At 48.1% G+C, this 1,147,649-nt stretch overlaps 1 protein-coding gene across 3 annotated transcripts; it reads left to right on the top strand.

The window, feature by feature from the left end:
* The first annotated feature begins 409,398 nt into the window (after positions 1–409,398).
* On the top strand, positions 409,399–1,112,342 carry LOC140424757 (sodium channel protein type 1 subunit alpha-like). 3 transcript variants are annotated; one of them, XM_072508138.1, is made up of 28 exons: positions 409,399–409,564; positions 663,140–663,245; positions 710,699–711,019; positions 721,952–722,070; positions 725,456–725,545; positions 728,736–728,864; positions 730,360–730,451; positions 784,384–784,620; positions 804,752–804,815; positions 815,740–815,881; positions 824,541–824,750; positions 826,323–826,508; positions 829,858–830,229; positions 848,402–848,537; positions 932,030–932,268; positions 941,854–942,027; positions 956,562–956,918; positions 994,070–994,522; positions 1,028,569–1,028,695; positions 1,035,893–1,036,047; positions 1,042,062–1,042,235; positions 1,050,393–1,050,515; positions 1,062,854–1,063,129; positions 1,088,270–1,088,323; positions 1,089,978–1,090,115; positions 1,090,994–1,091,098; positions 1,097,039–1,097,309; positions 1,108,573–1,112,342. In XM_072508138.1, exons 3-28 carry the CDS (start codon positions 710,756–710,758, stop codon positions 1,109,805–1,109,807), a joined length of 5,922 nt encoding a protein of 1,973 aa, XP_072364239.1. In that variant the 5' UTR covers positions 409,399–409,564; positions 663,140–663,245; positions 710,699–710,755; the 3' UTR covers positions 1,109,808–1,112,342. The 3 variants fall into 3 exon arrangements, with proteins under 3 accessions (XP_072364239.1, XP_072364237.1, XP_072364238.1); XM_072508136.1 differs by lacking the exons at positions 409,399–409,564; positions 663,140–663,245; positions 710,699–711,019; positions 721,952–722,070 and having other exon boundaries at positions 725,461–725,545; XM_072508137.1 differs by lacking the exons at positions 409,399–409,564; positions 663,140–663,245; positions 710,699–711,019; positions 721,952–722,070; positions 1,050,393–1,050,515 and adding an exon at positions 1,048,060–1,048,182 and having other exon boundaries at positions 725,461–725,545.
* Positions 1,112,343–1,147,649: the final 35,307 nt, after the last annotated feature.

The raw sequence follows: 1,147,649 nt of genomic DNA, 5'->3' as shown, positions 1-1,147,649 counted from the left end.
CCTGTAATTCAGTGTGCGGCCTGTAATTCAGTGTGTGGGCTGTCATTCAGAGTGTGGGCTGTCATTCAGAGTGTGGGCTGTCATTCAGAGTGTGGGCTGTCATTCAGAGTGTGGGCTGTCATTCAGAGCCAGGGCTGTCATTCAGAATGTGGACTGTAATTCAGTGTGCGGCCTGTCATTCAGAGGGTGGGTTGTCATTCAGAGTGTGGGCTGTCATTCAGAGTGTGGGCTGTCATTCAGAGGGTGGGCTGTCATTCAGAGGGTGGGCTGTCATTCAGAGTGTGGGCTGTCATTCAGAGTGTGTGCTGTCATTCAGAGTGTGGGCTGTCATTCAGAGTGTGGGCTGTCATTCAGAGTGTGGGCTGTCATTCAGAGTGTGGGCTGTCATTCAGAGTGTGGGCTGTGATTCAGAGTGTGGGCTGTCATTCAGAGTGTGGGCTGTCATTCAGAGTGTGGGCTGTCATTCAGAGTGTGGGCTGTCATTCAGAATGTGGGTTGTCATTCAGAGTGTGGGCTGTCATTCAGAATGTGGGTTGTCATTCAGAGTGTGGGCTGTGATTCAGAGTGTGGGCTGTGATTCAGAGTGTGGGCTGTGATTCAGAGTGTGGGCTGTCATTCAGAGTGTGGCCTGTCATTCATAGTGTGGGCTGTCATTCAGAGTGTGGGCTGTCATTCAGAGTGTGGGCTGTCATTCAGAGTGTGGGCTGTTATTCAGAGTGTGGGATGTCATTCAGAGTGTGGGCTGTGATTCAGAGTGTGGGCTGTGATTCAGAGTGTGGGCTGTCATTCAGAGTGTGGGCTGTCATTCAGTGTGCGGGCTGTCATTCAGAGTGTGGGCTGTCATTCAGAGTGTGGGCTGTCATTCAGAGTGTGGGCTGTCATTCAGAGTGTGGGCTGTCATTCAGTGTGCGGGCTGTGATTCAGATTGTGGGATGTCATTCAGATTGCGGGCTGTCATTCAGTGTGTGGGCTGTCATTCAGAGTGCGGGCTGTCATTCAGAGTGTGGGCTGTCATTCAGTGTGTGGGCTGTCATTCAGAGTGTGGGCTGTCATTCAGAGTGTGGGCTGTTATTCAGAGTGTGGGCTGTCATTCAGAGCCAGGGCTGTCATTCAGAATGTGGGCTGTCATTCAGAGTGTGGGCTGTCATTCAGAGTGTGGGCTGTCATTCAGAGTGTGGGCTGTCATTCAGAGTGTGGGCTGTCATTCAGAGTGTGGACTGTCATTCAGAGTGTGGGCTGTCATTCAGAGCGTGGGCTGTAATTCAGTGTGCGGCCTGTAATTCAGTGTGCGGGCTGTCATTCAGTGTGTGGGCTGTCATTCAGAGCGTGGGCTGTCATTCAGAGTGTGGGCTGTCATTCAGATTGTGGGCTGTCATTCAGAGGGTGGGCTGTCATCCAGAGTGTGGGCTGTGATTCAGAGTGTGGGCTGTCATTCAGAATGTGGGTTGTCATTCAGAGTGTGGGCTGTGATTCAGAGTGTGGGCTGTGATTCAGAGTGTGGGCTGTGATTCAGAGTGTGGGCTGTCATTCAGAGTGTGGCCTGTCATTCATAGTGTGGGCTGTCATTCAGAGTGTGGGCTGTCATTCAGAGTGTGGGCTGTCATTCAGAGTGTGGGCTGTTATTCAGAGTGTGGGATGTCATTCAGAGTGTGGGCTGTGATTCAGAGTGTGGGCTGTGATTCAGAGTGTGGGCTGTCATTCAGAGTGTGGGCTGTCATTCAGAGTGTGGGCTGTCATTCAGAGTGTGGGCTGTCATTCAGAGTGTGGGCTGTCATTCAGAGTGTGGGCTGTCATTCAGAGTGTGGGCTGTCATTCAGAGTGTGGGCTGTCATTCAGAGTGTGGGCTGTCATTCAGAGTGTGGGCTGTCATTCAGAGTGTGGGCTGTTAATCAGAGAGTGGGCTGTCATTCAGTGTGCGGGCTGTGATTCAGATTGTGGGATGTCATTCAGATTGCGGGCTGTCATTCAGTGTGCGGGCTGTCATTCAGTGTGTGGGCTGTCATTCAGAGTGTGGGCTGTCATTCAGAGTGTGGGCTGTTATTCAGAGTGTGGGCTGTCATTCAGTGTGCGGGCTGTGATTCAGAGTGTGGGCTGTCATTCAGAGTGTGGGCTGTCATTCAGAGTGTGGGCTGTCATTCAGAGTGTGGGCTGTCATTCAGAGTGTGGGCTGTCATTCAGAGTGTGGGCTGTCATTCAGAGTGTGGGCTGTCATTCAGAGTGTGGACTGTCATTCAGAGTGTGGGCTGTCATTCAGAGCGTGGGCTGTAATTCAGTGTGCGGCCTGTAATTCAGTGTGCGGGCTGTCATTCAGTGTGTGGGCTGTCATTCAGAGCGTGGGCTGTCATTCAGAGTGTGGGCTGTCATTCAGATTGTGGGCTATCATTCAGAGTGTGGGCTGTCATTCAGAGTGTGGGCTGTCATTCAGAGGGTGGGCTGTCATCCAGAGTGTGGGCTGTGATTCAGAGTGTGGGCTGTGATTCAGAGTGTGGGCTGTCATTCAGAGTGTGGGCTGTCATTCAGAGTGTGGGCTGTCATTCAGAGCGTGGGCTGTCATTCAGAGTGTGGGCTGTCATTCAGATTGTGGGCTGTCATTCAGAGGGTGGGCTGTCATCCAGAGTGTGGGCTGTAATTCAGAGTGTGGGCTGTAATTCAGAGTGTGGGCTGTAATTCAGAGTGTGGGCTGTCATTCAGAGTGTGGGCTGTCATTCAGAGCGTGGGCTGTCATTCAGAGCGTGGGCTGTCATACAGAGTGCGGACTGTCATTTAGAGTGTGGGCTGTCATTCAGAGTGTGGGCTGTCATTCAGAGTGTGGGCTGTCATTCAGTGTGCGGGCTGTCATTCAGAGTGTGGGCTGTCATTCAGAGTGTGGGCTGTCATTCAGAGTGTGGGCTGTTAATCAGAGTGTGGGCTGTCATTCAGTGTGCGGGCTGTGATTCAGATTGTGGGATGTCATTCAGAGTGCGGGCTGTCATTCAGTGTGCGGGCTGTCATTCAGTGTGTGGGCTGTCATTCAGAGTGTGGGCTGTCATTCAGAGTGTGGGCTGTTATTCAGAGTGTGGGCTGTCATTCAGTGTGCGGGCTGTGATTCAGAGTGTGGGCTGTCATTCAGAGTGTGGGCTGTCATTCAGAGTGTGGGCTGTCATTCAGAGTGTGGGCTGTCATTCAGAGTGTGGGCTGTCATTCAGAGTGTGGGCTGTCATTCAGAGTGTGGGCTGTCATTCAGAGTGTGGACTGTCATTCAGAGTGTGGGCTGTCATTCAGAGCGTGGGCTGTAATTCAGTGTGCGGCCTGTAATTCAGTGTGCGGGCTGTCATTCAGTGTGTGGGCTGTCATTCAGAGCGTGGGCTGTCATTCAGAGTGTGGGCTGTCATTCAGATTGTGGGCTGTCATTCAGAGGGTGGGCTGTCATCCAGAGTGTGGGCTGTGATTCAGAGTGTGGGCTGTCATTCAGAGTGTGGGCTGTCATTCAGATTGTGGGCTGTCATTCAGAGGGTGGGCTGTCATCCAGAGTGTGGGCTGTAATTCAGAGTGTGGGCTGTAATTCAGAGTGTGGGCTGTCATTCAGAGTGTGGGCTGTCATTCAGAGCGTGGGCTGTCATTCAGAGCGTGGGCTGTCATACAGAGTGCGGACTGTCATTTAGAGTGTGGGCTGTCATTCAGAGTGTGGGCTGTCATTCAGAGTGTGGGCTGTCATTCTGTGTGCGGCCTGTAATTCAGTGAGCGGGCTGTCATTCAGAGTGTGGGCTGTGATTCAGAGTGTGGGCTGTCATTCAGAGTGTGGGCTGTCATTCAGAGTGTGGGCTGTCATTCAGAGTGTGGGCTGTCATTCAGAGTGTGGGCTGTCATTCAGAGTGTGGGTCGTCATTCAGAGTGTGGGCTGTCATTCAGAGTGTGGGCTGTCATTCAGAGTGTGGGCTGTCATTCAGAGTGTGGGCTGTCATTCAGAGTGTGGGCTGTCATTCAGAGTGCGGGCTGTCATTCAGAGTACGGGCTGTCATTCAGAGCGTGGGCTGTCATTCAGAGTGTGGGCTGTCATTCAGAGTGTGGGCTGTCATTCAGAGCGTGGGCTGTCATTCAGAGTGTGGGCTGTCATTCTGTGTGCGGCCTGTAATTCAGTGAGCGGGCTGTCATTCAGAGTGTGGGCTGTGATTCAGAGTGTGGGCTGTGATTCAGAGTGTGGGCTGTGATTCAGAGTGTGGGCTGTCATTCAGAGTGTGGCCTGTCATTCATAGTGTGGGCTGTCATTCAGAGTGTGGGCTGTCATTCAGAGTGTGGGCTGTCATTCAGAGTGTGGGCTGTTATTCAGAGTGTGGGATGTCATTCAGAGTGTGGGCTGTGATTCAGAGTGTGGGCTGTGATTCAGAGTGTGGGCTGTCATTCAGAGTGTGGGCTGTCATTCAGTGTGCGGGCTGTCATTCAGAGTGTGGGCTGTCATTCAGAGTGTGGGCTGTCATTCAGAGTGTGGGCTGTTAATCAGAGTGTGGGCTGTCATTCAGTGTGCGGGCTGTGATTCAGATTGTAGGATGTCATTCAGAGTGCGGGCTGTCATTCAGTGTGCGGGCTGTCATTCAGAGTGTGGGCTGTCATTCAGAGTGTGGGCTGTCATTCAGAGTGTGGGCTGTCATTCAGAGTGTGGGCTGTTATTCAGAGTGTGGGCTGTCATTCAGTGTGCGGGCTGTGATTCAGAGTGTGGGCTGTCATTCAGAGCGTGGGCTGTCATACAGAGTGCGGACTGTCATTTAGAGTGTGGGCTGTCATTCAGAGTGTGGGCTGTCATTCAGAGTGTGGGCTGTCATTCTGTGTGCGGCCTGTAATTCAGTGAGCGGGCTGTCATTCAGAGTGTGGGCTGTGATTCAGAGTGTGGGCTGTCATTCAGAGTGTGGGCTGTCATTCAGAGTGTGGGCTGTCATTCAGAGTGTGGGCTGTCATTCAGAGTGTGGGCTGTCATTCAGAGTGTGGGCTGTCATTCAGAGTGTGGGCTGTCATTCAGAGTGTGGGCTGTCATTCAGAGTGTGGGTTGTCATTCAGAGTGTGGGCTGTCATTCAGAGTGTGGGCTGTCATTCAGAGTGTGGGCTGTCATTCAGAGTGTGGGCTGTCATTCAGAGTGTGGGCTGTCATTCAGAGTGCGGGCTGTCATTCAGAGTGTGGGCTGTCATTCAGAGCGTGGGCTGTCATTCAGAGTGTGGGCTGTCATTCTGTGTGCGGCCTGTAATTCAGTGAGCGGGCTGTCATTCAGAGTGTGGGCTGTGATTCAGAGTGTGGGCTGTGATTCAGAGTGTGGGCTGTGATTCAGAGTGTGGGCTGTCATTCAGAGTGTGGCCTGTCATTCATAGTGTGGGCTGTCATTCAGAGTGTGGGCTGTCATTCAGAGTGTGGGCTGTCATTCAGAGTGTGGGCTGTTATTCAGAGTGTGGGATGTCATTCAGAGTGTGGGCTGTGATTCAGAGTGTGGGCTGTGATTCAGAGTGTGGGCTGTGATTCAGAGTGTGGGCTGTGATTCAGAGTGTGGGCTGTCATTCAGAGTGTGGGCTGTCATTCAGTGTGCGGGCTGTCATTCAGAGTGTGGGCTGTCATTCAGAGTGTGGGCTGTCATTCAGAGTGTGGGCTGTTAATCAGAGTGTGGGCTGTCATTCAGTGTGCGGGCTGTGATTCAGATTGTGGGATGTCATTCAGAGTGCGGGCTGTCATTCAGTGTGCGGGCTGTCATTCAGTGTGTGGGCTGTCATTCAGAGTGTGGGCTGTCATTCAGAGTGTGGGCTGTTATTCAGAGTGTGGGCTGTCATTCAGTGTGCGGGCTGTGATTCAGAGTGTGGGCTGTCATTCAGAGTGTGGGCTGTCATTCAGAGTGTGGGCTGTCATTCAGAGTGTGGGCTGTCATTCAGCGTGTGGGCTGTCATTCAGAGCGTGGGCTGTAATTCAGTGTGCGGCCTGTAATTCAGTGTGCGGGCTGTCATTCAGTGTGCGGGCTGTCATTCAGAGCGTGGGCTGTCATTCAGAGTGTGGGCTGTCATTCAGATTGTGGGCTGTCATTCAGAGGGTGGGCTGTCATCCAGAGTGTGGGCTGTGATTCAGAGTGTGGGCTGTCATTCAGAGTGTGGGCTGTCATTCAGAGTGTGGGCTGTCATTCAGAGCGTGGGCTGTCATTCAGAGCGTGGGCTGTCATTCAGATTGTGGGCTGTCATTCAGAGGGTGGGCTGTCATCCAGAGTGTGGGCTGTAATTCAGAGTGTGGGCTGTAATTCAGAGTGTGGGCTGTCATTCAGAGTGTGGGCTGTCATTCAGAGCGTGGGCTGTCATTCAGAGCGTGGGCTGTCATACAGAGTGCGGACTGTCATTTAGAGTGTGGGCTGTCATTCAGAGTGTGGGCTGTCATTCAGAGTGTGGGCTGTCATTCTGTGTGCGGCCTGTAATTCAGTGAGCGGGCTGTCATTCAGAGTGTGGGCTGTGATTCAGAGTGTGGGCTGTCATTCAGAGTGTGGGCTGTCATTCAGAGTGTGGGCTGTCATTCAGAGTGTGGGCTGTCATTCAGAGTGTGGGCTGTCATTCAGAGTGTGGGCTGTCATTCAGAGTGTGGGTTGTCATTCAGAGTGTGGGCTGTCATTCAGAGTGTGGGCTGTCATTCAGAGTGTGGGCTGTCATTCAGAGTGTGGGCTGTCATTCAGAGTGCGGGCTGTCATTCAGAGTACGGGCTGTCATTCAGAGCGTGGGCTGTCATTCAGAGTGTGGGCTGTCATTCAGAGTGTGGGCTGTCATTCAGAGCGTGGGCTGTCATTCAGAGTGTGGGCTGTCATTCTGTGTGCGGCCTGTAATTCAGTGAGCGGGCTGTCATTCAGAGTGTGGGCTGTGATTCAGAGTGTGGGCTGTGATTCAGAGTGTGGGCTGTGATTCAGAGTGTGGGCTGTGATTCAGAGTGTGGGCTGTGATTCAGAGTGTGGGCTGTCATTCAGAGTGTGGCCTGTCATTCATAGTGTGGGCTGTCATTCAGAGTGTGGGCTGTAATACAGAGTGTGGACTCTGATCCAGTATGTGTGCTGTAATACAGGGTGCGGTCAGTAATTCATGGTTGGGATGTAGCTCAGAGTGCTGGCTGTAATTTAGTGTACCGGCTGTAATTCAGAGCGTGTTCTCTGATCCAGTGTGTGTGCAGTAATTCAGTGTGCGGGCTGTAATTCAGTGTGCGGCCTGTAATTCAGTGTGCAGCCTGTAATTCAGTGTGCGGCCTGTAATTCAGTGTGCGGCCTGTAATTCAGTGTGTGGGCTGTCATTCAGAGTGTGGGCTGTCATTCAGAGTGTGGGCTGTCATTCAGAGTGTGGGCTGTCATTCAGAGTATGGGCTGTCATTCTGAGTGTGCGCTGTCATTCAGAGGGTGGACTTTCATTCAGAGTGTGGGCTGTCATTCAGAGTGTGGGCTGTCATTCAGAGTGTGGGCTGTCATTCAGAGTGTGGGCTGTCATTCAGAGTATGGGCTGTCATTCTGAGTGTGTGCAGTAATTCAGAGTGCGGGCTGTAATTCAGTGTGCGGCCTGTAATTCAGTGTGCGGCCTGTAATTCAGTGTGCGGGCTGTAATTCAGAGTGCGGGCTGTCATTCAGTGTGCGGGCTGTAATTCAGAGTGCGGGCTGTCATTCAGTGTGCGGGCTGTAATTCAGTGTGCGGGCTGTAATTCAGTGTGCGGGCTGTAATTCAGAGTGTGGGCTGTCATTCAGAGTGTGGGCTGTCATTCAGTGTGCGGGCTGTAATTCAGTGTGCGGCCTGTAATTCAGTGTGCGGCCTGTAATTCAGTGTGCGGCCTGTAATTCAGTGTGCGGCCTGTAATTCAGTGTGCGGGCTGTCATTCAGTGTGCGGCCTGTAATTCAGTGTGCGGGCTGTAATTCAGAGTGTGGGCTGTCATTCAGAGTGTGGGCTGTCATTCAGAGTGTGGGCTGTAATTCAGAGCGTGGGCTGTCATTCAGAGCGTGGGCTGTCATTCAGAGTGTGGGCTGTCATTCAGAGGGTGGGCTGTCATTCAGAGGGTGGGCAGTCATTCAGAGCATGGGCTGTCATTCAGAGGGTGGGCTGTCATTCAGAGTGTGGGATGTCATTCAGAGTGCGGGCTGTCATTCAGTGTGCGGCCTGTAATTCAGAGTGTGGGCTGTCATTCAGAGTGTGGGCTGTCATTCAGAACGTGGGCTGTCATTCAGAGTGTGGGCTGTCATTCAGTGTGCGGCCTGTAATTCAGTGTGCGGCCTGTAATTCAGAGTGTGGGCTGTCATTCAGAGCGTGGGCTGTCATTCAGAGTGTGGGCTGTCATTCAGTGTGCGGCCTGTAATTCAGAGTGTGGGCTGTCATTCAGAGTGTGGGCTGTCATTCAGAGTGTGGGCTGTCATTCAGAGTGTGGGCTGTTATTCAGAGTGTGGGATGTCATTCAGAGTGTGGGATGTCATTCAGAGTGTGGGCTGTCATTCAGTGTGCGGGCTGTCATTCAGAGTGTGGGCTGTCATTCAGAGTGTGGGCTGTCATTCAGAGCGTGGGCTGTCATTCAGAGTGTGGGCTGTCATTCTGTGTGCGGCCTGTAATTCAGTGAGCGGGCTGTCATTCAGAGTGTGGGCTGTGATTCAGAGTGTGGGCTGTCATTCAGAGTGTGGGCTGTCATTCAGAGTGTGGGCTGTCATTCAGAGTGTGGGCTGTCATTCAGAGTGTGGGCTGTCATTCAGAGTGTGGGCTGTCATTCAGAGTGTGGGTTGTCATTCAGAGTGTGGGCTGTCATTCAGAGTGTGGGCTGTCATTCAGAGTGTGGGCTGTCATTCAGAGTGTGGGCTGTCATTCAGAGTGCGGGCTGTCATTCAGAGTACGGGCTGTCATTCAGAGCGTGGGCTGTCATTCAGAGTGTGGGCTGTCATTCAGAGTGTGGGCTGTCATTCGGAGCGTGGGCTGTCATTCAGAGTGTGGGCTGTCATTCTGTGTGCGGCCTGTAATTCAGTGAGCGGGCTGTCATTCAGAGTGTGGGCTGTGATTCAGAGTGTGGGCTGTGATTCAGAGTGTGGGCTGTGATTCAGAGTGTGGGCTGTCATTCAGAGTGTGGCCTGTCATTCATAGTGTGGGCTGTCATTCAGAGTGTGGGCTGTAATACAGAGTGTGGACTCTGATCCAGTATGTGTGCTGTAATACAGGGTGCGGTCAGTAATTCATGGTTGGGATGTAGCTCAGAGTGCTGGCTGTAATTTAGTGTACCGGCTGTAATTCAGAGCGTGTTCTCTGATCCAGTGTGTGTGCAGTAATTCAGTGTGCGGGCTGTAATTCAGTGTGCGGCCTGTAATTCAGTGTGCAGCCTGTAATTCAGTGTGCGGCCTGTAATTCAGTGTGCGGGCTGTCATTCAGAGTGTGGGCTGTCATTCAGAGTGTGTGCTGTAATTCAGAGTGCGGGCTGTAATTCAGAGCGTGGGCTGTAATTCAGTGTGCGGCCTGTAATTCAGTGTGCGGCCTGTAATTCAGTGTGCGGCCTGTAATTCAGTGTGCGGCCTGTAATTCAGTGTGTGGGCTGTCATTCAGAGTGTGGGCTGTCATTCAGAGTGTGGGCTGTCATTCAGAGTGTGGGCTGTCATTCAGAGTATGGGCTGTCATTCTGAGTGTGCGCTGTCATTCAGAGGGTGGGCTTTCATTCAGAGTGTGGGCTGTCATTCAGAGTGTTGGCTGTCATTCAGAGTGTGGGCTGTCATTCAGAGTGTGGGCTGTCATTCAGAGTATGGGCTGTCATTCTGAGTGTGTGCAGTAATTCAGAGTGCGGGCTGTAATTCAGTGTGCGGCCTGTAATTCAGTGTGCGGCCTGTAATTCAGTGTGCGGGCTGTAATTCAGAGTGCGGGCTGTCATTCAGTGTGCGGGCTGTAATTCAGAGTGTGGGCTGTCATTCAGTGTGCGGGCTGTAATTCAGTGTGCGGGCTGTAATTCAGTGTGCGGGCTGTAATTCAGAGTGTGGGCTGTCATTCAGAGTGTGGGCTGTCATTCAGTGTGCGGGCTGTAATTCAGTGTGCGGCCTGTAATTCAGTGTGCGGCCTGTAATTCAGTGTGCGGCCTGTAATTCAGTGTGCGGGCTGTCATTCAGTGTGCGGCCTGTAATTCAGTGTGCGGGCTGTAATTCAGAGTGTGGGCTGTCATTCAGAGTGTGGGCTGTCATTCAGAGTGTGGGCTGTCATTCAGAGTGTGGGCTGTAATTCAGAGTGTGGGCTGTAATTCAGAGTGTGGGCTGTCATTCAGAGCGTGGGCTGTCATTCAGAGCGTGGGCTGTCATTCAGAGCATGGGCTGTCATTCAGAGCGTGGGCTGTCATTCAGAGCGTGGGCTGTCATTCAGAGCGTGGGCTGTCATTCAGAGTGTGGGCTGTCATTCAGAGGGTGGGCTGTCATTCAGAGGGTGGGCAGTCATTCAGAGCATGGGCTGTCATTCAGAGGGTGGGCTGTCATTCAGAGCGTGGGCTGTCATTCAGAGCGTGGGCTGTCATTCAGAGCGTGGGCTGTCATTCAGAGTGTGGGCTGTCATTCAGAGTGTGGGCTGTCATTCAGAGTGTGGGCTGTTATTCAGAGTGTGGGATGTCATTCAGAGTGCGGGCTGTCATTCAGTGTGCGGCCTGTAATTCAGAGTGTGGGCTGTCATTCAGAGTGTGGGCTGTCATTCAGAACGTGGGCTGTCATTCAGAGTGTGGGCTGTCATTCAGTGTGCGGCCTGTAATTCAGTGTGCGGCCTGTAATTCAGAGTGTGGGCTGTCATTCAGAGCGTGGGCTGTCATTCAGAGTGTGGGCTGTCATTCAGAGCGTGGGCTGTCATTCAGAGTGTGGGCTGTCATTCAGAGCGTGGGCTGTCATTCAGAGTGTGGGCTGTCATTCAGTGTGCGGCCTGTAATTCAGAGTGTGGGATGTCATTCAGAGTGTGGGCTGTCATTCAGAGTGTGGGCTGTCATTCAGAGTGTGGGCTGTCATTCAGAGTGTGGGCTGTTATTCAGAGTGTGGGATGTCATTCAGAGTGTGGGCTGTGATTCAGAGTGTGGGCTGTGATTCAGAGTGTGGGCTGTCATTCAGAGTGTGGGCTGTCATTCAGAGTGTGGGCTGTCATTCAGTGTGCGGGCTGTCATTCAGAGTGTGGGCTGTCATTCAGAGTGTGGGCTGTCATTAAGAGTGTGGGCTGTCATTCAGAGTGTGGGCTGTCATTCAGAGTGTGGGCTGTCATTCAGTGTGCGGGCTGTCATTCAGAGTGTGGGCTGTCATTCAGAGTGTGGGCTGTCATTCAGAGTGTGGGCTGTCGTTCAGAGTGTGGGCTGTCATTCAGAGTGTGGGCTGTTATTCAGAGTGTGGGCTGTCATTCAGTGTGCGGGCTGTGATTCAGATTGTGGGATGTCATTCAGAGTGCGGGCTGTCATTCAGTGTGTGGGCTGTCATTCAGAGTGTGGGCTGTCATTCAGAGTGTGGGCTGTTATTCAGAGTGTGGGCTGTCATTCAGTGTGCGGGCTGTGATTCAGAGTGTGGGCTGTCATTCAGAGTGTGGGCTGTCATTCAGAGTGTGGGCTGTCATTCAGAGTGTGGGCTGTCATTCAGAGTGTGGGCTGTCATTCAGAGTGTGGGCTGTCATTCAGAGTGTGGGCTGTCATTCAGAGTGTGGGCTGTCATTCAGAGTGCGGGCTGTCATTCAGAGTGCGGGCTGTCATTCAGAGTGCGGGCTGTCATTCAGAGTGTGGGCTGTCATTCAGAACGTGGGCTGTCATTCAGAGTGTGGGCTGTCATTCAGTGTGCGGCCTGTAATTCAGTGTGCGGCCTGTAATTCAGAGTGTGGGCTGTCATTCAGAGCGTGGGCTGTCATTCAGAGTGTGGGCTGTCATTCAGAGCGTGGGCTGTCATTCAGAGTGTGGGCTGTCATTCAGTGTGCGGCCTGTAATTCAGAGTGTGGGATGTCATTCAGAGTGTGGGCTGTCATTCAGAGTGTGGGCTGTCATTCAGAGTGTGGGCTGTCATTCAGAGTGTGGGCTGTTATTCAGAGTGTGGGATGTCATTCAGAGTGTGGGCTGTGATTCAGAGTGTGGGCTGTGATTCAGAGTGTGGGCTGTCATTCAGAGTGTGGGCTGTCATTCAGAGTGTGGGCTGTCATTCAGTGTGCGGGCTGTCATTCAGAGTGTGGGCTGTCATTCAGAGTGTGGGCTGTCATTCAGTGTGCGGGCTGTCATTCAGAGTGTGGGCTGTCATTCAGAGTGTGGGCTGTCATTCAGAGTGTGGGCTGTCGTTCAGAGTGTGGGCTGTCATTCAGAGTGTGGGCTGTTATTCAGAGTGTGGGCTGTCATTCAGTGTGCGGGCTGTGATTCAGATTGTGGGATGTCATTCAGAGTGCGGGCTGTCATTCAGTGTGTGGGCTGTCATTCAGAGTGTGGGCTGTCATTCAGAGTGTGGGCTGTTATTCAGAGTGTGGGCTGTCATTCAGTGTGCGGGCTGTGATTCAGAGTGTGGGCTGTCATTCAGAGTGTGGGCTGTCATTCAGAGTGTGGGCTGTCATTCAGAGTGTGGGCTGTCATTCAGAGTGTGGGCTGTCATTCAGAGTGTGGGCTGTCATTCAGAGTGTGGGCTGTCATTCAGAGTGTGGGCTGTCATTCAGAGTGTGGGCTGTCATTCAGAGTGCGGGCTGTCATTCAGAGTGCGGGCTGTCATTCAGAGTGTGGGTTGTCATTCAGAGTGTGGGCTGTCATTCAGAGTGTGGGCTGTCATTCAGAGTGTGGGCTGTCATTCAGAGTGTGGGCTGTCATTCAGAGTGTGGGCTGTCATTCAGAGTGTGGGTTGTCATTCAGAGTGTTGGTTGTCATTCAGAGTGTGGGCTGTCATTCAGAGTGTGGGCTGTCATTCAGAGTGTGGGCTGTCATTCAGAGTGCGGGCTGTCATTCAGAGTACGGGCTGTCATTCAGAGCGTGGGCTGTCATTCAGAGTGTGGGCTGTCATTCAGAGTGTGGGCTGTCATTCAGAGCGTGGGCTGTCATTCAGAGTGTGGGCTGTCATTCTGTGTGCGGCCTGTAATTCAGTGAGCGGGCTGTCATTCAGAGTGTGGGCTGTGATTCAGAGTGTGGGCTGTCATTCAGAGTGTGGGCTGTCATTCAGAGTGTGGGCTGTCATTCAGAGTGTGGGCTGTCATTCAGAGTGTGGGCTGTCATTCAGAGTGTGGGCTGTCATTCAGAGTGTGGGCTGTCATTCAGAGTGTGGGCTGTCATTCAGAGTGTGGGCTGTCATTCAGAGTGTGGGTTGTCATTCAGAGTGTGGGCTGTCATTCAGAGTGTGGGTTGTCATTCAGTGTGTGGGCTGTCATTCAGAGTGCGGGCAGTGATTCAGAGTGTGGGCTGTCATTCAGAGTGTGGGCTGTCATTCTGTGTGCGGCCTGTCATTCAGTGAGCGGGCTGTCATTCAGAGTGTGGGCTGTGATTCAGAGTGTGGGCTGTGATTCAGAGTGTGGGCTGTGATTCAGAGTGTGGGCTGTGATTCAGAGTGTGGGCTGTCATTCAGAGTGTGGCCTGTCATTCATAGTGTGGGCTGTCATTCAGAGTGTGGGCTGTCATTCAGAGTGTGGGCTGTCATTCAGAGTGTGGGCTGTTATTCAGAGTGTGGGATGTCATTCAGAGTGTGGGCTGTGATTCAGAGTGTGGGCTGTGATTCAGAGTGTGGGCTGTCATTCAGAGTGTGGGCTGTCATTCAGTGTGCGGGCTGTCATTCAGAGTGTAGGCTGTCATTCAGAGTGTGGGCTGTCATTCAGAGTGTGGGCTGTTATTCAGAGTGTGGGCTGTCATTCAGTGTGCGGGCTGTGATTCAGATTGTGGGATGTCATTCAGAGTGCGGGCTGTCATTCAGTGTGTGGGCTGTCATTCAGAGTGTGGGCTGTCATTCAGAGTGTGGGCTGTTATTCAGAGTGTGGGCTGTCATTCAGTGTGCGGGCTGTGATTCAGAGTGTGGGCTGTCATTCAGAGTGTGGGCTGTCATTCAGAGTGTGGGCTGTCATTCAGAGTGTGGGCTGTCATTCAGAGTGTGGGCTGTGATTCAGATTGTGGGATGTCATTCAGAGTGTGGGTTGTCATTCAGAGTGTGGGCTGTCATTCAGAGTGTGGGCTGTCATTCAGAGTGTGGACTGTCATTCAGAGTGTGGGCTGTCATTCAGAGCGTGGGCTGTAATTCAGTGTGCGGCCTGTAATTCAGAGTGTGGGCTGTCATTCAGAGTGTGGGCTGTCATTCAGAGTGTGGGTTGTCATTCAGAGTGTGGGTTGTCATTCAGAGTGTGGGCTGTCATTCAGAGTGTGGGCTGTCATTCAGAGTGCGGGCTGTCATTCAGAGTGCGGGCTGTCATTCAGAGTGTGGGTTGTCATTCAGAGTGTGGGCTGTCATTCAGAGTGTGGGTTGTCATTCAGAGTGTGGGCTGTCATTCAGAGTGTGGGTTGTCATTCAGAGTGTGGGCTGTCATTCAGAGTGCGGGCTGTCATTCAGAGTACGGGCTGTCATTCAGAGCGTGGGCTGTCATTCAGAGTGTGGGCTGTCATTCAGAGTGTGGGTTGTCATTCAGAGCGTGGGCTGTCATTCAGAGTGTGGGCTGTCATTCTGTGTGCGGCCTGTAATTCAGTGAGCGGGCTGTCATTCAGAGTGTGGGCTGTGATTCAGAGTGTGGGCTGTCATTCAGAGTGTGGGCTGTCATTCAGAGTGTGGGCTGTCATTCAGAGTGTGGGCTGTCATTCAGAGTGTGGGCTGTCATTCAGAGTGTGGGCTGTCATTCAGAGTGTGGGTTGTCATTCAGAGTGTGGGCTGTCATTCAGAGTGTGGGCTGTCATTCAGAGTGTGGGCTGTCATTCAGAGTGCGGGCTGTCATTCAGAGTACGGGCTGTCATTCAGAGCGTGGGCTGTCATTCAGAGCGTGGGCTGTCATTCAGAGTGTGGGCTGTCATTCAGAGCGTGGGCTGTCATTCAGAGTGTGGGCTGTCATTCTGTGTGCGGCCTGTAATTCAGTGAGCGGGCTGTCATTCAGAGTGTGGGCTGTGATTCAGAGTGTGGGCTGTGATTCAGAGTGTGGGCTGTGATTCAGAGTGTGGGCTGTCATTCAGAGTGTGGCCTGTCATTCATAGTGTGGGCTGTCATTCAGAGTGTGGGCTGTAATACAGAGTGTGGACTCTGATCCAGTATGTGTGCTGTAATACAGGGTGCGGTCAGTAATTCATGGTTGGGATGTAGCTCAGAGTGCTGGCTGTAATTTAGTGTACCGGCTGTAATCCAGAGCGTGTTCTCTGATCCAGTGTGTGTGCAGTAATTCAGTGTGCGGGCTGTAATTCAGTGTGCGGCCTGTAATTCAGTGTGCAGCCTGTAATTCAGTGTGCGGCCTGTAATTCAGTGTGCGGGCTGTCATTCAGAGTGTGGGCTGTCATTCAGAGTGTGTGCAGTAATTCAGAGTGCGGGCTGTAATTCAGAGCGTGGGCTGTAATTCAGTGTGCGGCCTGTAATTCAGTGTGCGGCCTGTAATTCAGTGTGCGGCCTGTAATTCAGTGTGTGGGCTGTCATTCAGAGTGTGGGCTGTCATTCAGAGTGTGGGCTGTCATTCAGAGTGTGGGCTGTCATTCAGAGTATGGGCTGTCATTCAGAGTGTGGGCTGTCATTCAGAGTGTGGGCTGTCATTCAGAGTGTGGGCTGTCATTCAGAGTGTGGGCTGTCATTCAGAGTATGGGCTGTCATTCTGAGTGTGCGCTGTCATTCAGAGGGTGGGCTTTCATTCAGAGTGTGGCCTGTCATTCAGAGTGTGGGCTGTCATTCAGAGTGTGGGCTGTCATTCAGAGTGTGGGCTGTCATTCAGAGTGTGGGCTGTCATTCAGAGTGTGGGCTGTCATTCAGAGCGTGGGCTGTCATTCAGAGCGTGGGCTGTCATTCAGAGCGTGGGCTGTCATTCTGTGTGCGGCCTGTAATTCAGTGAGCGGGCTGTCATTCAGAGTGTGGGCTGTGATTCAGAGTGTGGGCTGTGATTCAGAGTGTGGGCTGTCATTCAGAGTGTGGGCTGTCATTCAGAGTGCGGGCAGTGATTCAGAGTGTGGGCTGTCATTCAGAGTGTGGGCTGTCATTCAGAGTGTGGGCTGTCATTCAGAGTGTGGGCTGTCATACAGAGTGTGGGCTGTCATTCAGAGTGTGGGCTGTCATTCAGAGTGTGGGCTGTCATTCAGAGTGTGGGCTGTCATTCAGAGTGTGGGCTGTCATTCAGAGTGTGGGCTGTCATTCAGAGTGTGGGCTGTCATTCAGAGCGTGGGCTGTCATTCAGAGTGTGGGCTGTCATTCTGTGTGCGGCCTGTAATTCAGTGAGCGGGCTGTCATTCAGAGTGTGGGCTGTGATTCAGAGTGTGGGCTGTCATTCAGAGTGTGGCCTGTCATTCATAGTGTGGGCTGTCATTCAGAGCGTGGGCTGTCATTCAGAGCGTGGGCTGTCATTCAGAGTGCGGGCTGTCATTCAGAGTGTGGCCTGTCATTCATAGTGTGGGCTGTCATTCAGAGCGTGGGCTGTCATTCAGAGTGTGGGCTGTCATTCAGTGTGCGGGCTGTGATTCAGAGTGTGGGCTGTCATTCAGAGTGTGGGCTGTCATTCAGAGTGTGGGCTGTCATTCAGAGTGTGGGCTGTCATTCAGAGTGTGGGCTGTCATTCAGAGTGTGGGCTGTCATTCAGAGTGTGGACTGTCATTCAGAGTGTGGGCTGTCATTCAGAGCGTGGGCTGTAATTCAGTGTGCGGCCTGTAATTCAGTGTGCGGGCTGTCATTCAGTGTGTGGGCTGTCATTCAGAGCGTGGGCTGTCATTCAGAGTGTGGGCTGTCATTCAGAGTGTGGGCTGTCATTCAGAGGGTGGGCTGTCATCCAGAGTGTGGGCTGTCATTCAGAGCGTGGGCTGTCATTCAGAGCGTGGGCTGTCATACAGAGTGCGGACTGTCATTTAGAGTGTGGGCTGTCATTCAGAGTGTGGGCTGTCATTCAGAGTGTGGGCTGTCATTCAGAGTGTGGGCTGTCATTCAGAGTGTGGGCTGTCATTCAGAGTGTGGGCTGTCATTCAGAGTGTGGGCTGTCATTCAGAGTGTGGGCTGTCATTCAGAGTGTGGGCTGTCATTCAGAGTGTGGGCTGTCATTCAGAGTGTGGGCTGTCATTCAGAGTGTGGACTGTCATTCAGAGTGTGGGCTGTCATTCAGAGCGTGGGCTGTAATTCAGTGTGCGGCCTGTAATTCAGTGTGCGGGCTGTCATTCAGTGTGTGGGCTGTCATTCAGAGCGTGGGCTGTCATTCAGAGCGTGGGCTGTCATTCAGAGCGTGGGCTGTCATTCAGAGTGTGGGCTGTCATTCAGTGTGTGGGCTGTCATCCAGAGTGTGGGCTGTCATTCAGAGCGTGGGCTGTCATTCAGAGCGTGGGCTGTCATACAGAGTGCGGACTGTCATTCAGAGTGTGGGCTGTCATTCAGAGTGTCGGCTGTCATTCAGAGTGTCGGCTGTCATTCAGAGTGTGGGCTGTCATTCAGAGTGCGGGCTGTCATTCAGAGTGTGGGCTGTCATTCAGAGTGTGGGCTGTCATTCAGAGTGTGGGCTGTCATTCAGAGTGCGGGCTGTCATTCAGAGTGTGGGCTGTCATTCAGAGTGTGGGCTGTAATTCAGAGTGTGGGCTGTCATTCAGAGTGTGGGCTGTCATTCAGAGTGTGGGCTGTCATTCAGAGTGCGGGCTGTCATTCAGAGTGTGGGCTGTCATTCAGAGTGTGGGCTGTAATTCAGAGTGTGGGCTGTCATTCAGAGTGTGGGCTGTCATTCAGAGTTTGGGCTGTCATTCAGAGTGCGGGCTGTCATTCAGAGTGTGGGTTGTCATTCAGAGTGTGGGCTGTCATTCAGAGTGTGGGCTGTCATTCAGAGTGTGGGCTGTCATTCAGAGTGTGGGCTGTCATTCAGAGTGTGGGCTGTCATTCAGAGTGTGGGCTGTCATTCAGAGTGTGGGTTGTCATTCAGAGTGTGGGCTGTCATTCAGAGTACGGGCTGTCATTCAGAGCGTGGGCTGTCATTCAGAGTGCGGGCTGTCATTCAGAGTGTGGGTTGTCATTCAGAGTGTGGGCTGTCATTCAGAGTACGGGCTGTCATTCAGAGCGTGGGCTGTCATTCAGAGTGCGGGCTGTCATTCAGAGTACGGGCTGTCATTCAGAGTGTGGGCTGTCATTCAGAGTGTGGGTTGTCATTCAGAGTGTGGGCTGTCATTCAGAGTACGGGCTGTCATTCAGAGCGTGGGCTGTCATTCAGAGTGCGGGCTGTCATTCAGAGTGTGGGCTGTCATTCTGTGTGCGGCCTGTAATTCAGTGAGCGGGCTGTCATTCAGAGTGTGGGCTGTGATTCAGAGTGTGGGCTGTCATTCAGAGTGTGGGCTGTCATTCAGAGTGTGGGCTGTCTTTCAGAGTGTGGGCTGTCATTCAGAGTGTGGGCTGTCATTCAGAGTGTGGGCTGTCATTCAGAGTGTGGGTTGTCATTCAGAGTGTGGGCTGTCATTCAGAGTGTGGGCTGTCATTCAGTGTGCGGGCTGTCATTCAGAGTGTGGGCTGTCATTCAGAGTGCGGGCTGTCATTCAGAGTGTGCGCTGTCATTCAGAGGGTGGGCTTTCATTCAGAGTGTGGCCTGTCATTCAGAGTGTGGGCTGTCATTCAGAGTGTGGGCTGTCATTCAGAGTGTGGGCTGTCATTCAGAGTGTGGGCTGTCATTCAGAGTGTGGGCTGTCATTCAGAGTGTGGGCTGTCATTCAGAGCGTGGGCTGTCATTCAGAGCGTGGGCTGTCATTCTGTGTGCGGCCTGTAATTCAGTGAGCGGGCTGTCATTCAGAGTGTGGGCTGTGATTCAGAGTGTGGGCTGTCATTCAGAGTGTGGGCTGTCATTCAGAGTGTGGGCTGTCATTCAGAGCGTGGGCTGTCATTCAGAGTGTGGGCTGTCATTCTGTGTGCGGCCTGTAATTCAGTGAGCGGGCTGTCATTCAGAGTGTGGGCTGTGATTCAGAGTGTGGGCTGTGATTCAGAGTGTGGGCTGTGATTCAGAGTGTGGGCTGTCATTCAGAGTGTGGCCTGTCATTCATAGTGTGGGCTGTCATTCAGAGTGTGGGCTGTCATTCAGAGTGTGGGCTGTCATTCAGAGTGTGGGCTGTTATTCAGAGTGTGGGATGTCATTCAGAGTGTGGGCTGTGATTCAGAGTGTGGGCTGTGATTCAGAGTGTGGGCTGTGATTCAGAGTGTGGGCTGTGATTCAGAGTGTGGGCTGTCATTCAGTGTGCGGGCTGTCATTCAGAGTGTGGGCTGTCATTCAGAGTGTGGGCTGTCATTCAGAGTGTGGGCTGTTATTCAGAGTGTGGGCTGTCATTCAGTGTGCGGGCTGTGATTCAGATTGTGGGATGTCATTCAGAGTGCGGGCTGTCATTCAGTGTGTGGGCTGTCATTCAGAGTGTGGGCTGTCATTCAGAGTGTGGGCTGTTATTCAGAGTGTGGGCTGTCATTCAGTGTGCGGGCTGTGATTCAGAGTGTGGGCTGTCATTCAGAGTGTGGGCTGTCATTCAGAGTGTGGGCTGTCATTCAGAGTGTGGACTGTCATTCAGAGTGTGGGCTGTCATTCAGAGCGTGGGCTGTAATTCAGTGTGCGGCCTGTAATTCAGTGTGCGGGCTGTCATTCAGTGTGTGGGCTGTCATTCAGAGCGTGGGCTGTCATTCAGAGTGTGGGCTGTCATTCAGAGTGTGGGCTGTCATTCAGAGGGTGGGCTGTCATTCAGAGGGTGGGCTGTCATCCAGAGTGTGGGCTGTCATTCAGAGCGTGGGCTGTCATTCAGAGTGTGGGCTGTCATACAGAGTGCGGACTGTCATTTAGAGTGTGGGCTGTCATTCAGAGTGTGGGCTGTCATTCAGAGTGTGGGCTGTCATTCAGAGTGTGGGCTGTCATTCAGAGTGTGGGCTGTCATTCAGAGTGTGGGCTGTCATTCAGAGTGTGGGCTGTCATTCAGAGTGTGGGCTGTCATCCAGAGTGTGGGCTGTCATTCAGAGCGTGGGCTGTCATTCAGAGCGTGGGCTGTCATACAGAGTGCGGACTGTCATTCAGAGTGCGGACTGTCATTCAGAGTGTGGGCTGTCATTCAGAGTGTGGGCTGTCATTCAGAGTGTGGGCTGTCATTCAGAGTGTGGGCTGTCATTCAGAGTGTGGGCTGTCATTCAGAGTGCGGGCTGTCATTCAGAGTGTGGGCTGTCATTCAGAGTGTGGGCTGTCATTCAGAGTGTGGGCTGTCATTCAGAGTGTGGGCTGTAATTCAGAGTGTGGGCTGTCATTCAGAGTGTGGGCTGTCATTCAGAGTGTGGGCTGTCATTCAGAGTGTGGGCTGTCATTCAGAGTGTGGGCTGTCATTCAGAGTGTGGGCTGTCATTCAGAGTGTGGGCTGTGATTCAGAGTGTGGGCTGTGATTCAGAGTGTGGGCTGTCATTCAGAGTGTGGCCTGTCATTCATAGTGTGGGCTGTCATTCAGAGTGTGGGCTGTCATTCAGAGTGTGGGCTGTCATTCAGAGTGTGGGCTGTCATTCAGAGTGTGGGCTGTCATTCAGAGTGTGGGCTGTGATTCAGAGTGTGGGCTGTGATTCAGAGTGTGGGCTGTCATTCAGAGTGTGGCCTGTCATTCATAGTGTGGGCTGTCATTCAGAGTGTGGGCTGTAATACAGAGTGTGGACTCTGATCCAGTATGTGTGCTGTAATACAGGGTGCGGTCAGTAATTCATGGTTGGGATGTAGCTCAGAGTGCTGGCTGTAATTTAGTGTACCGGCTGTAATTCAGAGCGTGTTCTCTGATCCAGTGTGTGTGCAGTAATTCAGTGTGCGGGCTGTAATTCAGTGTGCGGCCTGTAATTCAGTGTGCAGCCTGTAATTCAGTGTGCGGCCTGTAATTCAGTGTGCGGGCTGTCATTCAGAGTGTGGGCTGTCATTCAGAGTGTGTGCAGTAATTCAGAGTGCGGGCTGTAATTCAGAGCGTGGGCTGTCATTCAGAGTGTGTGCAGTAATTCAGAGTGCGGGCTGTAATTCAGAGCGTGGGCTGTAATTCAGTGTGCGGCCTGTAATTCAGTGTGCGGCCTGTAATTCAGTGTGCGGCCTGTAATTCTGTGTGTGGGCTGTCATTCAGAGTGTGGGCTGTCATTCAGAGTGTGGGCTGTCATTCAGAGTGTGGGCTGTCATTCAGAGTATGGGCTGTCATTCTGAGTGTGCGCTGTCATTCAGAGGGTGGGCTTTCATTCAGAGTGTGGGCTGTCATTCAGAGTGTGGGCTGTCATTCAGAGTGTGGGCTGTCATTCAGAGTGTGGGCTGTCATTCAGAGTATGGGCTGTCATTCTGAGTGTGCGCTGTCATTCAGAGGGTGGGCTTTCATTCAGAGTGTGGGCTGTCATTCAGAGTGTGGGCTGTCATTCAGAGTGTGGGTTGTCATTCAGAGGGTGGGCTGTCATTCAGAGTGTGGGCTGTCATTCAGAGTGTGGGCTGTCATTCAGAGTGTGGGTTGTCATTCAGAGGGTGGGCTGTCATTCAGAGTGTGGCCTGTCATTCAGAGTGTGGGCTGTCATTCAGAGTGTGGGCTGTCATTCAGAGCCAGGGCTGTCATTCAGAATGTGGACTGTAATTCAGTGTGCGGCCTGTCATTCAGAGGGTGGGTTGTCATTCAGAGTGTGGGCTGTCATTCAGAGTGTGGGCTGTCATTCAGAGGGTGGGCTGTCATTCAGAGGGTGGGCTGTCATTCAGAGTGTGGGCTGTCATTCAGAGTGTGTGCTGTCATTCAGAGTGTGGGCTGTCATTCAGAGTGTGGGCTGTCATTCAGAGTGTGGGCTGTCATTCAGAGTGTGGGCTGTCATTCAGAGTGTGGGCTGTGATTCAGAGTGTGGGCTGTCATTCAGAGTGTGGGCTGTCATTCAGAGTGTGGGCTGTCATTCAGAGTGTGGGCTGTCATTCAGAATGTGGTTTGTCATTCAGAGTGTGGGCTGTCATTCAGAGTGTGGGCTGTCATTCAGAGTGTGGGCTGTCATTCAGAGTGTGGGCTGTCATTCAGAGTGTGGGCTGTCATTCAGAGCGTGGGCTGTCATTCAGAGTGTGGGCTGTCATTCAGAGTGTGGGCTGTCATTCAGAGTGTGGGCTGTCATTCAGAGTGTGGGCTGTCATTCAGAGTGTGGGCTGTCATTCAGAGTGCGGGCTGTCATTCAGAGTGTGGGCTGTGATTCAGAGTGTGGGCTGTGATTCAGAGTGTGGGCTGTGATTCAGAGTGTGGGCTGTCATTCAGAGTGTGGGCTGTCATTCAGAGTGTGGGCTGTCATACAGAGTGTGGGCTGTCATTCAGAGTGTGGGCTGTCATTCAGAGTGTGGGCTGTCATTCAGAGTGCTAACTGTCATTCAGAGTGCGGGCTGTCATTCAGAGTGTGGGCTGTGATTCAGAGTGTGGGCTGTGATTCAGAGTGTGGGCTGTCATTCAGAGTGCGGACTGTCATTCAGAGTGCGGGCTGTCATACAGAGTGCGGGCTGTCATTCAGAGTGTGGGCTGTCATTCAGAGTGTGGGCTGTCATACAGAGTGTGGGCTGTCATACAGAGTGTGGGCTGTCATTCAGAGTGTGGGCTGTCATTCAGAGTGTGGGCTGTCATTCAGAGTGTGGGCTGTCATTCAGAGGGTGGGCTGTCATTGAAAGTGTGGGCTGTCATTCAGAGGGTGGGCTGTCATTCAGAGCGTGGACTGTCATTCGGAGCGTGGGCTGTCATTCAGAATGTGGTCTGTAATTCAGAGTGCGGGCTGTCATTGAGAGCGTGGGCTGTCATACAGAGTGTGGGCTGTCATTCAGAGTGCGGACTGTCATTTAGAGTGTGGGCTGTCATTCAGAGTGTGGGCTGTCATTCAGAGTGTGGGCTGTCATTCAGAGGGTGGGCTGTCATTCAGAGGGTGGGCTGTCATTCAGAGCGTGGGCTGTCATTCAGTGTGTGGCTGTCATTCAGAGTGTGGGCTGTAATTCAGAGTGTGGGCTGTAATTCAGAGTGCGGGCAGTGATTCAGAGTGCGGGCTGTCATTCAGAGAGCGGACTGTAATTCAGAGTGTGGTCTCTGATCCAGTGTATGTGCTGAAATCCAGAGTGCGGGTTCTGTTTCCGAGTCCGAGCTCTGATGCAGACTGCGGTCAGTAATTCACAGTGCAGCCTCTAATTCGCATGCGGGCTGTAATTCAGCATGTGGGCTGTAATTCAGCATGTGGGCTGTAATTCAGCATGTGGGCTGTAATTCAGCATGCGGGCTGTAATTCAGCATGTGGGCTGTAATTCAGCATGTGGGCTGTAATTCAGCATGTGGGCTGTAATTCAGCATGCGGGCTGTAATTCAGCATGCGGGCTGTAATTCAGCATGCGGGCTGTAATTCAGCATGTGGGCTGTAATTCAGCATGTGGGCTGTAATTCAGCATGCGGGCTGTAATTCAGCATGTGGGCTGTAATTCAGCATGTGGGCTGTAATTCAGCATGCGGACTGTAATTCAGCATGCCGACTGTAATTCAGTATGCGGGCTGTAATTCAGCATGCGGCCTGTAATTCAGCATGCGGGCTGTAATTCAGCATGCGGGCTGTAATTCAGCATGCGGGCTGTAATTCAGCATGTGGGCTGTAATTCAGCATGCGGGCTGTAATTCAGCATGCGGGCTGTAATTCAGCATGCGGGCTGTAATTCAGAGTGTGGGCTGAAATACGGACTGTGCACTCCAATCCAGTGTATGTGCTGTAATAAAGAGTGCGGTCTGTGATTCAGAGTGCAGGCTGTAATTTAGTGTACGGGCTGTAATTCAGAGTGTCGTCTCTGATTCAGTATGTGTGCTGTAATTCAGAGTGCGGGCAGTAATTCAGAGTGTGGGCTGTAATTCAGAGTGCGGGCAGTAATTCAGAGTGCGGGCAGTAATTCAGAGTGTGGGCTGTAATTCAGAGTGCGGGCAGTAATTCAGAGTGCGGGCAGTGATTCAGAGTGTGGGCTTTAATTCAGAGTGCGGGCAGTAATTCAGAGTGCGGGCAGTAATTCAGAGTGCGGGCAGTAATTCAGAGTGCGGGCAGTAATTCAGAGTGCGGGCAGTAATTCAGAGTGCGGGCTGTAATTCCGAGTGTGGGCTGTCATTCAGAGTGTGGGCTGTCATTCAGAGTACGGGCTGTCATTCAGAGTGTGGGCTGTCATTCAGAGTGCGGGCTGTAATTCCGAGTGTGGGCTGTCATTCAGAGTGTGGGCTGTCATTCAGAGTGCGGGCAGTGATTCAGAGTGCGGGCTGTCATTCAGAGTGTGGGCTGTCATTCAGAGTGTGGGCTGTCATTCAGAGTGTGGGCTGTCATTCAGAGTGTGGGCTGTCATTCAGAGTGTGGGCTGTCATTCAGAGTGTGGGCTGTCATTCAGAGTGTGGGCTGTCATTCAGAGTGTGGGCTGTCATTCAGAGTGCGGGCAGTGATTCAGAGTGCGGGCTGTCATTCAGAGTACGGGCTGTCATTCAGAGTACGGGCTGTCATTCAGAGTGTGGGCTGTCATTCAGAGTGTGGGCTGTCATTCAGAGTGTGGGCTGTCATTCAGAGTGTGGGCTGTCATTCAGAGTGTGGGCTGTCATTCAGAGTGTGGGCTGTCATTCAGAGTGTGGGCTGTCATTCAGAGTGCGGGCAGTGATTCAGAGTGCGGGCTGTCATTCAGAGTGCGGGCAGTCATTCAGAGTGTGCGCTGTCATTCAGAGTGTGGGCTGTCATTCAGAGTGTGGGCTGTCATTCAGAGTGTGGGCTGTCATTCAGAGTGTGGGCTGTCATTCAGAGTGTGGGCTGTCATTCAGAGTGTGGGCTGTCATTCAGAGTGTGGGCTGTCATTCAGAGTGTGGGCTGTCATTCAGAGTGTGGGCTGTCATTCAGAGTGTGGGCAGTCATTCAGAGTGTGGGCTGTCATTCAGAGTGGGGGCTGTCATTCAGAGTGTGGGCTGTCATTCAGAGTGCGGGCAGTGATTCAGAGTGCGGGCTGTCATTCAGAGTACGGGCTGTCATTCAGAGTACGGGCTGTCATTCAGAGTGTGGGCTGTCATTCAGAGTGTGGGCTGTCATTCAGAGTGTGGGCTGTCATTCAGAGTGTGGGCTGTCATTCAGAGTGTGGGCTGTCATTCAGAGTGTGCGCTGTCATTCAGAGTGCGGGCTGTCATTCAGAGTGTGGGCTGTCATTCAGAGTGCGGGCTGTCATTCAGAGTGCGGACTGTCATTCAGAGTACGGGCTGTCATTCAGAGTGTGGGCTGTCATTCAGAGTGTGCGCTGTCATTCAGAGCGTGGGCTGTCATTCAGAGTGCGGGCTGTGATGCAGAGTGTGGGCTGTCATTCAGAGTGCGGGCTGTCATTCAGAGTGCGGGCTGTCATTCAGAGTGTGGGCTGTCATTCAGAGTGTGGGCTGTCAATCAGAGTGCGGGCTGTCATTCAGAGTGCGGGCTGTCATTCAGAGTGCGGGCTGTCATTCAGAGTGTGGGCTGTCATTCAGAGTGCGGGCTGTCATTCAGAGTGCGGGCTGTCATTCAGAGAGCGGACTGTAATTCAGAGTGTGGTCTCTGATCCAGTGTGTGTGCTGAAATCCAGAGTGCGGGTTCTGTTTCCGAGTGCGAGCTCTGATGCAGACTGCGGTCAGTAATTCAGAGTGCAGCCTCTAATTCGCATGCGGGCTGTAATTCGGACTGCGGGTGGAATTCGGAGTGAGGGCTGTAATTCAGAATGTGTGCTGTAATACAGAGTGTGGACTCTGATCCAGTATGTGTGCTGTAATACAGGGTGCGGTCAGTAATTCATGGTTGGGATGTAGCTCAGAGTGCTGGCTGTAATTTAGTGTACCGGCTGTAATTCAGAGCGTGTTCTCTGATCCAGTGTGTGTGCAGTAATTCAGAGTGCGGGCTGTAATTCAGTGTGCGGCCTGTAATTCAGTGTGCGGCCTGTAATTCAGTGTGCGGGCTGTAATTCAGAGTGTGGGCTGTCATTCAGTGTGCGGGCTGTAATTCAGTGTGCGGGCTGTAATTCAGTGTGCGGCCTGTAATTCAGTGTGCGGCCTGTAATTCAGTGTGCGGCCTGTAATTCAGTGTGCGGGCTGTCATTCAGTGTGCGGCCTGTAATTCGGTGTGCGGCCTGTAATTCAGTGTGCGGGCTGTCATTCAGTGTGCGGCCTGTAATTCAGTGTGCGGGCTGTAATTCAGAGTGTGGGCTGTCATTCAGAGTGTGGGCTGTAATTCAGAGTGTGGGCTGTCATTCAGAGCGTGGGCTGTCATTCAGAGCGTGGGCTGTCATTCAGAGTGTGGGCTGTCATTCAGAGTGTGGGCTGTCATTCAGAGTGTGGGCTGTCATTCAGAGTGTGGGCTGTCATTCAGAGTGTGGGCTGTCATTCAGAGGGTGGGCTGTCATTCAGAGGGTGGGCTGTCATTCAGAGCTTGGGCTGTCATTCAGAGGGTGGGCTGTCATTCAGAGCGTGGGCTGTCATTCAGAGCGTGGGCTGTCATTCAGAGTGTGGGGCTGTCATTCAGAGTGTGGGCTGTCATTCAGAGTGCGGACTGTGACGACTTCCGGGTGCGACGATGACCAGCTGAGTCGCACGTTTCGGCAGCTCCCGGTGAAACGGACTTTTGGGCTCTTGATAGGAGCCCCAACGGCAATTTTGACGGCTAAAAACACTGTGCGGTAAACCAGAAGGGAATCCCCCCTGGATACGGATGAAAAAAGGAGGAGAAAGTGGCCGGATTGCAGTGGATCCTTTAGAACAGCGGCATGGAAGGCAAGCAAAAACCAAGATGGCGTCGGAAGGTGGCAGTTTAACATGGGGCCCTGAACAACAAGAGTTCTTGAAATGCTGTGTGGAAGAGCTCAAAAAGGAAATGAAGAAAGAGCTGTTGGCCCCGATACTACAGGCGATCGAAGGGCTAAAGGAGGAACAAAAGACCCAGGAGCGGGAGCTTCGGGTCGTGAAGGCAAAGGCAGCCGAGAATGAGGACGACATACAGGGCCTGGTGGTGAAGACAGAGATGCATGAGGCACATCAGAAACGATGTGTGGAAAGGTTGGAGGCACTGGAGAACAACGCAAGGAGGAACAACCTGAGGATTCTTGGTCTTCCTGAAGGTGCGGAGGGAGCGGACGTCAGGGCATATGTGAGCACGATGCTGCACTCGTTAATGGGAGCGGAGGCCCCAGCGGGTCCGTTGGAGGTGGAGGGAGCATACCGAGTGATGGCGAGAGGACCGAGAGCAGGAGAAATTCCCAGAGCCATAGTGGTGAGATTCCTCCGTTTTAAGGATAGAGAAATGGTCCTTAGATGGGCGAAGAAAACTCGGAGCAGTAAATGGGAGAACGCGGTGATCCGCGTTTATCAAGACTGGAGTGCGGAGGTGGTGAGAAGGAGGGCGAGCTTTAATCGGGCCAAGGCGGTGCTTCATAAAAAGAAGATAAAATTTGGAATGCTGCAACCGGCAAGACTGTGGGTCACATATCGAGGGAGGCACCACTACTTTGAGACGGCGGATGAAGCGTGGACTTTTATTGTGGAAGAAAAACTGGAATGAGCGGGTTATTAAAAAGAACGTTTGAACAAAGTGGTGGGGCGAATGTGGGGGGCGAAGAGGGGGGTTAAAAAGGGGGGAAAGAGGAGTTTTATACACTAATCCTGCGATGTGGTAACTTTTCTCTCTTCCACAGGTGGTGAAGGGGGGAGGAGGGGAGGTGGAGGAGATGGGGCGTTGGCCATTGGGGGCGGGGCCAAGGGAGAAGCGCGGGCTTGGTTCCCGCGCTATGATAATCATGGCGGGAATAGAGAAGCAGGAAAGAGGGGGCGTCGCACGGTGCGAGCTGAGGTCACGGGGGGAAGCCGAGGTCAGCCAGAGTTTGCTGACTTCTGGGAGCAACATGGGGGGAGTAATTACGCTAGCGGGGGATCTAGCGGGGGGGGTGGGAGGGGGGAATTACTGGGTTGCTGCTGCTGGGGAGAGGGGGGAGCTGGTATGGGATGGGATCGGCGGGGGGGCACCGCCTGGGGGAGATACAGCTGCGTGGGAACCGGGTGAGGAGCTGGAAAAAGGGGATGGCTAATCGACAAGGTCGGGGGGGGTGGGGGGAGGGGGGGGGTGGGGTAGGAAGCCCCCAACCCGGCTGATCACGTGGAACGTGAGAGGGCTGAACGGGCCGATAAAGAGGGCACGGGTACTCGCACACCTTAAGAAACTTAAGGCAGATGTGGTTATGTTACAGGAAACGCACCTGAAACTGATAGGCCAGGTTAGGCTACGCAAAGGATGGGTGGGGCAGGTGTTCCATTCGGGGCTAGATGCGAAAAACAGGGGGGTGGCTATATTAGTGGGGAAGCGGGTAATGTTCGAGGCAAAGACTATAGTGGCGGATAACGGGGGCAGATACGTGATGGTGAGTGGCAAACTACAGGGGGAGACGGTGGTTTTGGTAAACGTATATGCCCCGAACTGGGATGATGCCAATTTTATGAGGCGGATGCTAGGACGCATTCCGGACCTAGAGATGGGAAAGCTGATAATGGGGGGAGATTTTAATACGGTGTTGGAACCAGGGCTGGATAGGTCGAAGTCCAGGACTGGAAGGAGGCCGGCAGCAGCCAAGGTACTTAAAGATTTTATGGAGCAGATGGGAGGTGTAGACCCGTGGAGATTTAGCAGACCTAGGAGTAAGGAGTTCTCGTTTTTCTCCTATGTCCATAAAGTCTACTCGCGAATAGACTTTTTTGTGCTGGGAAGGGCGTTGATCCCGAAGGTGAGGGGAACGGAGTATACGGCTATAGCCATTTCGGATCACGCTCCACACTGGGTAGACTTGGAGATAGGGGAGGAAACAGGAGGGTGCCCATGCTGGAGAATGGACATGGGACTAATGGCAGATGAGGGGGTGTGTCTAAGGGTGAGGGGGTGCATTGAAAAGTACTTGGAACTCAATGATAATGGGGAGGTCCAGGTGGGAGTGGTCTGGGAGGCGCTGAAGGTGGTGGTTAGAGGGGAGCTGATATCAATAAGGGTACATAAAGGGAAGCAGGAGAGTAAGGAACGGGAGCGGTTGCTGCAAGAACTTTTGAGGGTGGACAGACAATATGCGGAAGCACCGGAGGAGGGACTGTACAGGGAAAGGCAAAGGCTACATGTAGAATTTGACTTGCTGACTACGGGCACTGCAGAGGCACAATGGAGGAAGGCACAGGGTGTACAGTACGAATATGGGGAGAAGGCGAGCAGGTTGCTGGCACACCAATTGAGGAAAAGGGGAGCAGCGAGGGAAAGAGGGTGAGTGAGGGATGAGGAAGGAGAGATGGAGCGGGGAGCGGAGAGAGTGAGTGGAGTGTTCAAGACATTTTATAAAAAATTATATGAAGTTCAACCCCCGGATGGGAGGGAGAGAATGATGGGCTTTTTGGATCGGCTGGAATTTCCCAAGGTGGAAGAGCAGGAAAGGGTGGGACTGGGAGCACAGATCGAGGTAGAAGAAGTGGTGAAAGGAATTAGGAGCATGCAGGCGGGAAAGGCCCCGGGACCGGATGGATTCCCAGTCGAATTCTATAGAAAATATGTGGACTTGCTCGCCCCGGTATTGACGAGGACCTTTAATGAGGCAAAGGAAAGGGGACAACTGCCCCCGACTATGTCTGAAGCAACGATATCGCTTCTCTTAAAGAAGGAAAAGGATCCGCTACAATGCGGGTCCTATAGACCTATTTCCCTCCTAAATGTAGATGCCAAGATCCTGGCCAAGGTAATGGCAATGAGAATAGAGGAATGTGTCCAGGGGGTGGTCCACGAGGACCAAACTGGGTTTGTGAAGGGGAGACAGCTGAACACGAATATACGGAGGCTGTTAGGGGTAATGATGATGCCCCCACCAGAGGGGGAAACGGAGATAGTATTGGCGATGGATGCCGAGAAAGCATTTGATAGAGTGGAGTGGGATGATTTGTGGGAGGTGTTGAGGAGATTTGGTTTTGGAGAGGGGTATGTTAGATGGGTGCAGCTGTTGTATAGGGCCCGATGGCGAGCGTGGTCACGAATGGACGGGGATCTGCATATTTTCGGCTCCATAGAGGGACAAGGCAGGGATGCCCTCTGTCCCCATTATTGTTTGCACTGGCGATTGAGCCCCTGGCGATAGCGTGAGGGGTTCCAAGAAGTGGAGGGGAGTACTTAGAGGAGGAGAAGAACACCGGGTATCTTTGTATGCGGACGATTTGTTACTATATGTGGCAGACCCGGCGGAGGGGATGCCAGAAATAATGCGGATACTTGGGGAGTTTGGGGATTTTTCAGGGTATAAATTGAACATGGGGAAAAGTGAGTTGTTTGTGGTGCATCCAGGGGAGCAGAGTAGAGAAATAGAGGACCTACCATTGAGGAAGGTAACAAGGGACTTTCGTTACCTGGGGTTCCAGATAGCCAAGAATTGGGGCACATTGCATAGGTTAAATTTAACGCTGTTGGTGGAACAAATGGAGGAGGATTTCAAGAGATGGGATATGGTATCCCTGTCACTGGCAGGGAGGGTGCAGGCGGTTAAGATGGTGGTCCTCCCCAGATTCCTCTTTGTGTTTCAGTGCCTCCCGGTGGTGATCATGCAGGCTTTTTTTAAAAGGATTGAAAAGAGCATCATGGGTTTTGTGTGGGCCGGGAAGACCCCGAGAGTGAGGAAGGGATTCTTACAGCGTAGTAGGGATAGGGGGGGGCTGGCACTACCGAACCTAAGTGAGTATTATTGGGCCGCTAATATTTCAATGGTGAGTAAGTGGATGGGAGAGGAGGAGGGAGCGGCGTGGAAGAGATTAGAGAGGGCGTCCTGTAGGGGGACTAGCCTACAGGCTATGGTGACAGCCCCATTGCCGTTCTCACCGAGGAACTACACCACAAGCCCGGTGGTGGTGGCTACACTGAAGATTTGGGGACAGTGGAGACGGCATAGGGGAAAGACTGGAGCCTTGGGGGGGTCCCCGATAAGAAACAACCATAGGTTTGCCCCGGGGGGAATGGATGGGGGATATGGAATGTGGCAAAGAGCAGGAATAACGCAACTGAAAGATCTGTTTGTGGATGGGAAGTTCGCGAGTCTGGGAGCGCTGACCGAGAAATATGGGTTGCCCCAAGGGAATGCATTCAGGTATATGCAACTGAGGGCTTTTGCGAGGCAACAGGTGAGGGAATTCCCGCAGCTCCCGACACAAGAGGTGCAGGACAGAGTGATCTCAAAGACATGGGTGGGGGATGGTAAGGTGTCAGATATATATGTATAGGTCGCTGTCTTCAGGGGATGTCCCGGAGGACTGGAGAATAGCCAATGTTGTTCCTCTGTTTAAGAAGGGTGGCAGGGATAATCCCGGGAACTACAGGCCGGTGAGCCTTACTTCAGTGGTAGGGAAATTACTGGAGAGAATTCTTCGAGACAGGATCTACTCCCATTTGGAAGCAAATGGACGTATTAGTGAGAGGCAGCACGGTTTTGTGAAGGGGAGGTCGTGTCTCACTAACTTGATAGAGTTTTTCGAGGAGGTCACTAAGATGATTGATGCAGGTAGGGCAGTAGATGTTGTCTATATGGACTTCAGTAAGGCCTTTGACAAGGTCCCTCATGGTAGACTAGTACAAAAGGTGAAGTCACACGGGATCAGGGGTGAACTGGCAAGGTGGATACAGAACTGGCTAGGCCATAGAAGGCAGAGGGTAGCAATGGAGGGATGCTTTTCTAATTGGAGGGCTGTGACCAGTGGTGTTCCACAGGGATCAGTGCTGGGACCTTTGCTCTTTGTAGTATATATAAATGATTTGGAGGAAAATGTAACTGGTCTGATTAGTAAGTTTGCAGACGACACAAAGGTTGGTGGAATTGCGGATAGCGATGAGGACTGTCTGAGGATACAGCAGGATTTAGATTGTCTGGAGACTTGGGCGGAGAGATGGCAGATGGAGTTTAACCTGGACAAATGTGAGGTAATGCATTTTGGAAGGGCTAATGCAGGTAGGGAATATACAGTGAATGGTAGAACCCTCAAGAGTATTGAAAGTCAAAGAGATCTAGGAGTACAGGTCCACAGATCACTGAAAGGGGCTACACAGGTGGAGAAGGTAGTCAAGAAGGCATACGGCATGCTTGCCTTCATTGGCCGGGGCATTGAGTATAAGAATTGGCAAGTCATGTTGCAGCTGTATAGAACCTTAGTTAGGCCACACTTGGAGTATAGTGTTCAATTCTGGTCGCCACACTACCAGAAGGATGTGGAGGCTTTAGAGAGGGTGCAGAAGAGATTTACCAGAATGTTGCCTGGTATGGAGGGCATAAGCTATGAGGAGCGATTGAATAAACTCGGTTTGTTCTCACTGGAACGAAGGAGGTTGAGGGGCGACCTGATAGAGGTATACAAAATTATGAGGGGCATAGACAGAGTGGATAGTCAGAGGCTTTTCCCCAGGGTAGAGGGGTCAATTACTAGGGGGCATAGGTTTAAGGTGAGAGGGGCAAAGTTTAGAGTAGATGTACGAGGCAAGTTTTTTACGCAGAGGGTAGTGGGTGCCTGGAACTCACTACCGGAGGAGGTAGTGGAGGCAGGGACGATAGGGACATTTAAGGGGCATCTTGACAAATATATGAATAGGATGGGAATAGAAGGATACGGACCCAGGAAGTGTAGAAGATTGTAGTTTAGTCGGGCAGTATGGTCGGCACGGGCTTGGAGGGCCGAAGGGCCTGTTCCTGTGCTGTACATTTCTTTGTTCTTTGTTTGTTGTTTTATAGGGAAATGAGGGACGAAGGGGAGACTATGGTAGATGAACTAAAAGGGAAATGGGAAGAAGAGCTGGGGGAGGAGATCGAGGAGGGGCTGTGGGCAGATGCCCTAAGCAGGGTAAACTCGTCGTCCTCGTGTGCCAGGCTAAGCCTGATTCAGTTTAAGGTATTACACAGGGCGCATATGACTGGAGCACTGCTCAGTAAATTTTTTGGGGTGGAGGATAGGTGTGCGAGGTGCTCGAGAAGCCCAGCGAATCATACCCATATGTTTTGGTCATGCCCGGCACTACAGGGGTTTTGGATGGGGGTGACAAAGGTGCTTTCAAAAGTAGTGGGGGTCCGGGTCGAACCAAGCTGGGGGTTGGCTATATTTGGGGTTGCACAAGAGCCGGGAGTGCAGGAGGCGAGAGAGGCCGATGTTTTGGCCTTTGCGTCCCTAGTAGCCCGGCGCAGGATATTGCTAATGTGGAAAGAAGCCAAGCCCCCGGGGGTGGAGACCTGGATAAATGACATGGCAGGGTTTATAAAGCTAGAGCGGATTAAGTTCGTTCTAAGGGGGTCGGCTCAAGGGTTCACCAGGCGGTGGCAACCGTTCGTCGAATACCTCACAGAAAGATAGAGGAAATGGAAAAAGAAGGCAGCAGCAGCAGCCCAGGATCGGGGGGGGGGGGGGGGGGGGGAGGGGGGAGGGGGGGAGGAACAAGAAGGACTCTCAGGGTTGTTAATATATACTGTATAATATGTATAGGTCGTTGCTACAGATAATTATATATTGGACTGTTAAATTATATTTTTGGAGAGTGTTACTTGTGATAAGGCAGTTGCCAATTAGGGTTAGTTTTCATTTTTGTTATTTATTATTTATCCATTTTCTGTTTATAAAATAGGTCATTGTTATTTGTGTTGTTATAATATTGTGTAAAGGATGCACAATGTACTGTGTTGGTTGACCAAAAGTTTTCAATAAAATATTTTGTTAAAAAAAGAGAGTGCGGACTGTCATTCAGAGTGTGGGCTGTCATTCAGAGTGCGGGCTGTCATTCAGAGTGTGGGCTGTCATTCAGAGTGTGGGCTGTCATTCAGAGTGTGGGCTGTCATTCAGAGTGCGGACTGTCATTCAGAGTGTGGGCTGTCATTCAGAGTGTGGGCTGTCATTCAGAGTGTGGGCTGTCATTCAGAGCGTGGGCTGTCATTCAGAGTGTGGGCTGTCATTCAGAGTGTGGGCTGTCATTCAGAGTGTGGGCTGTCATTCAGAGTGTGGGCTGTCATTCAGAGTGCGGGCTGTCATTCAGAGTGTGGGCTGTCATTCAGAGTGCGGGCTGTCATTCAGAGGGTGGGCTGTCATTCAGAGTGTGGGCTGTCATTCAGAGGGTGGGCTGTCATTCAGAGTGTGGGCTGTCATTCAGAGTGTGGGCTGTCATTCAGAGTGTGGGCTGTCATTCAGAGTGTGGGCTGTCATTCAGAGTGTGGGCTGTCATTCAGAGTGCGGGCTGTCATTCAGAGTGTGGGCTGTCATTCAGAGTGCGGGCTGTCATTCAGAGGGTGGGCTGTCATTCAGAGTGTGGGCTGTCATTCAGAGGGTGGGCTGTCATTCAGAGTGTGGGCTGTCATTCAGAGGGTGGGCTGTCATTCAGAGTGTGGGCTGTCATTCAGAGTGTGGGCTGTCATTCAGAGTGTGGGCTGTCATTCAGAGTGCGGGCTGTCATTCAGAGTGTGGGCTGTCATTCAGAGTGCGGGCTGTCATTCAGAGTGTGGGCTGTCATTCAGAGTGTGGGCTGTCATTCAGAGTGTGGGCTGTCATTCAGAGTGCGGACTGTCATTCAGAGGGTGGGCTGTCATTCAGAGCGTGGGCTGTCATTCAGAGTGTGGGCTCTCATTCAGAGCGTGGGCTCTCATTCAGAGCGTGGGCTATCATTCAGAGTACGGGCTGTCATTCAGAGTACGGGCTGTCATTCAGAGTGTGGGCTGTCATTCAGAGTGTGGGCTGTCATTCAGAGTGTGGGCTGTCATTCAGAGTGTGGGCTGTGATTCAGAGTGTGGGCTGTCATTCAGAGTGTGGGCTGTCATTCAGAGTACGGGCTGTCATTCAGAGTACGGGCTGTCATTCAGAGTGTGGGCTGTCATTCAGAGCGTGGGCTGTCATTCAGAGTGCGGGCTCTGATTCAGAGTGTGGGCTGTCATTCAGAGTGTGGGCTGTCATTCAGAGTGTGGGCTGTAATTCAGAGTGTGGGCTGTCATTTAGAGTGTGGGCTGTCATTTAGAGTGTGGGCTGTCATTCAGAGTGTGGGCTGTCATTCAGAGAGTGGGCTGTCATTCAGAGTGCGGGCTCTGATTCAGAGTGTGGGCTGTCATTCAGAGTGTGGGCTGTCATTGAGAGTGCGGACTGTCATTCAGAGTGTGGGCTGTCATTCAGAGTGTGGGCTGTCATTGAGAGTGTGGGCTGTCATTCAGAGTGTGGGCTGTCATTCAGAGTGTGGGCTGTCATTCAGAGTGCGGGCTGTCATTCAGAGTGTGGGCTGTCATTCAGTGTGTGGGCTGTCATTGAGAGTGTGGGTTGTCATTCCGAGCGTGGGCTGTCATTCAGAGTGTGGGCTGTCATTCAGAGTGTGGGCTGTCATTCAGAGTGTGGGCTGTCATTCAGAGTGTGCGCTGTCATTCAGAGTGTGCGCTGTCATTCAGAGTGTGGGCGGTCATTCAGAGTGTGGGCTGTCATTCAGAGTGTGGGTTGTCATTCAGAGTGTGGGCTGTCATTCAGAGTGTGGGCTGTCATTCAGAGTGTGGGTTGTCATTCAGAGTGTGGGCTGTCATTCAGAGTGTGGGCTGTCATTCAGAGTGTGGGTTGTCATTCAGAGTGTGCGCTGTCATTCAGAGTGTGGGCGGTCATTCAGAGTGTGGGCTGTCATTGAGAGTGCGGACTGTCATTCAGAGTGTGGGCTGTCATTCAGAGTGTGGGTTGTCATTCAGAGTGTGGGCTATCATTCAGAGTGCGGACTGTCATTCAGAGTGTGGGCTGTCATTCAGAGTGTGGGTTGTCATTCAGAGTGTGGGCTATCATTCAGAGTGCGGACTGTCATTCAGAGTGTGGGCTGTCATTCAGAGTGTGGGCTGTCATTCAGAGTGCGGACTGTCATTCAGAGTGTGGGCTGTCATTCAGAGTGTGGGTTGTCATTCAGAGTGTGGGCTATCATTCAGAGTGCGGACTGTCATTCAGAGTGCGGACTGTCATTCAGAGTGTGGGCTGTCATTCAGAGTGTGGGCTGTCATTCAGAGTGTGGGCTATCATTCAGAGTGCGGACTGTCATTCAGAGCGTGGGCTGTCATTCAGAGCGTGGGCTGTCATTCAGAGTACGGGCTGTCATTCAGAGTGTGGGCTGTCATTCAGAGTGCGGGCTGTCATTCAGAGTACGGGCTGTGATTCAGAGTGTGGGCTGTCATTCAGAGTGTGGGCTGTCATTCAGAGTGTGGGCTGTCATTCAGAGTACGGGCTGTCATTCAGAGTGTGGGCTGTCATTCAGAGTGTGGGCTGTCATTCAGAGTACGGGCTGTCATTCAGAGTGTGGGCTGTCATTCAGAGTGTGTGCTGTCATTCAGAGTGTGGGCAGTCATTCAGAGTACGGGCTGTCATTCAGAGTGTGGGCTATCATTCAGAGTGTGGGCTGTCATTCAGAGTACGGGCTGTCATTCAGAGTGTGGGCTGTCATTCAGAGTGTGTGCTGTCATTCAGAGTGTGGGCTGTCATTCAGAGTGTGGGCTGTCATTCAGAGTGTGTGCTGTCATTCAGAGTGTGGGCTGTGATTCAGAGTACGGGCTGTCATTCAGAGTGTGGGCTGTCATTCAGAGTGTGGGCTGAAAAACAGAGCGTGGACTCTCATTCAGTGTGTGGGCTGTCATTGAGAGTGTGGGCTGTCATTCAGAGTGTGGGCTGTCATTGAGAGTGTGGGCTGTCATTCAGAGTGTGGGCTGTCATTGAGATTGCGGACTGTCATTGAGAGTGTGGGCTGTCATTCAGAGTGTGGGCTGTCATTCAGAGTGTGGGCTGTCATTCAGAGTGTGGGCTGTCATTGAGAGTGTGGGCTGTCATTGAGAGTGTGGGCTGTCATTCAGAGCGTGGGCTGTCATTCAGAGTGTGGGCTGTCATTCAGAGCGTGGGCTGTCATTCAGAGTGTGGGCTGTCATTCAGAGTGTGGGCTGTCATTCAGAGTGTGGGCTGTCATTGAGAGTGTGGGCTGTCATTCAGAGTGTGGGCTGTCATTCAGAGCGTGGGCTGTCATTCAGAGTGTGGGCTGTCATTCAGAGTGTGGGCTGTCATTGAGAGTGTGGGCAGTCATTCAGAGTGTGGGCTGTCATTCAGAGCGTGGGCTGTCATTCAGAGTGTGGGCTGTCATTGAGAGTGTGGGCTGTCATTCAGAGTGTGGGCTGTCATTCAGAGCGTGGGCTGTCATTGAGAGTGTGGGCAGTCATTCAGAGTGTGGGCTGTCATTCAGAGTGCGGACTGTCATTCAGAGTGTGGGCGGTCATTCAGAGTACGGGCTGTCATTCAGAGTACGGGCTGTCATTCAGAGTACGGGCTGTCATTCAGAGTGTGGGCTGTCATTCAGAGTGCGGGCTGTCATTCAGAGTGTGGGCTGTCATTCAGAGTGTGGGCTGTCATTCAGAGTGTGGGCTGTCATTCAGAGTGTGGGCTATCATTCAGAGTGTGGGCTCTCATTCAGAGTGTGGGCTGTCATTCAGAGTGTGGGCTGTCATTCAGAGTGTGGGCTATCATTCAGAGTGTGGGCTCTCATTCAGAGTGTGGGCTGTCATTCAGAGTGTGGGCTGTCATTCATAGTGTGGGCTGTCATTCAGAGTACGGGCTGTCATTCAGAGTACGGGCTGTCATTCAGAGTGTGGGCTGTCATTCAGAGTGTGGGCTGTCATTCAGAGTGCGGGCTGTCATTCAGAGTGTGGGCTGTCATTCAGAGTGTGGGCTGTCATTCAGAGTGTGGGCTGTCATTCAGAGTGTGGGCTATCATTCAGAGTGTGGGCTATCATTCAGAGTGTGGGCTGTCATTCAGAGTGTGGGCTGTCTTTGAGAGTGCGGACTGTCATTCAGAGCGTGGGCTGTCATTCAGAGTACGGGCTGTCATTCAGAGTGCGGGCTGTCATTCAGAGGGTGGGCTGTCATTCAGAGTGTGGGCTGTCATTCAGAGGGTGGGCTGTCATTCAGAGCGTGGGCTGTCATTCAGAGTGTGGGCTCTCATTCAGAGCGTGGGCTCTCATTCAGAGTGTGGGCTGTCATTCAGAGTGTGGGCTGTCATTCAGTGTGTGGTTGTCATTCAGAGGGTGGGCTGTCATTCAGAGCGTGGGCTGTCATTCAGAGTGTGGGCTCTCATTCAGAGCGTGGGCTCTCATTCAGAGCGTGGGCTATCATTCAGAGTGTGGGCTGTCATTCAGAGTGTGGGCTGTCATTCAGAGTGTGGGCTCTCATTCAGAGCGTGGGCTATCATTCAGAGTGTGGGCTGTCATTCAGAGCGTGGGCTGTCATTCAGAGTACGGGCTGTCATTCAGAGTGTGGGCTGTCATTCAGAGTGTGGGCTGTCATTCAGAGTGTGGGCTGTCATTCAGAGTGTGGGCTGTCATTCAGAGTGTGGGCTGTCATTCAGAGTGTGGGCTGTGATTCAGAGTGTGGGCTGTCATTCAGAGTGTGGGCTGTCATTCAGAGTACGGGCTGTCATTCAGAGTACGGGCTGTCATTCAGAGTGTGGGCTGTCATTCAGAGTGTGGGCTGTCATTCAGAGTGTGGGCTGTCATTCAGAGTGTGGGCTGTCATTCAGAGTGTGGGCTGTCATTCAGAGTGTGGGTTGTCATTCCGAGCGTGGGTTGTCATTCCGAGCGTGGGCTGTCATTCAGTGTGTGGGCTGTCATTCAGAGTGTGGGCTGTCATTCAGAGTGCGGACTGTCATTCAGAGCGTGGGCTGTCATTCAGAGCGTGGGCTGTCATTCAGTGTGTGGGCTGTCATTCAGAGTGTGGGTTGTCATTCCGAGCGTGGGTTGTCATTCCGAGCGTGGGCTGTCATTCAGTGTGTGGGCTGTCATTCAGAGTGTGGGCTGTCATTCAGAGTGTGGGCTGTCATTCAGAGTGTGGGCTGTCATTCAGAGTGTGGGCTGTCATTCAGAGTGTGGGCTGTCATTCAGAGTGCGGGCTGTCATTCAGAGTGCGGGCTGTCATTCAGAGTGCGGGCTGTCATTCAGAGTGTGAGCTGTCATTCAGAGTGTGGGCTGTCATTCAGAGTGTGGGCTGTCATTCAGAGTGCGGGCTGTCATTCAGAGTGCGGGCTGTCATTCAGAGTGTGGGCTGTCATTCAGAGTGTGGGCTGTCATTCAGAGTGTGGGCTGTCATTCAGAGCGTGGGCTGTCATTCAGAGTGTGGGCTATCATTCAGAGTGTGGGCTGTCATTCAGAGTGCGGGCTGTCATTCAGAGTGCGGGCTGTCATTCAGAGTGCGGGCTGTCATTCAGAGTGCGGGCTGTCATTCAGAGTGTGAGCTGTCATTCAGAGTGCGGGCTGTCATTCAGAGTGTGGGCTGTCATTCAGAGTGTGGGCTGTCATTCAGAGTGTGGGCTGTCATTCAGAGTGTGGGCTGTCATTCAGAGTGTGGGCTGTCATTGAGAGTGCGGACTGTCATTCAGAGCGTGGGCTGTCATTCAGAGCGTGGGCTGTCATTCAGAGTACGGGCTGTCATTCAGAGTGTGGGCAGTCATTCAGAGTGTGGGCTGTCATTCAGAGTGTGGGCTGTCATTCAGAGTGTGGGCTGTCATTCAGAGTGTGGGCTGTCATTCAGAGTGTGGCCTGTCATTCAGAGTACGGGCTGTCATTCAGAGTGTGGGCTGTCATTCAGAGTGCGGGCTGTCATTCAGAGTACGGGCTGTCATTCAGAGTGCGGACTGTCATTCAGAGTGTGGGCAGTCATTCAGAGTGTGGGCTGTCATTCAGAGTGTGGGCTGTCATTCAGAGTGTGGGCTGTCATTCAGAGTGTGGGCTGTCATTCAGAGTGTGGCCTGTCATTCAGAGTACGGGCTGTCATTCAGAGTGTGGGCTGTCATTCAGAGTGCGGGCTGTCATTCAGAGTACGGGCTGTCATTCAGAGTGCGGACTGTCATTCAGAGTGTGGGCTGTCATTCAGAGTACGGGCTGTCATTCAGAGTGTGGGCTGTCATTCAGAGTACGGGCTGTCATTCAGAGTGTGGGCTGTCATTCAGAGCGTGGGCTGTCATTCAGAGCGTGGGCTGTCATTCAGAGTACGGGCTGTCATTCAGAGTGTGGGCTGTCATTCAGAGTGCGGGCTGTCATTCAGAGTACGGGCTGTCATTCAGAGTGCGGGCTGTCATTCAGAGTGTGGGCTGTCATTCAGAGTACGGGCTGTCATTCAGAGTGTGGGCTGTCATTCAGAGTGTGGGCTGTCATTCAGAGTGTGGGCTGTCATTCAGCGTGTGGGCTGTCATTCAGAGTACGGGCTGTGATTCAGAGTGTGGGCTGTCATTCAGAGTGTGGGCTGTCATTCAGAGTGTGGGCTGTCATTCAGAGTGTGGGCTGTCATTCAGAGTACGGGCTGTCATTCAGAGTGTGAGCTGTCATTCAGAGTGCGGGCTGTCATTCAGAGTGTGAGCTGTCATTCAGAGTGCGGGCTGTCATTCAGAGTGTGAGCTGTCATTCAGAGTGCGGGCTGTCATTCAGAGTGCGGGCTGTCATTCAGAGTGTGGGCTGTCATTCAGAGTGTGGGCTGTCATTCAGAGTGTGGGCTGTCATTCAGAGCGTGGGCTGTCATTCAGAGTGTGGGCTATCATTCAGAGTGTGGGCTGTCATTCAGAGTGCGGGCTGTCATTCAGAGTGCGGGCTGTCATTCAGAGTGCGGGCTGTCATTCAGAGTGTGAGCTGTCATTCAGAGTGTGGGCTGTCATTCAGAGTGTGGGCTGTCATTCAGAGTGTGGGCTGTCATTCAGAGTGTGGGCTGTCATTGAGAGTGCGGACTGTCATTCAGAGCGTGGGCTGTCATTCAGAGCGTGGGCTGTCATTCAGAGTACGGGCTGTCATTCAGAGTGTGGGCTGTCATTCAGAGTGCGGGCTGTCATTCAGAGTACGGGCTGTCATTCAGAGTGCGGGCTGTCATTCAGAGTGTGGGCTGTCATTCAGAGTGTGGGCTGTCATTCAGAGTGTGGGCTGTCATTCAGAGTGTGGGCTGTCATTCAGCGTGTGGGCTGTCATTCAGAGTACGGGCTGTGATTCAGAGTGTGGGCTGTCATTCAGAGTGTGGGCTGTCATTCAGAGTGTGGGCTGTCATTCAGAGTGTGGGCTGTCATTCAGAGTACGGGCTGTCATTCAGAGTGTGGGCTGTCATTCAGAGTGTGGGCTGTCATTCAGAGTACGGGCTGTCATTCAGAGTGTGGGCTGTCATTCAGAGTGTGTGCTGTCATTCAGAGTGTGGGCAGTCATTCAGAGTACGGGCTGTCATTCAGAGTGTGGGCTATCATTCAGAGTGTGGGCTGTCATTCAGAGTACGGGCTGTCATTCAGAGTGTGGGCTGTCATTCAGAGTGTGTGCTGTCATTCAGAGTGTGGGCTGTCATTCAGAGTGTGGGCTGTCATTCAGAGTGTGGGCTGTCATTCAGAGTGTGGGCTGTCATTCAGAGTGTGGGCTGTCATTCAGAGTGTGGGCTGTCATTCAGAGTGTGGGCTGTCATTCAGAGTGTGGGCTGTCATTCAGAGTGTGGGTTGTCATTCCGAGTGTGGGCTGTCATTCAGAGTGTGGGCTGTCATTGAGAGTGCGGACTGTCATTCAGAGCGTGGGCTGTCATTCAGAGCGTGGGCTGTCATTCAGAGCGTGGGCTGTCATTCAGTGTGTGGGCTGTCATTCAGAGTGTGGGTTGTCATTCAGAGCGTGGGTTGTCATTCCGAGCGTGGGCTGTCATTCAGTGTGTGGGCTGTCATTCAGAGTGTGGGCTGTCATTCAGAGTGTGGGCTGTCATTCAGAGTGTGGGCTGTCATTCAGAGTGTGGGCTGTCATTCAGAGTGCGGGCTGTCATTCAGAGTGCGGGCTGTCATTCAGAGTGCGGGCTGTCATTCAGAGTGTGAGCTGTCATTCAGAGTGTGGGCTGTCATTCAGAGTGTGGGCTGTCATTCAGAGCGTGGGCTGTCATTCAGAGTGTGGGCTATCATTCAGAGTGTGGGCTGTCATTCAGAGTGCGGGCTGTCATTCAGAGTGCGGGCTGTCATTCAGAGTGCGGGCTGTCATTCAGAGTGCGGGCTGTCATTCAGAGTGTGAGCTGTCATTCAGAGTGTGGGCTGTCATTCAGAGTGTGGGCTGTCATTCAGAGCGTGGGCTGTCATTCAGAGTGTGGGCTATCATTCAGAGTGTGGGCTGTCATTCAGAGTGCGGGCTGTCATTCAGAGTGCGGGCTGTCATTCAGAGTGCGGGCTGTCATTCAGAGTGCGGACTGTCATTCAGAGCGTGGGCTGTCATTCAGAGCGTGGGCTGTCATTCAGAGTACGGGCTGTCATTCAGAGTGTGGGCTGTCATTCAGAGTGCGGGCTGTCATTCAGAGTACGGGCTGTCATTCAGAGTGCGGGCTGTCATTCAGAGTGTGGGCTGTCATTCAGAGTACGGGCTGTCATTCAGAGTGTGGGCTGTCATTCAGAGTGTGGGCTGTCATTCAGAGTGTGGGCTGTCATTCAGAGTGTGGGCTGTCATTGAGAGTGTGGGCTGTCATTCAGAGTGTGGGCTGTCATTGAGATTGCGGACTGTCATTGAGAGTGTGGGCTGTCATTGAGAGTGTGGGCTGTCATTCAGAGTGTGGGCTGTCATTCAGAGCGTGGGCTGTCATTCAGAGTGTGGGCTGTCATTCAGAGCGTGGGCTGTCATTCAGAGTACGGACTGTCATTCAGAGTGTGGGCTGTCATTCAGAGCGTGGGCTGTCATTCAGAGTGTGGGCTGTCATTCAGAGTGTGGGCTGTCATTCAGAGTGTGGGCTGTCATTCAGAGTGTGGGCTGTCATTCAGAGTGTGGGCTGTCATTCAGAGTGTGGGCTGTCATTCAGTGTGCGGACTGTCATTGAGAGTGTGGGCGGTCATTCAGAGTGTGGGCTGTCATTCAGAGTACGGGCTGTCATTGAGAGTGTGGGCGGTCATTCAGAGTACGGGCTGTCATTCAGAGTACGGGCTGTCATTCAGAGTGTGGGCTGTCATTCAGAGTGTGGGCTATCATTCAGAGTGTGGGCTATCATTCAGAGTGTGGGCTATCATTCAGAGTGTGGGCTGTCATTCAGAGTACGGGCTGTCATTCAGAGTACGGGCTGTCATTCAGAGTGTGGGCTGTCATTCAGAGTGTGGGCTATCATTCAGAGTGTGGGCTGTCATTCATAGTGTGGGCTGTCATTCAGAGTGTGGGCTGTCATTCAGAGTGTGGGCTATCATTCAGAGTGTGGGCTATCATTCAGAGTGTGGGCTATCATTCAGAGTGTGGGCTGTCATTCAGAGTGTGGGCTATCATTCAGAGTGTGGGCTATCATTCAGAGTGTGGGCTATCATTCAGAGTGTGGGCTATCATTCAGAGTGTGGGCTGTCATTCAGAGTGTGGGCTGTCATTCAGAGTACGGGCTGTCATTCAGAGTACGGGCTGTCATTCAGAGTGTGGGCTGTCATTCAGAGTGTGGGCTATCATTCAGAGTGTGGGCTGTCATTCATAGTGTGGGCTGTCATTCAGAGTACGGGCTGTCATTCAGAGTGTGGGCTGTCATTCAGAGTGCGGGCTGTCATTCAGAGTGCGGGCTGTCATTCAGAGTGTGGGCTGTCATTCAGAGTGTGGGCTGTCATTCAGAGTGTGGGCTATCATTCAGAGTGTGGGCTGTCATTCAGAGTGTGGGCTGTCATTCATAGTGTGGGCTGTCATTCAGAGTACGGGCTGTCATTCAGAGTACGGGCTGTCATTCAGAGTGTGGGCTGTCATTCAGAGTGTGGGCTGTCATTCAGAGTACGGGCTGTCATTCAGAGTGTGGGCTGTCATTCAGAGTACGGGCTGTCATTCAGAGTGTGGGCTGTCATTCAGAGTGTGGGCTGAAAAACAGAGCGTGGACTCTCATTCAGTGTGTGGGCTGTCATTGAGAGTGTGGGCTGTCATTCAGAGTGTGGGCTGTCATTCAGAGTGTGGGCTGTCATTCAGAGTGTGGGCTGTCATTGAGAGTGCGGACTGTCATTCAGAGTGTGGGCTGTCATTCAGAGTGTGGGCTGTCATTGAGAGTGTGGGCTGTCATTCAGAGCGTGGGCTGTCATTCAGAGTGTGGGATGTCATTCAGAGTGTGGGCTGTCATTCAGAGCGTGGGCTGTCATTCAGAGTGTGGGCTGTCATTCAGAGTGTGGGCTGTCATTCAGAGTGTGGGCTGTCATTCAGAGTGTGGGCTGTCATTCAGAGTGTGGGCTGTCATTGAGAGTGTGGGCTGTCATTGAGAGTGTGGGCAGTCATTCAGAGCGTGGGCTGTCATTCAGAGTGTGGGCGGTCATTCAGAGTACGGGCTGTCATTCAGAGTACGGGCTGTCATTCAGAGTGTGGGCTGTCATTCAGAGTGTGGGCTGTCATTCAGAGTGTGGGCTATCATTCAGAGTGTGGGCTATCATTCAGAGTGTGGGCTGTCATTCAGAGTACGGGCTGTCATTCAGAGTACGGGCTGTCATTCAGAGTGTGGGCTGTCATTCAGAGTGTGGGCTGTCATTCAGAGTGTGGGCTGTCATTCAGAGTGTGGGCTATCATTCAGAGTGTGGGCTGTCATTCATAGTGTGGGCTGTCATTCAGAGTACGGGCTGTCATTCAGAGTGTGGGCTGTCATTCAGAGTGCGGGCTGTCATTCAGAGTGTGGGCTGTCATTCATAGTGTGGGCTGTCATTCAGAGTGTGGGCTGTCATTCAGAGTGTGGGCTGTCATTCATAGTGTGGGCTGTCATTCAGAGTACGGGCTGTCATTCATAGTGTGGGCTGTCATTCAGAGTGTGGGCTGTCATTCAGAGCGTGGGCTGTCATTCAGAGTGTGGGCTGTCATTCAGAGTGTGGGCTGTCATTCAGAGTGTGGGCTATCATTCAGAGTGTGGGCTGTCATTCATAGTGTGGGCTGTCATTCAGAGTACGGGCTGTCATTCAGAGTGTGGGCTGTCATTCAGAGCGTGGGCTGTCATTCAGAGTGTGGGCTGTCATTCAGAGTGTGGGCTGTCATTCAGAGTGTGGGCTGTCATTCAGAGTGTGGGCTATCATTCAGAGTGTGGGCTGTCATTCAGAGTGTGGGCTGTCATTCATAGTGTGGGCTGTCATTCATAGTGTGGGCTGTCATTCAGAGTACGGGCTGTCATTCATAGTGTGGGCTGTCATTCAGAGTACGGGCTGTCATTCAGAGTGTGGGCTGTCATTCAGAGTGTGGGCTGTCATTCAGAGTGCGGGCTGTCATTCAGAGTGTGGGCTGTCATTCATAGTGTGGGCTGTCATTCAGAGTACGGGCTGTCATTCAGAGTGTGGGCTGTCATTCAGAGTGTGGGCTGTCATTCAGAGTGCGGGCTGTCATTCAGAGTGTGGGCTGTCATTCAGAGTGTGGGCTGTCATTCAGAGTGTGGGCTGTCATTCAGAGTGTGGGCTATCATTCAGAGTGTGGGCTGTCATTCAGAGTGTGGGCTGTCATTCAGAGTGTGGGCTGTCATTGAGAGTGCGGACTGTCATTCAGAGCGTGGGCTGTCATTCAGAGTACGGGCTGTCATTCAGAGTGTGGGCTGTCATTCAGAGTGTTGGCTGTCATTCAGAGTGTGGGCTATCATTCAGAGTGTGGGCTATCATTCAGAGTGTGGGCTATCATTCAGAGTGTGGGCTGTCATTGAGAGTGCGGACTGTCATTCAGAGTGCGGGCTGTCATTCAGAGCGTGGGCTGTCATTCAGAGTGTGGGCTGTCATTCAGAGTGTGGGCTGTCATTCAGAGTGTGGGCTGTCATTCAGAGTGTGGGCTGTCATTCAGAGTGTGGGCTGTCATTAAAGTGCGGGCTGTCATTCAGAGTACGGGCTGTCATTCAGAGTGTGGGCTGTCATTCAGAGTGTGGGCTGTCATTAAAGTGCGGGCTGTCATTCAGAGTACGGGCTGTCATTCAGAGTACGGGCTGTCATTCAGAGTACGGGCTGTCATTCAGAGTACGGGCTGTCATTCAGAGTGTGGGCTGTCATTCAGAGTGTGGGCTGTCATTCAGAGTGTGGGCTGTCATTCAGAGTGTGGGCTGTCATTCAGAGTGTGGGCTGTCATTCAGAGTGTGGGCTATCATTCAGAGTGTGGGCTATCATTCAGAGTGTGGGCTGTCATTCAGAGTGTGGGCTGTCATTCAGAGTGTGGGCTGTCATTGAGAGTGCGGACTGTCATTCAGAGTGTGGGCTGTCATTCAGAGCGTGGGCTGTCATTCAGAGTGTGGGCTGTCATTCAGAGTGTGGGCTGTCATTCAGAGTGTGGGCTGTAATTCAGAGTGTGGGCTGTCATTCAGAGTGTGGGCTGTCATTCAGAGTGTGGGCTGTCATTCAGAGTGTGGGCTGTCATTCAGAGTGTGGGCTGTCATTCAGAGTGTGGGCTATCATTCAGAGTGTGGGCTATCATTCAGAGTGTGGGCTGTCATTCAGAGTGTGGGCTGTCATTGAGAGTGTGGGTTGTCATTCAGAGTGTGGGCTGTAATTCAGAGTGTGGGCTGTCATTCAGAGTGTGGGCTGTCATTCAGAGTGTGGGCTGTCATTCAGAGTGTGGGCTGTCATTCAGAGTGTGGGCTGTCATTCAGAGCGTGGGCTGTCATTCAGAGTGTGGGCTATCATTCAGAGTGCGGGCTGTCATTCAGAGTGTGGGCTGTCATTCAGAGTGTGGGCTGTCATTCAGAGTGTGGGCTGTCATTCAGAGTGTGGGCTGTCATTCAGAGTGTGGGCTGTCATTCAGAGTGTGGGCTGTCATTCAGTGTGTGGGCTGTCATTCAGAGTGCGGACTGTCATTCAGAGCGTGGGCTGTCATTCAGAGCGTGGGCTGTCATTCAGAGCGTGGGCTGTCATTCAGTGTGTGGGCTGTCATTCAGAGTGTGGGTTGTCATTCCGAGCGTGGGCTGTCATTCAGAGTGTGGGCTGTCATTCAGAGTGTGGGCTGTCATTCAGAGCGTGGGTTGTCATTCCGAGCGTGGGCTGTCATTCAGAGTGTGGGCTGTCATTCAGAGTGTGGGTTGTCATTCCGAGCGTGGGTTGTCATTCCGAGCGTGGGTTGTCATTCCGAGCGTGGGCTGTCATTCAGAGTACGGGCTGTCATTCAGTGTGTGGGTTGTCATTCCGAGCGTGGGTTGTCATTCCGAGCGTGGGCTGTCATTCAGAGTGTGGGCTGTCATTCAGAGTGTGGGCTGTCATTCAGAGTGTGGGCTGTCATTCAGAGTGCGGGCTGTCAATCAGAGTGCGGGCTGTCAATCAGAGTGCGGGCTCTGATTCAGAGTGCGGGCTCTGATTCAGAGTGCGGGCTGTCATTCAGAGTGTGGGCTGTCAATCAGAGAGTGGGCTGTCATTCAGAGTGTGGGCTGTCATTCAGAGTGTGGGCTTTCATTCAGAGTGTGGGCTGTCATTGAGAGTGCGGACTGTCATTCAGAGCGTGGGCTGTCATTCAGAGTGTGGGCTGTCATTCAGAGTGAGGGCTGTCATTCAGAGTGTGGGCTGTCATTCAGAGTGTGGGCTGTCATTCAGAGTGCGGGCTGTCATTCAGAGTGCGGACTGTCATTCAGAGTGTGGGCTGTCATTCAGAGTGTGGGCTGTCATTGAGAGTGCGGACTGTCATTGAGAGTGCGGACTGTCATTCAGAGCGTGGGCTGTCATTCAGAGCGGGGGCTGTCATTCAGAGCGTGGGCTGTCATTCAGAGTGTGGGTTGTCATTCCGAGCGTGGGTTGTCATTCCGAGCGTGGGCTGTCATTCAGTGTGTGGGCTGTCATTCAGAGTGTGGGCTGTCATTCAGAGTGTGGGCTGTCATTCAGAGTGTGGGCTGTCATTCAGAGTGTGGGCTGTCATTCAGAGTGTGGGCTGTCATTCAGAGTGCGGGCTGTCATTCAGAGTGCGGGCTGTCATTCAGAGTGCGGGCTGTCATTCAGAGTGCGGGCTGTCATTCAGAGTGTGAGCTGTCATTCAGAGTGTGGGCTGTCATTCAGAGTGTGGGCTGTCATTCAGAGCGTGGGCTGTCATTCAGAGTGTGGGCTTTCATTCAGAGTGTGGGCTGTCATTCAGAGTGTGGGCTGTCATTCAGAGTGTGGGCTGTCATTGAAAGTGCGGGCTGTCATTCAGAGCGTGGGCTGTCATTCAGAGCGTGGGCTGTCATTCAGAGTACGGGCTGTCATTCAGAGTGTGGGCTGTCATTCAGAGTGCGGGCTGTCATTCAGAGTACGGGCTGTCATTCAGAGTGCGGGCTGTCATTCAGAGTGTGGGCTGTCATTCAGAGTACGGGCTGTCATTCAGAGTACGGGCTGTCATTCAGAGTGTGGGTTGTCATTCCGAGCGTGGGTTGTCATTCCGAGCGTGGGCTGTCATTCAGTGTGTGGGCTGTCATTCAGAGTGTGGGCTGTCATTCAGAGTGTGGGCTGTCATTCAGAGTGTGGGCTGTCATTCAGAGTGCGGACTGTCATTCAGAGTACGGGCTGTCATTCAGAGTACGGGCTGTCATTCAGAGTGTGGGCTGTCATTCAGAGTGTGGGCTGTCATTCAGAGTGTGGGCTGTCATTCAGAGTGCGGGCTGTCATTCAGAGTACGGGCTGTCATTCAGAGTACGGGCTGTCATTCAGAGTGTGGGCAGTCATTCAGAGTACGGGCTGTCATTCAGAGTGCGGGCTGTCATTCAGAGTGTGGGCTGTCATTCAGAGTACGGGCTGTCATTCAGAGTGTGGGCAGTCATTCAGAGTACGGGCTGTCATTCAGAGTACGGGCTGTCATTCAGAGTACGGGCTGTCATTCAGAGTGTGGGCTGTCATTCAGAGTACGGGCTGTCATTCAGAGTGTGGGCTGTCATTCAGAGTGTGGGCTGTCATTCAGAGTACGGGCTGTCATTCAGAGTGTGGGCTGTCATTCAGAGTGTGGGCTGTCATTCAGAGTGTGGGCTGTCATTCAGAGTGTGGGCTGTCATTCAGAGTGTGGGCTGTCATTCAGAGTGTGGGCTGTCATTCAGAGTGTGGGCTGTGATTCAGAGTACGGGCTGTCATTCAGAGTGTGGGCTATCATTCAGAGTGTGGGCTGTCATTCAGAGTACGGGCTGTCATTCAGAGTGTGGGCTGTCATTCAGAGTGTGTGCTGTCATTCAGAGTGTGGGCTGTCATTCAGAGTGTGTGCTGTCATTCAGAGTGTGGGCTGTCATTCAGAGTACGGGCTGTCATTCAGAGTGTGGGCTGTCATTCAGAGTGTGGGCTGTCATTCAGAGTACGGGCTGTCATTCAGAGTGTGGGCTGTCATTCAGAGTGTGTGCTGTCATTCAGAGTGTGGGCTGTCATTCAGAGTACGGGCTGTCATTCAGAGTGTGGGCTGTCATTCAGAGTACGGGCTGTCATTCAGAGTGTGGGCTGTGATTCAGAGTACGGGCTGTCATTCAGAGTGTGGGCTGTCATTCAGAGTGTGGGCTGAAAAACAGAGCGTGGACTCTCATTCAGTGTGTGGGCTGTCATTGAGAGTGTGGGCTGTCATTCAGAGTGTGGGCTGTCATTCAGAGTGTGGGCTGTCATTCAGTGTGTGGGCTGTCATTGAGAGTGTGGGCTGTCATTCAGAGTGTGGGCTGTCATTCAGAGTGTGGGCTGTCATTCAGAGTGTGGGCTGTCATTCAGAGTGTGGGCTGTCATTGAGAGTGCGGACTGTCATTGAGAGTGTGGGCTGTCATTCAGAGTGTGGGCTGTCATTCAGAGTGTGGGCTGTCATTCAGAGTGTGGGCTGTCATTCAGAGTGTGGGCTGTCATTGAGAGTGTGGGCTGTCATTGAGAGTGTGGGCTGTCATTCAGAGCGTGGGCTGTCATTCAGAGTGTGGGCTGTCATTCAGAGTGTGGGCTGTCATTCAGAGTGTGGGCTGTCATTCAGAGTGCGGGCTGTCATTCAGAGTGTGGGCTGTCATTCAGAGTGTGGGCTGTCATTCAGAGTACGGGCTGTCGTTCAGAGTGCGGACTGTCATTCAGAGCGTGGGCTGTCATTCAGAGTGCGGGCTGTCATTCAGAGTGTGGGCTGTCATTCAGAGTGTGGGCTGTCATTGAGAGTGTGCGCTGTCGTTCAGAGTGCGGACTGTCATTCAGAGTGTGGGCTGTCATTCAGAGCGTGGGCTGTCATTCAGAGTGTGGGCTGTCATTCAGAGTGTGGGCTGTCATTCAGAGTGTGGGCTGTCATTCAGAGTGTGGGCTGTCATTCAGAGTGTGGGCTGTCATTGAGAGTGTGGGCTGTCATTGAGAGTGTGGGCTGTCATTCAGAGCGTGGGCTGTCATTCAGAGTGTGGGCTGTCATTCAGAGTGTGGGCTGTCATTCAGAGTGTGGGCTGTCATTCAGAGTGCGGGCTGTCATTCAGAGTGTGGGCTGTCATTCAGAGTGTGGGCTGTCATTCAGAGTGTGGGCTGTCATTCAGAGTGTGGGCTGTCATTGAGAGTGTGCGCTGTCGTTCAGAGTGCGGACTGTCATTCAGAGTGTGGGCTGTCATTCAGAGCGTGGGCTGTCATTCAGAGTGTGGGCTGTCATTCAGAGTGTGGGCTGTCATTCAGAGTGTGGGCTGTCATTGAGAGTGTGGGCAGTCATTCAGAGCGTGGGCTGTCATTCAGAGTGTGGGCGGTCATTCAGAGTGTGGGCGGTCATTCAGAGTACGGGCTGTCATTCAGAGTACGGGCTGTCATTCAGAGTGTGGGCTGTCATTCAGAGTGTGGGCTGTCATTCAGAGTGTGGGCTGTCATTCAGAGTGTGGGCTATCATTCAGAGTGTGGGCTGTCATTCAGAGTACGGGCTCTGATTCAGAGTGCGGGCTGTCATTCAGAGTGTGGGCTGTCATTCAGAGTGTGGGCTGTCATTCAGAGTACGGGCTGTCATTCAGAGTGCGGACTGTCATTCAGAGTGTGGGCTGTCATTCATAGTGTGGGCTGTCATTCAGAGTACGGGCTGTCATTCAGAGTACGGGCTGTCATTCAGAGTGTGGGCTGTCATTCAGAGTGTGGGCTGTCATTCAGAGTACGTGCTGTCATTCAGAGTGTGGGCTGTCATTCAGAGTGTGGGCTATCATTCAGAGTGTGGGCTGTCATTCAGAGTGTGGGCTGTCATTCATAGTGCGGGCTGTCATTGAGAGTGCGGACTGTCATTGAGAGTGTGGGCTGTCATTGAGAGTGTGGGCTGTCATTCAGAGTGTGGGCTGTCATTCAGAGCGTGGGCTGTCATTCAGAGTGTGGGCTGTCATTGAGAGTGTGGGCTGTCATTGAGAGTGTGGGCTGTCATTCAGAGCGTGGGCTGTCATTCAGAGTGTGGGCTGTCATTCAGAGTGTGGGCTGTCATTGAGAGTGCGGACTGTCATTGAGAGTGCGGACTGTCATTCAGAGTGTGGGCTGTCATTCAGAGCGTGGGCTGTCATTCAGAGTGTGGGCTGTCATTCAGAGTGTGGGCTGTCATTCAGAGTGCGGGCTGTCATTCAGAGTGTGGGCTGTCATTCAGAGTGTGGGCTGTCATTCAGAGTGTGGGCTGTCATTCAGAGTGTGGGCTGTCATTGAGAGTGTGCGCTGTCGTTCAGAGTGCGGACTGTCATTCAGAGTGTGGGCTGTCATTCAGAGCGTGGGCTGTCATTCAGAGTGTGGGCTGTCATTCAGAGTGTGGGCTGTCATTCAGAGTGTGGGCTGTCATTGAGAGTGTGGGCAGTCATTCAGAGCGTGGGCTGTCATTCAGAGTGTGGGCGGTCATTCAGAGTGTGGGCGGTCATTCAGAGTACGGGCTGTCATTCAGAGTGTGGGCTGTCATTCAGAGTGTGGGCTGTCATTCAGAGTGTGGGCTGTCATTCAGAGTGTGGGCTATCATTCAGAGTGTGGGCTGTCATTCAGAGTACGGGCTCTGATTCAGAGTGCGGGCTGTCATTCAGAGTGTGGGCTGTCATTCAGAGTGTGGGCTGTCATTCAGAGTACGGGCTGTCATTCAGAGTGCGGACTGTCATTCAGAGTGTGGGCTGTCATTCATAGTGTGGGCTGTCATTCAGAGTACGGGCTGTCATTCAGAGTACGGGCTGTCATTCAGAGTGTGGGCTGTCATTCAGAGTGTGGGCTGTCATTCAGAGTACGTGCTGTCATTCAGAGTGTGGGCTGTCATTCAGAGTGTGGGCTATCATTCAGAGTGTGGGCTGTCATTCAGAGTGTGGGCTGTCATTCAGAGTGCGGGCTGTCATTCAGAGTGTGGGCTGTCATTCAGAGTGTGGGCTGTCATTCAGAGTGTGGGCTGTCATTCAGAGTGTGGGCTGTCATTCAGAGTGTGGGCTATCATTCAGAGTGTGGGCTATCATTCAGAGTGTGGGCTGTCATTCAGAGTACGGGCTGTCATTCAGAGTACGTGCTGTCATTCAGAGTGTGGGCTGTCATTCAGAGTGTGGGCTGTCATTCAGAGTGTGGGCTGTCATTCAGAGTACGTGCTGTCATTCAGAGTGTGGGCTGTCATTCAGAGTGTGGGCTATCATTCAGAGTGTGGGCTGTCATTCATAGTGTGGGCTGTCATTCAGAGTACGGGCTGTCATTCAGAGTACGGGCTGTCATTCAGAGTGTGGGCTGTCATTCAGAGTGTGGGCTGTCATTCAGAGTACGTGCTGTCATTCAGAGTGTGGGCTGTCATTCAGAGTGTGGGCTATCATTCAGAGTGTGGGCTGTCATTCAGAGTGTGGGCTGTCATTCAGAGTGCGGGCTGTCATTCAGAGTGTGGGCTGTCATTCAGAGTGTGGGCTGTCATTCAGAGTGTGGGCTGTCATTCAGAGTGTGGGCTATCATTCAGAGTGTGGGCTCTCATTCAGAGTGTGGGCTGTCATTCAGAGTGTGGGCTGTCATTCATAGTGTGGGCTGTCATTCAGAGTACGGGCTGTCATTCAGAGTACGGGCTGTCATTCAGAGTGTGGGCTGTCATTCAGAGTGTGGGCTGTCATTCAGAGTGCGGGCTGTCATTCAGAGTGTGGGCTGTCATTCAGAGTGTGGGCTGTCATTCAGAGTGTGGGCTGTCATTCAGAGTGTGGGCTATCATTCAGAGTGTGGGCTATCATTCAGAGTGTGGGCTGTCATTCAGAGTGTGGGCTGTCATTGAGAGTGCGGACTGTCATTCAGAGCGTGGGCTGTCATTCAGAGTACGGGCTGTCATTCAGAGTGTGGGCTGTCATTCAGAGTGTTGGCTGTCATTCAGAGTGTGGGCTATCATTCAGAGTGTGGGCTATCATTCAGAGTGTGGGCTATCATTCAGAGTGTGGGCTGTCATTCAGAGTGTGGGCTGTCATTGAGAGTGCGGACTGTCATTCAGAGTGTGGGCTGTCATTCAGAGCGTGGGCTGTCATTCAGAGTGTGGGCTGTCATTCAGAGTGTGGGCTGTCATTCAGAGTGTGGGCTGTCATTCAGAGTGTGGGCTGTAATTCAGAGTGTGGGCTGTCATTCAGAGTGTGGGCTGTCATTCAGAGTGTGGGCTGTCATTCAGAGTGTGGGCTGTCATTCAGAGTGTGGGCTGTCATTCAGAGTGTGGGTTGTCATTCAGAGTGTGGGCTGTCATTAAAGTGCGGGCTGTCATTCAGAGTGTGGGCTGTCATTCAGAGTACGGGCTGTCATTCAGAGTGCGGGCTGTCATTCAGAGTACGGGCTGTCATTCAGAGTACGGGCTGTCATTCAGAGTACGGGCTGTCATTCAGAGTGTGGGCTGTCATTCAGAGTGTGGGCTGTCATTCAGAGTGTGGGCTATCATTCAGAGTGTGGGCTATCATTCAGAGTGTGGGCTGTCATTCAGAGTGTGGGCTGTCATTCAGAGTGTGGGCTGTCATTCAGAGTGTGGGCTGTCATTCAGAGTGTGGGCTGTCATTGAGAGTGCGGACTGTCATTCAGAGTGTGGGCTGTCATTCAGAGCGTGGGCTGTCATTCAGAGTGTGGGCTGTCATTCAGAGTGTGGGCTGTCATTCAGAGTGTGGGCTGTCATTCAGAGTGTGGGCTATCATTCAGAGTGTGGGCTGTCATTCATAGTGTGGGCTGTCATTCAGAGTGTGGGCTGTCATTCAGAGTGTGGGCTGTCATTCAGAGTGTGGGCTGTCATTGAGAGTGCGGACTGTCATTCAGAGTGTGGGCTGTCATTCAGAGTGTGGGCTGTCATTCAGAGTGTGGGCTGTCATTCAGAGTGTGGGCTGTCATTCAGAGTGTGGGCTGTCATTGAGAGTGCGGACTGTCATTCAGAGTGTGGGCTGTCATTCAGAGCGTGGGCTGTCATTCAGAGTGTGGGCTGTCATTCAGAGTGTGGGCTGTCATTCAGAGTGTGGGCTGTCATTCAGAGTGTGGGCTATCATTCAGAGTGTGGGTTGTCATTCAGAGTGTGGGCTGTCATTCAGAGTGTGGGCTGTCATTGAGAGTGCGGACTGTCATTCAGAGTGTGGGCTGTCATTCAGAGTGTGGGCTGTCATTCAGAGCGTGGGCTGTCATTCAGAGTGTGGGCTGTCATTCAGAGTGTGGGCTGTCATTCAGAGTGTGGGCTGTCATTCAGAGTGTGGGCTATCATTCAGAGTGTGGGCTCTCATTCAGAGTGTGGGCTGTCATTCAGAGTGTGGGCTGTCATTCAGAGTGCGGGCTGTCATTCAGAGTGTGGGCTGTCATTCAGAGTGCGGGCTGTCATTCAGAGTGCGGGCTGTCATTCAGAGTGTGGGCTGTCATTCAGAGTGTGGGCTGTCATTCAGAGTGTGGGCTGTCATTCAGAGTGCGGGCTCTCATTCAGAGTGTGGGCTGTCATTCAGAGTGCGGGCTGTCATTCAGAGTGTGGGCTGTCATTCAGAGTGTGGGCTGTCATTCAGAGTGTGGGCTGTCATTCAGAGTGTGGGCTGTCATTCAGAGTGTGGGCTGTCATTGAGAGTGCGGACTGTCATTCAGAGCGTGGGCTGTCATTCAGAGTACGGGCTGTCATTCAGAGTGTGGGCTGTCATTCAGAGTGTTGGCTGTCATTCAGAGTGTGGGCTATCATTCAGAGTGTGGGCTATCATTCAGAGTGCGGGCTGTCATTCAGAGTGTGGGCTGTCATTGAGAGTGTGGGCTGCCATTCAGAGCGTGGGCTGTCATTCATAGTGTGGGCTGTCATTCAGAGTACGGGCTGTCATTCAGAGTGTGGGCTGTCATTCAGAGTGTGGGCTGTCATTCAGAGTGCGGGCTGTCATTCAGAGTGTGGGCTGTCATTCAGAGTGTGGGCTGTCATTCAGAGTGTGGGCTGTCATTCAGAGTGTGGGCTGTCATTCAGAGTGTGGGCTGTCATTGAGAGTGCGGACTGTCATTCAGAGCGTGGGCTGTCATTCAGAGTACGGGCTGTCATTCAGAGTGTGGGCTGTAATTCAGAGTGTTGGCTGTCATTCAGAGTGTGGGCTATCATTCAGAGTGTGGGCTATCATTCAGAGTGTGGGCTATCATTCAGAGTGTGGGCTGTCATTCAGAGTGTGGGCTGTCATTGAGAGTGCGGACTGTCATTCAGAGTGTGGGCTGTCATTCAGAGCGTGGGCTGTCATTCAGAGTGTGGGCTGTCATTCAGAGTGTGGGCTGTCATTCAGAGTGTGGGCTGTAATTCAGAGTACGGGCTGTCATTCAGAGTGTGGGCTGTCATTAAAGTGCGGGCTGTCATTCAGAGTACGGGCTGTCATTCAGAGTACGGGCTGTCATTCAGAGTGTGGGCTGTCATTCAGAGTACGGGCTGTCATTCAGAGTGTGGGCTGTCATTCAGAGTACGGGCTGTCATTCAGAGTACGGGCTGTCATTCAGAGTGTGGGCTGTCATTGAGAGTGCGGGCTGTCATTCAGAGTGCGGGCTGTCATTCAGAGTGTGGGCTGTCATTCAGAGTGTGGGCTGTCATTCAGAGTGTGGGCTGTCATTCAGAGTGTGGGCTATCATTCAGAGTGTGGGCTATCATTCAGAGTGTGGGCTGTCATTCAGAGTGTGGGCTGTCATTGAGAGTGCGGACTGTCATTCAGAGTGTGGGCTGTCATTCAGAGCGTGGGCTGTCATTCAGAGTGTGGGCTGTCATTCAGAGTGTGGGCTGTCATTCAGAGTGTGGGCTGTCATTCAGAGTGTGGGCTGTAATTCAGAGTGTGGGCTGTCATTCAGAGTGTGGGCTGTCATTCAGAGTGTGGGCTGTCATTCAGAGTGTGGGCTGTCATTCAGAGTGCGGGCTGTCATTCAGAGTGTGGGCTGTCATTCAGAGTGTGGGCTGTCATTCAGTGTGTGGGCTGTCATTCAGAGTGCGGACTGTCATTCAGAGCGTGGGCTGTCATTCAGAGCGTGGGCTGTCATTCAGAGCGTGGGCTGTCATTCAGTGTGTGGGCTGTCATTCAGAGTGTGGGCTGTCATTCAGAGTGTGGGCTGTCATTCAGAGTGTGGGCTGTAATTCAGAGTGTGGGCTGTCATTCAGAGTGTGGGCTGTCATTCAGAGTGTGGGCTGTCATTCAGAGTGTGGGCTGTCATTCAGAGTGTGGGCTGTCATTCAGAGTGTGGGCTGTCATTCAGAGCGTGGGCTGTCATTCAGAGCGTGGGCTGTCATTCCGAGCGTGGGCTGTCATTCAGAGTGTGGGCTGTCATTCAGAGTACGGGCTGTCATTCAGAGTGTGGGTTGTCATTCCGAGCGTGGGTTGTCATTCCGAGCGTGGGTTGTCATTCCGAGCGTGGGCTGTCATTCAGAGTACGGGCTGTCATTCAGTGTGTGGGTTGTCATTCCGAGCGTGGGTTGTCATTCCGAGCGTGGGCTGTCATTCAGAGTGTGGGCTGTCATTCAGAGTGTGGGCTGTCATTCAGAGTGTGGGCTGTCATTCAGAGTGCGGGCTGTCAATCAGAGTGCGGGCTGTCAATCAGAGTGCGGGCTCTGATTCAGAGTGCGGGCTCTGATTCAGAGTGCGGGCTGTCATTCAGAGTGTGGGCTGTCAATCAGAGAGTGGGCTGTCATTCAGAGTGTGGGCTTTCATTCAGAGTGTGGGCTGTCATTGAGAGTGCGGACTGTCATTCAGAGCGTGGGCTGTCATTCAGAGTGTGGGCTGTCATTCAGAGTGTGGGCTGTCATTCAGAGTGTGGGCTGTCATTCAGAGTGAGGGCTGTCATTCAGAGTGTGGGCTGTCATTCAGAGTGTGGGCTGTCATTCAGAGTGTGGGCTGTCATTCAGAGTGTGGGCTGTCATTCAGAGTGTGGGCTGTCATTGAGAGTGCGGACTGTCATTGAGAGTGCGGACTGTCATTCAGAGCGTGGGCTGTCATTCAGAGCGTGGGCTGTCATTCAGAGCGTGGGCTGTCATTCAGAGTGTGGGTTGTCATTCCGAGCGTGGGTTGTCATTCCGAGCGTGGGCTGTCATTCAGTGTGTGGGCTGTCATTCAGAGTGTGGGCTGTCATTCAGAGTGTGGGCTGTCATTCAGAGTGTGGGCTGTCATTCAGAGTGTGGGCTGTCATTCAGAGTGTGGGCTGTCATTCAGAGTGTGGGCTGTCATTCAGAGTGCGGGCTGTCATTCAGAGTGCGGGCTGTCATTCAGAGTGCGGGCTGTCATTCAGAGTGCGGGCTGTCATTCAGAGTGTGAGCTGTCATTCAGAGTGTGGGCTGTCATTCAGAGTGTGGGCTGTCATTCAGAGCGTGGGCTGTCATTCAGAGTGTGGGCTTTCATTCAGAGTGTGGGCTGTCATTCAGAGTGTGGGCTGTCATTCAGAGTGTGGGCTGTCATTGAGAGTGCGGGCTGTCATTCAGAGCGTGGGCTGTCATTCAGAGCGTGGGCTGTCATTCAGAGTGCGGGCTGTCATTCAGAGTGCGGGCTGTCATTCAGAGTGCGGGCTGTCATTCAGAGTACGGGCTGTCATTCAGAGTGCGGGCTGTCATTCAGAGTGTGGGCTGTCATTCAGAGTACGGGCTGTCATTCAGAGTGTGGGCTGTCATTCAGAGTACGGGCTGTCATTCAGAGTGTGGGCTGTCATTCAGAGTGTGGGCTGTCATTCAGAGTACGGGCTGTCATTCAGAGTGTGGGCAGTCATTCAGAGTGTGGGCTGTCATTCAGAGTGTGGGCAGTCATTCAGAGTACGGGCTGTCATTCAGAGTACGGGCTGTCATTCAGAGTACGGGCTGTCATTCAGAGTGCGGGCTGTCATTCAGAGTGTGGGCTGTCATTCAGAGTACGGGCTGTCATTCAGAGTGTGGGCTGTCATTCAGAGTGTGGGCTGTCATTCAGAGTGTGGGCTGTCATTCAGAGTGTGGGCTGTCATTCAGAGTGTGGGCTGTCATTCAGAGTGTGGGCAGTCATTCAGAGTACGGGCTGTCATTCAGAGTGTGGGCTATCATTCAGAGTGTGGGCTGTCATTCAGAGTACGGGCTGTCATTCAGAGTGTGGGCTGTCATTCAGAGTGTGTGCTGTCATTCAGAGTGTGGGCTGTCATTCAGAGTGTGTGCTGTCATTCAGAGTGTGGGCTGTCATTCAGAGTACGGGCTGTCATTCAGAGTGTGGGCTGTGATTCAGAGTACGGGCTGTCATTCAGAGTGTGGGCTGTCATTCAGAGTGTGGGCTGAAAAACAGAGCGTGGACTCTCATTCAGTGTGTGGGCTGTCATTGAGAGTGTGGGCTGTCATTCAGAGTGTGGGCTGTCATTCAGAGTGTGGGCTGTCATTCAGAGTGTGGGCTGTCATTGAGAGTGCGGACTGTCATTGAGAGTGTGGGCTGTCATTCAGAGTGCGGGCTGTCATTCAGTGTGTGGGCTGTCATTCAGAGTGTGGGCTGTCATTCAGAGTGCGGGCTGTCATTCAGTGTGTGGGCTGTCATTCAGAGTGTGGGCTGTCATTCAGTGTGTGGGCTGTCATTCAGAGTGTGGGCTGTCATTCAGAGTGTGGGCTGTCATTCAGAGTGTGGGCTGTCATTCAGAGCGTGGGCTGTCATTCAGAGTACGGGCTGTCATTCAGAGTGTGGGCTGTCATTCAGAGTGTGGGCTGTCATTCAGAGTGTGGGCTGTCATTGAGAGTGCGGACTGTCATTGAGAGTGCGGACTGTCATTCAGAGTGTGGGCTGTCATTCAGAGCGTGGGCTGTCATTCAGAGTGTGGGCTGTCATTGAGAGTGCGGACTGTCATTGAGAGTGCGGACTGTCATTCAGAGTGTGGGCTGTCATTTAGAGCGTGGGCTGTCATTCAGAGTGTGGGCTGTCATTCAGAGTGTGGGCTGTCATTCAGAGTGTGGGCTGTCGTTCAGAGTGCGGACTGTCATTGAGAGTGCGGACTGTCATTCAGAGTGTGGGCTGTCATTCAGAGCGTGGGCTGTCATTCAGAGTGTGGGCTGTCATTGAGAGTGCGGACTGTCATTGAGAGTGCGGACTGTCATTCAGAGTGTGGGCTGTCATTTAGAGCGTGGGCTGTCATTCAGAGTGTGGGCTGTCATTCAGAGTGTGGGCTGTCATTCAGAGCGTGGGCTGTCATTCAGAGTGTGGGCTGTCATTCAGAGTGTGGGCTGTCATTGAGAGTGTGCGCTGTCGTTCAGAGTGCGGACTGTCATTCAGAGTGTGGGCTGTCATTCAGAGTGCGGGCTGTCATTCAGAGTGTGGGCTGTCATTCAGAGTGCGGGCTGTCATTCAGAGTGTGGGCTGTCATTCAGAGTGTGGGCTGTCATTCAGTGTGTGGGCTGTCATTCAGAGCGTGGGCTGTCATTCAGAGTGCGGGCTGTCATTCAGAGTGCGGGCTGTCATTCAGAGTGTGGGCAGTCATTCAGAGCGTGGGCTGTCATTCAGAGTGTGGGCGGTCATTCAGAGTGTGGGCGGTCATTCAGAGTACGGGCTGTCATTCAGAGTACGGGCTGTCATTCAGAGTACGGGCTGTCATTCAGAGTGTGGGCTATCATTCAGTGTGTGGGCTTTCATTCAGAGTGTGGGCTGTCATTCAGAGTACGGGCTGTCATTCAGAGTACGGGCTGTCATTCAGAGTGTGGGCTGTCATTCAGAGTGTGGGCTATCATTCAGAGTGTGGGCTGTCATTCAGAGTACGGGCTGTCATTCAGAGTACGGGCTGTCATTCAGAGTGCGGACTGTCATTCAGAGTGTGGGCTGTCATTCATAGTGTGGGCTGTCATTCAGAGTACGGGCTGTCATTCAGAGTACGGGCTGTCATTCAGAGTGTGGGCTGTCATTCAGAGTGTGGGCTGTCATTCAGAGTACGTGCTGTCATTCAGAGTGTGGGCTGTCATTCAGAGTGTGGGCTATCATTCAGAGTGTGGGCTGTCATTCAGAGTGTGGGCTGTCATTCAGAGTGCGGGCTGTCATTCAGAGTGTGGGCTGTCATTCAGAGTGTGGGCTGTCATTCAGAGTGTGGGCTATCATTCAGAGTGTGGGCTATCATTCAGAGTGTGGGCTGTCATTCAGAGTGTGGGCTGTCATTCAGAGTGTGGGCTGTCATTCAGAGTGTGGGCTGTCATTCAGAGTACGTGCTGTCATTCAGAGTGTGGGCTGTCATTCAGAGTGTGGGCTATCATTCAGAGTGTGGGCTGTCATTCATAGTGTGGGCTGTCATTCAGAGTACGGGCTGTCATTCAGAGTACGGGCTGTCATTCAGAGTGTGGGCTGTCATTCAGAGTGTGGGCTGTCATTCAGAGTACGTGCTGTCATTCAGAGTGTGGGCTGTCATTCAGAGTGTGGGCTGTCATTCAGAGTGTGGGCTGTCATTCAGAGTACGTGCTGTCATTCAGAGTGTGGGCTGTCATTCAGAGTGTGGGCTGTCATTCAGAGTGTGGGCTATCATTCAGAGTGTGGGCTGTCATTCAGAGTGTGGGCTGTCATTCAGAGTGCGGGCTGTCATTCAGAGTGTGGGCTGTCATTCAGAGTGTGGGCTGTCATTCAGAGTGTGGGCTGTCATTCAGAGTGTGGGCTATCATTCAGAGTGTGGGCTCTCATTCAGAGTGTGGGCTGTCATTCAGAGTGTGGGCTGTCATTCATAGTGTGGGCTGTCATTCAGAGTACGGGCTGTCATTCAGAGTACGGGCTGTCATTCAGAGTGTGGGCTGTCATTCAGAGTGTGGGCTGTCATTCAGAGTGCGGGCTGTCATTCAGAGTGTGGGCTGTCATTCAGAGTGTGGGCTGTCATTCAGAGTGTGGGCTGTCATTCAGAGTGTGGGCTATCATTCAGAGTGTGGGCTATCATTCAGAGTGTGGGCTGTCATTCAGAGTGTGGGCTGTCATTGAGAGTGCGGACTGTCATTCAGAGTGTGGGCTGTCATTCAGAGTGTGGGCTGTCATTCAGAGTGTGGGCTGTCATTCAGAGTGTTGGCTGTCATTCAGAGTGTGGGCTATCATTCAGAGTGTGGGCTATCATTCAGAGTGTGGGCTATCATTCAGAGTGTGGGCTGTCATTCAGAGTGTGGGCTGTCATTGAGAGTGCGGACTGTCATTCAGAGTGTGGGCTGTCATTCAGAGTGTGGGCTGTCATTCAGAGTGTGGGCTGTCATTCAGAGTGTGGGCTGTCATTCAGAGTGTGGGCTGTCATTCAGAGTGTGGGCTGTCATTCAGAGTGTGGGTTGTCATTCAGAGTGTGGGCTGTCATTCAGAGTGTGGGCTGTCATTCAGAGTGTGGGCTGTCATTCAGAGTGTGGGCTGTAATTCAGAGTGTGGGCTGTCATTCAGAGTGTGGGCTGTCATTCAGAGTGTGGGCTGTCATTCAGAGTGTGGGCTGTCATTCAGAGTGTGGGTTGTCATTCAGAGTGTGGGCTGTCATTCAGAGTGTGGGCTGTCATTCAGAGTGTGGGCTGTCATTCAGAGTGTGGGCTGTCATTCAGAGTGTGGGCTGTCATTCAGAGTGTGGGCTGTCATTCAGAGTGTGGGCTGTCATTCAGAGTGTGGGCTGTCATTCAGAGTGTGGGCTGTCATTCAGAGTGTGGGCTGTCATTCAGAGTGTGGGCTGTCATTCAGAGTGTGGGCTGTCATTCAGAGTGTGGGTTGTCATTCAGAGTGTGGGCTGTCATTAAAGTGCGGGCTGTCATTCAGAGTGTGGGCTGTCATTCAGAGTACGGGCTGTCATTCAGAGTGCGGGCTGTCATTCAGAGTACGGGCTGTCATTCAGAGTACGGGCTGTCATTCTGAGTACGGGCTGTCATTCAGAGTGTGGGCTGTCATTCAGAGTGTGGGCTGTCATTCAGAGTGTGGGCTATCATTCAGAGTGTGGGCTATCATTCAGAGTGTGGGCTGTCATTCAGAGTGTGGGCTGTCATTCAGAGTGTGGGCTGTCATTCAGAGTGTGGGCTGTCATTGAGAGTGCGGACTGTCATTCAGAGTGTGGGCTGTCATTCAGAGCGTGGGCTGTCATTCAGAGTGTGGGCTGTCATTCAGAGTGTGGGCTGTCATTCAGAGTGTGGGCTGTCATTCAGAGTGTGGGCTGTAATTCAGAGTGTGGGCTGTCATTCAGAGTGTGGGCTGTCATTCAGAGTGTGGGCTGTCATTCAGAGTGTGGGCTGTCATTCAGAGTGTGGGCTGTAATTCAGAGTGTGGGCTGTCATTCAGAGTGTGGGCTGTCATTCAGAGCGCGGGCTGTCATTCAGAGCGTGGGCTGTCAATCAGAGTGTGGGCTGTCATTCAGAGTGTGGGCTGTCATTCAGAGTGTGGGCTGTCATTCAGAGTGTGGGCTGTCATTCAGAGTGTGGGCTGTCATTCAGAGTGCGGGCTGTCATTCAGAGTGCGGGCTGTCATTCAGAGTGCGGACTGTCATTCAGAGTGTGGGCTGTCATTCAGAGTGTGGGCTGTCATTCAGAGTACGGGCTGTCATTCAGAGTGTGGGCTGTCATTCAGAGTGTGGGCTGTCATTCAGAGTGCGGGCTGTCATTCAGAGTGTGGGCTGTCATTCAGAGTACGGGCTGTCATTCAGAGTGTGGGCTGTCATTCAGAGTGTGGGCTGTCATTCAGAGTGTGGGTTGTCATTCCGAGCGTGGGCTGTCATTCAGAGTGTGGGCTGTCATTCAGAGTGTGGGTTGTCATTCCGAGCGTGGGTTGTCATTCCGAGCGTGGGTTGTCATTCCGAGCGTGGGCTGTCATTCAGAGTACGGGCTGTCATTCAGTGTGTGGGTTGTCATTCCGAGCGTGGGTTGTCATTCCGAGCGTGGGTTGTCATTCCGAGCGTGGGCTGTCATTCAGAGTACGGGCTGTCATTCAGTGTGTGGGTTGTCATTCCGAGCGTGGGTTGTCATTCCGAGCGTGGGCTGTCATTCAGAGTGTGGGCTGTCATTCAGAGTGTGGGCTGTCATTCAGAGTGTGGGCTGTCATTCAGAGTGCGGGCTGTCAATCAGAGTGCGGGCTGTCAATCAGAGTGCGGGCTCTGATTCAGAGTGCGGGCTCTGATTCAGAGTGCGGGCTGTCATTCAGAGTGCGGGCTGTCAATCAGAGTGTGGGCTGTCATTCAGAGTGTGGGCTGTCATTCAGAGTGTGGGCTGTCATTGAGAGTGCGGGCTGTCATTCAGAGTGTGGGCTGTCATTCAGAGTGTGGGCTGTCATTCAGAGTGTGGGCTGTCATTCAGAGTACGGGCTGTCATTCAGAGTGTGGGCTGTCATTCAGAGTGTGGGCTGTCATTCAGAGTGTGGGCTGTCATTCAGAGTACGGGCTGTCATTCAGAGTGTGGGCTGTCATTCAGAGTGTGGGCTGTCATTCAGAGTGTGGGCTGTCATTCAGAGTGTGGGCTGTCATTCAGAGTGTGGGCTGTCATTCAGAGTGTGGGCTGTCATTCAGAGTGCGGGCTGTCATTGAGAGTGCGGGCTGTCATTCAGTGTGTGGGCTGTCATTCAGAGCGTGGGCTGTCATTCAGAGCGTGGGCTGTCATTCAGAGTGTGGGCTGTCATTCAGAGTGTGGGCTGTCATTCAGAGTGTGGGCTGTCATTCAGAGTGTGGGCTGTCATTCAGAGTGTGGGCTGTCATTCAGAGTGTGGGCTGTCATTCAGAGTGTGGGCTGTCATTCAGAGTGTGGGCTGTCATTCAGAGTGTGGGCTGTCATTCAGAGTGAGGGCTGTCATTCAGTGTGTGGGCTGTCATTCAGAGCGTGGGCTGTCATTCAGAGCGTGGGCTGTCATTCAGAGCGTGGGCTGTCATTCAGAGTGTGGGCTGTCATTCAGAGTGTGGGCTGTCATTCAGAGTGTGGGCTGTCATTCAGAGTGTGGGCTGTCATTCAGAGTGTGGGCTGTCATTCAGAGTGTGGGCTGTCATTCAGAGTGTGGGCTGTCATTCAGAGTGTGGGCTGTCATTCAGAGTGTGGGCTGTCATTCAGAGTGAGGGCTGTCATTCAGTGTGTGGGCTGTCATTCAGAGCGTGGGCTGTCATTCAGAGCGTGGGCTGTCATTCAGAGTGTGGGCTGTCATTCAGAGTGTGGGCTGTCATTCAGAGTGTGGGTTGTCATTCAGAGTGCGGGCTGTCATTCAGAGTGTGGGTTGTCATTCAGAGTGTGGGCTGTCATTCAGAGTGTGGGCTGTCATTCAGAGTGCGGGCTGTCATTCAGAGTGTGGGCTGTACTTCAAAGCATGGACTGTTGTTTTGAGTGCACACTGTAATTCAGAATGAGGGCTCTGATTCAGAGAGCGTGCTCTGATTTAGAGTTCGGTCTGTAATTCAGCGTGCAGGCTGTCATTCAGAGTGTGGTACCTGATCCAGTGTGTGAGCTGTAATTCAGAGTGCAGGCTGTAATTCAGAGGTTGGCTCAGGTTCAGAGTGCGGGCTCAGACATGGGCTGTAATTCAGAATAGAGGTGTAATTCAGAGTGCGGGCTGCAATTTGGAGTGGGGGCTGTAATTCACAGTGTGGGCTGTAACAGAAAGTGTGGACTCTGATCCTGTGTGTGTGCTGTAATATAGAGTGTGGGCTGCAATTCAGAGTTGGGGTGTAATTCAGAGTGTTGGGTGTAATTCCGAGTGCAGGCTGCGATTCAGCATATGGGGTGTGATTGAGAGTGGGGGCTGTTTCCGAGGGCGGGCTCTGATTCCGAGTGTGTGCTTGGATTCAGAGTGTGGTCTGTAAATCAGAATATGAAATGAAATGAAATGAAAATCGCTTATTGTTACAAGTAGGCTTCAAATTAAAATACTGTGAAAAGCCCTTAGTCGCCACATTCCGGCACCTTTTCGGGGAGGCTGGTACAGGAATGTGGTCACTGATCCAGTATGTGTGCTATAACGGAAAACGGGCTGTAATTCAGGGTGCAACCTGTAATTCAGAGTACGGGCTGGAATTCAGAGTGTGGGCTGTAATTCAGAGTGTGGGCTGTCATTCAGAGTGTGGGCTGTCATTCAGAGTGTGGGCTGTCATTCAGAGTGTGGGCTGTCATTCAGAGTGTGGGCTGTCATTCAGAGTGTGGGTTGTCATTCAGAGTGTGGGCTGTCATTCAGAGTGTGGGTTGTCATTCAGAGTGTGGGCTGTCATTAAAGTGCGGGCTGTCATTCAGAGTGTGGGCTGTCATTCAGAGTGTGTGCTGTCATTCAGAGTGTGGGCTGTCATTCAGAGTGTGGGCTGTCATTCAGAGTGCGGGCTGTCATTCAGAGTACGGGCTGTCATTCAGAGTACGGGCTGTCATTCAGAGTACGGGCTGTCATTCAGAGTGTGGGCTGTCATTCAGAGTGTGGGCTGTCATTCAGAGTGTGGGCTATCATTCAGAGTGTGGGCTATCATTCAGAGTGTGGGCTGTCATTCAGAGTGTGGGCTGTCATTCAGAGTGTGGGCTGTCATTCAGAGTGTGGGCTGTCATTCAGAGTGTGGGCTGTCATTGAGAGTGCGGACTGTCATTCAGAGTGTGGGCTGTCATTCAGAGCGTGGGCTGTCATTCAGAGTGTGGGCTGTCATTCAGAGTGTGGGCTGTCATTCAGAGTGTGGGCTGTCATTCAGAGTGTGGGCTGTAATTCAGAGTGTGGGCTGTCATTCAGAGTGTGGGCTGTCATTCAGAGTGTGGGCTGTCATTCAGAGTGTGGGCTGTCATTCAGAGTGTGGGCTGTAATTCAGAGTGTGGGCTGTCATTCAGAGTGTGGGCTGTCATTCAGAGCGCGGGCTGTCATTCAGAGCGTGGGCTGTCAATCAGAGTGTGGGCTGTCATTCAGAGTGTGGGCTGTCATTCAGAGTGTGGGCTGTCATTCAGAGTGTGGGCTGTCATTCAGAGTGTGGGCTGTCATTCAGAGCGCGGGCTGTCATTCAGAGCGTGGGCTGTCATTCAGAGTGTGGGCTGTCATTCAGAGTGTGGGCTGTCATTCAGAGTGTGGGCTGTCATTCAGAGTGTGGGCTGTCATTCAGAGTGCGGGCTGTCATTCAGAGTGCGGACTGTCATTCAGAGTGTGGGCTGTCATTCAGAGTGTGGGCTGTCATTCAGAGTGTGGGCTATCATTCAGAGTGTGGGTTGTCATTCAGAGTACGGGCTGTCATTCAGAGTGTGGGCTGTCATTCAGAGTGTGGGTTGTCATTCCGAGCGTGGGCTGTCATTCAGAGTGTGGGCTGTCATTCAGAGTGTGGGCTGTCATTCAGAGTGTGGGTTGTCATTCAGAGTACGGGCTGTCATTCAGAGTGTGGGCTGTCATTCAGAGTGTGGGCTGTCATTCAGAGTGTGGGCTGTCATTCAGAGTACGGGCTGTCATTCAGAGTGTGGGCTGTCATTCAGAGTGTGGGCTGTCATTCAGAGTGCGGGCTGTCATTCAGAGTGTGGGCTGTCATTCAGAGTGTGGGCTGTCATTCAGAGTGTGGGCTGTCATTCAGAGTGTGGGCTGTCATTCAGAGTGTGGGCTGTCATTCAGAGCGTGGGCTGTCATTCAGAGCGTGGGCTGTCATTCAGAGTGCGGGTTGTCATTCAGAGTGTGGGCTGTCATTCAGAGTGTGGGCTGTCATTCAGTGCGTGGGCTGTCATTCAGAGCGTGGGCTGTCATTCAGAGTGTGGGTTGTCATTCCGAGCGTGGGCTGTCATTCAGAGTGTGGGCTGTCATTCAGAGTGTGGGTTGTCATTCCGAGCGTGGGTTGTCATTCCGAGCGTGGGTTGTCATTCCGAGCGTGGGCTGTCATTCAGAGTACGGGCTGTCATTCAGTGTGTGGGTTGTCATTCCGAGCGTGGGTTGTCATTCCGAGCGTGGGTTGTCATTCCGAGCGTGGGCTGTCATTCAGAGTACGGGCTGTCATTCAGTGTGTGGGTTGTCATTCCGAGCGTGGGTTGTCATTCCGAGCGTGGGCTGTCATTCAGAGTGTGGGCTGTCATTCAGAGTGTGGGCTGTCATTCAGAGTGTGGGCTGTCATTCAGAGTGCGGGCTGTCAATCAGAGTGCGGGCTCTGATTCAGAGTGCGGGCTCTGATTCAGAGTGCGGGCTGTCATTCAGAGTGCGGGCTGTCAATCAGAGTGTGGGCTGTCATTCAGAGTGTGGGCTGTCATTCAGAGTGTGGGCTGTCATTCAGAGTGTGGGCTGTCATTGAGAGTGCGGGCTGTCATTCAGAGTGTGGGCTGTCATTCAGAGTGTGGGCTGTCATTCAGAGTGTGGGCTGTCATTCAGAGTGTGGGCTGTCATTCAGAGTGTGGGCTGTCATTCAGAGCGTGGGCTGTCATTCAGAGCGTGGGCTGTCATTCAGAGTGTGGGCTGTCATTCAGAGTGTGGGCTGTCATTCAGAGTGTGGGCTGTCATTCAGAGTGTGGGCTGTCATTCAGAGTGTGGGCTGTCATTCAGAGTGTGGGCTGTCATTCAGAGTGTGGGCTGTCATTCAGAGTGCGGGCTGTCATTCAGAGCGTGGGCTGTCATTCAGAGTGTGGGCTGTCATTCAGAGTGCGGGCAGTGATTCAGAGTGTGGGCTGTCATTCAGAGTGTGGGCTGTCATTCAGAGCGTGGGCTGTCATTCAGAGTGCGGGCTGTCATTCAGAGTGCGGACTGTCATTCAGAGTGTGGGCTGTCATTCAGAGTGTGGGCTGTCATTCAGAGTGTGGGCTGTCATTCAGAGTGTGGGCTGTCATTCAGAGTGTGGGCTGTCATTCAGAGTGTGGGCTGTCATTCAGAGTGTGGGCTGTCATTCAGAGTGAGGGCTGTCATTCAGTGTGTGGGCTGTCATTCAGAGCGTGGGCTGTCATTCAGAGCGTGGGCTGTCATTCAGAGTGTGGGCTGTCATTCAGAGTGTGGGCTGTCATTCAGAGTGTGGGTTGTCATTCAGAGTGCGGGCTGTCATTCAGAGTGTGGGCTGTCATTCAGAGTGTGGGCTGTCATTCAGAGTGCGGGCTGTCATTCAGAGTGTGGGCTGTACTTCAAAGCATGGACTGTTGTTTTGAGTGCACACTGTAATTCAGAATGAGGGCTCTGATTCAGAGAGCGTGCTCTGATTTAGAGTTCGGTCTGTAATTCAGCGTGCAGGCTGTCATTCAGAGTGTGGTACCTGATCCAGTGTGTGAGCTGTAATTCAGAGTGCAGGCTGTAATTCAGAGGTTGGCTCAGGTTCAGAGTGCGGGCTCAGACATGGGCTGTAATTCAGAATAGAGGTGTAATTCAGAGTGCGGGCTGCAATTTGGAGTGGGGGCTGTAATTCACAGTGTGGGCTGTAACAGAAAGTGTGGACTCTGATCCTGTGTGTGTGCTGTAATATAGAGTGTGGGCTGCAATTCAGAGTTGGGGTGTAATTCAGAGTGTTGGGTGTAATTCCGAGTGCAGGCTGCGATTCAGCATATGGGGTGTGATTGAGAGTGGGGGCTGTTTCCGAGGGCGGGCTCTGATTCCGAGTGTGTGCTTGGATTCAGAGTGTGGTCTGTAAATCAGAATATGAAATGAAATGAAATGAAAATCGCTTATTGTTACAAGTAGGCTTCAAATTAAAATACTGTGAAAAGCCCTTAGTCGCCACATTCCGGCACCTTTTCGGGGAGGCTGGTACAGGAATGTGGTCACTGATCCAGTATGTGTGCTATAACGGAAAACGGGCTGTAATTCAGGGTGCAACCTGTAATTCAGAGTACGGGCTGGAATTCAGAGTGTGGTCTCTGATTCAGTGTGTGCGCTGAAATCCAGAGTTCGGGCTCTGATTTAGTGTGTGAGCTGTAATTCAGAATGCAGGCTGTAATTCAGAGTGCGGTCTCTGAACCAGTGTGTGTGCAGTAATACAGAGTACAAGCTGCAATTCAGATTTGGGGTGTTATTCAGAGTGCGGGCTGGAATTTAGAGTGCAGGCTGGAATTTAGAGTGCGGGCTGTAATTCAGGGTGCAGCCTTTCATTCAGAGTACGGGCTGGAATTCAGAGTGTATGATCTGCTCCAGACTGCGTGTTCTAATTCAGAGTGCGGGCTGAAATTTGGAGGGTGGTTTCTGATCCATTGCGTGTGCTGAAATTCAGAGTGTGGGGTGTAATTCAGAGTATGGTCTCTGATATTGTGTGTGTGCTGTATTTCAGAGTGCAGGCTGCAATTCAGAGGATGAGCTGTAATTCATAGTTCGGACTGTGATTCAGAGTGCGGGCTTGGATTTAGAGTACGGGTTGTGATTTAGAGTGCGGGCTGTTTCTGAGGGCGGGCTCTGATTCCAAGTGCAGGCTCTTATTCAGAGTGCGGTCTGTAATTCAGAGTACGCGTTGTAACCCGAGCGTAGTCTCTGATCCACGATGTGTGCTGTAATACGGAGAGCGGGCTGTAATTAAGGTGCAGGCTTTCATTCAGAGTGCAGCTGGAATTCAGAGTGTGGTCTCTGATCCATTGTGTGTACTGAAATTCAGAGTGCGGGCTCTGTTTCAGAGTACGGGCTCTGATTGAGATTGCCATCTGTAATTCAGAGAGGGGCCGGTAATTTATAGTGCGGTCAGCAACCTGGGGTGCGTCCTGCAATTCAGAGTGTGGGCAGTAATTCAGAGTGTGGGCTGTAATTTAGATGTTGGCTCTGATTAAGAGCGGGAGGGAGGGGGGGGGGGGGGGGTGCTCTGATTCAGAGTACAGGGTCTGATTCAGAGTGTGATCTTTGATCGACTGTGTGTGCTGCATTTCAGAGTGCGAGCTTCAACTCAGACTATGGGCTCTGTTTCAGAGTGCCGGCTCTGATTTAGGATGCGGTCTGTAATTCACAGTGCGGGCTGCAATTAAAAATGCGGTGATGCACGATCAACGACCACTAAAGCGAGGTTGTAGTCCAACTGAAGGCTTTAATGAGCGAGATGTTTCCCCCAGCAGCTCAGGTACAGAATGAAGGCTGCAGGGGTGGCATGGGCTCTTATACCCTGCCTAGCAGGGCGGAGCTACCATACATCCTAACCAATAGAAAGCATACAGTTTCCACCAATGGTGCTCCAGCCTATCAGGTACCGTAATACCTAAACACCACATGCGGACTGTAACATGGGGTGTGACCTCTAATTCAGAGTGCGGGCTGTAATTCGTAGTGCGGGCAGTAATTCGTAGTGCAGGCTGTAATTCAGCGTGTGGGTAGTAATTTAGAGGGCGGTTTGTAATTCAGAGTGCGGACTGTGATTCACAGTGCAAGCTGAAATTCAGAGTGCGGTCTGTGTTTTAGATTGTGATCTCTGATCCAGTGTGTGCTGAAATTCAGAGTGTGCACTGTAATTCAGAATGCGGGCTCTGATTCAGAGTTTGGTTTGTAATTGAGAGTGCAGGCTGTAACCCCTGGTCGCTGCCGGCGGGAGCTCTGCGCGAACGGTCGGGGGGCTGCCTTTGGGGGGGGGAGGGGGGCACCGTCCCCGGGGGGGGGTTCTCCGATGGGGTCTGGCCTGCGATCGGGGCCCACCGATCGGCGGGCCGGCCTCTTCTCCCCCCGGGCCTACATTCCTGCGCGGCCGGCCCCTGAACACCAACGCCATGCTGAGTCGGGGCCGGCTGCTAAAGAAGCCCCCCGTGCATGCGCAGGTTGGCGCGGCCTACTGCACATGCGCGGGTTGGCGCGGCCTACTGCACATGCGCGGGTTGGCGCGGCCTACTGCACATGCGCGGGTTGGCGCGGCCTACTGCACATGCGCGGGTTGGCGCGGCCTACTCCACATGCGCGGGTTGGCGCGGCCTACTGCACATGCGCGGGTTGGCGCGGCCTACTGCACATGCGCGGGTTGGCGCGGCCTACTGCACATGCGCGGGTTGGCGCGGCCTACTGCACATGCGCGGGTTGGCGCGGCCTACTGCACATGCGCGGGTTGGCGCGGCCTACTGCACATGCGCGGGTTGGCGCGGCCTACTGCACATGCGCGGGTTGGCGCGGCCTACTGCACATGCGCGGGTTGGCGCGGCCTACTGCACATGCGCGGGTTGGCGCGGCCTACTCCACATGCGCGGGTTGGCGCGGCCTACTGCACATGCGCGGGTTGGCGCGGCCTACTCCACATGCGCGGGTTGGCGCGGCCTACTCCACATGCGCGGGTTGGCGCGGCCTACTGCACATGCACGGGTTGGCGCGGCCTACTGCACATGCGCGGGTTGGCGCGGCCTACTGCACATGCGCGGGTTGGCGCGGCCTACTCCACATGCGCGGGTTGGCGCGGCCTACTGCACATGCGCGGGTTGGCGCGGCCTACTGCACATGCGCGGGTTGGCGCGGCCTACTGCACATGCGCGGGTTGGCGCGGCCTACTGCACATGCGCGGGTTGGCACGGCCTACTCCACATGCGCGGGTTGGCGCGGCCTACTGCACATGCGCGGGTTGGCGCGGCCTACTCCACATGCGCGGGTTGGCGCGGCCTACTCCACATGCGCGGGTTGGCGCGGCCTACTGCACATGCGCGGGTTGGCGCGGCCTACTGCACATGCGCGGGTTGGCGCGGCCTACTCCACATGCGCGGGTTGGCGCGGCCTACTCCACATGCGCGGGTTGGCGCGGCGCCCATTTGGCACCGGGAAAGGAGGCTGGAGTGGTGTGAACCCTGTGGGGGCCAGAATCGGTCGTCCCTGTGCCCTTTTCGCACCGACGTGAAACCCGACGGCGTTCACGACGGCGCGTACACTTGGGCTCCATTTGGGAGAATCGCCCCCAGTGTGTGTGTTGTATTTCAGAGTCAGGCTGTAATTCAGAGTGTGGTCTCTGATCCAATGCAGCGTCTCGTCTACTGCGTGCATTGGCGATATCGGCTCTAATACGGTTGAAGGCATGTTGAGCCTCGGCCGTCAGGGGGAAAAGGGTAGGAGGGCCTTGGGGCAGGGGGAAGGGGCAATAGCGGCGACTGAACGGGCCTGACACACCGCAGCGAAGTGCTCCTTCTTGCCGCCGGCCTTGCAAAGGGCGGTGTGGGTTGGGCAGCATTGGCGGGGGTGTTTCTGTTTCTGTTGCCCGCAGAAGTAACATCGAGGGCCCCCGGGGTTGGCTGGCTGGTGCGTGGCACATGCGTATTGGCTGGTTGAGGCCCCGGTGGGGTGGCCGTTTGCGGAGTCCACAATGTGTAGGAGGGGTGGGCCTCGCAGCTGGAGGTGTAGGCCTGAATATTGCGCGAAGTGACCGTCATCGATAGCGCCAGTTTTGTTGTTGCTGCGAGGTCGAGCGTGGCCCCCTCTAAAAGTCGCTGGCATATGAGGTCTGACCCTATTGCCGTAATGAGGGTGTCCCGCATGAGGAGGTTCGAATGTTCCGTGGCCGTGACGGCCTGACAGTCACAGTCTCTGACCAGAGGAATTAAAGCACGCCAGAAATCTTCTACGGACTCACCCGGGAGTTGACTGCGAGTAGAGAGTATGTGTCTGGCGAAGAGCGTGTTCGTCTGCTGGGCATAGTTCTCTTTCAGTAGCGCCATGGCTTCATCATAGGTCGGCGCATCCTGGATAAGAGGAAAGACTTTGGAGCTCAGCCGTGAGTAGAGTATCTGGATCATCAGAGCTTCCGGGATTGGGTCTGGTGCAGACCTGATGTAAGCTTCCAAACAAGCTAGCCAGTGTTGAAAGTCCTTTTTGGCGTCGCTTGGTTGCGGATCCAGCTGCAGGCGATCTGGCTTGATGCGGAGGTCCATCTTCTGAAAATCTTAGAGTAATAAATTGATGCACGATCAATTGCACAGAGACGAGGACGGCAACCACGCATGCCTTTACGAGGCGACAAGGCCTGGCGCGTGTAGATGACGCGGCCCTGATCCTGGCCCATTGTCAGGGCCTGAATCGGTCGGGACCAGGGCCGTTTCGCGCCGTTGTGAACCTCGACGGCGTTCACGACGGCGCGGCCACTTCGGCGTGGGAGTGGAGAATCGCGCCCAGAGTGTGGGCTGTAATTCAGAGTGTGGGCTGTAATTCAGAGTGTGGGCTGTCATTCAGAGTGTGGGCTGTCATTCAGAGTGTGGGCTGTCATTCAGAGTGTGGGCTGTCATTCAGAGTGTGGGCTGTCATTCAGTGTGCGGGCTGTCATTCAGAGTGCGGGCTGTCATTCAGAGTGTGGGCTGTCATTCAGAGTGTGGGCTGTAATTCAGAGTGTGGGCTGTCATTCAGAGTGTGGGCTGTCATTCAGTGTGCGGGCTGTCATTCAGAGTGCGGGCTGTCATTCAGAGTGTGGGCTGTCATTCAGTGTGTGGGCTGTAATTCAGAGTGTGGGCTGTCATTCAGAGTGCGGGCTGTCATTCAGAGTGCGGGCTGTCATTGAGAGTGTGGGCTGTCATTCAGAGTGTGGGCTGTCATTCAGAGCGTGGGCTGTCATTCAGTGTGCGGGCTGTCATTCAGAGTGTGGGCTGTCATTCAGAGTGTGGGCTGTCATTCAGAGTGTGGGCTGTCATTCAGAGTGTGGGCTGTCATTCAGAGTGTGGGCTGTCATTCAGAGTGTGGGCTGTCATTCAGAGTGTGGGCTGTCATTCAGTGTGCGGGCTGTCATTCAGAGTGCGGGCTGTCATTCAGAGTGCGGGCTGTCATTCAGAGTGTGGGCTGTCATTCAGAGCGTGGGCTGTCATTCAGAGTGTGGGCTGTCATTCTGTGTGCGGGCTGTCATTCAGAGTGTGGGCTGTCATTCAGAGTGTGGGCTGTCATTCAGAGTGTGGGCTGTCATTCAGAGTGTGGGCTGTCATTCAGAGTGTGGGCTGTCATTCAGAGTGTGGGCTGTCATTCAGAGTGCGGGCTGTCATTCAGAGTGTGGGCTGTCATTCAGAGTGCGGGCTGTCATTCAGAGTGTGGGCTGTCATTCAGAGTGCGGGCTGTCATTCAGAGTGTGGGCTGTCGTTCAGAGTGCGGGCTGTCATTCAGAGTACGGGCTGTCATTCAGAGTGCGGGCTCTGATTCAGAATGTGGACTCTGATTCAGAATGCGGTCTGTAATTTGTAGTGTGGGCTATAACTCAGCGTGTAATTCAGAGGCTGGGCTGTATTTCAGAGTGCGGTCTGTATTTCAGATTGTGGGGCGTCATTCTCCGACCCCCCAGCGGGCCCCCCCGCTCGATTCTCCGGCCCGGATGGGCCGAAGTCCCGCCGAGAAATTGCCTGTCCCGCCGGCGTAAATTAGAGTACCTATTTACCGGCGGGACAAGGCGGCGTGGGCGGGCTCCGGGGTCCTGGGGGGGGCGCGGGGTGATCTGACCCCAGGGGGTGCCCCCACGGTGGCCTGGCCCGCGATTGGGGCCCCCCGATCCGCGGGCGGGCCTGTGCCGTGGGGGCACTCTTTCCCTTCCGCCTCCGCCACGGTCTCCACCATGGCGGAGGTGGAAGAGACTCTCCCCACTGCGCATGTGCGGGAAACTGTCAGCGGCCGCTGACGCTCCTGCGCATGCGCCGCCCCGACATGTCATTTCCGCGCCAGCTGGCGAGGCAACAAACGCCGTTTCCGCCAGCTGGCGGGGCGGAAATCCCTCCGGCGCCGGCCTAGCCCCTCAATGTTTGGGCTCGGCCCACAAAGATGCAGAGCATTCCGCACCTTTGGGGCGGCGCGATGCCCGTCTGATTGGCGCCGTTTTGGGAGCCAGTCGGCGGACATTGCGCCGTTTGGGGAGAATTTCGCCCCTGATCAGAGTGCAGAGTGCCCCTGATCTCTGATCCACTGCGTGGGCTGAAATTCAGAGTGTGAACTGTAATTCAGAGTGTGGTCTCTGATGCAGTGTGTCTGCTGTAGTACAGAGTGCGGGCTGTGACTCAATGTGCAGGCTGTAACTCAGAGTGCGGCCTGTAATTCGGAGAGCGGTCTGTAATTTGGAGCGCAAGTTGTAATTCTGTCTCCGCGCTGTGATTCAGTGTGTGGGCTCTGATTCCGAATGCGGGCTGAAATTCTGAGTGCGGGCTGAAACTCTGTGTGTGAGCTGTGATTCCGAGTGCGGGCCCTGATTCCGAGTGCAGGCCCTGATTCCGAGTGCGGGCTCTGATTCCGAGTGCGGGCTCTGATTCCGAGTGCGGGCTCTGAATCCGAGTGAGGGCCCTGATTCTGAGTGCGGGCCCTGATTCCGAGTGCAGGCCCTGATTCAGAGTGTGGGCTCAGATCCAGTGTGTTTGCTGTAATATAGAATGGAGAACTTCAGAGTGCGGGTCGTAATTCAGAGTGTGGGCTGTGATTCAGCGTGCAGGCTCTATTTCAGAATGCGGGCTGAAGTTCGGAGAGGGGTCTATAATTCGGATTGCGAGTTTAATTCGGAGTGCGGGCTGTGATTCAGTGTGTCGGCTGTGATTCAGAGTGCGGGCTGTGATTCAGTGCTCGGGCGGTAACTTGGGGTTTGGCCTGTAATTCGCAGTGCGGGCTATAATTCAGAGGGCGGGCTGTAATTCAGAGTGCAGGCTGTGACTCAATGTTTGGGCTGTAACTTGGGGTGCGGCCTGAATTCGGAATGCTGGCTGTAATTCGGAGCGCAAGTACTAATTCATACTCCGGGCTGTGATTCAGTGTGTGAGCTGTGAATCCGAGTGCGGGCTGAAGTTCCAAGTGCGGGCTGAAATTCCCAGTGCGGGCTCTGTTTCCGAGTGCGGGCTCTGTTTCCGAGTGCGGGCTCTGTTTCCGAGTGCGGGCTCTGATTCAGAGTGCGCTTCTGATTCAGAGTGTGGGCTGTGACTCAATGGGCGGGCTGTAACTTGGGAGTGTGGCCTGTAATTCGGAGAGGGGCTGTAATTCGGAGCGCAGGTTGTAATTCTGACTCCGGGCTGTGATTCCGAGTGCGGGCTCTGATTCCGAGTGCGGGCTCTGATTCCGAGTGTGGGCTCTGGTTCTGGGTGCGGGCTCTGATTCCGAGTGCGGGTTCCGATTCCAAGTGTGGGCTCTAGTTCTGGGTGCGGGCTGAAAATCCGAGACGAGGCAGTGCAGGCAGTGATTTAGAGTACGGGCTCTGATTCAGAATGCGGTCTGTAATTCACAGTGCGGGCTGTAATTAAGAGTGCGGGCTGTAACTTGGGGTGTGGCCATCGTTTCGGAGTGCGGGTTGTAATTCGGAGTGTGGACTGTAATTTAGAGTGCAGGCTGTAATTCATCGTGTTGGCAGTAATTTAGAGGGCGGGTTGTAATTCAGCGTGTGGGCTGTAATTCAGAGTGTGGGCTGTAATTAAGAGTACGTGCTGTAATTCAGAGTGCAGGCTGTGATTCTGAATCCAAGCTGTGAGTGTGGGCTGTAATTCAGAGTGCGGGCTGTAATTCAGAGTGCGGGCTCTGTTTCAGTGTGCGGGCTCTGTTTCAGAGTGCCACCTGTAATTCAAAGTGCAGGCTGTGGTTCAGAGTGCGGCCTACAACCTGGGGTGCATCCTGCAATTCGGAGTGCCGTTTGTAATTCGGAGTGCGGTCTGTAATTCAGAGTGCGGGCTCTGTTTCAGTGTGCGGGCTCTGTTTCAGAGTGCCACCTGTAATTCAAAGTGCAGGCTGTGGTTCAGAGTGCGGCCTACAACCTGGGGTGCATCCTGCAATTCGGAGTGCCGTTTGTAATTCGGAGTGCGGTCTGTAATTCAGAGTGTGGGCTCTGATCCAGTGTGTGTGCTGTATTTCAGAGCATGGACTGTAACTCAGAGTGCAAGGTGTAATTCAGAGACCGGGCTGTTAATTCAGAGTGTGGGCTGTAATTCAGAGTGTGGGCTGTAATTCAGAGTACAGGTTGTGATTCAGTGTGCGTGCTGTAACTTGGGAGGCGCGATTCTCCACCCCCACGCCGAAGTGGCCGCGCCGTCGTGAACGCCGTCGAGGTTCACGACGGCGCGGAACGGCCCCGATCCCGACCGATTCAGGTCCCGAAAAAGGGCTAGGATCGGGGCCGCGAGAACCTCGGGGGGGGGGGGGGGGGCGGGGTTCCGCGAAGGCCTCGTCGTCACCGCGCGCGCCCGAATGACGCAACGCAGCGTCATAAATTGCGCGATCCGCGCACAGAGGACCCGGAGGAGAACAGAGGAGATGGCTGAGCCCCGAAGAGCCGCACCAAGGTTCCGGGATACGGATCTGGACACCCTGGTGGATGAGGTGGAGCGGAGAAGGGACACCCTCTGCCCAAGACGTGGGCATCGCCAGCCATCCAGCGCGGTGAGGCGCGGCTGGCGGGAGGTGGGCACTGCAGTCAGTGCTGTGGGGCAGACCCCCCGGACGGGGGGAGCAGTACCGCAAGAAGCTGCACGCCCTCACCCGGGCTGCCAGGGCAAGTGCCATGAGGGTGCCCCCAGGCTCCCCCCCCCGGCACGGGGGGAGAAGTGGGGTTGGGGGGGGTGGCGTTGGGTGTGTTGGGGAGGACTGGGGCATCAGGGGCGATGTTGGAGGGGTCGGGGGGTTGGGGGGGGGTCACGGTGCCCAACTATCTACTCGACTCACATGAGCCCCGGGACCCCCCTGGAGCGAAGCCATGGCGTGCTGTCTCCTGAACCAGCAACAATGTTGTCAATATCTGCATGCCCTGATGATACCCGCCTAATGGTGATGCTTTATCCAATCCCGCCCCCCAGGACAAGACAGCGCACAACCAGCGGGAGCGCATGAGAACCGGAGGGGGTTCTCCGGTTCTGCACCCCCTAACTCTTTACGAGCAGAGGGCCCTGGACCTCGCTGGGGGATCCGCCACCCGGGAGGTCGCGCCATGCCTGGTCGGAGGCGCAGAAGCAAGTGAGAGAACCCTGCATGTCCTCTCCACCCCCAACCCGTCATCGCCCCCCCTCACACTCGGGCCACTGCACCCCCGATCCCATCCCCCCTCACACTCTGGCCACTGCACCCCCGATCCCATCCCCCCTCACACTCTGGCCACTGCACCCCCGATCCCATCCCCCCTCACACTCTGGCCACTGCACCCCAGATCCCATCCCCCCTCACACTCTGGCCACTGCACCCCAGATCCCATCCCCCCTCTCACTCTGGCCACTGCACCCCCGATCCCATCCCCCCTCACACTCTGGCCACTGCACCCCCGATCCCATCCCCCCTCACACTGTGCACCCACCACCACCATACACCCGGGCCACCGTGTCTAACAAACCCCGGATCTTTTATGTTCCCCAGGGCCATCCGCCGAACCTTCATGGACGTCTCGCCCAGAAAGCAGCGCAACGCTGCCCACCGCAACGGCACCCAGGGACGCACGCCAGAGGTTGGCAGTCGGTCGGACAGGAGGGCAGACGTCACAGTCTGGGACACAGGACCGGGACGCTGAGACCTCCGGGACAGACATTAGTGAGGGGCACAGGGTGGACAGTCATGCCGAAGCCCACATCACGGCCACACACCCGCTGGATCGAACTGGAGGTCAAGACGACATGGCCCGCATGGAGCTTGCTCCGGGCCATGAGGGGGACCAGTCCACACCAGACTTCTGGACGGATGATGACCTCGAGCTTGCGGAACTGCTGTCTCCCACACCGTTCACCATCACAGAGACACTCACCTCGGTTGGGCATATAAGTGATGAGGCTCCCGGGTCACTGTCTGGTGCGCACCCCACAGCCGAGCCGGTACAGCAGGTGGAGTTTGGAGCAGCCGAGGGGCTGGACGGTCGGAGGGCAGCCCAGGCCCAGCAACCAGCTGCCACCCAGGTGGTTCCCGGGTTCCTGGATGTAATTGACCCACCCGGACAACCGATGCGTGTGGACACCCAGGGACTGAGTAACGGGATGAGGGCCATCTTCCAGGACCTGCACACGCAGCTGGAGGAGTCTATCCGCGTCCAGGAGCAGGGAGTGGTGCCGCTCATCGCAGCCACCCAGGCCGACACCGCACGGGTGGTGTCCGCAGTGCAGGCAATGGGTGAAGGGGTTTCGGCCATGGGTCAGGTTCTGCAAGGCGTTGGGCTTCACGGGCACGCGTCATCCATGGCCCAGGAGTGGGCTGCCCTCTCACAGGCACCCATGCGCCAGAGCCAACACGACATTGCCGCCGCTCTCCGGGCCCTGGCTGAGTCTCACCATGCCATGGCCCGGTCCCAGCAAGCGATGGCTCAGTCCCAGCAGTCGGTCGCGGAGAGCATTGACCGCCTGGCGCACGTGATGGATGGCGTCGTGCACTCACAGGTCGAGATCGCACAGACCTTGGCAGGAATGTGGCACTCCCTGTGTCCCGTCTCGGCGAACATTCGGACCGTGGTCGATACCGCTGCAGGCCTCCAGGACTGGCAGCGCCAGGTGTCGGGGGTGCCACGGAGCATGTCTCCGAGCGCATCTCCGTCCCACAGTGAGGCCCCGGGGGCCACGGGGCTCCCCGAGGGAGGAGGAGGTTCTGGCCCATCCCGGTAGCTCCACCAAGGGACGTCCCGGTACACTCGGCCTCCCCCCGTTCCGTCCCTGGCGCATCTGGTGGGGAGCGGGCAGGTCAGGATGGCACCACGCCATCCAGCACGCCCGCCGAGCAGCCTGGCCCATCGAAGCCGGGCCGCCCCAGGAAACGTGTGCCGACGGGGAGCCATGTCGAAGGGCGTGATTCACAGCAGTCCGCCTCCACTCCTGCTGTACCATCTGGGAACACACCTAGACGTAGTGGTAGGGCCCGTAAGGCAAAGTCGTTAGGCACGTAAGAAGTTGGCACGGGTGCAGGGCACAGTCTAGTTGTAGTGGGTAGGGCACCTATGTTTACCACACGAATAAACGCACTGTTAAATTTGACTTGTAAGATTGTGTGCTATGTCCGGTGCCAGGGGGCTCGTGAGGGTGCCCGATTGGCGTAGTGGTATACGAGCCGTTCAAGGTCTGTTCCGGATGTGCTGACCCTTTCCCCCCCCCCCATAATCGGACACCGTTGTCCTCGGTACACCGACGCCAGCCACCCCACGGGCATGTGGTGAAATATCCGTCAGGAAGGCTGCGACCACCGGAACCACCGGAGTGCATGGTTCAGCTATAGCCATGAGTCAGACCTCGGCTGGCGAATCTGAGCAGCTCATCGCCGAGCGGGCTGTCATCATTCAACATGGCACTGATCACACCCGCTTACCCAATCATCACTGTTGTGCAATCCCGTAGTGCCGCAGTGGTAAGGTGATGTGGAATTGTTGTCGTGAACGTGGTGCGGGGGGCGGGGGAGGTGGTGGGCGCTGTGTGGTGCCCGTGTACAGGAGTGACGGTGCAAGTGGCAATGTTCAGCGAATCCCATCCCCACAGTGCGTGAACCGTGCGGCCACCAACGCGTCGCGTGCCCGCTGTGCCCGGTGGTGCCGTCGCGCAGCCTCCTGGGCGTAGCGAGCTGCCGGGCAGTGTCTGCGTCCTGCGCCCCTCCCCCACCCTGATGCGCCCCATCATCCTCATCCTCCGCATCCTCCTCTTCCCCATCCCCCTCGTTTGCGTTGGCTCCGGTGCCGTCGGGACCTCCCTCCGGCTCCTCCACCAGGTCATCGCCCCTCTGCATGGCAATGTTGTGCAGCGCACAGCAGACCACAACTATGCGACCGACCCTGTCGGGCCGGTACTGCAGGGCCCCTCCTGATCGGTCCAGGCATCTGAAGCACATCTTCAGCAGCCCGAAGCATCGCTCCACCACACCCCTGGTTGCTGCATTTGCCTCGTTGTATAGGCTCTCCGCGTTGGTGTGAAGTTTCAGTATTGGCGTCAGCAGCCATGACCTCAATGGATAGCCCTTGTCGCCCAGCAACCAGCCCGTCAGCCGGGGGGGGCATCCATCGAACATTGCGGGGATGAACGACTGTGCCAGAATGTAGGCGTCATGCACACTGCCGGGGTACTTTGCACACACTTGCATGATCTTCATGTGGGGGTCGCACACCACCTGAATGGTCATGGAGTATGCGCCCTTCCTGTTCATGAACACGTCCCTGCTGTCTGCAGGCGGGCGCATGGGGACGTGCGCACCATCGATGACACCCTAGACCATCGGCATCCCGGCCACCTTGGCGAATCCACGTGCCCGTGCTTCCTGCTGTGCTCGGTCCTCGGGGAATTGAATGTACCTGTCCGTGATGGCGTACAAGGCGTCGGTGACTGCCCTGATGCACCTGTGGACCAATGCCTGTGATATCCCGGATAGGTCCCCGCTCGGCGCCTGGAAGGAACCGGTCGCATAGAAGTTTAGGGCCACCGTCACCTTGACGGAGACTGGTATCGCGTGTCCTCCTCCCATTCCACGTGGTGCGAGGTGCGCCACGAGCTGGCATATATGTGTGACCGTCTCCCTGCTGAACCGTAGTCTCCTCCTGCATGTGATGTCCGGTAGGGCCTCGAACGACATTCTGTCACGGTACACCCTCGGCCTTGCTGGACGCCTGTGGCGCCCTGGCACCACCATCAGTGGATCCTCCTGCTCCATCTGCTCCTCCTCCTCCGGCTCCCCCCCAAGCACTTCCTCTGCATTCCTCGCCATCTGGCGGTCAATGTTCCCCTCGGCATCCCCCTGGACATTCGGGTCCTGAGCGCCTGCGGCCTGCGCGGCGACGACGGGCCACTCCGCGGCCACCCCCTCTGCTGCACCGGCGACCGCTGCATCTGCAGCCACTGTGGGCCGTCTGACTCTACGCTGCCGGATGGCAAACTCCATAACTGCGGCTCCAACCACGGCAGTGAACATCGCTGTCTGGTTGGCAGACATGGTGACCTGCAGGAGGGTGGTGGGGGGCAGAGAAACGACATGTTACACGGAGGTTCTTCCACACCTCGCCAGCCGGGCAGCATGGGATCCCTGTGTGCCCCGGTGGCCTGGTCGCGCTGCAGACACGCAGCCAGCCTAACACCTGGTCACTGTCTGTGCCCAACGGTCAGTTCACACCGTACTGCTCACCAGTGTGCCACTCGCCTGTGCCCATCAGCCACACGCACCCTGCGGCCGTGTCCTCGTCACAGTCCTGCCATATCAGGGCGGCTGACATGTGGCATCCGCGGATGGACGATACCGTCCACACTCTCCCTCACCCCCCCCCCCACCTGCACACTCTCCCGCAGCCCCCACCTGCACACTCTCCCTCCCCCCCCACCTGCACACTCTCCCACACCCCCCTCCCACCTGCACACTCTCCCGCAACCCCCACCTGCACACTCTCCCACACCCTCCCCCTCCCACCAGCCCCCCCCCCCCCCCCCACACACCTGCACACTCTCCCACCCCCCCTTTGGCTGCAGCCTTCTCAGGGAAGCCGACCCGGTCTCCGGGCGCTGCGCTACAGTCCGCTCACCTCCTCCCTGCTCAGAGTGTGGGCTGTCATTCAGAGCGTGGGCTGTCATTCAGAGTGTGGGCTGTCATTCAGAGTGTGGGCTGTCAATCAGAGTGTGGGCTGTCAATCAGAGTGTGGGCTGTCATTCAGAGTGTGGCTGTCATTCAGAGTGTGTGCTCTCATTCAGAGTGTGCGCTGTCATTCAGAGTGTGGTTGCAATTCAGAGTGTGGGCTGTCATTCAGAGTGTGGTTGCAATTCAGAGTGTGGGCTGTCATTCAGAGTGTGGGCTGTCATTCAGAGTGTGGCTGTCATTCAGAGTGTGTGCTCTCATTCAGAGTGTGCGCTGTCATTCAGAGTGTGGTTGCAATTCAGAGTGTGGGCTGTCAATCAGAGTGTGGGCTGTCATTCAGAGTGTGGGCTGTCATTCAGAGTGTGTGCTCTCATTCAGAGTGTGGTTGCAATTCAGAGTGTGGGCTGTCATTCAGAGTGTGGACTGTCATTCAGAGTGTGGGCTGTCATTCAGAGTGTGTGCTCTCATTCAGAGTGTGCGCTGTCATTCAGAGTGTGGTTGCAATTCAGAGTGTGGGCTGTCATTCAGAGTGTGGGCTGTCATTCAGAGTGTGGCTGTCATTCAGAGTGTGTGCTCTCATTCAGAGTGTGCGCTGTCATTCAGAGTGTGGTTGCAATTCAGAGTGTGGGCTGTCATTCAGAGTGTGGCTGTCATTCAGAGTGTGGGCTGTCATTCAGAGTGTGTGCTCTCATTCAGAGTGTGCGCTGTCATTCAGAGTGTGGGCTGTCATTCAGAGTGTGGGCTGTCATTCAGAGTGTGGGCTGTCATTCAGAGTGTGGGCTGTCATTCAGAGTGTGTGCTCTCATTCAGAGTGTGCGCTGTCATTCAGAGTGTGGGCTGTCATTCAGAGTGTGGGCTGTCATTCAGAGTGTGTGCTCTCATTCAGAGTGTGCGCTGTCATTCAGAGTGTGGTTGCAATTCAGAGTGTGGGCTGTCATTCAGAGTGTGGTTGCAATTCAGAGTGTGGGCTGTCATTCAGTATGTGGTTGTCATTCAGAGTGTGGGCTGTCATTCAGAGTGTGGGATGTCATTCAGAGTGTGGGCTGTCATTCAGAGTGTGGGCTGTCATTCAGAGTGTGGGCTGTCATTCAGAGTGTGGGCTGTCATTCAGAGTGTGGCTGTCATTCAGAGTGTGGGCTGTCATTCAGAGTGTGGGCTGTCATTCAGAGTGTGGGCTGTCATTCAGAGTGTGGGCTGTCATTCAGAGTGTGGGCTGTCATTCAGAGTGTGGGCTGTCATTCAGAGTGTGGCTGTCATTCAGAGTGTGGGCTGTCATTCAGAGTGTGGGCTGTCATTCAGAGTGCGGGCTGTCATTCAGAGTGTGGGCTGTCATTCAGAGCGTGGGCTGTCATTCAGAGTGCGGGCTGTCATTCAGAGTGTGGCTGTCATTCAGAGTGTGGGCTGTCATTCAGAGTGCGGGCTGTCATTCAGAGTGTGGCTGTCATTCAGAGTGTGGCTGTCATTCAGAGTACGGGCTGTCATTCAGAGTGCGGGCTGTCATTCAGAGTGTGGCTGTCATTCAGAGTGTGGCTGTCATTCAGAGTGTGGGCTGTCATTCAGAGTGTGGGCTGTCATTCAGAGTACGGGCTGTCATTCAGAGTGTGGGCTGTCATTCAGAGTGTGGGCTGTCATTCAGAGTGTGGGCTGTCATTCAGAGTGTGGGCTGTCATTCAGAGTGCGGGCTGTCATTCAGAGTGTGGCTGTCATTCAGAGTGTGGCTGTCATTCAGAGTGTGGGCTGTCATTCAGAGTGTGGGCTGTCATTCAGAGTACGGGCTGTCATTCAGAGTGCGGGCTGTCATTCAGAGTGTGGCTGTCATTCAGAGTGTGGCTGTCATTCAGAGTGTGGGCTGTCATTCAGAGTGCGGGCTGTCATTCAGAGTGTGGCTGTCATTCAGAGTGTGGCTGTCATTCAGAGTGTGGGCTGTCATTCAGAGTGTGGGCTGTCATTCAGAGTACGGGCTGTCATTCAGAGTGCGGGCTGTCATTCAGAGTGTGGCTGTCATTCAGAGTGTGGGCTGTCATTCAGAGTGTGGGCTGTCATTCAGAGTGTGGGCTGTCATTCAGAGTGTGGCTGTCATTCAGAGTGTGGGCTGTCATTCAGAGTACGGGCTGTCATTCAGAGTGCGGACTGTCATTCAGAGTGTGTGCTGTCATTCAGAGTACGGGCTGTCATTCAGAGTGCGGACTGTCATTCAGAGCGTGGGCTGTCATTCAGAGTGCGGGCTGTCATTTAGAGTGCGGGCTGTCATTCAGAGTGTGGGCTGTCATTCAGAGTGTGGGCTGTCATTCAGAGTGCGGGCTGTCATTCAGAGTACGGGCTGTCATTCAGAGTGCGGACTGTCATTCAGAGTGTGGGCTGTCATTCAGAGTGTGGGCTGTCATTCAGAGTGCGGGCTGTCATTCAGAGTGTGGCTGTCATTCAGAGTGTGGCTGTCATTCAGAGTGTGGGCTGTCATTCAGAGTGTGGGCTGTCATTCAGAGTACGGGCTGTCATTCAGAGTGCGGGCTGTCATTCAGAGTGTGGCTGTCATTCAGAGTGTGGCTGTCATTCAGAGTGTGGGCTGTCATTCAGAGTGTGGGCTGTCATTCAGAGTGTGGGCTGTCATTCAGAGTGTGGCTGTCATTCAGAGTGTGGGCTGTCATTCAGAGTACGGGCTGTCATTCAGAGTGCGGACTGTCATTCAGAGTGTGTGCTGTCATTCAGAGTACGGGCTGTCATTCAGAGTGCGGACTGTCATTCAGAGCGTGGGCTGTCATTCAGAGTGCGGGCTGTCATTTAGAGTGCGGGCTGTCATTCAGAGTGCGGGCTGTCATTCAGAGTGTGGGCTGTCATTCAGAGTGCGGGCTCTGATTCAGAGTGTGGGCTGTCATTCAGAGTGTGGGCTGTCATTCAGAGTGCGGGCTCTGATTCAGAGTGTGGGCTGTCATTCAGTGTGTGGGCTGTCATTCAGAGTGTGGGCTGTCATTCAGAGTGTGGGCTGTCATTCAGAGTGTGGGCTGTCATTCAGAGTGCGGACTGTCATTCAGAGTGCGGGCTGTGATTCAGAGTGTGGGCTGTCATTCAGAGTGTGGCCTGTCATTCAGAGTGTGGGCTGTCATTCAGAGTGTGGGCTGTCATTCAGAGTGTGGCCTGTCATTCAGAGTGTGGGCTGTCATTCAGAGTGTGGGCTGTCATTCAGAGTGTGGGCTGTCAATCAGAGTGTGGCCTGTCAATCAGAGTGCGGACTGTCATTCAGAGTGCGGGCTGTGATTCAGAGTGCGGGCTGTGATTCAGAGTGCGGGCTGTGATTCAGAGTGCGGGCTGTGATTCAGAGGGCGGGCTGTGATTCAGAGGGCGGGCTGTGATTCAGAGGGCGGGCTCTGATTCAGAGCGCGGGCTCTGATTCAGAGCGCGGTCTGTGATTGAGAGCGCGGTCTGTGATTGAGAGCGCGGGCTGTGATTGAGAGCGCGGGCTGTGATTGGGAGCGCGGGCTGTGATTGGGAGCGCGGGCTGTGATTGGGAGTGCGGGTTCTGATTCAGAGTGCGGGTTCTGGTTCAGAGTGCGGTTTCTGGTTCAGAGTGCGGGCTCTGATTCAGATTGCGGGCTCTGATTCAGAGCGCGGGCTCTGATTGAGAGCGCGGGCTGTGATTGGGAGCGCGGGCTGTGATTGGGAGCGCGGGCTGTGATTGGGAGCGCGGGCTGTGATTGGGAGCGCGGGTTCTGATTCAGAGTGCGGGCTCTGATTCAGAGTGCGGGCTCTGATTCAGAGTGCGGGCTCTGATTCAGAGTGCGGGCTCTGATTCTGAGTGCGGGCTCTGATTCAGAGTGCGGGCTCTGATTCAGAGTGCGGGCCCTGATTCAGAGTGCGGGCTCTGATTCAGAGAGCGGGCTGTGATTGAGAGTGCGGGCTCTGATTCAGAGTGCGGGCTCTGATTCAGAGTGCGGGCTCTGATTCAGAGTGCGGGCTGTGATTCAGAGTGCGGGCTGTGATTCAGAGGGCGGGCTGTCATTCAGAGTGCGGGCTCTGATTCAGAGTGCGGGCTGTGATTCAGAGTGCGGGCTCTGATTCAGAGTGCGGGCTGTGATTCAGAGGGCGGGCTGTGATTCAGAGTGCGGCTGTGATTCAGAGTGCGGGCTGTGATTCAGAGTGCGTGCTGTGATTCAGAGGGCGGGTTGTGATTCAGAGGGCGGGCAGTGATGCAGAGTGCGGGCTGTGATTCAGAGGGCGGGCTCTGATTCAGAGGGCGGGCTCTGATTCAGAGGGCGGGCTCTGATTCAGAGGGCGGGCTCTGATTCAGAGGGCGGGCTCTGATTCAGAGGGCGGGCTCTGATTCAGAGGGCGGGCTCTGATTCAGAGGGCGGGCTCTGATTCAGAGGGCGGGCTCTGATTCAGACGGCGGGCTGTGATTCAGAGGGCGGGCTCTGATTTAGAGGGCGGGCTCTGATTTAGAGTGCGGGCTCTGATTCAGAGTGCGGGCTCTGATTCAGAGTGCGGGCTCTGATTCAGAGTGCGGGCTCTGATTCAGAGTGCGGGCTGTGATTCAGAGTGCGGGCTGTGATTCAGAGTGCGGGCTGTGATTCAGAGTGCGGGCTGTGATTCAGAGTGCGGGCTGTGATTCAGAGGGCGGGCTGTGATTCAGAGGGCGGGCTGTGATTCAGAGTGCGGGCTGTGATTCAGATTGCGGGCTGTGATTCAGAGTGCGGGCTGTGATTCAGAGTGCGGGCTGTGATTCAGAGTGCGGGCTGTGATTCAGAGTGCGGGCTGTGATTCAGAGTGCGGGCTGTGATTCAGAGTGCGGGCTGTGATTCAGAGTGCGGGCTGTGATTCAGAGTGCGGGCTGTGATTCAGAGTGCGGGCTGTGATTCAGAGTGCGGGCTGTGATTCAGAGTGCGGGCTGTGATTCAGAGTGCGGGCTGTGATTCAGAGTGCGGGCTGTGATTCAGAGTGCGGGCTGTGATTCAGAGTGCGGGCTGTGATTCAGAGTGCGGGCTGTGATTCAGAGTGCGGGCTGTGATTCAGAGTGCGGGCTGTGATTCAGAGTGCGGGCTGTGATTCAGAGTGCGGGCTGTGATTCAGAGTGCGGGCTGTGATTCAGAGGGCGGGCTGTGATTCAGAGGGCGGGCTGTGATTCAGAGGGCGGGCTGTGATTCAGAGGGCGGGCTGTGATTCAGAGGGCGGGCTGTGATTCAGAGGGCGGGCTGTGATTCAGAGGGCGGGCTGTGAATCAGAGGGCTGGCTGTGATTCAGAGGGCGGGCTGTAATAGCAAGTGCCTCCAGTAACTGGGGCTGGTTTAGCACAGTGGGCTAAACAGCTGGTTATAATGCAGAACAAGGCCAGCAGCACGGGTTCAATTCCTGTACCGGCCTCCCCGAACAGGCACCGGAATGTGGCGACTAGGGGTTTTTCACAGTAACTTAATTGAAGCCTACTTGTGACAATAACAGATTATTATTATTATTAATTCCAGGTCGGTCCAGTAATTCCAAGTGAGGGCTGGATTTCCGAGTGCGGGCTCTGATTCCAAGAACAGGCTCTATTTCCGAGTGTGAGCTCTAGTTCCGAGGGCTCTGAGTCAGTGTGCGGACTCTGATTCAGAGGGCAGGCTGTGATTCAGAGTGTGGGCCCTGATTCAGAGGGCGGGCTCTGATTCAGAGGGCGGGCTCTGATTCAGAGGGCGGGCTGTGATTCAGAAGGCGGGCTGTGATTCAGAGGGCGGGCTCTGATTTAGAGTGCGGGCTCTGATTTAGAGTGCGGGCTCTGATTTAGAGTGCGGGCTCTGATTTAGAGTGCGGGCTCTGATTTAGAGTGCGGGCTCTGATTTAGAGTGCGGGCTCTGATTTAGAGTGCGGGCTCTGATTCAGAGTGCGGGCTCTGATTCAGAGTGCGGGCTCTGATTCAGAGTGCGGGCTCTGATTCAGAGTGCGGGCTCTGATTCAGAGTGCGGGCTCTGATTCAGAGTGCGGGCTCTGATTCAGAGTGCGGGCTCTGATTCAGAGTGCGGGCTCTGATTCAGAGTGCGGGCTGTGATTCAGAGTGCGGGCTGTGATTCAGAGTGCGGGCTGTGATTCACAGGGCGGGCTGTGATTCAGAGGGCGGGCTGTGATTTAGAGTGCGGGCTGTGATTCAGAGTGCGGGCTGTGATTCAGAGTGCGGGCTGTGATTCAGAGTGCGGGCTGTGATTCAGAGTGCGGGCTGTGATTCAGAGTGCGGGCTGTGATTCAGAGTGCGGGCTGTGATTCAGAGTGCGGGCTGTGATTCAGAGTGCGGGCTGTGATTCAGAGTGCGGGCTGTGATTCAGAGTGCGGGCTGTGATTCAGAGTGCGGGCTGTGATTCAGAGTGCGGGCTGTGATTCAGAGTGCGGGCTGTGATTCAGAGTGCGGGCTGTGATTCAGAGTGCGGGCTGTGATTCAGAGTGCGGGCTGTGATTCAGAGTGCGGTCTGTGATTCAGAGTGCGGGCTGTGATTCAGAGTGCGGGCTGTGATTCAGAGTGCGGGCTGTGATTCAGAGTGCGGGCTGTGATTCAGAGGGCGGGCTGTGATTCTGAGGGCGGGTTGTGATTCAGAGGGCGGGCTGTGAATCAGAGGGCTGGCTGTGATTCAGAGGGCGGGCTGTAATAGCAAGTGCCTCCAGTAACTGGGGCTGGTTTAGCACAGTGGGCTAAACAGCTGGTTATAATGCAGAACAAGGCCAGCAGCACGGGTTCAATTCCTGTACCGGCCTCCCCGAATAGGCACCGGAATGTGGCGACTAGGGGTTTTTCACAGTAACTTAATTGAAGCCTACTTGTGACAATAACAGATTATTATTATTATTAATTCCAGGTCGGTCCTGTAATTCCAAGTGAGGGCTGGATTTCCGAGTGCGGGCTCTGATTCCAAGAACAGGCTCTATTTCCGAGTGTGAGCTCTAGTTCCGAGGGCTCTGAGTCAGTGTGCGGACTCTGATTCAGAGGGCAGGCTGTGATTCAGAGTGTGGGCCCTGATTCAGAGGGCGGGCCCTGATTCAGAGGGCGGGCCCTGATTCAGAGGGCGGGCCCTGATTCAGAGGGCGGGCCCTGATTCAGAGGGCGGGCCCTGATTCAGAGGGCGGGCCCTGATTCAGAGTGTGGGCCCTGATTCAGAGGGCGGGCCCTGATTCAGAGGGCGGGCCCTATTCAGAGGGCGGGCCCTGATTCAGAGTGCGGGCTCTGATCCAGTGTGTGTGCTGTAATTCAGAGTGCAAGCTGTGATTCAGTGTGCGGTCTGTGATTCAGAGCACAGGCTGTAATTCAGAGTGCATGATTTGATTCATTGTGTGGTTTGTTATTCAAAGATCATGCTGTAATTCGGAGTGTGGGTGTAATTCAGAGTGTGGGCTGCAATTCAGAATGCAGGCTCTGTTTCAGAGTGCGGGCTCCGGTTCAGAGTGCGCTCTCCGATTTGGAGTGCGGGCTCCGATTTGGAGTGCGGGCTCCGATTTGGAGTGCGGGCTCCGATTCGGAATTGGAGTTCCGATTCGGAGTGCGGGCTTTGATTCCGAATAGCGGCTCTGATTCCGCATAGCGGCTCTGCTTCCGATTGCGGGTTCTGCTTCAGAGTGCGGGCTCTGATTCAGAGTGCGGGCTCTGATTCAGAGTGCGGGCTCTGATTCAGAGTGCGGGCTCTGATTCAGAGTGCGGGCTCTGATTCAGAGTGCGGGCTCTGATTCAGAGTGCGGGCTCTGATTCAGAGTGCGGGCTCTGATTCAGAGTGCGGGATCTGATTCAGAGTGCGGGCTCTGATTCAGAGAGCGTGCTCTGATTCAGAGCGCGGGCTCTGATTCAGAGCGCGGGCTCTGATTGAGAGCGCGGTCTGTGATTGAGAGCGCGGTCTGTGATTGAGAGCGCGGGCTGTGATTGAGAGCGCGGGCTGTGATTGGGAGCGCGGGCTGTGATTGGGAGCGCGGGCTGTGATTGGGAGTGCGGTTTCTGATTCAGAGTGCGGTTTCTGGTTCAGAGTGCGGGCTCTGATTCAGATTGCGGGCTCTGATTCAGAGCGCGGGCTCTGATTGAGAGCGCGGGCTATGATTGGGAGCGCGGGCTGTGATTGGGAGCGTGGGCTGTGATTGGGAGCGCGGGCTGTGATTGGGAGCGCGGGTTCTGATTCAGAGTGCGGGCTCTGATTCAGAGTGCGGGCTCTGATTCAGAGTGCGGGCTCTGATTCAGAGAACGGGCTCTGATTCAGAGTGCGGGCTCTGATTCAGAGTGCGGGCTCTGATTCTGAGTGCGGGCTCTGATTCTGAGTGCGGGCTCTGATTCAGAGTGCGGGCTCTGATTCAGAGTGCGGGCTCTGATTCAGAGTGCGGGCTCTGATTCAGAGTGCGGGCTCTGATTCAGAGTGCGGGCCCTGATTCAGAGTACGGGCTCTGATTCAGAGAGCGGGCTGTGATTGAGAGTGCGGGCTCTGATTCAGAGTGCGGGCTCTGATTCAGAGTGCGGGCTCTGATTCAGAGTGCGGGCTCTGATTCAGAGTGCGGGCTCTGATTCAGAGTGCGGGCTCTGATTCAGAGTGCGGGCTGTGATTCAGAGTGCGGGCTGTGATTCAGAGTGCGGGCTGTGATTTAGAGGGCGGGCTGTGATTCAGAGGGCGGGCTGTGATTCAGAGTGCGGCTGTGATTCAGAGTGCGGGCTGTGATTCAGAGGGCGTGCTGTGATTCAGAGGGCGGGTTGTGATTCAGAGGGCGGCCTCTGATTCAGAGGGCGGGCTCTGATTCAGAGGGCGGGCTGTGATTCAGAAGGCGGGCTGTGATTCAGAGGGCGGGCTCTGATTTAGAGTGCGGGCTCTGATTTAGAGTGCGGGCTCTGATTTAGAGTGCGGGCTCTGATTTAGAGTGCGGGCTCTGATTTAGAGTGCGGGCTCTGATTCAGAGTGCGGGCTCTGATTCAGAGTGCGGGCTCTGATTCAGAGTGCGGGCTCTGATTCAGAGTGCGGGCTCTGATTCAGAGTGCGGGCTCTGATTCAGAGTGCGGGCTCTGATTCAGAGTGCGGGCTCTGATTCAGAGTGCGGGCTCTGATTCAGAGTGCGGGCTCTGATTCAGAGTGCGGGCTCTGATTCAGAGTGCGGGCTGTGATTCAGAGTGCGGGCTGTGATTCAGAGGGCGGGCTGTGATTCAGAGGGCGGGCTGTGATTCAGAGGGCGGGCTGTGATTCAGAGTGCGGGCTGTGATTCAGAGTGCGGGCTGTGATTCAGAGTGCGGGCTGTGATTCAGAGTGCGGGCTGTGATTCAGAGTGCGGGCTGTGATTCAGAGTGCGGGCTGTGATTCAGAGTGCGGGCTGTGATTCAGAGTGCGGGCTGTGATTCAGAGTGCGGGCTGTGATTCAGAGTGCGGGCTGTGATTCAGAGTGCGGGCTGTGATTCAGAGTGCGGGCTGTGATTCAGAGTGCGGGCTGTGATTCAGAGTGCGGGCTGTGATTCAGAGTGCGGGCTGTGATTCAGAGTGCGGGCTGTGATTCAGAGTGCGGGCTGTGATTCAGAGTGCGGGCTGTGATTCAGAGGGCGGGCTGTGAGTCAGAGGGCGGGCTGTGATTCAGAGGGCGGGCTGTGATTCAGAGGGCGGGCTGTGAATCAGAGGGCTGGCTGTGATTCAGAGGGCGGGCTGTAATAGCAAGTGCCTCCAGTAACTGGGGCTGGTTTAGCACAGTGGGCTAAACAGCTAGTTATAATGCAGAACAAGGCCAGCAGCACGGGTTCAATTCCTGTACCGGCCTCCCCGAATAGGCACCGGAATGTGGCGACTAGGGGTTTTTCACAGTAACTTAATTGAAGCCTACTTGTGACAATAACAGATTATTATTATTATTAATTCCAGGTCGGTCCTGTAATTCCAAGTGAGGGCTGGATTTCCGAGTGCGGGCTCTGATTCCAAGAACAGGCTCTATTTCCGAGTGTGAGCTCTAGTTCCGAGGGCTCTGAGTCAGTGTGCGGACTCTGATTCAGAGGGCAGGCTGTGATTCAGAGTGTGGGCCCTGATTCAGAGGGCGGGCTCTGATTCAGAGGGCGGGCTCTGATTCAGAGGGCGGGCTGTGATTCAGAAGGCGGGCTGTGATTCAGAGTGTGTGCCCTGATTCAGAGGGCGGGCCCTGATTCAGAGGGCGGGCCCTGATTCAGAGGGCGGGCCCTGATTCAGAGGGCGGGCCCTGATTCAGAGGGCGGGCCCTGATTCAGAGTGCGGGCTCTGATCCAGTGTGTGTGCTGTAATTCAGAGTGCAAGCTGTGATTCAGTGTGCGGTCTGTGATTCAGAGCACAGGCTGTAATTCAGAGTGCATGATTTGATTCATTGTGTGGTTTGTTATTCAAAGATCATGCTGTAATTCGGAGTGTGGGTGTAATTCAGAGTGTGGGCTGCAATTCAGAATGCAGGCTCTGTTTCAGAGTGCGGGCTCCGGTTCAGAGTGCGCTCTCTCCGATTTGGAGTGCGGGCTCCGATTTGGAGTGCGGGCTCCGATTCGGAATTGGAGTTCCGATTCGGAGTGCGGGCTTTGATTCCGAATAGCGGCTCTGATTCCGCATAGCGGCTCTGCTTCCGATTGCGGGTTCTGCTTCAGAGTGCGGGCTCTGATTCAGAGTGCGGGCTCTGATTCAGAGTGCGGGCTCTGATTCAGAGTGCGGGCTCTGATTCAGAGTGCGGGCTCTGATTCTGAGTGCGGGCTCTGATTCAGAGTGCGGCCTCTGATTCAGAGTGCGGGCCCTGATTCAGAGTGCGGGTTCTGATTCAGAGAGCGGGCTGTGATTGAGAGTGCGGGCTCTGATTCAGAGTGCGGGCTCTGATTCAGAGTGCGGGCTGTGATTCAGAGTGCGGGCTGTGATTCAGAGGGCGGGCTGTCATTCAGAGTGCGGGCTCTGATTCAGAGTGTGGGCTGTGATTCAGAGTGCGGGCTGTGATTCAGAGTGCGGGCTGTGATTCAGAGTGCGGGCTGTGATTCAGAGTGCGGGCTGTGATTCAGAGTGCGGGCTGTGATTCAGAGGGCGGGCTGTGATTCAGAGTGCGGCTGTGATTCAGAGTGCGGGCTGTGATTCAGAGTGCGTGCTGTGATTCAGAGGGCGGGTTGTGATTCAGAGGGCGGGCAGTGATGCAGAGTGCGGGCTGTGATTCAGAGGGCGGGCTCTGATTCAGAGGGCGGGCTCTGATTCAGAGGGCGGGCTCTGATTCAGAGGGCGGGCTGTGATTCAGAAGGCGGGCTGTGATTCAGAGGGCGGGCTGTGATTCAGAAGGCGGGCTGTGATTCAGAGGGCGGGCTCTGATTTAGAGTGCGGGCTCTGATTTAGAGTGCGGGCTCTGATTTCGAGTGCGGGCTCTGATTGAGAGTGCGGGCTCTGATTCAGAGTGCGGGCTCTGATTCAGAGTGCGGGCTCTGATTCAGAGTGCGGGCTGTGATTCAGAGTGCGGGCTGTGATTCAGAGTGCGGGCTGTGATTCAGAGGGCGGGCTGTGATTCAGAGTGTGGGCCCTGATTCAGAGTGTGGGCCCTGATTCAGAGGGCGGGCCCTGATTCAGAGGGCGGGCCCTGATTCAGAGTGCGGGCTCTGATCCAGTGTGTGTGCTGTAATTCAGAGTGCAAGCTGTGATTCAGTGTGCGGTCTGTGATTCAGAGCACAGGCTGTAATTCAGAGTGCATGATTTGATTCATTGTGTGGTTTGTTATTCAAAGATCATGCTGTAATTCAGAGTGTGGGTGTAATTCAGAGTGTGGGCTGCAATTCAGAATGCAGGCTCTGTTTCAGAGTGCGGGCTCCGGTTCAGAGTGCGCTCTCTCCGATTTGGAGTGCGGGCTCCGATTTGGAGTGCGGGCTCCGATTTGGAGTGCGGGCTCCGATTTGGAGTGCGGGCTCCGATTCGGAATTGGAGTTCCGATTCGGAGTGCGGGCTTTGATTCCGAATAGCGGCTCTGATTCCGCATAGCGGCTCTGCTTCCGATTGCGGGTTCTGCTTCAGAGTGCGGGTTCTGCTTCAGAGTGCGGGCTCTGATTCAGAGTGCGGGTTCTGATTCAGAGTGCGGGTTCTGATTCAGAGTGCGGGTTCTGATTCAGAGTGCGGGTTCTGATTCAGAGTGCGGGCTCTGATTCAGAGTGCGGGCTGTGATTCAGAGTGCGGGCTGTGATTCAGAGTGCGGGCTGTGATTCAGAGTGCGGGCTGTGATTCAGAGTGCGGGCTGTGATTCAGAGTGCGGGCTGTGATTCAGAGTGCGGGCTGTGATTCAGAGTGCGGGCTGTGATTCAGAGTGCGGGCTGTGATTCAGAGTGCGGGCTGTGATTCAGAGTGCGGGCTGTGATTCAGAGTGCGGGCTGTGATTCAGAGTGCGGGCTGTGATTCAGAGTGCGGGCTGTGATTCAGAGTGCGGGCTGTGATTCAGAGCGCGGGCTGTGATTCGGAGCGCGGGCTGTGATTGGGAGCGCGGGCTGTGATTGGGAGCGCGGGCTGTGATTGGGAGTGCGGGTTCTGATTCAGAGTGCGGGCTTTGATTCCGAATAGCGGCTCTGATTCCGCATAGCGGCTCTGCTTCCGATTGCGGGTTCTGCTTCAGAGTGCGGTTTTCTGATTCAGAGTGCGGGTTCTGATTCAGAGTGCGGGTTCTGATTCAGAGTGCGGGTTCTGATTCAGAGTGCGGGTTCTGATTCAGAGTGCGGGCTCTGATTCAGAGTGCGGGCTGTGATTCAGAGTGCGGGCTGTGATTCAGAGTGCGGGCTGTGATTCAGAGTGCGGGCTGTGATTCAGAGTGCGGGCTGTGATTCAGAGTGCGGGCTGTGATTCAGAGTGCGGGCTGTGATTCAGAGTGCGGGCTGTGATTCAGAGTGCGGGCTGTGATTCAGAGTGCGGGCTGTGATTCAGAGTGTGGGCTGTGATTCAGAGTGCGGGCTGTGATTCAGAGTGCGGGCTGTGATTCAGAGTGCGGGCTGTGATTCAGAGCGCGGTCTGTGATTGAGAGCGCGGGCTGTGATTGGGAGCGCGGGCTGTGATTGGGAGCGCGGGCTGTGATTGGGAGCGCGGGCTGTGATTGGGAGCGCGGGCTGTGATTGGGAGCGCGGGTTCTGATTCAGAGTGCGGGCTCTGATTCAGAGTGCGGGCTCTGATTCAGAGTGCGGGCTCTGATTCTGAGTGCGGGCTCTGATTCAGAGTGCGGCCTCTGATTCAGAGTGCGGGCCCTGATTCAGAGTGCGGGTTCTGATTCAGAGAGCGGGCTGTGATTGAGAGTGCGGGCTCTGATTCAGAGTGCGGGCTCTGATTCAGAGTGCGGGCTGTGATTCAGAGTGCGGGCTGTGATTCAGAGGGCGGGCTGTCATTCAGAGTGCGGGCTCTGATTCAGAGTGCGGGCTGTGATTCAGAGTGCGGGCTGTGATTCAGAGTGCGGGCTGTGATTCAGAGGGCGGGCTGTGATTCAGAGTGCGGCTGTGATTCAGAGTGCGGGCTGTGATTCAGAGTGCGTGCTGTGATTCAGAGGGCGGGTTGTGATTCAGAGGGCGGGCAGTGATGCAGAGTGCGGGCTGTGATTCAGAGGGCGGGCTCTGATTCAGAGGGCGGGCTCTGATTCAGAGGGCGGGCTCTGATTCAGAGGGCGGGCTGTGATTCAGAAGGCGGGCTGTGATTCAGAGGGCGGGCTCTGATTTAGAGTGCGGGCTCTGATTTAGAGTGCGGGCTCTGATTTCGAGTGCGGGCTCTGATTGAGAGTGCGGGCTCTGATTCAGAGTGCGGGCTCTGATTCAGAGTGCGGGCTCTGATTCAGAGTGCGGGCTCTGATTCAGAGTGCGGGCTGTGATTCAGAGTGCGGGCTGTGATTCAGAGTGCGGGCTGTGATTCAGAGTGCGGGCTGTGATTCAGAGTGCGGGCTGTGATTCAGAGGGCGGGCTGTGATTCAGAGGGCGGGCTGTGATTCAGAGTGCGGGCTGTGATTCAGAGTGCGGGCTGTGATTCAGAGTGCGGGCTGTGATTCAGAGTGCGGGCTGTGATTCAGAGTGCGGGCTGTGATTCAGAGTGCGGGCTGTGATTCAGAGTGCGGGCTGTGATTCAGAGTGCGGGCTGTGATTCAGAGTGCGGGCTGTGATTCAGAGTGCGGGCTGTGATTCAGAGTGCGGGCTGTGATTCAGAGTGCGGGCTGTGATTCAGAGTGCGGGCTGTGATTCAGAGTGCGGGCTGTGATTCAGAGTGCGGGCTGTGATTCAGAGTGCGGGCTGTGATTCAGAGTGCGGGCTGTGATTCAGAGTGCGGGCTGTGATTCAGAGTGCGGGCTGTGATTCAGAGTGCGGGCTGTGATTCAGAGTGCGGGCTGTGATTCAGAGTGCGGGCTGTGATTCAGAGTGCGGGCTGTGATTCAGAGTGCGGGCTGTGATTCAGAGTGCGGGCTGTGATTCAGAGTGCGGGCTGTGATTCAGAGTGCGGGCTGTGATTCAGAGTGCGGGCTGTGATTCAGAGTGCGGGCTGTGATTCAGAGTGCGGGCTGTGATTCAGAGTGCGGGCTGTGATTCAGAGTGCGGGCTGTGATTCAGAGTGCGGGCTGTGATTCAGAGTGCGGGCTGTGATTCAGAGTGCGGGCTGTGATTCAGAGTGCGGGCTGTGATTCAGAGTGCGGGCTGTGATTCAGAGGGCGGGCTGTCATTCAGAGTGCGGGCTCTGATTCAGAGTGCGGGCTGTGATTCAGAGTGCGGGCTCTGATTCAGAGTGCGGGCTGTGATTCAGAGGGCGGGCTGTGATTCAGAGTGCGGCTGTGATTCAGAGTGCGGGCTGTGATTCAGAGTGCGTGCTGTGATTCAGAGGGCGGGTTGTGATTCAGAGGGCGGGCAGTGATGCAGAGTGCGGGCTGTGATTCAGAGGGCGGGCTCTGATTCAGAGGGCGGGCTCTGATTCAGAGGGCGGGCTCTGATTCAGAGGGCGGGCTGTGATTCAGAAGGCGGGCTGTGATTCAGAGGGCGGGCTCTGATTTAGAGTGCGGGCTCTGATTTAGAGTGCGGGCTCTGATTTCGAGTGCGGGCTCTGATTGAGAGTGCGGGCTCTGATTCAGAGTGCGGGCTCTGATTCAGAGTGCGGGCTCTGATTCAGAGTGCGGGCTCTGATTCAGAGTGCGGGCTCTGATTCAGAGTGCGGGCTGTGATTCAGAGTGCGGGCTGTGATTCAGAGGGCGGGCTGTGATTCAGAGGGCGGGCTGTGATTCAGAGTGCGGGCTGTGATTCAGAGTGCGGGCTGTGATTCAGAGTGCGGGCTGTGATTCAGAGTGCGGGCTGTGATTCAGAGTGCGGGCTGTGATTCAGAGTGCGGGCTGTGATTCAGAGTGCGGGCTGTGATTCAGAGTGCGGGCTGTGATTCAGAGTGCGGGCTGTGATTCAGAGTGCGGGCTGTGATTCAGAGTGCGGGCTGTGATTCAGAGTGCGGGCTGTGATTCAGAGTGCGGGCTGTGATTCAGAGTGCGGGCTGTGATTCAGAGTGCGGGCTGTGATTCAGAGTGCGGGCTGTGATTCAGAGGGCGGGCTGTGATTCAGAGGGCGGGCTGTGATTCAGAGGGCGGGCTGTGAATCAGAGGGCTGGCTGTGATTCAGAGGGCGGGCTGTAATAGCAAGTGCCTCCAGTAACTGGGGCTGGTTTAGCACAGTGGGCTAAACAGCTGGTTATAATGCAGAACAAGGCCAGCAGCACGGGTTCAATTCCTGTACCGGCCTCCCCGAATAGGCACCGGAATGTGGCGACTAGGGGTTTTTCACAGTAACTTAATTGAAGCCTACTTGTGACAATAACAGATTATTATTATTATTAATTCCAGGTCGGTCCTGTAATTCCAAGTGAGGGCTGGATTTCCGAGTGCGGGCTCTGATTCCAAGAACAGGCTCTATTTCCGAGTGTGAGCTCTAGTTCCGAGGGCTCTGATTCATTGTGCGGACTCTGATTCAGAGGGCAGGCTGTGATTCAGAGTGTGGGCCCTGATTCAGAGGGCGGGCCCTGATTCAGAGGGCGGGCCCTGATTCAGAGGGCGGGCCCTGATTCAGAGGGCGGGCCCTGATTCAGAGGGCGTGCCCTGATTCAGAGTGTGGGCCCTGATTCAGAGGGCGGGCCCTGATTCAGAGGGCGGGCCCTGATTCAGAGGGCGGGCCCTGATTCAGAGTGCGGGCTCTGATCCATTGTGTGTGCTGTAATTCAGAGTGCAAGCTGTGATTCAGTGTGCGGTCTGTGATTCAGAGCACAGGCTGTAATTCAGAGTGCATGATTTGATTCATTGTGTGGTTTGTTATTCAAAGATCATGCTGTAATTCGGAGTGTGGGTGTAATTCAGAGTGTGGGCTGCAATTCAGAATGCAGGCTCTGTTTCAGAGTGCGGGCTCCGGTTCAGAGTGCGCTCTCCGATTTGGAGTGCGGGCTCCGATTTGGAGTGCGGGCTCCGATTTGGAGTGCGGGCTCCGATTCGGAATTGGAGTTCCGATTCGGAGTGCGGGCTTTGATTCCGAATAGCGGCTCTGATTCCGCATAGCGGCTCTGCTTCCGATTGCGGGTACTGCTTCAGAGTGCGGGTTCTGATTCAGAGTGCGGGTTCTGATTCAGAGTGCGGGTTCTGATTCAGAGTGCGGGTTCTGATTCAGAGTGCGGGTTCTGATTCAGAGTGCGGGTTCTGATTCAGATTGCGGGTTCTGATTCAGAGCGCGGGTTCTGATTCAGAGCGCGGGCTCTGATTCAGAGCGCGGGCTCTGATTCAGAGCGCGGGCTCTGATTCAGAGCGCGGGCTCTGATTCAGAGCGCGGGCTCTGATTCAGAGCGCGGGCTCTGATTCAGAGCGCGGGCTCTGATTCAGAGCGCGGTCTGTGATTGAGAGCGCGGTCTGTGATTGAGAGCGCGGGCTGTGATTGAGAGCGCGGGCTGTGATTGGGAGCGCGGGCTGTGATTGGGAGCGCGGGTTCTGATTCAGAGTGCGGGCTCTGATTCAGAGTGCGGGCTCTGATTCAGAGTGCGGGCTCTGATTCAGAGTGCGGGCTCTGATTCAGAGTGCGGGCTCTGATTCTGAGTGCGGGCTCTGATTCAGAGTGCGGGCTCTGATTCAGAGTGCGGGCTCTGATTCAGAGTGCGGGCCCTGATTCAGAGTGCGGGCTCTGATTCAGAGAGCGGGCTGTGATTGAGAGAGCGGGCTCTGATTCAGAGTGCGGGCTGTGATTCAGAGTGCGGGCTGTGATTCAGAGTGCGGGCTGTGATTCAGAGTGCGGGCTGTGATTCAGAGTGCGGGCTGTGATTCAGAGGGCGGGCTGTCATTCAGAGTGCGGGCTCTGATTCAGAGTGCGGGCTGTGATTCAGAGTGCGGGCTGTGATTCAGAGTGCGGGCTGTGATTCAGAGGGCGGGCTGTGATTCAGAGGGCGGGCTGTGATTCAGAGTGCGGCTGTGATTCAGAGTGCGGGCTGAGATTCAGAGTGCGTGCTGTGATTCAGAGGGCGGGTTGTGATTCAGAGGGCGGGCAGTGTTGCAGAGTGCGGGCTGTGATTCAGAGGGCGGGCTCTGATTCAGAGGGCGGGCTCTGATTCAGAGGGCGGGCTCTGATTCAGAGGGCGGGCTCTGATTCAGAGGGCGGGCTCTGATTCAGAGGGCGGGCTGTGATTCAGAAGGCGGGCTGTGATTCAGAGGGCGGGCTCTTATTCAGAGTGCGGGCTCTGATTTAGAGTGCGGGCTCTGATTTAGAGTGCGGGCTCTGATTTAGAGTGCGGGCTCTGATTTAGAGTGCGGGCTCTGATTCAGAGTGCGGGCTGTGATTCAGAGTGCGGGCTGTGATTCAGAGTGCGGGCTGTGATTCAGAGTGCGGGCTGTGATTCAGAGTGCGGGCTGTGATTCAGAGTGCGGGCTGTGATTCAGAGTGCGGGCTGTGATTCAGAGGGCGGCCTGTGATTCAGAGGGCGGGCTGTGATTCAGAGTGCGGGCTGTGATTCAGAGTGCGGGCTGTGATTCAGAGTGCGGGCTGTGATTCAGAGTGCGGGCTGTGATTCAGAGTGCGGGCTGTGATTCAGAGTGCGGGCTGTGATTCAGAGTGCGGGCTGTGATTCAGAGTGCGGGCTGTGATTCAGAGGGCGGGCTGTGATTCAGAGTGCGGGCTGTGATTCAGAGTGCGGGCTGTGATTCAGAGTGCGGGCTGTGATTCAGAGTGCGGGCTGTGATTCAGAGTGCGGGCTGTGATTCAGAGTGCGGGCTGTGATTCAGAGTGCGGGCTGTGATTCAGAGTGCGGGCTGTGATTCAGAGTGCGGGCTGTGATTCAGAGTGCGGGCTGTGATTCAGAGTGCGGGCTGTGATTCAGAGTGCGGGCTGTGATTCAGAGTGCGGGCTGTGATTCAGAGTGCGGGCTGTGATTCAGAGTGCGGGCTGTGATTCAGAGTGCGGGCTGTGATTCAGAGTGCGGGCTGTGATTCAGAGTGCGGGCTGTGATTCAGATTGCGGGCTGTGATTCAGAGTGCGGGCTGTGATTCAGAGTGCGGGCTGTGATTCAGAGTGCGGGCTGTGATTCAGAGCGCGGGCTGTGATTGAGAGCGCGGGCTGTGATTGGGAGCGCGGGCTGTGATTGGGAGCGCGGGCTGTGATTGGGAGTGCGGGTTCTGATTCAGAGTGCGGGCTCTGATTCAGAGTGCGGGCTCTGATTCAGAGTGCGGGCTCTGATTCAGAGCGCGGGCTCTGATTCAGAGCGCGGGCTCTGATTCAGAGCGCGGTCTGTGATTGAGAGCGCGGGCTGTGATTGGGAGCGCGGGCTGTGATTGGGAGCGCGGGCTGTGATTGGGAGCGCGGGCTGTGATTGGGAGCGCGGGCTGTGATTGGGAGCGCGGGTTCTGATTCAGAGTGCGGGCTCTGATTCAGAGTGCGGGCTCTGATTCAGAGTGCGGGCTCTGATTTAGAGTGCGGGCTCTGATTCAGAGTGCGGCCTCTGATTCAGAGTGCGGGCCCTGATTCAGAGTGCGGGTTCTGATTCAGAGAGCGGGCTGTGATTGAGAGTGCGGGCTCTGATTCAGAGTGCGGGCTCTGATTCAGAGTGCGGGCTGTGATTCAGAGTGCGGGCTGTGATTCAGAGGGCGGGCTGTCATTCAGAGTGCGGGCTCTGATTCAGAGTGCGGGCTGTGATTCAGAGTGCGGGCTGTGATTCAGAGTGCGGGCTGTGATTCAGAGTGCGGGCTGTGATTCAGAGTGCGGGCTGTGATTCAGAGGGCGGGCTGTGATTCAGAGGGCGGGCTGTGATTCAGAGTGCGGCTGTGATTCAGAGTGCGGGCTGTGATTCAGAGTGCGTGCTGTGATTCAGAGGGCGGGTTGTGATTCAGAGGGCGGGCAGTGATGCAGAGTGCGGGCTGTGATTCAGAGGGCGGGCTCTGATTCAGAGGGCGGGCTCTGATTCAGAGGGCGGGCTCTGATTCAGAGGGCGGGCTCTGATTCAGAGGGCGGGCTGTGATTCAGAAGGCGGGCTGTGATTCAGAGGGCGGGCTCTGATTTAGAGTGCGGGCTCTGATTTAGAGTGCGGGCTCTGATTTAGAGTGCGGGCTCTGATTGAGAGTGCGGGCTCTGATTCAGAGTGCGGGCTCTGATTCAGAGTGCGGGCTCTGATTCAGAGTGCGGGCTGTGATTCAGAGTGCGGGCTGTGATTCAGAGTGCGGGCTGTGATTCAGAGTGCGGGCTGTGATTCAGAGGGCGGGCTGTGATTCAGAGGGCGGGCTGTGATTCAGAGGGCGGGCTGTGATTCAGAGTGCGGGCTGTGATTCAGAGTGCGGGCTGTGATTCAGAGTGCGGGCTGTGATTCAGAGTGCGGGCTGTGATTCAGAGTGCGGGCTGTGATTCAGAGTGCGGGCTGTGATTCAGAGTGCGGGCTGTGATTCAGAGTGCGGGCTGTGATTCAGAGTGCGGGCTGTGATTCAGAGTGCGGGCTGTGATTCAGAGTGCGGGCTGTGATTCAGAGTGCGGGCTGTGATTCAGAGTGCGGGCTGTGATTCAGAGTGCGGGCTGTGATTCAGAGTGCGGGCTGTGATTCAGAGTGCGGGCTGTGATTCAGAGGGCGGGCTGTGATTCAGAGGGCGGGCTGTGATTCAGAGGGCGGGCTGTGAATCAGAGGGCTGGCTGTGATTCAGAGGGCGGGCTGTAATAGCAAGTGCCTCCAGTAACTGGGGCTGGTTTAGCACAGTGGGCTAAACAGCTGGTTATAATGCAGAACAAGGCCAGCAGCACGGGTTCAATTCCTGTACCGGCCTCCCCGAATAGGCACCGGAATGTGGCGACTAGGGGTTTTTCACAGTAACTTAATTGAAGCCTACTTGTGACAATAACAGATTATTATTATTATTAATTCCAGGTCGGTCCTGTAATTCCAAGTGAGGGCTGGATTTCCGAGTGCGGGCTCTGATTCCAAGAACAGGCTCTATTTCCGAGTGTGAGCTCTAGTTCCGAGGGCTCTGAGTCAGTGTGCGGACTCTGATTCAGAGGGCAGGCTGTGATTCAGAGTGTGGGCCCTGATTCAGAGGGCGGGCCCTGATTCAGAGGGCGGGCCCTGATTCAGAGGGCGGGCCCTGATTCAGAGGGCGTGCCCTGATTCAGAGTGTGGGCTCTGATTCAGAGGGCGGGCCCTGATTCAGAGGGCGGGCCCTGATTCAGAGGGCGGGCCCTGATTCAGAGCGCGGGCCCTGATTCAGAGTGCGGGCTCTGATCCAGTGTGTGTGCTGTAATTCAGAGTGCAAGCTGTGATTCAGTGTGCGGTCTGTGATTCAGAGCACAGGCTGTAATTCAGAGTGCATGATTTGATTCATTGTGTGGTTTGTTATTCAAAGATCATGCTGTAATTCGGAGTGTGGGTGTAATTCAGAGTGTGGGCTGCAATTCAGAATGCAGGCTCTGTTTCAGAGTGCGGGCTCCGGTTCAGAGTGCGCTCTCCGATTTGGAGTGCGGGCTCCGATTTGGAGTGCGGGCTCCGATTTGGAGTGCGGGCTCCGATTTGGAGTGCGGGCTCCGATTTGGAGTGCGGGCTCCGATTCGGAATTGGAGTTCCGATTCGGAGTGCGGGCTTTGATTCCGAATAGCGGCTCTGATTCCGCATAGCGGCTCTGCTTCCGATTGCGGGTTCTGCTTCAGAGTGCGGGCTCTGATTCAGAGTGCGGGTTCTGATTCAGAGTGCGGGTTCTGATTCAGAGTGCGGGTTCTGATTCAGAGTGCGGGTTCTGATTCAGAGTGCGGGTTCTGATTCAGAGTGCGGGTTCTGATTCAGAGTGCGGGTTCTGATTCAGATTGCGGGTTCTGATTCAGAGCGCGGGTTCTGATTCAGAGCGCGGGCTCTGATTCAGAGCGCGGGCTCTGATTCAGAGCGCGGGCTCTGATTCAGAGCGCGGGCTCTGATTCAGAGCGCGGGCTCTGATTCAGAGCGCGGGCTCTGATTCAGAGCGCGGGCTCTGATTCAGAGCGCGGGCTCTGATTCAGAGCGCGGTCTGTGATTGAGAGCGCGGTCTGTGATTGGGAGCGCGGGCTGTGATTGAGAGCGCGGGCTGTGATTGGGAGCGCGGGCTGTGATTGGGAGCGCGGGTTCTGATTCAGAGTGCGGGCTCTGATTCAGAGTGCGGGCTCTGATTCAGAGTGCGGGCTCTGATTCTGAGTGCGGGCTCTGATTCAGAGTGCGGGCTCTGATTCAGAGTGCGGGCCCTGATTCAGAGTGCGGGCTCTGATTCAGAGAGCGGGCTGTGATTGAGAGAGCGGGCTCTGATTCAGAGTGCGGGCTGTGATTCAGAGTGCGGGCTGTGATTCAGAGTGCGGGCTGTGATTCAGAGTGCGGGCTGTGATTCAGAGTGCGGGCTGTGATTCAGAGGGCGGGCTGTCATTCAGAGTGCGGGCTCTGATTCAGAGTGCGGGCTGTGATTCAGAGTGCGGGCTGTGATTCAGAGTGCGGGCTGTGATTCAGAGTGCGGGCTGTGATTCAGAGGGCGGGCTGTGATTCAGAGGGCGGGCTGTGATTCAGAGTGCGGGCTGAGATTCAGAGTGCGTGCTGTGATTCAGAGGGCGGGTTGTGATTCAGAGGGCGGGCAGTGTTGCAGAGTGCGGGCTGTGATTCAGAGGGCGGGCTCTGATTCAGAGGGCGGGCTCTGATTCAGAGGGCGGGCTCTGATTCAGAGGGCGGGCTCTGATTCAGAGGGCGGGCTCTGATTCAGAGGGCGGGCTCTGATTCAGAGGGCGGGCTCTGATTCAGAGGGCGGGCTCTGATTCAGAGGGCGGGCTCTGATTCAGAAGGCGGGCTGTGATTCAGATGGCGGGCTCTTATTCAGAGTGCGGGCTCTGATTTAGAGTGCGGGCTCTGATTTAGAGTGCGGGCTCTGATTTAGAGTGCGGGCTCTGATTTAGAGTGCGGGCTCTGATTCAGAGTGCGGGCTGTGATTCAGAGTGCGGGCTGTGATTCAGAGTGCGGGCTGTGATTCAGAGTGCGGGCTGTGATTCAGAGTGCGGGCTGTGATTCAGAGGGCGGCCTGTGATTCAGAGGGCGGGCTGTGATTTAGAGTGCGGGCTGTGATTCAGAGTGCGGGCTGTGATTCAGAGTGCGGGCTGTGATTCAGAGTGCGGGCTGTGATTCAGAGTGCGGGCTGTGATTCAGAGTGCGGGCTGTGATTCAGAGTGCGGGCTGTGATTCAGAGTGCGGGCTGTGATTCAGAGTGCGGGCTGTGATTCAGAGTGCGGGCTGTGATTCAGATTGCGGGCTGTGATTCAGAGTGCGGGCTGTGATTCAGAGTGCGGGCTGTGATTCAGAGTGCGGGCTGTGATTCAGAGTGCGGGCTGTGATTCAGAGTGCGGGCTGTGATTCAGAGTGCGGGCTGTGATTCAGAGGGCGGGCTGTGATTGAGGGCTGGCTGTGATTCAGAGGGCGGGCTGTGAATCAGAGGGCTGGCTGTGATTCAGAGGGCGGGCTGTAATAGCAAGTGCCTCCAGTAACTGGGGCTGGTTTAGCACAGTGGGCTAAACAGCTGGTTATAATGCAGAACAAGGCCAGCAGCACGGGTTCAATTCCTGTACCGGCCTCCCCGAATAGGCACCGGAATGTGGCGACTAGGGGTTTTTCACAGTAACTTAATTGAAGCCTACTTGTGACAATAACAGATTATTATTATTATTAATTCCAGGTCGGTCCTGTAATTCCAAGTGAGGGCTGGATTTCCGAGTGCGGGCTCTGATTCCAAGAACAGGCTCTATTTCCGAGTGTGAGCTCTAGTTCCGAGGGCTCTGAGTCAGTGTGCGGACTCTGATTCAGAGGGCAGGCTGTGATTCAGAGTGTGGGCCCTGATTCAGAGGGCGGGCCCTGATTCAGAGGGCGGGCCCTGATTCAGAGGGCGGGCCCTGATTCAGAGGGCGGGCCCTGATTCAGAGGGCGGGCCCTGATTCAGAGTGTGGGCCCTGATTCAGAGGGCGGGCCCTGATTCAGAGTGTGGGCCCTGATTCAGAGGGCGGGCCCTGATTCAGAGGTCGGGCCCTGATTCAGAGTGCGGGCTCTGATCCAGTGTGTGTGCTGTAATTCAGAGTGCAAGCTGTGATTCAGTGTGCGGTCTGTGATTCAGAGCACAGGCTGTAATTCAGAGTGCATGATTTGATTCATTGTGTGGTTTGTTATTCAAAGATCATGCTGTAATTCGGAGTGTGGGTGTAATTCAGAGTGTGGGCTGCAATTCAGAATGCAGGCTCTGTTTCAGAGTGCGGGCTCCGGTTCAGAGTGCGCTCTCCGATTTGGAGTGCGGGCTCCGATTTGGAGTGCGGGCTCCGATTTGGAGTGCGGGCTCCGATTTGGAGTGCGGGCTCCGATTCGGAATTGGAGTTCCGATTCGGAGTGCGGGCTTTGATTCCGAATAGCGGCTCTGATTCCGCATAGCGGCTCTGCTTCCGATTGCGGGTTCTGCTTCAGAGTGCGGGTTCTGATTCAGAGTGCGGGTTCTGATTCAGAGTGCGGGTTCTGATTCAGAGTGCGGGCTCTGATTCAGAGTGCGGGCTCTGATTCAGAGTGCGGGCTCTGATTCAGAGCGCGGGCTCTGATTCAGAGCGCGGGCTCTGATTCAGAGCGCGGGCTCTGATTCAGAGCGCGGGCTCTGATTCAGAGCGCGGGCTCTGATTCAGAGCGCGGGCTCTGATTCAGAGCGCGGGCTCTGATTCAGAGCGCGGTCTGTGATTGAGAGCGCGGTCTGTGATTGAGAGCGCGGGCTGTGATTGAGAGCGCGGGCTGTGATTGGGAGCGCGGGCTGTGATTGGGAGCGCGGGCTGTGATTGGGAGTGCGGCCTCTGATTCCGAGTGCGGGCTGTGATTCAGAGCGCGGTCTGTGATTGAGAGCGCGGTCTGTGATTGAGAGCGCGGTCTGTAATTGAGAGCGCGGTCTGTGATTGAGAGCGCGGGCTGTGATTGAGAGCGCGGGCTGTGATTGGGAGCGCGGGCTGTGATTGGGAGCGCGGGCTGTGATTGGGAGTGCGGGTTCTGATTCAGAGTGCGGTTTCTGGTTCAGAGTGCGGGCTCTGATTCAGATTGCGGGCTCTGATTCAGAGCGCGGGCTCTGATTGAGAGCGCGGGCTGTGATTGGGAGCGCAGGCTGTGATTGGGAGCGCGGGCTGTGATTGGGAGCGCGGGCTGTGATTGGGAGCGCGGGTTCTGATTCAGAGTGCGGGCTCTGATTCAGAGTGCGGGCTCTGATTCAGAGTGCGGGCTCTGATTCAGAGTGCGGGCTCTGATTCTGAGTGCGGGCTCTGATTCAGAGAGCGGGCTCTGATTCAGAGCGCGGGCTCTGATTCAGAGCGCGGGCTCTGATTCAGAGCGCGGGCTCTGATTCAGAGCGCGGGCTCTGATTCAGAGCGCGGGCTCTGATTCAGAGCGCGGTCTGTGATTGAGAGCGCGGTCTGTGATTGAGAGCGCGGGCTGTGATTGAGAGCGCGGGCTGTGATTGGGAGCGCGGGCTGTGATTGGGAGCGCGGGCTGTGATTGGGAGTGCGGGTTCTGATTCAGAGTGCGGTTTCTGGTTCAGAGTGCGGGCTCTGATTCAGATTGCGGGCTCTGATTCAGAGCGCGGGCTCTGATTGAGAGCGCGGGCTGTGATTGGGAGCGCGGGCTGTGATTGGCAGCGCGGGCTGTGATTGGGAGCGCGGGCTGTGATTGGGAGCGCGGGTTCTGATTCAGAGTGCGGGCTCTGATTCAGAGTGCGGGCTCTGATTCAGAGTGCGGGCTCTGATTCAGAGTGCGGGCTCTGATTCAGAGTGCGGGCTCTGATTCAGAGTGCGGGCTCTGATTCAGAGTGCGGGCTCTGATTCAGAGTGCGGGCCCTGATTCAGAGTGCGGGCTCTGATTCAGAGAGCGGGCTGTGATTGAGAGTGCGGGCTCTGATTCAGAGTGCGGGCTCTGATTCAGAGAGCGGGCTGTGATTGAGAGTGCGGGCTGTGAGTGAGAGTGTGGGCTGTGATTCAAAGTGCGGGCTGTAATACAGAGTGTGGTCTCTGATCCAGTGTGCGCGCGCAGTTATACAGAGTGTGGGCTCTAATTTAGAATATGGGTTTAATTCAGAGTGCGGGCTCTGTTCAGAGTGCGGGCTGTATTTCGGAGAATAGGTTGTAATTCCAAGTGCCTACTGTAATTCCGAATGTGGGCTGAAATTCCGAGCGCGGGCTCTGATTCCGAATGCTGGAACTGATTCCGAGTGTGTGCTCTGATTCCGAGTGTGTGCTCTGATTCAGAGTGTGGGCTCTGATTCAAAGTATGGGAACTCATTCAGAGTGCGTGGTCTGACTCCTATTTATTGACTACAGTTCTGCCTTCAACACCATAATCCCATCCAAACTCATATCAAAGTTCCAAAACCTATAACACGGCTCCTCACTCTGCAACTGGATCCTTTACTTTCTGACCACAAATGACAATCAGTAAGAATAAACAACAACATCTCCACAATTTTCCTCAATACCGGATCCCGCAAGGCTGTGTACCTTACCCCCTACTATACTCCCTGTACACACTTGACTTGTTGGCAAAATGTGGTTCCAACTCCATCTACAATTTTGCTGACGATACGACCATAGTGGGCCCGATCTTGAATAATGACGAGTCAGAATACAGGAGGGAGATAGAGAACCTAGTGGAGTGGTGCAGCGACAACAGTCTCTCCCTCAATGCCAGCAAAACTAAAGAGCTGGTCATTGACTTCAAGAAGCAAAGTACTGTACACACCCCTGTCAGCATCAACGGCGCCGAGGTGGAGATGGTTAGCAGTTTCAAATTCCTCGGGGTGCACATCTCCAAAAATCTGTCCTGGTCCACCCACATCGACGTTACCACCAAGAAAGAACAACAGCGCCTATATTTCCTCAGGAAACTAAGGAAATTCGGCATGTCCACATTAACCCTTCCCAACTTTTACAGATGCACCATAGAAAGTATCCTATCTGGCTGCATCACAGCCTGGTATGGCAACTGCTCAGCCCAGGACCGCAAGAAACTTCAGAGAGTCGTAAACACAGCCCAGTCCATCATACGAACCTGCCTCCCATCCATTGACTCCATCTACACCTCCCGCTGCCTGGGGAAAGCTGGCAGCATAATCAAAGATCCCTCCCACCCAGCTTACTCATTCTTCCAACTTCTTCCATCGGGCAGGAGATACAAAAGTCTGAGAACACGCACGAACAGACTCAAAAACAGCTTCTTTCCCGCTGTTACCAGACGCCTAAACGACCCTGTTATGGACTGACCTGATTAACACTACACCCTGTATGCTTCATCCGATGCCGGTGTTATGTAGTGACATTGTGTACCTTGTGTTGCCCTATTATGTATTTTCTTTTATTTCCTTTTCTTTTCATGTACGTCATGAGCTGCGGAGCTGCTCACAGAAAAATACTTTTCACTGTACCTCGCTACACGTGACAATAAACAAAATCCAATCCAGAGTGTGGGCCCTGATTCAGAGTGCGAAGCCTGACTCAAGAGTGTATTGTCATGGGAATGTCACTTTAAGAAATGTTTGTGGTTCTCAAGTGGCTGTAGTGATGTCATTGTGTGGGTGGAGCTCAGCTCTGGCTCTGCTTTTGGCTCTGAGTTTTAGTTTCGTTTTCAGTTGGAGAGCTGCATTCAAACCAAGGACGTGTATTTTGGTATCTCTCTGCATGCTAAAGAATGTCTCCAGATCACTTGATGATTTTGATGCTCAATCAATTACTCTCAAGAAGAAGTGATTCATAACTGAACGCTTTAATCTGCTAGAACTCTTCCCCAGCAGCTTCGATACAGAAAGTGAAGGCTGCTGGGACGGCACCGGTTCTTATTCTCCGCCTCTCAGGGCGGAGCTACGTACATCAGCCAATGGTAGACTCCTGGGTCTAACCAATGGTCATCCACCTCTCAGGTACCGCCATATCTGGTATCACCACATTCACCCCCTGTTAAAAAAGAGCCCGGCGGGGTGATGGCCAGCGTTAATAGTCGCCTTTCGCATGGTATGACCAGTTATGGAGGTACCGTGATGTCGAGGGTATTAACAAAGTGTTCATAGTGCAGCAATCAGTCGATCGGGTGGCCTGGTCGTCCTTCTGGAGTGTCTGGGCTTCGGCGGTGATTCAGAGGGGGGTCCCGGCGGTTGCGACTCCGGGAGCGTGATGTCGTCCTCCCTGGCAGCTTCGTCACCCCTAGGCGGCGCTGTTGGGGCAAAAGGTGGACGGGGGGGGGGAAAGCACCTGTAGGGAGCGTCGGTGTGTGTTCGGGCCGAGGCAGGTGCGGCGGGAGTACTGACCCTCCAGTTAGGTGCTGTAGGGAGGGTGGGGGCAATGGTTCGGGGCGCGTGGGGTTCCGGCGGGTGCCAGGTCCCGAAGGGAGACCGTGTCTTGGCGGCCGTCAGGGAACGCTACGTAGGCGTACTGGGGGTTGGCGTGCAGCAGGTGGACCCTCTCGACCAACGGGTCCGACTTGTGCGCCCTCACATGTTTCGAAGCAGGATGGGTCCGGGTGTCGCTAGCCAGGTTGGGAGCGAGGTCCCGGAGGAGTGCTTCCTGGGGAAAACAAGGTGACGTTCATGAGGTGTCTGATTTGTGGTTGTAGAGGAGTGACCGGATGGAGTGGAGGGCCACTGGGAAGACTTCCTGCCAGCGGGAGACTGTGAGATTCCTGGACCATAGGGTCAGCAGGACGGTCTTCCAGACCGTTCCGTTCTCCCTCTCTACCTGCCCGTTTCCCCGGGGGTTGTAACTTGTCATCCTGCTCGAGGCGATGCCCTTGCTGAGCAGGAATTGACGCAGTTCGTCGCTCATAAAGGAGGACCCCCTATCACTGTGAATGTATGCGGGGAAACCGAACAGTGTAAAGATACCCTGGAGGGCCTTGATGACGGTGGTTGTGGTCATGTCTGGCAGGAGATGGCGAACGGGAACCGGGAGTACTCGTCAATCACGTTAAGGAAGTACGTGTTGCTGTCGGTGGAGGGGAGGGGGCCTTTGAAATCCATGCTGAGGCGTTCAAAGGGACGGGAACCCTTATCAGGTGCGCCCTCTCTGGCCGGTAGAATTGCGGTTTGCACTCCGCGCAGATTTGGCAGTCCCTGGTGACGGTCCTGACCTCCTCGATGGAGTAGGGCAGGTTGAGGGTCTTGATAAAATGAAAAAAACGAGTGACCCCCGGGTGGCAGAGGTCCTCTTGGATGGATCGGAGGTGGTCCACTTGTGCGGTGGCACATGTGCCGCAGGACAGGGCATCAGGAGGCTCAGTTTGCTTCCCCGGACGGTACAAGATCTTGTAATTGTAGGTGGAGAGTTCTATCCTCCAACGCAAGATCTTGTCGTTCTTAATCTTGCCCCGCTGCGCATTATCGAACATGAAGGCAACCGACCGTTGGTCTGTGAGGAGAGTGAATCTCCTGCCGGCCAGGTAATGCCTCCAGTGTCGAACAGCTTCTACTATGACTTGGGCCTCCTTTTCGACCGAGGAGTGGCGAATTTCGGAAGCATGGAGGGTACGGGAGAAGAAAGCCACAGGCCTGCCCGCTTGGTTGAGGGTGGCCGCCAGAGCTACGTCGGACGCATCGCTCTCGACCTGGAAGGGGAGGGACCCGTCGATGGCGCGCATCGTGGCTTTTGCAATGTCTGCTTTGATGCGGCTGAAGGCCTGGCTGGTCTCCGTCGACAGGGGGAAGTGTGTGGACTGGATCAGGGGTCGGGCTTTGACTGCGTAGTTGGGGACCCACTGTGCATAATAGCTGAAGAACCCGAGGCAGCGCTTTAGGGCCTTGGGGCAGTGCGGGAGGGGGAACTCCATGAGGGGACGCATGCGCTCAGGGCCGGGGCCTATGACTCCACTTCGCAATACATAGCCTAGAATGGCTAGACGGTCGGTGTTAAACACGCATTTATCCTTATTGTATGTCAGGTTAAGGATTTTTGCGGTCTGGAGAAATTTGCGGAGGTTGGTGTCGTGGTCCTGCTGGTCATGGCCGCAGATGGCGACGTTATCGAGATACGGGAACGTTGCACGTAAGCCGTACCGGTCAACCATTCGGTCCATCTCTCGCTGGAAGACCGAGACCCCGTTCATGACACCGAAGGGAACCCTTAAAATGTGATAGAGCTGCCCATCTGCTTCGAAGGCAGTGTACTGGCGGTCACCATTACGGAGGGGTAGCTGGTGGTAGGCAGACTTGAGATCCACCGTGGAGAAAACGTTGTATTGCGCGATCCTGTTCACCAGGTCGGCTATACGAGAGAGAGGGTACGCATCCAGCTGCGTAAACCTGTTGATGGTCTGACTGTAGTCAATGACCATCCTATGCTTCTCCCTGGTCTTTACCACCACTACTTGAGCTGTCCAGGGACTGTTGCTCACTTTGATGACCCCTTCCCTCAGCAGCCTTTGGACCTCCGACCTGATAAAGGTCCGGTCCTGGGCACTGTACCGTCTGCTCCTGGTGGCGACGGGTTTGCAATCCGGGGTGAGGTTCGCAAACAGGGAAGGCGGGTCGACCTTAAGGGTCGCGAGGCCGCGGACAGTAAGGGGGGGTATAGGGCCGCCGAATTTAAAAGTCAGGCTTTGCAAATGGCATTGGAAATCCAGCACAAGGAGGGTAGCCGCGCAGAGGTGCGGCAGGACATACAGGTGGAAATTGTTGAATACCCTGCCTTGGACAGTGAGGTTCGCTAGGCAGAACCCCTTTATCTCCACCGAGTGTGACCCGGAGGCCAGGGAGATCCTTTGATTTACGGGATGGGTGAGAAGAGAACAGCGCCTTACCGTGTTGGGGTGAACAAAGCTTTCTGTGCTCCCAGAGTCAATCAAGCACGACGTCTCGTGGCCGTTGATGGAGATCGTCGTTGTAGCTGTTGCTAGCGTCCGGGGCCGACTCTGGTCCAGAGTCACCGAGGCCAGCTGAAGTAATTGAGAGTTCTGGTCGGGCAGCATGTAGTCGGCTGTGCTGGGGGCCTGGGGCCCCATCCAAGATGGCGTCACCCATGGGTCGCACAAGGTGTCCGGGGATGAAGAAGATGGCGGCGGCGAGGGACAAAATGGCGGCACCCACCCGTCCAGCGTGGTGTCCGGGGGGGGGGCAAAATTGCCACGCCCACGGGTCGCACGTGGCCTTAGGATAGGGGGGTGGCGGTGAGGGCTGGGCGGTCGGGGCCTGAAAGGGGGGTTGCCGATAGTCGCTGGAGACCGCGGCCACAGCGCGGGCCTGGCAGACCCCCACATAGTGGCCCTTCTTGCCGCACCCTTTGCAGGTGGCGGTGCGGGCTGGGGAGCGCGAGTGGGGATGATTCGCCTGCCCGCAGAAGAAACAGCGGTGTCCGGCGGCGTTAGCGGGCCGTCTCGCCGCGCAGGCTTGCGGGGTCAGGGGAAAGGTCTGAGGGGCTTCCGCTACGGTGTGCCACGCAGCCCAGGGTGCCACCGCGCGATCGGGTGCAAAGGACAGCGCGTTTTTATAGACAACGTCCATGGACCCTGCCAGGGTCCGTGCCTCTGTAAGTCCCAGAGTGTCCATTTTTAGGAGCCTTCGGCGGATATCGGGGGAGGTCATACCTGCCACGAAAGCACCCCTGATCAAAAATTCCATGTGCTCGCTCCCCGAAACTGGCTGGCAGCCACAGTTTCGGCCCAGCACCAGCAGCGCCCGGTAGAAGTCTTCCAACGTTTCCTCGGGGCTTTGCCTCCTAGTCGCCAGCAGGTGACGAGCGTAGACCTGGTTCACAGGGCGGATATAATGTCCTTCTAGCAGCTCGATCGCGGCAGCATAATTCTCCGCCTCCTCGATAAGAGGGTAGATCCCAGGGCTGACCCGTGAGCGTAGGAGATGCATCTTTTGTCCTTCCGTGGGGGTGTCGGTGGCCGTGTCGAGGTAGCCCTTAAAGCACGCCAGCCAATGTTTGAAAATAGCAGCAGAGTTCTCCGCGTGGGGGCTGAGCTGAAGGCACTCCGGTTTGATACAGAGATCCATCCTTCCAACTGATGTTTCAGCAGATTAAATTGATGCGCAATCAATTACTCTCAAGACAAAGTGATTCATAACTGAAGGCTTAAATCTGCTAGAACTCTTCCCCAGCAGCTTTGATACAGAAAGTGAAGGCTGCTGGGATGGCACCGGTTCTTATACTCCGCCTCTCAGGGCGGAGCTACGTACATCAGCCAATGGTAGACTCCTGGGTCTAACCAATGGTCATCCACCTCTCAGGTACCGCCATATCTGGTATCACTACATTTTTCAAAGTAATACCTGTTTCTGTAAGGAATGCAAACCTACTGTCTTTCTTAAAAAGGGTCTTTGACTTATGGATGTTGTTAGGAAAGAACTGAAGGGTTACCTATACAGTACTGTATATTTGGGGGGGGTATCAGTGTTGGCAGTTGATAAGATGTTTACTGTGTGTTTATAAAATGTTAACTGGATTCATAGAATAAACATTGTTTTATTTACAAATACTTTACATCTCTGTTGCATCACACCTGGAAAGTGGGCCCTGGTGCTCCCCATTACCAAAATCTATTAAAAGTTGTGGGTCAGATGAACTCCATAATATATTTGGGTGTTCTCTAAACCCTGGCCCAGTATAGAACAAAGAACAAAGAAAAGTACAGCACAGGAACAGGCCCTTTGGCCCTCCAAGCCTTCACCGACCATGCTGCCGGTCTAAACTACAATCTTCTACACTTCCGGGGTCCATAACCCTCTATTCCCATAGTATTCACTACATAATAGCATGCCCTTTGCATCAGAGTTACTAATGCAACCTTATTCAAAAGATCTGCTCTGTACCCAGTGTGTGCAGTCTAACACAGAATGTGTGCACACGTTGTCAATCTCTGCTCAAATACAGAACCTTTACTTTAGTTCAAAGTGTATGATGCATTCACAGACTGTGTTCTCATATAATTTGTGCACTTTAATGCGAACGTCATGCCCCAATTCATTCTTTGTCGTTATTTATTCTTTTCCAGGGTGTGGGCATCACGAGGAAAGTCAGCATTTGTTGTCCAGCCCTATTGTTCCATGAACTGAGTAGCTCTGCTGGGTGATGTCACAGTTAAACATGACCAGAATGATGTGGGCCCAGAGTCACCTGTACATGAGACCAGGTAAGGAGGGCAGAGTTTGTTAGCGAAAGTATCAGATCCATCGGAGTGCGGGTGCAATTCAGAGTTTGGGCTCTAATACAGAGTGTGGCATCTGATCCAGTGTGTCTGCTGTAATACAGAGTGCGGGCTCTGATTCAGAGTGCGGGCTCTGATTCAGAGTACGGGCTCTGATTCAGAGTGCGGGCTCTGATTCAGAGTGCGGGCTCTGATTCAGAGTGCGGGCTCTGATTCAGAGTGCGGGCTCTGATTCAGAGTACGGGCTCTGATTCAGAGTGCGGGCTCTGTTTCAGAGTGCGGGCTCTGATTCAGAGTGCGGGCTCTGATTCAGAGTGCGGGCTCTGATTCCGAGTGCGGGCTCTGATTCAGAGTACTGGATCTGATTCAGAGTGCGGGCTGTAATTTGGAGCATAGGTTGTAATACCACGTGCGTACGTGTGGGGTCTGATTGAAAATGTGTGAGGGCTGAAATTCCGAGTGCGGGCTCTGATTCCGAATGCGGGCTCTTGATTCTGAGTGCTGGATCTGATTCAGAGTGCTGGATCTGATTCGGAATGCGGGCTCTGATTCGGAGTGCAGGCTCTGATTCGGAATGCGGGCTCTGATTCAGAGTGCGGGCTCTGATTCGGAGTGCGGGCTCTGATTCAGAGTGCGGGCTCTGATTCGGAGTGCGGGCTCTGATTCGGAGTGCGGGCTCTGATTCGGAGTGCGGGCTCTGATTCGGAGTGCGGGCTCTGATTCCGAGTGCGGGCTCTGATTCCGAGTGCGGGCTCTGATTCCGAGTGCGGGCTCTGATTCAGAGTGCTGGATCTGATTCAGAGTGCGGGCTCTGATTCAGAGTGCGGGCTCTGATTCAGAGTGCGGGCTCTGATTCAGAGTGCGGGCTCTGATTCAGAGTGCGGGTTCTGATTCCGAGTGCGGGCTCTGATTCCGGGTGCGGGCTCTGATTCCGAGTGCTGGCCCTGATTCCGAGTGCGTGTTCCGATTCCTAGTGCGCACTCCGAGTCAGAGTGCGAACGATGGCTCACGAGTGTATTCACGAAATAATAGTGTGCTCTCTGCATCAGAGTAACTCAACGTATGCACCCTAATTCAATATGTCTGCTCTATACCCTGTTTGCTCGGCCTAACACAGAATGTGTGCACACGTTGTCAATCTATGCTCGAATTCACAACCTTTACTTTAGTTCAAAGTGTAAGACTCATTCACAGACTGTTCTCATTTAATTTGTGCACTTTAATGTGATGTATATGCCCTAATTCATTCTTTTTCATTATTTATTCTTTCCTAGGGTGTGGGCATCACTAGGAAAGTCAGAAATTGTTGTCCAGCCCTATTGTTCAGTGATCTGAGTAGCTCTGCTGGGTGATGTCACAGTTAAACGTGGCCAGAATGATGTGGGTCTGGAGTCACCTGTACATGAGACAAGGTAAGGACGGCAGAGTTTGTTTGAGCATGTACACATAAATTATTAATCCTGTTCAGAGTGTATCATCTCGTTTAAGAGTGCGGGCTCTGATTCAGAGTGCGGGCTCTGATTCAGAGCGTGGGCTGTAATTTGGAGCATAGGTTGTAATACCACGTGCATACTGTAATTCCGTGTGGGGGCTGAAATTCCAAGTGCCGGCTCTTGATTCTGAGTGCCGGCTCTTGATTCCGAGCCCTGGCTCTGATTCCGAGTGCGGGTTCCGATTCCTAGTGCGCACTCCGAGTCAGAGTGCGACGATGGCTCACGAGTGTATTCACTAAATAATAGTGTGCTCTCTGCATCAGAGTAACTGAATGTATGCACCCTAATTCATATATGTCTGCTCTATACCCAGTTTGCTCAGTCTAACACAGAATGTGTGCATACGTTGTCAATCTATGCTCAAATTCACAACCTTTACTTTAGTTCAAAGTGTAAGACTCATTCACAGACTGTTCTCATTTAATTTGTGCACTTTAATGTGATGTATCTGCCCTAATTCATTCTTTTTCATTATTTATTCTTTCCTAGGGTGTGGGCATCACTAGGAAAGTCAGAAATTGTTGTCAAGCCCTATTGTTCAGTGATCTGAGTAGCTCTGCTGGGTGATGTTACAGTTAAACGTGGCCAGAATGATGTAGGTCTGGAGTCACCTGTACATGAGACAAGGTAAGGATGGAAGAGTTTGTTTGAGAATGTACACATAAATTATTAATCCTGTTCAGAGTGTATCATCTCGTTTAAGAGCCCGCACTCTGATTCAGAGTGCGGGCTCTGGTTCAGAGTGCGGGCTTTGATTCAGAGTGCGGGCTTTGATTCAGAGTGCGGGCTTTGATTCAGAGTGCGGGCTTTGATTCAGAGTGCGGGCTTTGATTCAGAGTGCGGGCTTTGATTCAGACTGCGGGCTTTGATTCAGACTGCGGGCTCTGATTCAGAGTGCGGGCTCTGATTCAGAGTGCGGGCTCTGATTCAGAGTGCGGGCTCTGATTCAGAGTGCGGGCTCTGATTCAGAGTGCGGGCTCTGATTCAGAGTGCGGGCTCTGATTCAGAGTGCGGGCTCTGATTCAGAGTACGGGCTCTGATTCAGCGTGTGGGCTCTGATTCAGAGTGCGGGCTCTGATTCAGAGTGCGGGCTCTGATTCAGAGTGCGGGCTGTAATTTGGAGCATAGGTTGTAATACCACGTGCGTACGTGTGGGGTCTGATTGAAAATGTGTGAGGGCTGAAATTCCGAGTGCGGGCTCTGATTCCGAATGCGGGCTCTTGATTCAGAGTGCTGGATCTGATTCAGAGTGCTGGATCTGATTCGGAATGCGGGCTCTGATTCGGAGTGCGGGCTCTGATTCGGAGTGCGGGCTCTGATTCGGAGTGCGGGCTCTGATTCCGAGTGCGGGCTCTGATTCCGAGTGCGGGCTCTGATTCCGAGTGCGGGCTCTAATTCCGAGTGCGGGCTCTGATTCCGAGTGCGGGCTCTGATTCTGAGTGCGGGCTCTGATTCAGAGTGCTGGATCTGATTCAGAGTGCGGGCTCTGGTTCAGAGTGCGGGCTGTAATTCAAAGTGTGATCTCTGATCCAGTGTGTGCTTTAATTCAGAGTGGGAGCTGTGATTCAGTGTTCGGGCTGTGATTCAGAGTGCGGGCTTTGATTCAGAGTGCGGGCTTTGATTCAGAGTGCGGGCTTTGATTCAGAGTGTAGGCTTTGATTCAGAGTGCGGGCTTTGATTCAGTGTTCGGGCTGTGATTCAGAGTGCGGGCTTTGATTCAGAGTGCGGGCTTTGATTCAGAGTGTAGGCTTTGATTCAGAGTGCGGGCTTTGATTCAGAGTGCGGGCTCTGATTCAGAGTGCGGGCTCTGATTCAGAGTGCGGGCTCTGATTCAGAGTGCGGGCTCTGATTCAGAGTGCGGGCTCTGATTCAGCGTGTGGGCTCTGATTCAGAGTGCGGGCTCTGATTCAGAGTGCGGGCTCTGATTCAGAGTGCGGGCTCTGATTCAGAGTGCGGGCTGTAATTTGGAGCATAGGTTGTAATACCACGTGCGTACGTGTGGGGTCTGATTGAAAATGTGTGAGGGCTGAAATTCCGAGTGCGGGTTCTGATTCCGAATGCGGGCTCTTGATTCAGAGTGCTGGATCTGATTCAGAGTGCTGGATCTGATTCGGAATGCGGGCTCTGATTCGGAGTGCGGGCTCTGATTCAGAGTGCGGGCTCTGATTCAGAGTGCGGGCTCTGATTCGGAGTGCGGGCTCTGATTCCGAGTGCGGGCTCTGATCCCGGGTGCGAGCTCTGATTCCGAGTGCTGGCCCTGATTCCGAGTGCGTGTTCCGATTCCTAGTGCGCACTCCGAGTCAGAGTGCGAACGATGGCTCACGAGTGTATTCACTAAATAATAGTGTGCTCTCTGCATCAGAGTAACTCAACGTATGCACCCTAGTTCAATATGTCTGCTCTATACCCTGTTTGCTCGGCCTAACACAGAATGTGTGCACACGTTGTCAATCTATGCTCGAATTCACAACCTTTACTTTAGTTCAAAGTGTAAGACTCATTCACAGACTGTTCTCATTTAATTTGTGCACTTTAATGTGATGTATATGCCCTAATTCATTCTTTTTCATTATTTATTCTTTCCTAGGGTGTGGGCATCACTAGGAAAGTCAGAAATTGTTGTCCAGCCCTATTGTTCAGTGATCTGAGTAGCTCTGCTGGGTGATGTCACAGTTAAACGTGGCCAGAATGATGTGGGTCTGGAGTCACCTGTACATGAGACAAGGTAAGGACGGCAGAGTTTGTTTGAGAATGTACACATAAATTATTAATCCTGTTCAGAGTGTATCATCTCGTTTAAGAGCCCGCACTCTGATTCAGAGTGCGGGCTCTGGTTCAGAGTGCGGGCTGTAATTCAAAGTGTGATCTCTGATCCAGTGTGTGGGCTGTAATTTGGAGCATAGGTTGTAACACCACGTGCATATTGTAATTCCGTGTGGGGGCTGAAATTCCAACTGCCGGCTCTTGATTCTGAGTGCCGGCTCTTGATTCCGAGCGCTGGCTCTGATTCCGAGTGCGGGTTCCGATTCCTAGTGCGCACTCCGAGTCAGAGTGCGACGATGGCTCACGAGTGTATTCACTAAATAATAGTGTGCTCGGTAAGGACAAGGTAAGGATGGAAGAGTTTGTTTGAGAATGTACACATAAATTATTAATCCTGTTCAGAGTGTATCATCTCGTTTAAGAGCCCGCACTCTGATTCAGAGTGCGGGCTCTGGTTCAGAGTGCGGGCTGTAATTCAAAGTGTGATCTCTGATCCAGTGTGTGCTTTAATTCAGAGTGTGAGCTGTGATTCAGTGTTCGGGCTGTGATTCAGAGTGCGGGCTTTGATTCAGAGTGCGGGCTCCGATTCAGAGTGCGGGCTCCGATTCAGAGTGCGGGCTCCGATTCAGAGTGCGGGCTCCGATTCAGAGTGCGGGCTCTGATTCAGAGTGCGGGCTCTGATTCAGAGTGCGGGCTCTGATTCAGAGTACGGGCTCTGATTCAGCGTGTGGGCTCTGATTCAGAGTGCGGGCTCTGATTCAGAGTGCGGGCTCTGATTCAGAGTGCGGGCTCTGATTCAGAGTGCGGGCTCTGATTCAGAGTGCGGGCTCTGATTCGGAGTGCGGGCTCTGATTCGGAGTGCGGGCTCTGATTCGGAGTGCGGGCTCTGATTCCGAGTGCGGGCTCTGATTCCGAGTGCGGGCTCTGATTCAGAACGTGGGCTGTAATTTGGAGCATAGGTTGTAATACCACGTGCATACTGTAATTCCGTGTGGGGGCTGAAATTCCAAGTGCCGGCTCTTGATTCTGAGTGCCGGCTCTTGATTCTGAGTGCCTGCTCTTGATTCCGAGCGCTGGATCTTGATTCAGAGTGCGGGCTCTGATTCGGAGTGCGGGCTCTGATTCGGAGTGCGGGCTCTGATTCGGAGTGCGGGCTCTGATTCGGAGTGCGGGCTCTGATTCGGAGTGCGTGCTCTGATTCGGAGTGCGGTTTCTGATTCGGAGTGCGGTTTCTGATTCGGAGTGCGGGCTCTGATTCTGAGTGCGGGCTCTGATTCAGAGTGCGGGCTCTGATTCAGAGTGCGGGCTCTGATTCAGAGTGCGGGCTCTGATTCAGAGTGCGGGCTCTGATTCAGAGTGCGGGCTCTGATTCAGAGTGCTGGATCTGATTCAGAGTTAGGGCTCTGGTTCAGAGTGCGGGCTGTAATTCAAAGTGTGATCTCTGATCCAGTGTGTGCTTTAATTCAGAGTGTGAGCTGTGATTCAGTGTTCGGGCTGTGATTCAGAGTGCGGGCTTTGATTCAGAGTACGGGCTTTGATTCAGAGTGCGGGCTTTGATTCAGAGAGCGGGCTTTGATTCAGAGTGCGGGCTTTGATTCAGAAAGTGGGCTGTAATTTGGAGCATAGGTTGTAATACCACGTGCATACTGTAATTCCGTGTGGGGGCTGAAATTCCAAGTGCCGGCTCTTGATCCTGAGTGCCGGCTCTTGATTCTGAGTGCCGGCTCTTGATTCCGAGCGCTGGATCTTTATTCAGAGTGCGGGCTCTGATTCCGAGTGCGTGCTCTGATTCGGAGTGCGGGCTCTGATTCGGAGTGCGGGCTCTGATTCGGAGTGCGGGCTCTGATTCGGATTGCGTGCTCTGATTCGGAGTGCGGTTTCTGATTCGGAGTGCGGTTTCTGATTCGGAGTGCGGTTTCTGATTCGGAGTGCGGGCTCTGATTCTGAGTGCGGGCTCTGATTCTGAGTGCGGGCTCTGATTCAGAGTGCGGGCTCTGATTCGGAGTGCGGGCTCTGAGTCAGAGTGCGGGCTGTAATTCAAAGTGTGATCTCTGATCCAGTGTGTGCTTTAATTCAGAGTGTGAGCTGTGATTCAGTGTTCGGGCTGTGATTCAGAGTGCGGGCTTTGATTCAGAGTGCGGGCTTTGATTCAGAGTGCGGGCTTTGATTCAGAGTGCGGGCTTTGATTCAGAGTGCGGGCTTTGATTCAGAGTGCATGCTTTGATTCAGAGTGCGGGCTTTGATTCAGAGTGCGGGCTTTGATTCAGAGTGCGGGCTTTGATTCAGAGTGCGGGCTTTGATTCAGACTGCGGGCTCTGATTCAGACTGCGGGCTCTGATTCAGAGTGCGGGCTCTGATTCAGAGTGCGGGCTCTGATTCAGAGTGCGGACTCTGATTCAGAGTGCGGGCTCTGATTCAGAGTGCGGGCTCTGATTCAGAGTGCGGGCTCTGATTCAGAGTGCGGGCTCTGATTCAGAGTACGGGCTCTGATTCAGCGTGTGGGCTCTGATTCAGAGTGCGGGCTCTGATTCAGAGTGCGGGCTATGATTCAGAGTGCGGGCTGTAATTTGGAGCATAGGTTGTAATACCACGTGCGTACGCGTGGGGTCTGATTGAAAATGTGTGAGGGCTGAAATTCCGAGTGCGGGCTCTGATTCCGAATGCGGGCTCTTGATTCAGAGTGCTGGATCTGATTCAGAGTGCTGGATCTGATTCGGAATGCGGGCTCTGATTCGGAGTGCGGGCTCTGATCCGGAATGCGGGCTCTGATTCAGAGTGCGGGCTCTGATTCGGAGTGCGGGCTCTGATTCGGACTGCGGGCTCTGATTCGGAGTGCGGGCTCTGATTCGGAGTGCGGGCTCTGATTCCGAGTGCGGGCTCTGATTCCGAGTGCGGGCTCTCATTCCGAGTGCGGGCTCTGATTCTGAGTGCGGGCTCTGATTCGGAGTGCGTGCTCTGATTCGGAGTGCGGTTTCTGATTCGGAGTGCGGTTTCTGATTCTGAGTGCGGGCTCTGATTCTGAGTGCGGGCTCTGATTCAGAGTGCGGGCTCTGATTCAGAGTGCGGGCTCTGATTCAGAGTGCGGGCTCTGATTCAGAGTGCGGGCTCTGATTCAGAGTGCTGGATCTGATTCAGAGTGCGGGCTCTGGTTCAGAGTGCGGGCTGTAATTCAAAGTGTGATCTCTGATCCAGTGTGTGCTTTAATTCAGAGTGTGAGCTGTGATTCAGTGTTCGGGCTGTGATTCAGAGTGCGGGCTTTGATTCAGAGTACGGGCTTTGATTCAGAGTGCGGGCTTTGATTCAGAGAGCGGGCTTTGATTCAGAGTGCGGGCTTTGATTCAGAAAGTGGGCTGTAATTTGGAGCATAGGTTGTAATACCACGTGCATACTGTAATTCCGTGTGGGGGCTGAAATTCCAAGTGCCGGCTCTTGATCCTGAGTGCCGGCTCTTGATTCTGAGTGCCGGCTCTTGATTCCGAGCGCTGGATCTTTATTCAGAGTGCGGGCTCTGATTCCGAGTGCGTGCTCTGATTCGGAGTGCGGGCTCTGATTCGGAGTGCGGGCTCTGATTCGGAGTGCGGGCTCTGATTCGGATTGCGTGCTCTGATTCGGAGTGCGGTTTCTGATTCGGAGTGCGGTTTCTGATTCGGAGTGCGGTTTCTGATTCGGAGTGCGGGCTCTGATTCTGAGTGCGGGCTCTGATTCTGAGTGCGGGCTCTGATTCAGAGTGCGGGCTCTGATTCGGAGTGCGGGCTCTGAGTCAGAGTGCGGGCTGTAATTCAAAGTGTGATCTCTGATCCAGTGTGTGCTTTAATTCAGAGTGTGAGCTGTGATTCAGTGTTCGGGCTGTGATTCAGAGTGCGGGCTTTGATTCAGAGTGCGGGCTTTGATTCAGAGTGCGGGCTTTGATTCAGAGTGCGGGCTTTGATTCAGAGTGCGGGCTTTGATTCAGAGTGCGGGCTTTGATTCAGAGTGCGGGCTTTGATTCAGAGTGCATGCTTTGATTCAGAGTGCGGGCTTTGATTCAGAGTGCGGGCTTTGATTCAGAGTGCGGGCTTTGATTCAGAGTGCGGGCTTTGATTCACACTGCGGGCTCTGATTCAGACTGCGGGCTCTGATTCAGAGTGCGGGCTCTGATTCAGAGTGCGGGCTCTGATTCAGAGTGCGGGCTCTGATTCAGAGTGCGGGCTCTGATTCAGAGTGCGGGCTCTGATTCAGAGTGCGGGCTCTGATTCAGAGTGCGGGCTCTGATTCAGAGTACGGGCTCTGATTCAGCGTGTGGGCTCTGATTCAGAGTGCGGGCTCTGATTCAGAGTGCGGGCTCTGATTCAGAGTGCGGGCTGTAATTTGGAGCATAGGTTGTAATACCACGTGCGTACGCGTGGGGTCTGATTGAAAATGTGTGAGGGCTGAAATTCCGAGTGCGGGCTCTGATTCCGAATGCGGGCTCTTGATTCAGAGTGCTGGATCTGATTCAGAGTGCTGGATCTGATTCGGAATGCGGGCTCTGATTCGGAGTGCGGGCTCTGATCCGGAATGCGGGCTCTGATTCAGAGTGCGGGCTCTGATTCGGAGTGCGGGCTCTGATTCGGACTGCGGGCTCTGATTCGGAATGCGGGCTCTGATTCGGAGTGCGGGCTCTGATTCCGAGTGCGGGCTCTCATTCCGAGTGCGGGCTCTGATTCTGAGTGCGGGCTCTGATTCTGAGTGCGGGCTCTGATTCAGAGTGCTGGATCTGATTCAGAGTGCGGGCTCTGATTCAGAGTGCGGGCCCTGATTCAGAGTGCGGGCTCTGATTCGGAGTGCGGGCTCTGATTCCGAGTGCCGGCTCTGATTCTGGGTGCGGGCTCTGATTCCGAGTGCTGGCCCTGATTCCGAGTGCGTGTTCCGATTCCTAGTGCGCACTCCGAGTCAGAGTGCGAACGATGGCTCACAAGTGTATTCACTAAATAATAGTGTGCTCTCTGCATCAGAGTAACTCAACGTATGCACCCTCGTTAAATATGTCTGCTCTATACCCTGTTTGCTCGGCCTATCACAGAATGTGTGCACACGTTGTCAATCTATGCTCAAATTCACAACCTTTACTTTAGTTCAAAGTGTAAGACTCATTCACAGACTGTTCTCATTTAATTTGTGCACTTTAATGTGATGTATCTGCCCTAATTCATTCTTTTTCATTATTTATTCTTTCCTAGGGTGTGGGCATCACTAGGAAAGTCAGAAATTGTTGTCCAGCCCTATTGTTCAGTGATCTGAGTAGCTCTGCTGGGTGATGTCACACTTAAACGTGGCCAGAATGATGTGGGTCTGGAGTCACCTGTACATGAGACAAGGTAAGGACGGCAGAGTTTGTTTGAGAATGTACACATAAATTATTAATCCTGTTCAGAGTGTATCATCTCGTTTAAGAGTGCGGGCTCTGATTCAGATTGCGGGCTCTGATTCAGAGTGCGGGCTCTGATTCAGAGTGCGGTCTCTGATTCAGAGCGTGGGCTGTAATTTGGAGCATAGGTTGTAACACCACGTGCATATTGTAATTCCGTGTGGGGGCTGAAATTCCAACTGCCGGCTCTTGATTCTGAGTGCCGGCTCTTGATTCCGAGCGCTGGCTCTGATTCCGAGTGCGGGTTCCGATTCCTAGTGCGCACTCCGAGTCAGAGTGCGACGATGGCTCACGAGTGTATTCACTAAATAATAGTGTGCTCGGTAAGGACAAGGTAAGGATGGAAGAGTTTGTTTGAGAATGTACACATAAATTATTAATCCTGTTCAGAGTGTATCATCTCGTTTAAGAGCCCGCACTCTGATTCAGAGTGCGGGCTCTGGTTCAGAGTGCGGGCTGTAATTCAAAGTGTGATCTCTGATCCAGTGTGTGCTTTAATTCAGAGTGTGAGCTGTGATTCAGTGTTCGGGCTGTGATTCAGAGTGCGGGCTTTGATTCAGAGTGCGGGCTTTGATTCAGAGTGCGGGCTTTGATTCAGAGTGCGGGCTTTGATTCAGAGTGCGGGCTTTGATTCAGAGAGCGGGCTTTGATTCAGAGTGCGGGCTTTGATTCAGAGTGCGGGCTTTGATTCAGAGTGCGGGCTTTGATTCAGACTGCGGGCTTTGATTCAGACTGCGGGCTCTGATTCAGAGTGCGGGCTCTGATTCAGAGTGCGGGCTCCGATTCAGAGTGCGGGCTCCGATTCAGAGTGCGGGCTCCGATTCAGAGTGCGGGCTCTGATTCAGAGTGCGGGCTCTGATTCAGAGTGCGGGCTCTGATTCAGAGTACGGGCTCTGATTCGGAGTGCGGGCTCTGATTCGGAGTGCGGGCTCTGATTCGGAGTGCGGGCTCTGATTCGGAGTGCGGGCTCTGATTCGGAGTGCGGGCTCTGATTCGGAGTGCGGGCTCTGATTCAGAGTGCGGGCTCTGATTCAGAGTGCGGGCTCTGATTCAGAGTGCGGGCTCTGATTCAGAGTGCGGGCTCTGATTCAGAGTGCGGGCTCTGATTCAGAGTGCGGGCTCTGATTCAGAAAGTGGGCTGTAATTTGGAGCATAGGTTGTAATACCACGTGCATACTGTAATTCCATGTGGGGGCTGAAATTCCAAGTGCCGGCTCTTGATTCTGAGTGCCGGCTCTTGATTCTGAGTGCCGGCTCTTGATTCTGAGTGCCGGCTCTTTATTCAGAGTGCGGGCTCTGATTCCGAGTGCGTGCTCTGATTCGGAGTGCGGGCTCTGATTCGGAGTGCGGGCTCTGATTCGGAGTGCGGGCTCTGATTCGGAGTGCGTGCTCTGATTCGGAGTGCGGTTTCTGATTCGGAGTGCGGTTTCTGATTCGGAGTGCGGTTTCTGATTCGGAGTGCGGTTTCTGATTCGGAGTGCGGTTTCTGATTCGGAGTGCGGGCTCTGATTCTGAGTGCGGGCTCTGATTCAGAGTGCGGGCTCTGAGTCAGAGTGCGGCCTCTGATTCAGGGTGCGGACTATGATTCCGAGAGCGGCTTCTGATTCAGAGTGCGGGCTCTGATTCAGAGTGTGGGCTCTGATTCGGAGTGCGGGCTTCGAATACGAGTGCGGGTTCCGATTCCTAGTGCGCACACCGAGTCAGAGTGCGAACGATGGCTCACGAGTGTATTCACTAAATAATTGTGTGCCCTCTGCATCAGAGTAACTCAACAGATGCACCCTAATTCAATATGTCTGCTCTATACCCAGTTTGCTCGGCCTAACACAGAATGTGTGCACACGTTGTCAATCTATGCTCGAATTCACAACCTTTACTTTTGTTCAAAGTGTAAGACTCATTCACAGACTGTTCTCATTTAATTTGCGCACTTTAATGTGATGTATCTGCCCTAATTCATTCTTTTTCATTATTTATTCTTTCCTAGGGTGTGGGCATCACTAGGAAAGTCAGCATTTGTTGTCCAGCCCTATTGTTCAGTGATCTGAGTAGCTCTGCTGGGTGATGTCACAGTTAAACGTGGCCAGAATGATGTAGGTCTGGAGTCACCTGTACATGAGACAAGGTAAGGATGGACGAGTTTGTTTGAGAATGTACACATAAATTATTAATCCTGTTCAGAGTGTATCATCTCGTTTAAGAGCCCGCACTCTGATTCAGAGTGCGGGCTCTGGTTCAGAGTGCGGGCTGTAATTCAAAGTGTGATCTCTGATCCAGTGTGTGCTTTAATTCAGAGTGTGAGCTGTGATCCAGTGTTCGGGCTGTGATTCAGAGTGCGGGCTTTGATTCAGAGTGCGGGCTTTGATTCAGAGTGCGGGCTTTGATTCAGAGTGCGGGCTTTGATTCAGAGTGCGGGCTTTGAGTCAGAGTGCGGGCTTTGATTCAGAGTGCTGGATCTGATTCAGAGTGCTGGATCTGATTCGGAATGCGGGCTCTGATTCGGAGTGCGGGCTCTGATTCGGAATGCGGGCTCTGATTCAGAGTGCGGGCTCTGATTCGGAGTGCGGGCTCTGATTCGGACTGCGGGCTCTGATTCGGAGTGCGGGCTCTGATTCGGAGTGCGGGCTCTGATTCCGAGTGCGGGCTCTCATTCCGAGTGCGGGCTCTCATTCCGAGTGCGGGCTCTGATTCCGAGTGCGGGCTCTGATTCCGAGTGCGGGCTCTGATTCAGAGTGCTGGATCTGATTCAGAGTGCGGGCTCTGATTCAGAGTGCGGGCTCTGATTCAGAGTGCGGGCTCTGATTCGGAATGCGGGGTCTGATTCCGAGTGCGGGCTCTGATTCCGGGTGCGGGCTCTGATTCCGAGTGCTGGCCCTGATTCCGAGTGCGTGTTCCGATTCCTAGTGCGCACTCCGAGTCAGAGTGCGAACGATGGCTCACGAGTGTATTCACTAAATAATAGTGTGCTCTCTGCATCAGAGTAACTCAACGTATGCACCCTAGTTCAATATGTCTGCTCTATACCCTGTTTGCTCGGCCTAACACAGAATGTGTGCACATGTTGTCAATCTATGCTCGAATTCACAACCTTTACTTTAGTTCAAAGTGTAAGACTCATTCACAGACTGTTCTCATTTAATTTGTGCACTTTAATGTGATGTATATGCCCTAATTCATTCTTTTTCATTATTTATTCTTTCCTAGGGTGTGGGCATCACTAGGAAAGTCAGCATTTGTTGTCCAGCCCTATTGTTCAGTGATCTGAGTAGCTCTGCTGGGTGATGTCACACTTAAACGTGGCCAGAATGATGTGGGTCTGGAGTCACCTGTACATGAGACAAGGTAAGGACGGCAGAGTTTGTTTGAGAATGTACACATAAATTATTAATCCTGTTCAGAGTGTATCATCTCGTTTAAGAGTTCGGGCTCTGATTCAGAGTGCGGGCTCTGATTCAGAGTGCGGGCTCTGATTCAGAGTGCGGGCTCTGATTCAGAGCGTGGGCTGTAATTTGGAGCATAGGTTGTAATACCACGTGCATACTGTAATTCCGTGTGGGGGCTGAAATTCCAAGTGCCGGCTCTTGATTCTGAGTGCCGGCTCTTGATTCCGAGCGCTGGCTCTGATTCCGAGTGCGGGTTCCGATTCCTAGTGCGCACTCCGAGTCAGAGTGCGACGATGGCTCACGAGTGTATTCACTAAATAATAGTGTGCTCTCTGCATCAGAGTAACTGAACGTATGCACCCTAATTCAATATGTCTGCTCTATACCCAGTTTGCTCGGCCTAACACAGAATGTCTGCACACGTTGTCAATCTATGCTCGAATTCACAACCTTTACTTTCGTTCAAAGTGTAAGACTCATTCACAGACTGTTCTCATTTAATTTGTGCACTTTATTGTGATGTATCTGCCCTAATTCATTCTTTTTCATTATTTATTCTTTCCTAGGGTGTGGGCATCAGTAGGAAAGTCAGCATTTGTTGTCCAGCCCTATTGTTCAGTGATATGAGTAGCTCTGCTGGGTGATGTCACAGTTAAACGTGGCCAGAATGATGTGGGTCTGGAGTCACCTGTACATGAGACAAGGTAAGGATCGAAGAGTTTGTTTGAGAATGTACACATAAATTATTAATCCTGTTCAGAGTGTATCATCTCGTTTAAGAGCCCGCACTCTGATTCAGAGTGCGGGCTCTGGTTCAGAGTGCGGGCTGTAATTCAAAGTGTGATCTCTGATCCAGTGTGTGCTTTAATTCAGAGTGTGAGCTGTGATTCAGTGTTCGGGCTGTGATTCAGAGTGCGGGCTTTGATTCAGAGTACGGGCTTTGATTCAGAGTGCGGGCTTTGATTCAGAGAGCGGGCTTTGATTCAGAGTGCGGGCGTTGATTCAGAGTGCGGGCTTTGATTCAGACTGCGGGCTTTGATTCAGACTGCGGGCTCTGATTCAGAGTGCGGGCTCTGATTCAGAGTGCGGGCTCTGATTCAGAGTGCGGGCTCTGATTCAGAGTGCGGGCTCTGATTCAGAGTGCGGGCTCTGATTCAGAGTGCGGGCTCTGATTCAGAGTGCGGGCTCTGATTCAGAGTGCGGGCTCTGATTCAGAGTACGGGCTCTGATTCAGCGTGTGGGCTCTGATTCAGAGTGCGGGCTCTGATTCAGAGTGCGGACTCTGATTCAGAGTGCGGGCTCTGATTCGGAGTGCGGGCTCTGATTCGGAGTGCGGGCTCTGATTCAGAGTGCGTGCTCTGATTCAGAGTGCGGGCTCTGATTCCGAGTGCGGGCTCTGATTCCGAGTGGGGGCTCTGATTCAGAACGTGGGCTGTAATTTGGAGCATAGGTTGTAATACCACGTGCATACTGTAATTCCATTTGGGGGCTGAAATTCCAAGTGCCGGCTCTTGATTCTGAGTGCCGGCTCTTGATTCCGAGTGCTGGATCTTGATTCAGAGTGCCGGCTCTGATTCCGAGTGCGGGCTCTGATTCGGAGTGCGGGCTCTGATTCGGAGTGCGGGCTCTGATTCGGAGTGCGGGCTCTGATTCGGAGTGCAGGCTCTGATTCGGAGTGCGTGCTCTGATTCGGAGTGCGGTTTCTGATTCGGAGTGCGGTTTCTGATTCGGAATGCGGGCTCTGATTCTGAGTGCGGGCTCTGATTCAGAGTGCGGGCTCTGAGTCAGAGTGCGGGCTCTGATTCAGAGTGCGGGCTCTGATTCAGCGTGCGGGCTCTGATTCAGAGTGCGGGCTCTGATTCAGAGTGCGGGCTCTGATTCAGAGTGCGGGCTCTGATTCAGAGTGCGGGCTCTGATTCAGAGTGCGGGCTCTGATTCAGAGTGCGGGCTCTGATTCAGAGTGCGGGCTCTGATTCAGAGTGCGGGCTCTGATTCAGAGTGCGGGCTCTGATTCAGAGTGCGAGCTCTGATTCAGAGTGCGGGCTCTGATTCAGAGTGCGGGCTCTGATTCCGAGTGCGGGCTCTGATTCAGAACGTGGGCTGTAATTTGGAGCATAGGTTGTAATACCACGTGCATACTGTAATTCCGTGTGGGGGCTGAAATTCCAAGTGCCGGCTCTTGATTCTGAGTGCCGGCTCTTGATTCTGAGTGCCGGCTCTTGATTCCGAGCGCTGGATCTTGATTCTGAGTGCAGGCTCTGATTCGGAGTGCGGGCTCTGATTCGGAGTGCGGGCTCTGATTCAGAGTGCGGGCTCTGATTCGGAGTGTGGGCTCTGATTCGGGGTGCGTGTTCTGATTCGGAGTGCGGTTTCTGATTCGGAGTGCGGTTTCTGATTCGGAGTGCGGGCTCTGATTCAGAGTGCGGGATCTGAGTCAGAGTGTGGGCTCTGATTCAGAGTACGGGCTCTGATTCAGCGTGTGGGCTCTGATTCAGAGTACGGGCTCTGATTCAGAGTGCGGGCTCTGATTCCGAGTGCAGGCTCTGATTCCGAGTGGGGTCTCTGATTCCGAGTGGGGTCTCTGATTCAGAGTGCCGGCTCTGATTCAGAGTGCGGGCTCTGATTCAGATTGTGGGCTGTGATTCAGATTGCGGGCTCTGATTCAGAGTGCGGGCTCTGATTCAGATTGCGGGCTCTGATCCAGAGTGCGGACTGTGATTCAGAGTGCGGACTGCGATTCAGAGTGCGGGGTCTGATTCCGAGAGTGCGCGCTGATTCCGAGAGCGGGCTCTTGATTCTGACTGCTGGACCTGATTCGGAGTGCGGGATCTGATTCGGAGTGCGGGTTCTGATTCGGTGTGAGGGTTCTGATTCGGAGTGCGGGCTGTGATTCAGAGTGCGGGCTGTGATTCAGAGTGCGGGCTGTGATTCAGAGTGCGGGCTCTGATTCAGAGTGCGGGCTCTGATTCAGAGTGCGGGCTCTGATTCAGAGTGCGGCCTCTGATTCAGAGTGCGGGCTGTGATTCAGAGTGCGGGCTCTGATTCAGATTGCGGGCTCTGATTCCGAGTGTGGGCTCTGATTCGGAGTGCGTGCTCTGATTCCGAGTGCAGGCTCTGATTCCGAGTGGGGTCTCTGATTCCGAGTGGGGTCTCTGATTGAGAGTGCCGGCTCTGATTCAGAGTGCGGGCTCTGATTCAGAGTGCAGGCTCTGATTCAGACTGCAGGTTCTGATTCAAAATGTTGGCTCTGATTCAGAGTGCGGGCTCTGAATACGAGTGTTGGCTCTGATTCAGAGTGCGGGGCCTGATTCAGAGTGCGGGCTCTGAATCAAACTGTGTGTTCTGATTCAAAATGTGGCTCTGATTCAGAGTGCGGGCTCTGATTCAGAGTGCGGGCTCTGATTCAGAGTGCGGGCTCTGATTCAGAGTGCGGGCTCTGATTCAGAGTGCGGGCTCTGATTCCGAGTGCGGGCTCTGATTCCGAGTGCGGGCTCTGATTCCGAGTGCGGGCTCTGATTCCGAGTGCGGGCTCTGATTCCGAGTGCGGGCTCTGATTCCGAGTGCTGGACCTGATTCCGAGTGCGGGCTCTGATTCCGAATGCGGGCATTGATTCCGAGTGCGGGCTCTGATATCGAGTGCGGGCTCTGATTCCGAGTGCGGGCTCTGATTCAGATTGCGGGCTCTGATTCAGAGTGCGGGCTCTGATTCCGAGTGGGGGCTCTGATCCAGAGGACGGGCTCTGATCCAGAGTGCGGGCTCTGATCCAGAGTGCGGGCTCTGATCCAGAGTGCGGGCTCTGATTCCGAGTGCTGGATCTGATTCCGAGTGCTGGATCTGATTCCGAGTGCGGGCTCTGATTCCGAGTGCGGGCTCTGATTCCGAGTGCGGGCTCTGATTCCGAGTGCTGGATCTGAATCCGAGTGCGGGCTCTGATTCCGAGTGCTGGATCTGATTCAGAGTGTGAGCTGTAATTTGGAGCACAGGTTGTAATACCACGTGCGTACATGTGGGTTCTGATTCAAAATGTGTGAGGGCTGAAATTCCGACTGCGGGCTCTGATTCCGAGTGCGGGCTCTGATTCCGAGTGTGGGCACTGATTCAGAGTGCGGGCTCTGATTCAGATTGCGGGCTCTGATTCAGATTGTGGGCTGTGATTCAGAGTGCGGGCTCTGATTCAGAGTGCGGGCTCTGATTCAGAGTGCGGGCTCTGATTCAGAGTGCGGGCTCTGATTCAGAGTGCGGGCTCTGATTCAGAGTGCAGGGTCTGATTCAGAGTGCGGGCTCTGATTCAGAGTGCAGGGTCTGATCCAGAGTGCGGACTGTGATTCAGAGTGCGGACTGCGATTCAGAGTGCGGGCTCTGATTCCGAGAGCGGGCTCTGATTCTGAGAGTGGGCTCTTGATTCTGACTGCTGGACCTGATTCAGAGTGCTGGATCTGATTCAGAGTGCGGGCTCTGATTCGGAGTGCGGGCTCTATTTCGGAGTGCGGGCTCTGATTCAAAGTGCGGGCTCTGATTCAGATTGCGTGCTCTGATTCAGAGTGCGGGCTGTAATTTGGAGCATAGGTTGTAATACCACGTGCGTACGTGTGGGGTCTGATTGAAAAAGTGTGAGGGCTGAAATTCCGAGTGCGGGCTCTGATTCCGAATGCGGGCTCTTGATTCAGAGTGCTGGATCTGATTCAGAGTGCTGTATCTGATTCAGAGTGCTGGATCTTGATTCAGAGTGCGGGCTCTGATTCCGAGACTGGCTCTGATTCCGAGTGCGGGCTCTGATTCAGAGTGCTGGATCTGATTCAGAGTGCGGGCTCTGATTCAGAGTGCGGGCTCCGATTCAGAGTGCGGGCTCTGATCCAGAGTGCGGGCTGTGATTCAGAGTGCGGGCTGTGATTCAGAGTGCGTGCTCTGATTCAGAGTGCGGTCTCTGATTCCGGGTGCGGGCTCTGATTTCGAGTGCGGGCTCTGATTCCGAGTGCGGGTTCTGATTCCGAGTGCGGGCTCTGATTCAGAGTGCGGGCTGTAATTTGGAGCATAGGTTGTAATACCACGTGCGTACGTGTGGGGTCTGATTGAAAAAGTGTGAGGGCTGAAATTCCGAGTGAGGGCTCTGATTCCGAATGCGGGCTCTTGATTCAGAGTGCTGGATCTGATTCAGAGTGCTGTATCTGATTCAGAGTGCTGGATCTTGATTCAGAGTGCGGGCTCTGATTCCGAGACTGGCTCTGATTCCGAGTGCGGGCTCTGATTCAGAGTGCTGGATCTGATTCAGAGTGCGGGCTCTGATTCAGAGTGCGGGCTCCGATTCAGAGTGCGGGCTCTGATCCAGAGTGCGGGCTGTGATTCAGAGTGCGGGCTGTGATTCAGAGTGCGTGCTCTGATTCAGAGTGCGGTCTCTGATTCCGGGTGCGGGCTCTGATTTCGAGTGCGGGCTCTGATTCCGAGTGCGGGCTCTGATTCCGAGTGCGGGCTCTGATTCCGAGTGCGGGCTCTGATTCCGAGTGCGGGCTCTGATTCCGAGTGCTGGATCTGATTCCGAGTGCGGGCTCTGATTCCGAATGCGGGCATTGATTCCGAGTGCGGGCTCTGATATCGAGTGCGGGCTCTGATTCCGAGTGCGGGCTCTGATTCAGATTGCGGGCTCTGATTCAGAGTGCGGGCTCTGATTCCGAGTGGGGGCTCTGATCCAGAGGACGGGCTCTGATCCAGAGTGCGGGCTCTGATCCAGAGTGCGGGCTCTGATCCAGAGTGCGGGCTCTGATTCCGAGTGCTGGATCTGATTCCGAGTGCTGGATCTGATTCCGAGTGCGGGCTCTGATTCCGAGTGCGGGCTCTGATTCCGAGTGCGGGCTCTGATTCCGAGTGCTGGATCTGAATCCGAGTGCGGGCTCTGATTCCGAGTGCTGGATCTGATTCAGAGTGTGAGCTGTAATTTGGAGCACAGGTTGTAATACCACGTGCGTACATGTGGGTTCTGATTCAAAATGTGTGAGGGCTGAAATTCCGACTGCGGGCTCTGATTCCGAGTGCGGGCTCTGATTCCGAGTGTGGGCACTGATTCAGAGTGCGGGCTCTGATTCAGATTGCGGGCTCTGATTCAGATTGTGGGCTGTGATTCAGAGTGCGGGCTCTGATTCAGAGTGCGGGCTCTGATTCAGAGTGCGGGCTCTGATTCAGAGTGCGGGCTCTGATTCAGAGTGCGGGCTCTGATTCAGAGTGCAGGGTCTGATTCAGAGTGCGGGCTCTGATTCAGAGTGCAGGGTCTGATCCAGAGTGCGGACTGTGATTCAGAGTGCGGACTGCGATTCAGAGTGCGGGCTCTGATTCCGAGAGCGGGCTCTGATTCTGAGAGTGGGCTCTTGATTCTGACTGCTGGACCTGATTCAGAGTGCGGGCTCTGATTCGGAGTGCGGGCTCTGATTCGGAGTGCGGGCTCTATTTCGGAGTGCGGGCTCTGATTCAAAGTGCGGGCTCTGATTCAGATTGCGTGCTCTGATTCAGAGTGCGGGCTGTAATTTGGAGCATAGGTTGTAATACCACGTGCGTACGTGTGGGGTCTGATTGAAAAAGTGTGAGGGCTGAAATTCCGAGTGCGGGCTCTGATTCCGAATGCGGGCTCTTGATTCAGAGTGCTGGATCTGATTCAGAGTGCTGTATCTGATTCAGAGTGCTGGATCTTGATTCAGAGTGCGGGCTCTGATTCCGAGACTGGCTCTGATTCCGAGTGCGGGCTCTGATTCAGAGTGCTGGATCTGATTCAGAGTGCGGGCTCTGATTCAGAGTGCGGGCTCCGATTCAGAGTGCGGGCTCTGATCCAGAGTGCGGGCTGTGATTCAGAGTGCGGGCTGTGATTCAGAGTGCGTGCTCTGATTCAGAGTGCGGTCTCTGATTCCGGGTGCGGGCTCTGATTTCGAGTGCTGGCTCTGATTCCGAGTGCGGGTTCCGATTCCGAGTCCGGGTTCCGATTCCTAGTGTGCACTCCGAGTCAGAGTGCGAACGATGGCTCACGAGTGTATTCAATAAATAATAGTGTGCTCTCTGCATCAGAGTAACTCAACGTATGCACCCTAATTCAATATGTCTGCTCTATACCCAGTTTGCTCGGCCTAACACAGAATGTGTGCACACGTTGTCAATCTATGCTCGAATTCACAACCTTTACTTTAGTTCAAAGTGTAAGACTCATTCACAGACTGTTCTCATTTAATTTGTGCACTTTAATGTGATGTATATGCCCTAATTCATTCTTTTTCATTATTTATTCTTTCCTAGGGTGTGGGCATCACTAGGAAAGTCAGAAATTGTTGTCCAGCCCTATTATTCAGTGATCTGAGTAGCTCTGCTGGGTGATGTCACAGTTAAACGTGGCCAGAATGATGTAGGTCTGGAGTCACCTGTACATGAGACAAGGTAAGGACGGCAGAGTTTGTTTGAGAATGTACACATAAATTATTAATCCTGTTCAGAGTGTATCATCTCGTTTAAGAGTCCGCACTCTGAACCAGAGCCCGCACTCTGAATCAGAGCCAGCACTCTTAAACGAGATGATACACTCTGAACAGGATTAATAATTTATCATCTCGTTTAAGAGTGCTGGCTCTGTTTCAGAGTGCGGGCTCTGGTTCAGAGTGCGGGCTGTAATTCAAAGTGTGATCTCTGATCCAGTGTGTGCTTTAATTCAGAGTGTGAGCTGTGATTCAGTGTTCGGGCTGTGATTCAGAGTGCGGCTGTGATTCAGAGTGCGGGCATTGATTCAGAGTGCGGGCTATGATTCAGAGTGCGGGCTTTGATTCAGAGTGCGGGCATTGATTCAGAGTGCCGGCTTTGATTCAGAGTGCGGTCTTTGATTCAGAGTGCGGGCTTTGATTCAAAGTGCGGGCTTTGATTCAGAGTGCGAGCTTTGATTCAGAGTGCGGGCTTTGATTCAGAGTGCGGGCTGTGATTCAGAGTGCGGGCTTTGATTCAAAGTGCGGGCTTTGATTCAGAGTGCGGGCTTTGATTCAGAGTGCGGGCTCTGATTCTGCGTGCGGGCTCTGATTCTGAGTGCGGGCTTTGCTTCAGAGTGTGTGCTGTAATTAACAGTGCGAGCAGTAATTCTGCGGGCGGGCTATGATTCAGAGAGCGGGCTGTAACTCAAAGTCTGATCTCTGATCCAGTGTGTGCTGTAATTCAGAGTGTGAGCTGTGATTCAGTTTTCGGGCTGTGATTCAGAACGCAGGCTTTATTTTGGAGTGCGGATGTAATTCAGTGTTTCGGCTCGAATACAGAGTGTGATCTCTGATCCAGTGTGTGTGTGCTGTAATACAGAGTATGGGCTGTAATCCAGATTGCAGTCAGTAATTCAGAGTGTGGGCTCTGATCCAGAGTACAGACTGTAATTCGGAGCACAGGTTGTAACTCCAAGTGCTTACTGCAATGCCGAGTGTGGGCTCAAATTCCGAGTGCGGGCTTTGATTCAGACTGCGGGCTTTGATTCAGACTGCGGGCTTCGATTCAGAGTGTGGGTTCTGATTCAGAGTGTGGGTTCTGATTCAGAGAGCGTGCTCTGATTCAGAGTGCGGACTCTGATTCAGAGTGCGGGTTCTGATTCAGAGTGCGGGCTGTAATTCAAAGTGTGATCTCTGATCCAATGTGTGCTGTAATTCAGAGTGCGAGCTGTGATTCAGTTTTCGGGCTGTGATTCAGAGCGCAGGCTTTATTTTGGAGTGCGGATGAAATTCAATGTTTCTCTGATCCAGTGTGTGTGTGCTGTAATACAGAGGGTGGGCTGTAATTCAGATTGCAGTCAGTAATTCAGTGTGTGTGTTCTGATCCAGAGTGCAGACTGTAATTCGGAGCACAGGTTGTAACTCCAAGTGCTTACTGTAATGCCGAGTGTGGGCTCAGATTCCGAGTGCGGGCTTTGATTCAAACTGCCGGCTTTGATTCAGACTGTGGGCTTTGATTCAGAGTGCGAGCTCTGATTCAGAGTGCGGGCTCTGATTCAGAGTGCGGGCTCTGATTCAGAGTGCGGGATCTGATTCAGAGTGCGGGCTCTGATTCAGAGTGCGGGCTCTGATTCAGAGTGCAGGCTCTGATTCAGAGTGCAGGCTCTGATTCAGAGTGCGGTCTCTGATTCAGAGTGCGGGCTCTGATTCAGAGTGCGGGCTCTGATTCAGAGTGCGTGCTCTGATTCAGAATGCGGGCTCTGATTCAGAGTGCGGGCTCTGATTCAGAGTGCGGCTCTGATTCAGAGTGCGGGCTCTGATTACGAATGCGGGCTCTGATTACGAGTGCGGGCTCTGATTACGAGTGCGGGCTCTGATTCAGAGTGCGGGCTCTGATTACGAATGCGGGCTCTCGTTACGAGTGCGGGCTCTGATTACGAGTGCGGGCTCTGATTCAGAGTGTGGCTCTGATTCAGAGTGCGGGCCCAGATTCAGAGTGCGGGCCCAGATTCAGAGTGCGGGCCCAGATTCAGAGTGCGGGCCCAGATTCAGAGTGCGGGCCCAGATTCAGAGTGCGGGCCCTGATTCAGAGTGCGGGCCCTGATTCAGAGTACGGGCCCCGATTCAGAGTGCAGGCTCTGATTCAGAGTGCGGGCTCTGATTCAGAGTGCGGGCTCTGATTCAGAGTGCGGGCTCTGATTCAGAGTGCGGGCTCTGATTCAGAGTGCGGGCCCTGATTCAGAGTGCGGGCTCTGATTCAGAGTGCGGGCTCTGATTCAGAGTGCGTGCTCTGATTCAGAATGCAGGCTCTGATTCAGAGTGCGGGCTCTGATTCAGAGTGCGGGCTCTGATTCAGAGTGCAGGCTCTGATTCAGAGTGCGGGCTCTGATTCAGAGTGCGGGCTCTGATTACGAATGCGGGCTCTGATTACGAGTGCGGGCTCTGATTCAGAGTCGGGGCTCAGATTCAGAGTGCAGGCTCTGATTCAGAGTGAGGGCTCTGATTCAGATTGCGGGCTCTGATTCAGAGTGCGTGCTCTGATTCAGAATGCGGGCTCTGATTCCGAGTGCGGGCTCTGATTCCGAATGCAGGCTCTGATTCCGAGTGGGGTCACTGATTCCGAGTGCGTGCTCTGATTCTGAGTGCGGGCTCTGATTCAGAGTGCGGGCTCTGATTCAGAGTGCGGGCTCTGATTCAGAGTGCGGGCTCTGATTCAGAGTGCGGGCTCTGAGTCTGAGTGCAGGCTCTGATTCAGACTGCAGGTTCTGATTCAAAATGTGGGCTCTGATTCAGAGTGCGGGCTCTGAATACGAGTGCGGGGCCTGATTCAGAGTGCGTGCTCTGAATCAGACTGTGTGTTCTGATTCAAAATGTGGCTCTGATTCCGAGTGCGGGCTCTGATTCCGAGTGCGGTCTCCGATTCAGAGTGCGGGCTCTGATTGCGAGTGCGGGCTCTGATTATGAGTGCGGGCTCTGATTGTGAGTGCGGGCTCTGATTCAGAGTGCGGGCTCTGAATACTAGTGCGGGCTCTGAATACGAGTGCTGGCTCTGATTCAGATGGCGGGCCCTGATTCAGAGTGCGGGCCCTGATTCAGAGTGCGGGCCCTGATTCAGAGTGCGGGCCCTGATTCAGAGTGCGGGCCCAGATTCAGAGTGCGGGCCCAGATTCAGATTGCGGGCCCAGATTCAGAGTGCGGGCCCAGATTCAGAGTGCGGTTCCTGATTCAGAGTGCGGGCCTTGATTCAGAGTGCGGGCCTTGATTCAGAGTGCGGGCCTTGATTCAGAGTGCGGGCCCTTATTCAGAGTGCGGGCTCCGATTCAGAGTGCGGGCTCCGATTCAGAGTACGGGGTCCGATTCATAGTGCGGCCTCTGATTCAGAGTGCGGGATGTAATTCAAAGTGTGATCTTTAATCCAGTGTGTGCTGTAATTCAGAGTGCGAGCTGTGATTCAGTGTTCGGGCTGTGATTCAAAGTGCGACTGTGATTCAGAATGCGGGCTTTGATTCAGAGTGCTTGCTTTGATTCAGAGTGCGGGCTTTGATTCCGAGTGCAGGCTCTGATTCCGAGTGTGGGCTTTGATTCCGAGTGCGGGCTTTGATTCCGAGTGCGGGTTCTGATTCAGAGTGCGGGCTCTGATTCAGAGTGCGGGCTCTGATTCAAAGTGCGGTCTCTGATTCAGAGTGCGGGCTCTGATTCAGCGTGCGGGCTCTGATTCAGAGTGCGGGCTCTGATTCAGAGTGCGGGCTCTGATTCAGAGTGCGGGCTCTGATTCAGAGTGCGGGCTCTGATTCAGAGTGCGGGCTCTGATTCAGAGTGCGGGCTCTGATTCAGAGTGCGGGCTCTGATTCAGAGTGCGGGCTCTGATTCAGAGTGCGGGCTCTGATTCAGAGTGCGGGCTCTGATTCAGAGTGCGTGCTATGATTCAGAGTGCGAGCTCTGATTCAGAGTGCGGGCTCTGATTCAGAGTGCGGGCTCTGATTCCGAGTGCGGGCTCTGATTCAGAACGTGGGCTGTAATTTGGAGCATAGGTTGTAATACCACGTGCATACTGTAATTCCGTGTGGGGGCTGAAATTCCAAGTGCCGGCTCTTGATTCTGAGTGCCGGCTCTTGATTCTGAGTGCCGGCTCTTGATTCCGAGCGCTGGATCTTGATTCTGAGTGCAGGCTCTGATTCGGAGTGCGGGCTCTGATTCGGAGTGCGGGCTCTGATTCAGAGTGCGGGCTCTGATTCGGAGTGTGGGCTCTGATTCGGGGTGCGTGTTCTGATTCGGAGTGCGGTTTCTGATTCGGAGTGCGGTTTCTGATTCGGAGTGCGGGCTCTGATTCAGAGTGCGGGATCTGAGTCAGAGTGTGGGCTCTGATTCAGAGTACGGGCTCTGATTCAGCGTGTGGGCTCTGATTCAGAGTACGGGCTCTGATTCAGAGTGCGGGCTCTGATTCCGAGTGCAGGCTCTGATTCCGAGTGGGGTCTCTGATTCCGAGTGGGGTCTCTGATTCAGAGTGCCGGCTCTGATTCAGAGTGCGGGCTCTGATTCAGATTGTGGGCTGTGATTCAGATTGCGGGCTCTGATTCAGAGTGCGGGCTCTGATTCAGAGTGCGGGCTCTGATCCAGAGTGCGGACTGTGATTCAGAGTGCGGACTGCGATTCAGAGTGCGGGGTCTGATTCCGAGAGTGCGCTCTGATTCCGAGAGCGGGCTCTTGATTCTGACTGCTGGACCTGATTCGGAGTGCGGGATCTGATTCGGAGTGCGGGTTCTGATTCGGTGTGAGGGTTCTGATTCGGAGTGCGGGCTGTGATTCAGAGTGCGGGCTGTGATTCAGAGTGCGGGCTCTGATTCAGAGTGCGGGCTCTGATTCAGAGTGCGGCCTCTGATTCAGAGTGCGGGCTGTGATTCAGAGTGCGGGCTCTGATTCAGATTGCGGGCTCTGATTCCGAGTGTGGGCTCTGATTCGGAGTGCGTGCTCTGATTCCGAGTGCAGGCTCTGATTCCGAGTGGGGTCTCTGATTCCGAGTGGGGTCTCTGATTGAGAGTGCCGGCTCTGATTCAGAGTGCGGGCCCTGATTCAGAGTGCGGGCCCTGATTCAGAGTGCGGGCCCAGATTCAGATTGCGGGCCCAGATTCAGAGTGCGGGCCCAGATTCAGAGTGCGGGCCCAGATTCAGAGTGCGGTTCCTGATTCAGAGTGCGGGCCTTGATTCAGAGTGCGGGCCTTGATTCAGAGTGCGGGCCCTTATTCAGAGTGCGGGCTCCGATTCAGAGTGCGGGCTCCGATTCAGAGTACGGGGTCCGATTCATAGTGCGGCCTCTGATTCAGAGTGCGGGATGTAATTCAAAGTGTGATCTTTAATCCAGTGTGTGCTGTAATTCAGAGTGCGAGCTGTGATTCAGTGTTCGGGCTGTGATTCAAAGTGCGACTGTGATTCAGAATGCGGGCTTTGATTCAGAGTGCTTGCTTTGATTCAGAGTGCGGGCTTTGATTCCGAGTGCAGGCTCTGATTCCGAGTGTGGGCTTTGATTCCGAGTGCGGGCTTTGATTCCGAGTGCGGGTTCTGATTCAGAGTGCGGGCTCTGATTCAGAGTGCGGGCTCTGATTCAAAGTGCGGTCTCTGATTCAGAGTGCGGGCTCTGATTCAGCGTGCGGGCTCTGATTCAGAGTGCGGGCTCTGATTCAGAGTGCGGGCTCTGATTCAGAGTGCGGGCTCTGATTCAGAGTGCGGGCTCTGATTCAGAGTGCGGGCTCTGATTCAGAGTGCGGGCTCTGATTCAGAGTGCGGGCTCTGATTCAGAGTGCGGGCTCTGATTCAGAGTGCGGGCTCTGATTCAGAGTGCGGGCTCTGATTCAGAGTGCGTGCTATGATTCAGAGTGCGAGCTCTGATTCAGAGTGCGGGCTCTGATTCAGAGTGCGGGCTCTGATTCCGAGTGCGGGCTCTGATTCAGAACGTGGGCTGTAATTTGGAGCATAGGTTGTAATACCACGTGCATACTGTAATTCCGTGTGGGGGCTGAAATTCCAAGTGCCGGCTCTTGATTCTGAGTGCCGGCTCTTGATTCTGAGTGCCGGCTCTTGATTCCGAGCGCTGGATCTTGATTCTGAGTGCAGGCTCTGATTCGGAGTGCGGGCTCTGATTCGGAGTGCGGGCTCTGATTCAGAGTGCGGGCTCTGATTCGGAGTGTGGGCTCTGATTCGGGGTGCGTGTTCTGATTCGGAGTGCGGTTTCTGATTCGGAGTGCGGTTTCTGATTCGGAGTGCGGGCTCTGATTCAGAGTGCGGGATCTGAGTCAGAGTGTGGGCTCTGATTCAGAGTACGGGCTCTGATTCAGCGTGTGGGCTCTGATTCAGAGTACGGGCTCTGATTCAGAGTGCGGGCTCTGATTCCGAGTGCAGGCTCTGATTCCGAGTGGGGTCTCTGATTCCGAGTGGGGTCTCTGATTCAGAGTGCCGGCTCTGATTCAGAGTGCGGGCTCTGATTCAGATTGTGGGCTGTGATTCAGATTGCGGGCTCTGATTCAGAGTGCGGGCTCTGATTCAGAGTGCGGGCTCTGATCCAGAGTGCGGACTGTGATTCAGAGTGCGGACTGCGATTCAGAGTGCGGGGTCTGATTCCGAGAGTGCGCTCTGATTCCGAGAGCGGGCTCTTGATTCTGACTGCTGGACCTGATTCGGAGTGCGGGATCTGATTCGGAGTGCGGGTTCTGATTCGGTGTGAGGGTTCTGATTCGGAGTGCGGGCTGTGATTCAGAGTGCGGGCTGTGATTCAGAGTGCGGGCTCTGATTCAGAGTGCGGGCTCTGATTCAGAGTGCGGCCTCTGATTCAGAGTGCGGGCTGTGATTCAGAGTGCGGGCTCTGATTCAGATTGCGGGCTCTGATTCCGAGTGTGGGCTCTGATTCGGAGTGCGTGCTCTGATTCCGAGTGCAGGCTCTGATTCCGAGTGGGGTCTCTGATTCCGAGTGGGGTCTCTGATTGAGAGTGCCGGCTCTGATTCAGAGTGCGGGCTCTGATTCAGAGTGCAGGCTCTGATTCAGACTGCAGGTTCTGATTCAAAATGTTGGCTCTGATTCAGAGTGCGGGCTCTGAATACGAGTGTTGGCTCTGATTCAGAGTGCGGGGCCTGATTCAGAGTGCGGGCTCTGAATCAAACTGTGTGTTCTGATTCAAAATGTGGCTCTGATTCAGAGTGCGGGCTCTGATTCAGAGTGCGGGCTCTGATTCAGAGTGCGGGCTCTGATTCAGAGTGCGGGCTCTGATTCAGAGTGCGGGCTCTGATTCCGAGTGCGGGCTCTGATTCCGAGTGCGGGCTCTGATTCCGAGTGCGGGCTCTGATTCCGAGTGCGGGCTCTGATTCCGAGTGCGGGCTCTGATTCCGAGTGCTGGATCTGATTCCGAGTGCGGGCTCTGATTCCGAATGCGGGCATTGATTCCGAGTGCGGGCTCTGATATCGAGTGCGGGCTCTGATTCCGAGTGCGGGCTCTGATTCAGATTGCGGGCTCTGATTCAGAGTGCGGGCTCTGATTCCGAGTGGGGGCTCTGATCCAGAGGACGGGCTCTGATCCAGAGTGCGGGCTCTGATCCAGAGTGCGGGCTCTGATCCAGAGTGCGGGCTCTGATTCCGAGTGCTGGATCTGATTCCGAGTGCTGGATCTGATTCCGAGTGCGGGCTCTGATTCCGAGTGCGGGCTCTGATTCCGAGTGCGGGCTCTGATTCCGAGTGCTGGATCTGAATCCGAGTGCGGGCTCTGATTCCGAGTGCTGGATCTGATTCAGAGTGTGAGCTGTAATTTGGAGCACAGGTTGTAATACCACGTGCGTACATGTGGGTTCTGATTCAAAATGTGTGAGGGCTGAAATTCCGACTGCGGGCTCTGATTCCGAGTGCGGGCTCTGATTCCGAGTGTGGGCACTGATTCAGAGTGCGGGCTCTGATTCAGATTGCGGGCTCTGATTCAGATTGTGGGCTGTGATTCAGAGTGCGGGCTCTGATTCAGAGTGCGGGCTCTGATTCAGAGTGCGGGCTCTGATTCAGAGTGCGGGCTCTGATTCAGAGTGCGGGCTCTGATTCAGAGTGCAGGGTCTGATTCAGAGTGCGGGCTCTGATTCAGAGTGCAGGGTCTGATCCAGAGTGCGGACTGTGATTCAGAGTGCGGACTGCGATTCAGAGTGCGGGCTCTGATTCCGAGAGCGGTCTCTGATTCTGAGAGTGGGCTCTTGATTCTGACTGCTGGACCTGATTCAGAGTGCTGGATCTGATTCAGAGTGCGGGCTCTGATTCGGAGTGCGGGCTCTATTTCGGAGTGCGGGCTCTGATTCAAAGTGCGGGCTCTGATTCAGATTGCGTGCTCTGATTCAGAGTGCGGGCTGTAATTTGGAGCATAGGTTGTAATACCACGTGCGTACGTGTGGGGTCTGATTGAAAATGTGTGAGGGCTGAAATTCCGAGTGCGGGCTCTGATTCCGAATGCGGGCTCTTGATTCAGAGTGCTGGATCTGATTCAGAGTGCTGTATCTGATTCAGAGTGCTGGATCTTGATTCAGAGTGCGGGCTCTGATTCCGAGACTGGCTCTGATTCCGAGTGCGGGCTCTGATTCAGAGTGCTGGATCTGATTCAGAGTGCGGGCTCTGATTCAGAGTGCGGGCTCCGATTCAGAGTGCGGGCTCTGATCCAGAGTGCGGGCTGTGATTCAGAGTGCGGGCTGTGATTCAGAGTGCGTGCTCTGATTCAGAGTGCGGTCTCTGATTCCGGGTGCGGGCTCTGATTTCGAGTGCTGGCTCTGATTCCGAGTGCGGGTTCCGATTCCGAGTCCGGGTTCCGATTCCTAGTGTGCACTCCGGGTCAGAGTGCGAACGATGGCTCACGAGTGTATTCAATAAATAATAGTGTGCTCTCTGCATCAGAGTAACTCAACGTATGCACCCTAATTCAATATGTCTGCTCTATACCCAGTTTGCTCGGCCTAACACAGAATGTGTGCACACGTTGTCAATCTATGCTCGAATTCACAACCTTTACTTTAGTTCAAAGTGTAAGACTCATTCACAGACTGTTCTCATTTAATTTGTGCACTTTAATGTGATGTATATGCCCTAATTCATTCTTTTTCATTATTTATTCTTTCCTAGGGTGTGGGCATCACTAGGAAAGTCAGAAATTGTTGTCCAGCCCTATTATTCAGTGATCTGAGTAGCTCTGCTGGGTGATGTCACAGTTAAACGTGGCCAGAATGATGTAGGTCTGGAGTCACCTGTACATGAGACAAGGTAAGGACGGCAGAGTTTGTTTGAGAATGTACACATAAATTATTAATCCTGTTCAGAGTGTATCATCTCGTTTAAGAGTCCGCACTCTGAACCAGAGCCCGCACTCTGAATCAGAGCCAGCACTCTTAAACGAGATGATACACTCTGAACAGGATTAATAATTTATCATCTCGTTTAAGAGTGCTGGCTCTGTTTCAGAGTGCGGGCTCTGGTTCAGAGTGCGGGCTGTAATTCAAAGTGTGATCTCTGATCCAGTGTGTGCTTTAATTCAGAGTGTGAGCTGTGATTCAGTGTTCGGGCTGTGATTCAGAGTGCGGCTGTGATTCAGAGTGCGGGCATTGATTCAGAGTGCGGGCTATGATTCAGAGTGCGGGCTTTGATTCAGAGTGCGGGCATTGATTCAGAGTGCCGGCTTTGATTCAGAGTGCGGGCTTTGATTCAGAGTGCGGGCTTTGATTCAAAGTGCGGGCTTTGATTCAGAGTGCGGGCATTGATTCAGAGTGCCGGCTTTGATTCAGAGTGCGGGCTTTGATTCAGAGTGCGGGCTTTGATTCAAAGTGCGGGCTTTGATTCAGAGTGCGAGCTTTGATTCAGAGTGCGGGCTTTGATTCAGAGTGCGGGCTGTGATTCAGAGTGCGGGCTTTGATTCAGAGTGCGGGCTCTGATTCTGCGTGCGGGCTCTGATTCTGAGTGCGGGCTTTGCTTCAGAGTGTGTGCTGTAATTAACAGTGCGAGCAGTAATTCTGCGGGCGGGCTATGATTCAGAGAGCGGGCTGTAACTCAAAGTCTGATCTCTGATCCAGTGTGTGCTGTAATTCAGAGTGTGAGCTGTGATTCAGTTTTCGGGCTGTGATTCAGAACGCAGGCTTTATTTTGGAGTGCGGATGTAATTCAGTGTTTCGGCTCGAATACAGAGTGTGATCTCTGATCCAGTGTGTGTGTGCTGTAATACAGAGTATGGGCTGTAATCCAGATTGCAGTCAGTAATTCAGAGTGTGGGCTCTGATCCAGAGTACAGACTGTAATTCGGAGCACAGGTTGTAACTCCAAGTGCTTACTGCAATGCCGAGTGTGGGCTCAAATTCCGAGTGCGGGCTTTGATTCAGACTGCGGGCTTTGATTCAGACTGCGGGCTTCGATTCAGAGTGTGGGTTCTGATTCAGAGTGTGGGTTCTGATTCAGAGAGCGGGCTCTGATTCAGAGTGCGGACTCTGATTCAGAGTGCGGGTTCTGATTCAGAGTGCGGGCTGTAATTCAAAGTGTGATCTCTGATCCAATGTGTGCTGTAATTCAGAGTGCGAGCTGTGATTCAGTTTTCGGGCTGTGATTCAGAGCGCAGGCTTTATTTTGGAGTGCGGATGAAATTCAATGTTTCTCTGATCCAGTGTGTGTGTGCTGTAATACAGAGGGTGGGCTGTAATTCAGATTGCAGTCAGTAATTCAGTGTGTGGGTTCTGATCCAGAGTGCAGACTGTAATTCGGAGCACAGGTTGTAACTCCAAGTGCTTACTGTAATGCCGAGTGTGGGCTCAGATTCCGAGTGCGGGCTTTGATTCAAACTGCCGGCTTTGATTCAGACTGTGGGCTTTGATTCAGAGTGCGAGCTCTGATTCAGAGTGCGGGCTCTGATTCAGAGTGCGGGCTCTGATTCAGAGTGCGGGATCTGATTCAGAGTGCGGGCTCTGATTCAGAGTGCGGGCTCTGATTCAGAGTGCAGGCTCTGATTCAGAGTGCAGGCTCTGATTCAGAGTGCGGTCTCTGATTCAGAGTGCGGGCTCTGATTCAGAGTGCGGGCTCTGATTCAGAGTGCGTGCTCTGATTCAGAATGCGGGCTCTGATTCAGAGTGCGGGCTCTGATTCAGAGTGCGGCTCTGATTCAGAGTGCGGGCTCTGATTACGAATGCGGGCTCTGATTACGAGTGCGGGCTCTGATTCAGAGTGCGGGCTCTGATTCAGAGTGCGGGCTCTGATTACGAATGCGGGCTCTCGTTACGAGTGCGGGCTCTGATTACGAGTGCGGGCTCTGATTCAGAGTGTGGCTCTGATTCAGAGTGCGGGCCCAGATTCAGAGTGCGGGTCCAGATTCAGAGTGCGGGCCCAGATTCAGAGTGCGGGCCCAGATTCAGAGTGCGGGCCCAGATTCAGAGTGCGGGCCCTGATTCAGAGTGCGGGCCCTGATTCAGAGTACGGGCCCCGATTCAGAGTGCAGGCTCTGATTCAGAGTGCGGGCTCTGATTCAGAGTGCGGGCTCTGATTCAGAGTGCGGGCTCTGATTCAGAGTGCGGGCCCTGATTCAGAGTGCGGGCTCTGATTCAGAGTGCGGGCTCTGATTCAGAGTGCGTGCTCTGATTCAGAATGCAGGCTCTGATTCAGAGTGCGGGCTCTGATTCAGAGTGCGGGCTCTGATTCAGAGTGCAGGCTCTGATTCAGAGTGCGGGCTCTGATTCAGAGTGCGGGCTCTGATTACGAATGCGGGCTCTGATTACGAGTGCGGGCTCTGATTCAGAGTCGGGGCTCAGATTCAGAGTGCAGGCTCTGATTCAGAGTGAGGGCTCTGATTCAGATTGCGGGCTCTGATTCAGAGTGCGTGCTCTGATTCAGAATGCGGGCTCTGATTCCGAGTGCGGGCTCTGATTCCGAATGCAGGCTCTGATTCCGAGTGGGGTCACTGATTCCGAGTGCGTGCTCTGATTCTGAGTGCGGGCTCTGATTCAGAGTGCGGGCTCTGATTCAGAGTGCGGGCTCTGATTCAGAGTGCGGGCTCTGAGTCTGAGTGCAGGCTCTGATTCAGACTGCAGGTTCTGATTCAAAATGTGGGCTCTGATTCAGAGTGCGGGCTCTGAATACGAGTGCGGGGCCTGATTCAGAGTGCGTGCTCTGAATCAGACTGTGTGTTCTGATTCAAAATGTGGCTCTGATTCCGAGTGCGGGCTCTGATTCCGAGTGCGGTCTCCGATTCAGAGTGCGGGCTCTGATTGCGAGTGCGGGCTCTGATTATGAGTGCGGGCTCTGATTGTGAGTGCGGGCTCTGATTCAGAGTGCGGGCTCTGAATACTAGTGCGGGCTCTGAATACGAGTGCTGGCTCTGATTCAGATGGCGGGCCCTGATTCAGAGTGCGGGCCCTGATTCAGAGTGCGGGCCCTGATTCAGAGTGCGGGCCCAGATTCAGAGTGCGGGCCCAGATTCAGATTGCGGGCCCAGATTCAGAGTGCGGGCCCAGATTCAGAGTGCGGTTCCTGATTCAGAGTGCGGGCCTTGATTCAGAGTGCGGGCCTTGATTCAGAGTGCGGGCCTTGATTCAGAGTGCGGGCCCTTATTCAGAGTGCGGGCTCCGATTCAGAGTGCGGGCTCCGATTCAGAGTACGGGGTCCGATTCATAGTGCGGCCTCTGATTCAGAGTGCGGGATGTAATTCAAAGTGTGATCTTTAATCCAGTGTGTGCTGTAATTCAGAGTGCGAGCTGTGATTCAGTGTTCGGGCTGTGATTCAAAGTGCGACTGTGATTCAGAATGCGGGCTTTGATTCAGAGTGCTTGCTTTGATTCAGAGTGCGGGCTTTGATTCCGAGTGCAGGCTCTGATTCCGAGTGCGGGCTTTGATTCCGAGTGCGGGCTTTGATTCCGAGTGCGGGTTCTGATTCAGAGTGCGGGCTCTGATTCAGAGTGCGGGCTCTGATTCAAAGTGCGGTCTCTGATTCAGAGTGCGGGCTCTGATTCAGAGTGCGGGCTGTAATTCAAAGTGTGATCTCTGATCCAGTGTGTGCTTTAATTCAGAGTGTGAGCTGTGATTCAGTGTTCGGGCTGTGATTCAGAGTGCGGCTGTGATTCAGAGTGCGGGCTTTGATTCAGAGTGCGTGCTATGATTCAGAGTGCGGGCTTTGATTCAGAGTGCGGGCATTGATTCAGAGTGCCGGCTTTGATTCAGAGTGCGGGCTTTGATTCGGAGTGCGGGCTTTGATTCAAAGTGCGGGCTTTGATTCAGAGTGCGGGCTTTGATTCAGAGTGCGAGCTTTGATTCAGAGTGCGGGCTTTGATTCAAAGTGCGGGCTTTGATTCAGAGTGCGGGCTTTGATTCAAAGTGCGGGCTTTGATTCAGAGTGCGGGCTTTGATTCAGACTGCGGGCTTTGCTTCAGAGTGCGGGCTCTGATTCAGAGTCCGGGCTCTGATTCTGAGTGCGGGGTTTGGTTCAGAGTGCGGGCATTTTTTCAGAGTGCGGGCTCTGATTCAGAGTGTGTGCTTTGATTCAGAATGCGGGCTCTGATTCCGAGTGCGAGCTCTGATCCAGTGTGTGTGTTGTAATTAACAGTGCGAGCAGTAATTCTGCGGGCGGGCTATGATTCAGAGAGCGGGCTGTAACTCAAAGTCTGATCTCTGATCCAGTGCGTGCTGTAATTCAGAGTGTGAGCTGTGATTCAGTTTTCGGGCTGTGATTCAGAACGCAGGCTTTATTTTGGAGTGCGGATGTAATTCAGTGTTTCGGCTCGAATACAGAGTGTGATCTCTGATCCAGTGTGTGTGTGCTGTAATACAGAGTGTGGGCTGTAATCCAGATTGCAGTCAGTAATTCAGAGTGTGGGCTCTGATCCAGAGTGTAGACTGTAATTCGGAGCACAGGTTGTAACTCCAAGTGCTTACTGTAATGCCGAGTGTGGGCTCAAATTCCGAGTGCGGGCTTTGATTCAGACTGCGGGCTTTGATTCAGACTGCGGGCTTCGATTCAGAGTGTGGGTTCTGATTCAGAGTGTGGGTTCTGATTCAGAGAGCGGGCTCTGATTCAGAGTGCGGGCTCTGATTCAGAGTGCGGGTTCTGATTCAGAGTGCGGGCTGTAATTCAAAGTGTGATCTCTGATCCAGTGTGTGCTGTAATTCAGAGTGCGAGCTGTGATTCAGTTTTCGGGCTGTGATTCAGAGCGCAGGCTTTATTTTGGAGTGCGGATGGAATTCAATGTTTCTCTGATCCAGTGTGTGTGTGCTGTAATACAGAGGGTGGGCTGTAATTCAGATTGCAGTCAGTAATTCAGTGTGTGGGTTCTGATCCAGAGTGCAGACTGTAATTCGGGGCACAGGTTGTAACTCCAAGTGCTTACTGTAATGCCGAGTGTGGGCTCAGATTCCGAGTGCGGGCTTTGATTCAAACTGCGCGCTTTGATTCAGACTGCGGGCTTTGATTCAGAGTGCGGGCTCTGATTCAGAGTGCGGGCTCTGATTCAGAGTGCGGGCTCTGATTCAGAGTGCAGGCTCTGATTCAGACTGCAGGTTCTGATTCAAAATGTGGGCTCTGATTCAGAGTGCGGGCTCTGAATACGAGTGCGGGGCCTGATTCAGAGTGCGTGCTCTGAATCAGACTGTGTGTTCTGATTCAAAATGTGGCTCTGATTCCGAGTGCGGGCTCTGATTCCGAGTGCGGTCTCTGATTCCGAGTGCGTGCTCTGATTCAGAGTGCGGGCTCTGATTCAGAGTGCAGGCTCTGATTCAGACTGCAGGTTCTGATTCAAAATGTGGGCTCTGATTCAGAGTGCGGGCTCTGAATACGAGTGCTGGCTCTGATTCAGAGTGCGGGGCCTGATTCAGAGTGCGGGCTCTGAATCAGACTGTGTGTTCTGATTCAAAATGTGGCTCTGATTCAGAGTGCGGGCTCTGATTCCGAGTGCGGGTTCCGATTCCTAGTGCGCTCTCCGAGTCAGAGTGCGAACGATGGCTCACGAGTGTATTCACTAGATAATAGTGTGCCCTCTGCATCAGAGTAACTCAACGTACGCACCCTAATTCAATATGTCTGCTCTATACCCTGTTTGCTCGGCCTAACACAGAATGTGTGCACACGTTGTCAATCTATGCTCGAATTCACAACCTTTACTTTAGTTCAAAGTGTAAGACTCATTCACAGACTGATCTCATTTAATTTGTGCACTTTAATGTGAAGTATATGCCCTAATTCAGTCTTTTTCATTATTTATTCTTTCCTAGGGTGTGGGCATCACTAGGAAAATCAGCATTTGTTGTCCAGCCCTATTGTTCAGTGATCTGAGTAGCTCTGCTGGGTGATGTCGCAGTTAAACGTGGCCAGAATGATGTGGGTCTGGAGTCACCTGTACATGAGACCAGGTAAGGACAGCAGAGTTTGTTTGAGAATGTACACATAAATTATTAATCCTGTTCAGTGTGTATCATCTCGTTTAAGTGTGCGGGTACTGATTCAGAGTGCGGGCTCTGATTCAGAGTGCGAGCTGTAATTCAAAGTGTGATCTCTGATCCAGTGTGTGCTGTAATTCAGAGTACGAGCTGTGATTCAGTTTTCGGGCTGTGATTCAGAGCGCAGGCTTAATTTTGGAGTGCGGATGTAATTCAATGTTTCTCTGATCCAGTGTGTGTGCTGTAATACAGAGTGTGGGCTGTAATCCAGAATGCAGTCAGTAATTCAGTGTGTGGGTTCTGATCCAGATTGCAGACTGTAATTCGGAGCACAGGTTGTAACTCCAAGTGCTTACTGTAATGCCGAGTGTGGGCTCAGATTCCGAGTGCGGGCTTTGATTCAAACTGCCGGCTTTGATTCAGACTGTGGGCTTTGATTCAGAGTGTGAGCTCTGATTCAGAGTGCGGGCTCTGATTCAGAGTGCGGGATCTGATTCAGAGTGCGGGCTCTGATTCAGAGTGCAGGCTCTGATTCAGAGTGCAGGCTCTGATTCAGAGTGCAGGCTCTGATTCAGAGTGCGGTCTCTGATTCAGAGTGCGGGCTCTGATTCAGAGTGCGGGCTCTGATTCAGAGTGCGTGCTCTGATTCAGAATGCGGGCTCTGATTCAGAGTGCGGGCTCTGATTCAGAGTGCGGCTCTGATTCAGAGTGCAGGCTCTGATTCAGAGTGCGGGCTCTGATTCAGAGTGCGGGCTCTGATTACGAATGCGGGCTCTGATTACGAGTGCGGGCTCTGATTACGAGTGCGGGCTCTGATTACGAGTGCGGGCTCTGATTCAGAGTGCGGGCTCTGATTCAGAGTGCGGGCTCTGATTACGAATGCGGGCTCTCGTTACGAGTGCGGGCTCTGATTACGAGTGCGGGCTCTGATTCAGAGTGTGGCTCTGATTCAGAGTGCGGGCCCAGATTCAGAGTGCGGGCCCAGATTCAGAGTGCGGGCCCAGATTCAGAGTGCGGGCCCTGATTCAGAGTGCGGGCCCTGATTCAGAGTACGGGCCCCGATTCAGAGTGCAGGCTCTGATTCAGAGTGCGGGCTCTGATTCAGAGTGCGGGCTCTGATTCAGAGTGCGGGCTCTGATTCAGAGTGCGGGCCCTGATTCAGAGTGCGGGCTCTGATTCAGAGTGCGGGCTCTGATTCAGAGTGCGGGCTCTGATTACGAATGCGGGCTCTCGTTACGAGTGCGGGCTCTGATTACGAGTGCGGGCTCTGATTCAGAGTGTGGCTCTGATTCAGAGTGCGGGCCCAGATTCAGAGTGCGGGCCCAGATTCAGAGTGCGGGCCCAGATTCAGAGTGCGGGCCCTGATTCAGAGTGCGGGCCCTGATTCAGAGTACGGGCCCCGATTCAGAGTGCAGGCTCTGATTCAGAGTGCGGGCTCTGATTCAGAGTGCGGGCTCTGATTCAGAGTGCGGGCTCTGATTCAGAGTGCGGGCCCTGATTCAGAGTGCGGGCTCTGATTCAGAGTGCGGGCTCTGATTCAGAGTGCGGGCTCTGATTCAGAGTGCGTGCTCTGATTCAGAATGCAGGCTCTGATTCAGAGTGCGGGCTCTGATTCAGAGTGCGGGCTCTGATTCAGAGTGCAGGCTCTGATTCAGAGTGCGGGCTCTGATTCAGAGTGCGGGCTCTGATTACGAATGCGGGCTCTGATTACGAGTGCGGGCTCTGATTACGAGTGCGGGCTCTGATTACGAGTGCGGGCTCTGATTCAGAGTGCGGGCTCTGATTACGAATGCGGGCTCTGATAACGAGTGCGGGCTCTGATTATGATTGCGGGCTCTGATTCAGAGTGTGGCTCTGATTCAGAGTGCGGGCCCAGATTCAGAGTGCGGGCCCAGATTCAGAGTGCGGGCCCTGATTCAGAGTGCAGGCCCTGATTCAGAGTACGGGCTCCGATTCAGAGTGCGGGCCCCGATTCAGAGTGCAGGCCCCGATTCAGAGTGCGGGCCCCGATTCAGAGTGCGGGCCCTGATTCATAGTGCGGGCCCTGATTCATAGTGCGGGCCCAGATTCAGAGTGCGGGCCCAGATTCAGAGTGCGGGCCCTGATTCAGAGTGCGGGCCCTGATTCAGAGTACGGGCCCCGATTCAGAGTGCGGGCTCCGATTCCGAGTGCGGGCTCCGATTCCGAGTGCGGGCTCCGATTCCGAGTGCGGGCTCCGATTCAGAGTGCGGGCTCTGATTCAGAGTGCGGGCTCTGATTCAGAGTGCGGGCTCTGATTACGAATGCGGGCTCTGATTACGAGTGCGGGCTCTGATTCAGAGTGCGGGCCCTGATTCATAGTGCGAGCCCAGATTCAGAGTGCGGGCCCAGATTCAGTTTGCGGGCCCTGATTCAGAGTGCGGGCCCTGATTCAGAGTACGGGCCCCGATTCAGAGTGCGGGCCCCGATTCAGAGTGCGGGCCCCGATTCAGAGTGCGGGCCCCGATTCAGAGTGCGGGCCCCGATTCAGAGTGCGGGCTCCAATTCAGAGTGCGGGCTCCGATTCAGTGTGTGAGCTCCGATTCCGAGTGCGGACTCCGATTCCGAGTGCGGGCTACGATTCAAAGTGCGGGCTTCGATTCAGAGTGCGGACTCTTATTCAGAGTGTGGGTTCTGATTCAGAGTGTGGACTCTGATTCAGAGTGCAGGCTCTGATTCAGAGTCGGGGCTGAGATTCAGAGTGCAGGCTCTGATTCAGAGTGAGGGCTCTGATTCAGATTGCGGGCTCTGATTCAGAGTGCGTGCTCTGATTCAGAGTGCGGGCTCTGATTCCGAGTGCGGGCTCTGATTCCGAATGCAGGCTCTGATTCCGAGTGGGGTCACTGATTCCGAGTGCGTGCTCTGATTCTGAGTGCGGGCTCTGATTCAGAGTGCAGGCTCTGATTCAGAGTGCGGGCTCTGATTCAGAGTGCGGGCTCTGAGTCTGAGTGCAGGCTCTGATTCAGACTGCAGGTTCTGATTCAAAATGTGGGCTCTGATTCAGAGTGCGGGCTCTGAATACGAGTGCGGGGCCTGATTCAGAGTGCGTGCTCTGAATCAGACTGTGTGTTCTGATTCAAAATGTGGCTCTGATTCCGAGTGCGGGCTCTGATTCCGAGTGCGGTCTCCGATTCAGAGTGCGGGCTCTGATTGCGAGTGCGGGCTCTGATTATGAGTGCGGGCTCTGATTGTGAGTGCGGGCTCTGATTCAGAGTGCGGGCTCTGAATACGAGTGCGGGCTCTGAATACGAGTGCTGGCTCTGATTCAGATGGCGGGCCCTGATTCAGAGTGCGGGCCCTGATTCAGAGTGCGGGCCCTGATTCAGAGTGCGGGCCCTGATTCAGAGTGCGGGCCCAGATTCAGAGTGCGGGCCCAGATTCAGATTGCGGGCCCAGATTCAGAGTGCGGGCCCAGATTCAGAGTGCGGTCCCTGATTCAGAGTGCGGTCCCTGATTCAGAGTGCGGGCCTTGATTCAGAGTGCGGGCCCTTATTCAGAGTGCGGGCTCCGATTCAGAGTGCGGGCTCCGATTCAGAGTACGGGGTCCGATTCATAGTGCGGCCTCTGATTCAGAGTGCGGGATGTAATTCAAAGTGTGATCTTTAATCCAGTGTGTGCTGTAATTCAGAGTGCGAGCTGTGATTCAGTGTTCGGGCTGTGATTCAAAGTGCGACTGTGATTCAGAATGTGGGCTTTGATTCAGAGTGCTTGCTTTGATTCAGAGTGCGGGCTTTGATTCCGAGTGCAGGCTCTGATTCCGAGTGCGGGCTTTGATTCAGAGTGCGGGCTTTGATTCCGAGTGCGGGTTCTGATTCAGAGTGCGGGCTCTGATTCAGAGTGCGGGCTCTGATTCAAAGTGCGGTCTCTGATTCAGAGTGCGGGCTCTGATTCAGAGTGCGGGCTGTAATTCAAAGTGTGATCTCTGATCCAGTGTGTGCTTTAATTCAGAGTGTGAGCTGTGATTCAGTGTTCGGGCTGTGATTCAGAGTGCGGCTGTGATTCAGAGTGCGGGCTTTGATTCAGAGTGCGTGCTATGATTCAGAGTGCGGGCTTTGATTCAGAGTGCGGGCATTGATTCAGAGTGCCGGCTTTGATTCAGAGTGCGGGCTTTGATTCGGAGTGCGGGCTTTGATTCAAAGTGCGGGCTTTGATTCAGAGTGCGGGCTTTGATTCAGAGTGCGAGCTTTGATTCAGAGTGCGGGCTTTGATTCAAAGTGCGGGCTCTGATTCTGAGTGCGGGGTTTGATTCAGAGTGCGGGCATTGTTTCAGAGTGCGGGCTCTGATTCAGAGTGTGTGCTTTGAAATAGAATGCGGGCTCTGATTCCGAGTGCGAGCTCTGATCCAGTGTGTGTGTTGTAATTAACAGTGCGAGCAGTAATTCTGCGGGCGGGCTATGATTCAGAGAGCGGGCTGTAACTCAAAGTCTGATCTCTGATCCAGTGCGTGCTGTAATTCAGAGTGTGAGCTGTGATTCAGTTTTCGGGCTGTGATTCAGAACGCAGGCTTTATTTTGGAGTGCGGATGTAATTCAGTGTTTCGGCTCGAATACAGAGTGTGATCTCTGATCCAGTGTGTGTGTGCTGTAATACAGAGTGTGGGCTGTAATCCAGATTGCAGTCAGTAATTCAGAGTGTGGGCTCTGATCCAGAGTGTAGACTGTAATTCGGAGCACAGGTTGTAACTCCAAGTGCTTACTGTAATGCCGAGTGTGGGCTCAAATTCCGAGTGCGGGCTTTGATTCAGACTGCGGGCTTTGATTCAGACTGCGGGCTTCGATTCAGAGTGTGGGTTCTGATTCAGAGTGCGGGTTCTGATTCAGAGAGCGGGCTCTGATTCAGAGTGCGGGCTCTGATTCAGAGTGCGGGTTCTGATTCAGAGTGCAGGCTGTAATTCAAAGTGTGATCTCTGATCCAGTGTGTGCTGTAATTCAGAGTGCGAGCTGTGATTCAGTTTTCGGGCTGTGATTCAGAGCGCAGGCTTTATTTTGGAGTGCGGATGGAATTCAATGTTTCTCTGATCCAGTGTGTGTGTGCTGTAATACAGAGGGTGGGCTGTAATTCAGATTGCAGTCAGTAATTCAGTGTGTGGGTTCTGATCCAGAGTGCAGACTGTAATTCGGGGCACAGGTTGTAACTCCAAGTGCTTACTGTAATGCCGAGTGTGGGCTCAGATTCCGAGTGCGGGCTTTGATTCAAACTGCGCGCTTTGATTCAGAGTGCGGGCTCTGATTCAGACTGCAGGTTCTGATTCAAAATGTGGGCTCTGATTCAGAGTGCGGGCTCTGAATACGAGTGCGGGGCCTGATTCAGAGTGCGTGCTCTGAATCAGACTGTGTGTTCTGATTCAAAATGTGGCTCTGATTCCGAGTGCGGGCTCTGATTCCGAGTGCGGGCTCTGATTCCGAGTGCGGTCTCTGATTCCGAGTGCGTGCTCTGATTCAGAGTGCGGGCTCTGATTCAGAGTGCAGGCTCTGATTCAGACTGCAGGTTCTGATTCAAAATGTGGGCTCTGATTCAGAGTGCGGGCTCTGAATACGAGTGCTGGCTCTGATTCAGAGTGCGGGGCCTGATTCAGAGTGCGGGCTCTGAATCAGACTGTGTGTTCTGATTCAAAATGTGGCTCTGATTCAGAGTGCGGGCTCTGATTCCGAGTGCGGGTTCCGATTCCTAGTGCGCTCTCCGAGTCAGAGTGCGAACGATGGCTCACGAGTGTATTCACTAGATAATAGTGTGCCCTCTGCATCAGAGTAACTCAACGTACGCACCCTAATTCAATATGTCTGCTCTATACCCTGTTTGCTCGGCCTAACACAGAATGTGTGCACACGTTGTCAATCTATGCTCGAATTCACAACCTTTACTTTAGTTCAAAGTGTAAGACTCATTCACAGACTGATCTCATTTAATTTGTGCACTTTAATGTGAAGTATATGCCCTAATTCAGTCTTTTTCATTATTTATTCTTTCCTAGGGTGTGGGCATCACTAGGAAAGTCAGCATTTGTTGTCCAGCCCTATTGTTCAGTGATCTGAGTAGCTCTGCTGGGTGATGTCGCAGTTAAACGTGGCCAGAATGATGTGGGTCTGGAGTCACCTGTACATGAGACCAGGTAAGGACAGCAGAGTTTGTTTGAGAATGTACACATAAATTATTAATCCTGTTCAGTGTGTATCATCTCGTTTAAGTGTGCGGGTACTGATTCAGAGTGCGGGCTCTGATTCAGAGTGCGAGCTGTAATTCAAAGTGTGATCTCTGATCCAGTGTGTGCTGTAATTCAGAGTACGAGCTGTGATTCAGTTTTCGGGCTGTGATTCAGAGCGCAGGCTTAATTTTGGAGTGCGGATGTAATTCAATGTTTCTCTGATCCAGTGTGTGTGCTGTAATACAGAGTGTGGGCTGTAATCCAGAATGCAGTCAGTAATTCAGTGTGTGGGTTCTGATCCAGATTGCAGACTGTAATTCGGAGCACAGGTTGTAACTCCAAGTGTTTACTGTAATGCCGAGTGTGGGCTCAAATTCCAAGTGCGGGCTTTGATTCAGACTGCGGGCTTTGATTCAGACTGCGGGCTTTGATTCAGAGTGCGTGTTCTGATTCAGTGTGCGGCTGTGATTCAGAGTGCGGGCTTTGATTCAGAGAGCGGGCTGTGATTCAGAGTGCGGGCACTGATTCAGAGTGCGGGCTCTGTTTCAGAGTGCGAGCTGTAATTCAAAGTGTGATCTCTGATCCAGTGTGTGCTGTAATTCAGGGTGCGAGCTGTGATTCAGTTTTCGGGCTGTGATTCAGAGCGCAGGCTTTATTTTGGAGTGCGGGCTTTGATTCAGAGTGCAGTCTTTGATTCAGTCTGTGGGCTGTGATTCAGAGTGCGGGCTTTGATTCAGAGACCGGGCTGTGATTCAGAGTGCGTGCTCTGATTCGGAGTGCGTGCCCTGATTCTGAGTGTGGGCCCAGATTCAGAGTGCGGGCTCTGATTCGGAGTGCAGGCTCTGTTTCAGAGTGCGGGCTCTGATTCAGAGTGCGGGCTCTGATTCAGAGTGCGGGCTCTGATTCAGAGTGCTGGCTCTGATTGCGAGTGCGGGCTCTGATTGCGAGTGCGGGCTCTGATTGCGAGTGCGGGCTCTGATTATGAGTGCGGGCTCTGATTGTGAGTGCGGGCTCTGATTCAGAGTGCGGGCTCTGATTCAGAGTGCGGGCTCTGAATACGAGTGCGGGCTCTGAATACGAGTGCTGGCTCTGATTCAGATGGCGGGCCCTGATTCAGAGTGCGGGCCCTGATTCAGAGTGCGGGCCCTGATTCAGAGTGCGGGCCCAGATTCAGAGTGCGGGCCCAGATTCAGATTGCGGGCCCAGATTCAGAGTGCGGGCCCAGATTCAGAGTGCGGGCCCTGATTCAGAGTGCTGGATGTAATTCAAAGTGTGATCTTTGATCCAGTGTGTGCTGTAATTCAGAGTGCGAGCTGTGATTCAGTGTTCGGGCTGTGATTCAAAGTGCGACTGTGATTCAGAATGCGGGCTTTGATTCAGAGTGCTTGCTTTGATTCAGAGTGCGGGCTTTGATTCCGAGTGCAGGCTTTGATTCCGAGTGCGGGTTCTGATTTAGAGTGCGGGCTCTGATTTAGAGTGCGGCGCTGATTCAGAGTGCGGGCTCTGATTCAGAGTGCGGGCTGTAATTCAAAGTGTGACCTTTGATCCAGTGTGTGCTGTAATTCAGAGTGCGAGCTGTGATTCAGTGTTCGGGCTGTGATTCAAAGTACGGCTATGATTCAGAGTGCGGGCTTTGATTCAGAATGCAGGCTTTGATTCAGAGTGTTGGCGTTGATTCAGAGTGCGGGTTTTGATTCAGAGAGCGGGCTGTGATTCAGAGTGCGGGCACTGATTCGGAGTGCGGGCTCTGATCCAGAGTGCGGACTGTAATTCAAAGTGTGATCTTTGATCCAGTTTGTGCTGTAATTCAGAGTGCGACTGTGATTCAGTGTTCGGGCTGTGATTCAGAGTGCGGGCTTTGATTCAGAGTGCGGGCTTTGATTCAGAGTGCGGGCTTTGATTCTGAGTGCGGGCTTTGATTCTGAGTGCGGGCTTTGATTCAGAGTGTGGGCTGTGATTCCGAGTGCGGGTTCTGATTCAGAGTGCGGCACTGATTCAGAGTGCGGGGTTTGATTCAGAGAGCGGTCTCTGATTCAAAGTACGGGCTCTGATTCAGAGGTGCGGGCTCTGATTCAGAGTGCGGGCTGTTATTCATAGTGTAATCTTTGATCCAGTGTGTGCTGCAATTCAGAGTGCGAGCTGTGATTCATTGTTCGGGCTGTGATTCAAAGTGCGGCTGTATTTCAGAGTGCGGGCCCAGATTCAGATTGCGGGCCCAGATTCAGAGTGCGGGCCCAGATTCAGAGTGCGGGCCCAGATTCAGAGTGCGGGCCCTGATTCAGAGTGCGGGCCCTGATTCAGAGTGCGGGCTCCGATTCAGAGTGCGGGCTCCGATTCAGAGTACGGCGTCCGATTCATAGTGCGGCCTCTGATTCAGAGTGCTGGATGTAATTCAAAGTGTGATCTTTGATCCAGTGTGTGCTGTAATTCAGAGTGCGAGCTGTGATTCAGTGTTCGGGCTGTGATTCAAAGTGCGACTGTGATTCAGAATGCGGGCTTTGATTCAGAGTGCTTGCTTTGATTCCGAGTGCGGGCTTTGATTCCGAGTGCAGGCTTTGATTCCGAGTGCGGGCTTTGATTCAGAGTGTGGGCTGTGATTCCGAGTGCGGGTTCTGATTTAGAGTGCGGGCTCTGATTTAGAGTGCGGCGCTGATTCAGAGCGCGGGCTCTGATTCAGAGTGCGGGCTGTAATTCAAAGTGTGACCTTTGATCCAGTGTGTGCTGTAATTCAGAGTGCGAGCTGTGATTCAGTGTTCGGGCTGTGATTCAAAGTACGGCTATGATTCAGAGTGCGGGCTTTGATTCAGAATGCAGGCTTTGATTCAGAGTGTTGGCGTTGATTCAGAGTGCGGGTTTTGATTCAGAGAGCGGGCTGTGATTCAGAGTGCGGGCACTGATTCGGAGTGCGGGCTCTGATTCGGAGTGCGGGCTCTGATTCAGAGTGCGGGCTCTGATTCGGAGTGCGGGCTCTGATTCAGACTGCGGGCTCTAATTCAGAGTGCGGGCACTGATTCAGAGTGCGGGCTCTGATTGCGAGTGCGGGCTCTGATTGCGAGTGCGGGCTCTGATTGCGAGTGCGGGCTCAGATTCAGAGTGCGGGCTCTGATTCAGAGTGCGGGCTCTGAATACGAGTGCGGGCTCTGAATACGAGTGCGGGCTCTGATTCAGATGGCGGGCCCTGATTCAGAGTGCGGGCCCTGATTCAGAGTGCGGGCCCAGATTCAGAGTGCGGGCCCAGATTCAGATTGCGGGCCCAGATTCAGAGTGCGGGCCCAGATTCAGAGTGCGGTCCCTGATTCAGAGTGCGGTCCCTGATTCAGAGTGCGGGCCTTGATTCAGAGTGCGGGCCTTGATTCAGAGTGCGGGCCCTTATTCAGAGTGCGGGCTCCGATTCAGAGTGCGGGCTCCGATTCAGAGTACGGGGTCCGATTCATAGTGCGGCCTCTGATTCAGAGTGCGGGATGTAATTCAAAGTGTGATCTTTAATCCAGTGTGTGCTGTAATTCAGAGTGCGAGCTGTGATTCAGTGTTCGGGCTGTGATTCAAAGTGCGACTGTGATTCAGAATGCGGGCTTTGATTCAGAGTGCTTGCTTTGATTCAGAGTGCGGGCTTTGATTCCGAGTGCAGGCTTTGATTCCGAGTGCGGGCTTTGATTCAGAGTGTGGGCTGTGATTCCGAGTGCGGGTTCTGATTCAGAGTGCGGGTTCTGATTCAGAGTGCGGGCTCTGATTCAGAGTGCGGGCTCTGATTCAAAGTGCGGTCTCTGATTCAGAGTGCGGGCCCTGATTCAGAGTGCGGGCCCAGATTCAGAGTGCGGGCCCAGATTCAGATTGCGGGCCCAGATTCAGATTGCGGGCCCAGATTCAGATTGCGGGCCCAGATTCAGAGTGCGGGCTCCGATTCAGAGTGCGGGCTCCGATTCAGAGTACGGGGTCCGATTCATAGTGCGGGCACTGATTCGGAGTGCGGGCTGTAATTCAAAGTGTTATCTCTGATCCAATGTGTGCTGTAATTCAGAGTGCGAGCTGTGATTCAGTTTTCGGGCTGTGATTCAGAGCGCAGGCTTTATTTTGGAGTGCGGATGTAATTCAATGTTTCTCTGATCCAGTGTGTGTGTGCTGTAATACAGATTGCAGTCAGTAATTCAGAGTGTGAATTCTGATCCAGAGTGCAGACTGTAATTCGGATCACAGGTTGTAACTCCAAGTGGTTACTGTAATTCCGAGTGTGGGCTCAAATTCCGAGTGCGGGCTTTGATTCAGACTGCGGGCTTTGATTCAGACTGCGGGCTTTGATTCAGAGTGCAGGATCTGATTCAGAGTGCGGCTCTGATTCAGAGTGCGGCTCTGATTCAGAATGCTGGCTCTGATTCAGAGTGCGGGCTGTAATTCAAAGTGTGATCTTAGATCCAGTGTGTGCTGTAATTCAGAGTGCGAGCTGTGATTCAGTGTTCGGGCTGTGATTCAAAGTGCGGCTGTGATTGAGAGTGCGGCCTTTGATTCAGAGAGCGGGCTGTGATTCAGAGTGTGGGCCCTGATTCTGAGTGCGGGCCCTGATTCTGAGTGCGGGCCCTGATTCAGAGTGCGGGCCCTGATTCAGAGTGCGGGCCCTGATTCAGAGTGCGGGCTCTGATTGCGAGTGCGGGCTCTGATTGCGAGTGCGGGCTCTGATTGCGAGTGCGGGCTCTGATTGCGAGTGCGGGCTCTGATTATGAGTGCGGGCTCTGATTGTGAGTGCGGGCTCTGATTCAGAGTGCGGGCTCTGAATACGAGTGCGGGCTCTGAATACGAGTGCGGGCCCAGATTCAGATTGCGGGCCCAGATTCAGAGTGCGGGCCCAGATTCAGAGTGCGGGCCCAGATTCAGAGTGCGGGCCCTGATTCAGAGTGCGGGCCCTGATTCAGAGTGCGGGCTCCGATTCAGAGTGCGGGCTCCGATTCAGAGTACGGCGTCCGATTCATAGTGCGGCCTCTGATTCAGAGTGCTGGATGTAATTCAAAGTGTGATCTTTGATCCAGTGTGTGCTGTAATTCAGAGTGCGAGCTGTGATTCAGTGTTCGGGCTGTGATTCAAAGTGCGACTGTGATTCAGAATGCGGGCTTTGATTCAGAGTGCTTGCTTTGATTCAGAGTGCGGGCTTTGATTCCGAGTGCAGGCTTTGATTCCGAGTGCGGGCTTTGATTCAGAGTGTGGGCTGTGATTCCGAGTGCGGGTTCTGATTTAGAGTGCGGGCTCTGATTTAGAGTGCGGCGCTGATTCAGAGCGCGGGCTCTGATTCAGAGTGCGGGCTGTAATTCAAAGTGTGACCTTTGATCCAGTGTGTGCTGTAATTCAGAGTGCGAGCTGTGATTCAGTGTTCGGGCTGTGATTCAAAGTACGGCTATGATTCAGAGTGCGGGCTTTGATTCAGAATGCAGGCTTTGATTCAGAGTGTTGGCGTTGATTCAGAGTGCGGGTTTTGATTCAGAGAGCGGGCTGTGATTCAGAGTGCGGGCACTGATTCGGAGTGCGGGCTCTGATTCGGAGTGCGGGCTCTGATTCAGAGTGCGGGCTCTGATTCGGAGTGCGGGCTCTGATTCAGAGTGCGGGCTCTAATTCAGAGTGCGGGCACTGATTCAGAGTGCGGGCTCTGATTGCGAGTGCGGGCTCTGATTGCGAGTGCGGGCTCTGATTGCGAGTGCGGGCTCTGATTCAGAGTGCGGGCTCTGATTCAGAGTGCGGGCTCTGAATACGAGTGCGGGCTCTGAATACGAGTGCGGGCTCTGATTCAGATGGCGGGCCCTGATTCAGAGTGCGGGCCCTGATTCAGAGTGCGGGCCCAGATTCAGAGTGCGGGCCCAGATTCAGATTGCGGGCCCAGATTCAGAGTGCGGGCCCAGATTCAGAGTGCGGTCCCTGATTCAGAGTGCGGTCCCTGATTCAGAGTGCGGGCCTTGATTCAGAGTGCGGGCCTTGATTCAGAGTGCGGGCCCTTATTCAGAGTGCGGGCTCCGATTCAGAGTGCGGGCTCCGATTCAGAGTACGGGGTCCGATTCATAGTGCGGCCTCTGATTCAGAGTGCGGGATGTAATTCAAAGTGTGATCTTTAATCCAGTGTGTGCTGTAATTCAGAGTGCGAGCTGTGATTCAGTGTTCGGGCTGTGATTCAAAGTGCGACTGTGATTCAGAATGCGGGCTTTGATTCAGAGTGCTTGCTTTGATTCAGAGTGCGGGCTTTGATTCCGAGTGCAGGCTTTGATTCCGAGTGCGGGCTTTGATTCAGAGTGTGGGCTGTGATTCCGAGTGCGGGCTCTAATTCAGAGTGCGGGCACTGATTCAGAGTGCGGGCTCTGATTGCGAGTGCGGGCTCTGATTGCGAGTGCGGGCTCTGATTGCGAGTGCGGGCTCTGATTGCGAGTGCGGGCTCTGATTATGAGTGCGGGCTCTGATTCAGAGTGCGGGCTCTGAATACGAGTGCGGGCTCTGAATACGAGTGCGGGCTCTGATTCAGATGGCGGGCCCTGATTCAGAGTGCGGGCCCTGATTCAGAGTGCGGGCCCAGATTCAGAGTGCGGGCCCAGATTCAGATTGCGGGCCCTGATTCAGAGTGCGGGCTCTGATTGCGAGTGCGGGCTCTGATTGCGAGTGCGGGCTCTGATTGCGAGTGCGGGCTCTGATTGCGAGTGCGGGCTCTGATTATGAGTGCGGGCTCTGATTGTGAGTGCGGGCTCTGATTCAGAGTGCGGGCTCTGAATACGAGTGCGGGCTCTGAATACGAGTGCGGGCTCTGATTCAGATGGCCGGCCCTGAGTGTGGGCTGTGATTCCGAGTGCGGGTTCTGATTCAGAGTGCGGGCTCTGATTCAGAGTGCGGGCTCTGATTCAGAGTGCGGGCTCTGATTCAAAGTGCGGTCTCTGATTCAGAGTGCGGGCCCTGATTCAGAGTGCGGGCCCAGATTCAGAGTGCGGGCCCAGATTCAGATTGCGGGCCCAGATTCAGATTGCGGGCCCAGATTCAGAGTGCGGGCCCAGATTCAGAGTGCGGGCCCAGATTCAGAGTGCGGGCCCTGATTCAGAGTGCGGGCCCTGATTCAGAGTGCGGGCTCCGATTCAGAGTGCGGGCTCCGATTCAGAGTACGGCGTCCGATTCATAGTGCGGCCTCTGATTCAGAGTGCTGGATGTAATTCAAAGTGTGATCTTTGATCCAGTGTGTGCTGTAATTCAGAGTGCGAGCTGTGATTCAGTGTTCGGGCTGTGATTCAAAGTGCGACTGTGATTCAGAATGCGGGCTTTGATTCAGAGTGCTTGCTTTGATTCAGAGTGCGGGCTTTGATTCCGAGTGCAGGCTTTGATTCCGAGTGCGGGCTTTGATTCAGAGTGTGGGCTGTGATTCCGAGTGCGGGTTCTGATTTAGAGTGCGGGCTCTGATTTAGAGTGCGGCGCTGATTCAGAGCGCGGGCTCTGATTCAGAGTGCGGGCTGTAATTCAAAGTGTGACCTTTGATCCAGTGTGTGCTGTAATTCAGAGTGCGAGCTGTGATTCAGTGTTCGGGCTGTGATTCAAAGTACGGCTATGATTCAGAGTGCGGGCTTTGATTCAGAATGCAGGCTTTGATTCAGAGTGTTGGCGTTGATTCAGAGTGCGGGTTTTGATTCAGAGAGCGGGCTGTGATTCAGAGTGCGGGCACTGATTCGGAGTGCGGGCTCTGATTCGGAGTGCGGGCTCTGATTCAGAGTGCGGGCTCTGATTCGGAGTGCGGTCTCTGATTCAGAGTGCGGGCTCTAATTCAGAGTGCGGGCACTGATTCAGAGTGCGGGCTCTGATTGCGAGTGCGGGCTCTGATTGCGAGTGCGGGCTCTGATTGCGAGTGCGGGCTCTGATTCAGAGTGCGGGCTCTGATTCAGAGTGCGGGCTCTGAATACGAGTGCGGGCTCTGAATACGAGTGCGGGCTCTGATTCAGATGGCGGGCCCTGATTCAGAGTGCGGGCCCTGATTCAGAGTGCGGGCCCAGATTCAGAGTGCGGGCCCAGATTCAGATTGCGGGCCCAGATTCAGAGTGCGGGCCCAGATTCAGAGTGCGGTCCCTGATTCAGAGTGCGGTCCCTGATTCAGAGTGCGGGCCTTGATTCAGAGTGCGGGCCTTGATTCAGAGTGCGGGCCCTTATTCAGAGTGCGGGCTCCGATTCAGAGTGCGGGCTCCGATTCAGAGTACGGGGTCCGATTCATAGTGCGGCCTCTGATTCAGAGTGCGGGATGTAATTCAAAGTGTGATCTTTAATCTAGTGTGTGCTGTAATTCAGAGTGCGAGCTGTGATTCAGTGTTCGGGCTGTGATTCAAAGTGCGACTGTGATTCAGAATGCGGGCTTTGATTCAGAGTGCTTGCTTTGATTCAGAGTGCGGGCTTTGATTCCGAGTGCAGGCTTTGATTCCGAGTGCGGGCTTTGATTCAGAGTGTGGGCTGTGATTCCGAGTGCGGGCTCTAATTCAGAGTGCGGGCACTGATTCAGAGTGCGGGCTCTGATTGCGAGTGCGGGCTCTGATTGCGAGTGCGGGCTCTGATTGCGAGTGCGGGCTCTGATTGCGAGTGCGGGCTCTGATTATGAGTGCGGGCTCTGATTCAGAGTGCGGGCTCTGAATACGAGTGCGGGCTCTGAATACGAGTGCGGGCTCTGATTCAGATGGCGGGCCCTGATTCAGAGTGCGGGCCCTGATTCAGAGTGCGGGCCCAGATTCAGAGTGCGGGCCCAGATTCAGATTGCGGGCCCAGATTCAGAGTGCGGGCCCAGATTCAGAGTGCGGTCCCTGATTCAGAGTGCGGTCCCTGATTCAGAGTGCGGTCCCTGATTCAGAGTGCGGGCCTTGATTCAGAGTGCGGGCCTTGATTCAGAGTGCGGGCCCTTATTCAGAGTGCGGGCTCCGATTCAGAGTGCGGGCTCCGATTCAGAGTACGGGGTCCGATTCATAGTGCGGCCTCTGATTCAGAGTGCGGGATGTAATTCAAAGTGTGATCTTTAATCCAGTGTGTGCTGTAATTCAGAGTGCGAGCTGTGATTCAGTGTTCGGGCTGTGATTCAAAGTGCGACTGTGATTCAGAATGCGGGCTTTGATTCAGATGGCTTGCTTTGATTCAGAGTGCGGGCTTTGATTCCGAGTGCAGGCTTTGATTCCGAGTGCGGGCTTTGATTCAGAGTGTGGGCTGTGATTCCGAGTGCGGGTTCTGATTCAGAGTGCGGGCTCTGATTCAGAGTGCGGGCTCTGATTCAGAGTGCGGGCTCTGATTCAAAGTGCGGTCTCTGATTCAGAGTGCGGGCCCTGATTCAGAGTGCGGGCCCAGATTCAGAGTGCGGGCCCAGATTCAGATTGCGGGCCCAGATTCAGATTGCGGGCCCAGATTCAGAGTGCGGGCCCAGATTCAGAGTGCGGGCCCAGATTCAGAGTGCGGGCCCTGATTCAGAGTGCGGGCCCTGATTCAGAGTGCGGGCTCCGATTCAGAGTGCGGGCTCCGATTCAGAGTACGGCGTCCGATTCATAGTGCGGCCTCTGATTCAGAGTGCTGGATGTAATTCAAAGTGTGATCTTTGATCCAGTGTGTGCTGTAATTCAGAGTGCGAGCTGTGATTCAGTGTTCGGGCTGTGATTCAAAGTGCGACTGTGATTCAGAATGCGGGCTTTGATTCAGAGTGCTTGCTTTGATTCCGAGTGCGGGCTTTGATTCCGAGTGCAGGCTTTGATTCCGAGTGCGGGCTTTGATTCAGAGTGTGGGCTGTGATTCCGAGTGCGGGTTCTGATTTAGAGTGCGGGCTCTGATTTAGAGTGCGGCGCTGATTCAGAGCGCGGGCTCTGATTCAGAGTGCGGGCTGTAATTCAAAGTGTGACCTTTGATCCAGTGTGTGCTGTAATTCAGAGTGCGAGCTGTGATTCAGTGTTCGGGCTGTGATTCAAAGTACGGCTATGATTCAGAGTGCGGGCTTTGATTCAGAATGCAGGCTTTGATTCAGAGTGTTGGCGTTGATTCAGAGTGCGGGTTTTGATTCAGAGAGCGGGCTGTGATTCAGAGTGCGGGCACTGATTCGGAGTGCGGGCTCTGATTCGGAGTGCGGGCTCTGATTCAGAGTGCGGGCTCTGATTCGGAGTGCGGGCTCTGATTCAGACTGCGGGCTCTAATTCAGAGTGCGGGCACTGATTCAGAGTGCGGGCTCTGATTGCGAGTGCGGGCTCTGATTGCGAGTGCGGGCTCTGATTGCGAGTGCGGGCTCTGATTCAGAGTGCGGGCTCTGATTCAGAGTGCGGGCTCTGAATACGAGTGCGGGCTCTGAATACGAGTGCGGGCTCTGATTCAGATGGCGGGCCCTGATTCAGAGTGCGGGCCCTGATTCAGAGTGCGGGCCCAGATTCAGAGTGCGGGCCCAGATTCAGATTGCGGGCCCAGATTCAGAGTGCGGGCCCAGATTCAGAGTGCGGTCCCTGATTCAGAGTGCGGTCCCTGATTCAGAGTGCGGGCCTTGATTCAGAGTGCGGGCCTTGATTCAGAGTGCGGGCCCTTATTCAGAGTGCGGGCTCCGATTCAGAGTGCGGGCTCCGATTCAGAGTACGGGGTCCGATTCATAGTGCGGCCTCTGATTCAGAGTGCGGGATGTAATTCAAAGTGTGATCTTTAATCCAGTGTGTGCTGTAATTCAGAGTGCGAGCTGTGATTCAGTGTTCGGGCTGTGATTCAAAGTGCGACTGTGATTCAGAATGCGGGCTTTGATTCAGAGTGCTTGCTTTGATTCAGAGTGCGGGCTTTGATTCCGAGTGCAGGCTTTGATTCCGAGTGCGGGCTTTGATTCAGAGTGTGGGCTGTGATTCCGAGTGCGGGTTCTGATTCAGAGTGCGGGTTCTGATTCAGAGTGCGGGCTCTGATTCAGAGTGCGGGCTCTGATTCAAAGTGCGGTCTCTGATTCAGAGTGCGGGCCCTGATTCAGAGTGCGGGCCCAGATTCAGAGTGCGGGCCCAGATTCAGATTGCGGGCCCAGATTCAGATTGCGGGCCCAGATTCAGATTGCGGGCCCAGATTCAGAGTGCGGGCCCAGATTCAGAGTGCGGGCCCTGATTCAGAGTGCGGGCCCTGATTCAGAGTGCGGGCTCCGATTCAGAGTGCGGGCTCCGATTCAGAGTACGGGGTCCGATTCATAGTGCGGGCACTGATTCGGAGTGCGGGCTGTAATTCAAAGTGTTATCTCTGATCCAATGTGTGCTGTAATTCAGAGTGCGAGCTGTGATTCAGTTTTCGGGCTGTGATTCAGAGCGCAGGCTTTATTTTGGAGTGCGGATGTAATTCAATGTTTCTCTGATCCAGTGTGTGTGTGCTGTAATACAGATTGCAGTCAGTAATTCAGAGTGTGAGTTCTGATCCAGAGTGCAGACTGTAATTCGGAGCACAGGTTGTAACTCCAAGTGGTTACTGTAATTCCGAGTGTGGGCTCAAATTCCGAGTGCGGGCTTTGATTCAGACTGCGGGCTTTGATTCAGACTGCGGGCTTTGATTCAGAGTGCAGGATCTGATTCAGAGTGCGGCTCTGATTCAGAGTGCGGCTCTGATTCAGAATGCTGGCTCTGATTCAGAGTGCGGGCTGTAATTCAAAGTGTGATCTTAGATCCAGTGTGTGCTGTAATTCAGAGTGCGAGCTGTGATTCAGTGTTCGGGCTGTGATTCAAAGTGCGGCTGTGATTGAGAGTGCGGCCTTTGATTCAGAGAGCGGGCTGTGATTCAGAGTGTGGGCCCTGATTCTGAGTGCGGGCCCTGATTCTGAGTGCGGGCCCTGATTCAGAGTGCGGGCCCTGATTCAGAGTGCGGGCCCTGATTCAGAGTGCGGGCTCTGATTGCGAGTGCGGGCTCTGATTGCGAGTGCGGGCTCTGATTGCGAGTGCGGGCTCTGATTGCGAGTGCGGGCTCTGATTATGAGTGCGGGCTCTGATTGTGAGTGCGGGCTCTGATTCAGAGTGCGGGCTCTGAATACGAGTGCGGGCTCTGAATACGAGTGCGGGCTCTGATTCAGATGGCCGGCCCTGATTCAGAGTGCGGGCCCTGATTCAGAGTGCGGGCCCAGATTCAGAGTGTGGGCCCAGATTCAGATTGCGGGCCCAGATTCAGAGTGCGGGCCCAGATTCAGAGTGCGGTCCCTGATTCAGAATGCGGTCCCTGATTCAGAGTGCGGGCCTTGATTCAGAGTGCGGGCCTTGATTCAGAGTGCGGGCCTTGATTCAGAGTGCGGGCCCTTATTCAGAGTGCGGGCTCCGATTCAGAGTGCGGGCTCCGATTCAGAGTACGGGGTCCGATTCATAGTGCGGCCTCTGATTCAGAGTGCGGGATGTAATTCAAAGTGTGATCTTTGATCCAGTGTGTGCTGTAATTCAGAGTGCGAGCTGTGATTCAGTGTTCGGGCTGTGATTCAAAGTGCGACTGTGATTCAGAATGCGGGCTTTGATTCAGAGTGCTTGCTTTGATTCAGAGTGCGGGCTTTGATTCCGAGTGCAGGCTTTGATTCCGAGTGCGGGCTTTGATTCACAGTGTGGGCTGTGATTCCGAGTGCGGGTTCCGATTCAGAGTGCGGGCTCTGATTCAGAGTGCGGGCTCTGATTCAAAGTGCGGTCTCTGATTCAGAGTGCGGGCTCTGATTCAGAGTGCGGGCTGTAATTCAAAGTGTGATCTTTGATCCAGTGTGTGCTGTAATTCAGAGTGCGAGCTGTGATTCAGTGTTCGGGCTCTGATTCAAAGTACGGCTATGATTCAGAGTGCGGGCTTTGATTCAGAGTGCAGGCTTTGATTCTGAGTGCGGGCTTTGATTCTGTGTGCGGGCTTTGATTCAGAGTGTGGGCTGTGATTCCGAGTGCGGGTTCTGATTCAGAGTGCGGCGCTGATTCAGAGTGCGGGGTTTGATTCAGAGAGCGGTCTCTGATTCAAAGTACGGGCTCTGATTCAGAGGTGCTTGCTTTGATTCAGAGAGCGGGCTGTGATTCAGAATGTGGGCACTGATTCGGAGTGCGGGCTCTGATCCAGAGTGCGGACTGTAATTCAAAGTGTGATCTTTGATCCAGTGTGTGCTGTAATTCAGAGTGCGAGCTGTGATTCAGTGTTCGGGCTGTGATTCAAAGTGCGGCTGTGATTCAGAGTGCGGGCTTTGATTCAGAGAGCGGGCTGTGATTCAGAGTGTGGGCCCTGATTCTGAGTGCGGGCCCTGATTCTGAGTGCGGGCCCTGATTCTGAGTGCGGGCCCTGATTCAGAGTGCGGGCCCTGATTCAGAGTGCGGGCCCTGATTCAGAGTGCGGGCTCTGAATCAGAGTGCGGGCTCTGATTGTGAGTGCGGGCTCTGATTACGAGTGCGGGCTCTGATTCAGATTGCGGGCTCTGAATACGAGTGCGGGCTCTGAATACGAGTGCTGGCTCTGATTCAGATGGCGGGCCCTGATTCAGAGTGCGGGCCCAGATTCAGAGTGCTGGCCCAGATTCAGAGTGCGGGCCCAGGTTCAGATGGCGGGCCCTGATTCAGAGTGCGGGCCCAGATTCAGAGTGCGGGCCCTGATTCAGAGTGCGGGCCTTGATTCAGAGTGCGGGCCTTGATTCAGAGTGCGGGCCCTGATTCAGAGTGCCGGCTCCGATTCAGAGTGCGGGCTCCGATTCAGAGTGCGGGCTCTGAATGCGAGTGCGGGCTTTGAATACGAGTGCTGGCTCTGATTCAGATGGCGGGCCCTGATTCAGAGTGCGGGCTCTGATTCAGAGTGCGGGCCCTGATTCAGAGTGCGGGCCCTGATTCAGGGTGCGGGCCCAGATTCAGAGTGCGGGCCCAGATTCAGAGTGCGGGCCCTGATTCAGAGTGCGGGCCCTGATTCAGAGTGTGGGCCCTGATTCAGAGTGCGGGCACTGATTCAGAGCGCGGGCACTGATTCAGAGTGCGGGCACTGAATCAGAGTGCGGGCCCAGATTCAGATTGCGGGCCCAGATTCAGAGTGCGTGCCCAGATTCAGAGTGCGTGCCCAGATTCAGAGTGCGGGCCCTGATTCAGAGTGCGGGCCCTGATTCAGAGTGCGGGCCATGATTGCGAGTGCGGGCTCTGATTGCGAGTGCGGGCTCTGATTGCGAGTGCGGGCTCTGATTGCGAGTGCGGGCTCTGATTGCGAGTGCGGGCTCTGATTGCGAGTGCGGGCTCTGATTCAGAGTGCGGTCTCTGATTGCGAGTGCGGGCTCTGATTCAGAGTGCGGGATGTAATTCAAAGTGTGATCTCGCATTCATAGCCCGCACTCTGAATCGGAGCCGGCACTCTGAATCAGGGCCCGCACTCTGAATCTGGGCCCGCACTCTGAATCTGGGCCCGTGCTCTGAATCTGGGCCCACACTCTGAATTAGGGCCCGCACTCTGAATCAGGGCCCGCACTCTGAATCAGGGCCCGCACTCTGAATCTGGGCCCGCACTCCGAATCAGAACCCGCACTCGGAATCACAGCCCGCACTCTGAATCAAAGCCCGCACTCGGAATCAAAGCCCGCACTCTGAATCAAAGCAAGCACTCTGAATCAAAGCCGGCACTCGGAATCAAAGCCCGCACTCTGAATCAAAGCCCGCACTCTGAATCAAAGCCCGCACTCTGAATCAAAGCCCGCACTCTGAATCACAGTCGCACTTTGAATCACAGCCCGCACTTTGAATCACAGCCCGCACTCTGAATCAGAGCCCGCACTCTGAATCAAAGCCCGCACTCTGAATCAAAGCCCGCACTCTGAATCAAAGCCCGCACTCTGAATCAAAGCCCGCACTCTGAATCAAAGCACGCACTCTGAATCACAGCCGCACTTTGAATCACAGCCCGAACACTGAATCACAGCTCGCACTCTGAATTACAGCACACACTGGATCAAAGATCACACTTTGAATTACAGCCCGCACTCTGAAACAGAGCGAGCACTCTGAATCAGAGCCGCACTCTGAATCAGAGCCGCACTCTGAATCAGAACCCGCACTCTGAATCAAAACCCGCAGTCTGAATCATCAAAGCCCGCACTCGGAATTTGAGCCCACACTCGGAATTACAGTAAGCACTTGGAGTTACAACCTGTGCTCCGAATTACAGTCTGCCCTCTGGATCAGAACTCACACTCTGTATTACTGACTGCAATCTGAATCACAGCTCGCACTCTGAATTACAGCACACACTGGATCAGAGAGCACACTTTGAATTACAGCCCGCACTCCGAATCAGTGCCCGCACTCTGAATCAAAGCCCGCACTCTGAATCAAAGACGGCACTCTGAATCAAAGCCCGCACTCTGAATCAAAGACGGCACTCTGAATCAAAGCCCGCACTCTGAATCAAACCCCGCACTCTGAATCACAGCCGTACTTTGAATCACAGCCCGAACACTGAATCACAGCTCGCACTCTGAATTACAGCACACACTGGATCAAAGATCACACTTTGAATTACAGCCCGCACTCTGAATAACAGCCCGCAATCTGAATCAGAGACCGCACTTTGAATCAGAGCCCGCACTCTGAATCAGAGCCCGCACTCTGAATCAGAGCCGCACTCTGAATCAGAGCCCGCACTCGGAATCACAGCCCGCACTGTGAATCAAAGCCCGCACTCTGAATCATAGCCGTACTTTGAATCACAGCCCGAACACTGAGTCACAGCTCGCACTCTGAATTACAGCACACACTGGATCAAAGATCACACTTTGAATTACAGCCCGCACTCTGAATCAGAGCCCGCACTCTGAATCAGGGCCCGCACTCTGAAACAGGGCCCGCCATCTGAATCAGAGTCAGCACTCGTATTCAGAGCCCGCACTCGAATTCAGAGCCCGTACTCTGAATCAGAGCCCGCACTCTGAATCAGAGCCCGCACTCGTAATCAGAGCCCGCACTCGTAATCAGAGACCGCACTCGTAATCAGAGCCCGCACTCGTAATCAGAGCCCGCACTCTGAATCAGAGCCCGCACTCTGAATCAGAGCCCGCACTCTGAATCAGAGCCCGCACTCTGAATCAGAGCCCGCACTCTGAATCAGGGCCCGCACTCTGAATCAGGGCACGCACTCTGAATCAGGGCCCGCCATCTGAATCAGAGCCAGCACTCGTATTCAGAGCCCGCACTCGAATTCAGAGCCCGCACTCTGAATCAGAGCCCGCACTCTGAATCAGAGCCCGCACTCGTAATCAGAGCCCGCACTCGTAATCAGAGACCGCACTCGTAATCAGAGCCCGCACTCGTAATCAGAGCCCGCACTCTGAATCAGAGCCCGCACTCTGAATCAGAGCTCGCACTCTGAATCAGAGCCCGCACTCTGAATCAGAGCCCGCACTCTGAATCAGAGCCCGCACTCTGAATCAGAGCCCGCACTCTGAATCAGAGCCGCACTCTGAATCTGAACCCGCACTCGGAATCACAGCCCGCACTGTGAATCAAAGCCCGGACTCTGAATCAAAGCCCGCACTGTGAATCAAAGCCCGCACTCTGAATCAAAGCCCGCACTCTGAATCAGGGCCCGCACTCTGAATCAGGGCCCGCCATCTGAATCAGAGCCAGCACTCGTATTCAGAGCCCGCACTCGAATTCAGAGCCCGCACTCTGAATCAGAGCCCGCACTCTGAATAAGAGCCCGCACTCTAAATCAGAGCCCGCACTCGTAATCAGAGCCCGCACTCGTAATCAGAGCCTGCACTCGTAATCAGAGCCTGCACTCGTAATCAGAGCCCGCACTCTGAATCAGAGCCCGCACTCTGAATCAGAGCCCGCACTCTGAATCAGAGCCCGCACTCTGAATCAGAGTCTGCACTCTGAATCAGAGCCGCACTCTGAATCAGAACCCGCACTCGGAATCACAGCCCGCACTTTGAATCAAAGCCCGCACTCTGAATCAAAGCCCGCACTGTGAATCAAAGCCCGCACTCTGAATCAAAGCCCGCACTCTGAATCATAGCCGTACTTTGAATCACAGCCCGAACACTGAATCACAGCTCGCACTCTGAATTACAGCACACACTGGATCAAAGATCACACTTTGAATTACAGCCCGCACTCTGAATCAGAGCCCGCACTCTGAATCAGGGCCCGCTCTCTGAAACAGGGCCCGCCATCAGAATCAGAGCCAGCACTCGTATTCAGAGCCCGCACTCGAATTCAGAGCCCGCACTCTGAATCAGAGCCCGCACTCGTAATCAGAGCCCGCACTCTGAATCAGAGACCGCACTCTGAATCAGAGCCCGCACTCTGAATCAGAGCCCGCACTCTGAATCAGAGCCCGCACTCTGAATCAGAGCCCGCACTCTGAATCAGAGCCTGCACTCTGAATCAGAGACCGCACTTTGAATCAGAGCCCGCACTCTGAATCAGGGCCCGCACTCTGAATCAGGGCCCGCCATCTGAATCAGAGCCAGCACTCGCATTCAGAGCCCGCACTCGAATTCAGAGCCCGCACTCTGAATCAGAGCCCGCACTCTGAATCAGAGCCCGCACTCGTAATCAGAGCCCGCACTCGTAATCAGAGACCGCACTCGTAATCAGAGCCCGCACTCGTAATCAGAGCCCGCACTCTGAGTGCGAGTGCGGGCTGTGATTCAAAGTGCGACTGTGATTCAGAGTGCGGGCTTTGATTCAGAGTGCGGGCTTTGATTCAGAGTGCGGGCTTTGATTCCGAGTGCTGACTTTGATTCAGAGTGCGGGCTTTGATTCAGAGTGCGGGCTTTGATTCCGAGTGCGGGCTTTGATTCAGAGTGCGGGCTGTGATTCCGAGTGCGGGCTGTGATTCCGAGTGCGGGCTGTGATTCAGAGTGCGGCTCTGATTCAGAGTGCGGGCTCTGATTCAGAGTGCGGGCTCTGATTCAGAGTGCGGGCTCTGATTCAGAGTGCGGGCTCTGATTCAGAGTGCGGGCTCTGATTCACAGTGCGGTCTCTGATTCAGAGTGCGGGCTGTGATTCACAGTGCGGGCTGTAATCAGGCGACCATGTACGGCCTGGATGAGCGAGAGCATGTAAAGCTCACAGTTTTAAGTTTAGATCCTTCAGTAGCAGCAGCCCTTCCCGAACCACAGAATGTAGGAGGAGGCACCCTTGCAGAAATGCATACCGCGATCCTGGATGCGATCGGGTATAACCGGGGTGACCCTGTAGATGGCCTCAACAAATGTAGACAAAAGAAATCCGAGCACCCCACAGCGTTTGCTGGACACCTGTGGATTCACTTTGCAGCAGTCTTTGGAGACTTAGACCACGCCCATTTGTCCCCAGACAACATGGCCAAATGGACCTGCACCCTTATCTCCCATGCCACAGAAACAGGACAGAAAGCCTGCGTGAGTAATGATCCCTCAGAGGAGGCCCGTAACGAGAAGTGGGTAGTGAAAAGATTGTCCAGCACTTGGGAGCAATCTATACAAAGTAAACCCGCAGTCAAGAACCCCGAGGAAAAGCAGGCCGGAGCAGATATGCAGGCAGTAAAAACACACCAGAACCCCGCATGGGTGAATGAGGGAAAGAACAGCCCCCTACCCAAGTCACAGGAGTGTTACAACTGCGGACAGTTGGGACACTTCGCAAGAGAGTGCAATGCCCCTAAAAAGCCACAGAGAGCCCAGCAGACAGGCACTCTGAGTAAGAAAAAGACAGAGCCCATTCATAGCGTTAGCGCCATTCAGATCAGACGGACTTGACCGGAATGGACTGACGGTGTACGGGCTCCCCCAGTTGGGTCTGCGACACCCTTTGGGATAGATCCGGACGACCGGTAGTTGCAGCGAAAATTCGGGGACAGCCCATTGAATTTCTCTGGGACACAGGAGGGCCCCGCACCACAATAAATTCCTCCACCATGTTTCAAAAAGACACATGGCCCACTACAGCCACTATCACCCTCAGCGGCTTTACAGGCCACTCACAGCAGGGACACATCACAGCCCCTGTACCCATTCAAATCAGTACCATCACCACCAAGCACTCCGTAGTTTTAGTTGACCTGCCCCACACAGCAGAACACATTCTAGGAATCGATTCAATTAACTCCCATAATCTTTCATTCGATCCAGTCAACCAGTGTGTCTGGAAGATGGCAAAATCCACAAGAGACCCCGCAACGCTCAACATAGGAGAGTACGCGAACAAAATTAGCGCGGTAGGCGAATTTTGGTTCAACCCGACCACGCTTCGTACGGACAAGCAGGTTAGGGCAGTTCTGCAAAAGAACAGGGCAGCATTCGTGACCCACAAGCACGACTGTGGATGGATGACTGGCTCCGTACAAATAACAGGACCTGACCCTAGACCCCCAAAACAGTATGGATTTCCCCAAGAGGCAGAGGGAGAAATCTCAAAGGTAATAGAAAGCTTATTAGAGCAGGGCGTACTTAGATCAATAGCCTCCACTAATAATGCCCCGATTTGGCCAGTGAGAAAGCCCAATGGATCATGGCGACTGACCATCGATTACCGGGAACTGAACAAAATCACCCCCACGGCAGCCCCCACAGTAGCAACAAGTCCCGAGACCATGCTTAAGCAGGGACTCAATTCCCGATTCTTTACGGTTTTGGATGTCAGTAATGGATTCTGGTCCATTCCATTGGCAAAGGCGTGCCAGTATAAATTTGCCTTCACTTTCCGAGCTCAGCAGTACACGTGGACATGCCTGCCACAAGGATTCCACAACTCCCCCTCCATTTTCCACCGACAGTTGGCAAATGGTTTAGCCAAATTCTCTCGCCCCGAATGTCTGGTTCAGTACGTCGATGACCTACTATTGCAGACAGACACCAAGGAAGAGCACATTGAGCTTCTGTCCGAACTCCTGGAACTCTTACACTCAATCGGTTGTAAAGTCAACCCCAAGAAGGCCCAGACTTTGGAAGAAAAGGTGATATATTTGGGAACAATTATCACACATGGTAAACGCGAGATCGAGCATAAAAGGATTGACTCGATTGCTAAATTGCCCCTTCTCCAGAACATTTCCGCCCTCCGGTCATTTTTAGGACTGGTTGGCTACTGCCGAAACCACATTGACGGTTTCGCCAGCAAGGCAGCACCCCTCTCAGACCTCCTAAAGAAAGGAGCCCCGTGGGAATGGCTTCCGCAGCATACGGATGCTGTGGACTCTTTAAAACAGGCACTCATAGCAGCCCCTGCACTACAAGTTCCAGACCCGCTTTCCCCTTATGCCATAGAGGTAGCGACCACAGACCGCACCCTTTCAGCCGTGCTCCTCCAGGAATGGCACGACCAGTTAAGACCCGTAGCTTACGCCTCCAGAATTTTAGATGCTGTGGAGCAGGTATTTCAGCCTGTGAGAGGCACCTGCTCGCAGTATTTTGGGCAGTGCAGTATTTTTCATATATTACCAGACTGAACCCCATTACAATTCTCACCGAACACACCCCCACCCAACTTTTACTGGACGGACGACTCAAGGACGGTGCAGTAAGCCAGATTAGAGCAGCTAGATGGACCCTTCTCTTACAGGGACGGGACATCACTGTTAAACGGACAAAGACGCACACCTTTTTAGCTGACAACTTACAGTATCCCGGAACCCCCCATGAATGTGAAATTATCTCTCCACGCCACAACACAGGCCCCTTTATCGCTAAAACACCCCCCAGAAAGATAGGTAGTTCAACCCAGAGCCCCCAGCACACGGACACGTGCGAGCCCATAAAGATCTATGTGGATGGATCTTCCACAGTCTTGGATGGGAAGCGCATAACAGGTTGCAGGATCTATGTCGAGGACGCGCAGGGACGCGCCCTTGAGGAAATATTGTTAAAACTTCCAGGCCACTTAGGCGCGCAGGCAGCAGAGCTCGCGGCCATCGCGTATATAGTGGACCACCCAGATTCCTTCCCCAGCCCAGCAGACATATACTCGGACAGCCTCTATGTCTGCAACAGCCTCACGGAATTCCTGCCCCTGTGGAAAGCAAGAGGATTTGTTTCCGCAGATGGAAAAAACCCTCCCCTCAGCCCCATTGCTCCGTCACATTTTAGAGAGAGCACAGAACAGGCCCTTTGGGATAGTCAAAGTTCAAAGTCACATCGGTCTTCCCCCCCATGAAATGTAAAAGCCGACGCACTGGCTAAAGCAGGTTCCAGGCATGGACATTGTTGGACACCCCCCGAAAGCGCACCAGTAAATGCAGTTCAGGTCTCACAGACAAAGATCGAGGATCTAGTGGAGCCAATTGTGGACAGCAATCTCAAGGAGATTGTAAAAGGAAAATATCCAGCTCCCTATGAGAGGTTCAAAAATGCACTGACCACACATGACTGTGTGGTGTTAAAAGACACCCTTTATGTGGTTCCTGAACAGGACAGGAATCAACTGATTTGTTTGTTCCATGACGGTCATGGACATCAGGGAATCGATCCCACTACAGCCCATCTCAAGCAGCTTTGTTGGTGGCCGAATTTAAAGGAAGATGTAAATCACTACATTGAGAATTGTCTTATCTGTGCCCAGAATAATCCGGACAGATATGCCAAAAAGGCTCAACTCAGCCACACCTGACCCGTTAATGGCCCCTGGACTAACCTCCAGATTGATTTTATAGGACCATTGCCCCCTTGCAGGAATGGCTATAAATATGCGCTTGTGGTAATTGACACATTTACGAAATGGGTGGAAGCATGCCCAGCCCGCACAAACACGGCAAAAACCACAGCCAGGATTTTGACCCACCACATTTTTACCATGGGGACTCCCCCGCAGCATTGAATCCGACCAAGGCCCCCATTTTACGAGACGTGTCATGCAGAAAGTCCTCACGATATTTGGCATCACCCAAAAATTCCACATAGCATACCACCCACAGTTGAGTGGTATTGTGGAGCGCATGAATCGGACCCTAAAATCCACCCTCAGAAAAATGGTCCAGCAAAACAACACCACTTGGGACTCAGTCCTCCCTTTTGCGCTGATGTTTTTGCGTAACACAATTTCAACTTCCACAGGTTACACCCCACACATTCTCATGACCGATGCCCCATGAAATGCACAGAATATTTATTAGGTTTAGACTTGACCAGCCCACCAGTTTAGACTGGTGATGGCCCTCACACACGAGAAAGCAGTAGAGCAATTAGTTGAAAATGGTAAAACGGCTCAGCTAGCAGCCGCATTAAAATTGGGCACAAGGAAGAAACAGAGCAAGGCTTGTTTTGACAAGACAGTGCATGCGATTGAGTACAGTATAGGACAGCAAGTTATGCTCTCTGTATATAACCCCAGCACATTCTCTCCAAAATACTCGGGTCCGTACTCCATTGCGGATAAAGTAAGCCATCCGTATATAAAATAAAGTATATTTTAACGGTAAGACTGCGTGGTTCCATATAAACCAGCTTAAGGCATATGGAACACAGTCTAACCACTCACACCACGTCATGCTCGGCGCAGCACACCACACCCCGCCCACCGCCAACGTAACCCTACCATCCCCCACCACGTCCAGCCCAGCCACGGACTCGACCTCGACTCCACCCCCGAAATATACACTCCGCCCCAAAACGCCCACAGACTGCAGCAGCAGAGACAGCGACTGTGACTCGGACGATAGCCACAGCACGCCCTCCCTACTATCCCCATGCAACAGGACCCACACCCAGCGATTCCGACTACGATCCAAGTGATCCCTTCATGATCACTTTCCTAAATAAACCCCACCACCGACCACCGAACTACACTGACGACCCCGATTCTGTCCCCACACAGCTAGACACCAACTATTGGCACCGAGATAACTCGTTCCGACTCCTCCGCAACGACGAGAGCGACCCCACCTCACACCACGCAGCCCTTTCAGCCCTGATACACTCAAGAGTTTGGCACCCGGGAGAAGATGACGACCTTGGGTCTGACTCCCATACCGAGAACCCCTTGGTGACCCTGTTCGCAACCGAGAACTGAGGTTTCCAGATGATGTTTTAAAAGGAACCGCTTGGGAGAAGTGGTGTCCTTTCTGATGGAACCTGCAGCCTGTTTTATGTTGTTTGTAAGTTTGTTAAATGTTGTATGTCCGACAGGAAAACATTTTTCACGGCCCCACGCCTTTTTGGCCGAAACCTCTGAGAACTTGTCCGCACGCTCATCAGCAGAAACCTCTGAGGACTTGCCCACAGAGACTCACTATTGCCAGACACTAGTTTAGCGGAACTAGCTTGTCTGCAGAGACTTGTGCCAGACGCCCGTTCGTAACTGCCCTTCTGGTTCGAAGGAGAGAACTACTACGGCAGCCCCGCCATGATGACTACATTTCTTGCCCATTCTTGTTGGTTGCTCAGGCAGTGGAGAAACGGCTTGGGACCCGCCCTGCCTGGGAACCCCCCCCCCCCCCCTCTGGTTGACGAATGTGATATAAAATAGTTACTTTAGAGATATTAGTTACTGTAATGTAAACATAGGCCGGTCTGATTCTGTTAGTTCACAGACAAAGGATTTCAGAATGCATGGCAAAGCAAGGGGCAGGGGTGTCCAGATAAGGAGGAGAAAAGGATGCTGGGTAATAGGAGGCCAGAGGAAGGGATGAGAAGTGAGCCAATCAGGATGTATGGCCAGGTCAGGAGGGGTATAGGATGACCTATGGGAATCGTGTATGTGAAACTTGATGCCATTTGAATGTATTTGCAGAAATCCCTTTGTCTCCTTTCTCATTCGTTTTCCCGGGGTCTAGGAGACTAGTTGTGTCCTGTGCCTGTGTGAAATGAATCAGACTTGCAAGTCAAATAAAATAACTAATGCAATACCTGCAAATCCATCTCAACTTTTATTGAGGCCAGACTGACGGGTAAAGAAATTTAGGATTTGTCATTTGGTGCCGAAACCCGGGATTTCTCAAGACTGTTCTGACCAACCGCGAAATCAAAATTAGACTGATTTTGGACAGAGGAGAGTGGAAAAAGGGCCCACAATGTATTGCTGGAAAATGACCGCGCATTGATTTTCCCCCTCTTCTTATGGTCCGATTAGTCTGGTCACTCGCGGTTTGTACGGAAAGATCGTCTCGACGAAATCAAAGGTCAGTCTGGGGATTAGAAATTTAATTGATGGGATTTCATATTGTTGATTCGGCTTTGGGATAGGTTTTGGGTTGATGTGACATCTAAAAAAAGATGATTCAATTCCATGTGTGAGTTCTGATTCGGCTTTGGGATAGGTTTTGGGTTGATGTAACATCTACAAAAAAGATGATTCAATTCCATGTGTGAGTGTTTTAAATCTATAGTTGATTAAGCTAAAATTGTATCCTTGGGCTGTAGTGGCGAGAAACGATAAATTTTAAAACAAACTGGATGCTGCATGTTAGTTGAAGCAGGAGTCTCTCAAAGGGTTAACAGCAGCAGCCAAAGTTAAAGACTACAGACAGGGCTCCTCACACGGGCCTTGAGATAACAGCAGCAGCCTGTAGTGTAATCGGATACCTTTCTTTCGAGTCAGTGAACTCCAGCAAAGTTACGTTTTGAATTAATTAAAGGAAACCAGTGGGTTTCTCCACCTCTTTGATAAAACTTTATTATTTTCGAAAGCAATTGATTGAAATTGCCAGAATCTTAAGTTTTACTTCCTTGAAATAATGTTTATCTCATTTTATTTGTGAATTAATAGAAACTTAAAGAAACTCACTGACACCATTTTAAAAAGTGTAAATCTGGAAATGACAGCTGACTTTGCTCCGGTACAAATCACCGCAGCTAACTGCTCCCTCATTGATAGCAGCCAACATTTTGTGAATGTAAGAAAAACTTGTTGAAAGAAAATTGTTAAGATAAAGAATTAAGTAAGTTGTAAAAGCTATACAAGTTTGTGTTAAGCAAATTGTAAATTTAGTTCTGAGTTGAGATCAGAGCTAAGCTTGCAGGTTGCAGTAATTCAATTTGAATTTTCAAACATTTTAAGTTTTAAAAGAACACTGTTAGAACCGTTTCAATAATTTTGCCAAGGAGCAAAAATTGCCATTGGTTATAAATAGGCAAATTAAAAAAATATATATTTAATAATAATAAAAAAGAAAGAATCAAAGTATGAAAGCTAAAGAGTTAATTTGATTATGGAGACAATATTGTCAACATGAGAAGGATAAGATCATGTTATTAAGTTGGCAAGAAAATGCCCTTAAAACGGGGATTCCAATTAGTGAAGAGGAAAATAAAAAACAATGGGCTACATAGTTCAATGGCTGGCCTTGCATTGACAGAGACAAAATATGACGAATTGGACAATTTGACCACGTCGGCTAGGATTCCGACTGCACCTATAGCATTGTCTGCACTAATTCCAGAACCACCAGAGTATAATAATTTATATCCAGTCACTGCTCCCCAGATTCCAATCATGCCAGTCACTCCAGCCCTTTTTGTTGATAGCGTGGGTCCTAATTTTACCATCTTCACTATCTAAGAGAGAAGGGGAGCTCTGTTCCACAAGCCCAGTTAGCTCTAGGACCCGATCTAGGACAGCGAGAGAAGGGCCTGATCCTATCCAGAAACAATCAAGCATACCACCTAAATCCCTTCAGACCGTTAAGGGGGAACAGCAAACTCCGAGAACAAAGGGAGAGACAAAGGGATGGTTCTGAAGAGAAGGAGCTCCCTCTAGTGACAGGGAGGGACGTCGAAGTCTTGCAAGAGCCAGAGGAAATAGCTAGAGTGCCCCCTGGTGAGACTCGGAGACAGTTGCCGATTAGGAAAATACCAAACCCTGACGCTGTGACGGCCGGGGCCCAGCCCACGATAGACGTTTATTTCCCATGGAGACCCAGTGGGATGATGGCTATTATGGCTACAATCCCAGACAGAATAAAATCTCCTGCTGCTTTAGTGGATTACCTGAGAACTACCATCTCAATTTATCAAGCTGATTCTAGGGACCTCTGGGCCCTAGTCCAGCAGGTTTTAACCCCAGCAGAGTACCGCAATCATCTTAATCACTTGAATTATGCTAGCCACGCCGCACTTCAGCAAGCCCATGCGTTGGACGACGACAGACGGATACAAATCCTGAATGCGTTGAATAGCACATTTCAAAAGCCCATAAATATTTCTGCAATCTTAGACCTCAAACCTAAAAAGATTGAAGAGCCAGAGGAATTTCGGGAATGTTTTAATAAAATCTACCGTGGGCAGTCAGGCGACTTGCCATATCAAAATGGTCAGAATTCCCCTCAATATTGTGCTATGTTAATGCATTGCCTACCACCTTCTGTGCCTACTGCCGTGAAATGTAATAACATGAATTGGACCGAGAACGACCCTTCCCAGATGGCAAGGGCAGTCAGATTTTATTGGAAGGAGGGTGTAGGCCAGGAAGGAGGCTCAGTTACAAAGATTAAGACTGAGTGTGTAATGAAAAAGGATGATCTGAGACCCCAACCAGCAGCAGAAACGGTGGCTTACCAGCTGGAACCCCAATATTGTGACTTTGGGTGGGTGGATCAACATGGGGGAGGATATCAAACCCACCCAAATGGACCCTCAGCTCCTGGCCCACCGTATGCACCAACAGCTTTACAACTGCCGCCCCCTCTGAGGAGCCATTGGTCTACTGGGAAAAAAGGACGGGGCAGATATAGAGGGAACAATGCACGTTTTAATTGCGGCCGTGCAGATCACTGGCATCAGGAATGCCCCTTTAAAAGACGGGCAGCAGAAGGAGACTACCCGACCCAAAGGAGACCCACCAAGGGGAGGACAGACGAGATACACTGACTTCTCCCAGGCAAACCCTTTCCCAACACAGGATTGACTAGCTAATTTAGTCATAAGGACTCTCCAATCGGACAGGGAACCTATTATCTCTCTGCAGATAGGAGATCAACATTACCCATTTGTAATCGACACTGGAGCAGCCATGTCTTCGGTACAATCAGAACTTCGACTACCACTATCCGACCACACGCAGCATTTGTCGGGGTTCCAAGGACAGGTGTGTGAGTATCCTATTTCTGAACCTCTGACAGTCACTTACGAGAATAAGTCTGCAGATCATCAGTTTGTAGTGACTACTGGATTGGACTGTAACTTGTTGGCCCGAGATTTACTGTGTATCTTCCAGCTACAGTTAGAGTGCGGAGACGAAGGGGTAACGGTTCAATCATGAAGGATGAGACAACAGTGCTATATTTCTATCACCCCCAGTGGTGGACGTTAGACATTGAACATTCACTGCATCACGTTACCCTGGCCTATGACAGAACCGGACAAAACAGGGTGTTGGAGGACAAATACCGGCCGTTAATTGGGACTGAATGGCCAGTCAAGGTTACAGCCATAGTCACGGGAAAAGAAGGTCTAGCCGATTTTGTTACAATACCACCACATTTATGGCCACAGTCAGCTTCGGTAAGCCTCATATTACACGTCAGGTCCACGACCAGTACCTTGCCAGGGATCTGAGGCCTATGGTAAGGAGGGCAGTGGATCATTCAGATCCAACAGAGTACGCACTTCAAGTCACGCCAGACGGCACTGCCATAAAATATTTTGAGGTCCCTGAAACGATTAACACTCGACTGCAGCATCACCGGGGACGTGATGTTTTGAAATATGTCAATCCACAGGTCTGGGCGGAATACCCATCACAAGTGGGAAAGACAAATGTTACCCCTATTAAGGTAATGATTAAGGACCATGTAAAGCTGCCTTCCATTCGGCAATACCCCCTGAAATCTCAAGCTGCCCCGTCTATAGATAAATTAATCTGAGAGCTGTTGCAACAGGGTATTTTGGTCCCTTGCTAATCAGAATGTAACACCTCCATACTTGCTGTGCCTAAACCAGCCAAACCAGACCAGTACCGATTAGTACAGGATTTACGTTCAATCAATGCCATCGCACAGCCGTTACATGCTCTCACCCTCCAACAGGATATTACGGTGTATAGCTCCCACTCGGTCATCGCACTACTGAGGCAACTGCAGACTCAGCATCTTACCACAGCTCGTCAGAAAAGGTATGAGATATACCTTTTGAACAATCCACGTCTGACATTTAAATACTGTACCACTATCAATCCAGCCTGTTTTCTTAGTGGTTCCCCGTCCATGAAGACGCACCTGGCCACGACTGTTTAGCCTTGATTCAGGAAACTACCACAATAAGGGACGATTTGAGTGATATTTCGTCAGAACAACCTGACATGATTATGTGTGGTCAAATATCCCACCGGGGTTTAGTTAATGACCTACTGCAGGCCCTCCTTATGCCCGCGCAGATTTCCGTCATTAAATGCGCTGCCCACATAAACAGTAAGACCCCAGTTGACGTTGGTAATGAACAAGCAGATTGTGCAGCGTGGACAGCCGCACAAATTCAGCAAGTAATGGTGCCTAAAATGTTAGGTCAGACTAAATGATCTACTATAAATATGTCTGCTTCTGACAAGCCAATGCCAACCATCCAAGACGTCATAAGGTTACAGGAGTACGCTCCTGAGAGTGATTAAAAAATGTGGAAACGGTTAGGTTGTACATATGATTCTGTTTCCTCTTTATGGACCACGCCAGCACATCAGACTTGTATGTCTGATGTACTGGCTTTATGGGTCACTGAATGTGTACACTTTGCAACTCATTGTGGGGCTCGGGGGACTAGTGATTTGTTGCTGGACACTTGGTGGCACCCGAAAATGCAGGGGCTGGCCCAGAGTATCAGCACTCGGTGTTTGATTTGTCAGCAATATAACACCGGCAAAGGTATCCCTTGTGGTATGAGGCAAACCCTGTTGCCCAGTGGTCCCTTTGAGACGCTCTAGGTGGATTACATTGAGTTGGAAAGGTGTCAATGTTGTCAATATTATAAATATGTTTTGGTTATTATGGATGTGTTCAGTAGATGGGTCGAGGTGTATCCGACTATCGATAATAAAGCTGCCACTGTGGTTAAAGTTCTGACATGGGAAATCATTCCCCGGTACAGAATACCAGCTTAGTTGAGTTCTGATAACGGGCCTCATTTTCTTGGACAGATTAACCTGCCTCCCTTCCCCAGTGCTATTTTACAGGTGTGGAGCATGATGAGGTGGCTACGCACCACCTGTGTGATCTTCGGCCTCACCTCGCTTGGAGTGTCATTGGCGACGGACATGGAAAAGGGAAATATTATCTACATTTGTAACCCCAACCAAACTACAAGGACATTTTGGTTATGCAGAGGTGATGTTCTTCGCTGCCCCCATATACGAGGACATGGTATCGACTCATGGAAGGTCATCAGGCTAACGGACAATGCAGGAGTCATGAAGCAATTGCACCGGTCCCGGCGATGGGAAGGAAACATTACATGGACATTGCCTTGTTTTTGGAGTACATGTAAATTTGATTTTTGGATGTGTTAAGCTTGGTGCCATAAAGGTCAAATCAGATCATCAGGAGAGAGTAGGAAGAGGTTGTGAGAGAGAGAGGGGGACTAGAGAGAGGACGGAGCGCGTGAGAAGGGACGTACAACTAGAACGTAGGTTATCAGGAGATACACTTAATTCATTTAGAGGCCAAGCTGAGGAAAACCCGGGGAGTATGAATCTCTTCTACCAGATTTACCACCGCTTGTATGGCCACGGACGGGTTGCCTGCTACCCGAACCCCGCAGCGGTGTCTAGGTTATTTTCTGTTTCACCGCTTTGGGGCACTCCCCAAATGGTGGTTCATTGTCAGCGTTACGAGCCACCGCCCGAGCAAGTCACTCTTCCTTACGATCCGGGTTCAGCACCACCGGCTATTTGCCTTCCCCTTCCTCGGGATAATTCTCACTCACAGTATGATAGGCTGCAACGGTGGAGGGCGTACATACCTAGCCACTTCACTCCCAATAGGGATTCCCGGTCGTACGAGAATTGTTTCAGCAGTGAAGAATACGGCTGTTTGCTGGTAGAGGTGGAAACGAATATAACATGTTTGTTCCCCACCTGTACAGACAGGAGGTGTCATATCACCCAGGCGTCTGGCCAATGCGTTTGTTACAACACCACCTGCGTTCCATTGAACGCCGGCCTTCAGCTCCTTTGTGGCTGGGCGAATGTCTCTCATATCACTGTTGGGACTAGGGCTTTCCGCATTGCTAGGCGGCCCGAATGGGCGTTTCAAAACTGAATAAACTGGGCTACTGGGGGAATCCCTGCGCAACCGATATACTGATTGTGATGCTAGCCTGTACACGGAGCAAGGATACTACTTTTTATTTAATGGCACAGCGATCAATGTTTTGTCACCCCATTTCCCCGCCAAATTGCTATTGGGACTCTAGTCCCTACCACAGTCCCCTGCCCCTCGGCGTGGATGCTGCATAATCAGTTAGCACGCCGGGCAGTCTCAGCTGAATTCTGCGAGAACTGGAAACAACCTCAGATTCTCGCACCCAACCGGGGCCACTCAGCCGGGTGGGGAATTCTGAGCGTCTTGTAGCTGCGGTTATTTGCAATGCAGAACCGGTATGCTCTTGACTATCTTCTGGTCCGTGAGGGTGGGGCATGCACCATAGTACAGGGCAAGTCTATCATGGGAGTTCAAGACTTAACCGCTAACAGCATTAAATTTATGGATCGCGTACGGGATCACCTGGACAGAATTCAGGATCCTGGCTCTTGGGGTAACTGGGGATTTGGAGATTGGAAGGACTGGTTGATAAATATGGCCATGTATTTAGTGGTGGCTATTGGCTGCATCTTTGTGGGCCTGGCCATCCTTAAATGTGTGATGGGTAGAATGTGGGGTGCACTGGAACAGATCAACGCCCCTAGAATCTTGGCTGGTAAAATCCACGAGAGTGCAGCGGATGAAGGGGGCTACTGCAGGAATTGGAAATGCAGTGACAAATCTTTTTAGATGAGGGGCCGTAGCTATGGGTTGAACAGTTCGGTTATCATGAAATGATAAAAGGAGGGAATGACGAATGTGATATAAAATAGTTACTTTAGAGATATTAGTTACTGTAATGTAAACATAGGCTGGTCTGATTCTGTTAGTTCACAGACAAAGAATTTCAGAATGCATGGCAAAGCAAGGGGCAGGGGTGTCCAGATAAGGAGGCCAGAGGAAGGGATGAGAAGTGAGCCAATCAGGATGTATGGCCAGGTCAGGAGGGGTATAGGATGACCTATGGGAATCGTGTATGTGAAACTTGATGCCATTTGAATGTATTTTCAGAAATCCCTTTGTCTCCTTCTTCATTCCTTTTCCCGGGATCTAGGAGACTAGTTGTGTCCTGTGCCTGTGTGAAATGAATCAGACTTGCAAGTCAAATAAAATAACTAATGTAATACCTGCAAATCCATCTCGACTTTTATTGAGGCCAGACTGACGGGTAAAGAAATTTAGGATTTGTCAGTCAACTACGCTCGGGTAGGGGAGACACGGCATTGGTAGCCGTACTACCCGGGGACTCCATCCAACTCTTACCCGTCGCAGCCCATTCGCACCTCATTTTGGAAATTTTAGTTCAAAAAGTTTTGTTTTGTTTCAGGTAACCCTTAGGTTGCCAACCACATGCTATTTACATCCTGGAACATTTGGATGGTAAATTGCGCAGTCTGCGAGATGGCTCGCACTGGTTCATTATTGGGAAGTGTGTCTTGTCCTAAAATTCGGCTTTTGAAAACAAAAATGAGGGAGTCACACATAGTGACCAATTATAAAGGGAGTAATTGGCACTGAAGCACAGACAGACTATCGTACGAGATGTTAAACAAAGATAGTTACAGACACTATGCTTGTTTCCACAGAATTCCAGAAGATCCAGGACCGGAGAAGAAAAGGAAAGAGAAGAGCCATGAGGACTTCCTCCACATGGATCAACATCATACAAATGGACATTTGGTTGCGAGTGAACGCGAAGCCCATGACTCCAAGCCCCCCCAGCCGTTAATGTTTCACTTCCCCACAGTACCCAGAGCCCAGTCACCAGCGACACCACATCATCTTGGTGTGCCAGGTTTATAACCTGGTACTCTCTGTCACATGTAATAGAAACCTTACTGGTATTGGCGATACTCTGCTGCATCGTGCAGACTATGTGTCTAAGGGAATGGAGAAGGCGAGCCTACGCCGTTCGAACCCCGGTATATAGGATCAGATCCCCTATTTTCGGATACGACCAGACCCCCGACCCCCGCGATTTATAATAAAGAGCATTCATTTGCGGTTTTATTGTAAATAAAGAAATGTAAAGAACTGTTCATGAGCAAATTGTACGATCCTGAGCTTGACTGCCAAGCCAGAAAAACTGTGTATAAACTGCTATGATTTGTTGTATGGTTGAGGAAGTTAGGATAATGAAATGTTTAAGTGAGTGTAGTGTATTAAGAATAGTTAGAGGTTCCCATTTTTATTGTTTTGTAATGCATGTCCCTGTTTGACATAGCGCCCCTTAGAACTGTCAGTTAAAATTTTTTTGCATAGTTATGGTCAGTGCAGAGGCCATGAAGGAAGTGCCCCCCCAGGTCAGGGAATGGAAAGCAACATAGTTATGTGATCCTTCATGCTTCGCGTTAGGATCACAAGGAGGGTGTGTAGCCACTTAAGATGGCCAACTCCCGATTCAAAATGGCGAACGGCAAAGGCTGATGGGAAAGTCAGCCAACAAGACAAAAACCAGCAGCTGCAGGTTGGCTGTGTATTTACCTCTGGAAAGGCCAGACAATATCGATACCAGCAACCATCAGCATAACAAAACAACAGCCATCTGCATACTAATGAGCAATCCCCGGGAACAATAAGCAACATTTCCAAAACCCGACACTTCGGTGCCAGCAGGAGCCTACACAAAAGGAGGTGAACGAGCACCTCAAGACTGCCCATCGATCAGGGAACCGCTCCAGCATTGGAGAAAAATGAACCAAGCGATTGGGACAAAGTCCAATCACTTGGGACCAGGTACAGGGTCTGCCCTGAAAGGCGGGAAGCCCCTGGGGACTATAAGAATTGAGCCCCAAGTTCAAATCGCTCTCTTCTTCTCCACCTCATCGCTCTCTTCACGCTCTTCTTCCTGCCCGGGTCACCCAGCAACAACGAACCAACATTGACCGTGACCGGAGCAGTGAAGATCGAAATCGTAAGTCTTAAATCAACGCTCGCTACGAGATAGGCGCTCCTAGCTACCAATCCGTACCAACTTCGAATCCCGCAGACTCAGAACCCGAACGAAAGGCCATTTGTTTCCCTGACCTGGTGGGCCAGTCCAAAGTTAAGTATAGGCCTGTTAGTTGTAGAAGTAGCTTAGACGTAGAATTGTGCATGAGTAGCGATTACTGTGTATAATAAATGTGCTTTGATTTAAATTTTACTAATCGGTGTATTGGATTATTGATCATTACTCGGACTTGAACCTCGTGGCTGTATCATAAAGATACCTGGCGACTCGAGAGCAAAGGTAATAAAACAGAGCAATTGAACTAAGGCAAAGTTAGCAACAGTACCCTGACTCAAGAGTGTTTAAGAGTGCGAGCTCTGATTCAGAGTGCGGGCTCTTATCCAGTGTGGGCTGTAATTCTCTCTGGGGGTATAATTCAGAGTGCGGGTTCTAATTCAGAGTGCAGGATCTATTTCAGATTGCAGTCTGTGATTCATGTGCGGGCTCTGATTCAGAGTGTGGGCTGTAATTCGGAACATAGGCTTTAATTCCAAGTGTGTACTGTAATTTCGAGTGTAGGCTGAAATTCCGAGTGTGGGCTTTGATTCCAAGTGCGGGCTCTGATTCCGAGTGCGGGCTCTGACTCCGAATGCGGGCTGTGATTCCGAGTGCGGGCTGTGATTCCGAGTGCGGGCTCTGGTTCCGAGTGCGGGCTGTGATTCCGAGTGCGGGCTGCGATTCCGAGTGGGGGCTCTGGTTCCGAGTGCGGGTTCTTATTCCGAGTGCAGGCTCTGATTCTGAGTATGGGCTCTTATTCTGAGTGCGGGCTCTTGAGTCAGAGTGCGGGCTCTGATTCCGAATGCGGGCTGTGATTCCGAGTGCGGACTGCGATTCCGAGTGGGGGCTCTGGTTCCGAGTGCGGGTTCTTATTCCGAGTGCGGGCTCTGATTCCGAGTGTGGGCTCTTATTCTGAGTGCGGGCTCTGAGTCAGAGTGCGGGCTCTGAGTCAGAGTGCGTACCCAGACTCAAAAGTGTTTTCGCCATATAATAGCATGCCCGTTGCATCAGAGTAACTTATGCACCCTAATTCAATATGTCTGCTCGATACCCACTGTGCGCAGTTTAACACAGAATGTGTGCACATGTTGTCAATCTATGCTCGAATTCAGAACCTTTACTTTAGTTCAAAGGGTATGACTCATTCACAAGCTGTGTTCTCATTTAATTTGTGCACTTTAATGTGAAGTATATATCCTAATTCATTCTTTTCCTGCTGGGTGATGTCACAGCCCAGTTAAACGTGACCAGAATGATGTGGGTCTGGAATCACCTGTACATCAGACAAGGAAAGGACGGCAGAGTTTGTTTGCGAAAGTACACATAAATCAATAATTCTGTGGACTTTTGTTCAAAATGTCTTGTTGAAGAGAGCGAGCTCTGATTCAGAGTGCGTATCTGATCCAGTGTGTGCTGTAATACAGAGTGTGGGCTGTAATTCTCAATGGCGGTTTAAATCAGACTGTGGGCTCTAATTCCAAGTGCAGGCTCTGTTTCAGATTGTTGTCTGTAATTCAGAGTGGGGCTCTGATTCAGAGTGCGGGCTCTGATTCAGAGTGCGGGCTCTGATTCAGAGTGCGGGCTCTGATTCAGAGTGCGGGCTCTGATTCAGAGTGCGGGCTCTGATTCAGAGTGGGGCTCTGATTCAGAGTGCGGGCTCTGATTCAGAGTGCGGGCTCTGATTCAGAGTGCGGGCTCTGATTCAGAGTGCGGGCTCTGATTCAGAGTGCGGGCTCTGATTCAGAGTGCGGGCTCTGATTCAGAGTGCGGGCTCTGATTCAGAGTGCGGGCTCTGATTCAGAGTGCGGGCTCTGATTCAGAGTGCGGGCTCTGATTCAGAGTGCGGGCTCTGATTCAGAGTGCGGGCTCTGATTCCGAGTGCGGGCTCTGATTCCGAGTGCGGGCTCTGATTCCGAGTGCGGGCTCTGATTCCGAGTGCGGGCTCTGAATCCGAGTGCAGGCTCAGATCCAGCGTGTGGGCTGTAATACAGAGTATGGGCTGTAATTCTCAATTCGGGTTTAATTCAGAGTGCGGGCTCTAAAACAGAGTGCAGGCTCTGTTTCAGATTGCTGTCTGTAATTCATGTGCGGGGTCTGATTGAGAGTGCGGGCTGTAATTCGGAACATAGCCTGTAATTCTGAGTGTGTACTGTAATTCCGAGTGTGGGCTGTAATTCAGAGTGCGGGCTATAATTCAGAGTGCGGGCTGTAATTCAGAGTGCGGGCTGTAATTCAAAGTGCGGGCTCTGATACAGAGTGCGGGCTCTGATACAGAGTGCGGGTTCTGATTCAGAGTGCGGGCTCTGATTCAGACTGCGGGCTCTGATTCAGAGTGCGTGCTCTGATTCCGAGTGAGGGCTCTGATTCAGAGTGCGGGCTCTGATTCAAAGTGCGGGCTCTGATTCTGAGTGCCGTCTCTGATTGCAAGTGCTGGCTGATAGTGACTGCGGGCTCTGATAGCGAGTGCGTGCTCTGATTCCGTGTGCGGGCTCTGATTCAGAGTGCTGTCTCTGATTCAGAGTGCGGGCTCTGTTTCAGAGTGCGGGCTCTGTTTCAGAGTGCGGGCTCTGATTCAGAGTGCGGGCTCTGATTCCTAGTGCGGGCTCCGATTCCGAGTGCGGGCTCCGATTCCGAGTACGGGCTCCGATTCCCAGTGCGGTCTCTGATTCCGAGTGCAGGCTCTGAGTCAGAATGCGGCTTCTGATTCCGAGTGCGGGCTCCGATTCCGAGTGCGGGCTCCGATTCCGAGTGCGGGCTTTGATTCAGAGTGCGTACCCTGACTCAAGAGTGTTTTCACTAAATAACAGCATGCCCTTTGCATCAGAGTAACTTACGCACCCTAATTCAATATGTCTGCACTGTACACAGTGTGTGCAGTCTAAATCAGAATGTTTGCACATGTTGTCAATCTATGCTCGAATTCAGAATCTTTAACTTAGTTCAAAGTGTGTGACTCATTTACAGACTGTGTTCTCATTTAATTTGTGCACTTTAATGTGAACATTATGCTCTAATTCATTCTTTTTCATTATTTGTTCTTTCCTCGGGTGCGGGCATCACTAGGAAAGTCAGCATTTGTTGTCCAGCGTCTATTGTTCAGTGAACTGTGTAGCTCTGCTGGGTGATGTGACAGCACAGTTAAATGTGCTGATCTCTGAGCCAGTGTGTGTGCTGTAATTCAGAGTGCGGGCTGTAATTCAGACGCGGGCTGTAATTCAGAGTGCGGGCTGTAATTCAGAGTGCGGGCTGTAATTCAGAGTGCGGACTGTAATTCAGAGTGTGGGCTGTAATTCAGAGTGTGGGCTGTAATTCAGAGTGCGGGATGTAATTCAGAGTGCGGGCTGTAATTCAGAGTGCGGGCTGTAATTCAGAGTGCGGGCTGTAATTCAGAGTGCGGGCTGTAATTCAGAGTGCGGGCTGCAATTTAGAGTGCGGGCTGTAATTTAGAGTGCGGGCTGTAATTTAGAGTGCGGGCTGTAATTTAGAGTGCGGGCTGTAATTCAGATTGCGGGCTGTAATTCAGAGTGCGGGCTGTAATTCAGAGTGCGGGCTGTAATTCAGAGTGCTGGCTGTGATTCGGTGTGCAGGCTGTGTTTTGGAGTGCAGGCTGTGATTCGGTGTGCAGGCTGTGTTTTGGAGTGCAGGCTCTAATCCACAGTGCGGGCTGTATTTCGGTGTGTGGCCTATAATTCAGAGTGCGGGCTGTAATTCAGAGTGCGGGCTATAATTTGGTGTGCGGGCTATGATTCGGTTTGCGGGCTGTAATTCAGAGTGCGGGCTGTAATTCAGAGTGCGGGCTATAATTCGGTGTGCGGGTTATGATTCGGAGTGCAGGCTGTAATTCGGACTGCGGACGTAATTCAGAATGCGGGCTCCAGTACAGAGTGTGTTTTCTGATTCAGTGTGTGTGCTGTAATACAGAGTGTGGGTTGTAATTCAGAATGGTGATTTAATTCCGAGTGCGTGTTCTGATTCCGAGTGCGGGTCCTGATTCCGAGTGCGGGTCCTGATTCCGAGTGCGGGCTCCGATTCCGAGTGCGGGCTCCGATTCCGAGTGCGGCCTCCGATTCCGAGTGCGGGCTCTAAGTCAGAGTGCGTACCCTGACTCAAGCGTGTTTTCACTAAATAATAGCATGCCCTTTGCATCAGAGTAACTTATGGACCCTAATTCAATATGTCTGCACTGTACACAGTGTGTGCAATCTAGATCAGAATGTTTGCACATGTTGTCAATCTATGCTCGAATTCAGAATCTTTAACTTAGTCAAAGTGTGTGACTCATTTACAGAATGTGTTCTCATTTAATTTGTGCACTTTAATGTGAACATTATGCTCTAATTCATTCTTTTTCATTATTTGTTCTTTCCTAGGGTGTGGGCATCACTAGGAAAGTCATCATTTATTGTCCAGCACTATTGTTCAGTGAACTGAGTAGCTCTGCTGGGTGATGTGACAGTACAGTTAAATGTGCTGATCTCTGATCCAGTGTGTGTGCTGTAATTCAGAGTGCGGGCTGTAATTCAGATTGCGGGCTGTATTTCAGAGTGCGGGATCTAATTCAGAGTGCGGGATCTAATTCAGAGTGCGGGCTGTAATTCAGAGTGCGGGCTGTAATTCAGAGTGCGGGCTGTAATTCAGAGTGCGGGCTGTAATTCAGAGTGCGGGCTGTAATTCAGAGTGCGGGCTGTAATTCAGAGTGCGGGCTGTAATTCAGAGTGCGGGCTGTAATTCAGAGTGCGGGCTGTAATTTAGAGTGCGGGCTGTAATTCAGAGTGTGGGCTGTGTTTCGGTGTGCAGGCTGTTTTTCGGTTTGCGGGCTGTAATTCAGAGTGCGGGCTGTAATTTGGCGTGCGGGCTATGATTCGGAGTGCAGGCTGTAATTCGGACTGTGGGCGTAATTCAGAATGTGGGCTCCAGTACAGAGTGTGTTCTCTGATCCAGTGTGTGTGCTGTAATACAGAGTGTGGGTTGTAATTCAGAATGGTGATTTAATTCCGAGTGCGTGTTCTGATTCCGAGTGCGGGTCCTGATTCCGAGTGCGGGTCCTGATTCCGAGTGCGGGTCCTGATTCCGAGTGCGGGTCCTGATTCCGAGTGCGGGTCCTGATTCCGAGTACGGGTCCTGATTCCGAGTGCGTGTCCTGATTCCGAGTGCGGGCTCTGATTCCGAGTGCGGGCTCTGATTCCGAGTGCAGGCTCTGATACCGAGTTGGGCTCTGAGCCAGAGTGCGTACCCTGACTCAAGAGCCTTTTCGCTAAATAATTGCATGCCCTTTGCATCAGAGTAACGTATGCACCCGTATTCAATATGTCTGTTCTGTACACAGTGTGCGCAGTCTAACACAGAATGTGTGCATATGTTCTCAAACTATGCTCGAATTCAGAATCTTTACTGTGGTTCAAAGTGTATGATGCATTCACAGACAGTACTCTCATTTAATTCTGTGCACTTTAATATGTAATATTTGCCCTAATTCATTCTTTTTCGCTATTTGTTCTTTACTAGGGTGTGGGCATCACTAGGAAAGTCAGCATTTGTTGTCCAGCCCTATTATTCAGTGAACTGAGTAGCTCTGCTGGGTGATGTCACAGTTAAACGTGACCAGAATGATGTGGGTCTGGAGTCACCTGTACATGAGACTAGGTAAGGACGGCAGAGTTTGTTTGCTAAAGTGCACATAAATCAATTATTCTGAGTTCGTGCTCTGATTCCGAGTGCGTGCTCTGATTCCGAGTGGGGGCTCTGATTCGGAGTGCGGGCTCTGATTCCGAGTGAGGGCTCCGACTCCGAGTGCGGGCTCTGATTCCGAGTACAGGCTCAAATCCAGCGTGTCGGCTGTAATACAGAGTATGGGCTGTAATTCTCAATTGGGGTTTAATTCAGAGTGCGGGCTCTAAGTGCGGGCTGTAATTCGGAACATAGGCTGTAATTCCGAGTGTGTACTGTAATTCCGAGTGTGGGCTGTAATTCAGAGTGCGGGCTGTAATTCAGAGTGCGGGCTGTAATTCAGAGTGCGGGATGTAATTCAGAGTGCGGGCTGTAATTCAGAGTACGGGCTGTAATTCAGAGTGCGGGCTGTAATTTAGAGTGCGGGCTGTAATTTAGAGTGCGGGCTGTAATTCAGAGTGCGGGCTGTAATTCAGAGTGCGGGCTGTAATTCAGAGTGCGGGCTGTAATTCAGAGTGCGGGCTGTAATTCAGAGTGCGGGCTGTAATTCAGAGTGCGGGCTGTAATTCAGAGTGCGGGCTGTAATTCAGAGTGCGGGCTGTAATTCAGAGTGCGGGCTGTAATTCAGAGTGCGGGCTGTAATTCAGAGTGCGGGCTGTAATTCAGAGTGCGGGCTGTAATTCAGAGTGCGGGCTGTAATTCAGAGTGCGGGCTGTAATTTAGAGTGCGGGCTGTAATTTAGAGTGAGGGCTGTAATTCAGAGTGAGGGCTGTAATTCAGAGTGCGGGCTGTAATTCAGAGTTCGGGCTGTAATTCAGAGTGCGGGCTGTAATTCAGAGTGCGGGCTGTAATTTGGCGTACGGGCTATGATTCGGAATGCAGGCTGTAATCCAAAGTGCAGCTGTATTTCGGTGTGTGGCCTATAATTCGGAGTGCGGGCTGTAATTCAGAGTGCGGGCTATAATTCGGTGTGCGGGTTATGATTCGGAGTGCAGGCTGTAATTCGGACTGCGGGTCTAATTCAGAATGCGGGCTCCAGTACAGAGTGTGTTCTCTGATCCAGTGTGTGTTCTGTAATACAGAGTGTGGGTTGTAATTCAGAATGGTGATTTAATTCCGAGCGCGTGTTCTGATTCCGAGTGCGTGTTCTGATTCGAGTGCGGGTCCTGATTCCGAGTGCGGGTCCTGATTCCGAGTGCGGGTCCTGATTCCGAGTGGGGGTCTTGGTTCCGAGTGCGGGTCTTGGTTCCGAGTGCAGGTCCGGACTCCGAGTGCGGATCCTGATTCCGAGTGCGGGCTCTGATTCCGAGTGCGGGCTCTGATACCGAGTTGGGCTCTGAGCCAGAGTGCGTACCCTGACTCAAGAGCCTTTTCGCTAAATAATTGCATGCCCTTTGCATCAGAGTAACGTATGCAACCGTATTCAATATGTCTGTTCTGTACACAGTGTGCGCAGTCTAACACAGAATGTTTGCATATGTTGTCAAACTATGCTCGAATTCAGAATCTTTACTGTAGTTCAAAGTGTATGATGCATTCACAGACTGTGCTCTCATTTAATTCTGTGCACTTTAATATGTAGTATTTGCCCTAATTCATTCTTTTTCGCTATTTGTTCTTTACTAGGGTGTGGGCATCACTAGGAAAGTCAGCATTTGTTGACCAGCCCTATTATTCAGTGAACTGAGTAGCTCTGCTGGGTGATGTCACAGTTAAACGTGACCAGAATGATGTGGGTCTGGAGTCACCTGTACATGAGACTAGGTAAGGACGGCAGAGTTTGTTTGCTAAAGTGCACATAAATCAATTATTCTGAGTTCGTGCTCTGATTCCGAGTGCGTGCTCTGATTCCGAGTGGGGGCTCTGATTCGGAGTGCGGGCTCTGATTCCGAGTGAGGGCTCCGACTCCGAGTGCGGGCTCTGATTCCGAGTGCAGGCTCAAATCCAGCGTGTCGGCTGTAATACAGAGTATGGGCTGTAATTCTCAATTGGGGTTTAATTCAGAGTGCGGGCTCTAAGTGCGGGCTGTAATTCGGAACATAGGCTGTAATTCCGAGTGTGTACTGTAATTCCGAGTGCGGGCTGTAATTCAGAGTGCGGGCTGTAATTCAGAGTGCGGGCTGTAATTCAGAGTGCGGGCTGTAATTCAGAGTGCGGGCTGTAATTCAGAGTACGGGCTGTAATTCAGAGTGCGGGCTGTAATTCAGAGTGCGGGCTGTAATTCAGAGTGCGGGCTGTAATTCAGAGTGCGGGCTGTAATTCAGAGTGCGGGCTGTAATTCAGAGTGCGGGCTGTAATTCAGAGTGCGGGCTGTAATTCAGAGTGCGGGCTGTAATTCAGAGTGCGGGCTGTAATTCAGAGTGCGGGCTGTAATTCAGAGTGCGGGCTGTAATTCAGAGTGCGGGCTGTAATTCAGAGTGCGGGCTGTAATTCAGAGTGCGGGCTGTAATTCAGAGTGCGGGCTGTAATTCAGAGTGCGGGCTGTAATTCAGAGTGCGGGCTGTAATTCAGAGTGCGGGCTGTAATTCAGAGTGCGGGCTGTAATTCAGAGTGCGGGCTGTAATTTAGAGTGAGGGCTGTAATTCAGAGTGAGGGCTGTAATTCAGAGTGAGGGCTGTAATTCAGAGTGCAGGCTGTAATTCAGAGTGCGGGCTGTAATTCAGAGTGCGGGCTGTAATTTGGCGTACGGGCTATGATTCGGAGTGCAGGCTGTAATCCAAAGTGCAGCTGTATTTCGGTGTGTGGCCTATAATTCGGAGTGCGGGCTGTAATTCAGAGTGCGGGCTATAATTCGGTGTGCGGGTTATGATTCGGAGTGCAGGCTGTAATTCGGACTGCGGGTCTAATTCAGAATGCGGGCTCCAGTACAGAGTGTGTTCTCTGATCCAGTGTGTGTTCTGTAATACAGAGTGTGGGTTGTAATTCAGAATGGTGATTTAATTCCGAGCGCGTGTTCTGATTCCGAGTGCGTGTTCTGATTCGAGTGCGGGTCCTGATTCCGAGTGCGGGTCCTGATTCCGAGTGCGGGTCCTGATTCCGAGTGGGGGTCTTGGTTCCGAGTGCGGGTCTTGGTTCCGAGTGCAGGTCCGGACTCCGAGTGCGGATCCTGATTCCGAGTGCGGGCTCTGATTCCGAGTGCGGGCTCTGATACCGAGTTGGGCTCTGAGCCAGAGTGCGTACCCTGACTCAAGAGCCTTTTCGCTAAATAATTGCATGCCCTTTGCATCAGAGTAACGTATGCAACCGTATTCAATATGTCTGTTCTGTACACAGTGTGCGCAGTCTAACACAGAATGTTTGCATATGTTGTCAAACTATGCTCGAATTCAGAATCTTTACTGTAGTTCAAAGTGTATGATGCATTCACAGACTGTGCTCTCATTTAATTCTGTGCACTTTAATATGTAGTATTTGCCCTAATTCATTCTTTTTCGCTATTTGTTCTTTCCTAGGGTGTGGGCATCACTAGGAAAGTCAGCATTTGTTGTCCAGCCCTATTGTTCAGTGATCTGAGTAGCTCTGCTGGGTGATGTCACAGTTAAATGTGACCAGAATGATGTGGGTCTGGAGTCACCTGTACATGAGACCAGGTAAGGACGGCAGAGTTTGTTTGCTAAAGTACACATAAATCAATTATTCTGTGGGCTTTTGTTCAGCGTGTATCATCTTGTTTAAGAGTGCGGGCTCTGATTCCGAGTGGGGGCTCTGATTCCGAGTGCGGGCTCTGATTCCGAGTGCGGGCTCTGAGTCAGAGTGTGGGTTCCGATTCCGAGTGCAGGTTCCGATTCCGAGTGCGGGCTCCGATTCCGAGTGCGGGCTTTGATTCAGAGTGCGTACCCTGACTCAAGAATGTTTTCACTGAAGAATAGCATGCCCTTTGCATCAGAGTAACTTACGCACCCTAATTCAATATGTCTGCACTGTACCCAGTGTGTGCAATCTAAATCAGAATGTTTGCACATGTTGTCAATCTATGCTCGAATTCAGAATCTTTAACTTAGTCAAAGTGTGTGACTCATTTACAGACTGTGTTCTCATTTAATTTGTGCACTTTAATGTGAACGTTATGCTCTAATTCATTCTTTTTCATTATTTGTTCTTTCCTAGGGTGTGGGCATCACTAGGAAAGTCAGCATTTGTTGTCCAGCATCTATTGTTCAGTGAACTGAGTAGCTCTGCTGGGTGATGTGACAGCACAGTTAAATGTGCTGATCTCTGATCCAATGTGTGTGCTGTAATTCAGAGTGCGGGCTGTAATTCAGCTGCGGACTGTAATTTAGAGTGCGGGCTGTAACTCAGAGTGCGGGCTGTAACTCAGAGTGCGGACTGTAATTCAGAGCGCGGGCTGTAATTCAGAGTGCGGGCTGTAATTCAGATGCGGGCTGTGATTCGGTGTGCAGGCTGTGTTTCGGTGTGCGGGCTGTAATTCAGAGTGCGGGCTGTAATTTGGCGTGCGGGCTATGATTCGGAGTGCCGGCTGTAATTCGGACTGTGGGCGTAATTCAGAATGTGGGCTCCAGTACAGTGTGTATTCTCTGATCCAGTGTGTGTGCTGTAATACAGAGTATTGGTTGTAATTCATAATGGTGATTTAATTCCGAGTGCGTGTTCTGATTCCGAGTGTGGATCCTGATTCCGAGTGCGGGTCCTGATTCCGAGTGCGGGTCCTGATTCCGAGTGCGGGTCCTGATTCCGAATGCGGGTCATGATTCCGAGTGCGGGTCCCGATTCCGAGTGCGGGCTCTGATTCCGAGTACGGGCTCTGATTCCGAGTGCGGGCTCTGATTCCGAGTGGGGGCTCTGATTCCGAGTGCTGGCCCTGGTCCAGAGTGCGGACCCTGATCCAGAGTGCGGACCCTGATATGGAGTGTGGACCCTGATTCAGAGTGCGGGCTCTGATCCAGACTGCGGGCTCTGATCCAGAGAGCGGGCCCTGGTCCAGAGTGCGGGCCCTGGTCCAGAGTGCGGACCCTGATCCAGAGTGCGGAGCCTGATCCAGAGTGCGGGCTCTGATTCAGAGTGCGGGCTTTGAGTCTGAGTGCGGGCTCTAATTCTGAGTGCGTGCTCTGATTCTGAGTGCGGGCTCTGATTCCGAGTGCGGGCTCAGATTCCGAGTGCGGGCTCAGATTCCGAGTGCGGGCTCCGATTCCGAGTGCGGGCTCCGATTCCGAGTGCGAGCTCCGATTCCGAGTGCGGGCTTTGATTCCGAGTGCGGGCTCTGATTCCGAGTGCGGGCTCTGGTTCCGAGTGCGGGCTCTGGTTCCGAGTGCGGGCTCTGGTTCCGAGTGCGGGCTCTGGTTCCGAGTGCGGGCTCCGATTCCGAGTGCGTGCTCCGATTCCGAGTGCGGGCTCCGATTCCTAGTGCGTGCTCCGATTCCGAGTGCGAGCTCCGATTCCGAGTGCGGGCTCTGGTTCCGAGTGCGGGCTCTGGTTCCGAGTGCGGGCTCTGGTTCCGAGTGCGGGCTCTGGTTCCGAGTGCGGGCTCTGGTTCCGAGTGCGGGCTCTGATTCGGAGTGCGGGCTCCGATTCCGAGCGCGGTCTCCGATTCCGAGTGCGTGTTCTGATTCCGAGTGCGTGTTCTGATTCGAGTGCGGGTCCTGATTCCGAGTGCGGGTCCTGATTCCGAGTGCGGGTCCTGATTCCGAGTGCGGGTCCTGATTCCGAGTGCGGGTCCTGATTCCGAGTGGGGGTCTTTGTTCCGAGTGCGGGTCTTGGTTCCGAGTGCAGGTCCGGACTCTGAGTGCCGGTCCCGATTCCGAGTCCGGGTTCTGATTCCGAGTGCGGGCCCTGATTCCGAGTGCTGGCTCTGATTCCGAGTGGGGGCTCTGATTCCGAGTGCTGGCCCTGGACCAGAGTGCTGGCCCTGATCCAGAGTGCGGACCCTGATATAGAGTGTGGACCCTGATTCAGAGTGCGGGCTCTGATCCAGACTGCGGGCTCTGATCCAGAGAGCGGGCTCTGATCCAGAGTGCGGGCCCTGGTCCAGAGTGCAGACCCTGATCCAGAGTGCGAAGCCTGATCCAGAGTGCGGGCTCTGATTCAGAGTGCGGGCTTTGAGTCTGAGTGCGGGCTCTAATTCTGAGTGCGGTCTCTAATTCTGAGTGCGGACTCTGATTCAGAGTGCGGACTCTGATTCACAGTGCGGGCCCTGATTCAGAGTGCGGGCTCAGATTCCGAGTGGGGGCTGCAATTCCGCGTGCGGGCTCCGATTCCGAGTGCGGGCTCCGATTCCGAGTGCGGGCTCCGATTCCGAGTGCATGCACCAATTCCGAGTGCGGTCTCTGATTCAGAGTGCGAGCTCTGATTCTGAGTGCGAGCTCTGATTCCGAGTGCGGGCTCTGATTCCGAGTGCGGGCTCTGATTCCGAGTGCGGGCTCAGATTCCGAGTGCGGGCTATGATTCCGAGTGCGGGCTTTGATTCCGAGTGCGGGCTCTGATTCCGAGTGCGGGCTCTGGTTCCGAGTGCGGGCTCTGGTTCCGAGTGCGGGCTCTGATTCGGAGTGCGGGCTCCGATTCCGAGTGCGGTCTCCGATTCCGAGTGCGTGTTCTGATTCCGAGTGCGTGTTCTGATTCGAGTGCGGGTCCTGATTCCGAGTGCGGGTCCTGATTCCGAGTGCGGGTCCTGATTCCGAGTGGGGGTCCTGATTCCGAGTGGGGGTCTTGGTTCCGAGTGCGGGTCTTGGTTCCGAGTGCAGATCCGGACTCCGAGTGCGGATCCTGATTCCGAGTGCGGGCTCTGATTCCGAGTGCGGGCTCTGATACCGAGTTGGGCTCTGAGCCAGAGTGCGTACCCTGACTCAAGAGCCTTTTCGCTAAATAATTGCATGTCCTTTGCATCAGAGTAACGTATGCAACCGTATTCAATATGTCTGTTCTGTACACAGTGTGCGCAGTCTAACACAGAATGTGTGCATATGTTGTCAAACTATGCTCGAATTCAGAATCTTTACTGTAGTTCAAAGTGTATGATGCATTCACAGACTGTGCTCTCATTTAATTCTGTGCACTTTAATATGTAGTATTTGCCCTAATTCATTCTTTTTCGCTATTTGTTCTTTCCTAGGGTGTGGGCATCACGAGGAAAGTCAGCATTTGTTGTCCAGCCCTATTGTTCAGTGAACTGAGTAGCTCTGCTGGGTGATGTCACAGTTAAACGTGACCAGAATGATGTAGGTCTGGAGTCACCTGTACATGAGACCAGGTAAGGACGGCAGAGTTTGTTTGCTAAAGTACACATAAATCAATTATCCTGTGGGCTTTTGTTCAGAGTGTATCATCTCGTTTAAGAGTGCGGGCTCTGATTCCGAGTGCGGGCTCTGATTCCGAGTGCGGACTCTGATTCCGAGTGCGGACTCTGATTCCGAGTGCGGGCTCTGATTCCGAGTGCGGGCTCTGATTCCGAGTGCGGGCTCTGATTCCGAGTGCGGGCTCCAATTCCGAGTGCGTGCTCCGATTCCGAGTGCGGGCTCCGATTCCTAGTGCGGGCTCCGATTCCGAGTGCGGGCCCTAAGTCAGAGTGCGTACCCTGACTCAAGAGTATTTTCACTGAAGAATAGCATGCCCTTTGCATCAGAGTAACTTATGCACCCTAATTCAATATGTCTGCACTGTACACAGTGTGTGCAATCTAAATCAGAATGTTTGCACATGTTGTCAATCTATGCTCGAATTCAGAATCTTTAACTTAGTCAAAGTGTGTGACTCATTTACAGACTGTGTTCTCATTTAATTTGTGCACTTTAATGTGAACATTATGCTCTAATTCATTCTTTTTCATTATTTGTTCTTTCCTAGGGTGTGGGCATCACTAGGAAAGTCAGTATTTGTTGTCCAGCGTCTATTGTTCAGTGAACTGAGTAGCTCTGCTGGGTGACGTGACAGCACAGTTAAATGTGCTGATCTCTGATCCAATGTGTGTGCTGTAATTCAGAGTGCGGACTGTAATTCAGGTGCGGGCTGTAATTCAGAGTGCGGGCTGTAATTCAGAGTGCGGACTGTAATTCAGAGTGCGGGCTGTAATTCAGAGTGTGGGCTGTAATTCAGAGTGCGGGCTGTAATTCAGATGCGGGCTGTAATTCAGAGTGCGGGCTGTAATTCAGAGTGTGGGCTGTAATTCAGAGTGCGGGCTGTAATTCCGAGTGTGTACTGTAATTCAGAGTGCGGGCTGCAATTCAGATGCGGGCTGTAATTCAGAGTGCGGGCTGTAATTCAGAGTGTGGGCTGTAATTCAGAGTGCGGGCTGTAATTCAGAGTGCGGCTGTAATTCAGAGTGCAGGCTGTAATTCAGAGTGCGGGCTGTAATTCAGAGTGCGGGCTGTAATTCAGAGTGCGGGCTGTAATTCAGAGTGCGGGCTGTAATTCAGAGTGCGGGCTGTAATTCAGAGTGCGGGCTGTAATTCAGAGTGCAGACTGTAATTCAGAGTGCAGGCTGTAATTCAGAGTGCGGACTGTAATTCAGAGTGCGGGCTGTAATTCAGAGTGCGGACTGTAATTCAGAGTGCGGACTGTAATTCAGAGTGCGGGCTGTAATTCAGAGTGCGGGCTGTAATTCAGAGTGCGGGCTGTAATTCAGAGTGCGGGCTGTAATTCAGAGTGCGGGCTGTAATTCAGAGTGCGGGCTGTAATTCAGAGTGCGCGCTGTAATTCAGAGTGCGGGCTGTAATTAAGAGTGTGGGCTGTCATTTAGAGTGCGGGCTGTGACTCAGAGTGCAGACTGTAATTCAGAGTGCGGGCTGTAATTCAGAGTGTGGGCTGTAATTCAGATGCGGGCTGTGATTCGGTGTGCAGGCTGTGTTTCGGTGTGCGGGCTGAAATTCAGAGTGCGGGCTGTAATTTGGTGTGCGGGCTATGATTCGGAGTGCAGGCTGTAATTCGGACTGCGGGCGTAATTCAGAATGTGGGCTCCAGTACAGAGTGTGTTCTCTGATCCAGTATGTGTGCTGTAATACAGAGTATTGGTTGTAATTCAGAATGGTGATTTAATTCCGAGTGCGTGTTCTGATTCCGAGTGCGGGTCCTGATTCCGAGTGCGGGTCCTGATTCCGAGTGCGGGTCACGATTCCGAATGCGGGTCATGATTCCGAGTGCGGGTCCCGATTCCGAGTGCGGGCTCTGATTCCGAGTGCGGGCTCTGATTCCGAGTGCGGGCTCTGATTCCGAGTGGGGGCTCTGATTCCGAGTGCGGGCTCTGATTCCGAGTGCGGGCTCTGATTCCGAGTGCGGGCTCTGATTCCGAGTGCGGGCTTTGATTCCGAGTGAGGGCTCCGACTCCGAGTGCGGGCTCTGATCCAGAGTGCGGGCCCTGGTCCAGAGTGCGGACCCTGATCCAGAGTGCGGACCCTGATCCAGAGTGCGGGCTCTGATTCAAAGTGCGGGCTTTGATTCTGAGTGCACGCTCTAATTCTGAGTGCGGGCTCTGATTCAGAGTGCGGACTCTGATTCAGAGTGCGGACTCTGATTCAGAGTGCGGACTCTGATTCAGAGTGCGGACTCTGATTCACAGTGCGGGCCCTGATTCAGAGTGCGGGCTCAGATTCCGAGTGGGGGCTGCAATTCCGCGTGCGGGCTCTGATTCCGAGTGCGGGCTCCGATTCCGAGTGCGGGCTCCGATTCCGAGTGCATGCACCAATTCCGAGTGCGGTCTCTGATTCAGAGTGCGTGCTCTGATTCCGAGTGCGGGCTCTGATTCCGAGTGCGGGCTCTGATTCCGAGTGCGGGCTCAGATTCTGAGTGCGGGCTCAGATTCCGAGTGCAGGCTCAGATTCCGAGTGCGGGCTCCGATTCCGAGTGCGGGCTCCGATTCCGAGTGCGAGCTCCGATTCCGAGTGCGGGCTTTGATTCCGAGTGCTGGCTCTGATTCCGAGTGCGGGCTCTGGTTCCGAGTGCGGGCTCTGGTTCCGAGTGCGGGCTCTGGTTCCGAGTGCGGGCTCTGATTCGGAGTGCGGGCTCCGATTCCGAGTGCGGTCTCCGATTCCGAGTGCGTGTTCTGATTCCGAGTGCGTGTTCTGATTCCGAGTGCAGGTCCTGATTCCGAGTGCGGGTCCTGATTCCGAGTGCGGGTCCTGATTCCGATTGCGGGTCCTGATTCCGAGTGCGGGTCCTGATTCCGAGAGGGGTCTTGGTTCCGAGTGCGGGTCTTGGTTCCGAGTGCGGGTCCGGACTCCGAATGCAGATCCTGATTCCGAGTGCGGGCTCTGATTCCGAGTGCGGGCTCTGATACCGAGTTGGGCTCTGAGCCAGAGTGCGTACCTTGACTCAAGAGCCTTTTCGCTAAATAATTGCATGCCCTTTGCATCAGAGTAACGTATGCAACCGTATTCAATATGTCTGTTCTGTACACAGTGTGCGCAGTCTAACACAGAATGTGTGCATATGTTGTCAAACTATGCTCGAATTCAGAATCTTTACTGTAGTTCAAAGTGTATGATGCATTTACAGACTGTGCTCTCATTTAATTCTGTGCACTTTAATATGTAGTATTTGCCCTAATTCATTCTTTTTCGCTATTTGTTCTTTCCTAGGGTGTGGGCATCACTAGGAAAGTCAGCATTTGTTGTCCAGCCCTATTATTCAGTGAACTGAGTTGCTCTGCTGGGTGATGTCACAGTTAAACGTGACCAGAATGATGTGGGCCTGGAGTCACCTGTACATGAGACCAGGTAAGGACGGCAGAGTTTGTTTGCTAAAGTACACATAAATCAATTATCCTGTGGGCTTTTGTTCAGAGTGTATCATCTCGTTTAAGAGTGCGGGCTCTGATTCCGAGTGCGGGCTCTGATTCCGAGTGCGGGCTCTGATTCCGAGTGCGGGCTCTGAGTCAGAGTGCGGGCTCTGATTCCGAGTGCGGGCTCTGATTCCGAGTGCGGGCTCCGATTCCGAGTGCGTGCTCCGATTCCGAGTGCGGGCTCCGATTCCTAGTGCGGGCTCCGATTCCGAGTGCGGGCCCTAAGTCAGAGTGCGTACCCTGACTCAAGAGTATTTTCACTGAAGAATAGCATGCCCTTTGCATCAGAGTAACTTATGCACCCTAATTCAATATGTCTGCACTGTACACAGTGTGTGCAATCTAAATCAGAATGTTTGCACATGTTGTCAATCTATGCTCGAATTCAGAATCTTTAACTTAGTCAAAGTGTGTGACTCATTTACAGACTGTGTTCTCATTTAATTTGTGCACTTTAATGTGAACATTATGCTCTAATTCATTCTTTTTCATTATTTGTTCTTTCCTAGGGTGTGGGCATCACTAGGAAAGTCAGTATTTGTTGTCCAGCGTCTATTGTTCAGTGAACTGAGTAGCTCTGCTGGGTGATGTGACAGCACAGTTAAATGTGCTGATCTCTGATCCAATGTGTGTGCTGTAATTCAGAGTGCGGGCTGTAATTCAGGTGCGGGCTGTAATTCAGAGTGCGGGCTGTAATTCAGAGTGCGGACTGTAATTCAGAGTGCGGGCTGTAATTCAGAGTGTGGGCTGTAATTCAGAGTGCGGGCTGTAATTCAGATGCGGGCTGTAATTCAGAGTGCGGGCTGTAATTCAGAGTGTGGGCTGTAATTCAGAGTGCGGGCTGTAATTCCGAGTGTGTACTGTAATTCAGAGTGCGGGCTGCAATTCAGATGCGGGCTGTAATTCAGAGTGCGGGCTGTAATTCAGAGTGTGGGCTGTAATTCAGAGTGCGGGCTGTAATTCAGAGTGCGGCTGTAATTCAGAGTGCAGGCTGTAATTCAGAGTGCGGGCTGTAATTCAGAGTGCGGGCTGTAATTCAGAGTGCGCGCTGTAATTCAGAGTGCGGGCTGTAATTAAGAGTGTGGGCTGTCATTTAGAGTGCGGGCTGTGACTCAGAGTGCAGACTGTAATTCAGAGTGCGGGCTGTAATTCAGAGTGTGGGCTGTAATTCAGATGCGGGCTGTGATTCGGTGTGCAGGCTGTGTTTCGGTGTGCGGGCTGTAATTCAGAGTGCGGGCTGTAATTTGGTGTGCGGGCTATGATTCGGAGTGCAGGCTGTAATTCGGACTGCGGGCGTAATTCAGAATGTGGGCTCCAGTACAGAGTGTGTTCTCTGATCCAGTATGTGTGCTGTAATACAGAGTATTGGTTGTAATTCAGAATGGTGATTTAATTCCGAGTGCGTGTTCTGATTCCGAGTGCGGGTCCTGATTCCGAGTGCGGGTCCTGATTCCGAGTGCGGGTCACGATTCCGAATGCGGGTCATGATTCCGAGTGCGGGTCCCGATTCCGAGTGCGGGCTCTGATTCCGAGTGCGGGCTCTGATTCCGAGTGCGGGCTCTGATTCCGAGTGGGGGCTCTGATTCCGAGTGCGGGCTCTGATTCCGAGTGCGGGCTCTGATTCCGAGTGCGGGCTCTGATTCCGAGTGCGGGCTTTGATTCCGAGTGAGGGCTCCGACTCCGAGTGCGGGCTCTGATCCAGAGTGCGGGCCCTGGTCCAGAGTGCGGACCCTGATCCAGAGTGCGGACCCTGATCCAGAGTGCGGGCTCTGATTCAAAGTGCGGGCTTTGATTCTGAGTGCACGCTCTAATTCTGAGTGCGGGCTCTGATTCAGAGTGCGGACTCTGATTCAGAGTGCGGACTCTGATTCAGAGTGCGGACTCTGATTCAGAGTGCGGACTCTGATTCACAGTGCGGGCCCTGATTCAGAGTGCGGGCTCAGATTCCGAGTGGGGGCTGCAATTCCGCGTGCGGGCTCTGATTCCGAGTGCGGGCTCCGATTCCGAGTGCGGGCTCCGATTCCGAGTGCATGCACCAATTCCGAGTGCGGTCTCTGATTCAGAGTGCGTGCTCTGATTCCGAGTGCGTGCTCTGATTCCGAGTGCGGGCTCTGATTCCGAGTGCGGGCTCAGATTCTGAGTGCGGGCTCAGATTCCGAGTGCAGGCTCAGATTCCGAGTGCGGGCTCCGATTCCGAGTGCGGGCTCCGATTCCGAGTGCGAGCTCCGATTCCGAGTGCGGGCTTTGATTCCGAGTGCTGGCTCTGATTCCGAGTGCGGGCTCTGGTTCCGAGTGCGGGCTCTGGTTCCGAGTGCGGGCTCTGGTTCCGAGTGCGGGCTCTGATTCGGAGTGCGGGCTCCGATTCCGAGTGCGGTCTCCGATTCCGAGTGCGTGTTCTGATTCCGAGTGCGTGTTCTGATTCCGAGTGCGGGTCCTGATTCCGAGTGCGGGTCCTGATTCCGAGTGCGGGTCCTGATTCCGATTGCGGGTCCTGATTCCGAGTGCGGGTCCTGATTCCGAGAGGGGTCTTGGTTCCGAGTGCGGGTCTTGGTTCCGAGTGCGGGTCCGGACTCCGAATGCAGATCCTGATTCCGAGTGCGGGCTCTGATTCCGAGTGCGGGCTCTGATACCGAGTTGGGCTCTGAGCCAGAGTGCGTACCTTGACTCAAGAGCCTTTTCGCTAAATAATTGAATGCCCTTTGCATCAGAGTAACGTATGCAACCGTATTCAATATGTCTGTTCTGTACACAGTGTGCGCAGTCTAACACAGAATGTGTGCATATGTTGTCAAACTATGCTCGAATTCAGAATCTTTACTGTAGTTCAAAGTGTATGATGCATTTACAGACTGTGCTCTCATTTAATTCTGTGCACTTTAATATGTAGTATTTGCCCTAATTCATTCTTTTTCGCTATTTGTTCTTTCCTAGGGTGTGGGCATCACTAGGAAAGTCAGCATTTGTTGTCCAGCCCTATTATTCAGTGAACTGAGTTGCTCTGCTGGGTGATGTCACAGTTAAACGTGACCAGAATGATGTGGGCCTGGAGTCACCTGTACATGAGACCAGGTAAGGACGGCAGAGTTTGTTTGCTAAAGTACACATAAATCAATTATCCTGTGGGCTTTTGTTCAGAGTGTATCATCTCGTTTAAGAGTGCGGGCTCTGATTCCGAGTGCGGGCTCTGATTCCGAGTGCGGGCTCTGATTCCGAGTGCGGGCTCTGAGTCAGAGTGCGGGTTCAGATTCCGAGTGCGGGTTCCAATTCCGAGTGCGGGCTCCGATTCCGAGTGCGGGCTCTGAGTCAGAGTGCGGGTTCCGATTCCGAGTGCGGGCTCTGAGTCAGAGTGCATACCCTGACTCAAGAGTGTTTTCACGAAAGAATAGCATGCCCTTTGCATCAGAGTAACTTATGCACCCTAATTCAATATGTCTGCACTGTACACAGTGTGTGCAATCTAAATCAGAATGTTTGCACATGTTGTCAATCTATGCTCAAATTCAGAATCTTTAACTTAGTCAAAGTGTGTGACTCATTTACAGACTGTGTTCTCATTTAATTTGTGCACTTTAATGTGAACGTTATGCTCTAATTCATTCTTTTTCATTATTTCTTCTTTCCTAGGGTGTGGGCATCACTAGGAAAGTCAGCATTTGTTGTCCAGCATCTATTGTTCAGTGAACTGAGTAGCTCTGCTGGGTGATGTGACAGCACAGTTAAATGTGCTGATCTCTGATCCAGTGTGTGTGCTGTAATTCAGAGTGCGGGCTGTAATTCAGGTGCGGGCTGTAATTCAGAGTGCGGGCTGTAATTCAGAGTGCATGCTGTAATTCAGAGTGCGGGCTGTAATTCAGGTGCGGGCTGTAATTCAGAGTGCGGGCTGTAATTCAGAGTGCGGGCTGTAATTCAGAGTGCAGGCTCAAATCCAGCGTGTGGGCTGTAATACAGAGTATACGCTGTAATTCTCAATTCGGGATTAATTCAGAGTGCGGGCTCTAAAACAGAGTGCAGGCTCTGTTTCAGATTGCTGTCTGTAATTCATGTGCGGGGTCTGATTCAGAGTGCGGGCTGTAATTCGGAACATAGGCTGTAATTCCGAGTGTGTACTGAAATTCCGAGTGTGGGCTGTAATTCAGAGTGCGGTCTGTAATTCAGAGTGCGTGCTGTAATTCAGAATGCGGGCTGTAATTCAGAGTGCGGGCTGCAATTCAGAGTGCGGGCTGCAATTCAGAGTGCGGGCTGTAATTCAGAGTGCTGGCTTTAATTCAGAGTGCGGGCTGTAATTCAGAGTGCGGGCTGTAATTCAGAGTGCGGGCTGTAATTCAGAGTGCGGGCTGTAATTCAGAGTGCGGGCTGTAATTCAGAGTGCGGGCTGTAATTCAGAGTGCGGGCTGTAATTCAGAGTGCGGGCTGTAATTCAGATTGCGGGCTGTAATTCAGAGTGCGGGCTGTAATTTAGAGTGCGGGCTGTAATTTAGAGTGCGGGCTGTAATTTAGAGTGCGGGCTGTAATTTAGAGTGCGGGCTGTAATTCGGAGTGCGGGCTGTAATTCAGAGTGCGGGCTGTAATTCAGAGTGCGGGCTGTAATTCAGAGTGCGGGCTGTAATTCCGAGTGCGGGCTGTAATTCAGAGTGCGGCCTGTAATTCAGAGTGCGGGCTGTAATTCAGAGTGCGGGCTGTAATTCAGAGTGCGGGCTGTAATTCAGAGTGCGGGCTGTAATTCAGAGTGCGGGCTGTAATTCAGAGTGCGGGCTGTAATTTAGAGTGCGGGCTGTAATTCAGAGTGCGGGCTGTAATTCGGTGTGCAGGCTGTAATTCAGAGTGCGGCTGTAATTCAGAGTGCGGGCTGTAATTCAGAGTGCGGGCTGTAATTCAGGTGCGGGCTGTAATTCAGAGTGCGGGCTGTAATTCAGAGTGCGGGCTGTAATTCAGAGTGCGGGCTGTAATACAGAGTGCGGGCTGTAATTCAGAATGCGGGCTGTGATTCGGTATGCAGGCTGTGTTTCGGTGTGCGGGCTGTAATTCAGAGTGCGGGCTGTAATTTGGCATACGGGCTATGATTCGGAGTGCAGGCTGTAATCCACAGTGCAGCTGTATTTCGGTGTGTGGCCTATAAATCAGAGTGCGTGCTGTAATTCAGAGTGCGGGCTATAATTCGGTGTGCGGGTTATGATTTGGAGTGCCGGCTGTAATTCGGACTGCGGGCGTAATTCAGAATGTGGGCTCCAGTACAGAGTGTGTTCTCTGATCCAGTGTGTGTGCTGTAATACAGAGTGTGGGTTGTAATTCAGAATGGTGATTTAATTCCAAGTGCGTGTTCTGATTCCGAGTGCGGGTCCTGATTCCGAGTGCCGGTCCTGATTCCGAGTGCGGATCCTGATTCCGAGTGCGGGTCCTGATTCCCAGTGCGGGTCTTGGTTCCGAGTGCTGGTCTTGGTTCCGAGTGCGGGTCTTGGTTCCGAGTTGGGCTCTGAGCCAGAGTGCGTACCCTGACTCAAGAGCCTTTTCGCTAAATAATTGCATGCCCTTTGCATCAGAGTAACGTATGCAACCGTATTCAATATGTCTGCTCTGTACACAGTGTGCACAGTCTAACACAGAATGTGTGCATATGTTGTCAAACTATGCTCGAATTCAGAATCTTTACTGTAGTTCAAAGTGTATGATGCATTTACAGACTGTGCTCTCATTTAATTCTGTGCACTTTAATATGTAGTATTTGCCCTAATTCATTCTTTTTCGCTATTTGTTCTTTCCTAGGGTGTGGGCATCACTAGGAAAGTCAGCATTTGTTGTCCAGCCCTATTATTCAGTGAACTGAGTAGCTCTGCTGGGTGATGTCACAGTTAAACGTGACCAGAATGATGTGGGTCTGGAGTCACCTGTACATGAGACCAGGTAAGGACGGCAGAGTTTGTTTGCTAAAGTGCACATAAATCAATTATTATTATGTGGGCTTTTGTTCAGAGTGTATCATCTCGTTTAAGAGTGCGGGCTCTGATTCTGTGTGGGTGCTCTGATTCCGAGTGCGGGCTCTGATTCCGAGTGCGGGCTCTGAGTCAGAGTGCGGGTTCCGATTCCGAGTGCGGGCTCCGATTCCGAGTGTGGGCTCCGATTCCGAGTGCGGGCTCTGAGTCAGAGTGCGGGCTCTGAGTCAGAGTGCGGGCTCCGACTCCGAGTGCGGGCTCCGAATCCGAGTGCGGGCTCCGATTCCGAGTGCGGGCTCTGAGTCAGAGCGCGGGCTCCGATTCCGAGTGCGGGCTCTGAGTCAGAGTGCGGGCTCCGATTCCTAGTGCGGGCTCCGAATCCGAGTGCGGGCCCTGAGTCAGAGTGCGGGCTCCGATTCCTAGTGCGGGCTCTGAGTCAGAGTGCAGGCTCCGATTCCGAGTGCGGGCTCCGAATCCGAGTGCGGGCCCTGAGTCAGAGTGCGGGCTCCGATTCCTAGTGCGGGCTCCGAATCCGAGTGCGGGCTCTGAGTCAGAGTGCAGGCTCCGATTCCGAGTGCGGGCTCCGAATCCGAGTGCGGGCTCCGATTCCGAGTGCGGGCTCTGAGTCATAGTGCGGGCTCCGATTCCGAGTGCGGGCTCCGATTCCTAGTGCGGGCTCCGATTCCGAGTGCGGGCTTTGATTCAGAGTGCATATCCTGACTCAAGAGAGTTTTCACGAAAGAATAGCATGCCCTTTGCATCAGAGTAACTTATGCACCCTAATTCAATATGTCTGCACTGTACCCAGTGTGTGCAATCTAAATCAGAATGTTTGCACATGTTGTCAATCTATGCTCGAATTCAGAATCTTTAACTTAGTCAAAGTGTGTGACTCATTTACAGAATGTGTTCTCATTTAATTTGTGCACTTTAATGTGAACATTATGCTCTAATTCATTCTTTTTCATTATTTGTTCTTTCCTAGGGTGTGGGCATCACTAGGAAAGTCAGCATTTGTTGTCCAGCGTCTATTGTTCAGTGAACTGAGTAGCTCTGCTGGGTGATGTGACAGCACAGTTAAATGTGCTGATCTCTGATCCAGTGTGTGTGCTGTAATTCAGAGTGCGGGCTGTAATTCAGATGGGGGCTGTAATTCAGAGTGCGGGCTGTAGTTCAGAGTGTGGGCTGTAATTCAGAGTGTGGGCTGTAATTCAGAGTGTGGGCTGTAATTCAGAGTGCGGACTGTAATTCAGAGTGCGGACTGTAATTCAGAGTGCGGACTGTAATTCAGAGTGCGGGCTGTAATTTAGAGTTCGGGCTGTAATTCAGAGTGCGGGCTGTAATTCAGAGTGCGGGCTCTGGTTCAGAGTGCGGGCTCTGGTTCAGAGTGCGGGTTCCGATTCCTAGTGCGGGCTCCGATTCCGAGTGCGGGCCCTGAGTCAGAGTGCATACCCTGACTCAAGAGTGTTTTCACGAAAGAATAGCATGCCCTTTGCATCAGAGTAACTTATGCACCCTAATTCAATATGTCTGCACTGTACACAGTGTGTGCAATCTAAATCAGAATGTTTGCACATGTTGTCAATCTATGCTCGAATTCAGAATCTTTAACTTAGTCAAAGTGTGTGACTCATTTACAGACTGTGTTCTCATTTAATTTGTGCACTTTAATGTGAACGTTATGCTCTAATTCATTCTTTTTCATTATTTGTTCTTTCCTAGGGTGTGGGCATCACTAGGAAAGTCAGCATTTGTTGTCCAGCCTTATTGTTCAGTGAACTGAGTAGCTCTGCTGGGTGATGTGACAGCACAGTTAAATGTGCTGATCTCTGATCCAGTGTGTGTGCTGTAATTCAGAGTGCGGGCTGTAATTCAGATGGGGGCTGTAATTCAGAGTGCGGGCTGTAATTCAGAGTGTGGGCTGTAATTCAGAGTGTGGGCTCTAATTCAGAGGGCGGACTGTAATTCAGAGTGCGGACTGTAATTCAGAGTGCGGACTGTAATTCAGAGTGCGGGCTGTAATTCAGAGTGCGGGCTGTAATTCAGAGTGCGGGCTGTAATTCAGATGCGGGCTGTAATTCAGAGTGCGGGCTGTAATTCAGAGTGCGGGCTGTAATTCAGATGCGGGCTGTAATTCAGAGTGCGGGCTGTAATTCAGAGTGCGGGCTGTAATTCAGATGCGGGCTGTAATTCAGAGTGCGGGCTGTAATTCAGAGTGCGGACTGTAATTCAGAGTGCGGGCTGTAATTCAGAGTGCGGGCTTTAATTCAGAGTGCGGGCTGTAATTTAGAGTGTGGGCTGCAACTCAGAGTGCAGACTGTAATTCAGAGTGCGGGCTGTAATTCAGAATGCGGGCTGTAATTCAGATGCGGGCTGTGATTCGGTGTGCAGGCTGTGTTTCGGTGTGCGGGCTGTAATTCAGAGTGCGGGCTGTAATTTGGCGTGCGGGCTCTGATTCGGAGTGCCGGCTGTAATTCGGACTGCGGGCGTAATTCAGAATGTGGGATCCAGTACAGAGTGTGTTCTCTGATCCAGTGTGTGTGATGTAATACAGAGTATTGATTGTAATTCAGAATGGTGATTTAATTCCGAGTGCGTGTTCTGATTCTGAGTGCGGGTCCTGATTCCGAGTGCGGGTCCTGATTCCGAGTGCGGGTCCTGATTCCGAATGCGGGTCATGATTCCAAGTGCGGTCCCGATTCCGAGTGCGGGCTCTGATTCCGAGTGCGGGCTCTGATTCCGAGTGCGGGCTCTGATTCCGAGTGGGGGCTCTGATTCTGAGTGCGGGCTCTGATTCAGAGTGCGGGCTCTGATCCAGACTGCGGGCTCTGATTCTGAGTGCGGGCTCTAATTCTGAGTGCGGACTCTGATTCAGAGTGCGGACTCTGATTCACAGTGCGGGCCCTGATTCAGAGTGCGGGCTCAGATTCCGAGTGGGGGCTGCGATTCCGCGTGCGGGCTCCGCTTCCGCGTGCGGGCTCCGATTCCGAGTGCGGGCTCCGATTCCGAGTGAATGCACCAATTCCGAGTGCGGACTCTGATTCAGAGTGCGTGCTCCGCTTCCGCGTGCGGGCTCCGATTCCGAGTGCGGGCTCCGATTCCGAGTGAATGCACCAATTCCGAGTGCGGACTCTGATTCAGAGTGCGTGCTCTGATTCTGAGTGCGGGCTCCGACTCCGAGTGCGGGCTCTGATTCCGAGTGCAGGCTTAAATCCAGCGTGTGGGCTGTAATACAGAGTATGGGCTGTAATTCTCAATTGGGGTTTAATTCAGAGTGCGGGCTCTAAACAGAGTGCAGGCTCTGTTTCAGATTGCTGTCTGTAATTCATGTGCGGGGTCTGATTCAGAGTGCGGGCTGTAATTCGGAACATAGGCTGTAATTCCGAGTGTGTACTGTAATTCCGAGTGTGGGCTGTAATTCTCAATGGGGGCTCTGATTCCAAGTGCGGGCTCTGATTCCGAGTGCGGGCTCTGATTCCGAGTGCGGGCTCTGATTCCGAGTGCTGGCCCTGGTCCAGAGTGCGGACCCTGATCCAGAGTGCGGACCCTGATATAGAGTGTGGACCCTGATTCAGAGTGCGGGCTCTGATCCAGACTGCGGGCTCTGATCCAGAGAGAGGGCTCTGATCCAGAGTGCGGGCCCTGGTCCAGAGTGCGGACCCTGATCCAGAGTGCGGGCTCAGATTCAGAGTGCGGGCTCCGATTCCGAGTCCATGCACCAATTCCGAGTGCGGACTCTGATTCAGAGTGCGTGCTCTGATTCTGAGTGCGGGCTCCGGCTCCGAGTGCGGGCTCTGATTCCGAGTGCAGGCTCAAATCCAGCGTGTGGGCTGTAATACAGAGTATGGGCTGTAATTCTCAATTGGGGTTTAATTCAGAGTGCGGGCTCTAAACAGAGTGCAGGCTCTGTTTCAGATTGCTGTCTGTAATTCATGTGCGGGCTGTAATTCAGAGTGCGGGCTGTAATTCAGATGCGGGCTGTAATTCAGAGTGCGGGCTGTAATTCAGAGTGCGGGCTGTAATTCAGATGCGGGCTGTAATTCAGAGTGCGGGCTGTAATTCAGATGCGGGCTGTAATTCAGAGTGCGGGCTGTAATTCAGAGTGCGGACTGTAATTCAGAGTGCGGGCTGTAATTCAGAGTGCGGGCTTTAATTCAGAGTGCGGGCTGTAATTTAGAGTGCGGGCTGCAACTCAGAGTGCAGACTGTAATTCAGAGTGCGGGCTGTAACTCAGAATGCGGGCTGTAATTCTGATGCGGGCTGTTATTCGGTGTGCAGGCTGTGTTTCGGTGTGCGGGCTGTAATTCAGAGTGCGGGCTGTAATTTGGCGTGCGGGCTCTGATTCGGAGTGCCGGCTGTAATTCGGACTGCGGGCGTCATTCAGAATGTGGGATCCAGTACAGAGTGTGTTCTCTGATCCAGTGTGTGTGATGTAATACAGAGTATTGATTGTAATTCAGAATGGTGATTTAATTCCGAGTGCGTGTTCTGATTCTGAGTGCGGGTCCTGATTCCGAGTGCGGGACCTGATTCCGAGTGCGGGTCCTGATTCCGAATGCGGGTCATGATTCCAAGTGCGGTCCCGATTCCGAGTGCGGGCTCTGATTCCGAGTGCGGGCTCTGATTCCGAGTGCGGGCTCTGATTCCGAGTGGGGGCTCTGATTCTGAGTGCGGGCTCTGATTCAGAGTGCGGGCTCTGATCCAGACTGCGGGCTCTGATTCTGAGTGCGGGCTCTAATTCTGAGTGCGGACTCTGATTCAGAGTGCGGACTCTGATTCACAGTGCGGGCCCTGATTCAGAGTGCGGGCTCAGATTCCGAGTGGGGGCTGCGATTCCGCGTGCGGGCTCCGCTTCCGCGTGCGGGCTCCGATTCCGAGTGCGGGCTCCGATTCCGAGTGCATGCACCAATTCCGAGTGCGGACTCTGATTCAGAGTGCGTGCTCTGATTCTGAGTGCGGGCTCCGACTCCGAGTGCGGGCTCTGATTCCGAGTGCAGGCTCAAATCCAGCGTGTGGGCTGTAATACAGAGTATGGGCTGTAATTCTCAATTGGGGTTTAATTCAGAGTGCGGGCTCTAAACAGAGTGCAGGCTCTGTTTCAGATTGCTGTCTGTAATTCATGTGCGGGGTCTGATTCAGAGTGCGGGCTGTAATTCGGAACATAGGCTGTAATTCCGAGTGTGTACTGTAATTCCGAGTGTGGGCTGTAATTCTCAATGGGGGCTCTGATTCCAAGTGCGGGCTCTGATTCCGAGTGCGGGCTCTGATTCCGAGTGCGGGCTCTGATTCCGAGTGCTGGCCCTGGTCCAGAGTGCGGACCCTGATCCAGAGTGCGGACCCTGATATAGAGTGTGGACCCTGATTCAGAGTGCGGGCTCTGATCCAGACTGCGGGCTCTGATCCAGAGAGAGGGCTCTGATCCAGAGTGCGGGCCCTGGTCCAGAGTGCGGACCCTGATCCAGAGTGCGGGCTCAGATTCAGAGTGCGGGCTCCGATTCCGAGTCCATGCACCAATTCCGAGTGCGGACTCTGATTCAGAGTGCGTGCTCTGATTCTGAGTGCGGGCTCCGGCTCCGAGTGCGGGCTCTGATTCCGAGTGCAGGCTCAAATCCAGCGTGTGGGCTGTAATACAGAGTATGGGCTGTAATTCTCAATTGGGGTTTAATTCAGAGTGCGGGCTCTAAACAGAGTGCAGGCTCTGTTTCAGATTGCTGTCTGTAATTCATGTGCGGGGTCTGATTCAGAGTGCGGGCTGTAATTCGGAACATAGGCTGTAATTCCGAGTGTGTACTGTAATTCCGAGTGTGGGCTGTAATTCTCAATGGGGGCTCTGATTCCAAGTGCGGGCTCTGATTCCGAGTGCGGGCTCTGATTCCGAGTGCGGGCTCAGATTCCGAGTGTGGGATCTGGTTCCGAAAGCGGGCTCTGGTTCCGAGTGCGGGCTCTGAATGGGAGTGCGGGCTCTGATTCCGAGTGCGGTCTCCGATTCCGAGTGCGGGGTCTGATTCCGAGTGCGAGCTCTGATTCCGAGTGCGGGCTCCGATTCCGATTGCGGGCTCCGATTCCGAGTGGGGGCTCCGATTCCGAGTACGGGCTCCGATTCCGAATGGGGGGCCCGATTCCGTGTGCGGGCTCTGATTCCGAGTGCCCGCTCTGATTCCGAGTGCGGACTCTGATTCAGAGTGCGGGCTCTGATTCCGATTGCGGGCTCCGATTCCGAGTGCGGGCTCTGATTCCGAGTGCGGGCTCTGATTCCGAGTGCGGCCTCTGATTCCGAGTGCGGGCTCTGATTCCGAGTGCGGGCTCTGATTCCTAGTGAGGGCTCTGATTCCGAGTGCGGGCTTTGATTCCGAGTGAGGGCTCCGACTCCGAGTGCGGGCTCTGATTCCGAGTGCAGGCTCAGATCTAGCGTGTGGGCTGCAATACAGAGTATGGACTGTAATTCTCAATTGGGGTTTAATTCAGAGTGCGGGCTCTAAAACAGAGTGCAGGCTCTGTTTCAGGTTGCTGTCTGTAATTCATGTGCGGGGTCTGATTCAGAGTGCAGGCTGTAATTCGGAACATAGGCTGTAATTCCGAGTGTGTACTGTAATTCCGAGTGTGGGCTGTAATTCTCAATGGGGCTCTGATTCCGAGAGTGGGCTCTGATTCCGAGTGCGGGCTCTGATTCCGAGTGCGGGCTCTGATTCCGAGTGCGGGCTCTGATTTCGAGTGCGGGCCCTGGTCCACAGTGCGGACCCTGATCCAGAGTGCGGACCCTGATCCAGACTGCGGACCCTGATTCAGAGTGCGGGCTCTGATCCAGATGCGGGCTCTGACCCAGAGAGCGGGCTCTGATCCAGAGTGCGGGCCCTGGTCCAGAGTGCGGACCCTGATCCAGAGTGCGGGCTCTGATTCTGAGTGCGGGCTCTGATTCTGAGTGCGGGATCTAATTCTGAGTGCGGACTCTGATTCAGAGTGCGGACTCTGATTCAGAGTGCGGACTCTGATTCAGAGTGCGGACTCTGATTCAGAGTGCGGACTCTGATTCAGAGTGCGGACTCTGATTCAGAGTGCTGGCTCTGATTCAGAGTGCGGGCTCAGATTCCGAGTGAATGCACCGATTCCGAGTGCGGGCTCTGATTCCGAGTGGGGGCTCCGATTTCGAGTGCGGGCTCTGGTTCCGAGTGCGGGCTCTGGTTCCGAGTGCGGGCTCTGATTCCGAGTGAGGGCTCCGACTCCGAGTGCGGGCTCTGATTCCGAGTGCAGGCTCAGATCCAGCGTGTGGGCTGTAATACATAGTATGGACTGTAATTCTCAATTGGGGTTTAATTCAGAGTGCGGGCTCTAAAACAGAGTGCAGGCTCTGTTTCAGGTTGCTGTCTGTAATTCATGTGCGGGGTCTGATTCAGAGTGCAGGCTGTAATTCGGAACATAGGCTGTAATTCCGAGTGTGTACTGTAATTCCGAGTGTGGGCTGTAATTCTCAATGGGGCTCTGATTCCGAGAGTGGGCTCTGATTCCGAGTGCGGGCTCTGATTCCGAGTGCGGGCTCTGATTCCGAGTGCGGGCTCTGATTTCGAGTGCGGGCCCTGGTCCACAGTGCGGACCCTGATCCAGAGTGCGGACCCTGATCCAGACTGCGGACCCTGATTCAGAGTGCGGGCTCTGATCCAGATGCAGGCTCTGATCCAGAGAGCGGGCTCTGATCCAGAGTGCGGGCCCTGGTCCAGAGTGCGGACCCTGATCCAGAGTGCGGGCTCTGATTCTGAGTGCGGGCTCTGATTCTGAGTGCGGGATCTAATTCTGAGTGCGGACTCTGATTCAGAGTGCGGACTCTGATTCAGAGAGCGGGCTCTGATCCAGAGTGCGGGCCCTGGTCCAGAGTGCGGACCCTGATCCAGAGTGCGGGCTCTGATTCTGAGTGCGGGCTCTGATTCAGAGTGCGGGCTCAGATTCCGAGTGAATGCACCGATTCCGAGTGCGGGCTCTGATTCCGAGTGGGGGCTCCGATTCCGAGTGCGGGCTCTGGTTCCGAGTGCGGGCTCTGATTCCGAGTGAGGGCTCCGACTCCGAGTGCGGGCTCTGATTCCGAGTGCAGGCTCAGATCTAGCGTGTGGGCTGTAATACAGAGTATGGACTGTAATTCTCAATTGGGGTTTAATTCAGAGTGCGGGCTCTAAAACAGAGTGCAGGCTCTGTTTCAGGTTGCTGTCTGTAATTCATGTGCGGGGTCTGATTCAGAGTGCAGGCTGTAATTCGGAACATAGGCTGTAATTCCGAGTGTGTACTGTAATTCCGAGTGTGGGCTGTAATTCTCAATGGGGCTCTGATTCCGAGAGTGGGCTCTGATTCCGAGTGCGGGCTCTGATTCCGAGTGCGGGCTCTGATTCCGAGTGCGGGCTCTGATTTCGAGTGCGGGCCCTGGTCCACAGTGCGGACCCTGATCCAGAGTGCGGACCCTGATCCAGACTGCGGACCCTGATTCAGAGTGCGGGCTCTGATCCAGATGCGGGCTCTGATCCAGAGAGCGGGCTCTGATCCAGAGTGCGGGCCCTGGTCCAGAGTGCGGACCCTGATCCAGAGTGCGGGCTCTGATTCTGAGTGCGGGCTCTGATTCTGAGTGCGGGATCTAATTCTGAGTGCGGACTCTGATTCAGAGTGCGGACTCTGATTCAGAGTGCGGACTCTGATTCAGAGTGCGGACTCTGATTCAGAGTGCGGACTCTGATTCAGAGTGCTGGCTCTGATTCAGAGTGCGGGCTCAGATTCCGAGTGAATGCACCGATTCCGAGTGCGGGCTCTGATTCCGAGTGGGGGCTCCGATTTCGAGTGCGGGCTCTGGTTCCGAGTGCGGGCTCTGGTTCCGAGTGCGGGCTCTGGTTCCGAGTGCGGGCTCTGATTCGGAGTGCGGACTCTGATTCCGAGTGCGGTCTCCGATTCCGAGTGCGGGGTCTGATTCCGAGTGCGAGCTCTGATTCCGAGTACGGGCTCCGATTCCGATTGTGGGCTCCGATTCTGAGTGGGGGCTCCGATTCCGAGTACGGGCTCCGATTCCGAATGTGGGGCCCGATTCCGAGTGCGGGCTCTGATTCCGAGTGCCCGCTCTGATTCCGATTGCGGGCTCTGATTCCGAGTGCGGGCTCTGATTCCGAGTGCGGCCTCTGATTCCTAGTGCGAGCTCTGATTCCGAGTGCGGGCTCTGATTCCTAGTGAGGGCTCTGATTCCGAGTGTGGGCTTTGATTCCGAGTGAGGACTCCGACTCCGAGTGCGGGCTCTGATTCCGAGTGCAGGCTCAGATCCAGCGTGTGGTCTGTAATACAGAGTATGGAATGTAATTCTCAATTGGGGTTTAATTCAGAGTGCGGGCTCTGTTTCAGATTGCTGTCTGTAATCCATGTGCGGGGTCTGATTCAGAGTGCAGGCTGTAATTCGGAACATAGGCTGTAATTCCGAGGGTGTACTGTAATTCCGAGTGTGGGCTGTAATTCTCAATGGGGCTCTGATTCCGAGAGTGGGCTCTGATTCCGAGTGCGGGCTCTGATTCCGAGTGCGGGCTCTGATTCCGAGTGCGGGCTCTGATTCCGAGTGCGTGCTCTGATTCCGAGTGCGGGCCCTGGTCCAGAGTGTGGACCCTGATCCAGAGTGTGGACCCTGATTCAGACTGCGGGCTCTGATCCAGAGAGCGGGCTCTGATCCAGAGTGCGGACCCTGGTCCAGAGTGCGGACCCTGGTCCAGAGTGCGGGCTCTGATTCAGAGTGCTGTCTCTGATTCAGAGTGCGGGCTCTGATTCAGAGTGCTGGCTCTGATTCAGAGTGCTGGCTCTGATTCAGAGTGCGGGCTCTGAATCAGAGTGTTGGCTCTGATTCAGAGTGCGGGCTCTGATTCAGAGTGCGTGCTCTAATGCAGAGTGCGGGCTCTGATCCAGAGTGCGTACTGTGATTCAGAGTGCGTGCTGTGATTCAGAGTGCGGGCTCTGATTCAGAGTGCGGGCTCTGATTCCGAGTGCGTGCTGTGATTCAGAGTGCGGGCTCTGATTCAGAGTGCGGGCTCTGATTCAGAGTGCTGGCTCTGATTCAGAGTGCGGGCTCTGATTCAGAGTGCTGGCTCTGATTCAGAGTGCGGGCTCTGAATCAGAGTGCGTGCTCTGATGCAGAGTGCGGGCTCTGATCCAGAGTGCGTACTGTGATTCAGAGTGCGTGCTGTGATTCAGAGTGCGGGCTCTGATTCAGAGTGCGGGCTCTGATTCCGAGTGCGGGCTCTGATTCCGAGTGCGTGCTGTGATTCAGAGTGCGGGCTCTGATTCAGAGTGCGGGCTCTGATTCAGAGTGCGGGCTCTGATTCAGAGTGCGGGCTCTGATTCAGAGTGCGGGCTCTGATTCAGAGTGCGGGCTCTGATTCAGAGTGCGGGCTCTGATTCAGAGTGCTGCCTCTGATTCCGAGTGCGGGCTGTGATTCCGAGTGCGTGCTGTGATTCCGAGTGCGAGCTGCGATTCCGAGTCCGTCCTGCGATTCAGAGTGCGGGCTCTGATCCAGAGTGCGGGTTCTGATCCAGAGTGCGGGCTCTGATCCAGAGTGCGGGCTCTGACCCAGAGTGCGGGCACCGGTCCAGAGTGCGGGCTCCGATCCAGAGTGCGGGCTCCGATTCAGAGTGCGGGCTCCGATCCAGATTGCGGGCTCTGATCCAGAGTGCGGGTTGTGATTCCGAGTGCGGGCTTTGTTTCCGAGTGCGGGTTCTGATCCATAGTGCGGGCTCTGTTTCTGAGTGCTGGCTGCGATTCCGAGTGCGGGCTGCGATTCCGAGTGCGGGCTGCGATTCAGAGTGCGGGCTGTGATTCAGAGTGCGGGCACTGTTTCAGAGTGCGGGCTGTGATTCCGAGTGCGGGCTGTGATTCCGAGTGCGGGCACTGTTTCAGATTGCGGGCTGTGATTCCGAATGCGGGCTGTGATTCAGAGTGCGGGCACTGTTTCAGAGTGCGGGCTGTGATTCCCAGTGCAGGCTCAGATCCAGCGTGTGGGCTGTAATACAGAGTATGGGCTGTAATTCTCAATTGGGGTTTAATTCAGAGTGCGGGCTCTAAAACAGAGTGCAGGCTCTGTTTCAGATTTCTGTCTGTAATTCATGTGTGGTGTCTGATTCAGAGTGCGGGCTGTAATTCGGAACATAGGCTGTAATTCCGAGTGTGTACTGTAATTCCGAGTGTGGGCTGTAATTCTCAATGGGGCTCTGATTCCGAGAGTGGGCTCTGATTCCGAGTGCGGGCTCTGATTCAGAGTGCGGGCTGTAATTCGGAACATAGGCTGTAATTCCGAGTGTGTACTGTAATTCCGAGTGTGGGCGGTAATTCTCAATGGGGGCTCTGATTCCAAGTGTGGGCTCTGATTCCGAGTGCGGGCTCTGATTCCGAGTGCGGGCTCTGATTCCGAGTGCGGGCTCTGATTCCGAGTGCGTGCTCTGATTCCGAGTGCGGGCCCTGGTCCAGAGTGCGTACCCTGATCCAGAGTGTGGACCCTGATCCAGAGTGTGGACCCTGATCCAGAGTGTGGGCTCCGATTCAGAGTGCGGGCTCCGATCCAGATTGCGGGCTCTGATCCAGAGTGCGGGTTGTGATTCCGAGTGCGGGCTCTGTTTCCGTGTGCGGGTTCTGATCCACAGTGCGGGCTCTGTTTCTGAATGCTGGCTGCGATTCCGAGTGCGGGCTGCGATTCCGAGTGCGGGCTGTGATTCAGAGTGCGGGCTATGATTCCGAGTGCGGGCTGTGATTCCGAGTGCGGGCTGTGATTCCAAGTGCGGGCTGTGATTCCGAGTGCGGGCTGTGATTCAGAGTGCGGGCACTGTTTCAGAGTGCGGGCTGTGATTCCGAGTGCGGGCTGTGATTCCGAGTGCGGGCACTGTTTCAGATTGCGGGCTGTGATTCCGAATGCGGGCTGTGATTCAGAGTGCGGGCACTGTTTCAGAGTGCGGGCTGTGATTCAGAGTGCGGGCACTGTTTCTGAATGCTGGCTGCGATTCCGAGTGCGGGCTGCGATTCCGAGTGCGGGCTGTGATTCAGAGTGCGGGCTGTGATTCCGAGTGCGGGCTGTGATTCCGAGTGCGGGCTGTGATTCCGAGTGCGGGCTGTGATTCCGAGTGCGGGCACTGTTTCAGATTGCGTGCTGTGATTCCGAATGCGGGCTGTGATTCAGAGTGCGGGCACTGTTTCAGAGTGCGGGCTGTGATTCCCAGTGCAGGCTCAGATCCAGCGTGCGGGCTGTAATACAGAGTATGGGCTGTAATTCTCAATTGGGGTTTAATTCAGAGTGCGGGCTCTAAAACAGAGTGCAGGCTCTGTTTCAGATTTCTGTCTGTAATTCATGTGTGGTGTCTGATTCAGAGTGCGGGCTGTAATTCGGAACATAGGCTGTAATTCCGAGTGTATACTGTAATTCCGAGTGTGGGCTGTAATTCTCAATGGGGCTCTGATTCCGAGAGTGGGCTCTGATTCCGAGTGCGGGCTCTGATTCAGAGTGCGGGCTGTAATTCGGAACATAGGCTGTAATTCCGAGTGTGTACTGTAATTCCGAGTGTGGGCGGTAATTCTCAATGTGGGCTCTGATTCCGAGTGTGGGCTCTGATTCCGAGTGCGGGCTCTGATTCCGAGTGCGGGCTCTGATTCCGAGTGCGTGCTCTGATTCCGAGTGCGGTCCCTGGTCCATAGTGCGGGCCCTGGTCCAGAGTGCGGACCCTGATCCAGAGTGTGGACCCTGATCCAGAGTGTGGACCCTGATCCAGAGTGTGGACCCTGATTCAGAGTGCGGGCTCTGATCCAGACTGCGGGCTCTGATCCAGAGAGCCGGCTCTGATCCAGAGTGTGGACCCTGATCCAGAGTGTGGACCCTGATTCAGAGTGTGGACTCTGATCCAGAGTGTGGACCCTGATTCAGAGTGTGGGCTCTGATCCAGACTGCGGGCTCTGATCCAGAGAGCGAGCTCTGATCCAGAGTGCGGACCCTGGTCCAGAGTGCGGACCCTGATCCAGAGTGCGGGCTCTGATTCTGAGTGCGGGCTCTGATTCGGAGTGCGGGCTCTGATTCGGAGTGCGGGCTCTAATTCTGAGTGCGGACTCTGATTCAGAGTGCGGACTCTGATTCAGAGTGCGGACTCTGATTCAGAGTGCGGACTCTGATTCAGAGTGCGGACTCTGATTCAGAGTGCGGGCTCTGATTCAGAGTGCTGGCTCTGATTCAGAGTGCGGGCTCTGATTCAGAGTGCTGGCTCTGATTCAGAGTGCGGGCTCTGATTCAGAGTGCGGGCTGTGATTCAGAGTGCTGGCTCTGATGCCGAGTGCGTGCTCTGATCCAGAGTGCGTGCTGTGATTCAGAGTGCGTGCTGTGATTCAGAGTGCGGGCTCTGATTCAGAGTGCGGGCTCTGATTCAGAGTGCCTGCTGTGATTCAGAGTGCGGGCTCTGATTCTGAGTGCGGGCTCTGATTCAGATTGCGGGCTCTGATTCAGAGTGCGGGCTCTGATTCAGAGTGCGGGCTCTGATTCAGAGTGCGGGCTCTGATTCCGAGTGCGGCCTCTGATTCCGAGTGCGGGCTATGATTCCGAGTGCGGGCTGTGATTCCGAGTGCGAGCTGCGATTCCAAGTGCGGGCTGTGATTCCGAGTGCGGCCTCTGATTCCGAGTGCGGCCTCTGATTCCGAGTGCGGGCTGTGATTCAGAGTGCGGGCTGTGGTTCCGAGTGCGAGCTGCGATTCCGAGTCCGGGCTGTGATTCAGAGTGCGGGCACTGTTTCAGAGTGCGGGCTGTGATTCCGAGTGCGGGCTGTGATTCAGAGTGCGGGCACTGTTTCAGATTGCGGGCTGTGATTCCGAATGCGGGCTGTGATTCAGAGTGCGGGCACTGTTTCAGAGTGCGGGCTGTGATTCCCAGTGCAGGCTCAGATCCAGCGTGTGGGCTGTAATACAGAGTATAGAACATCGTACATAGAACAATACAGCGCAGTACAGGCCCTTCGGCCCACGATGTTGCACCGAAACAAAAGCCATCTAACCTACACTATGCCGTTATCATCCATATGTTTATCCAATAAACTTTTAAATGCCCTCAATGTTGGCGAGTTCACTACTGTAGCAGGTAGGGCATTCCACGGCCTCACTACTCTTTGCGTAAAGAACCTACCTCTGACCTCTGTCCTATATCTATTACCCCTCAGTTTAAAGTTATGTCCCCTCGTGCCAGCCATATCCATCCGCGGGAGAAGGCTCTCATTGTCCACCCGATCCAACCCCCTGATCATTTTGTATGCCTCTATTAAGTCTCCTCTTAACCGTCTTCTCTCCAACGAAAACAACCTCAAGTCCATCAGCCTTTCCTCATAAGATTTTCCCTCCATACCAGGCAACATCCTGGTAAATCTCCTCTGCACCCGCTCCAAAGCCTCCACGTCCTTCCTATAATGCGGTGACCAGAACTGTACGCAATACTCCAAATGCGGCCGTACCAGAGTTCTGTACAGCTGCAACATGACCTCCCGACTCCGGAACTCAATCCCTCTACCAATAAAGGCCAACACTCCATAGGCCTTCTTCACAACCCTATCAACCTGCGTGGCAACTTTCAGGGATCTATGTATATGGACACCTAGATCCCTCTGCTCATCCACACTTTCAAGAACTTTACCATTAGCCAAATATTCCGCATTCCTGTTATTCCTTCCAAAGTGAATCACCTCACACTTCTCTACATTAAACTCCATTTGCCACCTCTCAGCCCAGCTCTGCAGCTTATCTATATCCCTCTGTAACCTGCTACATCCTTCCACACTATCGACAACACCACCGACTTTAGTATCGTCTGCAAATTTACTCACCCACCCTTCTGCGCCTTCCTCTAGGACATTGATAAAAATGACAAACAGCAACGGCCCCAGAACAGATCCTTGTGGTACTCCACTTGTGACTGTACTCCATTCTGAACATTGAACATGTGATTCAGAGTGCGGGCACTGTTTCAGAGTGCGGGCTGTGATTCCGAGTGCGGGCTGTGATTCCGAGTGCGGCCTCTGATTCCGAGTGCGGCCTCTGATTCCGAGTGCAGGCTGTGATTCAGAGTGCGGGCTGTGGTTCCGAGTGCGTGCTGCGATTCCGAGTCCGGGCTGTGATTCAGAGTGCGGGCACTGTTTCAGAGTGCGGGCTGTGATTCCGAGTGCGGGCTGTGATTCCGAGTGCGGGCACTGTTTCAGATTGCGGGCTGTGATTCCGAATGCGGGCTGTGATTCAGAGTGCGGGCACTGTTTCAGAGTGCGGGCTGTGATTCCCAGTGCAGGCTCCGATCCAGCGTGTGGGCTGTAATACAGAGTATGGGCTGTAATTCTCAATTGTGGTTTAATTCAGAGTGCGGGCTCTAAAACAGAGTGCAGGCTCTGTTTCAGATTGCTGTCTGTAATTCATGTGCGGTGTCTGATTCAGAGTGCGGGCTGTAATTCGGAACATAGGCTGTAATTCCGAGTGTGTACTGTAATTCCGAGTGTGGGCGGTAATTCTCAATGGGGGCGATAATTCTCTGATTCCGAGTGCGGGCTCTGATTCCGAGTGCGGGCTCTGATTCCGAGTGCGTGCTCTGATTCCGAGTGCGGGCTGTGATTCAGAGTGCGGGCACTGTTTCAGAGTGCGGGCTGTGATTCCGAGTGCGGGCTGTGATTCCGAGTGCGGGCACTGTTTCAGAGTGCGGGCACTGTTTCAGAGTGCGGGCTGTGATTCCGAGTGCGGGCTGTGATTCCGAGTGCGGCCTCTGATTCCGAGTGCAGGCTGTGATTCAGAGTGCGGGCTGTGGTTCCGAGTGCGTGCTGCGATTCCGAGTCCGGGCTGTGATTCAGAGTGCGGGCACTGTTTCAGAGTGCGGGCTGTGATTCCGAGTGCGGGCTGTGATTCAGAGTGCGGGCACTGTTTCAGATTGCGGGCTGTGATTCCGAATGCGGGCTGTGATTCAGAGTGCGGGCACTGTTTCAGAGTGCGGGCTGTGATTCCCAGTGCAGGCTCCGATCCAGCGTGTGGGCTGTAATACAGAGTATGGGCTGTAATTCTTAATTGGGGTTTAATTCAGAGTGCGGGCTCTAAAACAGAGTGCAGGCTCTGTTTCAGATTGCTGTCTGTAATTCATGTGCGGTGTCTGATTCAGAGTGCGGGCTGTAATTCGGAACATAGGCTGTAATTCCGAGTGTGTACTGTAATTCCGAGTGTGGGCGGTAATTCTCAATGGGGGCGGTAATTCTCTGATTCCGAGTGCGGGCTCTGATTCCGAGTGCGGGCTCTGATTCCGAGTGCGTGCTCTGATTCCGAGTGCGGGCCCTGGTCCAGAGTGCGGACCCTGATCCAGATTGTGGACCCTGATCCAGAGTGTGGACCCTGATCCAGAGTGTGGACCCTGATTCAGAGTGCGGGCTCTGATCCAGAGAGCCGGCTCTGATCCAGAGTGTGGACCCTGATCCAGAGTGTGGACCCTGATTCAGAGTGTGGACCCTGATCCAGAGTGTGGACCCTGATTCAGAGTGCGGGCTCTGATCCAGACTGCGGGCTCTGATCCAGAGAGCGGGCTCTGATCCAGAGTGCGGACCCTGGTCCAGAGTACGGACCCTGATCCAGAGTGCGGGCCCTGATTCAGAGTGCGGGCTCTGATTCGGAGTGCGGGCTCTAATTCTGAGTGCGGACTCTGATTCAGAGTGCGGACTCTGATTCAGAGTGCGGACTCTGATTCAGAGTGCGGACTCTGATTCAGAGTGCGAGCTCTGATTCAGAGTGCGGGCTCTGATTCAGAGTGCGGGCTCTGAATCAGAGTGCTGGCTCTGATTCAGAGTGCGGGCTCTGATTCAGAGTGCGTGCTCTGATGCAGAGTGCGGGCTCTGATCCAGAGTGCGTACTGTGATTCAGAGTGCGTGCTGTGATTCAGAGTGCGGGCTCTGATTCAGAGTGCGGGCTCTGATTCCGAGTGCGTGCTGTGATTCAGAGTGCGGGATCTGATTCAGAGTGCGGGCTCTGATTCAGAGTGCTGGCTCTGATTCAGAGTGCGGGCTCTGATTCAGAGTGCTGGCTCTGATTCAGAGTGCGGGCTCTGAATCAGAGTGCGTGCTCTGATGCAGAGTGCGGGCTCTGATCCAGAGTGCGTACTGTGATTTAGAGTGCGTGCTGTGATTCAGAGTGCGGGCTCTGATTCAGAGTGCGGGCTCTGATTCCGAGTGCGGGCTCTGATTCCGAGTGCGGGCTGTGATTCAGAGTGCGGGCTCTGATTCAGAGTGCGGGCTCTGATTCAGAGTGCGGGCTCTGATTCAGAGTGCGGGCTCTGATTCAGAGTGCGGGCTCTGATTCAGAGTCCGGGCTCTGATTCAGAGTGCGGGCTCTGATTCAGAGTGCTGCCTCTGATTCCGAGTGCGGGCTGTGATTCCGAGTGCGTGCTGTGATTCCGAGTGCGAGCTGCGATTCCGAGTCCGTCATGCGATTCAGAGTGCGGGCTCTGATCCAGAGTGCGGGTTCTGATCCAGAGTGCGGGCTCTGATCCAGAATGCGGGCTCTGACCCAGAGTGCGGGCACCGGTCCAGAGTGCGGGCTCCGATCCAGAGTGCGGGCTCCGATTCAGAGTGCGGGCTCCGATCCAGATTGCGGGCTCTGATCCAGAGTGCGGGTTGTGATTCCGAGTGCGGGCTTTGTTTCCGAGTGCGGGTTCTGATCCATAGTGCGGGCTCTGTTTCTGAGTGCTGGCTGCGATTCCGAGTGCGGGCTGCGATTCCGAGTGCGGGCTGCGATTCAGAGTGCGGGCTGTGATTCAGAGTGCGGGCACTGTTTCAGAGTGCGGGCTGTGATTCCGAGTGCGGGCTGTGATTCCGAGTGCGGGCATTGTTTCAGATTGCGGGCTGTGATTCCGAATGCGGGCTGTGATTCAGAGTGCGGGCACTGTTTCAGAGTGCGGGCTGTGATTCCCAGTGCAGGCTCAGATCCAGCGTGTGGGCTGTAATACAGAGTATGGGCTGTAATTCTCAATTGTGGTTTAATTCAGAGTGCGGGCTCTAAAACAGAGTGCAGGCTCTGTTTCAGATTTCTGTCTGTAATTCATGGTGTGGTGTCTGATTCAGAGTGCGGGCTGTAATTCGGAACATAGGCTGTAATTCCGAGTGTGTACTGTAATTCCGAGTGTGGGCTGTAATTCTCAATGGGGCTCTGATTCCGAGAGTGGGCTCTGATTCCGAGTGCGGGCTCTGATTCAGAGTGCGGGCTGTAATGCGGAACATAGGCTGTAATTCCGAGTGTGTACTGTAATTCCGAGTGTGGGCGGTAATTCTCAATGGGGGCTCTGATTCCGAGTGTGGGCTCTGATTCCGAGTGCGGGCTCTGATTCCGAGTGCGGGCTCTGATTCCGAGTGCGGGCTCTGATTCCGAGTGCGTGCTCTGATTCCGAGTGCGGGCCCTGGTCCAGAGTGCGGACCCTGATCCAGAGTGTGGACCCTGATCCAGAGTGTGGGCTCCGATTCAGAGTGCGGGCTCCGGTCCAGATTGCGGGCTCTGATCCAGAGTGCGGGTTGTGATTCCGAGTGCGGGCTCTGTTTCCGTGTGCGGGTTCTGATCCATCGTGCGGGCTCTGTTTCTGAATGCTGGCTGCGATTCCGAGTGCGGGCTGCGATTCCGAGTGCGGGCTGTGATTCAGAGTGCGGGCTATGATTCCGAGTGCGGGCTGTGATTCCGAGTGCGGGCTGTGATTCCAAGTGCGGGCTGTGATTCCGAGTGCGGGCTGTGATTCAGAGTGCGGGCACTGTTTCAGAGTGCGGGCTGTGATTCCGAGTGCGGGCTGTGATTCCGAGTGCGGGCACTGTTTCAGATTGCGGGCTGTGATTCCGAATGCGGGCTGTGATTCAGAGTGCGGGCACTGTTTCAGAGTGCGGGCTGTGATTCAGAGTGCGGGCACTGTTTCTGAATGCTGGCTGCGATTCCGAGTGCGGGCTGCGATTCCGAGTGCGGGCTGTGATTCAGAGTGCGGGCTGTGATTCCGAGTGCGGGCTGTGATTCCGAGTGCGGGCACTGTTTCAGATTGCGTGCTGTGATTCCGAATGCGGGCTGTGATTCAGAGTGCGGGCACTGTTTCAGAGTGCGGGCTGTGATTCCCAGTGCAGGCTCAGATCCAGCGTGTGGGCTGTAATACAGAGTATGGGCTGTAATTCTCAATTGGGGCTTAATTCAGAGTGCGGGCTCTAAAACAGAGTGCAGGCTCTGTTTCAGATTTCTGTCTGTAATTCATGTGTGGTGTCTGATTCAGAGTGCGGGCTGTAATTCGGAACATAGGCTGTAATTCCGAGTGTATACTGTAATTCCGAGTGTGGGCTGTAATTCTCAATGGGGCTCTGATTCCGAGAGTGGGCTCTGATTCCGAGTGCGGGCTCTGATTCAGAGTGCGGGCTGTAATTCGGAACATAGGCTGTAATTCCGAGTGTGTACTGTAATTCCGAGTGTGGGCGGTAATTCTCAATGTGGGCTCTGATTCCGAGTGTGGGCTCTGATTCCGAGTGCGGGCTCTGATTCCGAGTGCGGGCTCTGATTCCGAGTGCGTGCTCTGATTCCGAGTGCGCTCCCTGGTCCATAGTGCGGGCCCTGGTCCAGAGTGCGGACCCTGATCCAGAGTGTGGACCCTGATCCAGAGTGTGGACCCTGATCCAGAGTGTGGACCCTGATCCAGAGTGTGGACCCTGATCCAGAGTGCGGACCCTGATCCAGAGTGTGGACCCTGATTCAGAGTGCGGGCTCTGATCCAGACTGCGGGCTCTGATCCAGAGAGCCGGCTCTGATCCAGAGTGTGGACCCTGATCCAGAGTGTGGACCCTGATCCAGAGTGTGGACCCTGATTCAGAGTGTGGACTCTGATCCAGAGTGTGGACCCTGATTCAGAGTGTGGGCTCTGATCCAGACTGCGGGCTCTGATCCAGAGAGCGAGCTCTGATCCAGAGTGCGGACCCTGGTCCAGAGTGCGGACCCTGATCCAGAGTGCGGGCTCTGATTCGGAGTGCGGGCTCTGATTCGGAGTGCGGGCTCTGATTCGGAGTGCGGGCTCTAATTCTGAGTGCGGACTCTGATTCAGAGTGCGGACTCTGATTCAGAGTGCGGACTCTGATTCAGAGTGTGGACCCTGATTCAGAGTGCGGGCTCTGATCCAGACTGCGGGCTATGATCCAGAGAGCGGGCTCTGATCCAGAGTGCGGACCCTGGTCCAGAGTACGGACCCTGATCCAGAGTGCGGGCTCTGATTCAGAGTGCGGGCTCTGATTCGGAGTGCGGGCTCTGATTCAGAGTGCGGGCTCTGATTCAGAGTGCGGACTCTGATTCAGAGTGCGGACTCTGATTCAGAGTGCGGACTCTGATTCAGAGTGCGGTCTCTGATTCAGAGTGCTGGCTCTGATTCAGAGTGCTGGCTCTGATTCAGAGTGCGGGCTCTGATTCAGAGTGCGGGCTCTGAATCAGAGTGCTGGCTCTGATTCAGAGTGCGGGCTCTGATTCAGAGTGCGTGCTCTGATGCAGAGTGCGGGCTCTGATCCAGAGTGCGTACTGTGATTCAGAGTGCGTGCTGTGATTCAGAGTGCGGGCTCTGATTCAGAGTGCGGGCTCTGATTCCGAGTGCGTGCTGTGATTCAGAGTGCGGGCTCTGATTCAGAGTGCGGGCTCTGATTCAGAGTGCTGGCTCTGATTCAGAGTGCGGGCTCTGATTCAGAGTGCTGGCTCTGATTCAGAGTGCGGGCTCTGAATCAGAGTGCGTGCTCTGATGCAGAGTGCGGGCTCTGATCCAGAGTGCGTACTGTGATTCAGAGTGCGTGCTGTGATTCAGAGTGCGGGCTCTGATTCCGAGTGCGGGCTCTAATTCCGAGTGCGGGCTCTGATTCCGAGTGCGTGCTGTGATTCAGAGTGCGGGCTCTGATTCAGAGTGCGGGCTCTGATTCAGAGTGCGGGCTCTGATTCAGAGTGCGGGCTCTGATTCAGAGTGCGGGCTCTGATTCAGAGTGCGGGCTCTGATTCAGAGTGCTGCCTCTGATTCCGAGTGCGGGCTGTGATTCCGAGTGCGTGCTGTGATTCCGAGTGCGAGCTGCGATTCCGAGTCCGTCATGCGATTCAGAGTGCGGGCTCTGATCCAGAGTGCGGGTTCTGATCCAGAGTGCGGGCTCTGATCCAGAATTCGGGCTCTGACCCAGAGTGCGGGCACCGGTCCAGAGTGCGGGCTCCGATCCAGAGTGCGGGCTCCGATTCAGAGTGCGGGCTCCGATCCAGATTGCGGGCTCTGATCCAGAGTGCGGGTTGTGATTCCGAGTGCGGGCTTTGTTTCCGAGTGCGGGTTCTGATCCATAGTGCGGGCTCTGTTTCTGAGTGCTGGCTGCGATTCCGAGTGCGGGCTGCGATTCCGAGTGCGGGCTGCGATTCAGAGTGCGGGCTGTGATTCAGAGTGCGGGCACTGTTTCAGAGTGCGGGCTGTGATTCCGAGTGCGGGCTGTGATTCCGAGTGCGGGCATTGTTTCAGATTGCGGGCTGTGATTCCGAATGCGGGCTGTGATTCAGAGTGCGGGCACTGTTTCAGAGTGCGGGCTGTGATTCCCAGTGCAGGCTCAGATCCAGCGTGTGGGCTGTAATACAGAGTATGGGCTGTAATTCTCAATTGTGGTTTAATTCAGAGTGCGGGCTCTAAAACAGAGTGCAGGCTCTGTTTCAGATTTCTGTCTGTAATTCATGGTGTGGTGTCTGATTCAGAGTGCGGGCTGTAATTCGGAACATAGGCTGTAATTCCGAGTGTGTACTGTAATTCCGAGTGTGGGCTGTAATTCTCAATGGGGCTCTGATTCCGAGAGTGGGCTCTGATTCCGAGTGCGGGCTCTGATTCAGAGTGCGGGCTGTAATGCGGAACATAGGCTGTAATTCCGAGTGTGTACTGTAATTCCGAGTGTGGGCGGTAATTCTCAATGGGGGCTCTGATTCCGAGTGTGGGCTCTGATTCCGAGTGCGGGCTCTGATTCCGAGTGCGGGCTCTGATTCCGAGTGCGGGCTCTGATTCCGAGTGCGTGCTCTGATTCCGAGTGCGGGCCCTGGTCCAGAGTGCGGACCCTGATCCAGAGTGTGGACCCTGATCCAGAGTGTGGGCTCCGATTCAGAGTGCGGGCTCCGGTCCAGATTGCGGGCTCTGATCCAGAGTGCGGGTTGTGATTCCGAGTGCGGGCTCTGTTTCCGTGTGCGGGTTCTGATCCATCGTGCGGGCTCTGTTTCTGAATGCTGGCTGCGATTCCGAGTGCGGGCTGCGATTCCGAGTGCGGGCTGTGATTCAGAGTGCGGGCTATGATTCCGAGTGCGGGCTGTGATTCCGAGTGCGGGCTGTGATTCCAAGTGCGGGCTGTGATTCCGAGTGCGGGCTGTGATTCAGAGTGCGGGCACTGTTTCAGAGTGCGGGCTGTGATTCCGAGTGCGGGCTGTGATTCCGAGTGCGGGCACTGTTTCAGATTGCGGGCTGTGATTCCGAATGCGGGCTGTGATTCAGAGTGCGGGCACTGTTTCAGAGTGCGGGCTGTGATTCAGAGTGCGGGCACTGTTTCTGAATGCTGGCTGCGATTCCGAGTGCGGGCTGCGATTCCGAGTGCGGGCTGTGATTCAGAGTGCGGGCTGTGATTCCGAGTGCGGGCTGTGATTCCGAGTGCGGGCACTGTTTCAGATTGCGTGCTGTGATTCCGAATGCGGGCTGTGATTCAGAGTGCGGGCACTGTTTCAGAGTGCGGGCTGTGATTCCCAGTGCAGGCTCAGATCCAGCGTGTGGGCTGTAATACAGAGTATGGGCTGTAATTCTCAATTGGGGCTTAATTCAGAGTGCGGGCTCTAAAACAGAGTGCAGGCTCTGTTTCAGATTTCTGTCTGTAATTCATGTGTGGTGTCTGATTCAGAGTGCGGGCTGTAATTCGGAACATAGGCTGTAATTCCGAGTGTATACTGTAATTCCGAGTGTGGGCTGTAATTCTCAATGGGGCTCTGATTCCGAGAGTGGGCTCTGATTCCGAGTGCGGGCTCTGATTCAGAGTGCGGGCTGTAATTCGGAACATAGGCTGTAATTCCGAGTGTGTACTGTAATTCCGAGTGTGGGCGGTAATTCTCAATGTGGGCTCTGATTCCGAGTGTGGGCTCTGATTCCGAGTGCGGGCTCTGATTCCGAGTGCGGGCTCTGATTCCGAGTGCGTGCTCTGATTCCGAGTGCGCTCCCTGGTCCATAGTGCGGGCCCTGGTCCAGAGTGCGGACCCTGATCCAGAGTGTGGACCCTGATCCAGAGTGTGGACCCTGATCCAGAGTGTGGACCCTGATCCAGAGTGTGGACCCTGATCCAGAGTGTGGACCCTGATTCAGAGTGCGGGCTCTGATCCAGACTGCGGGCTCTGATCCAGAGAGCCGGCTCTGATCCAGAGTGTGGACCCTGATCCAGAGTGTGGACCCTGATCCAGAGTGTGGACCCTGATTCAGAGTGTGGACTCTGATCCAGAGTGTGGACCCTGATTCAGAGTGTGGGCTCTGATCCAGACTGCGGGCTCTGATCCAGAGAGCGAGCTCTGATCCAGAGTGCGGACCCTGGTCCAGAGTGCGGACCCTGATCCAGAGTGCGGGCTCTGATTCGGAGTGCGGGCTCTGATTCGGAGTGCGGGCTCTGATTCGGAGTGCGGGCTCTAATTCTGAGTGCGGACTCTGATTCAGAGTGCGGACTCTGATTCAGAGTGCGGACTCTGATTCAGAGTGTGGACCCTGATTCAGAGTGCGGGCTCTGATCCAGACTGCGGGCTATGATCCAGAGAGCGGGCTCTGATCCAGAGTGCGGACCCTGGTCCAGAGTACGGACCCTAATCCAGAGTGCGGGCTCTGATTCAGAGTGCGGGCTCTGATTCGGAGTGCGGGCTCTGATTCAGAGTGCGGACTCTGATTCAGAGTGCGGACTCTGATTCAGAGTGCGGACTCTGATTCAGAGTGCGGTCTCTGATTCAGAGTGCTGGCTCTGATTCAGAGTGCTGGCTCTGATTCAGAGTGCGGGCTCTGATTCAGAGTGCGGGCTCTGAATCAGAGTGCTGGCTCTGATTCAGAGTGCGGGCTCTGATTCAGAGTGCGTGCTCTGATGCAGAGTGCGGGCTCTGATCCAGAGTGCGTACTGTGATTCAGAGTGCGTGCTGTGATTCAGAGTGCGGGCTCTGATTCAGAGTGCGGGCTCTGATTCCGAGTGCGTGCTGTGATTCAGAGTGCGGGCTCTGATTCAGAGTGCGGGCTCTGATTCAGAGTGCTGGCTCTGATTCAGAGTGCGGGCTCTGATTCAGAGTGCTGGCTCTGATTCAGAGTGCGGGCTCTGAATCAGAGTGCGTGCTCTGATGCAGAGTGCGGGCTCTGATCCAGAGTGCGTACTGTGATTCAGAGTGCGTGCTGTGATTCAGAGTGCGGGCTCTGATTCCGAGTGCGGGCTCTAATTCCGAGTGCGGGCTCTGATTCCGAGTGCGTGCTGTGATTCAGAGTGCGGGCTCTGATTCAGAGTGCGGGCTCTGATTCAGAGTGCGGGCTCTGATTCAGAGTGCGGGCTCTGATTCAGAGTGCGGGCTCTGATTCAGAGTGCGGGCTCTGATTCAGAGTGCTGCCTCTGATTCCGAGTGCGGGCTGTGATTCCGAGTGCGTGCTGTGATTCCGAGTGCGAGCTGCGATTCCGAGTCCGTCATGCGATTCAGAGTGCGGGCTCTGATCCAGAGTGCGGGTTCTGATCCAGAGTGCGGGCTCTGATCCAGAATGCGGGCTCTGACCCAGAGTGCGGGCACCGGTCCAGAGTGCGGGCTCCGATCCAGAGTGCGGGCTCCGATTCAGAGTGCGGGCTCCGATCCAGATTGCGGGCTCTGATCCAGAGTGCGGGTTGTGATTCCGAGTGCGGGCTTTGTTTCCGAGTGCGGGTTCTGATCCATAGTGCGGGCTCTGTTTCTGAGTGCTGGCTGCGATTCCGAGTGCGGGCTGCGATTCCGAGTGCGGGCTGCGATTCAGAGTGCGGGCTGTGATTCAGAGTGCGGGCACTGTTTCAGAGTGCGGGCTGTGATTCCGAGTGCGGGCTGTGATTCCGAGTGCGGGCATTGTTTCAGATTGCGGGCTGTGATTCCGAATGCGGGCTGTGATTCAGAGTGCGGGCACTGTTTCAGAGTGCGGGCTGTGATTCCCAGTGCAGGCTCAGATCCAGCGTGTGGGCTGTAATACAGAGTATGGGCTGTAATTCTCAATTGTGGTTTAATTCAGAGTGCGGGCTCTAAAACAGAGTGCAGGCTCTGTTTCAGATTGCTGTCTGTAATTCATGTGCGGTGTCTGATTCAGAGTGCGGGCTGTAATTCGGAACATAGGCTGTAATTCCGAGTGTGTACTGTAATTCCGAGTGTGGGCGGTAATTCTCAATGGGGGCGGTAATTCTCTGATTCCGAGTGCGGGCTCTGATTCCGAGTGCGGGCTCTGATTCCGAGTGCGTGCTCTGATTCCGAGTGCGGGCTGTGATTCAGAGTGCGGGCACTGTTTCAGAGTGCGGGCTGTGATTCCGAGTGCGGGCTGTGATTCCGAGTGCGGGCACTGTTTCAGAGTGCGGGCTGTGATTCCGAGTGCGGGCTGTGATTCCGAGTGCGGCCTCTGATTCCGAGTGCAGGCTGTGATTCAGAGTGCGGGCTGTGGTTCCGAGTGCGTGCTGCGATTCCGAGTCCGGGCTGTGATTCAGAGTGCGGGCACTGTTTCAGAGTGCGGGCTGTGATTCCGAGTGCGGGCTGTGATTCAGAGTGCGGGCACTGTTTCAGATTGCGGGCTGTGATTCCGAATGCGGGCTGTGATTCAGAGTGCGGGCACTGTTTCAGAGTGCGGGCTGTGATTCCCAGTGCAGGCTCCGATCCAGCGTGTGGGCTGTAATACAGAGTATGGGCTGTAATTCTCAATTGGGGTTTAATTCAGAGTGCGGGCTCTAAAACAGAGTGCAGGCTCTGTTTCAGATTGCTGTCTGTAATTCATGTGCGGTGTCTGATTCAGAGTGCGGGCTGTAATTCGGAACATAGGCTGTAATTCCGAGTGTGTACTGTAATTCCGAGTGTGGGCGGTAATTCTCAATGGGGGCGGTAATTCTCTGATTCCGAGTGCGGGGTCTGATTCCGAGTGCGGGCTCTGATTCCGAGTGCGTGCTCTGATTCCGAGTGCGGGCCCTGGTCCAGAGTGCGGACCCTGATCCAGATTGTGGACCCTGATCCAGAGTGTGGACCCTGATCCAGAGTGTGGACCCTGATTCAGAGTGCGGGCTCTGATCCAGAGAGCCGGCTCTGATCCAGAGTGTGGACCCTGATCCAGAGTGTGGACCCTGATTCAGAGTGTGGACCCTGATCCAGAGTGTGGACCCTGATTCAGAGTGCGGGCTCTGATCCAGACTGCGGGCTCTGATCCAGAGAGCGGGCTCTGATCCAGAGTGCGGACCCTGGTCCAGAGTACGGACCCTGATCCAGAGTGCGGGCTCTGATTCAGAGTGCGGGCTCTGATTCGGAGTGCGGGCTCTAATTCTGAGTGCGGACTCTGATTCAGAGTGCGGACTCTGATTCAGAGTGCGGACTCTGATTCAGAGTGCGGACTCTGATTCAGAGTGCGGACTCTGATTCAGAGTGCGGGCTCTGATTCAGAGTGCTGGCTCTGATTCAGAGTGCTGGCTCTGATTCAGAGTGCGGGCTCTGATTCAGAGTGCGGGCTCTGAATCAGAGTGCTGGCTCTGATTCAGAGTGCGGGCTCTGATTCAGAGTGCGTGCTCTGATGCAGAGTGCGGGCTCTGATCCAGAGTGCGTACTGTGATTCAGAGTGCGTGCTGTGATTCAGAGTGCGGGCTCTGATTCCGAGTGCGTGCTGTGATTCAGAGTGCGGGCTCTGATTCAGAGTGCGGGCTCTGATTCAGAGTGCTGGCTCTGATTCAGAGTGCGGGCTCTGATTCAGAGTGCTGGCTCTGATTCAGAGTGCGGGCTCTGAATCAGAGTGCGTGCTCTGATGCAGAGTGCGGGCTCTGATCCAGAGTGCGTACTGTGATTCAGAGTGCGTGCTGTGATTCAGAGTGCGGGCTCTGATTCAGAGTGCGGGCTCTGATTCCGAGTGCGGGCTCTGATTCCGAGTGCGTGCTGTGATTCAGAGTGCGGGCTCTGATTCAGAGTGCGGGCTCTGATTCAGAGTGCGGGCTCTGATTCAGAGTGCGGGCTCTGATTCAGAGTGCGGGCTCTGATTCAGAGTGCGGGCTCTGATTCAGAGTGCTGCCTCTGATTCCGAGTGCGGGCTGTGATTCCGAGTGCGTGCTGTGATTCCGAGTGCGAGCTGCGATTCCGAGTCCGTCATGCGATTCAGAGTGCGGGCTCTGATCCAGAGTGCGGGTTCTGATCCAGAGTGCGGGCTCTGATCCAGAATGCGGGCTCTGACCCAGAGTGCGGGCACCGGTCCAGAGTGCGGGCTCCGATCCAGAGTGCGGGCTCCGATTCAGAGTGCGGGCTCCGATCCAGATTGCGGGCTCTGATCCAGAGTGCGGGTTGTGATTCCGAGTGCGGGCTTTGTTTCCGAGTGCGGGTACTGATCCATAGTGCGGGCTCTGTTTCTGAGTGCTGGCTGCGATTCCGAGTGCGGGCTGCGATTCCGAGTGCGGGCTGCGATTCAGAGTGCGGGCTGCGATTCACAGTGCGGGCTGTGATTCAGAGTGCGGGCACTGTTTCAGAGTGCGGGCTGTGATTCCGAGTGCGGGCTGTGATTCCGAGTGCGGGCATTGTTTCAGATTGCGGGCTGTGATTCCGAATGCGGGCTGTGATTCAGAGTGCGGGCACTGTTTCAGAGTGCGGGCTGTGATTCCCAGTGCAGGCTCAGATCCAGCGTGTGGGCTGTAATACAGAGTATGGGCTGTAATTCTCAATTGTGGTTTAATTCAGAGTGCGGGCTCTAAAACAGAGTGCAGGCTCTGTTTCAGATTTCTGTCTGTAATTCATGGTGTGGTGTCTGATTCAGAGTGCGGGCTGTAATTCGGAACATAGGCTGTAATTCCGAGTGTGTACTGTAATTCCGAGTGTGGGCTGTAATTCTCAATGGGGCTCTGATTCCGAGAGTGGGCTCTGATTCCGAGTGCGGGCTCTGATTCAGAGTGCGGGCTGTAATTCGGAACATAGGCTGTAATTCCGAGTGTGTACTGTAATTCCGAGTGTGGGCGGTAATTCTCAATGGGGGCTCTGATTCCGAGTGTGGGCTCTGATTCCGAGTGCGGGCTCTGATTCCGAGTGCGGGCTCTGATTCCGAGTGCGGGCTCTGATTCCGAGTGCGTGCTCTGATTCCGAGTGCGGGCCCTGGTCCAGAGTGCGGACCCTGATCCAGAGTGTGGACCCTGATCCAGAGTGTGGACCCTGATCCAGAGTGTGGGCTCCGATTCAGAGTGCGGGCTCCGGTCCAGATTGCGGGCTCTGATCCAGAGTGCGGGTTGTGATTCCGAGTGCGGGCTCTGTTTCCGTGTGCGGGTTCTGATCCATAGTGCGGGCTCTGTTTCTGAATGCTGGCTGCGATTCCGAGTGCGGGCTGCGATTCCGAGTGCGGGCTGCGATTCAGAGTGCGGGCTATGATTCCGAGTGCGGGCTGTGATTCCGAGTGCGGGCTGTGATTCCAAGTGCGGGCTGTGATTCCGAGTGCGGGCTGTGATTCAGAGTGCGGGCACTGTTTCAGAGTGCGGGCTGTGATTCCGAGTGCGGGCTGTGATTCCGAGTGCGGGCACTGTTTCAGAGTGCGGGCTGTGATTCAGAGTGCGGGCACTGTTTCTGAATGCTGGCTGCGATTCCGAGTGCGGGCTGCGATTCCGAGTGCGGGCTGTGATTCAGAGTGCGGGCTGTGATTCCGAGTGCGGGCTGTGATTCCGAGTGCGGGCTGTGATTCCGAGTGCGGGCTGTGATTCCGAGTGCGGGCTGTGATTCCGAGTGCGGACACTGTTTCAGATTGCGTGCTGTGATTCCGAATGCGGGCTGTGATTCAGAGTGCGGGCACTGTTTCAGAGTGCGGGCTGTGATTCCCAGTGCAGGCTCAGATCCAGCGTGTGGGCTGTAATACAGAGTATGGGCTGTAATTCTCAATTGGGGCTTAATTCAGAGTGCGGGCTCTAAAACAGAGTGCAGGCTCTGTTTCAGATTTCTGTCTGTAATTCATGTGTGGTGTCTGATTCAGAGTGCGGGCCGTAATTCGGAACATAGGCTGTAATTCCGAGTGTATACTGTAATTCCGAGTGTGGGCTGTAATTCTCAATGGGGCTCTGATTCCGAGAGTGGGCTCTGATTCCGAGTGCGGGCTCTGATTCAGAGTGCGGGCTGTAATTCGGATCATAGGCTGTAATTCCGAGTGTGTACTGTAATTCCGAGTGTGGGCGGTAATTCTCAATGTGGGCTCTGATTCCGAGTGTGGGCTCTGATTCCGAGTGCGGGCTCTGATTCCGAGTGCGGGCTCTGATTCCGAGTGCGGGCTCTGATTCCGAGTGCGTGCTCTGATTCCGAGTGCGGTCCCTGGTCCATAGTGCGGGCCCTGGTCCAGAGTGCGGACCCTGATCCAGAGTGTGGACCCTGATCCAGAGTGTGGACCCTGATCCAGAGTGTGGACCCTGATCCAGAGTGTGGACCCTGATTCAGAGTGCGGGCTCTGATCCAGACTGCGGGCTCTGATCCAGAGAGCCGGCTCTGATCCAGAGTGTGGACCCTGATCCAGAGTGTGGACCCTGATCCAGAGTGTGGACCCTGATTCAGAGTGTGGACTCTGATCCAGAGTGTGGACCCTGATTCAGAGTGTGGGCTCTGATCCAGACTGCGGGCTCTGATCCAGAGAGCGAGCTCTGATCCAGAGTGCGGACCCTGGTCCAGAGTGCGGACCCTGATCCAGAGTGCGGGCTCATTTTCGGAGTGCGGGTTCTGATTCGGAGTGCGGGCTCTGATTCGGAGTGCGGGCTCTGATTCTGAGTGCGGACTCTGATTCAGAGTGCGGACTCTGATTCAGAGTGCGGACTCTGATTCAGAGTGTGGACCCTGATTCAGAGTGCGGGCTCTGATCCAGACTGCGGGCTCTGATCCAGAGAGCGGGCTCTGATCCAGAGTGCGGACCCTGGTCCAGAGTACGGACCCTGATCCAGAGTGCGGGCTCTGATTCGGAGTGCGGGCTCTGATTCGGAGTGCGGGCTCTGATTCAGAGTGCGGGCTCTGATTCAGAGTGCGGACTCTGATTCAGAGTGCGGACTCTGATTCAGAGTGCGGACTCTGATTCAGAGTGCGGGCTCTGATTCAGAGTGCTGGCTCTGATTCAGAGTGCTGGCTCTGATTCAGAGTGCTGGCTCTGATTCAGAGTGCGGGCTCTGATTCAGAGTGCGGGCTCTGAATCAGAGTGCTGGCTCTGATTCAGAGTGCGGGCTCTGATTCAGAGTGCGTGCTCTGATGCAGAGTGCGGGCTCTGATCCAGAGTGCGTACTGTGATTCAGAGTGCGTGCTGTGATTCAGAGTGCGGGCTCTGATTCAGAGTGCGGGCTCTGATTCCGAGTGCGTGCTGTGATTCAGAGTGCGTGCTGTGATTCAGAGTGCGGGCTCTGATTCAGAGTGCGGGCTCTGATTCAGAGTGCTGGCTCTGATTCAGAGTGCGGGCTCTGATTCAGAGTGCTGGCTCTGATTCAGAGTGCGGGCTCTGAATCAGAGTGCGTGCTCTGATGCAGAGTGCGGGCTCTGATCCAGAGTGCGTACTGTGATTCAGAGTGCGTGCTGTGATTCAGAGTGCGGGCTCTGATTCAGAGTGCGGGCTCTGATTCAGAGTGCGGGCTCTGATTCCGAGTGCGGGCTCTGATTCCGAGTGCGTGCTGTGATTCAGAGTGCGGGCTCTGATTCAGAGTGCGGGCTCTGATTCAGAGTGCGGGCTCTGATTCAGAGTGCGGGCTCTGATTCAGAGTGCGGGCTCTGATTCAGAGTGCGGGCTCTGATTCAGAGTGCTGCCTCTGATTCCGAGTGCGGGCTGTGATTCCGAGTGCGTGCTGTGATTCCGAGTGCGAGCTGCGATTCCGAGTCCGTCATGCGATTCAGAGTGCGGGCTCTGATCCAGAGTGCGGGTTCTGATCCAGAGTGCGGGCTCTGATCCAGAATGCGGGCTCTGACCCAGAGTGCGGGCACCGGTCCAGAGTGCGAGCTCCGATCCAGAGTGCGGGCTCCGATTCAGAGTGCGGGCTCCGATCCAGATTGCGGGCTCTGATCCAGAGTGCGGGTTGTGATTCCGAGTGCGGGCTTTGTTTCCGAGTGCGGGTTCTGATCCATAGTGCGGGCTCTGTTTCTGAGTGCTGGCTGCGATTCCGAGTGCGGGCTGCGATTCCGAGTGCGGGCTGCGATTCAGAGTGCGGGCTGTGATTCAGAGTGCGGGCACTGTTTCAGAGTGCGGGCTGTGATTCCGAGTGCGGGCTGTGATTCCGAATGCGGGCATTGTTTCAGATTGCGGGCTGTGATTCCCAGTGCAGGCTCAGATCCAGCGTGTGGGCTGTAATACAGAGTATGGGCTGTAATTCTCAATTGTGGTTTAATTCAGAGTGCGGGCTCGAAAACAGAGTGCAGGCTCTGTTTCAGATTTCTGTCTGTAATTCATGTGTGGTGTCTGATTCAGAGTGCGGGCTGTAATTCGGAACATAGGCTGTAATTCCGAGTGTGTACTGTAATTCCGAGTGTGGGCTGTAATTCTCAATGGGGCTCTGATTCCGAGAGTGGGCTCTGATTCCGAGTGCGGGCTCTGATTCAGAGTGCGGGCTGTAATTCGGAACATAGGCTGTAATTCCGAGTGTGTACTGTAATTCCGAGTGTGGGCGGTAATTCTCAATGGGGGCTCTGATTCCGAGTGTGGGCTCTGATTCCGAGTGCGGGCTCTGATTCCGAGTGCGGGCTCTGATTCCGAGTGCGGGCTCTGATTCCGAGTGCGTGCTCTGATTCCGAGTGCGGGCCCTGGTCCAGAGTGCGGACCCTGATCCAGAGTGTGGACCCTGATCCAGAGTGTGGACCCTGATCCAGAGTGTGGGCTCCGATTCAGAGTGCGGGCTCCGGTCCAGATTGCGGGCTCTGATCCAGAGTGCGGGTTGTGATTCCGAGTGCGGGCTCTGTTTCCGTGTGCGGGTTCTGATCCATAGTGCGGGCTCTGTTTCTGAATGCTGGCTGCGATTCCGAGTGCGGGCTGCGATTCCGAGTGCGGGCTGTGATTCAGAGTGCGGGCTATGATTCCGAGTGCGGGCTGTGATTCCGAGTGCGGGCTGTGATTCCAAGTGCGGGCTGTGATTCCGAGTGCGGGCTCTGATTCAGAGTGTGGGCACTGTTTCAGAGTGCGGGCTGTGATTCCGAGTGCGGGCTGTGATTCCGAGTGCGGGCACTGTTTCAGATTGCGGGCTGTGATTCCGAATGCGGGCTGTGATTCAGAGTGCGGGCACTGTTTCAGAGTGCGGGCTGTGATTCAGAGTGCGGGCACTGTTTCTGAATGCTGGCTGCGATTCCGAGTGCGGGCTGCGATTCCGAGTGCGGGCTGTGATTCAGAGTGCGGGCTGTGATTCCGAGTGCGGGCTGTGATTCCGAGTGCGGGCTGTGATTCCGAGTGCGGGCTGTGATTCCGAGTGCGGGCTGTGATTCCGAGTGCGGGCTGTGATTCCGAGTACGGGCACTGTTTCAGATTGCGTGCTGTGATTCCGAATGCGGGCTGTGATTCAGAGTGCGGGCACTGCTTCAGAGTGCGGGCTCTGATTCCGAGTGCGTGCTCTGATTCCGAGTGCGGTCCCTGGTCCATAGTGCGGGCCCTGGTCCAGAGTGCGGACCCTGATCCAGAGTGTGGACCCTGATCCAGAGTGTGGACCCTGATCCAGAGTGTGGACCCTGATCCAGAGTGTGGACCCTGATTCAGAGTGCGGGCTCTGATCCAGACTGCGGGCTCTGATCCAGAGAGCCGGCTCTGATCCAGAGTGTGGACCCTGATCCAGAGTGTGGACCCTGATCCAGAGTGTGGACCCTGATTCAGAGTGTGGACTCTGATCCAGAGTGTGGACCCTGATTCAGAGTGTGGGCTCTGATCCAGACTGCGGGCTCTGATCCAGAGAGCGAGCTCTGATCCAGAGTGCGGACCCTGGTCCAGAGTGCGGACCCTGATCCAGAGTGCGGGCTCTGATTCGGAGTGCGGGCTCTGATTCGGAGTGCGGGCTCTGATTCGGAGTGCGGGCTCTAATTCTGAGTGCGGACTCTGATTCAGAGTGCGGACTCTGATTCAGAGTGCGGACTCTGATTCAGAGTGCGGACTCTGATTCAGAGTGCGGACTCTGATTCAGAGTGCGGGCTCTGATTCAGAGTGCTGGCTCTGATTCAGAGTGCGGGCTCTGATTCAGAGTGCTGGCTCTGATTCAGAGTGCGGGCTCTGATTCAGAGTGCGGGCTGTGATTCAGAGTGCTGGCTCTGATACCGAGTGCGGGCTCTGATCCAGAGTGCGTGCTGTGATTCAGAGTGCGTGCTGTGATTCAGAGTGCGGGCTCTGATTCAGAGTGCGGGCTCTGATTCAGAGTGCCTGCTGTGATTCAGAGTGCGGGCTCTGATTCAGAGTGCGGGCTCTGATTCAGATTGCGGGCTCTGATTCAGAGTGCGGGCTCTGATTCCGAGTGCGGGCTCTGATTCAGAGTGCGGGCTCTGATTCCGAGTGCGAGCTGCGATTCCAAGTGCGGGCTGCGATTCCGAGTGCGGCCTCTGATTCCGAGTGCGGCCTCTGATTCCGAGTGCGGCCTCTGATTCCGAGTGCGGGCTGTGATTCAGAGTGCGGGCTGTGGTTCCGAGTGCGAGCTGCGATTCCGAGTCCAGGCTGTGATTCAGAATACGGGCACTGTTTCAGAGTGCGGGCTGTGATTCCGAGTGCGGGCTGTGATTCAGAGTGCGGGCACTGTTTCAGATTGCGGGCTGTGATTCCGAATGCGGGCTGTGATTCAGAGTGCGGGCACTGTTTCAGAGTGCGGGCTGTGATTCCCAGTGCAGGCTCAGATCCAGCGTGTGGGCTGTAATACAGAGTATAGAACATAGTACATAGAACAATACAGCGCAGTACAGGCCCTTCGGCCCACGATGTTGCACCGAAACAAAAGCCATCTAACCTACACTATGCCGTTATCATCCATACGTTTATCCAATAAACTTTTAAATGCCCTCAATGTTGGCGAGTTCACTACTGTAGCAGGTAGGGCATTCCACGGCCTCACTACTCTTTGCGTAAGTAACCTACCTCTGACCTCTGTCCTATATCTATTACCCCTCAGTTTAAAGTTATGTCCCCTCGTGCCAGCCATATCCATCCGCGGGAGAAGGCTCTCATTGTCCACCCGATCCAACCCCCTGATCATTTTGTATGCCTCTATTAAGTCTCCTCTTAACCGTCTTCTCTCCAACGAAAACAACCTCAAGTCCATCAGCCTTTCCTCATAAGATTTTCCCTCCATACCAGGCAACATCCTGGTAAATCTCCTCTGCACCCGCTCCAAAGCCTCCACGTCCTTCCTATAATGCGGTGACCAGAACTGTACGCAATACTCCAAATGCGGCCGTACCAGAGTTCTGTACAGCTGCAACATGACCTCCCGACTCCGGAACTCAATCCCTCTACCAATAAAGGCCAACACTCCATAGGCCTTCTTCACAACCCTATCAACCTGCGTGGCAACTTTCAGGGATCTATGTACATGGACACCTAGATCCCTCTGCTCATCCACACTTTCAAGAACTTTACCATTAGCCAAATATTCCGCATTCCTGTTATTCCTTCCAAAGTGAATCACCTCACACTTCTCTACATTAAACTCCATTTGCCACCTCTCAGCCCAGCTCTGCAGCTTATCTATATCCCTCTGTAACCTGCTACATCCTTCCACACTATCGACAACACCACCGACTTTAGTATCGTCTGCAAATTTACTCACCCACCCTTCTGCGCCTTCCTCTAGGACATTGATAAAAATGACAAACAGCAACGGCCCCAGAACAGATCCTTGTGGTACTCCACTTGTGACTGTACTCCATTCTGAACATTGAACATGTGATTCAGAGTGCGGGCACTGTTTCAGAGTGCGGGCTGTGATTCCGAGTGCGGGCTGTGATTCCGAGTGCGGCCTCTGATTCCGAGTGCGGGCTCTGTTTCCGAGTGCGGGCTTCGATACAGAGTGCGGGCTCCGATCCAGAGTGCGGGCTCCGATCCAGAGTGCGGGCTCTGATCCAGAGTGCGGGCTCTGATCCAGAGTGCGGGCTCCGGTTCAGAGTGGGGGCTCCGATTCAGAGTGCGGGCTCCGGTACAGAGTGCGGGCTCCGGTCCAGAGTGCGGGCTCCGATTCAGAGTGCGGGTTTTGATTCCGAGTACGGGCTGTGACTCCGAGTGCGGGCTGTGACTCCGAGTGGGGACTGTGACTCCGAGTGCGGGCTGTGACTCCGAGTGCGAGCTGTGACTCCGAGTGCGTGCTTATTCCGAGTGCGGGCTCTAATTCCGAGTGCGGGCTCTGAATCCGAGTGCGGGCTCTGAATCCGAGTGCGGGCTCTGATCCGGAGTGCTGGCTCTGATCCGGAGACGGGCTCTGATCAGGAGTGCTGGCTCTGATCCAGAGTGCGGGCTCTGATCCGGAGTGCGGGCTCTGATCCGGAGTGCGGTCTCTGATCCGGAGTGCGGTCTCTGATCCAGAGTGCGGGCTCTGATCCAGAGTGCGGGCTCTGATCCAAAGTGCGGGCTCTGATCCAGTGTGCGGGCTCCGATACAGAGTGCGGGCTCCGGTCCAGAGTGCGGGCTCCGGTCCAGAGTGCGGGCTCCGGTCCAGAGTGCGGGCTCCGATCCAGAGTGCGGGCTCCGATCCAGAGTGCGGGCTCCGATCCAGAGTGCGGGCTGTGGTTCCGAGTCCGGGCTCCGATCCAGAGTGCGGGCTCCGATTCAGAGTGCGGGCTCCGAACCAGATTGCGGGCTCTGATCCAAAGTGCGGGCTCTGATCCAGAGTGCGGGCTCCGATACAGAGTGCGGGCTCCGGTCCAGAGTGCGGGCTCCGGTCCAGAGTGCGGGCTCCGGTCCAGAGTGCGGGCTCCGGTCCAGAGTGCGGGCTCCGGTCCAGAGTGCGGGCTGCGATTCAGAGTGCGGGCTCTGTTCCGGAGTGTGGGCTCTGTTCCGGAGTGCGGGCTCTGATCTGGAGTGCGGGCTCTGATCCGGAGTGCGGGCTCTGATCCGGAGTGCGGGCTCTGATCCGGAGTGCGGGCTCTGATCCGGAGTGCGGGCTCTGTTCCGGAGTGTGGGCTCTGTTCCGGAGTGTGGGCTCTGTTCCGGAGTGCGGGCTCTGATGTGGAGTGTGGGCTCTGATCCAGAGTGTGGGCTCTGATCCAGAGTGTGGGCTCTGATCCAGAGTGTGGGCTCTGATCCAGAGTGCGGGCTCTGATCCAGAGTGCGGGCTCTGATCCAGAGTGCGGGCTCTGATCCAGAGTGCGGGCTCTGATCCAGAGTGCGGGCTCTGATCCAGAGTGCGGGCTCTGATCCAGAGTGCGGGCTCTGATCCAGAGTGCGGGCTCTGATCCAGAGTGCGGGCTCTGATCCAGAGTGCGGGCTCTGATACAGAGTGCGGGCTCCGGTCCAGAGTGCGGGCTCCGATCCAGAGTGCGGGCTCTGATCCAGAGTGCGGGCTCTGATCCAGAGTGCGGGCTCTGATCCAGAGTGCGGGCTCTGATCCAGAGTGCGGGCTCTGATCCAGAGTGCGGGCTCCGGTTCAGAGTGGGGGCTCAGATTCAGAGTGCGGGCTCCGGTCCAGAGTGCGTGCTCCGGTCCAGAGTGCGGGCTCCGATTCAGAGTGCGGGTTTTGATTCCGAGTACGGGCTGTGACTCCGAGTGCGGGCTGTGACTCCGAGTGCGGGCTCTGATCCAGAGTGCGGGCTCTGATCCAAAGTGCGGGCTCTGATCCAGTGTGCGGGCTCCGATACAGAGTGCGGGCTCTGTTCCGGAGTGCGGGCTCTGTTCCGGAGTGCGGGCTCTGATCTGGAGTGCGGGCTCTGATCCGGAGTGTGGGCTCTGATCCAGAGTGTGGGCTCTGATCCAGAGTGTGGGCTCTGATCCAGAGTGTGGGCTCTGATCCAGAGTGCGGGCTCTGATCCAGAGTGCGGGCTCTGATCCAGAGTGCGGGCTCTGATCCAGAGTGCGGGCTCTGATCCAGAGTGCGGGCTCTGATCCAGAGTGCGGGCTCTGATACAGAGTGCGGGCTCCGGTCCAGAGTGTGGGCTCCGGTCCAGAGTGCGGGCTCCGGTCCAGAGTACGGGCTCCGGTCGAGAGTGCGGGCTCCGATTCAGAGTGCGGGCTCTGTTTCCGAGTGCGGGCTCCGATCCAGAGTGCGGGCTCCGATCCAGAGTGCGGGCTCCGATCCAGAGTGCTGGCTCCGATCCAGAGTGCGGGCTCCGATCCAGAGTGCGGTCTCCGATCCAGAGTGCGGGCTCCGATCCAGAGTGCGGGCTCTGATCCAGAGTGCGGGCTCTGATCCAGAGTGCGGGCTCCGGTTCAGAGTGGGGGCTCAGATTCAGAGTGCGGGCTCCGGTCCAGAGTGCGTGCTCCGGTCCAGAGTGCGGCCTCCGATTCAGAGTGCGGGTTTTGATTCCGAGTACGGGCTGTGACTCCGAGTGCGGGCTGTGACTCCGAGTGCGGGCTCTGAATCCGAGTGCGGGCTCTGATCCGTCGTGCAGGCTCTGATCCGGAGTGCGGGCTCTGATCCGGTGACTCCGAGTGCGGGCTGTTACTCCGAGTGGGGACTGTGACTCCGAGTGCGGGCTGTGACTCCGAGTGCGAGCTGTGACTCCAAGTGCGTGCTTATTCCGAGTGCGGGCTCTGATTCCGAGTGCGGGCTCTGAATCCGAGTGCGGGCTCTGATCCGGAGTGCGGGCTCTGATCCAGAGTGCGGGCTCTGATCCAAAGTGCGGGCTCTGATCCAGTGTGCGGGCTCCGATACAGAGTGCGGGCTCCGGTCCAGAGTGTGGGCTCCGGTCCAGAGTGCGGGCTCCGGTCCAGAGTACGGGCTCCGGTCGAGAGTGCGGGCTCCGATTCAGAGTGCGGGCTCTGTTTCCGAGTGCGGGCTCCGATACAGAGTGCGGGCTCTGATCCAGAGTGCGGGCTCTGATCCAGAGTGCGGGCTCCGATCCAGAGTGCGGGCTCCGATCCAGAGTGCGGGCTTTGTTTCCGAGTGCGGGCTCCGATACAGAGTGCGGGCTCCGATCCAGAGTGCGGGCTCCGACCCAGAGTGCGGGCTCTGATCCAGAGTGCGGGCTCTGATCCAGAGTGCGGGCTCCGGTTCAGAGTGGGGTCTCCGATTCAGAGTGCGGGCTCTGGTCCAGAGTGCGGGCTCCGGTCCAGAGTGCGGGCTCCGATTCAGAGTGCGGGCTCTGTTTCCGAGTGCGGGCTTCGATACAGAGTGCGGGCTCCGATCCAGAGTGCGGGCTCCGATCCAGAGTGCGGGCTCTGATCCAGAGTGCGGGCTCTGATCCAGAGTGCGGGCTCCGGTTCAGAGTGCGGGCTCCGGTTCAGAGTGGGGGCTCCGATTCAGAGTGCGGGCTCCGGTACAGAGTGCGGGCTCCGGTCCAGAGTGCGGGCTCCGATTCAGAGTGCGGGTTTTGATTCCGAGTGCGGGCTGTGACTCCGAGTGGGGACTGTGACTCCGAGTGCGGGCTGTGACTCCGAGTGCGAGCTGTGACTCCGAGTGCGTGCTTATTCCGAGTGCGGGCTCTGAATCCGAGTGCGGGCTCTGATCCGGAGTGCTGGCTCTGATCCGGAGACGGGCTCTGATCAGGAGTGCTGGCTCTGATCCAGAGTGCTGGCTCTGATCCAGAGTGCGGGCTCTGATCCAGAGTGCGGGCTCTGATCCGGAGTGCGGTCTCTGATCCGGAGTGCGGTCTCTGATCCAGAGTGCGGGCTCTGATCCAGAGTGCGGGCTCTGATCCAAAGTGCGGGCTCTGATCCAGTGTGCGGGCTCCGATACAGAGTGCGGGCTCCGGTCCAGAGTGCGGGCTCCGGTCCAGAGTGCGGGCTCCGGTCCAGAGTGCGGGCTCCGATCCAGAGTGCGGGCTCCGATCCAGAGTGCGGGCTCCGATCCATAGTGCGGGCTGTGGTTCCGAGTCCGGGCTCTGATCCAGTGTGCGGGCTCCGATACAGAGTGCGGGCTCTGTTCCGGAGTGTGGGCTCTGTTCCGGAGTGCGGGCTCTGATCTGGAGTGCGGGCTCTGATCCGGAGTGTGGGCTCTGATCCAGAGTGTGGGCTCTGATCCAGAGTGCGGGCTCTGATCCAGAGTGCGGGCTCTGATCCAGAGTGCGGGCTCTGATCCAGAGTGCGGGCTCTGATCCAGAGTGCGGGCTCCGGTCCAGAGTGCGGGCTCCGGTCCAGAGTGCGGGCTCCGGTCCAGAGTGCGGGCTCCGGTCCAGAGTGCGGGCTCCGATCCAGAGTGCGGGCTCCGATCCAGAGTGCGGGCTCCGATCCATAGTGCGGGCTGTGGTTCCGAGTCCGGGCTCTGATCCAGTGTGCGGGCTCCGATACAGAGTGCGGGCTCTGTTCCGGAGTGTGGGCTCTGTTCCGGAGTGCGGGCTCTGATCTGGAGTGCGGGCTCTGATCCGGAGTGTGGGCTCTGATCCAGAGTGTGGGCTCTGATCCAGAGTGCGGGCTCTGATCCAGAGTGCGGGCTCTAATCCAGAGTGCGGGCTCTGATCCAGAGTGCGGGCTCTGATCCAGAGTGCGTGCTCTGATACAGAGTGCGGGCTCCGGTCCAGAGTGCGGGCTCCGGTCCAGAGTGCGGGCTCCGGTCCAGAGTGCGGGCTCCGGTCCAGATTACTGGCTCCGGTCGAGAGTGCGGGCTCCGATTCAGAGTGCGGGCTCTGTTTCCGAGTGCGGGCTCCGATCCAGAGTGCGGGCTCCGATCCAGAGTGCGGGCTCCGATCCAGAGTGCTGGCTCCGATCCAGAGTGCGGGTCCGATCCAGAGTGCGGTCTCCGATCCAGAGTGCGGGCTCCGATCCAGAGTGCGGGCTCTGATCCAGAGTGCGGGCTCTGATCCAGAGTGCGGGCTCCGGTTCAGAGTGGGGGCTCAGATTCAGAGTGCGGGCTCCGGTCCAGAGTGCGTGCTCCGGTCCAGAGTGCGGGCTCCGATTCAGAGTGCGGGTTTTGATTCCGAGTACGGGCTGTGACTCCGAGTGCGGGCTGTGACTCCGAGTGCGGGCTCTGAATCCGAGTGTGGGCTCTGTTCCGGAGTGTGGGCTCTGTTCCGGAGTGCGGGCTCTGATCTGGAGTGCGGGCTCTGATCCGGAGTGTGGGCTCTGATCCAGAGTGTGGGCTCTGATCCAGAGTGCTTGCTCTGATCCAGAGTGTGGGCTCTGATCCAGAGTGCGGGCTCTGATCCAGAGTGCGGGCTCTGATCCAGAGTGCGGGCTCTGATACAGAGTGCGGGCTCCGGTCCAGAGTGCGGGCTCCGGTCCAGAGTGCGGGCTCCGGTCCAGAGTACGGGCTCCGGTCGAGAGTGCGGGCTCCGATTCAGAGTGCGGGCTCTGTTTCCGAGTGCGGGCTCCGATCCAGAGTGCGGGCTCCGATCCAGAGTGCGGGCTCCGATCCAGAGTGCTGGCTCCGATCCAGAGTGCGGGTCCGATCCAGAGTGCGGTCTCCGATCCAGAGTGCGGGCTCCGATCCAGAGTGCGGGCTCCGGTCCAGAGTGCGGGCTCCGATCCAGAGTGCGGGCTCCGATCCAGAGTGCGGGCTCCGATCCAGAGTGCGGGCTGTGGTTCCGAGTCCGGGCTCCGATCCAGAGTGCGGGCTCTGATCTGGAGTGCGGGCTCTGATCCGGAGTGCGGGCTCCGATTCAGAGTGCGGGCTCTGTTTCCGAGTGCGGGCTTCGATACAGAGTGCGGGCTCCGATCCAGAGTGCGGGCTCCGATCCAGAGTGCGGGCTCTGATCCAGAGTACGGGCTCTGATCCAGAGTGCGGGCTCTGATCCAGAGTGCGGGCTCTGATCCAGAGTGCGGGCTCTGATCCAGAGTGCGGGCTCCGGTCCAGAGTGCGGGCTCCGGTCCAGAGTGTGGGCTCCGGTCCAGAGTGCGGGCTCCGGTCCAGAGTACGGGCTCCGGTCGAGAGTGCGGGCTCCGATTCAGAGTGCGGGCTCTGTTTCCGAGTGCGGGCTCCGATCCAGAGTGCGGGCTCCGATCCAGAGTGCGGGCTCCGATCCAGAGTGCTGGCTCCGATCCAGAGTGCGGGCTCCGATCCAGAGTGCGGGCTCCGATCCAGAGTGCGGTCTCCGATCCAGAGTGCGGGCTCCGATCCAGAGTGCGGGCTCTGATCCAGAGTGCGGGCTCTGATCCAGAGTGCAGGCTCCGGTTCAGAGTGGGGGCTCAGATTCAGAGTGCGGGCTCCGGTCCAGAGTGCGTGCTCCGGTCCAGAGTGCGGGCTCCGATTCAGAGTGCGGGTTTTGATTCCGAGTACGGGCTGTGACTCCGAGTGCGGGCTGTGACTCCGAGTGCGGGCTCTGAATCCGAGTGCGGGCTCTGATCCGTCGTGCAGGCTCTGATCCGGAGTGCGGGCTCTGATCCGGTGACTCCGAGTGCGGGCTGTTACTCCGAGTGGGGACTGTGACTCCGAGTGCGGGCTGTGACTCCGAGTGCGAGCTGTGACTCCAAGTGCGTGCTGTGACTCCGAGTGCGTGCTTATTCCGAGTGCGGGCTCTAATTCCGAGTGCGGGCTCTGAATCCGAGTGCGGGCTCTGAATCCGAGTGCGGGCTCTGAATCAGAGTGCGGGCTCTGATCCGGAGTGCTGGATCTGATCCGGAGACGGGCTCTGATCAGGAGTGCTGGCTCTGATCCAGAGTGCGGGCTCTGATCCGGAGTGCGGGCTCTGATCCGGAGTGCGGTGTCTGATCCGGAGTGCGGTCTCTGATCCAGAGTGCGGGCTCTGATCCAGAGTGCGGGCTCTGATCCAGAGTGCGGGCTCTGATCCAAAGTGCGGGCTCTGATCCAGTGTGCGGGCTCCGATACAGAGTGCGGGCTCCGGTCCAGAGTGCGGGCTCCGGTCCAGAGTGCGGGCTCCGGTCCAGAGTGCGGGCTCCGGTCCAGAGTGCGGGCTCCGATCCAGAGTGCGGGCTCCGATCCAGAGTGCGGGCTCCGATCCAGAGTGCGGGCTGTGGTTCCGAGTCCGGGCTCCGATCCAGAGTGCGGGCTCTGATCTGGAGTGCGGGCTCTGATCCGGAGTGCGGGCTCCGATTCAGAGTGCGGGCTCTGTTTCCGAGTGCGGGCTTCGATACAGAGTGCGGGCTCCGATCCAGAGTGCGGGCTCCGATCCAGAGTGCGGGCTCTGATCCAGAGTGCGGGCTCTGATCCAGAGTGCGGGCTCTGATCCAGAGTGCGGGCTCTGATCCAGAGTGCGGGCTCCGGTCCAGAGTGCGGGCTCCGGTCCAGAGTGCGGGCTCCGGTCCAGAGTGTGGGCTCCGGTCCAGAGTGCGGGCTCCGGTCCAGAGTACGGGCTCCGGTCGAGAGTGCGGGCTCCGATTCAGAGTGCGGGCTCTGTTTCCGAGTGCGGGCTCCGATCCAGAGTGCGGGCTCCGATCCAGAGTGCGGGCTCCGATCCAGAGTGCTGGCTCCGATCCAGAGTGCGGGCTCCGATCCAGAGTGCGGTCTCCGATCCAGAGTGCGGGCTCCGATCCAGAGTGCGGGCTCTGATCCAGAGTGCGGGCTCTGATCCAGAGTGCGGGCTCCGGTTCAGAGTGGGGGCTCAGATTCAGAGTGCGGGCTCCGGTCCAGAGTGCGTGCTCCGGTCCAGAGTGCGGGCTCCGATTCAGAGTGCGGGTTTTGATTCCGAGTACGGGCTGTGACTCCGAGTGCGGGCTGTGACTCCGAGTGCGGGCTCTGAATCCGAGTGCGGGCTCTGATCCGTCGTGCAGGCTCTGATCCGGAGTGCGGGCTCTGATCCGGTGACTCCGAGTGCGGGCTGTTACTCCGAGTGGGGACTGTGACTCCGAGTGCGGGCTGTGACTCCGAGTGCGAGCTGTGACTCCAAGTGCGTGCTTATTCCGAGTGCGGGCTCTGATTCCGAGTGCGGGCTCTGAATCCGAGTGCGGGCTCTGATCCGGAGTGCGGGCTCTGATCCAGAGTGCGGGCTCTGATCCAAAGTGCGGGCTCTGATCCAGTGTGCGGGCTCCGATACAGAGTGCGGGCTCCGGTCCAGAGTGTGGGCTCCGGTCCAGAGTGCGGGCTCCGGTCCAGAGTACGGGATCCGGTAGAGAGTGCGGGCTCCGATTCAGAGTGCGGGCTCTGTTTCCGAGTGCGGGCTCCGATACAGAGTGCGGGCTCTGATCCAGAGTGCGGGCTCCGATCCAGAGTGCGGGCTCCGATCCAGAGTGCGGGCTTTGTTTCCGAGTGCGGGCTCCGATCCAGAGTGCGGGCTCCGATCCAGAGTGCGGGCTCCGACCCAGAGTGCGGGCTCTGATCCAGAGTGCGGGCTCTGATCCAGAGTGCGGGCTCCGGTTCTGAGTGGGGTCTCCGATTCAGAGTGCGGGCTCCGGTCCAGAGTGCGGGCCCCGGTCCAGAGTGCGGGCTCCGATTCAGAGTGCGGGCTCTGTTTCCGAGTGCGGGCTTCGATACAGAGTGCGGGCTCCGATCCAGAGTGCGGGCTCCGATCCAGAGTGCGGGCTCCGATCCAGAGTGCGGGCTCTGATCCAGAGTGCGGGCTCCGGTTCAGAGTGGGGGCTCCGATTCAGAGTGCGGGCTCCGGTACAGAGTGCGGGCTCCGGTCCAGAGTGCGGGCTCCGATTCAGAGTGCGGGTTTTGATTCCGAGTACGGGCTGTGACTCCGAGTGCGGGCTGTGACTCCGAGTGGGGACTGTGACTCCGAGTGCGGGCTGTGACTCCGAGTGCGAGCTGTGACTCCGAGTGCGTGCTTATTCCGAGTGCGGGTTCTAATTCCGAGTGCGGGCTCTGAATCCGAGTGCGGGCTCTGAATCCGAGTGCGGGCTCTGATCCGGAGTGCTGGCTCTGATCCGGAGACGGGCTCTGATCAGGAGTGCTGGCTCTGATCCAGAGTGCGGGCTCTGATCCGGAGTGCGGGCTCTGATCCGGAGTGCGGGCTCTGATCCGGAGTGCGGGCTCTGATCCGGAGTGCGGTCTCTGATCCGGAGTGCGGTCTCTGATCCGGAGTGCGGGCTCTGATCCAGAGTGCGGGCTCTGATCCAAAGTGCGGGCTCTGATCCAGTGTGCGGGCTCCGATACAGAGTGCGGGCTCCGGTCCAGAGTGCGGGCTCCGGTCCAGAGTGCGGGCTCCGGTCCAGAGTGCGGGCTCCGATCCAGAGTGCGGGCTCCGATCCAGAGTGCGGGCTCCGATCCAGAGTGCGGGCTGTGGTTCCGAGTCCGGGCTCCGATCCAGAGTGCGGGCTCCGATTCAGAGTGCGGGCTCCGAACCAGATTGCGGGCTCTGATCCAAAGTGCGGGCTCTGATCCAGAGTGCGGGCTCCGATACAGAGTGCGGGCTCCGGTCCAGAGTGCGGGCTCCGGTCCAGAGTTCGGGCTCCGGTCCAGAGTGCGGGCTCCGGTCCAGAGTGCGGGCTCCGGTCCAGAGTGCGGGCTCCGATTCAGAGTGCGGGCTCTGTTTCCGAGTGCGGACTCCGATACAGAGTGCGGGCTCCGATCTAGAGTGCGGATTTTGATTCCGAGTACGGGCTGTGACTCCGAGTGCGGGCTGTGACTCCGAGTGGGACCTGTGACTCCGAGTGCGGGCTGTGACTCCAAGTGCGGGCTGTGACTCCGAGTGCGAGCTGTGACACCGAGTACGTGCTTATTCCGAATGCGGGCTCTGATTCCGAGTGCGGGCTCTGAATCCGAGTGCGGGCTCTGAATCCGAGTGCGGGCTCTGATCCGTCGTGCAGGCTCTGATCCGGAGTGCGGGCTCTGATCCGGAGTGCTGGCTCTGATCCGGAGTGCGGGCTCTGATCCGGAGTGCGGGCTCTGATTCGGAGTGCGGGCTCTGATACGGAGTGCGGGCTCTGATCCAGAGTGCGGGCTCTGATCCAGAGTGCGGGCTCCGATCCACATTGCGGGCTCCGGTCCAGAGTGCGGGCTCCGGTCCAGAGTGCGGGCTCCGGTCCAGAGTGCGGGCTCCGGTCCAGAGTGCGTGCTCCGGTCCAGAGTGCGGGCTCCTATTCAGAGTGCGGGCTCTGTTTCCGAGTGCGGGCTCCGATACAGAGTGCGGGCTCTGTTCCAGAGTGCGGGATCCGATCCAGAGTGCGGGCTCCGATCCAGAGTGCGGGCTCTGATCCAGAGTTCGGGCTCTGATCCAGAGTGCGGGCTCCGGTTCAGAGTGGGGGCTCTGATACAGAGTGCGGGCTCCGGTCCAGAGTGTGGGCTCCGGTCCAGAGTGCGGGCTCCGGTCCAGAGTACGGGCTCCGGTCGAGAGTGCGGGCTCCGATTCAGAGTGCGGGCTCTGTTTCCGAGTGCGGGCTCCGATCCAGAGTGCGGGCTCCGATCCAGAGTGCGGGCTCCGATCCAGAGTGCTGGCTCCGATCCAGAGTGCGGGTCCGATCCAGAGTGCGGTCTCCGATCCAGAGTGCGGGCTCCGATCCAGAGTGCGGGCTCCGGTTCAGAGTGGGGGCTCAGATTCAGAGTGCGGGCTCCGGTCCAGAGTGCGTGCTCCGGTCCAGAGTGCGGGCTCCGATTCAGAGTGCGGGTTTTGATTCCGAGTACGGGCTGTGACTCCGAGTGCGGGCTGTGACTCCGAGTGCGGGCTCTGAATCCGAGTGCGGGCTCTGATCCGTCGTGCAGGCTCTGATCCGGAGTGCGGGCTCTGATCCGGTGACTCCGAGTGCGGGCTGTTACTCCGAGTGGGGACTGTGACTCCGAGTGCGGGCTGTGACTCCGAGTGCGAGCTGTGACTCCAAGTGCGTGCTTATTCCGAGTGCGGGCTCTGATTCCGAGTGCGGGCTCTGAATCCGAGTGCGGGCTCTGATCCGGAGTGCGGGCTCTGATCCAGAGTGCGGGCTCTGATCCAAAGTGCGGGCTCTGATCCAATGTGCGGGCTCCGATACAGAGTGCGGGCTCTGTTCCGGAGTGTGGGCTCCGGTCCAGAGTGCGGGCTCCGGTCCAGAGTACGGGCTCCGGTCGAGAGTGCGGGCTCCGATTCAGAGTGCGGGCTCTGTTTCCGAGTGCGGGCTCCGATACAGAGTGCGGGCTCTGATCCAGAGTGCGGGCTCCGATCCAGAGTGCGGGCTCCGATCCAGAGTGCGGGCTTTGTTTCCGAGTGCGGGCTCCGATACAGAGTGCGGGCTCCGATCCAGAGTGCGGGCTCCGATTCAGAGTGCGGGCTCTGTTTCCGAGTGCGGGCTTCGATACAGAGTGCGGGCTCCGATCCAGAGTGCGGGCTCCGATCCAGAGTGCGGGCTCTGATCCAGAGTGCGGGCTCTGATCCAGAGTGCGGGCTCTGATCCAGAGTGCGGGCTCCGGTTCAGAGTGGGGGCTCCGGTACAGAGTGCGGGCTCCGGTCCAGAGTGCGGGCTCCGACCCAGAGTGCGGGCTCTGATCCAGAGTGCGGGCTCTGATCCAGAGTGCGGGCTCCGGTTCAGAGTGGGGTCTCCGATTCAGAGTGCGGGCTCCGGTCCAGAGTGCGGGCTCCGGTCCAGAGTGCGGGCTCCGATTCAGAGTGCGGGCTCTGTTTCCGAGTGCGGGCTTCGATACAGAGTGCGGGCTCTGATCCAGAGTGCGGGCTCTGATCCAGAGTGCGGGCTCCGGTTCAGAGTGGGGGCTCCGGTACAGAGTGCGGGCTCCGGTCCAGAGTGCGGGCTCCGATTCAGAGTGCGGGTTTTGATTCCGAGTACGGGCTGTGACTCCGAGTGCGGGCTGTGACTCCGAGTGGGGACTGTGACTCCGAGTGCGGGCTGTGACTCCGAGTGCGAGCTGTGACTCCGAGTGCGTGCTTATTCCGAGTGCGGGCTCTAATTCCGAGTGCGGGCTCTGAATCCGAGTGCGGGCTCTGAATCAGAGTGCGGGCTCTGATCCGGAGTGCTGGCTCTGATCCGGAGACGGGCTCTGATCAGGAGTGCTGGCTCTGATCCAGAGTGCGGGCTCTGATCCGGAGTGCGGGCTCTGATCCGGAGTGCGGTGTCTGATCCGGAGTGCGGTCTCTGATCCAGAGTGCGGGCTCCGGTCCAGAGTGCGGGCTCCGGTCCAGAGTGCGGGCTCCGATCCAGAGTGCGGGCTCCGATCCAGAGTGCGGGCTCCGATCCAGAGTGCGGGCTGTGGTTCCGAGTCCGGGCTCCGATCCAGAGTGCGGGCTCTGATCTGGAGTGCGGGCTCTGATCCGGAGTGCGGGCTCCGATTCAGAGTGCGGGCTCTGTTTCCGAGTGCGGGCTTCGATACAGAGTGCGGGCTCCGATCCAGAGTGCGGGCTCCGATCCAGAGTGCGGGCTCTGATCCAGAGTGCGGGCTCTGATCCAGAGTGCGGGCTCTGATCCAGAGTGCGGGCTCTGATCCAGAGTGCGGGCTCCGGTCCAGAGTGCGGGCTCCGGTCCAGAGTGCGGGCTCCGGTCCAGAGTGTGGGCTCCGGTCCAGAGTGCGGGCTCCGGTCCAGAGTACGGGCTCCGGTCGAGAGTGCGGGCTCCGATTCAGAGTGCGGGCTCTGTTTCCGAGTGCGGGCTCCGATCCAGAGTGCGGGCTCCGATCCAGAGTGCGGGCTCCGATCCAGAGTGCTGGCTCCGATCCAGAGTGCGGGCTCCGATCCAGAGTGCGGTCTCCGATCCAGAGTGCGGGCTCCGATCCAGAGTGCGGGCTCTGATCCAGAGTGCGGGCTCTGATCCAGAGTGCGGGCTCCGGTTCAGAGTGGGGGCTCAGATTCAGAGTGCGGGCTCCGGTCCAGAGTGCGTGCTCCGGTCCAGAGTGCGGGCTCCGATTCAGAGTGCGGGTTTTGATTCCGAGTACGGGCTGTGACTCCGAGTGCGGGCTGTGACTCCGAGTGCGGGCTCTGAATCCGAGTGCGGGCTCTGATCCGTCGTGCAGGCTCTGATCCGGAGTGCGGGCTCTGATCCGGTGACTCCGAGTGCGGGCTGTTACTCCGAGTGGGGACTGTGACTCCGAGTGCGGGCTGTGACTCCGAGTGCGAGCTGTGACTCCAAGTGCGTGCTTATTCCGAGTGCGGGCTCTGATTCCGAGTGCGGGCTCTGAATCCGAGTGCGGGCTCTGATCCGGAGTGCGGGCTCTGATCCAGAGTGCGGGCTCTGATCCAAAGTGCGGGCTCTGATCCAGAGTGCGGGCTCTGATCCAAAGTGCGGGCTCTGATCCAGTGTGCGGGCTCCGATACAGAGTGCGGGCTCCGGTCCAGAGTGTGGGCTCCGGTCCAGAGTGCGGGCTCCGGTCCAGAGTACGGGATCCGGTAGAGAGTGCGGGCTCCGATTCAGAGTGCGGGCTCTGTTTCCGAGTGCGGGCTCCGATACAGAGTGCGGGCTCTGATCCAGAGTGCGGGCTCCGATCCAGAGTGCGGGCTCCGATCCAGAGTGCGGGCTTTGTTTCCGAGTGCGGGCTCCGATCCAGAGTGCGGGCTCCGATCCAGAGTGCGGGCTCCGACCCAGAGTGCGGGCTCTGATCCAGAGTGCGGGCTCTGATCCAGAGTGCGGGCTCCGGTTCAGAGTGGGGTCTCCGATTCAGAGTGCGGGCTCCGGTCCAGAGTGCGGGCCCCGGTCCAGAGTGCGGGCTCCGATTCAGAGTGCGGGCTCTGTTTCCGAGTGCGGGCTTCGATACAGAGTGCGGGCTCCGATCCAGAGTGCGGGCTCCGATCCAGAGTGCGGGCTCCGATCCAGAGTGCGGGCTCTGATCCAGAGTGCGGGCTCCGGTTCAGAGTGGGGGCTCCGATTCAGAGTGCGGGCTCCGGTACAGAGTGCGGGCTCCGGTCCAGAGTGCGGGCTCCGATTCAGAGTGCGGGTTTTGATTCCGAGTACGGGCTGTGACTCCGAGTGCGGGCTGTGACTCCGAGTGGGGACTGTGACTCCGAGTGCGTGCTTATTCCGAGTGCGGGCTCTAATTCCGAGTGCGGGCTCTGAATCCGAGTGCGGGCTCTGAATCCGAGTGCGGGCTCTGATCCGGAGTGCTGGCTCTGATCCGGAGACGGGCTCTGATCAGGAGTGCTGGCTCTGATCCAGAGTGCGGGCTCTGATCCGGAGTGCGGGCTCTGATCCGGAGTGCGGGCTCTGATCCGGAGTGCGGTCTCTGATCCGGAGTGCGGTCTCTGATCCGGAGTGCGGGCTCTGATCCAGAGTGCGGGCTCTGATCCAAAGTGCGGGCTCTGATCCAGTGTGCGGGCTCCGATACAGAGTGCGGGCTCCGGTCCAGAGTGCGGGCTCCGGTCCAGAGTGCGGGCTCCGGTCCAGAGTGCGGGCTCCGATCCAGAGTGCGGGCTCCGATCCAGAGTGCGGGCTCCGATCCAGAGTGCGGGCTGTGGTTCCGAGTCCGGGCTCCGATCCAGAGTGCGGGCTCCGATTCAGAGTGCGGGCTCCGAACCAGATTGCGGGCTCTGATCCAAAGTGCGGGCTCTGATCCAGAGTGCGGGCTCCGATACAGAGTGCGGGCTCCGGTCCAGAGTGCGGGCTCCGGTCCAGAGTTCGGGCTCCGGTCCAGAGTGCGGGCTCCGGTCCAGAGTGCGGGCTCCGGTCCAGAGTGCGGGCTCCGATTCAGAGTGCGGGCTCTGTTTCCGAGTGCGGACTCCGATACAGAGTGCGGGCTCCGATCTAGAGTGCGGATTTTGATTCCGAGTACGGGCTGTGACTCCGAGTGCGGGCTGTGACTCCGAGTGGGACCTGTGACTCCGAGTGCGGGCTGTGACTCCAAGTGCGGGCTGTGACTCCGAGTGCGAGCTGTGACACCGAGTACGTGCTTATTCCGAATGCGGGCTCTGATTCCGAGTGCGGGCTCTGAATCCGAGTGCGGGCTCTGAATCCGAGTGCGGGCTCTGATCCGTCGTGCAGGCTCTGATCCGGAGTGCGGGCTCTGATCCGGAGTGCTGGCTCTGATCCGGAGTACGGGCTCTGATCCGGAGTGCGGGCTCTGATTCGGAGTGCGGGCTCTGATACGGAGTGCGGGCTCTGATCCAGAGTGCGGGCTCTGATCCAGAGTGCGGGCTCCGATCCACATTGCGGGCTCCGGTCCAGAGTGCGGGCTCCGGTCCAGAGTGCGGGCTCCGGTCCAGAGTGCGGGCTCCGGTCCAGAGTGCGTGCTCCGGTCCAGAGTGCGGGCTCCTATTCAGAGTGCGGGCTCTGTTTCCGAGTGCGGGCTCCGATACAGAGTGCGGGCTCTGTTCCAGAGTGCGGGATCCGATCCAGAGTGCGGGCTCCGATCCAGAGTGCGGGCTCTGATCCAGAGTTCGGGCTCTGATCCAGAGTGCGGGCTCCGGTTCAGAGTGGGGGCTCTGATACAGAGTGCGGGCTCCGGTCCAGAGTGTGGGCTCCGGTCCAGAGTGCGGGCTCCGGTCCAGAGTACGGGCTCCGGTCGAGAGTGCGGGCTCCGATTCAGAGTGCGGGCTCTGTTTCCGAGTGCGGGCTCCGATCCAGAGTGCGGGCTCCGATCCAGAGTGCGGGCTCCGATCCAGAGTGCTGGCTCCGATCCAGAGTGCGGGTCCGATCCAGAGTGCGGTCTCCGATCCAGAGTGCGGGCTCCGATCCAGAGTGCGGGCTCCGGTTCAGAGTGGGGGCTCAGATTCAGAGTGCGGGCTCCGGTCCAGAGTGCGTGCTCCGGTCCAGAGTGCGGGCTCCGATTCAGAGTGCGGGTTTTGATTCCGAGTACGGGCTGTGACTCCGAGTGCGGGCTGTGACTCCGAGTGCGGGCTCTGAATCCGAGTGCGGGCTCTGATCCGTCGTGCAGGCTCTGATCCGGAGTGCGGGCTCTGATCCGGTGACTCCGAGTGCGGGCTGTTACTCCGAGTGGGGACTGTGACTCCGAGTGCGGGCTGTGACTCCGAGTGCGAGCTGTGACTCCAAGTGCGTGCTTATTCCGAGTGCGGGCTCTGATTCCGAGTGCGGGCTCTGAATCCGAGTGCGGGCTCTGATCCGGAGTGCGGGCTCTGATCCAGAGTGCGGGCTCTGATCCAAAGTGCGGGCTCTGATCCAATGTGCGGGCTCCGATACAGAGTGCGGGCTCTGTTCCGGAGTGTGGGCTCCGGTCCAGAGTGCGGGCTCCGGTCCAGAGTACGGGCTCCGGTCGAGAGTGCGGGCTCCGATTCAGAGTGCGGGCTCTGTTTCCGAGTGCGGGCTCCGATACAGAGTGCGGGCTCTGATCCAGAGTGCGGGCTCCGATCCAGAGTGCGGGCTCCGATCCAGAGTGCGGGCTTTGTTTCCGAGTGCGGGCTCCGATACAGAGTGCGGGCTCCGATCCAGAGTGCGGGCTCCGATCCAGAGTGCGGGCTCCGACCCAGAGTGCGGGCTCTGATCCAGAGTGCGGGCTCCGGTTCAGAGTGGGGTCTCCGATTCAGAGTGCGGGCTCCGGTCCAGAGTGCGGGCTCCGGTCCAGAGTGCGGGCTCCGATTCAGAGTGCGGGCTCTGTTTCCGAGTGCGGGCTTCGATACAGAGTGCGGGCTCCGATCCAGAGTGCGGGCTCCGATCCAGAGTGCGGGCTCTGATCCAGAGTGCGGGCTCTGATCCAGAGTGCGGGCTCTGATCCAGAGTGCGGGCTCCGGTTCAGAGTGGGGGCTCCGGTACAGAGTGCGGGCTCCGGTCCAGAGTGCGGGCTCCGATTCAGAGTGCGGGTTTTGATTCCGAGTACGGGCTGTGACTCCGAGTGCGGGCTGTGACTCCGAGTGGGGACTGTGACTCCGAGTGCGGGCTGTGACTCCGAGTGCGAGCTGTGACTCCGAGTGCGTGCTTATTCCGAGTGCGGGCTCTAATTCCGAGTGCGGGCTCTGAATCCGAGTGCGGGCTCTGAATCAGAGTGCGGGCTCTGATCCGGAGTGCTGGCTCTGATCCGGAGACGGGCTCTGATCAGGAGTGCTGGCTCTGATCCAGAGTGCGGGCTCTGATCCGGAGTGCGGGCTCTGATCCGGAGTGCGGTGTCTGATCCGGAGTGCGGTCTCTGATCCAGAGTGCGGGCTCTGATCCAGAGTGCGGGCTCTGATCCAAAGTGCGGGCTCTGATCCAGTGTGCGGGCTCCGATACAGAGTGCGGGCTCCGGTCCAGAGTGCGGGCTCCGGTCCAGAGTGCGGGCTCCGGTCCAGAGTGCGGGCTTTGTTTCCGAGTGCGGGCTCCGATCCAGAGTGCGGGCTCCGATCCAGAGTGCGGGCTCCGACCCAGAGTGCGGGCTCTGATCCAGAGTGCGGGCTCCGATCCACATTGCGGGCTCCGGTCCAGAGTGCGGGCTCCGGTCCAGAGTGCGGGCTCCGGTCCAGAGTGCGGGCTCCGGTCCAGAGTGCGGGCTCCGGTCCAGAGTGCGTGCTCCGGTCCAGAGTGCGGGCTCCGATTCAGAGTGCGGGTTTTGATTCCGAGTACGGGCTGTGACTCCGAGTGCGGGCTGTGACTCCGAGTGCGGGCTCTGAATCCGAGTGCGGGCTCTGATCCGTCGTGCAGGCTCTGATCCGGAGTGCGGGCTCTGATCCGGTGACTCCGAGTGCGGGCTGTTACTCCGAGTGGGGACTGTGACTCCGAGTGCGGGCTGTGACTCCGAGTGCGAGCTGTGACTCCAAGTGCGTGCTTATTCCGAGTGCGGGCTCTGATTCCGAGTGCGGGCTCTGAATCCGAGTGCGGGCTCTGATCCGGAGTGCGGGCTCTGATCCAGAGTGCGGGCTCTGATCCAAAGTGCGGGCTCTGATCCAATGTGCGGGCTCCGATACAGAGTGCGGGCTCTGTTCCGGAGTGTGGGCTCCGGTCCAGAGTGCGGGCTCCGGTCCAGAGTACGGGCTCCGGTCGAGAGTGCGGGCTCCGATTCAGAGTGCGGGCTCTGTTTCCGAGTGCGGGCTCCGATACAGAGTGCGGGCTCTGATCCAGAGTGCGGGCTCCGATCCAGAGTGCGGGCTCCGATCCAGAGTGCGGGCTTTGTTTCCGAGTGCGGGCTCCGATACAGAGTGCGGGCTCCGATCCAGAGTGCGGGCTCCGATCCAGAGTGCGGGCTCCGACCCAGAGTGCGGGCTCTGATCCAGAGTGCGGGCTCCGGTTCAGAGTGGGGTCTCCGATTCAGAGTGCGGGCTCCGGTCCAGAGTGCGGGCTCCGGTCCAGAGTGCGGGCTCCGATTCAGAGTGCGGGCTCTGTTTCCGAGTGCGGGCTTCGATACAGAGTGCGGGCTCCGATCCAGAGTGCGGGCTCCGATCCAGAGTGCGGGCTCTGATCCAGAGTGCGGGCTCTGATCCAGAGTGCGGGCTCTGATCCAGAGTGCGGGCTCCGGTTCAGAGTGGGGGCTCCGGTACAGAGTGCGGGCTCCGGTCCAGAGTGCGGGCTCCGATTCAGAGTGCGGGTTTTGATTCCGAGTACGGGCTGTGACTCCGAGTGCGGGCTGTGACTCCGAGTGGGGACTGTGACTCCGAGTGCGGGCTGTGACTCCGAGTGCGAGCTGTGACTCCGAGTGCGTGCTTATTCCGAGTGCGGGCTCTAATTCCGAGTGCGGGCTCTGAATCCGAGTGCGGGCTCTGAATCAGAGTGCGGGCTCTGATCCGGAGTGCTGGCTCTGATCCGGAGACGGGCTCTGATCAGGAGTGCTGGCTCTGATCCAGAGTGCGGGCTCTGATCCGGAGTGCGGGCTCTGATCCGGAGTGCGGTGTCTGATCCGGAGTGCGGTCTCTGATCCAGAGTGCGGGCTCTGATCCAGAGTGCGGGCTCTGATCCAAAGTGCGGGCTCTGATCCAGTGTGCGGGCTCCGATACAGAGTGCGGGCTCCGGTCCAGAGTGCGGGCTCCGGTCCAGAGTGCGGGCTCCGGTCCAGAGTGCGGGCTTTGTTTCCGAGTGCGGGCTCCGATCCAGAGTGCGGGCTCCGATCCAGAGTGCGGGCTCCGACCCAGAGTGCGGGCTCTGATCCAGAGTGCGGGCTCCGATCCACATTGCGGGCTCCGGTCCAGAGTGCGGGCTCCGGTCCAGAGTGCGGGCTCCGGTCCAGAGTGCGGGCTCCGGTCCAGAGTGCGGGCTCCGGTCCAGAGTGCGGGCTCCTATTCAGAGTGCGGGCTCTGTTTCCGAGTGCGGGCTCCGATACAGAGTGCGGGCTCTGTTCCAGAGTGCGGGATCCGATCCAGAGTGCGGGCTCCGATCCAGAGTGCGGGCTCTGATCCAGAGTTCGGGCTCTGATCCAGAGTGCGGGCTCCGGTTCAGAGTGGGGGCTCTGATACAGAGTGCGGGCTCCGGTCCAGAGTGTGGGCTCCGGTCCAGAGTGCGGGCTCCGGTCCAGAGTACGGGCTCCGGTCGAGAGTGCGGGCTCCGATTCAGAGTGCGGGCTCTGTTTCCGAGTGCGGGCTCCGATCCAGAGTGCGGGCTCCGATCCAGAGTGCGGGCTCCGATCCAGAGTGCTGGCTCCGATCCAGAGTGCGGGTCCGATCCAGAGTGCGGTCTCCGATCCAGAGTGCGGGCTCCGATCCAGAGTGCGGGCTCCGGTTCAGAGTGGGGGCTCAGATTCAGAGTGCGGGCTCCGGTCCAGAGTGCGTGCTCCGGTCCAGAGTGCGGGCTCCGATTCAGAGTGCGGGTTTTGATTCCGAGTACGGGCTGTGACTCCGAGTGCGGGCTGTGACTCCGAGTGCGGGCTCTGAATCCGAGTGCGGGCTCTGATCCGTCGTGCAGGCTCTGATCCGGAGTGCGGGCTCTGATCCGGTGACTCCGAGTGCGGGCTGTTACTCCGAGTGGGGACTGTGACTCCGAGTGCGGGCTGTGACTCCGAGTGCGAGCTGTGACTCCAAGTGCGTGCTTATTCCGAGTGCGGGCTCTGATTCCGAGTGCGGGCTCTGAATCCGAGTGCGGGCTCTGATCCGGAGTGCGGGCTCTGATCCAGAGTGCGGGCTCTGATCCAAAGTGCGGGCTCTGATCCAATGTGCGGGCTCCGATACAGAGTGCGGGCTCTGTTCCGGAGTGTGGGCTCCGGTCCAGAGTGCGGGCTCCGGTCCAGAGTACGGGCTCCGGTCGAGAGTGCGGGCTCCGATTCAGAGTGCGGGCTCTGTTTCCGAGTGCGGGCTCCGATACAGAGTGCGGGCTCTGATCCAGAGTGCGGGCTCCGATCCAGAGTGCGGGCTTTGTTTCCGAGTGCGGGCTCCGATACAGAGTGCGGGCTCCGATCCAGAGTGCGGGCTCCGATCCAGAGTGCGGGCTCCGACCCAGAGTGCGGGCTCTGATCCAGAGTGCGGGCTCCGGTTCAGAGTGGGGTCTCCGATTCAGAGTGCGGGCTCCGGTCCAGAGTGCGGGCTCCGGTCCAGAGTGCGGGCTCCGATTCAGAGTGCGGGCTCTGTTTCCGAGTGCGGGCTTCGATACAGAGTGCGGGCTCCGATCCAGAGTGCGGGCTCCGATCCAGAGTGCGGGCTCTGATCCAGAGTGCGGGCTCTGATCCAGAGTGCGGGCTCTGATCCAGAGTGCGGGCTCCGGTTCAGAGTGGGGGCTCCGGTACAGAGTGCGGGCTCCGGTCCAGAGTGCGGGCTCCGACCCAGAGTGCGGGCTCTGATCCAGAGTGCGGGCTCTGATCCAGAGTGCGGGCTCCGGTTCAGAGTGGGGTCTCCGATTCAGAGTGCGGGCTCCGGTCCAGAGTGCGGGCTCCGGTCCAGAGTGCGGGCTCCGATTCAGAGTGCGGGCTCTGTTTCCGAGTGCGGGCTTCGATACAGAGTGCGGGCTCTGATCCAGAGTGCGGGCTCTGATCCAGAGTGCGGGCTCCGGTTCAGAGTGGGGGCTCCGGTACAGAGTGCGGGCTCCGGTCCAGAGTGCGGGCTCCGATTCAGAGTGCGGGTTTTGATTCCGAGTACGGGCTGTGACTCCGAGTGCGGGCTGTGACTCCGAGTGGGGACTGTGACTCCGAGTGCGGGCTGTGACTCCGAGTGCGAGCTGTGACTCCGAGTGCGTGCTTATTCCGAGTGCGGGCTCTAATTCCGAGTGCGGGCTCTGAATCCGAGTGCGGGCTCTGAATCAGAGTGCGGGCTCTGATCCGGAGTGCTGGCTCTGATCCGGAGACGGGCTCTGATCAGGAGTGCTGGCTCTGATCCAGAGTGCGGGCTCTGATCCGGAGTGCGGGCTCTGATCCGGAGTGCGGTGTCTGATCCGGAGTGCGGTCTCTGATCCAGAGTGCGGGCTCTGATCCAGAGTGCGGGCTCTGATCCAAAGTGCGGGCTCTGATCCAGTGTGCGGGCTCCGATACAGAGTGCGGGCTCCGGTCCAGAGTGCGGGCTCCGGTCCAGAGTGCGGGCTCCGGTCCAGAGTGCGGGCTCCGATCCAGAGTGCGGGCTCCGATCCAGAGTGCGGGCTCCGATCCAGAGTGCGGGCTGTGGTTCCGAGTCCGGGCTCCGATCCAGAGTGCGGGCTCTGATCTGGAGTGCGGGCTCTGATCCGGAGTGCGGGCTCCGATTCAGAGTGCGGGCTCTGTTTCCGAGTGCGGGCTTCGATACAGAGTGCGGGCTCCGATCCAGAGTGCGGGCTCCGATCCAGAGTGCGGGCTCTGATCCAGAGTGCGGGCTCTGATCCAGAGTGCGGGCTCTGATCCAGAGTGCGGGCTCTGATCCAGAGTGCGGGCTCCGGTCCAGAGTGCGGGCTCCGGTCCAGAGTGTGGGCTCCGGTCCAGAGTGCGGGCTCCGGTCCAGAGTACGGGCTCCGGTCGAGAGTGCGGGCTCCGATTCAGAGTGCGGGCTCTGTTTCCGAGTGCGGGCTCCGATCCAGAGTGCGGGCTCCGATCCAGAGTGCGGGCTCCGATCCAGAGTGCTGGCTCCGATCCAGAGTGCGGGCTCCGATCCAGAGTGCGGTCTCCGATCCAGAGTGCGGGCTCCGATCCAGAGTGCGGGCTCCGATCCAGAGTGCGGGCTCTGATCCAGAGTGCGGGCTCCGGTTCAGAGTGGGGGCTCAGATTCAGAGTGCGGGCTCCGGTCCAGAGTGCGTGCTCCGGTCCAGAGTGCGGGCTCCGATTCAGAGTGCGGGTTTTGATTCCGAGTACGGGCTGTGACTCCGAGTGCGGGCTGTGACTCCGAGTGCGGGCTCTGAATCCGAGTGCGGGCTCTGATCCGTCGTGCAGGCTCTGATCCGGAGTGCGGGCTCTGATCCGGTGACTCCGAGTGCGGGCTGTTACTCCGAGTGGGGACTGTGACTCCGAGTGCGGGCTGTGACTCCGAGTGCGAGCTGTGACTCCAAGTGCGTGCTTATTCCGAGTGCGGGCTCTGATTCCGAGTGCGGGCTCTGAATCCGAGTGCGGGCTCTGATCCGGAGTGCGGGCTCTGATCCAGAGTGCGGGCTCTGATCCAAAGTGCGGGCTCTGATCCAGTGTGCGGGCTCCGATACAGAGTGCGGGCTCCGGTCCAGAGTGTGGGCTCCGGTCCAGAGTGCGGGCTCCGGTCCAGAGTACGGGCTCCGGTCGAGAGTGCGGGCTCCGATTCAGAGTGCGGGCTCTGTTTCCGAGTGCGGGCTCCGATACAGAGTGCGGGCTCTGATCCAGAGTGCGGGCTCCGATCCAGAGTGCGGGCTCCGATCCAGAGTGCGGGCTTTGTTTCCGAGTGCGGGCTCCGATCCAGAGTGCGGGCTCCGATCCAGAGTGCGGGCTCCGACCCAGAGTGCGGGCTCTGATCCAGAGTGCGGGCTCTGATCCAGAGTGCGGGCTCCGGTTCAGAGTGGGGTCTCCGATTCAGAGTGCGGGCTCCGGTCCAGAGTGCGGGCTCCGGTCCAGAGTGCGGGCTCCGATTCAGAGTGCGGGCTCTGTTTCCGAGTGCGGGCTTCGATACAGAGTGCGGGCTCCGATCCAGAGTGCGGGCTCCGATCCAGAGTGCGCTCTCTGATCCAGAGTGCGGGCTCTGATCCAGAGTGCGGGCTCCGGTTCAGAGTGGGGGCTCCGATTCAGAGTGCGGGCTCCGGTACAGAGTGCGGGCTCCGGTCCAGAGTGCGGGCCCCGATTCAGAGTGCGGGTTTTGATTCCGAGTACGGGCTGTGACTCCGAGTGCGGGCTGTGACTCCGAGTGGGGACTGTGACTCCGAGTGCGGGCTGTGACTCCGAGTGCGAGCTGTGACTCCGAGTGCGTGCTTATTCCGAGTGCGGGCTCTAATTCCGAGTGCGGGCTCTGAATCCGAGTGCGGGCTCTGAATCCGAGTGCGGGCTCTGATCCGGAGTGCTGGCTCTGATCCGGAGACGGGCTCTGATCAGGAGTGCTGGCTCTGATCCAGAGTGCGGGCTCTGATCCGGAGTGCGGGCTCTGATCCGGAGTGCGGGCTCTGATCCGGAGTGCGGTCTCTGATCCGGAGTGCGGTCTCTGATCCAGAGTGCGGGCTCTGATCCAGAGTGCGGGCTCTGATCCAGTGTGCGGGCTCCGATACAGAGTGCGGGCTCCGATACAGAGTGCGGGCTCCGGTCCAGAGTGCGGGCTCCGGTCCAGAGTGCGGGCTCCGGTCCAGAGTGCGGGCTCCGATCCAGAGTGCGGGCTCCGATCCAGAGTGCGGGCTCCGATCCAGAGTGCGGGCTGTGGTTCCGAGTCCGGGCTCCGATCCAGAGTGCGGGCTCCGATTCAGAGTGCGGGCTCCGAACCAGATTGCGGGCTCTGATCCAAAGTGCGGGCTCTGATCCAGAGTGCGGGCTCCGATACAGAGTGCGGGCTCCGGTCCAGAGTGCGGGCTCCGGTCCAGAGTGCGGGCTCCGGTCCAGAGTTCGGGCTCCGGTCCAGAGTGCGGGCTCCGGTCCAGAGTGCGGGCTCCGGTCCAGAGTGCGGGCTCCGATTCAGAGTGCGGGCTCTGTTTCCGAGTGCGGACTCCGATACAGAGTGCGGGCTCCGATCTAGAGTGCGGATTTTGATTCCGAGTACGGGCTGTGACTCCGAGTGCGGGCTGTGACTCCGAGTGGGACCTGTGACTCCGAGTGCGGGCTGTGACTCCAAGTGCGGGCTGTGACTCCGAGTGCGAGCTGTGACACCGAGTACGTGCTTATTCCGAATGCGGGCTCTGATTCCGAGTGCGGGCTCTGAATCCGAGTGCGGGCTCTGAATCCGAGTGCGGGCTCTGATCCGTCGTGCAGGCTCTGATCCGGAGTGCGGGCTCTGATCCGGAGTGCTGGCTCTGATCCGGAGTGCGGGCTCTGATCCGGAGTGCGGGCTCTGATTCGGAGTGCGGGCTCTGATACGGAGTGCGGGCTCTGATCCGGAGTGCGGGCTCTGATCCAGAGTGCGGGCTCCGATCCAGATTGCGGGCTCCGGTCCAGAGTGCGGGCTCCGGTCCAGAGTGCGGGCTCCGGTCCAGAGTGCGGGCTCCGGTCCAGAGTGCGGGCTCCGGTCCAGAGTGCGGGCTCCTATTCAGAGTGCGGGCTCTGTTTCCGAGTGCGGGCTCCGATACAGAGTGCGGGCTCTGTTCCAGAGTGCGGGATCCGATCCAGAGTGCGGGCTCCGATCCAGAGTGCGGGCTCTGATCCAGAGTTCGGGCTCTGATCCAGAGTGCGGGCTCCGGTTCAGAGTGGGGTCTCCGATTCAGAGTGCGGGCTCCGGTCCAGAGTGCGGGCTCCGGTCCAGAGTGCGGGCTCCGATTCAGAGTGCGGGCTCTGTTTCCGAGTGCGGGCTCCGATCCAGAGTGCGGGCTCCGATCCAGAGTGCGGGCTCCGATCCAGAGTGCGGTCTCTGATCCAGAGTGCGGGCTCTGATCCAGAGTGCGGGCTCCGGTTCAGAGTGGGGTCTCCGATTCAGAGTGCGGGCTCCGGTCCAGAGTGCGGGCTCCGGTCCAGAGTGCGGGCTCCGATTCAGAGTGCGGGCTCTGTTTCCGAGTGCGGGCTCCGATACAGAGTGCGGGCTCCGATCCAGAGTGCGGGCTCCGATCCAGAGTGCGGGCTCCGATCCAGAGTGCGGTCTCTGATCCAGAGTGCGGGCTCTGATCCAGAGTGCGGGCTCCGATTCAGAGTGCGGGCTCCGGTCCAGAGTGCGGGAACCGGTCCAGAGTGCGGGCTCCGATTCAGAGTGCGGGTTTTGATTCCGACTACGGGCTGTGACTCCGAGTGCGGGCTGTGACTCCGAGTGCGGGCTGTGACTCCGAGTGGGGACTGTGACTCCGAGTGCGAGCTGTGACTCCGAGTGCGTGCTTATTCCGAGTGCGGGCTCTAATTCCGAGTGCGGGCTCTGAATCCGAGTGCGGGCTCTGAATCCGAGTGCGGGCTCTGATCCGTCGTGCAGGGTCTGATCCGGAGACGGGCTCTGATCAGGAGTGCTGGCTCTGATCCAGAGTGCGGGCTCCGATCCAGAGTGCGGACTCCGATCCAGAGTGCGGGCTCTGATCCAGAGTGCGGGCTCAGATTCAGAGTGCGGGCTCCGGTCCAGAGTGCGGGCTCCGATTCAGAGTGCGGGCTTTGATTCCGAGTACGGGCTGTGACTCCGAGTGCGGGCTGTGACTCCGAGTGCGAGCTCTGACTCCGAGTGCGTGCTTATACCGAGTGCGGGCTCTGATTCCGAGTGCGGGCTCTGAATCCGAGTGCGGGCTCTGATCCGTCGTGCAGGCTCTGATCCGGAGTGCGGGCTCTGATCCGGAGTGCGGGCTCTGATCCGGAGTGCGGGCTCTGATCCAGAGTGCGGGCTGTGGTTCCGAGTCCGGGCTCCGATCCAGAGTGCGGGCTCCGATTCAGAGTGCGGGCTCCGAACCAGATTGCGGGCTCTGATCCAAAGTGCGGGCCCTGATCCAGAGTGCGGGCGCCGATACAGAGTGCGGGCTCCGGTCCAGAGTGCGGGCTCCGATTCAGAGTGCGGGCTCCGGTCCAGAGTGCGGACTCTGATCCAAAGTGCGGGCTCTGATCCAGAGTGCGGGCTCCGATACAGAGTGCGGGCTCCGGTCCAAAGTGCGGGCACTGATCCAGAGTGCGGGCTCCGATACAGAGTGCGGGCTCCGGTCCAGAGTGCGTGCTCCGGTCCAGAGTGCGTGCTCCGGTCCAGAGTGCGGGCTCCGATTCAGAGTGTGGGCTCTGTTTCCGAGTGCGGACTCCGATACAGAGTGCGGGCTCCGATTCAGAGTGTGGGCTCTGTTTCCGAGTGCGGACTCCGATACAGAGTGCGGGCTCCGATTCAGAGTGCGGGCTCTGTTTCCGAGTGCGGACTCCGATACAGAGTGCGGGCTCCGATCCAGAGTGCGGATTTTGATTCTGAGTACGGGCTGTGACTCCGAGTGCGGGCTGTGACTCCGAGTGGGTCCTGTGACTCCGATGATGTGCTTATTCCGAGTGCGGGCTCTGATTCCGAGTGCGGGCTCTGAATCCGAGTGCGGGCTCTGATCCGTCGTGCGGGCTCTGATCCGGAGTGCGGGCTCTGATTCGGAGTGCGGGCTCTGATTCGGAGTGCGGGCTCTGATACGGAGTGCGGGCTCTGATCCAGAGTGTGGGCTCTGATCCAGAGTGCGGGCTCTGATCCAGAGTGCGGGCTCCGGTCCAGAGTGCGGGCTCCGGTCCAGAGTGCGGGCTCCGGTCCAGAGTGCGGGCTCCGGTCCAGAGTGGGGTCTCCGATTCAGAGTGCGGGCTCCGGTCCAGAGTGCGGGCTCCGATTCAGAGTGTGGGCTCTGATCCAGAGTGCGGGCTCTGATCCAGAGTGCGGGCTCCGGTTCAGAGTGGGGTCTCCGATTCAGAGTGCGGGCTCCGGTCCAGAGTGCGGGCTCCGATTCAGAGTGCGGGCTCTGTTTCCGAGTGCGGGCTCCGATACAGAGTGCGGGCTCCGATCCAGAGTGCGGGCTCCGATCCAGAGTGCGGGCTCCGATCCAGAGTGCGGGCTCCGATCCAGAGTGCGGGCTCTGATCCAGAGTGCGGGCTCTGATCCAGAGTGCGGGCTCCGGTTCAGAGTGGGGGCTCCGATTCAGAGTGCGGGCTCCGGTACAGAGTGCGGGCTCCGGTCCAGAGTGCGGGCTCCGATTCAGAGTGCGGGTTTTGATTCCGAGTACGGGCTGTGACTCCGAGTGCGGCCTGTGACTCCGAGTGGGGCCTGTGACTCCGAGTGCGGGCTGTGACTCCAAGTGCGGGCTGTGACTCCGAGTGCGAGCTGTGACTCCGAGGATGTGCTTATTCCGAGTGCGGGCTCTGATTCCGAGTGCGGGCTCTGAATCCGAGTGCGGGCTCCGGTCCAGAGTGCGGGCTCCGGTCCAGAGTGCGGGCTCCGATCCAGAGTGCGGGCTCCGATTCAGAGTGCGGGCTCCGAACCAGATTGCGGGCTCTGATCCAAAGTGCGGGCTCTGATCCAGAGTGCGGGCTCCGATACAGAGTGCGGGCTCCGGTCCAGAGTGCGGGCTCCGGTCCAGAGTGCGGGCTCCGGTCCAGAGTGCGGGCTCCGGTCCAGAGTGCGGGCTCCGGTCCAGAGTGCGGGCTCCGATTCAGAGTGTGGGCTCTGTTTCCGAGTGCGGACTCCGATACAGAGTGCGGGCTCCGATCCAGAGTGTGGGCTCCGATTCAGAGTGCGGGCTTTGATTCCGATTACGGGCTGTGACTCCGAGTGCGGGCTGTGACTCCGAGTGGGGACTTTGACTCCGAGTGCGGGCTGTGACTCCGAGTGCGAGCTCTGACTCCGAGTGCGTGCTTATTCCGAGTGCGGGCTCTGATTCCGAGTGCGGGCTCTGAATCCGAGTGCAGGCTCTGATCCGTCGTGCAGGCTCTGATCCGGAGTGCGGGCTCTGATCCGGAGTGCTGGCTCTGATCCGGAGTGCGGGCTCTGATCCGGAGTGCGGGCTCTGATCCGGAGTGCGGGCTCTGATCCGGAGCGCGGGCTCTGATCCAGAGTGCGGGCTCTGATCCAAAGTGCGGGCTGTGATCCAGAGTGCGGGCTCCGGTCCAGAGTGCGGGCTCCGATACAGAGTTCGGGCTCCAGTCCAGAGTGCGGGCTCCGGTCCAGAGTGCGGGCTCCGGTCCAGAGTGCGGGCTCCTGTCCAGAGTGCGGGCTCCGATTCAGAGTGTGGGCTCTGTTTCCGAGTGCGGGCTCCGATACAGAGTGCGGGCTCCGATCCAGAGTGCGGGCTCCGATCCAGAGTGCGGGCTCCGATCCAGAGTGCGGGCTCCGATCCAGAGTGCGGGCTCCAATCCCGAGTACGGGCTCTGATCCAGAGTGCGGGCTCTGATTCCGAGTGCGGCCTTTGATTCCGAGTGCGGGCTGTGATTCCGAGTGCGTGCTGTTATTCCGAGTGCGGGCTGCGATTCCGAGTGCGGGCTCCGATTCCGAGTCAGGCCTCTGATTCCGAGTGCGGCCTCTGATTCCGAGTGCGGCCTCTGATTCCGAGTGCTGCCTCTGGTTCCGAGTGCGGGCTGTGATTCTGAATGCGGGCTGTGATTCTGAGTGCGGGCTGTGATTCCGAGTGCGAGCTGCCATTCCGAGTCCGGGCTGCGATTCAGAGTGCGGGCTGTGATTCCGAGTGTGGGCTGTGATTCCGAGTGCGAGCTGTGATTCCGAGTGCAGGCAGTGATTCCGAGTGCGGGCTCTGATCCAGAGAGCAGGCTGCGATTCCGAGTGCGGCCTCTGATTCCGAGTGCGGGCTGTGATTCAGAGTGCGGTCTGTGTTTCCGAGTGCAGGCTGTAATTCGGAGCATTGGCTGTAATTTCAACTGTGTACCGTAATTCCGAGTCTGGGGTGAAATTCCGAGTTCGGGCTTTGATTACGAGTGCGGGTTTTGATTCCGAGTATGGGCTGTGACTCCGAGTGCGGGCTGTGACTCCGAGTGCGTGCTTATTCCGAGTGCGGGCTCTGATTCCGAGTGCGGGCTCTGAATCCGAGTGGGGACTGTGACTCCGAGTGCGGACTGTGACTCCGAGTGCGGGCTGTGACTCCGAGTGCGGGCTGTGACTCCGAGTGCGTGCTTATTCCGAGTGCGGGCTCTGCTTCCGAGTGCGGGCTCTGAATCCGAGTGCGGGCTCTGAATCCGAGTGCGGGCTCCTGTCCAGAGTGCGAGCTGCGATTCCGAGTCCGGGCTGCGATTCAGAGTGCGGGCTGTGATTCTGAGTGTGGGCTGTGATTCCGAGTGCGAGCTGTGATTCCGAGTGCGGGCTCTGATCCGGAGTGCGGGCTCTGATCCTGAGTGCGGGCTCTGATCCTGAGTGCGGGCTCTGATCCAGAGTGAGGGCTCTGATCCAGAGTCCGGGCTCTGATCCAGAGTCCGGGCTCTGATGCAGAGTGCGGTCTCTGATCCAAAGTATGGGCTCTGATCCAGACTGCGGGCTCCGATACAGAGTGCGGGCTCCGGTCCAGAGTGCGGGCTCCGGTCCAGAGTGCGGGCTCCGGTCCAGAGTGCGGGCTCCAGTCCAGAGTGCGGGCTCCGATCCAGAGTGCGGGCTCCGGTCCAGAGTGCGGGCTCCGATCCAGAGTGCGGGCTCCGATTCAGAGTGCGGGCTCCGATCCAGAGTGCCGGCTCTGATCCAGAGTGCGGGCTCCGATCCAGAGTGCTGGCTCGGATCCAGAGTGCGGGCTCTGATCCAGACTGCGGGCTCCGATTCAGAGTGCGGACTCCGGTCCAGAGTGCGGGCTCTGGGCCAGAGTGCGGGCTCCGATTCAGAGTGCGGGCTCCTATCCAGAGTGCGGGCTCCGATCCAGAGTGCGGGCTCCGATTCAGAGTGCGGGCTCCGATCCAGAGTGCCGGCTCTGATCCAGAGTGCGGGCTCCGATTCAGAGTGCTGGCTCGGATCCAGAGTGCGGGCTCTGATCCAGAATGCGGGCTCCGGTCCAGAGTGAGGGCTCCGGTCCAGAGTGCGGGCTCCGGTCCAGAGTGCGGGCTCAGATTCAGAGTGCTTGCTCTGATCCAGACTGCGGGCTCCTGTCCAGAATGCGGGCTCCGATCCAAAGTGCGGGCTCCGATTCAGAGTGTGGGCTCCGAAGCAGATTGCGGGCTCTGATCCAGAGTGCGGCCTCTTATCCAGAGTGCGGGCTCTGATTCTGAGTGCGAGCTGTGATTCCGAGTGCAGGCTGTGATTCCGAGTGCGGGCTCTGATCCAGAAAGCAGGCTGCGATTCCGAGTGCGGCCTCTGATTCCGAGTGCGGGCTGTGATTCAGAGTGCGGGCTGTGTTTCCGAGTGCAGGCTGTAATTCGGAGCATTGGCTGTAATTTCAACTGTGTACCGTAATTCCGAGTCTGGGGTGAAATTCCAGGCTTTGTTCAGGCTTTGATTACGAGTGCGGGTTTTGATTCCGAGTACGGGCTGTGACTCCGAATGCGGGCTGTGACTCCGAGTGGGGACTGTGACTCCGAGTGCGGGCCGTGACTCCGAGTGCGTGCTTACTCCGAGTGCGGGCTCTGATTCCGAATGCGGGCTCTGAATCCGAGTGCGGGTTCTGAATCCGAGTGCGGGCTCTGATTCCGCGTGCGGGCTCTAATTCCGAGTGCGGGCTCTGAATCCGAGTGCGGGCTCTGATCCGGAGTGCTGGCTCTGATCCAGAGTGCGGGCTCTGATCGGGAGTGCGGGCTCTGATCCGGAGTGCTGGCTCTGATCCGGAGTGCGAGCTCTGATCGGGAGTGCGGGCTCTGAATCCGAGTGCGGGTTCTGAATCCGAGTGCGGGCTCTGATTCCGAGTGCGGGCTCTGAATCCGAGTGCGGGCTCTGATCCGTCGTGCAGGCTCTGATTCGGAGTGCGGGCTCTGATCCGGAGTGCTGGCTCTGATCCGGAGTGCGGTTCTGATCCGGAGTGCGGGCTCTAATCCGGAGTGCGGGCTCTGATCCGGAGTGCGGACTCTGATCCAGAGTGCCGGCTCTGATCCGGAGTGCGGGCTCTGATACAGAGTTCGGGCTCCGGTCCAGAGTGCGGGCTCCTGTCCAGAGTGCGGGCTCCGGTCCAGAGTGCGGGCTCCTGTCCAGAGTGCGGGCTCCGATTCAGAGTGCGGGCTCTGTTTCCGAGTGCGGACTCCGATACAGAGTACGGGCTGTGACTCCGAATGCGGGCTGTGACTCCGAGTGGGGACTGTGACTCCGAGTGCGGGCCGTGACTCCGAGTGCGTGCTTACTCCGAGTGCGGGCTCTGATTCCGAATGCGGGCTCTGAATCCGAGTGCGGGTTCTGAATCCGAGTGCGGGCTCTGATTCCGCGTGCGGGCTCTAATTCCGAGTGCGGGCTCTGAATCCGAGTGCGGGCTCTGATCCGGAGTGCTGGCTCTGATCCAGAGTGCGGGCTCTGATCGGGAGTGCGGGCTCTGATCCGGAGTGCTGGCTCTGATCCGGAGTGCGGGCTCTGATCGGGAGTGCGGGCTCTGAATCCGAGTGCGGGTTCTGAATCCGAGTGCGGGCTCTGATTCCGAGTGCGGGCTCTGAATCCGAGTGCGGGCTCTGATCCGTCGTGCAGGCTCTGATTCGGAGTGCGGGCTCTGATCCGGAGTGCTGGCTCTGATCCGGAGTGCGGTTCTGATCCGGAGTGCGGGCTCTAATCCGGAGTGCGGGCTCTGATCCGGAGTGCGGACTCTGATCCAGAGTGCTGGCTCTGATCCGGAGTGCGGGCTCTGATCCAGATTGCGGGCTCTGATCCAAAGTGCCGGGTCTGATCCATAGTGCGGGCTCCGATACAGAGTTCGGGCTCCGGTCCAGAGTGCGGGCTCCTGTCCAGAGTGCGGGCTCCGGTCCAGAGTGCGGGCTCCTGTCCAGAGTGCGGGCTCCGATTCAGAGTGCGGGCTCTGTTTCCGAGTGCGGACTCCGATACAGAGTGCGGACTCCGATCCAGAGTGCGGATTTTGATTCCGAGTACGGGCTGTGACTCAGAGTGCGGGCTGTGACTCCGAGTGGGGACTGTGACTGCTGGCTCTGATCCGGAGTGCGGGCTCTGATCCGGAGTGCGGGCTCCGATACAGAGTGTGGGCTCCGGTCCAGAGTGCGGGCTCCGGTCCAGAGTGCGGGCTCCGGTCCAGAGTGCGTGCTCCGGTCCAGAGTGCGGGCTCCGGTCCAGAGTGCGGGCTCCGATTCAGAGTGTGGGCTCCTATCCAGAGTGCGGGCTCCGATCCAGAGTGCGTGCTACGATTCAGAGTGCGGGCTCTGATCCAGAGTGCGGGCTCTGATCCAGAGTGCGGTCTCTGATCCAAAGTGCGGGCTCTGATCCAGACTGCGGGCTCCGATACAGAGTGTGGGCTCCGGTCCAGAGTGCGGGCTCCGGTCCAGAGTGCGGGCTCCGATCCAGAGTGCGGGCTCCGATCCAGAGTGCGGGCTCCGATCCAGAGTGCGGGCTCCGATCCAGAGTGCGGGCTCCTATCCAGAGTGCGGGCTCTGATCCAGAGTGGGGGCTCCGATTCAGAGTCCGGGCTCCGGTCCAGAGTCCGGGCTCCGGTCCAGAGTGCGGGCTCCGATTCAGAGTGCGGGTTTTGATTCCGAGTACGGGCTGTGACTCCGAGTGCGGGCTGTGACTCCGAGTGGGGACTGTGTCTCCGAGTGCGGGCTGTGACTCCGAGTGCGAGCTGTGACTCCGAGTGCGTGCTTATTCCGAGTGCGGGCTCTGATTCCGAGTGCGAGCTCTGAATCCGAGTGCGGGCTCTGAATCCGAGTGCGGGCTCTGATCCGTGGTGCAGGCTCTGATCCGGAGTACGGGCTCTGATCCGGAGTGCTGGCTCTGATTCCGAGTGCGAGCTCTGAATCCGAGTGCGGGATCTGAATTCGAGTGCGGGCTCTGATCCGTCGTGCAGGCTCTGATCCGGAGTGCGGGCTCTGATCCGGAGTGCTGGCTCTGATCCGGAGTGCTGGCTCTGATCCGGAGTGCGGGCTCTGATCCGGAGCGGGGTCTCTGATCCAGAGTGCGGGCTCTGATCCAGAGTGCCGTCTCCGATACAGAGTGCGGGCTCCGGTCCAGAGTGCGGGCTCCTGTCCAGAGTGCGGGCTCCGGCCCAGAGTGCGGGCTCCGGTCCAGAGTGCGGGCTCCGATTCAGAGTGCGGGCTCCGGTCCAGAGTGCGGGCTCCGATTCAGAGTGCGGGCTCTGTTTCAGAGTGCGGGCTCCGATTCAGAGTGCGGGTTTTGATTCCGAGTACGGGCTGTGACTCCGAGTGCGGGCTGTGACTCCGAGTGGGGACTGTGACTCCGAGTGCGAGCTGTGACTCCGAGTGCGAGCTGTGACTCCGAGTGGGGACTGTGACTCCGAGTGCGAGCTGTGACTCCGAGTGCGAGCTGTGACTCCGAGTGCGTGCTTATTCCGAGTGCGGGCTCTGAATCCGAGTGCGGGCTCTGAATCCGAGTACGGGCTCTGAATCCAAGTGCGGGCTCTGATCCGTCGTGCAGGCTCTGATTCGGAGTGCGGGCTCTGATCCGGAGTGCGGGCTCTGATCCGGAGTGCGGGCTCTGATCCGGAGTGCGGGCTCTGATCCGGAGTGCGGGCTCTGATCCGGAGTGTGGACTCTGATCCAGATTGCGGGCTCTGATCCAAAGTACCGGGTCTGATCCAGAGTGCGGGCTCCGATACAGAGTTAGGGCTCCAGTCCAGAGTCCGGGCTCCGGTTCACAGTGCGGTCTCCGGTCCAGGGTGCGGGCTCCTGTCCAGGGTGCGGGCTCCTGTCCAGAGTGCGGGCTCCGATTCAGAGTGCGGGCTCTGTTTCCGAGTGCGGGCTCCGATACAGAGTGCGGGCTCCGATCCAGAGTGCGGGCTCCGATCCAGAGTGCGGGCTCCGATCCAGAGTGCGGGCTCCGATCCAGAGTGCGGGCTCCGATCCAGAGTACAGGCTCTGATCCAGAGTGCGGGCTCTGATTCCGAGTGCGGCCTTTGATTCCGAGTGCGGGCTGTGATTCCGAGTGCGGGCTCTGAATCCGAGTGCGGGCTCTGATCCGTCGTGCAGGCTCTGATCCGGTGTGCTGGCTCTGATCCGGAGTGCTGGCTCTGATCCGGAGTGCTGGCTCTGATCCGGAGTGCGGGCTCTGATCCGGAGTGCGGGCTCTGATCCGGAGCGCGGGCTCTGATCCAGAGTGCTGGCTCTGATCCAAAGTGCGGGCTCTGATCCAGAGTGCGGGCTCCGATACAGAGTGCGGGCTCCGGTCCAGAGTGCGGGCTCCGGTCCAGAGTGCGGGCTCCGGTCCAGAGTGCGGGCTCCGGTCCAGAGTGCGGGCTCCGGTCCAGAGTGCGGGCTCCGATTCAGAGTGCGGGCTCCTATCCAGAGTGCGGCCTCCGATCCAGAGTGCGTGCTACGATTCAGAGTGCGTGCTCCGATCCAGAGTGCCGGCTCTGATCCAGAGTGCGGGCTCCGATCCAGAGTGCGGGCCCGGATCCAGAGTGCGGGCTCTGATCCAGAATGCGGGCTCGGGTCCAGAGTGCGGGCTCCGGTCCAGAGTGCGGGCTCCGATCCAAAGTGCGGGCTCAGATTCAGAGTGCGGGCTCCGAACCAGATTGCGGGCTCTGATCCAGAGTGCGGGCTCCGATTCAGAGTGCGGGCTCCGATCCAGAGTGCGTGCTACGATTCAGAGTGCGGGCTCCGATCCAGAGTGCCGGCTCTGATCCAGAGTGCGGGCTCCGATCCAGAGTGCGGGCCCGGATCCAGAGTGCGGGCTCTGATCCAGAATGCGGGCTCGGGTCCAGAGTGCGGGCTCCGGTCCAGAGTGCGGGCTCCGATCCAAAGTGCGGGCTCCGATTCAGAGTGCGGGCTCTGTTTCCGAGTGCGGGCTCCGATACAGAGTGCGGGTTTTGATTCCGAGTACGGGCTGTGACTCCGAGTGCGGGCTGTGACTCCGAGTGGGGACTGTGACTCCGAGTGCGAGCTGTGACTCCGAGTGCGAGCTGTGACTCCGAGTGGGGACTGTGACTCCGAGTGCGAGCTGTGACTCCGAGTGCGAGCTGTGACTCCGAGTGCGTGCTTATTCCGAGTGCGGGCTCTGAATCCGAGTGCGGGCTCTGAATCCGAGTACGGGCTCTGAATCCAAGTGCGGGCTCTGATCCGTCGTGCAGGCTCTGATTCGGAGTGCGGGCTCTGATCCGGAGTGCGGGCTCTAATCCGGAGTGCGGGCTCTGATCCGGAGTGTGGACTCTGATCCAGATTGCGGGCTCTGATCCAAAGTACCGGGTCTGATCCAGAGTGCGGGCTCCGATACAGAGTTAGGGCTCCAGTCCAGAGTCCGGGCTCCGGTTCAGAGTGCGGGCTCCGGTCCAGGGTGCGGGCTCCTGTCCAGGGTGCGGGCTCCTGTCCAGAGTGCGGGCTCCGATTCAGAGTGCGGGCTCTGTTTCCGAGTGCGGGCTCCGATACAGAGTGCGGGCTCCGATCCAGAGTGCGGGCTCCGATCCAGAGTGCGGGCTCCGATCCAGAGTGCGGGCTCCGATCCAGAGTGCGGGCTCCGATCCAGAGTACGGGCTCTGATCCAGAGTGCGGGCTCTGATTCCGAGTGCGGCCTTTGATTCCGAGTGCGGGCTGTGATTCCGAGTGCGGGCTCTGAATCCGAGTGCGGGCTCTGATCCGTCGTGCAGGCTCTGATCCGGTGTGCTGGCTCTGATCCGGAGTGCTGGCTCTGATCCGGAGTGCTGGCTCTGATCCGGAGTGCGGGCTCTGATCCGGTGTGCGGGCTCTGATCCGGAGCGCGGGCTCTGATCCAGAGTGCGGGCTCTGATCCAAAGTGCGGGCTCTGATCCAGAGTGCGGGCTCTGATCCAGAGTGCGGGCTCCGATACAGAGTGCGGGCTCCGGTCCAGAGTGCGGGCTCCGGTCCAGAGTGCGGGCTCCGGTCCAGAGTGCGGGCTCAGGTCCAGAGTGCGGGCTCCGGTCCAGAGTGCGGGCTCCGATTCAGAGTGCGGGCTCCTATCCAGAGTGCGGCCTCCGATCCAGAGTGCGTGCTACGATTCAGAGTGCGTGCTCCGATCCAGAGTGCCGGCTCTGATCCAGAGTGCGGGCTCCGATCCAGAGTGCGGGCCCGGATCCAGAGTGCGGGCTCTGATCCAGAATGCGGGCTCGGGTCCAGAGTGCGGGCTCCGGTCCAGAGTGCGGGCTCCGATCCAGAGTGCGGGCTCCGATTCAGAGTGCGGGCTCCGAACTAGATTGCGGGCTCTGATCCAGAGTGCGGGCTCCGATTCAGAGTGCGGGCTCCGATCCAAAGTGCGGGCTCCGATTCAGAGTGCGGGCTCCGAACCAGATTACGGGCTCTAAATCCGAGTGCGGGCTCTGAATCCGAGTGCGGGCTCTGATCCGTCGTGCAGGCTCTGATTCGGAGTGCGGGCTCTGATCCGGAGTGCTGGCTCTGCTCCGGAGTGCGGGCTCTGATCCGGAGTGCGGGCTCTAATCCGGAGTGCGGGCTCTGATCCGGAGTGCGGGCTCTGATCCGGAGTGCGGGCTCTGGTCCAGAGTGCGGGCTCTGGTCCAGAGTGCGGGCTCTGATCCAAAGTGCCGGGTCTGATCCAGAGTGCGGGCTTCAATACAGAGTTCGGGCTCCGGTCCAGAGTGCGGGCTCTGGTCCAGAGTGTGGGCTCCGGTCCAGAGTGCGGGCTCCTGTCCAGAGTGCGGGCTCCGATTCAGAGTGCGGGCTCTGTTTCCGAGTGCGGGCTCCGATCCAGAGTGCGGGCTCCGATCCAGAGTGCGGGCTCCGATCCAGAGTGCGGGCTCCGATCCAGAGTGCGGGCTCCGATCCAGAGTACGGGCTCTGATCCAGACTGCGGGCTCTGATTCCGAGTGCGGGCTGTGATTCCGAGTGCGGGCTGTTATTCCGAGTGCGGGCTGCGATTCCGAGTGCGGCCTCTGATTCCGAGTGCGGCCTCTGATTCGGAGTGCTGCCTCTGTTTCCGAGTGCGGGCTGTGATTCTGAGTGCGGGCTGTGATTCTGAGTGCGGGCTGTGATTCCGAGTGCGAGCTGCCATTCCGAGTCCGCGCTGCGATTCAGAGTGCGGGCTGTGATTCCGAGTGCGGGCTCGGATCCAGAGTGCGGGCTCTGATCCAGAATGCGGGCTCGGGTCCAGAGTGCGAGCTGCGATTCCGATTCCGGGCTGCGATTCAGAGTGCGGGCTGTGATTCAGAGTGCGGGCTCTGATCCAGAGTGCGGGCTCTGATCCAGAGTGCGGGCTCTGATCCAGAGTGCGGGCTCTGATCCAGAGTGCGGTCTCTGATCCAATGTGCGGGCTCTGATCCAGACTGCGGGCTCCGATACAGAGTGCGGGCTCCGGTCCAGAGTGCGGGCTCCGGTCCAGAGTGCGGGCTCCGGTCCAGAGTGCGGGCTCCGGTCCAGAGTGCGGGCTCCGGTCCAGAGTGCGGGCTCCGGTCCAGAGTGCGGGCTCCGATTCAGAGTGCGGGCTCCTATCCAGAGTGCGGGCTCCGGACCAGAGTGCGTGCTACGATTCAGAGTGCGGGCTCCGATCCAGAGTGCGGGCTCTGATCCAGTGTGCGGGCTCCGATCCAGAGTGCGGGCTCGGATCCAGAGTGCGGGCTCGGATCCAGAGTGCGGGCTCTGATCCAGAATGCGGGCTCGGGTCCAGAGTGCGGGCTCCGGTCCAGAGTGCGGGCTCCGATCCAAAGTGCGGGCTCCGAATCAGAGTGCCGGCTCCGAACCAGATTGCGGGCTCTGATCCAGAGTGCGGGCTCCGATTCAGAGTGCGGGCTCCGAACCAGATTGCGGGCTCTGATCCAGAGTGCGGGCTCTGATCCAGAGTGAGGGCTCTGATCCAGAGTGCGGGCTCTGATCCAGAGTGCGGGCTCTGATCCAGAGTGGGGTCTCCGATTCAGATTGCGGGCTCCGGTCCAGAGTGCGGGCTCTGATCCAGAGTGGGGTCTCCGATTCAGAGTGCGGGCTCCGGTCCAGAGTGCGGGCTCCGGTCCAGAGTGCGGGCTCCGATCCAGAGTGCGGGCTCCGATCCAGAGTGCGGGCTCCGATCCAGAGTGCGGGCTCTGATCCAGAGTGCGGGCTCTGATCCAGAGTGGGGGCTCCGATTCAGAGTCCGGGCTCCGGACCAGAGTCCGGGCTCCGGTCCAGAGTGCGGGCTCCGATTCAGAGTGCGGGTTTTGATTCCGAGTACGGGCTGTGACTCCGAGTGCGGGCTGTGACTCCGAGTGGGGACTGTGACTCCGAGTGCGGGCTGTGACTCCGAGTGCGAGCTGTGACTCCGAGTGCGTGCTTATTCCGAGTGCGGGCTCTGATTCCGAGTGCGAGCTCTGAATCCGAGTGCGGGCTCTGAATCCGAGTGCGGGCTCTGATCCGTGGTGCAGGCTCTGATCCGGAGTGCGGGCTCTGATCCGGAGTGCTGGCTCTGATTCCGAGTGCGAGCTCTGAATCCGAGTGCGGGATCTGAATTCGAGTGCGGGCTCTGATCCGTCGTGCAGGCTCTAATCCGGAGTGCGGGCTCTGATCCGGAGTGCTGGCTCTGATCCGGAGTGCTGGCTCTGATCCGGAGTGCGGGCTCTGATCCGGAGTGCGGGCTCTGATCCAGAGTGCCGTCTCCGATACAGAGTGCGGGCTCCGGTCCAGAGTGCGGGCTCCTGTCCAGAGTGCGGGCTCCGGCCCAGAGTGCGGGATCCGGTCCAGAGTGCGGGCTCCGATTCAGAGTGCGGGCTCCGGTCCAGAGTGCGGGCTCCGATTCAGAGTGCGGGCTCTGTTTCCGAGTGCGGGCTCCGATACAGAGTGCGGGTTTTGATTCCGAGTACGGGCTGTGACTCCGAGTGCGGGCTGTGACTCCGAGTGGGGACTGTGACTCCGAGTGCGAGCTGTGACTCCGAGTGCGAGCTGTGACTCCGAGTGGGGACTGTGACTCCGAGTGCGAGCTGTGACTCCGAGTGCGAGCTGTGACTCCGAGTGCGTGCTTATTCCGAGTGCGGGCTCTGAATCCGAGTGCGGGCTCTGAATCCGAGTACGGGCTCTGAATCCAAGTGCGGGCTCTGATCCGTCGTGCAGGCTCTGATCCGGAGTGCGGGCTCTGATCCGGAGTGCGGGATCTAATCCGGAGTGCGGGCTCTGATCCGGAGTGTGGACTCTGATCCAGATTGCGGGCTCTGATCCAAAGTACCGGGTCTGATCCAGAGTGCGGGCTCCGATACAGAGTTAGGGCTCCAGTCCAGAGTCCGGGCTCCGGTTCAGAGTGCGGGCTCCGGTCCAGGGTGCGGGCTCCTGTCCAGGGTGCGGGCTCCTGTCCAGAGTGCGGGCTCCGATTCAGAGTGCGGGCTCTGTTTCCGAGTGCGGGCTCCGATACAGAGTGCGGGCTCCGATCCAGAGTGCGGGCTCCGATCCAGAGTGCGGGCTCCGATCCAGAGTGCGGGCTCCGATCCAGAGTACGGGCTCTGATCCAGAGTGCGGGCTCTGATTCCGAGTGCGGCCTTTGATTCCGAGTGCGGGCTGTGATTCCGAGTGCGGGCTCTGAATCCGAGTGCGGGCTCTGATCCGTCGTGCAGGCTCTGATCCGGTGTGCTGGCTCTGATCCGGAGTGCTGGCTCTGATCCGGAGTGCTGGCTCTGATCCGGAGTGCGGGCTCTGATCCGGAGTGCGGGCTCTGATCCGGAGCGCGGGCTCTGATCCAGAGTGCGGGCTCTGATCCAAAGTGCGGGCTCTGATCCAGAGTGCGGGCTCCGATACAGAGTGCGGGCTCCGGTCCAGAGTGCGGGCTCCGGTCCAGAGTGCGGGCTCCGGTCCAGAGTGCGGGCTCCGGTCCAGAGTGCGGGCTCCGGTCCAGAGTGCGGGCTCCGGTCCAGAGTGCGGGCTCCGATTCAGAGTGCGGGCTCCTATCCAGAGTGCGGCCTCCGATCCAGAGTGCGTGCTACGATTCAGAGTGCGTGCTCCGATCCAGAGTGCCGGCTCTGATCCAGAGTGCGGGCTCCGATCCAGAGTGCGGGCTCCGATCCAGAGTGCGGGCCCGGATCCAGAGTGCGGGCTCTGATCCAGAATGCGGGCTCGGGTCCAGAGTGCGGGCTCCGGTCCAGAGTGCGGGCTCCGATCCAAAGTGCGGGCTCAGATTCAGAGTGCGGGCTCCGGTCCAGGGTGCGGGCTCCTGTCCAGGGTGCGGGCTCCTGTCCAGAGTGCGGGCTCCGATTCAGAGTGCGGGCTCTGTTTCCGAGTGCGGGCTCCGATACAGAGTGCGGGCTCCGATCCAGAGTGCGGGCTCCGATCCAGAGTGCGGGCTCCGATCCAGAGTGCGGGCTCCGATCCAGAGTACGGGCTCTGATCCAGAGTGCGGGCTCTGATTCCGAGTGCGGCCTTTGATTCCGAGTGCGGGCTGTGATTCCGAGTGCGGGCTCTGAATCCGAGTGCGGGCTCTGATCCGTCGTGCAGGCTCTGATCCGGTGTGCTGGCTCTGATCCGGAGTGCTGGCTCTGATCCGGAGTGCTGGCTCTGATCCGGAGTGCGGGCTCTGATCCGGAGTGCGGGCTCTGATCCGGAGCGCGGGCTCTGATCCAGAGTGCGGGCTCTGATCCAAAGTGCGGGCTCTGATCCAGAGTGCGGGCTCCGATACAGAGTGCGGGCTCCGGTCCAGAGTGCGGGCTCCGGTCCAGAGTGCGGGCTCCGGTCCAGAGTGCGGGCTCCGGTCCAGAGTGCGGGCTCCGGTCCAGAGTGCGGGCTCCGGTCCAGAGTGCGGGCTCCGATTCAGAGTGCGGGCTCCTATCCAGAGTGCGGCCTCCGATCCAGAGTGCGTGCTACGATTCAGAGTGCGTGCTCCGATCCAGAGTGCCGGCTCTGATCCAGAGTGCGGGCTCCGATCCAGAGTGCGGGCTCCGATCCAGAGTGCGGGCCCGGATCCAGAGTGCGGGCTCTGATCCAGAATGCGGGCTCGGGTCCAGAGTGCGGGCTCCGGTCCAGAGTGCGGGCTCCGATCCAAAGTGCGGGCTCAGATTCAGAGTGCGGGCTCCGAACCAGATTGCGGGCTCTGATCCAGAGTGCGGGCTCCGATTCAGAGTGCGGGCTCCGATCCAGAGTGCGGGCCCGGATCCAGAGTGCGGGCTCTGATCCAGAATGCGGGCTCGGGTCCAGAGTGCGGGCTCCGGTCCAGAGTGCGGGCTCCGATCCAAAGTGCGGGCTCCGATTCAGAGTGCGGGCTCTGTTTCCGAGTGCGGGCTCCGATACAGAGTGCGGGTTTTGATTCCGAGTACGGGCTGTGACTCCGAGTGCGGGCTGTGACTCCGAGTGGGGACTGTGACTCCGAGTGCGAGCTGTGACTCCGAGTGCGAGCTGTGACTCCGAGTGGGGACTGTGACTCCGAGTGCGAGCTGTGACTCCGAGTGCGAGCTGTGACTCCGAGTGCGTGCTTATTCCGAGTGCGGGCTCTGAATCCGAGTGCGGGCTCTGAATCCGAGTATGGGCTCTGAATCCAAGTGCGGGCTCTGATCCGTCGTGCAGGCTCTGATTCGGAGTGCGGGCTCTGATCCGGAGTGCGGGATCTAATCCGGAGTGCGGGCTCTGATCCGGAGTGTGGACTCTGATCCAGATTGCGGGCTCTGATCCAAAGTACCGGGTCTGATCCAGAGTGCGGGCTCCGATACAGAGTTAGGGCTCCAGTACAGAGTCCGGGCTCCGGTTCAGAGTGCGGGCTCCGGTCCAGGGTGCGGGCTCCTGTCCAGGGTGCGGGCTCCTGTCCAGAGTGCGGGCTCCGATTCAGAGTGCGGGCTCTGTTTCCGAGTGCGGGCTCTGTTTCCGAGTGCGGGCTCCGATACAGAGTGCGGGCTCCGATCCAGAGTGCGGGCTCCGATCCAGAGTGCGGGCTCCGATCCAGAGTGCGGGCTCCGATCCAGAGTACGGGCTCTGATCCAGAGTGCGGGCTCTGATTCCGAGTGCGGCCTTTGATTCCGAGTGCGGGCTGTGATTCCGAGTGCGGGCTCTGAATCCGAGTGCAGGCTCTGATCCGTCGTGCAGGCTCTGATCCGGTGTGCTGGCTCTGATCCGGAGTGCTGGCTCTGATCCGGAGTGCTGGCTCTGATCCGGAGTGCGGGCTCTGATCCGGAGTGCGGGCTCTGATCCGGAGCGCGGGCTCTGATCCAGAGTGCGGGCTCTGATCCAAAGTGCGGGCTCTGATCCAGAGTGCGGGCTCCGATACAGAGTGCGGGCTCCGGTCCAGAGTGCGGGCTCCGGTCCAGAGTGCGGGCTCCGGTCCAGAGTGCGGGCTCCTGTCCAGAGTGCGGGCTCCGGTTCAGAGTGCGGGCTCTGTTTCCGAGTGCGGGCTCCGATCCAGAGTGCGGGCTCCGATCCAGAGTGCGGGCTCCGATCCAGAGTGCGGGCTCCGATCCAGAGTGCGGGCTCCGATCCAGAGTGCGGGCTCCGATCCAGAGTACGGGCTCTGATCCAGACTGCGGGCTCTGATTCCGAGTGCGGGCTGTGATTCCGAGTGCGGGCTGTTATTCCGAGTGCGGGCTGCGATTCCGAGTGCGGCCTCTGATTCCGAGTGCGGCCTCTGATTCGGAGTGCTGCCTCTGTTTCCGAGTGCGGGCTGTGATTCTGAGTGCGGGCTGTGATTCTGAGTGCGGGCTGTGATTCCGAGTGCGAGCTGCCATTCCGAGTCCGCGCTGCGATTCAGAGTGCGGGCTGTGATTCCGAGTGCGGGCTGTGACTCTGAGTGGGGACTGTGACTCCGAGTGCGGGCTGTGACTCCGAGTGCGGGCTGTGACTCCGAGTGCAAGCTGTGACTCCGAGTGCGTGCTTATTCCGAGTGCGGGCTCTGATTCCGAGTGCGGGCTCTGAATCCGAGCGCGGGCTCTGAATCCGAGTGCGGGCTCCGATCCAGAGTGCGAGCTGCGATTCCGAGTCCGGGCTGCGATTCAGAGTGCGGGCTGTGACTCCGAGTGCAAGCTGTGACTCCTAGTGCGTGCTTATTCCGAGTGCGGGCTCTGATTCCGAGTGCGGGCTCTGAATCCGAGCGCAGGCTCTGAATCCGAGTGCGGGCTCCGGTCCAGAGTGCGAGCTGCGATTCCGAGTCCGGGCTGCGATTCTGAGTGCGGGCTGTGATTCTGAGTGCGGGCTGTGATTCCGAGTGCGAGCTGCCATTCCGAGTCCGCGCTGCGATTCAGAGTGCGGGCTGTGATTCCGAGTGCGGGCTGTGACTCCGAGTGGGGACTGTGACTCCGAGTGCGGTCTGTGACTCCGAGTGCGGGCTGTGACTCCGAGTGCGTGCTTATTCCGAGTGCGGGCTCTGATTCCGAGTGCGGGCTCTGAATCCGAGCGCGGGCTCTGAATCCGAGTGCGGGCTCCGGTCCAGAGTGCGAGCTGCGATTCCGAGTCCGTGCTGCGATTCAGAGTGCGGGCTGTGATTCCGAGTGCGGGCTGTGATTCCGAGTGCGAGCTGTGATTCCGAGTGCGGGCTCTGATCCGGAGTGCGGGCTCTGATCCGGAGTGCGGGCTCTGATCCGGAGTGCGGGTTCTGATCCTGAGTGCGGGCTCTGATCCAGAGTGCGGGCTCTGATCCAGAGTGCGGGCTCTGATCCAGAGTGCGGTCTCTGATCCAAAGTGCGGGCTCAAATCCAGACTGCGGGCTCCGATACAGAGTGCGGGCTCCGGTCCAGAGTGCGGGCTCCGGTCCAGAGTGCGGGCTCCGGTCCAGAGTGCGGGCTCCGGTCCAGAGTGCGGGCTCCGGTCCAGAGTGCGGGCTCTGATCCAGAGTGCCGTCTCCGATACAGAGTGCGGGCTCCGGTCCAGAGTGCGGGCTCCTGTCCAGAGTGCGGGCTCCGGCCCAGAGTGCGGGATCCGGTCCAGAGTGCGGGCTCCGATTCAGAGTGCGGGCTCCGGTCCAGAGTGCGGGCTCCGATTCAGAGTGCGGGCTCTGTTTCCGAGTGCGGGCTCCGATACAGAGTGCGGGTTTTGATTCCGAGTACGGGCTGTGACTCCGAGTGCGGGCTGTGACTCCGAGTGGGGACTGTGACTCCGAGTGCGAGCTGTGACTCCGAGTGCGAGCTGTGACTCCGAGTGGGGACTGTGACTCCGAGTGCGAGCTGTGACTCCGAGTGCGAGCTGTGACTCCGAGTGCGTGCTTATTCCGAGTGCGGGCTCTGAATCCGAGTGCGGGCTCTGAATCCGAGTACGGGCTCTGAATCCAAGTGCGGGCTCTGATCCGTCGTGCAGGCTCTGATCCGGAGTGCGGGCTCTGATCCGGAGTGCGGGATCTAATCCGGAGTGCGGGCTCTGATCCGGAGTGTGGACTCTGATCCAGATTGCGGGCTCTGATCCAAAGTACCGGGTCTGATCCAGAGTGCGGGCTCCGATACAGAGTTAGGGCTCCAGTCCAGAGTCCGGGCTCCGGTTCAGAGTGCGGGCTCCGGTCCAGGGTGCGGGCTCCTGTCCAGGGTGCGGGCTCCTGTCCAGAGTGCGGGCTCCGATTCAGAGTGCGGGCTCTGTTTCCGAGTGCGGGCTCCGATACAGAGTGCGGGCTCCGATCCAGAGTGCGGGCTCCGATCCAGAGTGCGGGCTCCGATCCAGAGTGCGGGCTCCGATCCAGAGTACGGGCTCTGATCCAGAGTGCGGGCTCTGATTCCGAGTGCGGCCTTTGATTCCGAGTGCGGGCTGTGATTCCGAGTGCGGGCTCTGAATCCGAGTGCGGGCTCTGATCCGTCGTGCAGGCTCTGATCCGGTGTGCTGGCTCTGATCCGGAGTGCTGGCTCTGATCCGGAGTGCTGGCTCTGATCCGGAGTGCGGGCTCTGATCCGGAGTGCGGGCTCTGATCCGGAGCGCGGGCTCTGATCCAGAGTGCGGGCTCTGATCCAAAGTGCGGGCTCTGATCCAGAGTGCGGGCTCCGATACAGAGTGCGGGCTCCGGTCCAGAGTGCGGGCTCCGGTCCAGAGTGCGGGCTCCGGTCCAGAGTGCGGGCTCCGGTCCAGAGTGCGGGCTCCGGTCCAGAGTGCGGGCTCCGGTCCAGAGTGCGGGCTCCGATTCAGAGTGCGGGCTCCTATCCAGAGTGCGGCCTCCGATCCAGAGTGCGTGCTACGATTCAGAGTGCGTGCTCCGATCCAGAGTGCCGGCTCTGATCCAGAGTGCGGGCTCCGATCCAGAGTGCGGGCTCCGATCCAGAGTGCGGGCCCGGATCCAGAGTGCGGGCTCTGATCCAGAATGCGGGCTCGGGTCCAGAGTGCGGGCTCCGGTCCAGAGTGCGGGCTCCGATCCAAAGTGCGGGCTCAGATTCAGAGTGCGGGCTCCGGTCCAGGGTGCGGGCTCCTGTCCAGGGTGCGGGCTCCTGTCCAGAGTGCGGGCTCCGATTCAGAGTGCGGGCTCTGTTTCCGAGTGCGGGCTCCGATACAGAGTGCGGGCTCCGATCCAGAGTGCGGGCTCCGATCCAGAGTGCGGGCTCCGATCCAGAGTGCGGGCTCCGATCCAGAGTACGGGCTCTGATCCAGAGTGCGGGCTCTGATTCCGAGTGCGGCCTTTGATTCCGAGTGCGGGCTGTGATTCCGAGTGCGGGCTCTGAATCCGAGTGCGGGCTCTGATCCGTCGTGCAGGCTCTGATCCGGTGTGCTGGCTCTGATCCGGAGTGCTGGCTCTGATCCGGAGTGCTGGCTCTGATCCGGAGTGCGGGCTCTGATCCGGAGTGCGGGCTCTGATCCGGAGCGCGGGCTCTGATCCAGAGTGCGGGCTCTGATCCAAAGTGCGGGCTCTGATCCAGAGTGCGGGCTCCGATACAGAGTGCGGGCTCCGGTCCAGAGTGCGGGCTCCGGTCCAGAGTGCGGGCTCCGGTCCAGAGTGCGGGCTCCGGTCCAGAGTGCGGGCTCCGGTCCAGAGTGCGGGCTCCGGTCCAGAGTGCGGGCTCCGATTCAGAGTGCGGGCTCCTATCCAGAGTGCGGCCTCCGATCCAGAGTGCGTGCTACGATTCAGAGTGCGTGCTCCGATCCAGAGTGCCGGCTCTGATCCAGAGTGCGGGCTCCGATCCAGAGTGCGGGCTCCGATCCAGAGTGCGGGCCCGGATCCAGAGTGCGGGCTCTGATCCAGAATGCGGGCTCGGGTCCAGAGTGCGGGCTCCGGTCCAGAGTGCGGGCTCCGATCCAAAGTGCGGGCTCAGATTCAGAGTGCGGGCTCCGAACCAGATTGCGGGCTCTGATCCAGAGTGCGGGCTCCGATTCAGAGTGCGGGCTCCGATCCAGAGTGCGGGCCCGGATCCAGAGTGCGGGCTCTGATCCAGAATGCGGGCTCGGGTCCAGAGTGCGGGCTCCGGTCCAGAGTGCGGGCTCCGATCCAAAGTGCGGGCTCCGATTCAGAGTGCGGGCTCTGTTTCCGAGTGCGGGCTCCGATACAGAGTGCGGGTTTTGATTCCGAGTACGGGCTGTGACTCCGAGTGCGGGCTGTGACTCCGAGTGGGGACTGTGACTCCGAGTGCGAGCTGTGACTCCGAGTGCGAGCTGTGACTCCGAGTGGGGACTGTGACTCCGAGTGCGAGCTGTGACTCCGAGTGCGAGCTGTGACTCCGAGTGCGTGCTTATTCCGAGTGCGGGCTCTGAATCCGAGTGCGGGCTCTGAATCCGAGTATGGGCTCTGAATCCAAGTGCGGGCTCTGATCCGTCGTGCAGGCTCTGATTCGGAGTGCGGGCTCTGATCCGGAGTGCGGGATCTAATCCGGAGTGCGGGCTCTGATCCGGAGTGTGGACTCTGATCCAGATTGCGGGCTCTGATCCAAAGTACCGGGTCTGATCCAGAGTGCGGGCTCCGATACAGAGTTAGGGCTCCAGTACAGAGTCCGGGCTCCGGTTCAGAGTGCGGGCTCCGGTCCAGGGTGCGGGCTCCTGTCCAGGGTGCGGGCTCCTGTCCAGAGTGCGGGCTCCGATTCAGAGTGCGGGCTCTGTTTCCGAGTGCGGGCTCTGTTTCCGAGTGCGGGCTCCGATACAGAGTGCGGGCTCCGATCCAGAGTGCGGGCTCCGATCCAGAGTGCGGGCTCCGATCCAGAGTGCGGGCTCCGATCCAGAGTACGGGCTCTGATCCAGAGTGCGGGCTCTGATTCCGAGTGCGGCCTTTGATTCCGAGTGCGGGCTGTGATTCCGAGTGCGGGCTCTGAATCCGAGTGCAGGCTCTGATCCGTCGTGCAGGCTCTGATCCGGTGTGCTGGCTCTGATCCGGAGTGCTGGCTCTGATCCGGAGTGCTGGCTCTGATCCGGAGTGCGGGCTCTGATCCGGAGTGCGGGCTCTGATCCGGAGCGCGGGCTCTGATCCAGAGTGCGGGCTCTGATCCAAAGTGCGGGCTCTGATCCAGAGTGCGGGCTCCGATACAGAGTGCGGGCTCCGGTCCAGAGTGCGGGCTCCGGTCCAGAGTGCGGGCTCCGGTCCAGAGTGCGGGCTCCTGTCCAGAGTGCGGGCTCCGGTTCAGAGTGCGGGCTCTGTTTCCGAGTGCGGGCTCCGATCCAGAGTGCGGGCTCCGATCCAGAGTGCGGGCTCCGATCCAGAGTGCGGGCTCCGATCCAGAGTGCGGGCTCCGATCCAGAGTGCGGGCTCCGATCCAGAGTACGGGCTCTGATCCAGACTGCGGGCTCTGATTCCGAGTGCGGGCTGTGATTCCGAGTGCGGGCTGTTATTCCGAGTGCGGGCTGCGATTCCGAGTGCGGCCTCTGATTCCGAGTGCGGCCTCTGATTCGGAGTGCTGCCTCTGTTTCCGAGTGCGGGCTGTGATTCTGAGTGCGGGCTGTGATTCTGAGTGCGGGCTGTGATTCCGAGTGCGAGCTGCCATTCCGAGTCCGCGCTGCGATTCAGAGTGCGGGCTGTGATTCCGAGTGCGGGCTGTGACTCTGAGTGGGGACTGTGACTCCGAGTGCGGGCTGTGACTCCGAGTGCGGGCTGTGACTCCGAGTGCAAGCTGTGACTCCGAGTGCGTGCTTATTCCGAGTGCGGGCTCTGATTCCGAGTGCGGGCTCTGAATCCGAGCGCGGGCTCTGAATCCGAGTGCGGGCTCCGATCCAGAGTGCGAGCTGCGATTCCGAGTCCGGGCTGCGATTCAGAGTGCGGGCTGTGACTCCGAGTGCAAGCTGTGACTCCTAGTGCGTGCTTATTCCGAGTGCGGGCTCTGATTCCGAGTGCGGGCTCTGAATCCGAGCGCAGGCTCTGAATCCGAGTGCGGGCTCCGGTCCAGAGTGCGAGCTGCGATTCCGAGTCCGGGCTGCGATTCTGAGTGCGGGCTGTGATTCTGAGTGCGGGCTGTGATTCCGAGTGCGAGCTGCCATTCCGAGTCCGCGCTGCGATTCAGAGTGCGGGCTGTGATTCCGAGTGCGGGCTGTGACTCCGAGTGGGGACTGTGACTCCGAGTGCGGTCTGTGACTCCGAGTGCGGGCTGTGACTCCGAGTGCGTGCTTATTCCGAGTGCGGGCTCTGATTCCGAGTGCGGGCTCTGAATCCGAGCGCGGGCTCTGAATCCGAGTGCGGGCTCCGGTCCAGAGTGCGAGCTGCGATTCCGAGTCCGTGCTGCGATTCAGAGTGCGGGCTGTGATTCCGAGTGCGGGCTGTGATTCCGAGTGCGAGCTGTGATTCCGAGTGCGGGCTCTGATCCGGAGTGCGGGCTCTGATCCGGAGTGCGGGCTCTGATCCGGAGTGCGGGTTCTGATCCTGAGTGCGGGCTCTGATCCAGAGTGCGGGCTCTGATCCAGAGTGCGGGCTCTGATCCAGAGTGCGGTCTCTGATCCAAAGTGCGGGCTCAAATCCAGACTGCGGGCTCCGATACAGAGTGCGGGCTCCGGTCCAGAGTGCGGGCTCCGGTCCAGAGTGCGGGCTCCGGTCCAGAGTGCGGGCTCCGGTCCAGAGTGCGGGCTCCGGTCCAGAGTGCGGGCTCCGGTCCAGAGTGCGGGCTCCGGTCCAGAGTGCGGGCTCCGATTCAGAGTGCGGGCTCCTATCCAGAGTGCGGCCTCCGATCCAGAGTGCGTGCTACGATTCAGAGTGCGTGCTCCGATCCCGAGTGCCGGCTCTGATCCAGAGTGCGGGCTCCGTACCAGAGTGCGGGCCCGGATCCAGAGTGCGGGCTCTGATCCAGAATGCGGGCTCGGGTCCAGAGTGCGGGCTCCGGTCCAGAGTGCGGGCTCCGATCCAAAGTGCAGGCTCAGATTCAGAGTGCGGGCTCCGAACCAGATTGCGGGCTCTGATCCAGAGTGCGGGCTCCGATTCAGAGTGCGGGCTCCGATCCAGAGTGCGTGCTCCGATCCAGAGTGCGGGCTCCGATCCAGAGTGCGGGCTCCGATCCAGAGTGCGGGCTCCGATCCAGTGTGCGGGCCCGGATCCAGAGTGCGGGCTCTGATCCAGAATGCGGGCTCGGGTCCAGAGTGCGGGCTCCGGTCCAGAGTGCGGGCTCCGATCCAAAGTGCGGGCTCCGATTCAGAGTGCGGGCTCCGAACCAGATTGCGGGCTCTGATCCAGAGTTCGGGCTCCGATTCAGAGTGCGGGCTCCGATCCAAAGTGCGGGCTCCGATTCAGAGTGCGGGCTCCGAACCAGATTACGGGCTCTAAATCCGAGTGCGGGCTCTGAATCCGAGTGCGGGCTCTGATCCGTCGTGCAGGCTCTGATTCGGAGTGCGGGCTCTGATCCGGAGTGCTGGCTCTGCTCCGGAGTGCGGGCTCTGATCCGGAGTGCGGGCTCTAATCCGGAGTGCGGGCTCTGATCCGGAGTGCGGGCTCTGATCCGGAGTGCGGGCTCTGGTCCAGAGTGCGGGCTCTGGTCCAGAGTGCGGGCTCTGATCCAAAGTGCCGGGTCTGATCCAGAGTGCGGGCTTCGATACAGAGTTCGGGCTCCGGTCCAGAGTGCGGGCTCTGGTCCAGAGTGCGGGCTCCGGTCCAGAGTGCGGGCTCCTGTCCAGAGTGCGGGCTCCGATTCAGAGTGCGGGCTCTGTTTCCGAGTGCGGGCTCCGATCCAGAGTGCGGGCTCCGATCCAGAGTGCGGGCTCCGATCCAGAGTGCGGGCTCCGATCCAGAGTGCGGGCTCCGATCCAGAGTGCGGGCTCCGATCCAGAGTGCGGGCTCTGATCCAGAGTGCGGGCTCTAATCCGGAGTGCGGGCTCTGATCCGGAGTGCGGGCTCTGATCCGGAGTGCGGGCTCTGGTCCAGAGTGCGGGCTCTGGTCCAGAGTGCGGGCTCTGATCCAAAGTGCCGGGTCTGATCCAGAGTGCGGGCTTCAATACAGAGTTCGGGCTCCGGTCCAGAGTGCGGGCTCTGGTCCAGAGTGTGGGCTCCGGTCCAGAGTGCGGGCTCCTGTCCAGAGTGCGGGCTCCGATTCAGAGTGCGGGCTCTGTTTCCGAGTGCGGGCTCCGATCCAGAGTGCGGGCTCCGATCCAGAGTGCGGGCTCCGATCCAGAGTGCGGGCTCCGATCCAGAGTGCGGGCTCCGATCCAGAGTACGGGCTCTGATCCAGACTGCGGGCTCTGATTCCGAGTGCGGGCTGTGATTCCGAGTGCGGGCTGTTATTCCGAGTGCGGGCTGCGATTCCGAGTGCGGCCTCTGATTCCGAGTGCGGCCTCTGATTCGGAGTGCTGCCTCTGTTTCCGAGTGCGGGCTGTGATTCTGAGTGCGGGCTGTGATTCTGAGTGCGGGCTGTGATTCCGAGTGCGAGCTGCCATTCCGAGTCCGCGCTGCGATTCAGAGTGCGGGCTGTGATTCCGAGTGCGGGCTCGGATCCAGAGTGCGGGCTCTGATCCAGAATGCGGGCTCGGGTCCAGAGTGCGAGCTGCGATTCCGATTCCGGGCTGCGATTCAGAGTGCGGGCTGTGATTCAGAGTGCGGGCTCTGATCCAGAGTGCGGGCTCTGATCCAGAGTGCGGGCTCTGATCCAGAGTGCGGGCTCTGATCCAGAGTGCGGTCTCTGATCCAATGTGCGGGCTCTGATCCAGACTGCGGGCTCCGATACAGAGTGCGGGCTCCGGTCCAGAGTGCGGGCTCCGGTCCAGAGTGCGGGCTCCGGTCCAGAGTGCGGGCTCCGGTCCAGAGTGCGGGCTCCGGTCCAGAGTGCGGGCTCCGATTCAGAGTGCGGGCTCCTATCCAGAGTGCGGGCTCCGGACCAGAGTGCGTGCTACGATTCAGAGTGCGGGCTCCGATCCAGAGTGCGGGCTCTGATCCAGTGTGCGGGCTCCGATCCAGAGTGCGGGCTCGGATCCAGAGTGCGGGCTCGGATCCAGAGTGCGGGCTCTGATCCAGAATGCGGGCTCGGGTCCAGAGTGCGGGCTCCGGTCCAGAGTGCGGGCTCCGATCCAAAGTGCGGGCTCCGAATCAGAGTGCCGGCTCCGAACCAGATTGCGGGCTCTGATCCAGAGTGCGGGCTCCGATTCAGAGTGCGGGCTCCGAACCAGATTGCGGGCTCTGATCCAGAGTGCGGGCTCTGATCCAGAGTGAGGGCTCTGATCCAGAGTGCGGGCTCTGATCCAGAGTGCGGGCTCTGATCCAGAGTGGGGTCTCCGATTCAGATTGCGGGCTCCGGTCCAGAGTGCGGGCTCTGATCCAGAGTGGGGTCTCCGATTCAGAGTGCGGGCTCCGGTCCAGAGTGCGGGCTCCGGTCCAGAGTGCGGGCTCCGATCCAGAGTGCGGGCTCCGATCCAGAGTGCGGGCTCCGATCCAGAGTGCGGGCTCTGATCCAGAGTGCGGGCTCTGATCCAGAGTGGGGGCTCCGATTCAGAGTCCGGGCTCCGGACCAGAGTCCGGGCTCCGGTCCAGAGTGCGGGCTCCGATTCAGAGTGCGGGTTTTGATTCCGAGTACGGGCTGTGACTCCGAGTGCGGGCTGTGACTCCGAGTGGGGACTGTGACTCCGAGTGCGGGCTGTGACTCCGAGTGCGAGCTGTGACTCCGAGTGCGTGCTTATTCCGAGTGCGGGCTCTGATTCCGAGTGCGAGCTCTGAATCCGAGTGCGGGCTCTGAATCCGAGTGCGGGCTCTGATCCGTGGTGCAGGCTCTGATCCGGAGTGCGGGCTCTGATCCGGAGTGCTGGCTCTGATTCCGAGTGCGAGCTCTGAATCCGAGTGCGGGATCTGAATTCGAGTGCGGGCTCTGATCCGTCGTGCAGGCTCTAATCCGGAGTGCGGGCTCTGATCCGGAGTGCTGGCTCTGATCCGGAGTGCTGGCTCTGATCCGGAGTGCGGGCTCTGATCCGGAGTGCGGGCTCTGATCCAGAGTGCCGTCTCCGATACAGAGTGCGGGCTCCGGTCCAGAGTGCGGGCTCCTGTCCAGAGTGCGGGCTCCGGCCCAGAGTGCGGGATCCGGTCCAGAGTGCGGGCTCCGATTCAGAGTGCGGGCTCCGGTCCAGAGTGCGGGCTCCGATTCAGAGTGCGGGCTCTGTTTCCGAGTGCGGGCTCCGATACAGAGTGCGGGTTTTGATTCCGAGTACGGGCTGTGACTCCGAGTGCGGGCTGTGACTCCGAGTGGGGACTGTGACTCCGAGTGCGAGCTGTGACTCCGAGTGCGAGCTGTGACTCCGAGTGGGGACTGTGACTCCGAGTGCGAGCTGTGACTCCGAGTGCGAGCTGTGACTCCGAGTGCGTGCTTATTCCGAGTGCGGGCTCTGAATCCGAGTGCGGGCTCTGAATCCGAGTACGGGCTCTGAATCCAAGTGCGGGCTCTGATCCGTCGTGCAGGCTCTGATTCGGAGTGCGGGCTCTGATCCGGAGTGCGGGATCTAATCCGGAGTGCGGGCTCTGATCCGGAGTGTGGACTCTGATCCAGATTGCGGGCTCTGATCCAAAGTACCGGGTCTGATCCAGAGTGCGGGCTCCGATACAGAGTTAGGGCTCCAGTCCAGAGTCCGGGCTCCGGTTCAGAGTGCGGGCTCCGGTCCAGGGTGCGGGCTCCTGTCCAGGGTGCGGGCTCCTGTCCAGAGTGCGGGCTCCGATTCAGAGTGCGGGCTCTGTTTCCGAGTGCGGGCTCCGATACAGAGTGCGGGCTCCGATCCAGAGTGCGGGCTCCGATCCAGAGTGCGGGCTCCGATCCAGAGTGCGGGCTCCGATCCAGAGTACGGGCTCTGATCCAGAGTGCGGGCTCTGATTCCGAGTGCGGCCTTTGATTCCGAGTGCGGGCTGTGATTCCGAGTGCGGGCTCTGAATCCGAGTGCGGGCTCTGATCCGTCGTGCAGGCTCTGATCCGGTGTGCTGGCTCTGATCCGGAGTGCTGGCTCTGATCCGGAGTGCTGGCTCTGATCCGGAGTGCGGGCTCTGATCCGGAGTGCGGGCTCTGATCCGGAGCGCGGGCTCTGATCCAGAGTGCGGGCTCTGATCCAAAGTGCGGGCTCTGATCCAGAGTGCGGGCTCCGATACAGAGTGCGGGCTCCGGTCCAGAGTGCGGGCTCCGGTCCAGAGTGCGGGCTCCGGTCCAGAGTGCGGGCTCCGGTCCAGAGTGCGGGCTCCGGTCCAGAGTGCGGGCTCCGGTCCAGAGTGCGGGCTCCGATTCAGAGTGCGGGCTCCTATCCAGAGTGCGGCCTCCGATCCAGAGTGCGTGCTACGATTCAGAGTGCGTGCTCCGATCCAGAGTGCCGGCTCTGATCCAGAGTGCGGGCTCCGATCCAGAGTGCGGGCTCCGATCCAGAGTGCGGGCCCGGATCCAGAGTGCGGGCTCTGATCCAGAATGCGGGCTCGGGTCCAGAGTGCGGGCTCCGGTCCAGAGTGCGGGCTCCGATCCAAAGTGCGGGCTCAGATTCAGAGTGCGGGCTCCGAACCAGATTGCGGGCTCTGATCCAGAGTGCGGGCTCCGATTCAGAGTGCGGGCTCCGATCCAGAGTGCGGGCCCGGATCCAGAGTGCGGGCTCTGATCCAGAATGCGGGCTCGGGTCCAGAGTGCGGGCTCCGGTCCAGAGTGCGGGCTCCGATCCAAAGTGCGGGCTCCGATTCAGAGTGCGGGCTCTGTTTCCGAGTGCGGGCTCCGATACAGAGTGCGGGTTTTGATTCCGAGTACGGGCTGTGACTCCGAGTGCGGGCTGTGACTCCGAGTGGGGACTGTGACTCCGAGTGCGAGCTGTGACTCCGAGTGCGAGCTGTGACTCCGAGTGGGGACTGTGACTCCGAGTGCGAGCTGTGACTCCGAGTGCGAGCTGTGACTCCGAGTGCGTGCTTATTCCGAGTGCGGGCTCTGAATCCGAGTGCGGGCTCTGAATCCGAGTATGGGCTCTGAATCCAAGTGCGGGCTCTGATCCGTCGTGCAGGCTCTGATTCGGAGTGCGGGCTCTGATCCGGAGTGCGGGATCTAATCCGGAGTGCGGGCTCTGATCCGGAGTGTGGACTCTGATCCAAATTGCGGGCTCTGATCCAAAGTACCGGGTCTGATCCAGAGTGCGGGCTCCGATACAGAGTTAGGGCTCCAGTACAGAGTCCGGGCTCCGGTTCAGAGTGCGGGCTCCGGTCCAGGGTGCGGGCTCCTGTCCAGGGTGCGGGCTCCTGTCCAGAGTGCGGGCTCCGATTCAGAGTGCGGGCTCTGTTTCCGAGTGCGGGCTCTGTTTCCGAGTGCGGGCTCCGATACAGAGTGCGGGCTCCGATCCAGAGTGCGGGCTCCGATCCAGAGTGCGGGCTCCGATCCAGAGTGCGGGCTCCGATCCAGAGTACGGGCTCTGATCCAGAGTGCGGGCTCTGATTCCGAGTGCGGCCTTTGATTCCGAGTGCGGGCTGTGATTCCGAGTGCGGGCTCTGAATCCGAGTGCAGGCTCTGATCCGTCGTGCAGGCTCTGATCCGGTGTGCTGGCTCTGATCCGGAGTGCTGGCTCTGATCCGGAGTGCTGGCTCTGATCCGGAGTGCGGGCTCTGATCCGGAGTGCGGGCTCTGATCCGGAGCGCGGGCTCTGATCCAGAGTGCGGGCTCTGATCCAAAGTGCGGGCTCTGATCCAGAGTGCGGGCTCCGATACAGAGTGCGGGCTCCGGTCCAGAGTGCGGGCTCCGGTCCAGAGTGCGGGCTCCGGTCCAGAGTGCGGGCTCCTGTCCAGAGTGCGGGCTCCGGTTCAGAGTGCGGGCTCTGTTTCCGAGTGCGGGCTCCGATCCAGAGTGCGGGCTCCGATCCAGAGTGCGGGCTCCGATCCAGAGTGCGGGCTCCGATCCAGAGTGCGGGCTCCGATCCAGAGTGCGGGCTCCGATCCAGAGTACGGGCTCTGATCCAGACTGCGGGCTCTGATTCCGAGTGCGGGCTGTGATTCCGAGTGCGGGCTGTTATTCCGAGTGCGGGCTGCGATTCCGAGTGCGGCCTCTGATTCCGAGTGCGGCCTCTGATTCGGAGTGCTGCCTCTGTTTCCGAGTGCGGGCTGTGATTCTGAGTGCGGGCTGTGATTCTGAGTGCGGGCTGTGATTCCGAGTGCGAGCTGCCATTCCGAGTCCGCGCTGCGATTCAGAGTGCGGGCTGTGATTCCGAGTGCGGGCTGTGACTCTGAGTGGGGACTGTGACTCCGAGTGCGGGCTGTGACTCCGAGTGCGGGCTGTGACTCCGAGTGCAAGCTGTGACTCCGAGTGCGTGCTTATTCCGAGTGCGGGCTCTGATTCCGAGTGCGGGCTCTGAATCCGAGCGCGGGCTCTGAATCCGAGTGCGGGCTCCGATCCAGAGTGCGAGCTGCGATTCCGAGTCCGGGCTGCGATTCAGAGTGCGGGCTGTGACTCCGAGTGCAAGCTGTGACTCCTAGTGCGTGCTTATTCCGAGTGCGGGCTCTGATTCCGAGTGCGGGCTCTGAATCCGAGCGCAGGCTCTGAATCCGAGTGCGGGCTCCGGTCCAGAGTGCGAGCTGCGATTCCGAGTCCGGGCTGCGATTCTGAGTGCGGGCTGTGATTCTGAGTGCGGGCTGTGATTCCGAGTGCGAGCTGCCATTCCGAGTCCGCGCTGCGATTCAGAGTGCGGGCTGTGATTCCGAGTGCGGGCTGTGACTCCGAGTGGGGACTGTGACTCCGAGTGCGGTCTGTGACTCCGAGTGCGGGCTGTGACTCCGAGTGCGTGCTTATTCCGAGTGCGGGCTCTGATTCCGAGTGCGGGCTCTGAATCCGAGCGCGGGCTCTGAATCCGAGTGCGGGCTCCGGTCCAGAGTGCGAGCTGCGATTCCGAGTCCGTGCTGCGATTCAGAGTGCGGGCTGTGATTCCGAGTGCGGGCTGTGATTCCGAGTGCGAGCTGTGATTCCGAGTGCGGGCTCTGATCCGGAGTGCGGGCTCTGATCCGGAGTGCGGGCTCTGATCCGGAGTGCGGGTTCTGATCCTGAGTGCGGGCTCTGATCCAGAGTGCGGGCTCTGATCCAGAGTGCGGGCTCTGATCCAGAGTGCGGTCTCTGATCCAAAGTGCGGGCTCAAATCCAGACTGCGGGCTCCGATACAGAGTGCGGGCTCCGGTCCAGAGTGCGGGCTCCGGTCCAGAGTGCGGGCTCCGGTCCAGAGTGCGGGCTCCGGTCCAGAGTGCGGGCTCCGGTCCAGAGTGCGGGCTCCGGTCCAGAGTGCGGGCTCCGGTCCAGAGTGCGGGCTCCGATTCAGAGTGCGGGCTCCTATCCAGAGTGCGGCCTCCGATCCAGAGTGCGTGCTACGATTCAGAGTGCGTGCTCCGATCCCGAGTGCCGGCTCTGATCCAGAGTGCGGGCTCCGTACCAGAGTGCGGGCCCGGATCCAGAGTGCGGGCTCTGATCCAGAATGCGGGCTCGGGTCCAGAGTGCGGGCTCCGGTCCAGAGTGCGGGCTCCGATCCAAAGTGCAGGCTCAGATTCAGAGTGCGGGCTCCGAACCAGATTGCGGGCTCTGATCCAGAGTGCGGGCTCCGATTCAGAGTGCGGGCTCCGATCCAGAGTGCGTGCTCCGATCCAGAGTGCGGGCTCCGATCCAGAGTGCGGGCTCCGATCCAGAGTGCGGGCTCCGATCCAGTGTGCGGGCCCGGATCCAGAGTGCGGGCTCTGATCCAGAATGCGGGCTCGGGTCCAGAGTGCGGGCTCCGGTCCAGAGTGCGGGCTCCGATCCAAAGTGCGGGCTCCGATTCAGAGTGCGGGCTCCGAACCAGATTGCGGGCTCTGATCCAGAGTTCGGGCTCCGATTCAGAGTGCGGGCTCCGATCCAAAGTGCGGGCTCCGATTCAGAGTGCGGGCTCCGAACCAGATTACGGGCTCTAAATCCGAGTGCGGGCTCTGAATCCGAGTGCGGGCTCTGATCCGTCGTGCAGGCTCTGATTCGGAGTGCGGGCTCTGATCCGGAGTGCTGGCTCTGCTCCGGAGTGCGGGCTCTGATCCGGAGTGCGGGCTCTAATCCGGAGTGCGGGCTCTGATCCGGAGTGCGGGCTCTGATCCGGAGTGCGGGCTCTGGTCCAGAGTGCGGGCTCTGGTCCAGAGTGCGGGCTCTGATCCAAAGTGCCGGGTCTGATCCAGAGTGCGGGCTTCGATACAGAGTTCGGGCTCCGGTCCAGAGTGCGGGCTCTGGTCCAGAGTGCGGGCTCCGGTCCAGAGTGCGGGCTCCTGTCCAGAGTGCGGGCTCCGATTCAGAGTGCGGGCTCTGTTTCCGAGTGCGGGCTCCGATCCAGAGTGCGGGCTCCGATCCAGAGTGCGGGCTCCGATCCAGAGTGCGGGCTCCGATCCAGAGTGCGGGCTCCGATCCAGAGTGCGGGCTCCGATCCAGAGTGCGGGCTCCGATCCAGAGTGCGGGCTCCGATCCAGAGTGCGGGCTCCGATCCAGAGTGCGGGCTCCGATCCAGAGTGCGGGCTCCGATCCAGAGTACGGGCTCTGATCCAGACTGCGGGCTCTGATTCCGAGTGCGGGCTGTGATTCCGAGTGCGGGCTGTTATTCCGAGTGCGGGCTGCGATTCCGAGTGCGGCCTCTGATTCCGAGTGCGGCCTCTGATTCGGAGTGCTGCCTCTGTTTCCGAGTGCGGGCTGTGATTCTGAGTGCGGGCTGTGATTCTGAGTGCGGGCTGTGATTCCGAGTGCGAGCTGCCATTCCGAGTCCGCGCTGCGATTCAGAGTGCGGGCTGTGATTCCGAGTGCGGGCTGTGACTCTGAGTGGGGACTGTGACTCCGAGTGCGGGCTGTGACTCCGAGTGCGGGCTGTGACTCCGAGTGCGTGCTTATTCCGAGTGCGGGCTCTGATTCCGAGTGCGGGCTCGGAATCCGAGCGCGGGCTCTGAATCCGAGTGCGGGCTCCGGTCCAGAGTGCGAGCTGCGATTCCGAGTCCGGGCTGCGATTCAGAGTGCGGGCTGTGACCCCGAGTGCAAGCTGTGACTCCGAGTGCGTGCTTATTCCGAGTGCGGGCTCTGATTCCGAGTGCGGGCTCTGAATCCGAGCGCGGGCTCTGAATCCGAGTGCGGGCTCCGGTCCAGAGTGCGAGCTGCGATTCCGAGTCCGGGCTGCGATTCAGAGTGCGGGCTGTGATTCAGAGTGCGGGCTCTGATCCAGAGTGCGGGCTCTGATCCAGAGTGCGGTCTCTGATCCAAAGTGCGGGCTCTGATCCAGACTGCGGGCTCCGATACAGAGTGCGGGCTCCGGTCCAGAGTGCGGGCTCCGGTCCAGAGTGCGGGCTCCGGTCCAGAGTGCGGGCTCCGGTCCAGAGTGCGGGCTCCGGTCCAGAGTGCGGGCTCCGGTCCAGAGTGCGTGCTACGATCCAGAGTGCCGGCTCCGATCCAGAGTGCCGGCTCTGATCCAGAGTGCGGGCTCCGATTCAGAGTGCGGGCTCCGAACCAGATTGCGGGCTCCGATCCAGAGTGCGGGCTCCGATTCAGAGTGCGGGCTCCGAACCAGATTGCGGGCTCTGATCCAGAGTGCGGGCTCTGATCCAGAGTGCGGGCTCTGATCCAGAGTGCGGGCTCTGATCCAGAGTGCGGGCTCCGGTTCAGAGTGCGGGCTCCGGTTCAGAGTAGGGTCTCCGATTCAGAGTGCGGGCTCCGGTCCAGAGTGCGGGCTCCGGTCCAGAGTGCGGGCTCCGGTCCAGAGTGCGGGCTCCGATCCAGAGTGCGGGCTCCGATCCAGAGTGCGGGCTCTGATCCAGAGTGCGGGCTCTGATCCAGAGTGCGGGCTCTGATCCAGAGTGGGGGCTCCGATTCAGAGTCCGGGCTCCGGTCCAGAGTCCGGGCTCCGGTCCAGAGTGCGGGCTCCGATTCAGAGTGCGGGTTTTGATTCCGAGTACGGGCTGTGACTCCGAGTGCGGGCTGTGACTCCGAGTGGGGACTGTGACTCCGAGTGCGGGCTGTGACTCCGAGTGCGAGCTGTGACTCCGAGTGCGTGCTTATTCCGAGTGCGGGCTCTGATTCCGAGTGCGAGCTCTGAATCCGAGTGCGGGCTCTGAATCCGAGTGCGGGCTCTGATCCGTCGTGCAGGCTCTGATCCGGAGTGCGGGCTCTGATCCGGAGTGCGGGATCTAATCCGGAGTGCGGGCTCTGATCCGGAGTGCGGACTCTGATCCGGAGCGGGGTCTCTGATCCAGAGTGCGGGCTCTGATCCAGAGTGCCGTCTCCGATACAGAGTGAGGGCTCCGGTCCAGAGTGCGGGCTCCTGTCCAGAGTGCGGGCTCCGGTCCAGAGTGCGGGCTCCGATTCAGAGTGCGGGCTCTGTTTCCGAGTGCGGACTCCGATACAGAGTGTGGGCTCCGGTCCAGAGTGCGGGCTCCGATTCAGAGTGCGGGTTTTGATTCCGAGTACGGGCTGTGACTCCGAGTGCGGGCTGTGACTCCGAGTGGGGACTGTGACTCCGAGTGCGAGCTGTGACTCCGAGTGCGAGCTGTGACTCCGAGTGCGTGCTTATTCCGAGTGCGGGCTCTGAATCCGAGTGCGGGCTCTGAATCCGAGTACGGGCTCTGAATCCAAGTGCGGGCTCTGATCCGTCGTGCAGGCTCTGATTCGGAGTGCGGGCTCTGATCCGGAGTGCGGGATCTAATCCGGAGTGCGGGCTCTGATCCGGAGTGCGGACTCTGATCCAGATTGCGGGCTCTGATCCAAAGTACCGGGTCTGATCCAGAGTGCGGGCTCCGATACAGAGTGCGGGCTCCGGTCCAGGGTGCGGGCTCCGGTTCAGAGTGCGGGCTCCGGTCCAGGGTGCGGGCTCCTGTCCAGAGTGCGGGCTCCGATCCAGAGTGCGGGCTCCGATCCAGAGTACGGGCTCTGATCCAGAGTGCGGGCTCTGATTCCGAGTGCGGCCTTTGATTCCGAGTGCGGGCTGTGATTCCGAGTGCGGGCTGTGATTCCGAGTGCGGGCTCCGATACAGAGTGCGGGCTCTGATCCAGAGTGCGGGCTCTGATTCCGAGTGCGGCCTTTGATTCCGAGTGCGGGCTGTGATTCCGAGTGCGGGCTGTGACTCCGAGTGCGGGCTGTTATTCCGAGTGCGGGCTCTGAATCCGAGTGCGGGCTCTGATCCGGTGTGCTGGCTCTGGCCCAGAGTGCGGGCTCCGGTCCAGAGTGCGGGCTCCGATTCAGAGTGCGGGCTGTGGTTCCGAGTGCAGGCTGTGATTCCGAGTGCGGACTCTGATCCAGAGAGCAGACTGCGATTCCGAGTGCGGCCTCTGATTCCGAGTGCGGGCTGTGTTTCAGAGTGCGGGCTGTGTTTCCGAGTGCAGGCTGTAATTCGGAGCATTGGCTGTAATTTCAACTGTGTACCGTAATTCCGAGTCTGGGGTGAAATTCCGAGTTCAGGCTTTGATTACGAGTGCGTGCTCTGATCCAGAGTGCGGGCTCCGGTTCAGAGTGGGGTCTCCGATTCAGAGTGCGGGCTCCGGTCCAGAGTGCGGGCTCCGGTCCAGAGTGCGGGCTCCGGTCCAGAGTGCGGGCTCCGATTCAGAGTGCGGGCTCTGTTTCCGAGTGCGGGCTCCGATACAGAGTGCGGGCTCCGAACCAGAGTGCGGGCTCCGATGCAGAGTGCGGGCTCTGATCCAGAGTGCGGGCTCTGATCCAGAGTGCGGGCTCCGGTTCAGAGTGGGGGCTCAGATTCAGAGTGCGGGCTCCGGTCCAGAGTGCGGGCTCCTGTCCAGAGTGCGGGCTCCGATTCAGAGGGTGGGTTTTGATTCCGAGTACGGGCTGTGACTCCGACTGTGGGCTGTGACTCCGAGTGGGGACTGTGACTCCGAGTGCGGGCTGTGACTCCGAGTGCGAGCTGTGGCTCCGAGTGCCTGCTTATTCCGAGTGCGCGCTCTGAATCCGAGTGCGGGCTCTGATTCCGAGTGCGGGCTCTGAATCCGAGTGCGGGCTCTGATCCGTCGTGCAGGCTCTGATCCGGAGTGCGGGCTCTGATCCGGAGTGCTGGCTCTGATCCGGAGTGCTGGCTCTGATCCGGAGTGCTGGCTCTGATCCGGAGTGCTGGCTCTGATCCGGAGTGCTGGCTCTGATCCGGAGTGCTGGCTCTGATCCGGAGTGCGGGTTCCGATCCGGAGTGCGGGCTCTGATCCAGAGCGCGGGCTCTGATCCAGAGTGCGGGCTCCGATCCAGAGTGCGGGCTCCGATCCAGAGTGCGGGCTCCGATCCAGAGTGCTGGCTCGGATCCAAAGTGCGGGCTCTGATCCAGAATGCGGGTTCCGGTCCAGAGTGAGGGCTCCGGTCCAGAGTGCGGGCTCCGGTCAAGAGTGCGAGCTGCGATTCCGAGTCCGGGCTGCGATTCAGTGTGCGGGCTGTGATTCTGAGTGCGGGCTGTGATTCCGAGTGCGAGCTGTGATTCCGAGTGCGGGCTCTGATCCGGAGTGCGGGCTCTGATCCGTCGTGCTGGCTCTGATCCGGAGTGCGGGCTCTGATCCGGAGTGCTGCCTCTGATCTGGAGTGCGGGCTCTGATCCGGAGTGCGGGCTCTGATCCGAATTGCGTGCTCTGATCCGGAGTGTGGGCTCTGATCCGGAGTGCGGGCTCTGATCTGGAGTGCGGGCTCTGATCTGGAGTGCGGGCTCTGATCCTGAGTGCGGGCTCTGATCCTGAGTGCGGGCTCTGATCCAGAGTGCGGGCTCTGATCCAGAGTGCGGTCTCTGATCCAAAGTGCGGGCTCTGATCCAGACTGCGGGCTCCGATTCAGAGTGCGGGCTCCTATCCAGAGTGTGGGCTCTGATCCAGAGTGCCGGCTCTGATCCAGAGTGCGGGCTCCGGTCCAGAGTGCGGGCTCCGATCCAGAGTGCGGGCTCCGATCCAGAGTGCGGGCTCTGATCCAGAGTGCGGGCTCTGATCCAGAGTGCGGGCTCCGGTTCAGAGTGTGGTCTCCGATTCCGAGTGCGGGCTCCGGTCCAGAGTGCGGGCTCCGGTCCAGAGTGCGGGCTCCGGTCCAGAGTGCGGACTCCGATTCAGAGTGCGAGCTCTTTTTCCGAGTGCCGGCTCCGATACAGAGTGCGGGCTCCGAACCAGAGTGCGGGCTCCGAACCAGAGTGCGGGCTCCGATGCAGAGTGCGGGCTCTGATCCAGAGTGCGGGCTCTGATCCAGAGTGCGGGCTCCGGTTCAGAGTCGGGGCTCAGATTCAGAGTGCGGGCTCCGGTCCAGAGTGCGGGCTCCTGTCCAGAGTGCGGGCTCCGATTCAGAGTGCGGGTTTTGATTCCGAGTACGGGCTGCGATTCAGAGTGTGGGCTGTGATTCCGAGTGCGGGTTGTGATTCCGCGTGCGAGCTGTGATTCCGAGTGCGGGCTCTGATCCGGAGTGCGGGCTCCGATCCAGAGTGCGGGCTCCGATCCAGAGTGCGGGCTCCGATCCAGAGTGCTGGCTCGGATCCAAAGTGCGGGCTCTGATCCAGAATGCGGGTTCCGGTCCAGAGTGAGGGCTCCGGTCCAGAGTGCGGGCTCCGGTCAAGAGTGCGAGCTGCGATTCCGAGTCCGGGCTGCGATTCAGAGTGCGGGCTGTGATTCCGAGTGCGGGCTGTGATTCCGAGTGCGAGCTGTGATTCCGAGTGCGGGCTCTGATCCGGAGTACGGGCTCTGATCCGTCGTGCTGGCTCTGATCCGAGTGCGGGCTCTGATCCGGAGTGCTGCCTCTGATCTGGAGTGCGGGCTCTGATCCGGAGTGCGGGCTCTGATCCGAATTGCGTGCTCTGATCCGGAGTGTGGGCTCTGATCCGGAGTGCGGGCTCTGATCCGGAGTGCGGGCTCTGATCCGGAGTGCGGGCTCCGATCCAGAGTGCGGGCTCCGATCCAGAGTGCGGGCTCCGATCCAGAGTGCTGGCTCGGATCCAAAGTGCGGGCTCTGATCCAGAATGCGGGTTCCGGTCCAGAGTGAGGGCTCCGGTCCAGAGTGCGGGCTCCGGTCAAGAGTGCGAGCTGCGATTCCGAGTCCGGGCTGCGATTCAGAGTGCGGGCTGTGATTCCGAGTGCGGGCTGTGATTCCGAGTGCGAGCTGTGATTCCGAGTGCGGGCTCTGATCCGGAGTACGGGCTCTGATCCGTCGTGCTGGCTCTGATCCGAGTGCGGGCTCTGATCCGGAGTGCTGCCTCTGATCTGGAGTGCGGGCTCTGATCCGGAGTGCGGGCTCTGATCCGAATTGCGTGCTCTGATCCGGAGTGTGGGCTCTGATCCGGAGTGCGGGCTCTGATCCGGAGTGCGGGCTCTGATCCTGAGTGCGGGCTCTGATCCTGAGTGCGGGCTCTGATCCAGAGTGCGGGCTCTGATCCAGAGTGCGGTCTCTGATCCAAAGTGCGGGCTCTGATCCAGACTGCGGGCTCCGATTCAGAGTGCGGGCTCCTATCCAGAGTGCGGGCTCTGATCCAGAGTGCGGGCTCTGATCCAGAGTGCGGGCTCCGGTCCAGAGTGCGGGCTCCGGTCCAGAGTGCGGGCTCCGGTCCAGAGTGCGGGCTCTGTTTCCGAGTCCGGGCTCCAATCCAGAGTGCGGGCTCCGATCCAGAGTGCGGGCTCCGATCCAGAGTGCGGGCTCTGATCCAGAGTGCGGGCTCTGATCCAGAGTGCGGGCTCCGGTTCAGAGTGTGGTCTCCGATTCAGAGTGCGGGCTCCGGTCCAGAGTGCGGGCTCCGGTCCAGAGTGCGGGCTCCGGTCCAGAGTGCGGACTCTGATTCAGAGTGCGGGCTCTTTTTCCGAGTGCCGGCTCCGATACAGAGTGCGGGCTCCGAACCAGAGTGCGGGCTCCGATGCAGAGTGCAGGCTCTGATCCAGAGTGCGGGCTCTGATCCAGAGTGCGGGCTCCGGTTCAGAGTCGGGGCTCAGATTCAGAGTGCGGGCTCCGGTCTAGAGTGCGGGCTCCTGTCCAGAGTGCGGGCTCCGATTCAGAGTGCGGGTTTTGATTCCGAGTACGGGCTGCGATTCAGAGTGTGGGCTGTGATTCCGAGTGCGGGCTGTGATTCCGCGTGCGAGCTGTGATTCCGAGTGCGGGCTCTGATCCGGAGTGCGGGCTCTGATCCAGAGTGCGGGCTCTGATCCAGAGTGCGGGCTCTGATCCAGAGTGCGGGCTCTGATCCAGAGTGCGGGCTCTGATCCAGAGTGCGGGCTCTGATCCAGAGTGTGGGCTCTGATCCAGAGTGTGGACTCTGATCCAGAGTGCGGGCTCCGGTCCAGAGTGCGGGCTCCGGTCCAGAGTGCGGACTCCGGTCCAGAGTGCGGGCTTCTGTCCAGAGTGCGGGCTCCGGTCCAGAGTGCGGGCTCCGGTCCAGAGTGCGGGCTCCGATTCAGAGTGCGGGCTCCTATCCAGAGTGCGGGCTCCTATCCAGAGTGCGGGCTCCGATCCAGAGTGCGGGCTACGATTCAGAGTGCGGGCTCCGATCCAGAGTGCGGGCTCTGATCCAGAGGGCGGGCTCCGGTTCAGAGTTGGGGCTCAGATTCAGAGTGCGGGCTCCGGTCCAGAGTGCGGGCTCCTGTCCAGAGTGCGGGCTCCGATTCAGAGTGCGGGTTTTGATTCCGAGTACGGGCTGCGATTCAGAGTGCGGGCTGTGATTCGGAGTGCGGGCTGTGATTCCGCGTGCGAGCTGTGATTCCGAGTGCGGGCTCTGATCCGGAGTGCGGGCTCTGATCCTGAGTGCGGGCTCTGATCCAGAGTGCGGGCTCTGATCCAGAGTGCGGGCTCTGATCCAGAGTGCGGGCTCTGATCCAGAGTGCGGGCTCTGATCCAGAGTGCGGGCTCTGATCCAGAGTGCGGACTCTGATCCAAAGTGCGGGCTCTGATCCAGACTGCGGGCTCCGATACAGAGTGCGGGCTCCGGTCCAGAGTGCGGGCTCCGGTCCAGAGTGCGGGCTCCGGTCCAGACTGCGGGCTCCGATACAGAGTGCGGGCTCCGGTCCAGAGTGCGGGCTCCGGTCCAGAGTGCGGGCTCCGGTCCAGAGTGCGGGCTCCGGTCCAGAGTGCGGGCTCCGGTCCAGAGTGCGGGCTCCGGTCCAGAGTGCGGGCTCCGGTCCAGAGTGCGGGCTCCGATTCAGAGTGCGGGCTCCTATCCAGAGTGCGGGCTCCGATCCAGAGTGCGGGCTACGATTCAGAGTGCCGGCTCCGACCCAGAGTGCCGGCTCTGATCCAGAGTGCGGGCTCCGCTCCAGAGTGCGGGCTCGGATCCAGAGTGCGGGCTCTGATCCAGAATGCGGGCTCCGGTCCAGAGTGAGGGCTCCGGTCCAGAGTGCGGGCTCCGGTCCAGAGAGCGGGCTCTGATCCAGACTGCGGGCTCTGATCCAGACTGCGGGCTCTGATCCAGAGTGTGGGCTCTGATCCAGACTGCGGGCTCTGATCCAGAGTGTGGACTCTGATCCAGAGTGCGGGCTCTGATCCAGAGTGCGGGTTCCGGTCCGGAGTGCGGGCTCCCATCCAAAGTGCGGGTTCCGATTCAGAGTGTGGGCTCCGAACTAGATTGCGGGCTCTGATCCAGAGTACGGGCTCTGATCCAGAGTGCGGGCTCTGATCCAGAGTGCGGGCTCTGATTCTGAGTGCGAGCTGTGATTCCGAGTGCAGGCTGTGATTCCGAGTGCGTGCTCTGATCCAGAGAGCAGGCTGCGATTCTGAGTGCGGCCTCTGATTCCGAGTGCGGGCTGTGATTCAGAGTGCGGGCTGTGTTTCCGAGTGCAGGCAGTAATTCGGAGCATTGGCTGTAATTTCAACTGTGTACCGTAATTCCGAGTCTGGGGTGAAATTCCGAGTTCAGGCTTTGATTACGAGTGCGGGTTTTGATTCCGAGTACGAGCTGTGTCTCCGAATGCGGGCTGTGACTCCGACTGGGGACTGTGACTCCGAGTGCGGGCTGTGACTCCGAGTGGGGACTGTGACTCCGAGTGCGGGCTGTGACTCCGAGTGCGGGCTGTGACTCCGAGTGCGAGCTGTGACTCCGAGTGCGTGCTTATTCCGAGTGCGGGCTCTGATTCCGAATGCGTGCTCTGAATCCGAGTCCGGGCTGCGATTCAGAGTGCGGGCTGTGATTCCGAGTGTGGGCTGTGATTCTGAGTGTGAGCTGTGATTCTGAGTGCGGGCTCTGATCCGGAGTGCGGCCTATGATCCGGAGTGCGGACTCTGATCCAGAGTGCGGGCTCTGATCCAGAGTGCGGGCTCTGATCCAGAGTGCGGGCTCTGATCCAGAGTGCGGACTCTGATCCAAAGTGCGGGCTCTGATCCAGACTGCGGGCTCCGATACAGAGTGTGGGCTCCGGTCCAGAGTGCGGGCTCCGGTCCAGAGTGCGGGCTCCGGTCCAGAGTGCGGGCTCCGGTCCAGAGTGCGGGCTCCGGTCCAGAGTGCGGGCTCCGGTCCAGAGTGCGGGCTCCGATTCAGAGTGCGGGCTCCTATCCAGAGTGCGGGCTCCGATCCAGAGTGCGGGCTACGATTCAGAGTGCCGGCTCCGATCCAGAGTGCCGGCTCTGATCCAGAGTGCGGGCTCCGCTCCAGAGTGCGGGCTCGGATCCAGAGTGCGGGCTCTGATCCAGAATGCGGGCTCCGGTCCAGAGTGAGGGCTCCGGTCCAGAGTGCGGGCTCCGGTCCAGAGAGCGGGCTCAGATTCAGAGTGCGGGCTCTGATCCAGACTGCGGGCTCTGATCCAGAGTGTGGGCTCTGATCCAGACTGCGGGCTCTGATCCAGAGTGTGGACTCTGATCCAGAGTGCGGGCTCTGATCCAGAGTGCGGGTTCCGGTCCAGAGTGCGGGCTCCCATCCAAAGTGCGGGTTCCGATTCAGAGTGTGGGCTCCGAACTAGATTGCGGGCTCTGATCCAGAGTACGGGCTCTGATCCAGAGTGCGGGCTCTGATCCAGAGTGCGGGCTCTGATTCTGAGTGCGAGCTGTGATTCCGAGTGCAGGCTGTGATTCCGAGTGCGTGCTCTGATCCAGAGAGCAGGCTGCGATTCTGAGTGCGGGCTCTAATCCGGAGTGCGGACTCTGATCCTGAGTGCGGGCTCTGATCCAGAGTGTGGGCTCTGCTCCAGAGTGCGGGCTCTGATCCAGAGTGCGGTCTCTGATCCAAATTGCGGGCTCTGATCCAGTCTGCGGGCTCCGATACAGATTGCGGTCTCCGGTCCAGAGTGCGGGCTCCGGTCCAGAGTGCGTGCTCCGGTCCAGAGTGCGGGCTCCGGTCCGGAGTGCATGCTCCGGTCCAGAGTGCGGGCTCCGGTACAGAGTGCGGGCTCCGGTCCAGAGTGCGGGCTCCGGTCCAGAGTGCGGGCTCCCATCCAGAGTGCGGGCTCCGATCCAGTGTGCGGGCTCCGATTCAGAGTGCGGGCTCCGATCCAGAGTGCCGGCTCTGATCCAGAGTGCGGGCTCCGATCCAGAGTGCGGGCTCTGATCCAGAATGCGGACTCCGGTCCAGAGTGACGGCTCCGGTCCAGAGTGCGGGCTCAGATTCAGAGTGCGGGCTCTGATCCAAACGGCGGGCTCTGATCCAGAGTGTGGGCTCTGATCCAGAGTGCGGGCTCTGATCCAGAGTGCGGGCTCTGGTCCAGAGTGCGGGCTCCGATCCAAAGTGCGGGCTCCGATTCAGAGTGCGGGCTCCGATCCAGATTGCGGGCTCTGATCCAGAGTGCGGGCTCTGATCCAGAGTGCGGGCTCTGATTCTGAGTGCGAGCTATGATTCCGAGTGCGGGCTCTGAATCCGAATTCGGGCTCCGGTCCAGAGTGCGAGCTGCGATTCCGAGTCCGGGCTCCGATTCAGAGTGCGGGCTGTGATTCCGAGTGTGGGCTGTAATTCCGAGTGCGAGCTGTGATTCCGAGTGCAGACTGTGATTCCGGGTGCGGGCTCTGATCCAGAGAGCAGGCTGCGATTCCGAGTGCGGCCTCTGATTCCGAGTGCGGGCTGTGATTCAGAGTGCGGGCTGTGTTTCCGAGTGCAGGCTGTAATTCGGAGCATTGGCTGTAATTTCAACTGTGTACCGTAATTCCGAGTCTGGGGTGAAATTCCGAGTTCAGGCTTTGATTACGAGTGCGGGCTCTGATCCAGAGTGCGGGCTCTGATTCCGGGTGCGGCCTGTGATTCCGAGTGCGATCTGTGATTCCGAGTGGGGACTGTGACTCCGAGTGCGGGCTGTGACTCCGAGTGCGGGCTGTGACTCCGAGTGCGAGCTGTGACTCCGAGTGCGTGCTTATTCCGAGTGCGGGCTCTGATTCAGAGCGCGGGCTCTGATTCCGAGTGCGGGCTCTGAATCCGAGAGCGGGCTCTGAATCCGAGTGCGGGCTCCGGTCCAGAGTGCGAGCTGCGATTCCGAGTCCGGGCTGCGATTCCGAGTGCGGGCTGTGATTCCGAGTGTGGGCTATAATTCCGAGTGCGAGCTGTGATTCCGAGTGCGGGCTCTGATCCAGAGAGCAGGCTGCGATTCCGAGTGCGGCCTCTGATTCCGAGTGCGGGCTGTGATTCAGAGTGCGGGCTTTGTTTCCGAGTGCAGGCTGTAATTCGGAGCATTGGCTGTAATTTCAACTGTGTACAGAAATTCCGAGTCTGGGGTGAAATTCCGAGTTCAGGCTTTGATTACGAGTGCGGGTTTTGATTCCGAGTACGGGCTGTGACTCCAAATGCGGGCTGTGACACCGAGTGCGGGCTGTGACTCCGAGTGCGGGCTGTGACTCCGAGTGCGAGCTGTGACTCCGAGTGCGTGCTTATTCCGAGTGCGGGCTCTGATTCCGAGTGCGGGCTCTGAATCCGAGTGCGGGCTCTGAATCCGAGTGCGTGCTCTGAATCCGAGTGCGGGCTGTGACTCCGAGTGCGAGCTGTGACTCCGAGTGCGTGCTTATTCCGAGTGCGGGCTCTGATTCCGAGTGCGGTCTCTGAATCCGAGTGCGGGCTCTGAATCCGAGTGCGGGCTCTGAATCCGAGTGCGGGCTCTGATCCGGAGTGCGGGCTCTGATCCGGAGAGAGCGGGTTCTGATCTGGAGTGCGGGCTCTGATCCGAAGTGCGGGCTCTGATCCTGAGTGCGGGCTCTGATCCAGAGTGCGGGCTCCTGTTCAGAGTGGGGGCTCTGATTCCGAGTGCGGGCTGTGATTCAGAGTGCGGGCTGTGTTTCCGAGTGCAGGCTGTAATTCGGAGCATTGGCTGCAATTTCAACTGTGCACCGTAATTCCGAGTCTGGGATAATATTCCGAGTTCAGGCTTTGATTACGAGTGCGGATTTTGATTCCGAGTCCGGGCTGTGACTCCGAGTGTGGGCTGTGACTCCGAGTGGGGGCTGTGACTCCCAGTGCGGGCTGTGACTCCCAGTGCGGGCTCTGATCCAGAGAGCAGGCTGCCATTCCGAGTGCGGCCTCTGATTCCGAGTGCGGGCTGTGATTCAGAGTGCGGGCTGTGTTTCCGAGTGCAGGCTGTAATTCGGAGCATTGGCTGTAATTTCAACTGTGTACAGAAATTCCGAGTCTGGGGTGAAATTCCGAGTTCAGGCTTTGATTACGAGTGCGGGTTTTGATTCCGAGTACGGGCTGTGACTCCAAATGCGGGCTGTGACACCGAGTGCGGGCTGTGACTCCGAGTGCGGGCTGTGACTCCGAGTGCGAGCTGTGACTCCGAGTGCGTGCTTATTCCGAGTGCGGGCTCTGATTCCGAGTGCGGGCTCTGAATCCGAGTGCGGATTCCGAGTGCGGGCTCTGATTCCGAGTGCGGGCTCTGAATCCGAGTGCGGGCTCTGAATCCGAGTGCGGGCTCTGAATCCGAGTGCGGGCTCTGATCCGGAGTGCGAGCTCTGATCCGGAGAGAGCGGGTTCTGATCTGGAGTGCGGGCTCTGATCCGAAGTGCGGGCTCTGATCCAGAGTGCGGGCTCTGATCCAGAGTGCGGGCTCCTGTTCAGAGTGGGGGCTCTGATTCCGAGTGCGGGCTGTGATTCAGAGTGCGGGCTGTGTTTCCGAGTGCAGGCTGTAATTCGGAGCATTGGCTGCAATTTCAACTGTGCACCGTAATTCCGAGTGTGGGATAATATTCCGAGTTCAGGCTTTGATTACGAGTGCGGATTTTGATTCCGAGTCCGGGCTGTGACTCCGAGTGTGGGCTGTGACTCCGAGTGGGGGCTGTGACTCCCAGTGCGGGCTGTGACTCCCAGTGCGGGCTGTGACTCCGAGTGCGAGCTGTGACTCCGAGTGCGAGCTGTGACTCCGAGTGCGGGCTGTGACTCCGAGTGGGGACTGTGACTCCGAGTGCGAGCTGTGACTCCGAGTGCGTGCTTATTCCGAGTGCGGGCTCTGATTCCGAGTGCGGGCTCTGATTCCGAGTGCGGGCTCTGATTCCGAGTGCGGGCTCTGAATCCGAGTGCGGGCTCTGAATCCGAGTGTGGGCTCTGAATCCGAGTGCGGGCTCTGATCCGAAGTGCGGGCTCTGATCCGGAGTGCGGGCTCTGATCCGGAGTGCGGGCTCTGATCCGATGTGCGGGCTCTGATCCTTAGTGCGGGCTCTGATCCAGAGTGCGGGCTCTGATCCAGACTGCGGGCTCCGGTCCAGAGTGCGTGCTCCGGTCGAGAGTGCGTGCTCCGGTCCAGAGTGCGGGCTCCGGTCCAGAGTGCGGGCTCCGATTCAGAGTGCGGGCTCCTATCCAGAGTGCGGGCTACGATCCAGAGTGCAGGCTCCGATTCAGAGTGCGGGCTCCGATCCAGAGTGCGGGCTCCGATTCAGAGTGCGGGCTCCGATTCAGAGTGCGGGCTTGGATCCAGAGTGTGGGCTTGGATCCAGAGTGCGGGCTCTGATCCAGAGTGCGGGCTCCGGTTCAGAGTGGGGGCTCCGATTTAGAGTGCGGGCTCCGGTCCCGAGTGCGGGCTCTGAATCCGAGTGCAGGCTCTGATCCGGAGTGCGGGCTCCGATCCAGAGTGCGGGCTCCGATCCAGAGTGCGGGCTCCGATCCAGAGTGCGGGCTCCGATCCAGAGTGCGGGCTCCGGTCCAGAGTTCGGTCTCCGGTCCAGAGTGCGGGCTCCGATCCAGAGTGCGGGCTCCGGTCCAGAGTGCGGGCTCCGATTCAGAGTGCCGGCTCTGATCCAGAGTGCGGGCTCTGATCCAGAGTGCGGGCTCTGATCCAGAGTGCGGGCTCTGATCCAGAGTGCGGGCTCCGATCCAGAGTGCCGGCTCCGATTCCGAGTGCGGGCTCTGATTCCGAGTGCGGGCTCTGATTCCGAGTGCGGGCTCTGATTCAGAGTGCCGTCTCTGATTCCGAGTGCGGGCTCTGATTCCGAGTGCGGGCTCTGATTCAGAGTGCGGGCTCTGATTCAGAGTGCGGGCTCTGATTCCGAGTGCCGGCTCTGATTCCGAGTGCGGGCTCTGATTCCGAGTGCGAGCTCTGATTCAGTGTGCGGGCTCTGATTCAGAGTGCGGGCTCCGATTCCGAGTGCCGGCTCTGATTCCGAGTGCCATCTCTGATTCCGAGTGCGGGCTCTGATTCCGAGTGCGGGCTCTGATTCAGTGTGCGGGCCCCGATTCCGAGTGCCGGCTCTGATTCCGAGTGCTGGCTCTGATTCAGTGTGCGGGCCCCGATTCCGAGTGCCGGCTCTGATTCCGAGTGCCGGCTCTGATTCAGAGTGTGGTCTCCGATTCCGAGTGCCGGCCCTGATTCCGAGTGCGGGCTCTGATTCCGAGTGCCGCCTCTGATTCAGTGTGCGGGCTCTGATTCCGAGTGCGGGCCCTGATTCTGAGTGCGGGCTCTGACTCTGAATGCGTTCTCCGTTTCCGAGTGCGGGCTCCGGTTCAGAGTGTGGGCTCCGGTTCAGAGTGCGGGTTCCAAGTCAGAGTGCGGGCTCTGAGTCAGAGTGCGGGCTTGGATACAGAGTGTGGGCTTGGATCCAGAGTGCGGGCTCTGATCCAGAGTGCGGGCTCCGGTTCAGAGTGGGGGCTCCGATTTAGAGTGCGGGTTCCGGTCCCGAGTGCGGGCTCTGAATCCGAGTGCAGGCTCCGATTCAGAGTGCCGGCTCTGATTCCGAGTGCCATCTCTGATTCCGAGTGCGGGCTCTGATTCCGAGTGCGGGCTCTGATTCAGTGTGCGGGCCCCGATTCCGAGTGCCGGCTCTGATTCCGAGTGCTGGCTCTGATTCAGTGTGCGGGCCCCGATTCCGAGTGCCGGCTCTGATTCCGAGTGCCGGCTCTGATTCAGAGTGTGGTCTCCGATTCCGAGTGCCGGCCCTGATTCCGAGTGCGGGCTCTGATTCCGAGTGCCGCCTCTGATTCAGTGTGCGGGCTCTGATTCCGAGTGCGGGCCCTGATTCTGAGTGCGGGCTCTGACTCTGAATGCGTTCTCCGTTTCCGAGTGCGGGCTCCGGTTCAGAGTGTGGGCTCCGGTTCAGAGTGCGGGTTCCAAGTCAGAGTGCGGGCTCTGAGTCAGAGTGCGGGCTTGGATCCAGAGTGTGGGCTTGGATCCAGAGTGCGGGCTCTGATCCAGAGTGCGGGCTCCGGTTCAGAGTGGGGGCTCCGATTTAGAGTGCGGGTTCCGGTCCCGAGTGCGGGCTCTGAATCCGAGTGCAGGCTCTGAATCCGAGTGCAGGCTCTGATCCGGAGTGCGGGCTCCGATCCAGAGTGCGGGCTCCGATCCAGAGTGCGGGCTCCTGTTCAGAGTGGGGGCTCTGATTCCGAGTGCGGGCTGTAATTCGGAGCATTGGCTGCAATTTCAACTGTGCACCGTAATTCCGAGTCTGGGATAATATTCCGAGTTCAGGCTTTGATTACGAGTGCGGATTTTGATTCCGAGTCCGGGCTGTGACTCCGAGTGTGGGCTGTGACTCCGAGTGGGGGCTGTGACTCCCAGTGCGGGCTGTGACTCCCAGTGCGGGCTGTGACTCCGAGTGCGAGCTGTGACTCCGAGTGCGAGCTGTGACTCCGAGTGCGGGCTGTGACTCCGAGTGGGGACTGTGACTCCGAGTGCGAGCTGTGACTCCGAGTGCGTGCTTATTCCGAGTGCGGGCTCTGATTCCGAGTGCGGGCTCTGAATCCGAGTGCGGGCTCTGAATCCGAGTGTGGGCTCTGAATCCGAGTGCGGGCTCTGATCCGAAGTGCGGGCTCTGATCCGGAGTGCGGGCTCTGATCCGGAGTGCGGGCTCTGATCCGATGTGCGGGCTCTGATCCTTAGTGCGGGCTCTGATCCAGAGTGCGGGCTCTGATCCAGACTGCGGGCTCCGGTCCAGAGTGCGTGCTCCGGTCCAGAGTGCGTGCTCCGGTCCAGAGTGCGGGCTCCGGTCCAGAGTGCGGGCTCCGATTCAGAGTGCGGGCTCCTATCCAGAGTGCGGGCTACGATCCAGAGTGCAGGCTCCGATCCAGAGTGCGGGCTCCGATCCAGAGTGCGGGCTCCGATTCAGAGTGCGGGCTCCGATTCAGAGTGCGGGCTTGGATCCAGAGTGTGGGCTTGGATCCAGAGTGCGGGCTCTGATCCAGAGTGCGGGCTCCGGTTCAGAGTGGGGGCTCCGATTTAGAGTGCGGGCTCCGGTCCCGAGTGCGGGCTCTGAATCCGAGTGCAGGCTCTGAATCCGAGTGCAGGCTCTGATCCGGAGTGCGGGCTCCGATCCAGAGTGCGGGCTCCGATCCAGAGTGCGGTCTCCGATCCAGAGTGCGGGCTCCGGTCCAGAGTTCGGTCTCCGGTCCAGAGTGCGGGCTCCGATCCAGAGTGCGGGCTCCGGTCCAGAGTGCGGGCTCCGATTCAGAGTGCGGGCTCTGATCCAGAGTGCGGGCTCTGATCCAGAGTGCGGGCTCTGATCCAGAGTGCGGGCTCTGATCCAGAGTGCGGGCTCCGATCCAGAGTGCCGGCTCCGATTCCGAGTGCGGGCTCTGATTCCGAGTGCGGGCTCTGATTCCGAGTGCGGGCTCTGATTCAGAGTGCCGTCTCTGATTCCGAGTGCGGGCTCTGATTCCGAGTGCGAGCTCTGATTCAGTGTGCGGGCTCTGATTCAGAGTACGGGCTCCGATTCAGAGTGCCGGCTCTGATTCCGAGTGCCATCTCTGATTCCGAGTGCGGGCTCTGATTCCGAGTGCGGTCTCTGATTCAGTGTGCGGGCCCCGATTCCGAGTGCCGGCTCTGATTCCGAGTGCTGGCTCTGATTCAGTGTGCGGGCCCCGATTCCGAGTGCCGGCTCTGATTCCGAGTGCCGGCTCTGATTCAGAGTGTGGTCTCCGATTCCGAGTGCCGGCCCTGATTCCGAGTGCGGGCTCTGATTCCGAGTGCCGCCTCTGATTCAGTGTGCGGGCTCTGATTCCGAGTGCGGGCCCTGATTCTGAGTGCGGGCTCTGACTCTGAATGCGTTCTCCGTTTCCGAGTGCGGGCTCCGGTTCAGAGTGTGGGCTCCGGTTCAGAGTGCGGGTTCCAAGTCAGAGTGCGGGCTCTGAGTCAGAGTGCGGGCTTGGATACAGAGTGTGGGCTTGGATCCAGAGTGCGGGCTCTGATCCAGAGTGCGGGCTCCGGTTCAGAGTGGGGGCTCCGATTTAGAGTGCGGGTTCCGGTCCCGAGTGCGGGCTCTGAATCCGAGTGCAGGCTCTGAATCCGAGTGCAGGCTCTGATCCGGAGTGCGGGCTCCGATCCAGAGTGCGGGCTCCGATCCAGAGTGCGGGCTCCGATCCAGAGTGCGGGCTCTGGTCCAGAGTTCGGTCTCCGGTCCAGAGTGCGGGCTCCGATCCAGAGTGCGGGCTCCGATTCAGAGTGCGGGCTCCGATCCAGAGTGCGGGCTCCGGTCCAGAGTGCGGGCTCCGATTCAGAGTGCGGGCTCTGATCCAGAGTGCGGGCTCTGATCCAGAGTGCGGGCTCTGATCCAGAGTGTGGGCTCTGATCCAGAGTGCGGACTCTGATCCAGAGTGCGGGCTCCGATTCAGAGTGCCGGCTCTGATTCCGAGTGCGGGCTCTGATTCCGAGTGCGGGCTCTGATTCAGAGTCCCGGCTCTGATTCCGAGTGCCGTCTCTGATTCCGAGTGCGGGCTCTGATTCAGTGTGCGGGCTCTGATTCAGAGTGCGGGCTCCGATTCCGAGTGCCGGCTCTGATTCCGAGTGCCGTCTCTGATTCAGTGTGCGTGCTCTGATTCCGAGTGCGGGCTCTGATTCAGTGTGCGGGCCCCGATTCCGAGTGCCGGCTCTGATTCCGAGTGCTGGCTCTGATTCAGTGTGCGGGTCCAGATTCCGAGTGCCGGCTCTGATTCCGAGTGCCGGCTCTGATTCAGAGTGTGGTCTCCGATTCCGAGTGCCGGCCCTGATTCCGAGTGCGGGCTCTGATTCCGAGTGCCGCCTCTGATTCAGTGTGCGGGCTCTGATTCCGAGTGCGGGCCCTGATTCTGAGTGCGGGCTCTGACTCTGAATGCGTTCTCCGTTTCCGAGTGCGGGCTCCGGTTCAGAGTGTGGGCTCCGGTTCAGAGTGCGGGTTCCAAGTCAGAGTGCGGGCTCTGAGTCAGAGTGCGGACTCTGGTTCCGAGTGCGGGTTCCGAGTCAGAGTGCGGGCTCTGAGTCAGAGTGCGGGCTCTGGTTCCGAGTGCGGGCTCTGGTTCCGAGTGCGTGCTCTGAGTCAGAGTGCGGGCTCTGGTTCCGAGTGCGGGCTCTGGTTCCGAGTGCGGGCTCTGGTTCCGAGTGCGGGCTCTGGTTCCGAGTGCGGGCTCTGGTTCCGAGTGCGGGCTCTGGTTCCGAGTGCGGGCTCTGGTTCCGAGTGCGGGCTCTGGTTCCGAGTGCGGGCTCTGGTTCCGAGTGCGGGCTCTGGTTCCGAGTGCGGGCTCTGGTTCCGAGTGCGGGCTCTGGTTCCGAGTGCGGGCTCTGGTTTCGAGTGCGTGCTCTGATTTCGAGTGCGTGCTCTGGTTCCGAGTGCGTGCTCTGATTCCGAGTGCGGGCTCTGATTCCGAGTGCGGGCTCCGATTCCGAGTGCGGGCTCTGATTCCGAGTGCGGGCTCTGATTCCGAGTGCGGGCTCAGAATCCGAGTGCGGGCTCTGATTCCGAGTGCGGGCTCTGAGTCAGAGTGCGGGCTCTGATTCCGAGTGCGGGTCCAATTCCGAGTGCAGGCTCTGATTCCGAGTGTGGGCTCCGATTCCGAGTGCGGGCTCTGGTCCAGAGTGCGGACTCTGAGTCAGAGTACTCATTTCTGCGCCAGGTGGCGGGGCACCAAAGGCCTTTCCCGCCAGCTGGCGGGGCGGAAATCAGTCCGGCGCGGGCCTAGCTCCTCAAGGTGAGGGCTCGGCCCCTCAAGATGCGGAGAATTCCGCACCATTGTGGCGGCGCGATGCCAGACTGTTTCGCGCCGTTTTTGGCGCCAGTCGGCGGACAGCCTCCCGTAACAGCCTCCCCGAACAGGCGCCGGAATGTGGCGACCAGGGGCTTTTCACAGTAACTTCATTTGAAGCCTACTTGTGACAATAAGCGATTTTCATTTCAATTGTCACATCACGTCGATTGCGGAGAATCCCGCCGATGTCTGTAATACAGAGTGCGGGCTGCAATTCAGGGAACGGTCTCTAATTCAGAGTGCAAACAGTAATTCAGAGTGCGGGCTCTGATTTAGAATTTGGTCTTTAATACACAGTGCGGGCTGGAATTCGGGGAATGGTCTGTAATTTAGATTGTGGGCAGTAATTCAGAGTGCGGGCTCTGATTCAGAGTGTGTGCTGTAATTTGGAGCATAGGCTGTGTGGTAGTATGCATTAGGGGTCATGTGGGACTGTGAAGCCGTGATGTCATTGGCTGACAGATCCCGGGTCCTGGTTGGCTGTTGACCTCTAGCTCCGCCCTGAAGGCGGAGTATAAGAACCAGGAGTTCTCCCCCGCAGGCCAGTCTGTTACTGAACTGCGGGGAACCAAGTCACGCTTAATAATAAAGCCTCATCGACTTCATCTCTATTCGTCTCTCGTGAGTCTTTGTGCGCTACAATTTATTAAGCGTGCTTAAAGGACAATGGAGCTCAGGATCATCCCAGAATGCCTGAGGATCAGCCCCCACGCAGTGAACTCAGCAGCAGTTTTCAAACACTGGCAGACTTGTTTCGAGGCCTACCTCAGAACGGCCCCCGGCCGGGTCACAGAAGACCAGAAACTACAGGTCTGCAATCGAGGGTAAGCCCGGAAATTTTCCCTCTCATCGAAGACGCAGAGGATTTCCAGACGGCGTTCGCAGCACTAAAGAGCATCTATGTTCGCCCAGTGAACCAGATCTACGCACGCTACCAACTCGCAACGAGACGGCAAAGTCCCGGAGAATCGCTGGACGAATTCTACGCCGCGCTGCTAATTTTGGGACGGGCCTGCAGCTGCCTGCCGGTAAACGCGATTGAACACATGGACATGTTGATGCGCGATGCTTTTGTCGCAGGTATGAACTCTCCCCAAATCCGCCAAAGACTTTTGGAAAAAGAGTCGCTGGGACTCTCAGAGGCACGGGCCCTTGCAGCCTCCCTGGATGTAGCCGCGCGAAATGCCTGCGCGTACGTCCCCGACCGCGCGGCAGCCCCTTGGGCTCCGTGGACCCCCGTCGCGACAAACCCCCCCCCCCCTCCCTTCCACCCCACAGGCTTGCGCGGTTCAGACTCCAAGTCGTCCCGGGAGAGCCCGCTGCTATTTCTGTGGCCAGGCGAAACACCCCCGGCAGCGCTGCCCGGCCCGCGCAGCGATTTGCAAGAGCTGAGGGAAAAAGGGCCATTTTGCGGCTGTGTGCCGGTCCCGGGAGGTCGCCGCTGTCCCAGGAGAAGAAGCAGTCCTGCGCGTTTCTAACACTCCCCAAGCCCCCCCCAGTGCCCTATGTACGACCCGCAAGCGCAGCAATTTTGGGTCCCGGCCACCGCTGTCCCTGGAGAACAAGGAGTCCTGCGCGTTTCAAACGCTCCCCAACCCCCCCCAGCGCCCCATGTGCGACCCGCAGACGCCGCCATTTTGGGTCCCGGCCACCACGAGGGGAGGAGGGGCGCCGCCATCTTGGGAACCCCCAGCCCTGTGCGACACATGGGGGCGGCCATTTTGTCAACCCCCGCCGCCATCTTGTGACCCCCCAGCCATGTGCGATGCATGGGGCGGCCATTTTGTTCACCCCCGCCGCCATCTTGGACGGCAACAACGGACCCCAGTGTCAACGGCTCCACGGGGTTCGAGGAAGACGCTCAAGCACTACGATCACGGCTGGCCTCAATGACGCTGGACCAAGCACGGCCCCGGACGCTCCAGACGACGACAACAACGGTGCTGATAAACGGGCACGAGACACCATGCCTGCTCGACTCCGGGAGCACAGAAAGCTTCATCCACCCCGACACGGTAAGACGCTGTTTTTTGACCATCCGTCCCAGTGCGAAAAATATTTCCCTAGCCGCAGGATCCCACTCTGTACAGATTAAAGGCTTCTGCATAGTAAGCCTAACGGTGCAAGGGAGGGAGTTTAAAAACTACAGGCTCTACGTCCTTCCCCAACTCTGCGCGCCCACATTACTGGGATTAGACTTCCAGTGCAATCTGCAGAGCCTAACCTTCCAATTCGGCGGCCCAATACCCCCACTCACTATCTGCGGCCTCGCAACCCTCAAGGTTGAGCCCCCGTCCTTGTTTGCAAACCTCACCCCGGATTGCAAACCCGTCGCCACTAGGAGCAGATGGTACAGCGCCCAGGACCGAACATTCATTCGGTCCGAAGTCCAGCGGCTACTGAAGGAAGGCATAATCCAGGCCAGCAATAGTCCCTGGAGAGCACAGGTGGTAGTAGTAAAGACAGGGGAGAAGCAAAGGATGGTCATAGGCTATAGCCAGACCATCAACAGGTACACACAACTAGATGCGTACCCTCTCCCCCGCATATCCGACATGGTCAATCGGATTGCCCAATATAAGGTCTTCTCCACCGTGGACCTCAAGTCCGCCTACCATCAGCTCCCCATCCGCCCAAGTGACCGCAAGTACACAGCCTTCGAGGCAGACGGGCGATTATACCACTTCCTAAGGATCCCATTTGGCGTCACAAACGGGGTCTCAGTCTTCCAACGAGAGATGGACCGAATGGTTGATCAACACGGGTTGGAGGCCACGTTCCCGTATCTCGACAACGTAACCATCTGCGGCCACGATCAGCAGGACCACGACGCCAACCTCCAAAAATTCCTCCAGACCGCTAAAGCCTTGAACCTCACATACAACGAGGACAAGTGCGTTTTCAGCACAAACCGGCTAGCCATCTTGGGATATGTAGTGCGCAATGGGATAATAGGCCCCGACCCCGAACGCATGCGCCCCCTCATGGAATTTCCCCTCCCCCACTGCTCAAAAGCCCTAAAACGCTGCCTGGGGTTCTTTTCATATTACGCCCAGTGGGTCCCCCAGTACGCAGACAAGTCCCGCCCCTAATACAGACCACGACCTTCCCTCTGTCGACAGAGGCTTGCCAGGCCTTCAGCCGCATCAAAGCGGATATCGCAAAGGCCACGATGCGCGCCATCGACGAGTCCCTCCCCTTCCAGGTCGAGAGCGACGCCTCCGATGTAGCTCTAGCGGCCACCCTTAACCAAGCGGGCAGACCCGTGGCCTTTTTCTCCCGAACCCTCCACGCCTCAGAAATCCGCCACTCCTCAGTGGAAAAGGAAGCCGAAGCCATAGTGGAAGCTGTGCGACATTGGAGGCATTACCTGGCCGGCAGGAGATTCACTCTCCTCACGGACCAACGGTCGGTAGCCTTCATGTTCGATAATGCACAGCGGGGCAAAATTAAAAACGACAAGATCTTAAGGTGGAGGATCGAGCTCTCCACCTTCAACTATGAGATCCTGTACCGTCCCGGAAAGCTGAACGAGCCGTCCGATGCCCTATCCCGCGGCACATGTGCCAACGCACAAATTAACCGCCTCCAAACCCTCCACGAGGACCTCTGCCACCCGGGGGTCACTCGGTTCTACCACTTTATAAAGTCCCGCAACCTCCCCTACTCTGTGGAGGAGGTCCGTACAGTCACAAGGAACTGCCACATCTGCGCAGAGTGCAAACCGCACTTTTTCAGGCCGGATGGTGCGCACCTGATCAAGGCTTCCCGTCCCTTTGAACGCCTTAGTCTGGATTTCAAAGGGCCCCTCCCCTCCACCGACCGCAACACATACTTCCTGAATCTGGTGGACGAGTACTCCCGTTTCCCCTTCGCCATCCCTGCCCTGACATGACAGCGGCCACAGTCATTAAAGCCCTCAACACCATATTCACACTGTTCGGTTGCCCCGCATACGTCCACAGCGACAGGGGGTCCTCCTTCATGAGTGACGAGCTGCGCCAGTTCCTGCTCAGCAACGGTATAGCCTCGAGCAGGACGACCAGCTACAACCCCCGGGGGAACGGGCAAGTAGAGAGGGAGAACGGCACGGTCTGGAAGACCGTCCTACTGGCCCTACGGTCCAGGGACCTCCCAGTTCCACGGTGGCAGGAGGTCCTCCCGGACGCTCTCCACTCCATCTGGTCGCTACTGTGTACTAGCACTAACCAAACGCCTCATGAGCGCCTCCTTGTCTTCCCCAGGAAGTCCTCCTCTGGAACGTCGCTGCCGACCTGGCGGGCGGCCCCAGGACCCATCTTGCTCCGAAAACATGTGCGGGCGCACAAGTCGGACCCGTTGGTCGAGAGGGTTCACCTCCTCCACGCGAACCCGCAGTACGCTTACGTGGAGTACCCCGACGGCCGACAGGACACGGTCTCCCTGTGAGATCTGGCGCCCGCCGGCAACACGCACACCCCCCCGACACCAATCACCCCCTCCCTGCCACCGGCGCACCCCGCCACCGCCCCCTTCCCGGGAGGATCGGTCCTCCTCCTAGGTCCGACCAGAAGTGAAGCTGACGCAGAAACCGTAAGGCTCCCGGAGACGACAACACGGGAACAAGCACCACCACCGGGGCCGAGGCGATCGACAAGGACGATCAGACCGCCCGACCGACTCGTGGCATGGATGTAATACTACAATGTTGTGGACCCTACCACCATGCGAAGCACCACCCCGCCGGGTTCATTTTTAACAAGGGGTGAATGTGGTAGTATGCATTAGGGGTCATGTGGGACTGTGAAGCCGTGATGTCATTGGCTGACAGATCCCGGGTCCTGGTTGGCTGTTGACCTCTAGCTCCGCCCTGAAGGCGGAGTATAAGAACCAGGAGTTCTCCCCCGCAGGCCAGTCTGTTACTGAACTGCGGGGAACCAAGTCACGCTTAATAAAGCCTCATCGACTTCATCTCTATTCGTCTCTCGTGAGTCTTTGTGCGCTACAGGCTGTAATTCAGAATGCCGGCTTTAATTCAGAGTCTGGGGACTCTGTTGCAGAGTGCAGTCTCTGTTTCAGAATGCTGTCTGTAATTCAGAGTGTGGTCTGTAAGTCAGAGTGTGTACTGCAATTCCGAGTGCTGGCTGAAATTCCGAGAGCGGTTTGTAATTCAGAGTGTGGGCTGTAATTCAGAGTGTAGTTCCTGAACCAGTGTGAATGCTGTATTTGAGATCGTTGGCTGTATTTCAGAGTGCGGTCTGTAATTCAGAGTGCGTGCAGTAATTCAGAGTGCGTGCTCTGATTCAGAATGCCGTCTGTAATACAGAGTGCAGGCTGTAATTCGGGGAATGGCCTGTAATTTAGAGTGTATCAAGTAATTCAGAGTGTGGGCTGTAATTCAGCATGTGGTTCCTGAACCAGTGTGAATGCTGTATTTGCGAATGCGGGCTGTAATTCAGAGTGCAAACAGTAATTCAGAGTTCGGGCTCTGATTCAGAATGAGGTTTGTAATACAGAGAGCGGGCTGTAATTCGGGGAATGGACTGCAATTTAGAGTGCGGGCAGTAATTCAGAGTGCAGGCCCTGATTCAGAGTGTGGGCTGTGATTTGGAGCATAGGCTGTAATTCAGAATGCTGGCTTTAATTCAGAGTGCAGGCTTTGTTGCAGAGTGCAGTCTCTGTTTCAGAATGCTGTCTGTAATTCAGAGTGTGGTCTGTAATTCAGAGTGTGTGCTGTATTTGAGAGCGTGGGCTCTGATTCAGAATGCGGTCTGTAATTCTGAGTGCGTATTGCAATTCTGAGTGCGGCATGAAATTCTGAGTGTGGTTTGTAATTCAATGTGTGGGCTGTAATTCGGAGTGTGGTTCCTGAACCAGTGTGTGTGCTGTATTTGAGAGTGCGAGCTCTGATTCAGAATGCGGTCTGTAACTTAGATTGTGGGCTCTAATACAGTGGGCAGTTTCTGATCCAGTGTGTCTGCTGTAATACAGAATGCGGGCTCTGATTCAGAGTGCGGGCTGTAATTTGGATCACAGGCTGTAATTCAGAATGCCAACTTTAATTCAGAGGGCAGACTCTGTTTCAGAATGCTGTCTAAAATTCAGAGTGCGGCTGTAATTCGGTGTGTGGGCTGTAATTCAGAGTGTAGTTCCTGAACCAGTGTGAATACTGTATTTGAGAATGCGGGCTGTAATTCAGAGTACCGTCTGTAATTCAGAGTGCGAGCAGTAATTCAGAGTGCGGGCTCTGATTCAGAATGCAGTCTGTAATTAAGAGTGCGGGCAGTATTTCAGAGTGCGGGCTGTAATTCAGAGTGTGGGCTCGGATTCAGAACGTGATCTGTAACAGTGTGTGAGCTGTAATTCGGAGTGCAGGTGTAATTCAAAGTTTGGGATCTGACACACAGGGTGTGTGCAGTAATACAGCGCCTCGGCTGTCATTCAGAATGCGGGCTATAATTCACAGCTCGGACTCTGTTCCAGAATGCGATCTGTAATTCGGAGCGCGGGCTGTAATTCAGTGTGTGGGCTGTAATTCGGATTACGGGCTGTAATTCAGAGTTTGGGCTCAAATACAGAGTTAGGTCTCTGATCCAGTGTGTGTGCCACTGTAATTCGGAGTGTGGTTTGTAATTCAGAGTGGGGGCTGTAATTCAGGGTGTGGTCTGTGTTAAAGAGTGCGGGCTCTGATTCAGAGTGCATGCTGTAAATTAGAGCATAGGATGTAATTCAGAATGCCGGCTTTAATTCACAGTGCGGACTCTGTTTCAGAATGCGGTCTGTAATTCAGAGTGCAGCTGTAATTCGGTGTGTGGGCTGTAATTCGGATTGCGGGGTGTAATTCAGAGTTTGGCCTCTAATACAGAGTGAGGTCTCTGATCCAGTGTGTGTGCCATAATACGGAGAGAGCGCTGTAATTCTGAGTGCGATTTGTAATTCAGAATGCGGGCTGTAATTCAGCGTGTAGTTCCTGAACCAGTGTGAATGCTGTATTTGAGAATGTGGGCTGTAATTCAGAGTACCATCGGTAATTCAGAGTGCGAGCAGTAATTCAGAGTGCGGGCTCTGATCCAGAATGCGGTCTGTAATAAAGTGTGTGAGTTGTAATTCGGAGTGCGGGTGTAATTCAGAGTTTGGGATCTGACACACAGTGTGGTCTCTGATCCAGTGTGTGTGCAGTAATACAGCGCCTCGGCTGTCATTCAGAACGCTGGCTATAATTCACAGTGCGGACTCTGTTTCAGAATGCGGTCTGTAATTCAGAGTGCGACTGTAATTCGGTGTGTGGGCTGTAATTCGGATTGTTAGACTTTTTAGTTGCTGTGATATGAAGAGGCTAAAGTTCTGTTCCTTTTTCACAAACACCCATTTATTTCATTCCAACAGCCTTTGCACAAAACTCTAACCATCCATCACCTGACAGAGGCCCCTTCACATATCAGTGTCAATTAATGGATACTTAACATAAATGAGACAACTAATTGCAGTGTCTCTTAACCCATTATTTAACAGTCTCCCCTTCCTTGGAGAAAAAAAAAATTAGGTGAAAACAAAATTTCAAGAAACTCAAAAACACACATATGATTTCCCCACCCTTTTTTTTGTTTGGACGAGAAAAAAAAAACAGTCACAGAAACAAGCGCCCTTCATTAACAATATTCAAAAGTTTCTGTGAACTCGCCCCTCTTTTCGTAAAACAGTCTGACAGTTGATAGCTCCTGTCGACCCATTTAATTTTTGTTATTTCCCCTCTGTCCAACATCTGCTTCAAACTTGCGATGTCTATCCATAACCTCTTTTCATTGACACTTTTTGTAGAGTGCACATTTTCCCACAGGGATTTATTGTCAATGTGACAGTCAATAGGTATATTACCCAAATCCCCTAATCCCAAAATTTCTGTCAATATCATACTTGTATAAAAGGCCATATCCACCGCTTCTACAAGGCTTAACGTCTCAGCAGCCTAAGTGCTTTTTACCACTCTCCTTATTTTCTTTGTTTCTCACACAAGCGGGCAACATTTGCCATTGTTCGCCAAAAGGAAAATTATAAAACCTCCTGCGCTTGAAACCCCATCACATAAATTTGCGTAGGATGCATCACTATAAACTATGAGTTTCAAGTGCCTACGGTCACCTAAAACCGGGAACTTCAAAACACACTGCTGCATTTTTAGTTTGGCCAACGCTTTATTTGCTCTTATTATGTCTTCCACTTTGGGATCATTCATTTTTGTACTCAACTCTAAGACATCAAAACTCACGTCCGGTCTAGTCTATCTACCTCGCCAGTTCAGTTGCCCAATTAAACTTCGCAGTTGCACTTTTTCTATCTTTGAAACCATTGCGTCTTTTTGTGAAACTCGGCCACGACTAATTGCTATTGGGCTGATGCTTTCCAAATAAGATTGCTGACGTAAGGTTGCCCCTAACTTAGTCTGTCCAATTTCCAGTCCAATATATTTAAATGCACCGGAAGCCTGATTTCCAACCCTGAATTCTTTCCTCAAACCAGAGATTACAATAGCTTCAAAATCACTAGTCCCACCCCACAAAAAATCATCGACATGCATCTTCAAATGCCAGAAAGATTTCCTTTATAGTGCCAGTAAAACATTGCAGGATCTGCTTTCAACTGGCAACAGCCTAACTTTAACAAAACTGACCTTACCGAAAAATACCAGACTCTAGAATCTTCATTTAATCCATGTACACATTTGTTCAACTTCCAGAGTACCCCTTCTGTGTTAGCTGCTTTTTTAGGAAGACGGAGAAAAATGTCTCTCTGGAGCTGATGCCCCTGCAAAAAGGCAGCTTTAATATCTATAGATTTGCATTCCCATGCCTTTATGGATGGTAGGAACTGTGACTGCCCGCAGGTTTCAGCCAGCGACCACACAGAACTTTTAATCTGGGACGCATTCGTTGCAGGTATGCTGTCCTCCCAAATCCGTCAGCAGCTGAGAAAGAGACTGTGATGAACAGTTACTGCCTTGTCATCATGTAAGGTGATGTCCCCTTTAAGACTGGGCTTGGAACCCTGTGGACTCCGCCTCTGGCTCCGCCCATCTGTGAGCCATATATAAGGGGCTGCCTTGTGGGCCGTGCAGCAGTTAGCACATGTCTCAGCTCTAGCATAGCTCTGAGTCTATTAAAGCCTTCTTTAACCGTTTACACTCTAAGCGTCATTATTGAGGGTACCTCAATTTAATAGACTAAACTAGATCAGGATGGACGCAGGCCTAAAACCAGAGAAGCTCAATCTGGAAGCACGGACACCGGAGGCAAAGGAAATTTTTAAATACTGGCTGCAGTGCTTCGAGGCCTACCTGGACTCCGCAGAGATTTCCATCCTGAGGCCACGCAAGCTGAGCCTACTCCACGCCCGGGTGAGTCACAGAATCTCCGCCATGCTCGAAAAGGCGACGACTTATGAAGAGGCGGTCGAGTTACTCCGCAAACGGTTTGTCAAACCCATCAACGAGGTACACGCCAGGCATCTGCTCTCTACCTGCCGGCAGCGCTCGGGGCAATCGCTAGACGAATTCGTCGAGAAACTCACCGCGCTTGCCAGGGACTGTGCCCATCAGGATGTGACAGGGGAAATCCATATGAACCTGCACATCAGAGACGCTTTCGTGTCCGGCATCTGCTCGACCTACATCCGGCAGCGGCTGCTCGAAAACGGAGCAAACGACCTCCAGGACACGCTAACGCTCGCCTCCTCGCTGGAGGTGGCCCGACATAACTTGGGTAGGTACCCCGCTTTTGTGAGGGCCACGAAGAATCCAACACGAGTTTTAAGGATACAAAGTAATAACATTTATTTACAATAACATATATATATAACAGCAGCAGCAACTTCCCTTGCTGCACTCCTCTTCCTGCTGGTTCCAAACTGGCCAGCTTTATTTATACTTGGAGTTTACTAATGGTTTCTCCGCCCCCCTCATTGGGGAAGCTCACACTCCCACAGGATTGTGGGATTGTCATTAGTCTCCAGCCAATGGTAAGCAGGCAGGTTATAACACCCGCGGACTCTGCGAGTCCCCCCCGAACTTCCTCAGACTCAGCCGTATTACAGGCCTGCGCCACGCGGCGACCCGCTCACCATGGGGGCACACCATGCTACTTCTGCAGACAGGGCCAACACCCACGCCCACGCTGCCCAGCCCGCTCCGCGATCTGCAGCGACTGCGGGAAGAAGGGCCATTTTGCGAGGGTCTGCCTGGCCAGATCCAGGGGCCAGAAAAACAAAGAACAGCCGGCCTGAAAATCAGGCTCTCAGGCCCCTAGGCCTCGCAATGCGGCTGCGCACTGACCCGACACGCCCCCTTCTGACGCGTCATCAGCCTCGTGCGAATCATGGGAGCGGCCATTTTGTCGTCGGCCATCTTCTCGACCCCACACGTGCGACCGACGGCGGCGGCCATTTTACGAGTCCGACTCGGCTGAGGACTCGGACTACCCGCGAGTGGGTGAGATCACCCTCGACCAAACTCGGCCAAAACACCTGCAGAACTCTATGATGCAGGTCCAGGTCAACGGGCGCGACACTGCATGCCTCTTCGACTCCGGGAGCACGGAGAGCTTTATTCATCCTGAGACGGTAAGGCGCTGCTCCCTGCGCACCCACCCCACATCCCAAACCATAGCCCTTGCATCTGGGTCCCACTCGGTACAAATCACGGGGTACTGTATTGCGGATCTCTCGATCCAGGGCGCCAAATACACCCGTTTCAAATTTCCTCCCTCACCTCTGTGCCCCCCTGCTGCTCGGACTGGATTTCCAGTGCAGCCACCGAAGCCTGACACTGAAGTTCGGCGGACCCTTGCCCCCCCCCCTTACGGTATGCTGCCTTGCGACACTGAAAGTCGCACCCCCCTCGCTATTCGCGAACCTCACTCCCGACTGTAAGCCAGTCGGCACCAGGAGCCGGCGCTACAGTACCCAAGATATGACTTTTATCAAGTCACAGGTCCAGCGTTTACTGGGAGAGGGGGTCATCGAGGCTAGCACCAGCCCTTGGAGAGCGCAAGTGGTGGTACGGATGGTCGTGGATTATAGCCGGACCATAAACCGATTCACGCAGCTTGATGCGTATCCCCTTCCTCGTATCGCGGAAATGGTAAATCGGATCGCCCAATACCGAGTCTTTTCCACGGTCGACCTCAAATCCGCCTACCACCAGCTCCCCATCCGTCCAAAAGACCGCCCCTATACTGCCTTCGAAGCAGCCGGCCGGCTCTTCCACTTCCTCAGGGTCCCCTTCGGTGTCACAAATAGGGTCTCCATCTTTCAAAGGGCGATGGACCAAATGGTGGACCAGTACGGTTTGCGGGCTACATACCCGTACTTGGACAATGTCACCATCTGCGGCCATGACCAGCAGGACCATGACGCTAACCTCAAAGTTCCTCCAGACCGCCCGAGCGCTTAACTTGACCTATAACGAGGAGAAATGCGTTTTCCACACTACCCGGCTAGCCATCCTCGGCTGTGTCATAAGGACATAAGAACTAGGAGCAGGAGTAGGCCATCTGGCCCCTCGAGCCTGCTCCGCCATTCAATGAGATCATGGCTGATCTTTTGTGGACTCAGCTCCACTTTCCGGCCCGAACACCATAACCCTTAATCCCTTTATTCTTCAAAAAACTATCTATCTTTATCTTAAAATAGTGTCGTGGAAGACGGGGTCCTAGGTCCCGACCCCGACCGCATGCGCCCCCTTAAGGAACTCCCTCTCCCCCGCAGCCTCAAGGCCCTCAAACGGTGCTTGGGGCTTTTATCCTATTACGCCCAGTGGGTCCCCAAGTATGCGGACAAAGCCCGCCCACTCACAAAGACCACCATTTTTCCCCTCTTGGCTGAGGCTCAATTGGCCTTTAACCGCATCAAGGCCGACATCATCAAGGCCGCCATGCACGCGGTGGACGAAACCATTCCTTTCCAGGTAGAGAGTGATGCATCAGACATCGCCCTGGCTGCTATCCTCAACCAGGCGGGCAGGCCAGTAGTGTTCTTCTCCCGAATCCTCACCGCCTCCGAGGTTCGACACTCTGCAGTCGAAAAGGAGGCACAAGCCATTGTGCGGCGCTGGAGACACTACCTCGCCGATAGGAGGTTTACCCTCGTCACCGACGGTCAGTCGCCGATATGTTCGATAACACGCAACGGGGCAAAATTAAAAATGATAAAATTTTGAGGTGGAGGATCGAACTCTCCACCTACACGTACAATATCAAGTATCGTCCAGGGGAGCTCAATGAGCCCCCAGATGCCCTGTCCCGCGGAACATGTGCCAACACGCAGGACGACCGCCTGCATGCCATCCACAATGACGTCTGCCACCCGGGGGTTACCCGTCTCGTCCATTTTATCAAGTCCCGCAACCTACCTTACTCAACCAAGGAGGTCAAGGCCATGGTTAGGGCCTACCAGATCCGTGCGGAGTGCAAATCGCACTTCTACCGGCCAGACAAGGTTCGGCTCGTGAAGGCCTCGGGTCCCTTTGAGCGACTGAGCGTGGACTTCAAGGGGCCCCTCCCGCCAACAATCGTTATGCCTATTTCCTCACCGTTTCCCATTCGCCATTCCCTGCCCCGAGATGACCTCAGCCACCGTGAATAAGGCACTGCACAGCATCTATACTCTGTTCGGTTTCCCCGCTTATATCCACAGCGACCGGGGTACATCGTTCATGAGCGATGAACTGCGTCAGTATCTGCTCAGCAAAGGCATCGCCTCGAGCAGAACGACCAGTTATTACCCGCGGGGAAACGGGCAAGTGGAGAGGGAGAACGCAACAGTGTGGAAGGCTGTCCTTCTGGCCCTGCGGTCGAAAAGTCTCCCAACTACCCGCTGGCAGGAGGTCCTATCCGATGCCTTACCCTCCATTAGGTCACTCCTCTGCACGGCCACGAATGAGACCCCTCACAACCAATTGTTTGCCTTCCCCAGGAAGTCTATCTGCGGGGTCTCGCTTCCACCTTGGCTGATGGCTCCGGGACCTGTTCTTCTCCGGAGGCACACGAGGAGCCATAAAACGGACCGCCTAGTTGAAAATGTCCGACTGCTCCACGCCAACCCCAGTTATGCCTACGTTGAGTACCCCGATGGCAGGCAAGATACGGTTTCTCTCCAGGATCTGGCACCCGCTGGATCCCCCACTACAGACACCGCTTCCCGCGCCGCTCCCCTGCAGGACACGGCGCCCCCTACAACACACCCCCTTCCGGCCCTACCACCCGTTGGTGAGCACCTACCACGCGTCCCCCCTTCCACCCCCCTTTACACACCCCGCCGGCACTGGCGCCGCTACCCCCGGCCCTGCCTAGTCCCCCTGCCCCGACCCGGACCAAAGCTCCGACCGCTGTGCTCCCGGATGTACCCTCAACCGGGACGTCCGTGCCCGCCGCACCACCACCCAACCTGAGGAGGTCGATGAGGACGATCCGGCCACCGAGACAGATGGACCTATGATGGCACTTCACCCCCGCCGGACTCTTTTTTAAACAGGGGGTGAATGTGATGAATTGTTACTGCCTTGTCATCATGTAAGGTGATGACCGCTTTAAGACCGGGCTTGGAACACTGGGGACTCTGCCTCTGGCTCCACCCATCTGTGAGCCATATATAAGGGGCTGCCTTGTGGGCTGTGCAGCAGTTAGTACATGTCTCAGCTCTAGCATAGTTCTTAGTCTAGTAAAGCCTTCTTTAACCGTCTACACTCTAAGCGTCATTATTGAGGGTACCTCAGAGACACTAGGCCTCAAGGAGGCACGGGCCCTTGCTTGCTCCCTGGATGTGGCCTCCCGAAATGCCCGCGCATATGTTACTGACCATGCGGCAGCCCCTTGGGCAACGTGGAACCCACCCGCGGCCGGCCCCGATACATCCCCTATCCTCCCACAAGCTTTTGGGGCGTGGCTACCAGGCAACCCCAGGGGGCCCCGCTGTTATTTTTGCGGGCAAGGCAAGCACCCCCGGCAGCGCTGCCCGGCCCGCTCCTCCACCTGCAAAGGTTGTGGCAAAAAGGGCTGTGATTCAGAGATAGATCAGTAATTCAGAGTGCAAGTTGTAATTCGAAGTGCAGGCTGTAATTCAGAGTGTGGGCTGTAATTCAGAGTGCGGGCTGTGATTCAGAGTGCGGGCTGTGATTCAGAGTGCGGGCTGTGATTCAGAGTGCGGGCTGTGATTCAGAGTGCGGGCTGTGATTCAGAGTGCGGGCTGTGATTCAGAGTGCGGGCTGTGATTCTGAGTGCGGGCTGTGATTCTGAGTGCGGGCTGTGATTCTGAGTGCGGGCTGTGATTCTGAGTGCGGGCTGTGATTCTGAGTGCGGGCTGTGATTCTGAGTGCGGGCTGTGATTCTGAGTGCGGGCTGTGATTCTGAGTGCGGGCTGTGATTCTGAGTGCGGGCTGTGATTCTGAGTGCGGGCTGTGATTCTGAGTGCGGGCTGTGATTCGGAGTGCGGGCTGTGATTCGGAGTGCGGGCTGTGATTCGGAGTGCGGGCTGTGATTCGGAGTGCGGGCTGTGATTCGGAGTGCGGGCTGTGATTCGGAGTGCGGGCTGTGATTCGGAGTGCGGGCTGTGATTCGGAGTGCGGGCTGTGATTCGGAGTGCGGGCTGTGATTCGGAGTGCGGGCTGTGATTCGGAGTGCGGGCTGTGATTCGGAGTGCGGGCTGTGATTCGGAGTGCGGGCTGTGATTCGGAGTGCGGGCTGTGATTCGGAGTGCGGGCTGTGATTCGGAGTGCGGGCTGTGATTCGGAGTGCGGGCTGTGATTCGGAGTGCGGGCTGTGATTCGGAGTGCGGGCTGTGATTCGGAGTGCGGGCTGTGATTCGGAGTGCGGGCTGTGATTCGGAGTGCGGGCTGTGATTCGGAGTGCGGGCTGTGATTCGGAGTGCGGGCTGTGATTCGGAGTGCGGGCTGTGATTCGGAGTGCGGGCTGTGATTCGGAGTGCGGGCTGTGATTCGGAGTGCGGGCTGTGATTCGGAGTGCGGGCTGTGATTCGGAGTGCGGGCTGTGATTCGGAGTGCGGGCTGTGATTCGGAGTGCGGGCTGTGATTCGGAGTGCGGGCTGTGATTCGGAGTGCGGGCTGTGATTCGGAGTGCGGGCTGTGATTCGGAGTGCGGGCTGTGATTCGGAGTGCGGGCTGTGATTCGGAGTGCGGGCTGTGATTCGGAGTGCGGGCTGTGATTCGGAGTGCGGGCTCTGAGTCAGAGTGCGGGCTGTCAGTCAGAGTGCGGGCTGTCATTCAGAGTGCTGGCTCTGTTTCAAAGCCTGTGCTTTGATTCTGAGCGCTGGCTCTGATTCGGATTTTGCGCTCTAATTCATAGTTTGTACCTCAGTTCAGAATTCCGCGTCTATATCATAGGGGGCCTTTTAATTCAGAGTGTCTACTCTATTTTAAATAGTGTGCATTTAAGTATCAGTTGCTAGGATATCGAACAGATCCCCCAATACATATTTAATTTGGAACAGTGTGAAGAAAGTATACATCCATTCAGGAATGATTTCACACCGGAATAGGGATATGAGGCGGGATTCTCTCATCTGAAGGCAGAGTGTTGACGCTGTAAAAACTGGAGAGTTTAACGATGGCATCATCGGACTGCTATGAGTAGCGATCCTCTGCCCTACAGGGTGCCAGCACGGAATTGGAGCGACCCACACTGCTCCAGCTGCCGATACCGGCGCCGCGGGCCTGTGCATGCGCATGCGCGGTGGCTCCCTTCTCCACGCCGGCTCCAACGCAACATGGCGTCGGGCTCCAGGGGCTGCCGTGGAAGAAAAGAGGCCCCCACTACGAGAGGCCGGCCCGCCGATCGGTAGGCCCTGACCGCAGGCCAGGCCACGGTAGAGACCCCCCGGGGTAGGACCCCCCCTGCCTTGGGGTCGGACACCCCTCTCCCCCCCCCCCCCCCCCCCCAACCAGGCCGCCCCAGTAAGGAGAGATGCCGAGGTCCCGCAGGGTAAGATCAGATGTGAACGGCGCCGGCAGGACTCGGGCATTTTTGGGCGGCGACTCGGCCCAACCTGGGCGGAGAATTGCCAGGCGGCCGCGTAGAGCGGCCCCTGACCGGTGCCGCGCCAACTGCGCAGCACCAATGGCGCCAATTCTCCGGTGACCAGACAATCAGCGGACCGGTTTCGGGGCGGCGTTGCACGAATCGCGCCCGCCCCGGCAATTCTCCAACCCGGCGTGGGCTGAGAGAATCCCGCCCATGGTCCATTGAAATAAACTTCATTACTAACACATGATTAAAGTATCTTTAAAATAACAAATAGCTTACAAATACCCATTAAACAGTGCTTAACATTAACAATGAAACAATCCTAACTGCTATCTTTATCTCCACTCAAGCAAAACCCATCTTAGGTCACAATCCACTTTTGAATACAATTAGCAGACTCAGGAATACTTGCTGTAAAGAGATGTCTTGGATAAACCACTTTGAGAAAGAAAGATCCTTCAGGAACCAGCTGCAGTTTCTTGCCTGTCTCAACTACTGTTTAAACTGCCAGCCTTTGAAATTGCTCCTCTCCTGTTCACAGGTAAATCTTTAACTCACTATTTTGAGATCAACTGCTGGTCTGTTCACAGACAAATCTTTAACTAAACTGTTTTGAAAGAAACTGCTTGTCTGTCCACAGACAGATTTAACCGTACTGTATTGAGAACACAGCTTCTTGTCTGTTCACATCCCAATCTAAAACTAAACTGAAACTCCAAAAACTACTTCAGCTCCTGGCTTCTCCCATTAAGTACATTATCTTACTAAGCTGAACACAGTGTCTAATTACCTACTCCGCAGGGAACCTCTTAATATAAACAAAAGTCCATTAGCCCAAACCTTTACGATGCTTTAATTGCACCTCTATCTCCTAAAAGCTTAGTTGTCTTTCAAACCAGGATTTTAAAAAATATGACGGCAGCAGTCACATACGAACCCAGGCTTTTAACCGTATCTCAAATTCCTAAATCCATCACATTGTGTGAGTCCTTGTTCAGAGTTTCAGCTCTAATAAAAAGTATGTGTCCTAATTTAGAGTGTTCATTCAAATTCAGAGTGCCAGCTCGAATTCGGACTGTGCGCTCGAATTCAGAATGTGGGCTCTGCTTCCGAGTGTGGATGCTAATTCAGAGTGCAGAAGCGGATTCAAAATCTACAATCTAAATAAAAGCATGTTCTTTCAATCCTGATGTAAACTAATTCGACCAATGCGCTCAAGTGTATACGCTAGATTCAGAGTGTGCTGTCGAACACAGAACGTGTGCCCTGATTGAGAATCTATGTGTGCACTCAAATTCATAAACTGTGCTCTAATTCAAGGTGTGCGCTCAAATTCATAAACTGTGCTCTAATTTAATGTATGTACTCAAATTTGAAGCATACCCTCTAATTCATTCTTTCTCGTTATTTATTCTTTTATATGGTGTGGGCACCGTTAGGAAAGTCAGCATTTGTTGTCCAGCCCTATTGTTCAGTGAACTGAGTAGCTCTGCTGGGTGATGTCACAGTTAAACGTGACCAGAATGATGTGGGTCTGGAGTCCCCTGTACATGAGACCAGGTAAGGACAGCAGAGTTTGTTAGCAAAAGGACAAGTACTCATTCATTCTGTGTGCTTTTGTTCAGCGCCTGTGCTCTAGCTTAGAGTAGGGGGCGCGATTCTCCACTCCCGCGCCGTCGTGAACGCCGTTGAGGTTCACGACGGCGCGAAACGGCCCCGATCCCGCCCGATTCAGGGCCCGAAAATGGGCTAGGATCGGGGCCGCGAGAACCTCGGGGGGGGCGTGCCGCGAAGGCCGCGTCGTCACCGCGCGACGCCCGAATGACGCGGCGCTGCATCATAAACTGCGCGATCCGCGCACAGAGGACCCGGAGGAGAAGAGAGGAGATGGCTGAGCCCCGAAGAGCCGCACCGAGGTTCTGGGACACAGACCTGGACACCCTGGTGGATGAAGTGGAACGGAGAAGGGACACCCTCTGCCCAAGACGTGGGCATCGCCAGCCATCCAGCGCGGTGAGGCGCGGCTGGCGGGAGATGGGCACCGCAGTCAGCGCTGTGGGGCAGACCCTCCGTACGGGGAGCAGTGCCGCAAGAAGCTGCACGACATCACCCGGGCTGCCAGGGTAAGTGCCATGAGGGTGCCCCCAGGCACCCCCCACCTCCGTGCCAGGGAGGGGGGAAGTGGGGTGGGGGGGGTTGGGAGTGTTGGGGGGGATTGGGGCATCAGGGGCGGTGCTGGGGGGGGACCAGGGGCGGTTGTGAGTGTTGGGGGGGACTGGGGCATCAGGGGCGATGTTGGGGGGGTCAGGGGAGTTTGGGGGGGTCACGGTGCCCAACTATCTACTCGACCCACATGAGCCCCGGGACCCCCCTGGAGCGAAGCCATGGCGTGCTGTCTCCTGAACCAGCAACAATGTTGTCTATATCTGCAAGCCCTGATGATACCCGCCTAATGGTGATGCTTTATCCACACCCCCCCCCCCCAGGACAAGACAGCGCACAACCAGCGGGAGCGCATGAGAACCGGAGGGGGTTCTCCGGTTCTGCACCCCCTAACTGTTTACGAGCAGAGGGCCCTGGACCTCGCTGGGGGATCCGCCACCCGGGAGGTCGCGCCATGCCAGGTCGGAGGCTCCGAAGCAAGTGAGAGAACCCAGCATGTCCTCACCCCCCCCAACCCGTCATCGCCCCCTCACACTCTGGCCACTGCACCCCCGATCCCATCCCCCCTCACACTCTGGCCACTGCACCCCCGATCCCATCCCCCCTCACACTCTGGCCACTGCACCCCCGATCCCATCCCCCCTCACACTCTGGCCACTGCACCCCCGATCCCATCCCCCCTCACACTCTGGCCACTGCACCCCCGATCCCATCCCCCCTCACACTCTGGCCACTGCACCCCCGATCCCCTCCCCCCTCACACTGTGCACCCACCACCACCATACACCCGGGCCACCGTGTCTAACAAACACCGAATCTTTTATGTTCCCCAGGGCCATCCGCCGAACCTTGAGGGACATCTCGCCCAGGAAGCAGCGCAACGCTACCCACCGCAGCTGCACCCAGGGACGCACGCCAGAGGTTGGCAGTCGGTCGGACAGGAGGGCAGACATCACAGGACCGGGATGCTGAGACCTCCGGGACAGACATTAGTGAGGGGCACAGGGTGGTCAGTCATGCTGAAGCCCACATCACGGCCTCACACCCGCTGGATCGAACTGCAGGTCAAGACGACATGGCCCGCATGGAGCTTGCGCCGGGCCATGAGGGGGACCAGTACACACCAGACTTCTGGACGGATGATGACCTCGAGCTTGCGGCACTGCTGTCTCCCACACCGTTCACCATCACAGAGACACTCACCTCGGTTGGGCAGATAAGTGATGAGGCTCCCGGGTCACAGTCTGGTGCGCACCCCACAGCCGAGCCGGTACAGCAGGTGGAGTTTGGAGCAGCCGAGAGGCTGGACGGTCGGAGGGCAGCCCAGGCCCAGCAACCAGCTGCCACCCAGGTGGTTCCCGGGTTCCTGGACGTAATTGACCCACCCGGACAACCGATGCGTGTGGACACCCAGGGACTGAATAATGGGATGAGGGCCATCTTCCAGGACCTGCACACGCAGCTGGAGGAGTCTATCCGCGTCCAGGAGCAGGGAGTGGTGCCGCTCATCGCAGCCACCCAGGCCGACACCGCACGGGTGGTGTCCGCGGTGGAGGCAATGGGTGAAGGGGTTTTGGCCATGGGTCAGGTACTGCAAGGCGTTGGGCTTCACATGCACGCGTCATCCATGGCCCAGGAGCGGGCTGCCCTCTCACAGGTAGCCATGCGCCAGAGCCAACACGACATTGCCGCTGCTCTCCGGGTCCTGGTTGAGCCTCACCATGCCATGGCCCGGTCCCAGCAAGCGATGGCTCAGTCCCAGCAGTCGGTCGCGGAGAGCATAGACCGCCTGGCGCACGTGATGGATGGCGTCGCGCACTCACAGGTCGAGATCGCACAGACCTTGGCAGGAATGTGGCACTCCCTGTGTCCCGTCTCGGCGAACATTCGGACCGTGGTCGATACTGCTGCAGGCCTCCAGGACTGGCAGCGCCAGGTGTCGGGGGTGCGACGGGGCATGTCTCCGAGCGCATCTCCGTCCAACAGTGAGGCCCGGGGGCCACGGGGCTCCCCGAGGGAGGAGGAGCTTCTGGGGCCCGTCCCGGTAGCTCAATCAAGGGACGTCCCGGTACACTCGGCCTCCCCCCGTTCCGTCCCTGGCGCATCTGGTGGGGAGCGGGCAGGTCAGGGTGGCACCATGCCATCCAGCACGCCTGCCGAGCAGCCTGGCCCATCAAAACTGGGCCGCCCCAGGAAACGTGTGCCGACGGGGAGCCATGTCGAAGGGCGTGATTCACAGCAGTCCGCCTCCACTCCTGCTGTACCATCTGGGAACCTAGACGTAGTGGTAGGGCCCGTAAGGCAAAGTCGTTAGGCATGTAAGAAGTTGGCACGAGTGCAGGCACAGTCTAGTTGTAGTGGGTAGGGCACCTATGTTTACCACACAAATAAACGTACTGTTAAATTTGACTTGTAAGACTGTGTGCTATGTCCGGTGCCAGGGGGCTCGTGAGGGTGCCCGATTGGCGTAGTGGTATACGTGGTGTTCAAGGTCTGTTCCGGATGTGCTGACCCTTTCACCCCCCGCCCCCCCATAATCGGACACCGTTGTCCTCGGTACACCGACGCCAGCCACCCCACGGGCATGTGGTGAAATATCCGTCAGGAAGGCTGCGACCACCGGAACCACCGGAGTGCATGGTTCAGCTATAGCCATGAGTCAGACCTCGGCTGGCGAATCTGAGCAGCTCATCGCCGAGCGGGCTGTCATCATTCAACATGGCACTGATCACACCCGCTTACCCAATCATCACTGTTGTGCAATCCCGTAGTGCCGCAGTGGTAAGGTGATGTGGAATTGTTGCCGTGAACGTGGTGCGGGGTGCTGGTGCGGGGGGGTGGGGGGGGGGGGGAGGTGGTGGGCGCTGTGTGGTGCCCGTGTACAGGAGTGACGGTGCAAGTGGCAGTGTTCAGCGAATCCCACCCCCACAGTGCGTGAACCGTGCGGCCACCAACGCATCGCGTGCCCGCTGTCCGCGGCGGTGCCGTCGCGCAGCCTCCTGGGCGTAACGAGCAGCCGGGCAGTGTCTGCATCCTGCGCCCCTCCCCCACCCTGATGCACCCCATCATCCTCATCCTCCGCATCCTCCTCTTCCCCATCCCCCTTCTTTGCGTTGGCTCCGTTGGCATCCTCCCTCCGACTCCTCCACCAGGTCATCTCCCCTCTGCATGGCAATGTTGTGCAGCGCACAGCAGACCACAACTATGCGACCGACCCTGTCGGGTTGGTACTGCAGGGCCCCTCCTGATCGGTCCAGGCATCTCAAGCACATCTTCAGCAGCCCGAAGCATCGCTCCACCACACCCCTGGTTGCTGCATGTGCCTCGTTGTATAGGCTCTCTGCGTTGGTGTGAGGCCCCCGTATTGGCGTCAGCAGCCATGACCTCAATGGATAGCCCTTGTCGCCCAGCAACCAGCCCCTCAGCCGGGGGGGGCATCCATCGAATATTGCGGGGATGAACGACTGCCAGAATGTAGGCGTCATGCACACTGCCGGGGTACTTTGCACACACTTGCATGATCTTCATGTGGGGGTCGCACACCACCTGAATGGTCATGGAGTACACGCCCTTTCTGTTCATGAACACGTCCCTGCTGTCGAATGGCAGGGAAGGGAGTGCAATGTTCCTCCTGCAGGATGTTTGAGGTGAGGGATGCAGTTAGTGTCCCTGCTGATTTTACCTGCAGGAAGTGCTACCATCCCCAGCTCCTCCAAGACCGAGTTAGGGAACTGGAGCTGGAGTTGGAAGAACTTCGGATCATTCAGGAGGCAGAAGGGGTCATAGATAGCAGCTTCAGGGAATTAGTTACACCAAAGATTGGAGATAGGTGGGTAACTGTAAGAGGGACTGGGAAAAAGCAGTCAGTGCAGGGATCCCCTGCGGCCGTTCCCCTGAGAAACAAGTATACCGCTTTGGATACTTGTGGGGGGGGGGACTTACCAGGGGTAAGCCATGGGGTACGGGCCTCTGGCACGGAGTCTGTCCCTGTTTCTCAGAAGGGAAGGGGGGAGAGGAGCAGAGCATTAGTAATTGGGGACTCTATAGTCAGGGGCACAGATAGGAGATTTTGTGGGAGCGTGAGAGACTCAGGTTTGGTATGTTGCCTCCCAGGTGCAAGGGTACGTGATGTCTCGGATCGTGTTTTCCGGGTCCTTAGGGGGAGGGGGAGCAGCCCCAAGTCGTGGTCCACATTGGCACTAACGACATAGGTAGGAAAGGGGACAAGGATGTCAGGCAGGCTTTCAGGGAGCTAGGATGGAAGCTCAGAACTAGAACAAACAGAGTTGTTATCTCTGGGTTGTTGCCCGTGCCACGTGATAGTGAGATGAGGAATAGGGAGAGAGAGCATTTAAACACGTGGCTACAGGGATGGTGCAGGCGGGAGGGATTCAGATTTCTGGATAACTGGGGCTCTTTCTGGGGAAGGTGGGACCTCTACAGACAGGATGGTCTACATCTGAACCTGAGGGGCACAAATATCCTGGGGGGGAGATTTGTTAGTGCTCTTTGGGGGGGTTTAAACTAATGCAGCAGGGGCATGGGAACCTGGATTGTAGTTTTAGGGTAAGGGAGAATGAGAGTATAGAGGTCAGGAGCACAGATTTGACGTCGCAGGAGGGGGCCAGTGTTCAGGTAGGTGGTTTGAAGTGTGTCTACTTCAATGCCAGGAGTATACGAAACAAGGTAGGGGAACTGGCAGCATGGGTTGGTACCTGGGACTTCGATGTTGTGGCCATTTCGGAGACATGGATAGAGCAGGGACAGGAATGGATGTTGCAGGTTCCGGGGTTTAGGTGTTTTAGTAAGCTCAGAGAAGGAGGCAAAAGAGGGGGAGGTGTGGCGCTGCTAGTCAAGAGCAGTATTACGGTGGCGGAGAGGATGCTAGATGGGGACTCTTCTTCCGAGGTAGTATGGGCTGAAGTTAGAAACAGGAAAGGAGAGGTCACTCTGTTGGGAGTTTTTTATAGGCCTCCTAATAGTTCTAGGGATGTAGAGGAAAGGATGGCGAAGATGATTCTGGATAAGAGCGAAAGTAACAGGGTAGTTATTATGGGAGACTTTAACTTTCCAAATATTGACTGGAAAAGATATAGTTCGAGTACAACAGATGGGTCGTTTTTTGTACAGTGTGTGCAGGAGGGTTTCCTGAAACAATATGTTGACAGGCCAACAAGAGGCGAGGCCACGTTGGATTTGGTTTTGGGTAATGGACCAGGCCAGGTGTTGGATTTGGAGGTAGGAGAGCACTTTGGGGACAGTGACCACAATTCGGTGACGTTTACGTTCATGATGGAAAGGGATAAGTATACACCGCAGGGCAAGAGTTATAGCTGGGGGAAGGGCAATTATGATGCCATTAGACGTGACTTGGGGGGGATAAGGTGGAGAAGTAGGCTGCAAGTGTTGGGCACACTGGATAAGTGGGGCTTGTTCAAGGATCAGCTACTGCGTGTTCTTGATAAGTATGTACCGGTCAGGCAGGGAGGAAGGGGTCGAGCGAGGGAACCGTGGTTTACCAAGGAAGTGGAATCTCTTGTTAAGAGGAAGAAGGAGGCCTATGTGAAGATGAGGTGTGAAGTTTCAGTTGGGGCGATGGATAGTTACAAGGTAGCGAGGAAGGATCTAAAGAGAGAGCTAAGACGAGCAAGGAGGGGACATGAGAAGTATTTGGCAGGAAGGATCAAGGAAAACCCAAAAGCTTTCTATAGGTATGTCAGGAATAAGCGAATGACGAGGGAAAGGGTAGGACCAGTCAAGGACAGGGATGGGAAATTGTGTGTGGAGTCTGAAGAGATAGGCGAGATACTAAATGAATATTTTTCGTCAGTATTCACTCAAAAAAAAGATAATGTTGTGGAGGCGAATGCTGAGCCGCAGGCTAATAGAATAGATGGCATTGAGGTGCGTAGGGAAGATGTGTTGGCAATTCTGGACAGGCTGAAAATAGATAAGTCCCCGGGACCTGATGGGATTTATCCTAGGATTCTCTGGGAGGCCAGGGAAGAGATTGCTGGACCCTTGGCTTTGATTTTTATGTCATCATTGGCTACAGGAATAGTGCCAGAGGACTGGAGGACAGCGAATGTGGTCCCTTTGTTCAAAAACGGGAGCAGAGACAACCCCGGCAACTATAGACCGGTGAGCCTCACGTCTGTAGTGGGTAAAGTCTTGGAGGGGATTATAAGAGACAAGATTTATAATCATCTAGATAGGAATAATATGATCAGGGATAGTCAGCATGGCTTTGTGAAGGGTAGGTCATGCCTCACAAACCTTATTGAGTTCTTTGAGAAGGTGACTGAACAGGTAGATGAGGGTAGAGCAGTTGATGTGGTGTATATGGATTTCAGCAAAGCGTTTGATAAGGTTCCCCACGGTAGGCTATTGCAGAAAATACGGAGGCTGGGGATTGAGGGTGATTTAGAGATGTGGATCAGAAATTGGCTAGCTGAAAGAAGACAGACGGTGGTGGTTGATGGGAAATGTTCAGAATGGAGTACAGTCACAAGTGGAGTACCACAAGGATCTGTTCTGGGGCCGTTGCTGTTTGTCATTTTTATCAATGACCTAGAGGCAGGCGCAGAAGGGTGGGTGAGTAAATTTGCAGACGATACTAAAGTCGGTGGTGTTGTCAATAGTGTGGAAGGATGTAGCAGGTTACAGAGGGATATAGATAAGCTGCAGAGCTGGGCTGAGAGGTGGCAAATGGAGTTTAATGTAGAGAAGTGTGAGGTGATTCACTTTGGAAGGAATAACAGGAATGCGGAATATTTGGCTAATGGTAAAGTTCTTGAAAGTGTGGATGAGCAGAGGGATCTAGGTGTCCATGTACATAGATCCCTGAAAGTTGCCACCCAGGTTGATAGGGTTGTGAAGGCCTATGGAGTGTTGGCCTTTATTGGTAGAGGGATTGAGTTCCGGAGTCGGGAGGTCATGTTGCAGCTGTACAGAACTCTGGTTCGGCCGCATTTGGAGTATTGCGTACAGTTCTGGTCACCGCATTATAGGAAGGACGTGGAGGCTTTGGAGCGGGTGCAGAGGAGATTTACCAGGATGTTGCCTGGTATGGAGGGAAAATCTTATGAGGAAAGGCTGATGGACTTGAGGTTGTTTTCGTTAGAGAGAAGAAGGTTAAGAGGAGACTTAATAGTGGCATACAAAATGATCAGGGGGTTAGATAGGGTGGACAGTGAGAGCCTTCTCCCGCGGATGGAAATGGCTGGCACGAGGGGACATAGCTTTAAACTGAGGGGTAATAGATATAGGACAGAGGTCAGAGGTAGGTTCTTTACGCAAAGAGTAGTGAGGCCATGGAATGCCCTACCTGCTACAGTAGTGAACTCGCCAACATTGAGGGCATTTAAAAGTTTATTGGATAAACATATGGATGATAATGGCATAGTGTAGGTTAGATGGCTTTTGTTTCGGTGCAACATCGTGGGCCGAAGGGCCTGTACTGCGCTGTATTGTTCTATGTTCTATGTTCTATGTCTGCAGGTGGGCGCATGGGGACGTGCGCACCATCGATGACACCCTGGACCATTGGTATCCCGGCCACCTTGGCGAATCCACGTGACCGTGCTTCCTGCTGTGCTCGGTCCTCGGGGAATTGAATGTACCTGTCCGCGATGGCGTACAAGGCGTCGGTGACGGCCCTGATGCACCTGTGGACCGATGCCTGTGATATCCCAGATAGGTCCCCGTCCGGCGCCTGGAAGGAACCGGTCGCATAGAAGTTTAGGGCCACCATCACCTTGACGGAGACTGGTATCGCGTGTCCTCCTCCCATTCCACGTGGTGCGAGGTGCGCCACGAGCTGGCATATATGTGCGACCGTCTCCCTGCTGAACCGTAGTCTCCTCCTGCATGTGATTTCCGGTAGGGCCTCGAACGACACTCTATCACGGTACACCCTCGGCCTTGCTGGACGCCTGTGGCGCCCTGGCACCACCATCAGTGGATCCTCCTGCTCCACCTGTTCCTCCTCCTCCTCCTGCTCCCCCCCCAACCACTTCCTCTGCATTCCTCGCCGTCTGGCGGTCAATGTTCCCCGCGGCATCCCCCTGGACATTCGGGTCCTGAGCGCCTGCGGCCTGCGCGGCGACGACGGGCCACTCCGCGGCCACCCCCTCTGCTGCACCGGCGACCGCTGCATCTGCAGCCACTGTGGGCCGTCCGACTCTACGCTGCCGGATGGCAAACTCCAGAACTGCGACTCCAACCACGTCAATGAACATCGCTGTCTGGTTGGCACACATGGTGACCTGCAGGAGGGTGGTGGGGGGCAGAGAAACAACATGTTACACGGAGGTTCTTCCACACCTCGCCAGCCGGGCAGCATGGGATACCTGTGTGCCCCGGTGGCCTGGTCGCGCTGCAGGTACGCAGCCAGCCTAACACCTGGTCACTGTCTGCGCCCAACGGTCAGTTCACACCGTACTGCTCACCAGTGTGTCACTCTCCTGTGCCCATCAGCCACACGCACCCTGCGGCCGTGTCCTCGTCACCGTCCTGCCATATCAGGGCGGCTGACCTGTGGCATCCGCAGATGGACGATACCATCCACACTCTCCCTCACCTAATTCCGGGAGCGCCGTTTGGTCCCGTCCCTGTTGGGCGGAGTTCTGACTCCGACGTCTCACGGGACTTGGGTGAATCTCTTGCTCGAGCGCAACGCGGCAAGCAAATTGCGGCCATAATAACTCTTGTGTTTCTTTAGTCAAAATGGCATTTTTGTGCAGAAACATCTCCAGCGGAATTCTCCGTTGGCGGGATCCTCCAGTCCGCCCGCAGCCCACCCACACCCGCGGGTTTCCCGACGGCATGGTGGTGGCCATAATGGGAAGCCCCATTGGCCGGCTGCGGGAACGGAGAGTAATTGATGAGAAACCAATTATCATCACTTAAGCCCTATTTCCATACAATTAACGAGGGCCACCCCTATATCCAACAGCCTTCCGTCATTCAGCAGCCTCCCCAGCAAGTGGTCAGGCTGGAGCCGCTTAAAGGGGAGTAGCCATCTTTGCTCACAGACAAAGAGCCTGGGGGTACTGGGGTTGCCTCCCCAGTGATCGGTGGGGGGTAGGGGAACCTCTGTCGGGGGGACCCACCATATGGGTGGGCCGCCATGGGAGGGTGGGTGGGGGGTTGCGCTGGGGAGATGGACAAAGGATCCGGGGGTCAGCCTGCAGAAGGAAGTGACCGAGGCATCATAATGGCTTTGCGAAAAGGTGTTTAATGTGTTGTACAAACCCCACTCCTGATAGTGCCGCCCCCAGCCCCTCCAACCCCCACCCTCCCTTCCATCCCTTTCCCCACCCTCCTCCCCCCGGTACCCTCCATGATCCTCAACATGCCTGGCCCTCCTAGCTCTACCACTACGGCTTGATGCTTCCCCAGGATGCAGCCAGCTAATGACCTCATCCCGTGGCCTTTGATGCCCCTGGTGGGCGTCCTCTGGGGGCTCTGAGGCCAGAGGGCCCTGGCTCACTTGTCGGTGGCACATGCACCGCCGTGCCGCCCTCTCCCGTGTGCAGACTGTGTGACACGGTCCCATCAGCAGGGTGGCACTCGGGGGAGCTGATGCCACTGTCACCAATCCATGGGACAGGTCCCGCTTGGCACTCAGCGCCCCCGCCACCTGACCGGTGTCCTTCGGGCCCTGGGGTTCACGTTATGATGGAGGGGCAGCTGGTTTGTGCCCTAGCTGCCCCTGCATCATCAGGCTCTGCCAGTTCTGGTGTTGATGCCCTCGGCGATGCTCCTCATGCTCTGCAACGCCGCCGCCATGCCCACCAACGACTGGGATATATCCCGCGGAACCTCATCAAGGTCAGCTTGGTACTGGGTGACATCCCCCAGTGAGTTGGACATTCTGCCGAGACTTTCGGCCATGGCTGTCACTGACTGAGCGATGCCTTGAACACCTTCACTCGTGGTGCTGAAGTGTCACATCAGGCTCTCCACTGCGGTCGCCACACGAGCAGTGTTGGCCTCGGTGCCACGCATTGTCGGCATCATCTCCTAGCCCCTAGCCTCTTGGACTCCTCCAATCGGCTATGGGTCTGCTGGAGTGACGCTGACATCTGCCTCTGAACGCCCAGTTTGGTCCCTAATGTCGCCATCAGCTCCAGGTACCTCTGTCCCACAGGCTCTGCGTCAGGCGTGGACCCAGCTGGGTCCTGGGATCCAACAGCCCTCCGACTGCTGTCTCGCCTGGGGGCTCCTGCCTCCACCTGATGTGCATCATCACTGTTGTGGTGCTCACCAGATTGTGCCCCCGAAGCCTGACCTCTAACATGTCCCACTGAGGTGTGTGTATCCGCACTGGTAGGGGGGTGGGGATGACAGCGGTGCCACGACTATAACAGTTGCACCCTTGGAACTCTCCTCCGAGGTATTCTCCTTTGAGTTAGGGGAGGGCGCCGTCCGAGATGGGCCGGCACCGTCGGCTGGCGGACCGGCAGGAGAATGGACACATGGTCAGTGGGAGGGATGGGTCAGTCAGTAAGGCAATCACTACTCACGTTTGACAGGTCCTCCGAGTGGTGCCAGTGGTTTCTCACCTCTGCAGTGCCAGCGGATCAGCTGGCGAGCCTTTATTTTGGCAAAAAGCTCGCGAGGCCTCGTTAAGTGGACAAATTAACATTGAATGTGTTAATTGGCCCAGGGCCAGGAAGCTCGTGGCAATCGCCGCTAGACGCTAGCTACCACACTTAGACATCCTTCAGAAAATTGCAGCCATAATCTTTATTAGTATCACAAGTCGGCTTACATTAATACTGCAACAAAGTTACTGTGAAAATCCCCTAGTCACCACATTCCGGCACCTGTTCAGGTACACAGAGGGAAAATTCAGAATGTCCAATTTACCTAACAGCGCGTCTTTCGGACTTGGGGGAGGAAATGGGAGCACCCGGAGGAAACCCACGCAGACACAGGGAGAACGTGCTGTTCCCGGTGTGGGTCACTGTTTGTGCGGAGTCTACGCCTTCTCCCCGTGTCTGCGTGGGTTTCCTCCGGGTGCTCCGGTTTCCCCTCATAAGTCCCGAAAGACGTGCTTTTTAGGTAAATTGGACATTCTGAATTTTCCCTCTGTGTACCTGAACAGGCAGCGGAATGTGGCAACTAGGAGCTTTTCACAGTAACTTCGCTGCAGTGTTAATGTAAGCCTACTTGTGACAATAAAGATTATTATTGTTATTGGTAATTCGAGACGTTGTGTTCAGTTATGGAAGATGATGTGATAATGGGAGGAGCCAGGGTATGAAACAGCCACTCAAAAACAGAGCCTGCGCTCTGAATCAGAACCCACACTCTGAATCAGAGCCCACACTCTGAATCAGAGCCCACACTGTGAATCAGAGCCCACACTCTGAATCACAGCCCACACTCTGAATCAGAACCCACACTCTGAATCAGTGACCACACTCTGAATCAGTGACCACACTCTGAATCAGAGCCCACACTCTGAATCAGAGCCCACACTCTGAATCAGAGCCCACACTCTGGATCAGAGCCCACACTCTGAATCACAACCCACACTCTGAATCAGAGCCCACACTCTGAATCACAACCCACACTCTGAATCAGTGCCCACACTCTGAATCAGAACCCACACTCTGAATCAGAGCCCACACTCTGAATCAGAGCCCACACTGTGAATCAGAGCCCACACTCTGAATCACAGCCCACACTCTGAATCAGAACCCACACTCTGAATCAGTGACCACACTCTGAATCAGTGACCACACTCTGAATCAGAGCCCACACTCTGAATCAGAGCCCACACTCTGAATCAGAGCCCACACTCTGGATCAGAGCCCACACTCTGAATCACAACCCACACTCTGAATCAGAGCCCACACTCTGAATCACAACCCACACTCTGAATCAGTGCCCACACTCTGAATCAGAACCCACACTCTGAATCAGAGCCCACACTCAGAATCAGAGCCCACACTCTGAATCAGAGCCCACACTCTGAATCACAACCCACACTCTGAATCAGAGCCCACACTCTGAATCAGAGCCCACACTCTGAATCAGAGCCCACACTCTGAATCATAGCCCACACTCTGAATTAGAGCCCACACTCTGAATCAGAGCCCACACTCTGAATCAGAACCCACACTCTGAATCAGAACCCACACTCTGAATCAGAGCCCACACTCTGAATCAGAGCCCACACTCTGAATCAGAGCCCACACTCTGAATCAGAACCCACACTCTGAATCAGTGACCACACTCTGAATCAGTGACCACACTCTGAATCAGAGCCCACACTCTGAATCAGAGCCCACACTCTGAATCAGAGCCCACACTCTGGATCAGAGCCCACTTTCTGAATCACAACCCACACTCTGAATCAGAGCCCACACTCTGAATCAGAGCCCACACTCTGAATCAGAGCCCACACTCTGAATCAGAACCCACACTCTGAATCAGTGCCCACACTCTGAATCAGAACCCACACTCTGAATCAGAGCCCACACTCAGAATCAGAGCCCACACTCTGAATCAGAGCCCACACTCTGAATCACACCCCACACTCTGAATCAGAGCCCACACTCTGAATCAGAGCCCACACTCTGAATCAGAGCCCACACTCTGAATCATAGCCCACACTCTGAATTAGAGCCCACACTCTGAATCAGAGCCCACACTCTGAATCAGAGCCCACACTCTGAATCAGAGCCCACACTCTGAATCAGAACCCACACTCTGAATCAGAACCCACACTCTGAATCAGAGCCCACACTCTGAATCAGAGCCCACACTCTGAATCAGAGCCCACACTCTGAATCAGAGCCCACACTCTGAATGAGAGCCCACACTCTGAATGAGAGCCCACACTCTGTATCAGAGCCCACACTCTGAATCAGAGCCCACACTCTGAATCAGAGCCCACACTCTGAATCAGAGCCCACACTCTGAATCAGAACCCAAACTCTGAATCAGTGCCCACACTCTGAATCAGTGCCCACACTCTGAATCTGAGCCCACTATCATGTGAGAATACCTTTATGAAATGGGTGTTTATAAATGTGTGTATATAAATATCTGTAGTGAGAGTACCTTTAAGAAATGGGTGTTTATTACTGTAGTGATATCAGAGAATGGGTGGAGCTGGGCTGTCTGTCAGCTTTTTACTTTAGTTTGAGGTTGTTTGCTGCAGCGTGTGTGTTTGTTTTGGTTTTCAGAGCTGGATAGTTGCAGTCACAGCCAGAAGGTGTATGTGTCTCTCTCTGTAATCTAAACACTGTAAACCGATCCTCTGGTGATTTAAAACTAATAACTGCTCTCAGTAGTGACTTTAACCAGATGTGCTTCTGCTTAAAGGTTTTGATTAAGTCTTATGGATGTTAAAAGAAGAGCTTAAGGATTACTTAGTGTTGTATTCTTTGGGGGCTGTATTTGAATTAATGGTTGCTAAGATGTTCACTGTATGTTTTAAAAAGGTTAACTAGAGTTCATAGAATAAATATTTTTTTGCTTTAAAAAAGTACTTTTCCATTTCTGCTGTACCCCACACCTGTAGAGTGGGCCGTGTGCTCGTCACACAAAAATCTAGTGAACGTTGTGGGTCAGGTGAACTCCATGATACATTCTCTAAACCCCTGCCTATAACACGGCACTCTGAATCAGAGCCCACACTCTGAATCAGAGCCCACACTCTGAATCAGAGCCCACACTCGGAATCAGAGCCCACACTCTGAATCAGAGCTAACACTCTGAATCAGAGCCCACACTCTGAATCAGAGCCCACACTCTGAATCAGAGCCCACACTCTAAATCAGTGCCCACACTCTGAATCAGAGCTAACACTCTGAATCAGAGCCCACACTCTGAAATAGAGCCCACACTCTGAATCAGAACCCACACTCTGAATCAGAGCCCACACTCTGAATCAGAGCCCACACTCTGAATCAGAGCCCACACTCTGAATCACAACCCACACTCTGAACCAGAGCCCACACTCTGAATCAGAGCCCACACTCTGAATCAGTGCCCAAACTCTGAATCAGAACCCACACTCTGAATCAGAGCCCACACTCTGAATCAGAGCCCACACTCTGAATCAGAGCCCACACTCTGAATCAGAGCCCACACTATGAATCAGAGCCCACACTCTGAATCACAACCCACACTCTGAATCAGAGCCCACACTCTGAATCAGAGCCCACACTCTGAATCAGAGCCCACACTCTGAATCATAGCCCACACTCTGAATTAGAGCCCAAACTCTGAATCAGAGCCCACACTCTGAATCAGAGCCCACACTCTGAATCATAGCCCACACTCTGAATCAGAGCCCACACTCTGAATCAGAGCCCACACTCTGTATCAGAGCCCACACTCTGAATCAGAGCCCACACTCTGAATCAGAGCCCACACTCTGAATCAGAGCCCACACTCTGAATCAGAACCCACACTCTGAATCAGTGCCCACACTCTGAATCAGTGCCCACACTCTGAATCTGAGCCCACTATCATGTGAGAATACCTTTATGAAATGGGTGTTTATAAATGTGTGTATATAAATATCTGTAGTGAGAGTACCTTTAAGAAATGGGTGTTTATTACTGCAGTGATATCAGAGAATGGGTGGAGCTGGGCTGTCTGTCAGCTTTTTACTTTAGTTTGAGGTTGTTTGCTGCAGCGTGTGTGTTTGTTTTGGTTTACAGAGCTGGATAGTTGCAGTCACAGCCAGAAGGTGTATGTGTCTCTCTCTGTAATCTAAACACTGTAAACCGATCCTCTGGTGATTTAAAACTAATAACTGCTCTCAGTAGTGACTTTAACCTGATGTGCTTCTGCTTAAAGGTTTTGATTAAGTCTTATGGATGTTAAAAGAAGAGCTTAAGGATTACTTAGTGTTGTATTCTTTGGGGGCTGTATTTGAATTAATGGTTGCTAAGATGTTCACTGTATGTTTTAAAAAGGTTAACTAGAGTTCATAGAATAAATATTTTTTTGCTTTAAAAAAGTACTTTTCCATTTCTGCTGTACCTACACCTGTAGAGTGGGCCGTGTGCTCGCCACACAAAAATCTAGTGAACGTTGTGGGTCAGGTGAACTCCATGATACATTCTCTAAACCCTTGCCTATAACACGGCACTCTGAATCAGAGCCCACACTCTGAATCAGAGCCCACACTCTGAATCAGAGCCCACACTCTGAATCAGAGCCCACACTCTAAATCAGTGCCCACACTCTGAATCAGAGCTAACACTCTGAATCAGAGCCCACACTCTGAATCAGAGCCCACACTCTGAATCAGAACCCACACTCTGAATCAGAGCCCACACTCTGAATCAGAGCCCACACTCTGAATCAGAGCCCACACTCTGAATCACAACCCACACTCTGAACCAGAGCCCACACTCTGAATCAGAGCCCACACTCTGAATCAGAACCCACACTCTGAATCAGTGCCCAAACTCTGAATCAGAACCCACACTCTGAATCAGAGCCCACACTCTCAATCAGAGCCCACACTCTGAATCAGAGCCCACACTCTGAATCAGAGCCCACACTATGAATCAGAGCCCACACTCTGAATCACAACCCACACTCTGAATCAGAGCCCACACTCTGAATCAGAACCCACACTCTGAATCAGAACCCACACTCTGAATCAGAGCCCACACTCTGAATCAGAGCCCACACTCTGAATCAGAGCCCACACTCTGAATCAGAGCCCACACTCTGAATCACAACCCACACTCTGAATCAGAGCCCACAGTCTGAATCAGAGCCCACACTCTGAATCAGAGCCCACACTCTGAATCAGAGCCCACACTCTGAATCAGAGCCCACACTCTGAATCAGAACCCACACTCTGAATCAGAACCCACACTCTGAATCAGAGCCCACACTCTGAATCAGAGCCCACACTCTAAATCAGTGCCCACACTCTGAATCAGAGCTAACACTCTGAATCAGAGCCCACACTCTGAATCAGAGCCCACACTCTGAATCAGAGCCCACACTCTGAATCAGAACACACACTCTGAATCAGAGCCCACACTCTGAATCAGAGCCCACACTCTGAATCAGAGCCCACACTCTGAATCACAACCCACACTCTGAATCAGAACCCACACTCTGAATCAGTGCCCACACTCTGAATCAGAGCCCACACTCTGAATCAGAGCCCACACTCTGAATCAGAGCACACACTATGAATCAGAGCCCACACTCTGAATCACAACCCACACTCTGAATCAGAGCCCACACTCTGAATCAGAGCCCACACTCTGAATCAGAGCCCACACTCTGAATCATAGCTCACACTCTGAATTAGAGCCCACACTCTGAATCAGAGCCCACACTCTGAATCAGAGCCCACACTCTGAATCAGAGCCCACACTCTGAATCAGAGCCCACACTCTGAATCAGAACCCACACTCTGAATCAGAGCCCATACTCTGAATCAGAGCCCACACTCTGAATCAGAGCCCACACTCTGAATCACAGCCCACACTCTGAATCACAACCCACACTCTGAATCAGAGCCCACACTCTGAATCAGAGCCCACACTCTGAATCAGAACCCACACTCTGAATCAGAGCCCACACTCTGAATCAGAGCCCACACTCTGAATCAGAGCCCACACTCTGAATCAGAGCCCACACTCTGAATCACAACCCACACTCTGAATCAGAGCCCACAGTCTGAATCAGAGCCCACACTCTGAATCAGAGCCCACACTCTGAATCAGAGCCCACACTCTGAATCAGAGCCCACACTCTGAATCAGAACCCACACTCTGAATCAGAACCCACACTCTGAATCAGAGCCCACACTCTGAATCAGAGCCCACACTCTAAAACAGTGCCCACACTCTGAATCAGAGCTAACACTCTGAATCAGAGCCCACACTCTGAATCAGAGCCCACACTCTGAATCAGAGCCCACACTCTGAATCAGAACACACACTCTGAATCAGAGCCCACACTCTGAATCAGAGCCCACACTCTGAATCAGAGCCCACACTCTGAATCACAACCCACACTCTGAATCAGAACCCACACTCTGAATCAGTGCCCACACTCTGAATCAGAGCCCACACTCTGAATCAGAGCCCACACTCTGAATCAGAGCACACACTATGAATCAGAGCCCACACTCTGAATCACAACCCACACTCTGAATCAGAGCCCACACTCTGAATCAGAGCCCACACTCTGAATCAGAGCCCACACTCTGAATCAGAGCCCACACTCTGAATCATAGCTCACACTCTGAATTAGAGCCCACACTCTGAATCAGAGCCCACACTCTGAATCAGAGCCCACACTCTGAATCAGAGCCCACACTCTGAATCAGAGCCCACACTCTGAATCAGAGCCCACACTCTGAATCAGAACCCACACTCTGAATCAGAGCCCATACTCTGAATCAGAGCCCACACTCTGAATCAGAGCCCACACTCTGAATCAGAGCCCACACTCTGAATCAGAGCCCACACTCTAAATCAGAGCCCACACTCTGAATCAGAGCCCACACTCTATATCAGAGCCCACACTCTGAATCAGAGCCCACACTCTGAATCTGAGCCCACTATAATGTGAGAATACCTTTATGAAATGGGTGTTTATAAATGTGTGTATATAAATATCTGTAGTGAGAGTACCTTTAAGAAATGGGTGCTTATTACTGCAGTGATATCAGAGAATGGGTGGAGCTGGGCTGTCTGTCACCTTTTTACTTTAGTTTAAGGTTGTTTGCTGCAGCGTGTGTGTTTGTTTTGGTTTTCAGAGCTGGATAGTTGCAGTCACAGCCAGAAGGTGTATGTGTCTCTCTCTGTAATCTAAACACTGTAAACCGATCCTTTGATGATTTAAAACTAATAACTGCTCTCAGTAGTGACTTTAACCAGATGTGCTTCTGCTTAAAGGTTTTGATTAAGTCTTATGGATGTTAAAAGAACAGCTAAAGGATTACTTTGTGTTGTATTCTTTGGGGGCTGTATTTGAATAAATGGTTGCTAAGATGTTCACTGTATGTTTTAAAAAGGTTAACTAGAGTTCATAGAATAAATATTTTTTTGCTTTAAAAAAGTACTTTTCCATTTCTGCTGTACCTACACCTGTAGAGTGGGCCGTGTGCTCGCCACACAAAAATCTAGTAAACGTTGTGGGTCATGTGAACTCCATGATACATTCTCTAAACCCTTGCCTATAACACGGCACTCTGAATCAGAGCCCACACTCTGAATCAGAGCCCACACTCTGAATCAGAGCCCACACTCTGAATCAGAGCCCACACTCTGAATCAGAGCCCACACTCTAAATCAGTGCCCACACTCTGAATCAGAGCTCACACTCCGAATCAGAGCCCACACACTGAATCAGAGCCCACACTCTGAATCAGAACCCACACTCTGAATCAGAGCCCACACTCTGAATCAGAGCCCACACTCTGAATCAGAGCCCACACTCTAAATCAGTGCCCACACTCTGAATCAGAGCTCACACTCCGAATCAGAGCCCACACTCTGAATCAGAGCCCACACTCAGAATCAGAGCCCACACTCTGAATCAGAGCCCACACTCTGAATCAGAGCCCACACTCTGAATCAGAGCCCACACTCTGAATCACAACCCACACTCTGAATCAGAGCCCACACTCTGAATCAGAGCCCACACTCTGAATCAGAGCCCACACTCTGAATCAGAGCCCACACTCTGAATCAGAGCCCACACTCTGAATTAGAGCCCACACTCTGAATTAGAGCTCACACTCTGAATCAGATCCCAGACTCTGAATCAGAGCCCACACTCTGAATCAGAGCCCACACTCTGAATCAGAGCCCACACTCTGAATCACAACCCACACTCTGAATCAGAACCCACACTCTGAATCAGAGCCCACACTCTGAATCAGAGCCCACACTCTGAATCAGAGCCCACACTCTGAATCAGAGCCCACACTCTGAATCAGAGCCCACACTCTATATCAGAGCCCACACTCTGAATCAGAGCCCACACTCTGAATCAGAACCCACACTCTGAATCAGAGCCTACACTCTGAATCAGAGCCCACACTCTGAATCAGAACCCACACTCTGAATCAGAGCCCACACTCTGAATCAGTGCCCACACTCTGAATCTGAGCCCACTATCATGTGAGAATACCTTTATGAAATGGGTGTTTATAAATGTGTGTATATAAATATCTGTAGTGAGAGTACCTTTAAGAAATGGGTGTTTATTACTGCAGTGATATCAGAGAATGGGTGGAGCTGGGCTGTCTGTCAGCTTTTTACTTTAGTTTGAGGTTGTTTGCTGCAGCGTGTGTGTTTGTTTTGGTTTTCAGAGCTGGATAGTTGCAGTCACAGCCAGAAGGTGTATGTGTCTCTCTCTGTAATCTAAACACTGTAAACCGATCCTTTGATGATTTAAAACTAATAACTGCTCTCAGTAGTGACTTTAACCAGATGTGCTTCTGCTTAAAGGTTTTGATTAAGTCTTATGGATGTTAAAAAACAGCTTAAGGATTACTTAGTGTTGTATTCTTTGGGGGCTGTATTTGAATTAATGGTTGCTAAGATGTTCACTGTATGTTTTAAAAAGGTTAACTAGAGTTCATAGAATGAATATTTTTTTGCTTTAAAAAAGTACTTTTCCATTTCTGCTGTACCCCACACCTGTAGAGTGGGCCGTGTGCTCGCCACACAAAAATCTAGTAAACGTTGTGGGTCAGGAGAACTCCATGATACATTCTCTAAAACCTTGCCTATAACACGGCACTCTGAATCAGAGCCCACACTCTGAATCAGAGCCCACACTCTGAATCAGAGCCCACACTCTGAATCAGAGCCCACATTCTGAATCAGAGCCCACACTCTAAATCAGTGCCCACACTCTGAATCAGAGCTCACACTCTGAATCAGAGCTCACACTCTGAATCAGAGCCCACACTCTGAATCAGAACTCACACTCTGAATCAGAGCCCACACTCTGAATCAGAGCCCACACTCTGAATCAGAGCCCACACTCTGAATCAGAGCCCACACTCTGAATCAGAGCCCACACTCTAAATCAGTGCCCACATTCTGAATCAGTGCCCACACTCTGTCTCAGTGCCCAAACTCTGATTCAGAGCCCACGCTCTGAATTAATGCCGACACTCTGAATTGAAGTCCACACTCTGAATCTGAGCCAACACTCTGAATCAGAGCCCACACTCTGAATCAGAGACCACACTCTGAATCAGAGCCCACACTCTGAATCTCAACCCGCACTCAGAATCACAGCCCACACTCTGAATCACAGCCCACACTCTGAATCAGAACACACACTCTGAATCAGAGCCCACACTCTGTATCAGAGCCCACACTCTGAATCAGAGCCCAGACTCTGAATCAGAGCCCACACTCTGAATCAGAACCCACACTCTGAATCAGAGCCCACACTCTGAATAAGAGCCCACACTCTGAATCAGAGCCCACACCCTGAATCAGAACCCACACTCTGAATCAGAGACCACACTCTGAATCAGAGCCCACACTCTGAATCAGAGCCCACACTCTGATTCAGAACCCACACTCTGAATCAGAGCCCACACTCTGAATCAGAGCCCACACTCTGAATCAGTGCCCACACTCTGAATCAGTGCCCACACTCTGAATCATTGCCCACACTCCAATCAGAGCCCACACTCTGAATCAGAACCCACACTCTGAATCAGAGCCCACACTCTGAATCAGAGCCCACACTCTGAATCAGAGCCCACACTCTGAATCAGAGCCCACACTCTGAATCAGAGCCCACACACTGAATCAGAGCCCACACTCTGAATCAGAACCCACACTCTGAATCAGAGCCCACACTCTGAATCAGAGCCCACACTCTGAATCAGAACCCACACTCTGAATCAGAGCCCACGCTCTACTTAGTGTTGTATTCTTTGGGGGCTGTATTTGAATAAATGGTTGCTAAGATGTTCACTGTATGTTTTAAAAAGGTTAACTAGAGTTCATAGAATAAACATTGTTTTGCTTTAAAAAAGTACTTTTCCATTTCTGCTGTACCTACACGTGTAGAGTGGGCCGTGTGCTCGCCACACAAAAATCTAGTAAACGTTGTGGGTCAGGTGAACTCCATGATACATTCTCTAAACCCTGGCCCATAACACCGCACTCTGAATCAGAGCCCACACTCTGAATAAGAGCCCACACTCTGAATCAGTGCCCACACTCTGAATCTGAGCCCACTATCATGTGAGAATACCTTTATGAAATGGGTGTTTATAAATGTGTGTATATAAATATCTGTAGTGAGAGTACCTTTAAGAAATGGGTGTTTATTACAGCAGTGATGCCAGAGAATGGGTGGAGCTGGGCTGTCTGTCAGCTTTTTACTTTTGTTTTGGGTTGCTTGCTGCAGGGTGTGTTTTGGTTTAGTTTTCAGAGGTGGATAGTTGCAGTCACAGCCAGAAGGTGTATGTGTCTCTCTCTGTAATCTAAAAACTGTAAACAGATCCTCCGGTGCTTTAAAACTAATAACTGCTCTCAGTAGTGACTTTAACCTGATGTGCTTCTGCTTAAAGGTTTTGATTAAGTCTTATGGATGTTAAAAGAACATCTTAAGGATTACTTAGTGTTGTATTCTTTGGGGGCTGTATTTGAATAAATGGTTGCTAAGATGTTCACTGTATGTTTTAAAAAGGTTAACTAGAGTTCATAGAATAAACATTGTTTTGCTTTAAAAAAGTACTTTTACATTTCTGCTGGACCCCACACCTGTAGAGTGGGCCGTGTGGTCGCCACACAAAAATCTAGTAAACGTTGTGGGTCAGGTGAACTCCATGATAACTTCTCTAAACCCTGGCCCATAACACCGCACTCTGAATCAGAGCCCACACTATGAATCAGAGCCCACACTCTGTCTCATTGCCCACACTCTGATTCAGAGCCCACGCTCTGACTTAATGCCGACACCCTGAATTGAAGTCCACACTCTGAATCAGAGCCAACACTCTGAACCAGAGCCCACACTCTGAATCAGAGCCCACACTCTGAATCAGAGCCCAAACGCTGAATCAGAGCCCAAACTCTGAATCAGAGCTCACACTCTGAACCATAGCCCACACTCTGAATCAGAGCCCACACTCTGAATCAGAGCCCGCACTCTGAATCAGAGCCCGCACTCTGAATCAGAGCCCGCACTCAGAATCAGTGCCCACACTCTGAATCATAGCCCACACTCTGAATCAGAGCCCACACTCTGAATCAGAGCCCACACTCTGAATCAGAGCCCACACTCTGAATCAGAACCCACACTCTGAATCAGAGACCACACTCTGAATCAGAGCCCACACTCTGAATCACAACCCGCACTCAGAATCACAGCCCACACTCTGAATCACAGCCCACACTCTGAATCAGAACACACACTCTGAATCAGAGCCCACACTCTGAATCAGAACCCACACTCTGAATCAGAGCCCACACTCTGAATCAGAACCCACACTCTGAATCAGAACCCACACTCTGAATCAGAGCCCACACTCTGAATAAGAGCCCACACTCTGAATCAGAGCCCACACTCTGAATCAGAGCCCACACTCTGAATCAGAACCCACACTCTGAATCAGAGCCCACACTCTGAATCAGAACCCACACTCTGAAACAGAGCCCACGCTCTGAATCAGAGCCCACGCTCTGAATCAGAGCCCACACTCTGAATCAGAACCCACACTCTGAATCAGAGCCCACACTCTGAATCAGTGCCCACACTCTGAATCAGAGACCACACTCTGAATCAGAGACCACACCCTGAATAAGAGCCCACACTCTGAATCAGTGCCCACACTCTGAATCTGAGCCCACTATCATGTGAGAATACCTTTATGAAATGGGTGTTTATAAATGTGTGTATATAAATATCTGTAGTGAGAGTACCTTTAAGAAATGGGTGTTTATTACAGCAGTGATGTCAGAGAATGGGTGGAGCTGGGCTGTCTGTCAGCTTTTTACTTTTGTTTTGGGTTGCTTGCTGCAGGGTGTGTTTTGGTTTAGTTTTCAGAGGTGGATAGTTGCAGTCACAGCCAGAAGTTGTATGTGTCTCTCTCTCTGTAATCTAAAAACTGTAAACAGTTCCTCCGGTGATTTAAAACTAATAACTGCTCTCGGTAGTGACTTTAACCTGATGTGCTTCTGCTTAAAGGTTTTGATTAAGTCTTATGGATGTTAAAAGAACATCTTAAGGATTACTTAGTGTTGTATTCTTTGGGGGCTGTATTTGAATAAATGGTTGCTAAGATGTTCACTGTATGTTTTAAAAAGGTTAACTAGAGTTCATAGAATAAACATTGTTTTGCTTTAAAAAAAGTACTTTTCCATTTTTGCTGGACCACACACCTGTAGAGTGGGCCGTGTGCTCGCCACACAAAAATCTAGTAAACGTTGTGGGTCAGGTGAACTCCATGACACCTTCTCTAAACCCTGGCCCATAACACCGCACTCTGAATCAGAGCCCACACTATGAATCAGAGCCCACACTCTGAATCAGAGCCCACACTCTGAATCAGAGCCCAAACTCTGAATCAGAGCCCAAGCTCTGAATCAGAGCCCAAACTCTGAATCAGAGCTCACACTCTGAACCATAGCCCACACTCTGAATCAGAGCCCACACTCTGAATCAGAGCCCGCACTCTGAATCAGAGCTCACACTCTGAATCAGAGCCCAAACTCTGAATCAGAGCCCACACTCTGAATCAGATCCCACACTCTGAATCAGAGCGCACACTCTGAATCAGAGCCCACACTCTAAATCAGTGCCCACACTCTGTCTCAGTGCCCAAACTCTGATTCAGAGCCCACGCTCTGAATTAATGCCGACACTCTGAATTGAAGTCCACACTCTGAATCAGAGCCAACACTCTGAATCAGAGCCCACACTCTGAATCAGAGCCCACACTCTGAATCAGAGCCCACACTCTGAATCAGAACCCACACTCTGAATCAGAGCCCACACTCTGAATCAGAACCCTCACTCTGAATCAGAGCCCACACTCTGAATCAGAGCCCACTCTCTGAATCTGAGCCCACTATCATGTGAGAATACCTTTATGAAATGGGTGTTTATAAATGTGTGTATATAAATATCTGTAGTGAGAGTACCTTTAAGAAATGGGTGTTTATTACTGCAGTGATGGCAGAGAATGGGTGGAGCTGGGCTGTCTGTCAGCTTTTTACTTTTGTTTGAGGTTGTTTGCTGCAGGGTGTGTGTTTGTTTTGGTTTTCAGAGCTGGATAGTTGCAGTCACAGCCAGAAGGTGTATGTGTCTCTCTCTGTAATCTAAAAACTGTAAACCGATCCTTTGGTGATTTAAAACTAATAACTGCTCTCAGTAGTGACTTTAACCTGATGTGCTTCTGCTTAAAGGTTTTGATTAAGTCTTATGGATGTTAAAAGAACATCTTAAGGATTACTTAGTGTTGTATTCTTTGGGGGCTATATTTGAATAAATGGTTGCTAAGATGTTCACTGTATGTTTTAAAAAGGTTAACTAGAGTTCATAGAATAAACATTGCTTTGCTTTAAAAAAGTACTTTTCCATTTCTGCTGGACCCCACACCTGTAGAGTGGGCCGTGTGCTCGCCACACAAAAATCTAGTAAACGTTGTGGGTCAGGTGAACTCCATGATACATTCTCTAAACCCTGGCCCATAACACCGCACTCTGAATCAGAGCCCACACTCTGAATCAGAGCCCACACTCTGAATCAGAGCCCACACTCTGAATTGAGCCCAAACTCTGAATCAGAGCTCACACTCTGAACCAGAGCCCACACTCTGAATCAGAGCTCACACTCCGAACCAGAGCCCACACTCTGAATCAGAGCCCACACTCTGAATCAGACCCGCACTCTGAATCAGAGCCCAAACTCTGAATCAGAGCTCACACTCTGAACCAGAGCCCACACTCTGATTCAGAGCCCACACTCTGAATCAGAGCACCAACACTGAATCAGAGCTCACACTCTGAACCAGAGCCCACACTCTGAATCAGAGCCCACGCTCTGAATCAGAGCCCGCGCTCTGAATCAGAGCCCGCACTCTGAACCAGAGCCCGCACTCTGAACCAGAGCTCGCACTCTGAATCAGAGCCCACACTCTGAATCAGAGCCCACACTCTGAATGAGAGCCCACACTCTGAATCAGAGCCCACACTCTGAATCAGAACCCACACTCTGAATCAGTGCCCACGCTCTGAATCTGAGCCCACTATCATGTGAGAATACCTTTATGAAATGGGTGTTTATAAATGGATGTGTATATAAATATCTGTAGTGAGAGTACCTTTAAGAAATGAGTGCTTATTACTGCAGTGATATCAGAGAATGGGTGGAGCTCGGCTGTCTGTCAGCTTTTTACTTTAGTTTGAGGTTGTTTGCTGCAGCGTGTGTGTTTGTTTTGGTTTTCAGAGCTGGATAGTTGCAGTCACAGCCAGAAGGTGTATGTGTCTCTCTCTGTAATCTAAACACTGTAAACCGATCCTTTGGTGATTTAAAGCTAATAACTGCTCTCAGTAGTGACTTTAACCAGATGTGCTTCTGCTTAAACGTTTTGATTAAGTCTTATGGATGTTAAAAGAACAGCTTAAGGATTACTTAGTGTTGTATTCTTTGGGGGCTGTATTTGAATTAATGGTTGCTAAGATGTTCACTGTATGTTTTAAAAAGGTTAACTAGAGTTCATAGAATAAATATTTTTTTGCTTTAAAAAAGTACTTTTCCATTTCTGCTGTACCCCACACCTGTAGAGTGGGCCGTGTGCTCGCCACACAAAAATCTAGTAAACGTTGTGGGTCAGGTGAACTCCATGATACATTCTCTAAACCCTGGCCCATAACACGGCACTCTGAATCAGAGCCCACACTCTGCATCAGAGCCCACACTCTGAATCAGAGCCCACACTCTGAATCAGAGCCCACACTCTAAATCAGTGCCCACACTCTGAATCAGAGCTCACACTCTGAATCAGAGCTCGCACTCTGAATCAGAGCCCACACTCTGAATCAGAGCCCACACTCTGAATCAGAGCTCACACTCTGAATCAGAGCCCACACTCTGAATCAGAGCCCACACTCTGAATCAGATCCCACACTCTGAATCAGAGCCCACACTCTGAATCAGAGCGCACACTCTGAATCAGAGCCCACACTCTAAATCAGTGCCCACATTCTGAATCAGTGCCCACACTCTGTCTCAGTGCCCAAACTCTGATTCAGAGCCCACGCTCTGAATTAATGCCGACACTCTGAATTGAAGTCCACACTCTGAATCAGAGCCAACACTCTGAATCAGAGCCCACACTCTGAATCAGAGCCCTTCTCTGAATCAGAGCCCACACTCTGAATCAGAACCCGCACTCTGAATCAGAGCCAACACTCTGAATCAGAGCCCACACCCTGAATAAGAGCCCACACTCTGAATCAGTGCGCACACTCTGAATCTGAGCCCACTATCATGTGAGAATACCTTTATGAAATGGGTGTTTCTAAATGTGTGTATATAAATATCTGTAGTGAGAGTACCTTTAAGAAATGGGTGTTTATTACTGCAGTGATGTCAGAGTATGGGTGGAGCTCGGCTGTCTGTCAGCTTTTTACTTTTGTTTGAGGTTGTTTGCTGCAGCGTTTGTGTTTGTTTTGGTTTTCAGAGCTGGATAGTTGCAGTCACAGCCAGAAGGTGTATGTATCTCTCTCTGTAATCTAAAAACTGTAAACCGATCCTTTGGTGATTTAAAACTAATAACTGCTCTTAGTAGTGACTTTAACCTGATGTGCTTCTGCTTAAAGGTTTTGATTAAGTCTTATGGATGTTAAAAGAACAGCTTAAGGATTACTTAGTGTTGTATTCTTTGGGGGCTGTATGTGAATTAATGGTTGCTAAGATGTGCACTGTATGTTTTAAAAAGGTTAACTAGAGTTCATAGAATAAACATTGTTTTGCTTTAAAGAAGTACTTTTCCATTTCTGCTGTACCTACACCTGTAGAGTGGGCCGTGTGCTCGCCACACAAAAATCTAGTAAACGTTGTGGGTCAGGTGAACTCCATGATACATTCTCTAAACCCTGGCCCATAACACCGCACTCTGAATCAGAGCCCACACTCTGAATAAGAGCCCACACTCTGAATCTGAGCCCACTATCATGTGAGAATACCTTTATGAAATGGGTGTTTATAAATGTGTGTATATAAATATCTGTAGTGAGAGTACCTTTAAGAAATGGGTGTTTATTACTGCAGTGATGTCAGAGAATGGGTGGAGGTGGGCTGCCTGTCAGCTTTTTACTTTTGTTTTAAGTTGCTTGCTGCAGGGTGTGTTTGGTTTAGTTTTCAGAGGTGGATAGATGCAGTCACAGCCAGAAGGTGTATGAGTCTCTCTCTGTAATCTAAAAACTGTAAACAGATCCTCTGGTGATTTAAAACTAATAACTGCTCTCAGTAGTGACTTTAACCTGATGTGCTTCTGCTTAAAGGTTTTGATTAAGTCTTATGGATGTTAAAAGAACAGCTTAAGGATTACTTAGTGTTGTATTCTTTGGGGGCTGTATTTGAATTAATGGTTGCTAAGATGTTCACTGTATGTTTTAAAAAGGTTAACTAGAGTTCATAGAATAAATATTTTTTTGCTTTAAAAAAGTACTTTTCCATTTCTGCTGTACCCCACACCTGTAGAGTGGGCCGTGTGCTCGCCACACAAAAATCTAGTAAACGTTGTGGGTCAGGTGAACTCCATGATACATTCTCTAAACCCTGGCCCATAACATGGCACTCTGAATCAGAGCCCACACTGTGAAGCAGAGCCCACACTCTGAATCAGAGCCCACACTCTGAATCAGAGCCCACACTCTGAATCAGAGCCCAGACTCTAAATCAGTGCCCACACTCTGAATCAGAGCCCACACTCTAAATCAGTGCCCACACTCTGAATCAGAGCTCACACTCTGAATCAGAGCCCACACTCTGAATCAGAGCTCACACTCTGAATCAGAGCCCAAACTCTGAATCAGAGCCCACACTCTGAATCACAACCCACACTCTGAATCAGAGCCCACACTCTGAATCAGAGCCCACACTCTGAATCAGAGCCCACACTCTGAATCAGAGCCCACACTCTGAATCAGAGCCCACACTCTGAATCAGAGCCCACACTCTGAATCAGAGCCCACACTCTGAATCACAACCCACACTCTGAATCAGAGCCCACAGTCTGAATCAGAGCCCACACTCTGAATCAGAGCCCACACTCTGAATCAGAGCCCAAACTCTGAATCAGAGCCCACACTCTGAATCAGAACCCACACTCTGAATCAGAACCCACACTCTGAATCAGAGCCCACACTCTGAATCAGAGCCCACACTCTAAATCAGTGCCCACACTCTGAATCAGAGCTCACACTCCGAATCAGAGCCCACACTCTGAATCAGAGCCCACACTCTGAATCAGAACCCACACTCTGAATCAGAGCCCACACTCTGAATCAGAGCCCACACTCTGAATCACAGCCCACACTCTGAATCACAACCCACACTCTGAATCAGAGCCCACACTCTGAATCAGAGCCCACACTCTGAATCAGAACCCACACTCTGAATCAGAGCCCACACTCTGAATCAGAGCCCACACTCTGAATCAGAGCCCACACTCTGAATCACAACCCACACTCTGAATCAGAGCCCACAGTCTGAATCAGAGCCCACACTCTGAATCAGAGCCCACACTCTGAATCAGAGCCCAAACTCTGAATCAGAGCCCACACTCTGAATCAGAACCCACACTCTGAATCAGAACCCACACTCTGAATCAGAGCCCACACTCTGAATCAGAGCCCACACTCTAAATCAGTGCCCACACTCTGAATCAGAGCTAACACTCTGAATCAGAGCCCACACTCTGAATCAGAACACACACTCTGAATCAGAGCCCACACTCTAAATCAGTGCCCACACTCTGAATCAGAGCTCACACTCCGAATCAGAGCCCACACTCTGAATCAGAGCCCACACTCTGAATCAGAACCCACACTCTGAATCAGAGCCCACACTCTGAATCAGAGCCCACACTCTGAATCACAGCCCACACTCTGAATCACAACCCACACTCTGAATCAGAGCCCACACTCTGAATCAGAGCCCACACTCTGAATCAGAACCCACACTCTGAATCAGAGCCCACACTCTGAATCAGAGCCCACACTCTGAATCAGAGCCCACACTCTGAATCACAACCCACACTCTGAATCAGAGCCCACAGTCTGAATCAGAGCCCACACTCTGAATCAGAGCCCACACTCTGAATCAGAGCCCACACTCTGAATCAGAGCCCACACTCTGAATCAGAACCCACACTCTGAATCAGAACCCACACTCTGAATCAGAGCCCACACTCTGAATCAGAGCCCACACTCTAAATCAGTGCCCACACTCTGAATCAGAGCTAACACTCTGAATCAGAGCCCACACTCTGAATCAGAGCCCACACTCTGAATCAGAGCGCACACTCTGAATCAGAGCCCACACTCTGAATCAGAGCCCACACTCTAAATCAGTGCCCACACTCTGAATCAGAGCTAACACTCTGAATCAGAGCCCACACTCTGAATCAGAACACACACTCTGAATCAGAGCCCACACTCTAAATCAGTGCCCACACTCTGAATCAGAGCTCACACTCCGAATCAGAGCCCACACTCTGAATCAGAGCCCACACTCTGAATCAGAACCCACACTCTGAATCAGAGCCCACACTCTGAATCAGAGCCCACACTCTGAATCACAGCCCACACTCTGAATCACAACCCACACTCTGAATCAGAGCCCACACTCTGAATCAGAGCTCACACTCTGAATCAGAACCCACACTCTGAATCAGAGCCCACACTCTGAATCAGAGCCCACACTCTAAATCAGTGCCCACACTCTGAATCAGAGCTAACACTCTGAATCAGAGCCCACACTCTGAATCAGAGCCCACACTCTGAATCAGAGCCCACACTCTGAATCAGAACACACACTCTGAATCAGAGCCCACACTCTGAATCAGAGCCCACACTCTGAATCAGAGCCCACACTCTGAATCACAACCCACACTCTGAATCACAACCCACACTCTGAATCAGTGCCCACACTCTGAATCAGAGCCCACACTCTGAATCAGAGCCCACACTCTGAATCAGAGCACACACTATGAATCAGAGCCCACACTCTGAATCACAACCCACACTCTGAATCAGAGCCCACACTCTGAATCAGAGCCCACACTCTGAATCAGAGCCCACACTCTGAATCAGAGCCCACACTCTGAATCATAGCTCACACTCTGAATTAGAGCCCACACTCTGAATCAGAGCCCACACTCTGAATCAGAGCCCACACTCTGAATCAGAGCCCACACTCTGAATCAGAACCCACACTCTGAATCAGAGCCCATACTCTGAATCAGAGCCCACACTCTGAATCAGAGCCCACACTCTGAATCACAGCCCACACTCTGAATCACAACCCACACTCTGAATCAGAGCCCACACTCTGAATCAGAGCCCACACTCTGAATCAGAACCCACACTCTGAATCAGAGCCCACACTCTGAATCAGAGCCCACACTCTGAATCAGAGCCCACACTCTGAATCAGAGCCCACACTCTGAATCACAACCCACACTCTGAATCAGAGCCCACAGTCTGAATCAGAGCCCACACTCTGAATCAGAGCCCACACTCTGAATCAGAGCCCACACTCTGAATCAGAGCCCACACTCTGAATCAGAACCCACACTCTGAATCAGAACCCACACTCTGAATCAGAGCCCACACTCTGAATCAGAGCCCACACTCTAAATCAGTGCCCACACTCTGAATCAGAGCTAACACTCTGAATCAGAGCCCACACTCTGAATCAGAGCCCACACTCTGAATCAGAGCCCACACTCTGAATCAGAGCCCACACTCTGAATCAGAGCCCAAACTCTGAATCAGAGCCCACACTCTGAATCAGAACCCACACTCTGAATCAGAACCCACACTCTGAATCAGAGCCCACACTCTGAATCAGAGCCCACACTCTAAATCAGTGCCCACACTCTGAATCAGAGCTCACACTCCGAATCAGAGCCCACACTCTGAATCAGAGCCCACACTCTGAATCAGAACCCACACTCTGAATCAGAGCCCACACTCTGAATCAGAGCCCACACTCTGAATCACAGCCCACACTCTGAATCACAACCCACACTCTGAATCAGAGCCCACACTCTGAATCAGAGCCCACACTCTGAATCAGAACCCACACTCTGAATCAGAGCCCACACTCTGAATCAGAGCCCACACTCTGAATCAGAGCCCACACTCTGAATCACAACCCACACTCTGAATCAGAGCCCACAGTCTGAATCAGAGCCCACACTCTGAATCAGAGCCCACACTCTGAATCAGAGCCCAAACTCTGAATCAGAGCCCACACTCTGAATCAGAACCCACACTCTGAATCAGAACCCACACTCTGAATCAGAGCCCACACTCTGAATCAGAGCCCACACTCTAAATCAGTGCCCACACTCTGAATCAGAGCTAACACTCTGAATCAGAGCCCACACTCTGAATCAGAACACACACTCTGAATCAGAGCCCACACTCTAAATCAGTGCCCACACTCTGAATCAGAGCTCACACTCCGAATCAGAGCCCACACTCTGAATCAGAGCCCACACTCTGAATCAGAACCCACACTCTGAATCAGAGCCCACACTCTGAATCAGAGCCCACACTCTGAATCACAGCCCACACTCTGAATCACAACCCACACTCTGAATCAGAGCCCACACTCTGAATCAGAGCCCACACTCTGAATCAGAACCCACACTCTGAATCAGAGCCCACACTCTGAATCAGAGCCCACACTCTGAATCAGAGCCCACACTCTGAATCACAACCCACACTCTGAATCAGAGCCCACAGTCTGAATCAGAGCCCACACTCTGAATCAGAGCCCACACTCTGAATCAGAGCCCACACTCTGAATCAGAGCCCACACTCTGAATCAGAACCCACACTCTGAATCAGAACCCACACTCTGAATCAGAGCCCACACTCTGAATCAGAGCCCACACTCTAAATCAGTGCCCACACTCTGAATCAGAGCTAACACTCTGAATCAGAGCCCACACTCTGAATCAGAGCCCACACTCTGAATCAGAGCGCACACTCTGAATCAGAGCCCACACTCTGAATCAGAGCCCACACTCTAAATCAGTGCCCACACTCTGAATCAGAGCTAACACTCTGAATCAGAGCCCACACTCTGAATCAGAACACACACTCTGAATCAGAGCCCACACTCTAAATCAGTGCCCACACTCTGAATCAGAGCTCACACTCCGAATCAGAGCCCACACTCTGAATCAGAGCCCACACTCTGAATCAGAACCCACACTCTGAATCAGAGCCCACACTCTGAATCAGAGCCCACACTCTGAATCACAGCCCACACTCTGAATCACAACCCACACTCTGAATCAGAGCCCACACTCTGAATCAGAGCTCACACTCTGAATCAGAACCCACACTCTGAATCAGAGCCCACACTCTGAATCAGAGCCCACACTCTAAATCAGTGCCCACACTCTGAATCAGAGCTAACACTCTGAATCAGAGCCCACACTCTGAATCAGAGCCCACACTCTGAATCAGAGCCCACACTCTGAATCAGAACACACACTCTGAATCAGAGCCCACACTCTGAATCAGAGCCCACACTCTGAATCAGAGCCCACACTCTGAATCACAACCCACACTCTGAATCACAACCCACACTCTGAATCAGTGCCCACACTCTGAATCAGAGCCCACACTCTGAATCAGAGCCCACACTCTGAATCAGAGCACACACTATGAATCAGAGCCCACACTCTGAATCACAACCCACACTCTGAATCAGAGCCCACACTCTGAATCAGAGCCCACACTCTGAATCAGAGCCCACACTCTGAATCAGAGCCCACACTCTGAATCATAGCTCACACTCTGAATTAGAGCCCACACTCTGAATCAGAGCCCACACTCTGAATCAGAGCCCACACTCTGAATCAGAGCCCACACTCTGAATCAGAACCCACACTCTGAATCAGAGCCCATACTCTGAATCAGAGCCCACACTCTGAATCAGAGCCCACACTCTGAATCACAGCCCACACTCTGAATCACAACCCACACTCTGAATCAGAGCCCACACTCTGAATCAGAGCCCACACTCTGAATCAGAACCCACACTCTGAATCAGAGCCCACACTCTGAATCAGAGCCCACACTCTGAATCAGAGCCCACACTCTGAATCAGAGCCCACACTCTGAATCACAACCCACACTCTGAATCAGAGCCCACAGTCTGAATCAGAGCCCACACTCTGAATCAGAGCCCACACTCTGAATCAGAGCCCACACTCTGAATCAGAGCCCACACTCTGAATCAGAACCCACACTCTGAATCAGAACCCACACTCTGAATCAGAGCCCACACTCTGAATCAGAGCCCACACTCTAAATCAGTGCCCACACTCTGAATCAGAGCTAACACTCTGAATCAGAGCCCACACTCTGAATCAGAGCCCACACTCTGAATCAGAGCCCACACTCTGAATCAGAGCCCACACTCTGAATCAGAACACACACTCTGAATCAGAGCCCACACTCTGAATCAGAGCCCACACTCTGAATCAGAGCCCACACTCTGAATCACAACCCACACTCTGAATCAGAACCCACACTCTGAATCAGTGCCCACACTCTGAATCAGAGCCCACACTCTGAATCAGAGCCCACACTCTGAATCAGAGCACACACTATGAATCAGAGCCCACACTCTGAATCACAACCCACACTCTGAATCAGAGCCCACACTCTGAATCAGAGCCCACACTCTGAATCAGAGCCCACACTCTGAATCAGAGCCCACACTCTGAATCATAGCACACACTCTGAATTAGAGCCCACACTCTGAATCAGAGCCCACACTCTGAATCAGAGCCCACACTCTGAATCAGAGCCCACACTCTGAATCAGAGCCCACACTCTGAATCAGAGCCCACACTCTGAATCAGAACCCACACTCTGAATCAGAGCCCACACTCTGAATCAGAGCCCACACTCTGAATCAGAGCCCACACTCTGAATCAGAGCCCACACTCTGAATCAGAGCCCACACTCTGAATCAGAGCCCACACTCTATATCAGAGCCCACACTCTGAATCAGAGCCCACACTCTGAATCAGAACCCACTATCATGTGAGAATACCTTTATGAAATGGGTGTTTATAAATGTGTGTATATAAATATCTGTAGTGAGAGTACCTTTAAGAAATGGGTGTTTATTACTGCAGTGATATCAGAGAATGGGTGGAGCTGGGCTGTCTGTCAGCTTTTTACTTTAGTTTAAGGTTGTTTGCTGCAGCGTGTGTGTTTGTTTTGGTTTTCAGAGCTGGATAGTTGCAGTCACAGCCAGAAGGTGTATGTGTCTCTCTCTGTAATCTAAACACTGTAAACCGATCCTTTAATGATTTAAAACTAATAACTGCTCTCAGTAGTGACTTTAACCAGATGTGCTTCTGCTTAAAGGTTTTGATTAAGTCTTATGGATGTTAAAAGAACAGCTAAAGGATTACTTAGTGTTGTATTCTTTGGGGGCTGTATTTGAATAAATGGTTGCTAAGATGTTCACTGTATGTTTTAAAAAGGTTAACTAGAGTTCATAGAATAAATATTTTTTTGCTTTAAAAAAGTACTTTTCCATTTCTGCTGTACCTACACCTGTAGAGTGGGCCGTGTGCTCGCCACACAAAAATCTAGTAAACGTTGTGGGTCAGGTGAACTCCATGATACATTCTCTAAACCCTTGCCTATAACACGGCACTCTGAATCAGAGCCCACACTCTGAATCAGAGCCCACACTCTGAATCAGAGCCCACACTCTGAATCAGAGCCCACACTCTGAATCAGAGCCCACACTCTGAATCAGAGCCCACACTCTAAATCAGTGCCCACACTCTGAATCAGAGCTCACACTCCGAATCAGAGCCCACACACTGAATCAGAGCCCACACTCTGAATCAGAACCCACACTCTGAATCAGAGCCCACACTCTGAATCAGAGCCCACACTCTGAATCAGAGCCCACACTCTAAATCAGTGCCCACACTCTGAATCAGAGCTCACACTCCGAATCAGAGCCCACACTCTGAATCAGAGCCCACACTCAGAATCAGAGCCCACACTCTGAATCAGAGCCCACACTCTGAATCAGAGCCCACACTCTGAATCAGAGCCCACACTCTGAATCACAACCCACACTCTGAATCAGAGCCCACACTCTGAATCAGAGCCCACACTCTGAATCAGAGCCCACACTCTGAATCAGAGCCCACACTCTGAATCAGAGCCCACACTCTGAATCACAACCCACACTCTGAATCAGAGCCCACACTCTGAATCAGAGCCCACACTCTGAATCAGAGCCCACACTCTGAATCAGAGCCCACACTCTGAATTAGAGCCCACACTCTGAATTAGAGCTCACACTCTGAATCAGATCCCAGACTCTGAATCAGAGCCCACACTCTGAATCAGAGCCCACACTCTGAATCAGAGCCCACACTCTGAATCACAACCCACACTCTGAATCAGAACCCACACTCTGAATCAGAGCCCACACTCTGAATCAGAGCCCACACTCTGAATCAGAGCCCACACTCTGAATCAGAGCCCACACTCTGAATCAGAGCCCACACTCTATATCAGAGCCCACACTCTGAATCAGAGGCCACACTCTGAATCAGAACCCACACTCTGAATCAGAGCCTACACTCTGAATCAGAGCCCACACTCTGAATCAGAACCCACACTCTGAATCAGAGCCCACACTCTGAATCAGTGCCCACACTCTGAATCTGAGCCCACTATCATATGAGAATACCTTTATGAAATGGGTGTTTATAAATGTGTGTATATAAATATCTGTAGTGAGAGTACATTTAAGAAATGGGTGTTTATTACTGCAGTGATATCAGAGAATGGGTGGAGCTGGGCTGTCTGTCAGCTTTTTACTTTAGTTTGAGGTTGTTTGCTGCAGCGTGTGTGTTTGTTTTTGGTTTTCAGAGCTGGATAGTTGCAGTCACAGCCAGAAGGTGTATGTGTCTCTCTCTGTAATCTAAACACTGTAAACCGATCCTTTGATGATTTAAAACTAATAACTGCTCTCAGTAGTGACTTTAACCAGATGTGCTTCTGCTTAAAGGTTTTGATTAAGTCTTATGGATATTAAAAGAACAGCTTAAGGATTACTTACTGTTGTATTCTTTGGGGGCTGTATTTGAATTAATGGTTGCTAAGATGTTCACTGTATGTTTTAAAAAGGTTAACTAGAGTTCATAGAATGAATATTTTTTTGCTTTAAAAAAGTACTTTTCCATTTCTGCTGTACCCCACACCTGTAGAGTGGGCCGTGTGCTCGCCACACAAAAATCTAGTAAACGTTGTGGGTCAGGAGAACTCCATGATACATTCTCTAAAACCTTGCCTATAACACGGCACTCTGAATCAGAGCCCACACTCTGAATCAGAGCCCACACTCTGAATCAGAGCCCACACTCTGAATCAGAGCCCACACTCTAAATCAGTGCCGACACTCTGAATCAGAGCTCACACTCTGAATCAGAGCTCACACTCTGAATCAGAGCCCACACTCTGAATCAGAACTCACACTCTGAATCAGAGCCCACACTCTGAATCAGAGCCCACACTCTGAATCAGAGCCCACACTCTGAATCAGAGCCCACACTCTGAATCAGAGCCCACACTCTAAATCAGTGCCCACATTCTGAATCAGTGCCCACACTCTGTCTCAGTGCCCAAACTCTGATTCAGAGCCCACGCTCTGAATTAATGCCGACACTCTGAATTGAAGTCCACACTCTGAATCTGAGCCAACACTCTGAATCAGAGCCCACACTCTGAATCAGAGCCCACACTCTGAATCAGAGCCCACACTCTGAATCAGAACCCGCACTCTGAATCAGAGCCAATAGTCTGAATCAGAACCCTCACTCTGAATCAGAGCCCACTCTCTGAATCTGAGCCCACTATCATGTGAGAATACCATTATGAAATGGGTGTTTATAAATGTGTGTATATAAATATCTGTAGTGAGAGTACCTTAAGAAATGGGTGTTTATTACAGCAGTGATGTCAGAGAATGGGTGGAGCTGGGCTGTCTGTCAGCTTTTTACTTTTGTTTTGGGTTGCTTGCTGCAGGGTGTGTTTTGGTTTAGTTTTCAGAGGTGGATAGTTGCAGTCACAGCCAGAAGTTGTATGTGTCTCTCTCTCTGTAATCTAAAAACTGTAAACAGATCCTCCGGTGATTTAAAACTAATAACTGCTCTCAGTAGTGACTTTAACCTGATGTGCTTCTGCTTAAAGGTTTTGATTAAGTCTTATGGATGTTAAAAGAACATCTTAAGGATTACTTAGTGTTGTATTCTTTGGGGGCTGTATTTGAATAAATGGTTGCTAAGATGTTCACTGTATGTTTTAAAAAGGTTAACTAGAGTTCATAGAATAAACATTGTTTTGCTTTAAAAAAAGTACTTTTCCATTTTTGCTGGACCACACACCTGTAGAGTGGGCCGTGTGCTCGCCACACAAAAATCTAGTAAACGTTGTGGGTCAGGTGAACTCCATGACACCTTCTCTAAACCCTGGCCCATAACACCGCACTCTGAATCAGAGCCCACACTATGAATCAGAGCCCACACTCTGAATCAGAGCCCACACTCTGAATCAGAGCCCAAACTCTGAATCAGAGCCCAAGCTCTGAATCAGAGCCGAAACTCTGAATCAGAGCTCACACTCTGAACCATAGCCCACACTCTGAATCAGAGCCCACACTCTGAATCAGAGCCCGCACTCTGAATCAGAGCCCACACTATGAATCAGTGCCCACACTCTGTCTCATTGCCCACACTCTGATTCAGAGCCCACGCTCTGACTTAATGCCGACACTCTGAATTGAAGTCCACACTCTGAATCAGAGCCAACACTCTGAACCAGAGCCCACACTCTGAATCAGAGCCCACACTCTGAATCAGAGCCCAAGCTCTGAATCAGAGCCCAAACTCTGAATCAGAGCTCACACTCTGAACCATAGCCCACACTCTGAATCAGAGCCCACACTCTGAATCAGAGCCCGCACTCTGAATCAGAGCCCGCACTCTGAATCAGAGCCCGCACTCTGAATCAGTGCCCACGCTCTGAATCAGAGCCCACACTCTGAATCAGAGCCCACACTCTGAATCAGAGCCCACACTCTGAATCAGAGCCCACACTCTGAATCAGAACCCACACTCTGAATCAGAGACCACACTCTGAATCAGAGCCCACACTCTGAATCTCAACCCGCACTCAGAATCACAGCCCACACTCTGAATCACAGCCCACACTCTGAATCAGAACACACACTCTGAATCAGAGCCCACACTCTGAATCAGAACCCACACTCTGAATCAGAGCCCAGACTCTGAATCAGAGCCCACACTCTGAATCAGAACCCACACTCTGAATCAGAGCCCACACTCTGAATAAGAGCCCACACTCTGAATCAGAGCCCACACCCTGAATCAGAACCCACACTCTGAATCAGAGCCCACACTCTGAATCAGAGCCCACACTCTGAATCAGAGCCCACACTCTGATTCAGAACCCACACTCTGAAGCAGAGCCCACACTCTGAATCAGAGCCCACACTCTGAATCAGAACCCACACTCTGAATCAGTGCCCACACTCTGAATCATTGCCCACACTCCAATCAGAGCCCACACTCTGAATCAGAACCCACACTCTGAATCAGAGCCCACACTCTGAATCAGAGCCCACACTCTGAATCAGAGCCCACACTCTGAATCAGAGCCCACACTCTGAATCAGAGCCCACACACTGAATCAGAGCCCACACTCTGAATCAGAACCCACACTCTGAATCAGAGCCCACACTCTGAATCAGAACCCACACTCTGAAACAGAGCCCACACTCTGAATCAGAGCCCACGCTCTGAATCAGAACCCACACTCTGAATCAGAACCCACACTCTGAATCAGAGCCCACACTCTGAATCAGTGCCCACACTCTGAATCAGAGCCCACACTCTGAATCAGAGCCCACACCCTGAATAAGAGCCCACACTCTGAATCAGTGCCCACACTCTGAATCTGAGCCCACTATCATGTGAGAATACCTTTATGAAATGGGTGTTTACAAATGTGTGTATATAAATATCTGTAGTGAGAGTACCTTTAAGAAATGGGTGTTTATTACTGCAGTGATGGCAGAGAATGGGTGGAGCTGGGCTGTCTGTCAGCTTTTTACTTTTGTTTGAGGTTGTTTGCTGCAGGGTGTGTGTTTGTTTTGGTTTTCAGAGCTGGATAGTTGCAGTCACAGCCAGAAGGTGTATGTGTCTCTCTCTGTAATCTAAAAACTGTAAACCGATCCTTTGGTGATTTAAAACTAATAACTGCTCTCAGTAGTGACTTTAACCTGATGTGCTTCTGCTTAAAGGTTTTGATTAAGTCTTATGGATGTTAAAAGAACATCTTAAGGATTACTTAGTGTTGTATTCTTTGGGGGCTATATTTGAATAAATGGTTGCTAAGATGTTCACTGTATGTTTTAAAAAGGTTAACTAGAGTTCATAGAATAAACATTGCTTTGCTTTAAAAAAGTACTTTTCCATTTCTGCTGGACCCCACACCTGTAGAGTGGGCCGTGTGCTCGCCACACAAAAATCTAGTAAACGTTGTGGGTCAGGTGAACTCCATGATACATTCTCTAAACCCTGGCCCATAACACCGCACTCTGAATCAGAGCCCACACTCTGAATCAGAGCCCACACTCTGAATCAGAGCCCACACTCTGAATTGAGCCCAAACTCTGAATCAGAGCTCACACTCTGAACCAGAGCCCACACTCTGAATCAGAGCTCACACTCCGAACCAGAGCCCACACTCTGAATCAGAGCCCACACTCTGAATCAGACCCGCACTCTGAATCAGAGCCCAAACTCTGAATCAGAGCTCACACTCTGAACCAGAGCCCACACTCTGATTCAGAGCCCACACTCTGAATCAGAGCACCAACACTGAATCAGAGCTCACACTCTGAACCAGAGCCCACACTCTGAATCAGAGCCCACGCTCTGAATCAGAGCCCGCGCTCTGAATCAGAGCCCGCACTCTGAACCAGAGCCCGCACTCTGAACCAGAGCTCGCACTCTGAATCAGAGCCCACACTCTGAATCAGAGCCCACACTCTGAATGAGAGCCCACACTCTGAATCAGAGCCCACACTCTGAATCAGAACCCACACTCTGAATCAGTGCCCACAATCTGAATCTGAGCCCACTATCATGTGAGAATACCTTTATGAAATGGGTGTTTATAAATGGATGTGTATATAAATATCTGTAGTGAGAGTACCTTTAAGAAATGAGTGCTTATTACTGCAGTGATATCAGAGAATGGGTGGAGCTCGGCTGTCTGTCAGCTTTTTACTTTAGTTTGAGGTTGTTTGCTGCAGCGTGTGTGTTTGTTTTGGTTTTCAGAGCTGGATAGTTGCAGTCACAGCCAGAAGGTGTATGTGTCTCTCTCTGTAATCTAAACACTGTAAACCGATCCTTTGGTGATTTAAAACTAATAACTGCTCTTAGTAGTGACTTTAACCTGATGTGCTTCTGCTTAAAGGTTTTGATTAAGTCTTATGGATGTTAAAAGAACAGCTTAAGGATTACTTAGTGTTGTATTCTTTGGGGGCTGTATTTGAATTAATGGTTGCTAAGATGTTCACTGTATGTTTTAAAAAGGTTAACTAGAGTTCATAGAATAAATATTTTTTTGCTTTAAAAAAGTACTTTTCCATTTCTGCTGTACCCCACACCTGTAGAGTGGGCCGTGTGCTCGCCACACAAAAATCTAGTAAACGTTGTGGGTCAGGTGAACTCCATGATACATTCTCTAAACCCTGGCCCATAACACGGCACTCTGAATCAGAGCCCACACTCTGAATCAGAGCCCACACTCTGAATCAGAGCCCACACTCTGAATCAGAGCCCACACTCTAAATCAGTGCCCACACTCTGAACCAGAGCTCAAACTCTGAATCAGAGCTCACACTCTGAACCAGAGCCCACACTCTGAATCAGAGCCCACACTCTGAATCAGAACCCACACTCTGAATCAGAACCCACACTCTGAATCAGAGCCCACACTCTGAATCAGAGCCCACACTCTGAATCAGAGCCCACACTCTGAATCAGAGCCCACACTCTGAATCAGAGCCCACACTCTGAATCAGAGCCCACACTCTGAATCAGAGCCCACACTCTGTATCAGAGCCCACACTCTGAATCAGAGTCCACACTCTGAATCAGAACCCACACCCTGAATAAGAGCCCACACTCTGAATCAGTGCCCACACTCTGAATCTGAGCCCACTATCATGTGAGAATACCTTTATGAAATGGGTGTTTATAAATGTGTGTATATAAATATCTGTAGTGAGAGTACCTTTTAGAAATGGGTGTTTAATACTGCAGTGATGTCAGAGAATGGGTGGAGCTGGGCTGTCTGTCAGCTTTTTACTCTTGTTTGAGGTTGTTTGCTGCAGCGTGTGTGTTTGTTTTGGTTTTCAGAGCTGGATAGTTGCAGTCACAGCCAGAAGGTGTATGTGTCTCTCTCTGTAATATAAAAACTGTAAACCGATCCTTTGGTGATTTAAAACTAATAACTGCTCTCAGTAGTGACTTTAACCTGATGTGCTTCTGCTTAAAGGTTTTGATTCAGTCTTATGGATGTTAAAAGAACAGCTTAAGGATTACTTAGTGTTGTATTCTTTTGGGGCTGTATTTGAATTAATGGTTGCTAAGATGTGCACTGTATGTTTTAAAAAGGTTAACTAGAGTTCATAGAATAAACATTGTTTTGCTTTAAAAAAGTACTTTTCCATTTCTGCTGTACCTACACGTGTAGAGTGGGCCGTGTGCTCGCCACACAAAAATCTAGTAAACGTTGTGAGTCAGGTGAACTCCATGATACATTCTCTAAACCCTGGCCCATAACACCGCACTCTGAAGCAGAGCCCACACTCTGAATAAGAGCCCACACTCTGAATCAGTGCCCACACTCTGAATCTGAGCCCACTATCATGTGAGAATACCTTTATGAAATGGGTGTTTATAAATGTGTGTATATAAATATCTGTAGTGAGAGTACCTTTAAGAAATGGGTGTTTATTACAGCAGTGATGCCAGAGAATGGGTGGAGCTGGGCTGTCTGTCAGCTTTTTACTTTTGTTTTGGGTTGCTTGCTGCAGGGTGTGTTTTGGTTTAGTTTTCAGAGGTGGATAGTTGCAGTCACAGCCAGAAGGTGTATGTGTCTCTCTCTGTAATCTAAAAACTGTAAACAGATCCTCCGGTGCTTTAAAACTAATAACTGCTCTCAGTAGTGACTTTAACCTGATGTGCTTCTGCTTAAAGGTTTTGATTAAGTCTTTGGATGTTAAAAGAACATCTTAAGGATTACTTAGTGTTGTATTCTTTGGGGGCTGTATTTGAATAAATGGTTGCTAAGATGTTCACTGTATGTTTTAAAAAGGTTAACTAGAGTTCATAGAATAAACATTGTTTTGCTTTAAAAAAGTACTTTTACATTTCTGCTGGACCCCACACCTGTAGAGTGGGCCGTGTGGTCGCCACACAAAAATCTAGTAAACGTTGTGGGTCAGGTGAACTCCATGATAACTTCTCTAAACCCTGGCCCATAACACCGCACTCTGAATCAGAGCCCACACTATGAATCAGAGCCCACACTCTGTCTCATTGCCCACACTCTGATTCAGAGCCCACGCTCTGACTTAATGCCGACACCCTGAATTGAAGTCCACACTCTGAATCAGAGCCAACACTCTGAACCAGAGCCCAAACTCTGAATCAGAGCCCACACTCTGAATCAGAGCCCAAACGCTGAATCAGAGCCCAAACTCTGAATCAGAGCTCACACTCTGAACCATAGCCCACACTCTGAATCAGAGCCCACACTCTGAATCAGAGCCCGCACTCTGAATCAGAGCCCGCACTCTGAATCAGAGCCCGCACTCAGAATCAGTGCCCACACTCTGAATCAGAGCCCACACTCTGAATCAGAGCCCACACTCTGAATCAGAGCCCACACTCTGAATCAGAGCCCACACTCTGAATCAGAACCCACACTCTGAATCAGAGACCACACTCTGAATCAGAGCCCACACTCTGAATCACAACCCGCACTCAGAATCACAGCCCACACTCTGAATCACAGCCCACACTCTGAATCAGAACACACACTCTGAATCAGAGCCCACACTCTGAATCAGAACCCACACTCCGAATCAGAGCCCACACTCTGAATCAGAACCCACACTCTGAATCAGAACCCACACTCTGAATCAGAGCCCACACTCTGAATAAGAGCCCACACTCTGAATCAGAGCCCACACTCTGAATCAGAGCCCACACTCTGAATCAGAACCCACACTCTGAATCAGAGCCCACACTCTGAATCAGAACCCACACTCTGAAACAGAGCCCACGCTCTGAATCAGAGCCCACGCTCTGAATCAGAGCCCACACTCTGAATCAGAACCCACACTCTGAATCAGAGCCCACACTCTGAATCAGTGCCCACACTCTGAATCAGAGCCCACACTCTGAATCAGAGACCACACCCTGAATAAGAGCCCACACTCTGAATCAGTGCCCACACTCTGAATCTGAGCCCACTATCATGTGAGAATACCTTTATGAAATGGGTGTTTATAAATGTGTGTATATAAATATCTGTAGTGAGAGTACCTTTAAGAAATGGGTGTTTATTACTGCAGTGATGTCAGAGAATGGGTGGAGGTGGGCTGTCTGTCAGCTTTTTACTTTTGTTTTAAGTTGCTTGCTGCAGGGTGTGTTTGGTTTAGTTTTCAGAGGTGGATAGATGCAGTCACAGCCAGAAGGTGTATGAGTCTCTCTCTGTAATCTAAAAACTGTAAACAGATCCTCTGGTGATTTAAAACTAATAACTGCTCTCAGTAGTGACTTTAACCTGATGTGCTTCTGCTTAAAGGTTTTGATTAAGTCTTATGGATGTTAAAAGAACAGCTTAAGGATTACTTAGTGTTGTATTCTTTGGGGGCTGTATTTGAATTAATGGTTGCTAAGATGTTCACTGTATGTTTTAAAAAGGTTAACTAGAGTTCATAGAATAAATATTATTTTGCTTTAAAAAAGTACTTTTCCATTTCTGCTGTACCCCACACCTGTAGAGTGGGCCGTGTGCTCGCCACACAAAAATCTAGTAAACGTTGTGGGTCAGGTGAACTCCATGATACATTCTCTATACCCTGGCCCATAACACGGCACTCTGAATCAGAGCCCACACTGTGAATCAGAGCCCACACTCTGAATCAGAGCCCACACTCTGAATCAGAGCCCACACTCTGAATCAGAGCCCAGACTCTAAATCAGTGCCCACACTCTGAATCAGAGCCCACACTCTAAATCAGTGCCCACACTCTGAATCAGAGCTCACACTCTGAATCAGAGCCCACACTCTGAATCAGAGCTCACACTCTGAATCAGAGCCCAAACTCTGAATCAGAGCCCACACTCTGAATCAGAGCCCACACTCTGAATCAGAGCGCACACTCTGAATCAGAGCCCACACTCTAACTCAGTGCCCACACTCTGTCTCAGTGCCCAAACTCTGATTCAGAGCCCACGCTCTGAATTAATGCCGACACTCTGAATTGAAGTCCACACTCTGAATCAGAGCCAACACTCTGAATCAGAGCCCACACTCTGAATCAGAGCCCACACTCTGAATCAGAGCCCACACACTGAATCAGAACCCGCACTCTTAATCAGAGCCAACACTCTGAATCAGAACCCTCACTCTGAATCAGAGCCCACACTCTGAATCAGAGCCCACTCTCTGAATCTGAGCCCACTATCATGTGAGAATACCTTTATGAAATGGGTGTTTATAAATGTGTGTATATAAATATCTGTAGTGAGAGTACCTTTAAGAAATGGGTGTTTATTACTGCAGTGATGGCAGAGAATGGGTGGAGCTGGGCTGTCTGTCAGCTTTTTACTTTTGTTTGAGGTTGTTTGCTGCAGGGAGTGTGTTTGTTTTGGTTTTCAGAGCTGGATAGTTGCAGTCACAGCCAGAAGGTGTATGTGTCTCTCTCTGTAATCTAAAAACTGTAAACCGATCCTTTGGTGATTTAAAACTAATAACTGCTCTCAGTAGTGACTTTAACCTGATGTGCTTCTGCTTAAAGCTTTTGATTAAGTCTTATGGATGTTAAAAGAACATCTTAAGGATTACTTAGTGTTGTATTCTTTGGGGGCTATATTTGAATAAATGGTTGCTAAGATGTTCACTGTATGTTTTAAAAAGGTTAACTAGAGTTCATAGAATAAACATTGCTTTGCTTTAAAAAAGTACTTTTCCATTTCTGCTGGACCCCACACCTGTAGAGTGGGCCGTGTGCTCGCCACACAAAAATCTAGTAAACGTTGTGGGTCAGGTGAACTCCATGATACATTCTCTAAACCCTGGCCCATAACACCGCACTCTGAATCAGAGCCCACACTCTGAATCAGAGCCCACACTCTGAATCAGAGCCCACACTCTGAATTGAGCCCAAACTCTGAATCAGAGCTCACACTCTGAACCAGAGCCCACACTCTGAATCAGAGCTCACACTCCGAACCAGAGCCCACACTCTGAATCAGAGCCCACACTCTGAATCAGACCCTCACTCTGAATCAGAGCCCAAACTCTGAATCAGAGCTCACACTCTGAACCAGAGCCCACACTCTGATTCAGAGCCCACACTCTGAATCAGAGCACCAACACTGAATCAGAGCTCACACTCTGAACCAGAGCCCACACTCTGAATCAGAGCCCACGCTCTGAATCAGAGCCCGCGCTCTGAATCAGAGCCCGCACTCTGAACCAGAGCCCGCACTCTGAACCAGAGCTCGCACTCTGAATCAGAGCCCACACTCTGAATCAGAGCCCACACTCTGAATGAGAGCCCACACTCTGAATCAGAGCCCACACTCTGAATCAGAACCCACACTCTGAATCAGTGCACACACTCTGAATCTGAGCCCACTATAATGTGAGAATACCTTTATGAAATGGGTGTTTATAAATGGATGTGTATATAAATATCTGTAGTGAGAGTACCTTTAAGAAATGGGTGCTTATTACTGCAGTGATATCAGAGAATGGGTGGAGCTCGGCTGTCTGTCAGCTTTTTACTTTAGTTTGAGGTTGTTTGCTGCAGCGTGTGTGTTTGTTTTGGTTTTCAGAGCTGGATAGTTGCAGTCACAGCCAGAAGGTGTATGTGTCTCTCTCTGTAATCTAAACACTGTAAACCGATCCTTTGGTGATTTAAAGCTAATAACTGCTCTCAGTAGTGACTTTAACCAGATGTGCTTCTGCTTAAACGTTTTGATTAAGTCTTATGGATGTTAAAAGAACAGCTTAAGGATTACTTAGTGTTGTATTCTTTGGGGGCTGTATTTGAATTAATGGTTGCTAAGATGTTCACTGTATGTTTTAAAAAGGTTAACTAGAGTTCATAGAATAAATATTTTTTTGCTTTAAAAAAGTACTTTTCCATTTCTGCTGTACCCCACACCTGTAGAGTGGGCCGTGTGCTCGCCACACAAAAATCTAGTAAACGTTGTGGGTCAGGTGAACTCCATGATACATTCTCTAAACCCTGGCCCATAACACGGCACTCTGAATCAGAGCCCACACTCTGAATCAGAGCCCACACTCTGAATCAGAGCCCACACTCTGAATCAGAGCCCACACTCTAAATCAGTGCCCACACTCTGAATCAGAGCTCACACTCTGAATCAGAGCTCGCACTCTGAATCAGAGCCCACACTCTGAATCAGAGCCCACACTCTGAATCAGAGCTCACACTCTGAATCAGAGCCCACACTCTGAATCAGAGCCCACACTCTGAATCAGAGCCCACACTCTGAATCAGAACCCACACTCTGAATCAGAGCCCACACTCTGAATCAGAGCGCACACTCTGAATCAGAGCCCACACTCTAAATCAGTGCCCACATTCTGAATCAGTGCCCACACTCTGTCTCAGTGCCCAAACTCTGATTCAGAGCCCACGCTCTGAATTAATGCCGACACTCTGAATTGAAGTCCACACTCTGAATCAGAGCCAACACTCTGAATCAGAGCCCACACTCTGAATCAGAGCCCTTCTCTGAATCAGAGCCCACACTCTGAATCAGAACCCGCACTCTGAATCAGAGCCAACACTCTGAATCAGAGCCCACACCCTGAATAAGAGCCCACACTCTGAATCAGTGCGCACACTCTGAATCTGAGCCCACTATCATGTGAGAATACCTTTATGAAATGGGTGTTTCTAAATGTGTGTATATAAATATCTGTAGTGAGAGTACCTTTAAGAAATGGGTGTTTATTACTGCAGTGATGTCAGAGTATGGGTGGAGCTCGGCTGTCTGTCAGCTTTTTACTTTTGTTTGAGGTTGTTTGCTGCAGCGTGTGTGTTTGTTTTGGTTTTCAGAGCTGGATAGTTGCAGTCACAGCCAGAAGGTGTATGTGTCTCTCTCTGTAATCTAAACACTGTAAACCGATCCTTTGGTGATTTAAAGCTAATAACTGCTCTCAGTAGTGACTTTAACCAGATGTGCTTCTGCTTAAACGTTTTGATTAAGTCTTATGGATGTTAAAAGAACAGCTTAAGGATTACTTAGTGTTGTATTCTTTGGGGGCTGTATTTGAATTAATGGTTGCTAAGATGTTCACTGTATGTTTTAAAAAGGTTAACTAGAGTTCATAGAATAAATATTTTTTTGCTTTAAAAAAGTACTTTTCCATTTCTGCTGTACCCCACACCTGTAGAGTGGGCCGTGTGCTCGCCACACAAAAATCTAGTAAACGTTGTGGGTCAGGTGAACTCCATGATACATTCTCTAAACCCTGGCCCATAACACCGCACTCTGAATCAGAGCCCACACTCTGAATAAGAGCCCACACTCTGAATCTGAGCCCACTATCATGTGAGAATACCTTTATGAAATGGGTGTTTATAAATGTGTGTATATAAATATCTGTAGTGAGAGTACCTTTAAGAAATGGGTGTTTATTACTGCAGTGATGTCAGAGAATGGGTGGAGGTGGGCTGCCTGTCAGCTTTTTACTTTTGTTTTAAGTTGCTTGCTGCAGGGTGTGTTTGGTTTAGTTTTCAGAGGTGGATAGATGCAGTCACAGCCAGAAGGGGTATGAGTCTCTCTCTGTAATCTAAAAACTGTAAACAGATCCTCTGGTGATTTAAAACTAATAACTGCTCTCAGTAGTGACTTTAACCTGATGTGCTTCTGCTTAAAGGTTTTGATTAAGTCTTATGGATGTTAAAAGAACAGCTTAAGGATTACTTAGTGTTGTATTCTTTGGGGGCTGTATTTGAATTAATGGTTGCTAAGATGTTCACTGTATGTTTTAAAAAGGTTAACTAGAGTTCATAGAATAAATATTTTTTTGCTTTAAAAAAGTACTTTTCCATTTCTGCTGTACCCCACACCTGTAGAGTGGGCCGTGTGCTCGCCACACAAAAATCTAGTAAACGTTGTGGGTCAGGTGAACTCCATGATACATTCTCTAAACCCTGGCCCATAACACGGCACTCTGAATCAGAGCCCACACTGTGAAGCAGAGCCCACACTCTGAATCAGAGCCCACACTCTGAATCAGAGCCCAGACTCTAAATCAGTGCCCACACTCTGAATCAGAGCCCACACTCTAAATCAGTGCCCACACTCTGAATCAGAGCTCACACTCTGAATCAGAGCCCACACTCTGAATCAGAGCTCACACTCTGAATCAGAGCCCAAACTCTGAATCAGAGCCCACACTCTGAATCAGAGCCCACACTCTGAATCAGAGCGCACACTCTGAATCAGAGCCCACACTCTAAATCAGTGCCCACACTCTGTCTCAGTGCCCAAACTCTGATTCAGAGCCCACGCTCTGAATTAATGCCGACACTCTGAATTGAAGTCCACACTCTGAATCAGAGCCAACACTCTGAATCAGAGCCCACACTCTGAATCAGAGCCCACACACTGAATCAGAACCCGCACTCTTAATCAGAGCCAACACTCTGAATCAGAACCCTCACTCTGAATCAGAGCCCACTCTCTGAATCTGAGCCCACTATCATGTGAGAATACCTTTATGAAATGGGTGTTTATAAATGTGTGTATATAAATATCTGTAGTGAGAGTACCTTTAAGAAATGGGTGTTTATTACTGCAGTGATGGCAGAGAATGGGTGGAGCTGGGCTGTCTGTCAGCTTTTTACTTTTGTTTGAGGTTGTTTGCTGCAGGGTGTGTGTTTGTTTTGGTTTTCAGAGCTGGATAGTTGCAGTCACAGCCAGAAGGTGTATGTGTCTCTCTCTGTAATCTAAAAACTGTAAACCGATCCTTTGGTGATTTAAAACTAATAACTGCTCTCAGTAGTGACTTTAACCTGATGTGCTTCTGCTTAAAGGTTTTGATTAAGTCTTATGGATGTTAAAAGAACATCTTAAGGATTACTTAGTGTTGTATTCTTTGGGGGCTATATTTGAATAAATGGTTGCTAAGATGTTCACTGTATGTTTTAAAAAGGTTAACTAGAGTTCATAGAATAAACATTGCTTTGCTTTAAAAAAGTACTTTTCCATTTCTGCTGGACCCCACACCTGTAGAGTGGGCCGTGTGCTCGCCACACAAAAATCTAGTAAACGTTGTGGGTCAGGTGAACTCCATGATACATTCTCTAAACCCTGGCCCATAACACCGCACTCTGAATCAGAGCCCACACTCTGAATCAGAGCCCACACTCTGAATCAGAGCCCACACTCTGAATTGAGCCCAAACTCTGAATCAGAGCTCACACTCTGAACCAGAGCCCACACTCTGAATCAGAGCTCACACTCCGAACCAGAGCCCACACTCTGAATCAGAGCCCACACTCTGAATCAGACCCGCACTCTGAATCAGAGCCCAAACTCTGAATCAGAGCTCACACTCTGAACCAGAGCCCACACTCTGATTCAGAGCCCACACTCTGAATCAGAGCACCAACACTGAATCAGAGCTCACACTCTGAACCAGAGCCCACACTCTGAATCAGAGCCCACGCTCTGAATCAGAGCCCGCGCTCTGAATCAGAGCCCGCACTCTGAACCAGAGCCCGCACTCTGAACCAGAGCTCGCACTCTGAATCAGAGCCCACACTCTGAATCAGAGCCCACACTCTGAATCAGAGCCCACACTCTGAATCAGAACCCACACTCTGAATCAGTGCCCACACTCTGAATCTGAGCCCACTATCATGTGAGAATACCTTTATGAAATGGGTGTTTATAAATGGATGTGTATATAAATATCTGTAGTGAGAGTACCTTTAAGAAATGGGTGTTTATTACTGCAGTGATGTCAGAGAATGGGTGGAGCTGGGCTGTCTGTCAGCTTTTTACTTTAGTTTGAGGTTGTTTGCTGCAGCGTGTGTGTTTGTTTTGGTTTTCAGAGCTGGATAGTTGCAGTCACAGCCAGAAGGTGTATGTGTCTCTCTCTGTAATCTAAACACTGTAAACCGATCCTTTGGTGATTTAAAGCTAATAACTGCTCTCAGTAGTGACTTTAACCAGATGTGCTTCTGCTTAAAGGTTTTGATTAAGTCTTATGGATGTTAAAAGAACAGCTTAAGGATTACTTAGTGTTGTATTCTTTGGGGGCTGTATTTGAATTAATGGTTGCTAAGATGTTCACTGTATGTTTTAAAAGGTTAACTAGAGTTCATAGAATAAATATTTTTTTGCTTTAAAAAAGTACTTTTCCATTTCTGCTGTACCCCACACCTGTAGAGTGGGCCGTGTGCTCGCCACACAAAAATCTAGTAAACGTTGTGGGTCAGGTGAACTCCATGATACATTCTCTAAACCCTGGCCCATAACACGGCACTCTGAATCAGAGCCCACACTGTGAAGCAGAGCCCACACTCTGAATCAGAGCCCACACTCTGAATCAGAGCCCACACTCTGAATCAGAGCCCAGACTCTAAATCAGTGCCCACACTCTGAATCAGAGCCCACACTCTAAATCAGTGCCCACACTCTGAATCAGAGCTCACACTCTGAATCAGAGCCCACACTCTGAATCAGAGCTCACACTCTGAATCAGAGCCCAAACTCTGAATCAGAGCCCACACTCTGAATCAGAGCCCACACTCTGAATCAGAGCGCACACTCTGAATCAGAGCCCACACTCTAAATCAGTGCCCACACTCTGTCTCAGTGCCCAAACTCTGATTCAGAGCCCACGCTCTGAATTAATGCCGACACTCTGAATTGAAGTCCACACTCTGAATCAGAGCCAACACTCTGAATCAGAGCCCACACTCTGAATCAGAGCCCACACTCTGAATCAGAGCCCACACACTGAATCAGAACCCGCACTCTTAATCAGAGCCAACACTCTGAATCAGAACCCTCACTCTGAATCAGAGCCCACACTCTGAATCAGAGCCCACTCTCTGAATCTGAGCCCACTATCATGTGAGAATACCTTTATGAAATGGGTGTTTATAAATGTGTGTATATAAATATCTGTAGTGAGAGTACCTTTAAGAAATGGGTGTTTATTACTGCAGTGATGGCAGAGAATGGGTGGAGCTGGGCTGTCTGTCAGCTTTTTACTTTTGTTTGAGGTTGTTTGCTGCAGGGTGTGTGTTTGTTTTGGTTTTCAGAGCTGGATAGTTGCAGTCACAGCCAGAAGGTGTATGTGTCTCTCTCTGTAATCTAAAAACTGTAAACCGATCCTTTGGTGATTTAAAACTAATAACTGCTCTCAGTCGTGACTTTAACCTGATGTGCTTCTGCTTAAAGGTTTTGATTAAGTCTTATGGATGTTAAAAGAACATCTTAAGGATTACTTAGTGTTGTATTCTTTGGGGGCTATATTTGAATTAATGGTTGCTAAGATGTTCACTCTATGTTTTAAAAAGGTTAACTAGAGTTCATAGAATAAACATTGCTTTGCTTTAAAAAAGTACTTTTCCATTTCTGCTGGACCCCACACCTGTAGAGTGGGCCGTGTGCTCGCCACACAAAAATCTAGTAAACGTTGTGGGTCTGGTGAACTCCATGATACATTCTCTAAACCCTGGCCCATAACACCGCACTCTGAATCAGAGCCCACACTCTGAATCAGAGCCCACACTCTGAATCAGAGCCCACACTCTGAATTGAGCCCAAACTCTGAATCAGAGCTCACACTCTGAACCAGAGCCCACACTCTGAATCAGAGCTCACACTCCGAACCAGAGCCCACACTCTGAATCAGAACCCACACTCTGAATCACAACCCGCACTCAGAATCACAGCCCACACTCTGAATCACAGCCCATACTCTGAATCAGAACACACACTCTGAATCAGAGCCCACACTCCGAATCAGAACCCACACTCTGAATCAGAGCCCACACTCTGAATCAGAACCCACACTCTGAATCAGAGCCCACACTCTGAATAAGGGCCCACACTCTGAATCAGTACCCACACTCTAATCAGAGCCCACACTCTGAATCAGAACCCACACTCTAAATCAGAGCCCACACTCTGAATCAGAGCCCACACTCTGAATCAGAGCCCACACTCTGAATCAGAGCTCACACTCTGAATCAGAGCCCACACTCTGAATCAGAACCCACACTCTGAATCAGAGCCCACACTCTGAATCAGAGCCCACACTCTGAATCAGTACCCACACTCTGAAACAGAGCCCACACTCTGAATCAGAGCCCACGCTCTGAATCAGAGCCCACACTCTGAATCAGAATCCACACTCAGAATCAGAGCCCACACTCTGAATCAGTGCCCACACTCTGAATCAGAGCCCACACCCTGAATAAGAGCCCACACTCTGAATCAGTGCCCACACTCTGAATCAGAGCCCACACTCTGAATAAGAGCCCACACTCTGAATCAGAGCCCACACTCTGAATCAGAACCCACACTCTGAATCAGAGCCCACACTCTGAATCAGAGCCCACACTCTGAATCAGAGCCCACGCTCTGATTCAGAGCCCACGCTCTGATTCAGAACCCACACTCTGCATCAGAGCCCACACTCTGAATCAGAGCCCACACTCTGAATCAGAACCCACACTCTGAATCAGTGCCCACACTCTGAATCAGTGCCCACACTCTAATCAGAGCACACACTCTGAATCAGAACCCACACTCTGAATCAGAGCCCACACTCTAAATCAGAGCCCACACTCTGAATCAGAGCCCACACTCTGAATCAGAGCCCACACTCTGAATCAGAGCCCACACTCTGAATCAGAGCCCACACTCTGAATCAGAACCCACACTCTGAATCAGAGCCCACACTCTGAATCAGAGCCCACACTCTGAATCAGAACCCACACTCTGAAACAGAGACCACACTCTGAATAAAGCCCACGCTCTGAATCAGAGCCCACACTCTGAATCAGAACCCACACTCTGAATCAGAGCCCACACTCTGAATCAGAGCCCACACCCTGAATAAGAGCCCACACTCTGAATCAGTGCCCACACTCTGAATCTGAGCCCACTATCATGTGAGAATACCTTTATGAAATGGGTGTTTATAAATGTGTGTATATAAATATCTGTAGTGAGAGTACCTTTAAGAAATGGGTGTTTATTACTGCAGTGATGTCAGAGAATGGGTGGAGGTGGGCTGTCTGTCAGCTTTTTACTTTTGTTTTAAGTTGCTTGCTGCAGGGTGTGTTTTGGTTTAGTTTTCAGAGGTGGATAGATGCAGTCACAGCCAGAAGGTGTATGAGTCTCTCTCTGTAATCTAAAAACTGTAAACAGATCCTCCGGTGATTTAAAACTAATAACTGCTCTCAGTAGTGACTTTAACCAGATGTGCTTCTGCTTAAAGGTTTTGATTAAGTCTTATGGATGTTAAAAGAACATCTTAAGGATTACTTAGTGTTGTATTCTTTGGGGGCTCTATTTGAATAAATGGTTGCTAAGATGTTCACTGTATGTTTTAAAAAGGTAAACTAGAGTTCATAGAATAAACATTGCTTTGCTTTAAAAAAGTACTTTTCCATTTCTGCTGGACCCCACACCTGTAGAATGGGCCGTGTGCTCGCCATACAAAAATCTAGTAAACGTTGTGGGTCAGGTGAACTCCATGATAAATTCTCTAAACCCTGGCCAATAACACCGGACTCCGAATCAGAGCCCACACTCTGAATCAGAGCCCAAACTCTAAATCAGAGCTCACACTCCGAACCAGAGCCCACACTCTGAATCAGAGCCCACACTCTGAATCAGAGCCCGCACTCTGAATCAGTGCCCACACTCTGAATCAGAGCACACACTCTGAATCAGAGCCCACATTCTGAATCAGAGCCCACACTCTGAATCAGAGCCGACACCCTGAATCAGAGCCCACACCCTGAATCAGAGCCCACACCCTGAATCAGAGCCATCACTCTGAATCAGAGCCCGCACTCTGAATCAGAGCCCGCACTCTGAATCAGAGCCCGCACTCTGAATCAGAGCCCACACTCTGAATCAGAGCCCACACTCTGAATCAGAGCCCACACTCTGAATCAGAGCCCACACTCTGAATCAGAGCCCACACTCTGAATCAGAGCCCACACTCTGAATCAGAGCCCTCATTCTCAATCAGAGCCCACACACTCTGAATCAGAGCCCACACACTGAATCAGTGCCCCTACTCTGAATCAGAGCCCACACTCTGAATCAGTGCCCACACCCTGAATCAGAGCCCACACCCTGAATAAGAGCCCACACTCTGAATCAGTGCCCACACTCTGAATCTGAGCCCAATATCATGTGAGAATACCTTTATGAAATGGGTGTTTATAAATGTGTGTATATAAATATCTGTAGTGAGAGTACCTTTAAGAAATGGGTGTTTATTACTGCAGTGATGTCAGAGAATGGGTGGAGGTGGGCTGTCTGTCAGTTTTTTACTTTTGTTTTAAGTTGCTTGCTGCAGGGTGTGTTTTGGTTTAGTTTTCAGAGGTGGATAGATGCAGTCACAGCCAGAAGGTGTATGAGTCTCTCTCTGTAATCTAAAAACTGTAAACAGATCCTCTGGTGATTTAAAACTAATAACTGCTCTCAGTAGTGACTTTAACCTGATGTGCTTCTGCTTAAAGGTTTTGATTAAGTCTTATGGATGTTAAAAGAACATCTTAAGGATTACTTAGTGTTGTATTCTTTGGGGGCTGTATTTGAATAAATGGTTGCTAAGATGTTCACTGTATGTTTTAAAAAGGTTAACTAGAGTTCATAGAATAAACATTGCTTTGCTTTAAAAAGGTACTTTTCCATTTCTGCTGGACCCCACACCTGTAGAGTGGGCCGTGTGCTCGCCACACAAAAATCTAGTAAACGTTGTGGGTCAGGTGAACTCCATGATACATTCTCTAAACCCTGGCCAATAACACCGGACTCTGAATCAGAGCCCACACTCTGAATCAGAGCCCACACTCTGAATCAGAGCCCACACTCTGATTCAGAGCCCAATCTCTGAATCAGAGCTCACACTCTGAACCAGAGCCCACACTCTGATTCAGAGCCCAATCTCTGAATCAGAGCTCACACTCTGAACCAGAGCCCACACTCTGAATCAGAGCCCAAACTCTGAATCAGAGCTCACACTCCGAACCAGAGCCCACACTCTGAATCAGAGCCCACACTCTGAATCAGAGCCCGCACTCTGAATCAGAGCCCAAACTCTGAATCAGAGCTCACACTCTGAACCAGAACCCACACTCTGAATCAGAGCCCACACTCTGAATCAGAGCCCAAACACTGAATCAGAGCTCACACTCTGAACCAGAGCCCACACTCTGAATCAGAGCCCACACTCTGAACCAGAGCCCACACTCTGAATCAGGGCCCACGCTCTGAATCAGAGCCCGCACTCTGAACCAGAGCCCGCACTCTGAACCAGAGCTCGCACTCTGAACCAGAGCTCGCACTCTGAATCAGAGCCCGCACTCTGAATCAGTGCCCACACGCTGAATCAGAGCACACACTCTGAATCAGAGCCCACACTCTGAATCAGAGCCCACACTCTGAATCAGAGCCGACACCCTGAATCAGAGCCCACACTCTGAATCAGAGCCCACACTCTGAATCAGAGCCCACACTCTGAATCAGAGCCCTCATTCTCAATCAGAGCCCACACACTCTGAATCAGGGCCCTCACTCTGAATCAGAGCCCACACACTGAATCAGTGCCCCTACTCTGAATCAGAGCCCACACTCTGAATCAGTGCCCACACTCTGAATCTGAGCCCACACCCTGAATAAGAGCCCACACTCTGAATCTGAGCCCACTATCATGTGAGAATACCTTTATGAAATGGGTGTTTATAAATGTGTGTATATAAATATCTGTAGTGAGAGTACCTTTAAGAAATGCGTGTTTATTACTGCAGTGATGTCAGAGAATGGTTGGAGGTGGGCTGTCTGTCAGCTTTTTACTTTTGTTTTAAGTTGCTTGCTGCAGGGTGTGTTTTGGTTTAGTTTTCAGAGGTGGATAGATGCAGTCACAGCCAGAAGGTGTATGTGTCTCTCTCTCTCTGTAATCTAAAAACTGTAAACAGATCCTCCGGTGATTTAAAACTAATAACTGCTCTCAGTAGTGACTTTAACCTGATGTGATTCTGCTTAAAGGTTTTGATTAAGTCTTATGGATGTTCAAAGAACATCTTAAGGATTACTTAGTGTTGTATTCTTTGGGGGCTGTATTTGAATAAATGGTTGCTATGATGTTCACTGTATGTTTTAAGAAGGTTAACTAGAGTTCATAGAATAAACATTGCTTTGCTTTAAAAAAGTACTTTTCCATTTCTGCTGGACCCCACACCTGTAGAGTGGGCCGTGTGCTCGCCACACAAAAATCTAGTAAACGTTGTGGGTCAGGTGAACTCCATGATACCTTCTCTAAACCCTGGCCCATAACACCGCACTCTGAATCAGAGCCCACACTCTGAATCAGAGCCCACACTCTGAATCAGAGCCCGCACTCTGAATCAGAGCCCAAACCCTGAAGCAGAGCTCACACTCCGAACCAGAGCCCACACTCTGAATCAGAGCCCAAACTCTGAATCAGAGCTCACACTCCGAACCAGAGCCCACACTCTGAATCAGAGCCCACACTCTGAATCAGAGCCCGCACTCTGAACCAGAGCCCAAACACTGAATCAGAGCTCACACTGTGAACCAGAGCCCACACTCTGAATCAGAGCCCACGCTCTGAATCAGAGCCCGCGCTCTGAATCAGAGCCCGCACTCTGAACCAGAGCCCGCACTCTGAACCAGAGCTCGCACTCTGAATCTGAGCCCGCACTCTGAATCAGTGCCCACACTCTGAATCAAAGCCCACACTCTGAATCAGAGCCCACACTCTGATTCAGAGCCCACACTCTGAATCAGAGCCCACACTCTGAATCAGAGCCCACACTCTGAATCAGAGCCCACACTCTGTATCAGAGCCCACACTCTGAATCAGAGTCCACACTCTGAATCAGAACCCACACCCTGAATAAGATCCCACACTCTGAATCAGTGCCCACACTCTGAATCTGAGCCCACTATCATGTGAGAATACCTTTATGAAATGGGTGTTTATAAATGTGTGTATATAAATATCTGTAGTGAGAGTACCTTTAAGAAATGGGTGTTTATTACTGCAGTGATGTCAGAGAATGGGTGGAGGTGGGCTGTCTGTCAGCTTTTTACTTTTGTTTTAAGTTGCTTGCTGCAGGGTGTGTTTTGGTTTAGTTTTCAGAGGTGGATAGATGCAGTCACAGCCAGAAGGTGTATGAGTCTCTCTCTGTAATCTAAAAACTGTAAACAGATCCTCTGGTGATTTAAAACTAATAACTGCTCTCAGTAGTGACTTTAACCTGATGTGCTTCTGCTTAAAGGTTTTGATTAAGTCTTATGGATGTTAAAAGAACATCTTAAGGATTACTTAGTGTTGTATTCATTGGGGGCTCTATTTGAATAAATGGTTGCTAAGATGTTCACTGTATGTTTTAAAAAGGTTAACTAGAGTTCATAGAATAAACATTGCTTTGCTTTAAAAAAGTACTTTTCCATTTCTGCTGGACCCCACAACTGTAGAGTGGGCCGTGTGCTCGCCACACAAAAATCTAGTAAACGTTGTGGGTCAGGTGAACTCCATGATACATTCTCTAAACCCTGGCCCATAACACCGCACTCTGAATCAGAGCCCACACTCTGAACCAGAGCCCGCACTTTGAACCAGAGCTCGCACTCTGAATCAGAGCCCGCACTCTGAATCAGTGCCCACACTCTGAATCAGAGCACACACTCTGAATCAGAGCCCACATTCTGAATCAGAGCCCACACTCTGAATCAGAGCCCACACCCTGAATCAGAGCCCACACACTCAATCAGAGCCATCACTCTGAATCAGAGCCCTCACTCTGAATCAGAGCCCGCACTCTGAATCAGAGCCCACACTCTGAATCAGAGCCCACACTCTGAATCAGAGCCCATATTCTCAATCAGAGCCCACACACTGAATCTGTGCCCCTACTCTGAATCAGAGCCCACCCTCTGAATCAGAGACCGCACTCTGAATCAGAGACCGCACTCTGAATCAGTGCCCGCACTCTGAATCGAAGCACACACTCTGAATCGGAGTCCACACTCTGAATCAGAGCCCACACTCTGAATCGGAGCACACACTCTGAATCGGAGCTCACACTCTGAATCGGAGCACACACTCTGAATCGGAGCCCGCACTCTGAATCAAAGCACGCACTCTGAATCAGAGCCCACACTCTGAATCAGAGCACACACTCTGAATCAGAGCCCACACTCTGAATCAGAGCCTACACTCTGAATCAGAGTCCACACTCTGAATCAGAGTCCACACTCTGAATCAGAGCTCACACTCTGAATCAGAGCTCACACTCTGAATCAGAGCCCGCACTCTGAATCAGAGCCCACACTCTGAATTGAAGCCCTCACTCTGAGTCAGAGTCAACACTCTGAACCAGAGCCCGCACTCTGAACTAGAGCCCGCACTCTGAACCAGAGTCCACACTCTGAATCAGAGCCCACACTCTGAATCGGAGCCCGCACTCTGAATCAGAGTCCATACTCTGAATCGGAGCTCACACTCTGAATCGGAGCACACACTCTGAATCGGAGCCCGCACTCTGAATCAAAGCACGCACTCTGAATCAGAGCCCACACTCTGAATCAGAGCACACACTCTGAATCAGAGCCCACACTCTGAATCAGAGCCTACACTCTGACTCAGAGCCCACACTCTGACTCAGAGCCCACACTCTGAATCAGAGCCCATACTCTGAATCAGAGCCCACACACTCAATCAGAGCCATCACTCTGAATCAGAGCCCGCACTCTGAATCAGAGCCCGCACTCTGAATCAGAGCCCGCACTCTGAATCAGAGCCCACACTCTGTATCAGAGCCCACACTCTGTATCAGAGCCCACACTCTGAATCAGAGCCCACACTCTGAATCAGAGCCCACACTCTGAATCAGAGCCCACACTCGGAATCAGAGCCCACACTCTGAATCAGAGCCCACATTCTCAATCAGAGCCCACACACTCAATCAGAGCCCTCACTCTGAATCAGAGCCCACACACTGAATCAGTGCCCCTACTCTGAATCAGAGCCCACACTCTGAATAAGAGCCCACACTCTGAATAAGAGCCCACACTCTGAATAAGAAACCACACTCAGAATAGGAACCCACACTCTGAATAAGAGCCCACACTCTGAATCAGTGTCCACACTCTGAATCGGAACCCACACTCTGAATCGGAGCCCGCACTCTGAATCAGAGCAAACACTCTGAGCCAGAGTCCGCACTCTGAATTAGAGCCCGCACTCTGAATCAGAGCCCGCACTCTGAATCAGAGCCCGCACTCTGAATCAGTGCCCACACTCTGAATCAGAGCCCACACACTCAATCAGAGCCCTCACTCTGAATCAGAGCCTACACACTGAATCAGTGGCCCTACTCTGAATAAGAACCCACACTTTGAATAAGAACCCACACTCTGAATCAGAGCCCACTGTCATGTGAGAATACCTTTAAGAAATGGGCATTTATAAATGGGTGTGTATATATATATCTGTAGTGAGAGTACCTTTAAGAAATGGGTGCTTATTACTGCAGTGATGTCAGAGAGTGGGTTGAGCTGGGCTGTCTGTCAGCTTTTTACTTTTGTTTTAGGCTGTTTGCTGCAAGGTTAATTTTAGTTTAGTTTTCAGAGCTGGATAGCTGCAGTCACAGCCAGATTGCATATGAGTCTCTCTATCTGTAATCGAAAAAGTGAAAATCGATCCTTTGGTGATTTAAAATTAATAACTACTCTCAGTCGTGACTTTAACCTGATGTGCTCCTGATTAAAGGTTTTGTTTAAGTCTTATGGATCTTAAATGGACAACTTAAGGATTACTTTGTGTTGTATTCTTTGGGGGCTGTATTTGAATTAATGGTTGCTAAGATGTTCACTGTATGTTTAAAAAAGGTTAACTTGAGTTCATAGAATAAACAATGTTTTGCTTTAAAAAATACTTTTCCATTTCTGCTGTACCACACCTGTAGAGTGGGCCGTGTGCTCCCTATACCACAATCTATTAAACGTTGTGGGTCAGGTGAATTCCATGCCACACTTTGGGGTTCTCTAAACCCTGGCCCATAACACCGCACTCTGAATCAGAGTCCACACTCTGAATCAGAGTCCACACTCTGAATCAGAGTCCACACTCTGAATCAGAGTCCACACTCTGAATCAGAGTCCACACTCTGAATCAGAGTCCACACTCTGAATCAGAGTCCACACTCTGAATCAGAGCTCACACTCTGAATCAGAGCCCACACTCTGAATTGAAGTCCTCACTCTGAGTCAGAGCCAACACTCTGAACCAGAGCCCGCACTTTGAATCAGAGTCCACACTCTGAATCAGAGTCCACACTCTGAATCAGAGTCCACACTCTGAATCAGAGTCCACACTCTGAATCAGAGTCCACACTCTGAATCAGAGTCCACACTCTGAATCAGAGTCCACACTCTGAATCAGAGTCCACACTCTGAATCAGAGCTCACACTCTGAATCAGAGCTCACACTCTGAATCAGAGCCCACACTCTGAATTGAAGTCCTCACTCTGAGTCAGAGCCAACAATCTGAACCAGAGCCCGCACTCTGAATCAGAGTCCACACTCTGAATCAGAGCCCACACTCTGAATCGGAGCCCGCACACTGAATCAGAGTCCACACTCTGAATCAGAGTCCACACTCTGAATCAGAGCTCACACTCTGAATCAGAGCCCACACTCTGAATCGGAGCCCGCACTCTGAATCAAAGCACGCAATCTGAATCAGAGATCACACTCTGAATCAGAGCCCAAACTCTGAATCAGAGCCCGCACTCTTAATCTGAGCCCGCACTCTGAATGAGAGCCCGCACTCTGAATCAGAGTCCGCAATCTGAATGAGAGCCCGCACTCCGAATGAGAGCCCGCACTCTGGATCAGAGCCAGCATTCTGAATCAAAGCTCGCACTCTGAATCAGAGCTCGCACTCTGAATCAGAGCCCGCACTCTGAATCAAAGCTCGCACTCTGAATCAGAGCCCGCACTCTGAATCAGAGCCCGCACTCTGAATCAAATCCCGCACTCTAAATCTGAGCCCCCACTCTGAATCAGAGCCCGCACTCTGAATCAGAGCCAACAGTCTGAAACAGAGCCCGCACTCTGAAACAGAGCCCGCACTCTGAATCACAGCCCGCACTCTGAATCAGAGCCCGCACCTGAATTACAGCCCGCACTCTGAAACAGAGCCCGCACTCTGCATCAGAGCCCGCACTCTGCATCAGAGCCCGCACTCTGAATCACAGCCCGCACTCTGAAACAGAGCACGCACTCTGGATCACAGCCCGCACTCTGAATCAGAGCCCGCACTCTGAATCAGAGCCCGCACTCTGAATTACAGCCCGCACTCTGAAACAGAGCCCGCACTCTGAATCACAGCCCGCACTCTGAATCACAGCCCGCACTCTGAATCACAGCCCGCACTCTGAATCACAGCCCGCACTCTGCATCAGAGCCCGCACTCTGCATCAGAGCCCGCACTCTGAATCACAGCCCACACACTGAATCAGAGCCCGCACTCTGAATCACAGCCCGCACTCTGAATCAGAGCCCGCACTCTGCATCAGAGCCCGCACTCTGCATCAGAGCCCGCACTCTGCATCACAGCCCGCACTCTGAATCACAGCCCGCTCTCTGAATCAGAGCCCGCACTCTGCATCAGAGCCCGCACTCTGAAACAGAGCACGCACTCTGGATCACAGCCCGCACTCTGAAACAGAGCCCGCACTCTGAATCAGAGCCCGCACTCTGCATCAGAGCCCGCACTCTGGATCACAGCCCGCACTCTGAATCAGAACCCGCACTCTGAATCAGAGCCCGCACTCTGAAACAGAGCACGCACTCTGGATCACAGCCCGCACTCTGAATCAGAGCCCGCACTCTGAATCAGAGCCCGCACTCTGCATCAGAGCCCACACTCTGAATCAGACCCCGCTCTCTGAATCAGAGCCCACATTATGAAATGGAATTCAAACTCTTTGTTAGAAGGTGAAAGCATATGGGATCCAAAGTTGGAGTCAAAACTGCCTGAGTGCTGGGAGATAGAGGGTGGTGGTAAAACACTATTTGTGTGATTGGAGGCCAGTGTTCAGTGGCGTACTGCAGGCATCAGTGCTCGTTCCCGTTACATTTGTGATACATAAAATGATATAAATGAGAATGTGGTTTGGGGGGACGAAAAGTAAGTTTGGGAATGATGCAAAGGGTTGTTAATAGAGCAGAAGAACGTCTTAGGTTGCAGGAAGATATAGACTTATTGGTCAAATTGGCAGGTGAGTGGCAGATGGAATTTATCCCTGAAAAGTGTGAGGTGATGCACTTTGGATGAAGTAACAAGACAAGGGAGTACTTAATAACTGGCTGGCCACTAGGAAGCTCAGAGGAACAGAGGGGTCCTGGGGTGCTTGTCCACTGATCCCTGAAGTTGGCAGGACAGGTTAGTCAGGTGGTTAAGAAGGCATACGGGACACTTGCCTTTATCAGTCGTGTCATCGATTCTAAGAGCAGGAAGCAACTCATCCCTCATATTATCATAGTTATCTGTATTAAGACTCTGGACCCTAGTCTTAGAATCAACTATCTCACTATCCACCTTGATAAATAATTCTTTCATCTTATGGTCACTCATCCCCTAGGGTTCTCTCACAACTAAATTGCCAACTAATCCTTTCTCATTGCACAAAACCTGTTCCCTTGCTGGTCCATCAACGTTTACGTCCATACTCCAGAAATTCCTCCTATATTGTGGTTATTTTGGAGCTATACAGGACTTTAGTTAGGCCACACTGGAGGACTGAGTGCATTCTGATTGCCTCACCATAGGAAGGCTGATGTGGAGATGCCGGCGTTGGACTGGGGTGGGCACAGTAAGACGTCTTACAACACCAGGTTAAAGTCCAACAGGTTTGTTTCAAATCACGAGCTTTCGGAGCACAGCTCCTTCCTCAGGTGAATGAAGAGGTGGGTTCCAGAAACATACATACAGACAAAGTCAATGATGCAGGATGATACTTTGAATGCGGTAATTAAGTCTTGACAGATCCAGATAGAGCAACTGGAGAAAGGGCTAATCACAGGTTAAAGAGGTGTGAATTGTCTCAAGCCAGGACAGTTGGTAGGATTTCGCAAGCCCAGGCCAGAGGGTGGGGGATGAATGTAATGCGACATGAATCTCAGGTCCCGGTTGAGGCCGTACGCATGTGTGCGGAACTTGGCTATAAGTTTCTGCTCGCCGATTCTGCGTTGTCACACATCCTGAAGGCCGCCTTGGAGAATGCTTACCCAACGATCAGAGGCTGAATGCCCTTGACTGCTGAAGTGTTCCCCAACTGGAAGAGAACATTCCTGCCTGGTGATTGTCGCGCAATGTCCGTTCATCCGTTGTCGCAGCGTCTGCATGGCCTCGCCAATGTACCACGCTTCGGGACATCCTTTCCTGCTGCATATGAGGTAGACAACGTTGGCCGAGTCACATGAGTATGTACCACGCACCTGGTGGGTGGTGTTCTCACGTGCAGTATTAAGGGCAGTGATTTTCTGGATGAAACCAGCTAGCCTTGTGCACATGATAATGCATGAGAAGTAACCTCAACAGTCCGCAGAGGTTTATTTGGGGGGATAGTTTTCTTTGTGTATAAGCCTGTGGGTTAATTGAAAAAAATAACTTTCATCGCTTCCTCCTGTTGGTGTCTTGTGTCAATTTAAATACAGTGGGCCTAGTAAATCAATCCTTTCATATCACCTTGTGACTTTAAGTCTAATGAAGGGGTGCTAATTGTTGAGGAATGCTTTCTTCTCATTCTCATTCTCCGTTAGTCCAAATACCCCATATGCCATCCAGAGATCTGTAAACCACAAACGAGGCTGGAACACTTCCTAAATACACGGGGCTGGATTCTCTGCTCCCCGACACCGAAATCCTGTTTGGTGACGGGGCGGAGAATCCATTTTGGCTCAAAATCGGAAGCAGCGGCGGTTTTCAAATTCTCCGTCCCCAGAAAATCGGCGTACTTGTTGAGTACACTGCGCCGAGTACCCACAGCCTCAGGCCATTACCTGAGGCCCGGCCCGTGATGCTCCGTTGCCGACCGGCTGAATTCTTGACAGCGTGGACCTCTCATGGTCCCACCGTCTGGGAGCCTCGCCTGGCGGCTGTGGACTCAGTCCGGGGTCGCCACAGTCGGGAGAGGGCCGATCGAAGGCAGGGAGGGCTTCATTCGGTGCTGGGGGCAATGTGTGCGGGTGGTCTGGGGCGTGCGAGCGGCCGATGGGGGCATAATTTTGCTGGTCCGGGTCCTTGGGCTGAGTCCGCCATGGAGCATGACTCTGAAGGAACTGTTCCAGAGTCCAAAGAATTTTGGAAAATTACTACCAATGCATCTACTATTTCTCGGGCCACTTCGTTAAGTACTCTGGAATGAAGATAATGTGGCCCTGGATATTTGCGCACCTTCAAACGCATTAATTTCCCTGAAACCATTTCTCTATTAATACTGATTTCCTTCAACTGATCACTATAACCTGTGCTTCTCAGAACGTCCAGTACATTATTCATGTGTTCCTTTGTGAAGCCAGAAGCAAAGTGCAAATTTACTTCCTCAGCTATTTCGTTGTCCCCGTTATGAATTCCATTGTATCCCGCTGTATGGGCCTAAACTTGTTTTTGTCAATCTTTGTCTCTTTGCATACCTATAGAAACTTTTCCAGCCTGTTGTTATGTTCCCTGCTAGTTTACTTTCAAATTGTATTTTCCCCTTCTTAATCAATCCCTTGATCTGCCTTTGCTGAATTTTAAACTGTTTCCAATCCTCAGGTCTATTGCTTTCTTTGCCAATTTGTATGCCTCTTCTTTGAGCCTAATACTATCTCTAATTTCTTTTGTAAGCTGTGGTATGCCCACAGTTGTCATTCCATTCTTGTGCAAAATAGGGATAAACAATTTTTGGAGTTCACCTCTTCGTTCCTTGAATGTCTGCCATTGCATGTCCACTGTCCTTCCTTTCAGTAATGTTTCCCAATCCATCATAGCCAATTCATGCCTCATAATATCATAGTTACCTTTATTGAGATTCAGAATCCTGGTCTCACCTTGATGAAGAATTCTGTCATATTTATATTATGGTCACTCATCCCCAAGGGTTCTCTTATAACTAGATTGGCGGCACAGTGGCATGGTGGTTAGCACTGCTGCTTCACAGCGCCAAGGACCCGGGTTCAATTCCGGCTTGGGTCACTGTCTGTGTGGAGTTTGTACATTCTCCCTGTGTCTGCGTGGGTTTCCTTCGGGTGCTCCAGTTCCCTCCCACAGTCCAAAGATGTGCAGGTGAGGTGCATTGGCCATGTTAAATTGTCCCTTAGCGTCCAGGGATGTGCAGGTTAGGGTACGGGAATAGGGGGGTATGGGTATGAATAGAGTGCTCATTTGAGCGGTCGGTACAGACTTGATGGGCCAAATGTCCTCATTCTGCACTGTAGGGATTCTCTTATTCTATGATAATCCTTCTTAATTGCAAATTATCAAGTCCAAGATGGCCTGTTTCCCTCCTGGTACCTCAATATATCGATCCAGAAAACCATCGCGTACACACTCTATATGCCACACTATAGAAAGGACGTGAACGTGTTGGAGAATGTGCAGAAGAGGTCTACTGGAATGGTTCAGTTATGAGGAGGGAGGCAAGAAGGCTAAGAGGGATTTGATACCGATATTCCAAATCATTAGCAGGCTGGACAGTGTAGATAGGGAGAAAGCTGTTCACATTCATAACAGGATGAAGAAGGAGAGGGCAAAGATTTAAATTGTTGGCAAAAGAAGCAAAGGTGATGTGAGAAACAACTTTCATACAGCGAGTGGTTCGGGTTTGGAATGCAGTACCTAATAATAATAATAATCGCTTATTGTCACGAGTAGGCTTCAATGGAGTTACTGTGAAAAGCCCCTAGTCGCCACATGCCAGCGCCTGTTCGGGGAGGCTGGTATGGGAATTCAACCCACGCTTCTGGCATTGCTATGCATTACAAGCCAGCGATTTAACCCACTGTGCTAAACCAGACCAACCTAGCAGAGTGGTGGAGGCAGTTTCAACCAAGACATTAAAGAGGACATTAGAACTGGGTGGTACGGTGGCACAGTGATTGGCACTGCTGCCTCACCACGCCAGGGACCTGGGTTCAATCCCGGCCTTGGGTGACTGTCTGTGTGGAGTTTGCATGTTTATTCATCCCTAATTGCCCCTGTATTGTGTGGCTCGCCCAGCCATTTCAGAGGGCATTTAAGAGTCAACCGCACTGCTGTGGATCAGGAGCCACATGTAGGCCAGACCAGGTAAAGATGGCAGAATTCCTTCCCGAACGAACACTTGTGACCGGATGCCCAATCGGCAATGGATTCTTGGTCCTCATTAGACTTTTAATTTCAGATTTTTTCATGAATTTAAATTTTGGGATTTGAAGCTAGTTCCCCAGAGCATCACCCTGGGTCTCGGCAATACTAGTCCAGTGATAATGCCACTACCTTCTCTCTATTTCATTGTGTGTGCTCTACGACAGCATCTGTGCTCCATTTCAGTGTGTTTTTTTTTATTAATTCACAGGATGTGGGCATCACTGGCCAGGCCAGCATTTATTGCTCTACTCTTGCTGCCTTTGAGACGGTGGTGGTGAGCTGCATTCTTAAAAACTGCAGCCCCAGAGGTGTAGGTACACCCAAAGTGCTGTCAGGATGGATTTCCTGGATTTTGACCCAGCGACAGTGAAGGAGCGGCGATATATTTCGAGTCAGGATGGTGAGTGACTTGGGGGGGAACCTCCAGGTGGTGGTTTTCCCAGTTATCTGCTGCCCTTGTCCTTCTAGATAGTAGCGGTCATGAGTTGAGAAGATAATGTCTCAAGTGCATTTGTGAGTTTTTGCAGTGCATCCTGTCGAAGGTGCACACTGCTCTGACTGTGTGGGTGGTGCAGGGAGTGAGTTTTCCTCGAATGGTTAGCAATCAAGCGAGCTGCTTTGTCCTGCATGCTGTTGAGTATCTTCAGTGTTGTTGGAGCTGCACTCATCCAAGCAAGTGGAGAGTATTTCATTACACTCCTGATTTGTGCCTTGTAGATGGTGGACAGGCTTTGGGGGAGGGGTCAGGAGATGAGTTACCTGCTATTGGATTCCTAGGCAGAGTATTTTTATCGTGCTGGCCCATGGTAGTCACTGCCACAAGATGTTGACAGGGGGGACTCAACAAATTTTCATCTGTGTGATCCGTTGCGGTCTGTGTGCTCCTTCTGTTTCACTGTATGCTGGAGTACAGTCTGTATGATCCGTTTCACGTGTGCTCTATACAAATACGTTTGTGCTTTAAGTGAGTTGGTGTTTGAAGTTACTGTGCATGCCCTGTTTCACTGTGCACTCTGTTTCAGTGTATCTTCTATTTTGTGTGTGAGAATGCTCTGTTTCGGCACAGGATCTGTTTCGGTGGAAGTGAGTGTTATCTTTCGAGTTATATTTCTAGTTCAGTGTGTGCTCTATTTCTAGTTCAGTGTGAGTTCTAATTTTAGTTTAGTGTGTCTCCTAATTCTAGTTCAGTGTGTGTTCAATTTCTAGTTCAGTGTGTGCTCTATTTCTAGTTCAGCGTGCGTTCTATTTCTAGTTCAGTGTGTGCTCTATTTCTAGGTCAGTGTGTGTTGTATTTCGAGTTCAGTGTGTGTTCTAATTCTACTTCAGTGTGTGTTCTATTTCTAGTTCAATGTGTGTTCTAATTCTAATTCAGTGTGTGTTCTATTTCTACTTCAGTGTGTGTTCTATTTCTGGCTCTATTTCTAGTTCAGTGTGTGTTCTAATTCTAGTTCAGTGTGTGTTCTATTTCTAGTTCACTGTGTGTTCTATTTCTAGTTCATCGAACATTACAGCGCAGTACAGGCCCTTCGGCAATCGATGTTGCGCCGACCTTTGAAACCACTCTCAAGCCCATCTACACTATTCCCTTATCGTCCATATGTCTATCCAATGACCATTTGAATGCCCTTAGTGTTGGCGAGTCCACTACTGTTGCAGGCAGGGCATTCCACGCCCTTACTAGTCTCAGAGTAAAGAACCTACTTCTGACATCTGTCCTATATCTATCTCCGCTCAATTTAAAGCAACGTCCCCTCGTGCTGGACATCACCATCCGAGGAAAAAGGCTCTCACTGACCACCCTATGTAATCCTCTGATCATCATGTATGCCTCAATTAAGTCACCTCTTAACCTTCTTCTCTCTAACGAAAACAGCCTCAAGTCCCTCAGCCTTCCCTCATAAGATCTTCCCTCCATACCAGGCAACATTCTGGTAAATCTCCTGTGCACCCTTTCCAATCCTTCCACATCCTTCCTATAATGCGGCGACCAAAATTGCACGCAGTACTCCAAATGCGGCCGCACCAGAGTTTTGTACAGCTGCAACATGACCTCATGGCTCCGAAACTCAATTCCTCTACCAATAAAAGCTAACACACCATACACCATCTGAACAACCCTCTCAACTTGGGTGGCAACTTTCAGGGATCTATGTACATGGACACCGAGATCTCTCTGCTCATCCACACTGCCAAGAATCTTACCATTAGTCCAGTACTCTGTCTTCCTGTTATTCCTTCCAAAATGAATCACCTCACACTTTTCTGCATTAAATTCAATTTGCCACCTCTCAGCCCAGCGCTTCAGCTTATCTATGTCCCTCTGTAACTTATAACATCCTTCCGCACTGTCCACAAATCCACCGACTTTAGTGTCATCTGCAAATTTACTCTCCCATCCTTCTACGTCCTCCTCCAGGTTATTTATAGAAATGATAAACAGCAGTGGCCCCAAAACGGATCCTTGTGGTACACCACTAGTAACTGGACTCCAGTCTGAACATTTCCCATCAACCACCACCCTTTGTCTTCTTCCAGTTAGCCAATTTCTGATCCAAACTGCGAAATCAGCCTGCAGTAGCCTACCATGGGGAACCTCATCAAATGCTTTACTGAAATCTATATACACCACATCAACTGCTTTACCCTCATCCACCTGTTTGGTCACCTTCTCAAAAAACTCAATAAGGTTTGTGAGGCACGACCTATCCTTAACAAAACCGTATTGAATATCTCTAATCAAATTATTCCTTTCCAGATGATTATACATCCTATCTCTTATAAACCTTTCCAAGACTTTGCCCACAACAGAAGTAAGGCTCACTGGTCTATAGTTATCGGGGTTGTCTCTACTCCCCTTCTTGAACAAGGGGACAACATTTTCTATCCTCCAGTCTTTTGGCACTATTCCTGGAGACAAAGATGACTTAAAGATCAAAGCCAACGGCTCAGCAATCTCCACCCTAGCTTCCCAGAGAATCCTAGGATAAATCCCATCCAGCCCAGGGGAGTTATCGATTTTCACACTTTCCAGAATTGCTAACACCTCCTCCTTATGAACCTCAAGCCCTTCTAGTCTAGTAGCCTGAATCTCAGTATTCTCTTCGACAACATTGTCTTTTTCCTGTGTGAATACTGGTGAAACATATTCATTTAGCACCTCTCCTACCTCCCCGGACTCCACGCACAACTTCCCACTACTGTCCTTGACTGGCCCTACTCTTACCCTCCTCATTCTTTTATTCCTGACATATCTATAGAAAGCTTTAGGGTTATTCTTGATCCTACCTGCCAAAGACATCTCATGTCCTATCCTGGCTCTTCTTAGCTCTCTCTTTAGGTCCTTCCTAGCTAACTTGTAACTCTCGAGCGCCCTAACTGAACCTTCATGTCTCATCTTTACATAAGCCTCCTTCTTCCTCTTGACAAGTGTTGCGACTGCTTTAGTAAACCACGGTTCCCTTGCTCGACCACTTCCTCCCTGCCTGACAGGTACATACTTATCAAGGACACGCAGTAGCTCCACATTTCCATTGTGCCCATCCCCTGCAGTTTACCTTTCCATCCGATGCATCCTAAGTCTTGCCTCATCGCATCATAATTGTCTTTCCCCCAGAAAAACTCTTGCCCTGCGGTATATCCCTACCCCTTTCCATCACTAAAGTAAATGTAATCGAATTGTGGTCAATATCACCAAAGAGCTCTCCTACCTCCAAATCTAACACCTGTCCTGGTTCATTACCCAGTACCAAATCCAATATGGCCTCGTCTCTCGTTGGCCTATCTACATACTGTGTCAGTATCCTGTGTCCTGCACACATTGGACAAAAATGGACCCATCTAAAGTACTCGAACTATCGCGTTTCCAGTCAATATTTGGAAAGTTAACGTCCCCCATAACAACTACCCTGTTGCTTTCGCTCCTATCCAGAATCATCTTTGCAATCCTTTCCTCTACATCGCTTGAACTTTTCGGAGGTCTATAGAAAACCCCTAACAGGGTTTCCTTTCCTGATTCTAACCTCAGCCCGTATTACCTCAGTAGACAAGTCCTCATCAAACGTCCATTCTGCCACCATAATACTGCCTTGACTAACAATGCCACCCCTCCCCCTCTTTTACCACCTTCCCTCAGCTTACTGAAATATCTAAACCCCGGCACCTGCAACAACCATTCCTGTCCCTGCTCTATTCATGTCTCCGAAGTCCCAGATACCAACCCATGCCGCAAGTTCACCCACCTTATTCCGGATGCTCCTGGCATTGAAGTAGACACACTTTAAACCACCTTCCTGCCTGCCGGTACACTCCTACAACTTTGAAACCTTACTCATGACCACACTACTCTAAACCTCCTGTATACTGGAGCTAAAATTCAGGTTCCCAATCCCCTTTCTAGTTCAGTGTGCGTCCTATTTCTAGTTCTAATTCTACTTCAGTGTGTGTTCCAATTCTAGTTTAGTGTGTGTTCTATTTCTGGTTCAGTGTGGGTTCTATTTCTAGTTCAGCGAGTGTTCTAATTCTAGTTCGTGTGTGTTCTATTTCTAGGTCAGTGTATTCTATTTCTAATTTCATGTGTGTTCTAGTCCTAGTTCAGTCTATGTTATATTTCTAATTCTGTGTGTGTTCTACTTCTAGTTCAGTGTGTGTTCTATTTCTAGGCCAGTGTGTGTTCTATTTTAATTCCGTATGTGTTCTATTTCTAGTTCAGTGTGTGTTCTATTTCGAGGTCAGTGTGTGTTCTATTTCCAGGTCAGTATGTGTTCTATTTCTAATTCCGTGTGTGTTCGATTTCTAGTTCGGTGTGTGTTCTATTTCTAGTTCAGTGTGTGTTCTATTTCCAGGTCAGTGTGTGTTCTATTTCCAGGTCAGTGTGTGTTCTATTCCTAGTTCAGTGTGTGTTCTATTTCGATGTCAGTGTGTGTTCTATTTCTAATTCCATCTGAGATCTATATCTAGTTCAGTGTGTGTTCTATTTCTAATTCCGTGTGTGTTCTATTTCTAATTCCGTGTGTATTCTATTCCTAGTTCGGTGTGTGTTCCATTTCTAGATCAGTCTGTGTTTTATTTCTTGTTCAGTGTGCGTTCTATTTCTAGTTCAGTGTGTGTTCTATTCCTAGTTCAGTGTGTGATCTATTTCTAGTTCAGTGTGTGTTCTATTCCTAGTTCAGTGAGTGTTCTATTTCTAGTTTGGTGTATTTCCTATTTCTTGTTAAGTGTGCGGTCTATTTCTAGTTCAGTAGTGTTATATTTCTAGTTCAGCTGGTTTTCCATATCCAGTTCAAATTCTAGTACAGTGTGTGTTCTATTTCTAGGTCAGTGTGTGTTCTATTTCTAGGTCAGTGTGTGTTCTATTTCTAGGTCAGTGTGTTTTCTGTTTCTAGTTCAGTGTGTGTTCTATTTCTAGTTCAGTGTGTGTTCTATTTTAATTCCGTATGTGTTCTATTTCTAGTTCAGTGTGTGTTCTATTTCAAGGTCAGTGTGTGTTCTATTTCTAGTTGAGTGTGTTTTCTATTTCTAATTCCGTGTCTGTTCTATTTCAAGGTCAGTCTGTGTTCTATTTCTGGTTCAGTGTGGGTTCTATTTCTAGTTCAGCGAGTGTTCTAATTCTAGGTCAGTGTGTGTTGTATTTCTAGGTCAATGTGTGTTCTATTTCTAGTTCAGTGTGTCTTCGATTTTTAGGTCAGTCTGTGTTCTATTTCTAATTCAGGTTGTGTACCATTTCTAGGTCAGTGTGTGTTCTATTTCTGGTTCAATGTGTGTTCTATTTCTGGTTTACTGTGTGTTCTATTTCTAATTCCGTGTGTGTTCCATTTCTAGTTCTGTGTGTGTTCTATTTCTAGTTCAGTTTGTGTTCTATTTCTAATTCCGTGTGTGTTCCATTTCTAGTTCAGTGTGTGTTCCATTTCTAGTTCAGTGTGTGTTCTATTTCTAGTTCAGTGTGTGTTCTATTTCAAGGTCAGTGTTTGTTCTATTTCTAATTCCGTGTGTGTTCCACTTCTAGTTCGGTGTGTGTTCTATTTCTAGTTCAGTGTGTGTTCTATTTCCAGGTCAGTGTGTGTTCTATTTCTGGTTCAATGTGTGTTCCATTTCTAGTTCAGTGTGTGTTCTATTTCTAGTTCAGTGTGTGTTCTATTTCCAGGTCAGTATGTGTTCTATTTCTCATTCCGTGTGTGTTCTATTCCTAGTTCAGTGTGTGTTCTATTTATAATTCAGTGTGTGTTCGATTTCTAGTTCAGTGTGTGTTCTATTTCCAGGTCAGTGTGTGTTCTATTCCTAGATCAGTGTGTGTTCTATTTCTAATTCCGTGTGTGTTCTGTTTCTAGTTTAGTGTGGATTCTATTTCTAGATCAGTGTGTGTTCTATTTCTAGGTCAGTGTGTGTTCTATTTCCAGGTCAGTGTGTCTTCTATTCCTAGTTCAGTGTGTGTTCTACTTTTAATACCGTGTGTGTTCTGTTTCTAGTTTAGTGTGGATTCTATTTCTAGATCAGTGTGTGTTCTATTTCTAGGTCAGTGTGTGTTCTATTTCTAATTCCGTGTGTGTTCTATTTCTAATTCCGTGTGTGTTCTATTTCTAATTCCGTGTGTGTTCTATTTCTATTTCACTGTGTGTTCTATTTCTAATTCTGAGAGTGTTCTATTTCTAATTCCGTGTGTGTTCAATTTCTAGTTCAGTGTGTGTTCTATTTCTAATTCCGTGTGTGTTCTATTTCTAGTTCAGTGTGTGTTCTATTTCTATTTCACTGTGTGTTCTATTTCTAGTTCTGAGAGTGTTCTATTTCTAATTCCGTGTGTGTTCAATTTCTAGTTCAGTGTGTGTTCTATTTCTAATTCCGTGTGTGTTCTATTTCTAGTTCAGTGTGTGTTCTATTTCTGTCAGTGTGTGTTCTATTTCTAATTCAGTGTGTGTTCTATTCCTAGTTCAGTGTGTGTTCCATTTCTAGATCAGTCTGTGTTTTATTTGTTGTTCAGTGTGTGTTCTATTCCTAGTTCAGTGTGTGTTCTATTTCTAGTTCAACTGGTTTTCCAGATCCAGTTCAAATTCTAGTACAGTGTGTGTTCTATTTCTAGGTCAGTGTGTGTTCTATTTCTAGTTCAGTGTGTTCTATTTCTAGGTCAGTGTGTGTTCTATTTCTAGGTCAGTGTGTGTTCTATTTCTAGGTCAGTGTGTGTTCTATTTCTAGGTCAGTGTTTGTTCTATTACAAGGTCAGTGTGTGTTCTATTACAAGGTCAGTGTGTTATCTGTTTCTAGTTCAGTGTGTCTTCTATTTCTAATTCCGTGTGTGTTCTATTCCTAGTTCAGTGTGTGTTCATTTCTAGTTCAGCGTGTGTTCTATTTCTAATTGCGTGTGTGTTCTATTTCTAGTTCAGTGTGTGTTTTATTTCTAGTTCAGTCTGTGTTCGATTTCTTGTTCAGTGTGTGTTCCATTTTTAGGTCAGTGTGTGTTCTATTTCTAGTTAAGTGTGTGTTCTATTTCTAGTTCAGTGTGTGTTCTATTTCTAATTCCGTGTGTGTTCTATTTCTAATTCCGTGTGTGTTCTATTCCTAGTTCAGTGTGTGTTCTATTTCTAATTGCGTGTGTGTTCTATTTCTAGTTCAGTGTGTGTTTTATTTCTAGTTCAGTCTGTGTTCGATTTCTTGTTCAGTGTGTGTTCCATTTTTAGGTCAGTGTGTGTTCTATTTCTAGTTAAGTGTGTTCTATTTCTAGTTCAGTGTGTGTTCTATTTCTAATTCCGTGTGTGTTCTATTCCTAGTTCAGTGTGTGTTCTATTTCTAATTGCGTGTGTGTTCTATTTCTAGTTCAGCGTGTGTTCTATTTCTAGTTCAGTGTGTGTTCTATTTCTAGTTCAGTGTGTGTTCTATTTCTAATTCCGTGTGTGTTCTATTTCTAGTTCAGTGTGTGTTTTATTTCTAGTTCAGTGTGTGTTCTATTTCTAGTTCAGTGTGTGTTCTATTTCTAGTTCAGTGTGTGTTCTATTTCTAGTTCAGTGTGTGTTCTATTTCTAATACCGTGTGTGTTCTATTTCTAGTTCCGTGTGCGTTCTATTTCTAGTTCAGTGTGTGTTTTATTTCTAGTTCAGTGTGTGTTCTATTTCTAGTTCAGTGTGTGTTCTATTTCTAGTTCAGTGTGTGTTCTATTTCTAGTTCAGTGTGTGTTCTATTTCTAGTTCAGTGTGTGTTCTATTTCTAGTTCAGTGTGAGTTCTACTTCTAGTTCAGTGTGTGTTCTATTTCTAGTTCAGTGTGTGTTCTATTTCTAGTTCAGTCTGTGTTCTATTTCTTGTTCAGTGTGTGTTCTATTTCTAGGTCAGTGTATATTCTATTTCTAGTTGAGTGTGTGTTCTATTTCAAGATCAGTGTGTGTTCTATTTCTAATTCAGTGTGTGTTCTATTTCTAGATCAGTGTGTGTTCTATTTCTGGTTCAGTGTGTGTTCTATTTCTAGATCAGTCTGTGTTTTATTTGTTGTTCAGTGTGTGTTCTATTTCTAGTTCAGCGAGTGTTCTAATTCTAGTTACGTGTGTGTTTTATTCCTAGTTCAGTGTGTGTTCTATTTCTAATTCAGTGTGTGTTCTATTTCTAATTCCGTGTGTGTTCTATTTCTAATTCCGTGTGTGTTTTATTCCTAGTTCAGTGTGTGTTCTATTTCTAATTCAGTGTGTGTTCTATTTCTAATTCCGTGTGTGTTCTATTTCTAATTCCGTGTGTGTTTTATTCCTAGTTCAGTGTGTGTTCTATTTCTAATTCAGTGTGTGTTCTATTTCTAATTCCGTGTGTGTTCTATTTCTAATTCCGTGTGTGTTTTATTCCTAGTTCAGTGTGTGTTCTATTTCTAATTCAGTGTGTGTTCTATTTCTAATTCCGTGTGTGTTCTATTTCTAATTCCGTGTGTGTTTTATTCCTAGTTCAGTGTGTGTTCTATTTCTAATTCAGTGTGTGTTCTATTTCTAGTTCACTGTGTGTTCTATTTCTAGTTTAGTGTGTGTTCTATTTCTAGTTCAGCGAGTGTTCTAATTCTAGTTACGTGTGTGTTGGATTTCTAGTTCAGTGAGTGTTCTATTTCTAGTTTGGTGTATTTCCTATTTCTTGTTCATTGTGCGTTGTGATTCTAGTTCAGTAGTGTTCTATTTCTAGTTCAACTGGTTTTCCATATCCAGTTCAAATTCTAGTACAGTGTGTGTTCTATTTCTAAGTCAGTGTGTGTTCTATTTCTAGTTCAGTGTGTGTTCTATTTCTAGGTCAGTGTGTGTTCTATTTCTAGTTCAGTGTGTTCTATTTCTAGGTCAGTGTGTGTTCTATTTCTAGGTCAGTGTGTGTTCTATTTCTAGGTCAGTGTGTGTTCTATTTCTAGGTCAGTGTGTGTTCTATTACAAGGTCAGTGTGTTATCTGTTTCTAGTTCAGTGTGTGTTCTATTTCTAATTCCGTGTGTGTTCTATTCCTAGTTCAGTGTGTGTTCATTTCTAGTTCAGCGTGTGTTCTATTTCTAATTGCGTGTGTGTTCTATTTCTAGTTCAGTCTGTGTTCGATTTCTTGTTCAGTGTGTGTTCCATTTTTAGGTCAGTGTGTGTTCTATTTCTAGTTAAGTGTGTGTTCTATTTCTAGTTCAGTGTGTGTTCTATTTCTAATTCCGTGTGTGTTCTATTTCTAATTCCGTGTGTGTTCTATTCCTAGTTCAGTGTGTGTTCTATTTCTAATTGCGTGTGTGTTCTATTTCTAGTTCAGCGTGTGTTCTATTTCTAGTTCAGTGTGTGTTCTATTTCTAGTTCAGTGTGTGTTCTATTTCTAATTCCGTGTGTGTTCTATTTCTAGTTCAGTGTGTGTTCTTTTTCTAGTTCAGTGTGTGTTCTATTTCTAGTTCAGTGTGTGTTCTATTTCTAATTCCGTGTGTGTTCTATTTCTAGTTCAGTGTGTGTTTTATTTCTAGTTCAGTGTGTGTTCTATTTCTAGTTCAGTGTGTGTTCTATTTCTAGTTCAGTGTGTGTTCTATTTCTAGTTCAGTGTGTGTTCTATTTCTAGTTCAGTGTGTGTTCTATTTCTAGTTCAGTCTGTGTTCTATTTCTTGTTCAGTGTGTGTTCTATTTCTAGGTCAGTGTATATTCTATTTCTAGTTGAGTGTGTGTTCTATTTCAAGATCAGTGTGTGTTCTATTTCTAGATCAGTGTGTGTTCTATTTCTAGATCAGTGTGTGTTCTATTTCGAGTTCAGTGTTTGTTCTATTTCTAATTCAGTGTGTGTTCTATTTCTAGTTCTGTGTGTGTTCTATTTCTGGTTCAGTGTGTGTTCTATTTCTAGATCAGTCTGTGTTTTATTTGTTGTTCAGTGTGTGTTCTATTTCTAGTTCAGCGAGTGTTCTAATTCTAGTTACGTGTGTGTTGGATTTCTAGTTCAGTGAGTGTTCTATTTCTGGTTTGGTGTGTGTCCTATTTCTAGTTGAGTGTGTGTTCTATTTCTAGTTCGGTGTGTGTCCTATTCCTAGTTCTGTGTGTGTTCTATTTCTAGTTCAGTGTGTGTTCTATTTCTAGATCAGTCTGTGTTTTATTTGTTGTTCAGTGTGTGTTCTATTTCTAGTTCAGCGAGTGTTCTAATTCTAGTTACGTGTGTGTTGGATTTCTAGTTCAGTGAGTGTTCTATTTCTGGTTTGGTGTGTGTCCTATTTCTAGTTGAGTGTGTGTTCTATTTCTAGTTCGGTGTGTGTCCTATTCCTAGTTCAGTGTGTGTTCTATTTCTAGTTCGGTGTGTGTCCTATTCCTAGTTCAGTGTGTGTTCTATTTCTAGTTCGGTGTGTGTCCTATTTCTAGTTCAGTGTGTGTTCTATTTCTAGATCAGTCTGTGCTTTATTTGTTGTTCAGTGTGTGTTCTATTCCTAGTTCAGTGAATGTTCTATTTCTAGTTTGGTGTGTGTTCTATTCCTAGTTCAGTGTGTGTTCTATTCCTAGTTCAGTGTGTGTTCTATTTCTAGTTCGGTGTGTGTTCTATTTATAATTCGGTGTGTGTTCTATTTCTAGTTCAGTGAATGTTCTATTTCTAGTTTGGTGTGTGTTCTATTCCTAGTTCAGTGTGTGTTCTATTCCTAGTTCAGTGTGTGTTCTATTTCTAGTTCGGTGTGTGTCCTATTTCTAGTTCAGTGTGTGTTATATTTCTAGATCAGTCTGTGTTTTATTTGTTGTTCAGTGTGTGTTCTATTTCTAGTTCAGTGAATGTTCTATTTCTAGTTTGGTGTGTGTTCTATTCCTAGTTCAGTGTGTGTTCTATTCCTAGTTCAGTGAATGTTCTATTTCTAGTTTGGTGTGTGTTCTATTCCTAGTTCAGTGTGTGTTCTATTCCTAGTTCAGTGAATGTTCTATTTCTAGTTTGGTGTGTGTTCTATTCCTAGTTCAATGTGGGTTCTATTTCTAGTTCAGCGAGTGTTCTAATTCTAGTTACGTGTGTGTTGGATTTCTAGTTCAGTGAGTGTTCTATTTCTAGTTTGGTGTTTTTCCTATTTCTAGTTCAGTAGTGTTCTATTTCTAGTTCAGTAGTGTTCTATTTCTAGTTCAGCTGGTTTTCCATTTCCAGTTCAAATTCTAGTACAGTGTGTGTTCTATTTCTAGGTCAGTGTGTGTTCTATTTCTAGTTCAGTGTGTGTTCTATTTCTAGTTCTGAGAGTGTTCTATTTCTAATTCCATGTGCGTTCTATTTCTAGTTCAGTGTGTGTCCTATTTCTAGTTCAGTGTGTGTTCTATTTCTAGTTCAGTGTGTGTTCTATTTCTAGTTCAGTGTGTGTTCTATTTCAAGTTCAGTGTGTGTTCTATTTCAAGTTCAGTGCGTGTTCTATTTCTAGTTCCGTGTGTGTTCTAATTCTAATTCCGTGAGGGTTCTATTTCTTGGTCAGTGTGTTTTCTGTTTCTAGTTCAGTGTGTGTTCTCTTTCTAATTCTGTGTGTGTTCTCTTTCTAATTCTGTGTGTGTTCTATTTCTAGTTCAGTGTGTCTTCTATTTCTAGGTCAGTGTGTGTTGTATTTCTTGTTCAGTGTGTTTTCTATTTCTAATTCAGTGTGTGTACTATTCCTAGTTCAGTGTGTGTTCTATTTCTAGGTCAGTATGTGTTTTATTTCTAGGTCAGTGTGTGTTCTATTTCTAGTTCAGTCTGTGTTCTATTTCTAGGTCAGTGTGTGTTCTATTCCTAGGTCAGTGGGTGTTCTATTTCTAGTTAAGTGTGTGATCTATTCCTATTTCAGTGTGTGTTCTATTTCTAGTTCAGTGTGTGTTCTATTTCTAGGTCAGTGTGTTTTCTATTTCTAGGTCCGTGTGTCTTCTATTTCTAATTCCGTGTGTGTTCTATTCCTAGTTCAGTGTGTGTTCTACTTCTAGGTCAGTGTGTGCTCTATTTCTAATTCCGTGTGTGTTCTATTCCTAGTTCAGTGTGTGTTCTATTTCTAGTTCAGTGTGTGTTCTATTTCTAATTCCGTGTGTGTTCTATTCCTATTTCAGTGTGTGTTCAATTTCTAGTTCAGTGTGTGTTCTATTTCTAATTCCGTGTGTGTTCTATTCCTAGTTCAGTGTGTGTTCTATTCCTAGTTCAGTGAGTGTTCTATTTCTAGTTCGGTGTGTATTCCATTTCTAGTTCTGTGTGTGTTCTATTTCTAGTTCAGTGTGTGTTCTATTCCTAGTTCAGTGAGTGTTCTATTTCTAGTTTGGTGTATTTCCTATTTCTTGTTAAGTGTGCGGTCTAATTCTAGTTCAGTAGTGTTCTAATTCTAGTTCAGTAGTGTTCTATTTCTAGTTCAGCGGGTTTTCCATATCCAGTTCAAATTCTAGTACAGTGTGTGTTCTATTTCTAGGTCAGTGTGTGTTCTATTTCTTGGTCAGTGTGTTTTCTGTTTCTAGTTCAGTGTGTGTTCTCTTTCTAATTCTGTGTGTGTTCTCTTTCTAATTCTGTGTGTGTTCTATTTCTAGTTCAGTGTGTCTTCTATTTCTAGGTCAGTGTGTGTTGTATTTCTTGTTCAGTGTGTTTTCTATTTCTAATTCAGTGTGTGTACTATTCCTAGTTCAGTGTGTGTTCTATTTCTAGGTCAGTATGTGTTTTATTTCTAGGTCAGTGTGTGTTCTATTCCTAGGTCAGTGGGTGTTCTATTTCTAGTTAAGTGTGTGATCTATTCCTATTTCAGTGTGTGTTCTATTTCTAGTTCAGTGTGTGTTCTATTTCTAGGTCAGTGTGTTTTCTATTTCTAGGTCCGTGTGTGTTCTATTTCTAGGTCACTGTGTGTTCTATTTCTAGGTCCGTGTGTCTTCTATTTCTAATTCCGTGTGTGTTCTATTCCTAGTTCAGTGTGTGTTCTCTTTCTAATTCCGTGTGTGTTCTCTTTCTGATTTCCGTGTGTGTTCTATTTCTTGTTCAATGTGTGTTCTATTTCTAGGTCAGTGTGTGTTGTATTTCTAGTTCAGTTTGTTTTCTATTTCTAATTCAGTTTGTGTTCTATTCCTAGATCAGTGTGTGTTCTATTTCTAGGTCAGTATGTGTTCTATTTCTAGGTCAGCGTGTGTTCTATTCCTAGGTCATTGTGTTTTCTGTTTCTAGCTCAGTGTGTGTTCTATTTCTAATTCAGTGTGGGTTCTATTTGTAGTTCAGTGTGTGTTCTATTCCTAGTAAAGTGTGTGTTCTATTTCTAGTTCAGTGTGTGTTATATTCCTAATTCCATGTGTTCTATTCCCAGTTCTGTGTGTTCTATTTCTAATTCAGTGTGTGTTCTGTTTCTAGTTCAGTGTGTGCACTATTCCTAATTCCATGTGTTCTATTCCCAGTTCTGTGTGTTCTATTTCTAGGTCAGTGTGTGTTCTATTTCTAGTTCAGTGTGTTTTCTATTTCTACTTCAGTGTGTGTTCTTTTTCTAGGTCAATGTGTGTTCTATTTCTAGTTCAGTGTGTCTTCTATTTCTAGGTCAGTGTGTGTTATATTTCTAGTTAAGTGTGTGTTCTATTTCTAGGTCAGTGTGTGATCTATTTCTAGGTCAGTGTGTGTTCTATTACTAGGTCAGTGTGTTTTCTATTTCTAATTCAGTGTGTGTTCTATTTCTAGTTCAGTGTGTGTTCTATTCCTAGTTCAGTGTGTGATCTATTTCTAGGTCAGTCTGTGTTCTATTTCTAATTCCGTGTGTGTTCTCTTCCTAGTTCAGTGTGTGTTCTATTTCTTATTCCGTGTGTGTTCTATTTCTAGTTCAGTGTGTGTTCTATTTCTTGTTCAGTGTGTGTTCTGTTTCTAATTCCGTGTGTGTTTTATTTCTAGTTCAGTGTGTGTTCTATTTCTAGTTCAGTGTGTGTTCTATTTCTAGTTCAGTGTGTGCTCTATTTCTAATGCCGTATGTGTTCTATTCCTAGTTCAGTGTGTGTTCTATTTCTAGTTCAGTGTGTGTTCTATTTCTAGGTCAGTGTGTCTTCTATTTCTAGGTCAATGTCTGTTCTTTTTCTAATTCACTGTGTTCTATTTCTAGGTCAGTGTGTGTTCTATTACTAGGTCAGTGAGTGTTCTATTTCTAATTCCATGTGTGTTCTCTTCCTAGTTCAGTGTGTGTTCTATTTCTTATTCTGTGTGTGTTCTATTTCTAGTTCAGTGTGTGTTCTATTTCTAGGTCAGGTGTGTTCTATTTCTAGGTCAGTGTGTGTTCTATTTCTAGGTCAGTGTGTGTTCTATTTCTAGGTCAGTGTGTGTTCTATTTCTAATTCCGTGTGTGTTCTATTCCTAGTTCAGTGTGTGTTTTATTTCTAGGTCAGTGTGTGTTATATTTCTAGGTCAGTGTGTGTTCTATTTCTAATTCCGTGTGTGTTCTATTTCTAGTTCAGTGTGTGTTCTATTTCTTGTTCAGTGTGTCTTCTATTTCTAGTTCAGTGTGTGTTCTATTTCTTGGTCAATGTGTGTTCTATTTCTAATTTCATGTGGGTTCTATTTCTAATTCCGTGTGTGTTCTATTTCTAGTTTTGTCTGTGTTCTATTTCTAGTTCAGTGTGTGTTCTATTTTAATTCAGTGTGTGTTCTATTTCTAATTCAGTGTGTGTTCTATTTCTAGGTCAGTGTGACTTCTATTTCTAGTTCAGTGTGTGTTCTATTTCTAGGTCAGTGTGTGTTCTATTTCTAGGTCAGTGTGTGTTCTATTTCTAGTTCCGTGTGTGTTCTATTTCTAGTTCAGTGTGTGTTCTATTTCTTGTTCAGTGTGTCTTCTATTTCTAATTCAGTGTGTGTTCTATTTCTAGGTCAGTGTGTCTTATATTTCTAGTTCAGTGTGTGTTCTATTTCTAGGTCAGTGTGTGTTCTATTTCTAGGTCAGTGTGTCTTCTATTTCTAGTTCAGTGTGTGTTCTATTTCTAGTTCAGTGTGTGTTCTATTTCTAGGTCAGTGTGTGTTCTATTTCTAGTTCAGTGTGTGTTCTATTTCTAGGTCAGTGTGTCTTCTATTTCTAGTTCAGTGTGTGTTCTATTTCTAGGTCAGTGTGTGTTCTATTTCTAATTCCGTGTGTGTTCTATTTCTAGTTCAGTGTGTGTTCTATTTGTTGTTCAATGTGTCTTCTATTTCTAGTTCAGTGTGTGTTCTATTTCTTGGTCAATGTGTGTTCTATTTCTAATTTCATGTGTGTTCTATTTCTAATTCCGCGTGTGTTCTATTTCTAGTTTTGTCTATGTTCTATTTCTAGTTCAGTTTGTGTTCTATTTTAATTCCGTATGTGTTCTATTTCTAATTCAGAGTGTGTTCTATTTCTAGTTCAGTGTGTGTTCTATTTCTTGGTCAGTGTGTGTTGTATTTCTAGTTCAGTGTGTGCTCTATTTCTAATGCTGTGTGTGTTCTATTCCTAGTTCAGTGTGTGTTCTATTTCTAGTTCAGTGTGTGTTCTATTTCTAATTCCGTGTGTGTTCTATTTCTAGTTCAATGTGTGTTCTATTTCTAATTCAGTGTGTGTTCTATTTCTATTTCAGTGTGTGTTCTATTTCTAGTTTAGTGTGTGTTCTATTTCTAGTTCAGTGTGTGTTCTATTTCTAGGTCACTGTGTTCTATTTCTAATTCCGTGTGTGTTATATATCTAGTTCAGTGTGTGTTCTATTTCTTGGTCAGTGTGTGTTCTATTTCTAATTCCGTGTGTGTTCTATTTCTAGTGCAGTGTGTGTTCTATTTCTAGTTCTGTGTGTGTTCTATTTCTAGTTCTGTGTGTGTTCTATTCCTAGTTCAGTGTGTGTTCTATTTCTAATTCAGTGTGTGATCTATTTATAGGTCAGTGTGTTTTCTATTTCTAATTCAGTGTGTGTTCTATTTCTAGTTCAGTGTGTGTTCTATTCCTAGTTCAGTGTGTGATCTATTTCTAGTTCAGTGTGTGATCTATTTCTAGGTCAGTGTGTGTTCTATTTCTAGGTCAGTGTGTTTTCTATTTCTAATTCAGTGTGTGTTCTATTTCTAGGTCAATGTGAGTTCTATTTCTAGTTCAGTGTGTGTTCTATTTCTAGTTCAGTGTGTGTTCTATTTCTAGTTCAGTGTGTGTTCTATTTCTCGGTCAGTATGTGTTATATTTCTCGGTCAGTGTGTGTTCTATTTCTAGGTCAGTGTGTGTTCTATTTCTAGTTCAGGGTGTGTTCTATTTCTAGGTCAGGGTGTGTTCTATTTCTAGGTCAGTGTGTGTTCTATTTCTAATTCCGTGTGTGTTCTATTTCTAGTTCAGTGTGTATTCTATTTCTTGTTCAGTGTGTCTTCTATTTCTAGTTCAGTTTGTGTTCTATTTCTTGCTCAATGTGTGTTCTATTTCTAATTTCATGTGTGTTCTATTTCTAATTCAGTGTGTGTTCTATTTCTAGTTCAGTGTGTGTTCTATTTCTAGGTCAGTGTGTCTTCTATTTGTAGTTCAGTGTGTGTTCTATTTCTTGGTCACTGTGTCTTCTATTTCTAGTTCAGTGTGTGTTCTATTTCTTGGTCAGTGTGTGTTCTATTTCTAATTTTGTGTGTGTTCTATTTTAATACCGTATGTGTTCTATTTCTAGTTCAGTGTGTGGTCTATTTTAGTTCCGTATTTGTTCTATTTCTAGTTCAGTGTGTGTTGTATTTCTAGTTCAGTGCGTGTTCTATTTTAATTCTGTATGTGTTCTATTTCTAGTTCCGTGTGTGTTCTATTCCTAGTTCAGTGTGTGTTCTATTTCTAGTTCAGTGTGTGTTCTATTTTAATACCGTGTGTGTTCTATTTCCAGTTCAGTGTGTGTTCTATTTCTTGGTCAGTGTGTGTTCTATTTTTAATTCCGTGTGTGTTCTATTTCTAGGTCAGTGTGTGTTCTATTTCTAGGTCAGTGTGTGTTTTATTTCTAATTCCGTGTGTGTTCTATTCCTAGTTCAGTGTGTGTTTTATTTCTAGGTCAGTGTGTGTTCTATTTCTTATTCTGTGTGTGTTCTATTTCTAGTTCAGTGTGTGTTCTATTTCTAGGTCAGTGTGTGTTCTATTTCTAGGTCAGTGTGTGTTCTATTTCTAATTCCGTGTGTGTTCTATTCCTAGTTCAGTGTGTGTTTTATTTCTAGGTCAGTGTGTGTTATATTTCTAGGTCAGTGTGTGTTCTCTTTCTAGGTCAGTGTGTGTTCTATTTCCAATTCCGTGTGTGTTCTATTTCTAATTCCGTGTGTGTTCTATTTCTAGTTCAGTGTGTGTTCTATTTCTTGTTCAGTGTGTCTTCTATTTCTAGTTCAGTGTGTGTTCTATTTCTTGGTCAATGTGTGTTCTATTTCTAATTTCATGTGGGTTCTATTTCTAATTCCGTGTGTGTTCTATTTCTAGTTTTGTCTGTGTTCTATTTCTAGTTCAGTGTGTGTTCTATTTTAATTCAGTGTGTGTTCTATTTCTAATTCAGTGTGTGTTCTATTTCTAGGTCAGTGTGACTTCTATTTCTAGTTCAGTGTGTGTTCTATTTCTAGGTCAGTGTGTGTTCTATTTCTAGTTCCGTGTGTGTTCTATTTCTAGTTCAGTGTGTGTTCTATTTCTTGTTCAGTGTGTCTTCTATTTCTAATTCAGTGTGTGTTCTATTTCTAGGTCAGTGTGTCTTATATTTCTAGTTCAGTGTGTGTTCTATTTCTAGTTCAGTGTGTGTTCTATTTCTAGGTCAGTGTGTGTTCTATTTCTAGGTCACTGTGTTCTATTTCTAATTCCGTGTGTGTTCTATATCTAGTTCAGTGTGTGTTCTATTTCTTGGTCAGTGTGTGTTCTATTTCTAATTCCGTGTGTGTTCTATTTCTAGGTCAGTGTGTCTTATATTTCTAGTTCAGTGTGTGTTCTATTTCTAGGTCAGTGTGTGTTCTATTTCTAGGTCAGTGTGTCTTCTATTTCTAGTTCAGTGTGTGTTCTATTTCTAGGTCAGTGTGTGTTCTATTTCTAGGTCAGTGTGTCTTCTATTTCTAGTTCAGTGTGTGTTCTATTTCTAGGTCAGTGTGTGTTCTATTTGTTGTTCAATGTGTCTTCTATTTCTAGTTCAGTGTGTGTTCTATTTCTTGGTCAATGTGTGTTCTATTTCTAATTTCATGTGTGTTCTATTTCTAATTCCGCGTGTGTTCTATTTCTAGTTTTGTCTATGTTCTATTTCTAGTTCAGTGTGTGTTCTATTTCTAATTCAGAGTGTGTTCTATTTCTAGTTCAGTGTGTGTTCTATTTCTTGGTCAGTGTGTGTTGTATTTCTAGTTCAGTGTGTGCTCTATTTCTAATGCTGTGTGTGTTCTACTTCTAGTTCAGTGTGTGTTCTATTTCTAGTTCAGTGTGTGTTCTATTTCTAATTCCGTGTGTGTTCTATTTCTAGTTCAATGTGTGTTCTATTTCTAATTCAGTGTGTGTTCTATTTCTATTTCAGTGTGTGTTCTATTTCTGGTTTAGTGTGTGTTCTATTTCTAGTTCAGTGTGTGTTCTATTTCTAGGTCACTGTGTTCTATTTCTAATTCCGTGTGTGTTCTATATCTAGTTCAGTGTGTGTTCTATTTCTTGGTCAGTGTGTGTTCTATTTCTAATTCCGTGTGTGTTCTATTTCTAGTGCAGTGTGTGTTCTATTTCTAGTTCTGTGTGTGTTCTATTTCTAGTTCTGTGTGTGTTCTATTTTAATTCCGTATGTGTTCTATTTCTAATTCAGTGTGTGATCTATTTCTAGGTCAGTGTGTGTTCTATTTCTAGGTCAGTGTGTTTTCTATTTCTAATTCAGTGTGTGTTCTATTTCTAGTTCAGTGTGTGTTCTATTCCTAGTTCAGTGTGTGATCTATTTCTAGGTCAGTGTGTGTTCTATTTCTAATTCCGTGTGTGTTCTCTTCCTAGTTCAGTTTGTGTTCTATTTCTAATTCAGAGTGTGATCTATTTCTAGGTCAATGTGAGTTCTATTTCTAGTTCAGTGTGTGTTCTATTTCTAGTTCAGTGTGTGTTCTATTTCTAGTTCAGTTTGTGTTCTATTTCTCGGTCAGTGTGTGTTATATTTCTCGGTCAGTGTGTGTTAAATTTCTAGGTCAGTGTGTGTTCAATTTCTAGGTCAGTGTGTGTTCTATTTCTAGGTCAGTGTGTGTTATATTTCTAGGTCAGTGTGTGTTCTATTTCTAGGTCAGTGTGTGTTCTATTTGTAGGTCAGTGTGTGTTCTATTTCTTGCTCAATGTGTGTTCTATTTCTAATTTCATGTGTGTTCTATTTCTAATTCAGTGTGTATTCTATTTCTAGTTCAGTGTGTGTTCTATTTCTAGGTCAGTGTGTCTTCTATTTCTAGTTCAGTGTGTGTTCTATTTCTTGGTCACTGTGTCTTCTATTTCTAGTTCAGTGTGTGTTCTATTTCTTGGTCAGTGTGTGTTCTATTTCTAATTTTGTGTGTGTTCTATTTTAATACCGTATGTGTTCTATTTCTAGTTCAGTGTGTGTTCTATTTCTTGGTCAGTGTGTGTTGTATTTCTAGTTCAGTGTGTGCTCTATTTCTAATGCTGTGTGTGTTCTACTTCTAGTTCAGTGTGTGTTCTATTTCTAGTTCAGTGTGTGTTCTATTTCTAATTCCGTGTGTGTTCTATTTCTAGTTCAATGTGTGTTCTATTTCTAATTCAGTGTGTGTTCTATTTCTATTTCAGTGTGTGTTCTATTTCTAGTTTAGTGTGTGTTCTATTTCTAGTTCAGTGTGTGTTCTATTTCTAGGTCACTGTGTTCTATTTCTAATTCCGTGTGTGTTCTATATCTAGTTCAGTGTGTGTTCTATTTCTTGGTCAGTGTGTGTTCTATTTCTAATTCCGTGTGTGTTCTATTTCTAGTGCAGTGTGTGTTCTATTTCTAGTTCTGTGTGTGTTCTATTTCTAGTTCTGTGTGTGTTCTATTTTAATTCCGTATGTGTTCTATTTCTAATTCAGTGTGTGATCTATTTCTAGGTCAGTGTGTGTTCTATTTCTAGGTCAGTGTGTTTTCTATTTCTAATTCAGTGTGTGTTCTATTTCTAGTTCAGTGTGTGTTCTATTCCTAGTTCAGTGTGTGATCTATTTCTAGGTCAGTGTGTGTTCTATTTCTAATTCCGTGTGTGTTCTCTTCCTAGTTCAGTTTGTGTTCTATTTCTAATTCAGAGTGTGATCTATTTCTAGGTCAATGTGAGTTCTATTTCTAGTTCAGTGTGTGTTCTATTTCTAGTTCAGTGTGTGTTCTATTTCTAGTTCAGTTTGTGTTCTATTTCTCGGTCAGTGTGTGTTATATTTCTCGGTCAGTGTGTGTTAAATTTCTAGGTCAGTGTGTGTTCAATTTCTAGGTCAGTGTGTGTTCTATTTCTAGGTCAGTGTGTGTTATATTTCTAGGTCAGTGTGTGTTCTATTTCTAGGTCAGTGTGTGTTCTATTTGTAGGTCAGTGTGTGTTCTATTTCTTGCTCAATGTGTGTTCTATTTCTAATTTCATGTGTGTTCTATTTCTAATTCAGTGTGTATTCTATTTCTAGTTCAGTGTGTGTTCTATTTCTAGGTCAGTGTGTCTTCTATTTCTAGTTCAGTGTGTGTTCTATTTCTTGGTCACTGTGTCTTCTATTTCTAGTTCAGTGTGTGTTCTATTTCTTGGTCAGTGTGTGTTCTATTTCTAATTTTGTGTGTGTTCTATTTTAATACCGTATGTGTTCTATTTCTAGTTCAGTGCGTGTTCTATTTTAATTCTGTATGTGTTCTATTTCTAGTTCCGTGTGTGTTCTATTCCTAGTTCAGTGTGTGTTCTATTTCTAGTTCAGTGTGTGTTCTATTTTAATACCGTGTGTGTTCTATTTCCAGTTCAGTGTGTGTTCTATTTCTTGGTCAGTGTGTGTTCTATTTTTAATTCCGTGTGTGTTCTATTTCTAGGTCAGTGTGTGTTCTATTTCTAGGTCAGTGTGTGTTTTATTTCTAATTCCGTGTGTGTTCTATTCCTAGTTCAGTGTGTGTTTTATTTCTAGTTCAGTGTGTGTTCTATTTCTAATTACGTGTGTTCTATTTCTAGTTCAGTGTGTGTTCTATTTTTTGTTCAGTGTGTCTTCTATTTCTAGTTCAGTGTGTGTTCTATTTCTAATTTCATGTGTGTTCTATTTCTAATTCCGTGTGTGTTCTATTTCTAGTTTTGTCTGTGTTCTATTTCTAGTTCAGTGTGTGTTCTATTTTAATTCCCTATGTGTTCTATTTCTAATTCAGTGTGTGTTCTTTTTCTAGTTCAGTGTGTGTTCTATTTCATGGTCAGTGTGTCCTCTATTTCTAGTTCAGTGTGTGTTCTATTTCTTGGTCAGTGTGTGTTCTATTTCTAATTCCGTTTGTGTTCTATTCCTAGCTCAGTGTGTGTTCTATTTCTAGTTCAGTGTGTGTTTTATTTCTAGGTCAGTGCGTGTTCTATTTCTAGTTCAGTGGGTGTTCTTTTTAATTCCGTGTGTGTTCTATTTCTAGTTCAGTGTGTTCTATTTCTAGGTCAGTGTGTGTTCTTTTTCTAATTTTGTGTGTGTTCTATTCCTAGTTCAGTCTGTGTCCTATTTCTAATTCCGTCTGTGTCCTATTTCTAATTCCGTGTGTGTTCTATTTCTTCTTCCGTGTGTGTTCTATTTCTAATTCCGTGTGTGTTCTATTTCTATTTCAGTGTGTGTTCTATTTCTTGTTCTGTATGTGTTCTATTCCTAGTTCAGTGTGTGTTGTATTTCTAGTTCAGTGTGTGCTCTATTTCTAGGTCAGTGTGTTTCCTATTTCTAATTTTGTGTGTGTTCTATTCCTAGTTCAGTCTGTGTTTTATTTCTAATTCCGTGTGTGTTCTGTTTCTATTTCAGTGTGTGTTCTATTTCTATTTCAGTGTGTATTCTATTTCTATTTCAGTGTGTGTTCTATTTCTCGTTCAGTGTGTGTTCTATTTCTAGTTCAGTGTGTGTTCTATTTCTAATTCCGTGTGTGTTCTATTTCTAGTTCAGTGTGTGTTCCCTTTCTAGTTCAGGGTGTGTTCAATTTCTATTTCAGTGTGTTCTATTTCTACTTCAATGAGTTCTATTTCTAGTTCAGTGTGTGTTCCATTTCTAATTCCGTGTGTGTTCTATTTCTATTTCAGTGTGTGTTCTATTTCTATTTCAGTGTGTCTTCTATTTCTCGTTCAGTGTGTGTTCTATTTCTCGTTCAGTGTGTGTTCTATTTCTCGTTCTGTGTGTGTTCTATTTCTAATTCCGTGTGTGTTCTATTTCTAATTCCGTGTGTGTTCTATTTCTATTTCAGTGTGTTCTATTTCTAGTTCAGTGTGTGTTCTATTTTTTGTTCTGTGTGTGTTCTATTCCTAGTTCTGTGTGTGTTGTATTTCTAGGTCAGTGTGTGCTCTATTTCTAGGTCAGTGTGTTTTCTATTTCTAATTCTGTGTGTGTTCTATTTCTAGTTCAGTGTGTGTTCTATTCCTAGTTCAGCCTGTGTTTTATTTCTAATTCCGTGTGTATTCTATTTCTATTTCAGCGTTGTTCTATTTCTCGTTCAGTGTGTGTTGTATTTCTAGGTCAGTGTGTTTTCTATTTCTAATTGTGTGTGTGTTCTATTCCTAGTTCAGTCTGTGTTTTTTTTCTAATTCCGTGTGTGTTCTATTTCTATTTCAGTGTGTGTTCTATTTCTAGTTCACTGTGTGTTCTATTTCTAGTTCAGTGTGTGTTCTATTTCTAGTTCAGTGTGTGTTCTATTTCTAGTTCAGTGTGTGTTCTATTCCTAGTTCAGTGTGTGTTCTATTTCTAGTTCAGTGTGTGTTCTATTTCTAGTTCTGTGTGTGTTCTATTTCTAGTTCAGTGTGTGTTCTATTTCTAGTTCAGTGTGTGTTCTATTTCTAGTTCAGTGTGTGTTCTATTTCTAATTCTGTGTGTGTTCTATTTTTAATTCTGTGTGTGTTCTATTTCTATTTCAGTGTGTGTTCTATTTCTAGTTCAGTGTGTGTTCTGTTTTTTGTTCTGTGTGTGTTCTATTCCTAGTTCAGTGTGTGTTGTATTTCTAGTTCAGTGTGTGCTCTATTTCTAGGTCAGTGTGTGTTGTATTTCTAGTTCAGTGTGTGCTCTATTTCTAGGTCAGTGTGTTTTCTATTTCTAATTGTGTGTGTGTTCTATTCCTAGTTCAGTCTGTGTTTTTTTTCTAATTTAGTGTGTGTTCTATTCCTAGTTCAGTCTGTGCTTTATTTCTAATTCCGTGTGTGATCTATTTCTAGTTCAGTGTGTGTTCTATTTCTAGTTCAGTGTGTGTTCTATTTCTAATTCCGTGTGTGTTCTATTTCTAGTTCAGTGTGTGTTCTATTTCTAGGTCAGTCTGTGTCCTATTTCTTCTTCCGTGTGTGTTCTATTTCTAGTTAAGTGTCTGTTCTTTTTCCAGTTCAGTGTCTGCTCTATTTCCAGTTCAGTGTGTGTTCTATTTCGAGGTCAGTGTGTGTTCTATTTCTAGTTCAGTGTGTGTTCTATTTCTATGTCAGTGTGTGTTCTATTTCTAGTTCAGAGTCTGTTCTATTTCCAGTTCAGTGTGTGTTCTATTTCTAGGTCAGTGTGTGTTCTATTTCTAATTCCATGTGTGTTCTATTTCTATTTCAGTGTGTGTTCTATTTCTAATTCTGTGTGTGTTCTGTTTCTATTTCAGTGTGTGTTCTATTTCTAGTTCAGTGTGTGTTCTATTTCTATGTCAGTGTGTGTTCTATTTCTAGTTCAGAGTCTGTTCTATTTCTAGTTCAGTGTGTGCTCTATTTCACGTTCAGTGTGTGTTTTATTTCTAGTTCTGTGTGTGTTTTATTTCTAGTTCTGTGTGTGTTCTATTTCTAGTTCAGTGTGTGTTCTATTTCTAGTTCTGTGTGTGTTCTGTTTCTAGTTCAGTGTGTGTTCTATTTCTAGTTCAGTGTGTGTTCCAATCCCACTTCAGCGTGTGTTGTATTTCTAGTTCAGTGTGTGCTCTATTTCTAATTCCGTTTGTGTTTTATTCCTAGTTCAGTGTGTGTTCTATGTCTAGTTCAGTGTGTGTTCTATTTCTAGTTCTGTGTGTGTTTTATTTCTAGTTCAGTGTGTGTTCTATTTCTAGTTCAGTGTGTGTTCTATTTCTAATTCCGTGTGTGTTTTATTTCTAGTTCAGTGTGTGTTCTATTTCTAGTTCAGTGTGTGTTCTATTTCTAATTCCGTGTGTGTTCTATTCCTAGTTCAGTCTGTGTTCTATTTCTAATTCCGTGTGTTCTATTTCTTGTTCAATCTTTGTTCTATTTCTTGGTCAGTTTGTGTTCTATTTCTAGTTCAGTGTGTGTTCTATTTCTAATTCCGTGTGTGTTCTATTTCTAGTGCAGTGTGTGTTCTATTTCTAGTTTAGTGTGTGTTCTATTTCAAGTTCAGTGTGTGTTCTATTTCAAGTTCAGTGTGTGTTCTATTTCTAGTTCAGTGTGTGTTCTATTTCAAGTTCAGTGTGTGTTCTATTTCAAGTTCAGTGTGTGTTCTATTTCTAGTTCAGTTTGTGTTCTATTTCTAGTTCAGTGTGTGTTCTATTTCTAATTCCGTGTGTGTTCTATTTCTAGTTCAGTGTGTGTTCTATTTCTAATTCCATGTGTGTTCTATTTCTATTTCAGTTTGTGTTCCATTTCTAGTTCAATGTGTGTTCTATTTCTTGGTCAGTGTGTGTTCTATTTCTAATTCCGTGTGTGTGATTTTTCTAGTGCAGTGTGTGTTCTATTTCTAGTTCAGTGTGTGTTCTATTTCTAGTTCAGTGTGTGTTCTATTTCAAGTTCAGTGTGTGTTCTATTTCTAGTTCAGTGTGTGTTCTATTTCTAGTTCAGTGAGTGTTCTATTTCTAGTTCAGTTTGTGTTCTATTTCTAGTCAGTGTGTGTTCTATTTCTAGGTCAGTGTGTGTTCTATTTCTAGTTCAGTGTGTGTTCTATTTCTCGTTCCGTGTATGTCCTATTTCTAGATCAGTGTGTGTTTTATTTTTATTTCAGTGTCAATTCTAAATCTAGATCAGTATGTGTTCTATTTCTAGGTCAGTGTGTGTTATATTTCTAGTTCAGTGTGTGTTCTATTTCTTGGTCAGTGTGTGTTCTATTTCTCGTTCAGTGTGTGTTCTGTTTTTATTTCAGTGTGTGTTCTATTCCTAGTTCAGTGTGTGTTCTATTTCTAGTGCAGTGTGTGTTCTATTTCTAGTTCAGTGTGTGTTCTATTTCTAGTTCAGTGTGTGTTCTATTTCAAGTTCAGTGTGTGTTCTATTTCACGTTCAGTGTGTGTTTTATTCCTAGTTCAGTGTGTGTACTATTCCTAGTTCAGTGTGTGTTCTATTTCTTGTTCAGTGTGTATTCTATTTCTAGTTCAGTGTGTGTTCTATTTCTAATTCAGCGTATGTTCTATTTCTAGTTGAGTGTGTGTTCTATTTCTACGTCAATGAGTGTTCTATTTCTAATTCCGTGTGTGTTCTATTTCTAGTTCAATCTTTGTTCTATTTCTAGTTCAGTGTGTGTTCTATTTCTAATTCCGTGTGTGTTCTATTTCTAGTTCAGTGTGTGTTCTATTTCTAGTTCAGTGTGTGTTCTAGTTCTTGATCAGTGTGTGTTTTATTTCTAATTCCGTGTGTGTTCTATTTCTAGTGCAGTGTGTGTTCTATTTCTAGTTCAGTGTGTGTTCTATTTCTAGTTCAGTGTGTGTTCTATTTCAAGTTCAGTGTGTGTTCTATTTCTAGTTCAGTGTGTGTTCTATTTCTAGTTCAGTGTGTGTTCTATTTCTAGTTCAGTGTGTGTTCTATTTCTAATTCCCTGTGTGTTCTATTTCTAGTTCAGTGTGTGTTCTATTTCTAATTCCGTGTGTGTACTATTTCTAGTTCAGTTTGTGTTCTATTTCTAGTTCAGTGTGTGTTCTATTTCTTGGTCAGTGTGTGTTCTATTTCTAATTCCGTGTGTGTTCTATTTCTAGTGCAGTGTGTGTTCTATTTCTAGTTCTGTGTGTGTTCTATTTCAAGTTCAGTGTGTGTTCTATTTCAAGTTCAGTGTGTGTTCTATTTCTAGTTCAGTGTGTGTTCTATTTCTAGTTCAGTGTGTGTTCTATTTCTAGTTCAGTGTGTGTTCTATTTCGAGGTCAGTGTGTGTTCTATTTCGAGGTCAGTGTGTGTTCTATTTCGAGGTCAGTGTGTGTTCTATTTCTAGGTCAGTGTGTGTTCTATTTCTAGTTCAGTGTGTGTTCTATTTCTAGTTCCGTGTATGTCCTATTTCTAGATCAGTGTGTGTTTTATTTTTATTTCAGTGTCAATTCTAAATCTAGTTAAGTGTGTGTTCTATTTCTAGTTCAGTGTGTGTTCTATTTCTAGGTCAGTGTGTGTTCTATTTCTGGTTCAATGTGGGTTCTATTTCTAATTTTGTGTGTGTTCTATTCCTAGTTCAGTCTGTGTTCTATTTCTAATTCCGTGTGTGTTCTATTTCTAGTTAAGTGTCTGCTCTATTTCCAGTTCAGTGTGTGTTCTATTCTAGTTCAGTGTGTGTTCTATTTCTAATTCCGTGTGTGTACTATTCCTCGTTCAGTGTGTGTTCTATTTCTTGTTCAGTGTGTATTCTATTTCTAGTTCAGTGTGTGCTCTATTTCTAGGTCAGTGTGTGTTCTATTTCTAATTCAGCGTATGTTCTATTTCTAGTTGAGCGTGTGTTCTATTTCTACGTCAATGAGTGTTCTATTTCTAATTCCGTGTGTGTTCTATTTCTAGTTCAATCTTTGTTCTATTTCTTGTTCAGTTTGTGTTCTATTTCTCGTTCAGTGTGTGTTCTATTTCTAATTCCGTGTGTGTTCTATTTCTAGTTCAGTATGTGTTTTATTTCTAGTTCAGTGTGTGTTCTACTTCTTGGTCAGTGTGTGTTCTATTTCTAATTCCGTGTGTGTTCCATTTCTAGTGCAGTGTCTGTTCTATTTCTAGTTCAGTGTGTGTTCTATTTCTAGTTCAGTGTGTGTTCTATTTCAAGTTCAGTGTGTGTTCTATTTCAAGTTCAGTGTGTGTTCTATTTCTAGTTCAGTGTGTGTTCTATTTCTAGTTCAGTGTGTGTTCTATTTCTAGTTCAGTTTGTGTTCTATTTCTAGTTCAGTGTGTGTTCTATTTCTAATTCCGTGTGTGCTCTATTTCTAGTTCAGTGTGTGTTCTATTTCTAATTCCGTGTGTGTTCTATTTCTATTTCCGTTTGTGTTCTATTTCTAGTTCAGTGTGTGTTCTATTTCTTGGTCAGTGTGTGTTCTATTTCTAATTCCGTGTGTGTTCTATTTCTAGTGCAGTGTGTGTTCTATTTCTAGTTCTGTGTGTGTTCTATTTCAAGTTCAGTGTGTGTTCTATTTCTAGTTCAGTGTGTGTTCTATTTCTAGTTCAGTGTGTGTTCTATTTCTAGTTCAGTGTGTGTTCTATTTCTAGGTCAGTGTGTGTTCTATTTCTAGTTCAGTGTGTGTTCTATTTCAAGTTCAGTGTGTGTTCTATTTCTAGTTCAGTGTGTGTTCTATTTCTAGTTCAGTGTGTGTTTTATTTTTATTTCAGTATCAATTCTAAATCTAGATCAGTGTGTGTTCTATTTCTAGGTCAGTGTGTGTTATATTTCTAGTTCAGTGTGTGTTCTATTTTTATTTCAGTGTGTGTTCTATTCCTAGTTCAGTGTGTGTTCTATTCCTAGTTCAGTGTGTGTTCTATTTCTCGTTCAGTGTGTGTTCTATTTCTAGTTCAGTGTGTGTTCTATTTCTTGGTCAGTGTGTGTTCTATTTCTAGTTCAGTGTGTGTTCTATTTCTAGTGCAGTGTGTGTTCTATTTCTAGTTCTGTGTGTGTTCTATTTCAAGTTCAGTGTGTGTTCTATTTCTAGTTCAGTGTGTGTTCTATTTCTAGTTCAGTGTGTGTTCTATTTCTAGTTCAGTGTGTGTTCTATTTCTAGGTCAGTGTGTGTTCTATTTCTAGTTCAGTGTGTGTTCTATTTCAAGTTCAGTGTGTGTTCTATTTCTAGTTCAGTGTGTGTTCTATTTCTAGTTCAGTGTGTGTTTTATTTTTATTTCAGTATCAATTCTAAATCTAGATCAGTGTGTGTTCTATTTCTAGGTCAGTGTGTGTTATATTTCTAGTTCAGTGTGTGTTCTATTTTTATTTCAGTGTGTGTTCTATTCCTAGTTCAGTGTGTGTTCTATTCCTAGTTCAGTGTGTGTTCTATTTCTCGTTCAGTGTGTGTTCTATTTCTAGTTCAGTGTGTGTTCTATTTCTAGTTCAGTGTGTGTTCTATTTCTAGTTCAGTGTGTGTTCTATTTCTAGTTCAGTGTGTGTTCTACTTCTAGTTCAGTGTGTGTTCTACTTCCATTTCAGCGTGAATTATATTTCTATTTCAGTTTGTGTTCTATTTCTAGTTAAATTTATAGTCCAGTGTAAATTCTATTTCTAGTTCTATTTCAATTTTAGTGTGTGTTCTACTGCTCGTTCAATTTCAATTTTAGTGTCTATTTTTTATTTCAGTTTGTGGTCTGTTTCTATTTCAATATATGTTTTCTAATTTAGTGTTTGTTTCTCGGTCTAGTTATATTTATATATTTCTACGTCAGTGTGTGATCCAGTTCCAGGTCAGAGTGTACTCTATTTCTAGTTCAGTGTGTTTTATTTAGCGTGCCAATTAATATTTTCCAAGACAAGAGAAATTTTAGCGTGGTCAATCCAGCTTTGGGTTGTGGGGCTGAGACCAATGTCAACATGGGGAGAATGTACAAACTCCACATGGATAGTGGCCTGGGGCTGGGATCGAACCCTCGTCTTCGGTACCGTGAAGCAGCAATGCTAACCACTGCGCCACCATGCCGCCCGAGTTCAATGCGTGTTGTATTTCTTGTTCAGTGTGAGTTCTATTTCTAATTCAGTTTCTTTTTCAGTCTGTGTTCTAATTCTATTTCAGTGCATGTTCTATTTCTTGATATATTACTGTTTCAATATGTGTTTCATTTCCAGTTCAGTGTGTGTTCTATTTCCAGCTGTATTTCCATTCTATTTCTATTTCAGTGTGTTCGGTTTCCAGTTCTACTTTTAGTTCTATGTGTGTTCTATTTCTAGTTGCATTTCAATATCTTAATAATAATAATCTTTATTTTCACAAGTAGCCTTACATTATTAACACTGCAATGAAGTTACTGTGAAAACCCCTTAGTCGCCACATTCTGACGCCTGTTGTACTCCTAGTTCTGTTTCACTCTGCTCTCTTTTTCGAGTTCTATTTCATGTCCAGTGTGTGTTCTATTTCTTGTTCAGTGTGTGTTCTATTTCTTGTTCAGTGTGTGTTCCAATTCTAGTTCTTGTTCTGTTACAGTCTGTGTTCTATTTGTTGTTCAGTGTATGTTCTATTTCTAGATCAATTTCTATTTCAATGTGTGTTCGATATTTAGTATTTTTTCAATATCATTGCGTGTTCTATTTTCTGTTCTATTTCTATTTAAGCGTGTCTTCTGTGTCTAGATCTATTGCTATTTCAGTAAGTGTTCTATTTCTAGTTCAATTTGCGTTCTAATTCGAGCTCTAGTTCTGTTTCAGTGTGCGATCTATTTCTCTTTCAGGGTGTGTTCTATTTCTATTTCAGTGCGTGTTCCATTTCTATTCAGTGTGTGGTCTTTTTCTATTTCAATTTAATGTCTGTTCTCCTCCGAGTTCAGTTACCAGTGTGTGTTCTATTTCCATTTCAGTGATGTACTGGTTATATCTCTTTTTCTATTTCTAGTTCTGAATGTGTTCAATTTGTAGTTCAAGTTCTGTTTCACTGTGTTCAATGTCTAGTTCAGTCAGTGTGTGTTCTATTTCTCGCTCAATTTCCAGTTTGAAAAAAAAGTGTGTTCTGTTTCTAGTTCTGTTTCAGTGTGTGTTCTATTTCTAGTTCTATTCCTAATTCAGTGTGTGTTCTATTTCTATTTCAGTGTGTTTTTTAATTTGAGTTCTATTTCAGTGTATATTTCAGTTTGAGGCCTATTTAAGTGTGTGTTCTAGTTCGAGTTCTTTTTCAGTGTGTGTTCAAGATCAGGGACGGGATTCTCCCCTACCTGGCGGGGCGGGGAGTCCCGGCGTGATGGAGTGGCGGGAACCACTCCGTCAGAGATATTGTAGGCCTCGTCAAAAAAAAAAAGGAGGCATTTGTCAGGGCTGAAAGGCTGGGAACAGACGAAGCCTGTGTGGAACATAAGGAAAGTAGGAAGGAACTTAAGCAAGGAGTCAGGAGGGCTTGAAGGGGTCACGAAAAGTCATTGGCAAATAGGGTGAAGGAAAATCCCAAGGCTTTTTACACGTACATAAAAAGCAAGAGGGTAGCCAGGGAAAGGGTTGGCCCACTGAAGGATAGGCAAAGGAATCTATGTGTGGAGCCAGAGGAAATGGGAGAGGTACTAAATGAATACTTTGCATCAGTATTCACCAAAGAGAAGAAATTGGTAGATGTTGAGTCTGGAGAAGGGTGTGTAGATAGCCTGGGTCACATTGAGATCCAAAAAGATGAGCTGTTGGGCGCCTTAAAAAATATTAAGGTAGATAAGTCCCCAGGGCCTGATGGGATCTACCCCAGAATACTGAAGGAGGCTGGAGAGGAAATTGCTGAGGCCTTGACAGAAATCTTTGGATCCTCGCTGTCTTCAGGTGATGTCCCGGAGGACTGGAGAATAGCCAATGTTGTTCCTCTGTTTAAGAAGGGTAGCAAGGATAATCCCAGGAACTACAGGCCGGTGAGCCTTACTTCAGTGGTAGGGAAATTACTGGAGAGAATCCTTCGAGACAGGATCTACTCCCATTTGGAAGCAAATGGACGTATTAGTGAGAGGCAGCACGGTTTTGTGAAGGGAAGGTCGTGTCTCACTAACTTGATAGAGTTTTTCGAGGAGGTCACTAAGATGATTGATGCAGGTAGGGCAGTGGATGTTGTCTATATGGACTTCAGTAAGGCCTTTGACAAGGTCCCTCATGGTAGACTAGTACAAAAGGTGAAGTCACATGGGATCAGGGGTGAGCTGGCAAGGTGGATACAGAACTGGCTAGGCCATAGAAGGCAGAGAGTAGCAATGGAAGGATGCTTTTCTAATTGGAGGGCTGTGACCAGTGGTGTTCCACAGGGATCAGTGCTGGGACCTTTGCTCTTTGTAGTATATATAAATGATTTGGAGGAAAAGGTAACTGGTCTGATTAGTAAGTTTGCACATGACACAAAGGTTGGTGGAATTGCGGATAGCGATGAGGACTGTCGGAGGATACAGCAGGATTTAGATTGTTTGGCGACTTGGGCGGAGAGATGGCAGATGGAGTTTAATCTGGACAAATGTGAGGTAATGCATTTTGGAACGTCTAATGCAGGTAGGGAATATACAGTGAATGGAAGAACCCTCAAGAGTATTGAAAATCAAAGAGATCTAGGAGTACAGGTCCACAGGTCATTGAAAGGGGCAACACAGGTGGAGAAGGTAGTCAAGAAGGCATACGGCATGCTTGCCTTCATTGGCCGGGGCATTGAGTATAAGAATTGGCAAGTCATGTTGCAGCTGTATAGAACCTTAGTTAGGCCACACTTGGAGTGTAGTGTTCAATTCTGGTCGCCACACTACCAGAAGGATGTGGAGGCTTTAGAGAGGGTGCAGAAGAGATTTACCAGAATGTTGCCTGGTATGGAGGGCATTAGCTATGAGGAGCGGTTGAATAAACTCGGTTTGTTCTCACTGGAACGAAGGAGGTTGAGGGGCGACCTGATAGAGGTCTACAAAATTATGAGGGGCATAGACAGAGTGGATAGTCAGAGGCTTTTCCCCAAGGAAGAGGGGTAATTTACTAGGGGGCATAGGTTTAAGGTGAGAGGGGCAAGGTTTAGAGTAGATGTACAAGGCAAGTTTTTTACGCAGAGGGTAATGGGTGCCTGGAACTCGCTACCGGAGGAGGTGGTGGAAGCAGGGACGAGAGTGACATTTAAGGGGCATCTTGACAAATACATGAATAGGATGGGAATAGAGGGATACGGACCCAGGAAGTGTAGAAGATTGTAGTTTAGTCGGGCAGCATGGTCGGCACGGGCTTGGAGGGCCGAAGGGCCTGATCCTGTGCTGTACATTTCTTTGTTCTTTGTTGTTCTTTGAACCAGAAATAGAACACACACTGAACCAGAAATAGAAAAACACCGAACTAGAATTAGAACAAGAAAAAGGACACACACTGAACCAGAAAGAGAACACACTGAACTAGAAATAGAACACACACAACTGGAAATAGAACAAACAATGATCTAGAATTAAAAGACACACTGAACATGAAATAGAACACACGCAGAACTGGAAATAGAACACACACTGAACTAGAAATAGAACACACACTGAACTAGAAATAGAACACACACTGAACTAGAAATAGAACTCACACTGAACTAGAAATAGAACACACACTGAACTAGAAATAGAACACAGACTAAACTAGAAATAGAAAACACACTGAGCTACAACTGGAATAAGAGATAGGACACCAACTGAACTAGAAATAGAACACACACTGAACCAGAAATAGAACAGACTCTGAACCAGAAATAGAACACACACTGAACGAGAAAGCGATCCCCCGTGAACTAGAAATTGAACACACACTGAACTAGAAATAGAAAACACACTGAACGATAAATAGAACACACACTGAACAAGAAATTTAACTGGAAATAAAACACCAACTGAAGTAGAAATAGGACACAAAAAACTGGAAATAGAACAAACAATGATCTAGAATTAGAAGACCCACTGAACAAGAAATAGAACACACACTGAACTAAAAATAGAACACACACTGAACTAGAATTTGAACTAGAAGCAAAACACCAACTGAACTAGAAATAGAACACACACTGAACTGGAATTAGAACTCACACTGAACTAGAATTAGAACACACACTGAATTAGAAACAGAACACACACTGAACGAGACAGCAATCCCCCGTGAACTAGAAATAGAACACACACCGAACTAGAAATAGAACACACACTGAACTAGAAATAGAACACACATTGAACCAGAAATAGAACACACACTGAACTAGAAACAGAACACAAACTGAACTAGAAATAGAACACACATTGAACCAGAAATAGAACACACACTGAACTAGAAATAGAACACACACTGAACTAGAAATAGAACACACATTGAACCAGAAATAGAACACACACTGAACTAGAAACAGAACACAAACTGAACTAGAAATAGAACACACACTGAACTAGAAATAGAACACACACTGAACTTGAAATAGGACACATACTGAACCAGAAATATAACACACACTGAACTTGAAATAGAACACACATAACTCGAAATAGAACGCACACTGAATCAGAAATAGAACACACACTGAACCAGAATTAGAACACACACTGAACTAGAAATAGAACACACACTGAACTAGAATAGAACACACACTGAAGCAGAAATAGAATGCACACCGAACTAGAAATAGAACACACACTGAACTAGAAATAGAACAAACACTGAACTAGAAATAGAACACACACTGAACTAGAAATAGAAAACACACTGAACCTGAAATAGAACACACACTGAACTAGAAATAGAACACACACTGAACTAGAAATAGAACACACACTGACTAGAAATAGAACACACACTGAACTAGAAATAGAACACACACTGAACCAGAATTAGAACACACACTGAACCAGACATACAACACACATCGAACTAGAATTAGAACTAGAAAAAGGACACACGCAGAACCAGAAAGAGAACACAATGAACTAGAAATAGGACACACACAACTGGAAATAGAGCAAACAATGATCTAGAATTAAAAGACACACTGAACATGAAATAGAACACACGCAGAACTGGAAATAGAACACACACCGAACTATAAATAGAACACACACTGAACTAGAAATAGAACACACACTGAACTAGAAATAGAACTCACACTGAACTAGAAATAGAACACACACTGAACTAGAAATAGAACTCACACTGAACTAGAAATAGAACACACACTGAACTAGAAATAGAACTCACACTGAACTAGAAATAGAACACACACCGAACTAGAACTAGAACACACACTGCACTAGAAATAGAACACACACTGAACTAGAAATAGAACTCACACTGAACTAGAAATAGAACTCACACTGAACTAGAAATAGAACACACACTGAACTAGAAATAGAACACACACTGAACTAGAAATAGAACTCACACTGAACTAGAAATAGAACACACACTGAACTAGAAATAGAACACACACTGAACTAGAAATAGAACTCACACTGAACTAGAAATAGAACACACACCGAACTAGAACTAGAACACACACTGAACTAGAAAAAGGACACACACTGAACCAGGAAGAGAACACACACTGAACTAGAAATAGAACACACACCGAACTAGAACTAGAACACACACTGAACTAGAAATAGAACTCACACTGAACTAGAAATAGAACACACACCGAACTAGAACTAGAACACACACTGAACTAGAAATAGAACTCACACTGAACTAGAACTAGAACACACACCGAACTAGAAATAGAACTCACACTGAACTAGAAATAGAACACACACCGAACTAGAACTAGAACACACACTGAACTAGAAAAAGGACACACACTGAACCAGGAAGAGAAAACACACTGAACCAGGAAGAGAACACACACTGAACTAGAAATAGAACACACACCGAACTAGAACTAGAACACACACTGAACTAGAAATAGAACAGACACCAAACTAGAAATAGAACACACACTGAACCAGAAAGAGAACACACTGAACTAGAAATAGAACACACACTGAACCAGAAATAGGACACACACAACTGGAAATAGAGCAAACAATGATCTAGAATTAAAAGACACACTGAACATGAAATAGAACACACGCAGAACTGGAAATAGAACACACACCGAACTATAAATAGAACACACACTGAACTAGAAATAGAACACACACTGAACTAGAAATAGAACTCACACTGAACTAGAAATAGAACACACACTGAACTAGAAATAGAACTCACACTGAACTAGAAATAGAACACACACTGAACTAGAAATAGAACTCACACTGAACTAGAAATAGAACACACACCGAACTAGAACTAGAACACACACTGCACTAGAAATAGAACACACACTGAACTAGAAATAGAACTCACACTGAACTAGAAATAGAACTCACACTGAACTAGAAATAGAACACACACTGAACTAGAAATCGAACACACACTGAACTAGAAAAAGGACACACACTGAACCAGGAAGAGAACACACACTGAACTAGAAATAGAACACACACCGAACTAGAAAAAGGACACACACTGAACTAGAAATAGAACACACACTGAACTAGAAATAGAACACACACTGAACTAGAAATAGAACACACACCGAACTAGAAATAGAACACACACTGAACTAGAAATAGAACTCACACTGAACTAGAAATAGAACACACACCGAACTAGAACTAGAACACACACTGAACTAGAAAAAGGACACACACTGAACCAGGAAGAGAAAACACACTGAACCAGGAAGAGAACACACACTGAACTAGAAATAGAACACACACCGAACTAGAACTAGAACACACACTGAACTAGAAATAGAACTCACACTGAACTAGAAATAGAACTCACACTGAACTAGAAATAGAACTCACACTGAACTAGAAATAGAACACACACTGAACTAGAAATAGAACACACACCGAACAAGAACTAGAACACACACTGAACTAGAAATAGAACTCACACTGAACTAGAAATAGAACACACACTGAACTAGAACTAGAACTCACACTGAACTAGAAATAGAACTCACACTGAACTAGAAATAGAACTCACACTGAACTAGAAATAGAACTCACACTGAACTAGAACTAGAACACACACTGAACTAGAAATAGAACACACACCGAACTAGAAATAGAACACACACTGAACTAGAAATAGAACTCACACTGAACTAGAAATAGAACACACACCGAACTAGAACTAGAACACACACTGAACTAGAAAAAGGACACACACTGAACCAGGAAGAGAAAACACACTGAACCAGGAAGAGAACACACACTGAACTAGAAATAGAACACACACCGAACTAGAACTAGAACACACACTGAACTAGAAATAGAACACACACCGAACTAGAAATAGAACTCACACTGAACTAGAAATAGAACACACACTGAACTAGAAATAGAACACACACTGAACTAGAACTAGAACACACACTGAACTAGAAATAGAACACACACCGAACTAGAACTAGAACACACACTGAACTAGAAATAGAACACACACCGAACTAGAAATAGAACTCACACTGAACTAGAAATAGAACACACACCGAACTAGAACTAGAACACACACTGAACTAGAAATAGAACACACACCGAACTAGAAATAGAACACACACCGAACTAGAAATAGAACACACACTGAACTAGAAATAGAACTCACACTGAACTAGAAATAGAACACACACTGACTAGAAATAGAACGCACACCGAACTAGAACTAGAACACACACTGAACTAGAAAAAGGACACACACTGAACCAGGAAGAGAAAACACACTGAACCAGGAAGAGAACACACACTGAACTAGAAATAGAACACACACCGAACTAGAAATAGAACACACACTGAACTAGAAATAGAACACACACCGAACTAGAAATAGAACACACACTGAACTAGAAATAGAACTCACACTGAACCAGGAAGAGAACACACACTGAACTAGAAATAGAACACACACCGAACTAGAAATAGAACACACACCGAACTAGAAATAGAACACACACTGAACTAGAAATAGAACACACACTGACTAGAAATAGAACAGACACTGAACTAGAAATAGAACACACACTGAACTAGAAATAGAACACACACTGAACTAGAAATAGAACACACACCGAACTAGAAATAGAACACACACCGAACTAGAAATAGAACACACACTGAACTAGAAATAGAACACACACTGACTAGAAATAGAACAGACACTGAACTAGAAATAGAACACACACTGAACTAGAAATAGAACACACACCGAACTAGAACTAGAACACACACTGAACTAGAAAAAGGACACACACCGAACTAGAAATAGAACACACACTGAACTAGAAATAGAACACACACCGAACTAGAACTAGAACACACACTGAACTAGAAAAAGGACACACACCGAACTAGAAATAGAACACACACTGAACTAGAAATAGAACTCACACTGAACTAGAAATAGAACACACACCGAACTAGAACTAGAACACACACTGAACTAGAAAAAGGACACACACTGAACCAGGAAGAGAAAACACACTGAACCAGGAAGAGAACACACACTGAACTAGAAATAGAACACACACCGAACTAGAAATAGAACACACACTGAACTAGAAATAGAACTCACACTGAACTAGAAATAGAACACACACCGAACTAGAACTAGAACACACACTGAACTAGAAAAAGGACACACACTGAACCAGGAAGAGAAAACACACTGAACTAGAAATAGAACACACACTGAACCTTAAATCGAAAACACAGAACGAGAAATAGAACACACACTGAACAAGAATTTGAACTGGAGATAAAACACCAACTGAACTAGAAATAGAACACTCACAACTGGAAATAGAACAAACAATGCTCTAGAATTCCAAGACAAACTGAACAATAAATAGAATACACGCAGAACTGGAAATAGAACAGACACCGAACTAGAAATAGAACTAGAAAAAGGACACACACTGAACCAGAAAGAGAACACACTGAACTAGAAATAGATCACACACAACTGGAAATAGAACAAACAAGGATCTAGAATTAAAAGACACACTGAACATGAAATAGAACACACGCAGAACTGGAAATAGGACACACACCGAACTAGAAATAGAACACACACTGAACGAGAAATAGAAAACACACTGAGCTACAACTGGAACAAGAAATAGTACACCGACTGAACTATAAATAGAACACACACTGAACCAGAAATAGAGCAGACTCTGAACCAGAAATAGAACACACACTGAACTAGAAATAGAACATTGACTGAACTAGAAAAAGGACACACACTGAACCAGAAAGAAAACACACTGAACTAGAAATAGAACACACACAACTGGAAATAGAACACACACAACTGGAAATAGAACAAACAATGATCTACAATTAAAAGACACACTGAACATGAAATGGAACACACGCAGAACTGGAAATAGAACACACACTGAACTAGAAATAGAACACACACTGAACTAGAAATAGAACACACACTGAACCTTAAATCGAAAACACAGAACGAGAAATAGAACACACACTGAACAAGAATTTGAACTGGAGATAAAACACCAACTGAACTAGAAATAGAACACTCACAACTGGAAATAGAACAAACAATGCTCTAGAATTCCAAGACAAACTGAACAATAAATAGAATACACGCAGAACTGGAAATAGAACAGACACCGAACTAGAAATAGAACTAGAAAAAGGACACACACTGAACCAGAAAGAGAACACACTGAACTAGAAATAGATCACACACAACTGGAAATAGAACAAACAAGGATCTAGAATTAAAAGACACACTGAACATGAAATAGAACACACGCAGAACTGGAAATAGGACACACACCGCACTAGAAATAGAACACACACTGAACGAGAAATAGAAAACACACTGAGCTACAACTGGAACAAGAAATAGTACACCGACTGAACTATAAATAGAACACACACTGAACCAGAAATAGAACAGACTCTGAACCAGAAATAGAACACACACTGAACTAGAAATAGAACATTGACTGAACTAGAAAAAGGACACACACTGAACCAGAAAGAAAACACACTGAACTAGAAATAGAACACACACAACTGGAAATAGAACAAACAATGATCTACAATTAAAAGACACACTGAACATGAAATGGAACACACGCAGAACTGGAAATAGAACACACACTGAACGAGAAATAGAAAACACACTGAGCTACAACTGGAATTAGAGATAGGACACCAACTGAACTAGAAATAGAACACACACTGAACCAGAAATAGAACAGACTCTGAACCAGAAATAGAACACACACTGAACTAGAAATAGAACACGCACTGAACGAGAAAGCGATCCCCCGTGAACTAGAAATTGAACACACACTGAACTAGAAATAGAAAACACACTGAACCATAAATAGAACACACACTGAACAATAAATTTAACTGGAAATAAAACACCAACTGAAGTAGAAATAGAACACAAACAACTGGAAATTGAACAAACAATGATCTAGAATTAAAAGACCCACTGAACAAGAAATAGAATACACACTGAACTAGAAATAGAACACACACTGAACTAGAAATAGAACACACACTGAACTAGAAATAGAACACACACTGAACTAGAAATAGAACACACACTGAACTAGAAATAGAACACACACTGAACTAGAAATAGAACACACACTGAACTAAAAATAGAACACACACTGAACTAGAATTTGAACGAGAAGCAAAACAGCAACTGAACTAGAAATAGAACATACACTGAACTGGAAATAGAACATGCACTGGATTAGAAATAGAACACACATGGAATTAGAAATAGAACACACACTGAACTAGATTTAGAACTAGAAATAGAAAACCAATTGAACGAGACACAGAAAACACACTGCACGAGAATTAGAACAAGAAATCGGACACACTCTGAACCTCAAATAGAAAACACGGAACCAGAAATAGAACACACACTGAACAAGAATTTGAACTGGAAATAAAACAGCAACTGAACTAGAAATAGAACACACACAGAACTAGAAATAGAACACACACAGAACTAGAAATAGAACACACACTGAACTAGAAATAGAACACACACGGAAATAGAAGTAGAACACACACTGAACTAGAATTAGAGCACACACTGAACTAGAATTAGAACTAGAAATAGAACACACAATGAACCAGAAATAGAACACACACTGAATTAGAAACAGAACACACACTGAACGAGACAGCAATCCCCCATGAACTAGAAATAGAACACACACTGAATGAGAAATAGAACACACATTGAACCAGAAATAGAACACACAGTGAACTAGAAACAGAACACAAACTGAACTAGAAATAGAACACACACTGAACTTGAAATACAACACACATCGAACTAGAATTAGAACTAGAAAAAGGACACACACAGAACCAGAAAGAGAACACATTGAACTAGAAATAGGACACACACAACTGGAAATAGAGCAAACAATGATCTAGAATTAAAAGATACACTGAACATGAAATAGAACACACGCAGAACTGGAAATAGAACACACACCGAACTAGAAATAGAACACACACTGAACTAGAATAGAACACACACTGAACCAGAAATAGAATACACAGCGAACCAGAAATAGAACACACACTGAACGAGAAATAGAACACACATTAAACTAGAAACAGAACACACACTGAACTAGAAATAGAACAAACACTGAACTAGAAATAGAGCACACACTGACTAGAAATAGAACAGACACTGAAGTAGAAATAGAACACACACTGAACTAGAAATAGAACACACACTGAACTAGAAATAGAACACACACTGAACCTGAAATAGAACACACACTGAACTAGAAATAGAACACACACTGAACTAGAAATAGAACACACACTGAACTAGAAATAGAACACACACTGAACGAGAAATAGAACACACACTGAACTAGAAATAGAACACACATTGAACTAGAAATAGAACACACACTGAACTAGAAATAGAAAACACACTGAACCAGAAATAGAACACACACTGAACTAGAAATAGAACACACACTGAACTAGAAATAGAACACACACTGAACTAGAAATAGAACACACATTGAACTAGAAATAGAACACACACTGAACTAGAAATAGAAAACACACTGAACCAGGAAGAGAACACACACTGAACTAGAAATAGAACACACACTGAACCAGGAAGAGAACACACACTGAACTAGAAATAGAACACACACTGAACTAGAAATAGAACACACATTTGAACTAGAAATAGAACACACACTGAACTAGAAATAGAAAACACACTGAACCAGAAATAGAACACACACTGAACTAGAAATAGAACACACACTGAACTAGAAATAGAACACACACTGAACTAGAAATAGAACACACATTGAACTAGAAATAGAACACACACTGAACTAGAAATAGAAAACACACTGAACCAGGAAGAGAACACACACTGAACTAGAAATAGAAAACACACTGAACCAGGAAGAGAACACACACTGAACTAGAAATAGAACACACACTGAACTAGAAATAGAACACACACTGAACTAGAAATAGAACACACACTGAACTAGAAATAGAACACACACTGAACTAGAAATAGAACACACACTGAACTAGAAATAGAACACACACTGAACTAGAAATAGAACACACACTGAACTAGAAATAGAAAACACACTGAACCAGGAAGAGAACACACACTGAACTAGAAAAAGAACACACACTGAACTAGAAATAGAACACACACTGAACTAGAAATAGAACACACACTAAACTAGAAACAGAACACACACTGAACTAGAAATAGACCACCCACTGAACTAGAAATAGAACCCACAGTCAACTAGAAATAGAACACACATTGAACCAGAAATACATCACACACACAACTAGAAATAGAACACACACTGACTAGAAACAGAACGCACAGTAAAATAGAAATAGAACATACACTGAACTAGAAATAGAACACACACCGAACTAGAAATCGAACGCTCACTGAAATAGAGATAGAACGCACACTGAACTAGAAATAGAACACACACAGAACAAGAAATAGAACACACACTGAAATAGAAATAGAACACACACTGAACTAGAAATAGAACACAAACGGAACTAGAAATAGAACACACACTGAACCAGAAATAGAACACACACCGAACTAGAACTAGAACGAGAAAAAGGTCACACACTGAACCAGGAAGAGAATACACACTGAACTAGAAATAGAACACACACTGAACTAGAAATAGAAAACACACTGAAACTTAAATCGAAAACGCAGAACTAGAAATAGAACACACACTGATCAAGAAATTGAACTGGAAATAATACACCAACTGAACTAGAAATAGAATACTCACAACGGGAAATAGAACAAACAATGATCTAGAATTAAATGACACACAGGACATGAAATAGAACACATGCAGAACTGGAAATAGAACACCCACTGAACTAGGAACAAAACACACACTGAACTGGAAATAGAACACACACTGAACTAGAAATAGAACACACACAACTGGAAATAGAACAAACAAGGATCTAGAATTAAAAGACACACTGAACAGGAAATAGAACACACGCAGAGCTGGAAATAGAACACACACCAAACTAGAAATAGCACACACACTGATCGAGAAATAGAACACACACTGAGCTACAACTGGAACACGAAATAGTACACCAACTGAACTATAAATAGAACACACACTGAACCAGAAATAGAACAGACTCTGAACCAGAAATAGAACACACACGGAACTAGAAATACAGCATAGACTGAACTAGAAAAAGGACGCACACTGAACCAGAAAGAGAACACACCGAACTAGAAATTGAGCACACACAACTGAAAATAGAACAAACAATGATCTAGAATTAAAATACACACTGAACATGAAATGGAACACACGCAGAACTGGAAATAGAACACACACTGAACTAGAAATAGAACACACACTGAACTAGAAATAGAACACACACTGAACTGGAAATAGAACACACACTGAACTAGAAATAGAACACACACGGAATTAGAAATAGAACACACACTGAACTAGAAATAGTTCACACACTGAAGAGGAAGTAGAACATGCACTGAATTAGAAATAGAACACACACTGATTTGGAACTAGGATACACACTCTTCTAGAAATAGAGCCGAAACTGAACTAGAATTAGAACACACACAGAACTAGAAATAGAACACACACTGAAATAGAAATAGAACACACACAGAACTAGAAATAGAACACACACTGAACTAGAAATAGAACACACACGGAATTGGAAATAGAACACACACTGAACTAGAAATAGAACACACACTGAACCAGAAATAGAACACACACTGAACTTGAAATAGAACATAGACTGAACGAGAAAAAGGACACACACTGAACCAGAAAGAGAATACACTGAACTAGAAATAGAACACACACAACTGGAAATAGAACAAACAATGATCTAGAATAAAAAGACACACTGATCATGAAATAAAACACACGCAGAACTGGAAATAGAACACCCACTGAACTAGGAACAGAACACACACTGAAGTGGAAGTAGAACACATACTGAACTAGAAATAGAACACACACTGAACTAGAAATAGAACACACACGGAACTAGAAATGGAACACACACTGAACTAGAAATAGAACACACAATGAACTAGAAATAGAACACTCACTGAACCAAAAATAGAACACACCCTGAACTAGAAATAGAACACACACTGAACTAGAAATAGAACACACACTGAACGAGAAATAGAACACACACTGAACTAGAAACAGAACACACACTGAACCAGAAATAGAACACACCCTGAACTAGAAATAGAACACACACTGAACTAGAAATAGAACACACACTGAACGAGAAATAGATCACACACTGAACTAGAAATAGAAAACACACTGAACCAGAAATAAAACACACACCGAACTAGAACTAGAACGATAAAAAGGTCACACACTGAACCAGGAAGAGAACACACACTGAACTAGAAATAGAACACACACTGAACTAGAACTAGAACACACACTGAACCTTAAATCGAAAACGCAGAACTAGAAATAGAACACACACTGATCAAGAAATTGAACTGGAAATAAAACACCAACTGAACTAGAAATAGAATACTCACAACTGGAAATAGAACAAACAATGATCTAGAATTAAAAGACACACCGAACAAGAAATAGAATACACGCAGAACTGGAAATAGAATACACACCGAACTAGAAATAGAACACACACAACTGGAAATAGAACAAACAAGGATCTAGAATTAAATGACACACAGAACATGAAATAGTACACATGCAGAGCTGGAAATAGAACACACACTGCACTAGAAATAGAACACCACTGAACATGAAATAGAACACTCGCAGAACTGGAAGAAGAACACACACCGAACTAGAAATAGAACACACACTGAACGAGAAATAGAAAACACACTGAGCTACAACTGGAACAAGAAATAGTACACCAACTGAACTATAAATAGAACACACACAGAACCAGAAATAGAACAGACTCTGAACCAGAAATAGAACACACACGGAACTAGAAATAGAACATAGACTGAACTAGAAAATGGACACACACTGAACCAGAAAGAGAACACACCGAACTAGAAATAGAACACACACACTGAAAATAGAACAAACAATGATCTAGAATTAAAATACACACTGAACATGAAATAGAACACACGCAGAACTGGAATTAGAAATAGAACACATTGGAATTAGAAATAGAACATGCACTGAATTAGAAATAGAACACACAGTGATTTGGAACTAGGATACACACTCTTCTAGAAATAGAACAGAAACTGAACAAGAATTAGAACACACACAGAACTAGAAATAGAACACACACAGAACTAGAAATAGAACACACACTGAAATAGAAATAGAACACACACAGAACTAGAAATAGAACACACACTGATCTAGAAATAGAACACACACGGAATTAGAAATAGAACACACACTGAACTAGAAATAGAACACACACTGAACCAGAAATAGAACACACACTGAACTAGAAATACAACATAGACTGAACTAGAAAAAGGACACACTGAACCAGAAAGAGAACACACACTGAACTAGAAATAGAACACACACAACTGGAAATAGAACAAACAATGATCTAGAATAAAAAGACACACTGATCATGAAATAGAACACACGCAGAACTGGAAATAGAACACCCACTGAACTAGGAACAGAACACACACTGAACTGGAAGTAGAACACACACTGAACTAGAAATAGAATACACACAAAACTAGAAATAGAACACCCACTGAACTAGAAATAGAACACACACTGAACTAGAAATAGAACACACACTGAACTAGAAATAGAACACACACTGAACTAGAAATAGAACACACACTGAACTAGAAATCGAACACACACTGAACTAGAAATCGAACACACACTGAACTGGAAGTAGAACACACACTGAAATAGAACTAGAACTAGAAAAAGGACACACACTGAACCAGGAAGAGAACACACACTGAACTAGAAATAGAACACACACTGAATTAGAAATAGAACACACACTGAACTAGAAATAGAACACACCCTGACCTAGAAATTGAACACAAACTGACCAAGAAATAGAACACACACTGAACTAAAAATAGAACACACACGGAATTAGAAATAGAACACACATTGATCTAGAAATAGAACACACACTCAACTAGAAATAGCACACAGACTGGACTAGAAATAGAAAACTAATTGAAGAAGACACAGAAAACACACTGCATGAGAATTAGAACTAGAAATAGGACACACACACTGAAAAAGAATTTGAACTGGAAATAAAAAAACAACTGAAGGAGAAATAGATCACTCACAACTGGAAATAGAACAAACAATGATCTAGAATGAAAAGAGACACTGAACAAGAAACAGAGCACACGCAGAACTAGAGTTTGAACTAGAAATAGAACACCAACTGAACACGAAATTGAACTAGAAATAGAGCTCACACTGAACTAGAAATAGAACACACACTGAACTAGAAATAGAACACACACTGAACTAGAAATAGAACACACACTGAACTAGAAATCGAACACACACTGAACTAGAAATCGAACACACACTGAACTGGAAGTAGAACACACACTGAAATAGAACTAGAACTAGAAAAAGGACACACACTGAACCAGGAAGAGAACACACACTGAACTAGAAATAGAACACACACTGAATTAGAAATAGAACACACACTGAACTAGAAATAGAACACACCCTGACCTAGAAATTGAACACAAACTGACCAAGAAATAGAACACACACTGAACTAAAAATAGAACACACACGGAATTAGAAATAGAACACACATTGATCTAGAAATAGAACACACACTCAACTAGAAATAGCACACAGACTGGACTAGAAATAGAAAACTAATTGAAGAAGACACAGAAAACACACTGCATGAGAATTAGAACTAGAAATAGGACACACACACTGAAAAAGAATTTGAACTGGAAATAAAAAAACAACTGAAGGAGAAATAGATCACTCACAACTGGAAATAGAACAAACAATGATCTAGAATGAAAAGAGACACTGAACAAGAAACAGAGCACACGCAGAACTAGAGTTTGAACTAGAAATAGAACACCAACTGAACACGAAATTGAACTAGAAATAGAGCTCACACTGAACTGGAAATAGAACACACACCGAACTAGAAATAGAACACACACACAACTCAAAAGAGAAAACACACTGAACTAGCAACAGAACACACACTTAACTCGAAATAGAACAAACTCTGAACTAGAAATAGAACACACACGGAATTAGAAATAGAACACACACTGAACTAGGAATAGAACACACACGGAATTAGAAATAGAACACACCCTGACCTAGAAATAGAACACACACGGAATTAGAAATAGAAAACACACTGACCTAGAAACAGAACACACACTGAACTAGAAATCGAACACACACGGAATTAGAAATAGAACACACATTGACCTAGAAATAGAACACACACTCAACTAGAAATAGAACACACACGGAATTAGAAATAGAACACACACGGTATTAAAATAGAACACACCCTGAACTAGAAATAGAACACAAACTGAACTAGAAATAGAACACACTCAACTAGGAATAGAACACACACGGAATTAGAAATAGAGCACACACTGAACTAGAAATAGAACACACACTGAACTAGAAATTGAACACACACTGACCTAGAAATAGAACACACTGAACCAGAAATAGAACACACACTGAAATAGAAATAGAACACACCCTGAACTAGAAATAAAACACACACGGAATTAGAAATAGAACACACACTGAACTCGAAATAGAATACAAACTGACCAAGATATAGATCACACACTGAACTAGAAATAGAACACACACTGAATTAGAAATAGAACACACACTGACCTAGAAATAGAGCACACACTGCACTAGAAATAGAACACACACGGTATTAAAATAGAACACACCCTGAACTAGAAATTGAACACACACTGACCTAGAAATAGAACACACACTGAACAAGAAATAGAACACACACTGAACTAGAAATAGAGCAGACACTTAACTAGAAATAGAACACACACGGAATTAGAAATAGAACACAGACTGAACAAGGAATAGAACACACACGAAATTAGAAATAGAACACACACTGACCTAGAAATAGAACACACACTGAACTGGAAAAAGAACACAGACTGAACTAGAAATAGAACACACACTGAACTAGAAATAGAACACACACTGAACTAGGAATAGAACACACACGGAATTAGAAATAGAGCACACACTGAACTAGAAATAGAACACACACTGAACTAGGAATAGAGAACACACAGAACTAGAAATAGAACACACACTTATCTAGAAATAGAACATACAGTGACCTAGAAATAGAACACACGCAGAACTGGAAATAGAACACACACTGAACTAGAAATAGAACACACACTGAACTATTAATAGAACACACACAGAACTGGAAATAGAACACACACTGAAATAGAAACAGAACACACACAGAATTAGAAATAGAACACACACTGAACTAGAAATAGAACACACACGGAATTAGAAATAGAGCACACACTGAACTAGAAATAGAACACACACGGAATTAGAAATAGAACACACACTGACCTAGAAATAGAACACACACTGAACTAGAAATCGAACACACACTGAAATAGAAACAGAACACACACTGGACTAGAAACAGAACACACACTGAACTAGAAATAGAACACACACAGAATTTGAAATAGAACACACACTGAACTAGAAATAGACCACACACCGAATTAGAAATAGAACACTCACTGACCTAGAAATGGAACACACACTGAACTAGAAATAGAACAAACACTGAAATAGAAATAGAACACACACTGAACTGGAAATAGAACACACACTGAAATAGAAACAGAACACACACAGAATTAGAAATAGAACACACACTGAACTAGAAATAGAACACACACGGAATTAGAAATAGAACACACACTGAACTAGAAATAGAACACACACGGAATTAGAAATAGAACACACACTGACCTAGAAATAGAACACACACTGAACTAGAAATAGAACACACACTGAAATAGAAACAGAACACACACTGGACTAGAAACAGAACACACACTGAACTAGAAATAGAACACACACAGAATTTGAAATAGAACACACACTGAACTAGAAATAGACCACACACCGAATTAGAAATAGAACACTCACTGACCTAGAAATGGAACACACACTGAACTAGAAATAGAACAAACACTGAAATAGAAATAGAACACACACTGAACAAGAAATAGAACACACACGGAATTAGAAATAGATCACACACTGAACTAGAAATAGAACGCTCACTGACCAAGAAATGGAACAAACACTGAACTAGAAATAGAACACACACGGAATTAGAAATAGATCATGCACTGGATTAGAAATAGAAAACAAACTGAACTAGAATTAGGACTAGAAATAGAAAACTAATTGAACGAGACACAGAAAACAAACTGCACGAGAATTAGAACTAGAAATAGGACACCCACTAAACCTCAAATAGAAAACACAGAACTAGAAATAGAACATACACACTGAAAATAATTTGAACTGGAAATAAAACACCATCTGAAGTAGAAATAGAACACTCACAACTGGAAATAGAACAAACAATGATCTGGAATGAAAATAGACACTGAGCACACGCAGAACTAGAGTTTGAACTGGAAATAGAACACACACTGAACTAGAAATAGAACACACACTGAACTATAAATAGAACACACACTGAAATAGAAACAGAACACACACTGAAATAGAAATAGAACGCACACTGAAATAGAAATAGAACACACCCTGAACTATAATTAGAGCAGACACTGAACTAGAAATAGAACACACACTGAAATAGAAACAGAACACACACTGAAATAGAAATAGAACGCACACTGAAATAGAAATAGAACACACCCTGAACTATAATTAGAGCACACACTGAACTAGAAATAGAACACACACTGAACTAGAAATAGAACACACAATGACCTAGAAAGAACACACTAAACGAGAAATAGAACACAAGCTGAACTAGAAATAGAACACACACAGAACTAGAAATAGAACACACACTGAACTTGAAATAGAGCACACACTGAACTAGAAATAGAACAGACTCTGAACTAGAAATAGAACACACACGGAATTAGAAATAGAACACACACTGAACTAGGAATAGAACACACATGGAATTAGAAATAGAACACACCCGGACCTAGAAATAGAACTCACACGGAATTAGAAATAGAAAACACACTGACCTAGAAACAGAACACACACTGAACTAGAAATCGAACACACACGGAATTAGAAATAGAACACACATTGACCTAGAAATAGAACACACACGGAATTAGAAATAGAACACACACTGACCTAGAAATAGAACACACACTGAATTAGAAATAGAACACACACGGTATTAAAATAGAACACACACTGAACTAGAAATAGAACACACACTGAACTAGAAATAGAACACACTGAAATAGAAATAGAACACACACTGAAATAGAAATAGAACACACACTGAACTATAAATAGAACACACACTGAAATAGAAACAGAACACACACTGAAATAGAAATAGAACGCACACTGAAATAGAAATAGAACACACCCTGAACTATAATTAGAGCAGACACTGAACTAGAAATAGAACACACACTGAAATAGAAACAGAACACACACTGAAATAGAAATAGAACGCACACTGAAATAGAAATAGAACACACCCTGAACTATAATTAGAGCACACACTGAACTAGAAATAGAACACACAATGACCTAGAAAGAACACACTAAACGAGAAATAGAACACAAGCTGAACTAGAAATAGAACACACACAGAACTAGAAATAGAACACACACTGAACTTTAAATAGAGCACACACTGAACTAGAAATAGAACAGACACTTAACTCGAAATAGAACAGACTCTGAACTAGAAAGAGAACACACACTGAACTAGAAATAGAACACACACAACTGGAAATAGAACAAACAATGATCTAGAATAAAAAGACACACTGATCATGAAATAGAACACACGCAGAACTGGAAATAGAACACCCACTGAACTAGGAACAGAACACACACTGAACTGGAAGTAGAACACACACTGAACTAGAAATAGAATACACACAAAACTAGAAATAGAACACCCACTGAACTAGAAATAGAACACACACTGAACTAGAAATAGAACACACACTGAACTAGAAATAGAACACACACTGAACTAGAAATAGAACACACACTGAACTAGAAATCGAACACACACTGAACTAGAAATCGAACACACACTGAACTGGAAGTAGAACACACACTGAAATAGAACTAGAACTAGAAAAAGGACACACACTGAACCAGGAAGAGAACACACACTGAACTAGAAATAGAACACACACTGAATTAGAAATAGAACACACACTGAACTAGAAATAGAACACACCCTGACCTAGAAATTGAACACAAACTGACCAAGAAATAGAACACACACTGAACTAAAAATAGAACACACACGGAATTAGAAATAGAACACACATTGATCTAGAAATAGAACACACACTCAACTAGAAATAGCACACAGACTGGACTAGAAATAGAAAACTAATTGAAGAAGACACAGAAAACACACTGCATGAGAATTAGAACTAGAAATAGGACACACACACTGAAAAAGAATTTGAACTGGAAATAAAAAAACAACTGAAGGAGAAATAGATCACTCACAACTGGAAATAGAACAAACAATGATCTAGAATGAAAAGAGACACTGAACAAGAAACAGAGCACACGCAGAACTAGAGTTTGAACTAGAAATAGAACACCAACTGAACACGAAATTGAACTAGAAATAGAGCTCACACTGAACTAGAAATAGAACACACACTGAACTAGAAATAGAACACACACTGAACTAGAAATAGAACACACACTGAACTAGAAATCGAACACACACTGAACTAGAAATCGAACACACACTGAACTGGAAGTAGAACACACACTGAAATAGAACTAGAACTAGAAAAAGGACACACACTGAACCAGGAAGAGAACACACACTGAACTAGAAATAGGACACACACTGAATTAGAAATAGAACACACACTGAACTAGAAATAGAACACACCCTGACCTAGAAATTGAACACAAACTGACCAAGAAATAGAACACACACTGAACTAAAAATAGAACACACACGGAATTAGAAATAGAACACACATTGATCTAGAAATAGAACACACACTCAACTAGAAATAGCACACAGACTGGACTAGAAATAGAAAACTAATTGAAGAAGACACAGAAAACACACTGCATGAGAATTAGAACTAGAAATAGGACACACACACTGAAAAAGAATTTGAACTGGAAATAAAAAAACAACTGAAGGAGAAATAGATCACTCACAACTGGAAATAGAACAAACAATGATCTAGAATGAAAAGAGACACTGAACAAGAAACAGAGCACACGCAGAACTAGAGTTTGAACTAGAAATAGAACACCAACTGAACACGAAATTGAACTAGAAATAGAGCTCACACTGAACTGGAAATAGAACACACACCGAACTAGAAATAGAACACACACACAACTCAAAAGAGAAAACACACTGAACTAGCAACAGAACACACACTTAACTCGAAATAGAACAAACTCTGAACTAGAAATAGAACACACACGGAATTAGAAATAGAACACACACTGAACTAGGAATAGAACACACACGGAATTAGAAATAGAACACACCCTGACCTAGAAATAGAACACACACGGAATTAGAAATAGAAAACACACTGACCTAGAAACAGAACACACACTGAACTAGAAATCGAACACACACGGAATTAGAAATAGAACACACATTGACCTAGAAATAGAACACACACTCAACTAGAAATAGAACACACACGGAATTAGAAATAGAACACACACGGTATTAAAATAGAACACACCCTGAACTAGAAATAGAACACAAACTGAACTAGAAATAGAACACACTCAACTAGGAATAGAACACACACGGAATTAGAAATAGAGCACACACTGAACTAGAAATAGAACACACACTGAACTAGAAATTGAACACACACTGACCTAGAAATAGAACACACTGAACCAGAAATAGAACACACACTGAAATAGAAATAGAACACACCCTGAACTAGAAATAAAACACACACGGAATTAGAAATAGAACACACACTGAACTCGAAATAGAATACAAACTGACCAAGATATAGATCACACACTGAACTAGAAATAGAACACACACTGAATTAGAAATAGAACACACACTGACCTAGAAATAGAGCACACACTGCACTAGAAATAGAACACACACGGTATTAAAATAGAACACACCCTGAACTAGAAATTGAACACACACTGACCTAGAAATAGAACACACACTGAACAAGAAATAGAACACACACTGAACTAGAAATAGAGCAGACACTTAACTAGAAATAGAACACACACGGAATTAGAAATAGAACACAGACTGAACAAGGAATAGAACACACACGAAATTAGAAATAGAACACACACTGACCTAGAAATAGAACACACACTGAACTGGAAAAAGAACACAGACTGAACTAGAAATAGAACACACACTGAACTAGAAATAGAACACACACTGAACTAGGAATAGAACACACACGGAATTAGAAATAGAGCACACACTGAACTAGAAATAGAACACACACTGAACTAGGAATAGAGAACACACAGAACTAGAAATAGAACACACACTTATCTAGAAATAGAACATACAGTGACCTAGAAATAGAACACACGCAGAACTGGAAATAGAACACACACTGAACTAGAAATAGAACACACACTGAACTATTAATAGAACACACACAGAACTGGAAATAGAACACACACTGAAATAGAAACAGAACACACACAGAATTAGAAATAGAACACACACTGAACTAGAAATAGAACACACACGGAATTAGAAATAGAGCACACACTGAACTAGAAATAGAACACACACGGAATTAGAAATAGAACACACACTGACCTAGAAATAGAACACACACTGAACTAGAAATCGAACACACACTGAAATAGAAACAGAACACACACTGGACTAGAAACAGAACACACACTGAACTAGAAATAGAACACACACAGAATTTGAAATAGAACACACACTGAACTAGAAATAGACCACACACCGAATTAGAAATAGAACACTCACTGACCTAGAAATGGAACACACACTGAACTAGAAATAGAACAAACACTGAAATAGAAATAGAACACACACTGAACTGGAAATAGAACACACACTGAAATAGAAACAGAACACACACAGAATTAGAAATAGAACACACACTGAACTAGAAATAGAACACACACGGAATTAGAAATAGAACACACACTGAACTAGAAATAGAACACACACGGAATTAGAAATAGAACACACACTGACCTAGAAATAGAACACACACTGAACTAGAAATAGAACACACACTGAAATAGAAACAGAACACACACTGGACTAGAAACAGAACACACACTGAACTAGAAATAGAACACACACAGAATTTGAAATAGAACACACACTGAACTAGAAATAGACCACACACCGAATTAGAAATAGAACACTCACTGACCTAGAAATGGAACACACACTGAACTAGAAATAGAACAAACACTGAAATAGAAATAGAACACACACTGAACAAGAAATAGAACACACACGGAATTAGAAATAGATCACACACTGAACTAGAAATAGAACGCTCACTGACCAAGAAATGGAACAAACACTGAACTAGAAATAGAACACACACGGAATTAGAAATAGATCATGCACTGGATTAGAAATAGAAAACAAACTGAACTAGAATTAGGACTAGAAATAGAAAACTAATTGAACGAGACACAGAAAACAAACTGCACGAGAATTAGAACTAGAAATAGGACACCCACTAAACCTCAAATAGAAAACACAGAACTAGAAATAGAACATACACACTGAAAATAATTTGAACTGGAAATAAAACACCATCTGAAGTAGAAATAGAACACTCACAACTGGAAATAGAACAAACAATGATCTGGAATGAAAATAGACACTGAGCACACGCAGAACTAGAGTTTGAACTGGAAATAGAACACACACTGAACTAGAAATAGAACACACACTGAACTATAAATAGAACACACACTGAAATAGAAACAGAACACACACTGAAATAGAAATAGAACGCACACTGAAATAGAAATAGAACACACCCTGAACTATAATTAGAGCAGACACTGAACTAGAAATAGAACACACACTGAAATAGAAACAGAACACACACTGAAATAGAAATAGAACGCACACTGAAATAGAAATAGAACACACCCTGAACTATAATTAGAGCACACACTGAACTAGAAATAGAACACACACTGAACTAGAAATAGAACACACAATGACCTAGAAAGAACACACTAAACGAGAAATAGAACACAAGCTGAACTAGAAATAGAACACACACAGAACTAGAAATAGAACACACACTGAACTTGAAATAGAGCACACACAGAACTAGAAATAGAACACACACTGAACTTGAAATAGAACACACACTGAACTAGAAATAGAACACACACTGAACTAGGAATAGAACACACACGGAATTAGAAATAGAGCACACACTGAACTAGAAATAGAACACACACTGAACTAGGAATAGAGAACACACAGAACTAGAAATAGAACACACACTTATCTAGAAATAGAACATACAGTGACCTAGAAATAGAACACACGCAGAACTGGAAATAGAACACACACTGAACTAGAAATAGAACACACACTGAACTATTAATAGAACACACACAGAACTGGAAATAGAACACACACTGAAATAGAAACAGAACACACACAGAATTAGAAATAGAACACACACTGAACTAGAAATAGAACACACACGGAATTAGAAATAGAGCACACACTGAACTAGAAATAGAACACACACGGAATTAGAAATAGAACACACACTGACCTAGAAATAGAACACACACTGAACTAGAAATCGAACACACACTGAAATAGAAACAGAACACACACTGGACTAGAAACAGAACACACACTGAACTAGAAATAGAACACACACAGAATTTGAAATAGAACACACACTGAACTAGAAATAGACCACACACCGAATTAGAAATAGAACACTCACTGACCTAGAAATGGAACACACACTGAACTAGAAATAGAACAAACACTGAAATAGAAATAGAACACACACTGAACTGGAAATAGAACACACACTGAAATAGAAACAGAACACACACAGAATTAGAAATAGAACACACACTGAACTAGAAATAGAACACACACGGAATTAGAAATAGAACACACACTGAACTAGAAATAGAACACACACGGAATTAGAAATAGAACACACACTGACCTAGAAATAGAACACACACTGAACTAGAAATAGAACACACACTGAAATAGAAACAGAACACACACTGGACTAGAAACAGAACACACACTGAACTAGAAATAGAACACACACAGAATTTGAAATAGAACACACACTGAACTAGAAATAGACCACACACCGAATTAGAAATAGAACACTCACTGACCTAGAAATGGAACACACACTGAACTAGAAATAGAACAAACACTGAAATAGAAATAGAACACACACTGAACAAGAAATAGAACACACACGGAATTAGAAATAGATCACACACTGAACTAGAAATAGAACGCTCACTGACCAAGAAATGGAACAAACACTGAACTAGAAATAGAACACACACGGAATTAGAAATAGATCATGCACTGGATTAGAAATAGAAAACAAACTGAACTAGAATTAGGACTAGAAATAGAAAACTAATTGAACGAGACACAGAAAACAAACTGCACGAGAATTAGAACTAGAAATAGGACACCCACTAAACCTCAAATAGAAAACACAGAACTAGAAATAGAACATACACACTGAAAATGATTTGAACTGGAAATAAAACACCATCTGAAGTAGAAATAGAACACTCACAACTGGAAATAGAACAAACAATGATCTGGAATGAAAATAGACACTGAGCACACGCAGAACTAGAGTTTGAACTGGAAATAGAACACACACTGAACTAGAAATAGAACACACACTGAACTATAAATAGAACACACACTGAAATAGAAACAGAACACACACTGAAATAGAAATAGAACGCACACTGAAATAGAAATAGAACACACCCTGAACTATAATTAGAGCAGACACTGAACTAGAAATAGAACACACACTGAAATAGAAACAGAACACACACTGAAATAGAAATAGAACGCACACTGAAATAGAAATAGAACACACCCTGAACTATAATTAGAGCACACACTGAACTAGAAATAGAACACACACTGAACTAGAAATAGAACACACAATGACCTAGAAAGAACACACTAAACGAGAAATAGAACACAAGCTGAACTAGAAATAGAACACACACAGAACTAGAAATAGAACACACACTGAACTTGAAATAGAGCACACACTGAACTAGAAATAGAACAGACTCTGAACTAGAAATAGAACACACACGGAATTAGAAATAGAACACACACTGAACTAGGAATAGAACACACATGGAATTAGAAATAGAACACACCCGGACCTAGAAATAGAACTCACACGGAATTAGAAATAGAAAACACACTGACCTAGAAACAGAACACACACTGAACTAGAAATCGAACACACACGGAATTAGAAATAGAACACACATTGACCTAGAAATAGAACACACACGGAATTAGAAATAGAACACACACTGACCTAGAAATAGAACACACACTGAATTAGAAATAGAACACACACGGTATTAAAATAGAACACACACTGAACTAGAAATAGAACACACACTGAACTAGAAATAGAACACACTGAAATAGAAATAGAACACACACTGAAATAGAAATAGAACACACACTGAACTATAAATAGAACACACACTGAAATAGACACAGAACACACACTGAAATAGAAATAGAACGCACACTGAAATAGAAATAGAACACACCCTGAACTATAATTAGAGCAGACACTGAACTAGAAATAGAACACACACTGAAATAGAAACAGAACACACACTGAAATAGAAATAGAACGCACACTGAAATAGAAATAGAACACACCCTGAACTATAATTAGAGCACACACTGAACTAGAAATAGAACACACAATGACCTAGAAAGAACACACTAAACGAGAAATAGAACACAAGCTGAACTAGAAATAGAACACACACAGAACTAGAAATAGAACACACACTGAACTTTAAATAGAGCACACACTGAACTAGAAATAGAACAGACACTTAACTCGAAATAGAACAGACTCTGAACTAGAAATAGAACACACACGGAATTAGAAATAGAACACACACTGAACTAGGAATAGAACACACATGGAATTAGAAATAGAACACACCCTGACATAGAAATAGAACACACACGGAATTAGCAATAGAAAACACACTGACCTAGAAACAGAACACACACTGAACTAGAAATCGAACACACACGGAATTAGAAATAGAACACACATTGACCTAGAAATAGAACACACACTCAACTAGAAATAGAACACACACGGAATTAGAAATAGAACACACACTGACCTAGAAATAGAACACACACTGAATTAGAAATAGAACACACACGGTATTAAAATAGAACACACCCTGAACTAGAAATAGAACACACTCAACTAGGAATAGAACACACACGGAATTAGAAATAGAGCACACACTGAACTAGAAATAGAACACACACTGAACTAGAAATTGAACAGACACTGACCTAGAAATAGAACACACTCAACTAGGAATAGGACACATACGGAATTAGAAATAGAACACACACTGAACTAGGAATAGAACACACACGGAATTAGAAATAGAACACACACTGAACTCGAAATAGAACACACACAGAACTAGAAATAGAACACACACTGAAATGGAAATAGAACACACACGGAATTAGTAATAGAACACACACTGAACTAGAAATAGAACACACACGGAATTAGAGATCGAACACACACTGACCTAGAAATAGAACACACACTGAACAAGAAATACAACACACCCTGAACTAGAAATAGAACACACACGGAATTAGAAATCGAACACACTGAACTAGAAATAGAACACACACTGAAAGAGAAATCGAACACACCCTGAACTAGAAATAGAACACACACGGAATTAGTAATAGAATACACACTGAACTAGAAATAGAACACAAACTGACCAAGAAATAGAACACACATTGAACTAGAAATAGAACACACACTGAATTAGAAATAGAACACACACTGACCTAGAAATAGAGCACACACTGAACTAGAAATAGAAAACATACGGTATTAAAATAGAACACACCCTGAACTAGGAATAGAACACACACTGACCTAGAAATAGAACACACACTGAACTTGAAATAGAACACACACTGAACTAGAAATAGAACACACACAGAACTTGAAATAGAACACACACTGAACTAGAAATAGAACACACACTGAACTAGAAATAGAACACACATCGAGGGCATCTTGAAACCCATCGTACAAGGTACACCCAGCTTCTGTCGCGACACGACGGACTTCCTACAGAAACTCAGCACCCATGGACCAGTTGAACCAGGAACATTCCTCGTCACAATGGACGTCTCGGCACTCTACACCAGCATCCCCCATGACGACGGCATTGCTGCAACAGCCTCAGTACTCAACACCGACAACTGCCAATCTCCAGACGCAATTCTGCAACTCATCCGCTTCATTCTGGATCACAACGTCTTCACCTTCGACAACAAGTTCTTCATCCAGACGCACGGAACAGCCATGGGGACCAAATTCGCACCCTAATACGCCAACATCTTCATGCACAAGTTTGAACAGGACCTACTCACCGCACAGGACCTTCAACTGATGTTATACACCAGATACATCGATGACATTTTTTTCCTTTGGACCCACGGCGAAGAATCACTGAAACGACTACACGATGACATTAATAAGTTCCATCCAACCATCAGACTCACCATGGACTACTCTCCAAAATCAGTTGCATTCTTGGACACACTCGTCTCCATCAAGGACGGTCACCTCAGCACTTCTCTTTACCGCAAACCTCCGGATAACCTCATGATGCTCCACTTCTCCAGCTTCCACCCTAAACACATTAAAGAAGCCATCCCCTATGGACAAGCGCTCCGTATACACAGGATCTGCTCAGACGAGGAGGAGCGTAACAGACATCTACAGACGTTGAAAGATGCCCTCGTACGAACGGGATATGGCACTCGACTCATCGATCGACAGTTCCAACGCGCCACAGCGAAAAACCGGACCGACCTCCTCAGAAGACAAACATGGGACACAACCGACAGAATACCCTTCGTCGTCCAGTACTTCCCCGGAGCGGAGAAACTACGTCATCTTCTTCACAGCCTTCAACACGTCATTGATGACGATGAACATCTTGCCAAGGTCATCCCCACACCCCCACTACTTGCCTTCAAACAACCGCGCAACCTCAAATGAACCATTGTTTGCAGCAAACTACCCAGTCTTCAGAACAGTGACCACGACACCACACAACCCTGTCATGGCAATCTCTTCAAGACGTGCCAGATCATCGACATGGATACCACTATTACACGTGAGAACACCGCCCACCAGGTACGCGGTACATACTCGTGTGACTCGGCCAACGTTGTCTACCTCATACGCTGCAGGAAAGGATGTCCCGAAGCGTGGTACATTTGCGAGACCATGCAGACGCTGCGACAACGAATGAGCGGACATCGCGCAACAATCACCAGGCAGGAATGTTCCCTTCCAGTCGGAGAACACTTCAGCAGTCAAGGGCATTCAGCCTCTGATCTCCGGGTAAGCGTTCTCCAAGGCGGCCTTCAGGACCCGCGACAACGCAGAATCTCCGAGCAGAAACTTATAGCCAAGTTCCGCACACATGAGTGCGGCCTCAACCGGGACCTGGGATTCATGTCGCATTACATTCATCCCCCAGCATCTGGCCTGCGAAATCCTACCAACTGTCCTGGCTTGGTACAATTCACACCTCTTTAACCTGGGGTTACCCCATCTCTGGATCTGTAAAGATTTAATCACCTGCTAATGCTCGCATTCCAAGCATTGTTTGGCATCTTTGAATTTGTCTATATATGTGTTTCTGGAACAGACCTCTTCATTCACCTGAGGAAGGAGCAGCGCTCCGAAAGCTAGTGACATCGAAACAAACCTGTTGGACTTTAACCTGGTGTTGTAAGACTTCGTACTGTAGAAATAGAACACACACTGAACTAGAAATAGAACACACACTGAACTAGAAATAGAACACACAATGAACTAGAAATAGAACACACACTGAACTAGACATAGAACACACACTGAACTTGAAATAGAACACACACGGAATTAGAAATAGAACACACACTGACCTAAGGGGCTGTTTAGCACAGGGCTAAATCGCTGGCTTTGAAAGCAAACCAAGGCAGGCCAGCAGCACGGTTCAATTCCCGTACCATCCTCCCCGAACAGGCGCCGGAATGTGGCGACTAGGGGCTTTTCACAGTAACTTCATTGAAGCCTACTTGTGACAATAAGTGATTTTCATTTCATTAGAGGGGCTGTTTAGCACCCGGCTAAATCGCTGGCTTTGAAAGCAGACCAAGGCAGGCCAGCAGCACGGTTCAATTCCCGTAACAGCCTCCCCGAACAGGTGCCGGAATGTGGAGACGAGGGGCTTTTTCACAGTAACTTCATTTGAAGCCTACTTGTGACAATAAGCGATTTTCATTTTTGGATAGTCAGAGGCTTTTCCCCAGGGTAGAGGGGTCAATTACTAGGGGGCATAGGTTTAAGGTTTAGAGTAGATGTACGAGGCAAGTTTTTTACGCAGAGGGTAGTGGGTGCCTGGAACTCACTACCGGAGGAGGTAGTGGAAGCAGGGACGATAGGGACATTTAAGGGGCATCTTGACAAATATATGAATAGGATGGGAATAGAAGGATACGGACCCAGGAAGTGTAGAAGATTGTAGATTAGTCGGGCAGCATGGTCGGCACGGGCTTGGAGGGCCGAAGGGCCTGTTCCTGTGCTGTACATTTCTTTGTTCTTTGTTCTTGTTCTAGAAATAGAACACAAACTGAACTAGAAATAGAACACACACACAACTAGAAATAGAACACACACTGAACTAGAAATATAACTCACACTGAAATAGAAATAGAACACACACTGAACTAGAAATAGAACACACACTGAAATAGAAATAGAACACACCCTGAACTATAATTAGAGCACACACTGAACTTGAAATAGAACACACACTGAAATAGAAACAGAACACACACTGAATTAGAAATAGAACGCACACTGAAATAGAAATAGAACACACCCTGAACTATAATTAGAGCACACACTGAACTAGAAATAGAACACACATGGAATTAGAAATAGAACACACATTGACCTAGAAATAGAACACACACTCAACTAGAAATAGAACACACAGGGAATTAGAAATAGAACACAGACTGAACTAGGAATAGAACACACACGAAATTAGAAATAGAACACACACTGACCTAGAAATAGAACACACACTGAATTAGAAATAGAACACACACAATATTAAAATAGAACACACCCTGAACTAGAAATAGAACACAAACTGAACTAGAAATAGAACACACTCAACTAGGAATAGAACACACACGGAATTAGAAATAGAGCACACACTGAACTAGAAATAGAACACACACTGAACTAGAAATTGAACACACACTGACCTAGAAATAGAACACACTGAACTAGAAATAGAACACACACTGAAATAGAAATAGAACACACACGGAATTAGAAATAGAACACAGACTGAACAAGGAATAGAACACACACGAAAATAGAAATAGAACACACGCTGACCTAGAAATAGAACACACACTGAACTAGAAATAGAACACACACTGATCTAGAAATAGAACACACACTGAACTAGGAATAGAACACAAACGGAATGAGAAATAGAGCACACACTGAACTAGAAATAGAACACACACTGAACTAGGAATAGAGAACACACAGAACTAGAAATAGAACACACACTGAACTAGAAAAAGAACACACACTGAACTAGAAATAGAACACACACTGATCTAGAAATAGAACACACACTGAACTAGGAATAGAACACAAACGGAATGAGAAATAGAGCACACACTGAACTAGAAATAGAACACACACTGAACTAGGAATAGAGAACACACACTGAACAGGAAATAGAACACACACTGAACTAGAAATAGAACACACACTGAAATAGAAATAGAACACACACTGAACTATAAATAGAACACACACTGAAATAGAAACAGAACACACACTGAAATAGAAATAGAACGCACACTGAAATAGAAATAGAACACACCCTGAACTATAATTAGAGCAGACACTGAACTAGAAATAGAACACACACTGAAATAGAAACAGAACACACACTGAAATAGAAATAGAACGCACACTGAAATAGAAATAGAACACACCCTGAACTATAATTAGAGCACACACTGAACTAGAAATAGAACACACAATGACCTAGAAAGAACACACTAAACGAGAAATAGAACACAAGCTGAACTAGAAATAGAACACACACAGAACTAGAAATAGAACACACACTGAACTTGAAATAGAGCGCACACTGAACTAGAAATAGAACACACAATGAACTAGAAATAGAACACACACTGAACTAGACATAGAACACACACTGAACTTGAAATAGAACACACACGGAATTAGAAATAGAACACACACTGACCTAAGGGGCTGTTTAGCACAGGGCTAAATCGCTGGCTTTGAAAGCAAACCAAGGCAGGCCAGCAGCACGGTTCAATTCCCGTACCATCCTCCCCGAACAGGCGCCGGAATGTGGCGACTAGGGGCTTTTCACAGTAACTTCATTGAAGCCTACTTGTGACAATAAGTGATTTTCATTTCATTAGAGGGGCTGTTTAGCACCCGGCTAAATCGCTGGCTTTGAAAGCAGACCAAGGCAGGCCAGCAGCACGGTTCAATTCCCGTAACAGCCTCCCCGAACAGGTGCCGGAATGTGGAGACGAGGGGCTTTTTCACAGTAACTTCATTTGAAGCCTACTTGTGACAATAAGCGATTTTCATTTTTGGATAGTCAGAGGCTTTTCCCCAGGGTAGAGGGGTCAATTACTAGGGGGCATAGGTTTAAGGTGAGAGGGGCAAGGTTTAGAGTAGATGTACGAGGCAAGTTTTTTGCGCAGAGGGTAGTGGGTGCCTGGAACTCACTACCGGAGGAGGTAGTGGAAGCAGGGACGATAGGGACATTTAAGGGGCATCTTGACAAATATATGAATAGGATGGGAATAGAAGGATACGGACCCAGGAAGTGTAGAAGATTGTAGTTTAGTCGGGCAGCATGGTCGGCACGGGCTTGGAGGGCCGAAGGGCCTGTTCCTGTGCTGTACATTTCTTTGTTCTTTGTTCTTGTTCTAGAAATAGAACACAAACTGAACTAGAAATAGAACACACACACAACTAGAAATAGAACACACACTGAACTAGAAATAGAACTCACACTGAAATAGAAATAGAACACACACTGAACTAGAAATAGAACACACACTGAAATAGAAATAGAACACACCCTGAACTATAATTAGAGCACACACTGAACTTGAAATAGAACACACACTGAAATAGAAACAGAACACACACTGAATTAGAAATAGAACGCACACTGAAATAGAAATAGAACACACCCTGAACTATAATTAGAGCACACACTGAACTAGAAATAGAACACACACGGAATTAGAAATAGAACACACATTGACCTAGAAATAGAACACACACTCAACTAGAAATAGAACACACACTGAACTAGAAATAGAACACAGACTGAACTAGGAATAGAACACAAACGAAATTAGAAATAGAACACACACTGACCTAGAAATAGAACACACACTGAATTAGAAATGGAACACACACAATATTAAAATAGAACACACCCTGAACTAGAAATAGAACACAAACTGAACTAGAAATAGAACACACTCAACTAGGAATAGAACACACACTGAACTAGAAATTGAACACACACTGACCTAGAAATAGAACACACACTGAACTAGAAATAGAACACACACTGAACTAGAAATAGAACACACACTGAACTAGACATAGAACACACACTGAACTTGAAATAGAACACACACGGAATTAGAAATAGAACACACACTGACCTAAGGGGCTGTTTAGCACAGGGCTAAATCGCTGGCTTTGAAAGCAAACCAAGGCAGGCCAGCAGCACGGTTCAATTCCCGTACCATCCTCCCCGAACAGGCGCCGGAATGTGGCGACTAGGGGCTTTTCACAGTAACTTCATTGAAGCCTACTTGTGACAATAAGTGATTTTCATTTCATTAGAGGGGCTGTTTAGCACCCGGCTAAATCGCTGGCTTTGAAAGCAGACCAAGGCAGGCCAGCAGCACGGTTCAATTCCCATAACAGCCTCCCCGAACAGGTGCCGGAATGTGGAGACGAGGGGCTTTTTCACAGTAACTTCATTTGAAGCCTACTTGTGACAATAAGCGATTTTCATTTTTGGATAGTCAGAGGCTTTTCCCCAGGGTAGAGGGGTCAATTACTAGGGGGCATAGGTTTAAGGTGAGAGGGGCAAGGTTTAGAGTAGATGTACGAGGCAAGTTTTTTACGCAGAGGGTAGTGGGTGCCTGGAACTCACTACCGGAGGAGGTAGTGGAAGCAGGGACGATAGGGACATTTAAGGGGCATCTTGACAAATATATGAATAGGATGGGAATAGAAGGATACGGACCCAGGAAGTGTAGAAGATTGTAGATTAGTCGGGCAGCATGGTCGGCACGGGCTTGGAGGGCCGAAGGGCCTGTTCCTGTGCTGTACATTTCTTTGTTCTTTGTTCTTGTTCTAGAAATAGAACACAAACTGAACTAGAAATAGAACACACACACAACTAGAAATAGAACACACACTGAACTAGAAATATAACTCACACTGAAATAGAAATAGAATACACACTGAACTAGAAATAGAACACACACTGAAATAGAAATAGAACACACCCTGAACTATAATTAGAGCACACACTGAACTTGAAATAGAACACACACTGAAATAGAAACAGAACACACACTGAATTAGAAATAGAACGCACACTGAAATAGAAATAGAACACACCCTGAACTATAATTAGAGCACACACTGAACTAGAAATAGAACACACATGGAATTAGAAATAGAACACACATTGACCTAGAAATAGAACACACACTCAACTAGAAATAGAACACACAGGGAATTAGAAATAGAACACAGACTGAACTAGGAATAGAACACACACGAAATTAGAAATAGAACACACACTGACCTAGAAATAGAACACACACTGAATTAGAAATAGATCACACACAATATTAAAATAGAACACACCCTGAACTAGAAATAGAACACAAACTGAACTAGAAATAGAACACACTCAACTAGGAATAGAACACACACGGAATTAGAAATAGAGCACACACTGAACTAGAAATAGAACACACACTGAACTAGAAATTGAACACACACTGACCTAGAAATAGAACACACTGAACTAGAAATAGAACACACACTGAAATAGAAATAGAACACACACGGAATTAGAAATAGAATACACACTGAATTAGAAATAGAATACAAACTGACCAAGATATAGATCACACATTGAACTAGAAATAGAACACACACTGAATTAGAAATAGAACACACACTGACCTAGAAATAGAGCACACACTGCACTAGAAATAGAACAGACACGGTATTAAAATAGAACACACCCTCAACTAGAAATTGAACACACACTGAACAAGAAATAGAACACACACTGAACTAGAAATAGAGCAGACACTTAACTAGAAATAGAACACACACGGAATTAGAAATAGAACACAGACTGAACAAGGAATAGAACACACACGAAATTAGAAATAGAACACACGCTGACCTAGAAATAGAACACACACTGAACTAGAAATAGAACACACACTGATCTAGAAATAGAACACACACTGAACTAGGAATAGAACACAAACGGAATGAGAAATAGAGCACACACTGAACTAGAAATAGAACACACACTGAACTAGGAATAGAGAACACACAGAACTAGAAATAGAACACACACTGAACTAGAAAAAGAACACACACTGAACTAGAAATAGAACACACACTGATCTAGAAATAGAACACACACTGAACTAGGAATAGAACACAAACGGAATGAGAAATAGAGCACACACTGAACTAGAAATAGAACACACACTGAACTAGGAATAGAGAACACACACTGAACTAGAAATAGAACACACACTGAACTATTAATAGAACACACACAGAACTGGAAATAGAACACACACTGAAATAGAAACAGAACACACACAGAATTAGAAATAGAACACACACTGAACTAGAAATAGAACACACACGGAATTAGAAATAGAACACACACTGAACTAGAAATAGAACACACACGGAATTAGAAATAGAACACACACTGACCTAGAAATAGAACACACACTGAACTAGAAATAGAACACACACTGAAATAGAAACAGAACACACACTGGACTAGAAACAGAACACACACTGAACTAGAAATAGAACACACACAGAATTAGAAATAGAACACATACTGAACTAGAAATAGAACACACACTGAACTAGAAATAGAACACAGACTGAACTAGAAATAGAACACTCACTGACCTAGAAATGGAACAGACACTGAACTAGAAATAGAACAAACACTGAAATAGAAATAGAACACACACTGAACAAGAAATAGAACACACACGGAATTAGAAATAGAACACACACTGAACTAGAAATAGAACACACACTGAGCTAGAAATAGATCATGCACTGGATTAGAAATAGAACACACACTGAACTAGAAATAGAACACACACTGAGCTAGAAATAGATCATGCACTGGATTAGAAATAGAACACACACTGAACTAGAATTAGGACTAGAAATAGAAAACTAATTGAACGAGACACAGAAAACAAACTGCACGAGAATTAGAACTAGAAATAGGACACCCACTAAACCTCAAATAGAAAACACAGAACTAGAAATAGAACATACACACTGAAAATAATTTGAACTGGAAATAAAACACCATCTGAAGTAGAAATAGAACACTCACAACTGGAAATAGAACAAACAATGATCTGGAATGAAAATAGACACTGAGCACACGCAGAACTAGAGTTTGAACTGGAAATAGAACACACACTGAACTAGAAATAGAACACACACTGAACTAGAAATAGAGCACACTGAAATAGAAACAGAACACACACTGAACTAGAAATAGAACACACACTGAACAGGAAATAGAACACACACTGAACTAGAAATAGAACACACACTGAAATAGAAATAGAACACACACTGAAATAGAAATAGAACACACACTGAACTATAAATAGAACACACACTGAAATAGAAACAGAACACACACTGAAATAGAAATAGAACGCACACTGAAATAGAAATAGAACACACCCTGAACTATAATTAGAGCAGACACTGAACTAGAAATAGAACACACACTGAAATAGAAACAGAACACACACTGAAATAGAAATAGAACGCACACTGAAATAGAAATAGAACACACCCTGAACTATAATTAGAGCACACTCTGAACTAGAAATAGAACACACAATGACCTAGAAAGAACACACTAAACGAGAAATAGAACACAAGCTGAACTAGAAATAGAACACACACAGAACTAGAAATAGAACACACACTGAACTTGAAATAGAGCGCACACTGAACTAGAAATAGAACAGACACTTAACTCGAAATAGAACAGACTCTGAACTAGAAATAGAACACACACGGAATTAGAAATAGAACACACACTGAACTAGGAATAGAACACACATGGAATTAGAAATAGAACACACCCTGACCTAGAAATAGAACACACACGGAATTAGAAATAGAAAACACACTGACCTAGAAACAGAACACACACTGAACTAGAAATCGAACACACACGGAATTAGAAATAGAACACACATTGACCTAGAAATAGAACACACACTCAACTAGAAATAGAACACACACGGAATTAGAAATAGAACACACACTGACCTAGAAATAGAACACACACTGAATTAGAAATAGAACACACACGGTATTAAAATAGAACACACCCTGAACTAGAAATAGAACACAAACTGAACTAGAAATAGAACACACTCAACTAGGAATAGAACACACACGGAATTAGAAATAGAGCACACACTGAACTAGAAATAGAACACACACTGAACTAGAAATTGAACAGACACTGACCTAGAAATAGAACACACTCAACTAGGAATAGAACACATACGGAATTAGAAATAGAACACACACTGAACTAGGAATAGAACACACACGGAATTAGAAATAGAACACACACTGAACTCGAAATAGAACACACACAGAACTAGAAATAGAACACACACTGAAATGGAAATAGAACACACACGGAATTAGTAATAGAACACACACTGAACTAGAAATAGAACACACACGGAATTAGAAATCGAACACACACTGACCTAGAAATAGAACACACACTGAACAAGAAATACAACACACCCTGAACTAGAAATAGAACACACACGGAATTAGAAATCGAACACACTGAACTAGAAATAGAACACACACTGAAAGAGAAATAGAACACACCCTGAACTAGAAATAGAACACACACGGAATTAGTAATAGAATACACACTGAACTAGAAATAGAACACAAACTGACCAAGAAATAGAACACACATTGAACTAGAAATAGAACACACACTGAATTAGAAATAGAACACACACTGACCTAGAAATAGAGCACACACTGAACTAGAAATAGAACACATACGGTATTAAAATAGAACACACCCTGAACTAGGAATAGAACACACGCTGACCTAGAAATAGAACACACACTGAACTTGAAATAGAACACACTCTGAACTCGAAATTGAACACACACAGAACTTGAAATAGAACACACACTGAACTAGAAATAGAACACACATCGAGGGCATCTTGAAACCCATCGTACACGGTACACCCAGCTTCTGTCGCGACACGACGGACTTCCTACAGAAACTCAGCACCCATGGACCAGTTGAACCAGGAACATTCCTCGTCACAATGGACGTCTCGGCACTCTACACCAGCATCCCCCATGACGACGGCATTGCTGCAACAGCCTCAGTACTCAACACCGACAACTGCCAATCTCCAGACGCAATTCTGCAACTCATCCGCTTCATTCTGGATCACAACGTCTTCACCTTCGACAACAAGTTCTTCATCCAGACGCACGGAACAGCCATGGGGACCAAATTCGCACCCTAATACGCCAACATCTTCATGCACAAGTTTGAACAGGACCTACTCACCGCACAGGACCTTCAACTGATGTTATACACCAGATACATCGATTACATTTTTTTCCTTTGGACCCACGGCGAAGAATCACTGAAACGACTACACGATGACATTAATAAGTTCCATCCAACCATCAGACTCACCATGGACTACTCTCCAAAATCAGTTGCATTCTTGGACACACTCGTCTCCATCAAGGACGGTCACCTCAGCACTTCTCTTTACCGCAAACCTCCGGATAACCTCATGATGCTCCACTTCTCCAGCTTCCACCCTAAACACATTAAAGAAGCCATCCCCTATGGACAAGCGCTCCGTATACACAGGATCTGCTCAGACGAGGAGGAGCGTAACAGACATCTACAGACGTTGAAAGATGCCCTCGTACGAATGGGATATGGCACTCGACTCATCGATCGACAGTTCCAACGCGCCACAGCGAAAAACCGGACCGACCTCCTCAGAAGACAAACATGGGACACAACCGACAGAATACCCTTCGTCGTCCAGTACTTCCCCGGAGCGGAGAAACTACGTCATCTTCTTCACAGCCTTCAACACGTCATTGATGACGATGAACATCTTGCCAAGGTCATCCCCACACCCCCACTACTTGCCTTCAAACAACCGCGCAACCTCAAATGAACCATTGTTTGCAGCAAACTACCCAGTCTTCAGAACAGTGACCACGACACCACACAACCCTGTCATGGCAATCTCTTCAAGACGTGCCAGATCATCGACATGGATACCACTATTACACGTGAGAACACCGCCCACCAGGTACGCGGTACATACTCGTGTGACTCGGCCAACGTTGTCTACCTCATACGCTGCAGGAAAGGATGTCCCGAAGCGTGGTACATTTGCGAGACCATGCAGACGCTGCGACAACGAATGAGCGGACATCGCGCAACAATCACCAGGCAGGAATGTTCCCTTCCAGTCGGGGAACACTTCAGCAGTCAAGGGCATTCAGCCTCTGATCTCCGGGTAAGTGTTCTCCAAGGCGGCCTTCAGGTCCCGCGACAACGCAGAATCTCCGAGCAGAAACTTATAGCCAAGTTCCGCACACATGAGTGCGGCCTCAACCGGGACCTGGGATTCATGTCGCATTACATTCATCCCCCAGCATCTGGCCTGCGAAATCCTACCAACTGTCCTGGCTTGGTACAATTCACACCTCTTTAACCTGGGGTTACCCCATCTCTGGATCTGTAAAGATTTAATCACCTGCTAATGCTCACATTCCAAGCATTGTTTGGCATCTTTGAATTTGTCTATATATGTGTTTCTGGAACAGACCTCTTCATTCACCTGAGGAAGGAGCAGCGCTCCGAAAGCTAGTGACATCGAAACAAACCTGTTGGACTTTAACCTGGTGTTGTAAGACTTCGTACTGTAGAAATAGAACACACACTGAACTAGAAATAGAACACACACTGAACTAGAAATAGAACACACAATGAACTAGAAATAGAACACACACTGAACTAGACATAGAACACACACTGAACTTGAAATAGAACACACACGGAATTAGAAATAGAACACACACTGACCTAAGGGGCTGTTTAGCACAGGGCTAAATCACTGGCTTTGAAAGCAAACCAAGGCAGGCCAGCAGCACGGTTCAATTCCCGTACCATCCTCCCCGAACAGGCGCCGGAATGTGGCGACTAGGGGCTTTTCACAGTAACTTCATTGAAGCCTACTTGTGACAATAAGTGATTTTCATTTCATTAGAGGGGCTGTTTAGCACCCGGCTAAATCGCTGGCTTTGAAAGCAGACCAAGGCAGGCCAGCAGCACGGTTCAATTCCCGTAACAGCCTCCCCGAACAGGTGCCGGAATGTGGAGACTAGGGGCTTTTTCACAGTAACTTCATTTGAAGCCTACTTGTGACAATAAGCGATTTTCATTTTTGGATAGTCAGAGGCTTTTCCCCAGGGTAGAGGGGTCAATTACTAGGGGGCATAGGTTTAAGGTGAGAGGGGCAAGGTTTAGAGTAGATGTACGAGGCAAGTTTTTTACGCAGAGGGTAGTGGGTGCCTGGAACTCACTACCGGAGGAGGTAGTGGAAGCAGGGACGATAGGGACATTTAAGGGGCATCTTGACAAATATATGAATAGGATGGGAATAGAAGGATACGGACCCAGGAAGTGTAGAAGATTGTAGTTTAGTCGGGCAGCATGGTCAGCACGGGCTTGGAGGGCCAAAGGGCCTGTTCCTGTGCTGTACATTTCTTTGTTCTTTGTTCTTGTTCTAGAAATAGAACACAAACTGAACTAGAAATAGAACTCACACTGAAATAGAAATAGAACACACACTGAACTAGAAATAGAACACACACTGAAATAGAAATAGAACACACACTGAAATAGAAATAGAACACACACTGAACTAGAAATAAAACACACACTGAAATAGGAATAGAACACACACTGAACGAGAAATAGAAATGTAATGCACATGGAACTAGAAATAGAACAAACACTGAAACAGAACTAGAACTAGAATTAGAACACAAATTGAACTAGAAATAGATCTTGAAACACACACTAAATTAGAAATAGAACAAGAAAAAGAGCATACGATGAACTAGAAATTGAACTAGAAATAGAACACAAACTGAAATCGAAATAGAGCACACTTTGAAATAGAAGCAGAATAGACACTAAAATTGAAATAGAACGAGAAGTAGAACACACACTAAAACTGAAATAGAACTAGAAATAGAATATACACTAAACTAGAAATTGCACTAGAAATAGAACACAAACTGAAATAGAAATATAATTCACGCTGCAATAGAAATAGAACACACACTGAACTAGAAATAGAAATAGAACACACACTGAACTAGAAATAGAACACACACTGAGCTAGAAATACAAATAGAACAAACACTGAACTCAAAATAGAACACACATTGAACCAGAATTAGAACACACACTGAACCAGAATTAGAACACACACTGAACCAGAAATAGAACACACACTGAACTAGAAATAGAACACACACTGAACTAGAAATGGAACACACACTGAATTAGAAATAGAACACACACTGAAATAAAAATAGAAAGCACACTGAACTAGATTTAGAATTGACACTGAAATAAACATAAAACACACACTGATCTAGAAATAGAACATACACGGAACTAGAAATAGAACACACACGGAATTAGAAATAGAACACACGCTGAACTAGAAATAGAACACACATTGAACTAGAAATAGAACACACACTGAACTAGAAATAGAACACACACGGAACTAGAAATAGAACACACACTGAAATAGAAATAGAACACACTCTGAACTAGAAATAGAACACACACTGAACTAGAAATAGAACACACACTGAACTAGAAATAGAACACACACTGAACTAGAAACAGAACACACACTGAACTAGAAATAGAAGACACACTGAACTAGAAATAGAACACACACTGAACGAGTAATAGAACACACACTGAACTAGAAATAGAACACACACTGAACTAGAAATAGAAGACACACTAAACTAGAAATAGAACACACACTGAACGAGTAATAGAACACACACTGAACTAGAAATAGAACACACACTGAACTAGATATAGAACACACACTGAACTAGAAATAGAACACCCACTGAACTAGAAATAGAAGACACAATGAACTAGAAATAGAACACACACTGAACGAGTAATAGAACACACACTGAACTAGAAATAGAACACACACTGAACGAGTAATAGAACACACACTGAACTAGAAATAGAACACATACTGAACTAGAAATAGAACACCCACTGAACTAGAAATAGAACACCCACTGAACTAGAAATAGAACACACACTGAACGAGAACTAGAACACACACTGAACCAAAAATAGAAGACACAATGAACTAGAAATAGAACACACACTGAACGAGAACTAGAACACACACTGAACTAGAAATAGAACACACACTGAAATAGAAATAGAACACACACTGAACTAGAAATAGAACACACACTGAACTAGAAACAGAACACACCCTGAACTAGAAATAGAACACACACTAAACTAGAAATAGAACTCACACTGAACGAGTAATAGAACACACACTGAACTAGAAATAGAACACACACCGAACTAGAAATAGAACACACACTGAACTGGAAATAGAACACACACTGAACTAGAAATAGAACACACACTGGACCAGAAATAGAACACACACCAAACAAGAAACAGAACACACACTGAAATAGAAATAGAACACAGACTGAATTAGAAGGAGGGAGTGCAGAGGAGATTCAGTAGGTTGATCCCAGATGGCCTACTCCTGCTCCTTGTTCTTATGTTCTTAAATAGAACACACACTGAACTAGAAATAGAACACAAACTGAACTAGAAATAGAACACACACTGAACTAGAAATAGAACACACACTGAACTAGAAATAGAACACACACTGAACTAGAAATAGAACACACACTGAACTAGAAATAGAACACACAATGAACTAGAAATAGAACACACACTGACTAGAAATAGAACGCACACTAAAATAGAAATAGAACACACACTGAAATAGAAATAGAAAGCGCACTGAATAGAAATGTAATGCACATGGAACTAGAAATAGAACAAACACTGAAACAGAACTAGAACTAGAATTAGAACACAAATTGAACTAGGAATAGATCTTGAAACACACACTAAATTAGAAATAGAACAAGAAAAAGAACATACACTGAACTAGAAATTGAACTAGAAATAGAACACAAACTGAAATCGAAAAAGAGCACACATTGAAATAGAAGCAGAACAGACACTAAAATTGAAATAAAACGAGAAGTAGAACACACATTAAAATTGAAATAGAACTAGAAATAGAATATACACTGAACTAGAAATAAAACACACACTGATCTAGAAATAGAACACCCACGGAACTAGAATTAGAATACACCCTGAACTAGAATTAGATAACACACTGAACTACAAATAGAACACACACTGAGCTCTGAATAGAACACACACTGAACTAGAAATAGAGCACACTCTGAAATAGAAATAGAGCACACTCTGAAATAGAAATAGAACACACACTGAACTAGAAATAGAACAGACACTGAAATAGAAATAGAATACGCACTGAACTAGAAATAGAATGCGCACTGAACCAGAAATAGAACACACACTGAAATAGAAATAGAACACACACTGATCTAGAAATAGAACATGAAATAGAACATACACTGAACTAGAAATAGATCCAGCATAAGAACACACATTGAAATGGAATTCACACTGAAATAGACCACATGCTGAAGTAGAATTAAAACTAGAAAGAGACACACGCTGATTTAGAAATAGAACATGAAATAGAACATAGACTGAACTAGAAATCGAACCCACACTGAAATAGAAATAGAACACACACTGAACTAGAAATAGAACACACACGGAACTAGAAATAGAACACACACTGAACTAGAAATAGAACACACACTGAACTAGAAATAGAACACACACTGAACTAGAGATAGAACACACACTGAACTAGAAATAGAACACACACTGAAATAGAAATAGAACACACACTGAAATAGAAATAGAACACACACTGAACTAGAAATAGAACACACACTGAACTAGAAATAGAACACACACTGAACTAGAAATAGAACACACACTGAAATAGAAATAGAACACACACTGAACGAGAAATAGAACACACACTGAACTAGAAATAGAACACACACCAAACTAGAAATAGAACCCACACTGAACTTGAAATAGAACCCTTACAGAATTTGAAATAGAACACACACTGAACTAGAAATAGAACACACACTGAACCAGAAATAGAACACACACCAAACTAGAAATAGAACACACACTGAAATAGAAATAGAACACAGACTGAATTAGAAGGAGGGAGTGCAGAGGAGATTCACTAGGTTGATCCCAGAGTTGAGGGGATTAGATTATGATGAGAGGTTGAGTAGACTGGGACTGTACTCATTGGAGTTCAGAAGGATGCGGGGGGATCTTATTGAAACATAGAAAATTATGAAGGGAATGGTTAGGATAGATGCGGGCAGGTTGTTTCCACTGGTCGGGGAAAGCTGAACTAGGGGGCATAGCCTCAAAATAAGGGGAAGTAGATTTAGGACCGAGTTTAGGAGGAACGTCTTCACCCAAAGGGTTGTGAATCTATGGAATTCCTTGCCCAGTGAAGCAGTTGAGGCTCCTTCTTTAAACATTTTTAAGAAAAAGATAGATACATTTCTAAAGAATAAAGGGATTCGGGGATATGGTGTACGGGCTGGAGAGTGGCGCTGAGTCCACAAAGATTAGCCATGATCTCATTGAATGGCAGAGCAGGCTCGAGGGGTCAGAAGGCCTACTCCTGTTCCTAGTTCTTATGTTCTTAAATAGAACACACACTGAACTAGAAATAGAACACAAACTGAACTAGAAATAGAACACACACTGAACTAGAAATAGAACACACACTGACTAGAAATAGAACGCACACTAAAATAGAAATAGAACACACACTGAAATAGAAATAGAAAGCGCACTGAATAGAAATGTAATGCACATGGAACTAGAAATAGAACAAACACTGAAACAGAACTAGAACTAGAATTAGAACACAAATTGAACTAGAAATAGATCTTGAAACACACACTAAATTAGAAATAGAACAAGAAAAAGAACATACACTGAACTAGAAATTGAACTAGAAATAGAACACAAACTGAAATCGAAAAAGAGCACACATTGAAATAGAAGCAGAACAGACACTAAAATTGAAATAGAACGAGAAGTAGAACACACATTAAATTGAAATAGAACTAGAAATAGAATATTCACTGAACTAGAAATAAAACACAAACTGAAATAGAAATATAATTCACACTGAATTAGAAATAAAACACACACTGATCTAGAAATAGAACACCCACGGAACTAGAATTAGAATACACCCTGAACTAGAATTAGATAACACACTGAACTACAAATAGAACACACACTGAGCTCTGAATAGAACACACACTGAACTAGAAATAGAGCACACTCTGAAATAGAAATAGAGCACACTCTGAAATAGAAATAGAACACACACTGAACTAGAAATAGAACAGACACTGAAATAGAAATAGAATACGCACTGAACTAGAAATAGAATGCGCACTGAACCAGAAATAGAACACACACTGAAATAGAAATAGAACACACACTGATCTAGAAATAGAACATGAAATAGAACATACACTGAACTAGAAATAGATCCAGCATAAGAACACACATTGAAATGGAATTCACACTGAAATAGACCACATGCTGAAGTAGAATTAAAACTAGAAAGAGACACACGCTGATTTAGAAATAGAACATGAAATAGAACATAGACTGAACTAGAAATCGAACCCACACTGAAATAGAAATAGAACACACACTGAACTAGAAATAGAACACACACGGAACTAGAAATAGAACACACACTGAACTAGAAATAGAACACACACTGAACTAGAAATAGAACACACACTGAACTAGAGATAGAACACACACTGAACTAGAAATAGAACACACACTGAAATAGAAATAGAACACACACTGAAATAGAAATAGAACACACACTGAACTAGAAATAGAACACACACTGAACTAGAAATAGAACACACACTGAACTAGAAATAGAACACACACTGAAATAGAAATAGAACACACACTGAACGAGAAATAGAACACACACTGAACTAGAAATAGAACACACACCAAACTAGAAATAGAACCCACACTGAACTTGAAATAGAACCCTTACAGAATTTGAAATAGAACACACACTGAACTAGAAATAGAACACACACTGAACCAGAAATAGAACACACACCAAACTAGAAATAGAACACACACTGAAATAGAAATAGAACACAGACTGAATTAGAAGGAGGGAGTGCAGAGGAGATTCACTAGGTTGATCCCAGAGTTGAGGGGATTAGATTATGATGAGAGGTTGAGTAGACTGGGACTGTACTCATTGGAGTTCAGAAGGATGCGGGGGGATCTTATTGAAACATAGAAAATTATGAAGGGAATGGTTAGGATAGATGCGGGCAGGTTGTTTCCACTGGTCGGGGAAAGCTGAACTAGGGGGCATAGCCTCAAAATAAGGGGAAGTAGATTTAGGACCGAGTTTAGGAGGAACGTCTTCACCCAAAGGGTTGTGAATCTATGGAATTCCTTGCCCAGTGAAGCAGTTGAGGCTCCTTCTTTAAACATTTTTAAGAAAAAGATAGATACATTTCTAAAGAATAAAGGGATTCGGGGATATGGTGTACGGGCTGGAGAGTGGCGCTGAGTCCACAAAGATTAGCCATGATCTCATTGAATGGCAGAGCAGGCTCGAGGGGTCAGAAGGCCTACTCCTGTTCCTAGTTCTTATGTTCTTAAATAGAACACACACTGAACTAGAAATAGAACACAAACTGAACTAGAAATAGAACACACACTGAACTAGAAATAGAACACACACTGACTAGAAATAGAACGCACACTAAAATAGAAATAGAACACACACTGAAATAGAAATAGAAAGCGCACTGAATAGAAATGTAATGCACATGGAACTAGAAATAGAACAAACACTGAAACAGAACTAGAACTAGAATTAGAACACAAATTGAACTAGAAATAGATCTTGAAACACACACTAAATTAGAAATAGAACAAGAAAAAGAACATACACTGAACTAGAAATTGAACTAGAAATAGAACACAAACTGAAATCGAAAAAGAGCACACATTGAAATAGAAGCAGAACAGACACTAAAATTGAAATAGAACGAGAAGTAGAACACACATTAAATTGAAATAGAACTAGAAATAGAATATTCACTGAACTAGAAATAAAACACAAACTGAAATAGAAATATAATTCACACTGAATTAGAAATAAAACACACACTGATCTAGAAATAGAACACCCACGGAACTAGAATTAGAATACACCCTGAACTAGAATTAGATAACACACTGAACTACAAATAGAACACACACTGAGCTCTGAATAGAACACACACTGAACTAGAAATAGAACGTGCACTGAACCAGAAATAGAACACACACTGAAATAGAAATAGAACACACACTGATCTAGAAATCGAACATGAAATAGAACATACACTGAACTAGAAATCGAACCCACACTGAAATAGAAATAGAACACACACTGAACTAGAAATAGAACACACACTGAACTAGAAATAGAACACACACTGAACTAGAAATAGAACACACACTGAACTAGAAATAGAACACAAACTGAACTAGAAATAGAACACACACTGAACTAGAAATAGAACACACACTGAACTAGAAATAGAACACACACTGAACTAGAAATAGAACACAAACTGAACTAGAAATAGAACACACACTGAACTAGAAATAGAACGCACACTAAAGTAGAAATAAAACACACACTGACTAGAAATAGATCGCACACTGAACTAGAAATACAACACACACTGAACTAGAAATAGAACACACACTGAACTAGGAATAGAACACACACTGAACTAGAAATAGAACACAAACTGAACTAGAAATAGAACACACACTGAACTAGAAATAGAACACACACTGAACTAGAAATAGAACACACACTGAACTCGAAATAGAACACAAACTGAACTAGAAATAGAACACAAACTGAACTAGATATAGAACACACACTGACTAGAAATAGAACGCACACTAAAGTAGAAATAAAACACACACTGAATAGAAATGTAACGCACATGGAACTAGAAATAGAACAAACACTGAAACAGAACTAGAACTAGAATTAGAACACAAATTGCACTAGAAATAGATCGAGAAACACACACTAAATTAGAAATAGAACAAGAAAAAGAACATACACTGAACTTGAAATAGAGCTAGAAATTGAGCACATACTGAACTAGAACTAGAAGTAGAACTAAAACATAAACTGGCCTAGTACTTGAACAAGCACTCGCTGTCTGGGAACTAGAAGTAAATCAAGAACACACACTGATATAGAACTAGAATACACACTGACCTAGAAATAGACCATACACTGACTGAATTTTAAATGTACCCAGAAATATAACACATACTGAAACAAGTAGGAGTAAAAATAGAACACACGCTGAAATAGAAATAGTACAGGAAATGGAACACACAGTGAATTAAGTAGAACACAAACTGAATTGAAATAGAAATAGAACACACACTCAACTAGAAATTGAACTAGAAATAAAATGCACACTGAACTAAAAATAGAATTCACACTGATGTAGAACTAGAACACACACTGAAATGGAAATTGAACCAGAAATGTATCACAAACTGAAATAGAAATTGAGCACACAATGAACAAGAAATAGAACTCGAAACAAAGCACTCACTGAAATTGATATAGTACAAGAAATAGAACACCACTGAAATATAAGTAGAACACACAATAACATTGAACTAGATATATAACACACACTGAAATAGAAATAGAACACACACACTGAACTGGAAATAGAATAAGAAGTAGAAGACACAGAGAACTAGAAATAGAACACACAGTGAACTGGAAATAGAAAACTCATTGCAATAGAAGTAGAATTATTAATAGAACTCTCACTGATATAGAATACACAGTGAAATAGAAAATGAACTGGCAATGAAATAGAAAAACAACACGCACTGAAATAGAAATAGAGTACACACTGATCAAGATACTGATCTAGAAATAGAACTAGAAAGAGATCACACACTGAATTCGAAATGGAACTAGTTCATTGTGAAGCTCTAGTTCTAATTCTACTTCAGTCTGCTTCTTGTTCTCTTTCTTGTTCAGTGCGAGTTATATTTATTTCACTTTCAGTGTGTGTTCGACTGCTTGTACTATTTATTTTTCAATGAGTTTTCTATTTCTTGTTATATTTCGTTTGTGTTCTATTTCTTGTTTTATTTCAGTTTGTGTTCTATTTCTTGTTTTATTTCTATTTCAGTGTGTGTTCTATTTCTATTTCAGTGTGTTCTACTTCTTGTACTATTTCAATTTTGGTGTCTACTATTTCTAGATCTATTTCCATTTCTGTGTGTTCTATTTCACTGTGTTCTATTTCTAGTTCAGTGCCTGTTTTACATCTAGATCTATTTCTAGTTCAGTGTGTGTTCTTTTTCTAGTTCTATTTATTGTTCTGCGTGTGTTCTATTCTAGTTGAGTGTGGGTTCTATTTCCAATTCTACTTCTATTCCAGTTTGTGTTCTATTTCTTGTCTATTTCTATTTCAGTGGGTGTTCTATTTCTATTCTATTTCTAGTTCAGTGAGTGTTCTAATTCTAGTTCAATTTCGTGTTCGGTGTGATTTCTATTTCTATTTCAGTGCATGCTTATTTCTAGTTCTATTTTGGATCAGTGTGTGTTCTATTTGTACTTCTATTTGTCGTTCAGTTAGTGTGTGTTCTATTTGTAGTTCTACCTCAGTATTTGTTCTAGTTTTGTGTATTTCTAGTTGCATTTCAGTATGTGTTCGAGATCTATTTCAATGTGTGTTCTATTTTTTGTTCTATATCTATTTCAGTATGTGTTCTATTTCTAGTTCCATTTCTAGTTCAGTGTGTGGTCCAGTTATATTTCAGTGCTAGATCCAGCTCTATTTCAGTGTGTGCTCTATATCTTGTTCTATTTCAATTTCAGTGTGTTCTCTTCGTAGTTATATATCTAGTTCAGCGTGTGTTCTATTGCTAGTTCTATTTCTAATTGAGGGTGAGTTCTAGTTCTATTTCAGTTTGTGCTCTATCTCTAGTTCTGTTTTTAGTTCAGTATGAATTCCAGTTGTATTTAGCTGTGAGATTCAGTTCTAGTTCCAGTTCTATTTTATTGTGTGTTCTATTTATCAGACTGCATCAATGTCCATGTCTTCTATTTGTTGAGCTATTTCAATTTCTCCTGTGTGAAACTTCGAGTTCAGTGTGTGGTCTATTTCTAGTTCAGTGTGTTTTCTATTTCCAGTTCAGTGTGTGGTCTATTTCTAGTTCAGTGTGTTTTCTATTTCCAGTTCAGTGTGTGTTCTATTTCCATGTCTGCTTCTAGTTCAGTGTGTGCTCTATTTCCATTTCTGCTTCAATTTCAGTGTGCACTCTATTTCCATTTCTGTTTCAATTTTAGTGTGTGTTATATTTCCATTTCTATTTCAATTTCAGCGTGTGTTCCATTTCTGGGTCTATTTCTATTTCAGTGCGTCTTCCTTTTCAGTGACTTTTCTCTTTCTATTTTAACGTGTTTTCTATTTCTCGTTCTATTTCTATTTCAGTGTTCGTTCTATTTTTTGTTCTATTTCTGTTTCAGTGTGTTCACTTTCAGTGTGTGTTCTACTTCTAGTTCTATTTCTAGTTCAGTGCGTGTTCTATTTCTATTTCTATTTCAGTGCGTGTTCTATTTCAGTGCGTGTTCTATTTCTAATTCTAGTTCTGTTTCAGTGTGTTCACTTTCAGTTGTAGTTGTATTTTTAGTTGTATTTCAGTATGTGTTCTAGATCGATTTCAATGTGTTCTATTTTTTGTTCTATTTCTAGTTCAGTGTGTGTACTATTTGTATTTCAGTGTGTGTTCTATTTCTAGTTGTATTTCTAGTTCAGTGTGAGTTTTATTTCTAGTTCAGTGTGAGTTCTATTTCAGTTTGTGTTCTCTGTTTAGTTCTATTTCTATTTCAGTGTGAGTTCCAGTTCTATCTCGGTGTGAGATCCAGTTCTAGTACTTGTTCTATTTCTAGTTCAGTGTGTGATCTATCTCTAGTTCAGTGTGTGATCTATCTCTAGTTCAGTGTGTGTTCTATTACTATTCCATTGTGTGTTCTATTTCTAGTTCAATTTCTATTTCGGAGCGCGTTCTATTTCTTGTTCTATTTCTAATTCAGTGTGTGTTCTATTTCTCGTTCAGTGTGTGTTCTATTTCTTGTTCTATTTCTGTGCGTATTTTATTTCTAGCTCCATTTCTAGTTCAGTGTGAGTTCTATTTCTAGTTCAGTGTGATGTTCACTTCTCTTTCAGGGAATGCGTATTTCTATTTCCGTGTGAGTTCCAGTTCTATCTCAGTGTGAGATCCAGTTCTGGTCCTGGTTCTATCTCAGTGTGTGTTCTATTTCTCGTTCTACTTCTAGTTCAGTGTGAGTTTTATTTCTGTTTCTGTGTGAGTTCCATCTCTATTTCTATTTCTGGTACAGAGTGAGTACCAGTTCTATTTCAGTGTGAGATCCAGTTCTAGTTCTAGTTCAGTGTGAGTTCTATTTCTTGTACTCTTTCAATTTCCGTGTCTTGTATTTCAAGAGTTATTTCAAATTTTAGCGCTTGTTCTATTTCAGTGTGCTTTCTATTTCCAGTGCAGTGTGTGTTCTATTTATAGATTTATTTCTAGTTCTGTGTGTTCTCTTTTTTTTTTAATTAAATATTTTATTGAAAATTTTTGGTCAACCAACACAGTACATTGTGCATCCTTTACACAATATTATAACAACACAAATAACAATGACCTATTTTATAAACAAAAAATGAATAAATAATAAATAACAAAAATGAAAACTAGCCCTAATTGGCAACTGCCTTGTCACAAGTAACACTCTCCAAAAATATAATTTAACAGTCCAATATATAATTATCTGTAACAACGACCTATACATACTATACAGTATATATTAACAACCCTGAGAGTCCTTCTGGTTCCTCCTCCCTCCCCCCCCCCCCCCCCCCCCCCCCCCGATCCTGGGCTGCTGCTGCTGCCTTCTTTTTCCCATTCCGTCTATCTTTCTGCGAGGTATTCGACGAACGGTTGCCACCGCCTGGTGAACCCTTGAGCCGACCCCCTTAGGACGAACTTAATCCGCTCTAGCTTTATAAACCCCGCCATGTCATTTATCCAGGTCTCCACCCCCGGGGGCTTGGCTTCTTTCCACATTAGCAATATCCTGCGCCGGGCTACTAGGGACGCAAAGGCCAAAACATCGGCCTCTCTCGCCTCCTGCACTCCCGGCTCTTGTGCAACCCCAAATATAGCCAACCCCCAGCTTGGTTCGACCCGGACTCCTACTACTTTTGAAAGCACCTTGGTCACCCCCATCCAAAACCCCTGTAGTGCCGGGCATGACCAAAACATATGGGTATGATTCGCTGGGCTTCTCGAGCACCTCGCACACCTATCCTCCACCCCAAAAAATTTACTGAGCCGTGCTCCAGTCATATGTGCCCTGTGTAATACCTTAAACTGAATCAGGCTTAGCCTGGCACACGAGGACGACGAGTTTACCCTGCTTAGGGCATCTGCCCACAGCCCCTCCTCGATCTCCTCCCCCAGCTCTTCTTCCCATTTCCCTTTTAGTTCATCTACCATAGTCTCCCCTTCGTCCCTCATTTCCCTATATATATCTGACACCTTCCCATCCCCCACCCATGTCTTTGAGATCACTCTGTCCTGCACCTCTTGTGTCGGGAGCTGCGGGAATTCCCTCACCTGCTGCCTCGCAAAAGCCCTCAGTTGCATATACCTGAATGCATTCCCTTGGGGCAACCCATATTTCTCGGTCAGCGCTCCCAGACTCGCATTATTCCTGCTCTTTGCCACATTCCATATCTCCCATCCATTCCCCCCGGGGCAAACCTATGGTTGTTTCTTATCAGGGACCCCCCCAAGGCTCCAGTCTTTCCCCTATGCCGTCTCCACTGTCCCCAAATCTTCAGTGTAGCCACCACCACCGGGCTTGTGGTGTAGTTCCTCGGTGAGAACGGCAATGGGGCTGTCACCATAGCCTGTAGGCTAGTCCCCCTACAGGACGCCCTCTCTAATCTCTTCCACGCCGCTCCCTCCTCCTCTCCCATCCACTTACTCACCATTGAAATATTAGCGGCCCAATAATACTCACTTAGGCTCGGTAGTGCCAGCCCCCCCCTATCCCTGCTACGCTGTAAGAATCCCTTCCTCACTCTCGGGGTCTTCCCGGCCCACACAAAACCCATGATGCTCTTTTCAATCCTTTTAAAAAAAGCCTTTGTGATCACCACCGGGAGGCACTGAAACACAAAGAGGAATCTCGGGAGGACCACCATCTTAACCGCCTGCACCCTCCCTGCCATTGACAGGGATACCATATCCCATCTCTTGAAATCCTCCTGCATCTGTTCCACCAACCGCGTTAAATTTAACCTATGCAATGTGCCCCAATTCTTAGCTATCTGGATCCCCAGGTAACGAAAGTCCCTTGTTACCTTCCTCAACGGTAGGTCGTCTATTTCTCTACTCTGCTCCCCTGGATGCACCACAAACAACTCACTTTTCCCCATGTTCAATTTATACCCTGAAAAATCCCCAAACTCCCCAAGTATCCGCATTATTTCTGGCATCCCCTCCGCCGGGTCCACCACGTATAGTAGCAAATCGTCCGCATACAAAGATACCCGGTGCTCTTCTCCTCCCCTAAGTACTCCCCTCCACTTCTTGGAACCCCTCAACGCTATCGCCAGGGGCTCAATCGCCAGTGCAAACAATAATGGGGACAGAGGGCATCCCTGCCTTGTCCCTCTATGGAGCCGAAAATATGCAGATCCCCGTCCATTCGTGACCACGCTCGCCACTGGGGCCCTATACAACAGCTGCACCCATCTAACATACCCCTCTCCAAAACCAAATCTCCTCAACACCTCCCACAAATAATCCCACTCCACTCTATCAAATGCTTTCTCGGCATCCATCGCCACTACTATCTCCGTTTCTCCCTCTGGTGGGGCCATCATCATTACCCCTAACAACCTCCGTATATTCGTGTTCAGCTGTCTCCCCTTCATAAACCCAGTTTGGTCCTCGTGGACCACCCCCGGGACACATTCCTCTATTCTCATTGCCATTACCTTGGCCAGGACCTTGGCATCTACATTTAGGAGGGAAATAGGTCTATAGGACCCGCATTGTAGCGGGTCCTTTTCCTTCTTTAAGAGAAGCGATATCGTTGCTTCAGACGTAGTCGGGGGCAGTTGTCCCCTTTCCTTTGCCTCATTAAAGGTCCTCGTCAGTACCGGGGCGAGCAAGTCCACATATTTTCTATAGAATTCGACTGGGAATCCATCCAGTCCCGGGGCCTTTCCCGCCTGCATGCTCCTAATTCCTTTCACCACTTCTTCTACCTCGATCTGTGCTCCCAGTCCCACCCTTTCCTGCTCTTCCACCTTGGGAAATTCCAGCCGATCCAAGAAGCCCATCATTCTCTCCCTCCCATCCGGGGGTTGAGCTTCATATAATTTTTTATAAAATGTCTTGAACACTCCATTCACTCTCTCCGCTCCCCGCTCCATCTCTCCTTCCTCATCCCTCACTCCCCCTATTTCCCTCGCTGCTCCCCTTTTCCTCAATTGGTGTGCCAGCAACCTGCTCGCCTTCTCCCCATATTCGTACTGTACCTTCCTCCATTGTGCCTCTGCAGTGCCTGTAGTCAGCAAGTCAAATTCTACATGTAGCCTTTGCCTTTCCCTGTACAGTCCCTCCTCCGGTGCTTCCGCATATTGTCTGTCCACCCTCAAAAGTTCTTGCAGCAACCGCTCCCGTTCCTTACTCTCCTGCTTCCCTTTATGTGCCCTTATTGATATCAGCTCCCCTCTAACCACCGCCTTCAACGCCTCCCAGACCACTCCCACCTGGACCTCCCCATTATCATTGAGTTCCAAGTACTTTTCAATGCACCCCCTCACCCTTAGACACACCCCCTCATCTGCCATTAGTCCCATGTCCATTCTCCAGGGTGGGCGCCCTCCTGTTTCCTCCCCTATCTCCAAGTCCACCCAGTGTGGAGCGTGATCCGAAATGGCTATAGCCGTATACTCCGTTCCCCTCACCTTCGGGATCAATGCCCTACCCAGCACAAAAAAGTCTATTCGCGAGTAGACTTTATGGACATAGGAGAAAAACGAGAACTCCTTACTCCTAGGTCTGCTAAATCTCCACGGGTCTACACCTCCCATCTGCTCCATAAAATCTTTAAGTACCTTGGCTGCTGCCGGCCTCCTTCCAGTCCTGGACTTCGACCTATCCAGCCCTGGTTCCAACACCGTATTAAAATCTCCCCCCATTATCAGCTTTCCCATCTCTAGGTCCGGAATACGTCCTTGCATCCGCCTCATAAAATTGACATCATCCCAGTTCGGGGCATATACGTTTACCAAAACCACCGTCTCCCCCTGTAGTTTGCCACTCACCATCACGTATCTGCCCCCGTTATCCGCCACTATAGTCTTTGCCTCGAACATTACCCGCTTCCCCACTAATATAGCCACCCCCCTGTTTTTCGCATCTAGCCCCGAATGGAACACCTGCCCCACCCATCCTTTGCGTAGCCTAACCTGGTCTATCAGTTTCAGGTGCGTTTCCTGTAACATAACCACATCTGCCTTAAGTTTCTTAAGGTGTGCGAGTACCCGTGCCCTCTTTATTGGCCCGTTCAGCCCTCTCACGTTCCACGTGATCAGCCGAGTTGGGGGGCTTCCTACCCCCCACCCTTGTCGATTAGCCATCACCTTTTTCCAGCTCCTCACCCGGTTCCCACGCAGCTGTATCTCCCCCAGGGCGGTGCCCCCCCGCCCATCCTCTCCCATACCAGCTCCCCCCTCTCCCCAGCAGCAGCAACCCAGTAATTCCCCCCTCCCACCCCCCCCCCCCGCTAGATCCCCCGCTAGCGTAATTACTCCCCCCATGTTGCTCCCAGAAGTCAGCAAACTCTGGCTGACCTCGGCTTCCCCCCGTGACCTCGGCTCGCACCGTGCGACGCCCCCTCCTTCCTGCTTCTCTATTCCCGCCATGATTATCATAGCGCGGGAACCAAGCCCGCGCTTCTCCCTTGGCCCCGCCCCCAATGGCCAACGCCCCATCTCCTCCACCTCCCCTCCTCCCCCCATCACCACCTGTGGGAGAGAGAAAAGTTACCACATCGCAGGATTAGTACATAAAACCCCTCTTTGCCCCCCACATTCGCCCCACCACTTTGTTCGAACGTTCTTTTTAATAACCCGCTCATTCCAGTTTTTCTTCCACAATAAAAGTCCACGCTTCATCCGCCGTCTCAAAGTAGTGGTGCCTCTATCGATATGTGACCCACAGTCTTGCCAGTTGCAGCATTCCAAATTTTATCTTCTTTTTATGAAGCACCGCCTTGGCCCGATTAAAGCTTGCCCTCCTTCTCGCCACCTCCGCACTCCAGTCTTGATAAACGCGGATCACCGCGTTCTCCCATTTACTGCTCCGAGTTTTCTTCGCCCATCTAAGGACCATTTCTCTATCCTTAAAACGGAGGAATCTCACCACTATGGCTCTGGGAATTTCTCCTGCTCTCGGTCCTCGCGCCATCACTCGGTATGCTCCCTCCACCTCCAACGGACCCGCCGGGGCCTCCGCTCCCATTAACGAGTGCAGCATCGTGCTCACATATGCCCCGACGTCCGCTCCCTCCACACCTTCAGGAAGACCAAGAATCCTCAGGTTGTTTTCCAGTGCCTCCAACCTTTCCACACATCGTTTCTGATGTGCCTCCTGCGTCTCCGTCTTCACCACCAGGCCCTGTATGTCGTCCTCATTCTCGGCTGCCTTTGCCTTCACGACCCGAAGCTCCCGCTCCTGGGTCTTTTGTTCCTCCTTTAGCCCTTCGATCGCCTGTAGTATCGGGGCCAACAGCTCTTTCTTCATTTCCTTTTTGATCTCTTCCACACAGCATTTCAAGAACTCTTGTTGTTCAGGGCCCCATGTTAAACTGCCACCTTCCGACGCCATCTTGGTTTTTGCTTGCCTTCCTTGCCGCTGTTCTAAAGGATCCACTGCAATCTGGCCACTTTCTCCTCCTTTTTCCATCCGTATCCAGGGGGGATTTCCTTCTGGTTTACCGCACAGTGTTTTTAGCCGTCAAAATTGCCGTTGGGGCTCCTATCAAGAGCCCAAAAGTCCATTTCACAGGGAGCTGCCGAAACGTGCGACTCAGCTGGTCATCGCCGCACCCGGAAGTCTCGCTCTGTGTGTTCTCTAACTAGTTCCGTGTGTGTTCTATTTCCATTTCTCTTTCAATTTCAGTGAGTGTTCTATTTCCATTTCAATTTCAGTGTGTGTTCTATTTCAGCATGCATTCTATTTTTAGTTCTATGTATATTACAGCGTGTGTTCTATTTCTTGGTCTATTTCTAGTTCAGTGTCTGTTTTGTTTCCAATTCTATTTCAGTATGAATTCTACTTCTACTTCAGTGTGTGTTCTATTTCTATTTTAGTGTGTGCTCTATTTTGAGTACTCTTTCTATTTCAGTGTGTGCTCTATTCATTCTTCTATTTCTATTTCAATCTGTGATCTATTGCTTGTTCTATTTCTAGTTCAGTGTGTGTTCTATTTCTATTTTAGTGTGTGTTCTATTTCTAGTTCTCTTCCTATTTCAGTGTGTGCTCCATTTCTTCTTCAATTTCTATTTCAACCTGCGTTCTATTGCTAGTTCTATTTCTATTCCATTGTGTGTTCTATTTCTATTTCCGTGTGTGTTCTATTTCTAGTTCTCTTTCTATTTCAGTGTGTGCCCCATTTCTTCTTCGCTTTCTAGTTCAGTGTGTCTTCTATTTATAGATTTATTTCAAGTTCTGTTTCTATTTCAGTGTGTGTTCTATTTCTATTTCAGTGTGTGTTCTATTTATGTTTAAGTGTGTGTTCTATTTTGAGTACTCTTTCTATTTCAGTGTGCGTTCTATTTCTATTTCAGTGTGTGTCCTATTTTGAGTACTCTTTCTATTTCAGTGTGTTTTCTATTTCAAGTTCAGTGTGTGTTCTATTTCTAGTTGACTTTCTAGTTCAGTGTGTGCTCAGTTTTCTCTTCTATTTCTATTTCTGCGTGTGTTCTATTTCCAGTTCTCTTTCTATTTCAGGGCTGCTCTATTTCTTCTTCTATTTCTCTTTCAATCTGTGTTCTATTGCTACTTCTATTTCTAGTTCTGTGTGTGTTCTATTTCTATTTAGATATGTGCTCTATTTCTATATCAGTATGTGTTCTATTTCTAGTTCTCTTTATATTTCAGTGTTTGTTCTATGTATAGGTCAGTGTGTGTTCTATTTCTATTTCAGTATGTGTTCTATTCCTAGTTCTCTTTCTATTTGAATGTGTGTTTAATTCATAGGTCAGTGTGTATTCTAATTCTATATCAGTGTGTGTTCTTGTTCTACTTCTAGTTCCCAGTCAGCGAGTGTCCCTGTTCTAGTTCTAGGCCAGTTTGTGTTCTAGTTCTTGTTCAGTGTGTGCTCCATTTCTTCTTCTATTTCTAGTTCATTGTGTGTTCTATTGCTAGTTCTATTTCTACTTCAGTGTGTGTTCTATTTCTATTTCAATGTGTGATCTATTTCTATTTCAATGTGTGTTCTATTTCCATTTCAGTGTGTGTTCTATTTCTATTTTAGTATATATTCTACTTCTTATTCTGTTTGTATTTCAGTGCATTTCATCTTCTATTTTGATTTCAGTGTGTGTTATATTTCTTTTTCTATTTCAGTTTGTGTTTTCTGTTTAGTTGTATTTCTTTTTCAGTGTGAATTCCAGTTCTATCTCGGTGTCAGATCCAGACCTCGTTCTCGTTCTATTACAGTGTGTGTTCTAGTTGTAGTTCTATTTCTATTCCCGTGAGTGTTCTATTTCCATTTCAATTTCAATTTCAGAGTGTGTTCTACTTCCAGTTCTATTGCAATTTCAGTGTGTGTTCTATTTCAGCATGTGTTCTATTTCTAGTTCTATTTATATTTCAGTTTGTGTTCTATTTCCAGTTCTATTTCAGTGTGAATTCTACTTCTATTTCAGTGTGTGTTCTATTTCTTGGTCTATTTCTAGTTCAGTGTCTGTTCTATTTCCAGTTCTATTTCAGTGTGTTTTTATTTTCAGTGTGAATTCCAGTTCTATCTCGGTGTCAGATCCAGACCTCGTTCTCGTTCTATTACAGTGTGTGTTCTAGTTGTAGTTCTATTTCTATTCCCGTGAGTGTTCTATTTCCATTTCAATTTCAATTTCAGAGTGTGTTCTACTTCCAGTTCTATTGCAATTTCAGTGTGTGTTCTATTTCAGCATGTGTTCTATTTCTAGTTCTATTTATATTTCAGTTTGTGTTCTATTTCCAGTTCTATTTCAGTGTGAATTCTACTTCTATTTCAGTGTGTGTTCTATTTCTTGGTCTATTTCTAGTTCAGTGCCTGTTCTATTTCTAGTTCTGTTTCTATTTCAGTGTGTGTTCTATTTATATTTAAATGTGTGTTCTATTTTGAGTACTCTTTCTATTTCAGTGTGCGTTCAATTTCTATTTCAGTGTGTGTTCTATTTCTAGTTGGCTTTCTAGTTCAGTGTGTGCTCTATTCCTTCTTCTATTTCTCTTTCAATCTGTGTTCTATTGCTCGTTCTATTTCTATTTTGGTGTGTGTTCTATTTCTATTTCAGTGTGTGTTCTATTTTCACTTCACTTTCTATTTCAGTGTGTGCCGTATTTCTTCTATTTCTCTTTCAATCTGTGGTCTATTGCTAGTTCTGTTTCTATTTCAGTGTGTGTTCTATTTCTAGTTTTCTTTCCATTTCAATGTGTGCTCCATTTCTTCTTCTGTTTCTAGTTCAGTGTGTGTTCTATTTTTATTTCATTGTGTGTTCTATTTCAATTTCAGTGTGTGTTCTATTGCTAGTTCATGGGGGATCGCTTTCTAGTTCAGTGTGTGTTCTATTTCTAGTTCAGTGTGTGTTCTATTTCTAGTTCAGTGTGTTCTATTTCAGTGTGTGCACTATTTCTTCTATTTCCATTTCAGTGTGTGTTCTATTTCTATTTCAGTTTATATTCTACTTCTTACTCTGTTTGTATTTCAGTGCATGTTCTGTTTCATGTTCTATTTTGATTTCAAAGTGTGTTATATTTCTTGTTCTATTTCAGTTTGTGTTGTCTGTTTAGTTCTAGCTCTGTTCCAGTGTGAGTTCCAGTTCTATCTCGGAGTGAGATCCAGTCCTAGTTATCGTTATATTTCAGTGTGTGTTCTAGTTCTAGTTTTATTTCTATTTCAGTGTGTGTTCTGTTTCTAGTTATATTCCTATTTCATTGTGTGGTCTATTTCTTCTTCTATTTCTATTTCCGTATGTGTTCTATTTCCAGTTTTCTTTCTATTTCCATGTGTGCTCCATCTCTCCTTCTATTTCTAGTTCTGTGTGTGTTCTATTTCTATTTAGATGTGTGCTCTATTTCTTCTATTTCTATTTCAGTATGTGTTCTATTCCTAGTTCTCTTTCTATTTGAGTGTGTTTAATTCATAGTTCAGTGTGTACTCTAATTCTATATAGTGTGTGTTCTTGTTCTACTTCTAGTTCCCAGTCAGCGAGTGTCCCTGTTCTAGTTCTAGGCCAGTTTGTGTTCTAGTTCTTGTTCAGTGTGTGCTCCATTTCTTCTACTATTTCTAGTTCATTGTGTGTTCTATTGCTAGTTCTATTTCTACTTCAGTGTGTGTTGCATTGCTAGTTCAATTTCTAGTAAAGTGTATGTTCTATTGCTAGTTCAATTTCTACTTCAGTGTGTGTTCTATTTCTATTTCAATGTGTGTTCTATTTCTATTTCAGTGTGTGTTCTATTTCTATGTCTATTTCTATTTCAGTATGTGTTCTATTTTTAGGTCTTGCTCTATTTCAGGATCTACTCTATTTCTTCTTGTGTTTCTACTTCAGTGTGTGTTCTATTTCCAGTTCAGTGTGTGCTCTATTTCTATTTTAATGTGTGTCTATTTCTAGTTATCTTTCAATTCCGTGTGTGTTCTATTTCTAGCTCTCTTTCTATTTCAGTTTCTGTTCTATCTCAGTGCGTCTTCTATTTCAAGTTCTGTATCTACTTCGGCGTGATTTGTTTTTGGAGTTCTATTTCAGTGTGTGTTTCAAGTTAAGTGTGTTTTCTCTTTCTTGGTCTATTTCTATTTTAGTGTGCATTCTGTTTCCTGTTCTATATCTATTTCAGTGTGTGTTTTATTTCTTGATTTTTTTTCTTGTTTAGTGTGTGATATATTTCTAGACCTAAATCAATCTAAATCTAAATCAATTTCAGGGTGTTCTCTATTTCTTGTACTATTTCTTTTTCAGTGTTGGTTCTGTTTCTATTTCTATTTCAGTTAGTGTTCTATTTCTTCTTTTTTTTTTTCTAGACCACTGAGTGTCCAATTTCTAGTTCATTGTGTGTTCTGTTTCTTGTTCAAATTCTGGTTCAGTGTGTGTTCTATTTTTAGTTCAGTGTGTCTGTTTCTATTTCTCGTTCAGTTTGTATTCTATATCTAGTACAGTATGTGTTCTATTTCTTGTTCGGTGTGCGTTCTATTTCAAGTTCAGAGTGTGTTCTCTTTCTAGTTCAGCATGTGTTCTATTTCTTGATCCGTGTGCGTTCTATTTCTAGTTATTTATTCATTTTATTCTGTGATCTATTTCTAGTTCCGTGTACGTTCTAATTCTAGTTCTTTATTTATTTCATTCTGTGGTCTATTTCCAGTTCTATGTGTGCACTATTTCTAGTTCAGTGAGTGTTCTATTTCTAGTTGAATGAATGTTCTATTTCTAGTTCAGTGTTTTGTTATATTTCTAATTCATTGAGTGTTCTATTTCTAGTTCTATTTCTAGTTCAGTGTGTGTTCTATTTCTAGTTCAGTGTGTGTTCTATTTCTAGTTCAGTGTGTGTTCTATTTCTAGTTCAGTGTGTGTTTCATTTCTAGTTCAGTGTGTTCTATTTTTAGTTCGATATTTATTTCAGTTTGTGGTCAATTTCTAGTTCAGTGTTTTTTCTATTTCTAGTCCAGTGTGTGCTCTGTTTCTAGTTCAGTATGTGTTCTATTTCGAGTTCTATACTTATTTCATTCTGTAGTCTATTTCTAGTTCAATGTGTCTTTTATTTTTAGTTTATTGTGTGTTCTATATCTAGTTTGATTGAGTGTTCTATTTCTATTTCTAGTTAAGTGTTTTGTTCTATGTCTAATTCAGTGTGTGTTCTATTTCTGGCTTAGTGTGTGTTCTTTTTCTACTTCAGTGTGTGCTCTATTTCTAGTTCCGTGTGTATTCTATTTCTAGTTCAGTGTTTTGTGCTATTTCTAGTTCAGTGAGTGTTCTATTTCTTGTTCAATGAGTGTTCTATTTATATTTTAGTGTGTGTTCTATTTCAAGTTCTCATTCTATTTGTGTGTGCTCCATTCCTTCTTCTATTTCTAGTCCAGTGTGTGCTTTGTTTCTAGTTCAGTGTGTGTTCTATTTCTAGTTTAGTGTGTGTTCTATTTCTAGTCCAGTGTGTGCTCTGACTCTAGTTCAGTGTGTGTTCTATTTCTAGTTCTATACTTATTTCATTCTGTAGTCTATTTCAAGTCCGGTGAATGTTCTATTTCTAGTTCGGTGAGTGTTCTATTTCTAGTTCAGTGTGTGTTCTATTTCTGGTTTATTGTGTGTTCTATTTCTAGTTCGGTATGTGTTCTATTTATAGTTCTAGTTATAGTTTAGGGTGTATTCTATTTCCATTTTAGTGTCTGTTCTATTTCTACTTCTCATTCTATTTCAGTGTGGGCTCCATTCCTTCTTCTGTTTCTTGTTCAGCGTGTGTTCTATTGCTAGTTCTTTTTCTCTTTCATTGTGTGTTCTATTTCTATTTCAGTGTGTGCTCTATTTCTAGTTCTCTTTCTATTTTAGTGTGTTCCATTTCTTCTTTGTTTTCTAGTTCAGTGTGTCTTCTATTTATCGATTTATTTCTAGTTCTGTGTGTATTTTCTAACTAGTTCAGTGTGTGTTCTATTTCCATTTCTGTTTCAATTTCAGTGATTGTTCGATTACCATTTCAATTTCAGTGTGTGTTCTACTTCCAATTGTATTGCAATTTCAGTATGTGTTCTATTTCATCACGTGTCCTTGTACTAGTTCTATTGATGTTTCAGTATGTGTTCTATTTCTTGGTATATTTCTAGTTCAGTGTCTGTTCTATTTCAGTGTGAACTCAACTTCTATTTCAATGTCAGTTCTATCTCTAGCTCAGTGTGTTCTATTTCAATTTCAGTGTGTGTCCTATTTCTAGTTCTGTGTGTGCTCTGTTTCTAGTTCAGTTGTGTTCTATTCCTAGTTGAGGGTGCATTCTGTTACCAGTTCGGTGTGTGTACTAATTGCTAATTCAGTGTGCATTCTATTTCTGGTTCAGGGTGTGTTTTATTTCTAGTTCAATGTGTGGTCCATTTCTAGTTGTATTCCTAGTTCAATGTGTTGTTCTATTTCTGGTTCAGTGTGTTCTATTTCTAGTTCAGTGTGTGTCCTATTACTAGTTCTGTGTGTGTTCTATATCAAGTTCAGTGTGTGCTCTGTTTCTAGATCAGTGAGTGTTCTTTTTCCAGTTCTGGGTGTGTTCCATTTCTAGTTCAGTGTGTGTTTTATTTCTAGTTCGATTCCTAGTTCAGTGAGTCTTCTATTTCTGGTTCAGTGTGTCTTCTATTTCAATTTCTTGTTCAGTGTGTGCTCTATTTCTAGTTCAGTGTGTGTTCTATTTCTAGCTCAGTGTGTGTTCTATTTCTAGCTCAGTGTGTGTTCTATTTCTAGTCCAGTGTGTACTCTATTTCTAGTTCACTGTGTGTTCTAGTTCAGTGTGTGTTCTATTTCTAGTTCAGTGCATGTTCTATTTCTAATTCTCGTTCTATTTCTAGTTCTGTGTGTGTACTATTTCTTTTTCAATTTATGTTCTATTTCTATTTCTGTTTCTAGTTTATCATAGAATTTACAGTGCAGAAAGAGGCCATTTGGCCCATCGAGTCTGCACCGGCTCTTGGAAAGAGCACGCTACCCAAGGTCAACACCTCCACCCTATCCCCATAATCCATTAACCCCACCCAACACGAAGGGCAATTTATCATGGCCAATCCACCTAACCTGCACATCTTTGGACTGTGGGAGGAAACCGGAGCACCCGGTGGAAACCCACGGACACACGGGTAGGATGTGCAGACTCCGCACAGACAGTGACCCAAGCCGGAATCGAACCTGAAGCAATTGTGCTATCCACAATGCTACCGTGTGTGTTCTATTTCTGGTTCAGTGTGTGATCTATTTCTAGTTCAGTTTGTGTTCTATTTCTAGTTCAGTGTGTGTTCTATTTCCAGTTCAGTGTGTGTTCTATTTCTACTTCCATGTTTGTTCTATTTCTAGTTCAGTGTGTGTTCTATTTCTAGTTCAGTGTGTGTTCTATTTCCAGTTCAGTGTGTGTTCTATTTCTACTTCCATGTTTGTTCTATTTCTAGTTCAGTGTGTGTTCTATTTCTAGTTCCGTTTGTGTTCCATTTCTAGTTCAGTGTGTGTTCTATTTCTAGTTCATTTGGGGATTGGTTTCTAGTTCAGTGGGTGTTCTCTTTTTACTTCTGTGTCTGTCCTGTTTCTTGTTCAGAGTCTGTAGTATTTCTAGTTCAGTTTGTGTTCTATTTCTGGTTCAGTGTGTGCTCTATTTCTAGTTCAGTGCGTGCTCTATTTCTAGTTCAGTGTGTGTTCTATTTCTAGTTCAGTGTGTGTTCTATTTACTGTTCCGTGTGTTTTTCTATATCAGGTTCGGTGTGTGTTCTATTACTAGTTTAGTGTGTGTTCTATTTCCAGTTCAGTCTGTGTTCTATTTCTAGTTCAGTGTGTGTTCTATTTCTAGTTCAGTGTGTGCTCTATTTCTAGTTCAGTTTGTTTTCTAATTCTAGGTCAGCGTGTGTTCTATTCCTAGTTCAGTGTGTGTTCTATTTCTAGTTTAATGTGTGTTCTATTTCTCGATCAGTGTGTGTTCTATCTCTGGTTCAGTATGTGTTCTATTGCTGGTTCAGTGTGTGCTCTATTTCTAGTTCAGTGTGTAATATTTCTGGTTCAGAGTCTGTTCTATTTCTTGTTCAGTGTGTGTTCAACGTCTAGTTCAGTGTGATCTATTTCTAGTTCAGTGTGTGTTCTATTTCTGGTTCAGTGTGTGTTCTATTTCTAGTTCAGTGTGTGCTCTATTTCTAGTTCAGTGTGTGTTCCATTTCTGGTTCAGGTTCTGTTCTACTTCTAGTTCAGTGTGGGTTCTATTTCTAGTTCAGTGTGTTTTCTATTTCTAGTTCAGTGTGTGTTCTATTTCTAGTTCAGTGTGTGTTGTAATTCTAGTTCAGTGTGTGTTCTATTCCTAGTTCAGTGTGTGTTTTATTTCTAGTTTAATGTGTGTTCTATTTCTCGTTCAGTGCGTGTTCTCTCTCTGGTTCAGTATGTGTTCTATTGCTGGTTCATTGGGTTCTCTCTTTCTAGTTCAGTGTGTGTTTTCTATTTCTGGTTCAGAGTCTGTTCTATTTCTAGTTCAGTGTGTGTTCAATTTCTAGTTCAGTGTGATCTATTTCTAGTTCAGTGTGTGTTCTATTTCTAGTTCAGTGTTTGTTCTATTTCTAGTTCAGTGTGTGTTCTATTTCTATTTCCATGTTTGTTCTATTTCTAGCTCAGTGTGTTTTCAATTTCTAGTTCAGTTTGTGTTCTATTTCTAGTTCAGTTTGTGTTCTATTTCTGGTTCAGTGTGTGTTCTATTTCTGGTTCGGAGGCTGTTCTATTTCGAGTTCAGTGTGTGTTCTATTTCTAGTTCAGTGTGTGTTCTATTTCTAGTTGATGGTGGATCGGTTTCTAGTTTAGTGGGTGTTCGCTTTCTAGTTCTGTGTACTCCTGTTTCTGGTTCAGTGTGTGCTCTATTTCTGGTTCAGAGTCTGTTCTATTTCTAGTTCAGTTTGCGTTCTATTTCTGGTTCAGTGTGTGCTATATTTCTACTTCAGTGTGTTCTCTATTTCTAGTTCGGTGTGTGCTCTATTTCTAGTTCAGTTTGTGTTCTGTTTCTGGTTCAGTGTGTGCTCTATTTTTAGTTCAGTGTGTGTTCTCTTTCTAGATCAGAGTCTGTTCTAATTCTAGTTCAGTTTGTGTTCTATTTCTGGTTCAGTGTGTGTTCTATTTCTAGTTCAGTGTGTGCTCTATTTCTAGTTCAGTGTGTGTTCCATTTCTGGTTCAGGTTCTGTTGTACTTCTAGTTCCGTGTGTGTTCTATTTCTAGTTCAGTGTGTGTTCTCTTTCTAGTTCCGTGTGTGTTCTATTTCTAGTTCAGTATGTTTTCTATTTCTAGTTCAGTGTATGTTCTATTTCGAGATCAGTTTGTGTTGTAATTCTAGGTCAGTGTGTGTTCTATTCCTAGTGGGCAATACGGTAGCATTGTGGATAGCACAATTGCTTCACAGCTCCAGGGTCGCAAGTTCGATTCCGGCTTGGGTCACTGTCTGTGCGGAGTCTGCACATCCTCCCCGTGTGTGCGTGGGTTTCCTCCGGGTGCTCCGGTTTCCTCCCACAGTCTAAAGATGTGTAGGTTAGGTGGATTAGCCATTATAAATTGCCTTTAGTGTTCATAATTTCCCTTAGTGTTGGGTGGGGTTACTGGGTTATGGGGATCGGGTGGAAGTGTTGACCTTGGGTTGGGTGCTCTTTCCAAGAGCTGGTGCAGTCTCGATGGGCCGAATGGCCTCCATCTGCACTGTTAATTCTATGTTATTTCTAGTTCAGTGTGTGTTCTATTTCTGGTTCAGTGTGTGATCTATTTCTAGTTCAGTGTGTGTCCTATTTCTACTTCCATGTTTGTTCTATTCATAGTTCAGTGTGTGTTCTATTTCTAGTTCAGTTTCTGTTCTACTTCTAGTTCAGTGTGTGTTCTATTTCTAGTTCAGTTGGGGATTGGTTTCTAGTTCAGTGGGTGCTCTCTTTCTAGTTCTGTGTCTGTCCTGTTTCTGGTTCAGAGTCTGTAGTATTTCTAGTTCAGTTTGTGTTCTATTTCTGGTTCAGTGTGTGCTCTATTTCTAGTTCAGTGTGTGTTCTATTTCTAGTTCAGTGTGTGTTCTATTTACTGTTCCGTGTGTTTTTCTATTTCAGGTTCGGTGTGTGTTCTATTGCTAGTTCAGTGTGTGTTCTTTTTCTAGTCTAGTGTGCGTTCTATTTACTGTTCCGTGTGTTTTTCTATTTCAGGTTCGGTGTGTGTTCTATTGCTAGTTCAGTGTGTGTTCTATTTCTAGTCTAGTGTGTGTTCTATTTACTGTTCCGTGTGTTTTTCTATTTCAGGTTGGTTTGTGTTCTATTACTAGTTAATGTGTGTTCTATTTCAAGTTCAGTTTGTGTTCTATTTCTAGTTCAGTGTGTGTTCTATTCCTAGTTCAGTGTGTGTTCTATTTCTAGTTTAATGTGTGTTCTATTTCTCGATCAGTGTGTGTTCTATCTCTGGTTCAGTATGTGTTCTATTGCTGGTTCAGTGTGTGCTCTATTTCTAGTTCAGTGTGTGCTCTATTTCTAGTTCAGTGTGTGTTCCATTTCTGGTTCAGGTTCTGTTCTACTTCTAGTTCAGTGTGTGTTCTATTTCTAGTTCAGTGTGTTTTCTATTTCTAGTTCAGTGTGTGTTCTATTTCTAGTTCATTTTGTGTTGTAATTCTAGTTCAGTGTGTTTTCTATTCCTCGTTCAGTGTGTGTTCTATTTCTAGTTTAATGTGTGTTCTGTTTCTCGATCAGTGTGTGTTCTATCTCTGGTTCAGTATGTGTTCAATTGCTGGTTCAGTGTGTGTTCTATTTCTAGTTCAGTGAGTACTCTATTTCTAGTTCAGTGTGTGTTCCATTTCTGGTTCAGGTTCTGTTCTACTTCTAGTTCAGTGTGTGTTCTATTTCTAGTTCATTGTGTTCTCTATTTCTAGGTCAGTGTGTGTTCTATTACTAGTTCAGTGTTTTTTATTTCTAGTTCTGTGTGTGCTCTATTTCTAGTTCAGTGTGTGTTCTATTTCTAGTTCAGTTGGGGATTGGTTTCTAGTTCAGTGGGTGCTCTCTTTCTAGTTCTGTGTCTGTCCTGTTTCTGGTTCAGAGTCTGTAGTATTTCTAGTTCAGTTTGTGTTCTATTTCTGGTTCAGTGTGTGCTCTATTTCTAGTTCAGTGTGTGTTCTATTTCTAGTTCAGTGTGTGTTCTATTTACTGTTCCGTGTGTTTTTCTATTTCAGGTTCGGTGTGTGTTCTATTGCTAGTTCAGTGTATGTTCTTTTTCTAGTCTAGTGTGTGTTCTATTTACTGTTCCGTGTGTTTTTCTATTTCAGGTTCGGTGTGTGTTCTATTGCTAGTTCAGTGTGTGTTCTATTTCTAGTCTAGTGTGTGTTCTATTTACTGTTCCGTGTGTTTTTCTATTTCAGGTTCGGTTTGTGTTCTATTACTAGTTTAGTGTGTGTTCTATTTCAAGTTCAGTTTGTGTTCTATTTCTAGTTCAGTGTGTGTTCTATTCCTAGTTCAGTGTGTGTTCTATTTCTAGTTTAATGTGTGTTCTATTTCTCGATCAGTGTGTGTTCTATCTCTGGTTCAGTATGTGTTCTATTGCTGGTTCAGTGTGTGCTCTATTTCTAGTTCAGTGTGTGCTCTATTTCTAGTTCAGTGTGTGTTCCATTTCTGGTTCAGGTTCTGTTCTACTTCTAGTTCAGTGTGTGTTCTATTTCTAGTTCAGTGTGTTTTCTATTTCTAGTTCAGTGTGTGTTCTATTTCTAGTTCATTTTGTGTTGTTATTCTAGTTCAGTGTGTTTTCTATTCCTCGTTCAGTGTGTGTTCTATTTCTAGTTTAATGTGTGTTCTGTTTCTCGATCAGTGTGTGTTCTATCTCTGGTTCAGTATGTGTTCAATTGCTGGTTCAGTGTGTGTTCTATTTCTAGTTCAGTGAGTACTCTATTTCTAGTTCAGTGTGTGTTCCATTTCTGGTTCAGGTTCTGTTCTACTTCTAGTTCAGTGTGTGTTCTATTTCTAGTTCATTGTGTTCTCTATTTCTAGGTCAGTGTGTGTTCTATTTCTAGTTTAGTGTGTGTTCTATTTCTAGTTTAATGTGTGTTCTATTTCTCGATCAGTGTGTGTTCTATCTCTGGTTCAGTATGTGTTCTATTGCTGGTTCAGTGTGTGTTCTATTTCTAGTTCAGTGAGTGTTCTATTTCTAGTTCAGTGTGTTCTATTCCTAGTTCAGTGTGTGTTCTATTTCTAGTTCAGTATGTGTTCTATTGCTGGTTCAGTGTGTGTTCTGTTTCTAGTTCAGTGTGTGTTCTATTTCTAGTTCAGTGTGTGCTCTATTTCTAGTTCAGTGTGTTTTCTACTTCTAGTTCAGTGTGTGTTCTATTTCTAGTTCTTTGTGTTTTCTATTTCTAGTTCAGTGTGTGTTCTATTCCTAGTTCAGTGTGTGTTCTATTTCTAGTTCATTGTGTTTTCTATTTCTAGGTCAGTGTGTGTTCTATTCCTGGGTCACTGTGTTTTCTATTTCTAGTTCAGTGTGTGTTCTATTTCAAGTTCTGTGTGTGTTCTATTCCTAGTTCAGTGTGTGTTCTATTTCTAGTTCATTGTGTTTTCTATTTCTAGATCAGTGTGTTCTATTCCTAGTTCAGTGTGTTATCTATTTCTAGTTCAGTGTGTGTTCTATTTCAAGTTCAGTTTGTGTTCTATTTCTAGTTCAGTGTGTTTTCTATTTCTAGTTCAGTGTGTGTTCTATTTCTAGTCTAGTGTGTGTTCTATTTCTAGTTCAGTGTGTGTTCTCTTTCTTGTCTAGTGCGTGTTCTATTTCTAGTTCAGTGTGTGTTCTATTTCTAGTTCAGTGTGTGTTCCATTTCTGGTTCAGGTTCTGTTCTACTTCTAGTTCCGTGTGGGTTCTATTTCTAGTTCAGTATGTTTTCTATTTCTAGTTCAGTGTGTGTTCTATTTCGAGATCAGTTTGTGTTGTAATTCTAGGTCAGTGTGTGTTCTCTTCCTAGTGGGCAACACGGTAGCATTGTGGATAGCACAATTGCTTCACAGCTCCAGGGTCGCAAGTTCGATTCCGGCTTGGGTCACTGTCTGTGCGGAGTCTGCACATCCTCCACGTGTGTGCGTGGGTTTCCACCGTGTGCTCCGGTTTCCTCCCACAGTCTAAAGATGTGTAGGGTAGGTGGATTAGCCATGATAAATTGCCCTTAGTGTTCAAAATTTCCCTTAGTGTTGGGTGGGGTTACTGGGTTATGGGGATCGGGTGGAAGGGTTGACCTTGGGTTGGGTGCTCTTTCCAAGAGCTGGTGCAGTCTCGATGGGCCGTATGGCCTCCATCTGCACTGTTAATTCGATGTTATTTCTAGTTCAGTGTGTGTTCTATTTCTGGTTCAGTGTGTGATCTATTTCTAGTTCAGTTTGTGTTCTATTTCTAGTTCAGTGTGAGTTCTATTTCTAGTTCAGTGTGTGTTCTATTTCTACTTCCATGTTTGTTATATTTATAGTTCAGTGTGTGTTCTATTTCTAGTTCAGTTTGTGTTCTACTTCTAGTTCAGTGTGTGTTCTATTTCTGGTTCAGTGTGTGATCTATTTCTAGTTCAGTGTGTGTTCTATTTCTACTTCCATGTTTGTTCTATTTATAGTTCAGTGTGTGTTCTATTTCTAGTTCAGTTTGTGTTCTACTTCTAGTTCAGTGTGTGTTCTATTTCTAGTTCAGTTGGGGATTGGTTTCTAGTTCAGTGGGTGCTATCTTTCTAGTTCTGTGTCTGTCCTGTTTCTGGTTCAGAGTCTGTAGTATTTCTAGTTCAGTGTGTGCTCTATTTCTAGTTCAATGTGTGTTCTATTTCTAGTCTAGTGTGTGTTCTATTTACTGTTCCGTGTGTTTTTCTATTTCAGGTTCGGTGTGTGTTCTATTACTAGTTTAGTGTGTGTTCTATTTCAAGTTTAGTTTGTGTTCTATTTCTAGTTCAGTGTGTGTTCTATTCCTAGTTCAGTGTGTGTTCTATTTCTAGTTTAATGTGTGTTCTATTTCTCGATCAGTATGTGTTCTATTGCTGGTTCAGTGTGTACTCGATTTCTAGTTCAGTGTGTGCTCGATTTCTAGTTCAGTGTGTGCTCTATTTCTAGTTCAGTGTGTGTTGCATTTCTGGTTCAGGTTCTGTTCTACTTCTAGTTCAGTGTGTGTTCTATTTCTAGTTCAGTGTGTTTTCTATTTCTAGTTCAGTGTGTGTTCTATTTCTAGTTCATTTTGTGTTGTAATTCTAGTTCAGTGTGTTTTCTATTCCTAGTTCAGTGTGTGTTCTATTTCTAGTTTAATGTGTGTTCTATTTCTCGTTCAGTGCGTGTTCTCTCTCTGGTTCAGTATGTGTTCTATTGCTGGTTCAGTGTGTGCTCTCTTTCTATTTCCATGTTTGTTCTATTTCTAGCTCAGTGTGTTTTCAATTTCTAGTTCAGTTTGTGTTCTATTTCTAGTTCAGTTTGTGTTCTATTTCTAGTTCAGTTTGTGTTCTATTTCTGGTTCACTGTGTGTTCTATTTCTGGTTCGGAGGCTGTTCTATTTCGAGCTCAGTGTGTGTTCTATTTCTAGTTCAGTGTGTGTTCTATTTCTAGTTCATGATGGATCGGTTTCTAGTTTAGTGGGTGTTCGCTTTCTAGTTCTGTGTAGTCCTGTTTCTGGTTCAGTGTGTGCTCTATTTCTGGTTCAGAGCCTGTTCTATTTCTAGTTCAGTTTGCGTTCTATTTCTGGTTCAGTGTGTGCTATATTTCTACTTCAGTGTGTTCTCTATATCTAGTTCAGTGTGTGTTCTATTTCTAGTTCAGTTTGTGCTCTGTTTCTGGTTCAGTGTGTGCTCTATTTCTAGTTCAGTTTGTGTTCTGTTTCTGGTTCAGTGTGTGCTCTATTTCTAGTTCAGTGTGTGTTCTCTTTCTAGATCAGTGTCTGTTCTAATTCTAGTTCAGTTTGTGTTCTATTTCTGGTTCAGTGTGTGTTCTATTTCTAGTTCAGTGTGTGCTCTATTTCTAGTTCAGTGTGTGTTCCATTTCTGGTTCAGGTTCTGTTCTACTTCTAGTTCCGTGTGGGTTCTATTTCTAGTTCAGTATGTTTTCTATTTCTAGTTCAGTGTGTGTTCTATTTCGAGATCAGTTTGTGTTGTAATTCTAGGTCAGTGTGTGTTCTTTCCTAGTGGGCAACACGGTAGCATTGAGGATAGCACAATTGCTTCACAGCTCCAGGGTCGCAAGTTCGATTCCGGCTTGGGTCACTGTCTGTGCGGAGTCTGCACATCCTCCACGTGTGTGCGTGGGTTTCCACCGTGTGCTCCGGTTTCCTCCCACAGTCTAAAAATGTGTAGGGTAGGTGGATTAGCCATGATAAATTGCCCTTAGTGTTCAAAATTTCCCTTAGTGTTGGGTGGGGTTACTGGGTTATGGGGATCGGGTGGAAGGGTTGACCTTGGGTTGGGTGCTCTTTCCAAGAGCTGGTGCAGTCTCGATGGGCCGTATGGCCTCCATCTGCACTGTTAATTCTATGTTATTTCTAGTTCAGTGTGTGTTCTATTTCTGGTTCAGTGTGTGATCTATTTCTAGTTCAGTTTGTGTTCTATTTCTAGTTCAGTGTGAGTTCTATTTCTAGTTCAGTGTGTGTTCTATTTCTACTTCCATGTTTGTTCTATTTATAGTTCAGTGTGTGTTCTATTTCTAGTTCAGTTTGTGTTCTACTTCTAGTTCAGTGTGTGTTCTATTTCTAGTTCAGTTGGGGATTGGTTTCTAGTTCAGTGGGTGCTATCTTTCTAGTTCTGTGTCTGTCCTGTTTCTGGTTCAGAGTCTGTAGTATTTCTAGTTCAGTTTGTGTTCTATTTCTGGTTCAGTGTGTGCTCTATTTCTAGTTCAATGTGTGTTCTATTTCTAGTCTAGTGTGTGTTCTATTTACTGTTCCGTGTGTTTTTCTATTTCAGGTTCGGTGTGTGTTCTATTACTAGTTTAGTGTGTGTTCTATTTCAGGTTTAGTTTGTGTTCTATTTCTAGTTCAGTGTGTGTTCTATTCCTAGTTCAGTGTGTGTTCTATTTCTAGTTTAATGTGTGTTCTATTTCTCGATCAGTGTGTGTTCTATCTCTGGTTCAGTATGTGTTCTATTGCTGGTTCAGTGTGTGCTCGATTTCTAGTTCAGTGTGTGCTCGATTTCTAGTTCAGTGTGTGCTCTATTTCTAGTTCAGTGTGTGTTGCATTTCTGGTTCAGGTTCTGTTCTACTTCTAGTTCAGTGTGTGTTCTATTTCTAGTTCAGTGTGTTTTCTATTTCTAGTTCAGTGTGTGTTCTATTTCTAGTTCATTTTGTGTTGTAATTCTAGTTCAGTGTGTTTTCTATTCCTAGTTCAGTGTGTGTTCTATTTTTAGTTTAATGTGCGTTCTATTTCTCGATCAGTGTGTGTTCTATCTCTGGTTCAGTATGTGTTCTATTTCTGGTTCAGTGTGTGTTCTATTTCTAGTTCAGTGAGTGCTCTATTTCTAGTTCAGTGTGTGTTCCATTTCTGGTTCAGGTTCTGTTCTACTTCTAGTTCAGTGTGTGTTCTATTTCTAGTTCATTGTGTTTTCTATTTCTAGTTCAGTGTGTGTTCTATTTCTAGTTCAGTGTGTGTTCTATTTCTAGTTCTTTGTGTTTTCTATTTCTAGTTCAGTGTGTGTTGTATTCCTAGTTCAGTGTGTGTTCTATTTCTAGTTCATTGTGTTTTCTATTTCTAGGTCAGTGTGTGTTCTATTCCTAGTTCACTGTGTTTTCTATTTCTAGTTCAGTGTGTGTTCTATTTCAAGTTCAGTGTGTGTTCTATTCCTAGTTCAGTGTGTGTTCTATTTCTAGTTCATTGTGTTTTCTATTTCTAGGTCGGTGTGTGTTCTATTCCTAGTTCAGTGTGTTATCTATTTCTAGGTCAGTGTGTGTTCTATTCCTAGGTCACTGTGTTTTCTAGTTCAGTGTGTGTTCTATTTCAAGTTCAGTTTGTGTTCTAATTCTAGTTCAGTGTGTTTACTATTTCTAGTTCAGTGTGTGTTCTATTTCTAGTCTAGTGTGTGTTCTATTTCTAGTTCAGTGTGTGTTCAACGTCTAGTTCAGTGTGATCTATTTCTAGTTCAGTGTGTGTTCTATTTCTGGTTCAGTGTGTGTTCTATTTCTGGTTCAGTGTGTGATCTATTTCTAGTTCAGTTTGTGTTCTATTTCTAGTTCAGTGTGAGTTCTATTTCTAGTTCAGTGTGTGTTCTATTTCTACTTCCATGTTTGTTCTATTTATAGTTCAGTGTGTGTTCTATTTCTAGTTCAGTTTGTGTTCTACTTCTAGTTCAGTGTGTGTTCTATTTCTAGTTCAGTTGGGGATTGGTTTCTAGTTCAGTGGGTGCTCTCTTTCTAGTTCTGTGTCTGTCCTGTTTCTGGTTCAGAGTCTGTAGTATTTCTAGTTCAGTTTGTGTTCTATTTCTGGTTCAGTGTGTGCTCTATTTCTAGTTCAGTGTGTGTTCTATTTCTAGTCTAGTGTGTGTTCTATTTCCTGTTCCGTGTGTTTTTCTATTTCAGGTTCGGTGTGTGTTCTATTACTAGTTTAGTGTGTGTTCTATTTCAAGTTCAGTTTGTGTTCTATTTCTAGTTCAGTGTGTGTTCTATTCCTAGTTCAGTGTGTGTTCTATTTCTAGTTTAATGTGTGTTCTATTTCTCGATCAGTGTGTGTTCTATCTCTGGTTCAGTATGTGTTCTATTGCTGGTTCAGTGTGTGCTCTATTTCTAGTTCAGTGTGTGCTCTATTTCTAGTTCAGTGTGAGTTACATTTCTGGTTCAGGTTCTGTTCTACTTCTAGTTCAGTGTGTGTTCTATTTCTAGTTCAGTGTGTTTTCTATTTCTAGTTCAGTGTGTGTTCTATTTCTAGTTCATTTTGTGTTGTAATTCTAGTTCAGTGTGTTTTCTATTCCTAGTTCAGTGTGTGTTCTATTTCTAGTTTAATGTGTGTTCTATTTCTCGATCAGCGTGTGTTCTATCTCTGGTTCAGTATGTGTTCTATTGCTGGTTCAGTGTGTGTTCTATTTCTAGTTCAGTGAGTGCTCTATTTCTAGTTCAGTGTGTGTTCCATTTCTGGTTCAGGTTCTGTTCTACTTCTAGTTCAGTGTGTGTTCTATTTCTAGTTCATTGTGTTTTCTTTTTCTAGGTCAGTGTGTGTTCTATTACTAGTTCAGTGTTTTTTATTTCTAGTTCAGCGTGTGCTCTATTTCTAGTTCAGTGTGTGTTCTACTTCTAGTTTAGTGTGTGTTCTATTTCTAGTTTAATGTGTGTTCTATTTCTCGATCAGTGTGTGTTCTATCTCTGGTTCAGTATGTGTTCTATTGCTGGTTCAGTGTGTGTTCTATTTCTAGTTCAGTGAGTGCTCTATTTCTAGTTCAGTGTGTGTTCCATTTCTGGTTCAGGTTCTGTTCTACTTCTTGTTCAGTGTGTGTTCTATTTCTAGTTCATTGTGTTTTCTATTTCTAGTTCAGTGTGTGTTCTATTTCTAGTCTAGTGTGTGTTCTATTTCTAGTTCAGTGTGTGTTCTCTTTCTTGTCTAGTGCGTGTTCTATTTCTAGTTCAGTGTGTGTTCTATTTCTAGTTCAGTGTGTGTTCCATTTCTGGTTCAGGTTCTGTTCTACTTCTAGTTCCGTGTGGGTTCTATTTCTAGTTCAGTATGTTTTCTATTTCTAGTTCAGTGTGTGTTCTATTTCGAGATCAGTTTGTGTTGTAATTCTAGGTCAGTGTGTGTTCTCTTCCTAGTGGGCAACACGGTAGCATTGTGGATAGCACAATTGCTTCACAGCTCCAGGGTCGCAAGTTCGATTCCGGCTTGGGTCACTGTCTGTGCGGAGTCTGCACATCCTCCACGTGTGTGCGTGGGTTTCCACCGTGTGCTCCGGTTTCCTCCCACAGTCTAAAGATGTGTAGGGTAGGTGGATTAGCCATGATAAATTGCCCTTAGTGTTCAAAATTTCCCTTAGTGTTGGGTGGGGTTACTGGGTTATGGGGATCGGGTGGAAGGGTTGACCTTGGGTTGGGTGCTCTTTCCAAGAGCTGGTGCAGTCTCGATGGGCCGTATGGCCTCCATCTGCACTGTTAATTCGATGTTATTTCTAGTTCAGTGTGTGTTCTATTTCTGGTTCAGTGTGTGATCTATTTCTAGTTCAGTTTGTGTTCTATTTCTAGTTCAGTGTGAGTTCTATTTCTAGTTCAGTGTGTGTTCTATTTCTACTTCCATGTTTGTTATATTTATAGTTCAGTGTGTGTTCTATTTCTAGTTCAGTTTGTGTTCTACTTCTAGTTCAGTGTGTGTTCTATTTCTGGTTCAGTGTGTGATCTATTTCTAGTTCAGTGTGTGTTCTATTTCTACTTCCATGTTTGTTCTATTTATAGTTCAGTGTGTGTTCTATTTCTAGTTCAGTTTGTGTTCTACTTCTAGTTCAGTGTGTGTTCTATTTCTAGTTCAGTTGGGGATTGGTTTCTAGTTCAGTGGGTGCTATCTTTCTAGTTCTGTGTCTGTCCTGTTTCTGGTTCAGAGTCTGTAGTATTTCTAGTTCAGTGTGTGCTCTATTTCTAGTTCAATGTGTGTTCTATTTCTAGTCTAGTGTGTGTTCTATTTACTGTTCCGTGTGTTTTTCTATTTCAGGTTCGGTGTGTGTTCTATTACTAGTTTAGTGTGTGTTCTATTTCAAGTTTAGTTTGTGTTCTATTTCTAGTTCAGTGTGTGTTCTATTCCTAGTTCAGTGTGTGTTCTATTTCTAGTTTAATGTGTGTTCTATTTCTCGATCAGTATGTGTTCTATTGCTGGTTCAGTGTGTGCTCGATTTCTAGTTCAGTGTGTGCTCGATTTCTAGTTCAGTGTGTGCTCTATTTCTAGTTCAGTGTGTGTTGCATTTCTGGTTCAGGTTCTGTTCTACTTCTAGTTCAGTGTGTGTTCTATTTCTAGTTCAGTGTGTTTTCTATTTCTAGTTCAGTGTGTGTTCTATTTCTAGTTCATTTTGTGTTGTAATTCTAGTTCAGTGTGTTTTCTATTCCTAGTTCAGTGTGTGTTCTATTTCTAGTTTAATGTGTGTTCTATTTCTCGTTCAGTGCGTGTTCTCTCTCTGGTTCAGTATGTGTTCTATTGCTGGTTCAGTGTGTGCTCTCTTTCTATTTCCATGTTTGTTCTATTTCTAGCTCAGTGTGTTTTCAATTTCTAGTTCAGTTTGTGTTCTATTTCTAGTTCAGTTTGTGTTCTATTTCTAGTTCAGTTTGTGTTCTATTTCTGGTTCACTGTGTGTTCTATTTCTGGTTCGGAGGCTGTTCTATTTCGAGCTCAGTGTGTGTTCTATTTCTAGTTCAGTGTGTGTTCTATTTCTAGTTCATGATGGATCGGTTTCTAGTTTAGTGGGTGTTCGCTTTCTAGTTCTGTGTAGTCCTGTTTCTGGTTCAGTGTGTGCTCTATTTCTGGTTCAGAGCCTGTTCTATTTCTAGTTCAGTTTGCGTTCTATTTCTGGTTCAGTGTGTGCTATATTTCTACTTCAGTGTGTTCTCTATATCTAGTTCAGTGTGTGTTCTATTTCTAGTTCAGTTTGTGCTCTGTTTCTGGTTCAGTGTGTGCTCTATTTCTAGTTCAGTTTGTGTTCTGTTTCTGGTTCAGTGTGTGCTCTATTTCTAGTTCAGTGTGTGTTCTCTTTCTAGATCAGTGTCTGTTCTAATTCTAGTTCAGTTTGTGTTCTATTTCTGGTTCAGTGTGTGTTCTATTTCTAGTTCAGTGTGTGCTCTATTTCTAGTTCAGTGTGTGTTCCATTTCTGGTTCAGGTTCTGTTCTACTTCTAGTTCCGTGTGGGTTCTATTTCTAGTTCAGTATGTTTTCTATTTCTAGTTCAGTGTGTGTTCTATTTCGAGATCAGTTTGTGTTGTAATTCTAGGTCAGTGTGTGTTCTTTCCTAGTGGGCAACACGGTAGCATTGAGGATAGCACAATTGCTTCACAGCTCCAGGGTCGCAAGTTCGATTCCGGCTTGGGTCACTGTCTGTGCGGAGTCTGCACATCCTCCACGTGTGTGCGTGGGTTTCCACCGTGTGCTCCGGTTTCCTCCCACAGTCTAAAAATGTGTAGGGTAGGTGGATTAGCCATGATAAATTGCCCTTAGTGTTCAAAATTTCCCTTAGTGTTGGGTGGGGTTACTGGGTTATGGGGATCGGGTGGAAGGGTTGACCTTGGGTTGGGTGCTCTTTCCAAGAGCTGGTGCAGTCTCGATGGGCCGTATGGCCTCCATCTGCACTGTTAATTCTATGTTATTTCTAGTTCAGTGTGTGTTCTATTTCTGGTTCAGTGTGTGATCTATTTCTAGTTCAGTTTGTGTTCTATTTCTAGTTCAGTGTGAGTTCTATTTCTAGTTCAGTGTGTGTTCTATTTCTACTTCCATGTTTGTTCTATTTATAGTTCAGTGTGTGTTCTATTTCTAGTTCAGTTTGTGTTCTACTTCTAGTTCAGTGTGTGTTCTATTTCTAGTTCAGTTGGGGATTGGTTTCTAGTTCAGTGGGTGCTATCTTTCTAGTTCTGTGTCTGTCCTGTTTCTGGTTCAGAGTCTGTAGTATTTCTAGTTCAGTTTGTGTTCTATTTCTGGTTCAGTGTGTGCTCTATTTCTAGTTCAATGTGTGTTCTATTTCTAGTCTAGTGTGTGTTCTATTTACTGTTCCGTGTGTTTTTCTATTTCAGGTTCGGTGTGTGTTCTATTACTAGTTTAGTGTGTGTTCTATTTCAGGTTTAGTTTGTGTTCTATTTCTAGTTCAGTGTGTGTTCTATTCCTAGTTCAGTGTGTGTTCTATTTCTAGTTTAATGTGTGTTCTATTTCTCGATCAGTGTGTGTTCTATCTCTGGTTCAGTATGTGTTCTATTGCTGGTTCAGTGTGTGCTCGATTTCTAGTTCAGTGTGTGCTCGATTTCTAGTTCAGTGTGTGCTCTATTTCTAGTTCAGTGTGTGTTGCATTTCTGGTTCAGGTTCTGTTCTACTTCTAGTTCAGTGTGTGTTCTATTTCTAGTTCAGTGTGTTTTCTATTTCTAGTTCAGTGTGTGTTCTATTTCTAGTTCATTTTGTGTTGTAATTCTAGTTCAGTGTGTTTTCTATTCCTAGTTCAGTGTGTGTTCTATTTCTAGTTTAATGTGCGTTCTATTTCTCGATCAGTGTGTGTTCTATCTCTGGTTCAGTATGTGTTCTATTTCTGGTTCAGTGTGTGTTCTATTTCTAGTTCAGTGAGTGCTCTATTTCTAGTTCAGTGTGTGTTCCATTTCTGGTTCAGGTTCTGTTCTACTTCTAGTTCAGTGTGTGTTCTATTTCTAGTTCATTGTGTTTTCTATTTCTAGTTCAGTGTGTGTTCTATTTCTAGTTCAGTGTGTGTTCTATTTCTAGTTCTTTGTGTTTTCTATTTCTAGTTCAGTGTGTGTTGTATTCCTAGTTCAGTGTGTGTTCTATTTCTAGTTCATTGTGTTTTCTATTTCTAGGTCAGTGTGTGTTCTATTCCTAGTTCACTGTGTTTTCTATTTCTAGTTCAGTGTGTGTTCTATTTCAAGTTCAGTGTGTGTTCTATTCCTAGTTCAGTGTGTGTTCTATTTCTAGTTCATTGTGTTTTCTATTTCTAGGTCGGTGTGTGTTCTATTCCTAGTTCAGTGTGTTATCTATTTCTAGGTCAGTGTGTGTTCTATTCCGAGGTCACTGTGTTTTCTAGTTCAGTGTGTGTTCTATTTCAAGTTCAGTTTGTGTTCTAATTCTAGTTCAGTGTGTTTACTATTTCTAGTTCAGTGTGTGTTCTATTTCTAGTCTAGTGTGTGTTCTATTTCTAGTTCAGTGTGTGTTCAACGTCTAGTTCAGTGTGATCTATTTCTAGTTCAGTGTGTGTTCTATTTCTGGTTCAGTGTGTGTTCTATTTCTGGTTCAGTGTGTGATCTATTTCTAGTTCAGTTTGTGTTCTATTTCTAGTTCAGTGTGAGTTCTATTTCTAGTTCAGTGTGTGTTCTATTTCTACTTCCATGTTTGTTCTATTTATAGTTCAGTGTGTGTTCTATTTCTAGTTCAGTTTGTGTTCTACTTCTAGTTCAGTGTGTGTTCTATTTCTAGTTCAGTTGGGGATTGGTTTCTAGTTCAGTGGGTGCTCTCTTTCTAGTTCTGTGTCTGTCCTGTTTCTGGTTCAGAGTCTGTAGTATTTCTAGTTCAGTTTGTGTTCTATTTCTGGTTCAGTGTGTGCTCTATTTCTAGTTCAGTGTGTGTTCTATTTCTAGTCTAGTGTGTGTTCTATTTACTGTTCCGTGTGTTTTTCTATTTCAGGTTCGGTGTGTGTTCTATTACTAGTTTAGTGTGTGTTCTATTTCAAGTTCAGTTTGTGTTCTATTTCTAGTTCAGTGTGTGTTCTATTCCTAGTTCAGTGTGTGTTCTATTTCTAGTTTAATGTGTGTTCTATTTCTCGATCAGTGTGTGTTCTATCTCTGGTTCAGTATGTGTTCTATTGCTGGTTCAGTGTGTGCTCTATTTCTAGTTCAGTGTGTGCTCTATTTCTAGTTCAGTGTGAGTTACATTTCTGGTTCAGGTTCTGTTCTACTTCTAGTTCAGTGTGTGTTCTATTTCTAGTTCAGTGTGTTTTCTATTTCTAGTTCAGTGTGTGTTCTATTTCTAGTTCATTTTGTGTTGTAATTCTAGTTCAGTGTGTTTTCTATTCCTAGTTCAGTGTGTGTTCTATTTCTAGTTTAATGTGTGTTCTATTTCTCGATCAGCGTGTGTTCTATCTCTGGTTCAGTATGTGTTCTATTGCTGGTTCAGTGTGTGTTCTATTTCTAGTTCAGTGAGTGCTCTATTTCTAGTTCAGTGTGTGTTCCATTTCTGGTTCAGGTTCTGTTCTACTTCTAGTTCAGTGTGTGTTCTATTTCTAGTTCATTGTGTTTTCTTTTTCTAGGTCAGTGTGTGTTCTATTACTAGTTCAGTGTTTTTTATTTCTAGTTCAGCGTGTGCTCTATTTCTAGTTCAGTGTGTGTTCTACTTCTAGTTTAGTGTGTGTTCTATTTCTAGTTTAATGTGTGTTCTATTTCTCGATCAGTGTGTGTTCTATCTCTGGTTCAGTATGTGTTCTATTGCTGGTTCAGTGTGTGTTCTATTTCTAGTTCAGTGAGTGCTCTATTTCTAGTTCAGTGTGTGTTCCATTTCTGGTTCAGGTTCTGTTCTACTTCTTGTTCAGTGTGTGTTCTATTTCTAGTTCATTGTGTTTTCTATTTCTAGTTCAGTGTGTGTTCTATTTCTAGTTCAGTGTGTGTTCTATTTCTAGTTCTTTGTGTTTTCTATTTCTAGTTCAGTGTGTGTTGTATTCCTAGTTCAGTGTGTGTTCTATTTCTAGTTCATTGTGTTTTCTATTTCTAGGTCAGTGTGTGTTCTATTCCTAGGTCACTGTGTTTTCTATTTCTAGTTCAGTGTGTGTTCTATTTCAAGTTCAGTGTGTGTTCTATTCCTAGTTCAGTGTGTGTTCTATTTCTAGTTCATTGTGTTTTCTATTTCTAGGTCGGTGTGTGTTCTATTCCTAGTTCAGTGTGTTATCTATTTCTAGGTCAGTGTGTGTTCTATTCCTAGGTCACTGTGTTTTCTAGTTCAGTGTGTGTTCTATTTCAAGTTCAGTTTGTGCTCTAATTCTAGTTCAGTGTGTTTTCTATTTCTAGTTCAGTGTGTGTTCTATTTCTAGTCTAGTGTGTGTTCTATTTCTAGTTCAGTGTGTGTTCAACGTCTAGTTCAGTGTGATCTATTTCTAGTTCAGTGTGTGTTCTATTTCTGGTTCAGTGTGTGTTCTACTTCTAGTACAGTGTGTGCTCTATTTCTAGTTCAGTGTGTGTTCCATTTCTGGTTCAGGTTCTGTTCTACTTCTAGTTCAGTGTGTGTTCTATTCCTAGTTCAGTGTGTGTTCTATTTCTAGTTTAATGTGTGTTCTATTTCTCGTTCAGTGCGTGTTCTCTCTCTGGTTCAGTATGTGTTCTATTGCTGGTTCAGTGTGTGCTCTCTTTCTAGTTCAGTGTGTTTTCTATTTCTGGTTCAGAGTCTGTTCTATTTCTAGTTCTGTGTGTGTTCAATTTCTAGTTCAGTGTGATCTATTTCTAGTTCAGTGTGTGTTCTATTTCTGGTTCAGTGTGTGTTCTATTTCTCGTTCAGTGTGTGTTCTATTTCTATTTCCATGTTTGTTCTATTTCTAGCTCAGTGTGTTTTCAATTTCTAGTTCAGTTTGTGTTCTATTTCTAGTTCAGTTTGTTTTCTATTTCTGGTTCAGTGTGTGATCTATTTCTGGTTCGGAGTCTGTTCTATTTTGAGTTCAGTGTGTGTTCTATTTCTAGTTCAGTGTGTGTTCTATTTCTAGTTCAGCGTTCGTTCTATTTCTGATTCAGAGTCTTCAATTTGTAGTTCAGTGTGTGTTCTATTTCTAGTTCATGATGGATCGGTTTCTAGTTTAGTGGGTGTTCGCTTTCTAGTTCTGTGCAGTCCTGTTTCTGGGTCAGTGTGTGCTCTATTTCTAGTTCAGTGTGTGTTCTATTTCTGGTTCAGAGTCTGTTCTATTTCTAGTTCAGTTTGCGTTCTATTTCGTGTTCAGTGTGTGCTATATTTCTAGTTCAGTGTGTTCTCTATTTCTAGTTCAGTTTGTGCTCTCTTTCTGGTTCAGTGTGTGCTCTATTTCTAGTTCAGTTTGTGTTCTGTTTCTGGTTAAGTGTGTGCTCTATTTCTAGTTCAGTGTGTGTTCCATTTCTGGTTCAGGTTCTGTTCTACTTCTAGTTCAGTGTGGGTTCTATTTCTAGTTCAGTTTGTTTTCTATTTCTAGTTCAGTTTGTGTTGTAATTCTAGTTCAGTGTGTGTTCTATTCCTAGTTCAGTGTGTGTTCTATTTCTAGTTTAATGTGTGTTCTATTTCTCGTTCAGTGCGTGTTCTCTCTCTGGTTCAGTATGTGTTCTATTGCTGGTTCAGTGTGTGCTCTCTTTCTAGTTCAGTGTGTGTTCTATTTCTGGTTCAGTGTGTGTTCTATTTCTCGTTCAGTGTGTGTTCTATTTCTATTTCCATGTTTGTTCTATTTCTAGCTCAATGTGTTTTCTATTTCTAGTTCAGTTTGTGTTCTATTTCTAGTTCAGTTTGTTTTCTATTTCTGGTTCAGTGTGTGTTCTATTTCTGGTTCGGAGTCTGTTCTATTTCGATTTCAGTGTGTGTTCTATTTCTAGTTCAGTGTGTGTTCTATTTCTAGTTCAGCGTTCGTTCTATTTCTGATTCAGAATCTTCTATTTGTAGTTCAGTGTGTGTTCTATTTCTAGTTCATGATGGATCGGTTTCTAGTTTAGTGGGTGTTCGCTTTCTAGTTCTGTGTAGTCCTGTTTCGGGTTCAGTGTGTGCTCTATTTCTAGTTCAGTGTGTGTTCTATTTCTGGTTCAGAGTCTGTTCTATTTCTAGTTCAGTTTGCGTTCTATTTCGTGTTCAGTGTGTGCTATATTTCTAGTTCAGTGTGTTCTCTATTTCTAGTTCAGTTTGTGCTCTCTTTCTGGTTCAGTGTGTGCTCTATTTCTAGTTCAGTTTGTGTTCTGTTTCTGGTTAAGTGTGTGCTCTATTTCTAGTTCAGTGTGTGTTCTCTTTCTAGATCAGAGTCTGTTCTAATTCTAGTTCAGTTTGTGTTCTATTTCTGTTTCAGTGTGTGTTCTACTTCTAGTTCAGTTTTGGTTCTATTTCTAGTTCAGTGTGTTTTCTATTTCTAGTTCAGTGTGTGTTCTCTTTCGAGTTCAGTTTGTGTTGTAATTCTAGGTCAGTGTGTGTTCTATTCCTAGTGGGCAACACGGTAGCATTATGGATAGCACAATTGCTTCACAGCTCCAGGGTCGCAAGTTCGATTCCAGCTTGGGTCACTGTCTGTGCGGAGTCTGCACATCCTCCACGTGTGTGCGTGGGTTTCCACCGTGTGCTCCTGTTTCCTCCCACAGTCTAAAGATGTGTAGGTTAGGTGGATTAACCATGATAAATTGCCCTTAGTGTTCAAAATTTCCCTTAGTGTTGGGTGGGGTTACTGGATTATGGGGATCGGGTGGAAGTGTTGACCTTTTGTTGGGTGCTCTTTCCAAGAGCTGGTGCAGTCTCGATGGGCCGAATGGCCTCCATCTGCACTGTTAATTCTATGTTATTTCTAGTTCAGTGTGTGTTTTATTTCTGGTTAAGTGTGTGATCTATTTCTAGTTCAGTTTGTGTTCTATTTCTAGTTCAGTGTGTGTTCTATTTCTAGTTCAGTGTGTGTTCTATTTCTACTTCCATGTTTGTTCGATTTATAGTTCAGTGTGTGTTCTATTTCTAGTTCAGTTGGGGATTGGTTTCTAGTTCTGTGGGTGTTCTCTTTCTAGTTCTGTGTCTGTCCTGTTTCTGGTTCAGAGTCTGTAGTATTTCTAGTTCAGTTTGTGTTCTATTTCTGGTTCAGTGTGTGCTCTATTTCTAGTTCAGTGTGTATTCTTTTTCTAGTCTTGTGTGTGGTCTATTTACTGTTCCATGTGTTTTTCTATTTCAGGTTCGGTGTGTGTTCTATTGCTAGTTCAGTGTGTGTTCTATTTCTAGTCTCGTGTGTGTTCTATTTGCTGTTCCGTGTGTTTTTCTATTTCAGGTTCGGTGTGTGTTCTATTTCAAGTTCAGTTTGTGTTCTATTTCTAGTTCAGTGTGTGTGCTATTCCTAGTTCAGTGTGTGTTCTATTTCTAGTTTAATGTGTGTACTATTTCTCGATCAGTGTGTGTTCTATCTCTGGTTCAGTATGTGTTCTATTGCTGGTTCAGTGTGTGCTCTATTTCTAGTTCAGTGTGTGCTCTATTTCTAGTTCAGTGTGTCTTCCATTTCTGGTTCAGGTTCTGTTCTACTTCTAGTTCAGTGTGTGTTCTATTTCTAGTTCAGTGTGTTTTCTATTTCTAGTTCAGTGTGTGTTCTATTTCTAGTTCAGTTTGTGTTGTAATTCAAGTTCACTGTGTGTTCTATTCCTAGTTCCGTGTGTGTTCTATTTCTAGTTTAACATGTGTTCTATTTCTCGTTCAGTGTGTGTTCTATCTCTGGTTCAGTATGTGTTCTCATGCTGGTTCAGTGTGTGCTCTATTTCTAGTTCAGTGTGTGTTCCATTTCTGGTTCAGGTTCTGTTCTACTTCTAGTTCAGTGTGTTCTATTTCTAGTTCAGTGTGGGTTCTATTTCTAGTTCCGTGTGTGTTCTATTTCTAGTTCATTGTGTTTTCTATTTCTAGTTCAGTGTGTGTTCTATTTCTAGTTCAGTGTGTGTTATATTTCTAGTTCTTTGTGTTTTCTATTCCTAGTTCAGTGTGTGTTCTATTTCTAGTTCAGTGTGTGTTCTATTTCTAGTTCTTTGTGTTTTCTATTCCTAGTTCAGTGTGTGTTCTATTTCTAGTTCAGTGTGTGTTCTATTTCTAGTTCTTTGTGTTTTCTATTCCTAGTTCAGTGTGTGTTCTATTTCTAGTTCTTTGTGTGTTCCATTTCTAGTTCAGTGTGTGTTCTATTTATAGTTCAGTGTGTGTTTTATTCCTAGTTCAGTTTGTGTTCTACTTCTAGTTCATTGTGTTTTCTATTTCTAGGTCCCTGTGTGTTCTCTTCCTAGTTCAGTGTGTTATCTATTTCTAGGTCAGTGTGTGTTCTATTTCAAGTTCAGTTTGTGTTCTATTTCTATTTCAGTGTGTGTTCTATTTCTAGTTCAGTGTGTGTTCTATTTCTAGTCTAGTGTGTGTTCTATTTACTGCTCCGTGTGTTTTTCTATTTCTAGTTCAGTGTGTGTTCTATTTCTAGGTCAGTGTGTTTTCTATTTCTAGTTCAGTGCGTGTTCTATTTCTAGTTCACTGTGTGTTCTATTTCAAGTTCAGTTTGTGTTCTATTTCTAGTTCAGTGTGTGTTCTATTTCTAGTTCAGTGTGTGTTCTATTTCTAGTCTAGTGTGTGTTCTATTGCTGGTTCAGTGTGTGCTCTATTTCTAGTTCAGTGTGTGCTCTATTTCTAGTTCAGTGTGTCTTCCATTTCTGGTTCAGGTTCTGTTCTACTTCTAGTTCAGTGTGTGTTCTATTTCTAGTTCAGTGTGTTTTCTATTTCTAGTTCAGTGTGTGTTCTATTTCTAGTTCAGTTTGTGTTGTAATTCAAGTTCACTGTGTGTTCTATTCCTAGTTCCGTGTGTGTTCTATTTCTAGTTTAACATGTGTTCTATTTCTCGTTCAGTGTGTGCTCTATTTCTAGTTCAGTGTGTGTTCCATTTCTGGTTCAGGTTCTGTTCTACTTCTAGTTCAGTGTGTTCTATTTCTAGTTCAGTGTGGGTTCTATTTCTAGTTCCGTGTGTGTTCTATTTCTAGTTCATTGTGTTTTCTATTTCTAGTTCAGTGTGTGTTCTATTTCTAGTTCAGTGTGTGTTATATTTCTAGTTCTTTGTGTTTTCTATTCCTAGTTCAGTGTGTGTTCTATTTCTAGTTCAGTGTGTGTTCTATTTCTAGTTCTTTGTGTTTTCTATTCCTAGTTCAGTGTGTGTTCTATTTCTAGTTCAGTGTGTGTTCTATTTCTAGTTCTTTGTGTTTTCTATTCCTAGTTCAGTGTGTGTTCTATTTCTAGTTCTTTGTGTGTTCCATTTCTAGTTCAGTGTGTGTTCTATTTATAGTTCAGTGTGTGTTTTATTCCTAGTTCAGTTTGTGTTCTACTTCTAGTTCATTGTGTTTTCTATTTCTAGGTCCCTGTGTGTTCTCTTCCTAGTTCAGTGTGTTATCTATTTCTAGGTCAGTGTGTGTTCTATTTCTAGTTCATTGTGTTTTCTATTTCTAGTTCAGTGTGTGTTCTATTACTAGTTCAGTGTGTGTTCTATTTCAAATTCAGTTTGTGTTCTATTTCTAGTTCAGTGTGTGTTCTATTTCTAGTTCATTGTGTTTTCTATTTCTAGTTCAGTTTGTGTTCTATTTCAGGTTCAGTGTGTGCTATATTTCTAGTTCAGTGTGTTCTCTATTTCTAGTTCAGTTTGTGCTCTATTTCTGGTTCAGTTTGTGCTCTATTTCTGGTTCAGTGTGGGCTCTATTTCTGGATCAGAGTCTGTTCTGTTTCCAGTTCAGTGTGTGTTCTATTTCTACTTCCATGTTCGTTCTATTTCTAGTTCAGTTTGTGTTCTATTTCTAGTTCAGTGTGTGTTCTATTTCTGGTTCGGAGTCTGTTCTGTTTCCAGTTCAGTGTGTGTTCTATTGCTAGTTCAGTGTGTTCTATTTCTAGTTCAGTTTATGTTCTAATCCTAGTTCAGAGTCTGTTCTATTTCTAGTTCAGTTTATGTTCTATTTCTGATCCAGAGTCTTCTATTTCTAGTTCAGTGTGTGTCCTTTTTCTAGTTCAATGTGTTTTCTAATTCTAGTTCAGTATGTGTTCTAATTCTAGTTCAGCGTGTGTTCTATTTCTAGTTTATGGGGGATCGGTTTTGAATTCAGTGGGTGTTCTCTTTCTAGTTCTGTGTCTGTCCTGTTTCTGGTTCAGAGTCTGTTCTATTTCTAGTTCAGTTTGTGTTCTATTTCTGGTTCAGTGTGTACTCTATTTGTAGTTCAGTGCGTGCTCTATTTCTAGTTCAGTTTGTGTTCTATTTCTAGTTCAGTGTGTGTTCTATTTCTAGTTCAGTGTGTGTTCTATTTCTGGTTCAGTGTGTGTTCTTTTTCTACTTCTTTGTGTGTTCTATTTCTAGTTCAGTGTGTGTTCTATTTCTGGTTCAGTGTGTGTTCTTTTTCTACTTCTTTGTGTGTTCTATTTCTAGTTCAGTGTGTGTTCTATTTCTATTTCATGTGTGTTCTATTTCTAGTTCAGTGTATGTTCTATTTCTTGTTCAGTGTGTGTTCTATTTCTTGCTCAGTGTGTGTACTATTTGTTGTTCAGTATGTGTTCTATTTCTGGTTCAGTGTGTGCTCTATTTCGAGTTCAGTGTGTAATCTATTTCGAGTTCAGTGTGTGTTCTATTTCTAGTTCAGTGTGGGTTCTATTTCTAGTTGATGGGAGATCGCTTTCTGGGTCACTGGGTGTTCTCTTTCTTGTTCTGTGTCTGTTGTATTTCTAGTTCAGTGTGTGTTCTATTTCTGGTTCAGTGTGTGTTCTATTTCTAGTTCAGTGTTTGCTCTATTTCTAGTTCAGTGTGTGTTCCATTTCTGGTTCAGGTTCTGTTCTACATCCAGTTCAGTGTGTGCTATATTTCTAGTTCAGTGTGTTCTCTATTTCTAGTTCAGTTTGTGTTCTCTTTCTGGTTCAGAGTCTGTTCTATTTCTAGTTCAGTTTGTGTTCTATTTCTGGTTCAGTGTGTGCTGTATTTCTAGTTCAGATTGTGTTCTGTTTCTGGTTCAGTGCGTGCACTATTTCTAGTTCAGTGTGTGCTCTATTTCTAGTTCAGTGAATGTTCTATTTCTGGTTCAGAGTCTGTTCTATTTCTAGTTCAGTTTGTGTTCTATTTCTGGTTCAGTGTGTGCTATATTTCTAGGTCAGTGTGTTCTCTATTTCTAGTTCAGTTTGTGTTCTATTTCTGGTTCAGTGTGTGCTCTATTTCTAATTCAGTTTGTGTTCTGTTTCTGGTTCAGAGTCTGTTCTATTTCTATTTCAGTGTGTGTTCTATTTCTAGTTCAGTGTGTTTTCTATTTCTAGTTCAGTGTGTGTTCTATTTCTATTTCAGTGTGTGTTCTATTTCTAGTTCACTGTGCGTTCTATTTCTCGTTCAGTGTGTGTTCTATTTTTAGTTCAGTGTGTGTTCTATTTCTAGTTTAGTGTGTGTTATATTTCTAGTTCAGTGTGTATCTATTTCTAGTTCAGTGTGTGTTCTCTTTCTCGTTCAGTCTGTGTTCTATTTCTAGTTTAGTGTGTGTCCTATTTCCAATTCCGTGTGTGTTCTATTTCTAGTTCAGTGTGTGTTCTATTTCTAGTTCAGTGTGTGTTGTATTTCTACTTCAGTGTGTGTTCTATTTCTAGTTCAGTGGGTGTTCTATTTCTAGTTCAGTGTGTGTTCTATTTATAATTCAGTGTGTGTTCTATTTCTAGTTCAGTGTGTGTTCTATTTATAGTTCAGTGTGTGTTCTATTTCATGTTCAGTGTGTCTTTTAATTCTAGTTCAGTGTGTGTTCTATTTCTAGTTCAGTGTTTGTTCTATTTCTAGTTCAGTGTGTGTTCTATTTCTAGTTCAGTGTGTGTTCTATTTATAGTTCAGTGTGTGTTCTATTTCTAGTTCAGTGTGTGTTCTATTTCTAGTTCAGTGTGTGTTCTATTTCTAGTTCAGTGTGTGTTCTATTTCTCGTTCAGTGTGTGTTCTCTTTCTAGTTCAGTGTGCGTTCTATTTTCAATTCAGTGTGTGTTCTATTTCTAGTTCAGTGTGTGTTCTATTTCTACTTCAGTGTGTGTTCTATTTCTAGTTCAGTGTGTGTTCTATTTCTACTTCAGTGTTTGTTCTATTTCTACTTCAGTGTGTGTTCTATTTCTAGTTCAGGGTGTGTTTTATTTTTAGTTCAGTGTGTGTTCTATTTCTAGTTCACTTTGTGTTCTATTTCTCGTTCAGTGTGTGTTCTATTTTTAGCTCAGTGTGTGTTCTATTTCTAGTTTAGTGTGTGTTATATTTCTAGTTCAGTGTGTGTTCTATTTCTAGTTCATTGTGTGTTCTCTTTCTCGTTCAGTCTGTGTTCTATTTCTAGTTTAGTGTGTGTCCTATTTCCAATTCAGTGTGTGTTCTATTTCTAGTTCAGTGTGTGTTCTATTTCTAGTTCAGTGTGTGTTCTATTTCTACTTCAGTGTGTGTTCTATTTCTAGTTCAGTGGGTGTTCTATTCCTAGGTCAGTGTGTGTTCTATTTCTCGTTCGGTGTGTGTTCTGTTTCTAGTTCAGTGTGTGTTCTATTTCTAGTTCAGTGTGTGTTCTATTTCTAGTTCAGGGTGTGTTTTATTTCTGGTTCAGTGTGTGATCTATTTCTACTTCAGTGTGTGTTCTATTTCTAGTTCAGTGGGTGTTCTATTTCTCGTTCCGTGTGTTTTCTATTTCTAGTTCAGGGTGTGTTTTATTTTTGGTTCAGTGTGTGTTCTATTTCTAGTTCAGTGTGTGTTCTATTTCTCGTTCAGTGTGTGTTCTGTTTCTAGTTCAGGGTGTGTTTTATTTCTGGTTCAGTGTGTGATCTATTTCTACTTCAGTGTGTGTTCTATTTCTAGTTCAGTGGGTGTTCTATTTCTAGTTTAGTGGGTGTTCTATTTCTAGTTCAGTGTGTGTTCTATTTCTAGTTCAGTGTGTGTTCTAGTTCTCGTTCAATGTGTGTTCTATTTCTTGTTCAGTATGTGCTCTAATTCCAGTTGTGTGTGTGGTGTCTTTCTAATTCAGAGTGTGTTCCATTTCTAGTTCAGTGTGTGTTTTATTTCTAGTTTACTGTGTGTTCTATTTCTCGTTCTTGTATGTTCTATTTCTAGTTCAGTGTGTGTTCTATTTCTAGTTCAGTGTGTGTTCTATTTCTTGTTCCGTGTGTGTTCTATTTTTGGTTCTGTGAGTGTTCTATTTCTAGTTCAGTGTGTGTTCTATTTCTAGTTCAGTGTGTGTTCTATTTTTCGTTCAGTGTGTGTTCCATTTCTAGTTCAGTGTGTGTTCTACTTCTCGTTCAATGTGTGTTCTAATTCTTGTTCTGTATGTGCTCTAATTCCAGTTGTGTGTGTGGTGTATTTCTAATTCAGAGTGTGTTCCCTTTCTAGTTCAGTGTGTGTTTTATTTCTAGTTTACTGTGTGTTCTATTTCTCGTTCAGTGTGTGTTATATTTCTAGTTCAGTGTGTATTCTATTTCCAGTTCAGTGTGTGTTCTATTTCTCGTTCAGTGTGTGTTCTATTTCTAGTTCAGTGTGTATTCTAGTTCTCGTTCAATGTGTGTTCTATTTCTTGTTCAGTATGTGCTCTAATTCCAGTTGTGTGTGTGGTGTATTTCTAATTCAGAGTGTGTTCCCTTTCTAGTTCAGTGTGTGTTTTATTTCTAGTTTACTGTGTGTTCTATTTCTAGTTCAGTGTGTGTTGTATTTCTACTTCAGTGTGTGTTCTATTTCTAGTTCAGTGGGTGTTCTATTTCTAGTTCAGTGTGTGTTCTATTTATAATTCAGTGTGTTTTCTATTTCTAGTTCAGTGTGTTCTCTATTTCTCGTTAAGTGTGTTTTCTATTTCTAGTTCTGTGTGTGTTCTATTTCTAGTTCATTGTGTTTTCTATTTCTAGTTCAGTGTGTGTTCTATTACTAGTTCAGTGTGTGTTCTATTTCAAATTCAGTTTGTGTTCTATTTCTAGTTCAGTGTGTGTTCTATTTCTAGTTCATTGTGTTTTCTATTTCTAGTTCAGTGTGTGCTCTATTTCTAGTTCAGTGTGTGTTCTATGTCTAGTTCAGTGGGTGTTCGCTTTCTAGTTCTGTGTAGTCCTGTTTCTGGTTCAGTGTGTGCTCTATTTCTAGTTCAGTGTGTGTTCTATTTCTGGTTCAGAGTCTGTTCTATTTCGAGTTCAGTTTGTGTTCTATTTCAGGTTCAGTGTGTGCTATATTTCTAGTTCAGTGTGTTCTCTATTTCTAGTTCAGTTTGTGCTCTATTTCTGGTTCAGTTTGTGCTCTATTTCTGGTTCAGTGTGGGCTCTATTTCTGGATCAGAGTCTGTTCTGTTTCCAGTTCAGTGTGTGTTCTATTTCTACTTCCATGTTCGTTCTATTTCTAGTTCAGTTTGTGTTCTATTTCTAGTTCAGTGTGTGTTCTATTTCTGGTTCGGAGTCTGTTCTGTTTCCAGTTCAGTGTGTGTTCTATTGCTAGTTCAGTGTGTTCTATTTCTAGTTCAGTTTATGTTCTAATCCTAGTTCAGAGTCTGTTCTATTTCTAGTTCAGTTTATGTTCTATTTCTGATCCAGAGTCTTCTATTTCTAGTTCAGTGTGTGTCCTTTTTCTAGTTCAATGTGTTTTCTAATTCTAGTTCAGTATGTGTTCTAATTCTAGTTCAGCGTGTGTTCTATTTCTAGTTTATGGGGGATCGGTTTCGAATTCAGTGGGTGTTCTCTTTCTAGTTCTGTGTCTGTCCTGTTTCTGGTTCAGAGTCTGTTCTATTTCTAGTTCAGTTTGTGTTCTATTTCTGGTTCAGTGTGTACTCTATTTCTAGTTCAGTGCGTGCTCTATTTCTAGTTCAGTTTGTGTTCTATTTCTAGTTCAGTGTATATTCAATTCTTGTTCAGTATGTGTTCTATTTCTAGATCACTGTGCTTTCTATTTCTAGTTCAGTGTGTGTTCTATTTCTAGTTCAGTGTGTGTTCTATTTCTGGTTCAGTGTGTGTTCTTTTTCTACTTCTTTGTGTGTTCTATTTCTAGTTCAGTGTGTGTTCTATTTCTGGTTCAGTGTGTGTTCTTTTTCTACTTCTTTGTGTGTTCTATTTCTAGTTCAGTGTGTGTTCTATTTCTATTTCATGTGTGTTCTATTTCTAGTTCAGTGTATGTTCTATTTCTTGTTCAGTGTGTGTTCTATTTCTTGCTCAGTGTGTGTTCTATTTGTTGTTCAGTATGTGTTCGATTTCTGGTTCAGTGTGTGCTCTATTTCGAGTTCAGTGTGTAATCTATTTCGAGTTCAGTGTGTGTTCTATTTCTAGTTCAGTGTGGGTTCTATTTCTAGTTGATGGGAGATCGCTTTCTGGGTCACTGGGTGTTCTCTTTCTTGTTCTGTGTCTGTTGTATTTCTAGTTCAGTGTGTGTTCTATTTCTGGTTCAGTGTGTGTTCTATTTCTAGTTCAGTATTTGCTCTATTTCTAGTTCAGTGTGTGTTCCATTTCTGGTTCAGGTTCTGTTCTACATCCAGTTCAGTGTGTGCTATATTTCTAGTTCAGTGTGTTCTCTATTTCTAGTTCAGTTTGTGTTCTCTTTCTGGTTCAGAGTCTGTTCTATTTCTAGTTCAGTAGGTGTTCTATTTCTGGTTCAGTGTGTGCTGTATTTCTAGTTCAGATTGTGTTCTGTTTCTGGTTCAGTGCGTGCACTATTTCTAGTTCAGTGTGTGCTCTATTTCTAGTTCAGTGAATGTTCTATTTCTGGTTCAGAGTCTATTCTATTTCTAGTTCAGTTTGTGTTCTATTTCTGGTTCAGTGTGTGCTATATTTCTCGGTCAGTGTGTTCTCTATTTCTAGTTCAGTTTGTGTTCTATTTCTGGTTCAGTGTGTGCTCTATTTCTAATTCAGTTTGTGTTCTGTTTCTGGTTCAGTGTGTGCTCTATTTCTAGTTCAGTCTGTGCTCTCTTTCTAGTTCATGCGGGATCGATTTCTAGTTCAGTGGGTGATCTCTTTATACTTCTGTGACTGTCCTGTTTCTTGTTCAGTGTGTGCTCTATTTCTGGTTCAGAGTCTGTTCTATTTCTATTTCAGTGTGTGTTCTATTTCTAGTTCAGTGTGTTTTCTATTTCTAGTTCAGTGTGTGTTCTATTTCTAGTTCAGTGTGTGTTCTATTTCTAGTTCAGTGTGCGTTCTATTTCTCGTTCAGTGTGTGTTCTATTTTTAGTTCAGTGTGTGTTCTATTTCTAGTTTAGTGTGTGTTATATTTCTAGTTCAGTGTGTGTTCTATTTCTAGTTCAGTGTGTGTTCTCTTTCTCGTTCAGTCTGTGTTCTATTTCTAGTTTAGTGTGTGTCCTATTTCCAATTCCGTGTGTGTTCTATTTCTACTTCAGTGTGTGTTCTATTTCTAGTTCAGTCGGTGTTCTATTTCTAGTTCAGTGTGTGTTCTATTTATAATTCAGTGTGTGTTCTATTTCTAGTTCATGGGGGATCGCCTTCTCGTCAGTGTGTGTTCTATTTCTAGTTAACTGTGTGTTCTATTTCTTGTTCAATGTGTGTTCTATTTCTCATTCAGTTGGTGTTCTATTTCTAGTTCAGTGTGTGTTCTATTTCTCGTTCAGTGTGTGTTCTATTTCTCGTTCAGTGTGTGTTCTATTTCTAGTTCAGAGTGTGTTTTATTTTTGGTTCAGTGGGTGTTCTATTTCTAGTTCAGTGTGTGTTCTATTTCTCGTTCAGTGTGTGTTCTATTTCTAGTTCAGTGTGTGTTCTATTTCTAGTTCAGTGTGTGTTCTATTTCTAGTTCAGTGTGTGTTCTATTTCTCGTTCAGTGTGTGTTCTATTTCTAGTTCAGTGTGTGTTCTATTTCTAGTTCAGTGTGTGTTCTATTTCTAGTTCAGTGTGTGTTCTATTTCTCGTTCAGTGTGTGTTCTATTTCTAGTACAGTGTGTGTTCTATTTCTAGTTCAGTGTGTGTTCTATTTCTAGTTCAGCGTGTGTTCTATTTCTAGTTCAGTGTGAGTTCTATTTCTAGTTCAGTGTGTGTTCTATTTCTAGTTCAGTGTGTGTTCTATTTATAGTTCGTGTGTGTTCTATTTCCAGTTCTGCGTGTGTTCTATTTCATGTTCAGTGTGTCTTTTAATTCTAGTTCAGTGTGTGTTCTATTTCTAGTTCAGTGTTTGTTCTATTTCTAGTTCAGTGTGTGTTCTATTTCTAGTTCAGTGTGTGTTCTATTTCTCGTTCAGTGTGTGTTCTCTTTCTAGTTCAGTGTGCGTTCTATTTCCAATTAAGTGTGTGTTCTATTTCTAGTTCAGTGTCTGTTCTATTCTAGTTCAGTGTGTGTTCTATTTCTAGTTCAGTGTGTGTTCTATTTCTAGTTCAGTGTGTGTTCTATTTCTACTTCAGTGTGTGTTCTATTTCTAGTTCAGTGTGTGTTCTATTTCTACTTCAGTGTGTGTTCTATTTCTACTTCAGTGTGTGTTCTATTTCTAGTTCAGGGTGTGTTTTATTTTTAGTTCAGTGTGTGTTCTATTTCTAGTTCACTTTGTGTTCTATTTCTCGTTCAGTGTGAGTTCTATTTTTAGCTCAGTGTGTGTTCTATTTCTAGTTTAGAGTGTGTTATATTTCTAGTTCAGTGTGTGTTCTATTTCTAGTTCATTGTGTGTTCTCTTTCTCGTTCAGTCTGTGTTCTATTTCTAGTTTAGTGTGTGTCCTATTTCCAATTCAGTGTGTGTTCTATTTCTAGTTCAGTGTGTGTTCTATTTCTAGTTCAGTGTGTGTTCTATTTCTACTTCAGTGTGTGTTCTATTTCTAGTTCAGTGGGTGTTCTATTTCTAGGTCAGTGTGTGTTCTATTTCTCGTTCGGTGTGTGTTCTGTTTCTAGTTCAGTGTGTGTTCTATTTCTAGTTCAGTGTGTGTTCTATTTCTAGTTCAGGGTGTGTTTTATTTCTGGTTCAGTGTGTGATCTATTTCTACTTCAGTGTGTGTTCTATTTCTAGTTCAGTGGGTGTTCTATTTCTCGTTCAGTGTGTTTTCTATTTCTAGTTCAGGGTGTGTTTTATTTTTGGTTCAGTGTGTGTTCTATTTCTAGTTCAGTGTGTGTTCTATTTCTCGTTCAGTGTGTTTTCTATTTCTAGTTCAGGATGTGTTTTATTTTTGGTTCAGTGTGTGTTCTGTTTCTACTTCAGGGTGTGTTTTATTTCTGGTTCAGTGTGTGATCTATTTCTACTTCAGTGTGTGTTCTATTTCTAGTTCAGTGTGTGTTCTAGTTCTCGTTCAATGTGTGTTCTATTTCTTGTTCAGTATGTGCTCTAATTCCAGTTGTGTGTGTGGTGTCTTTCTAATTCAGAGTGTGTTCCATTTCTAGTTCAGTGTGTGTTTTATTTCTAGTTTACTGTGTGTTCTATTTCTCGTTCAGTGTGTGTTCTATTTCTAGTTCAGTGTGTGTTCTATTTCTAGTTCAGTGTGTGTTCTATTTCTTGTTCCGTGTGTGTTCTATTTTTGGTTCTATGAGTGTTCTATTTCTAGTTCAGTGTGTGTTCTATTTCTAGTTCAGTGTGTGTTCTATTTTTCGTTCAGTGTGTGTTCCATTTCTAGTTCAGTGTGTGTTCTACTTCTCGTTCAATGTGTGTTCTAATTCTTGTTCTGTATGTGCTCTAATTCCAGTTGTGTGTGTGGTGTATTTCTAATTCAGAGTGTGTTCCCTTTCTAGTTCAGTGCGTGTTTTATTTCTAGTTTACTGTGTGTTCTATTTCTCGTTCAGTGTGTGTTATATTTCTAGTTCAGTGTGTATTCTATTTCCAGTTCAGTGTGTGTTCTATTTCTCGTTCAGTGTGTGTTCTATTTCTAGTTCAGTTTGTGTATTCTAGTTCTCGTTCAATGTGTGTTCTATTTCTTGTTCAGTATGTGCTCTAATTCCAGTTGTGTGTGTGGTGTATTTCTAATTCAGAGTGTGTTCCCTTTCTAGTTCAGTGTGTGTTTTATTTCTAGTTTACTGTGTGTTCTATTTCTCGTTCAGTGTGTGTTCTATTTCCAGTTCAGAGTGTGTTCTATTTCTCGTTCAGTGTGTGTTCTATTTCTAGTTCAGTGTGTGTTGTATTTCTACTTCAGTGTGTGTTCTATTTCTAGTTCAGTGGGTGTTCTATTTCTAGTTCAGTGTGTGTTCTATTTATAATTCAGTGTGTTTTCTATTTCTAGTTCAGTGTGTTTTCTATTTCTAGTTCTGTGTGTGTTCTATTTCTAGTTCATTGTGTTTTCTATTTCTAGTTCAGTGTGTGTTCTATTACTAGTTCAGTGTGTGTTCTATTTCAAATTCAGTTTGTGTTCTATTTCTAGTTCAGTGTGTGTTCTATTTCTAGTTCATTGTGTTTTCTATTTCTAGTTCAGTGTGTGCTCTATTTCTAGTTCAGTGTGTGTTCTATGTTTAGTTCAGTGGGTGTTCGCTTTCTAGTTCTGTGTAGTCCTGTTTCTGGTTCAGTGTGTGCTCTATTTCTAGTTCAGTGTGTGTTCTATTTCTGGTTCAGAGTCTGTTCTATTTCTAGTTCAGTTTGTGTTCTATTTCAGGTTCAGTGTGTGCTATATTTCTAGTTCAGTGTGTTCTCTATTTCTAGTTCAGTTTGTGCTCTATTTCTGGTTCAGTTTGTGCTCTATTTCTGGTTCAGTGTGGGCTCTATTTCTGGATCAGAGTCTGTTCTGTTTCCAATTCAGTGTGTGTTCTATTTCTACTTCCATGTTCGTTCTATTTCTAGTTCAGTTTGTGTTCTATTTCTAGTTCAGTGTGTGTTCTATTTCTGGTTCGGAGTCTGTTCTGTTTCCAGTTCAATGTGTGTTCTATTGCTAGTTCAGTGTGTTCTATTTCTAGTTCAGTTTATGTTCTAATCCTAGTTCAGAGTCTGTTCTATTTCTAGTTCAGTTTATGTTCTATTTCTAGTTCAATTTCTGTTTTATTTCTGATCCAGAGTCTTCTATTTCTAGTTCAGTGTGTGTCCTTTTTCTAGTTCAATGTGTTTTCTAATTCTAGTTCAGTATGTGTTCTAATTCTAGTTCAGCGTGTGTTCTATTTCTAGTTTATGGGGGATCGGTTTCGAATTCAGTGGGTGTTCTCTTTCTAGTTCTGTGTCTGTCCTGTTTCTGGTTCAGAGTCTGTTCTATTTCTAGTTCAGTTTGTGTTCTATGTCTGGTTCAGTGTGTACTCTATTTCTAGTTCAGTGCGTGCTCTATTTCTAGTTCAGTTTGTGTTCTATTTCTAGTTCAGTGTATATTCAATTCTTGTTCAGTATGTGTTCTATTTCTAGATCACTGTGCTTTCTATTTCTAGTTCAGTGTGTGTTCTATTTCTAGTTCAGTGTGTGTTCTATTTCTGGTTCAGTGTGTGTTCTTTTCTACTTCTTTGTGTGTTCTATTTCTAGTTCAGTGTGTGTTCTATTTCTGGTTCAGTGTGTGTTCTTTTTCTACTTCTTTGTGTGTTCTATTTCTAGTTCAGTGTGTGTTCTATTTCTATTTCATGTGTGTTCTATTTCTAGTTCAGTGTATGTTCTATTTCTTGTTCAGTGTGTGTTCTATTTCTTGCTCAGTGTGTGTTCTATTTGTTGTTCAGTATGTGTTCTATTTCTGGTTCAGTATGTGCTCTATTTCGAGTTCAGTGTGTAATCTATTTCGAGTTCAGTGTGTGTTCTATTTCTAGTTCAGTGTGGGTTCTATTTCTAGTTGATGGGAGATCGCTTTCTGGGTCACTGGGTGTTCTCTTTCTTGTTCTGTGTCTGTTGTATTTCTAGTTCAGTGTGTGTTCTAATTCTGGTTCAGTGTGTGTTCTATTTCTAGTTCAGTGTTTGCTCTATTTCCAATTCAGTGTGTGTTCCATTTCTGGTTCAGGTTCTGTTCTACATCCAGTTCAGTGTGTGCTATATTTCTAGTTCAGTGTGTTCTCTATTTCTCGTTCAGTGTGTGTTCTATTTCTAGTCCAGTGTGTGTTCTATTTCTAGTTCAGTGTGTGTTCTATTTCTAGTTCAGTGTGTGTTCTATTTCTCGTTCAGTGTGTGTTCTTTTTCTAGTTCAGTGTGTGTTCTATTTCTAGTTCAGTGTGTGTTCTATTTCTAGTTCAGTGTGTGTTCTATTTCTCGTTCAGTGTGTGTTCTATTTCTAGTACAGTGTGTGTTCTATTTCTAGTTCAGTGTGTGTTCTATTTCTAGTTCAGTGTGTGTTCTATTTCTAGTTCAGTGTGAGTTCTATTTCTAGTTCAGTGTGTGTTCTATTTCTAGTTCAGTGTGTGTTCTATTTATAGTTCGGTGTGTGTTCTATTTCCAGTTCTGCGTGTGTTCTATTTCATGTTCAGTGTGTCTTTTAATTCTAGTTCAGTGTGTGTTCTATTTCTAGTTCAGTGTTTGTTCTATTTCTAGTTCAGTGTGTGTTCTATTTCTAGTTCAGTGTGTGTTCTATTTATAGTTCAGTGTGTGTTCTATTTCTAGTTCAGTGTGTGTTCTATTTCTAGTTCAGTGTGTGTTCTATTTCTAGTTCAGTGTGTGTTCTATTTCTCGTTCAGTGTGTGTTCTCTTTCTAGTTCAGTGTGCGTTCTATTTCCAATTCAGTGTGTGTTCTATTTCTAGTTCAGTGTGTGTTCTATTCTAGTTCAGTGTGTGTTCTATTTCTAGTTCAGTGTGTGTTCTATTTCTAGTTCAGTGTGTGTTCTATTTCTACTTCAGTGTGTGTTCTATTTCTAGTTCAGGGTGTGTTCTATTTCTAGTTCACTTTGTGTTCTATTTCTCGTTCAGTGTGTGTTCTATTTTTAGCTCAGTGTGTGTTCTATTTCTAGTTTAGTGTGTGTTATATTTCTAGTTCAGTGTGTGTTCTATTTCTAGTTCATTGTGTGTTCTCTTTCTCGTTCAGTCTGTGTTCTATTTCTAGTTTAGTGTGTGTCCTATTTCCAATTCAGTGTGTGTTCTATTTCTAGTTCAGTGTGTGTTCTATTTCTAGTTCAGTGTGTGTTCTATTTCTCGTTCGGTGTGTGTTCTGTTTCTAGTTCAGTGTGTGTTCTATTTCTAGTTCAGTGTGTGTTCTATTTCTAGTTCAGGGTGTGTTTTATTTCTGGTTCAGTGTGTGATCTATTTCTACTTCAGTGTGTGTTCTATTTCTAGTTCAGTGGGTGTTCTATTTCTCGTTCAGTGTGTTTTCTATTTCTAGTTCAGGGTGTGTTTTATTTTTGGTTCAGTGTGCGTTCTATTTCTAGTTCAGTGTGTGTTCTATTTCTCGTTCAGTGTGTTTTCTATTTCTAGTTCAGGATGTGTTTTATTTTTGGTTCAGTGTGTGTTCTGTTTCTAGTTCAGGCAGTGTTTTATTTCTGGTTCAGTGTGTGATCTATTTCTACTTCAGTGTGTGTTCTATTTCTAGTTCAGTGGGTGTTCTATTTCTAGTTTAGTGGGTGTTCTATTTCTAGTTCAGTGTGTGTTCTATTTCTAGTTCAGTGTGTGTTCTAGTTCTCGTTCAATGTGTGTTCTATTTCTTGTTCAGTATGTGCTCTAATTCCAGTTGTGTGTGTGGTGTCTTTCTAATTCAGAGTGTGTTCCATTTCTAGTTCAGTGTGTGTTTTATTTCTAGTTTACTGTGTGTTCTATTTCTCGTTCAGTGTGTGTTCTATTTCTAGTTCAGTGTGTGTTCTATTTCTTGTTCCGTGTGTGTTCTATTTTTGGTTCTGTGAGTGTTCTATTTCTAGTTCAGTGTGTGTTCTATTTCTAGTTCAGTGTGTGTTCTATTTTTCGTTCAGTGTGTGTTCCATTTCTAGTTCAGTGTGTGTTCTACTTCTCGTTCAATGTGTGTTCTAATTCTTGTTCTGTATGTGCTCTAATTCCAGTTGTGTGTGTGGTGTATTTCTAATTCAGAGTGTGTTCCCTTTCTAGTTCAGTGTGTGTTTTATTTCTAGTTTACTGTGTGTTCTATTTCTCGTTCAGTGTGTGTTATATTTCTAGTTCAGTGTGTGTTCTATTTCCAGTTCAGTGTGTGTTCTATTTCTCGTTCAGTGTGTGTTCTATTTCTAGTTCAGTGTGTATTCTAGTTCTCGTTCAATGTGTGTTCTATTTCTTGTTCAGTATGTGCTCTAATTCCAGTTGTGTGTGTGGTGTATTTCTAATTCAGAGTCTGTTCCCTTTCTAGTTCAGTGTGTGTTTTATTTCTAGTTTACTGTGTGTTCTATTTCTTGTTCAGTGTGTGTTCTATTTCCAGTTCAGAGTGTGTTCTATTTCTCGTTCAGTGTGTGTTCTATTTCTAGTTCAGGGTGTGTTTTATTTTTGGTTCAGTGTGTGTTCTATTTCTAGTTCAGTGTGTGTTTTATTTTTAGTTCAGTGTGTGTTCTATTTCTAGTTCACTTTGTGTTCTATTTCTCGTTCAGTGTGTGTTCTATTTTTAGTTCAGTGTGTGTTCTATTTCTAGTTTAGTGTGTGTTATATTTCTAGTTCAGTGTGTGTTCTATTTCTAGTTCAGTGTGTGTTCTCTTTCTCGTTCAGTCTGTGTTCTATTTCTAGTTTAGTGTGTGTCCTATTTCCAATTCAGTGTGTGTTCTATTTCTAGTTCAGTGTGTGTTCTATTTCTAGTTCAGTGTGTGTTCTATTTCTACTTCAGTGTGTGTTCTATTTCTAGTTCAGTGGGTGTTCTATTTCTAGTTCAGGGTGTGTTTTATTTTTGGTTCAGTGTGTGTTCTATTTCTAGTTCAGTGTGTGTTCTATTTCTCGTTCAGTGTGTTTTCTATTTCTAGTTCAGGATGTGTTTTATTTTTGGTTCAGTGTGTGTTCTGTTTCTAGTTCAGGGTGTGTTTTATTTCTGGTTCAGTGTGTGATCTATTTCTACTTCAGTGTGTGTTCTATTTCTAGTTCAGTGTGTGTTCTAGTTCTCGTTCAATGTGTGTTCTATTTCTTGTTCAGTATGTGCTCTAATTCCAGTTGTGTGTGTGGTGTCTTTCTAATTCAGAGTGTGTTCCATTTCTAGTTCAGTGTGTGTTTTATTTCTAGTTTACTGTGTGTTCTATTTCTCGTTCAGTGTGTGTTCTATTTCTAGTTCAGTGTGTGTTCTATTTCTAGTTCAGTGTGTGTTCTATTTCTTGTTCCGTGTGTGTTCTATTTTTGGTTCTATGAGTGTTCTATTTCTAGTTCAGTGTGTGTTCTATTTCTAGTTCAGTGTGTGTTCTATTTTTCGTTCAGTGTGTGTTCCATTTCTAGTTCAGTGTGTGTTCTACTTCTCGTTCAATGTGTGTTCTAATTCTTGTTCTGTATGTGCTCTAATTCCAGTTGTGTGTGTGGTGTATTTCTAATTCAGAGTGTGTTCCCTTTCTAGTTCAGTGCGTGTTTTATTTCTAGTTTACTGTGTGTTCTATTTCTCGTTCAGTGTGTGTTATATTTCTAGTTCAGTGTGTATTCTATTTCCAGTTCAGTGTGTGTTCTATTTCTCGTTCAGTGTGTGTTCTATTTCTAGTTCAGTTTGTGTATTCTAGTTCTCGTTCAATGTGTGTTCTATTTCTTGTTCAGTATGTGCTCTAATTCCAGTTGTGTGTGTGGTGTATTTCTAATTCAGAGTGTGTTCCCTTTCTAGTTCAGTGTGTGTTTTATTTCTAGTTTACTGTGTGTTCTATTTCTCGTTCAGTGTGTGTTCTATTTCCAGTTCAGAGTGTGTTCTATTTCTCGTTCAGTGTGTGTTCTATTTCTAGTTCAGTGTGTGTTGTATTTCTACTTCAGTGTGTGTTCTATTTCTAGTTCAGTGGGTGTTCTATTTCTAGTTCAGTGTGTGTTCTATTTATAATTCAGTGTGTTTTCTATTTCTAGTTCAGTGTGTTTTCTATTTCTAGTTCTGTGTGTGTTCTATTTCTAGTTCATTGTGTTTTCTATTTCTAGTTCAGTGTGTGTTCTATTACTAGTTCAGTGTGTGTTCTATTTCAAATTCAGTTTGTGTTCTATTTCTAGTTCAGTGTGTGTTCTATTTCTAGTTCATTGTGTTTTCTATTTCTAGTTCAGTGTGTGCTCTATTTCTAGTTCAGTGTGTGTTCTATGTTTAGTTCAGTGGGTGTTCGCTTTCTAGTTCTGTGTAGTCCTGTTTCTGGTTCAGTGTGTGCTCTATTTCTAGTTCAGTGTGTGTTCTATTTCTGGTTCAGAGTCTGTTCTATTTCTAGTTCAGTTTGTGTTCTATTTCAGGTTCAGTGTGTGCTATATTTCTAGTTCAGTGTGTTCTCTATTTCTAGTTCAGTTTGTGCTCTATTTCTGGTTCAGTTTGTGCTCTATTTCTGGTTCAGTGTGGGCTCTATTTCTGGATCAGAGTCTGTTCTGTTTCCAATTCAGTGTGTGTTCTATTTCTACTTCCATGTTCGTTCTATTTCTAGTTCAGTTTGTGTTCTATTTCTAGTTCAGTGTGTGTTCTATTTCTGGTTCGGAGTCTGTTCTGTTTCCAGTTCAATGTGTGTTCTATTGCTAGTTCAGTGTGTTCTATTTCTAGTTCAGTTTATGTTCTAATCCTAGTTCAGAGTCTGTTCTATTTCTAGTTCAGTTTATGTTCTATTTCTAGTTCAATTTCTGTTTTATTTCTGATCCAGAGTCTTCTATTTCTAGTTCAGTGTGTGTCCTTTTTCTAGTTCAATGTGTTTTCTAATTCTAGTTCAGTATGTGTTCTAATTCTAGTTCAGCGTGTGTTCTATTTCTAGTTTATGGGGGATCGGTTTCGAATTCAGTGGGTGTTCTCTTTCTAGTTCTGTGTCTGTCCTGTTTCTGGTTCAGAGTCTGTTCTATTTCTAGTTCAGTTTGTGTTCTATGTCTGGTTCAGTGTGTACTCTATTTCTAGTTCAGTGCGTGCTCTATTTCTAGTTCAGTTTGTGTTCTATTTCTAGTTCAGTGTATATTCAATTCTTGTTCAGTATGTGTTCTATTTCTAGATCACTGTGCTTTCTATTTCTAGTTCAGTGTGTGTTCTATTTCTAGTTCAGTGTGTGTTCTATTTCTGGTTCAGTGTGTGTTCTTTTCTACTTCTTTGTGTGTTCTATTTCTAGTTCAGTGTGTGTTCTATTTCTGGTTCAGTGTGTGTTCTTTTTCTACTTCTTTGTGTGTTCTATTTCTAGTTCAGTGTGTGTTCTATTTCTATTTCATGTGTGTTCTATTTCTAGTTCAGTGTATGTTCTATTTCTTGTTCAGTGTGTGTTCTATTTCTTGCTCAGTGTGTGTTCTATTTGTTGTTCAGTATGTGTTCTATTTCTGGTTCAGTATGTGCTCTATTTCGAGTTCAGTGTGTAATCTATTTCGAGTTCAGTGTGTGTTCTATTTCTAGTTCAGTGTGGGTTCTATTTCTAGTTGATGGGAGATCGCTTTCTGGGTCACTGGGTGTTCTCTTTCTTGTTCTGTGTCTGTTGTATTTCTAGTTCAGTGTGTGTTCTAATTCTGGTTCAGTGTGTGTTCTATTTCTAGTTCAGTGTTTGCTCTATTTCCAATTCAGTGTGTGTTCCATTTCTGGTTCAGGTTCTGTTCTACATCCAGTTCAGTGTGTGCTATATTTCTAGTTCAGTGTGTTCTCTATTTCTCGTTCAGTGTGTGTTCTATTTCTAGTCCAGTGTGTGTTCTATTTCTAGTTCAGTGTGTGTTCTATTTCTAGTTCAGTGTGTGTTCTATTTCTCGTTCAGTGTGTGTTCTATTTCTAGTTCAGTGTGTGTTCTATTTCTAGTTCAGTGTGTGTTCTATTTCTAGTTCAGTGTGTGTTCTATTTCTCGTTCAGTGTGTGTTCTATTTCTAGTACAGTGTGTGTTCTATTTCTAGTTCAGTGTGTGTTCTATTTCTAGTTCAGTGTGTGTTCTATTTCTAGTTCAGTGTGAGTTCTATTTCTAGTTCAGTGTGTGTTCTATTTCTAGTTCAGTGTGTGTTCTATTTATAGTTCGGTGTGTGTTCTATTTCCAGTTCTGCGTGTGTTCTATTTCATGTTCAGTGTGTCTTTTAATTCTAGTTCAGTGTGTGTTCTATTTCTAGTTCAGTGTTTGTTCTATTTCTAGTTCAGTGTGTGTTCTATTTCTAGTTCAGTGTGTGTTCTATTTATAGTTCAGTGTGTGTTCTATTTCTAGTTCAGTGTGTGTTCTATTTCTAGTTCAGTGTGTGTTCTATTTCTAGTTCAGTGTGTGTTCTATTTCTCGTTCAGTGTGTGTTCTCTTTCTAGTTCAGTGTGCGTTCTATTTCCAATTCAGTGTGTGTTCTATTTCTAGTTCAGTGTGTGTTCTATTCTAGTTCAGTGTGTGTTCTATTTCTAGTTCAGTGTGTGTTCTATTTCTAGTTCAGTGTGTGTTCTATTTCTACTTCAGTGTGTGTTCTATTTCTAGTTCAGTGTGTGTTCTATTTCTACTTCAGTGTGTGTTCTATTTCTACTTCAGTGTGTGTTCTATTTCTAGTTCAGGGTGTGTTCTATTTCTAGTTCACTTTGTGTTCTATTTCTCGTTCAGTGTGTGTTCTATTTTTAGCTCAGTGTGTGTTCTATTTCTAGTTTAGTGTGTGTTATATTTCTAGTTCAGTGTGTGTTCTATTTCTAGTTCATTGTGTGTTCTCTTTCTCGTTCAGTCTGTGTTCTATTTCTAGTTTAGTGTGTGTCCTATTTCCAATTCAGTGTGTGTTCTATTTCTAGTTCAGTGTGTGTTCTATTTCTAGTTCAGTGTGTGTTCTATTTCTCGTTCGGTGTGTGTTCTGTTTCTAGTTCAGTGTGTGTTCTATTTCTAGTTCAGTGTGTGTTCTATTTCTAGTTCAGGGTGTGTTTTATTTCTGGTTCAGTGTGTGATCTATTTCTACTTCAGTGTGTGTTCTATTTCTAGTTCAGTGGGTGTTCTATTTCTCGTTCAGTGTGTTTTCTATTTCTAGTTCAGGGTGTGTTTTATTTTTGGTTCAGTGTGCGTTCTATTTCTAGTTCAGTGTGTGTTCTATTTCTCGTTCAGTGTGTTTTCTATTTCTAGTTCAGGATGTGTTTTATTTTTGGTTCAGTGTGTGTTCTGTTTCTAGTTCAGGCAGTGTTTTATTTCTGGTTCAGTGTGTGATCTATTTCTACTTCAGTGTGTGTTCTATTTCTAGTTCAGTGGGTGTTCTATTTCTAGTTTAGTGGGTGTTCTATTTCTAGTTCAGTGTGTGTTCTATTTCTAGTTCAGTGTGTGTTCTAGTTCTCGTTCAATGTGTGTTCTATTTCTTGTTCAGTATGTGCTCTAATTCCAGTTGTGTGTGTGGTGTCTTTCTAATTCAGAGTGTGTTCCATTTCTAGTTCAGTGTGTGTTTTATTTCTAGTTTACTGTGTGTTCTATTTCTCGTTCAGTGTGTGTTCTATTTCTAGTTCAGTGTGTGTTCTATTTCTTGTTCCGTGTGTGTTCTATTTTTGGTTCTGTGAGTGTTCTATTTCTAGTTCAGTGTGTGTTCTATTTCTAGTTCAGTGTGTGTTCTATTTTTCGTTCAGTGTGTGTTCCATTTCTAGTTCAGTGTGTGTTCTACTTCTCGTTCAATGTGTGTTCTAATTCTTGTTCTGTATGTGCTCTAATTCCAGTTGTGTGTGTGGTGTATTTCTAATTCAGAGTGTGTTCCCTTTCTAGTTCAGTGTGTGTTTTATTTCTAGTTTACTGTGTGTTCTATTTCTCGTTCAGTGTGTGTTATATTTCTAGTTCAGTGTGTGTTCTATTTCCAGTTCAGTGTGTGTTCTATTTCTCGTTCAGTGTGTGTTCTATTTCTAGTTCAGTGTGTATTCTAGTTCTCGTTCAATGTGTGTTCTATTTCTTGTTCAGTATGTGCTCTAATTCCAGTTGTGTGTGTGGTGTATTTCTAATTCAGAGTCTGTTCCCTTTCTAGTTCAGTGTGTGTTTTATTTCTAGTTTACTGTGTGTTCTATTTCTTGTTCAGTGTGTGTTCTATTTCCAGTTCAGAGTGTGTTCTATTTCTCGTTCAGTGTGTGTTCTATTTCTAGTTCAGGGTGTGTTTTATTTTTGGTTCAGTGTGTGTTCTATTTCTAGTTCAGTGTGTGTTTTATTTTTAGTTCAGTGTGTGTTCTATTTCTAGTTCACTTTGTGTTCTATTTCTCGTTCAGTGTGTGTTCTATTTTTAGTTCAGTGTGTGTTCTATTTCTAGTTTAGTGTGTGTTATATTTCTAGTTCAGTGTGTGTTCTATTTCTAGTTCAGTGTGTGTTCTCTTTCTCGTTCAGTCTGTGTTCTATTTCTAGTTTAGTGTGTGTCCTATTTCCAATTCAGTGTGTGTTCTATTTCTAGTTCAGTGTGTGTTCTATTTCTAGTTCAGTGTGTGTTCTATTTCTACTTCAGTGTGTGTTCTATTTCTAGTTCAGTGGGTGTTCTATTTCTAGTTCAGTGTGTGTTCTATTTCTCGTTCGGTGTGTGTTCTGTTTCTAGTTCAGTGTGTGTTCTATTTCTAGTTCAGTGTGTGTTCTATTTCTAGTTCAGTGTGTGTTCTATTTCTAGTTCAGTGTGTGTTCTATTTCTAGTTCAGTGTGTGTTCTATTTCTAGTTCAGTGTGTGTTCTATTTCCATTTCAGTGTGTGTTCGATTTCCATTTCAGTGTGTGTTCGATTTCTAGTTCACTGTGTGTTCTATTTCTAGTTCAGTGTGTGTTCTATTTCTAGTTCAGTGTGTGTTCTATTTCTAGTTCAGTGTGTGTTCTATTTATAGTTCAGTGTGTGTTCTACTTATAGTTCAGTGTGTGTTCTATTTCTAGTTCAGTGTGTGTTCTATTTCTCGTTCAGTGTGTGTTCTCTTTCTCGTTCAGTGTGTGTTCTATTTCTAGTTCAGTGCGTGTTCTATTTCCAATTCAGTGTGTGTTCGATTTCTAGTTAAGTGTGTGTTCTATTTCTACTTCAGTGTGTGTTCTCTTTCTAGTTCAGTGTGTGTTCTATTTCTAGTTCCGTGTGTGTTCTATTTCTAGTTCAGTGTGGGTTCTATTTCTCGTTCAGTGTGTGTTCTCTTTCTAGTTCACGGGGGATCGCTTTCTCGTTCAGTGTGTGTTCTATTTCTAGATCAGCATGTGTTCTATTTCTAGTTCAGTGTGTTTTCTAATTCTAGTTCAGTGTGTGTTCTAATTCTAGTTCAGTGTGTGTTCTATTTCTAGTTCAGAGTGTGTTTTATTTCTAGTTCAGTGTGTGGTCTATTTCTAGTTCAGTGTGTGTTCTATTTCTATTTCAGTGTGTGTTCTATTTCTAGTTCAGTCTGTGTTCTATTTCTAGTTCAGTGTGTGTTCCATGTCTAGTTCTGTGTGTTCTGTTTCTAGTTGAGTGTGTGTTCTATTTCTAATTCAGTGTGTGTTCTATTTTTCGTTCAGTGTGTGTTCCATTTCTAGTTCAGTGTGTGTTCTACTTCTCGTTCAATGTGTGTTCTAATTCTTGTTCTGTATGTGCTCTAATTCCAGTTGTGTGTGTGGTGTATTTCTAATTCAGAGTGTGTTCCCTTTCTAGTTCAGTGTGTGTTATTTTTCTAGTTTACTGTGTGTTCTATTTCTCATTCAGTGTGTGTTATATTTCTAGTTCAGTGTGTGTTCTATTTCCAGTTCAGTGTGTGTTCTATTTCTCGTTCAGTGTGTGTTCTATTTCTAGTTCAGTGTGTATTCTAGTTATCGTTCAATGTGTGTTCTATTTCTTGTTCAGTATGTGCTCTAATTCCAGTTGTGTGTGTGGTGTATTTCTAATTCAGAGTGTGTTCCCTTTCTAGTTCAGTGTGTGTTTTATTTCTAGTTTACTGTGTGTTCTATTTCTCGTTCAGTGTGTGTTCTATTTCCAGTTCAGAGTGTGTTCTATTTCTCGTTCAGTGTGTGTTCTATTTCTAGTTCAGGGTGTGTTTTATTTTTGGTTCAGTGTGTGTTCTATTTCTAGTTCAGTGTGTGTTTTATTTTTAGTTCAGTGTGTGTTCTATTTCTAGTTCACTTTGTGTTCTATTTCTCGTTCAGTGTGTGTTCTATTTTTAGTTCAGTGTGTGTTCTATTTCTAGTTTAGTGTGTGTTATATTTCTAGTTCAGTGTGTGTTCTATTTCTAGTTCAGTGTGTGTTCTCTTTCTCGTTCAGTCTGTGTTCTATTTCTAGTTTAGTGTGTGTCCTATTTCCAATTCAGTGTGTGTTCTATTTCTAGTTCAGTGTGTGTTCTATTTCTAGTTCAGTGTGTGTTCTATTTCTACTTCAGTGTGTGTTCTATTTCTAGTTCAGTGGGTGTTCTATTTCTAGTTCAGTGTGTGTTCTATTTCTCGTTCGGTGTGTGTTCTGTTTCTAGTTCAGTGTGTGTTCTATTTCTAGTTCAGTGTGTGTTCTATTTCTAGTTCAGTGTGTGTTCTATTTCTAGTTCAGTGTGTGTTCTATTTCTAGTTCAGTGTGTGTTCTATTTCTAGTTCAGTGTGTGTTCTATTTCCATTTCAGTGTGTGTTCGATTTCCATTTCAGTGTGTGTTCGATTTCTAGTTCACTGTGTGTTCTATTTCTAGTTCAGTGTGTGTTCTATTTCTAGTTCAGTGTGTGTTCTATTTCTAGTTCAGTGTGTGTTCTATTTATAGTTCAGTGTGTGTTCTACTTATAGTTCAGTGTGTGTTCTATTTCTAGTTCAGTGTGTGTTCTATTTCTAGTTCATTGTGTGTTCTGTTTCCAGTTCAGTGGGTGTTCTATTTCCAATTCAGTGTGTGTTCTGTTTCCAGTTCAGTGTGTGTTCTATTTCCAATTCAGTGTGTGTTCTATTTCTACTTCAGTGTGTGTTCTATTTCTAGTTCAGAGTGTGTTCTATTTCTCGTTCAGTGTGTGTTCTCTTTCTCGTTCAGTGTGTGTTCTATTTCTAGTTCAGTGTGTGTTCTATTTCCAATTCAGTGTGTGTTCGATTTCTAGTTAAGTGTGTGTTCTATTTCTACTTCAGTGTGTGTTCTCTTTCTAGTTCAGTGTGTGTTCTATTTCTAGTTCAGTGTGTGTTCTATTTCTAGTTCAGTGTGGGTTCTATTTCTCGTTCAGTGTGTGTTCTCTTTCTAGTTCACGGGGGATCGCTTTCTCGTTCAGTGTGTGTTCTATTTCTAGATCAGCATGTGTTCTATTTCTAGTTCAGTGGGTTTTCTAATTCTAGTTCAGTGTGTGTTCTATTTCTAGTTCAGTGTGTGTTCTATTTCTAGTTCAGTGTGTGTTTTATTTCTAGTTCAGTGTGTGGTCTATTTCTAGTTCAGTGTGTGTTCTATTTCTAGTTCAGTGTGTGTTCTATTTCTAGTTCAGTCTGTGTTCTATTTCTAGTTCAGTGTGTGTTCCATGTCTAGTTCTGTGTGTTCTGTTTCTAGTTGAGTGTGTGTTCTATTTCTAATTCAGTGTGTGTTCTATTTCTAGTTCATGGGGGATTGCCTTCTCGTCAGTGTGTGTTCTATTTCTAGTTAACTGTGTGTTCTATTTCTTGTTCAGTGTGTGTTCTATTTCTCATTCAGTTTGTGTTCTATTTCTAGTTCAGTGTGTGTTCTATTTCTTGTTCTGCGTGTGTTCTATTTCTAGTTCAGGGTGTGTTTTATTTTTGGTTCAGTGGGCGTTCTATTTCTGGTTCAGTGTGTGTTCTATTTCTCGTTCAGTGTGTGTTCTATTTCTAGTTCAGTGTGTGTTCTATTTCTAGTTCAGTGTGTGTTCTATTTCTAGTTCAGTGTGTGTTCTATTTCTCGTTCAGTGTGTGTTCTATTTCTAGTTCAGTGTGTGTTCTATTTCTAGTTCAGTGTGTGTTCTATTTCTCGTTCAGGGTGTGTTCTATTTCTAGTTCAGTGTGTGTTCTGTTTCTAGTTCAGTGTGTGTTCTATTTCTAGTTCAGTGTGTGTTCTATTCCTAGTTCAGTGTGTGTTCTATTTCTAGTTCAGTGTGTGTTCTATTTCTAGTTCAGTGTGTGTTCTATTTCTAGTTCGGTGTGTTCTATTTCTAGTTCAGTGTGTGTTCTATTTCTAGTTCAGTGTGTGTTCTATTTCTATTTTAGTGTGTGTTATATTTCTAGTTCAGTGAGTTTTCTATTTCTAGTTCAGTGTGTGTTCTCTTTCTCGTTCAGTGTGTGTTCTATTTCTAGTTCAGTGTGTGTTCTATTTCTAGTTCAGTGTGTGTTCTATTTCTAGTTCAGTGTGTGATCTATTTCTAGTTCAGTGTGTGTTCTATTTCTAGTTCAGTGTTTGTTCTATTTCTAGTTCAGTGTGTGTTCTATTTATAGTTCAGTGTGTGTTCTATTTCTAGTTCAGTGTGTGTTCTATTTATAGTTCAGTGTGTGTTCTATTTCTAGTTCAGTGTTTGTTCTATTTCTAGTTCAGTGTGTGTTCTATTTCTAGTTCAGTGTGTGTTCTATTTCTAGTTCAGTGTGTGGTCTATTTCTAGTTCAGTGTGTGTTCTATTTCTCGTTCAGTATGTGTTCTCTTTCTAGTTCAGTGTGCGTTCTATTTCCAATTCAGTGTGTGTTCTATTTCTAGCTCAGTGTGTGTTCTATTCTAGTTCAGTGTGTGTTCTGTTTCTAGTTCAGGGTGTGTTTTATTTTTGGTTCAGTGTGTGTTCTATTTCTAGTTCAGTGTGTGTTCTATTTCTCGTTCAGTGTGTTTTCTATTTCTAGTTCAGGATGTGTTTTATTTTTGGTTCAGTGTGTGTTCTGTTTCTAGTTCAGGGTGTGTTTTATTTCTGGTTCAGTGTGTGATCTATTTCTACTTCAGTGTGTGTTCTATTTCTAGTTCAGTGTGTGCTCTAGTTCTCGTTCAATGTGTGTTCTATTTCTTGTTCAGTATGTGCTCTAATTCCAGTTGTGTGTGTGGTGTCTTTCTAATTCAGAGTGTGTTCCATTTCTAGTTCAGTGTGTGTTTTATTTCTAGTTTACTGTGTGTTCTATTTCTCGTTCAGTGTGTGTTCTATTTCTAGTTCAGTGTGTGTTCTATTTCTAGTTCAGTGTGTGTTCTATTTCTTGTTCCGTGTGTGTTCTATTTTTGGTTCTATGAGTGTTCTATTTCTAGTTCAGTGTGTGTTCTATTTCTAGTTCAGTGTGTGTTCTATTTTTCGTTCAGTGTGTGTTCCATTTCTAGTTCAGTGTGTGTTCTACTTCTCGTTCAATGTGTGTTCTAATTCTTGTTCTGTATGTGCTCTAATTCCAGTTGTGTGTGTGGTGTATTTCTAATTCAAAGTGTGTTCCCTTTCTAGTTCAGTGCGTGTTTTATTTCTAGTTTACTGTGTGTTCTATTTCTCGTTCAGTGTGTGTTATATTTCTAGTTCAGTGTGTATTCTATTTCCAGTTCAGTGTGTGTTCTATTTCTCGTTCAGTGTGTGTTCTATTTCTAGTTCAGTGTGTATTCTAGTTCTCGTTCAATGTGTGTTCTATTTCTTGTTCAGTATGTGCTCTAATTCCAGTTGTGTGTGTGGTGTATTTCTAATTCAGAGTGTGTTCCCTTTCTAGTTCAGTGTGTGTTTTATTTCCAGTTCAGAGTGTGTTCTATTTCTCGTTCAGTGTGTGTTCTATTTCTAGTTCAGTGTGTGTTGTATTTCTACTTCAGTGTGTGTTCTATTTCTAGTTCAGTGGGTGTTCTATTTCTAGTTCAGTGTGTGTTCTATTTATAATTCAGTGTGTTTTCTATTTCTAGTTCAGTGTGTTCTCTATTTCTCGTTCAGTGTGTTTTCTATTTCTAGTTCTGTGTGTGTTCTATTTCTAGTTCATTGTGTTTTCTATTTCTAGTTCAGTGTGTGTTCTATTACTAGTTCAGTGTGTGTTCTATTTCAAATTCAGTTTGTGTTCTCTTTCTAGTTCACGGGGGATCGCTTTCTCGTTCAGTGTGTGTTCTATTTCTAGATCAGCATGTGTTCTATTTGTAGTTCAGTGTGTTTTCTAATTCTAGTTCAGTGTGTGTTCTATTTCTAGTTCAGTGTGTGTTCTATTTCTAGTTCAGTGTGTGTTTTATTTCTAGTTCAGTGTGTGGTCTATTTCTAGTTCAGTGTGTGTTCTATTTCTAGTTCAGTGTGTGTTCTATTTCTAGTTCAGTCTGTGTTCTATTTCTAGTTCAGTGTGTGTTCCATGTCTAGTTCTGTGTGTTCTGTTTCTAGTTGAGTGTGTGTTCTATTTCTAATTCAGTGTGTGTTCTATTTCTAGTTCATGGGGGATTGCCTTCTCGTCAGTGTGTGTTCTATTTCTAGTTAACTGTGTGTTCTATTTCTTGTTCAGTGTGTGTTCTATTTCTCATTCAGTTTGTGTTCTATTTCTAGTTCAGTGTGTGTTCTATTTCTAGTTTAGTGTGTGTTATATTTCTAGTTCAGTGTGTGTTCTATTTCTAGTTCATTGTGTGTTCTCTTTCTCGTTCAGTCTGTGTTCTATTTCTAGTTTAGTGTGTGTCCTATTTCCAATTCAGTGTGTGTTCTATTTCTAGTTCAGTGTGTGTTCTATTTCTAGTTCAGTGTGTGTTCTATTTCTCGTTCGGTGTGTGTTCTGTTTCTAGTTCAGTGTGTGTTCTATTTCTAGTTCAGTGTGTGTTCTATTTCTAGTTCAGGGTGTGTTTTATTTCTGGTTCAGTGTGTGATCTATTTCTACTTCAGTGTGTGTTCTATTTCTAGTTCAGTGGGTGTTCTATTTCTCGTTCAGTGTGTTTTCTATTTCTAGTTCAGGGTGTGTTTTATTTTTGGTTCAGTGTGTGTTCTATTTCTAGTTCAGTGTGTGTTCTATTTCTCGTTCAGTGTGTTTTCTATTTCTAGTTCAGGATGTGTTTTATTTTTGGTTCAGTGTGTGTTCTGTTTCTAGTTCAGGCAGTGTTTTATTTCTGGTTCAGTGTGTGATCTATTTCTACTTCAGTGTGTGTTCTATTTCTAGTTCAGTGGGTGTTCTATTTCTAGTTTAGTGGGTGTTCTATTTCTAGTTCAGTGTGTGTTCTATTTCTAGTTCAGTGTGTGTTCTAGTTCTCGTTCAATGTGTGTTCTATTTCTTGTTCAGTATGTGCTCTAATTCCAGTTGTGTGTGTGGTGTCTTTCTAATTCAGAGTGTGTTCCATTTCTAGTTCAGTGTGTGTTTTATTTCTAGTTTACTGTGTGTTCTATTTCTCGTTCAGTGTGTGTTCTATTTCTAGTTCAGTGTGTGTTCTATTTCTTGTTCCGTGTGTGTTCTATTTTTGGTTCTGTGAGTGTTCTATTTCTAGTTCAGTGTGTGTTCTATTTCTAGTTCAGTGTGTGTTCTATTTTTCGTTCAGTGTGTGTTCCATTTCTAGTTCAGTGTGTGTTCTACTTCTCGTTCAATGTGTGTTCTAATTCTTGTTCTGTATGTGCTCTAATTCCAGTTGTGTGTGTGGTGTATTTCTAATTCAGAGTGTGTTCCCTTTCTAGTTCAGTGTGTGTTTTATTTCTAGTTTACTGTGTGTTCTATTTCTCGTTCAGTGTGTGTTATATTTCTAGTTCAGTGTGTGTTCTATTTCCAGTTCAGTGTGTGTTCTATTTCTCGTTCAGTGTGTGTTCTATTTCTAGTTCAGTGTGTATTCTAGTTCTCGTTCAATGTGTGTTCTATTTCTTGTTCAGTATGTGCTCTAATTCCAGTTGTGTGTGTGGTGTATTTCTAATTCAGAGTCTGTTCCCTTTCTAGTTCAGTGTGTGTTTTATTTCTAGTTTACTGTGTGTTCTATTTCTCGTTCAGTGTGTGTTCTATTTCCAGTTCAGAGTGTGTTCTATTTCTCGTTCAGTGTGTGTTCTATTTCTAGTTCAGGGTGTGTTTTATTTTTGGTTCAGTGTGTGTTCTATTTCTAGTTCAGTGTGTGTTTTATTTTTAGTTCAGTGTGTGTTCTATTTCTAGTTCACTTTGTGTTCTATTTCTCGTTCAGTGTGTGTTCTATTTTTAGTTCAGTGTGTGTTCTATTTCTAGTTTAGTGTGTGTTATATTTCTAGTTCAGTGTGTGTTCTATTTCTAGTTCAGTGTGTGTTCTCTTTCTCGTTCAGTCTGTGTTCTATTTCTAGTTTAGTGTGTGTCCTATTTCCAATTCAGTGTGTGTTCTATTTCTAGTTCAGTGTGTGTTCTATTTCTAGTTCAGTGTGTGTTCTATTTCTACTTCAGTGTGTGTTCTATTTCTAGTTCAGTGGGTGTTCTATTTCTAGTTCAGTGTGTGTTCTATTTCTCGTTCGGTGTGTGTTCTGTTTCTAGTTCAGTGTGTGTTCTATTTCTAGTTCAGTGTGTGTTCTATTTCTAGTTCAGTGTGTGTTCTATTTCTAGTTCAGTGTGTGTTCTATTTCTAGTTCAGTGTGTGTTCTATTTCCATTTCAGTGTGTGTTCGATTTCCATTTCAGTGTGTGTTCGATTTCTAGTTCACTGTGTGTTCTATTTCTAGTTCAGTGTGTGTTCTATTTCTAGTTCAGTGTGTGTTCTATTTCTAGTTCAGTGTGTGTTCTATTTATAGTTCAGTGTGTGTTCTACTTATAGTTCAGTGTGTGTTCTATTTCTAGTTCAGTGTGTGTTCTATTTCTCGTTCAGTGTGTGTTCTCTTTCTCGTTCAGTGTGTGTTCTATTTCTAGTTCAGTGCGTGTTCTATTTCCAATTCAGTGTGTGTTCGATTTCTAGTTAAGTGTGTGTTCTATTTCTACTTCAGTGTGTGTTCTCTTTCTAGTTCAGTGTGTGTTCTATTTCTAGTTCCGTGTGTGTTCTACTTCTCGTTTAATGTGTGTTCTAATTCTTGTTCTGTATGTGCTCTAATTCCAGTTGTGTGTGTGGTGTATTTCTAATTCAGAGTGTGTTCCCTTTCTAGTTCAGTGTGTGTTTTATTTCTAGTTTACTCTGTGTTCTATTTCTCGTTCAGTGTGTGTTATATTTCTAGTTCAGTGTGTGTTCTATTTCCAGTTCAGTGTGTGTTCTATTTCTCGTTCAGTGTGTGTTCTATTTCTAGTTCAGTGTGTATTCTAGTTCTCGTTCAATGTGTGTTCTATTTCTTGTTCAGTATGTGCTCTAATTCCAGTTGTGTGTGTGGTGTATTTCTAATTCAGAGTGTGTTCCCTTTCTAGTTCAGTGTGTGTTTTATTTCTAGTTTACTCTGTGTTCTATTTCTCGTTCAGTGTGTGTTATATTTCTAGTTCAGTGTGTGTTCTATTTCCAGTTCAGAGTGTGTTCTATTTCTAGTTCAGTGTGTGTTCTATTTCTAGTTCAGGGTGTGTTTTATTTTTGGTTCAGTGTGTGTTCTATTTCTAGTTCAGTGTGTGTTTTATTTTTAGTTCAGTGTGTGTTCTATTTCTAGTTCACTTTGTGTTCTATTTCTCGTTCAGTGTGTGTTTTATTTTTAGTTCAGTGTGTGTTCTATTTCTAGTTCACTTTGTGTTCTATTTCTAGTTCAGTGTGTGTTCTCTTTCTCGTTCAGTCTGTGTTCTATTTCTAGTTTAGTGTGTGTCCTATTTCCAATTCAGTGTGTGTTCTATTTCTAGTTCAGTGTGTGTTCTATTTCTAGTTCAGTGTGTGTTCTATTTCTACTTCAGTGTGTGTTCTATTTCTAGTTCAGTGGGTGTTCTATTTCTAGTTCAGTGTGTGTTCTATTTCTCGTTCGGTGTGTGTTCTGTTTCTAGTTCAGTGTGTGTTCTATTTCTAGTTCAGTGTGTGTTCTATTTCTAGTTCAGTGTGTGTTCTATTTCTAGTTCAGTGTGTGTTCTATTTCTAGTTCAGTGTGTGTTCTATTTCTAGTTCAGTGTGTGTTCTATTTCCATTTCAGTGTGTGTTCGATTTCCATTTCAGTGTGTGTTCGATTTCTAGTTCACTGTGTGTTCTATTTCTAGTTCAGTGTGTGTTCTATTTCTAGTTCAGTGTGTGTTCTATTTATAGTTCAGTGTGTGTTCTACTTATAGTTCAGTGTGTGTTCTATTTCTAGTTCAGTGTGTGTTCTATTTCTAGTTCATTGTGTGTTCTGTTTCCAGTTCAGTGGGTGTTCTATTTCCAATTCAGTGTGTGTTCTATTTCCAATTCAGTGTGTGTTCTATTTCCAATTCAGTGTGTGTTCTATTTCTACTTCAGTGTGTGTTCTATTTCTAGTTCAGTGTGTGTTCTATTTCTCGTTCAGTGTGTGTTCTCTTTCTCGTTCAGTGTGTGTTCTATTTCTAGTTCAGTGTGTGTTCTATTTCTAGTTCAGTGTGTGTTCTATTTCCAATTCAGTGTGTGTTCGATTTCTAGTTAAGTGTGTGTTCTATTTCTACTTCAGTGTGTGTTCTCTTTCTAGTTCAGTGTGTGTTCTATTTCTAGTTCAGTGTGTGTTCTATTTCTAGTTCAGTGTGGGTTCTATTTCTCGTTCAGTGTGTGTTCTCTTTCTAGTTCACGGGGGATCGCTTTCTCGTTCAGTGTGTGTTCTATTTCTAGATCAGCATGTGTTCTATTTCTAGTTCAGTGTGTTTTCTAATTCTAGTTCAGTGTGTGTTCTATTTCTAGTTCAGTGTGTGTTCTATTTCTAGTTCAGTGTGTGTTCTATTTCTAGTTCAGTGTGTGTTCTATTTCTAGTTCAGTCTGTGTTCTATTTCTAGTTCAGTGTGTGTTCCATGTCTAGTTCTGTGTGTTCTGTTTCTAGTTGAGTGTGTGTTCTATTTCTAATTCAGTGTGTGTTCTATTTCTAGTTCATGGGGGATCGCCTTCTCGTCAGTGTGTGTTCTATTTCTAGTTAACTGTGTGTTCTATTTCTTGTTCAGTGTGTGTTCTATTTCTCATTCAGTTTGTGTTCTATTTCTAGTTCAGTGTGTGTTCTATTTCTTGTTCTGCGTGTGTTCTATTTCTAGTTCAGGGTGTGTTTTATTTTTGGTTCAGTGGGTGTTCTATTTCTGGTTCAGTGTGTGTTCTATTTCTCGTTCAGTGTGTGTTCTATTTCTAGTTCAGTGTGTGTTCTATTTCTAGTTCAGTGTGTGTTCTATTTCTAGTTCAGTGTGTGTTCTATTTCTAGTTCAGTGTGTGTTCTATTTCTCGTTCAGTGTGTGTTCTATTTCTAGTTCAGTGTGTGTTCTATTTCTAGTTCAGTGTGTGTTCTATTTCTAGTTCAGTGTGTGTTCTATTTCAAGTTCAGTGTGTGTTCTATTTCTAGTTCAGTGTGTGTTCTGTTTCTAGTTCAGTGTGTGTTCTATTCCTAGTTCAGTGTGTGTTCTATTTCTAGTTCAGTGTGTGTTCTATTTCTAGTTCAGTGTGTGTTCTATTTCTAGTTCGGTGTGTTCTATTTCTAGTTCAGTGTGTGTTCTATTTCTAGTTCAGTATGTGTTCTATTTCTATTTTAGTGTGTGTTATATTTCTAGTTCAGTGAGTTTTCTATTTCTAGTTCAGTGTGTGTTCTCTTTCTCGTTCAGTGTGTGTTCTATTTCTAGTTCAGTGTGTGTTCTATTTCTAGTTCAGTGTGTGTTCTATTTCTAGTTCAGTGTGTGCTCTATTTCTAGTTCAGTGTGTGTTCTATTTCTAGTTCAGTGTTTGTTCTATTTCTAGCTCAGTGTGTGTTCTATTTATAGTTCAGTGTGTGTTCTATTTCTAGTTCAGTGTGTGTTCTATTTATAGTTCAGTGTGTGTTCTATTTCTAGTTCAGTGTGTGTTCTATTTCTAGTTCAGTGTTTGTTCTATTTCTAGTTCAGTGTGTGTTGTATTTCTAGTTCAGTGGGTGTTCTATTTCTAGTTCAGTGTGTGTTCTATTTCTAGTTCAGTGTGTGTTCTATTTCTCGTTCAGTATGTGTTCTCTTTCTAGTTCAGTGTGCGTTCTATTTCCAATTCAGTGTGCGTTCTATTTCCAATTCAGTGTGTGTTCTATTCTAGTTCAGTGTGTGTTCTGTTTCTAGTTCAGTGTGTGTTCTATTTCTAGTTCAGTGTGTGTTCTATTTCTACTTCAGTGTGTGTTCTATTTCTAGTTCAGTGTGTGTTCTATTTATACTTCAGTGTGTGTTCTATTTCTCGTTCAGTGGGTGTTGTATTTCTCGTTCAGTGTGTTTTCTATTTCTAGTTCAGGATGTGTTTTATTTTTGGTTCAGTGTGTGTTCTGTTTCTAGTTCAGGGTGTGTTTTATTTCTAGTTCAGTGTGTGTTCTATTTCTAGTTCAGTGTGTGTTCTATTTCTAGTTCAGTGTGTGTTCTATTTCTACTTCAGTGTGTGTTCTATTTCTAGTCCAGTGTGTGTTCTATTTATACTTCAATGTGTGTTCTATTTCTAGTACAGTGTGTGTTCTATTTCTCGTTCAGTGTGTTTTCTATTTCTAGTTCAGGATGTGTTTTATTTTTGGTTCAGTGTGTGTTCTGTTTCTAGTTCAGGGTGTGTTTTATTTCTGGTTCAGTGTGTGATCTATTTCTACTTCAGTGTGCGTTCTATTTCTAGTTCAGTGGGTGTTCTATTTCTAGTTCAGTGGGTGTTCTATTTCTAGTTCAGTGTATGTTCTATTTATAGTTCAGTGTATGTTCTATTTCCAGTTCAGTGTGTGTTCTATTTCTAGTTCAGTGTGTGTTCTATTTATAGTTCAGTGTATGTTCTATTTCCTTTTCAGTATGTGCTCTAATTCCAGTTGTGTGTGTGGTGTATTTCTAATTCAGAGTGTGTTCCATTTCTAGTTCAGTGTGTGTTTTATTTTTAGTTTACTGTGTGTGCTATTTCTCGTTCAGTGTGTGTTCTATTTCTAGTTCAGTGTGTGTTCTATTTCTAGTTCAGTGTGTGTTCTATTTCTTGTTCAGTGTGTGTTCTATTTTTGGTTCTGTGAGTGTTCTGTTTCTAGTTCATTGTGTGTTCTATTTCTAGTTCTGTGTGTGTTCTATTTTTCGTTCAGTGTGTGTTCCATTTCTAGTTCAGTGTGTGTTCTAGTTCTCGTTCAATGTGTGTTCTATTTCTTGTTCAGTATGTGCTCTAATTCCAGTTGTGTGTGTGGTGTCTTTCTAATTCAGAGTGTGTTCTATTTCTAGTTCAGTGTGTGTTATATTTCTAGTTCAGTGTGTGTTCTATTTCCAGTTCAGTGTGTGTTCTATTTCTCGTTCAGTGTGTGTTCTATTTATAGTTCAGTGTGTGCTCTATTTCTCGTTCAGTGGGTGTTGTATTTCTCGTTCAGTGTGTTTTCTATTTCTAGTTCAGGATGTGTTTTATTTTTGGTTCAGTGTGTGTTCTGTTTCTAGTTCAGGGTGTGTTTTATTTCTAGTTCAGTGTGTGTTCTATTTCTAGTTCAGTGTGTGTTCTATTTCTAGTTCAGTGTGTGTTCTATTTCTACTTCAGTGTGTGTTCTATTTCTAGTCCAGTGTGTGTTCTATTTATACTTCAATGTGTGTTCTATTTCTAGTACAGTGTGTGTTCTATTTCTCGTTCAGTGTGTTTTCTATTTCTAGTTCAGGATGTGTTTTATTTTTGGTTCAGTGTGTGTTCTGTTTCTAGTTCAGGGTGTGTTTTATTTCTGGTTCAGTGTGTGATCTATTTCTACTTCAGTGTGCGTTCTATTTCTAGTTCAGTGGGTGTTCTATTTCTAGTTCAGTGGGTGTTCTATTTCTAGTTCAGTGTATGTTCTATTTATAGTTCAGTGTATGTTCTATTTCCAGTTCAGTGTGTGTTCTATTTCTAGTTCAGTGTGTGTTCTATTTATAGTTCAGTGTATGTTCTATTTCCTTTTCAGTATGTGCTCTAATTCCAGTTGTGTGTGTGGTGTATTTCTAATTCAGAGTGTGTTCCATTTCTAGTTCAGTGTGTGTTTTATTTTTAGTTTACTGTGTGTGCTATTTCTCGTTCAGTGTGTGTTCTATTTCTAGTTCAGTGTGTGTTCTATTTCTAGTTCAGTGTGTGTTCTATTTCTTGTTCAGTGTGTGTTCTATTTTTGGTTCTGTGAGTGTTCTGTTTCTAGTTCATTGTGTGTTCTATTTCTAGTTCTGTGTGTGTTCTATTTTTCGTTCAGTGTGTGTTCCATTTCTAGTTCAGTGTGTGTTCTAGTTCTCGTTCAATGTGTGTTCTATTTCTTGTTCAGTATGTGCTCTAATTCCAGTTGTGTGTGTGGTGTCTTTCTAATTCAGAGTGTGTTCTATTTCTAGTTCAGTGTGTGTTATATTTCTAGTTCAGTGTGTGTTCTATTTCCAGTTCAGTGTGTGTTCTATTTCTCGTTCAGTGTGTGTTCTATTTATAGTTCAGTGTGTGCTCTAATTCCAGTTGTGTGTGTGGTGTATTTCTAATTCAGAGTGTGTTCCCTTTCTAGTTCAGCGTGTGTTTTATTTCTAGTTTACTGTGTGTTCTATTTCTCGTTCAGTGTGTGTTCTATTTCTAGTTCAGAGTGTTTTCTTTTTCTAGTCCAGTGTGTGTTCTATTTCTAGTTCAGGGTGTGTTTTATTTTTGGTTCAGTGTGTGTTCTATTTCTAGTTCAGGGTGTGTTTTATTTTTAGTTCAGTGTGTGTTCTATTTCTAGTTCAGTGTGTGTTCTATTTCTAGTTCACTGTGTGTTCTATTTCTCGTTCAGTCTGTGTTCTATTTTTAGTTCAGTGTGTGTTCTATTTCTAGTTTAGTGTGTATCCTATTTCCAATTCAGTGTGTGTTCTATTTCTAGTTCAGTGTGTGTTCTATTTCTAGTTCAGTTTGTGTTCTATTTCTACTTCAGTGTGTGTTCTATTTCTAGTTCAGTGGGTGTTCTATTTCTAGTTCAGTGTGCGTTCTATTTCTCGTTCGGTGTGTGTTCTGTTTCTAGTTCAGTGTGTGTTCTATTTCTAGTTCAGTGTGTGTTCTATTTCTCGTTCATTGTGTGTTCTATTTCTAGTTCAGTGTGTGTTCTCTTTCTCGTTCAGTGTGTGTTCTATTTCTAGTTCAGTGTGTGTTCTATTTCCAATTCAGTGTGTGTTCGATTTCCTGTTCAGTGTGTGTTCTATTTCTACTTCAGTGTGTGTTCTATTTCTAGTTCAGTGTGTGTTCTATTTCTAGTTCAGTGTGTGTTCTATTTCTAGTTCAGTCTGTGTTCTATTTATAGGTCAGTGTGTGTTCTATTTATAGTTCAGTGTGTGTTCTATTTCTAGTTCAGTGTGTGTTCTATTTCTAGTTCAGTGTGTGTTCTATTTCTAGTTCATTGTGTGTTCTGTTTCCAGTTCAGTGTGTGTTCTATTTCCAATTCAGTGTGTGTTCTGTTTCCAGTTCAGTGTGTGTTCTATTTCCAATTCAGTGTGTGTTCTATTTCGACTTCAGTGTGTGTTCTATTTCTAGTTCAGTGTGTATTCTATTTCTAGTTCAGTGTGTGTTCTATTTCTCGTTCAGTGTGTGTTCTCTTTCTCGTTCAGTGTGTGTTCTATTTCTAGTTCAGTGTGTGTTCTATTTCTAGTTCATTGTGTGTTCTGTTTCCAGTTCAGTGTGTGTTCTGTTTCCAATTCAGTGTGTGTTCTGTTTCCAGTTCAGTGTGTGTTCTATTTCCAATTCAGTGTGTGTTCTATTTCGACTTCAGTGTGTGTTCTATTTCTAGTTCAGTGTGTATTCTATTTCTAGTTCAGTGTGTGTTCTATTTATAGTTCAGTGTATGTTCTATTTCTTGTTCAGTATGTGCTCTAATTCCAGTTGTGTGTGTGGTGTATTTCTTATTCAGAGTGTGTTCCATTTCTAGTTCAGTGTGTGTTTTATTTCTAGTTTACTGTGTGTTCTATTTCTCGTTCAGTGTGTGTTCTATTTCTAGTTCAGTGTGTGTTCTATTTCTAGTTCAGTTTGTGTTCTATTTCTTGTTCGGTGTGTGTTCTATTTTTGGTTCTGTGAGTGTTCTGTTTCTAGTTCAGTGTGTGTTCTATTTCTAGTTCAGTGTGTGTTCTATTTTTCGTTCAGTGTGTGTTCCATTTCTAGTTCAGTGTGTGTTCTAGTTCTCGTTCAATGTGTGTTTTATTTCTTGTTCAGTATGTGCTCTAATTCCAGTTGTGTGTGTGGTGTCTTTCTAATTCAGAGTGTGTTCCCTTTCTAGTTCAGCGTGTGTTTTATTTCTAGTTTACTGTGTGTTCTATTTCTCGTTCAGTGTGTATTCTATTTCTAGTTCAGAGTGTGTTCTATTTCTAGTTCAGTGTGTGTTCTAGTTCTCGTTCAATGTGTGTTCTATTTCTTGTTCAGTATGTGCTCTAATTCCAGTTGTGTGTGTGGTGTCTTTCTCATTCAGAGTGTGTTCCCTTTCTAGTTCAGCGTGTGTTTTATTTCTAGTTTACTGTGTGTTCTATTTCTCGTTGAGTGTGTGTTCTATTTCTAGTTCAGAGTGTGTTCTATTTCTAGTTCAGTGTGTGTTCTATTTCTAGTTCAGTGTGTGTTCTATTTCTCGTTCAGTGTGTGTTCTATTTCTAGTTCAGTGTGTGTTCTATTTCTAGTTCAGTGTGTGTTCTGTTTCTAGTTCAGTGTGTGTTCTATTTCTAGTTCAGTGTGTGTTCTATTTCTAGTTCAGTGTGTGTTCTATTTCTCGTTCAGTGTGTGTTCTATTTCTAGTTCAGTGTGTGTTCTATTTCTAGTTCAGTGTGTGTTCTGTTTCTAGTTCAGTGTGTGTTCTATTTCTAGTTCAGTGTGTGTTCTATTTCTACTTCAGTGTGTGTTCTATTTCTAGTTCAGTGTGTGTTCTATTTCTCGTTTAGTGTGTGTTCTATTTCTCGTTCAGTGTGTGTTCTATTTCTAGTTCAGTGTGTGTTCTATTTCTAGTTCAGTGTGTGTTCTATTTCTCGTTCAGTGTGTTTTCTATTTCTAGTTCAGTGTGTGTTCTATTTCTAGTTCAGTGTGTGTTCTATTTCTAGTTCAGTGTGTGTTCTATTTCTAGTTCAGTGTGTGTTCTATTTCTCGTTCAGTGTGTGTTCTATTTCTAGTTCAGTGTGTGTTCTATTTCTAGTTCAGTGTGTGTTCTATTTCTCGTTCAGTGTGTGTTCTATTTCTAGTTCAGTGTGTGTTCTACTTCTACTTCAGTGTGTGTTCTATTTCTAGTTCAGTGTGTGTTCTATATCTAGTTCAGTGTGTGTTCTATTTCTAGTTCAGTGTGTGTTCTATTTCTCGTTCAGTGTGTTTTCTATTTCTAGTTCAGTGTGTGTTCTGTTTCTAGTTCAGTGTGTGTTCTATTTCTAGTTCAGTGTGTGTTCTATTTATACTTCAGTGTGTGTTCTATTTCTCGTTCAGTGGGTGATCTATTTCTCGTTCATTGTGTTTTCTATTTCTAGTTCAGTGTGTGTTCTATTTCTAGTTCAGTGTGTGTTCTATTTCTAGTTCAGGATGTGTTGTATTTTTGGTTCAGTGTGTGTTCTGTTTCTAGTTCAGGGTGTGTTTTATTTCCGGTTCAGTTTGTGATCTATTTCTACTTCAGTGTGCGTTCTATTTCTAGTTCAGTGGGTGTTCTATTTCTAGTTCAGTGGGTGTTCTATTTCTAGTTCAGTGTATGTTCTATTTATAGTTCAGTGTATGTTCTATTTCCAGTTCAGTGTGTGTTCTATTTCTAGTTCAGTGTGTGTTCTATTTATAGTTCAGTGTATGTTCTATTTCCTTTTCAGTATGTGCTCTAATTCCAGTTGTGTGTGTGGTGTATTTCTAATTCAGAGTGTGTTCCATTTCTAGTTCAGTGTGTGTTCTATTTCTAGTTCAGTGTGTGTTCTATTTCTTGTTCAGTGTGTGTTCTATTTTTGGTTCTGTGAGTGTTCTGTTTCTAGTTCATTGTGTGTTCTATTTCTAGTTCTGTGTGTGTTCTATTTTTCGTTCAGTGTGTGTTCCATTTCTAGTTCAGTGTGTGTTCTAGTTCTCGTTCAATGTGTGTTCTATTTCTTGTTCAGTATGTGCTCTAATTCCAGTTGTGTGTGTGGTGTCTTTCTAATTCAGAGTGTGTTCTATTTCTAGTTCAGTGTGTGTTATATTTCTAGTTCAGTGTGTGTTCTATTTCCAGTTCAGTGTGTGTTCTATTTCTCGTTCAGTGTGTGTTCTATTTCTAGTTCAGTGTGTGCTCTAATTCCAGTTGTGTGTGTGGTGTATTTCTAATTCAGAGTGTGTTCCCTTTCTAGTTCAGCGTGTGTTTTATTTCTAGTTTACTGTGTGTTCTATTTCTCGTTCAGTGTGTGTTCTATTTCTAGTTCAGTGTGTGTTCTATTTCTAGTTCAGTCTGTGTTCTATTTCTACTTCAGTGTGTGTTCTATTTCTAGTTCAGTGGGTGTTCTATTTCTAGTTCAGTGTGTGTTCTATTTCTCGTTCGGTGTGTGTTCTGTTTCTAGTTCAGTGTGTGTTCTATTTCTAGTTCAGTGTGTGTTCTATTTCTAGTTCATTGTGTGTTCTATTTCTAGTTCAGTGTGTGTTCTCTTTCTCGTTCAGTGTGTGTTCTATTTCTAGTTCAGTGTGTGTTCTATTTCCAATTCAGTGTGTGTTCGATTTCTTGTTCAGTGTGTGTTCTATTTCTACTTCAGTGTGTGTTCTATTTCTAGTTCAGTGTGTGTTCTATTTCTAGTTCAGTGTGTGTTCTATTTCTAGTTCAGTCTGTGTTCTATTTATAGGTCAGTGTGTGTTCTATTTCTAGTTCAGTGTGTGTTCTATTTCTAGTTCAGTGTGTGTTCTATTTCTAGTTCATTGTGTGTTCTGTTTCCAGTTCAGTGTGTGTTCTATTTCCAATTCAGTGTGTGTTCTGTTTCCAGTTCAGTGTGTGTTCTATTTCCAATTCAGTGTGTGTTCTATTTCGACTTCAGTGTGTGTTCTATTTCTAGTTCAGTGTGTATTCTATTTCTAGTTCAGTGTGTGTTCTATTTCTCGTTCAGTGTGTGTTCTCTTTCTCGTTCAGTGTGTGTTCTATTTCTAGTTCAGTGTGTGTTCTATTTCTAGTTCATTGTGTGTTCTGTTTCCAGTTCAGTGTGTGTTGTGTTTCCAATTCAGTGTGTGTTCTGTTTCCAGTTCAGTGTGTGTTCTATTTCCAATTCAGTGTGTGTTCTATTTCGACTTCAGTGTGTGTTCTATTTCTAGTTCAGTGTGTATTCTATTTCTAGTTCAGTGTGTGTTCTATTTATAGTTCAGTGTATGTTCTATTTCTTGTTCAGTATGTGCTCTAATTCCAGTTGTGTGTGTGGTGTATTTCTAATTCAGAGTGTGTTCCATTTCTAGTTCAGTGTGTGTTTTATTTCTAGTTTACTGTGTGTTCTATTTCTCGTTCAGTGTGTGTTCTATTTCTAGTTCAGTGTGTGTTCTATTTCTAGTTCAGTGTGTGTTCTGTTTCTAGTTCAGTGTGTGTTCTATTTCTTGTTTAGTGTGTGTTCTATTTTTGGTTCTGTGAGTGTTCTGTTTCTAGTTCAGTGTGTGTTCTATTTCTAGTTCAGTGTGTGTTCTATTTCTTGTTCGGTGTGTGTTCTATTTTTGGTTCTGTGAGTGTTCTGTTTCTAGTTCAGTGTGTGTTCTATTTCTAGTTCAGTGTGTGTTCTATTTTTCGTTCAGTGTGTGTTCCATTTCTAGTTCAGTGTGTGTTCTAGTTCTCGTTCAATGTGTGTTCTATTTCTTGTTCAGTATGTGCTCTAATTCCAGTTGTGTGTGTGGTGTCTTTCTAATTCAGAGTGTGTTCCCTTTCTAGTTCAGCGTGTGTTTTGTTTCTAGTTTACTGTGTGTTCTATTTCTCGTTCAGTGTGTGTTCTATTTCTAGTTCAGAGTGTGTTCTATTTCTAATTCAGTGTGTGTTCTAGTTCTCGTTCAATGTGTGTTCTATTTCTTGTTCAGTATGTGCTCTAATTCCAGTTGTGTGTGTGGTGTCTTTCTAATTCAGAGTGTGTTCCCTTTCTAGTTCAGCGTGTGTTTTATTTCTAGTTTACTGTGTGTTCTATTTCTCGTTCAGTGTGAGTTCTATTTCTAGTTCAGAGTGTGTTCTATTTCTAGTTCAGTGTGTGTTCTATTTCTAGTTCAGGGTGTGTTTTATTTTTGGTTCAGTGTGTGTTCTATTTCTAGTTCAGGGTGTGTTTTATTTTTAGTTCAGTGTGTGTTCTATTTCTAGTTCAGTGTGTGTTCTATTTCTAGTTCACTTTGTGTTCTATTTCTCGTTCAGTGTGTGTTCTATTTTTAGTTCAGTGTGTGTTCTATTTCTAGTTTAGTGTGTGTTATATTTCTAGTTCAGTGTGTGTTCTATTTCTAGTTCAGTGTGTGTTCTCTTTCTCGTTCAGTCTGTGTTCTATTTCTAGTTTAGTGTGTGTCCTATTTCCAATTCAGTGTGTGTTCTATTTCTAGTTCAGTGTGTGTTCTATTTCTAGTTCAGTGTGTGTTCTATTTCTACTTCAGTGTGTGTTCTATTTCTAGTTCAGTGGGTGTTCTATTTCTAGTTCAGTGCGTGTTCTATTTCTCGTTCGGTGTGTTTTCTGTTTCTAGTTCAGTGTGTGTTCTATTTCTAGTTCAGGGTGTGTTCTATTTCTAGTTCAGTGTGTGTTCTCTTTCTCGTTCAGTGTGTGTTCTATTTCTAGTTCAGTGTGTGTTCTATTTCCAATTCAGTGTGTGTTCGATTTCTAGTTCAGTGTGTGTTCTATTTCTAGTTCAGTGTGTGTTCTATTTCTAGTTCATTGTGTGTTCTATTAATAGTTCAGTGTGTGTTCTCTTTCTAGTTCAGTGTGTGTTCTATTTATAGTTCAGTGTATGTTCTATTTCTTGTTCAGTATGTGCTCTAATTCCAGTTGTGTGTGTGGTGTATTTCTAATTCAGAGTGTGTTCCATTTCTAGTTCAGTGTGTGTTTTATTTCTAGTTTACTGTGTGTTCTATTTCTCGTTCAGTGTGTATTCTATTTCTAGTTCAGAGTGTGTTCTATTTCTAGTTCAGTGTGTGTTCTAGTTCTCGTTCAATGTGTGTTTTATTTCTTGTTCAGTATGTGCTCTAATTCCAGTTGTGTGTGTGGTGTCTTTCTAATTCAGAGTGTGTTCCCTTTCTAGTTCAGCGTGTGTTTTATTTCTAGTTTACTGTGTGTTCTATTTCTCGTTCAGTGTGTATTCTATTTCTAGTTCAGAGTGTGTTCTATTTCTAGTTCAGTGTGTGTTCTAGTTCTCGTTCAATGTGTGTTCTATTTCTTGTTCAGTATGTGCTCTAATTCCAGTTGTGTGTGTGGTGTCTTTCTCATTCAGAGTGTGTTCCCTTTCTAGTTCAGCGTGTGTTTTATTTCTAGTTTACTGTGTGTTCTATTTCTCGTTGAGTGTGTGTTCTATTTCTAGTTCAGAGTGTGTTCTATTTCTAGTTCAGTGTGTGTTCTATTTCTAGTTCAGTGTGTGTTCTATTTCTCGTTCAGTGTGTGTTCTATTTCTAGTTCAGTGTGTGTTCTATTTCTAGTTCAGTGTGTGTTCTGTTTCTAGTTCAGTGTGTGTTCTATTTCTAGTTCAGTGTGTGTTCTATTTCTAGTTCAGTGTGTGTTCTATTTCTCGTTCAGTGTGTGTTCTATTTCTAGTTCAGTGTGTGTTCTATTTCTAGTTCAGTGTGTGTTCTGTTTCTAGTTCAGTGTGTGTTCTATTTCTACTTCAGTGTGTGTTCTATTTCTAGTTCAGTGTGTGTTCTATTTCTCGTTTAGTGTGTGTTCTATTTCTCGTTCAGTGTGTGTTCTATTTCTAGTTCAGTGTGTGTTCTATTTCTAGTTCAGTGTGTGTTCTATTTCTCGTTCAGTGTGTTTTCTATTTCTAGTTCAGTGTGTGTTCTATTTCTAGTTCAGTGTGTGTTCTATTTCTAGTTCAGTGTGTGTTCTATTTCTAGTTCAGTGTGTGTTCTATTTCTAGTTCAGTGTGTGTTCTATTTCTAGTTCAGTGTGTGTTCTATTTCTCGTTCAGTGTGTTTTCTATTTCTAGTTCAGTGTGTGTTCTATTTCTAGTTCAGTGTGTGTTCTATTTCTAGTTCAGTGTGTGTTCTATTTCTAGTTCAGTGTGTGTTCTATTTCTAGTTCAGTGTGTGTTCTATTTCTCGTTCAGTGTGTGTTCTATTTCTAGTTCAGTGTGTGTTCTATTTCTAGTTCAGTGTGTGTTCTATTTCTCGTTCAGTGTGTGTTCTATTTCTAGTTCAGTGTGTGTTCTACTTCTACTTCAGTGTGTGTTCTATTTCTAGTTCAGTGTGTGTTCTATATCTAGTTCAGTGTGTGTTCTATTTCTAGTTCAGTGTGTGTTCTATTTCTCGTTCAGTGTGTTTTCTATTTCTAGTTCAGTGTGTGTTCTGTTTCTAGTTCAGTGTGTGTTCTATTTCTAGTTCAGTGTGTGTTCTATTTATACTTCAGTGTGTGTTCTATTTCTCGTTCAGTGGGTGTTCTATTTCTCGTTCATTGTGTTTTCTATTTCTAGTTCAGTGTGTGTTCTATTTCTAGTTCAGTGTGTGTTCTATTTCTAGTTCAGGATGTGTTGTATTTTTGGTTCAGTGTGTGTTCTGTTTCTAGTTCAGGGTGTGTTTTATTTCCGGTTCAGTGTGTGATCTATTTCTACTTCAGTGTGCGTTCTATTTCTAGTTCAGTGGGTGTTCTATTTCTAGTTCAGTGTATGTTCTATTTCCAGTTCAGTGTGTGTTCTATTTCTAGTTCAGTGTGTGTTCTATTTCTAGTTCAGTGTGTGTTCTATTTCTTGTTCGGTGTGTGTTCTATTTTTGGTTCTGTGAGTGTTCTGTTTCTAGTTCAGTGTGTGTTCTATTTCTAGTTCAGTGTGTGTTCTATTTTTCGTTCAGTGTGTGTTCCATTTCTAGTTCAGTGTGTGTTCTAGTTCTCGTTCAATGTGTGTTTTATTTCTTGTTCAGTATGTGCTCTAATTCCAGTTGTGTGTGTGGTGTCTTTCTAATTCAGAGTGTGTTCCCTTTCTAGTTCAGCGTGTGTTTTATTTCTAGTTTACTGTGTGTTCTATTTCTCGTTCAGTGTGTATTCTATTTCTAGTTCAGAGTGTGTTCTATTTCTAGTTCAGTGTGTGTTCTAGTTCTCGTTCAATGTGTGTTCTATTTCTTGTTCAGTATGTGCTCTAATTCCAGTTGTGTGTGTGGTGTCTTTCTCATTCAGAGTGTGTTCCCTTTCTAGTTCAGCGTGTGTTTTATTTCTAGTTTACTGTGTGTTCTATTTCTCGTTGAGTGTGTGTTCTATTTCTAGTTCAGAGTGTGTTCTATTTCTAGTTCAGTGTGTGTTCTATTTCTAGTTCAGTGTGTGTTCTATTTCTCGTTCAGTGTGTGTTCTATTTCTAGTTCAGTGTGTGTTCTATTTCTAGTTCAGTGTGTGTTCTGTTTCTAGTTCAGTGTGTGTTCTATTTCTAGTTCAGTGTGTGTTCTATTTCTAGTTCAGTGTGTGTTCTATTTCTCGTTCAGTGTGTGTTCTATTTCTAGTTCAGTGTGTGTTCTATTTCTAGTTCAGTGTGTGTTCTGTTTCTAGTTCAGTGTGTGTTCTATTTCTACTTCAGTGTGTGTTCTATTTCTAGTTCAGTGTGTGTTCTATTTCTCGTTTAGTGTGTGTTCTATTTCTCGTTCAGTGTGTGTTCTATTTCTAGTTCAGTGTGTGTTCTATTTCTAGTTCAGTGTGTGTTCTATTTCTCGTTCAGTGTGTTTTCTATTTCTAGTTCAGTGTGTGTTCTATTTCTAGTTCAGTGTGTGTTCTATTTCTAGTTCAGTGTGTGTTCTATTTCTAGTTCAGTGTGTGTTCTATTTCTAGTTCAGTGTGTGTTCTATTTCTCGTTCAGTGTGTTTTCTATTTCTAGTTCAGTGTGTGTTCTATTTCTAGTTCAGTGTGTGTTCTATTTCTAGTTCAGTGTGTGTTCTATTTCTAGTTCAGTGTGTGTTCTATTTCTCGTTCAGTGTGTGTTCTATTTCTAGTTCAGTGTGTGTTCTATTTCTAGTTCAGTGTGTGTTCTATTTCTCGTTCAGTGTGTGTTCTATTTCTAGTTCAGTGTGTGTTCTACTTCTACTTCAGTGTGTGTTCTATTTCTAGTTCAGTGTGTGTTCTATATCTAGTTCAGTGTGTGTTCTATTTCTAGTTCAGTGTGTGTTCTATTTCTCGTTCAGTGTGTTTTCTATTTCTAGTTCAGTGTGTGTTCTGTTTCTAGTTCAGTGTGTGTTCTATTTCTAGTTCAGTGTGTGTTCTATTTATACTTCAGTGTGTGTTCTATTTCTCGTTCAGTGGGTGTTCTATTTCTCGTTCATTGTGTTTTCTATTTCTAGTTCAGTGTGTGTTCTATTTCTAGTTCAGTGTGTGTTCTATTTCTAGTTCAGGATGTGTTGTATTTTTGGTTCAGTGTGTGTTCTGTTTCTAGTTCAGGGTGTGTTTTATTTCCGGTTCAGTGTGTGATCTATTTCTACTTCAGTGTGCGTTCTATTTCTAGTTCAGTGGGTGTTCTATTTCTAGTTCAGTGGGTGTTCTATTTCTAGTTCAGTGTATGTTCTATTTATAGTTCAGTGTATGTTCTATTTCCAGTTCAGTGTGTGTTCTATTTCTAGTTCAGTGTGTGTTCTATTTATAGTTCAGTGTATGTTCTATTTCCTTTTCAGTATGTGCTCTAATTCCAGTTGTGTGTGTGGTGTATTTCTAATTCAGAGTGTGTTCCATTTCTAGTTCAGTGTGTGTTCTATTTCTAGTTCAGTGTGTGTTCTATTTCTTGTTCAGTGTGTGTTCTATTTTTGGTTCTGTGAGTGTTCTGTTTCTAGTTCATTGTGTGTTCTATTTCTAGTTCTGTGTGTGTTCTATTTTTCGTTCAGTGTGTGTTCCATTTCTAGTTCAGTGTGTGTTCTAGTTCTCGTTCAATGTGTGTTCTATTTCTTGTTCAGTATGTGCTCTAATTCCAGTTGTGTGTGTGGTGTCTTTCTAATTCAGAGTGTGTTCTATTTCTAGTTCAGTGTGTGTTATATTTCTAGTTCAGTGTGTGTTCTATTTCCAGTTCAGTGTGTGTTCTATTTCTCGTTCAGTGTGTGTTCTATTTCTAGTTCAGTGTGTGCTCTAATTCCAGTTGTGTGTGTGGTGTATTTCTAATTCAGAGTGTGTTCCCTTTCTAGTTCAGCGTGTGTTTTATTTCTAGTTTACTGTGTGTTCTATTTCTCGTTCAGTGTGTGTTCTATTTCTAGTTCAGTGTGTGTTCTATTTCTAGTTCAGTCTGTGTTCTATTTCTACTTCAGTGTGTGTTCTATTTCTAGTTCAGTGGGTGTTCTATTTCTAGTTCAGTGTGTGTTCTATTTCTCGTTCGGTGTGTGTTCTGTTTCTAGTTCAGTGTGTGTTCTATTTCTAGTTCAGTGTGTGTTCTATTTCTAGTTCATTGTGTGTTCTATTTCTAGTTCAGTGTGTGTTCTCTTTCTCGTTCAGTGTGTGTTCTATTTCTAGTTCAGTGTGTGTTCTATTTCCAATTCAGTGTGTGTTCGATTTCTTGTTCAGTGTGTGTTCTATTTCTACTTCAGTGTGTGTTCTATTTCTAGTTCAGTGTGTGTTCTATTTCTAGTTCAGTGTGTGTTCTATTTCTAGTTCAGTCTGTGTTCTATTTATAGGTCAGTGTGTGTTCTATTTATAGTTCAGTGTGTGTTCTATTTCTAGTTCAGTGTGTGTTCTATTTCTAGTTCAGTGTGTGTTCTATTTCTAGTTCATTGTGTGTTCTGTTTCCAGTTCAGTGTGTGTTCTATTTCCAATTCAGTGTGTGTTCTGTTTCCAGTTCAGTGTGTGTTCTATTTCCAATTCAGTGTGTGTTCTATTTCGACTTCAGTGTGTGTTCTATTTCTAGTTCAGTGTGTATTCTATTTCTAGTTCAGTGTGTGTTCTATTTCTCGTTCAGTGTGTGTTCTCTTTCTCGTTCAGTGTGTGTTCTATTTCTAGTTCAGTGTGTGTTCTATTTCTAGTTCATTGTGTGTTCTGTTTCCAGTTCAGTGTGTGTTGTGTTTCCAATTCAGTGTGTGTTCTGTTTCCAGTTCAGTGTGTGTTCTATTTCCAATTCAGTGTGTGTTCTATTTCGACTTCAGTGTGTGTTCTATTTCTAGTTCAGTGTGTATTCTATTTCTAGTTCAGTGTGTGTTCTATTTATAGTTCAGTGTATGTTCTATTTCTTGTTCAGTATGTGCTCTAATTCCAGTTGTGTGTGTGGTGTATTTCTAATTCAGAGTGTGTTCCATTTCTAGTTCAGTGTGTGTTTTATTTCTAGTTTACTGTGTGTTCTATTTCTCGTTCAGTGTGTGTTCTATTTCTAGTTCAGTGTGTGTTCTATTTCTAGTTCAGTGTGTGTTCTGTTTCTAGTTCAGTGTGTGTTCTATTTCTTGTTTAGTGTGTGTTCTATTTTTGGTTCTGTGAGTGTTCTGTTTCTAGTTCAGTGTGTGTTCTATTTCTAGTTCAGTGTGTGTTCTATTTTTCGTTCAGTGTGTGTTCCATTTCTAGTTCAGTGTGTGTTCTAGTTCTCGTTCAATGTGTGTTCTATTTCTTGTTCAGTATGTGCTCTAATTCCAGTTGTGTGTGTGGTGTCTTTCTAATTCAGAGTGTGTTCCCTTTCTAGTTCAGCGTGTGTTTTGTTTCTAGTTTACTGTGTGTTCTATTTCTCGTTCAGTGTGTGTTCTATTTCTAGTTCAGAGTGTGTTCTATTTCTAATTCAGTGTGTGTTCTAGTTCTCGTTCAATGTGTGTTCTATTTCTTGTTCAGTATGTGCTCTAATTCCAGTTGTGTGTGTGGTGTCTTTCTAATTCAGAGTGTGTTCCCTTTCTAGTTCAGCTTGTGTTTTATTTCTAGTTTACTGTGTGTTCTATTTCTCGTTCAGTGTGAGTTCTATTTCTAGTTCAGAGTGTGTTCTATTTCTAGTTCAGTGTGTGTTCTATTTCTAGTTCAGGGTGTGTTTTATTTTTGGTTCAGTGTGTGTTCTATTTCTAGTTCAGGGTGTGTTTTATTTTTAGTTCAGTGTGTGTTCTATTTCTAGTTCAGTGTGTGTTCTATTTCTAGTTCACTTTGTGTTCTATTTCTCGTTCAGTGTGTGTTCTATTTTTAGTTCAGTGTGTGTTCTATTTCTAGTTTAGTGTGTGTTATATTTCTAGTTCAGTGTGTGTTCTATTTCTAGTTCAGTGTGTGTTCTCTTTCTCGTTCAGTCTGTGTTCTATTTCTAGTTTAGTGTGTGTCCTATTTCCAATTCAGTGTGTGTTCTATTTCTAGTTCAGTGTGTGTTCTATTTCTAGTTCAGTGTGTGTTCTATTTCTACTTCAGTGTGTGTTCTATTTCTAGTTCAGTGGGTGTTCTATTTCTAGTTCAGTGCGTGTTCTATTTCTCGTTCGGTGTGTTTTCTGTTTCTAGTTCAGTGTGTGTTCTATTTCTAGTTCAGGGTGTGTTCTATTTCTAGTTCAGTGTGTGTTCTCTTTCTCGTTCAGTGTGTGTTCTATTTCTAGTTCAGTGTGTGTTCTATTTCCAATTCAGTGTGTGTTCGATTTCTAGTTCAGTGTGTGTTCTATTTCTAGTTCAGTGTGTGTTCTATTTCTAGTTCAGTCTGTGTTCTATTTCTACTTCAGTGTGTGTTCTATTTCTAGTTCAGTGGGTGTTCTATTTCTAGTTCAGTGTGTGTTCTATTTCTCGTTCGGTGTGTGTTCTGTTTCTAGTTCAGTGTGTGTTCTATTTCTAGTTCAGTGTGTGTTCTATTTCTAGTTCATTGTGTGTTCTATTTCTAGTTCAGTGTGTGTTCTCTTTCTCGTTCAGTGTGTGTTCTATTTCTAGTTCAGTGTGTGTTCTATTTCCAATTCAGTGTGTGTTCGATTTCTTGTTCAGTGTGTGTTCTATTTCTACTTCAGTGTGTGTTCTATTTCTAGTTCAGTGTGTGTTCTATTTCTAGTTCAGTGTGTGTTCTATTTCTAGTTCAGTCTGTGTTCTATTTATAGGTCAGTGTGTGTTCTATTTATAGTTCAGTGTGTGTTCTATTTCTAGTTCAGTGTGTGTTCTATTTCTAGTTCAGTGTGTGTTCTATTTCTAGTTCATTGTGTGTTCTGTTTCCAGTTCAGTGTGTGTTCTATTTCCAATTCAGTGTGTGTTCTGTTTCCAGTTCAGTGTGTGTTCTATTTCCAATTCAGTGTGTGTTCTATTTCGACTTCAGTGTGTGTTCTATTTCTAGTTCAGTGTGTATTCTATTTCTAGTTCAGTGTGTGTTCTATTTCTCGTTCAGTGTGTGTTCTCTTTCTCGTTCAGTGTGTGTTCTATTTCTAGTTCAGTGTGTGTTCTATTTCTAGTTCATTGTGTGTTCTGTTTCCAGTTCAGTGTGTGTTGTGTTTCCAATTCAGTGTGTGTTCTGTTTCCAGTTCAGTGTGTGTTCTATTTCCAATTCAGTGTGTGTTCTATTTCGACTTCAGTGTGTGTTCTATTTCTAGTTCAGTGTGTATTCTATTTCTAGTTCAGTGTGTGTTCTATTTATAGTTCAGTGTATGTTCTATTTCTTGTTCAGTATGTGCTCTAATTCCAGTTGTGTGTGTGGTGTATTTCTAATTCAGAGTGTGTTCCATTTCTAGTTCAGTGTGTGTTTTATTTCTAGTTTACTGTGTGTTCTATTTCTCGTTCAGTGTGTGTTCTATTTCTAGTTCAGTGTGTGTTCTATTTCTAGTTCAGTGTGTGTTCTGTTTCTAGTTCAGTGTGTGTTCTATTTCTTGTTTAGTGTGTGTTCTATTTTTGGTTCTGTGAGTGTTCTGTTTCTAGTTCAGTGTGTGTTCTATTTCTAGTTCAGTGTGTGTTCTATTTTTCGTTCAGTGTGTGTTCCATTTCTAGTTCAGTGTGTGTTCTAGTTCTCGTTCAATGTGTGTTCTATTTCTTGTTCAGTATGTGCTCTAATTCCAGTTGTGTGTGTGGTGTCTTTCTAATTCAGAGTGTGTTCCCTTTCTAGTTCAGCGTGTGTTTTGTTTCTAGTTTACTGTGTGTTCTATTTCTCGTTCAGTGTGTGTTCTATTTCTAGTTCAGAGTGTGTTCTATTTCTAATTCAGTGTGTGTTCTAGTTCTCGTTCAATGTGTGTTCTATTTCTTGTTCAGTATGTGCTCTAATTCCAGTTGTGTGTGTGGTGTCTTTCTAATTCAGAGTGTGTTCCCTTTCTAGTTCAGCGTGTGTTTTATTTCTAGTTTACTGTGTGTTCTATTTCTCGTTCAGTGTGAGTTCTATTTCTAGTTCAGAGTGTGTTCTATTTCTAGTTCAGTGTGTGTTCTATTTCTAGTTCAGGGTGTGTTTTATTTTTGGTTCAGTGTGTGTTCTATTTCTAGTTCAGGGTGTGTTTTATTTTTAGTTCAGTGTGTGTTCTATTTCTAGTTCAGTGTGTGTTCTATTTCTAGTTCACTTTGTGTTCTATTTCTCGTTCAGTGTGTGTTCTATTTTTAGTTCAGTGTGTGTTCTATTTCTAGTTTAGTGTGTGTTATATTTCTAGTTCAGTGTGTGTTCTATTTCTAGTTCAGTGTGTGTTCTCTTTCTCGTTCAGTCTGTGTTCTATTTCTAGTTTAGTGTGTGTCCTATTTCCAATTCAGTGTGTGTTCTATTTCTAGTTCAGTGTGTGTTCTATTTCTAGTTCAGTGTGTGTTCTATTTCTAGTTCAGTGTGTGTTCTATTTCTAGTTCAGTGGGTGTTCTATTTCTAGTTCAGTGCGTGTTCTATTTCTCGTTCGGTGTGTTTTCTGTTTCTAGTTCAGTGTGTGTTCTATTTCTAGTTCAGGGTGTGTTCTATTTCTAGTTCAGTGTGTGTTCTCTTTCTCGTTCAGTGTGTGTTCTATTTCTAGTTCAGTGTGTGTTCTATTTCCAATTCAGTGTGTGTTCGATTTCTAGTTCAGTGTGTGTTCTATTTCTAGTTCAGTGTGTGTTCTATTTCTAGTTCATTGTGTGTTCTATTAATAGTTCAGTGTGTGTTCTCTTTCTCGTTCAGTGTGTGTTCTATTTCTAGTTCAGTGTGTGTTCTATTTCCAATTCAGTGTGTGTTCGATTTCTAGTTCAGTGTGTGTTCTATTTCTACTTCAGTGTGTGTTCTATTTCTAGTTCAGTGTGTGTTCTATTTCTAGTTCAGTGTGTGTTCTATTTCTAGTTCAGTCTGTGTTCTATTTATAGGTCAGTGTGTGTTCTATTTATAGTTCAGTGTGTGTTCTATTTCTAGTTCAGTGTGTGTTCTATTTCTAGTTCAGTGTGTGTTCTATTTCTAGTTCAGTCTGTGTTCTATTTATAGGTCAGTGTGTGTTCTATTTATAGTTCAGTGTGTGTTCTATTTCTAGTTCAGTGTGTGTTCTATTTCTAGTTCAGTGTGTGTTCTATTTCCAATTCAGTGTGTGTTCTGTTTCCAGTTCAGTGTGTGTTCTATTTCCAATTCAGTGTGTGTTCTATTTCGACTTCAGTGTGTGTTCTATTTCTAGTTCAGTGTGTATTCTATTTCTAGTTCAGTGTGTGTTCTATTTCTAGTTCAGTGTGTGTTCTATTTCCAATTCAGTGTGTGTTCGATTTCTAGTTCAGTGTGTGTTCTATTTCGACTTCAGTGTGTGTTCTATTTCTAGTTCAGTGTGTATTCTATTTCTAGTTCCTTGTGTGTTCTATTTCTAGTTCAGTCTGTGTTCCATTTATAGTTCAGTGTGTGTTCTATTTATAGTTCAGTGGGTGTTCTATTTCCAATTCAGTGTGTGTTCTATTTCTACTTCAGTGTGTGTTCTATTTCTAGTTCAGTGTGTGTTCTATTTCTCGTTCAGTGTGTGTTCTCTTTCTCGTTCAGTGTGTGTTCTATTTCTAGTTCAGTGTGTGTTCTATTTCCAATTCAGTGTGTGTTCGATTTCTAGTTAAGTGTGTGTTCTATTTCTACTTCAGTGTGTGTTCTCTTTCTAGTTCAGTGTGTGTTCTATTTCTAGTTCAGTGTGTGTTCTATTTCTAGTTCAGTGTGGGTTCTATTTTTCGTTCAGTGTGTGTTCTCTTTCTAGTTCACGGGGGATCGCTTTCTCGTTCAGTGTGTGTTCTATTTCTAGATCAGCATGTGTTCTATTTCTAGTTCAGTGTGTTTTCTAATTCTAGTTCAGTGTGTGTTCTATTTCTAGTTCAGTGTGTGTTCTATTTCTAGTTCAATGTGTGTTTTATTTCTAGTTCAGTGTGTGGTCTATTTCTAGTTCAGTGTGTGTTCTATTTCTAGTTCAGTGTGTGTTCTATTTCTAGTTCAGTCTGTGTTCTATTTCTAGTTCAGTGTGTGTTCCATGTCTAGTTCTGTGTGTTCTATTTCTTGTTCAGTGTGTGTTCTATTTCTCATTCAGTTTGTGTTCTATTTCTAGTTCAGTGTGTGTTCTATTCCTTGTTCTGCGTGTGTTCTATTTCTAGTTCAGGGTGTGTTTTATTTTTGGTTCAGTGGGTGTTCTATTTCTGGTTCAGTGTGTGTTCTATTTCTCGTTCAGTGTGTGTTCTATTTCTAGTTCAGTGTGTGTTCTATTTCTAGTTCAGTGTGTGTTCTATTTCTAGTTCAGTGTGTGTTCTATTTCTAGTTCAGTGTGTGTTCTATTTCTCGTTCAGTGTGTGTTCTATTTCTAGTTCAGTGTGTGTTCTCTTTCTCGTTCAGTGTGTGTTCTATTTCTAGTTCAGTGTGTGTTCTATTTCCAATTCAGTGTGTGTTCGATTTCTTGTTCAGTGTGTGTTCTATTTCTACTTCAGTGTGTGTTCTATTTCTAGTTCAGTGTGTGTTCTATTTCTAGTTCAGTGTGTGTTCTATTTCTAGTTCAGTCTGTGTTCTATTTATAGGTCAGTGTGTGTTCTATTTCTAGTTCATTGTGTGTTCTGTTTCCAGTTCAGTGTGTGTTCTATTTCCAATTCAGTGTGTGTTCTGTTTCCAGTTCAGTGTGTGTTCTATTTCCAATTCAGTGTGTGTTCTATTTCGACTTCAGTGTGTGTTCTATTTCTAGTTCAGTGTGTATTCTATTTCTAGTTCAGTGTGTGTTCTATTTCTCGTTCAGTGTGTGTTCTCTTTCTCGTTCAGTGTGTGTTCTATTTCTAGTTCAGTGTGTGTTCAATTTCTAGTTCATTGTGTGTTCTGTTTCCAGTTCAGTGTGTGTTGTGTTTCCAATTCAGTGTGTGTTCTGTTTCCAGTTCAGTGTGTGTTCTATTTCCAATTCAGTGTGTGTTCTATTTCGACTTCAGTGTGTGTTCTATTTCTAGTTCAGTGTGTATTCTATTTCTAGTTCAGTGTGTGTTCTATTTATAGTTCAGTGTATGTTCTATTTCTTGTTCAGTATGTGCTCTAATTCCAGTTGTGTGTGTGGTGTATTTCTAATTCAGAGTGTGTTCCATTTCTAGTTCAGTGTGTGTTTTATTTCTAGTTTACTGTGTGTTCTATTTCTCGTTCAGTGTGTGTTCTATTTCTAGTTCAGTGTGTGTTCTATTTCTAGTTCAGTGTGTGTTCTATTTCTTGTTCGGTGTGTGTTCTATTTTTGGTTCTGTGAGTGTTCTGTTTCTAGTTCAGTGTGTGTTCTATTTCTAGTTCAGTGTGTGTTCTATTTTTCGTTCAGTGTGTGTTCCATTTCTAGTTCAGTGTGTGTTCTAGTTCTCGTTCAATGTGTGTTCTATTTCTTGTTCAGTATGTGCTCTAATTCCAGTTGTGTGTGTGGTGTCTTTCTAATTCAGAGTGTGTTCCCTTTCTAGTTCAGCGTGTGTTTTGTTTCTAGTTTACTGTGTGTTCTATTTCTCGTTCAGTGTGTGTTCTATTTCTAGTTCAGAGTGTGTTCTATTTCTAGTTCAGTGTGTGTTCTAGTTCTCGTTCAATGTGTGTTCTATTTCTTGTTCAGTATGTGCTCTAATTCCAGTTGTGTGTGTGGTGTCTTTCTAATTCAGAGTGTGTTCCCTTTCTAGTTCAGCGTGTGTTTTATTTCTAGTTTACTGTGTGTTCTATTTCTCGTTCAGTGTGTGTTCTATTTCTAGTTCAGAGTGTGTTCTATTTCTAGTTCAGTGTGTGTTCTATTTCTAGTTCAGGGTGTGTTTTATTTTTGGTTCAGTGTGTGTTCTATTTCTAGTTCAGGGTGTGTTTTATTTTTAGTTCAGTGTGTGTTCTATTTCTAGTTCAGTGTGTGTTCTATTTCTAGTTCACTGTGTGTTCTATTTCTCGTTCAGTGTGTGTTCTATTTTTAGTTCAGTGTGTGTTCTATTTCTAGTTTAGTGTGTGTTATATTTCTAGTTCAGTGTGTGTTCTATTTCTAGTTCAGTGTGTGTTCTCTTTCTCGTTCAGTCTGTGTTCTATTTCTAGTTTAGTGTGTGTCCTATTTCCAATTCAGTGTGTGTTCTATTTCTAGTTCAGTGTGTGTTCTATTTCTAGTTCAGTGTGTGTTCTATTTCTACTTCAGTGTGTGTTCTATTTCTAGTTCAGTGGGTGTTCTATTTCTAGTTCAGTGCGTGTTCTATTTCTCGTTCGGTGTGTGTTCTGTTTCTGGTTCAGTGTGTGTTCTATTTCTAGTTCAGGGTGTGTTCTATTTCTAGTTCAGTCTGTGTTCTATTTATAGGTCAGTGTGTGTTCTATTTATAGTTCAGTGTGTGTTCTATTTCTAGTTCAGTGTGTGTTCTATTTCTAGTTCAGTGTGTGTTCTATTTCCAATTCAGTGTGTGTTCTGTTTCCAGTTCAGTGTGTGTTCTATTTCCAATTCAGTGTGTGTTCTATTTCGACTTCAGTGTGTGTTCTATTTCTAGTTCAGTGTGTATTCTATTTCTAGTTCAGTGTGTGTTCTATTTCTAGTTCAGTGTGTGTTCTATTTCCAATTCAGTGTGTGTTCGATTTCTAGTTCAGTGTGTGTTCTATTTCGACTTCAGTGTGTGTTCTATTTCTAGTTCAGTGTGTATTCTATTTCTAGTTCCTTGTGTGTTCTATTTCTAGTTCAGTCTGTGTTCCATTTATAGTTCAGTGTGTGTTCTATTTATAGTTCAGTGGGTGTTCTATTTCCAATTCAGTGTGTGTTCTATTTCTACTTCAGTGTGTGTTCTATTTCTAGTTCAGTGTGTGTTCTATTTCTCGTTCAGTGTGTGTTCTCTTTCTCGTTCAGTGTGTGTTCTATTTCTAGTTCAGTGTGTGTTCTATTTCCAATTCAGTGTGTGTTCGATTTCTAGTTAAGTGTGTGTTCTATTTCTACTTCAGTGTGTGTTCTCTTTCTAGTTCAGTGTGTGTTCTATTTCTAGTTCAGTGTGTGTTCTATTTCTAGTTCAGTGTGGGTTCTATTTTTCGTTCAGTGTGTGTTCTCTTTCTAGTTCACGGGGGATCGCTTTCTCGTTCAGTGTGTGTTCTATTTCTAGATCAGCATGTGTTCTATTTCTAGTTCAGTGTGTTTTCTAATTCTAGTTCAGTGTGTGTTCTATTTCTAGTTCAGTGTGTGTTCTATTTCTAGTTCAATGTGTGTTTTATTTCTAGTTCAGTGTGTGGTCTATTTCTAGTTCAGTGTGTGTTCTATTTCTAGTTCAGTGTGTGTTCTATTTCTAGTTCAGTCTGTGTTCTATTTCTAGTTCAGTGTGTGTTCCATGTCTAGTTCTGTGTGTTCTATTTCTTGTTCAGTGTGTGTTCTATTTCTCATTCAGTTTGTGTTCTATTTCTAGTTCAGTGTGTGTTCTATTCCTTGTTCTGCGTGTGTTCTATTTCTAGTTCAGGGTGTGTTTTATTTTTGGTTCAGTGGGTGTTCTATTTCTGGTTCAGTGTGTGTTCTATTTCTCGTTCAGTGTGTGTTCTATTTCTAGTTCAGTGTGTGTTCTATTTCTAGTTCAGTGTGTGTTCTATTTCTAGTTCAGTGTGTGTTCTATTTCTAGTTCAGTGTGTGTTCTATTTCTCGTTCAGTGTGTGTTCTATTTCTAGTTCAGTGTGTGTTCTCTTTCTCGTTCAGTGTGTGTTCTATTTCTAGTTCAGTGTGTGTTCTATTTCCAATTCAGTGTGTGTTCGATTTCTTGTTCAGTGTGTGTTCTATTTCTACTTCAGTGTGTGTTCTATTTCTAGTTCAGTGTGTGTTCTATTTCTAGTTCAGTGTGTGTTCTATTTCTAGTTCAGTCTGTGTTCTATTTATAGGTCAGTGTGTGTTCTATTTCTAGTTCATTGTGTGTTCTGTTTCCAGTTCAGTGTGTGTTCTATTTCCAATTCAGTGTGTGTTCTGTTTCCAGTTCAGTGTGTGTTCTATTTCCAATTCAGTGTGTGTTCTATTTCGACTTCAGTGTGTGTTCTATTTCTAGTTCAGTGTGTATTCTATTTCTAGTTCAGTGTGTGTTCTATTTCTCGTTCAGTGTGTGTTCTCTTTCTCGTTCAGTGTGTGTTCTATTTCTAGTTCAGTGTGTGTTCAATTTCTAGTTCATTGTGTGTTCTGTTTCCAGTTCAGTGTGTGTTGTGTTTCCAATTCAGTGTGTGTTCTGTTTCCAGTTCAGTGTGTGTTCTATTTCCAATTCAGTGTGTGTTCTATTTCGACTTCAGTGTGTGTTCTATTTCTAGTTCAGTGTGTATTCTATTTCTAGTTCAGTGTGTGTTCTATTTATAGTTCAGTGTATGTTCTATTTCTTGTTCAGTATGTGCTCTAATTCCAGTTGTGTGTGTGGTGTATTTCTAATTCAGAGTGTGTTCCATTTCTAGTTCAGTGTGTGTTTTATTTCTAGTTTACTGTGTGTTCTATTTCTCGTTCAGTGTGTGTTCTATTTCTAGTTCAGTGTGTGTTCTATTTCTAGTTCAGTGTGTGTTCTATTTCTTGTTCGGTGTGTGTTCTATTTTTGGTTCTGTGAGTGTTCTGTTTCTAGTTCAGTGTGTGTTCTATTTCTAGTTCAGTGTGTGTTCTATTTTTCGTTCAGTGTGTGTTCCATTTCTAGTTCAGTGTGTGTTCTAGTTCTCGTTCAATGTGTGTTCTATTTCTTGTTCAGTATGTGCTCTAATTCCAGTTGTGTGTGTGGTGTCTTTCTAATTCAGAGTGTGTTCCCTTTCTAGTTCAGCGTGTGTTTTGTTTCTAGTTTACTGTGTGTTCTATTTCTCGTTCAGTGTGTGTTCTATTTCTAGTTCAGAGTGTGTTCTATTTCTAGTTCAGTGTGTGTTCTAGTTCTCGTTCAATGTGTGTTCTATTTCTTGTTCAGTATGTGCTCTAATTCCAGTTGTGTGTGTGGTGTCTTTCTAATTCAGAGTGTGTTCCCTTTCTAGTTCAGCGTGTGTTTTATTTCTAGTTTACTGTGTGTTCTATTTCTCGTTCAGTGTGTGTTCTATTTCTAGTTCAGAGTGTGTTCTATTTCTAGTTCAGTGTGTGTTCTATTTCTAGTTCAGGGTGTGTTTTATTTTTGGTTCAGTGTGTGTTCTATTTCTAGTTCAGGGTGTGTTTTATTTTTAGTTCAGTGTGTGTTCTATTTCTAGTTCAGTGTGTGTTCTATTTCTAGTTCACTGTGTGTTCTATTTCTCGTTCAGTGTGTGTTCTATTTTTAGTTCAGTGTGTGTTCTATTTCTAGTTTAGTGTGTGTTATATTTCTAGTTCAGTGTGTGTTCTATTTCTAGTTCAGTGTGTGTTCTCTTTCTCGTTCAGTCTGTGTTCTATTTCTAGTTTAGTGTGTGTCCTATTTCCAATTCAGTGTGTGTTCTATTTCTAGTTCAGTGTGTGTTCTATTTCTAGTTCAGTGTGTGTTCTATTTCTACTTCAGTGTGTGTTCTATTTCTAGTTCAGTGGGTGTTCTATTTCTAGTTCAGTGCGTGTTCTATTTCTCGTTCGGTGTGTGTTCTGTTTCTGGTTCAGTGTGTGTTCTATTTCTAGTTCAGGGTGTGTTCTATTTCTAGTTCAGTGTGTGTTCTCTTTCTCGTTCAGTGTGTGTTCTATTTCTAGTTCAGTGTGTGTTCTATTTCCAATTCAGTGTGTGTTCGATTTCTAGTTCAGTGTGTGTTCTATTTCTAGTTCAGTGTGTGTTCTATTTCTAGTTCATTGTGTGTTCTATTTCTAGTTCAGTGTGTGTTCTCTTTCTCGTTCAGTGTGTGTTCTATTTCTAGTTCAGTGTGTGTTCTATTTCCAATTCAGTGTGTGTTCGATTTCTAGTTCAGTGTGTGTTCTATTTCTACTTCAGTGTGTGTTCTATTTCTAGTTTACTGTGTGTTCTATTTCTCGTTCAGTGTGTGTTCTATTTCTAGTTCAGAGTGTGTTCTATTTCTAGTTCAGTGTGTGTTCTAGTTCTCGTTCAATGTGTGTTCTATTTCTTGTTCAGTATGTGCTCTAATTCCAGTTGTGTGTGTGGTGTCTTTCTAATTCAGAGTGTGTTCCCTTTCTAGTTCAGCGTGTGTTTTATTTCTAGTTTACTGTGTGTTCTATTTCTCGTTCAGTGTGTGTTCTATTTCTAGTTCAGAGTGTGTTCTATTTCTAGTTCAGTGTGTGTTCTATTTCTAGTTCAGGGTGTGTTTTATTTTTGGTTCAGTGTGTGTTCTATTTCTAGTTCAGGGTGTGTTTTATTTTTAGTTCAGTGTGTGTTCTATTTCTAGTTCAGTGTGTGTTTTATTTCTAGTTCACTGTGTGTTCTATTTCTCGTTCAGTGTGTGTTCTATTTTTAGTTCAGTGTGTGTTCTATTTCTAGTTTAGTGTGTGTTATATTTCTAGTTCAGTGTGTGTTCTATTTCTAGTTCAGTGTGTGTTCTCTTTCTCGTTCAGTCTGTGTTCTATTTCTAGTTTAGTGTGTGTCCTATTTCCAATTCAGTGTGTGTTCTATTTCTAGTTCAGTGTGTGTTCTATTTCTAGTTCAGTGTGTGTTCTATTTCTACTTCAGTGTGTGTTCTATTTCTAGTTCAGTGGGTGTTCTATTTCTAGTTCAGTGCGTGTTCTATTTCTCGTTCGGTGTGTGTTCTGTTTCTGGTTCAGTGTGTGTTCTATTTCTAGTTCAGGGTGTGTTCTATTTCTAGTTCAGTGTGTGTTCTCTTTCTCGTTCAGTGTGTGTTCTATTTCTAGTTCAGTGTGTGTACTATTTCCAATTCAGTGTGTGTTCGATTTCTAGTTCAGTGTGTGTTCTATTTCTAGTTCAGTGTGTGTTCTATTTCTAGTTCATTGTGTGTTCTATTTCTAGTTCAGTGTGTGTTCTCTTTCTCGTTCAGTGTGTGTTCTATTTCTAGTTCAGTGTGTGTTCTATTTCCAATTCAGTGTGTGTTCGATTTCTAGTTCAGTGTGTGTTCTATTTCTACTTCAGTGTGTGTTCTATTTCTAGTTCAGTGTGTGTTCTATTTCTAGTTCAGTGTGTGTTCTATTTCTAGTTCAGTCTGTGTTCTATTTATAGGTCAGTGTGTGTTCTATTTATAGTTCAGTGTGTGTTCTATTTCTAGTTCAGTGTGTGTTCTATTTCTAGTTCAGTGTGTGTTCTATTTCTAGTTCATTGTGTGTTCTGTTTCCAGTTCAGTGTGTGTTCTATTTCCAATTCAGTGTGTGTTCTGTTTCCAGTTCAGTGTGTGTTCTATTTCCAATTCAGTGTGTGTTCTATTTCGACTTCAGTGTGTTTTCTATTTCTAGTTCAGTGTGTATTCTATTTCTAGTTCAGTGTGTGTTCTATTTCTAGTTCAGTGTGTGTTCTATTTCCAATTCAGTGTGTGTTCGATTTCTAGTTCAGTGTGTGTTCTATTTCTACTTCAGTGTATGTTCTATTTCTAGTTCAGTGTGTGTTCTATTTCCAGTTCCATGTGTGTTCTATTTCTAGTTCAGTCTGTGTTCCATTTATAGTTCAGTGTGTGTTCTATTTATAGTTCAGTGGGTGTTCTATTTCCAATTCAGTGTGTGTTCTGTTTCCAGTTCAGTGTGTGTTCTATTTCCAATTCAGTGTGTGTTCTATTTCTACTTCAGTGTGTGTTCTATTTCTAGTTCAGTGTGTGTTCTATTTCTCGTTCAGTGTGTGTTCTATTTCTAGTTCAGTGTGTGTTCTATTTCCAATTCAGTGTGTGTTCGATTTCTAGTTAAGTGTGTGTTCTATTTCTACTTCAGTGTGTGTTCTCTTTCTAGTTCAGTGTGTGTTCTATTTCTAGTTCAGTGTGTGTTCTATTTCTAGTTCAGTGTGGGTTCTATTTCTCGTTCAGTGTGTGTTCTCTTTCTAGTTCACGGGGGATCGCTTTCTCGTTCAGCATGTGTTCTATTTCTAGTTCAGTTTGTTTTCTAATTCTAGTTCAGTGTGTGTTCCATTTCTAGTTCAGTGTGTGTTCTATTTCTAGTTCAGTGTGTGTTTTATTTCTAGTTCAGTGTGTGGTCTATTTCTAGTTCAGTGTGTGTTTTATTTTTGGTTCAGTGTGTGTTCTATTTCTAGTTCAGGGTGTGTTTTATTTTTAGTTCAGTGTGTGTTCTATTTCTAGTTCAGTGTGTGTTTTATTTCTAGTTCACTGTGTGTTCTATTTCTCGTTCAGTGTGTGTTCTATTTTTAGTTCAGTGTGTGTTCTATTTCTAGTTTAGTGTGTGTTATATTTCTAGTTCAGTGTGTGTTCTATTTCTAGTTCAGTGTGTGTTCTCTTTCTCGTTCAGTCTGTGTTCTATTTCTAGTTTAGTGTGTGTCCTATTTCCAATTCAGTGTGTGTTCTATTTCTAGTTCAGTGTGTGTTCTATTTCTAGTTCAGTGTGTGTTCTATTTCTACTTCAGTGTGTGTTCTATTTCTCGTTCAGTGGGTGTTCTATTTCTAGTTCAGTGCGTGTTCTATTTCTCGTTCGGTGTGTGTTCTGTTTCTGGTTCAGTGTGTGTTCTATTTCTAGTTCAGGGTGTGTTCTATTTCTAGTTCAGTGTGTGTTCTCTTTCTCGTTCAGTGTGTGTTCTATTTCTAGTTCAGTGTGTGTTCTATTTCCAATTCAGTGTGTGTTCGATTTCTAGTTCAGTGTGTGTTCTATTTCTAGTTCAGTGTGTGTTCTATTTCTAGTTCATTGTGTGTTCTATTTCTAGTTCAGTGTGTGTTCTCTTTCTCGTTCAGTGTGTGTTCTATTTCTAGTTCAGTGTGTGTTCTATTTCCAATTCAGTGTGTGTTCGATTTCTAGTTCAGTGTGTGTTCTATTTCTAGTTCAGTGTGTGTTCTATTTCTAGTTCAGTGTGTGTTCTATTTCTAGTTCAGTCTGTGTTCTATTTATAGGTCAGTGTGTGTTCTATTTATAGTTCAGTGTGTGTTCTATTTCTAGTTCAGTGTGTGTTCTATTTCTAGTTCAGTGTGTGTTCTATTTCTAGTTCATTGTGTGTTCTGTTTCCAGTTCAGTGTGTGTTCTATTTCCAATTCAGTGTGTGTTCTGTTTCCAGTTCAGTGTGTGTTCTATTTCCAATTCAGTGTGTGTTCTATTTCGACTTCAGTGTGTTTTCTATTTCTAGTTCAGTGTGTATTCTATTTCTAGTTCAGTGTGTGTTCTATTTCTAGTTCAGTGTGTGTTCTATTTCCAATTCAGTGTGTGTTCGATTTCTAGTTCAGTGTGTGTTCTATTTCTACTTCAGTGTATGTTCTATTTCTAGTTCAGTGTGTGTTCTATTTCCAGTTCCATGTGTGTTCTATTTCTAGTTCAGTCTGTGTTCCATTTATAGTTCAGTGTGTGTTCTATTTATAGTTCAGTGGGTGTTCTATTTCCAATTCAGTGTGTGTTCTGTTTCCAGTTCAGTGTGTGTTCTATTTCCAATTCAGTGTGTGTTCTATTTCTACTTCAGTGTGTGTTCTATTTCTAGTTCAGTGTGTGTTCTATTTCTCGTTCAGTGTGTGTTCTATTTCTAGTTCAGTGTGTGTTCTATTTCCAATTCAGTGTGTGTTCGATTTCTAGTTAAGTGTGTGTTCTATTTCTACTTCAGTGTGTGTTCTCTTTCTAGTTCAGTGTGTGTTCTATTTCTAGTTCAGTGTGTGTTCTATTTCTAGTTCAGTGTGGGTTCTATTTCTCGTTCAGTGTGTGTTCTCTTTCTAGTTCACGGGGGATCGCTTTCTCGTTCAGTGTGTGTTCTATTTCTAGATCAGCATGTGTTCTATTTCTAGTTCAGTGTGTGTTCTATTTCTAGTTCAGTGTGTGTTCTATTTCTAGTTCAGTGTGTGTTTTATTTCTAGTTCAGTGTGTGGTCTATTTCTAGTTCAGTGTGTGTTCTATTTCTAGTTCAGTGTGTGTTCTATTTCTAGTTCAGTCTGTGTTCTATTTCTAGTTCAGTGTGTGTTCCATGTCTAGTTCTGTGTGTTCTATTTCTTGTTCAGTGTGTGTTCTATTTCTCATTCAGTTTGTGTTCTATTTCTAGTTCAGTGTGTGTTCTATTTCTTGTTCTACGTGTGTTCTATTTCTAGTTCAGGGTGTGTTTTATTTTTGGTTCAGTGGGTGTTCTATTTCTGGTTCAGTGTGTGTTCTATTTCTCGTTCAGTGTGTGTTCTATTTCTAGTTCAGTGTGTGTTCTATTTCTAGTTCAGTGTGTGTTCTATTTCTAGTTCAGTGTGTGTTCTATTTCTCGTTCAGTGTGTGTTCTATTTCTCGTTCAGTGTGTGTTCTATTTCTAGTTCAGTGTGTGTTCTATTTCTAGTTCAGTGTGTGTTCTATTTCTCGTTCAGTGTGTGTTCTATTTCTAGTTCAGTGTGTGTTCTATTTCTAGTTCAGTGTGTGTTCTATTTCTAGTTCAGTGTATGTTCTATTCCTAGTTCAGTGTGTGTTCTATTTCTAGTTCAGTGTGTGTTCTATTTCTAGTTCAGTGTGTGTTCTATTTCTAGTTCGGTGTGTTCTATTTCTAGTTCAGTGTGTGTTCTATTTCTAGTTCAGTGTGTGTTCTATTTCTATTTTAGTGTGTGTTATATTTCTAGTTCAGTGAGTTTTCTATTTCTAGTTCAGTGTGTGTTCTCTTTCTCGTTCAGTGTGTGTTCTATTTCTAGTTCAGTGTGTGTTCTATTTCTAGTTCAGTGTGTGATCTATTTCTAGTTCAGTGTTTGTTCTATTTCTAGTTCAGTGTGTGTTCTATTTATAGTTCAGTGTGTGTTCTATTTCTAGTTCAGTGTGTGTTCTATTTCTAGTTCAGTGTGTGTTCTATTTCTAGTTCAGTGGTTGTTCTATTTCTAGTTCAGTGTGTGTTCTATTTCTAGTTCAGTGGGTGTTCTATTTCTAGTTCAGTGGGTGTTCTATTTCTAGTTCAGTGTATGTTCTATTTATAGTTCAGTGTATGTTCTATTTCCAGTTCAGTGTGTGTTCTATTTCTAGTTCAGTGTGTGTTCTATTTATAGTTCAGTGTATGTTCTATTTCTTGTTCAGTATGTGTTCTATTTCTAGTTCAGTGGGTGTTCTATTTCAAGTTCAGTGCGTGTTCTATTTCTCGTTCGGTGTGTGATCTATTTCTACTTCAGTGTGCGTTCTATTTCTAGTTCAGTGGGTGTTCTATTTCTAGTTCAGTGGGTGTTCTATTTCTAGTTCAGTGTATGTTCTATTTATAGTTCAGTGTATGTTCTATTTCCAGTTCAGTGTGTGTTCTATTTCTAGTTCAGTGTGTGTTCTATTTATAGTTCAGTGTATGTTCTATTTCTTGTTCAGTATGTGCTCTAATTCCAGTTGTGTGTGTGGTGTATTTCTAATTCAGAGTGTGTTCCATTTCTAGTTCAGTGTGTGTTTTATTTTTAGTTTACTGTGTGTGCTATTTCTCGTTCAGTGTGTGTTCTATTTCTAGTTCAGTGTGTGTTCTATTTCTAGTTCAGTGTGTGTTCTATTTCTTGTTCAGTGTGTGTTCTATTTTTGGTTCTGTGAGTGTTCTGTTTCTAGTTCATTGTGTGTTCTATTTCTAGTTCTGTGTGTGTTCTATTTTTCGTTCAGTGTGTGTTCTATTTCTAGTTCAGTGTGTGTTCTATTTCTAGTTCAGTGTGTGATCTATTTCTAGTTCAGTGTTTGTTCTATTTCTAGTTCAGTGTGTGTTCTATTTATAGTTCAGTGTGTGTTCTATTTCTAGTTCAGTGTGTGTTCTATTTATAGTTCAGTGTGTGTTCTATTTCTAGTTCAGTGTGTGTTCTATTTCTAGTTCAGTGTTTGTTCTATTTCTAGTTCAGTGGGTGTTCTATTTCTAGTTCAGTGGGTGTTCTTTTTCTAGTTCAGTGTATGTTCTATTTATAGTTCAGTGTATGTTCTATTTCCAGTCCAGTGTGTGTTCTATTTCTAGTTCAGTGTGTGTTCTATTTATAGTTGAGTTTATGTTCTATTTCTTGTTCAGTATGTGTTCTATTTCTACTTCAGTGGGTGTTCTATTTCTAGTTCAGTGGGTGTTCTATTTCTAGTTCAGTGTATGTTCTATTTATAGTTCAGTGTATGTTCTATTTCCAGTTCAGTGTGTGTTCTATTTCTAGTTCAGTGTGTGTTCTATTTATAGTTCAGTGTATGTTCTATTTCTTGTTCAGTATGTGCTCTAATTCCAGTTGTGTGTGTGGTGTATTTCTAATTCAGAGTGTGTTCCATTTCTAGTTCAGTGTGTGTTTTATTTTTAATTTACTGTGTGTGCTATTTCTCGTTCAGTGTGTGTTCTATTTCTAGTTCAGTGTGTGTTCTATTTCTAGTTCAGTGTGTGTTCTATTTCTTGTTCAGTGTGTGTTCTATTTTTGGTTCTGTGAGTGTTCTGTTTCTAGTTCATTGTGTGTTCTATTTCTAGTTCTGTGTGTGTTCTATTTTTCGTTCAGTGTGTGTTCCATTTCTAGTTCAGTGTGTGTTCTAGTTCTCGTTCAATGTGTGTTCTATTTCTTGTTCAGTATGTGCTCTAATTCCAGTTGTGTGTGTGGTGTCTTTCTAATTCAGAGTGTGTTCTATTTCTAGTTCAGTGTGTGTTATATTTCTAGTTCAGTGTGTGTTCTATTTCCAGTTCAGTGTGTGTTCTATTTCTCGTTCAGTGTGTGTTCTATTTCTAGTTCAGTGTGTGCTCTAATTCCAGTTGTGTGTGTGGTGTATTTCTAATTCAGAGTGTGTTCCCTTTCTAGTTCAGCATGTGTTTTATTTCTAGTTTACTGTGTGTTCTATTTCTCGTTCAGTGTGTGTTCTATTTCTAGTTCAGAGTGTGTTCTATTTCTAGTTCAGTGTGTGTTCTATTTCTAGTTCAGTGTATGTTCTATTTCCAGTTCAGTGTGTGTTCTATTTCTAGTTCAGTGTGTGTTCTATTTATAGTTCAGTGTATGTTCTATTTCTTGTTCAGTATGTGTTCTATTTCTAGTTCAGTGGGTGTTCTATTTCAAGTTCAGTGCGTGTTCTATTTCTCGTTCGGTGTGTGATCTATTTCTACTTCAGTGTGCGTTCTATTTCTAGTTCAGTGGGTGTTCTATTTCTAGTTCAGTGGGTGTTCTATTTCTAGTTCAGTGTATGTTCTATTTATAGTTCAGTGTATGTTCTATTTCCAGTTCAGTGTGTGTTCTATTTCTAGTTCAGTGTGTGTTCTATTTATAGTTCAGTGTATGTTCTATTTCTTGTTCAGTATGTGCTCTAATTCCAGTTGTGTGTGTGGTGTATTTCTAATTCAGAGTGTGTTCCATTTCTAGTTCAGTGTGTGTTTTATTTTTAGTTTACTGTGTGTGCTATTTCTCGTTCAGTGTGTGTTCTATTTCTAGTTCAGTGTGTGTTCTATTTCTAGTTCAGTGTGTGTTCTATTTCTTGTTCAGTGTGTGTTCTATTTTTGGTTCTGTGAGTGTTCTGTTTCTAGTTCATTGTGTGTTCTATTTCTAGTTCTGTGTGTGTTCTATTTTTCGTTCAGTGTGTGTTCTATTTCTAGTTCAGTGTGTGTTCTATTTCTAGTTCAGTGTGTGATCTATTTCTAGTTCAGTGTTTGTTCTATTTCTAGTTCAGTGTGTGTTCTATTTATAGTTCAGTGTGTGTTCTATTTCTAGTTCAGTGTGTGTTCTATTTATAGTTCAGTGTGTGTTCTATTTCTAGTTCAGTGTTTGTTCTATTTCTAGTTCAGTGTGTGTTCTATTTCTAGTTCAGTGGGTGTTCTTTTTCTAGTTCAGTGTATGTTCTATTTATAGTTCAGTGTATGTTCTATTTCCAGTTCAGTGTGTGTTCTATTTCTAGTTCAGTGTGTGTTCTATTTATAGTTCAGTGTATGTTCTATTTCTTGTTCAGTATGTGTTCTATTTCTAGTTCAGTGGGTGTTCTATTTCAAGTTCAGTGCGTGTTCTATTTCTCGTTCGGTGTGTGATCTATTTCTACTTCAGTGTGCGTTCTATTTCTAGTTCAGTGGGTGTTCTATTTCTAGTTCAGTGGGTGTTCTATTTCTAGTTCAGTGTATGTTCTATTTATAGTTCAGTGTATGTTCTATTTCCAGTTCAGTGTGTGTTCTATTTCTAGTTCAGTGTGTGTTCTATTTATAGTTCAGTGTATGTTCTATTTCTTGTTCAGTATGTGCTCTAATTCCAGTTGTGTGTGTGGTGTATTTCTAATTCAGAGTGTGTTCCATTTCTAGTTCAGTGTGTGTTTTATTTTTAGTTTACTGTGTGTGCTATTTCTCGTTCAGTGTGTGTTCTATTTCTAGTTCAGTGTGTGTTCTATTTCTAGTTCAGTGTGTGTTCTATTTCTTGTTCAGTGTGTGTTCTATTTTTGGTTCTGTGAGTGTTCTGTTTCTAGTTCATTGTGTGTTCTATTTCTAGTTCTGTGTGTGTTCTATTTTTCGTTCAGTGTGTGTTCCATTTCTAGTTCAGTGTGTGTTCTAGTTCTCGTTCAATGTGTGTTCTATTTCTTGTTCAGTATGTGCTCTAATTCCAGTTGTGTGTGTGGTGTCTTTCTAATTCAGAGTGTGTTCTATTTCTAGTTCAGTGTGTGTTATATTTCTAGTTCAGTGTGTGTTCTATTTCCAGTTCAGTGTGTGTTCTATTTCTAGTTCAGTGTGTGCTCTAATTCCAGTTGTGTGTGTGGTGTATTTCTAATTCAGAGTGTGTTCCCTTTCTAGTTCAGCATGTGTTTTATTTCTAGTTTACTGTGTGCTCTATTTCTCGTTCAGTGTGTGTTCTATTTCTAGTTCAGAGTGTGTTCTATTTCTAGTTCAGTGTGTGTTCTGTTTCTAGTTCAGGGTGTGTTTTATTTTTGGTTCAGTGTGTGTTCTATTTCTAGTTCAGGGTGTGTTTTATTTTTAGTTCAGTGTGTGTTCTATTTCTAGTTCAGTCTGTGTTCTATTTCTAGTTCACTGTGTGTTCTATTTCTCGTTCAGTGTGTGTTCTATTTTTAGTTCAGTTTATGTTCTATTTCTAGTTTAGTGTGTGTTATATTTCTAGTTCAGTGTGTGTTCTATTTCTAGTTCAGTGTGTGTTCTCTTTCTCGTTAAGTGTGTGTTCTATTTCTAGTTTAGTGTGTGTCCTATTTCCAATTCAGTGTGTGTTCTATTTCTAGTTCAGTGTGTGTTCTATTTCTAGTTCAGTCTGTGTTCTATTTCTAGTTCAGTGTGTGTTCTATTTCTCGTTCAGTGTGTGTTCTCTTTCTCGTTCAGTGTGTGTTCTATTTCTAGTTCAGTGTGTGTTCTATTTCTAGTTCAGTGTGTGTTCTATTTCTAGTTCATTGTGTGTTCTATTTCTAGTTCAGTGTGTGTTCTCTTTCTCGTTCAGTGTGTGTTCTATTTCTAGTTCAGTGTGTGTTCTATTTCCAATTCAGTGTGTGTTCGATTTCTTGTTCAGTGTGTGTTCTATTTCTACTTCAGTGTGTGTTCTATTTCTAGTTCAGTGTGTGTTCTATTTCTAGTTCAGTGTGTGTTCTATTTCTAGTTCAGTCTGTGTTCTATTTATAGGTCAGTGTGTGTTCTATTTATAGTTCAGTGTGTGTTCTATTTCTAGTTCAGTGTGTGTTCTATTTCTCGTTCAGTGTGTGTTCTATTTCTAGTTCATTGTGTGTTCTGTTTCCAGTTCAGTGTGTGTTCTATTTCCAATTCAGTGTGTGTTCTGTTTCCAGTTCAGTGTGTGTTCTGTTTCCAATTCAGTGTGTGTTCTATTTCGACTTCAGTGTGTGTTCTATTTCTAGTTCAGTGTATATTCTATTTCTAGTTCAGTGTGTGTTCTATTTATAGTTCAGTGTATGTTCTATTTCTTGTTCAGTATGTGCTCTAATTCCAGTTGTGTGTGTGGTGTATTTCTAATTCAGAGTGTGTTCCATTTCTCGTTCAGTGTGTGTTCTCTTTCTCGTTCAGTGTGTGTTCTATTTCTAGTTCAGTGTGTGTTCTATTTCTAGTTCATTGTGTGTTCTGTTTCCAGTTCAGTGTGTGTTCTGTTTCCAATTCAGTGTGTGTTCTGTTTCCAGTTCAGTGTGTGTTCTATTTCCAATTCAGTGTGTGTTCTATTTCGACTTCAGTGTGTGTTCTATTTCTAGTTCAGTGTGTATTCTATTTCTAGTTCAGTGTGTGTTCTATTTATAGTTCAGTGTATGTTCTATTTCTTGTTCAGTTTGTGCTCTAATTCCAGTTGTGTGTGTGGTGTATTTCTAATTCAGAGTGTGTTCCATTTCTAGTTCAGTGTGTGTTTTATTTCTAGTTTACTGTGTGTTCTATTTCTCGTTCAGTGTGTGTTCTATTTCTAGTTCAGTGTGTGTTCTATTTCTAGATCAGTGTGTGTTCTATTTCTTGCTCGGTGTGTGTTCTATTTTTGGTTCTGTGAGTGTTCTGTTTCTAGTTCAGTGTGTGTTCTATTTCTAGTTCAGTGTGTGTTCTATTTTTCGTTCAGTGTGTGTTCCATTTCTAGTTCAGTGTGTGTTCTATTTCTAGTTCAGAGTGTGTTCTATTTCTAGTTCAGTGTGTGTTCTAGTTCTAGTTCAATGTGTGTTCTATTTCTTGTTCAGTATGTGCTCTAATTCCAGTTGTGTGTGTGGTGTCTTTCTAATTCAGAGTGTGTTCCCTTTCTAGTTCAGCGTGTGTTTTATTTCTAGTTTACTGTGTGTTTTATTTTTAGTTCAGTGTGTGTTCTATTTCTAGTTCAGTGTGTGTTCTATTTCTAGTTCACTGTGTGTTCTATTTCTAGTTCAGTGTGTGTTCTATTTCTAGTTCAGTGGGTGTTCTATTTCTAGTTCAGTGCGTGTTCTATTTCTCGTTCGGTGTGTGTTCTGTTTCTAGTTCAGTGTGTGTTCTATTTCTAGTTCAGTGTGTGTTCTATTTCTAGTTCATTGTGTGTTCTATTTCTAGTTCAGTGTGTGTTCTCTTTCTCGTTCAGTGTGTGTTCTATTTCTAGTTCAGTGTGTGTTCTATTTCCAATTCAGTGTGTGTTCGATTTCTTGTTCAGTGTGTGTTCTATTTCTACTTCAGTGTGTGTTCTATTTCTTGTTCAGTGTGTGTTCTATTTCTAGTTCAGTGTGTGTTCTATTTCTAGTTCAGTCTGTGTTCTATTTATAGGTCAGTGTGTGTTCTATTTCTAGTTCAGTGTGTGTTCTATTTCTAGTTCAGTGTGTGTTCTATTTCTAGTTCATTGTGTGTTCTGTTTCCAGTTCAGTGTGTGTTCTATTTCCAATTCAGTGTGTGTTCTGTTTCCAGTTCAGTGTGTGTGTTCTATTTCCAATTCAGTGTGTGTTCTATTTCGACTTCAGTGTGTGTTCTATTTCTAGTTCAGTGTGTATTCTATTTCTAGTTCAGTGTGTGTTCTATTTCTAGTTCAGTGTGTGTTCTATTTCCAATTCAGTGTGTGTTCGATTTCTAGTTCAGTGTGTCTTCTATTTCTACTTCAGTGTATGTTCTATTTCTAGTTCAGTGTGTGTTCTATTTCCAGTTCCATGTGTGTTCTATTTCTAGTTCAGTCTGTGTTCTATTTATAGTTCAGTGTGTGTTCTATTTATAGTTCAGTGTGTGTTCTATTTATAGTTCAGTGTGTGTTCTATTTATAGTTCAGTGTGTGTTCTATTTCTAGTTCAGTGTGTGTTCTATTTCTAGTCAGTGTGTGTTCTATGTGTTCTATTTCCAGTTCAGTGTGTGTTCTATTTCTAGTTCAGTGTGTGTTCTATTTCTAGTTCAGTGTGTGTTCTATTTCTAGTTCAGTGTGTGTTCTATTTCTAGTCAATGTGTGTTCTATTTCTAGTTCAGTGTGTGTTCTATTTCTAGTTCAGTGTGTGTTCTATTTCTAGTCAATGTGTGTTCTATTTCTAGTTCAGTGTGTGTTCTATTTCTAGTTCAGTGTGTGTTCTCTTTCTAGTTCAGTGTGTGTTCTATTTCTAGTTCAGTGTGTGTTCTATTTCTAGTCAATGTGTGTTCTATTTCTAGTTCAGTGTGTGTTCTATTTCTAGTCAATGTGTGTTCTATTTCTAGTTCTGTGTGTGTTCTATTTCTCGTTCAGTGTGTTTTCTATTTCTAGTTCAGGGTGTGTTTTATTTTTAGTTCAGTGTGTGTTGTATATCTAGTTCAGTGTGTGTTCTATTTCTAGTTCAGTGTGTGTTCTATTTCTAGTTCAGTGTGAGTTCTATTTCTAGTTCAGTGTGTGTTCTATTTCCAGTTCAGTGTGTGTTCTATTTCTGGTTCAGTGTGTGTTCTATTTCTAGTTCAGTGTGTGTTCTATTTCTAGTTCAGTGTGAGTTCTATTTCTAGTTCAGTGTGTGTTCTATTTCTAGTTCAGTGTGTGTTCTATTTCTAGTCAATGGGTGTTCTATTTCTAGTTCAGTGTGTGTTCTATTTCTAGTTCAGTGTGTGTTCTATTTCTCGTTCAGTGTGTTTTCTATTTCTAGTTCAGGGTGTGTTTTATTTTTAGTTCAGTGTGTGTTGTATATCTAGTTCATTGTGTGTTCTATTTCTAGTTCAGTGTGTGTTCTATTTCTAGTTCAGTGTGAGTTCTATTTCTAGTTCAGTGTGTGTTCTATTTCCAGTTCAGTGTGTGTTCTATTTCTGGTTCAGTGTGTGTTCTATTTCTAGTTCAGTGTGTGTTCTATTTCTAGTTCAGTGTGTGTTCTATTTCTAGTTCAGTGTGTGTTCTATTTCTAGTTCAGTGTGTTTTCTATTTCTAGTTCAGGGTGTGTTTTATTTTTGGTTCAGTGTGTGTTCTATTTCTAGTCAGTGTGTGTTCTATTTCTAGTTCAGTGTGTGTTCTGTTTCTAGTTCAGTGTGTTTTCTATTTGTAGTTCAGGGTGTGTTTTATTTTTGGTTCAGTGAGTGTTCTATTTCTAGTTCAGTGTGTGTTCTATTTCTAGTTCAGTCTGTGTTCTATTTCTAGTTCAGTGTGTTTTCTATTTCTAGTTCAGGGTGTGTTTTATTTTAGGTTCAGTGTGCATTCTATTTCTAGTCAGTGTGTGTTCTATTTCTAGTTCAGTGTGTGTTCTATTTCTAGTTCAGTGTGTGTTCTATTTCTAGTTCAGTGTGTTTTCTATTTCTAGTTCAGGGTGTGTTTTATTTTAGGTTCAGTGTGCATTCTATTTCTAGTCAGTGTGTGTTCTATTTCTAGTTCAGTGTGTGTTCTCTTTCTAGTTCAGTGTGTGTTCTATTTCTAGTTCAGTGTGTGTTCTATTTCTAGTCAATGTGTGTTCTATTTCTAGTTCAGTGTGTGTTCTATTTCTAGTTCAGTGTGTGTTCTATTTCTAGTTCAGTGTGTGTTCTATTTCTAGTTCAGTGTGTGTTCTATTTCTAGTTCAGTGTGTGTTCTCTTTCTAGTTCAGTGCGTGTTCTATTTCTAGTTCAGTGTGTGTTCTATTTCTAGTCAATGTGTGTTCTATTTCTAGTTCAGTGTGTGTTCTATTTCTAGTCAATGTGTGTTCTATTTCTAGTTCTGTGTGTGTTCTATTTCTCGTTCAGTGTGTTTTCTATTTCTAGTTCAGGGTGTGTTTTATTTTTAGTTCAGTGTGTGTTGTATATCTAGTTCAGTGTGTGTTCTATTTCTAGTTCAGTGTGTGTTCTATTTCTAGTTCAGTGTGAGTTCTATTTCTAGTTCAGTGTGTGTTCTATTTCCAGTTCAGTGTGTGTTCTATTTCTGGTTCAGTGTGTGTTCTATTTCTAGTTCAGTGTGTGTTCTATTTCTAGTTCAGTGTGAGTTCTATTTCTAGTTCAGTGTGTGTTCTATTTCTAGTTCAGTGTGTGTTCTATTTCTAGTCAATGGGTGTTCTATTTCTAGTTCAGTGTGTGTTCTATTTCTAGTTCAGTGTGTGTTCTATTTCTAGTTCAGTGTGTGTTCTATTTCTCGTTCAGTGTGTGTTCTAGTTCTCGTTCAGTGTGTGTTCTATTTCTCGTTCAGTGTGTTTTCTATTTCTAGTTCAGGGTGTGTTTTATTTTTAGTTCAGTGTGTGTTGTATATCTAGTTCAGTGTGTGTTCTATTTCTAGTTCAGTGTGTGTTCTATTTCTAGTTCAGTGTGAGTTCTATTTCTAGTTCAGTGTGTGTTCTATTTCCAGTTCAGTGTGTGTTCTATTTCTGGTTCAGTGTGTGTTCTATTTCTAGTTCAGTGTGTGTTCTATTTCTAGTTCAGTGTGTGTTCTATTTCTAGTTCAGTGTGTGTTCTATTTCTAGTTCAGTGTGTGTTCTGTTTCTAGTTCAGTGTGTTTTCTATTTGTAGTTCAGGGTGTGTTTTATTTTTGGTTCAGTGAGTGTTCTATTTCTAGTTCAGTGTGTGTTCTATTTCTCGTTCAGTGTGTGTTCTATTTCTAGTTCAGGGTGTGTTTTATTTTTGGTTCAGTGTGTGTTCTATTTCTAGTTTAGTGTGTGTTCTATTTCTAGTTCACTGTGTGTTCTATTTCTAGTTCAGTGTGTGTTCTATTTCTAGTTCAGTGTGTGTTCTATTTCTAGTTCAGGGTGTGTTCTATTTCTCGTTCAGGGTGTGTTTTATTTTTGGTTCAGTTCTTGTTCTATTTCTAGTCAGTGTGTGTTCTGTTTCTAGTTCAGTCTGTTTTCTATTTGTAGTTCAGGGTGTGTTTTATTTTTGGTTCAGTGTGTGTTCTATTTCTAGTTCAGTGTGTGTTCTATTTCTAGTTCACTGTGTGTTCTATTTCTATTTCAGTGTGTGTTCTATTTCTAGTTCAGTGTGTGTTCTATTCCTGGGTCAGGGTGTGTTTTATTTTTGGTTCAGGGTGTGTTCTATTTCGAGTTCAGTGTGTGTTCTATTTCTAGTTCACTGTGTTTTCTATTTCTTGTTTAGTGTGTGTTCTATTTCTAGTTCAGTGTGTGTTCTATTTCTAGTTCAGTATGTGTTCTATTTCTAGTCAGTGTGTGTTCTATGTGTTCTATTTCTACTTCAGTGTGTGTTCTATTTCTAGTTCATGGGGGATCGCCTTCCAGTCAGTGTGTGTTCTATTTCTAGTTCAATGTGTGTTCTGTTTCTAGTTCAGTGTGTGTTCTGTTTCTAGTTCAGTGTGTGTTCTATTTCTAGTTCAGTGTGTGTTCTATTTTTCGTTCAGTGTGTGTTCCATTTCTAGTTCAGTGTGTGTTCTAGTTCTCGTTCAATGTGTGTTCTATTTCTTGTTCAGTACGTGCTCTAATTCCAGTTGTGTGTGTGGTGTCTTTCTAATTCAGAGTGTGTTCCCTTTCTAGTTCAGCGTGTGTTTTGTTTCTAGTTTACTGTGTGTTCTATTTCTCGTTCAGTGTGTGTTCTATTTCTAGTTCAGAGTGTGTTCTATTTCTAGTTCAGTGTGTGTTCTAGTTCTCGTTCAATGTGTGTTCTATTTCTTGTTCAGTATGTGCTCTAATTCCAGTTGTGTGTGTGGTGTCTTTCTAATTCAGAGTGTGTTCCCTTTCTAGTTCAGCGTGTGTTTTATTTCTAGTTTACTGTGTGTTCTATTTCTCGTTCAGTGTGAGTTCTATTTCTAGTTCAGAGTGTGTTCTATTTCTAGTTCAGTGTGTGTTCTATTTCTAGTTCAGGGTGTGTTTTATTTTTGGTTCAGTGTGTGTTCTATTTCTAGTTCAGGGTGTGTTTTATTTTTAGTTCAGTGTGTGTTCTATTTCTAGTTCAGTGTGTGTTCTATTTCTAGTTCACTTTGTGTTCTATTTCTCGTTCAGTGTGTGTTCTATTTTTAGTTCAGTGTGTTTTCTATTTGTAGTTCAGGGTGTGTTTTATTTTTAGTTCAGTGTGTGTTATATTTCTAGTTCAGTGTGTGTTCTATTTCTAGTTCAGTGTGTGTTCTATTTCTAGTTCAGTGTGAGTTCTATTCCTAGTTCAGTGTGTGTTCTAATTCTAGTTCTGTGTGTGTTCTATTTCTCGTTCAGTGTGTTTTCTATTTCTAGTTCAGGGTGTGTTTTATTTTTAGTTCAGTGTGTGTTATATTTCTAGTTCAGTGTGTGTTCTATTTCTAGTTCAGTGTGTGTTCTATTTCTAGTTCAGTGTGAGTTCTATTTCTAGTTCAGTGTGTGTTCTAATTCCAGTTCATTGTGTGTTCTATTTCTGGTTCAGTGTGTGTTCTATTTCTAGTTCAGTGTGTGTTCTATTTCTAGTTCAGTGTGAGTTCTATTTCTAGTTCAGTGTGTGTTCTATTTCTAGTTCAGTGTGTGTTCTATTTCTAGTCAATGTGTGTTCTATTTCTAGTTCAGTGTGTGTTCTATTTCTAGTTCAGTGTGTGTTCTATTTCTAGTTCATTGTGTGTTCTATTTCTCGTTCAGTGTGTGTTCTAGTTCTCGTTCAGTGTGTTTTCTATTTCTAGTTCAGGGTGTGTTTTATTTTTAGTTCAGTGTGTGTTGTATATCTAGTTCAGTGTGTGTTCTATTTCTAGTTCAGTGTGTGTTCTATTTCTAGTTCAGTGTGAGTTCTATTTCTAGTTCAGTGTGTGTTCTATTTCCAGTTCAGTGTGTGTTCTATTTCTGGTTCAGTGTGTGTTCTATTTCTAGTTCAGTGTGTGTTCTATTTCTAGTTCAGTGTGAGTTCTATTTCTAGTTCAGTGTGTGTTCTATTTCTAGTTCAGTGTGTGTTCTATTTCTAGTTCAGTGTGTTTTCTATTTCTAGTTCAGGGTGTGTTTTATTTTTGGTTCAGTGTGTGTTCTATTTCTAGTCAGTGTGTGTTCTATTTCTAGTTCAGTGTGTGTTCTGTTTCTAGTTCAGCGTGTTTTCTATTTGTAGTTCAGGGTGTGTTTTATTTTTGGTTCAGTGAGTGTTCTATTTCTAGTTCAGTGAGTGTTCTATTTCTAGTTCAGTGCGTGTTCTATTTCTAGTCAGTGTGTGTTCTGTTTCTAGTTCAGTGTGTTTTCTATTTGTAGTTCAGGGTGTGTTTTATTTTTGGTTCAGTGTGTGTTCTATTTCTAGTTCAGTGTGTGTTCTATTTCTAGTTCAGTGTGTGTTCTATTTCTAGTTCATTGTGTGTTCTATTTCTAGTTCACTGTGTGTTCTATTTCTATTTCAGTGTGTGTTCTATTTCTAGTTCAGTGTGTGTTCTATTCCTGGGTCAGGGTGTGTTTTATTTTTGGTTCAGGGTGTGTTCTATTTCGAATTCAGTGTGTGTTCTATTTCTAGTTCACTGTGTTTTCTATTTCTTGTTTAGTGTGTGTTCTATTTCTAGTTCAGTGTGTGTTCTATTTCTAGTTCAGTATGTGTTCTATTTCTAGTCAGTGTGTGTTCTATGTGTTCTATTTCTACTTCAGTGTGTGTTCTATTTCTAGTTCATGGGGGATCGCCTTCTAGTCAGTGTGTGTTCTATTTCTAGTTCATTGTGTGTTCTGTTTCTAGTTCAGTGTGTGTTCTGTTTCTAGTTCAGTGTGTGTTCTATTTCTAGTTCAGTGTGTGTTCTATTTTTCGTTCAGTGTGTGTTCCATTTCTAGTTCAGTGTGTGTTCTAGTTCTCGTTCAATGTGTGTTCTATTTCTTGTTCAGTATGTGCTCTAATTCCAGTTGTGTGTGTGGTGTCTTTCTAATTCAGAGTGTGTTCCCTTTCTAGTTCAGCGTGTGTTTTATTTCTAGTTTACTGTGTGTTCTATTTCTAGTTCAGTGTGTGTTCTATTTCTAGTCAGTGTGTGTTCTGTTTCTAGTTCAGTGTGTTTTCTATTTGTAGTTCAGGGTGTGTTTTATTTTTGGTTCAGTGTGTGTTCTATTTCTAGTTCAGTGTGTGTTCTATTTCTAGTTCAGTGTGTGTTCTATTTCTAGTTCATTGTGTGTTCTATTTCTAGTTCACTGTGTGTTCTATTTCTATTTCAGTGTGTGTTCTATTTCTAGTTCAGTGTGTGTTCTATTCCTGGGTCAGGGTGTGTTTTATTTTTGGTTCAGGGTGTGTTCTATTTCGAATTCAGTGTGTGTTCTATTTCTAGTTCACTGTGTTTTCTATTTCTTGTTTAGTGTGTGTTCTATTTCTAGTTCAGTGTGTGTTCTATTTCTAGTTCAGTATGTGTTCTATTTCTAGTCAGTGTGTGTTCTATGTGTTCTATTTCTACTTCAGTGTGTGTTCTATTTCTAGTTCATGGGGGATCGCCTTCTAGTCAGTGTGTGTTCTATTTCTAGTTCATTGTGTGTTCTGTTTCTAGTTCAGTGTGTGTTCTGTTTCTAGTTCAGTGTGTGTTCTATTTCTAGTTCAGTGTGTGTTCTATTTTTCGTTCAGTGTGTGTTCCATTTCTAGTTCAGTGTGTGTTCTAGTTCTCGTTCAATGTGTGTTCTATTTCTTGTTCAGTATGTGCTCTAATTCCAGTTGTGTGTGTGGTGTCTTTCTAATTCAGAGTGTGTTCCCTTTCTAGTTCAGCGTGTGTTTTATTTCTAGTTTACTGTGTGTTCTATTTCTCGTTCAGTGTGTGTTCTATTTCTAGTTCAGAGTGTGTTCTATTTCTAGTTCAGTGTGTGTTCTACTTCTCGTTCAATGTGTGTTCTATTTCTTGTTCAGTATGTGCTCTAATTCCAGTTGTGTGTGTGGTGTCTTTCTAATTCAGAGTGTGTTCCCTTTCTAGTTCAGCGTGTGTTTTATTTCTAGTTTACTGTGTGTTCTAATTCTCGTTCAGTGTGTGTTCTATTTCTAGTTCAGCGTGTGTTCTATTTCTAGTTCAGTGTGTGTTCTATTTCTAGTTCAGGGTGTGTTTTATTTTTGGTTCAGTGTGTGTTCTATTTCTAGTTCAGGGTGTGTTTTATTTTTAGTTCAGTGTGTGTTCTATTTCTAGTTCAGTGTGTGTTCTATTTCTAGTTCACTGTGTGTTCTATTTCTCGTTCAGTGTGTGTTCTATTTTTAGTTCAGTGTGTGTTCTATTTCTAGTTTAGTGTGTGTTAATATTCTAGTTCAGTGTGTGTTCTATTTCCAATTAAGTGTGTGTTCTCTTTCTCGTTCAGTCTGTGTTCTATTTCTAGTTTAGTGTGTGTCCTATTTCCAATTCAGTGTGTGTTCTATTTCTAGTTCAGTGTGTGTTCTATTTCTAGTTCAGTGTGTGTTCTATTTCTACTTCAGTGTGTGTTCTATTTCTAGTTCAGTGTGTGTTCTATTTCTCGTTCGGTGTGTGTTCTGTTTCTAGTTCAGTGTGTGTTCTATTTCTAGTTCAGTGTGTGTTCTCTTTCTCGTTCAGTGTGTGTTCTATTTCTAGTTCAGTGTGTGTTCTATTTCCAATTCAGTGTGTGTTCGATTTCTAGTTCAGTGTGTGTTCTATTTCTACTTCAGTGTGTGTTCTATTTCTAGTTCAGTGTGTGTTCTATTTCTAGTTCAGTGTGTGTTCTATTTCTAGTTCAGTCTGTGTTCTATTTATAGGTCAGTGTGTGTTCTATTTATAGGTCAGTGTGTGTTCTATTTCTAGTTCAGTGTGTGTTCTATGTCTAGTTCAGTGTGTGTTCTATTTCTAGTTCAGTGTGTGTTCTGTTTCAGTTCAGTGTGTGTTCTATTTCCAATTCAGTGTGTTCTGTTTCCAGTTCAGTGTGTGTTCTATTTCCAATTCAGTGTGTGTTCTATTTCGACTTCAGTGTGTGTTCTATTTCTAGTTCAGTGTGTATTCTATTTCTAGTTCAGTGTGTGTTCTATTTCTAGTTCAGTGTGTGTTCTATTTCCAATTCAGTGTGTGTTCGATTTCTAGTTCAGTGTGTGTTCTATTTCTACTTCAGTGTATGTTCTATTTCTAGTTCAGTGTGTGTTCTATTTCCAGTTCCATGTGTGTTCTATTTCTAGTTCAGTCTGTGTTCTATTTATAGTTCAGTGTGTGTTCTATTTATAGTTCAGTGTGTGTTCTATTTCTAGTTCAGTGTGTGTTCTATTTCTAGTTCAGTGTGTGTTCTATTTCTAGTTCAGTGTGTGTTCTATTTCTAGTCAGTGTGTGTTCTATGTGTTCTATTTCCAGTTCAGTGTGTGTTCTATTTCTAGTTCAGTGTGTGTTCTATTTCTAGTTCAGTGTGTGTTCTATTTCTAGTTCAGTGTGTGTTCTATTTCTAGTTCAGTGTGAGTTCTATTTCTAGTTCAGTGTGTGTTCTATTTCTAGTTCAGTGTGTGTTCTATTTCTAGTTCAGTGTGTGTTCTATTTCTAGTTCAGTGTGTGTTCTATTTCTTGTTCAGTGTGTTTTCTATTTGTAGTTCAGGGTGTGTTTTATTTTTGGTTCAGTGTGTGTTCTATTTCTAGTTCAGTGTGTGTTCTATTTCTAGTTCAGTGTGTGTTCTGTTTCTAGTTCACTGTGTGTTCTATTTCTAGTTCAGTGTGTGTTCTATTTCTAGTTCAGTGTGTGTTCTATTCCTGGGTCAGGGTGTGTTTTATTTTTGGTTCAGGGTGTGTTCTATTTCGAGTTCAGTGTGTGTTCTGTTTCTAGTTCACTGTGTGTTCTATTTCTTGTTTAGTGTTTGTTCTATTTCTAGTTCAGTGTGTGTTCTATTTGTAGTCAGTGTGTGTTCTATGTGTTCTATTTCTACTTCAGTGTGTGTTCTATTTCTAGTTCAAGGGGGATCGCCTTCTAGTCAGTGTGTGTTCTATTTCTAGTTCAATGTGTGTTCCGTTTCTAGTTCAGTGTGTGTTCTGTTTCTAGTTCAGTGTGTGTTCTATTTCTAGTCAGTGTGTGTTCTATTTCTAGTTTACTGTGTGTTCTATTTCTCGTTCAGTGTGTGTTCTATTTCTCGTTCAGTGTGTTCTATTTCTTGTTACGTATGTGCTCTAAATCCAGTTGTGTTTGTGGTGTATATCTATTTCAGAGTGTGTTCCCTTTCTAGTTCAGTGTGTGTTTGATTTCTAGTTTACTGTGTGTTCTATTTCTAGTTCAGTGTGTGTTCTATTTCCAGTTCAGTGTGCGTTCTATTTCTAGTTCAGTGTGTGTTATATTTCTAGTTCATGGGGTTCGGTTTCTAGTTGAGTGGGTGTTCTCTTTCTAGTGCATGAGCCATCGCTTTCTCGTTCAGTGTGTGTTATCTTTCTAGTTCAGTGTGTGTTCTATTTCTACTTCAGTGTGTTTTCTATTTCTAGTTCAGTGTGTGTTCTTTTTCTACTTCAGTGTGTGTTCTATTTCTCTTTCAGTGTGTGTTCTATTTCTCTTTCAGTGTGTGTTCTATTTCTAGTTCAGTGTGTGTTCTATTTCTCGTTCAGTGTGTGTTCTATTTCTAGTTCAGTGTGTGTTCTATTTCTAGTTCAGTGTGTGTTCTATTTCTAGTTCAGTGTGTGTTCTATTTCTAGTTCACTGTGTGTTCTATTTCTTGTTCATTGTGTGTCCTATTTCTAGTTCAGTGAGTGTTCTATTTCTAGTTCAGTGTGTGTTCTATTTCTAGTTCAGTGTGTGTTTTATTTCTAGATCAGTGTGTGTTCTATTTCTAGTTCAGGGTGTGTTTTATTTTAGGTTCAGTGTGTGTTCTATTTCTAGTCAGGGTGTGTTCTATTTCTAGTTCAGTGTGTGTTCTATTTCTAGTTCAGTGTGTGTTCTATTTCTAGTCAGTGTGTGTTCTATGTGTTCTATTTCTAGTTCAGGGTGTGTTTTATTTTAGGTTCAGTGTGCATTCTATTTCTAGTTCAGTGTGTCTTCTATTTCTAGTTCAGTGTGTGTTCTATTTCTAGTTCAGGGTGTGTTTTATTTTAGGTTCAGTGTGCATTCTATTTCTAGTTCAGTGTGTGTTCTATTTCTAGTTCAGTGTGTGTTCTATTTCTAGTCAGTGTGTGTTCTATTTCTAGTTCAGTGTGTGTTCTATTTCTCGTTCAGTGTGTGTTCTATTTCTAGTTCAGTGTGTGTTTGATTTCTAGTTTACTGTGTGTTCTATTTCTAGTTCAGTGTGTGTTCTATTTCTAGTTCAGTGTGTGTTCTATTTCTAGTTCAGTGTGTGTTTGATTTCTAGTTTACTGTGTGTTCTATTTCTAGTTCAGTGTGTGTTCTATTTCTAGTTCACTGTGTTTTCTATTTCTAGTTCAGGGTGTGTTTTATTTTAGGTTCAGTGTGCATTCTATTTCTAGTCAGTGTGTGTTCTATTTCTAGTTCAGGGTGTGTTCTATTTCTAGTTCAGTGTGTATTCTATTTCTAGTTCAGTGTGTGTTTGATTTCTAGTTTACTGTGTGTTCTATTTCTAGTTCAGTGTGTGTTCTATTTCTAGTTCAGTGTGTTTTCTATTTCTAGTTCAGGGTGTGTTTTATTTTAGGTTCAGTGTGCATTCTATTTCGAGTCACTGTGTGTTCTATTTCTAGTTCAATGTGTGTTCTATTTCTAGTTCAGTGTGTGTTCTATTTCTAGTTCAGTGTGTGTTCTATTTCTTGTTCAGTGTGTTTTCTATTTCTAGTTCAGGGTGTGTTTTATTTTAGGTTCAGTGTGCATTCTATTTCTAGTCAGTGTGTGTTCTATTTCTAGTTCAGTGTGTGTTCTATTTCTAGTTCAGTGTGTGTTCTATTTCTAGTTCAGTGTGTTTTCTATTTCTAGTTCAGTGTGTGTTCTATTTCTAGTTCAGTGTGTGTTCTATTTCTCGTTCAGTGTGTGTTCTATTTCTAGTTCAGTGTGTGTTCTATTTCTAGTTCAGTGTGTGTTCTAGTTCTCGTTCAGTGTGTGTTCTATTTCTCGTTCAGTCTGTGTTCTATTTCTAGTTCAGGGTGTGTTTTATTTTTGGTTCAGTGCGTGTTCTATTTCTAGTTCAGTGTGTTTTCTATTTCTAGTTCAGGGTGTGTTTTATTTTTAGTTCAGTGTGTGTTCTATATCTAGTTCAGTGTGTGTTCTATTTCTAGTCAGTGTGTGTTCTATTTCTAGTTCAGTGTGTGTTCTATTTCTAGTTCAGTGTTTGTTCTATTTCTAGTTCAGTGTGTGTTCTATTTCTAGTTCAGGGTGTGTTTTATTTTAGGTTCAGTGTGCATTCTATTTCTAGTTCATTGTGTGTTCTATTTCTAGTTCAGTGTGTGTTCTATTTCTAGTTCAGAGTGTGTTCTATTTGTAGTTCAGGGTGTGTTTTATTTTTGGTTCAGTGTGTGTTCTATTTCTAGTTCAGTGTGTGTTCTATTTCTAGTTCAGTGTGTGTTCTATTTCTAGTTCAGGGTGTGTTTTATTTTTGGTTCAGTGTGTGTTCTATTTCTAGTTCAGTGTGTGTTCTATTTCTAGTTCACTGTGTGTTCTATTTCTAGTTCAGTGTGCGTTCTATTTCTAGTTCAGTGTGTGTTCTACTTCTCGTTCAGTGTGTGTTCTATTTCTAGTTCAGTGTGAGTTCTATTTCTAGTTCAATGTGTGTTCTATTCCTAGTTCAGTATGTGTTCTATTTCTAGTTCAGTGTGTGTTCTATTTCTAGTTCAGTGTGTTTTCTATTTCTAGTTCAGGGTGTGTTTTATTTTTGGTTCAGTGTGTGTTCTATTTCTAGTCAGTGTGTGTTCTATTTCTAGTTCAGTGTGTGTTCTGTTTCTAGTTCAGTGTGTTTTCTATTTGTAGTTCAGTGTGTGTTCTATTTCTAGTTCAGGGTGTGTTTTATTTTTGGTTCAGTGTGTGTTCTATTTCTAGTTCAGTGTGTGTTCTATTTCTAGTTCAGTGTGTGTTCTATTTCTAGTTCAGGGTGTGTTTTATTTTTGGTTCAGGGTGTGTTCTATTTCTAGTTCAGTGTGTGTTCTATTTCTAGTTCAGTGTGTGTTCTATTTCTAGTTCAGTGTGAGTTCTATTTCTAGTTCAGTGTGTGTTCTATTTCCAGTTCAGTGTGTGTTCAATTTCTGGTTCAGTGTGTGTTCTATTTCTAGTTCAGTGTGTGTTCTATTTCTAGTTCAGTGTGAGTTCTATTTCTAGTTCAGTGTGTGTTCTATTTCTAGTTCAGTGTGTGTTCTATTTCTAGTTCAGTGTGTTTTCTATTTCTAGTTCAGGGTGTGTTTTATTTTTGGTTCAGTGTGTGTTCTATTTCTAGTCAGTGTGTGTTCTATTTCTAGTTCAGTGTGTGTTCTATTTCTAGTTCAGAGTGTGTTCTATTTCTAGTTCAGTGTGTGTTCTATTTCTAGTTCAGTGTGTGTTCTGTTTCTAGTTCAGTGTGTTTTCTATTTGTAGTTCAGGGTGTGTTTTATTTTTGGTTCAGTGTGTGTTCTATTTCTCGTTCAGTGTGTGTTCTATTTCTAGTTCAGTGTGTGTTCTATTTCTAGTTCAGGGTGTGTTTTATTTTTGGTTCAGTGTGTGTTCTATTTCTAGTTCAGTGTGTTTTCTATTTCTAGTTCAGGGTGTGTTTTATTTTAGGTTCAGTGTGCATTCTATTTCGAGTCACTGTGTGTTCTATTTCTAGTTCAATGTGTGTTCTATTTCTAGTTCAGTGTGTGTTCTATTTCTAGTTCAGTGTGTGTTCTATTTCTTGTTCAGTGTGTTTTCTATTTCTAGTTCAGGGTGTGTTTTATTTTAGGTTCAGTGTGCATTCTATTTCTAGTCAGTGTGTGTTCTATTTCTAGTTCAGTGTGTGTTCTATTTCTAGTTCAGTGTGTGTTCTATTTCTAGTTCAGTGTGTTTTCTATTTCTAGTTCAGTGTGTGTTCTATTTCTAGTTCAGTGTGTGTTCTATTTCTCGTTCAGTGTGTGTTCTATTTCTAGTTCAGTGTGTGTTCTATTTCTAGTTCAGTGTGTGTTCTAGTTCTCGTTCAGTGTGTGTTCTATTTCTCGTTCAGTCTGTGTTCTATTTCTAGTTCAGGGTGTGTTTTATTTTTGGTTCAGTGCGTGTTCTATTTCTAGTTCAGTGTGTTTTCTATTTCAAGTTCAGGGTGTGTTTTATTTTTAGTTCAGTGTGTGTTCTATATCTAGTTCAGTGTGTGTTCTATTTCTAGTCAGTGTGTGTTCTATTTCTAGTTCAGTGTGTGTTCTATTTCTAGTTCAGTGTTTGTTCTATTTCTAGTTCAGTGTGTGTTCTATTTCTAGTTCAGGGTGTGTTTTATTTTAGGTTCAGTGTGCATTCTATTTCTAGTTCATTGTGTGTTCTATTTCTAGTTCAGTGTGTGTTCTATTTCTAGTTCAGAGTGTGTTCTATTTGTAGTTCAGGGTGTGTTTTATTTTTGGTTCAGTGTGTGTTCTATTTCTAGTTCAGTGTGTGTTCTATTTCTAGTTCAGTGTGTGTTCTATTTCTAGTTCAGGGTGTGTTTTATTTTTGGTTCAGTGTGTGTTCTATTTCTAGTTCAGTGTGTGTTCTATTTCTAGTTCACTGTGTGTTCTATTTCTAGTTCAGTGTGCGTTCTATTTCTAGTTCAGTGTGTGTTCTACTTCTCGTTCAGTGTGTGTTCTATTTCTAGTTCAGTGTGAGTTCTATTTCTAGTTCAATGTGTGTTCTATTCCTAGTTCAGTATGTGTTCTATTTCTAGTTCAGTGTGTGTTCTATTTCTAGTTCAGTGTGTTTTCTATTTCTAGTTCAGGGTGTGTTTTATTTTTGGTTCAGTGTGTGTTCTATTTCTAGTCAGTGTGTGTTCTATTTCTAGTTCAGTGTGTGTTCTGTTTCTAGTTCAGTGTGTTTTCTATTTGTAGTTCAGTGTGTGTTCTATTTCTGGTTCAGGGTGTGTTTTATTTTTGGTTCAGTGTGTGTTCTATTTCTAGTTCAGTGTGTGTTCTATTTCTAGTTCAGTGTGTGTTCTATTTCTAGTTCAGGGTGTGTTTTATTTTTGGTTCAGGGTGTGTTCTATTTCTAGTTCAGTGTGTGTTCTATTTCTAGTTCAGTGTGTGTTCTATTTCTAGTTCAGTGTGAGTTCTATTTCTAGTTCAGTGTGTGTTCTATTTCCAGTTCAGTGTGTGTTCAATTTCTGGTTCAGTGTGTGTTCTATTTCTAGTTCAGTGTGTGTTCTATTTCTAGTTCAGTGTGAGTTCTATTTCTAGTTCAGTGTGTGTTCTATTTCTAGTTCAGTGTGTGTTCTATTTCTAGTTCAGTGTGTTTTCTATTTCTAGTTCAGGGTGTGTTTTATTTTTGGTTCAGTGTGTGTTCTATTTCTAGTCAGTGTGTGTTCTATTTCTAGTTCAGTGTGTGTTCTACTTCTCGTTCAGTGTGTGTTCTATTTCTAGTTCAGTGTGAGTTCTATTTCTAGTTCAATGTGTGTTCTATTCCTAGTTCAGTATGTGTTCTATTTCTAGTTCAGTGTGTGTTCTATTTCTAGTTCAGTGTGTTTTCTATTTCTAGTTCAGGGTGTGTTTTATTTTTGGTTCAGGGTGTGTTCTATTTCTAGTTCAGTGTGTGTTCTATTTCTAGTTCAGTGTGTGTTCTATTTCTAGTTCAGTGTGTGTTCTGTTTCTACTTCAGTGTGTGTTCTATTTCTAGTTCATGGGGGATCGCCTTCCAGTCAGTGTGTGTTCTATTTCTAGTTCAGTGTGTGTTCTGTTTCTAGTTCAGTGTGTGTTCTGTTTCTAGTTCAGTGTGTGTTGTATATCTAGTTCAGTGTGTGTTCTATTTCTAGTTCAGTGTGTGTTCTATTTCTAGTTCAGTGTGTGTTCTATTTCTAGTTCAGTGTGAGTTCTATTTCTAGTTCAGTGTGTGTTCTATTTCCAGTTCAGTGTGTGTTCAATTTCTGGTTCAGTGTGTGTTCTATTTCTAGTTCAGTGTGTGTTCTATTTCTAGTTCAGTGTGAGTTCTATTTCTAGTTCAGTGTGTGTTCTATTTCTAGTTCAGTGTGTGTTCTATTTCTAGTTCAGTGTGTTTTCTATTTCTAGTTCAGGGTGTGTTTTATTTTTGGTTCAGTGTGTGTTCTATTTCTAGTCAGTGTGTGTTCTATTTCTAGTTCAGTGTGTGTTCTATTTCTAGTTCAGAGTGTGTTCTATTTCTAGTTCAGTGTGTGTTCTATTTCTAGTTCAGTGTGTGTTCTGTTTCTAGTTCAGTGTGTTTTCTATTTGTAGTTCAGGGTGTGTTTTATTTTTGGTTCAGTGTGTGTTCTATTTCTAGTTCAGTGTGTGTTCTATTTCTAGTTCAGTGTGTGTTCTATTTCTAGTTCAGGGTGTGTTTTATTTTTGGTTCAGTGTGTGTTCTATTTCTAGTTCAGGGTGTGTTCTATTTCTAGTTCACTGTGTGTTCTATTTCTAGTTCAGTGTGTGTTCTATTTCTATTTCAATGTGAGTTCTATTTCTAGTTCAGTGTGTGTTCTATTTCCAGTTCAGTGTGTGTTCTATTTCTAGTTCAGTGTGTGTTCTATTTCTAGTTCAGTGTGTGTTCTATTTCTCGTTCAGTGTGTGTTCTATTTCTAGTTCAGTGTGTGTTCTATTTCTCGTTCAGTGTGTGTTCTATTTCTAGTTCAGGGTGTGTTCTATTTCTAGTTCAGTGTGTGTTCTATTTCTCGTTCAGTGTGTGTTCTATTTCTAGTTCAGTGTGAGTTCTATTTCTAGTTCAATGTGTGTTCTATTCCTAGTTCAGTATGTGTTCTATTTCTAGTTCAGGGTGTGTTTTATTTTTGGTTCAGTGTGTGTTCTATTTCTAGTTCAGTGTGTGTTCTATTTCTAGTTCAGTGTGTGTTCTATTTCTAGTTCAGTGTGTGTTCTATTTCTCGTTCAGAGTGTGTTCTATTTCTAGTTCAGAGTGTGTTCTATTTCTAGTTCAGTGTGTGTTCTATTTCTAGTTCAGGGTGTGTTTTATTTTTGGTTCAGTGTGTGTTCTATTTCTAGTTCAGTGTGTGTTCTATTTCTAGTTCAGTGTGTGTTCTATTTCTAGTTCAGTGTGTGTTCTATTTCTAGTTCAGTGTGTTTTCTATTTCTAGTTCAGGGTGTGTTTTATTTTTGGTTCAGTGTGTGTTCTATTTCTAGTCAGTGTGTGTTCTATTTCTAGTTCAGTGTGTGTTCTGTTTCTAGTTCAGTGTGTTTTCTATTTGTAGTTCAGGGTGTGTTTTATTTTTGGTTCAGTGTGTGTTCTATTTCTAGTTCAGTGTGTGTTCTATTTCTAGTTCAGGGTGTGTTTTATTTTTGGTTCAGGGTGTGTTCTATTTCTAGTTCAGTGGGTGTTCTATTTCTAGTTCAGGGTGTGTTCGATTTCTAGTTCAGTGTGTGTTCTATTTCTAGTTCAGTGTGTGTTCTGTTTCTAGTTCAGTGTGTGTTCTGTTTCTAGTTCAGTGTGTGTTGTATATCTAGTTCAGTGTGTGTTCTATTTCTAGTTCAGTGTGTGTTCTATTTCTAGTTCAGTGTGTGTTCTATTTCTAGTTCAGTGTGAGTTCTATTTCTAGTTCCAGTTCAGTGTGTGTTCAATTTCTGGTTCAGTGTGTGTTCTATTTCTAGTTCAGTGTGTGTTCTATTTCTAGTTCAGTGTGAGTTCTATTTCTAGTTCAGTGTGTGTTCTATTTCTAGTTCAGTGTGTGTTCTATTTCTAGTTCAGTGTGTTTTCTATTTCTAGTTCAGGGTGTGTTTTATTTTTGGTTCAGTGTGTGTTCTATTTCTAGTCAGTGTGTGTTCTATTTCTAGTTCAGTGTGTGTTCTGTATCTAGTTCAGTGTGTTTTCTATTTGTAGTTCAGGGTGTGTTTTATTTTTGGTTCAGTGTGTGTTCTATTTCTAGTTCAGTGTGTGTTCTATTTCTAGTTCAGTGTGTGTTCTATTTCTAGTTCAGGGTGTGTTCTATTTCTCGTTCAGTGTGTGTTCTATTTCTAGTTCAAGGTGTGTTCTATTTCTAGTTCATTGTGTGTTCTGTTTCTACTTCAGTGTGTGTTCTATTTCTAGTACAGTGTGTGTTCTATTTCTAGTTCAGTGTGTGTTCTATTTCTAGTTCATTGTGTGTTCTGTTTCTACTTCAGTGTGTGTTCTATTTCTTGTTCATGGGGGATCTCCTTCTAGTCAGTGTGTGTTCTATTTCTAGTACAGTGGGTGTTCTATTTCTAGTTCAGTGTGTGTTCTATTTCTGGTTCAGGGTGTGTTCTATTTCTAGTTCAGGGTGTGTTCTATTTTTGGTTCAGTGAGTGTTCTATTTCTAGTTCAGTGTGTGTTCGATTTCTAGTTCAGTGTGTGTTCTATTTCTCGTTCAGTGTGTGTTCTATTTCTAGTTCAATGTGTGTTCTATTTCTAGTTCAGTGTGTTTTCTATTTCTAGTTCAGTGTGTGTTCTATTTCTAGTTCAGTGTGTGTTCTATTTCTAGTTCAGTGAGTGTTCTATTTCTCGTTTAGTTTGTGTTCTATTTCTAGTTCAGTGTGTGTACTATTCCTAGTTCAGTGTGTGTTCTAATTCTAGTTCAGTGTGTGTTCTATTTCTCGTTCAGTGTGTGTTCTATTTCTAGTTCAGTGTGTGTTCTATTCCTAGTTCAGTGTGTGTTCTAATTCTAGTTTAGTGTGTGTTCTATTTCTAGTTCAGTGTGTGTTCTATTTCTAGTTCAGTGTGTGTTCTATTTCTAGTTCAGTGTGATTTCTAGTTCAGTGTGTGTTCTATTTCTCGTTCAGTGTGTGTTCTATTTCTAGTTCAGTGTGTGTTCTATTTCTAGTTCAGGGTGTGTTTTATTTTTGGTTCAGTGTGTGTTCTATTTCTAATTCCGTGTGTGTTCTATTTCTAGTTCAGTGTGTGTTCTATTTCTAGTTCAGGGTGTGTTCCCTTTCTAGTTCAGTGTGTGTTTGATTTCTAGTTTACTGTGTGTTCTGTATCTAGTTCAGTGTGTGTTCTATTTCTCGTTCAGTGTGTGTTCTATTTCTAGTTCAGTGTGTGTTCTATTTCTACTTCAGTGTGTGTTCTATTTCTAGTTCATTGGGGATCGCTTTCTAGTTCAGTGTGTGTTCTATTTCTAGTTCAGTGTGTGTTCTATTTCTAGTTCAGTGTGTGTTCTATTTCTATTTCAGTGTGTGTTCTATTTCTAGTTCAGTGTGTGTTCTATTTCTAGTTCAGTGTGTGTTCTATTTCTCGTTCAGTGTGTTTTCTACTTCTACTTAAGGGTGTGTTTTATTTTTGGTTCAGTGGGTGTTCTATTTCTAGTTCAGTGTGTGTTCTATTTCTAGTTCAGTGTGTGATCTATTTCTCGTTCATTGTGTGTTCTATTTCTAATTCAGTGTGTGTTCTATTTCTAGTTAAGTGTGTGTTCTATTTCTAGTTCATTGTGTGTTCTATCTCTAGTTCAGTGTGTGTTCTATTTCTAGTTCAGTGTGTGTTCTAGTTCTCGTTCAGTGTGTGATCTATTTCTAGTTCAGTGTGTGTTCTATCTCTAGTTCAGTGTGTGTTCTAGTTCTCGTTCAGTGTGTGTTCTATTTCTAGTTCAGTGGGTGTTCTATTTCTAGTTCAGTGTGTGTTCTATATCTAGTTCAGTGTGTATTCTATTTCTAGTTCAGTGTGTGTTCTATTTCTCATTCAGTGTGTGTTCTATTTCTAGTTTAGTGCGTGTTCTATTTCTAGTTCAGTGTGTGTTCTATATCTAGTTCAGTGTCTGTTCTATTTCTAGTTCAGTGTGTGTTCTGTTTCTACTTCAGTGTGTGTTCTATTTCTCTTTCAGTGTGTGTTCTATTTCTCTTTCAGTGTGTGTTCTATTTCTAGTTCAGTGTGTGTTCTATTTCTAGTTCATTGTGTGTTCTGTTTCTACTTTAGTGTGTGTTCTATTTCTAGTTCAGAGTGTGTTCTGTTTCTAGTTCAGTGTGTGTTCTATTTCTAGTTCAGTCTGTGTTCTATTTCTCGTTCAGTGTGTGTTCTATTTTTAGTTCAGTGTGTGTTCTATTTCTAGTTCAGTGTGTGTTCTGTTTCTACTTCAGTGTGTGTTCTATTTCTCTTTCAGTGTGTGTTCTATTTCTCTTTCAGTGTGTGTTCTATTTCTAATTCAGTGTGTGTTCTATTTCTAGTTCATTGTGTGTTCTGTTTCTAGTTCAGTGTGTGTTCTGTTTCTACTTCAGTGTGTGTTCTATTTCTCTTTCAGTGTGTGTTCTATTTCTCTTTCAGTGTATGTTCTATTTCTAGTTCAGTGTGTGTTCTATTTCTAGTTCAGTGTGTGTTCTATTTCTAGTTCAGTGTGTGTTCTATTTCTAGTTCAGTGTGTGTTCTGTTTCTACTTCAGTGTGTGTTCTATTTCTAGTTCATGGGGGATCGCCTTCCAGTCAGTGTGTGTTCTATTTCTAGTTCAGTGTGTGTTCTGTTTCTAGTTCAGTGTGTGTTCTGTTTCTAGTTCAGTGTGTGTTGTATATCTAGTTCAGTGTGTGTTCTATTTATAGTTCAGTGTGTGTTCTATTTCTAGTTCAGTGTGTGTTCTATTTCTAGTTCAGTGTGAGTTCTATTTCTAGTTCAGTGTGTGTTCTATTTCCAGTTCAGTGTGTGTTCAATTTCTGGTTCAGTGTGTGTTCTATTTCTAGTTCAGTGTGTGTTCTATTTCTAGTTCAGTGTGAGTTCTATTTATAGTTCAGTGTGTGTTCTATTTCTAGTTCAGTGTGTGTTCTATTTCTAGTTCAGTATGTTTTCTATTTCTAGTTCAGGGTGTGTTTTATTTTTGGTTCAGTGTGTGTTCTATTTCTAGTCAGTGTGTGTTCTATTTCTAGTTCAGTGTGTGTTCTGTTTCTAGTTCAGTGTGTTTTCTATTTGTAGTTCAGGGTGTGTTTTATTTTTGGTTCAGTGTGTGTTCTATTTCTAGTTCAGTGTGTGTTCTATTTCTAGTTCAGTGTGTGTTCTATTTCTAGTTCAGGGTGTGTTCTATTTCTCGTTCAGTGTGTGTTCTATTTCTAGTTCAGGGTGTGTTCTATTTCTAGTTCATTGTGTGTTCTGTTTCTACTTCAGTGTGTGTTCTATTTCTAGTACAGTGTGTGTTCTATTTCTAGTTCAGTGTGTGTTCTATTTCTAGTTCATTGTGTGTTCTGTTTCTACTTCGGTGTGTGTTCTATTTCTTGTTCATGGGGGATCTCCTTCTAGTCAGTGTGTGTTCTATTTCTAGTACAGTGGGTGTTCTATTTCTAGTTCAGTGTGTGTTCTATTTCTAGTTCAGGGTGTGTTCTATTTCTAGTTCAGGGTGTGTTCTATTTTTGGTTCAGTGAGTGTTCTATTTCTATTTCAGTGTGTGTTCGATTTCTAGTTCAGTGTGTGTTCTATTTCTCGTTCAGTGTGTGTTCTATTTCTAGTTCAGTGTGTGTTCTATTTCTAGTTCAGTGTGTTTTCTATTTCTAGTTCAGTGTGTGTTCTATTTCTAGTTCAGTGTGTGTTCTATTTCTAGTTCAGTGAGTGTTCTATTTCTCGTTCAGTTTGTGTTCTATTTCTAGTTCAGTGTGTGTTCTATTTCTAGTTCAGTGTGTGTTCTATCTCTAGTTCAGAGTGTGTTCTATTTGTAGTTCAGGGTGTGTTTTATTTTTGGTTCAGTGTGTGTTCTATTTCTAGTTCAGTGTGTGTTCTATTTCTAGTTCAGTGTGTGTTCTATTTCTAGTTCAGGGTGTGTTTTATTTTTGGTTCATTGTGTGTGTTCTATTTCTAGTTCAGTGTGTGTTCTACTTCTAGTTCACTGTGTGTTCTATTTCTAGTTCAGTGTGTGTTCTATTTCTATTTCAATGTGAGTTCTATTTCTAGTTCAGTGTGTGTTCTATTTCCAGTTCAGTGTGTGTTCTATTTCTAGTTCAGGGTGATTTCTATTTCTAGTTCAGTGTGTGTTCTATTTCTCGTTCAGTGTGTGTTCTATTTCTAGTTCAGTGTGAGTTCTATTTCTAGTTCAATGTGTGTTCTATTCCTAGTTCAGTATGTGTTCTATTTCTAGTTCAGTGTGTGTTCTATTTCTAGTTCAGTGTGTTTTCTATTTCTAGTTCAGGGTGTGCTTTATTTTTGGTTCAGTGTGTGTTGTATTTCTAGTCAGTGTGTGTTCTATTTCTAGTTCAGTGTGTGTTCTGTTTCTAGTTCAGTGTGTTTTCTATTTGTAGTTCAGGGTGTGTTTTATTTTTGGTTCAGTGTGTGTTCTATTTCTAGTTCAGTGTGTGTTCTATTTCTAGTTCAGTGTGTGCTCTATTTCTAGTTCAGGGTGTGTTTTATTTTTGGTTCAGTGTGTGTTCTATTTCTAGTTCAGTGTGTGTTCTATTTCTAGTTCACTGTGTGTTCTATTTCTAGTTCAGTGTGTGTTCTATTTCTAGTTCAGGGTGTGTTTTATTTTTGGTTCAGGGTGTGTTCTATTTCTAGTTCAGTGTGTGTTCTATTTCTAGTTCAGTGTGTGTTCTATTTCTAGTTCAGTGTGTGTTCTATTTCTAGTTCAGTGTGTGTTCTATTTCTAGTTCAGTGTGTGTTCTGTTTCTACTTCAGTGTGTGTTCTATTTCTAGTTCATGGGGGATCGCCTTCCAGTCAGTGTGTGTTCTATTTCTAGTTCAGTGTGTGTTCTGTTTCTAGTTCAGTGTGTGTTCTGTTTCTAGTTCAGTGTGTGTTGTATATCTAGTTCAGTGTGTGTTCTATTTCTAGTTCAGTGTGTGTTCTATTTCTAGTTCAGTGTGTGTTCTATTTCTAGTTCAGTGTGAGTTCTATTTCTAGTTCAGTGTGTGTTCTATTTCCAGTTCAGTGTGTGTTCAATTTCTGGTTCAGTGTGTGTTCTATTTCTAGTTCAGTGTGTGTTCTATTTCTAGTTCAGTGTGAGTTCTATTTCTAGTTCAGTGTGTGTTCTATTTCTAGTTCAGTGTGTGTTCTATTTCTAGTTCAGTGTGTTTTCTATTTCTAGTTCATTGTGTGTTTTATTTTTGGTTCAGTGTGTGTTCTATTTCTAGTCAGTGTGTGTTCTATTTCTAGTTCAGTGTGTGTTCTGTTTCTAGTTCAGTGTGTTTTCTATTTGTAGTTCAGGGTGTGTTTTATTTTTGGTTCAGTGTGTGTTCTATTTCTAGTTCAGTGTGTGTTCTATTTCTAGTTCAGTGTGTGTTCTATTTCTAGTTCAGGGTGTGTTCTATTTCTCGTTCAGTGTGTGTTCTATTTCTAGTTCAGGGTGTGTTCTATTTTTAGTTCATTGTGTGTTCTGTTTCTACTTCAGTGTGTGTTCTATTTCTAGTACAGTGTGTGTTCTATTTCTAGTTCAGTGTGTGTTCTATTTCTAGTTCATTGTGTGTTCTGTTTCTACTTCAGTGTGTGTTCTATTTCTTGTTCATGGGGGATCTCCTTCTAGTCAGTGTGTGTTCTATTTCTAGTACAGTGGGTGTTCTATTTCTAGTTCAGTGTGTGTTCTATTTCTAGTTCAGGGTGTGTTCTATTTCTAGTTCAGGGTGTGTTCTATTTTTGGTTCAGTGAGTGTTCTATTTCTAGTTCAGTGTGTGTTCGATTTCTAGTTCAGTGTGTGTTCTATTTCTCGTTCAGTGTGTGTTCTATTTCTAGTTCAATGTGTGTTCTATTTCTAGTTCAGTGTGTTTTCTATTTCTAGTTCAGTGTGTGTTCTATTTCTAGTTCAGTGTGTGTTCTATTTCTAGTTCAGTGAGTGTTCTATTTCTCGTTTAGTTTGTGTTCTATTTCTAGTTCAGTGTGTGTACTATTCCTAGTTCAGTGTGTGTTCTAATTCTAGTTCAGTGTGTGTTCTATTTCTCGTTCAGTGTGTGTTCTATTTCTAGTTCAGTGTGTGTTCTATTCCTAGTTCAGTGTGTGTTCTAATTCTAGTTTAGTGTGTGTTCTATTTCTAGTTCAGTGTGTGTTCTATTTCTAGTTCAGTGTGTGTTCTATTTCTAGTTCAGTGTGATTTCTAGTTCAGTGTGTGTTCTATTTCTCGTTCAGTGTGTGTTCTATTTCTAGTTCAGTGTGTGTTCTATTTCTAGTTCAGGGTGTGTTTTATTTTTGGTTCAGTGTGTGTTCTATTTCTAATTCCGTGTGTGTTCTATTTCTAGTTCAGTGTGTGTTCTATTTCTAGTTCAGGGTGTGTTCCCTTTCTAGTTCAGTGTGTGTTTGATTTCTAGTTTACTGTGTGTTCTATATCTAGTTCAGTGTGTGTTCTATTTCTCGTTCAGTGTGTGTTCTATTTCTAGTTCAGTGTGTGTTCTCTTTCTACTTCAGTGTGTGTTCTATTTCTAGTTCATTGGGGATCGCTTTCTAGTTCAGTGTGTGTTCTATTTCTAGTTCAGTGTGTGTTCTATTTCTAGTTCAGTGTGTGTTCTATTTCTCGTTCAGTGTGTTTTCTACTTCTACTTAAGGGTGTGTTTTATTTTTGGTTCAGTGGGTGTTCTATTTCTAGTTCAGTGTGTGTTCTATTTCTAGTTCAGTGTGTGATCTATTTCTCGTTCATTGTGTGTTCTATTTCTAGTTCAGTGTGTGTTCTATTTCTAGTTCAGTGTGTGTTCTATTTCTAGTTCAGTGTGTGTTCTATTTCTAGTTCAGTGTGTGTTCTATTTCTAGTTCAGTGTGTGTTCTATTTCTCGTTCAGTGTGTTTTCTACTTCTACTTAAGGGTGTGTTTTATTTTTGGTTCAGTGGGTGTTCTATTTCTAGTTCAGTGTGTGTTCTATTTCTAGTTCAGTGTGTGATCTATTTCTCGTTCATTGTGTGTTCTATTTCTAGTTCAGTGTGTGTTCTATTTCTAGTTAAGTGTGTGTTCTATTTCTAGTTCATTGTGTGTTCTATCTCTAGTTCAGTGTGTGTTCTATTTCTAGTTCAGTGTGTGTTCTAGTTCTCGTTCAGTGTGTGATCTATTTCTAGTTCAGTGTGTGTTCTATTTCTAGTTCAGTGTGTGTTCTATCTCTAGTTCAGTGTGTGTTCTATTTCTAGTTCAGTGTGTGTTCTAGTTCTCGTTCAGTGTGTGATCTATTTCTAGTTCAGTGTGTGTTCTATTTCTAGTTCAGTGTGTGTTCTATTTCTCGTTCAGTGTGTGTTCTATTTCTAGTTCAGTGGGTGTTCTATTTCTAGTTCAGTGTGTGTTCTATATCTAGTTCAGTGTGTATTCTATTTCTAGTTCAGTGTGTGTTCTATTTCTCGTTCAGTGTGTGTTCTATTTCTAGTTTAGTGCGTGTTCTATTTCTAGTTCAGTGTGTGTTCTATATCTAGTTCAGTGTGTGTTCTATTTCTAGTTCAGTGTGTGTTCTGTTTCTACTTCAGTGTGTGTTCTATTTCTCTTTCAGTGTGTGTTCTATTTCTCTTTCAGTGTGTGTTCTATTTCTAGTTCAGTGTGTGTTCTATTTCTAGTTCATTGTGTGTTCTGTTTCTACTTTAGTGTGTGTTCTATTTCTAGTTCAGAGTGTGTTCTGTTTCTAGTTCAGTGTGTGTTCTATTTCTAGTTCAGTCTGTGTTCTATTTCTCGTTCAGTGTGTGTTCTATTTTTAGTTCAGTGTGTGTTCTATTTTTAGTTCAGTGTGTGTTCTGTTTCTACTTCAGTGTGTGTTCTATTTCTCTTTCAGTGTGTGTTCTATTTCTCTTTCAGTGTGTGTTCTATTTCTAGTTCAGTGTGTGTTCTATTTCTAGTTCATTGTGTGTTCTGTTTCTAGTTCAGTGTGTGTTCTGTTTCTACTTCAGTGTGTGTTCTATTTCTCTTTCAGTGTGTGTTCTATTTCTCTTTCAGTGTATGTTCTATTTCTAGTTCAGTGTGTGTTCTATTTCTAGTTCAGTGTGTGTTCTATTTCTAGTTCAGTGTGTGTTCTGTTTCTACTTCAGTGTGTGTTCTATTTCTAGTTCATGGGGGATCGCCTTCCAGTCAGTGTGTGTTCTATTTCTAGTTCAGTGTGTGTTCTGTTTCTAGTTCAGTGTGTGTTCTGTTTCTAGTTCAGTGTGTGTTGTATATTTAGTTCAGTGTGTGTTCTATTTATAGTTCAGTGTGTGTTCTATTTCTAGTTCAGTGTGTGTTCTATTTCTAGTTCAGTGTGAATTCTATTTCTAGTTCAGTGTGTGTTCTATTTCCAGTTCAGTGTGTGTTCAATTTCTGGTTCAGTGTGTGTTCTATTTCTAGTTCAGTGTGTGTTCTATTTCTAGTTCAGTGTGAGTTCTATTTCTAGTTCAGTGTGTGTTCTATTTCTAGTTCAGTGTGTGTTCTATTTCTAGTTCAGTGTGTTTTCTATTTCTAGTTCAGGGTGTGTTTTATTTTTGGTTCAGTGTGTGTTCTATTTCTAGTCAGTGTGTGTTCTATTTCTCGTTCAGTGTGTGTTCTATTTCTAGTTCAGGGTGTGTTCTATTTCTAGTTCATTGTGTGTTCTGTTTCTACTTCAGTGTGTGTTCTATTTCTAGTACAGTGTGTGTTCTATTTCTAGTTCAGTGTGTGTTCTATTTCTAGTTCATTGTGTGTTCTGTTTCTACTTCAGTGTGTGTTCTATTTCTTGTTCATGGGGGATCTCCTTCTAGTCAGTGTGTGTTCTATTTCTAGTTCAGGGTGTGTTCTATTTCTAGTTCAGGGTGTGTTCTATTTTTGGTTCAGTGAGTGTTCTATTTCTAGTTCAGTGTGTGTTCGATTTCTAGTTCAGTGTGTGTTCTATTTCTCGTTCAGTGTGTGTTCTATTTCTAGTTCAGTGTGTGTTCTATTTCTAGTTCAGTGTGTTTTCTATTTCTAGTTCAGTGTGTGTTCTATTTCTAGTTCAGTGTGTGTTCTATTTCTAGTTCAGTGAGTGTTCTATTTCTCGTTTAGTTTGTGTTCTATTTCTAGTTCAGTGTGTGTACTATTCCTAGTTCAGTGTGTGTTCTAATTCTAGTTCAGTGTGTGTTCTATTTCTCGTTCAGTGTGTGTTCTATTTCTAGTTCAGTGTGTGTTCTATTCCTAGTTCAGTGTGTGTTCTAATTCTAGTTTAGTGTGTGTTCTATTTCTAGTTCAGTGTGTGTTCTATTTCTAGTTCAGTGTGTGTTCTATTTCTAGTTCAGTGTGATTTCTAGTTCAGTGTGTGTTCTATTTCTCGTTCAGTGTGTGTTCTATTTCTAGTTCAGTGTGTGTTCTATTTCTAGTTCAGGGTGTGTTTTATTTTTGGTTCAGTGTGTGTTCTATTTCTAATTCCATGTGTGTTCTATTTCTAGTTCAGTGTGTGTTCTATTTCTAGTTCAGGGTGTGTTCCCTTTCTAGTTCAGTGTGTGTTTGATTTCTAGTTTACTGTGTGTTCTATATCTAGTTCAGTGTGTGTTCTATTTCTCGTTCAGTGTGTGTTCTATTTCTAGTTCAGTGTGTGTTCTCTTTCTACTTCAGTGTGTGTTCTATTTCTAGTTCATTGGGGATCGCTTTCTAGTTCAGTGTGTGTTCTATTTCTAGTTCAGTGTGTGTTCTATTTCTAGTTCAGTGTGTGTTCTATTTCTAGTTCAGTGTGTGTTCTATTTCTAGTTCAGTGTGTGTTCTATTTCTCGTTCAGTGTGTTTTCTACTTCTACTTAAGGGTGTGTTTTATTTTTGGTTCAGTGGGTGTTCTATTTCTAGTTCAGTGTGTGTTCTATTTCTAGTTCAGTGTGTGATCTATTTCTCGTTCATTGTGTGTTCTATTTCTAGTTCAGTGTGTGTTCTATTTCTAGTTAAGTGTGTGTTCTATTTCTAGTTCATTGTGTGTTCTATCTCTAGTTCAGTGTGTGTTCTATTTCTAGTTCAGTGTGTGTTCTAGTTCTCGTTCAGTGTGTGATCTATTTCTAGTTCAGTGTGTGTTCTATTTCTAGTTCAGTGTGTGTTCTATCTCTAGTTCAGTGTGTGTTCTATTTCTAGTTCAGTGTGTGTTCTAGTTCTCGTTCAGTGTGTGATCTATTTCTAGTTCAGTGTGTGTTCTATTTCTAGTTCAGTGTGTGTTCTATTTCTCGTTCAGTGTGTGTTCTATTTCTAGTTCAGTGGGTGTTCTATTTCTAGTTCAGTGTGTGTTCTATATCTAGTTCAGTGTGTATTCTATTTCTAGTTCAGTGTGTGTTCTATTTCTCGTTCAGTGTGTGTTGTATTTCTAGTTTAGTGCGTGTTCTATTTCTAGTTCAGTGTGTGTTCTATATCTAGTTCAGTGTGTGTTCTATTTCTAGTTCAGTGTGTGTTCTGTTTCTACTTCAGTGTGTGTTCTATTTCTCTTTCAGTGTGTGTTCTATTTCTCTTTCAGTGTGTGTTCTATTTCTAGTTCAGTGTGTGTTCTATTTCTAGTTCATTGTGTGTTCTGTTTCTACTTTAGTGTGTGTTCTATTTCTAGTTCAGAGTGTGTTCTGTTTCTAGTTCAGTGTGTGTTCTATTTCTAGTTCAGTCTGTGTTCTATTTCTCGTTCAGTGTGTGTTCTATTTTTAGTTCAGTGTGTGTTCTATTTTTAGTTCAGTGTGTGTTCTGTTTCTACTTCAGTGTGTGTTCTATTTCTCTTTCAGTGTGTGTTCTATTTCTCTTTCAGTGTGTGTTCTATTTCTAGTTCAGTGTGTGTTCTATTTCTAGTTCATTGTGTGTTCTGTTTTTAGTTCAGTGTGTGTTCTGTTTCTACTTCAGTGTGTGTTCTATTTCTCTTTCAGTGTGTGTTCTATTTCTCTTTCAGTGTATGTTCTATTTCTAGTTCAGTGTGTGTTCTATTTCTAGTTCAGTGTGTGTTCTATTTCTAGTTCAGTGTGTGTTCTGTTTCTACTTCAGTGTGTGTTCTATTTCTAGTTCATGGGGGATCGCCTTCCAGTCAGTGTGTGTTCTATTTCTAGTTCAGTGTGTGTTCTGTTTCTAGTTCAGTGTGTGTTCTGTTTCTAGTTCAGTGTGTGTTGTATATCTAGTTCATTGTGTGTTCTATTTATAGTTCAGTGTGTGTTCTATTTCTAGTTCAGTGTGTGTTCTATTTCTAGTTCAGTGTGAGTTCTATTTCTAGTTCAGTGTGTGTTCTATTTCCAGTTCAGTGTGTGTTCAATTTCTGGTTCAGTGTGTGTTCTATTTCTAGTTCAGTGTGTGTTCTATTTCTAGTTCAGTGTGAGTTCTATTTCTAGTTCAGTGTGTGTTCTATTTCTAGTTCAGTGTGTGTTCTATTTCTAGTTCAGGGTGTGTTTTATTTTTGGTTCAGTGTGTGTTCTATTTCTAGTCAGTGTGTGTTCTATTTCTAGTTCAGTGTGTGTTCTGTTTCTAGTTCAGTGTGTTTTCTATTTGTAGTTCAGGGTGTGTTTTATTTTTGGTTCAGTGTGTGTTCTATTTCTAGTTCAGTGTGTGTTCTATTTCTAGTTCAGTGTGTGTTCTATTTCTAGTTCAGGGTGTGTTCTATTTCTCGTTCAGTGTGTGTTCTATTTCTACTTCAGGGTGTGTTCTATTTCTAGTTCATTGTGTGTTCTGTTTCTACTTCAGTGTGTGTTCTATTTCTAGTACAGTGTGTGTTCTATTTCTAGTTCAGTGTGTGTTCTATTTCTAGTTCATTGTGTGTTCTGTTTCTACTTCAGTGTGTGTTCTATTTCTTGTTCATGGGGGATCTCCTTCTAGTCAGTGTGTGTTCTATTTCTAGTACAGTGGGTGTTCTATTTCTAGTTCAGTGTGTGTTCTATTTCTAGTTCAGGGTGTGTTCTATTTCTAGTTCAGGGTGTGTTCTATTTTTGGTTCAGTGAGTGTTCTATTTCTATTTCAGTGTGTGTTCGATTTCTAGTTCAGTGTGTGTTCTATTTCTCGTTCAGTGTGTGTTCTATTTCTAGTTCAGTGTGTGTTCTATTTCTAGTTCAGTGTGTTTTCTATTTCTAGTTCAGTGTGTGTTCTATTTCTAGTTCAGTGTGTGTTCTATTTCTAGTTCAGTGAGTGTTCTATTTCTCGTTCAGTTTGTGTTCTATTTCTAGTTCAGTGTGTGTTCTATTCCTAGTTCAGTGTGTGTTCTAATTCTAGTTCAGTGTGTGTTCTATTTCTCGTTCAGTGAGTGTTCTATTTCTAGTTCAGTGTGTGTTCTATTTCTAGTTCAGTGTGTGTTCTATTTCTAGTTCAGTGTGTGTTCTATTTCTAGTTCAGTGTGTGTTCTGTTTCTAGTTCAGTGTGTGTTCTATTTCTCGTTCAGTGAGTGTTCTATTTCTAGTTCAGTGTGTGTTCTATTTCTAGTTCAGTGTGTGTTCTATTTCTCGTTCAGTTTGTGTTCTATTTCTAGTTCAGTGTGTGTTCTATTCCTAGTTCAGTGTGTGTTCTAATTCTAGTTCAGTGTGTGTTCTATTTCTCGTTCAGTGAGTGTTCTATTTCTCGTTCAGTGAGTGTTCTATTTCTAGTTCAGTGTGTGTTCTATTTCTAGTTCAGTGTGTGTTCTATTTCTAGTTCAGTGTGTGTTCTATTTCTAGTTCAGTGTGTGTTCTATTTCTCGTTCAGTGAGTGTTCTATTTCTAGTTCAGTGTGTGTTCTATTTCTAGTTCAGTGTGTGTTCTATTTCTCGTTCAGTTTGTGTTCTATTTCTAGTTCAGTGTGTGTTCTATTCCTAGTTCAGTGTGTGTTCTATTTCTCGTTCAGTTTGTGTTCTATTTCTAGTTCAGTGTGTGTTCTATTCCTAGTTCAGTGTGTGTTCTATTTCTAGTTCAGTGTGTGTTCTATTTCTCGTTCAGTGAGTGTTCTATTTCTCGTTCAGTGTGTGTTCTAGTTCCCCTTCAGTGTGTGTTCTATTTCTAGTTCAGTGTGATTTCTAGTTCAGTGTGTGTTCTATTTCTCGTTCAGTGTGTGTTCTATTTCTAGTTCAGTGTGTGTTCTATTTCTAGTTCAGGGTGTGTTTTATTTTTGGTTCAGTGTGTGTTCTATTTCTAATTCCGTGTGTGTTCTATTTCTAGTTCAGTGTGTGTTCTATTTCTAGTTCAGGGTGTGTTCCCTTTCTAGTTCAGTGTGTGTTTGATTTCTAGTTTACTGTGTGTTCTATATCTAGTTCAGTGTGTGTTCTATTTCTCGTTCAGTGTGTGTTCTATTTCTAGTTCAGTGTGTGTTCTATTTCTAGTTCAGTGTGTGTTCTATATCTAGTTCAGTGTCTGTTCTATTTCTAGTTCAGTGTGTGTTCTGTTTCTACTTCAGTGTGTGTTCTATTTCTAGTTCAGTGTGTGTTCTAGTTCTCGTTCAGTGTGTGATCTATTTCTAGTTCAGTGTGTGTTCTATTTCTAGTTCAGTGTGTGTTCTATCTCTAGTTCAGTGTGTGTTCTATTTCTAGTTCAGTGTGTGTTCTAGTTCTCGTTCAGTGTGTGATCTATTTCTAGTTCAGTGTGTGTTCTATTTCTAGTTCAGTGTGTGTTCTATTTCTCGTTCAGTGTGTGTTCTATTTCTAGTTCAGTGGGTGTTCTATTTCTAGTTCAGTGTGTGTTCTATATCTAGTTCAGTGTGTATTCTATTTCTAGTTCAGTGTGTGTTCTATTTCTCGTTCAGTGTGTGTTCTATTTCTAGTTTAGTGCGTGTTCTATTTCTAGTTCAGTGTGTGTTCTATATCTAGTTCAGTGTGTGTTCTATTTCTAGTTCAGTGTGTGTTCTGTTTCTACTTCAGTGTGTGTTCTATTTCTCTTTCAGTGTGTGTTCTATTTCTCTTTCAGTGTGTGTTCTATTTCTAGTTCAGTGTGTGTTCTATTTCTAGTTCATTGTGTGTTCTGTTTCTACTTTAGTGTGTGTTCTATTTCTAGTTCAGAGTGTGTTCTGTTTCTAGTTCAGTGTGTGTTCTATTTCTAGTTCAGTCTGTGTTCTATTTCTCGTTCAGTGTGTGTTCTATTTTTAGTTCAGTGTGTGTTCTATTTTTAGTTCAGTGTGTGTTCTGTTTCTACTTCAGTGTGTGTTCTATTTCTCTTTCAGTGTGTGTTCTATTTCTCTTTCAGTGTGTGTTCTATTTCTAGTTCAGTGTGTGTTCTATTTCTAGTTCATTGTGTGTTCTGTTTCTAGTTCAGTGTGTGTTCTGTTTCTACTTCAGTGTGTGTTCTATTTCTCTTTCAGTGTGTGTTCTATTTCTCTTTCAGTGTATGTTCTATTTCTAGTTCAGTGTGTGTTCTATTTCTAGTTCAGTGTGTGTTCTATTTCTAGTTCAGTGTGTGTTCTGTTTCTACTTCAGTGTGTGTTCTATTTCTAGTTCATGGGGGATCGCCTTCCAGTCAGTGTGTGTTCTATTTCTAGTTCAGTGTGTGTTCTGTTTCTAGTTCAGTGTGTGTTCTGTTTCTAGTTCAGTGTGTGTTGTATATCTAGTTCAGTGTGTGTTCTATTTATAGTTCAGTGTGTGTTCTATTTCTAGTTCAGTGTGTGTTCTATTTCTAGTTCAGTGTGAGTTCTATTTCTAGTTCAGTGTGTGTTCTATTTCCAGTTCAGTGTGTGTTCAATTTCTGGTTCAGTGTGTGTTCTATTTCTAGTTCAGTGTGTGTTCTATTTCTAGTTCAGTGTGAGTTCTATTTCTAGTTCAGTGTGTGTTCTATTTCTAGTTCAGTGTGTGTTCTATTTCTAGTTCAGTGTGTTTTCTATTTCTAGTTCAGGGTGTGTTTTATTTTTGGTTCAGTGTGTGTACTATTTCTAGTCAGTGTGTGTTCTATTTCTCGTTCAGTGTGTGTTCTATTTCTAGTTCAGGGTGTGTTCTATTTCTAGTTCATTGTGTGTTCTGTTTCTACTTCAGTGTGTGTTCTATTTCTAGTACAGTGTGTGTTCTATTTCTAGTTCAGTGTGTGTTCTATTTCTAGTTCATTGTGTGTTCTGTTTCTACTTCAGTGTGTGTTCTATTTCTTGTTCATGGGGGATCTCCTTCTAGTCAGTGTGTGTTCTATTTCTAGTTCAGGGTGTGTTCTATTTCTAGTTCAGGGTGTGTTCTATTTTTGGTTCAGTGAGTGTTCTATTTCTAGTTCAGTGTGTGTTCGATTTCTAGTTCAGTGTGTGTTCTATTTCTCGTTCAGTGTGTGTTCTATTTCTAGTTCAATGTGTGTTCTATTTCTAGTTCAGTGTGTTTTCTATTTCTAGTTCAGTGTGTGTTCTATTTCTAGTTCAGTGTGTGTTCTATTTCTAGTTCAGTGAGTGTTCTATTTCTCGTTTAGTTTGTGTTCTATTTCTAGTTCAGTGTGTGTACTATTCCTAGTTCAGTGTGTGTTCTAATTCTAGTTCAGTGTGTGTTCTATTTCTCGTTCAGTGTGTGTTCTATTTCTAGTTCAGTGTGTGTTCTATTCCTAGTTCAGTGTGTGTTCTAATTCTAGTTTAGTGTGTGTTCTATTTCTAGTTCAGTGTGTGTTCTATTTCTAGTTCAGTGTGTGTTCTATTTCTAGTTCAGGGTGTGTTTTATTTTTGGTTCAGTGTGTGTTCTATTTCTAATTCCATGTGTGTTCTATTTCTAGTTCAGTGTGTGTTCTATTTCTAGTTCAGGGTGTGTTCCATTTCTAGTTCAGTGTGTGTTTGATTTCTAGTTTACTGTGTGTTCTATATCTAGTTCAGTGTGTGTTCTATTTCTCGTTCAGTGTGTGTTCTATTTCTAGTTCAGTGTGTGTTCTCTTTCTACTTCAGTGTGTGTTCTATTTCTAGTTCATTGGGGATCGCTTTCTAGTTCAGTGTGTGTTCTATTTCTAGTTCAGTGTGTGTTCTATTTCTAGTTCAGTGTGTGTTCTATTTCTAGTTCAGTGTGTGTTCTATTTCTAGTTCAGTGTGTGTTCTATTTCTAGTTCAGTGTGTGTTCTATTTCTCGTTCAGTGTGTTTTCTACTTCTACTTAAGGGTGTGTTTTATTTTTGGTTCAGTGGGTGTTCTATTTCTAGTTCAGTGTGTGTTCTATTTCTAGTTCAGTGTGTGATCTATTTCTCGTTCATTGTGTGTTCTATTTCTAGTTCAGTGTGTGTTCTATTTCTAGTTAAGTGTGTGTTCTATTTCTAGTTCATTGTGTGTTCTATCTCTAGTTCAGTGTGTGTTCTATTTCTAGTTCAGTGTGTGTTCTAGTTCTCGTTCAGTGTGTGATCTATTTCTAGTTCAGTGTGTGTTCTATTTCTAGTTCAGTGTGTGTTCTATCTCTAGTTCAGTGTGTGTTCTATTTCTAGTTCAGTGTGTGTTCTAGTTCTCGTTCAGTGTGTGATCTATTTCTAGTTCAGTGTGTGTTCTATTTCTAGTTCAGTGTGTGTTCTATTTCTCGTTCAGTGTGTGTTCTATTTCTAGTTCAGTGGGTGTTCTATTTCTAGTTCAGTGTGTGTTCTATATCTAGTTCAGTGTGTATTCTATTTCTAGTTCAGTGTGTGTTCTATTTCTCGTTCAGTGTGTGTTGTATTTCTAGTTTAGTGCGTGTTCTATTTCTAGTTCAGTGTGTGTTCTATATCTAGTTCAGTGTGTGTTCTATTTCTAGTTCAGTGTGTGTTCTGTTTCTACTTCAGTGTGTGTTCTATTTCTCTTTCAGTGTGTGTTCTATTTCTCTTTCAGTGTGTGTTCTATTTCTAGTTCAGTGTGTGTTCTATTTCTAGTTCATTGTGTGTTCTGTTTCTACTTTAGTGTGTGTTCTATTTCTAGTTCAGAGTGTGTTCTGTTTCTAGTTCAGTGTGTGTTCTATTTCTAGTTCAGTCTGTGTTCTATTTCTCGTTCAGTGTGTGTTCTATTTTTAGTTCAGTGTGTGTTCTATTTTTAGTTCAGTGTGTGTTCTGTTTCTACTTCAGTGTGTGTTCTATTTCTCTTTCAGTGTGTTTTCTATTTCTCTTTCAGTGTGTGTTCTATTTCTAGTTCAGTGTGTGTTCTATTTCTAGTTCATTGTGTGTTCTGTTTTTAGTTCAGTGTGTGTTCTGTTTCTACTTCAGTGTGTGTTCTATTTCTCTTTCAGTGTGTGTTCTATTTCTCTTTCAGTGTATGTTCTATTTCTAGTTCAGTGTGTGTTCTATTTCTAGTTCAGTGTGTGTTCTATTTCTAGTTCAGTGTGTGTTCTGTTTCTACTTCAGTGTGTGTTCTATTTCTAGTTCATGGGGGATCGCCTTCCAGTCAGTGTGTGTTTTATTTTTGGTTCAGTGTGTGTTCTATTTCTAGTCAGTGTGTGTTCTATTTCTAGTTCAGTGTGTGTTCTGTTTCTAGTTCAGTGTGTTTTCTATTTGTAGTTCAGGGTGTGTTTTATTTTTGGTTCAGTGTGTGTTCTATTTCTAGTTCAGTGTGTGTTCTATTTCTAGTTCAGTGTGTGTTCTATTTCTAGTTCAGGGTGTGTTCTATTTCTCGTTCAGTGTGTGTTCTATTTCTACTTCAGGGTGTGTTCTATTTCTAGTTCATTGTGTGTTCTGTTTCTACTTCAGTGTGTGTTCTATTTCTAGTACAGTGTGTGTTCTATTTCTAGTTCAGTGTGTGTTCTATTTCTAGTTCATTGTGTGTTCTGTTTCTACTTCAGTGTGTGTTCTATTTCTTGTTCATGGGGGATCTCCTTCTAGTCAGTGTGTGTTCTATTTCTAGTACAGTGGGTGTTCTATTTCTAGTTCAGTGTGTGTTCTATTTCTAGTTCAGGGTGTGTTCTATTTCTAGTTCAGGGTGTGTTCTATTTTTGGTTCAGTGAGTGTTCTATTTCTATTTCAGTGTGTGTTCGATTTCTAGTTCAGTGTGTGTTCTATTTCTCGTTCAGTGTGTGTTCTATTTCTAGTTCAGTGTGTGTTCTATTTCTAGTTCAGTGTGTGTTCTATTTCTAGTTCAGTGAGTGTTCTATTTCTCGTTCAGTTTGTGTTCTATTTCTAGTTCAGTGTGTGTTCTATTCCTAGTTCAGTGTGTGTTCTAATTCTAGTTCAGTGTGTGTTCTATTTCTCGTTCAGTGAGTGTTCTATTTCTAGTTCAGTGTGTGTTCTATTTCTAGTTCAGTGTGTGTTCTGTTTCTAGTTCAGTGTGTGTTCTATTTCTCGTTCAGTGAGTGTTCTATTTCTAGTTCAGTGTGTGTTCTATTTCTAGTTCAGTGTGTGTTCTATTTCTCGTTCAGTTTGTGTTCTATTTCTAGTTCAGTGTGTGTTCTATTCCTAGTTCAGTGTGTGTTCTAATTCTAGTTCAGTGTGTGTTCTATTTCTCGTTCAGTGAGTGTTCTATTTCTCGTTCAGTGAGTGTTCTATTTCTAGTTCACTGTGTGTTCTATTTCTAGTTCAGTGTGTGTTCTATTTCTAGTTCAGTGTGTGTTCTATTTCTAGTTCAGTGTGTGTTCTATTTCTCGTTCAGTGAGTGTTCTATTTCTAGTTCAGTGTGTGTTCTATTTCTAGTTCAGTGTGTGTTCTATTTCTCGTTCAGTTTGTGTTCTATTTCTAGTTCAGTGTGTGTTCTATTCCTAGTTCAGTGTGTGTTCTATTTCTAGTTCAGTGTGTGTTCTATTTCTCGTTCAGTTTGTGTTCTATTTCTAGTTCAGTGTGTGTTCTATTCCTAGTTCAGTGTGTGTTCTATTTCTCGTTCAGTTTGTGTTCTATTTCTAGTTCAGTGTGTGTTCTATTCCTAGTTCAGTGTGTGTTCTATTTCTAGTTCAGTGTGTGTTCTATTTCTCGTTCAGTGAGTGTTCTATTTCTCGTTCAGTGTGTGTTCTAGTTCCCCTTCAGTGTGTGTTCTATTTCTAGTTCAGTGTGATTTCTAGTTCAGTGTGTGTTCTATTTCTCGTTCAGTGTGTGTTCTATTTCTAGTTCAGTGTGTGTTCTATTTCTAGTTCAGGGTGTGTTTTATTTTTGGTTCAGTGTGTGTTCTATTTCTAATTCCGTGTGTGTTCTATTTCTAGTTCAGTGTGTGTTCTATTTCTAGTTCAGGGTGTGTTCCCTTTCTAGTTCAGTGTGTGTTTGATTTCTAGTTTACTGTGTGTTCTATATCTAGTTCAGTGTGTGTTCTATTTCTCGTTCAGTGTGTGTTCTATTTCTAGTTCAGTGTGTGTTCTATTTCTAGTTCAGTGTGTGTTCTATTTCTACTTCAGTGTGTGTTCTATTTCTACTTCATTGGGGATCGCTTTCTAGTTCAGTGTGTGTTCTATTTCTAGTTCAGTGTGTGTTCTATTTCTAGTTCAGTGTGTGTTCTATTTCTCGTTCAGTGTGTTTTCTACTTCTACTTAAGGGTGTGTTTTATTTTTGGTTCAGTGGGTGTTCTATTTCTAGTTCAGTGTGTGTTCTATTTCTAGTTCAGTGTGTGATCTATTTCTCGTTCATTGTGTGTTCTATTTCTAGTTCAGTGTGTGTTATATTTCTAGTAAAGTGTGTGTTCTATTTCTAGTTCATTGTGTTTTCTATTTTTGGTTCAGTGTGTGTTCTATTTCTCGTTCAGTTAGTGTTCTATTTCTAGTTTACTGTGTGTTCTATTTCTCCTTCAGTGTGTGTTCTATTTCTAGTGCAGTGTGTGTTCTATCTCTAGTTCAGTGTGTGTTCTAGTTCTCGTTCAGTTTGTGTTCTATTTCTAGTTCAGTGGGTGTTCTATTTCTAGTTCAGTGTATGTTCTATATCTAGTTCAGTGTGTGTTCTATTTCTAGTTCAGTGTGTGTTCTATTTCTCGTTCAGTGTGTGATCTATTTCTAGTTTAGTGCGTGTTCTATTTCTAGTTCAGTGTGTGTTCTATATCTAGTTCAGTGTGTGTTCTATTTCTAGTTTACTGTGTGTTCTATTTCTCGTTCAGTGTGTGTTCTATTTCTAGTTCATGGGGGATCGCCTTCGAGTCAGTGTGTGTTCTATTTCTAGTTCAGTGTGTGTTCTATTTCTAGTTCAGTGTGTGTTATATTTCTAGTTCATGGGGTTTGTTTTCTAGTTGAGTGGTTGTTCTCTTTCTAGTTCATGGGCCATCGCTTTCTCGTTCAGTTTGTGTTCTCTTTCTAGTTCAGTGTGTGATCTATTTCTACTTCAGTGTGTGTTCTATTTCTAGTTCATTGGGGATCGCTTTCTAGTTCAGTGTGTGTTCTATTTCTAGTTCAGTGTGTGTTCTATTTCTAGTTCAGTGTGTGATCTATTTCTCGTTCATTGTGTGTTCTATTTCTAGTTCAGTGTGTGTTCTATTTCTAGTTAAGTGTGTGTTCTATTTCTAGTTCATTGTGTGTTCTATCTCTAGTTCAGTGTGTGTTCTATTTCTAGTCCAGTGTGTGTTCTAGTTCTCGTTCAGTGTGTGATCTATTTCTAGTTCAGTGTGTGTTCTATTTCTAGTTCAGTGTGTGTTCTATCTCTAGTTCAGTGTGTGTTCTATTTCTAGTTCAGTGTGTGTTCTAGTTCTCGTTCAGTGTGTGATCTATTTCTAGTTCAGTGTGTGTTCTATTTCTAGTTCAGTGTGTGTTCTATTTCTCGTTCAGTGTGTGTTCTATTTCTAGTTCAGTGGGTGTTCTATTTCTAGTTCAGTGTGTGTTCTATATCTAGTTCAGTGTGTATTCTATTTCTAGTTCAGTGTGTATTCTATTTCTCGTTCAGTGTGTGTTCTATTTCTAGTTTAGTGCGTGTTCTATTTCTAGTTCAGTGTGTGTTCTATATCTAGTTCAGTGTGTGTTCTATTTCTAGTTCAGTGTGTGTTCTGTTTCTACTTCAGTGTGTGTTCTATTTCTCTTTCAGTGTGTGTTCTATTTCTCTTTCAGTGTGTGTTCTATTTCTAGTTCAGTGTGTGTTCTATTTCTAGTTCAGTGTGTGTTCTATTTCTAGTTCAGTGTGTGTTATATTTCTAGTTCATGGGGTTCGGTTTCTAGTTGAGTGGGTGTTCTCTTTCTAGTTCATGGGCCATCGCTTTCTCGTTCAGTTTGTGTTCTCTTTCTAGTTCAGTGTGTGATCTATTTCTACTTCAGTGTGTGTTCTATTTCTAGTTCATTGGGGATCGCTTTCTAGTTCAGTGTGTGTTCTATTTCTAGTTCAGTGTGTGTTCTATTTCTAGTTCAGTGTGTGATCTATTTCTCGTTCATTGTGTGTTCTATTTCTAGTTCAGTGTGTGTTCTATTTCTAGTTAAGTGTGTGTTCTATTTCTAGTTCATTGTGTGTTCTATCTCTAGTTCAGTGTGTGTTCTATTTCTAGTTCAGTGTATGTTCTAGTTCTCGTTCAGTGTGTGATCTATTTCTAGTTCAGTGTGTGTTCTATTTCTAGTTCAGTGTGTGTTCTATCTCTAGTTCAGTGTGTGTTCTATTTCTAGTTCAGTGTGTGTTCTAGTTCTCGTTCAGTGTGTGATCTATTTCTAGTTCAGTGTGTGTTCTATTTCTAGTTCAGTGTGTGTTCTATTTCTCGTTCAGTGTGTGTTCTATTTCTAGTTCAGTGTGTGTTCTATTTCTAGTTCAGTGTGTGTTCTATTTCTCGTTCAGTGTGTGTTCTATTTCTAGTTCAGTGGGTGTTCTATTTCTAGTTCAGTGTGTGTTCTATATCTAGTTCAGTGTGTATTCTATTTCTAGTTCAGTGTGTGTTCTATTTCTCGTTCAGTGTGTGATCTATTTCTAGTTTAGTGCGTGTTCTATTTCTAGTTCAGTGTGTGTTCTATATCTAGTTCAGTGTGTGTTCTATTTCTAGTTCAGTGTGTGTTCTGTTTCTACTTCAGTGTGTGTTCTATTTCTCTTTCAGTGTGTGTTCTATATCTAGTTCAGTGTGTGTTCTATTTCTAGTTCAGTGTGTGTTCTGTTTCTACTTCAGTGTGTGTTCTAGTTCTCGTTCAGTGTGTGATCTATTTCTAGTTCAGTGTGTGTTCTATTTCTAGTTCAGTGTGTGTTCTATTTCTCGTTCAGTGTGTGTTCTATTTCTAGTTCAGTGTGTGTTCTATTTCTAGTTCAGTGTGTGTTCTATTTCTCGTTCAGTGTGTGTTCTATTTCTAGTTCAGTGGGTGTTCTATTTCTAGTTCAGTGTGTGTTCTATATCTAGTTCAGTGTGTATTCTATTTCTAGTTCAGTGTGTGTTCTATTTCTCGTTCAGTGTGTGATCTATTTCTAGTTTAGTGCGTGTTCTATTTCTAGTTCAGTGTGTGTTCTATATCTAGTTCAGTGTGTGTTCTATTTCTAGTTCAGTGTGTGTTCTGTTTCTACTTCAGTGTGTGTTCTATTTCTCTTTCGGTGTGTGTTCTATTTCTAGTTCAGTGTGTGTTCTATTTCTAGTTCATTGTGTGTTCTGTTTCTACTTTAGTGTGTGTTCTATTTCTAGTTCAGAGTGTGTTCTGTTTCTAGTTCAGTGTGTGTTCTATTTCTAGTTCAGTCTGTGTTCTATTTCTCGTTCAGTGAGTGTTCTATTTCTCGTTCAGAGAGTGTTCTATTTCTAGTTCACTGTGTGTTCTATTTCTAGTTCAGTGTGTGTTCTGTTTCTAGTTCAGTGTGTGTTCTATTTCTAGTTCAGTGTGTGTTCTGTTTCTAGTTCAGTGTGTGTTCTATTTCTCGTTCAGTGAGTGTTCTGTTTCTAGTTCAGTGTGTGTTCTATTTCTCGTTCAGTGAGTGTTCTATTTCTAGTTCAGTGTGTGTTCTATTTCTAGTTCAGTGTGTGTTCTGTTTCTAGTTCATTTTGTGTTCTATTTCTCGTTCAGTGAGTGTTCTATTTCTAGTTCAGTGTGTGTTCTATTTCTAGTTCAGTGTGTGTTCTATTTCTCGTTCAGTTTGTGTTCTATTTCTAGTTCAGTGTGTGTTCTATTCCTAGTTCAGTGTGTGTTCTATTTCTCGTTCAGTTTGTGTTCTATTTCTAGTTCAGTGTGTGTTCTATTCCTAGTTCAGTGTGTGTTCTATTCCTAGTTCAGTGTGTGTTCTATTTCTAGTTCAGTGTGTGTTCTATTTCTCGTTCAGTGAGTGTTCTATTTCTCGTTCAGTGTGTGTTCTAGTTCCCCTTCAGTGTGTGTTCTATTTCTAGTTCAGTGTGATTTCTAGTTCAGTGTGTGTTCTATTTCTCGTTCAGTGTGTGTTCTATTTCTAGTTCAGTGTGTGTTCTATTTCTAGTTCAGGGTGTGTTTTATTTTTGGTTCAGTGTGTGTTCTATTTCTAATTCCGTGTGTGTTCTATTTCTAGTTCAGTGTGTGTTCTATTTCTAGTTCAGGGTGTGTTCCCTTTCTAGTTCAGTGTGTGTTTGATTTCTAGTTTACTGTGTGTTCTATATCTAGTTCAGTGTGTGTTCTATTTCTCGTTCAGTGTGTGTTCTATTTCTAGTTCAGTGTGTGTTCTATTTCTACTTCAGTGTGTGTTCTATTTCTAGTTCATTGGGGATCGCTTTCTAGTTCAGTGTGTGTTCTATTTCTAGTTCAGTGTGTGTTCTATTTCTAGTTCAGTGTGTGTTCTATTTCTCGTTCAGTGTGTTTTCTACTTCTACTTAAGGGTGTGTTTTATTTTTTTTGTTCAGTGGGTGTTCGATTTCTAGTTCAGTGTGTGTTCTATTTCTAGTTCAGTGTGTGATCTATTTCTCGTTCATTGTGTGTTCTATTTCTAGTTCAGTGTGTGTTATATTTCTAGTTAAGTGTGTGTTCTATTTCTAGTTCATTGTGTCTTCTATTTTTGGTTCAGTGTGTGTTCTATTTCTCGTTCAGTTAGTGTTCTATTTCTAGTTTACTGTGTGTTCTATTTCTCCTTCAGTGTGTGATCTATTTCTAGTTCAGTGTGTGTTCTATTTCTAGTTCAGTGTGTGTTCTATCTCTAGTTCAGTGTGTGTTCTAGTTCTCGTTCAGTGTGTGTTCTATTTCTAGTTCAGTGGGTGTTCTATTTCTAGTTCAGTGTGTGTTCTATATCTAGTTCAGTGTGTGTTCTATTTCTAGTTCAGTGTGTGTTCTATTTCTCGTTCAGTGTGTGTTCTATTTCTAGTTTAGTGCGTGTTCTATTTCTAGTTCAGTGTGTGTTCTATATCTAGTTCAGTGTGTGTTCTATTTCTAGTTTACTGTGTATTCTATTTCTCGTTCAGTGTGTGTTCTATTTCTAGTTCATGGGGGATCGCCTTCGAGTCAGTGTGTGTTCTATTTCTAGTTCAGTGTGTGTTCTATTTCTAGTTCAGTGTGTGTTATATTTCTAGTTCATGGGGTTCGGTTTCTAGTTGAGTGGGTGTTCTCTTTCTAGTTCATGGGCCATCGCTTTCTCGTTCAGTTTGTGTTCTCTTTCTAGTTCAGTGTGTGATCTATTTCTACTTCAGTGTGTGTTCTATTTCTAGTTCATTGGGGATCGCTTTCTAGTTCAGTGTGTGTTCTATTTCTAGTTCAGTGTGTGTTCTATTTCTAGTTCAGTGTGTGATCTATTTCTCGTTCATTGTGTGTTCTATTTCTAGTTCAGTGTGTGTTCTATTTCTAGTTAAGTGTGTGTTCTATTTCTAGTTCATTGTGTGTTCTATCTCTAGTTCAGTGTGTGTTCTATTTCTAGTTCAGTGTGTGTTCTAGTTCTCGTTCAGTGTGTGATCTATTTCTAGTTCAGTGTGTGTTCTATTTCTAGTTCAGTGTGTGTTCTATCTCTAGTTCAGTGTGTGTTCTATTTCTAGTTCAGTGTGTGTTCTAGTTCTCGTTCAGTTTGTGATCTATTTCTAGTTCAGTGTGTGTTCTATTTCTAGTTCAGTGTGTGTTCTATTTCTCGTTCAGTGTGTGTTCTATTTCTAGTTCAGTGGGTGTTCTATTTCTAGTTCAGTGTGTGTTCTATATCTAGTTCAGTGTGTATTCTATTTCTAGTTCAGTGTGTGTTCTATTTCTCGTTCAGTGTGTGTTCTATTTCTAGTTTAGTGCGTGTTCTATTTCTAGTTCAGTGTGTGTTCTATATCTAGTTCAGTGTGTGTTCTATTTCTAGTTCAGTGTGTGTTCTGTTTCTACTTCAGTGTGTGTTCTATTTCTAGTTCAGTGTGTGTTCTATTTCTAGTTCATTGTGTGTTCTGTTTCTACTTTAGTGTGTGTTCTATTTCTAGTTCAGAGTGTGTTCTGTTTCTAGTTCAGTGTGTGTTCTATTTCTAGTTCAGTCTGTGTTCTATTTCTCGTTCAGTGTGTGTTCTATTTCTCTTTCAGTGTGTGTTCTATTTCTCTTTCAGTGTGTGTTCTATTTCTAGTTCAGTGTGTGTTCTATTTCTAGTTCATTGTGTGTTCTGTTTCTAGTTCAGTGTGTGTTCTGTTTCTACTTCAGTGTGTGTTCTATTTCTCTTTCAGTGTGTGTTCTATTTCTCTTTCAGTGTATGTTCTATTTCTAGTTCAGTGTGTGTTCTATTTCTAGTTCAGTGTGTGTTCTATTTCTAGTTCAGTGTGTGTTCTATTTCTAGTTCAGTGTGTGTTCTGTTTCTACTTCAGTGTGTGTTCTATTTCTAGTTCATGGGGGATCGCCTTCCAGTCAGTGTGTGTTCTATTTCTAGTTCAGTGTGTGTTCTGTTTCTAGTTCAGTGTGTGTTCTGTTTCTAGTTCAGTGTGTGTTGTATATCTAGTTCAGTGTGTGTTCTATTTATAGTTCAGTGTGTGTTCTATTTCTAGTTCAGTGTGTGTTCTATTTCTAGTTCAGTGTGAGTTCTATTTCTAGTTCAGTGTGTGTTCTATTTCCAGTTCAGTGTGTGTTCAATTTCTGGTTCAGTGTGTGTTCTATTTCTAGTTCAGTGTGTGTTCTATTTCTAGTTCAGTGTGAGTTCTATTTCTAGTTCAGTGTGTGTTCTATTTCTAGTTCAGTGTGTGTTCTATTTCTAGTTCAGTGTGTTTTCTATTTCTAGTTCAGGGTGTGTTTTATTTTTGGTTCAGTGTGTGTTCTATTTCTAGTCAGTGTGTGTTCTATTTCTAGTTCAGTGTGTGTTCTGTTTCTAGTTCAGTGTGTTTTCTATTTGTAGTTCAGGGTGTGTTTTATTTTTGGTTCAGTGTGTGTTCTATTTCTAGTTCAGTGTGTGTTCTATTTCTAGTTCAGTGTGTGTTCTATTTCTAGTTCAGGGTGTGTTCTATTTCTCGTTCAGTGTGTGTTCTATTTCTAGTTCAGGGTGTGTTCTATTTCTAGTTCATTGTGTGTTCTGTTTCTACTTCAGTGTGTGTTCTATTTCTAGTACAGTGTGTGTTCTATTTCTAGTTCAGTGTGTGTTCTATTTCTAGTTCATTGTGTGTTCTGTTTCTACTTCAGTGTGTGTTCTATTTCTTGTTCATGGGGGATCTCCTTCTAGTCAGTGTGTGTTCTATTTCTAGTACAGTGCGTGTTCTATTTCTAGTTCAGTGTGTGTTCTATTTCTAGTTCAGGGTGTGTTCTATTTCTAGTTCAGGGTGTGTTCTATTTTTGGTTCAGTGAGTGTTCTATTTCTATTTCAGTGTGTGTTCGATTTCTAGTTCAGTGTGTGTTCTATTTCTCGTTCAGTGTGTGTTCTATTTCTAGTTCAGTGTGTGTTCTATTTCTAGTTCAGTGTGTTTTCTATTTCTAGTTCAGTGTGTGTTCTATTTCTAGTTCAGTGTGTGTTCTATTTCTAGTTCAGTGAGTGTTCTATTTCTCGTTCAGTTTGTGTTCTATTTCTAGTTCAGTGTGTGTTCTATTCCTAGTTCAGTGTGTGTTCTAATTCTAGTTCAGTGTGTGTTCTATTTCTCGTTCAGTGAGTGTTCTATTTCTAGTTCAGTGTGTGTTCTATTTCTAGTTCAGTGTGTGTTCTATTTCTAGTTCAGTGTGTGTTCTATTTCTAGTTCAGTGTGTGTTCTGTTTCTAGTTCAGTGTGTGTTCTATTTCTCGTTCAGTGAGTGTTCTATTTCTAGTTCAGTGTGTGTTCTATTTCTAGTTCAGTGTGTGTTCTATTTCTTGTTCAGTTTGTGTTCTATTTCTAGTTCAGTGTGTGTTCTATTCCTAGTTCAGTGTGTGTTCTAATTCTAGTTCAGTGTGTGTTCTTTTTCTCGTTCAGTGAGTGTTCTATTTCTCGTTCAGTGAGTGTTCTATTTCTAGTTCACTGTGTGTTCTATTTCTAGTTCAGTGTGTGTTCTATTTCTAGTTCAGTGTGTGTTCTGTTTCTAGTTCAGTGTGTGTTCTATTTCTCGTTCAGTGAGTGTTCTATTTCTAGTTCAGTGTGTGTTCTATTTCTAGTTCAGTGTGTGTTCTATTTTTCGTTCAGTTTGTGTTCTATTTCTAGTTCAGTGTGTGTTCTATTCCTAGTTCAGTGTGTGTTCTATTTTTCGTTCAGTGTGTGTTCTATTCCTAGTTCAGTGTGTGTTCTATTTCTAGTTCAGTGTGTGTTCTATTTCTAGTTCAGTGTGTGTTCTATTTCTCGTTCAGTGAGTGTTCTATTTCTCGTTCAGTGTGTGTTCTAGTTCCCCTTCAGTGTGTGTTGTATTTCTAGTTCAGTGTGATTTCTAGTTCAGTGGATGTTCTATTTCTCGTTCAGTGTGTGTTCTAGTTCCCCTTCAGTGTGAGTTCTATTTCTCGTTCAGTGTGTGTTCTATTTCTAGTTCAGTGTGTGTTCTATTTCTAGTTCAGGGTGTGTTTTATTTTTGGTTCAGTGTGTGTTCTATTTCTAATTCCGTGTGTGTTCTATTTCTAGTTCAGTGTGTGTTCTATTTCTAGTTCAGGGTGTGTTCCCTTTCTAGTTCAGTGTGTGTTTGATTTCTAGTTTACTGTGTGTTCTATATCTAGTTCAGTGTGTGTTCTATTTCTCGTTCAGTGTGTGTTCTATTTCTAGTTCAGTGTGTGTTCTATTTCTCGTTCAGTGTGTGTTCTATTTCTCGTTCAGTGTGTTTTCTGTTTCTAGTTCAGGGTGTGTTTTATTTTTGGTTCAGTGTGTGTTCTATTTCTAGTTCAGTGTGTGTTCTATTTCTAGTTCAGAGTGTGTTCTATTTCTAGTTCAGTGTGTGTTCTATTTCTAGTTCATTGTGTGTTCTGTTTCTACTTCAGTGTGTGTTCTATTTCTAGTTCATGGGGGATCGCCTTCTAGTCTGTGTGTTCTATTTCTAGTTCAATGAGTGTTCTATTTCTAGTTCAGTGTGTGTTCTATTTCTCGTTCAGTGAGTGTTCTATTTCTAGTTCAGTGTGTGTTCTATTTCTAGTTCAGTGTGTGTTATATTTCTAGTTCATGGGGTTCGGTTTCTAGTTGAGTGGGTGTTCTCTTTCTAGTTCATGGGCCATCGCTTTCTCGTTCAGTGTGTGTTCTCTTTCTAGTTCAGTGTGTGTTCTATTTCTAGTTCAGTGTGTGTTCTATTTCTAGTTCATTGGGGATCGCTTTCTAGTTCAGTGTGTGTTCTATTTCTAGTTCAGTGTGTGTTCTATTTCTAGTTCATTGTGTGTTCTATTTCTAGTTCAGTGTGTGTTCTATTTTTAGTTCAGTGTGTGTTCTGTTTCTAGTTCAGTGTGTGTTCTATTTATAATTCTGTGTGTATTCTATTTCTAGTTCAGTGTGGGTTCTATTTCTAGTTCAGTGTGTGTTCTATTTCTAGTTCAGTGTGTGTTCTATTTCTACTTCAGTGTGTGTTCAATTTCTAGTTCAGTGTGTGTTCTATTTCTAAGTCTGTGTGTTTCTATTTCTAGTTCAGTGTGGGTTCTATTTCTAGTTCAGTGTGTGTTCTATTTCGAGTTCAGTGTGGGTTCTATTTCTACTTCAGTGTGTGTTCTATTTCTAGTTCAGTGTGTGTTCTATTTCTAATTCTGTGTGTTTTCTATTTCTAGTTCAGTGTGTGTTCTATTTCTAGTTCAGTGTGTGTTCTATGTCTCGTTCAGTGTGTTTTCTGTTTCTAGTTCAGGATGTATCCTATTTCTACTTCAGTGTGTGTTCTATTTCTAGTTCAGTGTGTGTTCTATTTCTAATTCTGTGTGTTTTCTATTTCTAGCTCGGTGTGTGTTCTATTTCTAGGTCAGTGTGTGTTCTATATCTAGTTCAGTGTGTGTTCTATTTCTAGTTCAGTGTGTGTTCTATTTCTCGTTCAGTGTGTGTTCTATTTCTAGTTCAGGGTGTGTTTTATTTTTGGTTCAGTGTGTGTTCTATTTCTAGTTCGGTGTGTGTTCTATTTCTAATTCAGTGTGTGTTCTATTTCTCGTTCAGTGTGTGTTCTATTTCTCGTTCAGTGTGTGTTCTATTTCTAGTTCAGTGTGTGTTATATTTCTAGTTCAGTGTGTGTTCTATTTATAGTTCAGTGTGTGATCTATTTCTAGTTCAGTGTGTGTTCTATTTCTAGTTCAGTGTGTGTTCTATTTCTAGTTCAGTGTGTGTTCTATTTCTAGTTCAGTGTGTGATCTATTTCTAGTTCAGTGTGTGTTCTATTTCTAGTTCAGGGTGTGTTTTATTTCTAGTTCCGTGTGTGTTCTATTTCTCGTTCAGTGTGTGTTCTATTTCTAGTTCAGGGTGTGTTCTATTTCTAGTTCAGTGTGTGTTCTATTTATAGTTCAGTGTGTGATCTATTTATAGTTCAGTGTGTGTTCTATTTCTAGTTCAGTGTGTGTTCTATTTCTAGTTCAGTGTGTGTTCTATTTCTAGTTCAGTGTTTGTTCTAGTTCTCGTTAAGTGTGTGTTCTATTTCTAGTTCAGTGGGTGTTCTATTTCTAGTTCAGTGTTTATTCTATATCTAGTTCAGTGTGTGTTCTATATCTAGTTCAGTGTGTGTTCTATTTCTAGTTCAGTGTGTGTTCTATTTCTCGTTCAGTGTGTGTTCTATTTCTAGTTTAGTGCGTGTTCTATTTCTAGTTCAGTGTGTGTTCTATTTCTAGTTCAGTGTGTGTTCTATTTCTCGTTCAGTGTGTGTTCTAGTTCTCGTTCAGTGTGTGTTCTATTTCTAGTTCATGGGGGATCGCCTTCTCGTCAGTGTGTGTTCTATTTCTAGTTCAGTGTGGGTTCTGTTTCTAGTTCAGTGTGTGTTCTATTTCTAGTTTAGTGCGTGTTCTATTTCTAGTTCAGTGTGTGTTCTATTTCTAGTTCAGTGTGTGTTCTATTTCTAGTTCAGGGTGTGTTCTATTTCTAGTTTAGTGTGTGTTCTATTTCTAGTTCATGGGGGATCGCCTTCTCGTCAGTGTGTGTTCTATTTCTAGTTCAGTGTGGGTTCTGTTTCTAGTTCAGTGTGTGTTCTGTTTCTAGTTCAGTGTGTGTTCTATTTCTAGTCAGTGTGTGTTCTATTTATAGTTCCGTGTGTGTACTGTTTCTAGTTCAGTGTGTTCCTATTTCTAGTTCAGAGTGTGTTCCCTTTCTAGTTCAGTGTGTGTTTGATTTCTAGTTTACTGTGTGTTCTATTTCTAGTTCAGTGTGTGTTCTATTTCTGGTTCAGTGTGTATTCTATTTCTAGTTCAGTGTGTGTTCTATATCTAGTTCTGTGTGTGGTCTATTTCTAGTTCAGTGTGTGTTTTATTTCTGGTTCTGTGTGTGTTCTAATACTAGTTCCATTTGTGTTCTCTTTCTTGTTCAGTGTTTGTTCTATTTCTAGTTTTCTGTGTTCTATTTCTCGTTCAGTGTTTGTTGTATTTCTAGTTCAGTGTGTGTTCCCTTTCGAGTTTAGTGTGTGTTTTATTTCTAGTTTACTGTGTGTTCTATTTCTAGTTCAGTCTGTGTTCTATTTCTAGTTCAGTGTGTGTTCTGTTTCTACTTCAGTGTGTGTTCTATTTCTCTTTCAGTGTGTGTTCTATTTCTCTTTCAGTGTGTGTTCTGTTTCTAGTTCAGTGTATGTTCTATTTCTAGTTCAGTGTGTGTTCTATTTCTAGTTCAGTCTGTGTTCTATTTCTCGTTCAGTGTGTGTTCTATTTCTAGTTCAGTGTGTGTTCTATTTTTAGTTCAGTGTGTGTTCTATTTCTAGTTCAGTGTGTGTTCTGTTTCTACTTCAGTGTGTGTTCTATTTCTCTTTCAGTGTGTGTTCTATTTCTCTTTCAGTGTGTGTTCTATTTCTAGTTCAGTGTGTGTTCTATTTCTAGTTCATTGTGTGTTCTGTTTCTAGATCAGTGTGTGTTCTGTTTCTACTTCAGTGTGTGTTCTATTTCTCTTTCAGTGTGTGTTCTATTTCTCTTTCAGTGTGTGTTCTATTTCTAGTTCAGTGTGTGTTCTATTTCTAGTTCAGAGTGTGTTCTGTTTCTAGTTCAGTGTGTGTTCTATTTCTAGTTCAGTGTGTGTTCTATTTCTTTCAGTGTGTGTTCTATTTCTTTCAGTGTGTGTTCTATTTCTAGTTTACTGTGTGTTCTATTTCTAGTTCAGTATGTGCTCTCATTCCAGTTTTGTGTGTGGTGTAGTTTTAGTTCAGAGTGTGTTCCCTTTCTAGTTCAGTGTGTTTTATTTCTAGTTTACTGTGTGTTCTATTTCTAGTTCAGTGTGTGTTATATTTCTAGTTCATGGGGTTCGCTTTCTAGTTGAGTGGTTGTTCTCTCTCTAGTTCAGTGTGTGTTCTGTTTCTAGTTCAGTGTGTGTTCTATTTCTAGTTCAGTGTGTGTTCTATATCTAGTTCTGTGTGTGGTCTATTTCTAGTTCAGTGTGTGGTCTATTTCTAGTTCAGTGTGTGTTTTATTTCTGGTTCTGTGTGTGTTCTAATACTAGTTCCATTTGTGTTCTCTTTCTTGTTCAATGTTTGTTCTATTTCTAGTTTTCTGTGTTCTATTTCTCATTCAGTGTTTGTTGTATTTCTAATTCAGTGTGTGTTCCCTTTCTAGTTTAGTGTGTGTTTTATTTCTAGTTTACTGTGTGTTCTATTTCTAGTTCAGTGTGTGTTCTATTTCTAGTTCATGGGGGATTCGTTTCTAATTGAGTGAGTGTTCTCTTGCTAGTTCAGTGGGTGTTCTCTTTCTAGTTCAGCCTGTGTTCTATTTCTCGTTCAATGTGTGTTCTATTTCTAGTTCAGTGTTTGTTCTAGTTCTCGTTCAGTGTGTGTTCTATTTCTAGTTCAGTGTGTGTTCTATTTCTAGTTCAGTGTGTGTTCTATTTCTAGTTCAGTCTGTGTTCTATGTCTCGTTCAGTGTGTTTTCTGTTTCTAGTTCAGGATGTATCCTATTTCTACTTCAGTGTGTGTTCTATTTCTAGTTCAGTGTGTGTTCTATTTCTAATTCTGTGTGTTTTCTATTTCTAGCTCGGTGTGTGTTCTATTTCTAGGTCAGTGTGTGTTCTATATCTAGTTCAGTGTGTGTTCTATTTCTAGTTCAGTGTGTGTTCTATTTCTCGTTCAGTGTGTGTTCTATTTCTAGTTCAGGGTGTGTTTTATTTTTGGTTCAGTGTGTGTTCTATTTCTAGTTCGGTGTGTGTTCTATTTCTAATTCAGTGTGTGTTCTATTTCTCGTTCAGTGTGTGTTCTATTTCTCGTTCAGTGTGTGTTCTATTTCTAGTTCAGTGTGTGTTATATTTCTAGTTCAGTGTGTGTTCTATTTATAGTTCAGTGTGTGATCTATTTCTAGTTCAGTGTGTGTTCTATTTCTAGTTCAGTGTGTGTTCTATTTCTAGTTCAGTGTGTGTTCTATTTCTAGTTCAGTGTGTGATCTATTTCTAGTTCAGTGTGTGTTCTATTTCTAGTTCAGGGTGTGTTTTATTTCTAGTTCCGTGTGTGTTCTATTTCTCGTTCAGTGTGTGTTCTATTTCTAGTTCAGGGTGTGTTCTATTTCTAGTTCAGTGTGTGTTCTATTTATAGTTCAGTGTGTGATCTATTTATAGTTCAGTGTGTGTTCTATTTCTAGTTCAGTGTGTGTTCTATTTCTAGTTCAGTGTGTGTTCTATTTCTAGTTCAGTGTTTGTTCTAGTTCTCGTTAAGTGTGTGTTCTATTTCTAGTTCAGTGGGTGTTCTATTTCTAGTTCAGTGTTTATTCTATATCTAGTTCAGTGTGTGTTCTATATCTAGTTCAGTGTGTGTTCTATTTCTAGTTCAGTGTGTGTTCTATTTCTCGTTCAGTGTGTGTTCTATTTCTAGTTTAGTGCGTGTTCTATTTCTAGTTCAGTGTGTGTTCTATTTCTAGTTCAGTGTGTGTTCTATTTCTCGTTCAGTGTGTGTTCTAGTTCTCGTTCAGTGTGTGTTCTATTTCTAGTTCATGGGGGATCGCCTTCTCGTCAGTGTGTGTTCTATTTCTAGTTCAGTGTGGGTTCTGTTTCTAGTTCAGTGTGTGTTCTATTTCTAGTTTAGTGCGTGTTCTATTTCTAGTTCAGTGTGTGTTCTATTTCTAGTTCAGTGTGTGTTCTATTTCTAGTTCAGGGTGTGTTCTATTTCTAGTTTAGTGTGTGTTCTATTTCTAGTTCATGGGGGATCGCCTTCTCGTCAGTGTGTGTTCTATTTCTAGTTCAGTGTGGGTTCTGTTTCTAGTTCAGTGTGTGTTCTGTTTCTAGTTCAGTGTGTGTTCTATTTCTAGTCAGTGTGTGTTCTATTTATAGTTCCGTGTGTGTACTGTTTCTAGTTCAGTGTGTTCCTATTTCTAGTTCAGAGTGTGTTCCCTTTCTAGTTCAGTGTGTGTTTGATTTCTAGTTTACTGTGTGTTCTATTTCTAGTTCAGTGTGTGTTCTATTTCTGGTTCAGTGTGTATTCTATTTCTAGTTCAGTGTGTGTTCTATATCTAGTTCTGTGTGTGGTCTATTTCTAGTTCAGTGTGTGTTTTATTTCTGGTTCTGTGTGTGTTCTAATACTAGTTCCATTTGTGTTCTCTTTCTTGTTCAGTGTTTGTTCTATTTCTAGTTTTCTGTGTTCTATTTCTCGTTCAGTGTTTGTTGTATTTCTAGTTCAGTGTGTGTTCCCTTTCGAGTTTAGTGTGTGTTTTATTTCTAGTTTACTGTGTGTTCTATTTCTAGTTCAGTCTGTGTTCTATTTCTAGTTCAGTGTGTGTTCTGTTTCTACTTCAGTGTGTGTTCTATTTCTCTTTCAGTGTGTGTTCTATTTCTCTTTCAGTGTGTGTTCTGTTTCTAGTTCAGTGTATGTTCTATTTCTAGTTCAGTGTGTGTTCTATTTCTAGTTCAGTCTGTGTTCTATTTCTCGTTCAGTGTGTGTTCTATTTCTAGTTCAGTGTGTGTTCTATTTTTAGTTCAGTGTGTGTTCTATTTCTAGTTCAGTGTGTGTTCTGTTTCTACTTCAGTGTGTGTTCTATTTCTCTTTCAGTGTGTGTTCTATTTCTCTTTCAGTGTGTGTTCTATTTCTAGTTCAGTGTGTGTTCTATTTCTAGTTCATTGTGTGTTCTGTTTCTAGATCAGTGTGTGTTCTGTTTCTACTTCAGTGTGTGTTCTATTTCTCTTTCAGTGTGTGTTCTATTTCTCTTTCAGTGTGTGTTCTATTTCTAGTTCAGTGTGTGTTCTATTTCTAGTTCAGAGTGTGTTCTGTTTCTAGTTCAGTGTGTGTTCTATTTCTAGTTCAGTGTGTGTTCTATTTCTTTCAGTGTGTGTTCTATTTCTTTCAGTGTGTGTTCTATTTCTAGTTTACTGTGTGTTCTATTTCTAGTTCAGTATGTGCTCTCATTCCAGTTTTGTGTGTGGTGTAGTTTTAGTTCAGAGTGTGTTCCCTTTCTAGTTCAGTGTGTTTTATTTCTAGTTTACTGTGTGTTCTATTTCTAGTTCAGTGTGTGTTATATTTCTAGTTCATGGGGTTCGCTTTCTAGTTGAGTGGTTGTTCTCTCTCTAGTTCAGTGTGTGTTCTGTTTCTAGTTCAGTGTGTGTTCTATTTCTAGTTCAGTGTGTGTTCTATATCTAGTTCTGTGTGTGGTCTATTTCTAGTTCAGTGTGTGGTCTATTTCTAGTTCAGTGTGTGTTTTATTTCTGGTTCTGTGTGTGTTCTAATACTAGTTCCATTTGTGTTCTCTTTCTTGTTCAATGTTTGTTCTATTTCTAGTTTTCTGTGTTCTATTTCTCATTCAGTGTTTGTTGTATTTCTAATTCAGTGTGTGTTCCCTTTCTAGTTTAGTGTGTGTTTTATTTCTAGTTTACTGTGTGTTCTATTTCTAGTTCAGTGTGTGTTCTATTTCTAGTTCATGGGGGATTCGTTTCTAATTGAGTGAGTGTTCTCTTGCTAGTTCAGTGGGTGTTCTCTTTCTAGTTCAGCCTGTGTTCTATTTCTCGTTCAATGTGTGTTCTATTTCTAGTTCAGTGTTTGTTCTAGTTCTCGTTCAGTGTGTGTTCTATTTCTAGTTCAGTGTGTGTTCTATTTCTAGTTCAGTGTGTGTTCTATTTCTAGTTCAGTCTGTGTTCTATTTCTCGTTCAGTGTGTGTTCTATTTTTAGTTCAGTGTGTGTTCTATTTCTAGTTCAGCGTGTGTTCTGTTTCTACTTCAGTGTGTGTTCTATTTCTCTTTCAGTGTGTGTTCTATTTCTCTTTCAGTGTGTGTTCTATTTCTAGTTCAGTGTGTGTTCTATTTCTAGTTCATTGTGTTCTGTTTCTACTTTAGTGTGTGTTCTATTTCTAGTTCAGAGTGTGTTCTGTTTCTAGTTCAGTGTGTCTTCTATTTCTAATTCCGTGTGTGTTCTATTTCTAGTTCAGTGTGTGTTCTATTTCTAGTTCAGTGTGTGTTCTATTTCTAGTTCAGTGTGTGTTCTATTTCTAGTTCAGTCTGTGTTCTATTTCTCGTTCAGTGTGTGTTCTATTTTTAGTTCAGTGTGTGTTCTATTTCTAGTTCAGTGTGTGTTCTATTTCTCTTTCAGTGTGTGTTCTATTTCTCTTTCAGTGTGTGTTCTATTTCTCTTTCAGTGTGTGTTCTATTTCTCTTTCAGTGTGTGTTCTATTTCTAGTTCAGTGTGTGTTCTGTTTCTAGTTCAGTGTGTGTTCTGTTTCTACTTCAGTGTGTGTTCTATTTCTCTTTCAGTGTGTGTTCTATTTCTCTTTCAGTGTGTGTTCTATTTCTAGTTCAGTGTGTGTTCTATTTCTAGTTCAGTGTGTGTTCTATTTCTTTCAGTGTGTGTTCTATTTCTTTCAGTGTGTGTTCTATTTCTTTCAGTGTGTGTTCTATTTCTAGTTTACTGTGTGTTCTATTTCTAGTTCAGTATGTGCTCTAATTCCAGTTTTGTGTGTGGTGTAGTTTTAGTTCAGAGTGTGTTCCCTTTCTAGTTCAGTGTGTTTTATTTCTAGTTTACTGTGTGTTCTATTTCTAGTTCAGTGTGTGTTATATTTCTAGTTCATGGGGTTCGCTTTCTAGTTGAGTGGTTGTTCTCTCTCTAGTTCAGTGTGTGTTCTGTTTCTAGTTCAGTGTGTGTTCTATTTCTAGTTCAGTGTGTGTTCTATATCTAGTTCTGTGTGTGGTCTATTTCTAGTTCAGTGTGTGGTCTATTTCTAGTTCAGTGTGTGTTTTATTTCTGGTTCTGTGTGTGTTCTAATACTCGTTCCGTTTGTGTTCTCTTTCTTGTTCAGTGTTTGTTCTATTTCTAGTTTACTGTGTGTTCTATTTCTTGTTCAGTCTGTATTATATTTCTAGTTCATGGGGTTCGGTTTCTAGTTGAGTGGGTGTTCTCTTTCTCGTTTTTGGGTGTTCTCTTTCTAGTTCAGTGTGTGTTCTATTTCTGGTTCAGTGTGTATTCTATTTCTAGTTCAGTGTGTGTTCTATATCTAGTTCTGTGTGTGGTCTATTTCTAGTTCAGTGTGTGTTTTATTTCTGGTTCTGTGTGTGTTCTAATACTAGTTCCATTTGTGTTCTCTTTCTTGTTCAGTGTTTGTTCTATTTCTAGTTTTCTGTGTTCTATTTCTCGTTCAGTGTTTGTTGTATTTCTAGTTCAGTGTGTGTTCCCTTTCGAGTTTAGTGTGTGTTTTATTTCTAGTTTACTGTGTTTTCTATTTCTAGTTCAGTGTGTGTTCTATTTCTAGTTTACTGTGTGTTCTATTTCTCTTTCAATGTGTGTTCTATTTCTAGTTCAGTGTGTGTTCTATTTCTAGTTCATTGTGTGTTCTGTTTCTACTTTAGTGTGTGTTCTATTTCTAGTTCAGAGTGTGTTCTGTTTCTAGTTCAGTGTGTGTTCTATTTCTAGTTCAGTTTGTGTTCTATTTCTCGTTCAGTGTGTGTTCTATTTTTAGTGCAGTGTGTGTTCTATTTCTAATTCAGTGTGTGGTCTATTTCTAGTTCAGTGTGTGTTTTATTTCTGGTTCTGTGTGTGTTCTAATACTCGTTCCGTTTGTGTTCTCTTTCTTGTTCAGTGTTTGTTCTATTTCTAGTTCAGTGTGTGTTCTATTTCTAGTTCAGTGTGTGTTATATTTCTAGTTCATGGGATTCGGTTTCTAGTTGAGTGGGTTTTCTCTTTCTAGTTTTTGGGTGTTCTCTTTCTAGTTCAGTGTGTGTTCTATTTCTGGTTCAGTGAGTATTCTATTTCTAGTTCAGTGTGTGTTCTATATCTAGTTCTGTGTGTGGTCTATTTCTAGTTCAGTGTGTGTTTTATTTCTGGTTCTGTGTGTGTTCTAATACTAGTTCCATTTGTGTTCTCTTTCTTGTTCAGTGTTTGTTCTATTTCTAGTTTTCTGTGTTCTATTTCTCGTTCAGTGTTTGTTGTATTTCTAGTTCAGTGTGTGTTCCCTTTCTAGTTTAGTGTGTATTTTATTTCTAGTTTACTGTGTGTTCTATTTCTAGTTCAGTGTGTGTTCTATTTCTAGTTCATGGGGGAGTCGTTTCTAATTGAGTGAGTGTTCTCTTGCTAGTTCAGTGGGTGTTCTCTTTCTAGTTCAGCCTGTGTTCTATTTCTCGTTCAATGTGTGTTCTATTTCTAGTTCAGTGTTTGTTCTAGTTCTCGTTCAGTGTGTGTTCTATTTCTAGTTCAGTGTGTGTTCTATTTCTAGTTCAGTGTGTGTTCTATTTCTAGTTCAGTGTGTGTTCTGTTTCTACTTCAGTGTGTGTTCTATTTCTCTTTCAGTGTGTGTTCTATTTCTCTTTCAGTGTGTGTTCTATTTCTAGTTCAGTGTGTGTTCTATTTCTAGTTCATTGTGTGTTCTGTTTCTACTTTAGTGTGTGTTCTATTTCTAGTTCAGAGTGTGTTCTGTTTCTAGTTCAGTGTGTGTTCTATTTCTAGTTCAGTGTGTGTTCTATTTTTAGTTCAGTGTGTGTTCTATTTCTAGTTCAGTGTGTGTTCTGTTTCTACTTCAGTGTGTGTTCTATTTCTCTTTCAGTGTGTGTTCTATTTCTCTTTCAGTGTGTGTTCTATTTCTCTTTCAGTGTGTGTTCTATTTCTAGTTCAGTGTGTGTTCTATTTCTAGTTCAGAGTGTGTTCTGTTTCTAGTTCAGTGTGTTTTATTTCTAGTTTACTGTGTGTTCTATTTCTAGTTCAGTATGTGCTCTCATTCCAGTTTTGTGTGTGGTGTAGTTTTAGTTCAGAGTGTGTTCCCTTTCTAGTTCAGTGTGTTTTATTTCTAGTTTACTGTGTGTTCTATTTCTAGTTCAGTGTGTGTTATATTTCTAGTTCAGTGTGTGTTCTATTTCTAGTTCAGTGTGTGTTCTATTTCTAGTTCAGTGTGTGTTCTATTTCTAGTTCAGTGTGTGATCTATTTCTAGTTCAGTGTGTGTTCTATTTCTAGTTCAGGGTGTGTTTTATTTCTAGTTCCGTGTGTGTTCTATTTCTCGTTCAGTGTGTGTTCTATTTCTAGTTCAGGGTGTGTTCTATTTCTAGTTCAGTGTGTGTTCTATTTATAGTTCAGTGTGTGATCTATTTATAGTTCAGTGTGTGTTCTATTTCTAGTTCAGTGTGTGTTCTATTTCTAGTTCAGTGTGTGTTCTATTTCTAGTTCAGTGTTTGTTCTAGTTCTCGTTAAGTGTGTGTTCTATTTCTAGTTCAGTGGGTGTTCTATTTCTAGTTCAGTGTTTATTCTATATCTAGTTCAGTGTGTGTTCTATATCTAGTTCAGTGTGTGTTCTATTTCTAGTTCAGTGTGTGTTCTATTTCTCGTTCAGTGTGTGTTCTATTTCTAGTTTAGTGCGTGTTCTATTTCTAGTTCAGTGTGTGTTCTATTTCTAGTTCAGTGTGTGTTCTATTTCTCGTTCAGTGTGTGTTCTAGTTCTCGTTCAGTGTGTGTTCTATTTCTAGTTCATGGGGGATCGCCTTCTCGTCAGTGTGTGTTCTATTTCTAGTTCAGTGTGGGTTCTGTTTCTAGTTCAGTGTGTGTTCTATTTCTAGTTTAGTGCGTGTTCTATTTCTAGTTCAGTGTGTGTTCTATTTCTAGTTCAGTGTGTGTTCTATTTCTAGTTCAGGGTGTGTTCTATTTCTAGTTTAGTGTGTGTTCTATTTCTAGTTCATGGGGGATCGCCTTCTCGTCAGTGTGTGTTCTATTTCTAGTTCAGTGTGGGTTCTGTTTCTAGTTCAGTGTGTGTTCTGTTTCTAGTTCAGTGTGTGTTCTATTTCTAGTCAGTGTGTGTTCTATTTATAGTTCAGTGTGTGTACTGTTTCTAGTTCAGTGTGTTCCTATTTCTAGTTCAGAGTGTGTTCCCTTTCTAGTTCAGTGTGTGTTTGATTTCTAGTTTACTGTGTGTTCTATTTCTAGTTCAGTGTGTGTTCTATTTCTGGTTCAGTGTGTATTCTATTTCTAGTTCAGTGTGTGTTCTATATCTAGTTCTGTGTGTGGTCTATTTCTAGTTCAGTGTGTGTTTTATTTCTGGTTCTGTGTGTGTTCTAATACTAGTTCCATTTGTGTTCTCTTTCTTGTTCAGTGTTTGTTCTATTTCTAGTTTTCTGTGTTCTATTTCTCGTTCAGTGTTTGTTGTATTTCTAGTTCAGTGTGTGTTCCCTTTCGAGTTTAGTGTGTGTTTTATTTCTAGTTTACTGTGTGTTCTATTTCTAGTTCAGTCTGTGTTCTATTTCTAGTTCAGTGTGTGTTCTGTTTCTACTTCAGTGTGTGTTCTATTTCTCTTTCAGTGTGTGTTCTATTTCTCTTTCAGTGTGTGTTCTGTTTCTAGTTCAGTGTATGTTCTATTTCTAGTTCAGTGTGTGTTCTATTTCTAGTTCAGTCTGTGTTCTATTTCTCGTTCAGTGTGTGTTCTATTTCTAGTTCAGTGTGTGTTCTATTTTTAGTTCAGTGTGTGTTCTATTTCTAGTTCAGTGTGTGTTCTGTTTCTACTTCAGTGTGTGTTCTATTTCTCTTTCAGTGTGTGTTCTATTTCTCTTTCAGTGTGTGTTCTATTTCTAGTTCAGTGTGTGTTCTATTTCTAGTTCATTGTGTGTTCTGTTTCTAGATCAGTGTGTGTTCTGTTTCTACTTCAGTGTGTGTTCTATTTCTCTTTCAGTGTGTGTTCTATTTCTCTTTCAGTGTGTGTTCTATTTCTAGTTCAGTGTGTGTTCTATTTCTAGTTCAGAGTGTGTTCTGTTTCTAGTTCAGTGTGTGTTCTATTTCTAGTTCAGTGTGTGTTCTATTTCTTTCAGTGTGTGTTCTATTTCTTTCAGTGTGTGTTCTATTTCTAGTTTACTGTGTGTTCTATTTCTAGTTCAGTATGTGCTCTCATTCCAGTTTTGTGTGTGGTGTAGTTTTAGTTCAGAGTGTGTTCCCTTTCTAGTTCAGTGTGTTTTATTTCTAGTTTACTGTGTGTTCTATTTCTAGTTCAGTGTGTGTTATATTTCTAGTTCATGGGGTTCGCTTTCTAGTTGAGTGGTTGTTCTCTCTCTAGTTCAGTGTGTGTTCTGTTTCTAGTTCAGTGTGTGTTCTATTTCTAGTTCAGTGTGTGTTCTATATCTAGTTCTGTGTGTGGTCTATTTCTAGTTCAGTGTGTGGTCTATTTCTAGTTCAGTGTGTGTTTTATTTCTGGTTCTGTGTGTGTTCTAATACTAGTTCCATTTGTGTTCTCTTTCTTGTTCAATGTTTGTTCTATTTCTAGTTTTCTGTGTTCTATTTCTCATTCAGTGTTTGTTGTATTTCTAATTCAGTGTGTGTTCCCTTTCTAGTTTAGTGTGTGTTTTATTTCTAGTTTACTGTGTGTTCTATTTCTAGTTCAGTGTGTGTTCTATTTCTAGTTCATGGGGGATTCGTTTCTAATTGAGTGAGTGTTCTCTTGCTAGTTCAGTGGGTGTTCTCTTTCTAGTTCAGCCTGTGTTCTATTTCTCGTTCAATGTGTGTTCTATTTCTAGTTCAGTGTTTGTTCTAGTTCTCGTTCAGTGTGTGTTCTATTTCTAGTTCAGTGTGTGTTCTATTTCTAGTTCAGTGTGTGTTCTATTTCTAGTTCAGTCTGTGTTCTATTTCTCGTTCAGTGTGTGTTCTATTTTTAGTTCAGTGTGTGTTCTATTTCTAGTTCAGCGTGTGTTCTGTTTCTACTTCAGTGTGTGTTCTATTTCTCTTTCAGTGTGTGTTCTATTTCTCTTTCAGTGTGTGTTCTATTTCTAGTTCAGTGTGTGTTCTATTTCTAGTTCATTGTGTTCTGTTTCTACTTTAGTGTGTGTTCTATTTCTAGTTCAGAGTGTGTTCTGTTTCTAGTTCAGTGTGTCTTCTATTTCTAATTCCGTGTGTGTTCTATTTCTAGTTCAGTGTGTGTTCTATTTCTAGTTCAGTGTGTGTTCTATTTCTAGTTCAGTGTGTGTTCTATTTCTAGTTCAGTCTGTGTTCTATTTCTCGTTCAGTGTGTGTTCTATTTTTAGTTCAGTGTGTGTTCTATTTCTAGTTCAGTGTGTGTTCTATTTCTCTTTCAGTGTGTGTTCTATTTCTCTTTCAGTGTGTGTTCTATTTCTCTTTCAGTGTGTGTTCTATTTCTCTTTCAGTGTGTGTTCTATTTCTAGTTCAGTGTGTGTTCTGTTTCTAGTTCAGTGTGTGTTCTGTTTCTACTTCAGTGTGTGTTCTATTTCTCTTTCAGTGTGTGTTCTATTTCTCTTTCAGTGTGTGTTCTATTTCTAGTTCAGTGTGTGTTCTATTTCTAGTTCAGTGTGTGTTCTATTTCTTTCAGTGTGTGTTCTATTTCTTTCAGTGTGTGTTCTATTTCTTTCAGTGTGTGTTCTATTTCTAGTTTACTGTGTGTTCTATTTCTAGTTCAGTATGTGCTCTAATTCCAGTTTTGTGTGTGGTGTAGTTTTAGTTCAGAGTGTGTTCCCTTTCTAGTTCAGTGTGTTTTATTTCTAGTTTACTGTGTGTTCTATTTCTAGTTCAGTGTGTGTTATATTTCTAGTTCATGGGGTTCGCTTTCTAGTTGAGTGGTTGTTCTCTCTCTAGTTCAGTGTGTGTTCTGTTTCTAGTTCAGTGTGTGTTCTATTTCTAGTTCAGTGTGTGTTCTATATCTAGTTCTGTGTGTGGTCTATTTCTAGTTCAGTGTGTGGTCTATTTCTAGTTCAGTGTGTGTTTTATTTCTGGTTCTGTGTGTGTTCTAATACTCGTTCCGTTTGTGTTCTCTTTCTTGTTCAGTGTTTGTTCTATTTCTAGTTTACTGTGTGTTCTATTTCTTGTTCAGTCTGTATTATATTTCTAGTTCATGGGGTTCGGTTTCTAGTTGAGTGGGTGTTCTCTTTCTAGTTTTTGGGTGTTCTCTTTCTAGTTCAGTGTGTGTTCTATTTCTGGTTCAGTGTGTATTCTATTTCTAGTTCAGTGTGTGTTCTATATCTAGTTCTGTGTGTGGTCTATTTCTAGTTCAGTGTGTGTTTTATTTCTGGTTCTGTGTGTGTTCTAATACTAGTTCCATTTGTGTTCTCTTTCTTGTTCAGTGTTTGTTCTATTTCTAGTTTTCTGTGTTCTATTTCTCGTTCAGTGTTTGTTGTATTTCTAGTTCAGTGTGTGTTCCCTTTCGAGTTTAGTGTGTGTTTTATTTCTAGTTTACTGTGTTTTCTATTTCTAGTTCAGTGTGTGTTCTATTTCTAGTTTACTGTGTGTTCTATTTCTCTTTCAATGTGTGTTCTATTTCTAGTTCAGTGTGTGTTCTATTTCTAGTTCATTGTGTGTTCTGTTTCTACTTTAGTGTGTGTTCTATTTCTAGTTCAGAGTGTGTTCTGTTTCTAGTTCAGTGTGTGTTCTATTTCTAGTTCAGTTTGTGTTCTATTTCTCGTTCAGTGTGTGTTCTATTTTTAGTGCAGTGTGTGTTCTATTTCTAATTCAGTGTGTGGTCTATTTCTAGTTCAGTGTGTGTTTTATTTCTGGTTCTGTGTGTGTTCTAATACTCGTTCCGTTTGTGTTCTCTTTCTTGTTCAGTGTTTGTTCTATTTCTAGTTCAGTGTGTGTTCTATTTCTAGTTCAGTGTGTGTTATATTTCTAGTTCATGGGATTCGGTTTCTAGTTGAGTGGGTTTTCTCTTTCTAGTTTTTGGGTGTTCTCTTTCTAGTTCAGTGTGTGTTCTATTTCTGGTTCAGTGAGTATTCTATTTCTAGTTCAGTGTGTGTTCTATATCTAGTTCTGTGTGTGGTCTATTTCTAGTTCAGTGTGTGTTTTATTTCTGGTTCTGTGTGTGTTCTAATACTAGTTCCATTTGTGTTCTCTTTCTTGTTCAGTGTTTGTTCTATTTCTAGTTTTCTGTGTTCTATTTCTCGTTCAGTGTTTGTTGTATTTCTAGTTCAGTGTGTGTTCCCTTTCTAGTTTAGTGTGTGTTTTATTTCTAGTTTACTGTGTGTTCTATTTCTAGTTCAGTGTGTGTTCTATTTCTAGTTCATGGGGGAGTCGTTTCTAATTGAGTGAGTGTTCTCTTGCTAGTTCAGTGGGTGTTCTCTTTCTAGTTCAGCCTGTGTTCTATTTCTCGTTCAATGTGTGTTCTATTTCTAGTTCAGTGTTTGTTCTAGTTCTCGTTCAGTGTGTGTTCTATTTCTAGTTCAGTGTGTGTTCTATTTCTAGTTCAGTGTGTGTTCTATTTCTAGTTCAGTGTGTGTTCTGTTTCTACTTCAGTGTGTGTTCTATTTCTCTTTCAGTGTGTGTTCTATTTCTCTTTCAGTGTGTGTTCTATTTCTAGTTCAGTGTGTGTTCTATTTCTAGTTCATTGTGTGTTCTGTTTCTACTTTAGTGTGTGTTCTATTTCTAGTTCAGAGTGTGTTCTGTTTCTAGTTCAGTGTGTGTTCTATTTCTAGTTCAGTGTGTGTTCTATTTTTAGTTCAGTGTGTGTTCTATTTCTAGTTCAGTGTGTGTTCTGTTTCTACTTCAGTGTGTGTTCTATTTCTCTTTCAGTGTGTGTTCTATTTCTCTTTCAGTGTGTGTTCTATTTCTCTTTCAGTGTGTGTTCTATTTCTAGTTCAGTGTGTGTTCTATTTCTAGTTCAGAGTGTGTTCTGTTTCTAGTTCAGTGTGTTTTATTTCTAGTTTACTGTGTGTTCTATTTCTAGTTCAGTATGTGCTCTCATTCCAGTTTTGTGTGTGGTGTAGTTTTAGTTCAGAGTGTGTTCCCTTTCTAGTTCAGTGTGTTTTATTTCTAGTTTACTGTGTGTTCTATTTCTAGTTCAGTGTGTGTTATATTTCTAGTTCAGTGTGTGTTCTATTTCTAGTTCAGTGTGTGTTATATTTCTAGTTCATGGGGTTCGCTTTCTAGTTGAGTGGTTGTTCTCTCTCTAGTTCAGTGTGTGTTCTGTTTCTAGTTCAGTGTGTGTTCTATTTCTAGTTCAGTGTGTGTTCTATTTCTAGTTCAGTGTGTGGTCTATTTCTAGTTCAGTGTGTGTTTTATTTCTGGTTCTGTGTGTGTTCTAATACTCGTTCCGTTTGTGTTCTCTTTCTTGTTCAGTGTTTGTTCTATTTCTAGTTTACTGTGTGTTCTATTTCTAGTTCAGTGTGTGTTCTATTTCTAGTTTACTGTGTGTTCTATTTCTAGTTCAGTGTGTGTTCTATTTCTAGTTCAGTGTGTGTTCTATTTCTAGTTTACTGTGTGTTCTATTTCCAGTTCAATGTGTGTTCTATTTCTAGTTCAGTGTGTGTTCTATTTCTAGTTCAGTGTGTGTTCTATTTCTAGTTTACTGTGTGTTCTATTTCTAGTTCAGTGTGTGTTCTATTTCTAGTTCAGTGTGTGTTCTATTTCTAGTTTACTGTGTGTTCTATTTCCAGTTCAATGTGTGTTCTATTTCTAGTTTACTGTGTGTTCTATTTCCAGTTCAATGTGTGTTCTATTTCTAGTTCAGTGTGTGTTCTATTTCTAGTTCAGTGTGTGTTCTATTTCTAGTTCAGTGTGTGTTATATTTCTAGTTCATGGGGTTCGGTTTCTAGTTGAGTGGGTGTTCTCTTTCTAGTGCATGGGCCATCGCTTTCTCGTTCAGAGTGTGTTCTCGTTCTAGTTCAGTGTGTGTTCTATATCTAGTTCTGTGTGTGGTGTATTTCTAGTTCAGTGTGTGGTCTATTTCTAGTTCAGTGTGTGTTTTATTTCAGGTTCTGTGTGTGTTCTAATACTCGTTCCATTTGTGTTCTCTTTCTTGTTCAGTGTTTGTTCTATTTCTAGTTTTCTGTGTGTTCTATTTCTTGTTCAGTGTTTGTTGTATTTCTAGTTCAGAGTGTGTTCCCTTTCTAGTTTAGTTTGTCTTTTATTTCTACTTTACTGTGTGTTCTATTTCTAGTTCATGGGGGACTGGTTTCTAGTTGAGTGAGTGTTCTCTTGTTAGTTCAGTGGGTGTTCTCTTTCTAGTTCAGTGTGTGTTCTATTTCTCTTTCAGTGTGTGTTCTAATTCTAGTTCTGTGTGTTTTCTATTTCTAGTTCAGTGTGTGTTTTATTTCTGGTTCTGTGTGTGTTCTAATACTAGTTCCATTTGTGTTCCCTTTCTAGTTTAGTGTGTGTTTTATTTCTAGTTTATTGTGTGTTCTATTTCTAGTTCAGTGTGTGTTCTATTTCTAGTTCATTGGGGATCGCTTTCTAGTTCAGTGGCTGTTCTCTTGCTAGTTCAGTGGGTGTTCTCTTTCTAGTTCAGTGGGTGTTCTCTTGCTAGTTCAGTGTGTGTTCTATTTCTAGTTCATTGGGGATCGGTTTCTAGTTCAGTGGCTGTTCTCTTGCTAGTTCAGTGTGTGTTCTATTCCTAGTTCAGTGGGTGATCTCTTTCTAGTTCAGTGTGTGTTCTATTTCTAGTTCAGTGTGTGTTCTATTTCTAGTTCAGTGTGTGTTCTATTTCTAGTTCAGTGTGTGTTCTATTTCTAGTCCTGTGTGTGTTCTATTTCTAGGTCAGTGTGTGTTCTATTTCTAGTTCAGTGTGTGTTCTAATTCTAGTTCTGTGTGTTTTCTATTTCTAGTTCAGTGTGTGTTCTATTTCTAGTTCAGTGTGTGTTCTATTTTTAGTTCTGTGTGTTTTCTATTTCTCGTTTGGTGTGTGTTATATTTCTAGTTTAGTTTGTGTTCTATTTCTAGTTCAGTGTGTGTTCTAATTCTAGTTCTGTGTGTTTTCTATTTCTAGTTCAGTGTGTGTTCTATTTATAATTCAGTGTGTGTTCTATTTCTAGTTCAGTGTGTGTTCTATTTCTAGTTCAGTGTGTGTTCTATTTCTAGTTCAGTGTGTGTTCTAATTCTAGTTCTGTGTGTTTTCTATTTCTAGTTCAGTGTGTGTTCTATTTCTAGTTCAGTGTTTGTTCTATTTCAATTTCAGTGTGTGTTCTATTTCTAGTTCTAGTTCTATTTCAGTGTTTATCAGTGTCTGTTCTATTTCAGTATGCGTTCGCGTTCTATTTCTGTTTCTAGTTCTATTTCTATTTCTGTCTGCTTTCTCTTTCACTCTGGGAGTTCCCTATTTTAGTATGTTTGGTATTGGGAATAATTTAAATTCAGCAAAGGCTGTTTGATTCAGAAGTGGAGATGACAACATCAAAGTAAGCTTGCATGCAACATAAAAACTGTATTGCAAAATTTCCATTAGTATGTGAGGAGCAAACTATTGACAGAAATGAATGTCAGGCCCTTCAAGTCAATGGCGAGAATTCCTCACGGGAAACAAAGAAGTGACTGGGGAGCTAAATTAATTCTTCATAAAGCAAGACATGGATAATGTAACGGGAAGTACTGAGATATACATTTTAGGGCTGGAGGAAATTAGTACCTGTAAAGAAATCGTTTCATTGAAATTAATTTGATTGACGCCAGATATATCTCCAGGGCTTGATAATCTTCATCCCAGACTACTTCAGGAAGTGGCCCGAGAAATAGTAGATCCATTGCTGGTCATTTTCCAAAATTCTTTGGACTCTGGAATGGTTCCTACAGATTGCAGGTGTCGCGTATGTAACCCAACTGTTCAAAAAGGTAGATAGAGAGAAAATAGTGAACTATAGACCAGTGAGCCTAAGCATTTCCTAGCACTGCATTTGGAAAGCAGTGATGAAATCATACAAAATCTGCATGGAAAGGAAAATCATGCTTGTCAAATTTATTTGAATTCTTTGAAGATGTAACTAGTAGAGTTTTTGTTTTAGAAATTTAGAGTACCCAATTCATTTTTTCCAATTAAGGGGAAATGTAGTATGTTCAATCCACCTACCCTGCACATCTTTGGGTTATGGGGGCGCAACCCACGCAAACACGGGGAGAATGTGCAAACTCCACACGGACAGTGACCCAGAGACGGGATCGAACCTGGGACCTCGGCGGCATGAGGCAGCTGTGCTAACACTGCGCCATTAACTAGTAGAGTTGACCAAGGAGATATACTTTATTTAGACTTTCAGAAGGCTTTCGACAAGATCTCACAGAGCAGCTTACTGTGTAAAGTTAAAGCACATGGGATTGTGGGTAGTGTCTTGAGATGGATAGAAAGCTGGTTAGCAGACGGGAAGAAAAAAGTTGGAATAAATGGGTCTTTTTTGATTGGCGGGCAGTGAATAATGGGGTACCGCAGGGATCTGTGCTAAGACACCAACTGTTTTGTTATCTCCAAATTTGCTGATGACACAAAATTGGTACCACATTGCTCTGGGTCTGGAGTCACCTGTGGGCCAGACCAGGTAAGAATGGCAGATTTCCTTCTCTTAAAGGACATTAGTCAACTACATGGGTTTTTATGACAATCAGCAATGGTTTCATGGTCAACATTAGACTTTTCACCATCAGCAGTGGCAGGATTTGAACTTGGATCCCCAGAGCATTACCCTGGGTTTCTGGTTTACTAGTCCAGTGACAGTACCATGACCCAACCGCCTCCTTAGAGGTATAATGTTGATAATTGTGCGGTTATTCATTTCGCTAGAAAAAATAGGAAAGCAGATTATTTATTTCAATGGGTAAAAATTGAGGTGAATACTCGGGGAGACCTTGATGTCCTCATGCATCAGTCACTGAAGGTGGGCGCTCAGGTACAGCAGGCAGTAAAGAAGACAAGCGGTATGCTGTCTTTCATAGTGAGAGGATTTGAGTATAGGAATACAGATGTTTTACTGCAATTGTGAGGCCACACCTGGAGTTTTGTATGCAGTTTGTGTCTTATCTATTTCAGTATGCTTTCTATTTACATTTCAGTGTGTCTCTATTTAGTATGTTTCTATTTCAGCGTGTGATCTGTATCAGCATTCACTTTATTTCAGTGTGCACTCTACTTTAATGCGTAAATTATTTCAGTGCGTTTTTTTTCAGTTAATGCTGTCTTGCAGTTTATATATGAATAGTCCATAAGAACAAGGAACAGGATTGGCACTTCAACCCCTCCCAATACCTTCATGGGTGATCTCATCCAGCCTCTTTTCCACCTTCCGGAGTACTCCTAAACCTTCATCCCGCTGATAATTAAAAGCCTGTCTACCTCCTCCAATTTGTTCATTGTTCCAGCATCTAACGTACTCTGGGATGGAGAACAAAGAACAAAGAAAATTACAGCACAGGAACAGGCCCTTCGGCCCCCCAAGCTTGCGCCGACCATGCTGCCCGTCTGAATTAAAACCCACTACACTTCCGGGGACCATATCCTCTATTCCCATCCTCTTCAGGTATTTGTCAAGATGCCCCTTAAAAAGTCACTGTCGTATCTGCTTCCACCACCTCCTCCGGCAGTGGGTTCAAGGCTCCCACCACCCTTTGTGTAAAAAAACTTGCCTTGTATGTTTCCTTTAACCCTTGCCCCTCGCACCTTAAACCTATGTCCCCGAGTAATTGACTCTTCTGCCCTGGGAAAAAGCCTCTGACTATCCACTCTGCCCATGCCCCTCATAATCTTGTAGACTTCTATCAGGTTCCCCCTCAACTTGCGTCGTTCCAGTGAGAACAAACCAAGTTTCTCCAACCTCTCCTCATAGCTAATGCCCTCCATACCAGGCAACATCCTGATAAATCTTTTCATGACACAGGTTCACGACCCTTTGACTCAAGTAATCCCTCCTCATCTCTGTTTCAAATCTGCCACACCCTTGGCGTAAAATTTAACCCCTCATTCTAGAATATCCAACAAGGGAAACATACGCTCTATGCCTGCCCTGTCAATCCCCTTTAGCATCTTGTATACCTCAATTAGTTCTCTTTTCATTCTTCTAAACTCTAGCGAGTATAAGCTCAACCTCACTTTTGACAAGTTCTTCATCCCTGGAATCAGTCTCGTGAACCTTCTCTGAACTGCCTCGAATACATTTACATCCTTCCTCAAGGGACCAAAGCTTGGCCCAGTACTCCAGATGCGGACTATACATTTGCTACAGAACCTCTCTACTTTTATACTCTATTAGTTGAGCAATTAATACCAAAATTCTATTTCACTTCCTTATTTCCTGCTGCATCTGCATTTTAGTTTTCTGAAAGTCGTGCACAAAGACCCCCAGATCCCCCTGCAGCGACACATTTTGAAGTTTCGCTGCATTTAGATAATAAGTTGCCGTTTGTTCCTCTGACCAAAATGGATAGCCTTACACTTATTCACATTGAATACCATCTTCCAAATTTTGAGCAACTCACCTATCCATATCCATTTGCAATATTCTTATGTCCTCATTGCAACTTACTATCCCACCTATCTCTCCTGTCTGCTAGATGGCCAATCCTCTATCCAAGCTAATATATTACTCCCAACCATGTTTATGCTGTGTTTCAGTATCTGCTCTGTTTCAATGTCTGCTCGATTTTATTGTGTGCTCAGTTTTAATGTGTGTGCTCGATTTCAGGGCATGTTCCAGTTCCGTGTTTACTTTATTTCTGTTTTTACTCTATTTCAGTCTTTGCTCGATCACTTTGCTCTATTTCAGTGTGTAATCTATTTTTGTTTCTGTGCATGGGGGTTCAGGCAGCGTGTGTGCTCGAGCTCAGTGCGTTGTGCTCTCTTTCAGTGTTCATTCAATTTCATTGTGTGTCATTTGTCCAGGATGTCACGTTGCGTTTACGGCCAATGAACTGGTTTTGACGTCCACTCATTGTTGTCAGGTTGGAAAGACAAACACGCAGGAGGACGAAAAAGAAACTTGGAGAAATTCTGTACTCTTGTCTGAATAGTAACAGACCTTTCATCTTTATGTATGAGGGACTGAGCAGTTTTTAGGGTTTCAGTGAAAACAATTGTGGTCTCCAATAAAATATATCTGCTTCTTTCCAGTTCCAATTATGAGTCAAGATGGTTCGTTTAACATCAACAATGTCCAGGAAGATTGTCAACCTGCTTCTTGCAGGTAGCTACTGTCAATGGGATCTTCAGCATTAAGGTGATTGTAGTTGTCTAATCAGGATCGTTTCTGCATTAACTGTCAGTATAATCACATTGCTTTCATGCTCAGCTCCCTGGCACATTTTAGTTACCAGGGTTGTCAGCTTGGGATCTGCCTGTTCAAAGAAAAGGAGGCACGCCCATAGTGACCTTTGCATCCCAGTGCTTTGCATCAATTAATCACTGCAGTACTGTGGGAACATTTTCGTTCTGAACAACATGACAGCCAATGTTAACACAATAAGATCCCACTGCCCTTCTTGCATTAAAAAAAAAAGGGGATCTTTCCTGTCCACTGAGAACAAGATGGAGGGGGCGATTCCACGACCGTGTTACACCCGGCACGGACCCGGCCACAATGAATCCCGTGAGAGCCCCAAATCAGGCTCCACCTCGGCCGACCGAGTCACCCGACTCACACTGCCTGGCACAATTTGGAACTCTCCCTCACTGGGTGAGATCCAGATCTGCATATTTAAATGAGTCAGTAGACTTTTAATACCCGGGCATCAATAGTTTAATACCCGGACATCAATTTCACCCGGCTCCTGGGAATCAATGGCCATGCCTGCGAGACCTCGACTGGGTGCCATTTGCCACTGGTTTCCCCAAACGTGGACCAGGCGTGTTGGCACCTTGCGGGGAGGGGGGGAGGGCTTTCAGGTCATGAGAAACTGCCAGCTGGTTGCGGACAGGGCATGAGGTACTCTGGCATGTGGGCACTGCCAGCCTGGTACTCTGGTAATCCCAGGGTGGCAATTGCAGGGTGCCAGGCTGGCAATACCAAGGTGCCCAGGTGCCAGGTTGGCACTGCCAGCCAGTGGGCCTGGGGGGGGGGGGCCTTGCCCATTGGAAAAGTGGGGTTTTAAGGCCTTACAGGTTGTGGGGGTGAAGGGGGGTCCATAAAGCAAGAGGCGGCGCCTGAAAGGGGGGCTGCCAGTCAAAAGCGCGCCCCTATCTGTAAGGAAGTCAACTTAAGTGTGGTCTTGGTGAGGAGAAACTCCCCGAGGCCCCAAAAAACGGTAATGTGCTGGTGAATAGCAGAGTGAATCCCAGCGCTGTAGCTGTCGAGAACACCCTTCCAACGTTCCCAAGACAGCACTTTAACTTTGTATTCTTTTCTTTTCTTAAGGCACGTGTCCTATCCTGCACAATCATTCCTGATATTTGTACGCTCTCCATTCTGGTATCCTTGTAAATCTGTTTTCAGACATTTTGCAGCATTTTTATATCTTATATCATATGGAAAGGACTCTACATAATACTTTGAGTAGTCCAACCAAGATTATCATAATTTCTGCCTTCCAAACCTATCCCTCGAGTAATGAACCCTCCCGCTTTGTTTGCACTTGTTATGGCTAACCATTGTTGCTCAGGAACTAAACAGTTAAGACATGGCTCTTGGGGCTGAAGGAATCAAAGTATATGGGGGAAAGTGGGAACGGGTTCCTGAGTTGGATGGTCAGCCATGATCATAACGAATGGCAGAGCAGGCTTGAAGGGCTGAATGGCCTCCACCTGCTCCTATGTTTCTATGGCATATATCTCTATCCCTCTATCCAGCCCATTGACACGCTTACTTTCCAAGGAATTCCCTTTTGTTAACATTGACAAACACAAAGATAAAAGCAAAATTCTGTGGATGCTGAAAATTTGATATAAAAACAGAAAATGCTAGAAAATCTCAGCAGGTCTGACAGCATCTGTGGAGCTAGAAACAGAGTTAAAGGCTCGAGTCCGTATAACTCCTCTGCAGAGCTCTGCATTCCTGAGTTTTTCCAGCATTTTCTTTTTTAGAACAAAAAACTTGCCCTCGTTACCCCAGGTGTGATCCTACTGGGCAGAAAATGTGTTTACTTGCATTTCAAGTTCAATTTTAATTCTATGTGAAACACTTTTTAAATACAGCAAGAAGTCTTACAACACCAGGTTCAAATCCAACAGGTTTGTTTCAAACACTAGCTGTCGGAGCACTGCTCCTTCCTCAGGCTCCTTCACCTGAGGAAGGAGCAGTGCTCCGAAAGCTAGTGTTTGAAACAAACCTGTTGGACTTTAACCTGGTGTTGTCAGACTTCTTACTGTGCTCACCCCAGTCCAACGCCGGCATCGCCACATCACTTTTTAAATAGTTTTGGAAGGTCAGTTCCGAGGGGTAAAGATCTCACTCTTTGCTTGCATTGAGAAATGCTTTCTTGCTCATGTTTCGCTTGAGTTATTTCCAAAAAGCCTACTTGTGACAATAAGCGATTATTATTATTGAAGGCCTGCATATGAATGACATCAGGTCGCAATGGTGAATTATTCGCCTTCGGGGGTAAAAAGGTACCAATTCACAGCCCCTTCAGCTATAGGGGCTAAAAGAGATTGGCAGGGAATTTTCAACAGATTCGCAGGTGAGCCTGACCAGTCTTGTGCAACCTCAAGTATGCAGGTGTCAGATTCACCATGGGGCCCAAATAATTGTACTTACTTTACTTACAGCAGTGTTTCGACATATTCCTGGAGCTAACCAGTGCTGACATGAGCTTCAGCCTTTCTTTGCAGTACAAGGCCACTGTCCCTCTTTATCCCATTCGATGGAGATGCCTGTTTAAAATGAGAAAACACCGGACTCCCTGTAACATATTTCTCTTTCATTTTTTCGCAGGACGTGGGTGTCGCTGTCATTTGTTTCCACACATATGGTGCACTAAACCAGACTTTTGTCTGTTTCCTGAGCGAGTTATTCCTGAAACAGGCGGCTCGTCTGTCGGCAGAGGCTTATAGCTTGATGGGCGCCACTACGCATCAAACATGGTTGACCAGGAGTCTCCCCCCACTCTTACCACCAGCCATTGGCGTGTTTGGAATGATTTGCAGGTTGATACCTGTTTTGCCCCACTATCAACGCACCTTCCTTGGCAATCAGGTTCTGGGGTGGGAGTCGAACCTTCAGCTTCTGGCTCAGTGGCATGGATGCCACCTGCTATGCCACAAGACCGTCAACATTTGTTACCATCCCTAATTATCCTGGAACTATCAGCCAGACCAGAAAATGATGGGCGCTTTCATTCCCTGAGAGATAATAGTGAACCAGATAGCTTTTAACAATCGACGCTAGTTGTCAGAGTCACTATTACTGATCGGCCGGAGAATCCCCGCTTGCACCGAAATCGGGGGGGCTTTTGCGATGCTTTGCCCCCTCCAAAACAACGTACTCACAGAGTACACCCCACGCCGTCGGGACGGCCTCAGGGCTTCACCTGAGCCCCTCCCCCAGCGCTGCGCCCCCGATGGGCGGAGTTCCCGAAGTCGTGTGGAACACTTATCCGGTATTGTTTTGTGATCCCGGCATGGCGGCTGAGTACTGAGTCCAGCCGGGGAGGGGAGCAGTTCCGCGGGCAGGAGGGGCTTTGGCGGGGGCTGGTCAGGGGTGGTCCGGGGTGGCGAGAGGGGTTATTGCTGGACAGTACGTGGCAGGCCACCGCCGTGTGCATGCGCGGCCACGGACCCAGCAATTCTCCGGCCGGATCCGCAGGTAAAGCCGGGGGTTTTACGTTGCGTGGCTGCTAGCCGCCCTCCAGATGGAGGATCGGTGCAGCTTTTGCGCTGTTGTTTCTGGCGTAAAACGCCACTGTTCTGGCGTCAGCACTTAGTCTTCTAATCGGAGAATCCAGACCCTTATTTATTGAATTGAAATTCCACCAGCTGCCGAGGTGGGATTTGAACCCATGCCCAGAGCATGAGCCTGGCCCTCTGGATTACTAGTCCAGTGACATTACCATGACACCTTAGGGACAAACACCAGACAGACAGCTCCCTGGTTGCCTCATAGAAGCACTGACATGTTTGGAATAATTGGGCATCGTGTTCACCTCCTAGCCAATTAGGCCATTCGCATTTTATAAAGCCATGTCGAGATAACATAAGAACATAAGAACTAGGAGCAGGAGTAGGCCATCTGGCCCCTCGAGCCTGCTCCGCCATTCAATGAGATCATGGCTGATCTTTTGTGGACTCAGCTCCACTTTCCGGCCCGAACACCATAACCCTTTATTCCTTTATTGTTCAAAAACTATCTATCTTTATCTGAAAAACATTTAATGAAGGAGCCTCAACTGCTTCACTGGGCAAGGAATTCCATAGATTCACACCCTTTGGGTGAAGAAGTTCCTCCTAAACTCAGTCCTAAATCTACTTCCCCTTATTTTGACGCTATGCTCCCTCGTTCTGCTTTCACCCGCCAGTGGAAACAACCTTCCCGCATCTATCCTATCTATTCCCTTCATAATCTTATATGTTTCTATAAGATCCCCCCCCCCGCATCCTTCTAAATTCCAACGAGTACAGTCCCAGTCTACTCAACCTCTCCTCGTAATCCAACCCCTTCAGCTCTGGGATTAACCTAGTGAATCTCCTCTGCACACCCTCCAGCGCCAGTACGTCCTTTCTCAGGTAAGGAGACCAAAACTGAACACAATACTCCAGGTGTGGCCTCACTAACACCTTATACAATTGCAGCATAACCTCCCTAGTCTTAAACTCCATCCCTCTAGCAATGAAGGACAAAATTCCATTTGCCTTCTTAATCACCTGTTGCACCTGTAAACCAACTTTTTGCGACTCATGCACTAGCACACCCAGGTCTCTCTGCACAGCAGCATGTTTTAATATTCTATTGTTTAAATAATAATACCTTTTGCTGTTATTCCTAACAAAATGAATAACCTCACATTTGTCAACATTGTATTCCATCTGCCAGACCCTAGTCCATTCACTTAGCCTATCCAAATCCCTCTGCAGACTTCCGGTACCCTCTGCATTTTTTGCTTCACCACTCATCTTAGTGTCATCTGCAAACGTGGACACATTGCACTTGGTCCCCAACTCCAAATCATCTATGTAAATTGTGAACAATTGTGGGCCCAACACTGATCCCTGAGGGACACCACTAGCTATTGCTTGCCAACCAGAGAAACACCCATTAATCCCCACTCTTTGCATTCTATTAATTAACCAATCCTCTACCCATGCTACTACTTTACCCTTACTGCCATGCATCTTTATCTTATGCAGCAACCTTTTGTGTGGCACCTTGTCAAAAGCTTTCTGGAAATCCAGATATACCACATCCATTGACTCCCCGTTATCTACCGCACTGGTAATGTCCTCAAAAAATTCCACTAAATTAGTTAGGCACGACCCTTTATGAACCCATGCTGCGTCTGCCCAATGGGACAATTTCATCCAGATACCTCGCTATTTCTTCCTTGATGATAGATTCCAGCATCTTCCCTACTACCGAAGTTAAGCGAACTGGCCTATAATTACCCGCTTTCGGCCTACCTCCTTTTTTAAACAGTGGTGTCACATTTGCTAATTTCCAATCAGCCGGGACCACCCCAGAGTCTAGTGAATTTTGGGAAATTATCACTAATGCATTTGCAATTTCCCTAGCCATCTCTTTTAGCACTCTGGGATGCATTCCATCAGGTCCAGGAGACTTGTCTACCTTTAGCCCCATTAGCTTGCCCAGCACTACCTCCTTGGTGATAACAATCCTCTCAAGGTCCTCACCTGTCATAGCCTCATTTCCATCAGTCACTGGCATGTTATTTGTGTCTTCCACTATGAAGTCCGACCCAAAAAAACTGTTCAGTTCCTCAGCCATTTCCTCATCTCCCATTATTAAATCTCCTTTCTCATCCTCTAAAGGACCAATATTTACCTTAGCCACTCTTTTTTCTTTTATATATTTGCAGAAACTTTTACTATCTGTTTTTATATTCTGAGCAAGTTTACTCTCATAATCAATCTTATTCCTCTTTATAGCTTTTTTAGTAGCTTTCTGTTGCCCCCTAAAGATTTCCCAGTCCTCTAATCTCCCACTAATCTTTCCCACTTTGTATGCTTTTTCCTTCAATTTGATACTCTCCCCTATTTCTTTAGATATCCACGGTCGATTTTCCCTCTTTCTACCGTCCTTCCTTTTTGTCGGTATAAACCTTTGCTGAGCATTGTGAAAAATCGCTAGGAAGGTTCTCCACTGTTCCTCAACTGTTTCACCGTAAAGTCTTTAACGACCCCATTCGGGCACCGGGTCAGGACCCTGGATTCATTCGGGTGTCGGCTGTGTTAAAAATCCAACCCTCGATTTGCGCTGACTGTAATTTGTGCGGACAATTTTGGGATCTTTTGGGTCACTCTCTCAGCTTTCTGAGTAAATTGCAATGCGTGAATGTGCGCAAACCTTACCTCCTGCTGCCGTTCAATGATAAACCTTCCCTTTCCCTCTCTCATCACTCCATTCAGGTTGCAGCACGACAGATGTAATTACTTCAGATACGTGTTCACCTCACCTGCCCTTTGAAAAGTGCTATTTGATGCCAAGTATCTAAATATTGATGATTCATCATTGTTATAGTACTCATGGCCTTGTTAAAACACTGAACTGAGCAGTAATCTCTCACAATGCATTATTAATAGTGCACAACACAAAATAGATAATCAATGCCTGGGCAGAAATTACATTTATTTACAAGTTCTCAAGCTGAGAGACAACCTTTGATTCCAACAAAAATGTGACATGTCCAGTATTTTATCTCACGCTGCCTGGAATCTTTGATACACAAATCGATCTCTGTTTAAGGATCCTGTGCCAAGGTTTAAGTGCCAAAGATTTTGTCTGAATATAAATGATTTGGAAGGGGCGATGAGTTCCAAGACAGCTGCTCTGTTCTGAGAACAGATGAGGGGGAGTTTTTCCCCCATATGTCCTCCCCTCAAGCAGTCTTGCTTTTGGGAAGACAGCAGTCTATCGAATCATTCTGACTTTGCTGTGCCCCAACTCCCTGTGCTCAAAATCAAATGAAAATGAAGGAAAGACGTGCACAATGTATAGCGCCTTTCACGACCATCTGACATCCCACAGTACCTTACAGCCACTGAAAGTCACTGGGCATTTCCGACATTACAACAGTGACTACACTTCAGACAAGTGTTGCATTGGTTGACTTTGGGAGGTTCTCAAGATCGTGAAAGATGTTGGGCGCGAATTTCCAGCCGCGTTGTGCCCGGCGCCTATGCCGCTATGTCGGGTGAAGAACGGGAGAGCCCGAAAACGGGATTCGCGCCGGGCACCAAGCAGTTTGCCATTCAGCCCACTCCCGCTGCCATGATCAGGATCTCGCCCAAAAAGGGTGGAACCTGATCAAACCTCACTTGCATTCATTTCAATCTCATTCACGAGATTAAAGTCGAATGCAGCGGCCTCCTAGGGGGTTGGAAGTGGTCAGGTCAGAGTTGGCTATGGGCCGGGAGGGAGGTTTGCCTATGTGAAGCATTCAAGCCATCTTTAAATATTGTAGAGATCGCTAACAGGGCCAACCACAGCTGCAGCCTGTCTGGCCTACCGAACTCTCACAGGACAGAGCCTTGCTGCAGCCTGTCCGGCCTACCGAACTCTCACAGGACAGAGCCTTGCTGCTGCCTGTCCGGCCTACCGAACTCTCACAGGACAGAGCCTTGCTGCTGCCTGTCCGGCCTACCAAACTCTCACAGGACAGAGCCTTGCTGCAGCCTGTCCGGCCTACCAAACTCTCACAGGACAGAGCCCTGCTGCAGCCTGCCTCATGAGTCCATTTCACCGACCTCCCCCCTAGAGGTTCCAAGATGCTCTGTGGTTGCAGTGATGCTCGGCCAATAACTCCAGAAGCGAGATTGGATGACAATTGAAGGCTTTATTGGGCTAGATGTTTCCCCCAGCAGCGCAGGTACAGAATGCAGCTGCTGGGGAGACACAGGCTCTTATACTCCGCCTTACTGGGCGGAACCAGCAGGCAGGCTTCACCAATGATCTTCCTGTCTCAGGTACCTCCCACACCAATGATCTTACAGCCTCAACCTAGGTACCGTAATACCCCTAATACAGACTATCACATTCACCCCCTGTTAAAAAAGGAGTCCGGCGGGGGTGGTGGTCTCGCGTCATACAGTGGTAGAGGTTATGGTGATACCCGTCGGTGGTACAGTGTTTTGCCTTATTACATGTCACAACTATTTACAGTATTCATTTTACATGTGCATATCAGAATGAAGCAATTAGTCGATCGGGGGCCCTGGTCGTCCTCTGTGATCGTCGCAGTTTCGGCGGTGATGCAGGCGCCGGGTCGGGCATCCGTGACTCCGGGAGCATGACTTTGGCTTCTTTGGTAGCTTCATCACCCCTGGGTGGGACCAGTGGAAAAACCGATCCACCTGGAAAGGGGGTAGCCATGGTGTGCGCCGGTGGGAGGGAGGGGGGGGTGGGGGGGGATCCAGCGAGCACCAGGTCCCGTAGGGAGACCGTATCCTGCCGGCTGTCGGGATACGCCACGTAGGCATACTGAGGGTTAGCGTGAAGGAGGTAGACCCTCTCTACCAATGGGTCCGACTTGTGCGCCCGCACGTGTTTGCGGAGCAGAATGGGTCCAGGAGCTGCCAGCCAGGTGGGAGCGAGGACCGGAGGAGGACTTCCTGGGGAAGACAAGGAGACGTTTATGAGCTCTTTCGTTTGTCGTGGTACACAGCAGTGATCGGATGGAGTGGAGTGCATCGGGAATGACCCCCTGCCAGTGGGAGACTGGGAGATTCCTGGACCGTAGGGCCAGTAGGACGGTCTTCCAGACCGTTCCGTTCTCCCTCTCTACCTGTCCGTTTTCCTGGGGGTTATAACTGGTCGTCCTGCTCGAGGCGATGCCCTGCTGAGCAGGGCTTGACGCAGTTCGTCGCTCATGAAGGAGGACCCCTTATCGCTGTGTATGTAGGCGGGGAAACCGAACAGGGTAAAGATACTGGAGGGCTTTTATGATGGTGGCTGCGGTCATGTCGGGGCAGGGGATGGCGAATGGGAACTGGGAGTATTCGTCAATTACGTTCAGGAAGTACGTGTTGTGGTCGGTGGAGGGGAGGGGCCCTTTGAAGTCCATACTGAGGCATTCAAAGGGATGGGAAGCCTTTATTAGGTGCGCTTTCTCTGGCCTGTAGAAGTGCGGCTTGCACTCCGCGCAGATTTGGCAGTTCCTGGTGCCGCTCCAGACCTCCTCGAGGGAGTAGGCCAGGTTGCGGGTCTTGATAAAATGGAAGAATCGAGCGACCCCCAGGTGGCAGAGGTCCTCATGGAGGGCCCGGAGTTGGTCCACTTGTGCGTTGGCACATGTGCCACGGGATAGGGCATCAGGAGGCTCGTTTAGCTTCCGGGGACGATACAAGATCTCCTAGTTGTAGGTGGCGAGCTCGATCTTCCACCATAAGATCTTACCGTTCTTTATCTTGCCCGCGGTGCATTATCGAACATGAAAGCAACCGACCGTTGGTCAATGAGGAGCGTGAATCTCCTGCCGGCCAGGTAATGCCTCCAGTGCTGCACAGCTTCTACTATGGCCTGGGCCTCCTTTTCAACGGAGGAATGACTGATTTCTGAAGCATGGAGGGTGTGTGAGAAGAAGGCCCGAGGCGGGCCTGCCCGCTTGGTTGAGGGTGGCCGCCAGAGCGACGTCGGAAGCGTCGCTCTCGACTTGGAAGGGAAGGGATTCATCGATTGCGTGCATCGTGGCCTTTGCGATGTCTGCCTTTATGCGGCTGAAGGCCTGGTGGGCCTCTGCCGACAGGGGGAAAACTGAGGATTGGATTAGTGGGCGGGCCTTGTCCACGTAATTGGGGACCCACTGGGCGTAATATGAAAAAATCCCCGGCAGCGTTTCAGGGCCTGGGAGCAGTTGGGGAGGGGAAACTCCATGAGGGGGCGCATGTGTTCGGGATCTGGGTCTATGACTCCATCATGTACTACGTAGCCGAGGATGGCTAGACGGTCGGTGCTGAACACGCATTTGTCCTTGTTGTAGGTCAAGTTAAGGGTTTTTGCGGTATGGAGGAATCTGCGGAGGTTGGTGTTGTGGTCCTGCTGGTCATGGGCTCAGATAGTGATGCTGTTGAGGGACGGAAACGTGGCCCGCAAACCGTATCGGTCAACCATTCGGTCCATCTCCCATTGGAAGACTGAGACTCCATTTGTGACACTAAAGGGAACCCTTAGGAAGTGGTCGAGCCGCCCATCTGCTTCAAATGCAGTGTACTTTCGGTCGTCCGGGCGGATGGGGAGCTGGTGGTAGGTGGATTTGAGATCCACCGTGGAAAAGACCTTGGGCGGGATTCTCCGATATCGGCGCGATGTCCGCCGACAGGTGCCAAAAACGTCGCGAATCAGTCCGGCATCGCGCCGCCCCAAAGGTGCGGAAGTCTCTGCATCTTGAGGGGCTGAGACCTCACCTTGAGGGGCTAGGCCCGCGCCGGATTGATTTCCGCCCCGCCAGCTGGCGGGAAAGGCCTTTGGTGCCCAGCCAGCTGGCTTGGAAATGACTTTGCCGTGCGGCACATGCGCGAGAGCGTCAGCGGCCGCTCACGGCATCCCCACGCATGCGCAGTGGAGGGGGCCTCTTCCGCCTCCGCCATGGTGGAGACCATGGCGAAGGTGTAAGGAAAAGAGTGCCCCCACGGCACAGGCCCACCCGCGGATCGGTGGGCCCCGATCACGGGCCAGGCCCAGGACCCCGGAGCCCGCCCGCGCCGCCTTGTCCTGCCGTCCCAAAGGTGGTTCAATCCACGCCGGCTGGCGTGGGTTGACAGCGGCGGGACTTCGGCCCATCGCAGACCGGAGAATCGCCGGGGGATTCCCGCCGACCGGCGCGATTCCCGCCCCTGCCGAAGCTCCAGTGGCGGAGAATTCGCGACACGGTGGGGTGGGATTCACGCCGGCCCCCGGCGATTCTCTGACCAGGTGGGGGGTCGGAGAATCGCGCCCCTTGTGTTGTGCAATCTGATTGACCAAATCAGATATGCGGGGGAGAGGGTACGCATCGAGCTGCGTATACCTGTTGATGGTCTGACTGTAATCGATAACCATCCTGTGCTTCTCCCCGGTCTTTACAACCACTAATCGAGCTCTCCAGAGGCTGTTGCTAGCCTCGATAACACCTTCCTTCAGTTGCCGCTGGACTTCTGACCTAATGAAGGTCCGGTCCTGGGCACTGTACCGTCTGCTCCTGGTGGTGACGGGTTTGTAATCTGGGGTGAGGTTCGCGAAAAGGGAAGGCGGGTTGACTTGAGGGTTGCGAGGCTGCAGACAGTGAGGGGGGTATAGGGCCGCCAAATTTAAAAGTTAAGCTCTGGAGGTCGTATTGGAAGTCCAATCCCAGGAGCGTGGCAGCGCAGAGGTGAGGGAGGACGTAGAGCCGGAATTTTTTTAATTCTCTTCCCTGGACCGTGAGGTTCGCTACGCAGAACCCCTTGATCTCTACAGAATGAGAGCCGGAGGTCAGGGAGATTTTTTGGTTAACTGGGTGTATGGGAAGAGAACAGCACCTTACCCTGTTGGGGTGTATGAAGCTCTCTGTGCTCCCGGAGTTGATCAGGCAGGATGTTTTGTGCCCGTTCATGAGCACGGTCGTCGTCGCGGTCGAGAGCGTTCGGGGCTGAGACTGGTCCAGGGTCACCAAGGCGAGTCGTGGTAAAAGTTGAAGATTTTTCTCTGGCGGTGTGTGGTCATCCGAATTGGGGTCCTAAGACTCCAGCCAAGATGGCGGCGCCCACGGGTCGCACATGGCTGGGGGTGGGCAAGATGGCGGCGCCCACGCATCGCACGTGGTCCCTGGGGAACAAGATGGCGGCGCCCGGGGCCCGCACATGGCTGGGGAAAATGAAAATGGCAGCGCCCGTGGCCCTCACATGGCCCGTGGAGAGAGTTGTGGTGGCGGCCCCGGTTCGCCCCCGGAGACAGCGGCGACCGCCCGGGCCTGGCATACCGCCACGAAATGGCCCTTTTTGCCACAACCTTTGCAGGTGGAGGAGTAGGCCGGGCCGCGCTGCCAGGGGTGCTTGGCTTGCCTGCAAAAATAACATCGGGGACTCCCGGGGTTGCCTGGTAGCCGCGCGGCACAAGCTTGTGGGGGGATGGGGGATGCATCGGGGTCGGCCGCAGGTGGGTTCCATGCTGCCCAAGGGGCTGCCGCGCGGTCGGGGATGTACGCGCGGGCGTTTCGGGAGGCCACATCCAGGGAGCTAGCAAGGGCCCGTGCCTCTTTGGGGCCTAGTGGCTCCTTCTCCAGCAGCCGCTGGCGGATTTGGGAGGGCAGCATACCTGCAACAAATGCGTCCCGGATTAAAAGTTCTGTGTGGTCGCTGGCTGAAACTTGCGGCAGTAGAATTCATCCAGCGATTTCCCCCAGGATTTGTCGCCTTGTCGCTAGCGGATATCGGGCGTAAACCTGGTTTACTGGGCGAATGGCGTGTCCTTTCAACAGAGCCATCGCGGCCTCAAAATCGTCCGCATCCTCGATGAGGGTGTAGATCTCTTGGCTCACCCTCGAGTGGAGAACTTGCAGTTTCTGGTCCTCCGTGGGTGCAGTCGTGGCCGTCCTGACGTACCCTTTGAAGCACGCCAGCCAGTGTTTGAAGATTGCCGCTGAGTTTGCCGCGTGGGGGCTGAGTTGCAGACACTCCGGCTTGATTCGGAGCTCCATTCTTTAAAATCTAGTCCAATAAATTAATGCTCGACCAATAACTCCAGAAGCGAGATTGGATGACAATTGAAGGCTTTATTGGACTAGATGTTTCCCCCAGCAGCGCAGGTACAGAATGCAGCTGCTGGGGAGACACAGGCTCTTATACTCCGCCTTACTGGGCGGAACCAGCAGGCAGGCTTCACCAATGATCTTCCTGTCTCAGGTACCTCCCACACCAATGATCTTACAGCCTCAACCTAGGTACCGTAATACCCCTAATACAGACTACCGCATGCAGTCTGCCTTCTTTTCTTCCTTTGTACTTGGGTGTTCACATTCCATTTCACACCCATTGAGTGTGAGCAGCCTCGAGCATGATAGATGAAGACTATTTAGATGTGATAGGACTTGAAGGTCCTGAACTCTCAAGTGGCTCCTCGGAAGATCAGGTGGTCTGAGAGGATTATTTGTGGTCTGGATGTCCTTCAACCTTTGATACATGAACAGCACTCCTGTATTCTAGGTCTGCTGCCAACAACCAAACAGTAAAGAGCAGGGGTTCACCGCTGAGGACTCTCTCGCAGCCAAAGGGTAACTATCAGGGGAGGCAGTGCTGCAGTGGTATTGTCACATGGGCTAGTAATCCAGAGACCCAGGGTAATGCTTGGAGTTCGAATCCCACCAAGGCAAATGGTGAAATTCGACTTTGACTAAAATCTGGAATTACAAGTCTAATGATGACCACCAAACCATTGTCGATTGTAATAGCAGAAATTATAATGTATTTTAGGACATGTGCCGTCCTTTCCTGGTCTGGCCGACATTTGACTCCTGACCCACAGCTATGTGGCTGACTCCTAAATGCCCTCAGTGATGGGCAATAAATGCTGGCCCAGCCAGCGATGCCCACATCCCTTGAACGAATATAAAGAAACAATCTGGATCAGCAGAAGACCTCCCTAATGTTGGTCTTAAACGCACAGTGCAAGTTCAGGTAGCCCAGGTGTTTTGAGTGTGGCGGCATCATTGAGTGTGATGACAGCAATACGATCTCGGGGTCCCAAGGCTTGCTCTCGGCCTCTCATGGCTGTTTGTTCCCTTGTTGACTCTGTTAGATCTTGTGTCCCCCTCACAGTCCCGCGAGTCAGGCCACTACAACCACTTGGCCATCATCATTATGCCTCATCAGTCTCCGCTGCATCACTCTAGAAGTCAGGGCCAGGGGGAAACTCCCTAAAAGGCAAGGGCGGCGTGCTGTGGGCCCGGCAACCTGAGTGGTGGCCAAGGATGCTGGGCGCAGTGATGGGTGGCCAGCCGCAAGAATCAGGAGGGCAAGGGGTGGTGGGGAGGATTGGGCTAGAAGACCTAACTGATTGTCCATCTCTCTCCTCCAAATCCTTCCAGATACAACAGGAATGTCGGTGTTGACCCTGCTGACTTTGCCGTGGTACTGATGGTCACAGCTGAGGTGGGCAGACGGCGCCGAGGGCATCCGGACCTGCAAGGCGTCACCGCACACCCTCAAGGCCCGGTCCTGCATCAGGCTGAGGAGGGGGCCAGAAGGACAGCCAAATGATCGAGTTTGTGCAGGAATTAATGGCCCTGCAATGAGCTGACAGGCGACATACGCCGCAGAAGACGGCATCTCAGCAGGGAGAAGGTGGGCACCCGTCCCGGTGTCCGCGAAGGTCAAGGCAACCCTTAATTTGTACGCTATTGGGTCATTCCAGGGTTCGAGTGTGGACCTTGTAGTTGTCAGCCCTCCGGTTCGTCCAGGAGGTGACCGATGCTCTGTGTGCCTGGAAACCTTCGATCTTGACCAGGCCCATGTATGTTGCCCTTTGAGGACCAGCGCATCAGAGAGTGCCCTATAATAACAGATCCTGTATGACCATCACCTCAGGATCATGCACATACGTGCCTGCTACCCTGGGAGCATGCATGGCAGCTACATCCTGGGGCACTCAGAGATACTTGGTGTCTTTGAGGACCAGCCCAGGGTAACAGGTTGGCTCGTGGGGGACATGGAATAACCGGTGAGGACATGGCTGATGACGTCAAGACGGAGGCCTGAGACTGGGCCCGAGGCCAGATACAATGAGGCTCATTCCACACCCGTTCTGTCATTGAGCAGTGCACCGGGCTGCTGAAAATACCATTCTGCTGCCTGACTGCTCTGACGGTGCGTTGCAATGCAGCCCCCAGGGGGCTATCTGCTTTGGGGTGGTCTTCTGTGACCTCAACAACCTGGCACAGCAGCAGGGTGACGTGAAGGAGCAGGAGGAACATGCGGCTTCGTCTGAAGAGGACCCGGAGGGGCTAGAAGACGAGACCAAGGAGGACTCGGAAGATGGAGGACATGCGGCGGCAAGGATCTGACTGGCCAGAAGAACCAAGGAGGCCCTCCAAGTCTCCCGATCACATGTGATGAGTCTGTGTGTCCATCAGCTCTACAATGCCCCTTCCCCTCCCCCCCCACCATCACACTGCTCCTTCCCCATTCACCCTGTTCCCCATTCCCATATCTCCCCCTCCCCCTCCCAAGGGTCAATGGTGCATGACACTAGGGTGATGGGCCTGTGTTGGCACACTCAGCAGGTCGCTATTCAAGGCAGGACATTACCACTCACTGTGAGGAAAGCTGTGCTGCTCCCCATGTTCTGGATCCTATCTTACTGCTGACTGCCGCTCACAGCCATCGTCATGACTGAGTCTGCATCAGGGCTATTTATTTTGGACCACAGTGGTGAGGGGCGGGGGGGAGCGTCTGTGTCCAGTGAGTGATGGGACGGGATGTCTGTCACTGTGCATTTCCTTTGCTCTCACCGGGGCTGTTTCTTGGGGGCCTGTATCAGGATGCGACTCCAGATGGGGCGAGGGACCCACACTGTTGTGAAGATTAGAATGACAGAGCCGCGACATGTTTCAGATGTGACATGTTTTACTGGTGAAGATTTTGATGACAGTTATCCATTCCTCCCAGCCACGAATACTGACCTCACCAGTGCCCACTCAGTGATCCTCCGTGGTCTGGTGTTACGTCAGGGCCTGTCCCCAGGATGCACATCAGTGGTGCAGGCAGCTTGTTGCTTTCCGTGCGCTGTGGCCTTTGATCCCCTTTGCAGATGCCCGCTGGGGGAGCCAGGAGCCGGAAGGCCCCAGATGTCGCCGTGCCACATGTTCTGCCCGCTGCCCTTGAGATGCACCGGTGTCAGGAGGGGGGTCATTCAGAAGGACTGGAGACTGCCTGAGTCTCCTTCGTGGAAAGCCCTGGGGTGGGCTCCAGTGATTCCTCCTCCCTGAGGGTGCAGCTAGGGCCTTGGGTGACTCCATGGGGTGGAGGGACAAGCTGGAGTGTACTTCAGAAGCCTCCGAGTCATCTGATGCTGCCAGTCCTGGAGCCCCCCCCCCCCCCCCCCCCCCCCCTTGTCTGCACCAGGGTGGTGAAGTCCTCAGCAGTGGTCCTCCGTGATTGGGCCATGCTCTGCGTTTCCTCAGTAATGTCCACCTGTGTCTGAGACATGTCCCTCAGTGACTGGGACATGATGTTGAGGCCCTCAGCCACCATCGTCAGAGCCTGAGCCATGCCTTGGACACCACCACTCATGGCTCGGACGTCGTGTTCCAGGTTCCCCGCTGCGATCGCCACCCTAACAGTGTTGCCCTCATGCCACGCAATGCCAGCATGATCTCCTGCACCTGAAACCTTGGGGACTCTTCCAATTGGCCTTGCAGTCGCAGGGATGTCCCTGACACCCCCTCCTGAATGTCACGGCTGTGTGGGCAGCACGGTAGCGTTGTGGATAGCACAATTGCTTCACAGCTCCAGGGTCCCAGGTTCAATTCCGGCTTGGGTCACTGTCTGTGCGGAGTCTGCGAGTCCTCCCCGTGTGTGCGTGGGTTTCCTCCGGGTGCTCCGGTTTCCTCCCACAGTCCAAAGATGTGCAGGTTAGGTGGATTGGCCATGTTAAATTGTCCTTAGTGTCCAAAATTGCCCTTAGTGTTGGGTGGGGTTACTGGGTTATGGGGATAGGGTGGAGGTGTGGGCTTCGGTAGGGTGCTCTTTCCAAGAGTCGGTGCAGACTCGATGGGCCGAATGGCCTCCTTCTGCACTGTAAATTCTATGAAATTCTATGAAATCTATCATCTGCATCTGCTCTGGGAGAACCTTGTCCAGAGAATCGGCATCTCACTGGGACCCAGCTGAATCCTGGGATCCAGCAGAACTCCGACTGCTGTCTCCCTTGGGTGTTCCCGCCTCCACCTGGTGTGCATCAGCAGCTGTGTGGTGCTCACCGTATAGTGACCCAGAAGCCTGTCTGCTAATGTCGCCCACAGAGGTGTGTGTCTCTGCGCTGGTGGAAGGTGGGTGTTGATAGCTGGGACCCAATGTTGGCGTTCACCTCTGAACTCCCCTCTGAGGTGGTCTCTTGGGTGATGGGGGGGGGGGGGGGGGGGGGGATGCGGTGGGAGGCAGCGACTCCGGATGGCCCGGCCACATCAGATGGTGATCCTGCAAGACAAAGGAAATGGGTTCAGTGAAATAGAAGGATCATTATCTGGGACCTCACTTGAGACAGGTCATTTGGATGAAGGGGCAGTGGATCTGGTGCAGGCCAACCTCCCTGTTGGTCACTGCTCTCTCCTCAGGCAAACCCGCGATCTCTAAGGCTCATTCCTCATAAGGGTTGAGGATTCATGACTCTGGCATTCCCCCTCCCCGCCTTCACCCTTTCCCTCTCATTATGGGCCATCCTCTCCTGCGGGGACAAAGGGAGGACATTGTGATCCGCATGCTTGATAGGTCAGAGGGTCTTGTGGGTGGTATGTGTGGCACGTCACCTAAACATTAAGGGGTATAGATTGTGAGTGCCAGGGGTTTCTGAGGAACAAGCTTGGAGGTCACATGTTGGGAAGGTGCACGGTGTCAGCCAATGAATTGGGGTAGTGTTAGTGGAGGAGGAGTTTGGGAATTGAAGGGTGGAAGAAGGGGCTGATGCCAGGAGGGAACAGGTGGTAACTTACATTTGCAGCTCATAGGGCCTGCTACCCCCTACGGGCTACAGGGTGCCCGCCTCTCCTCCATGGCGGGCAGATGCCTGGCCAGGTCTGATCCACACATGGAGGAGCAGGTCTCCACGTTGCCATGCTCCTGGTTTGAAAGGGAGTGAGTGCTGAAGGGCCGTTTAAATGCTGCTACCCTGGTTAGCTGAGAGCAGCTGAGCCCCTAGTCTAGCAAATCAGACGACTGGGGACTCGGGCACGGCGTGTAAGACATGGCGGCTCGTTTCTTTGCCCCAGGTGTGCGAAGAACGATCTTGATCACGCCCATCCACCCAACACAAATCACCTCCCCCCCCCAGAATAGCAGTCATTTTTCAGCCGAATCACACCCGTTATATAGAAATGGGTTTTCCTCTTTCCTCGGCCGTACGGTCACCTGAGATGACAGGCAGCTTCAAGGGTTCCTTATTGGAGGGGCCTCAACATCCTGGGCCGCAAAATAACAACAGCTGGTCCCACGGAATAAGATCCCACCACGGAAGTCGAAATCTTGCCCCGAAACACAAAGCCAGCATTGCACTTTGCTCCCATGCCCGGCACCCACACAACTTTGGTTCAGTTTGTACTTCATGCCACACAAACCCTCCAGCCCCCCAAGGGACTTATTTGAAATCAGGTTGTTGAATGCAACGTGCAATCAAAAGAAAACATGGAACATGCGAACAAAAGCAGAATGCCGCTGGTAAGCCACTCGACGGGTCTGGCAGTCTCTGCAAGGAATGGAAAGCAGACTTAAAGTCGGCGCCATATTGCTGTTGTGAAATATCCCTCCTCACTGCATTGGACCTCTTCATTCACCTGAGGAAGGAGCAGCGCTCCGAAAGCTAGTGACATCGAAACAAACCTGTTGGACTTTAACCTGGTGTTGTAAGACTTTGTACTGTGCTCACCCCAGTCCAACGCCGGCATCTCCACATCATTGGAACAATAAGTTCGACACAGAACCACAAAAGGAGACATCTGAGGACCATTTTTTAAAAAATACTCTTTTCATGGGATATGGCCATCGTTGGCCAGGCCAGGACTTATTGCCCATCCCTAATAGCCGATTGTAAATGTGGCGGGTGAACCGCTGCAGTCCATGTGGTGTAGGTACACCCACAGTGCTGTTAGGGAGGGAGTTCCAGGATTTTGACCCGGCGACAGTGAAGGAACGGCGATATATTTCCAAGTCAGGATGGTGAGTGGCTTGGAGGGGAGCCTCCAGGTGGTGGGGTTCCCAGGTACCTGCTGCTCTTGTCCTTCTAGATGGTAGTGGTTGTGGGTTTGGAAGGTGCTGCCTGAGGCACTTTGGTGAGTTCCTGCTATGCATCTTGTAGATGGTACACACGGCTGCTACCATGGGTTGGAGGGAGTGAGAATGTTGAATGTGGTGTATGGAGTTGCTGCTTTGACCTGGATGGTGTCGAGCTTCTTGTGTGTTGTTGGAGCTGCACTCATCCAGGCAAGTGGAGAGTATTCCATTACACTCCTGTCTTGTGCCTTGTACATGGTGGACAGGTTTGGGGAGTCAGGAGGTGAGTTAATCACTGCAGAATTCCCAGCTTTTGACCAGGTTTTTTTCACATTTGTTACCAAAAGTCTGCTCAATGAATGGTTCTGTCCGAGCACATGGGGGAATTATTTTCACGGGTTGCAGAGTCGGTAACCAATGGAAACAGGTAGAAGAAGGTGATTTAACTGAAGAACCAGAGTGACATGAGGAAGTATTTCTTTACACAGTGAGTTTCTGTGATCTGGAGTGTGCTGCGTGCAAGGGAAGTGGAAGCAGCTTCAATAGCTAAAGTCAAAAGGGAATAACTATTGAAAGGAAAACGTTTACAAGGATGTGGAGCAAGTGTAGTGCATTGGGAACAGAGCTTTACCAAAAAAACAGAGCGGTACAATGGGCCTCCTGTTGTTGCTGTATCATTCTGTGTTCCTCTGAAGAACCTGACAGGATTTTACATTATTTCTCCACACTGATACTCTGCACTGTGGATGGTGTTGTCTGTGGAAGAATTCTCAGAATGAAAACATTTAAACCAACACAACTCCCACTGCATTTTACAATTTAGGGACGTGGATATTGCCATCAAGAAAGAGGTTTAACTCATTGGGAATAATCAACTAATATGACGCAACTAATTGGGAATAAAGCCCTATACCGAGCGCATTTAGCCACTTGTTTCCTGCCGCTCGCAGTGCTGAGAAAGACATGGCGAAACAGCGCGACTGGCGTATAAGGGGCCTCAGCGTGGAACGCGCATAGCCACGTTTTGTACACGGGGGAGCTCTGCTTGCTGGAACTCACCAGTGTAGTGAGAGATCGGGACGCCAATTTTAAGTGATCCCCACCCCCCAGCCCGAACACACTATGGGAAGTGCTAGGATGGCACCCAGGTGGCATTGCCAGGGTGCCCTGGTGGCACCAGCAGTGCCAGGGCACCACCCTGCCCATGGGGCACGGAGCTGGGGTCTCCGATCCCCTGGGAGACTCCCACAAGTGCCGTTCCTCTAGTCCCCATTTGTGAGGACCAGGTGCTCACCCAAAGTCTCTGAGGCAAAGGGATTGAATCCGAAAGCCTCAGGTACCTCGTGAATCTGCACATTAGAGTGAGATTGGCTGTCTTGCTCTAATACGCAGATGTGCCAAAAAAGTATCCCTTCCACAATGGGTGGGGTTCACATTGCAACGTCTGGCGAGATTGTGTTGGATCTCGCGAGGCATTGCGAGCCGGGTAGATCCTGGGAACGGAGTCTCGTGGCTTTGATCAGCCATGCTGTGCTGCAGCGAACTGCTTTTCGGCTGCAGCGTAGCCATTGGATCGCGCCCAGGTACTTTTTTGATGGCATGAAGGGCTATGGGGAGAAATCTGGAATATGGCATTGTTAGCGGATCAGCCATGATCATTTTGAATGGCGGAGCAGTCTCGAAGGGCCGAGTGGTCCACTCCTGCTCCTAGTTTCTGTGCTGTATTGCTGATGGTTGCTGATTTATGGGAGGATGCAGCTTCACCATTGTACTCTCATGGTGGATAGACAATAACTTCTTCCAATGGTGACATTGGAAACTGTACAGGCCTTGTGGGAGAAAGGTGTTTGTTTACAAGTCTTCCTGTAAAGAGGTGCAGAATCAGAATCACTAGGCTGAAATCGTGCTGTGAGGTAACAAACTCTCTCTCGTGTGTGTTTGTGGCTCCCAGCCATTTATGTATATGCCGCTGCCAATATTTAACTAAGCCATTTGTCACAGTCTGCAGTATATAAGAGCATGTTAACTGATGCAGGTCTATTTTAAGGGAATGGGAATTATGAGGAATCATCTTAACCCTGACCAGGAAAGGACATTGCCAGGATTGACAGTTTATTGGTTTAGTATTATTTTAAACTGTTGATTCAATTAATGTGATTCTCTCAGATTGAATAGAGCAAAAGTGACAGGAATGTTTTCTCTCTCTGACTCTTTCTCCGAATGGATCAAGCACATTACAGAGTCCAGACACAGCAAACTGAAGGCATTTATTGCCCATTCCTAATTACCCCTGAGAAGGTAGCAATGAGCCACCTTCTTGCACCCTTGCAGTCCTTGTGATGAAGGTACTGCTCAATGTGCTGTTCCAGGGTGGGAGTTCCACAATCCTGACCGAGCATTGACGAAGGAACAAAGATTCAAGTGAGGATGGAGCTTGACTCGGGAGGCGATGGTTTGCCAAAGCACCTGCTGACCTTGTCCATCCAGCAGGCTGGAGGTGGTAGGTTTGGGAGGTCCTGGGCGTGATTCAACCATCGCTTTGCGCCCGGTGCAGAGACGGGCTTGGGGCTGAATCACACGAGAGCCCCACATTGGGCTCCATGCTTGGTGCCGGGCCTATCTTGAGTCGCCTGCCACAATCTGGATCACATCCTCGCTGGGCAAGATCCAGATCTGTATATTTAAATGAGCCATTTGACTCATTTGAATACCAAACGTCGTATGCACCCGACGGCCGGGAGTCAACAGCCACGTCAGCGAGAACTCGCCAAGGCACCGTTTAGCATTGGTTTCCACAAACATGGACCAGGCCTAACGGCACCTCAGGGGGGGTCTCACAGGCCATTAGAAACACCTGGGTGGTCGGGGCAAGGTGGTATGCTGGCACTCCCTGGGCACCCTGATACAACTAGGTGGTTTCCAGGGGCACTGCCAATGTGCCAGGCGGTGCCAGGTTGCCACTGCCAGGGGTTGCGCCCATGGGGGCTTTACCCATTGGACTGTGGGGTGAGGGAGAGTTCCAGCAGCCTAGAGAACTTTGGGGGGGGGGGGTGGGTGCTGGGGGAGTGAAAGTCCAGAAAGCGGGGGAGGGAGGGGGTGCTCCTGAAAGGGAAGGCGTGTAGAGATCGGGCTGCGGTTCAAAGCGGCCCCCCGATCAGTGAGGAGGCTGCTGGGAAACTCAGTTTGACAGCAGGAAATCGACTAAAGTGCAGAACAAGAGGGGACAATCTACCCAAGGCCCAAAAAACCCGTCAAAGTGGCGGTGAATTGTGGGGTGAATCACAGGGCTGCAGTCGCTGAGAACCACCTCGCCAAATGCACCCAAAAGTGGACTTTAACCTTTTTTCGCTGAATGACGTCCGTCTTTTGACACAGGGTTGAACAGGTTGGCCTTAAATCCACTGGTGATTAGAAGAAGGAGAGGTGACTGATTGAAAAATATAAGATCCTGAGGTAGGGTTGCCCATTCAGGCTGGCCGTATCCTGGACGGGAAAGCCAGAAACGTGGAGCAAGTGGGTGAATTTCTTCACTGCCCCAGTTTCCCATCCATCCCGCCGTGTCACCCCAATTCTCTTGGCCACTCTCCTGGATACGGTGTTTGACATTTATTTCTCTTTTTGGTTTCTCCTTTCTCTCTCCCGCCTTGGGGGCTTTTAAACGTTTGATCACGGCATCTAACACAAGTTGCGTTCAATATCCCAAGATGAGACTAAAGCAAACAAAGCAATGATTACACTGCGCTGACTGAGTTAATAGTGCATCAAATTTCGCAACAACCGCAACTGATGTGATGCTAAACATTATAAAGGTCCTCGGACAAGCTTGCCAACTCAGTGATATGAATAATTAAACCAGTGCCTTTAACTGGCAGACAGATCTTCGCATGGATACAAAAAGCACCGTCTGTCTATCTTGCCTCTGATAGATCTTCATCGAACTGAGATGTGTTTGAAATGTCGATATTTAACTGTTTTCATCTCAAGCTGGTACTGACAGCACACTCCACCCTAACACCATTTGCAGAAGTGTTCAGTGTACAAACACCGTCCACAGCGGCTTTGAGCGTGGTTCTGTCCTGTCGGCCTGGCCTGAGGCTGTTCCTGTTGGTGAGCTCGCTCAGTCACATTTACTGACCTGAGGTTTCTGATGCATTGAGTGAGGTGTATTGAATTGTTTCAGAAATGTGTGCCTTTCCCAGGATAATGTGGGGAAACTAATATGCTGAGAGGGGCAGATAAAGTGAGAGATCTTGGCGTGCATGTCCATAGGTCCCTAACGGTATCAATACAGGTAGATAAGGTTGTAAAGGAGGCATGTGAAATGCTCTCCTTCATTACAAGAGGTATGGAATACAAAAGTCGGGAGATAAGGGTGGAACTGTATAAGACACTGGTGAGGCCACAACTGGAGTATTGTGTGCAGTTCTGGTCACCACATTACAGGAAGAATGTAATTGCTTTGGAGATAGCGCAGACAGGATTTGCCAGAATGTTGTCAGGGCTGGAGAATTGTAGCTACGTGGAGAGATTGGAGAGGTTTGGGGTTGTTTTCCTTGAAACAGAGGCTGCAGGGTGACATGATTTAGGAATACAAAATTGTGAGGGATAGAGATCGTGGACAGGAGGAACCTGTTTCCTTTGGCAGAGAATTCAAGCTATTGGAATTAGAGGGGCATGGTGCGGGAAACCTATTTTACGGGGGTGTCTGAACTTCGCTGCCTGAGTGGGCGGTGGAGGCAGGGACCCTAAATTCTTTTTAAAAAATGCCAGGATTTGCATCTCGTGCTGTAAGCCACCGGGAGATTGATGCTGTTTCGGGAAGACCCCCGTCATTCCGGAAGGATTAACAACCCTTTCCTCAAGATGACGGAGCAGATGCTGAGAGGATGTTTCCTCGCATGATGGCGGAGCGCGAACCGAGGGGACACAGTTATTAATTTCAAATGAAGATGAAGGGGAATTTCTTCCCTCGGAGGGTGGTTGCTGTTTGGAATTCTCTTCCCCAGAGAGCCGTGGAGGCTGGGTCACGGAATGTACTCACGCCTGAGTTATCCGGATTTTTGGCAGGCAAGGGAGTCAGACGTTACGAGGGGCAGGTCAGCGGAGGACAGGTCATGTCACGTCCGATCAGCCATTAGCTTATAGATTGGTGAAGCAGACTTCAGAGGCTGCATCGCATCCTGCACCTCCCATTTCTTGTGATTTCCCCATCCCACCTTCACATGTCCGGCTGCGTTTGGAGAAATGACGAGTTACTGTGACCCCCTCCACATTGTGGTAGCCTGGCCGATGTGTAGGATGGTGGCCAAGACGTGGTCCGCAGTATCTCTCGTTGTGCCACTTACAGGCAGAGTATGAACAATCTCATCTCCGCAAAGCCCAATCTGTGAGTGTTTGGTCAGATTGGCAGGTTATTCCAGTTTACACAAACCCTGCAGTCGATTCCTCGTCACTTGCTAAATGGCAATCTGTTAACTCTCCGAGTGCTCACACGAAGCAGCCAGTTCAACATTTCATTTAACAGGGACTTGGTCAATCCCACATTCTCTGTAATAACCATTTCCAATTGTGTTTAAAGGGGAGGCTTGCTGCTTTCAGTCCCAATAGGGGGACGGATTCTCTATTGACCACGCGTGATCAGGATTCCCGATCGGGAGGAAAATGGAGCTTCCCCTAAAAAACGGGCTGAACCGTTGTGATGCTCCGAGACCCCGCCGGTGACCTCAGTGCGTTACCCACTCCCCGTGCCGGTGACCTCCGTGCGTTACCCACCCCCCGTGCCGGTGACCTCCGTGCGTTACCCACCCCCCGTGCCGGTGACCTCAGTGCGTTACCCACCCCCCGTGCCGGTGACCTCCGTGCGTTACCCACCCCCCGTGCCGGTGACCTCCGTGCGTTACCCACCCCCCGTGCCGGTGACCTCCGTGCGTTACCCACTCCCCGTGCCGGTGACCTCAGTGCGTTACCCACCCCCCGTGCCGGTGACCTCCGTGCGTTACCCACTCCCCGTGCCGGTGACCTCAGTGCGTTACCCACACCTCGTGCCGGTGACCTCAGTGCGTTACCCACCCCGCGTGCCGGTGACCTCAGTGCGTTACCCACTCCCCGTGCCAGTGACCTCAGTGCGTTACCCACCCCGCGTGCCGGTGACCTCGGTGCATTACCCACTCCCCGTGCCGGTGACCTCAGTGCGTTACCCACCCCCCGTGCCGGTGACCTCAGTGCGTTACCCACCCCCCGTGCCGGTGACCTCAGTGTGTTACCCCCTCCCCGTGCCGGTGACCTCAGTGTGTTACCCCCTCCCCGTGCCGGTGACCTCAGTGCGTTACCCACCCCCCGTGCCGGTGACCTCAGTGCGTTACCCACCCCCCGTGCTGGTGTCCTCAGTGCGTTACCCACTCCCCGTGCCAGTGACCTCAGTGCGTTACCCACTCCCCGTGCCAGTGACCTCAGTGCGTTACCCACTCCCCGTGCCGGTGACCTCAGTGCGTTACCCACCCCCCGTGCCGGTGACCTCAGTGCGTTACCCAACCCCCGTGCCGGTGACCTCAGTGCGTTACCCACTCCCCGTGCCGGTGACCTCAGTGCGTTACCCACTCCCCGTGCCGGTGACCTCAGTGCGTTACCCACCCCCCGTGCCGGTGACCTCAGTGCGTTACCCACGCCCCGTGCCGGTGACCTCAGTGCGTTACCCACTCCCCGTGCCGGTGACCACAGTGCGTTACCCACCCCCCGTGCCGGTGACCTCAGTGTGTTACCCCCTCCCCGTGCCTGTGACCTCAGTGCGTTACCCACGCCACTTGCCGGTGACCTCAGTGCGTTACCCACGCCCCTTGCCGGTGACCTCAGTGCGTTACCCACGCCCCTTGCCGGTGACCTCAGTGCGTTACCCACTCCCCGTGCCCGTGACCTCAGTGCGTTACCCACCCCCCGTGCCGGTGACCTCAGTGCGTTACCCACCCCCCATGCCGGTGACCTCACTGCGTTACCCACGCCCCGTGCCGGTGACCTCAGTGTGTTACCCCCTCCCCGTGCCGGTGACCTCGGTGTGTTACCCCCTCCCCGTGCCGGTGACCTCAGTGCGTTACCCACCCCCCGTGCCGGTGACCTCAGTGCGTTACCCACCCCCCGTGCTGGTGTCCTCAGTGCGTTACCCACCCCCCGTGCCGGTGACCTCAGTGCGTTACCCCCTCCCCGTGCCGGTGACCTCAGTGCGTTACCCACCCCCCGTGCTGGTGTCCTCAGTGCGTTACCCACTCCCCGTGCCAGTGACCTCAGTGCGTTACCCACTCCCCGTGCCGGTGACCTCAGTGCGTTACCCACCCCCCGTGCCGGTGACCTCAGTGCGTTACCCACCCCCCGTGCCGGTGACCTCAGTGCGTTACCCACCCCCCGTGCCGGTGACCTCACTGCGTTACCCACCCCCCGTGCCAGTGACCTCAGTGCGTTACCCACTCCGTGCCGGTGACCTCAGTGCGTTACCCACCCCCCGTGCCGGTGACCTCAGTGCGTTACCCACTCCCAGTGCCGGTGTCCTCAGTGCGTTACCCACCCCCCGTGCCGGTGACCTCAGTGCGTTACCCACCCCCCGTGCCGGTGACCTCAGTGCATTACCCACCCCCCGTGCCGGTGTCCTCAGTGCGTTACCCACCCCCCGTGCCGGTGACCTCAGTGCGTTACCCACTCCCCGTGCCGGTGACTTCAGTGCGTTACCCACCCCCCGTGCCGGTGACCTCAGTGCGTTACCCACGCCCCGTGCCGGTGACCTCAGTGCGTTACCCACTCCCCGTGCCGGTGACCACAGTGCGTTACCCACTCCCCGTGCCTGTGACCTCAGTGCGTTACCCACGCCCCTTGCCGGTGACCTCAGTGTGTTACCCACCCCCCGTGCCGGTGACCTCAGTGTGTTACCCACCCCCCGTGCCGGTGACCTCAGTGCGTTACCCACGCCCCTTGCCGGTGACCTCAGTGCGTTACCCACCCCCCGTGCCGGTGACCTCAGTGTGTTACCCCCTCCCCGTGCCTGTGACCTCAGTGCGTTACCCACGCCCCTTGCCGGTGACCTCAGTGCGTTACCCACGCCCCTTGCCGGTGACCTCAGTGCGTTACCCACGCCCCTTGCCGGTGACCTCAGTGCGTTACCCACTCCCCGTGCCCGTGACCTCAATGCGTTACCCACCCCCCGTGCCGGTGACCTCAGTGCGTTACCCACCCCCCATGCCGGTGACCTCAGTGCGTTAACCACTCCCCGTGCCGGTGACCTCCGTGCGTTACCCACCCCCCGTGCCGGTGACCTCAGTGCGTTACCCACCCCGCGTGCCGGTGACCTCAGTGCGTTACCCACCCCCCGTGCTGGTGACCTCAGTGCGTTACCCACCCCCCCCGTGCCGGTGACCTCAGTGCGTTACCCACCCCCCCTGCCGGTGACCTCACTGCGTTACCCACGCCCCTTGCCGGTGACCTCAGTGCGTTACCCACTCCCCATGCCGGTGACCTCAGTGTGTTACCCCCTCCCCGTGCCGGTGACCTCGGTGTGTTACCCCCTCCCCGTGCCGGTGACCTCAGTGCGTTACCCACGCCCCGTGCCGGTGACCACAGTGCGTTACCCACTCCCCGTGCCGGTGACCTGAGTGCGTTACCCACACCCCGTGCCGGTGACCTCAGTGCGTTACCCACGCCCCGTGCCGGTGACGTCAGTGCGTTACCCACTCCCCGTGCCGGTGACCTCACTGCGTTACCCACTCCCCGTGCCGGTGACATCAGTGCGTTACCCACCCCCCCGTGCCGGTGACCTCAGTGACCGACCCACCCCCCGTGCCGGTGACCTCAGTGCGTTAACCACTCCCCGTGCCGGTGACCTCAGTGTGTTACCCCCTCCCCGTGCCGGTAACCTCAGTGCGTTACCCACTCCCCCTGCCGGTGACCTCAGTGCCCGACCCACCCCCCGTGCCGGTGACATCAGTGCGTTACCCACCCCCCCGTGCCGGTGACCTCAGTGACCGACCCACCCCCCGTGCCGGTGACCTCAGTGCGTTAACCACTCCCCGTGCCGGTGACCTCAGTGTGTTACCCCCTCCCCGTGCCGGTAACCTCAGTGCGTTACCCACTCCCCCTGCCGGTGACCTCAGTGCCCGACCCACCCCCCGTGCCGGTGACTACAGTGCGTTACCACTCCCCGTGCCGGTGACCTCAGTGACCGACCCACCCCCCGTGCCGGTGACCACAGTGCGTTACCCACTCCCCGTGCCGGTGACCTCAGTGCGTTACCCACTCCCCGTGCCGGTGACCTGAGTGCGTTAGCCACTCCCCGTGCCGGTGACCTCACTGCGTTACCCACCCCCCGTGCCGGTGACGTCAGTGCGTTACCCACTCCCCGTGCCGGTGACCTGAGTGCGTTACCCACTCCCCGTGCCGGTGACCTCACTGCGTTACCCACCCCCCGTGCCGGTGACCTCAGTGCGTTACCCACTCCCCGTGCCGGTGACGTCAGTGCGTTACCCACTCCCCGTGCCGGTGACCTCCGTGCGTTACCCACTCCCCGTGCCCGTGACCTCAGTGCGTTACCCACCCTCCGTGCCGGTGACCTCAGTGCGTTAACCACCCCCCGTGCCGGTGACATCAGTGCGTTACCCATCCCCCATGCCGGTGACCTCCGTGCGTTACCCACCCCCCGTGCCGGTGACCTCAGTGCGTTACCCACCCCGCGTGCCGGTGACCTCAGTGCGTTACCCACCCCCCGTGCTGGTGACCTCAGTGCGTTACCCACCCCCCCCCCCGTGCCGGTGACCTCAGTGCCCGACCCACCCCCCGTGCCGCTGACCTCAGTGCGTTAACCACTCCCCGTGCCGGTAACCTCAGTGCGTTACCCACTCCCCCTGCCGGTGACCTCAGTGCCCGACCCACCCCCCGTGCCGGTGACCACAGTGCGTTACTCACTCCCCGTGCCGGTGACCTGAGTGCGTTACCCACTCCCCGTGCCGGTGACCTCAGTGCGTTACCCACCCCCCGTGCCGGTGACCTCAGTGCGTTACCCACTCCCCGTGCCGGTGACGTCAGTGCGTTACCCACTCCCCATGCCGGTGACCTCACTGCGTTACCCACTCCCCGTGCCGGTGACGTCAGTGCGTTACCCACTCCCCATGCCGGTGACCTCACTGCGTTACCCACCCCCCGTGCCGGTGACTTCAGTGCGTTACCCACCCCCCGTGCCGGTGACCTCAGTGCGTTACCCTCTCCCCGTGCCTGTGACCTCAGTGACCGACCCCCCCCCCCGTGCCGGTGACCTCACTGCGTTACCCACTCCCCGTGCCGGTGACCTCACTGCGTTACCCACTCCCCGTGCCGGTGACGTCAGTGCGTTACCCACTCCCCGTGCCGGTGACCTCAGTGACCGACCCACCCCCCGTGCCGGTGACCACAGTGCGTTACCCACTCCCCGTGCCGGTGACCTCAGTGCGTTACCCACCCCTCCTGCCTGTGACCTCAGTGCCCGACCCACCCCCCGTGCCGGTGACTTCAGTGCGTTACCCACCCCCCGTGCCGTTGACCTCACTGCGTTACCCACTCCCCGTGCCGGTGACCTCACTGCGTTACCCACTCCCCGTGCCGGTGACGTCAGTGCGTTACCCACTCCCCGTGCCGGTGACCTCAGTGCCCGACCCACCCCCCCGTGCCGTTGACCTCATTGTGTTACCCACCCACCGTGCCGGTGACCTCAGTGCCCGACCCACCCCCCCCGTGCCGTTGACCTCATTGCGTTACCCACCCCCCGTGCCGGTGACCTCAGAGCGTTACCCACCCCCCTTGCCGGTGACCTCAGAGCGTTACCCACCCCCCGTGCCAGTGACCTCAGTGCCCGACACACACCCCGTGCCGGTGACCTCAGTGCGATACCCACCCCACGTGCCGGTGACCTCAGTGCGTTACCCACTCCCCGTGCCGGTGACCTCAGTGCGTTACCCACCCCCCGTGCCTGTGACCTCAGTGCCCGACCCACCCCCCGTGCCGGTGACCTCAGAGCGTTACCCACTCCCCGTGCCTGTGACCTCAGTGCCCGACCCACCCCCCGTGCCGGTGACCTCAGTGCCAGACCCACCCCCCGTGCCGTTGATCTCATTGCGTTACCCACCCCCCTTGCCGGTGACCTCAGTGCGTTACCCACTCCCCGTGCCCGTGACCTCAGTGCGTTACCCACCCCCCGTGCCGGTGACCTCAGTGCGTTAACCACTCCCCGTGCCGGTGACCTCAGTGCGTTACCCACTCCCCGTGCCGGTGACCTCCGTGCGTTACCCACCCCCCGTGCCGGTGACCTCAGTGCGTTACCCACCCCCCGTGCCGGTGACCTCAGTGCGTTAACCACTCCCCGTGCCGGTGACTCAGTGCGTTACCCTCTCCCCGTGCCGGTGACCTCAGTGCGTTACCCACCCCCCTTGCCGGTGACCTCAGTGCGTTACCCACTCCCCGTGCCCGTGACCTCAGTGCGTTACCCACTCCCCGTGCCGGTGACCTCAGTGCGTTACCCACCCCCCGTGCCGGTGACCTCAGTGCGTTACCCAACCCCCGTGCCGGTGACCTCAGTGCGTTAACCACTCCCCGTGCCGGTGACTCAGTGCGTTACCCTCTCCCCGTGCCGGTGACCTCAGTGCGTTACCCACCCCCCTTGCCGGTGACCTCAGTGCGTTACCCACTCCCCGTGCCCGTGACCTCAGTGCGTTACCCACTCCCCGTGCCGGTGACCTCAGTGCGTTACCCACCCCCCGTGCCGGTGACCTCAGTGCGTTACCCAACCCCCGTGCCGGTGACCTCAGTGCGTTACCCACTCCCCGTGCCGGTGACCTCAGTGCGTTACCCACTCCCCGTGCCGGTGACCTCAGTGCGTTACCCACCCCCCGTGCCGGTGACCTCAGTGCGTTACCCACGCCCCGTGCCGGTGACCTCAGTGCGTTACCCACTCCCCGTGCCGGTGACCACAGTGCGTTACCCACCCCCCGTGCCGGTGACCTCAGTGTGTTACCCCCTCCCCGTGCCTGTGACCTCAGTGCGTTACCCACGCCACTTGCCGGTGACCTCAGTGCGTTACCCACGCCCCTTGCCGGTGACCTCAGTGCGTTACCCACGCCCCTTGCCGGTGACCTCAGTGCGTTACCCACTCCCCGTGCCCGTGACCTCAGTGCGTTACCCACCCCCCGTGCCGGTGACCTCAGTGCGTTACCCACCCCCCATGCCGGTGACCTCACTGCGTTACCCACGCCCCGTGCCGGTGACCTCAGTGTGTTACCCCCTCCCCGTGCCGGTGACCTCGGTGTGTTACCCCCTCCCCGTGCCGGTGACCTCAGTGCGTTACCCACCCCCCGTGCCGGTGACCTCAGTGCGTTACCCACCCCCCGTGCTGGTGTCCTCAGTGCGTTACCCACCCCCCGTGCCGGTGACCTCAGTGCGTTACCCCCTCCCCGTGCCGGTGACCTCAGTGCGTTACCCACCCCCCGTGCTGGTGTCCTCAGTGCGTTACCCACTCCCCGTGCCAGTGACCTCAGTGCGTTACCCACTCCCCGTGCCGGTGACCTCAGTGCGTTACCCACCCCCCGTGCCGGTGACCTCAGTGCGTTACCCACCCCCCGTGCCGGTGACCTCAGTGCGTTACCCACCCCCCGTGCCGGTGACCTCACTGCGTTACCCACCCCCCGTGCCAGTGACCTCAGTGCGTTACCCACTCCGTGCCGGTGACCTCAGTGCGTTACCCACCCCCCGTGCCGGTGACCTCAGTGCGTTACCCACTCCCAGTGCCGGTGTCCTCAGTGCGTTACCCACCCCCCGTGCCGGTGACCTCAGTGCGTTACCCACCCCCCGTGCCGGTGACCTCAGTGCATTACCCACCCCCCGTGCCGGTGTCCTCAGTGCGTTACCCACCCCCCGTGCCGGTGACCTCAGTGCGTTACCCACTCCCCGTGCCGGTGACTTCAGTGCGTTACCCACCCCCCGTGCCGGTGACCTCAGTGCGTTACCCACGCCCCGTGCCGGTGACCTCAGTGCGTTACCCACTCCCCGTGCCGGTGACCACAGTGCGTTACCCACTCCCCGTGCCTGTGACCTCAGTGCGTTACCCACGCCCCTTGCCGGTGACCTCAGTGTGTTACCCACCCCCCGTGCCGGTGACCTCAGTGTGTTACCCACCCCCCGTGCCGGTGACCTCAGTGCGTTACCCACGCCCCTTGCCGGTGACCTCAGTGCGTTACCCACCCCCCGTGCCGGTGACCTCAGTGTGTTACCCCCTCCCCGTGCCTGTGACCTCAGTGCGTTACCCACGCCCCTTGCCGGTGACCTCAGTGCGTTACCCACGCCCCTTGCCGGTGACCTCAGTGCGTTACCCACGCCCCTTGCCGGTGACCTCAGTGCGTTACCCACTCCCCGTGCCCGTGACCTCAATGCGTTACCCACCCCCCGTGCCGGTGACCTCAGTGCGTTACCCACCCCCCATGCCGGTGACCTCAGTGCGTTAACCACTCCCCGTGCCGGTGACCTCCGTGCGTTACCCACCCCCCGTGCCGGTGACCTCAGTGCGTTACCCACCCCGCGTGCCGGTGACCTCAGTGCGTTACCCACCCCCCGTGCTGGTGACCTCAGTGCGTTACCCACCCCCCCCGTGCCGGTGACCTCAGTGCGTTACCCACCCCCCCTGCCGGTGACCTCACTGCGTTACCCACGCCCCTTGCCGGTGACCTCAGTGCGTTACCCACTCCCCATGCCGGTGACCTCAGTGTGTTACCCCCTCCCCGTGCCGGTGACCTCGGTGTGTTACCCCCTCCCCGTGCCGGTGACCTCAGTGCGTTACCCACGCCCCGTGCCGGTGACCACAGTGCGTTACCCACTCCCCGTGCCGGTGACCTGAGTGCGTTACCCACACCCCGTGCCGGTGACCTCAGTGCGTTACCTACGCCCCGTGCCGGTGACGTCAGTGCGTTACCCACTCCCCGTGCCGGTGACCTCACTGCGTTACCCACTCCCCGTGCCGGTGACATCAGTGCGTTACCCACCCCCCCGTGCCGGTGACCTCAGTGACCGACCCACCCCCCGTGCCGGTGACCTCAGTGCGTTAACCACTCCCCGTGCCGGTGACCTCAGTGTGTTACCCCCTCCCCGTGCCGGTAACCTCAGTGCGTTACCCACTCCCCCTGCCGGTGACCTCAGTGCCCGACCCACCCCCCGTGCCGGTGACATCAGTGCGTTACCCACCCCCCCGTGCCGGTGACCTCAGTGACCGACCCACCCCCCGTGCCGGTGACCTCAGTGCGTTAACCACTCCCCGTGCCGGTGACCTCAGTGTGTTACCCCCTCCCCGTGCCGGTAACCTCAGTGCGTTACCCACTCCCCCTGCCGGTGACCTCAGTGCCCGACCCACCCCCCGTGCCGGTGACTACAGTGCGTTACCACTCCCCGTGCCGGTGACCTCAGTGACCGACCCACCCCCCGTGCCGGTGACCACAGTGCGTTACCCACTCCCCGTGCCGGTGACCTCAGTGCGTTACCCACTCCCCGTGCCGGTGACCTGAGTGCGTTAGCCACTCCCCGTGCCGGTGACCTCACTGCGTTACCCACCCCCCGTGCCGGTGACGTCAGTGCGTTACCCACTCCCCGTGCCGGTGACCTGAGTGCGTTACCCACTCCCCGTGCCGGTGACCTCACTGCGTTACCCACCCCCCGTGCCGGTGACCTCAGTGCGTTACCCACTCCCCGTGCCGGTGACGTCAGTGCGTTACCCACTCCCCGTGCCGGTGACCTCCGTGCGTTACCCACTCCCCGTGCCCGTGACCTCAGTGCGTTACCCACCCTCCGTGCCGGTGACCTCAGTGCGTTAACCACCCCCCGTGCCGGTGACATCAGTGCGTTACCCATCCCCCATGCCGGTGACCTCCGTGCGTTACCCACCCCCCGTGCCGGTGACCTCAGTGCGTTACCCACCCCGCGTGCCGGTGACCTCAGTGCGTTACCCACCCCCCGTGCTGGTGACCTCAGTGCGTTACCCACCCCCCCCCCCGTGCCGGTGACCTCAGTGCCCGACCCACCCCCCGTGCCGCTGACCTCAGTGCGTTAACCACTCCCCGTGCCGGTAACCTCAGTGCGTTACCCACTCCCCCTGCCGGTGACCTCAGTGCCCGACCCACCCCCCGTGCCGGTGACCACAGTGCGTTACTCACTCCCCGTGCCGGTGACCTGAGTGCGTTACCCACTCCCCGTGCCGGTGACCTCAGTGCGTTACCCACCCCCCGTGCCGGTGACCTCAGTGCGTTACCCACTCCCCGTGCCGGTGACGTCAGTGCGTTACCCACTCCCCATGCCGGTGACCTCACTGCGTTACCCACTCCCCGTGCCGGTGACGTCAGTGCGTTACCCACTCCCCATGCCGGTGACCTCACTGCGTTACCCACCCCCCGTGCCGGTGACTTCAGTGCGTTACCCACCCCCCGTGCCGGTGACCTCAGTGCGTTACCCTCTCCCCGTGCCTGTGACCTCAGTGACCGATCCCCCCCCCCGTGCCGGTGACCTCACTGCGTTACCCACTCCCCGTGCCGGTGACCTCACTGCATTACCCACTCCCCGTGCCGGTGACGTCAGTGCGTTACCCACTCCCCGTGCCGGTGACCTCAGTGACCGACCCACCCCCCGTGCCGGTGACCACAGTGCGTTACCCACTCCCCGTGCCGGTGACCTCAGTGCGTTACCCACCCCTCCTGCCTGTGACCTCAGTGCCCGACCCACCCCCCGTGCCGGTGACTTCAGTGCGTTACCCACCCCCCGTGCCGTTGACCTCACTGCGTTACCCACTCCCCGTGCCGGTGACCTCACTGCGTTACCCACTCCCCGTGCCGGTGACGTCAGTGCGTTACCCACTCCCCGTGCCGGTGACCTCAGTGCCCGACCCACCCCCCCGTGCCGTTGACCTCATTGTGTTACCCACCCACCGTGCCGGTGACCTCAGTGCCCGACCCACCCCCCCCGTGCCGTTGACCTCATTGCGTTACCCACCCCCCGTGCCGGTGACCTCAGAGCGTTACCCACCCCCCTTGCCGGTGACCTCAGAGCGTTACCCACCCCCCGTGCCAGTGACCTCAGTGCCCGACACACACCCCGTGCCGGTGACCTCAGTGCGATACCCACCCCACGTGCCGGTGACCTCAGTGCGTTACCCACTCCCCGTGCCGGTGACCTCAGTGCGTTACCCACCCCCCGTGCCTGTGACCTCAGTGCCCGACCCACCCCCCGTGCCGGTGACCTCAGAGCGTTACCCACTCCCCGTGCCTGTGACCTCAGTGCCCGACCCACCCCCCGTGCCGGTGACCTCAGTGCCAGACCCACCCCCCGTGCCGTTGATCTCATTGCGTTACCCACCCCCCTTGCCGGTGACCTCAGTGCGTTACCCACTCCCCGTGCCCGTGACCTCAGTGCGTTACCCACCCCCCGTGCCGGTGACCTCAGTGCGTTAACCACTCCCCGTGCCGGTGACCTCAGTGCGTTACCCACTCCCCGTGCCGGTGACCTCCGTGCGTTACCCACCCCCCGTGCCGGTGACCTCAGTGCGTTACCCACCCCCCGTGCCGGTGACCTCAGTGCGTTAACCACTCCCCGTGCCGGTGACTCAGTGCGTTACCCACCCCCCGTGCCGGTGACCTCAGTGCGTTACCCTCTCCCCGTGCCGGTGACCTCAGTGCGTTACCCACCCCCCTTGCCGGTGACCTCAGTGCGTTACCCACTCCCCGTGCCCGTGACCTCAGTGCGTTACCCACCCCCCGTGCCGGTGACCTCAGTGCGTTAACCACTCCCCGTGCCGGTGACCTCAGTGCGTTACCCACTCCCCGTGCCGGTGACCTCCGTGCGTTACCCACCCCCCGTGCCGGTGACCTCAGTGCGTTACCCACCCCCCCCGTGCCGGTGACCTCAGTGCGTTAACCACTCCCCGTGCCGGTGACTCAGTGCGTTACCCACCCCCCGTGCCGGTGACCTCAGTGCGTTACCCCCTCCCCGTGCCGGTGACCTCAGTGCGTTACCCACCCCCCGTGCCGGTGACCTCGGTGCGTTACCCCCTCCCCGTGCCGGTGACCTCAGTACCCGACCCACCCCCCGTGCCGGTGACCTCAGTGCGTTACCCACTCCCCGTACCGGTGACCTGAGTGCGTTACCCACCCCCGTGCCGGCGACCTCAGTGCCCGACCCACTCCCCGTGCCGGTGACCTCAGTGCGTTACCCACACCCCGTGCCGATGACCTCACTGCGTTACCCACTCCCCGTGCCGGTGACCTCACTGCGTTACCCACTCCCCGTGCCGGCGACCTCAGTGCCCGACCCACTCCCCGTGCCGGTGACCTCAGTGCCCGACCCACTCCCCGTGCCGGTGACCTCACTGCGTTACCCACACCCCGTGCCGGTGACCTCACTGCGTTACCCACTCCCCGTGCCGGCGACCTCAGTGCCCGACCCACTCCCCGTGCCGGTGACCTCAGTGCGTTACCCACTCCCCGTGCCGGTGACCTCAGTGCCCGACCCACTCCCCGTGCCGGTGACCTCAGTGCGTTACCCACTCCCCGTGCCGGTGACCTCAGTGCCCGACCCACTCCCCGTGCCCGTGACCTCAGTGTGTTACCCACACCCCGTGCCGGTGACCTCACTGCGTTACCCACGCCCCGTGCCGGTGACCTCAGTGTGTTACCCCCTCCCCGTGCCGGTGACCTCGGTGTGTTACCCCCTCCCCGTGCCGGTGACCTCAGTGCGTTACCCACCCCCCGTGCCGGTGACCTCAGTGCGTTACCCACCCCCCGTGCTGGTGTCCTCAGTGCGTTACCCACCCCCCGTGCCGGTGACCTCAGTGCGTTACCCCCTCCCCGTGCCGGTGACCTCAGTGCGTTACCCACCCCCCGTGCTGGTGTCCTCAGTGCGTTACCCACTCCCCGTGCCAGTGACCTCAGTGCGTTACCCACTCCCCGTGCCGGTGACCTCAGTGCGTTACCCACCCCCCGTGCCGGTGACCTCAGTGCGTTACCCACCCCCCGTGCCGGTGACCTCAGTGCGTTACCCACCCCCCGTGCCGGTGACCTCACTGCGTTACCCACCCCCCGTGCCGGTGACCTCAGTGCGTTACCCACTCCGTGCCGGTGACCTCAGTGCGTTACCCACCCCCCGTGCCGGTGACCTCAGTGCGTTACCCACTCCCCGTGCCGGTGTCCTCAGTGCGTTACCCACCCCCCGTGCCGGTGACCTCAGTGCGTTACCCACCCCCCGTGCCGGTGACCTCAGTGCATCACCCACCCCCCGTGCCGGTGTCCTCAGTGCGTTACCCACCCCCCGTGCCGGTGACCTCAGTGCGTTACCCACTCCCCGTGCCGGTGACCTCAGTGCGTTACCCACCCCCCGTGCCGGTGACCTCAGTGCGTTACCCACGCCCCGTGCCGGTGACCTCAGTGCGTTACCCACTCCCCGTGCCGGTGACCACAGTGCGTTACCCACTCCCCGTGCCTGTGACCTCAGTGCGTTACCCACGCCCCTTGCCGGTGACCTCAGTGTGTTACCCACCCCCCGTGCCGGTGACCTCAGTGTGTTACCCACCCCCCGTGCCGGTGACCTCAGTGCGTTACCCACGCCCCTTGCCGGTGACCTCAGTGCGTTACCCACCCCCCGTGCCGGTGACATCAGTGTGTTACCCCCTCCCCGTGCCTGTGACCTCAGTGCGTTACCCACGCCCCTTGCCGGTGACCTCAGTGCGTTACCCACGCCCCTTGCCGGTGACCTCAATGCGTTACCCACGCCCCTTGCCGGTGACCTCAGTGCGTTACCCACTCCCCGTGCCCGTGACCTCAATGCGTTACCCACCCCCCGTGCCGGTGACCTCAGTGCGTTACCCACCCCCCATGCCGGTGACCTCAGTGCGTTACCCACCCCCCGTGCCGGTGACCTCAGTGCGTTACCCACCCCCCCCGTGCCGGTGACCTCAGTGCGTTAACCACTCCCCGTGCCGGTGACTCAGTGCGTTACCCACCCCCCGTGCCGGTGACCTCAGTGCGTTACCCCCTCCCCGTGCCGGTGACCTCAGTGCGTTACCCACCCCCCGTGCCGGTGACCTCGGTGCGTTACCCCCTCCCCGTGCCGGTGACCTCAGTACCCGACCCACCCCCCGTGCCGGTGACCTCAGTGCGTTACCCACTCCCCGTACCGGTGACCTGAGTGCGTTACCCACCCCCGTGCCGGCGACCTCAGTGCCCGACCCACTCCCCGTGCCGGTGACCTCAGTGCGTTACCCACACCCCGTGCCGATGACCTCACTGCGTTACCCACTCCCCGTGCCGGTGACCTCACTGCGTTACCCACTCCCCGTGCCGGCGACCTCAGTGCCCGACCCACTCCCCGTGCCGGTGACCTCAGTGCCCGACCCACTCCCCGTGCCGGTGACCTCACTGCGTTACCCACACCCCGTGCCGGTGACCTCACTGCGTTACCCACTCCCCGTGCCGGCGACCTCAGTGCCCGACCCACTCCCCGTGCCGGTGACCTCAGTGCGTTACCCACTCCCCGTGCCGGTGACCTCAGTGCCCGACCCACTCCCCGTGCCGGTGACCTCAGTGCGTTACCCACTCCCCGTGCCGGTGACCTCAGTGCCCGACCCACTCCCCGTGCCCGTGACCTCAGTGTGTTACCCACACCCCGTGCCGGTGACCTCACTGCGTTACCCACGCCCCGTGCCGGTGACCTCAGTGTGTTACCCCCTCCCCGTGCCGGTGACCTCGGTGTGTTACCCCCTCCCCGTGCCGGTGACCTCAGTGCGTTACCCACCCCCCGTGCCGGTGACCTCAGTGCGTTACCCACCCCCCGTGCTGGTGTCCTCAGTGCGTTACCCACCCCCCGTGCCGGTGACCTCAGTGCGTTACCCCCTCCCCGTGCCGGTGACCTCAGTGCGTTACCCACCCCCCGTGCTGGTGTCCTCAGTGCGTTACCCACTCCCCGTGCCAGTGACCTCAGTGCGTTACCCACTCCCCGTGCCGGTGACCTCAGTGCGTTACCCACCCCCCGTGCCGGTGACCTCAGTGCGTTACCCACCCCCCGTGCCGGTGACCTCAGTGCGTTACCCACCCCCCGTGCCGGTGACCTCACTGCGTTACCCACCCCCCGTGCCGGTGACCTCAGTGCGTTACCCACTCCGTGCCGGTGACCTCAGTGCGTTACCCACCCCCCGTGCCGGTGACCTCAGTGCGTTACCCACTCCCCGTGCCGGTGTCCTCAGTGCGTTACCCACCCCCCGTGCCGGTGACCTCAGTGCGTTACCCACCCCCCGTGCCGGTGACCTCAGTGCATTACCCACCCCCCGTGCCGGTGTCCTCAGTGCGTTACCCACCCCCCGTGCCGGTGACCTCAGTGCGTTACCCACTCCCCGTGCCGGTGACCTCAGTGCGTTACCCACCCCCCGTGCCGGTGACCTCAGTGCGTTACCCACGCCCCGTGCCGGTGACCTCAGTGCGTTACCCACTCCCCGTGCCGGTGACCACAGTGCGTTACCCACTCCCCGTGCCTGTGACCTCAGTGCGTTACCCACGCCCCTTGCCGGTGACCTCAGTGTGTTACCCACCCCCCGTGCCGGTGACCTCAGTGTGTTACCCACCCCCCGTGCCGGTGACCTCAGTGCGTTACCCACGCCCCTTGCCGGTGACCTCAGTGCGTTACCCACCCCCCGTGCCGGTGACCTCAGTGTGTTACCCCCTCCCCGTGCCTGTGACCTCAGTGCGTTACCCACGCCCCTTGCCGGTGACCTCAGTGCGTTACCCACGCCCCTTGCCGGTGACCTCAGTGCGTTACCCACGCCCCTTGCCGGTGACCTCAGTGCGTTACCCACTCCCCGTGCCCGTGACCTCAATGCGTTACCCACCCCCCGTGCCGGTGACCTCAGTGCGTTACCCACCCCCCATGCCGGTGACCTCAGTGCGTTAACCACTCCCCGTGCCGGTGACCTCCGTGCGTTACCCACCCCCCGTGCCGGTGACCTCAGTGCGTTACCCACCCCGCGTGCCGGTGACCTCAGTGCGTTACCCACCCCCCGTGCTGGTGACCTCAGTGCGTTACCCACCCCCCCCGTGCCGGTGACCTCAGTGCGTTACCCACCCCCCGTGCCGGTGACCTCACTGCGTTACCCACGCCCCTTGCCGGTGACCTCAGTGCGTTACCCACTCCCCATGCCGGTGACCTCAGTGTGTTACCCCCTCCCCGTGCCGGTGACCTCGGTGTGTTACCCCCTCCCCGTGCCGGTGACCTCAGTGCGTTACCCACGCCCCGTGCCGGTGACCACAGTGCGTTACCCACTCCCCGTGCCGGTGACCTGAGTGCGTTACCCACACCCCGTGCCGGTGACCTCAGTGCGTTACCCACGCCCCGTGCCGGTGACGTCAGTGCGTTACCCACTCCCCGTGCCGGTGACCTCACTGCGTTACCCACTCCCCGTGCCGGTGACATCAGTGCGTTACCCACCCCCCCGTGCCGGTGACCTCAGTGACCGACCCACCCCCCGTGCCGGTGACCTCAGTGCGTTAACCACTCCCCGTGCCGGTGACCTCAGTGTGTTACCCCCTCCCCGTGCCGGTAACCTCAGTGCGTTACCCACTCCCCCTGCCGGTGACCTCAGTGCCCGACCCACCCCCCGTGCCGGTGACCTCAGTGACCGACCCACCCCCCGTGCCGGTGACCTCAGTGCGTTAACCACTCCCCGTGCCGGTGACCTCAGTGTGTTACCCCCTCCCCGTGCCGGTAACCTCAGTGCGTTACCCACTCCCCCTGCCGGTGACCTCAGTGCCCGATCCACCCCCCGTGCCGGTGACTACAGTGCGTTACCACTCCCCGTGCCGGTGACCTCAGTGACCGACCCACCCCCCGTGCCGGTGACCAGAGTGCGTTACCCACTCCCCGTGCCGGTGACCTCAGTGCGTTACCCACTCCCCGTGCCGGTGACCTGAGTGCGTTAGCCACTCCCCGTGCCGGTGACCTCACTGCGTTACCCACCCCCCGTGCCGGTGACGTCAGTGCGTTACCCACTCCCCGTGCCGGTGACCTGAGTGCGTTACCCACTCCCCGTGCCGGTGACCTCACTGCGTTACCCACCCCCCGTGCCGGTGACCTCAGTGCGTTACCCACTCCCCGTGCCGGTGACGTCAGTGCGTTACCCACTCCCCGTGCCGGTGACCTCCGTGCGTTACCCACTCCCCGTGCCCGTGACCTCAGTGCGTTACCCACCCTCCGTGCCGGTGACCTCAGTGCGTTACCCACCCCCCGTGCCGGTGACATCAGTGCGTTACCCATCCCCCATGCCGGTGACCTCCGTGCGTTACCCACCCCCCGTGCCGGTGACCTCAGTGCGTTACCCACCCCGCGTGCCGGTGACCTCAGTGCGTTACCCACCCCCCGTGCTGGTGACCTCAGTGCGTTACCCACCCCCCCCCCCGTGCCGGTGACCTCAGTGCCCGACCCACCCCCCGTGCCGCTGACCTCAGTGCGTTAACCACTCCCCGTGCCGGTAACCTCAGTGCGTTACCCACTCCCCCTGCCGGTGACCTCAGTGCCCGACCCACCCCCTGTGCCGGTGACCACAGTGCGTTACTCACTCCCCGTGCCGGTGACCTGAGTGCGTTACCCACTCCCCGTGCCGGTGACCTCAGTGCGTTACCCACCCCCCGTGCCGGTGACCTCAGTGCGTTACCCACTCCCCGTGCCGGTGACGTCAGTGCGTTACCCACTCCCCATGCCGGTGACCTCACTGCGTTACCCACTCCCCGTGCCGGTGACGTCAGTGCGTTACCCACTCCCCATGCCGGTGACCTCACTGCGTTACCCACACCCCGTGCCGGTGACTTCAGTGCGTTACCCACCCCCCGTGCCGGTGACCTCAGTGCGTTACCCTCTCCCCGTGCCTGTGACCTCAGTGACCGACCCCCCCCCCCGTGCCGGTGACCTCACTGCGTTACCCACTCCCCGTGCCGGTGACCTCACTGCGTTACCCACTCCCCGTGCCGGTGACGTCAGTGCGTTACCCACTCCCCGTGCCGGTGACCTCAGTGACCGACCCACCCCCCGTGCCGGTGACCACAGTGCGTTACCCACTCCCCGTGCCGGTGACCTCAGTGCGTTACCCACCCCTCCTGCCTGTGACCTCAGTGCCCGACCCACCCCCCGTGCCGGTGACTTCAGTGCGTTACCCACCCCCCGTGCCGTTGACCTCACTGCGTTACCCACTCCCCGTGCCGGTGACCTCACTGCGTTACCCACTCCCCGTGCCGGTGACGTCAGTGCGTTACCCACTCCCCGTGCCGGTGACCTCAGTGCCCGACCCACCCCCCCATGCCGTTGACCTCATTGTGTTACCCACCCACCGTGCCGGTGACCTCAGTGCCCGACCCACCCCCCCGTGCCGTTGACCTCATTGCGTTACCCACCCCCCGTGCCGGTGACCTCAGAGCGTTACCCACCCCCCGTGCCGGTGACCTCAGAGCGTTACCCACCCCCCGTGCCAGTGACCTCAGTGCCCGACACACACCCCGTGCCGGTGACCTCAGTGCGATACCCACCCCACGTGCCGGTGACCTCAGTGCGTTACCCACTCCCCGTGCCGGTGACCTCAGTGCGTTACCCACTCCCCGTGCCGGTGACCTCAGTGCGTTACCCACCCCCCGTGCCTGTGACCTCAGTGCCCGACCCACCCCCCGTGCCGGTGACCTCAGAGCGTTACCCACTCCCCGTGCCTGTGACCTCAGTGCCCGACCCACCCCCCGTGCCGGTGACCTCAGTGCCAGACCCACCCCCCGTGCCGTTGATCTCATTGCGTTACCCAACCCCCTTGCCGGTGACCTCAGTGCGTTACCCACTCCCCGTGCCCGTGACCTCAGTGCGTTACCCACCCCCCGTGCCGGTGACCTCAGTGCGTTAACCACTCCCCGTGCCGGTGACCTCAGTGCGTTACCCACTCCCCGTGCCGGTGACCTCCGTGCGTTACCCACCCCCCGTGCCGGTGACCTCAGTGCGTTACCCACCCCCCCCGTGCCGGTGACCTCAGTGCGTTAACCACTCCCCGTGCCGGTGACTCAGTGCGTTACCCACCCCCCGTGCCGGTGACCTCAGTGCGTTACCCCCTCCCCGTGCCGGTGACCTCAGTGCGTTACCCACCCCCCTTGCCGGTGACCTCAGTGCGTTACCCACTCCCCGTGCCCGTGACCTCAGTGCGTTACCCACCCCCCGTGCCGGTGACCTCAGTGCGTTAACCACTCCCCGTGCCAGTGACCTCAGTGCGTTACCCACTCCCCGTGCCGGTGACCTCCGTGCGTTACCCACCCCCCGTGCCGGTGACCTCAGTGCGTTACCCACCCCCCCCGTGCCGGTGACCTCAGTGCGTTAACCACTCCCCGTGCCGGTGACTCAGTGCGTTACCCACCCCCCGTGCCGGTGACCTCAGTGCGTTACCCCCTCCCCGTGCCGGTGACCTCAGTGCGTTACCCACCCCCCGTGCCGGTGACCTCGGTGCGTTACCCCCTCCCCGTGCCGGTGACCTCAGTACCCGACCCACCCCCCGTGCCGGTGACCTCAGTGCGTTACCCACTCCCCGTACCGGTGACCTGAGTGCGTTACCCACCCCCGTGCCGGCGACCTCAGTGCCCGACCCACTCCCCGTGCCGGTGACCTCAGTGCGTTACCCACACCCCGTGCCGATGACCTCACTGCGTTACCCACTCCCCGTGCCGGTGACCTCACTGCGTTACCCACTCCCCGTGCCGGCGACCTCAGTGCCCGACCCACTCCCCGTGCCGGTGACCTCAGTGCCCGACCCACTCCCCGTGCCGGTGACCTCACTGCGTTACCCACACCCCGTGCCGGTGACCTCACTGCGTTACCCACTCCCCGTGCCGGCGACCTCAGTGCCCGACCCACTCCCCGTGCCGGTGACCTCAGTGCGTTACCCACTCCCCGTGCCGGTGACCTCAGTGCCCGACCCACTCCCCGTGCCGGTGACCTCAGTGCATTACCCACTCCCCGTGCCGGTGACCTCAGTGCCCGACCCACTCCCCGTGCCCGTGACCTCAGTGTGTTACCCACACCCCGTGCCGGTGACCTCACTGCGTTACCCACTCCCCGTGCCGGTGACCTCAGTGGGTTACCCACTCCCCGTGCCGGTGACCTCAGTGCGTTACCCACCCCCCGTGCCGGTGACCTCAGTGCGTTACCCACACCCCGTGCCGGTGACCTCACTGCGTTACCCACCCCCCGTGCCGGTGTCCTCAGTGCGTTACCCACCCCCCGTGCCGGTGACCTCACTGCGTTACCCTCTCCCCGTGCCGGTGACCTCAGTGCCCGACCCACCCCCCGTGCCGGTGACCTCAGCGCCCGACCCACCCCCCGTGCCGGTGACCTCAGTGCGTTACCCCCTCTCCGTGCCGGTGACCTCAGTGCCCGACCCACCCCCCGTGCCGGTGACCTCAGCGCCCGTCCCACCCCCCGTGCCGGTGACCTCAGTGCATTACCCACCCCCCCCCCCCGTGCCGGTGACCTCAGTGCGTTACCCACCCCCCGTGCCGGTGACCTCTGTGCGTTACCCACTCCCCGTGCCGGTGATATCAGCGCCCGACCCACCCCCCGCCGGTGGCGTCAGAGCATTACGCAGCCCCGGCGCCAGTGACCTCAGGGCACTACCCTCTCCGCGCTGGCGGCATTTCAGTATAGGGATGCGTTCTCCACTTTGCGTCACTGGCACGCCGATTCACGTTCGGGTGGATAATCCTGCGTTGGGCTGGCGCCGATGCTCCTCTCCCCTGCAGGCATCAGGATTGAGGTTTGTGTCGCTGCCCCAGGAACCATGGGCTGCAGTCTCCGATTGAGCAGTTCAATGCCGATGCTGGCGTGGGAACTGTGGTGTTTTACAACGCCAAAATCAGACACCCCGATCAGAGACCCTATTTGGTGCCCTGTCAGAGAACCCTATCAGTCACCCTTCAGAAAGCTGAAGAACAGTCCAGGCAGTTCAGTGAAAATCATTACATTTTCACATACCCTTCCCTAACATCTGCCTCAAACAAAAGTGTTTAAAGCAGCTGCTGTTGCAAGTGTCAGAGACTTTCTCTAAAGCTTCAAATCCCTTGACAGCAGTTGAAATACAAAACTCCCATTCAATTTCACACAGCAATATATTTCATTAACCAGTGACTGACAGTTTTATTAGTGCAGAGACAGCATACTTAGTGGATTCTTTATCTATCTTTCTCTTCATGCTTGAATGCATCTCGAGTACCATGCTTTGATGTTAACCACAATGTTTATGTACTCTTCTACAATGATTGACAGCTCCTCACCACATGAAAAGGAGCTAAATTCTTTCTGCTGTGAATAAGAGGAAGTGTAATTGAATAGGAGTTTTGCACTTCAAAGACTGCCAAGGGATTTGAATCCCTTTCAAGTGCTCTCGGCTTTCGAGGAAGCCTCTGACACTTGTAACAGCTGCTGCTTTAACCACTTTTGTCTGAGGCTGCAGATATTAGGGAAGGATAAGTGAAAATGCGATGAACTTTCACTGTGCTGCCTGGACTGCTCTCCAACCTTCAGGCGGAGGTGACTGATAGGGGGTCTCTGATATGGGGGGGAGGGGAGGTCAGATGGGGGAGGGAATCTGAGGGGGGGTGAGTGATGGGGTGATGGTGGGGGATTGTGGGGGGAGGGGGGAGGGGGTCCTGATTCCAACAGAATCCGGTTTGCTCTCCGTCATGCATATATTTGTCTGGTAAAGGGTAGAGACTCACACCTAGGCCCTACTCCCTGTGCCAGCAGAGGCTGGTCCTGATTCTCTGCTGGCGGAAGCACTTAGGCTCAAGGAGAGAATCCCGGCCATGATTCATTTCAACGGATACAATGAATGTGTGGGTGGATTTTCCATTACCCGGCTCCACGATTCCCGATCGACGGGAAATTGGAGATTGGGTGCAAAATGGGTTTGGCGCCGGCCAATGCTCCGATCCCCTGCTGGCGGCCTCCGTGTGTTACCCGGCCCGTACCGGCAGGATATAAATCGGTAATTGCCATCCATTTCCAATTGATTAACGGGCTGGAAGCGGAGGTCTCCACCTCTCCCCTCGCCTGTTACGCATCCACCCCCACAGCAAGAAATTCGCCAGGCGGGCTTTGGTGCAGGTTTTCCTAAGTGTGGCCCTGACACAGTGGACCCCGAGGTGGGTCAAGGGGTCAGTGCATACCCGAGGCGCCCCCCCAACGTCCAGCGAAAGACCCCCCGCCCCCCTCACAATACAAATCCTACCCCCCTGGCTACCACCAATATATTTGGGGAGGAAATGCAGCTGGGAAAGTCCATGCACCATTTACACCATGAGGTCATCGCACAGGGGCCAGGATTCTTCATTCCTCCCCCCCCCCCCCCCCCACCCCCCGTCACCCACGTATTTCTCGGCAATGCGCCGTTCGCTGGCAGCGGGATTCTCTCTTCTCAGCCCCTGTCAATGGGATTGCCCATTGAAGCCACCCCACCCCACGCCGCCGGGTTGAAGTGAACAATTAAAATGATTGGCCTAAGTCAAAGATTTAAGATATGGCTCAGGGGAGTTAATTGATCCAGCGTCTCTTGACATGTTTAAAACAAACTGGATTATTCTCGATTGGAGATGTTGAAGAAGGACATTGTTAACATGCTGGAGTTTTTCTTTTAACAGGAAAATACGAGAAAGTGTTTTTTTAACTTTAAAGGAGTGGATTAATAGGGTGGAATGTGTGAGTGTGTGACAGATGTATCATATGGCAGCATGTTGGGTTACGGGTAAGGGCCCTGATGTCGAGGGTCCCATGGAGGTCATTCACCCCCACTGTACGGGCAACAATAACCCAGCACTGATTTTCCTTGATTTGGCCCATTTATGGACAGTGTGCATGCTCTCTCAACTGGATGGCCAATTGGAGCCCTCCAGCTCGGTCAGTAGTGGATCCTGCCAACTCCGAGGGGGAGAGACAGTCCCTTCACCTTGAGGCACCCTCTCAGCATCTTATAAACTATTGAGTTTTAAAATTGTCGCAAGTCGGGCCATCATTGTAAAGGGGAAACCCTTCCTTCCCCAGGCTGGCCGATGTCCACAACTGTAGCCAGGCAGGTGGGATGGTCCTCCAGCCAGGCTCCCAGCAACCATCCTGGTTCCCAAAATGGCGGGGGGGGGGGGAGGGATTAAAAATTCCAATCGGACTCTGATAATTGGTTTTCATTGGTCTGTCACTTGCACCAATTGGCTACCTGTGCACCCTTCCCCCCAATCTCGCCTCTGGAAAAATGGCACCGGATGGGATGGCCATAGCGTTTTACAGCACAGAAAGAGGCCCGTCCTGTCCGTGCTGGCCATCAAACACCAATCTATTCTAATCCATTTTCCAGCACTTGGTCCTTGTCCTTGCTGTCAAACCACCATGCTGTCTAATTACTGCACCCACCCACCTCCAATTTGGGGTAAAGGTTTTGGGGTATATTCTGAATGGTGTGAAGTTAATGCACCTAATTATCTAATTCGTGAATTGGATTTTTGTTTGTTGTGCAATGACCGTGTGCTATCTATTTACAGATATTTCTCTTTTCCCTTTTGTTTTGTACAGCTAATCATTTCCATTGCTCGGGAGTAAACACTAGTCAAGAAGTTGCAGGATGAAAATATGGCACTCCTGTTTGTACCGTCAGGCCCTCACTGCTTGCGTCGGTTCACTCGCGAATCCCTGGCTGCTATTGAGAGGCGGATCGCTGAGGAACAGACAATTAGCACTAGGAAAGCTGGCAAGGAAGAAAGTGAGGAGGAAAAGCCCACGCCTCACGTTGACCTGGAAGCAGGAAAACAGTTGCCACTCATTTATGGCGATATGCCATCACAGCTCATTGGGCAGCCATTGGAGGATCTCGACGCCTTCTACAGCAGCAAGAAGGTAAAAAGAAAAACAAAACTCAAGACGTATTGACCACACTGTCAGCCAGAGAAACTTAAGGCAAGCAAAGGGGGAGGGGGGGGGGATTTTCCGTGCCCCACCCGGCATTTTTCTCGGCAGTGGTATGCGGCCTGCCGTTAGCCATCAGCGGAACTCAAAGATCCCATTGGCGAGAACGGACGGAAAATCCCCCCTCCAAAGTCTATTTTCGAGACGGAAAATCCCCCCTCCAAAGTCTATTTTCGAGACGGAAAATCCCCCCTCCAAAATCTATTTTACAGCAAGTGGAGTCTATGGCTTGAATTTTCCGGCACGTCCCACCGTGGAAGTCGTCGTGGGTGGGGAGGGAATTGTGATGGTCCATTAAAAAGCTCATTGACTTTGGGTGGGAATTTTGGATCCCATGGGAGCAGGACTGGAATCCAGGCCAATGTTACAGCAGAGCTCATTTATTCAACAAATAGAGTGCAATTAAGCAGAACTTCAATTAACCTCAATCAGCACATGGCGAAAGCCATGGAGGATGGTTATATAATACTAGAACATAGAACATACAGTGCAGAAGGAGGCCATTCGGTCCATCGAGTCTGCACCGACCCATTTAAACCCTCACTTCCACCCTATCCCCGTAACCCAATTACCCTTCCTAACCTTTTTTGGTCACTAAGGGTAATTTATCATGGCCAATCCATCTCACCTGCACGCCTTTAGACTGTGGGAGGAAACCGGAGAACCCGGAGGAAACCCACACAGACACGGGGAGAGCGTGCAAACTCCGCACAGACAGTGACCCAGCGGGGAATCGAACCAGGGACCCTGGCGCTGTGAAGCCACAGTGCTATCCACTTGTACTACCGTGCTACCCTGATTATTTGTGTGGAAGATAGTTGCACAATACAAATGATGTGCCTTCACACAATTCCAGTCACATACAGCAATGTGGTCTTCATAGGATCATAGAATCTCGACAGTGCAGAAGGAGGCCATTCGGCCAATCTAGTCTGCACTGACTTTCCGAAAAAGCACCCCACCAAGGTCCACTCACCCGCCCCATACCTGCAGCCCCGTAACCTGACCCACACATCTTTGGGCACTAAGGGGCAATTTAGCACAGCCAATCCACCTAACCACATCTTTGGACACCGGGGCACCCGGAGGAAACCCACACAGACACGGGGAGAAAGTAATCACCCAAGATCAGAATCGAACCCGGGTTCCTAGAACTGTGAGGTAACAGTGCTGACCGTTGTGTCCCCATCTTCAGGTGTGTTTGACAGGGAAACAATCCAAACATCTCCATGCTGGCAAGACTTGCAGCCCATCAACAAAATGATGTTAATCAAGCTTTTCAGGCGTATTAAAAAAACACACTTCGATCACACTTAACTTGAATTAAACTGAGGGAGAATTGACAGTGTGTGGTTCTATGCTAGGAAGAGCTTAAAATTTCCTAGACTCACGGCTCGAATTGCAGATATGGACAGGTTTTTTACACAGGAGCATGAGTAGGCCTCGAACCTATCCCGCCATTTACTGAGATTATGGCTGATCTGTGACCTAACTCCATATACCTACCTTTGGCCTCCATAAACCTGTTTGTGTGAGAGAGTTCCAAACCTCTACCACCCTTTGAGTGAAGACGTTCTTCCTCACATCTCTCCTCAACGGTCTAGCTCTAATATTTAGACTATACCCCCCGAGTTTTAGAATCTCCAACCTGTGGAAATAGTTTATATTTATCTACCCTGACTTTCCCTGTTAATATCTTGAATACTGCAATCAGATCACCCCTTAACCTTCTCGCAAAAACTGGCCTAATTTGTGTAATCTCTCCTCATAACTTCACCCCCGTCCAGGTATCATTTTTGTAAACCTCCATTGCAATCCCTCCAAGTTCAAAATATCCTTCCCAAGGTGTGGTGCCCAGGACTGCTCACTGTGACTCCAAGTGGGGTCTAACCAGGGTTTTGTAAAGCTGCAGCATAGCCCCTGTGTCTCTATACTCCAATCCTCTCGCTACAAAGGCTAGCATTGCATTAGCCTTTAAAATTATTTACTGCACTTGTTCCTGGCATTTTAAGGATCAATGCATCTGAACCCCCAAATCTCTTTGGACATCCAAACGTACCTAACCTCTTCCCATGGTATCTCACCACTACTGCCATACCCCTACCATTATGCAAGCAATTGAAACCCTCACTATAAATATCCTGGAGTTACTGTTGACCAAAATCTCAACTGGACCAGCTATTTAAATACTGTGGCTATAAGAGCGGGTCAGAGGCTAGGAATTCTTCAGAGTAACTCACTCATTTGTTATGAGTCTGCCCCTTTGTTCTCTAGAGCTTCCTAGAAAGTGAAGGGACAACCCTGACAGCTGTTCTTTCCTGTAATAATAATAATCGCTTATAGTCACAAGTAGGCTTCAATGAAGTTACTGTGAAAAGCCCCTAGTCGCCAATTTCCAGTGCCTGTTTGGAACAGCTGGTACAGGAATTGAACCCGCGCTGCTGGCCTTGTTCTGCATTGCAAGCCAGCTGTTTAGCCCACTGTGCGAAACCAGCTCCTATTAATGAGATAACAAACAGGCGGCACAGTGGGTAGCACTGCTGCCTCACAGCACTAGGGACCCGGGTTCAATTCCGCCCTTGGGTGACTGTATGTGTGGAGTTTGCATTTTCCGCCCTTGTCTGTGTGGGTTTCCTCCGGGTGCTCTGGTTTCCTCCCACAGTCCAAAGATGTCCAGAAAAAAGTTTAGGTGGGGTTACTGAGTTACAGGGATAGTGTGGGGGCATGGGCTTGGATAGGGGGTCTTTCAGAGGGTTGGTGCAGACCCGGTGGGCCGAATGGCCTCCTTCTGCACTGTAGTGATTTTATGATAAGATATGAGTGACTGCCTAAGTGGTATCGGGGTACAGATGAGCACATTTGCACTTTGTTGTGGGAAAACCTTAACTGTTACACACTGACTAACTGTTTAATGGTTTTAATGGTTTTAAAGGTTGCAGATAGGGAAAGCAGCCAAAGGAATTCCCATCCCAGGGACGACCCCCGACATGAGCCTCTCCAGCCCAGTACAAGCTCCGCTGTCCCCCATCTCCCATGAAGGACCCCCACTCGGCACCCTGTAGGAAATTGTTGGGAGGATACTTGCCACCTTGCTGCCCTTCAGACAACAAGGTGCCAGGTCCACACTCCTCAATAGTTGCACCAATTCGCACCAGCGGGAGTCTGGGCTGGGGTGGGGTGGGGGGGGGGGGGGGTGGGTTCTGAGCATCCCACCTGGCTTGTGAATGGTGCGTCCTGCCCGCCAATGACATGCTGGGCGGCACGGTGGCACAGTGGTTAGCACCGCAGCCTCACAGTGCCACGAACCCGAGTTCAATTTGAACGTCGGGTGACTGTGAAATTTGCACTTTCTCACCGTGTCTGCGTAAGTTTCCTCCGGGTGCTCCGGTTTCCTCCCACAGTCCAAAGATGTGCAGGTTAGGTGAAACGGCCATGCTAATATTGCCCAATGGTTAGGTGGGGTTGTGGGTATAGGGGCGGGGGATTGGGCCTAGTTCGTGTGCTCTATCGAGGAAGGGCCGGTGCAGACTCAATGGGCCGAATGGCCTCCTTCTGCACTGTAGGGATTCTATGATGCAAAATAGCTCGAATGAGCTGCTTGCATGATCCCGCCGAGTCGGGGTGGGAAGTCCGGCTGGGTCGTTGGGAAACCCGTTTGGCTGGCAGCGCGGGCACCTCAGACTCTCGACCGGTTTGCCGCCCCAGCTCGAATCCCGATTCTCCACCCAAAAGGGATTCCGGATCTTAGCGACGGAGAACGGGAATCCCGACCACTGGCAGTCTGCCTCAGAGAGCAGTGTACATGCCGAGCAGCAGACTATACTTACAAGATACAGGTATTTGCTGATGAACACCATTCCCCCACCCCACCCAGCCACTCATTTTATTGGAAACAAAAAATAACGTGCCATTATATCCCATTTGAAATAGTTGCAAAGGAACTGCAGCTAACCAGCGGCTAGCTCAGATACTCAGCTTAATTTGAGCCTTTGGAGATCAGTTTTTCCTTGCCACTTGCTGAAAGGTTGAGTAAAGGCCTGATTACCGAATGCCAATCTGGTTCACATTACTGACACTTCTCAGCCGCAGGCTTAGAGATACCCTTCTCCCCCTTGCTCTCTGAATCAACGGCTCGAAGCGCCGCCAAGTATTTCAAAGTGCTTGAGTGCCCGCACCCTGTTCATACCCAAAGTGATAAGAAACAGACTTTGGTGAGATCTTGTCAAGTTCTGTCCTGTGACACATCAGCCCATTTGCAGAGGGTGTATAAAGGAAAGTTATATCATCTCGCTGTTCCAGAAATGGTAGCGTTACTGTTCCAAACATCCAATAACAGCTGTCCAGCTGCAAGTTACACAGCACCTGCTATAATCCAGATCCTTCCATCATCTGCAGAATAAGACACACTTAGCGGAAACAGATTTAGGATCTGGATTCAATTGGACCAATGGGTTCTGGATTCAATAGAATATGTAGGTTCCGGATTTCCATAGATACCAACAGAGCAGACCGACACTATTCGGCCCATCGAGTCTGCACTGACCGTCTGAAAGAGCACTGTACCTCCCCCACTTCCCACCCCTATTCCCGCAACCCTGCACATTGATCATGGCCAGTCCACCTAACCTACATTTCTTTGGACTGTGGGAGGAAACCAGAGCACCTGAAGGAAACGCACGCAGACAGAGGGCAAACAGCCACTCCAGACAGCCACCCAAGACCGGAATCGAACCCGGGTCTCTGGCACTGTGATGCAGCAGTGCTAACCACAGTGCCACGATGATATTTTTTTAATAAATGTTTTTATTGGGTTTTTGAACAAAGTATATTTCCCGTTATGTACACAGAGTAAGAAATATATATATATATATATACATACATAGAAGAGAAGGGCACACCCAAACATACCCCCAAAAAAGTAATAAAAAATAAAAGAAAAAATAAAATAGAATAACTGGTAGGGTATTGTGCACCAGCTCAACAGCAGCAACTCTGTACAACTGGCAAAAGTATTTACAACACATAAGTAGGCAACTGTTTGTGGGGGGGAGGGGGGGAGGTGGAGACTGGGGAGGTAGATATACATTTGGGTGCCGGAGAAACAATTACAGAGGGCAATACTCGAATGGGTTTGGTGTTGGTGTTGTCACTTGCTTCTCCCGGACGGATCTCGCTGCCGTTGTTGTCTCGCGCTCACCTCCGCTTCAGCCGTTCCTCCCGTCTTTCGCTTGGATTCTCCTTGTTCTCTGTTCCTGGAGATGCCAAGTCTGTTATCGTTTCCTGTGCCCTCCTTCCAGCTATCATTCCCCTGGCTACCCCCCACCTCCCTGGTTCTCCTCTCTTGTTCCCTGTCCATTCCCTCTCCCCCACCCCACCCACCTCCCCCCCCCCCCCCCCTCCTGTGGTTCGCCTTTCTTTCCTCTTGGGGTTAGCTGTCTCCCCCCCTCCCCACTCTCCCATTCTATCTCTCCCTCTCGTGCTTTGGCTACTTTCCCCTGATTCTTGGCTACCTGGCTATTCTTCTGCTTGTTCGTTGGCCACAAACAGGTCCCGGAACAATTGGGTGAATGGCTCCCACGTTCTGTGGAAGCCGTTGTCTGACCCTCGGATGGCGAATTTGATTTTCTCCATTTGGAGAGATTCCGAGAGGTCGGACAGCCAGTCTGCAGCTTTGGGTGGTGCTGCTGACCGCCAGCCGAACAGGATTCTACGGCGGGCAATCAGGGAGGCAAAGGCAAGGGCGTCCGCCCTCCCAGGAATAGATCTGGCTGGTCTGAAACCCCGAAGTCCGCCACTTTCGGGCATGGCTCCACCCCCAGCCCCACCACTTTGGACATTGCCTCGAAGAAGGCTGTCCAGTACCCCGCACGTCTGGGGCAGGACCAGAACATGTGGGCGTGGTTGGCCGGGCCTCCTTGGCACCGTTCACATCTGTCCTCCACCTCCGGGAAGAACCTACTCAGACGGGTTCTTGTTAAGTGGACTCTATGTACCACTTTTAGTTGCGTCAGGCTGAGCCTTGCGCACGTGGAGGTGGAGTTGACCCTGTGCAGTGCTTCGCTCCAGAGTCCCCACCCTATTTCAATCCCCAGGTCCTCCTCCCATTTCTTTCTTGTTGCGTCCAGTACGGTGTCGACCCCTTCTACCAGTCGGTCATACATGTCGCTACAGTTCCCTTTATCTAGTATGCTTGCGTCCAGTAACTCTTCCAGTAATGTCTGTCGTGGCAGTTGTAGGTACGTCCTTGTCTCCTTTCGTAGGAAGTTTTTGAGTTGTAGATACCTTAGCTTGTTCCCCCTGGAATTTCTCTGTCAGTTTGTCCAGTGTTGCGATCCTGCCGTCAGTGTCCCTCCGTCCTGCCCCCACCTTTTGAAGGTGGCGTCAGTCAGCGCTGGTGTGAACCTATGGTTGTTGCAGACGGGAGCTTTGTCCGACATTTTGGTCAGAACAAATTGCTGCCGTAGTTGGTCCCAGAATTGGAGGGTGGCTATCACCACCGGGCTGCTGGAGTGTTTCTTGGGTGGGGATGGGAGTGCAGCCTTGGTGAGGGCCCGGAGGGAGGTCCCCATGCAGGAGGCCTCTTCCGCACTCACCCACTCGGCTTCTTTATATAGAATTTGCAGTGCAGAAGGAGGCCATTCGGCCCATCGAGTCTGCACCGGCTCTTGGAAAGAGCACCCTTCCCAACCACACACCTCCACCATAACCCAGTTACCCCACCCAACACTAAGGGCAATTTTGGACACTAAGGGCAATTTTGCACGGTCAATCCACCTAACCTGCACATCTTTGGACTGTGGGAGGAAACCGGAGCACCCGGAGGAAACCCACGCAGACACGGGGAGAACGTGCAGACTCCGCACAGACAGTGACCCAAGCCGGGAATTGAACCTGGGACCCTGGAGCTGTGAAGCAATAGTGCTAATCACTATGCTACCGTGCTCTGGCTCGTTAATCCATCCCCTTATTCGCTCGGCCGTCGCCACCCAGTGGTAAAGTTGTAGGTTTGGGAGGGCTAGCCCCCCCTGGATTTTATTTCTTGTTGGAGCTTCTTTGGGATCTTAGCATTCTCCACACACCCCCCCCCCCCCCCGCCCCCTTCCCATACGAACGCCATGATTAGTTTGTTCAATGCTTTGAAAAATGCCTTTGGGATGTACCTCGGAATGGATCTAAGTAGGACGAGGTACCTGGGCAGTACGTTCATTTTGATCGTCTGGACCCTCCCCGCGAGGGAGAGTGGGAGTGTGTTCCATCTTTGCAGGTCCTTTTTTACTTCCTCCGTCAGACTGTTGAGGTTCCATTTGTGGATCCCTTTCCAGTCGTGGGCTATTTGGATCCCCAGGTAGCGGAATTTGTGTCGGGCTTGTTTAAGCAGCAGTCCCGTTAGTGCTGCCCCCCCCCCCCCCCCCCCCCCCACACACTTGTGGGTGTACCGGGTAGATCTCGCTTTTGCTCATGTTGAGTTTGTAGCCCGAGAAGGTGCCAAACACTTTCAGGAGCGCGATGATTCCGTCCATGCTGCTTTGTGGGTCCGAAATGTAGAGGAGCATGTCATCTGCATAGAGTGAGATTCTGTGCACTCTGCCATCCCTTCTGATCCCCCTCCAGCTTTTTGCTGCTCTGAGCACGATTGCTAGTGGTTCGATCGCTAGAGCGAACAGCAGCGGGGACAGTGGGCATCCTTGTCTGGTGCCCCTGTGCAGCTGGAAGTATCGGGAGTTGGTGTTGTTGGTCCGTACGCTCGCCATTGGAGCGTTGTATAGGAGCTTTACCCAGGAGGTGAACCCTGTTCCAAGCCCGAACCGCTCCAGTACCTCAATGAGGTATTTCCATTTGACTCTGTCGAAGGCCTTCTCTGCGCCTAGGGAGTCGATCACCTTTGGTGTTCTCTCCCCAGAGGGGGTCATTATCATGTTTAGCAGGCACCTGATGTTCGAGGTAAGCTGTCTACCTTCGACAAAGCCCGCCTGGTCCTCTGCGACTACCTCTGGTATACAGTCTTCTAGCCTTTTAGCTAGAATCTTGGCCAGTCTTTTGGCATCTGCGTTCAGCAGTGAGATGGGTCTATATAATCCACATTCCGTTGGGTCTTTATCTTTCTTAGGTATCAGCGAGATTGAGGCCTGTGCTAGCATGGGTGGCAGTGTGCCCCTGGCCAGCGAGTCTGTGAACATCTCCCGCAGGTGCAGGGCCTGTGCTGTCTTAAATTGTTTTGTAGAAGTCCGCCGGGAATTCGTCCGGTCCCGGTGCCTTCCCCGCCTGCATGGAGCTAATGCTGTCCATGATCTCTCCCAGTGCCAGTGGGGCTTCCAGGCCCTGTTTTCTGCCCTCCCCCCTGACTGGTATGTCCAGTCCATCAAGGAACTGTTTCCTTCCAGACTCCCCCATTGGGGGCTCTGAGGTGTACAGCCTTTGGTAGAAGGCCTTGAAGGTTTTGTTGATCGTTTCTGGTTCTGGTTCTAATGTGTCTCTGGTATCCCTGATTTGTGCAATTTCTCTGGTGGCTGCCTGCTTTCTCAGCTGGTGTGCCAACAGGCGGCTGGCTTTGTCTCTGTGTTCGTATAGGGTCCCACGTGCCTGGCGGAGTTGGTGCACGGCTGTCCTGGTGGAGAGCAGATCAAAATTCCTTTGTAACTCTTTCCTCTCCGCCAGGAGCTCTACAGTCGGGGCCTTGGAGTATTTACAGTCTACCTCCAGTATGGAGTCGACCAGCTGCTGCCTCGCCGCCCTTTCCTTCCTATCTCTTCGCGCTTTGAAAGCGGTGATTTCCCCTCTTAGTACGGCCGTGCCGCGATGATATAAGGGTTAGGGATTCAATAGGATATCTCACCTTTGTGATTTGTGTTTTTTTATTCATTCTTGGAATCTTGCATGGTACTAGTGACCCCAGCATTTATTGCCCATCCCTAGTTGCCCAGAGAAGCTGGTAGTGGTCCCGTTTTTATGCAGTTGAGGGCATTTAAGTGCCAGCCACATTGGTGTGGGACTGGAATCACTAATAGGCTAGATTTGGTAAGCATGGCGGACTTGGAATTGGGTTTTTCATGACATTCCGACAGTTTCCTGTGCACCAATACCACCTATTCATTTCCAGACTTTTAAAAAATGAATTCAAATTCTCAACTGTCATGGTGTGATTTGAATTCATGTTCCTTGCACCATTAGCCCAAACCTCTGGAATACTAGTCCAGTAAAGTTGAGCAGCTCGGTAGCATAGTGGTTAGCACAGTTGCTTCACACCTCCAGAGTCCCAGGTTCGATTCCCGGCTGGGTCGCTGTCTGTGCGGAGTCTGCACGTTCTCCCCGTGTCTGCGTGGGTTTCCTCCGGGTGCTCCGGTTTCCTCTCACAGTCGAAAGACGTGCAGGTTAGGTGGATTGGCCATGCTAAATTGCCCTTGGTGTCCGAAAAATGTTAAGTAGGGGTTACTGGGTTGCGGGGATAGGGTAGATACATGGGCTTCAGTAGGGTGCTCTTTGTAAGGGCCGGTGCAGACTCGATGGGCCGAATGGCCTCCTTCTGCACTGCAAATTCTATGAAAATCCTAGCCTGCTCAGTGATCGAGTGAAGGGCTCAGAGAATCCCTACAGTGCAGAAGGAGGCCATTCGGACCATCGAGTCTGCACTGACCATTTGAAAGACTACCCTACCTAGGCCCAATCCCTGCCCGATTCCTGCAAGTCTACCCTAAGGGGAAACTTAGCATGACCAAACCACCTAAGCTGCACATCTTTAGACTCCTTTCACTGCTTGTAAATGTGTGATATGAAATCAGTTGATGTCCTAGTCAGGAAACGTCAACATCACAAAACTGTCCAAAAGCATTCCAGAAGGTAACTAATCAAGCCCTTTGATTGGGAAAAAAAAGAAGAATTGGGTACTCTACATTTTTTTTTTAAAAGAAGACATTCCAAAAGCATTGGCACAAATTGGAACCCAGAAAAAGTTTTAAGTTGATTTTGGAAACAGGTGGGTTTGAGCGCAGACACATTCAGATCACCGTAAAACAAGTCTTTCTTTGCTTGTGGCTGTGTGTGTTGTTCTCTGCTTTACTTTATCCGGATGTTTTGATGGGTAGTGTTGATCAAAGAATAACAAGCTTTGTTAACAAACAAAACTACTTTATTTAACACTCCTAACTGAATTCGACACTTATCCCACAGAAAGATACAGTTGATAAATAACACATAAACTAATCTCATCTACATCTAAACTCACCACCAGTTTAAACTACTATCTTCAGTCTGTCTAACTAACTCCTCACTCCTTTTGCTACCACCTTCTCCAACCTTCTGTCCCACAAGGCTAAGCATCATCCCTTATATACTCATAGGACTAGCTCCCTCTAGTGGCTGTCTGTATACATTTCATTAACCCTTGCATTACCTTCATGTATGGTAATACCGCAACGTGAGCACTGGGGTGACCTGGTTTCGGATTGGAACCCTGACTCAGGGCACAAATCACTCTAAAAACTATGAATAATTTGCCCTGATGAGCTCAGCACGAGTCTGATTTCCTGAGGTTCCTGCAGGCTGAGTACAATGTGTGTGGGGGGGGGGGGGGGGGGGGGACTGGCTAAATTGCTCTTGTCGAGAGACAGCACAAACTTGATGGGTTGAATGGCCTCACTCTGTGCTTTGACCATTCTATTATTCCATGAACACAGTTCCACTCGGTAACACACAATGTCATAGTGTCGCATGATATCAATGCCAGACACTATCGTAGTGGCACACTGTCACAGAATATCATGCCAGGAGAGAGCCGGGTAAGATTGTAAAGCCACTGTTGTTTTCAATTCTGAATGCACTGTGCTAATTATATTGTCATTTGCTTACCCTAATGTCTATCTCTTTCAGACATTTATCGTAATCAACAAAGGGAAGACCATCTTCCGTTTTAGTGCCGCGCCTGCATTGTACCTACTGACTCCTTTTCACACTGTTAGAAGAATAGCTATTAAAATTTTAGTACATTCATATCCTTTTACTAATGTAATGTTGGAGCAAATGAAGGTAATCTCGTTCGAATCCTGCAGCGAAGAAAACCTCTGTTAGAGGGTGAATAGGATTGCATGCTTATTCCGAGGAAAGCTGGGTTGCGTTTACTGGCAGCAAGGAACATAAGGAACTCAAATAATAGACTTCAAAATTTCAAGGGGATTTGAGAAGGGTTTGAATTTGAAATGAAATGAAATAATAATCGCTTATTGTCACAAGTCGGCTTCAAATGAAGTTACTGTGAAAAGCCCCTAGTCGCCACATTCCGGCACCTGTTCGGGGAGGCTGGTACGGGAATTGAACCGTGTTGCTGGCCTGCGTTGGTCTGCTTTCAAAGCCAGCGATTTAGCCCAGTGTGCTAAACCAGTGGAATAATTGCTTCCACTGGTTAGTGATTGGGGCGAGAGAGGTGAGTGGGAATGGGACGAGGGGGAGGTGGGTGAATGGGAATGGGACGAGGGGGAGGTGGGTGAATGGGAATGGGACGAGGGGGAGTTGGGTGAGTGGGAATGGGACGAGGGGGAGGTGTGTGAGTGGGAATGGGACCAGGGGGAGGTGGGTGAGTGGGAATGGGACGAGGGGGAGGTGGATGAGTGGGAATGGGACCAGGGGGAGGTGGGTGAGTGGGAATGGGACCAGCGGGAGATAAGTGAGTGGGAATGGGACCAGGGGGAGGTGGGTGAGTGGGAATGGGACCAGGGGGAGGTGGGTGAGTGGGAATGGGACCAGGGGGAGGTGGGTGAACGGGAATGGGACGAGGGGGAGGTGGGTGAGTGGGAATGGGACCAGCGGGAGATAAGTGAGTGGGAATGGGATGAGGGGGAGGTGAGTGAGTGGGAATGGGACGAGGGGGAGGTGGGTGAGTGGGAATGGGACCAGGGGTGGTGGGTACGTGGGAATGGGATGAGGGGAGGTGGGTGAGTGGGAATGGGACCAGAGGGATGTGGGTGAGTGGGAATGGGACCAGGGGGAGGTGGGTGAATGGGAATGGGACCGGGGGAGGTTAGTGAGTGGGAATGGGACGAGGGGGAGGTGGGTGAGTGGGAATGGGACCAGGGGGTGGTGTGTGAGTGGGAATGGGACCAGGGGGAGGTGGGTGAGTGGGAATGGGACGAGGGGGAGGTGGGTGAGTGGGAATGGGACCAGGGGGAGGTGGGTGAGTGGGAATGGGACGAGGGGGAGGTGGGTGAGTGGGAATGGGACCAGGGGGAGGTGGGTGAGTGGGAATGGGACCAGGGGGAGGTGGGAATGGGACCAGGGGGAGGTGGGTACGTGGGAATAGGACCAGTGGGAGATCAGTGAGTGGGAATGGGATGAGGGGGAGGTGGGTGAATAGGAATGGGATGAGGGGTCAGTTGTTAGTGGCTTATTTACCAGCACCTCCTCTGGGTAGAGGGAGGATTTGAAAATGAAAATGAAAATCGCTTATTGTCTCAAGTATGCTTCAATGAAGTTACTGTGAAAAGCCCCTAGTCGCCACATTCCGACGCCTGTTCGGGGAGGCTGGTACGGGAATTGAACCCGCGCTGCTGGCCTGCCTTGGTCTGCTTTAAAAGCCAGCTATTTAGCCCTGTGCTAAACCAGTCCCTGATTTTGCAGCTCTTGTGTGGCAGCCTGTGGGTGGGCTTGAAGCCAGATTTGGCACCTCCGTGACATCCCTGAATCACATTTCACATTGTCACTGTCATGAGTTTCCATGTCATCTTAAGAGGACGCTAATCAGACCGATGGTGTCTCTGAGAGCCGGGGCACAGATTCCGTGGTTTGAGATGACATTCTGAATTGCTAGTGGAACAGCGAGAGGTCAGGAGCTGATCTGTGGCCTGATCTTTGTCACATTTCTATCTTGGCACCCTCAGGGAGGATGGTTAATAAACTCTTCCATGAATTTCAGCTCAATTTTGAGAGAGGTGGCTGACACACTACGGGAGTGGTACATTGCAACATTCCTGCTCTCTAGTATGGGACATGGTTATAGCTACATTCAATTCTTTAACGTAATTCCCCCGCACTGAGAGAGACTACATATTGAAAGGCCCTATAACTGCAAACATTTACCCCCATGATATATTCCGAAATAATCCACCAAGTAGATTTTTAAAATTATTTATCTTTAAAATCCCTTTTGTTGGTGGATATTATTCCAAACAATTATCTGTCTTCACGTCTGTGTGACTGCAGTTAAACTGTGAACACTGAAATGGTAATTTTACGGATGTGGATGTCGCCGTCTAGGCCAGCATTTATTGCCCATTACTAGTTACCCTTCATAAGACCATAAGACAGGAGCATAATTAGGCCAGTCAGCCCATCGACTCCGCTCCATTCAATTCTAGCTGATATTTTTCTCACCCCCATTCTCCTGCCTTCTCCCCATGACCCCTGATCCCCTTATTAGTCAAGAACCTATCTATCTCTGTCTTAAAGACACTCAGCGATTTGGCCTCCAAAGCCTTCTGCGGCAAAGAGTTCCACAGATTCACCACCCTCCGGCTGAAGAAATTCCTCCTCATCTCTGTTTTAAAGGAGCGTCACGGGAGTGGTGAGCTGCCTTCTTGAACCACAGCAGTTCCTGAGGTGTAGGTTCAATGCAGGTGACAAAACCAGAGTTAAGGGAAGATTTAATAAGTGTTGAATATCACAAAAGGCTTTGATAGAGTAAGTAAGGAAAAATAGTTTCCAATGGCAGAGGGTCAGTGACCAAAGGGCACATACTTAAGATAATTGGTGAAAGAAGCAGATGGGTGAAAATTGGATAGATATTTGCAAAGGAACAAATTGCAGGGTTTTGGAGAAAATGCAGGGGGAGTCGGAAGAACTGTCACTCCTTCAATGAATGTTGACCTGCCCGTTCAGAGCCACTGCTCGGTGTCAGGAAGTCTTTTCAATTTGCGACTGTTTCTCGGTGACATGGGAGGAGGGGTGTAACATATCCTGACCGGATGGATGTAAATGTTACCACAGTCTCAAAGGGCCGTAGGATGCTCTTCCCCTTTGAGAACTGACTGGCGGTGATTTAACCTGAGGGTCACCACACCTCAGGCGAGGCGCAAGGTTGAGAAGACTGGGCCTTCACACACAACTTCAGCCGGTACAGGAATCAAACCCGCGCTGTTGGCCTCTCCCATCATCACGATCCAACCGGCCAGCTAACTGACCTTCTGGATGGATGTACAATTGATGGGAGTGAGGTGCAGCATCAATGATACAACTCCTAAAGCCTTAGATGGCCAGTTGGAATCAATTTCACTCATTAACCAATTAAGTGGGTGAAAAATTATAATAAATCTCTCTACTTTCTGATGTAAAATGTGTTGCAAAACAGTCAACTGTTCTGAAACTTCTCCTTAACTCTTATTTCACGTTGTTTAATATGTTCATTATGTGCACTATTTTGACCAATTGTGTATTTATGACCATGAATGAGCCTGCCCCATGGACAAAGAATGTTGAGTAAGTATGGAACCGTACTGCTTTCAAGAATGTGTTCTTGTGATTAAACCTGTTCTCTTGTGCTACTGCCCAAATTCCTTAAACAATGTTGACCTTTGAACTGTGCCCTTATCTGTCCCGATTAACTGCTTTGCCAGGTCTTTCTTGCCCTGTGAGCCCCAGTCGGCAAGTAAGTTCATATTTTTAAGTATACCCGATTCATAACTTGCTGCCCACATATGTTCATGCTGCATCCAATCATGGTGCGCCCCAAAGTTTTCCTTCATTATCAAAGATGGTTTGCTCTCTTCCTGAATTTTCATTAAAGGAATAAACCAAGAGATGCTTTTACTTTCATAGTTATAGGCGGGATAGAAGCTCTCGGTAAATATAATTCTACATTACACTGTTGTCATCCATTATAATTGCCATTTGATTATAGCAACAGTGTGAGCATTTCTATAAATTCCACTTTGATAAAATAACTTGGCGATAATTGTATCATCAAAATGGCTTCTCGATCTAATACTGAAAGTTGAACGATTGCAAATTATCCTTTCTTCCTTTAATGAAGAGGCCTGATTCTTATACAATTACTTACCACCAAAGGACTGTTGAAAATGATTTTTCTCCAAAAAGCAGGAGTTCATTGATATTTAGCATGAAATGAACCCTGGGAGTCATTCCCCACCCTGAGTTCAGAACATACCTCTCAACTTGAAGCTTGCAGAACCTGGTACATACAAACTAGCAAAGAATGGAGATGGGATCAGTGACATTCAAGAGGGATCCATTTAGCAAATGGGGGCTTAACACAAACCTCCCCCACGTGGATAATTCTGATTCAGCTTTCAAGGTAGATAGACCCAGCTCTTGAGAAGATGCTTCTATAATGACTATGATTTTCTTTCAAGAACAGAGGCATGGACAGGGTGAATAGGGATCAGCTGTTCCCCTTAGTTGAAGGATCAGTCACGAGGTCACACAAGGTTCAAGATGGGGAGGCAGGAGGTTCAGGGGGGTTGTGAGGGAAATCTTTTTACCCAGAGAATGGTGGCGGTCTGGAATGCACTGCTTGGGAGGGTGGCATAGAACATACAGTGCAGAAGGAGGCCATTTGGCCCATCGAGTCTGCACCGACCCACTTAAGCCCTCACTTCCACCCCATCCCCGTAACCCAATAACCCCATCTCACCTTTTTGGTCACTAAGGGCAATTTAGCACGGCCAATCCACCTAACCTGCACGTCTTTGGACTGTGGGAGGAAACCGGAGCACCCGGAGGAAACCCACGCAGACACGCGGAGAATGTGCAGACTCCGCACAGACAGTGACCCAACGGGGAATCGAACCTGGGACCCTGGATCTGTGAAGCCACAGTGCTATCCACTTGTGCTGCCCTACCCCTTGCAGAGGTAGGTTGCCTCACATCCTTTAAAAAGTGACTGGATGAGCACTTGACACATCATAAGATTCAAAGGTATGAGCCAAGTACTGGTCAATGGGGTTAGGCATGTAGGTAGGTCAGATGTTTGTCTTTTTCTTTACAAATTTAGCGTACCCAATTAATTTTTTCCATTTAAGGGGCAATTTAGTGTGGCCAATCCACCTACCCTGCACATCTTTGATTTGTGGGAGCGAAACCCACGTAAACACGGGCAGAATGTGCAAATCCGCACAGACAGTGAGCCGGGATAGAACCTGGGACCTCGGCGTCATGAGGCAGCAGTGCTAACCACTGTGCCACCATGCTGCCCGGGTCAGATGTTTCTCATGTGTCGGCGCAGACTCGATGGACCAAAGGGCCTCTCCTGCCCTGTGTGATTGTGTGAACTCTTATTTATTAAACTGAATAAAGGGCGATCCTTGGGAAACAAATTACATTTTGGAGGAGTACGCAGTATCCATGCTTTCAATGTCAACATGGTTTCTCCAAATCTTCTGATGAGAGCGTATGTACTTGTGTTGTCAACTATTGGGTCATAGTTCAGTCACAACTGGCACAATGAAGCACAGATACAAACTGTATAACTAAGAGCTTCTGCATTGTTGGTCACAATGATCCAGCAGGCATGGTGGATAAGAAAACTCGCGACTGTGAGACTATTTACAAAATTACAAAAATGCTTGCGGCCGTTTAAACACAGTAAAATGTTCTGAAGGTCACAGCAATGACGGACTGGTGATGCGTACACATTGGTACTCCTTGGCCCTGCCTTAGAGTCCTGCAATCAAGTCTGACCATGGGGTTCACCTCCTCAGCTCAAAACCTGGACCCACCAAACCCAACATGGATGTAGAGGCTTGGGGGCCCGTTAAAGTTTTCAAAACTGGGATTGATCGATATTTTTTATTTGGAAAGGGTATTGAGATTTACTGAACCAAGGGGGGGGGGAAATAGAGTTAAGATGCAGAGAAGCCATGAACGAACTGAACGGCAGATCAGACCAAAGGAGCTGAATGGCCTCCTCATCCCAATGACTCCACCTTGGGTCTATATCTGGCTCAGGGCTGCTTCACCCCTACTCGTATCTCAAACGTGCTGTCAGCTCAACCATTTTCTCCAGGTCCCAGAGTAGTTTCTTGGGGAGGAACACATCCTGGGTAAGAACAAAGTTGGGTTGATCTATCAAAAATCGAGGGGCTTCTAGGGTGTAGTCATCTCTGCATGTTCCTCAAAATTCTAATATTCTTGTCTACAAGTCTGGTTTTTGACAGGGTGGATTAGCTTAATTAAGCAGACGGTTCTTTTTTAGTCACATTGTGTGTTTTTTTGTCCACATTGTGTGTTTTTTAGTCACATTGTGTGTACCATTTTCTGCACTAAAGTCTAAGAGAGCAAGAATGATTGGAAAGTGAGCCTCATTTCAGAGAGTTGAGAGATATGGTGTACAATCACTCAAATGCCAGTGAGGATAATACTGAATGCTTCATATTCTCACCTCTTTTCATTGACTTGTCAGAAGATGCGCTCTTTGGTATAAAATGACTTGTCAAACGTTGTTCATTCCTGACTTGATGACCACCAATTCATTGAGAATATGTATTGAAGCTTGCAATCATTGTAAGGCTGACAATCTCACCTGCTTCTCCACCGCACTCTCTTTGCCATCTTGTATCCTGGGGTCGCACGCGAGGTGGCACACGCTGTGACCACACCCCGATCCCTTCATAGCCTGGCTAACACTGTTCATTTCCAAATGTCTGACCAGGTACACTTTCACTGGAATTTACACTTTTGAATCACTGATAAAAATATTGGCCAGAGGATTCTGCATTGATGGATTCACCTTCCTTCGAGATCCATGGAATTGGTTGGATTTCAGCGTTGTTTTAATGGCGTAAGTATAAAATAAACCTGGCTTCATTTCAAGATCAACAATTTGCTTTTCTATCTCTTCCTGTGTTTCAAGCCCTCATTAGGAAATATCGTCTTGACTGGTGCATTTAATGTTCTAATAATGCTCTCTGTCTGTTCCTCCATCTTCTCTTCTGTCTCTTTTTTGCTGAAATTTGAACTTTCCCCTCTTCTTAAACTAAGCTTTCCCCTTTGCCACTTTCAATAGCTTGGGTTTGTTTCTTCACTGATAATCCACCAGAGAATTAAACATTTGTCACTGTTTGAAATCATGTTGTAACAGAGTAATTGTAGTATTAAGATGGGCACAGTGAGAAGTCTTACAGCACCAGGTTAAAGTCCAACAGGTTTATGTGGAATCACTAGCTTTCGGAGCACTGCTCCTTCCTCAGGTGAGTGGCCTGGTGAAGGAGCTGCGCTCCGGAAGCTAGCGATTCTCAACATTGTTCCTCAATCCTCGCTTTTTGGATTTTGATTTTTTTTTTGGTACCAAGAAGGGCATTTATTTTATTCTCTGATGGGATGGGCGTCGCTGACTGGGCCGGCATTTATTGCCCGCCCCTAATTGCCCTTGAACTGAGTGGCTTACTTGCTAGGCCATTGCAGCAGGCAGTTCAGAGTCAGCCATCTTGCTGTGGGTCTAGAGTCACATGTAGGCCAGACCAGGTAAGGACGGCAGATTTCCTTCCTTACAAAATCTCAATGATCTCATGATGTATCAGAAATGGTACACAGATGATTATGAAATGTTTTCCTTCAGTTACAAACTGAACACGGTGCAACATTCAGAAACTCGTCAACGTCCCACAGCCGAGCCGTAGTTGCAATTCAGGGAAACTTCATAAACACACTGTAGCGCACAAAGACTCACGAGAGACGAATAGAGATGAAGTCGATGAGGCTTTATTAAGTGTGACTTGTTCCCCGCAGTTCAGTAGCAGACTGGCCTGCGGGGGAGAACTCCTGGTTCTGCGGAGCTAGAGGTCAACAGCCAACCAGAACCCGGGATCTGTCAGCCAATGACATCACGGCTTCACAGTCCCACATGACCCCTAATGCATACTACCACACACACAAAGGCAAGGATCTGATGAGGCTGTTGGGTAAAGAGGAGTAAGGAGAAGGGCGGCACGGTAGCACAATAATTAGCACTGCTGCCTCACGGCGCCGAGGACCCGGGTTCGATCCTGGCCCCGGATCACTGTCCGTGTGGAGTTTGCACATTCTCCCCCTGTCTGCGTGGGCTTCACCCCCACAACCCAAAAGATGTGCAGGGTAGGTGGATTGGCCACGCTAAATTGCCCCTTGATTGGAATTATTTTTTTAAAAAGAGGGGTAAGGAGGAGGCTCATGTGGGGCATGGACCTGTTGGGCTGAAGGGCCTGTTTCAGTGCTGAAAATACTTTGCAAGACTAGCATCGGGGGGAAAAAGTGGGAAATAAACTGTCATTTGAAATCATTGTGGTTTGATCCTACAGTTACATAACAGAATTCATACAGCTCGGCAATGTTTCAGCTCTTCGAACTTTCAGAGTATTGAGAGCGTTGAAAACGATTTCAGTCATCCCAGGTAAGAATCTCTGCGGAGCTAGCTGTAAAATATCAGTGGTGTCCATGGCCGTTCCTCACTCTCTCCTTCCTGACTGCTCCTGCCACAGCTGTGGAGGATGTCCCATTGTTGTCCATGTGGGCCTCTTGCTTATTGCAGATTTGTGACTGAATTTGCTGAACTGGGGTATGTCAGAATGTTTAAAAGTATTTTCAAGTGCTGAAGACTATTTTGATCATTCCAGGTGAGATGTTGAGCACAAAGGGCTGCACTCTACTGACAGGTCTAAATGGGACGACTGTTCGGCAATACAACATCTCCTTGGAATAATAGTTTAGATATCAACTTATTGAGCCATGGATTTAAGTGATTTTCCGTGGCCTGGATTCTCCCAAAATGGGACTATGCCCTCACGCCTGCGTACAAACGCGGGAGCTTTACTCCAGAGATTCCTGGAAAAAAGATCAGCTAATTCAGTGCCCTGCAGGAGGCTAGCAGGGACCCGGAGTGATTCACGCACCCTTAGCTGTGAATATCTATAGCCCCCGCACTTCCGATTCGGAGTCCGCGCATGCGCAGGGCGGCGGCCTCCAGCGGCCACGTCGAGCACCATGGCGGACCCGGACCGCGGATCCACACACAAAAATTAGACCACGATGATTGGCCGCGGACACGAACATCGAACCGTGCGGATGTAACGACCGGCCGCCTATAAGGTCCCCCCAAGGTGTCTGATCTCCCCGTCCCCCCACCAGGGCAGCCGCTGACTGAATCCGCAGCGGCCACGCCAGTATCCCGACCGGCAATGGCAGGTTAGTTCCACGCCGCGGGGAGGTCGGGAGTGGAGAGTCACTGGGCGGGCTTCTGTCAATGGGCCCCGGAGAATTGACGAACTGGCGGCGAGCCGATTTTGGCGTGAAAGTGGGTTCTCCACCCCTGAGCCAAACGCGAATTCAGCGCGGGGTTGCGGAGAATCCAGCCTCTTGTCTATGTACGGGTGGCATGTTAGCACAGTGGTTAGCACTGCTGCCTCACAGCACCAGGGACCCAGGTTCGATTCCGGTCTCGGGTGACTGTCTGTGTGGAGTTTGCATGTTCTCCCTGTGTCTACGTGGATTTCCTCTGGGTACTCCAGTTTCCTCCCACAGTCCAATGGTTTTTGCAGGTCAGGTGGAGTGCAAATGCTAAATTCCCCCTTAGTGTCCAAAAGGTAAGGTGGGGTACGGGGATAGGGTGAAGGTGTGGGCCTAGGTAGGGTACTCTTTCCAAGGTCGATGCAGACTTGATAGGCCGAATGGCCTCCTTCTGCACTGTAGGGATTCTCTGATTCCAATTACTGTTTTTATCTTGTTAACGAAACAGGATTTTTGTCATTTTCAATGGTGCGTTCCTTTGTCTAATCCTTGGACAATTAATATAGTAATGAAATAACCAGTGTTTCTGGTAGCAGTAACATAGCTTGGTAGGGAGGAGTATGTTCCCAATGTTATTTATGCATGAAAAAGGAAGATGGTTCTGGTTATTAGAGGTCAGTCATCTCAGTCTTGGGACATCATTGCAGGAGTTCCTCAGGCTAGTGTCCAAGGCCCAACAACCACCTTCAGCTGCTTCATCAATGACCTTCCTTCCAACATGGGGTCAGATGTGGGGATGTTCACTGATGATTGCACAATGTTCCCCACCATTTGCGACTCCTCACACACTGAAGCAGTCCACGTGCAAATGCAGCAAAAACTAGACTAGTATGTAGGCTTGGGCTGACAAGTGGCAAGTTATGTTCGTGCCAGGCAATGACCATTTCTAGTTAGAGAGACTCAAACTATCGCCCCATGACATTCAATGGCATTACCATCAGTAAATCCACCATTACCAACATCCTGGGGGTTACCATTGACCAAACGCTGAACTGTACCAGCCATATAAATACTGTGACTCCAAGAGTCGGTCAGAGGCTTGGAATCCTGCGACGAGTAACTCACCTCCTGACACTCGAAAACCTGTCCAGCAGCTATAAGGCACAAGTCAGGAGTGTGATGGAATACTCCCCACTTGCTTGAATGAGTGCACCACCAACACATTGAAGAAGCTCGATACCATCCAGGACAAAACGGATCTTTTGATTGGCACCCCTTCCAGAAACATTCACTCCCTCCACTAGCGATGCACAATAGCAGCAGTATGTACCATCTACAACTGTGGTTTTCAAACATTCTTCCCGGGACCCACTTTTGCCGACCTTTGCGATCCTTGCTGGCTGACCTTCCCGACCTATGCTAGCAAACCTTCGTGAGCCTGTTCGATCCTCACGATCTCACTTGGTTTGTCATTCAATGTTAAATTTCTGCTAAAGACTTCCGCTGATAATTTAATTTCTCACTGCATGCTTTTAAAAAGACAAACGTAGAGGTTTTTCCTTGTCATTGCCATGCCTTTCAAGTTTTGAAGGTTTTGAACTTTCATTTGCCAGTACTTCCCTACATATAACATGCATGGGCTTTGTATCCTAATTTCCACTGGCAAAATTAACAAAGCCATACCTCAAGAAATAGTATTTATTTATACTGTTTTGTTCCCGATTTCAGTTTCTTTTTATTTAAGTTGTTCACCAGAGGCTCTGGGGCTCTGTATACAGCTCACACCAGCACTGCTTAGTCCTGCCATGGACTCTCCTGTGAAGCTCTCTCCAGCAGAATCAATTCTGAATCAATTCCATCTTCAGTTCTTCTCACAGTCCTGTTGCTTGCTTGCTGGCAGCTACAAAATGGAGGAATCTCTCCCCTGTGATTTTGTGGCCAACGCACAGAAAAAAGCACAGGGCATGTGACGTCGGTGCCCGTGCCAGGCACGTGATCTGCTCTGCTGCCACTTCTTAAAAGCCAGTCGTGGCCAGCATTCTGAAAAGCCTGTTGTGGCCTTTGGGCGCAAATCCCGTGGTTAGGAATGCCACAACCGATCGCTCCGTGACCCTTCCAACACCTGCCCGCCATCCACCCACGAGTCATGACCCTGAGTTTGAAAACCCCTGATCTACAAGATGCACTGCAGGAACTCACCAAGGATCCTTCCAAACTCACAGTCACTCCCCTCTAGAAGGACAAAGGCAGCAGGTACCTGGGAACACCACCACCTGGAAGTTCCCCTCCAAGTCACTGAACAATCTGACTTGGAAATATTTTGGCCATTGCTTCACTGTCGCTGGGTCGAAATCCTGGAACTCCCTCCCTAACAGCACAGTGGGTGTACCTACGCCACATGGATTGCAACGGTTCAAGAAGGCAGCTCACTGCCACCTTCTCAAGGGCAAGTAGGGCTGGGCAACAAATGCTGGGTGTCACGGTGGTTGGCGCTGCTGTCTCGCAACGCCAGGGACCCGGGTTCAGTTCCGGGCTTGGGTGACTGTCTGTGTGGACTTTGCACGTTCTCACGTGTCTGAGGACATTTCTTCCGGTTTTCTCCCAAAGATGTTCAGGTTAAGTGGATTGGTTTGGCCACGCTAGGTTGTCCCTAAATGTCCAGGGGTGTATAGGTTATGTTTCAGGGACAGGGTGGGGAGGGAGGGTGGTCCCAGGTAGGGTACTCTTTCAGAAGGTCGGTGCAGATGTGATGGGTTGAATAGGCTCCTTCTGCACTGCAGGAATTCTATGGTTCTAGCCAGCGAAGCCCACATCCCATAAAAATGAATTTTAAGAAAACAAATGGACTGGAGACCTCCAGTACCCAGCTGAAGATCAAGGATTTGCATTTCAATCCTCAGTCACTGAATATTTCCCGTCTTCTTTCAATCTACTGTGGTTTGAGTAGTTTTGGGGACTAAATCAGGGGCCTGAAGAGCATTCTAATCTACGACAGAGTAGACTAATGCACTATGGGCCTAGCTGTTTGAGGACACAAATGAGCTCATCCCTCAATGCTCGTTGTGTTGCTGAAGGCCTCCTTCTACACTGTACTGATTCTGTCAATTGTACACAATTATATCGCCGCAAGTAAAGAATGGTCAGCTCATCCACAAGGAAAATCTTATCTAAGTGAGACTCACCTTGCAATGATCTGTTCTGGCCCTGTGTACATCTAGGATTTTAAGTGTAACTGGAAACACAAGGACATTTTACACTGCCAGACATGGTCACAAAAAGCTGAACGTCTTAGTAGCTTTCCAACTCTCTTGGGGATCGCAGGACAATAATGGATGAGGACGATCATCAGTGTGAAGACCAGTGCTTTTCTGACATATGCAAATTGATTGGATATTCAAATACAGTGCAAAATTCCAAAATTTGCCAGTGACTGTAAAGTTGGAGGTGAGACGGACAGTGAAGTTGATATCACTCAACAGGACATGGACTAGCAGAATGGGCGGACAAATGGCAGATGGAATGTAATACAGAGGTAAATGTGAGGTAATGCACTTGGCAGAAGGGATAGAGAGAGACGTAGGGCGCTATTCTCCCTCCCCACGCCGGGTGGGAGAATCGCCGGGGCGCTGCGCGAATCGCGCCACGCCACCCCGACCCCCACACGCGATTGTCCCACCCCCCGGAAACCAGCGGCACGCGATTCACACCGGGCCGCTCGAAGAACCGGCGAGCGGCGATTCTCCGGCCTGAACGACAGGCTCCCGATGGCGCCGTCCACCCCTGGTCGCTGCTGGCAGGAATTCTGCGGGAACGCCGGGGGGGGCGGCCTGTGTGGGGGGGGAAGGGGTCTCCTTCACCGGGGTGGCCTCCGATGGATTCTGGCCCTCGATCAGGGCCCACCGATCGGCAGGCAGGCCCCTTCCCCCCCCCCCCCCCCCCCCCCCCCCCGCAGGCCTACCTCCTTCCGCGCATGGCCCCAGAACACCGCCGCCATGTTGGTGAGGGGCCGGCGTGCATAAGACGTTCCCCGCGCATGCGCAGGTTGGTGCGGCGTCCATTTGGCGCCATGTAAGGATGCTGGAGCAGCGAGAACCGCTCCAGCGCCAGGGGGCCAGAATAGGTCGTGCTCGGGCCCTGTTCGCCCCGTCGTGAAACGCGATGGCGTTCCTGACGGCACGAACACTTGGCCTCCATATCGGAGAATCGCCCCCAATATAGATTTAATGACACAGTCTTAAACTGTGTGCAAGGCAGGAGCATCTTGGGGGATTAATGTACATAGTTCTTTGAAGGTGGCAGGACACACTGAGAAAGTACTTAACAAAGCAATTAGGACTTCATAAATAAAGATCATTGAGTACAAAAGCAGAAAGGTTATGTTGAACATTTAAAAAACTCTGGTTAGGCCTCAACTAGAGTACTGCATCCACTTCAGGTCACCGCATTGTAGGAAGGATGCCAGGGTCTTTGAATGGGCGCTGAGGAGGTTTACCAGACAGGTTCCAGGAATGAGTAATTTTGGCTACAAGACTAAACAGGAACATTTCATTGACTTTGTTTCCTGTTTCCATCCTTCCCTCACCCTTTTCTTGTTGATCTCTGACTCTTTTGGTCCTATCCTTGACTTCTTGGGCGGGGTTCTCCGGCCCCCCCCCCCCCCCCCGCCAGGCTGGAGAATCGCCGGGGTGGGCGGCGTGAATCCCACCCCGCCGTCCAGACGCCGGCTGCCGGATTGTCCGGCGCCGGTTTTTCGGCGGGGGTGGGAATCGCGCCGCGCAGTCAGGGGCCGTTGGCAGCAGCCCACCCACCGATTCTCCGGCCTGCGATGGGCCGTGTGGCCGCCCGTTTTTGGCGGATCCCGCTGGCGTGAAATACACCAGGTCCTGGCTCTGCGGACGGCCTGCGGAGTCCTCGGGGGGGGGAGTGCGGGGGGATCCGGCCTCGGGGGGGGGGGACCCGGGGTGGGGTGCCCCCACGGTGGCCTGGACAGCGATCGGGGCCCACCGATCCATGGGCGGGCCTGTGCTGTGGGGCCACTCTTTCCCTCCGCGCCGGCCGCTGTAACGGTCCGCCATGGCCGGCGTGGGGAAGAACCCCTCCATGCGCATGCGCTGGGATGACGCCAGCACACGCTGGCGCTCCCGCGCATGCGCCAACTCGGGCCGGCCGGCGGAGACACGTCGGCGCCGACTGGCGCGGTACCAACCCCGCCGCCGCCGGCCTAGCCCCTGAAGATGTGGAGGATTCCACACCTTCCGGGCAGCCCGATGCCGGAGTGGTTCACGCCACTCCTCGCCGCCGGTACGGCCTACCCCGCCGGTTAGGGGAGAATCCCGACCAAGGTTGTTTCCATTTCTGGAGATAGGCTATCGGCTAGTATTTTCTACAAGTCAACAGACCCACACAGCAACCTCAGCTACACTGCTTAATACCCCATTTTATCTAAGGATTTAATTACATTCTCCCATTTCCTCCATCACATACTAACACCTTTGATTGGTCTTCCTTTTTCTTCAACCAAGGTTTGCCCCTCCACCCCCATTCCCCCAGCAGGGTCCTCGACCATGTCTGATCAATTTTATGCATTTCTGCTTCTCACCCCTCCCCCTCCCTATCAAAACCACAATAGAGTCCTGCTCGTCCCCACCTTGCACCCCACCAGCTGAATGATATATATCGTGATAACGTGTTAATTGCATGCGATCTTGCCCTCTCACCCACGCATGTCTCCTCACCAGTACCTTACTTCATGTACACTGACTCATTTGTAAACATCTAAGGGGTGGAAATGCTTTTCTAATAGAAGGAAATGGGTCACTGTCTGAGTTTGCCTGCAAACGTTTTGCAGTCTGACAGTTCTCATTGCCCCAATTTGGTTAACAATGAAGAGAAACAGGAGCTCTCACTCTTTATTCAAAAGAGGAACATTCAGCCCTGAAGTTTCTTACACCTATATAAACCTGTGCTTTCACACACGATATCACAAGTTAATTAATAAATATATTAAGTTACTTGAAACCCCACTGCCCTGGACACTGATATGTCACTGGCATACAAAGGTTTGAAGCGTTGGTTTGAAGTTCCTCTCCCTGATGCTTTAGCAATTGCACAAACTCAATTACAATAAATTGGTCTTCTTCTCCACCACTTCCGCACGAATAACAAAGGGAAGACCATGTTCATTATTCATATAAAACCATCCCATGGCCCCAGTTTAGTGTGGTGTTTACTCTCTGTCTTTATTTCATATGAAATGAAAATCGCTTATTGTCACAAGTAGGCTTCAAATGAAGTTACTGTGAAAAGCCCCTAGTCGCCACATTCCGGCGCCTGTTCGGGGAGGCTGTTACGAGAACACAAACATACAATGAAATATTGGAACTATTGGTGTAAAGGTTAACTCGGCAATCACAGGCCAGTAGGATTAACCTCATTGGCTGGGAAGCTTTAAAACAATATTCCAGGAAAAATTAACAGCCACTTGGCAAAGTACAGATTAATTCAGGAAAGCCATCACAGATTTGCTAAAGGCAAACCTTGTTTAACTAACCTGACTGAGGTTTTTGAAGATGTAATAGAGAAGGTCGATAAGGGTAATGTGGTCGATGTGCAGTGCATGGACTTCCAAAAGGCATTTGATAGAGTGTCATATAATACTCTTGTCGGCAAAGTTGTTTCCCATGGAATAAAAGGGACAGTGGCAGCACGGATATAAATCTGGCTGACAGAAAAGAAACAGTAATGGTGAATACTATTTTTAGACTGCAAGAAGGTGTATACTGCAGTCCCCCTCAACTAGAACCATTGCATTTTGATATAAACAGCAATTTCAAAATTTTCCGTTAATACCAAACTGTGAAGTATTGTGAACTGTGAGGACGATAGTGATAGACTTCAAGAGGACATAGACATTTAGTGGAATGGGCAGACAGGCTGCAGGTTAAATTTAGTCCATAGAAGAATGTGATACATTTTGGCAAGAAGAGTGAGCAAAGATAAAATAAAGGGTAAAATTCAAAAGGAGGTGCAGGGGGAACCTAGGGATATATAAAGATAGCATGGCAGGTTGAAAAAGTGGTTGAAAACATGGATGAGGTTCTGGGCTTGATTAAATAGAGGCATTGAGGACAGAGGCAAGTTTTGAACACTGATTTGGGGGCTAAACTAGCTGGAACCACACTTTAGGAAGGATGCCAATTCTTTAGAGAAGGTGACAAAAACGTTTAGAAATTTCGAAGGGTGAGTGACTTTATTTCTAAGGGTGAGTGACTACAATTATGTTGAGCTAGGGTTGTTCTCTGAAATGAAAAGAAGTCAGGGGGTATTTGATAGGGATGTTCCGAATCATGGACGATCAGGACAGATTAGATACAGAGAAATTATTCCCATTGATGGAAGGGAGAGCCAAAGGACCCAAATTTAAGGCATTTGGCAAGCGAAGCAATGAGTTTCTTTTGTGCAGCGAGAGGTTAGGGTCTGGAATGCACGACCAGAAACAGGTTCAGTTGTGGCTTTTGAAAGAGAGTTGGATAAGCACTTGAAGTGAAAATATTTTCAGGACTATGGGGTAAAGATAGAGGTGCGGAACTAAAAGGGTCACTCTTAATCTGACACTAAAATAGGTGGGATAGTAAATTGCAATGAGAAAATAAGAAATTTACAAATGGATATGGATAGAGTAGGCGAGTGGACCAAAATGTGGCAGATGGAGTTTAACGTGGATAAGTGTGAGGTTATCCATTTTGGTCAGAGAAATTGAGAGAAACTTCAGAGTGCTTCAGTGCAGAGGGATCTGGGTGCCCTGGTGCATGAAGCACAGAAAATGAGTATGCAGGTACGGAAGGCAAATGGCATTTTGCCATTTATAGCTAAAGGAGTATAAAAGTAGGGAAGTGTTGCTGCAACTGTACAAGGCATTGGTAAGACTGCACCCTGAGTCCTGTCAACAGTTTTGGCCCCTTTATTTGAGGACGGATGTAGTTGCATTAGAGGCAACTACAGAAATGAGAGGTTTGACCCAGAAATGAGGGGTTTGTTTGTCTTATGAAAAGAGAGATTGCGCAGTTTAGGCCTTTACTCTCTCGAGTTTAGAAGAATGAGAGGAGATCTAATTGAGGTATATAAGATGATAACAGGTATTGACAAAGTAGACATAGAGCGGATACTTCCTCTTGATGGGCAACATGGAATGAGCGGTCATGGTTTTAGGATAAAGGGTAGCAGGTTTAAAATAGAGATGAGAAGAAATTACTTCTCTCAAAGGGTTGTGAACCTGTAGTATTCACAATCCCAGAGTGCAGTGGATGCTGGAACATAGAATAAATTTAAGAAGGAGAGAGACACATTTTTAATTTGTAATGGGTTGAAGGAGGGCAGCACGGAGGCGCAGTGGTTAGCACTGCTGCCTCACGGTGCTGAGAGGTTCGATCCCGGCTCTGGGTCACTATCCGTGTGGAGTTTGCATATTCTCCTCATGTTTGTGTGGGTTTTGCCCCCATAACCCAAAGATGTGCAGGGTAGGTGGATTGGCCATGCTAAATTGCCCCTTAATTGGAAAAAATGAATTGGGCACTCTAAATTTATTTTAAAAAGTAATGGGTTGAAGGGTTATGGAGGACGGGCAGGAAAGTGGAGTTGAGGCCGAGAGGAGATCAGCCATGGTCATATTGGCGGAGCGGACCCAATGGGCTGAATTGCCTACTACTGCTCCTAGGTATGTTTTTATGAGAGCTGGAAAGGACATGGCGGCCGAGTGACCTCTTTCTGTACTGTAATCATTCTATGATTCTGTAATGGCTCCCTTGTGTTTCAAGTTCAGTAATAAATACCCAGTTCCCCTCGCTCTCTCACTCACATGGAAATAGGTTGTGACATTGTAAAAACGTAAAATAGTTTGTGTCATTGTACAAAAGTATAAAATGAGCGATAGGAAGTCAGTAGCACATTTTACATTTTTCCCCATCTACCTGTTTTAGCCTGTCGCACAAATTCAAGAACTATCCCATAGCATCACAATAGACAGCTCCCTCAATAATCATCTGGAGGGACATTTGAATTAGGTAGACCTTCTTTGTGAAATAGGACCCAATTTCAAATTTAGGGATACATATTTACAAAATTTCTCCAACCATTTTTCACAAATGCTGGTTTCCTCCCTTGCTAGGATCTCTTGAGAGCGACTCTCTAAAGCAGATCTGTCTAGGAGAGAAGACCAAACTGTTCAGAAGCTTGGGCGAGATTCTCCGACCCCCCGCCGGGTCGGAGAATCGCCGGGGGCTGGCGTGAATCCCGCCCCCGCCGGTTGCTGAAGTCTCCGGCACCGGATATTCGTCGGGGGCGGGAATCGCGCCGCGCCGGTTGCCGGGCACCCCGCGCGATTCTCCGGCGCGATAATTTGTGCTGATTGATTTAATTTATAAATAGCCATTCTGTCCAGCCACTCGTTAAATTAAAGGCAGTTCGGCTCCCATATTATATTGAGTGATTATGAGGGAGAGGTGAGGGCTAATAGCATCATAATTATAGTCTAGCAAGAGATTGCAGCAGTTTCTAAATCTGCAGCTTGAACCTAAGTTGACTCATAACACTGTGACAGAGGCAGAAATGTGTTGCTATGGAGCGTTACTGGTGTCGGAACTGGCAGCTCCCCTCCCCTTAGAATGACGGGAAAATTGCCGTGGTTTGCACCACAATGATTTAATGCTTTTCCCCTTGTGCCTTCCATCTTCAGGATCATCCATCTCCTGCTTTCATGATTGTAAATGCTGAATGATTATTACATAGGAGGTCGTCACTCAATCCCCTTGGCCAGTTACCCCTTTCGATTAGATGGCAGCTGACCTGTATCTTACCTCAATGTCTCTGCTTTTGTTTCATATCCCTTGACTGTGTCACTATCGACCTTCATCCTGAAAATATCAATTGACCCCCAGCATTCTCAGCCTTTTAGCGCTCCAGATTCCCTCTATCTTCTGAGTGAAAAAATATTCCTGCTATCAGCCCTGGCGTTCTTGGGCGGGATTCTCCCCTACCCGGTGGGGCGGGCGGTCCCGGAGCCGAGAAGTGGCGTGAACCACTCCGGCGTTGGGCCACTCGGAAGGTGCAGAATCCTCCGCACCTTCAGGGGTTAGGCCGTCGCCGGTGGAGTTGGCAACATGCCAGTCGGCGCCGAAGGGTTTGGCAACGTGCCAACAGGCGCCAAAGGGCCTCCACCGGCCGGCGCGAGTTGACGCATGTGTGGGAGCACCAGCGTGTGCTGGCGCCATCCCAACGCATGCACAGGGGGGTTCTTCTCCGCGCCGGCCATGGGGAACCGTTACACCGGTCGGCGTGGAGGGAAAGAGTGCCCACATGGCACAGGCCTGCCCACGGATCGGTGGGTCCCGATCGTGGGCCAGGCCACTGTGGAGCCACCCCCAGGGCCAGATCGCCCCGCGCCCCCCCCCCCCCCCCCCCCCGAGGACCCAGCAGGCCGCCCGCAGAGACAAATCCCGCTAGTACGGAGGACACGGTGTATTTTACACCGGTGGGACCCGCGGAAATCGGGCGGCCACTCAGCACATTGGGGGCCGGAGAATCGTCGGGAGGGCCACTGCCAACTGCCCCCGACCAGCACGGCGCGATTCCCACACCCGCCGAAAAACCGGCGCCAGAGAATCCGGCACCCGGCGTCGGGGTGGCGGGGCGGGATTCACGCCTCCCCCCGGCGAATCTCCGGCCGGGCGAGGGGTCGGGGAATCCTGCCCATTGTTATTATTGATGGCCCCCATTCCAGTGCAATACTGAGCTGTTTGTTCCTCACTCCAGTGCAATACTGAGCTGTTTGTACCTCACTCCAGTGTAATACTGAGCTGTTTGTCCCTCACTCCAGTGTAATACTGAGCTGTTTGTCCCTCACTCCAGTGTAATACTGAGCTGTTTGTCCCTCACTCCAGTGTAATACTGAGCTGTTTGTCCCTCACTCCAGTGTAATACTGAGCTGTTTGTCCCTCACTCCAGTGTAATACTGAGCTGTTTGTCCCTCACTCCAGTGTAATACTGAGCTGTTTGTCCCTAACTCCAGTGTAACACTGAGCTGTTTGTCCCTCACTCCAGTGTAATACTGAGCTGTTTGTCCCTCACTCCAGTGTAATACTGAGCTGTGTGTCCTTCACTCCAGTGTAATACTGAGCTGTTTGTCCCTCACTCCAGTGTAATACTGAGCTGTTTGTCCCTAACTCCAGTGTAACACTGAGCTGTTTGTCCCTCACTCCAGTGTAATACTGAGCTGTTTGTCCCTCACTCCAGTGTAATAATGAGCTGTTTGTCCCTCACACCAGTGTAATACTGAGCTGTTTGTCCCTAACTCCAGTGTAACACTGAGCTGTTTGTCCCTCACTTCAGTGTAATACTGAGCTGTGTGTCCCTCACACCAGTGTAATACTGAGCTGTTTGTCCCTCACTCCAGTGTAATACTGAGCTGTGTGTCCCTCACTCCAGTGTAATACTGAGCTGTTTGTCCCTCACTCCAGTGTAATACTGAGCTGTTTGTCCCTCACTCCAGTGTAATACTGAGCTGTTTGTCCCTCACTCCAGTGTAATACTGAGCTGTTTGTCCCTCACTCCAGTGTAATACTGAGCTGTTTGTCCCTCACTCCAGTGTAATACTGAGCTGATTGTCCCTCACTCCAGTGTAATACTGAGCTGTTTGTCCCTCACTCCAGTGTAATACTGAGCTGTTTTTTCCCTCACTCCAGTGTAATACCGAGCTGTGTGTCCCTCACTCCAGTGTAATACTGAGCTGTTTGTCCCTCACTCCAGTGTAACACTGAGCTGTTTGTCCCTCACACAAGTGTAATACTGAGCTGTTTGTCCCTCACTCCAGTGTAATACTGAGCTGTTTGTCCCTCACTCCAGTGTAATACTGAGCTGTTTGTCCCTCACTCCAGTGTAATACTGAGCTGTTTTTTCCCTCACTCCAGTGGAATACCGAGCTGTTTGACCCTCACTCCAGTGTAATACTGAGCTGTTTGTCCCTCACTCCAGTGTAATACTGAGATGTTTCACCCTCACTCCAGTGTAATACTGAGCTGTTTGACCCTCACTCCAGTGTAATACTGAGCTGTTTGTCCCTCACTCCAGTGTAATACTGAGCTGTTTGTCCCTCACTCCAGTATAATACTGAGCTGTTTGCCCCTCACTCCAGTGTATTACTGAGCTGTTTGTCCCTCACTCCAGTGTAATACTGAGCTGTTTGTCCCTCACTCCAGTGTAATACTGAGCTGTTTGTCCCTCACTCCAGTGTAATACTGAGCTGTTTCAACCTCACTCCAGTGAAATACGGAGCTGTTTCACCCTCACTCCAGTGCAATACTGAGCTGTTTGACCCTCACTCCAGTGTAATACTGAGCTGTTTCACCCTCGCTCCAGTGAAATACTGAGCTTTTTCACCCTCACTCCAGTGTAATACTGAGCTGTTTGAGCCTCACTCCAGTGTAATACTGAGCTGTTTGCCCCTCACCCCAGTGTAATACTGAGCTGTTTGTCCCTCACCCCAGTGTAATACTGAGCTGTTTCACCCTCACTCCAGTGAAATACTGAGCTGTTTCACCCTCACTCCAGTGTAATACTGAGCTGTTTGACCCTCACTCCAGTGTAATACTGAGCTGTTTGCCCCTCATCCCAGTGTAATACTGAGCTGTTTGTCCCTCACTCCAGTGTAATACTGAGCTGTTTGTCCCTCACTCCAGTGTAGTACTGAGCTGTTTGCCCCTCACTCCAGTGTAATACTGAGCTGCTTGTCCCTCATTCCAGTGTAATACTGAGCTGTTTGACCCTCACTCCAGTGTAATACTGAGCTGTTTGACCCTCACTCCAGTGTAATACTGAGCTGTTTGTCCCTCACTCCAGTGTAATACTGAGCTGTTTCACCCTCACTCCAGTGTAATACTGAGCTGTTTGACCCTCACTCCAGTGTAATACTGAGCTGTTTGTCCCTCACTCCAGTGTAATACTGAGCTGTTTGTCCCTCACTCCAGTGTAATACTGAGCTGTTCATCCCACACTCCAGTGTATTACTGAGCTGTTTGTCCCTCACTCCAGTGTAATACTGAGCTGTTTGTCCCTCACTCCAGTGTAATACTGAGCTGTTTGTCCCTCACTCCAGTGTAATACTGAGCTGTTTGTCCCTCACTCCAGTGTAATACTGAGCTGTTTTTCCCTCACTCCCGTGTAATACTGAGCTGTTTGTCCCTCACTCCAGTGTAATACTGAGCTGTTTGTCCCTCACTCCAGTGTAATACTGAGCTGTTTATCCCTCACTCCAGTGTAATACTGAGCTGTTTGACCCTCACTCCAGTGTAATACTGAGCTGTTTATCCCTCACTCCAGTGTAATACTGAGCTGTTTGTCCCTCACTCCAGTGTAATACTGAGCTGTTTATCCCTCACTACAGTGTAATACTGAGCTGTTTGACCCTCACCCCAGTGTAATACTGAGCTGTTTGTCCCTTACTCCCATGTAATACTGAGCTGTTTGTCCCTCACTCCAGTGTAATACTGAGCTGTTTGCCCCTCACTCCAGTGTAATACTGAGCTGTTTATCCCTCACTCCAGTGTAATACTGAGCTGTTTGACCCTCACCCCAGTGTAATACTGAGCTGTTTGTCCCTCACTCCGGTGTAATACTGAGCTGTTTGTCCCTCACCCCAGTGTAATACTGAGCTGTTTGCCCCTCACTCCAGTGTAATACTGAGCTGTTTATCCCTCACTCCATTGTAATACTGAGCTGTTTGACCCTCATCCCAGTGTAATACTGAGATGTTTGTCCCTCACTACAGTGTAATACTGAGCTGTTTCACCCTCACTCCAGTGTAATACTGAGCTGTTTGTCCCTAACTCCAGTGTAATACTGAGCTGTTTGTCCCTCACTCCAGTGTAATTCTGAGCTGTTTCACCCTCACTCCAGTGTAATAATGAGCTGTTTGTCCCTCACTCCAGTGTAATACTGAGCTGTTTTACCCTCACTCCAGTGTAATACTAAGCAGTTTGTCCCTCACTCCAGTGTAATACTGAGCTGTTTGACCCTCACTCCAATGTAATACTGAGCTATTTGTCCCTCACTCCAGTGTAATACTGAGCTGTTTGTCCCTCACTCCAGAGAAATACTGAGCTGTTGGTCCCTCACCCCAGTGTAATACTGAGCTGTTTCACCCTCACTCCAGTGAAATACTGAGCTGTTTCACCCTCACTCCAGTGGAATATTGAGCTGTTTGACCCTCACTCCAGTGTAATACTGACCTGTTTGTCCCTCACTCCAGTGAAATAATGAGCTGTTTGTCCCTCACCCCAGTGTAACACTGAGCTGTTTGCCCCTCACCCCAGTGTAATCCTGAGCTGTTTGTCCCTCACCCCAGTGTAATACTGAGCTGTTCCACCCTCACTCCAGTGAAATACTGAGCTGTTTCACCCTCACTCCAGTGTAATACTGAGCTGTTTGACCCTCACACCAGTGTAATACTGAGCTGTTTGTTCCTCACTCCAGTGTAATACTGAGCTGTTTGCCCCTCACCCCAGTGTAATACTGAGCTGTTTGTCCCTCACTCCAGTGTAATACTGAGCTGTTTGTCCCTCGCTCCAGTGTAGTACTGAGCTGTTTGCCCCTCACTCCAGTGTAATACTGAGCTGTTTGTCCCTCACTCCAGTGTAATACTGAGCTGTTTCACCCTCACTCCAGTGTAATACTGAGCTGTTTGACCCTCACTCCAGTGTAATACTGAGCAGTTTGTCCCTCACTCCAGTGTAATACTGAGCTGTTTCACCCTCACTCCAGTGTAATACTGAGCTGTTTGACCCTCACTCCACTGTAATACTGAGCTGTTTGTCCCTCACTCCAGTGTAATACTGAGCTGTTTGTCCCTCACTCCAGTGTAATATGAGCTGTTTGCCCCTCACTCCAGTGTATTACTGAGCTGTTTGTCCCTCACTCCAGTGTAATACTGAGCTGTTTGTCCCTCACTCCAGTGTAATACTGAGCTGTTTGTCCCTCACTCCAGTGTAATACTGAGCTGTTTGTCCCTCACTCCAGTGCAATACTGAGCTGTTTGTCCCTCACACCAGTGTAATACTGAGCTGTTTTTCCCTCACTCCAGTGTAATATGGAGCTGTTTTTCCCTCACTCCAGTGTAATACTGAGCTGTTTGTCCCTCACTCCAGTGTAATACTGAGCTGTTTGTCCCTCACTCCAGTGTAATACTGAGCTGTTTGACCCTCACTCCCGTGTAATACTGAGCTGTTTGTCCCTCACTCCAGTGTAATACTGAGCTGTTTGTCCCTCACTGCAGTGTAATACTGAGCTGTTTGTCCATTACTCCAGTGTAATACTGAGCTGTTTGTCCCTCACTCCAGTGTAATACTGAGCTGTTTCACCCTCACTCCAGTGTAATACTGAGCTGCTTGTCCATCACTCCAGTGTAATACTGAGCTGTTTGACCCTCACTCCAGTGTAATACTGAGCTGTTTGTCCCTCACTGCAGTGTAATACTGAGCTGTTTGTCCATTACTCCAGTGTAATACTAAGCTGTTTGTCCCTCACTCCAGTGTAATACTGAGCTGTTTCACCCTCACTCCAGTGTAATACTGAGCTGTTGTCCATCACTCCAGTGTAATACTGAGCTGTTTCACCCTCACTCCAGTGTAATACTGAGCTGTTTGTCCCTCACTCCAGTGTAATACTGAGCTGTTTGTCCCTCACTCCAGTGAAATACTGAGCTGTTTGTCCCTCACTCCAGTGTAATACTGAGCTGTTTACCCCTCACCTCAGTGTAATACTGAGCTGTTTGTCCCTCACTCCAGTGTAATACTGAGCTGTTTGTGCCTCACTCCAGTGTAATACTGAGCTGTTTGTCCCTCACTCCAGTGTAATACTGAGCTGTTTGTCCCTCACTCCAGTGTAATACTGAGCTGTTTCACCGTCACTCCAGTGTAATACTGAGCTGTTTTTCCCTCACTCCAGTGTAATATGGAGCTGTTTTTCCCTCACTCCAGTGTAATACTGAGCTGTTTGTCCCTCACTCCAGTGTAATACTGAGCTGTTTGTCCCTCACTCCAGTGTAATACTGAGCTGTTTGACCCTCACTCCCGTGTAATACTGAGCTGTTTGTCCCTCACTCCAGTGTAATACTGAGCTGTTTGTCCCTCACTGCAGTGTAATACTGAGCTGTTTGTCCATTACTCCAGTGTAATACTGAGCTGTTTGTCCCTCACTCCAGTGTAATACTGAGCTGTTTCACCCTCACTCCAGTGTAATACTGAGCTGCTTGTCCATCACTCCAGTGTAATACTGAGCTGTTTGACCCTCACTCCAGTGTAATACTGAGCTGTTTGTCCCTCACTGCAGTGTAATACTGAGCTGTTTGTCCATTACTCCAGTGTAATACTAAGCTGTTTGTCCCTCACTCCAGTGTAATACTGAGCTGTTTCACCCTCACTCCAGTGTAATACTGAGCTGCTTGTCCATCACTCCAGTGTAATACTGAGCTGTTTCACCCTCACTCCAGTGTAATACTGAGCTGTTTGTCCCTCACTCCAGTGTAATACTGAGCTGTTTGTCCCTCACTCCAGTGAAATACTGAGCTGTTTGTCCCTCACCCCAGTGTAATACTGAGCTGTGTGTCCCTCAGCCCAGTGTAATACTGAGCTGTTTGACCCTCACTCCAGTGTAATACTGCGCTGTTTCACCCTCACTCCAGTGTAATACTGAGCTGTTTGTCCCTCACTCCAGTGTAATACTGAGCTGTTTGACCCTCAGCCCAGTGTAATACTGAGCTGTTTCACCCTCACTCCAGTGTAATACTGAGCTGTTTTACCCTCACTCCAGTGTAATACTGAGCTGTTTGTCCCTCACTCCAGTTTAATACTGAGCTGTTTGACCCTCACTCCAATGTAATACTGAGCTGTTTGTCCCTCACTCCAGTGTAATACTGAGCTGTTTGTCCCTCACTCCAGTGAAATACTGAGCTGTTTGTCCCTCACCCCAGTGTAATACTGAGCTGTATGTCCCTCACTCCAGTGAAATACTGAGCTGTTTGACCCTCACTCCAGTGTAATATTGACCTGTTTGTCCCTCACTCCAGTGAAATACTGAGCTGTTTGTCCCTCACCCCAGTGTAATACTGAGCTGTTTCACCCTCACTCCAGTGAAATACTGAGCTGTTTCACCCTCACTCCAGTGTAATACTGAGCTGTTTGACCCTCACTCCAGTGTAATACTGAGCTGTTACCCCTCACCTCAGTGTAATACTGAGCTGTTTGTCCCTCACTCCAGTGTAATACTGAGCTGTTTGTGCCTCACTCCAGTGTAATACTGAGCTGTTTGTCCCTCACTCCAGTGTAATACTGAGCTGTTTGTCCCTCACTCCAGTGTAATACTGAGCTGTTTCACCGTCACTCCAGTGTAATACTGAGCTGTTTGTCCCTCACTCCAGTGTAACACTGAGCTGTTTCGCCCTCACTCCGGTGTAATACTGAGCTGTTTGTCCCTCACTCCAGTGTAATACTGAGCAGTTTGTCCCTCACTCCAGTGTAATACTGAGCTGTTTGTCCCTCACTCCAGTGTAATACTGAGCTGTTTGTCCCTCACTCCAGTGTAATACTGAGCTGTTTGTCCCTCACTCCAGTGTACTACTGAGCAGTTTGTCCCTCACTCCAGTGTTATACTGAGATGTTTGTCCCTCACTCCAGTGTAATACTGAGCTGTTTCAACCTCACTCCAGTGAAATACTGAGCTGTTTCACCCTCACTCCAGTGAAATACTGAGCTGTTTCACCCTCGCTCCAATGTAGTACTGAGCTGTTTGACCCTCACTCCAGTGTAATACTGAGCTGTTTGCCCCTCACCCCAGTGTAAAACTAAGCTGTTTGTCCCTCACTCCAGTGTAATACTGAGCTGTTTGTCCCTCACTCGCGTGTAATACTGAACTATTTGTCCCTCACTCCAGTGTAATACTGAGCTGTTTGTCCCTCACTCCAGTGTAATATTGAGCTGTTTCACCTTCACTCGCGTGTAATACTGAGCTGTTTGACCCTCACTCCAGTGTAATATTGAGCCGTTTGTCCTTCACTCCAGTGTAATACTAAGCTGTTTGTCCCTCACTCCAGTGTAATACTGAGCTGTTTGTCCCTCACTCCAGTGTAGTACTGAGCTGTTTGCCCCTCACTCCAGTGTAATACTGAGCTGTTCGTCCCTCACTCCACTGTAATACTGAGCTGTTTGAGCCTCACTTCAGTGTAATACTGAGCTGTTTGACCCTCACTCCAGTGTAATACTGAGCTGTTTGTCCCTCACTCCAGTGTAATACTGAGCTGTTTCACCCTCACTCCAGTGTAATACTGAGCTGTTTGTCCCGCACTCCAGTCTAATACTGAGCTGTTTGTCCCTCACTCCAGTGGAATACTGAGCTGTTTGTCCCTCACTCCAGTGTAATACTGAGCTGTTTGTCCCTCACTCCAGTGTAACACTGAGCTGTTTGTCCCTCACTCCAGTGTAATACTGAGCTGTTTGTCCCTCACTCCAGTGTAGTACTGAGCTGTTTGTCCCTCACTCTAGTGTAATACTGCGCTGTTTGCCCCTCACTCCAGTGTATTACTGAGCTGTTTGCCCCTCACTGCAGTGTAATACTGAGCTGTTTGTCCATTACTCCAGTGTAATACTGAGCTGTTTGTCCCTCACTCCAGTGTAATACTGAGCTGTTTCACCCTCACTCCAGTGTAATACTGAGCTGCTTGTCCATCACTCCAGTGTAATACTGAGCTGTTTGACCCTCACTCCAGTGTAATACTGAGCTGTTTGTCCCTCACTGCAGTGTAATACTGAGCTGTTTGTCCATTACTCCAGTGTAATACTAAGCTGTTTGTCCCTCACTCCAGTGTAATACTGAGCTGTTTCACCCTCACTCCAGTGTAATACTGAGCTGCTTGTCCATCACTCCAGTGTAATACTGAGCTGTTTCACCCTCACTCCAGTGTAATACTGAGCTGTTTGTCCCTCACTCCAGTGTAATACTGAGCTGTTTGTCCCTCACTCCAGTGAAATACTGAGCTGTTTGTCCCTCACCCCAGTGTAATACTGAGCTGTGTGTCCCTCAGCCCAGTGTAATACTGAGCTGTTTGACCCTCACTCCAGTGTAATACTGCGCTGTTTCACCCTCACTCCAGTGTAATACTGAGCTGTTTGTCCCTCACTCCAGTGTAATACTGAGCTGTTTGACCCTCAGCCCAGTGTAATACTGAGCTGTTTCACCCTCACTCCAGTGTAATACTGAGCTGTTTTACCCTCACTCCAGTGTAATACTGAGCTGTTTGTCCCTCACTCCAGTGTAATACTGAGCTGTTTGACCCTCACTCCAATGTAATACTGAGCTGTTTGTCCCTCACTCCAGTGTAATACTGAGCTGTTTGTCCCTCACTCCAGTGAAATACTGAGCTGTTTGTCCCTCACCCCAGTGTAATACTGAGCTGTATGTCCCTCACTCCAGTGAAATACTGAGCTGTTTGACCCTCACTCCAGTGTAATATTGACCTGTTTGTCCCTCACTCCAGTGAAATACTGAGCTGTTTGTCCCTCACCCCAGTGTAATACTGAGCTGTTTCACCCTCACTCCAGTGAAATACTGAGCTGTTTCACCCTCACTCCAGTGTAATACTGAGCTGTTTGACCCTCACTCCAGTGTAATACTGAGCTGTTACCCCTCACCTCAGTGTAATACTGAGCTGTTTGTCCCTCACTCCAGTGTAATACTGAGCTGTTTGTGCCTCACTCCAGTGTAATACTGAGCTGTTTGTCCCTCACTCCAGTGTAATACTGAGCTGTTTGTCCCTCACTCCAGTGTAATACTGAGCTGTTTCACCGTCACTCCAGTGTAATACTGAGCTGTTTGTCCCTCACTCCAGTGTAACACTGAGCTGTTTCGCCCTCACTCCGGTGTAATACTGAGCTGTTTGTCCCTCACTCCAGTGTAATACTGAGCAGTTTGTCCCTCACTCCAGTGTAATACTGAGCTGTTTGTCCCTCACTCCAGTGTAATACTGAGCTGTTTGTCCCTCACTCCAGTGTAATACTGAGCTGTTTGTCCCTCACTCCAGTGTACTACTGAGCAGTTTGTCCCTCACTCCAGTGTTATACTGAGATGTTTGTCCCTCACTCCAGTGTAATACTGAGCTGTTTCAACCTCACTCCAGTGAAATACTGAGCTGTTTCACCCTCACTCCAGTGAAATACTGAGCTGTTTCACCCTCGCTCCAATGTAGTACTGAGCTGTTTGACCCTCACTCCAGTGTAATACTGAGCTGTTTGCCCCTCACCCCAGTGTAAAACTAAGCTGTTTGTCCCTCACTCCAGTGTAATACTGAGCTGTTTGTCCCTCACTCGCGTGTAATACTGAACTATTTGTCCCTCACTCCAGTGTAATACTGAGCTGTTTGTCCCTCACTCCAGTGTAATATTGAGCTGTTTCACCTTCACTCGCGTGTAATACTGAGCTGTTTGACCCTCACTCCAGTGTAATATTGAGCCGTTTGTCCTTCACTCCAGTGTAATACTAAGCTGTTTGTCCCTCACTCCAGTGTAATACTGAGCTGTTTGTCCCTCACTCCAGTGTAGTACTGAGCTGTTTGCCCCTCACTCCAGTGTAATACTGAGCTGTTCGTCCCTCACTCCACTGTAATACTGAGCTGTTTGACCCTCACTTCAGTGTAATACTGAGCTGTTTGACCCTCACTCCAGTGTAATACTGAGCTGTTTGTCCCTCACTCCAGTGTAATACTGAGCTGTTTCACCCTCACTCCAGTGTAATACTGAGCTGTTTGTCCCGCACTCCAGTCTAATACTGAGCTGTTTGTCCCTCACTCCAGTGGAATACTGAGCTGTTTGTCCCTCACTCCAGTGTAATACTGAGCTGTTTGTCCCTCACTCCAGTGTAACACTGAGCTGTTTGTCCCTCACTCCAGTGTAATACTGAGCTGTTTGTCCCTCACTCCAGTGTAGTACTGAGCTGTTTGTCCCTCACTCTAGTGTAATACTGCGCTGTTTGCCCCTCACTCCAGTGTATTACTGAGCTGTTTGCCCCTCACCCCAGTGTAATACTGAGCTGTTTGTCCCTCACCCCAGTGTAATACTGAGCTGTTCCACCCTCACTCCAGTGAAATACTGAGCTGTTTCACCCTCACTCCAGTGTAACACTGAGCTGTTTGAACCTCACACCACTGTAATACTGAGCTGTTTGCCCCTCACCCCAGTGTAATACTGAGCTGTTTGACCCTCACTCCCGTGTAATACTGAGCAATTTGTCCCTCACTCCCGTGTAATACTGAGCTGTTTGTCCCTCACTCCAGTGTAATACTGAGCTGTTTGTCCCTCGCTCCAGTGTAGTACTGAGCTGTTTGCCCCTCACTCCAGTGTAATACTGAGCTGTTTGTCCCTCACTCCAGTGTAATACTGAGCTGTTTCACCCTCACTCCAGTGTAATACTGAGCTGTTTGACCCTCACTCCAGTGTAATACTGAGCAGTTTGTCCCTCACTCCAGTGTAATACTGAGCTGTTTGTCCATCACTCCAGTGTAATACTGAGCTGTTTGCCCCTCACTCCAGTGTATTACTGAGCTGTTTGTCCCTCACTCCAGTGTAATACTGAGCTGTTTGTCCCTCACTCCAGTGTAATACTGAGCTGTTTGCCCCTCACTCCAGTGTAATACCGAGCTGTGTGTCCCTCACTCCAGTGTAATACTGAGCTGTGTGTCCCTCACTCCAGTGTAATACTGAGCTGTTTGCCCCTCACTCCAGTGTAATACCGAGCTGTGTGTCCCTCACTCCAGTGTAATACCGAGCTGTGTGTCCCTCACTCCAGTGTAATACTGAGCTGTTTGTCGCTCACCCCAGTGTAATACTGAGCTGTTTGTCCCTCACTCCAGTGTAATACTGAGCTGTTTGTGCCTCACTCCAGTGTAATACTGAGCTGTTTGTCCCTCACTCCAGTGTAATACCGAGCTGTGTGTCCCTCACTCCAGTGTAATACTGAGCTGTTTGCCCCTCACTCCAGTGTAATACCGAGCTGTGTGTCCCTCACTCCAGTGTAATACTGAGCTGTTTGCCCCTCACTCCAGTGTAATACCGAGCTGTGTGTCCCTCACTCCAGTGTAATACCGAGCTGTGTGTCCCTCACTCCAGTGTAATACTGAGCTGTTTGTCGCTCACCCCAGTTTAATACTGAGCTGTTTGTCCCTCACTCCAGTGTAATACTGAGCTGTTTGTGCCTCACTCCAGTGTAATACTGAGCTGTTTGTCCCTCACTCCAGTGTAATACTGAGCTGTTTGTCCCTCACTCCAGTGTAATACTGAGCTGTTTGACCCTGACTCCAGTATATTACTCAGCTGTTTGTCCCTCACTCCAGTGTAATACTGAGATGTTTGTCCCTCACTCCAGTGTAATACTGAGCTGTTTGTCCCTCACTCCAGTGTAATACTGAGCTGTTTGTCCCTCACTCCAGTGCAATACTGAGCTGTTTGTCCCTCACACCAGTGTAATACTGAGCTGTTTTTCCCTCACTCCAGTGTAATACTGAGCTGTTTGTCCCTCACTCCAGTGTAATACTGAGCTGTTTGTCCCTCACTCCAGTGCAATACTGAGCTGTTTGTCCCTCACACCAGTGTAATACTGAGCTGTTTTACCCTCACTCCAGTGTAATACTGAACTGTTTGTCCCTCACTCCAGTGTAATACTGAGCTGTTTGTCCCTCACTCCAGTGTAATACTGAGCTGTTTGTCCCTCACTCCAGTGTAATACTGAGCTGTTTGTCCCTCACTGCAGTGTAATACTGAGCTGTTTGTCCATTACTCCAGTGTAATACTGAGCTGTTTGTCCCTCACTCCAGTGTAACACTGAGCTGTTTTCCCCTCACTCCAGTGTAATACTGAGCTGTTTGTCCCTCACTCCAGTGTAATACTGAGCTGTTTGTCCCTCACTCCAGTGTAATACTGAGCTGTTTGTCCCTCACTCCAGTGTAATACTGAGCTGTTTGTCCCTCACTACCGTGTAATACTGAGCTGTTGGACCCTCACTCCCGTGTAATACTGAGCTGTTTGACCCTCACTCCCGTGTAATACTGAGCAATTTGTCCCTCACTCCCGTGTAATACTGAGCTGTTTGTCCCTCACTCCAGTGTAATACTGAGCTGTTTATCCCTCACCCCAGTGTAATACTGAGCTGTTTGACCCTCACCCCAGTGTAATACTGAGCTGTTTGTCCCTCACTCCAGTGTAATACTGAGCTGTTTCACCCTCACTCCTGTGTAATACTGAGCTGTTTGTCCCTCACTCCAGTGTAATACTGAGCTGTTTGTCCCTCACTCCAGTGTAATACTGAGCTGTTTGACCCTCAGCCCAGTGTAATACTGAGCTGTTTTACCCTCACTCCAGTGTAATACTGAGCTGTTTGTCCCTCACTCCAGTGTAATACTGAGCTGTTTGTCCCTCACTCCATTGAAATACTGAGCTGTTTGTCCCTCACCCCAGTGTAATACTGAGCTGTTTCACCCTCAGCCCAGTGTAATACTGAGCTGTTTGACCCTCAGCCCAGTGTAATACTGAGCTGTTTTACCCTCACTCCAGTGTAATACTGAGCTGTTTGACCCTCACTCCAATGTAATACTGAGCTGTTTGTTCCTCACTCCAGTGTAATACTGAGCTGTTTGTCCCTCACTCCAGTGTAATACTGAGCTGTTTGACCCTCACTCCAATGTAATACTGAGCTGTTTGTCCCTCACTCCAGTGTAATACTGAGCTGTTTGTCCCTCACTCCAGTGTAATACTGAGCTGTTTTACCCTCACTCCAGTGTAATACTGAGCTGTTTGACCCTCACTCCAATGTAATACTGAGCTGTTTTACCCTCACTCCAGTGTAATACTGAGCTGTTTGTCCCTCACTCCGGTGCAATACTGAGCTGTTTGTCCCTCACCCCAGTGTAATACTGAGCTGTTTCACCCTCACTCCAGTGAAATACTGAGCTGTTTCACCCTCACTCCAGTGTAATACTGAGCTGTTTGACCCTCACTCCAATGTAATACTGAGCTGTTTGTCCCTCACTCCAGTGCAATACTGAGCTGTTTCACCCTCACTCCAGTGAAATACTGAGCTGTTTCACCCTCACTCCAGTGTAATACTGAGCTGTTTGACCCTCACTCCAATGTAATACTGAGCTGTTTGTCCCTCACTCCAGTGTAATACTGAGCTGTTTGTCCCTCACTCCAGTGAAATACTGAGCTGTTTGTCCCTCACCCCAGTGTAATACTGAGCTGTTTGTCCCTCACCCCAGTGTAATACTGAGCTGTTTCACCCTCACTCCAGTGTAATACTGAGCTGTTTCACCCTCACTCCAGTGAAATACTGAGCTGTTTCACCCTCACTCCAGTGTAATACTGAGCTGTTTGACCCTCACTCCAGTGTAATATTGACCTGTTTGTCCCTCACTCCAGTGAAATACTGAGCTGTTTGTCCCTCACCCCAGTGTAATACTGAGCTGTTTCACCCTCACTCCAGTGAAATACTGAGCTGTTTGTCCCTCACTCCAGTGTAATACTGAGCTGATTCACCCTCACTCCAGTGTAATACTGAGCTGTTTGACCCTCACTCCAGTGTAATACTGAGCTGTTTGTCCCTCACTCCAGTGTAATACTGAGCAGTTTGTCCCTCACTCCAGTGTAATACTGAGCTGTTTTTCCCTCACTCCAGTGTAATACTGAGCTGTTTGTGCCTCACTCCAGTGTAAGACTGAGCTGTTTGTCCCTCACTCCAGTGTAATACTGAGCTGTTTGTCCCTCACTCCAGTGAAATACTGAGCTGTTTCACCCTCACTCCAGTGTAATACTGAGCTGTTTGACCCTCACTCCAATGTAATACTGAGCTGTTTGTCCCTCACTCCAGTGTAATACTGAGCTGTTTGTCCCTCACTCCAGTGAAATACTGAGCTGTTTGTCCCTCACCCCAGTGTAATACTGAGCTGTTTGTCCCTCACCCCAGTGTAATACTGAGCTGTTTCACCCTCACTCCAGTGTAATACTGAGCTGTTTCACCCTCACTCCAGTGAAATACTGAGCTGTTTCACCCTCACTCCAGTGTAATACTGAGCTGTTTGACCCTCACTCCAGTGTAATATTGACCTGTTTGTCCCTCACTCCAGTGAAATACTGAGCTGTTTGTCCCTCACCCCAGTGTAATACTGAGCTGTTTCACCCTCACTCCAGTGAAATACTGAGCTGTTTGTCCCTCACTCCAGTGTAATACTGAGCTGATTCACCCTCACTCCAGTGTAATACTGAGCTGTTTGACCCTCACTCCAGTGTAATACTGAGCTGTTTGTCCCTCACTCCAGTGTAATACTGAGCAGTTTGTCCCTCACTCCAGTGTAATACTGAGCTGTTTTTCCCTCACTCCAGTGTAATACTGAGCTGTTTGTGCCTCACTCCAGTGTAAGACTGAGCTGTTTGTCCCTCACTCCAGTGTAATACTGAGCTGTTTGTCCCTCACTCCAGTGTAATACTGAGCTGTTTCACCGTCACTCCAGTGTAATACTGAGCTGTTTGTCCCTCACTCCAGTGTAACACTGAGCTGTTTTGCCCTCACTCCGGTGTAATACTGAGCTGTTTGTCCCTCACTCCAGTGTAATACTGAGCAGTTTGTCCCTCACTCCAGTGTAATACTGAGCTGTTTGTCCCTCACACCAGTGTAATACTGAGCTGTTTGTCCCTCACTCCAGTGTAATACTGAGCTGTTTGTCCCTCACTCCAGTGTACTACTGAGCAGTTTGTCCCTCACTCCAGTGTTATACTGAGATGTTTGTCCCTCACTCCAGTGTAATACTGAGCTGTTTCAACCTCACTCCAGTGAAATACTGAGCTGTTTCACCCTCACTCCAGTGAAATACTGAGCTGTTTCACCCTCACTCCAGTGTAGTACTGAGCTGTTTGACCCTCACTCCAGTGTAATACTGAGCTGTTTGCCCCTCACCCCAGTGTAAAACTGAGCTGTTTGTCCCTCACTCCAGTGTAATACTGAGCTGTTTGTCCCTCACTCGCGTGTAATACTGAACTGTTTGTCCCTCACTCCAGTGTAATACTGAGCTGTTTGTCCCTCACTCCATTGTAATATTGAGCTGTTTCACCTTCACTCGCGTGTAATACTGAGCTGTTTGACCCTCACTCCAGTGTAATATTGAGCCGTTTGTCCTTCACTCCAGTGTAATACTAAGTTGTTTGTCCCTCACTCCAGTGTAATACTGAGCTGTTTGTCCCTCACTCCAGTGTAGTACTGAGCTGTTTGCCCCTCACTCCAGTGTAATACTGAGCTGTTTGTCCCTCACTCCACTGTAATACTGAGCTGTTTGACCCTCACTCCAGTGTAATACTGAGCTGTTTGACCCTCACTCCAGTGTAATACTGAGCTGTTTGTCCCTCACTCCAGTGTAATACTGAGCTGTTTCACCCTCACTCCAGTGTAATACTGAGCTGTTTGTCCCTCACTCCAGTCTAATACTGAGCTGTTTGTCCCTCACTCCAGTGTAATACTGAGCTGTTTGTCCCTCACTCCAGTGTAAAACTGAGCTGTTTGTCCCTCACTCCAGTGTAACACTGAGCTGTTTGTCCCTCACTCCAGTGTAATACTGAGCTGTTTGCCCCTCACTCCAGTGTATTACTGAGCTGTTTGTCCCTCACTCCAGTGTAATACTGAGCTGTTTGTCCCTCACTCCAGTGTAATATTTAGCTGTTTGTCCCTCTCTCCAGTGTAATACTGAGCTGTTTGTCCCTCGCTCCAGTGTAATACTGAGCTGTTTGTCCCTCACTCCAGTGTAATACTGAGCTGTTTTTCCCTCACTCCAGTGCAATACTGAGCTGTTTGTCCCTCACTCCAGTGTATTACTGAGCTGTTTGTCCCTCACTCCAGTGTAATACTGAGCTGTTTGACCCTCACTCCAGTGTAATACTGAGCTGTTTGTCCCTCACTCCCGTGTAATACTGAGCTGTTTGTCCCTCACTCCAGTGTAATACTGAGCTGTTTATCCCTCTCCCCAGTGTAATACTGAGCTGTTTGACCCTCACTCCAGTGCAATACTGAGCTGTTTGTCCCTCACTCCAGTGTAATACTGAGCTGTTTTTCCCTCACTCCCGTGTAATACTGAGCTGATTTTACCTCACTCTAGTGTAATACTGAGCTGTTTGGCCCTCACTCCAGTGTAATACTGAGCTGTTTGTCCCTCACCCCAGTGTAATACTGAGCTGTTTGTCCATCACTCCAGTGTAACACTGAGCTGTTTGTCCCTCACTCCCGTGTAATACTGAGCTGTTTGTCCCTCACTCCAGTGTAATACTGAGCTGTTTATCCCTCTCCCCAGTGTAATACTGAGCTGTTTGACCCTCACTCCAGTGCAATACTGAGCTGTTTGTCCCTCACTCCAGTGTAATACTGAGCTGTTTTTCCCTCACTCCCGTGTAATACTGAGCTGATTTTCCCTCACTCTAGTGTAATACTGATCTGTTTAGCCCTCACTCCAGTGTAATACTGAGCTGTTTGTCCCTCACTCCAGTGTAATACTGAGCTGTTTGTTCCTCACTCCAGTGTAATACTGAGCTGTTTGACCCTCACTCCAGTGTAATACTGAGCTGTTTGTCCCTCACTCCAGTGTAATACTGAGCTGTTTGTCCCTCACTCCAGTGTAATACTGAGCTGTTTGCCCCTCACTCCAGTGTAATACTGAGCTGTTTGTCCCTAACTCCAGTGTAATACTGAGCTGTTTGTCCCTCACTCCAGTGTAATACTGAACTGTTTGTCCCTCACTCCAGTGTAATACTGAGCTGTTTGTCCCTCACTCCAGTGTAATACTGAGCTGTTTGTCCCTCACTCCAGTGTAATACTGAGCTGTTTGGCCCTCACTCCAGTGTAATACTGAGCTGTTTGTCCCTCACTCAAGCGTAATGCTGAGCTGTTTGTACCTTACTCCAGTGTAATAATGAGCTGTTTGTCCCTCACTCCAGTGTAATACTGAGCTGTTTCACCCTCACTCCATTGTAATACTGAGCTGTTTGTCCCTCACTCCAGTGTAATACTGAGCTGTTTCACCCTCACTCCATTGTAATACTGAGCTGTTTGTCCCTCACTCCAGTGTAATACTGAGCTGTTTCACCCTCACTCCAGTGTAATACTGAGCTGAATGTCCATCACTCCAGTGTAATACTGAGCTGTTTGTCCCTCACTCCAGTGTTAAACTGAGCTGTTTGTCCCTCACTCCAGTGTAATAATGAGCTGTTTCACCCTCACTCCATTGTAATACTGAGCTGTTTGTCCCTCACTCCAGTGTAATACTGAGCTGTTTGTCCCTCACTCCAGTGTAATACTGAGGTGTTTGTCCCTCACTCCAGTGAAATACTGAGCAGTTTGTCCCTCACTCCAGTGTAATACTGAGCTGTTTCACCCTCACTCCAGTGTAATACTGAGCTGAATGTCCATCACTCCAGTGTAATACTGAGCTGTTTGTCCCTCACTCCAGTGTAATACTGAGCTGTTTGTCCCTCACTCCAGTGTAATACTGAGCTGTTTGTCCCTCACTCCAGTGTAATACTGAGCTGTTTGTCCCTCACTCCAGTGTAATACTGAGCTGTTTGACCCTCACTCCAGTGTAATACTGAGCTGTTTGTCCCTCACTCCCGTGTAATACTGAGCTGTTTATCCCTCACTCCCGTGTAATACTGTGCTGTTTGTCCCTCACTCCAGTGTAACACTGAGCTGTTTGTCACTCACTCCAGTGTAATACTGAGTTGTTTGTCCATCACTCCAGTGTAACACAGAGCTGTTTGTCCCTCACTCCTCTGTAATACTGAGCTGTTTGTCCCTCACTCCAGTGTAATACTGAGCTGTTTGACCCTCACTCCAGTGTAATACTGAGCTGTTTATCCCTCACTCCAGTGTAATACTGAGCTGTTTGACACTCACTCCAGTGTAATACTGAGCTGTTTGGCCCTCACTCCAGTGTAATACTGAGCTGTTTGTCCCTCACCCCAGTGTAATACTGAGCTGTTTGTCCATCACTCCAGTGTAACACTGAGCTGTTTGTCCCTCACTCCAGTGTAATACTGAGCTGTTTGTCCCTCACCCCAGTGTAATACTGAGCTGTTTGTCCCTCACTCCTGTGTAATACTGAGCTGTTTCTCCCTCACTCCAGTGTAATACTGAGCTGTTTGTCACTCACTCCAGTGTAATACTGAGCTGTTTGTCCATCACTCCAGTGTAACACTGAGCTGTTTGTCCCTCACTCCTGTGTAATACTGATCTGTTTGTCCCTCACTCCAGTGTAATACTGAGCTGTTTGTCCCTCACTCCAGTGTAATACTGAACTGTTTATCCCTCATACCAGTGTAATACTGAGCTGTTTGTCCCTCACTCCAGTGTAATACTGAGCTGTTTGTCCATCACTCCAGTGTAACACTGAGCAGTTTGTCCCTCACTCCTGTGTAATACTGATCTGTTTGTCCCTCACTCCAGTGTAATACTGAGCTGTTTGTCCCTCATTCCCGTGTAATACTGAACTGTTTATCCCTCACACCAGTGTAATACTGAGCTGTTGACCCTCACTCCAGTGTAATACTGAACTGTTTATCCCTAACTCCAGTGTAATACTGAGCTGTTTGACCCTCACTGCAGAGTAATACTGAGCTGTTTGACCCTCACTCCATTGTAATACTGAGCTGTTTGCCCCTCCCCCAGTGTAATACTGAGCTGTTTGACCCTCACACCAGTGTAATACTGAGCTGTTTGTCCCTCACTCCAGTGTAATACTGAGCTGTTACACCATCAGCCCAGTGAAATACTGAGCTGTTTGTCCCTCTCCAGTGTAATACTGAGCTGTATGTCCCTCACACCAATGTAATACTGAGCTGTTTCACCCTCACTCCAGTGTTATACTGAGCTGTTTGTCCCTCACTCCAGTGTAATACTGCGCTGTTTGTCCCTCACTCCAGTGTAATACTGAGCTGTTTGTCCCTCACTCCAGTGTAATACTGAGCTGTTTGCCCCTCACCCCAGTGTAATACTGAGCTGTTTGTCGCTCACTCCAGTGTAATACTGAGCTGTTTGTCCCTCACCCCAGTGTAATACTGAGCTGTTTGTCCCTCACTCCAGTGCAATACTGAGCTGTTTCAACCTCACTCCAGTGTAATACTGAGCTGTTTGTCCCTCACTCCAGTGTAATACTGAGCTGTTTGTCCCTCACTCCAGTGTAATACTGAGCTGTTTGTCCCTCACTCCAGTGTAATACTGAGCTGTTTGTCCATCACTCCAGTGTAATACTGAGCTGTTTATCCCTCACTCCAGTGTAATACTGAGCTGTTTGTCCCTCACTCCAGTGTAATACTGAACAGTTTGTCCCTCACTCCAGTGTAATACTGAGCTGTTTGTCCCTCACTCCAGTGTAATACTGAGCTGTTTCACCCTTTCTCCGGTGTAACACTGAGCTGTTTGTCCCTCACTCAACTGTAATACTGAGCTGTTTCACCCTCACTCCAGTGAAATACTGAGCTGTTTGTCCCTCACTCCAGTGTAATACTGAGCTGTTTGTCCCTCACTCCAGTGTAATACTGAGTTGTTTGTCCCTCACTCTAGTGAAATACTGAATAGTTTGTCCCTCACTCCAGTGTAATACTGAGCTGTTTGACCCTCACTCCAGTGTAATACTGAGCTGTTTGTCCCTCACTCCAGTGTAATACTGAGCTGTTTGTCCCTCACTCGTGTAATACTGAGCTGTTTGTCCCTCACTCCAGTGTAATACTGAGCTGTTTGTCGCTCACTCCAGTGTAATACTGAGCTGTTTGTTCCTCACTCCAGTGTAATACTGAGCTGTTTCACCCTCACTCCAGTGTAATACTGAGCTGTTTGTCCCTCACTCCCGTGTAATACTGAGCTGTTTGTCCCTCACTCCAGTGTAATACTGAGCTGTTTGTCCCTCACTCCAGTGTAATACTGAGCTGTTTCACCCTCACTCCAGTGTAATACTGAGCTGTTTGTCCCTCACTCCAGTGTAATACTGAGCTCTTTGTCCCTCGCTCCAGTGTAATACTGAGCTCTTTGTCCCTCACTCCAGTGTAATACTGAGCTGTTTCACCCTCACTCCGGTGTAATACTGAACAGTTTGTCCCTCACTGCAGTGCAATACTGAGCTGTTTCACCGTCACTCCAGTGTAATACTGAGCCATTTGTCCCTCGCTCCAGTGTAATACTGAGCTGTTTCACCCTCACTCCAGTGTAATACTGAGCTCTTTGTCCCTCACTCCAGTGTAATACTGAGCTGTTTGTCCCTCACTCCAGTGTAATACTGAGCTGTTTGTTCCTCACTCCAGTGTAATACTGAGCTATTTGTCCCTCACTCCAGTGTAATACTGAACTGTTTGTTCCTCACTCCAGTGTAATACTGAGCTATCTGTCCCTCACTCCAGTGTAATACTGAGCTGTGTGTCCCTCACCCCAGTGTAATACTGAGCTGTTTGTCGCTCACTCCAGTGTAAGACTGAGCTGTTTGTCCCTCACTCCAGTGTAATACTGAGCTGTTTGTCCCTCACTCCAGTGTAATACTGAGCTGTTTGTTCCTCACTCCAGTGTTATACTGAGCTTTTTGTCGTTCACTCCAGTGTAATACTGAGCTGATTGTCCCTCACTCCAGTGTAATACTGAGCTGTTTGTCCCTCACTCCAGTGTAATACTGAGCTGTTTGTTCCTCACTCCAGTGTTATACTGAGCTGTTTGTCCCTCACTCCAGTGATATACTGAGCTGTTTATCCCTCACCCCAGTGTAATACTGAGCTGTTTCACCCTCACTCCAGTGTAATACTGAGCTGTTTGTCCCTCACTCCAGTGTAATACTGAGCTGTTTGTCCCTCACTCCAGTGTAATACTGAGCTGTTTGTCCCTCACTCCAGTGTAATACTGAGCTGTTTGTTCCTCACTCCAGTGTTATACTGAGCTGTTTGTCCCTCACTCCAGTGATATACTGAGCTGTTTATCCCTCACCCCAGTGTAATACTGAGCTGTTTGTCCCTCACTCCAGTGATATACTGAGCTGTTTATCCCTCACCCCAGTGTAATACTGAGCTGTTTGTCGTTCACTCCAGTGTAATACTGAGCTGTTTGTCGTTCACTCCAGTGTAATACTGAGCTGTTTGTCCCTCACTCCAGTGTAATACTGAGCTTTTTGTCCCTCACTCCAGTGTAATACTGAGCTGTTTGTCCCTCACTCCAGTGTAATACTGAGCTGTTTGTCGCTCACTCCAGTGTAATACTGAACAGTTTGTCCCTCACTCCAGTGTAATACTGAGCTTTTTGTCCCTCACTCCAGTGTAATTCTGAGCTGTTTGTTCCTCACTCCAGTGTAATTCTGAGCTGTTTGTTCCTCACTCCAGTGTAATACTGAGCTGTATGACCCTCACTGCAGAGTAATACTGAGCTGTTTGTCCCTCACTCCAGTGCAATACTGAGCTGTTTCACCCTCACTCCAGTGTAATACTGAGCTGTTTGTCCCTCACTCCAGTGTAATTCTGAGCTGTTTGTTCCTCACTCCAGTGTAATACTGAGCTGTATGACCCTCACTGCAGAGTAATACTGAGCTGTTTGTCCCTCACTCCAGTGCAATACTGAGCTGTTTCACCGTCACTCCAGTGTAATACTGAACAGTTTGTCCCTCACTCTAGTGCAATACTGAGCTGTTTCACCGTCACTCCAGTGTAATACTGAGCTGTTTGTCCCTCACTCCAGTGTAAGACTGAGCTGTTTCACCCTCACTCCAGTGTAATACTGAGCTGTTTGTCCCTCACTCCAGTGTAATACTGAGCGGTTTCACCCTCACTCCAGTGTAATACTGAACAGTTTGTCCCTCACTGCAGTGCAATACTGAGCTGTTTCACCGTCACTCCAGTGTAATACTGAGCCATTTGTCCCTCGCTCCAGTGTAATACTGAGCTGTTTCACCCTCACTCCAGTATTATACTGAGCTCTTTGTCCCTCACTCCAGTGTATTACTGAGCTGTTTGTCCCTCACTCCAGTGTAATACTGAGCTGTTTGTCCCTCACTCCAGTGTAATACTGAGCTATTTGTCCCTCACTCCAGTGTAATACTGAGCTGTTTATCCCTCACCCCAGTGTAATACTGAGCTGTTTGTCGCTCACTCCAGTGTAAGACTGAGCTGTTTGTCCCTCACTCCAGTGTAATACTGAGCTGTTTGTCCCTCACTCCAGTGTAATACTGAGCTGTTTGTTCCTCACTCCAGTGTTATACTGAGCTGTTTGTCCCTCACTCAAGTGATATACTGAGCTGTTTATCCCTCACCCCAGGGTAATACTGAGCTGTTTGTTCCTCACCCCAGTGTAATACTGAGCTGTTTGTCGTTCACTCCAGTGTAATACTGAGCTGTTTGTCCCTCACTCCAGTGTAATACTGAGCTTTTTGTCCCTCACTCCAGTGTAATACTGAGCTGTTTGTCCCTCACTCCAGTGTAATACTGAGCTGTTTGTCGCTCACTCCAGTGTAATACTGAACAGTTTGTCCCTCACTCCAGTGTAATACTGAGCTGTTTGTCCCTCACTCCAGTGTAATACTGAGCTGTTTGTCCCTCACTCCAGTGTAATTCTGAGCTGTTTGTTCCTCACTCCAGTGTAATACTGAGCTGTATGACCCTCACTGCAGAGTAATACTGAGCTGTTTGTCCCTCACTCCAGTGCAATACTGAGCTGTTTCACTGTCACTCCAGTGTAATACTGAACAGTTTGTCCCTCACTCTAGTGCAATACTGAGCTGTTTCACCGTCACTCCAGTGTAATACTGAGCTGTTTGTCCCTCACTCCAGTGTAAGACTGAGCTGTTTCACCCTCACTCCAGTGTAATACTGAGCTGTTTGTCCCTCACTCCAGTGTAATACTGAGCGGTTTCACCCTCACTCCAGTGTAATACTGAGCTGTTTGTCCCTCACTCCAGTGTAAGACTGAGCTGTTTCACCCTCACTCCAGTGTAATACTGAGCTGTTTGTTCCTCACTCCAGTGTAATACTGAGCTGTTTGTCCCTCACTCCAGTGTAATACTGAGCTCTTTGTCCCTCACTCCAGTGTAATACTGAGCTGTTTGTCCCTCACTCCAGTGCAATACTGAGCTGTTTCACCCTCACTCCATTGTAATACTGAGCTGTTTGTCCCTCAGTCCAGTGTAATACTGAGCTGTTTGTTCCTCACTCCCGTGTAATACTGAACAGTTTGTCCCTCACTCCAGTGTAATACTGAGCTGTTTGTCCCTCACTCCAGTGTAATACTGAGCTGTTTCACCCTCACTCCAGTGTAATACTGATCTGTTTGCCCCTCACTCCAGTGTAATACTGAGCTGTTTGTCCCTCACTCCAGTGCAATACTGAGCTGTTTCACCCTCACTCCATTGTAATACTGAGCAGTTTGACCCTCACTCCCGTGTAATACTGATCTGTTTGCCCCTCACTCCAGTGTAATACTGAGCTGTTTGTCCCTCACTCCAGTGTAATACTGAGCTGTTTGTCCCTCACTCTAGTGTAATACTGAGCTGTTTGTCCCTCACTCCAGTGTAATACTGAGCTGTTTGTCCCTCACTCCAGTGTAATACTGAGCTGTTTGTCCCTCACACCAGTGTAATACTGAGCTGTTTGTCCCTCACTCCAGTGTAATACTGAGCTGTTAGTCCCTCACTCCAGTGTAATACTGAGCTGTTTTACCCTCACTCCAGTGTAATACTGAGCTGTTTGTCCCTCACTCCAGTGTAATACTGAGCTGTTTGTCCCTCACTCCAGTGTAATACTGAGCTGTTTGTCCCTCACTCCATTGTAATACTGAGCTGTTAGTCCCTCACTCCAGTGTAATACTGAGCTGTTTTACCCTCACTCCAGTGTAATACTGAGCTGTTTGTCCCTCACTCCAGTGTAATACTGAGCTGTTTTTCCCTCACTCCAGTGTAATACTGAGCTGTTTGTCCCTCACTCCATTGTAATACTGAGCTGTTTATCCCTCACTCCAGTGTAACACTGAGCTGTTTCACCCTCACTCCTGTGTAATACTGAGCAGTTTGTCCCTCACTCCAGTGAAATACTGAACTGTTTGTCCCTCACTCCAGTGTAATACTGAGCTATTTGTCCATCACTCCAGTGTAATACTGAACAGTTTGTCCCTCACTCCAGCGTAATATTGAGCTTTTTGTCCCTCACTCTAGTGTAATACTGAGCTGTTTCACCCTCACTCCGGTGTAATACTGAGCTGTTTGTCCCTCACTCCAGTGCAATACTGAGCTGTTTCACCCTCACTCCAGTGTGATACTGAGAAGTTTGTCCCTCACTCCGGTGTAATACTGAGCTGTTTGTCCCTCACTCCAGTGCAATACTGAGCTGTTTGTCCCTCACTCCAGTGTAATACTGAGCTGTTTCACCCTCACTCCGGTGTAATACTGAGCTGTTTGTCCCTCACTCCAGTGCAATACTGAGCTGTTTGTCCCTCACTCCAGTGTAATACTGAGCTGTTTGTCTCTCACTCCAGTGTAATACTGAGCTGTTTCACCCTCACTCCAGTGTAATACTGAGCTCTTTGTCCCTCACTCCAGTGTAATACTGAGCTCTTTGTCCCTCACTCCAGTATAATACTGAGCTCTTTGTCCCTCACTCCAGTGTAATACTGAGCTGTTTCACCCTCACTCCAGTGTAATACTGAGCTGTTTGTCCCTCACTCCAGTGTAAGACTGAGCTGTTTCACCCTCACTCCAGTGTAATACTGAGCTGTTTGTCGCTCATTCCAGTGTAATACTGAACAGTTTGTCCCTCACTCCAGTGTAATACTGAGCTGTTTGTCCCTCACTCCAGTGTAATACTGAGCTGTTTGTCCCTCACTCCAGTGTAATTCTGAGCTGTTTGTTCCTCACTCCAGTGTAATACTGAGCTGTATGACCCTCACTGCAGAGTAATACTGAACTGTTTGTCCCTCACTCCATTGCAATACTGAGCTGTTTCACCGTCACTCCAGTGTAATACTGAACAGTTTGTCCCTCACTCCAGTGCAAGACTGAGCAGTTTCACCGTCACTCCAGTGTAATACTGAGCTGTTTGTCCCTCACTCCAGTGTAAGACTGAGCTGTTTCACCCTCACTCCAGTGTAATACTGAGCTGTTTGTCCCTCACTCCAGTGTAATACTGAGCTGTTTTACCCTCACTCCAGTGTAATACTGAGCTGTTTGTCCCTCACTCCAGTGTAAGACTGAGCTGTTTCACCCTCACTCCAGTGTAATACTGAGCTGTTTGTTCCTCACTCCAGTGTAATACTGAGCTGTTTGTCCCTCACTCCAGTGTAATACTGAGCTCTTTGTCCCTCACTCCAGTGTAATACTGAGCTGTTTGTCCCTCACTCCAGTGCAATACTGAGCTGTTTCACCCTCACTCCATTGTAATACTGAGCTGTTTGTCCCTCAGTCCAGTGTAATACTGAGCTGTTTGTTCCTCACTCCCGTGTAATACTGAACAGTTTGTCCCTCACTCCAGTGTAATACTGAGCTCTTTGTCCCTCACTCCAGTGTAATACTGAGCTGTTTCACCCTCACTCCGGTGTAATACTGAACAGTTTGTCCCTCACTCCAGTGCAATAGTGAGCTGTTTCACCGTCACTCCAGTGTAATACTGAGCTGTTTGTCCCTCGCTCCAGTGTAATACTGAGCTGTTTCACCCTCACTCCAGTGTAATACTGAGCTCTTTGTCCCTCACTCCAGTGTAATACTGAGCTGTTTGTCCCTCACTCCAGTGTAATACTGAGCTGTTTGTTCCTCACTCCAGTGTTATACTGAGCTGTTTGTCCCTCACTCCAGTGATATACTGAGCTGTTTATCCCTCACCCCAGTGTAATACTGAGCTGTTTGTCGTTCACTCCAGTGTAATACTGAGCTGTTTGTCCCTCACTCCAGTGTAATACTGAGCTGTTTGTCCCTCACTCCAATGTAATACTGAGCTTTTTGTCCCTCACTCCAGTGTAATACTGAGCTGTTTGTCCCTCACTCCAGTGTAATACTGAGCTGTTTGTCGCTCATTCCAGTGTAATACTGAACAGTTTGTCCCTCACTCCAGTGTAATACTGAGCTGTTTGTCCCTCACTCCAGTGTAATACTGAGCTGTTTGTCCCTCACTCCAGTGTAATTCTGAGCTGTTTGTTCCTCACTCCAGTGTAATACTGAGCTGTTTGACCCTCACTGCAGAGTAATACTGAGCTGTTTGTCCCTCACTCCAGTGCAATACTGAGCTGTTTCACCGTCACTCCAGTGTAATACTGAACAGTTTGTCCCTCACTCCAGTGCAATACTGAGCTGTTTCACCGTCACTCCAGTGTAATACTGAGCTGTTTGTCCCTCACTCCAGTGTAAGACTGAGCTGTTTCACCCTCACTCCAGTGTAATACTGAGCTGTTTGTCCCTCACTCCAGTGTAATACTGAGCTGTTTCACCCTCACTCCAGTGTAATACTGAGCTGTTTGTCCCTCACTCCAGTGTAAGACTGAGCTGTTTCACCCTCACTCCAGTGTAATACTGAGCTGTTTGTTCCTCACTCCAGTGTAATACTGAGCTGTTTGTCCCTCACTCCAGTGTAATACTGAGCTCTTTGTCCCTCACTCCAGTGTAATACTGAGCTGTTTGTCCCTCACTCCAGTGCAATACTGAGCTGTTTCACCCTCACTCCATTGTAATACTGAGCTGTTTGTCCCTCAGTCCAGTGTAATACTGAGCTGTTTGTTCCTCACTCCCGTGTAATACTGAACAGTTTGTCCCTCACTCCAGTGTAATACTGAGCTCTTTGTCCCTCACTCCAGTGTAATACTGAGCTGTTTCACCCTCACTCCGGTGTAATACTGAACAGTTTGTCCCTCACTCCAGTGCAATACTGAGCTGTTTCACCGTCACTCCAGTGTAATACTGAGCTGTTTGTCCCTCGCTCCAGTGTAATACTGAGCTGTTTCACCCTCACTCCAGTGTAATACTGAGCTCTTTGTCCCTCAATCCAGTGTAATACTGAGCTGTTTGTCCCTCACTCCAGTGTAATACTGAGCTGTTTGTTCCTCACTCCAGTGTAATACTGAGCTATTTGTCCCTCACTCCAGTGTAATACTGAGCTGTTTATCCCTCACCCCAGTGTAATACTGAGCTGTTTGTCGATCACTCCAGTGTAATACTGAGCTGTTTGTCCCTCACTCCAGTGTAATACTGAGCTGTTTGTCCCTCACTCCAGTGTAATACTGAGCTGTTTGTTCCTCACTCCAGTGTTATACTGAGCTGTTTGTCCCTCACTCCAGTGATATACTGAGCTGTTTATCCCTCACCCCAGTGTAATGCTGAGCTGTTTGTCGTTCACTCCAGTGTAATACTGAGCTTTTTGTCCCTCACTCCAGTGTAATACTGAGCTGTTTGTCCCTCACTCCAGTGTAATACTGAGCTGTTTGTCGCTCACTCCAGTGTAATACTGAACAGTTTGTCCCTCACTCCAGTGTAATACTGAGCTGTTTGTCCCTCACTCCAGTGTAATACTGAGCTGTTTGTCCCTCACTCCAGTGTAATTCTGAGCTGTTTGTTCCTCACTCAAGTGTAATACTGAGCTGTTTGACACTCACTGCAGAGTAATACTGAGCTGTTTGTCCCTCACTCCAGTGCAATACTGAGCTGTTTCACCGTCACTCCAGTGTAATACTGAACAGTTTGTCCCTCACTCCAGTGCAATACTGAGCTGTTTCACCGTCACTCCAGTGTAATACTGAGCTGTTTGTCCCTCACTCCAGTGTAAGAATGAGCTGTTTCACCCTCCCTCCAGTGTAATACTGAGCTGTTTGTCCCTCACTCCAGTGTAATACTGAGCTGTTTCACCCTCACTCCAGTGTAATACTGAGCTGTTTGTCCCTCACTCCAGTGTAAGACTGAGCTGTTTCACCCTCACTCCAGTGTAATACTGAGCTGTTTGTTGCTCACTCCAGTGTAATACTGAACAGTTTGTCCCTCACTCCAGTGTAATACTGAGCTGTTTGTCCCTCACTCCAGTGTAATACTGAGCTGTTTGTCCCTCACTCCAGTGTAATTCTGAGCTGTTTGTTCCTCACTCCAGTGTAATACTGAGCTGTATGACCCTCACTGCAGAGTAATACTGAGCTGTTTGTCCCTCACTCCAGTGCAATACTGAGCTGTTTCACCGTCACTCCAGTGTAATACTGAACAGTTTGTCCCTCACTCCAGTGCAATACTGAGCAGTTTCACCGTCACTCCAGTGTAATACTGAGCTGTTTGTCCCTCACTCCAGTGTAAGACTGAGCTGTTTCACCCTCACTCCAGTGTAATACTGAGCTGTTTGTCCCTCACTCCAGTGTAATACTGAGCTGTTTCACCCTCACTCCAGTGTAATACTGAGCTGTTTGTCCCTCACTCCAGTGTAAGACTGAGCTGTTTCACCCTCACTCCAGTGTAATACTGAGCTGTTTGTTCCTCACTCCAGTGTAATACTGAGCTGTTTGTCCCTCACTCCAGTGTAATACTGAGCTCTTTGTCCCTCACTCCAGTGTAATACTGAGCTGTTTGTCCCTCACTCCAGTGCAATACTGAGCTGTTTCACCCTCACTCCATTGTAATACTGAGCTCTTTGTCCCTCACTCCAGTGTAATACTGAGCTGTTTGTTCCTCACTCCCGTGTAATACTGAACAGTTTGTCCCTCACTCCAGTGTAATACTGAGCTGTTTGTCCCTCACTCCAGTGTAATACTGAGCTGTTTCACCCTCACTCCAGTGTAATACTGATCTGTTTGCCCCTCACTCCAGTGTAATACTGAGCTGTTTGTCCCTCACTCCAGTGCAATACTGAGCTGTTTCACCCTCACTCCATTGTAATACTGAGCTGTTTGACCCTCACTCCCGTGTAATACTGATCTGTTTGCCCCTCACTCCAGTGTAATACTGAGCTGTTTGTCCCTCACTCCAGAGTAATACTGAGCTGTTTGTCCCTCACTCCAGTGTAATACTGAGCTGTTTGTCCCTCACTCCAGTGTAATACTGAGCTGTTTGTCCCTCACTCCAGTGTAATACTGAGCTTTTTGTCCCTCACACCAGTGTAATACTGAGCTGTTTGTCCCTCACTCCAGTGTAATACTGAGCTGTTAGTCCCTCACTCCAGTGTAATACTGAGCTGTTTTACCCTCACTCCAGTGTAATACTGAGCTGTTTGTCCCTCACTCCAGTGTAATACTGAGCTGTTTGTCCCTCACTCCAGTGTAATACTGAGCTGTTTGTCCCTCACTCCATTGTAATACTGAGCTGTTAGTCCCTCACTCCAGTGTAATACTGAGCTGTTTTACCCTCACTCCAGTGTAATACTGAGCTGTTTGTCCCTCACTCCAGTGTAATACTGAGCTGTTTGTCCCTCACTCCATTGTAATACTGAGCTGTTTATCCCTCACTCCAGTGTAACACTGAGCTGTTTCACCCTCACTCCTGTGTAATACTGAGCAGTTTGTCCCTCACTCCAGTGAAATACTGAGCTGTTTGTCCCTCACTCCAGTGTAATACTGAGCTGTTTGTCCATCACTCCAGTGTAATACTGAACAGTTTGTCCCTCACTCCAGCGTAATATTGAGCTTTTTGTCCCTCACTGTAGTGTAATACTGAGCTGTTTCACCCTCACTCCGGTGTAATACAGAGCTGTTTGTCCCTCACTCCAGTGCAATACTGAGCTGTTTCACCCTCACTCCAGTGTGATACTGAGAAGTTTGTCCCTCACTCCGGTGTAATACTGAGCTGTTTGTCCCTCACTCCAGTGCAATACTGAGCTGTTTGTCCCTCACTCCAGTGTAATACTGAGCTGTTTCACCCTCACTTCGGTGTAATACTGAGCTGTTTCACCCTCACTCCAGTGTGATACTGAGAAGTTTGTCCCTCACTCCGGTGTAATACTGAGCTGTTTGTCCCTCACTCCAGTGTAATACTGAGCTGTTTGTCCCTCACTCCAGTGCAATACTGAGCTGTTTCACCCTAACTCCATTGTAATACTGAGCTGTTTGTCCCTCAGTCCAGTGTAATACTGAGCTGTTTGTTCCTCACTCCCGTGTAATACTGAACAGTTTGTCCCTCACTCCAGTGTAATACTGAGCTCTTTGTCCCTCACTCCAGTGTAATACTGAGCTGTTTCACCCTCACTCCGGTGTAATACTGAACAGTTTGTCCCTCACTCCAGTGCAATACTGAGCTGTTTCACCGTCACTCCAGTGTAATACTGAGCTGTTTGTCCCTCGCTCCAGTGTAATACTGAGCTGTTTCACCCTAACTCCAGTGTAATACTGAGCTCTTTGTCCCTCAATCCAGTGTAATACTGAGCTGTTTGTCCCTCACGCCAGTGTAATACTGAGCTGTTTGTTCCTCACTCCAGTGTAATACTGAGCTATTTGTCCCTCACTCCAGTGTAATACTGAGCTGTTTATCCCTCACCCCAGTGTAATACTGAGCTGTTTGTCGCTCACTCCAGTGTAATACTGAGCTGTTTGTCCCTCACTCCAGTGTAATACTGAGCTGTTTGTCCCTCACTCCAGTGTAATACTGAGCTGTTTGTTCCTCACTCCAGTGTTATACTGAGCTGTTTGTCCCTCACTCCAGTGATATACTGAGCTGTTTATCCCTCACCCCAGTGTAATGCTGAGCTGTTTGTCGTTCACTCCAGTGTAATACTGAGCTGTTTGTCCCTCACTCCAGTGTAATACTGAGCTGTTTGTCCCTCACTCCAGTGTAATACTGAGCTTTTTGTCCCTCACTCCAGTGTAATACTGAGCTGTTTGTCCCTCACTCCAGTGCAATACTGAGCTGTTTCACCGTCACTCCAGTGTAATACTGAGCTGTTTGTCCCTCACTCCAGTGTAAGAATGAGCTGTTTCACCCTCACTCCAGTGTAATACTGAGCTGTTTGTCCCTCACTCCAGTGTAATACTGAGCTGTTTCACCCTCACTCCAGTGTAATACTGAGCTGTTTGTCCCTCACTCCAGTGTAAGACTGAGCTGTTTCACCCTCACTCCAGTGTAATACTGAGCTGTTTGTCGCTCACTCCAGTGTAATACTGAACAGTTTGTCCCTCACTCCAGTGTAATACTGAGCTGTTTGTCCCTCACTCCAGTGTAATACTGAGCTGTTTGTCCCTCACTCCAGTGTAATTCTGAGCTGTTTGTTCCTCACTCCAGTGTAATACTGAGCTGTATGACCCTCACTGCAGAGTAATACTGAGCTGTTTGTCCCTCACTCCAGTGCAATACTGAGCTGTTTCACCGTCACTCCAGTGTAATACTGAACAGTTTGTCCCTCACTCCAGTGCAATACTGAGCAGTTTCACCGTCACTCCAGTGTAATACTGAGCTGTTTGTCCCTCACTCCAGTGTAAGACTGAGCTGTTTCACCCTCACTCCAGTGTAATACTGAGCTGTTTGTCCCTCACTCCAGTGTAATACTGAGCTGTTTCACCCTCACTCCAGTGTAATACTGAGCTGTTTGTCCCTCACTCCAGTGTAAGACTGAGCTGTTTCACCCTCACTCCAGTGTAATACTGAGCTGTTTGTTCCTCACTCCAGTGTAATACTGAGCTGTTTGTCCCTCACTCCAGTGTAATACTGAGCTCTTTGTCCCTCACTCCAGTGTAATACTGAGTTGTTTGTCCCTCACTCCAGTGCAATACTGAGCTGTTTCACCCTCACTCCATTGTAATACTGAGCTCTTTGTCCCTCACTCCAGTGTAATACTGAGCTGTTTGTTCCTCACTCCCGTGTAATACTGAACAGTTTGTCCCTCACTCCAGTGTAATACTGAGCTGTTTGTCCCTCACTCCAGTGTAATACTGAGCTGTTTCACCCTCACTCCAGTGTAATACTGATCTGTTTGCCCCTCACTCCAGTGTAATACTGAGCTGTTTGTCCCTCACTCCAGTGCAATACTGAGCTGTTTCACCCTCACTCCATTGTAATACTGAGCTGTTTGACCCTCACTCCCGTGTAATACTGATCTGTTTGCCCCTCACTCCAGTGTAATACTGAGCTGTTTGTCCCTCACTCCAGTGTAATACTGAGCTGTTTGTCCCTCACTCCAGTGTAATACTGAGCTGTTTGTCCCTCACTCCAGTGTAATACTGAGCTGTTTGTCCCTCACTCCAGTGTAATACTGAGCTGTTTGTCCCTCACACCAGTGTAATACTGAGCTGTTTGTCCCTCACTCCAGTGTAATACTGAGCTGTTAGTCCCTCACTCCAGTGTAATACTGAGCTGTTTTACCCTCACTCCAGTGTAATACTGAGCTGTTTGTCCCTCACTCCAGTGTAATACTGAGCTGTTTGTCCCTCACTCCAGTGTAATACTGAGCTGTTTGTCCCTCACTCCATTGTAAGACTGAGCTGTTAGTCCCTCACTCCAGTGTAATACTGAGCTGTTTTACCCTCACTCCAGTGTAATACTGAGCTGTTTGTCCCTCACTCCAGTGTAATACTGAGCTGTTTTTCCCTCACTCCAGTGTAATACTGAGCTGTTTGTCCCTCACTCCATTGTAATACTGAGCTGTTTATCCCTCACTCCAGTGTAACACTGAGCTGTTTCACCCTCACTCCTGTGTAATACTGCGCAGTTTGTCCCTCACTCCAGTGAAATACTGAGCTGTTTGTCCCTCACTCCAGTGTAATACTGAGCTGTTTGTCCATCACTCCAGTGTAATACTGAACAGTTTGTCCCTCACTCCAGCGTAATATTGAGCTTTTTGTCCCTCACTGTAGTGTAATACTGAGCTGTTTCACCCTCACTCCGGTGTAATACAGAGCTGTTTGTCCCTCACTCCAGTGCAATACTGAGCTGTTTCACCCTCACTCCAGTGTGATACTGAGAAGTTTGTCCCTCACTCCGGTGTAATACTGAGCTGTTTGTCCCTCACTCCAGTGCAATACTGAGCTGTTTGTCCCTCACTCCAGTGTAATACTGAGCTGTTTCACCCTCACTCCGGTGTAATACTGAGCTGTTTCACCCTCACTCCAGTGTGATACTGATAAGTTTGTCCCTCACTCCGGTGTAATACTGAGCTGTTTGTCCCTCACTCCAGTGCAATACTGAGCTGTTTGTCCCTCACTCCAGTGTAATGCTGAGCTGTTTGTCCCTCACTCCAGTGTAATACTGAGCTGTTTCACCCTCACTCCAGAGTAATACTGAGCTCTTTGTCCCTCACTCCAGTGTAATACTGAGCTCTTTGTCCCTCACTCCAGTGTAATACTGAGCTGTTTCACCCTCACTGCGGTGTAATACTGAACAGTTTGTCCCTCACTCCAGTGCACTACTGAGCTGTTTCACCGTCACTCCAGTGTAATACTGAGCTGTTTGTCCCTCGCTCCAGTGTAATACTGAGCTGTTTCACCCTCACTCCAGTGTAATACTGAGCTCTTTGTCCCTCACTCCAGTGTAATACTGAGCTGTTTGTCCCTCACTCTAGTGTAATACTGAGCTGTTTGTTCCTCACTCCAGTGTAATACTGAGCTATTTGTCCCTCACTCCAGTGTAATACTGAGCTGTTTATCCCTCACCCCAGTGTAATACTGAGCTGTTTGTCGCTCACTCCAGTGTAATACTGAGCTGTTTGTCCCTCACTCCAGTGTAATACTGAGCTGTTTGTCCCTCACTCCAGTGTAATACTGAGCTGTTTGTTCCTCACTCCAGTGTTATACTGAGCTGTTTGTCCCTCACTCCAGTGATATACTGAGCTGTTTATCCCTCACCCCAGTGTAATACTGAGCTGTTTATCCCTCACCCCAGTGTAATACTGAGCTGTTTGTCGTTCACTCCAGTGTAATACTGAGCTGTTTGTCCCTCACTCCAGTGTAATACTGAGCTGTTTGTCCCTCACTCCAGTGTAATACTGAGCTTTTTGTCCCTCACTCCAGTGTAATACTGAGCTGTTTGTCCCTCACTCCAGTGTAATACTGAGCTGTTTGTCGCTCACTCCAGTGTAATACTGAACAGTTTGTCCCTCACTCCAGTGTAATACTGAGCTGTTTGTCCCTCACTCCAGTGTAATACTGAGCTGTTTGTCCCTCACTCCAGTGTAATTCTGAGCTATTTGTTCCTCACTCCAGTGTAATACTGAGCTGTTTGACCCTCACTGCAGAGTAATACTGAGCTGTTTGTCCCTCACTCCAGTGCAATACTGAGCTGTTTCACCGTCACTCCAGTGTAATACTGAACAGTTTGTCCCTCACTCCAGTGCAATACTGAGCTGTTTCACCGTCACTCCAGTGTAATACTGAGCTGTTTGTCCCTCACTCCAGTGTAAGACTGAGCTGTTTCACCCTCACTCCAGTGTAATACTGAGCTGTTTGTCCCTCACTCCAGTGTAATACTGAGCTGTTTCACCCTCACTCCAGTGTAATACTGAGCTGTTTGTCCCTCACTCCAGTGTAAGACTGAGCTGTTTCACCCTCACTCCAGTGTAATACTGAGCTGTATGACCCTCACTGCAGAGTAATACTGAGCTGTTTGTTCCTCACTCCAGTGTAATACTGAGCTGTTTGTCCCTCACTCCAGTGTAATACTGAGCTCTTTGTCCCTCACTCCAGTGTAATACTGAGCTGTTTGTCCCTCACTCCAGTGTAATACTGAGCTGTTTGTCCCTCACTCCAGTGTAATACTGAGCTGTTTGTCCCTCACTCCAGTGTAATACTGAGCTGTTTGTTCCTCACCCCAGTGTAATACTGAGCTGTTTGTCGCTCACTCCAGTGTAATACTGAGCTGTTTGTCCCTCACTCCAGTGTAATACTGAGCTTTTTGTCCCTTACTCCAGTGAAATACTGAGCTGTTTGTCCCTCACTCCAGTGTAATACTGAGCTGTTTGTCCCTCACTCCAGTGTAATACTGAGCTTTTTGTCCCTCACTCCAGTGTAATACTGAGCTGTTTGTCCCTCACTCCAGTGTAATACTGAGCAGTTTGACCCTCACCCCAGTGTAATACTGAGCTGTTTGTCCCTCACTCCAGTGTAATACTGAGCTTTTTGTCCCTCACTCCAGTGTAATACTGAGCTGTTTGTCCCTCACTCCAGTGTAATACTGAGCCATTTGTCCCTCACTCCAGTGTAATACTGAGCTGTTTCACCGTCACTCCAGTGTAATACTGAGCTGTTTCACCGTCACTCCAGTGTAATACTGAGCTGTTTGTCGCTCACTCCAGTGTAATACTGAGCTGTTTGTCCCTCTCTCCAGTGTAATACTGAGCTGTTTGTCCCTCACTCCAGTGTAATACTGAGCTGTTTGTCCCTCACTCCAGTGTAATACTGAGCTGTTTCACCCTCACTCCAGTGTAATACTGAGCTGTTTGTCCCTCACTCCAGTGTAATACTGAGCTGTTTGTCCCTCACTCCAGTGTAATACTGAGCTGTTTGTCCCTCACCCCAGTGTAATACTGAACTGTTTGTCCCTCACTACAGTGTAATACTGAGCTGTTTGTCCCTCACCCCAGTGTAATACTGAGCTGTTTGTCCCTCACTCCAGTGTAATACTGAGCTGTTTTTCCCTCACTCCAGTATAATACTGAGCTGTTTGTCACTCACTCCAGTGTAATACTGAGCTGTTTGTCCCTCACTCCAGTGTAATACTGAGCTGTTTGTCCCTCACTCCAGTGTAATACTGAGCTTTTTGTCCCTCACTCCAGTGAAATACTGAGCTGTTTGTCCCTCACTCCAGTGTAATACTGAGCAGTTTGTCCCTCACTCCAGTGTAATACTGAGCTTTTTGTCCCTCAGTCCAGTGTAATACTGAGCTGTTTGTCCCTCACTCCAGTGTAATACTGAGCTGTTTGTCCCTCACTCCAGTGTAATACTGAGCAGTTTGACCCTCACCCCAGTGTAATACTGAGCTGTTTGTCCCTCATTCCAGTGTAATACTGAGCTTTTTGTCCCTCACTCCAGTGTAATACTGAGCTGTTTGTCCCTCACTCCAGTGTAATACTGAGCCATTTGTCCCTCACTCCAGTGTAATACTGAGCTGTTTCACCGTCACTCCAGTGTAATACTGAGCTGTTTGTCGCTCACTCCAGTGTAATACTGAGCTGTTTGTCCCTCTCTCCAGTGTAATACTGAGCTGTTTGTCCCTCACTCCAGTGTAATACTGAGCTGTTTGTCCCTCACTCCAGTGTAATACTGAGCTGTTTCACCCTCACTCCAGTGTAATACTGAGCTGTTTGTCCCTCACTCCAGTGTAATACTGAGCTGTTTGTCCCTCACTCCAGTGTAATACTGAGCTGTTTGTCCCTCACTCCAGTGTAATACTGAACTGTTTGTCCCTCACTACAGTGTAATACTGAGCTGTTTGTCCCTCACTCCAGTGTAATACTGAGCTGTTTTTCCCTCACTCCAGTGTAATACTGAGCTGTTTGTCCCTCACTCCAGTGTAATACTGAGCTGTTTGTCACTCACTCCAGTGTAATACTGAGCTGTTTGTCCCTCACTCCAGTGTATTATTGAGCTGTTTGACCCTCACTCCAGTGTAATACTGAGCTGTTTGACCATCACTCTAGTGTAATACTGAGCTGTTCTTCATCGATTCCGACTCCAGTGTAATTTGCGTCATTTAAGGATCTCACCCGCTGCAAGGCTGGCTGACATTTCTGAAGCCTTGCCCTACCCCGAGTAAATTTGCACAGCAACACCACCTTCATTGAACTCTCCAATTGCAGCCTCTCACTATCCATATGGCCTGAAACCTAAATGCAGGAAAATCCGAATCGATCACTTTTCATTGGCACAAATGGACGAAATCTTGCAGCTGTCGTCACCAGTGGAATCTCCCACTGACAACTGCGGGAACAGGAGATGTTGCCGCTGGCCAACATCAGGCCATCTCCCGCTGCCGATAAACACATCAAGTGCGGGGATCTCACCTAATCTGGCTGATGCCTTGTATTTGTCCTGATTTCATCCTGCAGTCTGTTATAAAGATTAATGAGAAGGAAATATTCTGCATTCCAAGTACAGGAATCTTTATCATCTTCCAACTCCGCATGTATGTGGTAACTGGACACGGCAGACTCCCCCTTACCTGTTTTTCGGTTTTTAATTGTATAGCATTCCTACAGTGCAGAAGGAGACCATTTGGCCCATCGAGTCTGCACCGACCCTCTGAAAGAGCACCCTTCCTACGCTCAATCCCTGTGCTACCCCGCTGGTCACAGGCTTCCAATCACAAAAACAAACCTCCATTTGCCTCCGAATATCCAGCCAATTCTGGATCCAGTTTGCCAAATTGTTTTGGATCCGATGAGCGCTAATCGTTTGGAGAAGGTGGTGGTGAGCTGATGCCTTGAACCGCTGCTGTGCACCTAGTGTAGGTACACCCACAGTGCCATTAGGGAGGGAATTCCAGGATTTTGACCGGGTGACAGTGAAGGAACAGCAATACATTTGCAAGTCAGGATGGTGAGGGACTTGAAGGGGATCTTGCAAGTGGTGGTGTTCCTGTGCATCGGCTACCCTTGTCCTTCCAGGTGGTAAAGGTCATGGGCTTAGAAGGCTGTAAAGAGGTCAGGAGCTGAGTGACCCTGGCAGATCCTGGTTGATCCTTGGATGGTTTAGCACACTGGGCTAAATCGCTGGCTTTTAAAGCAGACCAAGGCAGGCCAGCAGCACGGTTTGATTCCCCTACCAGCCTCCCCGAACAGGCGCTGGAATGTGGAGACTAGGGGCTTTTCACAGTAACTTCATTGAAGTCTGCTTGTGACAATAAGCGATTTTCATTTCATTTCATTCATTTAATCCCTAACTGAGCATCAGGGAGCAGAGAAGCTGTGTAAGTGCTGTTTGATAGCGCAGCTGACAACAGCTTTCATCACTTTGCTGATGACTGAATTGAGGCTGTTGGGTAATAAGTGGCCGGGTTGGATTTGACCTGCTTTAGCCTTGCTGACCAGATGCCAGCGTTGTAGCTGTATTGGAACAGCTTGACCCAGGGTACAGCTAGATCTGGAGTTTTCAGTTCTATTGCGAGGATGTTATCAGGGCCCAAAGCCATTGCAGTATCCACTTCCTTCACACATTTCTCATGTGAAGTGAGCTGAACTGGCTGAAGACTGGCATCTGTGGGGCTGGGGACCTCTGGAGGAGGACGAGATGGATCATCCACTTTGCACTTCTGGCTGTAGATGGATGAAAATGCCTCGCTCTCTTTTGCACTGATATGCTGGCCTCCTCCGTCACTGAGGATGTGATATTTGTTAAATTTGCCCTTCCTGCTAATTGTTTAATTGTCCACCACCATTCACAACCGGATGCGGCAGGACTGCAGATCTGGAGCTAGATTCTCCGTTCCTGTGGCTAAGTGCTGGCTCGAAGGGCGAATTCGCGGGAGGTTCATGTGAAAGAATTGGCACAAACCCCTCACCGATTCCGGTACCGGTGAGGGGCTAGCACCGGCACCAACTGAAGCTCCTGCCTCCCGCACCGAAAACGACCGGATAATGGTCGGGTCCTGGGCCACGCATGTGCGTGGCTAACGACCTACAGCGGCCGTGCCATACAACATGGCACCAGCCGTGCGCGGACCCAAACCGCCAACCACGACCCCACAGCCCACCCCCTGGCCACCCCCAACCAGTCCCCTCAGCCCTCGCAGATGTTCCCCCCCCCCAACCCCCCCCCCCCCCCCCCCAGCCAGCGGCATGGATCCTGCCAAGTGTGGCAGCGCTGGGCGCAGTCCGCAGTCGCCACGCAGGTTCACGATTTGTGTGACCACACGTGTCCCACGCCGGCGGGAACTCGGCCCATCGAGGGCGGGGCATCACAGGTGGGCCGGCCGATGAGGTGCCAACGGCATTGCGACTGCGCGCGGTGCGTGTCACAATGATGCCATTTCGGAGGGGGGAGCGGAGCATGGCTGACTGGCGTCAAACCAGCGCTGGCCCCAATTTCGGTATCGGAGCCCATTCTCCGGCCAATCACCGAACATGATTCTGGTGTCAGGTAACAGAGAATCCCCTCCCTGATCCGTTGGCTATGGAATTGCTTGACTCTGTCTATCACTTGCCGCTTTCATTGTTTGGCATGCAAGTAGCCCTGTGTTGTAGCTTTACCAGGTTGTCACCTCACCCCCCCGCACTCTTCATTGAACCAAGCTAAATGCCTCGACTTGATGGGAGATAGAGGGATGCGTAGGGCGTACCATCTGCATTGTGGCAGAGCGGTTGCTGGGGACTTCATGGATGCCCCATTTTGAACTTTGATAAAGGTACGGCAATATTGTCTAGAATTCAGTGCCTGAAAGGGTGGTAGAAGCAGATTGGACAATTACATTCAAAAGAGACTTGAAGAGGAAATACGTTGCAGGGTGAGCGTGCAGGAGCTAGGGATTGGGACTAATTGGAATGTCAAAGAGCCAGCACAGGCATGATGGGCTGGATGGTCTCTTTCCGTGCTGTAAGATTCTATCACTTTAACTGAGTTTGGATGTCTGAAAGGCTGGGCCTACACAACCCTGTCTATTTGGACGCAGTCAGAATACCTAGCTATGCAATATGGAGAAAGCAGCAAAGGGGAGGTGGGAAGACTTAGAGTTCCAGAGCTGAAAAATAACTTGTGAAGAAGCTGAAATTAGGAGCAGATGATCCTGTGTGGAACGCACTCGTGTAGAGACATCAATTATTTCTCCTATATTACGCTTAGCAACCTTTTTTTAATGGCATTCATTTTACAAGCAGCCGAGACCCTGACTGAACCGTCATTTGTTGTCTGACTCGGACCTCAGTGAAGGGATTGAGTGGCAGAGTGTGGAGAGCTGGGCTGTTGTACATAGCAGCTTACACTCAGACTGGAGAAGTGGGACTCTTTTCTCAAGGAAGGAAAAGGCTGAGGGAGCGACGTAATGGTACTTCAGATTTTTGAGCGTGTAGGTGCAAGGAAGATGTTTCCATTTGTGAAGGGAAATCCAAATCTCAGGTCCATGAATATAAGCTAATCATCAATAGATCCAAATTGAAATTCCGAAGAAACCATGTTGAAACTCTCTATCGCAGGGAGTGCCTGAGGTGAATGGCGTAGATACATTTCAGGGGAAGCTAGATAAACACATGACAGAGGAAGGAATAAAAGGATGCAGTGAGATGGAAAAAGAGTTAGAGTAGACCCACATGGAGGATAAAACCTGACAGGGATCATTCAGGCCAAGTGGTCTGTTTCTGTACCGTCAATCATAGAATCCCTACAGTACAGAAGGAGGGCATTCAGCCCATTGAGCCTGCGCCTACCCTCCAAAAGAGAGCTCTATCCCCGTAACGCCACCAAACCTTTGGACATTTAGGGGCAATTTATCATGGCCAATCCACTTACCCGTCACATCGTTAGACAGTGGGAGGAAACCGGAGCACCCGGAGGAAACCCATGCAGACACAGGTAAAGAGTGCAAACTCCACACAGGCAGTCACCCAAGGTCAGAATTGAACCCGGATCCCTGGAGCTGTGAGGCAGCAGTGCTAACCACTGTGCCAAAGTGCCGCCCAATGAAACTTCCTGACCACTCCAGGTGGGTTGGTGACCCTGATGGGGCTCCCAGAGGAATCTTACACAGACACAGGGAGAAAGGACAAACTCCACCCAAACAGTCACTCGAGGTCGGAATCGGACCCGGGTCCCTGGTGCTGTGAGGCAGCCGTGCTTCACAATGAGGGGTGGCTTACCAGACCCCCTTCCCTTAACTCTTCCTGCTTCTCTTCAGATCCATTCTGTTATGATTTCAGTGCTCTCAGTGCCTCCAGTCCTAGTAGTTGGGGCTCTTTAAGCGATGTACTGTGCAATTATTATTCTTCCTTTCCAAATGTGGGGCGAGATTCTCCGACCCCCCGCCGGGTCGGAGAATCGCCGGGGGCTGGCGTGAATCCCGCCCCCGCCGGTTGCCGAATTCTCCGGCACCGGATATTCGGCGGGGGCAGGAATCGCGCCGCGCCAGTCGGCGGGCCCCCCCCGGCGATTCTCCGGCCCGGATGGGCCGAAGTCCCGCTGCTAAAATGCCTGTCCCGCCGGCGTAGATTAAACCACCTACCTTACCGGTGGGACAAGGCGGCGCGGGCGGGTTCCGGGGTCCTGGGGGGGGGGCGCGGGGCGATCTGGCCCCGGGGGGGTGCCCCCACGGTGGCCTGGCCCGCGATCGGGGCCCACCGATCCGCGGGCGGGCCTGTGCCGTGGGGGCACTCTTTCCCTTCCGCCTTCGCCACGGTCTCCACCATGGCGGAGGCAGAAGAGACTCTCCCCACTGCGCATGCGCAGGAATTCCGTCAGCGGCCGCTGACGCTCCCGCGCATGTGCCGCCCGGAGATGTCATTTCCGCGCCAGCTGGCGGGGCACCAAAGGCCTTTTCCGCCAGCTGGCGGGGCGGAAATTAGTCCGGCGCGGGCCTAGCCCCTTAAGGTTGGGGCTCGGCCCCCCAAGGTGCGGAGCATTCCGCACCTTTGGGGCGGCGCGATGCCCGAATGCTTTGTGCCGTTTTGGGCGCCAGTTGGCGGACATCGCGCCCGTACCGGAGAATTTCGCCCGTGGTTGCGTTTTCAAACACTTGCCGCAGAAAACAAATCTTTCCCCTGGTTCGCAGTTTTTTTTTTAAATCCACAAGAAATCAGCATTTTCTACTTCAGTTTACTCCTTGCATGATCCACTTCTACTCCCAACATTCATCAGTGAGTGGAACTCACTATCAGGTGCAATGGATGAGACAATGGCGCAGATGCGTTTAAGGGCAATCTACGTCAAGACATGAGGGAGAAAGGAGTAGAACAGTATAGATGGCGGAGAGTGCTGAACATGGACCACTTTAGCTGAATGCCCTGTATCTGTGCTCTCACTCCTGTGGAAATAAAATGGGGAGTTGTTCAGTCGCATCTTCCTCAAAGTCTAAACTCTGGATGATTGAACAATAGAAACACTGCATCATCAGCTGATGTCCTGATAACATGGCATTAACTGTGTTGTGTCTCCACCAAGCTAAGTGTTCTCATGTTTCCTTGCAGGCCTAAAAACCATTGTGGGTGCATTGATACAATCTGTGAGGAAGCTAGCAGATGTCATGATTCTGACTGTGTTCTGCTTAAGTGTCTTTGCACTCATTGGACTTCAGCTATTCATGGGGAACTTGCGTCAGAAATGTGTGCGAGATTGGCGAATAGTCGACAATATCATGCTGAATGATACAGGGAACATTACCTGGCCTTGGAACAGTACATTCGAAGAATTCATTAATAACAAAGGTAAGCCTGAGATCATATAACTGCTTGATATGTACTTAAAATCCTCTAACGCCTCTATGCTACGATCTCAGTTGGTGTTATAACTGGGTGGGAAGATCTCAGAATGGAACCCTTGCTCAAAAGACCATAACATATGCTTTAGACCTTTATTTCCAGAATGTAAGAGGAGAGCAGGAGAGGAATTTAGAAAATAAATCTTATTCTTCTTTGCCTTTTCGTTGGGAACTTGCCTGAAGAGACAAGGTCATGCAAGGTGCGAGACACCACCAAGAAAAGAATGGAGCAGAATTCAAGCCCCAAAGGCAACATTTTGGCCAAACCCATCCATAAGTTTTCATCCACCTCTCTTCTCAAATTATTGTTGGACCCAGCTTCTGACACGTTTTCAGGTAGAATGTTCCAGCTGGTGCCAGCTCTCTGAGTGAAGAAAGTCTGTAGCTAATGATGAGGTGACACCAAGCTTACATTTTATAACAATAATAATCTTTATTATTGTCGCATCTGATATGAAGCATCTTCCAAAGGTTTAATTTAATGGAGTAAGTCATGGCAGGAGAGCTTAAATCATGGTGTGCTCCTCGTGCTCCATGTGGGAAGCTGAGAAAATTTCCAGTGCTCAGGGCCAGCATGTGTGCAGGAAATGTTTGCCACTGCAGCTCCTGGAAGCCTGGGTTTTGCAGCTGGAGCGTTGGCTGGGGACACTGTGTAGCATCCGGGAGGCAGAGAGAGGAATGGCCTCCAGTCTCAGGGAAAAGCAGCAGCCAAACTTGTTGCATCACGATTGGCTTTGCTGCAGAGTGGAGGAGTAAAAAATGTGGGAATGTAATAGTTATAGGGGAATCAACTGTAAGGGTAACAGAAAGGCATTTCTGTGGCCGCAAACAAGACTCCAGGATGTGTGTTGCCTCCCTGGTGCTATGGTCAAGATGTCTCGGAGCGGTTACAGGACATTCTGAATGGGGGGGGGGGGGGGTGTTGAACAGCCAGTGGTTGTGGTACACATTGTACAAACAACATAGGTAAAAAAAAGGGTATGAGGTCCTACAAATAAAATATAGGGAGTTAGAAAGTAAGTTGAAAAGTAGGATCTCCAAGGTAATGATCTCAGGATAACTACCAGTGCTAGTTAGAGTAGAAATAGCAGGATATATCAGGTAAACATGTGGCTGAAGAGATGGTGCAAGGAGGAGGGTTTCAGATTAAAGGGACTGGTTTAGGGTGAGGTGCGATCAATATACACTGGATAGGTTACACTTGGGCAGGACCAGGATTAATGTCCTCAGGCAGGTATTTGCTAGTTTAGTTGAGGAGGGTTTAAACGAGAACGACAGGGGATGGGAACCTAAGCAGAGCGACAAGGGAAAGAGAAACAAGGACAGTAATAAAATAAAGAACAGTAAAATGTAAAAATGGTAGACAGGATAATCAATTGCAAGAGGTAAATATGGTCACAGTAAAAAGAAAAATTAGGATGATTAAAATGGCAAAAAGGCAAGCCTAAAGGCTTTCTATGTTAATGCATGAAGCATTCAGAATAAATTACATGAACTGATGGTGCAATCGAGTTACATGGATATGATTTCATAGTCATTATGGAGACATGGTTACAAGGAGATCAAAACTGGGAACTTCATATTCAGGGATATTTGACTTTTCGGAAAAACAGGAGGGTAGGAAAAGGACGTGGGGTAGCGCTGTTAATAAGAGATGAAATGAGGACCGTTGTGAGAGACGATCTAGACTCGGGTGATGCAGAGTCCATTCGGATGGAGGTAAAAAACAGCAAGGGAAAGAAGACATTGGTAGGATTAGTGTGTAAACTCCTAAACAATAGCCACACTGTGGGAAAGGATATAAATCAACCAATAATAGGAGCATATAAAAAGAATGGGCAATGATTATGGTGACTTTAATCTTCATGTTGATTGGGTTAATCTAGTTGTAAAGGATATCTATGACAACAAAGTCATAGAGTGCATTATGGACAGTTTCCTGGAGCAATTTGTGTGTCATGGAGTCAACCAGGGAATAGGCTATCCTGGATCTGGTAATGGGTAATGAGGCAGGTTTAATAAATGACCTTGAGTAAAAGATCCCCTCGGAAGTAGTGATCATAACATGTTGAACTTAATATTCAGTTTGAGAGTGAGAAACTTGGGTTGGAAACAACTGTGTTTAACTTAAACATAGGGAATTACACAGAAATGAGGATAGAGTTTTAGTTTGAGTGGGCCAGGCAGACAGATTAGCAGGAAAGACGGCAAACAAGCTGTGGCAGACATTTAAGGAGGTAATTTATGGCTCTCAGTAAAAATATATCCCAGTAAGTAGAAATGATTCTAAGAGAGGGATAAACCAACCATGGTTAATCAAGGAAGTTGAGGAGAGAATTAAATGAAACAAAAAAGCATATAAGGAGGCAACTGTCAGTCATAGCCCGGAAAACTGGGATAAATTCTGAATCCAGAAACCGAGAACTAAGAAGAAGTAAAGAGAGAAAATAAACTACTCGGGAAAACTAGCGAGGAATATAAAAGCTGAAAATAAGAGTTTCTTTATATATATGAAAAGGAAGAGAGAGGTCAAGGGAACATAATCCCCTTAGAAAATGAACCTGGGGAGATAGTTACGGGGAATAGTTACAAATGACAGAATAGGTACAGATATTTTGCATCAGTCTTTATGGTGGAAGATACTTCAAACATCCCAATTAAATACCACCACTATCACTAGAGAAGTAGTATTAGACAAAATAATGGGGCTAAAGGCCGATAGGTCTCCTGGCCCTGATGGCTTGCTTCCTAGGATCCTAAAATATGTAGCTGCAGAGATAGTGGATGCATTGGTTATAATTTCCCACAAATCCTTGGATTCTAGGGAAGTACCATAGAGTTGGAAAACTGCCAACTTGACACCCCTATTCAAAAAAGGAGGGAGGCAAAAAACAGGTGCGTGTCGGCCAATTAGCCTAACATCTATAGTTGTAAAGGTGTTAGAATCAATTATTGAGGAAGTAATAACAGCACATAATCTGATCAAACAGAGTGAGCACGGCTTCATGAAAGGGAAAAAAGCAAATTACTGCGGATGCTGGAATCTGAAACGAAAGAGAAAATGCTGGAAAATCTCAGCAGGTCTGGTAGAATCTGTAGGGAGAGAAAAGAGCTAACGTTTCGAGTCCAATGACTCTTTGTCGAAGCTTTGACAAAGCATTTTTCCCAGCATTTTCCAACATTTTCTCTTTGGTTCATGAAAGAGAAATCATGTCTGACTAATTTCTTCGTTTTTTGAAGAAGTTTCAACCAGAGTGGATAAAGGGGGAGAAGTAGACGTGTTGTATTTGGACTTCCAGAAGGCGTTCGATGAGGTACCTCACAAAAGGTTAAAGCGTAAGAAAAGAGCCCATGTTGTTGGAGGTGGTATATTGACATGGGTAGAGAATTGGCTAATGGGCAGGAAACAGCGAGTGGGGATAAAAGTTACTTTTTCACATTGGCAACCTATAACCAATGGGGTTCCACAGGGATCAGTGCTGGGACAGCAACTATTTACAATATATATTAAGAACTTGGAGAAAGGAAGCAAATCTACAGTCGCAAAACAGTTGTGAGAGGGATGCAAACAGTTTGCAAAGAGATACTGATAGGTTAAGTCAGTGGGCAAAAAGCTTGCAAATGGAGTATAATGTGGGAAAATTTTGTTCATTTTGGAAGGGAGAACAAAAGAACAGAGTATTGCATTAATGGAGAAAAACTGCAGAAAGCTGCAACACAAAGGGACAAAACACAGAAAGCTAGTACACAGATGCAGCAGGTAATCAGGAAGGTTATTGGAATGGTGGCCCTTATTTTAAGGCGGTTGGAGTATAAGAGTCGTGAAGTCTTGCTGCAACTGTACAAGGTACTGGTGAGACCACATCTGGAGCACTGTAAACAGTTTGGGTCCCGTTATTTAAGGAAAGATAATGGGCGCCATTTTATGGCCACTCTGCGCCCGAAAAGCAGCTCACCGCGGCGCAATATGGGCGTCAGCAGCCGGGAGACCCCGCTCCTGAGATCTACCCGGATCGCAACGCCTAACTCCATCTTGCGAGACGTTGCGTTGTAAATCCTGTCCATTGTGGGCGGGGTCACTTTTAACATATTTGCATATTAAAGCGAGACAGCTAGTCTCACGTTAATTTGCAGATTCCCGAGTTACCCAAGACATAGGAATCTATCTCCTTCACCTCGGAGACCTCAAGTGGGTGCTGTTCAGTACTGGTCTCCACAAACGGGAACCAGGTGGAACAGCACTCGTGGAGGTCTCCCAGGGGACCAGAGACCCCCAGGTGCATGCCCTCTGGGCAGGGTGCTCCTCAGCCAAGCACATACACCAAATGTCTGAACCTGCGGTTCCTCTCATACTGGGATTACCATTGCAACAACACATCTATCACCAGTAGGGTAAAACTAACCTGTCTCATAATGGTCTAAACACAGCTCTCGTTCCCTATTAGTGGGTGAACAATCCAACACTTGGTGAATTCTGCTTCACAATGATAGGACGAGCCGACATACAAGGATCAAGAAACAATGTCGCTATGAACGCTTGGCCGCTGATAGCCAGTTATCACTGTGGTAACTTTTCTGACACCTCCTGCTTAAAACCCAACAAGATCAGAAGGATCGTGAGGCCCCGCTTTCACAGTCTGTACCCATACTGAAAATCAAGATCAAGCGAGCATTGGCCCTTCTGTCCTCCCTGTTCTCGTCCTAGGGCACCTGAGTTACGGTGTGACAGGTGTACCGCCCCAGTCAAACTCCCACCTGTCACTGTCCCCTGAGCAGGAGCCGTTCTAAGCTGACCCAGTTTTTGTACGATAATATATTGCAGGTGTAGTAATGATACCCTGAAATGATTTGTGTTGTTTAGTGGAGTAAATGCGATAAGATCCTGCACTAATTGTGGGGTCTTGCACAGGGTAGTTGGAAACACAGGGATTTGAACATTGTAGCTCTGTAATATCCTGCTCTACAACTCTCTGAGATCTCTGCGTTACTCAATTTCTGGCGTCTTGATCCTCCCTCACTCCACCGCCATTCATGGCCATGCCTTCAGCTACTAGACACTAAGCTCCACAATTCATGCCCAGCCCCTCTGCCACTCTACTCCCCCCCCCCCCCCGCTCCCCCTTCCCCCCACCCCCCCTCCTCCCCCCCCAGGCCCCTTTCAAAGCACTCCTTTAAAAACCTACTCTCTATCTCCCATTCCTGAAATTCCCTTATCTGGCTCAGTGTCAAATTATATCGAATAACACTCCTGTAGGCAACACCTTGGGATGTTTAACTCTGTCAAAGGCTTTTAAATGTCAGATTGTAACATCCTCCACATCATCCCCGTGAAATTCATCACATGGGCACAGAATATCACAAGTGTCAGATCCCTAACCCTTACCAACTGTACTGACTGCGAGAGGGTTTTACAAAACTTTCCCTCAATTTGTTAAACAAAAATCTTCATTGTCGACTGTGGAACCCCTGATTGTGTTGAGCGCAAAACCCACCATATCCCCAAACCCCAACCTCCACACGAATAAAACCATATGGGAGACATCACAGGTATCTGGGTTTTGCAAACAGGTAAATCTAAATATGGGATATGAGAATTGCTCCCGATGAATTCTTGGCGTAAATGCACAAAAAAATTATTTTTTCCACATTTCTGATTATCCTTCCCACACACCCGGCATCCCACCCCCATGCCCATCTGTTCCTGATGGACCCACAGCACATGGATACTTCATCTAAATGTTGATATTGCAAAAGCAAACAGCATGCTTGACTGAAATTAAATTCTATATTTACAGAGGATTTTCTTGCAGCAACCACAAGATAGTTAAGCTGAAATAAATGTCATATGTTCTCTGTACTCTGGTTGCCCTGTGTACCCACCCCTGTTATCTTTCACGTTCATATCCTCGTTCTTCCTACAAGTGTTATATTACCTTTTGTAATATATGTTACTCATTTGCTTCTTACCAAGATGACCTTAAACTCAATGTTGATTAACAGTCGTAGTCTTCCAATTAAAGGAAATAATTTATTGAGTAACTTTAAAAAATAAACTGTGAATTTGTTCTCTCTCCAATACTTATACTAGGTATTAAATAAACAAGATTGAATTAGAATAAACTATGATTAACTACACCTGCACTCTGAACTATCTCCCTCTACCTCTGGTCACTAGTCACTACACACACAAAGAGGCAGGAACTCAGCTTGAGTCTCTTTTATACCCATTTCTAGTGCTGCCATCCAGTGATCACTTAGCTGTTATGTCTATACATTAACCCTTTGTATACATACAGATATGCAGATCACTACAACAAGGGTCCAAGGAATCACAGTACATGCAAAGGCCCATCGAACGTGCCTTCCCAAACAGACTTTATTTGTTTTTTTTAGATGTTTTATGATTATTTAATGTTGGATCATGTATGTTGAAAAGGCCATTGATTCCAGAGCGAGGCGAGGGGAGAATCAGAGCTCAGAATTTGACAGCTTCGCTTAAGTGAGCTTGCAATGGAAAATAGAGTTTAGAGAGAAGGGGCAGGATTCTCCGCGAACCGTCGGGACGAACCACTCCGGCGGCGAGGAGTGGCGTGAACCACTCCGGCGTCAGGCCGCCCCCAAGGTGCGGAATCCTCCGCACCTTCAGGGGCTAGGCCAGCGCGGGAGTGTTTGGCGCACGGCAGCTGCCACGGAAGGGGCCAACCGGCGCCGAAGGGACTCCGCTGGCCGGCGCGAGTTGGCGCATGCGCGTGAGCGCCAGCGTGTGCTGGCGTAGCGCATGCGCGGTGGGGCTCTTCTCCGCACCGGCCATGGCGGAGGTTGACAGCGGCCGGTGCGGAGGGAAAGAGTATACCCACGGCACAGGCCCGCCCGCGGATCGGTGGGCCCCGATCGCATACCAGGCCACCGTGGGGGCACCCCCGGAGCCAGATCCCCCACGTCTCCCGCACCCCACCCCACCCCCACCGAGGACTCTGCAGGCCGCCCGTGGAGCCAGGTCCCGCCAGTAAAGACCTGCTGTGATTTACGCCGGCGGGACCCGCCAAAAACGGGAGGCCACTCGGCCCATCGCGGGCCAGAGAATCACCGGGGGGGCCGCTGCCTGCAGCTGCCAACCGGCGCGCCACGATTCCCGCCCCCACCAAAACCCCGCCGCCGGAGAATTCGGCAGCCAGTGGGGGCGGTATCCACGCCGCCCCCCGGCGATTCTCCGACCCTGCGGTTCCCACCTCCTAGCGCCCAGCCCAGAAAAATAAGCATTTCTTTCAGTTGCCCTTCGCCCAAGAACCTTCACGATTCTTAGAAATAAGAGACAAAACTGATCAAAGAAAATTAAGAAAACACACGATTGTTCTGGTATCTTAGTGGGAACACCAAGGATTCCCCTCCTCAAGGGGAGGGGATGGCATGGTAGTATTGTCAGTGGGGTGGGGTGGCAGTATTGTCAGTGGGGATGGCATGGTAGTATTGGCAGAGGAAATGGCACAGTAGTATTGTCACTGGGGGTGGCATGGTAGATTTGTCACTGAGGATGGCGTGGTAGTATTGTCACTGGGGGTGGCATGGTAGTATTGTCACTGGGGGTGGCATGGTAGTATTGTCACTGGGGATGGCATGGTAGTATTGTCAGTGGGGATGGCATGGTAGTATTGTCATTGAGGATGGCATGGTAGTATTGTCACTGAGGATGTCATGGTAGTATAGTCACTGGGGATGGCATGGTAGTATTGTCACTGAGGATGTCATGGTAGTATTATCACTGAGGATGTCATGGTAGTATAGTCACTGGGGATGGCATGGTAGTATTATTGTCAGTGGGGATGGCATGGTAGTATTGTCACTGAGGATGGCATGGCAGTATTGTCACTGAGGATGGCATGGTAGAATTGTCATTGAGGATGGCATGGTAGTATTGTCATTGAGGATGTCATGGTAGTATTATCACTGAGGATGGCATGGCAGTATTGTCATTGAGGATGGGATGGTAGTATTGCCACTGATGATGTCATGGCAGTATTGTCACTGAGGATGGCATGGTAGAATTGTCATTGAGGATGGCATGGTAGTATTGTCATTGAGGATGTCATGGTAGTATTATCACTGAGGATGGCACGGCAGTATTGTCATTGAGGATGGGATGGTAGTATTGTCACTGAGGATGTCATGGTAGTATTGTCACTGAGGATGGCAAGGCAGTATTTTCATTGAGGATGGCATGGTAGAATTGTCACTGGGGATGGCATGGTAGAATTGTCACTGGGGGTGGCATGGTAGAATTGTCATTGAGGATGGCATGGTAGAATTGTCACTGGGGATGGCATGGTAGTATTGTCACTGAGGATGCCATGGTAGTATTGTCATTGAGGATGGCATGGTAGAATTGTCATTGAGGATGGCATGGTAGAATTGTCATTGAGGATGGCATGGTAGAATTGTCACTGGGGATGGCATGGTAGTATTGTCACTGAGGGTGTCATGGTGCTATTGTTATTGAGGATGGCATGGCAGTATTGTCACTGAGGATGTCATGGTGGTATTGTTATTGAGGATGGCATGGTAGTATTGTCACTGAGGATGCCACGGCAGTATAGTCACTGGGGATGGCATGGTAGTATTGTCACTGAGGATGGCATGGCAGTATTGTCACTGAGGATGGCAAGGCAGTATTTTCATTGAGGATGGCATGGTAGAATTGTCACTGGGGATGGCATGGTAGAATTGTCACTGGGGGTGGCATGGTAGAATTGTCATTGAGGATGGCATGGTAGAATTGTCACTGGGGATGGCACAGTAGTATTGTCACTGAGGATGTCATGGTGGTATTGTCATTGAGGATGGCATGGTAGTATTGTCACTGGGGATGGCATGGTAGTATTGTCACTGGTGATGGCATGGTAGTATTGTCATTGAGGATGTCATGGTAGTATAGTCACTGGGGATGGCATGCTAGTATTGTCATTGAGGATGGCATGGTAGTATTGTCACTGAGGATGTCATGGTAGTATTATCACTGAGGATGTCATGGTAGTATAGTCACTGGGGATGGCATGGCAGTATTGTCATTGAGTATGGCATGGCAGTATTGTCATTGAGGATGGCATGGCAGTATTGTCATTGAGGATGGCATGGTAGTATTTTCACTGAGGATGGCATGGTAGTATTGTCATTGAGGATGGCATGGTAGAATTGTCATTGAGGATGACATGGTAGTATTGTCATTGAGGATGTCATGGTAATAGTATCACTGAGGATGGCATGGCAGTATTGTCACTGAGGATGGCATGGCAGTATTGTCATTGAGGATGGCATGGTAGAATTGTCATTGAGGATGACATGGTAGTATTGTCATTGAGGATGTCATGGTAATAGTATCACTGAGGATGGCATGGCAGTATTGTCATTGAGGATGGCATGGTCGTATTGTCACTGAGGATGTCATGGTAGTATTATCACTGAGGATGTCATGGTGGTATTGTCATTGAGGATGGCATGGTAGAATTGTCACTGGGGATGGCACGGTAGTATTGTCACTGAGGATGTCATGGTGGTATTGTTATTGAGGATGGCATGGTAGTATTGTCACTGAGGATGTCATGGTGGTATTGTTATTGAGGATGGCATGGCAGTATTGTCACTGAGGATGGCATGGTAGTATTGTCATTGAGGATGTCATGGTAGTATTATCACTGAGGATGGCATGGCAGTATTGTCATTGAGGATGGCATGGTAGTATTATCACTGAGGATGCCATGGTAGTATTGACATTGAGGATGGCATGGCAGTATTGTCATTGAGGATATCATGGTAGTATTATCACTGAGGATGGCATGGCAGTATTGTCATTGAGGATGGCATGGTAGTACTATCACTGAGGATGCCATGGTAGTATTGACATTGAGATTGGCATGGTAGTATTATCACTGAGGATGGCATGGCAGTATTGTCATTGAGGATGGCATGGTAGAATTGTCACTGAGGATGTCATGGTAGTATTATCACTGAGGATGCCATGGTAGTATTGTCATTGAGGAGGGCATGGTAGTATTGTCACTGAGGATGTCATGGAAGTATTATCACTGAGGATGCCATGGCAGTATTGTCATAGAGGATGGCATGGTAGAATTGTCACTGGGGATGGCATGGTAGAATTGTCATTGGGGGTGGCATGGTAGAATTGTCATTGAGGATGGCATGGTATAATTGTCACTGGGGATGGCATGGTAGTATTGTCACTGAGGATGCCATGGTAGTATTGTCATTGAGGATGGCATGGTAGTATTGCCACTGAGGATGGCATGGCAGTATTGTCATTGAGGATGGCATGGTAGTATTGTCATTGAGGATGGCATGGTAGTATTGTCACTGAGGATGTCATGGTGGCATTGTCATTGAGGATGGCATGGTAGTATTGTCACCGAGGATGGCATGGCAGTATTGTCACTGAGGATGGCAAGGCAGTATTGTCATTGAGGATGGCATGGTAGAATTGTCACTGGGGATGGCATGGTAGAATTGTCACTGGGGGTGGCATGGTAGAATTGTTATTGAGGATGGCATGGTAGAATTGTCACTGGGGATGGCATGGTAGAATTGTCACTGAGGATGGCATGGTAGAATTGTCACTGAGATGGCATGGTAGTATTGTCACTGAGGATGGCATGGTAGTATTGTCACTGAGGATGCCATGGCAGTATTGTCATTGAGGATGGCATGGCAGTATTGTCACTGAGGATGCCATGGCAGTATTGTCATTGAGGATGGCATGGTAGAATTGTCACTGAGGATGCCATGGCAGTATTGTCACTGAGGATGCCATGGCATTATTGTCATTGAGGATGGCATGGTAGTATTGTCACTGAGGATGTCATGGTGGTATTGTCACTGGTGATGGCATGGTAGTATTGCCACTGAGGATGCCATGGCAGTATTGTCATTGAGGATGTCATGGTGGTATTGTCATTGAGGATGCCATGGTAGTATTGTCACTGGTGATGGCATGGTCGTATTGTCACTGAGGATGGCATGGTAGTATTGCCATTGAGGATGGCATGGCAGTATTGTCATTGAGGATGCCATGGCAGTATTGTCATTGAGGATGGCATGGTAGTATTGTCACTGTGGATGGCATGGTAGAATTGTCACTGGGGTGGCATGGTAGAATTGTCATTGAGGATGGCATGGTAGAATTGTCACTGGGGATGGCATGGTAGTATTGTCACTGAGGATGTCATGGTAGTATTGTCACTGAGGATGCCATGGCAGTATTGTCATTGAGGATGGTATGGTAGAATTGTCACTGGGGATGGCATGGTAGAATTGTCACTGGGGTGGCATGGTAGAATTGTCATTGAGGATGGCATGGTAGAATTGTCACTGGGGATGGCATGGTAGTATTGTCACTGAGGATGTCATGGTAGTATTGTCACTGGGGATGGCATGGTAGAATTGTCATTGAGGATGGCATGGTAGAATTGTCACTGGGGATGGCATGGTAGTATTGTCACTGAGGATGTCATGGTAGTATTGTCACTGAGGATGGCATGGCAGTATTGTCATTGAGGATGGCATGGTAGAATTGTCACTGGGGATGGCATGGTAGAATTGTCACTGGGGTGGCATGGTAGAATTGTCATTGAGGATGGCATGGTAGAATTGTCACTGGGGATGGCATGGTAGTATTGTCACTGAGGATGTCATGGTAGTATTGTCACTGAGGATGCCATGGCAGTATTGTCATTGAGGATGGCATGGTAGTATTGTCATTGAGGATGGCATGGCAGTATTGTCACTGAGGATGGCATGGTGGTATTGTCACTGAGGATGGCATGGCAATATTGTCACTGAGGATGTCATGGTAGTATTATCACTGAGGATGGCATGGCAGTATTGTCATTGAGGATGGCATGGTAGAATTGTCATTGAGGATGACATGGTAGTATTGTCACTGAGGATGTCATGGTAGTATTGTCACTGAGGATGCCATGGCAGTATTGTCATTGAGGATGGCATGGTCGTATTGTCACTGAGGATGTCATGGTAGTATTGTCACTGAGGATGCCATGGCAGTATTGTCATTGAGGATGGCATGGTAGAATTGTCACTGGGGATGGCACGGTAGTATTATCACTGAGGATGCCATGGCAGTATTGTCATTGAGGATGGCATGGTAGAATTGTCACTGGGGATGGCACGGTAGTATTGTCACTGAGGATGTCATGGTGGTATTGTTATTGAGGATGGCATGGCAGTATTGTCACTGAGGATGTTATGGTGGTATTGTCATTGAGGATGGCATGGTAGTATTGTCATTGAGGATGGCATGGTAGTATTGTCACTGAGGATGTCATGGTAGTATTGTCACTGAGGATGTCTTGGTGGTATTGTCATTGAGGATAGCATGGTAGTATTGTCACTGAGGATGGCATGGCAGTATTGTCATTGAGGATGGCATGGTAGAATTGTCACTGGGGATGGCACGGTAGTATTGTCACTGAGGATGTCATGGTGGTATTGTTATTGAGGATGGCATGGTAGTATTGTCACTGAGGATGTTATGGTGGTATTGTCATTGAGGATGGCATGGTAGTATTTTCACTGAGGATGGCATGGCAGTATTGTCATTGAGGATGGCATGGTAGTATTGTCACTGAGGATGCCACGGCAGTAAAGTCACTGGGGATGGCATGGTAGTATTGTCACTGAGGATGGCATGGTAGTATTATCACTGAGGATGTCATGGTAGTATAGTCACTGGGGATGGCATGGTAGTATTGTCACTGAGGATGGCATGGCAGTATTGTCACTGAGGATGGCAAGGCAGTATTTTCATTGAGGATGGCATAGTAGAATTGTCACTGGGGATGGCATGATAGTATTGTCACTGGGGATGGCATGGTAGTATTGTCACTGTGGATGGCATGGTAGAATTGTCACTGGGGATGGCATGGTAGTATTATCACTGAGGATGGCATGGCAGTATTGTCATTGAGGATGGCATGGCATTATTGTCACTGGGGATGGCATGGTAGTATTGTCACTGAGGATGGCATGGTAGAATTGTCACTGGGGATGGCATGGTAGTATTATCACTGAGGATGGCATGGTAGTATTGTCACTGAGGATGTCATGGTAGAATTGTCATTGAGGATGTTATGGCGGTATTGTCATTGAGGATGGCATGGTAGTATTGTCACTGAGGATGTCATGGTGGTATTGTCACTGGAGGTGGCAATGTAGAATTGTCATTGAGGATGGCATGGTAGAATTGTCACTGGGGATGGCATGGTAGTATTGTCACTGAGGATGGCATGGTAGAATTGTCACTGGGGATGGCATGGTAGAATTGTCACTGGGGGTGGCATGGTAGAATTGTCATTGAGGATGGCATGGTAGAATTGTCACTGGGGATGGCATGGTAGAATTGTCACTGGGGATGGCATGGTAGTATTGTCACTGAGGATGCCATGGCAGTACTGTCATTGAGGATGGCATGGTAGTATTGCCACTGAGGATGCCATGGCATTATTGTCATTGAGGATGGCATGGTAGAATTGTCACTGAGAATGGCATGGCAGTATTGTCATTAAGGATGGCATGGCATTATTGTCACTGAGGATGGCATGGTAGTATTGTTATTGAGGATGGCATGGCAGTATTGTCATTGAGGATGGCATGGCATTATTGTCACTGAGGATGGCGTGGTAGTATTGTTATTGAGGATGGCATGGCAGTATTCTCAGTGAGGATGGCATGGCAGTATTGTCATTGAGGATGGCATGGCAGTATTGTCACTGAGGATGGCGTGGTAGTATTGTTATTGAGGATGGCATGGCATTATTGTCATTGATGATGGCATGGCAGTATTGTCATTGAGGATGGCATGGCATTATTGTCACTGAGGATGGCATGGCAGTATTGTCATTGAGGATGACGTGGTACTATTGTCACTAGACTAGTATCCAGAGACCCAGGTTAACACTCTGGGGACATGGGTTCAAATCGCGTCACTGTAGATGGTAAAATTTGAATTAAGAAAAAACCTGGAACTATAAGTCTAATGATGACGATGAACTCATTGTCCATTGTTGGAAAAACACATCAGGTTCACCAATGACCTTTAGGGATGGATATCTGCCATCCTTACCTGGTCTGGCCTACATGTGGGGCAGGATTCTCCGCAATCGGCGCGATGTCCGCCGACGGCGCCAAAAACGGCGCGAATCAGTCCGGCATCGCGCCGCCCCAAAGGTGCGGAATTCTCCACATCTTGACCGGCTGAGCCCTCACCTTGAGGGGCTAGGCCCGCGCCGGACTGATTTCCGCCCCGCCAGCTGGCGGGAATGGCCTTTGGTGCCCCGCCAGCTGGCGCGGAAATGACTTTGCCATGCGGCGCATGCGCGGGAACATCAGCGGCCGCTCACGGCATCCCCGCGCATGCGCAGTGGAGGGGGGTCTCTTCTGCCTCCGCCATAGTGGAGACCATGGCGAAGGCGGAAGGAAAAGTGTGCCCCCCCAGCACAGGCCCACCCGCGGATCGGTGGGCCCCGATCGCGGGCCAGGCCACCGTGGGGGCACCCCCCGGGGCCAGATCGCTCCCCCAGGACCCCGGAGCCTGCCCACGCCGCCTTGTCCCACCGGTAAGAGAGGTGGTTTGATTCTCGCCGGCGGGACAGGCATTCCAGCAGCGGGACTTCGGCCCATCGCGGGCCGGAGAATCGCCGGGGGGGGGGGGGCCCGCCAACCGACGCGGCGTGATTCCCACCCCTGCCAAATATCCGGTGCCGGGGAATTCGGCAACCGGTGGGGGCGGGATTCACACCAGCCCCTGGCGATTCTCCGACCCGGCGGGGGTCGGAGAATCCCGCCTGTGATTCCAGATCCACAGCAATGTGGTTGAGTCTTAATTGCCTCCTCAAAAGCACGTAGGGATGGCCAATAAATATAGTGCCGTTCAGCCCATTGAGTCTGCGCTAGCCCTTAGAGCACCCTACTTAAGCCCATGCCTCCTCCCTATCCCCATAACCCAGTAACACTCCCTAACCTTTTGGACACTAAGGAGCAATTTAGCATGGCCATCCACCTAACGTGCACATCTTTGGACTGTGGGAGAAAACCAGAGCACCTGGAGGAAACCCACGCAGACACGGGGAGAAAGTGCAAACTCCACACAGTAAATTTGCAGATGACACTAAAGTCGGTGGAGTTGTGGACAGTGCGGAAGGATGTTACAAGTTACAGAGGGACATAGATAAGCTGCAGCGCTGAGTTTAATGCAAAAAAGTGTGAGGTGATTCATTTTGGAAGGAATAACAGGAAGACCGAGTACTGGGCTAATGGTAAGATTCTTGGCAGTGTGGATGAGCAGAGAAATCCATGTACATAGATCCCTGAAAGTTGCCACCCAGGTTGAGAGGGTTGTTAAGAAGGCGTACGGTGTGTTAGCTTTTATTGGTAGAGGGATTGAGTTTCAGAACCATGAGGTCATGTTGCAGCTGTACAAAACTCTGGTGCGGCCGCATTTGGAGTATTGCGTGCAATTCTGGTCGCCGCATTATAGGAAGGATGTGGAAGCACTGGAAAGGGTGCAGAGGAGGTTTACCAGAATGTTGCCTGGTATGGAGGGAAGATCTTATGAGGAAAGGCTGAGAGACTTGAGGCTGTTTTCGTTAGAGAGAAGAAGGTTAAGAGGTGACTTAATTGAGGCATACAAGATGATCAGAGGATTGGATAGGGTGGACAGTGAGAGCCTTTTTCCTCAGATGGTGATGTCTAGCACGAGGGACATAGCTTTAAATTGAGGGGAGATAGATATAGGACAGATGTCAGAGGTAGGTTCTTTACTCAGAGAGTAGTAAGGGTGTGGAATGCCCTAACTGCAACAGTAGTGGACTCGCCAACACTAAGGACATTCAAATGGTCATTGGATAGACATATGGACGATAAGGGAATAATGTAGGTGGGCTTTAGAGTGGTTTCACAGGTCGGCACACATCGAGGGCCGAAGGGCCTGTACTGCGCTGTAATGTTCTATGTTCAATGTTCCTCAGGTGATTCACCTGATGAAGGAGTAGTGCTCCGAAAGCTAGTGATTCCAAACAAACCCGTTGGACTTTAACCTGGTGTTGTAAGACTTCTTACTGTGCCCACCCCAGTTCAATGCCCCCATCCCCACATCATGGTCACACAGACAGTCACCTGAGGTTGCAATTGAACCCGGGTCCCTGGAGCTGTGAGGCAGCAGTGCTAGCCACTGTGCCACCATGCCGCCCAATGAAACCTCCTGAACACTCCAGGTGGGTTTGTGACCCTGATAGGGCTCCGAAGATCAGTGGCATCAATAATGGGAGTCTTGACTCGCTACAGAAGACATTTAACCACATTACCAGCACCTATAGAATTATAGCATTTTGGAGCAATGGGATCTTTGCCAACTTCATTGAAATGTCAAGTGTTGTAACGGTGAAGAATTTGCATTTCCTGCCAAGGTTAGAATTTTCCAAATGTTGCAAAGGTCACTTACCCAGAAAATGGCCTGGGAAGGTGGAAGGTGCTGAGATAGCCCCAACCCTCCTAATCTCCCCCATCACCCGACAGGCCCCCAATAAAATCGGCACGGGAAGAATCATTTTTTACATCCAGCTTCCCAGAAAGAGAAAAAAATAATCAAGAGAAATGACCAGTACTGGTCTGAACTGGTTTTGTATATCTTAAAGTGAAACTCCAGTTCAGATAGGTAGTAGTTATTTCCTGAGATTTACTGGGCTGGATTCTCCGTCAGCGGGATCCTCGCTTCGCCGGCAGCGCACTCACGCCCGCGGATTTTCCGACGGCGTGGGGGTGCCCACAATGGGAAACCCCATTGGCCGGCTGGCGGGATGGAGAATCCCGCCCACTATGTTTTCCCTCCTGGCTTAAAGCTGCCTGTAACATGCTCGAGGGGCTGAATGGCCCACCCCGAAGGAAAAGTACCAGCAAACCTGGGATTGAAGGGTACCAGCAAAACATGTTTGAACTGGAGAGTAAATGTTTATATCTGTGCCTGTGCATCTGTATGTTTGTTTATATGTGTGTGTGCTTCTGTGTGTGTCTGTGTTTGCGTGTGTGTGTATGAGAGTGTGTGTGTGTGTATGGATTTGTGTGTTTCTGTCTGTGTGTGTGTGTGAGAGTTTATCTGTGTGTGTGACAGAGTACAACTGTGTGTGTGTATGAAAGTGTATCTGTGTATCTCTGTGTGTTTCTGTCTGTATATGTGTGTGTGTGACGTGTTAGCATCTGTGTCTATTTCTCTGTGTGAAGGAAAAAATAAATAGTTGATCTGGATACAGAGCAGCACTGTGATTAATATTTGAATCCAGTGCAGCACTGTGATTAATATTTGGATCCAGTGCAGCACTGTGATTAATACTTGGATCCAGTGCAGCACTGTGATTAATATTTGGATCCAGTGCAGCACTGTGATTAATATCTGGATCCAGTGCAGCACTGTGATTAATATTTGGATACAGTGCAGCACTGTGATTAATATCTGGATCCAGTGCAGCACTGTGATTAATATTTGGATCCAGTGCAGCACCGTGATTAATATTTGGATCCAGTGCAGCACTGTGATTAATATTTGGATACAGTGCAGCACTGTGATTAATATCTGGATCCAGTGCAACACCGTGATTAATATTTGGGATCCAGTGCAGCACTGTGATTAATATTTGGATCCAGTGCAGCACCATGATTAATATTTGGATCCAATGCAGCACTGATTAATATTTGGATCCAGTGCAGCACTGTGATTAATATTTGGATCCAGTGCAACACCATGATTAATATTTGGGATCCAGTGCAGCACTGTGATTAATATTTGGATCCAGTGCAGCACCATGATTAATATTTGGATCCAATGCAGCACTGTGATTAATATTTGGATCCAGTGCAGCACTGTGATTAATATTTGGATCCAGTGCAGCACTGTGATTAATATTTGGGATCCAGTGCAGCACTGTGATTAATATTTGGGACCCAGTGCAGCACTGTGATTAATATTTGGATCCCGTGCAGCACCGTGATTAATATTTAGATCCAGTGCAGCACTGTGGTTAATATTTGGATCCAGTGCAGCACAGTGATTAATATTTGGATCCAGTGCAGCACCCTGATTAATATTTAGATCCAGTGCCGCACCGTGATTTATATTTGTATCCAGTGCAGCACTGTGATTAATATTTGGATCCAGTGCAGCACTGTGATTAATATTTGGATCCAGTGCCGCACTGTGATTACTAGTCTGACATGTAACAACAGCAATAATGGAAATCATAATAAGCCAGTATTTACTTCAACAAACTTCCCATGTACAGATCATTAAAAAGCAAATTGAATCGCACTGGGTTTTTTTCTTAATATCAGAGGAGCAGTCCACCTTTGCCAAATAGCATTGATTTCAGCTGAATAATTGCAGAAGAATGCGACTTTAATCAGAGCACAAAAATAAATGCACTGATCCACACAGACTGGCAGCAGATGATGCATACACATCCATCAGTAAAGCTGTATGATAAATCAAATGGATTACGGCTTACATTGGAATTTAATCAAAATGCCCCTAATCTGTTTCTATAGCTGATCATGTCTTACATGCTCAACATGGAAAGATATCACAATATTGTGATTCTCCCAATATTGCCAAATACTGTCAATCCTATCAGGATTTTCCTGAATAAAGGCCTCGCGTTCAAGGGCAAAATTCTTAGAGCCTTGTTATCCAGTCCTCTACTGATGACAATGTTGGCATATTTTTATTGAAAAGTTGGAGGGGAGAGTACAGATGGTTTCATATCAGTTCAACACATACAGAAGCCATCAAGGACATAGCTCTGGCTGAGAAAAAAAAAGTGTTGGCAGAATTGTGGTCAAACAACATGCCTTAGGCGCTAATGAAGCAAGTCCCTTGAATACCTCCAGAAGATATTGTGGGAAAGATTGAAGCTAGTTATCATTGAATCTCTTCTGGGTCAATAACGTGACCATATTTCCCCATTACCCTCCTCACTCACATTTTTCTCCAGTAGCTGTTTTGTAATAGCCAGGAGCTCAAGATGGTGGCTGTGTTTGACCTTTGCCTGGGCAGTATATGCTGCCTACCCCTGTGGATATTTAGAGTTATCTATGTAATGTGGGGCTGGGCCAGGAAGAGTGTGGCCTGCTGTCTCTCACAAAGCATGGGCGTTTTGTGTTCATTTCCTGGTGCTAGCCATGTTATAGTGGGATAATAGAGTGGGGGTCAGTTTTGCCCAGTTGGCTGGACTGCTGGTTTGTGATGCGGAGCGAGGACAGCAGCATGGGTTCAATCCCCGTATCGGCTGAGGGTATTCATGAAGGCCCCGCATTCTCAACCTTGCCCCTCACCTGACCCCTCACCACCAGTCAGATCTCCCCCTCAAAGGGGAAAGCAGCCTAGGGTTATCTGGAACTCTGGAAACTTTACTTTACTTAGTGGAGTAATGAATGCCCAAACTCTGGGTTAGTAGTCCACCATTATCAACACTTTAATTGTAGCCACCATATTGATGGTGAGAGCCTCTCTTAAACTGGCAATACGAGAGAATCTTACATAAACTCATTAAGCAACCTTGCTTTAATGTTCAAAACAGCCACTGCTGTTCCAATCTTTGTAGTCGCCTTCAGCCCGACTGCACTCCTAAACCCTGTTTCCCCCTTCACCTGGCCTTTAGTGCATCAGAGATTTTAATGGCTACACCATTGGTGGCTGGGCCGTCCACTGCCCAGGCTGTATAGCCCTGGAATTCCTGACATCCACCTCTCTCTGCTCCTTTTAAGAATTCCTTTAAACCTTCCTCACTGGCGAAGATTTCAACTACTGTCCTATCATGAAATAATGGGGCTCAGTGTCAAATCCTGTCTGACAACACTTCTAGGAAGGGCACGTTTTATGTATGATATTGTTGCTGTCAACGGCTCAAATTTGAGATCTAAAGACAAGCCAAAGGTTGATTTGACATTTTGTGCTCACTGGCAAACAAGTAACATTGTAGACTAATACCATTTTAAATTGTTTTAACATTTAGGCAACCACTATTATGTTGAGGGCAAAAAGGATGCCTTACTCTGTGGAAACAACTCAGATACTGGGTAAGTAGAATGTTGTGGTCATCTATTTATCGGCAAGGCAACATGCAAACTGTAACTGGTCCCAATGTTTCTGTTAACATTCAATTGTTGTATGCGGCCTATTTTCTTTGAGTGCACAGTCCCATTAAGTTCATTTGCTTGGCTGAAGGTAGGCATTATTTATCAAAAAGCAAGGCTAGCACGGTACCGAGACATCTAACATGAGACTTGGTTGATAAGACTTTGTTCAGAATACTGACTGAGGCCTAGGTTGTAGTTGCAGCCCTCTCATTATTTGTTATGTGTTTCTCCAGATCTCTCTCGCTCTCTCAGTAGTAGTTTTTTCTCCTGAAAGGCGCCTGTTTATCTGATCAAGGAAGGGTTGAGCAGACCTCATATGAAATAATTTTCAAAACAGCAGCCGCCCTAGCTAGTGTTGCTATGGTGACGGCAGCTACATTTATCCCTGCAATGTTTATGGCCGACTGAAGGATGGAATAAAATAAACAGATTCTTATCGCGGCCACCTCAGATTGTCTTTGTGTCGAAAAGGATATTTAGTTTCTGGAGTCTTGATTTTTGCATTGGTACTTTTCTGCTTTTTAAAAAGTTTGAATAGATAGTGGGCGGGAATGGGCCGCTGGGAGTACGGATTCTGGCCCCCTACAGGGGGCCAGCACAGCGCTGAAGCGGTTCACGCAGCTCCAGCCTCCCATCCCGGCGTGAACTGTGCGCCGCGGGATCCGCGCATGCGCAGTGGCGTGGCGCCAACCCGCGCATGCGCCGTGGCCTCCCTCAACGTGCCGGCGTGCAGAGTTCCTGCCGGCTGCGACCAGGTGTGGACAGCGCTGGTGGGACTCTGCCTTCTTAGAGCGGCAGCTCGGCCCATCCGGGCCGGAGAATCGGCAGCCAAACGCGCCAGTGCCAATGGCGCCGATTCTCCGCTGCGCGGAGAATTGCGTGCCGGCGTCGGGGTGGCGTTGCGCGGTTGCGGGGATTCTCTGGCGCAGGGCTGGGAGAATCCCGCTCAGAATCTTTCCAAAGCTAGTTGCCCCTTTTGTTGATTTTAAGCCTCCACCTTCATTTAGATCATAGCTGATTTGAACCTCCACTCCATTTAACTGCCTTAGCTCCAAATCCCATTGATGCCGATAAAAATCTGTGACCCCCCAGTCTTGGAAGCTCTCCCACAGCCTTTTGGGAAGAGAGTTTCAGAATTCTCATCACCCTCTGTGTGAAAAACTTCCCCCAAAGACTTAGCTCAAACTTTGTGATTTCCGCCCCTTTGTTCTGGGTTTCTCCTGCCGAGGAAATGGGTTTTCTACCTTGAATCCCTTTAATGGTTCAAATCCCTTCAACGTGATCAGCCCTTAACCCAGCTGGTGCTGCATCGCCCCCTGACCCTTTCACTGGTTGAATCTGCGCAGTGCCCCTTCCATGATGACTGTATAATGGAGCAGTTGCTGGCGCTTTCTGTCACAGTACCTGCCATGGTGTCCGCGAGCCACCTGGATGAAAGAGGTGTACATTCTCACCTGAACATTGGGAAGACCAAACCAAAGGGCTCGATCCGTCGTCGAGTGGCCCAGCAGCCCGGACACACCCATAACCATCATCACAGCTTCCAAAGTCAGATCGGCCTTCCTGAAAGTGAACCTCAGAAGGCGATGTGCCTGGACGGGATCCCTGGTCGTGCACTCAGAGCCGGCCCGGACCAGCTGGCAAATGTGTTTCCGGACATCTTTAACCTGTCCCTACTCCACTCCAAGCTCCCCACCTGCTTCAAGAAGATCACCATCATCGGTGCCAAAGAAGAACCAGGCAACGTGACTCAATGACTACCGTCCGGTGGCCCTGACTTCAGTCGTAATGAAGTGCTTCGAGAGGTTGATCATGAAGCGTATCACCTCCATACTCCCAGGACGCCTAGATCCACTGCAATTTGCATACTGCCGCAACCGGTCCACAGCAGACACAATCTCCCTGGCCCTACACTCATCCCCAGAGCATCTCGATAATAAAGACTCCTACATCAGACTCATATTTATTGACTACAGCTCCGCCTTCAACACTATAATCCCAGCCAAGCTCATATCAAAGCTCCAAAACCTAGGACTTGGCTCCTCACTCTGCAACTGGATCCTCGACTTTCTGACCCACAGACCACAATCAGTAAGAAGAAACAACAACACCTCCTCCACAGTAGTTCTCAATACCGGGGCCCCGCAAGGCTGCATACTTAGCCCCCTACTATACTCCCTGTACACACATGGTGCGGGCAGGCTCCGGGGTCCTGGGGGGGGGGGGGCGCGAGGCAATGAAGCCCCGGGGGGTGCACCCACGGTGGCCTGGCCCGCGATCGGGGCCCACCGATCCTCGGGGGAGCCTGTGCCATGGGGGCACTCTTTTTCTTCCGCCTTCGCACAGCCAATTATCACTCTGTAACAACCCACAGCCAATTATCACACTGTAACATCCCACAGCCAATTATCACATTGTAACATCCCACAGCCGATTATCACACTGTAATATCCCACAGCCAATTATGACACTGTAACATCCCACAGCCAATTATCAAACTGTAACATCCCACGGACAATTATCAAACTGTAACATCCCACAGCCAATTATCACACTGTAACATCCCACAGCCAATTATCACACTGTAATATCCCACAGCCAATTATCACACTGTAATATCCCACAGCCAATTATCACACTGTAACATCCCACAGCCAATTATCACACTGTAATATCCCACAGCCAATTATCACACTGTAACATCTCACAGCCAATTATCACACTGTAACATCCCACAGCCATTAGCACACTGTAACATCCCACAGTCATTAGCACACTGTAACATCCCACAGCCAATTATCACACTGTAACATTCCACAGCCAATTATCACACTGTAACGTCCCACAGCCAATTATCACACTGTAACATCCCACAGACAATTATCACACTGTAACATCCCACAGACAATTATCACACTGTAACATCCCACTGTAACATTCCACAGCCAATTATCACACTGTTACATCCCATGGCCAATTATCACACTGTAACGTCCCACAGCCAATTATCACACTGTAACATCCCACAGACAATTATCACACTGTAATATCCCACAGCCAATTATCACACTGTAACATCTCACAGCCAATTATCCCACTGTAACATCCCACAGCCAATTATCACACTGTAACATTCCACAGCCAATTATCACACTGTAACGTCCCACAGCCAATTATCACACTGTAACATCCCACAGACAATTATCACACTGTAATATCCCACAGCCAATTATCACACTGTAACATCTCACAGCCAATTATCACACTGTAACATCCCACAGCCATTAGCACACTGTAACATCCCACAGTCATTAGCACACTGTAACATCCCACAGCCAATTATCACACTGTAACATTCCACAGCCAATTATCACACTGTAACGTCCCACAGCCAATTATCACACTGTAACATCCCACAGACAATTATCACACTGTAACATCCCACAGACAATTATCACACTGTAACATCCCACTGTAACATTCCACAGCCAATTATCACACTGTTACATCCCACAGCCAATTATCACACTGTAACATCCCACAGACAATTATCACACTGTAACATCCCACTGTAACATTCCACAGCCAATTATCACACTGTTACATCCCATGGCCAATTATCACACTGTAATATCCTACAGCCAATTTTGACACTGTAATATTCTACAGCCAATTATCACACTGTAACATCCCACAGCCAATTATCACACTGTACCATCCTCAGACAATTGTCACACTGTGACATCCCACAGCCAATTATCACACTGTAACATCCCACAGCCATTATCACACTGTGATATCCCACAGTCATTTATCACACTGTAACATCCCACAGCAATTTATCACACTGCGATATCCCACAGTCATTTATCACACTGTACCATCCTCAGACAATTGTCACACTGACATCCCACAGCCAATTATCACACTGTAACATTCCACAGCCATTATCACACTGTGATATCCCACAGTCATTTATCATACTGTAACATCCCACAGACATTTATCACACTGTAACATTCCACAGCCAATTATCACACTGTAACATCCCACAGCCAATTATCACACTGTAACATACCACAGCCAATTATCACACTGTAACATCCCACAGCCAATTATCACACTGTAACATACCACAGCCAATTATCACACTGTAATATCCCACAGCCAATTATCACACTGTAACATCTCACAGCTAATTATCACACTGTAACATCCCACAGCCAATTATCACACTGTAACTTCCCACAACCAATTATCACACTGTAACATTCCACAGCCAATTATCACACTGTAATATCCCACAGTCAATTATCACACTGTAACTTCCCACAGCCAATTATCACACTGTAATATCCCACAGCCAATTATCACACTGTAACATCCCACAGTCAACTATCACACTGTACCATCCCCTGACAATTGTCACACTGTGACATTCCACAGCCATTAGCACACTAACGTCCCACAGCCAATTATCACACTGTAACATTCCACAGCCAATTATCACACTGTAACATCCCACAGACAATTATCACACTGTAACATCCCACAGCCATTATCACACGGTAACATTCCACAGCCATTATCACACTGTGACATCCCACAGCCAATTATCACACTGTGTATCCCACAGCCAATTATCACACTGTAACATCCCACAGACAATTATCACACTCTAACATCCCACAGCCATTAGCACACTGTAACATCCCACAGTCATTAGCACACTGTAACATCCCACAGCCAATTATCACACTGTAACATTCCACAGCCAATCATCACACTGTAACGTCCCACAGCCAATTATCACACTGTAACATCCCACAGACAATTATCACACTGTAACATCCCACTGTAACATTCCACAGCCAATTATCACACTGTTACATCCCATGGCCAATTATCACACTGTAATATCCTACAGCCAATTTTGACACTGTAATATTCTACAGCCAATTATCACACTGTAACATCCCACAGCCAATTATCACACTGTACCATCCTCAGACAATTGTCACACTGTGACATCCCACAGCCAATTATCACACTGTAACATCCCACAGCCATTATCACACTGTGATATCCCACAGTCATTTATCACACTGTAACATCCCACAGCAATTTATCACACTGCGATATCCCACAGTCATTTACACACTGTAACATCCCACAGCCAATTATCACACTGCGATATCCCACAGTCATTTATCACACTGTACCATCCTCAGACAATTGTCACACTGACATCCCACAGCCAATTATCACACTGTAACATTCCACAGCCATTATCACACTGTGATATCCCACAGTCATTTATCACACTGTAACATCCCACAGACATTTATCACACTGTAACATTCCACAGCCAATTATCACACTGTAACATCCCACAGCCAATTATCGCACTGTAACATACCACAGCCAATTATCACACTGTAACATCCCACAGCCAATTATCACACTGTAACATACCACAGCCAATTATCACACTGTAACATACCACAGCCAATTATCACACTGTAACATCCCACAGCCAATTATCGCACTGTAACATACCACAGCCAATTATCACACTGTAACATCCCCCAGCCAATTATCACACTGTAACATTTCACAGCCAATTATCACACTGTAACATTCCACAGCCAATTATCACACTGTAACATCCCACAGCCAATTATCACATGGTAACATCCCACAGCCAATCATCACACTGTGACTTCCCACAGACAATTATCACACTGTAATATCCCACAGCCAATTATCACACTGTAATATCCCACTGCCAATTATCACACTGTAACATCTCACAGCCAATTATCGCACTGTAACATCCCACAGACAATTATCACACTGTGACATCCCACAGCCAATTATCAAACTGTGACTTCCCACAGACAATTATCACACTGTAACATCTCACAGCCAATTATCACACTGTAATAACCCACAACCAATTATTACACTGTAACATGTCACAGCCAATTATCACACTGTAACATGTCACAGACAATTATCACACTGCGATATCCCACAGTCATTTATCACGCTGTAACATCCCACTGCCAATTATCACGCTGCGATATCCCACAGTCATTTATCACACTGTACCATCCTCAGATAATTGTCACACTGTGACATCCCACATCCAATTATCACACTGTAACATCCCACAGCCATTATCACACTGTAATATCCCACAGCCAATTACCACACTGTAATATCCCACAGCCAATTATCACACTGTAACATCCCACAGCCAATTTTCAGACTCTAACATCCCACCGCCATTTATCACACTAATATCCCACAGCCAATTATCACACTGTAACATCCCACAGCCAATCATCACACTGTGACATCCCACAGACAATTATCACACTGTAACATCCCACAGCCAATTATCACACTGTAATATCCCACTGCCAATTATCACACTGTAACATCTCACAGCCAATTATCGCACTGTAACATCCCACAGACAATTATCACACTGTGACATCCCACAGCCAATTATCAAACTGTGACTTCCCACAGACAATTATCACACTGTAACATCTCACTGCCAATTATCACACTGTAATAACCCACAACCAATTATTACACTGTAAGATTTCACAGCCAATTATCACACTGTAACATTCCACAGACAATGATCACACCGTAACATCCCACAGTCATTTATCACACTGTACCATCCCCATACACTTGTCACACTGTGACATTCCACAGCCATGATCACACTGTAACATCCCACAGCCATTATCTCACTGTGATATCCCACAGTCATTTATCATACTGTAACATCCCACAGCCAATTATCACACTGTAACATTCCACAGTCATTTATCTACTGTAACATTCCACAGCCAATTATCGCACTGTAACATCCAACAGTCATTTATCACACTGTGACATCTCACAGTCATTATCACACTCTAACATCCCACAGCCAATTATTACACAGTGACATCCCACAGTCATTTATCACACTGTAAAATCCCACAGCCAATTATCACACTGTAACATCCCACAGTCATTTATCACACTGTGACATCCCATGGTCAATTATCACACTGTAATACCCTACAGCCAATTTTGACACTGTAATATTCTACAGCCAATTTTCACATTGTAATATCCCACAGCCAGTTATCACACTGTAACATCTCACAGTCAATTATCACACTGTGACATCCCACAGCCAATTATCACACAGTAAACTCTTAACAGCTGAGAGTAGGTGCGGAGCAACAATGTGTGGGAGGGTGCGAGTTGACAGCCAGTGATCTGTTGGTGGTGGTTTGGGAATTTGAGGGGTGGCAGGCGGCACTGATCATAGAATCATAGAATTTACAGTGCAGAAGGAGGTGCTTCGGCCCATCGAGTGTGCACTGGCCTTTGGAAAGAGCACCCTACTTAAGCCCACGGCCCCACCCTATCCTCTTAACCCAGTAACCCCACCTAATCTTTTTTTTTGAACACTAAGGGCAATTTTAACATGGCCAATGCTCCAAAACTACACATCTTTGGACTGTGGGAGTAAACTGGAGCATCCGGAGGAAACCCACGCAGACACGGGAGAGTGTGCAGACTCAGCACAGACAGTGACCCAAGCCGGGAATCGAACCTGGGATCCTGGATCGGTGAAGCAACAGTGCTAACCATTGTGCTGCCAGGACAGAGGTGGTAACTTTCCCTTGCAGCTCGGTGGAGGTTGTAGGTATTCCTTTGACATTAGACAGTGGTCCTCCTGGTCATGCTGCCCGCACTGACAGCCACTGCCACTGCATCCCAGGCACCATTGCTGACCTGCTGCTGGGCCTCCGACCCCCTCAGCCCCTCAGCAGAACAGGATATCCCGTCTCCCACCCACCGTGACAAGAAGCCTGGCCAGGTCGGCATCACCAAAGTGAGGAGCAGGTCTGTGTGCTGCCATGCTTGTGTGTTGCCTGGGAGTGAGTGATAGGGGAGCGTTTAAAAGCAGATCCCCCTTGTTAGCGGCGAGACACTGAGGCGTCAGTCTGGCGAATCAGGCGGCGAGAAGTTCGTGGGGGCTCATTGCCAGCACTAAGTGCCGATGAATACGGGCCGCAAGCAGCCAACGCGACAGTCGAGGAACACCCCGATAAACACGCCCAAAATTACACTTCGAAATGTTTCCGTTGAATCCCACCCACATGTATCAGGTGTAACAAGTTATAGATTTAAAGTCCATCTCTCTGTCTTAGAGGCAGCGAGCATTGAAGCAAATTAACCCTCCTCATCCCTTCCTCCATCCTTTTGTCTTCTGCCTCTGATCCATTGAGCAATGATTATAAAAGCAAGAATTCTACGGCGCGTAGAACATCCCAAAGCCTGTCCACCATCTACAAGGCACACGTCAGGAGTGTAATAGAATATTCACCACTTGGCTGGATGATTGCAGCTCCAACACTCAAGAAGCTCAACAGCATGCAGGACAAAGCAGCTAGCTTGATTGGCACCCCATCCCCTCCTTAAACATTCACCAACGCATAATGTCAACCACGTGTACCATCTACAAGAGGCCCTGCAGCAACTCACTAAAGCTCCTTAGGCAACACCTTCCAAACCCACGACCACTACTTTCTCGGAGGACAAGAGCAGCAGGTACATAGGAACACCGAGGTTCCCCTCCAATTCTGACTTGGAAATATATCGTCAGTCCTTCACTGTCGCTAGGTCAAAATCCTGGAACTCCCTCTCGAATGCTGCAGACCATCTGGTGTAGGGTACACTCACAGTGCTGTTAAAGAAGGTGGCTCCCTGCCATGTTTAAAGGACAATTCAGGATGGGCAATAAATGGTGGCCTAACCCATGAAAGAGCAACATTCCCGCTTGTCTGAACATTGGTTCAGTGGATTCAAAAATCTCTCTCTGACCCACCACTCCCAAACTTGCCTACTCTCTGGAACTGCTTTCTCTTCATTCACTCGCCACCTTAAAAACCCACCTTTTAATAATAATAATCTTTATTATTGTCACAAGTAGGCTTACATTATCACTGCAATGAAGTTACTGTGAAAATCCCCTCGTCGCCACATTCTGGCACCTGTTCGGGTACACTGAGGGAGAATTCAGAATGTCCAATTCACCGAACAAGCACGTCCTTCGGGACTTGTGGGAGGAAACCGGAGCACCCGGAGGAAGCCACGCAGGCACGGGGAGAACATGCAGACTCCGTATGATGTGTTAGGCAGGTTGGTTCGATGTGGACTGCACTCGATGCAGGGAAGTTAGAAACAGACGTCTAACACAGGAGAAGATCCAACACTGTTTTATTCAACTAGATGAACTGCTGTACATATTCAGCTGTGGATCAACACTACACTGATCTGACTAGTGACCTTGCAGTAACCTGACCAGACTTACTAGCTACCGCATGGTGTTTGTGCTTGCTAGCTCGTGGACTCTGACTGTCTCAGCAGCTGGGTCCCGAGCAAGCGGGAAACCTAGTGCCCTCTGGCTTTATAGTTGTAGTGACCTGTCTGGTGATTGGCTGTGCTGTGTTGTGTGCTTACTGGTCATCCTATGTGTCAATCACTGCCTGTCTGCATCTCATTATATACATGAGTGGATATTATGACACCATACAGACAGTGACCCAAGCGGGAATTGAATCCGGGTCCCTGGCGCTGCGAAGCAACAGTGCTAACCACTGTGCTACTGATTGAGTTTTCAGTTGCCTCTCTTGGACCTTACACTGGACCAGTGTTCTCAGCAATCCTATTGTGGCCAGGTCAGCTTATTCGACACATGATACAACATATATGCAAAGAATGAGGTGAACCTTGTAACAATCCACCAGAGCTGAATTGGGATTCAGGGCTTAGGAACACCCCGATAAACTCTCCCAAAATGACACTGTGAAATGTTTCCGTTGAATCGCACCCACATGTATCAGGTGTAACATGTTATAGATTTAAAGTCCATCTCTCTGTCTTAGAGGCAGCCAGCACTGAAGCAAATTAACCCTCCTCACCCCTTCCTCCATCCTTTTGTCTTCTGCGTCTGGTCCATTGAGCAATGATTGAGATGAATGTGAACAATAATGCACTGGGACAAGAAAGAATATCTTTCGTGGCAGCAGCTGATCATCGCACAGCATTCGGTCATATTTCAGCTGTTAAAATATTTCAATACTTCCTTCAATGAGGGGGGACCACACCATGTACTAGAATGGAGCAACGCTACAATTTGTTAATGTTATCAATACTCTTACATACAGGGTTTTCATTTTAATTTTAATGTGGGGCCGGCACTGTGTCCTCAGTCGATTGGGCTGCCGCAGGGTCTTAAAGTCCATCTGAATTTTAATTTCTCACCTGAGGAACAGCACTCTTCACTGTGGTTGGGGCGGCATGGTGGCACAGTGGTTAGCACTGCTGCCTCACAACACCAGGGACCTGGGTTCAATTCCGGCTGTGTGGAGTCTGCACGTTCTCCCCGTGTCTGCGTGGGTTTCCTCCAGGTGCTCCAGATTCCTCCCACAGTCCAAAGATGTGCAGGTTAGGTGGATTGGCCATGCTAAATTGTTCCTTAGTGTCTAAAGGTGTGCAGGTTAGATGGGGTTACGGCAATAGGGTGGGGAACGTGGGCCTACATAGGGTGCTATTTCAGAGGATTGGTGCAGAGCCAGTGGGCTGAATGACCATATTCTACACTGTAGGGATTCTCTGGTTTGCCACATACGGCTAATAGCAAGTGTATTGGGCAGCACTGAACTGGGGTCCACTCCTTTACCTTGCTGTGTATCTTTTTCACTCCACCTTCTCTGCCTTTTAGGTACAAAGTAGATGGAAACTGTCTTTGAGCGTATGTTTTCCCCCTCTTTCACAGAAAGTGTCCTCCTACGTTTGTATGTTTGAAGGCTGGAAGGAACCCCGATTACAATTACACCAGTTTTGATAACTTTGGATGGGCCTTCCTCTCCCTCTTTCGCCTAATGACGCAGGACTACTGGGAGAATCTGTATCACCAGGTTAGTGACAGCACAACCAATCTGTGTGACAAATGCGTCACAACACAGCAGCCCAGTTCTACACAGCAAGACTGGTGTCTTGAATATTTGCTGAATTGAAGGCATCATTTTAACCCTGTATTGGGCTACCTTTTCTGCCTGCTTTACCATTTCTACTTCTTCAGAGAGTCTGGAAGTGACAACATTGTTGTTCCAGCAGCTATAACCAGCTTTGTGTAAGTTGGGCTGAGAGTGAGCCTACAGTTAGAAACTGCACCCTTACCATTTATAAGGTCAAGGGCAGCAGGCAGCACATGGCGAAAATAACCCCTAAATTCCAAACCAATGAACTACAATTAGAAAGAAAAACAGAAAATGCTGGAAAAGCTCAGTAGGCCTGGCAGCATCTGTGGAGAGAGAAACAGAGGTGACGTTTCAAGTCTGATATGACCCCCGATGTGACCCTTTGGAAATGAGGAGTGGGAAAAATGTGATGTTGAACAGGGTGAGAAGGGACACACAGTTCCTTCTGTAGTTCATAAACCAATCCATGTTAAGAACTTTTGGATTTTCTGTTGCAGCCTGTTGTCAAGTGATTTTAGGCTGTTGCAGTTGAAACAAATTGGCGTGTGAAAATGAACAAACTTGCAAAATGTGTTACTTTTTAAAAATTATGTCAAGTCTTTCCAAAGCGCCATGCATTTCAATAACTGTGACGCTGAGTGAGGCACACTTTTCCAAGTCCACTTAAATGCTATCTTTTCTGTGTTGCCCTGTCAATTATCCTTTGATTATAGCTGCCTCAATGACTGAAATCAAGCCGAAATAATTCTTTAACTGGCCGAGGAGCACTTTCAGTCAGATGGCATGAGCTGGAAATGCCAACCGCCTCACAAGGACCTCGATTAAGAGCTTTTAAGAAGGCCATTTGTGCCCACAAACAGTTGTATATACACTGTGTGAACTTCCATCCATTCAGGAACACCAGCCTCCCGTATTGGCCTGACAGGTCCATTGTCTACCCAGTGGCCAAGATGCTTAGAGTTCAGTGAAGTGTCCACATAATGCAGCAGGGCATCAACCCTTCAGATCTTGTAACAAAGGGGCACTCAAAGAATGTGGGATGAATTGAGGTTGACGATAGAGATGCTTTGACAAAGGGTCTCGGATCGTGTTTTCGGGATCCTTAAGGGGGAGGGGGAGCAGCCCCAAGTCGTAGTCCACATAGATACCAACGACATAGGTCGGAAAAGGGATAGGGATGTAAGGCAGGAATTCAGGGAGCTAGGTGGAAACTTAGATCTAGGACAAACAGAGTTATTATCGCTGGGTTGTTACCCGTGCCACGTGATAGCGAGGCGAGGAATAGGGAGAGAGAGGAGTTGAACACGTGGCTACAGGGATGGTGCAGGAGGGAGGGTTTCAGATTTCTGGATAATTGGGGCTCATTCTGGGGTCGGTGGGACCTCTACAAACGTGATGGTCTACACCTGGACCAGAGGGGTACCAATATCCTGGGGGGGAAATTTGATAATGCTCTTCGGGAGGGTTTAAACTAGTTCAGCAGGGGCTTGGGAACCTGAATTGTAGCTCCAGAATACAGGAGGTTGTGAGTAGTGAGGTCATGAGTAAGGTTTCAAGTTGCAGGAGTGTACTGGCGGGCAGGAAAGTGGTTTAAAGTGTGTCTTCTACAATGCCAGGAGCATCAAGAATAAGGTGGGTGAACTTGCGGCATGGGTTGGTACCTGGGACTTCGATGTTGTGCCCATTTCGGAGACATGGATAGAGCAGGGACAGGAATGGTTGTTGCAGGTGCCGGGGTTTAGATATTTCAGTAAGCTCAGGGAAGGTGATAAAAGAGGGGGAGGGGTGGCATTGTTAGTCAAGGACAGTATTATGGTGGCAGTAAGGACGTTTGATGAGGACTCGTCTACTGAGGTAGTATGGGCTGAGGTTAGAAACAGGAAAGGAGAGGTCACCCTGTTAGGGGTTTTCTATAGGCCTCCGAAAAGTTCCAGAGATGTAGAGGAAAGGATTGCAAAGATGATTCTGGATAGGAGCGAAAGCAACAGGGTAGTTGTTATGGGGGGCTTTAACTTTCCAAATATTGACTGGAAACACTATAGTTCAAGTACTTTAGATGGGTCCGTTTTTGTCCAATGTGTGCAGGAGGGTTTCCTGACACAGTATGTAGATAGGCCAACGAGAGGCGAGGCCATATTGGATTTGGTACTGGGTAATGAACCAGGACAGATGTAAGATTTGGAGGTAGGTGAGCACTTTGGTGATAGTGATCACAATTCGATTACGTTTACTTTAGTGATGGAAAGGGCAAGGGCAAGAGTTATATCTGGGGAAAGGCAATTATGATGCGATGAGGCAAGACTTAGGATGCATCGGATGGAGAGGAAAACTGCAGGGGATGGGCACAATGGAAATGTGGAGCTTGTTCAAGGAACAGCTACTGCGTGTCCTTGATAAGTATGTACCTGGCAGGCAGCGAGGAAGTGGTCGAGCGAGGGAACCGTGGTTTACTAAAGCAGTCAAAACACTTGTCAAGAGGAAGAAGGAGGCATATGTAAAGATGAGACATGAAGGTTCAGTTAGGGCGCTCGAGAGTTATAAGTTAGCTAGGAAGGACCTAAAGAGAGAGCTAAGACGAGCCAGGAGGGGACATGAGAAGTCTTTGGCAGGTAGGATCAAGGATAACCCTAAAGCTTTCTATAGATATGTCAGGAATAAAAGAATGACTAGGGTAAGAGTAGGGCCAGTCGAGGACAGTAGTGGGAAGTTGTGCATGGAGTCCGAGGAGATAGGAGAGGTGCTAAATGAATATTTTTCGTCAGTATTCACACAGGAAAAAGACAATGATGTCGAGGAGAATACTGAGATTCAGGCTACTAGACTAGAAGGGCTTGAGGTTCATAAGGAGGAGGTGTTAGCAATTCTGGAAAGTGTGACAATAGATAGGTCCCCTGGGCCAGGTGGGATTTATCCTAGGATTCTCTGGGAAGCTAGGGAGGAGATTGCTGAGCCTTTGGCTTTGATCTTTAAGTCATCTTTGTCTACAGGAATAGTGCCAGAAGACTGGTGGATAGCAAATGTTGTCCCCTTGTTCAAGAAGTGGAGTAGAGACAACCTCGGTAACTATGCGCCTTACTTCTGTTGTGGGCAAATTCTTGAAAAGGTTTATAAGAGATAGGATGTATAATCATCTGGAAAGGAATAATTTGATTAGAGATAGTCAACATGGTTTTGTGCAGGGTAGGTCGTGCCTCACAAACCTTATGAGTTCTTTGAGAAGGTGACCAAACAGGTGGATGAGGGTAAAGCAGTTGATGTGGTGTAAATGGATTTCAGTGAAGCGTTTGATAAGGTTCCCCACGGTAGGCTACTGCAGAAAATACGGAGGCATGGGATTCAGGGTGATTTAGCAGTTTGGATCAGAAATTGTCTAGCTGGAAGAAGACAAAGGGTGGTGGTTGATGGGAAATGTTCAGACTGGAGTCCAGTTACTAGTGGTGTACCACAAGGATCTGTTTTGGGGCCACTGCTGTCTGTCATTTTTATAAATGACCTGGAGGAGGGCGTAGAAGGATGGGTGAGTAAATTTGCAGATGACACTAAAGTTGGTGGAGTTGTGGACAGTGCGGTAGGATGTTACAAGTTACAGAGACATGGATAAGCTGCAGCGCTGGGCTGAGAGGTGGCAAATGGAGTTTAATGCAGAAAAGTGTGAGGTGATTCATTTTGGAAGGAATAACAGGAAGACAGAGTACTGGACTAATGGTAAGATTCTTGGCAGTGTGGATGAGCAGAGAGATCTCGGTGTCCATGTACATAGATCCCTGAAAGTTGCCACTCAAGTTGAGAGGGTTGTTAAGAGGGCGTATGGTGTGTTAGCTTTTATTGGTAGAGGGATTGAGTTTCGGAGCCATGAGGTCATGTTGCAGCTGTACAAAACTCTGATGCGGCCGCACTTGGAGTATTGCGTGCAATTCTGGTCGCCGCATTATAGGAAAGATGTGGAAGCATTGGAAAGGGTGCAGAGGAGATTTACCAGAATGTTGCCTGGTATGGAGGGAAGATGTTATGAGGGAAGGCTGAGGGACTTGAGGCTGTTTTCGTTCGAGAGAAGAAGGTTAAGAGGTGACTTAATTGAGGCATACAAGATGATCAGAGGATTAGATAGGGTGGACACTGAGAGCCTTTTTCCTCGGATGGTGTGTCTAGCACGAGGGGACATAGCTTTAAATTGAGGGGAGATAGATATAGGACAGATGTCAGAGGTAGGTTCTTTACTCAGAGAGTAGTAAGGGCATGGAACAGTAATGAACTCACCAACACTAAGGGCATTTAAATGGTCATTGGAAAGACATATGGACGATAAGGGAATAGCGTCGATGGGCTTTAGATTGGTTTCACAGGTCGGCGCAACATCGAGGGCCGAAGGGCCTGTACTGCGCTGTAATGTTCTATGTTCTATGTCACCCTGACTCGAAACGTTAGCTTCCTTCCGAAAAATGAAAATGAAATGAAAATCGCTTATTGTCACAAGTAGGCTTCAAATGAAGTTACTGTGAAAAGCCCCTAGTCGCCACATTCCGGCGCCTGTTCGGGGAGGCTGGTACGGGCTTCTCTCCCCACAGGTGCTGTCAGACATGCTTTGTGTCCAGTATTTTCTGTTTTTGTTTAACTATTTGCCTGCGTGGTTCTGCCTTCTCTGCCGCTTTTCTATTCCTTCATGGGAAGTGAGTGTTGTTGGCAGGACCCACCCCCAATTGCCCTTCAGAAGTTGCTAGTGAGACACTTTTCTGAAGCGCTGCTATCCATGTGGTGTGGGTACACCCACACTGCTGTTAGGGAGGGAGTTCCAGGATTTTGACCCAGCAATACTGAATGAACGGCAATAGAGGTGCTGTTTGAAAAAGCCTTGGTGAGTTGCTGCACTGCGTTTTGTAGCTGGTCCACACACTGTGCTTGGGTTTGAGGGATTGAGTGCCCCAGGTAGTAGATGGGGTGCCAAATAGGCGGCTTTTTCCTGGATAGTGTCGAGCTTCTTAAGCACTGTAGAAGCCCCAATCATCCAGGCAAATGGAGAGTATTCCATCGTACTCCGGACCTGTGCCTTGTAGATGATGGACAGGCTTTGGGGAGTCAGGAGGTGTGTTACTGTTCACAGGATTACTAGTCTCTGATCTGCTCTTGGAGCCACAGTATTTATATGACTGGTCCAGTTCAGTTTCAGGTTAATGGGAACCCCCAGGATGTTGTTAGTTGGGGATTCAGTGAAGTGAACGGCAAGGAAAGATGATTAGAATCTCTCTTGTCGGAGGCAATCATTACCTGGCACTTGTGTGGTTTCTTTCTTCTTTCCATTCCTGGCTCTAAAATTTCAGTCCTCAAAGAAGATTATTGTGCTCCAAATATATTTACCAGAGCATCATCTTAATATGAGAGCTCGATCGTGTAAGAAATGAAATCAGAAAATAATGTTTTCCCAGAAAAGATTGTGAAAATCAGCAACGTGCTTTGCCACAAAATGCTGGGAACATCTTTAAGGGTAAGAGTATCAATGAATTGGGAGACAAGCAAGAAAATGGAGTTGAAATTCAGATCAGCTGCTACCTAACGTCAATGGTGGAACTGGCTTGAGGGGCTGAATGGCCCCTCCTGATCCTATGAGAGAAATTAAATGCCTCAAACCTTCCACAGATCATGACCTTGCACTTTGAGAGACCAGCAGGTATGTGAATGGGAGTTCCATCCATTTATGTTGGCTTCCCATTGTGCAGAAAAGCCAACTCTTTAAGTCCAGGGCTTCCAGCCCCAATGGCACCATTCTGACAGTTAATGATTAACCTCATTGTAAACCCACAACCAGGATTCCAGTTCAATAAAAGAATAGGCAGGAAGACATTCATTTCTGTTGCACCTTTCACAAACACAGGACATACCAGAGCAATGAAGTGTAGTCACCGTACAAGGTGCAGAGGGTGCCAGGGTCGGTGCGAATGTGGAGTCGAGGTTGCAATCAGATCAGCCAGGATCGTATTGAATGGCGGGGCCGGTTCTAGGGGCCGAATGGTGGATTCGGCCCCTCAAGCCTACTCCTTGTTCATTTGTTTGTATTTTCAGGGAATGTGACGGGATAATGACCAACTAACCTATTTCAGTGATGTTGGTTCAGGGGTTCAGTAATAACCACCCAACGCCAGAGAACTTCCTTACTCTTCAAAAGGTGCCACAGGATCATTTCATCCCCCTGAGAGGGCCAAATGGGGGGGTCACAATTTAACATTCGCATGAAAGGCCGTGGGCAGGCTTCTCTGTTTGGGAGACTATGTTTTTCCCCTCAGTACTGAATCCCTTTTGGTTTATGCTGGCATTAGGATTGGTGCCCTGAAGCCATTCACTGATCCTTGCCATGTAAATTTATGCACGGCGGGGATCGCAAGGGATTCCGTTGCAAGTCCCACTATTGGGTCGCCATTTTGAGTGGGCAGCCCAGTACCGAAGTCTAGCAGCTGGCCCCCTCCCCATCCACAACACAAATACTGCCTCCCCATTCACAAGTAGGGGCATCATTCCGCATCTCCCCCCTCACCATGGGAATTGTTGAGACCGCCCCTCCCCCCCCGCCCCCAGTTGCATGCATGAGGGTGACCCAACCCCGCTCCCCCCACCCATAGATGCCCCCACCAGGGGTTCTCCATACCAGAGGCCCCCCAAACCGTAGGCAGCACAGTAGCATAGCGGTTAGCACTATGGCTTCACAGCACCAGGGTCCCAGGTTTGATTCCCGACTTGGGTCACTGACTGTGTGGAGTCTGCACGTTCTCCCCGTGTCTGCGTGGGTTTCCTCCGGGCGCTCCGGTTTCCTCCCACAAGTCCCAAAAGACGTGCTGTTATGTGAATTGGACATTCTGAATATTCACTCTGGGTACCCGGAATGTGGCAACTGGGGGATTTTCACAGCAACTTCATTGCAGTGTAAGCCTACTTGTGACAATAAAGATTATTATTATTATGACCAGAGACTCACCAGTAGAGACTTCACCATATTAGAGACCCTTCACCAGGGATCCCACTTATCAGAGATCCTCCCCCACGAGAGACCCACAAAACCAGAGACTTCCCGCTAGGACCCCCCCATATCAGAGACCCCCCCCCATATCAGAGATCCCCCATGAGAGACCACTCCCACCAGTGACCCCCCCCCCCCCACCAGAGACCCATAAGAGAGATCCCATCCCCGTAAGGGAGACCCCCCCCCCCCCCCATTCCCCCCCTCCCCCAACCCGCTCCCATCAATCACCCTTGCCTGGAAGCTAAAGAGCAATCCAAGCAGAAATAGTGAAACAAATATTGTTTTTTCACTCACCTTTCCCCTACAGCTGCTTCTTCAGGAAGATGTCCAGAAAGCAGCAGCTGTTACTTCATAGAAAATGAAAATCACACCACAAAGCTTTAAACCCCCTCAGATCCAATGATCTGCAAGGCTTTTGTTCACTTCAAAGAGAAATAGCTTTTACTAAGCTGTATATGACACCTTCCAGACAGCCAGATGTTTGAATTTCCCTTCTCACCTGAATGGATCTCAAGTATCCTGCTGTCAAACTAACTGCAATGTTTATAAACGTCTTGGAGTTAAGTGTTTCACTTCATCTTTTTCTTAACAGAAAGTACTTAACTGCTTTTGATGTGATCGAGTTGGCAGTCATAACTAGATATTTATAAATGGAGATGTGGAGAATCCGGTGTCCAGTGAGTTAATGGGATGGAAATGGGTTGACCCATTTGCATCGGAAACGGATTGGTGACGTCGGATTCTCCGCCGCATTGGGAACTCCACTACCGGTGGCAGACAGCGGAGCATCCAGCCCGGTATCTCCAATAGTGTAGCACTCCCTTTGCACTGTATTGAAATGTCAACCTTGCTTACGTGTTCAGGTCTCTAGGGTGGGGCTTGAAACAGTCTCATTTTCTTTGAACACATCAGTTTATTAATTGCAAAAAAGAACATAGTGGGGGCAAGATGAAAAGTCTGTTTGACAGTCCAATCGGGTCGTTGGAAGCATGTTTGCTTTCTAGTTGATATGAACTGGGCGTGTGGATAGGTCAGGTGACCAAAGACAGGAAGGGAAGACAAGGCAGGATGCAGTGTGATAAATTCTTGAGGAATAAGTCCAACCAGAATTGATGACTCCATCAAGAAGTAAGCTGAAAGATTTAGAAGAGGAGGTAGCGCAGTGGTATTCTCACTGGACTAGTAATCCGGAGACCCAGGATAAAGCTTTTGGGACACACCACGACAGATAGTGAAAAATTGAAAGCAATAAAAAAAATCTGGAATGAAAGGTCTAATGAGGACCATGAAAGCATTGTCGTGGAAACCCATCTGGTTCACTAATGTCCTTTCGGGAAGGAAATCCTTACCCGGTCTGGCCTACATGTGACTCCGCATCCACAATCAATGTGTTGACTCTTAAATGCCCTCTAAAATGGCCGAGCAAACCACGCAGTCTAGGTGGTTGGGAATGGGCAATAAATGTTGGTCGTGCCAGTGATACCCACATCGCATGAATGAATAAAAAACTTCACCTGTCCTTTCTCCTCACCCATTTTCCCCTTTTGTAACCTCGCCTTTCATTTTGTCCTTTCCCCTTGTGAAATGCAGATCCTGCGAACTGCGGGAAAGGCGTACATGCTCTTCTTTGTTGTTGTCATTTTCCTGGGATCCTTCTATCTCGTCAACTTGATCCTGGCTGTGGTCGCCATGGCTTACGATGAACAAAACCAAGCGACCATCGCGGAAAACGCTAAGAAAGAGAAAGAGTTCCAGCAGATGATGGAACAGCTTCGGAAACAGCAGGAACAGGCCGAGCAGGTATACCGCGTTTATGTGGCACCTAGTAACCAAGGTCCGGAGGCTCACAGGAGCATTGGCAAGCCAGACTTAACATTGGACTACATGATGAGAAGTTAAAACAGGTGGTCAAAGGCTTTCTCATGGGCTCTTGAGGAGGGGACAGGTGCAGAGAATTTAGGGAGGAAATGTCAGAGCCTCGCGACTAGACAGGCAAAAGCATAGCTGGCAGTGGTGGTGATGGGAGGAAGGGGGATGCACGAGAGGCTCCCATATTTATGGAATGTGTTCCATAGATCTCCAACAGTGCAGAAGCAGGTCATTCAGGCCATCCCTCTGAAAGAACACCCTATCTCGGCCATGAACTTTGAAAGTGGCAACACAAGTGGACAAGGTAGTCAGGAAAGCATACCAAACGCTTGCCTTCATTGGACGGAGCATCGAGAATAAAAACTGTCAAGTCATGCTCCAGTTGTATAGAATCTTGGTAAGGTCGCACTTGGAATATTGCGCACAATTCTGGTCGCCACACTACCAGAAGGATGTGGAGGCTTTGGAGAGGGTGCAGAGGAGGTTTACCAGGATGTTGCCTGGTCTGGAGGGTGTTAACTATGTGGAGAGGCTGAATAGACTCAGACTGTTTTCATTAGAAAGACGGAGGTTGAGGGGTGATCTAGTCTACAAGATTATGCGGGGCATGGATAGAGTGGATGGGCAGGCACTCTTTCCCAGGGTGGAGGGGTCAGTCACCAGGGGGCAGCATTTCAGGTGTAAGAAGGTTTGGGGCATATACCGGTGCGGGATTCTCACACACTTGGCGCGATGGCCCGATGCCGGCGCCAAGAACGGCGCGAACCACTCCGGCGTCGGGCCACCCGGAAGTTGCGGAATCCTCCGTACTTCCGGGGGGTAGGCCGGTGCTGGAGGGGTTGGCGGCGCCGCACCGACCGGCGGCGAAGGGCCGCCGTGGTCCCGCACATGCGCAGAACCACTGACGTGTTTCCTGCGCATGCGCAGGGGATTTCTTCTCTGCACCAGCCATGGCGGAGCCCTACAGAGGCCGGTGCGGGGGGGGGAAAGAGTGCCCCCACAGCACAGGCCCGCCCGCAGATCGGTGGCCCCGATCGCAGGCCAGGCCACCGTGGGGGGGGCCCCCAGGGCCCGATCCTCCCCCCCCCCCCCGAGGACTCCTGTAGACGGCCTTCTAGCCAGGTCCCGCTGGGATAGACCAGGTCCATTTCACGCCGGCGGGACTGCCCAAAGACGGGTGGCCGCTCGGCCCATCGGGGCCTGGAGAATTGCCGGGGGAGCCGCTGCCAACGGCCCCCAACAGGCGCGCCGTGATCCCCCGCCCTGCCCGAAAACCGGCGTCGAAGCGGCAGGGCGGGATTCACGCCGCCCCCGGACGATTCTCCGACCCGGCGGGAGGTCGGAGAATCCCACCCCAGATGTTAATTGGGGGGTTCTCAACCTGCAGAGTTTAGCAATGCGGCAAGTGTGCTAACACCCATATTATTCCTAAAAAAAAAAGACATCAAGGCCAATAAATGGAACATGCTGTTTCATACAAATCACTTCCTGCCATTTTCACAGCAGCTGGCCAGATTGGGCAATGAGACCTTGTCGAGAAGTTCCTCCGAGAGATCGCATTTAAGTGCAAGGAGCACCAGAGAAAGGAGCAACAGGACCAGGAGTGGAAAAGAGCTGGAAAAACTGGAAGAAGGTTTCGATGAGGAAAAGGAACTGAGGTCTGCATCAGAAAGTGGCTTGCCACGGAAGGTAATTCATCCGTTGCATGTTACACAGTCTCGATGAAAGAAAGGAACTTACCTATCCACTTGCATAGAATGATGTTGCTGCTCTTGTTTAAGGTTTTTCTTTCCTGTTGGTAATAACTGCTGCCCTCGTACTGTTAAAGAAAGCCAGGTGCAATTCATAGTAGAGGAAGATTCATCTCATTCTGCGCCGCACACTAAATAAAAGGAGGTACCCAGAGTCATTGGTCTGGATTTTGCCAGCCCCTTTGGGCATGGGTTGGGAAGGGGGAGGCTGGCAAACCTCCCCTGTATGAAGGAGTTGGGTGGCTGGTCTGATGTTGCCATTTCGCCAGCAGCAAACTTGCTGCTTCCTCTTAAATACATCTGTACAGTTAGTCTCAGCCAGCCCCAGCGAGTTCCACATTGCCACCACTCTCTGGGTGAGGATGTTCCATTCTGAATTCTCCATTGGATTTCTGGGTGACTATATTGTATTGACGTCCTCCAGTGACACTCCTCCCCACGAGAGGAAACATTCTCTCTGTGTCCGCCTTATCAAAACCTTTCAGAATTTTAAACGCCTCTATTGGGTCACCGTTCAGCCTTCTCTTTCTGCTCTAGATCGCCCCCTGCAGCAAATGGTGAGTCAGACGAAAGCCTCTTCCTCAGTACAGGAAGGGTACTGACCCTTCACAATAATGACCATTTGCATTTTAAACATTTTTTTAAAAGTCTCAAGGAACTTCATTATGGAACCGTGGTCGGAGAACGCCCGCCCACATAAGAATTAGGAGAACCAACTTAAAATTAGATCAAAATGATCAGTCCATGGGGAAGCTTTTTGTAAATTCGTTCTTAGGATGTGGGCATCGCTAGATGGTCCAGCATTTGTTGGCCAGCCCGAATTGCCCTTGAGGCTTGCTAGGCCATTTGAGAGGGGGACAGTTAAGAGTCAGTCAGATCACTGTGTGGGTCTGGGTCTGGGCCAGACCTGGTATGGCGGCAGATTTCCGTCCCTGAAGTACATTAGTGAACCAGATAGGTTTTTGCGACAATTGGCAATGCTTTCATGGCCATCGTTAAATTTAATTCCAGGTTTTCAAATTTCCCCATCTGCCTTGGGGGGATCCGAACCCAGGACCGCAGGGCATTACCCTGGGTCTCTGAATTGCTAGTGCAGTGACAGTAACATTACGCCACCCTCTCCGCCCGTGGGGGAGCTGTTCCACAGACTAGTTCAACATCAGCCTGACATAGACATTTTTATCAAATCATACCTTATAACCAATGTCGCAGACAGCACTATCCCTGGGTATGTCCTGTCCCACTGGCAGGACAGAACCCCCCCCCCCCCCGCTGCCCTGCGCAACCCCCCCCCCCCCCCCGCTGCCCCGCGCCCCCCCCCCCCCCAACCCCCCAAACCCCACATTCCCCTCAGCTGATGAATCAGTACTCCTCCATGTTGAACATCTCTTGGAGAAAGCACAGAGAGTGGCAAAGGCACAGACCATACTCTGGGTGGGGGACTGCAATGTCCATCATCAAGAGTGGCCACTACTGAACTGAGCTGGTCGAGTCCAAAAGGACATAGCTGCTCAACTGGGCCGATGGCAAGTGCAGGGAGAACCAACAAAAGGGAAAAGCATACTTGACCTCATCTTCACCAATCTAGGCAGCACGGTGGCACAGTGGTTAGCACTGCTGCCTCACGGCGCCGAGGTCGCAGGTTCGATCCTGGCTCTGGGTCACTGTCCGTGTGGAGTTTGCACATTCTCCCCGTGTTTGCGTGGGTTTTGCCCTCACAACCCAAAGATGTGCAGGCTAGGTGGATTGGCCACGCTAAATTGCCCCTTGATTGGAAAAAATGAATTGGGTACTCTCAATTTATTTTAAAAAATCTCTTCACCAATCTACCTACTGCAGATGCATCTGGCCATAACAGTATCAGTAGGAGTGGCAACCAGACAGTCTGTATCAAGACAAGATCCCGGGGTGAATTCTCCGCCGGCGGGATACTCCTAAATGCCCTCTGAAATGGCCCAGCACATCAGATCGAAGCACAAGGCATTTGCTACAGACAAAAAGAAAACAAAGAAAAATCCAGACTTAATTCCTCAGAAAAATGAACTGAAAGTGCCAACGTGCGCCTCATTTAACCGCCAGGTTTATTGAACTGACCAAAACAATATTCGGGAATTATAACACACCTTTATTTATATTTAGGGCTTTTGGCTTCCTCTTGGAGGCTTTGTTTGCAATGCACCGGGGTTAATGTGTTTGTTTCGAATTGGGTGAAGCCTTCCATCAACCTCATAGCAGCGTGCAACCTCATCTTCTCAGTCAGACTGCCCATTTCCACCTTCGACCCTGTCTCAGCACATCCGCTGCTGAAACCCGTAACCGCACTGCGCTCGCTGGCCTACATTGCCTCCTGGTCAATTAATATCTTTATTTTAAAATTTTCAGCCTTGGTTCCAAATCCTTCCATGTCCCAAATTTTTTCAAATTAATTTAGGGGATGTGGGCATTGCTGGTGGGCCCAGCATTCATTGCCCTCTATTTCGGCGGGCATGTGAGAGTCAACCACATTTCTGTGGGTTTGGAGTCACACATGTGGGCAAGACTAGGTAAGGGTGGCAGATTTCCTTCCCAAAAGGACATTAGTGAACCAGGCGGGTTTTTATTAAAATTGATAATCGTTTCATGGTCATCACCAGAATTTTTGAATGGAATTCAAATTTTGCCATCTGCCCTGATGGGATTTCCACCCAGGTCCCCAGAGCATTGCCCCGGGTCTCTGGGTTACCCAGGTCCCCAGAGCATTGCCCTGGGTCTCTGGGTTACCCAGGTCCCCAGAGCATTGCCCCGGGTCTCTGGATTACCCAGGTCCCCAGAGCATTGCCCCGGGTCTCTGGATTACCCAGGTCCCCAGAGCATCGCCCCGGGTCTCTGGATTACCCAGGTCCCCAGAGCATTGCCCCGGGTCTCTGGGTTACCCAGGTCCCCAGAGCATTGCCCCGGGTCTCTGGATTACCCAGGTCCCCAGAGCATTGCCCCGGGTCTCTGGATTACCCAGGTCCCCAGAGCATTGCCCCGAGTCTCTGGATTACCCAGGTCCCCAGAGCATTGCCCCGGGTCTCTGGATTACCCAGGTCCCCAGAGCATTGCCCCGAGTCTCTAGATTACGAGTACAGTCACACTACCACCACACCACTTGATGAGAGGGGAGGTCCTCCAACCACGCTCTCCATGCCATTCTAGTCCATGGCATTATGCAACCTCGACTGCCTGCCCATTGCTCCCTCATCGATCAGCTCAGTGTGTTGTTATGTGTGTGTGTGAACCTTTACCAACTTGGATTCTTCCCGCAGCCTCTCATGACGCCAATACTTTCAAATCGCCATCCGCTCAGGCGGAGCAGCATATTCCGCTTTCGGACCCACTCCGCGGACGCAGCCATGGAGAACATATTTTCGGATGACGAGGTCAGCGTCTTTGACGAAACCGAGAGTGTCAGGGACTCCTTGTGCCTCCCTGAGCTGTACAGAACCAACAGCATCCAGAGTCACGGGAGTCACCGATCGGTGCCAAGCACAGTCAATGTGTCACTCAGTGGGCGGAGGAAGTTGCACAGTGCCGTGGACCAGAATGGCGTGGTGAGCGTCGTTGGAGGACCTCCCATCTCACCAAGCAGCCTCCTTCTCCCACAAGTGATAGTGGGAAAGCCAATCATGGAAGACAACGTAAGCACTGACATTTCTTATAAAGCTTTTTTTTCAATTTGACAACAGAAATCAATTAGGAAGGAAACAATATTGTTACAAGGAGATTGGATGGTAAGTTTCAGTCCAAGCATTAGTGAGGTCACACATAGAGTACTGGGTGCAGTTTTGCTCTCCTTCCCTGAAAAAGACACACTTGCCCTCCCCTCGAGGGAGTGCAACGATTGGCTAGTTCCTAGGATGAGAGGCTGAGGGGACATAGAGTAGACAAGCCTACATTCAATGCAGTTTGTAAGAATGAGAGGGGATCTAATTGAATTTAAGGGTCTCAACATGGTAGACAGGTCCCTGGGGCCGAATGGGATCTATCCCAGGTTACTGCAGGAGGCAAGGGGAGAAATAGCTGGAACCTTAACAGTTATCTTCACAGGGGCTGGTTTAGCACAGTGGGCTCAACAGCTGTCTTGTAATGCAGAACAAGGCCAGCAGCACGGGTTCAATTACCGTTCCAGCCTCTCCGAACAGGCGCCGGAATGTGGCGTCTAGGGGCTTTTCACAGTAACTTCATTGAAGCCTACTTGTGACAATAAGCGATTATTATTATCCTCTTTGACCACAGGCAAGGTTCCAGAGGACTGGAGAAGCCAATGTTATTCCCTTGTTAAGAAAGGAAGCAGGGACAATCCGGAAAATTATAGGCCGGTGAGCCTGACATCAGTGGTGGGGAAGCTTTTAGAAAAGATATTGAGGGACAGGATATATGCACATTTGGAGGAAAATGGACTAGTTAGTGACAGGCAGCATGGTTTTGCACGGGGAATGTCACGTCTCACCAACTTGATCGAGTTTTTTGAAGAGGTGACAAAGAAAATTGATGAGGGAGGGGCTGTGGATGTAGTTTATATGGACTTTAGTAAGGCGTTTGACAAGGTCCCACATGGCAGACTGGTACAAAAACTAAAATCACATGGGATTCGGGACGGCTGGCTAGATGGATACAGAGCTGGCTTGTTTATAAAAGACAGAGAGTAGTGGTGGAAGGGTGTTTTTCAGAATGGAGATCTGTAGCTAGTGGTGTTCTGCAGGGATTAGTGCTGGGATCTCTGTTGTTTGTAGTATATATAAGTGATCTGGAGGAAAATGTGGATGGTCTGATTAGTAAGTTTGCGGATGACACAAAGATTGGCAGAGTTGCTGATAGTGCCGAGGATTGTCCGAGGATACAACAGGAATGGGCACAGAAATGGCAGATGGAGTTTAATCAGGACAAATGCAAGGTGATGCATTTTGGAGGATCAAATCTAGATATGAATTATACTGTAAATGGCAGAACCCTTAGAAACAGTAACATACAGAGGGATCTGGGCGTGCAGGTCCACAGTTCCCTAAAAGTGGCAACACAGGTGGCCAAGGTGATTAAGAAGGCATATGGCATGCTTGCCTTCACCAGCCAGGGCACTGAGTCCAAGAGTTGGGAAGTCATGTTACAGCTGTATAAAACCTTGGTTAGGCCACATTTGGAATATTGCATGCAGTTCTGGTCACCAGATTGTCAGAAGGACGTGGAAGCTTCAGAGAGAGTGCAAAGAAGGTTCACCAGGATGTTGCATGGTCTCAAGGGTGTTGGCTATGAGGAGAGGTTGAATAAAGTAGGATTGTTTTCACTGGAAAGACAGAGGCTGAGGGGAGACCTGATAGAGGTCTACAAAATTCCAAGAGGCATAGGCAGGGTGGATAGTCAGAGGCTTTTTCCAAGGGTGGAAGTGTCAATTACAAGGGGGCACAGGTTCAAGGTGAGAGGGGGAAAGTTTAAGGGAGATGCGCGAGGTAAAATTTCCACGCAGAGAGTGGTGGGTGCCTGGACCGCGCTGCCAGAGGATGTGTTGGAAGCAGGCACATAAGCAACATGTAAGAGGCATCTGGATTTGTCATGAATAGGGAGGAAATAGAGGTATACGGGCCGAGTAAGGGCAGAGGTTTTTCTTTAGTTAGGGAATCGCAATTGGCACAGGCTTGGAGGGCCAAAGGGCCTGTTCCTGTGCTGTACTTCTCTTTGTTCTTTGTATGGCGAGAAAAGTGATTTCTCTGAATGGAGAATCTCGAGCAAGGGGCCACACACATAAAAAGGCTTTGTCCACTTGTGTCTAAGGTGAGGAAAATTATCTTCACTTTAAGGGTCGTGACCTGGTGGAATTGTCTACCCCAGAGACCTGTGGAATTCTGAGTGATTGAATATATTCAAGACAAAAGTCTTTTTGGGTGCGCCAGGAATTAAGGTTTCTGGGGATAGTGCCAGAAGGAGGTGCTGAGGTAAATCAGCCATGAGCTTGTTGATTGGTGGAGAATGCTCAAAGGGCAGAATGGAGTACACAAACTCCAATTTCGGATATTCCTGGTACTAGTTTATCACTTCACTGAAGTTATAATTTTGAGGAAATTATGTGAATGGTATTGAGACAGGTTCTCTGGAATTTTGTGTGAAAATGCAGCTTGGGGAAGAACACGATGGTAATTGGGCAAACTATCACCTCTCATTGCCAATCTTGCAAGGACCCTCATGTGTCTGAGGTGGTTGCCAGATCATTTTGTGCTCACCTGAAATTCCCTCCCTCCCTTCTCTCTTGCTTTTCTTACTGTGATACCGCTGCACCCCAGCCCCAGTGACCATTAAGTGACTCTTGGCAGCGAGCATTCAACCTAAAAACTGCTTCGTAATCGCATCTGCCTCGATTATGGGGTGTTTCAGTCAGAGTCGATGAGGCAAAACTGTTTCCACTGGCAGAAGGGCGGATATACAGAGGACAGAGATACAAAACAACTCTGCGTAAACAAATATTTGGGACGGTGGGTAGGGGGAAATGAGACATTGAACATAGAATGGCTACAGTGCAGAAAGAGACCATTGGGTCCATCGAGTCTGCACTGACACTCCGAAAGAGCACTCTACCTCGGCCCATTCCCTGTGTGGGTTTCCTCCGGGTGCTCCGGTTTCCTCCCACAAGTCCCAAAAGACGTGTTGTTAGGTGAATTGGACATTCTGAATTCTCCCTCCGTGTACCCGAACAGGCGCCGGAGTGCGGCGACTAGGGGCTTTTCACAGGAACTTCATTGCAGTGTTTATGTAAGCCTACTTGTGGCAATAATAAAGATTATTATTAGTAGTATTATTAGTGTCCGACGGTTAGGTGGCGTTACGGGGTTACAGGGATAGGGCGGAGGAGTGGGCCTAGGTAGGGTGCTCTTTGGGAGGGTCCGGGCTGACTTGATGGACCGAATGGCCTCCTTCTGCACTATAGGATTCCATGATTCTATGATGTTTCGACTGTGATAGGAAACCGGAGCACCTGGAGGAAACCCAAGCAGACGTGGGGAGAACGTCCAAACTCCACACAAATAATCACCCAAGGCCGGAATTGAACCCAGGTCCCTGGTGCTGTGGGGCAGAAATGCTAACCACTGTCCCACCACATTTAGTTGGACATCTTAGCAGCCAAATAATTTTAACAGGCCTTTTTAATGTTTTCTTTTGAAAACACTTCCTCATCAGCTAAATAACCTTCAATATAGATGGACTGGGAGGAGCAGCATTGGGACTGGTTGTCTAGGTGATGGCAGTATTAGTGCTATGGAAACCGCTGCTCACTTCATGGAGCCACCTGCAGAATGTTCCATCATCAGGGACAGATTAGGTGGCGGGGATGCAGTGGCGAGAAGATTAAGGTTGTTGGACTGATCCAGGGTCCAAAAGATGAACGTGTTGCTAGGTAATGGAAGGTTAATAAAAGAAAAATCATCATGGGACAGCTGCATGAAGGAAGATGAAAAGAAAACCTGTGGAGTTTTGTCAATGATTAAAATGAATGCATATAGGTACTCAGTTGGAAGTTAAACAATTATGTGGTGAAAATTAAAATGGGATCATCAGAAATCCTGGCCCAGGGTGCATTCCAAATACCGCGGGATTGAAACAAATGCCCTGTGGAACATTAGAACTATTGGGAACAGGAAAAGAACCACTGGCCTTAATTATCTCTCGGTTATGTGACATGCCCTGATTAGGTCTCGAAGCCACAAGTGTTTCTTCCAGAAGGTAGAACGTGAGCAATGTTGTCAAGCGTCACATAATTGTTGATAAAGGCTGGAGTGGTCCCAGCTGTCGAGGCCGGTCTAGATTCATAAATGTTTTCAGCACGGAAGGAGGCCATTTGGCCCGTCTGGCCCACGCTGGTCAACAAAGATTTGACTTCACTAATCCCATTTTCCAGCACTTGGGCCACAGCCCTAGAAGTTAAGGCAGTGCAAGTGACTATCTAAATATTTCTAAAATGTTACCAGAGTTTCTGGTTCAACCACCCTTTCAGGCAGTGAGCTCCACACTCCCCCCTCCCTCTGGGTGAAAAGGTTTCTCCTCCAATCCCCTCTTAACCTTCTACCTCTTGCCTTAAATCTATGCCCCCTGGCTATTGACCCCTTTACTGATGGAAAAAGTGCCTTCCTATCCACCCTATCTATCCCATTCATGTCTCTCTTGTTCCCACCTCTGCCCGCCCCTTCTCCGATCCAGCGAAGCTAAAGGGCGCCATCTGCAGGTCAGATAATCTCTGGCACCTGGAGTGGGAAGCAGCCCAGCACTGTGAAACTATGAACCACCCTCCCATATCCCCCTGAAATGACAATATAATAATAATAATCTTTATTAGTGTCACAATTAGGCTTGCATTAATACTGCAATGACGTTACTGTGAAAATCCACGAAAATACATGAAAAAGAAAGACCTGCTTTTATAACGTGTCATTTGCAACCTCAGCATCCTCTAAGGCGCTTTACAGCTCCTGAAGGACTTTTTCAAATGTGGCAATTCTTGTAACACTCTCTGTGAGGGAGAAAATGGTTAAACATCCCCGTGTCAGCCTAGATTCCTGTACCCCCGTCTCTGGGGTGGGACTTGAACCAACAATCTTCTGTGTCTCAAAGGCCAGAGTGTTACCTCCATGCAATAGCTGACACCTGTATGAAGGGAACAGTCAGTGACAGCATGTCAGCAACGCGGTGGGGAAAATGAACCCCTCCATCATGTCACTTCCAGTCACTTATTGGATGTTACTGATTTGTGCTGGACTGGAATTTTGGAATGATCAGGAGCATTTATCCTCTGCTTCTATTGGCCATCTCGGGAGCTCGGTGCTGTGGTGTGTTAAGGAATGGGTTAAGAGACATTCCAATTAAATGTCTCATTTATGTTAAGTACCCAATAATTGACCCTGATATGTAAAGAAGCTTCAGGTGGCCTTGGGAGCATGTGATGTGATGATAGAGTTTTTGTACAGAGTTGTATTAGAGGAAAATAAAGGTGTTTGTGAGAAGGAGCAGAACTTTTGACTCTTTATACAACAGCAGCTAAACGTCTAACATGGTGGGGCTGTAATTGAAGTGTGGATTTATGTTTATTTTTGAACAAACATTCCACAAAAAGAACATTTATAGCAGCATGCACAATGATGCTATCAAAGGAAGATTGTATTTGTGTGACGCCTTTAACTTGGTATAATAACCAAGGTGCTTCACAGGAGAGTTGGCAAGATTTCACACCGAGCCGCAAATGGAGATATTAAGCCAGATGGGAGTTGGGTTTGAAGGAGCATTTAAACGATAAAGATAGAAAGGTCAGATTTAAGACCCTAGTTTCAGAGTTAATCAAATCACTCTCAAACAAAATATTATGATCACTCTTCCCCAGAGGCTCTTTATCAACTAGTTAGTAATTAACTAATTATATCTTGTTCTCTAGTTGGTTTAGGGAGGGAATTCCAGAGCTTAGACCCGAGGTAGCTGGAGGGCTGAGGAGGTGGGGAATGTGCAAGGGGTCAGAATTGGAGGAGGGGTGGCTCCACTAGCGCAACCGGTTGGTGCGCGGTACTTATACAGAATTGGAGGAGTGCAGAGATTGTGGTGGGTTGCAGAGGTGGAAACTGTTGCAGAGATAGAGGGGGGGGGGAGGGAGCAAAGCCAATGAAGGACTTGGAAACTGGATTTGAAGATCAGGAAAGAAGTATAAATATCTCTCAAAGTGATTAACGTACTCAGTGAATTAGCTTTGGAAGTGCAGTGATTATAGTCATAGCCAGTTTAAGGAATGGGAGGTTAATCTGGTTGAGGTAGCATTCATTGAGAGAGGAATGTTTTCAGGACACTGGGAGAATGTTTCGACTGGCCCAAGGGATCGTTACATGCAAATCCGACAGTTGAGATCTGAATTCGACAACAGGCATTGTCCTCTCTGAGTGTGCAGCAGTGCAGTCTAGATTATTCTTTTTCCCAATTAAGGGGCAATTTAGCGTGGCCAATCTACCTACCCTGCACATCTTTAGGTTGTGGGGTAAAACGCACACAGACACGGGGAGAATGTGCAAACTCCACATGGACAGTGACCCAGGGCCACTATACACGGACAGTGATCCAGGGTCAGGATCGTACCCAGGTCCTCAACGCTGTGAGGCAGCAATGCTAACCACTGCGCCACCGAGCCGCCCCACAGTCCAAGCTTTGTGTGGAACTCAAACCATGGCGCGCGATTCTCCACTCCCACGCTGGTTGCGAGAATCGCCTGGGCCGCCAGAATTTCCGGGGACGCCGGTCCAACGCCCTCCCGCGATTCTCCCAAGCGGCGGGAACAGCCCGGTCGAGTTTCGCGGGCCGCAAGCCGGAGAATCGCCCGAGACACCCAAAATGGCGATTCTCCGGCAGCCCCGCTATTCTGAGGCCCGGATGGGCCGAGCGGCCAGGCCAAAACGGCGGGTTCCCCCCCGGCGCCGTCCACACCTGGTCGCTGCAGTCGTGGGCGGTGCGTGAACGCTGGGGGGGCGGCCTGTGGGGGGGGGCGAGGGGGGATCCGGCACCGGGCTTCACCTGGAATGTGGGGTGGCCCGCGATCGGTGCCCACCGATCGTCGGGCTGTCCTCTCTGAAGGAGGACCTCCTTCCTTCCGCAGCCCCGCAAGATCCGTCCCCCAGCTTCTTGCGGGGCGGATTTAGAGAGGACGGCAACCACGCATGCGCGGATGGCGCCCGTTATGCGGCGCCGGCCGCGTCATCTATGCGGCGCCGCATTTACACGGGCGACAAGGCCTGGCGCATGTAGATGATGCGGCCCCGATCCTGGCCCATTGTCAGGGCCTGAATCGGTCGGGACCGGGGCCGTTCCGCGCCCTCGTGAACCTCGACGGCGTTCACGGCGGCGTGGCCACTTCGGCGTGGGAGTGGAGAATCCCGCCCCATGAGCTTAGTTGGACATGACATCGATTGAATCTCGTCCTTTTTACATACCAAAATAAGCTTCTCCAATCTGTTTTTAAACCTGTTGTTCGTTTATCCTCATATCTGTTTATTCTTTCCTCATTAATTTCTCGGTCATCCTTTGCTGAATCCTAAAAAATCCTCCCAATCCTCGGGCTCTTTTTGTCAACATTATAAGTCTCTTTATTCTAGTACTGTCTCAAATCTAAATGGACTACTCTTCCCATTTGGATTTTTATTCTTCAAGGAATTTATATTCATCATGAATTATGTGTTAACTGCCATCCATCGCATCTTTTAATCTGGTTTCTCGATTTTCCTTAGCCAACTCATCACTTATATCTACATAGTTTGCTTCGTTCAGATTTAAGACCCTAGTTTCAGAGTTAACCAAATCACTCTCAAACAAAATATTATGATCACTCTTCCCCAGATATTTTTGCAACTAGTTATTAATTAACTAATCTCATTATATAATACTAGAATCAAGCTAGCTTCTTCTCTAGTTGGTTCCTTGACATATTGGCTTGGAATACATTCCATTAATAAAAATGTTAGATTTAAATGAACTTTCTTTAACACCACACCTGACAGATGTCACCTACAACAGTGCCTCCTTCTGTGCTCTGCTGGGACTGCAGTTGTGTTCATGGTTCTAGAGTGAGATCATGAATGCACAATCTTTTGACTCAGAGGCGACAACGTTACCTCCTGAGCCATGGCTGACACTACAAGAGAGACATTGTAAACCTACCACATTTACTGAAATGCCATGAGCAAGTCTGTTACTGGTACAGACTCTCAGACAAGAGAAACAGCAGAAACAAGAGATTTGGCATAGGCTTCCTTAGCCCCCATCAATAGTATTGTTAGACTATCATTGCAACACCAGCTACAATTCTTACCTCTGCATGACAATTGATTTCAATCAACAACAACAACTTGCATTTAGATAGTGCCTTTAATGCAGTAAAATGTCCCTAGGCACTTCATTGGAGCACTATCAAACAAAACTTGACACCAAGCCATGTAAGGACACATTCGGACAAGAACTTGGTCGCAAAGATAGTCTCCAAGAAGGGTCTGAAATGAGGAAATATGTGCAGAGAGGAAAACAGGTTTAACAAGGGACTTCCAGAGGTTAGGACCCAGGCAGTTGAAGGCACAGCCACCAATTGTGGAGTGATTAAAATCAAGGCTGGACAAGAAGCTAGAATTGGAGGAACGCAGCTATCATGGAGGGTTGTGGTCCAGGAGGGGGTGCTATGGTGATTGGGAGGGGTGGGGCCATGGAGAGAACTGAAAAGACAAATGTGAATTTTAAAATAAAGGTATTGCTGGACAGCGTGCTGGAGGGTTGCAGGGTAGGGGTGGGGTGATGGCCGGGGTGGGGTGATGGCAGGGTGCCAGGGGTGGTGGGGTGCAGGGGGGTGGTGGAGTGGTGCAGGGTTTCGTAGGGATTTCATCTTCATGTCGATTGAGGTCTTGGAAGGTGTGATCGTTCTCACCAAACCAGCCTTTGTATTTCCTGATCTTCTGCCCAATGGTTTCTTCACAGCTTGAGATGATGGCTGTAATCAGCTCTTTCCATTTTCTTCGACGCCATAGGAATGGAGACTTTGGAGAAGACATTATTAGAAATTCATGCTTAGCTCTTGAAGCTGCTCAACGTTGATCTTTTTTCAGAGCCGTTTCTCCTCTTCCATTGTTTCTGGTGGAGTTTGACGGACATAGAGGAGCGGATAAACCGGTGGTCTGCCCAGCAGTCACCTGCACTGGTCATCGCTTTGGTGTTGAGAGCATCCTTTTTATCTCGAGACCAGACAATGATGCAGTCAATCATGTGCCAGGGCTTTGAACGTGGATATCTCCAGGAAGTCTTGAACTTGCATTTTTGATGGAACAGTATGTTAGTGATGATGAGCTGGTGCTCTACGCTGTTGGTGTTGCAATTCACAACTCTTGCCTTTCCAATGGTTCCTTTCCAAAGTTGGGAATCCTTTCCAACCCTGGCGTTGGAGTCCCCGAGGAGGAAGACCTTAACTTCCTAGGAATGTTGGAGAGCATGTTGTCCAGGGCAGAGTAGAAACCTTCTTTGGACCAATTGGCATCAAGGGTTGGGGCATAGGCACTCATGATTGTTGCCTGCTGGTTCTTGGCATGTTGTAGACAACGGGTCATGATCCGCTGGTTGATGCTCCTTCACAAAACCTGGAATTGACATCTTGGGTAGAATGGCCTGGTTTTGTGTCAGATTATCCTGTGATCCTATACCCTGGGATTGGCGTAGATCAGAAATGTTCAAGTCTTTGGTGTGCTAATCCGAACTAATTCCCTTGTATAATCAGTCTGTTTGAGACAAACAGTTCTCCTGAAGAAGGAAATCCCATCTTGTGAACTGGTTATACCTCATTCTGCGACCCCTCTACCTTGCGTGAGATTGGCAATTTGCTGCCTGGGAAACCGTATCTTATCTCCCCCCCCCCCCCCCAGTCTCGGCGTCAAGGGCTTGCAACAATAATATGAAAACAAATTAGGTTGCACGTGGGTTGGAAACATTCTGTATTCTCTGTAGGGCTTGTGCTAAGTAAGGGAATCCAACTGATAATCAGGTTTTTTATAGAATGTGGAAAACGCCAGATTAAAGGTAGAAAATAATCATTTGGTCCAAAGGCAGGCCAAGTACAATCTGGAATGTTCCGCTGCTGGAATTTTCGAATGGAACGGTCGGTGCCAAAACTCCACGAAACCCGAAAGCAATGAAGCAAAATAAGACCTTCCAAAACATTATTCGCCTTTCATATCTTCAGCATTCGCACAACATTTCAGCCTCTGCTGCAGTAACATTGAGACTGGTTGTTACCCACAGAGCATTTGATCATTTCCAGCTTTATTTACCTCTTTGGTCAGAATCAAAAATAATTCAACTCCATTTCGAGGGATCATTCATTTCTTGCCAGTCAGGTAGCACATGTCAGATTTTTGAAGGGCGAGTTGAAGGTAGCGAACAAAACACACAGTAATATGTGATTGTTTAAAAACATATTCTTAATTCAAAAATACCTCCTGTTGACTTTCGAGGAATCCTTGGGGGAAATAATATTTGAAAGGAAAGTTTTCTTTCTGAGTTAAGAAATAGCTTGAGCTAAAATGGAACCCATCTAGCGTTGCAGATTACCGCTCAGGCGGTGATGAAATGAAATAGCACAGAGGAGACCATTTAGCCGACTGTGTACTGTGCTGTACCCATTGTTACCAAGGCCGTCCCTTTGGCTCTGACTGATTCAGTTTTATACAGTAGATGCTACCAAGCAGCAGCCTGTTTTTTCCTGGAACTATCCTTCCAGTGCTTCAAAATGCCATGATTTAGTTGCACGCATAAAAACAAGCTCAGACACATGTGGGATTACTTGCTCTCTGGCTCCAGACTGAGAAAAGAGATATCGATTCATTGCTTAAATAGCTCATTAAGAATGTCTGTGATACCAGATACAAATAGCATTTCATCCTCGTGGGACTGACCAGTTAGACTGCACGTACATGATTTCTTCCCGGCCTGACGCGCTTAATGGAGTAAGAGGAGATATGGACGTGCTTCTGATCTGGTGTCCTGCCCGATGGATTTGGGCAGCAGTTCGCTGAGCTCCACTTGGTTTGCTGCTTCGGGGGGGAGGAAGTTGCAGAACTGTCCAGTGATGTATTTCATCAGGAGAAATGCTGTTGGGGTTCTCTGGGGCTTAATGGATAAGTGCACTTCCTGGAGGGGAGCTGGGCAGTGCAGTAACCAGCAGAATTCCTGAGCTTCAGTCCCTACTGAATCAGCTAACCCAATGGTAGTTGGCGTGCTGCCGAGGATTTGCGACAATTGTGCCACCAGGAGGCAGGGTTGAGCTGATCTGTGATGCCCCGTGGGGTCGAATAGTCCTTCTGGCATCATAAAATTTACAGTGCAGAAGGAGGCCATTCACCCCATTGAGTCTGCAGTGGCCCTTGGAAAGAGCATCCTGCTTAAGCCCACGCCTCCGCCCACTGACACAATCTAACCTTTTGGACACTAAGGGGCAATTTATCACAGCCAATCCACCTAACCTGCACATTTTTGGACTGTGGGAGGAAACAGGAGTGCCGGGAGGAAACCCATGTCGACACGGGGAGAAAGTGCAAACTCCACACAGACAGTCACCCGAGGCCGGAATTGAACCTGGGACCCTGGAGCTGTGAGGCAGCAGTGCTAACCACTATGCCATTGTGCTGCCCATCCCTGCTTCGGCTCACACGGGAAGAATAGAATTGTAGCCCAGCATAGATTAGCATCTTCAATATATCGAGTGGTGCTTCACATAGAGTGAATTATTCACGAGTAGATTTATCGTTAAGTTGTTGGAACAATCAACTTGTGCACAGTAATCTCACACAAGTAGCAGATGAATCTATTATTGTGCTATTGGCAGGGTCGGGATGAATTTTCAAAGCATACCTACTGAAACTATCAGATATTGTTTTGGTTTAATGCTCCATCCATGGGATAGCATCTCTGTTGGTGGGCGCTCCCTCAGTACTGTATTGAAGTGACAAGCTACATTGTGTGTGTATATTGTGAAGGTGGGCTTGAGCCTACAACTGAAACAAACGGACAACTCAATGATTCCTTCTTCAGCGATCACTCACTAGCGAGTATGGTTGTCCACCTAAGAAACTCCGTGTTACTGGTCATGGGTTCTGTGGGTCCTTGCGTGGCTGATGAGCCCAATCCGAGAACCGCATCTTCAACTACACACTTGGCAGGTGTTTCCAAAGGTGCGATTGTTGCTTCGATTCAACATCGTTGGTATTCCTTTCTCAGGCTCCTTTTCTGGGCCTCCTCTTCATAGAATTTACATTCGTAGAATTTACAGTGCAGAAGGAGGCAATTCGGCCCATCGAGTCTGCACCGGCTCTTGGAAAGAGCACCCTACCCAACCGCACACCTCCACCCTATCCCCGTAACCCAGCAACCCCACCCAACACTAAGGGCAATTTTGGACACTAAGGGCAATTTAGCATGGCCAATCCACCTAACCTGCACATCTTTGGACTGTGGGAGGAAACCGTAGCACCCGGAGGAAACCCACGCACACACGGGGAGGGCGTGCAGACTCCGCACAGACAGTGACCCAAGCCAGAATCGAACCTGGGACCCTGGAGCTGTGAAGCAATTGTGCTATCCACTGTGCTACCGTGCTGCCCCACACAGCCGGTGACCAAGCCGGGAATCGAACCTGGGACCTGGAGTTGTGAAGCAACTGTGCTAACCACTATGCTACCGTGCTGCCCATGGTATTGTGTCAGTGTCAGTGTCCCTTGCTGTCAGGTGTCAGGAAGAATTGTGGTCCTACAATCAGGAGGTTCTTCCAAATGGGACTCTTCTGAGCAAGGGTCTCCCAGGCATTGACGTTGACATTGTATTTCTTGAGGTAAGCCTTCAGGGTATTTTTGAAGCACTTCCTTTGTCCTCCTCCTGTTCGTCAGCCTTCCTTGAGCTGAACAAAGATTTGCTTTGGCAGTTGGGTCTCTGACATCCTAAGCACATGTGGAGTTGGTTTCGGATGACCATGGCCTCGATGCTTGTGCTGTTGGCTCCTTCAAGAACACTGATGTTAGTAGGCCGGTCCTCACACCTGGTGTGGAGAATACATCTTAGACTGCATTGCTGGTAACTCTCTAGGGCCTTGGGGTGATGTCTGTACATAGTCAAAGTTTCTGAGCTATACAGAAGAGTTGGGAAGACGACTGCCTTGGACACGAGGATCTTGATATCAGCACGAATGTTGCTGATGTCAAAGATTCACGTCCTTAGACTCCCGAAGGAAGCACTCGTGGATTGGACATGACGTTGGATCTCCACATCGATACCAGTCTTAGATGAGAGGAGCCCCCAGGTATGGGAAATGTTCGACGTTTGGTAGGATTTCTCTGTTGATCTTGAAAGAGGGAGAGACCGGATCTTGCCCTGGGCGGGGTGGTAAAGGACTTGAGTTGCTTGAGTTGATGCTGAGACTGAGTTTTTTGGTGTGCCTCCAGGAAGGTGTTAAGCACAGCTTGGAGATTCTCTTCTGAGAGAGCGGAGATGGTGATGTCATCCTCATACTCAAGCTCCTCGAACAATGTCAGTGTCGCTCTCTTCTTGGATTTCATCCGGTTAAGGTTGAAAAGTTTTCCATCCACCTTGTAGATGAAATTGACAGCACTGGGAAGCTTGTTCTTGACAAGGGGAAGGATGGTGGCAATGGAGATGGAGAAAAGAGTGGGGGGTGATACCCATCCCTGTTTGACTCCAGTCTTGACCTCAAAGGTGTCTGTCTTGTTTCCACCGGGTGAGGTCTGTCGTTGACACCTCTGGGCGTCAGGGTGGCACAGCACCTGGGTTCCCGGGCTTGATTCTGACCTCGGGGGACTGTCTGTGTGGGAGTTGCACTTTCTCCCCATGTCTGCGTGGGTTTCCTCCGGGCGCTCCAGTTTTGTCCCATAGTCCAAAGATATCCAGGTTAGGTGAATTGGCCACGCTAAATTGCCCAAACGATTAGGTGGGGTTTCGGGGCTAGGAGTGGGGGATCGGGCCTGGGTAGGGTGCTCGATCAGAACAAGGGGGGCCAGTGCAGACTCGATGGGCCGAGTGGCCTCTTTCTGCACTGTAGGGATTCTATGACTTCCAGATCTCACTGACCAGTCCACTTTGCCAATCGCCGCAGGGCACGTCTATGTGGGGGGGGGGGGGGGGGGGTTAGACGCGTGGTGTGGGACATCTCTTAATGTGGGTATTCCATTGCACATCAGCAGACACACAGTCCTTGACAGACACGGTCCTGTTCCAGTGACGAGGGAGCCTCGATGACTGGATGTCTCCCTACTGCTACAGCCTTCATCTGCCATTGCAGCGTTCCCAGACCATTGCCCTGGGTGTCTGGGTTACTAGTCCAGTGACAATACCACTACGTCACCACCTCCCCATGCTGAAACCCAGGCCCTTCGTCCCTGTCAACTGATCTTTCTCAATATCCTTCCAAATGTTTTTCTTTCAAGTATTTATCTAATCCCGCCTGAAACCTAGAATTGTATCAGTTCCCTGCACTACGGCACAGGCAGCGCATTCTAAATTCAAACAACTTGCTGCACAAGAAGGAGTTCTCCTCACACCACCTCTGGTGATTTTACAATTGTCTTAAAGCTCTGCCGTCTGGTTACCCCAGATTGAGGTTTCCCTCTGTCAGTGGAAACAGTTTCTTCTTAGTTACTTTATCAAAGCTCGTCAAAGATCTTGAACGCTTGTATTAAATCTCTGGCTCTCAGGAGAATGGCAGCAGCTTCCACATAGCTGAATCATTTAGTCCCCGGTACCATTCCAATGAATTTCCCCTCTACCCTCCCTGATGCCTTAACAGTGGTGCCCAGGATTGTACACAATACTCCATCCTGGGCCTAACCAACATTTTATAACAATTTAACACAACATTGCTGTTTGTCCACCACGTGTACGGAATTTCCCCCTCCCCCCACCCCCGCAGCAGGTTGTCCCAAGGTGGAGATGCTTCGCCATTGGCTGCTGGTGGGAACTTCCGGTCCCGCCGAGGTCTGCGGCAGATTGCACGGCTCGCCTGACCCGCAGCAGGGGGTCGACTTCGGTGAGACCGGACGATCCTGGCAGCGGGAAAGGCCGGAAAATCACAATCTCTGACCCTGTGTGCAAATCTAAACATAGAGGGCGTCTGTCCCCAGGACGCCCAGAATGTCTTACCCGATGGGACGGAGAATCGTCATCGGGGCAAAATTGGGATGGGCGCCAGGCTCTGACCTGAGCGCCATGCTCCGACCCCCATTGACGGTGTGAACAAATACCAGGCCGCACGCCTGTGGGAGCATAGAATTAATGCATATTGGTCGTAATGGCCCATTTACATCTATTTATTGAGCCAGGTTCATTATGCTCTGCCCTGCCATGATTCTCCAGTCCCCGTGGCCGGGAGTTACGTGGGCGAGGTTCACTTGTGGTCTCAGCAATCATGAACCTGAGGTGATGACCTCCTGGTGGGCCAAGGGGCTGCCCCACTGCAAAGATCAGCACGCAAGGGCAATGATGGTAGAGACCATCCCAGCCCAACACCCGCCCACCCGCAATATAAATCAACCCTAAACCCTCTGCACCCCACACATTGCACAGCTGCCCCTAACTCCCAAGTATGGGGGTGATCCACCCCGCCCCCCCTCCCAGGGACCCCTGTAATATGGGCTCCCACAGGGAACCCAGTAATGGGGGGACCTCCCCCCCCCCCCCACAGGGTACCTTGTAATGGGGAGACCCCCCCCTATTGGCACCCCAGTGATAGGAAGATCCCCCCATAGAGGCCCCTGTGATAGGAGGACATCCTATAGGGATCCCTGTGATAGGAGGACCAGTCACGGGCACCCCTGTGATAGAGGGACCTCCCCGCAGAGATCACTGTGATAGGGGGACTGGATGGCCCCCTGTGGGGTCCCCCCACAGGGACCCCTGTGATTGAAAGACCCTTCACAGGGACTCCTCTGATAGGGAGAACACGCAGAGAGAGTCCTGTGACAGGGAGACCCACCAAAGGGCCCCCCTGATACACCCCCCAAGAAAAGAGGCCCCTGTCTGGAAGCTGGAGAGCAGTCCAGAGAAGGGCTGTGGGAATCATTATAGCTTTAATACTTACCTTGCAGCTCCACATGTCCATTCCTCAAAGCAGAGCTGATGTGCGTCTGTCTGGTTCCCACAGACCCACTATCAGCTGTCCATTCATGGCTTTCATAGAACATAGAACATACAGTGGAGAAGGAGGCCATTCAGCCCATCGAGTCTGCACCGAACCACTTAAGCCCTCACTTCCACCCTATCCCCGTAACCCAATAACCCCTCCTAACCTTTTTGGTCACTAAGGGCAATTTATCATGGCCAATCCACCTAACCGGCCCATCTTTGGACTGTGGGAGGAAACCGGAGCACCCGGAGGAAACCCACGCAGACACTGGGAGAACGTACAGACTCCGCACAGACAATGACCCAGCGGGGAATCAAACCTGGGACCCTGGTGCTGTCAATCCACAGTGCTAACCACTATGCTACCGTGCTGCCCATTGTGCTACCGTGCTGCCCATGTTTGTGACTGACAGCTTGTAAGAACTACCCGCAGCTTTGATCCATTCATATCCCTTTAGGCTTCAGTGACCTAAGTGCTGAAACCCTAATGTTTGTAAACATTGACCACATCAAAGAGATGAAAGTGCACTAAGTGCATTCCAATCACTCAAGTGTGTGATTTCACTGCACTTACCTCACCGTGAGCATCCCTGTACTACAGGGGTCCCTGGGGTGGTGGGGTCACCCCATACTTGGGGGTGGGGGGGCACCCTGTACTTGAAGGTGTGGGGGTCACCCAGGCAATCGGGGGGGGGTGAGGTTGCTGTATGGTTGGGGGGGGGGGGGGGGGGGCTGGGCCAATTTGAAGTATGTAGGGTGGAGGGGAGAGCCAGGCCGATGCATGGTGTGCGGAAGGTGGCCAACCACGGGACTCCGCCATCAGCCTCCCGCTCAAGATGGCAGCCCAATAGCCAGATTCTCTGGGAATCCCTCATATTCAATGCCATGCATCGATTTGCATGATGTGGACCACTGAATTGCACCCTAGTTTCTGACCGCAAGGGGATCATAAAACTGGTGCAATTCAGCTCCGGCGGGAGAACAGTCTCCCAAATGGAAAATCCAGCCAGAAGTATAAAAGCAAAATACTGCGGATGCTGTGGATCTGAAATAAAATCAGAAGATTTTCAGCTGGCCAGGCAGCCGCTGTGGAATGAGAAACTGGGATAATGTTTCAGGTCTGTGAGCTTTTCTAAGAACAGGGAACAGTTAGAAATGGAAGAGGTTTTGAGCAAGCGAAAGGCCAGAGGTGGGTGGCAGACAAAAGGGAAGGTCGGTGATCGGGCAGAGGGCAGGAGAGGTGAAATGATGAAAGAATTGGTGGTGCGCGGTCAAAGGTAATAAGGGGACAAGTAAAGAAATGAAAGATATGCCGAGAGGAGGTGTAAATCATTGGACAGAACCCGTTTAAACACAAAATTAAGGAATCGAGAGAAACGAGAGAGAAACCAAAGCAGCAGAGAAACACGGAACAAAATGGAGGCAGAGGTTATAATCCAACAGTTTTGAACTGAATGTTGAGTCCAGAAGGTTGCAAAGTGCCCAGCTCAAGATGGAGTTGTATTGTGCTTCACTGTCTCACTGGAGCAGGTCAAGGACAGAGGGATTAGCGTGAGTGCATGACAGAGAATTAAATTGTCAGGCGATTGGAAGCCCCGGGACTGAATTGAGGTGTTTGGTAAAGTAATCACCTCAAGATTACTTTCTCTAATGCAGAGGCGGCCACATCAGGAGCAGCAAATGCAGCAGATTAAATTGAAAGGAGTCCATGTAAATCACTGCTCCACCTGGAAGGAACGTCTGGGGTCTTCAAACTGTGGTGAGAGAGGAAGTAAAAGGGCAGGCATTGCATTTTCTGCGCTTGCATGGAAAGTTGCCATCGAGAGGGGAAGGGGTGTTGGGGACAATTGAGGCGTGGCCCAGACTGTCATGAAGGGAACATTGCCATCAGATTGCTGAAGTTGCACATTTTCAAACTACTCAAACATAATGAAACGCACCATGTTTGAAGATGTTGAATGAGTGATAGAAGAAGGTGAACATTCTCCCCAGTTGATCATTGGCTGAAAGGTTAATGGCATCAATGAGAGAGAAGTTATTCCATCAAGTCAGATGCGCGGTATCCTGTTCCTGACGGCTTAAGCAGGGAGGTTACTGTGTGGTATTATACTCCAAGCTTAACATTGTTCTTTTCTTCCTCCTGAGCAGTCTTCCCCGTCGGAGAACGATTTGAGTAAGAAACATTTGCTGACAGATCACCGTGCCTCTATGGGTTACCTGGAAGAGATACATCAAAGAGAGCGGGCTGTCAGTGCAGCCAGTGTCCTTACCAATACCATGGAAGGTAAGATTAAGAGGTGTTCGGAGACAGAACCAAAAAACATTCCTTGAGATGGCGGCGGGATAGAGGAAAGTTTGCAAAGGACATTCAATCTAAGTCCTCTTCGTTTATTCTCAATTTCACAATGGGGAAGATATTCCCTCCCACGTTGAAGTAATAACATTGGTTCTACACTGCACTGTGTACAACATGGCCAGGCTGCTTCCCAATCTGTGCCTTCCCCTGTGTCCCTCTACTGGTCTGTGCCGTTACTGGGGAAGGACTTGATCTATTTCTTTTTTTCTGGTAATTATAAAATGTGCCATTACAAAAAAAGGTTCTAACGGCCAGGTACAGAATTCAGACTGGCAGGAAGGGATGAAAGGAAGGCTCGGACAGTTGCTAACATTACATCCACTAAACTCAAACATTGTCCTGCTTCAGAACTGTGTGTTCAGATTGACTCAGTTCAGAGTGACTCAGTTCAGAGTGACTCAATTCAGATTGATTCAGTTCAGATTGATACAGTTCAGATTGACTCAATTCAGATTGACTCAATTCAGATTGACACAGTTCAGAGTGATTCAGCTCAGAGTGACTCAGTTCTGAGTGATTAAGTTCAGAGTGAATCAGTTCAGAGTGATTCAGCTCAGAGTGACTCAGTTCAGAGTGACTCAGTTCAGAGTGACTCAGTTCAGAGTGATTCAGTTCAGAGTGACTCAGTTCAGAGTGACTCGGTTCAGAGTGACTCAGTTCAGATTGACACAGTTCAGATTGACTCAGTTCAGAGTGATTCAGTTCAGAGTGACTCAGTTCAGATTGACTCAATTAAGATTGATTCAGTTCAGAGTGACTCAGTTCAGAGTGACTCAGTTCAGAGTGACTCAGTTCAGAGTGACTCAATTCAGATTGATTCAGTTCAGATTGATACAGTTCAGATTGACTCAATTCAGATTGACTCAATTCAGATTGACACAGTTCAGAGTGATTCAGCTCAGAGTGACTCCGTTCTGAGTGATTAAGTTCAGAGTGAATCAGTTCAGAGTGATTCAGCTCAGAGTGACTCAGTTCAGAGTGACTCAGTTCAGAGTGACTCAGTTCAGAGTGATTCAGCTCAGAGTGACTCAGTTCAGAGTGACTCGGTTCAGAGTGACTCAGTTCAGATTGACACAGTTCAGATTGACTCAGTTCAGAGTGATTCAGTTCAGAGTGACTCAGTTCAGATTGACTCAATTAAGATTGATTCAGTTCAGAGTGACTCAGTTCAGAGTGACTCAGTTCAGATTGACTCAGTTCAGAGAGATTCAGTTCAGATTGACTCAGTTCAGAGTGATTCAGTTCAGATTGACTCAGATCAGATTGATTCAGTTCAGATTGACTCAGTTCAGATTGACTCAGTTCAGAGTGACTCGGTTCAGAGTGATTCAGTTCAGAGTGACGCAATTCAGAGTGACTCAGTTCAGGTTGACTCAGTTCAGAGTGATTCAGTTCAGAGTGACTCAGTTCAGAGTGACTCAATTCAGATTGATTCAGTTCAGATTGACTCAGTTCAGAGTGACTCGGTTCAGAGTGACTCAATTCAGATTGATTCAGTTCAGATTGACTCAGTTCAGAGTGATTCAGTTCAGAGTGACTCAGTTCAGAGTGACTCGGTTCAGAGTGACTCTGTTCACAGTGACTCAGTTCAGAGTGACTCAGTTCAGATTGACTCAGTTCAGAGTGATTCAGTTGAGAGTGACTCAGTTCAGAGTGACTCAGTTCAGATTCACTCAGTTCAGATTGACTCAGTTCAGATTGACTCAGTTCAGATTGACTCAGTTCAGAGTGACTCGGTTCAGAGTGACTCAATTCAGATTGATTCAGTTCAGATTGACTCAGTTCAGAGTGATTCAGTTCAGAGTGACTCAGTTCAGAGTGACTCGGTTCAGAGTGACTCTGTTCACAGTGACTCAGTTCAGAGTGACTCAGTTCAGATTGACTCAGTTCAGAGTGATTCAGTTGAGAGTGACTCAGTTCAGAGTGACTCAATTCAGATTCACTCAGTTCAGATTGACTCAGTTCAGATTGACTCAGTTCAGATTGACTCAGTTCAGATTGACTCGGTTCAGAGTGACTCAGTTCAGATTGACTCAGTTCAGATTGACTCAGTTCAGAGTGACTCAGTTCAGAGTGACTCAATTCAGATTCACTCAGTTCAGAGTGACTCAGTTCAGATTGACTCAGTTCAGATTGACTCAGTTCAGATTGACTCAGTTCAGAGTGACTCGGTTCAGAGTGACTCAGTTCAGATTGACTCGGTTCAGAGTGACTCGGTTCAGAGTGACTCAGTTCAGATTGACACAGTTCAGATTGACTCAGTTCAGAGTGATTCAGTTCTGAGTGACTCAGTTCAGATTGACTCAATTAAGATTGATTCAGTTCAGAGTGACTCAGTTCAGAGTGACTCAGTTCAGAGTGACTCAGTTCAGATTGACTCAGTTCAAAGTGATTCAGTTCAGATTGACTCAGTTCAGATTGATTCAGTTGAGAGTGACTCAGTTCAGAGTGACTCAATTCAGAATCACTCAGTTCAGAGTGACTCGGTTCAGAGTGACTCAGTTCAGATTGACACAGTTCAGATTGACTCAGTTCAGAGTGATTCAGTTCAGAGTGACTCAGTTCAGATTGACTCAATTAAGATTGATTCAGTTCAGAGTGACTCAGTTCAGAGTGACTCAGTTCAGAGTGACTCAGTTCAGAGTGACTCAGTTCAGATTGACTCAGTTCAGATTGACTCAGTTCAGAGAGATTCAGTTCAGATTGACTCAGTTCAGAGTGATTCAGTTCAGATTGACTCAGTTCAGATTGATTCAGTTCAGATTTACTCAGTTCAGATTGACTCAGTTCAGAGTGACTCGGTTCAGAGTGATTCAGTTCAGAGTGACTCAATTCAGAGTGACTCAATTCAGAGTGACTCAGTTCAGGTTGGCTCAGTTCAGAGTGATTCAGTTCAGAGTGACTCAGTTCAGAGTGTCGCAATTCAGATTGATTCAGTTCAGATTGACTCAGTTCAGAGTGACTCGGTTCAGAGTGACTCAATTCAGATTGATTCAGTTCAGGTTGACTCAGCTCAGAGTGATTCAGTTCAGATTGACTCAGTTCAATTTGATTCAGTTCAGATTGACTCAGTTCAGATTGACTCAGTTCAGATTGACTCAGTTCAGAGTGAGTCAGTTCAGAGTGAATCAGGTCAGATTGACTCAGTTCAGAGTGACTCAATTCAGATTGACTTAGTTCTGAGTGATTCAGTTCAGAGTGAATCAGGTCAGAGTGACTCATTTCAGATTGACTCAGTTCAGAGTGACTCGGTTCAGAGTGATTCAGTTCAGATTGATACAGTTCAGATTGACTCAATTCAGATTGACTCAATTCAGATTGACACAGTTCAGAGTGATTCAGCTCAGAGTGACTCAGTTCTGAGTGATTAAGTTCAGAGTGAATCAGTTCAGAGTGATTCAGCTCAGAGTGACTCAGTTCAGAGTGACTCAGTTCAGAGTGACTCAGTTCAGAGTGACTCAGTTCAGAGTGATTCAGCTCAGAGTGACTCAGTTCAGAGTGACTCGGTTCAGAGTGACTCAGTTCAGATTGACACAGTTCAGATTGACTCAATTCAGAGTGATTCAGTTCAGAGTGACTCAGTTCAGATTGACTCAATTAAGATTGATTCAGTTCAGAGTGACTCAGTTCAGAGTGACTCAGTTCAGAGTGACTCAGTTCAGAGTGACTCAGTTCAGATTGACTCAGTTCAGAGAGATTCAGTTCAGATTGACTCAGTTCAGAGTGATTCAGTTCAGATTGACTCAGTTCAGATTGATTCAGTTCAGATTGACTCAGTTCAGATTGACTCAGTTCAGAGTGACTCGGTTCAGAGTGATTCAGTTCAGAGTGACTCAATTCAGAGTGACTCAGTTCAGGTTGACTCAGTTCAGAGTGATTCAGTTCAGAGTGACTCAGTTCAGAGTGACTCAATTCAGATTGATTCAGTTCAGATTGACTCAGTTCAGAGTGACTCGGTTCAGAGTGACTCAATTCAGATTGATTCAGTTCAGATTGACTCAGTTCAGAGTGATTCAGTTCAGAGTGACTCAGTTCAGAGTGACTCGGTTCAGAGTGACTCTGTTCAGAGTGACTCAGTTCAGAGTGACTCAGTTCAGATTGACTCAGTTCAGAGTGATTCAGTTGAGAGTGACTCAGTTCAGAGTGACTCAATTCAGATTCACTCAGTTCAGATTGACTCAGTTCAGATTGACTCAGTTCAGATTGACTCGGTTCAGAGTGACTCGGTTCAGAGTGACTCAGTTCAGATTGACTCAGTTCAGATTGACTCAGTTCAGATTGACTCGGTTCAGAGTGACTCGGTTCAGAGTGACTCAGTTCAGATTGACTTAGTTCAGATTGACTCAGTTCAGAGTGACTCAGTTCAGAGTGACTCAATTCAGATTCACTCAGTTCAGAGTGACTCAGTTCAGATTGACTCAGTTCAGATTGACTCAGTTCAGATTGACTCAGTTCAGAGTGACTCAGTTCAGAGTGATTCAGCTCAGATTGACTCAGTTCAGAGTGACTCGGTTCAGAGTGACTCAGTTCAGATTGACACAGTTCAGATTGACTCAATTCAGAGTGATTCAGTTCAGAGTGACTCAGTTCAGATTGACTCAATTAAGATTGATTCAGTTCAGAGTGACTCAGTTCAGAGTGACTCAGTTCAGAGTGACTCAGTTCAGAGTGACTCAGTTCAGATTGACTCAGTTCAGAGAGATTCAGTTCAGATTGACTCAGTTCAGAGTGATTCAGTTCAGATTGACTCAGTTCAGATTGATTCAGTTCAGATTGACTCAGTTCAGATTGACTCAGTTCAGAGTGACTCGGTTCAGAGTGATTCAGTTCAGAGTGACTCAATTCAGAGTGACTCAGTTCAGGTTGACTCAGTTCAGAGTGATTCAGTTCAGAGTGACTCAGTTCAGAGTGACTCAATTCAGATTGATTCAGTTCAGATTGACTCAGTTCAGAGTGACTCGGTTCAGAGTGACTCAATTCAGATTGATTCAGTTCAGATTGACTCAGTTCAGAGTGATTCAGTTCAGAGTGACTCAGTTCAGAGTGACTCGGTTCAGAGTGACTCTGTTCAGAGTCACTCAGTTCAGAGTGACTCAGTTCAGATTGACTCAGTTCAGAGTGATTCAGTTGAGAGTGACTCAGTTCAGAGTGACTCAATTCAGATTCACTCAGTTCAGATTGACTCAGTTCAGATTGACTCAGTTCAGATTGACTCAGTTCAGATTGACTCGGTTCAGAGTGACTCGGTTCAGAGTGACTCGGTTCAGATTGACTCAGTTCAGATTGACTCGGTTCAGAGTGACTCGGTTCAGAGTGACTCAGTTCAGATTGACTCAGTTCAGATTTACTCAGTTCAGAGTGACTCAGTTCAGATTGACTCAGTTCAGATTGACTCAGTTCAGAGTGACTCGGTTCAGAGTGACTCAGTTCAGATTGACTCGGTTCAGAGTGACTCGGTTCAGAGTGACTCAGTTCAGATTGACACAGTTCAGATTGACTCAGTTCAGAGTGATTCAGTTCAGAGTGACTCAGTTCAGATTGACTCAATTAAGATTGATTCAGTTCAGAGTGACTCAGTTCAGAGTGACTCAGTTCAGAGTGACTCAGTTCAGATTGACTCAGTTCAGAGTGATTCAGTTCAGATTGACTCAGTTCAGATTGATTCAGTTGAGAGTGACTCAGTTCAGAGTGACTCAATTCAGAATCACTCAGTTCAGAGTGACTCGGTTCAGATTGACTCAGTTCAGAGTGATTCAGTTCAGAGTGACTCAGTTCAGATTGACTCAATTAAGATTGATTCAGTTCAGAGTGACTCAGTTCAGAGTGACTCAGTTCAGAGTGACTCAGTTCAGAGTGACTCAGTTCAGAGTGACTCAGTTCAGATTGACTCAGTTCAAATTGACTCAGTTCAGAGAGATTCAGTTCAGATTGACTCAGTTCAGAGTGATTCAGTTCAGATTGACTCAGTTCAGATTGATTCAGTTCAGATTTACTCAGTTCAGATAGACTCAGTTCAGAGTGACTCGGTTCAGAGTGATTCAGTTCAGAGTGACTCAATTCAGAGTGACTCAATTCAGAGTGACTCAGTTCAGGTTGGCTCAGTTCAGAGTGATTCAGTTCAGAGTGACTCAGTTCAGAGTGACTCGGTTCAGAGTGACTCAATTCAGATTGATTCAGTTCAGATTGACTCAGTTCAGAGTGATTCAGTTCAGATTGACTCAGTTCAGATTGACTCAGTTCAGATTGACTCAGTTCAGAGTGAGTCAGTTCAGAGTGAATCAGGTCAGATTGACTCAGTTCAGAGTGACTCAATTCAGATTGACTTAGTTCTGAGTGATTCAGTTCAGAGTGAATCAGGTCAGAGTGACTCATTTCAGATTGACTCAATTCAGAGTGACTCAGTTCTGAGTGATTCAGTTCCGATTGACTCAGTTCAGATTGATTCAGTTCAGAGTGAATCAGGTCAGAGTGACTCATTTCAGATTGACTCAGTTCAGATTGACTCAGTTCAGATTGACTCAGTTCAGATTGACTCAGTTCAGATTGACTCAGTTCAGAGTGACTCAGTTCAGATTGACTTAGTTCAGAGTGACTCAGTTCAGATTGACGCAGTTCAGATTGATTCAGTTCAGAGTGACTCAGTTCAGATAGACTCAGTTCAGAGTGATTCAGTTCAGAGTGACTCAGTTCAGATTGACTCAGTTCAGAGTGATTTAGTTCAGAGTGACTCAGTCCAGGGTGATTCAGTTCAGAGTGACTCAGGCCAGATTGACTCAGTTAAGACTGACTCAGTTCAGAGTGACTCAGTTCTGAGTGATTCAGTTCCGATTGACTCAGTTCAGATTGATTCAGTTCAGAGTGAATCAGGTCAGAGTGACTCATTTCAGATTGACTCAGTTCAGATTGACTCTGTTCAAATTGACTCAGTTCAGATTGACTCAGTTCAGATTGACTCAGTTCAGAGTGACTCAGTTCAGATTGACTCAGTTCAGAGTGATTCAGTTCAGAGTGATTCAGATCAGAGTGACTCAGTACAAAGTGATTCAGTCCAGAGTGACTCAGTTCAGAGTGACTCAATTCAGATTCACTCAGTTCAGATTGATTCAGTTCAGATTGACTCAGTTCAGATTGACTAAGTTCAGAGTGAGTCAGTTCAGAGTGAATCTGGTCAGATTGAATCAGTTCAGATTGACTCAGTTCAGAGTGATTCAGTTCAGAGTGATTCAGATCAGAGTGACTCAGTTCAAAGTGATTCAGTCCAGAGTGACTCAGTTCAGAGTGACTCAATTCAGATTGACTTAGTTCAGAGTGATTCAGTTCAGAGTGAATCAGGACAGATTGACTCAGTTCAGAGTGACTCAATTCAGAGTGACTCAGTTCTGAGTGATTCAGTCCAGAGTGAATCAGGTCAGATTGGCTCAGTTCAGTTTGACTCGGTCCAGAGTGACTCGGTTCAGAGTGATTCAGATCAGAGTGACTCAGTTCAAAGTGATTCAGTCCAGAGTGACTCAGTTCAGAGTGACTCAATTCAGATTGACTTAGTTCAGAGTGATTCAGTTCAGAGTGAATCAGGACAGATTGACTCAGTTCAGAGTGACTCAATTCAGAGTGACTCAGTTCTGAGTGATTCAGTTCAGAGTGACTCAGTTCAGAGTGACTCAGTTAAGAGTGATTCAGTTCAGATTGACTCAGTTTAGGGTGACTCAGTTCAGATTGACTCAGTTCAGAGTGATTTAGTTCAGAGTGACTCAGTTCAGATTGACTCAGTTTAGATTGACTCAGTTCAGAGTGACACAGTTCAGATTGACACTGTGCAGAGTGATTCAGATCAGAGTGACTCAGTTCAGATTGACTCAGTTCAGAGTGACTCAGTTCAGATTGACACAGTTCAGAGTGATTCAGTTCAGAGTGATTCAGATCAGAGTGACTCAGCTCAGAGTGACTCAGTTCAGATTGACACAGTTCAGAGTGACTCAGTTCAGAGTGACTCAGTTCAGAGTGACTCAGTTCAGATTGACACAGTTCAGAGTGATTCAGTTCAGAGTGATTCAGTTCAGAGTGACTCAGTTCAGATTGACTCAGTTCAAATTGACTCAGTTCAGAGTGATTCAGTTCAAAATGATTCAGATCAGAGTGACTCAGTTCAGAGTGATTAACTCAGAGTGACTCAGTTCAGAGTGATTCAGTCCAGAGTGACTCAGTTCAGAGTGACTCAATTCAGATTGACTTAGTTCAGAGTGATTCAGTTCAGAGTGAATCAGGTCAGATTGACTCAGTTCAGAGTGATTCAGTTCAGATTGACTCAGTTCAGATTGATTCAGTTCAGATTTACTCAGTTCAGATAGACTCAGTTCAGAGTGACTCGGTTCAGAGTGATTCAGTTCAGAGTGACTCAATTCAGAGTGACTCAATTCAGAGTGACTCAGTTCAGGTTGGCTCAGTTCAGAGTGATTCAGTTCAGAGTGACTCAGTTCAGAGTGACTCAATTCAGATTGATTCAGTTCAGATTGACTCAGTTCAGAGTGACTCGGTTCAGAGTGACTCAATTCAGATTGATTCAGTTCAGATTGACTCAGTTCAGAGTGATTCAGTTCAGATTGACTCAGTTCAGATTGACTCAGTTCAGATTGACTCAGTTCAGAGTGAGTCAGTTCAGAGTGAATCAGGTCAGATTGACTCAGTTCAGAGTGACTCAATTCAGATTGACTTAGTTCTGAGTGATTCAGTTCAGAGTGAATCAGGTCAGAGTGACTCATTTCAGATTGACTCAATTCAGAGTGACTCAGTTCTGAGTGATTCAGTTCCGATTGACTCAGTTCAGATTGATTCAGTTCAGAGTGAATCAGGTCAGAGTGACTCATTTCAGATTGACTCAGTTCAGATTGACTCAGTTCAGATTGACTCAGTTCAGATTGACTCAGTTCAGAGTGACTCAGTTCAGATTGACTTAGTTCAGAGTGAGCCAGTTCAGATTGACGCAGTTCAGATTGATTCAGTTCAGAGTGACTCAGTTCAGATTGACTCAGTTCAGAGTGATTCAGTTCAGAGTGACTCAGTTCAGATTGACTCAGTTCAGAGTGATTTAGTTCAGAGTGACTCAGTCCAGGGTGATTCAGTTCAGAGTGACTCAGGCCAGATTGACTCAGTTAAGACTGACTCAGTTCAGAGTGACTCAGTTCTGAGTGATTCAGTTCCGATTGACTCAGTTCAGATTGATTCAGTTCAGAGTGAATCAGGTCAGAGTGACTCATTTCAGATTGACTCAGTTCAGATTGACTCAGTTCAAATTGACTCAGTTCAGATTGACTCAGTTCAGATTGACTCAGTTCAGAGTGACTCAGTTCAGATTGACTCAGTTCAGAGTGATTCAGTTCAGAGTGATTCAGATCAGAGTGACTCAGTACAAAGTGATTCAGTCCAGAGTGACTCAGTTCAGAGTGACTCAATTCAGATTCACTCAGTTCAGATTGATTCAGTTCAGATTGACTCAGTTCAGATTGACTAAGTTCAGAGTGAGTCAGTTCAGAGTGAATCTGGTCAGATTGACTCATTTCAGATTGACTCAGTTCAGATTGACTCAGTTCAGATTGACTCAGTTCAGATTGACTCAGTTCAGATTGACTCAGTTCAGAGTGACTCAGTTCAGATTGACTTAGTTCAGAGTGACTCAGTTCAGATTGACGCAGTTCAGAGTGATTCAGTTCAGAGTGATTCAGGACAGATTGACTCAGTTCAGAGTGACTCAATTCAGATTGACTTAGTTCAGAGTGATTCAGTTCAGAGTGAATCAGGACAGATTGACTCAGTTCAGAGTGACTCAATTCAGAGTGACTCAGTTCAGAGTGACTCATTTCAGACTGACTCAGTTCAGAGTGACTCAGTTCTGAGTGATTCAGTTCCGATTGACTCAGTTCAGATTGATTCAGTTCAGAGTGAATCAGGTCAGAGTGACTCATTTCAGATTGACTCATTTCAGATTGACTCAGTTCAGATTGACTCAGTTCAAATTGACTCAGTTCAGATTGACTCAGTTCAGATTGACTCAGTTCAGAGTGACTCAGTTCAGATTGACTCAGTTCAGAGTGATTCAGTTCAGAGTGATTCAGATCAGAGTGACTCAGTACAAAGTGATTCAGTCCAGAGTGACTCAGTTCAGAGTGACTCAATTCAGATTCACTCAGTTCAGATTGATTCAGTTCAGATTGACTCAGTTCAGATTGACTAAGTTCAGAGTGAGTCAGTTCAGAGTGAATCTGGTCAGATTGAATCAGTTCAGATTGACTCAGTTCAGAGTGATTCAGTTCAGAGTGATTCAGATCAGAGTGACTCAGTTCAAAGTGATTCAGTCCAGAGTGACTCAGTTCAGAGTGACTCAATTCAGATTGACTTAGTTCAGAGTGATTCAGTTCAGAGTGAATCAGGACAGATTGACTCAGTTCAGAGTGACTCAATTCAGAGTGACTCAGTTCTGAGTGATTCAGTCCAAAGTGAATCAGGTCAGATTGGCTCAGTTCAGTTTGACTCGGTCCAGAGTGACTCGGTTCAGAGTGATTCAGATCAGAGTGACTCAGTTCAAAGTGATTCAGTCCAGAGTGACTCAGTTCAGAGTGACTCAATTCAGATTGACTTAGTTCAGAGTGATTCAGTTCAGAGTGAATCAGGACAGATTGACTCAGTTCAGAGTGACTCAATTCAGAGTGACTCAGTTCTGAGTGATTCAGTTCAGAGTGACTCAGTTCAGAGTGACTCAGTTAAGAGTGATTCAGTTCAGATTGACTCAGTTTAGGGTGACTCAGTTCAGATTGACTCAGTTCAGAGTGATTTAGTTCAGAGTGACTCAGTTCAGATTGACTCAGTTTAGATTGACTCAGTTCAGAGTGACAAAGTTCAGATTGACACTGTGCAGAGTGATTCAGATCAGAGTGACTCAGTTCAGATTGACTCAGTTCAGAGTGACTCAGTTCAGAGTGATTCAGTTCAGAGTGATTCAGTTCAGAGTGATTCAGATCAGAGTGACTCAGCTCAGAGTGACTCAGTTCAGATTGACACAGTTCAGAGTGACTCAGTTCAGAGTGACTCAGTTCAGATTGACACAGTTCAGAGTGATTCAGTTCAGAGTGAATCAGGTCAGATTGACTCAGTTCAGAGTGATTCAGTTCAGATTGACTCAGTTCAGATTGATTCAGTTCAGATTTACTCAGTTCAGATAGACTCAGTTCAGAGTGACTCGGTTCAGAGTGATTCAGTTCAGAGTGACTCAATTCAGAGTGACTCAATTCAGAGTGACTCAGTTCAGGTTGGCTCAGTTCAGAGTGATTCAGTTCAGAGTGACTCAGTTCAGAGTGACTCAATTCAGATTGATTCAGTTCAGATTGACTCAGTTCAGAGTGACTCGGTTCAGAGTGACTCAATTCAGATTGATTCAGTTCAGATTGACTCAGTTCAGAGTGATTCAGTTCAGATTGACTCAGTTCAGATTGACTCAGTTCAGATTGACTCAGTTCAGAGTGAGTCAGTTCAGAGTGAATCAGGTCAGATTGACTCAGTTCAGAGTGACTCAATTCAGATTGACTTAGTTCTGAGTGATTCAGTTCAGAGTGAATCAGGTCAGAGTGACTCATTTCAGATTGACTCAATTCAGAGTGACTCAGTTCTGAGTGATTCAGTTCCGATTGACTCAGTTCAGATTGATTCAGTTCAGAGTGAATCAGGTCAGAGTGACTCATTTCAGATTGACTCAGTTCAGATTGACTCAGTTCAGATTGACTCAGTTCAGATTGACTCAGTTCAGATTGACTCAGTTCAGAGTGACTCAGTTCAGATTGACTTAGTTCAGAGTGAGCCAGTTCAGATTGACGCAGTTCAGATTGATTCAGTTCAGAGTGACTCAGTTCAGATTGACTCAGTTCAGAGTGATTCAGTTCAGAGTGACTCAGTTCAGATTGACTCAGTTCAGAGTGATTTAGTTCAGAGTGACTCAGTCCAGGGTGATTCAGTTCAGAGTGACTCAGGCCAGATTGACTCAGTTAAGACTGACTCAGTTCAGAGTGACTCAGTTCTGAGTGATTCAGTTCCGATTGACTCAGTTCAGATTGATTCAGTTCAGAGTGAATCAGGTCAGAGTGACTCATTTCAGATTGACTCAGTTCAGATTGACTCAGTTCAAATTGACTCAGTTCAGATTGACTCAGTTCAGATTGACTCAGTTCAGAGTGACTCAGTTCAGATTGACTCAGTTCAGAGTGATTCAGTTCAGAGTGATTCAGATCAGAGTGACTCAGTACAAAGTGATTCAGTCCAGAGTGACTCAGTTCAGAGTGACTCAATTCAGATTCACTCAGTTCAGATTGATTCAGTTCAGATTGACTCAGTTCAGATTGACTAAGTTCAGAGTGAGTCAGTTCAGAGTGAATCTGGTCAGATTGACTCAGTTCAGATTGACTCAGTTCAGAGTGATTCAGTTCAGAGTGATTCAGATCAGAGTGACTCAGTTCAAAGTGATTCAGTCCAGAGTGACTCAGTTCAGAGTGACTCAGTTCAGATTGACTTAGTTCAGAGTGACTCAATTCCGATTCACTCAGTTCAGATTGATTCAGTTCAGATTGACTCAGTTCAGATTGACTAAGTTCAGAGTGAGTCAGTTCAGAGTGAATCTGGTCAGATTGACTCAGTTCAGATTGACTCAGTTCAGAGTGATTCAGTTCAGAGTGATTCAGTTCAGAGTGACTCAATTCAGATTGACTTAGTTCAGAGTGATTCAGTTCAGAGTGAATCAGGACAGATTGACTCAGTTCAGAGTGACTCAATTCAGAGTGACTCAGTTCTGAGTGATTCAGTCCAGAGTTAATCAGGTCAGATTGGCTCAGTTCAGTTTGACTCGGTCCAGAGTGACTCGATTCAGAGTGATTCAGATCAGAGTGACTCAGTTCAAAGTGATTCAGTCCAGAGTGACTCAGTTCAGAGTGACTCAATTCAGATTGACTTAGTTCAGAGTGATTCAGTTCAGAGTGAATCAGGACAGATTGACTCAGTTCAGAGTGACTCAATTCAGAGTGACTCAGTTCTGAGTGATTCAGTTCAGAGTGACTCAGTTCAGAGTGACTCAGTTAAGAGTGATTCAGTTCAGATTGACTCAGTTTAGGGTGACTCAGTTCAGATTGACTCAGTTCAGAGTGATTTAGTTCAGAGTGACTCAGTTCAGATTGACTCAGTTTAGATTGACTCAGTTCAGAGTGACACAGTTCAGATTGACACTGCGCAGAGTGACTCAGATCAGAGTGACTCAGTTCAGATTGACACAGTTCAGAGTGACTCAGTTCAGAGTGACTCAGTGCAGATTGACACAGTTCAGAGTGATTCAGTTCAGAGTGATTCAGTTCAGAGTGACTCAGTTCAGATTGACTCAGTTCAAATTGACTCAGTTCAGAGTGATTCAGTTCAAAGTGATTCAGATCAGAGTGACTCAGTTCAGAGTGATTAACTCAGAGTGACTCAGTTCAGAGTGATTCAGTCCAGAGTGACTCAGTTCAGAGTGACTCAATTCAGATTGACTTAGTTCAGAGTGATTCAGTTCAGAGTGAATCAGGTCAGATTGACTCAGTTCAGAGTGACTCAATTCAGAGTGACTCAGTTCAGATTGACTCAGTTCAGATTGATTCAGTTGAGAGTGACTCAGTTCAGAGTGACTCAATTCAGAATCACTCAGTTCAGAGTGACTCGGTTCAGAGTGACTCAGTTCAGATTGACACAGTTCAGATTGACTCAGTTCAGAGTGATTCAGTTCAGAGTGACTCAGCTCAGATTGACTCAATTAAGATTGATTCAATTCAGAGTGACTCAGTTCAGAGTGACTCAGTTCAGAGTGACTCAGTTCAGAGTGACTCAGTTCAGAGTGACTCAGTTCAGATTGACTCAGTTCAGAGAGATTCAGTTCAGATTGACTCAGTTCAGAGTGATTCAGTTCAGATTGACTCAGTTCAGATTGATTCAGTTCAGATTTACTCAGTTCAGATTGACTCAGTTCAGAGTGACTCGGTTCAGAGTGATTCAGTTCAGAGTGACTCAATTCAGAGTGACTCAATTCAGAGTGACTCAGTTCAGGTTGGCTCAGTTCAGAGTGATTCAGTTCAGAGTGACTCAGTTCAGAGTGACTCAATTCAGATTGATTCAGTTCAGATTGACTCAGTTCAGAGTGACTCGGTTCAGAGTGACTCAATTCAGATTGATTCAGTTCAGATTGACTCAGCTCAGAGTGATTCAGTTCAGATTGACTCAGTTCAGATTGATTCAGTTCAGATTGACTCAGTTCAGATTGACTCAGTTCAGATTGACTCAGTTCAGAGTGAGTCAGTTCAGAGTGAATCAGGTCAGATTGACTCAGTTCAGAGTGACTCAATTCAGATTGACTTAGTTCTGAGTGATTCAGTTCAGAGTGAATCAGGTCAGAGTGACTCATTTCAGATTGACTCAGTTCAGAGTGACTCGGTTCAGAGTGATTCAGTTCAGATTGATACAGTTCAGATTGACTCAATTCAGATTGACTCAATTCAGATTGACACAGTTCAGAGTGATTCAGCTCAGAGTGACTCAGTTCTGAGTGATTAAGTTCAGAGTGATTAAGTTCAGAGTGAATCAGTTCAGAGTGATTCAGCTCAGAGTGACTCAGTTCAGAGTGACTCAGTTCAGAGTGACTCAGTTCAGAGTGATTCAGCTCAGAGTGACTCAGTTCAGAGTGACTCGGTTCAGAGTGACTCAGTTCAGATTGACACAGTTCAGATTGACTCAGTTCAGAGTGATTCAGTTCAGAGTGACTCAGTTCAGATTGACTCAATTAAGATTGATTCAGTTCAGAGTGACTCAGTTCAGAGTGACTCAGTTCAGAGTGACTCAGTTCAGAGTGACTCAGTTCAGATTGACTCAGTTCAGAGAGATTCAGTTCAGATTGACTCAGTTCAGAGTGATTCAGTTCAGATTGACTCAGTTCAGATTGATTCAGTTCAGATTGACTCAGTTCAGATTGACTCAGTTCAGAGTGACTCGGTTCAGAGTGATTCAGTTCAGAGTGACTCAATTCAGAGTGACTCAGTTCAGGTTGACTCAGTTCAGAGTGATTCAGTTCAGAGTGACTCAGTTCAGAGTGACTCAATTCAGATTGATTCAGTTCAGATTGACTCAGTTCAGAGTGACTCGGTTCAGAGTGACTCAATTCAGATTGATTCAGTTCAGATTGACTCAGTTCAGAGTGATTTAGTTCTGAGTGACTCAGTTCAGAGTGACTCGGTTCAGAGTGACTCTGTTCAGAGTGACTCAGTTCAGAGTGACTCAGTTCAGATTGACTCAGTTCAGAGTGATTCAGTTGAGAGTGACTCAGTTCAGAGTGACTCAATTCAAATTCACTCAGTTCAGATTGACTCAGTTCAGATTAACTCAGTTCAGATTGACTCAGTTCAGATTGACTCGGTTCATATTGACTCAGTTCAGAGTGATTCAGTTCAGAGTGACTCAGTTCAGATTGACTCAATTAAGATTGATTCAGTTCAGAGTGACTCAGTTCAGAGTGACTCAGTTCAGAGTGACTCAGTTCAGAGTGACTCAGTTCAGATTGACTCAGTTCAGAGAGATTCAGTTCAGATTGACTCAGTTCAGAGTGATTCAGTTCAGATTGACTCAGTTCAGATTGATTCAGTTCAGATTGACTCAGTTCAGATTGACTCAGTTCAGAGTGACTCGGTTCAGAGTGATTCAGTTCAGAGTGACTCAATTCAGAGTGACTCAGTTCAGGTTGACTCAGTTCAGAGTGATTCAGTTCAGAGTGACTCAGTTCAGAGTGACTCAATTCAGATTGATTCAGTTCAGATAGACTCAGTTCAGAGTGACTCGGTTCAGAGTGACTCAATTCAGATTGATTCAGTTCAGATTGACTCAGTTCAGAGTGATTCAGTTCAGAGTGACTCAGTTCAGAGTGTCTCGGTTCAGAGTGACTCTGTTCAGAGTGACTCAGTTCAGAGTGACTCAGTTCAGATTGACTCAGTTCAGAGTGATTCAGTTGAGAGTGACTCAGTTCAGAGTGACTCAATTCAGATTCACTCAGTTCAGATTGACTCAGTTCAGATTGACTCAGTTCAGATTGACTCAGTTCAGATTGACTCGGTTCAGAGTGACTCGGTTCAGAGTGACTCAGTTCAGATTGACTCAGTTCAGATTGACTCAGTTCAGAGTGACTCAGTTCAGAGTGACTCAATTCAGATTCACTCAGTTCAGAGTGACTCAGTTCAGATTGACTCAGTTCAGATTGACTCAGTTCAGATTGACTCAGTTCAGAGTGACTCGGTTCAGAGTGACTCAATTAAGATTGATTATGTTCAGAGTGACTCAGTTCAGAGTGACTCAGTTCAGAGTGACTCAGTTCAGATTGACTCAGTTCAGAGTGATTCAGTTCAGATTGACTCAGTTCAGATTGATTCAGTTGAGAGTGACTCAGTTCAGAGTGACTCAATTCAGAATCACTCAGTTCAGAGTGACTCGGTTCAGAGTGACTCAGTTCAGATTGACACAGTTCAGATTGACTCAGTTCAGAGTGATTCAGTTCAGAGTAACTCAGTTCAGATTGACTCAATTAAGATTGATTCAGTTCAGAGTGACTCAGTTCAGAGTGACTCAGTTCAGAGTGACTGAGTTCAGAGTGACTCAGTTCAGATTGACTCAGTTCAGATTGACTCAGTTCAGAGAGATTCAGTTCAGATTGACTCAGTTCAGAGTGATTCAGTTCAGATTGACTCAGTTCAGATTGATTCAGTTCAGATTTACTCAGTTCAGATTGACTCAGTTCAGAGTGACTCGGTTCAGAGTGATTCAGTTCAGAGTGACTCAATTCAGAGTGACTCAATTCAGAGTGACTCAGTTCAGGTTGGCTCAGTTCAGAGTGATTCAGTTCAGAGTGACTCAGTTCAGAGTGACTCAATTCAGATTGATTCAGTTCAGATTGACTCAGTTCAGAGTGACTCGGTTCAGAGTGACTCAATTCAGATTGATTCAGTTCAGATTGACTCAGTTCAGATTGATTCAGTTCAGATTGACTCAGTTCAGATTGACTCAGTTCAGATTGACTCAGTTCAGAGTGAGTCAGTTCAGAGTGAATCAGGTCAGATTGACTCAGTTCAGAGTGACTCAATTCAGATTGACTTAGTTCTGAGTGATTCAGTTCAGAGTGAATCAGGTCAGAGTGACTCATTTCAGATTGACTCAGTTCAGAGTGACTCGGTTCAGAGTGATTCAGTTCAGATTGATACAGTTCAGATTGACTCAATTCAGATTGACTCAATTCAGATTGACACAGTTCAGAATGATTCAGCTCAGAGTGACTCAGTTCTGAGTGATTAAGTTCAGAGTGAATCAGTTCAGAGTGATTCAGCTCAGAGTGACTCAGTTCAGAGTGACTCAGTTCAGAGTGACTCAGTTCAGAGTGACTCAGTTCAGAGTGATTCAGCTCAGAGTGACTCAGTTCAGAGTGACTCGGTTCAGAGTGACTCAGTTCAGATTGACACAGTTCAGATTGACTCAATTCAGAGTGATTCAGTTCAGAGTGACTCAGTTCAGATTGACTCAATTAAGATTGATTCAGTTCAGAGTGACTCAGTTCAGAGTGACTCAGTTCAGAGTGACTCAGTTCAGAGTGACTCAGTTCAGATTGACTCAGTTCAGAGAGATTCAGTTCAGATTGACTCAGTTCAGAGTGACTCGGTTCAGAGTGATTCAGTTCAGAGTGACTCAATTCAGAGTGACTCAGTTCAGGTTGACTCAGTTCAGAGTGATTCAGTTCAGAGTGACTCAGTTCAGAGTGACTCAATTCAGATTGATTCAGTTCAGATTGACTCAGTTCAGAGTGACTCGGTTCAGAGTGACTCAATTCAGATTGATTCAGTTCAGATTGACTCAGTTCAGAGTGATTCAGTTCAGAGTGACTCAGTTCAGAGTGACTCGGTTCAGAGTGACTCTGTTCAGAGTGACTCAGTTCAGAGTGACTCAGTTCAGATTGACTCAGTTCAGAGTGATTCAGTTGAGAGTGACTCAGTTCAGAGTGACTCAATTCAGATTCACTCAGTTCAGATTGACTCAGTTCAGATTAACTCAGTTCAGATTGACTCAGTTCAGATTGACTCGGTTCAGATTGACTCAGTTCAGAGTGATTCAGTTCAGAGTGACTCAGTTCAGATTGACTCAATTAAGATTGATTCAGTTCAGAGTGACTCAGTTCAGAGTGACTCAGTTCAGACTGACTCAGTTCAGAGTGACTCAGTTCAGATTGACTCAGTTCAGAGAGATTCAGTTCAGATTGACTCAGTTCAGAGTGATTCAGTTCAGATTGACTCAGTTCAGATTGATTCAGTTCAGATTGACTCAGTTCAGATTGACTCAGTTCAGAGTGACTCGGTTCAGAGTGATTCAGTTCAGAGTGACTCAATTCAGAGTGACTCAGTTCAGGTTGACTCAGTTCAGAGTGATTCAGTTCAGAGTGACTCAGTTCAGAGTGACTCAATTCAGATTGATTCAGTTCAGATAGACTCAGTTCAGAGTGACTCGGTTCAGAGTGACTCAATTCAGATTGATTCAGTTCAGATTGACTCAGTTCAGAGTGATTCAGTTCAGAGTGACTCAGTTCAGAGTGACTCGGTTCAGAGTGACTCTGTTCAGAGTGACTCAGTTCAGATGAATCAGTTCAGATTGACTCAGTTCAGAGTGATTCAGTTGAGAGTGACTCAGTTCAGAGTGACTCAATTCAGATTCACTCAGTTCAGATTGACTCAGTTCAGATTGACTCAGTTCAGATTGACTCGGTTCAGAGTGACTCGGTTCAGAGTGACTCAGTTCAGATTGACTCAGTTCAGATTGACTCAGTTCAGAGTGACTCAGTTCAGAGTGACTCAATTCAGATTAACTCAGTTCAGAGTGACTCAGTTCAGATTGACTCAGTTCAGATTGACTCAGTTCAGATTGACTCAGTTCAGAGTGACTCGGTTCAGAGTGACTCAGTTCAGATTGACTCGGTTCAGAGTGACTCGGTTCAGAGTGACTCAGTTCAGATTGACACAGTTCAGATTGACTCAGTTCAGAGTGATTCAGTTCAGAGTGACTCAGTTCAGATTGACTCAATTAAGATTGATTATGTTCAGAGTGACTCAGTTCAGAGTGACTCAGTTCAGAGTGACTCAGTTCAGAGTGACTCAGTTCAGATTGACTCAGTTCAGAGTGATTCAGTTCAGATTGACTCAGTTCAGATTGATTCAGTTGAGAGTGACTCAGTTCAGAGTGACTCAATTCAGAATCACTCAGTTCAGAGTGACTCGGTTCAGAGTGACTCAGTTCAGATTGACACAGTTCAGATTGACTCAGTTCAGAGTGATTCAGTTCAGAGTAACTCAGTTCAGATTGACTCAATTAAGATTGATTCAGTTCAGAGTGACTCAGTTCAGAGTGACTCAGTTCAGAGTGACTCAGTTCAGAGTGACTCAGTTCAGATTGACTCAGTTCAGATTGACTCAGTTCAGAGAGATTCAGTTCAGATTGACTCAGTTCAGAGTGATTCAGTTCAGATTGACTCAGTTCAGATTGATTCAGTTCAGATTTACTCAGTTCAGATTGACTCAGTTCAGAGTGACTCGGTTCAGAGTGATTCAGTTCAGAGTGACTCAATTCAGAGTGACTCAATTCAGAGTGACTCAGTTCAGGTTGGCTCAGTTCAGAGTGATTCAGTTCAGAGTGACTCAGTTCAGAGTGACTCAATTCAGATTGATTCAGTTCAGATTGATTCAGTTCAGATTGACTCAGTTCAGAGTGACTCGGTTCAGAGTGACTCAATTCAGATTGATTCAGTTCAGATTGACTCAGCTCAGAGTGATTCAGTTCAGATTGACTCAGTTCAGATTGATTCAGTTCAGATTGACTCAGTTCAGATTGACTCAGTTCAGAGTGACTCGGTTCAGAGTGATTCAGTTCAGAGTGACTCAATTCAGAGTGATTCAGTTCAGGTTGACTCAGTTCAGAGTGATTCAGTTCAGAGTGACTCAGTTCAGAGTGACTCAATTCAGATTGATTCAGTTCAGATAGACTCAGTTCAGAGTGACTCGGTTCAGAGTGACTCAATTCAGATTGATTCAGTTCAGATTGACTCAGTTCAGAGTGATTCAGTTCAGAGTGACTCAGTTCAGAGTGACTCGGTTCAGAGTGACTCTGTTCAGAGTGACTCTGTTCAGAGTGACTCAGTTCAGATTGACTCAGTTCAGAGTGATTCAGTTGAGAGTGACTCAGTTGAGAGTGACTCAATTCAGATTCACTCAGTTCAGATTGACTCAGTTCAGATTGACTCAGTTCAGATTGACTCAGTTCAGATTGACTCGGTTCAGAGTGACTCGGTTCAGAGTGACTCAGTTCAGATTGACTCAGTTCAGAGTGACTCAATTCAGATTCACTCAGTTCAGAGTGACTCAGTTCAGATTGACTCAGTTCAGAGTGACTCAATTCAGATTCACTCAGTTCAGAGTGACTCAGTTCAGATTGACTCAGTTCAGATTGACTCAGTTCAGATTGACTCGGTTCAGAGTGACTCGGTTCAGAGTGACTCAGTTCAGAGTGACTCAGTTCAGAGTGACTCAATTCAGATTCACTCAGTTCAGAGTGACTCAGTTCAGATTGACTCAGTTCAGAGTGACTCTGTTCAGAGTGACTCAGTTCAGATTGACTCAGTTCAGAGTGATTCAGTTGAGAGTGACTCAGTTCAGAGTGACTCAATTCAGATTCACTCAGTTCAGATTGACTCAGTTCAGATTGACTCAGTTCAGATTGACTCAGTTCAGATTGACTCGGTTCAGAGTGACTCGGTTCAGAGTGATTCAGTTGAGAGTGACTCAGTTCAGAGTGACTCAATTCAGATTCACTCAGTTCAGATTGACTCAGTTCAGATTGACTCAGTTCAGATTGACTCAGTTCAGATTGACTCGGTTCAGAGTGACTCGGTTCAGAGTGACTCAGTTCAGAGTGACTCAATTCAGATTCACTCAGTTCAGAGTGACTCAGTTCAGATTGACTCAGTTCAGATTGACTCAGTTCAGATTGACTCAGTTCAGAGTGACTCGGTTCAGAGTGACTCAGTTCAGATTGACTCGGTTCAGAGTGACTCGGTTCAGAGTGACTCAGTTCAGATTGACACAGTTCAGATTGACTCAGTTCAGAGTGATTCAGTTCAGAGTGACTCAGTTCAGATTGACTCAATTAAGATTGATTATGTTCAGAGTGACTCAGTTCAGAGTGACTCAGTTCAGAGTGACTCAGTTCAGATTGACTCAGTTCAGAGTGATTCAGTTCAGATTGACTCAGTTCAGATTGATTCAGTTGAGAGTGACTCAGTTCAGAGTGACTCAATTCAGAATCACTCAGTTCAGAGTGACTCAGTTCAGAGTGACTCAGTTCAGATTGACACAGTTCAGATTGACTCAGTTCAGAGTGATTCAGTTCAGAGTAACTCAGTTCAGATTGACTCAATTAAGATTGATTCAGTTCAGAGTGACTCAGTTCAGAGTGACTCAGTTCAGAGTGACTCAGTTCAGAGTGACTCAGTTCAGATTGACTCAGTTCAGATTGACTCAGTTCAGAGAGATTCAGTTCAGATTGACTCAGTTCAGAGTGATTCAGTTCAGATTGACTCAGTTCAGATTGATTCAGTTCAGATTTACTCAGTTCAGATTGACTCAGTTCAGAGTGACTCGGTTCAGAGTGATTCAGTTCAGAGTGACTCAATTCAGAGTGACTCAATTCAGAGTGACTCAGTTCAGGTTGGCTCAGTTCAGAGTGATTCAGTTCAGAGTGACACAGTTCAGAGTGACTCAATTCAGATTGATTCAGTTCAGATTGACTCAGCTCAGAGTGATTCAGTTCAGATTGACTCAGTTCAGATTGATTCAGTTCAGATTGACTCAGTTCAGATTGATTCAGTTCAGATTGATTCAGTTCAGATTGACTCAGTTCAGATTGACTCAGTTCAGATTGACTCAGTTCAGAGTGAGTCAGTTCAGAGTGAATCAGGTCAGATTGACTCAGTTCAGAGTGACTCAATTCAGATTGACTTAGTTCTGAGTGATTCAGTTCAGAGTGAATCAGGTCAGAGTGACTCATTTCAGATTGACTCAGTTCAGAGTGACTCGGTTCAGAGTGATTCAGTTCAGATTGATACAGTTCAGATTGACTCAATTCAGATTGACTCAATTCAGATTGACACAGTTCAGAATGATTCAGCTCAGAGTGACTCAGTTCTGAGTGATTAAGTTCAGAGTGAATCAGTTCAGAGTGATTCAGCTCAGTGTGACTCAGTTCAGAGTGACTCAGTTCAGAGTGACTCAGTTCAGAGTGATTCAGCTCAGAGTGACTCAGTTCAGAGTGACTCGGTTCAGAGTGACTCAGTTCAGATTGACACAGTTCAGATTGACTCAATTCAGAGTGATTCAGTTCAGAGTGACTCAGTTCAGATTGACTCAATTAAGATTGATTCAGTTCAGAGTGACTCAGTTCAGAGTGACTCAGTTCAGAGTGACTCAGTTCAGAGTGACTCAGTTCAGATTGACTCAGTTCAGAGAGATTCAGTTCAGATTGACTCAGTTCAGAGTGATTTAGTTCAGATTGACTCAGTTCAGATTGATTCAGTTCAGATTGACTCAGTTCAGATTGACTCAGTTCAGAGTGACTCGGTTCAGAGTGATTCAGTTCAGAGTGACTCAATTCAGAGTGACTCAGTTCAGGTTGACTCAGTTCAGAGTGATTCAGTTCAGAGTGACTCAGTTCAGAGTGACTCAATTCAGATTGATTCAGTTCAGATTGACTCAGTTCAGAGTGACTCGGTTCAGAGTGACTCAATTCAGATTGATTCAGTTCAGATTGACTCAGTTCAGAGTGATTCAGTTCAGAGTGACTCAGTTCAGAGTGACTCGGTTCAGAGTGACTCTGTTCAGAGTGACTCAGTTCAGAGTGACTCAGTTCAGATTGACTCAGTTCAGAGTGATTCAGTTGAGAGTGACTCAGTTCAGAGTGACTCAATTCAGATTCACTCAGTTCAGATTCACTCAGTTCAGATTGACTCAGTTCAGATTGACTCAGTTCAGATTGACTCAGTTCAGATTGACTCGGTTCAGAGTGACTCGGTTCAGAGTGACTCAGTTCAGATTGACTCAGTTCAGATTGACTCAGTTCAGAGTGACTCAGTTCAGAGTGACTCAATTCAGATTCACTCAGTTCAGAGTGACTCAGTTCTGATTGACTCAGTTCAGATTGACTCAGTTCAGATTGACTCAGTTCAGAGTGACTCGGTTCAGAGTGACTCAGTTCAGATTGACTCGGTTCAGAGTGACTCGGTTCAGAGTGACTCAGTTCAGATTGACACAGTTCAGATTGACTCAGTTCAGAGTGATTCAGTTCAGAGTGACTCAGTTCAGATTGACTCAATTAAGATTGATTCAGTTCAGAGTGACTCAGTTCAGAGTGACTCAGTTCAGAGTGACTCAGTTCAGATTGACTCAGTTCAGAGTGATTCAGTTCAGATTGACTCAGTTCAGATTGATTCAGTTGAGAGTGACTCAGTTCAGAGTGACTCAATTCAGAATCACTCAGTTCAGAGTGACTCGGTTCAGAGTGACTCAGTTCAGATTGACACAGTTCAGATTGACTCAGTTCAGAGTGATTCAGTTCAGAGTGACTCAGTTCAGATTGACTCAATTAAGATTGATTCAGTTCAGAGTGACTCAGTTCAGAGTGACTCAGTTCAGAGTGACTCAGTTCAGAGTGACTCAGTTCAGATTGACTCAGTTCAGATTGACTCAGTTCAGGGAGATTCAGGTCAGATTGACTCAGTTCAGAGTGATTCAGTTCAGATTGACTCAGTTCAGATTGATTCAGTTCAGATTTACTCAGTTCAGATAGACTCAGTTCAGAGTGACTCGGTTCAGAGTGATTCAGTTCAGAGTGACTCAATTCAGAGTGACTCAATTCAGAGTGACTCAGTTCAGGTTGGCTCAGTTCAGAGTGATTCAGTTCAGAGTGACTCAGTTCAGAGTGACTCAATTCAGATTGATTCAGTTCAGATTGACTCAGTTCAGAGTGACTCGGTTCAGAGTGACTCAATTCAGATTGATTCAGTTCAGATTGACTCAGTTCAGAGTGATTCAGTTCAGATTGACTCAGTTCAGATTGACTCAGTTCAGATTGACTCAGTTCAGAGTGAGTCAGTTCAGAGTGAATCAGGTCAGATTGACTCAGTTCAGAGTGACTCGGTTCAGAGTGATTCAGTTCAGAGTGACTCAATTCAGAGTGACTCAGTTCAGGTTGACTCAGTTCAGAGTGATTCAGTTCAGAGTGACTCAGTTCAGAGTGACTCAATTCAGATTGATTCAGTTCAGATAGACTCAGTTCAGAGTGACTCGGTTCAGAGTGACTCAATTCAGATTGATTCAGTTCAGATTGACTCAGTTCAGAGTGATTCAGTTCAGAGTGACTCAGTTCAGATTGATTCAGTTGAGAGTGACTCAGTTCAGAGTGACTCAATTCAGAATCACTCAGTTCAGAGTGACTCAGTTCAGAGTGACTCAGTTCAGATTGACACAGTTCAGATTGACTCAGTTCAGAGTGATTCAGTTCAGAGTAACTCAGTTCAGATTGACTCAATTAAGATTGATTCAGTTCAGAGTGACTCAGTTCAGAGTGACTCAGTTCAGAGTGACTCAGTTCAGAGTGACTCAGTTCAGATTGACTCAGTTCAGATTGACTCAGTTCAGAGAGATTCAGTTCAGATTGACTCAGTTCAGAGTGATTCAGTTCAGATTGACTCAGTTCAGATTGATTCAGTTCAGATTTACTCAGTTCAGATTGACTCAGTTCAGAGTGACTCGGTTCAGAGTGATTCAGTTCAGAGTGACTCAATTCAGAGTGACTCAATTCAGAGTGACTCAGTTCAGGTTGGCTCAGTTCAGAGTGATTCAGTTCAGAGTGACACAGTTCAGAGTGACTCAATTCAGATTGATTCAGTTCAGATTGACTCAGCTCAGAGTGATTCAGTTCAGATTGACTCAGTTCAGATTGATTCAGTTCAGATTGACTCAGTTCAGATTGATTCAGTTCAGATTGATTCAGTTCAGATTGACTCAGTTCAGATTGACTCAGTTCAGATTGACTCAGTTCAGAGTGAGTCAGTTCAGAGTGAATCAGGTCAGATTGACTCAGTTCAGAGTGACTCAATTCAGATTGACTTAGTTCTGAGTGATTCAGTTCAGAGTGAATCAGGTCAGAGTGACTCATTTCAGATTGACTCAGTTCAGAGTGACTCGGTTCAGAGTGATTCAGTTCAGATTGATACAGTTCAGATTGACTCAATTCAGATTGACTCAATTCAGATTGACACAGTTCAGAATGATTCAGCTCAGAGTGACTCAGTTCTGAGTGATTAAGTTCAGAGTGAATCAGTTCAGAGTGATTCAGCTCAGTGTGACTCAGTTCAGAGTGACTCAGTTCAGAGTGACTCAGTTCTGAGTGATTCAGCTCAGAGTGACTCAGTTCAGAGTGACTCGGTTCAGAGTGACTCAGTTCAGATTGACACAGTTCAGATTGACTCAATTCAGAGTGATTCAGTTCAGAGTGACTCAGTTCAGATTGACTCAATTAAGATTGATTCAGTTCAGAGAGACTCAGTTCAGAGTGACTCAGTTCAGAGTGACTCAGTTCAGAGTGACTCAGTTCAGATTGACTCAGTTCAGAGAGATTCAGTTCAGATTGACTCAGTTCAGAGTGATTTAGTTCAGATTGACTCAGTTCAGATTGATTCAGTTCAGATTGACTCAGTTCAGATTGACTCAGTTCAGAGTGACTCGGTTCAGAGTGATTCAGTTCAGAGTGACTCAATTCAGAGTGACTCAGTTCAGGTTGACTCAGTTCAGAGTGATTCAGTTCAGAGTGACTCAGTTCAGAGTGACTCAATTCAGATTGATTCAGTTCAGATTGACTCAGTTCAGAGTGACTCGGTTCAGAGTGACTCAATTCAGATTGATTCAGTTCAGATTGACTCAGTTCAGAGTGATTCAGTTCAGAGTGACTCAGTTCAGAGTGACTCGGTTCAGAGTGACTCTGTTCAGAGTGACTCAGTTCAGAGTGACTCAGTTCAGATTGACTCAGTTCAGAGTGATTCAGTTGAGAGTGACTCAGTTCAGAGTGACTCAATTCAGATTCACTCAGTTCAGATTCACTCAGTTCAGATTGACTCAGTTCAGATTGACTCAGTTCAGATTGACTCAGTTCAGATTGACTCGGTTCAGAGTGACTCGGTTCAGAGTGACTCAGTTCAGATTGACTCAGTTCAGATTGACTCAGTTCAGAGTGACTCAGTTCAGAGTGACTCAATTCAGATTCACTCAGTTCAGAGTGACTCAGTTCTGATTGACTCAGTTCAGATTGACTCAGTTCAGATTGACTCAGTTCAGAGTGACTCGGTTCAGAGTGACTCAGTTCAGATTGACTCGGTTCAGAGTGACTCGGTTCAGAGTGACTCAGTTCAGATTGACACAGTTCAGATTGACTCAGTTCAGAGTGATTCAGTTCAGAGTGACTCAGTTCAGATTGACTCAATTAAGATTGATTCAGTTCAGAGTGACTCAGTTCAGAGTGACTCAGTTCAGAGTGACTCAGTTCAGATTGACTCAGTTCAGAGTGATTCAGTTCAGATTGACTCAGTTCAGATTGATTCAGTTGAGAGTGACTCAGTTCAGAGTGACTCAATTCAGAATCACTCAGTTCAGAGTGACTCGGTTCAGAGTGACTCAGTTCAGATTGACACAGTTCAGATTGACTCAGTTCAGAGTGATTCAGTTCAGAGTGACTCAGTTCAGATTGACTCAATTAAGATTGATTCAGTTCAGAGTGACTCAGTTCAGAGTGACTCAGTTCAGAGTGACTCAGTTCAGAGTGACTCAGTTCAGATTGACTCAGTTCAGATTGACTCAGTTCAGGGAGATTCAGGTCAGATTGACTCAGTTCAGAGTGATTCAGTTCAGATTGACTCAGTTCAGATTGATTCAGTTCAGATTTACTCAGTTCAGATAGACTCAGTTCAGAGTGACTCGGTTCAGAGTGATTCAGTTCAGAGTGACTCAATTCAGAGTGACTCAATTCAGAGTGACTCAGTTCAGGTTGGCTCAGTTCAGAGTGATTCAGTTCAGAGTGACTCAGTTCAGAGTGACTCAATTCAGATTGATTCAGTTCAGATTGACTCAGTTCAGAGTGACTCGGTTCAGAGTGACTCAATTCAGATTGATTCAGTTCAGATTGACTCAGTTCAGAGTGATTCAGTTCAGATTGACTCAGTTCAGATTGACTCAGTTCAGAGTGAGTCAGTTCAGAGTGAATCAGGTCAGATTGACTCAGTTCAGAGTGACTCGGTTCAGAGTGATTCAGTTCAGAGTGACTCAATTCAGAGTGACTCAGTTCAGGTTGACTCAGTTCAGAGTGATTCAGTTCAGAGTGACTCAGTTCAGAGTGACTCAATTCAGATTGATTCAGTTCAGATAGACTCAGTTCAGAGTGACTCGGTTCAGAGTGACTCAATTCAGATTGATTCAGTTCAGATTGACTCAGTTCAGAGTGATTCAGTTCAGAGTGACTCAGTTCAGAGTGACTCGGTTCAGAGTGACTCTGTTCAGAGTGACTCAGTTCAGATGAATCAGTTCAGATTGACTCAGTTCAGAGTGATTCAGTTGAGAGTGACTCAGTTCAGAGTGACTCAATTCAGATTCACTCAGTTCAGATTAACTCAGTTCAGATTGACTCAGTTCAGATTGACTCGGTTCAGAGTGACTCGGTTCAGAGTGACTCAGTTCAGATTGACTCAGTTCAGATTGACTCAGTTCAGAGTGACTCAGTTCAGAGTGACTCAATTCAGATTCACTCAGTTCAGAGTGACTCAGTTCAGATTGACTCAGTTCAGATTGACTCAGTTCAGATTGACTCAGTTCAGAGTGACTCGGTTCAGAGTGACTCAGTTCAGATTGACTCGGTTCAGAGTGACTCGGTTCAGAGTGACTCAGTTCAGATTGACACAGTTCAGATTGACTCAGTTCAGAGTGATTCAGTTCAGAGTGACTCAGTTCAGATTGACTCAATTAAGATTGAATATGTTCAGAGTGACTCAGTTCAGAGTGACTCAGTTCAGAGTGACTCAGTTCAGATTGACTCAGTTCAGAGTGATTCAGTTCAGATTGACTCAGTTCAGATTGATTCAGTTGAGAGTGACTCAGTTCAGAGTGACTCAATTCAGAATCACTCAGTTCAGAGTGACTCGGTTCAGAGTGACTCAGTTCAGATTGACACAGTTCAGATTGACTCAGTTCAGAGTGATTCAGTTCAGAGTAACTCAGTTCAGATTGACTCAATTAAGATTGATTCAGTTCAGAGTGACTCAGTTCAGAGTGACTCAGTTCAGAGTGACTCAGTTCAGAGTGACTCAGTTCAGATTGACTCAGTTCAGATTGACTCAGTTCAGAGAGATTCAGTTCAGATTGACTCAGTTCAGAGTGATTCAGTTCAGATTGACTCAGTTCAGATTGATTCAGTTCAGATTTACTCAGTTCAGATTGACTCAGTTCAGAGTGACTCGGTTCAGAGTGATTCAGTTCATAGTGACTCAATTCAGAGTGACTCAATTCAGAGTGACTCAGTTCAGGTTGGCTCAGTTCAGAGTGATTCAGTTCAGAGTGACTCAGTTCAGAGTGACTCAATTCAGATTGATTCAGTTCAGATTGACTCAGTTCAGAGTGACTCGGTTCAGAGTGACTCAATTCAGAGTGACTCAATTCAGAGTGACTCAGTTCAGGTTGGCTCAGTTCAGAGTGATTCAGTTCAGAGTGACTCAGTTCAGAGTGACTCAATTCAGATTGATTCAGTTCAGATTGACTAAGTTCAGAGTGACTCGGTTCAGAGTGACTCAATTCAGATTGATTCAGTTCAGATTGACTCAGCTCAGAGTGATTCAGTTCAGATTGACTCAGTTCAGATTGATTCAGTTCAGATTGACTCAGTTCAGATTGACTCAGTTCAGAGTGACTCGGTTCAGAGTGATTCAGTTCAGAGTGACTCAATTCAGAGTGATTCAGTTCAGGTTGACTCAGTTCAGAGTGATTCAGTTCAGAGTGACTCAGTTCTGAGTGACTCAATTCAGATTGATTCAGTTCAGATAGACTCAGTTCAGAGTGACTCGGTTCAGAGTGACTCAATTCAGATTGATTCAGTTCAGATTGACTCAGTTCAGAGTGATTCAGTTCAGAGTGACTCAGTTCAGAGTGACTCGGTTCAGAGTGACTCTGTTCAGAGTGACTCAGTTCAGAGTGACTCAGTTCAGATTGACTCAGTTCAGAGTGATTCAGTTGAGAGTGACTCAGTTCAGAGTGACTCAATTCAGATTCACTCAGTTCAGATTGACTCAGTTCAGATTGACTCAGTTCAGATTGACTCAGTTCAGATTGAATCGGTTCAGAGTGACTCGGTTCAGAGTGACTCAGTTCAGATTGACTCAGTTCAGATTGACTCAGTTCAGAGTGACTCAGTTCAGAGTGACTCAATTCAGATTCACTCAGTTCAGAGTGACTCAGTTCAGATTGACTCAGTTCAGATTGACTCAGTTCAGATTGACTCAGTTCAGAGTGACTCGGTTCAGAGTGACTCAGTTCAGATTGACTCGGTTCAGAGTGACTCGGTTCAGAGTGACTCAGTTCAGATTGACACAGTTCAGATTGACTCAGTTCAGAGTGATTCAGTTCAGAGTGACTCAGTTCAGATTGACTCAATTAAGATTGATTATGTTCAGAGTGACTCAGTTCAGAGTGACTCAGTTCAGAGTGACTCAGTTCAGATTGACTCAGTTCAGAGTGATTCAGTTCAGATTGACTCAGTTCAGATTGATTCAGTTGAGAGTGACTCAGTTCAGAGTGACTCAATTCAGAATCACTCAGTTCAGAGTGACTCGGTTCAGAGTGACTCAGTTCAGATTGACACAGTTCAGATTGACTCAGTTCAGAGTGATTCAGTTCAGAGTAACTCAGTTCAGATTGACTCAATTAAGATTGATTCAGTTCAGAGAGACTCAGTTCAGAGTGACTCAGTTCAGAGTGACTCAGTTCAGAGTGACTCAGTTCAGATTGACTCAGTTCAGATTGACTCAGTTCAGAGAGATTCAGTTCAGATTGACTCAGTTCAGAGTGATTCAGTTCAGATTGACTCAGTTCAGATTGATTCAGTTCAGATTTACTCAGTTCAGATTGACTCAGTTCAGAGTGACTCGGTTCAGAGTGATTCAGTTCAGAGTGACTCAATTCAGAGTGACTCAATTCAGAGTGACTCAGTTCAGGTTGGCTCAGTTCAGATTGATTCAGTTGAGAGTGACTCAGTTCAGAGTGACTCAATTCAGAATCACTCAGTTCAGAGTGACTCGGTTCAGAGTGACTCAGTTCAGATTGATACAGTTCAGATTGACTCAGTTCAGAGTGATTCAGTTCAGAGTAACTCAGTTCAGATTGACTCAATTAAGATTGATTCAGTTCAGAGTGACTCAGTTCAGAGTGACTCAGTTCAGAGTGACTCAGTTCAGAGTGACTCAGTTCAGATTGACTCAGTTCAGATTGACTCAGTTCAGAGAGATTCAGTTCAGATTGACTCAGTTCAGAGTGATTCAGTTCAGATTGACTCAGTTCAGATTGATTCAGTTCAGATTTACTCAGTTCAGACTGACTCAGTTCAGAGTGACTCGGTTCAGAGTGATTCAGTTCATAGTGACTCAATTCAGAGTGACTCAATTCAGAGTGACTCAGTTCAGGTTGGCTCAGTTCAGAGTGATTCAGTTCAGAGTGACTCAGTTCAGAGTGACTCAATTCAGATTGATTCAGTTCAGATTGACTCAGTTCAGAGTGACTCGGTTCAGAGTGACTCAATTCAGAGTGACTCAATTCAGAGTGACTCAGTTCAGGTTGGCTCAGTTCAGAGTGATTCAGTTCAGAGTGACTCAGTTCAGAGTGACTCAATTCAGATTGATTCAGTTCAGATTGACTCAGTTCAGAGTGACTCGGTTCAGAGTGACTCAATTCAGATTGATTCAGTTCAGATTGACTCAGCTCAGAGTGATTCAGTTCAGATTGACTCAGTTCAGATTGATTCAGTTCAGATTGACTCAGTTCAGATTGACTCAGTTCAGAGTGACTCGGTTCAGAGTGATTCAGTTCAGAGTGACTCAATTCAGAGTGATTCAGTTCAGGTTGACTCAGTTCAGAGTGATTCAGTTCAGAGTGACTCAGTTCTGAGTGACTCAATTCAGATTGATTCAGTTCAGATAGACTCAGTTCAGAGTGACTCGGTTCAGAGTGACTCAATTCAGATTGATTCAGTTCAGATTGACTCAGTTCAGAGTGATTCAGTTCAGAGTGACTCAGTTCAGAGTGACTCGGTTCAGAGTGACTCTGTTCAGAGTGACTCAGTTCAGAGTGACTCAGTTCAGATTGACTCAGTTCAGAGTGATTCAGTTGAGAGTGACTCAGTTCAGAGTGACTCAATTCAGATTCACTCAGTTCAGATTGACTCAGTTCAGATTGACTCAGTTCAGATTGACTCAGTTCAGATTGACTCGGTTCAGAGTGACTCGGTTCAGAGTGACTCAGTTCAGATTGACTCAGTTCAGATTGACTCAGTTCAGAGTGACTCAGTTCAGAGTGACTCAATTCAGATTCACTCAGTTCAGAGTGACTCAGTTCAGATTGACTCAGTTCAGATTGACTCAGTTCAGATTGACTCAGTTCAGAGTGACTCGGTTCAGAGTGACTCAGTTCAGATTGACTCGGTTCAGAGTGACTCGGTTCAGAGTGACTCAGTTCAGATTGACACAGTTCAGATTGACTCAGTTCAGAGTGATTCAGTTCAGAGTGACTCAGTTCAGATTGACTCAATTAAGATTGATTATGTTCAGAGTGACTCAGTTCAGAGTGACTCAGTTCAGAGTGACTCAGTTCAGATTGACTCAGTTCAGAGTGATTCAGTTCAGATTGACTCAGTTCAGATTGATTCAGTTGAGAGTGACTCAGTTCAGAGTGACTCAATTCAGAATCACTCAGTTCAGAGTGACTCGGTTCAGAGTGACTCAGTTCAGATTGACACAGTTCAGATTGACTCAGTTCAGAGTGATTCAGTTCAGAGTAACTCAGTTCAGATTGACTCAATTAAGATTGATTCAGTTCAGAGAGACTCAGTTCAGAGTGACTCAGTTCAGAGTGACTCAGTTCAGAGTGACTCAGTTCAGATTGACTCAGTTCAGATTGACTCAGTTCAGAGAGATTCAGTTCAGATTGACTCAGTTCAGAGTGATTCAGTTCAGATTGACTCAGTTCAGATTGATTCAGTTCAGATTTACTCAGTTCAGATTGACTCAGTTCAGAGTGACTCGGTTCAGAGTGATTCAGTTCAGAGTGACTCAATTCAGAGTGACTCAATTCAGAGTGACTCAGTTCAGGTTGGCTCAGTTCAGAGTGATTCAGTTCAGAGTGACACAGTTCAGAGTGACTCAATTCAGATTGATTCAGTTCAGATTGACTCAGCTCAGAGTGATTCAGTTCAGATTGACTCAGTTCAGATTGATTCAGTTCAGATTGACTCAGTTCAGATTGATTCAGTTCAGATTGACTCAGTTCAGATTGACTCAGTTCAGATTGACTCAGTTCAGAGTGAGTCAGTTCAGAGTGAATCAGGTCAGATTGACTCAGTTCAGAGTGACTCAATTCAGATTGACTTAGTTCTGAGTGATTCAGTTCAGAGTGAATCAGGTCAGAGTGACTCATTTCAGATTGACTCAGTTCAGAGTGACTCGGTTCAGAGTGATTCAGTTCAGATTGATACAGTTCAGATTGACTCAATTCAGATTGACTCAATTCAGATTGACACAGTTCAGAATGATTCAGCTCAGAGTGACTCAGTTCTGAGTGATTAAGTTCAGAGTGAATCAGTTCAGAGTGATTCAGCTCAGAGTGACTCAGTTCAGAGTGACTCAGTTCAGAGTGACTCAGTTCAGAGTGATTCAGCTCAGAGTGACTCAGTTCAGAGTGACTCGGTTCAGAGTGACTCAGTTCAGATTGACACAGTTCAGATTGACTCAATTCAGAGTGATTCAGTTCAGAGTGACTCAGTTCAGATTGACTCAATTAAGATTGATTCAGTTCAGAGTGACTCAGTTCAGAGTGACTCAGTTCAGAGTGACTCAGTTCAGAGTGACTCAGTTCAGATTGACTCAGTTCAGAGAGATTCAGTTCAGATTGACTCAGTTCAGAGTGATTTAGTTCAGATTGACTCAGTTCAGATTGATTCAGTTCAGATTGACTCAGTTCAGATTGACTCAGTTCAGAGTGACTCGGTTCAGAGTGATTCAGTTCAGAGTGACTCAATTCAGAGTGACTCAGTTCAGGTTGACTCAGTTCAGAGTGATTCAGTTCAGAGTGACTCAGTTCAGAGTGACTCAATTCAGATTGATTCAGTTCAGATTGACTCAGTTCAGAGTGACTCGGTTCAGAGTGACTCAATTCAGATTGATTCAGTTCAGATTGACTCAGTTCAGAGTGATTCAGTTCAGAGTGACTCAGTTCAGAGTGACTCGGTTCAGAGTGACTCTGTTCAGAGTGACTCAGTTCAGAGTGACTCAGTTCAGATTGACTCAGTTCAGAGTTATTCAGTTGAGAGTGACTCAGTTCAGAGTGACTCAATTCAGATTCACTCAGTTCAGATTCACTCAGTTCAGATTGACTCAGTTCAGATTGACTCAGTTCAGATTGACTCAGTTCAGATTGACTCGGTTCAGAGTGACTCGGTTCAGAGTGACTCGGTTCAGAGTGACTCAGTTCAGATTGACTCAGTTCAGATTGACTCAGTTCAGAGTGACTCAGTTCAGAGTGACTCAATTCAGATTCACTCAGTTCAGAGTGACTCAGTTCTGATTGACTCAGTTCAGATTGACTCAGTTCAGATTGACTCAGTTCAGAGTGACTCGGTTCAGAGTGACTCAGTTCAGATTGACTCGGTTCAGAGTGACTCGGTTCAGAGTGACTCAGTTCAGATTGACACAGTTCAGATTGACTCAGTTCAGAGTGATTCAGTTCAGAGTGACTCAGTTCAGATTGACTCAATTAAGATTGATTCAGTTCAGAGTGACTCAGTTCAGAGTGACTCAGTTCAGAGTGACTCAGTTCAGATTGACTCAGTTCAGAGTGATTCAGTTCAGATTGACTCAGTTCAGATTGATTCAGTTGAGAGTGACTCAGTTCAGAGTGACTCAATTCAGAATCACTCAGTTCAGAGTGACTCGGTTCAGAGTGACTCAGTTCAGATTGACACAGTTCAGATTGACTCAGTTCAGAGTGATTCAGTTCAGAGTGACTCAGTTCAGATTGACTCAATTAAGATTGATTCAGTTCAGAGTGACTCAGTTCAGAGTGACTCAGTTCAGAGTGACTCAGTTCAGAGTGACTCAGTTCAGATTGACTCAGTTCAGATTGACTCAGTTCAGAGAGATTCAGGTCAGATTGACTCAGTTCAGAGTGATTCAGTTCAGATTGACTCAGTTCAGATTGATTCAGTTCAGATTTACTCAGTTCAGATAGACTCAGTTCAGAGTGACTCGGTTCAGAGTGATTCAGTTCAGAGTGACTCAATTCAGAGTGACTCAATTCAGAGTGACTCAGTTCAGGTTGGCTCAGTTCAGAGTGATTCAGTTCAGAGTGACTCAATTCAGATTGATTCAGTTCAGATTGACTCAGTTCAGAGTGACTCGGTTCAGAGTGACTCAATTCAGATTGATTCAGTTCAGATTGACTCAGTTCAGAGTGATTCAGTTCAGATTGACTCAGTTCAGATTGACTCAGTTCAGATTGACTCAGTTCAGAGTGAGTCAGTTCAGAGTGAATCAGGTCAGATTGACTCAGTTCAGATTGACTTAGTTCTGAGTGATTCAGTTCAGAGTGAATCAGGTCAGAGTGACTCAGTTCAGAGTGACTCAGTTCAGATTGACTCAATTAAGATTGATTCAGTTCAGAGTGACTCAGTTCAGAGTGACTCAGTTCAGAGTGACTCAGTTCAGAGTGACTCAGTTCAGATTGACTCAGTTCAGATTGACTCAGTTCAGATTGACTCAGTTCAGAGTGATTCAGTTCAGATTGACTCAGTTCAGATTGATTCAGTTCAGATTTACTCAGTTCAGATTGACTCAGTTCAGAGTGACTCGGTTCAGAGTGATTCAGTTCAGAGTGACTCAATTCAGAGTGACTCAATTCAGAGTGACTCAGTTCAGGTTGGCTCAGTTCAGAGTGATTCAGTTCAGAGTGACTCAGTTCAGAGTGACTCAATTCAGATTGATTCAGTTCAGATTGACTCAGTTCAGAGTGATTCAGTTCAGAGTGATTCAGATCAGAGTGACTCAGTACAAAGTGATTCAGTCCAGAGTGACTCAGTTCAGAGAGACTCAATTCAGATTCACTCAGTTCAGATTGATTCAGTTCAGATTGACTCAGTTCAGATTGACTCAGTTCAGAGTGAGTCAGTTCAGAGTGAATCAGGTCAGATTGACTCAGTTCAGATTGACTCAGTTCAGAGTGATTCAGTTCAGAGTGATTCAGATCAGAGTGACTCAGTTCAAAGTGATTCAGTCCAGAGTGACTCAGTTCAGAGTGACTCAATTCAGATTGACTTAGTTCAGAGTGATTCAGTTCAGAGTGAATCAGGACAGATTGACTCAGTTCAGAGTGACTCAATTCAGAGTGACTCAGTTCTGAGTGATTCAGTCCAGAGTGAATCAGGTCAGATTGGCTCAGTTCAGTTTGACTCGGTCCAGAGTGACTCGGTTCAGAGTGATTCAGTTCAGAGTGACTCAGTTCAGAGTGATTCAGTTCAGAGTGACTCAGTTCAGAGTGACTCAGTTAAGAGTGATTCAGTTCAGATTGACTCAGTTCAGAGTGATTTAGTTCAGAGTGACTCAGTTCAGATTGACTCAGTTTAGATTGACTCAGTTCAGAGTGACACAGTTCAGATTGACACAGTGCAGAGTGATTCAGATCAGAGTGACTCAGTTCAGATTGACTCAGTTCAGAGTGACTCAGTTCAGATTGACACAGTTCAGAGTGACTCAGTTCAGAGTGACTCAGTTCAGATTGACACAGTTCAGAGTGATTCAGTTCAGAGTGATTCAGTTCAGAGTGACTCAGTTCAGATTGACTCAGTTCAAATTGACTCAGTTCAAAGTGATTCAGATCAGAGTGACTCAGTTCAGAGTGACTCAATTCAGATTGACATAGTTCAGAGTGATTCAGTTCAGAGTGAATCAGGTCAGATTGACTCAGTTCAGAGTGACTCAATTCAGAGTGACTCAGTTCAGATTGACTCAGTTCAGATTGATTCAGTTGAGAGTGACTCAGTTCAGAGTGACTCAATTCAGAATCACTCAGTTCAGAGTGACTCGGTTCAGAGTGACTCAGTTCAGATTGACACAGTTCAGATTGACTCAGTTCAGAGTGATTCAGTTCAGAGTGACTCAGTTCAGATTGACTCAATTAAGATTGATTCAGTTCAGAGTGACTCAGTTCAGAGTGACTCAGTTCAGAGTGACTCAGTTCAGAGTGACTCAGTTCAGAGTGACTCAGTTCAGATTGACTCAGTTCAGATTGACTCAGTTCAGAGAGATTCAGTTCAGATCGACTCAGTTCAGAGTGATTCAGTTCAGATTGACTCAGTTCAGATTGATTCAGTTCAGATTTACTCAGTTCAGATTGACTCAGTTCAGAGTGACTCGGTTCAGAGTGATTCAGTTCAGAGTGACTCAATTCAGAGTGACTCAATTCAGAGTGACTCAGTTCAGGTTGGCTCAGTTCAGAGTGATTCAGTTCAGAGTGACTCAGTTCAGAGTGACTCAATTCAGATTGATTCAGTTCAGATTGACTCAGTTCAGAGTGACTCGGTTCAGAGTGACTCAATTCAGATTGATTCAGTTCAGATTGACTCAGCTCAGAGTGATTCAGTTCAGATTGACTCAGTTCAGATTGAGTCAGTTCAGATTGACTCAGTTCAGATTGACTCAGTTCAGATTGACTCAGTTCAGAGTGAGTCAGTTCAGAGTGAATCAGGTCAGATTGACTCAGTTCAGAGTGACTCAATTCAGATTGACATAGTTCTGAGTGATTCAGTTCAGAGTGAATCAGGTCAGAGTGACTCATTTCAGATTGACTCAGTTCAGAGTGACTCGGTTCAGAGTGATTCAGTTCAGATTGATACAGTTCAGATTGACTCAATTCAGATTGCCTCAATTCAGATTGACACAGTTCAGAGTGATTCAGCTCAGAGTGACTCAGTTCTGAGTGATTAAGTTCAGAGTGAATCAGTTCAGAGTGATTCAGGTCAGAGTGACTCAGTTCAGAGTGACTCAGTTCAGAGTGACTCAGTTCAGAGTGATTCAGCTCAGAGTGACTCAGTTCAGAGTGACTCGGTTCAGAGTGACTCAGTTCAGATTGACACAGTTCAGATTGACTCAGTTCAGAGTGATTCAGTTCAGAGTGACTCAGTTCAGATTGACTCAATTAAGATTGATTCAGTTCAGAGTGACTCAGTTCAGAGTGACTCAGTTCAGAGTGACTCAGTTCAGAGTGACTCAGTTCAGATTGACTCAGTTCAGAGAGATTCAGTTCAGATTGACTCAGTTCAGAGTGATTCAGTTCAGATTGACTCAGTTCAGATTGATTCAGTTCAGATTGACTCAGTTCAGATTGACTCAGTTCAGAGTGACTCGGTTCAGAGTGATTCAGTTCAGAGTGACTCAATTCAGAGTGACTCAGTTCAGGTTGACTCAGTTCAGAGTGATTCAGTTCAGAGTGACTCAGTTCAGAGTGACTCAATTCAGATTGATTCAGTTCAGATTGACTAGGTTCAGAGTGACTCGGTTCAGAGTGACTCAATTCAGATTGATTCAGTTCAGATTGACTCAGTTCAGAGTGATTCAGTTCAGAGTGACTCAGTTCAGAGTGACTCGGTTCAGAGTGACTCTGTTCAGAGTGACTCAGTTCAGAGTGACTCAGTTCAGATTGACTCAGTACAGAGTGATTCAGTTGAGAGTGACACAGTTCAGAGTGACTCAATTCAGATTCACTCAGTTCAGATTGACTCAGTTCAGATTAACTCAGTTCAGATTGACTCAGTTCAGATTGACTCGGTTCAGAGTGACTCGGTTCAGAGTGACTCAGTTCAGATTGACTCAGTTCAGATTGACTCAGTTCAGAGTGACTCAGTTCAGAGTGACTCAATTCAGATTCACTCAGTTCAGAGTGACTCAGTTCAGATTGACTCAGTTCAGATTGACTCAGTTCAGATTGACTCAGTTCAGAGTGACTCGGTTCAGAGTGACTCAGTTCAGATTGACTCGGTTCAGAGTGACTCGGTTCAGAGTGACTCAGTTCAGATTGACACAGTTCAGATTGACTCAGTTCAGAGTGATTCAGTTCAGAGTGACTCAGTTCAGATTTACTCAATTAAGATTGATTCAGTTCAGAGTGACTCAGTTCAGATTGACACAGTTCAGAGTGATTCAGTTCAGAGTGACTCAGTTCAGATTGACTCAGTTCAGAGTGATTTAGTTCAGAGTGACTCAGTCCAGGGTGATTCAGTTCAGAGTGACTCAGGCCAGATTGACTCAGTTCAGACTGACTCAGTTCAGAGTGACTCAGTTCTGAGTGATTCAGTTCCGATTGACTCAGTTCAGATTGATTCAGTTCAGAGTGAATCAGGTCAGAGTGACTCATTTCAGATTGACTCAGTTCAGATTGACTCAGTTCAAATTGACTCAGTTCAGATTGACTCAGTTCAGATTGACTCAGTTCAGAGTGACTCAGTTCAGATTGACTCAGTTCATAGTGATTCAGTTCAGAGTGATTCAGATCAGAGTGACTCAGTACAAAGTGATTCAGTCCAGAGTGACTCAGTTCAGAGTGACTCAATTCAGATTCACTCAGTTCAGATTGATTCAGTTCAGATTGATTCAGTTCAGATTGACTCAGTTCAGATTGACTCAGTTCAGAGTGAGTCAGTTCAGAGTGAATCAGGTCAGATTGACTCAGTTCAGATTGACTCAGTTCAGAGTGATTCAGTTTAGAGTGATTCAGATCAGAGTGACTCAGTTCAAAGTGATTCAGTCCAGAGTGACTCAGTTCAGAGTGACTCAATTCAGATTGACTTAGTTCAGAGTGATTCAGTTCAGAGTGAATCAGGACAGATTGACTCAGTTCAGAGTGACTCAATTCAGAGTGACTCAGTTCTGAGTGATTCAGTCCAGAGTGAATCAGGTCAGATTGGCTCAGTTCAGTTTGACTCGGACCAGAGTAACTCGGTTCTGAGTGATTCAGTTCAGAGTGACTCAGTTCAGAGTGATTCAGTTCAGAGTGACTCAGTTCAGAGTGACTCAGTTAAGAGTGATTCAGTTCAGATTGACTCAGTTTAGAGTGACTCAGTTCAGATTGACTCAGTTCAGAGTGATTTAGTTCAGAGTGACTCAGTTCAGATTGACTCAGTTTAGATTGACTCAGTTCAGAGTGACACAGTTCAGATTGACACAGTGCAGAGTGATTCAGATCAGAGTGACTCAGTTCAGATTGACTCAGTTCAGAGTGACTCAGTTCAGATTGACACAGTCAGAGTGATTCAGTTCAGAGTGATTCAGATCAGAGTGACTCAGCTCAGAGTGACTCAGTTCAGATTGACACAGTTCAGAGTGATTCAGTTCAGAGTGATTCAGTTCAGAGTGACTCAGTTCAGATTGACTCAGTTCAAATTGACTCAGTTCAGAGTGATTCAGTTCAAAGTGATTCAGATCAGAGTGACTCAGTTCAGAGTGATTAACTCAGAGTGACTCAGTTCAGAGTGATTCAGTCCAGAGTGACTCAGTTCAGAGTGACTCAATTCAGATTGACTTAGTTCAGAGTGATTCAGTTCAGAGTGAATCAGTTCAGATTGACTCAGTTCAGAGTGACTCAATTCAGAGTGACTCAATTCAGAGTGACTCAGTTCAGATTGACTCAGTTCAGATTGATTCAGTTGAGAGTGACTCAGTTCAGAGTGACTCAATTCAGAATCACTCAGTTCAGAGTGACTCGGTTCAGAGTGACTCAGTTCAGATTGACACAGTTCAGATTGACTCAGTTCAGAGTGATTCAGTTCAGAGTGACTCAGTTCAGATTGACTCAATTAAGATTGATTCAGTTCAGAGTGACTCAGTTCAGAGTGACTCAGTTCAGAGTGACTCAGTTCAGAGTGACTCAGTTCAGATTGACTCAGTTCAGATTGACTCAGTTCAGAGAGATTCAGTTCAGATTGACTCAGTTCAGAGTGATTCAGTTCAGATTGACTCAGTTCAGATTGATTCAGTTCAGATTTACTCAGTTCAGATTGACTCAGTTCAGAGTGACTCGGTTCAGAGTGATTCAGTTCAGAGTGACTCAATTCAGAGTGACTCAATTCAGAGTGACTCAGTTCAGGTTGGCTCAGTTCAGAGTGATTCAGTTCAGAGTGACTCAGTTCAGAGTGACTCAGTTCAGAGTGACTCAATTCAGATTGATTCAGTTCAGATTGACTCAGTTCAGAGTGATTCAGTTCAGAGTTATTCAGATCAGAGTGACTCAGTACAAAGTGATTCAGTCCAGAGTGACTCAGTTCAGAGTGACTCAATTCAGATTCACTCAGTTCAGAGTGAATCAGGTCTGATTGACTCAGTTCAGATTGACTCAGTTCAGAGTGATTCAGTTCAGAGTGATTCAGATCAGAGTGACTCAGTTCAAAGTGATTCAGTCCAGAGTGACTCAGTTCAGAGTGACTCAATTCAGATTGACTTAGTTCAGAGTGATTCAGTTCAGAGTGAATCAGGACAGATTGACTCAGTTCAGAGTGACTCAATTCAGAGTGACTCAGTTCTGAGTGATTCAGTCCAGAGTGAATCAGGTCAGATTGGCTCAGTTCAGTTTGACTCGGTCCAGAGTGACTTGGTTCAGAGTGATTCAGTTCAGAGTGACTCAGTTCAGAGTGATTCAGTTCAGGGTGACTCAGTTCAGAGTGACTCAGTTAAGAGTGATTCAGTTCAGATTGACTCAGTTTAGAGTGACTCAGTTCAGATTGACTCAGTTCAGAGTGATTTAGTTCAGAGTGACTCAGTTCAGATTGACTCAGTTTAGATTGACTCAGTTCAGAGTGACACAGTTCAGATTGACACAGTGCAGAGTGATTCAGATCAGAGTGACTCAGTTCAGATTGACTCAGTTCAGAGTGACTCAGTTCAGATTGACACAGTTCAGAGTGACTCAGTTCAGAGTGACTCAGTTCAGATTGACACAGTTCAGAGTGATTCAGTTCAGAGTGATTCAGTTCAGAGTGACTCAGTTCAGATTGACTCAGTTCAAATTGACTCAGTTCAAAGTGATTCAGATCAGAGTGACTCAGTTCAGAGTGATTAACTCAGAGTGACTCAGTTCAGAGTGATTCAGTCCAGAGTGACTCAGTTCAGAGTGACTAAATTCAGATTGACTTAGTTCAGAGTGATTCAGTTCAGAATGAATCAGGTCAGATTGACTCAGTTCAGAGTGACTCAATTCAGAGTGACTCAGTTCAGATTGACTCAGTTCAGATTGATTCAGTTGAGAGTGACTCAGTTCAGAGTGACTCAATTCAGAATCACTCAGTTCAGAGTGACTCGGTTCAGAGTGACTCAGTTCAGATTGACACAGTTCAGATTGACTCAGTTCAGAGTGATTCAGTTCAGAGTGACTCATTTCAGATTGACTCAATTAAGATTGATTCAGTTCAGAGTGACTCAGTTCAGAGTGACTCAGTTCAGAGTGACTCAGTTCAGAGTGACTCAGTTCAGAGTGACTCAGTTCAGATTGACTCAGTTCAGAGAGATTCAGTTCAGATTGACTCAGTTCAGAGTGATTCAGTTCAGATTGACTCAGTTCAGATTGATTCAGTTCAGATTTACTCAGTTCAGATTGACTCAGTTCAGAGTGACTCGGTTCAGAGTGATTCAGTTCAGAGTGACTCAATTCAGAGTGACTCAATTCAGAGTGACTCAGTTCAGGTTGGCTCAGTTCAGAGTGATTCAGTTCAGAGTGACTCAGTTCAGAGTGACTCAATTCAGATTGATTCAGTTCAGATTGACTCAGTTCAGAGTGACTCGGTTCAGAGTGACTCAATTCAGATTGATTCAGTTCAGATTGACTCAGCTCAGAGTGATTCAGTTCAGATTGACTCAGTTCAGATTGATTCAGTTCAGATTGACTCAGTTCAGATTGACTCAGTTCAGATTGACTCAGTTCAGAGTGAGTCAGTTCAGAGTGAATCAGGTCAGATTGACTCAGTTCAGAGTGACTCAATTCAGATTGACATAGTTCTGAGTGATTCAGTTCAGAGTGAATCAGGTCAGAGTGACTCATTTCAGATTGACTCAGTTCAGAGTGACTCGGTTCAGAGTGATTCAGTTCAGATTGATACAGTTCAGATTGACTCAATTCAGATTGCCTCAATTCAGATTGACACAGTTCAGAGTGATTCAGCTCAGAGTGACTCAGTTCTGAGTGATTAAGTTCAGAGTGAATCAGTTCAGAGTGATTCAGCTCAGAGTGACTCAGTTCAGAGTGACCCAGTTCAGAGTGACTCAGTTCAGAGTGATTCAGCTCAGAGTGACTCAGTTCAGAGTGACTCGGTTCAGAGTGACTCAGTTCAGATTGACACAGTTCAGATTGACTCAGTTCAGAGTGATTCAGTTCAGAGTGACTCAGTTCAGATTGACTCAATTAAGATTGATTCAGTTCAGAGTGACTCAGTTCAGAGTGACTCAGTTCAGAGTGACTCAGTTCAGAGTGACTCAGTTCAGATTGACTCAGTTCAGAGAGATTCAGTTCAGATTGACTCAGTTCAGAGTGATTCAGTTCAGATTGACTCAGTTCAGATTGATTCAGTTCAGATTGACTCAGTTCAGATTGACTCAGTTCAGAGTGACTCGGTTCAGAGTGATTCAGTTCAGAGTGACTCAATTCAGAGTGACTCAGTTCAGGTTGACTCAGTTCAGAGTGATTCAGTTCAGAGTGACTCAGTTCAGAGTGACTCAATTCAGATTGATTCAGTTCAGATTGACTCGGTTCAGAGTGATTCGGTTCAGAGTGCCTCAATTCAGATTGATTCAGTTCAGATTGACTCAGTTCAGAGTGATTCAGTTCAGAGTGACTCAGTTCAGAGTGACTCGGTTCAGAGTGACTCGGTTCAGAGTGACTCTGTTCAGAGTGACTCAGTTCAGAGTGACTCAGTTCAGATTGACTCAGTTCAGAGTGTTTCAGTTGAGAGTGACTCAGTTCAGAGTGACTCAATTCAGATTCACTCAGTTCAGATTGACTCAGTTCAGATTAACTCAGTTCAGATTGACTCAGTTCAGATTGACTCGGTTCAGAGTGACTCGGTTCAGAGTGACTCAGTTCAGATTGACTCAGTTCAGATTGACTCAGTTCAGAGTGACTCAGTTCAGAGTGACTCAATTCAGATTCACTCAGTTCAGAGTGACTCAGTTCAGATTGACTCAGTTCAGATTGACTCAGTTCAGAGTGACTCGGTTCAGAGTGACTCAGTTCAGATTGACTCGGTTCAGAGTGACTCGGTTCAGAGTGACTCAGTTCAGATTGACACAGTTCAGATTGACTCAGTTCAGAGTGATTCAGTTCAGAGTGACTCAGTTCAGATTGACTCAATTAAGATTGATTCAGTTCAGAGTGACTCAGTTCAGAGTGACTCAGTTCAGAGTGACTCAGTTCAGATTGACTCAGTTCAGAGTGATTCAGTTCAGATTGACTCAGTTCAGATTGATTCAGTTCAGAGTGACTCAGTTCAGAGTGACTCAATTCAGAATCACTCAGTTCAGAGTGACTCGGTTCAGAGTGACTCAGTTCAGATTGACACAGTTCAGATTGACTCAGTTCAGAGTGATTCAGTTCAGAGTGACTCAGTTCAGATTGACTCAATTAAGATTGATTCAGTTCAGAGTGACTCAGTTCAGAGTGACTCAGTTCAGAGTGACTCAGTTCAGAGTGACTCAGTTCAGATTGACTCAGTTCAGATTGACTCAGTTCAGAGAGATTCAGTTCAGATTGACTCAGTTCTGAGTGATTCAGTTCAGAGTGAATCAGGTCAGAGTGACTCATTTCAGATTGACTCAGTTCAGAGTGACTCGGTTCAGAGTGATTCAGTTCAGATTGATACAGTTCAGATTGACTCAATTCAGATTGCCTCAATTCAGATTGACACAGTTCAGAGTGATTCAGCTCAGAGTGACTCAGTTCTGAGTGATTAAGTTCAGAGTGAATCAGTTCAGAGTGATTCAGCTCAGAGTGACTCAGTTCAGAGTGACTCAGTTCAGAGTGACTCAGTTCAGAGTGATTCAGCTCAGAGTGACTCAGTTCAGAGTGACTCGGTTTAGAGTGACTCAGTTCAGATTGACACAGTTCAGATTGACTCAGTTCAGAGTGATTCAGTTCAGAGTGACTCAGTTCAGATTGACTCAATTAAGATTGATTCAGTTCAGAGTGACTCAGTTCAGAGTGACTCAGTTCAGAGTGACTCAGTTCAGATTGACTCAGTTCAGAGAGATTCAGTTCAGATTGACTCAGTTCAGAGTGATTCAGTTCAGATTGACTCAGTTCAGATTGATTCAGTTCAGATTGACTCAGTTCAGATTGACTCAGTTCAGAGTGACTCGGTTCAGAGTGATTCAGTTCAGAGTGACTCAATTCAGAGTGACTCAGTTCAGGTTGACTCAGTTCAGAGTGATTCAGTTCAGAGTGACTCAATTCAGATTGATTCAGTTCAGATTGACTCGGTTCAGAGTGACTCAGTTCAGATTGACACAGTTCAGATTGACTCAGTTCAGAGTGATTCAGTTCAGAGTGACTCAGTTCAGATTGACTCAATTAAGATTGATTTAGTTCAGAGTGACTCAGTTCAGAGTGACTCAGTTCAGAGTGACTCAGTTCAGATTGACTCAGTTCAGATTGACTCAGTTCAGAGAGATTCAGTTCAGATTGACTCAGTTCTGAGTGATTCAGTTCAGAGTGAATCAGGTCAGAGTGACTCATTTCAGATTGACTCAGTTCAGAGTGACTCGGTTCAGAGTGATTCAGTTCAGATTGATACAGTTCAGATAGACTCAATTCAGATTGCCTCAATTCAGATTGACACAGTTCAGAGTGATTCAGCTCAGAGTGACTCAGTTCTGAGTGATTAAGTTCAGAGTGAATCAGTTCAGAGTGATTCAGCTCAGAGTGACTCAGTTCAGAGTGACTCAGTTCAGAGTGACTCAGTTCAGAGTGATTCAGCTCAGAGTGACTCAGTTCAGAGTGACTCGGTTTAGAGTGACTCAGTTCAGATTGACACAGTTCAGATTGACTCAGTTCAGAGTGATTCAGTTCAGAGTGACTCAGTTCAGATTGACTCAATTAAGATTGATTCAGTTCAGAGTGACTCAGTTCAGAGTGACTCAGTTCAGAGTGACTCAGTTCAGAGTGACTCAGTTCAGATTGACTCAGTTCAGAGAGATTCAGTTCAGATTGACTCAGTTCAGAGTGATTCAGTTCAGATTGACTCAGTTCAGATTGATTCAGTTCAGATTGACTCAGTTCAGATTGACTCAGTTCAGAGTGACTCGGTTCAGAGTGATTCAGTTCAGAGTGACTCAATTCAGAGTGACTCAGTTCAGGTTGACTCAGTTCAGAGTGATTCAGTTCAGAGTGACTCAATTCAGATTGATTCAGTTCAGATTGACTCGGTTCAGAGTGACTCAGTTCAGATTGACACAGTTCAGATTGACTCAGTTCAGAGTGATTCAGTTCAGAGTGACTCAGTTCAGATTGACTCAATTAAGATTGATTCAGTTCAGAGTGACTCAGTTCAGAGTGACTCAGTTCAGAGTGACTCAGTTCAGAGTGACTCAGTTCAGATTGACTCAGTTCAGATTGACTCAGTTCAGAGAGATTCAGTTCAGATTGACTCAGTTCTGAGTGATTCAGTTCAGAGTGAATCAGGTCAGAGTGACTCATTTCAGATTGACTCAGTTCAGAGTGACTCGGTTCAGAGTGATTCAGTTCAGATTGATACAGTTCAGATTGACTCAATTCAGATTGCCTCAATTCAGATTGACACAGTTCAGAGTGATTCAGCTCAGAGTGACTCAGTTCTGAGTGATTAAGTTCAGAGTGAATCAGTTCAGAGTGATTCAGCTCAGAGTGACTCAGTTCAGAGTGACTCAGTTCAGAGTGACTCAGTTCAGAGTGATTCAGCTCAGAGTGACTCAGTTCAGAGTGACTCGGTTTAGAGTGACTCAGTTCAGATTGACACAGTTCAGATTGACTCAGTTCAGAGTGATTCAGTTCAGAGTGACTCAGTTCAGATTGACTCAATTAAGATTTATTCAGTTCAGAGTGACTCAGTTCAGAGTGACTCAGTTCAGAGTGACTCAGTTCAGAGTGACTCAGTTCAGATTGACTCAGTTCAGAGAGATTCAGTTCAGATTGACTCAGTTCAGAGTGATTCAGTTCAGATTGACTCAGTTCAGATTGATTCAGTTCAGATTGACTCAGTTCAGATTGACTCAGTTCAGAGTGACTCGGTTCAGAGTGATTCAGTTCAGAGTGACTCAATTCAGAGTGACTCAGTTCAGGTTGACTCAGTTCAGAGTGATTCAGTTCAGAGTGACTCAATTCAGATTGATTCAGTTCAGATTGACTCGGTTCAGAGTGATTCGGTTCAGAGTGACTCAATTCAGATTGATTCAGTTCAGATTGACTCAGTTCAGAGTGATTCAGTTCAGAGTGACTCAGTTCAGAGTGACTCGGTTCAGAGTGACTCGGTTCAGAGTGACTCTGTTCAGAGTGACTCAGTTCAGAGTGACTCAGTTCAGATTGACTCAGTTCAGAGTGATTCAGTTGAGAGTGACTCAGTTCAGAGTGACTCAATTCAGATTCACTCAGTTCAGATTGACTCAGTTCAGAATAACTCAGTTCAGATTGACTCAGTTCAGATTGACTCGGTTCAGAGTGACTCGGTTCAGAGTGACTCAGTTCAGATTGACTCAGTTCAGATTGACTCAGTTCAGAGTGACTCAGTTCAGAGTGACTCAATTCAGATTCACTCAGTTCAGAGTGACTCAGTTCAGATTGACTCAGTTCAGATTGACTCAGTTCAGAGTGACTCGGTTCAGAGTGACTCAGTTCAGATTGACTCGGTTCAGAGTGACTCGGTTCAGAGTGACTCAGTTCAGATTGACACAGTTCAGATTGACTCAGTTCAGAGTGATTCAGTTCAGAGTGACTCAGTTCAGATTGACTCAATTAAGATTGATTCAGTTCAGAGTGACTCAGTTCAGAGTGACTCAGTTCAGAGTGACTCAGTTCAGATTGACTCAGTTCAGAGTGATTCAGTTCAGATTGACTCAGTTCAGATTGATTCAGTTGAGAGTGACTCAGTTCAGAGTGACTCAATTCAGAATCACTCAGTTCAGAGTGACTCGGTTCAGAGTGACTCAGTTCAGATTGACACAGTTCAGATTGACTCAGTTCAGAGTGATTCAGTTCAGAGTGACTCAGTTCAGATTGACTCAATTAAGATTGATTCAGTTCAGAGTGACTCAGTTCAGAGTGACTCAGTTCAGAGTGACTCAGTTCAGAGTGACTCAGTTCAGATTGACTCAGTTCAGATTGACTCAGTTCAGAGAGATTCAGTTCAGATTGACTCAGTTCAGAGTGATTCAGTTCAGATTGACTCAGTTCAGATTGATTCAGTTCAGATTTACTCAGTTCAGATTGACTCAGTTCAGAGTGACTCGGTTCAGAGTGATTCAGTTCAGAGTGACTCAATTCAGAGTGACTCAATTCAGAGTGACTCAGTTCAGGTTGGCTCAGTTCAGAGTGATTCAGTTCAGAGTGACTCAGTTCAGAGTGACTCATTTCAGATTGATTCAGTTCAGATTGACTCAGTTCAGAGTGACTCGGTTCAGAGTGACTCAATTCAGATTGATTCAGTTCAGATTGACTCAGTTCAGAGTGATTCAGCTCAGCTGACTCAGTTCAGATTGACTCAGTTCAGATTGACTCAGTTCAGAGTGAGTCATTTCAGAGTGAATCAGGTCAGATTGACTCAGTTGAGAGTGACTCAATTCAGATTGACTTAGTTCTGAGTGATTCAGTTCAGAGTGAATCAGGTCAGAGTGACTCATTTCAGATTGACTCAATTCAGAGTGACTCAGTTCTGAATGATTCAGTTCCGATTGACTCAGTTCAGATTGATTCAGTTCAGAGTGAATCAGGTCAGAGTGACTCATTTCAGATTGACTCAGTTCAGAGTGACTCAGTTCTGAGTGATTCAGTTCCGATTGACTCAGTTCAGATTGATTCAGTTCAGAGTGAATCAGGTCAGAGTGACTCATTTCAGATTGACTCAGTTCAGATTGACTCAGTTCAGATTGACTCAGTTCAGATTGACACAGTTCAGAGTGACTCAGTTCAGATTGACTCAGTTCAGAGTGAGCCAGTTCAGATTGACGCAGTTCAGATTGATTCAGTTCAGAGTGACTCAGTTCAGATTGACACAGTTCAGAGTGATTCAGTTCAGAGTGACTCAGTTCAGATTGACTCAGTTCAGAGTGATTTAGTTCAGAGTGACTCAGTCCAGGGTGATTCAGTTCAGAGTGACTCAGGCCAGATTGACTCAGTTCAGACTGACTCAGTTCAGAGTGACTCAGTTCTGAGTGATTCAGTTCCGATTGACTCAGTTCAGATTGATTCAGTTCAGAGTGAATCAGGTCAGAGTGACTCATTTCAGATTGACTCAGTTCAGATTGACTCAGTTCAAATTGACTCAGTTCAGAGTGACTCAATTCAGATTCACTCAGTTCAGATTGATTCAGTTCAGATTGACTCAGTTCAGATTGACTCAGTTCAGAGTGAGTCAGTTCAGAGTGAATCAGGTCAGATTGACTCAGTTCAGATTGACTCAGTTCAGAGTGACTCAGTTCTGAGTGATTCAGTTCCGATTGACTCAGTTCAGATTGACTCAGTTCAGATTGACTCAGTTCAGAGTGACTCAGTTCAGATTGACTCAGTTCAGAGTGATTCAGTTCAGAGTGATTCAGATCAGAGTGACTCAGTACAAAGTGATTCAGTCCAGAGTGACTCAGTTCAGAGTGACTCAATTCAGATTCACTCAGTTCAGATTGATTCAGTTCAGATTGACTCAGTTCAGATTGACTCAGTTCAGAGTGAGTCAGTTCAGAGTGAATCAGGTCAGATTGACTCAGTTCAGATTGACTCAGTTCAGAGTGATTCAGTTCAGAGTGATTCAGATCAGAGAGACTCAGTTCAAAGTGATTCAGTCCAGAGTGACTCAGTTCAGAGTGACTCAATTCAGATTGACTTAGTTCAGAGTGATTAAGTTCAGAGTGAATCAGGACAGATTGACTCAGTTCAGAGTGACTCAATTCAGAGTGACTCAGTTCTGAGTGATTCAGTCCAGAGTGAATCAGGTCAGATTGGCTCAGTTCAGTTTGACTCGGTCCAGAGTGACTCGGTTCAGAGTGATTCAGTTCAGAGTGACTCAGTTCAGAGTGACTCAGTTAAGAGTGATTCAGTTCAGATTGACTCAGTTTAGAGTGACTCAGTTCAGATTGACTCAATTCAGATTGCCTCAATTCAGATTGACACAGTTCAGAGTGATTCAGCTCAGAGTGACTCAGTTCTGAGTGATTAAGTTCAGAGTGAATCAGTTCAGAGTGATTCAGCTCAGAGTGACTCAGTTCAGAGTGACTCAGTTCAGAGTGACTCAGTTCAGAGTGATTCAGCTCAGAGTGACTCAGTTCAGAGTGACTCGGTTCAGAGTGACTCAGTTCAGATTGACACAGTTCAGATTGACTCAGTTCAGAGTGATTCAGTTCAGAGTGACTCAGTTCAGATTGACTCAATTAAGATTGATTCAGTTCAGAGTGACTCAGTTCAGAGTGACTCAGTTCAGAGTGACTCAGTTCAGAGTGACTCAGTTCAGATTGACTCAGTTCAGAGAGATTCAGTTCAGATTGACTCAGTTCAGAGTGATTCAGTTCAGATTGACTCAGTTCAGATTGATTCAGTTCAGATTGACTCAGTTCAGATTGACTCAGTTCAGAGTGACTCGGTTCAGAGTGATTCAGTTCAGAGTGACTCAATTCAGAGTGACTCAGTTCAGGTTGACTCAGTTCAGAGTGATTCAGTTCAGAGTGACTCAGTTCAGAGTGACTCAATTCAGATTGATTCAGTTCAGATTGACTCGGTTCAGAGTGATTCGGTTCAGAGTGCCTCAATTCAGATTGATTCAGTTCAGATTGACTCAGTTCAGAGTGATTCAGTTCAGAGTGACTCAGTTCAGAGTGACTCGGTTCAGAGTGACTCGGTTCAGAGTGACTCTGTTCAGAGTGACTCAGTTCAGAGTGACTCAGTTCAGATTGACTCAGTTCAGAGTGTTTCAGTTGAGAGTGACTCAGTTCAGAGTGACTCAATTCAGATTCACTCAGTTCAGATTGACTCAGTTCAGATTAACTCAGTTCAGATTGACTCAGTTCAGATTGACTCGGTTCAGAGTGACTCGGTTCAGAGTGACTCAGTTCAGATTGACTCAGTTCAGATTGACTCAGTTCAGAGTGACTCAGTTCAGAGTGACTCAATTCAGATTCACTCAGTTCAGAGTGACTCAGTTCAGATTGACTCAGTTCAGATTGACTCAGTTCAGAGTGACTCGGTTCAGAGTGACTCAGTTCAGATTGACTCGGTTCAGAGTGACTCGGTTCAGAGTGACTCAGTTCAGATTGACACAGTTCAGATTGACTCAGTTCAGAGTGATTCAGTTCAGAGTGACTCAGTTCAGATTGACTCAATTAAGATTGATTCAGTTCAGAGTGACTCAGTTCAGAGTGACTCAGTTCAGAGTGACTCAGTTCAGATTGACTCAGTTCAGAGTGATTCAGTTCAGATTGACTCAGTTCAGATTGATTCAGTTCAGAGTGACTCAGTTCAGAGTGACTCAATTCAGAATCACTCAGTTCAGAGTGACTCGGTTCAGAGTGACTCAGTTCAGATTGACACAGTTCAGATTGACTCAGTTCAGAGTGATTCAGTTCAGAGTGACTCAGTTCAGATTGACTCAATTAAGATTGATTCAGTTCAGAGTGACTCAGTTCAGAGTGACTCAGTTCAGAGTGACTCAGTTCAGAGTGACTCAGTTCAGATTGACTCAGTTCAGATTGACTCAGTTCAGAGAGATTCAGTTCAGATTGACTCAGTTCTGAGTGATTCAGTTCAGAGTGAATCAGGTCAGAGTGACTCATTTCAGATTGACTCGGTTCAGAGTGACTCGGTTCAGAGTGATTCAGTTCAGATTGATAAAGTTCAGATTGACTCAATTCAGATTGCCTCAATTCAGATTGACACAGTTCAGAGTGATTCAGCTCAGAGTGACTCAGTTCTGAGTGATTAAGTTCAGAGTGAATCAGTTCAGAGTGATTCAGCTCAGAGTGACTCAGTTCAGAGTGACTCAGTTCAGAGTGACTCAGTTCAGAGTGATTCAGCTCAGAGTGACTCAGTTCAGAGTGACTCGGTTTAGAGTGACTCAGTTCAGATTGACACAGTTCAGATTGACTCAGTTCAGAGTGATTCAGTTCAGAGTGACTCAGTTCAGATTGACTCAATTAAGATTGATTCAGTTCAGAGTGACTCAGTTCAGAGTGACTCAGTTCAGAGTGACTCAGTTCAGAGTGACTCAGTTCAGATTGACTCAGTTCAGAGAGATTCAGTTCAGATTGACTCAGTTCAGAGTGATTCAGTTCAGATTGACTCAGTTCAGATTGATTCAGTTCAGATTGACTCAGTTCAGATTGACTCAGTTCAGAGTGACTCGGTTCAGAGTGATTCAGTTCAGAGTGACTCAATTCAGAGTGACTCAGTTCAGGTTGACTCAGTTCAGAGTGATTCAGTTCAGAGTGACTCAATTCAGATTGATTCAGTTCAGATTGACTCGGTTCAGAGTGATTCGGTTCAGAGTGACTCAATTCAGATTGATTCAGTTCAGATTGACTCAGTTCAGAGTGATTCAGTTCAGAGTGACTCAGTTCAGAGTGACTCGGTTCAGAGTGACTCGGTTCAGAGTGACTCTGTTCAGAGTGACTCAGTTCAGAGTGACTCAGTTCAGATTGACTCAGTTCAGAGTGATTCAGTTGAGAGTGACTCAGTTCAGAGTGACTCAATTCAGATTCACTCAGTTCAGATTGACTCAGTTCAGATTAACTCAGTTCAGATTGACTCAGTTCAGATTGACTCGGTTCAGAGTGACTCGGTTCAGAGTGACTCAGTTCAGATTGACTCAGTTCAGATTGACTCAGTTCAGAGTGACTCAGTTCAGAGTGACTCAATTCAGATTCACTCAGTTCAGAGTGACTCAGTTCAGATTGACTCAGTTCAGATTGACTCAGTTCAGAGTGACTCGGTTCAGAGTGACTCAGTTCAGATTGACTCGGTTCAGAGTGACTCGGTTCAGAGTGACTCAGTTCAGATTGACACAGTTCAGATTGACTCAGTTCAGAGTGATTCAGTTCAGAGTGACTCAGTTCAGATTGACTCAATTAAGATTGATTCAGTTCAGAGTGACTCAGTTCAGAGTGACTCAGTTCAGAGTGACTCAGTTCAGATTGACTCAGTTCAGAGTGATTCAGTTCAGATTGACTCAGTTCAGATTGATTCAGTTGAGAGTGACTCAGTTCAGAGTGACTCAATTCAGAATCACTCAGTTCAGAGTGACTCGGTTCAGAGTGACTCAGTTCAGATTGACACAGTTCAGATTGACTCAGTTCAGAGTGATTCAGTTCAGAGTGACTCAGTTCAGATTGACTCAATTAAGATTGATTCAGTTCAGAGTGACTCAGTTCAGAGTGACTCAATTCAGATTCACTCAGTTCAGAGTGACTCAGTTCAGATTGACTCAGTTCAGATTGACTCAGTTCAGAGTGACTCGGTTCAGAGTGACTCAGTTCAGATTGACTCGGTTCAGAGTGACTCGGTTCAGAGTGACTCAGTTCAGATTGACACAGTTCAGATTGACTCAGTTCAGAGTGATTCAGTTCAGAGTGACTCAGTTCAGATTGACTCAATTAAGATTGATTATGTTCAGAGTGACTCAGTTCAGAGTGACTCAGTTCAGAGTGACTCAGTTCAGATTGACTCAGTTCAGAGTGATTCAGTTCAGATTGACTCAGTTCAGATTGATTCAGTTGAGAGTGACTCAGTTCAGAGTGACTCAATTCAGAATCACTCAGTTCAGAGTGACTCGGTTCAGAGTGACTCAGTTCAGATTGACACAGTTCAGATTGACTCAGTTCAGAGTGATTCAGTTCAGAGTGACTCAGTTCAGATTGACTCAATTAAGATTGATTCAGTTCAGAGTGACTCAGTTCAGAGTGACTCAGTTCAGAGTGACTCAGTTCAGAGTGACTCAGTTCAGATTGATTCAGTTCAGATTGACTCAGTTCAGAGAGATTCAGTTCAGATTGACTCAGTTCAGAGTGATTCAGTTCAGATTGACTCAGTTCAGATTGATTCAGTTCAGATTTACTCAGTTCAGATTGACTCAGTTCAGAGTGACTCGGTTCAGAGTGATTCAGTTCAGAGTGACTCAATTCAGAGTGACTCAATTCAGAGTGACTCAGTTCAGGTTGGCTCAGTTCAGAGTGATTCAGTTCAGAGTGACTCAGTTCAGAGTGACTCATTTCAGATTGATTCAGTTCAGATTGACTCAGTTCAGAGTGACTCGGTTCAGAGTGACTCAATTCAGATTGATTCAGTTCAGATTGACTCAGTTCAGAGTGATTCAGCTCAGATTGACTCAGTTCAGATTGACTCAGTTCAGATTGACTCAGTTCAGAGTGAGTCATTTCAGAGTGAATCAGGTCAGATTGACTCAGTTGAGAGTGACTCAATTCAGATTGACTTAGTTCTGAGTGATTCAGTTCAGAGTGAATCAGGTCAGAGTGACTCATTTCAGATTGACTCAATTCAGAGTGACTCAGTTCTGAGTGATTCAGTTCCGATTGACTCAGTTCAGATTGATTCAGTTCAGAGTGAATCAGGTCAGAGTGACTCATTTCAGATTGACTCAGTTCAGAGTGACTCAGTTCTGAGTGATTCAGTTCCGATTGACTCAGTTCAGATTGATTCAGTTCAGAGTGAATCAGGTCAGAGTGACTCATTTCAGATTGACTCAGTTCAGATTGACTCAGTTCAGATTGACTCAGTTCAGATTGACACAGTTCAGAGTGACTCAGTTCAGATTGACTCAGTTCAGAGTGAGCCAGTTCAGATTGACGCAGTTCAGATTGATTCAGTTCAGAGTGACTCAGTTCAGATTGACACAGTTCAGAGTGATTCAGTTCAGAGTGACTCAGTTCAGATTGACTCAGTTCAGAGTGATTTAGTTCAGAGTGACTCAGTCCAGGGTGATTCAGTTCAGAGTGACTCAGGCCAGATTGACTCAGTTCAGACTGACTCAGTTCAGAGTGACTCAGTTCAGAGTGATTCAGCTCAGATTGACTCAGTTCAGATTGACTCAGTTCAGATTGACTCAGTTCAGAGTGAGTCATTTCAGAGTGAATCAGGTCAGATTGACTCAGTTGAGAGTGACTCAATTCAGATTGACTTAGTTCTGAGTGATTCAGTTCAGAGTGAATCAGGTCAGAGTGACTCATTTCAGATTGACTCAATTCAGAGTGACTCAGTTCTGAGTGATTCAGTTCCGATTGACTCAGTTCAGATTGATTCAGTTCAGAGTGAATCAGGTCAGAGTGACTCATTTCAGATTGACTCAGTTCAGAGTGACTCAGTTCTGAGTGATTCAGTTCCGATTGACTCAGTTCAGATTGATTCAGTTCAGAGTGAATCAGGTCAGAGTGACTCATTTCAGATTGACTCAGTTCAGATTGACTCAGTTCAGATTGACTCAGTTCAGATTGACACAGTTCAGAGTGACTCAGTTCAGATTGACTCAGTTCAGAGTGAGCCAGTTCAGATTGACGCAGTTCAGATTGATTCAGTTCAGAGTGACTCAGTTCAGATTGACACAGTTCAGAGTGATTCAGTTCAGAGTGACTCAGTTCAGATTGACTCAGTTCAGAGTGATTTAGTTCAGAGTGACTCAGTCCAGGGTGATTCAGTTCAGAGTGACTCAGGCCAGATTGACTCAGTTCAGACTGACTCAGTTCAGAGTGACTCAGTTCTGAGTGATTCAGTTCCGATTGACTCAGTTCAGATTGATTCAGTTCAGAGTGAATCAGGTCAGAGTGACTCATTTCAGATTGACTCAGTTCAGATTGACTCAGTTCAAATTGACTCAGTTCAGAGTGACTCAATTCAGATTCACTCAGTTCAGATTGATTCAGTTCAGATTGACTCAGTTCAGATTGACTCAGTTCAGAGTGAGTCAGTTCAGAGTGAATCAGGTCAGATTGACTCAGTTCAGATTGACTCAGTTCAGAGTGACTCAGTTCTGAGTGATTCAGTTCCGATTGACTCAGTTCAGATTGACTCAGTTCAGATTGACTCAGTTCAGAGTGACTCAGTTCAGATTGACTCAGTTCAGAGTGATTCAGTTCAGAGTGATTCAGATCAGAGTGACTCAGTACAAAGTGATTCAGTCCAGAGTGACTCAGTTCAGAGTGACTCAATTCAGATTCACTCAGTTCAGATTGATTCAGTTCAGATTGACTCAGTTCAGATTGACTCAGTTCAGAGTGAGTCAGTTCAGAGTGAATCAGGTCAGATTGACTCAGTTCAGATTGACTCAGTTCAGAGTGATTCAGTTCAGAGTGATTCAGATCAGAGAGACTCAGTTCAAAGTGATTCAGTCCAGAGTGACTCAGTTCAGAGTGACTCAATTCAGATTGACTTAGTTCAGAGTGATTAAGTTCAGAGTGAATCAGGACAGATTGACTCAGTTCAGAGTGACTCAATTCAGAGTGACTCAGTTCTGAGTGATTCAGTCCAGAGTGAATCAGGTCAGATTGGCTCAGTTCAGTTTGACTCGGTCCAGAGTGACTCGGTTCAGAGTGATTCAGTTCAGAGTGACTCAGTTCAGAGTGACTCAGTTAAGAGTGATTCAGTTCAGATTGACTCAGTTTAGAGTGACTCAGTTCAGATTGACTCAGTTCAGAGTGATTTAGTTCAGAGTGACTCAGTTCAGATTGACTCAGTTTAGATTGACTCAGTTCAGAGTGACACAGTTCAGATTGACACAGTGCAGAGTGATTCAGATCAGAGTGACTCAGTTCAGATTGACTCAGTTCAGAGTGATTCAGTTCAGATTGACACAGTTCAGAGTGATTCAGTTCAGAGTGATTCAGATCAGAGTGACTCAGCTCAGAGTGACTCAGTTCAGATTGACACAGTTCAGAGTGACTCAGTTCAGAGTGACTCAGTTCAGATTGACACAGTTCAGAGTGATTCAGTTCAGAGTGATTCAGTTCAGAGTGACTCAGTTCAGATTGACTCAGTTCAAATTGACTCAGTTCAGAGTGATTCAGTTCAAAGTGATTCAGATCAGAGTGACTCAGTTCAGAGTGACTCAATTCAGATTGACTTAGTTCAGAGTGATTCAGTTCAGAGTCAATCAGGTCAGATTGACTCAGTTCAGAGTGACTCAATTCAGAGTGACTCAGTTCAGATTGACTCAGTTCAGAGTGATTCAGTTCAGAGTGATTCAGATCAGAGTGACTCAGTTCAGAGTGATTCAGCTCAGAGTGACTCAGTTCAGAGTGACTCAGTTCAGAGTGACTCAGTTCAGATTGACTCAGTTCAGAGTGACTCAGTTTAGATTGACTCAGTTTAGATTGACTCAGTTCAGAGTGACTCAGTTCAGATTGACTCAGTTCAGATTGACTCAGTTCAGATTTACACATTTCAGAGTGATTCAGATCAGAGTGACACAGTTCAGATTGACACAGTTCAGAGTGACTCTGTTCAGAGTGACTCGGTTCAGAGTGATTCAGTTCAGAGTGATTCAGTTCAGATTGACACAGCTCAGAGTGATTCAGTTCAGAGTGACTCAGTTCAGATTGACTCAGTTCAGAGTGATTCAGTTCAGATTGACACAGCTCAGAGTGATTCAGTTCGGAGTGACTCAGTTCAGATTGACTCAGTTCAGAGTGATTCAGTTCAGAGTGATTCAGATCAGAGTGACTCAGTTCAGATTGACTCAGTTCAGATTGACTCAGTTCAGAGTGATTCAGTTCAGAGTGATTCAGTTCAGAGTGACTCAGTTCAGAGTGACTCAGTTCAGAGTGACTCAGTTCAGATTGACTCAGTTCAGAGTGATTTAGTTCAGAGTGACTCAGTTCAGAGTGACTCAGTTCAGATTGACTCAGTTCAGAGTGATTCAGTTCAGAGTGACTCAGTTCAGATTGACTCAGTTCAGAGTGACTCAGTTCAGATTGACTCAGTTCAGATTGACTCAGTTCAGATTGACTCAGTTCAGATTGACTCAGTTCAGAGTGATTCAGTTCAGAGTGATTCAGTTCAGAGTGACTCAGTTCAGATTGACTCAGTTCAGAGTGATTTAGTTCAGAGTGACTCAGTCCAGAGTGATTCAGTTCAGATTGACTCAGTTCAGAGTGACTCAGTTCAGAGTGACTCAGTTCAGAGTGACTCAGTTCAGAGTGACTCAGTTCAGAGGGACTCAATTCAGAGTGACTCAATTCAGAGTGACTCAGTTCAGATTGACTCAGTTCAGTATGATTCGGTTCAGAGTGATTCAGTTCAGATTGACTCAGGACAGATTGACTCAGTTCAGAGTGACTCAGTTCAGAGTGACTCAGTTCAGAGTGACTCAGTTCAGAATGATTCAGTTCAGAGTGATTCAGCTCAGAGTGACTCAGTTCAGAGTGATTCAGATCAGAGTGACTCAGTTCAGAGTGATTCAGCTCAGAGTGACTCAGTTCAGAGTGACTCAGTTCAGAGTGACTCAGTTCAGATTGACTCAGTTCAGAGTGACTCAGTTTAGATTGACTCAGTTCAGAGTGACTCAGTTCAGATTGACTCAGTTCAGATTGACTCAGTTCAGATTTACACATTTCAGAGTGATTCAGATCAGAGTGACACAGTTCAGATTGACACAGTTCAGAGTGACTCTGTTCAGAGTGACTCGGTTCAGAGTGATTCAGTTCAGAGTGATTCAGTTCAGATTGACACAGCTCAGAGTGATTCAGTTCAGAGTGACTCAGTTCAGATTGACTCAGTTCAGAGTGATTCAGTTCAGATTGACACAGCTCAGAGTGATTCAGTTCAGAGTGACTCAGTTCAGATTGACTCAGTTCAGAGTGATTCAGTTCAGAGTGATTCAGATCAGAGTGACTCAGTTCAGATTGACTCAGTTCAGATTGACTCAGTTCAGAGTGATTCAGTTCAGAGTGATTCAGTTCAGAGTGACTCAGTTCAGAGTGACTCAGTTCAGAGTGACTCAGTTCAGATTGACTCAGTTCAGAGTGATTTAGTTTGAGTGACTCAGTTCAGAGTGACTCAGTTCAGATTGACTCAGTTCAGAGTGATTCAGTTCAGAGTGACTCAGTTCAGATTGACTCAGTTCAGAGTGACTCAGTTCAGATTGACTCAGTTCAGATTGACTCAGTTCAGATTGACTCAGTTCAGATTGACTCAGTTCAGAGTGATTCAGTTCAGAGTGATTCAGTTCAGAGTGACTCAGTTCAGATTGACTCAGTTCAGAGTGATTTAGTTCAGAGTGACTCAGTCCAGAGTGATTCAGTTCAGATTGACTCAGTTCAGAGTGACTCTGTTCAGAGTGACTCAGTTCAGAGTGACTCAGTTCAGAGTGACTCAGTTCAGAGTGACTCAATTCAGAGTGACTCAATTCTGAGTGACTCAGTTCATATTGACTCAGTTCAGTATGATTCGGTTCAGAGTGATTCAGTTCAGATTGACTCAGGACAGATTGACTCAGTTCAGAGTGACTCAGTTCAGAGTGACTCAGTTCAGAGTGACTCAGTTCAGAATGATTCAGTTCAGAGTGATTCAGCTCAGAGTGACTCAGTTCAGATTGACACAGTTCAGAGTGATTCAGTTCAGAGTGACTCAGTTCAGAGTGACTCAGTTCAGAGTGACTCAGTTCAGATTGACTCAGTTCAGAGTGATTCAGTTCAGATTGACTCAGTTCAGAGTGACTCAGTTCAGAGTGACTCAATTCAGATTGACTTAGTTTAGAGTGATTCAGTTCAGAGTGAATCAGGTCAGATTGACTCGGTTCAGTTTGACTCGGGTCAGAGTGACTCGGTTCAGAGTGACTCGGTTCAGAGTGATTCAGTTCAGAGTGATTCAGTTCAGAGTGACTCAGTTCAGGGTGATTCAGTTCAGAGTGACTCAGTTCAGAGTGACTCAGTTCAGAGTGATTCAGTTCAGATTGACTCAGTTCAGAGTGACTCAGTTCAGATTGACTCAGTTCAGAGTGATTCAGTTCAGAGTGGCTCAGTTCAGAGTGACTCAGTTCAGAGTGACTCAGTTCAGAGTGATTCAGTTCAGAGTGACTCAGTTCAGAGTGATTCAGTTCAGAGTGACTCAGTTCAGAGTGATTCAGTTCAGATTGATTCAGTTCCGAGTTAGTCAGTTCAGATTGACTCAGTTCAGAGTGACTCAATTCAGAGTGACTCAGTTGAGATTGACTCAGTTCAGAGTGATTCAGTTCAGAGTGATTCAGATCAGAGTGACTCAGTTCAGAGTGATTCAGCTCAGAGTCACTCAGTTCAGATTGGCACAGTTCAGAGTGATTCAGTTCAGAGTGACTCAGTTCAGATTGACACAGTTCAGAGTGATTCAGTTCTGAGTGACTCAGTTCAGATTGACTCAGTTCAGAGTGATTCAGTTCAGATTGACACAGTTCAGAGTGATTCAGTTCAGAGTGATTCAGTTCAGAGTGACTCAGTTCAGAGTGACTCAGTTCAGAGTGATTCAGTTCAGATTGACACAGTTCAGAGCGATTCAGTTCAGAGTGAATCAGTTCAGATTGACTCAGTTCAGATTGACTCAGTTCAGAGTGACTCAGTTCAGAGTGATTCAGATCAGAGTGACTCAGTTCAGATTGACTCAGTTCAGATTGACACAGTTCAGAGTGATTCAGTTCAGAGTGATTCAGTTCAGAGTGATTGAGTTCAGAGTGATTCAGTTCAGAGTGATTCAGTTCAGATTGACTCAGTTCAGATTGATTCAGTTCAGATTTACTCAGTTCAGATTGATTCAGTTCAGATTGACTCAGTTCAGAGTGAGTCAGTTCAGAGTGAATCAGGTCAGATTGACTCAGTTCAGAGTGACTCAATTCAGATTGACTTAGTTCTGAGTGATTCAGTTCAGAGTGAATCAGGTCAGAGTGACTCATTTCAGATTGACTCAATTCAGAGTGACTCAGTTCTGAGTGATTCAGTTCCGATTGACTCAGTTCAGATTGATTCAGTTCAGAGTGAATCAGGTCAGAGTGACTCATTTCAGATTGACTCAGTTCAGATTGACTGAGTTCAGATTGACTCAGTTCAGATTGACTCAGTTCAGATTGACTCAGTTCAGAGTGACTCAGTTCAGATTGACTCAGTTCAGAGTGAGCCAGTTCAGATTGACGCAGTTCAGATTGATTCAGTTCAGAGTGACTCAGTTCAGATTGTCTCAGTTCAGAGTGATTCAGTTCAGAGTGATTCAGTTCAGATTGACTCAGTTCAGAGTGATTTAGTTCAGAGTGACTCAGTCCAGGGTGATTCAGTTCAGAGTGACTCAGGCCAGATTGACTCAGTTCAGACTGACTCAGTTCAGAGTGACTCAGTTCTGAGTGATTCAGTTCCGATTGACTCAGTTCAGATTGATTCAGTTCAGAGTGAATCTGGTCAGAGTGACTCATTTCAGATTGACTCAGTTCAGATTGACTCAGTTCAAATTGACTCAGTTCAGATTGACTCAGTTCAGATTGACTCAGTTAAGAGTGACTCAGTTCAGATTGACTCAGTTCAGAGTGATTCAGTTCAGAGTGATTCAGATCAGAGTGACTCAGTACAAAGTGATTCAGTCCAGAGTGACTCAGTTCAGAGTGACTCAATTCAGATTGACTCAGTTCAGATTGATTCAGTTCAGATTGACTCAGTTTAGATTGACTCAGTTCAGAGTGAGTCAGTTCAGAGTGAATCAGGTCAGATTGACTCAGTTCAGATTGACTCAGTTCAGAGTGATTCAGTTCAGAGTGATTCAGACCAGAGTGACTCAGTTCAACGTGATTCAGTCCAGAGTGACTCAGTTCAGAGTGACTCAATTCAGATTGACTTAGTTCAGAGTGATTCAGTTCAGAGTGAATCAGGACAGATTGACTCAGTTCAGAGTGACTCAATTCAGAGTGACTCAGTTCTGAGTGATTCAGTCCAGAGTGAATCAGGTCAGATTGGCTCAGTTCAGTTTGACTCGGTTCAGAGAGACTCGGTTCAGAGTGATTCAGTTCAGAGTGACTCAGTTCAGAGTGATTCAGTTCAGAGTGACTCAGTTCAGAGTGACTCAGTTAAGAGTGATTCAGTTCAGATTGACTCAGTTTAGAGTGACTCAGTTCAGATTGACTCAGTTCAGAGTGATTTAGTTCAGAGTGACTCAGTTCAGAGTGACTCAGTTTAGATTGACTCAGTTCAGAGTGACACAGTTCAGATTGACACAGTTCAGAGTGACACAGTTCAGATTGACACAGTGCAGAGTGATTCAGATCAGAGTGACTCAGTTCAGATTGACTCAGTTCAGAGTGACTCAGTTCAGATTGACACAGTTCAGAGTGATTCAGTTCAGAGTGATTCAGATCAGAGTGACTCAGCTCAGAGTGACTCAGTTCAGATTGACACAGTTCAGAGTGACTCAGTTCAGAGTGACTCAGTTCAGATTGACACAGTTCAGAGTGATTCAGTTCAGAGTGATTCAGTTCAGAGTGACTCAGTTCAAATTGACTCAGTTCAAATTGACTCAGTTCAGAGTGATTCAGTTCAAAGTGATTCAGATCAGAGTGACTCAGTTCAGAGTGATTAACTCAGAGTGACTCAGTTCAGAGTGATTCAGTCCAGAGTGACTCAGTTAAGAGTGACTCAATTCAGATTGACTTAGTTCAGAGTGATTCAGTTCAGAGTGAATCAGGTCAGATTGACTCAGTTCAGAGTGACTCAATTCAGAGTGACTCAGTTCAGATTGACTCAGTTCAGAGTGATTCAGTTCAGTGTGATTCAGATCAGAGTGACTCAGTTCAGAGTGATTCAGCTCAGAGTGACTCAGTTCAGATTGACTCAGTTCAGTATGATTCGGTTCAGAGTGATTCAGTTCAGATTGACTCAGGACAGATTGACTCAGTTCAGAGTGACTCAGTTCAGAGTGACTCAGTTCAGAGTGACTCAGTTCAGAATGATTCAGTTCAGAGTGATTCAGCTCAGAGTGACTCAGTTCAGATTGACACAGTTCAGAGTGATTCAGTTCAGAGTGACTCAGTTCAGAGTGATTCAGTTCAGAGTGACTCAGTTCAGAGTGACTCAGTTCAGATTGACTCAGTTCAGAGTGATTCAGTTAAGAGTGACTCAGTTCAGATTGACTCAGTTCAGAGTGAGTCCGTTCAGAGTGACTCAGTTCAGATTGACTCAGTTCAGATTGACTCAGTTCAGAGTGACTCAGTTCAGATTGACTCAGTTCAGAGTGAGTCAGCTCAGAGTGACTCAGTTCAGAGTGATTCAGTTCAGAGTGACTCAGCTCAGAGTGATTCAGTTCAGATTGATTCAGTTCAGATTGATTCAGTTCCGAGTTAGTCAGTTCAGATTGACTCAGTTCAGAGTGACTCAGTTCAGAGTGACTCAGTTCAGGTTGACTCAGTTTAGAGTGATTCAGTTCAGAGTGACTCAGTTCAGATTGACTCAGTTCAGAGTGACTCAGTTCAGATTGACTCAGTTCAGAGTGATTCAGTTCAGAGTGATTCAGTTCAGAGTGACTCAGTTCAGATTGACACAGTTCTGAGTGACTCAGTTCAGATTGACTCAGTTCAGAGTGAGTCAGTTCAGAGTGACTCAGTTCAGAGTGATTCAGTTCAGAGTGATTCAGTTCAGATTGACTCAGCTCAGAGTGATTCAGTTCAGAATGATTCAGTTCAGAGTGACTCAGTTCAGATTGACTCAGTTCAGAGTGAGTCAGTTCAGATTGACTCAGTTCAGAGTGATTCAGTTCAGAGTGACTCAGTTCAGATGGACTCAGTTCAGATTGACTCAGTTCAGAGTGACTCAGTTCAGATTGACTCAGTTCAGAGTGATTCAGATCAGAGTGACTCAGTTCAGAGTGACTCAGTTCAGATTGACTCAATTCAGAGTGATTCAGTTCAGATTGACTCGGTTTAGAGTGACTCGGTTCAGAGTAACTCAGTTCAGAGTGACTCGGTTCAGAGTGACTCGGGTCAGAGTGATTCAGTTCAGAGTGACTCAATTCAGAGTGACTCAATTCAGAGTGACTCGGTTCAGAGTGACTCGGTTCAGAGTGACTCAGCTCAGAGTGACTCAGTTCAGATTGACTCAGTTCAGATTGACTCAGTTCAGAGTGAGTCAGTTCAGAGTGACTCAGTTCAGAGTGATTCAGTTAAGAGTGACTCAGTTCAGATTGACTCAGTTCAGAGTGATTCAGTTCAGAGTGATTCAGATCAGAGTGACTCAGTACAAAGTGATTCAGTCCAGAGTGACTCAGTTCAGAGTGACTCAATTCAGATTGACTCAGTTCAGATTGATTCAGTTCAGATTGACTCAGTTTAGATTGACTCAGTTCAGAGTGAGTCAGTTCAGAGTGAATCAGGTCAGATTGACTCAGTTCAGATTGACTCCGTTCAGAGTGATTCAGTTCAGAGTGATTCAGACCAGAGTGACTCAGTTCAACGTGATTCAGTCCAGAGTGACTCAGTTCAGAGTGACTCAATTCAGATTGACTTAGTTCAGAGTGATTCAGTTCAGAGTGAATCAGGACAGATTGACTCAGTTCAGAGTGACTCAATTCAGAGTGACTCAGTTCTGAGTGATTCAGTCCAGAGTGAATCAGGTCAGATTGGCTCAGTTCAGTTTGACTCAGTTCAGAGTGACTCGGTTCAGAGTGATTCAGTTCAGAGTGACTCAGTTCAGAGTGATTCAGTTCAGAGTGACTCAGTTCAGAGTGACTCAGTTAAGAGCGATTCAGTTCAGATTGACTCAGTTTAGAGTGACTCAGTTCAGATTGACTCAGTTCAGAGTGATTTAGTTCAGAGTGACTCAGTTCAGAGTGACTCAGTTTAGATTGACTCAGTTCAGAGTGACACAGTTCAGATTGACACAGTGCAGAGTGATTCAGATCAGAGTGACTCAGTTCAGATTGACTCAGTTCAGAGTGACTCAGTTCAGATTGACACAGTTCAGAGTGATTCAGTTCAGAGTGATTCAGATCAGAGTGACTCAGCTCAGAGTGACTCAGTTCAGATTGACACAGTTCAGAGTGACTCAGTTCAGAGTGACTCAGTTCAGATTGACACAGTTCAGAGTGATTCAGTTCAGAGTGATTCAGTTCAGAGTGACTCAGTTCAAATTGACTCAGTTCAAATTGACTCAGTTCAGAGTGATTCAGTTCAAAGTGATTCAGAACAGAGTGACTCAGTTCAGAGTGATTAACTCAGAGTGACTCAGTTCAGAGTGATTCAGTCCAGAGTGACTCAGTTAAGAGTGACTCAATTCAGATTGACTTAGTTCAGAGTGATTCAGTTCAGAGTGAATCAGGTCAGATTGACTCAGTTCAGAGTGACTCAATTCAGAGTGACTCAGTTCAGATTGACTCAGTTCAGAGTGATTCAGTTCAGTGTGATTCAGATCAGAGTGACTCAGTTCAGAGTGATTCAGCTCAGAGTGACTCAGTTCAGATTGACTCAGTTCAGTATGATTCGGTTCAGAGTGATTCAGTTCAGATTGACTCAGGACAGATTGACTCAGTTCAGAGTGACTCAGTTCAGAGTGACTCAGTTCAGAGTGACTCAGTTCAGAATGATTCAGTTCAGAGTGATTCAGCTCAGAGTGACTCAGTTCAGATTGACACAGTTCAGAGTGATTCAGTTCAGAGTGATTCAGTTCAGAGTGACTCAGTTCAGAGTGACTCAGTTCAGATTGACTCAGTTCAGAGTGATTCAGTTAAGAGTGACTCAGTTCAGATTGACTCAGTTCAGAGTGAGTCCGTTCAGAGTGACTCAGTTCAGATTGACTCAGTTCAGATTGACTCAGTTCAGAGTGACTCAGTTCAGATTGACTCAGTTCAGAGTGAGTCAGCTCAGAGTGACTCAGTTCAGAGTGATTCAGTTCAGAGTGACTCAGCTCAGAGTGATTCAGTTCAGATTGATTCAGTTCAGATTGATTCAGTTCCGAGTTAGTCAGTTCAGATTGACTCAGTTCAGAGTGACTCAGTTCAGAGTGACTTAGTTCAGGTTGACTCAGTTTAGAGTGATTCAGTTCAGAGTGACTCAGTTCAGATTGACTCAGTTCAGAGTGACTCAGTTCAGATTGACTCAGTTCAGAGTGATTCAGTTCAGAGTGATTCAGTTCAGAGTGACTCAGTTCAGATTGACACAGTTCTGAGTGACTCAGTTCAGATTGACTCAGTTCAGAGTGAGTCAGTTCAGAGTGACTCAGTTCAGAGTGATTCAGTTCAGAGTGATTCAGTTCAGATTGACTCAGTTCAGAGTGATTCAGTTCAGAATGATTCAGTTCAGAGTGACTCAGTTCAGATTGACTCAGTTCAGAGTGAGTCAGTTCAGATTGACTCAGTTCAGAGTGATTCAGTTCAGAGTGACTCAGTTCAGATGGACTCAGTTCAGATTGACTCAGTTCAGAGTGACTCAGTTCAGATTGACTCAGTTCAGAGTGATTCAGATCAGAGTGACTCAGTTCAGAGTGACTCAGTTCAGATTGACTCAGTTCAGAGTGATTCAGTTCAGATTGACTCGGTTTAGAGTGACTCGGTTCAGAGTAACTCAGTTCAGAGTGACTCGGTTCAGAGTGACTCGGTTCAGAGTGATTCAGTTCAGAGTGACTCAATTCAGAGTGACTCAATTCAGAGTGACTCGGTTTAGAGTGACTCGGTTCAGAGTGACTCAGCTCAGAGTGACTCAGTTCAGATTGACTCAGTTCAGATTGACTCAGTTCAGAGTGAGTCAGTTCAGAGTGACTCAGTTCAGAGTGATTCAGTTCAGAGTGATTCAGTTCAGATTGACTCAGTTCAGAGTGATTCAGTTCAGAATGATTCAGTTCAGAGTGACTCAGTTCAGATTGACTCAGTTCAGAGTGAGTCAGTTCAGATTGACTCAGTTCAGAGTGACTCAGTTCAGAGTGACTCAGTTCAGATGGACTCAGTTCAGATTGACTCAGTTCAGAGTGACTCAGTTCAGATTGACTCAGTTCAGAGTGATTCAGATCAGAGTGACTCAGTTCAGAGTGACTCAGTTCAGATTGACTCAGTTCAGAGTGATTCAGTTCAGATTGACTCGGTTTAGAGTGACTCGGTTCAGAGTAACTCAGTTCAGAGTGACTCGGTTCAGAGTGACTCGGTTCAGAGTGACTCGGTTCAGAGTGATTCAGTTCAGAGTGACTCAATTCAGAGTGACTCAATTCAGAGTGACTCGGTTCAGAGTGACTCGGTTCAGAGTGACTCAGTTCAGAGTGACTCAGTTCAGATTGACTCAGTTCAGAGTGACTTAGTTCAGATTGACTCAGTTCAGAGTGATTCAGTTCAGAGTGACTCAGTTCAGATTGACTCAGTTCAGATTGACTCAGTTCAGATTGACTCAGTTCAGAGTGAGTCAGTTCAGAGTGACTCAGTTCAGAGTGATTCAGTTCAGAGTGATTCAGTTCAGAGTGACTCAGTTCAGAGTGACTCGGTTCAGATTGACTCAGTTCAGATTGACTCAGTTCAGAGTGATTCAGTTCAGAGTGACTCAGTTCAGATTGACTCAGTTCAGAGTGAGTCCGTTCAGAGTGACTCAGTTCAGATTGACTCAGTTCAGATTGACTCAGTTCAGAGTGACTCAGTTCAGATTGACTCAGTTCAGAGTGAGTCAGTTCAGAGTGACTCAGTTCAGAGTGATTCAGTTCAGAGTGACTCAGTTCAGAGTGATTCAGTTCAGATTGACTCAGTTCAGATTGATTCAGTTCCGAGTTAGTCAGTTCAGATTGACTCAGTTCAGAGTGACTCAGTTCAGAGTGACTCAGTTCAGATTGACTCAGTTCAGAGTGATTCAGTTCAGAGTGATTCAGATCAGAGTGACTCAGTTCAGAGTGATTCAGCTCCGAGTGACTCAGTTCAGATTGACACAGTTCAGAGTGACTCAGTTCAGATTGACTCAGTTGAGATTGACACAGTTCAGAGTGATTCAGTTCAGAATGATTCAGTTCAGAGTGATTCAGTTCAGAGTGACTCAGTTCAGATTGACTCAGTTCAGAGTGATTCAGTTCAGAGTGACTCAGTTCAGAGTGATTCAGTTCAGATTGACACAGTTCAGATTGACTCAGTTCAGATTGACTCAGTTCAGATTGACACAGTTCAGAGTGATTCAGTTCAGAGTGATTCAGTTCCGAGTGATTCAGTTCAGAGTGATTCAGTTCAGAGTGACTCAGTTCAGATTGACACAGTTCAGAGTGATTCAGTTCAGAGTGACTCAGTTCAGATTGACTCAGTTCAGAGTGATTCAGTTCAGATTGACTCAGTTCAGATTGATTCAGTTCAGATTAACTCAGTTCAGATTGACTCAGTTCAGAGTGACTCGGTTCAGAGTGATTCAGTTCAGAGTGACTCGGTTCAGAGTGACTCGGTTCAGAGTGACTCGGTTCAGAGTGACTCGGTTCAGAGTGACTCAATTCAGAGTGACTCAGTTCAGAGTGACTCAGTTCAGAGTGACTCAGTTGCGAGTGACTCAGTTGCGAGTGACTCAGTTGCGAGTGACTCAGTTGCGAGTGATTCAGTTCAGATTGATTCAATTCAGAGTGACTCAGTTCAGTTTGATTCAGTCCAGGTTAGCCCAGGCTCAGGGGGCGAGATTCCCCACTCCCACACCAGTTGGGAGAATCGCCTGGGGCGCCAGAATTTCCGGGGACGCCGGTCCGACGCCCTCCCGCGATCCTGCCGAGCGGCGGGAATGCGCCAGTCGAGTTTCGTGGGCCGCAGGCCGGAGAATCGCCGGAGATACCCAAAATGGCGATTCCCCGGCACCCCCGCGATTCTGAGGCCCGGATGGGCCGAGCGGCCAGGCCAGAATGGCGGGTTCCCCCAGTGCCGTCCACACCTGGTCGCTACAGTCGTGGGCGGTGCGTGAACGCTGGGGGGGGGGGGGGGCGGCCTGTGGGGGCGCGAGGGGGGATCCTGCACCTTAAATGTGGGGTGGCCCGCGATCGGTGCCCACCGATCGTCGGGCCGTCCTCTCTGAAGGAGGACCTCCTTCCTTCCGCCGCCCCGCAAGATCCGTCCCCCATCTTCTTGCGGGGCGGATGTGGACAGGACGGCAACCACGCATGCGCGGATGACGTCCGTTATGCGGTGCCCTCCGCGTCATCTAATCGGCGCCGCTTTTACGCGGGCGACAAGGCTTCGCGCGGGAGGATGACGCGGCCCCGGTACTGGCCCATTGTCAGGGCCTGAATCGGTCACGACCGGGGCCGTTCCGCGCCCTCGTGAACCTTGACGCCGTTCACGACGGCGCGGCCACTTCGGCGCGGCCACTTCGGCGCGGGAGTGGAGAATCCCACCCAGGATGTTCATTCCATTGAAGGGATGTGCCTTTGCTGGAGATGGCTGCACATATTGCCCCCTAATTCTCCATGAGGTAGCGGTGGTGAGCTGCCTTCTTGAACCGCTGCAGTCCATGTGCTGTATGTACACCCACGTGCTGTTAGAGAATGTGTTGCATGATTTTCACCCAGCGCAGTGAAGGAACGGCGATATATTTCCAAGTCAGGGTGAAGAGTGGTTTGAGAGGAAAGGTTAGGTGAGGATGTTCCCGTCTGCCTGCAACCCTTGTCTGTTGGAGTGACTCGGTGCGGAGGGCTCGGTTTGGAGTGACTTAGTTCGGAGTGACTGGATTCAGAGTGGCTCAGTTCAGTGTGGCTCAGGTCGGAGTGACTGTATTTGGAGTGACTGTATTTGGAGTGACTGTATTTGGAGTGACTGTGATTGGAGTGACTGTGATTGGAGTGACTGTGATTGGAGTGACTGTGTTTGGAGTGACTGTATTTGGAGTGACTGTGATTGGAGTGACTGTGATTGGAGTGACTGTGATTGGAGTGACTGTGTTTGGAGTGACTGTGTTTGGAGTGACTGTGTTTGGAGTGACTGTGTTTGGAGTGACTGTGTTTGGAGTGACTGTGTTTGGAGTGACTGTGTTTGGAGTGACTGTATTTGGAGTGACTGTGATTGGAGTGACTGTGATTGGAGTGACTGTGATTGGAGTGACTGTGTTTGGAGTGACTGTGTTTGGAGTGACTGTGTTTGGAGTGACTGTGTTTGGAGTGACTGTGTTTGGAGTGACTGTGTTTGGAGTGACTGGGCGAGATTCTCCACTCCCGTGCCGGTTGGGAGAATCGCCTGGGCCGCCAAAATTTCCGGGGACGCCAGTCCCACGCCCTCCCGCGATTCTCCCAAGCGGCGGGAACGGCCCGGTCGAGTTTCACAGGCCGCAGGCCGGAGAATCGCCGGAGATACCGAAAATGGCGATTCTCCGGCACCCCCGCTATTCTGAGGACTGGATGGGCCAAGCGGCCAGGCCAAAACGGCAGGCTCCCCCCGGCGCCGTCCACACCTGGTCGCTGCAGTCGTGGGCGGTGCGTGAACGCTGGGGGGGGCGGCCTGTGGGGGGGCGAGGGGGGATCCTGCACCGAGCTTCACCTGGAATGTGGGGTGGCCCGCGATCAGTGCCCACCGATCGTCGGGCCGTCCTCTCTGAAGGAGGACCTCCTTCCTTCCGCGGCCCCACAAGATCCATCCCCCATCTTCTTGCGGGGCGGACTTAGAGAGGACGGCAACCACGCATGCGGCCGTGTCATCTATGCGGCGCCGCTTTTACGCGGGCGACAAGACCTGGCGCGTGTAGATGACGCGGCCCCAATACTGGCCCATTGCAGGGCCTGAATCGGTCGGGACCGGGGCCGTTCCGCACCGTCATGAACCTCGACGGCGTTCACGACGGCGCGGCCACTTCGGCGTGGGGGTGGAGAATCCCGCCCACTGTGTTTGGAGTGGCTCGGGTCGGAGTGGCTCGGTTCGGAGTGGCTGGGTTCGGAGTGGCTGGGTTCGGAGTGGCTGGGTTCGGAGTGGCTCGGTTCGGAGTGGCTGGGCTCGGAGTGGCTGGGTTAGGAGTGGCTGGGTTCGGAGTGGCTGGGTTCGGAGTGGCTGGGTTCGGAGTGGCTGGGTTCGGAGTGAGTGTGTTCGGAGTGGCTGGGTTCGGAGTGGCTGGGTTCGGATTGGCTGGGTTCGGAGTGGCTGGGTTCGGAGTGGCTGGGTTCAGAGTGGCTGGGTTCGGAGTGGCTGGGTTCGGATTGGCTGGGTTCGGAGTGGCTGGGTTCGGAGTGGCTGGGTTCAGAGTGGCTCGGTTCGGAGTGAGTGTGTTCGGAGTGGCTGGGTTCGGAGTGGCTGGGTTCGGAGTGAGTGTGTTCGGAGTGGCTGGGTTCGGAGTGGCTGGGTTCTGAGTGGCTGGGTTCGGAGTGGCTGGGTTCGGAGTGAGTGTGTTCGGAGTGGCTGGGTTCTGAGTGGGTGGGTTCGGAGTGGCTGGGTTCGGAGTGGCTGGGTTCGGAGTGGCTGGGTTCGGAGTGGGTGGGTTCGGAGTGGCTGGGTTCGGAGTGGCTGGGTTCGGAGTGGCTGGGTTCGGAGTGGCTGGGTTCGGAGTGGCTGGGTTCGGAGTGGCTGGGTTCGGAGTGGCTGGGTTCAGAGTGGCTGGGTTCGGAGTGAGTGTGTTCGGAGTGGCTGGGTTCTGAGTGGCTGGGTTCTGAGTGGCTGGGCTCGGAGTGGCTGGGCTCGGAGTGGCTGGGCTCGGAGTGGCTCAGCTTACAAGATACATTAATGTGAATTAGATTCCCTGGTGTTACGGTCTGAGCGGATCACTTCCTGCTGAATGACCTATGCCCTGATATCTCCTCATCTGGAGTCAAAACATGCCTGCGCTTGACTGTTGTATGAGGTCCTGGACACAATTGGATTTGACTGTAATCAACCCCCCACATGCTGAGATTGCCTGCTGGAGAGTGACTGGGTGCCGGGGCATTCATGGAGCGCCTTGGTACTGTACTCAATCTAATTCCCCACTAATACGTGAAAACCAGCAATAGAAGGCACAGAAATCTGATGGGCAACATGAACATTTAAAAATATTTGATTGAAAATAAACAAAAATGCATCAGATCCGTGTCTAACTTCACCCGAATTATTCGCAGTTATGCTGCTTTGAGCAACGGGTGGTTAAATTCTCTCTTTGCACTCTGGAGCCATCTAGCTGCAGCTCTGAACTGATGCAGAGAAGCTTGGTGCCTTCGATATTGTTTGAATAGTGTGGGGATAGCTGGTGGAGGCACTGTACAGTGGACGAGAACTCAGGGTGATGACCTCAGCCTGTCAGATGATAAGTCAGTGAGGAGCAGCAATCAGCAAAGCAAACAGTTGAACTATGTCCCACGTCAGCGGAGTAGATGTTTGTTCGGGTGAGATTAATTGGGCTTGTGCTGATTTCACATCAGGGCCGATGCGTGGCTGTATTTGAAAAACTGGCACAGCTTTGCAAGCAAGTGTAGCGTGCGACGTGGCAGCTGCTCCGATAGATTTGGTTAATTTTTAGGTCAATAGAGTTAATGGCCTGGAAGTATTTGCCTGGCCTTTATAAAGATGCACTAAGCAGCCACTTATTCTCGCTCAGACTTGCCCTGGTCTATGTATCATTCCTGAAAGGTTCAGCTGCAACTGAGGGGTCTGGGTGTCAAGCAAACACATTCAGGAGTTAGCAGCTTCGAAAGGATTTGCATGAAGGTTGCTAGATAAGAGTGCAGCTATATTGGGATCTACTGACAGTGCCGGCTCCGTAGCCCTCAACTGGATTCAGGTCTCTGCATGGAACGCAGTTAACATTGAATAAAAGAGGGGCGACTTACAGAGTGTGTACGTGGTGCAGAAATGCTGAAAGGTGTGACTGGAACAGATATCACGATATTATTACTCGACACTTCATGTGTCAAATAGCAATCATGGGGGCTAATGGACTGTTGGTCTTTATCTCCCATTTGGCTTTATTCTTTCCTGAAAACGTAAATCTAGTTTGCCAGACACCCAGGAAGCAAAAATTCAAACCGGTAAACAGAAAATTAAAGGTTGTCGTCAGGGTGTTCTTTTTGCAAAGGGTTGGAATTAACTTCCAAGTTGTGGAAGGGACCGGTGGGCTGGGAATTTCTGCGGAGCTCCCCGGGTTTACGCCCAAACAGAGTTCCGTCAGAAATTCCAAAGACAATTCATCCCACCTTGGAGCCGTGTGGGAATCATTCGGGTGCTGAGAGTGTGACTGTCTCTCGCAGCTGATAAGGACCAAAACCCTACATCCTCATCCAAGAACTGAGCTTGGTCCAAGGCTCACAGCCCAAGCTACCACCAATATTGAAAAGGATAGAATGTGAATCATTGGGTATTGAAAAAGTATCTTGACTCCAGGAAATGGATAATTCAAGGGATGAGGTGGGGGGTGGGAGGAGCTGTGGCAAGGAGACAAAGAATTTGGAAGTAGGCCATTTAGTCCCAGTCGAGCCAGTTCCATTGTCATTCAGTGAGACCATGGATGATCTGAGCCTAACTACAACCTTGCCTGCCTTTGTCGTTATAGGCGGCACTGTAGCACAGTGATTAGCACTGCTGCTCCATAGCGCCAGGGTTCCAGGTTTGATTCCTGGCTTGGGTCACTGGCTGTGTGGAGAGTGCACATCCTCCCCGTGTCTGCGTGGGTTTCCTCCCACAAGTCCTAAAAACGTGCTGTTAGGTGAATTGAACATTCTGAATTCTCCCTCTGTGTACCCGAACAGGCGCCCGAGTGTGGCGTCTAGGGGATTTTCACAGTAACTTCATTGCAGTGTTAATGTAAGCCTACTTGTGACACTAATAAAGATTAAAGATTAAACATTCTATCACTCAACACTTGGATAACAAGAAACTATTAATCTCAGCTTTAAAATGTGCATTTGTCCTAACATCAATTACCTTTTGCGAAAGAGCGTGCCAAACTTCTACCATCCTTTGCAAGTAAGACATTATACAGTTTAGATTTCTAATGACAGAATGAGTTAAGGGTAAGAGATGTTATATTGAAGCAATGATGTAAGAAGGAGGAAGGATACACAGGGAGACAGATACTAATTAAATTAAGAGACAGGAAAGATAGTAACGGAGAAAGAATTTCAACTATAATAAAGCTTTGATGGAAGAGGAAGATTTTGAAGATTACCTCTGACCTGCAGTTTACTGCTAATGGGATTCCGCCATCTTCAATATTGATGCAGATGTAGGAAAGTTGGTACATGTTCAGGAAATAGGAAAAAGTGGGAGAAGTGATCCTGGTGTCCATGTTTGGAACCGTCACTACAATTTTACATTGATAACTCACATTTCTAAGTTCAGAAGAACACCCCAAACTTGTAGAGGAGAATCATGTGGGCTGAATTTTCCTATGGGCTCCATCATCCCAATGTTGGGACTAAATGGGGGTCTGGAGGCTTCACTTAGAACATAAGAAAGAGGGGCAGGATTAGGTCATTCAGCCCCTCACGCCCACTCTGCAATCAATACAATCATGGCTGATCTCATCTTGGTCACAACACCGCTTTCCTGTCCATTCTCCATAACCCTTCAACCCATTACTAATTAAAAATCTGACTATTGCCTCAAATTTACTCAATGTCCCAACATCCAACGCACCCCGGTGTAGTGAATTCCACAGATTTGCGAACCTTTTAAGAGAAGTAATTTCTCCAGTTCAAATATGTGCAATCTCTCTTCATAAGACACACCTATCATCTCTAGAATCAACCTCTTCTGAACTGCCTTCAATGCCACTACATCCCTCCTCAAATAAGAGGACCAAAACTGTGCACAGTACTCCAGGTGTGGTCTCACCAATGCCTTGTACAGTTGCAGCTTTCTACTTTAATACTCTTTCTTTGTCCACGAATGCCAAAATTGCATTTGCCTTCCTTATTATCTGCTGTACCTTTCATACTAGCTTTCTGTGACTCATGCACAAAGACGCCCAGGTCCTTTTGCACCAAAGCATTGTAAAGTTTCTCTCCGTGACGGCAGCATGGTAGCATTGTGGATAGCACAATTGCTTCACAGCTCCAGGGTCCCAGGTTCAATTCCGGCTTGGGTCACTGTCTGTGCGGAGTCTGCACATCCTCCCCGTGTGTGCGTGGGTTTCCTCCGGGTGCTCCGGTTTCCTCCCGCAGTCCAAAGATGTGTAGGTTAGGTGGATTGGCCATGATAAATTGCCCTTAGTGTTCAAAATTGCCCTTAGTGTTGGGTGGGGTTACTGGGTTATGGGGATAGGATGGAGGTGTTGACCTTGGGTAGGGTGCTCTTTCCAAGAGCCGGTGCAGACTCGATGGGCCAAATGGCCTCCTTCTGCACTGTAAATTCTATGATAAAATTCTATGATTTAGATAATAAGTTGCCTTTCTATTTTGCCAAAATGCACCACCTCACACTTATCCACGTTAAACTCCATCTGCCAAATTTTGGCCCACTCACCTAACCTATCCATATAAATTTGTAAATTTCTTATTTCCTCACTGCAACTTACTATACCCACTTATTTTAGTGCCATCTGCAAATTTGGCAAAATACCTACTAACCCTGCACCCAAGTCATTAATGTAAAGTGTAAATAGTTGGGGCCTGAGGACCAATCCATGTGGCAGCCCAATAGTTATATCTTACCAACCAGAAAAGCACCCATTTATCCCACCTCTCTGCCTTCTGTTGGTTAGCCAGTCTTCTGTCCAAGCTAATAAATTGCCCCTAAGTCCATGTGATCTTACCTTGAAAAATAACCTTTTGTGCAGCACCTTATCAAATACCATCTGGGAATCCAGATATACTACATCTACAGGGTGTCCATTATCCACTTGGCTTGTTGCATCTTCAAAGATCTTTAGCAACAACACGATTAACCCTTCATAAAATCATACTGACACTGATGGATTGCGTTTTGACTTTCCAAATGCCCTACTATTACTTCCTCAATAATGAATTGTAACGATTTCCCAACAACGTATGTTAAACTAACTTGCCAGCAATGGGACCGGCTTAGGATATTCCCAGATGCAGCCTCCTAATTGACTACTTCCAAGCACGCCATCCATTTAAGAACCAGGTTTAATGGCCAATCCAATCCCTGGTTATCACTTGTAGATGGGAGGTGGGTGCCCCTCCGACACTGCCAGTACAATCAGATGGCTGGCAGCTCTGAATCTTTGGTAGTCCCAACTAGAGACGTTTCTGCTGCTTGGGCAGATCGGCAGTGGGGCCAAGCAGGCAGGGATGGGAGGGAAATGCTCTGAGTCACTGTAGTAAAGAACTAACACAAGTAGAATGGACTCTCCTCGGGTGCTGTAATCTTTAATGGTTTCATGTCTCTCAATTTTGAAAAAAATATAGGAAAGCTCATTGGAAGATTTGAAAACATTACATGGATTCCATCATCCACTAGCTCCTACACACATTGATGCAGTTTATGCGAATGAATGGCATCAATTGGTCTGCAGTCAGGTCACGCTGGGAATGCACTTGAGCCAGTTCCACTATTCAATGAGATGACAACTAATCATCCTTCTCCATCCATCTGGCTTGGCTTCATAACCCTGAAGGCCAACAATATAATTAGGTGGAAGGAGGCGTGTTTGGTGCTTAAACATTGGCGTGGACTAGTTGGGCTGAATGGCCTGTTTCAGTGCCATACATGCCATGTATTGCGATGTGTTAGGGGGACAGTTTAGCTCAATTGGATGGACGGCTGGTTCGGGATGCAGAGTGAGGCGAATAGAGGCAGGTTCAATTCCCTTAGGGGCTGAGGTTATTCATGAAGGCCCCGCCTTACATAGAATTTATTTTTCCATTGAATTTACAGTGCAGAAGGAGGCCATTTGGCCCATCGAGTCTGCACCGGCTCTTGGAAAGAACACCCTACCCAAGCCCACACCTCCACCCTATCCCCATAACCCAGTAACCCCACCCAACACTAAGGGTAATTTTGGGCACTAAGGGCAATTTAGCATGGCCAATCCACCTAACCTGCACATCTTTGGACTGTGGGAGGAAACCGGAGCACCCAGAGGAAACCCACGCACACACGGGGAGAACATGCAGACTCCGCACAGACAGTGACCCAAGCCGGAATCGAACCTGGGACCCTGGAGCTGGGAAGCAATTGTGCTAACCACTGTGCTACCGTCTTCTCAACCTCAAAGGGGAACGCAGCCCACCTGGCTCTATGATGACTATTTTAGAGAGAACACTAAATAAATGTCACCAAAAACCAGCTTTGTAAATTAGCTGATGTTAATTTTTATCCTGCTGCCTTTGTTGAGCTGAACAGTCAGCTGTGATCTGAAGCAAACTTAAACCCCAACTAATGTTTTGTAAATATGTTGACAGGTAAACACAATAATCATTCGAACTCAGTGGTATATAATCATTCCTTGCTTTCACTTTTCCTCAGCTGCCTCCTATAAGCTGAGCTACTGGTAAATAAAGACATTGATATTAAGTTCCCACATGTCAAGAATCAATACAGTGAGGCTACACCGTGATGGTTAATGTGCACTTTTCAGACTGTCTAGTCTCTCAGCCCCAGCAGCAGTTCAATAGAAACAGTACTGGGCTGGATAAACCTGTGAATGTTACCAGTCACGATTGTGCGTAAGCTAATAGTGTTCTAGTGTTCCCTATTAAACATATGGCCAAGTGTGTGAAGTGAATGCTCGCAGATATAAAGGGGTGTTGTTTGGTCTTGGGATGGGATAAGTGTCCGGATGAGATCGAAACTATTTTTCTGGGGGCAAGCTGGGGACGCGGAGGGATGAGGACACAGAGTCTCTGATGCCATGGCTCCTGGGTCTATGGAGATCTTTTTACACACATGGGCCCAAAGTAACCACTTCTTGGGAATATATGGAAGAACGGGAGGACATCGAACTATGGTCCTAAACATGAGAGAGCCATTAACAGATCTAATAACAAATTCAGGAGAAATCTCTTTCTCTGATTAGGATGTGGAATTTGCTACTATTTAAAGTGGTTAAGGTGAATAACACTGATGCGTTTGAGGAGAGCTTAGAGAAGCACAGGAGAGGGTTTGATGAAGTAAGGTGGGGAGGTGTTGTATGGAGCAGCTGTGGCATAGACCAGTTAGATAGCCATGTTTCTGCACCATAACCTCGATGCATTATGGAAGCCTTAAGTAGTATGCTTATAGATGACTAGGGCTGCACGGTAGCAAAGTGGGGGCGGCCCGATAGCACGGTGGTTATCACAGTTGCTTCACAGCTCCAGGGTCCCAGGTTCGATTCCAGGCTTGGGTCACTGTCTGTGCGGAGTCTGCACATACTCCCCGTGTCTACGTGGGTTTCCTCCGGGTGCTCCGGTTTCCTCCCACAGTCCAAAGATGTGCAGGTTAGGTGGATTGGCCATGATAAATTGCCCTTAGTGTCCAAAAAGATTAGGTGGGGTTACTGGGTTACGGGGATAGGATGGAGGTGTTGACCTTGGGTAGGGGGCACTTTCCAAGGGCCGGTGCAGACTCGATGGGCCGAATGGCCTCCTTCTGCAGTGTAAATGCAATGATTCTATGATTCTAGTTTGTGGAAGAATTGGGAGCCTTTGAACCACTAGCTGTGGGAATCTTAAGACTCTCCCTCTCTCTCACTCTCACTGTCTCCCTTTCGCCTCCTCTCTTTCTCCCCCCTTCTCTCTCCAACTCCTTTTCTCCTGCCCTGTCTTTCACTCCCTTTCTCCTTTTCCCCTTCTGTCTCCTTATGCCTCTTACTCCTCCCTTTCTCTGGTGCAGAGTCAATGGGCCAAATGGCCTCCTTCTGCACTGTAAATCCTATCATTCTATGATTCTAGTTTGTGGAAGAATTGTTAGCCTTTGAACCACTAGCTGTGGGACTCTTAAGACACTCCCTCTCTCTCCTTTTGTCACTTTCTCTCACCCCCTCTCAGGGTTCCAGGAGCTGTGTTTTCGGGGGAAGTGTACATCAGCTGGTAATAAATTGCCCTGAGGAATAGATCTATCAAATTGGAAAAATAAACCAACGTTTGCTTTCCCACTGCCTGACAGTAATGGTATTCACTGCCTGTTGGTAAGGGTATTCACTGCCTGTCAGTAAGGGTATTCACTGCCTGTTGGTAAGGACATTCACTGCCTGTCAGTAAGAGTATTCACAGCCTGCCAGTAAGGGTATTCACTGCCTGTTGGTAAGGGTATTCACAGCCTGTCAGTAAGGACATTCACTGCCTGTTGGAAAGGGTATTCACAGCCTGTCAGTAAGGGTATTCACTGCCTGTTGGTAAGGATATTCACTGCCTGTCAGTAAGAGTATTCACAGCCTGTTGGTAAGGACATTCACTGCATGTTGGTAAGGGTATTCACTGCCTGTTGGAAAGGGTATTCACAGCCTGTTAGTAAGGACATTCACTGCCTGTTGGTAAGGACATTCACAGCCTGTCAGTAAGGGTATTCACTGCCTGTTGGAAAGGGTATTCACTGCCTGTTGGTAAGGACATTCACAGCCTGTCAGTAAGGGTATTCACTGCCTGTTGGAAAGGGTATTCACTGCCTGTTGGTAAGGACATTCACAGCCTGTCAGTAAGGGTATTCACAGCCTGTCAGTAAGGGTATTCACTGCCTGTTGGAAAGGGTATTCACTGCCTGTTGGTAAGGGTATTCACAGCCTGTCAGTAAGGGTATTCACTGCCTGTCAGTAAGGGTATTCACAGCCTGTCAGTAAGGGTATTCACTGCCTGTTGGAAAGGGTATTCACAGCCTGTCAGTAAGGGTATTCACTGCCTGTTGGAAAGGACTTGATTAAAGATCTTAAAGTAAGGGAGCACTTAAGAGGCAGTGATCATAATATGGTAGAATTCAATCTCCAATTTGAAAGAAAGAAGGTAGAATCAGATGTAAAGGTGTTACAGTTAAATAAAGGTAACTACAGGGGCATGAGGGAGGAACTGACGAAAATCGACTGGGAGCAGAGCCTAGTGGGAAAGACAGTAGAACAGCAATGGCAGGAGTTTCTGGGAGTAATTGAGGACACAGTACAGAGGTTCATCCCAAAGAAAAGAAAGGTTATCAGAGGGGGGATTAGGCAGCCATGGCTGACAAAGGAAGTTAGTGAATGCATCAAAGCAAAAGAGAAAGCCTATAATGTGCAAAGAGTAGTGGGAAGTCAGAGGATTGGGAAGGCTACAAAAACAAACAAAGGATAACAAAAAGAGAAATAAGGAAAGAGAGGATCAAATATGAAGGTAGGCTAGCCAGTAACATTAGGAATGATGGTAAAAGTTTCTTTATTTACATTAAAAACAAACGGGAGGCAAAAGTTGACATTGGGCCGCTCCAAAATGACGCTGGTAATTTTGTGGTGGGAGATATGGAAATAGCTGAGGAACTAGATAAGTACTTTGCGTCAGTCTTCACAGTAGAAGACATGAGTAATATCCCAACAATTCCGGAGAGTCAGGGGGCAGAGTTGAATATGGTAGCCATCACAAAGGAGAAAGTGCTAGAGAAACTAAGAGGTCTAAAAATTGATAAATCCTAGAGTTCTAAAGGAGATAGCTGAAGAAATAGTGGAGGCGTTAGTTATGATCTTTCAAAAGTCACTGGAGTCAGGGAAAGTCCCAGAGGATTGGAAAATCGCTGTTGTAACCCCCCTGTTCAAGAAGGGAACAAGGAAAAAGATGGAAAATTATAGGCCAATTAGCCTAACCTCGGTTGTTGGCAAGATTCTAGAATCCATTGTTAAGGATGAGATTTCTAAATTCTTGGAAGTGCAGGGTCAGATTAGGACAAGTCAGCATGGATTTAGTAAGGGGAGGTCATGCCTGACAAACCTGTTAGAGTTCTTTGACGAGATAACAGATAGGTTAGACCAAGGAGAGCCAATGGATGTTATCTATCTTGACTTCCAAAAGGCCTTTGATAAGGTGCCTCACGGGAGACTGCTGAGTAAAATAAGGGCCCATGGTATTCGAGGCAAGGCACTAACATGGATTGACGATTGGCTGTCAGGCAGAAGGCAGAGAGTTGGGATAAAAGGTTCTTTTTCGGAATGGCAACCGGTGACGAGTGGTGTCCCGCAGGGTTCAGTGTTGGGGCCACAGCTGTTCTCTTTATATATTAACGATCTAGATGACGGGACTGGGGGCATTCTGGCTAAGTTTGCTGATGATACAAAGATAGGTGGAGGGGCAGGTGGTATGGAGGAGGTGGGGAGGCTGCAGAAAGATTTAGACAGTTTAGGAGAGTGGTCCAAGAAATGGCTGATGAAATTCAATGTGGGCAAGTGCGAGGTATTGCACTTTGGTAAAAAGAATAGAGGCATTGACTATTTTCTAATCGGTGACAAAATTCATAATGCTGAAGTGCAAAGGGACTTGGGAGTCCTAGTCCAGGATTCTCTAAAGGTAAACTTGCAGGTTGAGTCCGTAATTAAGAAAGCAAATGCAATGTTGTCATTCATCTCAAGAGGCTTGGAATATAAAAGCAGGGATGTACTTCTGAAGCTTTATAAAGCATTAGTTAGGGCCCATTTAGAATACTGTGAGCAATTTTTGGCCCCACACCTCAGGAAGGTCATACTGGCACTGGAGCGGGTCCAGCGGAGATTCACACGGATGATCCCAGGAATAGTAGGCCTAACATACGATGAACGTCTGAGGATCCTGGGTTTATATTCATTGGAGTTTGGGAGGTTGAGGGGAGATCTAATAGAAACTTACAAGATAATGAATGGCTTAGATAGGGTGGATGTAGGGAAGTTGTTTCCATTAGCAGGGGAGACTAGGACCCGGGGGCACAGCCTTAGAATAAAAGGGAGTCACTTTAGAACAGAGATGAGGAGAAATTTCTTCAGCTAGAGAGTGGTGGGTCTGTGGAATTCATTGCCACAGAGGGCGGTGGAGGCCGGGACGTTGAGTGTCTTTAAGACAGAAGTTGATAAATTCTTGATTTCTCGAGGAATTAAGGGCTATGGAGAGAGAGCGGGTAAATGGAGTTGAAATCAGCCATGATTAAATGGTGGAGTGGACTCGATGGGCCGAATGGCCTTACTTCTGCTCCTATGTCTTATGGTCTTATGGACATTCACTGCCTGTCAGTAAGAGTATTCACTGCCTGTCAGTAAGAGTATTCACAGCCTGTCAGTAAGAGTATTCACAACCTGTCAGTAAGAGTATTCACTGCCTGTTGGTAAGGACATTCACTGCCCGTTGGTAAGGACATTCACTGCCAGTTGGTAAGGATATTCACTGCCTGTTGGTAATGACATTCACTGCCTATCAGTAAGAGTATTCACAGCCTGTCAGTAAGGGTATTCACAGCCTGTCAGTAAGAGTATTCACTGCCTGTTGGTAAGAGTATTCACTGCCTGTTGGAAAGGGAATGCACAGCCTGTCAGTAAGGGTATTCACTGCCTGTTGGTAAGAGTATTCACTGCCTGTTGGTAAGAGTATTCACTGCCTGTTGGTAAGGGTATTCACTTCCTGTTGGTAAGGGTATTCACTGCCTGTTGGTAAGGTTATTCACTGCCTGTTGATAAGAGTATTCACTGCCTGTTGGTAAGAGTATTCACTGCCTGTTGGTAAGGGTATTCACTGCCTGTTGGTAAGGACATTTACAGCCTGTTGGTAAGAGTATTCACTGCCTGTTGGTAAGGTTATTCACTGCCTGTTGATAAGAGTATTCACTGCCTGTTGGTAAGAGTATTCACTGCCTGTTGGTAAGAGTATTCACTGCCAGTTGGTAAGGGTATTCACTGCCTCAGTGGTGTGTGTGTGTGTTGGGACAGGGATGTATATGTTTGTGTGTGTGGCGGTTTGTGTGGGGAGGCTGTATGTGGTGGTGGGGTGGGGCGGTGTGTGTGTGTATGGGGCGGTCTGTGTGTGTGGGGTTGTCTGTGTGTGGGGCGGTGTGTGTGTGGGGGGGTGGCTGTGTGTAGGGAGTGTGTGGGTGGGGGCGTGTATGTGTATGGGGGGTTGGCTCTGTGTGGGGCGGTGTGTGGGTGGGGGGGTGGCTGTGTGTAGGGATTGTGGGTGTTGGGGGGTGGCTGTGTGTGGGGAGAGTGGCTTTGTGTGGGGGGAGGTGGGTAGTTTGTGGGAGTGTGTGTGTGGGGATGTGGGGGTGTGGGGGTGGGGGGGTGGCTGTGTGTGGGGAGAGTGGCTTTGTGTGGGGGGAGGGGGGTTGTTTGTGGGAGTGTGTATGTGGGGGTGGGAGGGTGGCTGTCTGTGGGGAGAGTGGCTTTGTGTGGGGGGAGGAGGTAGTTTGTGGGAGTGTGTGTGTGGGGGTGTGGCTGAGTGTGGAGTGGTGTGTGGAGTGGGAGAAGACCAGGGGGGTTCCCAGCTATATCCTGGCCAATATTTATACCTCAACACAAAAACAGATCTTCTGTCACATTATTATTTTTTTTTAATTCATTGATGTGATGTGAGCGTTGCTGTGTCTGCACATATTGTCCATCTCTAACTGATCTTGGACTGAGGGTATTTCAGGGCTGATCACAATTAGCTTTCCTGTTTCCTATATTACAACAGGCACTGTACTTCAAAAGTATCTCATTGGCTGTCAAGCACTTTGTGACATCCAGTGGACTCGATATAAATGCAGTCTGCCATCCTTTTAGCCAAGGAAACAGTTGCCATTTTGGGTTCAGGTACAGTCTGCTATTTGAGGCTCCACTGTGGGATGGCAATTAGTGAGTATTGGATTTGAGGTTGTGCAGAGCATCACAGTTTGGGTTACAAACCATGAAGACAGTAAGCAAGAATTTGCATTTATTGTGCCCTTCACAACTTCTGAATGCCATAATGCCTTTTAGAGATGGTAGTGAGAGTTTTACGATTAATTTAACTGCTTAACACCAACCCTCCTGTCTGCTTTCACTCCTAGAACTTGAAGAATCTCGCCTGAAATATCCCCGCTGTTGGTACTACTTTTCCCAAACATTTCTTATCTGGAACTGTTGCCCTTTGTGGATAAGAATAAAGAAAATATTGAAATATATTGTGATGGATCCTTTCCTGGACCTTGCGATCACCATCTGTATCGTACTGAACACTCTCTTCATGGCTTTGGAGCATCGGCCAATGTCCAAGGAATTCGATAATATGCTCTATGTGGGGAACTTGGTAAGGAGCAGATAGTTAAACATGAGGTTGAACTCTGAAGTAACTTTGAGAATGTAACTTTAATTGTGTGTGTGTGTGCGTGTCTGTGTGTGTGTGTGTATGTGGCTGTGTGTCTGTGTGTGCGTGTCTCGGTCTGCACCTGTCTCTCGATGTAAATATTTGTGTGTGCCTGTTTCTGTGTATGTGTTTCTGTGCGGGGGGGAGGTGCATAGTGCGTGTACGTGGGAATGCATTTCATAGAATCACTACAGTGCAGAAGGAGGCCATTCGGCCCATCAAGTCTGCACCACCCTCCGAAAGAGCACCCAATCTTGGTCCAACCCCCACCCCATCCCACGAACCCTACCTAACCTTTTGGACACTAATGGGCAATTTAGCATGGGCAATCCACCTAACCTGCACATCTTTGGACTGTGGGAGGAAACCGGAGCACCCGGAGGAAACCCACGCAGACATGGGGAGAAAGTGCAATCTCCACACAGTCACCCGAGGCCAGAATTAAACCCGGGTCTCTGGCGCTGTGAGGCAGCAGTGCTAACCACTGTGTCACCGTGCCGCATGCTTCAGCATTTATGTGGGTACTTATTTGTGTGTTAATGTGTGATTTTATTGATGCGTATACACTTGGGTAGGTACATTTGTGTTGGTCATCTGTATGTAGAAATATATACAGTTGTATCAGTACATATGTGTGTAGAGGCGTATCTCTAAGTGTATTGGGGATTGGCTGTTTAAGTTGCTGTGTATATTTGTGTGTGATGTTGAGATTCATTCAAGTCCTCTGAGGATTGGAATGGTCATCTCCTCTCTGCAGCTGCTGGGTGCTCTGGAGACTTGAAGCATTTAAACCCTTTGAACTGAAGAGATTTGCATCTGACAGTTTCATATTTGGCACAAGTGGATCTCGTACACACTCAATTTGTTCAGGCGTTGACAACTTTCCCATTTAGGCTCTTGCCTGTTTTTGGAGAGGAGGGAAGCAGGAACAGGATGGTCTTTAGCAATTGGCGTGGGAAAATGGCATCATCTCCACAAAGCCCCACCCAGTGAAAATTAGCATCTTCGAGCACGGGAGAGAAAATTACATAAGATTACATAGTATTTCCACATGGAAACAGGCCATTCAGCACAGCAACTCGATGCTAATGCTTATCCTGCACATGAGCCAATTTCTACCCTTAATTCACCTGACTTCTTAAAATTAATTTAATGTGGGTGTCACTGGCTAGGCCAAAAATCGTTGCCCATCCCAAATTGCCAATGAGAAGGTTGCAGTGAGTCTTGAGTCACTGCTCTTCAGTCCTCGCTGTCCACGGGGATAGTGCCAGAGGACTGGAGAGCGGCGAATGTTGTTCCTCTGTTCAAGAAAGGGAATAGGAATGACCCTGGTAATTATAGGCCTGTTAGTCTTCCTTCGGTGGTCGGGAAGATAATGGAAAAGGTCCTGAAGGATAGGATTTATGACCATTTGGAAAGGTGCAGCTTAATCCAGGATAGTCAACACGGATTTGTGAAGGGTAGGTCTTGCCTCACAAATTTGATTGAATTTTTTGAGAAGGTAACTAAGTGTGTAGATGAAGGTAGAGCCGTTGATGTTGTCTACATGGATTTCAGTAAGGCGTTTGGGAAGGTTCCCCATGGTCGGCTCATGAAGAAAGTAAGGAGGTGTGGGATAGAGGGAAATTTGGCCAATTGAATAAGTAACTGGCTATCACATAGAAGAAGGTGGTGGTGGATGGAAAAATTTCAGACTGGAGACCAGTTACCAGCGGTGTACCACAGGGATCAGTGCTGGGTCCTCTGCTGTTTGTGATTTTTATCAATGACGTGGTGGAGGGGGCTGAATCAGTAAATTTGCTGATGACACCAAGATTGGTGGAGTAGTGGATGAGGTGGAGGGCTGTTGTAGGCTGCAAAGAGACATTGATAGGATGCAGAGCTGGGCTGAAAAATGGCAGATGGAGTTTAACCCTGATAAGTGCGAGGTGATACATTTTGGCAGAAAACATTTGTCTGCTGATTACAGGGTCAACAGCAGGGTTCTGAGGAATGTGGAGGAACAGAGAGATCTTGGGTTCATGTCCACAGATCTCTGAAGGTTGCCACTCAAGTGGATAGAACCGTGAAGAAGGCTTAGAACATAGAACATAGAAAAATACAGCACAGAACAGGCCCTTCGGCCCACGATGTTGTGCCGAACCTTTGTCCTAGATTAATCATAGATTATCATTGAATTTACAGTGAAGAAGGAGGCCATTCGGCCCTTTGAGTCTGCACCGGCTCTTGGAAAGAGCACCCTACCCAAACTCAACACCTCCACCCAACACCAAGGGCAATTTGGACATTAAGGGCAATTTATCATTGGCCAATTCACCTAACCCGCACATCTTTGGACTGTGGGAGGAAACCGGAGCACCCGGAGGAAACCCACGCAGACACGGGGAGGACATGCAGACTCCGCACAGACAGTGACCCAAGCCGGAATCGAACCTGGGACCCTGGAGCTGTGAAGCAATTGTGCTATCCACAATGCTACCGTGCTGCCCTTAAGAACAAATAAATCTACACTATATCATTTTACCGTAATCCATGTACCTATCCAATAGCTGCTTGAAGGTCCCTAATGTTTCCGACTCAACTACTTCCACAGGCAGTGCATTCCATGCCCCCACTACTCTCTGGGTAAAGAACCTACTTCTGATATCCCTCCTATATCTTCCACCTTTCACCTTAAATTTATGTCCCCTTGTAATGGTTTGTTCCACCCGGGGGAAAAGTCTCTGACTGTCTACTCTATCTATTCCCCTGATCATCTTATAAACCTCTATCAAGTCGCCCCTCATCCTTCTCCGTTCTAATGAGAAAAGGCCGAGCACCCTCAACCTTTCCCCGTAAGACCTACTCTCCATTCCAGGCAACATCCTAGTAAATCTTCTTTGCACCTTTTCCAAAGCTTCCACATCCTTCCTAAAATGAGGCGACCAGAACTGTACACAGTACTCCAAATGTGGCCTTACCAAAGTTTTGTACAGCTGCATCATCACCTCACGGCTCTTAAATTCAATACCTCTGTGAATGAACGCGAGCACACCATAGGCCTTCTTCACAACTCTATCCACTTGAGTGGCAACTTTCAAAGATGTATGAGCATAGACCCCAAGATCTCTCTGCTCCTCCACATTGCCAAGAACTCTACCGTTAACCCTGTATTCCGCATTCATATTTGTCCTTCCAAAATGGACAACCTCACACTTTTCAGGGTTAAACTCCATCTGCCACTTCTCAGCCCAGCTCTGCATCCTATCTATGTCTCTTTGCAGCCGACAACAGCCCTCCTTACTATCCACAACTCCACCAATCTTCGTATCGTCTGCAAATTTACTGACCCACCCTTCAACTCCCTCATCCAAGTCATTAATGAAAATCACAAACAGCAGAGGACCCAGAACTGATCCCTGCGGTAACTGGGATCCAGGCTGAATATTTGCCATCCACCACCACTCTCTGACTTCTATCAGTTAGCCAGTTCGTTATCCAACTGGCCAAATTTCCCACTATCCCATGCCTCCTTACTTTCTGCATAAGCCTACCATGGGGAACTTTATCAAATGCCTTACTAAAATCCATGTACACTACATCCACTGCTTTACCTTCATCCACATGCTTGGTCACCTCCTCAAAGAATTCAATAAGACTTGTAAGGCAAGACCTACCCCTCACAAATCCGTGCTGACTATCCCTAATCAAGCAGTGTCTTTCCAGATGCTCAGAAATCCTATCCTTCAGTACCCTTTCCATTACTTTGCCTACCACCGAAGTAAGACTAACTGGCCTATAATTCCCAGGGTTATCCCTAGTTCCTTTTTTTAACAGGGGCACAACATTCGCCACTCTCCAATCCCCTGGTACCACCCCTGTTGACAGTGAGGACGAAAAGATCATTGCCAACGGCTCTGCAATTTTATCGCTTGCTTCTCATAGAATCCTTGGATATATCCCGTCAGGCCCGGGGGACTTGTCCGTCCTCAAGTTTTTCAAAATGCTCAACACATCTTCCTTCCTAACAAGTATTTCCTCGAGCTTACCAATCTGTTTCACACTGTCCTCTCCAACAATATCGCCCCTCTCATTTGTAAATACAGAAGAAAAGTACTCGTTCAAGACCTCTCCTATCTCTTCAGACTCAATACACAATCTCCCACTACTGTCCTTGATTGGACCTACCCTCGCTCTAGTCATTCTCATATTTCTCTTATAGTGTGTTAGCGTTTATTTACAGGGGGCTTGAGTTTAAGAGCCGTGGGGTTATGCTGCAACTATACATGACCCTGGTGAGACCACATTTGAGTATTGTGTGCAGTTCTGGTCACCTCATTATAGGAAGGATTTGGAAGCATTGGAAAGGGTGCAAAGAAGATTTACCAGGATGCTGCCTGGTTTGCAGGATAGGTCTTATGAGGAAAGGTTGAGGGAGTTAGGGCTTTTCTCTTTGGAGCGGAGGAGGATGAGAGGCAACTTAATTGAGGTTTATAAGATAATGAGGGGATAGATAGAGTGGACGTTCAGAGACTATTTCCTCGGGTGGATGTAGCTATTACAAGGGGGCATAACTATAAGATTCAGGGTGGGAGATATAGGAGGGATGTCCGAGGTAGGTTCTTTACTCAGAGAGTGGTTAGGGTGTGGAATGGACTGCCTGCTGTGATAGTAGAGTCGGACACTTTAGGAACTTTCAAGCGGTTATTGGATAGGCACATGGAGCGCACCAGAATGACAGGGAGTGGGATAGCTTGATCTTGGTTTCGGACAATGCTCGGCACAACATCGAGGACCATAGGGCCGGTTCTGTGCTGTACTGTTCTATGTTCTATGTTCATGAGGTGTAGGTACACCCACAGTGCTGTTAGGGAGGGAGTTTCAGGAATTTGACCCAGCGACAGTGAAGGAATGGCGATATACTTCCAAGTCAGGATGTTGGGTCTTGGAAGGGAACTTCCAGGTGGTGATGTTCCCAGGTATCTGCTGCCCTTGACATTCGAGGTGTTAGAGGTCGTGGGTTTGGAAGGTGCTGTTGAAGGCCCCTTGGTGAGTTGCTGCCGTGCATTTTGTAGATGGTATACACGGCTGTTACTGTGCATCAATGGTGGAAGGAGTGAATGTTTCAGGTGTTGGATGAGGTGCCAATCAAGCGGGACTTGTCCTGCTTTGTCCAGGATGGTGTCGAGCCTCTTGAGTGTTGTTGGAGCTGCACTCATCCAGACAAGTGGCGAGTATTCCATTACATTTTGTAGATGGTGGACAGGCTTTTGGGAGTCAGGTGGTGAGTTCCATTACCAATCTTTGGCTTGTTCGTAAAGTCATATTATTTATATTATTGCGATTCCAAACCAGACCCCAACAGTGACTAAGATACTGGAACAAAATACCAATGTTTTAGTTTAATTTAAGACTGTGCGGAAAGAATGATTCACTGCAGGAGTGATTGCACGAAGAAATAGAGCTTTGGTATTTTTAAAACAAACCTTTATTATGGATACAATATTCAACTCTTTAACTTCGCATGCAAAAAGAACACCTTACAATTTACACCTTAAACACCACTACTCAATTTCCCATTAAACAACAAGAAAAGAAACATACAGCTCTCAATCTATCTTACTGTGGGAGAATTGTGGGCTCAGTGTCAGGCAGATCAGAATTCAACTCCCCTCTCCAAATCCTTCTCCAAAAACTGCCTCTCGAAAGCGTTTCAAAATGTCTCTCTGCATTCATTTGTTGGCTCCACCCAGCAATGACCTAATTTCCCCAGGCTGAAAAAACAAATGATTTCTGGAGGCTACAAAGCAGATTAACACCCCGGGGACTTTCCCAGTCCATTAGTCCAGACTGAAAAACTCATCCCTTTGTCAATTTCACTTTCTGGCTGCTAAAAGCACCCAAGCTCTGCAAACCAGAATTATTTTAAAACAAACATGACCACTGCAGCCAAACACACTCTAACCCCAAGCTTTTAATTCTTAAATTGCCCAATACTTAGAATTCAATATTCCTAAAGTGTTCCAGTCATCGTAATATGTGTTAATCTAACTTCCCCTGAAATGCATTCATATCACTCACCTTAACTACCCCTTTTGACCAGATCCATAGTCTATCCCTATTCAAGAGCAACATAGGAAGGTAGGACTTAGGAGCAGGAGTAGACCATTCAGCCCTTCTAGCCAGCTCTGCCATTCAATAAGGGCATCACTGATCTGATTGTGGACTAACTTCATTTTCTACCCCCATAACCCTTGACTCTCTTGCCTATGAAAGTTCCAACTGAGCTTTGAAGATAGTCAATGAACCAGTCTCCACAGCTCTCTGGGAAGAGAATTCCACAGACCATCTCAGAGAAAAAAAATAATTCCTGAAAGGAAATTGAAGTGTGAGACTTTGCCTCACTGCGCTTATTGCTGCTGCTGCTGCTACAATAATAATAATAGGCCAGCTCATCGCAGCCGAGTCAGCCTGAGCTCTCGATAGTATTGGTCTCCTTTAAGCAGCTGCCAGGGCTGGGATGCAGGCACCCAGCTGCTTCAGTGTGAAGTGAGTGGTCTGAACCGCTAAGCTATTGAAACAATCTAATCTCAAGCCCGAAAATGTGTAGCATACTGAGATAAGAGGAGTGAGTGCCACCAAATGTGTGATTTGCTAACGCTGTACGGGCCTTTCGATGCCTTGCCTCGCTGCCCAGCTCAGTTCTATGGTGAGGGTCCATGTGGTGAACCTTCAGCTTTTCCATTCGGTTTGATTTTGAATCTGCTATTCTGGTCTCTTGTGCATTCTTCCCATCTCCTCGTTTTTCTTTTGCTCCACCATTGATGGCCGTGTCTTCAGCTGCCTGGGTGCTAAACTCTGGAATAGTCCCTCTACACACCACACTACACTGGAGTCTCATTGCTTTAGAATCTGACTTGGAACCAGAACTTTCAAATGTCTTGTGTGCGTCCATTTGTACGTGAATGTTTGTGTGAGTATGTGCCGACAAGTGATTGTGTGTATGTGTGTGGTTGTGTGTATGTGTGTGGTTGTAAATGTATGTCTATGATAGTGGTTGTCTGTATGTATTGTTGTGTGGATGTGTGGTTGTGAATGTATGTTTGTGATTGTGGTTGTGTGTATGTGTCTGGTTGTTTATATGTGTCTGATTTTGTGTGTGTATGTGTGTGGTTGTGTGTGTATGTGAGTGGTTGTGTGTATATGTGTGAATTTGTGTGTATGTGAGTGATTGTGTGTGTATGTTTGTGATTGTGGTTGTGTGCATGTGTGTGGTTGTGTGTATGTGTGTGGTTGTGTGTGTATGCGTGTGGTTTTCATAGAATTTATAGAATTTACAGTGCAGAAGGAGGCCATTCGGCCCATCGAGTCTGCACCGGCTCTTGTAAAGAGCACGCTACCCAAGGTCAACACCTCCACCCTATCCCCATAACCCAGTAACCCCACCCAACACTAAGGGCAATTTTGGATATTAAGGGCAATTTATCATGGCCAATCCACCTAACCTGCACATCTTTGGACTGTGGGAGGAAACCGGAGCACCCGGAGGAAACCCACGCACACATGGGGAGGATGTGTGTATGTGTGTGGTTTTGTGTGTATGTGTGTGGTTGTGTGTATGTGTGTGGTTGTAAATGTATGTCTATGATTGTGGTTGTGTGTATGTATTGTTGTGTGGATGTGTCTGGTTGTTTATATGTGTCTGATTTTGTGTATGTGTGTGGTTGTGTGTGTATGTGAGTGGTTGTGTGTATGTGTATGATTGTGTGTATATGTGTGAATTTGTGTGTATGTGAGTGATTGTGTGTGTGTGTGTATGTGTGTGATTGAGTGCATGTGTGTGATTGCGTGTATGTGTGTGATTGCATGTATGTGTGTGTATGTGTGTGGTTGTGTGTGTATGCGTGTGGTTGTGTGTATGTGTGTGGTTTTGTGTGTATGTTTGTGGTTGTGTGTCTGTGTGTTGTGTGTATGTGTGTGATTTTGTGATTGTGTGTGGTGTGTGTATGTGTGTGGTTGTGTGTATGTGTGTGGTTGTGTGTATGTGTGTGGTTGTGTGTATGTGTGTGATTTTGTGTATGTGTGCGGTGTGTGTATGTGTGTGGTTGTGTGTATGTGTGTGATTTTGTGTGTATGTGTGTGAGTTTGTCTGTATGTGTGTGAGTTTGTCTGTATGTGTGTGAGTTTGTCTGTTTGTGTGTGAATTTGTCAGTATGTGTGATTTTGTGTGTATGTGTGCAGTTGTGTGTATGTGTGTGATTTTGTCTGTATGTGTGTGAGTTTGTCTGTATGTGTGTGATTTTGTCTGTATGTGCGTGAGTTTGTCTGTGCGTGATTTTGTCTGTGCGTGAGTTTGTCTGTGCGTGATTTTGTCAGTTTGTGCGGGAGTTTGTCTGTGTGTGATTTTGTGTGTATGTGTGTGATTTTGTGTGTATGTGTGTGGTTGTGTGTATGTGTGTGGTTGTGTGTATGTGTGTGGTTGTGTGTATGTGTGTGATTTTGTGTGTATGTGTGCGGTTGTGTGTATGTGTGGAATGTTCTCTGGCTGGTGGTGAGCTTGGAGTGGGGGAAAATCCTGTAGTTTGGTAGGGCGGTGGCCTATCCGATTCCCACTACATTTCCACCTCCACCAGAATGCGGTTCTGCGCAAGAATGTCCATGTTTGACCCTCCTGCCCCACCAACAATCGAGGCCCTTAAGTGGTTAATAATGACTCCTGAAGCACCTCACCCCGCTGCCACTTTTATTAATCCAGCTGCAGATATGCTAAGCGGCGTGCACATAGGGGAACCATGCGGGTCGCCTGTGACCTCAATGACGAGGGGGGGTGGGTTCCCTCGATCAAAGGTACTCAGTGCCTGGTCAAGAGGCTGAATCTGGGGAGGATGGAGACCCCATTGGGAGCCATCTCCATACCCTTGCTGCTGATGCTCCACCACCCCTCCCTGTAGCCCCGACCCCATGAGCCCCCTCTCCTCCACCACCCCACATTACCGAGCTGCAGCCTGTCTCTGCATTCCTGGGTCTCTGGGGGATGCCTTGACGCAGCAGCCCCAGTCTCCTCAGTGGCAGTGCTGAGCACCGATTGGCCGGCTGCATTTGCTCCCATGGTGAAAGAGTAAATTCTTCTGGTGTTGGTAAAACTGTTGATTGGCAGGGTGGTCACAGCTTGAGTAGTAAATATTTAGCCTGACCGCTCTGCTTTGATTAATTTTTGTTTCCTTGTGCGGGGAGATAATTGTCACCAATAGAAGTAAGACTGCGTGAGACTCCTTCATCCTGGAAAACAAATGAGTATAAATTCCTGGAGCTGTGAATACCCAGCAGCTGACAGTGCCCCCCCACCCTGTGTGGGGATGATGCATCCTGCCTCGCATCTAAGAATAGTGTTGAGTCAGGCTGGGAGTTGCCCCAGGAGGGAAGGTGAGTGGGTGCGTTGGGGAGGGGGAGGGGTACAATGGTTGGTGGGGTATGGGAGGGGGGGGGGGGGGGGAGCGGGGGCTGGGTGATGCCTATTGCTGCTCTGACACAACGTTTTGTTTCCTGCAGGTCTTCACCGCCATTTTCACAGCCGAGATGGTCTTAAAAATCATTGCCTTGGACCCGTACTACTACTTCCAGCAGGGTTGGAACATATTTGACAGCATCATTGTCTGCCTGAGCTTGATCGAGCTGGGCCTAGCACGAGTGGATGGCCTGACTGTGTTGCGTTCTTTCAGACTGGTATTGGCTCTTTTAAATTTTTTAATTGCAGCTAATTCACCTGATTACACGGCCCACCATTCACACTCAAAGCGCAGAGGATCTGAGTCAGCAAAGTTACTCCTTTGAACCATCTACACTTGGAGTGCGGTGAACACTTCTGGGCCTCCGTCGGTTCAAAACAGAAAGGCATGCAAAGATGACATGTGATCTAAGAGAGTAATCCTTTCAGGAACAATTGGGGCATTTTCTCCAGAAAAGGGAAGGCTGACAGGTTTTCAGTATTATCAAAGGGTTTGATAGGGCAGGTGTGGAGGAGATATTCCCACTTTCAGGTGAGATTAGACCGAGATACGAGAGAGTCAGTGGTCGATCCAACAGCGAATTCAGGAGAAGTGCCTTTGTTCAGAGAGTGGCCCTGATGAGGAACTCACTGCCACAGGGAGTGGTCAGTTGCTTTTCTGTTTCTGTGAGAGATTGTCGACAGGAGTTCAAATTAAGATGACCGTCGCACTTGGTACACGGCTCAGAATTGGAGGGCAATTGGATCCTTTTGCACCATATCCCAGTAACCTTGCGGAGTGGGGGGTTGTGTGGGTTGATTACACTCGCGCAAAACAACTTTGGACATATTGCCACACTAACGGTGCGCTGTGACAGCAAGTTGTTGTTGTATTGGATGTGGTACTATTGCAGAGCAACGAGAATGGGACAACTTCGATCAGAGGTGGCAATCCACCATTTTCCCATTCCTGGTTGCCTAGGGTAAAGTGTTAACAGCATTCCCAAAGTGATGTTAATACTGGAGAATTATTTGCAAAAACTCATTAATGCTGCAGAACAATTCCTCAGTATAGTAAGGGCTCAGAGGGTTAACTCATGGGAACTGCGTATTTGTGAGACCACATCGAGAGCACTGTGCAAGTTTTGCTCCCCTGATTTAAGAAAGGACATAAATGCTTTCAAAACAATTCAGAGAGGGTTTACCTGACCGATAACTGGGGTGGGGGGACTATCTTACAATGAAAGATTGGACAAGTTGGGCCCTTATCCATTGGAGTTGAGAAGATTGAGGTGATCTTATTAAAGCATAAGGGGCGGAACTCTCCCAAAAATGCACAGCGTGTTGGCTCAGACGGGAGGACCGGTGTGAAGCTCGCAGGCTCCCTAGTCGGCGTCGCTCACGTATTGAACAGCTAGATACACACAATCAGCTGGAGGGGCAGAGCCTAGGAAAGCCAGCAACATTGAAGTGAAACCCCACACAGACATGGGGATATTACCCCCCCCTCCCCTCCACAGACATCGAGACCCCTCACGGACACGGGAAACCCTCTTCCCCAAGGATTCCGGTGCCAGCCTCCCCAAACAGGCGCCGGAATGTGGCGACTAGGGGTTTTTCACAGTAACTTCATTGAAGCCTACTTGTGACAATAAGCGATTTTCATTTTCATGTTGAGACTTCCACGGACACAGGAACACCCCCAACGACATCAATACCTCCCAACGGACACAGGAACCCCTCCATGGACATTGAGACCCCACACCCAGAAGGGATTCCCCCCCCTCAGGCCCTCCACAGATAAGGGGGACCCCCACAATGGAGCTTCCCCAGCGGGCCCTTGGCAGTGCTCCCTGGACAGAGATGAGAAGTAGCATGCGATCCAACGGCCACGCTGCACCCGAAAAGCAGCTAGCCGCGGCGGACCATGAGTGATAGAAGCTGAGAGACCCCGCTCCCAGGATCCACCTGGTTCGCAACGTCCGCAAGACCTAACGCAATCTCGCGAGACATTGCGATGTAAATTCCGCCAATTGTGGGCGGGATCACCTTTTAGCAAATCTGCATATTAAAGTGAGACAGTCTCACTTTAAAGTAACCGAGGCGTTGGGATCTATCTCCTTCGCCTTGGAGCCTAAGGACGAGCGCCATTCAGCACTAGTCCCCACAAACGGGGACCAGATGGAACTGCACTCATGGGGGTCTCCCAGGGGATTGGGGGCCCCCAGGTGCATGCCCTTTGGGCAAGGTGGTACCCTCGCAATGCTTGTACAACCTGGTAACTTTGGCAGTGCCACCTGGGTGCCAGCCGGACTCTTCCAGGGTGCCCATGTGGCACTGCCAACTGACAGGAGCACAGCAAGGGTGCCAGGTTGACAATGTCAAGGTGCCAAGCTGGTATTTTCTGTGTGCTGGTGATCGGGCTGGGGTTGGGGGTCAAACCTGGGCTTGGGGGGGGTCAGGTGTCACTTCAGGGGCCATGGTAATTAGAACTCCATTTAAAAATGGCGTCCCGATCACTCGATACACTGAGCGAGCAGAGCTCCTTGGTGTAGAAAACGGGGTATGTGTGGCCTTCCCTGCTGAGGCTGCTTATTTACCGCGACCGGCGTTGTATAGCCATGCGTTGCAAGTGCCGGGAAACATGCGGCTAATCGCGCTCGCTATGGGACTTGGTTACCATTTAGTTGGATCGCACTCAAAATGTTCTCCTCAGAGGATTGTGAATCTTTAGAACTCTCATTGAAGAGCCCTGGAGGCTGGGTCATTGACCATACTTAAGGCAGAGGTGGATAGATCCTTGACTAACAAGGGAGTCAAAGGTTACTGAGGGGAGATGGAATGTGGAGTTGAGGTCACAGTCACATCAGCCATGATCTTATTGAATTATCGAGCAGGCTCGAGGGGCCGAATGGCCTATTCTTGCTCCTAATTCATGTGATTGTATGTTCGACAGGTTGTAGGAACTTGGCTTGTGTTCCCTTGAGTGTAGGTGTTTGAGGGATGATCTAATTGATGTGTTTAAAATGTTAAAAAGGATTGGATAGGTTAATTGAGGAAATCCTATTTCCTCTGGTGAATGAATAAGATATTGTCATCTTAAATTGTAGAGCTTGGCTTCACAGGAATTGCCTGAAACAGCTGTGGATAATGAAGCAGTTGGATCTTTCAGCTGTGAGATTGGTAAAAGAGTAACATGTTGGAAATCTGAAATAAAAAGAGAAAATGCTGAAAATACCCAGCTGGTCTGGCAGCACCTGTGGAGAGAGGAACAGAGTTAACATGTCAAGTCAATGACCTTCCATCAGGACCACAACCCTTGTCAGTCCGGCTGGAGAGTCCTTTTCTTGATTCTACCTGACCCGGTGAGTATTTGCAGCATTTTCTGTTTTTGTCGGGGATTGATGGATTATTTCTTCGGTGAGGAAGTCAAGGAATATGAAACAAAGGCAAAGAAATGGAGTTGGGGCCAGCTGACACCTGATTGACTGGTGGAACTGGCTCAAGAAGCTGAATGGCCTATTCCTGTTCCGGGGGTGGGCCTGCACCACAGGAACTGCAGCGGTTCAAGATGGTGGCTCACAGCCTCCTTCCCAAGGACAGTTAGGGATGAGCAACAGATGCTGGCCTCGCCAGCGACTCTCACATTAAAAAAATATATATATTGTCAATTCCTAATCCTGCTTTGTTTTGAAAATGTTTTGCTCCATTCTTAAAGCTACAATGCCAATGGGCAGAATGGACATACACAATCAATTCCTAATCCTGCTGCCAATTTGCAGGGGCCAGTGGAGGTGGGTGAGGCGTGGGCGAGGGTTATCTTCAGCTATTTGATCCACCTTAAAGCAAACATCACCAACAGCTCCGTCTTTCTCTGGTGTTTAAGAATCCATGCTAGCCAGTGTTAGCCGACTGCTGCACTACACAGGGATCCGGAGGCCTAATGCATTTGCATGATATACGGATGTGTTTCTGTCACCTCTTAACACACTGTCTGTTATGTTAATCGAATACACCATTACATATCAATAGGTGGGTTCCCTTTGAACCTGCTCGAGGCCACTGAGGCTTTCACAGTATTTCAATAGAGACATAATTTTTTTTTTAAATCATCTGCACAATTTACCTTACAGCCCGGGCCTTGAAAATCTCAGCCAAACTAATAATTAGTATTAACATATTATCTCTCAATGTTTGAACCATTTAAAAAATATCTATAATTTATTCCGAGGATGTGGGCTTCGCGGGCAAGGCCAGCGTTTATTGCCCATCCCCAATTTCCCTTGAGAAGGTGGTGGTGAACTGCCTGATACAGGAGGAGGCCATTCGGCCCTTCGAGCTTGCTCCGCCATTCATTAAGGTCATGGCTGATCATCAAATTCAATACCCTTGGTCCCTTCAGCCCCAAGACCTGCATCTAATTCATTCTTGAAATCACAATGTTTTCATCTCAAGTACTTCTTGTGGTAGTGAATTCCAAAGATTCTCACTCTCTGGGTGAAGAAATTTCTCCTCACCTCAGTCCTAAAAGGTTTACCCCTTTCCCTCACACTACGACTCCTAGTTCTAGACTCCCCCACCATCAGGAACATTCTTTCTGAATCTACCCTGTCTAATCCTGTTTGAATTTTGTAAGTTTTCATGAGATCCCCTCTCACTCTTCTAAACTCCAGTGAAGGTAAACGGCTTAGTCTCCCCTCGTATGACAGTCCCGCCATCTCGGGAATCAGCCTGATAAAATTTTGCTGCACACCCTCCATAACAAGAACATCCTTCTTCAGATAAGGGGCGAGATTCTCCGACCCCCCCCCCCGCCAGGTCGTAGAATCGCCGGGGGCTGGCGTAAATCCCGCCCCCGCTGGTTGCCGAATTCTCCACCACCGGATATTCGGCGGGGGCGGGAATCACGCCGCGCCAGTTGGCGGCCCCCCCCCCCCCCCCCCGCGATTCTCCGGCCCGGATGGGCCGAAGTCCCGCCACTAAAATGCCTGTTCCGCCGGCGTAGATTAAACCACCTACCTTACCGGCGGGACAAGGCGGCGCGGGCGGGCTCCGGGGTGCTGGGGGGGCATCGGGGCGATCTGGCCCCTGGGGGTGCCCCCACGGTGGCCTGGCCCGCGATTGGGGCCCACCGATCCGCGGGCGGGACTGTGCCGTGGGGGCACTCTTTCCCTTCCGCCTCCGCCACGGTCTCCACCATGGTGGAGGCAGAAGAGACTCCCTCCACTGCGCATGCGCGGGAATGCCGTCAGCGGCCGCTAACGCTCCTGCGCATGCGCCGCCCGGAGATGTCATTTCCGCGCCAGCTGGCGGGGCACCAAAGGCCTTTTCCGCCAGCTGGCGGGGCGGAAATTCGTCCGGCGCGCGCCTAGCCCTTTTGGGGCGGCGCGATGCCCGACTGATTTGTGCCGTTTTGGGCGCCGGTCGTCAGACATCGTGCCGTTTCCGGAGAATATCGCCCAAGGACTTGAACCGCTGCAGTACATGTGGTGTAGGTGCACCCACAGTGCTGTTAGGGAGGGAGTTCCAGGATTCTAAACCAATGACGATAAAGAAAAGGTAACATTTATCGAAAGAGAAATGAACAAAAGAAGAAGTGAGCCAACGAGAGTGCATCATTAGTGAGTAACACAAAAGGAACCCCCAAATACCTGTATAATTATATAAGTAGTATAGGCTGAAGAAAAGGTAGAACAGATTAGGGATAAAAAAGGGGATCGTCTTATGGAGGCAAAGGGCATAGAATCATGGGCGATTTTAGAACCTTAGTTAGGCCACACTTGGAGTATAGTGTTCAATTCTGGTCGCCACACTACCAGAAGGATGTGGAGGCTTTAGAGAGGGCGCAGAAGAGATTTACCAGGATGTTGCCTGGTATGGAGGGCATAAGCTATGAGGAGCGATTGAATAAACTCGGTTTGTTCTCACTGGAACGAAGGAGGTTGAGGGGCGACCTGATAGAGGTATACAAAATTATGAGGGGCATAGACAGAGTGGATAGTCAGAGGCTTTTCCCCAGGGTAGAGGGGTCAATTACTAGGGGGCATAGGTTTAAGGTGAGAGGGGCAAGGTTTAGAGTAGATGTACGAGGCAAGTTTTTTACGCAGAGGGTAGTGGGTGCCTGGAACTCGCTACCGGAGGAGGTAGTGGAAGCAGGGACGATAGGGACATTTAAGGGGCATCTTGACAAATATATGAATAGGATGGGAATAGAAGGATACGGACCCAGGAAGTGTAGAAGATTGTAGTTTAGTCGGGCAGCATGGTCGGCACGGGCTTGGAGGGCCGAAGGGCCTGTTCCTGTGCTGTACATTTCTTTGTTCTTTGTTTGTTGTTCTCCACTCCCGCGCCGGTTGGGAGAATCGCCTGGGCCGCCAAAATTTCCTGTGGTGCCCGTCCGACGCCCTCCCACGATTCTCCCAAGCGGCGGGAACGGCCCCGTCGTGTTCCGCGGGCCGCAGGCCGGAGAATCGCCCGAGACACCCAAAATGGCGATTCTCCGGCACCCCCGCTATTCTCAGGCCCGGATGGGCCGAGCGGCCAGCCCAAAACAGCGGGTTCCCCCCCGGCGCCGTCCACACCTGGTCGCTGCCATCGGGAACAGCGCGGGAACGTTGGGGGGTGCGGCCTGCGGGGGGAGGGGGGGGGGATCCTACACCGGGGCTACCTCAAATGTGGGGTGGCCCACGATCGGTGCCCACCGATCGTCGGGCCGTCCTCTCTGAAGGAGGACCTCCTTCCTTCTGCAGCTCTGCAAGATCCGTCTGCCATCTTCTTGCGGGGCGGACTCGGAGAGGACGGCAACCACGCATGCGCGTGTGACGCCAGTTATGCGGCGCCGGCCGCGTCATGTATGCGGCGCCGCCTTTACGCGGCGACAAGGCCTGGCGCGTGTAAATGACGCGGCCCCGCTCCTAGCCCATTATCGGGCCCTGAATCGGTCGGGCTAGGGGCAGTTTCGCGCCGTCGTGAACCTCAACGGCATTCACGACGGCGCGGGAGTGGAAAATCCCGCCCCATGAATTTACAGTGCAGAAGGAGGCCATATAAAACAAAAAAGAGTGGCTAAGGTCCTTTAGAGGATGAGAAGGGAAATTTAATAATGGGAGATGAGGAAATGGCTGAGGAACTGAACAGTTTTTTTGGGTCGGACTTCATAGTGGAAGACACAAATAACATGCCAGTGACTGATGGAAATGAGGCTATGGCAGGTGAGGACCTTGAGAGGATTGTTATCACCAAGGAGGTAGTGCTGGGCAAGCTAATGGGGCTAAAGGTAGACAAGTCTCCTGGCTCTGATGGAATGCATCCCAAAGTGCTAAAAGAGATGGCTAGGGAAATTGCAAATGCACTAGTGATAATTTACCAAAATTCACTAGACTCTGGGGTGGTCCCGGCAGATTGGAAATTAGGAAATGTGACACCACTGTTTAAAAAAGGAGGTAGGCAGAAAGCGGGTAATTATAGGCCAGGTAGCTTAACTTCGGTAGTAGGGAAAATGCTGGAATCTATCATCGAGGAAGAAATAACGAGGCATCTGGATGGAAATTGTCCCATTGGGCAGACGCAGCATGGGTTCATAAAGGGCAGGTCGTGCCTAACTAATTTAGTGGAATTTTTTGAGGGGAGTCAATGGATGTGGTATATCTGGATTTCCAGAAAGCCTTTGACAAGGTGCCACACAAAAGGTTGCTGCATAAGATAAAGATGCATGGCATTAAGAGGAAAGTAGTAGCATGGATAGAGGATTGGTTAATTAATAGAAAGCAAAGAGTGGGGATTAATGGGTGTTTCGCTGGTTGGCAATCAGTAGCTAGTGGTGTCCCTCAGGGATCAGTGTTGGGCCCACAACTGTTCACAATTTACATAGATGATTTGGAGTTGGGGACCAAGGGCAATGTGTCCAAGTTTGCAGATGACACTGAGATAAGTGGTAAAGCAAAAAGGATACAGGAATTCTGCAGAGGGATTTGGATAGGCTAAGTGAATGGGCTAGGGTCTGGCAGATGGAATACAATGTTGACAAATGTGAGGTTATCTATTTTGGGAGGAATAACAGCAAAAGGGATTATTATTTAAATGATAAAATATTAAAACATGCTGCTGTGCAGAGAGACCTGGGTGTGCTAGTGCATGAGTCGCAAAAAGTTAGTTTACAGGTGCAACAGGTGATTAAGAAGGCAAATGGAATTTTGTCCTTCATTGCTAGAGGGATGGAGTTTAAGACTAGGGAGGTTATGCTGCAATTGTATAAGGTGTTAGTGAGGCCACACCTGGAGTATTGTGTTCAGTTTTGGTCTCCTTACTTGAGAAAGGACGTACTGGCACTGGAGGGTGTGCAGAGGAGATTCACTAGGTTAAACCCAGAGCTGAAGGGGTTGGATTACGAGGAGAGGTTGAGTAGACTGGGACTGTACTCGTTGGAAGTTAGAAGGATGAGTGGGGATCTTATAGAAACATATAAAATTATGAAGGGAATAGATAGGATAGATGCGGGCAGGTTGATTCCACTGGCGGGTGAAAGCAGAACTAGGGGGCATAGCCTCAAAATAAGGGGAAGTAGATTTAGGACTGAGTTTAGGAGAAACCTCTTCACCCAAAGGGTTGGGAATCTATGGAATCCAGTGAAGCAGTAGAGGCTCCTTCATTAAATGTTTTTAAGATAAAGATAGATAGTTTTTTGAAGAATAAAGGGATTAAGGGTTATGGTGTTCGGGCCGGAAGGTGGAGCTGAGTCCACAAAAGATCAGCCATGATCTCATTGAATGGTGGAGGAGGCTCGAGGGGCCAGATGGCCTACTCCTGCTCCGAGTTCTTATGTTCTATTTGGCCCATCGAGTCTGCACCGGCCCTTACAAAGAGCACCCTACTGAAGCCCACGTATCTACCCTATCCCTGTAACCCAGTAACCCCCACTTAATAATTTCTGGACACTAAGGGCAATTTAGCATGTCCAATCCACCTATCTAACCCGCACATCTTTGGACTGTGGGAGGAAACCGGAGCACCCAGAGGAAACCCACACAGGCACGGGAAGAATGTGCAGACTCCGCACAGATAGTTACCTAGCCGGGAATTGAACGTGGGACCCTGGAGCTGTGAAGCAACTGTGCTAACCACTATGCTACCGTGCTGCCGGGGGTGGGCATGGTTGAGGTTGAGTTACCGAACCATCACAGCAAAGATACAACCCTTCAGAGTAACCCAGTTGGCCCTGCCATCCAATTGACTTTTGAAGTCATTGATCATCTCTGTTTCCAGGTCACCACCCGTCGCTGCGTTTAAACAAAAAAAAAGCTCTCCCTCGCATGCCTCCAGCATCTCATAATAATAACCGCTTATTGTCACGAGTCGGCTTCAATGAAGTTACTGTGAGAAGTCCCTAGTCGCCACATTCCGGCGCCTGTTCGGGGAGGCCGGTACGGGAATTAGAACCCACGCTGCTGCCTTGTTCTGCATTACAAGCCAGCTGTTTAGCCCACTGTGCTGATTTTCTTGGGGAAAATCCTTACACTGGAGTTCCCTAGACCTTGAAACATCATCCTCTCTTTTGTAAGCCAGTCATGATATTGTACACCTCCATCAGATCCTCCCACATCATCTTCATTCCAAGGAGAACAACCTGGGCTTCCCCAACCTGGGTAGAATTTTACACATCCTCACAGGTGGGTTTTTGGGCACAGCGGGGAGTGGGGGGGGCGGGGGGCGTGAAATTGAACGGACGGAAATCCCTCCGAGTTCCCGTTCACCCGACCACACGGTAATTTTATGCCGGGGTGGGCAAGGCCTCGGATGTGTAGCCCACCCCTGGCCTAATTGAGACTCCACTGGGGCATGGGGCTGGCATAATGATACTGTCACGCGACGAGTAATCCAGAGCTCAAGGTAATACTCTGGGGTCTTGAGTTCGAATCTCACCACAGCAGATGGTGAAATTTAACTTATTTTGCAGCCGGCGTCGCTGACAGTGCGAACGACAACAAAGAACAAAGAAAAGTACAGCACAGGAACAGGCCCTTCGGCCCTCCAAGCCCGTGCCGACCATGCTGCCCGTCTAAACTAAAATCTTCTGCACTTCCTGGGTCCGTATCCCTCTATTCCCATCCTATTCATGTATTTGTCAAGATGCCCCTTAAATGTCACTATCGCCCCTGCTTCCACCACCTCCTCCGGCAGCGAGTTCCAGGCACCCACGCAGGCACAAAATCTCACCAGGGTGGGGAAAAGGGATTCTCACCGACGAGAAACCTTTTCCCGATTTTGTTTCCCCTTTCCTCGTCGGTGATGTAGCGAGGCTCTTGCCTCCAGGACACATGATTTCCCTCCCCACCCCTCACTGACTATTCACATCATGTTTGGCGAGGTACACAACACCTTTAGGAAGACGGGAAACAGTCGAAGGATTCCCGCCTGTGGCGCCAACGTCACTATCGTCCACAGGGGGAAGAAGGGCATGCCTGTCCCTGACACTGCCCTGGCACTGCCCACTGGCACAGGTTGGCAGTGACGGCCTGTGCAAACCTCTGCTGGGGCAATGCTGGGGTAAGCCCTCTAGAGAACCCAATTGCAGGCGTCCTGTTGTGTATGGTGGGGGTTGAAGAGCATCGAGGCCTTTGAAAGGGGAGATTTGACAGTGACGGGGGAGTGGCCATTGAGGAGTCGACTTGCAGTGATGGGGTGGAACGGTCATCGAGGGGGGAGCGAGCAGTAGGTGGGAGCAGGCACTGAGTGGGAGGAGCGGTACCGATACTGCTGTGGTGGCTGTGGGTAGGGGTGGGGGGGGGGGTGTAGAGTGCCCCTGATCAAGGTGGGGAGGGGCTGGGGGGGGGGGGGGGCAGTTTTGATTGGGGCACCCATTAAAGATGGCACCCCGATCTCTGGAACCAACCTTGCCGGCTCCATCAGGCCCTGCCCCATCAGACTGCACTTTGGAAAGAGGAATGGAGGCATAGACTATTTTCTAAATGTGGAAATGCTGAGGAAATCAGAAGCACAAAGGGGCTTGGGAGTCCTTGTTCAAGGTTCTCTTCAGGTTAACATGCAGGTTCAGTCGCCAGTTAGGAAGGCAAATGCAATGTTAGCATTCATATCGAGAGGGCCAGAAAACAAGACCAGGGATGTAATTCTCAGGCTGTATAAGGCTTTGGTCAGACCCCATTTGGAGTATTGTGAGCAGTTTTGGGCCCCGTATCTAAGGAAGGTTGTGTTAGCCTTGGAAACGGTCCAGAGGAGGTTCACAAGAATGATCCTTGGAATGAAGAGCTTGTCATATGAGGAATGGTTGAGGACTCTGGGTCTGTACTCGTTGGAATTTAGAAGGATGAGGGGGGATCTTATTGAAACTTACAGGATTTTGCGAGGCCTGGATAGAGTGGACTGGAGTGGATGTTTCCACTTGTAGGAACAACTAGAAGCAGAGGACGCAATCTCAAACTAAAGGAACGATCCTTTAAAACCGAGATGAGGAGCAATTTCTTCAGCCAGAGGGTGGTGAATCTGTGGAACTCTTTGCCGCAGAAGGCTGTGGAGGCCAAATGTCTGGAGTGTCTTTGAGACAGAGATAGATAGGTTCTTGATTAATAAGGAGATCAGGGGTTCTGGGGAGAAGGCAGGAGAATGGGGATGAGAAAATATCAGCCATGATTGGATGGCGGAGCAGACTCGATGGGCCGAGTGGCCTAATTCTGCTCCTATGTCTTATGGTCTTATGTAAAGCATGCCACTTGATTTTATTTTTGTCAGAGTGCCAGAAAATCTTGTCTGAAAACTGAGCAATGCATCGAGAGATTCATGCCGGCTTCAGTCAGAGCCTAATACTCTGACAAATTCTGAGAAAATCCCACCCAATAGAAATCTGGAATTAAAAGTCAAATGACCATGAGACAATTGTCGATTGTTGTAGAAGCCCATCTGGTTCACCGATGCCCTTTAGTGAAGGAAATCTGCTCTTCCCACCCTGGCTTGGTCTACATGTGACTCCAGACTCACAGCAATGTGGGTGACTCCTAAATGTCCCTCTGAAATGGCCCAGCGAGCCACTTAGTTTTACCAAACCGCTGCAAAGTCAATGAAATCAGACGGACCACCCAGCATCAACCTAGGCGCCAGAAATGGCGATGGTAAACCCAGCCATGTGGACCATGCAAAGCCCTCCTAACATCTGAGGGTTTGTGCCAAAGTTGGAGATCTGTCTCACAGACTAGTTAAGCAACGCCTGACTCACAGAATCATACCTTACAGACTATGTCCCAGACACCATTATCACCATTCCTGGGTATGTCCTGTCTCACCGGCAGGACAGGCCCAGCAGAGGTGGCGGCACAGTGGTGTACTGTCGGGAAGGAGTTGCCCTGGGAGTCCTCAACATCCACTCCGGACCCCGTGAAGCCTCATGGCTTCAGGTTAAACATGAGCAAGGAAACCTCCTGCTGATTACCACATACCAGCCGCCCTCAGCTAATGAATCAGTGCTCCTCCATATTGAACACCACTTAGAGGAAGCACTGAGGGTGATGAGGGCGCAGAATATGCTCTGGGTGGGGGACTTCACCACAGACCGAGCTGACCGGGTCCTAAAGGACATAGCTACTAACCTGTGACTGCATCAGGTGGTGAGGAATGAACAAGAGGGAAAAACCTACTTGACCTCATCCTCACCAGCCTGCCTGCCGCAGATGCATCTGCTCATGACAGTGTCGGTAGGCGTGACCACCGCACAGTCCTTCTGAAGACGAAGGCAGAATCATATATTTTTTCAGTGTCAGCTCTGACTGAAAACCAGCATGTCGCTGTCCAGTTTCCTCTCCAGATCTTGAGCTTCTCTGAGCTGTGGTTTATGCCGTCTGGCGTGGAGTGCGTCCTGAAAGAGCTGGCAAGATAGGCTCCACAGAAATCAGGTCGCCATCTCAAAGAGCGCGTCGATCAAAACTGAACATCAATGCCTTCCCTCCATATGCCTACAATCACCGGGCTCATCCCCCCAGCCCTCAATCATCAGGCTCTCCTCCACCACCCCACCACCCACCGCGGAAGTATCGCCAGCATTCCCACCCCCTCACTGCCCACTCCCCACACCCTACCCCGTGCCTGAAAATACCCCCCTCAATGGCTCTTCCCCCTGAGACCACATATAACCACCCTCCCCAACGTGGCTGCCCAGAGGCCGCTCCCTGGCACTGCCACAGCACAGGTTGGCGTTGCCATATTGGCACTACCTGTGCAAGGGGACAGTGCCAGGGGGAAAATGCCAGGGCACTTCCCGGCCATGGCCTTCTCCCCAGGGCGCCATCCCTACCTTTGTGTCCCCGGAGGGATCCCCTCAACTGGATCTCAGTTTTAAAAAGCTCTTCTAATCCTTGCTGACCGGACGTCACATCGGCGAGGTTTCAATATTCAGTGAGGGGCGGTTATATGGCGGGGGGTGTGGGGGTCTCTAATCATATTCAAATTAGTTTAAATCCATTAAAATGAGGTTCTCACTCTTTGTGGCCATGAATCCTGTGACGGCACCCGACAAGGGGCATTGAAAATCGGGAACTGCGATTTCTCCGGAGAGAATCGCCTTTCCTGATTCGATTTTCCGCCCGCTTTGTTATTCTCTCTCGGCGAATGTGGATCTGAGAATTACCCCCAAAATCCTGACTTCACATTGAGGATACCCTCCATCGTGTTCTGTGTCACCACCACTGTCCTAAATGGGACAGACTTCGAACAGACCTAGCAACTCAAGACTGGGCATCCATAAGGCGCTGTGGGCCATCAGCAGGAGCAGATTGTATTCAACCACAGTCTGCAACCTCATGGCCCAGCATATCCCCCACTCTACCATTACCACCCAGCCAGGGGGTCAACCCTGGTTCAATGAAGAGTGCAGGATGGCATGCCAGGAGCAACATCAGGCATACCGCAAAATGAGGTAGCATTCTGGTGAAGCTACAACACAGGGCTACTTGTGTGCCAAACAACATAAGCAGCAAGTGATAGACAGAGTTAAGCCATTCCACAAGAAACGCATCAAATTTAAGCTCTGGAGTCCTGCCACATCCAGCCATGATTGGTGGTGGACAATTAAACAACTCACTGGGGAGGAGGTTCCACAAATATCCCCATCCTCAAATGATGGAGGGGCCCAGCACACCAATACAAAAGATAAGGCTGAAGCATTTGCAATAATCTTCCAACAGGAAGTGTCGAGCAGATTGTCTGTCTCGACCTCCTCTGGAATCAGAATCACTGATGCCAGTCTACAGCCAATTCAATTCACTCCACTTGATATCAAGAAATGGCTGAATATACTGAGAGAATTAAGGAATAGCGGGATACTGAGGAAGGTTGAGGTGAGATAGAAGATCAGCCAGGATCTTGTATGCAACAGGCTTGAAGAGACAAATTTTCTTTCTTCATTCATGGGATGTGGCCATCGCTGATAAGGCCAACATTTATTGCTCATCCCTTCATTGCCCTGAAATTGAGTGAATCGCTCGGCTATTTCAGAGGGCGTTCCAGCCCTTATTCCTTATGGTTTTATGATTGCCTTCTAACTACCCAATCCAATGAATAGAATCTAATGCACTTATCTGCAATTGAACACACAATCAGATTTGAAGATAATCGACTTCAGGCTTTCAGTCGACTTGTTGACAGGCTGTGAGCTTCAATTCATTGGAAAACATCCATTAAACATTCTTTCCACTTCACTCATTCATTGTGGTTAATTGTTACCCAGTGACCCTACATTGACTAATGCAATTTTTTTTCCAATCGTACTTCACAGCTCAGAGTCTTCAAGCTGGCAAAATCATGGCCCACCCTCAACACGCTCATCAAGATCATTGGTAATTCGATGGGCGCTTTGGGCAACCTGACCCTTGTCCTGGCCATCATTGTCTTTATCTTTGCAGTAGTTGGGATGCAGCTTTTTGGCAAAAGGTATAACGAGGATGTTTGCCGGATCCCCGACAAATGCAAGCTCCCACGCTGGCACATGAAAGACTTCTTCCATTCCTTCCTCATCGTTTTCCGGGTTCTATGCGGCGAGTGGATCGAAACCATGTGGGATTGTATGGAGGTGGCCGGGCAGCCCTTGTGCATCCTTGTCTTCATGCTGGTCATGGTGATTGGAAACCTAGTGGTAAGTCCTTAAATTATGTTTCTGGGTTTTACGCTAGCTATTGCACTGGGGCTCGGTGTCACCAACTGTTCCTGTAAGCCAACCAACACTCTTGGATACATAACAAATGACAGTGACCTTACAGCACAGAAGCAATCCATTCAGCCCAACTGGTCCCTGTCAGTGTTTAGGCTCCACACGAGATTCATCCAGCTATCCTCTTAGCATATATTTCTATTCCTTTTATTCTGCATATGTTTATCTGCTTTGTGCTTTCTGTGCTATTTGCATCAACTGCTCTCTATAGTGAGTTCCATTCTAACCGCCCTCTGAGTTAAGTTTCTCAGGGATTCCCTATTTGATTTATTAGGTGACTAGTTTCTATTGACAGCCACTGGCTTTGGTTTTCCCACCTCCCCATGTCTGCCCTTTCAAACCCTGTCTTAATCTTAATGCCCTCGATTAGGCCACACTTTAGCCTTCTCTGTTCTAAAGAAAAGTACCTCAGCTGGTTCAGTTTTTCCTGATGGGTGTTACATCTCTTTTGTACTACCTTAATATATTTTTTAGAATTTAGCCAGAACTGTGCACTGCAAATGTCATCTAACCAAGGTTCCTTACAATTCTAATCCAATACCAACAGTGAGACCTCAGACTTTAACATAGAGAACCTACTGTACACCAACTTAATGAAATACATCATGCTCCACTACACAATTCTTCTTGCTTCACTGCATTGAATATACACTTGATCCATTTGAATACTAAGCATTGTTTGAAAATTTAGAACTTTGATTGGTCAATGTATTTCCTTGAGAAATGAACCAGCGAATGGCCATCACTTCTGCTGCTTAGCTGAAACAGATGCAATATGTGTACCTGTTCTCGCAGTCTGCAAAGAACAGGGTCCTGCGCATTAATGCTTGGCAGTTAACTGTCCCTCACCATTAACCGGTGCAATCTTCATGGCAACGCCTCTACCAATCAGAGTTCACGTGCCAATCAAGCGTGCTCTCTTCTCATACAGCAAGAGGTTAATGCTTCCTCTGACATCGATATTCTTGCGATTGTCCTGATGAGTGCAATGTGAAAAACTTTGACAATATGTCTTTATTTCAGCAATTTTTAAATTAGTAGTGCGAAGGAGTGGGTGAATTTAATGTCAAATTGGGAACAAAAAATAAATGAGGGAAATGAAGCTAGGATTAGAAGAACAATTTTTTTAAAGGAGTTGGAAATGAAAACTAAACAAAAATAATAATAATTCTTAAAATGCCTAACACCAATGAAAATATGAAGTGATAAAATTCCACACTAAAACACCAAAACAATCTCAAAGCCCAAAGCATTTTACAGCCAATGAAGTACTTTTGAAGTGGATTTGCTGTTGTGATGTCAGAATAGTTAATAGTGTAACAGTTAATTATCACTGCAAGAGGTTGATTGCCAGTAAATAGCACTTAGTGCATTGTTAACAGAATACTTAAAGACTTGAACAAAGGCCAAACACTCAGGATACTGCAAATGGGGAATAAAAACAGAAAATGCTGGGAATGCTCAACTGAGTGTTTCTGGCATTTTCTGTTTTTACTTTGAGTTGAAGTGAATTAACTATCTGTGGAGAGTTTACTTTGCATCTACCGTGTTAATGCAGCAACGTAACACCGTTCGATGCTGTTGAGGCAGGCAGCAAGATGCAACGCCAGTGAAGCATCACTGACAACAACTCCTGGATTTTGGGATTCAGTCACGTACCTGCCCCATGGCTGAAATTGCTGATTCAAAGAAGAGAGAACATTACAGCATAGGAACAGGCCTTCGACCCACTAAGCCTGCGCTGATCCACATTCCTTATTTACACCGACTACTTATTACCCAAACGATCTCTATCCCTCCATTCCCCTTTCTGTTCATGTGTCTATCAAGATATATTTTAAATGTTGCTATCATGCCTGCTTCCACCACCTTCACTGGCAACGTGTTCCAGGTATCCACCACCTACTGCGTGAAAAACCTTCCCCGTACATCTCCCCTAAACTTTCCCCATCTCACCTTGAATCTGTGCCGCCTTGTAATTGAGTCTTCTACCCTGGGAAATAGCTTCTGACTATCCACCCTGTCTATACCTCTTGTAATTTTGTAGACCTCAATCAGGTCTCCCCTCAGCCTCCGTCTTTCCAACGAAAACAATCCGAGTTCATTCAACTCTCTCCTCACAGCTAACACTATTCATTTAGGTATGAAGAGCAGCATCAGCCTCTGGTTACTTCGAGAGTGAAATATGGGTCAAGTAGCCTTAGAATGGCCAAACATTTCCATCCCTCACAAACTGTCTAAAGCAATAAAGGTGTTGCCTGTCTGAGGCACTTCTCTTTGTATGTTTAAGCATCATAATGGATGTTCACATGGTCATCCAGGCAGTCAATCGAGCCTGGGCCTACAGCAGGCTGTAAATTTTCTGATCTAACAGCACGTAGCCCCACTATAAACCTGTCATTGCCCACAGAGCTGTCAGAATGGAGCTCGACCCATCATTGACCCAATCCCCCCTGACTGTCTTCACACTCAGTCATCAATAGGCGCTGCAGGATCACAGAGATCCACAGCACACAAGGAGATGATTGACCCTTGACTCCTTTTCCAGCACTCAGGGACAGCTGCCCTCATTAGCCCTCGACATTACAACAATGACGACACTTTAAAATACTTCATGGAACAGGCTGAGGTTCTTTTTTCTGGAAAGAAGAAAGCTGAGAGGCGGCCTGGTCTTTAAAATTATGAGTGGGGTTTTTTTTAATTCATTCTCGGGCGTCTTTGAATATTTTTCAGTCGGAGCTAGATATCTTGATTAACAAGGGAGTGAAAGGTTATTGGGGGTTGGAAGGAATGTGGCAGCCATAATCTTATTGGATGGTGGAGCAGGCTCGAGGGGCCGAGTGGCCTACTCCTGCTCCTAATTCGTACGTTGGTGTGTTCGTATGGATGTGAACATCTCTGGTAAGGCCAGTGTTTATTTCCCATTTCTAATTTCCTTTGAGAAGGTGGTGGTGAGCTGCCTTTGTGGCCCGCTGTAGTCCATAGGGCAGCACGGTAGCATTGTGGTTAGCACAATTGCTTCACAGCTCCAGGGTCCCTGGTTCGATTCCGGCTTGGGTCACTGTCTGTGCGAAGTCTGCACATCCTCCCCGTGTGTGCGTGGGTTTCCTCCGGGTGCTCTGGTTTCCTCCCATAGTCCAAAGATGTGCAGGTTAGGTGGATTGGCCGTGATAAATTGCCCTTAGTGTCCAAAATTGCCCTTAGTGTTTGGTGGGGTTACTGGGTTATGGGGATAGGGTGGAGGTGTTGACCTTGGGTAGGGTGCTCTTTCCAAGAGCCGGTGCAGACTCGATGGGCTGAATGGCCTCCTTCTGCACTGTAAATTCTATGATGTGGTGTCGGTACACTTGCGGTTAGGGAAGGAGTTTCCAGGATTTTGACCCATTGACAGTGAAGGAGCAGAGATATAGTTCCACATCAAGATGGGGCAAAAACTAGGAGCCATAAATTTACAGAAATCAATGAATGGGGCGGGGGGGTTCAGAGATGAGACATTTTAAAACCGGGTAGCTAGGGTAACACTAGAATAGCTCTACCTAAGTTAGTTTATTGAGGATTGAGACTAATCATAGAAAGTATACCTATTAATCATTATTAACCATTAAACATGTATTTTTAGCACATAGCAGTAACAAGCATTTGAACTCTTGCTAACAGAAATGGCCGCAATGTATGATGGGATTTAATCTAACTAATTTACCCATGTTCTTAAGACAAACAGAATCAGACGGAAATAATGTGGTCAGCAATAATATAGCCAGCTCAATAAGCAGTTCTTATCAGTAGCCCCAACATCCTGTGCTCAGACAGACCATGGTACAAAGAGGAGCCAGCTTCAACATCCTGCATCCAGGTGAACAATGAAGTGGGCAGTAACTGGCTGAGATAAGGGGAAATAAGAGAAGGAGAGAACAAGAAGCGGCGGATACAAGAATCCTGGAAAACAACAGATGGCCAGGGGACAGGATGGGGTTAAATCATAAGATGATCACACAGTCACCATGCTGCCCAAAGTAAAATTCATTGGTCAAGGTAAAATCGACACCTACAAGGATTGGATTGAGTCCAACTGGGGTGGGCTACTGATTTTTTGAAATTGTATAACTGTTGCACCTCAAACAATGTAAAGTAGAGTGGTTTTGGCATTTATCCAAACCACCCTCCCTCGTACGTTGACCAAGCTTGGAAAATAAAGCCGTCTCAACCCGAGTTGATGTAACCGCAGGTCTTTGTGCTTAGCTGAGCCTAACTAAGAGGGAGGAACCCCTCGTGAACGCCAGCTCAGTACTCACTCCCTGAAAACACTCCTACAGTCACTCATAAATTCAATGATGAATTCAGGAGAAACTTCTTTACCCAGAGGGTGTGGATCGCACTCGGACAAGAAGTAGCTGAGGCAGATAGCACAGATACATTTAAGGGGAAGCAAGACAAGGACAGGAGAGAGAGAAAAAAAGAACAATATGCGAATGGGATTCAATGATGAAGGGCAGGGAAAGGTTCTTATGGAGCATAAACCTCGACAAAGAGCAGTTAGAACACAGAGCCTGCCTCTGTGTTGTAAAATCAATATAATGCCTTGTTCTTTAGTGTTTGAGATGTTGAGAGGTGGTGAACAACTCAATATAGGTGCTTCTTCTTTCTTTTAGGCTCGTAACCTGCTGTGATGTTTTGTTCTGATTCATTCCAAATAAAGGGAAATCTCCAATGTGCGAACAGCCGTTGTTTTGCCGGGGGAATCTACTGGCAAGAGGGTTCAGCTCCCCGAGTCTCCGATATTTAAAGGAGGCTTCGGGATCAGACTCCGATGTTGATTAGTATTTGGCACTTAAATCTCGTTCTGTATCAGGCGACGTAAATTGTGATTGGATTGTGTTGAAGAGGAACGCAATGAGAGGGAGAATTCAGCAACCGCTGAAATGTGTGAACAAGGCTAAAGAAGGGAAACAGCTTTTGCGACAGAAAATTTGTTTTAAAGTTCAGTGAGGCAGGTATATGCTCACAGAGTGAGGAATGGTGAGATGCATCACCAGTTAATGTGCTTTTTGGATGAATTCGTAGGCAAGCTGCCTGCTCTTTGTGTTCTGAGACCTTTAACACTCATTGAACCATCAGGGCAGGCACATATGGCCTTACTTTAACTCCTTTGATGAGGACCCTAGCAGCCTACTTTTGGCATTTTAATTGGTGAAGCAATTGATTTCACTGAACTACAAGGAACATGCAGCACAGAATAGAACAGAATCCCTACAGTGCAGAAGGAGGCCATTCGGCCCATCGGGATCTGCACCGACCCTTCAAGTGAGTACTCTACCCATTCCGTACCGGCCTCCCGAACAGGCGCCGGAATGTGGCGACTAGGGGCTTTTCACAGTAACTTCATTGAAGCCTACTTGTGACAATAAGCGATTATTATTATTCCCACTTCCCCCCCCCCCCCCCCCCCCATTCCCGTAACCCCATAATTTAAGCTGCACATCCTTGGGAACTAGGGGACAATTTATCATGGCCAATCCACCTAACCTGCACATTTGGACTGAAACAGGCCATTCCGCCCAACCAGTCTGTCCTGGTGATTATTTATCAGGAATGCTAGCATCGTGGTTCTATTACTGGAATAGCATTCCAGAGGCCCGGACTAATGATCCAGAGACGTGAGTTCAAATTGCACCACTCCCGTTAAATGCGATTGATGAAATAAATCTGGAATACAAAGCCAGTGACAGTAAGGTGGAGGCTGCCTTCTGCCTCGTGAGTCGATGTTTTGTGCCGTGGTGGTCAACTATGCATTTTAAGCGTCACCTGGTCCCCTCTCTGACACGACAATCACTGTCGCTCCATGTCGCAAACACAGAACCAACAAATATAAAGGGACATGAAGGTGACTGACAATTTTGAAAGCAGCAAGAATTTGCAGATTGGTAATGTCGCAGCAATTCTAGTGCGAGCTATTTTTAGACCAAGCATATTTTTTCTAAAAGGCTTTATTTATAGGGAGAAAGTACTTTAACACAGCTCAAACCTTGTGTTCCAGGCTAGCAAAGTGGTGGCCACCAGAGATAATTACCACTGTGAGGCATGCCAAACTAAATGGTTTTGCAGCCATGTATATGTTCACAATGACAGCTGCCCTCATAATGGAGACTTATATTTAACCTCTGCACCAATCACCATAAAAGTGTTTCAGGCAGTGAGAAATGACATTTTCAAATGGCTTTAACAAGGAGAAAATCACCACATGCACATCGCAAAGTGGAGTGAGTGTTGGATCAGCACAGTCGGTAGCACTCAAACCTCTGAGTCATCACCTTCTTGCCTCATTCCTTTTGTTGTATAAGTATTTTTATTGGTTTTGCATTTATAATAACACTGCAAGGAGCATTGCATAGTAATGAAGAGATATTTACAGAACGGGCATACGATAAGAAAAAATAAGACCATGAACGGGTATGCATACAAGGGGAACGTATGTACAGATCCAGCCCCTAACTTGGTCATAAGTCACCACACACGAGCGGCGTGTTTGGCGTGACCTGGGCATACCTTGGTGCTGTTGATGTGGTCGCACCCATGTGTTCCCTTGCCATTTGTTCCCTTTGCCTACTCTGCCTTGCTAGCCCTGTATTCTGGTTTGTGTCTCCACCCCCCCCCTCCACTTCTCCTGCCCACCCCCCCTTTTCTTCTTTCGTTATCTGTTTCGTTCACGGTCCTCCCTCCCCATCTCCCCACCCCCCCCCCCCCCACCCCCCCCACCGCCCCCTCCCGTATTGGCTGCTGGTCACAAACAGGACTGGGAAGAGGCTGGTGAATTGCTTCCACATGTGGTGGCAGCCTTCCTCCGATCCTCGAATGGAAAATTAAATTTTTTCCAGTTTAAGGAATTCCGCTAAGTCGGCGAGCCAGTCCGCGACCTTGGGTGGCGCTGCTGATCTCCAGCTGAACAGCATCTCACAGAGCGCCTTGTGGATGACGAGGGCTGTGTCCGGCCTATCTCCATCCTCACATCCCCGTAGTGTGGTGTGTAGTCGTGGATTACTATTGTGGCGTATTCCACCCCTACCACCTCTGGAAGCACCGATTTGTCCACGACAAAGATGTTAATGCGGGAGTATACTTTGTGAATTTGGGAGAAGACAGAGAACTCCTTCTCCCTCGGATGGTTGAACCCCCACATGTCTATCCCCCTCACCTGCTCCAGAAAGGTGTTTAGTTCCCTTGCCATCACCGATTGTTTCCCTGATTTGGGACTGAATTTGTCCGTCCTTGGGTCATGTACACAGTTGAAGCCTTCCCTCCCATGATGAGTCGGTGGGTGTCTAGCCCAGGGATTTCTGCCATGGTCTTTTTGATGAGGTCTGCATCATCCCAGTTAGGGGCAAACACATTCACAAGCACCACCAGTGGCCCCTCCAGGACACTGCTGACCATTACATACCATTCTCCCGGGTCCGGCACCGTATTCGTCACTTTAAAAGTCGTTCTTTTACCAAACAGTATGGCTGCCCTCCACTCTCCCTCATACTATAGCACACTTGGCAGATCTGTCCCATCCAGCTCTTTCTCGCCCTCAGTCGGTCCTTCTCCCTCAGGTGGGTCTCATGGAGGAAGACTATGTCGGCCCTCAGGCTTTTCAGATGGGCGAAGACTCTGGATCTTTTCACCGGGCAGTTAAGTCTTCTGACGTTCCACAATGTCCGGATAAATGCGGATTGTATGTCCCTCCCAGCTATAGGACCGCATACTTCTCACCCAGTTCAGAATTCGCTCCTTGTCCTGATTGTGGAGTTTTGCGATAATCCCCATGGGGGGGGGGGGGCGGTCTCCTGCTTTGAGCCTTTGCTGGAGCGACCTGTGACTCTGGTCTACCTCTGGGGATTTGGGGAAGGTTCCCCCCCCCCCCCCCCCCCCCCCCCCGATAGATTCCCAATGGTCGTTACACCTCCCGAGATCTAACCAGATCTTGGGGAGGTCGCCCAGGCAATCGAAATCTCCAGGTGACCGGTCTCCGTGCAGGGGCGCACCTGGCACTGTTGGTAAGGCACCCTGCCAGTGGCACCTGGTACCCTGGCAGTGCCACTCAGGTGCCACCCCGGTCACACTGCCAGGTGGTCAGGGTCACTGCCAAGATACCAGGCTGGCATTTTGCCTGTGCCAGGGTTAGAACATAGAACATACAGTTCAGAAGGAGGCCATTCGGCCCATCGAGTCTGCAGCGACCCACTTAAGCCCTCATTTCCACCTTATCCCCGTAACCCAATAACCCCTCCTAACCTTTTTGGTCACTGAGGGCAATTTATCATCGCCAATCCACCTAACCTGCACGTCTTTGGACTGTGGGAGGAAACCGGAGCACACGGAGGAAACCCACGCACACACGGGGAGAACGTGCAGACTCCTCACAGACAGTGACCTAGCGGGGAATCGAACCTGGGACCCTGGCGCTGTGAAGCCACAGTGCTAACCACTTGTGATACCGTGCTGTCCACGGTTAGGGCCCGGGGTGCTCTGCCCCTGTGAGGTGGGGTGCGTTGGAGCCCCGAGGACTCCCTTTTCGGTGAGTTGGGGTGTAGGGGGGGGGCTGTCCGGCGTTCCGAGAGATTGGGGTGCGATTTTAAAATGGCATTCCAATCTCTTCCTGCACTGAGGAATTCCGCAGGAAATGACGCTGAGCGCGGCCTTGGCGGAACGTTCCCTCGCACAGGGAACGACCGAGCTAATCCCAGCCAGAACGGGCTCGGATTTTGTTTTTAGTTAGATCGTGCCCAATATTTTTCTTTGTGGTCGTTATAAATGCGACCACAAAGAACTGTTTTTAAAAAATGATTGTTTAATGAATGCAGCGAGCAACTCGAATTTTCTTGTTGATTCCCAAATAGGAATTGAGGCCTCGGGGAGAAATTGCATTCCCAAAACTGGAAGAGATCTGGCCAGGAAACAAATTTGTGTTTCCACCGTCACTCCAAGTGATTGACAGCAACACAAAAGAACATTCTCCCAGTGGGACTGGTGCCACTGGAGTGTTGTCAGGTGCTGCTATGGCACCTCCCGACCCAAAGCCTTGACAGCTGTGAAATGCATGGATTGTGACCAGGGGAAATGGACCAGAATGGATTGAGGCAGAGACAGCAGCATATGGCACAGCAGAGCTGGAGGCTTTGCACGTAGGCTGCCTCGCTGTGATGAGGATTATTTGCGAGGAATTAATCTCTTGATTTTGTCTGAAACTTTAACAATATTTGATGCCCATAGATTCCTGAAACGGCTTTCAGAGGAGGAATTTATGGGTGTACACACCTTGATTGCCACCCTAAAAATATCTAGGGTGCACTCTTCCCAAACGGAACAAAGTCCCCGAGCGAGCGTGTTTAGCCACGTGTTCCCCGGCACTCGCAGTGCCGAGGAAGACATGGCTATTCAACGCAACACCTTTGAATAATGGGCCTGAACCGGGAACGCGCAGCCGAGGCCACACACAGCCCCGTTTTTTACAATCCGCCCGCCGGAACTCCCCGTTGCAACGAGAGATGGGGACGCCATTTTTAAATGCCGTCTTCATCTCCGAGGCCCCTAAACGACGCCCTGGCCTCCCCAATCCCCCACTGTCACACCCCCCCCCCTCCCACCACCCAACCCAAATGCAACATGGGAGGGTCCCTGGGCCCCCCCCCCCCCCCCCCCGCAACACCCACACCGGGCAACCCCGGCCCGGTCGCATGCGTGCAAAAAATGCCACCATGGCACTGCCACTGCCAGCTGGCAGTGCCACCTGGGCACCTTGGCAGTGCCAGGCTGGCACACAGGTGGCACTGCGAGGGTACCCAGGTGACACTGGAGTGCTTCACAGAGGGGGAATCGGAAAATACACACTGAACTAAAGTGCCGGGTTTTAAGCGGCTTCTTTCAGCAGTCGAGGGAGTTGGAGAGGTGGAGGCATTTCCAGAGCTTGGAGGCCAAGAAAGGGAAGGGTGAGTCAGTTGGGGGAGTGGGGTGGGGGCGGTGGTAGGAATGGACAAGTAGCTAATGGAGGAAGAACAAAGCACATGGGAGGGAGCAGTGGGGAGCAGCCGAAAGTTACAGAGATAAGGAGGGGTGAGGTTGTGAAAAGAGCAAAGGATATCTAAATCGGAGGAGTTTAGGGTCTGAGATCCAATTTAAAGCAACAAAGTTTTTTGAAGACTAATTAGCAAGGAAGAATGCAATTGGACGAGAAAGGGTGCAGAGAAGATTCGCCAGGAGTGTTTGAGCTATGAAGAGAGGCTGGTTAGGCAGAGATATTTTCTTTGGAGCAGAAAAGGCTGAGGGGGGACCTGATTGAAGTGTACAAAAATATGAGTGATATACACAGGGTGGCTAGGAAGAAACCCCTTTGTAGAATGGTCAAAGCCCAGGGGACGTAGATTTAAGGTGAGGGGCAGGAGATTTTGAAGGGATTTGAGGAAAAGCCTTTTCACCCAGAGGGTGGTGGGAATCTGGAACTCGCTGCCTGAAAGGGTGGTAGAGGCGGGAACCCTCACAACATTTCAGAAGCATTTTGATGCGCACTTTGATGCACTATCAATTACCACAAAGACGCGAGTAGTGGAATAATCGAGGCTTTATCGAGCAAAGATGTTGTGCCTCCTGTAACTGGAACCAGAATGGCTGCAGCATCGGAGAGCACACACATTTATACGCCGTCTACTGGGCGGAGCCAGCGGGCAGAGATTTACCGTTGTACCTCTACTATACAGGCAGTGCCATAATACATGTAATATACCCACACACTTGAAATGCCCTAGCGTACCAGGCTACAAACCAAGTGCTGGAAAATGAGATTAGAAAGGATCGGTGCTAGATGGGTGCTGCAGACATGATGGGCTGAAGGGCCTCCTGATGGGCTGCTCTGTGGCTCTATGGCTTTATTTAAAGGTGCAGTGGTTTTGTGGATATGGAATGACTAAAGGATGGAAAACTAGTGCTGGACAGCTGTTTGTCAGGCTGGAGAGGGGTTAAATGTGGAGTCCACCAAAGGATCAAGGTTCAGATTTCTACTCTTTTTGATAGGTAGTACTGAGTCTCTTTTTAATTCATTTTTATGGGATGCGGGCATCACTGGCTAGGCCAGCATTTGTTTCCCACCCCTAATTGTCCGTGAGAAGGCGGTTTTGAGCTGCCTTTGAACCCCTGCAGTCCATGAGGCGTAGGTACACCCGCAGTGCTGTTAGGGAGGGGGTTCCAGGATTTTGACCCAGCGACAGTGAAGGAACGGCGATATATTTCCAAGTCAGGGTGGTGAGTTGGAGGGGAATCTCCAGGTGGTGGTGTTCCCGTGTGTCTGGACTGGGCACAACTTCAAAGCTTGAAGATGACACATAACTGGTACTTGTTGTAAACATGGAAGAGGATAGGAACAGATCTCAGCAGAGCATAGACTGGTGAATTAGGCAGGCATGCGGCTGATGAAACTTCAGTCAGAGAAGTGTGAAGTGATACGTTTTGGGAGGAAGAATAAGGAGAGAGAGAATGTAAAAAATCTTGGGCCATTTTAAAGTCGTTGGGGCGTACATACACATGTCTTTGAAGTTGGCAGGCTTTTAAAACGCCAGACAGGATCCTTGACTTTATAAATAGAGGCACAGAGTACAAAAGCTAGGAAGTTATGCTAAGCCTTTAACACTGGTCATGCTGTAGTATTGTGTTCAGTTCTTAACACTGAACTTTAGGGAGGGTGCAAAGCATTTCACTAGAATCTTCACCAGGGTAAAGATACTTCAGTTTGAAAAACCAAGGTTGTCCTGCTCAGAGAAGAGCAGGGGGAGATGTTTTTTAAAGTCTATTCATTGGGATATTCAATATTTTGCAAAAGAAATCCTCATCAAACAAACAAAAGCAGAAAGGTAGCTCTCGGTATCAATGCACAGCACTGGTTTAGCACAGTGGGCTAAACAGCTGGCTTGTAATGCACAACAAGACCAGCAGCGCGGGTTCAATTCCTGTACCGGCCTCCCCGAACAGGCGCCGGAATGTGGCGACTAGGGACTTTTCACAGTAACTTCATTGAAGCCTACCTGTGACAATAAGCGATTATTATTATTATTATTAAAACAATAGTCATTACACAAGTGGGAATGAACAAGACAGGATGATTCAGGGACAAAATTTCCTTCCACGGATAAATGACCCGTCTGCACCCAGACAGGACACGGGCAACAATTTAGACCAAGATCACACCCATAGTTTACAAACCGAATGACGGACAAAGAATACAATACCCCAATGTTCCCAGCGCTAAGGGGGAATCGACTAACTCTTACAGCGTCATTTGAACTCTTCTCCAGACCCAGACCAGAACGGGCCACCCTACACTTTCGAGATGGTTAAATAACAAAAACAAAGACAACACGACATCCTAGCACAACCCAATCGCAATGCTCAGCCTGGGGCCTCATCCGAGCACAACCCAATCGCAATGCTCAGCCTGGGGCCTCATCCGTGCACAACCCAATCGCAATGCTCAGCCTGGGGCCTCCTCCGAGCACAACCCAATCGCAATGCTCAGCCTGGGGCCTCATCCGTGCACAACCCAATCACAATGCTCAGCCTGGGGCCTCCTCCGAGCACAACCCAATCGCAATGCTCAGCCTGGGGCCTCATCCGTGCACAACCCAATCACAATGCTCAGCCTGGGGCCTCATCCGAGCACAACCCAATCGCAATGCTCAGCCTGGGGCCTCATCCGAGCACAACCCAATCGCAATGCTCAGCCTGGGGCCTCATCCGTGCACAACCCAATCGCAATGCTCAGCCTGGGGCCTCATCCGAGCACAACCCAATCGCAATGCTCAACCTGGGGCCTCATCCGAGCACAACCCAATCGCAATGCTCAGCCTGGGGCCTCATCCGTGCACAACCCAATCGCAATGCTCAGCCTGGGGCCTCATCCGAGCACAACCCAATCGCAATGCTCAGCCTGGGGCCTCCCATTGAAGAAGTAAAAAGAGAGAAAAAATACGAGCCAACAGCAAGAATCTGAACTTCCACAATCCCATCTCCCAGCCCCAGATCAAAGGACAACACATATCAACGGGCCACCGGCACCTGTCCCCCCCCCACCCCCACACCCCCAGAGGACAACAGGATGTCGGGGGCCCAGAACCAAAAGGAATATAAACTGGTCCCAATCGTAAAACAGGGCAAACCTACTCCAGGATGGTGGGCTGTCAGAGCGACCCCCATACCAGGGAGCACCATGGGTCAGAGGGACAGAGGCGCAGCTAAAAAAATAAAATAACTCTGACTGTGGGAGATCTTCCTCGAACCTAGTGAGGACAGAACTGACCTTACCACCCACACCCTCCACCCCTCCCCTCACTCCAGCTCTGCTCACCGCCCCCCCCCCCCCGCACCAAAGCATATATATTAGAATAAAGAAACTGTGCACAAATTCCAAAATCAATATTCAGCTGAACATGATAAAACCTTATTAAATTAACTATGATGTGGAGATGCCGGCGTTGGACTGGGGTGAGCTCAGTAAGAAGTCTGACAACACCCGGTTAAAGTCCAGCAGGTTTGTTTCAAACACTAGCTTCCGGAGCACTGGAGCAGCGCTCCAAAAGCTAGCATTTGAAACAAACCTGTTGGACTTTAACCTGGTGTTGTCAGACTTCTGACTGTTATTAAATTAGGATAACCAACAGTGCATGACATCACACCCAAAATATTTACCTCACTGCAAACAGATAAATTGACATTAACAGACAACAGCATGATTATCAGGGAGTAAAGTTCAGGATAACAACTGAGGCAGTCATCAGGATAAAGAAACGCCACTGGCGCAGAAAGAAAGTGGGCATCCAGGATAAAGTAGGATCTGAAACGGGAAAAAAAGGATTCCAATGATCGGAGCACAAATTCCATTACTTCCAACATGCCGACTTGACTGAACCCAGGCGGTCAACTCCCTAGACTTCAGTAGTGGGGGGACGGCCTGGCCAGTTCGGGCGATCACATCACAGGAGAAAGACCACACAAACCCAGAGGCCGGAGGCCAACCTAACCCCAGGCCTCGCAGACAGGATTAAATGTGCTCCATTGAATTTGAGCTGCCCAGTCTCCAGATCGAGAACCCTGAAACATGGCCGCCAGATCTCAAACTCGGCTGGAAACTTCTCCGCCACCTGACTGGAGACACCAGGCACCACCGGAGACACCTCATCGGTCCCCCTTCACCCTCACCTGAACCCTTTAGGATAGCCATGCAACAAGAATCCAACCATGCTCTCTCTGCAACATGAACATCCGCGTGCGCCAACGCCTCCTCCATAAAGATGCCTCACAATTGGAAGCAGCCATCATCCGCCGATGTGAACTGCATCGTCAGAGCGGGAAACCCCTCAAAGACAGCTGAGCCACCAAAGACAAGGCCCCATCCCAACTCCCTCCCCTCATCATAATCGGCTATTCCCTCCTCCCTCATGTGTTTCCTTTTAAATGTATCTACACTATCCACTACAACCACTCTGTGTGGCAGTGAGTCCCACGTTTTCACCATTCTGTGGATAAGGAAGCTTACTCTGAGTTCCCTGTTGAATTCAATAATTTTTGCTGGGACAAGGGGAAAGAGAGGGCACCACTTAGCTCAGCTGACTAGACAGATAGTGTGTGGCTCAAATTAACACCAACAGCACCGGGCTCAATTCCTGTTCTGCCTGAGGGGGACTTCGGGCCTACCTCCTTCTCCTACCCATAGCGAAAAATCGTGGCACTTTCCTGTACTTAGGTGAAGAACTGCCAAGGACACGTCCTCGGGCACAGAAATCAGGACCAAAAATATGGGGGAAAGATTGGTGAGTGGGAATAATAGACTGCTCTTTCAAAGAGCCTGCACGAACACGATGGGTCAAATGGGGGAGGAGGGAATAGACCATAAATATCTGTACTCTCGGTGTGTTTTTGTGTGCATCCCTTAGACTTCAGGGGAGGAGGATGGGTGTCAGATTTATCCAGTGTGATGGGTGAGATGTTTCGCTGGTGTTAAGCTGTCCAAGGAAGTGAGAGTCAACATGGCCCAGGAATCATGTGAGTGGAGGGACCAGGGCCTGTATTTATATAGCATCTTTAATGCACTGAAGCTCCCCAAGGCACATCACAGGGCATTGAGCCACAGAAGGACAGGTGGCCAAAAACTTGGATTAATTGTTACATTTTAAGAAGGGCCTTCAGGCGAGAAAGTTAGAGGGGCAGAGAGATTTTGTGAGGGAATTCCAAAACTTCAGACTTAGGCGGCTGAAGGGATGCCAGCCAACGATGGAGCAATGAAAATCGGAGATGAACAAGAGGCCGGAATTCGGTGGACGTAGATATCTGAGAATGTTGAGGGTTAGAGGACGTCACAGCGAAGGAAAGGGTTGAGGCGAGAAAGGATTTGAAAAAAGGGAATGAGGGTTTTAAAATCGGAATGTTGCTGAGCTGGGAGTCAACATACCCCAGCAAGGGCAGGAGTGTTAGGCAAACGGTGCAAGTTGGGAGGTGGGTAGCTGTAACTGATCACTTACTGGAACTGACCACTAAAGACCATTGTTTCAGATTCAGGAGTGATTGCAAAAAATCAAAGTAACTGAAGGCCACCAGGGGGTACGACCTTTGGTTTCAATGACATATTCCAGGCCATGAGGATGTAGAAATATTTCTCCGTTGATTATGATGCAAGTATAATCTTAGGACAACTGTATAATGCTGATGCATGTCAACAGACTGTTGGCACAGCTGATACTCTACACAGGGGACAGTTGTGGTTTTTCTGTGTAGAGCTATGCTAGCAATCCCTTGTTCTGCTCAATATGTGGCACAAGAGAAGCTTGGCTCAAACCCAGGACAGCAGCTTCAATTTCACCCACTCCATTTGGACAATTTTGTGGACTGGCAGTCCAACAAAACTATTTGTAAATCCCGGAAACCGAGTGTTCGAGAAGTCACAACATTTTTCAATCATGTGAGCCTATCTCCTGACCTTGAGCTCACTTGTACTTGTTTCGTAACAGAGCATAACTTTTATTACTGTCAGGAAGTGCCCAGGGTCCCTTTTAACCTTCATCCAACTTGGGGCGGGCCGACAAAATTGAATTTCAACTTCAAGCGCAGACTGTTTCATGGGAAGAGGAGTAGGCCCTCAAGCCTCAATTGGATTCTGGCTGATCTGTAACTTAACCACCGCCTGGAGGTTCCCCTCCAACGCATGCACCATCCTGACTTGGAAATATATTGTCTTTCTTTCTCTTTCGCTCAGTCAAAATCCTGAAATTCCCTCCCTAACAGCAGGGTGGGTTTACCTACAATACATGGACTGCGGCGGTTCAAGAAGACAGCTCACCACCACCTCTTCAAGGGCAATTAGGGATGGGCAATAAGTGCTGGCCTAGGCGATGAAGCCCACATCCTGTGAATGAATAAATAAAACCTCCATCTACCCACTTTGGTTTAATATCCTTGCCTAATCTGCCAATCTGAGTTTTGAAATGTTCAGTTGACCCTCAGCCCCGTGCACTGTGGCGAGGAAGTTCCAGATTGCCACCTCTCATTGTGTGAAAATGTGCTTCCTGACATAGCCCCTGAACTACTACAATTTTAACCTTCGCCCTCTTTGGTACTGGGCTCCTCTCTGCCAAAGGAAATTGTAACACTCGATTCACTCCTTTAATCATCTTAATCACTCAGATAACATCTCAACCTGTCATACCCAAGAGAATATGTTTCGATATTTTACACCTTTTAACCCTCGTTTCTAATCTTAACTTGATTTTAACTGTGGTTAAAGATGTGCAGGTTAGGTGGATTGGCCACGCTAAATTGCCCTTAGTGTCCAAAAAGGTTAGGTGGGTTACTGGGTTGCGGGGATAGGGTGGAGGTGTGGGCTTAGGTGGGGTACTCTTTCCAATGGCCGGTACATACTCGATGGGCCGAATGGCCTCCTTCTGCTCTGTAAATTCTATAGTTCTATGTTAATTCTCCCCATGTTAAACGCTTTACAAAATGATAAAAATCAGGGGAAGCAAGTGGTGGCGTAGTGGTATTGTCACTGGACTAGTAAATCCGAGACCCAGAGTAATGCCCCGGGGACCCAGGTTCAAACCCCACCATTGTCTGGTTCACTAATGTCCTTTAGGGAAGGAAATCTGCCGTCCTTACCTGGTCTGGCCGACATGTGATTCCAGACCCAAAGCAATGTGGCAAATAGGGATGGGCAATAAATGTTGACCCAGCCTGCGACGCCCACGAACCATGAACGAATAAAAACAAAACGTAGCAAGCCAAGGCCAACTCGGTCCAAGGCCAACTCGAGATGGGTAACAAATGCTGACCTTGCCAGCGATGCCACATGAATGAATAAAGAAAGAAAAATCACGCTGATTTTGGGTGGATATCCATACTGCCCGTTGCGAGCAGGAAGAAATCACAGTGGGTCAGCTCTTGGCAGCTTGGTGCGGGTTCATAACCTGCAGTGTTATTGGGCTGTCATCAGTTTCTGACCCCTCAATATTTTGATCAGTAACTTAGTGCTTGCAGGTTGTTTCAATCAACAACGAAGCAGCTGAGAAGAGGGAGGGTTTAACTTGGCGGATTGGTACACAATATGGTGGAATTTTAAATACAGATGGAGGGTGAGAAGGTAAAATCAAACACTTGTGTTTTGTGCTTAAACAAAGGAGATTACAATGGGATGAGAGAAGAGCTGGCTACGGTAGAATGGGAGCAAAGATGTTATGGTGAAACAGTTGAGGAACAGTGGAGAACCTTCCAAGCGATTTTTCACAGTGCTCAGCAAAGTTTTATACCAACAAAAAGGAAGGATGGTAGAAAGAGGGAAAATTGACCGTGGATATCTAAGGAAATAAGGGAGAGTATCAAATTGAAGAAAAAAGCATACAAAGTGGCAAAGATTAGTGGGAGACTAGAGGACTGGGAAATTTTTAGGGGGTAACAGAAAGCTACTAAAAAAGCTATAAAGAAGAGTAAGATAGATTATGAGAATAAACTTGCTCAGAATATAAAAACAGACAGTAAAAGTTTCTACAAATATATAAAACAAAAAAGAGTGGCTAAGGTAAATATTGGTCCTTTAGAGGATGAGAAGGGAGATTTAATAATGGGAGATGAGGAAATGGCTGAGGAACTGAACAGGTTTTTCGGGTCGGTCTTCACAGTGGAAGACACAAATAACATGCCAGTGACTGATGGAAATGAGGCTATGACAGGTGAGGACCTTGAGAGGATTGTTATCACCAAGGAGGTAGTGATGGGCAAGCTAATGGGGCAAAAGGTAGACAAGTCTCCTGGCCCTGATGGAATGCATCCCAGAGTGCTAAAAGAGATGGTTAGGGAAATTGCAAATGCACTAGTGATAATTTACCAAAATTCACTCGACTCTGGAGTGGTCCCGACGGATTGGAAATTAGCAAACGTGACACCACTGTTTAAAAAAGGAGGTAGGCAGAAAGCGGGTAATTAACTTCGGTAGTAGGGAAGATGCTGGAATCTATCATCAAGGAAGAAATTGCAAGGCATCTGGATGGAAATTGTCCCATTGGGCAGACGCAGCTTGGGTTCATAAAGGGCATGTCGTGCCTAACTAATTTAGTGGAATATTTTGAGGACATTACCAGTGCGGTAGATAACGGGGAGCCAATGGATGTGGTATATCTGGATTTCCAGAAAGTCTTTGACAAGGCGCCACACAAAAGGTTGCTGCATAAGATAAAGATGCATGGCATTAAGGAGAAAGTAGTAGCATGGATAGAGGATTGGTTAATTAATAGAAAGCAAAGAGAGGGGATTAATGGGTGTTTCTCTGGTTGGCAATCAGTAGCTAGTGGTGTCCCTCAGGGACCAGTGTTGGGCCCACAATTGTTCACAATTTACATAGATGATTTGGAGTTGGGGACCAAGTGCAATGAGTCCAAGTTTGCAGACGACACTAAGATGAGTGGTAAAGCAAAAAGTGCAGAGGATACCGGAAGTCTGCAGAGGGATTTGGATAGGTTAAGTGAATGGACTAGGGTCTGGCAGATGGAATACAATGTTGACAAATGTGAGGTTATCTATTTTGGGAGGAATAACAGCAAAAGGGATTATTATTTAAATGATAAAATATTAAAACATGCTGCTGTGCAGAGAGACCTGGGTGTGCTATGCATAAGTCGCAAAAAGTTGGTTGACAGGTGCAACAGGTGATTAAGAAGGCGAATGGAGTTTTGTCCTTCATTGCTAGAGGGATGGAGTTTAAGACTAGGGAGGTTATGCTGCAATTGTATAAGGTGTTGGTGAGGCCACACCTGGAGTATTGTGTTCAGTTTTGGTCTCCTTACTTGAGAAAGGACGTACTGGCACTGGAGGGTGTGCAGAGGAGATTCACTCGGTTAATCCCAGAGCTGAAGGGGTTGGATTACGAGGGGAGGTTGAGTAGACTGGGACTGCACTCGTTGGAATTTAGAAGGATGAGGGGGATCTTATAGAAACATATAAAATTACGAAGGAAATAGATAGGATACATGCGGGCAGGTTGATTCCACTGGCGGGTGAAAGCAGAACTAGGGGGCATAGCCTCAAAATAAGGGGAAGTAGATTTAGGACTGAGCTTAGGAGGAACCTCTTCACCCAAAGGGTTGTGAATCTATGGAATTCCTTGCCCAGTGAAGCAGTTGAGGCTCCTTCATTAAATGCTTTTAGGATAAAGATAGATAGTTTTTTGAAGAATAAAGGGATTAAGGGTTATGGTGTTCGGGCCGGAAAGTGGAGCTGAGTCCACAAAAGATCAGCCATGATCTCATTGAATGGCGAGCAGGCTCGAAGGGCCATATGGCCTACTCCTGCTCCTAGTTCTTATGTTCTTATGCACTTTGTTGAACTACAAGAAACCTCTGGCTTGTGTAAAGATTCATTATTGACTTTTGTTCCAGGCCACTGAAATGGAGTTCATTGAAATGGCAGACATAAAGCCACATTTCCAACTGCATTTCTATACTGGCCTTAATGTCATATAACATCACAAGGTTCTTCAGAAAAGTAAAATTTGACATTAAAAATTTGGCACTTAACCAAGTAAAGAGACATTAGACCAGGTGACCACCACCTCGATCACACACATGGGTTTTAAGAAGGTTGGTCTGAAATGAAGAGGGGGTGGGGAGAGAGAGAGAGGTAAAGAGGTGGAGAGGTTGTGGGAAGGAATTCCTCGGCAGGAGTGGCCACCAGTGGCGGAGAGGTGAAAATCCAGCTTGGGCAAGATGCCAGGATTAGAGAACTGAAAAGTTCTTGGAAGTTTTTTTTAATTTCATTTTACCGGACGTGGACATCGCTGGCTGGGCCAGTATATATTACCCATCCTTAGTTCCCCTTCAGAATGTGGTGGGGAGTTACCTTCTTGAACCGCAGCAGTCCCTGAGGTGTACATACATCCACAGTGCTGTTAGGGAAGGAGTTCCAGGATTTTGACTCCGCGACAGTGAAGGAACAGCAATATCGGTTTGATTCCCGGCTTGGGTCACTCTCTGTGCGGAGTCTGCACGTTCTCCCCGTGTCTGCATGGGTTTCCTCCGGGTGCACCGGTTTCCTCCCACAAGTCCTGAAAGACATGCTGTTAGTTAATTTGGGAACTCTGAATTCTCCCTCTGTGTACCTGAACAGGCGCCGGAATGTGGTGGCTAGGGGATTTTCCCATTAACTTCATTGCAGTGTTAATGTAAGTCTACTTGTGACAATAAAGAGTATTACTATTACTATATATTTACAAGTCAGGATAGTGAGAGAATTAGAGGGCAACCTCCAGGTGGTGGGGTTCCCAGGTATCTGCTGCTCCTGTCCTTCTAGATGGTAGCAGTCGTGGGCTTGGAAGGTGCTGCCTAAGGAACCTTGGTGAGTTCTTGTAGATGGTACACACAGCTGCAACTGTTCGTTGGTGATGAAGGGTTTGAATGTTCGTGGAAGGGGGAGCAATCAAGCGGGCTACTTTGTCCTGGATGGGGTCAAACTTCTTGAGTGTTGTTGGAGCTGCACTCATCCAGGCAAGTGGAGAGTATTCCATCACACTCCTGACTTGTAGGGCTGGAGGAGGTTCTAAAGGGAACGGCGGGATGTGGACATGGAAGCATTGGGTAACAAGGATGAGGGTGCAAACTGAATTATCAGGGCAGAAGGGATAGCTGGGATAAACTGCATAATGTTGGACATTTCCAGCAGTTCAGTCTGTGCTTGAGGAAGGAAAGGCAGGATCGCGTGTGTTTTTTTTCTGACTGCTCCATCAGAACTGACCAACTGGTGAACTTTGATTGACTGCCACCTCTCGACACAAGATCGGAACAGATGGAAAAGACCATTCATCCCAATTGACCTCATCCATCCAGAATGCCAATGCCATCGGCTTCCCATTATAGCAGCAAAGATGTTTGGCTAATCAATCCAGTGTCCTGGACAGTGTGTCCTTGGTGGAATGCCGATCAATCTGTACCTCACAATGTGTACCAGAAAGAGAATGCTTCCCCGCAATTAGGCCATCGCTTCCCACCATGAATGCCGTGCCCACCTGTGCTGCTGATCTGGGGACGTTCCAGAACATTCTTCCTCTTGGGCCTCTGCCTACTATCTGCCCAAGGCTGACTGAGATGCTGTTTACTCCCTGACTTCATTATTACATTATCTTTATTTTTTGAGATTTATACACCTACTCACTGAAACAAGGACCAGCTGTTTGACCTTTCCTTGCTCTTCTAACTATAGGTCTCAGTCCCACTGAATTCGCATTGCTCATTTCTCAGTCTGAGCTGTCCCCAGTCATTTCACATCGCAGATCATTCCCGGCCCTGACAACCGTTACTTCATCACACCCACTGTGGGAGGAGTGTTTGTCATCAATACCAAGTTGTCCTTTAAAAATTGGAATGTTTAACATTTTCATGACTTAAGTGTGACTGAAAGCTGCATTTGGAACAATGCTCAGAGAAACAATAGATGTCACTGTCGAAACATTTTTGTTTCTGGACCTCTCAGAAGGTGAGGGCAGCACGGTAGCGTAGTGGTTAGCACAATTACTTCACAGCTCCAGGGTCCTGGGTTCGATTCCCGGCTGGGTCACTGTCTGTGCGGAGTCTGCACGCTCTCCCCCTGTGTGCGTGGGTTTCCTCCGGGTGCTCCGGTTTTCTCCCACAGTCCAAGGGTGTGCAGGTTAGGTGGATTGGCCATGATAAATTGCCCTTAGTGTCCAAAATTGCTCTTAGTGTTGGGTGGGGTAACTGGGTTATGAGGATAGGGTGGTGGTGTGGGCTTGGGTGCTCTTTCCAAGAACCGGTGCAGACTCGATGGGCTGAATGGCCTCCTTCTGCACTGTAAATTCTATGATTGCATAAATTGAATAGTTGGCAGATCTGAAACCTCCTGTGTGAGAGGTTGTGGAGTGGCGTTGCCTTCTGTCGACTGAGAGGGAAGATGTCAGTGTTCGCGGTTGGAACACCTTTGCTCTTTCTGTCACCCAGGCCCAGAGGCAAACTCCAACCAGAGTTTGGATGAGACTTTCAACCAGGGCCTGGTTTCCCCTCTCAGGTAGACGCAAGAGCGCCTCCTATCACGTGCCTCCTATCACAGGGAGTTCTCCCTCGTGCCCTTGTCAATATTTATCCTTTAATCAATGTCACTGAAACTGATGTTTGACTTGTTTACCTCAGTGTTGTAAATGGGAGTTTGAAAATTGCCTGCCACATTAGCTATATTGCAACAGGGAGGCCTTTTAACAATACTTCACTGGTTACAAACTGCTTAATGGTTTCCTGCTGCCATGAGAGGCATTATATAAATGCAAGATTCTTTTGTACAGCATTTTAATATGGTGAAACATCCCAAGGTGCTTTAATGGAGCGTTAAAAAACAGAATTTGACATCAAGCTGCATAAGCAGAAGAGCGAATAAACGTTTGGCCAAAGGGGTAGGTTTTACAAAAAATCTTAGAGAGTGATGGAGAAGCAAAGAGATTTAGAGGGAAAATTCTAGAACTTTGGACCCAGGCAGCTGAAGGCACAGCAACCAATGATGGCCTGATTAAAATTGGGAATGCAGACGAGGCCAGTATTGGAGAAATGCGGAGATCTCAGACTGTAGAGCCCGGAGGAACTTACAGAGATGAAGGAGGAGAGATGTCATGAAGAGGCTTGGAATCAAGATCCAGATTTTTTTTAATTGATGGGTTACAAGGCTGGGAGACAATGGAGATCAGTCAGCACAGGGGTAATGGGTGAACAGGACTTGTTGTACGTTAGGATGTGGGCAGTAGAATTTTGCGTTAGATTTTGGAATTTGGGAGTTGGGAGGTCAGTCACAAGGGTATTAAAGTAAACAGGTCGAGCAGTAGCAGAGGCACAATGGTTAGCACTGTTGCCTCACAGCGCCAGGGACCTGGGTTCGGTTCTGGCCTTGGGTGACTCTCTGTGTGGAGTTTGCACTTTCTCCCCGGGTCTGCGTGGGTTTCCTCTGGGTGCTCTGGTTTCCTCCCACAGGTGGATTGGCCATGATAAAGTTATCTGTTAATATCCAAAGATGTGCAGGTTAGTTGGAGTTACGTGGATAGTGGGGGGGAATGCGCCTAGGTAAGGGTGCTCTTTCAGTGGTTCAGTGCAGGCTATTTTTTAATATAAATTTAGAGTACCCAATTCATTTTTCCAATGAAGGGGCAATTTAGTGTGGCCAATCCATCTTTGGGTTGTGGGGGCAATACCCACGCAAACACAGGGAGAATGTGCAAAATCCACACGGACAGTGACCCAGAGCTGGGATCAAACCTGGGACCTTGGCACCGTGAGACAGCAGGGCTAACCCACTGCGCCACCGTGCTGCCCTCAGTGCAGACTTGATGGACCGAATGGCCTCCTACACTGTGGGCGTTCTATGGTTTGAATATTCCAGCAGCGGTTGAGCTGAGGCTGGACGGAATCAGAGACAGTACAGAGATGGAAGTCAAGGGCCTTGGTGATGAAGTCATAAGTTCATCTCGAGGTTAAATACAACACCATGATTGGGAAAGGCCTGGGCAGGGAGTTAGCACCTAAGGAATGAAATTTGCAGCAGAGACCAAAGACGAGGACCAGGGTATCCACCTCTCCCTCTTCCTCTTTCTCTCTCTCTCACTTCCTCACTTGCTGCTCGCATTCTCTCACTCACAGATACAATCTCAATTCTCTGTCTCTCCCACACTCTCACAATCTCGCTTCCTCACACACATTCTTTCTCCAACATTCACATTCTCCCTCTCTCCCACATACACTCACACTCTTTTTCTCTCTCTGTCTATCTGTCTGTCTCTCTCTCTCTCTTTCTCCATGCTGCCTTAAAAACCATCTGTCTACCCCTCTCTGTCCAATGTGGTTTGCTGGTGTCTATAGGGGTCAATGTAGTACTTCCCGGCAATGTACCTGTCCATTTTAGTCCATCAAGTGGTCACGTTCCCATTTGACTTTGCCTTGACATGAGGAAGGAGCACTTTCTCCAAACACAAAGTGGTTGCCACGGCGGTGTAAATCATCTCAAAGTGCATTGCTATTTCCACTCGAGTATTGCAGGCATGCGATGAGAGTGCCGAACAGCTTCTTACTGACAGATCAACAGTTTGGAATCCCTAATCTATCTTTGATGAGATAATAATGCAACCTGTTCTGAAATGGTGATCAAGGGCTGGACATAACTTTCAGAATGAACTGTTCCCTCTGCCTCAATATTATTTTTTTTAAATCTGGTTCGAAGATACTTGTTATTTTAGCAGGACATTTTCTGCCTTTGGGTACAGTCCCTGCAGCTGACTGTAAAAAAATGTTAATGGTGGGAGCGATAACATACTAACTGGAAAAGGGATATTTGCAGTGAACAACGGATTGTATTTATCCATCGCCTTTAATGTCGGACAAAGTCACAGAAATGTTACTGAGCGTCATAAGGAGTTGATGAGGGTCAGCACAGTAGCACAAGGGGCTAGCACTGTGGCTTCACAGCGCCAGGGTCCCAGGTTCGATTCCCCGCGAGGTCACTGTCTGTGTGGAGTCTGCACGTTCTCCCCGTGTCTGCGTGGGTTTCCTCCGGGTGCTCCGGTTTCCTCCCGCAGCCCAAAGACGTGCAGGTTAGGTGGATTGGCCATGCTAAATTACCCTTAGTGTCCAAAAAGGTTAGGAGGGGTTATTGGGTTACGGGGATAGGGTGGAAGTGAGGGCTGAAGTGAGTCGGTGCAGACTCGATGGGCCGAATGGTCTCCTTCCGCACTGTATGTACTATGTTCTATGAGAATTTTGGACAAAGGGATCATTTTAAGAAGTGTTTCAAAAGGGCAGGAGAGAAAGAGAGCGTGAAGTGTTCAATTCTTCTCTGTATGATTATGTGAGTCTGGTAACTGACCTATGCTCATTGTGCTTGATTGGTTAAGCCTGGGTGTGGACTCTGAGCAAAGAAAACCGTTATCACAGAAGCTACTAAACCTGTGCTGCAAGCATGAGGGCAGATATTTTGTGACTGCAGTGATATTTTTAAAAACCTGCTGCACACTTAGAAATTAGAGTCATCTCTGCTTTGCTCTGAGGTATATAAATACAACAGGAAGGTTTAGGAATGAAATTCCAGGGATTAAGGCCTAGACGGCGAAAGGTCTGGCTGCCAATTGCCAAACGATTAAAATCAAAGATACTCAAGTGGCCAGAATTGGAGGAGCACGGATATTTCAGCAGGTTTTAGAGTTGGAGGAGAATTACAAGGGAGGGAGCAGTGAAACCGTGGACATTTTAGATTAAGGTATTGCTGGACTATAGATCAGTGAGCACAGCTGTGATGGGGGAACAGGTCATGGGGGAATTTGGATACCAGTAACGGAACAAGGGCAGAAATGCCAAAACTGATTGAATGCTCAGATGTCTTATTGGTCAATAGTGTTAAAGGATGTGGAGCAATGGCAGATAAATGGAGTTGAGGTGCAGACCAGCCATGGTTTAACTGAATGGCTGAGGAGGCTTGAGGGACTGAATGACCTCCTCCTGTTCTCAATACCCCAATGTTCTGAGAAAGCAATTGAACAGTCACATGTAGAGAACCCCATACCGCTGCATGGTAGTGAATTGGATGGTGGCTCCATCCGCCGAAACCCCACCTACCTATTACTTAGCTTTAGCCTGGGCCACTGTGCAATTATGGGACTCCAGTGTCTACCCCTATGCCTGAAGCCATGGCCTTCTCCAGTGGTGCTGTCCAGCACAAGATCTGGTGGCCTCTGAATGCCCATTAGCTCTCGGTAGGTGAGCCTTCTGTTCACTGGGGTCTTGTTTCCAGGAGAAGGCTCACCATTGGCCTTTTCGCTGCCTGATTGGCAGTTGGTTCAGTGGGCCTTCCAGAAAACAGGCAGCATGGGTCTCCCACCAGCTCTCCAGCGGATAGGCAAGACCCCCAACATTTTAAGAAGATCCAGCCTCATGATTCAGAGACAAGAGTGCAACCCATTGAGCCATGGCTGATGTTAGGACAACAGGGAAGGATTCCTCCCAGATACTTCAAGGAACAGCCATGATTGAGGGAGTGCAGCGAAGGTTTACCAGACTGATTCCAGGGATGGCGGGATTGTCATATGAGGAGAGGTTGACGAGGTTGGGATTGTTCTCGCTGGAGTTCAGAAGAATGAGGGGGGGATCTCATAGAGATTTGTAAAATTCTAACAGGACTAGACAGGGTAGATGCAGGGAAGATGTTCCCAATGACGGGTGTGTCCAGAACCAGGGGTCACAGTCTGAAGATTCAGGGCAAACCATTTCGGACAGAGATAAGGAGACATTTCTTCACACAAAGAGTGGTGAGCCTGTGGAATTCATTGCCACAGGAAATAGTTGATGCTAAAACTTTGAATATATTCAAGAGGCGGCTAGATATAGCACTTGGGGAGAATGGGATCAAAGGCTATGGGGAGAAAACAGGATTAGGCTATTGAGTTGGATGATCAGCCATGATCGTGATGAATGGCGGAGCAGGCTCGAAGGGCCAAAAGGCCTCCTCCTGCTCCTATCTTCTATGTATCTTCTTGAATGAGAAAGCAGGCTTAGCAGGCCTCTGGTCCTGCCCCTATTGTTTATGAGTGCTGAATATACTCAACACCTGAGCATCCATTGACCCCTAGGGTAGAGGAATCCAAAGTTATGTTCTTAAATCCCAGACTCAACTCCTGAGGTCCTTCCTGATGTGACTCCTGGCTTATCATATAGTCTGCCTGGGTGCTTCCTCTGTATGCTGCTTGGGATTGGTGGGATCAGACACATAATTAATAAACCTGTCTGTTTCACAAATTGCCCGAATATTCCAAAAATACAACATGTAATGAACCAGACTGTATTGCGGCAAACATGAGTCACACCTTGGGCAGATTATATTAGTGTACAAATGAATGAAAACAGAATGAATCTCTGACCGCTCGCACAGGCTCACTCACACCTACATGGAACAATCTGTCTCCATGGCAACAAATTGCTAAATTAACACAAGGAGGGTAGTTGATGTGTTCTTTTCATTCTCAACTTCAAATGAGTTCCTTTGTAAAATGTCAGGGTTTATTCCTCAGTATTAGAATCATAGAATCATTGCAAAGGAAGATCCTGAAAGATTAATGAATGTGAAATGGATGCATATTCATATGGAATGCTACTGATATTTCAAATTCTCTCCTAAACTAGTGCTGTCCTGGGCTGCCATTCACATGCAGAGATTCTCAGGCACATATTTTCAATCCCTTCACCCATTTCCTCTCTGCCAACGGCACAAAGCCTGCCCTCGTCAGCGAAACCAGTGACGTCCGTTACGATATGCTTGTGTTCAAAGCCCGCCACAGCCTTTCCACCCTAGCACTCCAATCTCTCCCAGCCCTACAATTCTCCAAAACATTCTGCTCTCTTCCAAGTCTGGCCTCTGCAGCAACCCTGATTCCCATTGCTCCGTCACTGGAGCCTTCAGCTACCTGGGCCCTAAGCTTTGGAATTCCCTTTCTGAACCTCGACACCTCTTTCGATCTCTCCTCCTCCGAAATGCTCCTCAAGGCTTGCCACTTTTGAGCAAGTTTTGTGCTCATCTATCTAAATATCCGGCACAGTGGTTGGCACTGCTGCCTCACAGCACCAGGGACTTTGGTTCAATTCTGGCCTTGGGTGACTGTCTGTGTGGAGATGGTCTCCCCGTTTCTGCATGGGTTTTCTCCGGGTGCTCCGGTTTCCTCCCACAGTCAAACGATGTGGAGGTGAGCGGAATTGGCTGGGTAACGGGGATAGGGCGAGGGAGGCCTAGATAGGATGCCCTTTCAGAGGGTGGGTGCTGACTTGATGGGCCGAATGGCCTCCTTCTGCACAGTAGGCATTCTACGTATGCTTGGCAGCCCAGGCCAGCTCTAATTTAGGAGAGAATTTGAAATATCAGTAGCATTCCATATGAATATGCATCCATTTGACATTCATTAATCTTTCAGGATCTTCCTTTTGCAATAATGAGGAATTAATCCTGACATTTTACAAAGGAGCTCATTTGAAGTTGAGAATGAAAAGAACACACCAACTATCCACCTTGTGTTAATTTATCAATTAGTTGCCATGGAAACAGATTGTTCCATGTAGGTGTGAGTCAGCCTGTGCGAGCATGCCCTGCCGAAGCTGAGCTTACCTCACTTCCTGCAAGATCAGGGGGCCGTCTCTCAACCCCCACCGTGGTCTCCGGACCCCCCCCCCCCCCCACCACCACCACCACCACCACCACCACCAATTCCAACTTACTTGTTAACGGGTCCACGAGCACCCCCTCACCCCATCTAAAAGAGCAGCCCCCCCTTTGGGCCCGATCTCCTGTACGGAATCCTGCCACCCTGGCAGGGCCCCTGCCAGCTTGCTAGGGTGCCCGGGTGGCACTGCCAGGGTAGCAGGCTGTCCGTGCTAAGGTGCCTGGGTGGCAGTAGGACTGCCAAGGTGTCACCCTTCTCAGAGAGGGACTATCTGCGTGGGCCTCCGATGGCCTAGGAGGCCTTCTCAGCAGCTGTTTTGCCTGATCTTTGTCTGGACCGGTACTAAATGGCATCATGGCGAGGCCTTCCAGGCCTGGGCCTTCGATCGCCGACACAGACTTATTTAAGTGAGGATAGCTGCTCACTTAAATATGCAAATCTGGATCCCACCTCTCGCGGGATTTAGCAGCATCGTCGCGTCCCGAGTCGAACGCGATGAGGCCATTCGATTGGATCCCAGAGCAATCCACAAGACTCTTAAGCCGACATTACTGTCACGATGATTCTTCCAAAATTTCTCCAGCCCCAGCACTCACACACAGCAACTTGTTTATGCAAATGTAACCTCTCTGATAAGGCGTCTCCACCTATTGCACCAGTTGATATTTAGCCCCGATGTCTATGATGTGTTGGGTGTTCTGGATCACATACAGGTCACCAACACTTGAAATAGTGCAACACTATTTTATTGAATCATTAACAGTTTAAACATGCTTAGACTGTGGGGTAATACGATACTAACTTTAACTAAGGACCTTTGCCTTGTCCTAACCAGTCGGTGTACTCGGCACATGGTGAATGTCTGTGTTGCAGGCTGTGAGCTCTGTCCTCCTAGCTAGCTGCAACTCAAATGAGCGGGAACTCTGATGCCCCCTGTCTTTATAGTGCGTGTGCTCTCATTGGTGATTGGCTGCGGTGTTGTGTATGTTGATTGGTCCCACTGTGTGTCCATCAGTGTGTGTCTGCACCATGATATACTGGTGTATATTATGACAGTCTATACATTGACATTTATTGACTGAACAATTTTGTGTGGATATCCTCTTTGCTTTATTGAGAGGCGGCCGACAAGGCAGCATTGAAACACAAAATAGGTTTCTTGAACTAAGGCGAACTATATACACTGGACAGCACAATTAATACACAGGCCTTGTTTCCACGACTCCCAGGCCTGAGGTTCTACCTCTCGCCGGTGTCCGAAGGATGGGCCTGGCTTCATTGCCGCCGAACGCTCCAAGTCATTGGACAGTGCCGCATCACCTGTTCCTCGTGAAAAAATGTTTGAAGGAAAACACCTTTGACCAAAAGACGATCAAGCAGTGGTCAGCACGTAATGTCCTCGAGGCCCTCAGGGAAAAGGAAACTGTGGAGGATGTTGGATGGTTCCCTGAGCAGACTGCCAGAGTCATCTGGCAGAACGCCTCATCACCAGAACTTTCAAACAAGCACCAAGACCTAGCTTGGCTGGTGGTGAGAAGGGCCCTCCCTGTCAGATTCTTCATGCACACCCGAAGGCTCTGCACCAATGCACGCTGCCCTCGGAGTGGCTGTGGGGGAAATGAGACGGTCACACACCGAGACAAATATCAACTGATGCTGGAAGGTCATCAACTCGGTAAAAGACGCTCTTTGGTCTGCCCGAAACTTGCTGATCTTCCAGTGCAAAGAATTGTCCTCGACCGAGTGTTGCAGACTGGAACATCCCAAGGTCCAGGACTACGTGTTGAGGGACGCACTCCAGCTTGGGACAGCTGTCGCCAAGGCACAATGGGGAAAGACCAGGGGCGTCATTCTCCGACCCCCCGCCGGGTCTGAGAATCGCCGGGGGCTGGCGTGAATCCCGCCCCCGCCGGTTGCCGAAGTCTCCGGCACCGGAGATTCGGCGGAGGCGGGAATCGCGCCGCGCCGGTTGGAAGGCCCCCCCCGCGCGATTCTCCGGCCCGGATGGGCCGAAGTCCCGCCGGCGTAAATTAAACCACCTACCTTACCGGCGGGACAAGGCGGCGCGGGCGGGCTCCGGGGTCCTGGGGGGGCGCGGGCAATCTGGCCCCGGGGCGTGCCCCCACGGTGACCTGGCCCGCGATCGGGGCCCACCGATCCGCGTGCGGGCCTGTGCCGTGGGGGCACTCTTTCCCTTCCGCCTCCGCCATGGTCTCCACCATGGCGGAGGCAGAAGAGACTCCCTCCACTGCGCATGCGTGGGAATGCTGTCAGCAGCCGCTGATGCACCCGCGCATGCGCCGCCTGGGGATGTCATTTCCGCGCCAGCTGGCGGGGCACCAAAGGCCTTTTCCGCCAGCTGGCGGGGCGGAAATTCGTCCGGCGCCGACCTAGCCCCGTAAGGTTGGGGCTCGGCCCCCAAAGATGCGGAGCATTCCCCACCTTTGGGGCGGCGCGATGCCCGTCTGATTTGCGCCGTTTTGGGCGCCAGTCGGCGGACATCGCACCGTTTCCGGAGAATTTCGCCCCAGGTCTTCCAACCAGTGTACACCAAGGGGCTGGTAACCGTTTAAAAACCCCCGGTCTGGGATGTTAACACTCAAATGTATAAAAGTATTGTCCCGCAGGGTGCAACATGACCGATGTAAATAGTTTGGAAAGAATTGAAATGTAAACATTGAAATGTGTGTAATGTCACCATTATTGAATTCAAGAAAGTCAAGTAAATCTGGACTTCTTGAGAAAATGTAAATATTATCATATTAGTGTTATGACAATTTGAAATTTTTTGTAATGTTTATTTTTAGAGATTTTATGAATAAAGTATTTTTTTTTTAAACTGTGACCAAACCCTAATGGCCTGATCCATGCCTAAACACCTTACATTCGCTCGCTGTGTCCTCATAGGCTCTAGGTCTGTCAGGTGGCCCGTGAAATATTGCCCCTTAAAGGGGCCAAGCTCCCACACTTTTCCATGGTGTTTCTCCATTTCAAGAGAACAAAGAACAAAGAAACGTACAGCACAGGAACAGGCCCTTGGGCCCTCCAAGCCTGTGCCGACCATGATGCCCTTGGTTACTGTTGAGAAGCATTAGCTTCTTCGCTCTGAACTGACTGACTGATTGGTCTCTTGTAGATGACTTTAGCTTTAACATGATGAGTTAGCATTGGGTTTCCCTCCTGGTCCAAGCTTTCCTTCCATCCCCCTCGTCAATCAGTGGGAATTCCAAATCCAGCCACAGAGCAGGGAAGCAGCCAAAATGAGACACTTCATAAAGCATTAATTGAAAATAAAACAAGAGATACATGGGGCGTCATTCTCCGACCCCCCGCCGGGTCGGAGAATGGCCGTTCGCCGCCGTGAATCCCGCCCCCGCCCCCGCCGAAGTCTCCGGTACCGGAGATTGGGCGGGGGCGGGAATCGGGCCGCGCCGGTTGGCGGGACCCCCCGCTGGATTCTCCGGCCCGGATGGGCCGAAGTCCCGCCCAGAAATTGCCTGTCCCGCCGGCGTAAATCAAACCTGGTATTTACCGGCGGGACCAGGCGACGTGGGCGGGCTCCGGGGTCCCCGGGGCGATCTGACCCCGGGGGGTGCCCCCACGGTGGCCTGGCCCTCGATCGGGGCCCACCGATCCGCGGGCGGGCCTGTGCCGTGGGGGCACTCTTTCCCTTCCGCCTCCGCCACGGCCTCCACCATGGCGGAGGCGGAAGAGACTCTCCCCACTGCGCATGCGCGGGAAACTGACAGCGGCCGCTGACGCTCCAGCGCATGCGCCGCATTTCCGCGCCAGCTGGCGGGGCAACAAACGCCATTTCCGCCAGCTGGCGGGGTGGAAATCCCTCCGGCGTCGGCCTAGCCCCTCAATGTTGGGGCTAGGCCGCCAAAGATGCGGAGCATTCCACACCTTTGGGCCGGCGCGATGCCCGTCTGATTGGCGCCGTCTTTGGCGCCAGTCGGCGGACATCGCGCCATTGGGGGAGAATTTCGCCCATGGTAACTGAAGCCGTTCCTTGTGACATTGGGTTAAGGGACGGTCAGCCATGTCCAATCACTAGTTATGGGAGTCTGTGTGCAATGTAGTGATGAACGCGTCACTCTTAATATCATCACATTAACTGTCCACTCAAAGACTAAAGATTTAATTGAGCTAAGAGGAGCTTTTCTTCTCCTTAGTAATAATTCCCGGGATAATTATGGAGGAGAGCGATGAATCATTCCATCTTAATTCAATAAAACACTGAACGCCCCCCCCACCCCTCCCGCCCATTCGCCTCTCCTCAATGCACCGTCCAATTCATTTTTTAATTAAGTCACCTCCATTGCAATCCATTCCCGGTATTAATTGCTGCCCATGACAGGAGTCTTAAATTTGCCCTTTTACGACTTTGAACCCGTGACCCCTCTCGCCCGCCTCGTGTTGTTGTCCTTGAAATAATTTCCTGGATATCGGACAATTCCTTTCCGTGGTCTGTTTGGTCAGACCCAGACCCATACGCTGATTCCAACACCAACTTTGACTTACATTATATTATAACACCTCAGAAGAAATCTCATGGAGCTTCACACTAAGGAATGTTAGCGAATGCAATTTTTTAAAGCTTTTTAAAAATGTATTTTTACGGGATGTGGGCTTCACTGGCTCGGCCGGCATTTGTTGACCATCCCTAATTGCCCTTGAGAAGGTGGTGGTGAGCTACTTTCTTGAACCCGCTACCGTCCCAGTTATGTAGGTACACCCACAGTGCTGTTAGGGAGGGAGTTCCAGGTTTTTGACCCAGCGACAGTGAAGGAACGGCGATATAGTTCTAAGTTGGGGTGGTGAGTGACTTGGAGGGGAACCTCCAGTTCCCATGTACCTGCTGCATTTGTCCTTCAAGTTTTCTAGTTGGTCGTGGTCATGGGTCTGGAAGGTGCTGCCTGGAAAGTGCTGACTAAGAAGCTTGCTGAGTTCCTGCAGTGCATCTTGTAGGGTGTACACACCGCCGCTACTGTGCGTCAGCGGCGGAGGGAGTGAATGCAGAAGGGGTGCCAATCAAGTGAGCTGCTCGGCAGCACTGTGGCGCAGTGGTTAGCACTGCTGCCTCACGGATCCAAGGACCCGGGTTCAATCCCTGCCCCGGATCACTGTCCGTGTGCAGTTTACACATTCTCCCGTGTCTGCGTGGGTCTCACCCCCACAACCCGAAGATGTACAGGGTAGCTGGATTGGCCACGGTAAATTGCCCCTATTTGGGGAAAAAATAGAATTGGGTGCTTTAAATTTTAAAAGATCAAGTGAGCTGCACTGTTGATGGCGTTGAGCTTCTTGAGTGTTGTTGGAGCTGCACTCATCAAGGCAAGTGGAGAGTATTCCACTACACTCGTGACCTGTGTCTAGTAGGTGGTGGACAGGCTTTGAGTAGTCAGGAGGTGAGTTACTCACCGTAGGATTCCTAGCCTTTGACCTGCCCTGATAGCCACAGTATTAATATGGCTAGTCCAGCTCCGTTTCTAATCAACGGTAACCCCCAGGATGTTGATCGTGGGGGACTCAGCGATGGTAATGCCATTGATTGTCTTGGGGCGATGGTTTCAGTCTCTCTTATTGGAAATGGTCATTGCTTGGCACTTGTGTGGCGCGAATGTTACTTGCCACTTGTCAGCCCAAGCCAGGATATAATCCAGGTCTTGCTGCATTTGCAGATGACTGCTTCAGTGTCTGAGGGGGTCACAAATGGTGCTGAACATTGTGCAGTCATCAGGGAACATCCCCACATCTGTCCTTCTGTTGGAAGGAAGGTCATTGATGAAGCAGTTGAAGTTGGTTGGGCCTCGGACACAGCCCTGAGAAACTCCTGCAGTGATGTCCTGGAGCTGTGATGATTGACCTCGAACCACCACAACCATCTTCCTTTGTGCCTGGTATGACTCCAACCAGAGGAGAGTTTTCCCCCTGATTCCCATTGACTCCAGTTTAGCTAGGTCTCCTTGATGCCACACTCGGTCAAATGCTGCCTTGATGTCAAGGGCAGTCATTCTCACTTCATTTTTGCAATTCAGCTCTTTTGTCCATGTTTGAACCAAGGCTGAAATGAGGTCAAGAGCTGTGTGACCCTGGCGAAACCCAAACTGAGCGTCAGTGAGCAGTTATTGCTGAGTAAGTGCTGGTTGACAGCACTGTTTATTTTTCTGATGATTGAGAACGGACCGATGGGACGGTACTTGGCCAGGCTGGCTTTGCCCTGCTTTTTGTGTGCAGGCCCTGGCAGTTGAAGTGATGGATTGATGAAAATGGTGGCCGCGCAAGGGGCCAGAATCAGAATGGGCTCGGCCGCCAATGGCTTCCGACTGTCACGGCCCCCAGCCGATGGTCAGCTGTGCCAGTGCTGTGCTCAGCAGGTTTGTGACCTCGAATCTACTTGTGAATACTTACCCACTGCCCACAGAAGATCACCTCTCCTCTTCCTCCTCTTCCCCCCTCCTCAGAGGTGAAGTGCGGGCCCTCAGTCTCATTGAGGGCTTCACATCTCCACATCTCAGCCGTGCTCGATGCTGTTATAGGCACGTGAGCCTAATGCCTCCTCAGTCTCTTGGCCTGACACTCTGGTATCACCATCTGTCCTTGACTGGTTACCCGGCGATCCAGCAAGTTCCAGGGTCAACTCCTCTGTCCAGTCTCAGAGACTAAATGTCAGGAGTGCCTCCACCAGTTTTCACCTCCTCCTGGTTATTGTGGGTCTGATTCAGCGGCAAAAGGAGGGACACAGATTTCCCAGCACAATGAGCACTTATTCAGGTGGGAGCCCATTGGCTCCTAATTGGGTGTCCCCAAAGCCCCCTCCATACATCCGCTCTCAAGGGACATGGTGGGCGTGAGTGAAGACAGATTTGGCTGTCGTCACAATGGAGCCATACGTCATAGGGTAGCTGGTGCTGACGCTGCTAGCTGCCAGTAACTGGTGGGTCACTCCCTCACCATTTCACACATCATCCAATTGCCAGTCCCAGAGAGGAGAGCGGAATGGAACACTCACCCAGGCAGAGTAAAGGGAGTCATTGACCCGTTTGTGGTACTCCACGTAGGATGGGGTGGATGTCTCCACGGCTGCTGACCTCCTCTGCCATCTCCGTCCCAGCTTTCTTGGCAGGTCGATGCCCTCCTCCTGCCCCAATGGAAGAGGACCTCCTGCCTTGCTCTTGCAGCCCAGAAGAGAGAGCGCGGGGAACGTGCACCTTCCCTCTGGCATGTTGGCTGCAGCCTCCCAGCCTGCTTCTTGAGGCCTCGGTTGAGACTCTAGTGTTTCTAAGGAATGTTGACCTCCGGCATAAGTCGGAGGGGTGCACACTGTAAGTAAAGGTGTCTTAACGATTAGTGAGATAGCAATTGTAGTCTTCAAGACAGGGTGGAATGCAGGGCTCGCAGGCTTTTCAAAATGGTGCTGACATCTGCCGCTGTGTCAGGTATGTCCTCAACTTTTGGAAGGACCCCATGTCTCCAGGACACTAATTAACCGGATGTCCACGATCACGGTCTGCTTCCCGCATTTTTCTCACGCAGCAATGGCATACATTCCATTGCCATCATTGAGAGTCGCGCCACATACACTAAATTTAGTCACAAACATTCCATTGCAACTGAAAGATAAGAAGAATCATGAAATCCTAGAATCTCCACAGTGCTGAAGGAGACCATTCGGCCCATCGAGTCTGCACTGACCCTCCAAAAAAGCTCCCTACCTAGGCCCACTCCTCCGCCCTATCCCAATAACCCCACCTAACCTGATCATCCCTGGACATTAAGGGGCAATTTAACATGGCCAATCCACCTAACCTGCACATCTTTGGACGGTGGGAAGAAACCGGAGCACCCGGAGGAAACCCACGCAGACACGGGAGAAAGTGCAAACATCTCATATACAGTCACCCAAGGCCGGAATTGAACCCTGGTCCCTGGCGCTGTGAGGCAGCAGTGCTAACCACTGTGATGTTAGACAGCACACTGGCTCAAAGTCAGGTCCAAATATAAATAGTAGCTAACCACTAATAAATTCAATAAGGAATTCCGGAGAAACATCTTTATCCAAGGAATGGTCAGAACGTGGGACTGGCTAGCTACCACAAGGTGCAGTTGAGCTGAATAGTGTAGTGCATTTAAAGGGAAGCGGAATAAAAACATGGCAGAGAATAGAAGGATACACAGAGTGGAGATGAAATGGGGGCTGGAGGAGGCTCATAGAGAGCATAAACACCAGAATAATGGTCATTGTCAGTTCTGTCAATTCCACGTAATCTCTCCAGTGACGTTCCAAGAGAAAAATGAAAGTAAGAGAAAACACTGATAACCTCTGCCCATTTTTTTCCAGGTACTCAACCTCTTCCTGGCCTTGCTCCTGAGTTCCTTCAGTGCTGACAACCTCAGCTCACCAGATGAGGATGGGGAAATGAACAATCTCCAGATAGCCTTTGCCAGGATCCATCGTTTCTTCAAATTCATAAAGAGGGCCATTGTGCATTTCTTCCAGAGCATCTGCAGGAGGAATGAGCCCTCGCCCGAGGGGAAAAACATGGTGGAGCTCCCGACCTACGTCTGCAATCACACCGAAACCGAGATGGTGAAAGAGTCGGAGAGGAAGGACGGGAATGGCACAGCCAGTGACGTTGGGAATAACGGGACGGCAATGGACACGAACAATGAGTCCACAGCTAAAAACTGCAATCTGGCGGAGAGTGTTCCCATCGCAGTTATTGAGCCAGAGTTAGAGTTCTGTGAAGAGGAGGAACAGAGCACCTTTACGGAAGTCGCTGTTAGTCAAGAGGTAAGAAAATGGTCTTCCTTCACTGAGGCTCTTTGATTTCTTCCGTTGTAGGAAAAAGGTGGCTTTGGGCCTATTGTTCCTGAAACTGGTCTTTTCTTGGGGAGAGGGCGGTTTCTCTTTCCCTTATATCAGGGTCTGTTGAAGACTCATTGATCGTTTTGATTCACCAACAACTCTTATAATCATGTCACTCAACCACCAAAATGGTAGAAAGTGAGTTAAAGACAATTCTTATTCCCCCATGTTTACACACTGCAATAAAGTTTCAGACTGATAATCCAGTGAGGTCAAATCCCACCACAGCAGGTTAAGAGTTTGACTATAATTTTTAATTATTTATTCTTTCATGGGATATGGACCTCGCCGGCTAGGCCTGCATTTCTTGCCCATCCCCTAATTGTCCTTGACTGCTTGATGGTAAGTCACCATCATTAACCTTTCCGGCAGTCCCTGTGCTGTTAGAGAAGGAGTTCCAGGATTTGGCCCACTGAAAGTGAAGGGACGGCGATATATTTACAAGTCAGGATGGTGTGTGGCTTGGAGGGGAACTTGCAGGTGGTGGTGTTCCCAGGTATCTGCTGCCCTTGCCCTTCTAGATGGTAAAAGTTAAGAGTTTGGAAGATGCCGTCGAAGGAGCCTTGGCAAGTTCCTGCAGAACATCTCTTAAAGAAATAAATAATCTTTATTGTCACAAGTAGGCTCACATTAACACTGCAATGAAGTTACTGTGAAAAGCCCCTAGTCGCCACATTCCGGCGCCTGTTCGGGTTCAGCTGGTGCAGGAATCGAACCCGCGCTGCTGGCCTTGTTCTGCATCACAAACCAGCTGTCTAGCCCGCTGAGCTAAACCAGCCATGAAAATGCATACTGGTGCCACTGTGTGTTGCTCATGGAAGCTGTGATAATTTAAGGTGGTGAACAGGGTGCCTATCAAGCAGGGCTGCATTGTCCTGGATGATGTTGAGCTTCTTGAGTGTTGTTCGAGCTGCACTTATCCAGGCAAGGGGAGAGTATTCCATCACACTCCTGACTTGTGTCTTGTAGATGGTGGACAGGCTTTGGGGGGTCAGGAGGTGAGTTACTCGCTGCAGAGGGAACTTCAGAAAGAAATCTAGATGAGCAAAGGTGACCATGAAGCTGTTGGATTGTCACAAAACCTCAACTGGTTGACTCATATCCTTTAGGAAAGGAAACCTGCCATTATTGCCCGATCTGCATGGCCAGTGAGTCTAGGCCCAGTCTTGTGATTTTGGAGCAATGTTTCCCAAACAATCCTACAATTTGAGTGGTATGGGAGTGCGGGGTATGGGAGTTGCTCATCATGTCCAATTATTTTGTAGACCAATAGAGAATGATTGCTATGATTAGTCAAAAGGGGCAGAACGGTAGCATTGTGATAGCACAATTGCTTCACAGCTCCAGGGTCCCAGGTTCGATTCCGGCTTGGGTCACTGTCTGTGCGGAGTCTGCACATCCTCCCCGTGTGTACGTGGATTTCCTCCGGGTGCTCCGGTTTCCTCCCACAGCCAAAGATGTGCAGGTTAGGTGGATTGGCCATGATAAGTTGCCCTTAGTGTCCAGAATTGCCCTTAGTGTTGGGTGGGGTTGTGGGGATAGGGTGGAGGTGTTGACCTTGGGTAGGGTGCTCTTTCCAAGAGCCGGTGCAGACTCGATGGGCCGAATGGCCTCCTTCGGCACTGTAAATTCTATGATAAAAAAAAGCACCGTTTAATAATAATACTAATAATTATCGCTTATTATCATAGATTATCATAGAATTTACAGTGCCGAAGGAGGCCATTCGGCCCATCAAGTCTGCACCGGCTCTTGGAAAGAACACCCTTCCCAAGTTCAGCACCTCCACCCTATCCCCATAACCCAGTAACCCCACCCAACACTAAGGGCAATTTTGGACACTAAGGGCAATTTATCATGACCAATCCACCTAACCCGCACATCTTTGGACTGTGGGAGGAAACCGGAGCACCCGGAGGAAACCCACGCACACACGGGGAGAATGTGCAGACTCCGCACAGACAGTGACGCAAGCCGGAATCGAACCTGGGACCCTGGAGCTGTGAAGCAATTGTGCTATCCACAATGCTACCGTGCTGCCCCTATTGTCACAAGTAGGCTTCAATGAAGTTACTGTGAAAAGCCCCTAGTTGCCACATTCCGGCGCCTGTTCGGGGAGGCCGGTACGGGAATTGAACCCGCGCTGCTGGCCTTGTTCTACATTACAAGCCAGCTGTTTAGCCCACTGTGCTAAACCAGCCCCATTGTGGCCGTTTTACAAAGAGCAATTCCTTTGTTCCTCAAAACTACAAGTTGGCAAATATGGTGAGGCTGTGTTTTTGAACTAAAATGTTCTGAAGAATGTAACGAAAGTGTGTTGGTCACAGAGCTAAGTCCCTAGTATAACAGCTATTTCTGAGGTGCATTTCTTAAAGTTACATGGATGGATTGGAGAGGCTGGGACTGGTTTTGGGGAAGAGAAGATTGGGAGGAGAGACATAATTATGAGGGGTATGAACGAGCCATAGGATAGGGATAAACAGTTCCCATTGGTGAAAGGATTGAGAATCAGAGGGTGCAGATTTAAGTTAATTGGCAAAACAACCAAAGAAGACATGTGGGAAACGTTTCGTTATTGCAGTGCGTGGTTAGGATCTGGAATGCACTGCCGGAGAGTGTGGTGGAGGCAGCTTCAATCCAGCTTCCAAAAGGGAAAAGTATTTACAGAGTACTGTAGTCAATGAGGAGTCCCGGAAAGCTGAGTCAAAAGTAGTTTATTTCCTACTCACAGCTAGAAAATACAGCAACAGAGCGACACTCCAAATCCCATCCAGGACCATTCTGAGGTGCCAGATCCTTCCTGGGTCGGCTTTTGTCTCGGGGAATTAATGACCCTCTGTTAGGTCTCCGCCCTTCAGCGGGGGAGCTCGTACTCCACAGGTCCCACAGGGAGATCAATCATGTCATCCCCCTAGGCCTCGTGGGGGTTATAGGTAAGAGGCCTCGGAGCAGGGATAGCTGACTTCTTGCCAAGAGTCAGCACGGAGTCAATGAACCAAATGGCCTCACCTTCTGTAACCTATGATTCTACAACTTGTGCCTTCAGGTTGCATTGGATCAGCCAGTTTAAGATGGAGCACTGTACATTATTCATAGATCAGACCAGGGGACAATTCCTGTCCCCGCACACTCCTGACCTTCAATATCATTATGCTATCTTGAGGACTAGTAATCCAGAGACCCAGAGAGTTGTGGGTCCCAGGTTCAAATCCCACCACTGCAGTTGATGAAATTTGGTTTCATGGCCATCCAAATATTGATTGAATTCATTGTCAATTGTTGTAAAAACCCATCTGGTTCACTAACGGGGGCACAGTGGTTAGCAACTGCTGCTTCACAGCTCCAGGGTCCCAGGTTCGATTCCCGGCTTGGCTCACTGTCTGTGTGGAGTCTGCACGTTGCCTCTGTGTCTGCGTGCGTTTCCTCCGGGTGCTCCGGTTTCCTCCCACAAGTCCCGAAAGACGTGCTGTTAGGTAATTTGGATATTCTGAATTCTCCCTCCGTGTACCCGAACAGGCGCCAGAATGTGGCGACTAGGGGTTTTCACAGCAACTTCATTGCAGTGTAAATTTAAGCCTACTTGGGACAATAATGAAGTATATTATCTATTTATTTAATGTCCATTAGGGAAGGAAATCTGCTGTCCTTACCTGGTCTGGCCAATATGTGACTTCAGACCACAGCAACGTGTTTGACTCTTAACTGCCCCTCCAAGGCAATTAGGGATGGACAATAAATGCTGGCACAGCCTGCGACGCCCCCATCCCATGTACGAATAAAGAAGAGATATACTTTCCGATGCTCATACTGCTGACCTGATCATCCAGGAAGCAGGAAGCAGAACACAGTCCACAGCTGGCTGGTCCTTGGGAAATGCTAGAAACTGACCTGAAAGTGACAGGCAGGCTATAGGCTGGGGAACAATAGTTTAGGAAAACATCAGCATTATACAAAGGACAGGATGAAGCCATCAGGCAAACATTCACACACCTCAGCAGCTGTATTGGGGTGTGCAGCTGTGCTTTGGTAGAGAGAGAGGCACAATAGTGGAGTCAATAAACAGCATGTGACACAACATTATAGAGTGTGCAGGTCCTACACTCAAAGCAAATATTAGTATAAGTAGAGATTAATTTTTCAAGGGAGATCCTTATCAGTTTGCACAGCATTGGAAAGTAATTGAACTTGCCATTAATTGGGGGGGGGCATGGTGTTATGACTGAATTATTCATCACAATATTTGCTACCCAGCTTATTGATTTATCTTGGCTTTAATGTAAAGAATAATGTCAAACTATTAGTCTGTGAGGGGCAGTCAGTATCTCTCTCTCTCTATTTTTTGTATTCATTCATGGGATGTGGGTGTCACTAGCCAGGCCACCAATTATTGCCCATCCCTAATTACCCTTGAGAAGGTGGTGGTGAGCTGCCTTCTTGAGCCGCTGCAATCCATGTGCTGTTTGGGAGGTAGATCCAGGATTTTGACCCAACAACAGTGAAGGTACGGTGATATATTTCCAAGTCAGGATAGTATGTGGCTTGGAGGGGATCTTCCAGGCTTTGGTATTCCCATGTATCTGCTGCTCTTGTCCTTCTAGGTAGCAGTGGTCATGGTTTTGGAAGCTGATGTGTTGCTCTGTTTGGTTGTTTCTTAATATGGCGGTCAATATCCTCGCCTTCCTTAATTCTAATTACGTTTGCTCTAGAGTCGCCAGGTATCTTTCGATACCGCCACAAGGTTCAAACCCGAATACTGATCAAAGAGTCGGTACACCAGTTAGTTAGTTCAATGTCAAGACACAGGAATATCTACTCATGCACGAAATACTACAGACTAAACTATCACTGCTGCTAAAGCCAATACTTAGCTTCGGGCGCCCACTCAGTCAGAGGAACAATGGCCGTTGTTCGGTTCTGAGGCTGCTGGGGTCGAAGTGGTACAGGGGAACAGCTAAGGTCGTCCGTCTGGTCGCGAGCGTTGACCTTGGACTTACTTGCTTCTGGTGCAGCTGGTGGACGGGTCTCTCCGCTGTGAGAGCCGAGTCCAAGGGAGCGATTCTCTCTTGGGGCCTTCTTATACCCGAAGGGGGCTTCGCGCGCTTTTGGACGGGCCTTGAACTTGGCCCCAATTAATTGGGCCGCTTCTTGATCACTCGTATTGATCTTGACCAATAAAGGGGTGGGTGCCCTGATGGCTGGGCATGTCCTAGGTGGGCATTGGCCTGCTTTGTTTTCTGCTTTCGGTTTGGTGAACTGGCGCCGCGAGGTCTGGGGCCAGATCGGTTACGTAAATCCCGGAGATGGGCCATCCGTATGCTGATGGGCCTACAGTTTCAGTCTCGCCTGTGAGCTGTTTCTCCAATATGCAGACAGGCTCTGTGCCTGCTTGCTTTCTTAACATTGTCTATTTTTCCCTGCAATCTTTGCAAATGTCCATTTTGTATTCTGGAAGTGGCCATCCCAGATGGCTACAGATGTCAAAGGAGCCTTCTTGAGCTTTTGCGGCGCATCTCGTAGATGGTACATGCGGCTGCCACTGTGCGTCGGTGGTGGAGGGAATGACTGTTTAAGATGGTGGATGGGGTGCCAGTCAAGCGGGCTGCTTTGTCCTGGATTGTGTCAAACATTTTCAATGTTGTTGGACATGAACTCATCCAGGCAAGTGGAGAGACTCAATGGGAATCAGGGATAAACTCTCCACTGGCACAAAAGAAGAAGATTTGGGGTCAATCATCTCAGCTCCAGGACATCACGGCAGCAGTTCCTCAGGGTAGTTTCCTCGGCCCAACCATTTTTAGCTGCTTCATTAATCACGTGCCTTCCATCATAAGGTCAGAAGTAGGGATGTTTGCGGATGACTGCACAATGTTCAGCACCATTTGCGACTCCTCAGATAATGAAGCAGTCCATGTTAAAATGTAGCAAGACCTGGGCAATATCCAGGCTTGGGCTGACAAGTGGCAAGTTACATTCGCGTCACACAAGTGCCAGGCAATGACCATCTCCTACAAGAGGAGATCTAACCATCGCCCATGACATTCAATGGTATTACCATCGTTGAATCCCCCACAATCAGCATTCTGGAGGTTGCCATTGATCAGAAACTGAACTGGACTCGCCATAATAATACTCTGGCTACAAGAGCAGGTCAAAGGCTAGGAATCCTACAGTGAGTAACTCACCTCCTGACCTAACCAAAGCCTGTCCACCATCTACAAGGCATAGGTCAGAAATGTGATGGAAAACTCTCCACTTGCCTGAATGAGTTCAGCTCCAACAATCTTCAAGAAACTCGACACCATCCAGGAAAAAGCAGCCCACTTGATTGCTCCTCCTTCCACAAACATTCAAACCCTTCACCACCGACAACAGTGCCAGCCGTGTGTACCATCTACAAGATGCACTGCAGGATCTTGCCACGGTTCTGGTTTAGCACAGTGGGCTAAACAGCTGACTTGTAAAGCAGAACAAGGCCAGCAGCACGTGCCAGCCTCCCCGAACAGGCGCCAGAATGTGGCGACTAGGGGCTTTTCAAAGTAACTTCATTTGAAACCTAGTTGTGACAATAAGCAATTTTCATTTTTCATTTCCTTAGACAACACCTTCCAAATCCATGACCACTGTGGTAGTACCAGGTATTGCGGTACCTAAGAGGCTGATGACCATTGGTTAGACCCAGGAGTCTACCATTGGCTGTTATTACGTAGCTCCGCCCTGACAGGCAGAGTATAAGAGATGGTGCCGTCCCAGCAGCCTTCACTTTCTGTACCGAAGCTGCTGGGGAACAAGTTCCAGTAGATTAAAGCCTTCAGTTATGAAATCACTTTGGCTTGAGTGTAATTGATCGCGCATCAACCACCTAGAAGGACAGGAGCAGCAGAAGCTGGGGAACCTCACCACCTGAAGGTTCCCCTCCAAGTCACTCACCAGCCCAGCTTGGAAATATATCACCGTTCGTTCACTGTCGCTGGGTGGAAACCCTGGAACTCCCTCCCTAACAGCACTTTGGGCATATCTGCACCCAAGGGCAAGCAGGGATTCAAGAAGGCAGCTCACCGCCACCTTCTGAAGGGCAACTAACCCTAACCCTAACCCTAACCCTAATGGTGGCCTAACCAGCAATGCCCACATCCTGTAAATGATTTTTTTTTGAAAGCTACACTCTTGACTTGTGCCTTACAGATACTAGAAGTGAGTTACTCACCACAGGATTCCTAGCCCCTGACCTGCCCTTGTAGCTGCAGTACTTTTCTGTCTCAACCGGTTCATTTCCTGATCAATGGTTGCCCCCTGGATGTTGATAAGTAGGGATTCAGCGATGGCGATGCTATTGAATGCGAGGTGGCGATGGTAGTCATTGAAGTTCATCAGAACTCTCTAACTGCAACCATTAAATTCAACCCCACTTTAAGGAGGAGAAGGGACAGAGGAGATTTACTAGAATGGTACCAGAAAGAAATTACTTCAGTTACATTGAGGGACACAAGTTGATATCCTTAGAAAGGCGGGGGGTGGGGGGGGGGGGGTTGTTTCCAGTTAACTCAGTTGGCTACATGACAAGTGTGTGGCTCAGAATAATACCAATGGCACGGGGTTCGATTCTCCCTTCCAGCTAAGGTAATCTAGCGGCCTTCCTCTTCACCCAGTTCCATCATAAAATCTCGGCCTAACCCCTCAAATAATTGAGGCTGACACATGAAGATGAAGGGGATTAAATCGAGGTGTTTAAAATGTCAAAATGTTTTGATGGGCTAAATGAGGAGAATTTGTTTCCAGTGTCAGTAACCAGACCACATGGATTAGAGTGACGGAGACAGAACGCAGAAAAATAATTGTGTTGTTATGATCTAAAAGACACTGCCTGAGATGAGTCAATAATGACATTAAATAAATATTTGAACGGGAAAAGAGCAGTGTGCTGGGATTAATTGAAGAGCTCTTTCCGGCACGGTTGGCCGTGGCCGCCTGGCCTCTTTCTGGGCCCTGTGATTCCGTAGCAAAGAGCTGCCCCTGAGTTCAGGAAGCGGTATCTCCGAGGCAGCGCTGTCCCACCTGACGATTTGCTCCCACCCACGCCGCACAGCAGGTGTGTTATTTAAGGTGTGACAGATGCTTTCATCTGCTCCACTTCACATGAATGAGAGCGAGAGCAGGTGGACGTGGCCTGGCGGCTGCTAAATGGCTGCTTAAATCACTTTCTCTTCGATGGAAAATCTTTTGTTTTCCCCGCACCATTCAGTGCAATGATTCTTCAGGTTGTTTAGGTAAAATCGAGTTATGTAAGATATTTTGTTCAAAGCACCAATTTAGCTTGATCTTTTTGTTATCCAGCGCTGAGCAACTTTACGCCAATATTTTGAAATTCGTTTGTTGAGCCTTTTCTTGGGAAGTCCGCAGAAATATTGAAAAGCGTGAACAAAATGGGGGTAATAGGCGATTTTGTATCACCCACTTTTTAGTGTCAGCTGTGACTTGCTCAGTAGCCCACTCACCTTTGAGTTCAAGTCTCACTCCAGGTCTTGAGCACAATAACCAAAGTTGACCCTTGTTCCGCAATGTAACCAATCACTGTTTGTCAATCACTTGGCCGCAGAAAAATACTTTTCACTGTACTTTGGTACATGTGACAATAAATCAAATCAAATCAGTGCAGTGCTGAGGGAGCGCTGCGCTACCAGAGTTGCCAATTTTCAGATAAGATATTAGCCCGGGGTCCCAGCTGCCTGCTCGGGTGAGTCTAAAAGGTTCATGCCGCTATTTTGAAGAAGAGTTAGCCCCAAAGTCCTGATCAATATTTATCCCCTCACTCAATGTCACAGAATAGATAATCTGGTCACGATCACATTGCTGTTTGTGGGAGCTTCCGGTGCACAAATTGGCTGCTGCGTATCCTACATTTCAACAGCAGCTACTCTTCAAGAAGTGCTTCATTGGCTGAAAAGCCCTCAGGGCTCCTCCGCTGGCCATGTGTCTAAATGCAAAACTTCTTGTTCACCTTTGTTGTGGAGAGTAGGCTCACACGGTTGGATAACCCTCCCATCCTCGGGTACCAATGATGGAAGCCCGGCCGGGGAATCTGGGGCAGTCTCAGGATAAGAGACTAATCATTTAGGTCTGAGCTGAGGAGAAATTTCTTCACTCAAAGGGCGTGAATCTTTGAAATTCTCTACGAGCGAGGGTGCGGATGCTCCATTTGTCGAATGAGACGGGCAGACTTTTGATCTCTTCAAGAATCAAGGGATGGTAGGAGCGGATGTTAAAGTAGAGTTGAGACAGAGCGGCCACGATCATATTGAATGCTGGAGCAGACTCAACCGGCCGTGCAATCTTCTACTGCACCAATTTCTTATCTTCTTTAGATCATTTGGAGGCATTCTGTTCAGCATCAGTGTTTCAATTATGTAACAATAGTGACATCCAGGCAAGAAAGGGAGGAGTTTATAATCTAGTTGGGATTCAGACTCTGATTGATATGGGCAGCACGGTAGCACAGTGGTTAGCACTGGTGTTGCGATTCCCGGCTTGGGTCACTGTCTGTGCGGAGTCTTCACGTTCTCTGTGTCTGCGTGGGTTTCCTCCGGGTGCTACGGTTTCCTCCCACAAGTCCCGGAAGATGTGCTTCTTAGGTGAATTGGATATTTCACCATAGTGTGACGACTGGGAATTTTCACAGTAACTTAATTGCAGTGTTAATGTAAGCCTACTTGTGGACACTAATAAAGATTAATATTATTGTTATTGATCTTTGTCGCTGAGTATTAGCTTATTAGCGATTCTAATTAATATGCAACATAGTGCGACCTGGTGACCTGATTTCAGAGCACTGCTGGCAATGAGAATGATGCTATTGCAGAAGCACTGTTGCTTAGAAATTGCGATCACAAGATTAATATTTGTCGGCTGGATGTACAGATTAGCATGGATAGAAGAATGGCTGGCAGACGACAAGCTGAGATAAATAACGCATTCCCATTGAAGTCACCCCATGCAGCCACGAAAGCCAGCGGGGCGGGGGGGGGGGGTGGGTGGGGACGTGGTGGTGGGTGGTACTACTGGCGGGGGGAGACAGAGAATCCCGCCGCCTGCGAATGGACTGAGAATTCCGGCCAATGACTTGGATGAAGAGACTGAGATTAATGTATCCAAGTTTGCTGATGTTGGAAAGCGAGGTGGAATGTAAGCTGTGAGGATGATACAAAGAGGCTGCAAAGCGATGCAGGCAGATTCAGTGAGTGGCCAACAAGGTGGCAGATGGAGGATAGAGTAGGGAAGTGTGAGGTTTTTCACTTTGGTTGTAAGGATAGAAAAGTAGAATATTTTTTGTGAAACTTGTACGTGTTGATATTCAGAGACTTGGGTGTTCCCGTACAAGGAACAGAAAGATTAGCCTGCAGGTACAGCACACAGTTAGGATAGTAAATGACATGTTGACCTTTATTACAAGGTGATTGGAGTACAAGGATGAAGACGTCTTGCTACAATTGTACAGGACTTTGATGAGACCAGCCCTGAAATACTGTGCAGAGTTCCGTTCTCCATATTTAAGGAAGAATATACTTGCAATGGAGACGGTACAGAGAAGGTTCATAACAATAATAATAATCTTTATTATTGTCACAAGTAGGCTTACGTTAACACTGCAATGAAGTTACTGTGAAAAGCCCCTAGTTGCCACACTGTTTGGGTACACAGAGGGAGAATTCAGAATGTCCAATTCACATCTTTCAGGACTTGTAGGAGAAAACCGCAGCACCCGGAGGAAACCCACACAGACACGGGGAGAACGTGCAGACTCGACACAGACAGTGACCCAAGCCAGGAATCGAACCTGGGACCCTGGCGCTGTGAAGCAACAGTGCTAACCACTGTGCTACCATGCCGACCATTGGTTTGGTCCTTGAGATGAGAGGATTGTCACCTGCTGAATAAATTGGTCTATATTTTCTGGAGATTAGAAGAATCAGAGGCTATCTCATTGAAACATTCAGGGTTATGGAGCGGCTGGACCAGGTAATAACTGAGGCATTATGTCCCCTGGCTGGGTTGTTGATCCTTGGAACTCTCTACCTCAGAGGGTTGTGGGTGAATCATCACTGAATACATTTTAGGTTGAGACAGACCGATTTCAGGGGTGGGATTCTCCAATCCCGCGGCAGTGTGTCCACGGCGTCATAAACGGCGTCACGTTTTACGCCGGCGTAAACGGGCCACTGCGCACGCCGCTGGAGCGGTTTGCGCCACTCCAGCTGCCGTTCCCAGCGCGAACTGTGCGCCGCGGGATCCGCGCATGGGCAGTGGCGGCAGCGCCAACGCACGCATGCGCAGTGGCCTCCTTCAACGCGCCGGCCCCGACGCAACAGGACTACAGGGGCCGGCGCGTAGGAAAGGAGACCCCCAGCCAGAGAGGCCGGCCCACCGATCGGTGGGCCCCGATCGTGGGCCAGGTCACTTCGGAGTGGAGTTGGAACCCTGGATCAGCCATGCTAGTACTGAATGATGGAGCAGGCTGGACAGGCCATGTGTTGTGTTCCTTCTCCTACTTCTTATGTTCTTAGTGCAGGGCACCAAGATTGAAAAGGGTGGGAGGGAGCACAATATAAATCCAAGACTAATGATTAGTTAACTGTAAGTTTGAGTTTTATAACAGTAATTAACAGAAAAGACAAGCCACAGGAAATCTCGTTAATCTATGAGGTAGCTAAGTAGCTGTCCCACACAGCCGAATAACTCTTTCACAAACACCTACGGTGTCTGGCCTTTTTGAAACAGGCCAGCACAGACCGCATCATCTAAAAGGTGAGGGAAAGGAGGAAAAATGCAGCACCCTGCCTCTTCCAGATCACTTCAGTGTAAAAATATCTTCTTCGCAAAGAACAAAATAATCTTTTGTGGGATTCCTGAGTATTCGGCAGGGTCAGGCAGCTGGGCGTTCCCTGGCAAGCGTGGGATCTGAACGTTGCTGAAGGTTTAGTGACGGAGCTGGGATCAAAAGTTTAAATGAAAAACAAACACAAAGCATAGTATTTTTAGCAGCATGGCCTCACACACCATGTCATGTTCTTGAGGCTGGTGGGCAACCGTAAAAGGGAAGGTTTGCTCCCTTTGATAACCCTGTGAAGAACAAGCACCGTCTTTGGCTCATCCTGAGGGAGTTCTTGGCAGAGACTGCGTTTGATAATGTGACTCATTAAACTGTGTGAAGCTGCCATCCTTGAAGCAATGAATAGCTCCAAAGCGACGCAGCAAACGGAAAGCGGCTTTCGGTGATAATGCGTCAATCTTCCTACCCCTACCTTCTCCTTGACTCCTCATCAAGTTCCCCAATTAACTTTGGCTAATCTGCTCTCTGTGTCCATGAAATCAGGTTAACACCACCCTTTCCTGTGGTATTGATTTTCAAATGTAATATCCCTGCCCCCACTTGACCCCCCGACCTCCCTCCAGGATTTTGAGACACAAACTAAAGGTGCATCAAGCATCCGACACTGCCACCGACATTACCCAACCTGTTTCACCTCCTGGACATTCCTTCAAAGAGTAATCAAGCAGGAGATGCACAGGGTGACAGGCAACCCTCACACAAACTGAAATCCAGTGTGACTTTGCAAAGACGTTGAGAGGGTTTAGCGTTGCTATGTCAGCCGTTCACAACTGTACCTCACATCCCTCATGCACCATGATTCCCTCTCGTAGCTCAATGCTCTGATATTCGCAACCAATCGCAGCGCTGGAACTCACATCTCATCCATCATCAGGGGAGGCAGTGGCGTAATGGTATTGTCACTGGACAAGTAATGCAGAGACCCAGGGTCATGCTCTGGGGACCCAGGTTCGAATCCCACCTTGGCAGATGGTGAAATATGAATCCAATAAAAATCCAGAATTAAAAGTCTAAAGGTGACCATGAAACAATTGTCGTTAAAAACCCATCTGGCTCACTAATGTCCTTTAAGGGAAGGAAATCTGTCATCCTTACCTGGTCTGGCCTACATGTGACTCCAGATCCACAGCAATGTAGTTGACTCCGAATTGCCCTGGGGGATAGGCAATAAATGCTGATCCAGCCAGCGATGCCCACTGCCCATGAATGAATTTTTAAAAAATCAAGACATGTTTTGTTTAGTCGCCAGTGCTTTTTATCTGTCCGGGCATAATGCAAGTGAACTCGACTGATAATTCCACCAGCCTGGAAAATGTAATTTTGCAAATGAGAAAAGACCCATTAAAGGTCCATCCCTTTATTCAAATAAGATGGCCATTCATCTAATTTTTCTTTTTGTTGATTCATTGGACATGGCCATCGCTGGCTGGGCCAACATTTATTGCATTGAACTGTGTGGCTGTTTCAGAAGGCAGCCATATTGCTTTGGGCCTGGAATTACATGTCCAGGTAAGGACAGCTGATTTCCTTCCCCGAAGGGCATTCGACTTTTAATTCCAGATCTTTACTGGATTTATATTTCACCATCGGCCTAGCTGGGATTCAAACCCAAGTCCCCATAGCATTACCATGGGTCTCTGGATTACGAGTCCCGTGTCAATACCTGCAGGCCCTTTGTGAGGGGGCAGCACGGTAGCACAAGTGGCTAGCACTGTGGCTTCACAGCGCCAGGGTCCCAGGTTCGATTCCCCGCTGGGTCACTGTCTGTAAGGAGTCTACACGTTCTCCCCGTGGCTGTGAGGGTTTCCTCCGGATGCTCCGGTTTCCTCCCACAGTCCAAAGACGTGCAGGTTAGGTGGATTGGTCATGATAAATTGCCCTTAGTGCCCAAAAAGGTTAAGTGGGGTTATTGGGTTACAGGGATAGGGTGCAAGTGAGGGCTTAAGTGTGTCGGTGCAGACTCGATGGGCCGAATGGCCTCCTTCTGCACTGTATGTTCTTTTTACAGTGCATCACAGCTTTTCACAGTAACTTTGACTTGTGACAATAAAAGATTATTATTATTATTAGCTCCGTAGTTTAACAACCTGACTTCCAAGTTGTAAGTCTCTCCATAGCAAGGCTCCCAAATCACCCAAAACCATCCAAATCTTTAAAATGCAAGAACACAATTTAGCTTTTTAAGATTTCACTCTAGTGATTGCTGGGTTTGCTTTCCTTGCTGAACAGTATTTATGCTAATTCTCATACAAAGGTGAACATGGTTTGATTCAATCTTTGTCAATGAGTGGGCTAAGTATCCAGTGAAGAATGCCATTAAACATTGTAATTACAGTGAAGCCTAATTGCGGGCCCAGCACTTGCAGATAAATCTGATTTGCCTGATTTTCTTGCTTTGAAAGCCAGTAGTTTTACTTTCAAATTCTGTTCATAGGTAAGGAAATAGTTTTCCCAGAGTGTTTCTGCTCCCCACCTTGGACTGCCTAACGGTCAAAGCCAGCAATTTTCTGAGGGCTCAATAGTGCTCCTCCCGTTGACTGACGACCAAGTGGAAATAAGAGATATCCCAAGTCAAGCCACCAAGTTGTCCCATCATTCCAAGGCCTCAGCAAAATTACTGAAGCTACCACCCATTGACTTATGCTCAAGGTAGTGAAATGGGCAGACACATGGCAAATGCAGTTTAATGCAGATAAGGACAAAAACCTTTTAGTAGGAAGAATGAGGAGAGGCAATCTGAACCAATTTGTAAATGTTTTAAAGCTATTCAGGAAGAGAGAGACCTGGAGATGCGTGGTCACAAATCTTTGTAGGTAACGGGACAGGGCTAGAAAGCCGTTTTTAAAAGATAGCATGTGGTAATTTTGGCTTGATGAACAGAAGTTACAAAGGAATAGATTATAAGTGAAAGGACGTTTGGTCCCCGTTGGAGTTATTGCGTTTAATAAGGCTTATCCCTATTTTCAGTTCCTTCTATGCCTCCCACCCACTGCCCCACCGCAACCTGTAACCTTCTCCAGTTCTAAAACCTGCCAAGATCTCTGAGCTCATCCAATTCTGGACTCATGGCCATCCCCCCAATTTCCATCGCTACACCATTGACAGCTGACCCTCCTGTTACCTAGGTCCTAAGCTCTGGAATGTCCTTCCTAAACCTTTCCAACTCTTTGCCTCTCTTTTGTTTAAGACACTCCTTAAAACCTTCCCATGTGACCCAGCTATTGGTCATCTTGCCTAATATCCCTAATGTCTCCTTCTGTGTCAAATTTCGTTGCAACTGCTGCCTTACAGCGCCAAGAACCTGGGTTCGATTCCGCGGAGCCTTGGGAGACTGTGTGGAGTTTGCACCATCTTCCCGTGTCTGCGTAGGTTTCCTCCTGGTGCTCCGGTTTCCTCCCACAGTCCAAAAATGTGCAGGTTAGGTAGATTAGCTGTGCTAAATTGCTCCATAGTCACTGTCTGTGCCGAGTCTGCACGTTCTCCCTGTGTCGGCATGGGTTTCCTCTGGGTGCTCCAGTTTCCTCCCACAAAATAATCCCGAAAGACGTGCTGTTAGGTAATTTGGACATTCTGAATTCTCCCTCTGTGTACCCGAACAGGCGCCGGAATGTGGCGACCAGGGGCTTTTCACAGTAACTTAATTGCAGTGTTAATGTGAGCCTACTTGTGACAAGAAAGATTATTATTATTAAGATGTGCAGGTTAGGTGGTCTGATTTGATCTGATATAATCCTCCATTCCAATTTTCCACCTTGTCCCCATTACCCTTGATTCCCTTACTAATTAAAAATCTGTCTATCCCTGCCTTGAACATACTTAACGACCCAGCCCCTCCAGCCCTCACCATTCGCTGTTGCTGGGTCAAAGCCCCTGAACTCCCCACCAGATAGCGGCTCAAAAAGGCAGCCCACCACCACCTTCTCGACGGGAACTAGGGATGGGCAACAAATACTGGCATAACCAGCGAGGGCCACATCCCATAATAATGCTAAACACATGTTGTGCCTGGATCCACCAGTGGGGCTGTGCTGGCTTGACTTAAACAACCCAGTTTCAAACATGTCATAAAAGGGAAATAATGACAGCTGCTGAGTAAGTCCATGTGGCCAGACTATTGATTGCGCTGTACCAGGATTGCATCAATTACCTTCCCAGTCTGACTGAAAACATTGAATAACGGTACAAGGGGCTTGTGCAAAGGTGTTCATTTTCCACCAGCGGATGAAGAATAAGGGTGATTACAAGAACAGTTTACTGTAAGAACGACAAGATGTTACCATGGCAATTGAATCAGTGGTGGCCACTCTGTGACTTTGCCCACATACTCTCAGTGAAGGCATATTGAGACAGGCACAACCTACAAAAATTTAAGAAGCTTTTCTGATGATTAGATATTTCTTAAAATTTTGCTCGCCTTACATTTCCAAAGCTGTCGCATAATCCTAACCTGGCCACTTCCTATGTAAGAATTCTTTCTCTTGCTATAATGCGCTGACGGTCATTTTGTTTCCTGCCTTATTTATTCACCCACAAGATCAAGAGAGCTTGTATGTAAGGCCGGGTCTGCAATGGGGGAAAAAACATAGCCTTTTGGGTTGATAATCCCAGGGCACTCACCCTCCTATTATACGAGCCTCAATTTTATTAACCAGCCTTTTATGTGGTAACTTATTACATGCTTTCTTTCTTTAAAAAATATTTTATTAATTCGTGGGATGTGGGCATCACTGGCTACACCAGCATTTATTGCCCATCCCTAATTGCCATCAAGCTGTTGGTGGTGAGGACATGTTGGCTCAATGGTTAGCACTGCTGCCTCACAGCACCAGATGCCCAATTTCAATTCTGGCCTCTGGCGACTGTGTGGAGTCTGCACGTTCTCCTTGTGTCTGCGTGGGTTTCCTCCGAGTGCTCCAGTTTCTTCCCACAGTCCAAAGATGTGCAGGTTAGATGGATTGGCCATGCTAAATTGCCCCTTATTGTCCAAAGATGTGCAGGTTAGATGGATTGGCCATGCTAAATTGCCCCTTATTGGCCAAAGATGTACAGGTTAGATGGATTGGCCATGCTAAATTGCCCCTTATTGTCCAAAGATGTACAGGTTAGGTGGGGTTAACAGGGATGGAGTGGGGCAGTGGGCCTGGATAGGGTGCCCCTTCGGAGGGTCGTGCAGACTTGATGGGCCGAATGGCCTCCTTCTGCACTGTGGGGATTCTATGGATTCTACCAAGCTGCCTTCTTGAACCTGCTGCAGTCCATATGGTGTAGGTACACCCACAGTGCAATGAGGGAGGGAGTTCCGGGATTTTGTGCCAGCGACAGTGAAGGAACGGTGATATATTTCCAGGTCAGGATGATGTGTGGTTTGGAGGGGAACTTCTTAAAATCCTTACAGACAACATCTACCTCCATCATCAAGCTTGTCTGTTAATTCATCAAGAATGTTAATTAGATTAGTCGAGCACAACTAAATCTGTGTGGGCTCTCCTTAATTAACTCAAACCTCTCCAAGTGCATGTTGCCTTTTCTCCTGACTATTCTTTCTAAAACATTACCCCTCTGTTGGTAAACTAACTGGTCTGTGGTTGCTCAGAATCCACTTACATCCCCCCACAGCGAGGGCAAGGTCCAGACTGTGATGCCTCGCGAGATCGTGGCATTCCGAGCATCGCAAATCCTGTGAGAGGCCTCTCGTGAGATTTACCGGCCTCGTCGCGTCACCAAGTCAGGTGCGACAAAGCGTACGATTGCGCCCTATCTCTCTGTTTGACCAATGAAACTATTATATTCTTTAATGCAAAAGTCTGCCAACACACATACTCAAAGACATATTTACCCATACACACAGACCCGGCCACTATCACGCACGTACCCACACAGTACCGTGACTGTCATCTGTCTATTTACAAAGACTCACACTTGTGGAAATCACAATAAGATATACTCACACAGATGATCAGACAGTTCAGGTCAGGAGATGTACAGACATGTGGTCACACGGATACACACAATCACATGCAGGCACACGTATGCATCCACACTATGTCAGAAAGAGGACAACACAAAAAAAACATAAGTTACAAAGATGCACAATGCGACACGGACACACAATGGCAGCCCTCAGTCACTCCATCTAGCTCACTCAACCAGCCTGACACATGGGAGTGTGCAACCACAAACCCGCTAGGAGACTGCGGGATGTCTCCCCGACTCGCAGGGCAGCAATTCCTGGATAGAAACCTAACATTGCAGGCGACATTGCTCACTCCTGTCCTGTTCTGTTCCAAGGCCTTGGCACCATGGTAGCCATCTCATTCCACAGAGCATTTAATCATCTGTGCCTGAATATAACAAAACGTAGATCCAGCCCACGCATTTGTTCTCTCCATTCTAGAATACCAACCACAACTGCCTTTCATTACAGCACCTGACTGTTCTCTAAATATGTCCCTGACTGTCTCCTCAATCAGCTGTCATAGCAACAAGCTCCAGCTGCTGATCACCCTCTATGTAACAAAATACATCCTGATACGCCCAGAACTTGATCTTCACAACTTTTTCTCAGCAAATCCCACTTGGAGACACATGTTTATCCAATTGTGCTTTAAAGTATTTAATTGACACCACACAAACAGCCTTTGCTATCAGTCTATTTCAGTTCTCCCTTACCACTATGGAGAAAAATGTCCTTGCTATTTATTACTAACCTCCCCATGAGGGAAGATTACTCTTCCTATTAAATGGTCTACCTGTGAACACAGCAGTAATGCCTCTCGGCCTTCCAAAGAGCCCTGCCCCTTTATTGTGCTTTCCATCGCCTTGAAGTGTTTCAACCTTTGGAAATGACAATATCTATAGCAGAGATAGAGGAGCATCTCAGAAATGGTCACATGATGAAGAAGTATCTGCTGAGCAGGATAAGGCGGAAATGTGAGGAGGAAACGGCGGATGGGGAAAAATTAGATTCAAAAACATGGGGGGTTTGAGAGTAGAGAGGGAGTTCCTAGTTTTCAGAGAGCACATGGACCATAAGAAGTGAAGGATGGTGTTGGAGGGGGAAGTAGGGATCGAGCATCAATCCCTCACAGTGTGCATTTCAAGTCATTTTCCTGAGCAATGATACTCAGGTAGGTTGGTCTGTTTGTAAATTGAAGGTGATATTTGTGGAATCTGGACAGTGGTCAGCAGGACTTGGGGCCACATTTTGCTGGGAGCAACCAATTAAGTCCTTGCTGAGGACAGAGGCTGCCCTCAATAGTGGTTGGCCAATCAGAGAGCCAGCAACTCACCAGCCTCAGCAGTACTACCAGGAGCAGTGGCCACTGCATCTTGAGGAAGAGGGTGCATTGATGGCTGTGCACCTCACACCAGGTAAATGGGTTCTGGGAACACCAGGGGTTAGGCCCATTAACCACTGGTTAAGTGTCAGCGGAGTTAGGAAGAGGCCCTTAATTTGCCACTTAAGTGACTCAATTGGGCTCCAGGTGGGTAGGCTGTCTGGCATCGTCCCAGCCACTGGCAAAATAGCATGATGGCAGGGCAGCAAGGTGGCGCAGTGGGTTAGCCCTATTGCCTCATGGCGCCGAGGTCCCAGGTTCGATCCTGGCTCTGGGTCACTGTCCGTGTGGAGTTTGCACATTCTCCCCGTGTTTGCGTGGGTTTCGCCCCCACAACCCAAAGATGTGCAGGCTAGGTGGATTGGCCACGCTAAAATTGCCCCTTAATTGGAAAAAAAGAATTGGGCACTCCCAATTTATTTTAAAAAAGAAAAGAAATAGCATGATGGCTGAAAGCCACCTGTTGCGTTCCTTCAATATCTGGCCAACCTTCACCTCTCCCAGAGCATTGTAAGTAGCTCTGGAAATTTTCGAGCAGAGATTACAGAAGACAGGACTCATATGAACACCAGGCCGGCCCCACGTGGAGTATTGTGTCCAATTTTAGAAAAGATGTGAAGGTTTTGGAGAGGGTGCAGAAGATTCTGACTAGAACCTCCCTTAGGAAGAGGGTTTGAATGGATAGACCGGGGAAGCTCGGGTTGTTCCTTTGAAAGCAGAGGAGGCTAAAAGAAGGTTTCATATGAGTGTTTAAAGCTATGAAGGGTTTAAATAAAGTAAATGAAGAGAAACTGTTTGCAAGGAGACATCTAAGTGATTTGGCTAAAGAACCAGAGGCGACATGAGGAAAATCTTTCCACGCAATGAGTGGTTAGGATTCCGAATGCACTGCCTGATCGGCTGGTGGATGCAGGTTCAAACGTAACCTTCAAAAAGGAATTGAAGAAATAGCTGAAGCAGAGAAACGAGTGGGGAGTGGGACACATTGGATTGCTCTTTGAAGGTGCATGTCTTCAAAAAATGCTTCATACTTGATGGGTTGGCTGTTTTTTGGTGCTGTACAGGTCGATGGTTCTATAAGGAAACACTGGGGGACATTTTGAGCTGGCGAACCGATAGCAAGGTCCCGTGGCTGGCCACCGCCCCTGTTGCATCACAATTCATACCCCCACCCCCGGATTTTCTGGAATACCCCCAACAGTATTCCGAAATAAAGTGATTCCCCACAGAGACCCACTAAATAAGGAGAGCCCCCCCAAGAGACGACTTAAATAAAGAGACCCCACAGAGATGCCCCAGAAAAGAGACCCCTGTCAGAAAGCCCCACAGAAAAGAGACCCCTGTCAGCAAGCCCCACAGAAGAGAGACCCCTGTCAGGAAGCCCCCCAAAAGAGAGACCATTAACTGGAAGCCAGAGAGAAGTCCAGACAGAGGAAGTCAAAAAGATCACTGCTTTTAACACTTATTTGGGCAATACACCTGCTAGCTCAGACACAGGAAGCAGCACCTGACAATTCCTGCACAGAGAAAACCAGCCAGCTGTGTTTAAACCTCCTCAGATCTTTGATCTGCAAGCCATTCATTAATTTCTCTTTGATATTGATTTTACCAGGCTGTGATTGACAGCTCCCAGACACCCCAGCTGTCAGCATTGTTCCATTCATCTTCCTTCACGGTTGAGTAACTATGATGTGGTCTAGCCACAATGTTTATGAACATCAAGCTTTGATTGACAGCTCCTGGACCACTTCAAACAGAATGAAGTGCTTCCTAATCACCTCCCTTCACGGAAACTGACAGCACTTAATGCTGTTCTTGATGTGGTTTACTTCTAACTATCCTCTGAAAAGGCCTCACAAGCTGTGGTGCATGATTTAACAACAATAAAACAGAGTCCCATTTTGAGCATGTTTAGCCGACCCCACTATTAAATGGGACTCTGCTTCATTTCGGGGCCTTGGTGAGGAACGCCCAGCCGAGGCTGCACTTAGGCTAATTTCCTGCACTAATGAGCTCAGCTCGCCAGTGTAGGAAGAGATGGGGGAGCCATTTTAGGCTCCAATTCAATGCCCTAGCTCACCAATTAGGAGTCACTGAGCCCCCGCATCCCACTTCATAAGGGCAGGGCACCCCCAGGTCCACCCCTGGCACAGCCATGATGCCACCTGTGCACCTTGGCACTGCCAGCCTGGCACCCTGGCCGTGCTCTTGCCAGCCTGGTAATGCCCCACCAGCCTGGAAGTACCACCTGAGTACCCTGGCATTGCCAGGGTGGCACCCAGATGGCACTGCCATGGTCCCCTGGTGGCACTTCCATGGTGGCAGAGACACTGTCAGGGTGCCAGGCTGGCAGTGCCAAGGTGCACAGGTGGCATCAGGAGTGCCAGGGTATAACTCTGCCCAGAGCCCGACCACCCAGGAGCTCCCAATTGTCTGGGAGACCCCCCCCCAACCCAAGTACTGGTATATCTGGTCCACATTTGTGGAAAACAGTGCTAAACCCCACTTCAGGCCGCCGAGGCGAGGCCGTTACAATCCCGGGCGCTGCGTAACTCCAGCGCAGACATATTCAATGAGACTAACTGCTCCCTTGAATATACAAATCTGGATCTCAACCTCAATGGGCAGGACCCAGACCGCGACATCTCGCGAGATCTCATTAGATGTTGCGAGGTGTGGCGAGGCTGGTGAATCTCACGCGAGGCCTCTCGCCAGGTTTACCAGCCTCATTGCATTCCGAGTCGGGAGCGATGAGGCCGATAGATTTCGTCCAAGATGTGTGTCCTCTTTATAGGGCGATCTGCCAAGAGGGTCATGTGGCCCCAAGCAGAGACCAGGGTGGGGGAATCACCCTAACAAGCGTAGGTTTCTGTATCAGTTTGATCCTGGAAGCTGACTTACAGCCATGAGATTGGAAGCCAATTATCGCTTATCCTCACAAGTAGGCTTCAATGAAGTTAATGTGAAAAGCCCCTCGTCGCCACATTCCGGCGCCGGTTCGGGGAGGCCGGTACGGGAATTGAACCCACACTGCTGGCATTGTTCTACATTGCAAGTCAGCTATTTAGCCCACTTTGCTAAACCAGCCCCTCATCGCATAAACATCGCAGTTGTTATTTATCTAGCTGGTGAACAGGAAATATTATACAAGCCATTCAGTTCAAGCGCAATTAGGAATGGTCAACAAAAGCTGGCCTTGCCAGTGGCACCCACAAACTTGGAACAAATATGAAGACGTCATTGATGCCAACTCACACAAGCAGATTTTCAGACATGTGATCAGAGAGGTGAGTGTTAGGGAGCATCTTCAAGGAGAGGTGGAGAGGCTTGGGCGGCAATTCTAGAGCTGAGGGCCCAAATTACTGACCACATGGCCACAATGAGATGAGGGTTAGTGAACCACTGAGACCTGGGAATGCTGTGGGGCTGGAGAAGGGCACAGAGTTAGAGAGGGGCCAGACAATGGGCGGATTTGAACACGAGGCTAAGAATTTTAAAATTCACGCTTTGCCGATATGAAGTGGACAGGGTTAGCGGATGAATGAGGCTTCGACTGAATTAGCATACAGGTAGCAGAGTTTTCGATGATCGCAAGCTTTTGAAAGCCGGAAGGACCAGGGATCATTGAGGAAGTACAGGGGAGTTTTCCTGAACGGCCCTGTTATTTTTCTCTCAGTCAACGCTACGGAAATAATGAGTTGTTGCTGCTTGTGAGACCTTGTTGTGTGCAAAGTTCCTGTTGTATTTGCCCACATGTTTACACTCGTGGGGGTGTTTAGGACCAGAGGGCACAGTCGCAGAATAAGGGGGTGCTCGTTTAAGATCGATTTGAGGAAGAATTTCACTCTCTTGGGCAGCACGGTAGCATAGTGGTTAGCACAGTAGCTTCACAGCGCCTGGGTCCCAGGTTCGATTGCCCGCTGGGTCACTGTCTGTGCGGAGTCTGCACGTTCTCCCCGTGTCTGCGTGGGTTTCCTCCGGGTGCTCTGGTTTCCTCCCGCAGTCCAAAGACGTGCAGGTTAGGTGGATTGGCCATGATAAATTGCCCTTAGTGACCAATAAGGTTAGGAGGGCTTATTGTGTTATGGGGATAGGGTGGAAGTGAGGGCTTAAGTGGGTCGGTGCAGACTCGATGGGCCGAATGGCCTCCTTCTGCACTGTATGTTCTTTGTTCTTTTGCGCTCAACCAAAGTGTGCCCACAGATGTTGACATCATTCACCATGTTGGAACGGAAGAGATTTAAACATCTGTTTTGTACTCCTCTGAGATACTAAAACAGGAATAGACCCCTGTCAGCCCTAGCTCAGTTCGGAGTGCCCTTAGGTTACCTTTAGGTTAAAAGGGAAGTCGGGAGCACTGAGAGGCTGTGGGGAGGGGGAGGAGATTTGATGGACATGGAGGCGAGTGAGATGGAGGTGTTGGGAAGAGCTGGGGCCTTTGCGGTTTCTAAACCGAAGGAAATACTAACTCATCCAGGACTCGATGGTGGAAAGGCAGTTAGCAAAACATGTTATCTGTCATATGATAGACAAGTGGTAAAATTAATTGGCAATGTCGCCTCCAATCAGCGCTTTTCTGCAAATGGAATGAACCGAGGAAGATGGGGAGGAGATGAAGGGTTAATCAGTTCTGAAACGCTCTAATCACTGCACTTCTACTCCTATTGTCTGCTTTATTGACTGTCATATCCTCAACACACGCTATTCTTTTCCCCAGTCCCATTAACAAATGAGATGTTGAATGTTGTCAGTAATTGATTATCTCTCTCACTCACTTTTGGAGTTTAAGGTTTCCTGCAGAGAAAAGAAAGAAAGAGAAATTTGCATTAATATAACACCTTTCACAACTTCAAGACAATACAAAGTGCTTCACAGTCAGTTTAAAAAATCTTCCATTTATGAAGAGCCTTCCAAAGCCACGGTTGGGATTCTCCGTAGCGGGTCCGCCCCGTTCCCGCTGCTAGTGGACGGGGCCGTTCGCTGCCGGCGGGATTCTCTACTCCCGTCACATGTCAATGGGATTTCCCATTGACGACACCCCATGCAGCCGGGAAACCCGCTAGCGAGGGTGCGCTGCCGGAGGATGTAGAGAATCCCGCCGTCAGCAAACCGCCGGAGATTCCCGCCCCACGTCCCAAAGTGTTCCTCCGGCAATGAAGTACTTTTAAAATGTTGTCACTTCAGGCATGTGGCAACCAATTTGCACAAAGCTCACTCCCTCGAACAATATTGCGATAATCAGCGGATAATCAGTTTTTCTTAGTGACTTTGGTTTAAGGACGACTAATGGACAGAACATCACCGATTCAAACGAGTGTCAGAATCTTTCACGTCCTCCTGACGGTCCGATGGAGCTGTGCTTTAAAGGAATTTTCAATAAAACCTCAGTACTATATATTGGAGTGGCAGCCTCCAAACTTGTGCTCAAGTCGCTGGGGTGGGTCTTGAACTCACAACCTCGCGATTCAGAGGCAAAGGCACTCCTAGCTGATCCATGGCTGACACAAGTCCAATCCTGCTTTAGTGTCTCAGGCAGCTAAGAAATAAGTTGCCCCGAGGAGTAAGAAACAGATATTGAAATCACTGCCATGCCATCATGGGGAATGATGTCTGAACCCAACATCTGTTGGGCCAGTTCAGTTGACCCAAAGGAACTTGTATTTGTACTATACCCCCCGTGACCTCAGAACGGGGCCAAAGGACTTGACAGTCCACGAGGTACTTCTTTAAAGTGTCGCCACAGTGGTAACCTGGGCAATTACAGCAAACAGTTTGCACACAGCAAAATCCCACAAGAAACAACGACTCCTTCTTTCAGTAATGCTGGCTGAGAGAAAAATAATAGGGATGCTGAGGAGAACTCCTCTGTACTTCATCAAAAGAGTGGCACGGAACCTTTCACAACTACTTGAGAGGGCAGTGCGGGCCTCGGTTTAAACTTCACTGTATTTTTTCATTCTTTTGAGGGATGTGGGCTTCACTGGCAAGGTCAGCATTTGTTGCCCATCTCTAATTGCCCTTGAGAAGGTGGTATTACGCCGCCTTCTTGAACCCGCTGCAGTCCATGTAGTGTAGGGACACCCACTGTGCTGTTAGGGAGGGAGTTCCAGGATTTTGACCCAGCGACAGTGAAGGAACGGCGATATATTTCCAAGTCGGGATGGTGAGTGACTTGGAAAGGAACTTTCAGGTGGTGGTGTCCCATGTCTCTGCTGCCCTTGCCCTAGATGGTGGCAGTCGTGGGTTTGGAAGGTGCTGCCGAGGGAGCTTTCGTGAGTTGCTGCACTGCATCTTGTAGAACAAAGAACAAAGAAAATTACAGCACAGGAACAGGCCCTTCGGCCCTCCCAGCCTGCGCCGATCCAGATCCTTTATCTAAACCTGTCGCCTATTTTCCAAGGATCTACTTCCCTCTGTTCCCCGCCCGTTCATATATCTGTCTAACTGCATCTTAAATGATGCTATCATGCCCGCCTCTACCACCTCCGCTGGCAAAGCGTTCCAGGCACCCACCACCCTCTGCGTAAAAAACTTTCCACGCACATCTCCCTTAAACTGTCCCCCTCTCACCTTGAAATCGTGACCCCTTGTAATTGACACCCCCACTCTTGGAAAAGCTTGTTGCTATCCACCCTGTCCATACCTCTCATAATTTTGTAGACCTCAATCAGGTCCCCCATCAACCTCCGTCTTTCCAACGAAAACAATCCTAATCTACTCAACTTTTCTTCATAGCTAGCACCCTCCATACCAGGCAACATCCTGGTGAACCTCCTCTGCACCCTCTCTAAAGCATCCACATCCTTCCGGTAATGTGGCGATCAGAACTGCATGCAGTATTCCAAATGTGGCGGAACCAAAGTCCTATACAACTGTAACATGACCTGCCGACTCTTGTACCCAATACCCCGTCTGATGAAGGCAAGCATGCTGTATTCCTTCTTGACCACTCTTATCGACCTGCGTTGCCACCTTCAGGGTACAATGGACCTGAACTCCCAGATCTCTCTGTACATCAGTTTTCCTAAGGACTCTTCCATTGACCGTATAGTCCGCTCTTGAATTGGATCTTCCAAAATGCATCACCTCGCATTTGCCTGGATTGAACTCCATCTGCCATTTCTCTGCCCAACTCTCCAATCTATCTATATTTTGCTGTATTCTCTGACAGTCCCCCTCGCTATCTGCAACTCCACCAATCTTAGTATCATCTGCAAACTTGCTAATCAGGCCATCTATACCTTCATCCAGATCATTTATGTATATCACAAACAACAGTGGTCCGAGCACGGATCCCTGTGGAACACCACTAGTCACCTTTCTCCATTTTGAGACACTCCCTTCCACCACTACTCTCTGTCTCCTGTTGCCCAGCCAGTTCTTTATCCATCTAGCTAGTACCCCATGCGACTTCACTTTTTCCATCAACCTGCCATGGGAAACTTTATCATTCGCCTTACTGAAGTCCATGGGCCCGATTCTCCACTCCCGCGCCGGTTGGGAGAATCGCCTGGGCCGCCACAATTTCCCACGACGCCGGTCCGACGCATTCCCGCGATTCTCCCAGCCCTTCCCTCATCAATTAACTTTGTCACTTCCTCAAAGAATTCTATTAGGATTATCCCTGCTACCCTTCTTAAACAAAGGGACAACATTAGCAATTATCCAGTCCTCCGGGACCTCACCCGTGCTCAAGGATGCTGCAAAGATATCTGTTAAGGCCCCAGCTATTTCGTCCCTCGTTTCCCTCAGTAACCTGGGATACATCCCATCCGGACCTGGGGACTTGTCCACCTTAATGCCTTTTAGAATACCCCAAACTTCCCCCTTCTTTATGCCGACTTGACCTAGAGTATTCAAACATCCATCCCTAACCTCAACATCCGTCATGTCCCTCTCCTTGCTGAATACCGATGCAAAGTACTCATTAAGAATCTCACCCATTTCCTCTGACTCCACGCATAAATTCCCTCTTTTGTCTTGGAGTGGGCCAATCCTTTCTCTAGTTACCCTCTTGCTCCTTATATACGAATAGAAGGCTTTGGGATTTTCCTTAACCCTGTTAGCCAAAAATATTTCATGACCTCTTTTAGCCCTCTTTATTGCGTGTTTGAGATTTGTCCTACTTTCCTGATATTGCTCCAAAGCTTGATCAGTTTTAAGTCACCTAGATCTTATGTATGCTTCTTTTTTCATCTTAGCTAGTCTCACAATTCCATCCGTCATCCATGGTTCCCTAATCTTGCCATTTCTATCCCTCATTTTCACAGGGACATGTCTGTCCAGCACTCTAATCAACCTTTTCTTAAAAGACTCCCACATTTCAAATGTGGATTTACCCTTAAACAACTGCTCCCAATCCACATTCCCTAGCTCCTGCCGAATGTTGTTATACTTGGCCTTTCCCCAATTTAGCACTCTTCCTTTAGGACCACTCTCGTCTTTGTCCATGAGTATTCTAAAACTTACGGAATTGTGATCGCTATTCCCAAAGTAATCACCAACTGAAACTTCAACCACCTGGCCGGGATCATTCCCCAGTACCAGGTACAGTGTGGCCCCTTCCCGAGTTGGACTATTTAAATACTGCTCTAAAAAACTCTCCTGGATGCTCTTTACAAATTCTGCTCCATCTACGCCTCCAACACTACATGAGTCCCATTCAATGTTGGGGAACTTAAAATCTCCCATCACAACCACTCTATTGCTCCTGCATTTTTCTATAATCTGTCAACATATTTGTACCTCCACTTCATGCTCGCTTTTGGGAGGCCTGCCATAAAGTCCCAACAATGTTACTGCACCCTTCCTATTTCTTAGCTCTACCCATATTGCCTCAGTGCTCAAATCCTCCATTGTGCCCTCCTTTATCACAGCTGTGATATCATCTCTGACCAGTAATGCAATTCCTCCACCCCTTTTACCTCCCTCTCTATCCCTCCTGAAGCATCTACACCCTGAGATATTTAGTTGCCAATCTTGCCCTTCCCTCAACCAAGTTTCAGTAATACCAATAACATCATATTCCCAGGTACTAATCCAAGCCCTAAGTTCATCTGCCTTACCTGCTACACTTCTCGCATTAAAACAAATGCACCTCAGACCACCTGTCCCTTTGCGTTCATCATTTCTTCCCTGTCTACTCTTCCCCTTAGTCACAATTAGTTTATTATCTAGTACCTTACTGGCTTTAGTTGCTGCCTCTTTACTGACCTCTAACTTCCTAATCTGGTTCCCATTCCCCTGCCACATTAGTTTAAAACCTCCCCAACAGTGTTAGCAAAAGCACCCCCTAGGACATTGGTTCCAGTCCTGCCCAGGTGTAGACATTCCGATTTGTAATGGTCCCACTGCCCCCAGAACCGGTTCCAATGTCCCCAAAATCTGAACCCCTCCCTCCTGCACCATCTCTCAAGCCATGTATTCATTCTGACTAATCTTGAATTTCTACTCTGACTATCTCGTGGCATTGGTCGCAATCCTGAGATTACTACCTTTGAGGTCCTACTTTTTAAACTTATCTCCTAACTCCCTAAATTCTGATTGTAGGACCTCATCCCGTTTTTTACCTATATGATTGGTGCCTATATGCACGACGACAACTGGCTGTTCACCCTCCCCCTTCAGTACGTCCTGCAGCCGATCTGAGACATCCCTGACCCGTGCACCCAGGAGGCAACATACCATTCGGGAGTCTCGTTTTCGACCACAGAAACGCCTGTCTACTTCCCTTACGATTGAATCCCCTATGACTATAGCCCTACCAGTCTTTTTCCCATCTTTCTGTGCAGCAGAGCCAGCCACGGTGCCATGAGCCTGGCTACTACTGCCTTCCTCTGGTGAGTCATCTCCCCCAACAGTATCCAAAACGGTATACCTGTTTTGGAGGGAGATGACCGCAGGGGACACCTGCACTGCCTTCCTGCTCTTTCTCTGCCTTTTGGTCACCCATTCCCTGTCTCCCTCACCAATCCTAATCTGCGGTGTGACCAACACACTGAACATGCTATCCACAACCTCCTCAGCATCGCGGATGCTCCAAAGTGAGTCCATCCGCAGCTCCAGAGCTGTCATGCGGTCTAACAGGCGCTGCAGCCGGGCACACTTCCTGCACATGAAGGAGTCAGGGGCATCGGCCGCGTCCCTGAACTCCCACATTGAGCACGAGGAGCATAACACGGATCTGGGATCTCCTGCCATTTTTACACTTTACCTTAACTGATTACAAATATAACATCAAATAATGAATAAGTGAAAGGAATAAAGATTTTATTTACCGGGTGTAGGTGGTACACACGGCTGCTACTGAGCATCGATGGTGAAGGGAGTGAATTTTTATGAATGAGGTGCCAATCAAATGGGCTGCTTTATCCTGGATGGCGTTGAGCTGCACTCATCCACCCTGCACTCATCCCATCAAATTCCTGACTTGTGTCAGTCTGGAATTTTGTCTTATGTCTCCTGGTGTGAGACTTACTGACTGAACTGGGCTGTCACAGGACAGTGACCTGGACGCTAGGCCCCAAAATACCAATCACAGCTGACATATTTCCGGGGAGCTATTTTTCTGAAAGGAAGTGTTTCCTCTGAGGCTGTGTCCCTCACATCAGTCAGCCACAGTGGCTCACGGCAAGTACCACCATCATGCTGTTGTTCCTCATGGGGACCTCCAACAGCCCAGTCCCACCAAACTGAAGGAGTCTCCCACTCCATTCTTGATTCACCAAGCCCGTTTCTTCCTTCCAAAGGGAACATTCAACAATTTGCGATTTTTTTTTTTTTTTTTTGAGCATTGTACCTGCTCCAGTTGGAACTAATTTCTCCAGCTCGGAAGAGGGGCAATCACTCTGTGCCTTTGAAAGGTGCTTTGGAGAGGGGTTGGCGAAGAGTGAAATCAATGTTTCCAGCACCGAGCATTCTGAGTCTGTACAGAGAAACCCTGCAGAATTGAAGTGAGGCAATAAAGTGGAAAGGGTGGTGGACAGGATCCAGATCTGTCAATTGTACGGTGGGGATAATTGGTTTGGATGGAGAGTTTTGTTACAGAGTTTATGGAACAAACTTTCAGATACTGAAGGTAACGCTGTGCTTATTTATTTTGTTGATCACAAAGAGCTTGCTAGAAGAGACCTGAAGGTTAAAAAGAATCAGCCCCTATTGAGCTAATCCAATCCTAATCTATGTCCTGCTATGACTGGAAAGATTGTTGACTGCAGTGAGCACCGTACCAGGATAGAATGATGCTGGTGTGATGACCGATGGATGATTCGGCGTCTTTCTGGATTATCTTTGTGAATCTGAACGTTTTCAATGCAGAGTTTTCACTTTGAAGGTGAACTGAATAGGACAAAGTCCAGAATGGAACAGGTCGTATTTGATCTCGGGGCTTGATGGGTGAAAAACAATCTGTAAAATGTTGTTCCACAGGTTAGCAAGGCCTTAGAAAAAAACAAGCACACCAGGCTTTGTTTCTAGATAGATAGAATCGAGGGAGAATTAAGCTAAACCTGTATCAAACCTTGGTTAGACCACATTTAGAATACTGTGTGCAGTTCTGGTCACAATATTCTAAAAAGAGTATTGAGGCACTGGAGAAGGTGCAGAGATGGTTTACAAGGATGGTATCAGAAATACGAGTTGGGAAAGGATTGAAAAGCTGACTCTCCCTTGAAAAACAAAGTCTGACGGGTAACCTAATAGAGGGGTTTAAAATTCTGAAAGGTTTTGATAGGGTGGACACAGAGAGAATGTTTCCTCGCATGGGGAGGAGTGTCACTGGAGGACGTCAATACAATACAGTCACCCAGAAATCCAATGGGGAATTCAGACAGGAACATCTTCACCCCGAGAGTGGTGGCAATGTGGAACTCACTGCCACAGCGAGTGGTTGAAGTGAATTTCATTTAAGATGAAACTAGAGATAAAAGTGAGGAAGAAGGGAATAACAGCTGGCTACGATGATAGATTTAGATGAGGAAAGATGAAAGGAAGTTTGAGTCGAGCATAAACACCAGCATGGACTGGTTTGGCCTGTTTCTTTGCCACACAGCCTATGCCATCTGTGTAACCCTCTGAAAAGTCAGGATGCACAAGAGTCTGAGGCGAATAAGATAGATGAGCACATGAGAGTGTGGCCCTCAGACTGAGGTAGCAACTGACATGGCGGACAAAGAAATACTCACACAAGATATTTTGTACAACTCATTCTTTATTACTGTTTAGAACAACGCTAAACTGCTCTTCAGATATTTTGCACAAATTACTCTTCATTAATTCTTTAAAAACTAGATAACCACTGAACTGCTTTTTATTCTGCTGGTTGAGGTGCTGATTACTTGTTACAATGAACCACAAGACTTGCGGCTTAGACTCAGATATTATCCTTTGCTAAGTGAGGTGACCAATCTCCCTTCTTACGTTGGACTGGTCTTCTTCCTGTCTGTGTTCCGGGCTCAGGGTGGTCTTCTTACTCGATGGTTGGTCCCGCAGGTCTCGACGCTGAGGCTGTTAACTTCTCCCTTTTTCATCCAGTTTCTTCAAACATTGAGAAAGTTCAGTACACGGGATGTACAGGGATGACCTATTGCCCGTTTTCCTCAATATTAGCTTGCAAAAACAGTGCACATCTGCTGGCCTTGTTTTCTTAGTACATCTTGCCGCACTTGCTCGCAAAAGCAAACTTCCTCAAGCCTTGTGTTCTGTAAGGTTGGCTGCTTTACAGACGTTTAGCTGTTGATCATCCGGCTGCAAGGAAGAAAGGAATAGAAAGATAACAATAAAAACTTGCATTAATTGGAAGTCCGTGTACACCACATCAACAACATTACCCTCATCAACCCTCTCTGTTACCACATCAAAAATTGAACCAAGTTAGTTAAACAAAATTTTCCCTTAACAAATCCATGTTGGCTTTCCTTAACCCTGCATTTGCCAAGGAGTATTAACTTTGTCCCGAATTATCATTTGTAAAAGCTTCCTTCCACCGAAGTTAAACTGAGTGGCCTGTAGTTGCTGAGTTATCTTTGCACTCTTTTTTGAACAATGTTTGCAGTTCTCCAGTTCTCTGGCACCATCCCTGAGTCTAAGAAATACTGGAAAGTTATGACCAGTGCTTCCGTACATTCCAGTCTAAAATTGGCCAAAAGACAATGTTATGCCAAAGCACCTTGGTGGACAGGATATGTTTCCCAATCTCGCTTCCCTCAGTATCCTTGGGTGCATCTCATCCGGCCCTGGGGCCTTATCAATGTCCAGACAGCCTAACCAATACCCACTCCTCATCAGTTTAAACCCTTCTGAACTACCTCCTCTGTCACCATGACCTGAACCGCAACCTTGGTAAAGGCAGGTTCAAAGTATTAATTTAATACAAAGAACAAATACCTCCGCCATGTCCCCGCCTCCATGTTCAAATCCCCCCTTTTGGTCCCTAATTGACCCTATTTCCTCACTTACCACCTTTTTAATATTGATATGCCTGTAGAAGACTTTGGGATTCCCTTTATGTTAGCTGCCAGTCTCTTGTCTTAATATATCTTTGATATTTTATTTGTTTTTTCAATTCCCCTCTGAACTTTCTAGCCTGTTTCTCGCTTGCATTATCCACTCTCCACGCCACCCACCCCCCCCCCCCCCCCCCGCTCCCCCACCCCCACCCCCACCCCCTTGTTTAAACGTTCTTACTCTGGATTGTTCTCTTTCCTTTTCCATTGACAGCCTAAACCTTATGATACAATGATCACTGTCTCCTAAATTATTCCACAACGGACACTTGATCCAATTATCACACTTCATTCTCAAGAACAAGGTCCAGCAGTGCCTCCCTTCGTATTGGACTGGAAGCACACTGCTGTAAAAAAATCTTCGGAATTCTAGGAACTCTTGCTCTCCTCTGCCCTTCACACTAGTACTATCCCAGTTGGATAACTAAAGTCCCCCATTATATTCTGCATAGCTCTTGCACCTCTCTGTAATTTCCTCTGTAATTGCCTGACCACTGTCCTTCCTTTCAGTAATGTTTCCCAATCTATCATAGCTAGTTCATGCCTCATACCATCATAGTTACCTTTATTGAGATTCAGGACCCTAGTCTTCGAATCAACTACTTTACTGTTCACCTTGATAAATCTTATTATGGGCACTCATCCCCAAGGGTTCCTCTACATCCTTCCTCTAGTTGATGGCCTATAGACTACACCAGGTAATGTAATTACACATTTTCTGTTCCTTAGTCCCAGCCAAATAGATTCTGCCCTGACCCCTTTGGGACCACCTCTGTCTCCAGTGTTCTCCTCAATCAATCCTACCACCCCTCGCTCCTTTCCTTTTTTTCCTAACTTTCCTGAACACCTTATCCAGGAATATTTAACACGCAGCCTTGCCCTGCTTTGAGCCAGATCTCTGTTATTGCTGCAATGTGGCTAAAATAGGGCTTCAACCCACTGATCTTATTTATCCACGCATTCACTAATTTACACAGTAACCTTTTTTCAGATATTATTATTCGCCCCCCCTGACTCTGAACCCACCGTAATACAAGCAAATGTTGTTGGAATTATATTGCATACAGCCTACAGCATGGAAACATCCCATTTAACCCAATGTCTCTATGATACCGTTGTATGCTACAGGATGAAAACTCTTTCAGTGTTTCAGAAGATTATCCTGTAATGAGTCTCTAACTGAAAGAAGTGTAGCTGAGTTCTTGTTAATGGATCCAGTCAGTGTGATCGGTGCTTTTCTTCTCTCTGTAGAAGATGGATGACCTCACCAGTTGTTCTGAAGCAAGTACGGTGGATATAAGAAGCAAAGGAGATGACGATGAGCACATTTCCGAGCAGACGGAGGAGGCTGTGGAACCAGACGAATGCTTCACAGAAGGTAGGTGCCAACTCAGCCCAGAGAGGCTTATGGGATTGGTGAGCAAATAGAACTCAGTTGAGATTCAGAAACAAACTCCATGGGTAATGCTACCAACCAGGGTTTACATACCCTTATGAATCCTTCATGTGAATGTTAAAGTCCCAATAGCCGCTGCTTGTGAGATGCAAGGCTGCTAAGCTTCCATCAGATGGCCATTTTGGACAATCTCCAACAGCTGTGTGTTTTAACGGGCAGCCTAGATTATAGAACCATCTCGACCTGGCCTTGGGCAGTCTGGTCCAGCTGGCTGTTTGGCACTAATAAGGACACTGGCAGAGTGGCTCGCATGATACCCCCCACACTTGCACAACTTCAGGTGAAAATAGGGTGTAAGACTGATGTGAAACTTTGGAAGCCGCAGATAAGGACACCAAAACTGCACAATACTCCAGGTGCGGCCTCACCAATGCCCTATGCAATTGCAGTAAAACATCTCTATTCCTGTAATCTGCTATGTGAGACCTTGTCGAAAGCCTTCTGAAAGTCTAAATAAACCACACTCAGCTCTACTAGTTACATCTTCAAAGAATTCCAGTCGATTTGTCAAGCATGATTCCCCTGGATTACACCACTGCTTTCCAACTGCTGTACTATGAAACCTTTGCCAATGGACTTGAGCAACTTCCCTGCCACCGACGTTAGGCTCACTGGTCTATAGTCCCCTGCTTTCTCTCTATCTCCCGTTTTGAATAGCGGCGTTACATGAGCTCCCCTCCAATCTGTAGGGACCATTCCAGAGTCCAAAGAATTTTGGAAAATGACCACCAATGGATCTTCTATTTCTCGGGCCACTTCCTTAAAGACTCTGGAATGAAGATTATCTGGCCCTGGAGATTTATCTGCCTTCAATCCCATTCATTTCCCCAAAACAATTTCTCTACTAATACTAATTTCCTTCAGCTCCTCACTAAAACTTGTGTTTCTCAGAACTTCCGCTACATTATTCATGTCTTCCTTTGTGAAGACAGAAGTAAAGTGTGAATTTAGTTCCTCAGCCATTTCTTTGTTCTCAATTATAAATCCCCCCATTTCTGACTGTAAGGGGCCTACATTAGTTTTTAACAATCGTCTTCTCTTTGCATACCTATAGAAACTGTTACAGTCAGTTTTTATGTTCTCCACTGGCTTCTTAATCAATCCCTGTGTCTGCCGTTTCTGAATTTTAAACTGTTCCCAATCCTCAGGACTATTGCCTTTTCTTGCTAATTTATATGCCTCTTCTTTGAATCTAATACTTTCTCTAATTTCCCTTGTAAGCTCTCTAGTTCTAGATTCCTCTACCTTTTTGGATACAAAATTGGCTTGGTGACCAAAGCCAAAAGGTGGTTGTGAAGGGTTGTTTTTCAAACTGGAGGCCTGTGACCAGCGGTGTGCCTCAGGGATCGGTGCTGGGTCCACTGTTATTTGTCATATATATTAATGATTTGGATGAGAATTTAGGAGGCATGGTTAAAAGGTTTGCGGATGACACCAAGATTGGTGGCACAGTGGACAGTGAAGAAGGTTATATAAGAATGCAACAGGATCTTGACCAATTGGGCCAGTGGGCCGATGAATGGCAGATGGAGTTTAATTTGGATAAATGTAAGGTGATGCATTTTGGTAGATCAAATCAGGGCAGGACCTACTCAGTTAATGGTAGGGACTTGGGGAGAGTTACAGAACAAAGGGATCTAGGGGTACAGGTTCATAGCTCCTTGAAGGTGGATCACCGAGGAAAGGGTGGTGAAAGCATTCAGCATGCTAGGTTTTATTGTTCAGAATATTGAATACAAGAGCTGGGACGTCTTGTTAAAGTTGTACAAGACATTGGGAAGACCACACATGGAATACTGTTTTCAGTTCTGGTCACCCTATTATAGGAAGGATATTGTTAAACTAGAAAGAGTGCAGAAGAGATTTACGAGGATGCTACCAGGACTTGGTAGTCTGAGCTATAAGGAGAGGCTGGATAGGCTGGGACTTTTTTCCCTGAAGCGTAGGAGGCTTAGGGGTGATCTTATAGAGGTCTATAAAATAATGAGGGGCATAGATAAAGTAGATAGTCAACATCTTTTCCCAAAGGTAGAGGAGTCTAGAACTAGAGGGCATAGGGTTAAGGTGAGAGGGGAGACCAGAGGGGAAATTTCTTCACACAGAGGGTGGTGAGCATCTGGAACAAGCTGCCAGAGGTGGTGGTAGAGGCGGGTACAATTTTTTCCTTTAAAAAAGTTAGACAGTTACATGGGCAGGGTGGGTGTAGAGGGATATGGGCCAAAGAGGAGCAGATACGTGGGTACCCCACCACCTGGAGGTTCCCCTCCAAGTCACTCACCACCCTGACTTGGAAATATATCACCGTTCCTTCACTGTCGCTGGGGCAACATCCTGGAACTCCCTCCCTAACATCACAGTGGGTGTACGTACATCACTGGGACTGCAGCGGTTCAAGAAGGCAGCTCACCACCAGCTTCTGAATGGCAATTAGGGATGGTAAATGATTGCTGGCCTAACCAGCGACACCCAAATCCTAGAAATGAATTTTTTTTTAAAATCCTTTGCCATATTTTTCCAATTTGATGACATCTATCCTTTCCCAACTGTTGGCCAGAATCTTGATTGCTAATAGAACAAAGAACAAAGAACAATACAGTACAGGAACAGGCCGTTCGGCCTTTCAAGCCTGCACCGACCATGATACCTGCCTAAACTAAAACAGCTTGCACTTACGGAGTCCGTATCCTCCCATTCCCACGCTATTCATATATTTGTCTCGATGCCCCTTAAATACCACTATCGTTCCTGCTCCCACCACCTCCCCAGGCAGCGCATTCCATATATTTACCACCCTCTGTGTAAAACACTTGCCTCACACATCTTTTCTAAGCTTTTCCCCATGCACTTTGTCTCCTAGTACTTTTCTCTCCTACCCGAGAGCATCTGACTATCCACTCTGTCCATATCAGTCATAATCTTGTAGACCTCTATCTGGTCGCCTCTCAACCTTTGTCGCTCCAGTAAGAACAGACCGCGTTTATCTAACGTCTCCTCATAGCTAATGCCCTCCATACCAGGCAACATCCTCGTAAACCGTTTCTGTACCCTCTCCAAAGCTTCCACATCTTTCTGGTAGTGTGGCGACCAGAATTGTACACAATATTCCAAATGAGGCCTAACTTAAGGTCCTGTACAGCTGCGACATGACTTGCCAATTTTTATATTCAATGCCCCAACCTATGAAGGCCAGCATGACGTATGCCTTCTTGACCACCTTATCCACATGTATTGCCACTTTCAGTGATCGGTGGACATGCCCAGATCTCTCTGCCTGTCAGTACTCGCAAGAGTTCTACCATTTATTGTGTAATTCCATCATGCATTGGACCTTCCAAAGTGCATTACTTCACACTTGTCTGGATTAAACTCCATCTGCCATTTCTCCGCCCAAGTCTCCAACCAGTTTATATCCAGCTGTATCCTCGGACAATCCTCTTCACTATCCGCAACTCCATCAATCTTTGTGTCGTCTGCGAACTTACTAATCAGACCGGCTACATTTTCGTCCAAATCAATTATATACACCACGAGCAGCGAAGGCCCAGAACTGATCCCTGTGGAACGCCGCTAGTCACAGCCTTCCATTCAGAAAAGCACCCTTCTAATGTTACCCTCTGTCTTCTGTGCCCAAGCCAGTTGTGTATCCACTGTGTTTCCACCAATGAAAAAGAAAGGAACGTGCATGTTTCTCATATCCTCGGGACATTCCCAAAAAACTCTAGAGACAAGTATTGTACTTATATGACGCATCGTTTGCTGATTGTAAGCGGAGGGAAATGCAGTTGCCACTTTGCACCCAGCAAGTTCCCACAAACATCAATGAGATAAACGACTCGTTTGTCTGTTTTTCATAGAATTTACAGTGCAGAAGGAGGCCATTCGGCCCATCGAGTCTGCACCGGCTCTTGGAAAGAGCACCCTACCCAAGGTCAACACCTCCACCCTATCCCCATAACCCAGTAACCCCACCCAACACTAAGGGCAATTTTGGACACGAAGGGCAATTTATCATGGCCAATCCACCTAACCTGCACATCTTTGGACTGTGGGAGGAAACCGGAGCACCCGGAGGAAACCCACGCAGACACGGGGAGAACGTGCAGACTCCGCACAGACAGTGACCCAGCAGGGAATCGAACCCGGGATGCTGCCGCTGTGAAGCCACAGTGCTAATCAGTGTGCTACCGTATGCCCGGGGGGGGGGGGGGGGCGGGGGGGGGGGGGGGGCGGGGGGGGGGGGGGGGGGGCGGGGGGGCGGGGGGTGGGGGGGCGGCGGGGGGGGGGGGCGGGGGGGGGGGGGGGGGGCGGGGGGGGGGGGGGGGGCGGGGGGGGGGCGGGGGGGGGGGGGGGGGCGGGGGGGGGGGGGACTGAATTAACCTGTGTTATTTGATAAATTGATTCATTTCAAGAGTGTTCTCTGAGTCATTCTCTTCCGAAATGTGTGGGAAATCTGTAGCCTTTCGGATTCATTCTCGGGGAATGAGCATCGCTGGCAAGGCCAGCGTTTTTTCCCCCATCTATTTGACATAAAGGCAGAAACGATAATGGAATTACATTTCTTTAACACCCTTCACAACCTCGTTGGAAAGGCCTATCCCTGTAACCTCCCCCCACAACCCTCTGAGATCTCTGGATCCCTTCAATTCTGGCCACTTGAGCATCGTCAATAATAATCACTTGACTGAGTGGACTGAGAATCAGCTCTGCATCTTCTGGCCCACCTCTGGATAACTTGATGCAGCGTTGGGTGTGTACCCTACGGTAATGTAGTCAAGTCCATCGTGTTCAGCGCCAGAGCAGGGTCAGCTCTGCTGGCTGATGTGTTGAGCTGGAGCTGCAGTTGAGAATGACACTTGTGGGTCACAATGACCTTGAGATTCCGTCCATCTAACAACAGCACATTGCAATGGTACGCCACTTTTGATGCAGTGAAATTTCCCAAGGCACTAGACAGCCAGATTTTTCAAACTGAATTTGACACCAATCCACCAAAGCATCTATTCAGACAGGTGACCAAACATTGGGTCCAAGTTTTAAGGGCACCTTGAAGGAGATGTGAAAGGTGCAGCGGGTTTTGGAACAGCGTTCCAGAGTTTTCAGCCTCGTCTGCTATTGGTGAGGTCAGGAAAATCAGGGATGCAAGAAGTCAGACTTGGAGGAACGCAGGGATTTCAGAGGGTTGGAGGACTAGAGGAGGTAAGAGCGATAAAGATGAAGTGATGAAACCATGAAGGGTGGCATGGTGGCACAATGGTTAGCGCTGCTGCCTCATAGCACCAGGGACCCGGGTTCAATTCTGGCCTCAGGTGACTGTGTGGAGTTTGCACATTATCCCCGTGTCTGCATGGATTTCCGGGTGCTCTGGTTTCCTCCCACAGTCCAAAGATGTGCAGTTTAGGTGGATTGGCCATGATAAATTTTCCCGTAGTGTCCAAAGAAATGTGTAGGTTGGGTTAGGGGGTTATTGGGACATGTCGGGGAACGTGCTTGATGGATTGCTCTTTCAGAGGGTCGGTGCAGACTCGATGGGCCGACGGGCACTGATTTGAAAAGAAAGATGAGAATTTTTTAAAAAACCTATCATGGGATGTGGCCGTCGCTGGCTGGGCCGGCATTTGTAGCCCACTCCGAATCACCCTTGACCTGAGTGGTTTGCTCAGAGGGCAATTTCAGAGGGCACATCGCTGTGGGTCTGGAGTCACACGGAGACCAGGCCAGGGTAAGGTCGGCAGATTTCCTTCCCTGAAGGTTGGCCCGGTTGGTTTTCAGAACAATCGATAATAGATTCCTGGTCACATTACAGGGACCAGTTTTATATTCCAGATTTATCAGTTGAATTTAAATTTCCACCAGCTTCTTTGGTGAACCACACCCCTAGAGTGTTAACTTAGGCCTCTGGATTGCTTAGTGACATTCCCACTACCCCACTTTCTCCCTTAAATTGGCAAATTTGAGTCAGTTCCAGATCCAAAGCCAATGTAGATTAATCAGCTGGACAGAAAAGATCAGGGGCTGGTTCTCTGCCCCGCCTCATTCTGTTTCAGCGGGATGCTCCGTTACGCTGGCCGGTCATTGGGGTTTCCCATTGTGGGGCAGCCCCACGCCGTCCGGGAACCCCTGGGCTGCCGGCAAAATGGACAATCCCGCCGGCAGAGAATCCAGCCCCAGGGCTCCACTAGTCTGGAGACTTTCATCCCATTGACCAATCAGGGATTCTATCATTTGTGCGGCTCTGGTGGGACTTTGCCTCTTTGTGACTTCACAGTCTGAGTTCTAAACGGCCAATTGCAATGTGGTTTTAGGCTTGAAGGAGAATAGGTGCGTGATGTTAGCCATGAGGGTAGCAATCTCAGCTCTCAGTCACAAGGTGGTTGGTTCAAACTCCACTCTCCAGAGACCTGTCTGAACATTAAAATCTCATGCTGGCACCTTGTGCTGTGCTGAGGGGGTGCTGCACTGTCGGAGGTGCCGTTTTTCAGGTGAGACATTAAATTGAGTTCTCAGGTGGATATAAAAGATCCCATGGCAACGGTTTTGAAGAAGAGCAGGGGAGTGGTTTGACCAATATTTATTTCTCAAAGATGATCACTGAGAAACAGCGCAATATATCTGATCATTATCACATTGCTGTTGGTGGGAGATTGCTGTGCACAAATTGGCCACCAAATTGACTGTAAAGCACTTTGGGATAGCAGTGCTGAAAGATGTCGTTGATGGTAGCGAGTAACAGTGGGTGTCATATTTGCCGCAGACTGCCCAGTATTCAGCTGTATGGAAGCCAGGGGTGAGGAATCAGCGGTCAGTGAGATATGATCTCAAGGTGAATTCTAGCCTTCCTGAAGCTGTGAAAGACGGGCGGTAATTTCTGGCCCTTTCCGCAAAGTTCCAGTCCCGCCGACGGCGACGCTCGGCGACAGGTTCCCTGGCGGCAGGCCGGGCGAGCCATACACAATTCCATAGATGTGGGCGGGGCTAGAAGTTCCCAGCAGTGGCCAATGGCGACCATCACTGCCACCAGAAAACAGGCTGCTGGGAGCTGGGAAGTCCCGGCCACGGTGTACAGACAATATGAAGATCAATCACTGTTATGGGGTCCTGATCCAGCCACTCTTCTTGCAGCTTGTGTTCGCCATTTTACCTGCTGCCAGGTGGACATCACAACCGGAAAAGGGAAGATTTGGTGGAACTTGAGAAAAACATGCTACAAAATTGTGGAACACAACTGGTTCGAGACCTTTATCATCTTCATGATTCTGCTGAGCAGCGGGGCTCTGGTAAGTTGTAACTTTTCTTGGCGCATTCCTGGGCAAAGCTTGGCAGCAGCACTCCATCCCGTAAACCCTCTTGGCTGAGCACATTTGGCAGGATCTCCGTATTTTATTGCTCCCCCCGTCGTAGCTCCAGCTGAACACACTGGATAAATTCCAGGGTCTCTCCCTAGACTTCTCAGCCCTCCCCCACCCCATTCCTCATGAGGGCGATGACACCACACCTGCTGACGGGGTCTCTCTTGCCAATGTCACTAATTTCTCATTTGCATGTGCAGCCCTATGCTTTGTGGCGCTACCCCTCACACACACACATCTTAACGAAACCACGATTGATGCATGGCTCGTTTATCCCCAGTTCCAGACTGCTGGTCAACCGATAAACCTTTGATAGTTCATCCCTCCACACCAGCCCCCAGCAGTAATACCCTCCACACCAGCCACCAGCAGTAATACCCTCCACACCAGCCCCCAGCAGTAATATCCTCCACACCAGCCCCCAGCAGTAATACCCTCCACACCAGCCCCCAGCAGTAATATCCTCCACACCAGCCCCCAGCAGTAATACCCTCCACACCAGCCCCCAGCAATAATACCCTCCAAGGCAGGGCAGCACGGTGGCGCAGTGGTTAGCATTGCTGCCTTACGGCGCCGAGGTCCCAAGTTCGATCCCGGCTCTGGGTCACTGTCCGTGTGGAGTTTGTACATTCTTCCCGTATTTGCGTGGGTTTCACCCCCCCACAACCCAAAGATGTGCAGGGTAGGGGGATTGGCTACGCTAAATTGCCCCTTAATTAGGAAAAAAAGAATTGGGTACTCTAAATTTATTTTTTAAATGAATAAATAATATCCTCCACACCAGCCCCCAGCCATAATATCTTCCACACCAGCCCCCAGCAGTAATATCCACCACACCAGCCCCCAGCCATAATACCTTCCACACCAGCCCCCAGGAGTAATATCCACCACACCAGCCCCCAGCAATAATGCCCTCCACACCAGCCCCCAGCAATAATACCCTCCACACCAGCCCCCAGCAATAATACCCTCCACACCAGCACCCAGCAATAATACCCTCCACACCAGCCCCCAGCAGTAATATCCTCCACACCAGCCCCCAGCAGTAATGCCCTCCACACCAGCCCCCAGCAATAATACCCTCCACACCAGCCCCCAGGAGTAATATCCACCACACTAGCCCCCAGCAATAATGCCCTCCACACCAGCCCCCAGCAATAATACCCTCCACACCAGCCCCCAGCAATAATACCCTCCACACCAGCACCCAGCAATAATACCCTCCACACCAGCCCCCAGCAGTAATATCCTCCACACCAGCCCCCAGCAGTAATGCCCTCCACACCAGCCCCCAGCAATAATACCCTCCACACCAGCCCCCAGAAATAATACCCTCCACACCAGCACCCAGCAATAATACCCTCCACACCAGCCCCCAGCAGTAATATCCTCCACACCAGCCCCCAGCAGTAATGCCCTCCATACCAGCCCCCAGCAATAATACCCTCCACACCAGCCCCCAGCAATAATACCCTCCACACCAGCACCCAGCAATAATACCCTCCACACCAGCCCCCAGCAGTAATACCCTCCACACCAGCACCCAGCAATAATACCCTCCACACCAGCCCCTAGCAATAATACCCTCCACACCAGCCCCCAGCAATAATACCCTCCACATCAGCACATAGCAATAATACCCTCCACACCAGCCCCCAGCAGTAATGCCCTCCACACCACCCCCCAGCAGTAATACCCTCCACACCAGCCTCCAGCAGTAATATCCTCCACACCAGCCCCCAGCAATTATACCCTCCACACCAGCCCCCAGCAGTAATACCCTCCACACCAGCCCCTAGCAGTAATACCCTCCACACCAGCCCCCAGCAGTAATATCCTCCACACCAGCCCCCAGCAGTAATACCCTCCGCACCACCCCCCAGCAGTAATATCCTCCACACCAGCCCCCAGCAATAATACCCTCCACACCAGCACCCAGCAATAATACCCTCCACACCAGCCCCCAGCAATAATACCCACCACACCAGCCCCCAGCAGTAATACCATCCACACCAGCCCCCAGCAATAATACCCTCCACACCAGCCCCCAGCAATAATACCCTCCACACCAGCCCCCAGCAATAATACCCTCCACACCAGCACCCAGCAATAATACCCACTACACCAGCCCCCAGCAGTAATATCCTCCACACCAGCCCCCAGCAATAATACCCTCCACACCAGCCCCCAGCCGTAATACCCTCCACACCAGCACCCAGCAATAATACCCTCCACACCAGCCCCCAGCAGTAATGCCCTCCACACCAGCCCCCAGCAATAATACCCTCCACACCAGCCACCAGCAGTAATACCCTCCACACCAGCCCCCAGCAGTAATATCCTCCACACCAGCCCCCAGCAGTAATACCCTCCACACCACCCCCCAGCAGTAATATCCTCCACACCAACCCCCAGCAGTAATGCCCTCCACACCAGCCCCCAGCAGTAATATCCTCCACACCAGCCCCCAGCAGTAATACCCTCCACAACAGCCCCCAGCAATAATGCCCTCCACACCAGCCCCCAGCAATAATACCCTCCACACCAGCCCCCAGCAGTAATATCCTCCACACCAGCCCCCAGCAATAATACCCTCCACACCTGCCCCCAGCAGTAACAGCCTCCACAACAGCCCCCAGCAGTAATACCCTCCACACCAGCCCCCAGCAATAATACCCTCCACACCAGCCCCCAGCAATAATACCCTCCACACCAACCCCCAGCAATAATACCCTCCACACCAGCCCCCAGCAGTAATGCCCTCCACACCAGCCCCCAGCAGTAATACCCTCCACACCAGCCCCCAGCAGTAATACCCTCCACACCAGCCCCCAGCAATAATGCCCTCCACACCAGCCCCCAGCAATAATACCCTCCACACCAGCCCCCAGCAGTAATACCCTCCACACCAGCCCCCAGCAATAATACCCTCCACACCAGCCCCCAGCAGTAATGCCCTCCACAACAGCCCCCAGCAGTAATACCCTCCACAACAGCCCCCAGCAGTAATACCCTCCACACCAGCCCCCAGCAGTAATACCCTCCACACCAGCCCCAGCAGTAATACCCTCCACACCAGCCCCCAGCAGTAATGCCCTCCACACCAGCCCCCAGCAGTAATACCCGCCACACCAGCCCCCAGCAATAATACCCTCCACACCTGCCCCCAGCAGTAACAGCCTCCACACCAGCCCCCAGCAATAATACCCTCCACACCAGCCCCCAGCAGTAATACCCACCACACCAGCCCCCAGCATTAATACCCTCCACAACAGCCCCCAGCAGTAATACCCTCCACAACAGCCCCCAGCAGTAATACCCTCCACACCAGCCCCCAGCAATAATACCCTCCACACCAGCCCCCAGCAGTAATACCCTCCACACCAGCCCCCAGCAGTAATACCCACCACAACAGCCCCCAGCAGTAATACCCTCCACAACAGCCCCCAGCAGTAATACCCTCCACAACAGCCCCCAGCAGTAATACCCTCCACACCAGCCCCCAGCAATAATACCCTCCACACCAGCCCCCACCAGTAATACCCTCCATACCAGTCCCCAGCAGTAATACCCACCACACCAGCCCCCAGCAGTAATACCCTCCACAACAGCCCCCAGCAGTAATACCCTCCACACCAGCCCCCAGCAATAATACCCTCCACACCAGCCCCCAGCAGTAATACCCTCCACACCAGCCCCCAGCAGTAATACCCTCCACACCAGCCCCCAGCAATAATACCCTCCACACCAGCCCCCAGCAGTAATACCCTCCACACCAGCCCCCAGCGATAATACCCTCCACACCAGCCCCCAGCAGTAATACCCTCCACACCAGCCCCCAGCAGTAATACCCTCCACACCAGCCCCCAGCAATAATACCCTCCACACCAGCCCCCAGCAATAATACCCTCCACACCAGCCCCCACCAGTAATACCCTCCACACCAGCCCCCAGCAGTAATTTGGTTGAAATATTGATTGAATTGACACACTGCCCAGTAAGGTGCTCAACCAAGCCAATGCCTTTCCTGTATGGGTATTGACTGAGCAGAGTGATAGCAGGGTTACTATAGTTGGATTAAGCATCCTGCTTGTTCGCAGTGAACCATGTTGAGAGATGTATATGAATGTCGAGCGAGAATGAGATGGTGCTCAGCCTCCCAGAACTCACTGTTTAGAACGCTCTGCTCTGAACTGCTTCAAACTCATTTACAGCCTTCCTTGGTTTCCTAATTGAAGGAAAGACATAAATGTGTTGAAAGCAGTTCAGAAGTGGTGTACTAGACTAATACCTGGAATGGGTGGATTATTTTATGAGGAAAGATTGGACAGGTTATGTTTGTATCTGCTGGAGTTTAGAAGTGTAAGAGGCGACTTGATTGAAACATATCAGGTCCTGAGGGGACGTGACAGGGTGGATGTGGAGATGATGTTTCCTCTTGTGGGAGAGTCTAGAACTGTTTAGAAATAAGAGATCACTCATTTATGACAGGGTTGAGGAGGATTTGTTTCCCGCTGAGGGTCTGCAGTCTTTGGGACTCTCTTCCGCAAAAGGCAGGGGAAGTAAAGTCTTCCTCTTGATAAACAAGGGGGTGAAGGGTTAGTGGAGGTCGACGGGAGGTTACAGCCAGGTCAGCCGTGATCTTATCGAATGGCAGAGGAGGATCGAAGGGCCGAGTGGCCTATTGCTGCTCCTATCTCCAATGGTCGTACGAAAGAGCCGGCCCACAATTAATGAAAATGAAAATCGCTTATTGTCACAAGTAGGCTTCAAATGAAGTTACTGTGAAAAGCCCTAGTCGCCACATTCCTGTGCTTGTTCGGGGAGGCTGGTACGGGAATTGAACCGTGCTACTGGCCTGCCTTGGTCTGCTTTCAAAGCCAGCGATTTAGCCCAGTGTACTAAAGGTCGAGTGGCCTCCTTCTGTGCCGAAATAGTTTGTGATTCTCTGATGGTGAATGGTGCAGAAAAGCTGTCACTTCTCAACTGATTTTATTTGCAGTTCATGGATGGGGAATTTTCTAGGGCCTGCGTGTAGGGAAGGCTCAATTCCCTCCGGCAAAGCTGAGGAGGCCGGGGCAGTGACTTGCGATAACGGATCTCCTCCACACCCTCATTCTTTACGGCGACCCGATATTTCCAGGATTTTGGGTGGCAGGGAGGAGGGGTGGGAAAGGGGGAGGGGAGGCAGTGCAGCAGGGGGAGGGAACCAGGGGCAACACTAACACCAATTATCCAATGCTAACAAGGCACACGGGACACTGTCCACCCCAATAATCATGGTTGGGAATGTCAGGAAAGATTGGGCAGGCCGGGCCTCTTTTCTCCAGGAAAGAGAAGGGTGGGGTTGTAAGGGAGGGTGTGGTGGCGGAAGTTGGGGGTGGGGGGGGGGGGGGGGGCGGGTACACTGGGTAGGCGACCTGGCAGAGGTCATGGAACGTACAAACTGGTTTGATGCGATAGGTGCAGAGATGTTCCCACTTGTGGGTGATATCAGTGCCAGAGGTCATAGATAGAAGATAGTCACTTACAAATCCAATGAAGAATTTGAGAGAAACCTCATTACTCGGAGTGGTGAGAATATGGAACCTGTCAGCACGAGAGTAGGCATGATGGACAGTGTAGATGCATTCATGAGGAAGCTGGCCGAGTCCATGAAGGCGAGAGGAATAGAAGAATGTCGAGATAGCGTGAGTTTGAAGTAAGGCAGGAGGAGACTCGTGGGGAGGATAAACACTGGGCTGGGGGGAGGGGGGGGGTGCCTGTTTCTGACTGCACATTCCTTATACTGTGGCTGCATGTGGATATGCGGATTCACGGGTGTCGGACAATGCTTGGGATCACGGCGCACAGTGCAACAACTGCAATAGCGTTCTCCCCCAGGTGCACCCCCCCCACTCAATGCTCAGTTTGATTGCCGGATGTGCCTTTGTGTTCTGCAGACCTTTGAAGACGTTAATATCGACACAAGGCCAGTGATAAAAGTTGTGTTGGAATACCTGGACAAGGTGTTCACCTACGTGTTTGTCCTGGAAATGCTTCTCAAATGGGTGGCGTACGGCTTCAAGAAATACTTCACCAACGCCTGGTGCTGGCTGGACTTCCTCATTGTGGCTGTAAGTATGTGGGAGAATGGGCCCAGTTTTGTGGGAGTGTGCTTGACGTAAATTTAGAAGACATTTCCGCTGCAGCTCTTCAATGATCAAATCTACTGCTTGAAGTACCATTGTTGTTTGATGTTTGTATTTATTAAGGCCATTTAGGGCACTTGCAGAGGTGTTGTTATTGAATGATGTCTGTTTTTTATTCAAAGAGCAAGTTCAACTGAGAGAACCTCTTATTTTTTAGTTTATATCTAAAACTATGGGTTTGCAACGAGTGGTTTGGACCATGCGCAGAGCATTCGTCTATTGTCTGACAACAGAAAAGTGAAATAACAATCATGTTTGGTGATTAACAAATATACAAATTCTGAAAGACATCAGTATTCAAAGGGTACCATTCCATTTCAGTGATGTAAAACATTTATTCTGGCTGTTTTTTTATTCTAGTTCCCTTCTGTTGTGACATCTTTACTTTCAATATTCTCCCCTTTTTGTGAATCTGATTGGATGTTTTCAAATGCACAATGCTTGGCTTTCCCCCCCCCCTTTCAAAGCACTCAAAATGATTATTCGGAATTTACACGGCCTGTCGTCAAGGAGTGTGGCCTACCCGCTAACCCCACATTCTGTTGGCCAGTCCGCCAGCCGGGAGCAGCACCCAAGAGTTTACCGGGCCCTTTCTTCTGGGTTTGGAGGTGGGGTCATGAGTGAAAACGGGGGCAAAGTGCCTCATGCCGGTTCCCCATCCTGACTCCACATGCTGTTCCCAGAGATTGCTTCTGTGCAGTGAAGCCAACTTGCCCTGCACCAGCTAACAGCCCATCAAGCCTATAAGCAAAATACTGAGGACGCCGGAAGTCTGAGTTAAAGACTGAAAGTGCCGGAAGCATCCGGCAGGTGTGGCAGCACCATCTTCAAAGAGTCACATTTGTCGTTTCTCTCTCCACAATCTGATCAGTCTTTCCTGGAACTCTCTCTCCCTAACTTCGCTGCGGGTGCTCCTACACCACAGGGACTGCAGCTGCTCAAGAAGGCGGCTCACCATCACCTCCGCAAGGGTAATTAGGGATGGGCAATAAATGTTGGCCCAGCCAGTGATGCCTACATCCTGTGAAAAATATTTTTTTTTTAAATAGATTCGAAGGTTGAAAGGGAAAGAAAGCAACAGCGGATATTTCACACGTGTTAAGTGAGCAGATTAACCGGCTTAACATTTTATTTGTGCAATGCAAGTTCAGGTGCTGTGGGCATTTCACAATAGTTGGGGGCGATTGGCGTGCAACGTAATACAAGACAGCACAAGGACGTCAAATTCAGAAACAGTCGTCCGTCCCCCCGCGCGCCCCCCCTGCCCCCGGTCCGTCCCCCCTCCAGAGCTTGAGACTGCGAATGAAAAAAACACAAGAAGGGGATGCTTTTCCCGAAGGCACCGCAGGCAGACAAAGGGATTTCCTACTTGCTATCCATTACTTAACTCCAGAAGTTGAGTTTTTCAAAAACTTGAGATTGCTAAACTGTGGAATGCTGCAGACAAACCTTTTGAGGTTCGCCTTCCAAAGTTGTAGAGTGGGGAAGTGAATTTGCAAAACAAAAACCTGGCGAGTTGCTCCAGCAAACAAGGAAGTTCGAGGATCGCACAGCACAGGAGTAGGACATTCAGTCCATCGTGACCATGCTGGCCCTTCGAAGGAGCTGTCCAATGAATCCCACTCGCCCCTCCCCCCCCCCCCCTCCCCCACTCCCCTGGCCTTGTCCCAGAGCCCTCACATTCCTCATGGTTCCACCAATGGCTGTGGCTCACATTGTTGCGAAGCAAGATCAAAATGTCAGGGGAGACGATTTCAAGGTCCTCGTTAATAAACAAATATTTTTAGAACTGTTTTTGGCAACGAGGGGAGTGCTTTGAACAGATAGAATTTCCTTGCCTTTCCATCGCAGCGATTACATATGTCTGTCCTCTCCAAGTTCCATGATCCCAAGGCAACCATATGATGAGTTGGCAAGAGAGAGGGAGGGCTATATCACTGTGAACAGTGTTGAAGTGGGACTATAATTAACTCTTGGTTTTAACACGCCGAGGTGTGAGGTACAGAATACAATGTGCTGATAATTAGAATGGCACTTTTCTCCTTATTAGCACAAGGCCAGCTCGCTGAATTCTAAATCCCATGATGCTGACGGTCAGCTAATTGCAGGAGGGTTATTGCCATGAGAAGTGGGTCTCAAGTCACTTGACTGCTGAGTTGGTCTCATCTGTATCAGATAAACTAGCAACACATTGACATCGGCAACTGGCACCAGATCCCGTAGAAATCTACTCCTTTCATTCTCAGCCCCAAGGCAGGACCGACCCACAGCATCGTACTCTGCAAAGAAGCAGGCCCCGTGTCTACTCCAGCTGGAGCAGGGATTGAACCCCGTTCTGTTGCTGTTAAACAAATCGATATCCATTTACTGCAACAGGCAGCAGAAGACATTCCGTGATCCATAACTGTTTCGATGTGATACAAGAGTTCAGGACCAACACTATTTCCACTCTTCCCTTCTGGATCCCCTCCCTGTCCAGACGCTAACTCCAACTGAGGAAAAGCCCAACTCCTAAGTACAAGCTTCAATGAGCATCGCTTGCTCTTAATTCACTGGTAAAGGAATCTACATTCCTAACATTGTCAGTTGGCACCAATCTGGTCCACAATTGGGCCCCCAAGGAGTCTGAGTTCCTTTTGGCAACATTCACTTCCAAAGTGAATCCTCGGCTGAGAATGTTGTAGTCTGGAGCTTTGGACAGTGATAGAGACTCCAACTTTCTTTCCACCATGTGACTGACTAGGAATCTCTCCCTCTCTTACTGCCTGCTATTGAAGTTCTTTGAAAGGATTGATATCCAACCTGTTTGGCGGGGTATGACTGCAGCTTCCTTTTATTCAATGACGTTGCTGGCTGGGCTAGCATTTATTGCGCATCCCCAATTGCCCCACATTGCTATGGGCCTGGAGTCACATGTAGGCCAGACCCGGTAAGGGCGGCAGATTTCCTTCCCTGGCATTCGTGAAGCAGATGGGTTTACTTGTGACAATAACAGATTATTATTATTATTTATATAACAATGGTTTCATGGTCATCATTGGACTTTTAATTCCAGATTTTTATTGAATTCAAATTTCACTATCTGCAGTGGCAGGATTCAAAACCAGGTCCCCAGAGGATGACCCTGGATTTCTGGTCCAGTAACAATACCACTATGCCACTGCCTCCCTTGGCCATTAAGGCTTGGAATGGGGCTTAAACCTGGAGCTTCTGGCTCAGAGGAAGGAATCTACCCTCAGCACCACACAAGACCTGACCACATCAAAATAAAACCTTAAAACAAAAGTGCAAAGGACAGGTACAAATGGCAAGCATAACTTCTAGAAAATTCTTCCCCGATGAGGCTGAAAAGCAACGGGAATGGGCACCCTGGAGAGCGCCACACGGATCATCCGGACTCCACAGTCATTCAGAGTGGCATTCCCATTACATCCATTCCCGTCTGTCAGGCTTGAGATACCAAACTTCCAAAAATAAACTGTTTAGCGAGGAAAAGCAACGATCAACTATTCACGGTCAACTCGGGAGTGAGCGATATACGGTGCACTCTCCAGTGATGTCCCAATCTCAAGAAAGATTTTCTTTTTTTTTTAAATGCAAGGAGTTTTACTCCTGACATTCCATAAGATATCCATCAGTATTGGGAGGTTTAACGCACTTGGGAAGATATTCCAGGCACACACCTAGAGAATAACGCAGATTGTCGGTCTGATTCCGGGCCTGTTACATTCCATTCTGCCCTGTGGTGTCTTTGCTAGCAGTCTGGGAAAGGCTGATGTGGTTTCCAATAGCCAGAATGAATGGGACATTAACCATGACATCCATTTAGCCGAATGCTCCGTGGAAATGGTATCCCAACTGCTGTTGTGACAATGTGTTGTTGGTTGAAAGTGAACTGTAGGTTAAATTGATTCAGAATAGTTGATGAAGACTGTTTCCAAATCACTACTGTGCCTCGACGTCATGAAGGTGAACACCAATATTTTACACATCTAACATTGCTACTAATGCATGTACTTTCTTACAGAGACCCAGGTAAGGTTTTGACATGCCTGCATGAGTTGTGCCTCAGTTTTTACCTTTAGCCTTTTTGAACTCTAACCTGAGTGCTTTGGTAAATAAATTTTGGTCCCAGCCCTTCCCTGGTACCCAGCGTGTTTCAGTGCACGAGTCGCGTCTCCCTGTTTTTGCCATTTCCCATCTTAGCCCACGCTGTTTCAAGTGAGTTTCCCCTGGCCCCCGCCACCGTTAGCAAAGCTTTCTTAAACCACACTGCTCAGGTTATTATCTCTGAATCCCAGACGACTGCCGTTGCTTGGTTACAGAATCCAACAAACCTATGACTAACTGTGACAACAATGGAGAGCCGACACTCCCAGAAGACCTGTTGTTTAGCTCGAAGCAACTGAGGAGGGTGGACAGCCTTTGCAAACCGCAGTCTAGTGCTCCATCTAGCAGCCTAACCCAGTACCTGGGTAATTCACCATGAGGATATATCAGTTTATCCCGTCAGCCAAATTAAGGAATCTGACCCAAACGAACCACCCCATTGAAAAGCACCAGAGGAAAATAGGAAAATCCTTCTAATTTACTTAAAGTGGGTTTTGCTTAAAATTATTGTTTTTTTCAACAAATCCAAAGTGCTTGATTTATTATGAGGCCTAGTCACCACCTTGGCCTTTCTCCTGCTCTGAACAGAGCACTGCGAGGAAGACAAGCCTCTTGTCCTTGGCATGACCTTACCATAATTCATGGAATCCCTATAGTGCAGAAGGAGGCTGTTTGGACCATTGAGTGTGCATTGACCCTCCGAAAGAGCACCCTAACCTGGACCCACTCCCCCGCCCTATCCCCATGATCCCACTTAACCCTTGGACACTGAGGGACAGTTTGAGTGTCTTTAAAACAGAAGTTGATAAATTCTTGATTTCTCGAGGAATTAAGGGCTATGGAGAGAGCGGGTAAATGGAGTTGAAATCAGCCATGATTGAATGGTGGAGCGGACTCGATGAGCCGAATGGCCTTACTTCCGCTCCTATGTCTTATGGTCTTATGGTCTTAATTTAGCGTGGCCAATCCCGCCAAACAGGTTGGATATCAATCCTTTCAAAGAACTTCAATAGCAGGCAGTAAGAGAGGGAGAGATTCCTAGTCAGTCACATGATGGAAAGAAAGTTGGAGTCTCTACCACCACTATCCAAAGCTCCAGACTACAACATTCTCAGCCGAGGATTCATCAACTATTGATTGAACTATTGGGAACGAATCTGGGACCTCGGCGCCGTGAGGCAGCAATGCTAACCACTGCGCCACCGTGCTGCCCTTTTCAGTTCAATTCTTGAGGAGCCCACTCACTCGCGAATGCTGGGAGAATTGAGCACCCCCCCCTCTCCCCAAACACAGCGTATGCTTCCTTTACCTCAGAGGAGAGATGAGGTGGGAGAGAACAAGGCTGAATTCAAGCTCTGCCTGGTACTGGGGGGTTAAAGTGTCTCTTACAGTACAAAATGAGTGAGCAACGTACTGCCCCAGATGACGGCCTGACGCTAACAGGTGACCGAATACATTTTTCTAAAAAGGGTTTCTTCGAAAAGGCACAGTTAGTTTCTACTTTAGCAGTTAATCCAGAGCCTCTGATAGTTGTTGAATGCTGCAATGTGACCTTTGTTGTAACTCCACGTTTTCCTAACAGTTTGAAACAACAATTACCCAGATAACCATTCAATTCCGTTCCGTTCAATCTGCACAGATTTCTGTTCTTTGCCTTTTGACAAAGACTCTTGGTTACGAGCAGTTTGTTGCTATGAAATCTCTCAGGACCCTGCGGGCACTGAGGCCACTTCGAGCCTTGTCCAGATTTGAAGGCATGAGGGTAAGGGCAACTGTCTATGTAGCTACGCGACCATATTAACAGCAATGCCGGCACAAATACTAACACTTGGTGGGAGGCACAGAAACATTCTTGTCTGCACTAACGTGGTCTTCCTTCTATCTGTACGGTTTTTGAGGGGATATTTCCTCTCAGAAATGTTGCTTCAGGCCTGCTTAAAACCAGATGGAGTCCTAACTTCAGTCTGATACATGTTGTACTGTAATTGTAAAGGACCTTTTAAAAGCCTGCATTAGATCAGGCACAACTCTATAACATGATATAGGCACATCTATTAAATGCAATTTATAGCTAGCTCTCGAGACTGGAGAGGAGCGTTTTTATATCCGTTCGATAGATTTGCAGCGTGTTTTCTGGTGGCACAGTTTAGTTTGGTTTTGATCTTGGTTTGCCTGAAGGACTTTTCAATATAAATTCTCTTGTCCCAGATTTCAATGAACGACTTGAGAAAAGACATTTTACTTGTACCAACATCCTTTTGAACCACCTCAGTCACGAGGGTCTGGATTTTACACTCCCAGAGAGCAGATTGCAAGACATTTGTTTCGGGGGGGGGGGGGGGGGGGGGGGGGGAGAGGCTCCCCTTGGCCCATCCACACTCCCACGGCCACCACCGCCCTTCAACCCACACTTCCTGGCCTCTTAGATCTGAGATCTGCCACTCCCTCTCCCCAACCGGTCCCCACCCCTCACCCTTTCTCGCCAGGATCCCCTGGCCTCACCTGAACTCCTCTACATGGTGGGACCGGCTGCAGCCTCAGCAGTCGCCACCACTCCGGGCTGGCATTTCTTGGGATACAGAGTTGCTGGCCATCCAATTGGCCGGCAGCAGTCTAAGGTGGGACTTCCTCTCGAGATAAATGCGGAACCTGCACCTTAAAGAAGCTCCCATCATTAAACTGCTGTGGGGAGGCCATTATTGGTGACGTTTTCACTCGGGAGAGGGGCGGGGCGGGGTTCATGGAGACCACAGCCTTCAAAATCCAGTCCAAGGATTGAATAACTACCCATCATTCCATGGTGCTTGTCCATGGAACTATTTCCATCCATTGGATCAGTGCTTTTCAAGGGCAGTTAGGGAGGCGCAGTAAAAATGCTGACCAAGCCAGCGACACCCACATCTTATGGAACAATAAATAGTGGGGTGGAGCAGAGAGGAACCATTCACAGCAAGAGATAAAACCTCGAACGGTGCCGCGCAAACATTTTACTGCTGTGACACAGTGAAAGGGGTGGTAGTGGGGTTGGAGTGGGGGCGGGAGAGAGCTGTTGAACAGGATGGGGTTCAAGCAGATGGGCTATAGACACAAAGAACAACGAAGGCACCGACCATTTTCCAGGCTCTGTCGGTGTCAGCGGTCAGGTTAGATTTCGCAGGAGCAGCAAAAAAAAAAAAATCGGGCCTATCTAAAGAGGCCTCGCAGCTCGTGGCTGGATTGTCAAATCCGGGTTTCCGCTCCACAGACGCCATTCCAACCTCAGAGCTCACGACCCCAGTTACCTGAGGGTCACGACCCACTATTTGGGAATCCGGCCGAGGATGATGGTACGGCTCCTCAGCTTTTCATAAAATCTTCGAAGGAGGCAATTCTCTGATAACGCTTGTGTCAGATCACTGCCAGAGCCATCCAACTAATCCAACATAGTCCCCCTTTCCCCATAGCCTCAGAAATGTATCCCGTTTCAAATATATATCAATACCCTTTTGAAAGTTACTATTGAATTGGCTTCCAGGCAATGTATTCCAGATCATAACATGTTCAAAAAATAAATCCTCAGCTCCCCTCTCACTTTTGTTGCTATTTATCTTAAATCTGTGAAGCTTGTCTCCTCACCCTTCTGCTGGTGGAAACAGTCCCCAGATCTAGGCTATCAGAAGAATTTCCACATTATCAAAGGTTTAGAGCTCTCACTCGGTTGGAACGACATGTATAGGCCTTTGGTTCAGACTCTATTGGTATCTTTAATTAAAACAATGCTTTCTTTCTGCAGGCAGCCAAATAGTCAACCGAGATTGAAAACATAAAATTGATGCTTTTCCCCTCAGCAGGAACCGATCTAGTTTTCTTTACAGGCGGAACGTGACCATCCAAGCAGGTGGCCACAGCTGTTCAGGCCCACCCAGTGTCCTATCGGGCTGGTAGGATGTTTGATAATAGAATGGCTTCTCGTCTTTTTGTGTTTCTGTGTAGGTCTCTGTAGTCAGCCTAACGGCTAATGCCATGGGATACGCTGAACTAGCTGCAATAAAATCCCTTCGGACGCTCAGAGCTTTGAGACCATTAAGAGCCTTGTCACGATTTGAAGGGATGAGGGTAAGATGGAAAGAAAGAAGGCCCAGTTCCATGTGGCTGCTGCATGGTGGGCAAAATCGTGCCCCTACATATTATTCATCCTCCGACAAAATGGATGCAATTGTATGTCGAGTAGCTTAACCCTTAGCAGGCCTGGTTTGGTCATTTTTTGTTGTAACCCACATTCTAGTAGCGGTTGGGTGTTTGTGACATAACCTTCCACCCCTCCCTTTCCCTGGCTATCTATTGGTTTAGTTCTGTTGCTGGGCGATGGCACTGGGCAGCCAGCAGAACGGCGGGTGTTTATTATGGGTTCCCGCAAATAGGCGGGCAACTGGCTGCTGAGATTTGGGAGCAAAGGAGGGGAAAAGTTTCTGCCTGAAACCGCTGAATCCCTAAGAAACACCCAGCTTAAAGCTAATGTTGCCATTAGATGGCAGCTTTTATGTTGCTCTTTATGCTTAATGTTTGGTTTGTTCCTCTGTTGCGGTTTATGAAGTAATAATGGAAGCGTTCAAAGATGAATCAAATCCGACATTTACTGGGCAGGTACCTCAGCTCGTTCGAACTATCTATCATTGTCAATTCTAATTATTGGAAAACTGTCATTCTTCACTAAGACACCTCTCCTGTAAACCAGATCCTGCACGTCAATCTCAAGCTTATTTTGTTCCTAACATTGAAATACGTTGCCTCGCTGACCTCCTCAGGAATGGCCTGTGATATTTCAAGATGTTGATGGGTTAAAGTTTTCCCACTTTGAAAGCTTCAGATTTTTTTTCTTTGAAATGGCGTGAGTCCCCAAATTGAGAATGGCCCAAGAAGGGGCTCCCAATAGCTCAGCAAATGTTAGCACCTGAGTAGCTGAGATAGAGACGAGAGAAGTCCCATGTTTGACTACGAGCAGCTGGATTAGCCGCTATCGGCGCTAATGCTTAGTCATGAATGTACAATTGGCGTTAGCAGCAGTAGGTTAGCGAAAGGAACTTTCCTGGTCCTGATCGCGGCCTTAAAACCCCGACAGCAACTTGGCTTTTAATGCAATGAAACTTAGCAAGTAATTTCCCAGGAGCATTTATCACCGATAATTGACACCAGGACACAAAGGAGATGTTAGGCTCCCAAAAGCTTAGCCAAAGAGGTGGGTTTTAAGAAGTGTTATGGTACCACTTTTGGGATTATGACTGGTTGCCTCTACTGGTTGCCAGAATTCCCCCTCAATAATCAAAATTTGACACCTCGGCTGCACCAGGAGATATTAAGGCCAGCGATCTAAAACCCTGGGGCAAGAGTTTCCCTCCCCGACACCAGCTGGCATCGTGAAAAGTCAACGGCTCTCCCAATTTCCCCGGCCGGCGGCGATGCCCGCTGGTGTTGGGATCGGAAAATACCGCCCTTGGTTAAAGAGGTTGGTTTTCAGGAGTGACCTAAAGGAAAAGAGAAAGGCCGAGAGGTTTAAGAAGAGAATGCCAGGGTTCAGGGCCTAGGTAGCCGAAGGCACAGTTGCCAAATGGAGCAAGGGGAATTGGTGATGAAGAAGAAACTACAATTGGAGGAGTGTTGATAACTCGGAGGCCTGGGGGAGGCTACAGAGATGGGGCGGGTTAAAGCCATGGAGGAATTATTAATTGAGGATTTTAAAATGGAGGCATTTTCAGACCAGGGCCAATGGCAGTCAATGAGCACAAGGGTTATGGATGAATGGGACTTGATGCCAATTAGGATATGGGGCAATAGAATTTTGGATGAGCTCAACTTTACTGAGATGGAGGGGAGTGAGAAATGAAACAGAGGGAATTGGCTGGAGACAAAATTTACTCATGGCCGCTTATCCACGATTAATATCCAATATTAACTTTGTTTCTTCATAATGTTTAAATTCAGTAAGCTCCATCTAATCAGAGATCCCATGATTGTATTTGAAGAGAAGGGAGTTCAGACAGTGTCCTGGCTAACACCTCTCCCTCAATCAACACTCTCAAAGAAGATGAATTGACTATTTTCCCACTGCTCTGGGTGGGACTTTGCTGCGTGAACATTGGTTGTTGCATTCGCCTCTGCACCAACATGGATAGAACTTCGAAAGTCACTCATTGGCTGGGGAAGCACTTGGGAACATGCAGAGGATGTTAACATTTCCCATGCAAGTTCTACCTTCTCCACTGCTCAGCAAACAAACGCACTCTTGTCCTCACCCCAGGACTATCTGGGTGGTTCAGGGAACACCCCGCTTTTCTACCTCTGCAATGCAAAGGAGATTATTCCAGAGTGAGACAGTCTCCCGGAGGATGATGGGCAGGTAACTTCTGCAGTCCACGTTTACCCCGTCTGACCCTTCCAAGCCAACCCTGGTGATGAATGCAACATTGAAGCCAGCCAGCTGTTTGCAGATGCATTGAGTGGGTGATGGAAACATTGGTTGCAAAAGGGGCCATATCTTCCTGCACAAAGAAGGAATTTGTTCCCCGGGACTCAGTATCAGAATGTTCAGAATGCACATTTACCCACCTGATACACACAATGCTCCTGTCACATTGGCTGTCAGGAGTGAGTGACCTGACATACACTCAGCCACTTCCCCGCACTGTGACCCGGGACAGTTTGGACTGATTCGCCTGCTCAATTTGTCCATCTTTCCTCTCTCCCTTTCAGAGGGAGGAATCCCATTGCGCAAGTTTTTATTGTTCAATGCCAGCCCTATCCTCCCCTTCATAACTCTATCGCACAGAAAGAGGCCATTTGGCCCATCATTGCCTGTGTCAGCTCATTGACATTAATGCTACTCCACCCTTTTGCTTTTTCCCACATCCCTGCAAATAAAGATATAAATAAGAATATTCCACCAAAGCGTGACAATGTGACTCAACCCCTGTTGCATCATTTAAGGGGGCAAGCGAAGCCTCCATAGGATGATAATAGCCTTTTACAGCACTTAATGGGATGGGTGTTGGAACTTGCTGGTCTCTAATGGCTCACAGTATCAAATATGATTTCACATTGCTGCACCTATTCAGTCTCTTTAAAGAAGCACCAGCAAATGCCTACTTTTGTCCCATTATCTCACATCTGGACAGCCAATGACATTTCTCCGGCAAGTATGTGGAGAGCTCCAGCCGCCAGATAATGCATCTGCTTAATGGACGAAACATCAGAAGATTTGTTTGTCTGAGACGCCTTCAGATGCTTCCTGGCCATCTGCTTTTCGCTGAAACACTTAGCCTTAAATGGTGGGATTCATGTTGCTTCAAGAATTATATTTTTAACCCTTCAATGACTGGAAACCAACCTAGCATATCACACTCGCCATGTGTGTCTTAACTCTCGCCCACTCTATGATGCCCTCTCTGCCCTTGCCAAGAACCAGTCCAGCTCCCTTTAGAAGACATGAAGGGAGTCTGCACCCACTGCTCTGGGATGGTGGTGGCATAGAGGTGAAGCCATTGGACATTCATGGTTTAATTTACGCCGGCGGGACAGGCATTTTAGCGGCGGGACTTTGGCCCATCCGGGCCGGAGAATCGAGCGGGGGGGGGGGGCCCGCCAACCGGCGCGGCGTGATTCCCGCCCCTGCCGAATATCCGGTGCGGGAGACTTCAGCAACCGGCAGGGGCGGGATTCACGCCAGCCCCCGGCAATTCTCCGACCCGGCGGGGGGTCGGAGAATCCCGCCCCTTGACTTTAAAGCGCTTTGAGGTCTCTGGTGGTCAGGCAAAGCACTATATAAACACAAGTCTTCCTTTTTGTCTCGCTGCTTCCCAGCGCCCTGCCCAGTCCAACGTCTGTTCTTCACCATTGAGAATTGCCCATCCCTGAGGGCACTGCTGCGGGGCCTGGAGTCACAGGTATCATAGTGGTTAGAACTGTTGCTTCACAGCTCCAAGGCCCCGGGTTCGATTCCCGGCTTGGGTCACTGTCTGTGTGGAGTCTGCACGTTCTCCCCATGTTTGCGTGGGTTTCCTCCGGGTGCTCCGGTTTCCTCCCACAAGTCCCAAAAGACGTGCTGTTAAGTAATTTGGACATTCTGAATTCTCCCCCCGTGTACCCGAACAGGCGCCGAAATGTGGCGACTAGGGGCTTTTCACAGTAACTTCATTGCAGTGTTAATGTAATCCTACTTGTGACAATAAAGATTACAAAAAAAAAATAAGGGCGACCGATTTCCTTCTCTGAAGGACATTCAGAATTGAGAATGTTCAAAGAGTTTCCCTGAGTTCCTTCCTGAGTATCCCGATCTAAAAATCCTGGAGGATTGTCGATCCATGTGTGTGGTGGGCAGAGAGCTGCAATGTTCCCTCTAATTGTCCTATGTTGTTTGAGGCCTGTTTGTTGTATCACGTGCCAGGATCCAAATCCATGCCCCACCACACAAGCACATATGCGGCAGGGAGGGAGCAGTGGAGAGAGAGTTGCCCCTTTGTCAAAGCAAAGTGCGCACTGACGCATCCATACAACATACGTTCGAAACCAGTGGGTGCGCAACATAATAATAATAATCGCTTATTGTCACCAGTAGGCTTCAATGAAGTTACTGTGAAAAGGTTCGGGTCGCCACATTTCGTCGCCTGTTCGGGAAGGCTGGTACGGGAACCCGCGCTGCTGCCTTGTTCTACATTTCAAGCCAGCTATTTAACCCAGTGTGCTAAACCAGTCCCTGCATCTCTCAGAGGCTGATTTTCTCTATTGGGTCGGCTTAACTAGGGATGGACAGAGAGGGCGGTCGCCTGGTTAAACAAGAGGCATTTCACTTGCTTGGCCATCTCCTGCCCGATTAATTCAGTACAACAGCAAGGTAACTGCCCGCTTGGAGCTGAAGTTCAACCTTAAGCGAGTAAGTTGTTGAAAGAATTCCCCTCACCACCTTGTGCTCTTACCATTAACTCATGGAGCCAAAATGGGTCAACAAACATGCTTACAATTTACCACAGGTAAACTTGAAGGAACCCTACTTTATTCATGTGGGATCTCATTCACCGGGCTAAGAGAAGAGGCAGAAAATCCCCCAAGAAGAAGACTTCAGTGTCGGGACTAGTCGGAGGTAAACTAGGATCCTGGCAGTCAGCATTCAGGACGGTAACACGCGCTAAAGAACCAAACACCCTTTTGAAAAGCATTCTTTTGCAACTCAAAGAAAGGTTCAATTATAACCTTTTGTGAAGCTTGAAGCTTTTAAGTTTGGCGTACACTGAAAGGACTAATCAGGCCTTCTCCTTCTTGAAGCTGTGTATTTGGTTTGGACACAATAAAGCTTGTGTGGTTCCTTTCTGGTGAATAAGCGGGTCACTATGGGGCAAATAACAGAAAGAACACATCCACGTTTAGCTGAGAAAACTGTCATTGTTCTTGTCAGATGCACTTCGCTGACAAACAGATTATCTCTGGAGGATTTTTGACAGGAAAGCCTTGGTGACCAGCGGGTACACTTTGCCTTCGCAGTACATTTGGGTGACCCCACCCCCCACATCACTGTGGCAGTTCTCTCAATCCACCCCCTTTTGTTTCCTTTCCTTCCCACCCCCCTTTCTTAGAATGTAACAGCAGTGAAGACATATCCACGCAGTTCTGCTTGTGAAATGACAGCATCATGTTCGGAAACACATCCGCTGATGGAGAGGGATTTTAGTTTGGCGAGAGTATGAAAGGCAGTGGAACCAAGGCAGGTGGATGGAATGAAGATGTAGATCGGCTATGATCGAAGTGAATGGCGGAAATGCTCGCCGGGACTGCATGGCCTCCTCCGAATGTTCCTGCTTCTCATCGTTATCCGTCATTTCGAACGCTACGTATTTTTTCTCTCCTTCCCATGCACTCCAAATTTGGAGCAGCTTGGAGGAAAGGCAAAGCTACCAGGCCTCCAGCAACTCTGCCCTATTGCCCCTCAGTGGGAGGTGAGGAAGTAACATGGATGAATCTTTTCCTGCACAGCTATTAGACGCTACACTCCGTAAAAAATAAATCCTTCTCTCTGACCGCTTCACCTCTGAGTAAGACCACCGTTATCTACATTTCCTCATGTCCTTTCTTCATAGAATCATCATAGAATTTACAGTGCAGAAGGAGGCCATTCGGCCTATCGGGTCTGCCCCGGCCCTTGGAAATAGCACCCTATTTAAGCCTCCATCCTATCCCTGTAACCCCACCTAACCTTTTGAACACTCAGGGCCAATTTATCATGACCAATCCACCTAAACTGCACATCTCTGGACTGTGGGAGGAAACCGAAGCACCCGGAGGAAACCCACGCAGACACGGGGAGAACGTGCAAACTCCACCCAGACAGGCACCCGAGGCTTGAATTGAACCGGGGACCCTGGGACTGTGAGGTAGCAGTGCTAACCACTGTGCCACCTAATTCCTAAGTGTGCCAAAACATCCTTCTATTTAATTTTTTACTTATTTATTTGTCCGTGGGATGTGGACATCGCTGGCTGGGTCAGCATTTCTTGCCCATTCCTGAGGGCATTGCTGGGGGGGGGGGGGGGGGGGGGGGGGGTCTGGACTCATATGTAGGCCCGACCAGGTGAGGATGACAGATTTCCTTCATGAACCAGCTGTGTTTTTATAACAATCGACAATGGTTTCATGGCCACCTTTAGACTTTTAATTCCAGGTTTTTATATAATTCAAATTCCCTATTTCACGGTTGGTTAACCTCAGCATGACTGTGCCGTTTCCTGGATTTGAACCTTTGCAATGAAATACCCAGTACAAGCAGAAATTTGAATTTGAAGCTAAAGAAGAAAGATATTGGGAACCATTTTAGGACAGCCCTTACCACAGGACAACTAGAGGGAGCCTTACTGTGATTAATTTATCATACAATTTGATTATACAATTTAATATTTTGCATAGACTGGACAGGGGAGTGAAAGTTTCCACTTAGGATCCATGGTTAAAGATAATCACGAATGAATGCAATGGAAGAATAAGGGGAAATTACTTAGAAAGAGGTGAGAACGTGGCATGCAGTACCAAAGCAATTGGGTGAGACAAATAGCTTAGATGCTTCTGGAAGGAAGCTATTCAAGAAAACGGGTCTAGAAAGGCAGAACCATAGAGCCATAGAGTTTTACAGCACAAAAAGAGGCCCTTCGGCCAATCGTGTCTGTGCCAGCCATCAAACACCTATCTCCGCTAATCCCATTCCCAGCATTGAGGCAGAGGATTAAGGAGGAAACCCATGTGGAGTATACACATCAGTGTGGAATAGTTGGATCTGTTTCTCTGCTCTATGTTCTATGTAATTCAGTATAAATGGAAGGGATTAACTAGCAGCCAGAATCCCTGGCATCTCCAGACTGAGGTCATTTGGGAAGAGGTAAAGTCTGGAGCTGGTAAAGAGAACAGGATTGCAAACCTCAACCACTACACGTGTCCATTTTATTATTTTCTTCGTTGAACATTCTTGAAAGTATTACCCACAGACAGAAAAAAAAAACCCACACGCAATTCTGCTCCAGAGATTGTGAGGAGAAAGTCTTCTATTGTGTTTTTAACACCCCGAGATTGTCTTCCATTTTGTCAGAACAATCCCCTCCCCAGTAAAAAACGTCCTCTATAGCACGGAAACCGCATGCAATATTCCAGGATATCAAGCATGTTGTATTTCTGATCAAAGGCTAAGGCAACTTACTATATACCCATTGAATGCGCCAAATGTCAGGTAGTTCTGGAATCTTGCTGATATTCTCTTTCTTCTTCGAACATTTAGATAAAATTAATATTGTTTTAGTTTTGGACGCCACCTTGAAATGGGATATATAATAAGTCATTTCTTTGTGTCCACTGGCAAGTTGAATGATCAAAGCATTATGGGTAACTGGCAGCCATTTTAGTTTGGGCCTGTTAACTAGGGTTGCCAACTCTGGTTGGACACATTACTGGAGTTTTTCCTCACATGGCTCCCTGATCTCAATGACCCCCACCCCCCCCCCCCCCCCACCTCTCCACCCCACACATCCCCACACCGCCGCTGCCAGTGGTCCTCTGACACCTCCTTCTTCGTAGTGTTCCACTTTGCCATGTCAATGGAAAGCAAACAGCCCTCTCCAGTGCTGCACTGGCTCACCTTAGCCGTCGGTCAAACAGCCTTTTTAATCCCCATTTCCTTTATATTTACAATTGTTAAATGACAGTGTTCAAAGCAAATAAAGAAACAATCACATTTTCTTTCCAAATATCTCTATGAATTTTACTCCTGGATTGCCCTGGAGATTAACCTTTAATTCCTGAAGATTCCAGGTCAGTCCTGGAGGGTTGGCAACCCTATGAACAATTCTGACAACCAAACAGGCATTTGGCAAAGTTTCTTTGCAAAAAGTCGGGGTTACATGGAGCACAACCTCTGGACGGGTTTCCCTAAATTGATCAGCATATAATTCTGCACTGCAGACTATGGTCTGTTAGAATGTCTGCAATACAGACGTGTATGTTCAATAAATGTTTGACCCTGGAATTTTTCCTTGGTTGGGGGAGGGGGATGTTGGAGTCAAACAGGACACACACAGATGGCATTGGTCTTGATGCTTTGGATCGGACGGCCTTGCCTGTGACACTGAGTCCATTCATACCAAATAGGCATTAATGGTAAAATGGTTTATGTTGCATGTTATTGAGTTGTGCATGGATTTGTAAATGAAGCCATATTTCATATTCAGAACGGAGGGGCTCAGCGTAATTCAGCTGATGACACTGGCTCATTGATATTCTCTTTCACATCTGGAATATCACTGACATGGTCAATGAAAATTCCGTCCCTCCACACTGACCGATGGTTAAAGCAGGCAGAAGGAAAGTTCAGCAGGTTCCAGTGTGAACATGCCATCCTCCCCAACCTCATTTCCCCACCTTCCCAGTAACTCAAATAGCTGGATTGTTGATTACTAGACCTCCAACAGCACCACCCCCACACTCCTACCATTGGTCACTCGACACCCCCAATCTCTTGGCGTACAGCCAATGGGAAAGTAAATATACTCTTCATTGCCCAATTAGACGATTGCCTGCCAGTGAAACTGCATTTTGGTTCCTCACAGTGGTCGATGATATCATAACTAATGAACCAAAATGTTCAAAGATAATAACTAAAAACTATAATTTCTTACTTCCCGCTTATTCATCGCTTGGGTGTCCTGAAAATTATCTTTAACTCCTCGAGACTCTGAGGCAATTTTCTGGTGGGATAGCAACCTATACCCAAATAATCCAAGAAATCTGTCCTGTTAATTTATAGGAAGTGAGGAAAATGTCTTTGGACTCAATAAACCCATCTGCAGTCAACAAAATATAATACCTCTGCAAGTGTATTAAAGAGACCAGAATAACTATGTAGTTCGTACCGACCATTTAAAGATAAATGCTTCCAGTGTAATTCATCTCAATAATGTACGTTTTCAGTCAACAGTGAAGTCTTAGTGGGCTCAACTGCTAGAAACCTGTCGAGTGTCCATTCCTACTCAACATACTACAGTATAGATAGTGAGGCCAATTGGATTTATTCATCCAAAATGGATCCCTTGTTGGAAGACTTCACATGCCACAAGCTGGAAAGAACATTGAAATCTAGTCAATCAAACAGGGTTACAACTTTACTCTTTTATTGAGGACCAACTAAGTCCAAATAATGCAATTCACCTTAAAGGAGCAGCATACTGAGATAAATCTACTCAATCACCCCATTTTTGCTCCAAAGTAGAGAAATAATGATCTTTATCAATAATAATCTTTATCAGTGTCACAAGTAGGCTTACATTAACACTGCAAATGAAGTTACTGTGAAAATCCCCTGGTCGCCACATTCCGGCACCTGTTCGGGTACACTGAGGGAGAATTCAGAATGTCCAATTCACCTAACAAGCACGTCTTTCGGGACTTTGTGGAGGAAACCGGAGCACCCGGAGGAAACCTACGCAGACACTGAGAGAACGTGCAGACTCCACACAGACAGTGACCCCAGCCGGGAATCAAACCCGGGTCCCTGGCGCTGTGAAACAACAGAGCTAACCACTGTGCTACTGTGCCGCCCCTCACCAATAAATTACCTTCACCAATCCTCTCGAGCATAACTCTCGACAAATTGTTAAAGGAAGTGCAAGATTTTCTTTGGCCTCCAATCATGTTCACTGCCCCTGGTGGTTCATTGTGGCATGACAAGTGATATTGTGAAGAATTCCCCTCTCCCGCCTTGCAAACTGACACGTCAGGGTTATTTAAGAACCCCAACAGGGTCTACACATGAGTCGTTTCGTAGGAAAGTATCCTTATTTCCCTTCCCCCAAGCAACAGTCAATGTAAAATACATCAATGCGGCTGGCTGTATTTTACTGATCAGTGTAATCTCCTGCAAATTTCATAAAGGCCCCGTGGGGATTTAGTTGAAATTTTCATCTGGTTCATCCGCAAGATGTGCGAATGAAAGATTGCCTGGGTTCCTGCAGTCTGGGGAGCAGCAAATAGCAAACAATAGAGATAGGCCAAGCGCCATGGGATCAATAGCAACAATTGAACAAATTGGAAAACACATTCCCATGACACTTTGAGGAAAATTGTACTCGCTCTGTGCAAATAAAGGAACAGGAGAGTTTATTGCAATAAACGAAAAGGGCATTTCACCAGTTGTTGAGCGAGGAGCGATAAATAAAATCTGCCAGGTTACAAGGCACGTAGAAATTTTCTGAAGTCCAAAGTGGTTTTGAGCGCTTCCTCACATCACACACTTGTGCCAAATGTAGTGGAAGCAAAAAGATGACACATTAACAACTATTACACTCAGCACAGTTGTCATAATTGTTTCATATCATATGACTAATAAATATGTTCGGCGTCATTCCCTGAATACAAATCTGTGCATCTCAATAGTGTATTGATACATACAGCTCACCATTGATGAAAGCTGACAGTTAGCACATCTGGTACTGCGTAGTTCTGTACGTGTGTGAGTGTGAACTAGTTAGACTGTATGGCCAACATAGCAGAGGAGATGGCAATCTGAGAATGACGATGAGGTGGTGTCAATAGGCTGGCATCTCTGGTCAGTGCAGAAAAACCATCTGGCGGTTAGAATTGTGCTGTGTGATATTAGTAACAAACGCATTGGCTGCGTTTGGTAAAACTGTGCAGGTTAATTTCTTTGCTCGACAGGGGCAAAGGAATCACATTTGTAAGCGTGTCGACCTCACCATTACTAAGATCACACAGTGCGTTCTCAGCCCAGTGAGCAGTAGATGTTAGAAGATGGCATGCAATTTCTGTGTGGTGGTGTGCGGTACATGTACAAGTGTCAGCATTTACATGGGTGCGTACTGTATGTTATATGTTATTGCCCTCACATTTATAGTGGATTAATGGATACTTACGCAATGGCTAGCATGTGAGGGTGGTTCTGAAAGTGATCAGTTTTAAACTGGGCTGTGCACCTTTGAAATCACATTTCTCTAACCCGGTGAAACGCTGGCCTCGAGGACCAAATTGTGTTCACTTTCGAATTCCTTTGGCCGCTGCCTCAATGCAAGAAAAATCTAGATAATAGAAAATGAGGCTTCTAATATTCATTACTGCCATAAAGTAGCCCAGTCAAAGCTGGACATCCAAAAACATCTAACTGAATGATAGAAGACCGATTGAGGTGCCAACGGCCAAGTTAACAGATGCTGATCACCCTCACACTCGCTCCATTCCTGGTTAACCTTGTTTTCTTTTATTGAATTTGAAAATTGGATTTTCACACAGCGATTTTTCTCCAGTGAAGAATCGAGGAAAAGCAATAACAAAATGTGAATGCATGTGTCTGCTGTGAAGCATCCTCATTGCACGTTCTTTAACAGTTAATGGGCATGTAAATATCCAGTCTTACTTAGTTGTATGGTTTGGTTGCCTGAGCTGAATTGTTATGGTCGATACGCTGCTACCTGTGGTCGCCTGCTCTCTGTTACATTGTACCCATTTGGACTGGCAGATAAAATGCTTGGGGAATAAATAAATCATCCATTGGGCCGCAGCCTGGGCCAATGCCTTCAGAATGCAGTCTCCTCACGGAAGCAATGCTTCCCCGCCCATACGATTTTCCTTTGGGAGCTTGAGAACTAGTGTGATCTGACGCCATACTACATTGGAGATGGATGTCGCAATGCCACTGGGATAAAACAAGATCCCAAGTTCTCTCCATCCTGCAAGTCCTGTCTCTTAATAATTGCCTTATTCCCTCTTTCATTCCTTCACTGTTTTGAAGGGAGGAGAGAAGAGAAGCTGAGAAGCTTTTGTGCCAGATGACAGAGGGGTACATAGTAATGAGATGCAGTTCCTTCTACTTTGCACGCTGTTTATCTCCAGTTTTATAATCTTTTTTTCCAATTAATCTGGTTTAGGTGGTGGTTAATGCACTCGTTGGTGCCATCCCATCCATCATGAATGTTTTCTTCGTCTGTCTCATCTTCTGGCTCATTTTTAGCATCATGGGGGTCAACCTCTTCTCAGGCAAATTCTATCAGTGTAAGAATATGACCAGTGGAGATCGATTGCCCATCGACATAGTCAACAACAAGAGCGATTGCGAATTGCTAAATAATACGGACTTGCGATGGCATAACGAGAAGGTCAACTTTGACAATGTCGGCACAGGGTACCTTGCCCTATTGCAGGTGGTAAGTGCTGATAAAAGGTCTGATGATGTGTAGGTACTTTTTGCCCGGTTGTTCCCCATTTCCTCACCCCACCGCTTCGAATGATTTACTTGGAATGGGTATTGTCTATCCATGGAATCATATAACACAGAAGGAGGCCATTTGGCCCATTGTTCCTATTCTGTCTCTTTAAAAGAGCTCTCCAGTTATTCCCACTCCATCAGCCCCTCCCAACCGCTCCTGCCCTATGGCCCTGCATACCAGAGAAAAACAATATATAAAAACATTGTTCCGAATTCTCCGGTTGTTGGGATTCGCGGTTCCCGCCTGCAGCACAGCCCACCCACAGAATTCCCGGCGGAGTGGGTTGGCTTCAATGGGAAATCCCATTGCCAAGCGGCGGAGCAGAGAATCCCGCCTCCAGTGAACGGTGTGCCACTGAGAAACACGCGGCTGGTTGACCAGTGAAGCCCACCAGTTACGTCAAAGAGCATTTGATTTCAAGTTGACGTATTAGTCTAGCAGTAGCTTTTCCTTGCACTTAATAAAATGGTTGTTGGAAATTTGTATTCCAAGATCTTACAGTATCAAATATAATTACAAGTTGATGGATCTGCTTCAACCCAGCAGTGCATTTCATCCAGTTTGGATTGCTCTACTGAGGGCCAGTAAGGACTTGGTGGGCCAAATAGCTTCCTTCTGTGCACCATAATGACTTTCTGACAGGAATCCAAACGAATGTCTCAATATCTTACATGAATCCTGATGATAGCAATTAGTCCCATTCCTCTAATCTCTCTGCATAGCCCAGCATGCAGTTTTCTCCTTTCCAAATCTAATCCCCTTTTGAGATAACGGCCGGGATTCTCCGATCCCGTGGCCAAGTTCTGACGCCGGCGTCAAAAGCGGAGCGAGCCACTCCGGCGCCAATGGGCCGCCAGGCCCGGGTATGGACCACTTCCTAAGGGGCTAGTACAGAGCCGGAGTGGTGTCTGCTGTTCCGGCGCTCGGAAGCCGGCGCGCCACAGCTCCGCGGGTCTTCGCATGCGCGCCATGGCCGGCACGAGTCCGCACATGCGCATGGGTTCCCGTCTCCACGCCGGCCCCCGGGCAATATGGCGGAGCCCTACAGGGGCCTGGCACAGAGGAACATTGGCACCCCACGGAACTAGCCCACGCGCCGATCGGTAGGCCCCGATTGCGGGCCAGGCCACCATGGGGGCCCACCCCGGAGTCGGATCCCCCTGCCCTCCCCACCAGGACAGCCCCCGGAGCCAGAGCTGTGAGGTCCCGACGGGTGGGACCATACGCTCCTCTCGGAAGAAACAATCATAATATGGTGGAATTTAAAATACAGATGGAGAGTGAGAAGGTAAAATCAAACACGAGTGTTTTGTGCTTAAACAAAGGAGATTACAATGGGATGAGAGAAGAGCCAGCTAAGGTAGACTGGGAGCAAAGACTTTATGGTGAAACAGTTGAGGAACAGTGAAGAACCTTCCAAGCGATTTTTCACAGTGCTCAGCAAAGATTTATACCAACAAAAAGGAAGGACGGTAAAAAGAGGGAAAATCGACCGTGGATATTTAAGGAAATAAGGGAGAATATCAAAGTGAAGGAAAAAGCATACAAAGTGGCAAATATTAGTGGGAGACTAGAGGACTGGGAAATCTTTAGGGGGCAACAGAAAGCTACTAAAAAAGCTATAAAGAAGAGTAAGATAGATGATGAGAGTAAAACTTGCTCAGAATATAAAAACAGATTGTAAAATATATAAAACAAAAAAGAGTGGCTAAGGTAAATATTGGTCCTTTAGAGGATGAGAAGGGAGATTTAATAATGGGAGATGAGGAAATGGCTGAGGAACTGAACAGGTATTTTGGGTCGGTCTTCACAGTGGAAGACACAAATAACATGCCAGTGACTGGTGGAAATGAGGCTATGACAGGTGAGGACCTTGAGATAATTGTTATCACTAAGGAAGTAGTGATGGGCAAGCTAATGGAGCTAAAGGTAGACAGGTCTCCTGGCCCTGATGGAATGCATCCCAGAGTGCTAAAAGTGATGGCTAGGGATATTGCAAATGCTCCAGTGATAATTTAGCAAAATTCACTAGACTCTGGGGTGGTCCCGGCGGATTGGAAATTAGCAAACGTGACACCACTGTTTAAAAAAGGAGGTAGGCAGAAAACGGGTAATTATAGGCCAGTTAGCTTAACTTTGGTAGTAGGGAAGATGCTGGAATCTATCATCAAGGAAGAAATTGCAAGGCATCTGGATGAAATTGTCCCATTGGGCAGACGCAGCATGGGTTCATAAAGAGCAGGTCATGCCTAACTAATTTAGTGGAATTTTTTGAGGACATTACCAGTGCGGTAGATAACGGGAAGCCAATGGATGTGGTATATCTGGATTTCCAGAAAGCTTTTGACAAGGTGCCACACAAAAGGTTGCTGCATAAGATAAAGATGCATGGCATTAAGGATAAAGTAGTAACATGGATAGACAATTGGTTAATTAATAGAAAGCAAAGAGTGGGGATTAATGGGTGTTTCTCTGGTTGGCAATCAGTAGCTAGTGGTGTCCCTCAGGGATCAGTGTTGGGCCCGCAATTATTCACAATTTACATAGATGATTTGGAGTTGGGGACCAAGTGCAATGAGTCCAAGTTTGCAGACGACACTAAGATGAGTGGTAAAGCAAAAAGTGCAGAGGATACCGGAAGTCTGCAGAGGGATTTGGATAGGTTAAGTGAATGGACTAGGGTCTGGCAGATGGAATACAATGTTGACAAATGTGAGGTTATCTATTTTGGGAGGAATAACAGCAAAAGGGATTATTATTTAAATGATAAAATATTAAAACATGCTGCTGTGCAGAGAGACCTGGGTGTGCTAGCGCATAAGTCGCAAAAAGTTGGTTTACAGGTGCAACAGGTGATTAAGAAGGTAAATGGAGTTTTGTCCTTCACTGCTAGAGGGATGGAGTTTAAAACTAGGGAGGCTATGCTGCAATTGTATAAGGTGTTAGTGAGGCCACACCTGGAATATTGTGTTCAGTTTTGGTCTCCTTACCTGAGAAAGGACGTACTGGCGCTGGAGAGTGTGCAGAGGAGAGTCACTAGGTTAATCCCAGATCTGAAGGGGTTGGATTACGAGGAGAGGTTGAGTAGACTGGAACTGTACTCATTGGAATTTAGAAGGATGCGGGAGGATCTTATAGAAAAATATAAAATTATGAAGGTAATAGATAGGGTAGATGCGGGAAGGTTGTTTCCACTGGCGGGTGAAAGCAGAACTAGGGGCATAGCCTCAAAATAAGGGGAAGTAGATTTAGGACTGAGTTTAGGAGGAACCTCTTCACCCAAAGGCTTGTGAATCTATGGAATTCCTTGCCCAGTGAAGCAGTTGAGGCTCCTTCATTAAGTGCTTTTAAGATAAAGATAGATAGTTTTTGGAAGAATAAAGGGATTAGGATTATGGTGTTCGGGCCGGAAAGTGGAGCTGAGTCCAAAAACGATCAGCCATGATCTCATTGTATGGCGGAGCAGGCTCGAGGGGCCAGATGGCCTACTCGTGCTCCTAGTTCTTATATTCTTATGAAACTCACGCCGGCCGGACTCGGCGGGCACTCGGCCCGTTGAGGCGTGGAGAATCGGCGGTGGGGCCACTTTCAACGGCCCCGACTGGTGCGGCGACGATCCCGTGGGTGCCTGAGAATCAGCGCCGGAGAATCGGCTGGCCGGTGTCGGAGCGGCGTGGCACGATTCTTGCGCCCCCTTCCAGGGATTCTCTGACCTGGCGCGGGGTGGGAGAATCCCACCCAACATGTTTCCACCATCCTTTTGGACAGTGCATTCCAAACCTGGTATGAATTGGAATTGTGCAGAACAGAGGGTCAAAGCTTGAACTAACCATCTGCAGTGAGTTAGCTACCCTCTTTGGGCAGCACGGTGGCATAGTGGTTAGCACTGCTGCCTGACAGTGCCAGGAATCCAGGTTCGATTCTGGCCTTGGGTGACTGGCTGTGTGGAGTTTGCGTGTCCTTCCTGGATCTGCGTGGGTTTCCTCTATGTGCTCCGGTTTCCTCCCACAGTCCAAAGATGTACAGGTTAGGTGTGGTTACAGGAATAGGGCTGGGGATTTGGCCTAGGGAGGGTGCTTTTTCAGTGGGTCGGTGCAGACTCGATGGGCTGAATGGCCTCCTTCTGCACTTTAGGGATTCTATGGATTTGGCCTCTATTGCAAGGGGATTGGAATATAAGAACAAGGAAGTCTTGCACTGTGCAGTTTTTGTCTCCATATTTAAGGAAGGGTATGTTCATAATGGAAGTGAGACAGCAAAGGTTCAATAGATTGGTTCCTGGGCAGCACGGATTGGCCTATGATGAGAGGCTGAGTAGACAGACCAAACCCATTGGAGCTTAGAAGAATGAGAGGTGATCTCATGAAAACATCCGAGATTCTGAAAGGAAAAAGGATTTGAGCTTTTTCATCAATATTTGCTTGATTTTAAAATGCTCCGGTTTCCTCCCACAGTCCAAAGGTGTGCAGGTTAGGTGGATTGGCCATTATAAATTGGCCTTAGTGTCCAAAATTGCCCTTAGTGTTGGGTGGAGGTGTTGACTTTGGGTAGGGTGCTCTTTCCAAGAGCCAGTGCAGACTCAATGGGCCGAATGCTTCTGCATTCTGCACTGTAAATTCAATGATCATCTATGATTAATCTAGGACAAAGGTTCGGCACAACATCGTGGGCTGAAGGGCCTGTTCTGTGCTGTATTTTTCTATGTTCTATGTTCTAATCGCTTATTGTCACAAGTAGGCTTCAAATGAAGTTACTGTGAAAAGCCCCTAGTCGCCACATTCCGGCGCTTATTCGGATTGGCCGGCACGGGAATTGAACCCGCGCTGCTGGCATTGTTCTGCATTACAAGCCAGCTGTTTAGCCCACTGTGCTAAACCAGCCCTAGTATTTCCGCTTTGAAATATTCTCGCCATCATTGAACTCTCCTTGATACCTCCTTCCTCACTGTAGGTTCAGCTTAAACCAGCCTCAGTTCATTCTTTCAAATCAATAGCACATCTCTCTGAATTCATCCTATTTAGACTATGCCCATCCCTCCTGTAACAACCTGATTTACATAAATTGATACGGGCCACTCAACCTCATTGGTCCATGCTCCGTGGGAGCCCTGAACAGATTTCATGTCAATGAGGAAATTAACAGCCTGCCTTAGGGCTGCCGTCCCTATAAGAAACCTGTGGGAGCTACTGGCCAGGCTAGGGGACTGGACCCTCTTCAGTCCCTGTAGTGTTACCAGGAGCAATGATCTCTGCTGGAAATGTATCCAGCCCAGAACCGCATCATGGACGCCACCCTGAGGCCATGAAAGTGGGCTTGGAGTTTCCTGGGCCAGTCGGACAGGTGATTAGTGAGGGCATGGTTGGGGCCCAGCCTTAGCTGTTGGGGGGGGGTGGGGGGGGGGGGGGGGTGAACAAGGACTCCCAAGGTTAACGTGCAGGTTCAGTCGGCAGTTAAGAAGGCAAATGCAATGTTATTATTCATGTCAAGAGGGCTAGAATACAAGACCAGGGATGTACTTCTGAGGCTGTATAAGGTTCTGGTCACACCCCATTTGAAGTATTGTGAGCAGTTGGGGATTGAGGGTGATTTAGAGATGTGGATCAGAAATTGGCTAGCTGAAAGAAGACAGAGGGTGGTGGTTGATGGGAAATGTTAAGAATGGAGTTCAGTTACAAGTGGCGTACCACAAGGATCTGTTCTGGGGCCGTTGCTGTTTGTCATTTTTATAAATGACCTAGAGGAGGGCGCAGAAGGGTGGATGAGTAAATTTGCAGACGACACTAAAGTCGGTGGTGTTGTCGACAGTGCGGAAGGATGTTGCAGGTTACAGAGGGACATAGATAAGCTGCAGAGCTGGGCTGAGAGGTGGCAAATGGAGTTTAATGTAGAGAAGTGTGAGGTGATTCACTTTGGAAGGAATAACAGGAATGCGGAATATTTGGCTAATGGTAAAATTCTTGGAAGTGTGGATGAGCAGAAGGATCTCGGTGTCCATGTACATAGATCCCTGAAAGCTGCCACCCAGGTTGATAGGGTTGTGAAGAAGGCCTATGGTGTGTTGGCCTTTATTGGTAGAGGGATTGAGTTCCGGAGTCATGAGGTCATGTTGCAGCTGTACAAAACTCTGGTACGGCCAGAGTATTGCGTACAGTTCTGGTCACCTCATTATAGGAAGGACGTGGAAGCTTTGGAACGGGTGCAGAGGAGATTTACCAGGATGTTGCCTGGTATGGAGGGAAAATCTTATGAGGAAAGGCTGATGGACTTGAGGTTGTTTTCGTTAGAGAGAAGAAGGTTAAGAGGAGACTTAATAGAGGCATACAAAATGATCAGAGGGTTAGATAGGGTGGACAGTGAGAGCCTTCTCCCGCGGATGGAAATGGCTAGCACGAGGGGACATAGCCTTAAACTGAGGGGTAATAGATATAGGACAGAGGTCAGAGGTAGGTTCTTTATGCAAAGAGTGGTGAGGCCGTGGAATGCCCTACCTGCAATAGTAGTGAACTCGCCAACATTGAGGGCATTTAAAAGTTTATTGGATAAGCATATGGATGATAATGGCATAGTGTAGGTTAGATGGCTTTTGTTTTTTGACTTCCCATGTCGGTGCAACATCGTGGGCCGAAGGGCCTGTACTGCGCTGTATCGTTCTATGTTCTATGTTCTATATTTGGTATTTTCCTCCGTGTGTTTGCTCCAATGTGCGGAGCAATACTTCAGTAGCCTCTGAATACAACAGAGGCATTCCACCCAGGAGCCTTGAACCTGCCCTTGTGCTGGGAAGAGATGCATCACGGGGCAGGATTGTCCTCTATCAGATAGCCCTAATGGGCTGGTTTAGCACAGTGGGCTAAACAGCTGACTTGTAATGCAGAACAGGGCCAGCAGCGCGGGTTCAATTCCCATACCGGCCTCCCCGAACAGGCGGCGGAATGGCGACTAGGGGCTTTTCACAGTAACTTCATTGAAGTCTACTTGTGACAATAAGCGATTATTATTATTATTATTATTATTATTATTATTATTATTATTAATAATGCATCATGGGATCGCTGGAATATTTTCCTCTGTGATGATACAAATGCACAAACCCGTCTACAGATTGACCTGAATATAATTAATAATCTTTATTGTCGCAAGTAGGCTTACATTAACACGGCAATGAAGTTACTGTGAAAATCCCCTAGTCTCCACATTCCGCACCTGTTCGGGTACACGGAGGGAGAATTCAGAATGTCCAATTCACCTAACAGCACGTCTTTCGGGACTTGTGGGAGGAAACCGGAGCACCCGGAGGAAACCCACGCAGACACGGGGAGAACGTGCAGACTCCGCACAGCCAGTGACCAGAGCCGGGAATCGTACCTGGGACCCGGGCGCTGTGAAGCAACAGTGCTAACCACTGTGCTACCGAACCGTGAATATGTTACATCACAACAAAATGAGCAGGCATGGCTTCAATTCGCCTGAAGAAACTTCCCATTGCCTTGTTTGTCACTTTCTACACTACTGCCAGCTTCAGAACAGCAGCCGAGGTGCAGAAACATTTGCCCAGATAGTGCAAACAAAACACACTCACTTGATTTGATTGTCACATGTACCGAAGTACAGTGAAAAGTATTTTTCTGCGGCCAAGGAAACGTACACAGTATGTACGCAGTAGACAAAAAGGGAAAGGGTCTGCCTGAGAGAGCTCGCAGAGAGTCACCATGGTCCGCCTCCAGCTTGGGGAAAAAACTTGCTGCCTTTTGCCTGTTGCGTCTGAGTTTAGGATATGGGTGTATTGTAATACTGTTTTAAAGAGAGCTACAGGAACAAGTGGGCCGATTGACCTGTGCTGCCTAAAACACATGTACATCACTAAAAGAATCACAATGAAGGCCTTCTATATGCGAAACAATTAGTTTGTAGGTGCCTATTATTTTCACACAATCACCCAGCTGACTTGAGATGCTCTCAGTGGAACATTCCCCGATACCTTCCTCCTCTTAGCTTCATCGAACGGCTGCTGCATTTGATTCATTGGTTTATGCGTCTCTGAGCAACCCGCCTTTCAGTTCCACACCAGCCCTCCTGTTCCAACTCAGCGATGCACAGAATCACAGCACTTAATTTGCATTTGAAACGTTCAATCACCCAGATGTAACAGGCAGTCTAAAATTAACACCTTTGAGGCATGAACAAACAGAAGTGCTTCGCTCTGATAGGATTTGCTTTTGTTGTTCTAATGTGGGGAGCTTTGTTTAGATACAGTCTTGCACGGCACGCACTCCATCGCTAATCCTCACAAAGTGAAATGGACATTATTTTTAATTACTTTAGAATGTTTTGGTTTTACCCTCGATCAGGATGAGCTCATCCAACTCCCTGCTATCCATATCCTAGCTCGGGCAAAGAGCTATTCATCTATTAACCTCGTGTTCACTCGCCTGTGTTAGTTCCCGGTCTGCTAAAGCCTTGATTTTAAAAATTCCGACTGCTTTTACGTTCTCTCCATTGCCCCAGCCCTCAGAATCTCCTCCAGCCCTAAAACCTGAACAAGGGGCGGGATTCTCCGCAATCGGCGCGATGTCCGCCGACCGGCGCCAGAAACGGCAGGAATCAGTCTGGCATCGCGCCGCCCCAAAGGTGCGGAATTCTCCGCATCTTGAGGGGCCGAGCCCTCACCTTGAGGGGCTAGGCCCGCGCCGGAGTGATTTCCGCCCCGCGGGCTGGCAGGAAAGGCCTTTGGCGCCCCGCCAGCTGGCGCGGAAATGACTTTGCCGTGCGACGCATGCGCGGGAGCGTCAGCAGCCGCTCACGGCATCCCCGCGCATGCGCAGAGGAGGTCTCTTCCACCTCCGCCATAGTGAAGACCATGGCGAAGGCGGAAGGAAAAGAGTGCCCCCACGCCACAGGCCCACCCGCGGATTGGTGGGCCCCGATCGCGGGCCAGGCCACCGTGGGGGCAGCCCCCAGAGCCAGATCGCCCTGCACCCACCCCAGGACCCCGGAGCCCGCCCGCGCCACCTTGTCCCGCCGTTCGAAAGGTGGTTCAATCCACGCCGGCTGGCGTGGGTTGACAGCGGCGGGACTTCGGCCCATCGCGGACCGGAGAATTACCGGGGGGTGGGCCCGCCGACCGGCGCGATTTCCGCCGACCGGCGGGGCGCGATTCCCGCCCCCGCCGAATCTCTGGTGGCAGAGAATTCGGGACACGGCGGGGGCAGGATTCACGCCAGCCCCCGCCGATTCTCCGACCAGGTGGGGGGTCGGAGAATCGTGCCCAAGTTCTCTAGCCACGCCCAATTCTGGCCACTTGCACATCCCCAGTTTTTGCTCTTCATATTTGGAAAAAAATGATGTAATTGCATTAGAAGCAACACGGTAGCATAATAGTTAGAACTCAGGCTTCACAGCGCCAGGGTCCCAGGTTCGAATCCCTGCTGGGTCACTGCCTGTGCAGGTTAGGTGGATTTGCCATGCTAAATTGCCCTTAGTGTCCAAAAAGGTTAAGAGAGGTTATTGGGTTAGGGGGATAGGGTGGAAGTGAAGGCTTAAGTGGGTCGGTGCAGACTCCATGCACTGTATGTTCTATGGCGTATGTAAGCAGCTCATAGAAGGTTAATTCGACTCATTGCTGTGATGAAGGGCTTAACTTATGAAGAAAAGTTGAACAGGAAAAGGGAGCAAAGGATAGACCCAATGGTTACAGGTCAGTCAGTCTGACATCGATGCGGGACAAATTATCATAATCAATTCTGAGGGATAGAATAAACTGTCATTGAGGAAGGCACAAATTAATCATGGAGCTTCTGCAAGGATGTATTAAGGGAAGGTCATGTCTCACTGATTTGATTGAGGTTTTTGAGGAAGTAGCAAGGAGGATTGACAAAGGTAGTACAGTTGATGTGATTTCCAGGGATTTTAGCAAGGCTGTTGACAGGGTCCCACGTGGCAGGCTGGTTAAAAAAATAAAAGCCCATGGGAATCCAGGGGAATGTAACAAAATTGGTTCAGTGACCGGAAACACAAAGCGTAATTGTTGATGGATGTTTTTGTGACTGGAAGGTTGTTTCCAGCAGAGCTCAATACGAGGCTACTGCTTTTTGGGGTCTACGTTAATGATCTGGAAGCAAATATAGGGGATCCAGAAATTTGCAGATGACACAAAAATGGGCCATGCGGTAGAATCATAGAATCATAGAATTTACAGTGCAGAAGGAGGCCATTCAGCCCATCGAGTCTGCACCGGCTCTTAGAAAGAGCACCCCACCCAAGGTCCACACTCCACCCTATCCCCATAACCCAGTAACCCCACCCAACACTAAGGGCAATTTTGGACACTAAGGGGCAATTTAGCATGGCCAATCCACCTAACCCGCACATCTTTGGACTGTGGGAGGAAACCGGAGCACCCGGAGGAAACCCACGCAGACACGGGGAGAACGTGCAGACTCCGCACAGACAGTGACCCAAGCCGGGAATCGAACCTGGGACCCTGGAGCTGCGAAGCAATTGTGCTGCTGCAAACTTCAGGAAGATCTGGAGGAAGGAACTGAAGTCACTGTTGTTAAGTTTGCAGATGAGGGGGCAGCACGGTGGCGCAGTGGTTAGCACTGGGACTACGGAAGCTGAGGACCTGGGTTCGAATCCCGGCCCTGGAACTCCGTGTGGAGTTTGCACATTCTCCCCGTGTCTGCGTGGGCTTCACCCCCACAGCCCAAAGATGTGCTGGTTAGGTGGATTGGACAGTCTAAAATTGCCCCTTATTGTAAAAAAATAATTGGTTACTCTAAAAAAAATTTTTAAATTTAAAAATAAAAAAGTTTGCAGATGATACAACGATCTGGAGAGGGACAGGTAGTATTCAGGAAGCAGGCGGGCTGCAGGCGGTCTTGGACAGGCTGGGAGAGTGGGCAATGAAGTGGCAGATGGAATACAACGTGGAAAAGTGTGAGGTTATGCAGACACGATGGGCCGCGTGGCCTCTTTCTGTGTCTTAAACTCTCTTATCATTCTGTGATTCTAGCTTGCCTTTCTACCCACTGAAGTTCAGAAGAATGAGAAGTAATCTCTTTGAAGCATACAAGATTCTGAGGGGCTTGAACGGGTGGATACCGGGAGGATGTTGCCTCTCGCGGGGGAGACTAGAGCTCGGGGACACAGTTCGACAGAGTGAGGAGAATTCTTTTTGTCTCACAGGGTCATTAGTTTGTGGAATTCTCTTCCCCAGGAAACAGTAGAGGCCGGGTCATTGAACTTATTCAAGGCAGAGTTCGATAGGTTTATGGTAGACAACTGGGGGGGGGGGTCAAGAGTTATGGGGAGGGGCCGACAGGAAACTGGGGTTGAGACCACAACCAGATAAGGCACAAACCTATTGAATGGTAAAACAGGCTCGAGGGGCCGAATGGCCTACTCCTATTCCTGAGTCCCGTGTTCCTGCATTCCTAGGTAATTGCTCCACATCTGGTGGGCATGCCTTCAACATACTGGACCCTCCTTAAATCTCTCCTCCTCTCTACATTAAAGGTACCAAATGAATGCTGGTTGTTGGCAGATGTTAAGGGTATTTACCTCAGAGCATGCAAGAAATGTTCCTGGATTCAGGAACAATCACCCCTACTGACTAGTCCAGGGATTCCTGCTGCAAAGTGTGCTTGTGGGTTTGAAAGTGCTGCTGGCTAGAGGCCAGAAGCTTGTCAGCCGATATATCCGCGTTTAATGCAGGATCGATGCTCCCTTTTTGTGAGGCTTCAGAAAGAGAGGCATGCCCTAGGGAAACATATATCTTTCGGGGAAAGTAAGATCTTAAAAAGTGCTTCTCTGCAGGGATAATACACAAGTGTCAAAATCGTTGACAGATTTGAAGGGATTTTAGCATTAATTCCCTGGGATGCAGTGAATGTTGAGTTCCTTAGGCTGTTTACTAATTGCTCAATAATGCTGTGGAGTGAAAGCTAGGGCTGAGCTCTCCACTCATACAACCGTGAACCATATTTGTTAAGAGCACAGCACATTTCAGGTATAGCGCTCTTGTGCATCTGTGTTGCCACAGAGGCCTTGGTGTGAGTCCGGAGATGGGGGACTTGAGTAACCAGATAGCTTGGCATAGGCGGGCCTGTTCCCCTTAGGTGGTGAGAATGGCAGGAGGTGTCCAAAATCATGAGGGGTCTGAATAGAGTCGATGGGGAGAAATTGTCCACATTGGCGGAAGAGAACCAGAGGACATTGCCCTAAAATGACTGAAAGAACCAGAAACGACGTGCAGATTTTTTTTTTTTCACGCAGTGGGTGGTTAGGAGGTGGAATGACCTGCTTGAGAACGTGATGAGGGCAGATTCAATTCTAGCTTTCAAAAGGGAACTGGACAATTACCTGAAGGGAAAACGTTTGCAGGGAAACGACGGGGTGAGGGGGAGACGAGCTGAGTTGACCTCTCAAAGAGACAGCACAGAGGTGAAGAACCGAATAGCCTCCTTCTATCCTGTAACCATTGGTGGCCTCTACATCGAACCGTAGAAAAACTTACAGCACAGAAGGGGGCCATTCGGCCCATCTTGGCCATGCCAGCTCGAGGACACCCCAGGTGCCCTCCTTATCGCACCTTCCTGCACCCTGTCCACAGCCCTGTAGCTTACAGCACTTAAGGTGCAGATCCAGGTACTTGTTCAAAGACCGTAAGACCATAAGACATAGGAGCGGAAGTAAGGCCATTCGGCCCATCGAGTCCACTTCACCATTCAATCATGGCTGATTTCAACTCCATTTACCCGCTCTCTCTCCATAGCCCTTAATTCCTCGAGAAATCAAGAATTTATCAACTTCTGTCTTAAAGACACTCAACGTCCCGGCCTCCACCGCCCTCTGTGGCAATGAATTCCACAGACCAACCACTCTCTGGCTGAAGAAATTTCTCCTCATCTCTGTTCTAAAGTGACTCCCTTTTATTCTAAGGCTGTGCCCCCGGGTCCTAGTCTCCCCTGCTAATGGAAACACCTTCCCTACATCCACCCTATCTAAGCCATTCATTATCTTGTAAGTTTCTATTAGATCTCCCCTCAACCTCCTAAACTCCAATGAATATAATCCCAGGATCCTCAGACGTTCATCGTATGTTAGGCCTACCATTCCTGGGATCATCCGTGTGAATCTCCGCTGGACCCGCTCCAGTGCCAGTATGTCCTTCCTGAGGTGTGGGGCCCAAAATTGCTCACAGTATTCTAAATGGGGCCTAACTAATGCTTTATAAAGCTTCAGATGTACATCCCTGCTTTTATATTCCAAGCCTCTTGAGATAAATGACAACATTACATTTGCTTTCTTAATTACGGACTCAACCTGCAAGTTTACCTTTAGAGAATCCTGGACTAGGACTCCCAAGTCCCTTTGCACTTCAGCATTATGAATTTTGTCACCGTTTAGAAAATAGTCCATGCCACTATTCTTTTTTCCAAAGTGCAAGACCTCCCACTTGCCCACGTTGAATTTCATCAGCCATTTCTTGGACCACTCTCCTGAACTGTCTAAATCTTTCTGCAGCCTCCCCACCTCCTCAATACTACCTGCCCCTCCACCTATCTTTGCATCATCGGCAAACTTAGCCAGAATGCCCCCAGTCCCGTCATCTAGATCGTTAATATATAAAGAGAACAGCTGTGGCCCCAACACTGAACCCTGCGGGACACCACTCGTCACCGGTTGCCATTCCGAAAAAGAACCTTTTATCCCAACTCTCTGCCTTCTGCCTGACAGCCAATCATCAATCCATGTTAGTACCTTGCCTCGAATACCATGGGCCCTTATTTTACTCAGCAGTCTCCCATGAGGCACCTTATCAAAGGCCTTTTGGAAGTCAAGATAGATAACATCCATTGGCTCTCCTTGGTCTAACCTATTTGTTAGGGTCTCTGTCTCCACCACCAACTCAGGCAGCGAATTCCAGACTCCCACTGCCCTCTGCATAAAAACGTTCTTCCTCATGTCCGCTCTACACCTTCTGCCATTTATCTTGACTCTGTGTCCTCTGGTTCTAGAATTCTCCACCACGGGAAACAATTTTATTCTGTCCACTCTAATCTATCTCTTCCCCTCATAATTTTGTACACCTAATTTAAGTCACCCATCAGCCTTCTTTGTTCCAAGGAAAACAACGCCAACCTGAGGTGTGGACTTGGATAGGGTGCTCTTTCCAAGAGCCGGTGCAGACTCGATGGGCCGAATGGCCTCCTTCTGCACTGTAATTTCTATGATCTATCCAACCTCGGCTCGTAGCTACACTTTTCTAGCCCTGGTAACATTCTTGTAAACCTCCTCTGCACACTCTCCAAAACTATAATGTCCTTCCTATAATGTGGTGACCAGAACTGCACACATTTCCTCTCCAGTTGTGGCCTCTCCAGTGTTTTATACAATTGCAAGATTATTCCCTTATTTTTATATTCTATATCTCTGCCAATGAAGGAGAGCATTCCAAATGCTTTCTTTACAACCTTGTCCACTTGACTTGCTGTCTTTAGGAACCTGTGTACCTGTAAGCCAAGATCTCTCACTTCATCAACCCCCCATAGCATATTCCCATTTATTGTGTACTCCCTACAACTTTTTGACCTCCCTAAATGCATGACCTCACACTTCTCTGTGTTAAATTCCTTCTGCCATTTTATCACCCAGTCCACCAATCCATCTATATCATTTTGGAGATTATAGCTATCTTCTACACTGTCCACCATTCAGCCAACCTTTGTGTCATCTGCAAATTTCCCAATCATGAGAATAAGAGGATGATCAGAGTGAGAGTAGGGCCAATCAGGGATAGTGGAGGGAATGTGTGCCTAGAGTCTGAGGTGATAGGGGAGGCCCTAACTGAATATTTTGCTTCAGTATTCACTAGAGAGAGGGACCTTGTTGCTCGTGACAACAGCGTGAACCAGGTTAAGAGGCTCGAACAGGTTGATATTAAGATGGAGGATGTGCTGGAAACTTTGAAAAGCATCAGGATAGATAAGTCCCCTGGGCCAGACGGGATATACCCAAGGTTACTACAGGAAGCAAGGGAGGAGATTGCTGCACTGTTGGTGATGATCTTTACTCTCCACTGGAGTAGTACTGGATGATTGGAGGGAGGTGAATGTTGTTCCCCTGTTCAAGAAAGGAAATAGGGACTTCCAGTGGCGGCCATGGAGGAGTAGGTCACACATTTGATAGCTCCCGCCTGTGACGGACCTTTGGACCTTTTTACCCCGTTTTTTTCCGGATTTTATGGGATAAATCGGTGAAGAGTGAGACAGTGAGGAGAAATCCCCCTCCGGTGTGTGGAGAATTGGACCAGAAGTGGCCGTGTGAGAAGACAAAGCCCTATAAGAGAGACGCAAGCAGAGATGGTAACACGGGACAGCATGGCAGGCAGCAGGGCCGTGTGGAGACGGCACAGTGGTCAACGGAGCAGCTGGGGAAGTTTTTCGAGGATAGCTTCGCCAAGCTGAAGAAGGACACGCTGGACCCAATTAAGGCTTCGGTTGATCAAGTGGTGCAGAATCAGAAACCCACGGGAGAGCGATCCAGGAGGTGAAGAAAAAGATGTCTGAGCACGAATGGTACATAACCGTGCTGGAAACCAAGGTGGAGATGATGAACGACCGCCAGAAAAGAATGCAGGAGAAGCTGGAGGACCTGGAGAACAGGTCCAGGAGGCAGAATCTGAGAATTGTCGGCCCCCCTGAAGGCAGTGAGGGATCGGATGCAAGGACTTATGTGACGGACATGCTGGAGAAATTGATGGGGGCTGGGGCGTTCCCTCGGCCCCTGGAAGTGGACAGAGTGCACAGTGCCCTCACGAAGAAGCCCCGAGCGAACGAGCTGCCGAGGGCGATGGTGGTATGCTTTCACAATTTCCTGGACAAGGAACACGTTTTGCGGTGGGCCAAAAAAGAACGGAGCAGCAAGTGGGAGAACTGTGAGCTGCGCATTTATCAGGACCTGGGAGCGGATTTGGCCAAGAGGCGAGCTGGGTTCAATCTGGCAAAAACAACCCTCTTTAAGAAGGGGGTGAAGTTCAGGATGCTGTACCCAGCCCGCCTGTGGGTCACACACGAGGATCGGGACTTCTACTTTGAAACACCAGACGAAGTATGGACTTTTATTAAAGAAAAGAGGCTGGAGGCAAATTAAAAGACACTGAAGCCTTGGAGAAGTACTGTGGCGGTCATTTGTTGTGCTGGATTGTATAAATATAAGTTGTGCTATGTGTAATAAGAGGCTGTTTGGATGGTTAAAGGTAACTTTGTCTTGCAGGGTGCGCGTTAGAGGGGGGATGGGCTTTGGGGATGGTTCTGTTTTTTGGGTGTGTTTTCTTTTCTAAAGTGGCTGTTTCTTCACTTTTTTTCTGATGTTTGTTTACTGGAGAATGTGATGCTTTTAAAATGTTTATCGATATGGGGGGAGAGAACAATGGGGAGACAGACTGCTTGGTGCCAGGGGTGGGCGCTATCAAGTCAGCATGGGTCAGCTGACTCTTGGAAGCACAGTGGGGGGTGAGTAGGTGTTAAGCTGGAGCTTGACTGGGGGGTTGGGTTTTTAGTGTTGTTGCTAGGGGGGAGGGAGGGAGGGAGCTGCTTTGCTGACAGGGGAGGAACTGTTACTAGGGGACAAATGGGAGGTTGGGAATGACGACTGCCCGAGTGGGGACTCGAGGAGGCGGAGGGCGTGAGGATGCTGCCTGGACTGAAGGGCATGCCTTATGAAGAAAGGTTGAGGGAGCTAGGGCTTTTCTCACTGGAGCGAAGAAGGAAGAGAGGTGACTTGATAGAGGTGTAGGTGATGAGAGGCATGGAGAGAGTGGATAGCCAGAGACTCTGCCCCACGGCGGAAATGGCTGTCACGAGGGGACATAACTTTAAGGTTCTTGGAAGAAGGTATGGGGGAAGAGTGGTGGGTGTGTGGAATGCACTGCCAGCAGAGGTGGTGGAGTCAGAGTCATTCGGGACATTTAAGCGACTCTTGGACAGGCAGATGGACAGCAGTAAATTGATGGGGTGTAGGTTAGGTTGCTCTTAGATTAGGATAAGTGGTCGGCACAACATCGTGGGCCGAAGGGCCTGTACTGTGCTGTACAGTGCTGTTCTATCTTCCACGTTCTGTGCTCCCCACGCTCACGTCCAAATCGTTAATATATAACACAAACAGTCAGAGCCCCAACACGTGGACGACACGGTAGCACAGTGGTAAGCACTGTTGCTTCACAGCACCAGGGTCCCAGGGTCGATTCCCGGCTTGGGTCACTGTGCGGAGTCTACACGTTCTCCTCCGGGTGCTCCGGCTTTCTCCCACAAGTCCCGAAAGACGTGCTGTTAGGTAATTTGGACATTCTTACATTAACACTGCAAAGCCCCAAGTCGCCACACTCCGGCGCCTGTTCAGGTACACAGAGGGAGAATCAGAATATCCAATTCACCTAACAGCACGTCTTTCAGGACTTGTGGGAGGAAACCAGAACAACCGGAGAAAGCCCACGCAGAAAGGGGGAGAGCGTGCAGACTCCGCACAGACAGTGGCCCGAGCCGGGAATTGAATCTGGGACCCTGGAGCTGTGAAGCAACAGTGCTAACCACTGTGCTATCGTGCCGCCTGTATCCACTGTCATGCCTGCCAATCTAATGCCTCCCAATTGAGGGGCATTGCCAATTATAAGGATTATTCTTTCTCCCGTTTAATCAGTTGCCCCTACCCACCCCCCACCCGCCTTTGATGGGCAGTTAGAGCTCATGCAGTTACCTCACTAATTGATAAGACAATGTGAAACAGCTTTGATTGGAAACCGTAAAAAGCAAAGGCATTCCTCGGGTACCTCTGAATTTCCGGACTTAGCTCTTTACTACTGCATTTATACTGCTCAGCGAGATATGCATTAGTACTGCTCAGCGAGATATGCATTAGTACTGCTCAGCGAGATATGCATTAGTGCTGCTCAGCGAGATAGGCATTAGTACTGCTCAGCGAGATATGTATTAGTACTGCTCAGCAAGATATACATTAGTACTTTTCAGCGAGATATGCATTCGTACTGCTCAGCGAGATATGCATTAGTACTGCTCAGCAAGATATGCATTAGTACTGCTCAGCGAGATATGCATTAGTACTGCTCAGCGAGATATGCATTAGTACTGCTCAGTGAGATATGCATTAGTACTTTTCAGCGAGATATGCATTCGTACTGCTCAGCGAGATATGCATTAGTACTGCTCAGCGAGATATGCATTAGTGCTGCTCAGCGAGATAGGCATTAGTACTGCTCAGCGAGATATGTATTAGTACTGCTCAGCAAGATATACATTAGTACTTTTCAGCGAGATATGCATTCGTACTGCTCAGCGAGATATGCATTAGTACTGCTCAGCGAGATATGCATTAGTACTGCTCAGCGAGATATGCATTAGTACTGCTCAGCGAGATATGCATTAGTACTGCTCAGTGAGATATGCATTAGTACTTTTCAGCGAGATATGCATTCGTACTGCTCAGCGAGATATGCATTAGTACTGCTCAGCGAGATATGCATTAGTGCTGCTCAGCGAGATAGGCATTAGTACTGCTCAGCGAGATATGCATTAGTACTGCTCAGCGAGATATGTATTAGTACTGCTCAGCGAGATATGCATTAGTACTGCTCAGCGAGATATGCATTAGTACTGCTCAGCGAGATATGCATTAGTACTGCTCAGCGAGATATGCATTAGTACTGCTCAGCGAGATATGCATTAGCACTGCTCAGCGAGATATGCATTAGTACTGCTCAGCGAGATATGCATTAGTACTGCTCAGTGATATGCATTAGTACTGCTCAGCGAGATATGCATTAGTACTGCTCAGCGAGATATGCATTAGTACTTCTCAGCGAGATATGCATTAGTACTGCTCAGCGAGATATGCATTAGTACTGCTCAGCGAGATATGCATTAGTACTGCTCAGCGAGATATGCATTAGTACTGCTCAGTGATATGCATTAGTACTGCTCAGCGAGATATGCATTAGTACTGCTCAGCGAGATATGCATTAGTACTTCTCAGCGAGATATGCATTAGTACTGCTCAGCGAGATATGCATTAGTACTGCTCAGCGAGATATGCATTAGTACTGCTCAGTGATATGCATTAGTACTGCTCAGCGAGATATGCATTAGTACTGCTCAGCGAGATATGCATTAGTACTGCTCAGCGAGATATGCATTAGTACTGCTCAGTGATATGCATTAGTACTGCTCAGCGAGATATGCATTAGTACTGCTCAGCGAGATATGCATTAGTACTTCTCAGCGAGATATGCATTAGTACTGCTCAGCGAGATATGCATTAGTACTGCTCAGCGAGATATGCATTAGTACTGCTCAGTGAGATATACATTAGTACTGCTTCGAGAGATACGTTGAAATGCCAGACATTAAATGGATCGCCGAGAGGCATTTTAATTGTCAATCAGGTTGTGTGATTTTTGTGGATTTGGATAAGGCGAGGAAACTGGAGTCCTTTTAGTTTTTATGCACAATGACGGTTTCTCAAAACCTTCAAAAATATAGATTTCTCTGCATTTTACATAATCAGTGACTCCACTTCAAGAAGCACTTTGTTGGATATTTTAAGCTGGCCTGAGGTTGTGAATGGCGCTGCGTAAATACCAGTTATTTTAGCACCTACAATGTCAACAACACAACAACGGAGCAGCTGCAGCTGTTACTTGTCATTGCATTTCCCCTCAGAGGACAACCCTGGATATTTCACAAACTTTATTCATCAAATCCCTTCCTATCAATATTCCCGCTTTAAAACAAATTTGGATGCCTACAGTGCAGAAGGAGGCCATCCAATAGGGCAGCACGGTAGTATAGTGGTTAGCACTGTGGCTTCACAACGCTAGTGTCCCAGGTTCGATTCCCTGCTGGGTCACTGTCTGGGCAGAGTCTGCACGTTCTCCCCATGGGTTTCCTCCGACTGCTCCGGTTTCCTCCCCCAGTCCAAGGATGTGCAGGTTGGGTGGATTGGCCACGATAAATTGCCCTTCGTGTCCAAAAAAAGGTTAAGAGGGGTTATTGGATTAGGGGGGATAGGGGGGATAGGGTGGAAGTGAGGGCTTAAGCGGGTTGGTGCAGACTCGATGGGCCGAATGGCCTCCTTCGGCGTTCTATGTTCAGCCCATCGAGTCTGCACTGACCCTCCAAAAGAGCACCCTCGGTGATGCGACCATCAATTCACTCGAAGCCACATGGAGAAGTAAACCATGGTTTTAATCAGCTTAGAACTGAGCCTGCCTGTGACCGGTACAACACTGAAGGCGGCCCCGCAGGTCAGCAACTCTTATACTTCCTGTAAAGGGGGTGGAGCCATGAGCGGAGCCCGTACATGCCCCAACATATCCCCTGTGGGTGAAGCCACACAATAGCCCATAGGTAGCGCCCACGGGGTTAATAACATAACACAGTGCACTGGTGAATTATCAGTAATTATACATTCACCACACTTGGGCCACTCCCCTGCCCTACCCAACCTGTTGGACACCAAGGGATAATTTATCATGGCCAATCCCCCGAACCTGCACATCTTTGGACTGTGGGAGGAAACCCACGCAGACATGGGGAGAACGTGCAAACTCCACAAAGCCAGTCACCTGAGGTCGGAATCTGGTTACTGGCGCTGTGAGGCAGCAGTGCTAACCACTATGTCACCGTGCCTCTCTAAAATACGACTTCATAATATTTCTTACCTGTCCTATTTTGTATCCCTAATTGAGCAGCAGTATTAAGAAGAGGAAGCGGTAGGCGGAATTAGGAGAATTCATGTTGTTCAGGGAGGGGATCAGACCGATGTGGGGTATCTCAGACTGCATTGGGCGTGGAGGGGCCAGTTTATGATTGATTTAGTGGGCCCACGTATTGAAACATTCCCCCGGTTTCTGAGTGGAAGATCAATCTCGGCCTCCTCCTGAGGTCCCAACATCACAGATGCCAGTCTTCAACCAATTTGACTAACTCCATAAAAACCACTGAGGGCACTGGATACTGCAAAGTCTTTGAATTCTGACAAAATCCTGACTGTAGCATTGAAAATTTGTATTCCAGAGTTAGCCACACCCATAACCAAAGTTAGACCAACACAGCTATGGCACCAGCATCTCTCTGACAATGTGGAACATTGTCTAGGAATGCCCTATCCTTAAAAGGAAAGACAAAGGCAATGTGACTGATTACCACCCCATCAATCTTCCACTTTCAATCATCAGCAATGTGATGGAAGCTGTTTTTGACAGAGCGATTAATTACTATTTATATACCAATTTCCTGCTAATCAATGCTCAGTTGAGGTTCTGTCAGGGCTACCCAGCTCCAAACCTTGGTTCAAAGATGTGCAGGTTAGGTGGATTGGCCATGCTAAATTGCCCTTGGTGTCCAAAATTGCCCTTAGTGCTGGGTGGGGTTACTGGGTTATGGGGATAGGGTGGAGGTGTGGACTTGGGTAGGGTGCTCTTTCCAAGAGCCGGTGCAGACTCGATGGGCCGAATGGCCTCCTTCTGCACAGTAAATTCTATGTAAAAAACATGGGCAAAAGAGTAGAACTCAAGATGTGAGGTGAGAGCGACTGCCCTTGACATCAAGGTATTTGACCAAGTGTGGCATCAAGGAGCTCGAGGAAAACTGGAGTCAATGGGAATCAAGCAGAAAAAACTCTTCTGGTTGCAGTCGTACATAGCACAAAGGAAAATGGTTGTGCTTGTTGGAGGTCATTCATCTCTGTCTGAAGACATCATTGCAGAGTTCTTCAGGGTCGTGTCCTCATACATTTCAACTGCTTCATCAATCACCTTCCCTCCATCGTAAAGTCAAAAGTGGGGATGTTCGTTAATGACTGCACAATGTTCAGCACCAATCGTGACTCATCAGATATGAAGCAGTTCATATGCAGCAAGACAATGGGTAGGCAGTGGCATAGTGGTATTGTCACTGGACCAATAAACCAAAGACCCAGAGTAATGGTCTGGAGACACAGACTCCCATCACTGCAGATGCTGACATTTGAATTCAACAAAAATCTGGAAGTAAAAGCCGAATGATACGATTGATGATTGTTGTAAAAGCCCATCTGTAAAATCCTTTCTACAAGGAAATATGCCGAGCTTACCTGGCTTGGCCTACAAGTGGCTCTAATCCACAGCAACATGGCCGACTCTGAACTGCCCCCTCATGGGCAATTAGGGATGGACAATAAAAGCTGACCCAGCCAGCGACACCCACGTCCCATGAACAAATTAAAAAATCCAGGCTTGAGTTGATAAGTGGCAAGTAACATTTGGGCATCACAAGTGCCAGACAATGACCATCTTCAAAAACACAGCATCTAACTATCTCCCCTTGACATTCAACCATTACTGAATCCCCCACTATCAACACCCTGATAGTTAACATTGACCAGACATTGAACTGGACCAGTCATATAAATATTGTGGTTACAAGAGCCAGTCAGAGACTGTGAATACTGCAGAGAGTAACCCCCCTCCTGACTCTTCCAAAGCCTGTCCACCATCTACATTAAGGTGGAAGTCAGGAGTGTGATGGAATATTCTCCACTTGCCTGGATTAACGCAGCTCCAACAACACTCAAGAAGCTTGACACCATCCAGGAGAAAGCAGCCCACCTGCGTGTCACCCCATGCACCACCTTAAACATTCAACCCCTCCACCACTGACACACAGTGGCAGCAGTGTGTACCATCTAAAAGATGCACTGTAATAACTCAATAACATGTTCCAAACCCACAACCTCCACCACCTAGAAAGACAAGCGGAGCAGATACATGGGAACACCACCCGCAAATGTTCCTCCAACACACACCGTCATCCTGACTTGGAACTATTTCACCGTTCCTTCACTATCGCTGGGTAGAAACACCAGGGGCCCCTACCCGGCAGGGCGGGCGGTCCCGGCGTCGATGAGTGGCGTGAACCACTCCGGTGTCGGGCCACCCAGAGGGTGCGGAATCCTCCGCACCTTCAGGGACTAGGCCGGCGCCAGCGGGGTTGGCGCCGCGCCAACCGGTGCGGAAGGGGCTTGGCGCCACGCCAACCGACGCCGAAGGGCCTCCGCCGGCCGGCGCGAGTTCGCGCATGCGCGGGAGCACCAGCGCGTGCTGATGTCATCCCAGGACATGTGCAGGGGGGGGTCGTCTCCGCATCGGGCGTGGCGGATGTCCACAGCAGCCGTTGCGGAGGGAAAGAGTGCCCCCACGGCACAGGCCCGCCCGCGGGTCGGTGGGCCCCGATCGCGGGCCAGGCCACAGTGGGGGCACCCCCTGGGGCCAGATACCCCGCGGTCCCCCCGAGGACCCCGGATGCCGCCCGCAGAGCCAGGTCCCGCCGGTTAGTACCAGGTCTAATTTACGCCGGCGGGACCGGCCTAAAACGGGCGGCTGCTCGGCCCATCCCCATCGCAGGCCTGAGAATCGCCGAGGGGCCGCTGCCAGCGACCGCCAACGGGCGTGGCGCGATTCCCGCCCCTGCCAAAACCCTGGCGCCAGAGGATTCGACAGCCGGCGGGGGCGGCATTCACGCCGCCCCCTGCCGATTCTCCGCCCGGCGGGGGGGTCGGAGAATCCCGCCCCAGAATTGCCTTCCTGACCTACCAGATGGACTGCGGCGGTTTAAGAAGGCGGCTCTCTACCACCTACCTGAGGGCAGCTAGGGATGGGCAATCAAAGAATTTCACCAGAAATCCATTAATATCTCTATTCACAGAAACAAATGAGTATACCGTATGCACAGTCACTAAATTGTAAGTAATGAGTTGTTCAGAGGGGAGCATTAAAAGGTCACTACTGTGAATAAGCCAATTTACCTGCTGTTCCATTGTAGTTAATCTAAATCAGAAATACATTAACCCAACCTTTCAGGGCCATTGCAGCGCCATTAATATTTTCATGCTCGTGGTAACTTCACTCCGTTGCCCAAAAGTAAACCTTTGCAACAGTAAATTGTATCATTAATCATGTTTCTAGAATGCTATTACTGTTCGAAAGTGGGAGATATTACAAAATACTAATGGATGCATAGCACGACGCAAATCAGACAGTAAACTCAAAAGTCTGCACGTGCGCAGTTCAACACGGACATCTTGCAAATCGCAACAACTGGCAGACATACCGTTCAACCACAGGGTAGGGCAGTCCTCAGCAATAGACCGTCCACCAAGTCCTTTACTCACCTTCACAGTATCACAGAATTGTTACGGTGCAGAAGGAGGCCATTCGGCCCATCGTATCTGCATCGGGCCTCCAAATGAGCATCATGACTTAGTGTCATTCCCCTGCCTATTCCCAGTAACCTCTGGGCATTGTTTCTATTTGAATAACCATTGAATGTCCTCTTGAATGCCGCGATTGAACCTGCCTCCACCAAGCTGCCAGGCAGTGAATTCCATCCCCACAACAATTGTTGTGGGAAAAGTTTTTTTTCTCACATCGCAGTTGCTTCTTTTGCAAATCACTTTAAATCTGTGCCCCCTCGTTCTCGAGCCCTTTACAAATGGGGACAGTTTCTCCCTCTCTCGTCTGTCCAGCCCCCTGATGATTTTGAACATTGCTATAAAATCTCGTCTTAGCCTTCTTCTCTGTGGGGAGGACAGTCCCAACCTCTCAATAGCTGACGTTTCCCATCCCGAGAATCGTCTCACCTTAACCACCTCAATTCGATCTTCCCTTAATCTTCTATATTCAGGGGAACATACACCTCGTCTCTGCAACATGTCGTCATAATTTAACCTTTTTAGCCCCGATATCATCCTGGTGAATCTGCACTGCACCCATTCCAAACCCAATACATCCTTCCAGAGGAGGGGGCCCCAAGTTTGAATGCAATATCTCAAACCCTCTATTGGAGTTTTAACTTTCTTTAAATATTTGTTCACTAGCGTTTAGTGATTTCTGCCCTGAGATCCTTTAATCTCTCTGACCCTCTGGAGTTTCTAACTTCTCATCACTGAGAAAATTTTTTCATCTAATCTTTCTGAGGAAAATTCAAAACCTGCAGCCCTTTAAATGTTTTCCCTCTTCTTTTCCAGGCAACATTCAAAGGCTGGATGACCATAATGTACGCTGCCGTCGACTCACGGAATGTAAGAAAATAATATCATGTCTTTGTTATGTTCCAATTTCAAATTATGTCGGGGAGCATTAGGTGTTGCTCATGAATGGAGGGAGGGAGGGGGAGACCTTATCTACCCTTCCCAGCCCTGCACAACATCTCAACTGCGTAGGTGCATTGGAGAGTTTAGTTGCTTGAGCAGGTGGCCAAGGCTTTACGCCCTCTGTACCGCACTGACAGTATCGGCCTTCAAGTAATCCTGCGTTGTTCTGTCACCCACTCATCTTACAATGTGCCCAGAAGTGACAAGCCAGGAGCATCAGCTCATTTTGTTGCTATTCGCACAAGGACATTCATTTTGTTTCACTGATAGAGGGGAAGCCAGCCAAACGCTTCCCGAATATAATTCCGCAAGACACCATCATGCTTGGCTGGTTAGCTTTGAAAGCAGACCAAGGCAGGCCAGCAACATGGTTCAATTCCCGTAACAGTCTCCCCGAACAGGCGCCGGATTGTGGCGACTAGGAGCTTTTCACAGTAACTTCATTTGAAGCCTACTTGTGACAATAAGCGATTTTCATTTTCATTTCATGAACCTGTCGTTTCGATAAGGAGCTGATCGCATCACTCAGAAACATCTCAAAGTGTTCAGCTTGCAATCCATTACGCTGAAGTCTACATGGTTCACCCACGGAAGGCTTTAAAGTTATGGAAGGTTTTGATAGAGTAGACAGACACAAGGAGAGGCCAGAATTTTACCAGCTCCTTGACGATGGGTGGGGAAGGCAGCTCCAAAGATCTCCCCAAAGGATGAGCCCCTCTGTCCCCCGGCCCCCTTCATTTTCCATTTTCTTTAACACTCGCCTGTCAGGACCTCGAGGTCTCCCGTCTGCCTCAGCCGCGCCCACCTTTCCAGATGGTATTTCTGAAGCTTCGAAGTTCGCAGTGCTCTGTGACAATGTGGAGACTGTATGGTAAACGAAGGGTTAACAATTTTATGTAAATGCATCTAACCACCAGATGGTGATCAAGAGCAGTCACGTAGATCATGTGACACCCTTGATCCTGGGAGAAGGTGTTTAGTTGTGTGTTCAGGAGATCTGTAGATAGAGTTACAGCATAGTTTAATTTAGCAACCTTTGTATCTTAATAAGACGTTCAAATCTAATTATAAGTAGTGTTAATAAATTAGCTTTGATAATCGACATAGCTTGATGTTCTTTGTTGAACACTACACATCAAAGCCATCCTTGTCAAGAAAGCAGAGAACATCACATCCTCTGATCGGGATGGAGGCTTCGGGAGTCTACCCCATAGAGGGTTTGAGATACTGCAGGAGTCCACCTAGAAGAAAGAGCCAAAGAGAAGATAGGGTGGAAGACAGTGATTCAATCACATAAGGGTGCAAGGCAAAAGAAAAGGTGTGTGGGGGGGCGGGGGGAGGGGGGGGGGGGGTGGGGGGGGGGAGGTGGTGTGGGAATCGAACAAGAAACAAGATGGAGGAGATGTAAACAGCAAGGACAGTTGTCCGGAAAAACGGGAGCATTGCTTCTGATCTGAAGCCAATAAAGTCGGTGTCGAGCCAGGGAGCCTGTAAAGTGCTGAATTGAAAGAAAGATGAGGCCCTGTTCCTCGAACTTGAGAATAGCTTCATGGAAACAGATTCTTGATTTCTTGCTTTACAGATCGGAGAACAGCCTGATTACGAGACCAATGCGTACATGTATGTGTACTTTGTAATCTTCATCATATTCGGCTCTTTCTTCACCTTGAATCTCTTCATTGGTGTCATCATTGACAACTTTAACCAACAGAAGAAAAAGATAAGTATCAACCCACTTCCAAAGCTCATTTAACATTTATATTTGGATGGTGGGATGTCTCAAGCTTGGCAAAAACTAAATTTCTTCATGCACAGATGCATCGTAACGTGTGTCAATAAAGCTTTTCTGTGCCCAATGTGGAGTGTTTACCCTTCTGCCCATAAGTTACTTGCTCAGATGATGAGCTAATATAGCCTGAACGGGCTCTGTCATCCCGAATGACAACCTGTAAGCCTGGCTCATTAATAGGACCTGGAACAGTGGACCTGCCACAGAGGATATACACTCTTCACAACCAGCTACACTTGCCGGGTGTCGCCCTCGCTGAACAATTGTTGGTTAAATTCCAGCCCTTCCAATCATTGATGTGTAGACAAGTCCAGATTGTTTGGACATCAGTTGGAAGGTCCCACCTCTGCTTGGAGAGGTACAATGGTTGCAGTGCTACACCGTGTCGCTTGGGTAGGTTCATCGCTAGTAGCCAAACTGCACTAGGGCTGGAATCCCAGGCACATCCTCTGTGGCAGGTCCAGTGTTGCATTAGTGATGGTAAAGTGATGGACATTAATGATGATTTGCGATGGTCCCATTAAGGTGATTCTGAACAAAAGAGTTCATTCACTATCTTAGCTCATCACCTGGCCAAGTAACTATTTTATTGCGGTTCTTCGAATATAAATTCCACTCCCCATATCAAGGACAATGAGGAACTATTATGTATTATCCCTGTGTAAGCAGCAGTGACGGGGTGCAACATAATTTTCGATCGGTTGGAATGTAATATTTGAGTTTGCTCCACTGGTGTGGGAATTGAAACGTTATGGTCGTACTTTGCCGTGATTTTGTTTAAAATAATAACAATGCCATTTCCTCTATACCTCGGAGGTCAGGATATTTTTATGACAGAGGAACAGAAGAAGTACTACAATGCTATGAAGAAATTGGGTTCAAAGAAACCTCAGAAACCTATCCCAAGACCTTTGGTAAGAACACAGGAGTAAAGGTGCCATAATACTAGGTTATGGAGGTAATTTTGTAAGTGATCCAAGATAACACGTGACTCCAGACCCACAGTAATGTGGTTGACTCTGAAATGCCCCCAGGGATGGGCAATAAATGCTGGTCCAGCCAGCGAGGCCCACATCCCGTGAACAAATTTTAAAGAACAGTAGATGGTTGAGCCAAGAATGCATTAAAATTGTCCACGATTATTTCATTTCAGTACCTTTCCCTATTATTTCATGATTTACTCTGTCCTATAGTGTAGAAACTGTTAGAGGCCTGTTAACATCTTCCCCAGTGACTAGTCTGCCTCTTACTATTTCTTAGCCCCACCCAAATCAATTCCATATCTTGATTTTGCAAGCTGAGATAATCTCCCACAACTGTGCCAGTCTCATCTTTTATTAACAGAGCGACCTCACCTCCTTTTCCATTCTTCCAGATCCCTGCAAAATGTCGGAAAAATGGTAAACTTTCAGTTGCCAAGCTTGGTCACTTTGCACCGACATCAATCTAATGGTTCTCAGAACATACCCATTCATTTCCGTATGCACCATCAGTTCATTCATCTTGTTATGAATGCTGCATGCATTCAGATAAGAGTCCTTAATTCCATCACTTTAGCACTTTTCCCTGTTCTGACCATATTTGCACTCCTATATTTTATACACTCTATCTGCTCCTATCATGCTGTGGTTATCATTTCCTGTATCACTGCCCTGTTCTAATGCTTTTTGCTTTAGAACATAGAACATAGAAAAATACAGCACAGAACAGGCCCTTCACCCCACATGTGCCGAACTTTTGTCCTCGATTAAGAACAAATTAATCTACACCCTATCATTCTACCGTAATCCATGTACCTATCCAATAGCCGCATGAAGGTCCCTAATGTTTCCGACTCAACTACTTCCAAAGGCAGTGCATTCCATGCCCCCACTACTCTCTGCGTAAAGAACCTACCTCTGACATCCCCCCTATATCTTCCACCATTCACCTTAAATTTATGTCCCCTTGTAATGGTTTGTTCCACCCGGGGAACAAACCCCTGTATTAACCCTGTATTCCGCATTCATATTTGTCCTTCCAAAATGGACAACCTCACACTTTTCAGGGTTAAACTCCATCTGCCACTTCTCAGCCCAGCTCTGCATCCTATCTATGTCTCTTTGTAGCCGACAACAGCCCTCCTCACTATCCACAACTCCACCAATCTTTGTATCGTCTGCAAATTTACTGGCCCACCCTTCAACTCCCTCATCCAAGTCATTAATGAAAATCACAAACAGCAGAGGACCCAGAACTGGTCCCTGAGGTACACCACTGGTAACTGGGCTCCAGGCTGAATATTTGCCATCCACCACCACTCTGACTTCTATCGGTTAGCCAGTTCGTTATCCAATTGGCCAAATTTCCCACTATCCCATGCCTCCTTACTTTCTGCATAAGCCTACCATGGGGAACCTTATCAAATACCTTACTAAAATCCACGTACACTACATCCACTGCTTTACCTTCATCCACGTGCTTGGTCACCTCCTCAAAAAATTCAGTAAGACTTGTGAGGCAAGACCTACCCCTCACAAATCCGTGCTGACTATCCATAATCAAGCAGTATATTTCCAAATGCTCAGAAATCCTATCCCTCAGAATGCATTCCATTACTTTGCCTACCACCAAAGTAAGACTAACTGGCCTGTAATTCCCAGGGTTATCCCTATTCCCTCTTTTGAACAGGGGCACGACATTCACCACTCTCCAATCCCCTGGTACCACCCCTGTTGACAGTGAGGACGAAAAGATCATTGCCAACGGCTCTGCAATTTCATCTCTTGCTTCACATAGAATCCTTGGATATATCCCGTCAGGCCCGGGGGACTTGTCTATCCTCAAGTTTTTCAAAATGCCCAACACATCTTTCCTTCCTAACAAGTATCTCCTCGAGCTTACCAGTCTGTTTCACACTGTCCTCTCCAACAATATGGCCCCTCTCATTCGTAAATACTGAAGAAAAGCACTCGTTCAAGACCTCTCCTATCTCTTCAGACTCAAGACACAATTTCCCGCTACTGTCCTTGATCGGACCTACCCTCGCTCTAGTCATTCTCATATTTCTCACATATGTGTAAAAGGCCTTGGGGTTTTCCTTGATCCTACCCGCCAAAGATTTTTCATACCCTCTCTTAGCTCCCCTAATCCCTTTCTTTAGTTCCCTCCTGGCTATCTTGTATCCCTCCAGCACCCTGCCTGAACCTTGTTTCCTCAGCCTTACATAAGTCTCCTTCTTCCTCTGAACAAGACATTCAATCTCTCTTGTCAACCATGGTTCACTCACTCGACCATCTCTTCCCAGCCTGACAGGGACATACATATCAAGGACACATAGTATCTGTTCCTTGAACAAGTTCCACATTTCAATTGTGTCCTTCCCTGACAGCCTGTGTTCCCAACTTATGCACTTCAGTTCTTGTCTGACAGCATCGTATTCACCCTTCCCCCAATTGTAAACCTTGTCCTGTTGCACGCACCTATCCCTCTCCATTACAAAGTGAAAGTCACAGAATTGTGGTCACGATCTCCAAAATGCTCCCCCACTAACAAATCTATCACTTGCCCTGGTTCATTACCAAGTACCAAATCCAATATGGCCTCCCCTCTGGTCCGACAATCTACATACTGTGTTAGAAAAGCTTCCTGGACACACTGCACAAACACCACCCCATCCAAACTATTTGATCTAAAGAGTTTCCACTCAATATTTGGGAAGTTGAAGTCACCCATAACTACTACCCTGTGACTTCTGCACCTTTCCAAAATCTGTTTCCCAATCTGTTCCTCCACATCTCTGCTGCTATTGGAAGGGCCTATAGAAAACTCCTAACAAGGTGACTGTTCCTTTCCTATTTCTGACTTCAACCCATACTACCTCAGTAGGCAGATCCTCCTCGAACTGCCTTTCTGCAGCTGTTATACTATTTCTTATTAACAATGCAACCCCCCCCACCTCTTTTACCACCCTCCCTAATCTTACTGAAACATCTATAACCAGGAACCTCCAACAACCATTTCTGCCCCTTTTCTATCCAAGTTTCCGTGATGGCCACCACATCGTAGTCCCAAGTACCGATCCATGCCTTAAGTTCACCCACCTTACTCCCGATGCTTCTTGCATTGAAGTATACACACTTCAACCCATCTCCGTGCCTGCAAGTACTCTCCTTTGTCAGTGTTCCCTTCCCCACTGCCTCACTACACGCTTTGCCGTCCTGAGCATCGGCTACCTTAGTTGCTGGACTACAAATCGGGTTCCCATTCCCCAGCCAAATTAGGTTAAACCCTCCCGAAGAGTACTAGAAAACCTCCCTTCCAGGATATTGGTGCCCCTCTGGTTCAGATGCAACCCGTCCTGCTTGTACAGGTCCCACCTTCCCCAGAATGCGCTCCAATTATTCAAATACCTGAAGCCCTTTCTCATTAACTTTCTAAAAAATATCCCCTCACATGAAGCATTTAGTTTAAAACCTTCTCTCCGAACCTAATTATGCCGCTCACCAGGTATTGGTCCCTGTACAGTTTAGGTGAAAGCTTTCCAAAGGGTACAGCACCCTCGTTCCCCAGTACACACTCCTTCCCCACCAATCTTTTGAGCTACACATTCAGCTCTCCGACCTGATTTACCCTGCGCCAATTTGCTTGTGACTCGGGTAGTAATCCAGCGATCATTATCTCTCTGGTTCTGCTGCTTTTTAGTTTAGCCCACAGCGGCTCATATGTCCTCAGTGGAATCATTTTCTTAGCAATAGAGTAGAGTTTTTACAGCACAGAACGAGGCCGTTCAGCCCGTCATGTCTGCGCCGGCAAGCCACTATCTGTTCTAATCCCATTTTCCAGCATTAAGTCCGTAGCCTTGTACGCCAGGGCATATCAAGTGCTCATCTAAATGCCTCTAAATGTTGTGACGAATCCCGCCTCTACTACCATTTCAGACCACTCCAGATTCCAGAGGCAGTGGCATCATGGTATTGTCACTGGACTAGTAATCCAGAGACCCAGGGCAGTGCTGTCGGACCCTGGGTTCAAATCCCACCAGGGCAGATGGTGGAATTGGAATTCTATGAAAAAGAAGTCTGGAATTAAGTCAAATGATGACCATGAAACCAGTGTTGATTGTTGTGAGAACACATCTGATTCACTGATGTCCTTTCGGGAAGGAAATCTGTCATCCTTACCCGGTCTGGCCTACATGTGGCTCCAAATCCACAGCAATATGGTTGACTCTTAACCGCCCTCTGAAATGGCCGAGCCAATCACTCAGTTAAGGGGTAATTAAGGATGGGCAACAAAGGCTGGCCCATCCAGCAACACCCACGTCCCCTGAACGAATAATGGCAAAATTTCCTGGCGCCTCCCACGGCAGCATTTTCCAGTCCCACTGATAATGACACCCCGCACCCCAGCCCCGTTGGTACATTCCCTGGCGTCGGTGGGTGCGGGGCACACAAAACTTCCTCGGCATCGATGGGACAGGAAGATCCAGCTGCCGGCAAAATACACCGCAGGTGGGGGTGGGGTGGGGCGGCTGCTGAAAATCCCACCCTAAATTTTTTATAACCCCAGATTCTCCGATCTCTTTGCAAACTGAACCCCTTCACCCTGGCGGCTCTGTCCTTGGCCTGCTGCAGTGTTCCAGTGAAGTTCCAACATGAGCTTGAGCAAATGCATTCGCTTTCTGTACAGCTTTCCAAACTCAGCAATTTCAAACTGGACACTCTGGCTGGGATTCACCCATATCGCGGCCAAGTGTTGATGCCAGTGTCAAAACCAGCACGAGCGACGGCGGCGTTGACGGGCCTCCAGGCCCAGTAATTCGCCTCTTCTTCGGGGGCGAGAACGGCGCCGGAGTGCTGTGCGCTGCTCTGGCGCCAAACGCCGGTCGTGCACGGCTGGCGCTGGTCCGCGCATGCGCGGGACAGCCGTCTCCGCACCGGCGCCAGCGCAACATGGCGGTGCCCTACAGGGGCCCGGCGCGGAGGAACATAGCCCACCCCCACCCCCGGAATGAGCACGCCCGCCGATCGGTAGTCCCCGATCGCGGGCCCGGCCACCGTTGAGGCCCCCCCCCCCCCAGAGTCGGATCCCCCCCCCCCCAACCAGGACGGCCCCCGCAGCCAGGACGGTGAGGTGCAGCCGGGTGAGACCATATGTAAACCACGCTGGCGGGACTCGGCGGAACTCGACGGACACTCGGTCGCCGGAGAATCGGCGGCGTGGCCGGATTCTCACGCCCGGCGTGGCTCAGAGAATCCGGCACCTGTCTCCCCATTTTGTTTCTTTCTCATTGATTGTTCTGGTTTTTCTCCTATTTCGGCTTTCAGACAGCAGCGCACCTGCTCTCGTGACATATTTTCTTTCTTTTCTTGCCCTGTCACCATTCCCTTTGATGCTGGAAGCCCAGTTCTTCTGTCTCTCAACCTGGCCTATCTTGTCTGATCACAGATGTACCGTCTGCCCTTGTCCCATCCACTCCTTTCTCAATACCTATTACCTCTCTGTAACCTTTCGCAGTTTAGATGAAAGGCTACAGGCCTGAAGCGTGAACTCTGTTACCCTCTCCACAGCTGCTGCCTGACTGGCTGAGTGTTTCCAGCAGTCTGATTTCGGATTTTCAGCGCCTACAGGATTCTGATCTTTTAACTCCCTTTCTACAATGACTTTTAACTCCCTTTCATACCCTTTCTACAATGTGCTGCCCACAATTGTATACCATACTCCATACACCATACTCCAGCCGATGCCTACTATCAGGAGGGGAGTGGAGGAAACACTGGAGGAAAATGTTCTCACAAAACACCTTCCTATTTTTCCACAGAATTCAAGACCATGCTTTATCTCTTGTCTTTTTTTCCCTTCCCTCTTTCTAGAACAAATTTCAAGGACTAATCTTTGACCTAGTTACAAAACAAGCCTTTGACATTTTCATCATGATCCTGATCTGCCTCAACATGGTGACGATGATGGTGGAGACCGATGACATGGACGCTTACACTAAAAGGATACTCTTCATTATCAACATGGTCTTCATTGTGCTCTTCACCGCCGAGTCCAGCCTCAAAATTGTTGCCCTACGCCAGTACTTCTTCACAATTGGTTGGAACATTTTTGATTTTGTGGTGGTGATCCTTTCTGTGATTGGTGAGTATGGATGGGGTTCCTGATGAACTATTCAGCATTCTCAGCGAACCTGTCACTCTCTGCCTGTGTTTAGAACAGGAACATTTCTCGGCCTTCTTACAATGAGTATTTGGAAAGGGTGAAGGTGTAACTAGTTGAAAGAGCCCATTGCTGTCAGGTTGCGGATTCAAAATGATATGTTTTCAGAGGGAACGTTTGAAGCGAATTATTCATAATTAGCGATCTCTCTTCATTGGTCCTTAAATACGACCTCACACTCCTTTTCATTGGGTACAACTCATCGGGAGATGAAGGGCACTCCTTCACCACTCCTCTCGCCGCACATTGTGCTAAGCATTAGCGCAATGCGCACAGTCAGTACGTTGAACAGAAGCAGCAAGCATAATCACAACAGGGACAAAAACTCGCCGGTCCACCAGGATCCATCCCAGTTTGCAGTATTTGGTAAACACAAACTGGCAAGGCTGAAAAAATTTTAAAAATCCACCCTTGGGCACCCTGGGCAGCACAGTGGCGCAGTGGTTAGCACTGCCGCCTCACGGCGCCTCACGGCGCCGACATCCCAGGTTCGATCCTGGCTCTGGGTCACGGTCCGTGTGGAGTTTGCACATTCTCCCCGTGCTTGCGTGGGTTTCGCCCCAACAACCCAAAGATGTGCCGGGAGGTGGATTGGCCACGCTAAGTTGCCCCTGAATTGGAAAAAATGAATTGGGCACTCTAAATTGAAAAGAAAAACTCCAGCCTTATCCATACTCTAACTCCGACCTCAGAACCCGATGTGACTAGGTTACCGCCTGTTCTTGCAACCCCATTTTTGCTGATAATCTCACATGCAGAACCTAATCGAATGTTTACTGGAGTTCCATACAAAGTAAAATAAATAAAATAAAATAAATCTAGACAACATTCATCAACACTTTCCATCATGTTAGTGGCCAACAGTGCACCTCGCTATGGTTACCTCCTTGACACATAATGAAGCTCAGGAGCTCTGAGAAGGTAAATTCAAACTGAGTTTAACTCGACAACAAAAGTACAATCCAGAAATCCCAGTCGGGTCTACTGATCACACCGGTCCCTGTTCGGGCCGGCTTTTTTGAGGCGATTTATATGAGCTTTGACAAAGGGTCATCTGGACTCGAAACGTTAGCTCTTTTCTCTCCCTGCAGAAGCTTCCAGACCTGCTGAGATTTTCCAGCATTTTCTCGTTGGTTTCAGATTCCAGCATCCTCAGTAATTTGCTTTTATTACTTATATGAGCCCCAGTTGATGGTCCTCCGCCCACTAGTGGGGGAGCTCGTATTCCATGGGTCCCACAGGGAGATCAATTGGGGTGTCCCCGTGTGTCCCGTGAGGGTTATTGCCACATGTAAGGGAACCAGGGGAAGGCCAAGATGAGGAAAGCTTAATTGACCCATCACATCAGATCTCACACATACCTCAGCTATTCACTCGTGTCCCGCTGTTTTACAGGACAACCATCCTGTACACAGTATGGCTCTGGTTTCTAACAAAGAATCTCGCTAACATATCTTCCACTTTCACACATTGGTTGGCCTGTTCTGCATTTCCAACCTTTTCTCTTGAGGTGCACCCCTTCTACTTATTTTCATATTACTCTAGCAAATAAGAATAAATATAAATAAATAAAGTCGCCCCAGCCCCAGATGACCATAGACATCTTTCCCCTTTCAGGGGAAGAGCTGACTGGCGGTGATTTAACCTGAGGATCACTTCAGATGAGGACAAAGTTGAGAAGGAGGAGCCTTCATGAATAACCTTCTATGTTATTCTAACACATAGAACTAAGATGTCATTAAGTGCCTGTCAACCACTTAAAAGATAAAAGGGACACAGAAGAAAAGCTGAATAGGTCGCAAAGCAGCTGAGAAGCTTTCTTCACCGAGCTGTGCCTGTGGGACCAGAGTCCAACACTTAATAAAACTCAAGAGAAAGCGGAGTAATCTGTTTAGATTGGGCCTGCTAATTCATGGACCTATAAGATCAATTTAAAACAGCAAGGACCATAGGAACAGGAGTAGACTATTCTGTCCCTCGAGTCTAGTCTGCCAGTCCTTTAGATCATGGCTGATCTCAGTAAAAGACTCACATTTATCAATGAAGTTGGGGGGGTGTTCTTTAAATCTCGTTGGCAGACTGCCAGCCACGTCCTTACCACAATTATTGCCCCCTTAAGGGCCTTCACCTGGAACCACAAAGATTTGCAGGTCAGGTGGATTGGCATGCTAAAGTGCCGCTTAGTGTCCAGAGATGTGTAGGTTAGGTTTCTGGGATAAGGCAGGGTGGATGGGGGAGTGGTCCTGGGTAGGGTGCTCTTACGGAGGGTCAGTGCAGACTCGATGGGCCGAATGGCCTCCTTCTGGACTATAGGGATCCTATGATTTTTTTTTTTAATTTCGAGTACCCAATTCATTTTTTCCAATTAAGGGGCAATTTCGCGTGGCCAATCCACCTACCCTGCACATCTTTGGGTTGTGGGGTGAGACCCACGCAAACACGGGGAGAATGTGCAAACTCCACACCGACAGTGACCCAGAGCCGGGATCGAACCTGGGACCTCGGCGCCGTGAGGCCACAGGGTTAACCCACAGTGCTAACCGGGATCCTATGATTTAACCGATGGCAGCAGAGGTCCACATCAAGCAGCCAGGTTATCCTGAACCCGACTCAGCCTTGAATATATTCAGTGACCCAGCCTCTAATGCTGTCTGTGCAAGAGAATTCTAAACATTAACAACCCTCTGTGGGAAAAGAAAATCCCAGATCTCCACCTAAAATGGCAGACCCCTGATCCTGAATCAGTGTCCTCTAGTTCTAGATTTCCCCCATGAGAGGAAACATCGTAGCACAGTGGTTAGCACTGTTGCTTCACAGCGCCAGGGACCTAGATTTGATTCCCGGCTTTGGTCACTGTCTGTGCGGAGTCTGCATGTTCTCCGCGTGACTGCGTGGGTTTCCTCCGGGTGTTCCGACTTCCTCCCACAGTCCAAAGATGTGCGGGTTAGATGGATTGGTCACGCTAAATTGCCCCATCGTGTCCAAATGTTAGGAGGGGTTGCTGATTTACGGGGATAGGGTGGAGGTGTGGTCTTAGGCAGGGTGCTCTTTCAGGGGTAGGTGTAGACCCGATGGGCCAAATGGCCTGCTTCTGCACTGTGTATTCTATGATTCCATGATGATCTCAGCATTCACCTTGAATGCAAAAATCCCCTGACACAGAAATCCACCCATGGGAGGGAGCACCCATGGGGCAACCCTTGCTGACCTCGACCAGCGAGGGAGCATTCATATTAATGTTCCAGTGGCCATTTAGGAAGACAGAATTAATCAAAAACAACTGTGTAGCCAAGGTAGCACCTGCACTGCTATGCATCATGCACTCTTAATGGTCTGGATGAGGCAAAGAGGAAGGTTAGCTAGCGGAAGATTAATTGCAGCTTGATCTTTTAGAACATTGAACATAGAACATACAGTGCAGAAGGAGGCCATTCGGCCCATCGAGTCTGCACCGTCCCACTTAAGCCCTCACTTCCACCCTATCCCCGTAACCCAATAACCCCTCCTAACCTTTTTGGTCACTAAGGGCAATTTATCATGGCCAATCCACCTAACCTGCACGTCTTTGGACTGTGGGAGGAAACCGGAGCACCCGGAGGAAACCCACGCACACACGGGGAGAACGTGCAGACTCCGCACAGACAGTGACCCAGCGGGGAATCGAACCTGAGTCCCTGGCGCTGTGAAGCCACAGTGCTATACACTTGTGCTACCATGCTGCCCTTCACATTCAAATTATATTTTTTAAAATAAACACAGTAAGCCTGCCTTTTAGATTTAGTCAAATTAAAAGGTTCCCCCATCTGTGTAATATTTAGGGATTGTGGAGCACCTGAAAATCATTACAATTAACATCAGTCAGATAAAAGACAATAATGGAGGAACTTCAAACATAGCTTCAGAGCAAGCAGCAGTGGAGAACAATTGAATGGTGAAGGAGCACAACCCTATTAGAACCAGGGAATGAAACATCAGCAGATAAAAGGGATTGTGTGGAGGATAGTGTTTGGAATCACAACCACTGGAAGATGGCCACAAATAGAGGCCCTTCCATTGAGATGAAGGGCTTCGACATCTGAGGACAGTGCACAGAACAATCATAACCGGAAGTCACTCATGAATATATCGCTCTATGTGAGCCAGGAGTCCCCGTCATAAAGGAATTGAGAGTGCGACAGAAGTTGGAAAGAGTAGGACTGGCTCTGAAGATTTTCATTTTGTTTCCGAGCCCCTGAGTTTGCTTTGTGTCCAGCCTAGGCCGATGAGGTTCTCCTTCATCAATACCTCTCGAGTGGAGGGAATGAGTTCGGATGGAGCTGTTTATCTTGCTCATACCGATTTTAATTTCTCCACCATTGGTTTCCGTCGCCTAGCTCCTGCAATTCCATCTCTAAACCTCTCTGCCTCTCGAGGTCACTTTCCTTCTTTAAGACTTTCCTTAAAGCCGAGGACTCTGGCAAAGCTTTTGGTCACCTGACCTAATATCTCCCAATGTGGTTGGGTGTCATACTTTGTTTCCTAACGCACCTGTGGGGAGTTCATTCGGCTAAATGTGCTGTTTACATACAAGCTGCTGTTGTTTCAATCAAGGGCTCAATTTACCCAGTCCTATGGTGATTGGCTGGGAGATGGGAGGGCTAGAAATATGGCTGGGGGGGGGGGGTAGGTGACAGGAAGGGAGTGTAATGTGTCTCAGGGTAAATCAAGGCAGCGTCCCGGGGCCTGGGGGACCTCCTTTATGTCCAGGGTTGTTGTGATGGGAGACTTCAACTTCCCCAATATTGACTGGGACTCACTTCATGCTAGGGGCTTGGACGGGGCAGAGTTTGTAAGGAGCATCCAGGAGGGCTTCTTAAAACAATATGTAGATAATTCAACTGGGGAAGGGGCTATACTGGACCTGATATTGGGGAATGAGCCCGGCCAGGTCGTAGAAGTTTCAGTCGGGGAGCATTTCGGGAACAGTGACCACAATTCAGTAAGTTTTAAAGTGCTGGTGGACAAGGATAAGAGTGGTCCTAGTGTGAATGTGCTAAATTGGGGGAAGGCTAATTATAACAATATTAGGCGGGAACTGAAGAACCTAGATTGGGGGCGGATGTTTGAGGGTAAATCAACATCTGACATGTGGGAGGCTTTCAAATGACAGTTGAAAGGAATTCAGGACCGGAATGTTCCTGTGCGGAAGAAGGATAAATACGGCAAATTTCAGGAACCTTGGATAACGAGAGATATTGTAAGGCTCGTTAAAAAGAAAAAGGAGGCATTTGTCAGGGCTAGAAGGCTGGGAACAGACGAAGCCTGTGTGGAATGTAAGGAAAGTAGGAAGGAACTTAAGCAAAAAGTCAGGAGGGCTAAAAGGGGTCACGGAAAGTCATAGGCAAATCGGGTTAAGGAAAATCCCAAGGCTTTTTACACGTACATAAAAAGCAAGAGGGTAGCCAGGGAAAGGGTTGGCCCACTGAAGGATAGGCAAGGGAATCTATGTGTGGAGCCTGAGGAAATGGGCGAGGTACTAAATGAATGCTTTGCATCAGTATTCACCAAAGAGAAGGAATTGGTGGATGTTGAGTCTGGAGAAGGGTGTGTAGATAGCCTGAATCACATTGAGATCCAAAAAGACGAGGTGTTGGGCGTCTTGAAAAATATTAAGGTAGATAAGTCCCCAGGGCCTGATGGGATCTACCCCAGAACACTGAAGGAGGCTAGAGAGGAAATTGCTGAGGCCTTGACAGAAAGCTTTGGATCCTCACTGTCTTCAGGTGATGTCCCGGAGGACTGGAGAATAGCCAATGTTGTTCCTCTGTTTAAGAAGGGTAGCAAGGATAATCCAGGGAACTACAGACCAGTGAGTCTTACATCAGTGGTAGGGAAATTACTGGAGAGAATTCTTCGAGACAGGATCTACTCCCATTTGGAAGCAAATGGACGTATTAGTGAGAGGCAGCACGGTTTTGTGAAGGGGAGGTCATGTCTCACTAGCTTGATAGAGTTTTTTGAAGAGGTCACAAAGATGATTGATGCAGGTAGGGCAGTGGATGTTGTCTATATGGACGTCAGTAAGGCCTTTGACAAAGTCCCTCATGGCAGACTAGTACAAAAGGTGAAGTCACACGGGATCAGGGGTGAGCTGGCAAGATGGATACAGAACTGGCTCGGTCATGGAAGGCAGAGAGTAGCAATGGAAGGGTGCTTTTCTGATTGAAGGGCTGTGACTAGTGGTGTTCCACAGGAATCAGTGCTGGGACCTTTGCTGTTTGTAGTATATATCAATGATTTGGAGGAAAATGTAACTGGTCTGATTAGTAAGTTTGCAGAAGACACGAAGGTTGGTGAAATTACGGATAGCGATGAGGACTGTCAGAGGATACAGCAGGATTTAGATTGTTTGGAGACTTGGGCGGAGAGATGGCAGATGGAGTTTAATCCGGACAAAAGTGAGGTAATGCATTTTGGAAGGTTTTAATGCAGGCAGGGAATATACAGTGAATGGTAGAACCCTCAACAGTATTGACAGTCAGCGAGATCTAGATGTACAGGTCCACAGGTCACTGAAAGGGGCAACACAGGTGGAGAAGGTAGTCAAGAAGGCATACAGCATGCTTGCCTTCATTGGCCGGGGCATTGAGTATAAGAATTGGCAAGTCATGTTGCAGCTGTATAGAACATTAGTTAGGTCACACTTGGAGTATAGTGTTCAATTCTGGTCGCCACACTACCAGAAGGATGTGGAGGCTTTAGGGAGGGTGCAGAAGATATTTACCAGGATGTTGCCTGGTATAGAGGGCATTAGCTATGAGGAGTGGTTGAATAAACTCGGTTTGTTCTCACTGGAACGATGGAGGTTGAGGGGCGACCTGATAGAGGTCTACAAAATTATGAGGGGCATAGACAGAGTGGATAGTCAGAGGTTTTTTCCTAGGGTAGAGGGGTCAATTTCTAGGGGGCATAGGTTTAAGGTGCGAGGGGCAAGGTTTAGAGGATATGTACGAGGCAAGTTTTTTACACAGAGGGTAGTGGGTGCCTGGAACTCGTTGCCGGAGGAGGTGGTGGAAGCAGGGACGATAGTGACGTTTAAGGGGCATCTTGACAAATGCATGAATAGGATGGGAATAGAGGGATACGGACCCAGGAAGTGTAGAAGATTTTAGCTTAGACGGGCAGCATGGTCGGCACAGGCTTGGAGGGCCGAAGGGCCTGGTCCTGTGCTGTACGTTTCTTTGTTCTTACCGAGGAACCACATCCATTGCCTGGTGAATAGAGGCTGGCAGCCAATGATCAAGGCAACAGTTAGGGGTGATTTTATGGCATTGCCACCGCTGTTATGGCGTCGGAGTGCGCCCACACCACCACGCACCCAACTACCCACCCCACCGTGTTGGAAGGCCATCAGATAATTGTAGGCAGCCTTCCTCTGGCAGATCGAGGGTGCCACCGAAGCTGGAGGATCCATGCCCCAAAGATGGGGGCCGTCGGGGGGCAAAGGTTGCACCCACTGGCGAATCGCTTCTGTCGCACAGCTTTTCAGTTCCCAAACAGTTTTACCTCCAAGGGCACCTCCAATCTCAGGTACCCTCGAGATCTCCAATCTGGCGCAGCAGCGCCCACCCCTCCGGGTGAAGGTACTGCGGTTCCTCTGATGCTCACCCTCTGATTGCTGTCCTTAATAGGAAGATGGCTGCGCTGGTCTGGCTGTGCTCAAGTGCTGGCGAGGACCCTCATTTGTTCCAACATTACGGGTCCAAAGATCTTGCCCATTATGTACTCACAGCTCACAATTTTCTCAATTGTCAGTGAGTCAAAACAAAACCTCATTGACATTTTCCACTTCATGTTTGCTGTTTAAATGTAAAAGCATCTGATAATTGGCTTCAAATGTATCAGAGCACGGTTAGATCATATCTGGAGTACTGTGTACAGTTTTTGGTCCCCTTACCTCAGATAGGATGTGTGTGCCATTGGTGGAATGCAACAAACGTTCACCAGACTTGTTCCGGGGGTGACGGCACTGTCCTATGAAGAGAGATTGAGCAAGCCTCTTTGAAATTTACAAAACACTGCGAGGAATGGACAGGGTAGCTGCAACTAAGAGGTTTCCCTTGGCTGGGTAGTCCAGAACCAGGGGGCACAATTTCAAAATAAAGGGGTAAGCCACTTAGGACAGAGATGAGGAGAAATGTGCATGCATTGGTATTGGCTATGAGGAGGGGTCAGAGTGATGTGAATCCTTGAAATTCTCTATCCCAGCAGACTGCGGAAGCTCAGTCACTGAGTATGTTTAAAGCAGAGATTGACAGATTTCTGTTCAACAATAGCGCAAAGGATTATAGGGATAGCGTGTGTAAAAGGTGTTGAAGTGTCCAATCAGTCACGATGGTATTCAATTTTTTTTTTATTCACGGGATGTGGGCTTCGCTGGCTGGGCCAGCATTTATTGTCCATCCCTGAGGGCATTTCAGAGTCAACCACATTGCTGTGGGTCTGGAGTCACATGTAGGCCAGACCAGGTAAGGATGACAGATTTCCTTCCCTAAAAGACAGTAATGAACCAGGCGGGTTTTTACAACAATCGACAATGGGTTTTTAAAAAATAAATTTAGAGTACCCAATTCGTTTTTTTCAATTAAGGGGCAATTTAGCGTGGCTAATCCACCTAGCCTGCACATCTTTGGGTTGTGGGGGCGAAACCCACGCAAACACGGGGAGAATGTGCAAACTCCACAAGGACAGTGACCCAGAGCCGGGATTGAACCTGGGACCTCGGCGCTGTGAGGCAACAGGGCTAACCCACTGCGTCACCGTGCTGCCCCCCTCGACAATGGTTTTAAGGTCGTCATTAGACTTTTAATTCTAGATTCTTATTGAATTCAAATGTCACCATCCGTCATGGTCGGGATTTGAATCCAACACCCCAGGGCATTGCCCTGGCTCTCAGGATTACTGGTCTAGTGATAGTACCACTACGCCACTGCCTCCCCGTGATGGAGTAGGTTTGAGGCCTGAATGGTCCACTGACAGTCCAAAGATGTGCAGGTTAGGTGGATTAGCCATGCTAAATTGCCTTCAGTGTCCAAAGGTTGCGGGGGTTTGGGCCTGGATAGGGTGTTCTTTCAATGGGACGGTGCAGACTCAATGGGACTCATGGCCTCATTCTGCACTGTAGGGATTCCATGATTCAAGGGACATTGGTAATGGGGGTACATAAATGTCTAAGGGATAGGAGGCAGAGAGTAGTAAGAAATGGATAAATGCTTGTTCCGACGGCAGAGAAATATGTAGTGGATTAATTTTAGACATAAATGACTCTGATTTGAGTATCAGGTGTATAATTTGGAAGCCGTGATTCATCCAGAACTTGGCAATGTATTAAGTAGTGATCAGGGGCGACATTCTCCGACCCCCCGCCGGGTCGGAGAATCGCCGGGGGCTGGCGTGAATCCCGCCCCCGCCGGTTGCCGAAGTCTCCGGCACCGGAAATTCGGCGGGGGCGGGAATCGCGCCGCACCGGTTGGCGGGCCCCCCCGCTCGATTCTCCGGCCCGAATGGGCCGAAGTTCTGCCGGCATAAATTAAATCACCTACCTTACCGGCGGGACAAGGCGGCGTGGGCGGGCTCCGGGGTCCTGGGGGGGGCGCGGGGCGATCTGGCCCCGGGGGATGCCCCCACGGTGGCCTGCCCAGCGATCGGGGCCCACCGATCCGCGGGCGGGCCTGTGCCGTGGGGGCACTCTTTCCCTTCCGCCTCCGCCACGGTCTCCACCATGGCGGAGGTGGAAGAGACTCCCTCCACTGCGCATGCGTGGGAAACTGTCAGCGGCCGCTGACGCTCCCGCGCATGCGCCGCCCCGAGATGTCATTTCCGCGCCAGCTGGCGGGGCAACAAAGGCCGTTTCCGCCAGCTGGCGGGGCGGAAATTCCTCCGGCGCCAGTCGGTGGACATCACGCCGTTTACGGAGAATTTCGCCCCAGGTCTGGGGCAGCATGGTAGCATTGTGGATAGCACAATTGCTTCACAGCTCCAGGGTCCCAGGTTCGATTCCCGGCTTGGGTCACTGTCTGTGCGGAGTCTGCACATTCTCCCCGTGTCTGCGTGGGTTTCCTCCGGGTGCTCCGGTTTCCTCCCACAGTCCAAAGATGTGCAGGTTAGGCGGATTGGCCATGCTAATTTGTCCTTCGTATCCAAAATTGCCCTTAGTGTTGGGTGGGGTTACTGGGTTATGGGGATAAGGTGGAGGTGTGGACCTTGGATAGGGTGCTCTTTCCAAGAGCCGGTGCAGACTCGATGGGCCGAATGGCCTCCTTCTGCACTGTAAATTCTATGAACTTTGTAAACTAAAAGGATAGCAGCAGACTTCAGGAGGGCAAGCTGGTGAAATGGATGGCACATGGCAAGATGTGATGGGAAGTGGGAGAAATAACAAAGAGAGGCAGGATAGTCAGGACGATACCATTTTGCAGGGGCTGCAACAGCTGAGGGACCTGGCAGTGCATTATTGAGGAACCTCTGAAGGTGCAAGGAGGGCCAAGGTGATAACGTGGACAAGAAAACAGATAGAATATTTGGAAGTCCCTGAATTGGGTTTACTCAGAGGTGTCCACTGGACTAAAGTGGTTAGAATAAAACCAGTTCCAGCTCAATAATATTTTAATCTATTCATCATGGAATCATTGATTATTACAGCAGTGATGGGGGATATTCAGTCCATTATGTCTGCGCTGGTGATATGAAAGAGCTGACCAATGTAGACCATAAGATGTCGGAGATGAAGCACACCCTATATGTGAAAGATGTTCTGCAATGTCTGGGGTGATACTGGGACCCACCTGAGAACGATATCAGTGCTATATCCATACAAGTGCTTTCTTTTTAAGTCAATGCAGTTGATGTGTAAGTAATTTGACTTTGGTTCTTGTCAGTCAAATTCTGATACAGTCGCACGGCATTAATGCCCCGATACCCTTCCTTCTTTCTGCCCCTTTTCTTCCGTTAGGTCGCCGCTCTGCGACCAAGCACATGTCTAAGTTACGTGGCTCAGTGTCAAAATTTAGTCTGATCAGAGAGTCCTGTGAAGCGCCTTCGGGGTGTTTGTAACTACTTTAAAGGCGCTATAAAAATGCAAGGTGTTGTCCATAATTTCATGAAAGATATTAGTTTGTTTACACTAGGATTTTTTTTCTCCCTCCAGGTATTTTGCTGTCAGATGTCATTGAAAAATACTTTGTGTCGCCTACTCTCTTCAGAGTTATCCGGCTGGCTCGCATTGGACGCATTCTCCGTCTGATCAGAGGGGCAAAGGGAATAAGGACATTGCTCTTTGCCCTAATGATGTCACTTCCTGCCTTGTTCAACATTGGCCTCCTCCTGTTCCTGGTCATGTTCATCTACGCCATTTTCGGAATGGCAAACTTTGCCTACGTGAAGCAGGAAGACGGTATTGATGATATGTTCAACTTCCAGACTTTTGGAAACAGCATGATCTGCCTCTTTCAGATCACCACTTCGGCAGGGTGGGACGGCCTCCTGAGTCCCATTCTCAATTCTGACAGCCCAGATTGTGACCCAAAGAAGGATAACCCAGGCACAACTATAAAAGGGAACTGTGGAAACCAGTCCGTCGGGATTGCTTTCTTTGTCAGTTATATTATCGTCTCGTTTCTGATAGTGGTAAACATGTACATTGCCATTATCCTGGAGAACTTCAGTGTGGCCACAGAGGAAAGCTCCGAGCCCCTCAGCGAGGATGACTTTGAGATGTTCTATGAAGTGTGGGAGAAGTTTGACTCCCAGGCGACGCAGTTCATCGAGTACTCGGCACTCTCGAAATTTGCAGATGCCTTGAAGGAGCCCCTCCGCGTGGCCAAGCCAAATAAAATCAAGCTGATTGCAATGGACCTGCCCATGGTGAGCGGGGACAGAATTCATTGCTTGGACATACTCTTTGCTTTCACCAAACGGGTGCTCGGGGAGTCGGGGGAAATGGACGCCCTCAAGCTGCAGATGGAGGATAAATTCATGGCAGCCAACCCCTCAAAGATCTCCTACGAGCCAATCACCACGACGCTGAGGAGGAAACAGGAAGAAGTGTCTGTTGTCATTATTCAGCGAGCGTTCAGGAGGCACTTGCTGCGCCGTTCCTTGAAGCACGCATCTTTCATGTATCGCCACCGAACCAGTGACGTGAACATTGTTGTAGAAGAGGCCCCAGAGAAAGAAGGGCTCATCGCAGCGATGATCAAAGAGCATTTTGGTCCCGAGTTCGAGGGATCAGAGACAATGTCCTCCTTGTCATCGCCTCCATCTTATAATACCGTCACTGGAGCTGTGAGTGAAAGCATTGAAGTGAAACTCATTGACCCAGAATCTGATGGGCAAATGGATACTAAGAAAGGCCTTGACAAAGATAGAGAGTCCTTAGTGTAAAGACACAGCTTTGAAATGTCTTCATTACATGAAAAAAAATGCAGTCAATCCCTTTGTACCTTAGAGTCGGAGGGTAAGAAACTGAAAAGACTTGTTTTTGCTTAATTTCTTCAGCAACAGATCAGAGGACATGACATGACTGACCTTGGACATTGGTTCTGACAGCTTTAGCTTCAAGCTTTAAACTACAGAGACTGCAGAAAGCTGTGCCAGTAACATTGATGACACTGATACTATACGAGGCTGGGAGCAGAAATCAAGCTACGGGGTTATCATTAATCACAATTGCGCGATACTGATTGATTGTACACATTTATTTGAAATATCATTATAGTGATGTGTCTCTTCCTGGTTATGTATGATCTTGCATTATAAACTATCACCACTTCGGTAGCAAATGTAACACTTATTTCCAATGTTATGGGTCTTTCATAAATTTACTATTATATCTAATATTTTTCTATTCAAGCATGTAATTATCCGATTTAGCAGTAGACCGGTGAGCCTCCTTCCCCTTGTCACCTCAGACAACCATCGGCATCACCGACTCGATCACATGGCTGCCTCGATGTGCCTGCCGCATCATGTCTCCGTTCCAGCGACCAAAGTCATTCACAGCAATACTCATTGTCGCCCCGCATCGAGGGCCGCGAGCATTGAGGGTTGCCGCGTATTAACGGCAGTAGGCCGGAGGCTCAACTGCACCCGCTACTGGGTGGTCCAAAAAACGTGCGGGCCTGGTGGTGGGCAGTCTCCGACGGGACTGTTGACCCTGCGGATGTTGAGGGAGTGCGGGGGGGGGGGCGGGGGATGTAATAACACCATGGACCTCATCCCACCCTCCCAAGGAATGGTGTCTGTTGTCTGTTCAGAGGGACGGGGCATGGTACACCGGCCAGCGGGGTGGAAGGGAGAGACAGGGGGAGAGTGAATGACACAGAAGGGAGAATACCACCGACTGCTACATTAAAAAAAAAAGTTAACCAAAAAGATATTTGGAAAATACATTTGACTTGTATTACCGAGGTAGGACAGTAGTAATGCAAGTGTTTTTAAGTTATTCCATAAGGATGTTTGTATGTTCTCTCTGTGGACTGTAAACAAATGATTTGCTGGGAACTGCAGATTACTCACTTGCTGCCTTGACGAATTTGACCTGTGATGCATCATGGCAAGAAGATTTAATGCCGTCAGAGGAAAAGGACCTGGGTCTCAACTTCTTTGTCGCATTCCTCCAGGATTGAGAGACCTTTTTGATTATCTCACTTATTTTCTGTTTTATTCATTATTATGCATCGCCTATTTACTATATGGATGCTTCTTTCAGCAAACACGCATTTAGGAATGAGTTCTGCTTTAAGTTTTAACAAGCGGCATCTTCTTTACCTCAGGCAGGATTGAACCCATCCCTTCAGCTTTCCCGAGCGACCCAGATCATTGCTTCCTGGTCAGCCGGCTCCTTCAGGGAGTGGCAGCTTCTTTGCTGTGCTCGCTGACCATCAGTTCGCGAGCGGGCAGGGATGGAAGGTCAAGTATAATTACTCGTCTGAGGAGACCAGATTGCCCGTTGACCAAAACCAATCAGAAACAAAGAACGTGCATTTTTATAGCAACTTTCACGTCCTCAGAATGTCCCAAAGTGCTTTTACAATCAAGGTGTAGTCACTGTCGCAATGCAGCAGCCAATTTGTGCACAGCAAGCTCCCACAAACATCCGTGCAATGATGGCTGTCTTGTTTTTTTAAGTGACATTGCTTGGGGTCCAAATGCTAACTGAAACACTGAGGATAATGTTCTTCACCAATAATGCCAGGGGTCTTACACACGCCTCCCCACCCAGCCCGCCCCCAGCCCGAGACAGCAGATGGGGATTGCGTTCACGTCCCATCTGCAAGAAGGCACCGCAGAGAGTGCAGCACTCCCCCGCAGGTCAGCACTGCGGTGTCAGTCTAGATTATGCGTGCAGGTCTCTGGAGTGGAGTGTGAACCCTCGATTTTCTGAATTAATTGGGCGAGACGTAAACCAAGCCATTGATCTGTTCAGTTCCTTAGCAGAGGTGCCATTTTGGTTAAAGCCCTTCGCCCAATCAGCTTTGTTCCCCCAACGTTATTGGAGAAGAATATTTTTGAGGATGCTCTGGAATATCCCTGATGAAGTTGATCTTAACTGGCCATTTCCCCTTCCAATCTTGGCTCAGTTGAGCACTGGGTATTTTAAGATGGTGCTGAATTGAGGATTGGCGTTTTCGATGAAGGAGGATGGAGTAGGGGCTGCAAGCACATCACCGCAGGCCCAACTCTCCTCCTGATTGGGTTCACAAGGAGTAAAGAAGAACCAATTGAAATTAATAATTAATGTCAGTCAAATATAAAACACGTTCATTGATAAGTAAATGCTTGCAGTGATCCCAGCTTCCCAATTCTCTCCCTTACTCCCATCCCTGTGATTTGATTTCTTGTTTGTGTTTCTGGAAACAAATATTTAGAGTTTGACGAAATTTGTGTTCTTTAATAAAAGTGTGATGTTTGAGCTCCCTTCCGGCTGAGCCTCAATCTGTATTTGTTTTACTGTACCCGTTGCGTTGGATGTGTTGCAACTTGTTCAAATGCACCACTGCTTCCTACAGAAGAGATAGGGCTGAATTTCATGGCTCCCTCATGGAAAGAGGTCAGGGCTGGAAAATGCAGCGAACCATTCAAAAGTCCATTGTATCTGGCGGGAGCGACAAATCGTGCCAGTGGAAAGTTCCACCCGATTTCTTTTAATATTTCTTGAAATGGGAGAATTTCTGGCTAGACCAGCATTTGCTGCTCTCGAGAAGGTCGTGGTGAGCTGCTCTTCTTGAACTGTTGCAGGTGTAGGTACATCCGCAGTGCTAATTCCCCCTATGGCTGTTTGATACTATTTCGGAGGGTAGTTAAGGGTCACACATTGCTCTCATGTGGCTAGCTCAGTCCCCTGCCCTGCCTTTAGCGAATCAGATGGGTTTCTAATGATCAGTGGTTTCCTGATCATTATTAATGAGACTCGCATTTTATTCCAGATTTATTTATTGAATTCATGGTGGGGCCTGAACTTAATCTTTTACATCATTGGTCCAGGCCTCTATCCAGTAACATAACCACGATACTAATATCCAATTTCTCGAAAGCTGGAAGCAACTGATAGTAGAGATTCACCTTGATCTGTGAGCAGAAGGATATTCAGTTACGTTAAAGTCAATGGAAATGAACATCAGGCACAAATAATAGAGAAAGAACTTGTATCAATTATTGTGCCTTTCATAACCTAAGACTGTCCCAAAGTATAGTTAGTGTTGGAATGTAGGAAGGGCAGCAAGCACGGGATATGTATCACGCTGGTAGATTCCTCGGCCAGGATTTTCCACACCCGCTCTTATTCATAGAATCATAGAATTTACAGTGCAGAAGGAGGCCTCTTGGCCCATCGAGTCTGCACCGGCCCTTAGAAAGAGCACCCTACTTAAGCCTATCCCATCCCTGTAACCTAGTAACCCCCCCCCCAATTGAGCAGGTTTAGAGACAGGATTGAGAGGTCACGCATTTCACATTGGCAGGAAGTCTCGCCGTGATTGTCCCTGCTCCCCCCCCCCGGCAGTGACATAACATGAATCTCAACATTCAATGTCGGGACCACCATTATAATAAATTTCAATCTCATTATCAGGCCTCTGTGTCTGATCATTCCCCCGCCCCCATTCACGTTGGTGTGTCTCCCACAGCATGCACCTGGCGGGCAGAGCTCCCAGAAGAGCTCAGGTGGGAGAGAGTCGTGCCTGGGTAGTGCCAGAGCCGGTGCTGGTGGGAGCGTCATGGGGAGGGGGTTTGTTGCATGGGGAGGGGGGGGGGGGGTCCATTTTGACTTTTGAGTGCTGACGCTGCCTTTACAAATGGCGCCTCAATCTTTAAAGTTTTTTGCATTATGTTCCCAGCAATACAGCAGGGAAGCCGCCATTGATGCCGGTGGCTTTAATGCTGCTTTTCCCACCCGCGAATGCACTCTGCGAAAGAAAGGTAAAATTCCGTCCATTATTAGTGAAGTATGACCAAGCTATAAGTGATGTCATTATCTTCTGTGGATCTTCTCATGCAGAAAGGATCCGATGCGAGGTCAGCATAGCCACAGAACAGGCAGTTCCTGTTGTTAGTCATGGAGTCAGAGAAGTCTGAAACTAAGAAAAGGCCCATCAGCCCATCGCATCTGCACCGATCAAAAATAAGCACCTATCCTAATCCCATTTTCCAGCACTTGGCCCATAGCCATGTATGACTTGGCATCACAAGTGTGCATCTAAATACTGCCACCCCCACCCTTTCAGGCACTGAGTTCCAAACTCACATCACCCTCTGAGTGAAAAGGTTTTACCTCACATCCCCTCTAAACCTCCTGCCCTTTAACCTTAAATCTATCCCCCCTGGTCATTGATCGCTCCATCAAGGGGAAAAGCTTCTTCCTGTCTGTAATGATATGTATAATCTAAGGAATGTAAAGGGTTAACAACATGATGTCCGTGTATCTCAACACTAGATGGCATCACTGAGTAGTCTCATAAAAGACTACATTTCTAAGCATTTCTGGGAGAAGGTTAAGGAGAAGGATAGTGAGCGGTTGAGAAAGAGTGTTAGTTGCATTAGAAAGACATTATAGATTACTGTAGCACAGATTTAATGCTGTTTTATTAGCTATTGCTTAGTAGAGTGTGCGTATCATTTAAAGTAGCGTAATAAAACTAGCTTTGTTTTAAATACAACACTATGACTTTTAGCTATCTTGGAGAACTATACAAGGAACATCACACTGTCTACTTTATCTATGCCCCTCATGATTTTATGCATCTCAATCATGTTTCCCCCTCAGTCTCCTCTGCTCTAAGGAAAACAACCCCAGTCTATCCAATCTCTTCATAGCTAAAACTCTCCAGCCCAGGCAACATCCTGGTATATCTCCACTGCACCATCTCCAGCGCTATCACATCCCTCCTGTAATGTGGATTCCAGAGCTGTACACAATACTCTAGCTGTGGCCTAACCTCCAGCACTTGATGAACCTCTGCAGCTATGCTTTCTCTGGCCTTTTTTTGGGCACATTGAATATTGCGAGGTTGAAGTAGATGTTCCTCAGGAGATGCTGAACCAAGTTTCAGTGTTTGTCTCTACATGGGCCAGTTGGCTGCAGTGTTTTCCCAAGGGAGGGAGGACGCTAGCACCATTCATATAGGAACGGGCCATTCAGAGGTTATAGAAAGGGAGGAACTTAGAACAATCAACATCAATCGGGAAAGGTACTCAACAAACCTTTGGGATTGAGGGCAGACAAGTCAACCGGGTCAGATGGCCTACATCCTAGGATGTTAAAGGAAGTGGCAACGGTGATAGTGGATCCATTGGTTAGAATATTCCAAAATTCCCTGGATACGAGAAAGTTTCCAGTGGATTGGAAAAATGCTCCCTTATTCAATAAGGGAGGGAGGCAGAATGTCGGAAATTACAGACCAGTTAGTTTAACATCAGTCGTTCGGAAATTGTTAGAATCAATTATCAAGGAAGTAATATCAAAACATTTGGAAAGTCAAAACACTATCCATCAGAGTCAGCATGGTTTAGGAAGGGCAAATCATGTTTGACTAATTTGCTAGAGTTCCACTCTTTCTAGTTTAACAATATCCTTCCTATAATAGGGTGACCATAACTGAACACAGCTTTCCATGTGTGGTCTTACCAATGTCTTGTACAACTTCAACAAGACGTCTCAACTCCTGTATTCAGTATTCTGACCAATAATACCTTGCATGCTGAACACCTTCTTCACCACCCTGTCCACCTGCGACTTCACCTTCAAGGAGCTATGAACCTGTACCCCTAGATCTCTTTGTTCTGTAAATCTCCCTATTCCCTACCATTAACTGAGTCGGTCCTGTCCTGATTTGATCTGCCAAAATGCATCAGCTCAAGGGTGGGTAGAAAGGGATATGGGCCAAATGCGGGCAAGTGGGACTAGCTTAGTAATAGAAACTGGGCAGCATGGGCAAGCTGGGCTGAAGGGCCTGTTTCCATGCTGTAAACATCGATGACTCTATGACTATGTAACAAGCAAAGTGGATAATGGGGATCCTGTTGATGTAGTATATCTAGACTTCTGGAAGGCATTTGATAAGGTGTTGCACAGAAGGTTAATTGACAAGGTTAGTTCACATGGGATTAGGGGTCATTTAGATTGGATAGAAGACTGGCTGACGGACAGGAGACAAAGAGTCTGGATAAATGGGTTGTTTTCAGCATGGCAAGGTGTAATTAGGGGGGGTGCCACAGAGTTCGGTCCTTGGGCACCAGCTATTTACTATCTATATTACTGACTTGGATACAGGGATAGAAAGTTCTGTAGCCAAATTTGCAGATGACACAAAAATAGGCGGGACAGTAAGTTCATTGAGGAAATAGGAACCTTAAAGATTGATGTAGATAGGTTAGGAGAGTGAGCCAAAATGTAGCAGATGGAGTTTAATGTGGATGAAAGTGAGGTCCAGGATTTTGGGCGGAAAAATGGGAAGGTAATTTATTATCTAAATGGGGAGAGACTTCGGGGTGCTCCGTTGCAGAGGGATCTGGGGGTCCTCATTGCACTAGAAAGGATGAGAAGGCGATTCACCCGGATGTTGCCCGAGCTGGAGAGTTGCAGCTGTGAAGAGAGGCTGGATAGGCTGCGGTTCTTTTCCTTAGAGCACAGGAGGCTGAAGGAAGATCTGATTGAGGTGTACAAAATTATGAAGGACATAGATAGAGTGGATCAGAAGGAACTCATCCCTTAGTAGAGGGGTCAATAACCAGGAGGCATAGATTTAAGGTAAGGGACAGGAGATTTAGAGGATATTTGAGGAAAAGCGTTTTCACCCAGAGGAAGGTGGGGATCTGGAACTCGCTGCCTGAAAGGGTGGTGGAGGCGGGAACACTCACAGCGTTTAAGAAGCATTTCGATGAGCACTTGAAACGCCCTAGTGTACAAGAATACGGACAGAGTGCTGGGAAATGGGATTAGGATAGGTGCTTGATGGCCGGCGCATTTATAGTGGACCGAAGGGCCTCATTCTGTGCTGTAAAAACTCTACGGCCAAGATTCCCCAGGTCGCCTGCGAGAAGCAGGAGTCCCGATCGGCCGGAGTTTCGTGCGACGGGGCAAAATCGGGATTCGTGCTGGGCGGTAAGCCTGTCGCGAATAACCGTGCCCGCCCCAATACCATAGCGGGTTTCCCAATGTCCCAGCCCGGCTCCCCGCCCCAACCAGGTGGGAATGGGCTATTTTAAATCCAATGAGCAGGATGCACCTTTCACTAACCGGCTGGGATGCTAACCCCCCTCCCCCAGCCGAGAATCCCGCTGGCGTGAATTGGGGAGTGTGGAGCTGGCGGGCTGCAGTCCGAGGGGTCGCAAAATAGCATGTGCCCTCCCAAGAATTACCTCCAGAAGCCAACGGGGGTCCTTTATGGGAGATGGGAATCAGGGGGGTTTGTGCTGAGCTGGAAGGGCTCAGGTCAGGAGTCTTCCGTGGGATGGGCCTCTTTTAGCTCTCCTGCCCATCTGCAGCCTTTAAACGCATCAAACGGTCACTCAGTGTAAATATTAAAGTTTGCTCAGTAAAATGAAAGTGTTTTGGTCCTCTCTCAATTAAACAGTCACTCAGAACCTCAGTACATGTCCCTCATGGTACAGTGAAAGTGACCCAATCTGTGCCCCTAAACCCTTCAAAAAGTCTGAATGTATGCCACGTTTAAAGGTCTTTGAGCTGAAGGTAAGAAGACCTTTAAAGTGGTGGAAACCTTTGGAATGGTTTACACGCAGTCAGTTTCATTGCCATTTAAAGTATAGACAGCACTGCTTATGCCTAGAAGCTGAAAAGCTTTCAAGTACATTGGTCACATTCAATTTCACACTGCATTTCCTGCTGAAAGGTTTGTGATTGACAGGTCGAGGCAATTTCAAAGCAGTAATTCAGGTTATTTATTTATGTAGCTCTGCAGAGATCCATTAACTCAGGGGAGGAGGTGTTCTCTTAACAAAGAACAAACAAAGTGATGCGACCATCAATTCACTCGAAGACACGTGGAGAAGTAAACCGTGGTTTTAATCAGCTTAGAACTGAGCCTGCCTATGACTGGTACAACACTGAAGGCGGCCCCGCAGGTCAGCAGCTCTTATACTTCCTGCAAAGGAGGTGGAGCCATGGGCGGAGCCCGTACATGCCCCAACATATCCCCTGTGGGTGAAGCCACACAACGGCCCAAAGGTAGAGCCCACAGGGTTAATAACATAACACAGTGCACTGGTGAATTATCAGTAATTATACATTCACCACACAAAGAACAAAGAAAAGTACAGCACAGGAACAGGCCCTTCAGCCCTCCAAGCCTGTGACGAAAAACCACAGCTTTTTTTAATAAGGTTTTCACTTTGATCTGAAATGCTTCCTCCAAAGTACAGGTGAAACCCCCACAGCTGTGCTTTCTGGGAAGCTGAGAAGGAGAAAGAGGGGCCTGCAGTTGGTGAGAGGAGATTCTGGGGAGGGGGAGGAGATCTGAAGAGGGAAATGGAGGGTGGTGAGGGGGTATTGAGGATATGGGGTGAATGAGGGCATTGACTGGGCCTGTGGGGTGAGGGGAATCCTGATTGGAGGGAGGAGGTCTGAAGGGGGGGGCCTGGGGGAGGGTGGGGGGGTTACTGAGAGGATGGCTGAAGAGGATCTGGGGTGTGCGGGGAGTTTAGAGAGGAGGAACTGAAGGGGAGGCCAGAGGGGGTATACTGAAGGGGGCCCTGGAGGAGTAAGGGGAGGATTAAGAGAGGGCACTAGGGGATGGGGGTGCTGAAGGCGAATACTGAGGGGTGGGGACCCTTGCCAGCGATTAGGATGGGGTGGCGCCCTGCCAGTAATCTGGGGCGGGGGAAATGCTACAGCAGCTTTTTGAGATCGGAGCGTGAGTCCTGTCAGAGAGATAGGTCCTACTCCTCGCAGTTGCAATGCAGATCCCGTAGGGTGTGCCATGGAATGACACAGAAAAGCCGATTCAGCTAAAAAAAAAATCCAAGTGCTCGTCACGTCAGGATCATTCCTTGCGCCAGCGGGAATCACTCTGGTCTTCGTACTGGCGGGAGTATTTAACCGAGGTTCCAGAGAATCGCGCCCTATGATTCTATGGATGGTTACAAACGTCAGTGATAGTTGCCATGGCCACCATGACTGGGAACAGGTTCATATTCATTCATTGAATTTAAATTCTACCAGCTGTAATTTGAAGCCATGTCCCCGGCATGTTAGCCTATCCCTCTGGATTACTAACCCAGTGACAGTATCATTCTGCCACGGCCTCCTAACTAAGAACCTGTTGAGACTGGGCTGCAATTGAAAATTTCCAAACTGAAAATTAATTTTATTTTCATCAGCTAACGAGATTATGAGATTAAGAAGTCGTAGATCATGGAATCCCGACAGCGCAGAAGGAGGCTATTCAGCACTTCGGGACTGCACCGACCCTCTGAAAGAGCACTTTCCCCACCTCATCCTCATAATCCCACCTAACCTGCACATCTTTGGACTGTGGGAGGAAACCGGAGCACCCGGAGGAAACCCACGCACACACACGGGGAGAACGTACAAACTCCCCACAGAGTTTGCTAACCACTGAGCCGCCGTTCCAGCTGTGGAAACATAACGCCCACCCCCAGCAGTTGGACATTACGGTGGTGAGATCACTGAATCTGGCATCGAATTCTAACTACTGAGCTGCATTCTCCTGCCCTCTACTGTCACTAGCAGATCTCCTGTGAGGATGTGCACCTTGGGTCACATTAGCTTTCATTGTTTGACAACAACGCAAGATTAATTGCCATTTAAGGCTTGACATTCGGGCCAGTGATTTATGGGGACTGAATAAACCAGATTCCATTTTTATTAGATGGAATTCTACGAGTTTTACTTTGGGCTTGAATTCTATGACTGCTGACTATGCATAGCTAACTGTGTTTTATACATAATGGAAATGAATACCATGGTCTTTCTAGAGAGCTGCAAACTGGATCAATGTACCATTAACGAAGATGATCCACGTTTCCAGAGCTAGGTTAACATGGAGGTCCATAGAACAAAGAAAATTACATCACAGGAACAGGCCCTTCGGCCTTCCCAGCCTGTGCCAATCCAGATCCTTTATCTAAACCTGTCACCTATTTTCCAAGGATCTACTTCCCTCTGTTCCCCGCCCGTTCATACATCTGTCTAGATGCATCTTAAATGATGCTATCGTGCCCGCCTCTGCCACCTCCGCTGGCAAAGCGTTCCAGGCACCCACCACCCTCTGCGTTAAAAACTTTCCACGTACATCTCCCTTAAACTTTCCCCCTCTCACCTTGAAATCGTGACCCCTTGTAATTGACACCCCCACTCTTGGAAAAAGCTTGTTGCTATCTACCCTGTCCATACCTCTCATAATTTTGTAGACCTCAATCAGGTCCCCCCTCAACTCCGTCTTTCCAACGAAAACAATCCTAATCTACTCAACCTCTCTTCATAGCTAACACCCTCCATACCAGGCAAAATCCTGGTGAACCTCCTCTGCAAAGCATGAAATGAAAATTGCTTATTGTCACACGTAGGCTTCAATGAAGTTACTGTGAAAAGCCCCTAGTCGCCACATTCCGGCGACTGTTCGGGGAGGCTGGTACGGGAACACATCCTTCCGGTAATGTGGCGACCAGAACTGCACGCAGTATTCCAAATGTGGCCTCATCAAAGTCCTATACAACTGTAACATGACCTGCCGACTCTTGTACTCAATACCCCGTCCGATGAAGGCAAGCATGCTGTATGCCTTCTTGACCACTCTATCGACCTGCGTTGCCACCTTCAGGGTACAATGGACCTGAACTCCCAGATCTCTCTGTACATCAGTTTTCCCCAGGACCCTTCCATTTGACCGTATAGTCCGCTCTTGAATTAGATCTTCCAAAATGCATCACCTCGCATTTGCCTGGATTGAACTCCATCTGCCATTTCTCTGCCCAACTCTCCAATCTATTTATATTTGCTGTATTCTTTGACAGTCCTCCTCGCTATTTGCAACTCCACCAATCTTAGTATCATCTGCAAACTTGCTAATCAGACCACCTATACCTTCGTCCAGATCATTTATGTATATCACAAACAACAGTGGTCCGAACACGGATCCCTGTGGAACACCACTAGTCACCTTTCTCCATTTTGAGACACTCCCTTCCACCACTACTCTCTGTCTCCTGTTGCCCAGCCAGTTTTTTTATCCATCTAGCTAATACACCCTGAACCCCATACGACTTCACTTTTTCCATCAACCTGTCACGGGAAACTTTATCAAACGCCTTACTGAAGTCCATGCATATGACATCTACAGCCCTTCCCTCATCAATTAACTTTGTCACTTCCTCAAAGAATTCTATTAAGTTTGTAAGACATGACCTTTCCTGCACAAAACCATGCTGCCTATCACTGATAAGTCTATTTTCTTCCAAATGTGAATAGATCCTATCTCTCAGTATCTTCTCCAACAGTTTGCCTACCACTGACGTCAAGCTCACAGGTCTATAATTCCCTGGATTACCCCTGCTACCCTTCGTAAACAAAGGGACAACATTAGCAATTCTCCAGTCCTCCGGGACCTCACCCGTGCTCAAGGATGCTGCAAAGATATCTGTTAAGGCCCCAGCTATTTCTTCCCTCGCTTCCCTCAGTAACCTGGGATAGATCCCATCCGGACCTGGGGACTTGTCCACCTTAATGCCTTTTAGAATACCTAAAACTTTGCCCTTCCTTATGCCGACTTGACCTAGAGTATTTAAACATCCATCCTTAGCCTCAACATCCATCATGTCCCTCTCCTTGCTGAATACCGATGTAAAGTACTCATTAAGAATCTCACCCATTTCCTCTGACTCCACGCATAAATTCCCCCTTTTGTCTTTGAGTGGGCCAATCCTTTCTCTAGTTACCCTCTTGCTCCTTATATACAAATAAAAGGCTTTGGGATTTTCCTTAACCCTGTTAGCCAAAGATATTTCATGACCCCTTTTAGCCCTCTTTATTGTGCGTTTGAGATTTGTCCTACTTTCCTGATATTCCTCCAAAGCTTCATCAGATTTAAGTTGCCTAGATCTTATGTATGCTTCCTTTTTCATCTTAGCTAGTCTCACAATTCCACCCGTCATCCATGGTTCCCTAATCTTGCCATTTCTATCCCTCATTTTCACAGGGACATGTCTGTCCAGCACTCTAATCATCCTTTCCTTAAAAGACTCCCACATTTCAAATGTGGATTTACCCTTAAACAAATGCTCCCAATCCACATTCCCTAGCTCCTGCCGATTTTTGTTATACTTGGCCTTTCCCCAATTTAGCACTCTTCCTTTAGGACCACTCTCGTCTTTGTCCATGAGTATTCTAAAACTTACGGAATTGTGATCACTATTCCCAAAATAATCACCGACTGAAACTTCAACCACCTGGCTGGGATCATTCCCCAATACCAGGTCCAGTATGGCCCCTTCCCGAGTTGGACTATTTACAGACTGCTCTAAAAAACTCTCCAGGACGCTCCTTACAAATTCTGCTCCATCTACGCCCCCAACACTACATGAGTCCCATTCAATGTTGGGGAAGTTAAAATCTCCCATCACAGAAGAACATAAGAACTAGGAACAGGAGTAGGCCATCTGGCCCCTCGAGCCTGCTCCGCCATTTAATGAGATCATGGCTGATCTTTGTGGACTCAGCTCCACTCTCCGGCCCTTACACCATATCCCCGAATCCCTTTATTCTTTAGAAAGGCATCTATCTTTTTCTTAAAAACGTTTAAAGAAGGAGCCTCAACTGCTTCACTGGGCAAGGAATTCCAGAGATTCACAACCCTTTGGGTGAAGAAGTTCCTCCTACGCTCCGTCCTAAATCTACCTCCCCTTATTTTGAGGCTATGCCCCCTAGTTCTGCTTTCCCCGACCAGTGGAAACAACCTGCCCGCATCTATCCTATCTATTCCCTTCATAATTTTATATGTCTCAATAAGATCCCCCCGCATCCTTCTAAACTCCAATGAGTACAGTCCCAGTCTACTCAACCTCTCGTCACAATCTAATCCCCTCAACTCTGGGATCAACCTAGTGAATCTCCTCTGCACTCCCTCCAGTGCCAATATGTCCTTTCTCAGGTAAGGAGACCAAAACTGAACACAATACTCCAGATGCGGCTTCACCAACACCCTATACAATTGCAGCATAACCTCACTAGTCTTGAACTCCATCCCTCTAGCAATGAAAGACAAAACTCGACTAGCCTTCTTAATCACCTGCACACCAACTTTTTGCGACTCGTGCACCAGCACACCCAGGTCCCTCTGCACAGCAGCATGTTTTAACATCTTACCGTTTAAATAATAATCCATTCTGCTGTTATTCCTCCCAAAATGGACAGCCTCACACTTGGCAACATTGAATTCCATCTGCCAGACCCTAGCCCATTCACCTAACCTATCCAAATCCTTCTGCAGACTTCCGGTATCCTCTGCCCTTTTTGCTTTACCACTCATCTTAGTGTCGTCTGCAAACTTTGACACATTGCACTTGGTCCTCAACTCCAAATCGTCTATGTAGATTGTGAACAACTGCGGGCCCAACACTGATCCTTGAGGGACCCCACTAGTTACAGGTTGCCAACCAGAGAAACACCCATTTATCCCCACTCTCTGCTTTCTGTTAGTTAACCAATCCTCTATCCATGCTACCACTTTACCCTCAATGCCATGCATCTTTAGTTTATGCAGCAACCTTTTGTGTGGCACCTTGTCAAAAGCTTTCTGGAAATCCAGATATACCACATCCATTGGCTCCCCGTGATCTACTGCACTGGTAACGTCCTCAAAATATTCTACCAAATTAGTCAGACACGACCTACCCTTTGTGAACCCATGCTGCGCCTGCCCAATGGAACAATTTCCCTCCAGGTGCCCCGCTATTTCCTCCTTTTAGATATGTCTACTCTTCCCCTTCCCTGTCTACTCTTCCCCTTAGTCACATTGAGTTTATTATCTAGTACCTTACTGGCTTTAGTTGCTGCCTCTTTACTGACCTCTAACTTCCTAGTCTGGTTCCTATTCCCCGTCACATTAGTTTAAAACTCACGACCACCCTATTGCTCCTACATTTTTCTATAATCTGTCTACATATCTGTACCTCTACTTCACGCTGGCTTTTGGGAGGCCTGTAGTAAAGTCCCAACAATGTTAGTGCACCCTTCCTATTTCTTAGCTCTACCCATATTGCCTCAGTGCTCGACTCCTCCATCGTGCCCACCTTAATCATAGCTGTGATATCATCTCTGACCAGTGCTCCTCCACCTCTTTTACCTCTCTCTCTATCCCTCCTGAAGCATCTATACCCTGGGATATTTAGTTGCCAGTCTTGCCCTTTCCTCAGCCAAGTCTCCGTAATACCAATAACATCATATTCCCAGGTACTAATCCAAGTCCTAAATTCATCTGCCTTACCTGCTACACTTCTTGCATTGAAACAAATGCACCTCAGACCACCAGTCCCTTTGCGTTCATCATCTCTTCCCTGTCTACTCTTCCCCTTAGTCACATTGAGTTTATTATCTAGTACCTTACTGGCTTTAGTTGCTGCCTCTTTACTGACCTCTAACTTCCTAGTCTGGTTCTTATTCCCCGCCACATTAGTTTAAAATCTCCCCAACAGTGTTAACAAAAGCACCCCCTAGGACATTGGTTCCAGTCCTGCCCAGGTGTAGACCATCCGATTTGTAATGGTACCACCACCCCCAGAACCGGTTCCAATGTCCCAAAAATCTGAACCCCTCCCTCCTGCACCATCTCTCAAGCCACGTATTCATTCTGACTATTCTTGAATTTCTACTCTGACTGTCTCGTGGCACTGGCAGCAATCCTGAGATTACTACCTTTGAGGTCCTACTTTTTAACTTATCTCCTAACTCCCTAAATTCTGATTGTAGGACCTTATCCCGTTTTCTACCTATATCGTTGGTGCCTATATGCACCACGACAACTGGCTGTTCACCCTCCCCCTTCAGTATGTCCTGCAGCCGATCTGAGACATCCCTCACCAGTGCACCCGAGAGGCAGCATACCATTCGGGAGTCTCGTTTTCGACCACAGAAACGCCAGTCAACTCCCCTTACGATTGAATCCCCTATGACTATAGCCCTGCCAGTCTTTTTCCCACCCTTCTGTGCAGCAGAGCCAGCCACGGTGCCATGAGCCTGGCTACTACTGCCTTCCTCTGGTGAGTCATCTCCCCCAACAGTATCCAAAACGGTGTACCTGTTTTGGAGGGAGATGACCGCAGGGGACACCTGCACTGCCTTCCTGCTCTTTCTCTGCCTTTTGGTCACCCATTCCCTGTCTCCCTCACCAACCCTAATCTGCGGTGTGACCAACTCACTGAACGTGCTATCCACGACCTCCTCAGCATCGCGGATGCTCCAAAGTGAGTCCATCCGCAGCTCCAGAGCCGTCATGCGGTCTAACAGGAGCTGCAGCTGGACACACTTCCCGCACATGAAGGAGTCAGGGGCATCGGCCGCGTCCCTGAACTCCCACATTGAGCACGAGGAGCATAACATGGGTCGGAATCTCCTGCCATTTTTACACTTTACCTTAACTGATTACAAATATAACATCAAATAATGAATAAGTGAAAGGAATAAAGATTTTACTTACCAATCCCAGCTACTTACCTTCCCGACAGACCCCTGGCCACTGCTCCTGCTGAAAATCTGAAGGCCGCTTCTCCTGCAAGGTAAGTTTTTAACGGGTAAACTTACCTTCCCGACAGACCCCTGGCCACTGGTCCTGATGAAAACCTGAAGCTATAACTTGCGGATAAAAGAAAATGAAAAGAGAGAGCTTACCTGATATTCACTCACTCCCTGAGGTTAGAGGAGGTGGAAGGGTGGGAGACACTACAAGTGTAGTGTCTCGGGTTGAGCAACTGCCTTACTTAAATAGAGGCAAAAATCAAACACTTAAACACCTACCTGATTCCCAAGCTGCACTCCGGCTCCCTCTCTCTCTCCTGCTCCCAGAAATGAAGGCCGCTGGAAGCTGGGGGCAAGTTTAAACACCGACCTGAATCCCAAGCTGCACTCGCTGCGCTCCGGCTCCCTCTCTCTCTCTCCCGCTCCCGGAAATGAAGGCCGTTGGAAGCTGGGGGCAAGTTTAAACACCGACCTGAATCCCAAGCTGCACTCGCTGCGCTCCGGCTCCCTCTCTCTCTCTCCCGCTCCCGGAAATGAAGGCCGTTGGAAGCTGGGGGCAAGTTTAAACACCGACCTGAATCCCAAGCTGCACTCGCTGCGCTCCGGCTCCCTCTCACGCTCCCGAAAATGAAGGCCGCTGGAACCTGGGGGCAAATTTAAACACCTACCTGAGTCCCAAGCTGCACTCGCTGCGCTCCGGCTCCCTCTCTCTCTCTCCCGCTCCCAGAAATTGACGGTTAACAATGTTGTCTTAGCACATGGTACCTGAGGAGAGAGAGGGAAGAAATAGGTTTCAAAATGTGTCTACCTTTTATCCATTCACTTAAAAGCTCAGTATTCACAACAGGATGGGTTCGATTCCTGAGCCTGGATTTTCTACTGCTATCCATTACCAAAAACTGGTGTGGAAACCAGAGATTATACCTCGGCATTCCCAACCATGCACGCATCCTTCTCTGCTATCCCTACCTGCAAGCAAAATCCCCAATTTCTCGTCCCGATGTCACTGATACTGCCAACTTCAAAGGCCACCAGAGTGGATCAGTGCTATTCCCCGGGATAAGGGTTATCATCGTCCTTCATTAGTGTGAGGGAAAGAGCCTAGTCATTTGTTTTGTGCATAAGGAGGCCGTTCGGCCCATCGAGTCTGCACTGACCCTCCAAAAGAGCACTCGACCTATTCCCACCTCCTACCCTTTCCCCATAACCCTGCACATTGATCATGGCCAGTCCACCTAATGCACACATAGAACAAAAAACATAGTACTTGCAGTGCAGAAGGAGGCCATTCTGCCCATCGAATCTGCACCGACCCACTTAAGCCCTCACTTCCACCCTATCCCCATAACCCAATAACCGCTGCTAACCTTTTTGGTCACAAAGGGCAATTTATCATGGCCAATCCACCTAACCTGCACGTCTTTAGACTGTGGGAGGAAACCGGAGCACCCAAAGGAAACCCACGCAGACACAGAAAAAAAGTGCAAATTCCATGCAGAAAGTCACCCAAGGCCGGAATCGAACCCGGGTCCCTGGCGCTGTGAAGCACTGTGCATCGTTGCCGCCTCATGTGTCACCATGTTGCCCTGTAGCCCTGTAGTCTAATGCAGGTAGGGAATATACAGTGAATGGTAGAACCCTCAAGAGTATTGAAAGTCAAAGAGATCTAGGAGTACAGGTCCACAGGTCATTGAAAGGGGCAACACAGGTGGAGAAGGTAGTCAAGAAGGCATACGGCATGCTTGCCTTCATTGGCCGGGGCATTGAGTATAAGAATTGGCAAGTCATGTTGCAGCTGTATAGAACCTTAGTTAGGCCACACTTGGAGTATAGTGTTCAATTCTGGTCGCCACACTACCAGAAGGATGTGGAGGCTTTAGAGAGGGTGCAGAAGAGATTTACCAGAATGTTGCCTGGTATGGAGGGCATTAGCTATGAGGAGCGGTTGAATAAACTCGGTTTGTTCTCATTGGAACGAAGGAGATTGAGGGGAAACCTGATAGAGGTCTACAAAATTATGAGGGGCATAGACAGAGTGGATAGTCAGAGGCTTTTCCCCAGGGTAGAGGGGTCAATTACTAGGGGGCATAGGTTTAAGGTGAGAGGGGCAAGGTTTAGAGTAGATGTACGAGGCAAGTTTTTTACGCAGAGGGTAGTGGGTGCCTGGAACTCGCTACCGGAGGAGGTGGTGGAAGCAGGGACGATAGTGACATTTAAGGGGCATCTTGACAAATACATGAATAGGATGGGAATAGAAGGATACGGACCCAGGAAGTGTAGAAGATTGTAGTTTAGTCGGGCAGCATGGTCGGCACGGGCTTGGAGGGCCGAAGGGCCTGTTCCTGTGCTGTACATTTCTTTGTTCTTTGTTCTTTGTTCTCACCTGTCTCCAAATTTCTTCAAACAGTCACCTCAGGGAGCATGATGGTGCAGTGCTTAGCACTGCTGCCTCACGACATTGAGGACCCGGGTTCGATCCCAGCCCCGGGTCACTGATCGTGTGGCGTTTGCACATTTTCCCCGTGTCTGCATGGGTCTCATCCCTGTTATATTACTCTTTGCTTTATACATCCAGAATGGTCTGATTGTGTGATTCTAAAGGAACCACCAATCTTCAACTTAAAACAAAACAGATTTAATGAATAGCAAATTGATTAATATTGAGTTTGCACACTCTGACAGAACTGTAAATAGTAATCAAGTTATTCAGGATAAAGTATTAACTATTTTAAACTACACATGCTAACTATGCTATTATCTATCTCTCTAACACTCTGCTGTCTCGTCACTCCTGGTTCGAAGAGACCCAAGACCCTTTGAGTTCTCTTATTTATATTGGAATCTAGTGTTGCCAACTAGTGGTTTGCACTAAGGTGTAATCATTAACCTTTATAGGTCTCTATATATACATATCACCACAACCTAAAGATGTGCAGGATAGATGGATTGGCCACGCTAAATTACCCCTTAATTGGATTTTTTTTTTAAAACAATCACCTCAGAATTCCAGTATAAGACCCACAGTACAAAATGAGATTTGTTTTCAATGATCCCCTGCTTTCTGCCACTTCTCTTGGTAGAGTAAGAAGTCTTACAACACCAGGTTAAAGTCCAACAGGTTTGTTCCAAATCACTAGCTTTCAGAGCACAACTCCTTCATCAGGTGAATGAAGAGGTGTGTTCCACAACCACTTATATAGACAAAGTCAATGATGCAAGATGATACTTTAAATGCGAGTATTTGCAGGTAATTAAGTCTTTACAGGTCCAGACGGAGCGACTGGGGAGAGGGATAATCACAGGTTAAAGAGAATCATAAAATGTTTTTAGACTAAATGGGCAGCACGGTAGCCTTGTGGATAGCACAATTGCTTCACAGCTCCAGGGTCCCAGGTTCGAGTCCGGCTTGGGTCACTGTCTGTGCCATTCAGCCCATCGAATCTGCACCGGCTCCTGGAAAGAGCATCCCACTTAAGCCCATGCCTCCACCCTATCCCCATAACCCAGTAATCCCACCTCGCCTTTTGGGCACGAAAGGCAATTTATCGTGGCCAATCCACCTAATCTGCACATCTTTGGACTGTGGGAGGAAATGGGAGCACCCGGAGAAAACCCACGCAGACACAGGGGGAACTGCGGACTCCACACAGACAAGTGACCCAAGCAGGGAATCGAACCTGGGACCCTGGAGCAGTGAAGCAACTGTGCTAACCACTGTGCTACCGTGCTGCCCTTAGCTGTGAATTGTCTCAAGCCAGGCCAGTTGGTAGGATTTCGCAAGTTCTCTTGGTCGGGCAATGGATGTTCCATTCCATTGTCCCCATCCTGTCGGTGACAGCAGCTTCCATGGGTTAAGGGAGTCCCATTAAGAGGCCTCCCTGCCTCAGTAAGCAGCGCTGGTCCACTCACAGTGCTGTTAGGGATTTTGACCCATTGAAGGAATGGTGATGTATTTCCAAATCAGGATAGTGAGTGGCTTGGAGGGAACTTCCAGGTGGTGGTGTTCCCAGGTATCTGCTGCCCTCGTCCTTCGAGATCACCATGGCTGTGGGTTTGGAACCCTCACAACATTTAAGAAGCATTTAGACGAACACTTGAAATGCCATGAAATGGACAGAGTGCTGGAAAATGGGGTGAGAGTAGATAAGAAGATGCTTGATGGCCGGCACATCATGATGGGCTGAAGGGCCTGTTTTTGTGCTGTAAAACTCTGACTGTATGCCCTTCCTTGAACCAGGTCTCAATCTTATTCAATATACTTGTGCATTCATATATACACAGTATCCCTGATTCAAACATTATTACCTTCTCTCTTACTCCAACTTCATCCATCAAATGTCTATTCTCTATTCTAGTGCCTTTGCCCTAACTTCGAGGGGCCAGCAGCACCGCCGGGTAAAACCCCCGGCTTGCTCGCCAAAAGTGGGCTGAGAATGGTCGGGTCCGTTTCTACGCATGCGCACGGCGATGACCTGCAGTGGGCGCGCGATACAACATGGCGCCGGCCGTGCGCAGACCCGACCTGCCAAATACGGCCCCACAGGACAACCCTTGGCCGCCCCCTGGCCACCCCCCACCAGCCCCCCTAGCTCTCGTGGAAGCCCCTCCCGGCCAGCGGCACGGCTCCCGGCCGACTGTGGCGGAGCTGGACACAGTCCGCAACCGCCACGCCGGCTTCCCGACCACTCAGGCCACACGTCAACCGCACAGTCGGGAACTCGGCCCACCGGGGGCGGAGCATCGAGGGAGGGCCTTCAGGTGACGCGCCAACGCCATCCCAATGGCGCGCGACGCGGTGTCGCCGTTTCGGAGGGGGCGGGGAATCGAAAACCAGCGTCAAACCGGTGCCGCCCCCGATTTGGGCATCGGAAGGGATTCTCCGCCCGATCACTGATTACGATGTCGACGTCGGGCAACGGAGAATCTCTCCCCTTTTCTCTCAGAGAGTCGTGACCCTCTGGAACTCTCTTCCACAAAGAGCAGTGGAAGCAGAGGCTTTGAACATTTATAACGCAGAGCTGGATAGATTCTTGATTAACAAGGGGGGGGGGTGAACGGATTTCGGTGGGGAGCAGGAATCTGGGGCTACGATCAGATCAGCCATGATCTTACTGAATGGTGGAGCAGGCTCGAGGGGCCGAGTGGCCTTCTCCTGCTACTGAATCGTATGGCCGTTTTGTCGTAAGCTAACTCTGCAGCCTGTGCCTCAAGTGTGTCAGCGGAAAGTTTGGGTTCCGGACTGGATGAGCTGCGATACAGGCTGGGGAGCCTCACCTGCCTGTTCCACATCGCCACTGGTCAGTGCGTGTTCCTCCACACTGTCAGCTGGCAAAGCCTTTACTACTTTACCCACAGCTGGGTGCATAACATCAGAGTTTACCCTCACTTACACACCCTGCCAACCAAGGGCGACGAGTCCCACCTGGCTCGGAGCTATATAATCACAAGTTGCTGTTGTTGAAAGCCACTTGCTCATAAACCGCAGCAATAAATGTTTTATGTGAGGAGGTTTACTGAGGAGCTGTGGAACTTTCAATGGAGTCAAATAAAGGTTATGGAGCTGTAGGTCTGTAAACAGATTTGAGTGCTTGTGGGATGGTGTCAAATATTTCTACTGTCACTTATATCTGAAGAGGCCCAAGCAGCCAACAGGCTTGTAAAGTTTAGTTTACGACATTGTAAAAGATATATTGTCCTCTGGTCATAGCTGGCTCCTGATAAAAATGCAAACCTAATTAAAAAGGAAAGCTCGGTAAGTGGATGAGGGGGAAAGGGGTAGAAAGTTATGCTGCTTGTGTTAGATTGACAAGACATGGCAGGAACCTAGCAAGGACCATTTTCAGGTGGGTCCTGTATCTTTAATGATTTCCACATCTGGTTTTCAGTGCAACTAAATGGAATCACTTGAGAAAGCTGAGGAAATCCTGCGTGTAGTTCTGTCCCTTTCCGCACCAACTCCTCCAGGCTCCATGTTCTCCCCATTCGCACCATCAACAAAACACTGGAAACCTGCCCTGTCACTCTGTCCAGCGAAGCCTTTTTGTTGCGTGGAAATTGGAAATGGTGGGGTCCACGATAGCAAATCCTTGCCCACTTTAAGTGTCCTAGGTATACATTACTGCCAGTCCCGTAATAAGGCACAATGACGGGGCGAAGCCAGTTCCTGGGAATTCTGCCCTGCGTTTGCACTCCTTATCATTGTTGGCTGTATAAATCGTAGAGAGTGATTCTGGAATAAATTGCATACTGGTGCAGTGAGTGATGAGCGATGAAGCTCTGGAATGCATTGCAGGCTGGTTCATGATGTGTTGGGTATGCTGGGTCTGTGAGGACTGCGTTTACCAGAGCAGTGAGAGAGACAGGCTACCAACACTTGTCGAAGTACAACTCTATTTTATTTAGCTATGAGCTGTTAAACATACTTGCACTGTGGGTTGACACTATGTTAGGTTGACTGGAGACCTGAGGCTAACCTGACCAGACTATACTGCCAGCACATGGTGGATGTTTGTGTTACTGATCACGGGCTCTGGCTGTCTCAGAGGCTGCATCCCGAATGAGCGGGAAAACTAGTGCCCTCTGGCTAGATAGTGGCCGTGTCCTGCCTGGTGATTGGCTGCTGTGTTCTGTGTGTTGATTGGTCTTTCAGTGTGTCAGTCAGTGTCTGTCTCTGCACCATCATATACGTGTGTGTATATCATGACATCTCCCCCTTTTTGAAAAAAAAATATGTGTGCGTGGCAATAAATAGTGTGGTATATGAATGTTCCTGACTATGTGGAGAATATGTGAGCATATTTACAGGACTATATACAAAAATTCTAACATATTTACACGGGAAGGTGTCTAGTGCAGATAGACTGTATGTAACAAAACACGGGACATGAATAACAGGATGTACAAACTAGCGAACAAATAACCAGGGTAACGAAACAATCAGTCCATGAGTTTAGAGAGTTCATAAATTCAGGCAGTTCATAAATTCAGTCTCTGTGGTGGGCGACGAATTCTGGTTGACCGCCGCAAGGGTGGGTCAGGGGCCGCCTGCTCTGGAACGGGCGGGACTGTATCAGTCGCAGAGGGTGGCAACAGAAGAGGCAGATCTGCGAGCTCTTGGACGGGCCTGTCCTGAGGGCGAGGCAGGGCATCACGATCTGGCGGCGAGCGTGGAAGGAGCCGCAGTGCCCGCCTATTTCAGCGAAGAAGAGAGCAGTCCTGCATACGAACCAGGAACGACCTGGGGGCCACTTGCTTGACTCCCACCGCGGCGGCAGACCAGCCACCTTCAGGAAGTTGTACACGAACCTGGTCATCAGGAACGAGGGCAGGGAGATCTGTGGGGGGGCGTCGTACGCCGACTTGTGTTGGGCCCGAGACAGTTGCATTCGACGCAGGACCGGAAAGTTGTCCAAGTCAGGGGCGTGTATTACAGGCACCGTCGTTCGTAATGTGCGGTTCATTAACAATTGAGCTGGTGACAGGCCAGTGGACAATGGAGTTGACCTGTAGGCAAGTAGTGCGAGGTAAAAGTCGGATCTCGCATCGGCCGCTTTGCACAGGAGTCGTTTGGCAACGTGTACCCCCTTCTCAGCTTTGCCATTCGACTGGGGGTAGTGGGGACTTGAGGTGACGTGCATGAAATTATACCGCCGGGCAAAGTTAGACCACTCCTGACTAACAAAACACGGGCCATTATCGGACATGACCATGAGTGGGATGCCATGGCGAGCAAAAGTCTCCTTGCACGCACGGATGACCGCTGTCGACGTGAGGTCATGCAGCCTAATTACCTCTGGGTAGTTAGAGAAGTAGTCCACTATGAGGACATAGTCCCGGCCTAGTGCATGGACAAGATCAATGCCAACCTTGGTCCAGGGGGACAACACCAGTTCATGTGGCTGCAAGGTCTCTTTTGGCTGAGCTGGCTGGAACCGTTGGCATGTTGGGCAGTTGAGAACAGCGTTGGCGATGTCATGGTTGATGCCAGGCCAGTACACTGCCTCACGGGCCCACCGTGGGCACTTCTCCACCCCCAGGTGACCCTCATGGAGCTGCTCAAGGACGAGCTCCCGCATACTGTGCGGGATGACGATCCTGTCCAACTTTAGCAGAATTCCATCTACCACTGCCAGGTCGTCTTTGATGTTGTAGAATTGCGGGCATTGGCCCTTGGGCCATCTGTCTGTAAGATGGCACATAACCCGTTGGAGCAAAGGATCATTGGCTGTTTCACGACAAATCTGGATGAGTCGTTCATCTGTGGCGGGCAAGTTAGATTCGCAGAACTCAACATGAGCATCAATTTGGCACACGGAGCCCGACGGCTCGCAGGGCGTAGTGACAGAACGGGAGAGTGCATCGGCGACGATGAGCTCCTTACCCGGGGTGTAGACCAGTTTGAAGTCATACTACCTGAGTTTAAGGCGGATGCGTTGCAGGCGCGGCGTCATATCGTTACGGTCCTTCTGTATAATGTTGACCAGTGGCCTGTGGTCCATTTCAACCGTAAATTTGGGGAGTCCATAGACGTAGTCGTGGAATTTACCAATTCCCGTGAGGAGGCCCAGGCACTCTTTTTCGATTTGTGCATAGCGTTGCTCGGTGGGCGTCATTGCACGTGATGCGTATGCGACTGGAGCCCATGAGGAGGCGTCGTCACGTTGGAGGAGCACTGCTCCAATGCCGAATACAATGGGTGACGAAGCTCTGCAATACATTGCAGGCTGGTACAATGAGCGATGAAGCTCTGGAATACATTGCAGGCTGGTACAATGAGCGATGAAGCTCTGCAATACATTGCAGGCTGGTACAATGAGCGATGAAGCTCTGCAATACATTGCAGGCTGGTACAATGGGCGACAAAGCTCTGCAATACATTGCAGGCTGGTGCAATGGGCGATGAAGCTCTGCAATACATTGCAGGCTGGCACAATGGGCGATGAAGCTCTGCAATACATTGCAGGCTGATACAATGGGCGATGAAGCTCTGCAATACATTGTAGCCTGGTACAATGAGCGATGAAGCTCTGGAATACATTGCAGACTGGTACAATGAGCGATAAAGCTCTGCAATACATTGCAGGCTGGTACAATGAGCGATGAAGCTCTGCAATACATTGCAGGCTGATACAATGAGCGGTGAAGCTCTGCAATACATTGCAGGCTGGTACAATGAGTGATGAAGCTCTGCAATACATTGCAGGCTGGTATAATGGGCGACGAAGCTCTGCAATACATTGCAGGCTGGTACAATGAGCGATGAAGCTCTGCAATACATTGCAGGCTGATACAATGAGCGATGAAGCTCTGCAATACATTGCAGGCTGATACAATGGGCGATGAAGCTCTGCAATACATTGCAGGCTGGCACAATGGGCGATGAAGCTCTGCAATACATTGCAGGCTGGTACAATGAGCGGTGAAGCTCTGCAATACATTGCAGGCTGGTACAATGAGCGATGAAGCTCTGCAATACATTGCAGGCTGGTACAATGAGCGATGAAGCTCTGCAATACATTGCAGGCTGGTACAATGAGCGGTGAAGCTCTGCAATACATTGCAGGCTGGTACAATGGGTGATGAAGCTCAGCAAAACATTGCAGGCTGGTACAATGAGCGATGAAGTTCTGCAATACATTGCAGGCTGGTACAATGAGCGATGAAGCTCTACAATACATTGCAGGCTGGTGCAAAGGGCGATGAAGCTCTGCAATACATTGCAGGCTGGTACAATGAGCGATGAAGCTCTGCAATACATTGCAGGCTGATACAATGAGCGGTGAAGCTCTGGAATACATTGAAGGCTGGTACAATGGGCGATGAAGCTCTGCAATACATTGAAGGCTGGTACAATGAGCGATGAAGCTCTGCAATACATTGCAGGCTGATACAATGAGCGGTGAAGCTCTGGAATACATTGCAGGCTGGTACAATGAGCGATGAAGCTCTGCAATACATTGCAGGCTGGTACAATGAGCGATGAGGCTCTGCAATACATTGCAGGCTGGTACAATGAGCGATGAAGCTCTGCAATACATTGCAGGCTGGTACAATGAGCGGTGAAGCTCTGCAATACATTGCAGGCTGGTACAATGGGCGATGAAGCTCAGCAAAACATTGCAGGCTGGTACAATGAGCAGTGAAGTTCTGCAATACATTGCAGGCTGGTACAATGAGCGATGAAGCTCTACAATACATTGCAGGCTGGTGCAAAGGGCGATGAAGCTCTGCAATACATTGCAGGCTGGTACAATGAGCGATGAAGCTCTGCAATACATTGCAGGCTGATACAATGAGCGGTGAAGCTCTGGAATACATTGAAGGCTGGTACAATGGGCGATGAAGCTCTGCAATACATTGAAGGCTGGTACAATGAGCGATGAAGCTCTGCAATACATTGCAGGCTGATACAATGAGTGGTGAAGCTCTGGAATACATTGCAGGCTGGTACAATGAGCGATGAAGCTCTGCAATACATTGCAGGCTGGTACAATGGGCGATGAAGCTCTGCACTACATTGCAGGCTGATACAATGAGCGGTGAAGCTCTGGAATACATTGCAGGCTGGTACAATGAGCGATGAGGCTTTGCAATACATTGCAGGCTGGTACAATGGGCGATGAAGCTCTGCAATACATTGCAGGCTGGTACAATGAGCGATGAAGCTCTGCAATACATTGCAGGCTGGTACAATGAGCGATGAAGCTCTGCAATACATTGCAGGCTGGTACAATGAGCGATGAAGCACTGCAATACATTGCAGGCTGGTACAATGGGCGATGAAGCTCTGCAATACATTGGAGGCTGGTACAATGAGCGATGAAGCTCTGCAATACATTGCAGGCTGGTACAATGAGCGATGAAGCACTGCAATACATTGCAGGCAGGTACAATGGTCGATGAAGCTCTGCAATACATTGCAGGCTGGTACAATGAGCGATGAAGCTCTGCAATACATTGCAGGCTGGTACAATGAGCGATGAAGCACTGCAATACATTGCAGGCAGGTACAATGGGCGATGAAGCTCTGCAATACATTGCAGGCTGGTACAATGAGTGATGAAGCTCTGCAATACATTGCAGGCAGGTACAATGGGCGATGAAGCTCTGCATTACATTGCAGGCTGGTACAATGAGCGATGAAGCTCTGCAATACATTGCAGGCTGATTCAATGAGCGATGAAGCTCTGGAATACATTGCAGACTGGTACAATGAGCGATGTAGCACTGCAATACATTGCAGGCAGGTACAATGGGCGATGAAGCTCTGCAATACATTGCAGGCTGGCACAATGGGCGATGAAGCTCTGCAATACATTGCAGGCTGGCACAATGGGCGATGAAGCTCTGCAATACATTGCAGGCTAGTACAACGAGCGATGAAGCTCTGCAATACATTGCAGGCTGGTACAATGAGCGATGAAGCTCGGCAATACATTGCAGGCTAGTACAATGAGCGATGAAGCTCTGCAATACATTGCAGACTGGTACAATGGGCAATGAAGCTCTGCAATACATTGCAGGCTGGCACAATGGGCGATGAAGCTTTGCAATACATTGCAGGCTGGCACAATGGGCGATGAAGCTCTGCAATACATTGCAGGCTGGTTCAATGGGTGATGATGCTCTGCAATACATTGCAGGCTGGTACAATGGTCGATGAAGCTCTGCAATACATTGCAGGCTGGCACAATGGGCGATGAAGCTCTGCAATACATTGCAGGCTGGTACAATGGGCGATGAAGCTCTGCAATACATTGCAGGCTGGTACAATGGGCGATGAAGCTCTGCAATACATTGCAGGCTGGTACAATGAGCGATGAAGCTCTGCAATACATTGCAGGCTGATACAATGAGCGATGAAGCTCTGCAATACATTGCAGGCTGGTACAATGAGCGATGAAGCTCTGCAATACATTGCAGGCTGGTACAATGAGCGATGAAGCTCGGCAATACATTGCAGGCTGGTACAATGAGCGATGAAGCTCTGCAATACATTGCAGGCTGATACAATGAGCGATGAAGCTTTGCAATACATTGCAGGCTGGTACAATGGGCGATGAAGCTCTGCAATACATTGCAGGCTGGTACAATGGGCGATGAAGCTCTGCAATACATTGCAGGCTGGTACAATGAGCGATGAAGCTCTGCAATACATTGCAGGCTGGTACAATGGGTGACGAAGCTCTGCAATACATTGCAGGCTGGTACAATGAGCGACGAAGCTCTGCAATACATTGCAGGCTATTACAATGGGCGACGAAGCTCTGCAATACATTGCAGGCTGGTACAATGGACGACTAACTCTGCAATACATTGCAGGCTGGTACAATGAGCGACGAAGCTCTGCAATACATTGCAGGCTGGTACAATGAGCGACGAAGCTCTGCAATACATTGCAGGCTGGTACAATGTGCGATGAAGCTCTGCAATACATTGCAGGCTGGTACAATGAGCGATGAAGCTCTGCAATACATTGCAGGCTGGTACAATGGGCGACGAAGCTCTGCAATACATTGCAGGCTGGTACAATAAGCGACGAAGCTCTGCAATACATTGCAGGCTGGTACAATGGGCGACGAAGCTCTGCAATACATTGCAGGCTGGTACAATGAGCGACGAACTCTGCAATACATTGCAGGCTGGTACAATGAACGATGAAGCTCTGCAATACATTGCAGGCTGGTACAATGAGCGTAGAAGCTCTGCAATACATTGCAGAATGGTACAATGAGCGATGAAGCTCTGCAATACATTGCAGGCTGGTACAAAGGGCGATGATGCTCTGCAATACATTGCAGGCTGGTACAATGAGCGATGAAGCTCTGCAATACATTGCAGACTGGTACAATGAGTGATGAAGCTCTGCAATACATTGCAGGCTGGTACAATGGGCGATGAAGCTCAGCAAAACATTGCAGGCTGGTACAATGAGCGATGAAGTTCTGCAATACATTGCAGGCTGGTACAATGAGCGATGAAGCTCTGCAATACATTGCAGGCAGGTACAATGAGCGATGAAGCTCTGCAATACATTGCAGGCTGGTACAATGGGCGATGAAGCTCTGCAATACATTGAAGGCTGGTACAATGAGCGATGAAGCTCTGCAATACATTGCAGGCTGATACAATGAGCGGTGAAGCTCTGGAATACATTGCAGGCTGGTACAATGAGCGATGAAGCTCTGCAATACATTGCAGGCTGGTACAATGAGCAATGAAGCTTTGCAATACATTGCAGGCTGGTACAATGGGCGATGAAGCTCTGCAATACATTGCAGGCTGGTACAATGAGCGATTAAGCTCTGCAATACATTGCAGGCTGGTACAATGGGCGATGAAGCTCTGCAATACATTGCAGGCTGGTACAATGAGCGATGAAGCTCTGCAATACATTGCAGGCTGGTACAATGAGCGATGAAGCTCGGCAATACATTGCAGGCTGGTACAATGAGCGATGAAGCTCTGCAATACATTGTAGGCTGATACAATGAGCGATGAAGCTTTGCAATACATTGCAGGCTGGTACAATGGGCGATGAAGCTCTGCAATACATTGCAGGCTGGTACAATGGGCGATGAAGCTCTGCAATACATTGCAGGCTGGTACAATGAGCGATGAAGCTCTGCAATACATTGCAGGCTGGTACAATGAGGAATGAAGCTCTGCAATACATTGCAGGCTGGTACAATGAGCGATGAAGCTCTGCAATACATTGCAGGCTGGCACAATGGGCGATGAAGCTCTGGAATACATTGCAGGCTATCACAATGGGCGACGAAGCTCTGCAATACATTGCAGGCTGGTACAATGAGCGACGAAGCTCTGCAATACATTGCAGGCTATCACAATGGGCGACGAAGCTCTGCAATACATTGCAGGCTGGTACAATGGACGACTAACTCTGCAATACATTGCAGGCTGGTACAATGAGCGACGAAGCTCTGCAATACATTGCAGGCTGGTACAATGAGCGACGAAGCTCTGCAATACATTGCAGGCTGGTACAATGAGCGATGAAGCTCTGCAATACATTGCAGGCTGGTACAATGAGCGATGAAGCTCTGCAATACATTGCAGGCTGGTACAATGGGCGACGAAGCTCTGCAATACATTGCAGGCTGGTACAATAAGCGACGAAGCTCTGCAATACATTGCAGGCTGGTACAATGGGCGACGAAGCTCTGCAATACATTGCAGGCTGGTACAATGAGCGACGAACTCTGCAATACATTGCAGGCTGGTACAATGAACGATGAAGCTCTGCAATACATTGCAGGCTGGTACAATGAGCGTAGAAGCTCTGCAATACATTGCAGAATGGTACAATGAGCGATGAAGCTCTGCAATACATTGCAGGCTGGTACAAAGGGCGATGATGCTCTGCAATACATTGCAGGCTGGTACAATGAGCGATGAAGCTCTGCAATACATTGCAGACTGGTACAATGAGTGATGAAGCTCTGCAATACATTGCAGGCTGGTACAATGGGCGATGAAGCTCAGCAAAACATTGCAGGCTGGTACAATGAGCGATGAAGTTCTGCAATACATTGCAGGCTGGTACAATGAGCGATGAAGCTCTGCAATAAATTGCAGGCAGGTACAATGAGCGATGAAGCTCTGCAATACATTGCAGGCTGGTACAATGGGCGATGAAGCTCTGCAATACATTGAAGGCTGGTACAATGAGCGATGAAGCTCTGCAATACATTGCAGGCTGATACAATGAGCGGTGAAGCTCTGGAATACATTGCAGGCTGGTACAATGAGCGATGAAGCTCTGCAATACATTGCAGGCTGGTACAATGAGCAATGAAGCTTTGCAATACATTGCAGGCTGGTACAATGGGCGATGAAGCTCTGCAATACATTGCAGGCTGGTACAATGAGCGATTAAGCTCTGCAATACATTGCAGGCTGGTACAATGGGCGATGAAGCTCTGCAAAACATTGCAGGCTGATACAATGAGCGGTGAAGCTCTGGAATACATTGCAGGCTGGTACAATGAGCGATGAGGCTTTGCAATACATTGTAGGCTGGTACAATGGGCGATGAAGCTCTGCAATACATTGCAGGCTGGTACAATGAGCGATGAAGCTCTGCAATACATTGCAGGCTGGTACAATGAGCGATGAAGCTCTGCAATACATTGCAGGCTGGTACAATGAGCGATGAAGCTCTGCAATACATTGCAGGCTAGTACAATGGGCGATGAAGCTCTGCAATACATTGGAGGCTGGTACAATGAGCGATGAATCTCTGCAATCCATTGCAGGCTGGTACAATGAGCGATGAAGAACTGCAATACATTGCAGGCTGATACAATGAGAGGTGAAGCTCTGGAATACATTGGAGGCTGGTACAATGAGCGATGAAGCTCTGCAATACATTGCAGGCTGATACAATGAGCGGTGAAGCTCTGGAATACATTGCAAACTGGTACAATGGGCGATGAAGCTCTGCAATACATTGCAGGCTGGCACAATGGGCGATGAAGCTCTGCAATACATTGCAGGCTGGCACAATGGGCGATGAAGCTCTGCAATACATTGCAGGCTGGTACAATGGGCGATGAAGCTCTGCAATACATTGCAGGCTGGTACAATGGGCGATGAAGCTCTGCAGTACATTGCAGGCTGGTACAATGAGCGATGAAGCTCTGCAATACATTGCAGGCTGATACAATGAGCGATGAAGCTCTGCAATACATTGTAGGCTGGTACAATGAGCGATGAAGCTCTGCAATACATTGCAGGCTGGTACAATGAGCGATGAAGCTCTGCAATACATTGCAGGCTGGTACAATGAGCGATGAAGCTCTGCAATATATTGCAGGCTGGTACAATGGGCGACGAAGCTCTGCAATACATTGCAGGCTGGTACAATGAGCGATTAAGCTCTGCAATACATTGCAGGCTGGTACAATGGGCGATGAAGCTCTGCAAAACATTGCAGGCTGATACAATGAGCGGTGAAGCTCTGGAATACATTGCAGGCTGGTACAATGAGCGATGAGGCTTTGCAATACATTGTAGGCTGGTACAATGGGCGATGAAGCTCTGCAATACATTGCAGGCTGGTACAATGAGCGATGAAGCTCTGCAATACATTGCAGGCTGGTACAATGAGCGATGAAGCTCTGCAATACATTGCAGGCTGGTACAATGAGCGATGAAGCTCTGCAATACATTGCAGGCTAGTACAATGGGCGATGAAGCTCTGCAATACATTGGAGGCTGGTACAATGAGCGATGAATCTCTGCAATCCATTGCAGGCTGGTACAATGAGCGATGAAGAACTGCAATACATTGCAGGCTGATACAATGAGAGGTGAAGCTCTGGAATACATTGGAGGCTGGTACAATGAGCGATGAAGCTCTGCAATACATTGCAGGCTGATACAATGAGCGGTGAAGCTCTGGAATACATTGCAAACTGGTACAATGGGCGATGAAGCTCTGCAATACATTGCAGGCTGGCACAATGGGCGATGAAGCTCTGCAATACATTGCAGGCTGGCACAATGGGCGATGAAGCTCTGCAATACATTGCAGGCTGGTACAATGGGCGATGAAGCTCTGCAATACATTGCAGGCTGGTACAATGGGCGATGAAGCTCTGCAGTACATTGCAGGCTGGTACAATGAGCGATGAAGCTCTGCAATACATTGCAGGCTGATACAATGAGCGATGAAGCTCTGCAATACATTGTAGGCTGGTACAATGAGCGATGAAGCTCTGCAATACATTGCAGGCTGGTACAATGAGCGATGAAGCTCTGCAATACATTGCAGGCTGGTACAATGAGCGATGAAGCTCTGCAATATATTGCAGGCTGGTACAATGGGCGACGAAGCTCTGCAATACATTGCAGGCTGGTACAATGAGCGACGAAGCTCTGCAATACATTGCAGGCTATTACAATGGGCGACGAAGCTCTGCAATACATTGCAGGCTGGTACAATGGACGACTAACTCTGCAATACATTGCAGGCTGGTACAATGAGCGACGAAGCTCTGCAATACATTGCAGGCTGGTACAATGAGCGACGAAGCTCTGCAATACATTGCAGGCTGGTACAATGAGCGATGAAGCTCTGCAATACATTGCAGGCTGGTACAATGAGCGATGAAGCTCTGCAATACATTGCAGGCTGGTACAATGGGCGACGAAGCTCTGCAATACATTGCAGGCTGGTACAATAAGCGACGAAGCTCTGCAATACATTGCAGGCTGGTACAATGGGCGACGAAGCTCTGCAATACATTGCAGGCTGGTACAATGAGCGACGAACTCTGCAATACATTGCAGGCTGGTACAATGAACGATGAAGCTCTGCAATACATTGCAGGCTGGTACAATGAGCGTAGAAGCTCTGCAATACATTGCAGAATGGTACAATGAGCGATGAAGCTCTGCAATACATTGCAGGCTGGTACAAAGGGCGATGATGCTCTGCAATACATTGCAGGCTGGTACAATGAGCGATGAAGCTCTGCAATACATTGCAGACTGGTACAATGAGTGATGAAGCTCTGCAATACATTGCAGGCTGGTACAATGGGCGATGAAGCTCAGCAAAACATTGCAGGCTGGTACAATGAGCGATGAAGTTCTGCAATACATTGCAGGCTGGTACAATGAGCGATGAAGCTCTGCAATAAATTGCAGGCAGGTACAATGAGCGATGAAGCTCTGCAATACATTGCAGGCTGGTACAATGGGCGATGAAGCTCTGCAATACATTGAAGGCTGGTACAATGAGCGATGAAGCTCTGCAATACATTGCAGGCTGATACAATGAGCGGTGAAGCTCTGGAATACATTGCAGGCTGGTACAATGAGCGATGAAGCTCTGCAATACATTGCAGGCTGGTACAATGAGCAATGAAGCTTTGCAATACATTGCAGGCTGGTACAATGGGCGATGAAGCTCTGCAATACATTGCAGGCTGGTACAATGAGCGATTAAGCTCTGCAATACATTGCAGGCTGGTACAATGGGCGATGAAGCTCTGCAATACATTGCAGGCTGATACAATGAGCGGTGAAGCTCTGGAATACATTGCAGGCTGGTACAATGAGCGATGAGGCTTTGCAATACATTGTAGGCTGGTACAATGGGCGATGAAGCTCTGCAATACATTGCAGGCTGGTACAATGAGCGATGAAGCTCTGCAATACATTGCAGGCTGGTACAATGAGCGATGAAGCTCTGCAATACATTGCAGGCTGGTACAATGAGCGATGAAGCTCTGCAATACATTGCAGGCTAGTACAATGGGCGATGAAGCTCTGCAATACATTGGAGGCTGGTACAATGAGCGATGAATCTCTGCAATCCATTGCAGGCTGGTACAATGAGCGATGAAGAACTGCAATACATTGCAGGCTGATACAATGAGAGGTGAAGCTCTGGAATACATTGGAGGCTGGTACAATGAGCGATGAAGCTCTGCAATACATTGCAGGCTGATACAATGAGCGGTGAAGCTCTGGAATACATTGCAAACTGGTACAATGGGGGATGAAGCTCTGCAATACATTGCAGGCTGGCACAATGGGCGATGAAGCTCTGCAATACATTGCAGGCTGGCACAATGGGCGATGAAGCTCTGCAATACATTGCAGGCTGGTACAATGGGCGATGAAGCTCTGCAATACATTGCAGGCTGGTACAATGGGCGATGAAGCTCTGCAGTACATTGCAGGCTGGTACAATGAGCGATGAAGCTCTGCAATACATTGCAGGCTGATACAATGAGCGATGAAGCTCTGCAATACATTGTAGGCTGGTACAATGAGCGATGAAGCTCTGCAATACATTGCAGGCTGGTACAATGAGCGATGAAGCTCTGCAATACATTGCAGGCTGGTACAATGAGCGATGAAGCTCTGCAATATATTGCAGGCTGGTACAATGGGCGATGAAGCTCTGCAATACATTGCAGGCTGGTACAATGGACGACTAACTCTGCAATACATTGCAGGCTGATACAATGAGCGACGAAGCTCTGCAATACATTGCAGGCTGGTACAATGGGCGACGAAGCTCTGCAATACATTGGAGGCTGGTACAATGAGCGATGAAGCTCTGCAATACATTGCAGGCTGGTACAATGGGCGACGAAGCTCTGCAATACATTGCAGGCTGGTACAATGGACGACTAACTCTGCAATACATTGCAGGCTGGTACAATGAGCGACGAAGCTCTGCAATACATTGCAGGCTGATACAATGGGCGACGAAGCTCTGCAATACATGGCAGGCTGATACACTGGGCGATGAAGCTCTGCAATACATTGCAGGCTGGTACAATGAGCGATGAAGCTCTGCAATACATTGCAGGCTGGTACAATGAGCGATGAAGCTCTGCAATACATTGCAGGCTGGTACAAAGGGCGACGAAGCTCTGCAATACATAGCAGGCTGGTACAATGAGCGACGAAGCTCTGCAATACATTGCAGGCTGGTACAATGAGCGATGAAGCTCTGCAATACATTGCAGGCTGGTACAATGGGCGATCAAGCTCTGCAATACATTGCAGGCTGATACAATGGGCGATGAAGCTCTGCAATACATTGCAGGCTGATACAATGGGCGACGAAGCTCTGCAATACATTGCAGTCTGGTACAATGAGCGACGAAGTTCTGCAATACATTGCAGGCTGGTACAATGAGTGATGAAGCTCTGAAATACATTGCAGGCTGGTACAATGGGTGATGAAGCTCTGCAATACATTGCAGTTTGGTACAATGAGCGATGAAGGTCTGCAATAAATTGCAGTCTGGTACAATGAGCGATGAAGCTCTGCAATACATTGCAGGCTGATACAATGAGCGACGAAGCTCTGCAATACATTGCAGGCTGGTACAATGAGCGACGAAGCTCTGCAATACATTGCAGGCTGGTACATTGAGCGACGAAGCTCTGCAATACATTGCAGGCTGGTACAATGAGCGATGAGGCTTTGCAATACATTGCAGGCTGGTACAATGGGCGATGAAGCTCTGCAATACATTGCAGGCTGGCACAATGGGCGATGAAGCTCTGCAATACATTGCAGGCTGGCACAATGAGCGATGAAGCTCTGCAATACATTGCAGGCAGGTACAATTGGCGATGAAGCTCTGCAATGCATTGCAGGCTGATACAATGGGCGATGAAGCTCTGCAATACATTGCAGGCTGGCACAATGAGCGATGAAGCTCTGCAATACATTGCAGGCTGGTACAATGAGCGATGAAGCTCTGCAATACATTGCAGGCTGGTACAATGGGCGACGAAGCTCTGCAATACATTGCAGGCTGGTACAATGAGCGACGAAGCTCTGCAATACATTGCAGGCTGGTACAATGGGCGATGAAGCTCTGCAATACATTGCAGGCTGATACAATGAGCGATGAAGCTCTGGAATACATTGCAGGCTGATACAATGAGCGATGAAGCTCTGCAATACATAGCAGGCTGGTAAAATGAACGATGATGCTCTGCAATACATTGCAGGCTGATACAATGGGCGATGAAGCTCTGCAATACATTGCAGGCTGATACAATGAGCGATGAAGTTTTGCAATACATTGCAGGCTGATACAATGGGCGATGAAGCTCTGCAATACATTGCAGGCTGGTACAATGGGCGATGAAGCTCTGCAATACATTGCAGGCTGGCACAATGGGCGATGAAGCTCTGCAATACATTGCAGGCTGGTACAATCGGCGATGAAGCTCTGCAATGCATTGCAGGCTGATACAATGGGCGATCAAGCTCTGCAATACATTGCAGGCTGGTACAATGGGCGATGAAGCTCTGCAATACATTGCAGGCTGATACAATGGGCGATGAAGCTCTGCAATACATTGCAGTCTGATACAATGAGCGATGAAGCTCTGGAATACATTGCAGGCTGATTTAATGAGCGATGAAGCTCTGCAAAACATTGCAGGCTGGTACAATGAACGTTGAAGCTCTGCAACACATTGCAGGCTGATACAATGGGCGATGAAGCTCTGCAATACATTGCAGGCTGGTACAATGAGCGATGAAGCTCTGGAATACATTGCAGGCTGGTACAATGAGCGATGAAGCTCTGCAATACATTGCAGGCTGGTACAATGAGCGATGAAGCTCTGCAATACATTGCAGGCTGATACAATGAGCGATGAAGCTCTGCAATACATTGCAGGCTGGTACAATGAGCGATGAAGATCTGCAATACATTGCAGGCTGATACAATGAGCGATGAAGCTCTGCAATACATTGCAGGCTGGTACAATGAGCGATGAATCTCTGGAATTCATTGCAGTCTGGTACAATGAGCGACGAAGCTCTGCAATACATTGCAGGCTGGTACAATGAGCGATGAAGCTCTGGAATACATTGCAGGCTGGTACAATGAGCGATGAAGCTCTGCAATACATTGCAGGCTGGTACAATGAGCGATGATGCTCTGCAATACATTGCAGGCTGATACAATGAGCGATGAAGCTCTGCAATACATTGCAGGCTGGTACAATGAGCGATGAATCTATGGAATACATTGCAGGCTGGTACAATGAGCGATGAAGCTCTGCAATACATTGCAGGCTGGTACAATGAGCGATGAAGCTCTGCAATACATTGCAGGCTGGTAAAATGAACGATGATGCTCTGCAATACATTGCAGGCTGATACAATGAGCGATGAAGCTTTGCAATACATTGCAGGCTGATACAATGAGCGATGAAGCTTTGCAATACATTGCAGGCTGATACAATGGGCGATGAAGCTCTGCAATACATTGCAGGCTGGTACAATGGGCGATGAAGCTCTGCAATACATTGCAGGCTGGCACAATGGGCGATGAAGCTCTGCAATACATTGCAGGCTGATACAATGAGCGATGAAGCTTTGCAATACATTGCAGGCTGATACAATGGGCGATGAAGCTCTGCAATACATTGCAGGCTGGTACAATGGGCGATGAAGCTCTGCAATACATTGCAGGCTGGCACAATGGGGCGATGAAGCTCTG

Source organism: Scyliorhinus torazame, chromosome 6 (assembly GCF_047496885.1).
Source record: "Scyliorhinus torazame isolate Kashiwa2021f chromosome 6, sScyTor2.1, whole genome shotgun sequence".
Taxonomy (NCBI): Eukaryota; Metazoa; Chordata; class Chondrichthyes; order Carcharhiniformes; family Scyliorhinidae; genus Scyliorhinus; species Scyliorhinus torazame.
This window is presented reverse-complemented; position numbering and strand designations above follow the sequence as displayed.

Coding starts and splice junctions, on each gene's coding strand:
- LOC140424757 (XM_072508138.1), top strand. CDS start 710,756: ATGGCACTCCTGTTTGTACCGTCAGGCCCTCACTGCTTGCGTCGGTTC. Junction 728,865..730,359: donor TTCAGCGTTGTTTTAATGGC/GTAAGTATAAAA, acceptor TTGATCCTACAG/TTACATAACAGAATTCATAC. Junction 1,050,516..1,062,853: donor CACGATTTGAAGGGATGAGG/GTAAGATGGAAA, acceptor AATCTGGTTTAG/GTGGTGGTTAATGCACTCGT.